At 35.7% G+C, this 1,046,594-nt stretch overlaps 43 protein-coding genes, 12 long non-coding RNA genes and 1 other non-coding gene across 87 annotated transcripts; 32 read left to right on the top strand and 24 right to left on the bottom strand.

Annotated features, from left to right (window-relative positions):
* The first annotated feature begins 9,535 nt into the window (after positions 1–9,535).
* On the top strand, positions 9,536–10,496 carry LOC110119378. The gene is made up of 2 exons (XR_002307793.2): positions 9,536–10,203; positions 10,304–10,496. It is a non-coding gene; the product is annotated as an uncharacterized LOC110119378 (long non-coding RNA).
* A 217-nt stretch (positions 10,497–10,713) lies between these two features.
* Positions 10,714–12,318, bottom strand: LOC100650513 (mitochondrial inner membrane protease ATP23 homolog). The gene is made up of 5 exons (XM_003393353.4): positions 11,989–12,318; positions 11,568–11,613; positions 11,409–11,490; positions 11,116–11,340; positions 10,714–10,975 (listed from the first exon to the last, which is right to left on the bottom strand). Exons 1-5 carry the CDS (start codon positions 12,203–12,205, stop codon positions 10,778–10,780), a joined length of 768 nt encoding a protein of 255 aa, XP_003393401.3. The 5' UTR covers positions 12,206–12,318; the 3' UTR covers positions 10,714–10,777.
* A 13,596-nt stretch (positions 12,319–25,914) lies between these two features.
* On the bottom strand, positions 25,915–55,805 carry LOC100650586 (KICSTOR complex protein SZT2). Of its 2 annotated transcripts, XM_003402749.4 has the most exons (26): positions 55,587–55,805; positions 54,603–54,840; positions 51,991–52,308; positions 50,698–50,775; positions 49,904–50,309; positions 48,567–48,787; positions 47,599–47,983; positions 47,233–47,482; positions 46,297–47,037; positions 45,946–46,145; positions 45,449–45,612; positions 35,494–35,800; positions 35,044–35,232; positions 34,360–34,950; positions 33,743–34,119; positions 33,563–33,665; positions 32,413–33,249; positions 31,960–32,254; positions 29,635–31,550; positions 29,433–29,527; positions 28,916–29,342; positions 28,363–28,738; positions 27,959–28,124; positions 27,514–27,730; positions 26,336–27,396; positions 25,915–26,238 (listed from the first exon to the last, which is right to left on the bottom strand). In XM_003402749.4, the coding sequence occupies exons 2-26, from the start codon at positions 54,630–54,632 to the stop codon at positions 26,107–26,109; spliced, it is 9,882 nt and encodes a 3,293-aa protein (XP_003402797.2). In that variant the 5' UTR covers positions 54,633–54,840; positions 55,587–55,805; the 3' UTR covers positions 25,915–26,106. The 2 variants fall into 2 exon arrangements, with proteins under 2 accessions (XP_003402797.2, XP_048268106.1); XM_048412149.1 differs by lacking the exons at positions 48,567–48,787; positions 50,698–50,775; positions 51,991–52,308; positions 54,603–54,840; positions 55,587–55,805 and having other exon boundaries at positions 49,904–50,036.
* Positions 55,806–55,819: 14 nt separating this feature from the next.
* Positions 55,820–57,197, top strand: LOC100650709 (uncharacterized protein C9orf85 homolog). 2 transcript variants are annotated; one of them, XM_012319132.3, is made up of 3 exons: positions 55,820–55,964; positions 56,260–56,777; positions 56,879–57,197. In XM_012319132.3, the coding sequence occupies exons 2-3, from the start codon at positions 56,342–56,344 to the stop codon at positions 57,076–57,078; spliced, it is 636 nt and encodes a 211-aa protein (XP_012174522.2). In that variant the 5' UTR covers positions 55,820–55,964; positions 56,260–56,341; the 3' UTR covers positions 57,079–57,197. The 2 variants fall into 2 exon arrangements, with proteins under 2 accessions (XP_012174522.2, XP_048268107.1); XM_048412150.1 differs by having other exon boundaries at positions 55,859–56,777.
* A 150-nt stretch (positions 57,198–57,347) lies between these two features.
* On the top strand, positions 57,348–58,709 carry LOC100650830 (histone deacetylase complex subunit SAP18). Of its 2 annotated transcripts, XM_012319131.3 has the most exons (5): positions 57,348–57,731; positions 57,837–57,898; positions 58,042–58,148; positions 58,273–58,467; positions 58,538–58,709. In XM_012319131.3, the coding sequence occupies exons 2-5, from the start codon at positions 57,848–57,850 to the stop codon at positions 58,623–58,625; spliced, it is 441 nt and encodes a 146-aa protein (XP_012174521.1). In that variant the 5' UTR covers positions 57,348–57,731; positions 57,837–57,847; the 3' UTR covers positions 58,626–58,709. The 2 variants fall into 2 exon arrangements, with proteins under 2 accessions (XP_012174521.1, XP_012174520.1); XM_012319130.3 differs by having other exon boundaries at positions 57,653–57,898.
* A 138-nt stretch (positions 58,710–58,847) lies between these two features.
* Positions 58,848–61,406, top strand: LOC100650262 (outer dense fiber protein 3). Its single transcript, XM_003402747.4, has 4 exons — positions 58,848–59,396; positions 59,774–59,986; positions 60,264–60,468; positions 61,025–61,406. The coding sequence occupies exons 1-4, from the start codon at positions 59,348–59,350 to the stop codon at positions 61,281–61,283; spliced, it is 726 nt and encodes a 241-aa protein (XP_003402795.2). The 5' UTR covers positions 58,848–59,347; the 3' UTR covers positions 61,284–61,406.
* Positions 61,407–62,074: 668 nt separating this feature from the next.
* Positions 62,075–64,547, top strand: LOC100650385 (outer dense fiber protein 3-like). The gene is made up of 4 exons (XM_003402748.3): positions 62,075–62,310; positions 62,452–62,646; positions 62,997–63,147; positions 64,181–64,547. Exons 1-4 carry the CDS (start codon positions 62,223–62,225, stop codon positions 64,425–64,427), a joined length of 681 nt encoding a protein of 226 aa, XP_003402796.1. The 5' UTR covers positions 62,075–62,222; the 3' UTR covers positions 64,428–64,547.
* A 566-nt stretch (positions 64,548–65,113) lies between these two features.
* Positions 65,114–76,822, bottom strand: LOC100650136 (adenylosuccinate synthetase). The gene is made up of 6 exons (XM_012319129.3): positions 76,534–76,822; positions 71,035–71,137; positions 68,736–69,099; positions 68,097–68,489; positions 67,609–67,865; positions 65,114–67,176 (listed from the first exon to the last, which is right to left on the bottom strand). The coding sequence occupies exons 1-6, from the start codon at positions 76,717–76,719 to the stop codon at positions 67,127–67,129; spliced, it is 1,353 nt and encodes a 450-aa protein (XP_012174519.1). The 5' UTR covers positions 76,720–76,822; the 3' UTR covers positions 65,114–67,126.
* A 1,588-nt stretch (positions 76,823–78,410) lies between these two features.
* Positions 78,411–80,119, bottom strand: LOC105666835. Its single transcript, XM_048412044.1, has 2 exons — positions 78,836–80,119; positions 78,411–78,563 (listed from the first exon to the last, which is right to left on the bottom strand). The coding sequence occupies exons 1-2, from the start codon at positions 80,117–80,119 to the stop codon at positions 78,501–78,503; spliced, it is 1,347 nt and encodes a 448-aa protein (XP_048268001.1). The 3' UTR covers positions 78,411–78,500.
* A 50,806-nt stretch (positions 80,120–130,925) lies between these two features.
* LOC105666506 lies at positions 130,926–132,341 on the top strand. The gene is made up of 2 exons (XM_012316596.2): positions 130,926–130,997; positions 131,079–132,341. The coding sequence occupies exons 1-2, from the start codon at positions 130,926–130,928 to the stop codon at positions 132,339–132,341; spliced, it is 1,335 nt and encodes a 444-aa protein (XP_012171986.2).
* Positions 132,342–132,361: 20 nt separating this feature from the next.
* Positions 132,362–133,435, top strand: LOC105666507. Its single transcript, XM_012316597.2, has one exon. It carries the CDS (start codon positions 132,362–132,364, stop codon positions 133,433–133,435), a length of 1,074 nt encoding a protein of 357 aa, XP_012171987.2.
* Positions 133,436–134,908: 1,473 nt separating this feature from the next.
* LOC105666508 lies at positions 134,909–135,987 on the top strand. The gene is made up of 2 exons (XM_012316598.1): positions 134,909–135,086; positions 135,254–135,987. The coding sequence occupies exons 1-2, from the start codon at positions 134,909–134,911 to the stop codon at positions 135,985–135,987; spliced, it is 912 nt and encodes a 303-aa protein (XP_012171988.1).
* Positions 135,988–179,719: 43,732 nt separating this feature from the next.
* Positions 179,720–181,115, bottom strand: LOC125386256. The gene is made up of 3 exons (XR_007226233.1): positions 180,998–181,115; positions 180,723–180,880; positions 179,720–180,587 (listed from the first exon to the last, which is right to left on the bottom strand). It is a non-coding gene; the product is annotated as an uncharacterized LOC125386256 (long non-coding RNA).
* A 16,312-nt stretch (positions 181,116–197,427) lies between these two features.
* Positions 197,428–206,885, top strand: LOC125386255. 2 transcript variants are annotated; one of them, XR_007226231.1, is made up of 3 exons: positions 197,428–198,103; positions 206,440–206,721; positions 206,794–206,885. It is a non-coding gene; the product is annotated as an uncharacterized LOC125386255 (long non-coding RNA). The 2 variants fall into 2 exon arrangements; XR_007226230.1 differs by lacking the exons at positions 206,440–206,721; positions 206,794–206,885 and adding exons at positions 198,745–198,855; positions 198,946–201,897.
* A 2,142-nt stretch (positions 206,886–209,027) lies between these two features.
* On the top strand, positions 209,028–361,733 carry LOC100647944 (dipeptidase 1). Of its 8 annotated transcripts, none has more exons than XM_048412039.1 (14): positions 209,028–209,264; positions 209,509–209,693; positions 243,579–243,996; positions 254,993–255,301; positions 309,122–309,402; positions 309,951–310,107; positions 330,289–330,421; positions 334,930–335,080; positions 339,366–339,435; positions 344,210–344,386; positions 351,606–351,690; positions 352,441–352,516; positions 352,804–352,942; positions 353,441–361,733. In XM_048412039.1, exons 3-14 carry the CDS (start codon positions 243,754–243,756, stop codon positions 353,528–353,530), a joined length of 1,911 nt encoding a protein of 636 aa, XP_048267996.1. In that variant the 5' UTR covers positions 209,028–209,264; positions 209,509–209,693; positions 243,579–243,753; the 3' UTR covers positions 353,531–361,733. The 8 variants fall into 8 exon arrangements, with proteins under 8 accessions (XP_048267996.1, XP_048267993.1, XP_048267994.1 ...); XM_048412036.1 differs by adding an exon at positions 243,419–243,434 and having other exon boundaries at positions 209,028–209,693; XM_048412037.1 differs by lacking the exon at positions 209,509–209,693.
* LOC125386319 lies at positions 253,572–255,082 on the bottom strand. The gene is made up of 3 exons (XR_007226350.1): positions 254,934–255,082; positions 254,194–254,357; positions 253,572–253,737 (listed from the first exon to the last, which is right to left on the bottom strand). It is a non-coding gene; the product is annotated as an uncharacterized LOC125386319 (long non-coding RNA).
* On the bottom strand, positions 330,300–383,704 carry LOC105666499. The gene is made up of 7 exons (XR_001099336.2): positions 383,568–383,704; positions 382,931–383,059; positions 380,812–381,003; positions 380,303–380,430; positions 380,036–380,218; positions 379,356–379,489; positions 330,300–330,473 (listed from the first exon to the last, which is right to left on the bottom strand). It is a non-coding gene; the product is annotated as an uncharacterized LOC105666499 (long non-coding RNA).
* LOC100646038 lies at positions 362,886–378,280 on the top strand. The gene is made up of 8 exons (XM_003400887.4): positions 362,886–365,630; positions 369,054–369,137; positions 371,258–371,360; positions 372,188–372,319; positions 373,548–373,987; positions 374,196–374,421; positions 374,885–375,143; positions 375,451–378,280. Exons 2-8 carry the CDS (start codon positions 369,063–369,065, stop codon positions 376,064–376,066), a joined length of 1,851 nt encoding a protein of 616 aa, XP_003400935.2. The 5' UTR covers positions 362,886–365,630; positions 369,054–369,062; the 3' UTR covers positions 376,067–378,280.
* TRNAT-UGU lies at positions 372,750–372,822 on the bottom strand. The gene has a single exon. It is a non-coding gene; the product is annotated as a tRNA-Thr (tRNA).
* LOC100643955 (Usher syndrome type-1G protein homolog) lies at positions 380,131–388,897 on the top strand. 2 transcript variants are annotated; one of them, XM_003400870.4, is made up of 7 exons: positions 380,131–380,262; positions 382,536–382,679; positions 385,090–385,362; positions 385,508–385,781; positions 385,996–386,304; positions 386,878–387,079; positions 387,192–388,897. In XM_003400870.4, exons 1-7 carry the CDS (start codon positions 380,240–380,242, stop codon positions 387,434–387,436), a joined length of 1,470 nt encoding a protein of 489 aa, XP_003400918.2. In that variant the 5' UTR covers positions 380,131–380,239; the 3' UTR covers positions 387,437–388,897. The 2 variants fall into 2 exon arrangements, with proteins under 2 accessions (XP_003400918.2, XP_012171922.2); XM_012316532.3 differs by lacking the exons at positions 380,131–380,262; positions 382,536–382,679 and adding an exon at positions 383,735–383,834.
* On the bottom strand, positions 388,182–394,679 carry LOC100645810 (telomere attrition and p53 response 1 protein). Its single transcript, XM_003400885.4, has 5 exons — positions 394,092–394,679; positions 393,753–393,824; positions 392,705–392,876; positions 392,327–392,469; positions 388,182–392,146 (listed from the first exon to the last, which is right to left on the bottom strand). The coding sequence occupies exons 1-5, from the start codon at positions 394,282–394,284 to the stop codon at positions 392,004–392,006; spliced, it is 723 nt and encodes a 240-aa protein (XP_003400933.1). The 5' UTR covers positions 394,285–394,679; the 3' UTR covers positions 388,182–392,003.
* Positions 392,136–392,539, top strand: LOC125386318. The gene is made up of 2 exons (XR_007226349.1): positions 392,136–392,277; positions 392,366–392,539. It is a non-coding gene; the product is annotated as an uncharacterized LOC125386318 (long non-coding RNA).
* A 375-nt stretch (positions 394,680–395,054) lies between the features above and the next one.
* LOC100645466 (regulation of nuclear pre-mRNA domain-containing protein 1B) lies at positions 395,055–398,612 on the top strand. Of its 3 annotated transcripts, none has more exons than XM_020866504.2 (5): positions 395,055–395,353; positions 396,042–396,340; positions 396,422–396,556; positions 397,032–397,307; positions 397,454–398,612. In XM_020866504.2, the coding sequence occupies exons 1-5, from the start codon at positions 395,203–395,205 to the stop codon at positions 397,601–397,603; spliced, it is 1,011 nt and encodes a 336-aa protein (XP_020722163.2). In that variant the 5' UTR covers positions 395,055–395,202; the 3' UTR covers positions 397,604–398,612. The 3 variants fall into 3 exon arrangements, with proteins under 3 accessions (XP_020722163.2, XP_003400930.2, XP_048268000.1); XM_003400882.4 differs by having other exon boundaries at positions 395,060–395,353; positions 396,042–396,346; XM_048412043.1 differs by having other exon boundaries at positions 395,229–395,369; positions 396,042–396,346.
* Positions 398,613–399,686: 1,074 nt separating this feature from the next.
* On the bottom strand, positions 399,687–401,011 carry LOC100645925 (nuclear envelope phosphatase-regulatory subunit 1). The gene is made up of 4 exons (XM_003400886.4): positions 400,571–401,011; positions 400,356–400,427; positions 400,080–400,214; positions 399,687–399,998 (listed from the first exon to the last, which is right to left on the bottom strand). Exons 1-4 carry the CDS (start codon positions 400,596–400,598, stop codon positions 399,844–399,846), a joined length of 390 nt encoding a protein of 129 aa, XP_003400934.1. The 5' UTR covers positions 400,599–401,011; the 3' UTR covers positions 399,687–399,843.
* A 1,025-nt stretch (positions 401,012–402,036) lies between these two features.
* Positions 402,037–408,475, top strand: LOC100649671 (probable ATP-dependent helicase PF08_0048). Its single transcript, XM_048412033.1, is given in 11 exon segments — positions 402,037–402,298; positions 402,661–402,730; positions 403,417–403,696; positions 405,088–405,265; positions 405,548–405,774; positions 405,932–406,218; positions 406,326–407,222; positions 407,481–407,588; positions 407,683–407,784; positions 407,877–408,183; positions 408,265–408,475. Coding segments are annotated over 11 exon segments (2,589 nt in total). The 5' UTR covers positions 402,037–402,240; the 3' UTR covers positions 408,340–408,475.
* Positions 408,374–410,933, top strand: LOC100646156. The gene is made up of 3 exons (XM_020866386.2): positions 408,374–408,646; positions 408,792–409,013; positions 409,308–410,933. The coding sequence occupies exons 1-3, from the start codon at positions 408,500–408,502 to the stop codon at positions 409,779–409,781; spliced, it is 843 nt and encodes a 280-aa protein (XP_020722045.2). The 5' UTR covers positions 408,374–408,499; the 3' UTR covers positions 409,782–410,933.
* LOC100645575 (nucleolar protein 58) lies at positions 410,221–416,544 on the bottom strand. Its single transcript, XM_003400883.4, has 5 exons — positions 416,152–416,544; positions 415,426–415,702; positions 415,063–415,346; positions 414,727–414,970; positions 410,221–414,611 (listed from the first exon to the last, which is right to left on the bottom strand). Exons 1-5 carry the CDS (start codon positions 416,338–416,340, stop codon positions 414,550–414,552), a joined length of 1,056 nt encoding a protein of 351 aa, XP_003400931.2. The 5' UTR covers positions 416,341–416,544; the 3' UTR covers positions 410,221–414,549.
* Positions 416,545–416,986: 442 nt separating this feature from the next.
* Positions 416,987–419,197, bottom strand: LOC100645220 (RNA-binding region-containing protein 3). 2 transcript variants are annotated; one of them, XM_003400880.4, is made up of 6 exons: positions 419,059–419,197; positions 418,330–418,809; positions 418,102–418,246; positions 417,575–418,024; positions 417,315–417,465; positions 416,987–417,235 (listed from the first exon to the last, which is right to left on the bottom strand). In XM_003400880.4, the coding sequence occupies exons 1-6, from the start codon at positions 419,077–419,079 to the stop codon at positions 417,076–417,078; spliced, it is 1,407 nt and encodes a 468-aa protein (XP_003400928.1). In that variant the 5' UTR covers positions 419,080–419,197; the 3' UTR covers positions 416,987–417,075. The 2 variants fall into 2 exon arrangements, with proteins under 2 accessions (XP_003400928.1, XP_012171923.1); XM_012316533.3 differs by having other exon boundaries at positions 417,575–418,003.
* A 418-nt stretch (positions 419,198–419,615) lies between these two features.
* LOC100647119 (ATP-dependent RNA helicase dbp2) lies at positions 419,616–424,061 on the top strand. 2 transcript variants are annotated; one of them, XM_048411657.1, is made up of 8 exons: positions 419,616–419,916; positions 420,425–420,682; positions 420,752–420,804; positions 420,904–420,989; positions 421,148–421,428; positions 421,509–422,002; positions 423,291–423,533; positions 423,609–424,061. In XM_048411657.1, coding segments are annotated over exons 1-8 (1,719 nt in total). In that variant the 5' UTR covers positions 419,616–419,914; the 3' UTR covers positions 423,911–424,061. The 2 variants fall into 2 exon arrangements, with proteins under 2 accessions (XP_048267614.1, XP_003400944.1); XM_003400896.4 differs by having other exon boundaries at positions 419,617–419,916; positions 420,752–420,989.
* Positions 422,009–422,514, top strand: LOC125386257. Its single transcript, XR_007226234.1, has 2 exons — positions 422,009–422,246; positions 422,401–422,514. It is a non-coding gene; the product is annotated as an uncharacterized LOC125386257 (long non-coding RNA).
* Positions 424,062–424,974: 913 nt separating the features above from the next.
* LOC100648299 (ATP-dependent RNA helicase dbp2) lies at positions 424,975–430,915 on the top strand. Of its 2 annotated transcripts, none has more exons than XM_048412103.1 (6): positions 424,975–425,174; positions 425,664–426,871; positions 426,940–426,999; positions 428,736–428,966; positions 429,050–429,208; positions 429,311–430,915. In XM_048412103.1, the coding sequence occupies exons 1-6, from the start codon at positions 425,167–425,169 to the stop codon at positions 429,472–429,474; spliced, it is 1,830 nt and encodes a 609-aa protein (XP_048268060.1). In that variant the 5' UTR covers positions 424,975–425,166; the 3' UTR covers positions 429,475–430,915. The 2 variants fall into 2 exon arrangements, with proteins under 2 accessions (XP_048268060.1, XP_020722094.2); XM_020866435.2 differs by having other exon boundaries at positions 424,980–425,174; positions 429,050–429,241.
* Positions 430,916–431,906: 991 nt separating this feature from the next.
* Positions 431,907–436,788, top strand: LOC100644269 (ethanolamine-phosphate cytidylyltransferase). 2 transcript variants are annotated; one of them, XM_012316535.3, is made up of 6 exons: positions 431,907–432,095; positions 432,496–432,633; positions 432,830–433,009; positions 433,101–433,527; positions 433,616–433,836; positions 434,702–434,745. In XM_012316535.3, exons 1-6 carry the CDS (start codon positions 432,052–432,054, stop codon positions 434,706–434,708), a joined length of 1,017 nt encoding a protein of 338 aa, XP_012171925.1. In that variant the 5' UTR covers positions 431,907–432,051; the 3' UTR covers positions 434,709–434,745. The 2 variants fall into 2 exon arrangements, with proteins under 2 accessions (XP_012171925.1, XP_012171924.1); XM_012316534.3 differs by having other exon boundaries at positions 431,908–432,095; positions 434,715–436,788.
* LOC100645691 lies at positions 436,102–440,528 on the bottom strand. Its single transcript, XM_012316536.3, has 5 exons — positions 440,208–440,528; positions 439,527–439,663; positions 438,744–439,194; positions 438,076–438,253; positions 436,102–437,915 (listed from the first exon to the last, which is right to left on the bottom strand). Exons 1-5 carry the CDS (start codon positions 440,484–440,486, stop codon positions 437,674–437,676), a joined length of 1,287 nt encoding a protein of 428 aa, XP_012171926.2. The 5' UTR covers positions 440,487–440,528; the 3' UTR covers positions 436,102–437,673.
* Positions 440,401–444,721, top strand: LOC105666501. The gene is made up of 3 exons (XR_002308355.2): positions 440,401–440,528; positions 442,483–443,507; positions 443,637–444,721. It is a non-coding gene; the product is annotated as an uncharacterized LOC105666501 (long non-coding RNA).
* Positions 444,722–450,301: 5,580 nt separating this feature from the next.
* Positions 450,302–458,912, bottom strand: LOC100646270 (maternal protein exuperantia). Of its 3 annotated transcripts, none has more exons than XM_012316539.3 (6): positions 458,525–458,912; positions 452,243–452,544; positions 451,884–452,165; positions 451,574–451,766; positions 451,353–451,495; positions 450,302–451,258 (listed from the first exon to the last, which is right to left on the bottom strand). In XM_012316539.3, the coding sequence occupies exons 2-6, from the start codon at positions 452,525–452,527 to the stop codon at positions 450,944–450,946; spliced, it is 1,218 nt and encodes a 405-aa protein (XP_012171929.1). In that variant the 5' UTR covers positions 452,528–452,544; positions 458,525–458,912; the 3' UTR covers positions 450,302–450,943. The 3 variants fall into 3 exon arrangements, with proteins under 3 accessions (XP_012171929.1, XP_048268062.1, XP_012171930.1); XM_048412105.1 differs by lacking the exon at positions 458,525–458,912 and adding an exon at positions 453,603–453,754; XM_012316540.3 differs by lacking the exon at positions 458,525–458,912 and adding an exon at positions 453,106–453,386.
* On the top strand, positions 454,190–525,670 carry LOC125386327. 2 transcript variants are annotated; one of them, XR_007226374.1, is made up of 3 exons: positions 454,190–454,433; positions 498,672–498,981; positions 522,050–525,670. It is a non-coding gene; the product is annotated as an uncharacterized LOC125386327 (long non-coding RNA). The 2 variants fall into 2 exon arrangements; XR_007226375.1 differs by lacking the exon at positions 522,050–525,670 and adding an exon at positions 499,228–500,028.
* LOC105666502 lies at positions 459,051–472,173 on the top strand. The gene is made up of 2 exons (XR_007226378.1): positions 459,051–460,931; positions 471,024–472,173. It is a non-coding gene; the product is annotated as an uncharacterized LOC105666502 (long non-coding RNA).
* LOC100646390 (zwei Ig domain protein zig-8) lies at positions 491,068–951,602 on the bottom strand. The gene is made up of 7 exons (XM_012316538.3): positions 950,283–951,602; positions 902,968–902,976; positions 811,891–812,054; positions 682,357–682,567; positions 533,303–533,522; positions 529,071–529,168; positions 491,068–497,418 (listed from the first exon to the last, which is right to left on the bottom strand). Exons 1-7 carry the CDS (start codon positions 950,356–950,358, stop codon positions 497,315–497,317), a joined length of 882 nt encoding a protein of 293 aa, XP_012171928.1. The 5' UTR covers positions 950,359–951,602; the 3' UTR covers positions 491,068–497,314.
* LOC125386328 lies at positions 585,214–590,037 on the top strand. Its single transcript, XR_007226376.1, has 4 exons — positions 585,214–587,871; positions 587,950–588,359; positions 588,727–588,929; positions 589,617–590,037. It is a non-coding gene; the product is annotated as an uncharacterized LOC125386328 (long non-coding RNA).
* LOC125386329 lies at positions 860,461–868,652 on the top strand. The gene is made up of 4 exons (XR_007226377.1): positions 860,461–860,641; positions 860,916–861,111; positions 861,451–861,792; positions 867,646–868,652. It is a non-coding gene; the product is annotated as an uncharacterized LOC125386329 (long non-coding RNA).
* Positions 951,603–967,022: 15,420 nt separating the features above from the next.
* LOC100646878 lies at positions 967,023–970,725 on the bottom strand. 2 transcript variants are annotated; one of them, XM_020866713.2, is made up of 5 exons: positions 969,917–970,725; positions 967,788–969,321; positions 967,527–967,649; positions 967,299–967,446; positions 967,023–967,221 (listed from the first exon to the last, which is right to left on the bottom strand). In XM_020866713.2, exons 2-5 carry the CDS (start codon positions 968,863–968,865, stop codon positions 967,131–967,133), a joined length of 1,440 nt encoding a protein of 479 aa, XP_020722372.2. In that variant the 5' UTR covers positions 968,866–969,321; positions 969,917–970,725; the 3' UTR covers positions 967,023–967,130. The 2 variants fall into 2 exon arrangements, with proteins under 2 accessions (XP_020722372.2, XP_012171933.2); XM_012316543.3 differs by having other exon boundaries at positions 969,922–970,725.
* A 134-nt stretch (positions 970,726–970,859) lies between these two features.
* LOC100646517 (methanethiol oxidase) lies at positions 970,860–974,686 on the top strand. Its single transcript, XM_012316542.3, has 9 exons — positions 970,860–971,019; positions 971,215–971,329; positions 971,473–971,636; positions 972,561–972,740; positions 973,069–973,372; positions 973,524–973,784; positions 973,874–974,207; positions 974,375–974,497; positions 974,578–974,686. Exons 2-9 carry the CDS (start codon positions 971,314–971,316, stop codon positions 974,624–974,626), a joined length of 1,431 nt encoding a protein of 476 aa, XP_012171932.1. The 5' UTR covers positions 970,860–971,019; positions 971,215–971,313; the 3' UTR covers positions 974,627–974,686.
* Positions 974,687–975,184: 498 nt separating this feature from the next.
* LOC100646755 lies at positions 975,185–986,919 on the bottom strand. 2 transcript variants are annotated; one of them, XM_048412166.1, is made up of 5 exons: positions 985,967–986,919; positions 984,340–984,643; positions 981,049–981,244; positions 980,414–980,628; positions 975,185–980,196 (listed from the first exon to the last, which is right to left on the bottom strand). In XM_048412166.1, exons 3-5 carry the CDS (start codon positions 981,143–981,145, stop codon positions 977,542–977,544), a joined length of 2,967 nt encoding a protein of 988 aa, XP_048268123.1. In that variant the 5' UTR covers positions 981,146–981,244; positions 984,340–984,643; positions 985,967–986,919; the 3' UTR covers positions 975,185–977,541. The 2 variants fall into 2 exon arrangements, with proteins under 2 accessions (XP_048268123.1, XP_003400941.1); XM_003400893.4 differs by lacking the exon at positions 984,340–984,643.
* Positions 986,920–987,407: 488 nt separating this feature from the next.
* LOC100646635 (forkhead box protein K1) lies at positions 987,408–991,578 on the bottom strand. 2 transcript variants are annotated; one of them, XM_048412169.1, is made up of 6 exons: positions 991,330–991,578; positions 990,777–991,111; positions 989,720–990,442; positions 989,364–989,623; positions 988,972–989,074; positions 987,408–988,887 (listed from the first exon to the last, which is right to left on the bottom strand). In XM_048412169.1, exons 1-6 carry the CDS (start codon positions 991,444–991,446, stop codon positions 988,713–988,715), a joined length of 1,713 nt encoding a protein of 570 aa, XP_048268126.1. In that variant the 5' UTR covers positions 991,447–991,578; the 3' UTR covers positions 987,408–988,712. The 2 variants fall into 2 exon arrangements, with proteins under 2 accessions (XP_048268126.1, XP_003400940.1); XM_003400892.4 differs by having other exon boundaries at positions 990,777–991,160; positions 991,330–991,471.
* Positions 991,579–991,965: 387 nt separating this feature from the next.
* On the top strand, positions 991,966–998,894 carry LOC100646998 (gamma-tubulin complex component 6). Of its 3 annotated transcripts, none has more exons than XM_020866711.2 (15): positions 991,966–992,784; positions 992,875–993,089; positions 993,175–993,410; positions 993,502–993,631; positions 993,753–994,112; positions 994,287–994,397; positions 994,487–994,657; positions 994,731–995,029; positions 995,188–995,407; positions 995,491–995,722; positions 995,810–996,011; positions 996,094–997,441; positions 997,563–997,772; positions 997,839–998,011; positions 998,090–998,894. In XM_020866711.2, the coding sequence occupies exons 1-15, from the start codon at positions 992,556–992,558 to the stop codon at positions 998,412–998,414; spliced, it is 4,461 nt and encodes a 1,486-aa protein (XP_020722370.1). In that variant the 5' UTR covers positions 991,966–992,555; the 3' UTR covers positions 998,415–998,894. The 3 variants fall into 3 exon arrangements, with proteins under 3 accessions (XP_020722370.1, XP_012171937.1, XP_003400943.1); XM_012316547.3 differs by having other exon boundaries at positions 991,970–992,784; positions 993,753–994,073; positions 995,807–996,011; XM_003400895.4 differs by having other exon boundaries at positions 991,975–992,784; positions 995,807–996,011.
* Positions 998,646–1,002,885, bottom strand: LOC100644500 (isoleucine--tRNA ligase, mitochondrial). 2 transcript variants are annotated; one of them, XM_003400874.4, is made up of 15 exons: positions 1,002,553–1,002,885; positions 1,002,360–1,002,482; positions 1,002,138–1,002,288; positions 1,001,799–1,002,003; positions 1,001,423–1,001,727; positions 1,001,156–1,001,322; positions 1,000,809–1,001,045; positions 1,000,544–1,000,716; positions 1,000,323–1,000,461; positions 1,000,089–1,000,246; positions 999,875–1,000,018; positions 999,605–999,815; positions 999,275–999,527; positions 999,007–999,188; positions 998,646–998,894 (listed from the first exon to the last, which is right to left on the bottom strand). In XM_003400874.4, exons 1-15 carry the CDS (start codon positions 1,002,760–1,002,762, stop codon positions 998,661–998,663), a joined length of 2,892 nt encoding a protein of 963 aa, XP_003400922.2. In that variant the 5' UTR covers positions 1,002,763–1,002,885; the 3' UTR covers positions 998,646–998,660. The 2 variants fall into 2 exon arrangements, with proteins under 2 accessions (XP_003400922.2, XP_048268125.1); XM_048412168.1 differs by having other exon boundaries at positions 1,002,360–1,002,433; positions 1,002,553–1,002,643.
* A 383-nt stretch (positions 1,002,886–1,003,268) lies between these two features.
* Positions 1,003,269–1,005,327, top strand: LOC100647238. Its single transcript, XM_012316546.3, has 3 exons — positions 1,003,269–1,003,601; positions 1,004,190–1,004,349; positions 1,004,422–1,005,327. Exons 1-3 carry the CDS (start codon positions 1,003,269–1,003,271, stop codon positions 1,004,493–1,004,495), a joined length of 567 nt encoding a protein of 188 aa, XP_012171936.1. The 3' UTR covers positions 1,004,496–1,005,327.
* On the bottom strand, positions 1,005,321–1,007,789 carry LOC100644621 (26S proteasome non-ATPase regulatory subunit 12). Its single transcript, XM_012316545.3, has 8 exons — positions 1,007,500–1,007,789; positions 1,007,261–1,007,417; positions 1,006,933–1,007,169; positions 1,006,748–1,006,852; positions 1,006,490–1,006,671; positions 1,006,188–1,006,412; positions 1,005,929–1,006,085; positions 1,005,321–1,005,846 (listed from the first exon to the last, which is right to left on the bottom strand). The coding sequence occupies exons 2-8, from the start codon at positions 1,007,381–1,007,383 to the stop codon at positions 1,005,556–1,005,558; spliced, it is 1,320 nt and encodes a 439-aa protein (XP_012171935.1). The 5' UTR covers positions 1,007,384–1,007,417; positions 1,007,500–1,007,789; the 3' UTR covers positions 1,005,321–1,005,555.
* Positions 1,007,790–1,008,107: 318 nt separating this feature from the next.
* LOC100647356 (autophagy protein 12-like) lies at positions 1,008,108–1,009,423 on the top strand. Its single transcript, XM_003400898.4, has 3 exons — positions 1,008,108–1,008,737; positions 1,008,845–1,008,981; positions 1,009,062–1,009,423. The coding sequence occupies exons 1-3, from the start codon at positions 1,008,575–1,008,577 to the stop codon at positions 1,009,182–1,009,184; spliced, it is 423 nt and encodes a 140-aa protein (XP_003400946.1). The 5' UTR covers positions 1,008,108–1,008,574; the 3' UTR covers positions 1,009,185–1,009,423.
* Positions 1,009,424–1,009,502: 79 nt separating this feature from the next.
* LOC100644739 (cilia- and flagella-associated protein 52) lies at positions 1,009,503–1,015,907 on the bottom strand. The gene is made up of 10 exons (XM_003400876.4): positions 1,015,777–1,015,907; positions 1,015,184–1,015,383; positions 1,014,744–1,014,921; positions 1,013,934–1,014,183; positions 1,013,514–1,013,790; positions 1,013,023–1,013,195; positions 1,012,091–1,012,239; positions 1,011,562–1,011,707; positions 1,011,301–1,011,452; positions 1,009,503–1,010,335 (listed from the first exon to the last, which is right to left on the bottom strand). Exons 1-10 carry the CDS (start codon positions 1,015,820–1,015,822, stop codon positions 1,009,876–1,009,878), a joined length of 2,031 nt encoding a protein of 676 aa, XP_003400924.1. The 5' UTR covers positions 1,015,823–1,015,907; the 3' UTR covers positions 1,009,503–1,009,875.
* A 1,574-nt stretch (positions 1,015,908–1,017,481) lies between these two features.
* Positions 1,017,482–1,019,027, top strand: LOC100647478 (baculoviral IAP repeat-containing protein 5). Its single transcript, XM_003400899.4, has 4 exons — positions 1,017,482–1,017,642; positions 1,017,785–1,017,988; positions 1,018,060–1,018,180; positions 1,018,264–1,019,027. Exons 1-4 carry the CDS (start codon positions 1,017,629–1,017,631, stop codon positions 1,018,375–1,018,377), a joined length of 453 nt encoding a protein of 150 aa, XP_003400947.1. The 5' UTR covers positions 1,017,482–1,017,628; the 3' UTR covers positions 1,018,378–1,019,027.
* A 77-nt stretch (positions 1,019,028–1,019,104) lies between these two features.
* On the top strand, positions 1,019,105–1,026,231 carry LOC100647822 (putative inorganic phosphate cotransporter). Its single transcript, XM_012316548.3, has 4 exons — positions 1,019,105–1,019,806; positions 1,022,319–1,022,554; positions 1,023,109–1,024,006; positions 1,024,663–1,026,231. The coding sequence occupies exons 1-4, from the start codon at positions 1,019,782–1,019,784 to the stop codon at positions 1,025,016–1,025,018; spliced, it is 1,515 nt and encodes a 504-aa protein (XP_012171938.1). The 5' UTR covers positions 1,019,105–1,019,781; the 3' UTR covers positions 1,025,019–1,026,231.
* A 1,318-nt stretch (positions 1,026,232–1,027,549) lies between these two features.
* On the bottom strand, positions 1,027,550–1,032,415 carry LOC100647594 (serine/threonine-protein kinase/endoribonuclease IRE1). Of its 2 annotated transcripts, none has more exons than XM_048412167.1 (13): positions 1,031,785–1,032,415; positions 1,031,564–1,031,706; positions 1,031,458–1,031,500; positions 1,031,007–1,031,386; positions 1,030,706–1,030,925; positions 1,030,383–1,030,609; positions 1,029,956–1,030,293; positions 1,029,652–1,029,812; positions 1,029,278–1,029,564; positions 1,028,884–1,029,180; positions 1,028,571–1,028,746; positions 1,028,262–1,028,453; positions 1,027,550–1,028,175 (listed from the first exon to the last, which is right to left on the bottom strand). In XM_048412167.1, exons 2-13 carry the CDS (start codon positions 1,031,598–1,031,600, stop codon positions 1,027,801–1,027,803), a joined length of 2,733 nt encoding a protein of 910 aa, XP_048268124.1. In that variant the 5' UTR covers positions 1,031,601–1,031,706; positions 1,031,785–1,032,415; the 3' UTR covers positions 1,027,550–1,027,800. The 2 variants fall into 2 exon arrangements, with proteins under 2 accessions (XP_048268124.1, XP_012171940.3); XM_012316550.3 differs by having other exon boundaries at positions 1,031,577–1,031,706.
* Positions 1,032,416–1,032,471: 56 nt separating this feature from the next.
* On the top strand, positions 1,032,472–1,037,938 carry LOC100647707 (testis-expressed protein 2). 2 transcript variants are annotated; one of them, XM_012316552.3, is made up of 5 exons: positions 1,032,472–1,032,584; positions 1,033,133–1,033,225; positions 1,033,345–1,036,318; positions 1,036,427–1,036,499; positions 1,036,595–1,037,938. In XM_012316552.3, the coding sequence occupies exons 2-5, from the start codon at positions 1,033,177–1,033,179 to the stop codon at positions 1,036,925–1,036,927; spliced, it is 3,429 nt and encodes a 1,142-aa protein (XP_012171942.2). In that variant the 5' UTR covers positions 1,032,472–1,032,584; positions 1,033,133–1,033,176; the 3' UTR covers positions 1,036,928–1,037,938. The 2 variants fall into 2 exon arrangements, with proteins under 2 accessions (XP_012171942.2, XP_012171941.2); XM_012316551.3 differs by lacking the exon at positions 1,032,472–1,032,584 and having other exon boundaries at positions 1,032,603–1,033,225.
* Positions 1,037,939–1,038,069: 131 nt separating this feature from the next.
* On the bottom strand, positions 1,038,070–1,040,971 carry LOC100648072 (meteorin-like protein). Its single transcript, XM_003400904.4, has 3 exons — positions 1,040,040–1,040,971; positions 1,038,519–1,039,170; positions 1,038,070–1,038,420 (listed from the first exon to the last, which is right to left on the bottom strand). Exons 1-3 carry the CDS (start codon positions 1,040,171–1,040,173, stop codon positions 1,038,205–1,038,207), a joined length of 1,002 nt encoding a protein of 333 aa, XP_003400952.1. The 5' UTR covers positions 1,040,174–1,040,971; the 3' UTR covers positions 1,038,070–1,038,204.
* On the bottom strand, positions 1,040,188–1,043,293 carry LOC105666510. 3 transcript variants are annotated; one of them, XM_048412177.1, is made up of 5 exons: positions 1,042,791–1,043,293; positions 1,042,510–1,042,624; positions 1,042,203–1,042,399; positions 1,041,961–1,042,125; positions 1,040,188–1,041,858 (listed from the first exon to the last, which is right to left on the bottom strand). In XM_048412177.1, exons 2-5 carry the CDS (start codon positions 1,042,612–1,042,614, stop codon positions 1,041,798–1,041,800), a joined length of 528 nt encoding a protein of 175 aa, XP_048268134.1. In that variant the 5' UTR covers positions 1,042,615–1,042,624; positions 1,042,791–1,043,293; the 3' UTR covers positions 1,040,188–1,041,797. The 3 variants fall into 3 exon arrangements, with proteins under 3 accessions (XP_048268134.1, XP_048268135.1, XP_012171992.1); XM_048412178.1 differs by having other exon boundaries at positions 1,041,971–1,042,125; positions 1,042,510–1,043,292; XM_012316602.3 differs by having other exon boundaries at positions 1,042,510–1,043,291.
* Between the last annotated feature and the right edge of the window lie 3,301 nt (positions 1,043,294–1,046,594).

The following is a 1,046,594-nucleotide window of genomic DNA, read 5'->3' as shown; positions in this document are numbered from 1 at the left end:
GCCATTTTAATAATACTTACCTTTACTTAGCTGCCTTACTTTTGCATATCTTTCCACTCTTACAATCGCAATACCTTCGTTACTTCCACTCATACCACGATGCTCCCGTTTTTATAATCTTCTTATTTTTATTCTCGTACTTGTTATTCCAAGCATAATCAGCATATCTTAATTAAATTCGGCCATGTTATCGCTAACGCGAATCCACTTACATTTAGCTGGAACTTCAATATTTCCACGAAACTCGGTTCGAAGTCTGTTAATTGAACTTTGTAAACGCGAGCCCTCGATCTTTGCCTCATTTTATATCATATTTTTACCATTTGTTAGCCACAAACCGGCATACTTGATTCCATTGTTCCCATTACTGATGCGCTCGCGAGTCAGCCTCGAAAGAATCAGCGGCTCCAGAACCGCTTTGTGGTTAACAGCTTCCGAGTGGCGTGCTTAGCACTTGCCGATACTCCTTAACGCTACGCTGCTCAAACTCCCTTTTGTTCCTTTCCTCTGTCGATCTTTCTACTTCGTTCTACGATTCGTACACGAGTGCAGCTACGTGAGCCTAGTGACCTGTGTTCTTCACAACAGGGATGGCGCTCGATGGACGTGGTTACGTGGGAAATTGAGCATCAATCAACCGAAAGGCGATGATCTCTTACGTACGGAAAATTCAATGTTTCATTCGTCAGAGCTAATATCGCCATGAAATTAAAATCGAATGTCTTCGTCTTCCAATGATTCTTTCCCGTATGATTAGGTGGAAGGTGATTCTTTGAAAATATTTCTTCGATACGTTGACGGTAAAAGCGGATACGTATTAGAAAGTATTAAAAGACAATGTATTCTAATAAAAATATTGCTGTAATTCTCGGATTTCAACATTTCTTTTTCAGTCATTTTCGTTCGAAGCTTATCGGTAACATAGTCTAAAGTTGTCTACAACTGTTTCTTCGGATTAATTGAATAAATATATTTATCGTTACTGTTAATTTCCGAAATGTGTTTTTCAAGGATTATTCGTGTTCTGGAATATCAGAAAGCAGAAGGTAAAAAAAAACAGGACTTTCTGACCTAACACGGTATGTTTCTGAATACATCTCGAATAAAGTATCCTCCTTTTATTGTTCGGATAAAATTTGTTCTATTTTTTCCTGCCGATGAAAAATGTGGATAGAGATGGTTTCGTTTTGTTTTAATGCACGACTCGAGCCCTCATTGTTCGCTAACGTCAATACGTGTTTTACGTGGATTTTGAAATTTGCACGAAATATCGATGCGTGCAGCGTACCAAATTTTTAAGAAAAAGAACATCGTTTTATATCTAAGAAATGATAGCATAGCCGTTGATTTTCTTATTTGTTAAAGCTACTTATTCCAACTTTGCTAAATTATACGCGTGTCAGATCCGATAAAATTTTACTAACAATTATACACGTAGATATATAGAATCTGGTTGAAACGTTGAAAATTGAGAACGTCTGGCAATCGGTAATCCTCGTCACTGATATTATTCGTTCGTCGTGTAGAACATAAATGTTATAACGTTTAACTGTAAGCGTTAATAGATATTAATTACGAGATTATTTCATTGTGTGTTCCCTTTTCATCGTATTCAGTGATTTACAAGAACGACGAATATCTCTGTTCTCTAAAATTTGTTCTCTATTTATCCAAAATTAATTATACGATGAAAGACATTGTATGTATTTTCCTTCGGTATACCTTTCTTTGGTTTCCATCGTAATTGATAACGCTCGTTTAATGTTACTTTACCTCATGTCGTGCCACATTATTAAACGAATAAATGTTTGTTTCTTCTGGGGGAAGTCGCACGCTATGGACGATTGTTACCGGAATATTCTCGATATTATCGATTACCTGATACTACCAGCGTCTTCATGCTTGAGACGTTCGAACGGCGTCGTAACAGCACCACAACAGAACGCTAATTAACCTGAATACTGACAGGAGATCGAGGGATGCAAACTAGCGAGCACGGATTTTCCTAATAATCCCCGATCCGAATTGTTTAAACAGAAGATTGAAATTTTCACCGCAAACTTTGCGTTCGAGCATCGAGTAATTTAGCAATCACACGAATTATTTACTCCCATAAATAATATTCGCTTCCATATATTACGAATAAAATTTTATCGATAAAAGTAAACTCTCGTTCTGTGAAATAAGTTCATCTTTAAGGAAGAATAAGAAGTATAATATATACGCTAATTTCTTGAACGTAATGTCCTAGATTTTTCATAGCTTTTCTACCTTTACATTCAATACGATCTCAGAACAATTTTATGTCCATATCGTTGCACGTTCTTCTAAATATTTGTAAAATTATATGCTATTTCGATAAACCGTTGCATTTATGCGACATCTTGCAATTCAATAATGAACTACATGCACCCGAGTACAAGATTATCAAATCATTATTATACAGTACCTAAACGTAAATCGTTAATAATTAAAGTTTCGTAGTTCTTCTCTATCTCCATCTCTATACCATTTCTATGGTAACAATACTGTTGAGGTTTATCTGGGAATAGAATAAAGAGGAAATGCGTAGATAAATATATAACAGAAATATATTTAAGTAAATATACAATAAGTATAAGTACAGTGTATGCCAGTCCAGTTCTGCACGCTGGCAGCGTTACTTTACAATAGAGCTCCGAAGCTATGGGCCTATGGGTATTTATGTAATTAGGAAAACTGGGCCATCTATACGTCACTGCATCATCTGTGCATTAAGGCATGTTCCTAGAAAAGGCTATGTGACTGAAAAGCCTTTCAAATTGATTTAGAGCTAAATAATACTCAATGGCCTCGAGGACTAAAAAAACTAAACACTAGAGAAGATGTAGAGTTTTCCTAAAAGTGAGAATCTCTTCAACAAATACGAATGCATCTTATAGACCAATATCACTACTTCCTGTATTTTCCAAAATACTAGAGAAAATAATATACGATCTTCTAAAACCAACAATAGAGGAAGAAAAATTAATACCAGATCACCAATTTGGATTCAGAAACAAACACTCCATGAGAACAAATGCACAGGCTTGTCAACGAAATTTTACTAGCAATAGAAAAGAAACAATACTGTACAGCTCTCTTCATGGACATTGAGAAAGCATTTGACAAAGTGAACCATGAAAGCCTCTTACAAACAATCAAAAAACACTTCCCGGAACAAATCCTCCACTTACTCAAATCATGCCTAAACAACAGAACCTTTGTAGTAAAAATAAAGGATGTATATTGTGAAGTAAAAGACATCAAGGCAGGGGTACCGCAAGGAAGCGTCTTAGGCTCAATATTACACATTATACACAGCCGACATACCAACATCTACCAATAGCAAAATACTGACATTCGCGGACAACACGGCTGTACTAGTCAGGCACACTAATCCAGAAACAGCAGTCACATTACTATGTCACAAAGGTATAACCTAGCAAACGCGAGGATGGTACTCCGCTGGGGGTAGTCACCGACATGATAACCAAACGGTTAAAAAATTCTTCCAAATGTCCAAATTGGACAAATTGAGAATGTAAAGAATTAAATAAAAAAAAAGAAACATTACTACAAGAACACATCATAAAAATAGAAAAATGGTTACAAGATAAACAAATAAAAGCAAACCCAAGTAAATGCAACCATATTACATTTACATTAAGGAAACGGAAACCACCAAATATCCAATTGAATGGCACGCATATAACACAAACAAGGCAAGTTAAATACCTAGGACTCCACTTAGCACACAACCTACATGGAAGCAACATATTAAATCAATTATAGACAAAATACGAATAAAAAGAAGACAAATGTACTAGTTAACTAGTCGAAATTCTAAACTCATAGAAAATAGGAAATAAATTAAAAATATACAAAACGATAATAAAACTAATTTGGATGTACGAAATACCACTATGGGGGACAGCAGCAATGAGCCACATAAATAAATTAGAGTCGCTACAATCGAAGATACTGAGAACTATAGTCAACACCCCATGGTATGTCAGAAACGAGGATATACGCAAAGACCAACGGTCAAAGAGGAAATCAGCAGGTACGCAGAAAAATACAAGGAAAGAACGGCAACACATTCAAACCAGCCGGCTGCCGAAGCGAGCAAAACTCTCATAGGAAGAAGACTAAAAAGAGAACACCACACTGACCTCACTAAAGAAATAAAATAGTCAAACTCGAAGATGGTATCCCGTTGGGGGTAGCCATCCACACGTTATTTAGCAATTAAGTTAGAAAAATTTACCAAATGTTCAGCTGGACAAATTGTAAAGTACAAATTAAATAATAATAAAAAAAAGAAAACAAATACGAATATGAAATTATATTTCTAATAACGATCACGCTGTATAGATCGATTTGTAATAGATTGATAGATCGGTATTTCATATTCCATACGCGCACTTTAGATAGTTAAGATTTAACGAATTTTCGGGAACATGCGATCAGCTACCGTACTTTGAGGCGGAAATGGTATATTGAGAGAAATTGAAGACAACTACAGTTGGAAAGTTGTGCTTGCAGCGCAACTTGGTATTAATGGCCAACAGTTCTGTCGAAGTTGGCCACAATCTCCATGATGTCTTTCAAAAGTTGCAACACCTTCTCGGATTGCGAATCTCTTTTCGGCGAAAATCGCGAAAATCATAAAATACAGTTGTTATAAATCACTGTATCATTAACCCTCTGACACTTGAAACCCTTTTATAAAAATTGTGCTATCACGCGCAGATGCTACACGACTTTTTCTGGTAAAATAGATCGTTTTAATAGGTTCGACGTTTATTCGATAGTTTCAATAGCTTTACACGAGATGTACAAGCAACGATAAGCTTTAATTTTAGTCATCCGCTCGCTATATACGCATACGTAGATACACGAAATGATTATTTACCAAAAGAAATCATTGGCTAAGTGCGTGACAAGCAAACACCTTTCTCGTTAGTTCGCTATAAATCAGAGTGACTTTCAATCGGCTGGACAGTTTCATTAAAAACACTCTAAACCAGGTCATCGATGAACTTCGACACCTAAGTTTGCCGCTTTGCCTTTCAACTTCCTACCGAGTGTCACGTGCAGGACGTAGCACTTAAAAGTGAACGCTATATGTGTGCCAGCCTTTTATTTTACATAGTTTCTCTGAAAAAAACGTTTGACACGGTGAATTCAGGTCGATCCTCTGTAATTTGACAGCATCCGGCCTAAAAGGCTTTGCAACGTCTTCGATGATCCGTTTTCGCCGGTGTTAAATCACGAAAGACGTGGCTTCTTCATAACATTGCTAGAGACCTTCATATTTAGGTGAAACGCGAGAAATTTTCTACGATACCAAAGGATTTACTCAAAGGATTTCGTGAAAGCTCCAAAATTCCTTACTTTCGATTCTTCGCCTTTCGTACTATCCCCTCGCGTTCGCCATTAAAATTACAACTTCTGCTTCATAGTTTTCACATAAAAATACGAAAATATCACAGAACTTGTAGATTTTTATGATTGTTCGGCAACAAATACCTTATTTTAAATAACTCGACTAAAGTTTTAAGTCTCGTAAGATTTCAAAAAACGTTCAACCGAATATCTATATCGCAGCGATCTTCCCGACATAGAATAAAGTAGCAACCATATCTACTCAGAATTTTATAACTCATACTCATAAATCAAACTCGTGCGTTATCACACCCTTGTCTCTCTGGCTTTCAAAGATCACATCCGTGTCTATATTTTTCTGATACACGCGGGACATATGAATTTTTAGTAGAAAAAGGATCCTTCCTTTTCCTCCCAGTACTTGTTCCTTATCTTCTTCATAACACAATTCTTGGTATTATGGATATTAATAAATATAAGAACATATTCCTGTCCATTTTTAATATATGTTCGTATATTTGAAAATTTACACTTGCCAGTTCTGTATACCGAAATTGTTAAAGTACATGGAGTACTTGTTATATTAAAGTAAAGACAACAGAAAATAAAGATTAGTTAAAATGCAACTATACTAATATTAAGTTAATAATTTATAATTGCCAATTATTAATAACAGTAAAAACGTACGTGACACAGAGCAACTTTTCAACGAGTAACTTTCATTTCGTAATAGTGAAATGTGGAACATTTCTCGAGTCAAGAAAAGCGTATTCCTTCCCCTTGTTATTTTGTGTTATCAGGTTGACAGAGCACGTGCACCGAGTTTCGGAAACTCGGTTGGATGTCACCAAAGCATTGCAGGGCTTCGCAATAGGCAGGAATTTTCTACTATCAGGACGATGGAGCGTAGAAGTCAAGGAATGAAGGAGAGACGTGTTCTTTAGCATTCGACGAGCACATTTATCAGAAAAAGTCAGTCGGAAAGAAACGGCCGTTCGTATTTGTACTGTACACGTGAAGCAACGACGCGACACTCAGGTTGCTGGTTGTAGATGACGAATGAACTGAAATAGATGACTCTCGTGAGCGGATTGCAGAAAAAGTTAGCACGAGGACGTTAATAACAGATCATTTTCACGCGAAAACTTTAATCGCTTGATTTAAGGTTCGAGGATTTATCAACGTTGAGTGAAATTTACGATGTATACAAAGTGTGTGTCGCTTCTGTGCCGAATAGGTGCCTCAAGAAAATCTCACGATAGTCACGACTTAATACGTAACATTCATGTTTCCGTTTAAAAGCTTCAGATTTTTCACCTAGATCAATATATATCAATATTTTATATTCACAGAGCTTGATCTTTTCTATAAAACTCGATCTTTTCAACTATTAAAACAAACTAGATTCACAAGTTTTCCGTTTGATTTTCACTTTGTCTTTTCACGAAATAATTTATTCGGTTCCTTCACAGATCGGAGTAACGCACGTATGTTTCGATGAATTATTGAAAATGCAATTTTCAGTCCGCGCCCTGACACGTGACAATTCGCAGAGAATTGAAAAAGATCGCCAGGTTATGGGAAGTAAAGGCGTATTTCTTTTAAACGCGGCAAAAAAGTAGCAGGTCGAGCGAAACGAAGTAATATGGTAGCACTTCGTGCCTCTACGATGGCGATGTTACACGGGCAATCGGAGAAAAGAGATACCCGAACGATTTATCATGTCCCACATGGTCTGTGTCGTACATTTTCTCCCTTCTTCTTCTTCTTCTTCTTACCTCGGCCGATGCTATCTTTCGTTTTAAAGGGCCATATCGAACGCTTCGAAGCAGAAAATTCCACGTGAATTCCGGTCAAAATAAAACAAAGGTAACAATATATAATAATAATCGTTTTAAAGAAAAAGTATAAAACAACAGATGAGCTATGTATGGCAATTAGAGTAAAATAACAAAGTGGAGGAGTGGGTATTCTCAGAGATAGCAGTTTCATGAAACTTAAGATAATTTAAGGATAAATTTATAGACTATCTCTCTCTCTCTCTCTCTCTCTCTTTCTCTCTCTTTCTGTCTCTAACGCTATATGTGTTTCAGAATCTATGCACCTATATCTCTTAAATTCCACTTTATTTCTTATTTCTTTAACATTCTACTCTATTTCCTGATAATAGACTATTTGTAACAATTATCAATTTCGAATCAAAGTGTTAAATGGAAATCAAATGATAATCCTTTGTCCTCGTAGAGAAATTTCATCAATATTCGTATAAATAAAATAAAAGCTGTTACGAGAGGAGATACTAAATCCTTTTTAATACAACGTAGCAGATAATTATTCAAAATTACGATCGATATAAAAAGTCAAAAAAGAAAAATTCACCTTACGTGGAAATATTAAATTACAAAGTATAATCTACAAGTTTACAGCTGACGACGCAATATATTCTTTTAACGAACATCTATAAGTTATTTCTTCGTGTTTCTCGACTCATATTTAACACGTGTTCTACTGACTAATTGAATGCTTTCTCTGTTATACCCGGTGATCTCGACAGCCCAATTAACTTGAATAGCCTCGCGAGTCCTTTTTAATGAATGGAAACGAAAAATAAAGAGACTTTATATTTTCCGATCTTTTACTTTTGTATAATAATTTATTAGTGCAAAAATTACCTCGTAATAGAAAATAAACATTGATTATTGTACTATCATTTCGTAGAGTTTCCACGTTGATTAAAATTTTACAAAGAATATTTTGAATCTAGTAATTCAATATAGAATATAGAATATAGAATAGTATAGCGAAAATTAAGAACGAACATAATTGAAATATATGTTCAACTAATAAAAATAGTCGACTCGAAATAAAATGTGTTGTTAAAAAAAAATTGAAAGATTGTTATCTTATTAAATCTACTGCAGTACTCATACATCAACCAGTGTTTGCTGTAATTATTTTTTTCCTGCAGGAACGCATTCGTTTCTATCTGCTATGGTAATCCATTTACTTCTCCATGAAACCAATCTATTTTGAAATTAAAAGACAAAATTATCAGTACAAAAGCGAAATAAATTTTCAGAAAATACAATTTTGCTCTTTTTGCAAGTCTTCGTAAGCGGATATTAATTTATAATAATATTCCACATTTATAGCTGGAAATATTTTCAAGTGATGTAAAGATATATTATGTTTCTTCAGTTAACAAGGATCCTATATCTATCAAAAGATATAACTAAAATTAGATAAATAAACATACGTAAGAAGCTACGAAGATTTTATTTACTAGAATTCCTAAAAATTAACACCGAGATAGGGAAACAGGAACGTCGAATAGAATATTCAGAATCTAGGAAAATCGTCAAATATCTTTTAGAAGCAATTAAACTTTCCCAATTTGAGGGAAAAATTCGCGCAGAAACTTTCCTTCAAGCGAATATTCTAAACTCTGGGCTTGGCAAGCGTTTATGATATCTGTAATTACTGCCTGTTGAATGGGAGCAACAAAAACTCAACCTTCTGTGCAGCTCATTCTTGCCTATCAAATTCCTTATTCTATTAATATTTTATCGATACTCTAGAAGCATTTTATATTTTCAATGAAAATCATCTATCATCATATATCCTAAATATTGAATATCCAAATATTATAAAAATCTATTAGGAAAAAAGAATTTTTATTATTTTTCGTAGTATCTTCGATATTGAAATTCAATGATGTGACGTATTTATTTTCTGCAATGTAATTTCGGTTTTGAAAAATGAAATTCTTCTCCGTAAAGTAGGAAGCAAATACCACTTTGCGATCGTGTACACTTGTTCCTGATTGATCGGTACTATTGCCCTTGTCTAACACGATATATATAGAATATATATGCATACATATATATCCATTTTTATTACACAATATTTCGCTCTTTGTACCATACGCGATATACGTCTATCCTTGTCTCACATTATTGTGCTTATAGTTTCATACACGGTATATGTCTATTTTTGTCACGCACTATCGTGTTGCTTGTCTGTGGACAAATCATGTGCTGCCATCTATTGGATACAAAAGTAACAGTAATTTAGAGTATATACGGATAGATAGCAGTACATAATTACCGGCAGAGTACGTTGTGTTGTCGGCCTACTGACGCCTTGTTGTTTTACCGACATAAGCAATTCTTTATCTCTCGCTTCTTCGTATATGACACCCAAGATCCAGGTATACGAACGCAAGCTCCGTTGTTAATCTCAATATCAACATCCATCAAGAAGAAGCTGCATCTTCACGTAGACCAGCATCTGACGTACAGCGATGAGGAGGGTATAAAAGGATCTGTATTACTAGGCCTGACTCATTTTTTCATTGCGAAACCTCGTATGTGTCGCTATTTTCATTGCGTTGTCAATTCTTAGGGTTACCATTGTTAATATATCTTACAGCATATAAGATTTGTAATAATCATATCAGTTTTGGATTCTTTATTATTGAATATAAGGATTTTAATATAAGTTTTTGTTAATAGTTGAAGATACTATTCAGACGACGAAGTAGAGATAAATAGAAATTATAAATTTAGTGCTCGTAAATTTGAGTTGCAAAGAGGACCACCTCGTAACTCTTGAATGACAGAAGTGAGGAGATCCGCACGCTGTGGAAACAATTCTGTACCTTAGTTTTAGTTATTACTAATAGCCCAATGTCGCAGACGCATTACATCGATCGTAAGAGTCAGTTGCGGAAACCTGAACTGTGGGAGAGCCACCCAGAATAACTGAGGACACATATCGTCACACCCGTCGTAGGTAGGTAGATACATCGTAGGTAGGCTAAAAGTAGAATCGCTCCAGACAACTGTTACATCAGAAATTTACACCGTCTTCTGCTATCTCCTGGAAACTACAGTCCATCGATGCACACCCGAGTCTTCCAGACCTCAAGGATTTCTGCATACACGATCCGGCAAACGACATAAATCTTCGGCATCGCCAAGCTATATTTCACGGCTATTATGGCGTGAATATATAGGCTCTATGCTACGTTTTTCGATAAAATAATGGTTAAATTGATCAAATAAATTTTTACCCTAAAGTCTCGATTCAAGGATGTTTTTGTCTTCGAAAACTTCTCGCATAAAATTATCAACAAAAGTCATACTTTTCTTGCTTCATGTGAAAATCATCGAGATTATCATTAAAAGGTTAAATGTATATACAGAATAAATATGCAATTAAATACACTATCATAATGAGAATAATAAGAATGATAATAATTATTTTCATAGGAGAGTATTAAAATGATATAACAAAATCATATTATTTCTTAGTAAGTACTATTTTGAGGTACATAACTTGAGAGCACTTTTATAAAAAATATATTTTATTCTGAATATCCATAATATGGCCCCTCATAGTATGCTTTCTCCATATCCATTGAATTTCGTCGAAGTCGTCTTCCAATGGGTTCTAAATCATTATAACACTTGGTAAAAACTCGCATCACAGCGTCCATTGCTTCCTCCTTTGATATATTTCTTATAGCAATTAGTGACCTAACAGCCTTGTCCATAACACAGTCCTAAAGCAAAAATATAACTATAATAACAACTGTATAATATGATTATAATATATTCTATAATATAAAATGGGATGAATATAATTTAATTGCATGAAGGGGAATATTTTGTACAATATGTACAATATATGTACAATACTTACCTGATGTGCCTTTTTAATATGAAAAGGTGAAGCAGTTCCTCGATACCATGCACCAAGAAAACTACAATGACATTGATTAGCTGCTCTTATTTCCGTACAAGCTAAATGATCTATATTGTTCAGATCAAGTTTGTTACGGCAATAATCAAACATATGTATCATCTCATGACTTAAAGTACTTTGAACTCGATTTCTGCTCTTAGCAGTGTTTTGGCAAATTATAATCTAAAAAATATGAAATATTTTATATTACTTATATATTGATACATATGCAGATTTTTAATAATATTTACCTGATTTGTGTCAGGATCATAACCACCAGTAACTGTATTATCACATACTTCACATGAAATATGACGACCAAGATCAACTTCACTGAAATTATCTATCACTTATTTACTTCTTAGAACACAACAGAATAAGAAAGTACATAAAATCTAAATATTACTTACCATCCTGAACTTTTTAATGCTGCTAACATTAGTTTCACTAAAGGACCTAAAATATATATAATTTATTACTTACATAATTCTTTGATTAATATATAGCATACACTGTATAATATAAGAGATATAAACATATATATATATATATATATTAATATTTGTTTATACAAGCAAAATTATAATATTAAATATGAGTTTTGCAATTTTACTTCAGAGAAATTTTTTCATAATGACAGTTTTTAATTTAAGAAAAATATGTAGCAAATTCTGTTTTTCTTTATAATATGAATATTTGTTTATTTTTAATGTCAAAATAATATTCCTGTTGAGCACAGTTGACACTTGAAAAATATTATAACCATATAGCAAATCCAAAGTAGAACAAACTTATTAAAAAGATGTTTAGAAATAGATAGAAGAATCTTACTCTTTTTTACACAGTTATAAACATTAATTTCACAGTTTATCTTCTCGTAATTTTTCCTTTTTTCATTAAAAGTAATTACATCAAACCAAGTACGGGATTGGTTTTCGCCACTTTGATTTTTTCTGCCCGGATAAAGATCAGAATATTCTATTTCTTCAATATTACTACGTTTCTCAGAATCTGATTGTTTTTCATTTTTTTCATTTTTGACAGTCATTATTTGAAAATATTAGTCTATGTTATTGCTTTGAAGAGCACTAGTTACAAAAACAATCGAAATATAGGTTATGATACGGTATTACGTCATAGAACCTAGAACTAACATGTGCACATGAACAGATACAGTGTTACGAACATACACCGGAGATGAGTAGGGTGATCGCCGGAGAGCATTGGAGAAATTCAACCAAAAGTACGAAATTGACTAAAATCAGATGTTTAGAAAATGTGCGGCGGAAGCGCGACGCCATACTAGAATAGTTTTAAGTTATTAGATCATTATACAGAAAATTAAGAACTCATTGTAAAATTGTACTATTATTGCAAACTTATGAATTGAATTAAATGAAACAACCTAATTTTGCAAATGGACGTCTAACCATATAAAATCTTTTCAATATCCACGATTCACAAATCTTTTCCAATTTTCATAATTTTAAAGAATAAGTTACAAAAAGAGACAAAGGATTTCGAGAAAATTGGTAAGTATTGATAAGTATTAAGAGAATAAAATATCATGAGAGGTATTCGAAACTTTTTGTAATTCTTGGAAACGACGATAAATTCTTCTCTGAGGAAATTAAAAATTAGTATAGGTGGTGGCACAATTTTGCCGATCCTTGAAAATGATGTTATATTTCACGAATTTTTCGAAGTTGAAATTTTTGATTTAGCGATAAATTATTTATCAGAATCTCGATTTTGTATCAAAAGAATATAATCTTACAAGAGGTGGCATTTGTATTTTCGAGCTATCGCGGGGAGACGCGGTCGTTAGAATACGCGCCAACGGGAGTCGTAAATTCCCGTTACGATTAGAAGGATTGACACCACGAATAGTTCGATCCCCGTATTTCGATTAAGATAATAGGGGTGATTTAGGTATGATAACACTGTGGCTCACAGAGTTAAAATTTATATTTCCAACACTTAGTATACACGATTGAATAGATATAAACACTTAATAACTTAGCACGGTATGAGACTTAATGTTAGAAGTTAGGCGTTAGATCTTTGACTGTGGTAGGAAAATTTGAGAGATATAGGAACGGTGAGAGTTATAGGAAATGCAGGAACTCTGGTCACCGTGAGAGACGATGGAAAACTCTGAAGCTTATTCTAATGTGAATACGGAGGAAAGCTTGGTATGGGTGTGCCCTTTGAACGAAGAACGCGGATTCGTTGCTTACATTTTTAGTGAGGGCAATAATCCGCGATGTCGATTGGTTGGGACCAATGTTAGGAAGGAAGAGAGGAGGAAGAAACCTCCTACCAACTTGGGTCCTAGGCGACATTGTTTACAGGGAAACTCAGATTTCTCGTTAGGTATATCTCCGCTTTCTTCGTAATTCTTAAGAGCACATAATAAACCCAAGGACCTTTCTAAAAACCGGCCGAAAATACTTCTGGAATTAGAAAGTCTCTTCTGGCAAACAGATGTGCTTAGACCATGTGTGCGAACAATGCAGCTTGTTTAATCGTACTATCGCGGGGAGACGCGGTCGTTAGAATACGCGTCAACGGGAGTCGTAAATTCCCGTTACGATTAGAATAATCGACACCACGAATAGTTCGATCCCCGTATTTCGGTTAGGATAATCGGGGTGGTTAATGCGGTATAACACTGGGAGTCAGAGTTATAATAATATATATATTTCCAACACTTTATACAATCACACAAAGTAGTTAACGCCGTTGATTAAGATACAGATAACGAGAGAAGGGTTAGTCTTGGATGAGAGAAGGAGAGCTTTAGGCGCTTTAGGCCCTTGCGAGTTATAGGAACTGTCGGAGTTCTGGATAAGCGAGAGCCTTAGAAGACTCTAGGCCGTGTAGGCACCTTGATGAATGATGAAGGAACTCAGAAAGATACAGGAACGGTGAGAGTTGTAGGAAAATGCAGGAACTCTAGGCACCGTGAGAGACGATCAAACTCTGAAGCTTATTCTAATGTGAATACGGAGGAAAGCTTGGTGTGGGTGTGCCCTTTGAACGAAGAACGCGGATTCGTTGCTTACATTTTTAGTTAGTAACGTGAGGGCAATAATCCGCGATGTCGATTGGTTGGGGCCAATGTTAGGAAGGAAGAGAGGAGGAAGAAACCTCCTACCAACTTGGGTCCTAGGCGACACGGTTTACAGGGAAGCTCAGATTTCGTTAGGTATATCTCCGCTTTCTTCGTAATTCTTAAGAGCACATAATAAACCCAAGGACCCTTCTAAAAAACCAGCTGAAAACACATCTGGGATTAGAAAGTCCTTTCTGGCAAACAGATTGACGTAAAACATGTGTGCGAACAATGCAGTTAGAATTTCGACTTTATGGTGAGTCCTTAGGCCTGTGGAGGGTTCGAAGGACGGCACGTAGACCGTTGGCTGTCACGCCGCGCGGGATGGAATGCAGATGTGTTGCGCGGCGTAACACAGCTAGAATTGCAACTTTATAGTGGGTCCTTGGGCCTATGGAGTGTTAGAAGGGACGGCAGGTAGACCGGTGGTTGGCAAGCCGCGCGGGATGGCGTGCAGATGTGTTGCGTCAGTTCGCTGTCGAGTGCCGAAGCGTGCAGACGTGTCTCTAGTGCCCAGTGAAGTTCGAAAGCAACACGTGTTACCCAACCGTCGAAAGTGAACACAACGTGCTCCTATCTTCCCAAGTGTTTCCTATCCGCCAGAGAGAAGAAAAGCCTACGCAACTAACCCCAACCCGATCCCTGCCGCATAGCCTCACGACTAGTTATTCATATTCAAATAGCTAGCTCGATGATGGCCCAACAATCACGACCAGGCTCGCCTGTGCAAACCCATCACTACCCCGCGCTACTCCCCCCGTGGCAGAAGCTCAGCAGATCTCCCCGTGCCAACGACGCCAATAAGGCGAAAAAACGCAAAACCGAACCAGCAGACAAAATCTCGAACGAACAGCAATCAACGCAAATCAACACCCACAACAGGTTCGCAATCTTGGAATCCACCAACGACGCCATGGAAACCGCAGGCTCGCCACCTAACCACCATACACAGAGACGCCCCCCTCCCCCACCAATATTTATTAATGATGTCATCGACATCCAGACAATGACCAAGTCCTTAGAGAGAGATATCTCCAAGGAGGACTATAACCTGAAAATAACCAACAATCAAGTAAAAATCCTGCCGACGAATCCAGAAGCTTACAGGAAGCTCACCAAGACACTCAGGATCCTGAATGCCAACTTCCACACCTACAAACTCAAACAAGAAAGACCTTTTCGGGTGGTGCTACGAAACATCCACCACTCCGCAGACATCGACGAACTAAAAATAGAACTATCGAAACTCGGCCACGAAGTCACAAATGTCAGCAACATAAGGCATAGAGTCACAAAAGACTCGCTATCCCTATTTTTCATCGATTTAAAACAGAAACCAAACAACAAGAAAATCTACAATATCAGTCGCCTAATGAACGCCATCGTTAAATTTGAACCGCCGCAAACCAAAAAGGAGATAGTCCAATGCAAAAGGTGCCAAAGATATGGGCACACGCAGAAATACTGCAACCACACCTTCCGCTGCGTCAAATGTGCAGGTACACACCCCACCGACCAGTGCAGGAAATCACCGGAAACCGCAGCGAAATGCATCCACTGTCAAGGTGACCATCCTGCCAACTACAAAGGCTGCTCAGCCTACAAAACTCTGTACTCAAGCAAATACCCCAAACTTAGAACAAAAGAGGAAAATTACCAAACACCCAGCTCGCCGAAACCCACCGTTACCCCAATCCCCCCAACCAATCAAACACCCAGTCCTATCAAACTCACCACTCCCTCAAACTCCTATGCCCAAGCGGTACAAGGCACTCAAAATACACCAAATAGCCACAGGGATCCTCCCCAAAATAGTGCCCCCACCTCACCTAACACAGACAACGTCTCTAGACTTGAAAAGCTAATAGAGAAACAATCAGAGCAAATAAACAATTTGCTATCGCTATTAACACTCATCATGGATAAATTAATACGCCCAGACACAAAATAAAACCAAGACGCATAGCTCTGTGGAATGCCAATGGTCTAGCGCAACGCAAACTTGAGCTAGAACTCTTCCTAAAACATCAGCTAATCGACATAATGCTCATATCTGAAACCCACTTCACCGACAAAAACTACCTGAACATAAACGGATACAAGTTCTACCATACCCAACATCCCAGCGGAAAGGCCCACAGCGGCACCGGAATCATAATCAAAGCAAACATCAAGCACTACGAACTTCCACCATTCCAGAAAGACTACCTCCAAGCAACAAACGTAGCAATAGAAGACTATCATGGTACAATCACCACCTCAGCTGTATACTGCCCTCCCAGACACTCCATCGCCAAAGAAGACTTCGACCACTTCCTGGACACCCTGGGCAACAGATGCATAGCCGGAGGAGACTACAACGCTAAACACACCCAATGGGGTAGCAGACTGGTTACAGTAAGAGGCAAAAACCTCCTCAACAGCATAATATCCAACAACCTCAACTACCTTACCACATACGAACCCACACACTGGCCCACCGACACAAACAAAATACCCGATCTCCTTGATTTCTTCATAACTAAAAATATCTCGCCAAGACACGTCCAAATCAATTCCTCGGCTGATCTTTCCTCTGATCATTCCCCCGTGATAGTAACAGTCAGTTCAACTATCATCGAGAATACACCTAATGGCTCCATTCATAACCAACACACCAACTGGCAGCTCTTTAGAGAAGTCTTTACCCACACAACCTCAGCCTCCACCTCACTAAAAACCAATGACGAAATCGAAGCAGCCACGGAATACCTAAATGCGAGCATAATAAACGCTATCCGCGTCTCCACACCGGCAAAAACGTCCATCAGCAATCACGAATACCCCCAGTACATATTAAAAAAAATAGCAGAAAAACGTAGACTAAGAAGGATATGGCAGACCCATAGAACACCGGAGGACAAACGCAAACTAAACAACGCAACTAGAAAACTATCCAAAACCATAAAGAACTACAATAATGACCGTTTTCACAAATATCTCGCCAGCCTGTCCCCCACAGCCGACTCAAACTACTCACTATGGAAAGCCTCCAGGAAACTCACGCGCCCCCCACAAATAATACCTCCAATCCGCCGCCCGCAGGGTGGATGGGCGCGTAGCCCTATAGAAAAAGCCAACCTATTTGCCAAACACTTGACTGAAGTATTACAACCCCATTCCTCCATAGCTGCAGAGGACGTCACCGAATACCTGCACACTCCCTTCCAAATGTCCCCTCCTATTCAACCCTTCACTTCTGCAGAGATCATAGAAGCAATCAGTCGCCTAAACCCCAAGAAAGCAGCAGGTCACGACATAATAGGAAATAAAGCAATCAAGGAACTCCCCATAAAAGGGATTGCACTCATCGCATCAATCTTTAACGCCATCCTCCGCCTTGAACACTTTCCTAAGGCGTGGAAAATCTCACTAATCACCCTCATCCCCAAACCCGGTAAACCAATATATGAAGCCAGCTCCTATCGCCCAATCAGTCTCTTACCTACCATGTCTAAACTATTCGAGAGGCTGCTCACGAATCGTCTCCTTCCACTCCTAGAAGAATTGAAAACTCTCCCAGATCACCAATTCGGCTTCCGAAAACAACACTCAACAGTAGAGCAAATCCACCGCATAACCCACATGATCAGTCTAACCCTTGAAAAGAAAAAATACTGCTCAGCCGTATTCCTAGACATCCAACAGGCATTCGATAAAGTATGGCATGAAGGGCTACTCTACAAGCTTAAAAAAATCCTACCCCACCCATACTACTCCATCTTAAAATCCTACCTAACCAACAGACAATTCATAGTTCAATGTCTAGGCGCCACTTCCGCAACATTCCCAATAGAATCCGGCATACCGCAAGGTAGTGTCCTCGGACCCCTACTATTCTCCATCTACACTGCCGACTTACCCGTACCAAACGAGGTAACAATAGCAACATTTGCCGACGACACAGCACTATTAGCTACCCACGCAGACCCGGCAATTGCCTCATCCACTCTCCAGCGAAGTCTCGACTCCATGGAAAAGTGGTTCCAAAAATGGGGTTTTAAAATAAACGAAAAAAAATCCTCCCATGTAACCTTCACGCTCCGAAAACAAACCTGCCCCCAGGTCACCATTAACAACACAATAATCCCAAGCAAGGACTCCGTAAGATACCTGGGCATGACCCTGGACAGGAGGCTAACCTGGAAAAAACATATCTCGGAAAAAACAAAGCAACTAAAGGAAAAACTAAGAAAATTCTATTGGCTCACGGGCCGACGCTCCAAACTAAACATACAGAACAAAATAACCCTCTACAAGGCCGTAATAAAACCTGTCTGGACCTACGGAATCCAACTATGGGGAACAGCAAGTAACTCCAACATTGAAATACTCCAACGCTTCCAATCGAAAACGCTAAGATCCCTATTAAATGCACCCTGGTATGTTACCAACGAAACAATCCACCGAGACCTCAAGATACCTACAGTCAAAGATGAAATACACAAGTCCAGAAGCAGATATAACACAAGAGTCAACAACCACCACAACCCACTAGTCACCCAACTACTGGACACGATGGACCAGATCCGCAGACTAAAAAGAAAATACCCACTAGATTAAATCCTTAGTCCTACTAGAATCAACAATATAAAGCTATTATAATCCATGTCATTGTATCACGCCAAATTAAGTTACTGAAAATTCTCAACGAGAATTGATTGTAAATATTCTAATAAATAAAAAAAAAAAAAAAAAATGTATCGATTTTCCTCGCGCTTGCGAGCGGGGTTACCTTCCGTTTTTTGCTGGAGGTTGCCACCGTCCAGCTTTCTTCCTGGTGTATTGGTATGTTTTGTTCCCCATCGGATTGTGTTGTTTCCATAATATCATCATTTTTCTCTGCATATGTAGAGTCTGTAGCTTTATTTATGAAAAATGTTTCACCGGAGTTAATTATTTTTATTGGTGGAATCTGCATGATTCCACGTTTTGTCTATTTTTGGCGTTAACTTTGTCCCTTTCTCTTCTCTCTTGCCGCACTTTCACTGGAGCACTGTTTCGCACGTCCGTTTAGGTCGCCTGTCCAGGCGGAACTGACTTACTGAAATGATTGCTGATAGTACTATGATACACCATTCTTATTTCTCGAACTGTTGTCCAAAAACAGCGACATGGTGAGCTGATCAGTGTCACTTTTGATCTCCCTGCTCGGACAGCCGAGGAGGACGGACGTGTCTAGACGGTCGTCCTCTCCAGGTATAAGTGAATAGTGAAAAAGTGCTCCAAAGTAATAGTGCTGCAAAGTGATAGTGAGGAAGGAATAAAATAACAATGCAGATACCAACTATAAACATAGCAACAAAAGGAGAAACATATTATATAAAAACCAAACAAACCAACATGGAGACAGAAGAAACAAAAGAGCATCGGGGACAGGAAGATAGCAATTCAGAACATGAAAGATACTACCAGGATGAAAGCTGGAAGCCAGTGAAGGCTAGCAAAAAACGTAAAACAACCACAGACACAAGTGCCATAGGAAACCCAGTCACAGAAAAGCAGCGATGGCTGCAAGAATTACCACTAAGTAACTCCTTCAACTCACTAACTGAAGAAATAGACTCTGACCCCGTAAGTAAAACCATTACCCAAACAAACCATATTACAAAACCACCACCAATCTTTGTCGAGGCCCAAATAATAGACCCGCTCATTGATCTACTAAATAATCTAGAAGAGAAAAACAATTACACAATAAAGCAAACAAAATTGGATCAAGTAAAAATTCAAACAAACACACCAGAATCATTTAGGAAAGTTATAAAAGCATTAAAAGAAAAAAATGCCATCTACCACACTTATCAGCTTAAAAATGAAAGGAGCTATAAAATTGTCATAAGAGGACTGCATCCTAAAACCAACGTACATAAACTAAGCGATGAGTTAGCTAAAATTGGACATCAAACTAGAACAATAAACAATATAACAAGATTCGACACTAAGCAACCCCTACCACTATTCTTAATAGAACTTGAACCCAGAATCAATAACAAGGAAATATATGATATCAAACAAATACTAAACACAATAGTAACAGTCGAACCACCACGACACAAAAAAGATATACCTCAATGCATGCGGTGTCAACAATACGGACACACTAAAAACTACTGCAACAGAAGCCCAGCCTGCGTCAAGTGCGCAAAAAATCACTTAACTGCACACTGCCCATATTCAGGAAAAATAGAAAAAGTTAAATGCTTCAACTGTAACGGTAACCACCCAGCCAGCTATAAAGGTTGTGAAGTAAGAAAACAACTACAACGAAAACTGTTCCCGCCCCTACGAAGCAGGACAAGCACTAACACACAAGCCCATCATGACAGCACAAAACCTGAAACATTACCAAATACAGAGCAAGCAATAAACACCAAACCTATCAGCACCAACACCATTGGTGGTCTAAGCTATGCTCAAGTAACCAGCCAACCAACACACACACATAACCAATACCACAGCAATAGTAACAACGACACTGCAGAAATCAAAGAACTGCTCAAACAATCCATAAAGAACACCGAAATGCTAACCAGAATGATAAGCGAACAAAATGCAGTACTCAAACAGCAAACCCAACAAATCACAGTCATGCTACAACTAATTACAAACGTGCTAAGCAAAAAATAAAAACGGACACTCTAAAAATAGCAGCCTGGAACTCAAACGGCCTACAACAACGGGCCCTCGAAACTAAAACATTCATATACAATAATAATATAGACATATTACTTGTCTCAGAAACACACTTCACTACAAAAAGCTATTTGAAAATACCATACTACACCATATATGATACCAAACACCCCTCAGGAAAAGCTCACGGAGGGACAGCAGTGATAGTCAGAAACGATATCAAACATTATCTTCACAGCCAAGTGAACAAAGAATATTTACAAGCAACCACTGTTACAGTTCAAACTAGCAGCAACCACTTCCAGTTGTCAGCAGTATACGTGCCTCCGCGACACAAAATAACAACACAAATGTGGGAAGAATACTTCCAGGACCTAGGGGACAAGTACATCGCAGCGGGAGACTACAACTCAAAGCACACGCTCTGGGGATCAAGAAACATTACACCTCGAGGTAGAACACTGGAAAAATACATTAGAAATAATAACCTCAATATATTATCCACAGGAACACCGACACATTGGCCGACTGACCTGAACAAAAAACCAGATCTTCTGGACTTTGCAGTTACAAGGGGACTAAACACAAATAAACTAAAAATAACACCCAACCTCGAGCTCAGCTCCGATCATACACCCATAATAATTGAATACAGAAACAAACCAATTCACTATAGCAAACCAGAAACACTATGCAATAAAACCACCAATTGGCAAACTTTCAAAGAAATAATAGAAAGCAAAATAAACTGCAACATCCCGTTAAAAACTCCTGAACACATAGAACAGGCAGTAGCAACATTGACAGCAACTATTCAGGAAGCAGCAAGGACAACCACTACTCCCGAACCAACCAGCAGACAAACAATAACAATACCGCAAGAAATACTTGACAAAATCAAAGAAAAAAGAAAAGCAAAAGCAAAATGGCAAAAATACAGAACCCGAGAAAACAAAAAACACTTAAACAAACTTGCAAAGGAAATAAAAAACAAAATAAAGGAGCACAACGATAACGAATTCTCAAAGTTCATAGGGACACTCTCCACACACGAGAACACCAACTATTCACTATGGAAAGCCACGAAAAAAATAAGGAAGCCAATAATACCCGTCCCGGCAATCAGAAAAGCAGATAACACATGGGCAAGAAGCAACGAAGAACAAGCTGAAGAATTCTCCAACCACCTCTACAACACATTCACACCACACATTACCAACAACAGCAACCTCAAAAGTCATACGGAGGAGGATCCACAAACCATTGCTACCACAGCCGACAAGGAATACACCATACCTAAAACATCGGCACAAGAAATTAGAAACATAATTGATAAAACAAAAAACAACAAAGCGCCAGGAATCGACCTAATTAATGGTAAAATCTTAAAAAACCTTCCGCCAAAAGCAATAAGACTAATAACAGTAATATACAACGCAATTCTAAGAATTCAATACTTCCCCAAACCATGGAAATTAGCACAGATCAAAATGTTACATAAACCAGGCAAGGACCCGTACCAAACTGCATCTTACAGACCAATATCACTGCTTCCAGTATTTTCTAAAATACTGGAAAAGATAATATACGACCGCATAAAACCAATAATAGAGACAAAAAGACTAATACCGGATCACCAATTTGGTTTCAGAAACAAACACTCCACGATAGAGCAAATGCACAGGCTTATAAACGAAATAATAGTAGCACTAGAAAACAAGGAATACTGCACAGCCCTCTTCATAGACATAGAGAAAGCATTCGATAAAATTAACCATGAAAGTCTACTACAAACAATTAGGAAACAATTCCCGGAGCAAATACACCACTTAATAAAATCCTACCTAAGCTGCAGAACCTTCGTAATAAAAATCAAGGACACACATTCTCAAGTTAAAGACATCAAGGCCGGGGTACCACAAGGAAGCGTCCTAGGCCCAATACTATACACATTATACACGGCGAACATACCAACAACTACCAACAGCACAGTATTGACATTCGCGGACGACGCAGCTATACTAGTCAGGCATACTAACCCAGAAACGGCAGTCAAAATACTACAAGAACACATCGTAAAAATAGAAAATTGGCTACAAGAAAAACAAATAAAAGCAAACCCCAATAAATGCAACCATATTACATTCACGCTACGGAAAAAGACACCACCAAACATCCTATTGAACGGCACGCATATAACGCAAACAAAGCATGTCAAATACCTAGGACTCCACTTAGATCAAAAACTCACCTGGAAACTACACATCAAATCAATAGTAGAAAAAATACAGAAAACAAGAAGACAAATGCATTGGCTAACAAGCCGAAAATCCAAACTAAGCACAGAAAACAAGTTAAAAATATATAAAACGATCATAAAACCAATCTGGACGTACGGAATACCACTATGGGGGACGGCAGCAATGAGCCATATAAACAAAATAGAGGTAATACAGGCTAAAATCCTCAGGACAATAGTAAACGGACCTTGGTACGTCAGAAACGAAGATATACGAAGGGACCTGGGAATGCCAACGGTCAAGGAAGAAATCAACAGATACTCCGAGAAATACAAATTAAGAATAGCAACACACATAAACCGGCTAGCTGCGGAAACATACAAAATCACAAATATGGACAGAAGACTAAAAAGGAAGCACCCAGCAGACCTTATAAAGGACACAACCTAAGAAACACGAGGATGGTACCCCGCTGGGGGTAGCCACCAACATGCTAATTTAACCGTTAAAAAATTCCACCAAATGTCCAAATTGGACAAATTGTGAATTTTAATAAATAAATAAAAAAAAAAAAAAAAAAAAAAACTTTTGATCTATGCTGAATGTTACGCCGCGCAACACATCTGCATTCCATCCCGCGCGGCGTGACAGCCAACGGTCTACGTGCCGTCCTTCGAACCCTCCACAGGCCTAAGGACCCACCATAAAGTCGAAATTCTAACTGCATTGTTCGCACACATGGTTTACGTCAATCTGTTTGCCAGAAAGGACTTTCTAATTCCAGAAGTGTTTTCAGCTGGTTTTTTAGAAGGGTCCTTGGGTTTATTATGTGCTCTTAAGAATTACGAGGAAAGCGGAGATATACCCAACGAAAAATCTGAGTTTCCCTGGAAACAATGTCGCCTAGGACCCAAGTTGGTAGGAGGTTTCTTCCTCCTATCTTCCTTCCCAACATTGGTCATAACCAATCAGCATCGCGGATCATTGCCCTCACTTTCCTAACTGAAAATGTAAGCAACGAATCCGCGTTCTTCGTTCAAAGGGCACACCCATACCAAGCTTTCCTCCGTATTCACATTAGAATAAGCTTCAGAGTTTGATCGTCTCTCACGGTGCCTAGAGTTCCTGCATTTCCTACAACTCTCACCGTTCCTGTATCTTTCTGAGTTCCTTCATCATTCATCAAGGTGCCTACACGGCCTAGAGTCTTCTAAGGCTCTCGCTTATCCAGAACTCCGACAGTTCCTATAACTCGCAAGGGCCTAAAGCGCCTAAAGCTCTCCTTCTCTCATCCAAGACTAACCCTTCTCTCGTTATCTGTATCTTAATCAACGGCGTTAACTACTTTGTGTGATTGTATAAAGTGTTGGAAATATACATTATTATAACTCTGACTCCCAGTGTTATACCGCATTAACCACCCCGATTATCCTAACCGAAATACGGGGATCGAACTATTCGTGGTGTCGATTATTCTAATCGTAACGGGAATTTACGACTCCCGTTGACGCGTATTCTAACGACCGCGTCTCCCCGCGATAGCTCGACTAAACACTGAAGTTAGAAGATACCAAATTTTATTTAAAGACGCTTAGCATAGTATATAAGAGAAAAAACAAATGCACAAAAATATATTAGACATTTTGTATATTTTGTAGAATATTTATTGCATTTTTTTATGTAGATGTTATCAAAGAGTGATAACAGCGATTGATTACAGTCGATGTGACGGACTCACTGTTGTTACAATTGGACCAGAAACATGGCTCAAAAGAAATCCGACGCGGTTCCAATAGAGTTATTAAATGTTCGAAACATTACTATAATAATTTTAGGCACTCTTTTTTTACGTGAAGGAAATCTTAATAGACATCTTCCTTCAATTAGTGCCGGATCCTGGCCGGTTAAATGGTGGTCTACCTCAGCATGTTAGGTAGAGCTCTGCAAACTTCTCACAGTCCTCTCTCTGCGCCTCGCCCTTGACTCGTCCTCTGGGAGAATACATCTACTCCTAAAATGTACTTCACTCACACGACGCTATGTGACTACACCACAGTGCCGCGTCATGTGCGATCGCAGTCTTCCCAAAACCCAATGAAATAGAATGCTCATATTTGTGTAAAAATCGCAGAACTTTTGATAAAAATAAGATAGAACAATGAATCTTGTTTAAAGTTAAAGCTAAGATATTGTAGAATAAGGAAGAAATGCAGAAGATCTATCAAAAACAAGTTTTGACTTTGAAAATCTATATTAGATTTGAAATTTTTTGACAAAATTGCGATTTATCCATTACTATGTATTATTGAATTTTTGTCACGGCTTATTATATATCATTTACTATAGATTTTAACACTGAATTTAGATCTAATCGCGAAACTTATCTAGTCCTTCAGGATTCTAGGAAAAATGCAATTTCAGTGAAAAAATAAAATCATAATTTTTCTGGTTTACTTGCTTCGATAAGACTAGTTTAAATTTATGCATTGTATTTATTCATATAGAAATTCGAACGAACCGTTGGTCATTCCTAGACTGCGACTGTTTATATACATATGTATGTATTTATAGATATGCGGATTTTATACTTCGTCTGTGATGATATAATACTCGCAATTGATGGTAAATGGTGGTTTTGTTAATAATATAAAATTGATGAAATAATATAGATATTAAACTGAAAATTATTTTTCGAACGGACAAACAATAGATTATAAACTTAAATTTTTGGAAATTAGAAAAATATATTTTTTGTACAAATTACAACAATGAAATATAGTATAAGATAACAAACAAGGAAAATATACATAATTTTTTTAAACAATAAAATTGATGTCACATGTATGTTAGTTATACGACGTATAAATAATAAGTACAAGTATTTGGAAAATTTTTTCTTTGGAATGTCATTTACTATTAACTGTAGAGACCCATCCACAAATTAAAACAGCAAGCATTTACAAAACCTTCTATTAAATTATATGTGTCTTCTATACAACATGGGGCATTAATCATTTCTTCTGATTTACAGTAAACTGCGTATAAATCCTGAAAATAAATGAAAAATTATCAATAAGTTTAATTATATGTTGCATGTGTATATAAAATACATAAGCAATAAAACCATAAAAAAAATGATACGAACCCCTCGTGAGGCATGTAAATCTATAGTTAACATCATGAAAACTTGAAAGAAACTTGGATGTAATATCAGTAGATGAGTAATATTTCCATCTGGTGTATTGAATTGTTTATGATGTTCTTGATATTTATTTTGCAAAACCTTTGATAAAGTTTGATACCAAGAAATTGGTTGATTAATAAATGGCCTCAATCTTGGATCCAAGTTTAATAAAGGTTCAACGTGAGCCAAAGAACAAAGTTCGGAAAATTCGTTATAATTCATTGCAGATTTACTTTCTAATAATTTATTCCATAAAAGATGCGTTCTACATTGTAATGCTCCGCGTTTTATCATATTCATTATATGCATGCGAGCCGCATTTGCTTGAGACATTATTGTTTGTTGCATGAGTTGCTCGTGCGAGGAATAATAACCTAAATAATTAATCGATTCTTGTCGTATTTGAATTAAGTGTGGCGATGAAGAATTCACCGAAACACTTGGAGGATTTACATTTTGAGTTAACGGAGAATTAGGTACTGGTGGAGGTGTTGGTGCTCCCGTATTATTACAATTGGTACCAAGAGTAGCACTGTATAATTTAGTATCACCCTTTTTATCATTTGAATCTTGTTTACATTCTTGAAGATCCGAAGAAGATTCGTTTATAGTATCCATAACAGCCTCGGTATAAGTACTTGGAGATTTTTCGACACTGTACACCGTACGAAACTTCCCAAGTTTATTGTTTTCTACTTCTCTCTTTGGATATAATTCACGTTTGCTTGTTAACATTAAATAGTATTTTAAAGTAATTTCGGTTTTTTCTGCTTGTGGAGGCTGTCCTAAATGTGATACAATCAGAACAACATCGAAATCATCGATGTATTTAGTATCTTGTGCGTCACAGTAACTAATTAAAGGAGTACTTTTTAAGCTTACTAGAACATATTCACTTTCTTCAGAATCTTGAAGATCACTTTTCATTATAAATACACGCATATTATAAGTCTTCTCGTGAGATAATAAGTAAGAATATAAGGTCCGACCTGATATCGCTAAATTGCGAATAGTCACTACATCTAAAATATAAAAATACGTTTATTGTAACTACTAATTTGCTTATTTGTGCTTTTCACTAAACCCCATACAATATATTTTAAAAGAAAACTAGAAATATTTTATTTTATTTCACTTACCACTGTATATAAGATTTCTCGCATAATTTGGTGCTTTGCTATAATATTTGTTAAAATCATCAAGAAAATGAATCAAGTGATAACCTTGCTGTACTAATAAAGGTCCAGTCCCAGCTATGTACGAATGGATGGAACGTAAATGAAAATCATATGTAAATGAATGTAGATGCATACTAATTTTAATTTTATCACATGCATCCACGAAACTTAGCATAAACTGTAACAAATTAAAATTTTGTTATATTCTTTAATTTAAAAAAAACGAATGAGAAGTATATAATTATTGCATATCAAAAAAATAAAAAAATTAAGATCTTATTTTTCTATGAAATTAAATTATAAATACACATGGAATTATAATTGAAGTTTGTAATAAACTTTATAACATATTTAGTTTAATATCAAAAAACAGTGCACAAGAAAATAAAAAAGTCAGGTAACTTACTTGATTCACTAAAGCGCTACTGGCTTTTGTTTGAAGTCGACTGCATTCAATAATATGTAATTTAACAATGAAAAATGGCTGTGATAAGTGAATTTCAAATAGTAATACTCCTCCAAGCATTGACTTTTTGAGATAATAAGATTGTTGCTGATTTGGTTCTTCGAAACTGAAAAGTAATATTAGTTAATTATATAAATATTATTCCGTGAGATAATTTTCACAGAGGTAAAGGGGACGTATTGAAAATTTATAGAATTATACTAGTGTTTCTAAATTATACTCCTATTAGCATTGACATAATATAAATATTAAAATTTTTGAAGATAGTCTGACATTATCCTGTTTTTGAAAAATTTGATTTGTTTACTGAACATTAAGATATTTAAATTTTAGCAGAGCTTTACCTATTATCAGGTGATTCTATTTGCACTGAACTAAAGCCTAATGAGTGAAGATATTGCTTGTATTCTGATAACATCAAGCTGCACAATTCTTTATGCCATTTTATAAGGTTTGTTTGTTCATCTTGACCTTTTTGCATTTGTTGTGATAGTTGTTGACATACGTTGATGCCTGCATTTAAAGACGATTGTGCCGAAAGTGAGTGATCTCTTGTAGCCGCAGACTGTAAGCGCCATGAAGGTAAAAACAATAACGGTGTGTGGCAAAAATGTATTAAACGAGAATATTGTTTAAAAGTATTTAAAGCGACGATTGAGATTGGAATATTCGGAGCCGCATTGCGATTTTGCCACATTGCATATAGTTTGTTCAAATCTTCTGAAAATTGTAAAATAATTGTATAAGTATTTAGTTCCAAAATTTAATCGTACTGTTTTACCGTATAACATTTATTATATCGTAATATTGATATTGTAATATATTAATATTTAAATAGTAGAAAAATTAGTCATATATAATAAATAGAATAAAATTTCATTTCATTTCTTCATTTACCTTTCACCTTTTTTTCGCGTAATCGCAAATCTTGTAAATCACAAACTGCTTTTATCGTCGGATCTATATTGCTATGAAAGTAATTATTAGGTTTTACATCACGCATTGTTTGACCAATTACTTCACTCCATGAAAATTGATTATGTTTTATATTTTGCGTTCTGTTATTCAATCTTATCCACTCTTTCCCATCGTTGTGTGGCACAGCAGAAAACTTTGTAAGACTTTCCATGTCCATAATTTGCAAATATTGTGAATTCGTATGTTCCCTCGAGAAATTTGGTCGATGGTGGAATATACCTAATTTTTGCATTATTACGTTTGTAAAAAAGTTTGATCTTGATGATAGCCACGTGCCCAAATTTGTAGTTTGCTTTATTAATTTTTCAGATTTCTCTTTTGACCAATTATACGTATAAAGAGCTATCTACGATTGTAATTTGATTTGAAATTAATGGTACGAAGAAAAGTAATTTCACCTATTTATAAGTATTTACATATACTTCTTTTAACTTACATTATCACTTCGAATTTCCGCAAGTAATATTCGTTGTCTTGATACGAAATTAGATTCTAATATCAGTGGATTAAACTTTTGCAAAAGTTTTTGATCTGTAATAAACAATTGCTATATTTACTTGTTAACTTTTTAATATTTTTTGTACTAGCAGTTTTAATGGATAGTAGTCTATCTTATGGCCATAGAAAAATATAATTACCTTTTGGGATAAGTAATTCTGGCTGTACTGTTTTGCTGAACGAAGCTTTCCATTGATGAAAGTTTCTAGCTATTAAAATACATTTAGTGTAGGTACCTTGTACATCCTTACTAAAATCACATGGTATGTAAACGGGCAAATCTAACTTCCCTTCATTTTCTAACACAGAATAGTTATTATTTTTTAGTTTAGTTAATAATTCCTCATTTGAAATATATTTTTCGATGAAGGGTTGCCTGTCTTTTAAGACAAAAGATCTGCTGGATGTATCCGGTGCTTGACCTTGTATAATAGCTTCTAACTCTGTAATAATCGTAGATATAGGATGTCTGTGATTAAGAATTACTTCATGCCTTTTTACCGATGGAACTCCAATTTCTAAAGCAAATCGAAACCATTGGGATAACGTTACACAGTAGATACTGTGTAGTTTTCCCTCTTCACCTGACTCGAATCGATCAATTGTTAAATCATGCATTATTTTTGGCAAAGCATCAATTTTTACCGAAGTTTGATTTTCTTTATTTTCAATAGATATCTCTTGAGCATCTTTTGTAAGTGGTTCTGTCAGAGGAGTTAACAAAAATTTATATTCTGTAACTAAGTCCCAAATTGCATGTTTAACTGCAGAACATAGCTTTTGTAATAGAGATTCAAGATTAACTCTGCCTTGTTTCCAAATTTTAAATTCGATCAAAGGCGGTGATTCTGCGGAACTTTGATCATAAATTGACGTTGATACGATACTTTTAAAATCTTCTACGTTTATCGTTTCAGGGAAACTATCTATTGGGAATTCATTTTCTAATAATTTTATAGGTTCACCGTGTTCTCCTGTAATTGCCAAAGCTATACAAGCGATTCCTATACTCCCACTGGAGCGACTTTGATTACACAGAAAAATGTCTGATTCAGAAACTCTTTTGATAGATCCTTCACGTTGTGAGTAATCTTGAAAATGATATTCTGGTCTGTTATCAGTATATTTTGGTATATACAAAAATTGAAGTATATTTTGACGCAAATAAAATTCTAAAGCAGTTATGTATAATACGCAATGCTTCTGTACATTTAAACGTATGATAGATTCTGGCGATTTTGGCGGTTGAATAAAATGAACGTCCGCAGGTGTCAATTTACACATCGGATTTCTTGCTAACATAACAGAAAGAACTTCCAGAACCGCATCGTCTAAGCGATTTTGTAAAACTTGTACCAAATCGCGTTTAACTTCCGGTCCCGCGTCGGAAATTCCATGTACCATTAAGATGATCGAATCTTCAGTTTTATTTAAAACGTTTGATTCTTTTTCGCTAAAAGATCGAACTCTAGGTCTTGTATCATTTGCCGTAGCATTATCATTCAGCTTAACTTGTGATAGCGAGACTACACTATTGCTCCGAGAAACGACAAGTTGTTCATCGCTTTCCGATAATTTGTTTTGTAAAGTTTTTCCATCGCTAATTTGTTCGTGTAATCTTAAGTAAAACACGTTTTTATCATTTTCTTGGTATACAAACATATTACTCCGGTTACTAACAGCCAATCTATTAAGCACACCGTGTAGAGCTTTTATACCTCGAGAAAGTCCTGATCTCCCTGGACCAGTTTTTAATCGAGGATGCAGTCGAAAGGTAAATTTCCAAACAACACGACATCGAAACATTCCTGGGGTGAAATTTTGTATTAAATCTCTACTTTGTACAGCATTACTAAATTCACTTGTCGTCTCTGATTTCCAGTTATAATCTTCGCTTGATTCTGTTTCTAAAAGTTCCGAACATTTACTTGTTTTGTGAAGATTTTGCAGAAGTAAATATTGGTTTACTCGACGACAAGTACTTTTTATTTGAGAGACCAACATTTCTTGAGTATGCCAATAACTATTTACTTCGGGCGATATAATCTCTAAAAACCTATTGATGATAACAATTTTTATTATGGTCCATTTCTAAGATATTTTTGATCTTTACATTTCATTAATGTCAAATATATATAAATAAAAAGGATAATAAATTGTAGTTAGTTTAAAAATTTAAAAAAAAATTGATAGTAGTAGTTTACAAAATTTTGAGCAACCAAACATATCAACCAATTTTCAATTTCATCGATTTTTAGAAAGAATTTTCAGTTGATACGTATATATAAAGACATATCTAAAATTAGAGGCAAAGAATCGAATTTTTATTACCAAATACTTGTTAAAAAATTTCCTATTTAAATTTGTATTATAAAATTTATGTATTTACATAAGCAAGCAGTTCATCTTAAAATATAACGAAATGAAATTATTTTATGTTTTGCTTTAAGAATATTATTACTTACCTACAATGAAAGTAGACACTGACATAATCATTTTCAACGTTTAAGATTAACCAAAAATTGGGTAAGGAACTTTCACGATTATCAAGATCTATTAACCATTGAAATCTGTTTTCCGACGTATTACTTTCTTTAAATCTATCCTCAATATTTTGGTCTTCATATATTAAATTAATACTGTCAGAATAAGATTCCTCAGATTTAAAATGTGTATTAGGATTATTTTCTGTACAACAGCTGTTGCTTTCTTGTTGTAGCTCTTGCGGATTTTCTTGTTCCGGATTTTTTAGGGCACTATCTGGAATATTGACGATATTAAAATTGATAAGTTTTCTAATAGATTTTTCGTGTTACACGTTTTAATCAAGTTTCATATTCTCTGTACTATTAAAAACATTCTACAGTAAATATTATACATATTTAGTGTTATAAAAAGTTTTTGAGAAAAATACATACTATCTTTTGTTTTTGATTCCTTTCTCTCGTTCTTAGACGGTTCTGGTACAATATCGCTCACTTTTTCCATATTTTTCACAAAATAAAACAAGTTTCCTTCTTGACGAATACAATATTTATCAATTTGAAGTTTCTTTAACTCACTTATAAATTTTGGTTTACTATCATCCGAAGGGAATACAAAATATAAAGGAACTTTTTCCACTTTGCAGCTAAATCTATCCGTTGATTCCGAAACGTGATTCGCTACGAAATTTAAAACGTTCTCGTTTATAACGGGTTGATCTAGGAACGCGGTTGCAGTTTCATCTTGTAACAGCCACTCAATTTCATCTTTTAAATTGCTTATAGCATTGTGTTGGCTTAAAGGTAAGTGAGACATTTTTTCTTGAAAGAATTCGTTTTTAGCATTATTTTCTAAGCTACTCCCACTTTCCGTTCGCAAACTGCCTATGGGCGAACCACTACAAAAAGATGTTGCTCTTAAACCAGAATATCGTTCTAAGCTTACTTCCAATACTTCTTTTGGGAGATTCAAACAAATGATGTCCAAAGTGATTTTTAAATCAGCTAAGCTTAAGCCAGCTATATTTCCATCTTTATAGTCTTCCATCTTTTGCAAAATTTCCATGAAACACGTTGGCAGAGATTTCACAGGGATACTACTAAGACCAGATCTAGATTGAAATCGAATAGAACAACTTAATTGTAAGAATAGCGGTTGCTCTCTTCCGAAAATGCTTTTTCGCTGGAAATCGCTGTTGACAGATTCCATAGAACCATGCCGTGAAATTTTCGGAACTTTGTTGACATTTGCGCCTGGCCACGTTACATTCCCTGATTGTACAATTACAAATCAAACATTTATTTTTTATCTATTACCTATTTATTAGACATGTTAAAATTATATCAAGAATACTCTTATATATACATTAGAAATATATACATTTCTACGTAATATTAAGGATTATTTAATTTGAAATATTATTATGCTTGTTTATTTTAAATAATTAAATATTAGTTATAGTATTTTTATTTTATATCGGTCAAAATTATTTTCTGATAATCAAAACCGAAAACGAAAGAATTATCCTTTCCTATTCATTCCTTTCAAGTCGAAAGTTTGTTTTAAAAATTATTTCGTATTTACCTTTTCCATTGAGATTTCGTGATGTACCATCAATATTTATCGAATGGAACATAAGATTTTCTATCTCATCGTCATTGTCTGATTTTTGACATTCTATAAGATCCTATTAAATATTAAGATTAATTACTTGATTAATTAATCTTATTCATTAATTACTATTACATTATTTTAGCAACAAACCGTTTCATGTTCTGACCAAGAGGGTGAACAATAATAAAATTCAGGGTGTGCAGGTACAGGCCTAAAGGCAACTGTAATTATCCTTTCAAATTTTTCTTTAATTAAATTATGCAATGGCTCAACATCGTTACACGTAGAAGGATTTAGTTCGCCCAATAAATTTTTATCCGATAATTTGCTCAAATGTCTGCATACAGATCGCAAATAATTTGTTATATTAATTTCAATTAGAGTTTCTTCGCATTGTTCTACTGCAGCTTCCATATCATTGTAAGTAAGAGGTTGTTGTAATACCAACGATTTGTAAACTGCAACTACATAGCAATGACAGTGAGCCAAACTTAATACCTTGCAATGCTCCACAAGACTTCGTTGATCTGTTGTATAAAAAATTATTATTATTTTATATCAGTTTTCAAAACATTAACGTCACGAGTTAACTATTTAAATATCAATTAAACTCTAATTATCCAAATATTAACATCGAACTACTATTGGTTGATTAATGGAATCAAGAGATTATTAATCAAGAAGTCAGGCGTTAAATAAACATCATTGTAAGAATATACTGTTCAGGAAATCATACAAAAATCAATATTATTCGTATTTTTATTTACCACTTGCAGTATTGTCGGAGTCCTCACTTCTTGGTTCCGGAGTCGGAGGTTTTGAATTATAATCAGATTTTAATTCGATAAAATCTTTACATTCCTGCTGACCAATTCTGAACGTGTGATCTTGATAAATATCTTTATTGTGCGAAATTTTTAATTTGTCGACCAATGTGTCAATCAACAAAGCCAGCGAACAATCATATACATAAACTGGAATAACGAAAGATTCCTCGCAATCGTGAAATCTTTTCTGCGTATCTGTGTTTATTATACTCTCCTCGATACACTGACCATATAATATCGACTCGTTATTTTCTAATGATGGAAAATCGGTTACGTTAATATCCATCCCGGTAGTTTTTGAGTACGTATCGTCTTCATTTAAATCCATACTGAATATGGTAGATTCGCCATTCCTTTCGGAGTTGTTACTTGCTGATTGCTCTTCTGTATACGAAGGAGACGTAAATAAACGTACAACGTCTTTTTCTGATGCAGGTAATATCGTGATAATTACATGAGTTGTACTAATTCCTTTGATAAAACATTTCCAACGCGGATAAGAATTGAACTCAGCGTTGGAAGAGAGCCTCTCTAGAAATAGTTTTAAAATCAAAAGATACATATCCATAATGTATGAGAGTTGCTAGAAAAAAGTTTGTATAATTTCGATAATAAAGATAATACCTTTTTCAGAAAAAAACGGTAAAGGTGGACCACCTACTCGACGCCTGTCAAGAAGCATTTTTGTGAATCTTTGTGATTCAGCAGAAGTTAATAAAAGTTCTTTATTGTGTAACTGTTTCATATGTTCTAAGAAATTATCCATTAGTATTTTATTTGCACTTCCCTGTCCCTTATTGTTGCCAATTGTACCTTGAAATAATGTAATAATTTAATATGTATTCCATTGTTGATAAGCTTATTTTAATACTAGAAATATAATATGTATCAAGTAATAGAATGCAACCGAAAAAAATTTTAGGTGAAAACAAAAGGCTTTCGTGTATGAGTATTTGTTATTTTATCCTCCTTTGTTTTATTTCTTGCTTGAATTATATTACGTTTTAAACCGAGGTAATGTGTATAACTGTACGAAGTACGAATATTAAATAACTGATCGAATAAAATTTTTACCATCAGCAAACATAGAAAATAAGAGCTCGGCTTGTTGACATTTTGGCAAGATATTCAATGTGTCGAAAGAAAAATGCATCATGTATATCCTTTCATCGATAGTTGGTAGACCTTCGCATGATTCTTCCGCTGTGCAGCTATTACTTTTGATATTTTTATTATATTTTTTCGGTAGTTTGACGTCATGGTGGGGGACTTGTCCATAAATAATTTCTGTATTTTTTTCGTTCGGTATTACTTGACTTAATAAGCTCAAGTATTCCAAAGTTAATAATGCATTGATGCATTCCTCATCTATCCGAGCAATCTAATAACGAAATATAACATTATTAGAAAAAAAGAAAACGATTTTCAACCTGTAAATTTCATAAAATTCCGAAATTTCTAGAATTATGTCATATTTTCGTATTACATCAATATACTTCGAAATAATATGTGAAATTAACACTAGATGCACCGATCCGATCAAAATAGTCCATTTGAAATTTTCTAAAAGTAAATTTTCGATATTCATAAATACTATGGTCTACAATTGTTTGTGTTTGTTTCTTTGCATGCTTATTTGTATTTGTGTCCATACTACAAACTTTTTATTTTTTGTTTTCGAATTACATATGTTTCAAGTTACATAACACTAAGTATATCTAAAAGGATCATTTAAATCTCTGTACATAATATCATACACAAAGTACCCGATTTCAATCTATATACACATATGTCTATATACATATATATATATATATATATATATTGTAATATGCATGTTACAAATTATAAATTATCTATAGTATGATGATCACAACGATAGGTATAGCATATCTAATATATTTTGTCATGGAAGGGAAGTAAAAATAGGCAATATGCCAAAAGATTGTGAGACACATGTGGCGTCAAATTATTTTTCATTTTATACAATATTGATATTCCACAGACAACGTATTAAAACATCGGTAATATTTGTGGAGTATAAGACAACAGATCTTATAAAGTTTTAATATGTAATTATTAAAAAGAGATTAAATCTTTTACGCATAAAAAATATGAATAATTTGAATTTGTTGACGTTTAAAGTATATTTAAAATTTTATATAAACGATTAATTTATTTTTATTCATTTATTTATACATAATCCTGGCCTTGCGGCTTTAGATGACTCCCAGCTTACCTTATTCCTACTGTTCGCTCGTTTTAAATGATTAATTTATTTTAAACCTTTAAATTCTTTAATGCACAAAAAAAATGGTATAAAAATTTGGTGGATAATTATAATAGATAGATGCGTAAATATTTGAACAATAATGAATATCATAAGAAATATTTATTTCAACTTTCAAATAATGCAGTTTATAAAAATTCGATTTATTTGAAAAATACAAAGGGATACAAGTGTTTTGACTGCTTAAAATAGCACGACAAATAAAATTGAAAAAACAATATTCGTAAAGAAAGTATATTTATAACGCACAAAGAATATTATCGACTAAATTGAATCGCACGAACAATTATACGCAGTTAAACGCTTTCACGATAAGAACCGTTTTAAAAGATTTTATCGCTATTGCAACATGCCTGTCCAGCAAGGTATTAAGAAGCGCCAATAGAATGATTCCACGAAAGCTTCACTTATCTTCACTTACATTACTGATACATCTATAGCGAAAAGATATTCTGCAGATAGAGAAGAAAAGAATAAAGAAACGAGGAACTTCAGGGATCAGGATTAAGTTGGAGGAGTTGAATCTCACTTTAATTCAAAGCGTAGAGACCACTTCTCCACTTGAACCATGAACCCTTTTCTTCTATATATTATTCAATTCTGATGTTTCGTTTGAATTTCGATTTGGATATCGATTTTGATATGACGAGAAATATCCATTTCTTACGAAAAGATGATAATCAACAAGACCTTGAGCTGGAAGAGTTAGATCTGGCAAGTTATCAGAGCGCTGCTGCTCACTGCCTAGATCCTCACTTCCAACTGCAAGTCATGCAGATCACAGCCCATGCAACGCCCATGCAGTATCAACGAAGGAAATCAACTTCTTTTTGCCAGCTCACCTAGAAATCTTTCAAGAGATTTCGGTAAATTTGTAATCTTTACTGAAAAAAACTTCTCTTTTTATTCACCAAATATCGATTGCGTATTTGAATTTTGATAGAAAAACATTTTTTTAATACAGTGATATGTGAAACATTAAATAGAACTATAAATAACACAATATACGCAAGATAGGATAAAGATTTTTAAATAATTGAAAACAATTAATTACTAATATATTTGTTAATAGAATAAACTTACATTGTTTCTGCTACGAAATATGTATCACAATTGTACTGTGTTTTATTCAAATCAAATTTTAATATATTTATCTTCCGATTAATTTTAAATCAATCGCATTAATTTGCAAATTAAAATACTTACTTATGTAGGATCACAATTTTATCAACATATTCCAATTCTAATCGATATGTGAAATCATATATTATGAATCTGCAACATTTTTAGCCAATTATAAAATATACACATACAGTTTCATAAGTTTTTAGCTTCTCGATATTTTTGTGATATTGGACCAACGTTTTCTTAACATACCTGACGCCCGCAGCAACAAAATGTAACAAAACTAAAGTCAAGAACTACCAAAGAATTATTTCAAATTGTCACTAGTTAATTTCACCGACACTTGGGAGCTTCCCAGAAGAACCAATCGCAATTATTTTGTGAACAAATACTAAAGATCTTTATCACTCTTTAAACGTTCCACTCACATAAAACCGCAAAGATGCTTTCTGCATATACGGTACGATACGAATGTTAGAAAACCTCTTATGTAAAAAAAAGTAATCAGAACACTAATAAACAGTCGACTACGTGGTGGGCTTTATATATACCTGAGCTAACTGATAGAAAAATCTTGTTCTGAGTACCCTCATCGATATCGAAGCCCCACCTCAACAATGATAACGACACGTAGTGATAGACAACTTTATACACATATTGCTCCTTATTTTTGCCGGAAATATTACTTTAGTAGTCTTCTTTTACTATTTTTCTATCTAATATTACAGATAACACAAACTAAATATAAATATACAAGTTATACAAACTTATATAAATATATAAAGTAAATCTAATAAATATAAACCTATATAAAAATAATTTTGAAAATTATTAAATTATTTTATTCTAATTCTAATTATAAATATTTCGTTTCAAATATGAAATATATGAATTATTATATTATTTTTCAATCTATTAAATTGAAATAATTAAAAAAAGTAAGATAGTAACATATAAAAATAAAATGATAAGGCAACTATGAAATTAAATAACGAATTGTTTCATAACAATTTTTCAATATTGTTAAATAGGAAAGCCGAATTAAAGATGGTTTGACTGAATTTTCTAAAAAAAAAAACGCGCAGGAAAATGAAATAAAGCCATAATATATGACCGTTACGGTTTATCAAAAGAGACTTAAAAAATAATACTATCTTTTCCTATTCGTCATTTGTCAATATATGTTTAAAAAATGTTTATCTTATTATTGAGTATATGATATCATACGGCATTTGTAATAAGGTTAACGAAATTTTTAATTTCCAAACGATTTCTTTGTCATAAGGAGAAATATCGTGACGATATAATATATGTATATAATTTAGGGTAAGTATATATTCGTGTAACTTCTTGAAACATAAAAGGTGCAACTCTGTAGCGGAAAAATCATATTTAACTTTTTAATATATTTGAAAATGATCTTCAAATGTTACAAATAAATTGATTTCAGGCTAAAGATGCCTACATATACTGATGAGATCTATTACTGTACCTAATAATAGTATAATACCTTAGATCTTTTGGCGTTAGCTTGAGTTGATTGATTGTGCTTATCATATTTAGAGAGTTTACTAAAACACGATAGTAGTTTACATGCGACTATTTATACACTTTCCAAAAAAAGAAAGTATTGGAAAACAAAATATACCATTGATTCTTGTCTTTTATATATTTTAATACTGATGTGGTCATCATCACAAGGAGTAGTAAAGAATAAACGTACAAGAGTAGAGTAGAACAATCAATGAAATTGTTCATACATATCAATAAATGTGGGGCTTTGTTAAGGAATATATAAATAGAAGATGAATGGTAAGTAGCATACGGAAAAGAGACGTTAAATTGAAGGTTTCATAGACGGTACAGAACATACAGGCTCAGAACATAGTAAAGTAATAAACACAGGATAGGTAATAGAAATAATAGAAAAGAATGGCAAGCGAAAACATGTCGACAAGTACACCTTGAAGTTTGGTCTTTTGATGACTCGTAATCACCTTCCAAGCAATGAAACCTTAGATAACTTTTATCTTACATATAAAGTATATTTATAACAAACATAGATGAAAATTCTTACTTTCTACTTTTGTTACAGAGAAGGTAAGAAACTGACTTATACAATTTTATAACAAGATGTAATACGATTAAATTTGTTTATTAGTTTCGTTTGACATTAGTGAAAAATACTTTAAACGTTATATATAAAAGATATATCTTCATCAGCGAATTATATAAAATGATTTTATGTCAAAAGATTAATATCTAAATGATTAACTTCAATTGTAAAGGTTAATTGGAGTTTCTTTGTTTATCCAAAAAGTTGCAACTGTATTATTATCTTAAATAGGAATAAAATTGAAAACAAAATAGATAACATCACACTGTGACCATTGGCAACCAGTTAGAATCAAATCTTATCCTGTATATTTTTGAAGAACATCATTATGGCTATATCATTTTATGTATTAACATCATAACCAAAGAAAAGATAAGATTAAAGATAAATCAAATCCATTCACGTTCAATACCAAATGTGTTTCACAAAAGAAAAAAAAGGAGATAGAATTAAGTTTGTTCGTGTTTTTATAAAAAAAAACGCTAAAATTACTTATACAATCAATGATGCATATACAATTATATTGTACTAGTCCCTATAAATGTAACAAGTCATTTAACTTACTTATTATTATAATATTTTTTATCCTGTTACGGAAAAATTTAAGTACGTATACTATATTTAAAATATATATCTACCGAAATTGTTTGATAATTTCTCGTACAAAAAAATCTTTAAACTTTCAAAGCAGACAGTAAGAAATTAAATGCAGTAGAATCCAGTGGATATTTGAAGTATCATAAATTCCAAACAGATATTGTAACAATCATTAATATATTCTGAAAATGTACAATCTGATAAATAGTACAAACATCATAATTATTGTATTTATTATAATAATTAGAGAATTAAAGAAATATCTATCCAGATTATATTTGTTTAGTTATGTTTCTAAAAATATGGATTGGTATAAAAATCAGAAATGTAAAAAACTTATTCGTTTTTAAATTAAGAGTACTTGCATTAATATGTATTATAATATGTATTATAGAACACAAGATTCAGGAATCTACAAAAGAAACCAAAAGTGCTAAAATCAACGCAAAATTATCAATACGTATTTAACCTTTGAACGAAGGACCTTATCATAAATCAGGATTAGCTAAAGTCAAGAATAAAATGCACAACATCAAAGTTATTTGCAGACAAATAAATATAAAATTTTGTTCATATTTCCCTGAGAATCATATTTTTTAATGTGGATTATACAATTTTATACTATGATAAATATTTTATTTTATTCATAGTATGAATAAAAACTTATTCTGAAAAATAATATAATATATGTACAAAAATTATATTAAATTATGAATATCAGCATATTTACATGTACAAACCAATGATCTGATCAATCTATTTCACTGATAGCATTTCGAAATGGAAAGATAATCAAACATTCTTAACGTATCACTAAGTAAATAACGTTATGAACATGGTCTCTTTACAAGTGGAAAAGATTGGGGTCATTTTCGCCCCAAACGACATTTTTCCAAACTCTATAATTCTAATACATATTACTTTTTGTATTGCTTAAAATGAAAAAATGAATTGTTTGCAATGAAAAAAAAAAGAAAAAAGGCTGTATTACGATTTCTTATTGTATCAAAAATTTGACATAATCAACATTTTTGAAAAATGTCTGTCCAGCCTGCCGTTTGATTAAGATGTTGACAAGTCAAGATATGTTTATATGATCGTGGTGTGCTCTCGCGGTGCCGCGGAGTTCAACATATCTTTTAAGAGGTCGTAAAACCCAGTTCCGTGTTGAGAAGCCGTGACTCGAGAAGAGTATCGGTTACGTTCATCTTCGAGCTGGTTTTTAAAATGCGGTGAGGACGGTCACTATGGTGGTTTTAAAGGGTAAAATTCCAGTATACTATCCCGGGCCGAATCCAGAGTCATTTCATGATTTTCATCACATTAAAAATAAAATGAATCATCGATAGCTGATCTAATGCAGGGTCGTTTGATTGTTTGTATTAGACGTGAATTATAAAAAAGATCTTAACGAATATTTTATCATTGAATGCGGTCCTAATTATAACGAGTATGTTGAATGTAACAGATGATTTTCCACAATAAACAATTGAGAGCGCTATAATCGAAAAAATTCGCCTCTTTTTCGATTTATCGGCTTATATCTTGGAACTGAACGAATATGGAGACTAATGTTTCGTACAGAATGAGGTATGTTTTGTCAAGATGGCACCATTGATTGAACTGCAAAAAATTAAAATGTGTGATGTTTTTCAGACAAGGAAATCTCGGTGAAAAATGTGTAGATACCATTGAAAATTATAAGTAAGGTAACTCTAGTATTCCCAAACAAGTACCACCAAGTTTTGCCTCGTCGGTTGAAAATTTTTTATATTATTAAATTATTAAATAAAATATTGAACGCTTTCTGTAGGCTGCCATAGGCAAGCAACATCGTTACTTCCGGTTGTAATGACTCCTTCGTGACTTAGATATTAATAAAAAATTTAAATATTTAATAAAAATTGAAACAGAAATTGCCTTATAAGTTGTAAATGGAATAACTTTTGAAATAATTACTTAACAAGAATGGCAGTTTTGTATTGAAAAATGCTTATATTTGTGTGAAGTTAGACAAAATTTTGCCTTGCGTTGATGTGAAGTCGAAATACAATCGTTTTTTCCTTCTAAATTCATGTCTCAAAGGCACTTCAATATTAAAAGCTGAAATTTACAGGAGGCGCAGAAAAAAGTTTAAAGTTTATGATACATACAATTTGAAATGAATTAAGCAAACTGTCTTGTGAGAACAGAAACTGAAAGTTGATGCAAATACACGATGTCTATTATCATAAAATTTCTACATATGAAGAAACGTGATTTCTTCCAGTTCTAAAACAGGCTAATTTATTTGTACGTGTATTAGAGAATGATACAATGTATGGTAATAGCGCTGTAAAGCTAAAAATATTTTTTTTTTTTCGATGTATACGATCACAGATTATTAAGAGAAGTGAAAGAGGTTGGGAAAATAAAAAAGTCAACAATCACACGGAATTTCCAAGTGATCACCCATATAAGTATTCTCTGTACCCAGTGTTGCTTAAAACTTTTGTAATCGAACGAGAATGTGTGTACTCGCGGTATGAACGTTGACTGGAATAATTAGTTTTGTTATTTGATATGAATGTACAGAAGAATAGTTAAAAAAACGTGTAAATATTTGTGAAGATGAACAGTATTTGTATACGTGCATTCAGATGTGTAAAATTTTGCTTCACTTCATTTTCAAGAAAATGGACTACGAAGCCGTGCACTTCAGATGTAATGAGAGTCAAGTAGACGGAACTTCATAATTGATTTTATCGAAAATAAAATCCTGTATTAAAAATTGTCATTTTACATTTTCGACGTGTGTTGCACAGGAAACCATCCCCTTTTGGTTCGTACTATCAAATACAGTATCTAACTCCGAAGAAACCTGTTCAATTGATCGTCATTGCCTCTCAAGTGTACTTGACAAAACAACACAGTCAATTTTTTGGAAAACAAAGTCTAGTATAAAAAATTATCACTTTACATTTCCAACTTGCTTTTGCATGAAGAATACTGTTTGGCCTGTACCACGATTTTCGGAATACCCTGCATAAATACTAAAAATACAAAACAAATTTTTCATAGAGACATCGTTGTCTGAAAATGTTGCATATTTTAATTTTTAAAGCCAATTTTCAGCTCAACCAGTGGTGCCGTCTTAACTAAACATATCTAATTTTGTTGTTTCATCATCTACAACTTTCACACGAAACATTATTCTCCATATCCGCTCAGTTCCAAGATATAAACCGGTAAGTCAAAAAAGAAGCTACTTTTTTCGATCATAGCGTTTCCAATTGCTTATTGTAGAAATTCATTTGTTACATTCAACATACACTCATTCCTATTCATAATCAGGACCATATTAAATGAGAAAACATTTATTAAGATTTTTTTTATGAAATGGTGTATTTCAGGTCTGAAACCTCTTTTCCACTTGCGACTAATGGCCTGACTCGCCAAGTAATGCGACTGAGCCATGTGCGACGCCGAAATTACTGATAGACAATCTATAAATACATTATTGAGAAATATATAAACGAGGCGTAAATTGAGTAAGGTACCATTCTAAAATTATCGAAGGTATCAAAATGAAATTTGTCGCAAAGTAATTAAGTTGATCAAAACCGTATAGCAGAATAGAAAAGTAATGAATATGAGAAAAGATCACAATGCATCATGACCTAAATGTTTAATTATCCATACGTATAAGATTTTTGATTATGGGAATACTGTTCCAAATGGATTCTTATACCATCTTTGGCACGCAGCTAGCCTCGCTGCGTGATGGTGAAATTTGTGACCCGGTATTTGCTATTGAGACAAGGAAAAGCGAAAACAGAAAATTTGGAAATACATGTTTTTTGTGGAAATTACTGCACTGTTGTTTGAATTTTGCTATCTAAATAGTAGAAGATTAAATCTTTCTCTAAAAAATAATCAATCATCTTTGACCGTCTTATAAATCTCGTATCACTTTGAACTTTTGTGAATGTGTGTGAGAATTGTTCGGGAATCGAACAAAGTTCAACTTTTTATTCTTTTTAATGTAACCATAAATTGTTTAACATATTAATCAATCTACCATTCCTTATAAGAAGTTATTAATCTATGTATGTCAAAAAACTATTAATATAGAAAATAAAATTTTAATAAATGAAATAATTAAATTTTTTGTTCCCGTCAAATATTAACAAATAAATATATGTAGTGTTACGATAGACAATTTTTCATTATTATAGTATTAATTATTTATGTTAAAGATATTATAGATTCTAGTATTATATATTATTATATAGTATACAAGTTAATAGTGTTATATACTAACACGACCTCAGGAGAATTTCTCACATTCTAGCAATAAAACAACGTTCAGTTGCGACGCAGAGTCATACACGTGGACACAGCGCGTATATATTCCATATATTTTGTAGTCATATGCAACTGATCTGTCACGGTGAACCTTGACTTCGCAACCCGTAATCGCGGCAACGCAATTGAATATTCTGCCATATACGATAATGGATTTTGTAGCTGCGCGCAACTAGTCGCAAGTAGATAAAAGAACTAATCTTGCAGGATTAGTAAAGATTTTAACAGATACGAAACCGGCACTACTGTCTATGAAGATTTCACCCATATAAAAAAAAGAGAAAGGTTGAGTGAAGTTTATGTACGAACATGATTATATCATACTTGTATATTCGTAAAGCGATGCGTTTATAAGTCTCACTTTCCAATTTGTAAACACAGAGAGATAAGAAAGAAACTCACCTTAACTTAGCTATTCAAGAACATATACATACTTCAGTAAATATTCGAGGTTTGAAAAAGTCGGGTGATCTCAGCCCAATTTTTTAGGCTTATTCGAGACAAAGATGTCAGATGCTAAGATTAATTATACATAATAAAGTACATATACTCACTGCATCTGGAATCTCATGATATTGCAAAAGATGCATGTATGTTGCTGTGGACTGTACAGGTAATTGAGAAAAACCACATTGCGGTTCAATCCAAATCTCAGAAATAATTTGAAAATCGCCAGAACTCTCAGCGTCTTCTACACTTATTTCGCCATCTGCAGTACCTAAAATGTATATAAATTTATTGTCAAAGAAACATTTTTTATCTAATAACTATTTATACGCATTTTCATTCGTGATCGATATACTGATAAATAATAAAGCTTCGAAAATGCACAGATTTCAAAAGCTTATGGAGAAACAATCTGCTGTATATCGATCATTTTTACACAAAATGTATTTGTAAATGTAGAAGAAAACTATCTTACAAAGAATGTTTTACACGGAATGTTACTGCTTTTTTGATTATATACTGATTATTCGCAAGTATTTTCTTTATATTATAAAATAATATAATGTAATATAATAATTATTTCTACAAATATTAATATCTTTACCTTCGTCAGTATCTTCTTCCGATGCACTATCGCGTTCTAATGTTGTATTTGACATAATATGTGGCGGAAATAAAATATATTGAATAATACACGGGTATGATGTATCATTTTCACCAACTCCTTGCATTTGTACTTCAAGAACCATATTTATAATACCCGCCGCTGAATATGTGAAACTGAAACCCTCAGCCAAACGCATTCTACGAATAAAAATATATAATATTCTGAATTATTTCTTTACTGATGTAATTGAAAATAAAGCAATAACGTTAATGTAAAACTTCTTTAAAACAAAATAAGATACGTTGTTATGAAGAATAGCAAGAAGAAGTATTATTATAACGTACTTACTTTGTAATCGTGGAAAGAATTCTTGCGATCGCAGTTATATTCAATCGTGGTAATACAATTCCAGGAATGGTTTGTACGAATGGTCGTTTTACATGCCAAAGCCATCGATTATGGTATAAGTATCTAGACAAACTAGTCGTCAAAGTTCCACCTAACATTGGTGTAAGTCTCGTTGAAATAGTCTGAGCCGCATCGGGGAATACAATTAAACTCAAATCAGTTGGCATTCTCTCGTATCTAATTAATATCTTCTCTAAAGATTTATGGACAATGGTGCAAGAAGGTATTTCTTTTTGTTCTGTAGGTCTATTTGGTAAAGTAAGTTTAGACAATCGATCTAAAAGATCGACGACAACATTATGTCGAACAACTCCTTCTGTTCCAGCTGCGAATGCGATATTAAGAATGACACAGAGAGCTTTACAATTAATACGAATCAGCGAGAATGAAACTGGAGGTTTATCCGCTTCTCGATAAATAAATTGTACATATGTATGATTTTCGACGAGAACAAAAGTTGCCCAATTCTTTAACATGGCATAAAGGACAGCAGCTGCCTGGCGGCTTTGAACACATTGAAAACGACCACTTTGATTTGCTTGATGTAAATGCCTTGGCAACGGTCTATCATGTGATAAAATTAACGTTACTCTTTGTGTGTGCATCCAACGAGCCCACTGTAAAGGATTTAAAGACACTACAGGTTGCCAGATTTGTCCGAATTGTGGGCATGCAGCATCGCTAAAAATAAATATATTCCGTGCATAAATTTCTTAAATGAACTTAGCTTCCGTTTACTCAAATTGTATCATAGTTTAATAATGCCAAGTATTCGTGTGTTTATCTATTTAGTTATTAAAATTTATTTATTTATAATAGTAACTCATAAAATCACGCTTAAAAGTCATAGATACAAAATTCAATTCACAAACATACCTAAGTTGCACCGTACTAGGTGAAGGATAAGCCGATAAATAAAAAACTGGCATGCCGCTTCTGATTGTATCTGGTACACTATACCAAGTCCAACCAAAATCAGGACTCCAACTGAAGTGTGCAAGCATACTGTCACCTTCTGTTAAAGATGTTAAAGTTGCCCAAAATCGATTGACAACACTTTGTCGATATTGCGATTTCAATGGCTTTTTCGATAAACAAGTGATATCGTGTAAAAATTCATAAGGAGCTGTAATAAATTTGCTTTTAACACAAAGAATGTCTTACTTTTAGTTGGTTTTGTAGAATATTTGAAAACGATCAAGAAGTCCTAAAGTAATATTAATATATTTTATTTTAATTTACCTTCTGTAGTAATTGTGTACTGTATTGTATTAGATGTAGATAATGATTTTGTTAACCAAGGACATGTTACTGTATATTCTAATAAAACACTGGACTTCCACAATAATACAAAGCAAATTTCAAGTACTTCGTCTCTCACATTGGCACGTTTTATTAAATATCCCTCGCGGAGACGACAACACAATAAACTACTTAATGTACATGTCACTTTATCTTCAATTTGTTTCTTTTGTAAAAGTTGTGTCGATTTTTCTCCATAAAATAATAAATTCTTAGAATGCCAATTTGAATAATCTGGTACAATGTTACAACATACTTCGCGATATAATTGCCAACATAAGAAGTTTTTGTGATAAATATTCATTTCGGTTCCGTTTAAATCTACCTGTAAAAGTTAATTAATTTATAAAATATATATTATACGTTATATGTATATATAAATGTGTATGTGTCCTTAATTACTACAAATTAAATATAAATATGCACACATACATATGTGTTATCTGTAAAATTATAACAAAATATTCTTCAAAAGCTCGCAAGTTCAATAATATAGCACATTTTTTATTTAAAATACACATATTGTGTAAAATTGTCTCGATATAAATTCAAATATTTCAACTACAAAATCTAGGATATATAGATTTTTCCATCTGAACCTGAACGAACGTTTCGAATTGTAGGTGTACAGAACTAAGATATATTGTATGTGTTGAAAATTAATATAAATAAAATTTTCAAGTTAAACCATTAGTTTTTATCAAGATAGATCAGGAAATATTTGCAAGTACATAGCGTTTACTGATATATACTAAATAATATATAATAACAATATACCATTAACAATTTCGAATAAGAAGTAAAGAATATTTAGTAATTTTTACTTCTATGAAAGAGATTAATAATAATGCAATATTTAATATCTTTAGTATTTAAATATAAAAATAACGTAACGAAATATTACGTACACGATATGGAATAAAAGACATGTAAGTACCCAATGTAGCTCTTGCAATGAAATGTAATAAATCTTGATAGGGGACTAAACCATCAGCAGAATGTGGATGATATGTACTTCCAACATGTAGAAAGCTGCATGCAATTGTTGTTGCACGTAACTGTTGTATAACAGAATCTAAGACATGAACATCGGTATTTCCTACTATACCATCCGACACAATTATCATATCTAAAAAATTCAGTACCATTCTAATTAATTTTAGTAATAAAAATCTTTTTATTATTATATTACGATATTATTACGAATTCTGAAACAGTGTCACAATATTTAAAGTAATATTTTATACTTCAAAATTAACAAAATAGTCGTAATGAATCTTTGCACCTAAAAATTATTTGTAACTGTTGTCAAAAACAATAGCAAATAGCTATTATTTCTGACCCAGGGCATTATTTTTGTTGTGTCAGATGAAAGATACTAATTTAGCATTAGTGTTAATTGGGAATTAACTACAGATATACACATTGTAATGTTGCGAACTTAAATATGTTAAACAACTTTTCTGTGTATAAAATTTCTAGTTTAATAGCAATTGATATATCGTAATCTTATTCTTCTTGAATCGAGGGCCAAACGAACTCATAGACAATTACGTATATGTGGACAAATAGATATTTGGATAAAGATGTATTTGAAAAATCACGAACTTTTTTGAGCAATATATTCTCCAAGTTATTTAAATTTCCTACAATATCATCTAAATCACTGCACTACGTCGTCCACCCCCGAATTATACAGGATCTCTGTGCTTATTGTAGAATTACAACGTACTGAGAATCTAGTACAAAGCACGATATGAGGTCTTAAAAATTCATAACACAAAAAGTTCAGTAGATTTTCAACCAAATGAATTACAATAGAGTCCTTATACAATATACATACTTAAATGTCACAACCGATCAATCTATGAATTAATTGGATCAATTCGAAAAATTATTCGGAAAATTACTTCGGAAAATTTACGCGGATATATCTGAATGGATTTAAATGAATTTTCTTATATTTTTATTTTAATTATTGTTCTTTATAGAACATTTAAAAAAACAATGCACATAGTAGTATATCATATAGTCTGTAATTTATTTTATTGACAAAAACAATGTACATAATATTATGAAATTCAATAGTAGTATCGTTTACCAAAATAAGAATTCGAAAAATATCCTACATTTCTATAAATACAAGAATCATATTTCTTCTATATATTTATATTTCTGTTCATACATATATTCTTTTTCCCTATTCCAATATGTGTTAATACATATGTATATTCATAATACTTACGTGCACAACTATGTTCCGGTAGCAGAGTAAGTGCTAACATTCCATATCTCAACATATTGATAAAGCTTGATTCCGGGGAAATTATCGAAGTATTGGTAACACAAGTATTATTATTTTTATTTAGACAAGTATTGTTCTCTTCAAAAAGACCTCCGACTAAACGTTCGTTTTCAGCTTTTAAATTTTCCAATTGTTGACTAGCTACAGCGGTAACACATGCCACTTTTTCTTCTAATACATGAAGTTGGTTTTCTATGAAATTTGTAAGCTGTTTAACGTTATCCAAAGTTACAAGCCAACCTTGTACTAACACTTGCTGCGCAGGGCTTGTAAAAAAGGGTGTATGGGCTATTATGGTTACATATATCTCCGGTTGCATTATTCTGTTACTTCCTGGTATTGTAAACTACAACAATATTAAACTCGTTTGTGCAATAATTTTATATTCATATAGAACATTCATTTGTTCTTAATTTTTTAAATTATAGGTATACCTTTTGTGAGATAGTTTCAACGGAAAAATGACACAAAGTACATTAAATACATAATATATAAATTATGACAATTGTTCTTAAAGAGATTCTATATAAAAATTTTGAGGTTCGATCAAAACTCGGTTTGACCATAAGATGTTTTAAACATGTATAATCTTATATGCACTTTTTAAATTTGGTTGATAACTATTACGCGTAAGGTATATCTGTTGTTGGTCGAAAGTTTGAATTCACTGCACGGTATAAGTAGTACACATTTCACGATATTATATGAGTTTCAAATGATAAATTATTACTTACAGGTCTAATAATGCTTTCCAAGAAATGTTTAGTAGCCATATATACTTCATCTATGACTATTTCACCATGTTGTATATCCTATAATAACAATAAATATACGAGAAAAGACTTTTTATATTATATAAATATTTTAATAAATATATTTTTAATTTAAGAATTTTTACAGATTATAATACATATACGTTTTTTTTTTTTTTAGATATATATAGTGTCAGTATATGATCGAAGTGAAAATGGAATTACAACTATCCCTTGTGATCATCGGTTAAGTAGCAAATATTTAAGTACTTTTAGTATTATTTTATATTATTTAAGTACTATTCGTATGATATATAGCGTCAACCAGGTTTTATTCGTGCAAAGATCAGAGTAAGAAATATTGAGTGTGACCGAGAAAGAAATGTTTGTCAGATGCTCCACAGTATCATTAATCTATGTACACAGCTAATCCCTATCAGTGAGTAGAGAGATCGACTATAATGCAGCAATTTACCTATTTTAAACAATCATTGTACAACGCCGAATTTCCCACAGTATGTAAACTTTATTAAGCATCAAATTTTATTACTTTGCACAATAAAAAGTTTTTTATAACAATACACCTATCTTTATATATTGCATTGCATTTACATTTCGATATAATCAATAGCGTATCTAAAATAATATATAGTTTTGGAAGTTTTTCGTTCCGCAACTCTCTGCTAGGTAAATGACACTGTGATGAGTTCGTAGAATCTGTATAACAGCGTAAGGCGAGTTGTGTTTGAGAAGGGATTCCTAGCGAAAATTGAATTATTTACAACTTGAAAAAATAATCTTCAACCGATATTTTTGCATATCAACTTTCCTTTGGTCCTGATCCTTCAAAAGTGTCCACAAATTCATTAGCACCCTATATGAGCTCCTATTATTAATTTTGTATGCTAAATTAGTTTCTAAACTGAATCCTATATATTACGAAAGGTACTATGGCAATAGTAACGTTATTAAATTTACTTATTAATATTAAAAAGAAAGATGTTGTGGCAGAGAAAAAGAGGAGTAAAGATGTTAATATATTATTAACAACCGATTAACTATGTCGCTAAATAAAATCATTAAGAAACTTTAATAATTAGTGTGTTTGTAAATGTGTATGGCGACTCTACTCTTACATTTTACTCTTTAACGCCAATTTAATTGCATAAATTCACGTCCAAGTTATAACCTTTTATTGTTAGTACAAATATAGAAAAATATAATACTTTATTCTTTATCTTAATTATTTTACTGAATTTAGAACTACATACTTACCACAGTTGCGAGTGATGGACTCAAGTCCAAATTAAAAACCATCCTGTACTTATGCGCCAGAAATATTACTGAAGTTGTAGAAGTTACTTTGTAAAGATACTGATAACATGTTTCAGGGGACCATGATCCAGATTTATTTTTCGGTAACACTGATACAATTTCTAATTCTGCTGCTTCCCTCGTTTTAAAACTTGAACATTGGATACTTATCACAGTATCTAAATGTTCTAACATCCATTGAGCCCTTACATTTCGAGATATAGGAAATCCTTTTTTCATTAACAAAAAAACAGTATCTGCTTCCAAAATAACTTTCTCCTGTAATATAATATTTCCTTTGTACAATATAATATCAATTTGATCAAATAATGAGATTAATGCAAACACAGTGACATATTTGATGATGTGGAACCCATCTTAGACAACAGATTCATGGCCAATTATCAACAACAGACGAAGTCGATTAATGGTTATTATTAATTAAATAAATTAAAATTTGCTAATTAATTAAGTAAGCAATTAATTAAGTAAGCTAATTAATTAAGTAAGCAAACAATATTACATAATATTGAATATATATAATATTACATACTATTAAATAAATTAAAAATAATATTGTATATTCTTTATTACTATACAGGGTAGAGAGTGTAACAAGCTGTTTGTTTCGAAACCATTGCAGATATAAACTTGAAATTTTCAAGTATTAAATGGTGCAGAAAACCTAACATTTTAGGATGTAAGACGTTGTATGTAAGATATTGTAGGAGTGAGTGTCTTAAGAATAAAGAGAATGTTACCCCAATTTTTTTTAATAGGATGGCAGATTAATTTGTCAATATTCGGACAGATATTATCAAACCTAACAACTCTTATTTAAGACATATTTTTTTTTTATTTTGCATTTTACTAGTTAAGGAGTTATAACAGAAAATACATTACGGGGAGTTCCGTAAAAATGTCGAAAACTATCAACTGAAATTTATTTGAAAATTATTTTATTAGATATTCGAAGAATTGTCCATTCGCTTCCAAACACACATTTATTCTTGTGATAATAGCTTTACGAACATTTGATAACATTGCTGGAGTTATAGATTTACATGCGGTATGAATTCTTCTTTTCATATCCTTTTTCACAGTTGATACCGTTACCATCACTTTTTTCTTTATGTAGCCCCATAAAAAAAAGCTAACTGGTGTTAAATCAAATGACCTATTTGAAAAATAATTTTCAAAACTGAATATATTTCTTCTAATATCTTTCGTATATATCTTTGTATAGGGTATTTTCCGCTATAACTCCTTAACTATACAAAATAAAAAAAGATATGCCATAGATAAAAATTGCCAGATTTGATAACATCTGTCTGAATATTGAAAAATTAACATGCCATCATATTTGAAAAAAATGGAAGTTGCATCTTTTCCCTCCTCCAAAAAATTCACTCGCACAATATCTTACACTTTAAAATATTAGCCTCTCTGCACCATTTAACAACTGAAAATTCAAGCTGATATCTGCAATCGCGTCAGAGAAAACAGTTGATACCGTTTATACCGTTGATACCGATACAGAAAACAGCTTATAATATTTTATCTGTCCCATACTGCATGCATATATTTCCATTATCTGTTATATTATAAAATAGCCACGGAAGAATCGAAGAACTTCAAATGTCGCATTCTAATTTATTACGTAATCTAGTATTACTTTCGAGTAATAAAATATACTTCTAAAAAATTATAAGCTTGCTATCACACTTTTTTTCTAAATACGACATTAAGAAAATAGTTAAAATAATACACTGATATGCGAAATTAAAGGATTACTACCCCTTGACCGCAAAATTGTCGATATTTAAACTGCCGCAACTTCTTAACAAAAAATCATAGGTACATGTTCTCCTAACATCTACAAAAATATGTAAAAATCGTTTTTAAGAAATCAATACTTTTAAAATTTCTTCCACCACTAGCTCTCAAAAAATATTTGTACTATGTAAAAATATTTCTTAATTTCGTTTCACATATATAAATAATTTATATGTTATACATATATTTTTTGTAAGTAACTAACATCTTTAGTATCAAATTTGAAATTGTTATCTTTAAATCTATTTGCAATCAATAACATTTTGATTTGGATAGTATATACTTTTGATTTTACATAAATAAATCCTTTTATTCCTAATATTATCTTTTCACCAAACAATATATAAGAAATTCTTTTTGTATTAATTAAGTACACATTTTAACTAATCATTTTTAATTTATTCAGTTTTAATTTGAAAATTGCATTTTCAAGAAAACGAAAGTAAAGCAGATATTGAATATTGATATATATTAATAAAATATTAATTTCAATTAATATTTAATTAATATTAATATAAAATATTAATTTCAATTAATATTTAATTAATATTATATAATACATATTATACTATACATATAATTTATTTGTTTAACTGTGTAGAATTTGATGTTTGTGTAAACTTATATAAGTTTAAAAGTTATATATTTTTTAATCATCAAACACACAAAATAACCATCAGTATGGGAAAAGGTGCTATGTATTATGACAATATCTAATATAAATTTTTCATAATTACCTCATTTTTTGTAGAAGGCATGATGTTCATTTTTATTTACTGCATATCAATCATTATTAGTAGAAAAAATAAATTTCTCCATACGTTCCACTAATGAGTAACACAATTCATGTTCACAAAATCAAATACACTAATGCACTATTATCACAATTTCCACTGTTTTCACAACTGTTCAAAGGTTACATTACTAATCATTGATTTGTATGTTCGTTTATATGTTTAAAATAATAAATAAAACCTCAAAAATTAAATAAATTAGTATAATAACAACATAAAATTATATTACGTTGAACTACGGTTAAGCTCACAATATTATTACTTTATGTATTATTATTGGTTCCATGTTAGTGAATATCACTATGGATAACCTATGTAATTAGAATTGAAATAACTGTTTAAAATTAGATAATATTACACGAATCAAAAACATAATGTATCATCTTTAAAAATACGCTATATCATATTGCAATATTGACAGAATTGTGACCAAATTGTTTATAAATAATAAGGTGCATATAAACTATATTGATTAAACTCTATGTAAAGATTCAATGATATAACAAATATAATTATTTCAGGCTTATTTACAAAATTATCTATGACTTGTATATAGTGAATAGTATAACATCATAAATATGTCAATAAAAGATTATATCATTAGCTATGATTTAATATCTTTAGTTTACTCTAATTTGTATGACGTTAATAAAATAATCTTTTATGAAAACTAAAGATAAAGACATAAAACGTCATAAAAACTTAAATAGAAACTGCAAATAAAAGTGAAAGTTTGTGTTTTGAATATATTTTTAAATGAAATATTTAATAATTATGTTATATACAAATATGTATATAAAATAACATAGCAGACTGTAAATCGAAAGTTAATGCTTTAGATATAATAGTATATGTGTATATTTCGTATAACCCATCATACTACTTTTAGGTTAGAAAAGAATGAAAGATAATACAGAATAAACTAACCTACTATCATATTGTAACCCACTATATCACCCTATCACCGACAATCATCACAGATGAATAATTCTATACGTTACTATTAGATGACAGCACAAACGATTTTAAAGCATGCAGATATGTAATTGTAAACAATCTGACATGATTATATTAAATTAAAAGGTGTGGACTTCAACTTAGTGGACGCAATCCTCGTGGTGACCAGAGAGTAAAGTATAACAATAACCCAAATCTAACCCAATACTCACGATTCAAAATCCCGCTACAAAATGGCCACCACCCACGTGCTTCTGTCTATAATCAGCATCTCCATTCCTTGGATGAATTATGAAGTCAATGGCGTCAAAGTAACCTGTCAAATACGCTAAATATTCTCAACTTTATGTACGTATAACTTTGGAACTAGAGGATTCAGCATCTTAAAACTTGCATTTTCGAATTCTACACATCAATGACTACAAAACTAAATAAAAAAGTTAATGATATTACGTTTCTTAAAACGAAGTTCAGTCCTAAAAGAAATTTTAAAGTAGTTTTATATTATAGAAATTTATATATAAATAATTGTAATTGAATTAATACCAATTATACGACTGAAACATTGACATTATAATGCAATTGCAATACATAAATTAAGATATTTACATTCCTTATAATTAATATTATAAAAAAATTATAGTATTACAGAGAACCTGAAAAATATTTTAATAAATTGCTATATTGTATAAAAATGTTGTAAGTGTTTAAATATAAATAAAAATATGAGCACACAAAGAGGAAATACTAACCGATCAAGACCACAAAAGTATCAGAATCAAACTGTTTTCAAAAACGATTTACATGACAAATCAAATAAAACAAAATATATTAATAGCATTCAAATTGTACATGTATGTGAAAGATGTAAACAGATAATTGAATGGAAAATTAAATACAAAAAATATAAACCATTAAAAGCAGTTGCAAAATGTATTAAATGCGAACAGAAAGCAATAAAACATGCTTACCACAACATCTGTATACCTTGTGCTATACAATATAAAGTTTGTCCGAAATGTGGCAATAAAAGTAACATTGTTAAAGAAGAACCTGATATACAAGAAGAAACTAATAAATTAGATATAGAATTACAGAATCTGCTCAAAGGATTATCTGAAAGAAAACGTAGAACATTCATACGTTCAATGAATAAAAATGGTATTTTAATTAATATTATTATATATTACATACAAAATTAATTTTATATAATATTGCATACCTGTATAAAATTAAATTTCAAATCATATACTATGTTTTAGCTACAAGTAACAAGAATAAATGTACCAAGGAAAACAAGGAAGAAGCTACAAATGAAGAAAAGCATCCAAAAGATAATTGTATAAAAAAAGAAATATTATCCAAAGAAAATTTGTTATTAAGATTAAAATCATTAATGATTGAAGATGATGATAATGACTTGGATATTGATAATGATACTGATTCAGATTCGTCTATGTAGAATAGTAAAATGTAGTTTTTAGTATATCAAAAAAAAAGGAAGTAATGAATTCAATAATGATTATCATAAAAATGCGCAATATATTTGCAACTGATATTAAATTTTGACATTTTAAACAATTTGACAGTATGATTACTATTATTATTGTTGTTATTTCCTTGCAACATTCTGTATAACTGTCTTTTCCTTTTGCTTCCTTTAATGATGCATAATCCACAGAATGGAGATAAGATATTTTTTAATTACTTTATATATCTCTTATTCTGTAGCTGGAAATAAATTTACCATAATGATTTTGAATGCAACCCCCTTCACGACTGGTTTGTGAAAAGTATACTTTCCTAATCCTCTTATCGAATATTACATTAAATATATGCATATGTGACCTCAAATGGTCATTCCATACAAGTTAAAGAAATGAAAAAATAACCTAACCGGGTCTATGGAAATGGATAGTCTACTGTTAGATGTGTAGTAAATTGATTGATTAAATCAAGTAATTCTAAAAAAGCAATATTTTCTTCCATGTATGCACAACAAACAATTTCAAATTTCGCATATCGATATCGCTACACATGAAACCAATTTCACACGATAGCGTAACATCACATGTAAACGGTAGTTAGAACATTTGTGTACATACATCAAGAAAGGTATTGAATTTCGGTCTATTGTTTCTTCGCGATAGTATAAACATAATAATTATTAATCGTATTTCAATTCTTAAATTTTTATAATAATTATAAATATGACCTCAGCAATAGAGTCCATGGTAGTAGATGAAAAGCAATTACCAGAGAAACCCATAGACAGAGAAAAAGTACGTAACCTCAAAAATTTTTAAGAAATATCGATTGAAAATTAACTCTTCCAAATTTAGAAAAAATTACTCATATATTTAATATTTTTTGGAACATATACTTATTTTATACCTAATAAATTTTTATAATATTTAACTTTTAGACATGTCCACTTTTACTCCGAGTATTTTGTAATACAGGAAGACATCACAATATAATGGAATATAGTAGGGGAAATGTCCCCTCAAATGAATTACAAATATATACATGGTAAAATATTTTTATTACAAATATTTAAAATTACACATACATTCATATATTATAACTTGTAAAAAGGTTAAAGACATTTAGAAATATCAAATCTAATCTTCTTAAACTAATTCAATGTAACCAGGATGGACGCAACCTTACGAGAGATTACAGGTTTAGTTAAAGAAGTAAATCCAGATGCTAGAAGTAAAGGAACATATTTTGATTTTTCATTAGTAACACCAGAATTACGAAATTCTGGATATCGCATGAGAGAAATCGGTGTTACTTGTTCAGGACAAAAGGGTGCAGATGATAATAAAACACTTGCTCAAGCACGGTATGTATTTTTATAATTAAAGTTAATTTTAAAATAAACAGGATAATTTTACTTATTTTTATAATTGCAGATTTACAATTGGTGATTATTTAGATATATCAATAACACCACCAAATCGACAACCAGCAATTAGACGTGGTGCACTACGTCAATACTAATTTAAGTAACAAAGATTTTATTTACTGGAACTTATGTTAACAATTTATTAGTTTTCTATTAATAAATAATATATAATACTGAAACTATGATATCATTATATAAATATATCATTTACTTTTCCCATTTCATGAAAGTCATGATCTGGTGATTGATTATTCCACATCAAATGTTCAGATTACATTGGTGCTGGTGTACAAATTCATAAAGCCAATGAGGATTCTTTACTGTCCAATGATGCAATTTCTTTCAATTATTAATTTGAGACTATCTCAGTAACTATTGATTTTGGACCTTATTTCGTATAATACATTTTATGTAAAATTTGATGTTTTATCCAAATTCGACAGAAATGTTAAACATTCTTCTTAAAACACTGAAGATGACTAACATATCTTGATAAGAAAACAAGTAATTTATAAGTTATTTGAAGTCAGGTTATAGGATTTATTATTGCATAAAAAATATAGAATGTTTATTAATATGTATTAATAGTAAAGTAAATACTTTACTATTTAGTTTTTATAAAGTTTAGTATTTATATGCAAGAAATTCCTTTATTACAGTTCATAATAATAATGTTTAATTGAATAGTATAAATGCTCTGAATGTGGTTCTTATGTCAATTTTATTCAAATTTCAGATTATTAATAGTTCTTATTTTCATATTGTATTATGTTGTAATTTTTTTATTATTTTTTTTGTACGTTCTTTATTATAAAAGATGGAGGATAAGGAAAATAAACCAAAGTTGTTGAGTTGTATGATAAAAGGTAAGATTTTATAGAATTTTGATATAAAGATATGGTATTTCATTAATATTTATTTCAATAAAATAAAATTGTAATTCTCATATTTTTTGTAACAGATATTTATTTATAACTATGGCATATGTTAATGATTTTAACACATTTTACTTTGTTTATTAATGTATGTTATTATGTTATATTGACAAACAAAATTTATTTCTTATTAATGAAATTAATATTATAATAATTATTACAGCCATTATTTTATTTACCAAATAATTCATACTATTAAAAAATTATAGAGATATTTAAAATATTCTTTATTAATTTTTAAACATTTACTCATTGCCAATTTTATACATAATAAAAATACATATATATGTGTGTTTGTGTGTGTGTAGGTCCTGCTCCTATATATAAACTGCAAACCTTAGTTGGATATGAAGGTCACTGTCTATCTCGACCAAGAGGTCCAGCATATACTATAAGACCTCGAACGAAACTTCACGTATCAAGTATTGGACCTGGACCACAATACAATGTTTCAAAATTAACGATTTATGGAGCAGATAATCCTCCCGCATATACAATAGTTGGTCGAGAACCATTTAAAGGTAGCTATATTTATATCATCACATTTAATAAGTAATTGATAATATACTTCATTAAATAATAAAAAGTTACATTCATGAAATTTTAAGTAAAAATGATTCAGGAATCATAATAGTTCATGAATGAAAGTGAAAACCAATTCATTTAACTTATTATATGGTAGTTCAAGCTAGACAGACTTTTTTACATTTCACATCCACACATCTTCTACACAGTAATTTTTAGTTACTTTTTATTTTAAGTAAATATCTGTTATAAAAAGCCATTTTTTAAATGTAGTGAGTGATTTTGGACCAGGACCAGGAGCACATTATCCAGAATTATGTCCCCCAATGAATCACAATATTAGAGCCCCTGCTTATACTATTAAATCTAGGAGTAGAACAAAACTAGATGACAGTGGACCTGGTCCAAGTGCATATATCTTACCAACTACTATAGGACCAAAAATTCCTGACAAAGCAGCTCAAGGTGCTTTTTCTATGTACGTAAGTAAATTTGAAGTTGAGACTAAATAATTATGTTTAGATTTATAGAATTGATGAAGTAAATTTATATCTTGATAATTTAATAATTTATTTATTTCACGACTGGGGTAACTTCATATGCACATATACATAAAGTTATATAATTTCTGCTGCTTTAATTTCAAAGATATAAGTGAAAGTATTTTTAATGTTTTGATATTTATGATATGTGAATGTTTTGAGACTTTGAGTGAACAAAAGAACAATAACAACTGTAAATAAGATATTGTTATTTAAGAATAACATGTAAATACTCTTACGCATCTTCGTGTGTATCTCATTGCTCCTATTTTTGAAAAAAATAGTATTAATGCTGCATGAGGTACACGCAAGAAAATACACATTCAATTAATTCCTTATGTATGAAATTATACTCAGAAATTATGAAATTATCTAGGGCATTGATCTCAACAACATATTTTGAAACCATTGAAGTTTATAAGGTGTGATCTATTGTCTATAGATACAAAAAATAATTATAATAAAATGTCTTAATATATTTTACTATTACAGTGCTGGGATTCACAAACTTAGAGAAGAAGATATTGGTCCTGGTCCAGCAGCTTACAGCAATATAGATGCCAATCTTACAAAACGTAGTTCTCCAGCATACAGCTTAAAATGGAGGACTGGATTACCAGATATAGATAAAAGTCCAGGACCACAATATTATCCTCAATATGATACTGGAAGACGTCCTCCTATGTATTCTTTTGGTATAAGACATAGTGAATGTGCTGGTTTACCTATCACAGGCTTGGATGAAGATTGATATGTTAATTTTGTAAATTAACATAATTTTGTATATAGTACTTTACATGCTTGTGATGTCAAGTTAATGTAACTTGTTTTATATATATATTTAAAATAAATGTTTATATTGTGCTAATTCAAATTGTTTCGTTGAGTTATATAGAAAGTCTTCCAACTTATCAAAAATCATATCTTACATTATTAAAATAAGGATATTCTACATTTGGATTGTAAGCACTATACAATATTAATAAAATATCTATTTTTCTTTATAATCATTTAATTTTTGTAAAAATGAGTAATGATAGGAATTAATAGATATAATTTTGCAGTCTTTATACAATATGATTGCGGCTTTGTCAGATTTGATTAAAATCATCCAGTTTTTAATCGTGTTTTCAAGTAAAAAAAATATTTTATATGTACAAATGTATATTTACAAATTTGTTATACCAAATCTTTTTGAAGAGTGTACAAATTTTTATGAAAATAGATTGAATTAATAACTTTTTTTTTCAAAACTATTATTCTAAACTTTAGTTCAGGTTTATATTTATCAAGTGCAATTTTATTCGAATTCTATGAAATCATTGATGCTTGCTTCTGTTTGTACCTAACGTGGCGATTTTGAATGATTTCAAAAGTTTTAATCTCCTATAGCTCTCTGATTTCGCGCCTGGTTCGTTGTACGTAAGTATACATACATGCCACAGTCGTACGATCATGGTACATATTCTACTTTATATATTTTATATATTTTTACATTTTATGTGCATTCTGTGCACTTTTGCGCCTTGAAATTTCTCATAAAAGCATAAAAATTTGCAATCTAATCATAACACACATACACAACTCTTAAGCAACTGTTTATATTTAAAATGAGCAGACTGAAATAATATCACCCAAAATTTTTATCTAATTTAAATTTTTGTGGAAATGTAAATTATCAAGTATAAAAATGCCATCAAAATCAGGCACACAACCAGATACACAAACACAAACTAAACCACATAAAAAAATAGGGAGTCTTATATGCGGTTTTAGAAGTAAATAATTAAATGTCATTGCATTATACATCGCAGATGAACAAACATTTCTCGAATATTAAATATAAATTGTTTATATGTATACATATGCAATTAAATTTAATCTTATGTAAAGTTAGTTTTAAAAATGTTATATTTCAGGTCCGGGTCCAAAATATCCACTAAAAACTCTCGTGGGTTATCAAGAGCATTGCCTTTCGAGGTACCGAAATCCAGCATATACATTTGGCAACAAATATCCTAGTTTACGATTATGTGAAGGACCAGGACCGAAATATTTATTAGACAAGCCCATACGCGGTGGTTTTTCATTTGGATTAGTTGGAAAGACTTTCGGTATTCTACTTATTCTTATATTCTTTGAATTACGCACGAATCATTTCGTGAATTACACATTCATTACAGATATACGTATTTAATTCCAGTCAGTATCTTATATCTAATGGATTGATTATAACATTTCTATTATAAAAACAACCTCAATATCTTAAAAATGTTATATTATTCTATTACTTCCGTTATCTTTTTAACTACGTAATTACATTACATTACATATTCCGTAATAATTTTTAATAAAAATTTGATGTAATCTGTATAACGTATTTACAAGATTATTAACATTTGACTCGAATACAAAATATCAAATCAATTGATTATATAATATTCTTATTTTCTCTTTTTCGCAGATACTTCTTGTACGCCTGGCCCAAAATATCTATTACCATCTCCAAAAGGTCCATCTTTTACACTAAAATCCAGAACTAAACAGAGAAAATGTTCTTTTTCACCAGGTCCTTATAGTGTAAAATTTCCTATACCAGGTCCAGCTTTTTTTATGTAAGTACTTCTTGTTACGCATCAGTAATCCTTGAGACATTCGTCAATATAAAGATTATTATGGCTCAAATATAATACCGACACAACACCGCTAAAATATATAAGGATCTGAATGTGATGGGAATGAAAATAAGCATAGCAAAGTATTATTTTTCTCCGCCATAATTTTTACAGCCTTTCGATTTATCCTACGAATCGTTGATCCATTTGTGGTCGATTTGTGGTATGTTCATCTGTTTGCGTTTTCTCTCCCGACAGCCGAGGATGATGAAAGTTAGGCAACCGTTTTAGGCATTCGAACTTCATGTTTTCTTATACACATCAGAAGGGAGTTTTGTTTTTCCCATTCGGTGGTCAGATCTATTAACAACAATGATCTAAACTTGTATTGAATTTAAATTTGATCTAATCTGAATGATACTCGATATTTACATGACTTCGAGTCTCCAGCCATCGTCCATCGAGTGAATTACCTATTCTCGTAAACATTTTCTTCGGCTACACGTGGTCTAGTCCAATCATAAATTTTACGAAAGCAAAATATGTACAATCTGCCTAATTTATATTCGTTTACTTTTAAAAATGCACTATGTTTATACATTATAATACAAAGAAAAATTGTCATTTATTAAGTAAACAAATATATCCAGAATTATATCGTGTTTGGAGTCATTCTGAATAGAAAGTTGTAATAAGTATATTGATAAAAGTTTCATTACATAATTTCGTTGATCACAAATCAAAAATAAAAAATTTTGATTTTTGAGTTAGAAATCTCAGATTATCGCAAGCCTCCAATGTTTTCTGAACGCTTCTACTCTTGGCCCCTCTTTTTCTTTCAGCCATGTTGTCTTTTTCTACGTTCAGTACATCTAACATCTCATTTTTGAAAAATAGAATCGTTTTTACCTCTCTATAATTGCAATACTTGGGTCCCGAATTTCTGACAATTATCGGAAGTTTCCGTATTTAAAAAAATAGTTCTAATTAACTTTTATCTTATCAAAATTAAAATTTGTTACATGATTTTTAGAGGAGAACGTTTAGCTGCTTTAAGACGTGATCCTACACCAGGTCCCAAACTTTACAATGATGCATTAGTTGCCCAAAGATCTCCAATGTATAGCGTAACTTTCAGAAGAGACGAAAAAATAATTTGTCGTTCTCCGGGTCCGAAATACAATCCGAAACCTCCTAAACTACAGCCCATGTTTTCTTTTGGAATCAAACACAGCGAGTGTTCTCCTCCTTATATCGTTGAATGCGATGATCAATGTTAAAATTTTGGCAACTGTAAATAAAAAGTGTAAACATTTACGTATAAAATATAAAAATAGAATCTATGAATTTCTTATTTCAAATCGGCTCTAAAAAGCAATAATAAAATATCATATATACACATATCAAATCACATATATTTCATACATATTGAATTGAAATGTGTAGAGATAAGACGTTAATTAGCGAACGACACAGACGTAATATATTGTTTAATCGAGCAAAAGTAGACTTTGGAAGAAGTTAGCATATGGTAAAAAAAATGTGGCAGACTGAGAGATTTAGAAGATATCTTTAACTATAGATCAATCAATAGTCAGTCAGGTTATGAGAAAAAGTAAGGAAAAACAACATAGCTAAAAATTTCACTATGTAGAACCATATGTAGAAAGATTAGAGCATCGGAGTACTCCTTTATTATAGTTATGTAATAGTACTACCTATTTAAGTACTTGATCATTCATTTTTACTCAGTCAAATATTAGATTCTTGAATTAGTTAATGAATTTTTCTTTCTGTTATATTCTGTTATATATTATGTTATATTGTCATTATAAAGTAAAAAGTTATACAATTAGAGGTCCACAAATGAAAAAGATTAATAGTTGGGATTCAATACTTACACTTTGAGTATAGTGAATGTTAATGGATAAAAGCAACATCTAAGAAAATCAGATATTAAACTCACTTAATTTTCAAATAAATACATTTTTATTAACATTTTTTATTTTACATTCAAACAATGGATACCATGAATTAACATGAATTATCCAATAAGAAGGAACTCGAAAAGATGACATTTTTGTTCTCTTCTATCAACGTTATGTACTACTAAAATTCAAAAGCTCAATGCTATAAATTTCTTTGTTTATTCTCTGTGCGCTTGTTTCATCAACTGCTTCGAAAAATTAAATTTATCGTTAAAAATAACAAACCGGATGGACAAATGTAGGATGTGATAGCTGCGAATGGGTTTTGATATGACCTGTGGGTGTAGAGTGAATGTCGTGAAGATGTCGAATATTCAATTTAGAATATCGATTGTGAATGAAGATTCATAGAATGCACGTGACTACGTAAGTAGAGATTTCGCTGATATGGTAAGAATGTGTAATGTCTTCAAAAATGTGAATTAGGAAGCGAGAGAGGCATTCTATTACTGTGTTATATTGAAGTCGTTGCGTTATGTTAAGCTGCGCCTTGATTATAAAGAGTATTAAAGATATTCATTTTACTTATTGAAGACTTCACACGTTCCAATTCATTGATTTAAAAAGATTAAGGACTCATTAGGGTCTAATTAGTTAGCTCCATTGAAGATGCAGTAGAACATGAGGGTGATTGTGTAAATATAGAATACAATATACGTCGAAAAATAGACTTCGTGAAAAGAAACAATATTAGATATTGCAGCATGATTTAGTAATTAATTGACACAAAGATATTGTTTCTTACTGAAACGTATTAAGTTTTTAAAATATATAGAGGAGGGTGGTTTGCCTTCAACAAAGAGAAAGTACCGATATTTTTTGTCCACGACTGACACGTTCATTTTTGTCTAGTTCTAACTCAATCGACTAATTCGGTTATAATTTATTTAAAGCGCGCGAATTAAACCCGATAAAATTACTGCTTTCATCTCCGATGCTTTTTGATAAATTTTTTAACAATAGCTACGGGAGTGCTTCAAAGTAACGGCCGCATAGCGTAAGTACACAAAATGGTAATACTCTTACTTATTACATTAATAATCCTGAACAGTGGTATAAATATCTAAGTTTGGCACAAAGATTCAATTTTACGCCAAATAGATATACCAGAAGTCACGCTATTCGCAAAATGTTTGATACATTGTATCAAATCACAAATGTAAGATACATTGTTACAAGATCTGATTGTAGAAGATTAAGATAAAATATATCAAGAAAGTCATGATGAATTGGAAACACCCGAGGAGGAAATAATTTTAGAGATATACGAATAAAATAAGAAAATTTAGAATATAAAGGGGAAAAACATAAGCCATATAAATTCGATGTCTTAGGTGCAACAAAAAGAAAAATCCAGTCCGAAATTTTTAGATACGTATGTACTAACCAACAAATTACGAAACAATAAACTTATTATATGTAAGATAGGAAATCAAGTTCTCAACGTTTTGATGATAGAGGATCATACGAAACCATACATTAAGTATGAGAATCATAATACAAGTAAAAATGTTTAACCTAAAGGTAGGGCAAAATGGTTAAATATAGGGTATGACATATATAGGTGGGATTCGATAGTATCTGCAAATGGAGCGGATGGTGGGTGATTGAAGGCCAAGTGAAAGATATTGAATGAAGATACTGCATTAGACCAGAGCGTCGATCGCAAGTAAAGAGTAATTCCTAAAATGTACACGAGACATGTATGGGATCATGCAGAGGCTATACGCGATGAAAATATGTGTTGTATGTATGATGTCACTATGAATGTGGTCTGATTACAAAGCGAGAGAATCGCTCATGCATTGTCGAAAAATTCATGTCGTCACTGTGTTGTATTAAAGCCTTTGCGTTGTGTTAAGCGTCATGATTGTAAAGAAATGTTAAGTATATCCATTTTATTTAATGAAGACTTCACACGTTCATTCGCCCAATCCACTGATCCTACACAAATAAATATATTTCCATGGTTGTAACCAATATGTGTAACGTCAAAGTGTAATTACACTTTCTCGGCCTGCTCCCACTCCAATCCATTTAACTGAAACAATAATAATTTCTGAATTTAATGTTATTAATAATATTTAATTTTTTGTATTTGTAATACGTCTAAGTTCAAGACTTTGCATTTTTTAATTAAATATGAAAGGAATTGAAAACAAAAAAATATTTTTTATATAACAAGCAATTTTCATTATTCAAGTCAGAATCGGATTTTCATTTTATATAACGCTACTAAAAAAGCTAATCAGTTTTCAAAATAAATGCATAGATGGGCATTCGCAATCTAATTATAATATTGAATAGGTAATATAGAACATAGAGTTAAAAAAATTAATATTTTACTAATTTTTTACTGGAAAAGATTATTAATATGTTCTTTAGTTTTAATCGGCGATACTGTACGCAAAGTCCAAAAAGCCACAAAACTGATTATGAGATTACATAATACTTTCACATATTAAAATATTACCTGGCACGCCAAGATGTTCTTCTATTAATTGTATATATTTTTTTGCATTAGGAGGTAGCTTTTCCAAGGAACGTACACCCTCTGTCTCTGACTCCCAACCATCGAGAGTCTCGTAAATTACTTCTACTTTTGCTAAATCAGAGGTGCTACTTGGAAAATAGTCAATTTCTTTTCCATTTAATCGATAACCTACACCGACTTGAATTTTTGGAAGCGTATCTAGAATATCTAATTTTGTAAGACATATTGACGTATATCTGCAAAATAAATATAATTTAAATTATTGATGAAGGTAAAAAATTTGAAAGTAAAAAAGTGCATGTAATATGCAGAAATATATAAATATCCAAAGTATAGTGCTCGTTATAATATTTTGTAAATGCATAATTCTCTATGTAGATTCTTCTTTATCTAATTACATTCATAAAAATGTGAATTTGCCTAAAAGTCCATTTATCAGGCATATTTATTATAAAAGTATTTCTTACCCATTAACCAAGGCGGTGAATTTAAGAAGAGTTAAATCTAGCCAACCACAACGTCTTTTCCTATTTGTCGTAACACCAAATTCGTGTCCTCTTTTTTGTAAAAGCTCGCCTGTAGCATTCAAAAGTTCAGTAGGAAATGGACCATCACCAACTCTTGTGGTATACGCTTTAACAACACCGACAACTTCTCCGATATAAGACGGCGATAATCCAAGACCGGTACAAACACCACCTATACTGCAGTTAGAACTCGTAACATAGGGATATGTACCAAAGTCTATATCTAACATCGCAGCATTTGCACCTTCTACTAATACTTTTTTTCCTTCGCGTAATGCTTGATGTAAATACTGAACTGTTTCTTTCACTAGTGGTCTTATTCTTTCTGCATAACTGAAAAATAGAATAAAGGAAATAGAATAAAGAAATTGTTTTCTACGAAGTACACTATTGCTTATAAGAATCCGGATATTTTAATCGATACATAATACATGATAATACATGAATAGTATTATTTTATTAATATATAATAATTATTCACGATTCAATATTATTTTCAACAAACTCTCCTCATACTTGTTTAGTGCTAATATCTGAAACATATTCAGATTTAAGTGAAAAATAAATAAAAATACGTACTCTTTATACCGCTGAAGCTCTGCTTTCACGTCGACCTGAAGTGCTGGAAACATTTTTTGATACGAAGTAATCAACGCATCAAACTTTTGGGAGAATTTGTCGAAGTCACCGAGAAGATCACCGATTCTAAGTCCATTTCTAGCAGCTTTGCTTGAGTATGTTGGACCAATTCCTTTTTTAGTAGTACCCAGGGACTGCGTACCTTTTTCTAATTCTTGGAGGCCATCGACTTGCTGATGAAAATCAAATACTATGTGTGCGCGATCAGAAATTATCAATCGTTCCTGCCAATTTTTTAAACCTTTCGCTTCATTGCTTTCTAATTCCTCAAAAAGACCCGGTAAGTGTATTACTACTCCATTTCCTGAAACAAAATTCATGACAGGATAGTATTATAATTATTATAATACAGTATCAGCAGAAATATGATCACAGTGATCAATTTTCTCTTTTAGACTCATATTAGTATTATAAAATCTATAGAAGGCGGGAATAAATCGTAATACACGATCAACTTAAATTATATTACTATTTTACACTAATAAATCAATTGCAAATTAGTTTGTGTCGCATAATATAATTTGAAGTGCAGGTAGTACATTGTTTATCAATTTCCTCTTTTTTTCAAGTTTCCAAGGTTATCCTCAATTTTTTTTTTTTAGAAATAAATCTATTTAAATAAATAAATCTAACTTTTTTTATGCTGGATTCTTAGTAGATATTGAGAAGAGTTGAGGAAGTATCATAAAATATATTATAAGGAAAGAATATACATTTATCATAATAAAATTAAGAGCAACTTTTGAAGGAAGAAACAAACTGGTATCTGCAACGGTTTCTTATGTTTCATGTGCCTCACCTGGTATAGAGTAATGAAACCGTCGTATCCGTTTCCAAGGTATTTTGCGGATAGTAGCAAACACTATTATATAGAGTAAGCCATGAAATTGGAATGGGTTATATTTGGATTTTAGTTAAAGATAGAAAGAGATTAAAAATTTCATATATAAAATTATATCTAAAAATTATATATGAAATTTTTTAAGCTAAACAACATTGGATTACTGTGTCTACCACAGATTTAAATCCCATCGAACATTTATGAGACTATCTCTATCAAATACCAGACAACATATGAAATAACAAACTGTTATTTCAAAATGCGTTGTTGCTCATTTGCTTAAATATAGATAACAATGTTGTCAACAAACTAATATTAAGTACGATTTGAAAACGTAATTCGAAATTATAGATACCAAACTTCCTTTTGAAAGCACATCTACATCTGTATTTTCCTTATTAGATTGATAGTCAACTTAATTTCCGCAGATGGTGGCGGTTTATTTATTTATTTATTTTTTTTTTCTATAAATGTAAAGACATGTTCCAATACATGAACAGTTAAGCTCATCTTAATTAATAACTTTCTGGGTCTTTTCCTTCGTATGAACAAAATGACTGAAATCATTACCACGTCAATTATGATAATTTTTCTTTATGACATTTGCGTATATTACTGAAACACGAATAAACTCATGCACAAGATATCAATGAAAAAGTTGTATAGATTCTTTCCAGAATCAAAGCATAGCTTAAACAAGAGTATTACAGGAGAATACAACTCTAACATTTTCATGTTGGATGACGTAAGGAAATTTACATCAAGACGAAAACTGCTTCTATTATGACGCAACGTTGCGTTAAATTTCTGTCTTGAGAACCAAAGATGTAATTTTAGTTGCAATTTATATTGCGATCAGAATAGATAGATTCGTACACAATACATTAAATATGAATAATCTCCACAATATACGATTGTATTACAGTTGTTGTTATTATAATTGTGTGTGTGTGTGTGTATCCATTATAACTGTCGGTTAAAATTATATCACAAATAGCTAATGCCAAAGAACTATAAAAAAACTTTCAACGAAGATGTGTCACTGACTAATTTTATAACATATTTTGTAGTCGGTATCTTCATTTTTTAATATTTTACAATTTGTTATACGTAACATAATATGTGTTATATAAACTAATTCCACTGTATTTATGTGTTTCTATTTCCCGTATTATGTAGTTAGTAAGTACAGTTTTTAGTGAAATGGCCCCGACACGACCTAAAGATGATAAGTCCTTATTGTCCGTATCGCCAACAGCTTATGTAACATGTATATTGTTACATTCTATACCCAAAACAGTTACGTAGATACTTAATTTTTTTTTTTTTATGTTTAGCTAACGTAATATGAGATCATTGATATTCTATTAAGGCCCATCATAATCGAAAAATAATTACCTATAAGCGAAGTGCATCTAGGATTGATTATTCCACTGGGTAGAAGATGGAAGTGGAACTCCGCACCGTCTACTACTACTGTATGTCCGGCATTGCTTCCTCCCTGCAAAATTAAAATTTTCCTTTTGCTCCAATGTAAATATCTTTTTCCTTCATCTTTATTTCGTACTTTTTAAACACTTCCAGTGACAGATCAGAACAGATGCTATTCATCTTACTCAAACATCAAAATTATTATGACTTTCAATGAAACACCTAAATAATAGTTACAAAACGAACAATTTAATTTACATCCTAAAATATTTTTCATACGGTTTATTAATGTTGCTGACAGTGAATTAATGAAGTATCATTTTGTAAATAACACAATTTGAAGAGTGCAGGGTAGAGTGTCAGATTACAATTATTTAATGATTCCTTGAATGAGGAATGATTAACATGTTAAATGAAAAATAGAAGAAATATCGAACATGTGATCTCAATAAGCAATATCTAATGAGGCACGAAATTAGCATTATTTACTAACATTAGCACATTAGAGACTAGTAACGAGAATTCAAATTTTTAGATATACCTTTTAATTTTTTTCCTGATAACGGAGCTTTTCGTTCTCGAATATTATCGATTTTAATTTTAGACTTTGTTATAACGGATGTTTTCAGTTTGACGTTAGAGCAAAGGCGTATACAAGAAACATTCAAGCGTACATAGGACCAATTATAATGTTAAAAAATTAATGATCTTTAATGAAATTATTAGAGGAAAAATATATAACGAACATCAATTGTGATAGAACAAATTAATTAAAAGATATTACTGTTACTACATAAAATTATGTACTCGTAAAAAGAAAAGATACGTTAAAACTTACAACATATTATATAATACGGATCGAAACTACATACGAAATGAAATTTTCAGATTCTAGATACAAGATGTAAGAAGAATAATTTGAATAGTTTAGGGTAGAGCTTTATATGTTTGGATTAATGATATTATCTGAAAAATTAATGTCATGTTTTCCGTAAACAGTTCATTTTAATTTTCGACACGATTTTTTAATCGTTTGCAACAAGGTAATAAAGAAAGATATTAAAGAAAATTTATTTACTTTGAGCGAATAACACATAACGATTACAAATATTTCGAAAATATTTTTTCATAACAAATTCATGGTCGCCTTTTAAGTTTATTTAAATAAAAATTTTAATTTCACTAGTTAAAATTACGGATGTAAACTCTCAAATACCTTTTAGCTATTATCATTTCGTGTACATCAATTACAATTTTATTGGCGTTGAAATACTATAATGGATCAATTATAACAAAAGTTTAAACAAGTAAATATTATCTCAGAATTTATGAGAAATTGTATTGCTTAAATTCTAATGCATGGAATTACGATACAATTATAGTATACAATTATAGTATAAATACAAAGTTGAACGAGATATTAAACCTAACAAATACCAATGTCATATTTTAAAGTCCCATTCAGATTAATTTAAGCAACTTGAAATTTCGTGATTCCTTTAACTATTAGATATATATTTACTTAACTTAAAATATTCTTTCAAACTACCTTCATTCTTACTAATCCACTTGACTTCAAGCAATTTGAAACACTTGATAGTTTCAAATAAAGCAAAGAAATAAGGATACAAGAAAAAAGCTACCTTCAGAATAAAACAAGTATTATATTTATGAACAATGTGAAACATCAATATCAAACGCGATTTATGATAACCTTGTGCAAATTAAGTCATAATTATGGTAGAAAAGTTGATTTTACTACATTTGATATTCATAAGCACCAGCAAGTCACAGATGGCAATCGCTTCCTGCTAGGGAAGAACTTATGTAAGAACTAAATGTAACGAAGTTCTGCATAAATGTGCTAGCCATTAAATCTCGGACAAGCAGAGAATTTTAGGTAGAAAATGTACCTAATCGCCTATACAGAGCTGGTTGCAACGAAATCGAAACGCTGAACCATATACTAGATACACTAGATACTATATACTAGATATTTACACAAGAGTGGCCAGGCACAAAGCTATTGCAATATTTTCAGTTATCGAAAGGATTCTGAAAACAGAACTTGATGGCAAAGCTAAGAAGAACTGCGTTGGTTATAGACGGGCAAGTATGTAGCTAGCGAATAAACCTTACAAAAACCTACAATAAAAAGGCTAATTACTATCAAGAACTGGAAGATGCTATTATGAGATACAACGCCACAGAAGTCAAATTCACATCTGCTTCCATACTTTGTCGGGGAATATGAAACAGAAAGCAGTAACAGAATTAACCAGTATGGAAATAGAAAGAAGGAATTGATTATTCTGTCATCTCGAGCCCTAATTGGTGAACTTAATGCATTCTGTATCTTTAACAAATCTATACTCAAAAGGAGAACGGGTGTAGGTTGAATTGGACCTTGATACTCGATCTAGTTATGTATTACCTGTAAACAGGTATAATGATATGCTTACTAATACATAGTAAGATGGACAAACAAGAAAGAAACAAAAAAGAAAACAAAATGTCGTAATGGACGTGTGTAGTACGTGCTTGTTGAATAAAATTAATACTCGTTGATCAATTTTTATTTACGAAATCCTTCTAGAAGGAAACCTACCAAGGATATGAAATAAGAAAAATGTACCGTTGCAGAAAGATACAAAATTAATTTTATAATACCCTTTATTTTATACCGTTTCTTTTACTTTATGATAATTTTCCCTATTTTCTTATTTTAAAAATATCACTCATATTTATGTGGAGTTAGGTATATCTTTAATGATCGTAATAAGAGATGTATATTTGATTTTGTCGCATTCTCTCGTGTTTTAACTCATTATGCAGTAGATGAAGTACAGCGACGTCATATAATCGGTAGAACATTCGGGTAATTATGTTTAAACTATCTATTAGGTGATCCGAGAAGTTTGTACCATGTTACATTTACATATTTCATGAAGTAAACGAAGAACGATAAGATATATAATGGGCGGCAGAAAGTTTGTACACTACCGTTAGAAGTATATAGAATATTGTAAATGGAGAATGTAGATAGTTACTTTTTTTGATAGAATGTAATTCAGTTACAATATTATGGATAGAAGAACTCAAAACACTTTTATCTTTTATTAAAGTTATCATAAGATACTACGACAAAATATTTTATTTTGAAAAGTTAATATGTAACACAAAAATTGGCATTAAACAAAAAATAGCTAGCATAGTTAGAAGAAAGAAACAAAGATACAGGCCAGCTCACTCCGCACCCCCAGCATGGCCTGTATACATGTATACCACGTGCGCTGACCTGACTAATTCGTAAGAGGACGAGAAACGAATGTGGACGAGTGTCACGCATTTCCCCCAAGAGGAACGGACCAAGCTCTGCCATGGAAGCTGGCCACAAACCTTCAATCAAATACTTACATGCGCAACCAACGGCGACCCTCACCAATCCCTAAAAATATTACCAAGTAGCATCTTGCAGGTATCGACATAAAACCACGGTACCCCATATAGACAACAGAATCTCAAAAACTGCCCACTTCGGAACAAAACTGTAATTCGGAAAACGTAGCTACTACCATATCTCCATCAATTATTTTGCGCGAAAATGTGATTAAATCAATTATTCATCTACTGCCCAAACCTAAAGATTCAACCTAAAAGATTCAACATAAAATGCATCTACATGTACAAACACACAGAATGTAATAAACAATACTGGAAACACCTTGCAGCGATAATAATAATAGATAATAATACTAATAATATCAGTAATATCTTATCTATATTTATCTATAATTATATTTTGTGTTAAGTATCTGCATATAGTAATAGGAATGTTAGCAAATGTACATACATATTTTTAAAAAATGTTTATATTATGTCATATCAATTGCAGTATATTGTATACCGATGAATGATATGTGAAGTATCTAAAAGCTATTAATGAACATTGTGCGTATGAGTGCTTAAAAAATTTAATAGTTGTGGCAATTCATAGTAGTCTAAATAAAGCTTCATTTTAAGCCAATTTATATTTATGACGACATTCAGAGTGGATAGAATATTATGTAACGAACTGTGAACCTTGCCTCTTGTGTTAATAACCCATGTAACTCACATAAGTGGTTGATGTGGTTTTAAACAATAGGAATAAAAAAGAATATTAGGTTTATTAAAAATCATTCTTTTATTTGGTATATATAAATTTTAATATTAATGCAGGTTTGCACCAGATTTTAACTGCAGTATGATTGTTTAAGAATTATATCACATTACATCGTTTATAGAGATATATTAAAAATTTCATCAAAAAATGATCATCTCATTAAAAATGATCTTAATAAACCAATCTAAGAAAGAAGCTAATATATAAATTGACTTTTAATTTATTATACATATAAAGTTATTAATGATAGTCAATTATGTAAAAATTAATAAATAATTTGCAAATTTTGTAGAAATTACAAATTAATTAGAGCATCGTCAAAATTATAACTTCAAGACTACATGATTATTACAAAGAAATATACTTATATATGCGATACTAAAATTTGATCTAATAAAGTAAGCGAATCATTTTAATTAATACACAAACATGTAAATGGGCACATGTCAATTATTACATGCATACACATTTATATGTCAAATGCTTCATAAACTAGAATATGTGAAAATTCTGCATCAATTACAAATGACTTGGTACTATTTTTCTTCTATAAAGATATGTGTCAAGATGGGTTATAAAAACATTTAGATATGACAAATGCTATGTGTAAGTTATTTACATACTTGCGTTTATCTATATGAATTTAAGAAGGATAATATCTAAATATAAGGTATGGAACATAAAATATGAAATATATAAATAAAACAATAATAAGAAAGAAAATTATGAAATATTTTATATGAAATGGAATAAGGTAAGTAAATTACCGCCAAGATAAGTAAATAAGTGAATAAATTTGGAAAAATGCTAATACAGAAGCTTTCATTTTTTCACTATCATGATAATAAAAAATGCAGTAGAGGATTTTGGTAAATATAAAACTTGTCATAAAAATGAGTACTAAACTATATGATATTTACTAAATATGTATTATAATTTCGAAGTTTCATTATCATAAATTATACTCTTTTCAATGCTTAAATTAGCTTACAGAAGTATACAATATTTATTTACCTCCGTAAGAGGAGGGATATCAATATAGAAAAAGAAACACTAATAATCATGTGATATACATGAAAACAGCGGAGAGAAAGAGACAGAGGAGGGAAAATTTTCGTCACTGTTCAAAATAAAACGATAAAAGGGGAAACATATAACCTATTGTATGTCTTTAAAACGATGGATATGGTAGTCTACGATACTAAATCTTCTAATAGAAAGTACATTTTGGATCAAATTTAAACATATAGAACTTTATGCCGGAAAAAAGGCGGACGAGAATGAAAAAATGGCGGACTCACCTGACACCTGCAGACGACGTCAGCATCCATAGCAAGCATATCGACGACCTTGCCTTTACCTTCGTCGCCCCATTGTGCTCCAAGAACAACAGTAACTTTGGCTGTGTTAGTTATCGACACACGTTGCTTTTTCCTCGGTGATGCAAGAACACCATCTCCATTTGCTTGTTGAACGGAACGCTGCATTTTCGGGTACTATATTCGTTACTTTCTGAGTAATTGAACAAATTACGCGCGCACGCACACACCTCGAAAATCGCCGCGCGACTGCTGAAACATAGACTGGTAATCCACCAGTGATAGAAGAGTTTGACTGACTTATATTTCAGTGCCGAATGGAACGACATCTAGAGGGAAAAATAAAGATTACAAAAATGAAATAATCTGAAGTAAAATAAGAATTATAGAATAACACAAATATTAGTTCTATGAAGATTTTCATCGATAAAAATATAACTTTACAATTAAATGAATAAACACGTTTAACGATTTATTAATAATTTTGTTATTAATTAGGATGATTGACATCAGGCATAACATTATTTTCTATATCAAACATATTTTAATGGGTAAAATAAAAATATTGGCTAATCGTAAGTACATATGTAAGTACATAAGTAAGTACCGAATAGACTTGATATTTAATGTTTTTTCGGGTCTCAAACTTTGCAACTTTACCATTTTCACGTCGCATGCGACTTTATCGATGCCAGTATAATAGAAGGTTTAACAGTTATGTTAGTGAACGTATTGCATACTAATGCATTCTGTTTCTGTTATATAGTTACAAGTAAAGTACGTGTTACCATAGTTTTCTGGCCCAAAATATTATTTTATCTGGAACTAAAAATTATTATCTTTCTATTTTCTATCTATTAAGTAATTTTATTTGATCGAATTAGATATAACACATATATTAAATTTTTAAATGCCAGATATTTACATTACAGATAAATTACATTAGCTCACGCTTACGTATATATCTATTTTGTTTATATAATAGAGTGATGAACGTTAAGCGGTAAGCGATAAGCGATACGGCTTGCCACGCGGATTTTTGACGAAGGGAGATCCTCTTGCAAGTCGAGCGTGCACGAATAAGGTCGCGATTATCGAGGAGAGTGATAAGTGGTAACTGATAAGCGGTAGAGCGACAAGACAAGTGACGGCTGAGCGATAGGAAATAAATCTATAGATTTGACTTATTATGTTTGATTAATAATTAAAATAAATCAAACCTATGGATTTATTTTCTGTCGTTCAGCCATCGCTTGTCTTGTTGTTTTTTAAGCCTTAATAATCAGATCTTTATTCATACACACTTGATTTACAGAAGAGTCCCTCCGCTCTCTTGCCATCTAAAATCGCAAGTCAAACCGCGGCGCAGGCTGTTATTCTATGATCGAAAGTTGAAACGATTAGGTGTATCCGTGTTACTTTGCGACGAGTGTCAATCTCTGTAGTACTTCCGTAATAATTCATTCATACGCTACTATTAACCCTATATTAGTATTTAGTTGACGTACATTTTTATTCAATAATATATTACAATCTTATATAATTTATGATATTACCAATATCTCATCCACCTTGCCAATTTTGGTGATTTTTGAATATGTTGCCGAGGGCATGATTCTGAATAACCTTTTTCTATACATGTAATCGCTGCTCGACCTTAATTTCCAAAATATATATATCTTCTACTACTGTGACTACTGTGTGACTACTGTGTATGCATCAGTATTGGCTACTGGCCACTTCAGGACGCGACGCAGCTGTCGCATAATGAATTAATTTAAGTTTATATAAATTTTTTAAATGTAGTGATATTCAAAGAATATTAAATGTTGTTAAAATATAATAATTATACGAGAATATTATTTTGAAGAAGATAACTATATTATATTTGAAAATAAATACTCGTTATTCGTACAAATCGTGTAATAGACCTATTTTTTATTGTATTATTATATATTAATACAAAATTCACGTCGCTCCCTGGCACGTCGATTTTGAAACCAAATCTTTATCTGAAACAAATCAGCATTATGACAATAATATATGTGTAAATACGTAAATACCTTTCCGATAAATGTAGATATTTTTTCTTTTAACATCTTCCGATTATTGTAAAAAATTAAGTTCTAAGATCTAATTCTAAGTTCAATCAGACAATTTTAGTTTAGACAAAGAGGAAACAAAAATAAAAGTTCTTAACTTTTTCTTGAACAAAGAATTATAACGTATAGTTTCAATCGTATTAAAACAAGTTAGTGATAAATGTATAAAACTTTGAAAGTACCCGGTTAGGAGGAAGATTTAAAACATTTGATATCTTCAATACGTTGTCTTTTGAGAGATAAGCATTGTTCTGAAATTGCTGCTCGAGAAAATCCAGTTGAAAAGTTGAAAATGGTATCCGAGGATGAAGACTGGGCTTTCGTCTATTTTTTCCAATCGCACGTTTTCTAGGAATTTTTGGAGGTTTATACCTTGTACATCGAAGCCATTCTAACTCTGTTGCATTTTTCATTACTTTTACATAATCTGTTTTGTTATTTAAAAGATTAATTAGCTTTTCTTTCATATTATCAAACGACGGAGATTTATTTTCTATTTTTGTCAACTTTTTTGAGAAATTGATTTTCGAATCTTTATTTTTATTTTCTGAAGAGTCACTAGAACTATAATTTATGCATTTAATTTGTTTGTTGCCAAATTTTTCTTCGTGATCTTGTTTCAGAAATTCTTCTTGAAATTTGTTGCGATAACAAATTTGGTCTACTTTCAAATTTATTATATTATTTTGTTGTCCATTTATATTAACATTACTGTAACGTTCATTTATTTCATCGTAATACTCATCACCCTTCTTAGGTTTAACGTATTCAGAATTTGTTACGCGTCCTTTTTCAGTGTGCGTTATTACTTTTGAGCCGCTTATTTCATTGGAATTAAATTCCTCTTGTTCAAGGGGTTTTGAAAAATGTTGATAGACTGTCATATGTTTTTTTTCATCAGCAATTAAACAGGACCTTTTCATATCAGTGGTACATTTTCTAATTATGTCAAACTTTGACATTTTATAAAACTGGTTAACGATATTATTTTCTTCAGTATTTAGCAAATTTATACAATGTTCCTCATCCTTATATTGTTTGAAATTGATTATTTTGAAATTCACTTCGTCGTTTTCTTCTACGTTAACTTCACTTTTTCGTTGAAAATACACACCATAATCTTCCGCATCACTAAATTCGTTATTTTGAAACACATTATTTATTCGATACGTATCTCTTGTGCCAATTCCGAAGTTTGTCGGTAAATTCTGCACAGGACTCGGTGCAGGATTTTCCTGAATGGATACAAAATTATTTTTTGTATTTACCGTGACATCTTCTTCTATACTAATTTCAAAGGATGTTCCAACATTTTTTTCATATGTTTCTTTCTGTAAATCAAGTTCATGAGTTTTTGTTACACTAAATTGAGACAAGTTTATATATTGATCATTTCGAAGAAATCTGAATTTATCGGCTAGAATACTCTCGATGCTAAAGTCTTTTGGTTTTCTAACCGATTTCATGTCGAAACTTCAACTGTGGTCGCTTAATAAAATCCTCTTTATATATGGCTCTCCATTACATGCTACTATGGCCACCCCAAATTTTCGCAACTTGCGCCTGCTGAAGCTCGGTTTCGAATTAAACGCATAGTTGAACACACGATGCTATCTTGCTGGACCAATGTTACAGCATTCAGTGACTTTCAACCTTAATTTTCTGTATCTCTTTACAAACAAGGTTCTCGAAATTTTTCATTAAACAACTTTACTTTTAATCTTCACGCCTTCCCTCGCCCCTCTAGTTTTATCTTTATTAAACATTCAAATTCGTAAATACGAAAAAATACAGAATGTTCTAGTTTTGACTTTAAATTTCACGTCAATAATTTATATCAAGTCAGATGACTGGAATTTAAAGTTTATAAGTTGAATATTTAACTGAACTTTATGAAAAAGAATCAGATTGCGTATTAAAATAACATTCTAACAATCATAGACAAAACAAAATTAACAAAATTAATGACGAGTAAAGGAGATAAAAATTAGGAATTAAGAAATTTGGATGACAGACACTGTTCGACTGCTAGTACTCAAAAACATCACATAATCCAGAACATATTATCCACAGGATATTGATCGGTGTTCTACTGTAACAATGTAATTGATACTCTTGTGGGGAGAGAAGAAAAAGATGAGTGAAGCGTAGAGACATCCCTGACACAATGATTTGTATAGGGCAGATGGGATACAATGATGATACAATGATGGGATATAATGATAATTAGAAATTATAAAGTATCCAGATTATCCGATAATTGAAGTGGACTGAAGAGAAAACGTAAATATTTAGACACTTTTGAAGCAAAGCAAAAACTTTTGTAAATCAAATACTTGTTTGCTTTCTTGGATAATTACCAGCATCGACCAGGTACAATATCGATCTTCACAAGTGCAGTAAAATTTGTGGATGCGAGGTATGGGTAAGTGTTCGAAAATCGAAGTCGATTACTCGTATTTAATCAATGACGAAACATGACTATCTTGCCGTTCATCGATGATAAGGGTGGTTTCTTATAATAATCTCTAAGCAACTTCCTACAGTAGTTTCTAAGGGGCAAAAATAAATTAGCATAGTTCGCTTTGAGCCTCATAGATGGTACTATGAGTATATTAAAACAGAAGACCACAGTTGAAGACCACACGGGAAGATACAGGTTCATTTTTGTTGATTTGTAACTTTTATGTCACTTAGCTGAAAGGAATTAAATAAAAGTAAATAAAACTTTATAAATTCCAGGATATAGGTAACGATAGGTGACAGATTGAAAATAGGTGATAAATCAATAATATTTTGTGAAACATCAATGATATTAGTTTAGCTTTTATGTTAGTTTATTTAATTAATATTACTCTGTATAATTAACGTTATTAATATCTTTTCAAGAAGCTAACAAAAATACATATTTAGTCCAAAAATCAAATGAAAAATAGTTTTGACGTGGAATTGATTAATAACATTAAATTTTAAAATTAATCGTTTATGAAAGATATAAAGTATAATATTTTATGATTTTCATCTGTAGCCTTATACTTTATTGTCTTCTATTTAAACAGGAAAAGAAAGTTTATGGGCCAATGTTGTTTTTTGATCTTTTAATCTGTCCTTCCAATTTTTCTCAGCTGACAAATTATACAGTTTTATTAAAATTAATATCTAGAATCTAATTAACCTTTTGAACTCAAAACAATCTTTTCGTTTTGTGCTTCGTAACATCTAATAGTTGCTTCCTTCGTTATGAATACTTCTAAATGCGTTATACTATACTGAATACTGTTTACAGAAATGCCATTGATTCATTGTTGTTTTGACTACTGTCAAATCTCCCTTTAATTTTTTCAATAATCTCTTCGTTGCTTATATATTTAATGATCAATTGAAAACAATAGTCTGATTGAGGAGTATAGAGAAACAGAGAATATAGGATATTTAAGTATCTATATTTAGAATTTTTTTGTTCTTTTATTATTCGTCATTATACAGATAATCGAACGTTAGAATAAGAAGTATTTGAAAAATCCTGGTTTTACTATATTTTCATACCATTAGAAGGAAGACACTCCTTCAATTAAGTAAATCGATTATCTCTCGTGCTGTACAGCTTCATGCACATTTATATCTTCCTCGTGATTCTGTCTGCCGAGAAAAGATAATTCTTGTATCTGACGTACATTTCTAACGGCTACATTCTAATATGTGCTGCGCGTGTCCAATTGCAAGTACTGCACGCCTATATTTTCATGGCATGACGTATCGTGCGAACGAGGCCAAGTATCTATTTCGAGTCGACGCCTGACAAAATAGCTGCCTGACTAAGGAAACTAAAGAAGAAGATTCTCGCGGCTGGATGGCAAATGGATAGTACGGTCGACTGCAACCGCGTGCATCAATTTCAAATAAGGTCCTTAAAGCTTGATCGAGTTTCTGGAACAGAAGCTTGTTTGTCTGTGTGCGACCTTTCCGTACGGTGTTCCAGTTTTCCATCGAGAGTGGTCGTTAATCCGTTCCCTAAGCCTCCACCTTTTAGAATGTTAATTATTGTTCTCATAGGGATCACGGGACTTCCAGCAGAACGGAAGTTCATTGAACACGTGTACATCTATTCATGCGGTACAATGATATGTGTTGAGAACGGAAGTAAGATGCGTACAGTGCTTCGGCAATAATTAATAGTTTAGATATTCGAGGTAAAATAATGTTAGAATTGTCAGAGAATTGACAGATTTCGTATTGGTAGAAATATGTACCGACTAGTTCCTGCTCTTGTTACTCGTGCGCTAGGAATTTAGTATTACGTTAAGTAGTAAGGTCTTTGCGGTTTCTTTAGAGATTTCGAGTGTTGATAGCTTTATATATACATATATTCATTACATATATTCTGACATCTTTTTAATAATTAACATTGATGATGACACTGTTAAATGTACATGTCGCGATTAAATCATGTCAATTCTTAAAATGAAGCATTGTGGCATTAAACATTTTAAGAATTTTATATTTTTGGAATTTTAAGAAGTTAAACAAGGACCAAAACCACAACGACATGCTCCTTTAGAACAGCCTGACTCGTTTAGAACTTCAAGAGGCGTTACTTTTTTTCTTTTATTCCATTCGACCCTCTAGTCTCTTCAACCCTTCCTGATCGTACAAGGGGTTCCCTTTTGCAGGACGAAGGGCGTATCCGAAAAAATAAAAGAGACTGAATTCCCGTCGTCGTGCTCAACCCTTATGCGTGAATACTAAGAGAAAGGGCACGCACTATGCGTGGAATAAAGTGGACCACATTGTCGGGAGAAATTGCCTTTGCAATCTTCAGGAGGCTACTTCCATTCCATCGCCACCTACACGAACCTGCGTTTTGTCTGGACGGAAGTTACACGTAGGAAGAAAGAAAACAGCGTTTCGCTTGGCTACCCTTAACCTATGACGATACCCTCCGAGGGCAGACTGTTATCTGGGAAGCTTTCTTGTTCACCTGGGATCTAGAACTTTAGAGACGGATGAGACACAATTCCGTCAAAACTGTTTTACCTGAGTAATAGAGCATGCGGCGAGATGGTCGCAATGAACCTACGATTCTACTGATTAATGAAACGAAGGCTGTCTGTGTGGTTTAAACTTTGCGCTTTATATTTTTTACGTAAATGGTTGTTTTAATAACTTATAAACTTTTTCAGATTCTTCGTTGCACGGTGTTTCAAGATGTACGTTACAACTGCTTTTCGACGCATTTGAACATTCCGAAAAAGAGAAAGAAATTCTGCATGATTTCATTTTATCTATTAGGAGATAAATCTTTCTTAAGAAATAAAATACTATCGAGTGGTTTTTCAGTCGATAAAACAAAAGATATCCTTAGTTCGAATACTGCATATCGAACATATTCATCGTTTAAATATATAGTTTATACTTTCGACCGATTAAGAATTGAAATACCACTCTTATTTTGAGCATTCGGAGAAACGAAGGAAATGGATTTTCTCGTATACGGTATGTGTTCATATGCGTGTTTTTCTTACATGAGCGACGAACAACGACCATGCTTGATGACTGCGGAACTTCCTCTGCCGTATCATAAAGGCCCACCATCTAAAACGCTTTCATTTCCACGGTTTTAGATTACAACACGCAGCAGTACTTTTTTCTTCGCTGCGATCGTTCCTTCCGTGAATACTGAAAATACTTGGTAACATATCTGGCAATACGATTTATAAGAACGTTCCACTTTTATATTCTTTCTTTTTTTCATCACGAATAAGCGCGAGCACTTCCTCTATTTTTTATTAATTGCCAAAATATAGGATGAATACAAAAGCATCTTCTAGCTTAACTTCTTCTCAAGCTTAACTCAAATCTAGAATTTTATCCCCGCATGCAAATTCCTTCTAAAGTAGAATGTTTTTGTTTTTACTGATTTTCGAGGAAGAAACAAATTCTCATGAAACGGGGCCCGCAAACGATCGGGCATTACAAAACGGGAAATAGTAAGCTGAAGGGGGTTTCGAAAGGCGCGGAGTTATGCTCTACTCGACGTTTCACAGTTCGTTGAGTTTTACAATTGGTCAATGGATTTTTATTGTCCAGCTGCTTTTGCGAGGCAGTGCCTTCGGAGAATTTATTAAAGCGCATAACTCGTGCATTTCCTATTCTATCGCGGCGAGGGAATAAACTCGATAGTGGCCAGACTGTTCTGTAAAAGCGCGTTGATCTTTTTCCTTGTGTGCTGGGTCAGTTTATGCTCTTTTGCCGCACTGTGTCTTCCCAGAGACGCGATAAGGAGGATTTATAGCTAAAGTAGAATCTTTCCATGATTTTTAGTTTCGTCCGTCCTAGAAACCAGAACCTGTTTTTCGAATTCGATAAATAGGCAGATTTATGAGTTTCGCAGTCTCAATTTGATATTATTTATTTGTTCTTTCGAGAAACGCTTTATTAACATTTGCGAAAAGTACGATTTAGAGATTGCCTATTGATGCTATAACGTAGGTTCAATCCTTAACTATATCATTGAGTTACTTATGAAACAAATTGCGCAGACATTATCACTAGAGTTCATCAAAACCCGCGTGTTACTGTAAGGCAACATGGATTCTCGCTGAAATTAATTTCACCCTAATTTAAAAATTTTTCAATTTAAAAATCACAATTATCACACATGAATAAATCCACAGTAATGTTAGCTATAACATAAAGAAAAAAAATTATGTGTATGTACGTAAAAAGCCATGGGTGATATTGAAAAAATTATCGAAAGATGATACTTGAGAAAAATTTTTCTTTCGTCTGATTTGTTTCTTGAAACCATTTCAATGACACGAGTAACATTTCTGGTATTATTATGGATGAAGAAGATATCTAGATTTACACTGAATATCTTGCATGTTACAATTTTTTATAAATTTCTTTTTTGTGGTTATAATTCGCAATAGTTAGTATTATGGTATGCGTGAATTACATTTCCATCTTGGATGCTTATCCATCGTCCTGTTTCGTTCCACGTGTCTTTTTGTTACTCTTGATGCTCTTCTCCATATCAAGTTCATTCCTGTTTCTCTTTCCGTCACTCTGGTGACCTATCTTCCAGCCGAGACCATTCCATTGCGACGGGCTCCGTAGTCCTCTAACGCTGCGTCGGCGTGAAATACCCTGTTGCAAAACACCCCGACCTTCCACGCCTTCGAGGTGAGACTAGAGAAGATATACCCTGGTACACACGTACATATGTAAACTTGTTCTCTTTACTACGCGGTCCGTTCGTGTAAAGACTGTAGGAAATTTTGGTCGAGTCAGGAATGGCGGATAAGTTGCACCATACATTGCCTCAAATAAAATAAAATACCAGTGAGCCCTTTATATTTTTTTACATTTAAAATTTACAAATTGAGTGCCTTTACATTTTGTAGTCTGTATAGATTTTTCCTTATAAACTGTTTGTTTTTTGCGATACGTGTGATATGAAATGTTAATTAAGTAATATATAAATGCTATAAATAAATTTCGTAAATAACTTTCGTAGCGACAGCATGTTTCTTTTCCACTGGGCTCCTGAATTATCGTTCCTTGGCTTTCCCTCTGCATGAGACACATTAAACTCCCATTTACCTTACTAAATTTCATTTGTTCATTTTTTCGTTCTGAAATGGAAGTTAAAATAACGTACAAGAGAAAGTTCGAGATATTTAACGGTAGAATTTTCTTGGTAATTGATTTGTCTATCACGCTCGTCCCTGGAACTCGTTGTTTCGTAGCCAGTAGTAATAGACTCGATGTAATCAGACCGGGTCGTTCGGGTAAGTGGACAAGGATTAGTTGTCCGGTTAGCAGTAATGGACTTTCCATACTCAGGCGGCGTAGTCAAGGAAATTAACGACCGTTTTCCAGGGGAGGAGACGTTGCAGAAGCCATAGATATTCGGTGATCGTTCACCAACTTCTTGAAGCTCGATTATCAATAGTTTCAAACTTTTTGAAAACCTTAATTCTACGGTTTATATTCGTAGTTCCTTCTTCAAATGTTCTATATTTTATCCTCTAAACTTGAATTTGATGTTTATTGGTTAGCTTCCTGATCATAATGCGATTATTGAGCACTCTCCGTTTTAATGCTTTCTGAACTGTGCATTCCATTTAAAAAATTGTCTAATTTTGAAAAATACATAAGAATATTAATATGTGTTCTCCTTCGTTTGAATTTTATGCCAAGATGTAAGGGGAATGTTAACATTAATTTAATTTAATTTAGTATTCTCATATTCGCTTTTAATTAAATTTCTCATATTGCCTAAGGAATATGTTGTTACTATATATCCTTACGGATATATTGAAGTAGATTTTATTGCGAAGGAAACGCAAGAAACTACAGTGTACGAGAGAGCACTCATCATTATCGACTGCGAATGGTTTTATCCATTAAGAACCAATAAATATTTCATATAAATATTTCAATTTCTTGAAGCTTTACCTTTTTTTAAAATGAGTGAAGTAGGAAACAGCGATGAAAGAAATATGAAGAATATTTATTAACAAAGTATTTTTAAACGGAAATATAAATCTTTCTCATATATGTGCATCTATATGTACGTATTTCATCCTTCGAATACCTATATCATATCTACACAACATCAATCTTTCAGGATATTCTGAATATCTTATTTGTTATATCTTAACAATTTAATTTATTCAAAAAATATATCTTTGTCTATGTTGTAAATACGTAAAATAGTATTTAAAAGAATTCGTAAATATACATGCTAGGCACGTGCCAACTCGTTACTATGCAATCATTCTAAAATTCCACTCGAATCATTAGACCTATTCAACAAAACAGGATTATGTGACTCACCTTGGAAGGAGACGAAAAAGATATACATGTCATATTTGTTCCGATAGCATGGTCGACCATTCACAAAAACCAACTGAAATGATTCTCTAAGCTGATCTACATTTCCGGGCCTCCCCCTTTCGACGCGTTGCAGGCTGCCACTGCTGCTCGGTACTCGAGAATGCTAAAGATAGATCCTTCAGCCTTCGTTGCTTTAGCGAGCGCTATTTTCTTTTCAATCCGGATTTATTCGCAACATTTGTTACAGTTTTTTGCAAAATTAACTCTTTATTGAAGAATGTACCATCGTTACAGCGATAGGAATCATTGGATATTGAGCCATAATAAATATACGCGAAACACGAGTTACCATTCTGTAACATTACCAGAGATTGAAACCGCTGTGTGTCTAAAGAAGAAGAGCAATACAAAGAACCATAACATTCATAATTGTAGACATTGCTGTACAATTCTTCTCGATCGTCTCTCGGATGATCATGGAAAAGCCGTTCGAGAGAACGATATTTCAGCGGTATCCAGTAACGTCGGGCCATTTGCAGTTTCCGGTGTAAACGTAGTTTCGCGAGTTATTCGACTGGTACGGAGATATCGATCCGCTGAAAGGGAGATCGAATGTAACTTATAGTCAATGTAACCCGCTTCACAGATAAGCCTTTGTACCGTTTTAATGCCTACGTCTTGCCCTTTGACGAAGAAGAAACATTATTGGTCGCGACTATAAATTATAAACGATGTTGCAAGGAGAAATGCGAAAGACGAAATATTTCAAACTTAATATTCTGGAAAATGAAATACGAAGAACTCGGAAAAATATTTATCCCAGGTCGTAACGCATGAAATGGCTGTTTTCTTCAGTTAAAATAAATGTGCTTTTGAAAGAAACTGTAATTGTTTCGTTAACGATAAGAACAACGAGAAGATAGACACCCCGCCACGTATAAAACAAATCTTCTCTTTTCACGAAGTATTTAACCGGTTGAATCCAAATTCTCCCTTTAATTCCGGCGAAAATCGAGGGAAGAGTAAGTCGAACAAAGGATGCGAAATCGTAGGGATGTTGGCAGTGTTACGCGTAACATGAACTCTCGTCCGTTGTTCGCAACGAAAGACATTAGCAACTGCTATGCCGCTATTCAACATGAAGGAAAAAAGAACGGACGCGAGTCTGAGCGAGCAGCGAACACGCGAGCAAATGCACCTATTACCGGTGATCATCTCGGAGTACAGTCTGTGCGCAAAACTGCAGTGACCAAGCCGGAGTTCTCTCAGTAGTAAAGGTCCGCATTGAAGTTGACAACAGTGAGCGCTGGGGTTTCGCGATCATCAGCTAGCTGGTGATCGCAAAAAGTACGTGAAACCAGTGCCGTTTCCTCAGCTGTGGTACGCGTCCATTCGCATAATTAAAAAAAGAGAGAGGAGTGAGGGAGCAAACTCGGAAGAAGTGGTATCAAAACAAGTAAGGAAGAGGAACAAACAGGGGGAAAACAAAAGTTTTCGTTACAACGAAAATTCAGTTTTCTCGGGAAACGAGATTTTCTTTTCGTCATTGTAATTCTTTATCGATCACTATTCATCTTGTAGAACAAGTCTCTTGTAGAACATCTCGTATACAGTGGCGAATAAGATTATTGAACCAGATTTTCCTGTGAAATCTTTCATGAATCTGGAAAATACAAAAACATACGATATTTTGTTTAATTCTTTTTGTAAAATATAACATTTGAGTCTGAAGTTTAAATACACGAAAATGTTTGACTCATCATGGAAAACTTTCATGTACCTATGTACATATATATATATTCTATGTGTTATATGAAACTTTTTGCAGCTTCATTAATATTATAACGAGACACGACTGTCCTGATTACACTAGTAAAATTGGAAACCAATATAAAAAAATATATAGATGTTACAAGATATTTAATGTACTGTTTAATTGCTGCTATTTGTAATGATATGTATAGATTTTTATGTATGTAGGTTCAATTCTTTACATGTTACGTATGTTCTTGGAATAACTCTTGCGAATCAGATAGTAGTCGCGATTATATTAACTTTGTCTTGGTCCCACATTTGTTGTATTTCATATGCAAAATATTTCTGCGTTCTTTTTATTTTTATTAGCATTACTATGTCATCATTTTTATTATTATTAATATTTCCTGGAATCAATAATGGACTAATTTTTAATTTCTTTATATATTGGATTCCGATTATTAGAATTTGAAAAAATTCAGTTATCATCGACGCTTTGGTGAGCAATTTCTGTTCGTTTTTTTTCTGCGAAATTTCTTTTCATGAGGCTCGACTGACCGTCGCGCCGACACAACTTTGCTATTCTATCTCGAAGCGAAACTTGGCGCGACATAAATGCGGGACCATAAAGCGCGACGTTAAATTAACTGCGGTGTATGTAACTCTTTTCACGTGAAATTACAGGTGGTTTTTGCCGTGCCCACGGGGGAAAAATGTTCATCATGAAATTCATTAATTATGTCTCTTTTTTTCGCGTGCCTCACTAAAAGCCGAAATATTCAACGGTGGAGGAAGAGGTCGAACGTTATTAAGTCGATTACGCTGATGATACAATTTAAACTCTAGCATCCGTCGATTCCGAAAAATAGTGAATGCAGACTTAATTCATGTTTACGTATATAAAATCTGTTGTATGTAAAATTAACTCTTGTTTATGTATATAAAATCTGTTGCTAAATGGACGCGTCTTATCGTATTCAAGTCGTATGAAATTATTTGATATTACTTTTGAAGTATTCGTTTTTTCAAATAAAGTGTATAAAGTAGGTATGTGTGTTCGATTTATTTTGAACTGCCATTAAAAGAGAGAATGATTAAAAATAAATTGCGTGTCTTTATTGGTTAATTAAGTCATTCAATTGAAAACACATATTAGGGTCATGCCAATGTACTCAATAATTACAAACGAATCGATTTATCGATTCCACTCGTTGATGTTAATACCGCCGTAATTATTCCATCTTCTTTCGAATTTTCTTTCAAACGCATTGGTAATTTAATTTTTCTACGTTACTTGGTAGTTTTAAAGATTCAAAATCAGATATTTTGTACATAAAATATATATGTATATAAAACATTTACGATCAATATTTAGGTATATAATTAAGTCACGACGAAAAATAACTTTATATGTTTTATATTGTATGTCGGAGATGGAGAGACACCGAAGCCTTCCCGTTGAAACCGGGGAAAAACCCCTAATATTGTAATTTGGATTCTACCATAGCCGTAGTTAAGCAATCACCGTCCTTTAGCCCGATTGTAATTGTCTGAAATCTATGAGAATGAGTTTGGGTTCGAGGTGACAACCAGTCACCGAACGTAGCCGCGGTCAAGGGACGAACGTTTTGTCTAACAAAGTCATGGAAAAAGTCTATAGTCTTCCATAAAAAGAAATAGTTCTAACGACACTCGACAATAAGCATACTAACAGTTTCTGTCTCGTGGCCCGTCATACGCAGACCCTATTCTTTGGGTAGGTCGATTGTCGGTTGTCGAGACATATTCGCAAAATATCTTCAGCCAGCCTGATGACCTGTCATAAACCTTAAGCCTTAATTAACGAAAATAGGTAAACAGTCTTTTCCGCGAATGACACTTCCGAAGACTGACCAATTAACAATAACGGCAATTTCCCTAACTCTCCGAACGAAGACTTGTCTCCACGAATATAAAAGACCTGGTGTCGCGAGAGAGCGTAGTAGTTTTTCCCAAACAGCGTCACCGTGAGAGCTTCGAGTACGATCTCATCGACTGAGGTATCATTTCGACAGAGTGCTTACTTCTCGTGCTAACTGAGAGTACCACCTAGACGTTGCCGACGAGTAAAGAGTAAAAGAGTCCCATTGACCGCGAATTCGTTATCGGACCTAAGACTATTGTCATTAGCATCGCGAGTGCCTAACCGCCGTAGTTATTTGTCAAATCTCTCATCTCCATACTTGTGCCAATAAACTCTGGATTGTACCTTAACAATGGCTAATACTGGTGAAGATTCATTACACGCCCACACCTCCAATCCTACCCTCAACCCGACATGTATATAAGAGCTTTCTAATCTCATCGTCAGCATTCTTTCTCAATTTATTCTTCCAACTCAATGTCATAAACTGCGTGTAAACGCAATAATGTGTGGCGGCACTCGACAAGCCAAATACCACCACTCGACACTAACTAGTGTCGGACGACGGCAGCGCAGACCCATCCCTTCCCAAAATCCCACAGCCCCTCCGAAACCAAATAGACTAACGAACTGTCCTGTTTTTTGCGACCAGGTTTTTAGGACAGAGATGGAAAGAAAAAAAAACAATATCGTACATAAGCACCGCTCTACAGCGACTTAAATTTAACTTATAATTGTAAACTTAAAAAGATGTAATTCCGATGCACAAAATATTGCATGGCTATGTCGTACCGTTGCGTATCGGTACTTTTGCCTGAACCACCTCACAACCGAATTCATCGTTTATTATGGAAAATACACATATGTAATACATAAATACTGATCAATAAATACTAAGAAAAAAACGACGGCGGCGCAGTGGTTAGCGCCTTAGGTTACGAACGTTCGGAACCCGGGTTCGAATCCCAGCGACCGGAATCCGATTTTTCTTCTACGCAACTAAATTAGGAAGAAAAGTCAGCAGTACCCCAGCAAACGACATCTACAGCCCCTAGCGACAGTTACTCCGGACGAGGACTAGCGATTATCATCACGGACCCATACCACCTCAAATGTATTCTCTCGAAAAGCAGGGTTCGTATTGTTTTAAAATTTCTTTAAAAACAGATATTTATTAAAAGAATGCCTTACGGTTGACCTGTATTAACAAAGAACTAAACACGAAGCTGGTCGTTCAACTTGCCGTACAATTGTTATAAGTGCGTTCGACGATGAATAAAACGCGTCACGTTGCAGAACATCGTGTCTCGGTGTACCATAACAATTCACAAAAAAGACCGCATGGCTGCCAAATCCGATATTCGTTGGATCGCTAATAACAACTCGTAAAATTATTTTTGGTTGGATCGCTCGAGCGTTGAAATTAGGTCGCCGTAAACTCGCTTTTCTCGAGCCTGTTCTAAGGTGGTAGATTAATCTGGAGGATCATTTCAGCGGGGTTTTAGCACGCGGCTCCGCGTGCTGTCGGAATAAGCATAACACCTGCTCTGTTCTTCTCTTCTTTTTCTCTAGACGGCAACCCCTAACATGTTGACAAATATACTTCCGTGTGCCTGAACCAGGATCGTACATTTTTTATTTGAAACGAAAATAATATAGAAATATTAAGTAATTAATAAAATAACACATATTCACCAATGAATTCCAAGATCTTAAAATTAAAAATTAAAAAATAAATAAGTATGCTTCCAAGTAATATATTTGTCAAATATTGGTGTGAAATATTCGTGTTAGGAACAACTTGGTATTGAAACATTTAATTAGATCATATACCGTGAAAGTAAAGAAGTACGGAAGGGCTATCCTAGATCCATAGTTAGATACCTTGCTCTCAGCAAAAATTAGAGATGTTATGTACTACGTAACCATCTGCCATTTATCGAAAAAAAGTTCTCGATTTAGGAAGTTATGTTCTCGATGATATTCGTCACTAATTTCATGTACTATGTATATCATACATACCTACGTGTAGAATTTTTAATCGTTCGCCACGTTTCTCATGCCTCTGCATGCTCTTCTATGATTTATCTCTGTTCTCGATGAATTCTATTAGAGCTCCCGAATGACTTATGCTGTTAATTCCTTTACAGACACGCGTAAAATTTGCCACCGGTACTTTCAACAGCTGTTTAGTCCTTATGTTTAGCATTACATGATATTAACGCATTATTAAAAGATGCGTGTTTTGCTATTCGAAAGTTCCCTTATTCGAACAATCATATCTCCCCGTTAATTCGGATATTAGAGGTTCTACTGTATAAATAACGAAACCTGGTACCACAACGTTCTGGTTAACCTACTGCCCCTCCTAATGTAAATTGCATTGAGTTGTGTCCGTAAAAAGAACGTGAACTGATTTTGTGACTACTTTCATTCCGATTATTTCTTTCATCAAGTTACACTATTATTCAGGCTCAGGGTACGTCAGCGTATGGTATAACTCGTACGAAATACGAGAAAAACGAGAAGGGTTGCCAGCAATGTTTTGAGATGGAAGAGATATAGGAAACGTGAGAGGAAGAAGCCATTGCGGTTAGCAGTAACCTGGACGTGTTTTGATTTACGCGCGAAATTTTAGCCGTATACTCGTTAAACATACATGCGGTGGCCGCAGTTTGCTCCTTAGATATCATTATTTTTGCTCTTCATTTCGAACTCACCGCCAATCCGAGAAAAATACAATAATTGCGCCGGATGAAAGTACAATCGTTAATCTTTGTGTGATTATTAACCCATTTGATCGTTAGGTGACTTGAAAAGATCACGGAACTTCTTTGTCTTTCAGTTCAGGAAATCTTTTTTCGACGAATTATGCAATGGCCTGAATGATTGTTTTATAATATCGATAAGGGTAGTAGTATACGAAAAATTATTATTTTATCTTAATTAACACCTTTCAAATATTCAAACTTATACTGAATGTACTGACGGAATTCTGTTTCGAGAGACAAATATATCATTTCAATTTATTACAAAAAACCTAACCTACAGTAGTAATATTTATGTATATAAAAAAGCAGAAAGTAAAAAATTTATTTTTGTTCAGAAACAACCTTTCAAATAACAGTAATCGAGTATTCAGGCACATAATACGGCGACTGCTTACTCGCGAAAGGAAACACGTATGCATTCTCCGCCGACCATTAAAACGACAGGTTTCACGGCATCGTTATAAACTACTTTAACCAACCCCGGACAGCGGAGACCGCGCTCGAAACACGCGTCATATATCTTCCGTGTGCGCGTACGTGATGACTTCCGTTCGCCAAAAACAGGTAGCCGAGGGATGCGCGCGGAAATTCGTGAATCACTCGCGCTCGGTCTTGTCTATCCATCAGAATTATAGGCACGTATTATCCATCGGCCGAATCTATCTGTCGGCGCATATTCAAGCGAATATGCATCGTCGCATACGAGCACTGCTATATATATAAATTAGTACAGTTCTAAGTCAAAAATTAGTACCACAGAAGTGTAAGTTTAATTTTAGATTGTAAAAAATATCAAAATTATAAAAATGATTATTGTTATAAATTATTGAACGTGTCAACTTACAATAAACACTGAAAAATTACTAACATTTATTGTGCTTTAATAGAAAAATCACTTTTCACGATATCAGCAAATCGTCACCGCTTGATTATGCTTGCGGAATGTGGTCATCCAGTATATAGATATATAAGAAACCTCGACTCGCACGGGAGTCATTTTTTTCTCATTTTTCTCCGATCTGTCACACCGTGTAGATCGAAACAGAACTTTTATTTACATATTAATAATCTCATTATTAATTTATGACATTTGATCAATATACAACATTTAAACTATTACTTTATAACACTTAATTTATGTAGTATCAAAAAAGAAGGAGGTGTACGCTTTGTTACGCTGCGAGGCTTTAGTATGGGCCGTGTTTCTGGCCGTCGCTCGCGATCTTATAATATCGCAGGCGGATCGCCTTATCTGCTCGACGAGAATATACAATGTATTGACGAGCGCATAGTTGTCGCCAAGCAGCGACTTCCAGAAACATCGATTTTGGTCCGTTGTTTCATCACAAAGAAGGCGGCATATGTGATCATAAGCGCAAACGGTGGTGTGACCCGAGCGTAGTGGGGGTCGTCTCCCTGAGAAGACCAAGAAATGATCTAAGGTCAAACAGTCCTTTTTGAAGATTCCAAGAGCACACGTCGAGAGGTCGGGTGTATAAAGTCGCTAAGCCGAACGAACACGTTGACATTGTTTATCACTGAATAATCTATCACGCTTTATCATTATATTCGTCATTATTAAATACACAAACTATATCAACCACTTAATAAATAAAGCATCCTTACTTGTCCTTACTCTAGACCTATTTAATGTACTACATTTATAAAATTTAAGAGCTATTAATTTACAACATTTGATCTATTAATTCTTCATAGTTAAACTATTAATTTATAGCGATTAAATTAATAATTTATAATAATTAAATTAATTAATAAAATAAATATATTCATGTATAACAATTTATTATTAATCTAAAACAATTACTGCATTAATTTTTAACAATTATACAGTAATTTATAAAAATATCCTCTCATTAATTTAAAATAGTTATGCTCTTAATTTATAACAGTTATACCATTAATCGAAAGCAATTTTATTATTCATTTAAATTAATACCGTCAATTCGTAGCGATTAAATTATTGATTTATTTCGTTTTATTTAATATTAACGAAATTTTTGAAATCTTTGAAATGGTATTTTATTTTTATTTAGTTTTATTTTTTAATTTTAAATATAGTATTTATTTTTTCATTTACGTATTTTATATAAAATCAGTGACAATGCAAAGTGTAACTATTAACCGTCGTCTATGGATGGAATGTAATTCTTCATGTCCTCTCAAAGCCAAGGAATGAAACCGTTTTCATGGACTTGGGGAAGCAAGTGAAATTTAATCCGATGCAAAGAGATCTGATCATCTATTCATGTGTAACGTAAATTACATCAGAGACCAGGACACACACACACCTCGGGCAGGATGGTGTCCCGGTCGGCATACTTCGCACCCGATGCACCGACGAGAGGAACACATGGTGACCTTGGCGACAATGTATATTGGCAGAGTACCTAAGGATTCATTTATGGCCTAACGGTCCTACCATAAAATGTTCCAGAAGCGTAGCAACGGTCACGTACGCCTACATTGTAGTGGGGGGTAATGAGAGAACAGATGACCGAAAGTAAAAAGCTTGTAGGGACTCACTCTCGTACGGTCACGGCTAGAGTTCGGAAGTGTCTTATACTTGTATAAGAATAAAGTGTTCTCCTTCCTAATAAAATTTCTTTTTATTTTTACGTGACACATGCGTGCTACAATTGGTAAATCGCATGGTTTGGTTTCTTCGATTATACGTTCAATGTTCAAATATGATTATGTGAATCCATATACTATATCTACTCTAATTGATAAATTTTAATACATACTACTTCTTTGCTATAAAATAATTTTATATCTTCTGCTTCCAATGCTTAAAAACTCTTTACGTAAATGGGATCCGGACGTAGTTACCTCCCCGTGGCGGATCCCGGTAATTGGTATCGTTTTCCGAATAATGATACATAAAGTACTATTCTGAATATTAAAAAATTAATGTAACATTAATTTTAATATTAGGATTAGATCACTATCGGAAAACGACATATACTTATAGGATTATTTATTTATTCAGAAATATTAGAAATTAGGGTTTCCAATGATTTCTATCCTATATGACAAGCTTGTAGCGGCACTCGGCAACAATATATATCGCCGAAGTGAAGTGCCTAATGAGCCATCAATATCCCAACGGTCTTTCTGTCGAATGTCAAGAAGGCGTGCGTGGCAACGGTTGCGGACGCCTAACAAACACGTGGATAGTGGGGATATTGAGGGGCGACAAAAAGAAAAGAATTGAATCCGATCGACAGTTAAGTTCGAACCAGGGAGCGATAAAGTCGAGTTGTAACCGCGCAGCGAGATTGACTAGCGAAACAGAAAACGATACGCGACGCGATTAAAAGATGACACTTATAAATATATTGTTGACTTAAACACCGAGTGATTATTTAACGCACTATACCCAATATCACCTCAAGTTTATTGATAGATGGATGTATTTACAATGGATTAAATAGGAAATGATGGTTATTCAACGTAAATTAAATACAGTAATGTGCTATAACTGAGGTGGTATTATATGTAAGTGCCCAAGAAATACTCTCGATGTTCAATAAAAAGGTTTATTAAACAATTAAGTCAACAATCAACGATTAACAATTAACAATCACGCTTCTCGAACGTGTTTGCTTCGCTGTTACACTAGATCTTTTGTTCAAAACCAAACGGATTCTTTTCTTCGTTGTCCCTCGATATCCCCACTACGCACGCGTTTGTTAGATGTCCGCGACTGTTGCCGCGTATGCATTCTTTCGAATATTCGGCGAAAGAACGAATAGGGATATCGATGGTACATTAGGCATGTCGGCCTTATACTTTGAAAGTATAGCGTTTTGTGTTGCGATGCCGTTGCAAAATTCCGTCATCAAGTGCCGCCACATAACTAAGACGACTAAATACTTAATTCACAACTTATAACAACTCGGCAACTCAACTCCCGACTCCTCAACTCGATTCTCAACTCATGACTCAACTCTCAACTCGACTCCTCATAACTTAAGTCTCCACTCTCGACTCTCCACTCGCGAGTCCCCCACTCGACTCTTCACCACTCGACTCTCCAGGTAACGACACCCCGGTAACAACTTTTAAGTCTTTTTGGCCTAACCGCACTTAGGCCTTCTCACAATATTGTTTATGGTTCACCCGATATTTCTTAGACCATTTGTCCATAATACTACATTCGGCTATTCTGACAAATACATTTGACCGCAGATGTGCTTATCGTCACTAGTTTCTCTCGCACTACTAACTCCAATAATGTCCCACCACTTCATATGATCATCAGCCGTCATGGAAGTCGTTCGCGGCCCCTCGTGTACGTCTTCTCGCTGCACCATGTAACGGTCATTTCATAAAACTTTCACCACGCGGTACGGCCCAAGGAACTTCGAGTGGAGCTGTGGCCCAGGTCCGGCCTGCGTCCTCTTGATCACCACCAGATCCCCCTCCTGTTTTCAGCTTGAATCTCTGCGATTCTTCTCTTTGCTTCCATGCGCAACTGATCTGGCTCCTCTTGGAACATCGCAGCCCACTCATCCTCGATCAGCTGCCTGATCTGCAGATCGTCCCGCATTCTCATCCGCGTTCCAAACGGCAGGTAGTACGGGGTAACGTTCGTACTTCTGTTAAGGGTTGCGTTCAAGTACTTCTGCGCTGTCTCTAGGTGTTTGTAGCACTCGTCTGGAGTTGGCGCAGACAACTTCGTCAATAGGGGAATAAGCGTTCGATTCACTCTTTTCACTTGACCGTTTGCCTGCGGAATTCCGGTTGTAATCCGAATGTGGTGTATGCTTTCCTGATTGCAGTAGTCCTCAAAGGCACCGGCAGTGAATGCCGTTCCGCGATCGGAGGTAATTCTTCTCGGATTCCCGAAACTCACAGATTGCTTCTTCAAGCGATTAATAACCTCCGTAGAACTCGTTGACTTCGTGGAATACAACCAAACGAACTTCGTAAACGCATCAATCACTGTAAAGATATGTCGATAACTTTTCTTCGTAGAGGGCAACGGTTCAAGATAATCAACGTGATAAGTGTCAAATGGCAACTCTCCCTTGTCGATAGTGTTCAGCAATCCGTCCTGTCTATCTTGCTTTATGTTTACTTCGACGGTATTCAGGAAGTCTGCGACAATCAACGAATGTTGCATGAAGGTATCTGCATCAAGGCAGGGTACGCGATATAAGTTAAGATGATTACTGGTCAAGAAACGTAGAGCAACTGTACTTTCTGTGACGATGATGCTGCGGAGGAAAAATGTGATGGACGTGTCTAAGGATACGAGATAATCGGATTCGTTAAGGAAAATTTTCGTTATGTAGGTTGGTGAGGAAGAATGCTAAACACCCCCGAGAGAAAGTTGCTAGCGGGAAGCATCATACGTGAGAAAAACCAGATTTCCCGTATCTTTCCTGTGTGGATAATAAATTAAGCAATGCTACGACTAAAAGATGTTTGTTCGGTCTGAAGAACCTTAACTGGAGAAGTCCTAAGATTTATGGCGGTCCATAAGTTAGTTGAAGGTATGCGATGAAGATGTTTAGACATCTGACAATCATCTTGTGGGAGGGATAGAGTCTGCTTTGTGTAGCAAGCCACAGGACAGAAACTGTTGGAAAGTTTTATTGTCGAGTACCGCTACATACATATTAATATTTCCGAGTATTACTATTTGAAAAATGATATCAATCCAAAAACTACTTTCACATTTCATCTAAAAAACATTATCCAAAACTATTTTGGTAATCTACACTGGGCTAATACGTCCTTCGAGAGTACTGTAAGACGTTGTGGTATACCGTGGGATATCGTAGGATGCGTGCGTTTTAGCCTTAGTTAAACATAAGATAGATACCTATGTCAAATCCATTGTGAGCTTATTCTATACAATAAAGCTTGTCTGATTTGGATTGCAATATAAAAATCTATTTTCTTTCCCCGCCGAAGTTTGAGGTTTCTGTGTACGGGAGTGCGTCGCGTGGGTCCATTGATTCTTTCGAGAAATCGCGAACTCGTTCGTTCACGCCGCGATTTATATTTTATTCTCTGGTTGATTGCGATTTCTCTTTGGCTTCCTTTATTTTTTTTATTTATCTAAATTTAGTTCAGAATCTTGGAGTTTATAATGTCTCGATATTTTCAAAAATTTAATGTCGCGAAAATAGAATGTTAAATAATTTACTATTGCAATTCGTATGTCCCTTTTGCAAGACACGAACTGGTATATACAGTGTCAATAGCTTTACTTTCTTTCTCTCGTTCCAAGTTAGAAAAATGTATCTTTGATACCGAATGTTGCCAGTAGGGCTACGAATTATTGTACGATGTTTATAAAGATCGATGTAATCATTGTGTATGCATGCTTTGTTTGAAATTTGGAAAGATTCGTGTAAGCGCTGCATAGATGAATGTTTTTGTAGATGCACATTTTTTTATATAGATCGTTAATATGTAACTGTATGTAATCGTTAACTGTGTGTACCACTGGCTCGTGCCTTCCCTCCTTCCCCCACCACTTTGGAAGTTACTCAGCGAAACTAAGGTACAAGGAGTCATTTAGTCGTCTGATTTCATACCTATTGGTGACATTACTATCATTACTATATTTTTTATTATCGTTTATATCTCGTTATTAATATCGTTTAATTAATACACATTTATTTAACGATTCATTGATCACGAACATTAACATAATGTAATTAAGCGGTTTTCTGAAATTTTCGTTTTAATTTTTCTTCAGTCGTTTATTTATTAAATGATATTGTTACCGGTAACTTCTATCCTAAGCTTTCGTAAAATTTGTGTTTGATTTTGTTTTCATTTAATTATTTTATATATTTGTTTTAACTTGTAGTTATTTTTTGTGCAGGTTATTGATCGATAGCAAGGATAATATAGAAGTAACAGCAATATGAATATATGGACGCAACGACGATTAACGATCGATCCGATGAATTTTCATGGAAATTTGGTAATGTTTAATTTATTTTAACTAAGATAGCTGTATATGAACGATTCTATTGTCCTTTTTTCAAGCATGGGTAACATTTGTTATACAATTTATATTTATTTTAAAATATGTTTGATACGTATTTCATAATATTAGGTCATCCTATAAGTTCGTGCCGACTTTTGTGTATACATTTCATGTGTCGATTTATAAACATATGGCGATAAGGGACCAATGCACTTGAAAAATGGGAAGTTGTACAACGAGAGAGGGATTACATTTTTTCATGAAACTGAAAGGTATGTAAACAATCTTAACATATATAACCGCTCGAAAAACGGAACGAACTTATGGGATGACCTAATAGATACTAGGATGAAAGTAAATACGATTAAACAAATTATTGTTCTATTTCGAATATATGAAATCGTTCTCTTATTTTAAACAAATTTGTAATGAATTATTTTATTGTTTCAATGTAATTCTCGATATAGAATTCTTGATAATCTAACGATAGCTTCGTAGACAGTTTGAAACATAAAAATCTTAATAATAATAGCTTTAACTTACTTCGATAGGTATCGCAACATTCACATATCGAATTCAAATTATTTTACTATATTATGTGAATTTGAATAATTAACGTCATATATTTGCAACTTTGTAACTTATACCTTTTTCATAGAGATGGCGCCCAAGTAGACTCAAATCTGCAGACCAAGGTTTCGCGGGCATTTCTATAGTATTCTGTAAGTATACTTAGTTGCGAACTTTTGAATTCATTCAAATATTTTTCAATATTTATAACACGCGACTATAGTGTATTAGTGGAATGTATATTTCGTATTCTAATAACGAACATTCACGGTATATATCCTAATAACGAGCAGTATAATTCTTGCGAATGATTGTATTGCATTCATGGTATTCGTAAGCATTTGTTCGATATTGAAAAATATCTCACAATTTTCAACTAATATTTTTCATACTTGTTCCAATTTCTCAATAATAATTCTTTAAGTATAAAAAAATAGCAGTATTTTTTGGCGATATCTTAGGAATGGTGATTCTTAGGAAAAAAAGTATGAGGAACATTTTTGTAGATAATTTTATGATCTACAATTTTTGTCTGGGCTATATTTTCGATAAAACTTACCGTTTTCAAGAAAAATTAAAAAATCCGAAAATTTTGACTTTGACCTTGAATAACTTTTTTTAGCCCGCATGAAATCAATAGGGATTTTTGGCAGTTTATTTCTACAGGTGTACCCAAGATCTCTACCAAAATTTAGCTGCGTTGGAATTTCTCTTCTTTGAAATGTCTATTTTGACCGGACTATTGATGTTAGTCTCCCTGATGATATTCGTTAGAATAGCGCAGCATCCATGGTAACGTCCTCTGTTTCTCCGCTTCGAACGGTGAATCGCATGCGTTTCTGTTTCTCCGGTCACTCAATCATGTCGGATGAAAGGCCCGAATCAGCACGAGTGACTGGTTGTATTACGTAGAATCTTTAACGAGCATAGTGACCGCGGGTATTTTTTATACCAGTGAGTAGTAACATTCTTTTCTCAAATTTATTAGCTTAGGATAGGTCTTCTTGCATATTGCGGTTATAATAATTAGTTTTTTAATAACTAGATTAAATATATACACTTGAGAATATATTCGTGTTATTTATAAATATGCATGTTAATATTTCGTTTGAATATTTGCAAATGGCAAATATCTACACGAATATGCCTGTATGACATAAATATAATTGATCTTAAGCAATGAATTGATCGTGACAATATTAAGTCACGTTCGTTTATTTCACTTCGGCTAGAATTTAAAATATGAGTTAAAATTTATCCTTTTTGGTACAAGAATGTGTGAAATTTTACGTGCAAGAAGACACTTCGCGACAGGCAGATTTTTGAATCAAAGCAATAATTTTGAACACTGCTTCTGCATTTTCGAGTATGTGCTTTGATAAAGAGATCGCCTGAGATTATTTCTTTCTCAGTAATATATTTAGAGTCAATTATTCCATTTTTTTTTTTGTAATATTAATATTTTGTTTTGATTTATTAAATTAATAAGTAGAGTTACTTAATTACTATTAAATTGATAAAGTAAAGTTAATCAGAAACGAAGTAGTAAAACATAAAATCAAAGAATGTTAGTCCGTTAAATAAAAATTACACAAATTAATCATATTTTTAGATCAGGATTTTCAGATTTAACCCTTTCCGTGCCCATTGTTAGGATCTCATTCACGTGCCCAGGTGCTACTTGAATGGGAGGATGACATTGAGCACGATGATCATATTTAATGTAGTAATTTCTCAGCGACTGATGATGGGTTAGTGTATCGTGCACGACGTATTTTCCACATTGTGTGTGTGTGTGTGTGTGTGTGGCTATGTTGTGGAATTGCGTCGTTTTTCACATTTGCTACAATATTCAAAATGTCTTCAAAATGTATTCAAATATTAAAAATGTCGAGACATATACTGATCCAATTTACGTATCAATACAATTACAATTTGTGATAATATCATCCACACGATTAAGTAATCACGCTCTTAATATTGCTGTAAATTACAATTATAATTCTGAGATGGTATGTGTTGTCCGTGATAGTTGTAGTTGTTGGCTGTAGACGTCACTGCTGGGGTACTGCTGATTTGGAAGAAAAATCGGATCACGGGCGCCGGGAATCGAATCGGGTCCCGAATGTTCGAAACTTAAGGCGCTAACAACTGCTTTTTTTCTTTTTTTTTTTTTTTTGGTTATTATTTCCAGGGTTTTTTACATATTTTTTTTTTTACATGATTTTTTCCAGAATAAACGCTGAATTCTGGTTGTGGAGTGGTTCAGGCAAAAGTACCGATACGCGACAGTACGACATAGCCATGCATTATTACATTTTTCTTTTTCTTTTTTTTTTTTTTTTTTAAGATTATTATTGTAACTTAAATTTAAGCCGCTGTTGCACTGTGCTTACGTACGATATTTTAATTTATGTCGTGAAAGCCTGGTCGCAAAAACAGGACAGTATTTGGGAAGGGATGGGAGAAGGTGGACTGGAAGGGGAGAGGAGGGACGCTAACAACTGTACTACCGTGTCCGTTGCGAGTTAGTGTCAAATGGCGGTATTTGTTGTCGAGTGCCGCCACAATTCCAAATTTATTTGCATTTATTTTAACGATATAATTTGCTCAGACGTGTTTCATTGCGTAAAACGCAATGGTCACTAACCTTCGTCGATTTCAGAAAAACGGTATCTAAATTAGAGTGTGCATGTTGTGTGTTAAGCTCGGGTGTCAGAGGCGTCCTGGGACGTCGTCTCTAGTGTAGGTTCTTTGCGCCCGAGCGTTTGTCTGAGAACCGTGGAGCGAGTGTGTTGGTGTGCCTGTTTTGCCATTTTTTAAGTATAGGGCTAGGTAGGATAGGTAGTATACTTTCTGGTGTATCCGTTAATTATAAATAGATAAGGCCGGGAGGTTGGCATAGTCTCTGGTCGGGTAGGCGCGTTTTCGAGTGACCAACCTGTTTCTGGAAATCTAATTTGAAAAATCGGTGGTGAAACTGGTACGAGTAGAGCATGCTCTCGTCTCTGGTTTTGCCTATCGATTTTTTAATTTCGCGGTCGTGGTCGCGAGTAGGCCTGAAACGAACATTTATCGCCCGAGCATGTATATGCGAAAGGAAATACTGTTGTGATCGTTGGTCAGTCCATGTGCACTTGAATCAGCTACCGCGCTTTATATTTTTATTTTACCTTTATAAGCTTCTTTGTTTGCGATTAGAAAGACTCGAGCTTAGATTTAAGTTTCAGCGGGTATTGTGCCCGAAGAAAGAAGAGGCTATAAGCTGAAGAAGCCTGGCAAACTGCCATAGAAGAGGGCAATTGCTAATGACTCCCCACCCTCTGGGTCATTCAGAGCGTGAGAAATCATTCTTGTTACTACTTTGTCACTATGCTCACTTTTAGTATTTGCAGTAGTAATAGTAGCTTTTTTATGGCCGATGTATATATTGGTTCATCATCACATTGGGTAAATCGCGGTTTTTCTTATTAGTGTCGGGAGAGATTAATTATGGGTTGACTTAGAGTAGCGAAATAATATCGCGGCTTACGGTTTGAATTACAGTTGCGATAAAATGATAATCGCGCTTGCTTTAGAGTTGCGAATTGATACCCTGATTGTCTTTTGCAATTTTTATTATGCATTTTTAAAATTTCTTTGAGAATTATACGTGTTAGAATTTATTCTGTTTTCTATTGTTTAAAATTAGATTGTAAAAATGTTAGTTTTTAATTAATTTTATAATATTGCAAGTCACAATATCAGAATATTTGAAGTAACTTTTCCATATAGTAAATAGTAATTTTCATTGAATTCACCTTAAGAGTTAGATTTGCGAAATTATTCCATCACGATTTCTAATTATTTTTCCTTTTAGAGTTATGATAATAAATGATCGCGTTTTGTTAAAACCCTTTGAGTGCTGTGGGCGCATATAGGTGTCTGGCGAAAGCTATCGGTGTGGACTAAGGACATATATATGCGTTTTCTGTAAGTGCCCGGCATGGACTAAGGACGCATGTATAGGTTTTTCAATTTTTCCGAACACCTACGCAGAAGTAATACTATTACGTTTGTGTGAAATAAATATAAATGCATTCCTTACGGCAGTAAACAAATGCCAATAGTGCCTCGTTATTGTTGAAGTGGTCACCACTTGTAAGAAAACTCTACATCTGGTTTTTTTAGTTTTCACAAGCACTGAATTTTTCACACACAACTAAATTATTAACTTGTGTTATATTTACTAAATTTAGTTTTCTAGTTTATTGTTTTCTAGTTTATTACCCAAATTCTAATTAACTGTAAATTTCAATGTTTATAATAAATAATTAAAAATAACTAAAAAATAACGCTCTTGAATCATTTAATCTCGTGCAAAAGAATTACTATAACTTATTACGATTTGCGCTTTGAATAGTCAATCAACAGAGTTCAGTCTAACGAAAAAGTATTCCGTCCACAGCGATCGTCAGCGCTAGACGCGCGCCGTCCGTACGGACGGCATAGGCCGCGAGTATTTAGCACTCAAAGGGTTAAGTAGAGTTGCGTTTATAAAATGCCCAAAATCCTCCGACTGCATTTGTCGGAGATTGTTCCTGGATCACTCGATACAGCTACAAGAGCTTTACAAATGTGATCGTTCATCAGCAACCTTCGAAATAGTTGCACTGAGATCTCTCGCTATTAGTGTTGCGTATTGCTTAAATTTATATTTATTAGCGTTGCGTGTCAAATTTCGGTAATTTTTAGATTTTTTTTGTAAATGATAGATTAATTGATATTTGCAAATATAACGAAGCACTTGTCACGTAAAATAAAAAAAGGAGTAGCTCAAACGAAAAGAAAAATAAAATGTAACAAAAAAAACAAGAGAATTTATTTCTTGTACTCTGAGTTTACACTGACTGCGATTTGGTTCTGAGCTCCAGCCGTGACTTTCCAAGACTGAAGCTCTTACAATTTGAATTTCGGTGGGATCTGTTTCTTTTTTGTTTGTCATCCCTCAATATCCCCACTACCCTGTAGGCGTACGTGACCGTTGCCACGCTTCTAGAACATTCGGTGGAAGAACCGTTGGGATATCGATGACTCATTGGGCACTTCGGCGATATACATTGTCACCAAGGCCGCCACATCTTTATCTCCATCATTGGTCCATCGGATTTGAAGTATGCCGATCGTGACACACTCTCCGCGTTTTGAGAATTTTCTATTTCATAAATATTAGTAGTAAATTAGTTGCGAAACAAGACTATTTCATTCCACTCACAGTTTTTTAATCAGATTTACATAGAGTGGAAGACGATCGAATTTTAGTAGCCCTTTATTACCAAGTTTCTTATAGAAAATACTGCTATAAGCCTTTATTAGCTTTAACATTACCATGACTACTAAAGTGCAGAATTTCATTATGAATGTAATATATTGAAAATATCGTAGTATAATATAGGTAGACAACTGTTATAACGAGGCATTATTGGCATTTGTTTACTGCCGTTAGTAAGGAATGCATTTATATTTATCTCACACAAACGTAATAGTATTACTTCTGCGTAGGTGTTCGGAAAAATTGAAAAACGCATACATGCGTCCTTAGTCCATGCCGGGCACTTACAGAAAACGCATATATATGTCCTTAGTCCACACCGATAGCTTTCGCCAGACGCTTATATGCGCCCATAGCACTCTAAGGGTTAAACGCTCTCAACTCGAATCCTACCGTCAACCCGACATATATATATATACATCAAAATTTTATATGTATGTTATACTTATTATATATTGTAATTATGTTTATATTTTATACACATATGTATATGTGTATAATTATGTAATATAATAATATAATAATATGTGTATAATTTATATTTATATATATTATATATATGTATACATATAAAGCAGTGACCCATATAGAATTACAATTAGATTAAAATTTAATTTAATTTTTAGATTTTAAGTTTTTATGAATCCTAGTCAGATTTCTAATTTTCGCGTCAGTTTTTCTTCTAAGATTCGAATTGCAGGAGACATATTGTTATGCCTTGGAGTGCCAACGTTGTTTTGATTTGCTAGGTTCAAAGGTAAACAATCTCCGGACAAAACCTTATCGCCGTTATTTGTAGTTGTCAACCGGAGTTATATTTCAACTTTTCACAATACCACCGGTCAATGCAAATGGACGAATGTGCTCTCTAAGATGATTATAGCGAATCATTATAGCGAGTCATACAGTCGAATAGCGAGCATAGAGTTGAACAGTTGCATTGAGCAAGCGACGATTACGACCGGCATATACTATCTCTGTACTTGTACTTAAAGTGATTTTAATATAATTGACTATTATAATTTTATCACTTGTCTCTTTAATAAGCCAACCAACAGGTATAATAATTCACCTCACCTCTTTTGCTGTTTGTTTTGAACATTGTGCAAACGCACACCAAAAGGAGTATTTATCCGATGATAAGTAAATTTTAGATTTTTTTACTTAGAAGGCGGGTGGGTGGGTCGCGGATAGAGTGGGTCTCCATTCGCAGCACCTCTTCGCAATGAGACCCGGGCAATCAGTATTATTTGATATATAATTATTCATTATATCACTATACAGTAAAGCAATTAACTGTATAACTGCTATAATTATTAATTATGTGGCAAATAATATGAGCTAATTGGCTGTGATCCTGACTAGATGTTCATATCAATGCATCTATGGTATGTTATATTAGTGAAATATAATTCCAATATAATTTAGAAATATTAACGATATAAGATTATCCCAATTTTACAACACAGACAACACATCTGCTATTTCTGAGAAGTTGGTATTTCCCACATTGCACATTATAAAGTTTGCAACTTAAATCACGTCGACAATTTAATTAGAATTTTTAAGCGCTCCACGGGTCCGCTCAATAGCAAATGACCTGTCATAAATTTTGAGCCCAGATTAGAACTCGACAATAGACCACCGGACGAGGTCGCTAGTAGGATGTTACGCTACGCACCCTTGATCAGATTCCCATCTCGTAGAAAACATTGACGAAAAGACTGATACTTAGAGCATAAGCATCAGGCACTTCGAAAATAGACATTACACAGACTTCATACTTGGAACATACTACTCTTATTTCATACGTTTATTATCAAACTTATGTTCATCAGACTCCCGTTCATACTTCATAAGTCAGATCATCGTACAACACATCATATGAGACACTTCAAAATATTGTAATCTGTAGCGGCACATGAGTCACAAGACGATGCGAATCGAGAACCACTCATGTTGTTATTTTGCCTCGGGGCATTGACACCGCCTTGACGCACGAAACGTAACGATAAATAAACTGCGGACAAAACAATGTCACCGCTACGTGCAACCATCGAACAAAGACGAATTTGAATTTTCCGACTCTCTCCCGACCAATATAAATAAGCGGACGCGATCGCAAGGAAAGGAGTTACAGTCAGTTGTCGATCAGTTATCAACCAGTTATCAAGGAATTATCAGCGATCTGATTAACGAGTCATTAGCAATCCTATTTTGCGACTTATATACCGTACAAGCGTCTCAGCGAATATAGCCTGTATACTAATTTATTATTTTAAATATATTCGACGATTTCAACGACGAACTATCTCGGCATTAAACCTCACCGACCAACCATTCTCTACACATAAACCTCTACAAATCTTACAATTACAAGATTACAATCATATTGGAATTCTTCAAAGAAACATACAAATCACAATTATACTAGAACTCTTTAATTTTCCCCTATCTTGAGCGTTAATATCGCCCAAGATTCGCGACCCCCAGCCGAACGGTTACAATTTAAGTCATCGCAACCTAGTTGAGAGGTCGCAACAAGAAGTGTAACTAATAAATACTTTCGGCACTTAGTAAAGTTTAGTACGAGTTCACCAATTATCCTTTCTTCTTTTGTAGTTGATTACTTCTAATTCGATCAACTACTATAATGAGTTACTAACGATCGAGTTCTAATTCAGTGCAACCTTTTACACGAAATCGATTCAGAATTACAGTGCAGATATCATGTTCCTTTATTTATGACGATCTGCAGCTTCCTTGCGTTCTCGACAGGTGACTAATTTTGATGTATTTGGCACATTACGTGTCTGTTCATTCGAGGATCTGAAGAGAACTGATTTTCACGGGCAACAAGCGCGAATGCCGGACGCGAAATATCGAAAGAAACGAGAAAACGGTCGCGAAAATGGAAACCTGAAATGTTGAAGAGCTGCGTTCCAATTCGATTCAGAATTTTGCACAGGCATCGAGTTTCGATACCCGATTAATTTGCGAATTTTTTCCGCGATCGTTCACAGTTTTTCTGCTGGTTATTGATTCCATCGCGTCGCATTTCCGTTCGCCTCGTGTTCGAGAGTCCTTAACGATCTCTGCCCGATTTGATTGCAAAAGAGGAAAAAGATGACGCGTGGTTTTGCGATAGCAATGACGATTTGGATATCGATGTGTGAAAGATATTTTATTCATGTATTTTTTCCCCAAGTTTTTTTTCGATATTGTTCGTTGTTCCATTTCAAGTTAACGCTTGGTTGCACGAAGAGATAATTGCACACATCATCGAAAATAAATTCGTCGATTTTAATTGCGTCGTAATTAAATTGCATGATGATTGACGTTTTTATTTACTATACCGTACGTAGCATAGATTTCCATAGCCGTGAAAGAGATGAGAACATTGAGCGAAATATTTCTTTACTACTTAGCGATTGCAATTTTCTATTGTTGCGAAGGGAAAACACGCTATGGACCACAAAGTTAACATCGTACGACTCCTGGTAAACTTCATGGGACACGTATTCGGTAGACTAGTGACGAGGACATTAGTTTAGTACAAAACTTTTAGCCGTTCTGACGACGGTGAAACCACCGTCCGTTCGCTGGATTACCAGCGGATTGTCAACTAAACAACACAACAACCGAAATGCATGGGCGTTTTCAAGGTAAAACGTTTTCAATGCACCTCTTCAAGCACGACGATTCAACTAGTCGCTGGCTCCTTTTGTCACCCGCTTCCTTCACTCTCTCCTTTCTCGTTTTAGAGAGGTTGTTCGTTTAGTTACAGATTGTAACTTCACGGTTGCTAGGGACGAAAGGACACGACGATAAGGAGCGATAGTGTTACGTACGAGATACAGATAGCGCTTGCAAATGTTTAGATAGACTTTTTGCATCACTTTTTTATAGTTATGTGGCGCGTTAATTGATACTTTCTAGGTGTTGTATATTACATTTGAGAAAAATCATATGCATTTGTAGATTAACACACAATCCGTATGATATATATTGAGAAGAAAAAAATATTTAGGTCAGCCTACCAAGACTCACTTTATTTACTTTAATTACTATTATTAAGGGTTTCATTAACAGTTAAAAAGAAATCTGGATGTTCATTTATTAATCTTTCTTTCAGACAAAGATAAATTTCTGCACTCTTCGTTACTTGTATTTGAAACTTCCGTTCAGTTATGTGTACTCAGTTGCTATCATTTGAAGTTTTAACGATAAACAAGCGCGATACTAATGTTGAATTTTAATCTCGTTAATTAAAGTCATCCAAGTGTTAAAAGATAAACGCACAAGTAAAAACTTTAAATTAGAAGCATGGGAGATAATTCTACGAAGGGAACCTTGCCCTGTTTAATTGTAAAACTAGCAGCGAATTAGTTATGTAGTTATATGTATTTTATTGCTGTATCAATTTACGTTTTATCATTCATAAACACTGTTTTCAATGTGATGAAGTTGAATTCATTGGTAATGAATAACAATTTCATTCATTAATAACTTGTGAAACAATTTTATTTATATTTTGTTTGATATTCCCGTAACAAGTTTAAGAAAATTCTATTTGAAATACAAAAAGATAATAGTTTGAACTAATAAATCATTCGAATTAGTTTATTTTTATTTTAGAAATAACGATGAATATAACTTTATTTTAGTCAGATTAAATCGATCATTTGAAGAGAGTGTTCAATCTTAGTTAATTGTACTACATGATCTAACAAATAATTTGCATGTTTAATGTCGCATAATACTTTAAATACTTTTATGAACAACATAGCTGAATTATTTCAAAGAATGATACTAAATATTCTTATTATTGATTTAGTTAATATTTAGTTTGTTAAGAGAACATTAATAGACAAAATATATCAATCAGAATAAACAGAAAGTATTCGTGTGTAGTTGTTTGAAATAATCGCGACCGATCAAAACAATTTGTTTGTCATACAAATTTTCAACGTTAAATACGTTAGAAAGAGTAAATTTGGTTTCGAATTTTCTGTTGGATAAGCTTCTATGATATTTAAGAAAAATTGTGTCCGTTTGTAGCAGTTCCAACAAAGTTTCAAAGGGTTTGTTTCCCATTTTTTTTCTTCTTCTTTGTCCCCCCCCCTTTTTTTAAATTTAAATTACAAATGCTGGCGAAGTGCACAGAGCTTGATGAAAAATTTCCCATTTATTCGTTAAAACTCTGAAAACGCTTTAACAAAACTTTCAGCCGCTGCTCAGTGGTAATTAAACGTTTTCTTTTGAAGACAGCTTACGACTTGCCAACTCAGCGAAGTAAATGGTTTCTTAGCGCAAATTCGTTATTTTCTGTAAAAATGCACGGTACAAAAATGTATCGCAGGAAATCTTGAACATGCCAGTTGCAAGATATTCTCTCAATTTACTTTAAAAAAAAATAAGACTTTTATAATATTTAAATTGTTCGTAAATAGTAAGTAGTTTGTGTAAATCAAGCAAACTTTTAAATGAACAATTGAAGTATTTAAACATTTTGCCACTCTTTTACGTTGATTCAGAATATTGAATATCTAGAATATATTAATACGTTTGATTGTAGAACAATTTATCAATCAATCACGTTTTTAATAATAGATAATAATTATTACAATAATATTTCACTGTCTGTTTATGGTTTATGCTTTGGCAAATAAAATTACACAGATTTGAACTACGTAATTTTAGTAACTAACTGTGTGACTAATTATCTAATGAACTATTTCATTTTAATGTGATTTGTAGGATTTTGTAAATAAAGTCGTAAATATTCTCAGTAAAATCTGGCGACAAAGTTTCTCGACCAATCTAATAATACAAAATTAAGAAAGTTTTGACAAATTTTTCGTTACCGTTTCGTAACAATTCTTTCCTTTTTTCTGTACAACTCAGTTTATGTACATTTTTGATAACATCTTAAGAATAATCATGTATATTATGGGAAGAAGTTAGTAATATTTACCTCGTCCTTCTTTTTTAACATTGGAGAGAGGAAAAAACAACTATGAAACACCTACCAAAAGTATTTTTATTCGTTCAATTGAACAAGTCGATAAATTCTACTCTTTCGAGCTTTGCGCTGGTCGTGTAACAAGTACAGCGTCAATAAATTTCTCCGATCCACGTTTACTGAATGTGCTGAACAAACTGATTCGCAGAAAAAATAGTGTAACAAATTTACTGCGTAAATAAAAGTTCGTGCCGCGCGATAGTTGCTGAATTTTCCATATAACAGAACTTGAAACGTCAATGATTTGATTCCACTAAAATCTCCATAGTACTTGTTCTAGACGATGATTTATTAAATCAGTTCATTTAAAATCATTTCAAGTAGATAGATCTTCGGCATGAAAAATAAATAAAAATCATTTTAGTAATTTAATTAGATCAGTCAGTATGTATAATTTGTAATATAATAAAATTATTATAATTTCATAATGTATAACGTGTAATTTCGTTACACATATAAAATTCGTTGTCTAATTTCATTCGAAAACAGTTAATAACAAAAAAAGTAGGGGAAAAACTTTCGCCATAGAGAATATAATAAAATTCTTATATTTCAAAATTTATTATTCCACCTATGCGTCTTCGTTACAATGCGGTGAGTATTTGCTTTGCTGAATTTCGAAATCCCACTTGAAATTGTCGAGGTATTTGTCCCGGCGATGGCAGAGCTCGATGCATCACCGGCGGTACGCCGTGAAACGAGGAAGTTTCGCATTTTTCACGCTGTTGCACGACGAAGCCCAGGTTTCGTCCCCATCGAATGAAAAACCCCGACCGTAACTCATACCGCAACACTTTCCATATTTTTCCCCCTACGCACCTCTGTCCCCTTCAATTTCTCCGGGAACGAAAACTGTATCTCTGTTACGCGCAAATGTCAATATTAAATTTGTTGTCTGTTCCATTTTTCGCGGAGCATTTGTTTCGATTTCAACCCTTTAAGAAACTATATAGAATGACCCATTTAAGTAAAGTCATCTAGATTCTATACAATTTTTGTCACGATTTTACGATTTTATATCAAATAAAATAAAATCTAGCCATAAAATTAATAAACACACACAATACTATTAAAACGGTCGAAAAATATAAAATCACAAATCTATACAGTAATACTCATATATCACCAAAAACAAATTTCTATTGCCTATTAAATCATTTCCTTTCATCTTTCCGATTTATCTTTTGGCGAACAATTAACCTTTGCTGCTCCGTAGCATTTGAATATATGAAAACATATCGTGCGCCTTCAGACACTTTTATCTAAAAATCCTCGTGAAAAGCATCGAGAACAAAGAACGAACCAGCGCGCAATCTGACCACAAAAAAATGCCGGAGTCAAAGTACATATTTCGAAAATAAGCTCTTAGTTTCACGCGTCGCAACCCAATAACGCCAATCCCACAAGTGCTTCCCCGTTAACAGCCTGGAACAAAAACAACCACAAACACATCCAACCGAATGAAGAGATAGGCGCAAGACGGAAGGGGTTTGGAAAAGGGGCTGAGTTTCGTTGAGAGGAGAGAAAAAGATGGGGCGAGGAAGACAGATCGAAGGGTGGCAGGAGAAGGGTTGGCCGCGGTACAGGAATTCGCATAGAGCATTACTAGGGGAAGATGTTCACAGATTGTGCCCCGGAGCGAGACATATTCGGGTCACTAGTACGTTTTCCTCGCTCCCTCAGGCTTCTCTTCCCGCGTCTCTTACCCTCCAGTCGGCTCCTGCAGATGCGTACCGGGCTAAATCAGCCCTCCCTCTCCTTCCATCCGTTCGCCACCCTCGGCTCGTTCACTCACTGTTCCATCGTTTCTTCTCGCAGCCAGAGCCTGAGCATCCGCGATCAGCGTTGCTGTCCCTCTTTTCTATTTTCGTTTCGAGAGAAACGTCAGCCGCACGAGGCGACTTGTGGAAGGAAATCGAGGCGCGTGAACGACGTTGCCACTTCTTCCTAGGATACGAGGGTAGCAAATAGCTTGGCGAAAAGGAACTGTGGACGTGGACGATGCTTCAGGTGCCAGTGACGGCCGCCGCTGGACCGTGCTCTGTCATTGGCTGGTCGAATGTAAACCGAAGGTCTGCGTTTTATCGGTTTTGATGGAAGATTGACCGGTAGGTGATTTTCAGGCACGGATAGAGAGCGTTATGATTCTTAGGATGAGTTCACCGCCGTCATGGTGTTTGCGATATGGGATCTTTTTATTTCCTAGCGCGGTCGTGTGCCACGTGGATCTTTATGACGCGTGATTTAATATCGGCACCAGAGAACGAGCGAAAATCGTTGTGCACTTAACCCGTAACTACTAAGGTGAGGTATATAAAATCTTAGCATTTCTTTTTTCCGAATCGATAAAAATATAAGGTGACGAGTAGATGAGCATCTGAAACTTTGATCAAGTTTGTACGAGGAAATTTTTCATACAATCAATCGAAATACTTTATACATCAAATAATTTATGTATTATAATTTTTCTTTGTTGTTTCCCAATTTATTTTACCTTTACTAATTAATATTAACTATCTCTTTTGTCAATGAATAAAGATGTTTGTTAAAAACACACATGCAAACGTTCTAGTGTTAAGATGCATTGAACCAAAAGGTTTATAGGCACGGAATTTGATTTGGCCGGCTCTCACGAGTTGACTGCTAGCCAACAGCACGAGAACGGATCTTGGCCAACGCACAATAGGCCGAGGGATAGATGAAACAGTCTTTGGTTTCCATAACTAAATTTAGTAATGGACTTTCACTGCGGAACAAAGCTGCGGGAGAGTACTTGTTCAGTTTTTCGTTGTCCGAATTAGGTTTGGGGACACGAAATTCTGTGGTTATATAATTGAGAAATTTTCAGTACAAAAGTGATTGTCGAGTCTTTGAAATATTAGAAATACGCTAGAATCTACTTAAAAAATGTTGGACGAGCGAATAAACGGTTACATCTTGTTTTATCTGAAAGCACCGCAATTATCGATTTCAATTTTTGTTAAATTAAATTATTGAATTATTGAATTTTATAAACTTTTATAGATATCGAATATCATTGAATTATTAAATTAAATTGTTGGTTTAACCATTCAACCTACATATAAAGTGTCCCTAACAAGAATAGTTTGGTAAGAAGATAGAAAAAAAAGAAGAAATTCTACTGTAATGGTTTAAGTTTCATATTCCGTGTTTTAATACTAAAAATATTGTTGAAATCTTCTACAATTTCTTTCGCAAGAATCTTCTAACGGAGAAAGCTATTTCGTAATTATAAATATTATTCTGAATAATTAAAAATTTTTGTACACGTCATCGATACAATGTGCCTCAAGTAAAAGAAAGCGTCAAAGTTATTCTGTTATTTCACATGACCTTGATATATGTACATATTTCACAGTTGAGCAATTATTTCACGCGAGATATATATGACAGGCTGTAGATTCACGAGGTTGATCGAAGCTTACGAAATAGGGGCAATGTTAGCGGCTAGCAATCTGGCACATCTTTCTTTCACCGGCATTTATTCATGGCAGAATCTGTCCATCGTCGTACCGTTTTAAAGTCTTCCAGGAGCTTTGTTCTGCCTGTCGGATCTCATGACGTGACGACCTCGATATCTTAAAAACGGTTCATTATCGAGGAAAAGGCCTGTCCCCGTAACTGATGCTGCGACGTCGTGACGCTTGAAATTAGCCGATGAGGCCGACTTCGACGTTTCCTTAGCTGGTTGTTGGTTGATTTCACAGGACTTGGATTATCGAGACAGTCGGTCGAAGAAAGGAATTCGACTGTCGATTCTCGCGGTGCTTTCCTTGAAAGCTTGTTATCGGATTTCCAACGCAACGCTGGTGCTGAAAGTTATCGATTAGAATATAATGGATGGGGGTAGTTCACGGAAATTACCACCGCATCTAAGTCTACAAAGACGAAATTTTATTTTCAGTGATATTCCACTTTTCCGAAAAATTTACTTTTTTCAAGTTTTTAAAAGTAATGCGTGCTTTGTCTATATAGTAAACATCCAGTCCAATCTATTATCCTCAAAACACGCTGAAGGAATTCTGCAGCAAGACTTCCATTCGAAACCACGCTCACAACACGAATAGGGGACTCGAAATTTCCTCCATAACGAGCATCGAAAGCGTTTATCTAGATTGCTTTCTACCCGGTCCTTTTCTCACGGTCTATAGCCGACGAATTGTTTAAACGTTTACCAGTCGCGGCACACTGAAATCGCTCCTTTATTTATTCGGGCATGTGTTTGCTCGTGACAATTCCGCCTCGCAACGCTTATCTCACAAGAGATGCGTCCTGCATGTGCATCCGTAATGTTCGACTACGTTTGCGGAGGACTGGTGAGGGGCTCTTGAAGTTGCAATATCCGCGCTTACCCTTTTCGAATTGTTGACTGAGAAACGTATTACAGGCCACGTTCATTTGTCTTCCTTTCAGATGGCAAACGACACAGTTGTAAATATTTTATTATTTAACTTCTAAAATAAACTGCATTGCAGAAAATTAACTAAAAGTTATCATCAAAGGAATTATTATCGCGATTTTTTAAAACTTTAAAAAGAATTTTAACAGTAGAAAATGTTGAAAGCACATGCACTCTGTACTCTGATAAAACACTTAATACTGCTCGCGTTATAGTGGTTCTTTGTTCGAGCGAACGGAAAGAAGAAGAGGCGCGGCATTTTCGAATATAACGCGTTGTTGCTTTGCATAAAGTAATTGGAAAAGTACATGTTACATTTTCTTTCTTGGAAAGACATTATCCGGTAAAAGTGAGTATGTTTAAAACAGCGCCAGTGCTGCTTATGGTATCATGTTAGATGCTCCCACAAGTTTGCCTATGCAAATTATATGTAACGTCACTCTCGACGATAAATTGAAAAATTGATGTTGCTATGATTAAGAAAAATTGTAAAAGACCGGTTTAATTTAATCTTCGTAAGAGAACTTTTAATCAGAATATGAAGATTTGTTAAAAAAACTTTTATACATTTAAGCCGTCTGAAACATTTTGTCATAATTGGATATGTAGCTTCAGAATTAATTAGACAGTCTTTAATTGAACTTCTAGAAAAGAACTTCTACGTTAGAGTCTGGACGCGTGTTAGAATTGATTAATTTCTTTCATCAAAATAGAATTGGATTAAAGTTGTTAGATATAATAATAGTAATAAAAAACAAAAATATTTAAAATAGAAGTAAAACGATAGAGGTATTGAATATAACGAAGAAACTGATAGATAGATGATAGATATATTTATTTTTATTTAAAAAAAAGAGAAAGCTGCCTGTACAACTTTCCATGATATGAATAATATAATGGATATTCAATAATCTTAAACAATTAAGAATGTGACGAGATAATTTTATATTTCTATTTAATTTGCTTCTTCCAGTTTTCTAAATTACAGAATGAGTCAGTTAAATTAAGTTCATAGAGTAAATAACTTCATATAATAATTTAATTTGCAATTATGTCATATTAAATTATTCCAATTTAGTTACCACATAACATTAAAATTAAAAAATCAACAAAAATGGGTGTTTTTACCTGAAATATAGTACGAGTCTGAAGTTACATATCGGAAGATTAAGAGACACCGTCAATAAATTCATACATATAATATACCCCTTATAAAAGCATTAACGCGACCAGTATTCCGGACTTTACCAAATCTATCGTGCTATAGCCTTAATTGATTTCTAACGATTTTCCTATTTCCGTCTCTTCTTATGGAATTTCCGACACCTCACCTACCACTCCTACCTTCCGCTTTTCCTTCAATATTAGATCCGCCCCATTAACGACAGTAAATCCAATACCCTTCTTACTTTCAAATCTATCTACTCATCCTTTTTGAACTTTTCTGCTCGAGCCAGAAATCAGCCAAACTAATCTTCAACGAAACAAGTATTATCCCGAACGCTAACTAAACAACTCCAATTCTGACCTCAAATGTCACTAGTTTATAGAGTGTGGATTTTTATTATAGAAAATATACAAAATTGGAAAGTGTAGAAATACATAGAATACGCACGATAGACAAAAATATATAAAATATCCAAAATAAAGCATTCGCTGTAATATTCAGTAGATGGAACAATTTTTTCGTAGGTTCCATTACTTTAATTGCATTGATACAAGTATGAATAAGATATGCTCTGAGAGTAAGCAGCTGATCAGTTTTTAATATAGTCAATTCTCTTTCTCTGTAGTTAATTTACTCAAGTTTAAACTCTGGATCTTCTACAGATCTCGTATGCCAATCACAATATTCTCGTCGTGGTTCAACCTGACCACACACAGCACAAAGACAATAATCTTATCATATTTTCACTTGCGGTTTTCGTCTTATAACACAGCTGCCATCTCTAAAATCCTCTTATCACTCTCTGCAAAATATCACTCACGCTCATTTTCCACTAGAGACCAAACCTTCTTTCTTCCGCAAAAATGCACGAAAGAAACGTTCCGAAAGGAAAGGAAACGAAATAAAATGAAACAAAACGAAAAAGCAGGGAAACTCGAAGGTTCTACGTGAAGAGGAATTCGAGCGTGCGTGCAGACAGGAGAGCGGATGGGAGCTATTGGAGGAAGCAACTCGCGACGATTCCGCTTGTGGAACAATGAGCAGAAAGGATATTTTCCGAGTGATCTCGAACCGCACGAAGGACGTGCTAAAACAGCAGTCGTTCGCTAGCTGCTCCCCGAATAATCGTATCTTGAAACAATATTTCTCCGATGATTCACCTTATCGAGAGCGAAGAATGTATCAAAAGCCCGCACGGTTCGAAAGCACGAGCGGGGTACAACGAGACGAAGAAACTTTGGAAAAGATACCCGGGACTCTCCGTAGAGAGCGCAATAAATTGCGAGAAAAGACGAACCAGGAAGTCGTGGAAACCCTTTGATCCGACGTATATTCTCACCCGATACGAAATGGAGTACGTATTCCTTAGATAGACGTCAAAGGATCACGCGTGGTTATGTCATTGACTATGTCGATGATTTCCAAAACGCGGTCTGCGCGAAACAGGGAAAAGGTGTTTTTCTTAAAATTATTCGCGTTTTTAAATATCTCATAAATATATAAAAATCTGCAGTCTGATAATTAGAATCATAATCTATTGTAATGTTTAATGATAGTACAAACATATGTTATATTATTGCACGATATACCGTTATATGCATATATGTTCAATGAATAATTTATTTATTTTATGAAGTCGTATACCTCGAGGATTACAAGTATCAGATCAATCAATATATATTTATAACAAACAGTCAAATGATCTTTCTAGGTATGTACTATCTGATTGTACATACCTAGTATCTGTATCTTGTATCTGATATATGTACATATATACATATACAGATACATATCTTGTATCTGAGGTGAGATTCTGTATTTTAGTTATCTCGAATATATATGTCGGAGATGAAAGAACATCGGAACCTTCCCTTTGGAACTTTGGGAAGATCCCTTAATACTGTAATCGAGATTCCACCATAGCTGTAATTAAGAAATTGTTGTCATTCAATCTGACTGTATTTATTTGAGATTTATGATAGTAAGTTCGGGCTCGACTCTCGACTAGTTATTTCACATTGAATTAACTAGATCGACGATGGCCCAATCACCCCTAACGGGAGCTACGGAGCGTATTTACAACAACACTGCTCTTCCTCCTCCGTGGCAAAGGGGCAATACACCCCATTTTGCAAACGACCCTCAAACGAAAAAACGCAAACTCGAAGCCAGCAGGGGCAATGTGAGCAAAAGGCAAGCCAACCCGCCAGCCAGCCAAGTGACTAACCACAACAGGTTCGCGATACTGGAGGCTGAGGTCGCTATGGACACAACCACAGAGGTAAATAAACAACATACACAAAAAACCCCCCTCCCCCGCCAATCTTCATCGATGATGTCATTGACATCCAATCAATGACAAAGACAATCCAAAAAGAAGTAGGCAAGAACGAATATAAACTGAAAATCAGCAACAAGAGCGTAAAAATCCTGCCGGCTAACCCTGACGCATACAGGAAACTAACGAAGTTGCTAAAAAACCTGAATGCCAACTTCCACACTTATCAACTCAAGCAAGAAAGACCATTTCGAGTGGTGCTACGCAACATCCACCACTCAGTCGACCTAGATGAACTAAAGTTCGAACTTCAAAATCTTGGCCATGAAGTAACAAACATAAGCAACATTAAACATAGAATCTCAAAAAATCCACTATCACTATTTTTCATAGATTTAAAACAAAAAGCAAACAACAAAGAAATCTACAACATCAACCGGCTGATGAACTCCATAGTTAAGTTCGAGCCACCTCTTGTAAAGAAAGAAATAGTACAATGCAAAAGGTGCCAAAGGTACGGCCACACGCAGAAATACTGCAATCATAACTTCCGGTGCGTAAAATGTGTAGGTAATCACCCCACTGACCAATGCACTAAATCCCCTGAAACCCCCGCTAAGTGCATCCATTGTCAAGGAGAGCATCCTGCGAACTACAAAGGATGCTCAGCCTACAAAACACTACATAATATTAAGTATCCAAAACTGAGACCCAAGGACATAACCATACAAGAACCTAAACCCCAAAAACTCACCTCACCATCAGTATCCTATGCGCAGGTAACACAAGGAAACGTAAACAACTCGAAAACACACAGTGTACACACAGAAAATAGAATTCCCACCCCACAAAACACAGACAACTTCACCAGACTCGAAAAACTTATCGAGAAGCAAACTGAGCAAATTAACAACTTGCTGTCACTACTCACACTCTTCATGGACAAATTCATACGCACAGAAGCAAAATAAAACCAATGAGAATAGCTCTGTGGAACGCCAACGGTCTAGCTCAGCACAAATTTGAACTAGAACTATTCTTAAAACAACAGCAAATAGACGTGATGCTCATATCCGAAACCCACTTCACCGACAAAAACTATCTCAAAATAAACGGTTATAACTTCTACCATACCTAACATTCCAGTGGAAAGGCCCACGGCGGCACCGGAATCATAATCAAATCAAACATTAAGCACTACGAACTTCCACCATTCCAGAAAGACTACCTCCAAGCAACAAACGTAGCAATAGAAGACTGTCATGGTACAATCACCACTTCAGCTGTATACTACCCTCCCAGACACTCCATCGCCAAAGAAGACTTTGACAGCTTCCTGGACATCCTGGGCAATAGATTCATAGCTGGAGGAGACTACAACGCCAAACACACCCAATGGGGCAGCAGACTGGTTACAGTAAGAGGCAAAAACCTCCTCAACAGCATAATAACCAACAACCTCAATTACCTTACCACATACGAACCCACACACTGGCCCACCGACACAAACAAAATACCCGATCTCCTTGATTTCCTCATAACTAAAAATATCTCGTCAAGACACGTTCAAATCAATTCCTCGGCTGATCTCTCCTCTGATCATTCCCCCGTGATAGTAACAGTCAGTTCAACTATCATCGAGAATACACCTAATGGCTCCATTCATAACCAACACACCAACTGGCAGCTCTTTAGAGAAGTCTTTACACACACAACTTCAGCCTCAACTTCACTAAAAACCAATGAAGAAATCGAAGCAGCCACGGAATACCTAAACACGAGCATAATAAACGCTATCCGCTTCTCCACATCGGCAAAAACGTCCATCAGCAAACACGAATATCCCCAGTACATACTAAAAAAAATAGCAGAAAAACGTAGACTAAGAAGAGTATGGTAGACCCATAGAACACCGGAGGACAAACGCAAACTAAACAATGCAACTAGAAAGCTATCCAAAACCATAAAAAACTACAATAATGACTGTTTTCACAAATATCTCGCCAGCTTGTCCCCCACAGCCGACTCCAACTACTCACTATGGAAGGCCTCCAGGAAACTCACGCGCCCCCCACAAATAATACCTCAAATCCGCCGCCCGCAAGGTGGATGGGCGCGTAGCCCTATAGAAAAAGCCAACCTATTTGCCAAACACTTGTCTGAAGTATTCAAACCCCATTCCTCCGTAGCTGCTGCGGACATTATCGAATACTTGCACACTCCCTTCCAAATGTCCCCTCCTATTGAACCCTTCACTTCTGCAGAGATCATAGAAGCAATCAGTCGCCTAAACCCCAAGAAAGCAGCAGGTCACGACCTAATAGGAAATAAAGCAATCAAGGAACTTCCCATAAAAGGGATTGCACTCATCGCATCAATCTTTAACGCTATCCTCCTATCGCCCAATCAGTCTTTTACCTACCCTGTCTAAACTATTCGAGAGGATGCTCACGAATCGTCTCCTTCCACTCCTAGAAGAATTGAAAATACTCCCAGACCACCAATTCGGCTTCCGAAAACAACACTCAACAGTAGAGCAAATCCACCGCATAACCCACATGATCAGCCAAACCCTTGAAAAGAAAAAATATTGCTCAGGGGTATTCCTAGACATCCAACAGGCATTCGACAAAGTATGGCATGAAGGGCTACTCTACAAGCTTAAAAAAATCCTACCCCACCCATACTACTCCATCTTAAAATCCTACCTAACCAACAGACAATTCATAGTTAAATGCCTAGGCGCCACTTCCGCAACATTCCCAATAGAATCCGGCATACCCCAAGGTAGTGTCCTCGGACCCCTACTGTTCTCCATCTACACTGTCGACTTACCTATATCAAACGAGGTAACAATAGCAACATTTGCCGACGACACAGCACTATTAGCTACCCACGCAGACCCGGTAATTGCCTCATCCACTCTCCAGCGAAGTCTCGACTCCATAGAAAAGTGGTTCCAAAAATGGGGCTTCAAAATAAACGAAAAAAAATCCTCTCATGTAACCTTCACGCCCCGAAAACAAACCTGCCCCCAGGTCACCATTAACAACACATTAATCCCAAGCAAGGACTCCGTAAGATACCTGGGCATGACCCTGGACAGGAGGCTAACTTGGAAAAAACATATCTCAGAAAAAACAAAGCAATTAAAGGAAAAACTAAGAAAATTCTATTGACTCACGGGCCGACGCTCCAAACTAAACATACAGAACAAAATAACCCTCTACAAGGCCGTAATAAAATCTGTCTGGACCTACGGAATCCAACTATAGGGAACAGCAAGTAATTCCAACATTGAAATACTCCAACGCTTCCAATCGAAAACGCTAAGATCCCTATTAAATGCACCCTGGTATGTTACCAACGAAACAATCCACCTTGACCTCAAGATACCTACAGTCAAAGATGAAATACACAAGTCCAGAAGCAGATATAACACAAGAGTCAACAACCACCACAACCCACTAGTCACCCAACTACTGGACACGACGGAACAGATCCACAGACTAAAAAGAAAATACCCTCTAGATTAAATCCTTAGTTTCTACTAGAACCAACAATATAAAACTATTATAATCCATGTCATTATATCACGCCAAACTAAGTTACTGAAAATTCTCAACGAGAATTGATTGTAGATATTCTAATAAATAAATAAAAAAGAAAAAAAAGTTCGGGCTCGAAGCGACAACCGGTCGCCGAACGTAGCCGCGGTCAACGGATGAACGTTTTGTCTAACAAAGGCATGAAGTAACTCTGTAGCTCTCCTTAAAAAGAAATAGTTGTAGCGGCATACGATAGTAAACATTTCTGTCTCGTGGTTCGCCACACGCAGATTCCATACTTCGGGTAAGATGATTACCAGACGTCGACGCATCCTCACAGTATATGTTTAGCTGGCCCGAGGACCCGTTATAAATCTTAAGTTTCAGTTATCTAAAGTCCTTCAAACAGATTTTTTTTTTTTTTATTTATTTATTAAAATTCACAATTTGTCCAATTTGGACATTTGGTGGAATTTTTTAACGGTTAAATTAGCATGTTGGTGGCTACCCCCAGCGGGGTACCATCCTCGTGTTTCTTAGGTTGTGTCCTTTATAAGGTCTGCTGGGTGCTTCCTTTTTAGTCTTCTGTCCATATTTGTGATTTTGTATGTTTCCGCAGCTAGCCGGTTTATGTGTGTTGCTATTCTTAATTTGTATTTCTCGGAGTATCTGTTGATTTCTTCCTTGACCGTTGGCATTCCCAGGTCCCTTCGTATATCTTCGTTTCTGACGTACCAAGGTCCGTTTACTATTGTCCTGAGGATTTTAGCCTGTATTACCTCTATTTTGTTTATATGGCTCATTGCTGCCGTCCCCCATAGTGGTATTCCGTACGTCCAGATTGGTTTTATGATCGTTTTATATATTTTTAACTTGTTTTCTGTGCTTAGTTTGGATTTTCGGCTTGTTAGCCAATGCATTTGTCTTCTTGTTTTCTGTATTTTTTCTACTATTGATTTGATGTGTAGTTTCCAGGTGAGTTTTTGATCTAAGTGGAGTCCTAGGTATTTGACATGCTTTGTTTGCGTTATATGCGTGCCGTTCAATAGAATGTTTGGTGGTGTCTTTTTCCGTAGCGTGAATGTAATATGGTTGCATTTATTGGGGTTTGCTTTTATTTGTTTTTCTTGTAGCCAATTTTCTATTTTTACGATGTGTTCTTGTAGTATTTTGACTGCCGTTTCTGGGTTAGTATGCCTGACTAGTATAGCTGTGTCGTCCGCGAATGTCAATACTGTGCTGTTGGTAGTTGTTGGTATGTTCGCCGTGTATAATGTGTATAGTATTGGGCCTAGGACGCTTCCTTGTGGTACCCCGGCCTTGATGTCTTTAACTTGAGAATGTGTGTCCTTGATTTTTATTACGAAGGTTCTGCAGCTTAGGTAGGATTTTATTAAGTGGTGTATTTGCTCCGGGAATTGTTTCCTAATTGTTTGTAGTAGACTTTCATGGTTAATTTTATCGAATGCTTTCTCTATGTCTATGAAGAGGGCTGTGCAGTATTCCTTGTTTTCTAGTGCTACTATTATTTCGTTTATAAGCCTGTGCATTTGCTCTATCGTGGAGTGTTTGTTTCTGAAACCAAATTGGTGATCCGGTATTAGTTTTTTTGTCTCTATTATTGGTTTTATGCGGTCGTATATTATCTTTTCCAGTATTTTGGAAAATACTGGAAGCAGTGATATTGGTCTGTAAGATGCAGTTTGGTGCGGGTCTTTGCCTGGTTTATGTAACATTTTGATCTGTGCTAATTTCCATGGTTTGGGGAAGTATTGAATTCTTAGAATTGCATTGAATATTACTGTTATTAGTCTTATTGCTTTTGGCGGAAGGTTTTTTAAGATTTTACCATTAATTAGGTCGATTCCTGGCGCTTTGTTGTTTTTTGTTTTATCAATTATGTTTCTAATTTCTTGTGCCGATGTTTTAGGTATGGTGTATTCCTTGTCGGCTGTGGTAGCAGTGGTTTGTGGATCCTCCTCCGTATGACTTTTGAGGTTGCTGTTGTTGGTAATGTGTGGTGTGAATGTGTTGTAGAGGTGGTTGGAGAATTCTTCAGCTTGTTCTTCGTTGCTTCTTGCCCATGTGTTATCTGCTTTTCTGATTGCCGGGACGGGTATTATTGGCTTCCTTATTTTTTTCGTGGCTTTCCATAGTGAATAGTTGGTGTTCTCGTGTGTGGAGAGTGTCCCTATGAACTTTGAGAATTCGTTATCGTTGTGCTCCTTTATTTTGTTTTTTATTTCCTTTGCAAGTTTGTTTAAGTGTTTTTTGTTTTCTCGGGTTCTGTATTTTTGCCATTTTGCTTTTGCTTTTCTTTTTTCTTTGATTTTGTCGAGTATTTCTTGCGGGATTGTTATTGTTTGTCTGCTGGTTGGTTCGGGAGTAGTGGTTGTCCTTGCTGCTTCCTGAATAGTTGCTGTCAATGTTGCTACTGCCTGTTCTATGTGTTCAGGAGTTTTTAACGGGATGTTGCAGTTTATTTTGCTTTCTATTATTTCTTTGAAAGTTTGCCAATTGGTGGTTTTATTGTATAGTGTTTCTGGTTTGCTATAGTGAATTGGTTTGTTTCTGTATTCAATTATTATGGGTGTATGATCGGAGCTGAGCTCGAGGTTGGGTGTTATTTTTAGTTTATTTGTGTTTAGTCCCCTTGTAACTGCAAAGTCCAGAAGATCTGGTTTTTTGTTCAGGTCAGTCGGCCAATGTGTCGGTGTTCCTGTGGATAATATATTGAGGTTATTATTTCTAATGTATTTTTCTAGTGTTCTACCTCGAGGTGTAGTGTTTCTTGATCCCCATAGCGTGTGCTTTGAGTTGTAGTCACTCGCTGCGATGTACTTGTCCCCTAGGTCCTGGAAGCATTCTTCCCACATTTGTGTTGTTATTTTGTGTCGCGGAGGCACATATACTGCTGACAACTGGAAGTAGTTGCTGCTAGTTTGAACTGTAACAGTGGTTGCTTGTAAATATTCTTTGTTAACTTGGCTGTGTAGATAATGTTTGATATCGTTTCTATCACTGCTGTCCCTCCGTGAGCTTTTCCTGAGAGGTGTTTGGTATCATATATGGTGTAGTATGGTATTTTCAAGTAGCTTTTTGTAGTGAAGTGTGTTTCTGAGACAAGTAGTATGTCTATATTGTTATTGTATATGAATGTTTTAATTTCGAGGGCCCGTTGTTGTAGGCCGTTTGAGTTCCAGGCTGCTATTTTTAGAGTGTCCGTTTTTATTTTTTGCTTAGCACGTTTGTAATTAGTTGTAGCATGACTGTGATTTGTTGAGTTTGCTGTTTTAGTACTGCGTTTTGTTCGCTTATCATTCTGGTTAGCATTTCGGTGTTCTTTATGGATTGTTTGAGCAGTTCTTTGATTTCTGCAGTGTCATTGTTACCATTGCTGTGGTATTGGTTGTCTGTATGTGTCGATTGGCTGGTTACTTGAGCGTAGTTTAGACTACCAATGGTGTTGGTGCTGATGGGTTTGGTGTTTGTTACTTGCTCTGTATTTGGTATTATTTCGGGTTTTGTGCTGTCCTGTTGGGCTTGTGTGTTAGTGATTGTCCTGCTTCGTAGGGGCGGAAACAGTTTACGTTGTAATTGTTTCCTAGCTTCGCAACCTTTATAACTGGCTGGGTGTTTTCCGTTGCAGTTGTAGCATTTAACCTCCTCTATTTTTCCCGTGGATGGGCAGTGTATCGTAAGATGATTTTTTGCGCATTTAACGCATGCCAGGATTCTGTTGCAATAGTTTTTAGTGTGTACGTATTGTTGGCACCTTATGCATTGTGGGATTTCTTTTTTATGTCTAGGTGGCTCCACTTTTACTATTGTGTTTAGTAATTTTTCTATATCGTATATTTCTTTGTTGTTGTTTCTAGGTTCTAGTTCAACTAGGAATAGCGGTAATGGTTGTTTGGTATCGTATTTGTTAATGTTATTAATTGTCCTTACCTGGTGTCCGATTTTTGCCAGTTCTTCACTTATTTTTCCGGTATTTGTTTTTGGGTGTAGTCTCCTGATTACTGCTTTGTAACTTTTGTCAGTCTTGAGTTGAAAAGTGTGATACGCTGCGTTTTTTTCCTTTAGTGATCTTGTAATTTTTCTGAATATTTCTGGGGTGTTGGTTTGCACTTTCACCTGGTCTATTTTTATCTGTTTGATAACATAGTTGTCTTTCCCTGCAGTGTTGTTTAGGAGTTCGATGAGGGGGTCAATTATTTTCGCATCTATGTATATCGGTGGTGGTTTGGGAATGCGGTTTGTCGGACTTTCCGTTGGGTCCGTTGCTGCCTCTTCTGGCAGTGCGCTGAATGGATTATGCAGCTTGATATCTTGTAGCCATTGTTTTTTTTCAAATGTATCAATTTTCCTCGCGCTTGCGAGCGGGGTTACCTTCCGTTTTTTTGCTGGTACCGTCCAGCTTTCTTCCTGGTGTATTGGTATGTTTTCCTCCCCGCCGGATTGTGTTGTTTCCATAATATTGTCTTTTTTCTCTACATATATAGAGTCTGTAGCTCTATTTATGAAATATGTTTCTCCTGAATTAACTATTTTTATTGATGGAATCTGCATGATTCCACGTTTTGTCGATGGGCGTTTACTTTGTCCCTTTCTCTTCCCTCTTGCCGCACTTTCACTGGAGCACTGTTTCGCACGTCCGTTTAGGTCGCCTGCCCAGACGGAACTGTGTGCTCCTTCTTCTCGGGTCTCGAGATGACGTAAGTCTCCTTTGGTCGTGCAGTACACTTCGCTGCAACATGTCCAAATTCGTTGCAGCTAAAGCACTTCACACCTTTCTCTTTCTTCGGACACGTAACACTTAAGTGATCGTCACCGCCGTAATTGAAGCACCTTTTGGGATAACTGCTCGTTTGTCTCGATTGATTCCGCATTGCTGACCGTTTTGCTTTATCGTCCTTGCGTTCCCCAGATTTTGTTTTCGCCCTCATGTCACTTTTCATCGCTTCATACCGCTTGAAGCGTTCCTTCAGCTGCTGCATATTCCTGGCCCCGTATAGTATGGCTTTATTCGCGACCTCATCGGGAATACTCTGGATAATATAGTCGATTACCGACTGTGTATCGACTCTTCCTTGTTCCGCAATCTCACGCATATTATACATATACTGAAGCAGACTCTCGTCTGTTCTTTTCGTTCTATGTGCTAATTCCTGATGTACCTTCCGGTCACTCACTATGTCTGGGAATTCATCTACCAACGCCTTTTTAAACTTCGCCCAGGACTTCGTGCATCGTTCTTGGCGTGCGAAAGCTTGAGCAGAGCCTGTGAGAAGCTTCCTGGTGAAAACCACCATGTGGATGTCCGACCAGCCACACACTTCCGCCATTTCCTCGAAATCTTTTATCCATTGGCTCACATTCGGTAGGTCATCTCCGCTGAATTTTCCTAACGAGTCTTTTACGTCTTCAAACGTTAACACCGTGCACTTAGGCTCGTCTTGCCCTCGTCGTCTTACCATTGGAGTCACCCGAACTCCGCCGTCTTGACTACTAAGATCGTGATTCCCTGGACCGTTGCCGTCTAAACGGTCCCCAATCACGCCCATCTCATCGTCGTCGTCGTCTTCTAAAACATCGTCGTCATTGTCGTCTTCTTCTCGTGCACCGTGTTCCCGATCTAAACGTACCGTAGCCAGCAATCGCGTTACCAGCTCGCGCTTTCTACCCGTTAATCTCAGCCGTCGTTTTCTCAGCTCGTCTTTTAACTCAGGTATTCGCATCTGAGCCACCTGCTCGTCAGTCAAATCTGCTTCTCCTGCAATGTAGTTACTCATCGTTCCGAAATATCACTTGTCACTCAGCGCTCTAGATCCCGGCTCGAGCCCCCAAAATTATGTAGTAACTTAATGGGTCTTAGAGGAAAGGACAAGTAATGATGTTTTGATTGAATTAACAATATTCGAAGCAACGAAATAATTACAATGCCGTCGTACGTCTTATTTTCAGACGCGGCTTTCGACTTCCCGATTCATACTCTTCGGCTTCTACACTCGCTCGCTCTCGCTTCTCAATTCACACTCTGCACATCTTTTGCATCCGTCCTCTCCGGCTTCTCAACTAATACTGCCTTTAGCGTCTCTTTTGTCTTTTCTCGTCGTTCGAGACACGTGTCCCGAAACGCCCGTGGCCAGGGTCACGCGGGCCCTTTCCACGAAACTATCCACTTAAAAAGGACCGACGACACATTGATGTACCCGACGATGCCGCGGCTCTCGCGACATTGTTTACGATTCGGCAGATATCTTAGGCCTCTTGTCCACGATACTACATATATAAGTTATAACACTGTTAATCACGGAGTTATATCATTTCAACCACCCCTATTGTCTTAACGGTAATGGGGGGATTGATCTACTCGCGGCGTCGATTATTATAATCGTAACGGGAATTTACGACTCCCGTTGACGTGTTTCCTCGCGATTGCGTCTCCCCGCGATTGGTCGAATTTACATGGTCCTTCGAGCCGGATCACGTGCCAGTGTCAAGTGAAGTGACCACACAGTGCCACTTGTTCCCATTGAATCCAACAGCGAAAGTGTATCACTCTACTAAGGTCAGTGACGTCAGGAGCATCACCTTCGAAGAGAGATACCCATTCGTCGAGACAGGCACCCAGCCAGCGTCCCGACATAACTAAGCAATCAACTTTGAGAAGATTTCAAGTCGGTCCACATCCCGAATCATGCCGACCCCAGCTAAAATCAACAGCATAAGGAAACGACGTGATAAACTGTTCGAAGGCACGTTAACGACTGTAAGGGAACGCATCGATAGATACGAACAGTCAAACATGTAAGAGATTGCATATTTGAGATCATATCAAGCCCTACTTCAGGACGGGTGGAAACGATTCCTATCACTCCAGAGCAAGTTGGACGACATCGAGGAAGATGACATCGTTCAGGAACGCGTAGCGTCGGAACAGTACAGGTCCCTGGACACGAGAATACAGGTCCTCCGGGAAGGAAATCGATCTTCAATCCCGTCGACATCTAAGGGCATCGATTTTCTCGAAGCGAAAATGCATTTGCCAGAAATGCGGCTACCGGCATTTGACGGGAAATTCGAAAATTGGAACGCATTTTATAATACCTTCAACTCGGCTATCGACAAGAACGCTTGCCTAACCACCTTGCAAAAATTCCACTATCTGCGGGCTTCCTTAGTAGGGGCAGCCGCGAACTGTGTAAACTCTCTAGTTTTCCATGAGGAGAACTATCCGAAGGCTCTGAGCCTTCTCAAGCAGAGGTGCGATTGTCCACGACGCATCGTGTCATGTCATAGCCTTGCGATCATTAACTATCCAAAGCTGACGCAGTGTTCTCCAATGGCCCTAAGAGACTTGGCCAATGTCGTAAGACAGAACCTTGATGCACTAACCAGTTTGGGACAATCCATAGAGGCGAATAGCATCCTTCTCGACCTCATCAGCACCAAGCTACCCGATCACATCAGACAACAATGGGAGCTAACCTTGACCAACAAGAAGGTACCTCAATACACCGATTTGCTAGATTACCTCGAGAATCTAGCGCTCACAGGCATATCGCCCTCCGAGGTCAAGCAAATTAAATTACCAGACCAACCCAAACGAGTCCGACAGCGTAAGATACGAGGACAGATATTCACCGCATCCCAAGTCAAGAATTCCTGTCATTCTTGCAAGGGACAACACTCCATTTGGCATTGCGACGCATTCAGAGCCAAAAGCGTCAGCGAACGCTTGAAGGAGGTCAAAAGTGCACTCTTGTGTCTGAATTGCCTGAGTGCGGGACACACAACTCGGGATTGTCATGCCGGGTCTTGTCGGGTGTGTGGAGGTCGCCATCATACTATGCTACATCAGGACAGGCAAAAGGCAAGGTCGACTTCCTCCAATTCAAATCGAAGTTCCTCCTCTTCCAGCAGGAGATCATCTACATCCCCGTCAAGACTCGGAAGGCCGCTAGGAAGCATAAACCAGGGGCATCACGGACAAGCTCGTCTTCAAGTCCATCCAGTCCGAGACGGACACACAACTGACGCTAGGAATGCAGAACCCCAACAAGGACCGATCAAACCCTACCTGCAGATCCCGAGGTATTGTGCAATGAACTAGTAATCACAGCTCAAGTCAACATGCTAACCGACAAACGGCAACCTATCCGTTGCCGTGCGTTGCTCGATACTGGATCCAGCATGAACTTCATTATTAGAAGACTAGCCAATTCCCTTAGAATAAGGCAAAAGAAGTGTTCGGTCCCAATTGGAGTTCTCGATACCTTAACGACGACGGCAAGGCGATACATAACGGCTACGATCACGTCCACCGACGGCACCTATGAACGTACAATAACGTTCCTCATCATCCCGGCTATCTCGACCCTGATCCCAAGTCAACACATAGATCGCTCGACATTGGAGATACCAAAGAATATCAAGCTGGCCGATCCACGATTTCATGTGCCAGGTCCGATCGATGTCTTACTGAGCTCAGGTACGATACTTGCGTCGATGTGCGTCGGACAGATTAATCTGACGCAACCAGACGAGCTGGAGCTGCGTTTACAAAAAACCCGATTCGGCTGGGTAATCGGGGGGAGTCCAACTTACCAAATCGCGACAAATGCATTCCACGTCTCCACAACGGCTCTGCAAGCTGACCTCACGTGGTTTTGGGAAATTGACGAAGGACCCCCGATTCAACACCTCTCAGAGGCAGAGCGACGATGCGAAGAACACTTCCGAGATCACGTCCGAGTCACCAGCGAAGGACGATACATCGTCGCCCTCCCCTTTAACAACCAGGTCTCATCCCTTGCATCATCCAAGGCACTAGCGATGAAACGACTCGCGTCACTCCACCGCCGATTCCAACGCGATAACTCATACGAAATCGCGTATAGTAATGTGATCCAAGAATATGTAGACCTGGGTCACATGACGAAGATCGACACTGATCACCCCGCTAACCAGGAGTATTATCTGCCACATCACGGCGTGATCAAGGAATCAAGCGACACCACTAAGCTCCGGGTTGTGTTCGATGGATCAGCGTCAAACAACACTGGAGTATCACTAAACGATACTTTGCTCACCGGACCAAAGTTGCAGGAGGATCTATTCGACATTCTACTGGCAGACGATTGGCAGACGACGAGGGACACCAATTCCCACGAGCGTCATTGGTATTACAGCGCGATTTCTACGTAGATGACGCCCTCACCGGAGCTGATACGAAGGAAGAGGTACTGTCGATCAGGAAGGAGCTCACCGACTTTCTGCAATCAGGCGGCTTCAATATTGGAGGATGGGCTTCCAACGTTTCGGACATACTGAGGGGGCTATCTGAACAAGACAAATGCCAGAAGTTACAATTGGGTGATTCTCAGACTATAAAAACCCTCGGGGTTTTTTGGGATTCCCAGGTTGACGCAATCCTTTATTCGGTCGATACCCTAGCTGATCTCCCACGGGTTACAAAGCGATCAATAAGTTCGGCGATCGCCAGAATTTATGATCTATTAGGATTGCTAGCGCCAGTGATCATTCGAGCAAAAATTATTTTGTAACATGTCTGGTCATTAAAAATCAACTGGGATGAACCACTTCCCGCGGATCTGCATACGGGCTGGAGCCGGTACTACACCCAATTAGCGTTGATAAACAACGTCCGGTTTCCACGAAAAACTGTAATACCAGCAGCGACTAGGATGAAATTACACGGCTTTTGCGATGCCAGCGAGAAGGCTTACGGAGCCTGCGTCTATCTCCGCACCATTAGTTCCGATGGCTCCATCCAATCCCATCTACTCACCACGAAGTCAAAGGTCGCTCCGCTCAAAACACAGGCTATCCTACGACTCGAACTGAGCGGAGCACTACGTCTGGCTACCTTGATCGCATCAGTCCAGAAGGCCCTAACGATCAAGATCTCTCGGATCGTATACTGGACTGATTCCACCATCGTGCTCCAGTGGATCAAATCCTCGCTGCATATGTTAGACATTTGTGGCGAACCGATCCAAATCAAGACTAACCTCTCCGACTGGCGCCATGTACCTACCGCCGATAATCCAGCGGACCTCATCTCAAGGAGTTCCTGCGCCTGTCGATTTGGAAAAATGGACCAGAGTGGCTCCAGCAAAACGAAGAGCATTGGCCAACATGGAACCTAACTCCGTCGGGCGAAGTCCCTGAGCAAAAAAGGTCAACCTGCCTGGTAGCGAACCCCGTCGACCCTACAATATTAGAAAAATATTCGTCATGGTCAAAACTAACCAGAGTCGTCGCTCGTTGCCTTCGATGGAGACACAAGCAAAGCGGGGCGGTATCTCTAACAGTAGATGAACTCATTTCGGCAGAAAATAGATTGCTAAGACTCCTACAAAACATCCATTTTTCGAAGGAGATTCGTACACTACAAAAAGATCGGACCACGGCCGTGGGAGGGAAACTCCAACGCCTAAATCCTTTCCTCGACAATGAAGGGATATTACGAGTAGGAAGACGACTCAATAACTCACAGATGCCCTTTCACCAAAGGCATCCGATCATTCTGCCAAAATTGTCAGTGACTGAGCTCATCATCGACCACGAGCATCGACGCAACCATCATTCAGGGACCCAGTCCACATTATACGCGATTAGACAACGCTACTGGCCTGTCGACGGCTGAAGCCAAGTATGGCGCACCATCAAGAGGTGCGTCCGTTGTTGCCAAGCCAATCCACCATCAGTAGAATACCTGATGGGAGATCTGCCAGAGTCATGTATCACCGAGTCGCGGCCCTTCACGAACATCGGGGTCGATTATTGCGGTCCGTTCTATGTCAAGGAGAGAAGGGATCGCAATCGCCGAAGGGTAAAGGTGTACGTCGCCATATTCATATGCCTGGCTACCAAAGCCGTTCATATCGAATTAGTGAGCGATCTGACAACCGACGCATTCCTTGCCGCTCTCCGCCGGTTTATCTCTCGGAGGACATTGTGCGACAATCCTTTCGGACAACGGCACTAACTTCGTCGGAGCCAACAGGGAGTTGAAAGAACTTCATCTCCTATTACAATCCGACGACCACCAAGAGAAAGTACAGACCTTCCTCACCGACCGGCAGATACAATGGTCATTTAACCGTCCGAATTCACCACATTTTGGCGGTTTATGGGAAGCCGCGGTGAAATCGTTTAAACGGCATCTTATTCGCGTCGTTGGCACGGAATTCTTGATCTTCAAACATCTCAATACTCTGGTTATTGAGATCGAAGCGATGTTGAATTCCCGTCCACTTACTTCCATCTCCACAGATCCTAATGATCTCCCGGTCCTCACTCCCGGACATTTTTTGATAGGTGACACATTTACAAACATTCGGGAACGAGATCTTAGGACAACCCAACCAAGCCGGTTATCTAGTTGGCAACGTATCCATCAGCTTAAGCAGGAATTTTGGAGTCGATGGTACCGAGAGTACTTCAACGAATTAACCAGCCGTAGCAAATGGTACAAGGGCAAACATGGCATTCGTGAAGACACCATCATAATTCTCCGAGAAGATAACGTTCCATCTATGCATTGGCCCTTGGGCCGAGTCATTAAGGTCCTCCCAGGAGCCGACGGAATTATACGGACAGCCACGGTGAAGACAGCGACGAATATCCTGGATCGCGGCGTCAAACGGTTGATTCCACTACCCTGTCAACCCGAACCGGAGGAACCCGGACAACCACGAATAGCGGAGAACGCGGACGAAAGTTCCCCCTGATACCACCCATGGACTTTTGATCGGGGTCCTCTCAACGGGGGAAGGATGTTACGTCGCGTGAAAAGGTCTGCGCGACGTACCTTAATGTCAAATCGTCAAGGCCCAAGCGTCGTTAGAGAACCCTCAATAAAGCTAAGGCCCACCATAAACCGATTCTCATTAGCTTGCAGGAACCTTGAATCCTGCAAGTATTTTCGGTTTATAGCTGGTACTTAAAAAAGTCCTTAGGTTTATTGAACGTTCTTAAAAATTACGGAGTAAGCTGGTAGTTATGACGGGAAAAACTGTTAATTATATGCTAGGGAAAACCAGGCATTTGTATAATGGAAATGTCAGGATTTTCCCACGAGTCATGCCGGTAAGGTGCTTCCATCTCCCAACTTCAATCGTTAACGTTTTAGCCAATGGTAACGGGGATTCGTGTCCTCATGTTCATAACGGAAAGTACGAACAACGTATCAGCTTCCTTCGTTCAAAAACCACCCACATCTCGAGCTTTCCTCCGTAAGTCCCAAAGGTCAGACACACAAGGGAGTCAGTTCAAGTTATTCAGTTCAAGTCAGTCAGTCAATTCAAGTCACTCAAGTCACACAGTCGAAGTCAAGCAGTCAACGTCTATTCATTCGGTCATTCGGTTGATTCAGTTGATTCGATTCAGTCAAGGTCGGATCTGATCAATCGCTACGTCTGCTACGAAACGAGAGCCTTCATCTATCAGATTGGCAGTCAGAATCTGAGCAAGATCAAGGCAATCCTTATACTCAGCGACGTTACTAGTGTGTGTGATTATACGAAGTTGTTGGAAAATATATAAGTTATAACACTGTTAATCACGGAGTTATATCATTTCAACTACCCCTATTGTCTTAACGGAAGTCGGGGGATCGATCTACTCGTGGCGTCGATTATTATAATCGTAACGGGAATTTACGACTCCCGTTGACGTGATTCCTCGCGATTGCGTCTCCCCGCGATTGGTCGAATTTACAATAGGCATCTCGGGAAGTTTATGACTTCAATGTGTATATTTCATACCTTATCAAACTTTACAATAAACAAGTTTGCAAATTTCATTGTATTTGAAGAAAAACAACTTTCAAAATAAACGAAAATCTGTTAACAATATTTTTTTACTTGCACATATTACTTTTTTTTATCAAACTGATGATATAAATGTTTTCGAATGTTCCATGGTATAGTCAATATTCCTTCTGTCTGTTTTTCAGCAGTATATTTTCATTTAGATTAAGAACATTCTTTCACAAAACTAAACATGCCACGTACTTTTGCAGACTACGCAACAAATATTCAAATGCTTTGAGCAAAATGATATCTCTCTATGTCTAGTGTATATCTTTGTTGTGAAATGTATAGCTGAATATGCACAGCTTCTATGTTCGTTATTCCAAAAGATGCTTATTTCGATAACGAAATGAGACAGAGCCGTTGTATAAGTAAGATTTTTTGTTTAAAGTAATATGCAGAACATTTGGAAAAAATTTGCATAGTTTTCTCTATCACGAAATATGTATCAACGTACTGGATATACGAATTTTCTAGTTTCTCTATGTTATGGTTGTAAATAATTAGAAGATTAAAAATGCGGGTAAACTGACACTAAAAAAGAAGTAAGTTTACTACAGATAAGTATTTTGTCAATACTATTTACAATATTATATGATAATGTTTCCTCAGTTACAGTTATGTGGTAATGTAGATAAATAATAAAAGATGTATATATATATGTATATTTGAATTTTTAAGACTAATGTTTACTCAATTTACGGCATTCAAATGCTTTTAACTACATTATGTCTTTTTATGTACATACATGTCTATTTTGAAATGAAAAAATTCAGCAAGGTTGCAAACTCTGGAAACCAATGCTCCTGTGTTCGGTTTCCGGACGCGGCGGGCTTACTTCCTGTTCTTACTGTGTCTTATTCGGAATTCTTCCCGCGTCACCTCACCTATCAGCCGTAGCAATTTTATCCGCAAATAAATAAGGACGTCTATCCGTTCTATCTGTGGCTTCGTTTCTTTCTTTTGGTCCTGATGAGTGTTCGGTGTCTGTACGAAAACATCTATACACGCAGCTACCTAGGATTTCTCGCGTCTCTCAGGGATGTCGCATGTGGAATAGTTAAATTTACTGCAATTGGTTTTGTGTCGAAATCGGATATTAGGGTGATTTCGGGATGTTTCCATCTTGTTCGATACTCTGCAGGATACTATCGAAGGAAGACGGCCTCCGGTTTTATTGATGCAGTAGAGTATCAGTTGCTCGAATTAACGACTCCTGTTTTAATAGTACATCTATTTTTGCAATGATGAATTTTACAGATAACTTCGTGATATTTAAGTTTTGATAAAAAGATCCGAATGCTTACGAATGTTAATGTTTGTGACAGTACATAATCTATCTATATAATTCAATATCTGTTAGAAATCATATTTTTCAATATTTTATTACTCATAAAAAATGTAGAAATTTTTCCTTCTTCTATTTTTTTTACATACACTTATTTATAAAGAAGAAATTAAGAATTTGAAAACTTCAGAGCTTCTTGAATCTTAAACTCTTTGCAATTCTCTATTGCTTCCTATATACAAGACTTTTACTTGTCGGTATTATCTAAAATACTAAAATAAATGAAAATCTTACCGAGGCATCGGGTGTAGTGTTTCCGCTTGCTAATTTGGATTCTATTAAGCGAGAAACTTTCTCTTTGACTGCGATTACAGGAACGTTTCCGTAGCTAATTAGCCCTGAATACGTTCTAAATTAATTTGCAAAGCCAAGAGTACTTTGATTCATCAGAAACTTGAAACTTCACCAAGTAACAGATTATGTTCTTATATAGTTGTTTTTAGTTTATGATAATATTTTATCATCGTTTTATCGTTCCGCTCTATTCCAACGCTTCGTGAGGGTTCTAATTCTCTTCATCAGGCCAGACTTAACATTTTTATCTAAATAATTATTCAAATACAAGCTTATTTCGATAATGTCTAATGCTGATTTCATATATCGTGGCCCATATCTTTTGATCTCTACTTAGTACCTATAGCTCGAATTGCCCGGATTTTGCAAATTTTATTGCGATACCGTTGTCGATGCGCTACATGCGTGCGATTTCTTGATCACAAGCAACCGTCTCTCGTGGCATCTCATCTTCGACATCTCGTTTGAACCCAGGCGGTAATTCGATGCATCGCAGGTGGAACGACGGGAAAAAGGATCGGAAAAAGGAGCAGAGGAGAGGGGGTGGGGTCCGAGCCAAGAAGGGCCGCATCGTGAATAATTCTAAATATTCGCATCGTGTTACGTTTGCACTAGTGAGTCAGAAAATATGCTGTTTACGTCGGGGCGAGGTACACGTTCACTCGTCTCTGTGCCTCGACCACATGTAGGCACAAGTCTGCATAAAGCGAGACGAAAGTGCATTGGTGTAGCCAAGATGCTGTCTGCATTGGTCGTATTTATGTGCGTCATTTTTGAGTCTTGGTTGATTCATAGATTCCTAAATTTCATGATATTGCGTTGATGATAAACAGGTAGAAGAAAATAGATGGAGATATAGAGAGTTTGCGAAGAATGTACAATATCAAACATAAGTAGTAGGGCTGAGGAGCACCAAAATAATAGGAAAGGAGACGGTAAGAACTATCAGAATAATTGCATTCGAAGATTTAGTGTCAAGTATGAACTATAGCGTCGTAACAGAAACGGTGTTTGTATTTACATTCCTTTGAAATCACTATTTTTTGTGGTTAAACAATTCCATGTAACTCATGCTTCTCATTCGATCTTCAAGTTCCATCAAACTCTTTCTTTAACCTTTTCTAAAGAAATTATGTTAAATAAACTCTTAAAATTTTCTCCTTAAGAAACGTTCTGCTTGAAGTAATTGTTTTTTTAAATATGTCCTTAAGAAGTTGCTTCAATCTTTTTCAAAGAACGCAATTAACTCAAACAAAACTAAATCTACCGTCATCGCAACCTTTGCCTTTCCATCAGCCTTTATTCGTGGTACAGCAGTGACATTTATATAACGATGACGAACAGTACGTATTAACCGGAGAATATAATTGACGGTCGCCGAGAAACTAGACGTATCTTCCTTCATTATTTATCGTTTGTCTCGTGGTAAGATGGCTTCTTCGCACTGAAACAGTTTTAAATACTCGGTAGTCGATTTCCAACGCAGCGCAGCCGCTGTCCTTGGGACTTGAAATTTTAATATTCCGTCGTATGTATTTGACATGAAAGTCAGCGAACCGGATAAAGGCGGTTTAAATATGGGATTGTCTGCCTTGGAAAGAAATATCAGGTCTTGTGCACAATTTTCTACTGTTTCTTTGTTGCACCATTTAACGATTATGTCCCACCGTTTGTTTGATTCATTTTGACTATTCTTTATCGAGAGTTCGATACGTTGAGCTCTCAAAGTATTAGTCTGTTATCTAGAAGTTTTAATAATGAATGTAACGTTTGTGATAGAGTTATACGATATTTTTGAGATCAGACATTTGCGTGCTCGTTTGTATTCACCAGTTTGTATTGTTGTGAAGTCAGAACTATTTTCTCTACTCAGAGAATGACTATGATTTTTTTTTTAATTACAAGTGTAGTAACTAATATTATATTAAAGATATCTTATTAAGAAGCTAAACACGTCGCAAAATGATTTAGCAACTAAACAATGCAATACGCTCGTATAACAGTGAATATATTCTAGTGAAAGTTCAACGATCAGGTAGACCGTTCAAAATAGACATTTCAAAGAGCAGAAATTCCAACGGAGTTAAATTTTGGTAGAGACCTTGGGTACACCTGTAGAAATAAAGTGCCAAAAATCCCTATTGATTTCATGCGGGCTAAAAAAGTTATTCAAGGTCGAAGTTAAAATTTTCGGATTTTTTAAATTTTTCTTGAAAACGGTAAGTTTTATAGAAAATATAGTTCAGACAAAAATTGTAGATCATAAAATTATCTACAAAAATGTTCCTCATACATTTTTTCTTAAGAATCGCCATTCCTAAGATATCGCCATTCTAAAGGTTAAATTAGTTACATTCTACATGACATGCACACATTTCCACACCACTTATGAGGTAGTGTACTTGGCACTTTTTTTTTTAACGTGGTTTCCCTGGTAAGTCTATTCCACGATCTGTTATGACGGAGTTTTATGGCTAATATTTGTACAAACTAACTTCAAATGCTCCAAATTATGACGTTTGTTTTTAAGAACGACTTGCCCCCAAAAATATGATAATGAATCCGGGATATCGGTGTTTATATTCTCGAACATTCTACTCGGTGGGGGGCACGTAGTATTATCAAACGCACAAAATTGAATATCGTCACGAATAATTGCTGCCGCGGCTTTCAAAATTTTTAACCGTTCTTCTTTTTCATTCAAGTTTTTTTTATCAGACCAGGCTTGACTTAAAATGTCTTGGTAATTGTCAACGAAACAAATAAATGTTAATTTTCCCGGCTTTTCTGTAATAATAATTCTACTACCATACTTTACTTTCAATCGTATTTTTATAGTTCTGTTATCTAAAGCTACATTTTTACTAACATTCTTTAGTTCATCCAATGTAAACCGCCAATCGTCGCTACTTTCTATAAAGTTATAAATTTCCTCCATCGCAGAGTTTGCTATTTCATCTTGAGGACGGCCTACTTTACCGCCAGTATTAGGTCTCAGGAAAGATTTGTAACAATTGTCATGATATTTACCCTCAGCAGCAACTAAATCAAACTCAAAATTAATGCAGTAACAGCTTTTGATACGTCATCAGAACGATCCTGAGCTACTGTCAAAACGGATTCTTTGAATGAAAGTGTAGCAACGTTATAAATTTTTTGTCGACGATGCAGAAATTTTCTTTCAGCCTCTTCATCCGCTTCATCGCTGCAAAATAAGCAATATTTTTTAAAACAAAAGTCAGATTCACTTACTCGTGCTCTAGTACGAGGTGGACTTACTTTTGATGTACTAGCTTGTCCATCCTCATGTTGTCTTTTGATAGCAGTAATTGAACTTTTCCCGATGTATGATTTTCGGCAATCCACGTGAACTGTTACAGACTTTTCACTTCTCAGATAATCAACAAACTCATCGCCTCTTTCGATACTCGCATCAATCAAAGTTTTCATTCCACGACTAACTGTTACAGTTTCACCTACCGTCAAAAGTTAATTGCAAATAAAGCATAATTGTGACATTTTTTAAAGATATTAATGGGTACAAACTGTAATAGTAGACGCTAGCAATAAATACATGTATTCACTTGAAAGGAACGTTCAACACTAAAAGTATTTCACTTAAGCCACTTCAGAAAAGCAGGTATATGAACGTCGCCACGTGGACGATAGAACTTCAACTTTTAGATTAGCGATATCTTAGGAATGGCGATTCTTAGGAAAAAAAGTATGACGGACATTTTTGTAGATAATTTTATGATCTACAATTTTGTCTGGACTATATTTTCGATAAAACTTACCGTTTTCAAGAAAAATTTAAAAAATCCGAAAATTTTGACTTTGACTTTGAATAACTTTTTTAGCCCGCATGAAATCAATAAGGATTTTTGGCACTTTATTTCTACAGGTGTATCCAAGGTCTCTACCAAAATTTAGTTCTGTTGGAATTGTTGTTCTTTAATCACTACTTTTATGTCTATTTTGACCGGACTAAAGATCTCATAAATGGGGTAATAATGAAATTATTTTTGCGGTAGGCATCGTGCCGTCAGAAATGATGGACTTACAACTCAAAGAAATTAGAATTTTGGATTACTCTCCGGGGGAAATAATGTTGTCCTCAGATTTATGGATTCAATTTTAACAACCGGGAGCTTTACGTGCTCGTGCTACCTTTCGGTAGTTTGTAACTTTGTATGCCTGAAACACAGCTTTGAATGAACTGGTACACTGCTAAAATCGTGTGCCCCGTATTGTGACCTTATTCTTCTCTTTTCCTTGCTTTGGCCGCGCCATGGTAATTCAAACTCTTTCTTCGTTAGAATTTCACTGGCGAATATCTATTACTTTTTGCAAATTGTCGCTCGCTAAACGTTTTTGTTTCGATGGCTTAAATCTCGCGATTTTGTTTAAATTTCTGTGATTATGTGAATCTGTTTAAATCACACGTTCACGCGTGTCGTCGAAACTCCGATCTAGAAGGACGATTTAAATCGGGACTTTTTATTGTTCCACTTTAATAATAAACGAATTCGCCATAACGATAGATAGTAATTGATCGCACAAATGTTCTTTTCGACCCTCTTCTGGAAGATAAATACGCGTAAAAAAGGGTCGTTAATTAAGATAAACCTTTATTTATAGGTACGATTACCCTCGTTTCTGTAGAAGAAGGCCAAAGCGGTTGTTGAACGGTGTCGACAAGGGATACTTATTTTAACCTATGGAACTTCGCACATAAGTTAACCCACGGTTCATTCGGATCTTTAGAAGGCTTTTTTTTGCATGACTTTCTTTGTACTTGGCCTAGTGGTCACTTGGTCGCCATAGTTTTATTTATAAAAGTGGAACAGCCCGTTCAGTGTTTTTTCTCTTTTTTTAAATTCCTTTCCTCCTTTAACGGAAAATAGAAAGACTTAATTAATTTTAAGATAAGAGAGGGTATTTAACATTTCGTTTTTTAAATAAGCAATCAGTGAAAAACATTAATATATTCTTTGGGGTTACATTCATTTATTTTCTTCATGTGTTTTTGAATATATCATGTTCTTCTGTCGAATATCTTATAAAAAGTCTAAAAATATCGATAAAGTTGTATGAACTCATATTTGTAAGTGTTATTCTGTGCTATCGATATTTTCTCGGTTTGCATTACATATAAAAAAAAAAAAGGAAAGAACACACAAACACATACATTTCTGGGAGGGTCACACATCTTCCAACTTAACATTACTTTAAACTTTCACATTTCAAATATTCGATCTCATCGAATAACACGAAGCTTTTTCATCCCATTCATATTCTATTCCAATCGTAATACTGTTCAAGTCATGGAAGACCAAAAATTCATACTTCTTCAAATTTTCAAGAAAGTGACATGCAGTGACGTGTACATTTTCTATGTGGTAACGTCACTGCTATTAAAATTCAATAGGATTAACGATTTCTCGCATGGAGGGCACGATGGAAACAAAGACACAATGACAGGGCGGACACATTGCACAAGCTAATTAAGGTAATTAGTCAGACATTTTCGGGCGCAAATAAGCCATCATAAAATGCGTTATTACGGTATACATCAGCAGTTGTTAGTTGAATTATTTCTCTAGATATATCATTGGTTTTTGGTATCTGAAGGATAATGAGATGCAGTCGCGCTGTCATGCATGTTGAATCAATATTTTCGAATCGTGGAACAATGCCTGCTGACGAACAATGATATGCAACAAGTATAGGCGGTTCTGATGTGTCCAAGTGAACGCATTTAAATAACCTGATTAATTAATGGCCAATGGTTCTGGCTGATTAGTTAAAGTTGAATTGAGAATTCACAGTCGTAGCTGATGTAGGTAAATTCAGTGGTTTTGTGAGTCGGACGGATAGTTTGATTTTCGGTTCGGTCAAATTAACAACTTTTTCCAAATTACTTTTTCATATTCCGCAATCATACATACTAAATTAATCTCAGACTATTATCATATCGAAAAAATTGAGGTCCCATTGACTCGCCTATATTTCGTATATAAAAGAAGTGAGGTTTTATTATTTAACGAAATAAAAACAGTTTATTAATGAGCGCTCTGAATTGAACCGAGGAATCTGAACCGAAATAAATTCGATGAGACGAGATTCTCTCCGGGAGAATACCGTCAATTATCTGTAAATGTTATTCGTTTCCATTCGTTGGAATAATTCGACGAAGTCGTTCAATCGAAATTTCATCGGGTCGAGATTTCGTCGAGCGTTTAAAACGTTTCGTCGTATTGAAAATCAAAAATGTTTCTCCACCATTACGTGTCTTTCGCATCTTTCTGATATTTATTACTTCTCGATATTCCTCTCTTGATGTCCCACGAAATTTTTACCACGTCATTCTCATCCCTAACTCGAGGAAAAGTACGTAACATCGTGTCGTAACTATTTTCCTCATTTCCAATTTCCTCTTCCCGCTTGTTCCCGTGATCCAGCTTCTTCGTACTCCATTGCTTTTGCGCTGGAGATGGCGAGGACGCTGGAAATTTATGGAAAGTGCGAATTTTAGGGGCAGTAGGAACTTAGGGGAAATTCTTGGCCGCTGACTGTTTACTAAGGGAGAGAAGAAAAAAAAAAACGAAAGGATTCTTTGCTTTTTTTCCCTTGCTTTTCCATCTTTTCTTTTTCCTCTTGATTTACAAAGCAGAACCGCTGATGAGGTTTCGACGCTTTCGATCGGATACACGGCCTTCAAATATTGCCTATATCGCGTTCCTATATCCGAAGGATTTCGTTGTGGAATTCGCGTCCTCGTAACCGTCGACGAATTCGACGTCCGTAAAAATTTCACATCTCCCCGATATGATCTTCGCGAATGGAACCTTTTTATTGGTTTAAGCGTTACGATATTTCACGGAAAATTTCGTATCAAGCGGTTCGGGATCTCGGGCTTAGTGACTTCAGGTGTGAGAACAGAAAGTGATATGAAATATTGTTTCGCAAACATTGCGTATCTCGCTTTTTTACATGTTTTTTTCCTTTCTATCGCGCGAAAAGTGTACCGAAAATCAGGAATTGCGGCTAGTTTTGTTTTTTCATCGACGAATTTCGAATATTGTGTCGAAGATCGGTCGATCAACGCATTATTTATGATTGTCTAATATTTACATGTAGTTACGATCACTGCCATATCTTCTTTCTATTGTACAAATATAAATCATAACAGACAGACACCTCATTCATGTGTTAGGAAACATGGAGAAAAAATAAGAAAGTATTTATAGTGCAATGAAGCAGGGATAGTATAGTAAGTAAAAATTATGAGTTGATAAGTAATGACTACATTCTGTTTTCGTCATAAAATTCACTCTTCGTCCATTCTCGTTGATAATACGTTACGCTAATATCATACACGCGAATTACGTCCAACAGTGTAATATGAAGCATTGATTATGTGGCGAACATGTGACAAAGTGATTTGCATGAGCTCATGATACGCCAGTCGGTTTAATAATAGTTTCAATAACAATAATTGCGTGTCAAATTTGCGACAGCCGAGGATAGCGTGCAGCTATTGAATTTCGACTGGTTGAGATTCAATGGTAATACGTATACGAAATTGAGTTATTCGGCCCATACGATAAAAACGTTAACTTCCATTCACGCCTTTAAATCTCTTAACAATCACATACGTGAGTGAATTTGTGGATTGACGCGATGACAAAAAATGCTGACATTAAATGCGCAACCAGTACCAGAAATGTAATTTTCAGAGATAGAAGTACAACTTCAATACGAATACTAAAATCGAATATTCCTTTTATTTAAATACTCGTTCATATTATTTGTAGTCGATATTTAGTCAAATTACAGGAACATGATACATAATGAAAATCAGCTATTGTAAACTCTGAGTATTCATTATAACGAAGTTCTATCGTTTCCATAAGACACCTTGTGATCCCTGTGTCGTCACTACCATGATACATACTATCTCTGCGATCATGAACGCGTTCATGTTTCAACCGGATGGAATTTCCTTCGTGTGGTCCACGAGGAAACAATGTTCACAACGGCAGAGTCTTATGATTCTGTGGCCGGTAACACGGTTACTATGCTGCCATTTCTACGCTATTGGAAGAGACAGGTTTCAGGACGTTCGTACATGCATTCACGCCATTTTTGCTGCTTGTGATCCTGTGGATTATTCTTTTGTCATGAATCGAAATGATTACGCTACGATTTTCCATTTTTTTTCTTTTCCTTTTGTTTTTTTTTTAGTGGAGAAATATAAATCTCTACAAAGAGTTAATTTTGCAGTATTAACAAAACATCATTCATTGTATTTATTATATATTAATTAATTGGCCGCAAGTATATTAAATTTTGTATTATTTGGTACTACTCTTGTATGACCCTACAAATTTAATACTATGAAAAGTAAGGTAAATAAAAAATAAGTTCTATGTTTTGTTCATAAAACAGAAGGCAAGGATAAATTCACAGGATGAAGAGTATCCTATGAAATAATTTTGTTCCCTTAAATACCGAAATGTACAGTAATAAGCACCTCTTTCAAGCATAAATAGTTTCCCATTACTCCTTTTCTCCCTGGAAACGTTAAATTACGTATATGTGTTTACGCTTACGTCTTTCATACGCCATAATTTGTTTGGTAACAATAAATGCATATTATTCCGGATAATTTAAATGCGTGCTTCATTCAACACGCATATGCTAGCAAATTTTTCGAACCAGCCACAATACTTTACGGTTCATTGCACAGAATTTGATTGGATCATCAAAATTTAAATGGTTCCCGAAAATCTCTTTATTCACGTCGATTTTCATTCACAATGAATATTTAACGGATTGTTTGTCGATGATTTATTATTATTCGCCTGAACTATTACGTATTTATGATTTTTACGTTTTTTAAGTATTAATTTGCGTGATCCATATCGACTCATTTTATGCATATAGCACATTAAATTGCAAGTGATTTATTTTACTGTTATATGCTACTCGAATACTGTATTTGCAACTTTTAATTACGTAAAAATTTCAATTTATAATTTTAAAGAAATTACGTTGAAAATCAGTTTTATCTATTTTCTTAAATTGTTGTTTAGTCTTTTGTTAAAAAATTATGCGATATTATTTAATAATTCATAACTTTCATTTCCATACGCGTTACATCATACTTTTACAATCTTTTCTTTGCATATATTTAACTAAACTAGTAATGGTTAAATTCATATCTAAATGTTTTTTACATTAACGTGCATTATACATCCTTTTACGTCGAATTGAGAATCAGATGCTTTATTTCTTACATAGGATGTTTACGTTAGAGACTCAAAAGATTGCTAAACACTTCTATTAGTCAAGCTAGCCAATTCACGGCATGGTATGTAAAGTTTAAATTAATATCGCCACGGGCAGCTTACTGTCATGGCACAACAACGTTTTTCTTAAAATTAATTTAACCTTTAGCTAAAGTTAAATCGTTTTGCGGTTGAAATTACATCCGAAACTTGGACGAACTTCCTGTTAATAATGCAATTGAGATCTTAATATTATAGAACCAGTGCAGCGCTCGTCCATTTCGCAGAAAATCATCTAGTGATAGAATTTCTACATTCCAGTAGTCAAAAGAACATATCCGCATTGATACGAGAACACGTATGCGATTATTTTAATTATTCTTGCTCATTTCTCGCTTTAATAACATTATTGGTAAATTATTGTGTAAGAGTGATAGTTGCCAAGTAGTAGACACATCTGGTATAAACAATTATCTGTTATCGTGTCTTTATTTTACTTCTGCTTCCACGGAACGAATTATATTACGACTTCCTGTAAGATCTTCAATAATTGCTTGGGCTGTCGATTACACACTTCAAAGATTGTTTTTAAGCGCAACTTTTGATTCTGGTTAGAAAGCAGAGGGAAAAGACAGACGACGTTTAAAGCCTTTACCGTAGCCATTTAATGACTGTCCCTTAGCTTAGGTTTATCTAGGACGTTATATTGCTTCTTTCCGTCTCGCTATCGAGTGTAATACGAGGTTAAGAGATTATTGGACAAGACCACTCCAGGAAATTACCGAAGCGCTCGGCGAATTAAGAGTTATTCTAAACTCCCGCTTTCGGTGATTAAATTTCGTTTCGCATGAAACAATGGCAATTGTAAGTTTAGGCAAACTAAAAGTTTCTTATAGACTCTCTGATTCTCAATTTAAATAAAATATTTAAATGTTTCAGATTAAAATGTTTTGGTCTTATTTTATATAATAAAAAAGTAAAATAAATGAAAAGATGGAAAGAAAAAACGCTGTACTTAAGATGATTGGGTTTGTTACGCAAGCGTTGCACAAGCACATTTTTGAGAACATATTAATTAAAAATTTTACGGCCAACATGAAGATTGAGCCAGAAGATGCGATCTTGAAATTGTTATATGAACGTAAATGGTCTGTGTTTCCATGGGTCGTATAAATTGCTGGACCTGGTGTCTGTATACTTCATAGCGATAGACGTCTCGTAAATCCATGATATGATGCACGTGCAACTCGTGATCACAGGATCCGCTCTTCGTACCTAATTGATTTCCTTCGCCTGTATCCATTACTGTAATTTTACTAATCTTTCAATTATTAATATAGGTATAATGCTTGAAATCGTAAAAGCATTATTCGTTAGATTGATTTATACGAAATGTCGTTTTCTCGATTTGTAGTAGTATGAATTTGACAGGCCAGTATCATCCATTAGATTCTGTTTGATATTCTTTCTATCTGTTTCAAAAACATCCATTACACCATTATTTAAAAAATCAAATAAAAGATACATCATTTTATCAATATCGCATTAAATTCTAACATAATGACTAGTACTAAAATTTACTGTACGAAGCATTAAGAAATTTTACTCGTCAGAGAAATCCGAAACGTTTCAATATTCGTACAGAGTTTATCGTGAGTGTTCCCATGCTGGACTGTTCGACAAAGATCGATTAATTCATTTTACTGGCGATTACGAACAATCCGATTATTTTAGCTGACTAACAGAGCAGCACGAGCATCCCGGCACAGTCGCGATACGTCAAACGAACTGGATACCAAATGATACGGTGGCAAATCCGTTTTTAATTTCTAATTGTTTTCCCAGCTCGTGTGCAGTACGACCTTGTCAATTATGAAACTATTGAATTTCAATAGAGAATGTTGTAACATGTGTAAAAAGCGTTGCAATAATTGATATCCTAAATATTTCCTTATCCTCTCGGCCAGGATTGTTGGATATTTATTTGAAAACGCACTGGGTGAAAGGATAATTTTAGTATATTAACACTACGACTTATTCATAACTTGAAATTATCATAGAGCGCGAGTCGCTTAATGCTTTTGCTACCGCCCGAGTATATGTGTATTTTTACGTTTATAGCTGGATAGATGTGCCTTAAATTTATCGCTTTTAATTAAATTGCTCACTATAAATCGATCATTATGAAGCGATTTTCCAACAAACCTTTTTTTAATAACTTTTATAATAGTGTTAATAAATTAATGTTAGTCACTTACAACTATTATTACTAACGAAATAAAAATTTTCGTGCCTGAATCTTGCAATAGAGAGTTCAAATTCTCAGAAAGAATATCAAAAGATCCAGATAGAGACGCAATGTCCCTATGAACAGAGGAACTTGTATAAAAGTCCAATGAGCCGCAAGTTCGTTCTGTTTTACAAAGGAAAATATTCGCTAAGTAACATCGGTATAAAAATTGTCTGGGAATTTCTTGTTTGACTTTACTAACCAACAGAAAAAATTTCAAATTTTCTGTGTCAAATCAATTTAATATAAAATTCGCTTTTTTTCACTTTTTTGTCACTCCTCTAGCAAATCGAAGTACATATTTCAGAAAATTTCAAGTCAGATTAAATTATTTTTGAAATCATACACATATGTATACATATATCTTGATATATTTTGAAATAATCAAAATTTTCGTACACATTTCTTGAGACTTTTAATAATTTATTTCGTATTGTCCCATTCTTTCTTTGCAATGTATTAGATCCATGCGAAAAGAAGTCGGCGAGTTGATCCATTGCTATACTTCACGTTTACTGAAATTGAATTTTGGCGTGCAAGTTTCGTTTACGAAGAAGTATAAATTCTACAGCGACAAATGGTTCCGTTGGGACTGGAAGGGTTAAACTAGCTTAGGCAAGCGAAACAAAAGGAAAATAAGAATATAGAGATACGAGAAGGAATTTCAACTGTTCCCAGCAATAACGCTAAAAATCCTTGAATGTTTGTTCATATAATATCTTTCTCGGGAAAATAAATAAAAAAGCCAGACACTTTAACAGAATTTAAATATCACCTGCAGTAAAATATCATTATGTTTTTGATACACTTTCATTTTTATATGTAGGATTTCTACTACAATAATTTATCAGAGAATAAAGTTCCAGAGCTATTAATTAGTAAATCTGAAATAAAAGAATTAAATATGTAGAACTGAATGGAACAAAATAATACAGCTAAACGAACGAAAGAATCACGACAGTATAGACGTTACTAAAATCACAACTTATTTAACTTTAACTAACTTTAATTAACTTTAATTTTGCATAGACGATGTATATTTCGTGTAATAGAAAAATAAACTCATAGTGCATGTGTCTTTTTCCTCTTTGTTTATTTTAATGTCTGTCCTTATGTCGCATATTGAATTCACTTGCATGACGTGTGGGTTAAAAGCTACTGCTTTATGTTGCTCGTATCATCTTCAAACAATTTTTTTACATCCGTAGTTAAAATGTCATACACAGGTACATAGATATAGTATAATACAACCGTAAAAAACGCGCTTCTTTTTTCTACGTGTCATGGGTGTCACTCAATTTGGAGCGTTGCATTGTTCACCTTTGTCCTTCTCTTTAAAATTCCATCCGCGTCGTATCATCAAACGAAATAATTTATTTCATTATTGTAAGATATTTATTGTAAAAAGCAAGAATGCCTTTTCCCGCTTGCCTCTTTACAAAACATATAATCAAAAGCCACTTAATAATCTAATAAAATAATGATCTAATAAAAGAATGTGATTTTTTTTAAGAGGAGAAGCGAAAGTTCCAGAGGTTGGATCGAAAGTCAAGAACTCGCAAAAATCGGAGGAACAAGAAAATCGCGGTGCTTTGTGGAAGGAGCGCCAATAAAACGACACGCGACAAATGTTATGGCGCCTTTTCTGGCGTGAGCAGTAGAACAGAGAATACGGCAGATACAGAAATAGACGGCGAAAACAGTGTTGTGAAAGAGAAAAGTGAACGTAGGAGAATAGAGAAGAAGAAGGGAAAAAGTGGAAAGGAAGATAGAATAACGAAAATGGGATATAGAGACATAAAGAAAAGGTGCGAGGGAAAAGGGTGAGAGGTAAACTAGACAAGCGATGAAAAAATGAAACCTTGTACGCTTGTGAGCGCGTGTAGTCGCTAAACAATGGCGTCAGAAAATGGGTTGGCGCGTTGTCGGACGTCGGGACGTGTCCTCCGCCTCTCTTGACTGGAGGACTAAAAGGGAGGCAAGAGATAAGAGAGAAGACGAAAACCAAGGGAAAGTGTTGAAGGATGTTAACCTTTTGCGATATCGTATCGATAACAGTGTATTAGCTGTGTCGGACAGTTTGGCAGCTACTTGTCATTCGTATCGAGCAATACATGAGCTACTCAGAATCCAAATTGATCAACTCCATTTGTGAAAATTTCAATTTTAGCACCAGAATGAGCGATGTTTGAATGTTTAATTTTTGAGAAATCAAATTTAATTAATTTTCGTAGAATGTAATACGAAAGCAATACAAAGTACTATACGGCGGTAAAAAATTGTATATTTAAGCCTTTAGTTCTTAGAAATTGTGTAATCAAAACTATCATAATAATACTCTACGACAGTATTAATCATATCAGGCTTCTGCTTCCACATTCTTGCGATGCAAAATTGACATAAAATTCGCGATTTGTAATTGAATTATGAGATTTTTTATATTGATAGAATTGATGTCGCTTCCATTTGAGCATAACATATTACAAGCAATATTTGAGAAAGCGGTGGCATATCAGGACGGAAACAAAATAACCGATTTCGGTAAACAAAACAGTGAAGATATGGGAAAGACAGATCCTGGTCCCTTCGTACGGTGTCGTTCCATGAGACAGCGTTATAGCAACGACAACACAATAACTCGTCCTTGTGGGAGTTCAGTGAAGATTCGCTTACGTATAGATGCGGAAGTCGCGCGCGAAGTTGAACGGAAAAAATTCATAACAGCAAGCAGTGTTCGAGGAAATTCGATGCAAACGGCATGAATTCATTGATATGCTTATTTAATTTGCTAGTTTAATAATATTAAGAAGCATTTTACGTTTAGTATGACTTGATTTAAAATAAAGAAACGTTGAAATTTCTACACATAACTCAAGCGTCTTAGATATCAGACAAAAACAATATTTAGTTCGAAGGAGTAAATATTATGATATTCATAACAGAAAAAATGTGTTTCTAATCTTAACTACTCACAATTGCCTTGAGAATTAGTGCGCGCAACTATTATTAATTATTATTAATAAAACATCAAGTAGCTTCCACAGAGAATGGACACAAAATCAACTCTTGCTCTGTTGCTTTACGAATTTCATTAAATTGTTTTCACTACTACGGAATACCTCAGTACCGAAAGAACGATCTATCTGTCGATATCTATACAAGTTAAACAACATTAAACAGATCATATTAATCTCTAATGCAAAGTAGCGAGTGTAGAAAGACTTCTAGTATGTTATGCGCCCGCTAAATATGTGGATGTACAATGAGAGTCAAAAGTGAGTATACTTTGAAAGCAAAAAATTGATTCAAAAGCTCTTGCGCATATGTTGCATAAATTGAAAATTGACTGAAAGGATGTGAAAAATATAGAGCTATACAAATTAATAATCAGAAATATACACAAACCTGTAATTAAGTTAATATTATATGAATCTCATTTATGTAAGGTGTGTACTCGCTTTTGATTCTCACTGTATATATAAATATATATATAAAAGTTGTATATAGCTACGTAAATAGCAACATGCAACTAACTACACCTAATCCCTTTACGACGAATCCATACATTCGCATGTTAGAGCATATGTACCGCGTCACGCGTACGTACGAATCACCACATAAATTCATACACATATATCCGACTGGCGCGTAAATATCCATGCATATGCATGCATATGCATGCACATATAAATTCATATATACATACTTATGTGTACATACCGGTAATGTGTATATAGGGTGTTGCACAAGGATGGATTCAAAAATTCTGAGCAAAAATCATGGTAACTGTGTGTATCTTATCTTTGTTGTGATAAGATACAATATCTTTATTAAACACTTAGAATATTCGTTTTTAATTCAAACGTATATGATTTGTAAAATGTAATATTTATCATTGTTATTATTATAGTATCAATATTACTTTAGAATTAATTGAAAGTATTTCGAAATTATGAAATCCGTGTAATATGCCCTGTTCTATATAATTATGCAAAGCATTTGGCGGTTCAACTGATCGCAAACACAAACCGAACGCATAACTGAGGAGAAATTGGTTGACGCATAACTTATAGAACACCGTGTGTGCTTGTAACATAAATGTACATAAAGGTCTCGGTGTTAGGGTGCGATGGGCAGGGTAGATGTAGGTTTGGAGAGGGTGTTGCGAGTCATAGGTGAATCGAAGCGATCTGCATAGGCGCGCTATCGGACGCGTGGTGGCGGTCATCTTGTTTGCGATTGGCTCGTTTGCCTTAAGCCGATGATGCACGGCTTCTGACTGTGCGTTGAATATAAATCCCAAGCCTGGTGCCGGTTCTGGCGGACATTAGCTGCGTCGAATAAATCTGATCGCGACCGGATAACGTCCGCGAACGAACTTCCTACCGATCGACGGTTTAATGTAGCTCAGATGACCAGATTTTAGATCGAGTCAATTCGATGCGAAATGTGAATCAACCGCGTGTAAATAGATAGACTTACACGCTTTGCATTCCATAAAATGAATAGCGTACGTTTATTTTTACTCCGAATCGCATCGTGAGGTTCGCTGGACATTGTGGACTTCGAAAGGTACACAGTTTGCTAAGATTTTCATGGAATTCATGAAGCTGATTATATTGTAACTAATCCATATTTCATTAGTTTTAGTTATTAAATATTTTTATCAGTGAAGTATTATTCATTTGAGAACGTTATGTATATGATAAGAAAATAATAATTAATTAGATATATTATAATGTAAAGTATTCGATAAAGTACAATTTTTTAGACGATAAATAAATGTGACGAGTCGATGTTCTAATACTTATGGCTAGCTCAATATAAACTTAAATATTATTCAAGAAACAATAAGAAAAAAAAATTAAACATACGCGTATCAATATTATTAAAAAGGTCAGTTGAAATTTCATTCCATCCAATTCAGCCCTTGCTGATTCTTAATCGGCTCGAAATTCCATCCATGCTGATTCTTAATCCATTCGAAATTCCGCTATGCAGAAAGGCAGGATAACTGATCGAAGCACCTGGCAACTTTTTGTTATCAAGCCGTGTACTGAATTTCAGGCAAGAATTAATCCTGCGTAATACCCATTGGTGGATGTTGCACCGCGAACCACAGAGTAAATAAATAAAATAGAACGATAGGTAAATAAAGCATTCTATTCAATCGACGGTGCTCTTACGTCGCGCTCCTTTCTTCCTCCTTCACCTTCGTTCCTCTTGTGTCCCACTCTTTCATCTCCTCCCTTTGTCTTCTTCTTCTTCTTCTTCTTCTTTTCTCTTCTTTTTCCTCTCTCCGTCTTGTACACGTGCACCCCTTTCCCATGGAGCACGATTTCAACCCTTTGCCATTCCGCTCCTTGCATAGTCGTCTGCAGTGTTTACCTGCGGGAAACCATCGACCTACGTCGACATTGTCGTTGCCGGCGTCAGTGAGGAATACTCCAATTTGTCAACCGCGTACGAGCACTTTTTTTCCAAGACCCTCGGCTGTCGCGTTTCGAAGGGTGAGCTTTCAGGAGAGCGACACAGCAACCGCGTCAAGTGCGTCGCAGTGACGTAGCCCTAACTATTAAGGGCATACTGGGATGGCCTATGGTCTACGGTGTAGGATAGAGCAGAGTGGAATTTGATAGTCTCAGTTAAGGTTCGTTTCGGGGGCCGGAATTTACATGTATAGGAGCTAACGTTGCAGAAGGAACGTTGCACGCGTTGCGTGCGGTTTGCGGTTTTCGCTCTGCTCGATGCGTCTTTCCTCGTTGATTAACCTGTTGCCTAGATATCCTTTGAGTTATCAACTGCGTGATTAGCTAACGCGATCTCTTAACTAATAATTTAATCAAGAGCAATCCCTTTATCAATGTTGTTTTCCTATCTATTTCGTACTTTTAATTTGTCTTGGTTAATTATTTGTCTTCGCGTGTATGCTACAGTGGCTTACGAAAGTATTCGAACACTCCTAGAAACCTTTTATACATGTGTATATTATACACGACATTTTGAAATCTTATTAGCGCGGTAACGAGATACGGTAAAATTTCAAACTAATTTGAAAATATATTATTCGCGATTAGAGTCACAAACTAACTCACGAAACTATCCACGCGAATTCACGGGTAGATGTCTGAAACCGTTGCCACGAGCAATTGTTGCTGATTGTTGCCGCACGCTGTACGGAGCACAAAGTCGAAACTACAAACAATAAGGGCAAATCGCGCAAGTCGTCGAGAATTTCCGGTACTATCGTAGTCGTGCTCGTGTAATGGTTAAGACAAGCTGTAATCGTCAGACTGAATCAATAATCCTAGTCTGTTAGTTTCCTTTAATTTACCGTGTAACAGAATTAGGTATAGAAGAGCAAGGGTAGATTGCGGTGGTGGTGGCAGAAGTGCAATCGAAAGGCATACGTCGCTCGCTTACGAGGTTCTTGATGAATTCTGAAAGCGAGTCCACGTGATATTATCGGAACTTCGTGCATCAAAACGCGATTAATGTAATTTATGAGGCTGGCTGGTGTGATGCTCGCGGCGGAGAATCACAGATTCGAATCACGTGTGTATATAGTTGTGAGCGTCACGCCGTGCTAGGGAGCTTGTTACCGTCGTTTCACTTTCGTTCACGTTATATATGATTTTCTCGAGGAGTAGTTAGAGACGTGGCTGAAATTAGGGCGGGGATAAGGGAAGTATTTTACAATCCGTTGATAATTGCAATATCATGAAACCGGGATTATAATCTGCTTTAATAATTTATTTCAAAGATTATAGATATTATTATTCCAAGTTTCTATTGCTGGATCGCTATAATTTTTCTCTGTTATCTTTTTATTGATATGATATAGAAATACATACATATGATAGATACATTTTTTGCAAAGCTTTACAATGGAACATTGAAAAATTTACTATAAATCTTACAATTTTATATACAATGGTAAAAATATTTACTTTTTTTACTTGTATCGATACGTTTGTGGATCTATAGAAAATTAGAGACACCACGTTGAAAATATTTTTGGCGTGCAAACCCAGTACTGATTGATCATCTCCGGTAAAATTGAGCGATGACCAACATCAATTTAATAGTATCGATTCGTGACAACATCCCCACGTACAAGTTATTCTCCCTTGTCAACCCATCATTTCCAGAATTCAAAAAATTATTTAGTTTCCGTCATTCAGTGAGATTGGTCAATGAAACTGTCAGCCTGTATACACCTGCCATAAATAACAAAATAACAATAGTATTTACTAACTTAATAAGATTTATACTTCGTCGTATAACTTTGTATATTATTCGTATGAAAGTATGATATACAGAAGATTTATGTTATTTACGAGAAGTTAAAGTAAAATACTATCTGTAAAGTACTGCAAAATGCGCTGTAACAAGCATTTGAAACTATTCAAATTAAATTTGAATTCTTAAATTTAAAGTAAATTTCTGTGAATTTAAAGTATCCAAATTATATATTATCTAAAGAACCCGCCTCATTATTCTCAATAAAATCTTATTCAAAGTATCTTTATATCGTATCTTACATTACACATGAATAATATTCTTTTACGCTCTATATTCGAAACACATGTAACTGTAACTATAACTATTTGTTACTTTACAAATTCGTTTTATCGAATCGATAATACTTTTTACAATTAGAATAACACGGAGATCTCCGTCTTATTGCTTTTTGCCGATGTTCTCGCTAACGATCCGCAGCATTTCCAGTCAGTACAGATTTTACACGGTCCAGAATCACGGTCTGAGACATCAGTGCGCCTCAAGCTGTGGAGTTCTTGCTATATTCCAACGGTTCAAAACCACACATACCGGACGTTGCATGCAAACCCTGCATTGCAAGCAATAATCCGGGATTGTACCAGTTGCATGAGTCGCCGGCAGAATCGTAGGCTATATTGCACCGTACAGTTATATAGTAATGCATTGCGAGTTATCGTATCGGAGCGTGATAATGGTTTCGTATTACTTCTGTTCCTCCGCCACTGTTAGCCAATGCGATTTACGTTCAAACGAGATTTCATTTTTGCTTACCTGGTTCATCATTGCCGAAAACAATTTTCCGAATGTTTGGTTAGTTTGATCGATTATATCGAAAGAGTTTATGAGTTTATGTGTCTGCAGTTTATGGTTTTTAAAAAGCTTAAGAGTTAAAATGCGAAACGAAAATTCTCTCACCACTTTACCCTTCTGTATTCAATATATCTACATAATTTCAATTTCCCTTCATCATGTTCCAATTATTTTCAATACTTTGACGCGCAACATTTCAATTTCTCTCAATATACTTTTTTGATATTCCAATTCGTCTCAATATTTCATCTTCCTTGCTTTATTTTCTTTGCGTCAAATTATCACATGTCATCACATCAATATTATCGCACGATCGTTAAAAAAAGGAAGGAGACGTCGAATCCGTCGCGAAACTAACGCACTTAACAGCCTTGCTAAATTCCCCGGAAATCGCAAACGGAATACGTAACTCGAAACTGGTCTCAAGCATCCCCATCCGCGTCGTTATTTGCATAACATAACTTTCACAATATCCGACGATGCTCGGACGATCGAAGCATAGTTCTTGCCACAGCCTAACCGTTCACCATCGCGGGCTATGATTCTGATACAAAAGCCGCGGCTGCAAACAATAATCCCGTATCGTACGAGTTTCGGAATCGTTGGATCCTCGTTCGATATACGAATAGTTGTTGGTCAGACGGAGGAGCGATCAGAGTAAACGGTGAATAGAGCGAAATGTAGAGAGGAAGTCGAGCATAGAGAGGCGTGTGTAAGTGGTTCGGGTTCGAATCGCAGCCGCGTTGAATTGCAAGGTGGTCCAGGAACTATTGAACGTATGCTCGCTACGTTTCTGCCGCGCTGATTCGACGATTGTTGGCATCGCGATATTGGACTGACGTTCTCTCGGTGACGTGACAATTTGCAGCCGCCAGTCGTTTCGTTCATTCATTCGTTGCTTGCTGGATGCTTAGGGCTGTCCGTTTCGCGCGATATTCCCAGGATGTAGTGAGTTGAGTGTTACAACTTTCGAACTCTTTCTTTTTTCGGCGTTTAATGCCATGTTTCATATTCAGGTTACTTTTAGTGACTATACTGGATTGACATGTCAGTACACAAAGGATACAAATATACACATTATATTTATTGTAGTATTTACAACCTAATTAATTGAGTTCAAATATAGTTGGAAACAAAGATAAGTAGATAAGCAGTGGAAGTAGGTGAAATGAAGTTTAATCGGACTAGTTATATTACTGTTATACTTATGTGGCGGCACTCGACAAGCCAAATACCACCACTCGACACTAACTAAACAACGGGCACGGCAGCGCAGTTGTTAGCGCACTGTCCTGTTTTTGCGACCAGGTTTTCAGGACAGAGATGGAAAGAAAAAAAAAACAATATCGTACATAAGCATCGCTCTACAGCGACTTAAATTTAAGTTATAATTGTAAACTTAAAAAGATGTAATTCCGACACACAAAATATTGCATGGTTATGTCGTACCGTCGCGTATCAGTTCTTTTGCCTGAACCACCTCACAACCCAATTCATCGTTTATAATGGAAAATACACATATGTAATACACAAATACTGGTAAAAATAAACACTATAAAAAAAGCAGTTGTTAGCGCCTTAGGTTTCGAACGTTCAGGACCCGGGTTCGATTCCCGGCGCCCGTGATCTGATTTTTCTTCCACGCATCAAAATAGAAGAATAATTAGCAGTACCCCAGCAGCGACATCTACAGCCGGCAACTACAACTATCACGGACAACACATACCATCTCATTTAAATTTTATTTAAGCAATATAAATAAAAGTGGTACGAAGCGGCGAAGACGTTAAACTCATAATCCGTTAAAAAAACAAAAAATAACCGATATGATGAATGTATAATAAGAGTACCGATTATGTCAATTAACTTTAGAGTTTTGAATATAGCAATAAATATAACAACTTATACCATCAATGGCGCTTTGAAAAGTTACAATCAGCAATTGTTTTAAGACACAATTGTCATTTTAATCAAATTTGCCTAAACGTGGCCTTGCTCCGCACAAGTTCCTCGAATGCACGCACACCTGGTCGCATTGTTCTTGTTGCGGTAGTCCGAAGGATGCAGCGGCAAGGACGTAGGAACGCTATGCCGAGTTTCTGGCCGCTGCGCGCCGCATTATAGGGCGCTGGCCATACGTCTGTATTCCATTATGTAATGGGCCATTGTACCGCGCAATTCTGCCATGGAAGAGGAGAAATGCCATTGGGTGTCGTATACATCGGTCCAACGGCAGACTCGGCTCTCTTAATCAAAGCAAACGACCGCGAATTGAAATTATTGATGTCAAGAGGGTAGTGCTGACCTGTCAAGTATCATCGACTTCTTGAACATTACTCTACTATGAGTTTAATAATTAAAGATCCTTAAGTCGTTCATTTTTTAGCAATATAATTTACAAATTAATATTCATTTGAGAATACTCTTACCGGAAATAGAATCTTCTTTCAGATAGGTATGTTCAGTGTTGTACTATGTATGGAGAGTAAAAAAGAGGCAAAATACCGCAATTTGTGATGCAAGTGAAATCAAGGATCTTCTATGACTTAAAATGAAGAAACAATAATATTGTAAATAATAGTATATACACTAATAAAAGAGTAATAATTACTGGTTCAATAATTTAATATAATTGTAATAAAGAACAAAATCTTCAACGTACATTAACACGTTTCAATTATCACTTATAATATATTATAACTATCAATTATATTGTTCTTAAGATTACTTTTCTATCTTTATCAGACTTCTAAGATCATAAATATGTGATATGGTTACATTTCTAAAAGTATTCATAGAATATTTCCTCTTCAAATACGTTAAAAATTAATAATGTAACCTTTATATCTCTATCGCGAACAGTTACCTTATTATTCTCGAATACCACAGTTAAGAATCAGTTAGAATCTAATCGTTAGACGAAACGACGTTATCGGGAGGTGAAACACATTCGCGGAAACGATTCACTCCAACTATTCATTCAGGCACACAACAAATCCTCCTCGAGCCTCGAAACAGCTGCGGAAACGCAAATCCCGACCGCGCAAATAAACATCGAGAACTAATTGATTCATTAGTATCTAACGCACACATAGAGTCAGATATATATATATAGCAAGAGAGCGAGAGAGAAGAAGAGGAACGGATGGGGTAGGCGGAGAAAGCAAAGTGTGCTAAGCACACGATGAACGAAGCGTCGCGTCGTGGAACTGTGATGAAAATTACGCCTTAAAACCCGATCGATTTCACCGTTGAAACATGATACACTAATTTAGCTTGATCCAGGTGATTATCTTAGTTGACTCCGGTGGTCTCTTTGGTAACCGAGTATCCAACAGCGTGATTGCCATTGAAAAACAAAAAGAGAAAGACAGGAATAGAGGAAATAATGAATGTAAGAGATAAAAGGATGAGAGAGGGATAGAGAAAAAGAGAATGAAAAAAAGAAGAGAGGGAAACTGGAGGGCAGAGCAGAGAGGTGACAATTAAAGGTAAGGGAACGTGCACGGGCGCGTAAAGTCATTAGCCTTAATTGGAGTACGCCAGTCGCCTGTCAGTCGTTGAATAGGTGACATACGTTTCGCGATATGTTCCGTCGTTCGAGAGGAAACGTCCAGCATCGTCCAGGGCCATTGATTTTGTCCGCGTGCAATCGCGTATATGCGCCCTCGCCGATAACGCAAGCCGCCGCGTCAAGTCATTTCGCAGCCGACTGTTCTGTAATTAATTAAGCCTATTTGTAACGCACTCGCTACGAGGATGAGCCTCTCGGGGTGGCTGTCTGACTGGCGACGCGTCCACTTCTCGACCTCGATTTACCTTCGATTCGCCAGTAGTGAATCCATTGTATTGCAAATTGCTAGTTTTCTTGGGAAATCTTGATTGAAGAATAATTTAGTGCCAATTAAACTGTTATATCGTTTCGTATGTTGTGTTTTCTCATTGACGATAAAATATCGTTCCTTATTTATAAAAATATCGTTTTTAGCTGTCTATTTTATCAGTCTTTTACATTAGATATACACAACGTAGCAAAAGATATATTTAAAAATATTTGTATTAAGAACGTCTTATGACATACTGTTTTAATATTGAAAAGAAACAATGTTGCATATGTAATAATCACTTGCAAGTGACATATTGTGTTCAAGTTGGAGCAGTTTTTTACAAGATTCTTCTTGCGTACAGAGATGACAAGACGTTCGCTGCAGAAGCCTCTCCGCAACTGCGTGGTAAAACTTTATTTCCCTCGGCATCCGTGAATTGCTCAACTCTCTAGAAATCAATATTCACGACTCGATTAAAGCGAGACGCTTAATAAGAAGAAACAATGAAAGATAATAAGACGAAATGAAAAGATTCCTCGAATCTTGCTTCTTGTTCAATATCGCTGAACATTAAATATCATGGTTCTTTTCACGGTTGAGGAGGGATGCAAATGTTTCAATCTCTTGGTTGATTTTAAAGCGTAGCCTTAAAGTCTCTTCTTTGTCATTTCCTTTAATAAGACTCTAGTTGTAATACTTACACTAAAAATTATATTTCTGGAAAAATCGTTAGATTCCATCGTGTTTATATTTCTCCAAAAATTGTGTTTGTCTCAAAATTATTCCTTCCAAATTCTCATATTTTTTATGCACAAAATATATATTCGTTTATTCAAGTTTTATAGCGTATGCCAATATTAATCCTTATGATTTTCGAAATTTCAAAGCAAATACGCTCACAGTAAACATTTCCAAATGCTCAATGAATTAATACTAATTCCTCTGTCGCTGCAAACTCGAAAAGTAAACGTTCCCACAGTAGACATTCCTAAATTCACAATAAATTAATGTTAACTCCTCTGATCAGGACGACCACTGACCCATTAATTTCCACCCGATAAGCTTAATTCGAAATGTCTGGTATGTAGCGAATGAAAAAGATGTAGTGAACTACAAAATGAATCTGGTATTTACAAAGAACCAGGGAGTTGTCTAAAAAAATATGAATCAATGGAAACATCGACTATTCGTGTCGTGCTCTCGAATACATGAAACTAACTCTCTGGTGGCGTTGCCAAAAACAAAATGTAGGTCGCAAACAAGGACGATCAACCGACCTGGTGAAGATTTATTCGAATTCAACGACTGGGCACAGATAAACGGTGACTGGCCCGCGTTGAATGCGTTCGATTAATCGAGCACAGATTTTCACGCTGATGTAGTTTTTCCCGACGCGTTCAGTTAAAATGAAAAGATACAAACGAAGATACTTGCCAATTTCGAGTAGCAATAACGAAAGAATAATTCGATAAAATTGCAAAATTTTCATTGAATTCCTTTCGCCTGTTAAAAATGTAATCATTGAATAGAAATTCTCTTCTCATTTTTCTATACAATGCAGCATCACATATTCCAATTACAGTCGACCTGCCTTAAAATGGAGCCGTTTCACCTTTTCTGGCGCTCACCACAAGTACTTACCTATCTATGGACTATCACGCTTTTCATCTCCTCTACTTTCCTGGGAGGTTAATTTAGAATTGAGCCATCCCACTATTCCTTTTTCTAGTTTCCGTTTTTTCTCCTTGAAAATTGCCAACACCAATCCTTTCTCTCTTCTAGTTATTCGAAAAATATAATAGGAAAACTGAAATCAATGTATTGTTAAATAATGTGTTAAAGTTTCAACAACTTTTTGGTAGTATTCTAGTAAGAAAATAGAAGAAACATTGCCTTGTCTTGCATCTATCTATCAAACATCTAGTTAATTTCACGGCTTAAGTATTTCTCCCGCTCGATAAACTTCTTAATTGGTTTACTGTAATGTGTGCATACAGGGGTCGTAAGATAACAATGTATACTGTGTTTTAATTGGTGATTCAAAAAACAAGAATCTGTTTACGCCCCTCTATAACGTGCCGTGGTCGCGTGTTTAAAGAGAAGCGAACCTAATGTGATAATAAAATGATACAGCCAAGAAAATAATGTTTATGCTGAAATTAGTACCTTAAGGCATCCGCAAGATTTCTGAGATCTATTAATTAACAAACAACAACGATCAAAAATAAAAAATGCAATTTATTAAGTAATAATTGTGTTTGAAAATATTTTCTCGATAACTTATAATATTTATATGATATGTTATTAAAAATACAATAATTATACAGTAAGTATTAAAAATACATCTCGTGAAGTATGTATATTATATTCGATATTGCATGATATGCGATAAGTGAAAGTATAAAAATACTAATATTAACTTCTATTTTCAGTTACGTTTTACTAGATTTAATATCCATATACAATATTTTCGTGTCAAATATATTTATGTGTATACATGTACATAAATATTATGAAATAATTTAGCTTGAAAAGTTTCTTTTAAATTTTTTGCGTTTTACTTTTAACACCTCCGCTCTTTTTCTTTTTTTTTGTTTTGTTAATGAAAACGTTAAAGTAACAAATTTCATTTCACACGTTGAAAAGCCTTGTAAAGTCCGAGTTAAATAACAAACAGATAATTGAAGGGAAATTCGATTAACGAAAGCACAAATGAAAGTACAACGATCGTACATTCGAAAAAATCTAATAATCCTCTGCATCGTGTTCGTTTGTTAAACGTAACATTGAAGATTATTAGGCAATGCTATAAACACGTTACAAGTATGAAATTGTATAGTGTGCACAAGCAATGAAAGTGGGGAAGCAATGAAGTTTTAAAATGAAGCGAAACAAAACGGCGTAACTTTCAACGACTTGTACGCTCTGTGAATTACAGAAAAGGAAAGTAATTAAACGCTTTCAAAGGACGTTTAAGTGGTCCACAGAGTTTCGAAAGGCTCTCGAAAGGTACTCGAGAAAGGAAGGTAATAAAATAGTGCATGTTTAGGTTTGCGAATTGAGAATTAAAGATCAATCAAAGTGTACCCAATAATGATAACGAAACAAGGGAATTATCAGAAATTATCGGAGAGATTTTAAAAGTATTTAATCCCGGAAGCTCGATACTCAGAGGGTATAAGGAATTTCAATTCTTTTTTTAAGAAAATTAATGATTTTGAACTCATTTGAAATTAAGATGTTATATCAATTAAACAATTTTGCAAGTTAATGCAAGTTAATGCACTTCTACGATTTAAAAATAAAGTTCATTATAGTCCTATGCATACTTCCAAATTTCATAAAATTATGCTATCTACGTGAAGGAAGAAATAATAATGAAAAGGATACTAAACAAATCCTTGAAAATTCCTTTCATAACTACTATGTTAATAAACAGAATTCAGTAATGTTACGGAAGTGATGTTGTAATGTTATGGAAACATGGCTTGGTAATATAACAAGATGTAATATTCATGACGGCCACTAGGCTGGACAGAAAGGGTTGTTGTTCTGAGGTTTGCAGGGGTTCGAAGGGGCGAAGCTCAAGGAAGATGAGTTGATGGCTCTTGACTGGCCGCTACCAGACACGCTTCATCTTGTTACTATTCTCCTCCACTAAATATGCAGTTCGGTGATTCTAACCCCTTAGCTTCTTTCGCTACCCTTGTCATGTCTTTACAAGCTCTTGTTGTATTGTTACGAAACTTCTCTCTGTATTAAGTTAGACATCCCGTTCGTTCGAATTATTTTAACAAAGATTCTCGGTCATGATAATTCCTTGTCGAATATTTTATCGAATATTTTGTTACGGTTCGATTAATAGTATAGAGCTTGGATTTTTTTATATCGAAATTATTTGAGATGTTTCAATCATTAATGTATGAAATAAAAGAAAAGAGTTATGATATAATTAATGTTTTGCTTAGATTCCTTGGTTTTATACTTTCTTGTTGTTTTGTTTTTCTCTTTTGCTGGAAACAGATATTTTAGTTTCAAGGAAACTTATTTCCACGAAATAATTTGCGGAAGATGAGAGACTTTAATTAATGATCTTTCGTTATCACACTTTCATGTCGTTGTAGTATAGTTCGTGAACTACGTTAATTAATTTATGAACACCACTAAATTAATTTATTTTAATCTTTCGCACATCGTTACAACTTACAACTTGAATATGGGAAAACTGTTTAAACTTTAAAAAAATGTTATTTCTGTTAAGTATAAATTAAGAGATCTATGTCCTGAATTTTTTCACTTAATACAAGAAGCAAGAATTATGATAATGGTAAGTTAATAAATTTTAAATCTATTAGAATGTTTTATATGTCAAATAGTAATGAAAATATTTTATTTATTTGTAGAATATTAAGTCAATTAAAAAAAAGATTGTAGCTCAATTTACTTTCGAACCTAAATTGCAATGTTATCCAAAAAGGCAATTAAAATAACAATTTTAAATATACCATGTAAATTCATAGTAATATAAAAAATTACGTTTAACCGATCAACATTGAAAGCGAGATAAAAGAAAATTTCTTCCAAAAACAACATTCATTTTATTAATATTTATTAATTGAGTATATTTTATGATTGAATTAATAACAAAACTCGTTCGTTCCATTGTAGGCAAAGACAAGCCTGAATAACGCTGTATCCTGTTGGCAGAACTTAGAGGTCACGATTATTCCTCTTGGTTTCCGTTTTCGTATAATCCTTCACCATCACCGCCACCCACTCGGCGAGCCTCCAAAGGTCTCTTCGTTCCTTTCCAGTGTTTGCCCACCATTCACTTAGGATTGTGGACTTCAACGTACTTTATCTTGACTGTTCCACCTCGAGTTCTCTCTCGCTGTGTTTCTACCCGCTACTCTCACTGGGTTCTTCATATTTTGTGTCGTCTTCTCTTCGAGCAAAGATAAGTCCCCAAGATGCTGGTCCACTCCTCTCGTATGATCAAACTCCTGCCTTTTTCTCCGCATAGTACAACTTTTTAATACACCTACGATTATTTCTTACGTTTCGACGAATTCGACATTTATTCCATTTGTGAATTGTCAAAGAAAAGTGACGTTAATTTGGTGGAAGCTTTTATTTGATTTATCCGCAACCGGAGTCAAGAAGAAAATTTTTCCATTTGTTTTCTATCGAGGTCTCTCATAAAATAAATATTAGAAGGAATGTTTATTGTTGGCGAGTTCTGTATCTTGAGTGTATTGGTTAGCAATTTCAATAGTTACAGGAATTTAGTAATTAGGTTTTTTCTTCTGCGAGGATTTTTAATTGTAAAAGAGAAGGAGAATTGGAAACAATATATTTCATTGTTCATCATCTTATCATCAGTGAAAACATTTAAAACCTTAGAATAATAAGATTATTCAAAAAGTTATCATTATTTGTCATAGATATTCATATTCACTTCAATTGTATCAGTATGCTTACACTTTGCACACATATCTTACACTATATCATCGTTTTTTTTAATATAAAATTTACGTTGAAATTAATCTTTCCAAACAGAAAATTCGTTCTTGCAGTAAAATGTTCTTTCTGAAAGGATAGCTGCCGAGACGAAAACTTTCGATTCACTTTCTCGCGACGGGTCGTGTCGTTAATTCCGTCGCAGCGGTTACAATCGATTCTCGTGCCTTGGAATTCATTTCTTCCGCGTGACACAGCGGGAATAAGACCCAGAATGAACCAGACCGATTAAACGGTATAATCAGTTCGAACACGCACGTTCGTCAGTAGTCATGAGAATGCATCATCACGAAACATTTTCTAAAATCTCCGAGTGCATTGTTAAGTGTATTCCAGTCACATTTGTCTGTCTGTATCTCCCATAGAAAACCCGTAGCATTCTCATTACACTGACGGCCTCGGCGAACGTGCGTCATGGAGAGAATTCTCACTCGCCATGTTTCCTACATAGCGATGCATACAGGGTGTTTCTTGTTTAAACAATCAATCATTGCATCCATACGTCAATAAGTAATTGATTTATGGGTAATGGATTTAATAATTTTGAAATATTTGATCGCCACTTATGAGACAGTCTTCAAAGTTTACAGAACATTTAAAATATACAGATGATTTAAATTGAAATGAAAAATATGTACCTTTAAAAATAATAGAACTCGAATAATAGAAATAGAGCATGTGGCTAATTCGTTGAATGATACAAACGAAATAACGCACAATTATTTCAAGTTCGATCCTTCTCTGCAAGTATGCACGATTCAATCTCTAACGAAGACAGTTTCTTCTCTTGAAGTCTGGCAACATTAATCTATAAAATATTTCTTACATTTTTGCTTCTAAGACATTACTGGTACGTGGTATGATTGTTTAAATGGGAAACACCCTGTAGAGACGCAATTCGAAACAGCAGCGGAAGACAGAAAATAGACAGTGTGTTACACGGCTGGGTCGAGGATTCCGGGAGTACGGAGCTTTTGTTGCGGTTGAAATATTTGAAAGCGATGTATCTTTCGACGTTCTTCATCCCCCCTCCTCCCCATCCGTTCGTCCTGTCTCTTCATACAGAAACATCTTGCCAGTTTCTTCTTCGACTTTCTCTTTATTTCACCACCTTACCAACGTCCATCTCCTACTCTTCCCTTCTTCTGTCTTTTCTCCCACGTTTTTTCTTCATTTTCCGCGTAGACAGCCGAAGGCACGAGCAGCGACGAGCAATATCTTAAAAACTCCCAGACTGGCCCGTATCCAACGTGTCCAGGGTATTGAAGAGATAGATCTACAGGCCTGAGGACCTTTTCGATTCTGTCGTATTGAAATCTGTCTGGCGGAGGTTTGTTCCTCGATCGAAGGTTAAAGGAGCTCGAGAAGGAACATTTTCTAGAGAGTTGAATACGCAATAAGCTCTTTAAAAAAAAGTTACATACACTGATGGTCTTGCGGCTGGTTGTGCGTTAAAATATTCTCGACAGAGAATAGATTTTATACCAAACAAAGGGAATATTGAATTTTATCATGTTTATTCTTCGGTTAAAATAACTTTCTCTAATCTGATCTCATTTAATTTTGGACTCGAGAATATAATGTAGATATCATCTTTTATCAACTCAGCAAACAAAATTCCCAAGGCCCCCGATATTTTCCCGACAGTTCGAAGATAAATTGCATTTCACAAAACGAACGCTATTAAAAATTCCACTTCAGTCGCGTTCGAGTTGCTACTTCCGGGGATTATAATTCTCGCGTCTCGTCGTCTGGAAATCGCGAAACTCCTCGAAGGAAACCGAGTGACGAAAGTAATAGATTCCGGGAGCAGAAGCAGGCCGACCGAGATGAACATTTCCGAGAAAATTTCTCGACAGTCTAGCCACGTGCACGGCCGCTCAGCTTCACAAGCAAACCCGTACACGGTCACATCCATACGTAATTTAATTTAATTTAATATTTCCCAGCAGCTGGGAATATCAGCACGACACAACGTAAAGATCTCGCTTGACTTTCCCAAAGAAATCATTCTTTCTGTTGATTTTTGTTCTTTCTCCTTTCTGTTTCCCCAAATTTCTTCATTACGTTTTGAATACTTTTGAATATTTCGAGTACTTTCGTTACTAATTATGGCTACTAAAAAATTAGAACAGGTTTTGATAATTTGATGGACAAGATTTCTATTTTCTTAACTAGAAAGATTTAAAGTGTAGAATTAAGCTTGCTAAAACGAAGTTATATATTTGCATTCATTTAATCAGAATTCTTGATTGTACTCTGTTTAATCAAATAGTTTAGCTTCTGTTGGTTCTGTTATTTTGCTTATTTTACGATTGCATAATTCAGTACCAGAAGATATAATTCAGCTTTTTTCTTTCACGGTAACTACAAAAGAGAAAAAGATTTTTGATTAATACCAATAAACGAGAATTTTCCAAAAATACAAAATAGAACGCAGCTCATCGTGGTGAAATTGTTACTCTAATTGAATACTGTACTGTGAAAAACAGTAATTTCACACTTTCACGCGTTTAACAACATTACATCCTACTTTAGAAACTCAGGGGAATTATTTGGTAAATATTTTGCAAGGCAGATTTTTCAGATGAAATTAGAAGAATGTTTCGCGTTTACTTTGTATGTCGGTGAATTAAACCAAGCGATGCGATAAATTGATCGGATCAAAGTGGAAATTAAAAGGACCGTGCACGAGTTGAAAGTAAAATACTCGTGGCGCTGGTAAACTCGGTCAATCAGAACACTTGGAGTGGCTCCTCGACAAAGTTTTCGTTCCGCGTTTATTCGAAAACTAGACGCATTGTTCACGCCGCGCCGTTGCGTTGCCGTTACTGTAAATTCACCAAACTGTTTCCATTCGGTACTTAAAATCGCGCGAAAACTGCTCGTGTAATGCGGTCCAATCCAGAATCATTTAAAATCGTGTATAGAGCTTTGACAATAATTTAAGTTTGAGTTTCGTATAACTTCCACCGATTCGAGAAAAATTTTTAGCGACAAGTCTTCGTCTTTATTAGGTATGAACTGACTTCGTTAATAGTAGATATCTATGCAAATTCAACCTGAACAAAAATGAACGCATTACAAACTTTCATTATTGATCAATTCTTAACTGAATTTCGTACAGAAAAATTAGTTAAAGATAGAAAAGCGAATATTTTAGCATTACCATTCGAGAGAATCGCCTATATTAGTTGAAAAATGAATAGAAGACAAAGAAAAAGAGAAGGTATCGCTCAGAGGACGCCAACTGCCAACGTAAACACAAATCGTTAGATTGGACCCCCTGGCGAAACCTTCTTCGCCCCTATCATACCATCCTCTGTTGCCACCGGGGCGATGACGTCTTTTTTGCTCATTGTGTCGAGGCACGCTTGAATAATTTTCCGTTTTCTGCTTCATCGTGACTTTCGCCAGCGACAGCAAATAATAACCGGTGTCCTGGCTGAGACTGGGCCCGAAGCATTCTAAGCCTGTATCAAGACAGGAAATTCTCTTCCTCTCGATTTTCTCGTCCCTTCTTTTTTTAACTCCCAACCGCTTGTTCATGGAACCCATTAACGATTCGTCGTTTCATTTTTACCGATTCTGAACGTTCTCCCTACAGTTTACACTGTTCGAACGGTGTACCTTCGGTGCTTTCAATATCATCGTTTAATTTGTACTTAAGAATTGTTGCAGGTAAAGAGCTTTCGTCGACGAACATATCGTAATAATATAGAAAATATTTCTCTTTATATTTCTACCGTAAATCAACTGTGCGAAATACTTTCGTCTTTCACTGTGTATCTCCGTTCGTGTATCGCGTCGCGTCGTCGTAAATTTAATTTCGAATCAGATACGTGTCATCGTTGATATCTTGATGTCGAAAACAATCATCGTTTAATTTTACGGGGAATATTGGCTTGCCCGCGGTGACAGTGCGCATATTATTAATGACAATAAATTCAGAGTGATCGAATCGGCTGATTTATAGTGGGAAAATTAAAACCAGCCAAGCTTGCGTGCTTTATGTCCAAGTGAACCCGTTTTTTACGCGCATTTCGCAAACGTGACCAATGTATTCGGTTTACCTTGACAGCCATCATGGGACACGGATAAACAATGAAATTACGTTTTCCATCCTACACCGGGCATGTCTAGTCCCTGCTGAATAACCGCCAATTGCAGTAACCTGGTTGCGCCAGTCAACTAAAAACCATTGGAATTTTTTGACGTATAATGATTGAACGTTAGAGTCCGTTATTAGATCGAAAGGGATTCCGCTTAATTTATCTACTTTCGTTTTGCTTTAACTGCCTTTATTCGTATATAAATTGTTTTAATTTCGATGTTACGTAGTTAGTTTTGTATGGGCTATGGATTGCGTCATGAATCGTCTTTGCTTATACATGAGATGTACTCCGTTTGAAAACTTGTTTAAATATTTATATTAACGTTTCACTTGGACTTTTCTGCTTGTTGACATTATTTTAACATTATTAATAAAAATTTTAGTTGAACAAGTTTCAACACGCTTCGGTCAATTCATGACTTAGAAATATAAACGTCGCATATGTTAGAACGGTACATACAGAGCGGAGTTACTTTAAATTTCATAGTAGCAACTTTACGATACTCGTCTACATAAATTCCTTGGAAAACTTATGAAATTCTATATATACTTTGATCAAAAATTTACTTTGTAACACAAGGAATTTTTACGAAGGAAAACTCAACAACTTTCTTTCCTATCTTCATTCGTTTGCAAACATTGTTGCTTAGGCTTGTACAATTTTCTATTTCTCGCGTTTAACATCTCTCGACGTGACCGGATAGTGAAAACTGAAAATACTTGTACGTGTTAGGTTAAATTGGAAGTTAATAAATGGAAAGTTATATCACGTGATGCGTTATCATTTTGTTAAATGTTTCAGTGCTATGTTAGCGCTGAAACCTAATAACACTTTGTAGAGAATAGCATTAACACACCATTTGCCATCTAGAAAGGGTTCTAACCAGCAGTTACTGAGTGAAAATTAATGAGTTGACTTCCCGAACCGAGACAGCTTCCAATTTTCCTTGTAATTCTGTATGTTCAGGGTAATTGAATTCAGTGAGATTCCACTATGTATTACACGCAATTTTAAACACTATTTTATTTCCTTCTAATTGATAAATATATGTCGATAAACAGTTTTATATTGCTTTATAAACAAATACATTGCTTTATAAATAAACAAACAATATAGAATTAATTTGTTGTTTTTATGATTATACTTCTTTATACTGTGAGAGATATTGACAAGGGGAAGTAATGCTGGTTCCTTTCGTGTGTAAAGATGTGGTCGTGCATCAGTTTCATGTAAATACGTCAAAGGTGATGCAAATTCTGCATGTTCATGTATGAATAACTATCTTGCTTTTTTTTGAGATCAAAGTGGTTCAGAATGTAGACCAGATTGTGAGAGTATGCGCTGCTTAATAATACCTTAAAAATTGATTCAATCAACATTCTTTAAAAAGCTTATTTCTTTATGCTTATTTATATACTGAAAAGTAGAAGAAAGTCAATTATATGTTAATTTAAATTAATGCGTTAATTATATTTTGAAGTGATTTTAATACAGGAGAACAGATTTAAATAAAATAATTTCAGGAAATTTGCATTGAAATGTCGTATTATTTATATAATATTTACATAATTAAATAATTTAATCAAAGAATATAGATATACTTTATAACTAATTGTTGGACTAACACAGCCAATACGGCTAACGCACTAGTTGTAAGATGTAATACACATGCGCGTTTCCTTCTATTATTTTCATTTCAGAAAAAGGTAAATTAAAAACAAGAATTATGGTTTCGCGCGTGGGAAGGTTTACAGCAAGTGCCATCTAAACTTCCGTATCGCAATTCAGAAAGGACAGGAACAACAAGATGTCGAGAAAACTGTCTGCTTCTTTCATGCATATTTCTTCGGGGTACAAGACTAAGAGGGTGGAAACGGGGGTTAAATGTGCGAAGATAGAGAGAAAAAATGAGAGACAGGGAGAGAAAGAGAGAGAGAGAGAGAAAGAGAGAGGGAAGGAGAAATGGAAAGGGTTGCAAATCGGATTCACGAGCTTGCAACGGCAAATCTTGGGATGGTTTTCCTCTCAAGAAAACGAGACGTGCACGGTGCTTAAGATCGCCGGAAATGGTTCTTCGTGGCTACATCGGCTGACTACGCGATTGGAATTTCGTAAATTTCCCTGCCACTTAGCACCATTAAAGATATTTATGAAATCGCGCAAGGATTTGTTCTTCGAATTGTTACTCGAAATGCTTGAATGAATGGGGTCTCGCATTATCAATATTAATATAAATATCGGAAAGTATCGACGATATTATTGGACTGTGTGCGGTTCCCTTTTATCTTTTGCTAAATTCCAGATTACAATTGATTTCTTCTTGCGCTGATAATTAATAATATAAAAGCTTATAACAAATATCACGGGCAATGTTATCGAAATCAAACGAGATTCTTGTATCGTATTCTTTTTTCTGGTTCCGTTGTTTTCCATTTTCCGGGCGTACCACGATGACGATTGACGAAATTTCACCCGAGGATAGGGAAGTGAAAAAAGGAGGTTGGAATAAGTGTCGAGAAGAGGACAGGATAGCAGCGTGTGTAGTTCGAGCAGCCTCGAGGCTAACGGATGAAGAATATATTTCAATCCGTTCTTCGTTCCTTTTTATCTAACCGTCGCCCTTCGGCATTTCTTTCTATTTGTTTCTCGTCCTCCCGTCTTTTGGTCTCTTAGTTGCTTTCTCGCTTTCTGGAAGAAATCGCAAAGAAATCTCGCTCTCTATCCTGCACGCATCGTCCATGTTCTTCGAATTACTGCTATCTTTCCTCTTCATAAGACGATCATGACTGAGCTGTATATAATCGAACATATAGAAATACATTAGTACATAATAATAAACGTAGTATCGATAACTAACGATCAGTGGCAAGCAACAGCGTGAACTCAATTCGGTAACGGTTATCCAACAGCAAGAGGAGAATTTGTTAGGAAATATAAGTGAGAGGAACGCTAAGGATCCGTTCAGCTAGCCAGGGTGAAACGAAGTTAACAAGTTCGAGTTAATAATGCAGCACGAACGAGAGCCGTAGCGATCCGCAGAGTACACAGATAGCGAAGTCGTTCCATCTTCAAGAAATTGAGAATCTCTCGGGTCAACGGAGCAAAAATGGAAGAAAGTGAATTCAAATGAAAGGCTAATAAGTCTGTGCCACGATTTATTGTCCTCCATCCTAGTTCATTGAGTTCCGTGTTAATGAATTTATTATCCATGCTCTCTCATTCTTCAGAGACGGATATCTTTCCTCGAATGGAACGTTTTTCTAGTTTTTAATAGTTTCTCGCGTACTTACTATTTCCTTTCCGTTTTCGATATGTATTGGCACTCTATTCGATATTATAGACACTCGATATTATAGTCAGTCACAGAGTCTACATACACTTATTCAATATAAGACATTGAGACACATATTCTTAAAATGTTACGCAATCCACCTTCCATTCTTTTCAATTTCCAATTTTCTTAAGAAAAAAAGCGTGTAAAAAATATAAAATGCAATGTTATAAAAATTAAATATCTTGAATCTTATATATTAATCTTTTTAACGAACAATCTTCCCTACTAAATAATAAAACAAAATGTCTGCACAAAAAATCTTGCTTTACAATTTTCAAGAAGCGGAAGAAGCACGGTGAACGATCTTTCTTGTAACTTCTATGCTATTAAGCAAACTCTACGAAAACAAAGAAAGCGATAGAGGAAATAGAATGGTGTCGTTAAATTCCATTTGTTCGCCTAGAAAAATAACACGAAAATAGCGAATAGTCGTTCGGTGGCCGCCTTTACGGTCCAAGCGTGTCGTATCGTTTTTTCCATGAGAGCTAAAGCTGCAGCGTCTAAGTGAAATGTACGTATACGCGTGTAAGCTAGTTAAGGAGGATGAAACTACGACGTTGTCCGGTCGTACGTACCCATAAACGGAAACGGTACGTAAAGTTCAGTCAGGTGAACGAATATCGTGTTTCCAGTAATAAGATCTTAACACGCAACTATCCATAAAATGTCTAGTTAGTTATCCTTGCCCACTTTCCTTTTCATTCAAACGAAAATTTAATAACGGCTAATCCGGAAACGAGGGAATTTTCTATTTCGGTGTTAAATTTTCAGCAAAATTTTAGGTCAAAGCATGGCATCGTAATAGAAGTTCGTATCGTAGCAATTGCATCGACAGTTAGAACGAAGGACAAAATTTTCTTGTTTTAGATAAGTTTTTGAAATTACTTGGCCAAAAATCAGTAACTATCTGTGTTCCTTCATACATAAAATCGAATAAATAATCAAATCTTGCATTCGCAGTTCGTTAGGCGTACTTGTGTTCATTCCAAAAAATTGAAAATATTCGAAATACGCCAATCATCTCTGGAAAATATTCCAATTAAAAAGTATATAATATCATTGAATAAGTAGATTTTATTATGTCATTAATCCTTTAATATACATATCTGATTAAAATTTGGAATTCAAAATACAAACTTTTATTCCATTTTTCATGTTTAATATCGATTGACATCAGTAGTGCAATTTTAAACGCTAATATCACTTTAGTATTCAAAAACATCAACAAATTCGTTTCGTCGCGTCGTTCAACGTTTTCATTTTAAATCACGTTTCTATCAAATACCTTCATAAAGAGTATCGATCGTTTTTTAAATTTCTTTATAGAACTAACTTCGGTAATCTATCGATATCGAAATAAATCAATTTATATATAAGCTGTTTCACATGCTATAACGTAATTTCTTAAATATACATTGATTTTTCATAAAAATCATAATAGGATTATGTTTGATTGGTACTGCGAGTACTGTAAATGAAGGCGGTAAACTTGGTGACAGTCGTTCGAATTTTATCTAACGGTACAGTTGGACTTTACACGAACGTTTCGGAGTATACGATTGAATTAATGATTCGCTGTCAAGAAAGATATCGAATCGACCGCTTCAGCGTAAAATGGAGTCGTAGCATGACGAGAAACTGCCGTCTGCCAAGTATTTATGATCGAAGAACGATCGCTGGAAAAATTCTTATACGTTTACCTTCGGTGACTGACTATACATTTTTACAGATCTTGCGATATACTCGATGAAATTGATTTCGCTGTTTAACAAAGGATTTCTATATATCCTATACATTGTAGAGTTTTATAGGATTTTCCCGATTGCTTACAGTTGAAAGATCGAAGAAAAGTGATTGGAAAGTGGAAAGATAATCAAGTAAAAGTTTATCCTCTCTGAATATGAAACTACGTAAAATAATTGTTAATACGGTTCCAGATAAGTTTAAAATTACGTATTTACGTAACATTTCGCAAAGAGAACGTAACCACGAAACGAAAGCAGATTTTCTCTGATGCATCGAATAACTGTAAACATTCGATAACGTCGACAGTTTCGCAAGAAAAAGAACGTGGACGTTCTCGTGATTTTGCTGCTCACTTGGAATTCTCTCGGAGTAGATAGAGAGCTCGATTCATCGAGGACCCGGCGAATGTTCAGCTCGCATGAACTATTCATGCATGCATGCACGCTCTTTCGTATTACATTTAATGCATGGAATGCAACGATGTCAAATAGAAACGGAAGAGCAAGTGCGTTGGTACATGTCGCATTTTGCATGCACATATTCGACTCCGCTGTCTTTTGGACCACTCCCTTGTAACTCGTGTGTTATTAAAGACGTAGTTACGTTTCTCGTGGATCGGTTAATGCTGCGGAACAATTACTTTGGCAATCTTTTGAATAAGCGATTTCAACCGGTAAGTGTTTAGTTAATCAGGTGATAACTAAAATTTTGAGTTTTCCGAGTCTTACATATGAAACTCTCAAGAAACAAACAAACTCAAACAGCAATTTACTTTTGTCAAATAATTAAAATATTCGCAAGAGTAATGCAATATGAGGAGCTTACATTCTTGCATTAGCATTTTGATTTATTTTGCGCCATATGCAATTTCTGTCGGTACAGTTTAATTTCGCTACATGGCATTCTATTATCTTAGTTAGCGACCGCTTTGCGTAATTAAGCCTTACACATAATTACCTAGTCGCGGCTACGTGCAGTCGGCTTCATACGCGGATCGGCTTGCTACGTTTAATGCCGTGAACTGTGCCGGCTAAATCCCGGCTTAGCTCGGCAACCTTGACAGTTTTTTTGCGAATTTTCTGCTCCCCTAGAGACCGTTGGAATTTTTCTATCACAGTAATGAGTTTCGCGCCCACGGCGCTTTCTGCTTCGCCGTTTATATCGCAAACTGCAACGAGATCATTCTGGTTATTTGTAGATATATCGGTTACCATTGATTGCAATAATTTATAAAATTTAAATTAAAGTAAAGAACTTTTTCCTATTTAGTTACTGACAGATAATTTGTGCCAAGTTGTTCAAAATTTCTTCTGTGTTTCAAACGTTTTGTTCGCGAAAAAACGAGGAGGTAATTGTAAGGCTGCACCTCATTGATTTCGGTGATTTTGAAATATGTTGTCACGTTAACATTCTGGATCATACTTAACATCAAAGCAATTAAAATATCTGCCAGTGCATGGCGTATCTTTCCCAGTGTATGTTTGTGTTGAATCATTTGTCGCATCAAACAAGAACTCGTCCTTCCGATGGGACAATGTTGTTAGAAAATGGGGAATGCTCTATAAATAACGGATCTAAAGACACCAGGAGACGAGTATTCAGCATTCTCCAATTTACTCGAATTAGCTTGGGAGCTTCTCATGCGTTAACTACAAGATTTTCCTTAAGTTAGCGCTAACGAGGACTCGCGTCCTAAACAAAAAGAAGAATACAAGAACGATGGAAAAATCAATTACGTGGTATGCAGTAACAAACTGTGCCGTGTAAAAGTCACGAAATAAGTCTAATAAGGAGCTGTTGAAAGAAAAGAACATTGCTTCGAGGTAGATTGATCGTAACAACTTTTTTCCAACTACGAGTTAGTTGTACTATATCACTAGAAGTTCTATTTCTGTTACTTCAAAAAACATCATTTCTGAAAAGTAGCTTTCTATGTTTAAAAAATATCGAGCTACGATACATTTAAATAGTATATGGCATACCATATAATTTTTAAACATATTTGCCAAAGGAAATTTCACATGTCCTTTTTTTTTATTACCAGAACAATTAATATGCCAACTTTATCCTTTCAAATATCCCATCTCATTTATAACTTCGTAAAGCTTCGAGAAATCCTGCGCTCTTCACAGAATCATTAATGACCCAAATCGAGAACGAAAGACGAACCAGCACGACTATAAATCCACGGCGTATTTGTCCGAAAGCAACAGCGTGGATTCATAGGGGATTTCTGAAAAATCCTACGTTGGATCCCCGGTGTTTGCTCGCGGATAATGATCAACACGAAGTCTCGATTCGTTGGCGATTATAACCGCGAGTTTCGGAGGCACCGCTTCCGGCTAGGTTAGCAGGAAGATAAATGTTTTTGCCGTAGCCGGCGAGATAGCGGAATGATTTATCTGACCCTTAAATTAATCCGCCCTGGAGCTTGACGTGGTGCCACGTCACTGTACTTGCCCATCCGATTTTCTACCACTGACCAATTTACTTGCTTCCGTTTACCACGCCGCGCCGCTTTTCGTGTCACCGAGCCGAACTTGCTGCGAGGAATTGAGAAATGGACTGCTCTCTTCATACAGGGCTAATTGAATGGCGAGAAGAAAAGCTTGATGGAGATTGTGAAATGGAGGATAAGTTCAGCTTGGGCGAAGTATTGTTTGCGTGACAGGAAAGAAATGAAAATAGCGGGATAAAAATTTTGAAATTTAACAATTAACTCGTCAACTCCCAATGTGCAATATTTATTTTAGAAATAAATAACAAATAAAACTCTGTCCTTAAAATAAAATATTCTTTAAAACAAATGTTTCCAGCCATTTCTTCTATATCTTTCCTTTGTGTCAATTACTTTCGTCAAAGTCTGTTATTAGAACAGTTGTTTCGCTAGTAGCAGAATATTTACATAGAATTTTCGAGTTTATCTGTCGTGTAAGTATTAAACAGGAGTTAATAGACGTTGCCATATTCATGGTGTGTCTTCCATGAGAGATGTCGGATCGACTTTGAGTTGCTTAGATAAACTTTGTTACTATTAGGAAGTTTCTTTGCAAGTACAACTAGTTATACATTGTTAGAGAGACGTAGTTTACTGCGTCTAGATTTATGAGATGTTCGAATGTTTGGAAGCTTTTCAATGCTGATTTTATCAATAAATAAGCACGACAATTTTCAGAAACGATAGAAATTTTTACACACTATTACATTTTTCTAAATAAAAATTTTTTTTTAATATTTGTTATGGCTATCTAAATTTCCATCGCTTTGTTAGAACCTTTTTTTTCCGTTGAATTTTCTCGGAATAGATATTGTACCTACGTTCACTTTGATTGTGCTATTGATCGTAACATTTTCTCCATTTGTTTTTACAACAATGTTGTTTTTACTATTGAAAACTGTTTCTTTATTTGTCAAACAAATAGTACACGTCGGAACACAGAAAGTAAAAAGTTATACGCGAAACATTTGTCCTCGCGTCTATTGCAAATGGTAGATAAATTTAAAAATTACAAAGTGCAATATTCGCTCTGTTCCTCTTATCGTTGCTGCCAGTCTCACCTAGTTTCAATACTGCTTTACGAAGTTTCCATTCGCTAGAAAATTCCTTAGGCTAAATATATATCTTCCATTATCATCTCATTAATATATTCTACCTAATTAAGCAAATAACATTAGATAATTTTTCAAAACTCGGAAAACTTCCTCTAATAATATTCTAGAAATTCTTCTAATAAGCTATCCACATGCATATATCCAATTCTTTCATAAAATTTTATTCTCTAGCGTACCCAAACTGTGGGGAAAATCTTCGTCGAGTAGAAGGCAAAGTTTATTTCAAATCAATATTTCGTACATTGGTTACGGAGGTACTGGACTTCAAAGCGTAGCACGCACGGTGCACAGACCAATAAACGCAAATTGAACACACCGTGACCCATATTCTTTTCTGGAAACGCGTATGTTTATTAGTAGTAGTACTACTATTAAGGTAGTACTACTATTAAACTGTGGAGGACGATTAAACGTGTTGGTGTATATAGTGATGAGATGAGTTGATACTTACTGTAGTCAAATGGATTTAAAACTATTTGCAGTACAGAATTAGTCGTCGTTTGCTCAGTGTTGCTCGATATGCGTATACAAGGTAATGCATACGTTCGCTAGATATTAATCGATTATAAGATTACTCGATACTAACTAATTGGCTTAACGATCGTGTTCGTTTATTTATACTGGTCGGGGGAGTACTGGAAAGTTTAAATTCAACTTCGGTTGACGGTTGCACGTAGCGGCGACATTGTTTTGCCCGGAGTTTAATTATCATTACGTTTTGTACGTCAAAACGGTGTCAATGTTCCTAGGCAAAACAACCACATGAGTCGCTCTCGATACGCATCGTCCTCTGACTTATCTGCCGCTGCAAAACTAAACAGCGATTGCTTAGTTCTAAGCGATTAAAAATCTGGAAATTAGAGACAAATGAATTCGTACGGTGGACCGTGGAATGCATCGTGAATTCGCAATTTCATTGGTGTTTAATTATGGATGAAGAAGAATTTTAATCCGTACGTAAGAGTTATAGAGATTTAGAGTTTCAACTCCACTAAAACACGCAACTAACTGAAAGCAAAAAATCGAAAGAAAGTTAAATCTTACTTCATTTTCTAACTTTCAGAACTTTAAGAAGAACTTTTACCTTTAAGAAGATTAAAAACCAATAATTCTCCAACTTCTCATTTCCCCAGTCATCCTATTCACTCTAAACGTTTCAATCCAATCGGATCGGATTAGTCTCGTCGAGTATCGTTCACCGTCATTCACCTTGTTGGTTACTAACAAATTCAATTCAAATTAAATTCCAGCTTTCGCGACTTTCATTTTCACGCATACACGCATACGCATAAATATGTATATATACATATACATATACATATATACAGCGAAAATCAATAGTAAATATACATCTTAAAAACAAAGGTAAGATTAATATAAGATTGACTTACCTACAAACTTAGTTATGTTCTTTTTATTATTAATTTATACTCCGTTACATACTTTATATCTTTTCAATTAATTTCCAATTTCCGTAACATATGTGTAAAAGTCCTTGAACAAACGTGCGTGCCTTTAAAATGCATACACAATTTTGAATCTCACTGTACTAACGAATAACGAGTGTATTTTGAGTACAAGACGTGCAGTTGCAAAACGTTACAGAAGGGAAAGCGTTTGGGAAAATTGAAAATTGAAGACGAATTGCGTTGAAAGTCTCTTCAGGAAACTGGGATCAACGTCCATCTCACATCCGGCAGGATTTTCCACTTGTCCTTGAAAAGGGGCAAGAGACTGGGTCCTTTTTATTTGCCGCTCGTAATGATCCTCAGTGGATGGGTTCACGCCTAACTACACGCATACGGCAAACTGAGTGCGCGGTTCGTTAAGGCGGATCCGCAAAACGCGATACCCATGGGAGAAGCGGTGGCATTCTAGCTCCATTGAAATCCATTCCAGAATCCCGACCATTCTCAATAGCATCACGACAGGGATTTAGCCACGAGAAAAACCGATCGATCCTCGACCCTTCGTCCCGTTTAAATCGACTGGCTAAATAAAAAGCTATTCCACGTGTCGCGCATACAGGAGGGGATTTTTAAAATTTTTCTTTCCCTTTTTTCTGTACTGACGCGTCCCTTTTTGTCAGTTGATTTTTCTTCCTTTCTTTTTTTATTTTATCTAGCATCAATGTTATTGACGATACTGTATGAGGATTTATACTATATATAATTACGTAAGAAGGAGAATGTGCTGGTAATTGTTTGTAACATGGGCTATAATATGATTTAGCAAATAATTATGAAAATATTGTAAAATATTTATCGTTTGTAAACTGTCATAGTTTATTCACTCGTATAATTTGTTGTTAAGTTAGTCGCGAGGTGGTCCTAATAGAAATACAGGATTGATCTTACTTGTAATTAATCGCCAATAGTTTCCATTATTAACACGTTGATCTATGTGCTTTTAGAGGATGTTCGATAAAAATGTTCCACGATATTGCATCGTACACGACGCGGTTTCTAGCACTTTGCGCTTCCATCAAACTCGCAAGCGCCTCGATTCTCTCTATAATTCTCGCCGCCCCTTTCGGCTCTAGGATCTTTTTGACCAGCACGGCCTTTCATTAGGAAAAATTTCCTGCAATTACGAGACACGTGTCCCCTTTCTCGGACTCCAACAAAGATACCAGCCTAGCGAACACTCTCGTGAAACTATTACGCGATTAAAATCCTCTCCGTAAGCAACGATAATTATTTCACGAACGTTCTGTGTTCTTTTCGTCAGTTCGGAGTTGTGCTTCATTATTTTCCGATCTTGTACGAATTTTATTTGCACTGGCAGAAAGTGTACCAGTGATATCAATTCGACTGGGAATCATGAGAAATTTGTGAAAATTGAGACTAGCCGTGTTTTATTCATTGGCTAATAATGCGAATTAAATACATAATATTTACAATACATAAAACTTTTTAGATCATTGATTGCGATGCAACACGTAGGTTTTCAAAATTTTCTTCGTAATAAAAACGTTAACACACTCGTAAGACAAAATTAGATAAAAGACATTTTATTAAAGAGGATGTACAATATAAAATATTAAATGTTTCTATGCGCGCGTGCGCGCGCGCGTGTGTGTGTGTGTGCGTGGCTAAATTGTCCTAAACAACATTTTCATATTCAATATTATTCTCAATATTCAAACTATTTATTCTCGTGGTATGGTATCTATTTCAAATAATAAAAAAATATATGATTGTAAAATAACGTTTTTTGAAAAGATTTTGAGGTAGTCAGATATGTGTCGAAATTTGAAAGAATGATATGACATAAAGCGTTGCATGGTATAATTTTAAGAATATTCACGAAACTGTAAATAAAACGTAAATTAAATATAAATTATTTGCGCTATCGTCAATTTCCACGAAGTTAAACGAAAAAACACACGGATCTGATGAGAATGATAGTAATGTTCTAATGAAGAAATTTGTACGACTTACTGTTCCAATGAAAGCAAAGAGGAAGTAAAACTTTATGTTAGCTTTTATTTAGAAATTGAACAAAAGTGTTGACTACAATATTATAAAGCGAAATAATATTGTTTTGCTATCCTTATACTAATATAAATACTTTAATAGAATTTTTATAATAGATATAATAATCTTTAAAATATCCTATACTATATATTCTACTAATATTATCTCAATACGTTATATTCAATAATTTTGCATTTCACGTAAACAAATAAAAATGATTTAAATTAGCAAATTTTTGATCTACAATAATAAAAACAAGAATAACTAAACGTTTACAAAGTGACTAGATGAATGACTCACTTTCTTGTTGAAAGTTATGCAAGTTTTTATGGGAAGAAAGTGTATGAAATTTCGAACGTGGAGATAAAAATCTACAACTGTTCTGTTTATTTTAGTTCGATATTCAACGTCAGATGAGCTACGTCCACAAAGCGAACTGTTCATCTCAACGAGAACGATCGAGTTGGCAGACAGTCTACATTCGATTTCTTTCTCCATTTCCCTTTTCAATGAGTATTATATAGTCGAAATTACTCTTTCAAACTGAGTGTGCCGCTATGTAACCAGTGGCAAATAAATGGCCGATTTGGCACGAACAATGTCTTGATTGTTACGACTATACGAAAGAATAGATCCCACAATATTAGTTTTTCTTTTTCACAACAAAAAACGGTATAGATACTATTACTTTGTTCTAGTATTGGCGATACAAATCATTATATTTCGAATAAAAGAATGATCACAATTTTTTTTTAAACAAAGCAAAGAAATGATATATGAGGACATGCTCCAATTGGTGCGTGTAAAAATATATGGTGCAATTTAAAAAAAAGTGTGCAGTTGTACTGTTTCAAACGCATCTTTCCTTTCCGGATGCATTAAAATTAATATATCAGTACTTGTGTGTAAATCGTTCAATTTGTCTTCTGACATTTTTTCCATCCCAGTTGCATGAGACACACAAGTACATGAAATATCGTCCATTTCCAGTTGAATTTTATAAAAAATGTCCAAAATGTGTCTTTCAAGCTGAAATACAGGCAATACTGCGAAATAAACTTGCACTCTTGCTACGAGAATAGTAAAACTTTGAGCTGTTACAACTATCTAAGTGTTGTGAACAGAATCTACATTCATATAATATTTTTTACTCAAACTAACCGTTGAAACAATTTGCTAACTTTCACACTCGTTCTGGGACACAGAAAAACGAACGATGAGAAGAAGAAAGTATTAGGTCGGTTCACATGAAATGTCGCCTTTCCAAAGTTTGAAACTAGTACGTGGATACCGTGGCTTAAATATTCGATTATTGGAAACAAAGTTCAAGACACAAGAAATTCTATTCATACCAAATGTTTTTTCATCCATCAAACGACCTTCGCACGCATTATCTGCCACGTCTTAAAATTCTGCAGAAGTCACACGTGCCCTACCTATTAAAGATCCAGTCTCAACATTCTAATTAGCTCGATTCATCTTCCAAACTGGCTGGCTTTTGTGCCTATTGTATATGCGCAATTCGAACGGAGCAACAAGGCGCGAACGGAAGCTTATGTAAGATTTGGGGAACAACGAGGCCAGATAAATTGGGTTGAATCAGATACTGGCTGTAATCGCCAAGTTTCACTTTGTATTGTTTTGTCCCATGACACCCCACGTTTCCCTGGCTCTATCTGGTCGCAGAGTTAGTCAGTAGGTTATTAAGTTATTAGAACGCTCGCCAGATTCGGGACTTTGACAATACAAATGCGGGAAGATTAAAATAAAGTAGGCGTTAGATAAGCAATACCTTCAATGGAGAAATGAAATGTAACTGTGACACGGTTTGTCAGTTTGATATTGACACAATTGTTTAGTTACTGAATGAATGTTATAGAATTCGAATGCACTGAGTTTCAGAAGTAGTCGTATTCTCCCTGTTCGGAATTTTGAGTGGACCACAGTTTACATGGACAGTATATCAGCCTTTTTTGCGAAGTTAGAAATTTCCAAATTACAAGTTGCAAAATTTACAGTGCAGACCTCGTCAAGAGGCTAATCGGCACTCGAAGTGTTCGACGGGTCCGCTCCATATTGAGCATCTGATGTTGACCATCAACACCAGATGAGATACGCCTACGATGATTCAACAGTCACAAGATTGGATAGGAATAGATTCCCACCTCGCACGAAACATGGTCAGAAGGGCACCCCTTGGAGGGAGAATTAGAATATAAGGACCAAGCGCTTCAAGAGACGACAGTCTCCAAACAGTCTTCATCACACAGTCAGTCACAAGAGAGACTCAACACGAACCAACATTAGTATAAACTCTTCACTTTATATTAAACAGAGTGCAAATAAACCAACTAAACACAACGTTACTCTGCATTTTTAATCTACCTCCACCTTGAGCGTTAATAGCGTTTAAGGTTCGCGATATCAAGCGACCAGTTGCAACCTGATTGATCGTCACCTAGTTGATAATTCGCATCACTCTCAATAATCGAATTCGACGATTTGCTTAAACTTTAATTTCCCCTATAACGAATTTCTATCTTTCAATAAATAATATATCGAACAAAGTTTTGTCACATGTTCCTGTTGATAAACATTACAGTGTGTATATTATCAAAAAAAAAATTATTCCTTTGTGTATTTTTGAGTCAGTCTATATATGGAGGACACAAGTGAAAAAAAAATGTAAAAAATCACGTATCTTGCTTTTTTTACGGAACAGTAATTTTAGAATTTAACACGTTACCAATCAATTGCAAACGCCGGAGCCATCGTTTTCAAGCTAGCTGACCATTCGCTAAATTGAGTTTTGCAACTTTCCAGTCCTGACGTGCGTTAGAAATGACTCGTGTGCCAGCTTATAATTGGTACGTGTCGAACTAATACCGAGATAACCCTAGTACGCGATATACCGACTCTAGGAATGTTTGGTTTTGGCTTGCACCAACGGCGTGTCTCGGCTTCTTGGCCCGCAGCAATGCAGCGGCATTAATTACCACGCGTACACCCACAGCCCTTTGCTGATGTCCTGCCAAATCTATCCAATTTCTCTTTATCCATGAAACTCCTGCTCTCGTCTCCTCGAATCGCTGACTAAGTAACATCCAAGTGCGAACCGACCTTCAACCACTTTGATAATGAGCTTATGGACTAACATCCAAGGAATTCTCGCTCTGGAAAGTATCGCATAGGGAATTTTTATTAAGTCGGGATTGAATAGTGGTACATGAGCGAGAGAAGGATAAGGGAAATTTTTGAGGGCGAATTTCTCGACAGTGAATGGAAATTTTTTGTTGAAATTTAGGATTTTGTATTAGGAGAATTTGTTGGGTAAAGATGTGACGGTATTCAGAGAAGTGGTTGTGTGAATACGATAAATTTTCCAAAAATCTTGTATTTATTTATCTAGCAAATCACGGCACCTAGTCCTATAGTACAAGGAAGAAAAGGAGTTACAATAATGAATAATAAATACAAAATAAATAAAAGGAAAATTAAAATGATATAAATATATGAAAAAATAAAGAAATATAAACATAGAAGAAAAAAGATACAAAAAGAAGGGCGAATAAAAATGGTTATATTATAATAATATGTTAGGAGTTAAAATAACTGCAACACTAATCATCTTAACTTATCAGAAGTTTCGGGCAAGAAATCGATTCGTTCAGACGTACTATTTGCATAGTACTATATATTACTACATTTAATACTATTTATATTTACGGGATTACAAAAATTGTCAATGAGATTACCGGAGAAGAAATTAACAAGTAAGCATTGAAATTAGTATGTTGAAGTAATAGAGGACTGTCAATGTGATTATCGATGGTTAAAAAAAAAAATCAGCAATCTTCCTCCAATTATAGTCCCGTCTCCGAATTGGATAACCAACTGCACATGATATAAATGGTAGGAATTTATGTTAAGTTATTACAATAATCTGGATGTATTTGGATTGATAAGGGGACCACAGCGCGGAATATGATACAAGCATATTTCAAATGAGGTACAATATAATTAATGAATTGTAGACAGTTTGTAACGTGAGGGACGGCTCGGGTTTCACATACAGAGAGGCGATGTCAATAATGAGGAGGGAAATTAAGCTCTCCGAACTTGACATCAAGGAGCTGAGACTCAGAAAGGCAATCACAGGGGCGATGCTGTTCGAGATCTCAGGCCAGGACGCTGGGAGTAAAGCATCACGATTGGCCGAGCGGATGGCGGCCACGCTGAAGGACTTACCTGCCAAGATAACCGTGCCGCGTAGGACAGCCGAGTTAAGAGTGACCGGACTGGAGGACTCGGTCACCTCGGAGGAGGTGGCGGCCGCCGTTGCCGAGGCCGGGGGCTGCCACGCCGACGAGGTCAGTGTGGAACCTATACGCTACGCGGGTTACCCATACCCATACGGGTCGGTGTGGCTACGCTGCTCGCTGACAACGGCCAGGAAAATCAACAGAAGAGGGGACGCTTGATCGGGAGGTAAGATCAATATAGGTTGGTCAACGGCGAGGGCTTCCCCTCTCCCGGCGCGACAGCTCCAGTGCTTCAGGTGCATGGAGTCGGGGCACGTGCGCAGGGACTGCAAGTCGGTGGTCGACCGGTCGGAGCGCTGCTATCAATGCGGGGCAGAAGGACATCGTGCCAGGGACCGCTCGGCGCGAGTAAGTGACCGATGTGCGCGGACCTGGGACTGCCCGCGTCACATCACATGGGGTCGCCGGTATGCAAACCGCCGACCCGTAAGAAGAGCGCCGCATAGGAGGCAAGGACCGTTCCAGGCGATGCTGGGGACGCGGCAACGAGAAAGAAAACGACGCCGCCGTCTACTGGTCCCGGGAAGGCCAGAAAAGAGGATGGAGAAGTCGGATGCACCGAATGCGAGGGGAACGGCCCGAAGGAGGCTATGGAAACGGAGCCTTTCCTGACATGAGCAGAAGAAGAGGACGAGGACAACTGCTCCTGCAGTGCAATCTTAACTGCGCCCGCCGGGCCCAGGACATAATGTTCCAGAGCCTGGTGGAGCGGCGGATTGGTCTGGCAGCGGTGACCGAGCCATACTGCTCGATGCGTCACGGGGCGCTGGGGACCTAATTGGCTCGGTTGCCATATTCTGGAACGGGAGCGCGGGAAGCCCTTCCTGCTCGGTGATCGAGCAGGGAAGAGGCTTCGTGGCCGCCAAATGGGGCGACCTAGCCGTGGTGGCAATATATGTGTCGCCCAACATCAGCCGGACGGAGTACGCCTCCTTCTTGGTCGGGCTCTCAGCTTGCGTGAGACGCTTGGGCGCCTGTCCTCTTGGGCGTCACTAGTCCTCGGGGACTTCAACACTCACTCAACGGCGTGGGGCTCCCGTAAGACCAACGGAAGGGGGCGCGACGTGCAGGACTGGGCGGCCGCACTCGACCTCCGGCTTATGAATCGAGGCTCGACCAGCACGTGCGTGGCGTGGCGGGGCGAGTCCATAGTGGACCTCACGTGGGCAAGTCCAGCCGCATCCCGCCGTGTTTCCGGATGGGGTGTGTCCCCGGAGGAGACCCTCTCGGACCACCTCTACATTTTGATGGAGGTGGCGGTTGGGGTGGCGGTGCAATGGGCGACCCTTCACTCGATGCGAGCGGGCCAACTGGCCCACCGGGAAGGAGAAGAAGATTCCCGCGGTGGGCGGCTACCCATCGCGACGAGGACTTCATGGCGGCGGCCGCTATAGCCGTCGCCTGGTCGGAAGAATCTCCGACCGACGAGGACGCGGAGGCGGGAGCGACCCGGCTGAGGCGCGACTTGCATGCGATCTGCAATTCGTGTATGCCGCGATCCGGGGCCGTGCCGGCGCGGTGTACTGGTGGTCCGAGGGGAGCGCTCGTCTCCGCGAGGCGTGCATCCGTGCTCGGCGCCGATACACCAGATCTCGCCATAGGCGGCGGGAAGACGAAGCCACGGTAGCTCGACTGTATGAGGCCTATCGCGAAGCGTGGAGGCCCCTGCAGCGAGCCATCAAGGAGGCGAAGAGACGGACGTGGGGCGAGCTTTTGGCCAGCCTCGACGCCGACCCCCGGGGGCGCCCTTATAAGATAGTACTGAATAAACTTCGTCTATGGGCGCCTCCCGCAACGGAGAGCATGGATCCTCGGTTCGTAGAGGAGATTGTCGGCTCCCTGTTCTCGGTAGCGACGGACGAGGAGGATAGCAGTTTCACCAATGAGGAGGAGCCTCAACCGTCGGAAGAAGAGTCACGTGACCCCCCGGGAAGTTGTAACCTGGAATCGGGGGTCACCGAGGAAGAATTGGCCGAGGCTGTCGGGAGGATCGGAGCACGGAAAGCTCCGGCCCCCGAGGGAGTCCCGACCCGCCTGTGGAAGGACGTCGCCGGGGTCTTGGCCCCGAGATTAATGCGTCTATTTGACAGATGCCTGTCTCGGGGCAAATTCCCCGTTTTGTGAAAAGAGGCACGAATGGTTTTGCTGCCGAAGCCGGGACGTTCTTCGAACTCGCCTTCCGACTATCGGCCGGTGTGCCTTTTGGACGGGGCTGGTAAACTACTGAAGAGAGTGGTGGCGGCCCGTCTCGAGTCGCACCTGTCCCGGAGTGTTCCCGGACTGCACGACAGCCAGTTTGTCTTCCGGAGGGGACGGTCTACGGCCGATACTGTAGCCCGTGTCCGCTCCGCACGGTTACGTGGCGTTGGCCGTGATGCTGGACGTGGTCAACGCCTTCAACAGCATTCCCTGGGACAAGATATGCCGGGCCCTCGAGTTTCATCGGGTACCCGTATCTGCGGGGTGTGGTCCGGGCATTTCTCTGGGACCGAAGCATCGTCTGCACCGTCCATGGCGGGGGGATGATTGAGAGGGCGGGGTCCCGCAGGACTCCGTGCTAGGTCCGCTGCTGTGGAACATCGCGTACGACGCAAAGCTTTGAGCGCTGATGCCTCCGAACTCGGCGCTGACGTGCTACGCCGACGACACGTTAGTGCTGGTCTGGGGCTCAGCGTGGGGCGGAACCGATCGTCTGGCGGAACTGGCTGTGGCCCGCGTGGTCGCCGCGATCAAGGGATTGGGGCTGAGGGTGTCCCTTGAGAAATCCGAGGCAATGTGGTTCTGCCGCAGGGCCGATCACGGGACGCCTCTAGCGGGTTATCGCCTGAGGTTGGAGGGGGCTGAGATCGGGGTCGGAACCAGCATGAAATATCTGGGTCTGACCCTCGACAGTCACTGGACCTTCCACGCTCATTTCGATCGCCTGGCACCGTCTGTCGAGGCAACGGCGAACGCATTAGGACGTTTGCTGCCTGGGCTGGGTGGGCCCGGCGTCGGAGTGCGCCGGCTGTATGGAGCTCCGATCTGGGCAGAGGACCTGATGGCTAGCCGCCGCAGTCTCCTGAAGGTCAGGAGGTTGCACAGGACGGTGACCATCAGGGTAGTGAGGGGCTTCCGCACCATTTCGGCGGCGGCAGCGGCGGTGCTCGCCGGGTTCCCCCCGTTCGAACTGCAGGCACTGAGGTGTCCGTGCGGATTTCCTCCACGTAAAGAAAAAAAAAGATAGTTTTCAAAGGTTTTAGAGAATTGCCAAGAATTTCTTATCTTTGGCACTTCCTTCCCATCTCTAAGTGTAAAGATGCGTCTTCTGATCAATCATTCAGATATTACTTTGTAGCGAATCATTATTTATATTTTTCTTCCTTTTAACAAAGATTGCATTTAATATAAATGGTAAAGGATCATATGTTAAAACCGTATTCCTTATTATTATTGTTTAGCTTCAGTACCTCTTGTTGTTGAGCTTCAATGATTATTTTCACATGGAAATTAGCTTTTTATAGAGTGTTTTATATAATTGATTCAACGATTCTCCTGGGAAATAATATCGACGATGTTCAAAGCCGAAACTGGTGTGCACGATTTCAGAAATAGTTTAATTCCTTTTTACAAAGGAAATTTCTCATTCGCACGAATTGTTCAATAAAGAGGATAATAAATGAAAATTTAGTCAGTTTAATGGGACTTTAATGAACTAGCTGGTGAATTTAATAAATCATCGTCTCGAGAAAGAGAGATTTAATTTATCAAATATGACAATGTTACAAGAGGAGACGACTTGTATTAATAAGCATTGTCGGAAAGCTATTAATTCAATTAGTAGATAAAAGATCTTTTGCCAAAAAAATATTACCTATTATACCGAGTATGAGGTTTAGTTGGGTAATCCAATCGTTGTTGCATAAATGTCGAATAAAATATGAATAAAATAAAGAATTTTCCATATTTTTTAGTGCTTTAGAAAATCAGTAATATTTTTTGTAAAATATCCTTTGTTTCACATTTCTTAGTAGTACAATTAATGTTACAGAGCCAACGTAAAATGGCTTCTACTGTCATTAATAAGACGATAATTTATTTCTATCTATTTATTATTTCTCTCAATTTATCTCTATCTCTATATTATTTATTTCAATTCTTGATTTTTATTAATGTATACAAAATTGCGTGGATTGTTGTCCAGCTCCGAATACAAATCAGAAATAAACCAGCTGTATTCTGCCACCGATATTATACTTTGAACAGTGATAGAGGAGGATATTTCCATAACCTAATAACGTGTCACATGTCGTGTCGCAATGATAGTAGACTCATGCCCGAAAACAAATTCGTAGAACAATGTTTCCTGCGACGTAAACATGAGTTGAAATCTATATTGAAAAGCGCAGTTTCAAAGCGCTCAGAATCATCTCGACGTCAGTTCAACAATTGCAGAGCAATCACTGAACACACGTAAACGAAATTAGTGAGCAACTAATTCGTTCCAATAACAATAATTAACAATGAACAAATCGAAAAAATTTTGTAAATGGGAGCGATCGGTGAACTATCCGTAGAAGATATGAAAAGTTTCATTCCTATTACTCAATTCAATATTGAGTAATAGACATTTATAAAGATTGAATTTTTGCAAGAAGAAAGTTTACAATGACTAAATCAAAAAAATTGTTTTAGCGGAATCAAAGGGAGGATATGTCATGCAACATCGGCGAACATGCATAAAAAAAGAAATGTACATGTCGAACATAAGCACCTTCCTTCTCTTTTAAAGTCGGTATAAAAATATTAATAATTGCGTAAGATTTAAATCCTTATTAAGTCTCTACAGTTAATTCGAGAACATTCTATGTTTATTTCTGCATTATATCAACTTAGTAATGAAACAGTTAATTTTAATATCATTTCGTAAACCAAATACAAACGGACACAGTTGCATAATGATCATTTAATTATTATAGCTGTTAATATTAGTACATTCACATCAGCTCGCTATCAATAAAATATGTTTCGTGTATATTTAATCAGGAAACATCATTCCTAATTAACAATTTATTCTAAATTTCTAAAAATGAAACTGTGATAGCTAGCTGCGCTAACACAGAAAAAACATTGCCGTGTAAACGTTTAGCACATAGAAATAGCAAAATTACTTTCGCGAAAGCCGTTAGTTTCCAATAAATAACTTTAATATAATGAACAACAAACAAGGCCAGACAGCCATTTTATCGTCAATTTTCTCTAGCAACAATACCTTCGTCAAAAGTGCATCCGAAAATACGCGAAGTTTTCACGAAGGAGAAATAGACAGATAGCGCAGAGCCACTGAACAAGTACAGACGTAAGAATTTCCGGCTGAAACTAAAGCATCGAAAAAATGACTTGAAGTGATTCAACCAAACACACTCTTCGTCCCTTCGAAGCTAATACAGCTTTTATTCGAAATAAATTTTTGAAGAACGTTTTTTAAAAAAATATTTCACTTTAAAAGGAGACAAATGAACGTTCTATGTCCAATGACTCTAACTTCAATATTTCGTGTGCAATTGAAACACAAAACGAGCGTACTAATACCTCTCGCGTAAATTAACCAAACCGGAACAGCAAATAAATATATCGCGTATCGCAGGAGTATTTGCCATCATAGTATTTACATATCGTCATTAACGGACTTAATTATTTATAATGTAACACATACCACGAAAATGTACCATGCCAATGCGATTGGCCACGTTTCCACGCCTATCTTGTTTTCACTTTGTTGTTTGATTTTAAAAATTCTATATTTTATTGCCAGTTTTACAGAAACTAAAACTTTTGTATAAAGATTGTAGAATGAATCAGTTTCTGCGTTGAAAAATTACTAATTTCATGAATGAGGAGTTGGAGAGATCAGCATGTTTATATTAAAGAATATTCTGTGGTATGATATCAAAATTATCATGATGATGATATCATTAATAGAAAGGCTTGAAGATTTCATTCCCGAGCATTTAAAAAATTCTCAAACTTAAACTTAAACTTGAATTTAAATAACTTCAATGACAGTGAATTTTAATTTTTGAAATATTAGTTTCGAAATTATGAAAAGTTAGTTTGTAATGAGATAGGACGATAGATATTAATAGATTGCGGATTTTTATGAATGGACTGCACATAATACGTAAAAGTGTAGAAAATACCCAAAATACAGCACTTGTTAGAATTTTGAATAAGTGAAACAAATTTTTGCCCAAATCTTAGTCTTTTAACTATTTTCATGGGTGTACGAATTTGCATAAATACCAGCAATCTAATTATTAAACGTACTAATGTTTTTCTGTACTTTTGTGCCAAACGTATGATAAAAAGGAGGAACGACGAAATTTGTTAAAAAAAGCTAATAGAATTATTCGTCTATAGAATATATGGAACAAGTTTGTTAAAAGTCTCACAGGCTACGGGATACTCTATATAAGAGACCCTAATGAACGTTCGTTTCAATTTTGATTTCCATCAGACACAAGGAAGGTCTCATCAAGCAACGACACATCGACGACGAACGTAAAGGAAGAGAAGAGGGTATTCAATTTCCGCAGGGTGAAAAATTGACGAAGTTTAAAGTGCTCCGCTCGAATTGTCAGCGCGTATGACATAACCGCCGAACGTCTGGGATCCCTGGCTCGTTTAATTCCACTCTATTTTGTCTTGTCGAGCCTCGAGACGAATAAACGATGAAATTTCCTTAAAAAGTGCCTGCCAAAGTATTTCTTGAATATTATCCTCCCCTTTCGTGTTAGCGGGAAGGCACTCGAAAAGTTGAATTTTCAAGTTAAAATTTTATTTCTCAACCTGATAACATGAATCACAGTATTATAGAAATAATCTTTATGTTAGGTTTTGATCACATTATTAACTATCGAATTAAAAAATGAACGAGGAAAGATATTACGTCCGAAGGAACAAAAACGTGAGGATTTACGAGTGTAATTTATGATTCTCACTTTCGCAGTCAAGAGACTTTTAGAGAGCGGGACAGTGTTACGATCATTCGCGGAGAGACGCGGTCGCGAGGAAAGCGCGTCAGCGAGAGGCGTAAATTATCGCTACGATTCGAATAATCGACGCCGTGAATTAGTTGTTCCCTTGTTTCGATTAAGATAACAGAGGTGCTTGGAATGAGTTTAACATTAAATTAACAGGGTTAACATAAACTTGTATATTTGACAATATTTAAAATAATATAATGAACACGCCACAAATTGTTTAACAATTAGTGTGACACAAGAATTCGACCCGACTTTATAATACTTCTTGATGTATTCGTTAGACAAAGCGACTTTAATTTTATTCATCAGAATCTCTCGTTGCATTCTGTTTGAATCCTTAAATGATACCGATTGTCCTTCGATCTTTTCTTTGTCTTCTCTCGGGGACGACCTCCACTACGTTCGGACCACGCCACCGTTCGCGCCTATGTTCACGTATGTCACTTTCTTTGCGTATATGAAATAACGGTCACGTTAAACGAAACGTTTTTAGAACTCACTGCTTGATGAACTATGCGCTTGTCGCTACATTGTATATTTTTCGTTGATCAGATAAGACGATCTGTCTGCAACACTGTAGTGCCACGAGCGACAGTTAGGAATACGGCCTATGGCAAGCCTTGTGGAGTAATAGACAGTACTTTTAATTTTTTATGCCCATCGTAGTTTCTATAGCTAAGTGCGTCATAAACGCGATATTTTCCGAAGTTGTATTTTTAATTTTGTGGATTATAATGATGCTATCGGTCGAGCGTCACCTGGACGAAGTACCGCGTCTCTAGTACGAATCGAACATCGAAGCGTCACGCTCCTCCACGTATCGCTTACACACTTCCCTCTAAGAATCCTTTGCGTTTCGAGCGCACGGAAGGTCAGTGAATGCGAGCGAGTATACTGATTACCTTTGTTCTTGCGTTCGATGAAAACAAATCAGCGTGCGAGCAATCTCGTTCCAAAGGTTCAAGTGTGAATATCGATCGGAGATTCAGTCTCGTTTAATCATTTGAAGCGATTAGTTGAGCGTCATCCGTGTCTTCGAATCATTAACATCTCGACCAGACATGAAGTAAGACTAGTTAATTCTCTCAACTTTCAGAGAGAAGGGTCTCGCACAATCTCCCTTCTACGGTAACATCTCCACCAGACGTTGAGCAAAGAATTGTTTCCATCTTTCAGCTTTTGGAGAAAGCAGTCCATCTGCATTTCCTGACTCATCAACATCTTTAAGCGTTCGTGGAGACAGAATGAAGTCGCAACGACTAGTTAACAATTCTTCTAATTGTCCTTCTCGTCTCATCAACATCTTCAAACGTTTGTCACGTAAAATAAAAAAAGGGGTAGCTAAAACGAAAAGAAAAAATAAAATGTAACAAAAAACAAGAGAATTTATTTCTTGTACTCTGAGCTTATACTAACTGCGATTTGGTTCTGACCTCCAGCTGTGACTTGCCAAGACTGAAGCTCTTACAATTTGACTTTCGGTGGGATCTGTTTCTTTTTTGTTTGTCACCTCTCAATATCCCCACTACCCTGTAGGCGTACGTGGCCGTTGCCACGCTTCTAGAACATTCGGTAGAAGGACCGTTGGGATATCGATGACTCATTAGGCACTTCGGCGATATACATTGTCGCCAAGGCCGCCACATCTTTATCTCCATCATCGGTCCATCGGATTTGAAGTATGCCGATCGTGACACGTTCGTGGACATAACTTTAAGCGATCATGAAGGAGAAATCGTTCTATCAGCCGTGATGATCAGTTGACAGTTCTGTGTGAGATCTGTAAACTGTATCTCCAAGCATTCGTGGAACGAAGGGAAGAGTCATCTTAGTCAGTGAACGATCAGTTGTTCGGGATTTTCAATTGCAAGTAGCATCGACACGCGTTTGCGGACCAGTGTATCGTTAACGTTCGCTATATGCATCGAAGTGTTTCGTGACCTACATTCATAAAGTTTAGTTGTAGATCGTGTCACGACCGGCACACTTCCAATCCGATGGACTAATGACGGAGATAAAGATGTGGCGGCACTTGGCGACAATATATATCGTCGAAATGCCTAATGAGCTATCAATATCCCAACGGTCCTTCCGCCGAATGTTCGAAAAGAAGGCGTGCGTAGTAACGGTCGCGAACGCCTAACGCGTGGATAGTGGGGATATTGAGGAGTGACAAAGGAAAAAGAAATAGATCCGATCGAAAGTCAAATTGTAAGAGCTTCAGTCTTGGAAAGTCACGGCTAGAGTTCAGAAGCAAATCGTAATTAGTATAAACCAAGTGTTAAAAAAATAAATTTTCTTTTTATTTTTTCTATATTTTATTTTTCTTTTCATCTTCGATTTCTTTTTCTTATTTTACGTGACAATCGCGCCGTAGCAGTCGTTTCGTATCGCACAATCATCCGCACTAAGCATTCATAAGTTTCTTCTCAGCCATCAAGCACAATTTGAAACCTCATTGTTTGGAGAAGTCTAACCTTTGTTGTCGTTGATCGTTCTTCGCACATTCAACCGTTTTTCTCTACACTTACACTCTAGTGAATCAGTTATCCGAGGTTAATTCGGCGAATAACAAGCCATACAACGCAGTGCCATCGATATCGGACATGTGCACGTAACAAGCGCACGGTACAAAAGGATTGGAAGAAACAGATGTTTCGCGGAGTAAATGAAAAAGTATAAAATCAAAGCAGCTACATGATTTCAACTACTACAAAAAGAAAGATTGAAGGTATTGTTCTAGTGTCAATGCAATTTTTTTTATCTAAAAGTTTTTTCCCAAATCCTATTTTTTGTTCCGCTCAACCACGCATTGTTCTCTTGCCATTTTTTTAACAAAATTAATCTGAACGAAACGCGTTTCAAATTTTGACACTTCACGATAAAAACGCATTCGGCATAATGGCGAAATTCCTCGACTGAAACTCGTTCCTCGTCAACTGGCCGCACCGTCGCGTTCCATAAACTACTAAAAAAATGGTTTCGAAGCGCGCTTCGAAAAATGTCGCAACAAACTGCGAATTGCTGCGTGCCGGGAAAACAAAACCTTGCTCTTCGCTTTTATGTACCGCGTTACTTTTGTTCGCTGCGCAAGAGCACGTGCTTTTGATACACGCTACACAACTGAAAATCTGGTACCGGTGAAACGCTGTTTCCAAAGAGCCTTTGTTTAACGCACACGACGATTCCTTTCTTTTCTTTGCCCCAATATAATAAGAAACGTCAGATGACCGTCCGATTATTTGGTTCGGTTATATAATAAATACTAAAAACAATTACAATTTATATAGAATTTTATGCTAGAATAATAGCAACTAGCAAATAGAGCATGTTTTGATAGAAAAAATCATTATTAATGATACCGAGTTATAGAGACCGAGAGCTCGCGCGAACGTTTGTTCGGCAGGGAAACGACGAGGACTAATAGCACAGATGAGGTTGTAATGAATTCTAGGATTTCTTTGATCAATGAGATACACGCAGGTTAGTTAAGTAAGTTGTTCTCGAAAGATAGAGTTAGAACAGTTAAAAACTTGAGGGACAATATTTTGATATTAATCGGATATCGTTCAGATTTAGCATATTATTACTATGCAAAAACAAGCCTAGAGCATTCGAAAGGAAGAAGAAATACTGATCGAAAAAATGTTCTGGATATTCGTCGTAAATCGAAGCAATGGCTCTGGACCGATCGTTCATCGTGACATGGAAACGATGAAGAATAATGGCGATGGGATGGAAAAGTAATAATAAAACGTTCGCAAACACCGTGGTCGGCTTATCAGCTTTATTTATTGCCACGGGAAGCCGCAGTCAGCGGCGTTTTCCAAGCTTTTCCAGAGCTTAACTCGACCGTGGCCACGTGGTTGCTTTCGAAACCCGGACGAAAGTCGTCACGAAATTTTACCTCCATCGACATGGAGAAACGAGTTCTCGACACGCCAACCCAGTGTGCTGACCGTTCAAGTTCGATAGTTTAACTGCTGACTAGTTTCTTAAAGGATTTTAAGGTTTTAATTCCTTTTCCTTCCTTTCTTATCGGTTTTTACCGGTTTTATATTGCAACCATTGGAAGATCGTTAGGAATAATTGTTATGAGATGGAGGATGCTTGTGAAGGGAAACCCAAAAATTGGCCGTTACTTTATGTTATGAAGCATTAAGAACATTCTTTATACCTTGGTTCTAATGGTTTGAGAAAATTAATCTTTGCAGTAGTTACAAAAAAAAAAAAAACATTACCACGTTTCCTTATTTTTAAATGAAACAAGTTTTCACCAGGTTTTACGTTTGATTTTCATAGTATCAAATTATTGTAGTGATATGAAAGTATTACCAAATGATATTTGGGACTAAATAAATTATAAAATGTCAATGTTGTTGAGGTGGATAGGTCGTGATAGTGTGGCTGCCTGTACGGCTGGCTGTAGAGGCAGAGATAAGTTCTGCTGCTGGTGTAGATGCCACTGCTGGGGTACTGTTACATTTTCTTCTTATTTAAGAATCGTGGAAAGATAGATCGGACTACAGTCGCTGGCGGGATTTGAACCCGGATCCCGAACTTTCGTAACATAAGGCGCTAACCACTGCGCTGCCGTCGTCCAACACTAGTTGGTGTCGTCCGGTGGTATTTCATGTCAATTGCCGCCACATTGTATTTATTTAGAATTAATAAATCTATATATTTAGAATTATAAAATAAAATATCATTCTCATTAGAAGCTAATCATACAATTACAGATAAATTTTATTTCATTTCTAAACAATAAAATAAAACGTTGTAATGATTTCTATGGACGTTTCAGTTCCACAGATATTTTATTACCAAGGAATAGTCCAATCTGAAAAGGAACGGTGTTGTATAACTTTTGCATCTACTTGATGAAAACGCAGAGAATTCTTCTAAACATAGTTTATCATACTTTTATTTTCCAGATCTCTTATTCGCCTTTTAAAATCTCTGTTATAGTTACCATACAGTCAATAAAACATCGGCGAATAGTTAGGCGACAAACAGAAATTTCGAAACTCGTTGGCGATGGAAAGCGTTTGGCCTCGAACTCTGGGAAAACAAGTCGCGTACAAGGGACGTTGTGATTACGATGAATAGCTGACGACCATAAATTGTATCTCGTTGCAGCGACAAACAACGATTCTCGCGCGTGCACCCAATTCTTGTACCCCGGTGACCCGTTCATTCGTCCGATTTTTATCGATTCGTCGGCGCATCAATTAGCGCTATTATCGTTTCGTTACAGCTGTCCTTCCATCGATTCCCTTTTTTTCTACTCAACTTCCCTTTTCGTTCTTCTACCTTTTCCCCTTCGTTTATTTGTCCCTCGCGCGTCGTCGATAAATCGCGGAGCTCTCAATTCAATCAGCGGAACGGACTTCTCGTCTTTCCCTCTCCCTCAAATCTGTCCGGCCCTCTCTTTTCGTTCGCGTTTTAAGTTCACTCGAAGGTTTATTTTACAGATTCGAGTGCTCGCCGATAATCCCGTCGCATTGGATTATACTACTAGCCGGGCAGACGCTTTTTAATTAATCGTACCTCTAGCTGAGAACTTTTTTGGACGCTGAAAGATCGATGTAAACTTAGCAAGACTACCGTACGCTAAAAGTTTCAGGCGTTTCACATTAAGCAACTTGCAAATCTTGCCCTATTTTTCTAAAAGAGATTATTACAGGGAATTGTTATAAAGAATAAAATTGTTTTTGATGTTTATAATTAAATTGCATGCTGCCAGGGGTAAGCAAATGTCTACGTAGAGTTCTGAGTGGCAGTGTATAATTCTATATATTAATAATATTCCAAAAAAAAAAAAAAAATGAATTTGTTCTGACTTCGGGTCTTATGGAATTCTAAATTAAGCCCTTCGTTCGCATACCCTCGTATCGATGAAACGAATCGACACGAATTTTCAGTCGTGTATTACTCAGTCGAAAACGTTTTATCGACTTATAGTGAAATTTTGACTAGTACGTGAATTCACGTTGATAACGGATAAACATTCAAGTGCGTGTGACAGTTTGAGAACGGACTATTAATTGAAAGTCTCGATGAGCATCGACTCCTTTTCCACCATGTTCCCTCCTCCGAAAAATAATTTCGCCCTGAAAATCGGCCGTCACCCGTTTATCATTCCGTTTCGATTATTGTTTTCTGGATTTTTCATGGTCGTAGCTTGGACACCGTTTCGTTCCATCTATTATCTACATCTCTGTTTGTTACGTTGGAAGCTAAATCGAAATGGTGGAATTTAACCGATTTTAATGGTATACGTCGAAACGAAATGGAAAAAGCGTCGGGTCCCATTTCTGTGATATTTCACCGAATAATTTACAAGCAGAGATGCAGTTAGTTCAGGGGATTGTCACGACCGGCTCAGTTCAAAACCGGAGATAAAGATGTGGCGGCACTCGGCAACAATATATTTCGGCGAAGCGAGGTGCCTAATGAAACATCAATGTCCTAACGGTCCTTCTATCGAATATTCAAGAAGAAGGCGTGCGTGGCAACGGTCACGGACACCTAACAAACGCGTGGATAGTGGGGATATTGAGCGGAGACAAAAAAAGAAACAGATGCCACCGAAAGTCAAATTGTAAGAGTTTCAATCTTGGAAAGTCACGGCTGGAGTTCAGAACCAAATCGTAATTAATGTAAACCAAGTGTTCAAAAATAAATTCTCTTTTTTATCTTTTTTACATTTTATTTTTCTCTTCATCTGAGCTTCCCCTTTTTTATTTTACGTGACAGGATCTCTGTAAGAATCGTTGAAAAGAAAAGTTTAACTAACAGATTTGATGATTAATCTTTCATCACGAGAAATGAAAAGAATTGGTTAAAAAATTTCGTAATCGTTCATGAAGAAAAGTTGAATAATGTTAATTAAAAACGCATCGATTCTTTTCTTTTGCAGAGAAAATTGGAAACAGAATTACCTAAAAAAGTTAAATAATGTAAAATAAAGAAATGTAATTCTCATTATTGAAAAGTACATATTGTTCTCAATTCGTATGAATTTAATTTAATTGCTATTTTCAAACAAAATTTTTTTTAAATATATAGTCTTTCTGTTTTTGATATATATAAGAATAAATTCAATTGTCTTTTCGACATAATATGGCCTAAATTTCATATGTTTGTAATTTTTTATGTAATTTATTTACCGTTTCATCCATAAAATCAATTTAATATTGATTTGTATTACTTTAAGTCAATATTTAAAATTACGTAACTCAGGGTTAAAATCCATCAACAAAACGTTCCGCATCAGAATTCTTATTTCTTTCTACGAGTATAAAATCGATATTCAAATCGATTTTAGTAAGTCGTCGTAAAATTTGAAATTTTTCGATGGCTCTGTCACATTATGATATTGCACTCACGTCTCGTGCTCCTGTTTTCGCTGATCCCTCATTATACAGTCGTTTCAACAGCAGAAAATATCGACGGACAAGTGTCAATTCTCTTACAAACTTGGCGTGAAAATAATTAAAACAGGAATGGATAACGTTCCTAACGTCCCAATTATTCAACTTGGAAAAATTCGATGGATCTTAGCCCCAAATGTATCAAAATTTGACCTACCGTGACAAACGACATCGTCTATCAAGAGGTAGGCATATAAAAGAAATTTATTCAAACAGTTGTAACAAATGTATCGCAACAAATGGGTCCGTAATATTTTAAATGATATATAGAATGTCAGAAATGTAAACTGAGGTTGAAAACAATGAGCAAAGGAAATCGAGACCTATAGAAGAATGAATTATTCTGTATCTTTGTCACGTTTTACCATATTGTGTCACATTGTCTATGCGTGATTCACGCAAGCACGTGATTAAGACAATGATCGTGTTAATAACCCAACAGCTGATCGAAAATATATCCGCCGGAGGTAGACAGGCTTATATTAAAAGATAATCTAATTATGGCGCTGCAACATCGTTGATAGGTATTAATGACGCAGTTCCCAGTTGAATTAATTACACGCGTTTCTGCGTAACTTTACCTGGCTGGTTTCGAGTTATTGATTGGACCATTCGGAACGCTCGATATCGCGTTCTGCATTCTACTTACGACATTTATTCTTTAACTTCGCCTCTTCAAATAAGTATTGGAAATTAATTTCGATGTAAAACTGGATTAAATCGCGGAAATATATTCTTTTGCGATTCTCCATTATTGCATCCTGCTTCGTGAGCGGAATTACATGAAACGTAATAACATCGTACCACTTCCAAAGAATTTAATGAGCCCTGATTATGCAGCGTGCGTCAGATATTAAGGGACAAACTTAAAGGACATAGCGAAGGAAAAAAAATATTAATGTGAACTCACTAAACCAATACTCTTAAAGTGAAAATTCATTTTTTGGATGATTTTACGGTTTAGTAATAATTTCTTAAATTCCTATCAGAAATATATTAATAACAATTTTACTGTCGTGCATATATAAGTATCTTTGTGACAAAATGCGTTTTTGGTTTCTTTGATAAATCAGATACACAAAATTCAGTAAGTAAAAGTATGTATACTTTTTTATATACTAAAATGTAAACTTTGTACGAATTTATTGAAAGGAATTGTTTTAGATGATGAAATTATTTATTCCAACTACAACCGGGACATATTTTGACAGCTTCTAAAAACGATCGGACCTTTCATAAAAAGTCCAAAACATGTTGGTAGTTTCACGTTTTACAACTATTTCCTTGAAACAGCGCGATTAAATTCCAACAGGCGTGGCTACAAGCTGGGTGAGGGATCCGAATCTACTTAAAATTAAATTAAGAACCGTTTAAAACTCTTCTCTCTCTTTCTGCTGACAGCAAACGCTGGTTTGGCCAGCCCACTACCTTATCACCCTCTTTTTCACGGAGATGTGTCCACGAAAAAAAGCCTGAAAATCACTGGCATTTTGCTATAACTTAGTGACTATGCTCTACCAAGGATAATTTACGGTTGGCCCCATACCTCCTGCCTGGATGAATGTTAGAAATGTCTTGGAAACTTCGTTTACGGTTTTATTTTGATTCGTATGTAGGGGGATTTCGAAACGAGAACTGTGTTACGAGCGCAAACATGATCCATGTGAAAATACAGAGCATTAATTCTTTTTAACGCAAGTTGAATGGTTGTGTGGGAAGTTTGATTTCCTCCAGCATAACGCTGAAAAACGTGGCTTCTTATGTGAATGAATAGTAGTAGTGGTGGTTGAGGATTAACTGCTCAGAATGATTGAATTAATATATAGGAGGAATCGTTTTGCGAACGATATCCATTCATTCACAAAAATATTTGAAGTCTTACTCTGGAAAAATTTCGTGTACAATATATTGCGCGTCATATTTTAATAATTTTATTAGTAAGTAATGACTGAAGCTCAAGTTCTCCCAGAATTGAAGTCTCTCTAATTTGCAGAGCAGAACGAAATCTGCAAAATTATAGAGAACTTCCTTTCTACAATCGTAAACTACGTATCGCCTTGTGTATACACATAAAGAAGAGTAAACAGTTCAAAGAAACGATGCATGTACAACAAGCAGAAGCCAGAAAGAAACAAATGGAGGGAAAATAGGGGGAGATTTAACGATCAAAATAAAAAGAACAGAGTGAGATTTAGAGGAAGAGAGATGGAAGAGAAAGGGGGAAATAGAGAAAGAAATTGTGGAAGAAATTCTGAAAGCTATACAAAGGGAAAGGGATATACGAGGTGAAAAGGGGAGGAGTAAGAATAGAGCGTGGAAAAGCAGAGGACAGGGAGAAGGTGTTCTGCAGGTGGAGGAGAGCTACGTTAAAGCAGATTTATCGTTCCGCAGTAATAATTACCTCTTAAAAGCGAAGGATATGTTTATAGTAATTGTGGCCAAGACAACGGGTTCAAATAAATTCGTCTGTTTCGCACGGTGCATTGCTTATGCAGAACGTTGGAGCGTTATACGTTTCCCTTAATTGTAGATTATCCGCCGTCGGGAAGCGGAATTTCCCTAAATTAAACAGCTGAACGTCAGTTTTTGATCTTTCTTCGACATCTCTTATTGGGAACATCTGTCTTCGACGTTATGAATATCTTACGTGTCGAACAGAATTTTCCTCCTTCCTTTTATTATACATCGGTTGCAGTATGATTTGGTGGCGCGAGAACATAGGTAGAGGCTATAGTTTCCAATGTATGTTGATCTTTGAAATATAGACCCGCGGTCCTTTAATAATAATGAAAAGATAATATGTAACTAGACCGCACGTTAAATGTGCGATAAACGTTAAATGCATAAAAAATATGCAAAATATACTACCAATACTTTTGATATAAGATTGATATACCGAAAATTGGTTGTGATGGATAGTATGTTTACCAGTATATTTAACAATATTTTTTGGTACATATAGTTTATGTCGTAAGAAATTATAAGCACTTTGTGCAAGCTTGAAATTGTAAAAAATAACGTTATAATAACAATAACGATAAGATAACGGCTAAAACATAATTAAAAAAATATATGGATTAGAAATGACTCAGTAATCGCCATTCACCGCCCGTTATTCGCCGGCCAAGCATTAATCGAGCGTAGACTTAGCCTTTGATGTTTAATCTTTTGGTCACTACATACCGATATACTGTTTCCGCTAAACGATTCTTTTAGGACGAATCGTGGTTATAGCGCCTCTCCTTTCCATCCTGCATTGAAAACCCTATGCGGGAATAATTTCATGTGTTTGTATCCTACAGTCACTTACGAAAGCTATAGTTGCTATTTTAATTTACATCTCTTAGTAAACCTGCCTGCAATCCTAAATTTCCAACAATGCTGCAGTACAATAAAACCCGTATCATTAAGTAATCCTTTCCTTCAAATTAAAAATTTTTTAATTAAGTTAAATGATAATTAAATTAAATTAAATAACATTTTTCTTTAAATTAAAAATCGATTGTTTAAATTGTACGTATGTGCTTACATCTTAGAATAGAAACGACCAGAAAGGGTAGCGACAGTTGTCAGAAAGTGGAAAGGCAACATCCCTTGTAACTGCGCGAAAATGAAGTCGTTTGTTTCGCAGGCATCCGATGCGCGAATACAGGAAGAAGAAATTCGAGAGCTGGCATTTCTCACCCAGTAAAGAACCAGCTCGACATTCCTACAAGCTATTCCTTTGTAATCTATACGGGTCGCCTTAGAAAGAAGACAGAGGAAAGAGAGGAGGATCCATCAGAAGCTATGTCTTTTTTCATCCTCACATTCATCGGGGATAAAACGATAGCTTCGAGTGCATTCCAACGAATGATAAAGACGATGTCGACGCTCGTTTTATTTCTTCTTCTAAGACAGTTGACAAATACACGTAAGATTTTTGGTCGTTCCCATAAGTTTAAAGATAGGTCTAGAAAGATAATTCTACTGTCGTTTTAAATAGATATTAACTGCGTGCCAAATTGCACATATTATTAACAACCACGAAGAGTATAGAATGAGGATATTTACGCAACTTATGAATATAATTAAAGGAATGAGACCCAAATAGAAATTTGTTTTACTTACTAAATATCATAACGAATAATACACTATGGATATTTCATATATTGTTGCGAATTATAACATATATTCTTTGCATTTCTGTATCATCATGTCTCTTATAAATGTATAAAAGTCTGCAGTATAATAACAATAAATGGAATATATTGAAGATGGATTAGAATTCAACATCTTCTTTCAGAAGAGAGAAAACTTTGAAATTTGTTTTTTGTCACCGATATTTCCAAGATGTATGGACAGAAGATAAGTTAATTTATCAATTTGTATGATAATTTCAAATTATATAAATATTTAGTTTTACAAATTAGCATTGAAGATAATGAGTTTGAATTATTATTGAATAATAAATAATAAGAGTAATTAATCATTATTAGCTTTAAAGAGTAATTAATTATTGTATCTCTGATAGCAATAATTTCATGATATTGTTATCCACTGGTTTTTTCTTTAGAATTACATATGGGATACATAAATTTCGAGCCGAGTACTCTCATTGTGTAAAAGCATATTCTTCAGAGATCTGCCAATCAAATGTATTTTGCTGGATCTTTTAAATCCAAAGCCAGATTTGTGTCATATTTTAGAAAAAGTTCTATACGAATGGAAGTTGCTGGGACGTGAAAGGCACTCTAATTTAGACCTTGCCATTTCTACATTGCTGCATTAAAGGCCTCAGAACGTAAAAATAAGGTAAAAGGCCTTTCATGAATTGTCGATATTGTTCATATCTTAAATTCATATCTTAAAATCAATAACCAACCAAGCAATATGCAAAGTCAATCGACTTAAATATACGATCGATGTGGCAAAACTTTACGGATCGATTTTCCACTTCGCCTAATTAACACGTTATGGCAGGATGTACAAGTAACGCGAGAATGTGTTACGCAAGTACGGAACTTTTATGCAAGCAACTAGCAACTTCTTTATTAACAACAGTTGTTTCAAGTTAACTTCTCGCAAGCGAAAGTTTCGCTGCGAGGGAAAGGTAGGTTTAAGCGTTTAATCGAGCTTCAGCGTTGTATAACCCTATTCCTTAATACTGAACGCTATTACGATGCAAAACAGTGATCGAAATTATTTGTAAAGGAAGAAAGAGAAACATATGAAGCAGTTGCTTTCTACAGAGAAAACGGCAGGAAATTGTCTGGAAGTGCTTGAATTATTATCTTTACCGACACATTTTTTAACAATGAAAATAATTGTGAATCGATTAGTCATCACAAGATTATCTATTACGTTATTTAGACAACTCTTTATATGACAGCTAGAACTATCATTATCGTATATATGTGTAACAGCACAATTTACTGTAAGACACCAATATAACCAACATCATAATGTACCATAAGAAGACAAGCATAAAAACAGAAAGAGAAAACAAGCTCATCCAACATCCAAAAACAATTCCCGTCATAACTATTAAACCATCTTTCAAATCCAGCATTCTTTCAACAACCCTGTGCCAACCCTTTCCCACTGTCCATCTAAAAATTGAACCACCCAAACAATTACCGCCGCTGGTCGACCGCATAAAGGGAAAATCCAACAATTCCTCCGGAAACGTCGCGAAATCGCTCGCCAACAGATCTCACCAGCAGAAGGCTCAAGAAAACCAGAAGAATCCTGTGTATCAGAAGAATCGCGCGGTAACGGTGTGCCTGTACGGGCGAGAGCGCGCACGTTCACGTTATAGATAGAAAGAAAAGGAGAGAGTCGGAGCGACAGAGCATCATCCTGGAGGCAGAGATTCTCCTGGAGGCCACGAGCTTCTGCGACTTTTCCTCCGGCAGCGGTCGGAGCTTGCGCGAGGCCAGCTCCGTTCTGCTCCAGAGGAACATCGTGGAGGGAGGATGGCGAAGAGGAACGGAGAAAGGGAGACTGCAAGTGGGAGTGAAATGACACGAGTGAAAGGACGAAGAGATAGGCGTGAATCAGAGGTGAAAAGAAGAGGATAGAGAGCGTGTGTGCAGCGACGGTTCCAACGGATGGAAAGAGATCGCGTGGGAAGAGATCGACGACTGCGGAAGACCATGGAAAAGAGCGAGAGGACCCGATCGTGGGATGAAGCTTTCGGGGGTTGTCGGGTTGCCATGGCAGCTACCCCGGCCGGGTAGCAGACCCCAGTCTTGCCGCGGCGGTCGCCGAGTGCGCAACGGCTCTGTTCCTTGTTTCTTTTTCGTCATCGTCTCCTCGAAGAACGCTCGGTGATATATACTCGGTTCTTGCGTGGCTCGTTCTGCCCGGTTCTGGTGAATTAGTCTAGTGGTTACAAACCCTGGCAAGTGCGCGCGACCGTCTAACCGGATGCCCATAGTTGAACACGGCCGGTTGACAGATAACCAGTAGAATGTAATTCTTCGCCGCTTGTTTTTGCTCGAGTGATCGCCACGCGTGAATACCTGGTCGCGCCAGTTGTCCTTTGATCGAGAAATATCTCTTTCCTTCCCTTTTTCTTTCTTTTCCGCCTGGTTAGAGTGGATCAACGAGATTTGTAAATTGTAATCGTAAATCGGAGATATATCGACGTGAGAGAAATTATACGAGAATCGGTGAATTAATTTCTATGAGAATGATCAACGTCGTTGCTCTGTAGTAGCTTTGTAGAAACGTCTTTATTCATGGATCAAGAGTCGGCTGAAAGTCAGAGAGAAGATTGCGGCCGAGATTGTAAAGTCGAGGAAACGCGTGGCTAAGGGAAGCTCGCTAAGTGTCTTGGAAAGTTACAAACTAAACGATCTCGGGGATGAGGAATCACTGTCTTCTGAGAAATTTGTTGACGTACGTGGAGTATAATATCTGCGTTCAAGATTCTTTTTGTAGGTTTCTTGATTAAATATTTGGAAATCTTTAGCCATGATTGAGTTATTGTAGTGGAAACAAAGGATATGACTCATTTTATTTATCAGAAAGGAAAAATTTGGAAACGACACATGTCGTCTTTCTCTAGGTTTTCCGATTAAATGTCTAGCATCCTAAAGAGATGATTACGTTGATAGTTTTACTGGTGTTGATTTTATCATACAAGATAGAAATATAATTCGTTCCATTTCAGTCAGAGTTCAGAAATTAACATTTTTGTTTTGAGTAATTTAAAATTAGTTTAAAAACGACATATGCAGTGCGAACTCTACTTCCCTTTTCTTCGATTTCCTGGACAAATACAATAAATTCCGCATGTGCAAATACGTTATTAGTTATATTGGGTTAGTGGTATTAGAAGTAAAAAATATAACTTGTTTTATATGAATAGAGGCCTAGAGATTAATAACCTCTTTGTTTGTCAAAATTTTTAAATATACATGGAGCATAATAAACTCTGCGATTTCATAGTTACATATCCGCATTCTATTACAACTATTGCATCAATAGATTTATCCTAGGAGTGACGAGTATGACTTGTTCCATGCCAATAGAAGAGTCTGTTTTTCAGGATTTTCGAAATGAAACGTGCAATATAAAATCGGCTCTCGAGACTCTTTTTCTCGGTTTAGTGTTTGAATCGATAGATATGATTGTGTTGTTAATTTTAGCGGCGATTTTGTAATAAAAGTGAAGAATACATAGCTGGTTTTGCACAAAGTTTGTTTGCCAGGATTTTGGAGGATCAAAGTTCGCGAGGTGCTTCGAATCTTCGATATTTGTTTTCGTTAAGCTGCCTGATAGTTTCACAGGAGTTTTAAATTTTACTTCAAAAGGAGGAAGGAAGGATGTTTTTATTGGTGTTTGTTGGTATCGCACTTTACGCGACTATTTACTCGAGTTTGTAGAATATACAGGGTATGAAGAATTAACAGGATTCGATTGACCTGGATTCGTATGACGAAGATAGCTGATGGGATCCCGTTTCTTGCTTTTACGGACGACCCAAGATTCTTTTTCTCAGTTTGCAAATCTGAGGTTGTATCTTCGGCTTGATTTCGTAGAAATGTGAACAATTCTATCTTTCGGTGGATTTTCACGTGATGTAAAAATATTTGAAATTTTAAGAATTAATGGGAACTCTCGTCATATTCAGAATCTGGCAGTGAGTTTCAAGTTCTGTTTGAAATATGGTCTTGTTTTGTTATAAGACGTCAGGTTCCATGGAAAAATTAATGGAACTATGGCCACATCCAGAATCTGACAGTTGGAAAATTTTTTAATTTTTTAATTCGTAAAATGTTAGCGAAATTTAAGTATCCTAAATTTCTGTAAGTAAGTTTCTGTTTGAAATATTTTCTTGTTATTTTAGAAGATGCCTGATTTAGAGGGAAGAGATTATTATTATAGTGAACACATTATTATAAAATGTCAGATGTTGCTAAGTTAAATACTATGCATGCCATGTAAAAGAATACAGCACAGCAATTAAATACTATTTATATAATCATATAATATTACGTAGATACGAATTTTGAAAATATCACTTTTTAATGTATAATGAAAAATATATCTGGTCGAAAAACTACGCTCACCACTGTATATATTGGAATATTGGAATATAATTGAAAAAATTACAAAAATTCTGAACTTTTTCCGCTTTCCGGATACTCTAAGAATTTGGACACATTCGTATCGAGTGTATGAACGCGTTTCAGTACAGTGTCAGCTAATAGATAAATAAATTAGGTTGACTCTCGCTCCCGTTGATGATTTTCCATCGACTCGAGCGTTCCTAATACTCGTCCCGCTAAATCGCCACGCGGATCTGCCGCGACAAACAATTTTCGCGCGACGACGCCCTGTCGCGTCGTCAGGATGGCTCGTTTACTTCCGTTAACAAGTTCACGCCGCGTCCTCGCGTGATCTCGTTCACGGGAGTCTTGCGAAATAGAGGTGAGACTAGTTGAGAAATGCGATCCTTCGTTGGCGCGGCTTCGTCGACGCGAGATAAGCGGAAGAACGTAATTTTGAAAATTGAAGTAGATTCTTCCGTTTCGTCTTTCTCTTCTTTCCCTCTATTTTCTGTCTTGATCTCACGTGTCGAGAATTCGTGTTAAGCTCCCTGAATACTTCTGATCATCTTTCGTTGATTTTATAAAAAAGACGACACTTCGCATTTTTGAGTCTTTATACGTTTTTCGAGTGAAGACCAAGGAATTACACGAAGTGAGAAAGAAAAGAGATCTAAGAATTTTTTCATGTTTATAGTAGGTGCTTGCCAAAAGGAATGGAAAATACTTTAAGACGAAATGTCGATGTTATACATATGAGTTTGTTTTTAGATTTGAGAGATATGTTTGATGTCTCCTATTTCCATTTTGATACGAGTGGCAGCCGCGGGTCATAGATCGACGTACATGTTCAAATACATATTCCTTCGACGTCTCGTGTTGCATGGCGTTTTTAAGTAAACTAAGATATCAGAATAATGCTAGTAGTGACTGAAGTAAACTAGTCCAGAATAAACTGGACTAACTGTTCTGTTCTTATTTTATCAAGCAGGAAAAACCAAATTTATAAAATTATGGAGCATTAGAATGATTGTTAATACACGGTATATATTTCAATACTTTACAAGGGCAAGACATTAAAATCTATCATTTTAATCACATATGGAACCAAATGAATCATTTTCATTTGCATATTTTTAAAACATATAACGTTTACAAATAACTGATAACTGCGGATTTAGCATACACACGCGGACGACAGAAATTAATTGATCATGATATTTAAACTTTCAATTCGATTATTGAAATTCACGTACAAGGATATTAATCAGGTTATGAAGCACAATATTGCAAGAATTATGGAACAATATACTAAGTAACATAATAATTTTTATCCCTTTGAATATTTCTCACAATTTTTAAAGATATGAGAAATTTTTACTCACGATGTTTGTATTAGGTTGTTCCAAAAGTTCCTTTCGTTTCATAAGTGAAATAATAGATGCACAAAATTTTTTATTTTATATTATTTTACGGATTTATGTATGATCCATTTTATAGTAATAGAATAAAATGGATCAAACGTAATTCAATAAAATAATATAAAACAAAAAATGTTGTGCATCTACTACTTTCTTATAAAACGAAAGGAATTTTTGGGACAACGCAATATGTCATACAGAACTCTGTTATTATTTTTTTTTTTTTTTTATTTGGAAGGGTACGATATTTCAAGGTCATCTTCATTTTTTCAAATAGTATGCTATATCTTCTTTTATAAGCAGTGAAATTGTGAGTGTATGGATGACTTCGACGAATTTCAGTATTAGTTTAAAAACATTCATTCTTTAAAAACCTGTAACAGCCACCGGAAGGAATTCGTTATCGGAAAGGACAGAAAATTAAAAAAGATGTTCTGAAATTTATTGTTAGCAAAAAGATATTAAAAGAAATGGCGCATATGCTGTTCAATAAAATGCCAATTGTGTGACAATATATCGGCTTTAAATTTTCCTCAGTTATCGCTACGAATTTTCTGAATAAACTAATATATTTCTAAGAAACCATATTATAATACATAAGTGGATTGCGGATATTTATGCATTTATGAGTTTAAAGATATGCACAAATATAATATGTAAAAGACATAGTCCTTCTTGTAACATTCAATAAGAGAAACAGATTTGTATTTAAGATTTGTATTTTCTCTAGTCGTCTATCTAAAAAATATAGATTCCCACGAACACGACAATCTACTTATGAGATAATCTAATAGTAATATGTACTACACAATAACATAGAAATCGTGGCTCACTGAATTCCCAAATGGAACGCAACACCAACTCAGTTTTCCCACCCGAACCCCGGAAACTTTGCAAATACACGATCATCCCTTCAGCGGTACCCCGGAGCAGTCGCGAAAAGAGTTTCGTGAGACACAATCTCCAAAAAACGATTCTCCACGGCGAATATTCCGCGGAGCTCTCTTCGCGCCGGTTCTTCTCGGTTTCTTCGCTTTTGCAACCAGTTGCTTCGCGTGACGTTTCGTTTTTTTCCCGAAGCCTTATGTCGCGCCTGTTTCCTCAGCGGCTTCGTAGAAGCGTCGCGTTCGCACGCTTTTCCTCGAGAGGAGCGAACCTCCATTCTTTCCATCGAACGCACACACGTTCGATAGTCGCCAGTCGATCGTAATTCTTTCTCTGGGAGACTTCTCAGACTTTTTACACCGGTGCCACGGAGATTTTCACGAGACGATCGCCCCGAGGCTCGATATCGGGCCTGATATCCACTTGATATCGATCGTTGACTAGAAGCTAGTGTCGTGTTCGCCAGAAGCACGTGGAGTCGATGGATTGATTGGCAACGGTTCAACCACGTCGTAAATAAAACGTACGTGACAGTGAGCCTCTAGCAATGTCTGGATAAATAGCGACCTCTTGTTATCTTTCTAGACGTTTCCTATCTGATTTCTTTCTTCATTTGTTCTTCCTTTTTAGCTGGCTCTTTTCGTTTATAGGAAGGGAATGTTGATTTGAGGATCTCTGGTTTCTGCGACCGAAAGATAGCTTGGGTTTGAAAGAATTTTAGGTGGAATGAAGAAACTTCATCTTAGAATAACAGTAAAAGAATTATTTTTTAATATCACGAACATATATTCAATGAATATCATAAACAAATGTTAGAAGTCGACTTTATGTAGAGAAATTAAAGAAATTAATGCGAAACTTTATTCGTTGTATTTTTTGCAAGAAAGTGTAAAAATACAACGTCTTCTTTTTATAATCGTCTTTGTAAACTTTCTTGTAATTAGATTTTTATAGCCGTCTACATTAGATACTGCGTTACCTTTTCATGACAAAGCAACGAGCAGTCGTTTGCAAATTCTCGTGTTCGTGAATGGTGAATTTCGAATCACGGAGTTTAATATCAACAGATTCTTCCTGTTCCATCTGTTACTTGTGAAACCTGTTAATCGTGCAAGTGTTTGGCGAAAGAGCTGATATCTGCGAATAATTTCAGCTTCTGAGTATGTGCCCGACGTTGAAAATTGTATCTCTGATCTTTCAAACGACCGTGACCGATATCAAACGTTAATTGGAATTGAATTCATGTTAAAGACTTTAATTAACGTGCGATTAGGATACCACAGTGATATTTTGCCAATGAGAACATGTGCAGTGAAATTACAGTGCGGGGAACCGACCAGTCAAAGTGAAGGAATGTAATATATCGAAATGAATGGGAATAATATGTATTTTAGTTTTATTTTTCGTCGATTTCGTTGGAAAAGTAAATGATAAGTGGGTGTTGCTGAACGTCGCAAAGTGATAATTAGAGATTCCAATGAGTATTTACGAGGATATTTGGAAAATAGTTTGAAACCCAAGCGCGAAATATTACGTGGAAATAAGGTAAAGTATTGGCAAAATTTGAAAACTTCTGAAGTATATATATAGATCAAGATAAACTAATTTTAGTACCATTGGCTATTAATTATAAATAAAATAATGACTTCTTTTACTATTTTATGTCATTTCCTTTCCTAAATTTTGCTCATTTTTGTATCAAATATTTTTAATTACATATATACAGAGTATTTAAAAGACATTCGGATAGTTCCATATTAATGCTAATTGATTCTTTGATTAATACTCAGTGCATTTCAGCCCTTTCTTCCCAACATAAATTTCAGTTAATGCAAACATGCGAATTTCAATGTAAAAATTTTCCTGGCATATCTAAGTAATTCTCTACAAAATTTTTTTCGCATTTTACAATTTTACAAAGGGAATAGCAATTTTCTATAGTTGGTTTTGCAAGCTCTACCATTTCTATTGCGAATTTAAATCGAAAATTTACATCCGAGCAATCCCTGAAAAAAATTGTAACAACGCAATAAAATAAAAAGCATATGAAAACTTTCTGCCAGGTACTTTCATGAATAACAGTATTTCAGCGAACTGCAACCGTAACGATTTTCACCAGAGAAGCTATCGAACCGTAGAAGTCTAAACCGGGAATATCGCGAGTTTCGATCATGTTAGACCGGCTCGGCAATCGAGCGCGACAAGACTGATATTCTAGGGTGATTAATTCGACGGATTCGAAAGCAAATAGCTGCGCTTCCTCCCGATACCACCTGGGGATCCCAACTCGTTGATTTTTACGCAGCCCGCCGCAATTTCATTCTTTCTGCCTCAAACAAGATCGTTCCCGCTTTTTATAGATTCTCGATAATTAAATCGATCGTGAATCACTTCGAACTGAATCAATCCGAGTTTCGGATTTCAAGCTCGATGATTGCTTGCCGTCGAATTAATTAGAATACCAAAATGTGCTAGTTACCGAGCTATCACTGTTACATGATTATTTGTTCGATTATAACATAGATGTCGTACCTATCGATTTAAATAATTAAACATGATAACAAAATTTCCTGATTCTATTTGACTTCGAAGAGCCCAAACTCGATTATTTTTATGTTAACCCGAAATTTTATTATCCTAACTTTATTCCGATACAATCTTTCGTACTAAGATATTAACGAGTTCAAGACAAATAATGAGAATATCCACTACTTACTATTATTAAGCGAATGCGCTAAAGTTTCATAAAATTTGGAACGAAATTTTAAGGAATCAAAGTTTTAACTTAGATTGTTAATATTCTATTACGCGAATAGTAAGTTCCTTAATTTCTTCGTGAGTCTGGAGTAAGTTTTGTGCCTCCGAATATATTCTCGAATATTTTCTCCCATTGGAAAACAAGAAGAATGATTAAAATGACAATTCATTTATGGAAATCACGCAGTGATTTAAATAACAGACTTTTCGAAATTGTGATCTTTATTATGTATTTTGTAACACTTTTGGGAAATATAAAGTAAATTGACAATGTTGTAGATTGATGTATACTAAATGTAATGTTGGAAGAACATTAGTAATTTCATAGAACTAAATTAAAGTACATAAAATATCTCGATATTTTAAAAATACAAAACGACTGAAAAAGTATCTTGAAGTTTATTGTTAAATTTCGGTTAGATCGAATGTTAGGATCAGCTATGTTTTGAGAACATGATTGTAATACGATATGAAATTAGACACACTCTAAACCTAACCGATATAGAGAGATTTCTCATATTAAAAGTATGTTAAAAGCATATTGAATGCAATATGTAATTCATTTTGTCACATTCGTTTATACAGCACATGTGCTTTAACCTTTTTTCTTAAAACTACACTCGACAGTTCGACGCCAAAGATACAGAATCCCGATTCCTTGTAGTGAAATGATTCATCCGATCTGCTCGTTGATCAACTCTATCAGAGTCGCGTACCTATGGCAGCCGTAATTAGAACGCGTAATTACAGTTTCAGCCCGTTAGTGGGATTAACGATTACATTCTCATCGTGGCAGACAATAAACTGCTTTACAGATTACACGTTGTGATTCGAGAAACAACTTGTGCTTACGCGGAATTGATGTACTCCTTTTGTTTCGTGTTGGTGTCACTGGAATGTGCCTTGAACGCTTATGTCCGACCATTCACGTCCCTATTCTACTTATTTGCATGCGTTCTTCATAACGCATCATGATTTTGTACGTTACTTTCTTCTCATCTTGCTTTCCGTTTATTTGTTACTTATTTATTATCGTTCATCATTTTCAGTTTTAATAACAGAATCGTAATCTAATTGATACTTTTTTTAATTCGTAACATGCCATATACTGTACGTAGAAGATCCTCTAGGGAAAATTTATCCCTATAAGTTTTCAAACATTCGCTCAGTGCATAAAGATTTTAGATAAGCTCATGTAATCCAAATATCTATGGATGTTTGAACTGCACGTTAAGCTCACTGTTCACGCGTTGTCGTAAGAACCGAGAGAGAAGCCGGAAATTTTGGTTCACACGGTGTACGTCAACCTCGTAATAATAATCTGTCGCTGAAAGATATTTGTTCATGCACTTTGTGACTACGTTTACTAGAGAAAATCGAGCTACGTTATTATTAAACTAACAATGAGCTTACGTACTCACTTTGTAGTAAAAGTAAAATACATTTCCGTTTATAAGCATTAAGTTTATTTCTCAGAGTAGGATCAAGTAATATTTTGAAAAAATTCCTAACAATATGAAATGTTCACTTTAATAATTTTGGAATTATTTATTTGCTATAAAGTCTGCTCAAAGTCTGAAAATGACGAAGTTGCTACGCCATGCTTCTAAAAGTAAAATTTCAAATTCGTCTTCTTCTAAATGTTTAACGTTTTCGTAGCAAAGAAGAAGCTTTTAAAAATCCACTTTAATGTTACTAATATATTATAATGCAATTTTTGTTATATTTTTTAAGCATCAAGTTTTAAACACTAATTTTTAGAAAATAAAATGGTGATAATATTACGCTGTTCTTAGTAATTGCAACTATCAATAACTAAAACTGTGTAACAGCTAAAAACTTATTTTTTCTTCCAACTACACAAATAATCGTCATTTTCCTAATAAGTCCTGAAATCCAGTCGCAACCTGCCGCAGTGTACACTTGATTTAGTTACAAAAGAAAATCTAGGCAGGGTCTGAACAAACTAATCTTGAAAAGATTTGAGCCTAATTAAGGATAATGAAAGAAATGTATATGTAATTAAGGTAATGATGTAAAATCTAAACGTAGTCGAACTAATCGTAAAAAGCTGAATTTTCACTTTCGCAAGAAGGAACGGGCACTTCCGTCCATCAGATTTCTATCTCTGAAAGCTTTTCATCCGGATCGAGCTGAAGAGTTTCGCGACGTAGCAAGCGAATGAAAAACGCGGCGAGAAATTCATTCGGAAGGTCCTGGGAGATCCGTTCAACCGACTCGATCGTATTTTGTCGTCACTGGTATTCTTTTCTATCGTCGTGCGAGTGCCGTGTGCGGTGAATTCCCCGTGAAAGTATCTCGAAATGATATTATCGTGAGGAAGCCGTCGAGATTTTATCGGTCCACTTACTTCCAACAAAGACACGCTGCTGCCTTTTTCTCTCTTTTTCTTTCGCGAATCCAAGCTTCGTATCGAACGAAGATGTTTTCGGTTGGAATTCGTTTCGCACGAATCTCAGCATTCGTCTGAGAAAACGTCGTTGAATACTACACGTGAGTCGCGTGAAACTTGTCGCCAAAGCTTATGAAATTTTAACTAATATTGTCTCTTTACGTTTTTCTTCAATGGCATACATTGTTAGATTGGAATCTGTTCTTAAAATAACAATAAATAATTTTTACGTTAGCAAGAAGAAGTAGAACATAATATACGATTTGGCGGTAAGCATCCATTGATGCTTTGTTCTTGTTTCTTTGTACTTGATGTATTTACATAGCAAATAAATTTAACATATAGCTAAATTTGAAGTTGTATTTCTTTTGATCAAATTATGTTTAACGTAAATTTAAGTTTGTGGAGGTAAATTAAAAAATTCGATATTAAACGAAACAGTACGATGTATGTATTCCTGATTTTTGTTGACAAACTATAGACGCATATTTCAGAAATGAAAATAAAGAGAGACACTATGTTATTTTATTTTATTATAAAGTTGCTAGATTATAAACAGTATTTATAAACTTCATCTTTAAACAAATGTTTTAAAATTATGCATATTAGATTATAATTAAATTTTTAATGGATGTAGACTTTATCGTAATATGGAAATTTAGCGCAAAGATAAATAGAACTCAATCTTTTTACAGATGAATTTATTTACCTCAAAAGGATATATTTTCTATTTCTTTAAAGAAAATATTTATATATATATATTATATATTATTTTGTAACTTTAACTACTTTTGAAAAGAGTAACGCACACTGTCACTCTTTTAATTTAACGAGGACAACAAGAGATTAATTTTTTAAGAGAATTAATTATCTTAAAAGATACGAATTAGCTTACTCCTTTAGGAAAATCATTTTATGGGAGAATCAGGAGTTAATCTTTGAGTAAGGGGCAATTCAGTAATTTACTCCCATCTATTATTCGTCATAATACGGTTTAACTGCTTTGATGAAACGTAAATACGGGAGGAGGAGTGTTACGAATTTTGTATAGTGAACAGGAAAGTTAGCAGAGACTAATGGAGTGAGTCATTTGTGTCCAGACAACCGCACACGACCTGTAAATTTGTGTTTCGATCAAGTTGCCCGCAGCAGTTTTTATCGGCACCGATTACGCTAACGTAGAAGTTAAAAGATAGTTCAAACGAGTAAACTACGTAATGTCGAAAATAAAAAGTATACAAAATTGTAAACAGGGCGTTAAATATTTTCATTAGATGGGAACGATCTGCTTGAAAGTGGACATACTGATTAAGAAACATTCGTTGCCCGAAATCTAGAGTTTGTAATATCTCTTCGTACGATGAAAACATATAATTTTTGTTATTTTCATTTACACCGATTCGTTAGAAATTGAGTACACAATGTATGTTGTAGAATAACGTACAAATTTTTAAACTGTGTCTCTATCTTCCAGTAAACCGAGGGACACGTATCTGCTGTAGTAGCTACAACAATTATGCCAAATCGCTAAATCAGTCTCAAAAAGCATCCGCACTATACTCCAACAACATTGTTTAATGCAGCGGTTCAGCCTGGCTTCCGCGGTCTTGGCTGGTGTAAGCCGCATAAAAAATGGCCCCGCATAAAATAACAATCGATATCGATTTATGCAGATTCCGCCAGTGGGATGAGTATGATTTATGCGAAATTCCCGGTGAGACAGATTCGTTGTACGCTCAATTACAGACAGACCAAGCTAAATAATCGAAAGGAGGGGCTGAGATTGGGAAAGGATCGAAATGGATAGAGACAGAGAGCGAGCACGATTGCTTCCTCAAACTAACAAGAGATTAAAACGATTGCTAGACGACGAATGCGGTCAGATTGCATTTGTGTTTGTGTAACATTAGCATATTTATGAAGAGGGAATATTCAGCGATGCGAGGAGGTGCGGGGCAGAGGTGGGTGGATTTAATCGATCTTTGACGAGCAATACGTTCATCCAACGATTCCCTGTCCGTTCGAATAATTAATTTGACCGGTAATTCGGAATTGAATTTCAGCGAAAGTTTCATGGCAGGTGGGGAATCTTCACTTTTTCTACGCTGCTTTGATAAAGCTTGATAAGAGTACTTGGCGATGGGGCAACGTTTTTATTTGCATACCGCGCAAATTATCTTGTCGAGTGACAGGAAAGTTAGATTAAAAATTATGTAAATAATGTTTGACTGCTTCAGAGCGATATGTTGAACGAGGAAGTTTTTTTAGTGAAGGTAGATATCTTTACTATTGAAGATTATTGAAAGAAGGAAAGGGAAACATAACTTTTTATTGTGAGTTTCAACAAGATAAGGTGAAAAGTTTAAAGAAGAAAATTCTACGAGAAATTAATCGAATTGTTTAAATTTTGAATTATATTATCGTTGTTTTTTTTACTACAGTTTTATTTCTTAGATATATAAAAAACTGTTTAAATAACATAAATGCATATAGATTCTAAGGGACACGCCAGTAGAGTATTGATTGAAAAAAAAATGATTTATTATATTTTCAACTATAGCGAAAACTTCTATATTATAAAATTCATTTTGGCTAAACGTTACGTTTCAATTAAACATCTACAAATTACTAGAATCCATAAATTTGTTTTCACTGCAAAAGAAAATAGCGTTTGAGTAGAACCAAATTGAAACAGAATGTCTGCAAGAGCAGGAAAAATAAATGGTAAAATAAATAAAGCTTTGATAAAAATACAAAATACGATTCGTTCGTCCAAACAATTGGAAAAGTTCTTATAACGGATATAAAAATAATTCTTTTTGATTTGTTCCTGAGTAAACGTACCATCTGTCTCTTATCGTTTCTTTCAATAGACACTTGGGCACGTTTTCTCATAGAAGTTCACACATGTCCTAAGATCCTGAGATTTTCTTCTATTTGTCGATCACAGTTTTCACTTTCTTCTTTTCAGTTCGATATAACGATTCATAACATAAGTATATACTCGAAACATAAAAATGTATAACATAGGATAAGTCATAAATACACTTTGAATATTGAATATGTACATATAAATTATTTTAATCCGATTTATTGAAACAGAAGAAAGTATAGATCAGACACATGCGCTTTGGAGCATAACTATAGCACCACTGATACTTTTAACATTTTCGAACTTTAAGAAAATAATTTGAAGAAGTCACTTGCATAATATAGAAGAGCGTTGCTGATGCTAACAGATTACAAGCGAAAATCATCGAAGTTGTCTATGCATATGTCAAGATATAATCAGAAACTGTTTTACCATCGGAGCAAGACAATAGCGCCAGCTTCACTTTTAACTTCTTTCAAGTGTCTCTTTTATAAAGTGTTTAGCGAACACAAAGTTTTTCGATTAATTTAGACAATGCTACGCGATAGCTATCTCACCGAAGAAGAACAAGGTGCGATTTTAGCATACAAAGAATAAAAATTGAGAATTGTTGAAATCGCACGTAAACTCGGGCGATTTCATAAAGTTGTACTAAATTTTTACGTGGTCCTACTACGCGTGAAGAAAGCAAGAATGGTGCACCTAAAAAGAAGTTATCTCGCCGTACTGAAAAACAAATTGTTAAAGTTGCGCGCAATACATTAAAAAGTTACATTAAAAAGAAACTGTGAAGGAATGTGATCTCAACCTTTCTGGTTGGACCGTTCAACGTGTTTTTAAACGTAATCCGTACATTACAAAACAAAAAATGATGTCTGCATCTACGTTCTTAAAACGCCACAACGTAGTCAGACTTCAATACGTTCGTAAAAACATGAGTAGAAATTGCAATAATGCAAATTAATTTTTTACATTGATAAATCGAGAGCTAAATTTATGTTTAATATGCCTTACTTAATTCGCTATTTACCTTCGTAAGGAAGAAAAATACTTCTCTAAGCATAATTCCAATGGAGGAACACTTATCATGTGGCATGCATTCTGCTGCAGAGGTAAGCTCCAATTTGCTTTCCCTACTCCAAAAATGAATAGTGCAGAGATTGATATTGACATTTTGAAAAATAATTTAGTAATTTAATACTTATCAGCAAGATAATGCCTCAATACATAAAAGCTGAGAACTCACAGCATGGCTTGGAAGATTTAACATGAATTTATTCAAACAATCTGTATGCTTCCTAATCGAAAATCTATGAGGTATTATGGTACGGCATATTTATGCAAACATTCAACTTCCAAAAATTTTGTAGTTAAAAACATTTGTTACTGAAGTATAAAATCAAATTTTGTAGTTAAAAACAGTTGTTACTGAAGTGTAAAATCAAATTAGGAATTCCGAAAAATTTAATTAAAAGTATGCCTAATCGCATCTTAGAATTAATAGATAAAGATGGAAGTCATACTCGTTATTAAAATTACTTATTTTTATCACCTACATTATAATTTTATCATTTCGTTGTAATTTAATAAATTGTTATACGTTGTAAATACATTGGTACATATAGATGCTCACCAGAGAAATATTTTGTTTATTATCATTTTCAAATAAATTCAAATTGCAAATTCAAATGTTCTTTGGAATTTTCTTCATTATGTATAACGTTGCCCAATCGCTTTCATATGATATTGTTAATACTTAAAAACCACTGCATAGAACTCCAGAACGTTCGAAAATTGATGTTGTGGTGTTATTGTTAAACTCCGAAATGTATATCAACTGCATAAAACTCCGTATAATTATGACTCCATAAACTGCATATATATTACTATAATAGCTGCGATACCAAAAACTCCCATATAAAATTATTACAAATTCCAAATTGCCCGCACACCACAGGACGCGTATCTTTTACAACCAAAATCAACATCAAATCACAATCGCAATAGAAAAAATTTCCAGCTGCAATTAATACAAACTGCATCCTCCGTGCTACCGAGACTCGATACGAGCCGCCATCTGGCCAACCCCCAACACCTGTCGATTCGCATCGGGCAACACGATCTCCCCCTATCAGGCTTGCCGCCTAAATGCACCAAACAATCTAGCAGCCACACCTCGATGACCAACGAAACAACCACCACAGTCATAAAACGTTGCAAACGAGCTCGCACAACTCAGCTAGAGGTTTGCAGAGTGCAGTTAGCATCATATCGTTTGCGAGGCATCGTCAAAGTATTCGCCGACCGAAGAGTTTTGGTCGATCAATGAAAGGGAGGAGAATGATAATTCCTTTGACGACCGCAATGTTCATCTGGAAGATTGAATCGAGACCAAAGCCAAGAGAGACAGAGACAGAGAGAGAGAGAGAGAGAGAGAGAGAGGAAGAAAGGGAGAAAGGGAGGTAGGGAGATATGGAAGGAGAGGCTCTCTTCTGAACCCGTGAGATCAAGATCGATTTGCCTGGACACCAAGGAAGAAGGCCAACGGCACGTTTGCGGTTGGTCGGCTCTCTAACCAGCCAGAGTGGGCCTTAAGTGATTGTCGACCAGCGATATGTCCTTTGACCACGACCGGACCAATCTCGTGAGAAGGATATAATCCGTGCAGGCTGGCATGATTCGATTAGAATCGATTCCCACCCTTCCCCAACCTTCGGTACTCCTCCAGCCGCCTGCATCTTCGATTACGGTGCCCTTTGAATCGATGCCAGACGCTAATAGAATGCGAGTTAACCTCGCGACTTCGTAAAAGGGGGAAAAAGAACCCTCCAGTGCTATGGAACGGCAGACCGAGAACTGGGGACTCGGTGGTAGACAGCGTGTACGTCGTTGTATGGGTGAATGCCGATGTTTCTAAGTCTGGTAGAAATAGACGAGGTGTTGGATATAAAGTGATTCGCGCCGCTTGTCTGGGGGTGCAGGAGGGGTTGAATCGCTAGGACATGGAAGATGGTTAATTGTGATGTGTTGACGCTGTTTTCCTGTGGTGGGTGGTATAGGTACTATTGGAGGAGGAAATCGTGGAGGAGAGTAGAAATTGGAGACTCGGTGGGGGTTAGGTGAATCGAACGAGCTCATGCAATGGGAGGGTATTTAAGGAAATAAAATAACACACAGGTCCTACTTTTGCAAGAAAAGAAGATGTTACATTGATCCTGTACGAAAAAGAATGTAAAGAGATGGGTCGATCTAAAGAAAATGTTATCGCGTTTGAGAAAAATTGCAAACAGAAGAGCAGAAGTTGCAAGGAACATCTTTTTTGCATACTTTACAACAAAGACTACATGATGTTTCGATGTATAAAGAAAAGTTTTACAAAATCTCTCCAATTCAGTCTGACAAAAATTTAATTCCAACTTTCATTCGCATACCAACTGCAGGAAACAATTTGATAAATACGAGGAAAGTCAAACTCAAAGGAGTTTGTACAATATACCGAAAGAAAACTACAGACTAAAAAAGATACATTTATAAGAGGTGGAACTTTAAGATAAAGAAGTCATTCCCCTGACAATGCTTGAAAACCAAAATTAGAAAAGTTTTGATACATTTTCTTGCCACGCGTTAAAAACAACTTCGATATAACGTGGCGGTCTTTTTAATTTAATAAGATGCAACAAAAAATAGCGATGGAAAAATGAATAAAAGGATGGAAAATTTGTTCTACAAAAAGATTCTCAAGATTAGTAACATCATATACGTTTAATGACAAAGTACTAGCTGTTTTAGAAATATTCGAGTATATTATAGTATACTGCAATGAATATATTCCACCATACTGTCACTGAGCTAGAAGAAACAACATTAAATAATTATTTTACGAATACTTATAAATTCATCTAAACAAAATACGAATAGATCGTAGGTTAATTTAACCCAGTTTTAAAGTGGTGAATTAATTGTGCAGATAGATTTAGCATATTTAAACTATGACCGTGAGCGAAATAGACGCTTATTATAGGAGCTATTAGCTATGTGAGCATGAGATTATCGGATATTATGTGCAAAGGGAGTTCGTCTCTGCCGAAGTTAGGTTAAGTTACACAAGTTTGCGAACTACAGGCTTTGAAGTTGTCCAAACCTATTAAAATGTAACCACACGTTCTCCAGAGATAGAAATTTTTCCCTTATTTTCTACAACAAATAAATTTAACTGTTTCATTGAATTATTGTAATTCGTTCCCGGTGGCACGAAGCAAGAATCATTTCTTTCTCGCTGATGATTGCCACTGAAAAGTTAGGTACACATATATTACGCAAATATTATTTGTAACTAATGATATTATGTTGACTGGATGTTAGAACTAGTAAACGAAAATGGAACAGACAGGGAAATCAACTACCTGTGATTTTAAATGCTACATTATATGGAAAAATTCAACTAACCTATTCTTCTGTTACTGCTTAGCAAAAAAATTTATTTTCTGTTTTGCAGTATTCTCAGTCTTCAAAAAAGCATCAATTTTTGTACGAACGCACGATTTTAGATGAAAGTAAGGTGTTACGTAAAAATTAAAAGCGTTAGAACCTCCAAATTAGCGTTAAAAGATAGGGAAATATTCCTGAATATGACTGTGTCCAGAGTCACTATTACTTGTGTGATCTCGAATGATTGTAAATGAGCATCAAAGTTTAAAAACAGTCCATGTACGAGGGTTAAATTAATTTCAATCTTTTTAAACTGATCTGTCTAAATACAAAGTCTGTGTTGTTGTATTTCGATTGCTTTCTCTGTTCCTTATTCTTAGATTCACAGCAGAGCAGTTCAAAATCAGGTAATAGCGGTTGTTGCAATGCGAGAGATCGTTCACGCGAATTTTTACTCGACAGCCTTGAAGTGCAACTTAATGCAATTGAGTCTCTTTAAAGTTTAACGACAGTTCGGAAAAAAATAGGAACAGGGGCCTATACTGGATAGAAGAACTGCGTGTTTACTTGATAAAGTTCTACTACAGACTGATGATAGGAACGATGTTTGAAGTTAGCCAAGTTGCTGGGGATGGAGACTTGAATTTCCTGATTTGACACTTTCTCGAGATGAAGAGGGCATTTTTCAAAATGGTGAGGTGACCGCATGCGATGTTTAAGTTTCCGATTCGTTGGCAATATAAGAAAGAAGCGCGTAGAATTTAAGAAACGGAAAGAGGTATGCTAATGCCAAAAAATTCCGCGTCACTGGGTTGTCCTCGATTACAATCGCACTGTTGCACTGCAATAGCGGTCAATTTATAGGGAGCGTGAATCCACGTTCAATCAGAATGATAGAATTATCGTTCTTTTCACGCGACGCTACCAACTTCTTCCATAAGGTAACCGAACATGATTCACCTTTTGATGCAGGCTATGGATAAGGAGAAGCCTGCCAAGCATCAGACGACTATCGATGATATCACAGCTCAGAGACGTTCATCTTCTTTTTGGCTGGTTTCAATACGTCCTCCATCTTGATGTGTTACATGGCCCACGAGTTGGCGCTTAATCCGGACGTTCAAGAGAAACTAAGGGAGGAGGTGGATCGATATATGGAAGAAGGAAACGGGCTGATTTTGTACGAGCTCTCGTGAAAATGAAGTACATGGAAATGGTGACGTTGCAGACATTTTCGAAAATATCCTCCGATGGTTTTCATCAACAAGTTGTGCGCGAAAGTTCCAATTGCCTCCAGCGGAACCCGGTTACAAGTATTTAATCGTATGTTCGGATAACATTGTTTGGTTTCCTGTTTACGCATTGCATCACGATCTTAAGTATTTCCCTGAGCCTGAGAAGTTCCTAACCAGAACGTTTCAGCGACGAGAACAAGAATAAGTTTCGCATTTTGTCTTTTACTTTATTGATTAAGAGTGTTATGTGCAATAGTGCTGTATGTATATTGATTTTTCCATTTTACAAGCGAAATATTTGTGACGATATTTATTGTTCGTACACGATGGCGAAATTAAATTTAAGGTGGTGAATTTTCATTTAAACGCGCCACTACATTTATCTCATGAAATATGAATGTGAATTTTATTTTTATTATCACGATGTAATTAAAAGTTTTAGAATTAATTGGCATTTCGATATCTCCAATTGTAAAAAATCCAAACGGACAAAACTAAATATGTATATCTATCGTTAAAGAAACTAAAGTATAGTTTCGCTTGGAAGATATCGGAGTAAAAGAGGTAAGATTCATTTATCGGCAAATGTTCTTTTATTTATCTCTGTTTAATATTTTAATTATCATTGATTGTGATGTATTACGACTATTGCTGTCTTTTGTATAACACTAATTTGCACTGATAATTAGAGCCTGTTATTCGCGTCATGTAAATTTCTTATCCTAAATATACAGGCTGACTTTCGCAAAAATTCAAATTAAGTACCTGTTGAAAAATGCACCGGAGACGAAAGACTTACATTTATAGTTTGAGGGTACTGAGACTAGGGTAAAAACGTTTACAGTCTAAGAGTTAAATTATTGCAATTACGAACATTATGTATTATGGAAATTATATATGTAATTATGTTTGACATTTTAAATGATTTAATCAATATTAACCGTTCAATTATCTACTATATCTACTATATATAGTAAGAACTACTTAATTACTGTAGGCAACCGTCTAATGATACATAAGAATTCGGGAGAAAACATTCGGCGATGGTCTGGGTACCTCTGTGGAGAAACTACTCATTCGGCGAGTGGAAAATCCGGGTTCAAATCTCAGTTGAGTAATCCGATTGGTCGAATATTTTTCTCTCTACATTACTAAGCATTAATATGATATATATTTTGTAAAAGTTCGTACTGGATTATATTCGTTACTGAATTTATTGCTTTGATGTGGAACAACCCAACAAGTAATTACGAATTTAAATAGCGAAACTATTTCAAGTTAACGTTTTAATAAAATTAATGAGATAGGAAGAGGTATACCCAAGCTTCAAATTTTAAAGAAAACGTTTGGTAAAGATCGTCTGGATTTTAATTTGTTTTTCCAACGTTCCTATTGAAACTTTCGAAGTTAGTCCCGATTTAAGCTCTTCAGCGGATTGAGACTAACCACAACACACGCTTAAAAACCTCTTGAATTCTATGAACTGAAGATCAAAACGGCTAAAATAAGAAAGATAAGAAGACCTGATTTGATTATTATGCATACAGTAACCTTTGTTATTAATTTCAACAAAATATATTCTTACAATAGAAAACAGGATTTTCAGTTGAGAATAAAGGAATGAAACGAATTATAGCCCTCCAATTTATCTACTGATACATATATTCTTTTCTATTATCTTCCATCGATCCAGTAATTATGCGGCTGCCACTAATCTTAAACTTAAAGGACGCACGCGAGCTCCAAGGAAAGAGAAACTGAAGGCCAAGAACCAAGAGATGGAAAATAAGAGAAGGCGACAGGGAGAAGTGTAAGACCTGGTGACCGACGAACAGAGGAAGGGAAGAAAGTCCAAGGGAGTTTAGGCTGGAAGAAATAGTCTACGGACTTTTGCACTCGCGCTTGAGCACACACACCACGATATCTTTAGCTATGATATTTCTCGGAGTTTTTCCAGGGAACCCGAGATTCGCGGCTCGTTAGCGCGTGGAAATAGCACAAAAATCGGCTGACTCGCCAATGCAACCGACTCGAGAGAGAAACGAGAGGCTAGAGACGCCTGAAGAAGCCACCTGTGATCGTTAGACGAAAGATGAAATCGATACCTCGAATTTAGGGCGGAACCGAACGAAATACAGTGCGAATGATGTTAATGCACTCTGATTGATTTGATTCTTTTTATTATCGTCTGATAACATTTTAAAGCTGCACATTATCCAATATAGTATAATTTCGAATTATTTCATTAAAAATGGCGAGGAACAAAGAAAAAGATTATTTTCAATAAAAGTCTGCAAATATCTTTGTCTAATTAAATTTATTATTTGTTTCTTAAATTACATATCTGAAATGATATAAGATAAGTTACACAGCAAATTCAAGCAAGTATTAAAATGAGATTATTTGAAAGATGATCAAAATACTTACAAGTCGCAGTAAAAAATAGCACAACCTGTGAAGCTTGTAATAGATGTGAAAAGGTGTAGAAATACGTAGTTCTCTATTCTATTGTGCATTGTTCTATTTACATTGTGCAAAATTAGTCCGACAAAATGATAGTACACGTTGTGTATTCTCACTTCCTAGTTGAACACGAGCAAGTGCCAGTCAGTGATACTTTAGAATATAGTGTAGTGAGATATTATACGTAATTTATAGAAAATGAGATGTGAAAAAAACCAACAGATCGGGAAATGTAAACGATTTTAATATTATCAAAAGGAAAATTTGTATTTTAAGATAATTACGAATAATCGTGAATATTACTATTTACTTATAATCGTATTTATGATCGTATATATTATAAATACGAAAAACAAAGATAATTACTAAAGCTGTCGGCAGAAGTGGAAAAGTTGTTGTTAATTTTTCTTGTAATGCACAAAATTACGGCCGAAGGAAATCGTGGATAACCTAAAGTTTTAACAGTACAAGAGAAGCGTGCTATTTCAAGAGTAGCATAGAATTCATCGATAACTGCAAGAGAGATTGCTGAAGCTGCTGAAAACGAATATAAGAAATGTCTAAGGTATCCTGAAATAATGTAAGCATTTACAACGAAAGAAACTACAAAGGAAACCTCCTCTAACAGAGGCACATGAGAAGACAAAATTGCAGTTTACGGAAGAACACGTGCACTGGAAAAAGAAATGCAGAAAAGTGTCGTTTACTGATGGAAAGAAATTTAATTTGGAGAGCTCTGATGAGTGGAATTATTGTTATCATGATATGCGGAAGGAAGCAAAAATTTTGAGCTGTCGTAGCGACGATGTGAGCCGATATTGGCTTTCATGGCGGAACAAATACAAAATTTATTCAGAGTAAATTGAATAGCAAAAAGTATTTAGAATTAATTTGGGCACAAATTGCAACACATACAACACGAATCTCTGGGGAGTAATTTATATTTCAACAGGATAACACATGGTAGTAAGAGTGCACAGCTCTCCACATATTTCATTGATATGTATAAATACAATAGAAAACTGTCGATATCTTGCTAGAGCTGTTTATGGTAAAGGCAGACAATTCAATAGCATAAATGAATTGATCGAATGCATTTTATTCGAATGAGAAAAAGTAAATAAAAAAAATCAAAAGATCTTTTTATCAATGCCAAGGCGAGTCATTTCAATTATACGAAATTCTGGCGACTCTACAAAAATTAGCTACCAATGGTTTTTTATGACACTTTCATTTTTACAGATAAACGAATCTCGTATTAACACCTTCATATCTACGTGGCAGAAAATGATATATACAAAACGTATATATGTATTCAAGAGTAAATTTTTATGATTTTTGATATAAAAATTAACTGATTGCGGGATGTGCTATTCTTTTGTCGCGGATTATATCTTCACAGATGGATAAGAGGAACTAAATATCTGAGAATTTTACTGGAGTCTAATATTTGTACAGAAATATTTATACGGAGCGTCCTACTTTTCTCGAAAAAATAATATTAGCATATTCTGTAAGTAAAATTAAGAAAAAAAATGTTTTATAAACATAAACTTTTAAATACCTTATTTAGATTACTTACTTTATTATAATAAAAATATGAAATTACAACGGAACATTGTTATATTAATTATAATAATATCCCTCTCTTAAAAGTTAAACTCTCTTATAAAGTTCATTTTTTGGAAACAATTGGACTATAAAACAAAGAAATAAGTAACGTTGATATTAGATATGGAAATCAATTATTTTAAACTTATTTTATTTAATCAATTTCTATATAAACAGGAATACGAGGAAAATTGTCATATTCTCTTAGTATACCGGCAACTCGTAAACTTATCCAATTACTCAGGAAGCTTGAAGTTGTCTAATTAACAATGAAACTGCATCGAATCGTCGCGAGCGAAAAACGAATGGCATTACACGTGACAAACCTTCCTTAGACATGTAAACACTCGTGCAGGAATGTACGTGCGATAAATCGGCTTCTTTGAATATCTTGCTATTCGTTACACAAAAATTAATTACGTACACGAAAAGAGATTTTTAATTAAACAGAACTTGATCAAAGAAAATACTTTGATAAATTGTATAATTACTTAATTATTCCAAAATACGATGATCGAGTTTCTTCTTTAATTATAATCATGAATAATATTTCTATTTGTAGATTTTACTTACTAATTTGATTGCACAACGGGCTCCAATTAATTCAGATAATTCAGATCTTAATGCAATATGCCATAACTTATCTTGAATGGACGTACACATTGGCGTTCAGCTCGTCTAAATCACTATTCATTTGCGGCGCTTGTTATGGTCTAAACAATAGAATCTCGATAATCCGACACCTAATAATCTGTCATCAATGAACTATTCAATTGATGATCTATCAATACGATCCTTTGTCAACCTCCTATAAATGCAATTTTACGCATCAGATAACATGTATAGTATGGATCCTGCTTACGAAACAATGATTTTATGTAAAATAAATTAAACGATTCTGCTGACGATTATGCTTTATACATAGTATCAAATATCATTGCATGTACCTATAAGAAATAATACACTGATCAAATCGCTGAAACATTACTGTTCCTGCCTTCATAAAGTCACAATTTCAAAAATGTAACCTAGTACGCCTTTCTTACTTCCTTACATGATACGTATCAAGTTCTCACGTAAATATCACGAATTCTACATCGAGAGAAAAATAAAAGACATACAGAGAAACAAAGAATGAGAAACGTGGGAAGCAAACGGAAAAATATCGTTGACCTTTCAATGAAATTCAAGGCTATCAGACGGAAAATCCGCGCGAGAACTGTGATAGGTATCGAGGCGTTCGAGTTGCACGTAGCGCGAGAAAGCGGCTGTAGGTCACGTGGAAATACCCTTCCTTCGTCTCGTTCCTGAGACGTGGAAGCTCGCCGGAAGCTCGTCGAACATCAACGATGGGAGCTTACGGTCTGATCGACCCCTCGAGGTCGTTATGTCAGGAAATGGAACGAGTTGTTCGTCGCCGGCTCTACCAGCCATCGTCGTATGACAAGATTCCTAATCGCCAATCGGCCACTACTCTGTGGGACACTGATTGTAATATTCGAATAAATTTTAAGGAAGTATAAGAGATTTCACGATTTTGTGATGCCGGCTGAAAATTTTTCCCATGAATAACGAAGTATAGAAAGGAGAGGACCTGGTGAAACTTGAGACTGCTTTTTAATGTCATTTTAATGATATTACGGTAATTTTATAATTAAGAAGTTAAAATAGTTAAATCGCTAAAACTTGTAGTATCGTGATTGTATTTTCAACCAATCGTGTGGAGTCGCAATCGCGAGGAAACACGTCAACGGGAGTCGTAAATTCCCATTACGATTATAATAATCGACGCCGCGGATAGATCGATCCCCTGATTTCCGTTAAGATAATAGAGGTGGTTGAGTTGGTATAACGCTGCGATTAACGGGGTTATAAAATATATATTTCCCATAACTTTGTACAACAACACAAGTTAGTAATTCCGCTGCTTAAGATATAGGTGACGAGGAATGGATTGCTCTGATATGAGAGAATCCGTGTAGAGAGGTGGCCTTCAAAGAAGTCTTGAGGATTTTGAGTTTTAGAGTTTAGAGTTTTGAGATAGAACTCCTTGTTCTGTTGATATAGACTCCCGATGATAAACTTTTCTGTCGTTCCAAGAACGAGTAGAGTGTTGAAGTTGACTGTTCTTTGGTTATGAGAACCAGTAGAGTTGACCCTCCTGATGGCGTAGAAGCAGTAGAAGCAGTAGGAGCAGTAGGAACAGTAGGAACAGTATAGATGATGTGACTGCTCTGTAATGATGAGAGCAAGTCTAGAGGGATGTAGAAATTGAGTTGATCCTCTTGTTGTCGCAGAAGCAGTGAATTTCGTTCTTGTGTGATTACGAAGGAAAGCTCGGTAAGGGTGTGCCCTTTGAACAAAGAACGCGAATTCGTTGCTCACACTTTTAGTTAGGAAAGTGAGGGATACGATCCGCGATGCCGATTCGTTATGATCAACGTTACAAATGAAGATAGGAGGAAAAGGCCTCCTATCAACGTGGCTCATGGGCGACATTGTTTTATGGGAAAAACCACCTTTTCCGTTAGGCAACTATTCGGTTTTTTCCATTAAGTAACTACCTACTTTCTCCGTAATTTGTAAGAACGTACAATAGACCTAAGGACTGTTTTATGTACCAGCTATAAACCGAAAACACTTGCAGGATTAAAGGTTCCTGCAAACTAATAAGACTCGGTTTATGGTAGAGCCTTAGATTTATTGAGGGTCTTTCTAATAGTGTTTGGGCCTTGACGGTCAGATAATGAAGGACGTCGCGCGGACCATTTTACGCGACGTAATACTGATTAACCGCAAGTTCCAGTCCCGAGTGCAAGGGTACCAATAGTTCTGCTTCGATTTCATATAATTTCAAAATCATAAAAGAATCTTACAATCTCCATTACCACAACTTCAACCCAAAAAGTTCCTACTTAACGCAGGTAAAATAAACTCGTAATTTCTGACTTTCGAAATGATAAAGGGCAATAAAGAGAATCTCCAAATGACTTCTTCGAGAAGAATATCAGTTTCGTAACTATTGGCGAAACTATAGTGAAAGAAAGAAAATATAATCGTCTTTCACGGATCCACGTTAAAAGAGCAATAAGAAAGCATGAAAAAAAAGAGACGAAGAGAAAAAGGAAAATAAAAAGAAAGAGCTTATGTCCATGCAAGGTGAGGTCGTTGCACTATGAAGCCTTCGACGAATACCTTTGACCCGAAGGTTCAACTGCGAAACCTTATTGAGCAGTTCGATGAATAGCTCAGAGAAAGCTAAGGCGTAGGTCTAAAGGAGAGGGAGAGAGGGAGAAACAGGAAGAAAAGCTGTGATGAAGAAGGGGGGTAAGAAAGAAATGGAGAGCGTGAAAGGGTAAACGCCAGCTCGATAAACACAAGAATGATGGAATAAGCCGATAGCCGCACCCTGCTGGCACCGTGTTCCGGCAGGATACAGGATTTATGTTGCTGCAAGGGATCTATATCCTTCGACAAGCTAGATGAGTCCACCGATAATCTCCGCGTTCCTTTACTCGTGCAACGTTTTAGAGCGAATTTTCGACCTCCAAAATGGCTTCCTTCCTGTGTTCGTTCTTGACACCACATCTAGCGCAAATACAATAAATTGAATAAATGAAGATAAATGTCACACGACTAATCTTAAATGTTCCTAAAAACGGAAGCCATGTTAATGATTCGTGATATAAGAACTTATTTCGCTTCTCTAAGGCAACGGCGAAGAAATTCCAGAATGAAGAAAGAGAGAGAGAGAGAGAGAGAGATGTGTCATCCCGTTGACAACCATAATCATTCCCTATGGGACAATTTATGAAAGTCAATGTTGACAGACTCGTAGAAGGAAGAATCGTGACTGGGCAAATGTTGGACAAAGGGTGAGAAAACAAACGCTGGACATAGACTTGGTAAATAGAAGGTTAATAAAATAACTCGGTGACCGTACAACAACCACGCGGTCACGTTGTTTTGTGTCCTGTCAAGAAGCAAAATTTATATCTCTCCATGGCGCATCACGTGTCCGTTTCGTTGCGTTCGCGGACTTCATCTCGTACTCGCGTCTAGTCTAGCGAATCTCGAGCAAAAATTATTTCCATGGTGATAAATTTTCCTGGCTGCTACGGCAAGATTTCTTTTATTAAAAAATTTCGCAGGGATTCGGCAAAGGCGCGGCGCACGAGTATCTACGTTTATGGCCGACCTACGGGGGCCAGTGTCGCTCGTAAAAGTAATTTTATTTTTGCGCTGGAAACTTTCCCCGCCTCTCTCGAGTATCTTTTATCGCCTGTTTTACGCCAGTCGATCTACCTGCGTGAATGAATTTCGGGTGATTTAAATTTGTATCAAGCTCGACCTTTTTTTTACGAAAGTAAGATTCGTTCAAATTTTGGGAAGGAACGATTTTGCCATTGGGATAACAGAATTTGCTGCTAATATGATAAAGATTCTTTCTAAATATTACTGGAAGTGGAATTACTGATTTTATATATACACATACTTATTAATATGCTAATTTGTAAGTTTCAATCATTACAATTTTGTGGTAGTAAATGAGGCTACAACAGTTACACTTCGTTGCAAGATTCTCAAATAATTTTATTCTATCTCCATTTATGCATGAAGAAGCAGGAAGTTTGCACAAATCTGCGAGCTGACTAGCAGCGAGTAATCGGTGAACGGCATGCAGGGTGGCCAGAACTTAAAAATTCACGCCGTGGTTCCCGAAAAAATTTGCGGTATCCAACGAGATAAATACGAGTTACCGAGCGTTTCTCCGTTTAACTCGTCTGGCGGGCTTTATCTGTCCTGGAAAAATTTACGAGCGACCGCGGTCTGAATATCGCGAGGCTTCGTTAAGCTAAATCCGCCTCTTAGAACTTTACGAGGGTTCCTGCTAAAACTCCTCAGACGAAGCTCTCCCTCAGCGATTTTTGCTATCGACGATCCGGCAGACATGAAAAGACGAATGCGTCTCCGCGAGGAATTTCTATAGTGGGAGAAAAGGAGATGGAGATTTTGAAAATCACTCATTAAGCCAGAAAGAGGATTCTTTGAAAGATTGGAAGTAAAACTGACTGACGAAGTGGATGTTCTCTGGAAGCCTGGAAGATATTTTCTGTTTTTAAAAAAGCAAAATAAGAAATATAAATTTATGCTGAATGGAGAAATAATTGCGTACTGGAAAATTACCTGTTGCAAAGTTCTTCAGTTATTTAAAAAATGCAGGATAGCAATGCAGCAGAAGAAACGTAAATTCAATAAACAGCAGATTTGAATGTGTATTTATATGAGAGCTGCTCCTCTATCCAGACACTCGTAAAGAGACTCGTAAAGATCTTGTAAGGATATCGAAAGGACACGTTCCCCACGTATATTCGGGCTGTAATTTCCGCGATAGTCAGGGAACCAAGGATTTGATGAATCAACGCAAACCTTCAAGCTACTCAAAAGTTTGAAAATGTTTCCTCGCCATTCTTATAATATTTTATTATTTATTATATAGGTATTTTTCTTCGATTCTTAACAGAGATTCATTCATTTGTACGTTTTTTTGGAAATATAAAAATACTTAAAAATATTTTTTGCTACTGAACTACAAAAATAAAGAATCGAGTACATTTACGAATGATAAGAATTTTTGACGTACCAATTCTCCTAGAATTTCTATAATTAGTCTTTAGCTTGAAAATTATATAAAAACTTTGTTTTAGAAAATATTTATTTAAGAAAAATTAATTAAATTAATTAATAAATAACAATAAAAAATATCACCTTTTAAGCACACGTAAAATGAAATCAAGTACGTCGATCGCACAATATCTAAATTACATAATAATCAAAAACTAAATTATGATAATTAACGATCAACCTTTCAAAATCTACAACAAAGTCTTCATAACACGTTTGTCAAGCTATTAAATTCGACAGAGATATAGAAACTTCAATGCCCAGTTCGTTCATCCATCGAGGCTACCCAGCGCGACCACTCAAACAAAAAAATCGCCAACCCGTTGCAAAGTTTTCGAAGAAACTTTTCCTTGCCAGTTTCGCAGTTATCATCCATTCGCGAGCACGGAAAAGAAGAAAAACACACCTACGAACGACCGTTACTCGCGTTTGCTAAGCAGAATCCGACGTTCTCGTGAGGATAGTCCGGCGAAAAGTTTCTAGGAAGAGTTTCACGGACGTTTGTTGCACGCTCCATGATACGCAAGCGTCACGAGAATAGAGAAATAGGTGAGCCGGAAGGGGAATGAGAAACTTATCCAAGGACTTCCAGAAATGTAGTCTTTTTCCGAGCAGGGAGAGACATCGTACGTGATTCGTGTGTGTGAGGATGAAAAGAGGAAAAAAGAGGGTAATTCTTAGCAGCAGAGAGATCGCTATTGTCGAGAAGGAGAGGAGAGACAGGGAAGCGTACACGGTGTCTTGGATCCTCTAGGTCTAGATAAAGGATGTGCTCGAAACCGGGGATGCAATACTGTGATTTAATTGACTTTCACGGAGTTTATGGTGTTAGAGTTGCTTCAGGATGCTCGACAGCGAGAAGCGGACCAGGCTCTTTGTCGAAAACGTATGTTTATGGAAAACTGCGCGTCGCACAAGAAAGTTCGTGTCGCCATTGTGGTTGAAGTTTTTGGAAAGAATGTGATTTATAGTGGAATGTGCATCGTATGTATTTTCGTTCCCTTCTTTTTCCTTTTACTTTTTTTTTTTTTTTTTTTTGAAGGTTTGATTTGTTGATTTAAAAGTTTCGTTTCAACGTACAATCTTAAAAAAAAACATATCCACACAATGCAGAAATAATGACGAAAATAGTGAGGAAAATAGTACAGGAAGTTTAAACAGCGGAAGAAAAACATCAACATTTTGACACGACGTTGACGCAATTTTACTTGTACGCGATGTAAGTGAAAGCTGGATGACGATCCTTCGAAAGAGGGTCTCCTTGTTCCTGTACCCTTATCATCTTCTCCCGAGACAAAGAGGAACGAGTCTACTTTCCTCTTCTCTTCTCTCGACGCCTCTATCTCTTTGAAATCGAGGATTTCCACTCTTAAGTGTACGCTTGTGCAGAACCAGGTCGTAATTCTTTGATGGAGAGACCACCCTAAGTATTGCGAGATATGTGCCTCGCATTTTCAAAGAAACAGCCGTTGATGACGAGAAAATACCTGAACTCAGAAGGGGGAAGGATTTCCTCCATCGAATCTTCTATGTCATAATCTGAACTCCGTTTTTTTCTATTAACTGTGCACAACATTTACGTGATGTCGATTGTACCAGAATATAAAATATATGTACATATTAAAATTTAATTAATTAATTAATTAATTAATTAAGCGAAAATTAATATGTGAAAAAATATACAGAAAAAACAGGAATAATCGAACATAATTTTGAAATGTATATACATATATATATTTCATAAATATTACATATAATTTATACTATATTTATACTATTGATATTATATACAATTTATATATATATTTATATATTTATGTATATATATATTTTTATAATTATATTAGGTTGTCTGAAATGTTTCTTTCGTTTTATAAGGAAATAATAGACGCGCAATGGTTTTTGTTTTATATTAGTTTATTGAATTATGCACGAACATAATAATAGAAATAGAACGAAATGGATCACACTTAATTCAATAAAATAATATAAAACAAAAATTGTTCATCTATTATCACCTTATGAAACGAAAGAAACTTTTCGGACAACCTAATGTATAATATTATATATTATATTATACATAGCATAAAATGTAAAGCTACCGACAATATAACATATGATAAAAATTTTCTATTTTATAATATTAGTATTTCATCCTATGTTTTTCACATAATCTTTCAATACTATTAAAGTGAAACTTGAAAAATCTGAAAGTACGTATACCAAAGCTACTCTAAATCTCGATCGGAATCCTTTTAAACCGTGAGCAAGCAATTGCATGATAAAATTCGTGGCAATAATCTTCCCAAAAAGCCAACTAATAACCAACGAGAAGGATCTGACAAAAATAAGAAACTATGGTTCGCGGAGCTCCGTCATCAGCGGGTTTATCTCCATACAAGGGAAGTATGTCGAGAAAGTGCACGTCCAGGAAGTCGATTTATTGAGGAGTCATCGCATTGGCGGCATGTTTCTTCCGGGATGCAAATCCTCTCTCCCGGAAGGAAGAACGACGTAATTGGGAGATGAACGTGTTACCCCTTACTGTCTAAGATTGATGATCGCCGCCCGACGAAAAGACGAACGGTAGTACGTCGAGAAAACTGGAGAAAACCTGGAAGCGCGACGAAGGACGCCTCGCCTCGCTCCACCGAGCCGCGTTTTCACATCCAGCCAGAGAGAAAATTATCTAGCCGATCTGACGGCAGTCTCGTCGACTAGCTGGAAGAGTATTGCGCGTTTAAGCGCGACGTCACCTTTATTTCGCGCCAACGACTGATAATTCCCCCGTGTAAACGGCCCCCGGGAATCCACCGGGCGAAGTATTTGCCGTTCGGCGCGGCGGCAATGCGAGAAATTGCGTGTTTCGAAATCGTTCGATGCGAGGGAGCCGAAGGACCGCAGCGTTTCACGGTATTCCTCGGGATATTTAAATTGGGGTCGGTGCTCTTCACTGAGTAAATAGTGCGTGTCATTTTATTGAAGAACTCTTGTTGGATAAACCCAAGTAGGAATATCTAAATGAACAAGGCGATTACTGAGGAAATAGGCGTTTTCACTAATGTAGAAATGAAGATTAATGTTTGGCAAAAAATTTGTTTCATTAAGAATTTATTCTTTTTTATATCGAAGGTTTCGAAGAATTTTAAAAATTTTAGGAGAATTCATAATGAAAAAAATGTCATTAATAATGTTGGAACAAGGGTAGGTGTCTTAGGTATTTTGATGAACGTTGATGTTGCCAATAAGTAAGTAATAAATAATCGTTTATTTATAGAAATATATGTAGTAATTAGATTACTGATGTAGATACCATTTCCTTAACTACGTTCGTGAAAATGTGTATTTACATTGTAAAATTTAGTATTTACATTAAATAAATAGCGAACAACAGATATTATGAAAATCGTGAAATTGTGGTGTTCAAAGTAATTCAATGAGAAGGAGGCGAGAAAGTGTGGAGAAGCGAATACAGTTGTTGTAAGAATTAAATGTAACTAAATAAAGCCTCTTCATTTAGAAGCTGTACCTCGGTAAATTCAATTGAGAATTATGAAAATGAAGGAACGCTAAAGTTGGTGATCCATTATCAAAAGCCTAGGCGAAGTGAGAAATATACCTCTTAATTATCTCGGTATTCTATGTAATTACTTTCATTTAGTTTATTAACTGTCAACATTTATTATTTAGTTTCACTCCAGAGGAAATGAGGAATTTATTTGCAAGCCTTACCTATGCTAATTAAGGTGCAGTTCTTAAAAATGCAATTCTACTTGATAAGAGAAGAGGCACTAAAAATGTATAACACCGAGATGAAGGAGATCTTCTCTTCTGGCACTTACGTAGTTTGCCATTTCAGTTTCTGAATTCGTCTTCGATATCAGACCAGAGATAATTAAACGAAAACTTTGTTCATCGAGTGTCCACAGGATAACCTTACTAACTTGAGACTGAAGCTGACCAATCTTATCTTATCTAGATGACTACGGTGATGAATAAAACAGCATGCTAACATCAAGGAAATCATACCGACGAGTTCTTAGCTCGATTCTGTTTTTATTTCCTCTCTTGACTCGTTCTTTGTTTTCTTTCTTTGCGTTCCTTGCATTTTACCAGCTACACTCGACCTCTCTGATTATTGGAAGCATGGAAGAGCTTTTTCCTTCGTAGCAAGCTTTCTGATCAAGGAGCAGAGTCCACGAAGGAACAGCAAAGGGGAAATAGATGGCTGAAAGGAGGGAGCAAGTCGACCCTCTCTTAGATCGTGGAATTATGGATTTAACAGCCTCGCAGGTTGCCTCTTTGTGAGAGCTTTAGGCAGCTTTAATTAAAATTGTCAGCAATGCCCGTAGTTTCGTGGTGATATTCGAGAATGGATGCTTCTGTGTATTGTAGGAACAATTAGATTAGTTCGGTAGTTCTGTAAGATATGGATTCCACAATCTTTATTAATTTACCTATCTAATGATATTGGCTTAATTAATATTATTACATTGCTGCGTAAAAACGTTTTCTCGAAATTTCAATTCAATATCACGCATTACCTTTAAATTTAAATATCCAATCATTCAGCCAAATCTAACTCAACCAGAAAAAATCACAAATATGTCGTGTAACTATCGTAAAAGTTAGAATTCTAAAATTAGCATTATTGTAATGCCTCACTTTCACTCATGAACATGAAAAGCCAAAAATTAAAGTTCCATCCATTTCCTGGTCAAGATTCAACGTCGTCATTTTTTCTTTACCTTTTTACTAGCCGATTGATGATCGAAAGGCTTGCTCCGCTCGAGAGAAAAGAAGTCAGCGACACGTAGAGAGTAAGGGGAAGCGAAACCTATGGAATACGAGCACGTACACCGGAAGTGGCGTTCCGAGGACGCCGAGTCGAAACGGCGAGCAAAAGGACGGGTTGAAACAAAGGATTTTGTCTGGCGTAATAAACTCGAGGCTGGGCTGGGAATTCGTGGTCGAATCGTGTACAGAAACGACCAGGTAGATTGTGTATACGCGTGTCTTGACGAGTGGCATGGAAAAGGAAACGAGCGGAGATTTCGCTTCCTTCCCCCAACGTTTGAAGATTGATGATTCGGCTGATGAGGATTGATCGCGTGGAATAATTTGAGGGTGAACTTCAGAACCCGTGAAATCGCAAGATTTTGACCGTTTCAACGTAGAATTATGACTATGCGTGTTTATGCAAAATCATCTTTTTATAAGTGCAATTCAAGAAAGGGAATTTGAATAAGATATGTATCATCCAGTAGATATCGACAATTAATCTAAATCTGTTTCTAAAATTTCTTCTAAGAATATCAGTTTTACGTACTTACTATTGTATTATGTACCGTGCCAGTATTTTTTATAGCCACTCTACAATAGAAACAAGAATAATACCGCTATTACTAAGCTAAAAAGGAAAAATAAGAGCAGAACACATACTCTTGAATCATACCGAGAACCCGATTTTATTCAGCACGGATACGATTCCTCGTACGCGATATTTCCCCTTAAGTATCTTTCGCTGTGGGATTTTCGTGCCAAAATGCTCATGTTAACGAGATACGCGAGCTAGTCGTGCGGTAATTAAAGATGGATTGAAAATTTAAAACACCCTGTGAAACGACATAACCGTGAAAGATAATTGCTCCGAACGTTTCAAACACATTGCTCGAGAGGCGTTGTTCGAAATTGCACCTTCCTCCTCCTTTTTGCAACATACGTACTTACCCTGAATAGCTACGGATATCTTCCTGAGGTATTTGTGCCGAGTTCCTTGCTTCCAGGAAATTGTTCGATCGTTCGATTGAACGAATCAAGCTTTTATCTATCGATATCACTTCACCGAGACGTTCTCAGATTCACGGCAAAGAGAGAGAGAGAGAGAGAGAGAGAGAGAGAGAAGGAAGGTGGAAAAAAGAAGTCGAGAGTTTTCCAGAACATTCTGTGTAAGAAATGTGGAAGAAAATAATGGCCTCGTACGAAGAATAACCTGTGGTAAATTGGAATCGAACGATCGTACCAACCAACCCGTTGGAAACCAATACTTTCGTGTATATATATTATATAAACTATAATTGGACATCGCGAGAAGTCTTCTTCGAATCTATAGCTTTGTTCTCTGTTCTCTGTTCTCTTGAATCTGATGTATCTATCCGAATGAGTATGTGAAATAATAGAAAATCTTCGCTTATAATCTATGAAAGTGAAGCAGAAGTTCGTCGATAGGTTACGCTAAAGTTAAAATCAGTTAAAATCGGGTGGATGGTAAATCAGTTGAATGAATTTTCTATTTCTCAGGTCAACCACCACTTCCGTAATTGAAACAAATCATTATCCTCCGACTAATTAGGCTCTCCAAGACCTTTCTTCATATGAACCCAAAAGAAAACCTCGAGTAGCATAGGTCACTAGATCAGGGTGAGACAGTTCTGCCCTGTCTCACCCTGTATCTATTCAGGTCGACGTTAGGCCTGGGCTAAATCAATTTGACGGGACGGGAACACGTGTGGTGACGAGAAGAGTGACGATGGACCCGCACGAAGAGCGGCTCGCGATACAGACGTGGTACATGACGTCGATTGTGGACGCGATCGCGACGATGCAGTGATTGAGTAGTGACCGACGGGAGGACGATGCATCACTCCGGAGGTACCGGTTACGGGACCGGGCCCCAGGAGCGAGTGCACCAGGCGCCGCGAACTACCGCCCAACCTGACAAGTGTCCCTATGAGACCTACCAGGCGCAGATACCGGACTGCTGTGCAGCTGCAGCTGGGGTCCAGGATCCATATCCACGGCCGCCCAGCGGATATGACGGCAGGTGCTACGATGAGTGCCATCGCAGGACTCCATATCAGGAGGACACCTATCCCCAGGTACGTGATCGAAATTTTATATTTCTAACATTTTTTAGAGCTTTCCTCAAATCGTAGATCCACTGGGAAGCTAAGCTAAGATAAATTATGCTATGCCGTACTATGATAAGTTTAAAAATATTTGCCTCAACATATACACCGCTGCACACAAATATCTGAATACTTTGGTCGATTTCTATAAATAGTGTGTGAATATTATTAAACGTATAAATTAATGGTAAATTAGTGGTCAAAATTAACAGTTATCATGGTTCCTTTTTGTGGAATCAATAGATTTGTATATTCCAAAAAATCTCGATCGAGATCCACCATTTCCTTTTCTCGAATCCTATCCCAGTTACACCTCCATGGCAATATCCCATAACTTTCTAACAATTTCAATTGCTCTTCACGTCTTTCGCTCTCTACTTTCCTAACGCGTTTCAAAGTGGAAAACAATTCGAAGAATTTTTTCATTAAATAAATCTCTCGTTCCCATAGAAAATTACAAAATGCCGGCATGAAGATTTAATGAAATTATCGGCACTCTTGTACCCTTCTTCTCTCCTCCATTGTAGCTACGTGAATATCATGTCTCGATCTTGCAGCGCGTTAATTAAATTTAATTTGGCTTGAGGCGTGTGCAGGTTTCTTTAATTGGCCCGTTAGAATTGAACGAATTCGCAGCAGCGCAACGAACCCAGGTCCTCTCGATCCCAATATTTATGATTATTGTTCGTTGAAAATTAAATTTCACGGCAGCAAACTGGGGAAAAGAGCGGGTTAATTAGTGCTGAGAAGGGAAACTTTAAGCCGTTGATGATTCAGCAGGTAACTTTGTTCGATAGTCTGACGCTAGCAATATGAGGCATTTCGGGCTTAACTAATTCTAAGACCTCATGTTACGAGGAATTCGTGCAACATTAAAGAATTACATCCGACCTCACGCAGCCGACTAGTGCCCCTAAAACGCTTCTAATTGGTACATTAATTCGAGCACCTGAAGCTAATTTTGGACGATTATTGTACCAGAGTGCTTGCAATCGTTGGAAATGTTATGTCTGGAACCTAAGTTTAAACGGCTATATTGATATTAGATGACGCAGAAATATTAGCCACGTAAATTCTATTTTAATTCCATGTCCAGTTCTTCTCAAAACATCGTAAAGTGACAATACAGCGATTTTTATAATCAATTAACGAAACCTATTCTTCAATTCCTGTTATCGTGAATCAATTTACATGTAATTCGCGAGTGGTCCGGCTTGGAGCGACTATTGATCCCGAAAATAACTGCATCTCTACGTAACGTATTTCGTACATTTCCATTTTTTGTTCGCGCTCTAAGCGCGGTGTGCCATCTCTCTTTCAATGAATTCTCGTTCCCTTTTGAAATTCCTAGGCATGCGCGCGACTGTGTTTCTTTGATCCCCGCTTCAGCGAGCATTACTACTCGTCTACTTCGTTGCACCTAAAATTAACGATATGCGCATATTTCTTTGAGCTGGTAAATATTAACGTGGCTGCGTTTCATGGAAACGCGTCGTTACCTTAAACTATTCTCGCTGTTACATGTTTCCCGGCTGTCCCCGTCCTCGCGCAGCTTGCATTTCAGCCAAGTGACGGTTGTTAATGAACAAAGAGGTTTTGTCCTGAAATTATGACTCCCAGGAACGAATTATACAAGGTTATCTTTCCTGTTGTTCGTGGAAGATAAATATGCATGTCTACTTTTTTCTATATAATATGGAAAATTTTTTTGAATATTTAAACTATTATACTTTACATTAACTATTGCTTCTTTGTATCTAAGCATCTTTCAGTGTCGTTTATTTTAGATATTGAAAACTTGAATTCATAGGCATGTGTTCTTTGTCTATAACACATTAGGTTATACATAGTTGAAGTGTGTATTGAAATTAGGAAAGAAAGGACCACTTGTGACGTTATTCATAGTTGAGTAGTCTCGAGAGGTCAATTGATTTTGGACATAGAATAACATGGGCTATGTATATTCCTCAAATATTTTTACTTGTTTTAACCAATACACGATATATCGGGAATATCAGGCTATTGAATGTTTTATTTATAGCTGTTTGAGTACAACATATAAAATATTTGATCTGTTATACGTTTGATGTAAAATTAATAATCAAAATTAGTAATCACCATCTTATTCTATAAGATCAATAAATAAGAAATTTTAATTATTTGGATAAATATCGCCAGTAAAATTAAAAATTTAAAACACGATTCATCGATATGTCTATTATATATAAATAGTTTCCAATATTAACTGCCACTATTTTTGAATAGTAATATTTATATAATGCGTTTGCGTGTCAATATTTCTCAAAATTGGACTAGATCTTTATCAAAACTTTCGTTTGAGACGGCAAAAATAAACATTTCATTGATATATGTAAAATATATATTGAAAAAATAGATAAATATATATAGAATGTATTTCTTGTATTAAAAGAAACGAAATCGAAGACCAAGAGTGCTTACTGTGAAACAAACGCGATAATATCTCATTTCATTGGAAACAGATACTCATCTGCGGTTGTTTTGTACCTATTCTAAAATATTCAAACGAAAGGAATCACAATCTTCTCTACTCTTTCACTTCACGACTCAGTTGTTAGCTGAAGTGCTACCGCTACATCCAATATCAGAATATTTGTTACTGTCAACAATATTCTTCGCGAACAGTCATAACGCTATTTCAATAACGATTCGAAAAAAAGAGATTTCAAAAGGGAGTGAAAAAAAATCGCTATTTTCCATAGCTTTCCATTTCACGACCTGATTGTTAAGTGAAGTGTATCACTACATTCAACGGTAGAGAGACTTGTTACTGACAATAGCGATCGTTACGAACTTCACTGACATGTTTCAATTCGTGTTTCAACTTTGAGAATTCGATTGACAGCGTAGATGTTTAAATTACCTTCGAGTTACTTCGATTCCTTCCATTTTATGACTTCTTTTTATAGGACTTCTCGTAGAACTTTGTATTTCTTTTCTTACAATGTATTAGGTGAAATCAACTTAGTCGAAATTAAATGCAAGAACATTTCTTCGCAAGAAGTTGTTCAGGTGAACCTTAGCGGATTTGATTCGGTTTTGTAAGTACATGTTGAACTTGGTCCTGCCACTAATTACGACTATCTTCTTTCTCAATCTGATTATCTGTTAACTGTTAAAACGCTATAGAGCACGTGTCATTAACAACGACCATCATCGCGAACTGTAATAACATTATTGCATAGATCGCCATCTACAACAATATGAAACGTCCAGGAGCAACGTGTGTTCATCAGGTGGAAAGTGGAGCTTTTGTGTAGAAATCGCGAGGTTCGCCACGGTTCGACTGAACCTCGAATTCAGCGACGAATCTTGCGGCGGCCATTATGGCTTTTCGGTTACCGAAAATTGATTCGACGGGCCGGCATGCATGCTTCAAGTTCGAACTTTTGCCGTACGTATATTTGGCCGGTATCGATTTGGCCCAGTTTCTCCGTTCCGCGTTTCCTCGCCATATTTTAGGAATTCAGGCAACGCGCGCTTGAGCCGAGAGAAAAGCGGTCCCGGGAAATGTTACCGTTCGAAATAAATCAACGTTTATTCTTCGGCAATAAGCCTGGGAATGCAGCCACCTGTCCCAAACTCGTCCTCTATTGCTATTCGATGCAATTTCGATGCGTAATACGCATGTGAAACGCATTACGTACACATAACCTTTCCCTATTTCTGTCTTTCTTCGTATCTCTTTCATTTTAACCTTTACGTTATCTTTCAAAACATCCAAATATTTCGAGTATTAAGCGGCAATTACTTACCAGTACCTGATAGTATTTTATAAATTACACATTCCAGAGATCTCACGATTAATCCTCAATTAATCTTTGAAATAATATTGCGATATTTCCTAAAGCTGATTTCGCAAGCCGGCCATGCAGTTCGAATTAAAAGCTTGGAAATACATTACCATCTCTCGTGAAACAATGGACGTAATGATTCTCGATAGTTGTAACGTTACAACCATAGAGAGGGAATATCGATGGCGAAAGAGTCGCGAGAGATCGATAATGTTTCTCTCAAGTGTTTTATTGTAAGCCGGTGTTGAAGCAGACGGCCATCGAACGGATTCCCCTTTTTTCTTCGTCGTCGTCTCTTCGCTGTTACTCTTAAAAGCTATTTTCCAAAGAGAAAACGGGCTATCTTCATCTTGGCAAATGAGAAATCGATGCGTCATTATGACGTTTTAAGGGAAACGGACACGCGAAATGGAAATTATTACTTCGCACATGTGCAGAGATTAGATTTTGCTTCTGTTCGTTTGATGTATATCTTATTGCGGTATAATAATTGTATCGATATCTGTATCAATAACTAGTTTTCCCTCACTATCTTTCTTTCTTTTAGTTTCAATTTTTCATCTTCAAAATGATAGCAAAACCTTCGATCATCTGACGCAAATAATGGGACATAATAATAGAATTCTGAATTGATTCAGTACACATCAGATAACCATTGAACACGAGAGCAATTAATTACATTTAGCCGGTAATTATCGAAATTGCTAATTATATGTCTATCTCCTATCATAGTCTCTAACATAATTGCGATATTAATTCCAAAAATTTCCTCTTATTAAGTCACGAATGTATCGCAATTCACGTGAAAAATTTTATTAGGAATTATGTCTTATTTATTAGAAATTATTAGAAATTATGTCTCATAAAATCGTAAATCTCAGCATTATTTCTCGATATCTTTCAATAATACGTTTGCGATTTTTACACTTAAATACTTTTAATACTTATCGGTAAAACTATCAAGCGTAAAAATACATAAGAAACGAATAGTGTAAAATAGGATAGAAACTTTTGTCAAGAATACATTCATCGACATCCACGGTAGACTTCCAAGAAACAAAGCCTAGCTAAAAGTTCCCTGTGGAGAATGCTGTTTCGTCGTTTACGAACTGAGACCATTTATAAATTGAAATCGATATCCACTGCCTCTCGGATGCTTTTCAACGTGAAGAATTATAGGGTAACAGATTACTCATACGGAATGAGAACTGATTAGAATTCGAACGATATAGGTCAATAGAATGTGCACGGTACTATCATCCGTAAGACATTTCTTAGAGGAACCTTCTTCTCGGGATCGTTGCTGAGTCGCTTTCAATCAACTTGTGAAATCGATGTAGCCTGATATAATATCGTAACATTACTCGTAGCTTCACAAAAAGTTTTTGAAAGGGGGGAAACCTCTTTCTTGAGATTTGATATTGGAATCTTCATGTTCTAAAAAATATTTATAAACAATACATATGGAAAAGAAGAAATATCGCAAAGCATAGTATAAGGCAGGTATTGCATATGGTGGGCATATGAAAAGGAGGATGTTAAAAAGTGGCCATTTTTGGACCTCATGGCGAATGAAAAATTCTTGTAGGTTGTTGAAGAGCATCTCTCTAGGAACAAAACTGTTATCAGCATATATCCGAAAAACGATAGAAAAGTTGAAAAAAATGAATGCAAAGATGAAAAAATAGCAGACGTCCAACTTACCCATTTGTTATATTTTGTCTTCATCTTTTTCGGATGAACGAATAAATCAATTACGACTTGTTGCTAAAAACCGGTATATTTTTGAGGTCATTAATGGACGCATAAAAAATCAATTCGAGTATTTCGACAAAAGTATCTAAAATAATACATCGTCTACGTTATCTCAGAATTATAAAACAGCTTGTACCATAATGCATTGTAAATGCCACATTTAAACCAGTATCTACATCTCCTCTTCATCGCCGTATTACGAATAGAATTCTTCATCATTCGAATGAAGTTAATCATTTATCTGAATTGATACGCGGAGAAAACTTAAATATAAGGCGAGCACAATTTCACCGCATAGAAATTGCTCGATTGGAATTTCTTGCAACGCTAAGTCATAAAGATGTTTATGTACATGTGGTACACATCAAATGGGACAGCCACCTGGATATTGTGCAGACCGTATCGACGAAAATGGAGATCTTGAATTCCAGATTGCAATAGCGTTCGATACCCTTGATATCAAAAGTATCAAATTGAAATATAAATGAATAATAGGATTTTGATTAAGATAAAATTGCATTCTAAGCACTTAAATAATATAAAATATTTTATTTGCGTATTAAATGACAAAAGTAAAACGAAGACTGTGTTGTTGGTTGCCGTTCTCACGTAGCAACGATGTTGTGCTATTTCGGATTTGGACAATTACAAATACCAATTGGCATAGCAAGTATTGTTGTCTTTGGTAACGGGTTCTTTCCTTAGCGCAAATTTATCGTCATACAGTACCCGGGCACCTCTAGGGCCATAGGGGTTGGGATTACGCCCAACCAGCGCGCACAAGGCAGCCAGTACCTTGCTACCTGGATTAGTTAAGCCTGGCAGAGGCTGCCACTCGTCTCAGGTCGAACGGGGCGCTTTCTAAGCCCTACCGTCTCTCCAGGACGGTTCGGGAACAGGTGGGACACTGCTCACCCGCCAAAGGCCATTCGGGGGAGCCAATACTCCTTAAATCGGCCCTCTTGGCAGCATTTTGGCCATCAGCCACTGCCACCACCAATTGAGTGAGCTGAGGGGTTCCAACTCCCTCCGGGCTTTTACTCGACCTCCGTGGTACCAACCTTAGTCATTGGTGGGACTATCGTGTGGATGTACGGCCACGTCACTGCCAACCGGCGACCTGCTAACCGTGCTCGACAGTTCCAGATGGGACTCACGTAAGCGGGGGCTTCAAGATACAAAGTACCCAGGAACTTATCCCGACGGTCCCATTCTTGGCTTCAGGATCGTAGGTGCGCTATTACCCAAGGCCACGTAGAGAGAGCGTAACCGTACTTAAACGCTTTACACTCCCGACAACCTTCCCTGCGGTGTACATAGAGGACTCACGTAAGCGGGACGCTTGTCCCGACGGTCCTCCCTGGCTTCGGGAACGTGGGTTTGCCAGCCCCCATAGAGTCACATAAGTAAGTCCTCCCTGCGGGAATTGGCATAGCAGCAGAACTTCCAAAAAATTATTTCGTAGATGGATTAGTAACTGAAGAAGATGAAGATTAAGTGTAACGCACGAGTAAGTCCGACCGCTGGTAATTTTTTTTATCTTTGCACTCATTGTTTCCAACTTTCCCATCCTTTTCTCGGATAAACGCTATTGAAATTTTTTGTTCCTAAATAGATACCCTTCAATGTCCTGCAACAAATTTTTGTTCGCAACGAGATCCAAAAATGGACACTTTTTAACATCCTCTTTTGATCAGCGCTGATTGCGTTATCATAACGGACGCCATCTTCTACAATTTATTTTCTTTTTGAATAGATTTTCCATTCTTTATCGCCTGTTATACCTCTACGAAATAAAGACCAGTGGCAATTCTTCTATATTCGTCACCAGAAGGTATTCAGTAACATTCGCATAACTTTTCGCTTAATCATCCCGTTCGTACAAATACCTTCTCTGACCTGACCTCCGTTGTCTCCGCGTTTAACCTATCAACTAGGTCGTCTTTTAGCGAGAAATTCCTTCTGGCACGGAATTAAGAACTAATGAAGACGAATTAACTTCGGTTAGGTCGCTTTTAGTCCTGGTAAATATAAATATATTGTGGAATTATAGAATGATAAAGTGGTGGGGAACATTGGTAGATGTAAATTCGTTCATCTTCAGCGAAATTTTTAGACTTTTTACAATATATTCAGGGATAGACTAAAAATAATACATCGAAAGACAGACTGAGAGAGACTCTCAGAGATGTCTGAGACAGACAGATCCAGGAATAGCATTGATGATCATCAGACTCTGAAGAAATTAACGATCCTAGTGAATCATGGTAGAGATCATATTAAAGATTAATTTTTTTAATGATTTTAAGGAATTTTATTTTCCTAAGAAAAAGCTACCTAAATGAAAGTAGAGTAAGCAAATAAATACTATAGCAGAATTGAAATGTATAGAGTACCTAAGTTGTTACAGTCGTTGATTATCTTACGGCAAGTATAAATATTTATCAATGTGCTCTGTATTAGAGCCATTATCGTTAATTATTCCGAAAACCACTGTCTACGCAAGCAGTCTAGTATAAATCAAATACTTCTAAACTTCCTATGTCCCCAGTTCTAAAACTTTATCGAAATCTTAGTATAAATCAGCCCTTGGGTAACCCAACCAACGAACGTTAAGACCTTCATCATTAAATATTTTGCAAACCATTAAATCTCTTCATAGGTTGTCGCTAAACCAACACGTTCAATTTATATTTCTTGTCTGCAGCACGAAAACAGAGCAATATTCTAAGATTATTGTACGTTTAATTTAGATAGATCAATGAAGTATTTTTAATACATTCGAGATTAATTCTCAAATTAAATATTTTCTAAGGAACAACGACGATTAACCCTTTGACAATGTAATAAAATAACGAAGAATGCAGAAAAACAGATTTACAAAACAATTAACTCTTTATCTGTCAGATTTCTTGTGTATACAGTACATATTATATGTATTTCGGGACTCCTCCATGTTTTCTTGTATTTTATTTCCTTCAATCTTACTGAAGTTTTGTAATCAGCAGGAATACAGGTAAAGTAATGATCTTTTCTTTCTCTTCATTGTTTCCTTTCTCCTATTCCTATTTGATATTTAGAATCGGCAGGAGCAAAGGTAAATGATAAATTCAATGATTTTTTCTTTCCATCTTTTCCTGTACTTCCTTTTCTTTGTTTCCTTCATTCTCGATTAAACTTAAACCTTGAAAGCAGAAAAAACAAAGGTAAATAATAGTTCCAAGAGTGTTCGTTTCCCTTCGCTTCCTAGTCATTTTCTGTATTCCTCTTCATTCTTTCCTTTCCTTTATATTTCTTTTCATTATATTCTTTCCTTTATATTCCTTTCTATCCCACCTTTCTATTTCCTTATATTTTTTCCTTGCCCCTTTCATACTTCCCTTCCCTTATCTTCTTTTCCATCCTCTTTTCCTTTTGCTTCTTATCCATTGCTCATCTTTCTATCCATATATCCGTCCTTTCTTCCATCCATGTATGTATAAGATAGAATCGTAACAGAAATAAATAGAAAGTAAGATGAGACAACTTTTGATAAGAATTTCCTGCGAAAATTTAAGAATTTACATAAGGAAAACATAACTCGTAAGTAAGTCGCACGCAAAAGCTCTTTAGCATTGAAATTCTCAGGTATTGACAACAATTTTTTATTACAAACGAAAATGTATTAGGAAAACATAACTGACGAAGTGCTGACATGCAAAAATTTTTTACAACTAAAATTTTCAGATCATGGTGGGAATTTTTAACCACACATGAAATTTTGCGTCAGGGGAATATAATTAAGTGATACGTAAAATTTTTCGGAACTGAAATTTTTATGTTCCGAGAAATTTTTTTAACTAAAATCGTAGTTCTAAATCAAAAGAACATAACTTGGGAAGATGTAGCAGGAAAAATTGCAATTTTGTATCAGGAAAATATGGATATGATTTAGAATAGGCTTTTAATACAATTTATACAATAATTGTACACCTTTTTGAAACTCAAATTGCTGTAATATACAATATACTTAAGTCTAGTGCAATATAGATATAAAGTATCTTTAAACGGCAAATGAATTAACAATCAATGTGACTTAAATAATTTACTGAAGCTTCGCTGGGTTGCAAAGATGATACGATTTCTGTAATAGAAAATATGAAAATAAAGTATAGAAATATTATCAATATTATACTGTACGAATTTAATTGCACATATATAAAAGTTATATAAACCATACTACGCAATAAAGAATACATTTGTAATGTTAATTTATCAATGATAATAGTTATCTGTTATATAAAATTATTAATAAATTAGTTTTATTACAAGAAGTAGTGCCTTCGAATTTGCATCCAAATAAAATAGAAGTTTAATTAATAACAATATTTAACTTTGACATTTTTAAAGTAATAGTGAATATAAATTAATAATATACATTTATAATAATAAAAATTAGATTTACCATTAGTTCCATTGACAAAATTAAATACAACCATTTATGATTAATGGAACAAAAATTAAAAATTAATACGAAAAGATTTCTTAAAGAGTAAAGACAAGAAAGACCTTTTAAACAACATTTAAATGATTCACTCACCTCAGAATACCTAAAAAGCATTTAAGGACTATCTCCAGAGTCATCCATCTCTACCGAAGATTTGAAGGAAATTGACAGTGTGCGAAATTTCACGACTTTTCTCGAGTATTTCCATCGCTATTTTTTAAATTTCTCATAGCAATTATTCGACGCCGGACATAATGCTGAAAATTAGTAAATTTTTATTTCTAAACAAGCAAAGGAATTGATAAAAAATTCTTTAACGTGTTATATCTACTATTAAAATTCACGAAATGAGAGGAATATATAATCGGATATTTGTTGGTTTTATTTGATATTCATTGTCATTTAATTCGAGAAGAACGATTTTTTTGTTGCACCACTTTGAGGTAAAATATATTTTCCATTGAAAAAAAATTTCATTCCGGCCTTCTAATTTATCCCCCATGTTGCATCGCCAAAAATTCCGCGTGATTTTTAATATCCATTGACTTTATTTTATTCACATTAAAATTTAACGTTAAAATCTCGTGTCTTTATTATCCTCACGAATTTCATACGGTTTACGTTCGATATGCAATTATGAATATATATACATATATAATCTATGTCTTTAATTTTGTTCCCAAAAACTACGAACATCCGTAGTTCTAAATAATGAAAATTTAATTAATGCGAAACGTTTGAACAATCGAACTCTCCACTCGAATATCTCATCCTCCGTTTCCTTCGAAACTTCTATCGAAACTTCCATCCCACCACGCATTACCTCGCCTCACCTTCTTCAATAATGCAGCAGGTGAACGCAGCTTATCGCAAAACCTTCTCTGTGTCGCAGGATGTACCTCCGAGCTTCCATCGACCCCAGTCCAGACTGGGATACGAGGAACGTCCCCAATCTCGCGTGGGATATACCTCGGATTCTAGGTGCGCTAGCGGACTCGGGTACGATGACACGGGAGGTGGCTACCTGGACCAGAGCGATCCAAGGATGTATTGCACCAGCGGTTACTGCATGGGTGACACCATGATGGCCGCGAGCAGAGGCGTCTGCGGCGAGGAGGTTGAACTAGACATGCGGAGGCACATCCAGGCATGTGCCTGCACCTGCAACCACATGGGCTACGGGAACTACATGGACTATCAGGTAAAGTATCCTTTTAATCGATTCGTCTTTATTAATTATATGCAACTATGTTCGAGCGAATGGATCGTTTTTGCTAACGTTACCGTATTGCGGCAGCGATGATTGCTGCTTTGGGATATCGTTTGGAAAATCAAAATTAGGATAAATATAAAGACCGCGACTAGTGTAACGTACAAAAAATATTTGCACTGTAAAGAATTTGATCAATACTTAGTTTGATATAAAAAGTCGACATTTATCCTAGACACTCGCATAATGTTACTCTTATTAGCACACTAATTTGAACGTCACGTCACAGGCATCGATATGTGTATTCAAACATTTCTCTCTCGTTTGTGCACCACACTCATCAGAAGGATTATTTCTAGCAGAACGGGTGGGTTCACGGTGCTAAATGAAATTTAGCGTTCGCGCCTTTGTTTTGGGGCCGGATTATCGGTCGTCGGGAATTAAATTGTTTCTGTGGTCGCATTCGTGCAAAAGTAGCGTGTTAAACGCGAGAAAGTTAAAACGAATGAAATATATTGCTGGAAGTACGACCCCTCTTCCAGGCTTTTCAACGTTAATACCATTCGCCTGGATATATCAAACTCGATTTCAAAATTCTGCCAGCTGGCAATTACAAGGATTGACCAGCCGAGTAATAAATTCGAACGATGAAGTAGAGTGTACAGGGGAAACGCTTGTTTACAAACTACAATAATCTCGTTTCGATGATGTTTAATGATGTTCAACGTCTATTTAATGTTTGTGGTGAAGTCGAAGACTGTAGGGTTTACTATGTTCAGTTGCAAAAAGATGATATTGTACATTGTATTAAAAAAGAAAATTGTAGAAGTATGAACAACTCACGAACAAAGCTATTTTTTCTAACAAACGAGCTAATGCACGTAGCGCTGAAAGAGTTTCAAATTCAAATGCTAAAATCACTTACTCCTCCTAATAACCTGCTTCCTACTAAAATACAACCTACGCCTACATTTCGATCAGGATTTCGAGCAAGTACGACGAAAGTTCAGCAGCGACGCCCCATTTATGCCTCGGAACAGCCACTTTTTGATTGCTTTCCCATCTGTCGAAAGTAAACGTTTTAACGTTAATGGCACCGGCCGATCTGGTTCACTTGCATGAGAAAAGCTGGACGCGGCGTGTTCGTCGGGGCCTGCTTCGACAAACGACGATAGTGTCCAACTTTCAACTTTCAACGTGTCCAAACTTCATCGAACGAATGGCTTTTAAGTCCTTGACTCTGAAACTGGATCCTGAAGAAACTCTGCCGTACGCTTTACCAGAAGACTGAGTTTCAACCCTGTCGTACACTTCACCAGAAAGACACGCGAACCTCGACGTCGCGCCATCGTGTCTGAACGCTTCAGAAAAAGTAACGATGATTCTGAGTATTTATTATAATTTGTCTCTTTATGTCGAAATCATAATCGAAACTGATATCAAATCCCATATATCACCTACAAACTCATCAGAAAGGGTAACATTAGTTTCGAACTGACTAACATCCAGGAAATCAAACTTTCCTGTACTTTATGAGCGATACATCGGGCCAGATCCTGAGTCAACAAAGAGTTCGACGATCGGAGATCGTGAGATCGTAGAAAACCGTGAAATATTGCTTGCTTTCGCGTTGACGCACCTCGCGAGGCATCGCTCTAACAGAGATTACGGATATATATCATTTCATAAGAACGTTCCGTCGTTGCGACACGGCGTTCGTCGCGACGCAAAGAAACAAATAACAAGCACGAACGATAGCGACTCGTCGAACTATTACATTTCGTGCTCCAATTCTCAACCAAGCTTTTTCCCACTCTGTCTCTTTTCGCCCTATCTAAGCCCTGCTCGTTAATGCCGCTATCGCGAGTAATTCATTGCTAGTCTGAAAAATTCTCAAAGAATTTCTCGTCTGCCGCGGCTATACGCTTCCTAGTTTCTGGCAGCGTCTTCTTGTCTTTTATATCGGACCCTGAAATTCTTCTGTGAAGTCGACGAACACCGTGGCCGCGATAGAATGGAACGAGTGAAAGACGAAAGAGGGGAAAAAGACAGGCAGAAAGAGAGAGCCAAGGATAAAGAAAGGATGGTGAGGCGGCACTCAGTTTCCGGCGAAAGAAAGGACCCGACGGCGTTATACTTTAAGTCTTTACGATTACGTACTTGCGATAACGTACGAGCCTTCTATGGAACCTCTACAAAAGGCTACTTCTCTTATAGAGGGCTATGGTGGGCGTTTGTTGTCACCGCGCTTTCTCTATCCCGCATACTACTTCGGCTGTGTGCTTTGGGGAAAATTTGAAGGTTCCCTGATGCCACGGGAACGCGTCCAACTGCGATGAGAAAGATCGATTGTTCTTTTGTCGATCCGAGGAAAATATACGTCAAGGTTTGGCCAACCTTTGTCCAGGACGGATAGTGGAAAAGGATCAGGGGAATAATGTTTGTTTTCACCACTTCCTCTTTTCTAGGGCTCTTTTACATGACTGGCGATTAAGGGACTTTACAATTCTTGACAATTCGAAGATAGATGATAGGCTAATAATCGTGAATTTGTTATAAATGAGAGACGAAATAAGGCAAATCGCATTTTGTCTAGATAAGATATAAACGTCTAATTGTGTTCGATATGAAACGAATAATTTTTTGTTTGTTTCAAAATAAACGACGTTTCAGAAGATTCTTCTTGAGATTAGCTACCGTACGATTGTGTATTATGCATAGTGCACATATTGTAAAAATGATTGAAATTATAATACGCGAAGATTTCGAGAGCGTGAATTTATTATATCGTAGTTTATAATCATTTACATTATAACGTTATTCTCTATCGCAATACGTTTTCATAGTTTGGAAAAATATAATGGGCTTTTTGAAACAATAAACGTGGCCTATTATTCGATAAAAAATAGTAATGACTGAGTTACACCATTATGATTCTTGTCCTTCCAAATAACAAACTACGTGCTCGACTGAAACATCATACACGGCAATGTTTTAATTAAATCCAACGCATTCGTCGCAGTAAACATTGGCCAATTATTGCAAATTAAATAAAAGAATACCGAATATTCTTCTTAACAAACTTGGCCTCCATTTTCATTAAGTAAAAAAATTCTCTGATATTCTCTGCAAGTTAATTAATTCCCCGTCCAAAGTGAACCATTTAAATTTCCGCTTTTCCCCCTCCCCTCCTCTCCCTAACACTCGTACTAATTTGAAACGCTTTAAAGTTGCTTCCTGGCCGCACAAAAAGAGGAAGCGACGAGGCAAAATAGGTGGCCCCTCTTGTTCCGGCTTGTTGCGAGCTTCGCAACATTGTTTCTTTACGATTATGCACGGTCCATCCGAGCGAACTTTTCCTTTAGCGGGGATCCGTGTTAGAACGCATCTTTTACACATGACTGGGACGGTAAAGCTCGAGCATCTCCAGGAACCGTAGCAACCAACACCAAAAAAATTTCAAGACTTGTAGTGCACCTTTCCAAACGATCTATTATATATATTCTACACTTCCAGCCTTTCTTTTTGTGCGTTTAATATACACGCAAGCGTCTTACAGTTTCTGTGTTTGTTGATTATAGCAGTGATTGTGAGAAACGTTCTCATTTTGTTAAAAAAAGTTCATTTTCGATATTTTTGACTCTGCGGTAACAAAGCGTGGTGAAAAAATGAATCGCGCTGTAGAGTATCGTATACTATAGCTGAGGAAAGTAAATAGAGTCTGAATAACTTTAAATGACTAGGCATTTATCAATTACTAGTAACTTATTTAATTCAAGCTCGCTTGAGATTAGTCGACTAAGACCTGGACGTTAATCAAATTTCTTTAACTATTCCAATCAATTGATTTCACTTATAGAAATCGAATTGCGACTGCAAAACAAAAACCATTGGTAAACATAACACTGTTCGCTCATCGGTGGCGTAAATTGAACATCATCGAGAGCAAGTTCAGCAGGCAATAGTCCAGGTAAATCAAAGAGTAGAAACGAGTGAAAAAAAAAGAAAGAGCGGGGAAAAACATAAAATATTAAAAGTAGAAACTATGAAAGAGGGAAAAAGCGCGCGAGAAAACTGTCGCAAAGAAGTGGCCGGGGGGAAATGCTCTCTCGTGAAAACGGATTCTTTTGGGCAAACCGCGCGGTCCTCTGGCTCGAACTTCGCTATCGTGCTCTCGTTTGACCGGGCAAGCCGCGCGGTTAAAGTAAAAACACACACTCACACGTCCATCCACGCACATATACACAAGTTACACGTACAAAGCGGAACAGAGAAAGATACGAATAGAGGAAAGAAAAATTCATTTTGAAATGGCGCTGCCCACGGAGATGCTACACGTCGAACTCTAGTGTCCTGGTTCGTGGTAGCACCGTGAATTCTGGCTGACTGCCAGCCAGTTGCAAAAGGACCGGAAGAGATCCAGCAGCCAGCACGAGGGGTTGGCTGCGGGGGTGGAGCGATCGCGCGCAAAAAAAATGACACGCGCGTATCTATCATCGTAATACCTGTCAGAAGCGGCCGTGTGTGCGTGTATCCGGTTGCATATACGCTGTCACATACTTGCGCACAGCTGGACCCGCGTGTGTTTGCACGGCCGTTCGCGTGCGAGCAAAACTTTTCGAAAACTATTCCGGGCCAGGTAGAGAATCCATTTTCGGACGTTGCTGCGGAGAGAAAAAGAGGGTGAGCGAGGGTGGCACGTGAGAGAGATACCGGATGAAGGCAGACCAATGGAAAAAGACAAGGATGCAAGGTGCAGAAAGAGTAGAGAAAGGGAGAGGATGAAAGAGAGGAACGAAGCGTGCATGCAGGAAGGCAGAAAGTGAATCGTGCGGCAAGAAAGAAGGAGAGATGCACAGGGTGCACGGTACCAGCCCGGGGGATAAAGGGGCAACGTTACTACTGCACTGCAGCAAGTAAACTTCGGCAATATACATATGTATATTGGTCTGTGTGTGCATTGGCGGCCGTGCAAGCGGGACGCACATGGGCATAGTCAGGTCCTTTGATGGAACTCGTATATCTCCTTCTTTTTTTATCGTTGTTCTTCCCTGATTCTGATTTACATACCGTTCGGACTCCAGGTACCATTTTACATATGTGTCTGTTTCTTTTGTGCAGTTTTTTGTTTCGGTTTTTCGGCCATGGCATACGTTTACATTGATTTTTGTCGTCTCTAACAAGCCGGTGCAGGTGTGACGAAAGGTTCGGAAGGGGTTGTATAATCGCTTTGTTTTCACTATCGATCGCTCTGGTTAGTTTGAATATTTTTTCATTTGTGTAGGGAAATAGCGTTTTGCGAATGAAACGGTTCGCCGTTAATAGGAATTGTTTTTTAAGGGCTGGTGTACGAGATCGTGGTGAAAAGGTTGAAAATATATCCAGGTGTATACCTGGCCATTATCGGGCAGTTATATTCATTGGCAATGGAAAAAAGCAGCTTTAAGAGTTCTAATTAGCGTTTGAATCTTATTTAGTGGAAGTTTATTCAACACTGAAATATGTATATCGCGTAAACGAAAAATTTATTATTATTTCTTGTATATTTTTACGGTGCAGTCATTTCGCCTGCGTTCACTGAATGTGATAATCACGATGTTAATTAAATATTCAAAATTAAATAATAGTTTTACGTTTGAATGGTAATGCATATAATATCTAAACTTAGCTACTTTTATTTTCTATGCTTGTAATATAATAATCTATAGATCCCAGAAGATCTAAAACAGATTAACCCGCAGCTGGTATCGTTGGGACACAGGTGACCACAACAGTTTGAGTTAGATACAAATTAGGTTATTTAATTTAAATTTGTAGATACATAGCGTACATATTTTATATATTACGCAATACAATTAAATAACATAATCCAGACTTGTACAATATAATGAAATATACAATAACAAAATATATGAATAATGTAATAAAATGTTTAATAAATTAAACGTATGATCATTTTCTGAAAAAAATATATTCACCCAATACAGTTGTTATTTAAATCAATTTAATTATTGAACAAGTAGCACTCTAAAAATAATTATTCTAATGAAATAGTATTATACTGAATTTACTAAATTCTACATTACCCCATATTGCTTTCCTTTACGTAAAAATATAAAAATCATCATCAAAAGCAAGTAAACTATTTCTCGTATGGCCAATTAATTTGTTTCTGTTGTGTTTCGAGTTATCTTGTCACACTTCATAGCAATTCACTTCTATATCAATTATAATGTCATGAATTTCTCAAGTAATATCCTTAATATTTTCTGGCATTTCCAAACGATATCTATCGGGATTATCTGGTAGAAAGGGAAAGTTATTCGAGCTAGGATGAACCGCGTTATACCACCATAGCTAGGCACTTGATTGGATTCGAAATATTTGACACAATAATGGTTTTCCATGTTCTGGGGTGTTTGAGAACTACGTAAAAGGGATTCTACGGATTATATCCGGGAATTTCGTGCTGCCAGAGGCTTTCGGGCTAACCATGATCTCTCGAGCTCCTCAAGATCTCGACTTCGTATAATTATGTCGAGAGAGCGAGACACGCTACGATGGATCGCGTTATTCTCGTCAAAAAGTCACCGTGCATGACTATGAATAGGGGTTAGTTTCAAGTACTACCTTGGAAGCTAACAACCTTCTGTTCATGTTTCATCGTAAACGACCTGAGAAGTGCCATCTCGAAAAATCATATTCGCCATTTGCAATTTACGAATATACCTTTAGAAACTATTGTATTAAACGATTTTTACGTTTATTTTATCGTAACCTTTTAAAACTACATATCTTTAGTTTCCAATTATCGTAATCCTTATCTTCAGATTTTCTTGTATCTAAAGCTGAAAATTTTAAATCTTCCATCGAGCTGATTAATCTCAGTGAAGATAACGAATTGCTCGAAACAATTAAAACTTATGTATCTAGATGACTCTGTGTACTTTGTACGGTGATATTTGTACAGAATTCAATTTGTATAGGTCAGAAAGCGGGCGTAATAAAATCCATGTGCAATTCGTAATTATTTTATGCAGCGTATAAATGTAGCTTTCTGATTAATGTTAGCTTGTCGTAAAAGTAAAAATGTAATATTGGATTAGGTAAAAATAGAATAGAAAGTTATTTTATCATCAGAGATTCTAATTTTAAATAGTCACACTGATGCAAATATTTTCTTCTTACTTATTGAATTGGTATATTTGTAAAAATACGAGGTTCGCTATTTAAAAAATTTTATGTCATCTTTCTTAACAAAATAAATAGTGGTTTCTTTTGTGTTGAACTTCGTGTTGAATTTCATTTATACAATATTTCAATGGTTTCGACATTGATCAATTAACAAACTTTGAAAAGACATTTTCCTGGGTTCTGGACATTCATCATTTATGTTATTAAATTCTACGAGAATGACATTTATGCTTGCAATATCGCTGTATTAATATTACATATCAAATTGTCGTGTAATATGAAGCAAATTAGAATTATACCCAGTGACTCATAAATACACGTCATACTCCAGTAGTTGAAGCCCCACGCAAAATAAATAAAAGCATTGTACAAGTATATGTCCTACATACCTTACTTTTAATTATGGACTTTCTGTATAATACAGAATTAAGTATGAGATCAAGTAGAAGGCATTGATTATGAAATGTCGACCATTACAAATTTGTATTATAAAATCCATCCATAATGTTACATGAATAGTTCTGTGAACTTATTAATTATTACAATAATGAAAATACTGCTTTAACACAAATATCCATCAATCTAGAAATTAAATTGCATCGACTAAATTCCAGTATCCATTAACATTTGTAAAACAATAGCAGGAAAATTAAATTTTGCCTAACATTTTAGCTAAAATTTTATCCCCTATCATCGACACAGACCATTATATTGAGTGCATGATAATGTTGCCCGAAGGAAATTATTGGCCGTTATTAATCGAATCAAGTAAAATTTACATTAATGTTAACGTTATAAGCATATTTAGTTTATTATGATCATTACTGCAAATATGTATCTTTTGGTACGAAATTACTATTTTGATATTATGTGTTACATCACATTAATTACACCATTTCGTTATTTGATCTTACTATAATTCTGCAGTCACGCGCAATAAAAAAGAATGGTTTAAATAAATGTTATTCACTTTGATAAAAGGTATCCGAATAATATAAAATTAATATCAGCTCCTACTTAAAGAAAACTAGATGCCTCTTTCTGCACTCTACAACTCATCATAAGAAAACTGATTGCATCCCAAATAATTAGTCCCTATATACCATTTAATTGCAGCAAAAATAAAATCGATATCTTCATTAGTTACTGAGATAACAACTCGTAACACTTTATTTGGATCCCCCTGTATATATGAGAATTTTCTACGCTAAGTGTATGAATACATTTAAGAATAACTGTACTTACTTACATCATACATGTATCAACGCACAAGCTCGCGTTTCGACAAGGCGAGATACGACTGAGACGCCAGTACAAGGAACATTCGAAATCAACGTTGTCAAAAACTTCAATAAATCCCGGTTAGATCTGAGAATTTCGAATTCATGGCCATTCGGTTGGCGTGCGTCTCGAAGGGGTAGAGCATTGCCGGAATATTCAAGCGTCGTTTCGTTTCACGACGGATATTGGATTTTCTGTGTTTCCGCGTGTTGGATTTGAGTTGACCCCGAGCTTGCTTGTTGACATAAGTGCACGACATAAGTTTTTTCCTCCCTCTCTCCCCTTCTCTTTATTTTTTCTCCAGTTCTGATCTAGCTGACGACCGCGGTTCGCAGAAGTATACAACGTTATTGTTGCTTATCTAGTGGTTGTTTAAGGCGGCTTTAATACTCCGCGTCTCGACGAGGCCGGAATTTTTTATCGCGCTTTCTCTTTGTCATTAAGCATCATACACCGCTGCCCGACTTGTAATTTTTCTTTTCCGTTCATCTTCCAGCCGGTATTTCGCGGCTTTGTGTTTCGCTAATAAACAATGACTACAAAAGTGAATTACTCATTGGAATAGAAGATATTTTATTTAATAAAAGTATGCTATTTCACGGGAAGAACATTAAAATTAAGGAACTGTTTTAATCTTTTCCTTAATCATAAGCAAAATACATATAAACAATATTTTATTAAGACCAAACTCAAAAAGTTATTACCTAAATAGTGGAAAAAAAACATTTGTCCATTATTTTCTACTTCAATCTTTCTACTTCAAGTCAAATTCCTAAAAAATTTAGTTTTTCTAGTTACGTTACTCTTTTAGGAAACCGATGGTATCCTTTCGGAAAATAAATTTTAGCTTTAAAGGAATGAGTATATCTCTTTTCTCAACATCAGGCATTACATAACCGTTAGCGTTTAACAGCTGCGCATTCAGCTTTACGTGAAAATGACAAACGATAACACGAACACCAGCAAAGTTCGCAGATGTTAAGATTATCTTTTCAACTGGTCGATGTAAAGGATTTTCCTCTTTACGGGCGTGTGCACAAATCGTAGAAGCTAATGGAACATCTGAGCTCTAAATCTACATACATTTTGTAGCTTTAATATTCCACGTGTTGAAACAGAACCACGAATAAATATATTTCCCTTGACACTCACTGTATCTCTTTCCGTTTGCGTTAAATATTTCTACAATCTCGTATTTAATCTTGTATCACTCTATGCGAAATTTATCCAAATTGTTTCGCGTATCTATAAATTGCACGATAAAATATTAAGAAATAACTTTATTTCGACAAAGTAACGAAAGAGATAGCCAGCAAAATTTATTGAATCAATTTAAAGTTTACATCGCTTGCGTAAAATTTATTGAAATTGCCCAGATGCTAAAATTTATTTCAGTTTAAAAATTGATTTTCAACTAATTCCATCTCTTGTATCGTTTTGTCGAACGTATCGTATTGTACCTGTAAGCGACTTAGTTTATGTAAAATTTTATGAAATGTATTAACTTCTAAAGTTGTCACAACGCCATTGCAAATTGCATAACATTTTTGAAGTTGAATTAAACGACTCGGTTTTTGTTGAGAAGTTAAGAGGTTTAAGTTGGGGTCAGTCCATTAGACTACTTAGTATAGAAAGATTTTGAACAAATTGCAATTGATCGAAATTACAAAGAAAAAAGTAAAGGTCGCATTTTCCAACTTTTTTACCTGGGTTTTTAATGAACATTTGTATCAGCTACATATATGCTGAAAATTCATTAAGGTCAGTTAACCTTGCTATTAGCTACAAATGGGTAAAAGTAGCAAAAATCGCAGTTTTCACGCCTTTCAGATTAAAATTTACATCTTTTGATGCCTGTCACTTGTTTCCGTATCAACCGATTTCAATATAATTTTCAGCATATATACATATAACTGATATAAATATTCAAAATGTGTTGTTTAAATGTTTATTACAAGCCCAGATAAAAAAATTGGAATTTGTGACCTTTACCTTGTTCTACATGATTTCTACCAATAGTAATTTTTTTCAAAAATATTTTTATACGTCATTTGGTAAACTAATTCTCGTAACTTCTCAAAAAGAACACAAGTCATTTGGTACAACTTTAAGAATGTTATTCAGTTTTAAAGGGTGTTGCAGCTGCATTGGAAGTCATCGTATATCTTTAATGAAAGATGTTTCGCATCAAACTTTTGAATATTTTCAATTTATGAGCACACATGAGCATATTATACATAATTATAAAATTTTCGACAATTAAAAGTTAAATCATACTATCAGTTTTCAGTTTGCAACTAATTATTCCGCGAGATAATGTTCATATATAATGGAAAGTCATACGATCAACATAAGACTATAGAACACAGTATCCCTAATTTCGAATAGAACTGTTACGAGAGAAATAAACTTTCCGCTTAAACTATGCAAGAACTTATGGTTCACTTTAGGATACTATTATACCGCTACGAAACTGTCTATAGTAACAATTATCAATTCCTAGTTTGCAGTTCAGAATGAGAAACCTTACTCAATTAGGATTTTTCCTCTTGTAAGTGAGCAAATTTACGTTTATGAGCGATTAAAACTTTATTCCTGTTAAAAATGAATATCTGCAAACATTTACAATGCAACAATTTATTAAGAAGAAATGAATACAAGTGGCATTAATTTTCAATATTGCTAAATTGTATAAGTTTGTATAAATGTTTGAATAATTCTATAAAAATATTAAAGTCATATACAATGTCGTGTAAAAATAACCAAATCAAATTAATTTTACACATTTACGTTCAAAATTACAGATCAGAGAAATTTTAGTTAATTGATAGTGAAAGATATTAAAGTTATAACAAATAAATACTGTTTACTATTGTATATGTATTTATTTACTTGTCACGTTAATATGTTTAAGAATAGATGGAAAAATCTATTGTATTTATTTAGAAATATAGATAAGTGGTGCAGCTACTAACAATTGTGGTATCATTTAAAATTCTAAAAATGAGAATTTACCAGAAACATCCAATCGAATGTGTCTGCGACAAATTCGCGACCGTTCTTCCAGCAAACGCGCGCGATGAAATTATTTTTGAGACACGATGGACCCCAGATATTAGTTGAAGTTTCTTCTTCAACCGAGTGGAAGTTAATCGAAGTTTCCGCGTTGAAACTTCTTCAGGAGTTCCTGGCTTTCTTTTAACCTGTCTACGTTGCCGCAGAAGATTGGAATTAGTTCTGGGTTACGTGCGACTGAGACGAGTTTAACACTTTTCGAAATTTTGGTAGAGGTGTAAAACATGTGTATACACAGAGCTAAGGCTTTCAATTATGGCTGTGGCGACACTGTGGTTACGAATTATTGCGCTATAAGCCGTACAATTTGATATTTCAGCGATCTAACTGATCTAGACAAAATTGAATTTGGATAGCGACCCACAGACACATATAAAAATTTATTGTAAATTGAATAAAAATTCCCATATCCGAATAACGTAGTTTTCGTATAATTAAAGCCAACATAGGTTTGGTTAAAGACATATGCATGCTTTCGATAATAATAATAGAAAAAGATCTAAAATGTCTCATTTTATCTAATTTGATAATAGAAAAATAGTAGAAAGGTAATAAAACATTATATACTATGTATATAACTACATCTGGCTACGTTTGTTCGCATATACATAGAAATTCCTATATTAATTCGCGGAGCGATGTAAAATTCAAAGTTTGGACTTGAGGAGAGAACGATTGTGAGCTTCGTGTTCATAATGAGAACGTGCTGCTTTGAATTTATTTAATGCGAATTGAAAGTTTGATAGCCTAATACGCGGGTAACGAATATTCATTATATAACAATATCGGAGCCAATCAGACCTCTGACAAGTATAATAATTTATTAAAGTACAGAATGCGATCATTTGCGATACAATTCCGAAAATGGCTCTCTAATTTGTGTTTACCAGAGAACTGTAACGTGTGATAAAAAATTCTTTTTTCGAAAAAAAATTGCCTCCTTTGATTATATCTTTACTCGATATTGAAGCTAAAACGTCTTTATAATTTAAAAGATATTACTTGTAAAAATATTAAAATATTGAATATATTCAATTATTGTTTGTCCTAACAATTAGATATATTTTTAGTTACATCTAACAAGTTCTTTACACTTTTATGCTACTTTACGATAAAATGTTAAATGCCTTTAAGTCGTAAAATGACATTAACATAAATAAATCAACAAAAGTGTACTTATACGCACGAAGCAATCACGTTTCCGGACAATTTCGTGAAATTAACCGAACGAAACGTCGTATACTTAACGATAGAGAACCATTTCACAGGGCGATCATCTAATTACTCCTAGAGAGTGTCACGCTATTACTCAGTCCCGTGCACTGTATTAAGCGTCCGGAGAGAGAAACTTTCAGGCACCGTTCCGTTGCGGCAGTGCAGCTTTTAAGAAGAGCATTACGTGGCAGAGTCGGCTGTTTTGTAATTTCTCGCCGTGTCGTGTAATTCTAACATTATACGGGGAAACAATACAGGCGAAAAATTTCGAAACGTGACTTCACTCTTCGTCCACTGCCGGGAAAAATCGATTCTATTCTATTCTATTCTCTCGCATTTTAATCCTAACTTTCTCTCTGTCTCTCTGCGTGGTTGCCTTCAAGGTGCGATGGCTGTGTCTTTCATTCGCACTCCTAGTTAACAGCTTACGGTTTCTACTCCCTAACCCCGGAGTTTCATTTCTTCTTTCTGACGAATTACAGAAATTTTTTTAGCGGATTGTGAGCTTATTATCTCCCTCGTTTCGTGCCACTTTTATACCGCTCTTTGAAAAACTCTCTATTATTTCTGATAGTTTGGAATAGAATAGAATAATTACACCGCTCTTTTAATGCACTTGTTGGTTACATCGGTGAACAGTTACTTTTTAAAAGATAAATTTTCAGTTCAGTTCAGTCCAAATATAAGTTTGCTGGACTTTCTATAGTGATATACAAACGATATAAAGGAGGATATATTTCTAAAAGAAATATTTATATACATTCTTATTTTCCAATACATCATTTTTTATTAGATTCTACATTTCACGTGCATAGTATGAAATTTTTGTAACCATACAAAAGTACTATTAAATGATATGAAAATTATTATAAATGATACCAAATCTATATAAATGAAAATACCAGCCAGTGTAACTTCTTGCGATATTTCACAATTTAGCATGTCAGAATCATCATGTTTTAACAATATACGTCGCTATATTTAGCTGAAATGTGGAAAAAGGTCCGACAGAAAGGTGAAAAAGAGAAACAGTGAAAGAATAGGTGTCTATCGAAAGAAAGGTAAAGACGGGGCCTACGATGATTGGTGAGGCAGTCGGAAATGAGCGAACGACGAAAGGTTGCTGCAGGACGCGGAGGATAGCCAGCCATTGTACTCGCTAATCGAATTTTTCAAAATCGACGTCGCCGCCGTCTATTTCATTGGGTAGCGTGGCATTTTTGTAACGGGGCATTTTGCTTCTTTCATCCGGCAGCTTCGTTTTCCCCTCCCCTTTTACCGTTCTTTCCTCGTCGCCTCGATCAAGTTTTAATTGGGTTACCACAGTCCGGAAACTAAATAGAAAACGCCACAGCTGGATGCAATTAGAGCGTTTCGAGGTGAGAAATCGAACCAGAAAAAAAGAAACGTTAAAGACGCCGTTCGAAAACAGATTTCGATTGAACAATTGAACGATTCGGTTATTCTTTTAGTGGCAATTTTTATGGTGCTACGCGGACCTCGTTGTGTCTGTGATGCGTATCGTGAGTTTCATGAGCACTACAGCTACAATATTACGATTTTAGCTTCGTGGATATAATATTGCGGATTATTCGAAAAATTTGTAACGGATTTGGAGGCTACGTATTTTTATAAAAATTTTATGAAATAATGTAGTGTACTGATCCTTTTTAGAATTACTATTACAGTTGCTATTTATTAAAATAACGATTTCAAGAATTCTGGATGTTTAGAAAAGATCGGAATAAAGATCAGTTATGAAAACATTTATTACGATCATCATTCTATTAAATATCCTCTCTCATCTTGTTTTTTACGATTAAATCAGATTGGATGAACTATCATCCACGTTTAAACACTTTAATCTTTCTGTTCCAAGTAATTAGCTTTAGAATTACTTAAATGATGCACAGAAAAAATGGAGTTTCCTATATTGCTCTTTCGTTCTTTTTACTTGAAAATAAAGCAGATTGCAGAATGAAAAATTATATTTTAAGAATTGAATATGAAATATTAGACCATCACATACTTTTGTGATGCAGTGTATGTTTTCTTGGTAGATTATGCTGATTTGTCGATTAATCATTTTTCAACCTATGAGCTATACTACGTTAGAATGTCGATTGTCTGAACGGCGTTTAACCGAACATCCGATTACTGCAATGTCGCTTAACTGAACATTATCCAAACAGCGTACACGCCGCTTAATCGAACAACCAATTATTCGAACACCGTTTAGTCAGATAACGTTAATGAAGTTCTCACCAACTAGCATAACATATGGAGTACGTGAGTTTCTCTAAATTTGAATATATAGGACGTATAGGACGATAGTTGAGAATGCTCAGAATAAAGGTCCCCACAATAATACAGTTATATATGTATAGAAATAAAATCTTTATGACGATGCGCGTCAGGGACCAGTATCAGTATCACAGGGAACAATCATTCAGTTTGCCAAATGTGATTAACAATATAACATCGCGAATAACAGGAGGATGGGAAACGAACGTAGATGATATCCTCGAGAAAATTCCACCGGATTCCAAGCAGCGACTCTTTTCGAAATTTCATTTGCAATTTGCATCGTGTTACCGGATCGTTTCCTCCTATTCCGTGCTAGTCACTCTTCCGCAACCTCTCCTCTAGGTTATCCCATTAATCTGAAATCCTCGTTGGGTTGATATAACTTTCTTCCTACTTTTTTTCCCACTCGTGCACCTGTTGCCATCGAAATCGTTTTACGAGACTGATCGATGAGGGAAAAGGACGTTATATATTTAAAAGCATCTGCAACGCGTTCGATCTAGCCTGACCCTTTCATTCGTGTATGGGCATCGTTGTGGAAAAAGGTTTTGATAGTCGAGCAATTAAAAAGTTATACTCGACCATTTTCCGTGCATCTGTAAACGAATAATTTTTTGCGAGGTGGAGATCACAAACTATGGATCGAGAACTCTTCGCTGAATCTCGACAAATAAAAAACTTTCAAATTGTTGACATCGAAATTTTGTTGACGAGCCGGTGCGGTATCATGTGCAGACAAGACGATTAGTGTTTGCTGATAAATAGTGCTGGTAAACATTGCTTATTTGTTTTCTAGAAATTTTTTAGAGAGGATTTTTTTTTTATACAAAACATTGACAGTTGAGGACATCTTGGTGACATCGAATGCAAATATGTACAAAGCTGCTATCTATGGAAACGTGTTGAAAAGGAATTTCAGATTTAATAAAAATCTTATAATTTTTTAAATTATTGGGGTATATAAAAAAATTGCAGATTCTCTTTTAGTTTAGTTTAGTTTAATGTAAAGTACGATCTTCTATCTCTACTTTTTAATAATTATGGAAGATAGCATTGATACCAATTATCTATCGATCGATACGCGTGTGACACATTTTCCATATATTTCAAGAAGTCTCACTCTGAAACTTGAAACAGCCACAATTGAATGAAATATGCAAAAGGTGAAAGAGTGCAACATATTTCGCGTGTTACTTAAACGATATTTGCATTCACTGATATACATCACTGTATTAATACTAAACGCCTATTTATATATCGAAAGGAAATCTTTTTATAAACATTTACGTCATTGAAACCATATCCGCTTCTTATAATCACGAGCGTGGCACTTTATTTTAAACTTAAAACTTCCGCAAGGCAAAGCACTCTCATAAATACCAACCGCGACTATTTTTGTTGTATGCGACTATTCAACCTAACTTCCTAATTTTACAATACAATTTTAGTATTTGGATATGAAAAATGATATTTAATTCCAGTAATCACTATTTGAAAATATTTTTTAAAAACGGATCATATGTATATTAAAAAATAGTTTACATTTATGTTTTCACTCAGTCACTTCGTTGTTCAAACATAAGAACTAAATAAATGTTAATTTAAAATAACATTTTTCTGTTGCTTTAAATTAATATTTTTGCACTTGTTATTTTTAAAAATAAATTTAAAAAATATTGATTCTAAAGAATCTCTAGTATTAGAAGAAAATGAATAAATTTGAAAGATAAAAATGAAATATGCGTTTCGGGGAACGGACGCTAAACCATGAACCTTCGATATTAATCGGTAACAAGAGACGTTGAAAGTAAATCGATGAACGTGTCTAGTGCATTCACTGACGTCAATCGACGAAATGGTATAGGTAGATTCGAACTCGTCAAAGTAGATATCGAGTTTTGTGATCAGACAATATAAAGGGGAATATGTGTTATGGAGTGTTCGCAGAGCTGCCACGCAAGAACAATTCCATTTGAACCTATCCAAACGTTTTCTGTGATCATGCAGACATAGAATTTGCTATTACAATCGCAGAAATATTATTAAGATATTGTATACCTTATCATAATAATTTAAATTATTATTATCGTTGGATCTTAAATGCAAATCTTTACGCAGTGAATTCTTACGATAACAAAGTAAAATATATATAGAGAGATTTCTTCCACTCATTAAATATCATAATGGACGGTTTAGCTGAGGTATTTCACGTAATCCTCCTTACTATATGCATTCTATATATTTTTATACTTATATATTTCCCATAAATACATAAACTGTCGCTACTTATCGCTATCGATACACGAATTCCAAATGCAACAAAAAGTTCAGAAAAGGCGATTCAATATTTCCGCATGTTAATAAATAATCATCATCGTTAGAAGGATTTTCATTATAATAGTTGACATTTTATTATAGTCATAAGTAAAACTTCTCTTTTGATATTACCTCTCTTATGAATAAAGCAGACGTTAATAGATAAAAAAGTACTAACCTTTCTAACGATAACGAAGGTGTTAAACAGTCGTGGAAACTTGGAGTCGCTTTCTCCGAAGAAGAGCGAAATGAAGACGGAGGTGCAAGAAACGGCCTTCGTACAGCATCGTTGCTGAGAACACAGGGAAGAAAGGAAACAATCGGACATAGAAACAAAGCAGGAGACATAATTTATTACATACGACAACTTGGTCCTCCCGGAGGAGTAGAGTAGAGGCTGCATGTGATAACACTGGAATTAAAGTCACGGTGATTAACGGCCGCTACGATGCACGAATATAAACCGATGGTACTAAGGAGTTGCAAAGTTTCTGCGTTTACGAAAAGGAAAAAGAAGTATCGAAACTCTCTGGAAGAAAGCATAAAATTTTACGAATTATGATAAAGGTTTCCGCAGTTGGGGATATATAGGATGTTAAAACTGAGCTCTAAGATTTAGTGAGCTTATAGTACTCACCGAGAAAAATAAAAAATGTTTAATCAACGCACAGTGGCTCGCGAATATATTGAAACTCTTACTATAAAAAATCATTACGTGTATTGTGTGTATTATACAAAACATTTTGAAATTTCATTAACATTTCTAATTTCATTAGCATAATAATGAAGCACAACTGCTATGATCATATTTGATGTAAAGATGCTCCATCATATTTCTTAATGAATGTGAGACAACATTTAAATGGAATCTTTAGTGAGAGATAGATCAGAGAGGAGGTCCAGCAGAATTGCATCTTCAATCACCTGACTGGAACTTTATGGGTGTCATTTGTGAGCACATTTAAAGACTCTAGTCAGAAATAATGAACTAGACATATTATAACGAGTAAAACATCTCTATCGTTGATACCAGACCGTCCATGATCTGCAGATATTAATATTTCATATTGAAATGGAAAAAATACATCAAATATTTCTTACAAATGTGAAAACAATTTATCGTATTTCTCAGCGGAAGCATTGTTTTTTATGGCTTATGTTGTCCACCTCGCTTTTCGTCTCGAAAGTAACAAGGATATTTTTCGAAGGATATTTTTCAAAGTCAAAGGCTGAGCAGAAGAAGCTTGAGCACAATGTAAACCCCAAATAAATTCCAAAGCATGTTACGCTTTAATCGCCGCTAGTTACATCGCTTGAAACGCGAGAAGAAACGAGATGCCTGTCGGCAACGATTTTATCCTATTGATTTCGCGCGACCCACGCGAGAAGAGAGTACGACCGAGATGGAAGACCTTGACATCAATATCGGGCACAACAGCCACCTCCGTTTTCCCCACCCTCGCAACTATTCTCCAACAACGCTTACCCCACCACCGCACAATACATCCCCACTACTATGCGTTCTATCCCCACTCCATCGCTAGACGTGACCACGTGACACGAATCGGAGCCGAGGGACGGAGAAATCGGATGAGGTCGGCTCCTCTCGTAAATACTCGTCCATCTGAACCTCCCAGAAACATCTGGCCCGAATAGCCGGACGTAAGTTACTGGCGTAATATGGCGCGAGCTGTGAAATATTCCAGCTCGAAGCTCGCCGACGGCGACGTATATTTAAATAATTACACCCACACCGCCTGCCGTCCTCCATTCCATATTTTCACCTCCTTTAGCGTCCCACTCTTTCGGTGTAATTTCTTACGTGATACTCACCGGTGAGCGAGCAACCCTCTCGAGAGCGGGTTGCATTCCTTCAAAGGAGTGTTTAAGCGCTAAGTACAGGTATAATGGAAGAAACAAAGGGCGGTATAATATGTTTCGCACCGGCATTGTTCGATATAATGGCAGATTCGTTTGGCCTCGATTTTTTCTTCTACAATCACAATGATTTCGGAGATACTTTCTTAATTAATTTCACGGCGAAGATTATTATCAAATAAATTATTTATTAAAGTTTCTTTTACACGCTACTATGAGATTAATATCGTTAAAGTGATACTATTATTTGTTAATAGGCTCGGGCCGAATTTTTTCCTTTTCAAATTTATCGGCGTAAATCGAAAATGATGCAACACGCTCAATAGCTTTAAACTGTCGTTTCAACGTTCTGGGTAATTCATGGAAACCACATCAAAGGGTGACAGCATAAAAACGCTCGTATGACATAATGCTGTCTCGTGATAAAGCGCCGTTTAATCGCTTGTCCAATAAATGAGAAAGTATTCCCGATCTGGGCAAACTGCGTATACTTGTAGAAAGGAAAGTTTACGACACTACACTCTCTATATCTCGTTAAAGTTTTAGAAATTGATATGAAGTTAGAGCTCTGTTGTTATACTCGCAAAATTTTCATCCGCTTGTCAGAACCTTGCTCGTAAATTAGAAAACGAAAAGCCAAAAGAGCGTCCAAAATTTGCTTCTATAATTTCGAAGAATAATTTATGCGATGGCTACAACTAAACTCTTTACTTTCGTAGGTGATATCTATGTTTTCAGGGAAGCATAAATTATCAACATTGAGAAATTATTTCCTAAAACTAGAAATAATGACCATTTTCTATGAAATAATATATCAAAAAAGTGGGAAAAAGTTCCATATGACAAATATTCTCTATAGTAGGAAATACACATCGAAGTTTAGGAAATGAAGGATTTCACTCGAACATGAAATTACGATCTCGAGATTCAAGAGATGATCGCTATTCGAGCATAGGGATCGCAATAACCTAGCCAAATTTAACGTCGACTGGCCTTCGCGTCCAGAGTGAAGAACAACGAAGCGAAATCGCGATTATATGCAGCTCATTAACCGAACATTTACATGTCAGCATCGTTCGGAAGTGGCGTTTAATCGGGATGGTGATCCACTGTAGTACACGCAACAGAATTCCACTCGGTTATAATAACATTCCGTAATGCCCGTTCGAATGTACGCATATCCCGGCGCATTATTGGCAGCAGTATCGTTATACTCGAACGAAAAGGGATCGATCGATAGATGAGATGAGGTGGTTATTCAATTGCATAGGCATTTTCTTATTTGTAGTATATACCGGCATATTAACGGAGAAATTGAAACGATAAACGATGGAAGTATCAAAAAAAATGGCAAACGATTCTTTTAGTGAAAAAGATGTAACTTGATGGTGAATATGGCGGAGAAAATTATAAATGCTGGAATAATTTATTTTAACTTTTTGGGTTATCGTGAGATAGAGCTACGATATAAATCTTCATGAATTAAGAAATATTCAAATTAGCAACTTACATCTTTCTCAAAGATACCACAACCTTTTAAAATACAAAAATTCATTTTTGTCGAAAGGAATTCGTGGAATATGGCAACGTTAATATTTCCGTGGTACAATATGTGGTAAACAGGAACAGATTATCTTTCATACAATTAAATGGGAAAAAACATCCCAAGGAAACCAATCATGAACGTGGAAATCCGCGAAATAACTCGCACAGATCTGTCTATGTTTCTTTCCAGCTTTCTTTTCGCTCGACAAATGTTGCCACGCCAGTTTAACTCGTGTACAAATCTTTTTACCTTCAGCGAACAGATCTCGCAAACTTGATATGGAACCATAATACTTGGCCTTAACATCTTTTTTATACACAATCCCAAAAATCCTCAGAATAACGTCTTTCAAAAGCAGCATTGTCGCCTCGCTCCGTCATCGTAAACCGCCCAGTACGTGTTAACAATGCTATACATTGAAGCTCCTATTCTAAACCCTTAAATGATACACGATGATTTCAGCGTGCTCTTCTGCGATATGTCACAAAGCTTATGAAACAATCCGACAACCTGCAGTCGACAAATATCGCCAAAATTTATTAATCTCCTCTGAAATTTCTAAGACGACGAAGCAAATGCAAACGTAAATTACGAAATTTCTTAGGTAACACGCGAGGACGTCGCGTAATCCATCTCCTGCCGTTGGACTCTCCGCCTTCCGCGAGCAATTTGCCCAGAGTGGAAAGGCGGGATTAGCTTGAGGGATAAATATTCAGAAAAAGGACAAGGATGGGATTCGTCTTTTCGCAACGACGGCGGTCGACGATTTTTTAATCGAATTATCAGCCGCCGTCCGGGGGCGACCCTGATAAATGTGCACATTCGTCTAGCTCCCGGCTGTACCTTGGCCAATCTGAGCGCGGTGCAGTGCCGTATAACGTAGCCCGACCCAGAATTTATGGCCGCTACAGCCGCGACCTGCTCCCGCAGCTTTTCGACGCTACGGAGGTTCGCGCCGCGGTCTCGCAATAATTATTATCGAATTTCCATTCGACTCTCGTTTACCGCCATACACATGGCCCCTGGTCACACCAGGCAACCGTATCTCTGGTAATGGAGCCCGCCACCCCCATGTGAATATACGACCGATAGTAAAAAGAACGAATCGTGTTCAGACATGCGTTTTAATTGCTCCTGTTTGCATGAATGTGCCACGATGGTTTGTTTGCTGCGCCTTTTTTGCTCGTTTCATGGTGTCTGCAGGTTAATTAGTTCCTTTTGTTCAGATTATCTTGCGAGTAGATGTTACATAAAGATGCTATAGATTGGGAGATTGAACCCATTAACGTATAATTTTTTTTTATTAACCGGTTAGGAATGCACGCACTTTTTAGCTGGATCGATTCTCTATAAAGATTTCACGTATTTGTAAATATATTTTGTATCCAAATTTTGGACAATTTCGATCGCATTTTAATTCGCATAGAAAATATATGATTTATTTAAAAACAAAGGTAACAGGGACAGAGGTATTTCTATACGAATGTTTTTCATTGTCTCATTGACCTAAATTCTGAACGTATTGTACGTGAGTATTAGCCTCTATAGTTATTTTTCATTAAAGCAAGCTCATTCATAGGTAAAGCATTATTAAATTGTCCCACTGCAAATTATACTTTGATTACTAAGGATATTGCAATGAAAATAAAGCCAAAACAATAATTCACCCTTACGAATGTTGTTCACCCTTACGAATTGTGATTCTTTGGCTTCGGTAATCAAAACAAGCTTTAATTGTTTCCGTATCACGCTTCCAGCAAACGAACGATATACTAATAAGACAATACTCTTTCTCTAGGATCAATGCACAATTCACACTGCCAATTTCATTTTACGTCAAACCACGATGATATATGCCACGGAACATTATAAACAAGATATGAGATTCAACAGCAGCACAGTGGCAATAAATTTTATTATTCATTATAGTACGCATGGAAACATCTCTGTTGTGCAGAGGACGTATAATTTGCGTGCATAATGTGCAAACTTTATTATGAGCTCGCGACGAACGAGGCGGAAAAACTAATTGTCCGAAACGGTGATGCTTCTTGCTTCTAAATGTGTGCGAAATTAAGAAACTCAGCCAATTAAAATTTCTATCGGCGTAGGAAGATGAAATTGAACCGCGTTGAACTATCGCCCGTTATCTAATGTAAAGAAGTTTTAATGTTAAAAATTGTAATATTGCGGGCCATTCGGTAAAATATCAAATAGATTGTATCTTTGACTATCTATACTGGAAAAAGTCAGCATTTCAAATTGGAATATAATTTTTTGAGCCAATTTCGTGCATCCCTAGCATTTTGCTTCTCGAATTGATTGTGTCTCCTTTGAGTATACAAACCAGGGTCTCTAATTTCCGGACTACCTCGAGATATCGAAGTTGGAAATTCTCCAAATCACTCGATTTCCTGAAGGAAAATTTATTCCGAGTAATTTATTCGCTTAGCAAAGCTGTGCGGCGATACATAAAAGGGATGCAAGAGGAATGAAAGAAACGAAATACAGAAAGCAACGTGGAAACTCGACGATTTATATCGATCTTTGGATTAAAAGCCTCTAAAAACTTTTAGCCCTTTCCTAACATGGAATGTTCCTTGTAACTATTCCACGTACAGATGTATTTCTTACTAGATGAGTTGCAGAGCTTCAGTGAACTGGAATCGCGAAAATAAAAAAGGGACTGTCGCTTGTTATGTACCTGTATACCTATGGAACACGAGGAATTGAACTTCCATATATTTATATGGATTTATACTGATTGTGCGACGATTAGTATATCTTATTGACAAATCTTGTAATGACATAGTCCACTACAAAAATTTTAAAATTTATCAAGCAATCGATAAGATGGTTACAGTGTATCACAGATTAAGAACTAGAGACGCTGACTAAAATGTTATATTTGTTACATTTGTTCTGAACTCGTGCAAAGCAAAAAATTGTTTAATTAGAGCGTGAAATCTGATGAGAAGCAATTTTTGGATCGACAAAATACAAATGAGGAAACTCGTGACTCTTATTTCGTAGAATGAAGATCGATCAATATTGAAGTAGCAACCCTGACTTTTCATTCTGCGAACCTTTTTGCGACTCATCAGCCAGGCACTTTGACCTCTCTTAACACCTGAATACCTCACGCCCCTTATTTCATTTCAAGGAGACTCTCGACGAATCAACAAGCAAGTGAATTTCACGAGACCGTCCGGCAAAATCGATAATTACATTAATTCATTTTCTTTTGGCTGTCTACAGAGACATCAAAATATCCATTAATTAAAACAGTAGTCAAAAGCAATAGATAAATATAATCGGAGATATTTATATTAGGTGTTTGTGAAGAAAATAATTTAGATAAGACGACGATAAAAGCTTATAATAACAAGCAATAAGGGATGTCTATGTATTTAGATGGGTTGAACATGATTATTGTTTAAAAGTTTAATTTCTCCTTTTATCATTGTTTTAATGGAATAAGGTTTATTATTAATAACGAATTTTCCAAATTAAACACGTAGTAGTAAATGCCTCAGCTCCGAAGCAATGACTCGACGGTTTTCCTTTTCCGCTTCTCATGTGGATGTGTCTGATCGCTTTTACCAGCTTACGAAGAATTTGGTGTTAAATTGCACTTATAAAGAGAATTTACACGGCAGAGTGCACATTGATTTAAGATTTTTCGGAAAATGGAGCACCGAGAAGAAATAGAAGAAATTCAAACTCTAATACTTTAATGTAAATTTACGTTTTCTCCCAACACTTAAATGCGGTTATCCAGTAAATCTCAAATGCGAAAAGCGAAGTAAAAATAATTCGATATTGCTTAGACTGAGAATTATCGATAGACGTGTCAGTTTTGATATGAACTAATACAATTTTAAGTAAAAGGATAATGAATAATTGTATAGTGAAGTAATTTAACTTGCGAGTGAATTAATTTAAACGACAAGAAAATCTTTGCATGATCCAACAGATGGTGGATTTCCATAAAGAGAAGCGCCTAACTAATGTATTAAAACAACAACGACCCTACAGCAAAGATTATCCTTTTTATCATTATTACATTCTTCTCGCACCGCTGATTCCATGCATTTTCCCCCTGCAATTTGTTATAATTTAATCCGCGCAATGTACAATCGTGTTTTCGAGACTACAGGAATTGTTCATTATGACGGTAAATTTTGATTTTTATCTATGCTTCCCTGTGTTAAATTGAAATTATTAATGAAAAGCAATCTGAGAGAAAAAGTTGCGCGTGAAAATTGGAGAACATCGGAGAATCGAATTGGAACATCCGTCGAATTTAATTCTTCTTGCAACTTTTCGAAATAGAAGAAACTTTCGTCGTTCTTCTCAACCTGAATCGCGTCGATTCTCTTCATCTCGAAGTACATCATTGCATATACAGCTTCGTGGCGAGATAGCAGGCAAATTATGGAAGAAGAGATTTCAGTCAATTGAAGTCCTATAGAAGGTCAGCAGCACTCGAAACTCGGTCAGCGAAAGAAAAATAGGTAAGGTAGGAAAAAGAAACAGTGCCACCCACTCGGTTCATTATTTCGCTTTAGCAAGGTACGAAGACTGTCGTAATTCGAGAGAAAATTAAATTCTCGATCGCAAGCTACAGAGGAGGCCGCGAAATTAGAGGCGATCTTGTTGCCTTTATGTCTCAACCATTTTTTCTTTTTATTTCAGAACTTCAGACAGAACTCCATAGAGAAGTTTCCAATTAACCTAATACCTTGTTTAATGGCCATTTAAATATCTAAAAGTAATTGGTGTCATAAATTTGTTATTGTAAATGTTCATGTTTTATTGCGTTCTTTTCTATTTCTTTTTCAAGGACGCAATGCCATATAAATAAAGGAACCGATCGAATTAAAGAGGTATCCGTGTGGTGTATCCAGGCGAATTAATCGGAAACCGCCAGTCTGTGGTTTCAATTCGCCATACTAGCCACCTTCAAAAGTCGATGCCATCGGTGCTTTCCACGTGAATCGAACGAAATTTCCTGGATTTATGAAGAGTCGAAAATTACGTTGTGCCGTTTTTTTCTTTTCTTTTTCGTCGCCGCTTTGCCCCTTTTTTCATAGCATCGAATTTTCTCTATGAAATGTTTTTAATTAAAATTCTTGAGCACGAATATTGTACCGTGCACAGCATGCAGAAATTAAATTACAATGTTTTAATAGATGTGTCCGCGTTGTTTACAGCCTCTAGGATTAAGGTTGTTGCTAAACTTAAATGCAATTTTTTGTCGCGTTTCTACCCGAAACGAATATTTACGCAACCGTATTAACGCAACAGATATTTGTACTCGTAATTTGACCAAGATTTTAAAGCGGGAATTCCACAATTAAGGCAACAGTAAGAATTTGAAATTCACTAGGCTGTTCAGAACATCGTAGCGTTTTTGATACCAGATATATTTTATTACGTATTCGAGATCGAAGAAGAATTGATTGCTAAAAAGCTTCGATAACAAAATATTGAATTCACTCTCTTTATAACGAAGGAATAAATCTAGTGGATTGTTGAATAGAAAAGATGATCTGTTTCAACAAACAATGTTAGACCATATGTATTAATGGAATACGCGACAGTCTTATTTATGTTTAACGAAATTTTATTCACTGTTAAGCATCTAATGAATAATTTTGCATATTTATCATCATTTACGTTCAATTTTCAAATAATTTACATATAACTAAATTAAAATTTTCATACATATTCAGATTAAAGTAATAATTAATATGTACGATTCGGCTACAAAGTATTAATATATGTTATCATACAAATTATAATTTTAATTTACATTCTGACATTTTTAATAAAGCACGTTTTATATCGTTATTAATATCTTATTATTTCTGACACTATGAAAGCTCTCGTAACAATATTTATCTTATGCCTCGTGCTTTATAAATTTCAGCGAATAAAACTTTTTAAAACTTATGTAATCTAAATGTAATGTATCTAAAGTGTAATCTATTATATCTTTCTTACTTCAAAATGTTCAAGAGTTAGTCCGATATGAAATCATTGTCCTTTTTACATTAAAAAGTTTCGGATTGATCGACGCAATACTGAAACTGACATGTTATTTTCAAGACGTTATCTGTTATCTTTATCTCAAATAAAATTCACTCAAGCGTAGCGTAAACTCACGCTATATTATGTATTATAACACTTACTTTATTCTTCGTCGCTGATACGAAATGCCAAGCCATTAACGATTCTTTTCAACATGACTAATAAATCATCTGCTGTGGTAGCAGCAGAGAAACTTTAAAGAAATCGCGAAAGGAGAAACGCGTCTGAAGAAGGGGTCCCTGTTGAAGGAAGGGTGAAAAATCGCGTACGATCCAGCCAATAGGCGGACACAATAGCGTCCTCGAGATGCGAGAAGTTCGAGAGCCATGATTTCGCGCGCACAAAGACCTTACCCACAATTTTCTTTTCCCGTCTTTTCCATTCCCGTGAAATCCCGAACCCTAACTACTTGAAAAAGCGCCTTTCCAGGCGAATGGCGCGCTAACGAGGTGATTGCCACGTGTGCTACCTTTTGTCACGTTTTCGTTTCTATTCTACTCCATCGTATCCAGGCCCCACTCACCTTCACGTTTTTCCTTTATATTTTCCACCAACATATTTCTTCGGACGACTGATTTAATCTTCCAGCCTGATACGATTCTAGACAGCGCGTTTTGTGTGGAACTTTATTATAAAATGCTATATGAAAATCATAGGAGAGATAGGAATAAATGTTTTGGTATTAACATTTCTATATTTCAATTTGAGTATAAAAATCTGATTGGTTGATGACAAGTTTGCCTATAATAATTTGTATTGCTTCAGCTCTGTCCCATGTAAAAGTAAATATAATAATATACAATATAATAATATAAATATAATATATAAATATTATATATATTACGTTGTCCGAAAAGTGCCTTTCTTCCGCAAATATGTTTTTTACAACAATGCACCTTCATAGAAACATGAAACCAAGTCTGTGAAATCTCACGGTGTTTATCTCAACAGAACAAAATGGATCGTACGTAATTCGACAAAATAATATAAAACAAAAAACGTTGTGCGTCTATTATTTCCTCATACAATGAAAGAAACTTTTCGGACAACCTAATACATTGGTATAAATAATATAAAATATAATGAAAATATAAATCTGTATAGAAACACGCGATCTATTTATTATACTCGTCATGATATCTTATAACCACTGGAATGCACACAAAACACCGAACTTCGCGTATTAAACTAATTACTTGAAATTTCTCTCATAACGATAAGTAACGAAACGGCTATCGAAACCCATTCACGATAATGATATTTACAATAGACAGATCGCACAGATTTAACGAAAATAGCGACTGGTATCGATCTGCTCTACAATGCATTTTAATTTCCGCCCGGGACGAAAACGGCAATTCGCGATTTAATTTGCAGCATTGTGCACGTTCTCACGAAAACCGAATATTGGGGGTGCATTACTATTAAGTGAACGATTTTAGAACAATACGGGGCACGTGGCCTACGGCAAAGCAATTAATCGAAATTCGAAATATTGCGAGTATAGCGTTTGGAATGCGTGTACGGCTCGCTTCGAAACAACATTATAGCCGAGAATCAGCTGAACGCAGAATCAGGCGAAAATTGAGATAGAGCTAATTTAGACGATTCGCAATTAAAGCAGAGTATCAATTAACTCGTGATAAATTAATGATCGGTGTAAAAAACTAGGCCACTGTGACAGGAATGTCGATAAATCAAAATCGAGGTGTATCGAAAATAACGGATTGCTTGGGAAAGTCGTAGCGAGAAAGAATAATTTATAGGCAATGTTCGGTGACTGCAAAAACTATCCCCGTATGCTCTTATTTTTCAATGAAACGTTTCTTTCTTGCAGACATAAATAAATGTATTTAGTTGCTCTTCTCTTATAAAAAAAATACACTGCAAATAACATACATTAAGCTCGCAAGAACAACTAGAACTTACCGTAATCAACAATTAAGCCACTCACATACTTTATCAATGTAGATATACAGAAACGCAAAGACAGAGGCATGGAATGGAACGTGACACAGGTTTAACAATGCAAGATCACTTATCAAACACATTAAATTTCCTCAAAGAAATAAAAATACGTGCACTAAAATTTAATCAGTTTGAGCCTAATGTCGTTGTTAACGACCCCTTAATCGACGCGACGTTAAATATATATAAAAAGAAATTGAATCTTCTATTATAAAATATTTAAAATATTTAAACGCAAGTTCAAACTACTACAAGAACAAGAAAGAAAAAAGGAAAGGAACAAAGTAAATGAAATACATTTGAAATATTAAAGCACGAAATCACGGTATTTTCCTATTCATTCCCCGTGGTTTTACCTGTGAAAAACGTGCATGACCCTCTTAGAATACAAACTGCTGCCTCCAGCTGCAACACACATTAATAATAAGACTCTATTTTGAAGAAGATACGTCTTACTTATTTGTTTCCTGGATGAAACTCTACTCTTTCCTTTCGTAGGAGTAAGTACCGGCAAAATTCCGGAGTAACACGAAAGGAAACAGCGTGGCGTGCAACGCAAACGCGATTGCACTTTTCAATGAAAACTTTCTGATGAGATTTCCTACGGAACCTATTCATAACTTAAACAAGCGGAATGCGAGCCACGTTTCTTCAAACATTTAATCCGGACTCGCTTCGGACGAATTGCCAAAATTTTTTCCTTTTTTCCTTCGACTTACTGTTACGAGGAAAGGGAATAAAATACTCCAATTTCCAGTGTGTAGCTCAAATACTCAATTCTCATGAAATCGAGTGAATTTAAGGAAGTGAAAAATTGTTTTTTTCTTTTTTTTTGGTGGAAAAATAAATCAAATAAAAAGGAGAAAAGTAATTTTTTTCGACAAAATTTCTACATTGAAATTTTGGCTTGTCTTTGAACTAAAAATTTATCCAATTTCTAACCTGAAATTTTAATCAATTTCGAGTCAAGTAAATAACTCAATGTTTCTGGCCTTTTCTACATTTCCCTTTTCTTTTGTCTTGTTATTTTTTATTTCGCACCTTTTGAACCTTATACGTGGCTACGAGTTCTGAACTAATGACGATGACTTCTATTTTCTTAAATAGAACACCGATTACATTTTGTTGGTAGAAATTCGCTGGTCTGGCTATGTGCAGGAAGCAACAATTGTAATGAGAGCCTTGTGCTCGGTTGTATAACGGTGCCGCTCGGACTCGCTTTTGACGTACAATACCAAACGCGGTTTGTATTGTCACGGAGCTTGCTTACAAAAATGACTTTTAATGTTAGCTCATTCGTTGGTATCGTGCAACCTCTGCAAAACGTCGTGTCTTTTGAAAGGTTTTTATACAATTTTTATAAACAAAGGAACATCGTGAAGTAATTGTTAGATGTACAATATATACACGATTGTGTTATATTGTTATAATATAACAATATAACCGGTGGTATAACAATGTGTTAATAAACATAACACATTGTTAGATGAAAATCGTTAGATGTACAATATAACACGAGGGGACAAACAACACGATCTACAAGGTTAGCCCACATTTTGACATTTTGCATCATTTTTACACCGAAAGAATCAAATTAATCCCTAAACTGGCAATATCTGAAATTTTTGAATAAGGACGTAGTTACGCTCCAGTCTAAATTCTGTTCAGTCTAAAAATTCCACAAGAGCATATTCCAAACACGTATGTAGCTATCGCAAAATCGAATGCCTGAAGCTCTTAACATACCCGAAGGCGTTTCACAGACGTCGGCGTAAGATCATTGACCTTCGAGGTAGCGTTGGAAACGGCGTGGTGCAGGGCTGTCTACCATCACAGACTGCTCACCTGTAACTGCATTAAATCCTGAGAGATCGGTCGAACTGACCAGGAGCGACGACGAAGGCGGAAGGTTACGCTTCACGCCTCGTCAAGCTTAAACGTCGTTACATAATGTGTCGGTAGGTTGCTTTGCCGACGGCTTTTATGCATGGCTCCTCTCGCGCGACGAGATAGCCGGATGGAGACAAAAATGGAGCGTAGTCCCGTGGTACCAGGGTGAACGCAGGTCTCAGAGAACTTTTCTGGTGTCCATTACCCTCCGTTAATCCGAACGATAGGCCAAGCCTGGGGAGACGAAAGAAGACAACCCTATTACATCGTCGAAAACTCGTTCTCATTCAGTTTGCCTGGCGGCCGATTTAACGGGAAATCGCTCGTCTGTGGAACGACCGATAACTCTAAAAGGGATCCAAGCAACGGTTAGGTAGAATGAGAGAGACAGGCAGCATCACGCTATACGAAGGCGGCCGAAGAATAGCAAACACGTAGTGGATCGCATGCTTTCGCTGAACAAATGTTGTTACACCGGCGGAGAAACCGATCCCATCCAAAGTACGTTTTCTTGCTGTGTTTAGGATCAACTTTACGCTCCGTTTCGCGTCGCGTTTAAAAGGGTGTCGCTGATCTATAACGAATTAAAGTGTAACGACGAAGAATCTCTCGATCGCTTTCCGCTTTTTCCCTTCTAACTATTTATTTTAACTATTTATCACGAACAATTTATTTTAACTACTCGAACTATTTGTTTTAACGATCTGGATTTCGTTTTGTACGCATTGCTGGTACTTATTGCAAATGAAATGGATGAACTCTCGGTAAAATAGCGTGGAAGAACAGTAGAATTGTAAAATAAGATTAGAAATTAATTAAATAACATTTCTTTCTCTGGTATTTCTTTTATCTTAGGTGTCCTCTTTTTCTGATATGTCATCTCAACCATGATGGTCAATAGCAAGATTCTGATACTTTGATTAATGAAGGATTTGAACAATAAACAGATGACACGATTTGTGGAACTTGAAACAAATAACTGGGTAGACCGATTAATTCAACCGTGATACAGAAGTCTGGATTTATTAAAGACTCGGTGGTATCTAGGTGCAAACGTGCAAATAACTATATTCCATAGATATCAGTTCGGTGACGGACCGAATTTATCGATTTCCAATAATTCTACTCTGTTGCAAATCCTTTATAAAGACTATTGTGTGAAACTAAAGTCGCATAGGTATGTATTCACACTGACCATTCACGATAAATTTTGGAATTTTCTCTAGCATTTACAGCTTAACGAAGAGTTCGATTTTCTCAGGTTTCCAAGTTCTCTTAAACTACCGTCCACTTTTCGGTCGTTGTCTTGCAAGAAACATAATTTTCGTCAATTCATACTTTGCTAACTTAAATCAGTTATTACGTTTTGTATATAATAAATATTAGATGTTCTAATATTTATTAAAGGCAATACGCGAAAAGACGATTTTTATCCCTTAGATTTTGAATATTTAAGAATTCTCCGATTCTCTTCGTACATGAGAATCTTTTATTTTTTCATGACTATTTCCTAAGAATCTTTTATTTTTCAAGACTAATTAGAGCCACACTCGAACAAATTGTCTCGATACGCCGGAAGCACACTCGAGCCGGTGCACGTATAAATCTTAATGAAGCCATTACGCAATTAAATCTGTCGCAAGTTTAATTTGCATACATCTAGTGAACAGCATTATTTACGTTAATGCCGCGGCTGCTCGAGTTAATTCGGTTTCTCGCGTGGAGCGTCGCGTGAACGCCCAGGTTTCCCATTTGACGGGAAGAAGGATTCAAAAGGGAAATAAAGGAACCGAAGAAAGAAATGAAGAGAAACGCGATTAAACACTTCACCAAAATCACATTCGAGACGGAGTTAATCCCAGATCCCATAGAATTTTGTGAGCGCATAGAAAGAGAGAAAAAAGGTGACAGATAGAGAGAAAGAAAAGAAGACAGGAAGAGAAGAGATTTGCAGGCCTAGTACAGTAACGAGGATAAAACCTGGTCGTCACTTGAAAAACGGGTTGCAAGAAAGAAAGTCTTCTCCTTTGAGTCCACCGAGATACACTATCTCTCAAGAGTACCTACACATTTGTTTACTTTTAAACTGCACGTGATGTAATTATACAATTCTGCGATAAAAGCACCTGCAATTATTTGAATTCTTTACGGCTGCGGCTTCTTAAATCGGCTAACTGTTTACGAATATAATAAATATAAATCGAAACATTAATTCTTAAAACCTGAATTATGTGAAAATAATATTCTACGAAAAGATTAGAGAATCAGAGTTTATAATATATACCGATACAACAGACATTTACATAATTGCTGCGGGATGATATACAGTTATGACATGAATACGATACATAGCGTATAACACACAGTAAGCCGTATCAGTATTACAAATCTCTTGATACAAAGCAGATATTTGATACAAATCGTATATAGTATCTCTCAGAAGCTGTTTCTCGAAAATTGATGAATTTAGTGTTTGATAAATTTCCCAATTTTATTATCAATTATATGATTATATCAATGATATAATAATAATAGACTGCTGCTGTGTAATTTACGAGAAATTCAAAGGTGTAAAAATATACAAAGCAGAGATCTCGTTATACTATTTAATAGGTAGATGATGTAAGTCTTAGATTATGTGACTTCTTAGAGTATGGTGAAAAGTGACTGCCAAATGTTTGAGGGATTTTTTTAATTAATTAAAAACATATCTTGCCCTTGTATAAGATTTCTTCCGTGTGTTTGTCTCCCATATACATACGTTAAAATGTCACTGCGCATAGTTTGTTAGAACTCGCATTCTGATACTACAGATCGATCAAAGCGTCCGTATACGTATGAGCGGTAGTGTATATTTCACAAAAGAACCAGGTGACAGAAAGAGATGTGCTCGTGTTTGCGTGGATGGTTGGCCGGGTGGGTGGAGTACGAAAAGAACAGAGGCAAAGGAAAGAAGAAGAAAGGGGGAAAAAGTCAGAAAGAGACGAGTAAAGAGGACACGAGAGCGAAAAGACAGAAAACAGGAGCGTCCTAACTGCTAAAGTGCCCCACGGTTTTCCAGATACTCTCTCATTCCAGTTTCATCTATCTCTGTCCATCTCATCGTACCCGGGAGGCTATTTAAAGGCGAGAGCCTCTTAAAGTATGCCGCTTAGTTTCATAACGAAGCAAACAGCAGCCTGGCGGTTACATAATGTAGCCCGCTTTTAATTCCTTTGTCGTCCAATTGTCTCGAGTAAAAACGCTTGCGTGTTCCGTGTGTAGAAGAACGCGCATTTAAGATCGAGAGAAAGGAGACGAAGAAGACGAATGGGAAGAAAAATTCATCAGACCCTATGTTGTTTTTCTGTTTCTTTTTACAGGACGTTTCAGAAAGTTTAGATCAAACCCTCGGGAGCATGTAATACTCCAAACAAGTAGAAATATATTGATAAATGTAGATACTTGAAATTCGATTTCAAGTTTTTTAAATATCCTGTATATTCAATGAAGGAAAATACCAACATTTTCCTAATACCAAAGATCTTCCTGTTGAGTCAAGAAATGGAACGGTCCTGGTGACCGAAGAACACACGTATAGCATGAAATGAACTTACGAGTACGCGCATACGGGTGGGAGATGATGTCCCGATGCACCGAAGGCATCAAAGCAGATTCACCCGTTGTAATGGATACATCGATTTTTAAGTAGCTTCGTTCGTGAGTTTTCATTTCCACGAGATACAATTTCTAGCTGCGAAATTACTAAAGCAAAAAAATTCATTTCGTTGAGGATAACTTTGAAAGAACTTTATGAACGTGCTTAGCAATTTGAGAAATTCTAGATAAAATAATTTCCTTCTGGTTTACCACGTTTACTCTATGCCGAATGATGTGAAAAGTAATATACGTTTTTGACTAATTAAAAAGAAAACCGTCTCAAAAATTATAAGTTTGAATTTAAAAATTGCCATCGTTTGGGCGAATAAGTAACTTTTTAAATTGAATCAGGAAATTGAAATGAAAGAATTAAGACACACTAATCGCAAGTCACTTTTACCTTTTCTTAATAATTTCATCCTTAATGAAACAAGATGGAATTTCTCTAAAAAAGCAATACTCCCTGCGAATTTCCGTTGTAAAAAAATTGAAAAATAGAAACTATTTAGCTTATCAAATAATATTAAAAAGTATTGCAAAGGGTTTGTTTAGACGAGATTTACGCTACATGGGAACTACGAATCTGTTTATATAGGATTGAACACGTAAAGGGAGATTCCCGCGGGGATAACTGCCCTCAGATTACACAAACCAGCCGCAGATGTACTGCGGCGAGTTTATACTATTAGATTATTTATACAACCAGAGAATTGCCCACGGAACAAGCTTTTGCAATATTCATCTGAATGGGTATCAGTAGAGAAAAAAAAATCGATTGAAAATGTGACCATTTGAAATGAAAAGTGGAAATTAAAATTTATTAGAAAAATTATTTCTAAGAATTATTTCCTACAAAAACAGGTAATAAGTACGCAGTGTAATGATTTTTTCCAAGTTTGACTATTTAATCCGCACTTTTTCTTTTTAAACTATATTTTATCATCAAAAGGAAAAATCAATCGTGGAAATTCGATTAATATATTTTTTATGATTTTGTTAACAAAGTGACAGATTAAAAATGTTTTATAGTAGAAAATAGTAGATAAAAAGATAGTAGGATAGTAGACAGCAAAAAGTGAGTTTATTAAAAAATTGTCAGATGAGCTTTTCCTCGTCCAACCCTCGCCCGACTCGCCGACAAAGCCTTCAGATGCTCCATATAACGTCTAACTCCAGCATACGAAACAATATTAAATATTAAAACATATTAAAACAGCAACAGTATTTGGTAGTGTTCGATGTTACAACATCGAGTTTAGAATCGTCGTGTCCCTTTTATAAAAAAATGTAAATCATAAATTTTTTCCTTTGTGGATATGGCCTATTTCCTTTGTTTCAAGAGAAAGAAAACAAGAACGATACAGAATTCGACTGGAAGCGTTATCAGACAACTTTTTATATCGCTAGTAGCGAATTCACAGTTTCCTGGAAAATCACTTGTTTTACGAGGACGTTTCAAAGTATCACGACACTTCGGTGCCACGAAATTGCAAGTCCTTGAACGTGTGTCGTTCGGGGAAAAGTCAGTCATCTGGACGTCGTTCAACGGTTCATTGCGAACCGAGTGTACTCGCTACGAGGACGAGAGCAGCAAGGTATTGATCACATAACGCGATAACACGAGCGACTGAATCTGAATTAGAATTTAAAAATACAACTACTAGTTATATTTTTCACATCATACGTTTCTCCATCTACAATTCAAGAAATTGCTTTTCATTTTTTATCATTTGTATAGAGCAGAAAATTAAAAATATTGGTCCAACAATGATAACGCAAACATGTACTATATTAAATTATAATAAATTATAATTAAACATCGAATAATTAACGATATTCTACAATACCAATTATTTCGTATATATGTGATTGTTAGAACATTTCGACTTTATAACAATAGAAAGCAGCTCATAAAGTCTGCCGAAATATACGATCGACATCCTATACACGTCCTACGACAGAAATTACTGGACACGACACCCTAATTACACCCCGAAAGAGAACTGAATGCGAACTGTACAATAAAATTCACGAAAATTCCCCGATAAAATGGTGATAAAACAGGCGTTTCGCGAATTCATCATGGCCGTTCATTCATTTAGTATCAGTTTCATACTTTTACGTTCCAATTGAATTCTCTGACAGCCAGAACAGCCAGAATTAATCACAATAGCGTTACACGCTCCACAAATTGCCTTCACGATGCAATTCCAGTTTCCGTAACAATGAACGTCGATTTTCCCTCTCGAAAGAAAGAATAAAAAAAGAAAAAAGCGGGTCAATGGTAGTCACCATGAAATCCAATCGACTCTCGTCAACCCATGTAAACTTCCTCAAAACAAATACTAAAAAAAGAAAGCAAATATTACTTCGACTCACGTTTGTGCTTTCGTTTGCAATCAGTCTGGCACACAGCTTCCATTCTCTTTGCTCCTTCCTGGTTCTTCTTTCCTCTAATAACATCGAGGATATCAACCCAGCTGTGCACCAAAATGTATCCGCGAGGCTGGCCTGTTAGAAATTCCAACGACAGCGTCGCGCAAAATGGATTTCCGGCAGCTAGCGTTTTCCACAGTACTGTTATACATGTATATAGCAAGCTCATTCTCTGATGCTTTCACGCGGAATGCCGTAATTGCGTTTCTTCAAACCGATCGGCATTTTTACTCGGCGACTAAAATGATTCTCTCTCACGTTCGTCGTTTTTGCTCGATATTGGACGACTGCAAGAAGACAAACGGAGAAGTATCAGTTGCGTGATCAATGACTGAAATACGGAACGCGAGGTGTTCGTTATGGTGTAGCCGTCTTCGGTGTTTTCGCGTTTCGCGATGGAAGGTTGAGATGGCGTGTTTACGCGTTTGCTTGGATTTTGAAAATAGTGATAATAAACGTTAATTTTTATTCCCACTAATCTACGGTTGAAGAGTTGTACAATCAATTGAAAAGTTGTTAATAATCAAAGACTAATTAATCGTTATCTCTAGCAAATAAATTAATTATAGAATAGATTTTTTTTTAATAATGATTCGACTCATCTTTAAATTAAGCCACAGTAATTAATCTGATAATTGTATTTCAATAATAACTTATCCTATTCAATCAGTTACCCTTGCAGCATAAATCGCCGCTTTGATTCGGCATTTTAACAAAATTAATTAATAATATCGATCGTTACCAAGCGTTGTTAATATCTATAACGTATTACCATGCAAATTGCTACGGAACGGTTAAATCACAAAATGTAACTGACGAAAAACGTAGAATCGACGAAAAAAAAAAAATGAAAGAAAGAATCTTTTTCTCAAATATACTTGCGTCCTCCCAAAATTATTTAGAAAGCAACTGTTTATGTACTTTCAGACTACGATAATACATATTCCTGCTGAATCGGCAACACGATATTGAAATCATTTTCTCTGATACAAAGCGACGAATACATAAATAGTACCGTGTCAGAATATTAATGTGAGTAACTGTATTTATCATTCACCTGTGGCAAATTTTTTAATGCAAAATACAAATTTTCAAAGGAACCGAAGAAAATTCGAGTGGAACAGAAAATAAGGAGACTGCGTTCGATATAGCCAAATGCGTTTGCGGTGTAAAGTTAAACGTTAGCCAGACATTGAAGTTTCAACCCTTAAGAGGTAGTGGAACGACGCCGCCTTAGACCTAAAGATCAAGCGAAGGGTGAAAGAGATAATAGAGGTGGAAGTGGCGGTGATAAAGACGAGATAAAGGTAGAATCGATGATATAGCGGAGGTAAATGCGGTAAAAAGAAGATGAGCAAAGCTGAACGAAGCGTAGGGACGTGGTGCGGGGTGGAAACGGCATAGAACAATGAACCGAAAATGGAAGTAATGCGAGCTGGGATGGCTAGACTTCATCGGGAGGAAAAAATCGTGTTGAACTAGCGCGTAAAGTGGTAAAGAACCGGGCAAACGTAATATCAGAGAAGTTGAAGAGTAAAAAGTGACGGGGAAAGAAACGACAGAAAATAAAAAGCTCGCATTGGTGCGAAATCTAGCGGAATTAAAGAGTAGGGAATTGACGAGGGTGAATATGGCTATCTCATTATCGATTTAGCTTGAGTTCTGCACGTAAAATGTTAAAAATAAATAGATGAATTACACGAAATTATTAAAAATTTAATTATCTCATTAACTTTCTTTTCTTTATTCATTTTTCATACTCTTTTCACCAACGAATACATCCCGATATTTTAATTTTCACATAGAATTTAAGGGATCGTAATTCGAATCTATCTCTAACGATTCTAAATTTATAAAATCATGAATGACTTGAAATAGATCTATTTGTGATTTCATATTTGTACGAGATTGTTGAATTGTTTTCAATCTAAGTACAGATCCAAATGAATTCGAAATACAACGTTTAATTCAAATTCGCTGGGTCAATTTTTTGTTAGACTGAGATTAAATCTAATCTCAATTGAGCGTGGACTGACTTGGCTTCGGTAAAACGCCAAAGTAAACAGATACAGCACTATAAAATTTTTCTGAAAGTTCGCCACAAACGTTTTTTTGAACTATCCAATCTTATCCAAGCGTGGCTATAGGGAGAAATTGGGTATCGATTTACTTCCTACAGCTATTTTTCATAAACGTCGCGTCGCAGCATCCTTGTGGAAGTAGACGCTATCACAAGGAACACCGTGAGCTGGACGAAGATAGCTTTTCAATAGGACGAACGTCGCGAAGTCTAATAGAACGTCGATAATGTTTTATGCATCTTTCATTCGCGGTGGCTTCACGGTTGTTCAAGTTTTCTTCACGTTGATCTTCGCGTAGATCAAAGTTTTCCTTTTATTCGAGAACAAAAGTCACGGTCGCGGCTCGTTGGTATTACGGCTTCGCTCGGGAAACACAGGAAAGCCGGGAATTCACGCGAACTTCCAACTACGCCCAGCCGTGAACAGGCTTTTCCTTCGACTCTGGCCCCTTTCGATTCGCTGCCCCAGTTTCTAGAGCGGTGCTGCATTATTTCGAAAGTCCGATTCCAAAGAGATCGGTTCGAGCTACGATTTACGCTCGGTTCGACGATAAAAGTCGTCTCGCGATAGTCGACTGCGAATCGCAGCAATTTAGCTGATCCACGTCACAATGACTCTTAAGTGAGAGCCTCCAGAAATTAAATATTAGTTGAAAGTTGTGCAGTTATGGATTAATTTTCATTTCTTTTGATACTATCGACCGTTTCAAAAAATTTTTTCTACTATATTTTTTTATTCTTTTTATTATACCTTCTAATATTTTCATTTTATTCTGTGATATTATATTTTATAATTTAAATTAATAAACGGCTTATCTAGTACAGTTTTAAAATATCAATTATGCAAAATCAATTACATTATTCCCTGTCGGTTCGAAGAAATTAGCCGTTTATAATAATCACAATAGGTGAGATCGATAACAATTGTGGTCAATGAGAAGAGTATATCGCGGTAATAAATCAGATAATCCAGTGGCTATCGATTAATGCAATTAAATAATGTTTTGCGTTACTCACCAAAATTGAAAAAGTAACCTTCTAAAATAAAACATACGTTTATCCGACTTTTATTTATACATGCAAATAAAGTCGAAGCTGAATCAGGCCATTTGGTTACCGTAGTCAACATTATCTTACTTATTTTTCATATCTTTGTCGATTTACTTCGATACGCAAAAAATGTTTAATATTCTTATAATATTTAATAATATAATATTGTAGTTATGTAAAGAAAGATATCTAAAGAAAGCTAAAAAAAGAAGAAAAAGGAGAAAGGTAACTGAACATAAAGTTATTAACCGAAAGAAGCCCATGGCACATAAAAATATCCGTCAAAGGTGAACGTAGTTCTCGCTTTTTAATCCGTTCGCATTTTTGTCGGATCGGGCAGGAAATTTGATCTAGAAGTAAATTGATTGATTACTGGGCGAAGAAGCTTCTCGGAGTTGTGACATAGAACCGAGTGCCTTAGAAAATAAACGAAATGGACACTTTGTTTCAAAGCAAAGCAAGAAACTCGTTCCCTCTGGTCCGTATTGTTCCACTGGACGAAAGATCGTTTACGTGACCGAGAATCGCTAGCGTGAAATGTAATTTATAAAATGTCACTGTCTTTGAAATTCAACTAGTGGATCAGTTTACTTTCTTGATATTCTAACAATAAAAAGATACAAATATCATAATCGTTGATACATTATTAATTTCTACAGTCTGTATAACTCAAAATCAAAAGTTATGAGCTACATCGGCCAAGGTGTCGGGATACTTATGAACGAAATTGCATAGGTACGTCATAAAATGACATGCAACTACGCATTTGTCACGTCAGAAATTCTATTCGAATCTTTAAATTTTGATATTAATTTTATTTTCAATTAAATCAATTAATCTTCCATTTTTACGTACATTAGAATGTCTGAAACTGTTGCACATTATCAACTAACTCTTGACGCTCTACCTACCGGAGATGATGTCCACTTTGTGGTTTGTCGGTGGTCACTAACTGTCACTTTGTCCAAAATTATTCCTGTTGACTATTGTGGTCGTTTCTAGGACTTTCTTCCAACTATTGATTTCGACTACTACTTTACTCGGTTTTAGCCTGATAATGGGAGACAATCGACAGAAAGATATTAATGATTATTATCATACGCATTCTTTTAGTATTTTTCACAAATTTAACAACTAAACAGAAGTAAACGACCGATAGAAGATCATTTTACATTATACTACTTACGAAAAAAAGTAGAAAGTGTAGAATACAATTTTTCGTTTAAGGGTTTAGGCTACCTTGAGTTGATTGAGTCTCTTACAACCTTTGGCAATTCTGTCTGGTAAAAGAGCGACGTTAAAGAAAAATTTGCAATACAGCCATTATTATACAAGAAATAAGAATCTTAAAAAATAATTTTTTTACATAAAAGTTAGACTGGAATCTTATTAACGTAACACAAATTGTTCGCGGTGGAGTAGATGGTTAAGGAATACAACCGGATACCTTTAGCTCTTGCGTAACATACGGAAGTACGTAGGACTTAAATAAAATGTTGGCTTTTGTGAAAACTCTTGAACGATGAGTTTCATTTTTCATAGAAAAATTCATTATAAAAATATCTGTAGCGAAGAAAGCCTTAAATATTTCGCAAAAACCATACGTACTTTCCTAGATTATGTAAAAAGGAAAATCGTGTTAAAATTTAAAGTGAATCGGATAAAAATTGTAGAAGAAACTTACGCCACTCGTTTTAAAAGTCATATTTTGCAAACATATGCTTTAAACCGTGAAAAATGAAACTTTTTATTTAAAAGTGCACAGTTTCCACAAAAATCAACATTTTTTTAAGTCCTACGTACTTCCGTACTAAATATTACGCAAAAACTAAAAATATTTGGTTTTATTCTTTAGCTCAAACCGTAGCGTCGTAATCTACGCCACCGTGAAGAATTTATACTGCATTAATAAGATCGCAGTCTAACTATTTCGCAAAAAATAAAAGATAAAAGAAAAATACAGAATTATTTCTTGAGATTCTTATTTCTTGTATAATAATGGCTGTATTCCACATTTTTCCTTGAGTTTATCATCTTACAGGACAAGAATCCGGACTTAACCCCTTAAGGCCTTGTATTATAGAAAGTTCAGTCTAGAAAATTGTAATAAATTTTCAAATTCGATTCGCTCTAAAACGAAACCTCGTTCGAAATATAAATTGCAGGGTATTTTTGCAGCTTGAGCGATCGACCGATATTGCTTGAAATCGAATCTCGGGACAGGAAAGAAACAATATCGGTACGTTATCTGATCGGTATAATGGTTTTATTTCAAGGCGGCCGCTTAGTTTTTTGCGTATTAAATTTCGCAAACGCAAAAACAGTCAGGACGTAATCGGATATCGTTGATTAACGAACCGCTATTTCCGCGAGATAGCAAAGATGGTTATAGGTAATCAAAAATGTTATTAAATGCAACTTTCGAATGCAATCAGAGCGGCCTCCGTTTAATCATTTTAATCTGTTTTCTGTCATTTCTATGGAATACCTTCGAATGCAATTTTAATGGGCGCACTTTGAATCGCCGAATATGTTTACACTCCTTCGCGTAATTATTTCACTTTATCGATTATTACATTAACAAAGTAACTGAAAACAAACAAAGTGTTTACGATAAGCCTCACATGTTTTCATACAGTCATTGAAAATTTCGTTGCAATCACATTTTGAGTAGCCGATATTAAATCAATCAACTTAACAATTTCTGGTTACGTAACGTAAAATATATTTGCTGCACAGTTGTCGTGGTACATCGTGGAAAGAACAGTGAGATTCGTTTATCTTTGAAATATTCATCATGTGATGTTATAATCTTTATAACGCAATGCTATAGAAAATTAAACGTGAAAACCTTCCAGGCAACGTTTCTTTTCGCTCCAATTATTTTCTGATTACGTTATATCACGTTCTTCTTTGCCACTACCGTCTTACAGCTGTTCGAACATTGTCTACCTAGCCGTCGCGAAAAGAGTAAAATAATCAGCGTAATTGGAAAATACTGTTATTCCAAAGCTGCTGGCAATTTTTTATTGAAACAAGAATATACTTCTACTTAAATAAAGAACGCATCTTTGTCCGCCATGTTACGAGCTTTTATGTACACTTAAATAGCGGACAGGATGCCAAATGAAGGATAATGAAGTGCACCATACGCAAACTTTATTTGCATTCCACGGATCGCATATGAAACAGCGTACAGCATATTGCATTCCTCCCATTTGATGGCAACGCACGTTCACGCTACACCGATGTTCTAATGCATACTCGAAAGTGATAATAGCTTTCTCTCATTACTGTAAATACGACACCACTGGTACCATTAGCATGGCGAAAATAACCGCATCGTTAAATTGTACGATCAGGTCATGAATAGCCCTTTAATCTCATGAACTGTCCAGAAATACCGTTTGTTTATAATTGCATACTATCACTATAAATTGTCTACCACTCCAAACCTGATCGGTAAGAAAGTACGGTGGTTGATATGAAATAACGAACGTGATTTATTTTAATAATAGGCACAATTACGAATAATATAATTCGTTATTCGTAATAAACTATTCGGAATGTAATTGAAGGAAATAATTAAATTATTTTGTTAAGTAATGGTTGAAAGCTGTTTTATTATATATTTAATTACATCTATACGACGATAATTATGATCAAGATGAGACTATTTAACAATTATCTGTTCACGATCACACTTGGAAAATTTGAAGGCTCCGCTAAGAATATCATCATACCTCGTTTATCTCACGGATTCTTCAGAGGTATCCAAAAACTACAGTTTCTCGGTTTCTAATTGTTTCTAAGTGTTGCTAAGTATAATATTTACATCTGCGAGAAAGACATCAGCCCTTCAAGGCTCAAGCGTACTTCCACAATGAACAAATGAAATAGGACATGCCCTGCACGAGCAACTTTGCTCGCAAACTTTTTACTTAGTACAGGATGTTTCCTCTTAGTGTCTTCTACACAAGCTCGTACACTTTTGTAAAATTTCCACCGACCGCGAATGCATTTCAATTAAGTCGACGAGAAGTTAGGCCACGCGGCGTTGTTTGGTCGTGTTGCTTGATTTGACCGTGGTCCACTTAGGCGCGCACTGCTAATGAAATATTTACCTTTCACTAAGAAATAGACGCTTATTTCGTCACACTGTTTCACCGGGTCGTGACGCTTGTTTGAAAGGTCTCATAAAAGGAGCAAGAATATTCGTTTTTCGCATCGTGTTACTCTTTTCACCCTAATTCCGTTCAATTCTAATTTCCTCAAGCAAGGGTACTTGGAATCGTGGAGCTAAAAATGGAAACAAAAAGTAATGTGCGGAATGCTCCAGTAATTACGGTGCAATTGGCAATCTAGAGATAGCCTAATAAAAGTTCCTGTTAGGTTGCTATTTAATGCATTTGTTCACCTCTGTACGTTACATTTTGAAGAATATTATAGAATATTATGTGTCTTAACTGCAGCGAATAAACATAATATTCCTGTAACATATTGAGGACTGTAATTATGAACCAGGTAAAGCACTTTTTGTATCCTCTGACCACTGCTGAAATATGTTGCACGTTATACAAAACACTCCGTACATGATCGATATTTATAATACTCATTATTCTTCGAGCGGATTATTCAATACATGGAGAACGAAAAATATAAATTGCAAAGTCTGGGTTGAATGGATCCAGTATGCGAGAATTATGCATCCAAATAATCTTCGAAAATCGACCAAGCTTGTTTACGAACAAGCGCAAACGTTCTCCCATGACGATGTAAATTGAAGCGATTTCCAGCTGGCATGGCAGGCCGAATTTTGGCCGTGTTTAAACTTATTTTATGCGTAAATAGGAGGCGGGCGGAGGACGCATTGTTTAACGTCCAGAAAATCGTTCAGGTTCACGGCTCGTTCGATGATACACAAACGCAGTCCAACTAAACTAATTAACATGAAACAGCTACACACGCCATTCTCTGGCCACAGCAAACAACGGGAAATGTGTGGCCGTCGAAATAAAACATCGACGAGCAGTCGAACGCGATTTGTCTCATTACCAGCTACCAGCAGGGAAATGTCAGCCTCTGTAAATGCGTTCGGATTATAAAGTAATATGTCACGGAATATGGTCCTGTGGTAGTATAGGCGAGATAAAATTACGTTTCGTCGTACTGACAGACGCTGTTATGACGATCTAGTAAATAGACCATAGGAATTTTTATTACATATACGTACGTATTTTCGGGTAATTATGCAAAATAGGGCACGTCTTACCGATATCGATGACCTCGAAATATGTCGTCGACATACTGTCGAATATTCTGAGTGTAACCGCCGATGACTACGGGATGATCATAATAATTTAATCATCCATCGTATATTGGTTTAATTCTACGAAGTACATCGAATGGAGAGAAAGCAGAGCAACTGGTAATATTATAAATGGAAGACATACACAGATAAATGCAATCAATTGCCTGTTATGTTACTGTATCTACCTGTTAATTTAAAATAAAAGACGACCTCTTTGTAGAACGCAGTTACACCCACATCCGTTTAATTCCACGAAACCCTATCGAGGGGGCAATAATCGATGCGGAAGTTGAGACGGATTAACCGACAAAATAGAATTTCCAAACAGAATTCCCGCAATAAAACCGAGCTCCATACCAACGGGGAAAGAACTAGCGACTGTTATTTGAAATTATCGAGCGAAGCGGGCAATAAACAGAGCCGTTCCACTGTATCTTTCGGTCGCGATTCTCGTCATGTACGTCGCACTGCCTCTCTTGGCGTTATCTTGTAAGATTAAACCACTACGTGAAATACCAATGCTTAATTTATGAAACTCGAAGGAAATTCCGGAGAACGAATTGGGAAAGTTCTACAAAAGGAACGTTCAAATCTGCAAATAATAATTACTGGGAAGAGCAAAAAGTAAGGTGTTTAGAGAAGGAAAGAACATTGACGAAGAAGAGCAGGCGGATGCGGAAGGGGATGAAAACAAGCAGGACTAATTTCTCGCCGGCATGGATCGTTAATCGCTGCAGAATTAAGAGAACGAGCAGGCAGCCGGAGATAAAGACGATGGTGGAAGAGGAGGAGAACGAGCAGAAAGATGAGGAAGGTAGCGTAGGTGGAGTAAGGAGAGAGACTTGAAAGTACCCCAGTTGCGTCCTGGCTCGGCTCCTCTCTTTTCTCTTCGTTCAACCCCTTCTAACTACACCAGCTCTGTCTCAGCTACCCCCTTCGAGCTGGCTTTGTGCACCAACGGCGGCCTTTGAATTTACGTCGAGGAGAAATTTATACGAAAACTTGACAATGCTCGGACTGAGTTCGCTGGCTTTCAAGTCCTCTTCTGGCCCTTCCTCCCTTCTATCCTCTTTTACACACGTACACACATATGATGTATATATACATATCCTTACGAAGACCGTGTGTACGAGATCGTACACGACAAAGTAAAGGTTCTGAACCTAGCGAAGAAACAAGACGTTGGTCTTAGACCATACGTCGTATATTAAGCTTCTTAGCGCCTGATATGTTTTAGAGTAGCTATAAAAAATATATACACCATGAAATATCATGAAACCTGGCAAAAATTATAATTATAGTAATTATAGCCACTGTGTACGCTGTTGCTCATTTTCGAATACGTAGTTCTGACAGGTGGACATGGAACCTAAGTCTGACTGCCATCAATTATACGCAAATTTAAAGATGTAAGTTATGTGAAATTCTTTCTCATTCTACTTATTCTCCAGATATGGCACGAACGGACTTCCGCTCTTTCGAGACATTGCGAGATCATTTGAATGGACGCGATACAATCAGTTCGGTTCATTTTTTCAATGAAAATCAGTTTCTTCTTCGAAGGTGCCATGCAGAAGTTTCGAAACTGGTGGAATAGTCGTAGAAAACAACGGATAGAATATAACTGATTAAATAAAAAAATAACACCGTAAGATAATGCACTTTATATGCACAAAACTGATATTACTTTCTCACCAACAGAATACTCGCAAAATTTTATCTTCATAACTCAGACGTTAAGAGGTCAAATCGATCAAATGATGAAGACGCGTGAGTTATAGTCTTCGAAGCATTGTGGAGAACATCGTTCACGATGTAGAAGGGCGATGTCATCCTCGATGTGAGAGCTTCCTGAGGTCGACGTGGTAGGATCTGAGAAACTGCGCGACTGTCCTCAATGAAAACTATCGCGCTGTCGATAGTTTGGAACAGTTTGCTCGACTCTCGAAACTTTTCCGAAGGGTAGCGTTTGATTTAGTATTTCGGGGGCGGTACGTGTTCGACGGACCTGCTTTACTGCAGAGATATGCGCTTTCGCATGGTTTCAGAGATATGAAAGTGTAATTAAAGATAAAGTTCGATGATGAATACGAGTCCAGAAGCGACAGTTATACTATCGTCCTAAAGTATACTTGCTTACCTACGACAAAACGCAATTCGATCGATTAAAATTGTATATCTGACTTAGGTATATTTTTAGCCCACCGTGTTGACCATCGGTATGGCCAACAAGTTCGCCTTTCAACAGAAACTATCGTCATCACATTATGTGTTTCTTGCGGAATCATACACCTTTTGTCCGTAATGTTTCCGTTTGTTAGTTGAAATAATAGATATAGCTGACGTGGACAGAGAGTTGATATGCCATCCTGCACGACTGTCATTGTTTATTCCCAGCTAAACCGATACGATAGAAAATATCATGTAACATCATAAGCTCTCCACTGAAAGTAGTTCAACAGCGTCCGTTAGCTTTGGATTTTAATATCACAGGCGAAAAAGATAACGACAAATGAACAACACGGGAATGCAGATACGAGTGCGCATCAAGTGCCAGACGAAGCATTCAGACGACTAAAGACGGAAGTACATGCAGCTGACGGATCAAAGCGAAAAGCCTTTGCCAGACGTAACAGATTCGCATGGTTCTTAGTTCCATTAACTGGCAGGCACCTTTCAGCACGGTCTGACCCTCCTTTTCTTTGTGCGAATTGCAGACACTCGAATAAGATCGCCTCTCATATCCTTGCCTAACCCTTACCCCACTCCAAACACTTTAATCTTTGCTCTACTTTCCATAATATTACCTCTCCGAAGGACAACAGAAGGCTCTCTCCAAGAATTCGATGATATTCATGGATTTGCAACTTCAGCAGAAACGACGGAATCGCTATCTGCTTTGCAAACTACAAATCTGATTACCAGCATAAATCCCGTAACGTTGATGCCCGTTAATTCGATAAACACTTCACGCTTCGCGTTTCACGCAGCAATATATCGATTTACCTGCATTCCATAATGCCCATTGCTTTCTGCTTGGTACATTCTTGGATTAAACGGGTCTTCTCGTTACTTTAAGAAACTTGCTTAATCAGAGATTAATATTTCGATTTCGACAAAAATAAATAGCTACTATTTGTGGACAAACTTCAAGTACAAATCATTTCAACTAACCAGCAAGTAAATAGCTACGATTCTTTAATTTCCAATGTATTCGTCTAAATCGATTGCATCGTATATTTTCGACAAAATGTTAACACCCTGAGAATTTCACGAAACCAGCACAAAGCATGTAATTGTACACAAGCGGTAACCCCAAAGCAGATCATGAAACGCACGCGTATATACGTGTTTGTAACAAAACACAGCGACACGGCCCTGAGGCTTGAATTTTAATTATGTGTCGAGGAATTCATTTAATTAAATTCAATCCAAAGAGCGCTGCTAATTTACGACATCTCAGGGCTGTGCAATTTTCACGGGAGAAATTAAGAAACTCGTAAAAATATCAGACGTTAGGCGAAGTTCGTTGGCCGACAAGTTTCCTTCATGCAGAAAAAGAAAAAAAAAAAGAAAAGAGGAGTCAGTTTGTGCGTCGAGGTCCGTTTTTTTCACGGAAAGTCCACGGGAGATGTCTCGCGGGTATCGCACAAGCTCAACCATAGGAACTAGTTTTAAAGAATTTTTAATTAATGAAGCCACCTTCGTAGAAACTCTATAACGACCGTAACACGCGGCCTTTAATAACCATTTACGACTCCGCCGTCGACCGTTCCTTAATTACTAGAACAGACGATGGCCAAAAAACGACGGCAAGGAGTACATAAACGGAAGGCGACAGAACAACGGAAAATTACGGCGGCAATCGATTTTGCAATCGAGCAAGGCGCCTTAAGCAACCCTCCGACCGAATAATTATGTCGAACCACCTGGTAAAACTCAATTGTAGAGAATGCTCCATTAGAGACGCGATCTTTAATTGTCTACTTTAATGTTCGAAATAGGAAATCCATTCATTTTCATGGTAGAAGATAAACGAAGACCGCATGCAAAAGGTACGATTGGTCGGTTTCTGTTGATTTTAGTTTTTTATATTACTTGGTAATTAAAAGCAAGTATTTCTTTCGCGAGTTTTTATGCGTTTATGGGAAATTTAAAATTGCGAAAACGCTCAAAATACATACAGGTAATATGCAAAAATATACGAAATACGTAGAGTATAATGTTTATTGTGATATTTAATGGATAAGAAGATCCACGGTCTAAGACAGTACGCGATATTAGAGACGAAAAGGATTTCTTGAAAAATTTATTTTTAGTCCAACGTAAAATGTGTAAACTTAATCAAGATAAAACTCGAAACTAGATCGATGCCTTATCACGAGAATTCCCGAAATTTCAATTACTTTTTATCCCGTACGATTGTAATTTTTCGAGGAAGCCCGTGAAATGAATTGGCAATTTCGCCCCGAGGATATATATCGAAATTGGTTCCGCATTGCGTAATAATTCTGATTTATCGAGGACGCGGTCGAGTCGCGAAGGAAACTACAATAAAAAAAAACCCCTGTCACGTTTCCCCTAACGACATTACCTCGTCGCTTCGTTTTCAGTCGCCACAATTAACGTGCTTCCCTAATGTAAGGAGTCTGATGAGCTCAACTGAAAAACTTTCGAACAATTACCACGGTCACGAAAGCGTTGCGCGCTGCAATTTTCGTTCTTTTCATTCCGGTCAAGAGCGACCAGATGCGTGCGAATGGACGATGATTATTACTGTACAATGAATTCAAGGTGCGATGATCACAGGAACTTAGCGTACCGCCTGCGTTTAGTTTGCAGCGCACCGCTTCGGCAAACGAGGCGAAGTTACAAGTGTGAACAATTATTGTGCGGCAATTATTTTGGCTTTTCTCGATTGCTTTGAATGGGTAGAAAATGTTGACACACTTTGTGAAACGAGATAAAATCCGAACGAACGGTAAAATGGAATTCTGGGTCTCTCTGAAGAGCATGAAGTTGCGAGATATCAAGAGTGGTTTCTCTAAAGTCGCTCCACATATGGGTGAGCGTACTTTTAACGTATTTCACGAATCTCTTTTTGACGATATATCCGAAAAACGTATCGAATACTTTTCTCCATTCTTGGTGCGATAGATGTTTAAGTGAATGTTTATACACACTGTAAATTTCAGTTTCAAAATTATGATACGAATTGAAATGTGACGCCCAAACGAACGCAAACGTCGTCGGAGGACTGGTAAGCAATCCATCAAACCACTATCTGCACTGGAAGACAATTTCTATTCTGTAACGAAACATGGGCATTCGGCGACACAGATCGGTTGAATGGTCTTGAACAGAGGAACAGGACTGTTCGACCGCACAGAAAACCCGGAACTCGGGGTGTACGTGATGTCACATCAATGCTGAATATTTCGGTTCCCAAAGCGTGCACGGAGAATTCCGTTGCTAAGGAATATCTGTCGGCGAAGTTTCATCTTGTTCCCTCGTTAACGCGTGGCGATGTGCCAGTAACGAGGAAGGAGGAAGCAGGAGGACAGAAAATGGAATCTCAGAGGAGAATACACGAAGAAGAAGAAGGACGCGATGAAGTGACGAACAGAGACAACTAGGCAGTGCACGGGAACGTTCGGAAGTTCGAAAGTCGAACGACAGTTCGCGGCTTTGGCCCCGAAAGATTTTAGAATGAGCGCATTATCACAGTACTCTGACAGCATCACCTGACTATTATACACTCTGAGATATTCAGAGAGTAATCAATTCTTTGGGCTCACTTGGGATGAGATAGACAGCGGCTGTTTCATAATGACAACGTATAAGTTGTCAGCAGAACAAGGCGTTATGCGCGGACTAAGCGTAGACCATACTACTTACGCAGCTTCAAACAACGCGCGCGCGTGTGTGTGTGTGTGTGTGAATAAATTTTCGATATTATTCGCGATACATTTTTAATGAAATAACATGAATTTTATTATATTTAAAATTATATGTAATTGAGTATGTAAATACGTATATAAATTTTGTATAGCATAAATATCGTGCTATAACTAAGTTCGAAATGAAATAATTACGGGAAATACAAACGGCCTTACGTTTGAAAAACATCGTAACGAATTGGAACCTTGATACAAATGCATCAATTAACGTGGACCACAAACTTCGAATCCATCGATGCGGAAGATACGGTCGGTTACGACATGTTTCAAACCACGCATATCAAACAACGATCGCGTGTAATTAAACGCTTATTTACGAGAAGTTTCGACAGAACCGCGTGTAACATTAATAACATTTAACCAGCACGAAATTCCTTGTTAACGTACCGTAACGCCACGCAGCCCAATAGTTTATACGAACATTACGCCAATGAATCGTAGATCTATTCTAATTAAAACTGAAATTCGAATACGAATTCCAAATAGTATCGATCAATTAAAAGGAAAATTAAATTTCGCGCGAGCGAACGCGTTAGGTGGTCGTGTGTTTCGCCTAAATGAATCCAATTTTCCCATTAGCCGGTAATCCCTGTAAAACCCCAATTTACGTTCAGCTTTATCAAATGTTTTCCCAAGATCACGGGTTACAAATAAGAGTACTGTAATTTTAAGTTTAAATTACACTTACTAAAAGGTACTTATCTCGAAACGATATTTCATATATCATATGTTCATTATACAACTACCTAATATCCATCATCCGTAACGTTTCCACGAATCTGGCTTCTTATTTCGATCGACGATGATCGCGCTTTAGTAATTTTCAACGGTCTTCTCCTCCGCATCCGCAATCCGCCTCGCTGTCGCTGGATATAACGTTTTTATCCTGCGGAAGCGAGGAAGTTGAAAGAAGCTGGCACTTCGGGCATCGGCGAAACTTTTATCTGGCTGACGTACAACTCTGTGTCTCTCTTTGGTCGTGTGTAGACGGCAGCGGCGAGTTTCCTGTATTTATGGCGCACAATAATGCGGATGCACAGGGATGCGAAGTTTCTAGTGGATATCGCATATGTATATAGAAGAAACTCGAGAATTGCGGAACGAGAGGAATCCGAATGAAACTGGGATTTCCCTTGCTTTCCATGGTGCACAATGCTGCCTTAAACTGCCAGAGTTACGGACGGAATTACCTATACGGTGAAAGGACCGACAATTAGCGCATGGAACTCGATGATCCGTTAGCCTTCTCAATAAGATAGGATTACGCAGCAGCTCGGTTAAAACACTGTCTCATAAATACGGAAGAATTGAAATTTCTCCCGAGAAAGAACCATTGTATTAGCTCAGTACATATAAAATGTCGTTTTTATCTATTTAATGATATGTAGATAAAAAATATCGACAAAAATTTCACATTAAGACGTTGAGTTTCATTGAGCCTTAAATTTGAGATGGATCAAATACCTTAATCTTAAGGTATTTAATTATATACATTTTATACATTACACTTTTTATAAATATCGTTAATTATCCTTACCATGTAAAGTACAGAGGTAAGCTACATTTCAATAACATCAATCGAAGCTTAAAATCATCATATAAATTCAACATCGGGCCGAAGTCGTTGCGAACTTGTTATTATACGGGGAGAAAGAATCCTCTGCTTCGTGTCAGCCCAATAAAAGTTTCATCGGTGCTCAGGGTGTTAGTAGATGGTATAAGGATTTGAAGACACGCGTGGAAAACCGGTCTCAGTCTTACTCTACTTTATAGGAGTTAGGATAAGTGTGAAGAGAAGTTCCACGGTGTCTGCAATGCGAGTCGGTAGCTCTGGAAGATATCTCCTCGGTTACGTGTCGGTGTAGCTCTGGTTGTTATCTTTCTATACGAACAGATTATGGTTGCCATTCATTCAACTACGAATTAGCCAATGATGACCTGTTACGATATTTTCGAAAAGATAATTAAACGCTCGTTAATGATTGGTTTCAATGGACACAAATTTGTTTAACTGTATTACAGTTTCACATTTCACAATAAAATTAAAAGAATACAACAATTTAGGTAAATCGGCTTGGAATTAAATATGGAAATGTAGTTACAATTGTTCGTTTGATCGCCAATTAATAACGTAATTAATTCACTTAATATCATTATCCTTTTCTACAGTTGGGTCAGTTTTATTCCCTCTTCATATTTAACTATGCATTATTTGTACACTGCCGTCCATGAATATTTGGACCGTTCCATATTATTGCAAATGTGTATATAAATTAGCTGTATCTGAAATATAACTTCTTCATTTGATTTTTGCCTCTGATGGCATACAAGGCAATCATATTATTGACGAAAAAAATATCTTAAATGCATAAATAACACTTTCTAACACACATGATCTCTCGATCAAAACATCTTTGAAACCCGAAGGGTCACAAATGTCTGATTGAATTAACGTGAAAGTTTAAAGTTTATTTTAAGTTCGAAATTCTATGTGTGAATTATTGTAATTTTTCTTATTTCCATTGAATTTTTGTCCCAAAAACATTCAGGAATTATTTCTGCCTTACAGACGACGTGCCTAACAGAACTGCCAGACGTGGCACCGTGCAACGGCACAGTGCGACTGCCACCACCGTGCGAGGATTCCCCAAGTAGCGGCAGCAGCAAAGACCGCAGGGAAGAGAGTCCTCGCAGAAGATGCCGAGTATTGGCGCCCATCTTGCTCCTAGTGACGGCTCTGCTTCTCGGAGGGCTTTGTCTACCATTGCTTCTACAATCCGCGCCTGTCACGCATCAGCAGAGGCTGGACGTGATCAGGAGGATCCTCACTGAAGTGCCTCTGATCGACGGGTAAGCTCGTGCATTCACAGAAGAATCGCGTCACAGAAAACTAACGGAGGTATCGATCGAAATTTCAATGAAATCAGCCTTCCAGTTCTTGCAAGCATCTACGAGTACCATCTATTCTATGACATAAACGAATTAATAATTCACAGGTTCTAATGCTTTCTAATTACTAGTTGAATATCTATTACATTTTACTTTCTCCCTTTCGTCCAGGCCTTCTTGCACGATTGAATTAAAATCATTAGCGAAATTTTACAAGTTGCAAACTACCGATAACGAGCTAGGTAAAAAACTAAAATTGTATAGGTAAATTGTACAAATTACAAATCAACTTATTATTCTGTTGGGTATAAAGTTCTAAAATTATAAAAAAGGAGTTCATAAGTAGTAGTGTGTCGATTCACGAATATTGTTAGTTGGTAAATTATCGTATAAAAGGGCCCTGGATAATACATAAGGATATCCACGTAAAAAGATGTAGCAATATAGTTAGCGAGCGATTTGTATTAAGTAATTCTTCACGAAGCGTTTTCCACGGCTTTGTTCCCCAGGCACAACGATTTGCCCTGGAACGTCAGAAAGTTCGTACACAATCAACTCGGCGAGGTCAATCTGAGCAGCGATCTCGGCAGAGTTGATCCTTGGGCTAGATCAGACTGGAGTCACACAGACATTCCTAGATTACGTGCTGGTCTCGTCGGTGCACAGGTGAGCGTGAAATAACACAGATCCCAACCCGGTTCCTGGTAGCTTTTTCAGTCATCTCTAATTACAATTTCAACTTTGCCAATGTGACGAGATATCCGCGTTTAATTACTTCAATCCAACTTAACGTTATTGTTTTGCGTTTTAAACAAACTTTACGAGCACCTTGTCGACCCTCGATCGTGCGGTTTCTGTTTGAACAACTGTCTTCGACCTATCGTCTAAAGAGACTTTCCGTACAAATATTATTGTAGCTCGGTGAACGACACTCGACTCCACTGTTTTAAAATGAACACGTGAAATGAAACTGTAGAGAATTATTGTAGACGTTCTGTAATAAAGAGAAAATTGATAATATATAAAATAGAAACTAACATGTAAACCAATAACGATAATAAATAGTAAAGCGTAGAATCAAAGAACATACAAATTATTGTGGAAAATTTGAACGATATTATCATTGCAACTTGGCTCACGCAGTTGGAAATTCCTAGTCATTTCGAATTTCACTTCGGGGACAATTTTGGTGGGAATGATTACTTACCGTTTAATGGCACCGAAACCTGCTAACTTTCGATTGAAACTATTCGACTGGCTTCAGAAGGAACGTATCGGTAAATCCCAAGCAAGTTTATGCCTAAACCCTTCGGGAGTAATCCAAGAGCGCTCAATTAAATTCGGAGAGAACCTGTCGAACTGGAGGAAATAGAAATTGGTTGTGCAACGTTTGCTTACAGACAGTGCATGAAATCACGGAATGTTAAGTACGAGTCGAATACATTGCTACAGCAGTGTCGATCGAAAAATTCCGATAATGCTTTCGTGTTTAATTAAATACCCGAATACGATTAATTGGTAAATGTGTATTCGATCTAGTAGTATATTTTAATTGGGATCGAACATAGGAGATTATTCAATTTCCAAATGATTTAATAAAAATATTTGGAATTAAATTTTGCAAAAGACGGAACTACGTGTTCGTTAATTATTAGAATCTTTTTCATTATTGGTATATATAACGCATATATGTAAATATATCAATGCAAGGAATAAAGCGTAATTGGTAATTTTGTTGTTTGTGCTTAATTGCACGAGATGCAGTAATTTAACGTTTAATTAATAATACAAATTGTTGATTGGTATATGTATGTCATCAATATCGATAGATCGATAATAAGTGCAAATTAATTAGGGCGTTTGTAATTGCATTTGGCAAAATTTTTAAGTAAATGATAGCTACAAACATTTCGTCCTATGCGTTATTGGCATACGCATATTTGTATACGGAACAGAGCTATAATGATTGTAAATAGACGAACTTTTATGCGTTTCTATATTCTCATGAACATAATTAAAGAAATGGAACATTATGTAGTTTCATCACAAATTATAATAAATATTATTATATTAAAATATATTTATACAAATATAAATTAAAATATATTTATTTTGGACATTTCGTATATTTTTGTATTTGTTGAGGTTGACTGGTAGAGGAACGAGTGGATGAATTTTTAATAGAAAAATATATTGAAATGAGTAAAGGCATAAGTATAAATATAAGTTCAGGTATAGGGTATGCTGATCCAGATCCTCACTCTTACAGTGTTACAATACAATACAATAGAAGAAGTTATGATAAGGAGCACACTCATATATTTATAGCAAAGGACATTATCAAGAAGTTAACCTTGTAGTTTTAGTTGAAAGCTACAGGAAACATCAATAGAAATCTACTTATAACTCTTTTGTTTCTAAACCTTGTAGTCCAAAACAAAATTTATATTCAAGGGCACAATAATATAGACCTCTCCTTATTTTGAATTTTTTCACTAAATTCTATTCTCTTTGTAACAGCGGTCTCCAGATCATGGATATACGAAAGTAAAGATGTAGAGCTTTTCTTAAAGTAATTACTTCAACAATATTACATGCATTGTGTACATTTTTGCACTTTTCAATTCCCTGTAGATGCATAAAAGACCGCAATTTAATTATAAGCAACAAAATAATCTGCGATTATTTTATCAACAATTCTGTAATAAAATTACATCCTGTCTAAACCAAGCAAGCGAATGCTTTCAACCGATGGCGTATATCATTAATCCTACTTTTTCCCCGATAAATTAGTAATAAGTCCAGATCTTTCAGCAACTGACCACACCTCCAGCTCATCTCGCGTATCTCGATAAATTACGACTATTGAAACGGGTCAACAAGTGAGCACTAACTCTTATCTGACCTAGAGATCCTGTTTGTATCGTCGTGTCGATTTTTACCATCTTCGCAAGATATTGGCAATCGGCAGATATGGATAGGTAGGCCGTGAACAAGGGGCAGATAAACGAGAGCTTGGGGAGTAAGAGAAAGAGGCAATGAAAAAAGAGCAATGATCGGCCATGAAGGCTACTACCATCTACCTGCGTCTTCCTTTGCGATCCAACCGGAACGGCGATCGACGTTAGTGCAACTCGAAACGAGTATTTTTACCCGACCACTAGAAAATGGATTCCTTTGATCTCGCGTAACGAGACAGCTTTTAATCTGATTCGAGAGATAGCCAGTAGGTATCTTCCTTGGGATCTTCAATTAGTCAATAGAGCAGGATATAGAGCCGCACAATCTTTCGACAATCCTAAAAGTCTGTCATGGAAGTACCTCTCTTTTGACTCGACGTTTCCAGTTACCCTTCGTGCGTTGTCCAGCCGCAAAAGCCCAACTATAACTTCCACTTTGCCAACAGATTGGAAAGGCTATATATCGTCGACAGGGTATCGGTTTCGCGTTCACTGTTATCAGTTATAACCTTTGTTCTCGCGAACTGGCGTGACACACTGGAAATTCGAAATTAAGGGACTTTCTATCGCGTCGAATTGGAGACAGGCTTGTAATTAATCCTTTGATCTCGAAATCTGATAGAGGGTAGGAGTTAAGGAGAAAAGAAATTGTCGCTTTTGTGCTGCTGGAAAGATGGCAAATGTATTTCTTTCGACCATGGATAGCTTGTTTATCGGATGCATGTTGGCCGGCTAGATTGTCGATTGTCTCGATGAATCGATTACCAAAACGAATGCAGAAGGATAAATATTATAGGATAAAACGGTCGTAATTTAAAGTGGTAATGGCAAAGCTGCTCTGATTCGTAATTCGCAGATGGTACAATAATAGTTTTCGAAAGGCCGAATGTACAATGCCGTACAAGAAGAACCTGCAAGAATTCTGAGCGCGTTCGACAAAGGAAAGCGCCACATTTCCATATAATTGACTTCTCCCCTAATTATGAAGTCCGTCAACGTACATTATCGAACCAGTATATCTTGCACAAACTCGCTCAGAAAACCAATTCAATCTCACGAATTGAATGCAGACACTCGATGGATTCACCATTGTAATCATTCCTTTTTTTTCCTTTCCTTCCATTCTTCTTTCCGTGCTTGCTCCAGACCATAGAGCTCGTTCTATTTGTGTGTGATTCTATAGAAATTTCAGTCGAATCGACGTTACTTGAAAGATGTTGCCAAGTTAATTTGCTATTATTAAATATCATACTAGACGATACAATCTCGTGATACGAAGATACTTATATAATTATTTATAAATTTCTGTAAAATTATTTTATACAATTTATTACCGTGTAAAAGTGTAAAAAGTACGAGATTCGTAATTAAAAATATCCTGTCAAAAAAATTGACAATTCACACGTTCGAGTTCACTCGTCTTCCCGAAAAACACAAACGAGGGAAATCAATGAAAAAATCATTAAACCAATGCCAGAATCACTAGAGATTGCCTATAAGGGGAAGTCTTTCCAGAGACCTCATAAAAAGCCAGAGTCAGAGAGAAAGTTGTCCCGATCCAAAATTAATAGTCTAATTATGGAATAGATTCATGGTGACAGGGTGGCGCAAAGTCTTCGTATACCGCAAAATTTGTGACCATCCACCCCTTTCCCTTTTCCCCTGGCTATTTCTCTGCCTCCATCCAGGCCCCCAGGAGGATATTAATGGTCCTCTGGGCGCGTTCCATGACAGAAGCAAGCCAATTTCGATCTGGATCAATGACGACACCATAATCAGCAAAGCCCTCCGCAGACCCATTCACTTAGCCCAGACCTGCTGCGGGCAATCGGTGCACTAATACGGTGCTACCAATGTCTGAACGTTCATTTCCCTCTCTCTTCCTCCATCTTGTTCTCCCTGGCACGTTTTCTCTCTCTCTCTCTCTCTCTCTCTCTATATATATATATATATATATATATATATATATATATATATATATCACTGTCCTTCTCAGTGCCACAGCTTTCATGTCCATCTCTATTGCTCCAATTTCGTGGCAACATGTACATACTCGTATACTTAGTCACATATCGTCATCTCTCTTTCCCTCTTCGGCGCTCCCGCTGGACCAGCTGAACTGTACTTGCGTTTGAGATTAGGTCATAGATTAGATGACGCTATGTCGTGTCAAGTGAGTCTGCCTCCTTAGGGAAGCTACGTCGCGAGCAGAGGAAATTTTGTTAAGAAAAACCGATATTGTGAAGTTAAGAAATTTCCTAACAAGAGGTATTTCAAGAAATCGGAAAACGACCGAATATGATTCTTTGTACGCAGGGTGAACAAAGAAATACTTGATTGTATCCTATCGTTTCTTTAATTATTTGTCTATTAATTATTTTTTAAATATTGGAAGTTCGCTTACAAAAGCTGAAGTAGAGGGCTTTCGAAGATTTTCAGATTACCTTTATTTTTCTTCTTAATAGCATGCTGTACTTTCTTTCATAATAGCGCCATATTACCATTAAAGAGACCAATCAGATAATTAATCTACTGCAAATGTATTACAGAATCGGTAAATCTCTCAATGAGACTCAGAGTATAATCAACGGAAAAAGTATCAAAACTTTAACGACCTACTATTCATACCTACGATATTCCTTCGTTTCTATGACGTTTTTCTCCATTGCAGAAAGCATCTCATAATTGGTACGATATAACGAACAGGTTTGAAATCAACAGAAACTTAACGTAAATCGAAGTTAACGATCGAGCAATTTTCATTCTTCTTGTCTGGGTAGGAAGGCTCAGCCGATCATTCTCGTCGCAAAATGTTTGCCTGGCCCCGATAGCAAAGCATTCCAAGCGATTAGTCATAATGGTCCGACTCGCATAATGGTCCAAAGCCAAGAGGCCACGTACTCATTACGTATTCGGGCTGGGCCGTGGTGCATTCGAAACTTCGACAAGTTTGCGCCGGGTACTATTTGGACTTGGCGGAGCAGGAAGAAGGCTTGCTAACGACTCTGCCAGTGTCAATGGGCCGGGAAGCTTCAAAAGAAACTTTGCCCTTCGATTATTGACACGATAATTACGCGGGCTTAGTTACCTCGCGCGGATCACCTACTACTCACCGTCTTAATAGTTCAATTTCGCATTTCTATCGGCTGAATTCCGAAGAACGTAATATTTTATGGTTATAACTAATGCGGTTATAACCTACGGAAGAGTCTATTAAAACAGAGTCAAGTAAGATGATTTTAACAACTTTTCATAGACTTTATATCTTTTTTCTAAATTAAAAGTTCTATTCTTTTGTTCGCTCATTGGAGATATGCGTTACGATGATCCTGTTTCTTACGAACTCATTACGACGTATGTCAAGCGGTATTATATAGCTTCTGTAAATTTTAAATATTTGGTATTTTCTGTTCCTGATTCTCAGGACTAATGATGAATTCGGAATGTACCTATCACAACAATTAACAAGAGCCGCATCTAAATTCCAGCATCGTACGACTGGCGTCTCACGTAATTGCCAAGCTTTAATCAATAGTTTCTAATCACCAAATTCATACGTAAACTGGTTTGTGTTGGACTCAAAGGATTGCCCTCTAACGATCTAACCACACAGATTACTAATGAGTAATGTTCCATAGTTCGGTAACGTCGATACATCACGATTGAAGATAACGAAATCGACACAAAATTGCGTGAATGAAATTTCCAAAAGTTCTCTACGATATATACGATATATCCATTATATTTTCGTGAATCGGCATACATGTTAAAACATTTATTCACACTTTCACGTAGAAATTCGTCTTGTTAATTTAACCTACACGTTTCGAACGAAATCAACGAATCCGATTCGTGAAGGGAATTAATTTCGCTTGAAACGCGTATCCATTCGAGGTTCGTTAATTCGACATTGAAAGTCACAAATAGAAAAAACTGAAATTTCATTGTACGAGTGACGAGAAAACCAGGTGAAAGAGATGGCACGTGTCGATACGTCAATCACTATGAAAATCATTGGAATCCACCCTGCATAACACACATCCTCTTTTTGCCTCTTGTTCACCTACGAACAGAAGCGCCACCATCATGCGGGCCTTCTGTGCTTACACGCCACTGCGACTGACGCAACGCGAACAAAATTCTGCTCGAACGTTTAAATTATTCAATTATATATATTCCGCGCGACGATAAACTACCAAAAATGTCACTTACGAGCATCGGGTCAAATTATTGCCTGTCATTGTTAATTACCACACGTTGAAATTAATTCTTCCACTTATCCTATAGGCACTGACTGGACGAACGTGGAGAATATTCGCGTGAAAAATAAAACAAATCAATGAATCAGTCAAAACGAACCGACCAAGTGTTAAACAAATTTTAAACATTTACAAATTTTAGGAACGCAGATTTTATATAGATATAAGATTTTTCCGATTGGCAGTATAAGGGTTGAAACTTGTTCTTAAAAATTTATACCGCACTACTTATACGAGAAAGTTGATTTCGACGTTTCTTCTTCTATCTTCAACATAAAACAGCACCTTCCTTCGACAAAAGGAATTTCCCTCGCGTACATCGCCGTTACTCGAAAATAATCAACGAACAAAGAACGATCGATGAATGCAGCTTATGCATACGAGCTCCTCCAACTTCTCCATCATCCTGTACAATGAAATTCCAATGTTTTCATCTATATCAAACTCGAAGGAAGAAGAATTTTCTCCATCTGTTTGAGTTGAATCGAAAAACTCTGAATAAAATTTTCGTGAAAATTGGAGCGTGGTTAATTGTCCTCGTTAACGATTAATCGTTAAACAACGAATCAGAGTTTTATGAGGGGCTGATAAAATCGGGCAAAGGGGTGGTTGCGTTTGTCGATATGTCAATCACTTCGCCGGGGTTACGGAGATGCGGCTCACAAAACGTTACTTCCGCACATGCACCTCTCCTCGTCATTTATGGCGGTGACTGGGAAGGGTGAGACGGATTGGTTGTTATTACGAGAGGGTATAATCGTGATGCAGCACATGCAGGACTGGTTTACGGGCATCCATTTATAGTAGGCGCATGGCACTCTGGCTGGCGTACCGCTATCATAATTAGGTCATACCAGCCAGTCCTGATGCACGCAGCCATTTTCAAAGAGTAAACGCACTCCTCTGCTATTTAACGAGAGGATTTCATTGGGTTCTTTATTTGAACGAAACCGACGAACCCCCGGTGTTGGTTACAAGCAAACGAATCGCGTACAGAGGAATGGAAAATTCTTTCATGCGGAATGTTTCTAGGCAAACGTACCATGAATACGACCGAACGTAATTAAAACAGTGGAAAAGGAGCACTGATTATAGTTAGTACGCATCGAAACGAAATAAATTCTTGCTTCGTAAGAAGATGCTATGATTCGATAGAAACGACTGTTTGAAACTACGTACCTGTAACGTGCATCTAAATATGTATTATGGATGACCAGAATTAAAATGACGAAGCGAAGCGAAGAGAATTAAAGTGATAGGATGAAAATAAATAGGTATATATATAGTAATCCAGTTTTATCGGGCCAAACTTGTTTGGGATATTCTATGGATATAAATAAGAAAAAATGTTATATAAACATAGTTATATAAACATAGATCGTTTGAAGCTTCATTAAAAAGTTATGACAAAAATATAAAATACGAAAAGGACAATATTTAGACCCGCAGTGTCGTCTAATTTCATACCACTACAATTTTATGCGTGTATTTTCTAATCGATTTCGTGCAATGTATTATCGAGACAATGCTACGTTCAATCCTTTCAAGTAAAATTTATCGAACCGTTTTGGACCATTTTTCTCGTGTAAGAAATGGCTCGACAAAATTCAACGGGTGCTAATAACGAGAGGTGTGTTTTATTGCATGCTGTTCATGAGAAGTATTGATTGCATAGGCTGTTCGCCAAAAGCTTAATTTCCGGTTCTGCAATAAGGATGACTTGCTCTGATCGACTTTTAAATTATGAAAACGTAATAAAAGAAAAGAAATAAGCCCCGACACTTTTTACTCATCACTACCTTTACGATATCAAGAAGAAGAGAAAAGGTGTAGTACAATATATTATGTACAGTAGCTTACAATATTATTTATGTTATGCTTGACTTGCTTATGCATCATTTGTGTTATGCTTGACTTTTAAATTATCTTCGATTTCAGGCATTTCAATTTCTATTCTTCACGAAATACGTCAGTTTTGGACAATTTTAAGAATCAGACTATTCGCTGTTAATGTTAAGTTAATAATTCCATTATTAAACATAGTTTTCATTTAATACTTTGCAAATTTAAGTCCGCCTGCATATTCTTACAATGTCAAACTAAACACCGTAGTAATCAAATCACGCCAACTTCAGATTCTAAAGTTATATAAAACCTGAAATTGTGTAAAGATAGTAATACACCGTATAAACCTTCACTGAAAAACGCACGGAACTAAGAATGTCATGGGAATATCGTTTCTGTTTGTGGAGAAGAAAGGAAATATTAAGACCACTGTGATCTGTATTCTTTTTTAGAACTGAGGAATTTTGAAGCGGAGAATAGAATACGCGTTCGTAGCATAACAGATATTCTATGCATATATGCACAGGCACGCACATAAGCGCACGCATGTGGGAACAGCAACAGAAGAGATTTATTAAAATCACGAAGGCGACACACGTGAAAAATTTGAGACACATCTTTCGTTCGCGGATGTTTTCACGGAAATTCGTGAAACTTCTCCCTGGAAGTTCGCAGATGGATCATTCGTAATTCAAAGATGCATCCATCTTGCATATACCTATGTATGCGTGAGATGCTCGCATTTGCAAACTTCTCGGCAGTTGCGTTAGTTCATTTCAAGTGTTTGTTTTCTTCAACGTTAGTTCGGCATTCGCAAACATTCTTCGAGATGCAAACTCGTAAAAAGAGGGCTCACAGGCTGCAGGCTAGTTTCTTTTTTCCCACCCTGGCTGCATCTACCGTTTATTCCGATCTATTCGCGTATGACCCATCGTTCCTCTTTGTTCGTCGAGTGTTACGAAACATCCTTTTCCATCCAGATATTGCACTTCGGTAAACAACCCCAACCATCTAATCTTTTCATTTACTTTCTTTTTTTTCGAACTTCAATTCGATATCGCAAATTACTATTGACGCGTTAGATATCTCTAACAGACTTCGAAGGCATTTCCTTTTTATCTTTTCACATGGATCCTGTATCTGAGATCATTTTTAATCATAATGTGAATTTTATCAAAGTATAAGATTCAGTAAAAAAGCAGTAGGTGACTAGAAAAAGTACTTAATATCTTCTTATACAATTAGCAGCTTATAGGTTTAAATTATCTAATTTTAAAAATCATTTCAGTAATAGGTAAACCTGATGAAAATTATTTGTTCATGGCATTGAATCTGTAGCTTTTCAATTTATAAAAAAACAAATTGTGCAATAATAGAAATATAATTCAGGAGTCCAATATACCACCTATAATTTTGCCATAGAATGAAATTATAAATTGTAATTCGCCGGATAAGGAACTAAACTGTCGGCATCCTTAAAAGCTGAACCACACGATTAAACTTGAATTCTCGAAATTTTGTCTTACATGACCACAATTCTTAGTCTGCCATGTTATTACTTGATTATGCGTTTTTGAGTGTTTTGAAACGCACCACCTAAGTTTTCGACCAGATTAACTTTCTTGGAAAGTGTATTTGCATAATATTACGTAAAAACGAGTTCGTTTTGTATGCATCGTTTAACAGCAAGTTTCATAAAATTGCGTTGCATTCTATTTAATATTCGGAGGAATTCAGCGTATCGATTGAAATTCACGATCAAGCATTTCGAAGGGATTGAACTTCTTCTACCAGCTAACGTTCGACAAGCTCCTTCATAGATAGAAATTTTATATAATTCGAACAGAAAGGATTTATCCAATTGTAATCTCACCACTACACGCTATTTTCGAGAGTTGTTTTCAGAGATAATCATAATTCATCCTGATGGTTGCAAACGTGCTACGCAACTTCTTTATTAATTCATTTTGCAATACTCTCACATACTTCGTTTACGCGATTTCAGAATTTTTTAAAATATGCATCGGCGTACATTGCCGCACAAAAATATTCCACGGTTTGTTTATTATTTACAAGATTTAATCTCGTTACAAAATCACGAGTAACCATCATAATCTTTATGATTTATATAGAGTGGAATATTGCAAAGAATGCAGAAAATACTCGATAAATGATATACTCACACTCGCATATGAGATTCATCTGCATACACTGGCGTGTACCATAAAATTAAACACGTGCATAACGATCCAGAGCACACGAACGTCCTGCCGGATACTTGGAAATGAATACCTGCGTGCGTTCCACGCGATAAATACGAAGCGCATGCGAACCATGGTTATGCGGGAAGGTTAACAGGAATTCGCAAACGCGCTCTAGAAAGTTATTTCAGTAATTAACAACGAATCGCATCGTGTCGAAGATTCATTTCAGATGGTCCAAAGATTAATGCATCTCCTTTATCGACAATTGGTCAAGTATACGTATATTTGACAGGTTTTCAAGTTCGTTTCTCTCGAAAACGAAGCTTCCACCACCACGCTTCTATCGAATTGATTCTTGATTTTCGCCTTATTTCGAACCACAGAATTTCCCTGATTTTGTTTGTACCACGAATTTAGACCCACGTTGTATTAATTTTCGTATCATTCAGAGGTAGCACTTTTATATTTATACAATTGCAATTTCGTACCATGGAAATAATATATACAACCTGATAAGAAAGCACTTCGTTAAAAAATAAAAATGCGTAGAAACATTTTTTGAAGCTACTGCATACGTAAGCTACATATGTAACATCTTATTATAGAAGAGAACGTAGAATGTAGAACAATTTGGTGCGACTCGTAAAATAAGATTCTCAAGCTCCGTAATAAACGGTATCCTAGTTAACAGTTGTAAATGTTTTAAGCACGCCTTAAATACAGCATATTATATGAAGCCAAGAAGAGTACTCGAGCGCCCAACAAAATTTCTCTTCTCCCACTAACACGAGGGTAGTTTCTATTCTCTTTAGATACGTTTGGGTACACCAGCGGCTCTTCCGGCCAGCTAACGCAAACACTAATACATCCGCCAATTTTCGTTCGCATTTCCTCCCTCGTCTCTCGGTCTCGTTTTCCTTCCTCTCTACTTAACCTGAGTTTCACTGATAAATCGACAGGGCGTTTCCTCAGGCAATGGGGTAGCTTTAAATTTACTCGAAAAAAGGAACGGGGGGAGGGAAAGTAGGAGGATGAGAGATAGGGAAACCGTGACGAGGGTAAGAAAATCGAAGGGATGGGTAAAGGAATGAGAAACTGGTGGAGCAAGATTAAACAAGGTAAAAGGAATGAAACAAACATTGAAAAAAGCAGCGAGATGCAAATGAAAGTTGAAAGAAAACGAACATAAGGACGAAAGACGTAGGTAGCCTGGATCTGAAATTTTCATTGCAATTATTTATTCACGGTCGGAATTTAGTAAGTTAACAATAATAAATTGAACAACACGATGGTAAATTTAATATATTTGGACCTAATCGATTATTATGCAAATGCTATAATAAATGCAACGGTATGCAAATATGATAAAATAATATCATAAAGTAATACTGTGATAAAACTAAAAAATAAGATTTACAGAGAAATAGGACAAAATCGTAATGGTGGCGCTTTTATCCGAATCGAAAGGACAGGAGAAGAAATAAGAGTCTGATGGAGAAAGATTAAACAAGATAAAAAGAAAAAAATAAACAGGGAGAAAAGCAACGAAATGCAAATGTAGATAGAATGGACGCGAGCATAAGCGCGAAAAATGCAGGTAATCGGGATCTGAAATTCCGATTGCGTTTATTGGAAGGTCAGTAAGGAAAGCCAGGGCAAAGAATCCCCTGTCGTGCTATTGGCGATTTGTAATTTGATTATCGAGGCTCAATTCCAAGAGGGTGGCGATTCCATTGTCATCGATGGTAAGCGCCTACTCCAGGGGAATTCAATTTTTTAGTTTCTTCGAGAAAATGCAGTCCCGCAGCACGAATAAATATTAAAACTCGATAAGACCGGCGGCCTCGGCGCGCTTCCAGCACTTCGCCGCTTCTTCGTTTGCATATTGACTTTGACGTCTAACAAGGTAGGGTTACGTGAGAGTGGAAACTACTCGGAAAAGTGCGGACCCCTGTAAATTGATCGAACACGAGCAGCGCATACAAGAGAAGGAAATTCTCGTTGCGGATGTTCTGTTGTTTCTTCAACGCATAAATTTCTTTCATTCGATTTAAATTGCAGATTCTAAGTCCCTGTATTGCACTGCTTGGTAAATACTCTATCCTTTTTTCGAAAGAGAGAGAGAGGGAGGGAGAGAGAGATTAAGAAAATTGATCGCAAGATAATAACGTTCGCTGAAGCGAAACAATTAAGTAAAAACAATAGCATTAAGGTGAAATATAAGGAAGATAAGTGTAGGAAAAGGTCTAAAGCCAAGTCATCCGATAATCCAATTGAGTACTTTCCCATGGAAACGACGCGACGTCTCTAAGGTTTCCCGAAGGAATCACTTTCACGCCGATAAATCGATCGTAGCTACTTGAAAATGAATCCATATTGTATTAACGACGGACGAACGACGAGAATCATATTCAGCGAACTCTGTTCGCGATTGTCTATGAATAGCGAAAGAATAGATAAAGGCCTACCAAGAAAATGGAGAGCCGATCGGAAGTGGGATGCGAAACCATTTCCCTGACCTGAATTCTAACTGGTAAACGACTTTGCTAACTACGGGAAGATCCACGAGTCGTGGGCTTCCAACTTGCAATTTTCAAGAGAAAAAAGCATCATCCGTTATTTCGTTAATAATGTAAACAGGCAATACAGCGTTCGCACGGAAAATCGAGGAACCAGAAATTCATGCTTTTAAAGGCAGGATTGGTTTACGACATGTTGTGTTCACTCTCGTATTTTTCTGCCAATGTTTGCCGCCAGTTTCCACTTAACGATTACTCGATATCTAATGCAAATCTATAAGCAAATCTAATGTTGAACTTTATAGTGATTAGATTGCAGATATTTTTGCAAATTCATATTTTTACAAATATAACTAAGAATTCAAAGGATGAAGGTTTAATATCTACGCAATCGTGGATTTTATGTTCGTCTTGGAAAACAAGGACGGAGCACAAAGTCGGAGACGAAAAAAAAAGGAAAGAATACGATGATCAACCGAGGAAAAGTAATAGGGCCGTTTGCAGAAGTAAAGAACAAGTATGGATTTGTTCTCACCCTTGCGAGAGAGCAACAAAAATTGGGGGAGCAGTATGTTTTACGGCTTCTGGAGAAGATTCGATCCGAATTGGTTTCCTAAAGGATCATTTTCTTTTCCCCCGTATTATGACCCCACCGCTCTGTATGGCTTTCGTTCCACCATCGTTGTAATGAATTGACACCATGCCGCGGGCTAACGTCAAATATAACGAACAATATTGATCACTGGTTACTCTTCGTGTACCTACAGTCAGTCACAAAAACATACATACATCTACCTAATTTTGTGTATCTAACTTACCAAGGAAACTAAACACTTTATCACAAAATTATTTAAGTATATTTACTTGCCAATAAGTGTTTTATTTTTTCACGAAAACTTGCTTTCTTGTCAATAATACGATTACGATTACTGGGATATCCTATATACGAAGTATTACAGATGGAGAAATTTGTAAAATTATTTGCAAATTCGTTCCTGTATTCGTTTTAAAAATTGATTTCAAGGTTCGTTGATGTATTCGTGATCGTTGGTGTAATTATACGAGCTTTCAGACGCGAACGTTGCAGTCTAACAATTGCTGTTACTTCTGTGTCATTGTCCGTATTCAATTATTAATTACGCGACACATTCCTATGGAAGACAATTTGAATCACGCTTCCTTGCCTCGCGATATAAATTGCTGCAGCCCGCGGAAATTTCACTACGATTACGTCTGTATACGTGAAAAATTCTTAGTTCCATGAAAGAGAATTACACTGAGCACTAAAATATGAAATTGACGAAAAAAATAGAACCGTATCGTATCATTCTACGTTTTTATATTACACTCCTAAAGCTACGTTATTATTGAATATTTGCATTACTTTTATTTCGCGTAAATATGTATGAAAATCATTACGAATATTAAATCTATATTCTATCAAATTATCGAATCATACTTAGACTGTATATGCATATTGCGTTTTAAAGATGTTTACAGAACACATAATACAACGATACGCAAAGATCTAAAGATATGTAAAATATCCAAAGTAGAATACTCGTTATGGTATTTAGTAGACGAGACAAATTTCTATTCAAATTCCATTTCTTCAGTTGCTTTCATAGAAACATGAATTTGCATAACTATCCACGGTCTAATCGTATTAAATCAAATTTCTCGGCACGTACTTTCCCCACCAGTTCCGCGGCTCTATTAAAGAGATACGACTCATTCTCATTTGGAAAAGTTTATCCCACGGAAACTAACAGTGCACAACTCACTAACGATTTTCAATTCGCTTAAATTAACTTGTCGTTTTTCGCTCGGAGCGCAGTTAGTTAAGTTTCGCGTTATGGCATCCGACAGTTGCCGCGGTTGTTTCGTCGAACCGAACATGATGTAGCAGAGCGTCCTGGCTGATTCTCTTTTCGCGATTACTACGCTTTCTTCGAGTTTTCGTCGGAGTTAGAATGGAAACGAGATTCCATAGTCCCCTCACCACTCTCGCATATTCTCTGCGAGTCTTTATCTATGCATAAGTACCCGCGTGCAGCGAACTTTGTCGATGCAGATTTCTTTTGCGTGTTAACGCACTTTCGATGTCCCCTCGAGTTGTTTGGATGCAGACCACAGAGAAGGCTAAAGTTCTTTCTCCTGTGAAACCATCATAGGAATATGAAAACATTTTACGCGACCAGCTAACACGATTTGTTGCATGTGCGCGACAGAAAAAGTGGACTAGAAACTGATTTTCTAGTTTATCGCGAGGATAATCGAAGATCGCGAGTAAAAAACGTAACAAGCCTCTACTTCTTATTGTCACTGGTGCATAGAGTAACTTCATTCTTGAAAATCTTTGCAGCTATGAAAAGCGAGAATCGATACCTCAAATTTGTAAAAGAATAAAAAAAAGAAATTTCTCCTTGAAAGAACTAAATTCCTGCTTGATAAAAAATCTTTCTACGCGAGACAGATCAGAGAATTTCTATTTCCAGTCAGGTTAGTCGGAAGGTCGCGTTGAACCTCGGGAAAGTCAAGAAGGAAACCGTGGAAGCCAATAAAAGAGCCGGTTACCGGAAGCGCCCACCAATAAAAGAGAGAATGCACGAGCGTCGATAAATATCTCGCGAAAATTATCCTGTTTACCGAGTTTGGTCTACGAAGGATCCTCGGACAATGGAAAAATAACGAAATTTCATCCTTAAAAGCACGAAAACACAAATCGACTTGCTCCGTTTTCTCTTCTCCTATCGATTTCCCTCGAAAACGTATGGAAAACCACTGGCGAAAGATAATCGACAGTACGTAGACACACGCCGTGAACTGAATTTGACGAGCCATCGGCAATAATCTGCGAATATCGTTGCTCGTTTACCTCGAGTAATACTCCGTTATTTCGAACGGGCGAGATACCGCTTAAAACCAGGAGGCAGGCAAGAAAGTCATTTTCTTGGTGGCGAAACTGCTGTTCGACGGTAGAGAGGACAGAAGGGAACGGAAGGAAACATAAGAACGAATAGCACAAAAAGGAAATACGCGAAGAAACCCAGTGTCGTGTAAACGCACCCTTTACAACGGTCTTTCGTGAGCTGTTTCCTATAAAGAATTTCGTTATAACGTAAATAACCACCATTATTACGGCTCCTCGCTATCAAAGGAACTTTTCATTCTGTTAGTTACCGTAAGAGAAGAAAGGGGATCGGACTAAACGACTGGTTTTAAGAATATTGAGCAAACCTGGCCTTTTATGACTTTCTCGAAATTACTCGTTATCTTGGATTCTTAACGTGACAACATCGGCTACAACAGAATCATTTTTGGCACTGGTATCACTTTCTTATTAAATGCGCCCGATGTTTAGCGTAGTACGTACAATAGAACCGCATATATCTGAATTCCATATTTCGACACATTTTGAGAAATAACGACGCTAATTTTCAGTACAGTAGAACTCCATTTACGTTGGAACTCCATTTATCTGAACTTGTCAGAGGGCAAACAGTTTATGTAATTGGAGCAATTATCACCACTACCTACTATTTTTCATTCATATAATAGGAGCTCAGGTTCAGATAAATGGATCCAACCAGCAAAAGCTCAGTTAATCGAGCATTAATTAAAATTTCGCTCAGATAAATGCAGTTGACATAGATGGAGTTCTGGCGTATCAGATATTTTAACTGCGCAAAATAAGGTAGACACGCGCTTAATAGATAGTGCGACAAACACCAATAAGACGTTAAGCAAACGTCGTTAGTCCAATTATTGCGCCGCTAAGGATAATAGCCTGAAAATGTTCGAACTAATTTCACACAAAAGGAGACAAGAAAAAACGACGACCTACTGTTCGATACGAAAAACAAAGCAGAAGAATCACATCGCGTGTCTCGCTTTTAATTAACACGACCGAGGAAACTTTCAATCGGTAATTGAATCAACGAGACTTTTTAATTTCTACTTTCGCGATGACGTCCGAAATTGCTTTCTCGGCGAAAACTCGGCCACGATGAAAACCAAAAGAATTTTAATTGCCGCACAACGCTTTTCGACGTTGGCCACGCGAGAAGGAACAAATTGTTTCCTATCGAACGTTAACTTGACGGAACGCCAACTGCTATACGAGACTCAACGAACAAGTTGCTTTGAAATCGTCACCGGCTTGATTGCATTTTCCCTGTTCTTTTTTCCTTTTTTCTATCGAAAGCATATTTCCCTGACGGCGAATTCATGTTTTGAATAAAATACGCCAGCCGAACTACCTACGTACTACGTTACTACCGTATTATCTGCTTCCCTTCTGGAAGAACGCGCGTCTCTTTCCAGTCAGACGGCTTTATCTCCTGTCCGCTTATTAATCGCGATTTCCACTACCTGTATATGCACGCTTAGTGTGTGTTACTACTTACTGTACCGGGTGTCAGGGAAGAGATAGACTTATCAGACTCGCTTCGCTGACTGGTTGAAACGTTGACTCGATCAATAAACAATGTCAGATCTTTCGATCTTAAAATTATAAGTATACGAGTGAAAGCATATAGTGCATGTAGAGAAGCAAATTTAGCTGTCTCAGATGAACGGATATAACAAGGAAAAGAATTTCTATTTGATACGTTCATAAAACATTTTACGCGCGATATACAAACTCCTGTTAGATTTTTCATTTTTACGCACATAACTGCGTTCCGAGAATATCCAGTGTCGCGCCTTTTAGCTGGATCCTGTCATTTTATAGTTGGGAAAATACCCAATTTACCGTGAAAGTTTCAGCAACGCGGCAACAACTCAATTATTTTCTCTGAGTACGAGGTGTAAAAAGCCAACCATGAAACATTGTCTCGCTTCATATTTAATCCGTTTTTCCAGCTCGAGATGGAGAAGCCATTTTCCTTATATTCACATCGGAAACATTCTGGTTATAAAAAAAGGAAAACCGACGACGGCCGGTTAATTTGTAACCGACTAATTAATAACAGGTGACTTCAAAAGGGGCATCGTGTTCAGCGATAAAGGACTCTCATTAAAATCTAGTAGATTTAAATAATTATACGAAGCCGATTTAAATTACGAAACGTGGAGCGCATAAGTTAAAGTAAAATGAAGCCTTGTGTAACTTATATTTGCTGTTTCCATCTTCTCATTACCTGGCTTTCAGCATTACCCCCAGCTTTGGAAACGTTTAAATCGCGTTAAAGCTTCATTAATGTTATAATTACGATCGATTTACAATTGCGTTACGTAGAATAAGAAGATAATACTATTTTTGTGCTATATGTTATAGGGATACAAGCACTAGTTTGTACAATGGTTTTACTAAAGTTTTATAAATATACGTTACGACAATATTGAAGATATTGTTAAGTATTACAAATATTATAATTTTGTATCTCTCTCTCTCTCTCTCTCTCTCTCTCTCTTTCGTACTCATTGCCACAAAAGTTGATAAAAAATTGAGTACGAGAGATAAACGTTTCATTACGAAGATTGCAAATAGTAATCGGTGGATAAAATCCGAAAAATTGAATCCTGTGGTAGAAAAATATAAATTCCAATGAAAATCAAGCGATTAATGGAAATTTAAGAGCCGATTCGGATTTACTAAGCGATATTTAACTGAATATTCGAACTTTTTCAAACCTGTAATTTTGATTGACTTAATAAGACATCCCTTTGTCCACTCTCGTTGAAGATTAAAATTCTTTTTCCTCTCTTATACCACTCTCGTTAAAATTAAGTTAAACGAAAATTAAGGAATATCGTATAAAATATGCTGAGCGGGTAAAATTAACAAAGGAGCCACCGCCGAGCTCACGGCGTGTATCTCACTTAATCATTCCCCTTTGTTTAAAAGGTGATTTGTTTTCCATAAAATTTCATGTTGCCACCGCCGATGTTATATCGCCACGCGATTAGTATAATAACGTTGACGTCATGGCAGCTGCACCATGGGAATCAGGGATGCCAATCGGGTTAGACGAGAGCCGAAATTCAATATTTACACTGGCACAGAAACTCTACGGTAATCAGACCGCTGAGTAATTGGTAACGTTGCTTCTCAAAGCGGAACCTAGTGAAATGCAGAGGCGCGCCTCATTGCTCTTTGCTTTGTCCCCTTCTGTTCCAGAAAACTTTTTATTCATCACTAGGTACCGTCTCGTGTACAGCCTTAATAACATTTAGGTATCGCGTAGCTTTAACCGATAATCTCTTTCGACAATTCTCTTTACGCCACAATATATTATAATCTTTATTTTAAAATTATAACAGCATTTAATATCAACAAGATCTATTAACTGGTTTCTTTTATCATTTAATAGTACTCGGAAATCATTCCTAATCGAGAAATACGTTCGTCAACGTGTTACATCCCATTTACCTATCGAATAAAATAATATTTATAAAAAAGCATCTATAATGAATAAAATGGTAATTTGGTATGTTATAGTACATACCTAATAATTCAATTTTTACGATTATTTTTCTGCCGCAATATTATGCTTTCGTTGTTTGACACGAAACGAAATTAGCGTTAATGTACGAGCTGATTAATTGTCCGTGCACAATAATTTTCAAAGTAGGGAGAAGCACTCCACGCGAGCATATGAATGTAATTCGGCTCGTACAACGACGAGTGTTAATTAACTGTCTATCGTCCAGTGCTAAGTGTTCTCAAGTGTTATGATTATGGACGTATTACCCGCTACAATCAGTAGCTAACTAGCGGCACACAATACCGAAACCATGCAAATGAGTGGACAATATTAATAATAATCCATCCGAATCCACTTTACTCTATCAAAGTCTTCGATCCTACTCAATACGACAAGCGTTAAATATGTATGTCATAAATATGCGAAATAAGTAGAAAGCATGATTTATTAAAAATGTTTCTATCAAGAACTCATCGCCTCTCATCTTCGGCTTATATTACCCACAATTTAATATGTTAGAATTATTAAAGTATTTTAGAAAAGGTTAAGAGTTATACGTGTGTTTTTAGTAATCTCTCATAGAAGTAAAGTTGTAAACTATTCGTAACATTTGCTTTAATTGTTTTCAGTTTTGGTCTGCCTACGTTCCATGCGGTGCGGCACAGTTGAATGCGGTTCAACTTTCCTTGGAACAGATCGACGTGATCCGCCGGCTCGCCGAGATGAATGCTCAACATTTAACTTTGGTTACCTCCGTCAAAGGTGAGCTTCGAAACTTCAATTCACGATCAGTTTTTAATTGCCAAATATTGATCTGGAAAAGGACAGAAACATGGATCTTTTTTTTAAATACATGAATTTTTTAAATTATTAAATAGTATTTTGATTTAGTAATCATTGACCCAAGTAATACATGAAAAGTACATTAATAAAATTGCTATGCGAATAAAATTGTTGATCGCACTAATTCTACTACTTTGATTATATTTTACCGAAGCTTTAAGATCTACATATATAAAGCAGCATACATTTAATATAATTGAAATTATTCTTTCAAACATTAAACTATATAACAGTTTTTATTTCACAATGCAAGATATGAGATTTAGAGTTTGTTCGGTTCAACTTACGAAGAAGAGATAAGAGCGTCTTGAGGAAGATTGGTGCACAGAATATCAAGGTGTACGTAATGGTGCAAGCAATATTTATCAGGTACGATTCCCTAAGGTTGCTACAGAAATAAAAAATGCAGCTTCATAGCACTGAGAAACAGAAAAAGAGCGAGACTTACGTTCTACGAACGAACAATGCATTACAACGGATTTCGAAAGATTTACAATTCTTTATTTTACTACAGCAGAAATTGCATCGTGGAATGGAACTTCGATGTTGTTTGCTCCTTATTTAATTATTATTCAGGCTAAATTATATGTACGAGAAGGTACTATTTTAACAATTCTAACAATTCGTAAAAGTTACTTTGGAAAATGAAAATGTAATATAATAAAAAAATAGGAACTAAGTGCAGTAAACAAATCTCTTCTTTATTCTTTCAAATAATATGAAAACTCATTTTTGTATATAATATTTTCCAAGTGATGTACAAGATAAACAATTACGTTGTAACAGTTTTGCATATAATTCGAAATCAATAAAATTAAAAATCAATGCTACGTAAATGGACGTATGACCCATTTTAATTCACGAAAATTTAATGACTCATTGAAGCTAAAGATATTTTTGATGAACAAACTGTGCAGCTCCTGAAGATAAACAGCCATATTTTCGTAGCAGTGTATATGTTAATGGGTAGAGAGTTGTTGAAACGAGTCGCCCCTCGTATAAAATGAAAGATATTCAACGAATTGAACAAAGTATAATGCAATTATAAGTTTCTATAATTATCTTGCGAAGTTTATACAAGCGATGGAAATTAATAATTTTGAGGAACTCGGTACAATAACAGTCAATAAGCAGTAACAAAACAGATTTTCAAGTTTAAGATGTTGCTACTTGTTCTACTGATAATTAGATTGCTAGAATCGCGTACCAACTGCAAGTAACAATGGATGCAACAAAACGACAGAGTCGGGTAGGGAGTTTGCTCTCGAGGAAACTCAAGAGGACAAAGGAAACTAGTATTAATTGCTCGATTTCTCTGAAGCAGTATCATTCAAGAGGAAAGTAATTATTGGTTCCAACTTGGTAGCACCGTTTCATATTGTCGTAGCTTTACCGACGGTTGAGAAAAATGTTTGCTTATCGGCGGCTAGTTAATCGATAAAATTGCCTTCATGCAAATTTTCACGTCGCTTCTACTCTTTCCTATATTTTCTCACTGAGTTAACGAATAAAGTAGTGCAAAAATACACTGTAACTCGAGGCTTTGTTTCCACGAAAATATCCTATTTGCTCGTTTAAATCAAACAATTTCACAAATCGAACAAACAATTCCTACACGTTTTTTAAAAGCAAATTTAGTTTCATTCATTACTGCGTAGATTGACGTCAAAATTCCGGCGCACTTATATTTCGTAAAATATAGCTTTGCCAGGAATACACCGAATATTCTTTCGCAAACTAAATTAAAATTTTCAAATATCGTAATAAAGTTCAATCCATTCGTCGACGGCGACGGTTCTATTAAAAATATGATAAAATCCTATTTGCCGCCAAAGACATTTTTCTCTCTCATCCAGCTTTGTTCGATCAAACAATACGCAAGTTTCGGACTTTTAAAAACGCAAAGTTATTCCTCTGGCAAAGAGTTTGGAAAATTACCACAGAGAAGGACGAAAGAGAATGATAAGGAAGAAAAACAAAAACGAAGGAGTCTATAACCTGCGCGAGGAAATTTGCAAAAGTTTCGGCGACAAGTAACCCACGTCGGAAAGCTGTCAGCCATTTTCATAAGCTCAAGAAACTCTGGCAACTAGGAAACCGAATCGGGGTCGCAAAAGGAACATCCAACGGAAAGTCAGGAATAGAACTTTTCACTTGTCTTTTGAGCCTCTACATGCATTTTCCTTGAATTCTCAACGAAGCCAGACAGTTCCACGCGGAAACCATTACCAGGGTAACGTAACGGAAATATACGAAATTAAATAAAACCAGAAGCCCCGTAGGGAACTTCTTGACAAGTTATGTTTATAATACAGAATCCTTACAATTGAAATTTTAAGCACAGTCCTGGTTCGAGATAATCTTCATTTTTATAGTTGAAACCTGAAGATGATCGTAAAACCAGTCTTAATTTGCTCTTAATCTAAAATTTATGATATGGACGCTAATATTTCCTATACAGTATGAGACAGTATAACTTAAATTCGACGCACGAAAAATTTTCAACCAGGATACTTAAAAAAATACGAAGCTTCGTACAAATCCTATCAGAGTGTTGTAACATCAATTTGCAACTTAGTATCGTGTCAAATGCGGTTTCTACGCCCACGTTTTTCCTTCGCAAAAGAACCTCCCTAATATTCCCGTTGAATATTTTACGACCCCATTTTTTATCACTATGGAGTGAACAAAATTCTTCGAGTACTTTGGAAAGAGAATTTATCTTCGATGAATGGTCAGTACGTTAGCATAACTTCCAATTGTGTGACCTATTTTAAACTTGCACTAGATTCTTAGAATTTCGCACTCGTATTTGAAGTTTGTGACCTACATCTTGAAGTTCGTATTTGAACTTCAAATAATATAGAAATGGACGTTGTACTCGTGTTAACGTTTTTAACTGAGTTACATATGTCAATTTGTTATTGACTTACATACATATATTACGGTCGCAAGTATATACATGATAGTAGAGTCTTCCATATCCGAACTAATAGGAAGACAAAAATGTTTGCATAATGAAGCTTCTTTACTTTATAAAATTTATTTTACAACTTATTTTACCTTTATTTCACTCCACAACGTGAAATAGTGCGGAAAATAGTGCAAGTTCTAAAATAATTGTCATTTCAATTTCTGTCATTGCAAGTAACTCGGAAGGTTAGGTACAAACAGTCGTCAACAGAATTTTGCCAGTTGGAATTGCAGTGCGTACTCACGGTGCAACAAACGTAAAGCAAAGGTCACGTTATGCATGCGCCGTTGCAGAAAAATGAAAGGAGGACGTAAGGCAAGTGTGACAGTCGGAGTCGAGCGAAGTATAGCAAACGCCTTGTAAAACTTCTCACAAGTAACCTGCTCCAGAAAGCTGTCAACCATTTTCATAAGCTTGAGAAGCTCCGCCAAGTGAGAAACCGAAACAAGGTCGTGGAAGGAAAAGGGTAGTAGGTGGAAAAGAAGGTGATTCGTAGAGAAACTGGTGGTTAAACTCTGCAAAACCTCGTATGACTGATCGACTTATTAAATTCATACGTATATGGATACTTATCATTGGCTGAAGAGAATCGATGGTCGAATAGTACGTAACGATCACCTAATCTCATAACGATACAACAAACCAAATACAAACAAAATCCAAATAAATGGTAGAATTAAGAAATTATAAATTGTTCAGTGAGTGAAAAATTTAAAAAAGGTCAGATAAGATTCACGTGAGTTTCAACCAGTTTACGTCATGTGTATGTAACGAAACGATTTTATTCTGTATTTTCATTGTTTAAAAATAGGCAACGATAACTGTTGACAACTACATAAGCACAACTGATGCTGGGTAAATAAAAAATCAAAAAATAAAGAGCCTCCTTCATTCAGGAAGAAACTACAATTCTGTTACTATTAAAACGAACAAGCAGCGAATTATTTGCGTACTTACGTATTCTTCACTCGATTTGAATAATCTAGTATGAGAATACTAGGTCGTGTTCAACTTGTTCCAAGCAATTCCTTGATACCTCATTGGTCTACGGTGATAAGAATTTTTCTATGCAAATTCCACCCACTTTCCCGTCCTTTTAGAAATTTGCGGGCAACATTAAAAAAACCAACAAAAAGGACAAAAATAATTTTACCATGGCTTTTATTGAAGTGGAGAACCAGTTTGAGAGAATATTTGAGGGGAAAAAGAGGACATTTTATTGGAACAGAGATTAAAAATACATATTTTTCTAACTGTCGGCATATCTTCAAATTATTCTGTTCTTTATTATTATTCTGCTCTTTCAATCACGATTAAATCGATACATCGATAACGTGTTTATTTTTCTCAACGAGCATAACTTATCCTTTCCTGGTGAACAAATGTGGACAATTTCAAATATACGGATGCAATAAACGTACTAAACAAAGTGGTACTTTTTCATATTGTGTAGGTCTTATCGAAGCGCATCGAGAAGGCAAAATCGCAAGTCTTATCGGGGTGGAAGGTGGTCACTCCCTGGGGAATTCCTTAGGTGTTCTCAGGACATTTTACGGCCTGGGCGCGAGATACCTTACCTTAACGCATGCTTGCGATACTTCCTGGTGAGTACATTCCATACCACTTTCGAAAGATCCAAAAAAATTTATAGTCAAACTTCTAAATAAAGTTTGGGTAGGAGCGGAGGCAGATGTTTTCGCTATGGACCTATATGCATAAATCAACAGCTACGATCGAACAGAGTTAAATTTTCAGTTTCCAACATTTGGTGTTAAACTTAACGAACAAGATAAGTTGGATTCCAAATTTATTTTAGTATTTCTGTATTCCGTGTATAGTCTTCCAAACTGCCTAATTGACCTGATAGACCTTTAACTGTGTCTGTATCATTTTCTATAATATCAGTCCATTAATTATGTATCAAAATATACTCGGTACAATTCACATTGCGATAAATCGATAATCAATTCGAGAAGCCAGAATCTACGAGCAATTTAATTAACGATTGAATTACAACACACGCAATTTCATGTCGAAATGTTGTCATTGTATCGACCAAGTGATTTAATTCAGGTCTTTATACGTACGTACAAACATCTGCAAAACCGCAATGAGTGGCATAACAAAGGATAGAATGATTTTAAATATAAAAATGAATAAAACATTTAAGTTACAATTCTCGTTTCGGTTTCATAAATTTTCACTGTAAAAGATTGATCGTACAAATTTTCGGAGTGCAAGTATTCAATGGAACACTTATAATAATAGCGGAAGGAGCACATTAGTATTCAATGGAAAAAGTTTATTGCTGCCAATATTAGTCGACCATTCTATTCGTATGCTAATTCTTTTAATTTTATTCTTAATTATGCTACCGAGTACAAAATATACCCCGTAAAAATATAATGGGATCGTGAAAGAAACGTACAAAAGAAAAATGGTATTCTTTCAGTTCGGTGAGAAAAAAGGAAGTCCCGAAAGCATTGCTATCAACCGAAATCGCACATTGAATTGATTCCGTACAAAACATTTCTCAACCAAAGGACCCTTTTCCATTTCAATTAATCGGCCAGTGAAACTTCTTTCGTCCCGCTCTTTCGTCAAATACGACTACTACGAGTACTTTTTACCAGGTCGTTCGGCCCCGCTTTGTACCGTGATCCATCGCCGAAGAAAAACCTATGCCATGGCCGATCAACCTGAAAGAGCTCGACGCAATCTGAAACCTTGGCGCACAGAAAATTTCCTCCATCTCAGCGACTTCAGTACCCTGCCAAAAACCTCCATTCGCGTCTTACGTTCGAAGAAATGAACGGTCAAAAGAAGCTTGTTTCGAAAGGAAACAAAGGAACTTTGATTCTGATCGACAATCCTGTCTCAATACACAGCATAGTACATCCCCTTTCATCGATATTAGGACGTTTCTTGATCCCGAACTATATAAAGAAAAGATGAAATTCAAATACTACATATTCATTTATATTCATTTATATTTATATTACATTCGTTCGTATTCATTTCAATGCTATTCAATTGAAATCAAAACTTTACAATGGCGACAAAAATTACTCGTTCTCTTATTTTCTGATGCAGCATTTTTTTATCAGATTCTATACGTTTCATTCTCATAGAAAGATCTCATAGAAAGATTTCATAGAAATTTGTCAAATCTTTGGTAAGACACTTACGTTTTGACAAATTTCACGTGTTATTACTGTAAATTAACCAAATTGTCCAGAGTAAAGCAGACTCGTTAATAGTACATAGCACGTATAGGAATTACCCGCATGAAAATTCGTAAAAATGTTCCTTGTGTTTAGAGACAAAAATTCATGCGAATTATATTTATTCGATCCTAACTAAGCAGTGAATGGACCGAAAGATGCCTCAATGAGTCCACAGATTCCCGTACGTCCGATAACCGATTCCTTTTACGAGAAGTTGATCCTTCGCAGGAATTTCTTTCAGCATCGATTCCTCTCTGCATCGAACAAGTTTCGTGCGGTTTCCTTTTCAGTCGCTATATTTCAACGAAATTCCCCGTGTTCGCTATACGGTTCAATCTCCGGAGACCCGATCTGGGTTCCCGCATTTACAGCCCGCAAAGTTTCTTATTATTTTCTCTCTGTTCGCGAGAATCCCGAAATCGTCGCGCTCGGACTTTCCAGAAACATGGGATTGCTACTAGAATAATGTCGAAACGAGCTAGAAATGTGAGTTCCTTGAGGACATCAATCGTACAGGCAAGTTTTATGCGTCCCACGATACCCCACGCTCTGTACCGGGCTCCCTTGTAAATAAAGCTTTTCTTCATGCATCTTTTCAATTCTGTTGGGTTTTACCCTGGCGAACGGCGAGGTAAACATTTTAAATCCTTGTTCCTGCGAGTCGTATAGTTCTGAGATACGGTGACTTACGAAAGTATTTGAAAATTCAACGTAAAAAGTCTTTTATAGATATATCGTGCGTTTTATATGGAACTTTTTACAGTTCTGTTTGCTCAACAACGAGTAGATTGTAGATTTTTAAGCATTTATAAGAAACATAATTTGGAAAAATACATAAAATTTTCTTCATCTTTGCTCCATTGGGTCTAAATCCAATTTAGGTACAATAAATCTCCGGCTCCATTTGTTTAACAACGTCCATAAACATGAATTTACATGAATTTGACTACTTTAATTACTTAAATTTGTATCCCAGTGTTGATAAATTTTTGTCGATACGATTCACGAACAAATATCCATTCAGATATCCGACAAAAACCAACAAACTTATTTCACCGGTAGAACAACGGGTGGTTAAAAACTCGATAGATAGAAGCCCGAAAAACGTATCGAACGCGGCGGATAGGAGCAACGGAATAACAAGTTCCTTTCAAATAGCAGATACGCCGCTATTGAGCATCAATTTTACAGAAAACACTTCGCGAAGCTACAGACCTTAAAGCGTATCCACAACACGACCTACATACTTCCCACACCGAAAGCTCACCATTAAGATAGAATAATTCCTGTCACAAAGCTGGAATTTATACCCTCGAGAGTTTGCAACGAGGAGCGAGCCGGCTATGTATTCGTCTATGATTGTAAATGCAAAATGTACTACTCGATGGCCGATATCGTTACCCGTAACTAACAGTTCGAGTCCAAAGTATCAGACGACAATAGCCGCCGCGTCGACCCGATTCACAGCCTGCTTTTCAATCCTTGCCTACTTTACGAGTCCCTCGACGCCGTGGCTGGCGGCGCTGTAAATAAGAACCAGAGTCACGTTGTCCTCGAACAAATCTCTGTTTCGATGCTACATATTTTTCTCTTCTACAGGCCTAATGCGCCGTGCTTCGCCGCAAGGTGTCACGGATAAGGAAAAGTAGATACGTATGTGAGGGAAGCATGCCGAGAAAATTTTATCTAATGGAATTCAGCCTCCGTGTACAACGAATTCGTGTACATATTGTAATTGCGTTGGCTGAAAAGTTAGGGATCAGTCGAGACTAAACAAAAGTACAGCAAGTAAGAAAGTAAGTAGTTCGATTATCCGAACTAATTACTTACAGATTAGTTTCAAATTTGACCAATGTAATCGTGATAATCATGTCTCGGTACCGTGCTAACGAAATTTCAAAATATTTTCCATAACACACATAATATATCCATGAAAAATTTCTCGAACTGTCCCAATATTTTCGTCAGCCACTCTGTTTTCATTGAACTTGGTCTCGTCTCTAATTATTATCAAACAATCGTTTTCTTGCGACGATACCGGAATCGCTTTACAGAAAATGTTACGTAGGCCTAATCGATCTCTAATCCTTGACCTCCGTCTCTCCATCTTTTTCTCACATTCTCCTTTGTCTTCGTCCGCTATTTCCTCGTGGGAACGGGGGATTGCCAAGACGATTGGATTTCCCGCGGTTCTCGATGACGACGAGCTGTCGACCCTCCTTCCTCTGAAAACGTTTCCGCGGTGACATCGGCATCGAGGTGAGAATCGACCGGAGAAGAAAGATTACCGGCTTTCGTGGCTCGGATTAAATTTTCTATGGCTTCGCGAGTCGCCGACGATCTTTCGATCTTTTACCTTCTGAACTGCGACCACCCCCGAACGATTCTACGCCTCTGCCGAACTGTTCTTACGATCAGAAATTGCTTTTCCGCGCGGTGATAAATTATTTCTCGATTTTAAAACGATTCGTAGGATTTCGACCTGGCATTTCCTTCCTCTGATTAAATGAAATTTTTCCATTGGCAAATGAAAAATGAACTCGTGAGAAATCCATGTTTACCAAGTGAACAGACAGAAAGCGTGTGTATTAAAAAATTATTAAATCTTCCGGCGGCTTCACGCAAAAGAAGAAAGGAATTCTAACAGACATTTTCTTGGCAGGGCAGTCTGTTCAGTTGGCGAGACGAACAGTACCCAGGATTCGACACCAGGCCTCAGTGAGTTTGGAAAGGTAAGTTAATAAACGAAGTCACCATATACATGCATATGCAGGTAACAAGGAAAAGAAATGATAAGTCACTGTTCCCTGTTTTACAAAAAGATAATTTTTAAGTCGAATAAGCTGTCAATAAACAATCCCTCTTGCTATCTTTGTACGTCATAATGAGCAAGCAATTTTAAATCAAATTCCATCGAATTTTAATTCCATTGGAATAAATATTAATACATTGCTTGAATTTATAAATCAATTGCGCGAAATATTATATTTAAACTACGTTACTTATACTCGTTAAAACGTAAGCTGTACGGCGATTATATTAATAACTGTGCCATCAACGACCAAGGTAGTACATGAAAATGTTTTCTTGAAAAGATATTCCATCTCATTTAACATTTCGCTGGGAACAGTTTCTACAGCGTATTGAAAACAGGTAGGCGGGCAAATATTAAAGAATGATCGATCGATCGTCTCCGAGCGATAAACGCTATATTTATAAGTAACCGTAGTACTCTCGATGAACGAAGGTAAATAATAATCAATGAAAAGCAATCAATGACGATGCGCGTTCTATTTACGCCACATTTCTTCATTCTTCCTGAAGTTATAAGCGCGTGACCTATTTTAATAGAATCTCGCGGAGAAGTTTCAATTGTTAAAACGGAATGGGGAAAATTTTCCAGCCGAAATTCGTTGCACGAATCTCGATATACTGACGACAAAGATAAAAGAAATAAAGAAAGAGAAAAAGAAACACTGGTGAATTTTTTTGTGAACAGAGATGGGGACGAGATGGAGCATTTTTTATCGATCTTGCGGAATTTGCACTCTCTCGGTGCTAGTCTCTGTCGCGTGATAAAAAAAAGAAGAAAGGAAGGGGTTGGAAGCGGAAGAGATGCAAGCGAGAACGTAAATCAAATAAGCCATCTCTGCTATCTTCCCCACCACCTTTGCTTTTCAGTATTTCCATCCCTCTTTCACTAATCTCTCCCCTTCGAATTCTCGTCTCGTTCTACTGGATGCTGCCCTTTCCACCATTTTCTCTTTGTTACTCCCCGTTCTTTCTTCTTCTTTGCCTCTTTTCCCTCTCATTTACATGCGCACCATCGTGGACCACGGTTTCCATTGTGTTCGTGTGCAAGCTACATTGCCAGACGTAGCTCGATTGTTCAAGCACACCATCGACTATATTGAAACAACGTCGGTACAAAATCGTTATTGCGAAGGTACCACATGGCAACCTTGCTAGACAATTTACTACAAAATTCCACTAATCCGAGGATTTCAAAGCTATTCCCGGTTGTCTTGCTTCTCTCTCCTACTGCACCCTCGCCTCGACCTGCTGTTACAATACAGACTGTAAATAATTTCGTGATGTAACCGAGTTCCCGAAAGGATTTTCCTCGCGTTTGTTTCTTTCGATATTGAATTCAAGTGGCTTTCAATACCACTGTATGACATTACATAAGCATCCGGCGACGACGCGAATCTTTCGTATAAATCGCTGAGAAATAATCTAATATTTCGTTCCACGACGCTCGCGAGGAAATTGCGTTGTCTATGTTATTCGATGGTACAAGCTTTTGATGAAGAAAACTGACATATCGAGCTAAACATTTTTCGTAAAATGATAATATTATTAATACTTATAATATCGAAGGAAATTACTTTCCTCGCGTGCAATATAAATATTTCAAGTACATGCATATTTTGATTAATTCTGAAAGAGGAAGATTCAAACTGGATATTTTTACGAATTTCATATTTATAATATTGAACGCTTTTTTCACTAAAAATAAATATCAGGATACTTTAAAGTCTTAAATATTTGTCTATTGTCGTCATTTATATAGCATAAGGTATGAAAGTTATTCTCTTGAACAAAATAAGATAATATCGAAAAAAATATCCACCAGTTCGAAGTTTGCCGACCCGCATGGTGGCGAACGAAAAAGCTGAAAACAAACAGCGCGTTTCGTTAGAAAAGTGATCGCAAACAGATGCAAAAATAAAAGAAACTGACAGCTGGAAATCCTACGATCAGCTTCGTATTTACATATTTATTTGTCCTCGTGAGCCGCGTAACTTTTGCACGGAATATTTTTCTCATTTAAATACGAAACTGCATCTCTGTACCTTGTGGACCAAATATATTTCAAGAAAAGATTTCGTTTCGATGTGTATGTACACTAGTACACGATATTTACGATATTTTCCCTGTTCCTTTTCTATTTCCTTCTTCGATTACCTAACACTCGTATTGCACACCCATGGTATTCTCCTTCGTTGCTTCGCGTAAGCACGTGCACGCTTTTCTTTATAGAATACATACACTGGGAAACGCGGTATAGCTCAGCCAGAACACGATTCTTCGCGATAAGCTTAAAAATTCAAGGAAATACGTTACATCAATTTTTGAAAGAATATCTTGTATTCGTTGTTACTTCATTGCCCAGATCGATCAATGAAATTTGTATGGACATAACACATACACCATGGTTTTTTTGCAAAAGTTTTGACAAATATATTTTTTAAGCCATATCCTTTTGATATGCCATTTGATAATGCCAGAAAATAATCCATCTTTTCAAAGGTCTACGGTAGAATATTCCCTCGAATTGCGCGTGAAAATTATAGCTTCCGCAAAGTCAAATTATTTCCAGCAACCTCGCTAATAGAATCTCGTTATCTGAGAACGCGCGAACGTTTAAATATTCGTTATGAAGAAGGAATGGCTGCGCGGAAAGGTAGCTTAAATCGATGGAAACACCTCGTCCTCGTTGTCTGTACAAAATCGCGCATACCGAGAAAAACGAACATCACTGGCTTCTTGTTAGAACGGGAGTGCGCTCGCAAAAAAAAAGACAGCGCCCATTGTGTTCCTTCTTTTCCTTTCTCTCGTATCGACGTCCTGGTCTATGCACCGCAGCAGCTTTTTTCTTCTATTTTCGCGCGATAGGAGAGGCGGCTTGCTTACGCCATCGACTAATGTTCGCCAGTCGAAATGCCGACGCTTCTTCGTCCTCTACGCTATTTTTCAACCTTACCACCATCCATCCCCTCTCATCCTTTACCTTCACGATCTCTGATTTTTCCTCTTCTCCTCTCTTTCCTCCTTCTCTCGCACGTAATACCTCGGGACCATCCCGTCTCTCGTGTTACGAGAAACTCCGATCATCTTTCTTAATCAACGCCCTGTGAAATCGCGCCGAATTAAAGGTATCTCTTAAGTCCATGCACACGTACATATATACTGACCCTTCCGGCGTTTCAGAATAATTGCCTCCAAGTGGCACATGTTGTAATTGTGCGAGATTGCCGGGCTCCCATATTACTTTACCGCGGCATTAAGGAGCAAAGAGGGCGTAGCAATTTTCAGCACTACGATGTACCAGCACCCCCACTTTGGTCGCCAATAATTTTTGAATTGTACAAATTCTGATTACGAAATTGTTCGATTAATCCCGTTCCTTTTCTTTGCGCGTATGTAGAATGTGTAATTTCATAAGAAAATGTTTTCGATCGTTTGTTTGCAGTGAACGTTCGTGTATCGTGAATACAAATCGACTAAAATGTCCATGTATTCATGAGCAACAGTGTACACTTTGGTTTTTGATCTTACTGAAAAAACACAGCGGCCGCGCCAGAGATGAAAAAATCGACGCAGAATAATACGTTCAAAATGCAGTGTATGTAGTGTATGGCCAGTACGTGTATATTTTCGTTTTCGAGTTGCTCACGATTCACGGGCAATTAAGTTTTATACGCTAATCGGGCTACGGTATGAAACAGAAAACCACGGTGCATGGAACGAAGAAAAAGGTTCGCTAGGGTGGCGGATACTGGAGAGGGTGAAAAAAAGATTGTTAGAGCAACGCAACCTTGTACGGTCAATGTTGCGCTCTGTGAGTTTCGTTCTGTTAATTAAAGAGCACGTATACGTATGCATCACGACAGAATACACGACCATCCGTTATGTCAGTTAATTTCTATAATGTCCGTGGCAGCGGCGAATGCAAAACAGGAACACGTGGCTGCTCGAAAACTAGGCTGCCGAAACGAAATTCGAGTCGTTTTGCGTACGAATAAAGTTCACCGTGGCTGAAGGTAATGCAAACTATAAAATCATGTAATCTCTTTGGCGGGAGTGGTCAGCATGAAAATTTGCATTCTAACCGTGTTCATGGAATTACACGCGGTTCGACCAAATCCACGTATCGAAAGCCAACCTCTGTCGATCTTTAAATACGTGACAATTATTTAGCCACGTCATCGGCACGTTTAACAGTCGACGGTATTTATCCTACCTAGAGCCAAGAGTTAATTCAGTCACGTGTGCGGTGATAACGTACGCGATAATTCCTTGAAATTATTCTTGAAATTATACAGTAGTGTCACAGTGATGTGCTGATTTAATTAAGGGTCAACGTTGTGTTTCATAACGTAACATTTTGCTTGAAATTTCTTTTTCCATTATTGTATTGTCTGTTTTTTTCACGGTATGGTTATGAAAGAGAGTAATTTTCTATGGAAAAGATTAGTCAATTTTCTCGTCGCTATTTTTTTCGTCCTTCTAGTTCTTATCATTTTATGAAGTTCAAAGGACTCGAAGTATATAAAAGTGTGAAAACTCTCCATATAGAAGTATTTGTATTCGCACAATAATTTTTGTAACGACTGCAGAAAGTACAATTGTTTATTCAAAAGAAAAAGTCGATGTTTAGAGAGTAAGGGTTAACAAAAATTAAGCATGAAATATGCATACTTATATCTTATTATTTTTCAGGCAGTTGTCAGGGAACTAAATAGACTGGGAATGCTAGTGGATCTCTCTCATGTCTCAACAAGGACTATGAGGGCGGCCCTGCAGACGACGAGGGCACCGGTGATTTTCTCTCACAGTGCTGCCAGGGCACTTTGCAATTCCACTAGAAACGTGCCAGACGACGTGCTTAGAAATCTGGTAAGTTCCCGTGCAACCACATCGACATGGAAAAGTTAGGAGTGCATGGAAATGCGATAGGATAGTGCGGCAAGGTTAAGCCAATTTCGATACTCGATCAGACGAACGTTATGCGCTTCCCTTTCCATGAATTGGACACTGCATAAATCCTTGTTTCCAGTAGAATTCAATTCTTTTCAACTGTAACCTTTAGACAATAAAACGTAGTGTCGAAAGTCTACCAGAGCGTTCAATAAAAAATTAATAAAAAATATATATATATGTAAAATAGAATAGAAACTATTAAATACGACAAGCATAAAAATAATTAAATACAATAAAACAATGTTAAATCTTACGTATTGATGAAGCTAGAATATTCAACACCAAACTTCTTATTCTTTAAATGTAATAATATATATTGAGCTGGATAATAAGATCGTTCGATGTTGACTAGCGTATACATTTTAAAAAATGTTTACTATAGAAACTGCTATTTTTGTATAAATATATTACTTTGAAATTCTTCGATTTCGCTACAAACCGACAATAACTCGATAAACACAGTATCATTTAACAGAAGTACCAAATGATAGGAGAAAAACTGTATGTCAATTAGCAAAGGAACGTATAGAAAAGGACAAAGCAGAAGAAAGGACGTCGTAAAAAGCCAAGTATTTGGTTGCGGAAACGAATGTGGACGAAAAAAGGGAGGGTCGCGCAGAATGTTGTTGTAAACCAAGGGAAGGTAGATAGAGAGAGAGTAAGAATAAAAATGGTAGGAGAAAAATCGACTTACACGTTCGCAAGTTCATCTGAAGGCGCCACGACGCGGTGTAAGAGTGGAACCGCCAAAAGCACTCGACGCCTGCACAAAGTGATGTAATGAGTGCAGCAGAGTGCCGCGTGTTGCATACGAACGGAGCAGGTTTGACCAGTTATAGAAAATGTGCGATGGGTGGTATGTTTTCATTGTCTACCTTCATCCATTTACTCGATAAGTCCACTTCTCTTGATTTTCTACTTTTTATGTTACTCAATTGTTCACATGTTAACTGTCACGGTAATCACTGATGATTTATTAAACCGCGTTTTATTAAACTTTTTAAAATCATTAAAACAAGATAAATTTCATGAACTAAAGAAATGTTCAACAATGTGAATACCAGAGACAACATTGCAGGAGAAAAAAATGAGCGAATAGAACATAATATTTTGCAAAAATTTATTGTTATGGTGTAGTATATTTCAATCTATTGCGATTCCTAGAGCAACATGTATAAAGCTTGCTCGCATGATTAACACGGTATGCACGTGTCTATGTACATTTTCCGCGTAGAAACTATTAACCGGATATAGGAGATAGGAACCAACATAAAGTCCTAACAATACGGTTACGAGTTTTTCTACGTCTCGGAGGAGCTAAGTAGATATTTTATTAAGACCAATGAATTTCTTCTGGACCAAGTCGTAGAGTCGTGGAAAATACAATCATCAATGTTTTTCCTACCCTTGATTACGCTGAAATATGCAATGTCGTATAATTCTGAAAAATTTCCGATAAATTATCGTTAAGCGCGCCAGTAGAAATATATCAAGTCATAAATAAGGTAACCTCATATTTTGCATTTTGAATTTCTAGGGCAAAGCCAATGACGATTGTTGAACTTAACAGATTAATTATTTAGTTGTAGCAATAAGTGTTGCTTTTCAACGAAAATTTTATTTTATCTGTTTCAGGATCATAAAATATTCAATAATTAACTTCATTATATACACATAAAGCGTAACTGAATAATATGTACAACATGTTTCTCGGGTGATTCCTTACGAAAAAATAAGAAACGAATGTATAGCATAAATCTTTTTCGTTCGAAGCTTGATTATCGAGAAAATCGAGTTCTAGAATTTGTCAAGTATATTTGAATTTTAACTAATTTCCAGGCTGGACAGGGGTAAATAGATAATCGTTCGAATACTTCTTCCAGAAAATAAAAAATTTGTAAATATTAATACCACATTTTGAAAAATAAACCGAAGCACTAACTAATCTAGTTGTCGTGCATCTTTTACAAGCTCAGCGTTGTTAAAATCTCCAAGCAATCTCGTTGGTCCGCCCAAAATGATGGTCTTTGTACGCAAAAAAGCAGGAGAAAATAATTCAGTTTGAGCGTAAATACGGTAGCAGATAAAATTGTTAGTGAGCATTTATGATGTAATCCATGCTTAACCCACTACCGACCGTCGCGTCGTCGTAGCTTTTTGGGTCGCTCGATAAATTTTAACGTTTTAGTTACAGTTTTCCAACTGCTACATTGAAAGTTAGTGAACCGACATTAAGTTTAATCCCCTTTCAGATAATATATACTTAAAGTTCATGGCATTCTAATGTTAAATAACAAATTTTGAAAGGCGTGCGTGAACTCTGGAAATCAATTACAGCGATATAATTTTTAAAGTTAATGAAATATGTGGATATAGTAACACTAGTTATAATGTCAAGGACATGAGATACTTTAAAATTGCAGATTGGTCGAGTAAGATTGAAAAACATAAAGGAAATATTTTGCGTTTAGTAAATTTACGTTCAATCTGCTTTCGTTTTATAGTAATGGAAGCTATAAAATTTAACATCAAATAATAAATTATAAGTGTTTAATGTAAACCTTTAATGTTTAATGTCAAAACATATTAATATTTAATGGAAAAAGTAATAATTAATATTAATATTGATTTTGGCGTTGAAATCAATATTGAATATAAATATGAATTTTAAATCCTAATTATACATTTTGTCCATTTATGCACATTTACATTTCCCATGAATGTATATATATATATATGTAGTATCGTGGAAAAGGGTCTAAGAAAAATGTCAAGTTAACCATAAACAATGTCGCGAGAGCCGAGGTGCCGTCCGGTCCATCAATGTGTCGTCGGTCCTTCAAGTGAATAGTTTCGTAGAAAAGGCCTACGTGACCCTGGCCACGGGTGTTCGCGGAACACATGCGTAGTGGGGCTGAGAAAAGACAAAGGGATGCTAGCCCAGGGGGTATCAGTTAGAAGTCGTACAGTATTAGTAGAGAAGTCAGAGTGAGTGCAAAAGCCGGAGAGTGTGAGTGGAGGAGCCGGAGAGTATAAATCGGGAAGTTGAGAGCCGAGTATGATAATAAGACGTACGACGATATTGTAATCAGTTCGTTGTATTTAGTATTGCTTGTTAAACTAAAACATCATTACTTGTCCTTACTTTAAGACCCATTTAAGTTACTACATTCGTACATATATACATTCGTAAATAGCCCAGCAATAAGTCTAATAGTCGAAACTAAACTTTGTAGTTACTAGATCAAAATGTTTCCTCTATCATAGGCTATCACCTCTTGCATCGAGTGATTGACATACTTATAGTTCGAAAGTATATGTATACAAAAATACACACCAATATTTCTAACCGTTCCATCCGTTTTGACCAACTATTCGCAAACGTTGGCCAACGAAGAGATTATTTGGTTTTAGGTCAGCAAACACGCGACTAAAACCAGGTCGGGTGTTTCGAAAAGTTCAGGGTTGGCCCGCTCCAGCCTCGTTGTAGGATTTGATGAAAACGCGTTACGTGCCTTTCTTTCTCTCTCTCTCTCTCTCTCTCTCTCTCTCTCAATGTATCTATCTATCTATCTATCTATCTATCTATCTATCTATTTCTTCCTCTGTCTTCTTGTCTGAAATTCGAAACCAGTCGAGCGGTTGAAACGTCAGCTGAACGACAAGGAAAAGGGGGTGAATTCGTCCGTTGAATGTGTCAGGCCCGTGCAAACGAATCGAGAAAAAAGCATACGGGATGAAAAACGAGGGAAATTCGAAGCGAGTTCGAAACGACCAAGAGGATATATTCAGGGCAGAAAGTACATGTTCAACGTGGCACGGAATTCGCGCTTGGGATAATGGTGGAAAAAAGTCACACGGGATACTCGTATAAAATAATATACGAGCTGGGTCAATGAGGCTGGCAAAAAATGGTTCTGCAGAGAATTCTGTAGGATTAAATTGGGATTACAATACGTGAAGGTACATGATTTATCCGACAAGGAAGTCAACTGGCCAATGAGAATGTACAATCTGTTTTTAAAACGTTCCCATGCATCACAAACACTCGGGCTAAACAATTATGTAAATATTTACGACCCCCTACGTGCGTCAAACTTTCCTTTTCGGACAGTAATACTCTCCACGGTTTTCGTCGAGTTCGCGTACGAAAGCCAGAAAGCTGAAGAAATAAATCATCAGGATTCTAAATCAGAAGAAACTCGAATCGCGATGATCTTTCATTCAAAGCACAAAGCTCTCGCGGTAATTTACGCTGTACCGTGTGGCCAAGCTTCCACAATTATTGGATTCGTAAGTGATTTCACATTAACGACACAACATTGGATAAACTGATTGTAAGTGATTAAGTCTCGTGTGCAAAGCTCGATTAAAATTTAATCCTATCGCTGCCCTGCGCCTGCCAATCACTGACGTCGAAATGACAATTACCCTGTGTCGATGCTTCAAATTAATCTATCGGATTAAATTTGAGACGACGAAAACAATGCCTTAAATTTCATTTAACCATGTGTTCGTGCACTCGATTGGCAATTATTAATTCTTTTTTGCATATGGAAAGTTTTTTTGTATAAAATTCGTAATAGGCGCGCGAATTTTTAATGTGAACTTGATGAAGAATTTAAAAAAAAATATTGAAACATTATATAAATATTCTTAAAATAAAATTTGAATTATATGAAAATCAAATCACAGTCGGATATTAAGAGACAAGCAATATCTACTAATCCAATTAGTTTGATTAAAATCCCAGCTAATTGTATCTTTACGAGAGAGAATCAATATGTGTTTCTTATTTGCTTCACCGGTACAATCAATACTGGCTCGATCATGACGAAGCGACAAGGGGATGAGTTACACCAATCAGAGGCCGAACGATGGCCTGTCTGGTAACATGTTATTAGCTGTGCCACACTGCTGCCCCAATTAACGCTGGCTACTTCATAGTTTAAGTCAGGTCAGGTATCGACTAGACGGGAGGGCATTGTCTCTTCTCTCGATTGGCACATTCAGTAATTGTCGATAGGAGGTAGAGATAAAAAGGTCCTGATAAAACTGGATGGCCATGGCGTACTAGCTCCAAGCATTTCGTGTTAACCGAAACGGATAAAGATCGGTCCGGTACTTTAGGAGATTCTTTAGATCTTCATCAAAAGTTCGGCATTGACGAATCGGCCAGATGTAACTGCGTTGCTATCTTGGACCGGATTATAAAGTTAAGTTGAACGAGGAATATAGAGGTCAGCTATAGAGGTCATTTTCAGGAGGAAATTAGAGTAGTTCATCGCGCTTCTTTCGTACCGATTCTATGTCTATATCTAACTTTTCTTTCTAATTAGAGTGTATCGATTACTGTACCGTAAAATCCATAAAATCTTTACCATGCAAATTGATAAGGGAAGTGCAGAGTAGCTTTAAATAATTTCTCGTAATGCTAATCTTAACAAATGCGAGTAACGTAAATTCCACTTATAAATTCCGCTTAAGCTGTTAAATTATTGGTTAATGGCGCAAATTAAAATTGGATAGATCAAATGAATATTCATGTAAATAGCATCGAAAAGGAGTAAAGCAACCTCATGCCAAATTTAAGCGTGACAGACACTGGTGATACGAACTTTATAACGCCGAGCGAGAGAAACGTTTTCATTGTACTATGGCAAAATTCGAAAAAGCAAAATTTTGTATCGGGAAACACGGCGATTTCCGATGACACGACACGCGGACACGTCGCGTCGTGGATATTAAATGTTTCATGGAATTCGAATCAATTGTTCAAAAATCCTAGTAAGCGGGGAATATGATTTATAGCAGTTGGCGGTATTAAAATTTCAATGCAATGTGTACCGTCTCCGTGGAATGGAAATGAAATTTCATTCCTGTGGAGTAACTTTACGATTTCTTTGAATTTTATTGGCGAGCAATTCAAGAGTTGACCATAAGACCCGTACCACCGGTCTACTGAAAAGAATCACACAACTAAAGAAATTAAATGCTTCAAAAAGTCGGCTTGAAATAGAAAATTATCAATGACTCGATCATCTAACAACGAGGAAGTTGTTCCTTTTATAATCTAACGCAGTTATACTAGATAGTAAATAAAACTTCCGGAGAACAACCGCGTAAACTTTTTACGACATAACCACCGATTTCTTTGTTACCCTATAGTATTAAATGCGTGCAAAAGAAAAAGCAACGAGGAATAACTTCAGATGTCCCCTTTACCAACGCTATAAGAACAGGAACATAAAAGCAAGTGGAAACAGATGATTCTGATGGTAGCCAAAGTCGTTTCCGTTTGTCTTTTGAAAAAGGACTCTGGGCGAAATCAATATGGAAAGCTACGAATGCGCCCCAGATTTGAGCAAGCGACCAGCTCATCGAATTTCAACGTGCGTTTCCCAGTCGCATTTCAGAAAGTATGCCGTCTCGAATCGCAACTTTTTTAATATCGTCCAACGGCGTAGAACATTCGAACCATAGATTGAAGCGGAGAAATCGTAAACTACGAATCGATGTAAATTGTTACTTTCTGTAGCTTCCGAAAGCTTGCGTGTCTCGCGAATACTTTATCATAGCATCTTGTGCTTTTCAGATTTGACAATTAGAGAATTAAATTTACAGATTCGAATACTTTATTCGAACGATCTATGTAATTTTTGTTTAAAGATTTCGTTAATTGTGCGCTATTGCGTTCTGTAAATACATTTTGTAAATTACATAATACAGCACGTCAAGATAAATTACTAAATTTATCCGAAAACTGTTATCCTACATAAATAACGAATTGAATTACGAACGATATGCGCATTTTCCACAAATTGACCCCAACAGTTACCACATACTCTGAAATTGATAGCTTTTTGTCGACTCTATTTATGAATTTTGCGAACTACCAGCAGCTTTCTAAATTTTTTACCTATATATATCTTTTGAAACAATCCATATGTATACTGCAAGAATGAGAAGAATTTTTTGAAAACACAATAAAAATCCAATGCCTTTGTATATTCGCAGAAAATGAAATAACCACTTTATTCTTCTCCGCACCATTTTACAATAGCTTCTCTTTGCGCGAATAATATTCAGAGTTGTACAATCTTGGCATATCTCAGGTTAATACATCTGTTCGCAGGCTAAAAATGGCGGTGTAGCAATGGTTCCGTTTTATACATACTTCATAACGTGCAACAGTACAGCCACCATAAAAGACGTTATTGGTACGTAAAGCATCATCGATGTGTTATTTCGTTCTTACTTAAAGCAATAGTCGGCTGTAGGAGAAACTGCATTGCAATTATTAGCTTTGAAATCCTTTCCACTACGCAATAACATGGTCCATTTTACAAATCACGATTGTTTGATATAAAAACATTTAATTTCGAATTCTGAATTTATTATTTCGATAAATGTTGTCAAACCTTTGCAAATACTGAAAATGCGGATATTTCTAAAAAGTAAAAATTAAAATTCAACATCGATTGTGAACTGATTTGTGAAGTACGCAAGATAATATAATTTATAACTGGACTGTTGACTGAAAGATTGAGATCGCCATGCTCTGTGTTGGAACTGAGAATTAAAAAATAATTGGAACTTAGAATCCTTGAAATTCCGAAAAATTACCTCGGAAATCTCTCCAGTCCGAACTTCGGCGAAATGAACACGCGACATTCCTATCGAGAGGAATGATGTAAAACAATAAATATAAGAATGGATTGACTTCTACTATGTTGATAAAACACATTTATATTCGAGCTGAACAATGATTCGTTTCTTCTGTTCGATCGCGTTTACGTAAATTAATATGAAACTGATTAACACGCGCGCCGGGACCAATTAACAATCAAGCAGAAAGCATTTTGTTCAAATGGAGTACAGTAATGACAGTGCAGGTTGAAAATAATAAAATCCACATTTCAAATGCCACGGCACGACCAAGTTTATTAAGGACGACCATGCTGTTTCAGCACACATCAATCACATTCGAAAGGTGGCGGGGATCGATCACGTTGGAATAGGAGCCGGCTTCGACGGGATAAATTTGTAATTATCTTTCGAGTATCCTCGGCACAACAACGCGCATTCAGAGAATAATCATTATCGATACTCGGCTCAATGAAGCAATTACTGTTGTATCTATGGGGAGGGAGTTTGCCAACATTTCATTGGCACACACAATGAACACTTAGGCGAACGCGTAAATCGTAAAATTGCTTCCATTGATACGAGACTGCTGAAACGAATTTTAGTGTCGAACATCTATTCTCTGAATGATAGAGGTCATTATGAATCAAACAAACCGACACTGCGATTATCGATGCGCTTTTCAGCACTCCTACCGGCTTGGAGGATGTTTCGAGGTATCCGCAATTGTTGGCTACTCTGCTGGAGGATCCAACGTGGACGGAGGAAGACATTAAAAAGCTAGCTGGCCTCAATTTATTGAGAGTATTCGCTAAAGTCGAGCAGGTGAGTTATATTTCTTGCCAATTAATTAAAATGGATATAATCAAAGAGTAAAATAGGATTTGTGTTAATTGTATAGGAAATATATTTGTTCAAAAGGAATTGATGGAATGGATAAGTTTATACTACAGTACATATAATATAAATTTATATTAAAAATTCATATTCCGAATATAATATGAAAATTATCTTTATTTGTTTATTACGATTTATAAGATTTACCGGATAAAATTTGTTGTAACAACCAACTAAAATTTTAAAAACAAAACTAGTTAAAATAATAAGGAATCTAAGATAAACAAAATGTCCTTATCATAAAATATTCAAAAAGTTATAACCTCGGGTTTGTTACTTATAAAACATTGAATAATTCAAAGATTCCAAAGTAATTAAAATTTGCGTTCTACGCGAGATTATTATTTAAGTTCTATCGATATTTATGTATATTGCCGTACGTTCTTAGCTATTAACTCTATAGATTTAAAAAAAATGGAATTTTAGGTGCGCGACGAATGGCACAGAGCGGCGGTATTGCCAGTGGAGAAAATCAGTCCACCTGACAACTCCGCATGCGTCTACGGAGCGTCTTGATCTTCTTTGAGGACATTCACAGCAGGATTCCTCGATTTTCTACGATCGCCGAAGATTCGACACGTCTCATGGAACTATAGGACCCTGTAAACGTGCGGACTGGATCAGCTGAAAGATCGCTTTTCCCTGATAACATCTTTTTGAGTTCTCCGGGGAACTCGATCGCGCCTTATGAAAGATGAAAAATTGAACAAGAACGTACGTTCCATCTGTGAAAATTGATAAGATTGAGACCATGTGTTGAACGATCATCTTCAGGACAAGTTCAATTTTCTTCTTTATCTTTTTTTCCTCTCATTCACACGCCGCGCCGCCATGAATTATGCGATTGTATTTTTTTTGGCCATTTTTGACTAAGTTTATGAACAAACTATCTTGTTTTTCATATTGTTGTCGCACTTCGCTGAAAGAACATATCTGTATAACGTATAATGGTTAATTTGCTGCTATTTTAATAGCTGGATACGTCCGTCCATACTTTCAAGCAGATACATAATTATTGAGAACTTTTTATTTATTTCCTTGTATCGATTGCATTTACGGAAATCAGCTTTTTGATACACACTGCGCCTGTATTACCTCCCAAAGGAATTTTACTGAGAAACCACGAACATTTGTTCATTTATAAAAGTGTTAACACCGAAACTGTTGAAATTTATAGGTACATAAATATATTCAGCTGGAAATATATTTATAGCATAAAGCGTATTTATTAACGTATTCATCTACATAGAAATTTTATACAGAAATCTGAGCTCGTCCTGAAGATATTCATAGATGAATACTTATAAGCGTAGGAAAAAGCGTTCCTGAATGAATAGCGTATAATGATGCGGACAATCGAGGCGGCCAAAAATGCTTGCTAGGAAGAATTTCTTTCGAACGAGGATACTCTTTAAGAAACGTTTTCTCGGTATTATCCTGACAGAATTCCAATAAATGTTTTTCGATACTTCTACCTTGGAATAATTATATAAGATCTCAAGCGATATTAGGTGGCACGCGTTCAAATGTCAATCAAAGAAAAGATCTATTAATCATGATTTAACGTTGAATAATTTGATAAATTTTATTTTATAATTTACAACTGCATGATAATATCCTTGACATAGAGTAATTAGTTAATTCGAAATAACTACTATATAAAATAGACGAATCTCCAAAATATTATACCTATCCTTGATATACTTTCTTTTTTAATACGAATGATATGAAGATTATACCCTTAAAGACGCAGATAATCATTTGAATGCTTGCTCCTTGTCAACTTAACAAGTGCGCTTAAGACCAAGGAATTAAAGAAAAACCAAAAAAGAAAAAAAAAACGAAGAACTAGAAAAATCGGCGAGAAAATAATAAAACTTTTGTAACATTTAATTAGAAATTTTGAAACCAGATCATAAAAACCAATATTTACGTATATACGATTGTTTCAAGCTTTTAGAGTTTCTATATTTACAAATGGCAAAGAACTTTTGTCATTTAGAGTTCGTCACCAAAGACCATTAAGAGGAAAGACTTGTTCGTCACTTATTAAATGTTTCCAACCTCCGACTGAAATCCTTAAAAATGTTCTTATAACGTTTGTTATAACGAGGCTTCTATTACGCATGCATGACGCAATTATTTAACGCAATTGCTGGTTCATTTGTAAACGAAATACCTTGTTAGGACTGCGAATATCCGGATATCGATAATATTCGAATATTCAATTAATATTTATATAAAAAATTGAATATTTCATAGAATCAACTGCGCTATTCAATTATCATTATTTAGATTTGCACACATATGTATATGCATACTTTTTATAGTAGTGTTACATTTATATTTTAAATAACTAAATTCTTCTAAATTCTTTAGATTCCAATCAAAATGGATAATTTTCAATCTATATGAAACATCCTTGTGTCAGGCACCTTCCTTTTACTAGAAAATTAAGTAGAAAATTCAACCACTAACCGAATAGTCTTAAATTATACTAAATGCTTTTGTATCTAAAATTTCCTTTTTCGATAGAAGATTAAATTCAATATGAAATTTTTAATCAAATCTCTACTTAACGTGGTCATTTTGGCGTAATGACGTTAATGTTGGATACTTGAATATTATCTAAATTAGATCAAGCATTGAAAATCCGGATAAATTGGCAGGTCTATTTATTATGCTCACCAATATGAAACACTGCCAAGCCAATTTATACTGAACCATTATGACATGAGAAACTATAATTGCCGAAATCCCCTTTCGATATAGTAGTCGACACGTAGCAATAAACTTTTTAGTCGGTAAATCATAAAATAAAGCCGAGGACTCGGGAATGAGAACACGTAGAAAATACTTCTACATATCTAGATAAGGGAACTTCTTTTGGGATGTAACTTAAATTAGAGACAGTGAGCAAGTACTAAACAAATATTTCATCTGGTTTGCCAATCGCTCTCGGATATTGTCCTAAGTCATCCGAAAATCTACGATACACGCTGAGGATCAAGAAGAGAAGGATGCGAAAATTTTGAACGAGGCAAAAGCTGAGCTACGAAGTGAAACGCGTTGTGAAACATTGGGAAATAATATCGGATCAATTACTATTATTGCAGACACTGTAAATATATATAACGTCGTGCTCGCATACATCAAATATTACACCGATTTCCCTAGCGTTTACTCGACGAAATTCTCGCAAGCGTCTTTGATTTTTTCGTAACGACGTTTTTCCATTATCGACTTTGTAATATCACGATAAGTATCACCGGTAGATAGCAAACGGAACGCTCGATTATGAAAATAAGACACAAAGAAGAAAGACAAAAAACGCACTGCGAATCAGAAGATGCGAATGATACCGAAAACTAGCGTAGACTGTCCTAGCTTGTACGAACATTTCGACTTTTCTTACTTTTTTCCGACGTGAGGAACGCGTGCGAGAAATTTTTAGGTACCTGTAATTAACATTGTTAACGACTATACATATATATATATATATATTATATACATATATTATATAAAAGAAACCAAGGCGCCTTCGACAACTCGCAGCACCATTCTACGACTCTGGTAGAAGATTAATCCGTGGTGAAGGAATTAACAAAAATTCGTTCTGTATCAACCTATTTGTATCCACAGACGCATTTAAGGACAAAATATCTCGCCACACGATGCTTCTGCAACACTTTGGACGATATATCTTGCATGTTTAATTCGTCGTCAATTAACGTCATTAATTAAATCTTTACTTTTTGTTGAGATTTCTGTGTCCCGTATTTATAACGTTTTACACCTCAAAAACATTAGTATTTCTAGTTGGCTTAATATTATCGCATTTAATCAAAAACTTATTGCACTATTGGGTAGTACTTATCATTTATTTTCTTCATATCTTTTCTTCAACTCCATGCCACAAGATTAGTCATTTTAGTCGCTTACCCAATACGTACATAAAACACATTACGAAAAGTAAACACGGATCGCGATATAAATTTATTGAATGATCTAATACAACTAAGTATCGTTTTGTACAAAAGAAAATTTTAAGAGATATATCGTCCATAGATTCGACAGGATCAAAAGAAGGGTTCAGAGGAAAGCTAATACGAATGAAAAAATTCTCAATTAAGAAAACTATAAATAAAATTAAACTCTAATAGAGAAATGCATATGCTTCTAATTAAAACACGTTGTTAGATTGCGGATTTTGATGCATTTATGAGAAATTTAAAGATGCAAAAATGGATAGAATACATTTAATATATAAAAAGTATATAAAATACCCAAAGTACTTGCACTATCACTTGTTATAATACGTATTAGCCAAAACAAATCTCTGCTACTCCTATTCTTTCAACTATACACAATAACAATACTCGTTATTATATCTATAAAGGTTTGATTATTCATAGCAAAATCTTTTGCGTTCTACATAAACGCAGATATCATTTCTTCATATTTCTGCCCTATTTAATGTCGAAAAAAAAATTCGCTTGTACCACTTTTTCACTGAGCCCCTCAACACTATATTCTATATCGATATTCACAATATATCGTAAAATTCAAAGGACGTAGAGAACAACAATTGCGTTAAAGGCTATCGGGTTATACAGCGAATGATCGTTAATTACTTTACACGAAGCGAAAGGTCTTGAGTACGATCGTTAGTGGAAGCTTTTTTCCTCGAAGTAAAAATACGTACGCTTGCGTTTTCCTCGACGTTAACAAGGATAACAATTTCAAATCGACAAGCAGAATTTGTTGTCTACCGATAAAATAACCTTAGCGAGACAACAGGATCCTGTTGAACGAACTCTTAGCAGCAATAACACTGATAACCGCCACGTAGTGAACGATTAAGTAGTGTAAAAGACCAATAGGACGATATTTACGATTTCTAATTCGTAAAGAGTAAGTCTAACACGTTAAAAATATTGATTGGATCGATTCTTTGAGAAATACTTGGCGTCGAGAACAGTAAATTCTTTGAATGCTAAAAAAGAAAAGGAAATTCGTATTTGATTCGCTTCTTTGATTTCGACATTCTATCAATGATGATACATTATTTATAGCTGTTCAAAATTTTTCATGAACGATGTTCGAGGGAGACGAAGTATATTTCTCAAACGATTGATTCGACGGCAGTACATTGCTCAATACCATTGATCAGGACATGGAGATGGAAACAAGACTCACTCTTGTGTTTACGATAGCGTTACAACCACACGACTCATGGAATTATTCACATGTAGACAAAATGGTACCATTCTAGTTTCGTATAGCCGCAACGGTGTATTCTTTGTATAAAGAAAAAAATAGGGAGAAAAAATAAGGGAGAAAAAGAGATCACGTTTTTTCTTCGAGGCGAAAAAAAATTGCCGAAGATGGGTTTCGAAGCCGCGTGAAATGCCGAAAAGAAATTAATTTCGAATCGACTCGTGAGGGAGGAAACTCTAGATAATCATTTCGAGCGTGCGTGAGTACATGAGTGCAAGTGGAAGAATGAGAAATGGATACGGTTGAAATAATTCGTTGTATAATAATCAAGAGAAATATCGAACGAGTTGAAGCAAATCGATGTTTCGAGCATTTCAAGAAGATAAAGGCAAACATTTGTTTACATTTTTTTATTCTCGCGTGAGAATCAAGTCGAATTCTTATTTTTGCAAATTTTATTTATCGATGATTTTCTTTTGTGAGTCGAGTATCGACACGCTGAAAGATCTTTTTAAAAGGCTCGAACGTCGAACGAAAACTGTTCAACGTGTTCATTTTCTATGAATTAAGTAGCGAAACGATCAAGCACGCATGCGTAGATGAACCTTCCTTTTCTGAACCGATTTAGCAAGAAAACAGAGGCCAAAATCAATTGTTCGTGTAAAGGGCGAAAGTAAAACGTTTGGATAGAGAGAGAAACAGTGTGAGAGAGTGTGAGAAAGAGAAGCAGAAGGACCTTAGAGATAAATCTTAACGTACATAATATAAACAACACACAACTGCCTAGAAACTCAGATTAATAATATTGTAACTTACTATATTATATACAATTACAACCGACATGTCCAAACGCACAAAAGGGCAAGTTTGGCAAGACGAGACACGCGCATGTAAATAGGATATATCGACGTGTAATCCACAGATGTATATAACAGGGGATGTGCAAGAGAAGCAGTTTCAAAAACCGAAACTTGAGAAAACTTGAAGCCGTTTCTGTCTGATCTTGGCTACAATTTTTCACTTTATTCCTCGAGAATGTAATACTTGCGACCATTCGTGGCGAAAAATTTTGTAGCCAATGTACGTATGAAGAGATAAATTGAACGAAGTTGCAGAATTGTGTTTTCCCTATTTATTCGGTAAAGATATAATTCGTTAATAATAATCGTTAGATAATTTAGATATTTATAAACTATTACCTAAATGATTGAATTTGTAGGCTGTTTTCTTTTCTAGATATTTTCTCCTCTCTAACGTTTCCTTTTCCCTTAAAGTTGTTTCACTTTAGCTTTCTCCTTCGCAAGTTTTAGCGTTTGAAGATTTATAAGTTACTTTTAATAAAAATTCAAATTAATATTTAATGTTTAAACTCTCAATAATTGCCACTTTTAGACTTGGAACCGATTAAATACTTGGAAAACATAATGCTGATATTTCGTTCATTTGTCTATTTAAACTTAAACTGTTATAATGTCGAACGCTCGAGAAAAGTGTGTAAGATTCGATGATTTTAGATTGTTTAATAATGCTTCGATGCAATCAGATCAGGATGCAATATAGATGAGAAGAAAAGCTAAACTTAGAACAACCCAATCAATATAGAAACATACGTTTTCCAATATTAAAGATGTACCGTACAAATATTTTTTATCTTTCTTTTTTTCGACTTGCTATCCTGTTTAAAACATCAATAAAGCATTTTTGTTTATATCATGTTTATTATTTTCATTAACTCAACTAGTTGTTTGTTACGATTGAATTATACTTTTTTAAATAGAAAATTATCAAATAGACGAATTTTGAAATAAACGTTTTTTAAATAAATGGAAGTATACAAGTTTGTTGTTATGATAAAACCGATTCTCGAGCTGTTCGACAAACACTGCACGCGAAAATCTTTTTAGATGAATTTAAACTAATAAAAGAGAGAGTTTACGAAATAAAAGGGCAGCTATTTACGAGAGAGCGAGAGAGGGAGAGAGAGAGATAGATAGAGAGAGAGAGAGAGAGAGATTGTAAAGAAGACGTATGATGATAAGTAACAGAGAGAAAAGGGAGAGAGCGAGATGGAATGTATAGGCGATTATTAAAGAGACTATGAGGATTAAAATGATATAGAAAGTTTTAATAAATTAATTATTAACGCTACAAGCAAGAGACACTATTGATACCTACTACCTAAGGAAAATAGTACGTTTACAAGCATGTATACAATACAAACATTTACACGATCTTATACAATCATTGGGGAATACGCACGCATACATGTACACGTACACGACATACAATCCTATGAACATGAAATGGTGAGAATATGCAGAATGCCGTGCGTAAATAAATTAATCTTCATTCGACTCGAGATTGCTATAATTACGAACGTGAAACGGACACATAAGACTAAGTTACTTGCTATTACCTACATAAAAATATATATTATATATATTATATAAACAAAACAAAACAAATATAGATATATATATAGAAGTAAAGGATGAATGCAGAATGCGGATGAGGGAGAAAAGTGACTGAGCGAACATAAAGGGAAATGAAAGAAATCGAGCATTTTTTAAAAGAAAAGTCAGGCCAATTTTTCACGAGCTATATACGCTCCGAATAGCCCTGACGAATTTAGAAAAAGAAAACATCCAAAAGTGATACGTTATTTATTAACAGTTTTAGTTATACCCAAAGTGGTGAACCGTAGATCGTGTATAAGCTATTATAATTTTAGGGACTTCGGTTTGTTTGATGTTGAAAGACTCGTGGGAATGCTGAATCGATCATCGTGGACTCGTGTAACGGAACACTAAAATCGAATGGTGTTTATTAGAAATCGGAGGCCAACTGCGCGTTTCTATCGCGCCCGAATATTTATTTGATCAGCTTGATTTTGAGGAAGAGCATACCATTCGGTTCAACAAAGTGATTCATCACGTTGCATGATGTAGTCGATCTTGTTTAATAGTTTTTTTTCTTAGAACGTGAGTTAAACTAGATTAAAGTTCTAACTCTTTGAAGTAAAAGATGCTACAAACCTGAAGAATAAACCTCGTACTTAAATAAACAGATAAAGATCCATCCAGAAGAATATTTTTTCTCACACGTACATGTTGGCTCTACTGACTTCGCGAAACATTTTTTACTATCCGTTGACGCTTCGATATTTTAAGATATTTGCCGTGAAATGCGGGAAAAATTTCTGAGAATTCAGCAAAAGTGCGAGTAATGGTCTCAGAGTTTGACAAACAGATTCGATTTTAAGTGTCGGTCAAGATAAATGGCTCGCACGGTAACAAACTCAGGCGAGAGAAATAGATTTAACGAATCGAACAAGGACAAAGGCGATAGCGATGACAACGATGATGATTTTATCTATGTTAATCTAGAAGACATTGCTGGAACAATGATTTGTACACCTTCTATGAAGGACCGTAGAATACATTATGTTACCTAATACTCGTAAGCACGCATTATCTAATAAACATTATTTACAAAACTAGTCGATACAGTGACAAAAGGATCTCTTCATTTTTCTCCCTGACAATTCATAAATACGAAACAATAATTCGTTAAACGTATAATATTAACGTTATACGATTGATGCATATTGAATTCTCGCTTAATCTTTTATAAAATTTTCTTAAAACCAAATCTTCCTGAGTCTAATAAATGTCGTATAAATAGTACCAACATATCGAAACTGTTAAAGGGATAAAAAGTAAGTATACGTAGTAGTAGTATGCTAAGCTTTTACGAGCCAATGGACTTGATCAACAATTTCTTGTCAAAAGAAGTCATCCGTCTCTGAAACGAAGCGCAAAGAAAAATATAAGAATCGATAACGGAAAATCGATTAATCAAAGAATATACAGCTCTGTGCATACCTTAAAAGAATAATTTCGAAACGTGTTGAACTAAAAAAATCTATACTAATAAAAATATTATGTGCATCTAATAATTATATTATATATTATATATTAGATTGAATTTTTACCAAAGTTTAGTTACTTTCAACTTTAACTCCGACTTTAATTGTGACTTAAAAACGTATAATGTATCGTGGCATTTCGTTTCGGATTGAATATATAGTTTTTGAAATTTAATCTCAATCTCGTTCTTGGTTCAATAAACAAAGAATTTTAATGTTCCAGAAAAATAGAATAAAATTGAAACATGAAATCAATTATATCTACCACATTCTTTTGAAACTTTGGAAAGCTTCGAAACAGAAAAACACGGTTGGATTGAAAACGAAAGAAATAATATGGCAAAGTAGCTACGTAGCAGAAAAATCGCAAAATAACTGAAATTATTTATTAATAAAACATTTTCAAATAACTGAATCAATAAAACAAACCAAATTACAGTACTAATAATTAAACCAAAATTTTTCCAAAAGTCATCAATCTGGTTTAATCATCGAATTCCAACTTCAGCTCGAAACGAGGACCAAAGAAGAACAGAAAGGTTTCATCGAGTTGTACCCAAAAAAGGAAGAGAAGCAAAAAAAGAGAAGATGCAAAGCAACGTCCGATAAACACAATAGCACTCGTCAAATCGACGATAAGCGTCGACGTCGCGTCACGTCTCATTCGCAACAAACGTTCAAGAGAAGGAGACAGAGCTAGAGCAGAGGATCCGTATAAGAGAGCTTGCGATATAACACATCGATCTGCATTCGCGCAAGCGTGTTTTCGGCGTCTAGCTCGAGCAGATTTTCCCCTTGCCACCCTGTATAGCCTGTGACCGGGATACGATACCAACAGGTGATGCTGGAGGAGTAGAGACACTCCCTCAAGCGGCATCGTTGATCGTCGTCCCCCGAGTCCTGATCCTGACGGTGATTTAGTAGCGTTTCCAGCCGTTTTTCCTTCTCCGGCGAACAGCCAGCACCCATCCAGGGTGAACAAGGACAAGGCTGGGGGACCGGATCTCGTTAAAGAGACGCAGGAAACGATGAACAAAGAAGAAAATCGTGGCGGTTGAAACATTGACGATCAGCGTCGCGTCTTCGATCATCGCGCGATGATTTAGTGAACGATTCAGTTTCCATCGGTTCGGTGTTTTCTTTCCTTTCTATTTATTTCAGTTTTACGTAAGACTTTCTGTCAAGCACTCTGTGATACCTTAAGAGATACTGAATATACCGCCAAAAGGATCAACCTTCGATAAACCGAGAAATATCTACTCTGCTTGGCCGCTTTAGAAAGACCTAGTGATCGCACTTTCCACCTCGTGCTTTCTACGACGAAGCTCGAAAGTTGTGAGCAACGCGTGTCTCGTAAGGTGGTTGAAAGGGTGGGAATCGTTTTCCGATGGTGGGACAGAGAAGAGTTACGATCTGACGATGATCCAGTGCAGATTTAGTGGCTTCCTTCTGCGATGAAACGCAGAATCGTGTGAAAAAAGGCAGGAGTTAAGCGGACCATAAAATTTAATTCCATTGGACTCGGTTTAAGGGAATGGGAGTTAGTCGAGTAAAACACTTCCATTTGTTGATTTCTCGAACATAGTAAACCCGCAAAAAAATAAAAATAAAGAGGAACATGATTGAAAAATAGTGTTGCAAAATGGAATAAAGATTCGATATTGCAGTATCGATGAAAAAGTGAAGCTTATATTTTGCAATTTTGTCTCATATTTTATGAGAGTTTAAGAATTTGAATGGATACGAAGATCATAAACATCTCATCGAGGAAAGAAACCTGCAAGATATTTATACCGTGAAAGATTTCTTGAGGTATTTTTCAGTATTTCTACGAGATAAATGACTGTCTCTCTCAAAATTTATCGTAGAAATATTAATGATATTAGTCGAATATCGTTTTCAAAAACACATATAAATCATGTTTCTGCATTCTTATTAAACCACGAACAAATAGTTTTCTTCCACCTTCGTAGATTTTATACAAAGGAATAAATTGATGTCAAATATCAAAATCCCTTTCTAAAATCTTCAAGCTATTAAATTAAACTATTAAATTAAGATATAAGAATTCTATGGAACCAAGTGTGAAACAAAAATATGTACAGAATATTCATACGTATAATGAATAGATAAATATAGTGGGCATAAACAGTGCGAAGCGATAAATAATGCAGATACAATCGATGCAAATAAACAGCATCTGGAAATTCGGAATGAACATGCAAAATTGGAGTAATCAATCGTTATTGCGAAATGACTCTGGTTTATTTGATTATATTATAATGTAACGAAATTCCCGTGCAATTTAATCTACGACAAATTGCTAAATAAGATCGACGTGTCTAAGTATTAGCTAAGTAAGTAGCTTTAAGAAGCTAGTTAATAATAAAAAATAGACGAACTTTCATTGTAATACTCGTGAGAAAAATTTGCATACTGTAAGAAAATACAACAAAATTCCTACAAAAACATTTAATGAACACAACTCTGTTGAATCAAATTCGAAAAAAGAAAAATTATATTCGTAAGAAAGGAATCGTAGAAATGATCGAGATAACACTCGCATGAGTTATTGATGAATTAGCTTGGCTCTCAATGAAACTTTTCCTTCGACCAAACACGATATGACATCTGAGTTGCTCTTTCGCAGAAAATACATGTTCGATCTGTGAAAACAGCGCGCTGCAACGTAATTAGAATCATTTACCGGTATACAGACGAGAACGATATGCATCCATTAAAAATATCAAACAGAAGAGACGTTTCAAAGCGGGTCCACACGAACGACTGAGGAAAACATTCGAGGGTATTTTTCAAAAGTTCATCCGGTTGTCCCAGTTACAAAATTATCTTGTAACGCGAACTCGAATCGATACTCCCAAAATTGCGAAAGAAGATGTTGGAAAGAAGAAACTGTTGAAAGGAACAAGACAAAGGATACGCGACGATATCACGGATAGATCGACGAGTGGAATTTGCTCGGTGGTTCCACACAGCCTAGTTAATTACGGAATTAAGGAGACATCGTGAAGAGAGCTCGTTGAAATGACAAACGCGGTTCAAGAACCACAGTCTAAGTACATTTTACACTCGTCTCCGAGCCGAGGTTTCTCGCCCGGGGTAATTCGCATACCTATAGCACGTGCTGGAATAAAAATAAAGCGTAGTCCCGTCGGTACGAGTCCGCCAACTATTATCTCGTGAATTCACAATAGTTGATTGTACTTTGATGTTCATACGTTTTATATACATTCTATTCTATATATCTGTGATCGCGATTGAACGTAACCACGCGACTTACAGTGCCGTTCACATTTCTTTGAAAATTTATGACATACAGACGTTGTACGATAAATTTCAACGGAGTTTCGAAGAGAGAAAATGGTACAAGAGACACGCAAACACATTGGTCGTTAAAAGGAAAAATAGAAGAGGATGCTGCGATAACAAATCCGAAGAGGCAGGAAAGTGAGTAAAGAAAAAAGGAATTTGTTTTTCCTTCTGTATTTAACATCATTTCTAAATCAGAAATTTTCGTAATTTCGAAATTAAAGTGGATAGAAACAAATAAATCCCGCTTGTGCCGATCTTAATCCTTGCAAATGTAGATATGATATAATTTACTTTCAGAAAAATGAAAAATCTCTAAATAAAGAAATTATTTTATCTAAGAGATTCTCAATCCGAATGTTGACTTCACTTGAATTCTACCAGCAGTTCGCTAAAACCTTATACGTAAAATTTTTTGAAACGCTTAAAACTAAGAAATAGTAGCATGAATCAGAGCTTACATTATCTCTCTTGAAATTTCTTATCTTACGTTCCACGTGAACGGTTTCTGTGTACGTACCGTTTCAAGGAAACGCTTCCATAGGACAAAGTTTAATCACAGAAGCAATCCTGCTTTCTGCATATTAAAACACCGCTCGAGGGCGAACTTAAAAGCCGAACGCTTTTGCTCGTGTTCCCGAGAATGTTCGACTATCACAAATAATCTCATAAATGGAAAGAACATCTTCTTTTAACGATGAAATATTCGAGAACACGGAGAGAAAGTTACAGGGATACCAAATTCTGTTGCCATGAATTATTCAAAAGAACCATTCCGTTACTTGCACCCGTGGTCGAATTGAACAAAGGAGAACACTGAAACGTAGTCAAAGGTCGTGGTTATGCAAATGAAAATGGCTCGGTTCGATCGTTACAGCAACTAATACTCCACAACAGATGGAATTCGTCATTTATTTTAACTATGTTTTACACTATCCGCCCTAAGTCGTTGTGACGAACGTATATTCAAACTTTATTTAAACTTTCATTCTATATTGTATTTCATTTTGCGGTATCCAGTACCAAAGTAAAATTTATTTATTTTTTATTCATGTTGAGCAGTAAAGTAATATATAGAGAAATTGCGTAAACGCAATATTATTGAACGGACACGAATAAAGTTGTTTCGTCAGGTAATCATAAAAAGAAATTTTATGATTTGAAAAAGATATAGTTCATCATAACACTATAAAGTACTCGATTTTTTTTCAAATTTGACAAAATTGTAGGATCCAGATAGAAGAAGAGAAATAACAACAAAGAAATGTATCGAGAAATTCTTGAAATAAAGATGAAAAAATATGACTGAACGTTGCATCTGAAAAATTTATCGTCTGATAAAAATGCTAACAATCATCAAAAAGGATTTAAAAGCCCGAAACGTGTCGAGCTTTAATCACCATAATTGTAATGAATCTTTTCATGCTTGGAAGTTCTCACTTTATGCACAATGGAGCTTACGTTTGACCTACAATGGAGACTCCTCTCTGTGAACATTGTGTTCGAACGTAGCATAGAAGGAGTAAAGAAATTTTTCAGGAACGAGTTATACGATACAATACGAATAAAAAACAAGAAATCAGATGTTACAATATCGACTGTATTTTCTGAACTCTTGTGTTTTTAGAGGAACCTTCTTCTGTGTTTTTGTACGTCATGTTAAAAGCAGATTTCAGTATATCCATAGAACGTTAAAAAATACAAATTAATAACTTTAAGAATTTGCAGTACGTAGTTCTACGCTTGATCAACGTAAAATCTATAATCAACTTTCTCAGAGTTTTATAATCAGTAATTAGCGTTTAAAACATTAGGTCCTGTTCAACAAACTGTATAATATTTTTCAATTTTCCGGATTTAGATCTCAATTACATATACTCAAACATTACGTTGATTATATTAGGTCATCCCATAAGTTCGTTCCGTTTTTCGAGCGGTTATATATGTTAAGATTGTTTACATACCTTTCAGTTTCATGAAAAAATGTAATCCCCCTCTCGTTGTACAACTTCTTCTCATTTTTCAAGTGCATTGGTCCCTTATCGCTGTATGTTATAATCAACACATGAAATGTATACAAAAAAGTTGGCACGAACTTATGGGATGACCTAATAGTATTGTAAAACAATTAGTATATCCAAGTTTCCTCGTTAGCGATTCAAAGTGCTTTAGATTATTAATATCTTTTTAACGGTTATAATATAGATATTTCTCGTGAAATATTTCGCGATTACTTGGAGCAGTAAAACTCAAAAGGTAGCAATATACTGGCGGAGGCTCTCGAGACGCGATTGAAACCGCAATCGAGTTCGAATGGGTCTCGAATTCGGAGTAAACCCGTAAAAGAGAAAATAGACAAGTTTTCGGGTTGTAAACAGAGATTGCGAAAGAAATCTTAAAGAAGGATTTGGATCGATACGAAGTGGGAACTTTCTACGGTGAAAGATGCAGAAAAGATAGGAAACAGACCCAAACAATGCTTCTAGTTGTTATGTGCGTGTAGTATGCGAGCGTGGCACATATACACATCGAAGACTAATAGATAATTTTACACGGACGTATTGTGCACGCCTAGGCTATGTCTACCTATCCTTATGTAAAAGTGAATGAGCATGAGAGGGTGGTAAAAGCCGAGGCAAGTACTATATACGTATCGCGAAGTTGAATTAAAGCGAATGCCGAGCAAGAAGTTACGCCTTCTGTTAAATGAAATGAGGCACTGAGTGAGCTACTACTCTATTTTCGTGCGAACAAGTTACAGCCGTAACTTGTTTACCGGAAACGTTTGCTACGAAATGATGCATACGAGTGTTAAATTCGATATAACCATAGTATCCACGAGGAAGACGTTAGTTGCTTTCTGTAACGAATTTGAGATAGTTTTGAAAATCTTGTTATGGATAGATTACTGTACTTTTATAACGTTATCAAACTATTAAAAATTTAAAGATAATATTGATTTGAAGATAGCACAGTTTTTCAACCAAATTTATTACACCAAATAGCTTAAAAGTATTAATTCACCTTTAAACTTTTAATGTTTGTACTCTTAAAGTGTAAAAGTTGGATATCGTAATTAATAACTATAACCTTAAGTTGGTACTTTGAAAATTAAAAAAGGAATAACCGATTTATCGATTTTACATAAAGTACTGAAGTAAAGTAAAAAAACAATGAATCTATGCAAAATTCTCAGTTCTATAAAAATTATATGTATAAAAGTCTACAATGATCTTCGAATTGAACTATCAATCTATATTCTACCGACAGTTCAGAACCAAAATACTTTTATTGAAAACCAATATACCTACTTTCAAAATACGTTTAAATCAAATTAATTAAACTTTGAAAACGTTTGAGTATTGCAACAACGGTGAAAATATCTCAAACCACATAAATCTGTGATAAATGTTTCGTGTTCCCGTTTTATCTTGTTTCAACTCAGTTAATTTTAACTTCGCAACTAGGTTTTCACTTTAACTTCTCTTTAGAACAGTATCTTTTATTAAATTTGTTGCACTACTAACTTCTGTTAATAACGCAGGATTTATTCAACTTCAGGAACGCAAAATGCCCCAAGGAAGCATTCACTGGCAAGGGACGCAGAGAAGAGCCTGCGGTCCAGGAGCTCACTGGAATGTCCAGGTATATTTCAAACTTCCAACTAGAACCTCTAATATTAATATATCGCTAAGAATTTATTCGAAACAAATTCACTTTCTATCATTGATAAATACGAAATTTACAACGTTACGTCTTAATTTTTTTTTTGTAATTTATTACTTCATTGGACCTGCACCTTTATTTTCAAAAATTTCTCTCGGGTATTAATATTATAGATATCGTAATCTTTTTATTTATAAATAAATGAAAATAACTTTTCGATCATAATGAATAAAATAGAATTTTATTGTGTAATATATATTCAATCGTCGAATTACGTAAATACTTTTTTTTATAGAAATAAAATTCATTCACTTTTGTTTGATCGATTATGTCGTGTTATAGATATATATCGTATAAATAGAGCGTGTATAGTAATATAGGCACGACCTGTGTATAAATTGGCGCAAAGTTGACATATGCTGATAAATATTTTCTAAGAATAAATATTGAACAAATGTAGAAATAAATAAATTTATTACGAAAATATCGAAGATATAAAACAGTGTAATAGAAAATACATAATGCCCTTTGTAAACTTAATAAAAGAATTTTTGCTAAAGTAACCAATGTTTCTTATAATAAAATATTGAAATATTATAATTTGTGAGAGAATTGTTAAATTATTAACATATAATTCAATTAGGAATATTGTCGATTTAACTAATATTTATTATTATCGTATTATTATAATATATTATACAATTATAATTAATTTAATTGCAGTAGAACTTTGTTTATTCGAACATGCAGGACAAGACTGTTGGGATAACAGAAAGTTCCGATAATGAGGTTTCACTAGCTACTCCACTAATTCCTCTTATTAGGTCCGATAGCTGATAACCTTCGGACAACTGAGATTCAACAACAATTCTGACCCAACATTCAGTTGGATATCAAACGTGTATTACTTGAGAATATATGTTCATATAACTGTAAAGTACGCTGGATCGTAGTTCGGGTAATAGAGGCCCAGTTATGGGTTTATATAATTGACGCTAAATAATTATTTATGCGTATAAATGAGATCTGGATATATGAAGTTCTACTGTATATTATTATAATATTTATTATTGTATACATATAATAATACTACTATAAGTATTAAGAAAATAAATATGTAAATACAATAGCATTATTACTAATTCAATATTTTTAAAAACTTTTAAGTATTATATTTTTTATATAGGGCATTACGTTAAAAGTAGAATATAGAGTTATGATCCAAAAGTTTTCTGTTTCAAACAAATAATCTTTTCTTATTTGTATCCATAGAAAATGTTGGCACAGTTCGACTATTAACTGAAATATTCAACAAGGAATACATTAATAAACATGAACAGTATATCTTTCTCTTTGAAAGATTGTTACTTGAATAATCTTCATACACATATAATTTTGAAACTGAAACACGTATTTGATTCGCGATATTATTCCGTAGTATATGCAAACAGAAACTCTCTTGTGCATACAGATTCGATTACGGTATCTATATTCGCAATATGAGAAGCAATACATTAACGAGGTAAGAATTTCGTGCAAATAAAAGTCGCAGTCTGTGTTCCCTAAAACTCGATGAAATTATATTTTGTAAAAGAAAAAGTAATCCGAATAAGTTTAGTCGTGTTTTATATCTTTGATAATTAACACGTAGCTAAATAAACTTGAACATTAGATGAAGCATACATTCGATAAGATTTGTCTCTTGTATCAAAATTTAGTTCTGCCAAATTTATGTTCTTTTTAGTACTTTTCTGATAATTTCCTCTAATTTTTAAATTATTATATAGAATCGATTTATACGTTTTAATTGTTTGTGTTTATTAATTATTGTATTGTGTACTTTAAATCGTACAGAGAAGATTATTTTTTGGAATTTCTCTTGTGCCGGGAAATATTTAACATGCAAGCTAAAGTTATAACAGACGAGTATTATTGCATACTGCGTCATAATAGAATGTGACGAACGAATCGATGTGATCGTTTTAGCAGACCACAGAACTAGGTAAAGTGAAATGACGAAGCGTCGATGAATGTACTCAGTAAGTTATTAGACATCGTCTAAGTTATTAACTGTTAACGAAAGCAATTAAATCGAATAGGTGGTGAGAGGCAAAGTGACAACGCGGTGTTTGTGGTACGCCTGCAAAGCTCTCGGAATTGGTCTACTACTAATGCTTTTAGGAGCTTGCATGGCGACCATAGGTGAGTAGATTTATGAAGACTAATAAATTTCAATTAATATAATTATTACTACAGATTATCTGAATAATTAGAGATTGTTTATTGGTCAAAATAAATTAATCTTTATATGATATCACACATTCGTTTTAAAACTTCGTAATTATTAACGCTTTTGCTACGATACATGTATATATGTATTCATTACATTATATTTATTTGCATTTGTTATATTATATTTATATTTATCTTATTATATTTACTTATATTTGTTGTATCATATTTTTTATATTTATATAATACGTTATAAATATTCATATGCATAATTTTCCTGTATTAAAAAATACTGTTTTAGTCTGTATACCAAAAACGCTTTGAGCTCTGACGCTATAGTAGCGAAAGGGTTATGAAACAGTAAACAATCACGAGTGCCATCGTTGTTTCTTAAAATAGATGAAAAACAAAACACTAAGATAGCTGCATGGTATTGATTAATAATTTCCTGCTTGTTCAATGCGTGTAATTATTTTATAACATCTGCGTAAAGCAATACCCAATTATACATACATAATACATATATCACACGCGAATTTTTTATTACTGCTCAGTATGTGCAAAAAGAACTCTAGAATATTACTAATCAAGAACCACGTCCAACTTATTTAACATCAACTAATGATATTGCGAATTATTAAGAGCATAAGTTGAAATTATATTATTTTAATAACCAAATATATCCATAATTCAAATAAAATGCCACATTTTACATACAAAGCCAGATAATGTATTGATATTGCTCCGTTTCTTTTTAAAAATAAAATTTAAAAAATCTGTATTTGTACATCGTACAGGATACTTCGCAGATCAACTGTCCGTGGCACAAGAAATCAGAGGTAATCTAACGATAAGAGTGAAGAATGAATCACGTGGGTTCCACCTAAATAACCTCAGTTATGCTGGTCCGATCGTAATGGGAGTAGGAGGTAATGATAACATCTTATAAAAACTTTTATATGATATTATCCCCTGTTTAAATTTTATACGTCAAAAACTATGTCCCTGTTTCAAAATAACTATTTCAAACAGTTTTATTATTCACAATCTCCGTATTTAATTTCAAATGCAAAGATAAACAAGTTTCAACAAAATTACAAACTACGAATAAAATTATGTCAAAGAATATAAAATTTTTAATATATCGTTTAACAATTTATCAACCACAGCTAAATATATCTCTAAAAAAGAATTATAAAAGACAAGTAATCTAGAATATTGTAGAATATGATAGCAAATGGGATAGATTATATATTGTTAAAACTTTAATATATTTAAATAATGTTTGATCATGACTGAAACAATGCTTGTACATTGTACATAATATTTGTTTTTTGGAAAAAAGTGAAAAAAAATATTTGCCCCCAGAGAGATTTGAACTCTCGACCCCTGGTTTACAAGACCAGTGCTCTAACCCCTGAGCTATGGAGGCTTGACGATTACAAACGTCTTGAGAACTCCTTACATCATTCTTTATACATTTATTAAAAATATATAAAATATATATAAAAACTTCGACACAAATTAATTATTATTTATGCAAATATAACATAATATAAGACAATTTCTCTCTAAATTGAAATAATTAAATAACTTTTTCTTTAATATTTGTACACATATGTATTATGATTAAAATTAAAATTTCCTACTTTGAAATTAATAAAATAATTATAACAAATTTTTATTTAAATTAAATAATTGTCTGTATTGACATATATATGCAAGGTCATTACTAATATTGTCTCACAATTTTATTTAGTACAAAATATGATACAAGTTGAAACATATTTCTAAATTAACACATATAAATGCTTCCTCTCGACATCCGACATTACGGATAAATGTTCAAAAGCCTTATCGCACCACTTAATTCATCTATTATCGCTTTGTTCTCCCATTCGCTTCACGAATTGATTTTTTTCTTCACAGAAAAATAATTTAAAAAGAACTAATTATCAACATACTCTGTAACGTTCCTTTCAATTTTCGATCAAATCTAAACAAATTTCTTCAGTCATTCGAAGTGCGCTATGTTAATAAAAAATCGCAATTAACTTTCTTCAGAACGTTGATAGTTAAGTATCATTAAGTATTGCCGAATTAGGTATACAATTTTACTAAAGCGCGATCTACAAATAACACGATGAAATCTCACAGGTTTTATCGTAGTAGCAGCCTGTGTAATGACCTTCGAGGCTCGTGATAACGCTGCCAAAGTGGTGCCGGCCCGTTTTCGCTTTAACCAAACGTCGACAATAAAAAACACGAGAAATCAACGGAGTCGTAGGTCTACATCTAGTCAAACAACCAAATGGGATCACCAACTCGGTGTGTTCAAAGTAAACAGAAGTCCAAGTCCAAGCATACACGAAGTCTCTAGGAAACAATTGACCGCGGAGTTCTTGCAATTCTCTAAAGAACTAGGCGAGAAACAGACTGGGCACTCGATTAAGAAAAGCCCCAGTGCACCAACGTTAATTGAGAAGAAATCACCTCGTAAAAGAACGCCAAAATACGCTGGATGCGCGTTATTAAATCCAGAATTGTTACAGAGGCATGCTCTTTCTGTTGATAATCCAAGCTACAGTCCTCATCAGGTATAACAAGAATACAATAGCCGTATATTCTTTGTTAATAAACAATTAAACTCATAACAAAAATGACCCTTGTTCATACTTGTCTTTTACTTGTACAATTTAATTTAATATCTTTAATATCTATAAATTGAAAAATTTTGACGAAGACCGTTTTTGTCATGAGAGTTTATTATAAGATTGGACATAGCTAACGTGACTTTTTGAATAGGTCAGCAGGGAAAGTTTGGATCAACAAAAAATGGCAGGCAGCCAAGTTTCAATGGCGATGGATTTGCACATTCCTAATAAAGGTCCAGTTACGTTGAAAGTTAAAGATAGATCAGATACTGCGAGACGTCATCAACTGCTTCGACAAACGAAAGTTGATTATGTCGAAGAAGTTGAGGAAGCAATTAAATCCCCGACGGGTCGTGGTTACTCGCCTAAATTATCAGGTCAGTTGGAAATTGTGAAGTAAAAAGATCAGCCTACAGTAATGAACTTTTCAATATCAACCAATCAAGGACCAAGCAAAGAAATAATGCGCAAATGCAATATTATTACGAAATATATTCGAATAATAAATACTTTCAAACATAAAAGCAATTTCTAAAAAATAAAAGTATCATAGTGCTATAAATACAGACGAATTCTGAAACATTGTATGGCTATGTCGTACCGTCACGAATCGGTACTTTTGCCTAAACCACCCCACAACCGAAGTTCATTGTTTATTAGGGATAACATACAGATGTAATATTCAAATACTGGTCAATAAACGCTATAAAAAAAAACAAACGAATTCTTAGAATTCATTTTTATAATCAACATTACAAATGAAACATCACATTCGCGTAACGTTGAATTGTAATAGGTTTATGACATTTATTATGAATGTTCGGTTATTTTTCTTTGCAGGTGCCTACAGCAAATACCCAGACGATTTTGTACCGAGAAAAAGAAACTCGATAGACATAAGATTATTTGAGGAATTGACCGCGTCGAAAGATCTTACAAAAATATCCCCCAGAGACTTCCGTAAAATCTCCTCGCCGAGCTTCCATAAAATGTCATTTGACAAAACTGGAAGCGATCGTAGAATTGAAAAAATGATGGGCCAACGTAAAGCTAGCCTGGAGTTCAGGAAGAGTCCTGATTTTCGCAGAGGGGATTATAGGTAACATTAAGAATTATTTAATAACATGTTCCGTAACGTACAAATACCAAAAGTTATTACGGAACTTAGAAAACGAAAAGAGGTTCAAAATGCACATTAAACGTTTATTAAAATAAACCTTTAAATTAAGACTTTACAATTTCCATTTATTAAAAAAATATCCTTTCTATATTTCCTACCTAATATTTTAGTATTTTTCGTTTTTGATGATTATCACAGACCACCATGATGCGAAGCGTGTTAATTTTATATCAAGTAAAAAATGAACAAAAGGGAGATTCTAAACTATTTAATGAATTTTTCCTAGAAAATTGTCAGTGGACAGATTCTCCATTGATTGCACGAAATACCTATCTGACGAGGTGGAAATGAGGTCAAGGACAAGCAGTGGTGAAAATCTAAAACGACAACGACAAGCGAAACTGCACCATTCTAGGTCGGACGACAATAAGAGAGCATCTTTCGAGAAACAGCAGAAAGACGCGCAATCGAGCAGATACTCTTTGAACACGCAAGCTGTTATCGAAAGTGGCGGATCCGAATCCGAGTTCAAGTACTTCACGGCAGCATCTCTCGACACTGAAGAAAGTCGAGCAGACAATTCTGACGATAGTCATGCGATCGATGTCGATGAACCTATCGCGGCGAATGTATCGTCCGATGGACCGACTGAAGTTGATGCCTTACTTGAGGAACCTGAATTAGAAAATGTCCCGGAGATAGAGGTAGAAACGCTGAGGGACGAATTGGACGAGACTGAAACACGCAATGAAGTTTCATTAATAACCGAAAATTTGATATGTAACAATCAAGTATCGAAGAAACAAGAACAGAAAAAGAATATTCGTAGCGATGATGCGATATTGCATGATTTTGTAAAAAGCAAAGGAACTACTTTGTATATAGAGGATGATGAAGTTTGAAGAAACGATACTCTCAATTAATGGTCTAATTACCTATAAAAAAATAATTGGATTGAAAGATTTAAGAGATGTACGATTACTTCGAATGATTGAAAGAAGAAAAACTTCGCAACAGGTAAAAATGAGAAATGTAAAGGCTGATTGTGAACAAATTTACACGAATGAATCCCCAAGTTTTGAGTGAGAATAGGTTCGCATTTTCCACGTTAGATACACGTTTAGTAGGATATTGTGAAATTGTTGTAAAAGGTTGATACAGTCACTTGTTATTTGATAACGTATTCCTTAGAAAGGTAAATATTCATAATATTGGATATGTAAGTTTAATGGAACATTGCGCGAGTTAGTAAAATTACAGCCACATTTAGGCAAGATAGATTTACAAGTCTAGATATAGTTTTACGTGCAAGTTTGTTACGATCCTATTTTTACTTGTAATTTAGACAAAATTTGAATCAGGAATAGGTGTATTAACTATTAAAATTAGAATAATTGCTTTTTAAAAGATAAATATTTTGCCTAATATTAACGAACTCACTCCGAATCTTACGTTGTTTCACTATATCTTATTTTGTGATTTATTGTATAATTAGATATTCTATCTTTCAATTTCGAACTACAATGTACAGTAACGTAATGTGTGCTCAATGATCTCAAAACATAGTATAAGTGAAGTTAAATGGCTTTCCACAAATTGCGTTCTTTTGCAAGACAATCATTTCCAAAGAACATTATTTTCTTGATGAAAGAAGCATGATAAACATAAAAGCTTGCCGCGATGATGAGAAATAATATACCCTCTTATGTGATCGATCAATCTGTATGAAATTAACGTTTACCTATAACGAAGGTACATAAAAGTTATGTTGAAATTGCGATACATATTTCTACCGAGAATAATCATACAAATCTTTTACTCTATATTCTTTTTACGTTATACAATTTTCTCAATTTTTATGATACGAAAAATAAAGCGAAAAGACAATGACAGTTGCAAAACGAAAATGTTGAAAAATATTCACGTGATTTCATATTTGGCAATGTATAAAAAGCCTTCCAAGTCGCTTTAAAAATATTTAACATAAATACATACATGCAATTCAAATATTTCGAAAAAATTGTTGATATGTATTTGTAGCGAAATTTTACTAAAAATGTATTTTCCAATTTTTAACACATATGATAAATCGTATTATCATTCCTCAATCTATATTAGCTATTAAATGACTGCTACAAAAAAATATATATAGTACATATATATATATATATAAGAGAATGCGTTGACATTTCAAACAACGTGTTTCTTAAATTGAAACGATAAACGATATATTAAATAATATAAAGGAAAAATCAATGTATTTATGACATTTATATATGACACGGTTTTGTCATATCGTATCAAACTCGTTTAAATACCTATGACGTACAATGTTATATTTACACAGCGTTGAGCTGTCCCTTGTAACACATTTGTGAAAGTGCAGTAATTCGAAAAGAATTAACTGCCGAAATCTTTCTTGTTCTGTTTTTAAACGTTTCACGAGTTGAGGCCTATTTCATTATACCTGCATAAAATATCAAAATCGTTCTTAATATCCATGAAAAAATACTTTTCCTTGGATGATATAATAAGAACGAAGGAATTAAATGAATTTTGTAGGTATACTCGAATCGAGTGTAAAAGAAAAAAAATGTAGCAAAAATGACAATCCATTGACGTCGAGTGATATACCGTATATATGTTGTTTTTTAAAAGCAGAGGCTTAGCCAAATGAATATAAAAATCTATTTTTATATCTCTCGTACGATGATATGGTGACATTGATAAAACATAATTGAACATATTAAGTCAGCATATAATAAAAAACAGCGTTCTGTAGTTTAATTTATTTTTAGTACGAATAATATACATATAGAATCAGTAAAACAGCATTTGTACGTACAGAGAAATTTCTTCGTTTATTTTTATTCGATATTTTGCACTAAAAATTGGTGATAAAACTGCTGAGGAACATTTTCTTGGTAAACGGAATAAAACGAGAAGAGACGAATTGAGTTTGTTCAGAAAACAAAAAGTTGTTTATTATTCGAGTTTGAATGGACCAATGGTTAAAGAAATATACATATAAAAATGATAAATCTCCGGTAATATTTGGAATATTATTTCTCTGAGCTAATATGTCCCACCCAATGTACTTACTTAGGGAAATCTTTGTTAAATATTTTGTGTATATGAATTATGTATTAAATTATTAATTATTATTATATGAATTATGAATAAAATTATTAGAAGCATAACTTTGAAGGAACAAAATATTTATATCGTTTTTTTAAATTTATGTAATAAGAAATTTTAACTTTTGAAGTATAATTTCATATACACGATGAAATTTCAAAATGATGCATCTGTTGCTCTGTTAATTATTTATACTGATAACATGTAAATATACAAAATACATAGTTAACAATTAATAATAAAAACATAATCAAGCTGTGATGAAATTGTAAATAAATAAGAGTTAATAACAACAGGAAGGATTGCTTGGTATTATCGTTAGTGTTGCAAATTCGGTGCAAGATTTCAAGATATACAATTGAACTCAAGAAAAGCGGATTGTATTATTAATGACTTAAAGATACTCATGAAATACATGATTAATGTCAATTTATATATTTATTACTATAAAATTTGAAAATGTGTAGAAAAATCAATTTCTTAAAAGTTTAATAATAACATATTTAGTTCGTTTCTAATTCAAAACATTTTGTTTAAATTAAAGACTATTTCTTACAGAATTAAGAACTACGCATGATGAATACTTAATGTTTTTTTATATTACACGTAACATTATTCCTAAATGTCTGTATTAAAATCAAATGAAGGCAATAAATGTGCAATATAAACAACTTATTTAAAAAATGTAATTCTTAAAGAATCATTATTTTATGTCCATGTTGTAAAGCAATAAAGAAACATATCAAAGGAATCTCAATTGACAATTGAATGTGCACAAAATCTGTACTCAAGGGTATCTTTTGCAGCACTAACAATATTCTTTGCTTGACATAAGCGGTTTTGTTGCAAGCCAATTGTATATTTAGCAAATATATTGAAACAAATGAATATTGTAAGATTCTGGACTCAATGTAATCTTTGCATGCTAATTGTTGTAACGTCTCAATAAAACAACTTCGAAAACATAATTTGTACATAAATTATTACTTAAGAAATATAAAAGCGATTGCATTCTAGGCGTGAATCATTTATCTTTTTAAAATACCTACTTACCGATTGCGGCGCAGCATTCTATCTTCATGTTGGTAACTTTCATAAGTACAACTTTTCTCCGTTCATTTCTGATGAAAGGAATCCGACTAATTCAACAATCGTTAATATAAGTTATCATACTACATCTTCCTTATCTGTAACATGCAAAAGAATTTCTATATCATGTATATACAGAAGTTTTTATTATAAGTTATTAAATGTTTCCTAACTATGATCATATATATAAAACCAACAAAACATGAGGAATGTAAATGCGCGCATAATAAATAAACGGCAAATAAGAACTTAACACTAATTCAGGTTAATTTAAATTTCTATTGTCTCAAATATACAATTAATCTATAAAAACACTTTCAAATTTCTAGATAATTGAAATATATTAGATCAAATTGCATAGCTATTATAGAAAATACACCAGTGTTGACAATGCTACAGAAGATTAATTTTTAAAAGGCAGTATGAAAGTTTGTCGGTAGAGTAGAAATAGATTGCACATGTATGCAACGGAATACTGAACACTAGGTGGCGGAAAGTATTCCTATGGTGGTACCAGACAGGTAAGCAACGGCGGGAACTGGTAAAAGAGCGAGAGAGGACTTATCAATGTAACGGTCGAAAGTAAGATAGACTTGGTGAGGGCCACAGAACACGGCCCAAGTAATACAGTAAGAGCATAATACCTTCGTTCGTTTGAGCAGTACACTGCTGGACGCCATACTCAGCGCGCGTGGTTGTTTCACTTTGCTCAAAATATGCAGGATCTATGATACTTGCATTTGTTGTTATTTAAAGTGCATCTCATAGAAAAAGTGCCAAAAGTTCTGCCTCTAGCAGGGATGTTTTGCCATCGGTAACGAAACTTCCTAAAGGGACAGAGGAACAGAATGACGTCCGAACGATTTCACAGGTGAATTTCCTTTTATACGAGCAACAATCTTTGTACATACTTTTCTGAGTTTTCATATTTTTGTTTCTCTACCAATGGTACGCGGTACGCTTTAATATATTACAACAAGATATCTATCTAAGATCCAGGAAGCAGAGAAATGTCGTGGAGCCAGGTTCTTGTCTCTGGCTAGAATGAAAAAATGACATGCCTGGTTAACCATGAGAACGAAGTATTGCACTTTGAAATCTTGACCACCAACTACAATTCGATAAGAAATCAATCGAAGAAATTTATTGTTTCATAATCACTGCAACATCACAGTTCAAAATTCACTTATTTTTAATTTCTAGTTTTATATATAGGTGTAGATATTTCTGTTTCTTGTGACAATTATAAAAAACGGGTCTTTTATTAATATAAATTAACTAGTACATTCAAAGATAGTACACGGATATTAATTGATTTAATAACAAAATTTTGGTAACAATACTGCATCATTTAATATAAGTGATACGTGCAGTATAACTGAATGAAAGAATTTAAAAAATTTGAAGCATACCTACTTACCCAGAACTGTACAATGGCTATGATCATGTAAGTACTATCTCATCGGTATATGTACATCATAGCACACGTGCGGAATTTATGCATGAGAACACCTTTGCTTTTATTTGATTCAGTAGGAAGATTTATCATCCAGCCCACTTCTACAAGCACCAGTTGTATAATGTATACTCCGCTTCTGAATATCACCTTTCACTGAAAAAAGTATCTATTTAATTAAAAGGTGCAATAATTTACTTTTCGAATAGAAATACTTAATAAACTAAATTATTATTTAAAGAATATAAAATGTAAATCGTCAATGCTCTTTCTAATGAGTAACGCATATACAATTACGTCCCACGAACTCTGTTCATCTGAAATATCTTTGTTATTTCAAACAATATGCGAAAGTATTACGAATTCAAGTTGTAGGATTTAAAGAAATACATACATATGGTAGCAGATAATGGTTTCTTTACAGGTAGATGCACAGGGAAGATAAGGAGATCAATCTTATTTTTTTTAATGCAATATCCAATTTTTCATACTTGAGTTCGATACCATAGCGGATTCTGGCTATAAAAGGAAGGTACATTTATCCTAAACCTTGCCGTTTCTGAGATATTTGATTATGTTTGTCTTTTTACTTTCGTTATGAGTCATGCTCGAAGATGTACGTAGTACTTCAAATGTAAACAAATAATAGACGTACAAAATGGTACTGTTGTGCTTTTGATACCATTTGTTCAACTTCGAAACATTTTCGCGTATTGTTTGAAATAACAAAGATATTTCAGGTGGATAGAGTTTGTAGGACACATTATATTTTCTTATAAAATTTTATACATAATTATATGCAATTATTATAATTTTTAAAAATAACATTTAGGAATCTCATCTAATTTAATAAAAGTAATCATTTCTCTTACAACACTTCTACGTACTTTCATTTAAGTAAAATCAATACATGTCAAGATGTATTCATGGTTAATGATTTGTAACATAGAGAAAATTATCATGCAAGGAGCTCGTTAGAACTTTGTACGTACTTTCTCTGACATCTTCGCTCGTATTTTTCATTTAGGACTCTTTTCTCATTTCTTTTTTTCATATTACAAATAGACTCATACATCTTTAAAAATATATAAAATAAAATAGAGTAACGTCAAATAATCGAAGTGTTAAAAAGTGAATGTAAACTTTAAGCGATACATATATATACGAATGTAAAATCTTGTATAATAATTCTTAATTAGGGAAAGACTAATTAAAAGAAGAAAACTCGAGCGAAGGAGAAAACGATGACGTGCTATGTCACATTATCATGACACAAGATATGCAGTTTAATTCATAAGTAGAGCTAGGAAATTATCAAGAAACGAGTTAACTACATAGTAATGAAATATCTATTACTTCTAAATATATGTATAGCGGAAAGTGCTCCTACAACAAAAGATACTAATTATTTAAAGACTCGATTATTTTTTAGTAAAATACGACTTCTTTGTAATTCTAATTGTATTAATGTCAAAAGAGGTAACTTCGTTTATTATAAAATTTGTAATCTTGATTATTAATGTTTGTCATTAAAAAATCAGAATATTTTTGCATCAAATATCATTGGATATAAAATCATATAATTGAAATATTTATCTTTTAAAAAACATACTATATCAAGTATAACATAATTCTTTAGCGGTTATATGTGATCAGTGGTTATTTGAAAATAATTGTTTTCTCTATAGAGCTGCACGCGATGGCGCCTTAGACATCTTAAAAGAAGCAACAAAAAAGGATTGTAACGCGCGGGATGACGGTGGAATGACCCCTACATTATGGGCAGCCTTTGAAGGTCATATAGATGCTCTGAGACTGCTCGTCGCCAGAGGGTATACTCGCAAAACTATTTACTTATAAATACATTCGAGAAACATCCATACGCATCACAGGGTTTCTACGAAACTATACTATACTATACTATACTATACTATACTATACTATACTATACTATACTATACTATACTATACTATACTATACTATACTATATTATACTATACTCTTTTTACGAGTTACAATTAATAACCAGTTTATTTCAAAAGAAGACTTTATCGCTGCATGTGCATGTTTATATTAATTTACCATATCACTTGCAATAGCTCGTGGAAAATAGAATCCTTAAACAGAAACGATGTAATACTTCTCGATTCTTGGATGAACAGTTTTGTCGTCAAACATTTCTTATTTCTGGTTACATTCCTATTTCTGCATCTGCGCATTAAAACAGAAAAGGTTCGCGGTAAAATGTAACTACTGACGCATGCACAGACGATACTTTTGATGTAATTTTTTGCACAAAATATTTCGCTTCGAAAATGTAAATTTCTTAATAAATATGAGATATAAATATTAGATAAGATAAATTAAATATAAATACTATATTTTGAAACAAATAGTTCAATTAAAATATTCAAAAATCTCATTGCAACAAATTTGGTCCTACTATATTGTATTACCGATTTTTTTAACAATTTCTATTCATAACATCTTGTAAAATTATTACTTAAAAAAGTAGACTTATCAACATGTAATATACGAAATTGAAGAAGCTTATACGTATGTATCTTTAGTTAACCTTGAAAGTCACATGTAAATTAAGTACGAGGCCGTTATGGTTAATGAACGCGGAAACTTTAACAATACTCCATATAAATAACATTCGCAAAACATGAAAAAAATTGCATTAATCGCTGAAACGTAGATTACTTTTAAAACGTACCTCTAATATGAAATATTCGTGGTTTCCTTTTTCCTTTAAGTACGTACATGTATGAATATACACGAGAGTTTTGTATTAAACGATGACAGATGTGCGAAACCGGAAATATATGCTATAATCTGGCATCTATCGACCCCACGAACGGAAATTACGGCCAAGCAAGCACCGATGGAAAACAATCGAATCGGAATGGGAAACAATACGAACGGAACAAAACGCAGGGGAACGGAATGAAATGGAACAGGGGAACAAGGAATTGCCATTCATGTAATCATTTAAAATCGTTGTTGGACGTTAACCTTCCCTAGTTAAAATATTTACTTACCCATTTTATAGGCAAAATAAAATGCAGAAATTCTTACTTATTCTTGAAGTAACAGAAACATTCAATAATTCGATCATTGATATTAATACGATCATTTTCTATCGCGACATTTGAAATATTGAGCAAATAAATCAAATATCACTATAATTAATCAATTATAATTAGCAGAAATATAAATTTATATAATACTTAAAAAATGTAAGAAATCATGTTTTTAATAATTATCTTTAAATAATAAATCATGATAAATATACATTATCACAAAATATTCAAATTATATGGATTACATGTATTTACGTATTAAGCTTAAATATTTTTAAATACATACATAAAAAGAGTAATGTTTGATCACTGCGATAAAAGATATAAAATCTAGTATAATATAAAGTAGTCACATTTCTTACACATATTGCACTTACTGCTACTTACATTATTATACACGGATAGTACACGGTTTAATGTAGTGTATACAGTATCATTTAATAACATAATATGTATAAAATAAAAGGGTAAATGCATTTAATAGAATATTACTACAATTTTTCTATTCAGGTGTCTTCTATTATCTGTTTCAATTTCACAAATGTTCTATTTCTCAAGATTTATTTTGGGTAATAATTCGTATGAGATCTTTGAAACTACCTTACGACTGTACATTATTTCATAGGATCAGCGATGATCCGTGAAGAGCTGATATAAAAGCTGAAAGACAGCACGTGCCTTATTATGAATAAGATCATATGTCGTTCGACTGGCTTCGGTGTGGTCGACGAACGATAGAAATTCGATATAAGACCTGGTATCTTTCCGGAACTTTGTTCCGCTCGTGTGTCATTGCGTGACAGGATGTGATGCTACAGAACTCATTTATTCCCTCCATTCGTTTTCGAAGGTCAAATCCCCTAGGGTAAAAATATATATTTTTAACGACGATTGTAAAAATACAAACTATTACTACGTCGTTCAAATTTGTCAATAGGAAAATAATGACACCACATATTATACAAACTATATTATTTTAACTACATTCCATTCTACATAATCCCTTGTACTTCAAAACTTTAAAATTAAAAACTAATGACGATATTTGCAAGAGCAATGTGGAAATGAACACGCAACTTCATCCTTGTGAATATATGCGCCGAGTAACAAGTAGTAGATGTGGAATAATTTGTATTTTAACAATTTTCTTTGTAGGGGGGATCCCGACAAAACCGATTATTTTGGTAATACGGCCCTTCACCTGGCAGCGGCAAGGGGTCATGAATATTGCGTCAAGTTCCTCGTGAAATTCGGCTGCAATATTTGGTCATTGGATATCGACAGGCATTCAGCTAGAGACTTGGCTGCTATAAATGGTAGAGAGATGACTCTTCAGTTTCTAGATCTCGCTCAAGCTGATCAAGAATTAAATAATCGCAAAAAGAGTCGCTTACTTCGAGAAAAGGCAGAAAAAGATGCTGAAAAAAGGTATTTATACAATTATTTAAATATGTGCAAAAGGAGTATATAGATATAAGAATATATAAAAGAATATAGTAAAAAAATGTTATACCTCAACACTGATACAACTTCCACTTTCAATTTTTATCATCATCAATTATGTATAAAACAGATTAAAAGAATATATGAAAAAACAGAAGATGGCGGAAATCAGAGCTGAAAAGGAACAGAAAAAGTTATCAAAAGATCGAACGAAATTGGATTTAGCTACGGTTAACGAAACCGGCATTCTACCTCACAAACCCAGTATGTTGACCTTCAAAGGTCGAGTGAAGCCTTCACCAACATTCAGCGATATCGTTGGCACTACTGCAAAGAAACAAGGCAGTGCAGTGTGCAGAAAAGCTTTAGCGAGAAAAGCCGTTGATGATTTCAAAGTAGTAGAGGTAAAATAAATATTTAAACTTACATTTTTTTAAGCATGATTGTAAATAACTAAGAAACGAATTTTAATACTAGCACATAAGTGTATTAATGTTTCTTTGAACATAATTCAATAATATAATTAAAAATCAACATTGAATCTATTTTATTTATATATATAATATTTATTTTATCAAAGAGAATTAAGCTCTGTTCTTCCTGATTAAAAATTTTTAGATTGAAGTAAATGGAAAAAAATCGATACGTAGTCTCACTGGTCTTAGAAGAGATTCTGAAGTAATGTACGTAGGAACTTACGAAACGCAAACTCAACAAGCAGGAAGAAGAGGAAAAATCTCTGACGTTTGGGGTACACTAAGCAAAGCACAAAGTACTCCTGATCTCTTGGGCGATCGATCCTTTGACGAAGATATCGAACAAGATGATAGAGAAAACATGGATGGCGTAGGAGATAATGTTTTGCTGCAAGAACCGGCAAGTATCTTCAATCGTCCTGGTTTTGGATCGGTAGCATTTCGAAGAGCGGTAAGTTTATGTATTATATTTTTGCATGGTAAAAGAGATTAAACGAGAAATGCCTATTAATTAATTTAAATGTTGTAGCGTGATATTTTATGATATCTTATATGACTACGGGACATTTTAATTAATTCAAATTATGATTTCACGAACATATACAATTTTTATTGCGAAACGTTCCTTATAACAATCATTCATAGAATGCAGAATATACCTTAGCGTGCTCTATTTTTTGTGATTATTTTACTTCACAACACTTATTAATGTTATAATGACATACATAGCTGTAAAATTAAATGATTACACGGTCACTGCTCACGATAATTGTTTTAAATAGTTACATTCCACCCAATTTGATTATATTACTCATTTCTTCAACAATATTAAAGACATTGAATTCGTAATGCATTTCAAATGCAAAATTAACAACAAAAGATATTAATATATTCATCTAAAGAATTTGTTAATATTACAATGGATAGATAATAGAATAATAGCTCATTAATATTATTGAAATGTCTCAAATATAATGATTTTATTTAAAGCAGTGTATAGAAGACTGCTGTTTTCTAACTTTAGATAACAACTACTTTTGATAATCTACCAGTCTCGCAAGTGGATGCACATGAACAAAACGGTAACTCTTGCGTGAATGGTTCTGTAAACGGATCTATAAATGGTCATAGAACCAACTCAAATGGACACAACGAAGAAATCAGCATAGGAAGCGCAGGTAGTTTAGCTCGCCGACAAAGTATGTGGGATGATGATTTGCTTTCAGGTAAAATTCTTTATATTGCTAAATTCTATTGCAAATTGTTAATATATTTATATGTCTGTTAAATTTTTATCTTAAATACTAATAATTTATATAAAATCATATATAATTATAGAGGAAGAAACCGATGAAGAATGGACGCCATTGCAAAGATTTTTAGTTGCCAATAATCTTTCATCGGTACATCCGGTTTTAGAATCAGAACAAATTGATCTAGAAGCCCTAATGTTACTAACTGAAACTGATATAGCGGCACTTAAACTTCCACTTGGACCTAAAAGGAAATTAATGAATGCAATAGCTAACAGGAAAAGAGCATTAGATACTCCAGAAAATGTCATTAAAGATAGTAGACTGTGAAACTTGAAATATTACTGAGGAAACAAAAGAATATTAGCTTTATTTTCAAATATTTTAATCTTGCCTAATAAATTGCTTAAGTACCTACTAAAAAATTATACAACTAATTTCTAACACAAAACTAAATTGTATACAACATATAAAAAATCAATACAAACTTTAATTATAGTTCATATAAAATTTCGCGTGATTATTTTAATTACACGGATGTGTAGGTGTTATAAAATTACATTATTTTTTTGCTACAATCAAATCATAAGACGCGATGTATCGCTTCTTGCCATTTTCCTTATAATTAATGTACTACAAAAAATGTACTACAAAATGTACTACAAAAAGCTACTCATTTCCGGAAAAAATTACAAGCCATAAAAGTATAAATTAATAATTCACTGTATGAACGACATGTTGAAATACTATTTCATCGTGCAAAAATCCTAATTTTTTGCTTGTATGGTGCCTTAAAACAATAGAATACATTACTAAGTTAATTAATGTAAATGAGAATGTAAATGCCAATTTAATAGAATGTATCTTTATAGATTCTTTAGACAATAGGATAAGTGAAATTAATTTTTTCTTATTGGTCATATAAATACAATATACAAAGTGTACAAATCGCATAAAACTAAAACATGTAAATATGATACGAATAAATATCGAAAACATTTTATAAGATAGTCTTATTTTGTAAAAAATATATTAATAATTTGTACACAAAAGGCAAATACTAACAATATAATAATATTTTTTTCTTTGTAATTTTATTTGTAAATGATTATCTTACAAACAAGAGACGCAAAAATATACAAGCTTCTTATAGTCGCAAAAAATTACAGCACCATTTTTCGCCTCGCCGCGAACACCCATTTCATGTTCTCTTACGGTTTTTCCGTGTTCGTGCAAGTAGAATTTGGTGATACATTTGTTGACAAAAAAGTACATCACGTTGCGATTAATGTGCATCAGAATAAAAAAAATGGTTTGTAGAAAATTTGTTGGTGCCCTGTGTTTGTGACACGTACGCGTTTCTACGCACCTGTATAATTAGCGTACGAACTACCATTATTGTGAAAAAGATATGATACAGAAGTGATTCTCGCGATCTCACCTACTAAGGCTGCCCGATTAATCGATTAATGAATAATAAATATTGATGTTTAACTTGTCCGATTATTCTAGAGTACTATCAATTTATTAATATAAAAACGGATTAATTTATTTTTACTATTAATCGATTAATTTCAGAGCCCTATAAGCTATGTCTTCTGTTTCTATACACAACAGTCGGTTTTGCATAATGGCAATTTCATTGAAAACTCCTTTTGGCAGCAAATATGAATGACAAATTTCGTTAAAGAAACACGGAAGTCATCGATTCACAAAAAGATTATTTATAACGTAAAATTTAATTTCTTCATAAAAGATATTCGTTTCCTATTCATTTACAATCTCAAAATATTTACTTACAAAAAATATCGCCTTCTAGCCTTCAAAAAATATCGCCTTTCTAATTTTTATTATAAATGATAAGAAATTTTAATAAACCCGTATATTTTCTTTTGAAACTGTGCACAATATTTTGCATTGACTGCATAAATAAAAAATATTGTATCAGTATAAAAGACAACATAGATTACTAACAAGGTTAACTTCCTATGAGAAAGGAAAAACTCCTTATATACGTGGGAAAACCTAGTTTGCTGATCTCAAAGTGTCGTCTCACGTGTATGAATAGTCTTGCATTATACAAGGTAGGATAATGTCAAATATAGTAACAAATTCTTGCAAATAGTCGAACAAGTAACACGTTATTAGATTATAAACAAATATCGATTTTCTTACGACCAAAAACAAACTTCTCAAATATAAATCGAAAATGTCTCTTTACTAAGAAAGGGAAAATAAAGATGACAATGCCTGTACAAAATGATTCGATGTTCCATCATTGACTATTATTTTCTTATCAATAACGTATTCCTAAGTATGGCATCTTCAGCGTGTTACTTTCTTCTATGTAAATGTTTAAGTAGAATTACCTTTGTACGAAAATCTATCAAGAAATGAATCAGATCAATAGAATATTATCGCCTGAAAAACTTAAAAACAAATAATGCGACTATATCTTTTACGTACAAAGATACTTCTCGATATAGTATTATACATTTCGTTTGAATTGAACTTTCAGAAGTTTCAAAAACGTGACCCTGCGTAACCAAAGTGGTCAGGAAAATTGAGTCAAGTGGAATCCTTGGAGTTTTATTAATTGCCGATCATATGATAAATATTATTAAAGCTATCGCATAGTTGTCGATATCAATAATGATAATATTAGCAATACCCCTAAGGCTATTGTTTATCGTTATCATTATAAACGTACACTATATTTACAACTGAATAACAATTTTTCGCTTGTTTCCGGAACGGTGCTCAAACGATATGGAGGAGAAGGAAACAAACAGAAACAAGTTTGCTCCTAAGTGATTTTCGAAGAACGAATGAAAGGAAATTCGAAACGTGAATAGGAAGAATGAACTTTGTTCTTAAATAAATTTATAGGCAGTTCGATTAAAACATTTTCGAATTTCCTATAATTGATGATCTTCAAAATTCAAGTAGAAGCAGTTACGAGGCACAACACTAGAAACAATATACATGTACAATGACCTTATAATCCAAGTGATGAATCACTCTATTTCAACTTCTCTCTCTGAACATAATGCTTCTTATAAAATATGCACGTATACGTACAAATACACATATATACATTACATGTGTATATGTGTATGTGCATATACAGCAAAGAGCTGCCTGTGTCTCTCCGACAATGGCTACATCTAAGACGGAAAACTCCTTTATTGATTAAGTCCATACTAGAAATTGTGGAAAAGTAGATACCTTTACATTGCACGGTTTTCATACTGACTTTGCCTGAGACACATCTTCACTACACACTGTTCAACCCTTTGCTTGTAACAAATACGCAAAAAAATAAAAATTAAGTTCGATACTATGATAACCTTCCATCATTGATGTCAAATACAAGAAGATTGGAAGAAATTTTTTATAGAGCCTTTCCACCGATCCTCTAATTTTATCTGTCGATTCTGTTTGATATAAGCATTGCTTACCCTAACTTGCTTAAGATTTATAACTACACAAAGTCTATTTAAGAACCTTTTATCAATTAGTTAGACAATTATGAGCACCCGCGACACATATGGAAAGAATAAGACGTGAACATCATTTTTCAGCATTTTCCTTGAACCTCAATTCTACACTCGATCTCATGTTATTTAAAACTTAGGCGTGGATGTCATGACGCGTAAAACATGGTAGCAAACACTTTTCGATTGCTTCCAAGGGATCGCACACAAAACAAATAAAGCAGATGCACAATTACAAACAAGACGGATTGCAGAAACAATTAAATATATTATCCAAAAGACATTTTTATGATTCCTCTACATCATATAGAGGTCATACAACAGAAAATGTAGATCCCTTGTTTTTACATGATAAATAAAAATTACAGAATTACAGAAACCAATTCATTAACACATTGTTTTTCATTGCTTTCACTTATGTTCTTATTCTTTCTCCCATCACATATTTCCCTTATATCACCAACAAAAGTCGTATAAAATGTGATCTTTTTATTCACAAAAGCGTCCAAGTACGAATTACCTATGATCATTTAATAATCATAACAATATTATAATCAGAGAAGCGATCCTTTGGAAAGTGAAAGAACAATCTACAGTCATTTTCTCCCCGTTCCCTTCTTTTCCTATAAAATTACAATCATGGACAGTAATATAATTACAAAATACTAGATCACCAATTCATCACTTGTTAAACATCGCACTCGAACAAATTACAGTATGTTATGAAGTGACTAAAAAATATCACGAAATATTAGCTGCTAATTTCAAAATACACATTAATTATGTGTAAAGCATGTTAGTTGCAGCTTTTAACATCTCATAGTACGTTTGGCAAGGTATATAAGGTTTTGGTTTATAAATTGATCAACTAATCATCACATATACAGATTTTTGCACAAGAAATAATGACATTCACTCCGTATGGGCACTTTGAATAGTATTTTGCAACACGTTTTCATTACTTCACAACTTATATATATATATATAAATAAATAAATAATTTTCAAATAAATTCTAATCATTTTTTTTGTGGTAATTTTAAAAACAAGTTAACAAATTAATAATTTTTCAAACAATGACACAATAATTTTGATAGCTTAATTGCCCCTCGCAATTAAATTAATTATTTAATAATTAAATTAATTGCTCTAATCATTAATAAGAGGACCACAACTTTAAAGTTGATATTAATAAATAATAATAATGTAACTTTGCAAATATTATAACAGTCGAAATATACGAACGTGTTTCATATAGCAATGCAAGTCACTGCCATCTTCTTGAAGTGATTATGTTTAACCGAGAACTATGTAGGGGAGTTGAACCGTTAATAATTAATTTATCAATTGATTAATTAATGGGGAACAAGGGAGCGAGGCTACTTTACACATCGCGCGCCGTTACATGAAACGCGAGCGTTTGTGCGTGGGAGATCCCATATCCACATCGTGCGAAGCAGGCCGTTTATGATGCCGAGCGAATTCACTACTAATAAAGGCTGACAATTCAGTTTGTCTCCCAGTGCGCCGAGATATTGGTGAACCTATACACAATTTTTAAAAAGAGATTTTGATTATTTAAAGACAATATTAATTACAATAAACAGAATTTGAACATCAACATAAGGATCTTTCCATCATTATAACTAACACAAAATGATTTCAATAACTCATGGTAAGCTTAATTTTTTTTACATTTACTACTATATTGCAACAATTCTTACCAGATAATGAAATTGCTTCTCTAAATGTATGTAATTCAGGATCAGGATCACTACCAGGTGGTGTTGGTGCAACGACCATATTTGGTGATGAACTTTCTGATGAAGGCGAACTACATACCATCATTCTTGGCTTAGGTGAACTTCTGCAAATTTATTAATGCTCATTTTACATCTGTGTTACTTTCATTAATAAAACAAACCTTATAAAAGTTATTGGTCCTATAAAATAAAACATTTAAAAGATTCTTTTCATAGGGAAATACAGTAACATGACATTAATGCTTCTCTCAGCTTCTGAAATTTATTTTATGTAAAAACTATAGAACATACATTTATTTGTACATTAAATATTATTAAAGATATTGATACAATACTTACCTATGCGAATGTGATCGAGGTGGAGGTGGTTTTCCGGCGAGATATGCTAATAGGTCTTCTCTACGAATCATACGTCTCTTTTTCCTAGCCCAATTCATTATTTCTTTACAACGTTTTTGTCGTCCCATCTCTATACCTAATTCACTACATCGACGCATGCTATCCATTGAATCTGTAGAAATGTGTCTTACACTCATATACCAAACTTTGTTAAATATATAACTTATATGATTATAAGCATAAGTAACTAAGAAAAAAGGAAAAATTGTTATCCGTAAATAGTTATAGTTAAATAGATATTTGAAATAAATAGAAATCCACGTTATTAAGATTATTAATAAAAGACATAATCAATGAATAATTGAAATAAAATTAAAATCTTTTGTAATATGGTCACAAACTTAAATTTAATGTTCATAAAAACAATTAACGTTTTGAAAGAATTATTAGAAATTAAAATAATAATTTAAAAATGCCAATATTAGCTTTCTTTAAATTACAATAGGATAGAACAAATCAAAATTTTAACATAAAGAATCGTTAAATTTATTCCAAAATAAACCATTCAAAAATATCAATAATTACCTATAAAACAAGCATTATAGTCAACACATGTGAAACTTGTACTGATGAACATTTGATATTATTTTATTATATGACTCATAATTATCTGCAAGAATGATCTAATTTTCAGGAAATGATAGGGATGTACTTCTGTTTTCTATAAATATTCGTAATAGTCCTGAAAGTTTGCGTCAATTAACAGCTGACCTTCAGTATTGGTCAGCTGTGCAAAACGTTCTGACGCACATGTACATGCAAACACATTATCAATGTGTGTGAATGTGGATGTGTGTACGTGTGTGGATGACAGCCGTGCAAAAGGATGACCGAATAGTAAAACTGTAGGTAAAAAAAGAGAAAAGAAAAGCTGACACAAAAAAAATAATATTGTAAAGAAAGAAGGAAAGATCACGAGAGAGAAAGATAGAATGTAGGTTTATCTTGCTCACATTGTTGACAAGAGAGACCAAGGAAGTGCACGCACCTTTGTACAACGACGTGATGGTACCTGCGGCAGTCTGGAAGGGTACCCATAGAGAGACACCCTGCGTACGATCTGTAAAAGAGCAAAGCCGAAAGAAACTGGTTACACGATCAGATCGATATGCAACACGCGGCGAAAAAAGGGAATCGAAGCAAACGAGAAGCGAGAACAGTGGCGTATCCTCTCGTACGTCGCACAAAATGGATGTCACGCAAAATGGTAACTACAGCGAGGTAGCAAATCGTTTTGCTGCTCGTAAACATCGTATAGAACTCGTTATAACGATGAGCAAAAAGGAGGACAGGAACGGCGATCGGTATTATCGTTGAATTATCTTGCCTTTGTACAGCTGGGCGATGGCCGACGCTGTCGTCTGAAAACTTGTCCACATCTGCTGGGAATAGAGTTCCTTTTCGTTATGCAGTTGCGTTTCGTAATCCGGTTCCGTTTCCAGTGCCTCAACGCACTGTTCTTCCCAATTGCTGTACCAGAGATCCATTAGGGGATCCTCTTCGCTCCTATCCTCGTTCATTGGCTTGCCGTCCTCCAGACTTTTTGCGAGCTCAACCCACCTCGCCCACCCACACACACTCACGATATACACAGAAATCGCGTAACCCTAAACTCCGTCGTATTTTCTCGTTCCTTGTATTTCTTTTATTCTATCTCCTCTTCTGCTCGTCTACTTCACGTAACGCAAACACGGTAGTTCGCATGCACACCACCCGAGTCAGGTCGCAGCCATTACGATGAGCCTCGCTCGAGGATCGCACAAGTCTCACGCGCAACGAAACATGAAATACGAATTGGCAGGTTCGAAGAACGAACTAACCCAACGATACATAATCCCTTTTTCACCCCTCGTCTGCGACGACGCACTGATCTCTGGCGGTCTCTGGAAATCACCGCTGCGTTCTATTCAAGGCAATCCAGTACCCTCTACTCGTTGTTCTTACTAAAACCATGCACAGTCGATAAAGAAGAATTTGCAATTTTATTCTTTAATATATATATATATGCATTTATATTTCTTTTGTCTATACTTATTGATTTGTCTCATTAAAAAAACTTTTAACACCTCTTATATATGTAAAATGAAATTAGAATATACTTTGCTTTGATAGCGTATACTTACTAATATTATGAATTGTTTCTTTTTTAAGTAAAATAATATAAAAAATTCTGTCACATGGACATATTTGGCAATATGGTAATATTTGAATTATCGATCATGAAATTTACAACGCAATGTGATGTAGTTCGAAAATGTCTCGGAAAGGTGGCACTGGTTGTTGAAATGACGAAAATAATATGCGGTAAAGTGCAACGTTTTATACGCCGTTCATGTTTGTATTTCAGCTGTTGAGTCGTACAGTTGTGCGGCTCGTGTGTTGGGATACGTGCGATTTTATACATCTTTTGCTGACAAAACAAACGTTCTAATTTAAAAATGACAGGGTTTACAGAAAGTGCACTTGTGAAAAGATTAATGGACTTAAATCCCTCTCAACAAAGTATTCAAACACTTTCTCTTTGGTTAATTCACCACAGAAAACATCATCCGACCATCGTGAAAGTCTGGTTTAAAGAGATGTGTAAAGGTACGTGACGCTTGTCGTAAGTATATCTTTGCTATTTATTCTATATTTAAAACTTTAGACACGTGGTCGAATATTATTTTCTTATCGAATTATTGTAAAAAAGTATTACAAATCGAATACATGTGAAATAATCTTAAAAAATGTCTAGGTTAACTCGTAAGTTAAATTTTCGCTACGTAATTATGAACATACTTTTCGTAACAGTATGTCAACTGCAAAATTGTATTTATATCGTTAGTATTCATTTAATACAATCAGAACATGTTACATTTTACATGATATTATAATTTTCAATGTAAAAGTAAAATTCAGTACATAATATGCTTTCACATATACAATGCAATTGTTATTAATTCTTTATATAAATGACATCATTATTTAGAGTTTTTTAAAAATATTTCTCCACTTTTTACATGTTAGGTGTTCACTTGTCACATTGTAATTATATTACATAATATATGTTTGAACTAATTATTTCATAACTGTCATAATTTATTTTATAATAAAGTGTTATAATATATCTGATTTATTGTATAATTACTAGCTTTTCTCATATATTACATTTCGTTACAATTTCAATTTTAACAGAAAAAATGCAAATTAGTTTATTTTTTTATATACAATTAATTTATGAAATTAATAAATTTATACTTTATCAAGTATTATTATTATTAACATATTTTTGCAGTGAAGGATAATCGTAAGCTGATGTTTATGTATTTGGCAAATGATGTTATTCAAAATAGTAAAAAGAAAGGACCAGAGTTTGGAAAAGAATTTGAGACAGTTTTACCGAAAGCTTTTGAACATATGAAGGGATTTGATGAAAAGACAAGGGAGAGATTAAATAGGCTACTTCAAATTTGGGAAGAGAGAGGAGTTTATGATAAGACACAAATTGCAGAGTTTAAGGCTGCTTTTACAGATATCTCAAAAGATCCCGGAACACCACCTCCAAAAAAAAAATTTAAGAATGACATAGAAAAAGTAAAGGTAACATAAAACACTGATTTCAGATGATGTTAAGTATAATATTTCTAATTATGTTATGTGTATCATACATTGCAGAAAGATAAAAAGGAGAGAAAGAAATCAGAGACTGAGGTTGAAGTGGATGGAACCAAAGAGCTACATGTAACATTAAGTCCTCGTACTCCTGCTGGAGACCCACCGGAAACAGAGGAACTCATCAAAGCCTTAATGGTTAATACCATTTATAAAAACAACAAAAATTCGGAATATGTATCGTTAGCAATAAACTATCTTATATATAGAAAAATATATGTTGAATCCATAAGGCATATTGGCAAGCATATTTACAGTTTGATATTTCCATCCCCAATAGAAATTTTAATCATTTCATAACCATTTTTTTTATTCTTAATCTACTTCACAATACATTTTCCTTTTGTGTTACTAAAAAATTTTTATTTATTTATCGCATAAATAATAAAATAGTAACATTGGATTTATTTAAAATTTACATATATAGCCTCTTTAGTCTTTTAGAAGTAATATTCTTATTTAATAAAATGTAGTTTTGTGTAAAAGAATACCTCACCCTCTTAAATGATCCATTCATATGATCATGTAAATAGTATAACACAAATACCTTAAACATGTATATATACATGAACATATTGAAGGCAATTATTAAAGAATGCCTTCTCTATTTCAGGATTTGGAAAATACAGCATCTTCAGATGCTGGTGTTAGAGAACGTATTGCCTCTTTACCACCAGAAGTTTCTGAAGTTTCACTTCTTGCAAATTTAGCAGATAGAGCAGCTGCAGATCAATTAAGTGTTGCAGTAAATGAAGCTGCTGCATTGTTAGCAGATTATAACGGACGACTCCAAGCAGAAATGGAAGACAGAAGGAGATTGCTAACTATGCTCAGAGATTACACTTTGGCACAAAGGCAATTACTTCAACAGGCACAAGCAACATTAGAAGTACGATTGTACTCTTTTTAGAAAATAAATCACAAATATCTATTAAAAAAGTATATATATATAAATAAAAAATATATATACTTTTAATACTTTTTATATAATTTTAAATATATATACATATAATACAAAATTTAATAACGTTACAGGACTATAAAGAAAAACTTAAAAAAGTATGTGCTGTCCGATCTGAGGTGAAATCACACATTTCCAATTTACCTGATTTGACACAATTACCTGATGTTACGGGCGGATTGGCACCACTTCCTTCAGCTGGTGATCTGTTTTCTATGCACTAGCACGTGAGTTTAGAAAACACGATTATTGAATTATTTTTTAGTTCCATGCATAAATAAATGCAACCATGCTACGTTAGCTTGGTTTTTGTGATGAAATATATCTTATATTATAACTTTCTACTCTTCAATATTTAATACATTAAATATTGATCCTCGCATGTAATTACAAAGAAAGGTACTGATAAATGAATATCACAGGATCGTTTCACAAAATATTTTAGTAATGTGAATAAAGCAAACGAACCAAGTAATTGTATAACATTTCAGAATTTATAAAACTATAGTGCCAGTCATTTTCAATGTTACATTTCATTTGTAAACTACCTACTTTTTGTTTTTTGGGTTTTTAAGTAAAACGCAAATGAAAGTTAATTTTTACTAGGATATCTTGAAAAATTAAACAAAAACTTTTGGTCCAAAATTAACAATGTTCCTGCTTTCATATTTTATTCATAAAAAGTATTTAATAAGTTAATAACTTTCAAATATATTACTCGTAAATCGAGTATATTATAAAGAAATAAAACGGAAGAAAAATATGAATAAACACGTCCATTATTTGAAGTTCTAAATGATACAAATTGGAAATTTTGTTTTCAATTTAATTGTTCCATTGAAAACTTCCAATAGAAATGAAAAAGAAAAGTATATATTTATGAAATAACGAAATATATTATATACGTTAAAAATATGCACTTAGAAATTGGCAAATACAGAAAATTTTTAGTTGTCCAGACATTGCTATTAGCAATGTTAGAATTAGAATGTTACACTTACAATACTTGGTAATTAACCCTTGTATATATATATCGTAGGTAATGTAATACTGGGACTGAGAAATGCGTCTTAAATACATAATGCTATAGTTGATTTTGAATGAATACTGATCTGCGTAAATAAATAATATTGTATATGTAATATTGTACGAAATAAATCGCGTGATTGTGCATTGAAAAAATTGTAATAATATGCAGAATATTAATACGAATAAATGTTTTGATCGTTATAATAGTATGTTTCATTTTAATAGTCATAATTCTGCTTTATAGTAAATATTTCAATGTTATTGTCTATATTTCATTACTTATAGTATGATAGTACTGTTTATGACTTAAAATAATCTGATTGTAATTAAAGTTATAAAAAGAAACACATACACGACCAATAAAAATAAAAATTAATCTGCATATAACATTTAAAGTAGTACATTGCATATATATTTAATGAATATAACAAAGAATTTTACTTGTTTAAAGTATACTAACAAAATTTATTTTACATTTATATATATATATATATATATATATATATATATATATAAATACACACACACAACACAATTATGTTACATGTATCATTTATCTATATATGAATTTAAATTACTACAACACCTTACGTTTATACTTATATCTTTATGTCATATATACATGACATGTCATATATATTAATGAAATGCTACACAGAAATTTTAACATGTATCAACTCTCAGCAAATATATGGGAAAAAATATAAATATTATATATTTATTTGATTGAAAAATATTCACAATATTATATATCTAAATTAAACAAATTTTTAAATTACGATATATATATAAATAATATATATAATATTGTATATATATATAATTTTTAATTTAGATATATAACATTGTGAACATTTTTCAATCAAATAAATATATAATATTTATATCTCTAGCCATATACATATGTTTACGTATATATATACACACAATAAATAAGAACATTACAAATATTCTTATATTTTAGAACTATATTATTTATAACTTATATTATTTAGGAAGTTATGACGTACATGAAATAAAATATATATCAAATTACATTTACCATTGCTTTGAAATAAATCATTGTAAACCTATTAATTGTTATTGCTTCGATACAAATGAAAATTATTGTATCATCTATTGGCAATCATTTTTACTATGTTTATTGTTTAAGAGTATTTAGAATGAATGTACATGGAATATATATATATAATTTAAACATTTTTTATATGTGTATCAATTTTAATATATGAATAGAGTTTAAAAAATAAAAGATACCAACTTGAATCTTTTATATACTAAGTACAACAAGAAAATATCTTAAATCTAACACTAGTATCAAAAATGTGTTTTATACATATAGTATACATATATTTTTTATAGACACCCTGCATATCAATTTAGGTATTAATGAACACTTCAGAAACTAATGTAAAATCTATATCATTTCTATTTTTTAAGTCTCATGATGTCGTGATCTCGTTGGTTTAAGAATGAGCTTTCCAGTATCATCACAACTCATATTAAAATTACTAAGAACACTTCTAGCTCTTTGAGTTATGATACTTGGTGCAATTACACGTCTATGGACTCCCATCATAAATAATATAACTGAAACAAATTAAGCATATCCATTTCTATATCTATATATATGTTACCAGAAACAACACAGATCATGTTGATCATGCTTACCTAAAATAATACTAGCAATTGCAAAAAATGGATGATTACATAGACTTTGTGTAAATGATACTGCTGGTGTATTTGGATCTGTTAACCAATGCCATGCACCAACAGCAGTACACACAGAAATGAAACCTAACAGCACTGAAGATAGTGTTACATTAAATATACATAGAATAAATTTACATCGAGTAACAAAATGAATAAGCAACATTAACGTTACATTATCATTTAATAAGAGAGTTTTATAAAATATAACAGACACAGATAAATAGAAAAACATACTTCTCCAACGCAAAGTGGCTGGTTGTAAACTAGCAATTACTTCAGTAAGTCGTCTTTCAAAAGCTTTTAGATCTGAAAACAACAAAGAGTTAGAAATTACAAGCAAACATAATATAACCTGAAAACTGATCTTGTATTCGCTATTATAACATTACTACTATTTCTCACCAAATGCGTTAAATTAATCATTTAAATTACTAAATTATTACTTTTACCTTCACACACTGTTTGATCTAAAGACATGTTTTACTTCTTTCATATGTATACATTTAAAGCAAACGGATTACAAATAATTCCGATTATAAAATCACATCATGCACGCCACTATCGTTGAAAATATGAATTATCACATAAATAAATATGTAATTATATTTTTGATAAACATTTTTATACGGACATTCACAAATACGATATAATACTTTAGTATTGTTAGATATTTTCTTTTGAACAAAAAACTAATAAAGTATAATTTTTCATGTAAGAATTCTTAATAGCGATGTTACGTTTTTCAGAATTTATTTATGTTTAAGGACTAGGACTATAAAAATTAAACAAATGGAAACAATTAGAAATAGAAGATTGTGGCAAACAGGAAAGATGTTGCTTTACATTCTAATATAGTTCCCTTTTTCATAAGAAAGATTTCCCGGGCGAACATGCATTTATGTTGATAACTTTATCGTTTCAAGATGTCGCTAGAGAATTCTGTTAATTGTTGATTTACAGTTTTAGTAACAGATGGTAGCAACGTGTATTTTCATAGTAATATCGTTTAAACGCGGCATATATGAAACAAGCTCCAATTACAGTTAACAAAATTACTTATTTATCCTATAAATATTGGTTTTATAAAAGACTTAATAATGTTATTTTATTTACAATTTTATAAAACAACATATCTGTGGATGATATTTAAACTATACATAAACTGTATTAATACAATACGTATATATTGCAAATAAATTACATAATTTTAGATTACACCTATCTAGTATACCAATCTAAGACAAACTAAATTAGAAATATGGAATTGATTGACTAGCTAAATAAACATGTACTTCTTATATTAATAACGACAAGGTTTTGTTTGCTCTACATAAACTTATGTAAAATAAACCTTCGTTACATAAATATATGTATGATCTTTGTCTCTATTTCAATACAAGATAACATTTACGAAAATTTGATATAACAAATAAGATACATAGAATTTTAAATTGAAATGTCACTGATATTCCTAAGTCGTGCAGAAAGCTATGAAACATTGCATCTTCTGCTTTACATTGGTACAGCTATTTAAGTTGTTATTCATTACAGCAGTTTTATCTCTTCAACGATGTACCTACATACGTTCATATGCCACTGTCGAAGATGTGATCTCTGACCGTCAAATAGACGGTTGGAGGTCATTATCCCTTATCTAGCCTGTCTGGTCAATATTATCGACCCTGACAATAGTACAAGAGGTTCCGTGGTTGATTCACGATTGTTCCCATAGAAACGTACCGCGTGATCGAATCGCGACCGCGCGTACCTTTCGCATTTAATATAAGCCACACGTGTGTGTACTTGTCAGGTGAACCTTGTACAGTCTTGCAGGCCTACCGCAGTCTCAAATATTGACACGACCTGCGATGAACTCGAGCAACGTCTTTTGACATCTAAGGGTTTCAAATTCGCGCCGGAAGTCGTCGCGCACCGAAACATTGGATGGTTCATCGTCCGGAGATCGAAAACGGCTAAATAGGTAAAACTGCCGTGTGTTAGCATTAAATAATGACTGATTGATGTAGGTTTTGTTTTACTTTTTCCCTACGTATTTGACTGTACCCTCATTACCGAACGTGCAAATATCTTTTCGCGCGAAACGTGTCGCGCGCCAAGAATGATCGGGAGAACGTCATTAGTGGAACAAAAAAGGATCCAATGGGCGAGAGAGAGAGGTAGGTCTTGAAATTCCAATCATTCGAATGATCCTATACTCGATAATCTTGAAAAAAAATGTAGCATCCTTGAGATTTGCTCAAAATGATCGTAGATATTGAAAAATATGAAAACTAAAGTTGCAATAATGTATTTGATACAAAAATAGCATATCGCGTGCTGTGTACCGTATCGAAATCGTAGTAAATTTAGATGGAAATGTAAATTACATCAGGTCATATGAAATCTTAATACAAGTAGCCGGTAGAGAATACAAAATAATGTACATTTATATACAAACTGAATTAAATATGAGAGAGATATTAGCATGAAAATATGATAATATTACGCGGCAAATTAATACTTTATACGGATACTGTAGAAGAAATGGCACGTCTTGGCGGAAGTTGGGGTCTTCTGAAAAATAACATCAATATCCGCACCAATATCCGGTAAGTATTGAATACCAAAAATACAATAAATGGAAAGGTCATGATAAATTTAGTTGTTTTAAAATTTTCATTCAAAAACACCAAGGCTATTTAAATATATTTACTAATTGAATTTATTCTAAGTATAGAGTAAGTCGTGTAAAAAATTATTAAGAAGATTATGTTCAAGTAATCAAATAGACATTACGTATGATTATTTTTTAATTGTTCGTATATAGCTTAAAATAATATTTAGACACTAGAGGAGTAGATGAAGGATATTTCATCTGTTAAACGTATTATCTTTTAACCAGAAACTTTCATAATTATACAATCAAATGTTACCAAAGCTAAATCAGTTTCAGCTAGATTTCTGGTTTTTGCAAAATTGAAAGTTTAAATAAAGATGTTATTATATCCAAGAGATTGGCAATCTGAGTGACGAGTTAACTCGTCTTTTTCGGTTAATATGTTAATATAGTAAGCATTATGAATTTAAATTCTATATAAAAGCTTCAGAATTTTGTTAAATATTCAAGAACTGATCAACAATTGAATAGGGTCAAGGTACTCGTATCTAATTCATTAGATTAGTGATATTAAATAAACGTGTTCAATGTTAGTCAGACAGGCTCGCATCGATCCGATTGTAAATCAAGGTGTTTCTATTACTATTGTACGATGTATTAATAAAACGTGTAACGCAGTACCTATCCGAATGGCGCAAGAATGTCCTTGACGGAAACGAAAGACAAGCAATCGCCCTCAAAACCTTTTCGTGCTGCTGGACATTACGGAAGTACCGTCAGCTTGAAGAGTCTGGTGACAGAGAGTTCCGGAAACGGCGGCACGAGCGTAAAATGTCTGGATTGCAATGGTGGTAGCTTGGTAAATCTGCACGAGCAGTCGGAAGTTTCGCAGATTAGGCACAGAAGTCCGAGCTTGCCACCGATTTATAACAAGGATCAGCAACAATATCATTGTCAGGTTCGTCCATGCGATACGCTTAACATAGAGACTGAAACATATATCAACATACAGGGGCTCACAAAAATATTCGAATACTTTCAATGATTTTGACCAGGAATAACGATTATAAATTATAAATTATAAATTACAAATTATAACGGTATACGTTATTTATTAGACATATGATTTTTATTAAATAAAAGATATTGTAAAACGATAAATATATAAATATATAAGGAAGATAAGCGAACAACAAAATATGTAGATGCAGAATTTAAGATGATCGTAATTTCTTTTTATGCTTGAATATTCGTAACATTGTCCTACTATTTACGCTACATACCGCGCTTATGTATTGTGTATAATTGATTATTTTTTAATATTCATTACGTAAAATTTGTTCTAAATGCCGTTCTATACGATAGCGGAATAACAAATGAGCACGTGCTTTTAATTGCCATTTCGAGACTGTGTTGAAAGTTATACGTGATTGTGTGTTACTCGTGAGGGGAAAGCAAAAGTAAGGCAGTCTGGCAAATCGATTCTTATCTTTCAAGCAAAGTTCACTCACCTCTTGACTACTTCTTGTCTGTATATGACCAAGTTTCTTACCAAAATTACATACTTTGTACATACCCCAATTTTCATATCGAATGTACATAGGACATGCAATGACTACCAAACCTGGTGCAACACTATTTAAAACTGAGTAACTTTTTTAAAACTGGACCAAACGATCAAATTCAGTTTCAAAAAGTGTTGCGACACTTTTGGAAGTCACTGTATATGTAAAGTTGAAGCAATTACATATATTTGATGTAGATTGTTGTAGTTTGAGCTAGAAGAAAATTACAATGCTATATAACGAGTTATATATATATATATACAATTTAAGATAGTTACATATTTTTAAAATTCATATAAAATAACAATATAGCAGTATTTAAAAAATTGATTTGCCTTTGCACAAATACTTATATAAAATCAATTTAAATATCTTCAATGCAATCAATAACGTAATAAATAACATAAGCACTTAAGGATATATAGCTGTACTTTTAAAATAGAAAATAATTCTTTTCCTGCAAAGCATTTATTTTATAAAAACTGTTCTCGTTAAAATAACGAAACGCGATAAAGGCAAAGCAATCGTATTCTCTTAAGCTTAAATCTATGTCAAGATAGCAAACAGGCCCTACAAATCTCAAAAGTCGATACAGATCACCGTTTGTCGTCCCTGTCTCGTACTGGTACAGTAATCATATCCAACTATAAGTATATGTATATGTATATGCGCATTAAAGGGAACACGATATCCAGATTGATGAAAAAGTAGGGAATTGCTCTCTCGTCACGCGAACCATTTTATCTTTGCCTTTATAGAACAAATTCATTGCTTCGTATTTTAGAGCCAACAACGCGACTTCGCTACAGAATGCTTACACTACCATTCCGAGAAACGTCGACTTTACGATCGTTACGAGAATTCGAAAAACAATCATTACGGCTCGCAAGGTGAAGAACGCGAAGGAGAAACTTCCGGTTATGCCAGCGACTCTGTAGACGTACCCGTGTCAGCGAAAGGAAGTAAGTTCGTATGGTAGATTTTGGAGTAAGAAGCTTAACATATTATATCATACAGTAAGTACCAGATCGTATTGCATAAGTTCATGACACGCTAGAGTATGTTTTCTACGAATTCGATGGAATCATCTTGTTCTTACCTTAAACTATTTATTTTCTATTATTAGTTATTACAGTTTCTTACATATGTATGTGGAAGTTCGATTTTTTAAAAAAGAAGCATTCACATTTGCCGATAAAATATTTGCTTTTAAATAACAGGTAATTTCCTGTTTGATTCTCTAGCGCTGTTGCCCAGTTGCAAGCCACTAGGAGCGGACATGACCGAAAAGACGTGGCAGAATCCTTATCACACAACACCTGAAAGTTCATTACCACCATCGAGGAGATTATCTGATGGTAGAATAGGCGAACTTAACAGGCCAAGATGGGGCAGTGTCTGGGGTCAGGAGACTACACGAGGAGATCCACCACCACCATCTTGGTTGTCAAGATTGGGACATTCGAGCCAAGTATGACTATCAGAAATACCTTGTAACTCGATTTCGATAACTATTTAATACTAATTTTAATCAATAGAACAAATATCGTATCTTCTATTGATATATATCATGTTAACTATTATCTTCTATAATCAGAATTTGTAACTTTATATTAATATTTATCAAGGTTCTGGTTATTAATCACGAGAGTGCGAGTAGTTCAGACAGCTCAACGGTGGGCTCGATCGGATCCGATAACAAGACCTATCTTCGCGGTCAAAATATTCCTGTCGATGCACAAATTCTTCAAGAACGAGAAGTAAGAAGACAAAAAGCTCTAGAACTTCAGAGCGCGATTAAAAAACAACTTGAAGAAAAGGATCGACAAAGGAAAGAAGAGAAGGAGCGACGTCTGAGGGAGGAACGATTAGAGGAAGAACGAATCAAACGAGAAAGGGAAAAGGAGAAGGAAAGGTATAAACATATTGAGTTTATTTTTACAACGGATTATACATGTCTCTACCAAGTAAACACACGTATAATTAGTTCAATAAGTTTATGCGAAATCATCTTTATCCTAGATTTGAGGAAGAACAAAGAAAATTAAAAGACCGAGAAGCGGCTAAATTAAGACAAGCCGAAGCGATGCGTGAAGTGTTAGAAGCAGCAGAGCGTTTAGCAAAGGAACAAAAGAAATTTCGGCGAAAGTGCAAAAAAAATAGCGAAGAGAATCCCATTGCATCTCTTAAAAACTGTGAATCCAATACTTCGAATGAAAACCAGGTCGGTCAAAATTCCGCGAGTGCAGGAAGTCAACAGAATCTACTTTCTAATAATGACGATGTTGAAAACGAAACTATCGAGAAAGAAACATCAAATAAAGGACAATATAATAATGTTGATAACGATAGTAACAAAACACACAATGACGATAACGATGACAATAATACGATGAACAAATCAGAACAAAATATGGATGACATAAAACCAGTCCAAGTTCCTGTTAGCAAAGACGTAGCCATTGTGCTAAGTGGTCGACTCGAAGATTCGGAACTACTCAGCAAGGCAAATCTTCAATTGGTCAATTTGGTGTTGACTCCAACACCAAGAAGATTAGAAAATAATTCGAACAGTAATTTATCTGTAGGCTTGAATACCTTCATACAGAATATAGGCAGTTCGAACTTTACCCCAAATTCCTCCAGGATATCATCGATGATCGTAGAGAATAGATTACTCACGCCAAGCAAATACAGAGCTATAAATGGCCGAGATTTCGGTACGCAAACAGATATAGAGAAAAATATTCAGGATTTTCCGGAGAAAGTGCAGGACTTGACCACTAAGGATACTTCTATGAAGGACCGCAAGGATGCGACGAATGCTATTAAAAGGGACATTGAAAAGTGAGTCGTAATATGATGCATTGAATCACTTCAAAACTTGAAGAATCGTAGAGGATATTATTCTTCTGTCTTGCAAATAGAAGCGGTAATTATGATTTCATTTCGTTTCTCGAAATTCTATTTTTTACGCACTTTATTACACAATTATTTTTATTTTATATTACTATCTTTTTTGTACATTTATTTGCACATATATACATTATTTATTATTACACAAGTTATGCTTGCTTTTGCTATATTTGGGTGTTTATAAATATGCAAATATTTTATGTTCTAACTAACATTTGCATGGTATTGAATGTTATGTGCAATGTTTCGTTAATTTAAAAGGTCTGCTAACGTTGGATTGGCGGAAGATATTATCGTAAAAACTTTTCGTCGATCGAAACCTCAACCTAGAAGAGCTATCGAATCTAGACCACAGTGGAATGCTAATAGGTAATTTTTAATAATGTTCAAACATAGATTAATATTTAATTAAAGCTTATCTCATCGTAGTACGAAAGATGTTTAAATATTGTTAATTTCTTAGACCTGGAACTCGATATCGCACGCAAAGCGAAAAAGATCCTCATTATCAACGACGATTGCGATTGAGGAGACGTCAAGTTGAATCCAGCGATGAACGTTCTAGGTAGACGTAATTCTTATTAATATTTCGATTCGTGCATTAAAAATATTATATTATAAATATTATAACAGATAATCAACTGTGTTTTTTGATAGATCGCCATCTCCTGACAGAAGAAAGTTTATGAATATTAAATCGAAAATTCGAACATTAAATAGATCAAAATTAAAAGTTGACAACTATGACGCAGATCTCTCAATGGATAGTTTGAACTCTATCGTACCATTGAGAACTGACAAGAATGGGAGAATCACTATCGAAGAGAATAGGAGCGAGCAAAGTGATAAAGCTCGATTGAACAATGTTCATATTAATAATACTGATAATAAAGGATCACGAAATGACGATTCTAATATTTGGTGCGGACAAGAAATTCTATCTAAATTATCTACCTTGAAAAACGTACGTGTCGTATAACGAAATAGAGACGTCTTTATGTATATTAGTATTCCATAAATTGATATATGTAAATCTATCTTGCAGGGTCTTTTAATGAAACAGATCGAATGGGATTCCGAGAGATGCCTAATCTCTCCTGTTGCATCAGAGATCTTTTAACAAAAACCAAACAATCGCGTTTTTGTTCACATTTTCGTTTCTTTCGTTTTATATTTGTAGAAAACGAATTTGTACAGACAGTATAAAATAAGGAAGGAATAATGATTTACGTATCGGAAAATGAGATCTGAATATTTTTCTTGGATTGCAGATATAAATAATGGCCTTCCAATTGGACGATCTTCTAAAAGAAGATAAGAAGGATGCAAATTTATTACCTGATCTAAGTAAAGCAACCTGTAATTCTCAAGAAGAATTCCGGCGACTGCTCGAAAATTGCCCTGAATTTAAAATTAAACCGGAAAAGGTTGGAGTAATACGAATAATTTAATTGTTCCTCCATGATTACGTACAATTAAGATCCTTTGGCAGTGTAATAAAATGACAAAAAGTTCACTATCAAAATCTGAAAATTCTACTCCCTGATAATTATGGAATAATTATGGTAATAGGTAAAAAAAGATGATGCAAAAGTGCGCGATAAAGAATTTTCCTGGAAGCCAACCAGAAAAGAACTGAAAGCATTTGGAAAGGAATGGAATTATGGAAATCCGATACCTCCAGACATGAGAGCTTTGAATCTTCACGAATTACAACAGGTTGCTATTGATTGGAGAATGTTAACGCCGATCAGACCAAAGCATCGACAAGACGAAGAAATGTTTTCCAGATTGGTATTTATTTTATTTAGGCCTTGTAATCCCGCACACACCAATCAAATTAGCTTTTGAAACATTTTTTTACATCTGTAGATTCCTCATTTTATACCAATAAACTTTTGTTTGAAACATTTCGAACTATCAAAGCCAACTTGAATATTTGATCATTCGTAGATTACACTACATTAATAGCTTTAAGCTGTGAATATTATTATTTATGTGTAGCGTTTTGGAAACCATATTTTTAAAATTAAGTAGTATCGTTAGGTCGTGTAGTTATTTTATATTGTATTACGTTCTCTTTCTCAGGTAGAAATGGGAAAACTAGAAGCAAAAACAGTTGCTAAAGAACGACGATCAATTATAAGCCCCATTAGACGCAGTAAAAACCGTGCCGGTATGATCGAAAGCAGCGTAAAAACTTGTGCTGAGTGTGGAGAAGAATATTGCTTTGGTGAATTTTGTGGCGATGTTCTGTACGATCTATTTGTGAGGGTAACTGTTACGATTCAGCAGCCGAAAGTGAAAGTGTCCGCCGACACAGAAGCGATAATAGCTAATATGGATCGTAAAAAGAAACACAAGAGGAAGAAAAGAATTAAGAATAAAAACAGATCGTCCAGAAAGAATGGTAGATTGTTAATTAGACACAAAGGAATAAAATCTATTGATTTGGGAAGAAAGAGCAATAAAGTCAAGATCGAGAACGAGGGCGATTCGAAACCTGTTAAACCATTCAAAAGGAAATGCAGCAAATACCCTAAAAAAGGATTTCGAAAATAAGCGTAGAAAGTAACATTTAGAAAAACTAGAAAAATGAATTTAAGTAAATGATTTTTTTTAATAATGAAAGTGAAATATGATAATCATAAATGTAAAACGTATGTATTCTAACGACATTGTTGGTGTTCCCAACGATGAGTAGATTAATTAGTAAAAAAAAAAAAGAATAGATACTGTACAAGTTTATATAATGTAAATAATTTCATATAGGAAGTAGAAACTAAAAGAGAATAATGAAGGAACAGTTGATGAAAAAGTAAAATGAGAAACGAGGTTCTGTACGTTTTATTATCTGTCTATATTCTGTGGTCCCTTGAAACGTAGAATAAACTAGCCTTCCTTATACAATATTTAAAAACTGTAATAACAATTAAATATGTACAAAACATTCATTGTAACGATAATTAGTGGGCGGGCGCAGTGAATGGTTGCAACTGAATGTTGAAAAATATAATTTTTATTCCTCATTTCATTTACCTCTTTTTGCCTCTTCTTTGTTTTGTAATGCATTATATTTTTCGCTTATACTTCTATCCCAAAAATGTCACAATCAGAAATGTAAGTACGGAACGAGAAATATTCTATTTTCGCATTTGTACCGATTGCGCGATTTTTTTTTTTTTTTTTTTTTTTTTTTTTTGTAGTAGCTTTGATCATGTATTTTAAACTTACAGTTACGAAATATCTAAATTGCAAGGACTTATATAAATTTTCAGAATTTATAATGATATCATAATTCAAATAAGAATATGCAGCCGTTGGAAACAGAATATTTCTCTTGAATTATATTTTTTCCATCAATTTTGAAAGAAATTTATATCGATTTCAACATTAAATCGTACGCTATACATAATATTTGAACTAACTGAAATACACGCATTTTACACAAATATATCGATATAGATATCGTAATATCAGTAATTACGTTAACACTTTTGGTGAATAAAATACATCGTGAATAACCATGACATTTCTGTTTCGTGGAATAATATCCTTTTATCTAGTCTGCACTTAGTTTCCTTTATTCTATATTCGATATTTCTATTATGATCAGAGTCTAGGTGCATCACTATCAGGTTAATAATATTGCAAGCGTTAGGCCACTAAACTTAACTTCGTATCATACATTTATTTATATGAAGAGAAAGACTTTCTTTAGCAAAAAATATTTCAGTTTCTTTGAACTACACTCAAGCAAGATATTGAGGTCACATTATAATCACTATATGAAACTACAATAGTCTCATTAAGCTACAATCAAAGTACATATATGTATGTTTAAAAATATAATTAATTTCGTTGGACACTGTTCGACACTTTTGAAATATCTCTACAATCGTACTTGTATAGACCGCGTTATTCAATCACTAGCTTTTCAAACCAGTACCATTTCAGTATACAATAAAATTGCACATACATATATATTTAATTAGAAAGAACATTGCTGATTAATATATTATACATATATACAATAGCGATAATATTTTTTTAATCATAATCAGTACAATTAAATTTAGTTTTGCTGGAAAGACTTCCTTATATCATTAGTATTTAATTTTTTGTTTAATTCTTTTTTTTTTATTAGGATCTTGCGATAGCAACAGTTTTATAGTGATTTTTACATCGATATTTAATTACTCGATAAACGAGTAAAGTGCATATAAATATTATTCAAAATATGATATTCTTCTATCAACATGATTTTAAAAACTCTCTTAATTTCCAGGCTGATTAACCGAATTAATTTCGCCTCTTTGTCATTGTATCGTCACGCGAGTTAGTAACTCGAAGAATATTACATACAAAAATATGATGATATTAAATACCTAGATCGCATGATTCGGCAGCTACTCAAATTGTCCCAATCGTTGAACTTAAGTACACCAATGATTATTTGGTAAATATAAACGTTTCTTACGACCAGCGTTGAACAATAACATTACATAATCGTTCATAATATAAAACTATAATTAATTATATTTAGCTTTGCTCGATCAATTGTCTACTTAAATATATAAGTTTAATACAGCTGTAACACTGAACATGGATAGTATACATGCAACGTGAATTATTTAAGCGATGTTTGCATTTATAATTGCAATAGAAACAAAATAAAGACTACATTTTTTACTTTTCCTTAGTGCCGTTTATACCTTAAACAACGAAGTATAATAACTCGTACTAGTAAGAAAAATCGTTATTTCAACACTGATCATAATGCCTGTAAAAATATCTTTATATTCCGTACGTTTCCTTTTTATTACTTCAATTATAGTTGAAGAGGTACTTCCAACAATTCGTTTGAATAATTACGTATAGGAAAGTAAAATTATAAAAATGCGGAGTGCTTGCTACATAAAGTTAAAAATGTAGACACGATATATTTATAAATAATCGAAAGATGAATATTAAAGTCTTTTCATTACCAAAAATTATTATACAACAGTTGCCCATAGTAAAGTATAACATATACTTTTGGCACTTGATGGGGTCACTCGATACAAGTGACTATATTTAATTGGATTTTACATAGTAATAACGATCCGTGATTCCACACTATATGTATATAGAATTGAAGCTCGTTTGAAAAGATTGTAATTATATAAAGAAACCTTTCTTTTTCTCAAAGTATCAATATTTTATAATAAAGAATTTTTTAAAATATGTGAAATACTAAAGTCTTTAACACCTTGTATGTATATCTCAAAACATACAGGTAGAATGAATATTTTGTGAAAATATATTAAGGATAAAAGTACAAAATATGGAGAGCTATTTAAACGAATATTTTTTCATTTTCTTTTTATAAGTAAAAGCTATAAATGATAATATTATTTAATAGTACTATTTTACAACGTTCATGTAACGCTCAGGTATACAGTATACTTATCACAATATTTCATTCGCCATAAACCCTAAGTATTCTTTCTTTATCTTTACATATTAACATACAACACTAATTAGTAAATTGTTTCGAGCAAATGACGTTACAATGCAACTCCTATATTAATTATTACGCACTTATTCGCGATAACGCGATTGCAACTAACATCATTTTTCGATTTCAAATTTTTGTCTTTTCATTTTTTCAGAAAATAGAAGCCAAAAAACTCTGAATGTAGTATTTAATGTTAATGTTTTCTTTAAAGATATCCTTAATATTTAATTCTTCTTTCAAGATATAACTTCTCTTATAAAGTTTAACTCTTGCATTTCCATATGCGATATTACTATACATAACGTAGATATTAACGATGAAATTACATTAGTTAAAAAGATCATTCAAAGAAAACCTTTAATGTATAATCAATATACTCACTATATTTTATACATGGCATAAAATGTGAACGGTTGGATTAGATTGTTCGTAAAAAATTAAAAGACAACATAATAACTTTGATTATTTGATCCACGTTTGATCATACTCGTTAATAAGACTTCCATCAGATTTTTGTTCAGTAGAATTATTCTTATACATGAAAAGATAATATTTACAAAAAAAGTATCTTCTTTTCTATTAAATATATTTAATAACTAGACACTTTGAAAGTCAGAACACAATTTTATTCTTATTAAATCACATAATATAATTAGTAAAAGTATTTTAGGTATGAATTAAATATTTTTCATATTTTTAAGTATTATACATATCTACTGGTATTATATAAACATTAAAATCCGAAATCAAAAATATATATAATTATATATTGTACAAATAAATAATGAATAAAATTCAGTTATCTCAATTAAAACCATCTATTTTAATTAATAAATTAATCATATGTAATTGTGTAATGACTTTCATTGTACCTCGTTTTACTTCTCTTCACAACTTGGCACAAATTTTGACACAGGTTCACATATGCTTATAAATGCATATCAATCCTTAAAATTCATTACTGATGTACTTTTTATAATAAAATATTACATACAGTTTATTATTACAAAGTATATAATTTTGGATCTACATGATGGAATAAATTACCCGCTATCAAGTATAAGAAAATATTTCTCTCAGTACATTGAAAATGACATATACATCAGTAATGCAAACTTTTCTCCATAAGAGATTGTCCTGCACTTTATTATTGTTTTGAAATATATCTCATACTTTCTAAGTTTTGGCTTTCAACCGTTCGCATCTATAACATTTGAATTACATATAATGCATAAAATCAATATTTAAATTATTACTAACGTGAATGCAAACATGTTGCAAAATAACCTAGCAAAAATATTGTTCATAGGACTTGTTGACAAAACGTAAAGGACATAAGTACTATTTGTTAACAATTTATACTTAAAATGAAACTCTTAAAAATACATACTAAGAGATGTAGCTGTAACTCATAGAATACTAATACATCATTATAGACATATATGAAAATTCTTAAAAGAATAATACATATATATAATAACTATTTTATAGTGAAAACTATGACTTATGCCTCTTTCGTTAAATGCAAAGCAACTTCGTTAAAGCAGATAATTAGTATGTTGAAAAAATCAATAGTTAATAAAGATTTTTTCTGCATACAACGATTTTTGCACCTGCAGTCATGTAGCATGTAAAATCGAACTGATCGAACAACCTAGCCCAATTAGCATTATGTACAAGGGGAAGGAACAATTTGGTCAGGTGGTTAATTGGTAAGTCACTTAAAACACACCTGGTAAGTCCGAAATGACACATGTCGTTTGGACCAAGCAGGATTCTCACTCTATTCCTTTTCACAAGGAACGTAATTTTCATCATACTTAATCACCCTCAGTTATCTTTACGAGCTTTCTTTTTACTTTTCTTTTGAGGTTTGGCTTCTGTCCAGGCATCTAAAATATGTTTAAAAACACGTTTAAGATTTCTACTCTTGAGATCCAAGAATTGATACTATTATTGCGATATTCGAAACTACAAAATTAGATTTATTACAGTAGATAAAATTACCTCCTAGTTCATCAAACACTGGTCCAGTCTTCTCTTGTGTTTGTATAGCTTTAGGACTTTTTTCTTCTGAATTATCTAAATCTTTTTCTGTATTCTCATCCTTCTTTTTTGCTCTTTGTTCTTGAACTTTATTATCTACTTTTGATGTAGGTGGGGTCACTACAGAGGTGTTTTCACTTTCAGAAACTTTCTTAGTCTTCTTTGACTTTCCACTCTTTTTTTCTTCTTTTTCTACCGTTTCATTCTTAAATATAATTAAATTGCATTAATTATTATAATATCAAATATTAAGCATATAAGCATAAGCATATATTTAAATAAACATTCAAAGAATACCTTAGTTTGTTCTTCCTTTTGTTGTTCTTTTTCCTTACTTATTTCCTCATTGGAAATAGGTGTAAGTATCACATCTTTTTTCTCCTTCTCTTTTAACTCTTTATTTTCTGTTTCCTTAATAACTTTATCTTTAATTTCTGTTTTTTCTGAAACTTTTTGTTTTGTAACTTCTTCATTAATTAAATCAGCCTTTTTAGCATTCTTTTTGTTCTTCTTTGAAGGAGATTCTTCTTCTTTTTTCTTATTTTTCTTATCTTTTCGTGAATAAGCTTGTTCCCAGTCGCCTATATTTTAAACATAAAATTAATGTTTATCGAGAATACTATTTTAAAAGTCATTTAAAAATGTTCAATAGAATGTTACCTTCATCAAAGTCAACTGGCTTTTCTTGGAATAAATTCTTTATGTTCTTCTTATTTTTCACTTGTTCAACTTTGTTTTCTTTACCAACTTTTACTACAGCTTGATCTTTATCTTTTTTTGTTACAGAAATTTTATTATCTTCTTGTTTTCGTTCTTTCAGCTTTCCTTCAATATCATCTGGTTTAGACACAGCTTTCTTTGCAGCATCTATTTTTGTTGATACAGATTTTTTAATAGGACTTGGCTTTTCAATTGTAACTTGGCCATTAACAGATTTCTGCAATATACATAAATTGTTTCAATAAAAATTTAAAATACATAAATTTTTCATTTTTTATAATTTGTATACAGACAAAAAAGAAAATTATATTAATAAAGATTGTCCTAGTTTTATGAATTTTTTGAAAATGGATACATAAATGTCTATTATGATACAATAAATAATAAAATATTTCAAAAAAGTAGAGAAAGGGATAATAATATTGACTCTGAACCGCATGTACATAATTAAATTGCATTTTACGTATTGAGAAAGACGATAACGAATAATCGTTTTCAACTGGTGATGCCAGCTGATTATCAACCATGTGTTCGTGTAGAAATACTTGCAACAAATAGACAACCATATGGAGGGTAAACGATAAAGATTGTTAGATTTGCATTGTCAGTTGATTCGAAAAAAAAGAAAGATATATTGTTTGAATCGCTCACTTATGTCGTGCTAACCTTTTCTTTGATCTTGCTACGTTTCTTGTTGGCAAATTTCCGGTCCACGTCGGAGCCTACCGAAAGCTGTGCAAAAGGTGGTTGTTCGGCTTTCTTGAAACCAAAGACGAAAACGAGAATCGCACATACAAGCACGATACCCACAGGTAACGCATATTGTGAATGCTGAAGCAGCAAGCTGACGTCCATGGCAATACAAAGGACGTGTCAACGTGTGCGAGACCGAAGACGGAAATGAGGGACGGCAATAGAGTGACGGCGACAGCACATACGGTTACAACTCGACGGTGATCGGTGAACCGAACGCTTAACGCACTCGATACAGATCGAACAACTCAAAACATAGCACTCTACTGGAAGGTCTTCGAATTACTAAATGCCAGGCGGGCGCCGATCTTCGCTGACGCGGCTGTGACATGCCACTAAATAACTCAAGCGAGGTCTTATTTCATATATTCGCAAAAATTTCTATGGAAATTAAATAACACATTTACGGATAGCGATACATCAGAATATCATAAAATTAACGGTTATAATTTATCAATAATTGAAGAATAATGTATCATATAAATTTTTCATTCTTTTGTGTAGAGAGTACTGAATTTAATCACTTCGCCGCATCGATCCAAAGATCCACGTTACAAGAGTAAACATATGTGATTAAAGTTTTCGTAAATGTAAATATGTAGTATGCATTACAATAAGTTCTATCATGTTTCAAACAAAATATCGTAACATAAAATTACTAGGTATATAAAAAATTTGTCTTTATTAAAATTACTATTGATTATAAATAATATAATACATATAACATATTAAATATTGTGACACAAAATTACTAGGCATGTAAAAAATTTGTCTTTATTAAAATTAGTATTGATTATAAATAATATAATACATATAACGTATTAAATAAAATTCTTATTAACTTTTTGATATTTTAGCGAACTGTACAACCATTGGCTTATCTTTTAAAATAAAACCATTTGTTTCATTAAGAGCTAACTGTGCTTGTTCTACAGTTTGCAATGTGATAAATGCTTGACCCTTCATTCTACCCTCTTGCATAAGTCTCACATCATACCTAAAACAAAATAAATTATTATTAGAAACAATTGTTATTAAATTATATAACAAGCAAATGCTTCTTATTTAATGCTTACTCAAATTCTGTTTTTAATTCAGGTACTATATATTTTCGGTAAATAAAATGTAGATCCTTCTCTTCAACTTGCTTTGTAAGATTCTTTATATATAAACGATTTGATGGTTTCCCAGGGTGGTAATTTTTAAAAACAGGAAGTAATCTTTGATCTGTAATGAACAAAATATAATGAAAAAAAGATTTAACGTGTTCTTTCTTTGATTGCTTTGTTATATTTAGAAGAATACAATGTTTTATTGAGAATATAATAATTCTTACCATTAGCCGAAATTCTATTATTTGCTAACTGATTAGATGTAATTACTTCTTGCTCAACACCCTTAGTATTTTCGATATTTTCGGCAAGATCAAGGGGTTTAGAAAGCGGAAACATTAACCCAAAGCCACCATCTGTAGCATTGTTAGAATCAATATTTTCCTCTTTATTTGAAGCATCTAAGAGTTTATCCACCATTTTCAGTTCAATTTTAAGATTTTTTGTTTCACCACGTTGTACTGGCTCAAACATATCTGCTGGTTTTACAACTTTTTGTGTAGAATTTGAAGATGTTATTTGTTTATTTGGATTAATAAATTTTGGAATTTTTAAACGTTTTTTATGTTGTGGACGTTTTCTTTTTACAGGTATAATTTCCATAGGTATTGCATTATCTTCCTCATTTGACTCTATTTCCGATTCCTCTTCTTCTATTTCCTCATTAAAAATATCTATTGTATATTATACATTAAATATATATATAACTTAAAAAATAACATAAGAAGAAGAAAAAATATAATTTCATTACCTTTGTTTCCTTTAGTATATAAACTTTCTTTTATAAAAATATCATTATACTTTTCTATATCATAAGCTTCCTTAAGTGCTGGAAATTCTGCTTCTAATTCTTCAAAAGGAGGTGGTAAATTCATCCTATTCATCAAATGTAAAACCTATGTAAACATAAGATAAGATGAATAAATAAAGAATATAGTATATTAAATTATATTTTTATATTATATTTTAATTTCTTCACCTGAGTATAAAACACTGGTTCTTTTAATAATTGTATGGCTATTCTTATTAAAGTGCCTTTTGTTGGTGCTGAATATTTATATTGTATATTTGGTGGAGGTGGCTGAGTAAAAACTTGGTTCATAGTCCAACTATTTAGTTTGTGTAGAAATGTTTGAAAGTTAGATCTGTTTGTGGATTCCTTCTTACTTTCTCCTTTTGTAAGTTTGTCATTATCAACATTATTTTCTGTTTTTTCTATTGACATAGACTTTTTAGCAAATTCAACTGTTAAATATTGTCCTTTGACATTTAATTGATGTAAACGTAACAATGCTTGTGTGGCTATTTCTTGAGATTGGAATTTTGCAAAAGTTATAGTGTACTTTTTAGAAAACCTCAAAGTTCGTGTTTTAGTAGCACCATATTTTTTGAATAATTCAGTACGTCGTTCATCAGAAAGTTCTGGTGGCAAATGAAGAATTCTAAGTGTATCTGAGGCCTAAAATAAATAATTTCATTAATATATTTAATAAGAATAAATATTTTTATTAATATATTTAAAAACGTATTTCTGATTTCCATATAAAATTTGAAAAATAAAATAAAAACTAAAAATACAATGAATCTAAGTAAATATCAAATTATGACAGGTTAAGTATTAATGATATAATTTATAACATAAACTTAATAAAATTTTCATTTCTATTTATAATTTCTCAGTCATATGTATATAAATATATCAAATTACATGTGCTATTTCAGATGACATCCTAAATTTAAAAAATTATCAAATAGTATCAAACTATATTTATGATCATACTGCAGATCGTAAACATAAAGAACTTGTATGGAGTATACACATCATCAGAAAGGAAATTATGAACCTGGAGGCTAAAGTCCAGCGACATCTTCATAAAATATATTAATTAATAAGGCCGCGGCATATTCAATTTTGACAATTTTATTTGCTCCTACTTATAGTTTTTAGAAATTTTACTTAAACTAAAGTTTTCGTCAATTTTATTGTTACCACAAGAAATAGATTTTATAAAATATTTTTTATTGTTACCTCAAGAAGTAATAAAAATCAAAAACCAGATTAATCCATTAATTATATAATAAACTATAAATATATTTAATAAGTTAGCTACAAAGTTTTTAAATTAAATGTAAGTTTCGCGAAAAGAAGATTTCTGCTTACGTTTATTTTATATTTGATATTTTTTCTAACTGTTCTATAAGTATTCTATTCTATTTTATATTTTTTTGTTTTAATTCATCCGTTCTCTATGTACTACTACGCGAATGCTGCCATGGAAACAGTTTATACGGAACTACTTTCGGAAGTTCACTTGTCAATTTGATCCGCCGAATTTACCGGCAAGTTTAAAAACAACGATTATATTTTATTCGTAGTATATCAATTGCATTTTCATCGTCAAGAAACTTCATAGCTTGCGTTAAGCTTAATACAATTTTTCAACTAGGATTATTGACTGTTCCTAATATTCGCTTCTACTAAAGTATCGATTGGCGTTCGCGAAAGTGACCGCAAAGCAGAATAATCTGTTGCTCGTTGTATTTAAGGAAATTCCAATTTCCAAATGTAAGTACGATCTGACAACCTAATTGAAAATTACATAATAAACATTTGTATTCAAATTTCCATGGATGTAATTCAGAGTATAGGCATTTAATTATTTATTTTATCGTAGTTACCAAGTATGTAGCGCCAAATCGTATTGCAGATAATGGTAATCAATAATCAAAATTTATGATAAAAAATGATTGTATATTTTAACATATCTCTATATAGGTGTCTATATTATCGTACATTTACAATAGATCGTTAACTAAAGTAGATATTAAAATGAAAAAATAATTTTTACATTACTCTCATAATTTTATTGAAAAAGTATTACATTCTTATATGAAAAAAATACATTTATTACGGAATGTATTATATCTCTAAATAAACAAACAAGTTATTAAAATATTTCAGTTATTATAAAAAGTATTAAATTTATATGAAATTCATATAATATATCTAATAAATTTGTATCCTATAATATAATAATAAACTGATTATAAATTAAAATAGATTATGTATCCAGGTTTAATCGAGACAGAGATCACAATAGAGCCTGCAGAGGTGGTAGTGGCAGAGGTAACAATAAAGGAGGTAGTGATAGTATTCGTGGTAATAGCATTAATATATGCGGTATACGTGGTAGAGGCACTACTAATAATATCAGAGGTATTGTAAAAAACAAACAACCTGGAGGAGCTCTTAGAAAAATCAATTGGGATGTGAGATCTTTAGAACCTTTGCGCAAAGATTTTTATATTGAACATCCTACAGTAAGAAGCAGGTAAAAACCTTTTATCCACTCTTTATTATTCTTTTTAACTACAATATAAATTTCAATACAATATACCAGATCAAAAGAAGAAGTATGCCAATTCAGAGAAAATGCAGAAATAACTATAAAAGGTGACAATATACCTAATCCTATTCAATATTTTGAGGAAGGAAACTTCCCACCTTATGTATTGGATGAAATACATAAACAGGGATATTCTCAACCTACAGCAATTCAAGCACAAGGATGGCCTATTGCACTTAGTGGCAGAGATTTAGTTGCTATTGCACAAACTGGCTCTGGAAAAACGCTAGGAGTGAGCCAAATTAGAGATACATAAATTTTTAACTTGTAGAAACGTAAAGACGTTTTTTTTTTATTAAGAGTTAAAATATGCACATAATACATATATATAAAATTAAGTTCTAATGAATTTATATGAATCGATGAACTTTTAAAATATTTTTATTTCAGTATGTTTTACCAGCAATTGTTCACATCATACATCAACCACGTCTTGGTAATGGAGATGGTCCAATTGCTTTAATCTTAGCTCCTACAAGAGAATTAGCCCAACAAATTCAGGAAGTAGCTAATTGTTTCGGAGAAGCAGCAGGTGTAAGAAATACCTGTATCTTTGGTGGTGCACCCAAAGGCCCACAGGCACATGATTTAGAAAGAGGTGTTGAAATATGTATTGCTACACCAGGTAGACTTATCGATTTCTTGGAAAGAGGAACTACAAATTTACGCAGGTATAACTATTATTTTTACTAAAATTATGTACAATTAAAATATTTTCAATATATATGATATTGAATATGCATTATTTTAGATGCACATATTTAGTATTAGATGAAGCTGATAGAATGTTGGATATGGGTTTTGAACCTCAAATAAGAAAGATAATTGAACAAATTCGACCTGATAGACAGGTTTTGATGTGGTCAGCTACATGGCCTAAAGAAGTTCGTGCATTAGCTGAAGACTTTTTGACTGACTATACACATCTTAATATTGGTTCTCTGACCTTATCAGCTAATCATAATATTATTCAAATTGTGGATGTTTGCCAGGAGTTTGAAAAAGATTTAAAATTATATAGACTACTTCAAGAAATTGGAAATGAAAAAGAAAATAAAACAATAATTTTTGTTGAAACAAAACGAAAAGTAGATGATATAACAAGAAATATCAGGCGAGATGGATGGCAAGCATTGAGTATTCATGGCGATAAAAATCAACAAGAAAGAGATCATGTATTACAGGAATTTAAAAGTGGAAGAGCTCCTATTTTAGTTGCAACAGACGTAGCTGCTAGAGGCTTAGGTATGCGTTACTTTCTCATAGTACTTAGATTATTTACACAGTCAAGAATATCGGGTGAATATGGGAATTGGCAACACTTATTGGATTAGCCAGATGCGTTATTAATAAGACCAGTGGACAGCTATGTATGTAGCAATGTGTGATTTATTGAAATTTTTTAATAGCAGAGCCCTTACAATACACAGATTAAACTCTATTTTAATTTTATTTTTATACCTTATGATATGATTTACGTTTTAAACAGGTTTGTATTTTTTTTATCATTAATAAAATATATAGGGTTACTTATATGTACAAATATTTAAATAAACATATTTCTTCAATAATAAAATTTATATGAAGGGTTCTAAAGAAATGCACACAAGCTACCACTAAGACTGTCTGCTTTTCTTTTTCAGAGGCACAGAGTACCCTAAGTGAACGCAGTGTACTGCCAGTATTGGGCAGACACAGTGAATGTTTTATTTTTCTTTGCTTGTATTATCAATAACAATATCAAAATATTAAACATACGCCTGTGTTTTCAATTTTTAAATTCTTATATAGTATTATATATTTTTGAATTTAAATTTAGGAATTTAATACAGATTTTAATTTTATAATATAATAATAATAATGATTACATCGAAAATGTTTATAATAGAATAATTATAAAGTAATAATACATTTTAAACAAAAATATTGTTTTATCATATATATGTAAGTAGTATATATTATATTTATTTTTTTATCTTTGTCTATTGATTTGCTGTTATAGTATGTCAAACAATTCTCAAGCGTTTTCTAGTGCCTCTAATTGTTAAAATTATTATTTAAAATCTAAAAAGGTCAATGCATTCAGGCTTAAACATTAAAATGCTGCCTTTATCCCAAACCAGACACTACCGCTGTGTCTGTCTAATCTCTAGGCCATCATACATGACTGAATAGCCCTACATTTAAAAGTAAATGGGGCTGTTTTTGCTGATTTTGAAATGGAATTTCCAACCAAAAGGTGGGTGGTTTTCAAACCTGACTTATAGACAAATATATTTAAGCGAAAATTGGGGGATATTGTTCCATCTCAATAAAAGTTAAAAACTTTTAAAAATTTTATAATAATTTAATATATTCGAAACCATTTTATATATTTCATCTCAAGCATTCTATATAATTACTTTTGCAAGTTTGAAGATCATTCTGTGAACTTGACACACTCAACAAATGGGGTGATGATTATTACAAACAATATACATATAAGTATAAATATTAGGAAAATTCTTATATTTTGTAAAATATTTTTTCACAGATGTGGATGATGTTAAATATGTAATAAACTTTGATTATCCATCATCGTCAGAAGATTACATACATAGAATTGGTCGTACTGGACGAAGAAGACAAACTGGTACCGCTTATGCATTCTTTACAACTCATAACATGAAACATGCAGGAGATTTAATAGAGGTATTAAGAGAAGCAGGACAAAATATAAATCCACGACTTACTGAAATGGCAGAGTTAGCTAAATCAGGAAGTTATGGAAGCAGAAGTATGTGTTTAAATTGTTTTCATGTAAAGCTTAAATAAATTTCATAATTCATTTATTTTGTATTTTTTGTGAAAGGTGGCAAACGATTTATGAGCAATGACAGAAGTAATACTAGACGAGGTAATACCGATACCAGAGGAAGAGGTGGTTCTACGAGAGGAAGAGGTCGTGGTGGAAATTCTTATCAATCTACTTCAAACAATTATTCAAATTCGGATTACAATAGCTATAACAATATGAGACAAAGTAATTCAACTAATCAGAATACAGGGTATGGGTATACACAGAGAACTTATGGGCAAAGCAATTTAACTCCAAGTTATGGAGGAGGAGATAATTATGGAAGTACTTATCAGTATAGAGGAACAACATACTAAAAATACATATACTATATTACAAACAAATTTTACTATCAAAGTATGTTAATAACAGTATAGTTACATTTGTGTTAATCTTAAGATAAATAAAATAAAGAATACACAAAATATGAAACAGAACCAAAAAATATCATGTGTTTTATATACATGATAAAGAAAAAAATAAAAAGATAGTTAGTAATGGTTAAAATAATGTTTGTTAAATATGTATGTATTATTTTAAAAGTTAAAAATTAGATTTCATTATACAAAATATTTTAAAAAACATTTCAGGTTAATAAATATATATTATGTTTTTATTATATAATTTATAATTACACTATATTTTATGTTAATAATATTTTGTGTTAAAGTAAAAAATATTTTAATTAAGGAAGCTTTGTGAAAAATAATATTTAAGTGAAATTAACTTATTATATTTTGTTATACATATCATATACATATAGAATGTTAAATGATGTTTATTAAATATAATTACAAAAAATTTTAAACTTAATATTTTTCACAAATATATATATATATATATATTATTCTTCATTTATTATGACAAAATTTTATTCAATAAATTTCGGTACATGTATAAAATAAATTAAGTTTATTTCACTGCATGAATATATCAAACAAGTTATATAAGTACTAAAATTTCCCATTAAAGAATTATAACTAAATGTATTTTGTTATAGTTTTATGTTGTGTGTGTGTGTGTGTGTGTGTGTGTGTGCGCGCGCGCGCGCACGCGTGCGTGCATGCGTGCGTGTGTATTTCAAGCTATATTAATAAAAGTATCCTTTTTAACAAAATTAACTGAGTTGTTCTTACCTATAAGCTATAAAAACAAAAGACATTAATAAGTTGATAGTTTGCTTATCAATCCGATATTTTATTTTAATGTATCTTTCCCTACTCGATACTATTATTTCCGGTATTTTATGCAATTATATTTCACAAGATATTTATACTTAATATTTAAACTTTAATAGTTGAAAAAAAAGAAATAAAATATTTTGTACATGGTTAAAGTATGTTTAAATGATAAAAGTATTAATATATATAAAATGATAAAATTGAAAGTAAAATGGAGGTATTTCCTGATACAATACGACGCCATGATATTTGTTTCACAGATCCTCTTCGAATCGTATAACGAGAACGCGTAGTAGAAAGTAGAACATACTTTTGCTTGGTTCTTGTTAGTGGTACGTGTTTCTATTCAGGAAAATCATCGTAACTCTAATTTTGAAGTAATAAGTATCTTTATGAGAATGTAAGTTATATGAAATTTCTATTACCATTACGTAAAAATACTTATTTCCCTTAAATTTCTTATTGACATTTGATGCCTATGATTGACTGCTTTACTCCATATTGTTCTTATATTAACGAAATTTTTGCGCTCGTACTTAATATATATCTGGCTTTTAAACTTATTTGTAACATATTAGTTATTAAAAGAAAGTTTTAATATTAATAATTTGTTTTTATAAGTATGAAATATATGGATCTTGATTTTATAATTATAATCTCACGAATTCACAGCACGTGTTTAAGCTATATTATTAAAATTTAATTTACTTCATATGATTAAAATAGTATTAAATACATATACTTATGTTATAAATGATATATGATATATTAGAAAAGAAAATATTTTTTATAATATGACTTTCAACTGTTCACATAATTATATCTATGTATATAAACTGTGTACTGTATTCACATTTAGTTAATACATATAAATTACTTTATGTTTAAGGGCGTATCGTGATCGTGAACGTAGTGATAGAAGAGGGGGAGGAGGAGTACGCGGAGGAGGTCGTTTTAGTGGTCGAGATGGAAGTAGTGGAAGTGGGAGATTTGGTAGTAATTCCAATAGAGATAGTAATTTTGGAAACAATAATTTTAAAAACCGGCAACCTGGGGAACGGCTTCGAAAACCAAGATGGGATATGAGTACATTACCACCATTTAGGAAAGATTTCTATCAACCTCATCCTAATGTTACAACTCGAAGTTCACATTTAGTTGAAGCTTATCGTTCAGATAAAGAAATTACTGTAAAAGGAACAAATGTGCCAGGGCCAAATATATTTTTTGAGGAAGGTGGATTTCCAGACTATGTGTTAAATGAAATTCGCAGGCAAGGTTTTGGAGAACCAACTGCAATTCAGGCACAAGGGTGGCCTATTGCTTTATCTGGACGTGATATGGTTGGAATTGCTCAAACTGGGTCTGGGAAAACATTAGCATATATTTTACCAGCAATAGTACATATAAATCATCAACCAAGATTAAATAGAAATGATGGTCCTATAGCTTTGATTTTAGCACCAACAAGAGAACTTGCACAGCAAATTCAACAAGTTGCATCAGATTTTGGTATTTCGTCACAAGTAAGAAATACATGTATTTTTGGTGGAGCTCCAAAAGGTCCTCAAGCTCGTGATCTTGAGCGAGGTGTTGAAATCTGCATAGCAACACCTGGACGACTTATCGACTTTCTAGAACGTGGTACAACAAATTTACGTAGATGCACATACTTAGTACTTGATGAGGCTGACAGAATGCTTGACATGGGTTTTGAGCCACAAATTAGAAAAATTGTAGAACAGATCCGACCTGATCGACAAACTCTTATGTGGTCAGCAACATGGCCAAAGGAAGTTCGCAATCTTGCAGAAGAATTTTTAACTGACTATATACAAATTAATATTGGTTCTCTACAATTAGCTGCTAATCATAATATCCTTCAAATTGTTGATGTATGTGAAGAATATGAAAAAGAGGGTAAACTTATGAAACTTTTAGAAGAAATATCAAATGAACCAGAGAATAAAACTATTATTTTCGTTGAAACTAAGAGGAAAGTAGATGATATAACACGTGCAATTAATAGGTATGGATGGCAAGCAATTGGCATCCATGGAGATAAAAGCCAACAAGAAAGAGATTATGTATTAAATCGTAAGTATTAACTGTAAAATTTTATGTATATAAACATATTCTGTCCAATACTAGAGAATTTATTTCAGAGTTCCGGAATAGCAGATCTGCCATTCTAGTAGCTACAGACGTTGCAGCAAGAGGATTAGGTAAGAATCCGTTTACATACAAGTGGGTATGATGTAAGGGTCAGGCTGCGATGGTTATTTCACATTTGTGAGAGTTGTATAATTGTGATGTGGCAACGGATAACGGCATGTGCCAGACTGATTGACATTAGTCCTTTCTTGGTGTGAATGGAAATTGTTTAAAAAACACAGAGGTTCAAGAAGAGAACTATCAATTAATACAATTACTGATTCAGGTCTCTTTCCTATTTCGTTTAGGATATTTTAATTGATTTCCATTAACTCATTATTTAGGGAACTTAATGATATATTATAAAATCACAAACAGAAAGTTAATGCTGTTATTTTCGTCTTTTCAGCACAACAATACTGAAGGGATACTTTGTAATTTTAGTTTTATTACAATTTAGGTGGATTTTGACATACTTTTAATCTCTAATAATCTATAAATTCTATAACGTAATATTTTCTTAATAAAGTTTTATTAATTTTAATAAATGAATATTTTAATATTAATTTAAAATGTGAGTTATGTTCTGAGGAACATCATAATTCCTGATTATAGCGCTATATTATTATTATCAATATTGGAATTAAAAGTAAGTCAAAGTATTTCAGCATTGAAATTAGTGTAGGTAAACAGGTAAGACGATAGAAGATTCATGTTTTTAAATTTTGTTCTGATTGAGAAAAGTCTTGTCAGTCTGGTATTAACGTGCTGTTCTATGTGTTTTCAGAGGCACATGCGACGGAGTTTTATCAATGATAAGAACTCTGGAGAGCTTGCTTTGGAATATATAATTGAATGGGGCGTGACTGCTGGTCTGTCCCCGTGCAACAAGCTAACCTAACGCTGTGCCTCGGCTCACCGTGCCACTTGAAAAAACACACTCTCACTCTGTACCTGCGACGGTCCAAAGTATGGAAATCATAGAGTTAGGGTATCTAGCAAACAAGGACTACTAGACAGGATAGATGTTGTACCATTTATTTTCTTAGATTAGAAGGGTAGGAAACGGCATTACTTTGTTTTGCACTGTTTGTTAAATTATACTTCCGCTAAATTAAAAAAAGTAAATTTAGTTTAAATTTATAATCTATATATGTCCGATTTACACATTGTTAAAAATATGCATTAGTGCAAAAGAAAGTTTGTAAACTTCCAACAGTGCAAAATAAATGTTGGTGTTACTCATACAATGGAATGCGTGTGGGGTTGATCGGAGAATGCACATGGTGCTCATCCAATGTTCCAACCTCACGGAAGCAATGCGCAAGGACCAAATTTTGAAAGACCAGCACAGATCCATACTTTGGTGCGGGAGAGAAGGGTGTGAAGTTACTAAGAGTAAATATACAGCTCGCTAACGCATAAAGTGAGAATTCCATGAGAACCATCTGAGCTCTGATTCCTCTACATTTCCAAAAATGTATTTACGTTTCCAGCTTTTGGCAACCACAGGTAAATAATATAAAAATTTGCTCTTTGTGGTCAACTCATTTGTGTATTTCATGTGAAAATTATAAGTGGAATTAAGGACTGAGGAGATAACGATGAATAATGATGAATAAATATTTCTAATATAAAATGTTTTATCTCATAAAATTTTATATATAAAAAAATACTGTTTAATTCCATTTGTATTGCACATAACATGTCTACTAATGCTTTAATTAATTCGCTTTGTAAGTTAATTGAACCACAAAGACAGAAGTAATTTTCGTTTTTCATGATTATAACTTTTAATGTTATATAGATGTGGAAGATGTTAAGTTTGTGATAAATTTGGATTATCCATCCAATTCTGAAGACTATGTACACCGGATTGGTCGTACAGGACGTTCACAGCGTACGGGAACTGCGTACGCATTTTTCACTCCTGGTAACGCACACAAGGCTAGTGACTTAATTCAAGTTTTAGAAGAAGCAAAACAAGTTGTAAATCCCAAACTATATGAATTATCGAGGAATCCAGGCATTTATAAAAGTATGTATATCTATAAAAGTATGTATTTTTCTTTGAAGTAATTAATTTTGCGTTTAATCTTTGTTTTATGTTTCTTACTGTAGGAGGTCGTTATGGGGGACGTAGTGGAGGTGGTGGAGGACGTGGTTCTGGGGGCCGTGGCGGCACTTCCCGTGGTTCGCGTGGTGGTCGTGACGGAGAGAGAGGTGGCAGATTTGATCGTTCTAATGGCGGTGGAGGAGATCGAGGAAATAAATGGAATGGTAATAATAGCAGTATAACGTCAAATAAAAATTGTAAGAGTTCTATTTTCTTTCTACTTTACTCTTTTAATGTACATTATTAAATAATCTATGTTTATGTAGGTGGTGTGGGAGGAGGCAACTATAATAGTAAAGCATTTTCTCAAAACAATTATGGAGGAGGGTCTGGTGGTGGTTCCAGTGGTTATAGTCAAAATGGTGGATATGGAGGCAGTGGAGGAGGAGGTGGAAGTGGCAGTAATTATAGACAACAAAATGGCTATTAATTACAAAATAATTCATTTTGAATGAATGTTTTATGTAATATAGTAAAGAAATGTAAACAAACTAAAGAATGTTCTATAGAACAGGTTTTTTTATGTAACGTGCTTCTCGCAATGGTTAAACACAAAGTAGAGTAAAATGCACGTGATATTATGACCGGTTAAAGTAATATGATTAAATGTATTAGCAAGCTAGGTTACGAAAATCTAAGGACATTCATAATCATTCTTAAAAAAAAAAAAAAAATGAAGAAAAAAGATAAAAAGTGTATATGCAAATGTAATGTTAGGTAGAATGTTACTAATGATTTTTGACATGTGATACTTGCAAATACGACTATATATTTCACGTACAACTTAAATTAATTATTTAAAAGTCTTAATATATTTGGTACATTAAACAAAAGTAAAACGAAATGTTTATAAAATCGAATACAAAATATTGACAAATAATATTCTTTAAAATATGGGACTTTTAAGAAAAATAGTAAAAAATGAAAAAATTATTTCAGAACAATATACTTAATTTATGCTGACTATTTATATCAGAGTTGCCTAGTTTATAAAGATGTGTTTTTTTGTAAATGTATCGGTATAAGTCGTAAATGCATGGATCATCTGTATTATTTCAAACGTCCAGCGTATTAAATTGTATTTATCCTCTTAAGTAGAGGATATCCTATGCAGTGTAGTATTAGACATTTAATAAAATAATATAAGTATAAAATATTTCGATAATTCTATATAAAATTTTATCACAGCTTACTTTCCTTATTTGGAAGGTAAATTGTATTCATTAAATTTTTTATTGGATTCAAAAATACTAAATTAGGAACTCATATTATCTTGGAACAATGTCACAATCAGTTTACTATATTCTATATACAAATTTTGTTAAAAAATAACTAGGGTTTTTATTCATTGAAACAATATTTTTTATTTATTATTTCATCACTTATGGTAAAATATTACGATAATATGTGACATTGCGAGTAATCAGTTCTATCTGTTCCACGAAAAGATATCTTTCTTACTGAGTGGTATTGTGGCATTTATCAGAAATCATGCGATCAGGTCAGAGTTTATTGATTCATTCCAACACAATCTTGTACAGTTACACTTTTGCGATAGAATTACACAACTGCCGATTGTGTGTGCCTGTCTGATTGCTTTTACGATAATAGAATTTATATTGTAATATCATTAGTCATTCTTTATAGTATTTAGCGTATGATATATTAATCTGTATATTTTAGTGTTCTATGATGTTGCGTGAATATATTTTTTGATGTTAGCTGAATAAATTAAAGAATCATTAGGTCAGAATTCTAAAAATAAAATATTCATGTCTTATTAATACAGTAAATTTTGTAGATCTGAAATTGTCGTAATATTTTTATATTGTACAATATTGTCTAATAAATAATGAAGTATTCCATTCTCATTGTAGTAATGTTATATTATGTCATTATGCTATTGTTCCATAATTAGTGTATTTCTATTCCAGTTTATGTCTAATTGCAACATTAAATTTGTGAAATAGGAAAAATATATCAATTTCAAATTACGTAATTTATAGAATTTATAGGAATATAGGTAGATCTTACGAAATTAAGAAATATTAAAAAATTTGTAACATAAAATAAATTGTTTCGGCTCACAATACTTAATTGCAAATCACTTTACATATTTAATATATGGATATTATTCCAATATATTATACAAAATCTACTATTGTAAAAAACTTTACGAACGATTCCAATTATTAAATTTTTAAATATTTACAATTGCTAAGCAACAGTATTACTTCGATAACAGACGCATGTTGGAACCGAGTTGTGTATGTTAACAAGGGAGGTAGGTGTGTGAAAATTGCCAGTTATTTTTTCAGCTTTTTCGCTCAAGGTCAAAAATCCACTGATAAGCTAAGTTGAATTATGGTACACTGTATTAAATTAAAAAATATTTGCTTTAACACATATATACGAAATCATTTACGTCAAAGGCTAAAATGTTTCCTAAGGCGTGCTATATTTTAATTTTGATGGGTACGATTCTGTACATATTGGAACAAATATTTTTAAATTTAGTATAGTGTACCATAGGAAATTTATCTTAATTTTCCGGTGAATTTCCGTTTTAAGTATGTACCTATAAATTATTGGAGATTCGAAGGCGAAAGTGAGATATAAGTGCTATCGGTGAATGAATCAGACATATGTTCATCAAAAAATCCTTAGAACTTAATTGCAATAATCTCATAATTGCAAGGTAAAGAACATAATTTTATTTTTTCAATTTCGATGATTTATGAGATATATCCAAGATATATATATTTATACATATATATCGTCTACTACTAATACAGTATTATACACATATGCATATTAATGATAATCGAAGTGGGGATGAATTGATGAAAAGTATATGACGCGACGAATGACGCGTGAGTCGGCAATACGCGCAGTCAGCGCAGTGCACTCCAAGATTTCGTGTAGTGTGCTTCGTAGTTACCGGTTATTATTTATTGAGCAAAAGAATTTTTTCTATTTTGTATTATAAATATCAATTTCATTCATTATGACAGAAAATCGCAAGGAAGTAAGGGTATGGTGTGATGGATGGTAAGTTCTTACTAAATTATATTTGTCCTATACTTAATTTAAATTTTACGTGCTTGTTGTCCGCAATTGGTGTATGACTATGACTTTTTGTTAATAGGATGTCAATCAATAAAGTTTTGATACGAATGATACAATTATATGTATACAGTGATAGAAAATTATACGTATAACAGAAATTACAGTGATAATTTTGAGTAGTTCATATTTGTGACACTGTTATAATTGCCGTTTTCATTCTTTTTTACGTTTTAACGTATTATGTATGAGACAATTTATAAAACTTTTATTATATTAAACTATGCGAATTCCGCTATCAAACAAATACATTTAAACTTTTCACCTGTACATTTCGTTATAAATGTACAAATATATTTTTCAAATGATTATTTTTTCAACACAGCTATGACATGGTGCATTTTGGCCACGCGAATTCTTTGCGTCAAGCGAAGGCATTAGGTGATTATCTAGTTGTGGGTGTACATACAGATGAAGAAATTACTAAGCATAAGGGACCACCAGTATTTATGGAACAAGAAAGGTATGTCTTTATTCAAATAAAACAATTGAATTACTTTGAATTTTAAATAACTTTTATAGCAATTTTTGTTAATTATGTATAAATATATAAAAAATAATTAATATTGTGCAAGTAATATCATAAGCAAATTATTATACTTTTAGCATTAAAGCAAATTAATTTATGGTTGTTCTGTAATTAAATATATTTACATTAGGTACAAAATGGTTCGTGGTATCAAGTGGGTAGATGAGGTAGTTGAAGGAGCACCTTATGTTACGACTTTAGAAACATTAGACAAATACAATTGTGATTTTTGTGTTCATGGTGATGATATCACCATGACAGCGGATGGTGTAGACACGTACCATTTGGTCAAAGCAGCAGGTCGTTATAGGTATATATAAAATAAATTAATATAAGAGAGTTATATAAATAATAATAAAAGTTAGGAATAAATAAAATATAAGTAAATATAATTATTACAGGGAAGTTCAGAGAACAGCTGGTGTGTCAACAACTGATCTAGTAGGCAGAATGTTATTAATGACACGGCAACATTTTAAACAAGGAGATAGTGAATATAGTGTTGATAGAGAACCTAGTAAAAGCATGGGTCAAGATAGAACAGCACGAAGTCCATGGACAGGTTGTTCACAATTCTTACCTACTACACAAAAAATTATCCAATTCAGTGATGGGAAAAGTCCACAACCTGGAGATAAAATAGTTTATGTAGCAGGAGCATTTGATCTTTTTCATGTTGGTCATTTAGATTTCCTAGAAGTTGCAAAAAAAGAAGGTGATTATCTTATAGTTGGACTTCATACAGATCCAGTGGTTAATAGATACAAATATGGTAATCATCCAATTATGAATCTTCATGAAAGAGTACTTAGTGTGCTGGCATGCAAAGTAAGAAATAAAATATTATTTCAAATATCTTATAAAATACCAGTTGAGCTACAGTATGTTTAAAGTCTGTTATTTGATTTACATATAGTACGTTAATGAAGTAGTAATTGGGGCTCCATATGAAGTTACTAAAGATCTTATGGAACATTTTGATGTAGCTATTGTTTGTCATGGTCAGACTCCTATCATGCCTTCTGAGGATGGTTCAGACCCATATATTGAACCTAAAAGACAGAATAAATTTAAATTATTGGATAGTGGTAATGACATGACAACGGAGAAAATTGTTGAACGCATAATTCTTCACAGGTACGTTATTTTTATATGCTGTAAGTGGATGTATGATTAAAAAAAATTTATAAATTATTACAAAGATTACTGTTAGATTCCAAATTAAAATTACATATAATGTGCATAAATCTAATATATTAAATATTAACATATTGTTAGTTTAAAATACAAGATTAAAACTAAACAAAAATAAAATTTTGAAATTAATTGTGCTGTTTTAAAAGAAATGAAAATGAGTAATAATAAATGTTGAGAATAATTTTTAATTTTAATATTATATTTTAATATTATAAAATATTTACATTTATATTAAACATAAATATAATTAAAAATGTTAAATATATCTAATAATGATTGTGTAACTTTAATGAGCATTTGAAATTATCATACTTCATTAAATAAAAGATATAGAAATATTTTTATTTCATATAATATTTTTTTTATAATATAAATATAGTCGATACTCAATATTACTCAAGATCTACAAGAACTACATATAATAATTAAAACAATACATAATAATTAAATATAATAATAATTATAATTAAAATAATAATAATTAAAAACTTGAACAACTGTCGATATGTTGAATCTTGCCATCTTGCATTTTGTCATTCTTCATTCAGCTTCAAATAAACATCTTTTTCCTTACTTTAGTTTGAAATTTTATATCATTCATCTTTCATGCTTTTATAATGGGATATGCAAGTTTATGCTATCAAACACTTCATGGATTCATCTTATATTTCTATTTATGTGTAGTTTGTGTAAGTCTGTATTCTTTACAAAGAAATTTATAATTTATTTATTTTATCATAATTAAGATTGTAAAACATTTGCATATCCCAACGTTTTAAGACAGACTCACAATGTTTTGATATAGTGCTTAATTGCAGGTTGGAATTCGAAAATAGGAATTTAAAGAAGGAAAAAAAAGAACAAGCAGCTTACGAAGCCCTTATAAAGTCTCAGAAAAAAGAAAGGACTGAATAATTTATTCTGTACACTCAAAGTGTGTGATAATTATATTTTATGGAACATATTTGTAAATATGATATCACACTAATATTTAAATTATTTAATTTTATTTAAAAATATGTGTGGTTTAAATATTTATAATCATGCTAAATATTTAAGGTATTAACATATTATAGACAATTTTTTTTCCAACAACTCAACGACAGAAACAAATACAACGATAAAGGTATGCAAAAGATTGTGAATATTTGTAAACTTAAATATTTCTAATTAGGAAGGTTTAGAGAAGTTTATTTTATGTTACATGCTAAGTCTAAATATGCACACATATATATAAATCTGGTATTAAAACTTGGTACTAGGATATTATTAATAAGCTTTTGATTATGTATCATGATGTGAATATTATATAAAAGTGAAACTTTTACAATGTTAGGTTTTATTTATATATTTTATGTATTTTTTTTTACAGAGATTTTATCGTCATATTTAAGGCATTGTTTATTTTTTTGACAATATATGCACTATTTTATTACTATAATTATTCTATATGAAATTAAAAATTTAAGCAAATGATTTTATAAACATTTTACAACCAAAACATGTATATTTTTAATTTCATAGTCACTTAGTTAAATCTAGTTTATAATTGGATTCTTTTTGTATAGCACATAAAGTGGAAATAGCAAATAAATTTATAAGTATAAATTATTAAATCTATCTTATTAACTCTTAAATGATTAATTTGTGGAATGTTATGATTATTTTTAAATCTGTTTTTACATTAAATATTTTTTCTTATAACTTAGAATATAGTTAGAGTATGACTATAATAATTTTGCATAATTATTTGGAAGGAAAGATAACTATATATATTCTTCATAGCACATAAAGACACAATATTATAATAATTAAAGATAATAGTAGCAAAATTATTTAAATAAATTGTTTATTATAGTATAATTGTCCTATGAAATGTATTGTAATTTTATACATTTCCAATCAATATTTTTTTTACAATATTTAATTGTGCAGTATTTGTAGATTTATTGTGTATACAAGAAATAATATTTGTAATCGTTATTATCAAATACATGTGTATTTAATTAATACGAATTGACAATGCATTGTACAAGGAAAATGTACATTTATAAACAAATGTTAAAATTGTAAAATAAATCGTAAGTGCCACATTTTGTAACATAATCATGTTACATTATTTTTACTTGAAACTAAATATTAACCAAAGATACATTTTGATCGTGATACAAAGTATGCAATTTGTTCTACGTTTTTATTTTGCTCTTATTACGCTCTTATTATTTGTAGACCGAAATCTATTTGATGTAGAATTGTTTTCTTATATGCTCTATTTTATTTAAGTAAAGTTGATTGTTATAAATTGTATCTACAGAGGCGGACTAGCTATTGGGGGGTTTAGAAAAATTCCCGGTGAGACAGTAGGGTTTAGAGGTTTTACTGACTTGGATCCGCTCTATGTAGAATTGTAATCTCCCAGTAAAACTCATAGAGATATAAAGATAGAGTACGCGAGTCGTATGTTAGCGTGTAAGTGGATGCGATGTGGGAATTGAAAGAGAATTCTGCATAGGACCTTTCTGTTCTTGTTTAATCAGGCATGCAACTGATGCCGCTCGCTAATTGAATTACACACACATATTTACTGTATGAATGTGCATGCGTATTAGATAAGAACACAAGAGGTCCCATTTTTATATTTCTACAATAAAAATTTGAGTCCTAGTCCGCCCTTGTATCCTAATTTATATACGCGCGATTGCACAGCATTACCACATCCCTCATTATGTTATATTCATAAACATGTAATAGAATGACATGCTATAAAATATTGCGAAATGGAGCAATCGATTTAATTTCTATCAATAATTTAATATTCCTAAATGTGTGACATGCATAAAAATGCAGTGATGTTTTATTTTGCAATAAATAACTTATATGCGATTATATTAATACAGTAATTATTTTGTAATATTTCTATACCTATTCGTTTATTCGACCAATTAAGAAATTTGTAGTTAGAATCTTTAAATGATAACATTTTCTTTATAAACAACAAATAGTATTCTACTACTGTATGTATGTACATTGAGTCAAATGTATACAATCACCCTCAAAAGAAAATACATTATAGTTATATTCAACCGTAACGGATATGAGTAAATTATTCTATAATGAATAAATTAATACAGTTCATTTAGGATTACTTACTATTAAAGATTATATACGCACTGTTTCAGGTCACGTAATAGCACTGCACGTTTAATAAAATGTTGAAATAGCGGAGAAGTAGATTTGCAATTATGTAATAAGTATTTAATGTGAGAAATAAAATAAAATAAATTTTTCGTGCAATTTGTTGTATAAAACGTGCAAAAGTGAATGATCAGTTACGAAGAGCAATAATGAAGAATTTAATATTTGCTAAAGTTCGTAAATTACATTTGTTTTTTTTTTTGTTACACACAAATATGTAATAATATATAACATATCCGTATCTTTGCAGTAATTCTACCAAGTCTTATCAAATTTTATCTATCTTATCTACCTTAAATAATATACATTAAGTGTATTAATTAAATATATTAGTTTCATATATTTTTTAAACTCTGTGTTTTTAGTTTAGTATAATTTCTTAACGCTCACAGATATTAAAAAAAATATTACGTTATAATACAATTTATTGTATTTATTGTATTATTTTTGTATGATATTTTGCTTATATCCGTACCATAAGTCGTTTTGTTAATTTGGTTTCTTATTTCATTTCACGAAAACTACTGTTTCATTTTGATTGAGCATAATAAAGTACATATGTAATATAATATTTGCATTTTGCTATTGTACCGTAGATCGGCCGGTGTAGCCTGGTGTTTGTTCAGAATATTTTCTAGCACGATCTCGTACTAGTTCGTCGATTGATTTATTTTGTGGTATAGTTGATGACAAATTGTGAAGTCTTGTTGCAAGATAGCACATGATAAAAGCTGATAAAACCAGAAGTGCACCAAGTCCTGTTGCAACGTAAAGAAAACTACCGCAACTGTTTTCAAGTCCAGCAGTCACTTTCTGATATATATCTAGAAATCACAAAATACGTAGGTGATGAATTTTGAAGATTCATATTATTAAAATTACATAATTCAACGATGACAATAAAAATATGTTTTAAATACTTGAAAATAGCAATTACTATTTTAGTATTAATGAGTTTAAAGAGTGGAATTTTTTTTAACTCACCATCAGGCATCATCACCGTGTATTCGATATTTTCCTTAAATTTCGTATAAGGTATCGAATCGTTGTATTCCTTTATCAAGCGGTCGACTTTAGGAAAATATTCGTTCGTACCTTCTACGATAGATCGTTTTTTCTTTTTTCCGTGTCCCGATGGTTCAAAAAGATCGAGACAAAAATCCTGTAAATAGGTTGTTATATGTTATTTATTCTTACGATTTCTGTAAATAGAAGAAACACTTTTGCCAATGTTAACACTTTTAAATTATGATCGTTTAAAATATTAATTTTGCCATCTTCTGTTACTAAATATTGACACTTGTACTGTCACTTGATCACAAAGAGATTTTTAAATAATTAACAATTTGTAATTTAAGAAAATAAAAGTATAAATTTGACATATCAATCGAATTAATTACAAATGCATTATGAATTTAGATTCTTTCTTTATCATTTTAGTACGTCAATCTCGTTTTTATGTTTGAACCGTTCGCATTTACGAAAACGCGCCCAAACAATTATTTGAAAAACCGCAAACTCCCAAGCACGAGCCCTCTAAAGGACGAATGTTTTTGTTGTGTCAGACAGCGAATTACAAAACTGAACAGGTGAATAGCCACTCATTCAGTCGTCAACCACAAGTTAAATTGGACCGTAAATTATGTCCTTACCGGTTGGCAGTCCTGAGGTTCCATGCAAGCCTTGATCTGCGAGTGAATCCATAGCGTGGAACGTTCTCTCATGGAACTGAGGAGAAAGGCTTCGAAATCGAGGAAAACTTCGTTCTTTCTCTCTCGATAACGGGCTGGTTGATGAGGAATTATTGACGCGAAATCTCGATTTCTACAGCCGTCCTTCACCAACACGACACTTCCTGGTGCGTGAGGCTGATCGGGATCGGGACTAACGGTCACTTCCAACAGTTTAATGTAACCCCATGCACTGTCTGCACTGATTCGAGCTCTTAACTGAAGCTTTGTACCAATGGGAACCGCTTGATCGACAGTCTGTGACCCCGATGCGTCCGATACGTTGCCCGTAGCTTCGCGGTAAAGGGCTACCTCGTACTCCAGTCGTCCAGGTGTTTCTTCGACCACCCCAGATACTCTTGCCCCGTGAGGACTGAAAGAGATTAGAATTTCAAAATTTAGAAAACAAAATTTGTACACGAAATGTTTCAAATATCTTCCGCAATACGGTGCCAACATGAAAATTTTTGTTTACGCTTATTTTTTTTTTTATAGAATGAACTGCTGAAAGTTTTATTATATATATGTACATACATATATACTTTTGTCGATGATCTAGATAATTAAACGATCAGAATTATCACCAATACCATAAATAACTTTAAACAAAGTAAATATTTATTCGAGTCTCTTTGCAATTCATGTCTGTTTCCATAGAAGTTATCAGATAAAACACGATCTTGTCAATGTGGAACAACAACTTACAAGGTTCCAGCGAAACCGGCAGCTTTGTGACGGAGTAACGTGGGCTCAGGTGGTCGGCACATTAAGATTAATTCTTGATCGGCTAGCATGACGACTCCGGGAAATGCCGGAAACCATACTCGCAGGTGAATGAAACCCTAATGACAATAAAATTTTCTTCATCGTATCTCTTTCCTAGCTTTTATGTATTTTTTATTTAATTATTTATGTACTTCATTATTTGGTCCTTAACGAGTTAGATAACTAACAGCTCATATCTATATGTAATGTCAATGATAAATTTCAAGATTCTTTCAAGTGCTAGATTTAAATATTTTGAATACTCATTTTTTAACAATTACGGTAATATACAATCGCATTATATAAATTCATACGATATGTCAGAGTAGTTTGCAATGTACGATATTTATATTGTTATACTGTAGTTAAGTTTCGTTAGAAATATATAAAAATCTTCCCTAAATGTACATACAAGATAATCATAGATGTCGCGTGTGTTCAACGATCATCTGATCTGAGCAAGAAGCGATTGATGATCGAATTTTGCGATCAGTTACGTGACAAGTTGGTAATATGAAAGCATTTATTAGTTGATCGGTTTCGGTTTATTGATGCGCGTAACAAAATGCGGACACGGACAATTAACGAGCGCAGGAAACAAAATTTCGATCGATGACTCACGTTTCTCTTCAGGATGCCGCATCTCGAGAAGTCAGTCACCTTCAGGAAATAGTTATCTTCCTGAGGATCATTGGGATCTGGCCTGATCTGGCAGTGAATGTCGGTAAGCGGATTGGCGGATCTGTCGTCGGCAAAGAGCGGCGCCCCTCTGAAGCCAACTGGTCTTTTGATCTTCGCTGTCAGGAGATCGGCTGCTGATCCTGCGCCGCTGCACTGGATGTCAGAGACCTCGTAATCCTGGGCAACGGTGGCGGCAACCTGAAACAATACGACAGTCATTCATCTACACAGGTTTGCTCGAACGACATTCGTGACCTCCTGGTATGTAATTCATTTCCTTCTTGCATGTAGTTTTTTCCTTTCCAATTGCCTTGAAATATAATATTCATGGACACTTAGAGATAAAACTATCTATGGAAATTCAATCACACTTTTAATTATCTCTTACGTCAGTCTCCGCTGATGCCGTTATCTATCGCGTATATTTTCATAACAAGATCTTATAAACGATGTACAACGTACATAAATACCTGTCACTACCGCTCAAAAGCATTGGGTCACTTCGGACGATTTAATTCATCATTTATTTATTGTTTAATGCGTCAAAATATCCATAGTGTAGCTTTACAATATGCACTTTTCTAATTAAAATACATCCTGTGAATAATAAAGATCAAGTATCTGAATACTTTTGAACGATAGTGTACATACATACACCATCAGCATGAGTTTACGCTACGTTTGATCGTAATTAAAGATGAGATTCAGCGACAGAGAGGGGCAAGATAAAAAGAGGTGAAAGAATGCCGTAATCTTGGTGTTAATGATACAAAATACAATGCGGGCATGGCAACGAAGAATTTCATAGTTGAGCGAACGTTTCGCGGTAACAGGAGTGCATTAATCATTAACATACTTTACTAACAAACTTTTGAACTATTTCACCGTGAAATAACATCTGTTCAGCCGTGTCACTGTCCTCGAGACGGCCGTTTTTTCATCTGAACATCTGGACGATAGCGTTGAGTGACCTCTCACGACTATAAATAAAGTAATTTCTTTAATTAACGTGGGTCGCCTTGGAATTTTTCCTCGATATCGAGCCCAAGGCACCTTTTTACCATTCCTGCCGATATCCAGCGCCGTATGAAACTTCGATACGAAACAAGGTGACCAACACGCGAAAAGAAAAGACTTCAATACGAGTAACGGTGTAGAGAAACGCTCTGGTGCCCGCCTAAGTTATTCGTTATATGTATGCGTACCATACTGGTTGTTCATCGTACGGTCAGCCAGGCGTATAATCGTAGTACAGGTCATGGTTATTTCTTCGAGGTAGGTCAACTCAGCTTTCAAGATTGCTCGATTTCCGCGATACGATTGATAAGCTGATCGATAAAAGGGTGTACCTTGTCAACTCTCTAGATGTCTTATTAATATGCTAATTTAGCGAGTATTTGTGCAAGATCATATTTTTACGAATACGATTAAAAGCATGGAATCTTGGTAGAGAATTGTTTTATGTTGAAATTAATAGTTATTTATTAATTATTATCCAGGAAGGGGAAATTTCAGATACACAAATCTTTTAAAAACAATGTAACTTATCGAATTACTTTTATTTTTTATAATTACCAAAGAGTCATTGAACTCACACTAGTATTAACATAATTGAGAAAGAGGGAAATAATTTGCCGATAGAAGGTACAATCAACAATTTCATTTACATGATCCATAATTATTTAATATTCCGTTATAGTAACAAGCACCATTCAATTAATATTATTACGTAATTTTAATAAAAATATTTAAAACATTTTGATAATTAGATGCTGAGTCTAGTAATATGAGAGGCAAAAAGTTATTACAAAAGTACTTAAAAACTACTTATTTCAAATCAAAATGACCTATCGCTGATTAAGGATGTTGATTGTTCGACGAATTTTTATCAATAAACTGAATATATTCAATGATCATAAAAGTTAATGTGTCAAAATCAATGTTCATACAGTAAACGCTTAATGTGCGCGGTTTATATTCATTAAATACTGAATGTGATAATCATCCATGGACTGCAAAAATATTATAGAAATTCACTCGTTTCCCGGTTTTATTAAGCTTTATATTAAACGTGAAAAAAATGAGTATAATTGAGGGCAGGTATGAGCGAGGGTAATTGAGTCAACGTACTTGAAGAGCGATTAATTTAAACAAAATCTCATCGGATTTAATCGAAATACATCGATTTACTGTGTCGTATCATTAATTATTTCAGGTTCACTGATTTTTCATCAATAATCTTGAATGGACGACGATATGAAACGAGCGGATTTACGAAAAATTCGCGGCGAAATTGGAAAAACGCGATCCAAATGCAGCCGCGTAATTAACGATTTCAAGTCGGGCTAATAAATTACCTTGGATCATCTGTGTCAGCTGCATGCATATTAAATAGCAGAATATTAAAACTACATAAAATTATAAATAATTCATAGATTTTTCGCGTAGTTACCTTAATTAGCAATTAAGGTGTCACATGGATGTAAACACTACAGAGATAATTAATTTCGATGTTGTCACATATATTGTGTTTTTTATCCGTTGGCTAGAAAAAACAAGATACTGAATTTGTTGCGTAAGTGTTTTAACATAGAAAATTACTTAGTCCCTTTTATCTAAACTGTTTTATGATGTTCGAAAGAAATAAAACCATGTCAATACCTGACTTATCATTATAATATGAAATATACATCATTTCTGTGTTCTGTAAGATCTAGAGGTACATTTATATTGATGTATGTGTCAATATTATATCTATCATATTATTGATAACTTTCTTATATACTTATATAAACAAAAGAATTGGTAGGATCTATATAGTTAGTTAACATACTAACAACATTAGTCATTTAGCTTGTAACTGTAATGTGCAATGGAATCTAATGTTACTGGTTGGTAAGTCATTGTACATCGAACTATTGGTGAATCTTATTCCAATTATACAATCGCTTACAATTTTGCGTACGTTGGCAAGCAAAAGAATGGGTAACATACGTTCGAATACAGTTATTCGAACATGCTCTCTGGTTATTTCAGTGACAAATTATAGATAGTGAAGAAAATCAGCGATCTCCTGTTATAAGATATCCAGTTATCCAAATCGTTTCCTCAGGTATAAGTAGAATTAAGTAGAAATAACGACAAGTAGGATCCTAATGTCTACTACCCATGTACATAATTCTACCACAAAAGTTTGAAACATATTGGAATTCCAAAAGAAATAATGACTTCCTCATGTAGGTAAATATTTTATACATTATAGTATTTTATATTATTGAAACTGTAATTAATTATACTTCAAAATGGAGGTCAAAATATAACGTTCTTATATCTCAGAGAAATTATACTCAAAAGTTTGTTTCGTTTAAGGAGTAAAAGATAAATTCTGAGCAAACAAAAACGAAAAGATCCGATCGTTCAACGAAATTTTAAATCCATGGCCGAAATAAGTTACTAATTCAGAAATCGATACGGTTAAAGAGTTAATAAGCATTGAGCCATTACTTGGCCGATATGGCGTGCGTCGAAACTGTTATTGTAACAGCACTTTAATCGGACACGGGTGAAGCAAACGACGCTGAAACACAAAGTTTTCGATGGAATTGGAACGTCCGACGATGATTTCCGAATCGTTAAACGGAAACTATTCGCATTAAAGAAGAAACCGACCGGTTGGAAGGGAAAAATAAGAGGACCCCAGTTACTGCGTGGTCGTGACAGTCGAGGTATCCAATTTGTGGAGTTAATAGAAGTTTGATCAAGCCTTGTTTCAAATTGAATGCCAAACTATGGATTGCTGCCGGTCGATAGGACTTTTATCGAAACGTTAATGTTTTTTCGATCGATCGTCCGACACCGGTCGGGTCTCGTTCGATGAACGAACGCGATCCTGTTCTCTGTATCACGAAATTCAATTGAAACTGCGAATAATAATGCTACCGATTGTAGCCGTAATAATGGCAAACTCGACGGCGGTAATAGGAACGCTGTATCGCTGCGTTTCTGTTTATTTCGTATAAATCGCCGCTTATCGAAATTGGAACGTAACACTTCACTTTTTTATCATACTGTAAGGTACTTTCCACAGTCGTATACGTATCGCCTTCTCAACTTTTTCATATTTCAGAGACTTACGGGTAAAGTGTGATACGAATGAAAATGACTTGAATTTGAAAAAATTGTGATCAAGTAGACTACGGATTTCTGTGCATTTATACGAAATTTCAAGAAATGGAAAAATAAAGAATTATAAAAATAGAATACGGTAGAATATATACAATAGGGAAAAATACATCAAACTTCCAAGATAGCGTATTTGCCGTTATTTTTTTTATAGATGTTATAAATTTCTATTCAGATTCTATTCCTTTCCTTGTACTGACAAAAATGTAAATTTGCATAATAATCCGCAGTCAAATACATAATTAAATTTCATCGATATCGATAAATAATTAATAAATGTTATAATATCTCAGATGTAATTGTTAAATTTGTTGCAGGTATGTTGTAGATACCGTGTCGTTAAATTAAAGGCAAATTAACAGAGCAGTGGTGAATAATACACGCGTGGAGGAATTTACGTAAAGTGTTACATGCGCGTGTGCGCGGTACGCTCCGATTCGATTGATGCGCGGAAGGTTAACGGGAAGAGACAAACAGCCGAATCTGTTACGTGAAACGGGCCCTCATGTGCTGCTTCCCTCGAGATTACTTCCTAGATAACTATGTACACGTACATTTTTTCGTTTTATTCTTTTTTACGAAAGAACCGCACCCGTTTCTTTTATGGCGTCGTAAATTCCTTATTTCTCACTGGTGCTTTTGGCAGGATGACATGGATTTGTCTCCGCATATGGGATACCATACAAGTTAATAACTTCCTGAATAGCCCGTTGATGAAGAAATCTTGAATTTATTAATGGTCGAACGTTGAGACTTTGAAACGGTATAAATTAACGAAATCTGGTTTGGAAAGATTTATATCTGATTATCGGTTAGTTTATTCATTATATTCTCTTGTATCAATATACATAATATTGGTATACTGGTCTACTTATATTTTATACTCCTGCGATTAATTTATTGCACGTCATAAATTATAGTCTTTTATATTATATATAGTGTCTTTTACACTGTTGTAACCCTGAACTCTGAATATACAAAATACGTGTTAATATAAATAGACTGTCCTACTAAAAATATATATTCAAAGCGATACGTGATTAAATTAAAGAGGTATTTCTAATGTAACTCAATAAATTTTATTTTTTTGTATTCAAATCGTTTGTATGGATGTAATTTTCAGATTTCGATTCAGTTATCTGTGACTTCTAAATCAGTAATTTTAAAGAACAGTCGGAATTGAAAAAGTTTGATAGAATACCGCTCGCATCGAACGCGTTAAAAAGATTCGAGTTAACATTTCGACGTGAAACGCCTTCTAAGGATTATACTCGCGGTCTTCTTATGCAAATAAAATTTTATATCTCCGCTACGAGATGAAAACATCATTATCACCCCAACCCTACAGAGAATTTGAAAGTTTTCCTATAAATTTATCAAGACGTGGAAACACATAAAAAAAAGAAAGACAGAATTCCATAAATCCTTCATCTAAAAGCTCGACAAAGTTGTAAGAAGTGAAACGAAAGAACAGGAGGAAAATGGGTTGAAAAGTTGAGTTATTATACTATCACAGAATTCGTTCTGTTTGGAATATGATTTCAAATAATTCTCCCTACGTAATCAACGACAAGTGTTAGGCATGAGATCGATAATTTTAAAGTGGAAATTCACCGGAGTTCCGAGCTTCGTACGAATCCTTTCGCAGGATCCACATAAAAAGGTAAAAACCAAAGTTTGACACCCACCGTGCAAAATCCAGCGATCAAGACGATCCACATGATCCAGCCGAAGTGTCTCCCTTATCCTTGTTTCTTTAATCGAGAACGCAAAACACGCGAGAAACACACTTTCTGGTAGAAGGAATTGCACAGAGAGGGATGCAATTTTGACGAAGATTCCCGATGAACTGAGGCGCGTGTACCACGCAAGAATTCTCCCTCCGTGGTAGATGTTCCTCCAACGGGTACTGTCTCCTGGAGGGGAGGAACGGAAATCAAGGAACCAGAGAACCACCGGCCCATCCAGAGTACTGTTAATGCATGCTTGCTGCCTCCGCTAACAACCATCCTTACCGCGTCTTCTTCGCGAGCAGTGACGGCCTCGAACGGACACCGCGTCTCCTTTCCGAGCTTCCTTCGGGATAGCATTCGCCCCATTTTCTTCCGCATTTAATTTTATTCTTTTCTGTTTCCTTTTTTAGAAATTTAGTTTCAAGAAGACTTAATCGCCCTGTATATTCGATCTTAACGTTTGAGTTTAATTGAATTCTTTTGGACAATTTATGAACAATTGGATATACGAAAATGAAAGAAGTGAAGTAGAATTCGAGACAATGTTTCAGTTTACTTTTTCTAAAATATAGCATAAAAAGGTACGATAGCTGTTACATTCTGATCAAAACAATATCTACGTGGAATCCTTAAAGATTTACTTGTCTACTTTTATATAGGATCCCTTGCAAGATTTCTTATCTGATTTCTTCGCAACTTTTTTAAACGGAAGTATGGATCAAAAATTGAAAGGAGTAAATCTCTCTCTCTCTCTCTCTCTCTCTCTCTGACGTTTCATTTTTATTTTTCAGGTAACGGAAGGATGATACATAGATAGAGGAGATTTGTATAAAAGAAATCGAGGTGATTATCTTCAATGGTGAGTTTATATTTCATGTATATTCCACGTTTGATTCTATCGGAAGAGGATGCAATCGCTAACGAAGAATAGAAATGTTCATTATGCGTGAAGCATTTTTATTACGAATCAAAATTTCATTTCGGTTTCTTTTACTCGCGGCGGCATTCCAGTCTAGGAAGCCTCAGTAAACTGACGGAATCGCGAGACATTACGTGATTCCGACATGCATAAAAGACGAATTGCTTAGCCGGTTGCTGACTTTTCCGGTGCGTTGATTTTAGGTCAATGCCAGTATTCGATCAAACATGTTGGAACACTGTTAGGGTTTGTATTCAGACAAAGAAGAATACATAAAAGATGATTTAGATTAAAATACCGAAAATCTTTAATCAAATCAGAATGTTGAAAAATAATTCCTTGTGGCAATATATTCAGTAAAGAAAACTTTGATATATTTTGCAAACGTTTAAAATATTTTTAATTTCATTTACTTAATTCATTTGCGAAGGATAATGAAACAAAATAATGCGCGGTGATTGTAAATACACCTGATATAAAAGTAATGATCTCCGCTCTTTCAAAGAAATACCAATAAACTTACTACACAGTCGAATATAAATTTTGATGAAATGTCAAAAAAAAAAAAAAAAAAAAAGAAAGAAAAGAAAAGAAAATGAAAAGTTTCTAGTTTTGTTACAGTATTTTATTTTTCATCGAGGATCGTGTCTTTCATCAGCTGTGTCAGATGCCTGCGTAAAAAGTGAGAATGACGTCGTGTTGGTCGTCATTTTCGTGCCGGTTTACTGTACCTGTCACTGACTGACTGAGACTAATAGAGCACAGTGCTATGTCACGCGTTTCGAACGCACCGAGATTCTCGGGAAAATTGCTCTCTCGTTGTTTTCTGTCTGCCCAGGCCTCGTAGTGAATCATCGGCAACGACCGTACATACGCCGCGAAACGATTGCTTTTTAATGAAAATCGAATCGTTCTCGTCCCTCTATTCTCCGTAGCACGCTCCCTTAACGAGGGATCCGTTTCAACGGTGGCACGCGCGTATTCTTTGTAATTACGTTTGTTACGCGGCCTCGCTCGCTAAAGGTTTTAGTAATAATCGTTCACCGTTATCGTTTGTTACGCTTCAAGACGGAAAATGTATCCGTTAGTTGCATATTACGAAAGTGTTGACGATGAAAACTGAAACTGTACATTCACGAGCGTTCTCCAGCGTTTTTCAAATTATTAGATAACGGTTTTACCAAACCGACTTACATACAAATAATTTGAAAGAAAGATTGGTCTTTTTCCTACGATGGATAGAGCAACCGTAAATTCTAATTAAATAATTAGGCAAAACTGAGTGCAACTTTTTTAACGTAAGCATGCAAAGATTCCATTAATTTAAAGAAGCAATAAAACACTTAAATCTGAAAGAAAGATAAATTTTTTGATGGCTATGCTCAATTACAGCATATTACAATATGATTTGAGCTTTATATAGGAGTAAGAAGGGAAAATAATCACCGACACTTGTTAAGTCATTATCATAATCGTTTTTCATGCTTTCCTCGCTATTGTATATGCAATTATGTTCTATGAATCTTAAACTCGAGCTGGATGAACAGTAGGTATTCGGAAGTAGAGAATTACGGTATTGCAGAAATTCGAGACTCGCTAAAAATGAAAAATAATGGTTCTATAAAACTGTAAAAAACATTTGTGTATCACATTAGTGAATACTCTTCGAAAAATTACTGAGCAACACAAATATTCTTTGAGCACTATTACATATTATTTTACGTAAATTAAATTTAATATTTTTATAATTATTCTGTACATTCTTTTTACCACAGAGTAAAAATTTAAACGCGAGATATAAAATTGTTCACTAGTTAAGCGTTTTTAATTGTAATTTGTGAAAATATTTATGGAACTTAATATTGGAATTTTTAATGAAAATGTCTCCTTTATTGTTTATTTTAAAATGTACGTGGAAGAAGAAATTTCTCTAAAAATCTTTGTTTTCTCATTTCAATTTCAACGCGTGTTTCATGTGTTTAACACATCAAGGAAATGTCAAATAAACGTCGTATAATATTTATATTAAAATATGCTATTTACATCCAATATTTCTTCTATATTTTTAGCTATGTATATTGATATATGATAGATATTGCAAAATTATTGTAAAACAAAATTAATGTATCGAAAACACCAAAAACAAGCATTCCACGTTTATTAATACTGGACATTGATATTATATCATGCAATTCAATTTATTTCTTGATCTCTTATCTCATTAACATTTCGATCTTGTACAACAAAAGATTTAACAAACACCACTATCACCAGATTATTTATTATTGCTATACTTTCGTACGGTTACAGGCGCTCAATTAACGAGCCTTCCAGTAACAGCAATTTCCTTTTCGCTGCCTGTTACAGTAATGGCGATGCAGTAAGTGTATTTTGTGCTTTATGGTTCGTCGTCCATGAAAAGAAATTAATAAGGCCAAGTTGAGTGTCCGATAGCTAAAAATACACGCAGATAGTTATTGAAATATTGTTAGACCTATGTTTTTTTAAATACTGTTGTCATCTTCTGCATTCATTTAAATTTTAATTAATCATATATCAATACCATTTGTAAGTTAGAAATTTTTTATCTAGAGCTAATGATGGAGAGATAATTGATTCCAAGATAAAACTTTGATATGCTATGTCATAGTTTAGTGGATTGAAATAAAATTATAAGAAATATCCTTTGTATTATATATTGTATTCTGTCGGTTAGCTAGAAATCATCGATGAATGCGACAAGTACATTTCGTAAAGTTTTATTGAACAGTTAAGTCTTACCTAGTACTAAAGGGATTCACGTCGATACTTTTCTTAGCAAGTAAATATTTCTCTAATTTTTTCGCGGTGCACCGGCCTGTTTACGCTTCGAGGCGTTTGGCATGCTTTATGGAACCCCATAAGCGGATACAACGCTCCACTGCATAGGCATTCATATATTTAATTCATTTCTGACTTTATCTCGATGGTTGCACCGATTCGAGATGCGCTTTATAACAGAGAGAAGTCACGCTGGAGTCTTTTCTTGTTTTTCCTTTAAACATGCCGTTACCGTCGTTTCGGAACATAGAACGATATTGCGTGATACGTTTAATTATTTTTAAATTAAAACTTTGTAATACTCATAAAAAAGGAGATGAAAAAAAGAGACGAGTAAAAATAAAATACCGTAAGTTTGTGTTAACGATCGAAATAAGAAGTTGTAATTCAAAGTTTTTATTCAATTGTTTAGTACAACAAAATTTAACTTTTAAATGCAACATCATGGTGCATGATTCGTTTTATTAAACTTTTGGCGTACAAAAATATATTATATCTTTCTTCAAATATTACTATCTGTACTCTATACGTAAATCTTACTAACATTAAGTAAAAAAAAAGAATATTTTATGGTAATCTCAGAATGATGAAAAACAAAAAATCTTTAGCGTCCGAATATATTTCTATATCGACAGTCTCTAAACAATCACTTGTTACAACGTTAAACGTTAATCCGATTAAATAAAAATCAATGAGCATAAAATTAACCGTTAAAAAAAAAACGAACATTAAATATTCCTTTATCATAAACTAAAAAAATAATTAATGTGTTATTTGTACATGTTTTTGTTAACTAGCAATAAGTCGAGTTTCATATCCTTCAAGGATACAATATATACTCTGTTATAACGAAAATAAAAACTTAAATACAATACTGCAACAAATAACACTCATACTTTATCACACTAGAATAACGTTATCATAAGAATGAACGGAATGGTTATAAACTCAGTTACTGATAACAATATTGATCTTATAATTAGTTAAAAGGCACTGGAGAAAAGAAGCGAACTGTTTAGTTCTTATTCCTCTGCTATAATTGTACTACTCTCAGAAGATTCGGATTTAATTTTAAGCGGTGAATTAGGAGTGGTGGTATCCGGACTTCCGATACTTGAATCACATTTGTTATTATTTTCTTTATCCTCATTAATAATAGAGTTTTCCATCTTCATCTGATTCTTTTCTCTTGATATTCTTAATTTGGGTTTCTTATTAGGATCGAAATGATCTTCAAGGACGATCAATAAATCTTCGATTTTCTTTTCTTCAGTTGAAGTTAATTTTTCCTTAATTAATTTTTCTAAGCCTTCTTTCTTTCCATTATTCCATGCTTCCTGTAACACAAGTTAAATCAGTAATCTTATTAGTTTTATTAGTTTTCAAAATACAATTCTATAGATATTAATATTTTATTTGAATTATACAAACTTGTAATTGAGAATATTCTATGCCTGCTTCGGCAAGCAATCGACGTAAAGGACTAGCATGTTGCCGTTCTCGACGATTCACACGGAATAGGGCCCCAAAAATAGGTCTTAAAGTATTTTGACGTTCAAATACTATTTTTAATTCTGAAATACATAATATTATATAATAGAATTTTTTCTAATCAATATTTAAACATTTAAATTTTAATTTATTTTATATACCTGCATATTCTTGTTCTTCCATTTCTACTGGTTGAACAAATTCTCTAATGAAATCAACAGTATTTTTCATGGCACTATCACTATCACCACTACCATCTGTTTCATTTCCTTTTGTAACTTCTAGTGAACTCAAATGTTGTACTATTTGTAAAGCCAAACATGCTCTGTCCTTTGCATTATTTAACTGATTTTCCTTAAATAATAACAATTTCATATTAAAATTAAAATTATTATAGCGATTTTATATTATTATTAAAACTTATCATCAATGTAATATAATTACACATTCTATAAAACAAATGTTGCTTACTCGATTAAATAAACTTTGAGATAATGTCCTAAGAGTATATGCACGAACTGTGTTTGCACATTTTACTTCTGCGACATTAAATCCATTTGCAAATCCTTTCACAATTTCTTTAAATTTTTCCAGAAGATTATATTTCTTTAAAGATTCAATTAACATAGCAGGAATAACTTTACGTGGTTCATGATAAACTAATATGATACCATCTGCTGCGTCTCCTCTTATAGAGGAAAGCCATGTTAGAAAGTCTGTTAATGCAGACACTTCACTTTTAGTTTTTAGTGCCTGTAAAAGAATATAGAGCGTAATATAATCAAATACAGATTAAATACTAATTTTTTGATATTAATGAAATTTTTTACCTTATTAGTTGTACTATCTTTAAGTACACGAAACTTGCCAATAGTTACTATCTTCATATTATGCCTTTTTATAGCTGGAGGATTAAGATCTTTATATGGCATTACATATTGTGAATATGAAGAACTAGGTGTATACCCAGCTATTTGGCATATTTCATCTATAACTTTTTTGCCTGTAGTATCCATATCCCAACCAACTAAACGATAGTTGCCTGGGCCAATACCCATAGTAGATTTCCTTGATGGGATGGATTTCCCATTTTCCATTATTGTTGACGATACCATCTTCTTAAACTAATAATCTGCAAAAAATATAATATAGGTTTTTATTTACACAAAGCAGAATATTTAAAATAATAATATTTCATATTAATAACAATACAAAATATTCTCAATGGATCAATATAAAAATAGTTCATTAACGTAAATTTTATTAATCAAACTCAATGTTAGTTAATAATGAATGAATATTAATAAAAACACATGATTCGATTCATATACATTATATACATAATAATAAGGACTAAATATTTTTTTAATTTTTCATTCTTAATTAATTTATATATATTATTTACATATATAATATCTTCAACATAGAAATTTTATCATTTAAAAATATATAAATTTCGAAAAAATAAAAAAATGTATAAATTTGCGTAGAAACTATGAGTCTCCGAAGATTTCTTTTAGCAAATGTTTGAAACGAACGCTCAGTTTTTGCACAAGGGCGAGATATTTTGGTACGTGCGTAGAGTAGAAGATTATACATGGTATCGGCAAGGTCGACCTTGAAATTCAATACAGTACACAAATACTTCAGAACAAAAGATTAATGGCTTAGAATACATCCAATAATATCTTACCTTCTACGACAGACTTACAAATTATTTATCAAATAAAAATAATCTCCTATCGCATGCAGCAATTTTTCTTATCCAGAAGCGTTTGTGTAAAGAAGTTCTGTGCCAAGAACAAGGCAATGGAAATATTTATCGGTAATAATGAAACACACGCAGTCTCACGTTTAATAAACTTATTAATATTAATGTCGGGAACAAGAAATTTATCAAAACGAGTAATATATCACCATCAACAACGATGTAAAAAAATGACGATCTAACACAGTTGCTATCTTGTTTCGCGACAGGTATATCTACCACTAAGGAAACTGAATGTTACATGGATTTTTGCGATTCCGTGACGTCTATGCAACACGCATTACATATCAGCTCGCGGCGAATCGTGTCACGTATGTAAAACAGATATTCTCATCACACGTGGGTCGATTGCGATTCATGTATAGCCTCGATTTCGATTTAGTTTCCATTAACTCAACGTTAGATTCGTTACATTCGCTCACCAATTCACGTGGTTTCGCAGTTCCGTATTATTCACTGAGTTTCTTGATACGATCACCGAAACTGATGGCAGTACTATAAATCCTTTGTAGATACTGGAAACTACTGGAACGCAACTAAATTCATTTGAACACACGTGCGAAATTGGCAGTAAACCGCCTGCTCGATCATCTGCGCCTGCGTACTCGTTCTTAAGTCACGTGGTTCTAATGTCACTATTAGGTGAAGGAGAGACTGCCAATTGAAGTTGAAGTTCTAGTAGATTTGCTAAAACAGTACGTGAATCAAATTGAAACGGTTGTGTACATATTTGTTTTTCGTATTTCAATACAGTAGCGTTACTTTTTAATCTAACTTTAGTACTATAGCAGTTGGTGAACATTGCAAACGAAACTAGGAAATGTTCGATTGAAAGTATCTCACGTGCATGTAGAATAATAAAGGTGAGATTCGACGAACAATAAACGATTTGATATTCGTTCTGTAATAAGATATTGAACGTGTTCGAAATGAAAGATGGCGATTAAACAGTACGAACATTAATTTCTCGTGACTCGATGCTTAAATAGTTAGATACCTGTATGAGAACCATCAGTGAAATAAATAACTTGATCCACATTCAATTACATTATTTTCTAGTTGAGATTGGCAGATAGACACTGGTTGAAACAAATCGAAAGTGTGTTGCATAGCGACGTGTTCTAAAGATATACGTGTGTCATAGGTATTTAACATGAAAGTGACTGCATAACGGACGGTCGAGCGTAAAAAGAAATTCACGTTTTCGCATATCGGTATCGTTTCCGATGAGATGAATCGTTAAATACTGGTTTGTAAGTAAAATTTATTAGCACGAGTCGGCGTGAATCGTACTTCTTATTTATGCGACTGTTACGACGCCTCTGCATAAAGTTCCATTTGCACGTTGCACTCTAGGAAAATTGTTGACGGTAGCGATAAATTGGCCTGCAGCTTATCTCTCGTTATCTGTTATTTATCCTTTTTTAGAGCGGGCCGCACGCTTTGTAGCACTGATAAATTGTTTCAACTGGGTCATCCGTTCGCCACGGCTCGTTTTTGTCTTTCATTTATCCGCGGAATTTCTCCCGTGCTGGTTGTTCCGAATTTATCGAATTCTCCGCGGTGTTTAAACGTGAGAAAATTGGAAGGCGAATTGCATACGATCAACTATCACTGTATTGAATTTTTTTCTATGACTAAATTCCAATTATTATGCACTTTCATGATGCACGTTTCCGTATAATATCATAAGAATAATTGTTTAGGGCGGTAATTACCGTCATTAGATTAATGCATACGCTACAACATGCACAGTAAACGTAATATTACTATTATTTATTATCATTTCTTTCTTGTAGCTAATAAATGTACCATCTATGAAACTTTTTCAAGATGTTCGAGTAAGATCATATCGAGCAAATTTATGCTCATCTTCGTTTATGATAAATTTAGAATGTATTAATTATTCATAGCTTTTTCATTTTCGTAATTGTTTGTAATAAATCTTCGTGTATCATAGATTTGCTATGCATAAATTGTTTAGCCTTTTTTATTTATGATTTATATCATTATTGTTGATAAATTTACAACATAAATCCACGATGTAGCTATCATTGATTACAATAGTTTTCAATTATTTTTGCAGATTTTTAATTGGATTGTTAGTCGAATGTATTCTATTTTGCTATGGTAAAAATACAATGACTTTTGAGATATTTTTGTACATCACTACATCACTACAAAAGTTTAAATAATTTCATTTCGATATATTATTATCCTGAAAGTTTATAATCGTAAAAGAAATATCAATGATGACATGTAAGTAAAATGATTAATCATATAGTAGAACGTGAACAATGTGTCACAAATGAGATACGAAAAATACAATAATTAATTAAACATCGAAATTTAAATAAAATAAAAAAAGTCCCTGGAGTTCACGAATTTCAACGTAAAATAAAACTAATCTGTTGTAGTTTCGACTACGGCTGAAAGCTTTCTCTCAGCCGTCACGTTCACTTTTTACAATATATGGCAAAGCAAAATCCCATGTAAATAGTAAAAAATATTAAAACGCGCTTGGAGCATTTCGCGTCAGCGGTATTGGTTAATATTCAAGTCTGGTTTCGTTATTTGTGCATGTGTTCGACAGTTTCATATCTGCTCTCTGATAGGAAATGTTGATACTATAAAATTTGAATGAAACGTGGTGAAAGAGGAATCATTCATCCTCGTAGTAATCGTTGATAATGAAAATACGTTAAGTGTAGTCGATGTGATGTGAATATTTTTGAAAGAGAAATAACAAGGTATCGACGGGAGAAAAAATGGCAACGACAGAAATTGCGTCTTAACGAAGTCGATGATTTCTTTGAAGCGCTTCACTTGGTATAATGAACATCGTGTTCAAATATCACGATTGCTTTTCAAGTGGATTTCGGCAGCAAAAAAGGGAGAAGGAGGTTGGCGAGGGAATATTGAAACACCTTGATAGGTTGATTAGTATTCAACCTAGCTTCGGCAAACATGATAAAATCGATCATCTCTCTGTATCTCTAGCGGTGCATTTTCTACCCCCGGCTGGTAAAAAAAAAGTAGAGTATTTCATTGAAATTAAAAAATGGTAACGGGAAATGAAACTCGACGTGAGTATGTACATAGGTACGTTTCTGTCGAGATTGAAGAGGTTAAATGCTGAGAAACCTGCTGTTCTTTATTAAGTACGATCATTCGGATAAATTAAAACGGCATATAGTTGAAGTTTCCGGTCAAATAGATCTTTTACTTAAGAATTTTGAAGATTAAATAGATCACAACTATTAAGATAAACGAAGCATCAGAATTCAATATGGAAAATGGCTGTAGATGGAGAATATCGGAAAACGAATTCTAGATTTACAGGTTTGCTCTTTGTTAATATTCAGTCTATCACCTACAGATGTAATAGTGCCATCAGCAAACATAGTACGAGAGATAAACGCAGAAAAGGGATCAATTAATGCGAGAGTCCTGAGTTATGAATCGTTTTAAAAATTGGAGAAAAATTTCTTTTCATTTAATATTGCAAATGAATCAATAGATCATCAACTCTAATCCAGTCTACATATACGTAAAATAAATATAGGTAGATAGTAAAAAAAAATACGAAATAGATATGATAAAAGCTGCGAATTTTCACGATAAAATATATTTAATCTTATCAATTCTATATGTTTTACGAGCGATCGTATTGAACTGAATACATTTTTGTACTTTCGATACGTATGATATTGATTCATATAATAGTTTTAATCTTGCATTCGAAGATAAAAATCATTTTCACCTATCGATCAGATATTTCATGACGCAATGTTGTTCATATGATGTGACGTTATGGACGAGATATATCTTGCACACCTTTTCATTAAGATGCGAGATATCTCGTTCATGGCGTAAAAATTAGTTCGCGACGTATTCCTTCGCGAACGAGGAATTATTAACGATATTAAATACAGAATAATGTACTGTTACAAACAAATCCTTTTAACGTTACTTTTTTAACGAGTATTAAAACGAATTTAATTTATGTCAAGTTTCATCAACGATTGTTCACATCTTTATTTTATCATTTGAAGTTAATTTTATTTTGTCAAGCTGGACGCTTTTTGCTTTAAATGGCACTCATTTATTGAATTTTTGATTCTGATAGACTAATTAGCCTTTCCATTATGTGATAATATATTAAAAAAATATAATATAAAAACTATCATGCAGATATCTCACGGACATGTCAACATTGTTTACTCGAGATTATCTTCTCATTCTAAGAGCACCATGTACGTTTCTAGGGTTCATTCACAAGTACATTTTGCATGAAACCGAATTTCAACCATAAACAACCATTCAATCCATTTTGCACTTGTCATTCACATGGAACGCATGAGATGCTCATTCATATCCGACACTTGTGAAATTCATTCACCCTTGTGCTGCATTACATACTGGCTTGTGTAACTCGTTGGAAGTTCACGTGCTCTGTAACTACGTACGTATCGCATGAAATTATAACGAAGGACTTTTTTGTCTCAACTATAATCAAGTATTTTATGCCTAATTTACTTTTTACACAGAATGTATTATGATTAGAATAATTCTACTTTATATCAAAGGAACAAGTGATAACAGCATGGTGATAACCTATACAAGTAATTTTAAATGTTAATGGTAAAAAGGAATATCAAATATAATACATAAATGTTGTTAAATTATGCAGTTCCATTGAGAGCACCAGAGATACGATTTCAAAGGCTCCTTAATTGAATATTTCCATTTCTACGTTTTTAGATTAACGATCATTTATGACGTTAATGTTATATGAGCAATAATATTATGCATTCTTTCGATGTATCAACTACTTAATAGAAGAAAATTGTTGGAAAAATATTTAATTATCTATGTCATACGTGGAACTATTTATTGAAAGAATACGTGTACGTATTTCAACATTAAATACGTAATCCACAAACGTACAACGTACAGTCTGGAAATTTAATAGTAATCGATTAATGATAATACAAATATACGTAAAAAGGAGAGTGCATGCAATATATAAAAAAAAATATATATATATATAAAATATTTTTTACAACAATCATATGATAAAACAAACCTCTATTTAGACTCCACTTCTTGTATTTCTATAAATTTAAATTAGCACAAACATCCATCGTTGAATAACGCATCACGTATTATCAGAAATCGCACGTTCAAAATTAATTCGAGACCGGTTACCTCTTCTTCCGCGACGATTTTATCACTTGATCAATTCTCCAAGCCAAACGAACGTAACTCACGTCAACGTTTAATTTAACCATACAATCTAAAGGATCGGTAAAAGAGATTCCGAATAAATGGAAAGACTTACAATACAGAACGATTCTGCTGCAAATTCCGCCGTGAAGGAGGCTGTTACACCGTTGGATCTTGATTACTCTTTCTTTCGATGGATGGACTTCGATGATCGGTCGTTAAAAAACGATTCTTCGCCGCGGTTGCCGCGTACGTGACGCTTTTCTCCTGGATCTCAATTCTTTCTGTTCACCGTGACGCCTTAGTGAACGCCGTGAAACGCAGACAAAAGACCGTTGACTCGACGCACAGATTCCGACAGTCTATTGTCTCCCTTCGTTTTTGGCTCCCTAGCATTATCTTTATTTTTATCTCATTTCCACGCGTTATCCTTCGTTACTCTTTTGTTTTACCAGCTTTCTCCACCCGACGCGACGCAACGATGGGCCCCACTCGTACCGCGAACGATCGACTTCGCTCGTATTCGACTCGGTAGCCGCACGCTTTCGCTGATAACAACGCATCGCGTCGTAAGATATCGTGAGATTTGCACGTACCTGCAACGTGTCTGATATACGAGCGATTTGCAACGAGCAGGTGATAAGGTTGCATCGCTCGCGCATTGCGTGCAACCGCGGTTCTTGATGCGCGACAACTTAGGATACGGACATTCTTGGCTATTGGCTTGGGCTTCTGAAGTTTCGCAGTGTTATGATGGAGTACAATGACTCACAAAAGTATTTGAGCCAGGATCCAGAATTAGCAGCTATTTTTAACATTTTTATGGAACTCACTAAGATAAGGTCAATTTTTCTTTAAATAAAAGACTGTGATCTTGACTAAATCTTAAAGGGATCTTGAATGATTAAAAATATTAATTGTTAGTTGTTCTGGTTACGAACAACGATTTTAAATGATCGAAATATTTTTGATTATTAATAACATATAATGAAAAATCTTTTGAGTTCTGTAAATTTTAGACGAAGATTTCTTTTTAATTAATATAAAATTAGAAAAAATGACACTAAAAATATTGAGTACAATTACGACAAGAGTTACATGCGGTTACATTTCTCTATTTACTTATTAAGAAATATTTTATAGCGCGTTAAGATATCGAGGAAGATTAATATAAAAAATAATATGATAATTTATATAAAAATCACGTGTAACAAGCATTTTAGTTGGTTAATAAGGAAAATGTTGGCAGATGCTGTAGTATGATTTCCATTTTAGATAAAATCATTGTTTATTTAGTCTTGGTATGTATAGTTTTACTTCTCGCGTGAAAGCGGTTAATTAGAAAAAGTGATACAAAGTGATAAAAAACAGCTAAAATTAAAAATTTGTAAGACTAATAATGTTCCGAGTATACGGATAAAATACGTTTAATAAGAACACATTACATACGAGGAACTGAATTCATATAATTAGAACTTTTCATGACATTATAATTTATGGAGGAAGTCTATTATTATGGCGTGGTAAAAGTCAGTATTAATGGATAAAAACATTTCTTTTTTTACATAGTAAATGGCAATCGGTATGTTTCATTCCCAAACTTTTCATGAAATTGTGATAAGGGAATGCACGTAATTGATTTAAATTTATATCCTGAAAAATAAAATACGTTCGACACCAAAATGTAAAACTGAAGAGAATTAAAAAATTATATCCAGATTCTGAGTAGATACATTTTGCAATTCAATAAAAGAGTATAATACGAACAATAGAGAAAATTGTACGTAAGTAATAATTATTTGGGGCACTATTTATTTGAATATCTGAATAAATTTAAAGTCTGACTCACACACCAGTGAGTACAATACTGTTCAGTTTACTATATCGAAACATTTAAAGTTTTTTTTTAGTATACAATTATAAAATAGGAAAATTGAAAACATATTTATATCTACGAATAATATCAGCTTTGTATATTTTCTATATTTTTAAGAAAAATTTTCTATAGCACTTGAGTTTTTCTTCCTATCAATACGGGGATTTTCTATCACGTTGACAGATTAAACATGTGAAGAGGAAAAAAGGAATATATTGAAAGTGAACGGCGAACGATATTGCGTCCCTTTATTCAACACACTCTCAATAAGCTCTGTTTTATGTGGAGGAAGGTTGTTTGCATTTTTATTGGTTTAATTGTTCGTAGTAAATAAAAAACGAAGATAAATGAAATCAATAAGACAAAGTTTCTGTCTTCGGCCGTACTATCTACGTATTTAACGGTTTCTTGTGTATCAGAAGTTTGATAAATTATACAGTTGTCGCTTGCGAATAGAAACTTCACGACGTGATATACATTATTGAACGCGATAATAGAATTTGTGAACGGTATTACGTATTGTGTGATAAGCATGCAACTTCCAGAATTGTAATGAAGCGATAAAATCGCGTCGCGTGTTGTGTGCATCGAACTTTTTCTATTTGGAGAGAGTGCTCGTGGAACACATTTATTAATATAATTACAGGTATTATTTACATAATACCAATTTTATTCCTGGATACTGTTCGAATAAGTCACCTATAATTTTAATAGTTACTTATATCGAATAGCTAGATATTAAGTGAACCGTAACTATTTTCATAATACGATTCTTGCTGGGTCGCCCAGAAAGTTTGTTCTGATCTTTAAGGAATTTGGTCGACATGAAAGATCATATTGAAAAGTTTTTCGCCGAAAAATCTGAGAGGCTCTGGATGGATGGAATATTCAGGTTGCGTGAAAGATGGAGAAAGGTTGTGGAACAAAATGGCACCTATATAATTCAATAAATGTATATCGAATCGAAATGCAAATCGGGATGAACTTCCCGAGCGACCTAATAAATTCTTAGTATTAAATGACTGACTGATAGACTGAAAATCAATAGTAATTCATAGCAATATCACATAACAGTTACTTTCAACGATACATTAGATATTAATCAAATAAACGCAATCCAAAGCTAATCCAATAGATAAGAAAAATCTTATCTTTTAACATGATAATCGTATATCCTATTTTTCTATTTAATTTCTTAAAATGCATCGAACGTTCGCCTACAAACATGAAATACGTAGTAATATGTTATTTAAATTATCAACGCGATAGTCAGACTTATAAATAAAGCAGAAACATGCAAGGGTTTATCTGGAAATTATATGATACGACCTTGTTATTTAATAACAAGCGGGTAATCCCCTATATTTCTTTTTTAACTTCAAAAATGTTGCAGGAATATATGTGCGACAAAATTATCATATTTTCCGAATCTTATCGTTTCGCCGACTACTTGTTATTTTTTAATAGAATATGTTGTTTTGTAACGCAATAATTATGTGACTGACGTTTGTGGTTTACACACGCATTTATCGTGTACGTTTAATAATGACACGAGTTGCGGGCAACCGGATAATTGATAAGGGTGTTACTTTTCCTCCACTTTACGAGACATTTCTCGTAGAAATGCATATTTTTCGTGTAATACATGAAAGTAGTAGCTGATATTTAAAAAAGCATGTATTTATAAATATATTATATGTATAGAAAACCGGAAATTTGTAAAAGAATGGTCTGATTCGCCTTTACTGTGTTTTAAAATTTCAAACATTCTTACAAGTTGTTTCGTTTGCCCGTCTTAAATAGATTATCTCATGTTCTTCAGAAAGAAATATCGATTTTCCTCTATTGCAATATTTATTGAATCATTTATCTGCGCGTAAACGTAAGTAAAGGTCAATCCTGTTTTGTCACTTCTTATATCGATAAACTGCTCTGATACGTTAAGAAAATAAATTAACTATTGAAATCACGCCACTATAATTTTCGCAACTTTTACGAAATAATCTTTTAATAATAGAATGGACATTTATTTAAATTGTCATAAATCTAATGAAATAATCATAAGCTACGCAAACAATGTTACAAATTATAATTAAAATCGCATTAAAAAACCATATAGCGATATCACAGATTATTTGTTATAGATTTATCACGTAGCTAATTATATAATGTCAGCTTTTACAACAAGGAGAATTGAACATAATAGAGTTTGAGAAGATAATAAATCTTCTAGGCTTCGAAGCCTAGAGTTATCCAAGTCACTAACAGTGAAATGCAATTATTACGGTGCACGATATTTAAAATGCAATTAAAAATCGTAGAAACACCTATGAAATCGTTGATTGCTGACGCGATAGTTGTAAAATTTCCATAATGAAACGATAACAGGTACTTATAATGTTGGAAACATTTCCAGAAGTATACATTAACGTTCATGAATGGCGAGTGATAAATTCCCATGAAAACGAACGATTTAAATAATAATAACTAATAATGGCGATAATATCGCGTAGCAAATGTATCGAAAATAATGTTACGGCCGTTGCGTTGATACCTAGATTCGTGTACGGCGAAAACAATCACGAGACGTATATTACATACATATTTAAGTTGGCAAAATTACAAAAACGATTACGTTTCATGATGTGTAATAAATGAATACCGAAACACGATATCAAGACACATTGTGTAACAGAGTTATCAGGTAAACAGCAGCGGCAATGCATTTCCTTTGTAAATGTATTCTAATTCTGGAAACAAATTGGTGCTTTTAGCGACATTAAAACGGTCCCATTAATCGTATACTTGATACATTTCATGTGCCTCGAGTTGCATAGTAATGACATACAGATATAAATTTACGTTTGCACCGAAGAAACGTCGTACAATTTGTAATCCAACTTGTGTATGTCTACGTTGAGAATTACGAAATAAATTTAATCGAATGCGCTCGCGATTTTTACGAAGTTTCGTTGAAACGATAAAATCATCCTGTCTGTCTGCCTCTGCTTTTGCGCATAAAATACGGTTGTGTAGGAAGTGAATTAAGTTTGAATTTTTATGAACCTTTTTAACTAGAAATGCCGAATTACGAAAAGATATATTCGTCAACGAATATGTGTAGGTGGATTATTCAAACTTTCAGCCAATCTTCTGCAAAAATTGTCGCCCCACATTTTCGATTTATTTCTGCGCAAGCAATTACCTTTTCTCTTCATCATATCATCAATCCTGTTATCGTGCGTATTGTACAAAATTTCGGTTTCCGAGGTATGCGTAAGAGCAGGAAAATCACATTCCAAAAACAGTGTTGGAATTATTCAGTGCAATTAATAACCGACAATTAATATTGAAATATTTGATTATCAATCGTGATTAACAATACAACTTTTACTCGACATATTGTCATTGAAATTCGATCCGATTTAATGAAATTTAAGTATCCAAATACGTAACGAAATACGATGAGAACGTTAGAATGAGAATTAGTTAACAATCTATGACGTCAATTATGAAAATTATCTATCGATCGGTTTTCCTGATTCATTCTTTTTAACGATCATTAATAATAATTTCTATAACTATCAAACAATCCAACAAATTAAATAGTTTTATCTCTCAATATTAAAAATTGGGCACAAGTAGCGTCGTAATCCTTGATCAAATGAAAAAAGGAATTTCCCCGAGTTCCATTCTTGTTGAACAGCGATCAGCGTGCAATAATGAAGAACCCTTTTCCCGCCTTCCCTTCTCACGGACCAAGAGGCGTTCTTACTTTTCTTTTAATTAAAAGTAGTTACCTAGCGCGGCCCAAGTCAATTCAAACAGAAACTTTAATCACTTCACGACCGGTGTGGATTTTAAAAGAAAGTTGCGATTTTTGATCAACGCGATGGGGAGGCAAACTTCCCGGTTCGTGTCATTCGCAACTGTTCGCACAGTCGACACCGATTGATTTATCGCGAACGTTCAGGTATAACACAACCGGAATCGAGTCAGGTACCGAGCACGGCTCCAAATGCCAATTTTACCACTTACCGCTTGCTGCTTACCGTTTACGGTTCTTTGTATGTTCACGGTCTTAGTCTCTTTAATCGTGAAATGACAAACGCGCTTGTATTATCAACTCGTACAAAACATGCAGCGTGTTGTTCGTTTGTTGGTATAATTAGCATGTGGCGCTATATACATTCTAATGTACACAGTGTACCGTGTGGGCGTGTACCAGAATAACTTGACTACACGACCACTGATATTATAGCTGGTGGAAAATCTGGTGTTTCTATCCCTGGCTGTTGTCTTGCTCTTAACGTTCGATATTAGTTCATTTGGCTTGCCTAACTTTAGCACGGCGAATCATCCTTCGTCTGTCTGATTATTATCTGATTATAATTGTTTGTTCGAGCGAGATACCTTTTGGGAAAACTGTTATAGGGATATTGTAGGTATTATATCGTGGTAGTTGGTGAATGATAAATTACGTAGGTAGGAAATAAAAAGTATGAAGGATAAAAACGCGCGTTTGTTAATTTCGATGCGTATGCAGAATGTTCATCGTAACGATGATTACAATCTGTCAGCATTTCCCTTAATCGGATAAAAAGATGTTTCGAACAAAATTTAATCAGTTGGCAATTGAAAAAAATGTTGTATTCAATTGAATATGGAGATGATCATGGCTCTTTAAAATGGTGCTTCTTTTGATCATTTGCTATGATAAATTCATGAAAGAAATATGTATATGGTAAAAAGTGTGTTAGATTGATTAGCTCTTGAGATATGATATAAAATAGGTACATAGATTAGGTATTGTTATATTTAAGTATTTTACACTATACTGCAATGTCCCTAAAAAATGAAATAAATTATAAATCGTGGAATTTATGTACACAATTTTCCAATATAAAGATTATTTTTTATCTCTTTTTTATATCATTTGTTACTTAAACTACTACAATCCGAAATAAAACTTAGTTTTTATTCGATACTGTATAGCTTCTACTGTCATTTAGATTTTTGCTTTTAAATTCGTATAAAAACTTCTATTTGAATATTCAATTTCCATGCGTTTTTGATTTTAGGATTCTTTTTGCGTTTTCTGGTACATGTGACAGAATAAATAAATAAGTAGTATTTTTTGTAACGGTACTATCATAATATACCTATGGTTTTCCTTTTTTAATGATTTGTTTTCGATGTGTTATACAGCGTTCATAAATGGCATATTAAACGGAGAATAATTTAGATGTAAAATAGTTCGATACAAAGTTTAGAAAAAATAGTGTTATTTGTAATAAAATTCTCTTTTAAATCATGTAACAATATATAAAAAACAAAAAAAGAGTATAAAACGAGAAAAATAAAAATAGGTAGTAAAACTACGAGAGTGGCATAAAATAGTTTTCAACGCGTCTCTCTTTCCTTTTTAAAATACCGATTCAAAATCTCATGTTTTTCCAGCCATGACGTCTGGCCCGTTTTTGTTTTTCCGGTTTGCGTTTTTCGATATAAAAAGATTGCATCAAATTTTTGTTGAACGAGCATAGAGTGTGATGCTCGTGAGCGAAAAGCTGTGAAAATTGTCACAGGTTTTGTTTTTGGAAAAAAAGAAAACTATTCAGATACAGGAACCAAGATAATAATAGTTTGTGATATGATTGATGTGCATCTGAATAGTTTTTATTGCATTTTAGAGAAGATAATAAAATCACCCAAACAAGATGCTACAATAAAAATATAATGAAATATTACATCTTACAGTTTGCATCTAAGTATGGAGTTAATGAAATACAATGCAGCATGTGAGTGCCTAATCTTTTAGTTTGTAGTATATACAGTGTTACCCATTTGGAGTGATACATGTAATTACCTCCTAAAATACTCGCTATGTAAAAAAATGTTTGAAGTTTATAAAACTTATTTTATTTCGAGGAACATTTTATGATGGTCAAAAATTAGTAATTATTTAGTAAACTGCTTCAAAATGTTGTAGAAATCAACATCTTGAACAATCAATGAATCAACATCTTTCTTTTGCAAATTACTGCCGGATTTTTCTTCGTTACCTTCGGCTATAGGAAAGAGAAAGCATCAACACTTAAAGGTGCCATAAATTTAAGCCCTCACCCACATGGTGGTAGGCCAGCAGTCCCGACGTCTTGCTATTGTGATGTCTGAAAACGCGAGACTTCGTAGCGAACGCTCGTAGCGATTGCTTGGGTTCCGTTATCCTTGGTTCTAGGGAGAGATAGCGAAGTCACTTGATGGTGTCGAAGGGAACAAACGATCTTGAATGACCTTGAAAAGTAAGATATAGATCGATGAATTCGTCACAGAACAGGCTACACACTTATCTGCACAAAAACATATAGTTCTGCAAAAATGCATAAAAAAAACAAAGATCACTTTGAAATTTGTAAGATACATCCACCTAGATAAGATTTGTGATCATCGCAAGATTTTTATTTTTTTTTATTTATTAGAATATTTACAATCAATTCTCGTTGAGAACTTTCAGTAACTTCATTAGGCATGATACAATGACATGGTTTATAATAGTTTTATATTGTTGGTTTTAGTAGGATCTAAGGATTTAATCTAACGGGTGTTTTCTTTTTAGTCTGCGGATCTGGTCCGTCGTGTCAAGTAGTTGGGTGACTAATGGGTTGTGGTGGTTGTTGATTCTTGCGTTATATCTGCTTCTGGACTTGTATATTTCATCTTTGGTAACATACCAGGGTGCATTTATTAGGGATCTTAGCGTTTTCGATTGGAAGCGTTGGAGTATTCGGATTCCGTAAGTCCAGGCAGATTTTATTACGGTCTTATAGAGCGTAATTTTGTTCCGCGTGCTTAGGTTGGAGCGACGGCCAATGAGCCAATAAAATTTTTTGAGTTTATTCCTGAGTTGCTTAGATTTGTCTACGATGTGTTGTTTCCATGTTAATCTCTTGTCCAGAGTCATGCCCAGGTATCTGACTGTGTCCTTGTTAGGAACTGTTATATTGTTAATGGAGACCTGTGGACAGGTTTGTTTTCGCAGCGTGAAGGTTACATGTGTGGATTTTTTTTCATTAATTTTGAAGCCCCATTTATGGAACCACTTTTCCACTGAGGCGAGGCCTCACTGGAGAGTGGATGAGGCAATTATCGGGTTGGCGTGGGACGCTAATAGCGCTGTGCCGTCAGCAAATGTTGCTATAGTTATTTCTGCTGATATTGGTAAATCGGCAGTGTAGATGGAGAACAGCAGGGGTCCGAGGACACTACCTTGGAGTATGCCCGCTTCTATTGGAAATGTGGTAATGGCGTCTACGTATTTAACCATGAATTATCTTTTGGTTAGGTAGGACTTTAGGATGGAGTAGTAAGTGTGTGGTAGGACTTTTTTAAGTTTGTAAAGAAATCCTTCATGCCATACTTTGTCGAATGCCAGTTGAATGTCAACGAATACCGCTGAGCAGTATTTTTTCTTTTCGAGGGTTTGGCTGATATTGTGTGTTATTCGGTGGATTTGTTCTATTGTGGAATGTTGCTTCCGAAAACCGAATTGATGATCTGGCAGTGTTTTCAGATCCTCTAGGAGTGGAAGGAGTCGATTCGTTAGCAACTTCTCGAATAGTTTTGACAAAGTGGCTAGAAGACTAATTGGGTGATAGGAGCTAGTTTCGTGTATTGGTTTTCCGGATTTAGGGATGAGTGTAATCAGTGACGTTTTCCAGGTTTTGGGATAGTATTCAAGGCGAAGAATTGCGTTGAAGATTGAAGAAATGAGTGCAATCCCTTTTATGGATAGTTCCTTAATTGCTTTATTACTTATTTAATCATGTTCCGATGCTTTCCTGGGGTTCAGACGATGGATTAATTCTGTAACCTCTAGAGAAGTGAAAGGTTTAATGGGGGGGGGGGGGGAGACATTTGGAAGGGAGAATGCAGGTATTCTGTTATTTCTGGAGCGGTATTGGAGGAATGGGGTTTAAAGACGTTGGATAGGTAGTTAGCGAACAGGTTGGTTTTTTCTATAGGGCTTCGTGCCAATCCACCTTGCAGATAGCGAATTGGAGGGATTATTTGCGGGGGACGCGTGAGTTTCCTGAAAGCCCTCCATAGTGAGTAGTTGGAGTCGGCGGTAGAAGACAAATTGACGAGATATTTTTGAAAACAGTCATTTTTGTATTTTTTAATGATTTTGGTTAACTTCCTGGTTGCGTGGTTTAATTTGCGTTTGTCGTCCGGTATTCTATGGGTTTGCCATACTCTTGTTAGTCTTCGTTTTTCTGTGATTTTGTTTAATATGTAATGGAGATATTCGTGTTTGCTGATAGAAGTCTTAGTAGGTGTTGAGGAGCTGATAGCGTTTATTATGCTCGAGTTTAAGTATTCTGTGGCTGTTTCGATATCTTCCTTTGTTTTTAGTGAAATTGAGGCAGAGGTTGAGTGATTAAAGACTTCTGTAAAAAGCTGCCAGTTGGTGAGTTGGTTGTGAATAAGGCCATTAGGTGGGTTCTCGATTATTGCTGAATTGACTCTTGCTATCACGGGGGAATGGTCGGAAGAGAGTTCAGCGGAGGAGTTGATTTGGACATATCTAGGCGAGATATTTTTGGTTATGAAGAAGTCGAGTAAATCGGGGATTTTTTTAGTGTCAGTGGGCCAGTATGTGGGTTCATATGTGGTGGGGTAGTTGAGATTGTTGGTGGTTATGCTTTTCAAGATGTTATTGCCTCTTGCTGTGACAAGTCTGCTGCCCCATTGGGTATGCTTGGCGTTATTGTCTCCTCCAGCTATGAATCTATTGCTTAGGGCGTCAAGGAAGCTGTCGAAGTTCTCTTTTGCAATCGAGTGTCTGGGAGGGCAGTATATTGCTGAAGTGGTGATTGTACCATGGTAGTTTTCTACTGCTACGCTTGTGGCTTGAAGGTAGAATTTCTGGAATGATGGAAGCTCGTAATGCTTAATGCTGGATTTAATGATGATTCCGGTGCCGCCGTGTGCCTTTCCACTGGGATGTTGGGTATGGTAGAAGTTGTAGACCTGTATTTTGAGGTAGTTTTTGTCGGTGAAGTGGGTTTCAGATATGAGCATTACGTCGATTTGCTGTTGTTTTAAGAAGAGTTCTAGTTCAAATTTGTGCTGACCTAGACCGTTGGCGTTCCACAGGGCTTTACGCATTGGTTTTATTTTGCTTCTGTGCGTATTAATTTATCCATGAAGAGTGTAAGTAGTGACAGTAAGTTGTTAATTTGTTTCATTTGCTTCTTTATTAGTTTTTCGAGTCTGGTGAAGTTGTCTGTGTTTTGTGGAGTGGGAACACTATTTGTCTGAGTGTCCACTGTGGGTTTTCGAATTATTTATATTTCCTTGTGCTGCCTGAGCATAGAAGATTGATGGTGTGGAGAATTTTTGGGGTCGAGGTTCTTGTTTGGTTATCTCTTTGGGTCTGGGTTTAGGGTACTTATTATTGTGCAGTGTTTTATAGGCTAAGCATCCTTTGTAGTTCGCAGGATGCTCTCCTTGACAGTGGATGCACTTCGCGGGGGTTTCTGGGGATTTGGTGGGGGGTTATGCGAAACATTTTTTCGCATAACGAATAATATAATACTTTTTGGGAGATAATTGCGCGTACCACTTGAAATAGTGTTACTTCGTACATACGTACATAACGTCTAAATATGATAAAAAAATTATAATACGTACAGACAGATTGTGGTATCCTCTCGTTAAGTTTCGGAGCTGATTTCGAACGACGTTGGTCTCCTCCACGCAAGCTGGTCATCTCTGCAGCCTGTGCCAGGCACATTGTCGACATGTCGTTACTTGGGTTCTGGTCAGCACGTGGATTTTATGCGATTTTACTCGCACAATTACCGCACACCGCCCCAGAAATCTGTGGTTTTCGTGGTCGATCGTTAGGACTGGCGGCCACCCGCTCGCGTAATTAATTCTGTTCATTGCAATTTATGTTCTTCTTTCACTGTTTTCATCCAGTTCCATTTATTGTTAAGTGCTGTTGTTTATTGCCGAACGGTCCATGCAATTTTTCAGGGAAAATATCAGCTTAAAAATTGGACATTTTTTTCAAAATATTCTGTCGTTTAACGAGGGAGAAGCACGTAGAAGGAGTTTCAAAAAATAATTGTGTGATGGGAAGATAAAAAGAAGACAATTGACGGCGATTGCGTGTCCATTCGTAATATTTGTTCATAAGATTTGCTTTATTTATAATATTCGCTCGATGAAAATTCCCTGAAGCATTAAGAATTAATTTAATTAAATTAACATACGATATCCATCAGCTGTTCTCGGAATAGTTGGTTTTGCTGTTTGACGTAATTACTAGCGATTAACAGTTTAATAAAAGATGTACGTTCCTTATGTGTATGTAAATATTAATTATCGTAAATGTTCTACTAAATGTAATAGATGTTTTAACATAAATAATAAAGAACAACTAACTCAATAACATTAATATATATAAATTTTTCATAATGTTTGAATATTAACGTCATTGTACATAATAACATAAAATATTCTGGTCGCCTGGAATTTTTCTGCGAAGCTCGATATTATATACGCCTAGGTTTTTAAGAAAAGTTCCGTTTTCTAATCTTCTATCTCCATGTATAAAATTTATGATGGAAAAAGTAGTATTTGTGTTCCACGCGTCCTTTCGTGCTTAATTATACGTCAACGTGTCTTTATCCAAGGCGATAATTATTCTTCATTTGCATTTTTGTAGAGACAAACAATTCGAAACGAAGATCCTGGACAAGACCTCTTCCGTCGAATCAGCCGACAACACGGATAGCTTCTCATACTTTTCAGCCGGGAAATCGTAATGAGAAAAAATTCCCGGCTTCGTTAAGTTCAAGATGGAACGATGGTGCTGTTAATTCTTTTAAAAGCTAGATAGCTGGGGCACATCAGAATAATTTGCTTGAGTTCAATGACCGAGATATATTTTTGTAGAATTATTAGGTCATCCCATAAGTTCGTGCCGACTTTTGTGTATACATTTCATGTGTCGATTTATAAACATACGGCGATAAGGGACCAATACACTTGAAAAATGAGAAGAAGTTGTACAACGAGAGGGGGATTACATTTTTTCATGAAACTGAAAGGTATGTAAACAATCTTAACATATATAACCGCTCAAAAAACGGACCGAACGTATGGGATGACCCAATATTTGGTTTACTTTTGGAGTATTATATGTTAGAGAATAATTCCTAGAGAATATTTCCTACTAAATTAAGGAAATGTTTTTCCCAGACAGATAAAATGTACAAAAAGGGCGAAAATAATTTCTAAATTAGAAAACTATAAATTTTAATATTAAAGAAATAGAATTAGTATATGAATAGGGAGACAGAGCGAGAGACGCACGAGAAGATTAGCAGAGAATCGTAAGAGACAGAATATTAAGAAATATTTATGAAGAATTACAATTAACATTTATGAAGAAATGAAAGAAATGCGTGCTAATTTAAGCAGGAGTAAACGTCAATAATTATGAAAATAAACCGAATTATAGAGAGTATCATTGTGGTTTAAAGGATAAAAGAATATCGTAAGTTATTACCTTACACAAATTTGAAAATCGCGGATTATGTATCGTGTTAGTTATAAAATATTGTATAATGATATTTTATATCCTATTGTTTGTAAAGCAGATTAAATTAGTATAAATATAATATGTTATTCATCGCATATGTTTCATCGAGATTGATGGTAGTAGAGGATTATTAATTTCATGAATGAAATATTGGAAAATTGAAACAGTCTAATAAGAGCGTGTAGATATATGTATCAAAAGAATGTATGATTCAGTAAACCGAATCATCTTCATGGCCGGGATACTGAAAAATAAAGTATTAACACTGTTACTACTTGTTAACAAATACCCGTTAATGATATCTAAAATTATTATAATTTTTTCCATAGAATATCACTAGAATTATTCTTATTCAGGTTGTGAATGTACGCCATCAATAGTTTCGAATTAAATCGATAATCGTGATGAGTGATTGTATTCAGCTTTGTTTCAAATATCAATGCAATTATAATTTGCATGTCTCATTGCAATGCGAATGAAATTTTAACATGTATCGCGCACATATACCTTTATCGGAGAAATATAAAATAGTATATATGTATAAATATATATACATATTGAGTGGTTATTTACATTTTCGTAGTATGATATGAAACAAGCTGGTTCTTTATTTTTTAAGTACCAGACAGAAGAACGTAAAACTAGCGTTATTAGGTAGAAGAAATCAGACTCGAAGGAAACGAAGAAGCGCAATAAAAGGCGATCCACGTCTGAGTAAAGTACGGGAAAACTCTTGGTTCCCGACATCGCGTTTCCTTTTCCCGAGTTCTGTTAATGAGTTTAAAGCGATCGAACGGAATTAAATCTAATTAAGCAGAAAGGAGAAAATATGAATGGCACTTTGATGTTCACTGAGTTATCTAACACGTACTCGCTGATGAGCAATGAACTACATGGTAATTAATAGATAAATTATATCGTAATGCGAAAAATTTCCTCTACAAATCGAAAAATTTCTAATTATTAGAAATTGAAATGTATAAATTCTCTTTTCTTTGGGATAATACGCGGTGCTGTTGCAACATTAACTTTAGAGAAAGGAAACTTCTATAAGTCTAGGATTTTCATGCATCATCATTGCGTGATAATTCTTGACCATTGGTTGACTTAATGTTTGGCTACTATAGTGTAATTATTTTTGTCATAAACTGACATTTAATATAAATTTGGTACAAGGAGCACACATAAATTTGGTTCTAGCTTGTATAAAATATAGAAGTCATAATAATTATTGTAATAAGTTGCTTTAAGTAAAGTGAACGCGTAAATTTACACTGAAGATTTAGAAATATTATTGAATTATATTTATTTGTTTACCACAAGTACGATGACTCAAACGCGTTGACGAATGCTTTTCTCGTTTTATGCGGGAAAGATAATAGAAAATGCGAGGCATGATGTAGAACTCATGCTAGAGAGATGACATCACTTGCAATTTGTATCGATGATATCATGTTGCATTCTTGTTTCTACATTTGTATAATTATTTCGACGACTTTTTATGAGAGAAATTTACATGAGATGCATATAAAGTGATGTGAGATATCTAGCATTGAGAATTTTTTTTATGAAGTCCAAATAATTTAATTAAAGCTAATAATAGAATAAATAGCTATAATAGAATAAATAGCTATCATTTAATAGAAAAATTTAATTTACAAAAGAAACTTAAAAACATTATTGCACTTAAAGAGCATAATTTAAAAGATGTTAAATATTGAAAATTTCTTTTAAGTCAGACACTAGGATTAAGAAAGATATATATCTTCTTCGTATTATTTCAAATATCATAGGTGCAGTTCGTCATAAAATGACTATATTTTATTTTTAGGTTTGATGTAGGCGTTTATGGAAATGTGTTAATTCGTGAATCACGCGTATTCGTCTATATTTCATTCAAGCTCGAGAAATTTATAGCTTACTGCACGATGTATTCTCCTTAAATTATTATCAATATCGAAAATTCTAGGGAAATAATTGCAAAAGTACTATTTTTAATCCAAGATTATTTGAATTGATGCAATATCATTTTCCGATGTCAAAAAAGTTGTCATGTCGATCCGCCCTCTCCGATTTCGATGATTTTTAAATATATTGTAAAGCTCCACATTTTGAGTAATTTTTTCCTGTATGTATAACCGTCGGTCGGTTTTAGTTTCTGAGATATTCGCGTAATACTGCCGGTACCACACAACGTATTTCTGCCTATAATCGTGCGTCTGTGGCAACGTATGCGTCAGTATTGGTTGCCGCTTATTTTCTGTTTATAAACGAAAGCGGGGCGAGCTTAAAAGTCTCGAGCGCAACTGCGTATGCCGCACGAGATGTTTGTTATAATTCACCTAAAAATTAACTGACAATGTATTGACTTTGGTTACGCTTATGTGAAATAATAACAAATTAATTATAAAAATAATAGATGAATGAATAATTGATACTATTTTACGAAATAGAACGATCGCAGTGACTGGATTGAAAATTCTAACCCAAACACAATCCAAATCACATTGATGATTTTCACTTTTAATTGAGATATAAACTCATATTATAACAGACATTTCTTGCAGCCTCGCATATGCACGTTGTGTACGGAGCCTTTAAGCTCACCCGACTCTCATTTATAAGCAGACGCAGAATTCAATTTTCTAGTAAAGCAAGCTTTTCGCGAATATCTCAGAAATTGAGCGAGGGTGATGGTTATATGTATAGAAAAAAGTTATTTAAAGAGTTATTTCCTTTAACATATTCAAAAACCATCGAAATTGGAGAGGACGCAACGGTCCCACAAGTTCAGCGTAAGTTCTTCTATGAATAATAAAATTTTTATTTCAGTAATACGGTAATATAACATGTTGTAATATATGTTATAATATATATATAACATATGGTAATATTTATTATATATTCTTATATTTAATAATAATAATTAGTATCAATTAATTAACATAATTTATGTTTTCGTATATGATATACAAAATGGAATATCGTTAAATGTAATATACATAAATGTTACCGAAAATATTTGATAGATTATGTCAGTCTCTATAGAATCATGAATCGGCGAAAAATCATGCTTTTACTTGGATAAACTACCGCAAAAATTGCGATAAAGAAATGATACCAAAATATAGAATACACGAATGGATCAGGAATAATATTTTTCGCTTCTTATTTCTGTTATTTGCTTTTCATCTCGTATATGTCAAGAGACACAAAAAGGGAGTTTCTGTCCACCTATCTCGTCTAAAAATTTTCTGTTCGACGGAGTACGCATGAGCTTTTATCGTTTATACTTATTTCTTTACTGCTTGACCTAGATAACAGATTCAGCTGTAGACTTTACAACGGTACCATAAAACGATTATTGTTGTATTATCCTGCATGCGAGTCAATGGCAATTCTACTCGTTTATTTAATGTATATTTCAAAATGTGCAATAGCATTAATGTAGACAGTTTCCAAATTATAATGGTAAGGCGCGAAATATAGTTCTAGCTTACGTATGAATTAAAGAAAAGAAAGTTGCAAAATGAGATGTATGTATACATACCCATACGAATTAAATTTTATCACTGAAAAGTCATTTCAACCGTTGGAAAAACGTTCGTTATATTGGAATATAGGAGACAAATGTGTAAGACTATTTCTTTCGAAATTTGATTTTTATCCTTATCCTTATGCCATTTATACGTATGTTTTATTTTATATACTTTTCACAATAATAATTTTATACATTTCCACTAATAACTTGCACCCTGTATTCTTTTATATCTAATCTAATTTCCTGGAAAATGTACTTTTCCAATAACGATACGCGTACACCAACTTAAACCGACCATCATTTTATAAACTTTCATAGACACGCGCTTTATTTCTTTTTTCTTCCATCAACTTAACCGATCGATTTTGATCTATCGATTGCATAATTACGAGGCGAGAATGGTCGAGATTTTAATTTGAAAGCGGTTCGAATCTCTCTCCACCAGGCTCCAGTCGGCTCATCAGCAACTGTTGCGGAATACAGATATTAGAGGATCATTTATCTTACTTACGCGATGCTGGCCGATGAGCCTGACCTATTACAGTCGCCAGGGAGTAAAATTCCTCCGTTCTGATCCAGTTTCTTCTGACGGTGGAGTGTTGCCACCTTCGGGAATCAATATTCATTAGGGCGCGACTATCTTCCTCTGTTTCCACCGGTTGTTCTCATTCTCTGTACTGGTCGATTAATAGTTGGAAGCTTTGATTGACCGATCGCCTCGCAAACGGCCTGTAGCTAATCGCAATGGGATTTATGTGTGCCGACCGCGTTAAGTAATCGCTTTACAACAGAGAAATATCTGTAAAGGCGTGATATATCGTCTGCGAAACCATCAGGTGAAGATGCTCATGGAGACTGTTTCCCTGAGATTTGACTTTTTTCTTGCAACATGTTCGCCGAGCAGGAATTCGTCGATTTTGTTTTTTCGTCTTCAAGCGAGAAGTAAGGTGAAAGAGAAGGAATTGTTACGTTTTATGGAAATGAAGTTTGTACGATGCAATATTGGAAAGGGGAAAGAATAAAACGATAATACATGAAAAAGAAAGTAATAAGGTTTGCAACATTTTATAACTTTTTTCCTTCATAGAGAAAATTTAAATTATCAGCATATGAACGTAAACGAGGAGATTATATACGAATCTGTGCAAGCACGACTTTCATGAAATTCATCGTAAATTGCGGGCAATTTCCTACCCTGTGATCACCTTTTATCGCTGCTAGAAAAAAATGGTGGAGAAAAGAGATGGATCATAGATATGCAGCTAAGAGGTGTAGTTACTAGGTGGAGGAGAACGAGAAGGAACAGAGGGGTGTGATAATGGGGGGAGCACCTATAGAGTAGAAAATTGTCTGCAACTTACAACATTCCCCCATGCTGTCGTAAAGTCAACCGTATCTGAAATTTCATTTAGCAGAAATAAGGGTAGCGCGTTCTTCCTTTGACGAGTTTTGCTACAGTCAATAAAGGAATCTTCGTGCGCAGAAAGTCACGCGGGTGATTTATATTCCAAACTTTTTAATATTCGACTATCGTTATATCGATTCAAATTTGTTGAGCTTTACTGATGGAAGAACGAGTGGATGAATTTGTAATAGGAAAAATATATTGAAATAAGTCTAGGTATAAGTATAAGTATAATGTATGCTGATCCAGATCTTCACTCTTACAGTGTTACAATACACTAGAAGAAGGGCTGTGATAGGGACCAAGTTCGTATATTTACAGCAAAGGACATTACCAAAAAGTTAACATTGTAGCTCTAGCTGAAGGCTACAAGAAACAGCAATAGAAATCTACTTATAACTCTTTTGTTTCTAGACCTTGTAATCCAAAACAAAATTTATATTCAAGGACACAATAATATGGACCTCTACTTATTTCGAATATTTTTGTTTCACTAAATTCTATTCTCTTCGTAACAGCGGTCTCCAGCTTACGGATATACAAAAGAAAAAGTGTTGAGTTTTTCTTGAAGTAATTATTTCAACAAAATTCTATAATGAATTATTCATAATGGCCTTCGTGGATTAAAGGGGTTTCTATTCGAACTTTAAATAAAATCTAATGGACGCTCTACGCCGACGGTGTGCGTTTAACGCATGTATAGTTGTTAATGCAATTTCTTTGAATAATATATCACTGGTACAAGAAAACAACTACCGTTAATTTGTAATGAGTAAAGGGAAATCGTCAACAGATATGGGAGAAATATAGGCAAAAGTACTGCTTCATGAATTACTGTTTGTAATGCTAAAACAGTTGATCTATACGCACATGTTTTCTTTTGCTGGGAAAAACGTGCGTATGCACGGCGAGAGAGAGAGAGAGAGAGAGAGAGAGAGAGGAAATGTGTGTTCGTACCGGGTCGTACAGAGTTGATCGAAAGTAGGCGCTTAGTAGTGATTTGAAAACAAGCGACAAAATACTGTAGTGTTCCATGAGCACCTAAAGCTTCTGATCTGACGTTTTTACATAAGAAGAGTTGTTTCAGCTTCACCGATCGAGCAACGGTATCAAATTATTACAAAGCTACGCAATTACGCAAATTATCGCACAGAAACCTATGAACTCATAGTGAAATTACACACTTGATGTAAGCTTGCAAATTGAATCGAACAATACGATCTTATTTCGCAAATGAACAAAGCGTTTAATCACCGCTGATCTTGCGATGTTCTATAAAGAGAACAGGATAATATTGGAAGGTGACGTACAAAATTTCTGAGGTTTCGTCGAAAATTTCGGACCGATTTTGCGATTTTGTACCAGGAGAACATGATAACATTGGAAGTAGCATGATTCTTTTGTTCGACTAATTTTCAGATTTTGTATTACGAGAACATGGTAACGTAGGAGGTGGCGCAGTTTGCTGATTTTGGGAAATGTCATGTTTCGGGAATTTTTCGGAAGATATTTCGCGGTCTTTTTTTATAAGATTCTTTCTTAAATTTCGCACAGTTATCCTTCGTACACTTATTTCGGCCATTGGTCATTCTTAGTTGGTTTGATTATTCTCAGTGCGCATCCTTTGGCTGCTTTTTTAAACATCGTATCGACGATCTTTTTTTACTTATCTCTGCTGTTAACTCATTCATATAACTAGCAAGTAGAGTAAAAGAGTGGCGAAAGCCATCTCCAGTCATCAGAAACAATAGATTTTATTAAAGTTTCTGAAACAGCGATACAAAAATGATACGAAACAGCAGAGGCAATAGGTTTATAATAATTGGATCATTCACTAATAATTCGTTAGTAAAAAAAAATTAGTACCAGAGAGAAAGAATACAGCATCGATACATAAGCTCTTTTAATGATCACTGTTACAATATTTTGCGGGTATATTTCTATTGAAAGGGTTAAGCACAATGGAACATCGGGTGCGTGCAGACAGCCGTACTTCCGGTGCCAACTTTCATCGGCTGAACATATTTTTCTCGCTTCAAATTCGTTTTTCAAGCCTAACTTTGAAATGCAGCGATGGCGGCGCGTCGTTCGAATCAATTTCCTCCTGACTCACGTGCAGGAAATCGAATATACCGGAAACGGGCTTTGGCGATCGGTTGGGAGCACGATCGCCTACCAGGGAGAGCTGCTCGATCTCTTTGTCAGATAATCTTCCTCCTTTCTATTATTGTTTTTTTTTGCTCCTTTACTTTTTTTTTTTGTTAAACCCCTTCTGACTAGGGAAGAGTACGAATGCTAGGCGTTGATCTTATCGGATGATCTCTCGAATCGTAACTCTATTCCCTGGTGTTACATCGCGCTAAATCGAAAGGCAGAGTGGCAATTTGTTCTTGATGGAGAGAGAATTCGCTGGTTGATAATCATCGTCATATAAAATCGTTTGAAATTAAAGGGCTTTTGTATGGTAATCCGAGAGTGATTCGGCGTTTTAACGCTAGGACCCCGGTGATTTTATTCTGTCTAAAAACACTATAGCGGACATTTTGAACGTACATGATCTTCTTGATTTTATGTCTATTGTTAAAATACTATTTCGATATACATTAATATTAGATCATTCTTTTACATTGGTTTTGTAATCAATTAAATTCTTTTTTGTCATAGTGTTGGACCTATTGTAGACATACGAAAGATAAATGTATATTACAAAAATGATATAAACTCGAACTGTAACTTCAGTTGAATTGTTGATAACCTGTGGTGATAATTAACGCGACTGTAAACAATCAATCAGAGAACTATACTTTGGTTTCCACTGAAAATTCGAAAAATAAAATAATTTAATACACTACGTAAAGAAACCGGGTTATTTTATTTTGAACGGATTTGAAAATGAAATTCGAATTTTAGTATTTTGACAAGTATTCGCGAGAAGTAATTTGCAGCGCGACACTTTGACACGAGTAGACAAGCTCTTTTAATTAATTTATTCCCTCTTTTCGTCTCTCAAAGAGAATGTTTAAATACGGGTAGAATGCACTCTACATGCGAACATCCTCGAAATTGTTTTAATATCTTCTCGTTTATTTATTCCCCTTTGGCCTCTCACAAGCCGATACTTCGCTACAAAGTTTAACTTACAACTTTCTAATTGTAAAACTATGAAGGAAGTACACTGGAAAAAGGTTAGAAGAACTGAAGTTTTAATTCATCAACAGTAACCTCATGCTGTAACACGCGGTTGCGCTTTTCACTTGTCGAAAAATAAATCGCTTTTTTATCTTAAGGGGGTATTCTAGTCTACAAATTTGAAAAAATCGAAAATTTTTTTTTTATATTTCCAAAGTTTAGGCATTCAAGAATATGCTCTTAAAAGGATTTTTCAAAATTTCAATTATTTTATGAGTTACAGCCATTTTTGTGACACGGCATCTGCTCCGGTCCGACCGGGACAAATGAACAATAGACGGTAGACGCTGCCCGAGTACCTACGTATGAATATCCTCATAAAATCTTTATTGTATTTTATCCCTTTTTAATGTATTTTTAATTCGATAATTCAATTGGAATGATGTTTGGATTCTGAAATCCAAAATAATAACGAATCTTTAAATTCATTAATATGGACTTTTGCTCCGAAGCATATCCACGCAGTAACGCAGACAATTCAAATTTCCACTTTCCTCGCAGTATGTATTTTTAATGAAGGTTTATACCCATATTAAAAAGGTTATACCCATATTAAAAATCTTAAATGTTATGGGAATCACGATTGGCTCAGAAGCTCATGCGTTCGCAGTCAGGCAAGACGAAGTTCGCATCGAGCGGTCTGAACTCCGAGTTTCAGAGGCATCAAAGGAAGCCAGGACTGCTCGTCTCTATAAAAGAACTTCGGAGAATGAACAATTTGAAGTAGAGGAAGGTTTCTTGTATAGAGGAGGAATCGCCGATTAAAAATATGTAAATATGTTGTACCATTCTATGAGTAAAATTGCCGGAAACTTGTCTCAAAACTTTAAACGCGTTTTTCTCGAAACTACTTTTTTCGAGTTGGCGTGCACGATATCTTAAGTTCTAATAAACCGATTTATTTAAAATTTGGTATGAATGTCCTTTATACATTCCTCTATCGCCTCAGCCACGCTTGGATTAAAATTTTTAATTTTACTATGTTTAAAAAATTCGGAATTGCCAAAAAAACATGTCAAAAAGGAAACTTTTTTTTTTCAAACAGCCGCCATTTTGTGAAAAAATATTTTTTTTACTTTCCCAAGGTTCATGATATAGCCTCTCATCTATACTAATTAAAAATCCGTTCGGCTGTTTTGTTTCACATGACCAGAAGGGTTGAAATCATGCACGCCAGGACACCCCTTTTTCGGACCCCTTACTTTGCCAGCTCATAACTTGGTGAATTTTGAGTTTTTTTCAGTTAATTTTTTATGTAATCTTAAAATATCAATAAACAAATGATAAAAAAATGAATAATAAAAATATTTTTTGTTTCGTTTGTACAGAGTTTCAAAAACCGCCCGAAATTCATGCCTCTAGACTAGGATACCCCCTTAAGCCTATAGCACATTTTTTTTAAGTTCGTATACATTATTCCTTCTGAAGGAGAATATTTTAATCGGCTAAGTTAAAAGTTCATTTTCTTCAATTTTCTAAGCTTCTAAATTTCTACGCAAAATTCTTTTTAATTTCTGTAAATTTCTACCCTACGGATTATTGCGAAATTGAATTTTCTCGCTGACTATTGTTAACTTCATTGCAGAATATCTACATATTATGACTGACATTTCTAAAATTTGAATTTTCTCTGCTTCAGTCCAAGTTACAGTAGAAAGACTGAAATTGGTCGATATTAAGTAAGTAACAATATGTATCAATATCGTTTTAATATTTGTTCCTCTTTTAAAGGGAACTGTTTATTCCAAGCATGTAAGGTTGTTCAGAGGGTTAAGCTGCTTCCTGATCTTGCTTTATATTAAAGGTTTTCTTTACGAGCTACTTACCGTCCTTCGCAAAAAATAACTTCTCCCCTGTATATTAAATTTTCATGTATTAAATAATAAAGCTGGGTTTCACAAAATGTAGAACCGCTTTAATAAGTATGGAACAATGTTCAGAATTTCCTTAGTTACACCTCGAAATTTTCTTTCAAACCACATGTCACTAATCCGAGTCTCCAAAAATCCGCGATCCTCAAAGAACGAAACAGATTTTGCAAGGTGATGGCTGCAGATTAAACGAACTTCATCCTCGTTTCATGTTCCATTTGCGTAAACGTTCCGCTTCCGTTGTTCATCCTATTTTACCGAACTGGATTCCTTCCAATTCACCATATTCGACTATTTCGTTACTCATTCCAGGACTTAACTACGGGTTTGAATAGATTGTAGGGATTATTTTATAGAGGACGTTCAGACAAACTCTTATCGGTGAAACTGTAAGAAGACTGTCTAACCTCCGATTTCGATGAGTTTTGGATACGTCGTTGAAATTGATATCTTGAGCAACTTTTTCCGATACGTATAAGGGCTGCACTCGCTTAGTTCCCGAGATACCAAAAAATTGCCGACATCATAATAGTTACAGTGAATTCTGTCTACTGTTGCGCGTCTGTGCCAACGTATACATCGATATTGATTGAGGATGAAATAACATCTAACCAAAACCCGATCTTTATTTTCACTTTTTAGTTTATATTTAGGTTCGGGTTAAATAAAAAAATATCGGGAGGTGTAATGTTATCGGGTAGGCGTGAGGCAACCAAACTGACGCAAACATTGCCATAGACGTAGAGCTATAGGCAGAATTGAACGTGTTAGTACTGGGAATTTTTTCCACAAAAAGTTGTTTATAATATCGAGTTTTACGACATATCCAAAGATCATCGAAATCGTAGGATAGTCGGTCTTTCTATAGTTTCCCCTTCTTGTCTGCCCCTCAAAATTAAATTCGACACAAAGATCAATTCGCAGGAAAAAGTTTATAAATCTTAATTCGGTAGATTTGACGATGGTGCGTGTTGAACCAGATAACAACGTCTCTGTTAATCAAATTCCATCATTGGACGGGGTTTCCTCGGCTGCGCAGTCAGAAACGTATGGCACGAACGGAATACTGTTAACGTAACCAGAGACTATGTTGTTTACGTATTACGACCCCCTTCGGCGTAAGCTTGTTTGCACACCAAACGTGAAACGATTGTCTTGTAGCCATTTAACACGATTGTATGAACAGCTGCATAATTTCGTGTCTGACTAAGGGAAAACTGTTCCCGCATACCATTGATCTTGCAGATCAATCTCATGTTTGTATGTTCGTTTCGTGCGGAATTTAGAGCGTGGTCGTGCGCTAATCTGTCCAGATTGATCGACAAATTTGTCGCGTGGTTGAATGCCAAAATGAGTTTGTCAATGTTTCTTCGGCTTGTTTGTCGCGCCAAGTATGGCGAGGCGATGCACATGCTCGCTTCTCAATGTTTGAAGTTCAATCGAGTCCATTAACTCCATTGACGGTCATGGTGACACGATAACGGATTTATCGAGTTGTCGTGAGATTAGATTCGTGTATTTGGCGAGATTAGGAGGAAGAAAGATAAAAGAGGTGTATGAAAGGAAGCCAAAAGGTTGCAAGTGTTAGGAACTGTTAGCTTGTGTGATAAATTTGTTCGCACTTTTTTTACGGAAACGTGATAGATCGTCCCTTTTGTATAAAATAATATTTTACAGTATATAATATGGCTTGGCGAATGAAATTTTTTTTATAAAGAACGTCGCTACAGTGATATATAACAGTATAGGAACACAAACGGAATAACAATTTATCTTGGTTCCAGAAAATTAGAAACTAGAAACTTTCCCGAGAGAATTTTATTATTTACGTAAAATAAAGTAATCTGAGCGGGAAAGTTGTTAGTACTTATTTAGTACTTCTCAGCGAATGAAGAAGAATCTTGGCACGTTCTAGAGAATTATTTGTCAGAACTTAATTTCTTCTTAAATCGTTCCCGAATAATACTTGATCTTTTAGATGAAGATTGACTTCAACAGCGTAGGATTGATATTATTTTATAATATCTAATTTTTATAATATTATAAAAGGTTTATAATATTTAATATTTCGATTGAATTTCTTCGTTTGAGAAATTTATTCGAGAAATTTATGCGTAGTCGGCTATTAAAAGGAGAAGATAAAATAATATTTGAAGATATGGCAAAATATTTCGCAGAAAAATTCGCACATAACGTAGCTCGATATTCGCAGGAAATTCCATTTGTCATCGCAAAATTAATCCTAAGGAAACCATTAAAATTCCATCGGTGGAAGATTAAACGTGCGAAAACATTTATCACGTAGGGTGAGTGGCACGATGATATTGCCAATCTGCCAGTGTTCATCAATAAACAACGTATTAAAATTCCATCGAAAAATTCTATTGTATTCGCCAAAACTAATTGTTTTTCGTCGCCTTGGATGACTCAGGCAAAGACATTAGAAATCAGCCAGGATTTTGTGTCTGCAAAAGCGATGCTTTTAGCTCTTACCCTTTCGTCTTAATTTGAATATAAAATATTATTCAGAACTAAAGTATGGTACAAGATTTTCTAAAATTTTCTGTTGCTTGTTGAAACTTCAAAGTAACGCTCTGAAAGGTTTCGTTTTATTGGAAGATTTTAGTCCCCTTGATTTTCCGTAACAATTTATATTTTTCATTTAATGTTAATAAAAAAGCAACACCTTTTGACTTACATTAAAATTCTGAATTATTATAATTATTTTAATTTGTATATTAAATTTCAATTTGCAAATATCATCGTTTGCATTGATATGCACATCCTTCTGAATTTTATAATAATTATTATGAGCAGAATTTATGTATATTTGCTGCAAAAGCGTTTACATCTGGATTAAATTTATGGCGATGTTAAATTTATGCATGCTTGTAAATATTTTTGCAGCACTTTATGCAAACGCTTTATTTTCGACATTTTGCCGCGTGCAACTTATTTACCGCCATTTATTACAACAGTTTGAATTTACATTGTGTTCGGTATAACTCTTCTTCAGAATATTCAATAATACTAATAAATGTTCAATAGAAACTGATTATCTTTCAGGAAACAGTGGTTCATTCTTAATGCGTATAATAAATGTTTGTTTTTTATAAATCATAAAATAATTTATGTTATTTTCATAAAAAATTTTCGTTAAAAGAATATATATAATAATTTAATCCCACATATGTTGCAATTAAATCTATTGTAATTCTTTCAAAGTTTATGATAATAATTGAATGACGATAGCCGTGATCATGTGAAAATTACGAATAACGTGAATAATGTGACAGAAACACGTTCACGTTGGTAGTTAAGGGTCAAATGATCGAAATTAGCAATCTAAATAAATTCCACAAACGATCTTCCCTTGAACTTTCCTCTTATTAATCCTTTGACACTTTGATCGTGCAATTATCAATTTCCAGGTACATATCCGGCAGTTCTGAAACGAGAACGGAAGCGTTAAAGAACCGTAGAAACGACACGTGTATCGGGGGAGAAGGAAATCCTAGCTCTTTAATTAAACACCGTGGTCGAGTGTCGTTATAATCTAATTTCCAGAAGGGAGACATCAGAAGAGCCTTGCGTAACACTGAACGTCTCGGTTCGCCGATCAAAGTGGCGCGTGGATCGTTTCCAACGTATGCGAGAATCCTCCCTGCTGATTTCGAATGGTGGTTCGCACGGTTAGCTAAGCACCTTTATATGGTCGCGAGCACGTAACGAGACTAGCCTTAATATCAGGGACCAAGACCCGTTTCTAAAATTTATTCCTATTACAGCGAGTATTTACTCGCCTATATATGTGATATCGTACTTAGTCGAGTTAATTATCTAAACGATAAACATATTTGTGTTCATTAATATACATTGCTAATGAGAATATGAATTTTCGCGCAGGCTAAATAATATCAAAACTAAAAAGATTGAGTGTACGTGCGTCGTAGGTCGATAGTTCCCGCGTTAAACATTACCTGCTATAAAACTTGTTTTTCGATACTTCTCTGGAATAACTCGATTCAACGGCGAACTAATTGAGTCGCAACGTTCTTTCAACTAGAAAATCCATCGAAAATCCAAAATCAGGTTTTTAGATTCACGCTCTCAAATTTTTCTGGTAGACCAGGTTACGATAAAGTTGCGGTCGACTGACCATGGCTGTCAACTAAAATTGTTCGACTATTGACGATCGTCCAATAGGAACGTAACAATGCACGGTACCGAAAGAACGCGTTCCAGCAACGTTCCACTAGTAAATCGAAGTTTGGTATACCCCGCATCCAGAGATCCTCTCACCTTTTTTTTTTTTTTTATCGATGCGTGCTCTCGAAATCCTAGATAACCATATCGAAACGTGTTTGCCCAACGTATTTTGTATGAATATTATGCGCCGGCCATTGACGCGAAGCTACGCGAATCGTTAGCTATCGATAGGGTAACGTTGATAAACTAAAAGGTTAGATTTGTTTTCGGGATTAATAAATGCTCTGGAACGCTACGTATACGTACGACTGTCGCGTTTAGAAAACGTTTCACGAAGCGATCTGCCTCGTAAAATTCCGGAAAAATATTTTCCCGTACAGGCAGGATTTTGTGGTTATTTTGAGTTCGGCTTTGACGCTGTCAGCGGAAATCCCGGCGCGCGTATTTCTTATTGTTTGTTACCATTCGGTATACGTTTTTGGTGACGTTGCTCGTTTGTCAGAAGCATAGGTTCCGTTAGAGAGAGTCGGCTAGTAAAATTTCCGACGAATATTTAGTGGAATGTCAACGAACGTTTCTGTTTTATAAAGTACCAGTGGAGTCAGAAATCGTGATATTTCACTCGTTATTTGATATTGGATGCGATATTTTTCCTCGTACTTTCCTTTCTTATCATTTACTCTGTCATTCAATGTATCAAACACAGAAATTTAAATAGATGAATTAGAAGAAAGGGTTCGAATCGAACGTATTAATACTTTTTGCGCCAGTAACCTGAAAATACGATTTCTTAATCGATCGCGTAAATTTCTTTTACTCTCACGCCATTTATTTTTTTCTTTTCTTACTTTCTCGACACCCTATGTTTTCAATTCGCAGTTCAATGGCAAGACGTCAATAACGAATGCAACTGCGCGTTAGATCAAATTATACATTGGTCTCGAGATTGTAAAATTGAGTTCGACCGAAGGTAAGTTAACTTCGCTTAATTGAGTCTAAACCGTCAAAAATCCCGCAGACAAAGAATCCAATAATACTCCACTTCCACTTCCTCGCAAATTCTACCATTATCCCACTGGAAACGTTTAGAAAACCTTCTTCTTCACAAAGAGTATCGAAAGTAACGGACGTTTAATTCACGATGTCGTCCGAAGAAAATGTTGGAGCGAGTTCGTAGAAATCAAGCGGATGAGAGATATTACGACGTTGAAGGAGACCTCGTCCAAAGAAGATTTCGACGGAAATTGAAAAGGGCAGGGCTCAGCCATTTGGCGCCGCTCTTTTGACCTTTCTCCCTTCGTCGTTGTTTGCGCTTCGCACGAATTCAGCAATACGCGTGGCGTAACTCGCACGCGCGTGGCTACGAATCTCGAGTCCTTTGAACGGCGCGAAGGTAAGGGCGTCGCGACGCCGCGAACACCGAGCAACTCACCAGCTTTCTATACTGAGCGAGCGTCTTTTCGCGTGAATTCATCGGTGCAAGTCGAACGAGGGAAATGAAGCGGAGAATGAGAACAGTTAGGGCGTCGAGTAACTTCTGCGACTGATTATTATTCGATTATTAATCTGATTGACTGGTTCGTAGGTTTTTATACTTGAAGACGCGGCTGTAGAAAGCTGGAGAGCGGTCGGTTGTGGAATCTTCGTCGAAGATCTTGATTTGTAAGCGGTTAAAAGTTAAGACGTAATTATTGGACGTTCTTTTCCTTTAATCGTCTTCTTCTTCGATGGAATTTCTCATTTTCTTCCTCTTCTTTAATAGTTTGTTAAAGTCGTATTAATCGCCACTTGTTACACGCGACTTTAGAATGGATTTGTAATTTGATAAATTTATAATTCATATAGTTGTATGATTTTATATCCTTAGAGCGTACCGTGAAAAACAATCAATATTATCTTGGCATTGGTGTGTTAAAGTTAATATTTGGGACGTAAAAGCGTAAAGTTACAAAGCCAAGAAAGTTGTAAGTTTTGAGTAATAGACGCTTTATAACGCCCAGGTGTCGACTAGCCGCAGCTGACGAATTTTCACTGGAAACTTAGCGGAAAAACTCAAGTGTAACTTGCAGCATGCTCCAAAGTTTTCAATCCGCTGACACCTCTGATACCACTGACTCATACTGTTAAGGTTAACAGACTAAATTTATGATGGGAACAAAATATCCGCTACTTCTGAGAAGTTAAGTTAAACACGTTAAACATCAGTTTCGTAATCGAAAAAGAATTTATATATAAATAACGCTTTTTACTTCGTTAATACTTACGTCGTTAATTTTAATCGAATAGACATTAAAATTTTGACGAAACACTGGGGTAATAAACGTCAGTTTCACGACAGTCTTTTAATATGCGAGGAAAAATCTACAAATCAACGGAACTAACAAGCAGATGCAGCCAAATTCAACAAATTACTAGCGTTCTTCGTTTTACTTTGTATTTAATGCAACTGGCACACAAAGAAACATGTACATCCAACGCTATAACACTACTTCCAATTAAAACGCGCGACCTGAAAACGCTAACGAATTTGTGTTGGCACCGTTTCACGCAGAATCCATCTCTCGAACCGGCGTTCGCTTTACGGTGCTACATATTATACGATGTATTATATGCTAATTTCGGCCAACTTTTATAGGAATATGAATAACGAATCTAAGTGTATTCAATATATATTTAAACACACTTGCATAACACTGAGAAATTTCAGACATGTAGAAATTAGAGGGAAATATAGAAAATACAGAAAATACGAAAAATATAAAGAAAAAAGGAAGCGTAGATATAGGAAACATGGAAAATAAAGAAAATTTACATCTATATTTTTCCAACGAAGAGTGCAGGAACACCAACTGGCAAAATTCAAGTGACAGAGCTAATCGTAAGCAAAGAAGAACAAAATCGTTGTTCGACCTTTCAGAAGAAATATTTAAATCACGATTTCCTGTTTTACTTGACAATCGGAAAAACCAGTATCTCTCTGTAGAATCGATGAGAACGAATCAGTCGGGCGACAGGGATACGCGTTCTCACGAATCGTGTCAATAAGAGGAAAGGAAAACATGAAAAGAAGCAAAAAAAATGCGAGGCACACAGGAATGGTGACGGAGCAGCAGCCGGCAATAAAATATTCTCGCTCACAATGACTAGCCTTAATTATTGCAGGCCGCGATGAATGCTAATTCAACATTTTTCGCGAGCTCGCGAAATTGCCGACGCAGAGACAAGTAGCGCTGATTAACTAACACTCGAGCCAGCCAGTATACTAAATTCGAGAGAGACTGCAAGCTGGTCTGCTGTTGTTTGCCAGTCGAATTTAATTAACAACGTTAATCAGGCCACTTTACTTTCACTTGGCCGACGAAAGGACACAATCGTGTTCGAATACGATGCTTGGACGCTGAGAATTTTTGACTGTTTTCTCATCCATGGTGATACGTTTATGCCATCTATACCATTGCTTTCTTCGCTAACGGAAAAATTATACGAGATTCGTTTGTTTGTTTCCTTGTCAAATAGAGTGGAGTTTGCACGGAGATAAGAGATGATACATTTTAAAGCCGATACGTTATGGTGCGTTTAGAGTTTAGACCGAACGGGCGAATGCTACTTTACCCTCCATTTTAGTAAGATCGAAGCGAAGGTATAAACGAGCATGGGTTTCGTCGTTTGACAGTCGAAAAAAAGAACGTTTCAGATTAAAATAGTCTTGGACTATTCGTTAATGAGCTTTACGACATTACAACTCTTCAAACGGATGACCGTAATTGAAAGTTGAAGTTGGATTACACGTTGAAACTGGACACCTACTTTCTTAGACGATCGCTTTCAGATTGATAGTTTCTTCTTTCGATTGTTAACCTTAACGTAGATAAGCAAAGCGGTAAGAATTCGAACTTACTCGTCTCGATATTTTATTAGAAAATGTATTCTTCAAATACTTATTTAAATTGCCACTTAAACTAGTATCATCTTTCCAATTTAACGAACGCAAAAAGAATCATGTAACGAAGGATGACCTGTTTCGATGAATTAATTGCAAGCGGCTTCGCGATTGCGTTGCGTTAATTTTTGCTTCTGCATCCTTGTTCGTGCAAGCGATATAATTCACGAGTAATTCGAGCTCGTCTAATTAACCTCGCTATCACCGTTATTTTTCGTTGGTTTCGAGTCGGGCTGATTTACGCGAACGATAAAATTAATCGGTCGATCGTTGTTAGTTCGCGATCGTGTGCCAACGGAAGCTTCGCGATTCGAAGTCGAGCATCCTTAAATATCCTGAAAGGTAAGAAAAGTTCAAGCGCATCGAGGTCAGACCTATCGATCTTCCTCTGGCCTACGCCTTCGCTCCAATTCCCATTACTTCCGAATCACAATCAGTTCTCTCTCTTTCTCTCTCTCTTTTTCTTTCTCTCTCTTTCTGAGATACCTTTAAAGTTGAAATGCCGCTTTGGGAAACAAACCTTTCGAATTGAAATTTACTCACTTTGTGTTGTGTTAGAAAGACTCGCATAATAGAACCTTCCATGTCTGAATTACTAGGGAGACAGAAACGTGTGAATAATGGAATTTTCGTGTAATGGAACAATCGCTTCTCTCATTTTAATACGTTGACACTTAACTTTCATATATTTTGATACACGTAAAACGTTGAAATGCACTATACACCGTAACTTTTAATTTTTGCAAGATATCATATCGTATTCGCGCACATTTTTCTGACAATGTAATCTCTGAGCCACTCGTATCGTTGAACATTTTTGTTTCTTTCATGTTTTCTATAAATCTGCTACGATCTACATCTCTATTATATGAAAAATGTTTTGGAATTATAAGAAAAGACGCGACCAAAAAAAGAACTGTCCAAAAATTCCCTCGTTCTGCCTTCCTATCGATTCAGATGCTTCAGGTTCTACCGTAATTATTATCGACAGGATGAAATCAACCAACTCGTCCGGATCATATGGATAATTTATTTACAAGAGTAAAACATTATGTACAAGAATGCGTCGAGAATCGTGTGAAAACAATACATGCTGAGAGGTCGTGGAAAGGGAACAGTTTCATTCGTTATTTCTGTCTTTTTCTTTTTCTTTTTTTTTTTTTTTTTTAACCGGCGTTTAGTTTCACGTAAGAAATTATACAAGTTCACGTGGTATACACATACACAGGGATTTTTTCTTACGTCTTATTTCGTTCTTTCCTCTGATCGTTCTCGTAGCCCTGAACTGCCATCATTTTTCCCACCGACGAATATTCGACCACGTTTCGAAGTCGTCGTTGGAGCATTACGACCCTGAACTCCAGCAACGAGGGCCGTGCTTAATACAAAAAAGTGATTAATTACGTGTCGTTCCGTTTGGGGAAACTTCGACAGAGAAAAAAGATGTGAACTCCTTTTTCATGTTGGAAACAAATCTTTTAAAGCGTACGACAAGAGACAAAGGTATTCGTACGACCTTATTGTTAAATGAGACAGGTTAAAATAACCTCCTAAGTAAATAAGTAAATAAATAAATAAATATATAAAAGTATTCGTACAATTGGCATATAATAGAAATAAACGGGGAAATATTTTTTATATATTATTAAATGTATTGAAATATATGTAACCGTCCGTTACACATGGTAATGTTAGTAATAGTAGACACTTGCAGTAATGTACACAGACAAATGTTAATTGAATTATTTAGGACGAGACCCGCATAATAATAACACTTTATCGAGATGGAATTGCTCGTATAACGGTATTAATTGATGTCCGTGTTGTAATTAATATTTGGTTTGCTTTTTTTAGGAATAACAACTACTTGCAATTTACTGAACACACGGATAATATTAAGTTTTTAACGAAATTTTCTATTATTCTATATATTTTCTCAGTCTTTTCCCATTAAGATGTCCTTTTGAATTTACAAGCCATTTGTGGATTAACTTTGGACATATTATAGAATATGATAATTTTCCAAACATTTTACCAAAACAATGCCCATGTCTGTTAAACATTGTACTTTGCCATTCTACGCTTTAGCAAAACGTGCAAAACGAACTCGTTAGGAAATTCGGCCGACAATATTCCGCGCAACTATCAAATTCAAAAAATTCGTCAAAACCAATAAACAACATCCATTGGAAAGAAACTATAAAAGCACAACGGCTCAGAATATAAACCATAAACGAACATAACGATAACGTAACGATCTCCATGTTGCTCGATCAGGGTGTCGACGCTTTGAACAACTATTAAAAAATCGATAAATCGTTAAAATCGTGACGAGGGACAGACGAATATTTGCACACAATATAAAATTCGCGACGATGATAAATTTTACTCTGTCTCGCTTCACCGAGAACTTGTTCGGAAGTGGCAGTCCAGGGATGTGAATCTCCTTTGTTTCACCCATTTCTTCTTTTCTTTTTCGCTTTCTATCTTCATTTATATCAACGCTTACTCGGTAGTAGAAAGTATTTCGTCAAGGGATGGAGTGTAGATGGGAATGGAGGGGGATAATTCGGTGGACATCGTATTTTCTACGACGACGTCTGGCCTTTTTAGTTTCTCCTCTTGTTCGGAAATTTTAATACGTTCCTCGTCTAATTAACATTCTTCTTACAGACTCTCTCTGTTTCCTTTCATTCTACCACATTCACTCTCTGTTTCATTTGTATACTTAGTATGAGACGAAAATTAACGAAACGATTAGGTATGGATCGAAAGTTGTATTCGGATGGATGAAAATTCGAATTGTCCCAAAAGGCGACGTGCTTTTTGATTGCACTGCGTTGTACATTACGCGATATATTGCCAGTAAAAAGTAACAATCTCATGTTTCTAATTGCATGTATATGATTCTGGAATAGTTTTGTAAAAAAAGCGAAATTGGGACCAACATAGTTTTCAAACTGGTTGAAACGTTGAAATAAATGTAAATTAAAAGGGTGAGTAAATAAAATAAAGTCAAAATTAAGTACAGAATAATTAATTTAGAATATAATTTTAGCAAATGAAAAAGAATTGACGCAACGAGATACACCAAGATCCATCGCAATCGTTACGATTCTCGTTCATTGAAACACGCTATATTTCGCCAAACGCACATACAAAATTTCTTGTTCGACCAGGTACTCGTTCTCGATCGATTCGCAATTTATTCGAACGAAAGCACTCACGTGGAATCGAACGAGATCGAGAGCTATTTGAGAATGACGCAGCCTGAAGATATGAAAATCCTTCTGGATTCAACAGGGAAATGAACAACTCGACGATAGAAAAGAATAATTGGTACGCGGACGAGAAAGATTCGTTTGGCCTCTTTTACGGCTCTTTAAGCCTCCAGAGGTCTCGTCTCTCCGCTATTTTAATTTATCACGCGAATCCAGAGTAATTTTTCCATCGTCACGCGTCGTTTCTGTGTGTCTTCGTTCTCCTGTACAAACTCATGCGCGTGTCGTACGTGTTATGCAACATACGCAGTTTTTTCCTCTTTCTCTCTCTCTCTTTCTCTCTTTTCCATAAAATTGCACGTTACAAAACATTGTTTCGTTAATCGAGTGGAGATCGCGTCTAACGATCTATTTTATTAATATTTATCATCGTACGAGTACTATGCGATTACGTACTTGTGGCTTGCTTGTGTGTGGAACTTAGACATTTTATATATGGGTTTTATTTTAAAAATTATAAATCGCTGGTACATGATTTTTATTTGCATTCTGCTTGTTCCTGTTTTATATTAAATGTTGTGGTTCTGGTGATTAGTTGTTTGAGCTTCTGAAATAGTTTGTAAAAATATCGATGGTGAGAGACAGCGAATAGCGTTGGCTACTTAAGATACAAGCCCTCGAGCTGATCTAACGATAAGATAACACAGATGACGATCGATAAATTATTATAAAACGTCTTTAGATTAAATATGCGTTGAGTTTGAGTGATTTTCACGATCATTTGGTTTCTAGATGCGATTGTCAAATAGTCTTTGGTAATTGACGATCGGAAGACTATTTTGACAATCGATAGGATGAATTCGTTCGTTCGTATATCGAGTAACGGAGAATTTTTATACTTCGAGATATTTTCCACGATATTTTATCAATCTTTTTATAAGCTTATGAAACGACCTAATTATTCTCACATAATAGCATTATGAAACTAAATTCGGCGTACAACGTAATTTCCAATTATACGAATAAATCCGTATTAATATTTCTAAGATCTTTCACCGAATAAAAATTCGAAAAAGAGAAAATTAGGAAAAGAAAACCGTGCTGAACGTTAAAGAATCCCGTAGACTTCAATTCAGACGTTAATACCCTCATTGTTTTCTCCTCTTTAAGAACCGTCCTTTCTTCTGCTTTTAGACCGAGATCGAGTTATTTCACCACAGAACAATCAAACAAACTCTTTGTACCACAAAGACAGTTCGCGCGGATTTGCTCGCAAGAGCACAGTCGAATGTTTCCAAAGGCTTCCGCAATAAAATTCACGATCCACATTGTTGATACGCATGTTTGCCGTAAAACAACTTCCTTTCATTCTTCGACTTCCTCGTCGCGCGGTTCTCTACATTTCTTCCATTTATCACGAAAGATTAAAAGAATCATCATATGTTAAATATTTTTTCCAGATACGAAGAGTTCGATCTCTACAAATGTTTGAATTTGGCGAGCCAATATCAACCAGTAAACATTATCATATTATCAGTTGTCAACTAATTGGCGAAGAAGAACTTTGTTATACATAATGATTTTAACGACATTTACAATGAAAACATCGAAACTGTATTATTAAACAACATGGGTAATCACGATATTCGGGTCTTGAAAATCTTTGAATTTTGAAAATGATAATTCTCGAAAATTGGAAGCGATGAAACTAAATAATCGTGAAGAAAGTGTATCGAATAATATTGAAGTTACTCGTCAGTTAAAATTTTATGTGAGAAACGCTATGTTTTATATGTCGATTAATTTCATAAAATACATTGTTATCTAAAATGTTGGTGAATTTGAAAGGTCGTTTTTGTCACGAGTTCTTTAAATGATATCTTCATTTTTGTCTCGTACTCCCTCAAATTCCCCCTCTCTATTCATAAAATATTTCGACAAAGTAAAATAAGAATAACAGGATCGTCATGATTGTAGGTTGCAGTTGCTAAACTCGTCTCGCATTCCCTTCAAGTTTCCACCGGATTTCAACAAGAATTCGCATTTCTCCATCATGCATTTGGAACCGGATAATGCACGTCTCATTCAAGAAACACACAACGAAGCGTAAAACTCGATATGCTCCGGGATTCGCGAGTTTCCCTCCGAAAACGTGTGCTATCCTACAACGTTGTAATATCAGAATTTCTTTTCGTTGAAACTAGAGGCATCCGCGAGAGAGAATCCCTTGTCAATATTGGCCTGTGTTACAAAATAATGCCGGCGTCTCCTTTGTGGAAGCTGAAAGCTCCATATCTGAACAAAAGCGAATGAAACGCACGTGTTCACTGTTCACATAACATTCTTTCCCTTTTACCTTATTCCACGTTGAAATATATTAATTTATTAACTAATACGCGGTATTTGTCGTCTCACTTTTGCAGCTTTCACTAAAAATGTATAAAACATATTGTATTAAATGTTTTAATTCCATAGAAAGAGAAACAATAGCAGCAAGCATAGAATATATATAAACAATTAAATATTTAACACATAGCGCAATTTTTGAAGGATTGTTACGCAGAAAAATCCAGATAACAATGTTCGAACGAAGTAATCAAATCTTTGAAAAATACGAAATTTTTCTCGAGAAAATTCATATCTCGAAGATTCGCACAGCTATGAAAATATCCATTAAAACTTTCTTTGCCACGAACGAACGAACTCTTTCGTTATTGGAACGATCGCTTTCGTCTTGTAACAATTACAATATACATAATCGTCCCTACTAATTCGCAAACTTACACATCGAATTTATCATGTTCGAGCACACGTTCACGCTCTTACATGTTACAATTTCTTTCTTTCTTGTTCATTGAATCGTCGCTTACAATATATACCATGTACAATGTTACTTCGATACTTTGGTTTCCTTATTTCGATGACACTAGAACGCGCTAGTAATTTGCAAGTTATTACATATATCGAACCTGGGATACTACGACGACGTTTTCGACAGTTTTCACCTATGGATGCATTGAAAGTCGCGATTTCCAACGCGAAACCGGCCGTGACAGAGTTCCTTCATCGATATATGTTTTTTCCTTCACTGAGAACTGAACATTTTTTAACGAGCAGCAATAAAAAGAAATTGCACTCGAAGAAGCTTTCTTTTCGTAAAACTTAATTCATTAATTCATCGGGTTTCTAGACTGATAAATTTGGCAAGCATGGTTTCGAGAATTTGACGGTTGAAGTTGTTTTGAAAAGGAATTTCGAACACGACGACAAAAAATAAATATAATTAAAATTAATCGTTCATAACTGTTCTTGCGAGAGTTGTTACGGTCAATGAAGTTTAATCGATTATTTTAAATTAAAAGAAAATATATATTAAAAATTGATTTATTAAAGAAATTTGCTCGTAACGATAATTTCTGCATCGATTTTCTTTAACTTACAATAATTCAGTACATTTATTAATTTATAACGCTTCTATTTTTATGGTTTTGAGCATCGTTTCTTATGTATGTATGCGTTAATTATCAGTTGTATATGTTGTCTATAATTTGTATTTTATAATTTATTACTTCTTAAAACAATACTAAACATTCAGTAAATATTTCAAAAATTCATTGTTATATGTGTGTATATCTAAACGTGTTAAAAGTAGGAAATACCATCGACGATTATCGAAAAACTAAGCTGAAAAGGCCGAAATAACGTAAAACTTTCTTATCAATCAACCTTCCTCTTAAAACGTCCATCACGTGGCCGTAAGAAAGCTTCTTCATCGATGATCGTTCCGGTTGCATGCAATTTAATTCCGATCAAGGTACAAACAGGCTAAGGGTTGGCTACGTCTTATTGTGTCCAACGATCCATCGAGTTTCACTTAATGCTCCCGTTGATATTCATTCATGTTCGCGTTTAAGTCGCCACGCGCACACTGTCATACGCGCTCTCACACATCCACACACATATAAGTACGTGCAGAAAGTATACACGCAGACAGACAGCTCAGAGACACACGCACGGGCACGTACGAGAACGCACATTATCTCAATTGACCCAAAAGGAAAGCTAGCATCACGAGGACCGTCTTCGATGTTGGCGAGCCTGCTGCCGTGTTTCCGTGCTGCATTGCAGCTGGATGCTCTCCTGGAACAAGAGCAACGAAGGCTGGATTAGTGTCTGTCCTGCACTTCCGGTTCCAACCGGAACACTTCGGTTTTTCATGGTTTGCACCGTATAAGAAGAAAAAAAAGTGGAAGGTTTTATACGTTCTCGTGTTGTTACCCTCTTTCTCCTTGGTTTCGGGTCTTTCCTCTTATTCTATATTTTTTCTGTTCCGAGGTTGGGCATACTTACTCGAATTACGAGCAACCGCATCGGGCCTTACGGAGATTTCGATGTATATTTTAAAAGGAACGAAACGGAAGAAAAAAGATCTTTTATTTTTTTGCGGAATTTTATCTTTTACAAAACTTTCAGAAGCTACCGTTTTAGATGACGGCTCGATGGAAGAGAATAACAGCTATAGGAAGTCAATTTTCCAGGACGTCGATTTGAAATAGGAAATTTGAGGTAGAAAGTTACTAAAAATTCGACCGCTTGGTCCACCAGTTTGTTATTTTTCTTTTTGAAATTTAGTTAAAACGGTCTTTGGGTTTTGAGGGTACCTTCTTTTAAGGTTATGATTGCAAACTTCTCGAGATTATTTTCTTACGATGGAACGTTTACGACTTCGTTTTGACTTTGAAAAAACAGGGTCATTGTTTTCTGATTGCTCGAAGAATTTTCCTATAGTAAGAACAAGATGACCACTCTCTTTAAATAGGTCATACTGAGGAATAAGAAACCTGGAAGTATCGTACAAAAACGCTGTGTGTGTTCCTTCCAAATGGTCTTGGTAGTCGTAAACTCATGAAACATAAACAGCTTGCTTTTGGCTTAAATGGACAAAGTTTCGAAGAGCGTGGAGATACTTAAAACGAGTACAAAATTCACAGGGATATAAAGCCACGGTGGCTTAATTTCTGAGATATTTCCGTCCCGTTTTGAACTATCTTTAACGATATAAAAGAAACTTTTATTTTCAAATTGTAACTTTTCTTTTTCTTTGTCACTTACGTATGTGGTAGTTCCACGTTTGTGTAATAATTCAGACACGCCCACGGTAATAATTCTTACAAGATAAAAATATACAGAATATGCAGAGTAAAGTACTCAATGATAATATCTCGTAGCTAAAACTGATCTCTATTTAAGTTCTATCTTTTATTCCCTCAAATATTAGACGCAGGCAAAAGTTTCAAGCCCTTTCATCAATTTTACATTTTCAACTACATCACTTTCAATGCATTACAAATTGATGTTCGAAACACTTGATACGATTTTCTGTCAACTTTCAGATTTCGTCGCAAAGAAACCACACAAAATACTTTCGTATTTCTGCAATATTTCGAAAGTGTTGTCCGACTAAAGAGAGCTAAATACATCGACCGGAATAAGCGATAATCTGTCGGTGTCAAATCTGGAGAATACGCCGCGTGCTGTGGAACTTCTCAGCCCAAGTTAAAGATAGTGATTCAAACCACATGCGGCTTAGGCGTTGTGGTCGTTGATCATCGTGCTCACTGTGGTTTTGTGAAGCAGTCGCCAATCGATCACAAAGTTGGCGTTTCAGACAGATCGATACCAACCAAACAATTGCGCAAAAAGGTGAGAAATTGTATCGATTAAAAATAATTGTTGGTGAAAGCTTAAAAAAAGGCTAAAACTTTTCCATACACCTAGTTTTGCTTAAATAAAAACCATAAGTTTTGCTTACAAACAAGTGTTGCCATATTACCATAGAAAAACGAAAAAAAAAAAAAATAAAAAAATAAAATATGCGTATCAAAGCGAGGAAATGCACCACATTCTCCACTAGAATCGTATCCTTGATTAATTTTTCGCTAATTACAGCAAGCTAGAACGACGTTCGTTGACGGGATAAACCGGAGAATTACTGCTATCGGCTATAGGAGTACCATGATGTATACCAGATTAGATGTCCATTTCGTATAGGCAATTAGATAGTAATTGCATGCAGCAGGCTTCACTGTACTGCAGATGATACAGGAGGAACAAGAGCCACTTGTTTCAATTATGAAGAAATATTACTTAATTTCCTGTCGCTGTTCCCTATATAAGATATTATTTCACTATATAGAATATTATCTCAGGATCATTGTATATAGGATCACTGTATATTATTATCAAGATTTAGTAGCTTGTTATCAATTTTCGTCGTCATTACCTCGATAGTCATCTTCCAGAAACGCTTATGGTAATCTTCAGTTCAATAAATTCTGCATTCGCTCGACCAATCTGATTCGAGTTGAAAGAGATTTCCGGTTAAAATTCAAAGTAAAATTTGTTCGTGATATATTCTTGACTGAGTAAAAACTCGGTTTTCGGTAGGTTTATCTACAAAAGTTACTTGAACAAGTATCTAAAAGTAAAATGTTCAATATATTTAGCATTGTAATTAGCAAGCGTAAAATCGATATATTACGCGAAATAAAATGACAAATCAACTATATTTCAGTCATTATATCGTGTTACACGTACGTCACGCGCGTTAGTTGTCGTTTATAGGTTGCACGATGCTTTACTAATATTTAGACTGTAGATTTCATTTGTATAAATGAATGTAATAACCGTTGACATGAAATTATTGATCGCGTTGACTGAAATAATGAATTAAACGTTGATTTCAGTTTACAGTTTACGTTATTAAATGGAACTTCTTTCGATTCAAAGTTTCATTTGTATGTTTCTTTTCGTATGAAATAATATTACCTTCTTTTTATATTTGTAATTCGACTACAATACGTGGCTCGAACATCACCATCGAGATATATTTCACAGATCTGCTAATAAAATCTCGACCGTGAAGCACGTGCGATTCTATAGGAAAATCAGAGAAAAATAGATTTCACAGAGAGAGTTAAAACGCGCGGCAAGGATTTGTCAATTGGTGGCAGCGCGTCCGATTATATTCGGTCGCCTGTTTTAATGGACGCCAAAAACCGCTCTAACCTGTGCCTCCATCATTGATAATAGAATATTTAATCATTTCGACAGGCCAGTGAAATCGCGTCGAAACTACGTGAGTCTCGTACCGAATGCTTTTAATTACACGACGTTAACTAATTATATTTCGAACGGTGCCCGGTCCCGTAACGATCCACATTCCCGGCACGAGTATTCCGGCTGGAAGCGTCGAATTACTCGTATGATGTCTGCCCGACGCAATTCCATAATTGACCGTCTAATCGATGCTCTAATTCCTGTTCTGTCGTGACGGTTTAAAGGGCTCCCGTCGCCCTACGCAATTGACGGCCAGCCCGATTAACGTTCCGTGTCTTAAGTCCCATTGAGAAAGGGAATTTACGTTGCTGACGAGATGACATGACATTCAAGTTACGTGTCGTGATAATGAAATAGCTCGTGGAAGATTGATTTCACTGGGTTAGAAAAAATCATCGTCGACAGGTGATATATAATCTTGAATGTAGATTTGAAAAGAGGGATTTGTATTTGGCACAGGATTCTGAGATTTTGGGAGTCGATTTGAACGATAGCGTTGGAATTACTCTCGCAATTGAACCTTTCAGAAGACAAACTCATCAACGTCACTTTTCTTAAACCTGTCACTCTCATCATCCAGTTACGCGATTAACGTTCAATTTTCAAGAAATCAAAACTCAAATAACAAGGCAAACGAATTAATTCTTAAGCTTCCATCGAATCTTTTTTCACGAACTTGATGTTTACGAAATTTTGAATGACTTTCATCAATTATTCCAAATTTATAGCGAAACGTAAAAGTCAGTACTTTATGTTATTTGTTGCTGTAATTATACTAATTAGTAGCTCTGCTAATTGCAGAATAATTTAACGAGCAAGTCGCGTGTGGAAATAAAATAAAATGTTGATTAAAGCTAAATCAATAATGTCGGCTAATTTCTTCCTTTGCACCATTTCCTGAGAACTTTTAATAAACTTTATCTTTTTCTCTTAGAGAACTAAAATTCATATTTTTTTCTACGATTTTATACATTTGCACCTCTGAAATATCATATACCGTGGTCCTACATAATTTCGTGACACAATTGAAGTCATTTTCTTGTTATCAAAATTTTCTGTTTTTAAAATTTTGATCTTCTTAATTAACTACATTACGTACGATCATATTTCTTTAATCGCTAAATAACATCAAATTAAGAAATTCGTCAAATATGCACTCATCATGTTCTTGTTTAACAATCTTCGTTCCTAACGTTATCTCGGTCGTTTCTTTCCAGAAGCAGATTGTTCGAAGAACCAAAATCATCAAAGCTCTATTTAGAACGTATTAACCGTGAGTCAGTAGCGCGATATTTTCGCTAGAAATTACCAGGTAAAGGGATGCAGCTTGTTACGGAACACTGGGAAAGCTCGTCACGAGGCCGGCCACGTCACGTAAATCGTATTGCGCGTGATGTGCAACAACAAGTAAGGTGTATGACGGGCTGAAATTAGTAGCGAAAGCAAGCCTTGGCACTGCGCCGAAAATACATGGCAATTTTATTTCGGCGCGCCATGAGAGACAGAAAAAAAGAGAGTCGACTAACACCATAGTAAGTGATAAATCACGAACCATGGCCGTTAAATAATAAATCAAAGCTATACTTGCAAAGGTCCGCGAAATTAGCAGAGATTTCAGAGACTTTTTTAGCGCGATAATTCCCAAGTATAATAATCAACAAATCCAATTTACAATCTTATTGTCTACTAATATTTCGATGGAGAATTTTCAGAATCAGGAACAAAAGTTTCATTAGCATATTTTACGTAGCAAGACTCGCGTATTCATGACATTCTCGACTTTTTTTTATAATAGCCAATGAATTATAACAGCTAATAAGTTCAATTTACATTTGATTAGCCATGAATATTTCTATGAATAATTTTTTGAAACAGCAACAAAAGTTCCATTAGTACATTTTGCCTAGCAAGACACTCATAGACTTTTCCAGTTCGTCTCATTTTCATGAGCGTTCCACGCCCTTTATCGCTATACCTGTTTTTACCGCTCCTATTTTTCCCCAAAGCAGTTAATTCGTATCCAGAGTTTCTACATTGAACAGCGAAAGGATGAGAATTCGAAGGAACGGCATTCGTCGAGTAGTAGAAATAGTTGGTAACAACGTTCTTTGACTTCGTGGCTGTTATGCATATTTGAATATTTATCTTTCGCGGCGTCCGCTGCATTCATAGAGCATGGAGCACAGATGAATTTATGCACTTTGCTTGAGATAATAGCCGTTGAAATGAGTTCACAACTCATTTCTACGGATTGAGTAAGAAAAGCAGTTTTCGATAGCGAAGGATCGCACCAGGTTTATCGATTGCGTATCGGTTTCCACCTCGGATGTCGATCAATTCTTTGTTTCTTTTGTCCGGCACGTGATATTATACTATAGTATCGTGGACGAAAGGCCTAAAAGATATTGGGCGAACTATAAATAATGTCGCGAGAAAGTCAAAGTGCCGACAGGCCCAAGAATATATCGTCGGTCCTTCAATCGAATAGTTTCGCGGAAAAGGTCTGCGTGACCCTGTCCACGAGCGGTTGTGGAACACGTGCGTGGTAGAGCTAAGACAAAAGACAAAGGGATGCTAAGGGGCAAAAACGAATTAACAGTGAGTATCAGTTGAGAAGTCAGAGAGTGTTAGTTGAGAAGTCAGAGAGTGTAAATTGAGAAGTTAAGTAATGCGAATTGCGTTGTCGAGAGAGTGTGGTCCGCGTGGAGTGTTGGATCCGTGATGACGAGAGTTGCAAATTAACTATTTAGTTGTTTTAATTATAATACGTTATTGTGATTAGTTCACATTAAACAACCATCGTTTCCTGTTTAACCAACATCTGTTTTATCCATCTATTGTAAATAAACTAATTGTAGTAAAGATCCTACAGTATGTTTTACACAAAACATCTCGAAACCTTTTTGGCAATGTAATTCGGCAATGAAAAATGACTGTCACAATTTTATCGGTAAAACGTGAAACAAATCTGTAGATGTTAAAGGATATTCTGATAAAGAAATTCTTCATTGGAAAATAAGAGTATATGGATTTAACTATGCATTTAATGTTTTTTAAATAGGTCTAATATAAATGAATTTATTAAACACCCTGGTAGAAACGGGCATTGAATATTTTCAAAATCGCAGGGAAATAACGGGTAAACCCTTTAATTCGTTGAGCCGGTAACGCTTTATTTACGAAATCGCATGTTGCGTGTCTCTGTCTGGCCGCCAAAGAAATCTAATTCTCTCTATTCACCTGCTCTTTAATTTTTCTCTCGTTAATGGTCCGAATTAAATGAATTCAAATACCCCTTTAACAAATACAATTACCGGTAATTCACCAAAGATAATTATCTCTCTGCCCTCTGACCACTCCCCTACTCGCGTTTTCGAGTGGAAAAAGGCCAAAAGATAAAGAGGCGGAGGCTGAGAAAAATAGTCGGGGGCATAGAGGAAGGGAGAGTGAAGTACAGAGATAAGCAGCAAGTACGTAGATAGGGTGAAACTAAAAGAACGGAAGACAATGATATATAGGGAGTAACAAATGATAAGGGAGCTACTTATAGGAAAGAAAATTGTCTATGACTTACGGTATCCTTTTATATTTGTGTCTCTATATAAGAACGTTTAATAGTAGTTGTCTGATTTGTATCTGGTACAGTAAATTTTATTGCTTTCCTTTATTTTATTTCGATTAATGTTCTTTTATATTATTATATCTTTTAATATAACTGGTAGAAAAATTATTAATTTTTAATAGATATTTTAACTTTTACTTTGTAGAAGCTGTCGTACGAAAGACAACATATGTACGTGCTGCGAGGAATGTATTTTATGGATACAAGTACAGAAGTAATTCCTTACGCCGTCCCTTGTTTTTTATATGTCATGTTTTTCAAAATAAAAGAATCAATTCGTAAACGTAAAGATTTTTATTGTTACAAATAATGCGGTAAAAGTGAAAAAGAAAGGAGCGAGTATCTACGAATGTTAATAAGAGATAAAATGAAAGATTCCTACGAAGAACGACATACGATAGTGGCGTATGAGTAGCCGCGATTCCAAGCTCGTTAGTCACCTTAATTAAGTGTAATTCATCAGGAAACGTACACAGTTTGTAGAAGGGTGAATTTTTCGCCTCGAAACGAAGAAGAGAGCTAGAAGTCGATTCGTCTTCATTAATTACTCGTGGCGTGTGGTAGCCTCGGCCTGTGAAGTCGTGACTGCTGCATTATTTCGCGGATGCATCAAAGTCGTCACGTTTCGCGACTAAATTAATTCGAGCAAGATCAAGCAGCTTCCTGTCGAAGGTTAGCTGATAGCTAGCGATGGAGCCGCTACAAACAAAGCATTTTCAATTCTGATGGCTTTTTAAGTCACGCACATACATACGTTACGATTACGTTATAAGTTCATATGCGTGTGTGAAGAGAATTTGTAAATAGAGAAACTCGTTATTGAAGATAGTAACTGAAGCCGTATACGAACGTTTAAAAAATCGACAATTATTGCCGCTACATTATTACGTCGAACGATAAACGAGGAAATATTGTATATTCTATGTGCAACGAGAAAAAAAATATTAAAAAGCTATAGAAAGACTGAATGTTTGTGTGGTGCGGTTAAAACATCGTAATCGATTTAATCGCATATATTAAATCGTAATATTTAAATCATATATTTAAAGAATTGAGAAAAGAAAATAGAAAATAAGGAACGGAGAAGTTGCGTTGGAAATTCGTGCAGATTCGTTGACAGTTCGAAGTTACGTGGAAATGGTGAAATCGGCAGCCCTTTTTCAGGATTCAACGACGCGTGATAACCAAAAGCCGTACTCCTTTTCGTGGAAAACCTTTGCTTTTGACCGGCTGCTACGAAATCAATGGCGGATCAAAGAACGTTCTGCTCTTACGACTCAATAGGACTATTCCAAAAGGACCACCTTCGCGGATGTATGACAGGTTGACTTTTCAAAAAGCTGCTGATTCGTGAAAGTAGTTGAAACGCTGAGCGAGCGATTTCTCTTGCGAAGTAAAGGGGAACATTTGTATTGAATATGCTTCAAGAATGAATATCAGGAAATTATGATTTGTTGACAATTCGGTATATTCGAAGTCGAATGTTTTGCTTTGATACCGCTTTCAGGAATCTGCAAAGATACGAGGTTTTGAAGCTCCTAGTACAGTAGAATTCCCGTTATGTGGACTCCATTTATTTCCTAATAGCAGCGATGAAAAATATCTTTACAAAGACTTCCCCAAGTGTCGATAGATATTCGTTTGATTTTCCTACGCGCATTTAAATTTGGCAAAGGTGGTTTGAAAGTCTCTGTTTAGGTTCTATTTCTTATTCGTGAAAATATGAATTTACCGAAACATCCACGCTATATTAACACTTTGACTGCCACGCCGAAATCACATGTTTCGCTCAACATGCCACGGGAGCATTTTTATTATATAGATCATATAATGGCAAAATGATAATAAATTGATGATACAAGACAACATTGTTCCCCAATGGACCGTTTATCTTATTGGTGGTCAGGAGGTAATAGTTGACAGCGACATATTATAACAAGGCTTCGTTTATTTCAACAAATCATTTGTATTCGTTGTTTCGTCGTAAGCAAAACGTGCAGAATATATTGTTAAAACGTGTAGAAGATATTAGTAGGCAGTATTTGTTCACTCTATATATAATAGTAAGGTATGTTCACATTTCTAACTTCAATTATATGATTATAAAGCAGCATTTACGATTATTTTCTAAGGTGTGTTTATAATAATATTCGTAGATTACCCCTCAAAGATATGGATGCAAACACAGTACACCGTTAGATGCAAGATTTGTTCTCATTTCTTTTTATTGATGTTCTAATAAAAATGTTTAATTGTTCAATGGGGCACTTTTTATTTCAAAGTATCTTCTATTTATCGGTTATATTCAAAATGCACTAACTGTCAATTTTCATACAATTTTTACAACTGTAAGAAGTTCAAGCGCTCCGGTTACCAATGACCATCGTGGCATCACAGGAGAATCATATCGTGGTCGCGGTCGATCATATATGACCAACGTGGCAGTCAAAGTGATAATTTGAAAGAGTACCGACAAAACACATGCCGCAAAATAAATGCCGCAATTTTAGCCTCGAACTGAAAATTTCGGTGACTTAAACGAAACGCTTCTCGCGAAATTAGATCAAGCTTGCAATATCACTCGCTGGCATAGTCCATTTTATCTTCATAAATCAATCAATCGGAAGCGATAGCAGCATCGCTGCTGAAACGTCGCTGGAAATTTCTCGTCGATCCACCGGCAAGCAACAAGCCGGATAATCCGGCTGTTTTTCGGTCGATCGAGCTGCGTTAATTACAACCGTGTATCACAAGATTACACGCAGCTTTTCGATACGAACGACGCACCGTTTCTCGCAAACTTTCATTCGTCAGAGATCTCGTACCTTACGTGCCTTTGACAGTTCCGCTGTAGCCACTCGAAAAACCTGACGTTTCGAAGACACTTTACGACTACTTTTGTCTCTATTCGTAGAGAATTCAGGACAATTCGTTCCTAGTTTACGATTTAACAACAGTTTGTGGTCAGTAAATGATATTTGAAAGTGTAATCTGCGTTACTGTCTTGCAATTTCTTGTTTCTGGGAAGTTGTTAATGAGAGTTGATGAGAATTTTAGCTCGTTCTGTATAGTAAGTGGAAAATGATATTCTGCATGACCGTTTTGCGGTGTCTTTACCCGTTAACTTTTTGCTGACTGTTTCATTCGCTACTTGGATGAACGAAACACGGATATTTGGAACTATTGTTGGGTTCTTCAAACTTTGAACTTGACTTGTTAATTTCTCCTATTAGTCACATTAAAGTATAAAATATTTCAGTTTTGTATTATGCGTGTGTTCAATATTCAACTGTTCTCCTTCTTTGAGACAACTCCGGAATTCAGATCCGATTTTTCCGCTGTTTAAATAGACGCAATGTTCCGACATTGACTCAAACGGACACTTAAGGCCCGTAAGAAGTGTTAAGTCGTAAAACTCATGACAATTTCCGTTAGCTTCAAAAGAGAGAGAGAGAGAGAGAGCGCTAAGAGGTGCTGGGTTCCTTGGTAAGTTTTGGAGTAAACGTCGTGACGGCGTCCTTTCCCGAAGATGTCAGTCGAAAGTTTTCCAGTTCCAATGGAGCGACATTTAAATGGTTTGTAAGAACGCGAAATTCTGCGAACAGTGTGCAATTATTAGAGTGAGCGAGCGGGCGAGTTTCCTATCGCCAAATTCAACAGTTTAGGAGCCGCTGGCGAATTGAAATCCGCGAATTCGCCGAGTCATTTCAGTTTGCGAACCCATGCTTTCTGGCCACGGCTCAGAACATGCTTTTGATACAATACAACGCCGCCTTTAGGGAGATACGTTTCGTCTGCCATTGGAAACTAGGCCAGCCGAGCACCTCTGCGATAGGGTCGCTGGAAGGTTCCTTATTTAAATTAATAGAGGGAACAAATGGATCATTCGAATGGCTGTGTTAATCACATACAATGGAATTGTTATATTGAGAATTTAATATATAGTGGATACGTTATACGATACATTTTAATTGAAGAAAAACAATGGAGTTGTTGCATATTGATGACATGTCAATCGTATAGTCTGCAATGTATTTCGTGCTTCCTTGATTAAACTTTATTTATTAAATCGGAAGATTTAGTGAATGACATTAAAAATTGCAATTTTATTTCTTTCATATTCTATGAATTGTCTTAAAGAAAATGATTTATAATTAAAGGTAATCATTTATATAAAACTAACGCATCAATGCATGATAATGTTATAAACAGTAAAGCATAATAATAAAGTTAGAAAAACATTCACCTCGCTTCGAGATTTTTGCTCCTTTTCCAGTTTACCACATAATTTAACTTCAATTAAATTCAGAGCATAGAGACTATTATGTTTCGTGCATTTAATTTAGCACGACGTTAGAATTGTCTCCCTTTCCCTCGATTTATCGTGTTAAACATTTTCATCGAAATTAAATTACCTTTCGCATTTTAAACGCAAATCGATCATTTAAAATCAACCCCTTTTTTAACTTAACAATTTCAATCGCCGACAAAATGCATCGCTATCGAGCGCAAACACCGCGTAACCGCTTTTAAAATGAACTTAACTTAATCACGTTAATGCAAGAAAAATACTCCATTGAAAAAATAAATTTATTCTCTCCACCGGTGCTACACTTTACCCCTCGTCTTTCACTTTCTGACTGGTTGGAATTCAAGTCATCCGTTCTTTTATTCTTCGCTGCAAACCTTTCAATTCGTTAATTAATCTATAACTTGTAACACACTTTTCAACAATGTCCACTATCGCTAAAAATGAATATAATATTTATATTAATTAAACTATAGATTTTTATGCATTTATGGAAAATGTAAACCATCCAAAGTGGAATATTTGTTACAACTTTTACCAGATGAAACGATATCTAAGTTTCATTTCTTTAGCCGTGTTCATAAAAATATAAAAACGTGTGCCTTGCCGCGTGTTACTCGACCACCGTCAACAATTAACCCCTTTCGTCTGCGTGTTCTTCGTCTTTATCCGCTTTAATCCCATGTAAAAGAATTCCAAAACCATATCTAGTTCACTTTACGCCGTTCCATTAAAACCAGCCTCTGCTTTTCGAGCAGAGTAGTCTCTTAATTCCCCAGACTTTAATGTCTCCGGCGGAACGAAGAGGATGAAGGAAGGGAGAAAAAAGGAAGGTGGAAGAAGACCAAGTACGCGGTCAGGCACGACCTCGACGATTCGCGGGGAAGAAGCCTCATCCTACTAGACGAGATGATTTCCTTTGAGAGACGAGATTTCTTAAGCTCTCTGTTATTATCTTCATTTTTATTCTTCGCCTATCGCATCGTCCTACCGCAGCGACAATCAAAGGGAAGCTGGTGTCCCTTGCATTTTTTATGCAGGACGTTTGGTATCCTCACGAGATCGGCAAAGCGCGTGGCCTGTACAAGGCTGAGGGTAGCTTTTCTCTTATCACGGATGGTTTTCTCTTTCCATTCGAGCTAGAAGCTAGACCTGCTTTGGTCTAAATTTCTTCAGGTCTGAAGTTTAGACCGTGACGAACGTTCACAGGGTTTCGCACGAAGCCGTCTTCATCGCTGCCATTCAGCACGAGCATTTTTTGTCGCACTTTTCACGGCCGAGAGGTTAATTTCGTTAAACAAACGGAAGAGAACGCGCATGTCTAGGGTTTCGCCGTCTTTGATTCGTGGTTTCACGTGGTTCGGATTGTATGATGTACGTGGACTGAAGATTCTTTGATGCTGGATAGTCGAAATACCGTATTGCGAGTTTTTCGCAAGCGTGAGATTTTTAATTTAGCTTGTTGCTGACGTTTCTTGCGAGAGCATTCTTCGTAACTGGGCCAGGGCACAGACTTTAACCCCTTGCTTAATGAACTCGGAGAGTAGGAAATTGTACAAAAAGGCTTCATCACGGGTGATTCCAATCTTTTTCGAATATCATTGTAATCCGGCAGATATCCCGGGATATCTAACAATTATGACGTCTCTAATAATTGGCAATGAAATAATTTCTTAGACGATTAAATCAAAACTTTCTACGTATTTCTTTGTGCGATATGCATAGATTGCAAAAAAGAAGGAACAAAGATGTTTGAACGAACAAGTTGTGAGAAAGATATTCTACCTCCAGTATCTAACAATCTCTAGAAAAATGATAAATTTCTAGCTTTTTTAATCAGTGGAATTGTTTACAATTGTTTGTGCCCATTGCGAGGAAACTTTTGCGAAATGACGCAAAACCGGAACTTTTGCCCATTCCCCTCCTCGGAACTTGTTCCCTGCGCGTAACATTTTCTAAAGAATTGCAAAGAAGCTGCAGTCTTTTTTGCTTTTTTCATATAGTCGGATGGTTTTCTTGAGATAACGCTAGTACTCTTTTACAATATTTGTAGACCGTATTAGTAGTCAGCAATCGAAACAAAATAAAACAATAATAAGAAAAATATTTATTTGATAAATAGATGGATGGACTGACCTTAAAAATTATAATCCACATTATATGTACTTATGTATGCTAATATGATAAAATTAAGTTTTTTTAAAACACACAAATTCGCTTCTTTCCGGAGAAGTTCTTCCAATTTGTCTTTCTAAAAGAAGCCAATCTTCTCCTCAGATTTAATTCTTTTTTTGTAACGCCAGCGGTTACAAATCAACCGGACACACGAATGCAAACTTCAAAACAACGAATTAAATATTATAACGCTTCCGTAGGCGGCAAACACGTTCTGGCTGGTATTTGCACACGGCAGTCGCGTCGACACACTTTTCGCAAATATTGGACGAACGTGTGCATCGCGTTCGCGCCTACGCGATTCGCTCGAATCAACAATGCCTTATGAAAATCGTTTCATCGCGGAACTACCAGCGGCTGAACAAGCAAACGTCCACGCAACGAATAGGCGCGTCGAGTATTCGACGACGAAGGTGAAGGAGACGATGGAAACGAATTTATCCGGTTTTGATTATCAAGTCGTTTTTCTTTATATTCGAAATTCCAACGTACTCTTTCCAATGAAATTATAAATTTCGCTATTTCGCTGAAACGTCTATTTTTATGTAAAGCTGGAAAAAATTTTTAATAACGCTGATGTAGTACGCTATTGATTCTTCTATGGTTGCAACTTATAAATGAGTAATTGATGTGAAAGTGGGATCCGCTAACAGAGAATTTTTTTACAATGGAGAATAAAACGAGCGTACTAATTTTTTGGATGAAAGGATATGGGGAAACATTTGATTATTTTAAACGCAACGAAAAGTAAAAGCAGCAGATGCAATGAAAAATGTTAACTGACCAGAGATAGTATAGATGCATTTGTTCGGTTGAAATTTTGTTCGTCGCTGCTTTGGGGACCGCGCAGGTTTCGAAGTTTTATTTCGACGATAGTTAGATTTCGAGTTTTCAATCAAATGGAGTTCACGGCTAAATCGAGTTGACGATTCCATAAGTGGTAGAAAGCGTGGAAAATAAACTAGAAACTTATATAGCTCTGAGAATTGGGAAAACTAAACTCATTTATGCGCAGAGTACCAGCATGCAAATTTTAGACATATGAAAATCGTTTTAGTAGAGGAGGGAGCAGTATTTTATAGAAATTTAGATTTTAAATTAAATTAAACGCAATTAAAAGCTAATTTTTCAATGAAAACTATTCGAACTGTTAAAAGATGGGTTTTCTAGTTCTAATATTTCTTTATTCTTTTAGCATAATCTCGTTTAATACTCTTACATAATCATTTTATTTCTTATTTAAAATTTCTATTCTTCTCATAGGTTTAAAAATGTCTACCTAAGAGTTTAGGAACATTATTTCTTACAAGCAAATAGACTTTATAAAGCAGAAAAGAAAAAAGAAAAGAAAACGGAGTTTCTCCCCCTTGCACTTGAACAAGAGAAGAAGATCTCACAATCAGTGAGGTAAAAGATTCATCGAACAAACTACATTCAATTCCGTTCGAGAAACGAAGGAACGAAAAAAGAGTGAAGCGGAACATAGAGCACAAAAGAATCGCTCGAGCGTATTCAATCAGCACGTTCAATTTCACCAACTGGTATTCACATAATTTAAGAAAACTGCAATACATCCAGCCCGTGATACGAAAACAAAGGAACAGGCAGGAGAAATAACGAACTCGATCTCTACATCGTCGCTATCTATGTCAAATAACAACGAATCTCTAGTCTAACAGATGGAGAAGGAGCAAGGAGAAAAGGAAAGGAAAAGAAAGTGAATATTATACAAGGAAAACGTTTGATTTGCATATATATGTGGAACGAGATTCGTTGCAACGATACCAATCGAAACGAAAATTCTGTTAGACAATAGGAGCAAACCTTCGTCTATTCGTGATTAATCGACAACAGTTGAAATAAATATCGAAAAACTAATCAGCTTCCACGGTAAAGTAAAATAAATAACGCGCTCGATAATGCCGGATATTAGTTTTCCATTGGAGAACAGCCATCCTTTCGACTGAATTAGCTCTTCTCTCCGTGTTTCGTTAACGATGTTCCTCGACTGTTTGCTCTTCGACCTATTTTTCAGCCGTGTTTCGCGCGAATCACTTGCCCCGATACCTAGAGATATAGACTGTGTGCACGGAAAAGCGAGCCGGATGCAACAAATTACGAGGAAATTGATCGGGGAAAATCTTCGTGAAAAAGAATCACTGACAAAAAGCAAATCTTAAATCATAGGAAACGTAATACACTTGGGGTTTTTTTTTAACTACCATGGGGCTAATTAATTGGTATATAAATGCTGCAATAAATACAACGACGTAGGAATACTTTTTGTAGTCGCTGTATATCCAGGCGTTTAGCAAGAGTCTCACTGTGCTCTTCATTGCATCATAACTCCATTTGTTTCAACTCTTCAATTGGTTCAACTGTATGCGTGTAACGACAATTCATCAATTCTCCTCGCTATTTAGATATTATTTTTTATTATTCAAAATTTACTAACATTAACATTAACTAAAATTTCCTTTTAACAAACGAAGTTCTAGTATATATTCAAACAAAAAAGAAAAATACTTGGAGCGTGGAACAATGTGGAAAATCGTAGTTGGTAGCGCAAAAAGCAATTTCTGCTCGAAAAGCTAACACTGTGTTCATTGACAAAGTTAAAGTTCGCTATGGTAATAGCACTAAAACCATAATAGTAATAACAATTGCATGAAAGTACCTAATTCATTGCACGCATTAATCACTGTCGCTATTTCTTTCCAACGCTGCAACCTCTGACACAAACAACCCTTCTTTCAGCTTGGTGCCAATAGTTCTGTTTAGGTGGTTTAATAGGTCATTACAGCAATCAGCAGAGCAATGTTGCTACTTAAGCGCGAGCGTAATCGCGATTTGATTCATCGAAACCGCGGTTCAATCGGGCCGAACGCGTTGGGCTATTCCAGCGCAATTTTCGTTTCATTTGAAAATGGTAATACGCGTATCCACGGCGCGGGATTAGAATTCGTGGGTTACCTGTATGTTGCGCGCGACACGCGTGATGGATCTCTATACGCTATCGTCAGGGATCATCCCCGTTTCTGGTGAAACACGTCGAACCTGACTTTCCTAGTACACAGGGTGTCCATCAAACGTACGCCATCGGTAAAAAGTTTGGAAAATTTCGAAATATTCTTGAAGGATGGATTGTGGAAGAAAAACAAACCAATAATACTCTGGTCTATAAATATTAGGTTACTTGAAAGTAAACCTGATGAATAGATCGTAAATTTTTATGCATTTATGAAATATTTAATGGTGTCAAAGTGCATAGGATACACGTAATACGCAAGGATATATAAAGTTCCAAAGTATAGTATACTTACTATAATATTTAATAGGTGAAACAATTAATTGAGCACATAACACGTATATTTTCATATTTTAATAAATTGAATTGTTTTTTTCTGCTGTAATCCGGGATAAGAAGTCAAATCGTTCCAGTTGTCGCAGCGCGAAACGTTTTTGCATTTATAAAATATATTTAAAATATGTATATTTTATGCCAGGCAAATCGCTTCGTATTAAAATAACGAAGCGATTGGACAGAACATTCCAAACCGTAGTAATCATATTTTTAACGTCCAATGGTATTAAACTTCCCAGAATGGAAGTATAAAATTTAATTACATACTCCGAAATAACCCAGAAAATTATATTTCGTAATCCGTGGTTTTCAACGATGCACCAGTCGAGAAGGTTATCTTTTTAATTTGCCATTGAAAATGTTAAATCGCAGGTTAAATCAGAGTTAAATCACATTCGGCTAATAATAATCCAGAGGGAAATTTAACAGAACTCGTAAATAAAATTAAACGGCCGATCCTCGTCTTCTTCCGTGTTCCTTTTCAAAGCAAATTAACAATTAATTAAAATACGGCGTAAAAAGCAATTGTACGACATTTTCTCTCGAAATAAATTTTAGCCAAAAAAGCTCGAGCAATCTGCTACTGAATACTAAATGCAATTGAAGCTACGAATTGCAAAATAGCAGGAATCCACTTTTTGACGCATGATTTATCGTTATGACGCTTTTTCGTTCACTCAAACCTATCTAACAACCGGACTATTTACATAAATTCATATCTTCATGAATACAGCTGAAGAAACTGTATTCTCGCTCCAAATACCACAGCAAATATTATATTCTATCCAACATTTTTGTCTTGCTTTTCCACGTAGAATCATCCTATTACCGATTATACCGTGATTGTTGGGGCACCCTGTGTACACAATATACACATTCGTGACCACATTCGTGATTATCGCTGTAAAGATGTCGCCGTATATTTATGACCGAATTAACCCACGGAAGTACCAAGTGCACTGGTATAAATGTGCTGGTATAAATACACGACGACGGTTTATACAAAATCGGCTTGTCGGCAGAAATGGAGTTTTGCAAGGGTAGAGAGGATTGTAATTTATGGACGTAGGGGTTGGTTAAACGTTGATTTGACAATCGTGGAATCGAAAGGGATCAGAGAGATATCGATTCCTACTGTGCACTTTGATAAGCATAATGCGAATTGGAAACACTTGTAATCTCCTTGAAATTTCTTGGCACGTGTGTAATTTCCTTTTTTGAACGCAAACAACGGAACGTATGTGAACCTGTGTGAGGTATCAAAATTGCATAGACCTACATAAAACTTTTGATTTATTCTTTAAAAGAAGGATTCAATTTTCTTGCATTATTATTTCCAATTTATTCAACAATTTTTATTCGATTCAGAAGAAGAAGCGTTACTGCATCGTGTTGAATTACGTGATATATCTATTGAATCCGAAAAAAATACTTTCACAAACGCTTTAAAATGACCATTGAATTACCAAACAAATTAGCCTTTAATTAAATTTTCATTACTTCTACCTAATAAAACCTAATAAAATCACGGTACAGCAAATATTAAAGGTCGTCAGCGTGAAACCGTTTCCGTTGAACGACAACTCGTCGACGTCAAAGAAGCGTGCGCAGACTTCCGACAACGTCTCCGGAGATGCCGGAAATTAAGTTGGCCAGCGAATTATGCAAATACGGATGATCGGTCGAGGTAACTGAAGGAACGGTATTGTCGTATCACGATCACACAGACAAGCTATGGAGCTCGGCGACCGATCCATGGTATTTGAAATTGAAATAGAATGTTCCAGCTTTTAATTAATGCTAACGGCCGTTCGTGTGCATGTGCACACATGTTGGATGGTTTTTCTTTTCGCTTTTCGTCAATTAATTTCGCATCGACGCGACGCTCCGACGATATTTCATTGTCTCTTTCTTTCTGCTGGTTCACGCCTCGTGCGTCCAATTAACACGTCTTCGGTTAATTATGCGTTCCGCTGCAAGGACACTGACACGGCCGGAATTTGGAGCACGATTTTCTGGAATTCGATCATGATGATTCGATTTGCGTTTGATTCTGACATCGTTTGAACCTATGTGAGGATTAGATTCGTTCGGTTTCATTCCGTCATTCGATTTTTATATTACGATATATCTATCATTTATATCGTTAAATTTAGATTTATATTGTTAAATCGAATTCCTTAAGCAACGCGTGTGCAGCGAAGATAGACGAATAGCGCAGCGTAATGGCTAACACAGGCTAGACTTTCTACTTTTGAAAATCATTTCCACCTCTCTCTTTAACGCAACTATTCAGGTTGCAATTTTATTAAAGCAAAGTATTTAAAAATAGAAACTTTCATATTACAATACGTGTAATAATATATCATAACAGTATGAAATTTTCTAATTTATCGCTTTTATATAATACTTTTAACCCCCGTTTACTTCTCCAGTTAACGTGCTTCAACTTCTTTTCCCAACGTTCTTCGTTAAATGAAATTCTCAATTACCTGAAAAGCTTCGTTCTCTATAAACGAACATACGTGTTCTTTCGCAAAGAATCGATCGTTCATTATCGCGGCAACGTACATAGTTACCCCTAACTCGCCTCCGTCTCTCAACTACCAAAGAACTTTTAAAAGCAAAGTGGTAAGAACACAACAGAAAGAAGAGCCTTCCACCGTGGTACTACATACGTATAATCTTCTACGGGCAGCTTTGTAACTTGCAATTTTCTCCTACTCTGTAACCGCTTTCCCTATCACGTATTGTTCTTTCCACCTACTTAGCGGTTTGCCTCTTTCTGCCCCTGTCACTTTCAATCTTTATCTTCCTAGTTACATTAGATTCGGTCGTAATTGCACGTATAACATTTTAAATTACTAAATCTTAGGTTAGTGTCGCACATGAAACGGCCGATTTAAAAATCTTGAAAATTACAAAACTTTTTTATCAACACTTTCTTATGTAACTTTTTATGTAGTTTTTTATGTAAGTGCATCAATTCCTTGGCCAAACAATGAAACCTTCGCTCCACTTACTAATTCAACTAACAAACAATCGTATCCGATTCAATGAAAGGCATATAATCCATCCGACATACCATAAGCTAAACAGAGTCACGTTATTCGATTACGTAATCGATAAAGAACAGGAGAAGAAGAATAGAAGAAGAAACGGGCCAATAAGACAAAAGTAGGAATATGTATTTATACAGTGTCGTTAGAATTTTCTTGCGAAGAAAGGAAATTTCTAGTAAGCCTGTGGAAAGAAGCTGATATTGTCGGCTGATAAAAAGAAGCCGGATTCACGAGTCTTTCGGCCTAATACGATCGAGATTCTAGCTGATGCAAGGGCCTTCCGCGCAGACTTAGCCACAGAGCGGAAGTGCGAGCGCTACGCGTTTACGTTACTTTCCTGTAGCTACGTGCCCGGCTTGCCGCTTGTCTACTTGGTCCTGATTTGATTTCGATACCCAACCGCGATCCCGTGGGAATTCGCCGTTTCCTCGCCGTGGAAAATCAGCCAGGGAAGAAGTTTCCCCGACTAGCCTTCGAATTACGAAAGCGCTCTCTGTGCTTTCCGCGTGTCTCGACGGAATCGCCTGATCGAATATCAGAATCTTCCTTTTTTTTCTTCGTTCCTATTGTTTCTTTCGACTAAGATGGCTGGGATATTAGTTTCCGTTACTCTTTCCTTATTTAGTTCACGTTGGATGCTGAATTTTACAAATAGCGGGATTCAACTTTGCTGCCTTCTTTCATCCCCTTTTAACCGAATTGTATTTCTTTATTCGTATGGGAATGATTGGTTGGTTACGGAGTGATTAACTGATTACATAAAGATGTTGATACCGTAACTTAACAGTATTAAGGTACTAGACTCTGTAGAAAAATGATATGATAGTGTCATTAAAAATGTTAATTTTCAATTATATTACAATTTTTTCTCTCTTGCTCTCTTTCTCTAATATACAATTGAAGTATTCGTTTAGCATCCAATTTTACTATTCGCTGATGCTACAAGTTGCGCTATTAAGGTTCAGCATTAAATCACATTATTGGTTCTCAATTTCAAATCACGTTAGTCGATTGCACTGCCCCGATTGTGTAATAGTATCAGTTGGCTGCATTACTACTGAGTTGTACTACTGAATTTCATTAGCAATGGCATTTTGCACTATAATTAAACCATTATTAGCAAGAAGTAATGTAAAATAAAATAATGGCAATTATCTCACTGATTGATTTTTCGTTTAACGTTCGAAATAAAAAAGATAATGGAATGCTTTTATTGAATGTTTTCGACGTGACATTGTTATTTTAAAAAGATCGATATTTTACTTAATTTTCTGCAAAGTTATTGCAGGAAAATAACCAGAATATTATTACTAATTTTTATTCCATTAATTATTTTTACTTTCAGTTCCTAGCAAGTTAATTTCATTTCTGCTTCTATTAACAATTAATATTATTTAAGCAAAAAGATCATATAATACATTTGATACGTTTACCTGAAATTTATTTGTTATTTATTTCAGGTTTACGCGTATGACTTGTCTGTATTTTATGGTTCTACCATAAAAATCGATTTGTTTACGTCAATAATGTGCACATTAATTTCACTTTCGTTTATTTCAGATTTCAAGATATTTATTTCATTTTCCTTTAGTTTAGATTTCAAGTTATTTGTTTCATTTTCGTTTCATTTCGATGGATATTTTGTCGATTTCCCACGGGGTTCTATTTCAATCTATGAGATCAATCACAAAAATAATAGAAGAGCGTTCGATGATACATCTTATTTAAGATAAAGTAACAAAGCAAATAAGAAATAAAATAAAGAATTCGTTTAAATAATCGCTTGAATGAAAGTCTATTTCGATAGTGTCCGATCCATTCTGATAATATTTATTTATATTATATACTATGTTACATTCAATATTATATTTTTGTGAAATGTTCGATATTTCAAGACTTCGACAGATGAGGAACACAGTTGGCATTCGAATCAGAGTTCTGGTGTAGGTTGAGAACGTTGATGGATACGGAATCGTCATGTCAGCGTTGAACGTGTGTCGTGTTCGATAGGTCACTTCGTGACGGTAATCTGTTGCATTTTACTGCCGTGCAATAAAATACCTTCCATGCATCCTGTTTTACACACCGTCCAGCTGGTTGTAATGTCAAACGTACAGCGAGAAACTTTCGAGTACTGCCGCTATTTTAGTATTCTTCGAACGAATCGGCCTGGATTTATGCGAGGAGGACGAGTTATTGAAATTTTCTGATAATGTCATGTGGAACAGTGCAATGAAATTCAAGATTTCATTACGAAAAATGTAGATTGGAAGGAGAGGGAATAGACACTTCTTGCAAAAGATTCAATTACAGATTATTAAATTACTTAATTAAAATGTAGAATAATTTTTCTTTTTATTGCAAGCAGAATAATAACTGAGGCAGACCGTTTATCAATCTATTGAATCTAAAAGATTAACCATTTAGAATTTAGTTACGAGGGAAGTTTGGTAAACTGCAAAAATGTGGAAAAATTTGGAATTTTGCATAAATGTAGTTCGCGTGATGCTAATAACAATGTGATGCGATATGAAAAGTTAAGATTTCTTTGTGGTGGTATTTTCACTCTTACGATCGCTTTTCAGCTGGAAAAAGGAATTGTTCTGCTATTAGCGTTACATAAACTACACTTGTGCGAAGTTACGAATATTTTTGTATTTTCGAGCTGCCGAACTTCCTCTGTTAGAACAACTCGATATCAAAATTTCCAAAAAAATTAGAAAAATAAAACTTTCCGTTTTTGAGTTCAAATTTTATTTTTTTCATTTCCACTCGTTGATAAAAGGGTCAGTGCCCTTTATACAAATTTCCAGCAACGTTGCTGTTTGTTGTTCTAATATTAATTAAATGAAATTTAATATGTTAATTTTCCATTACTGATTTTCCAGCTTCTAAATTCTATCCCCACGTCATATTTCATTTCCATAATTAGTTATAGTTTAATCACGTATTAACATATTGCAAACTATATTAAATGTAATATAATATAAAATAAATTATAATACAGAATAACCAGACGGGGAACAAAAGTTCGTTTAGTTATTAAAAGCTTTTCAAAAAATACTATTCGAGTAACAAGTTGTACCTTTAATGAGTAGAATATTGGCAGCACAGAGTAACATAATGTAGATAGCTACGAGTTTGTAAACTTAGAGCAAGATTTTTATATTTGTTACACGACGTTCAAACATTACAATTCAGTTAAGGTAATAATCAACAAAATCTACAGAAATAAAAACTACGTATAAAAATCAAAGTGACATATAAAATAATCTTTTAGAGTTTCAGCATTTTGCAGTACCGTGTCAAAAATTCCAGAACAGCGATACTTTCAACTTTAAACTCTATTCAAAATTGTTAAAATTTTCGTCCTGCTTATCGCTTGTTCCAATAATTTTCCTCTTCATTATCTTTCCATTAACACCATTGGTTCTTCTTTTCTGCGTAACGGACAGCACAGTTTCAATACTGAGGTACTATCTAAAGTTACGTTGCTAGTTTCCATAAATGCAAGAGCTTCAGCATGTTTCAAGCATCGGAATGCATCGTAGTAGACACTGGATACTCGCAAGTTCCATACATACGCAACGTATCGAATTACCAAGTATTTTCGAGGCTTTCGAGAAATACCTTCGACTGTGCTGTGTTCGATTATCATAGAAATACGCGCTGGAAAATCGTATCCAACGTCAGTGTGCATCCTTTACAAACGCACCTGAATCGCGCATAATATCCGCTGAATATATTTACATTTATTATTCCATTTGTTTCTGCTTCTTGTTACTACCTTTGATAGACAGGATCGAAAAGGTAGACAAATAAAATCTTCATTTCGGTTTGGTAGAACAAGCGTTTAGTCCTTGTTTCTATGATACGATGTTTGTCCTTTTTTTTTAATTTTTTCGTCGATCTATCCGAAAAGTAGTAAATAAAATTATATTTATAAAAGTATCTTTTTTAAACGATTTTTTAGTGAAAAGTAATAAATAAGGTTATTGTTCAATAAGTATTCCTTTTTTAATGATCGTTTTGATTTGTAGAAATGTGCATGAAACTGCATGATAAGTAACAATATAATTTTGGACATATCTCTTCTATTTCTTGAAATAACCCGCTCTTTATCCTATACAACATACAGTCAATCACAGACTTCAATTGTATAAAAATGACGACTTTTCATACGATTTTGAATTTTTGGGAATAACAGATGATTACCAAAATCCTTTTTTGAGATTATTCTTGAAAAAAAGTCGTTTCTCAGACTACCGTCGAATAATATTTCAACAAATTTGTTCGAGAAATCGAAAATAAATCATGAAATTCAGAACTATTTAGAAATATATTTTCTAAAAATAAAAGAAGATTGTTTGTGCTAAATTTATTTATTTATACATATAATGGAGTAAAAGAGTTGTGTCTATACATTGAACAGAAAAAGAAGAAAATACGACAGTCATTGAGGTACAGACCATAAGCTATGGATTGCAAAAACTAACTTTTGGATTTTTTGCCTCTCTGTTTGTTCGTCTGTTTATACTCGCATCACGTAAAAACTACTGAACGAATTTTGATGGGTTTTTTCTGTTATATCTACAGCTTATAGCGCAGGAAAAAATAGGCTGTTTCATTTTGATCCCTTTTGTGCAAGCTGCGAAATAGCCTGGCATCACTGGATGTACGCGCTTCCATGTTTCGTAGAGACAAGCAACGATGATTATTGTTTACGTCATGTTTGTTCTGAAATCGAACCTTTTCGTAATTTAATATTTTTTACTATGAAGAGTAACCTCTGAAACTGTTGTTATAAAAATATGCAAGTATCTCATTCATAAAAATCCATCTGCCCAAAAATTGGTTTTGTCTGCAAATCGTAATTGTTTTCTCCTTAAAAATTGTATAAAAAAGAATACTAATAGTCCACGCGGACGAAGTGAAAGCTAGTAATTTAAAAAATCTATTACATCTCAATAACCTAGGAACTTGGAGTAAAATCTTCGATCAATATCGTTTGATAAATATCATTTAATTAGTATCATTAATATGAAAGCGGAAATAGCTTGTAAAACTTAAAATCTTTCCAGAGATATAAAACTCAAGATTATAGGTTTTTTTAATTACAGAAATTTTCATGGAGCTCGCGATACTAGTTCACGCGCCAAAGACCAAATCAAGTTCAAGATCATCCTCGACAGCTTTAATCACGTTCATTCCCATGTGTGAAGTAAGTAGGGGGATGCTCACGGAATCAGCTCTAACGTCGCCGGAAGTGGCTTGCAAGAGCGAAGAGGAGGGCGGTAAGGCATAAGGAAGTGGTTGTAGCTGATAGCAGGGAACGCTATGCCAATATGCGGCCCATCCGAGGGGTTAAAGGTTACCAGCCGGATATCTGAGTGACTTGCAAGGTTGCAGCCTTCGCGATCGCTGCTAATCTCGTTACCCTTCAGACGGTTCACGTCCTCACCTCCGCCCTCGTTTTCCACTCACTCATCAGGTAGCTAGCTCGTGAAGCTGCTGCCTCGATAATTTTCCTTCGGCTCGATTGGCTGCTCAATTGATGATAAACTTACGCGATCTTAAATTTCGTGTTCGCCTTTGCTTTCTAATAGCTTCGTCAGGATGACTTGATAAGAACTTTGAAACGACTCCGTGACTGTGATTGCCTCGATATTTTCTTCTTTCTGTGGCTTTACGATTTCTAAACGAGTGTAATTCCCTTTATAGAAAAATTTGGCAAGCTTCATTTACTGTGACGATCATAAAGCGCTTATGGTGTAACTATCTTACAAGGACTACTGGATTCAAAGGAGAAAAATTTCACTGGACTAAATTAATAAAAACACGAAATCCCATCGTTCATAAAAACTTGCTTTGTAAACACCGCTTGTGTCGGGTGAACACATTGCACAGATTTTCCATTGCGATGCATTATACTTTTAGATCAAACGATTATCAACTACTTGTCCGGGAAAACTTTTCCGATTCAACACTTTTTTTTACCAAGTATGGTAAAGTACAAAGCAAAAATATCTGACAATCGTCTCGTTTTTTATAGGAATTTTATTAATAAACGTCAATGAAAAGCTTCGACGACACAAAATACCTTTCTAATCAACCTTCGTGAAGGTTTCACAGAACACTGCAGTCCGAACACCAAAAAAAAAACGAGCAAAAGAAACTGCAATCGAGGGAACGTATCGTGGCAGCCTTCAATCACGGATCCATCAGCTATTCATGGTGAACTGCTCTCGGTCGATCATCGCTTAAAAACAAACCAATCTTACGGTTTATCTTGAAACCGAGCAAAATAGGTCAAATGAGAACTATAAAATGGTATGGCATAAAGACGAAATAGAGGGAGAAAAGGAAGAATTTCTTGTGACCTTTTTTTTCTGATCTCAACATCCTACACTATGTCATTCTAAAATACTTGTAGTCTAATTAATCTGTCAAATACAGTTGATCGTATGGGACCACGAGATCGCAGTAATGTCAAAGAGCTCGTCAAACCTCCCTGGCAACGTCCAATCAATGGCGTCGAGGCTTGCAAAACCATAGAGGAAAATGTACAAAGAAAACATGTCACGAAATGTCCCTTCCTATATACGCCTTTATCGTGCAACTTTTTTTACCATGTTCGTGCCTTTCTTTGTTAAATAAGCAGAAGATACGAATAACGAAAATCGAAAAGAATGAGCGTAATTGACGGAATTGTATTCGTCATTTGGTCTTCGCAGAAAGTAGAATTTTTTGTACGGTTTGCTTATATTTGGTATCCACAGTGGATATACAGAAAGTATTTGTACATTTTCTGTTTATTTTATGAAGCGTTCTTTTATCAGATTTCACATTTTATTTTTATAGCGGTAAACTTTCGTAGTTATATGAAAGTACTAGCAAATGATATCATATCGTTTATGTAGTATTAATAGCTACAGCAATTAGGAAATAAGATTTGTTAATTTAAGAAAACCTTAAAATTTCTAATTCGAAGTTTCTAGTTTGCCATTTCATATTAATTCCTTCCTATTAAAATGCTTCAAATAAACAATGCTTTGCAAACTTTCTGACCAAATTGGTTGGTGTACGAATACTTTGCATAGCCAAAGCATACTATTATGCGTCTACATTTAATTCTATGCGACAAACTTAATTTACGCACCAACCGTGCCTCGTGCAGCTTAACTTTAAATAACCCGATGAGAACTGGTGTATTATACATGGTGAAGTTATCGGTACAGTCAACTACAGTGTAAATTTGCAGGAAGTAAAAAATAAATATAACTATTTCGAATCTAGAACGATACCATAATTATAAGCAATTCTTATAAAATTATTCTTATAATTCGTTAATTATTAAAATTATTTTAAAATTTATTAAATTATTCTTTTAATTTTATTCTTAAAATTATTCTTATAATTCGTTATAAAAATTTGTGCCATTCAAATAATTCATATTTTGATGTTGAACTTCAAGATTGATGAATTCTATTGAAACGCAGATAAAAAGTATATAGATTAAGATATCATTTGAAAATATTTCATTAAAGTAATTCAAACAAAAAATGATTTGAAGGTTTTTCACTGAAATGTTGGAAAACAAAGATTGGAATCATTTGACGTAAATTTTACGGAAGTACACTTTTATGTTTCAAAACTATGTTTTATGATTTCATTAATGGCTTTATATTTCCTGAAGAATTTTCCATTAACTAAGTGGTTATTACTATAACTGCCTTTTGACCATTATCTCGTCCCCTTTTCAGCAAAATTGCAATTTTGAGAGTAGCATTTTATTTATTGGCTATTTCTGTTTTTACTGAAGATATTTCCGTATTTTTTACGATAAAGTCAACCTTTTTCCTAATTAAGTTTTAAATTTTACGCGAGTTATTTATTAAAGTTAATAAAATAAATAAAATAAAATACATGGAGTTATATTATAATTTTTTACAATTTTAAAATTTTTCAAGCGATTAGTCAACAACTTTCGTTCATTATATATATATTTGCATTATATATATACATATCAATTTGTTTCCAAATATTACATATAAGGTGTAATCTGAGACAAATATTGCTTTTGTTCATTTGCAACGCAGACATGAATGTTCCACATCGATAAATAAAAGTACCGTGTAATTTAATTTAGCTTAATGTATTCTATAACTCGGAGATTTATAGCGGTAATATCTCCTTAATCAATGCCGGTAAAGTCTAACACAGATATTGCGTTAAAATCGATGCCCTAATCTTCGCTGAGATTCACAACGAATCATGTAGAATCCGGTTTCCCGGAAGGCTAAATCCCATTAGTCCCGTAGTCTAATTTCCATGTGGTTCCCGACGTTAATTCCAATTTGCATAGCCGTTTACGCAAAAGACGCATGACATAAAGTGTATTAAAATCGATCGGAGAAAAAATATTATCTAAATTGGTACTAAGCTTCATGTAGAATATTAAACGATACATTACACAAATATTCTTCTGTACGTAATTATTTCACATTAATAAATGTGATTAGCAAAAAATGGAAACAAAGTCCTTACGTATTTTTCCACGCTGAACTCCAATTTGTAATCTGATCTTCTTCGTTACTCATAGCTTTCTCGATTTTATGTGATTCCACTGTTTCCTTAATAATTCCGACACATTTGCACGCATCTCCATTATTTAATATCGAAAATAAATATTAGGTTGTCCGAAAAGTATCTTTCGTTTTATAAGGAAATAATAGACGGAAAATGTTTTTTGTTTTATATTAGTTTATTGAATTATGCACAAACATAATAATAGAAATATAACGAAATGGATCATACCTGACTTAATAAAATAATATAAAACAGAAATTGTTGTTCATCTACTATCACCTTATGAAACGAAAGAAACTTTTCGGACAAACTAATACATAGTATTTTTTTCACGTAATAGTATCTATTAAACTCTAGATTCTACATAGTAGGAGTATCAAGATCATTTCTACGCGTTTCCCCGACATTTTCACCGAGGAATGGAGCAACAACATTTTTCTTCCACCTAACTCGTTTCCGGCAAAGTTTCGGGCGTTAACATTTCGCGTATTCGTACTTGTGCACGTAGTTAAACACTCGCTTATCGTCGACGTTCAACTAGCACGCGGTAAAATGTATACACGAGACGATATGAATGCAGTTTGTACCGTGTGTTGTCCCGAGACTCGAGAGGTACACGTTAACAGGATACACAAATGTGTTGGCGCGCAACGGGCAAAGGCAACCAAGACAGTTTCATAATTCTACGATCAGTTTGTTCAATTAATAATATGTTATTAACCATTGTCAAAGGGCTCATTTGCGAAAGTTAATGGATCTGCCTATAATTTCGCGCTGAAACGACAAATGACAAGCTTTCCGATATGTTTGCAACTTTGCTCCAGTGACAGTTCCTTTCTCGTTGACAAATTAATAGGACTTCAGCGTGATTTCCAAATACCATATTATCCGATAATCCGTACGTGATGCGTACTGTACAATGAAATTTAAGTGGATGGAAATTTTAGAAAGAATTTCTACTTGTGAGATTTTCGATTAATTTACAAAGAAGTATTCGACTATAGCCCATCAAGTATTTTCCAATCAAGCATATTCATATCAGACTCTATGTGTCTCATTTTCATGGTATCAAATTTTTATAGCCATGTGAAAATATTAGGTTGTCCGAAAAGTTTCTTTCGCTTTATAAGGAAATAATAGACGCACAATGTTTTTTGTTTTATATTAGTTTATTGAATTATGCGCGAACATAATAATAGGAATAGTACCAAATAGATCATACCTAATTCAATCAAATAATATAAAACAGAAATTGTTATTCATTTATTATCATCTTATGAAACGAAAGAAATTTTTCGGACAACCTAATACTAGCAAGTAATATGAAATTTAATATCAGATTCAATTAAGCAGAAACATGTAAATGCTATCGTAAATACAATGATACATAAATATTTATTGTAGCTACTGCATATGGATAGCATTTATTTATTTTGAGGTAGATTAATGGAATGGAACCGATTGCAAAAACGACCGGAATTAAAAAAATGGTCGCGTCACAACGTTTCTCCTATGTTACGATCAACAATTACATACATCGAAACCAAGTACCAAGGTGATAATATCGGTAATCGGTGCGCAACATCAAACACAGCGTCATAGGACATGGATTGACGAAAATCGAAACTGATCCCGTTCGGGCATATCGCATAATCAAACCACGGCCAATTGTTCGCCATTCCGTAATAACCGGCATATTCATCGAAATAACAATCTCGCATTGGCGGAAAGTTTCGTGGAAACTCGAGCTCGTTTGCTACATTTTCGACAGGAATCCGTGGACGTTTCGAGCGTTCAACGATGAAACGAGGCGACACCGATTCAAGTGATGGAGGCGCGACGTACAACAGTCAACGAGCCGATCACGTTTATCGATCGTTGATATCGATCGATCAGTCGTCGTCTCGAATTTCGCGGGCTGTTTGTAATTAAAAGGTTTCCCCCTGTTGGAACAACGCGAAATTAACGAGCTGTCGGGTTAATTAACTCGCAGCACGTTCTACCGATGATTATTGGATCCATAACCATCCGAGAACTTCGTTACGTTCGAATTTTCTGCCTGCATTTTTTATCCATTTTTTCAACTTTCGTGAAATGCTGACCATGTTTCGTAATTCTGTATTTACGGTTTTGCTTTCTGTACTTAGTGAATTCCTTCGCCGTGTTATTGGAAAGTAGACGAGAATTTTGATAGAATTTCGAAGAATCTTTTAATAATAAATTTTCAACGCTTTCATTTTTTTCGCCTTGCACAACATGAAAGGCTGTTATATCTTTCTTCTGGCAATTTTTGTCCCTTACAGTTTTCTAGATAGCTTATCTCACCATCTTCTCGTAAAACGTTTCATTTTCAGTATTCCTCGATTTTTCCAGATAGTGCGAACGACCCACCTGAAGCTACCAAAAAATTTGAAACTCTCGTAACTAGACGAAATTGAACTTTTCTTCCTTCGTTTCCCACTGCCTGCGTTCGTTCTTACGCGGCTCATAAATGAGACGTTCAAATTTCAGAAGATCGCTTCGGAAAACGGTCCGTCGGCCTTTATAGGCTACTAAAAACCTTGAGAAGCAGTAAAAAGGTTGTCGAAGAACAGCGTCTTTTCGTTCCATGGATTCTTCGGGAATCGTATGGGCATTTTCGATGGATGCTTGAAACGGGATAGAAAGAAACATGAAATATGCTTATAATATAGTTATTATGGACTTTCTGCAGCACATTTTCTTTGGAATTCCTCGAACTTCATGGATGGATACTACGTGTTCCGTATCGTAAAAATAAAGCGGCACTCAACACGCTTATTCTGGCTAAACTCTGAAATATTTATTGTATATAAAGTTTATGTATATATATACACAACTTGGAATAAAAAATAATAAAATTCAAATATGTATAACACATGTATGTTTTTGTTCTATAACATCTGTGGCGGCATAACATAATGTCATCAAAGCATAAGGCCGGCATGCCTAATGTGCCATCGATATCCCTACGGTCCTTCCGTCGAATATTCGGAAGAACGCGTACGCGCCAAGGGTTCGGACGTTTAACGAACGCGTGCATAGTGGGGATATCGAGCAACAACAAAAGAAAAGAATCTGTCCAAAGATTCATTCGGTTTTGAACAGCGAAGTGCGAAGGGTCAAGTGTAACAGCAAAGCAAACATAGTCGAAAAGCGAAGATTGTTGACTGTTGATCGTTGATTGTTAAATAAATTATATTGTTGAACATCGAGAGTATTTCTTGGGCACCTTACATCTAACACCACTTCACATATAACAGTATTTCCAAAATTACTATTTACAATACTACTATTTACACGTTCTGCTCAAAAATTTTATTCAACAGGTTCTTTTGCATTTGGAGTGAAATAAGTATATTAAAACGATAGCTTTACATACAATGATAACCTACTGTAGAATCATGGGTGAGCTTTGTTAGAATGTTACACGGTACAATTGTGATCGATATATAATCCATATATAATCACGTCAGTGAATAAAATTTACCGTATTAAGAGCAATATGTTAAGCAATTTATATACGAAACTCACCATTAATAACGTGCACGTTGACGCTGGCCCTCTCTGCCACAGTGGGCACGCAACTGTAGTTCCCAGAGTCGCTTGGTTTTGCATGGATGATCCTCAATCTGTAATAGAATGAAAAACCAACATTCGTCTCAAGCAAAATATTGCTCTCTATTATTCATTAAGCGCAACTTGTAACCTTATTAGTCTTATCTGACGTTTACGATTAAGAATTAATACATTGTAACTAATATATGTATCCTGTAAAATTATTTACTAGAAATTGCTTCCTTTTCCTTAATATATTATATTTATTGTGTACAGCTTGATACGTACTTTTATTGCGTGTGAGTGAAATAAATGTTTGAAAAAAGTTTCTGTAATAATATAATTAGAAATGATTACGTTGCAGTAGTATTTTCATATGATCACAGAAATCTGATAACACGGGAATAAAACGTGGACTCTGGTAAAAAGAATGCTTAATCGAAAATTAAGGGTATGTACAAACAGCATTTGCAGCCACCGTAATTGTAAAAATAACACGAAATATCTTGCATTATCTCTTCTCAAACCACTCATGTCTACTCCCAAATCAAGCAAACGATCAATCGCGTAATTTGACTGTCATTCGCGTCCGATGTAATTATCGCTCCAATACACAAAAACATGTCAGACGCATAAATTTGACCGAGCAATTGCATATGAATGATAGAAATGGCTTTAATTTCGTGAGTGGTCATCGATACGCGGTTCCGGTGCTGGGTTATATGTATATGAAATAATTGATGACGAAATTAACAATGAAGCATCGATGATCTAGCGGCTATTAATCGACGATAAATAGCGCTTGCGGTACGATTAATCCTCCTCCCTGTGTCCACTTCCTACCTCTCTAGTATGAAAAACACATGCGTTTCATGATTCAATTTCACGGGCCATTCATCAACTGAAAATTTAATTACTTCATAGTAATTCATTGCTATACGAACTACCGTAATTACTGTTAAAATCCACTGAGTATTTTTCCATCAAGTTAGAAATAAATCGTGAATCAAATACAAGTACTTCCTGCTTCTAAATGATAAACTTCGGTTGGCTAGATGTTTATGACTTGTGAACGATAGTACATTTGATTAATTCGAACAGCGTGTTTCCGCCGCTGGTAGTCATTAGATTGTACTCGACTTTTTTTTTTAAAATATAATTTCTCATCGAGGTTTACTTGCAAGAAATTTTCTTACTTCATATTTATAATTATCGCTGTGTATTTTCGTACCTCCTTCTAACTAATACGATTGAAAAATTATGGTTCCGTCGCGAAATTTGAAGTGTTAACAACGTTTATTGCATTAGATTGTTTAAATGATTCGTCGCGTTTTTGTTATAAATTTCTATCAAACAACGAAACGTTCGGACAAATACTGTTCTTTGTTGGGTACCAGAGAGAATTAGAAAGAGACAAATGAAAAGAGAATTTAAAATGCCAAATTTTTCAATAAAAACAGCTTTATCTCTTTCTTTCACAGACATGAAACGCTCGAATGCAATTCGAATAGCCTTTCGAACAACAGCAAATAATTCCATGTTAAATGCACAGTGCGGTAGTCAGATTATAGGACGATAGAACTTGTAAAGAAATTTTGGCAGCTTGCTTCCAATAGATTATCGATTAATCATTTACTTGCTGCATTTTACTACTCAGTTTCAACGTGTAGTATAATAACGTATCGCACCCTTGAGGCTAATAACGGCCGTTTAAGAGTTGCCTAACAGCGTCCCAGTTGTAGTTGCTGCAACCGAAGAGGCCTTAAGAAATAATTATTTTAATGCTTAAGGGACCAAACTGTATCTAGTCTTGATAAACTCCCTCGAGTAATGGAGAAGAATTACACGGCAAGATACGTATTAATGTTGGACTTCTGTTTCTGTTTGCGTTTGCATTTTATGGACAATAACGTTATTCGCTTTTTGTCATTGTTACTATCATAGGAATGATAGAATTTTTATTAAGCGAGTGAAACGTGTTTGAAACCAGAGCAATAGAAGGGAATAAGGATATATGTAGTTCAGAGTGTTACAGATATGAGAATGCCTGAGGTCATGGTGTGAATGAAGAGTGTAGGGCCATCCACGGGTTTGGGTAGACATGTCTGGATGTCTCCTAGGAATGTCGCCTGGAAATGTCTGCATCGAGTGAAAAAGATAGGGAAATAGAGAGAATAAAAAAAGAGGAGGAGGGAGAAAGAAAGAGCTTTCGAGAAAGTATATTGGATGGTTTGATCGAACATATCAAGGACTAGATATGAGTTTTAAATTATATAATAATCAATAAATAGAAATAATAAAAAGAATAAAATATAAAGGAAAGTTGTGTAGTACTGACCGCTATACTTTATTGCATAAGATTATTTCTATCTATCTAATAATAGACAAATAATGTATCGTAGATACAAATTTAGAAGATACAGATTTCGTCTGCGATTTTGTAAAGAAAAATAGGAAGACCGCTCTCAACTGGTGCGTTAATCCAAACGATGCGCACGAACATCTTCTCTTGCCAAAGAGAATCCGCCGAATACGAGAGTCAGAAACTCTTTTATCCGGGACCATAACCTTTCCTCTGTTTGTCTGTATTACGTCTTAGGAGTACAACGTGTCTCAGCACGTGGTATGATATCCAGTCGGTCCTCAGATGATAGAGGAAACAGGGTAGTCCTTTGTCAGGCAGCCTGTGCACCGTGAAGACGCATCGGGCATGCTCTGCATTTCTAGCCAACCCTTGTAAGCTCTGGCGCTTGTGTGTCGCGGGAATATTGCAGTCAGGCTGCGTCTGTTTTTGGACGTGATTGACGATTGTCAGGCTGGCGTTTCACGTCGATGAATTTACGACGAGGATCACCCTGCAGCCGACCTCCACCAGAGCCACAGCCTCAAGAAGCAGAAATTAATTGTCTAGTGGCTGACATTGCGTGCGACGCGTTCTTCCTATTTCGGCCAAGCCAGATTCCCTGCGTCGAATTGTCACCCAGATATTTACACGTCTAACGTGGCGGCTACGAGTTGATCAATGAGTATAATTTTGACGGATGGCGTCGAAGCTAACGCCACAGATCAGCTTCGGTATACCGACTCTGTAGGACTGTAATTTATGGGTTCAATGAGCTTACCGATAATTTCAGTTCTATTGAAAACGAGTTCGTATTTGGATATTATTTCTCAGTGACTAACTTTTAGTCCAAAGTTTTTAATGAATATTTATAAAATAGTTAATCTTTATTATTCGAATTACGGTTGAGCACAATTTCAATAATATACATTCAACTATTCTTACAATAAATATATTCATAATGAATATGGATAATATATTGACGTATGTAATTATTGTTTGTACGCAAAATAAATTTTATTTGTCAAAGAAGAAGCAATTGAAATCCTAACAGATATATTCTGTTATTCGAACTAACAAGAAGAGATGGAAGGGACCTATTCAGATAAACGAGTTCTGCTGTACTGTCCTTCTCCGTAGTTAACCGGAATAGATTTGAAGGTAGGTATTGCGTCTCGTATGATGAATATACTTGTTTCGCTTTTGAAAGTTGGCACAAGTGATTAGTTTACTTGATTCGTATACGAATGTGTTAAATAATGACTGTAGTTTCGATAAGTGAATTTAGATGTACGGTCAGGTAAATTCGGTTCAGTGTAGCGAATATAGTTGTTTTGTTCTAGTTTTGAGATTGAAAGCTTATCTATGTTTAGGTTATGCGTTCAACCAGTTAATCTATTGATCAATATCTGAGCAATGTTGCTAAGTTCGGACTAGGATACAGATTGCTTTTGGCGTCAGCGACGCATGTCCTTTTGATTTTGATACCAGCTACCACTAGCAAAAAAGTGCATTTTCGGTTTATCTATTTATCATGATAGTGATTAATAATCCAACGAACTTTTATTATATCATCTTCTATCTCAAATTCAATATAAAGATTGATTTATTAAAAATTCGATCAAATTTGTACTCCAACAAATATTCATTACTATACAGAATTATAGAAGAGAAATTAAACTATCTTTCTGAACTCAGAAATTCGACAAAAACGGACTATTACGCGTGATTTTCATATACATGGAATACCAATTGATAATATCAGGATTGATAATTTCAAAAGAAAATATATTTCTTCGTTTCATATTAGTAGCAATTGCCATTATAATAGCAAAATAACTTACTAATAAAAGTGAGAAAAACATACCTCGACGTGAGGGCATCGCTCCACTCAGTTTCGACAGCGATGCGAGGTTCGCCGTTTACGTCGTTTTCCGAATGCGGAGATGTTACTACTGGCTGACTACCACGGTACCAAGCCACTGTGCCTAAATCGTGAGGTCCTTGAGACATTAGACAAGTGAGCGTGAGAAGACTGCCGGTTTTCACGTAAATATCCGATGGGCCACTTATTCTGGCTCGTGCCTCTGTAAACAAAAATTATTTCAGTCGATTAATCATGTGCTTTTATGGTTAAAATAAATATCGTTATCTTATTCTACAGAATTTCATGTATTCCTTGGGGATTCTGACATTCATGACGAACGTTACCATTAACACGGCAACACTGTAATTCATTATTAAGTATGTGCTTCATCAACTGAATCTCGGTCACATCTTAAACTTTCAACATCGTACGACGTAACTGTAGAGCGGTTACAGGATGTAACGATAAGAAGCCTGGGGACGTTGAGGTGCGTCAAATAGTCGCTAAATGCTGCTTTCCAAGCTGTGTCAATTTTAGAGACTATTATCCGATATCCGATGCCGATAAATTATTCATATCGCGAGAAAATCGCGTCGTATATAAGCAGCGAGCGTTCAGCTATCCTGGGGATTCGGTTCGACCTACTTTGTGATTAGCACGCGAATGTTTCCTCGGTACTGTGCATTTATAATGGCCGCGCGAATAATTATCGTGCGAGGAAAATTGTCGTCAAAGCGAAGAGCGAGAGGGGGTGAACTTTGCTGAAACACGCGCCAACTATTAAATCGTTTAAAATTGCAGTTACTGCGTATATGGATTTTAGCGATATAAAATAAGAGGATCGACGTCGACAGGGTGTGATTGTAATAATAGTATGAGGATTTGCGAAACTTTCCTTTCGTTCTCTCTAGTTTCTTGTTATCAACCCCTAAATGGATCTTCAATGTTAATTTAATCAATTGTATTTATAAACAGAAGCTTTAAGATGCAAAAGATTTGCACAAGATCGACAGGGTGTGACTTTAACGATAGTTTGAAGATTTGCGAAAATGTAGTTTTACCCTCTGCAGCCTCTTCGTGTTAACCCATACACAGATTTTCAATTTTAATTTAATAAATTGAATTTGTCGTAAAATGGAAGTGAAAGGGTTGAACTTTGAAGAACACAAGGTTTGAATCGAGCTATTCAGCGAAATACACTTGTAATTCAAATTCACATGCTTCTGAAGCGAGTAGACAAACCGTTACATCTTTTTTAATTCATTGATAAATCTTCAAACAAACAGCTCAGACACAGTTTTCAAAGACGATATCGCGTATTCAGTTTTCATAGCGAAAGATCCCTCTTTCATCTCTCCTTTTATGCTCCCTTTTTTCTGGTTCCTTTTTTTAGAAAGCACTCATCAATTTTACTATGGCCAGCGAAGGTTTCTATCAGGCAACAGTTCAATGACTTCGAGCGAACAGAAGAAGAATGTGTCTAGTCACTGTTGAGATATCAAATTCGTGCAAGAATAACGGGCATCTGATTCGCGCTATTTCACCGTGGGATTGGCGTATCGATTTTCGCTTTGAATTTCAACATGCTCCGTTAATACTGCAATTTTTGCATTCCAGCGTTTCTCGTACATTGCCTGGTATTATCGAACATTACCGGATGTTTTGGTTAACTCGCCACAGTGCTTTATTGTTACCTTTTTCGCTTAACTCAGAACTTCTATAATCCCTTAATCTGATAAAATAGCATTAAATATTCGCTTCTTGAATTTTATTTACGATTAGGAATTGACTATTTTAATATTTACTATTGGAACAATGCTATCTAAAAATAATGAGTAGTCGAGTAAAAATGAACTATTCCACTATATAGTAATGTGAATATAAAGTAGTTAAAATAAGCATGAAAAGTAAGTTGCTAAGTTTACTAGAGGAAACAAAGTAACATCAGTTATATAAAAAATTGGTATACAGCCTGAATAATCGTGTCAAACGCGTGATAAAATTTAAAAATGATTCCACTGAATACCAAGATCTCTTATCGCGAACCATGGTTTGCCTAAATATTTTTCTGATCTCTGTGAAACATATACCAGCGTGAATACATTTTCAGAATTGTTCCAAATTTTACAAATCATGATACTGTCGATGAGTGCACGAATTCTTTCGTCAATCACTCTAAATCTAAGTAACTTCATGACGAACTGCGTTTTAAGTTGCTTTGTAAGTATTCTAAGGTAAATATGTGAATTTATACAGTGGTATAAGTATGATACGAGTCGCATGAACGACGTTGTATCGTAAGAAATCTCGTCTTCAGATACGGAGGGAGTTAGGAGAGAATAACGTAGCCGGTTTATCGATCGTACGTAGCCAAGATATTCTCCCATTTATCATCGTAGCGACGAGCACGACTATGGGCCGCGTATGATGGTATCGTACACGCGGAACTCGCGATTACACGAATAATCGCGGCTCGGTACGCGCGTATGGGGATCTCCGCTATCGGACAAAAGCAAGTCCGATAAAAAGATTTTGCGTGGATTTACCGTGTGCCGAATAAATGTTTTTGCCCGGCTACGTGATTTATACCGTCGTATGCGCACGCATCATTGGCGTCTAGTTTGAAACAAAAGGAATTCACTGCGCTTGAACTGGCGCCCATAGCTTCTTTCGCCCGTTTCCCTTGTTCGTTTTTGAGTGGTTTAATTATCGTTCGGTATTTTATTATCGCCGTGTCATTGCAAGCTTTTAAGCAAAACAAACACACAGGGGCTGCGTTTTCAATTGTCTCGTCGCTGCTGCGTTCCACATCTTTGCGAATTATCGATCAACTGCGATCGTTTGAAGGGACACAAAGAATTGAGTATATTATGATTCTAAAGCAGCGAGCAAGAATAATAGTAATTTTTACATTCTTAATTTAAAAATTAAAAAAACAATTAATTGATAAGAATATACAATAGGCTATGAGAAATTCGAATTAAACGTCCGAATAAATGACAGATACATCAGTTACAAGAACTATGTGTAATTAAAAATATAGAAACTTGAATGTTGAGTAAAATAACAACGACATTTAAAAATATTACGAACTCTGTATTTCTACCAGAGCTACATAAAACTTTAAAAGGAATAACAAAAAGAGAAAAACATGTAATTCGAAAGATCGTAAAAATCTGCAGCACTATATCGAGCGTATATTCCTTTTTAATCGACGGTGTTTCACGTGGTGTTTGCGCTCTTCAATCTTTCATCTTTTAAAATACCGATCGAAACCCTTCGTGTAAACACGTAATATCCATATTGAATCAGGAAGCTGGTGATGCCATTTTTCGTAAAGAGAAATAATCGGTAACACGAACACATTTTGTCCGATGTTTCAGCATGTAGATGCAGATCGTCTTATATGATTATAGCCCGTAAATGATAAGAGGAAATGGATCGTTCGATCAGATGTTTCGTCGAAGCAAAAAATATAAAAATAGCTAAAAATAACATACTTTTAAATCGTACTCCGTTTTCTGGAAGATATCGGGGATTTCGGCGATAATCTGCACGAGGTTATAAAGATGAAACGACGCGACTTTGGTTGGAAGCAAATTTACCTACATTTCTGCAGAAGATTAGCGATGTTAATCCCTCAATTATTACGTGGAATATTTTAGGAGAAAAGGTTTGTCACGAGCTATCGTAATATAGAAATATTAAACACAGTTTTGTTAAAGCTACAGAAATCGAAAAACTAAAACAACAGAAAATTTTGTTTACGTAACAGATGATACAAGAAACCAGCGATGAAAAAAATATCAAAGCAAATCTGCGAGATTCTATTTCACCATTAGATCTTACAAAATGGAATGCAATAACGAGAACTCATTGAAAAATATATTTTGATCTAAATATCAAAACATAACTATGAATGATAATACATTAAAATTTTATCAATAATGGCTAATCAAAGATTTTTATTATATCTGAATCAAGATATGTAGAAACTATTGAATTATATTTTTATTAATACTATTTTCAGTAAAGTTATACAAAATTGAAAGTTTTATAAAAGGATCCGGCCATATTACTTGCAACGATCTAGAATGATCGAAGAAATCATACAATGCGCTTAATTAATTACTAAAAGTGTAACGCGCGCTAACGCATCTCCGATCGTCGCGGATAAGAAAAGGACGAACAGTTTATTCGAATTTAAATTACAAGATCCATCGAGATTAAGATAGGAGGGCAATCCGAGAGGCGGAAGATTTTTTCCACCGCTTAATCTTCGCTTAATGCGCGTTTTTATGGGATCTTTCACGCTTAACTGATGTTCGAAGAGGATTAAGAGAGCAGAACCCTACGCGATGAAGCTCGTGAAGTACGATTCAGTCGCAGTCTGGCATTTCATTGAATGATTATCTTCGATGAATACTAACAATTGCGGAATTCATTTCTGCATTGGAATCAAGCCGAATTTACGATTTAATGCAAATCTGATCGACAGAAAATGGGAAAATGGTCGAAGAATATTACATATGTAATACAGTTTGAAGACACAGCAGCCTAAAAGTATCTGACGTTGCTCATTTCTGATACTATAGGAAGAATAGGATTCTTTGTCACCGATAGACTGCGAATATTTATGAACATTCAGATTTTTGTAAATATAATTAATACTTTGACTACCACGCCGAAATCACATGTTTCGCACAAGATGCCACGGGAGTATTTTTATTGTACAAAGCATATAACGGCAAAATAATAATAAATTGATGATGTAAGACAACATTGTTCCCCAACGGACCGTTTATCTTATTGGTGGTCACGGGTAATAGTTGATAGCGACATATTATAACAAGGCTTCGTTTATTTCAACAAAACCATTCGCATTCGTTATTTCGTCGTAAGCAAAACATGCAGAATATATCGTTGAAACGTGTAGAAGATATTAGTAAACAGTATTTGTTCATTCTATATATAATAGTAAGGAATGTTCACATTTCTAACTTTAATTATATGATTATAAAGTAGCATTTACGATTATTTTCTAAGGTGTGTTTATAATAATATTCGTAGATTACTCCTCAAAGATATGGATGCAAACACAGTGTCCCGTTAGATGCAAGATTTGTTCTCATTTCTTTTTATTGGTGTTCTAATAAAGATGTTTAATTGTTCAATTGGGCACTTTTTATTTCAAAGTATTTTCTATTTATCGATCATATTCAAAATGCCCTAACTGTTAATTTTCATTCAATTTTTACAATTGTAAGAAGTTCAAGCGCTCCGGTCACCAATGACCACCGTGGCGTCACAGGAGAAACCGTGGCCGGTCATATTTGACCAACGCGGCAGTCAAAATGTTAAAAAGATGGAACCTAGACAAAAGAAAATTTCTTTATTTACTAAACATAATAACAAGTATCCTATTTTAAATATCTCATATACTCATATTATAAGTACGCATATTATAAGCATGCGGTGTGTGCATTTTTACATCTTCAAATTTTTCATAAATGCATAAGACTTCACAGTAAAAATTGTAAATTTTAAATACATTTGACAAGCCGTTTTCCAATTCTCAGATCTGTCTCATTTTCCTTTAAATTTAAAAATTGGAATCTTTAGAAATATATCTGAAGTAATCCCGCATTTAGAAGCATCTACGACAATTCCATATGGGATACGTATGTATATCGATCGTCCATTAATCATGTAGTGAAAAATTCTGATACATACTGAATTTCACAACCCTATGATAAAATCATGAAAATTAGCTGAGATAATAACGTAATAGGTAGGATTAATACCGTTATACCATAATATCGGTATCTTGTATGTAATTGGAGACAAAGTACTTGCAAACTCAAACATCTGACAGTCCCTCAACGGTTAAACAGTTTCTGTAAATATACGTACAGTACTACATTCAGAAAGCTGACGTCGCTTCGCGTCGTGTTAGTGTGACTAAATCTGTGGGACAATACACGCTGAAATGACAATTAACATGATAACAAACTTTCCTATCAATTAATTCATCAAATATAAAAAATCATTTCTGAATAAAAAGTTAATTCGTATTATAAAGTATTTCTATTTTAATTTTCTTGGTGTTCAGAATTTATTAATGATTTTTCTTATTTGTTTTTAATCTGTTCGATATTTTTATATTATGAATATAAACTATAATATTGAGTAAGTATATAGATACGAAATAAGAAACCATGTATATCTATATATAAGGCATATTGTATACATTAACATTATATAAGTTATATGTATATAATTAAGTTTTTAAGTATTTTAACAAGAAACGGCATAAAATACAAATTGATATAAAAAGGGAAAGAATATACGCGCTATCTTTCGTTCGTAACTAAAACGACCATATCGATGTCACGACCGGCATACTTCAAATCCGATGGACCCATGATGGAGATAGAGATGTGGCGGCCTTGGCGACAATGTATATCGCCGAAGTGCCTAATGAGTCATCTGTATCCCAACGGTCCTTCCACCGAATGTCCTAGAAGTGTGACAACGGTCACGTACGCCTACAGGGTAATGGGGATATTGAGGGATGACAAACAAAGAAGAAACAGATGTTACCGAAAGTCAAATTGTAAGAGCTTCAGTCTTGGAAAGTCACGGCTGGAGCTCAGAACAAAATCGCAGTCAGTGTAAATTCAGAATACAAGAAATAAATTCTCTTGTTTTTTTTTTGTTACCTTAATTTTTTCTTTTCGTTCGAGCCCCTTGCTTTTATTTTACGTGACATCGACATAGTTAATTCAGAGTCATTAATTACTTTCCAGAATAATTCGTTCACAAAGTTAAAAATTATAAATTCAAAGGTACTGTTAATTAAACGTATGAATAACTCCCTTTAAATCTTCATATTTGTTTTCCAATGATCCGTTCGTTTTACAAGGAGATGCTGGAAGCCAAACAAAATTGCTTATCGCTCATCCGTAAGAAACATCGTTTGTATTACTTAAAACGCCCATCATTTATAATTTCTCTTTGATTTAATTTCAAAGTTTCGGAGAACTGTTTCCAATTCGAATAATTGATTAGTTCAATAATCGAATAGTGGATTTGTCTTTCCCGGAAAAAAGAAAGCTAGAAAATAGTTGTCATGGAAAAAAACAGAGCTCGTTCTAAATTTAATGAAATTGTTCCCCTTGTATTGCACAAAACAGATAACAACATCATTTCCTTTCTTTCCCTTTCTGAAATTCTACATCCAACTGCGAATCTAGGTTAGAGACTCTTGCTTTAAACGATTAAAAGAAACAAGAGACAGACTCTTTGTCGTTTTTGTTCGCTTTTTCAATTCATAGTATACATATATATATGTATACTATATATATATATGTCGGAGATGAAAGAACACCGGAACCCCTCCTTGGATTCGCGGGAATACCGTAATGTTGTAACTTAGATTAAACAAATGCCGCTCCGATTGTTCGAGATTTATGATCATGAGCTTGGGCTCGAGGCGACAATCAGTCGCCGAACGTAGCCGCGGTCAAAGGGATGAACGTTTTATCTAACAAAGGCACAGAGTAACTCTATACCTCTCCTTAAAAGAAATAGTCGTAGCGACACGTGGCAGTAAATACTTCAATACTTCAATATTTCAATTCAAATACTTCAATAGTTTCTGTCCCGCGGCCCGCCACACGCAGATTTTGTCCTCCGGGTAAGATGATCGCCGGGTGTCGGCATGCCTTTGCAGTGTATGTTTAGCTAACGTCAGGACCCGCTATAAATCTTAAGATTTAGTCAAGCGAAGTGCTTCAAATAGACTAGCTGGGCGGCCAGCATCTCTTTCAAAACGCCGATATGAAGATCGACTAATTAGCAACAGCGCTAATTTCCCTCACCTTTGGAACGAAAGCTTTCTTTGACGAATCCGAGGATCTCATGTCCTTAGACACACCCATTATAGTTTTCCTCGACGGCATCGTCGAGACGGAGAGTCACTCTTCCGTGCGATCTCGACGACGATTCAAGTAACTCTCAGATACGTAATGATTGCCCCATGCATTAACATTGAGTACAACTTAGACGCTAAAAAAGAGTAGAGTTCGTCATCCCGTTGACCGTGGATTCGTTATTGAGCCTAGGATCGATCATTGTCATTAGCTTCTCGAGTATCTAATTATCGCGATTACTTGTCCAATTCCATCATAGTCACATTTGCACTAGTAAATATCTCCTCTATTGCATAATGATCACGTCTAGTGTCAATAGGGATTCGTTTCACGCCCTTAACCCTAACTCTAAACTTAACGCCAACCCGACATATATATATATATATATGTATGTGTAGTATGTGTAGTACGAGTTAAAAAAAATATATATTATATATAGAAATATTGTTATATCCGAGCGTGATATCCTGCTTGCGTTGTTTCTCCAGAAAAGTACAAGAAATATGTATGTATATACATATTAAAGAAATTTTGTATTAAAATTAAAATTATTAATATTATTATCGGCAATATTTTTATATAAATATTTCATTGTAATAATAAGTAATTAATGTACATTAATGTATATTCATCGGAATAAATAAATCGGAAGAAATTAAAACAAGTGAATTGTCAAAGCTTCAGATATAAAGTACGCAGTCATTATCAAAATTAACTGCGTCAGAAAACGTTTCAGTGTGCGTATTTTGCTTTAATTTACAATTATTACTAAAATTCCAAAGCCAATGCAGAGGTATTATTTAATTCTTTGAAATATTCCGACTTGTTTGAAATTTCAATAAAACCTAAATTTTAATATTTGCACACTGCCAAAGGCCTTGTATCTATTATCTCGGCATAAAATTATATAAATTCCAGTTCTATAAGCATAAAGAAAAATGACATTTCAACGAAAATATTCGAAAATTCATTGTATATTTTATGAGTTTTATGTTATACATGCAGGGTAGATTCTGAGAAGAATCAAAGTATTAGAAAATGTAATACAATGCAAAATCGGCAGTTCGTTTAAACCGGAAAGGGGAGGTTTATGTAAAATAATTAAGAAAAATAAAAATATTCGAAAATTTAACGTTTTACCAAGGATAAAGAAAAATTGCAAATTCGTTGAACATCGGAATATAGAATGTATATGATTTTTATATTGTTTCAAGTAATTTTACAGTAATAATTTATACGTAAAAGTAATTTTTAATCCTCAATATATAGTACTACCTAAGACAACCGAAATGCATAGTATAAACATATCATTTGAATCAGTTCAAAAGTCGTGGTTCCTTACTGTGCACAGCGCACACTGTACCGTGATACGTCTGCATGGTTTCATCTACGTTCTAAACTTAAAAATGTCTCTAGGTACGAAAGTACGATACGTTTTCAAAATGAGGATCTCGATAAAACGAGACTTTTATCTCCATGCAACGCATTCGCTAATTAATGTCCTCGCGTGAATTTATTATCATCGCTATTGTTGTGCATATTTCGCTGAAGATTTAGGAGCGGTCGCCGCGACGAATGAACGCACCCGGCGTTGTTCGTTGCGAGAAAAGCTCTACGTACATGGATTTTCAAGCCACATGAATCTACGTAGTGGATTTTTTTTTTTTTTTTTTTATTTATTAGAATATTTACAATCAATTCTCGTTGAGAATTTTCAGTAACTTAGTTTGGCGTGATACAATGACATGGATTATAATAGTTTTATATTGTTGGTTCTAGTAGAAACTAAGGATTTAGTCTAGAGGGTATTTTCTTTTTAGTCTGCGGATCTGGTCCGTCGTGTCCAGTAGTTGGGTGACTAGTGGGTTGTGGTGGTTGTTGACTCTTGTGTTATATCTGCTTCTGGACTTGTGTATTTCATCTTTGACTGTAGGTATCTTGAGGTCGCGGTGGATTGTTTCGTTGGTAACATACCAGGGTGCATTTAATAGGGATCTTAGCGTTTTCGATTGGAGGCGTTGGAGTATTTCAATGTTGGAGTTACTTGCTGTTCCCCATAGTTGGATTCCGTAGGTCCAGACAGGTTTTATTACGGTCTTGTAGAGGGTTATTTTGTTCTGTATGTTTAGTTTGGAGCGTCGGCCCGTGAGCCAATAGAATTTTCTTAGTTTTTCCTTTAGTTGCTTTGTTTTTTCCGAGATATGTTTTTTCCAGGTTAGCCTCCTGTCCAGGGTCATGCCCAGGTATCTTACGGAGTCCTTGCTTGGGATTATTGTGTTGTTAATGGTGACCTGGGGGCAGGTTTGTTTTCGGAGCGTGAAGGTTACATGGGAGGATTTTTTTTCGTTTATTTTAAAACCCCATTTTTGGAACCACTTTTCCATGGAGTCGAGACTTCGCTGGAGAGTGGATGAGGCAATTGCCGGGTCTGCGTGGGTAGCTAATAGTGCTGTGTCGTCGGCAAATGTTGCTATTGTTACCTCGTTTGGTACGGGTAAGTCGGCAGTGTAGATGGAGAATAGTAGGGGTCCGAGGACACTACCTTGCGGTATGCCGGATTCTATTGGGAATGTTGCGGAAGTGGCGCCTAGACATTTAACTATGAATTGTCTGTTGGTTAGGTAGGATTTTAAGATGGAGTAGTATGGGTGGGGTAGGATTTTTTTAAGCTTGTAGAGTAGCCCTTCATGCCATACTTTATCGAATGCCTGTTGGATGTCTAGGAATACGGCTGAGCAGTATTTTTTCTTTTCAAAGGTTTGGCTGATCATGTGGGTTATGCGGTGGATTTGCTCTACTGTTGAGTGTTGTTTTCGGAAGCCGAATTGGTGATCTGGGAGAGTTTTCAATTCTTCTAGGAGTGGAAGGAGACGATTCGTGAGCAGTCTCTCGAATAGTTTAGACAGGGTAGGTAAGAGACTGATTGGGCGATAGGAGCTGGCTTCATATATTGGTTTACCGGGTTTGGGGATGAGGGTGATTAGTGAGATTTTCCACGCCTTAGGAAAGTGTTCAAGGCGGAGGATGGCGTTAAATATTGATGCGATGAGTGCAATCCCTTTTATGGGGAGTTCCTTGATTGCTTTATTTCCTATTAGGTCGTGACCTGCTGCTTTCTTGGGGTTTAGGCGACGGATAGCTTCTATGATCTCTGCAGAAGTGAAGGGTTGGATAGGAGGGGACATTTGGAAGGGAGTGTGCAGGTATTCGGTGACGTCCGCTGTAGCTATGGAGGAATGGGGTTGGAATACTTCAGTCAAGTGTTTGGCAAATAGGTTGGCTTTTTCTATAGGGCTACGCGCCCATCCACCCTGCGGGCGGCGGATTGGAGGTATTATTTGTGGGGGGCGCGTGAGTTTCCTGGAGGCTTTCCATAGTGAGTAGTTTGAGTCGGCTGTGGGGGACAGGCTGGCGAGATATTTGTGAAAACGGTCATTATTGTAGTTCTTTATGGTTTTGGATAGTTTTCTAGTTGCGTTGTTTAGTTTGCGTTTGTCCTCCGGTGTTCTATGGGTCTGCCATATCCTTCTTAGTCTAATCTACGTAGTGGATGACACAATAAAAGTATCGCCAAAGGCTTCCGATTGTTAAATCTAGCAGCGGTTAAAGAATTGCCAAGCTTCGTGAATTTTTCATGATACAGTTTCACCGATTTTTTTAATTAATATCGGACGCTTTGTGTTTCCAAATTGGAGACTCTTTCATTCAGTTAACTATAAGTTAAATTGATAAAGATTTATTTGGTATCACAGGGATTATAATGATGAAATCAAATCAAATTAAATAGGGAAACCTATCACGTTCGATTGTACATTAAATTGCAATTTAACATCGAAAACTAAGAAAAATAATACGAATACCATAACTGGTTAAAAATTAATAAAACCGTGCACTAATTGAATGTTGTTAAAGAAAAAATATATATTTAAAATGATAATATGGCACTGTTAATAACTTTTTCCTTTTTTGTTTCTGAATATAATTGTACGTTATTATTATTATTTCGTGTCTCTTCTTCAGAGTAGAAATATACTGTACAGTCGTGTAAGTAGACAATGGTAGAGGCTTTAAAAGTATGAACATCCGTGTGGTGCAAAATTGCGGAGCTCATCGTGGAAATTTGCAAAGAACTGCTCGCGTGCCTCTAATTGCACTAACTACCTTTTCGAGGGCAGATTTATGCAGTTTCCAGGTCGAGGTGCGAGTAATAATCAACAACTTTTACATGCTGTGGAAAGTCTCTCGAATACGTCCGCCATAGCAATGCAATAAAATTCATCATAAGAGCACGTGAATACATAAAAAATTACATGAAATTCTGCTCAAATAATTTTTCATGGGCATTAAATAAAATCTTCTACGTAATAAAATGAAATATTTGACGTTAAATCATTGTTGATTTCCTCATTAATATTTCATATACATATATTTTAAGAAAATTTTTCTACAATTCTTCTCCATCTTTTGCAGAATATTTCTTAAATTTATTGTAAACATGTAAATTAATTTATTGACAATAAGTAATACTAAAATCTGTAGGGACGATAGAACGGATGATTGTTACGGGAGGTTGAACTATTATTTTATTGCTAGGTAAAATTAGACATCCGCCCGCACTCGCTGTGTAATGTAACATACAGACATACACACCCATGCACATCCCTTTTGATCTAAGCCTACATGCCTCGTGTAACATCAATCCACATCAGAGACCAGGCCACACACCGCGGGCAAAATGGCAGCCAGATGTCTGCACATTCTTGGCGCGTATCCTCAATAGTCTTAAGGACCCACCATGTTCATAGTTAAGGTCCTTCAGACCAAACAAGTATCTCTTGTTTTAGGTTTCCTTTACATTTATTGTTTGCTATGGGTTGACACGGGAAAGTTAGTTTTCCTCACGTTTGGTATCTTCTGTTGGCAACTTTCTCTCGAGGGCGGCCAAACCCCTTCCTGGTCCACCAACCTTCTTATTATCCAATCGGAAGCGGTGTCTACTGCCCTTACTTTCCTAACCAAAATTGTCATCAACAAATCCGATGGTCCCGTGTCCTTAGACACACCCACCCCTAGCTTTCCTCAAACATAGCATCGTCAGTAAAACTTCATTTATTCTGTATCCTTAGAATAGTCAACATATCTTTATCGTCTTTTACTCATCTTCTATCCTTAGACCAGTTGCGTACTTAACGTATCGGTGTAACTAAGTTTTACATAAAGTTGTTGGAGTGATATGTGATTTATGTGTGTTAATTCAGTGTGTATTCCATTGTGATTGCTGAATTCATAATAAAGTTTAATAAAAGCGAAATTGATAGTTGTATTACCACTCAGCTATTTTATTTTATCATTCAACCCTCAAGTCTACGTGACACTCGCAAGGACTGCACGTGGACATCAGCTCGTCATCGTTTGCTGACCTTAAAACTAACCAGAAAACTATTGACGATCGGTTCTCATCACCGATAGCTCTATTCCCTTAAACTGTTTCCAGTGTAACACTTATCCTAACTTATACAACAACACTACAAATCTATGAAATCTAATTTACTTAAAATCCACTGCACGTGCAAGATCACATTTTTTCTTATCTCCTAAGAATGAAAATCGAACGTATTAATTAACTTTTGTGTTACCGTTCACCTTTTACTTAACTTCCCAGCTGTTGAATTAAAAGAATAGCGTCAAATATATTCAATTGCAAAAAAAAAAAAAAGAAAAATCGCAGAATAGATAACATTCTCATGGACCTGCAATATACTTATTGTCAATAATCTAATAATCAAGTAAAGATCAACAAAAAGTCGAAGGAAAAAAGCACAAACACCTAACGATCACCTAAAATAATTTTGCCATCATCCTCATAAAAGAATGGTATTTATATCTACGTTATTCTATCTATCGTTTACACCAAGACTATCAGCCATCAAGGACAAATTTTGTAAAAACGCCAGAAATTCCCCACGATCTGCTACATCTCGTTGAAATGAACGGGTCGAAGAAACAAGGAACCTACACAACAACAAGAAAAAGGAGGAATCCAACAAGACCCGCACGATACCGTTCGTCGAGTTTCCAAAAAGAGCTAAAGAGACGTTAGGTGAAAAAGGGTGAAAAAAAGACGTAGTGCACGGATGAAAAAAGGGTAGGTGGAGGTGGTAGAAAAAGAAGACGATGACGAGGGGTAGGTAAGCTTTGTAAGCAGCGGCAATGAGCTTACCTGAGGTACTTCTAGAATAGCAGTGAAAAAGAGTGAGACCTAGCGGTGGCAGGAGAAAAAACGCTGAAAGGGTGGCTGCTCTTTTGTCGCCTGCCGTGGAAACCGCCGACACCCGGCGTCGCGACGTTGCCCGTCGTTACCGACGATGCTAATATCTCCAGCAGAACATTAAGGTTTATTAGAAGCGAGCCTTCGTGCAAGCGAGCAGTTTCTCTTCTCCCTTTTCGTTGCGCGTTTCTTCTTACTCTTTTTACAGCACACGTGGACGTGGCTTCTTCTTTAATGGTTGCCTTCTAATCGTGCCTTCCTTCCAGACTTAATTGCGGGAAGCATTGCAGTTCGATGAAGAAACGAAAGTTTATCTTTTTCTCTTTCTCTGCTTTTTGGTTATTTTATTAGATCGTGTAATAAGGTCATTCGCTTCTCCGTACTACATTGCAAGGAATATTCTACTGAAACGCGTTGAGTACAAAAATGTATTCGCACATAGGGTGGCTACAAAGGTATTTGTATCTTGGATGCATGAAATTTAATAAACAATTCTTACATACATTTGGCAGGAATTGAAAATTAATTGAAAAGAGAATAAGATATGTGTAAATACAAATTAACGGTCAGAGTCATAGGTAAGTTTGTAGGTAAGTTGTTTTTGTTAAGGCATGTATTCACTTTTGACTCCTCTTGTATGATAGAAGCACGATTAACGATGAAGTTTGCGAACTACCTTCACTCGCTATGTGAAGCATTTTCCAATATGTAGTTGTCTACTATACTAATCGCTTGCTTAATAAGTCAACAACGTAACAGTAAATCTTCGAGAAATTCAAAAGCTCAACTTACCATCCCTTCCACTAGAATCCTGAAATTTTGAGCGCCGCTAGCGAAAGCCGAGTGTTAAAATTATACTGAAAACACGGATCCTAGCGTACGAGGTTATCGGGAAAATTTGAAAGCTGTGTAAACACAAGAACCATGATTACGTTCACAGGCAAGAAGCATTTTGACCAGGCAGATATGCGTTAAATTACATCGTTATGCAAATTGAACGATGTTGCCAGTTCTCGAGTCGACTGAATTGCTCGACCGGCAAATCCGATTAACCCCTTCCCCCTCGCGCCCCTTCGCGCCTCTTATAATAATGACACTCGTCTTCCACTTCGCAACCTAATTTCAGTGATTCAGCCTGCTGTATCTTCCTCGGACGATGAAGATTCCCTACCGAATAATTAGCAACGATGCAGTTCTTAGTGGCCGCCTTTTCCCTCCAGAATTCCGCGTTTAACTAATTGCCGGTCGTTTAACGTTTCGCTTTTTCGCGTTTCGTCGATCATCTCGCTTATTTTCTATCGTTACGAGATGATTGCAGGGATTCTGTTACGAGCATCAGGGAAGTAATAAGAGAGGATAAAAAATGGGAGTAGTTTCGAGTGTTAGAGAGAAGCGGACGAAGAAAGGTATTCGAATTCGCCAGTTGAAAAAGGCTAAAATTGATTTTTAACGCGGAGGCTCGATCATGCAAGCAACTAATTACCGTAGAATCTTTATTATCCGAATTTCGACTCTTTGGATTATCTACTTGAGTTTCTGCACATTTCTACTTAAATACGTATACGAATGTTAAATACAAGTTAAAACGCTTTAAATTTAAGTTATTGGCGATGCTTTCTATAATTCAGTGTGTCTACGGAAAAAAAACACGACGAAAGGATATCCAACGTAGTTTTAGTAACATTGAAACGCTTTCAAACGAAATACAGCGTGTCTTATAGAGATAAACACTTAGGTGTGTTTCATACAGATACGTGTACAAAAGGGGCACCGTGTATGCCGGACACTGTAGAAAATAAATTTCCCGCGTGATTGCACTGTCGGCAACTAACAATAGAGAAGCATATTCCCCAACAGGGCGTTAAGTTGTATCATTGCAGTATGCGTCTAATTGCACGCAATTCCTATTACAATTGTCGAGTGCATAAACACGGTTGGTTGGCTGCTGATGGAAGTTAAACGTGGCAAATAATCGATTTCGGTCAGGTTGCGCGATATCGGTGTAAATTACACGAATAATCCACGATACGATAACGTGTCAACATTTGCCCGCTACGGCAATGAAACGAAGCATCAGGAGAGCAATCAACTCTGACGATTCGTCTTAAAGACCATTGCGAATGACTCGTTTTTATCAAATTATCTTCAATATAACGTCCATTCTTATATATTTTTGTAAACTCTAAAATCTGTCCTGACAAAAATCATAAATTGCACAGCAATAGCGTTGCAAACGTGCGGAAAGAACCACAACTGTTTATTGGTCGTTCGCGAGCCGTCTGGCGTGGACTTTATTTTCTTTCGAATAAATCGAGGAACGCGCGGTACCAATAAACTACTCCGCTGCTAACTTCCGACTGGACCGTGATCGAACCTGGCCTCGTCAGTGGAACCTCATTGTGAACTCCCCTTAAAGTCACGCCGATCTCTCCGGACTCCATTGGACATTGTTAAACTTCGAAACGTAATAAATCCGGCTTACTGACGTTTGATATACGAGCAGCTGCTGTTACTCACGATTCGGACAAGCACCTTCGAGTATTTAAGCCAGCTATTCATGTGGCTTCGAGCTATATAAGCTGAGCTACTTCGTTTTTCATTTGAAACTGGGAATTTTAAAATTTAGTTCAAATATAGAAAAATGATAGAGAGGCACAAAACTTTATTTTATTTTTCGCAAGAGCTGCTCAGTGACAAAGACTTCGTGTCAAATTCATATTTGATGCTATGTAATTTGAAACTTTCCTAATAATGAAATTTCAAATTCTTCCTGTACAGAGGTCTCTTTCGTCTCGTTATTTTATTGACTTATCTAATAATACTATGATTTCTTCGATTTTTAAACGAATATAACTCGGCGAGTTGTTATTAATACCGTTCTACGTCTAACTATATCAACTAGTGACGCAATTCATTGGTGAACTACTTTTTCAAATGTAGAGCCTGTTCTATTAATTCTTAGTGTCTATTGTAAAAAGAACTTTATTCCATTCAGAGAGAGAGCTGTTAAAAATAAACGTATGCATGGTAATTACATTCATGTTAAATTCATTTATTCGGCTACACTTTTATTTGAATAACGAACAATGAAGCACGAATTTTTATAAAAGAGCATTTGACATTATTCAGTCCTCAAAATCTGGAGAAAAAAAAAATAGTCTGAGATATGTAGCAAAAATGAAAGAATACGCGAGAATTGCCTCTGAAACCAGAACAACTCATCATCGGAAAATCTAGAAGACCGTGGTGATTCTTAATTCAAACAAGAAGAATCGTGTTTCATCGATATCGAGCCTATCATACGTTCGGTAACCACTCCTTTCGTTCTTCTGTTCAGTATCAAACGATCGCATCGATGTATCAAGGAATCGGAGGTCGATGAAACTGGAGGTTGAAAGTCGATTAAAGAGTTTAGGATGGCGAGTATGCGATCCAACGGCCACGAACGATGCCGAGCATTTTTCTTCGTACTGCCGCAACCCGAGTGGGCACTCTTAACCTAGATAGTCGGGCAACATTCCAAATTTTACGACGTGCAAGCGTGTATGATATAAACGCCCGTTGTTGAGGGTGGCAGCCGCCGCCGCTGCTACGAGTACGTTGCTTTTTGAATCGACTCGCTTCTACGTATTTACTGGCTTGGATATTTTATATGTCGCGTCCGGATCGAGACGAATTTTTACGGCAGACCGACTCCTCTTCATTGCTGCTTCCTGTTTCTGAATCGTTTTTCCGCTGTGCTTTCGCTAGTTTTACAATCCGTTCCTACGCTGGCAGTTAGGTACGAAAAACGGGAGCATAAAAGAGCGAAGATAAAGCATACTTTGCTTGGTAGTATCTGTGTTGCTTGTTGCGGAAATATTTTGCACAGAAGCGCAGTTATTATGTTGTTTTGTGGCTAATAAGTATTCGTTGTTAGAGGATACCTCGATTCTACGTTACCAAGCGTTAAATTAATTTTGTTGCTTCTTTGGTTTTTATCAACTTTCTAGATGGTTTGCATGGTTTTTAGCGGAGTTGCTGAATTTTAATCTTCCGTTGTTCGAGAATCTTTCCATTTTATGTTACGACGTAGGTATTATAATTTAATCTTTTGGTGCATAAATTTTCAAAAGATGTGCGAATACGTTTTGTAGCTACTATATATTGACAGAAGTTTTTTAATGTAGGTGATAGATTTTTGATCCTTTGAAATCCGAATAGACTTGAGAATTCATAATTTTATTAGCCTGCGATCTGGAAAGCCTTAACTTCCTTTCTTTCAAATTTAAGGACACTCAGGGAAGTCTATTTATCAAATATATAAGGATCGTAGATCTACGGGTTTCCAGTTGTATGAAGCAATGGAGATTAAATTATGCTCCTTCTACTTTACGGTTAGTTATAGTAGGATAATAAATAGTAAGTAATATTGTACTACACGTCGTTTCCCCTATGTCAATATTATATATGTACGATTCGGTAAATTGCGGAAATTCGCAATCGAATGTAGAATGTAATCAGATTACTCTACAGGCCATAAATCAAGCTTAGAGTATAATCACTAATCGCCTTTGTTATACTACGTGTGTATTCATCGTTTCAGCATAAATTAAGTGAAAGAACGAGTAAATTTGCAGTTGAAACCATAGCTTCAATACTGGAAATAGGAATTATATGGAGACATTTTACATAAAGTTTAGTATTTAGGATCATTTTAATGAAATTTATTCTAAAGATAAATTAGAGTGTTCTAAGTTTAGATACAGTAATCGCTCCTTTACAATAGTTTTACGAGAATTCGATCAAAAGAGAATGAGGAAAAATTTCGTTTTTGTTACATTCTTGTACCAGAAGAGTTGAATCAGTTGAGAATGCAGTTAAGGGCGAAGTGAATAGTTTTTTAAATCAAAAGCCCAAAGTTCTTTTGGAAGCATTAGAGGCTACTTCAGACATGCTTCAAGTTAACTTTGGAGAACTTCACTTAATACGGTTCATATCTTCCATTGTTCGATACTTCTTTCAGATTCTCAAAGTAATAGACTCTTTCAAATTTTTACATTGAGTAACCCATAAATGACTATTTTAATTAGTCGCTCGTTAAGAATTCAACATTCTAATTTACATCTGTAAATCCTCTGCATCTGTATCTGCTCTATCTGTAGGTTATTAGAATCGAACGTTTACTATAAATTATACGATCAAACAGCTGTTACGACCGTTCGCGGAGAGACGTGATCACGAGGAAAGCACGTTAGCGAGAGGCGTAAATTCTCGCTACGATTTTAATAATCGACGCCGCGAATTAGTCGTTCCCTGTTTCGATTAAGATAACAGAGGTAGTTCAATGAGTTTAACACTAAATTAACAGGGTTAATGTAAAGCTTGTATATTTAACAATATTTAAGATTATATAATGAATACGTCATAATTTATGTACCGATGATACAATTGGTTTGTCTTCTATCGGAGACGGCATATCTTCTATCACGACCGGCATACTTCAAATCCGATGGATCGATAATGGAGATAAAGATGTGGCGGCCTTGGCGACAATGTATATCGCCGAAGTGCCTAATGAGTCATCTATATCCCAACGGTCCTTCCACCGAATGTTCTAGAAGCGTGGCAACGGTGACGTACGCCTACAGGGTAGTGGGGATATTGAGGGATGACAAACAAAGAAGAAACAGATCCCACCGAAAGTCAAATTGTAAGAGCTTCAGTCTTGGAAAGTCACGGCTGGAGCTCAGAATCAAATCGCAGTCAGTGTAAACTCAGAGTACAAGAAATAAATTCTCTTATTTTTTTGTTACATTTTATTTTTCTTTTCGTTCGAGCTACCCCTTTTTTCATTTTACGTGACAATCGCGTATGCCACCTTCTATGTGTAGATGAAAATAACGGATCGAAGGCGAATCGACGTTTCTAGAACTCTCTGCTTGATGAGAACTATGCGCTTGTAACATCAATCCACATCAGAGATCAGGCCACACACCGCGGGCAAGATAGTAGTCAGATGTCTACACATTCTTGGCACATACCTTCAATAGTTTTAAGGGTCTTGGCACCTTTCATAGTTAAGATCCTTCAGGCCATACAAGCATCTTTTATTTTAAGTGCCCCTTTTACATTTATTGTTTATTACGGGCTAACACGGGAAAGTTGGTTTTCCTCATATTCGGTATCTTCCGTTGGCAACTTTCTCTCGAGGGCGGCTAAAACCCTTCCTGGTCCACCGATTTTCTTATTATCCAATCGGAAGCGGTGTCTACTACCCTCACTTTCCTAACCAAAATTGTCATCAACAAATCCGATGGTCCCGTGTCCTTAGACACACCCACCCCTAGCTTTCCTCAGACACAGTATCATCACTAAGACTCATTCGGTTTCTATCTTTAGAATAGTCAACATCTTTTTACCGGGTTTCTACCTTTAGACCAGTCGCGTACTTAACGTATTAGTGTAACTAAGTTTTACATAAAGTTGTTGGAGTGAATTGTGATTTATGTGTGTTAATTCAGTGTGTATTCCATTGTGATTGTTGAATTCATAATAAAGTTTAATAAAAATAAAGTCGATAGTTGTGTTACGACGCAACCTTTTTATTTTATCATTCAACTCTCAAGTTTACATAACACGCTTGTCGCTACATTGTATATTTTCGTTGGTCATATAAGACGATCTGTCTGCGACACTGTAGTGCCATGAGTGACGGTTAGGAATACGGCCTACGGTCAGCCTCGTGGCGTAACACAGCGATTTAAAAAATTTACACGGTGACTTTTAAAAAGCCTAAAAAAATTCAACTCTATTTCGTCTATTTCATGTTTGATTTCTATTTCATCTTTTATTTTTTATTTTAGATTCAACGAATTAAATTAAATAGACCGCTGTATTGTCAAGCCATTCCCTACAAATGATAATAAAAATAAAGGATGAAGAGCGTGGACGTATAGTTTATCATTCATGCCACATTACAATAATTCCGTTCTATTATAACTCAATACACAGCCTTTCATAATTCACTTCATATAACTCATCCACCACCGAGCGAACCTATCAAAACGCCTGATGGGTTTCTCCGAATTTCACGGTGAACGATAACCACGACGCATCGAAATTTCTAGTGTCTCAACCAGCCGAGAACAATTTATGATAGCATTGTTCCACCAGCTGGTGACTAATGCTACTGAGCTAATGATTGTTAGATCAGACGCAATACAGCGGCTATGAAAAGTATTATAGAAAAACATTTTCTTATTTTCCAATGAAATTACATATATTTACTATATATTCCGTTTTCATAGTGTCAAAAGAATGCACTAATTGATTTATTCCATAGTATCGAATCAATTAGTTCGTAAATGTTGTAATAAATAGAACAGTGTGTCGCTAGTTTTCGTAGCCACCGTATCTGTTTCTCTCATAGAAACAAGACTGAAAAGAAAACATCCCACTGACCTCACTAAAGAAAAAAAAAGTGAAACTATAAGATGGTATCTCACCGGGGATAGCCATCCACATGTTATTTAGCAATTAAGCTAGAAAAATTTGCCAAATGTCCAGCTGGACAAATTGTAAAGTACAAATTAAATAATAAAAAAAACCGTGTCTGTTACATCATTTTATTTTACAACGACAGAAACTGAAACGACCAAAGTTGTTACGTAAATTTATTATCTTTCCACCCGGTGTTAAGCGGTTGAAATTGGTCCAGGTTCTATTTTCAAACTAAATTGATAGTTCCATCTTATCTCAGGCAATCATAGAGATAGAACACGCAAATATATGAGGGCCACAGGTGAAAGATATCGTAAATTGTAATTTCCATGCTCGATTTCCGATTCGGCGAGAAATCGCCAAACGGCGAAAGAACATTCGTTTGCGCTTCTCACTCTACTAAATTTTAACAAACCGGAGGAAGGAGGATCCGGCAGCTTGGTCTGAACACACAATAATATTAAGCTAATTTATAGGTCACGAAACTTGGAGCTAGAAACACCGTCTTTAGAATAAAATTCTTTTCCCTCGATGCTTTCACCAATAAATTGTTCCGAGAATGAAAAACGAAGACAGAATTGCCTCCGAATCCTCGCAGCGGCGCATTCCACAGCATCCATAAATTGCCGGTGCATCAAGGCGGACGAGCGCAGTACGCGTCCGCGAGCTATGATATGCGGCGTGTCCGTGTTTCTAAGTTGCCGCAATTCCAACGAAGCAAAGTGAATTTATACGGCGGGATGCAAACCGCACGGTCGCTGAGTTATTCGACTCGCGGGGCTGCCGCGAAATCCTGACGCGGGTCCACAGAACAATCGTTGCTGATGATAATCACCTCGTTGTTCGCCGGACTGACAATGAACCGGGCAGAATCGCGAGACGAAAAACCCAGGGTAGATTCGTTCGACGGGGTCCAAGAAGATTTACCCCGGGGGTGGATCCGAGCGAGCCGCAAAACACTGGCGACGAGTTCGCGGAAGTTCGTTTAAGTTTAGATGCTAATGGCCAGAACTGAAATCCGGACACACGGTTCCGCGGTAGAAAAGCACGGAAGATTGTTGGAGCGAGATGGCGAAATAAAATAAATGAATTAGATCGTGTTGGACATTGCATTATAAGCTGGACTACTATTGTATTATAAATTGGTCTGCTTTATATTTAGTTTTATCATTTGGTTGTTAATTTAATTTACATTTTATTTTCGTTTAATGTTTTGCTTGTATAAAATCTATGTCTAGAACATATCTGCCACTTGACATAAGGCAACAATTTTTCACCATTCTTCCAATAACATTGATAATTTTTAATTTTTTTTACTGATTTTGGAACGTATCTGATAGATACTAAGACTTGATAAAACAAAAAATGGAAATTTTCAAAGGCACAATTAGGCGTAAAAGATAGAATAAAAAATACGCATTCTCATTTATGTTAGCAAAAAATTGTCTCTACTTTCTATTTACAAAATAAATGTTCTATCCATAGTTTGTAAAACCTCTTTCATTTAGTATTTGTTCAAAATTCTTGCGGAATCTCGAAAATCATCTTTGTCATGTTCTTACATCTAAAACTCTTGAATAAACTGAACTGATATTTCCAATTTTCTTTTTATTAAGATTATAAAAGTATCACAAATGTTCTGAATTTGATCCTCTGATCTTCGTAGACGGTATTTTCCATGAACACGAGAGTGCATGGAACACAAATTCGTTGGTTGCTTCTGAGGAACAGAAATAATAGCGTTACATGGGCCATCTTACCTTAGGTAATGGTGTTGTTATTAAGCTACAAGTGGTTACGTTCGGGTATCTCGTACGTTTTAGTAGAATACCAAACGAGATTGTAATTATCAAGCAGATGAACGCGGCGTGTTAGCGGATAATAATCGATGTTCCCTCTTGATAGCGACGGGGCACGTGTGCCGGCTTGTATTCACCCTACATAACCAGAGGTATTCTAATCATAAACACGATTATGCTCTCGCACGACACGCGCCGCAACTCTGAAAGTTTCACGATAATTACTCGCTTCGACGGGATCGCCGCCACCGTTATCACCAGTGCAAATATCAAGAGAGTAATTACGGGATATGTAAATGTCGCTGGATCCTTCGCACAATCTGTGAGAGTTGCGTTTATTAACCTGTGGGATAGATGAAATCGAAACAATGCTCGTTTCTGAGGATAAATTTAAGCTGTTATTTATACAAACTGTGCCAGAAATTATGGCGCTTTTGTAGCCACTTGTATATGTTAGCAAACTTTTTTGTTAAGACTCGCTAATTATCATTTGTTGACTTGCCGAATAAGTAAAACTTGTGGCGCTACAGTTTCCAAGGATCACTGAATAGTTTTTAAACGTATTAGAATATTTTAATTTCGAAATTCGCAGTAGCAATTCCGATAATTCGACAAGGTTCTGAATTTAAAAAAAACAGTTGTGATAAACATAGTTGTGATAAATCTCGATCGACACTTCGAATGGGCCAAAAAGAACTTTCCTTGGTCCGATTTGTATTCGATTATCCTAACTGGACTGGTCCCTAAATTTTCCAGCCTTTCAGCGCTAAAAGAGTTATTTAAAAATTTTAATCTCTTAATTGAACTCCCATTATCTCGATATCTCACTGTGCGAATCTAACAATGGATCCAGGTGGATATATAATTAATACTTACTACAGTACAATGGATATATAGTACTTTGATGTCACTAACAGCAATGGGTTGGATTATAATAATTAAATATGATAGCTTGAGGATAGTAAAAGGGTAAGTTCATTAGCGAAAAAGTTTGATATAGATCTATAAAACGAATAGAATATTGCAGTAGCGCGGTAGAAATTTTCTGTTACCGACAAAGGATTCCCAACGGGTTACAGAACATTGGAGTTCTCACTGGCACATCGTGGACACGCTTTAAGTTATTTTGACGTTAAGTAGCTTAAGGAAGCGGCTAGCATAGATTACATTCCCCATAAGACACAGACTTAACTATCTCACCGGCTATTTGCTTGTGCATATTCTAAATTGAAATTTCACGCACTGACATATTAGTTTAGATATTAAGCCACGGCTCACTGCTGACTTTGTTATGAAAAGCCTTGTTAGCAAAAACCAACGGCGATGTGTACAGTCAAATAAGAGGTTTTGTCACGAAGATCCGTAGAAACTTGACAAAAATGATATACAATGTATATATATGTATATATAAAGAATAAAGATGAATGGATGATTCATACGTGACATAAAAAAGTTGATCTTGACTAGTGCGATTTCCATTTCAATCGAACAATAACATCAAACTCAACGTGAAAATTCTGACCACATTTTCTACAAGCGTTTTAATATTTTCGTCAGCTATCGTATGGAGGCAAAATAAAATTATTGGTTCAAATATGCGAAATCAACGTAAAATTTTCATCTCAGATGGAAATTCCGGATACATTTTTTACATTTCACGCAACGAGAACCACATTTTGACGAGAAAGAGCCCCAATCACCTTATCAACACTCGGCATGTAATTTTGTTCATTACTATCGCGCGGAATGGCAAAAGTCACGGTCGATGAAGGGCCAGCCAGGCAGCCAGGCAGCTGGCCAGGCCATCCAACCGGAGCCAGCCAACCGGTGAATTCTAATTGTTCGCCGATTCGAATCGGCATCACTTGAATTTCTCGAATTCGCGGATCGTTCTTCGGTCGGCGAATAGATCGCCGCTGAAACAAAAGAGGCAACACGTGCTTCCGGTGAACAATATATGACCGGTTATAAGCAACGTAACAGTCGGTAAGCGCATTCTACCACGGCCAGAGCTTTCGCCTCGCTGAACAGTCGTCCATGTATTAATTATCTCGTTATACGACACATTCCCGCCCAAGGCCTGTAATTTATGCAACCTATTTCGACCGTTTCGCACTCGCCACGCTTGTTGCTAGCCGCTGCTCACGATTTTGCTTCGTCACGGCTTGCTGCAAACAATTTTTCCAACGCTAGATACGTTTTTCGTGGAAAAATCTCGAATCTGGCACTGCATTATCGCGTCGAGTATTCGTTGTTATGAAGCAAACCAGTCGGTTGTTTTCGCGAGAAACGTGATAAATGAAATTCACATTGTTACGTAAATGTAGCTTTCCATCGCCGTTCGTGGCGCTTTTTCAGTGCATTTAGTTTTTTGTAATTGTATGCGGATAAAAGTACTGGACGATTTGGTAAAAGTGTACGGGGAACATACAGCGGAAAGCTAAAGTGTGAAAATAATCTTTTTCAAGAGGGAATATCGGTTTGTAGGAAAAAATTTCTTTTATCAATTATTTTTAACGAATATAAATTTTTTCCTAACGTTTTTATAAAAAATATACAACGCACGTAAATTAAGATTTATCGCATTGAAAATAGATACATTTACCATCTAGTTAATTAACAGCATGTTACGGTACAATGTTAATTTTCATTTATTGAAATTTCGAGTTATTTTATTAACATTATCTTATAATAAAGATAAATTACGTTATACTCGTTATAGATATACATGCTACAGATAAAACAAATAAGCTTATTTGTATTCATTCTTAATTACGTGAATGTAAAAAACTGTTTAATGAAGATACATAACTGGGAGATTCTAGTTACCGAATCAAATGATCAGATTTCTAAAATTTGCAACCAGTTTTGCTCTACTTCCTTCAAAGTGATGCATCGCTAATTATAATAATTTGTTAATTTTAATATTCTTCTGTCCCGTTGGTTTCTTTCAAATTCAACAGATTTTAAACTAACCTAATGAATTTAATAGAGCTTGCTTGTCTTGTACGAAGAGAAAACGCAAATATTTTTCAACCTCGCAAACCTTGTTATCGGCTCGAAGGACTCGAAAATTTCAGTGCGTTAAATCTGACCATAGTCCATTGCTTCGTATCAACTCTAATTAATATTTCAAGAACATTGTAGTAGTTAAACATCCCTGCAGGTCGTTAACGCTTATTAATTTCCACAAGGTACATAATAACTTACAAGCTGTGTTCTTTAGGTTTAACACTAGTGTTGGGTTAAAGTTCATAAAATAGCCAAATGATTGGTTTAGATATTGTCTCTAGTTAAATTACATACTTTTTCTAAAATATTTTGTAATATTTACTCTTTAATATTTTGCAGTCTTTTATATCTCATTACATAATTTTTAATTTATAATTTCTATATATGTGTAATTTTATATTCTGAAATATGTGATCCAAATTTCAATAGAACGCAATACATTAAGCTATAATAATTTTTCTAAAATGTTCTATGTTTCGTTTTCGTTATTCTTTAAATCAATTGTCAATAGGAACCAACAGTGCCACTTCTTAAATTACATCCACAAACGGAATTCATCTGCAAATGCAAATTTAACATTTTTCCACGTACATTCAAAATCCCGTTTAAAAATCTCATCGTTAGAAATAACCAAGTGTGAGCAAAACAAAATCAACAACGTAAACAGACCTATAGTAAACAGCTGGGACTCGACGTATTATGCCGAAAAATATTCTCTTAACATCGGTGGATGGAATGGAGGCAGCGGTGGAACGGAAAAAGAAAAAAGCGGAGGCCGCGGCCGTTGCGGCAAACAATAATTAAAACGACGAACGATGTAGCCTGTTTGCTTGGCATTCGACTATTCCATTGCAGAAGAACCTTCAAATATTTATCGGACATCCCGCTACGCGTCGCGCGCAGTGGAATTTGGTCTCGTAATTTATACAGGCCATTCACGCTCCTGCCTTTTACAATTCCAATAATCCTAGGATCCGTTCAAATATATTTTAAACATACCCCATTATCATCGAAATTCGCGTAATGAATATTAATACTAAATTTGATAATTACGCAATTATCAATTTTGGTGATTTTCTCCAATTTGGAATATTTCACACGAGTATTTTTTGCAAATGCTTTATATATTAATATATTCTGGCAACAGAATTCCGATCATATTAAATTCTAGTAATATACATAATACATAATACAATATATAATATACTAATATAAAATACTAATATATATATAGTAATATACATAATACATTAGAAATATTCGTTTAGTTATTCTTAAAATATATTCTCTATGAATTCCAATTTTCAAAAATGAAACAGATCCGAAGATTTATTATATATATATAAACGTATCTTTCCAAAAGAACATAAATTTGATATCGCATACTTTCGTGAGAAGCAATCAATAATTTATCAATACAACCTCGTTGCAACATCGAACAAACTTAGCGCAAGTCTCTGAACTTCAAAACTCAATCGCTTCCTGCGAACTCTAGTTCCCATCTCCCATCTCCATCAACTGACTAATTCAATTAACATGACTCCCCTCTAAAATTCATCATTTTTCGTCTTCATTAGCCTTGGATGCCTCCCTATGGGCCCAACGGAAGACATCGGGAAATTCAAAGTCGCGGCCGTGTCGTGTAATCAGGTCACCGATCCGTTCGCCGCGTTTCAAAGCGATATGTCGTTTAACGTGGCAATTAGTCGAGTTTACATTTTTAATTGATCGCTTAACTTCTGCCAGGCGTCTGCAAAGGCAATCAACTGCACAAACAAGCGACACCGAACGAAATGACACAGGATAAGTTCGCCGAGACGACGACGACGACATCGGCTTCGCTCCACTTTCGTTCCCGAAGGTGTCGCATTGAGGTGGCCGTGTAAACAGGGATTTTCGGATTCCTGAATTACTAGCAGGCTGTTCGTAAAATATTTAGAGTAGTCGCTCACTGCTCTGCCGTTTCGAAATCGGAAAAGCGACTTTGTTCCTCTTATCGTCCTGCTTTTTGTTCCATTTTACAGAATGGATCGCGAGATCACCGTTGGCCTCGAAGGAGTTACGAGAAAGTACACTATCATTCGTAGCCATCGGTATACTTTACATTTCTGTAAACACCCACTTTATACGAATTTTATAAAAGCGTGCAAATTAATGATCTCTTTTTCTGTCAAGCGTTTGGAATTTCATGTAAGTTTCATTTCACTCGTACAATTTCACTGTAATGTGTACTTGCACAGACAAGAAGCACCTAACTAAAGAAGAGCGCAATATTTTTCTGGACTAAGGGTACGTAAGTAGAATAAAGTACAATATTTGTGTAAATAAGGTGTGCGTAATTAGAGTGAAATACAATACTCGTATAGATAAAATTAGATAGATAGATATTACTAGAGTAGCGTATAGAATATTTGTATAGGGAGCAAATTAAATTGATTTTTGAAAGGTAAGATAGTGAATATTATTAAAGTAATTACATCAAGAAAAACTCTACATCTTTACTTTTGTATATCCGTGACCTGGAGATTGCTGTTACGAAAAGAATAGAATTTAGTGAAAAAATTCAAAATAAGGAAAGGTCTATATTATTGTGCCCTTGAATATAAATTTTGTTTTGGGTTACAAGGTTTAAAAACAAAAGAGCTGTAAGTAGATTTCTATTGCTGTTTCTTGTAGCCTTCAGCTAAAGTTACACTTCAAAATTATCTTTTTGGTAATGTCCTTTGCCATAAATATATGAAAGTGGTTCCTATCATACCTTCTTCCTATTGTATTGTAACACTGTAAGAGTAAGGATTTGAATCAGCCTACACTATACCTGTACTTATACCTATACTTATTTGAATATATTTTTTTATTACAAATTCATCCACTCGTTCCTCTATCAGTCAACCTTAACAAATTACATAGTAATATATTAGAAGAAATTACTTTTAATAATATTCACTACCTTGCAAAAATCAATTTAAAATATGCTATTATACATAGTTCTAATGATCATCAGCAATGTGATATTAAGAATGAAATGAAATATGAAATAAAACATAGTTTGTCAAATATAAGCAAGTGTTCGAATACTCTTGAACAGTAGCGTATTTCGACTTAAGCATTGCGGTCGAGAGTTTTGATTCTGTTGGAAGGTTGATAGGCAATGGTGGGATTTTGGTGGACATTTGGGGAATGTTCTGTAGACGTTTGGTATATGTGTCGGGCTGGAATTCTGCAGCTCTAAAGTTACGAAGCTTAGAGTTTCGAGATTCTAGAGTATCCGAGAATAGAGCTTAAATCGTTGGAAATTTTCAGTGTGGCAACTTCAAAGTTCAAAAGTACTATCTTTAAAGACGTACTAACCATTTCTTCAGATTTATATACTTTCACTTAAGTTGACTATCTAAATTACCCCCTGCTATTAAAGATAAGAAAAGATCACTGAGAGAAATTTTCCGTAGTTTCAAGAAGTGAATTTGATAACGATTAAAAAAGAATTCCTTCTTCAATATCGTCTGAAAAGTTATTCGTCGACATTTTTTTTTAAATCGATATTTGTTTTTCCACGATGCGACGTGGTCATATCGAGAACAGTTTAACCATTTGATATCACGAATGATATTCGATTTGATTTATCGAACGTTAGAAATCGACAAATTTAATTATTATTTAAGTGGAGTGAAAATATCGAAGATAAATTGCAAAGAGTTTTTAACGTTCGAATTTTATTTCAGTAGTTCTCGTGGTAAGAAAGTTATAAAGTTTCGAGGTACGATGTGCTCGATCAAGCGCAACTTCAGCGGTTAGCGAAGTGTAAACGTGTCACTGAGTATATGACTCGTGGATAACTTATGATGTCAAACATTAAATATTTTCAGTGCCGCATATATGTAGAATGACTGACTTATTTTGCTACGACGTACTTATCAGTCCATTATTAATCATTCTGTGGTATATCGTTGCTGTAATAACATGAATAATAAATATTAATAATCTGCAATTTGTGTTGCGTATCGCGTTCTTTGCCGCAATTTGGAATAGTTCAAACATAATCTCGCAATCCAAATTAACGTCGTGTGAGTAGGTCTAGTCGAGCTTTCCTTTTTTATTTAAGCTTTCCAATCTTATACACGTTTATTCACTATATATTGTAAATATAATTGTACACGTCGACTTATATTTTATTTATTTTTTATACTTTTTTTTTATGAAGTAAGTAATATTACTTACTTTGAAAACGTAAGATAGTCATATTTAGGAGTAATTGTAACTTGAGTTCCAGAACTTGTAAAGCTAATTTCACTCTTTGGATGTTGAACAAAGCATTATCACGCAATATGGTTAATGGTAACTGTGTATGCATGAGCATTTCGGATCGTTAATTATGCGAACTCGAGCTAGAGAGAAGCAAGATTGTAACGATCAGCTCTGCAGCGTTTAATCGTAATAATCAATTCACGAAAGAGCTTTCTATTAAAAAACTAAGGTTTTGGTTTCATTGTAAAATTTGAAAGAAGTCTTTTCCTTTCTTTAAACACATTTTGATCACGTATTCTCAAAGATATTAGCCATAGCTTTCTTAAATATCTCGCAAAAATCTGGGAAAGCAACTTTTGCTGTCGTGTCAGCAAATTCACTCCTTCGAATTCCACAGTAGGAACGAATCCAGCATTAATTTTAACGTACAATCGTATAAGTTTTATCGTAGAATTCTAAATACGATTTTTCGATTTTACGAATATAGGAAGCGAACGACTCGTTACGTTGATTATCGTACTTAATTGAATTTTATTCATCTTCCTTTCGTTTGGTTATTCAAAACGTGATTATTAAACAAAGGTAATGTGGTGTGTCACATAAAAGTTATCTTGTGCCCGATAGAATAAAATGTTGAGCCAAGCACTGTGAGCAATTTACACTGACAAATCACGAGAAAAGAGCAGCAAACGCATTGACAATATGTGTGGGAATCTTTCCGAAGCATCGTACGTGTCGACCAACTTCTCCGCAGAATTTGCAAACGATGGAAGAGCAAGCCAGCGAAAAATCGAGTAGCGTAAAGTTCGCAAAGTGAATTTTTATTGGCTGGCTAGAAAGGAGGTAAGTTCGTGTTTCGGCTGTGTTCAAGGGGGAAACTGTCGCGGAGGGGAGTTTGCCTTGTGCGCCGTGCAGAGGTCTGAAATCGACATTCGATGCCGGAGAATCGTGGAATCGTGACGCCGAAGAATTAACGAGCCACTTGGAACGAGCCACGAATTATTTGTCCGTCCGCTAGCCTGAGAATCGTCGAGTACTACGGCTGAACAAAAACCAAGAGATGAAAAAGGAAAGAGAGTGGAGAGTATCGACTATCGATGACGTTTTAGAAACCTTGCCGGTATTAATTAGAGGCTGCTCGAATTATTACTTGGAGCTAATTTTTGTTTGCAACGAGCATGCTTTTAATGCTTGCAGATATCGATTATTGACGTTTTCCTGACACCATTATAGAAATTAGACGTCTGTTTGAAACTATGTGTTATTAAACAATTTAAAGCAAAAAAATCCTGTGTGGAAAATGGATTGAAAACATAGCGTAACACGTGCCTATATGAGATATTTTTTCAATAAATCGTTATCGAAAAATTTATTCAATTTGTTTAAATATTTAAAAGAATGGAATAGAAAACAGTAGTTTTTAAACTGTGTTAAACTTTTGTATTAAAAAAATAATTAATTCAGATGATTAAGTAACAAATAAATGCAAACAATGATAAAAACACGTTAAATTGATATTAAAAGTCTAGGATTAATGTGCAAAAATATTATAATCCGATTATTGTTTTTAATCAGAGCTTGGAGCTTTCGTTAAACAATAATTCTCCATTCCGTTCTAAACGATGTCATTTGATCAACTGCGACTGCGAGATTTTTGTAGTCGGTGTATCAAAAATGGGGCCAGATACAAACTGGACAGCCAGATCTCTTTATGCGGTTACGTTTCGAGCAGGAACCGAAAAACAAACCAAAAGAAAGAGAGGGGAAGGAAAAGTTAAAATCCAACAGATCTCTGCGTATTGAAATTCTTCTTCTCTTTTGTAGAAATACTGAACGCGGCGTACGTGGCTGAGACTTGTAAGAAATCGACAAACGAACATTTGATGTTCTTAACATTTATAAATAGACCACGGGATATTTATACAAATTCACATTTTCGAGTATATAATTAAAATGGTAGAACCTCGCTAGAAAATTGTTTTACTCAACGAGCATCATATGAAGCACTACGTTTAGGATATTTTGCATATTTTTTCATATTATGTGCATTCCGTGCAATCTTACGCTTCCAAAATTTTCATAAATGCGTAAAAATCCGTACGTTGCCGATGATTAATGTCAACTATCCAAAGAAGCTAATATTCAATATAAATAAAAAATGACTCGCTTATCCATAAAGCACTGGAGGAACGTAAGAAAAGCCGGAAACGAGAGAATTTAGCGAATTTGATGAGGAATGGCCCGGAAAATCCGTGGTGTTTTAATCACGCGCGCGGCGTAACAAGGCAACGATGGGATGCTCGAGTTTCAAGCGGATCCGTTTGCATCGCCAAAATAAAACAATCGTTCGCCAAATGCTTTTTTACACTACAGAATAATGGCGGAACAAGGCGGAAAACGAGGCCAGGAACAGCCAACGACAGCTTTTATTATTCACCAGCTGCAGTCGCTCAAGTTGCGCTCCCAAACCATCGGTGACTTTCATGACTGCATTATGTTGCGATGCAATATGTGCATCGAGAGTATGAGAACATTGTAACGGCGGCGCATCTTAATACGCGTTATAAAATGAACTTCCAAACACGATTTGCGTTGTCCTGGTGTTTTTTATCTGATCCAAATTCAAGATAGAGCGCTGTCACGCTATATCTGCCAACGCTGCAAAAAGCAACACTCAGCGAAACGATAGAACTCGCTGGGACGACGATTAAACGTTACGAGGTCAATAGTAATTTTGTTTCTATTTTTGGCAGTTTTCTATAACGACCAGCCAATTTGTCGTTAGTGTTTTTCAGGCGTGGTTTCAAATTTCTTTTTTTGTTTTCTCGATTTCTTATAATATTTCTTTCTTTCTGTCTTCATCCTCTATCGCTCAGAAGTATTTTATTTTGAAGACAAAGTTTGATCAACTTGGTTTCCTCGTTCCTATGATTCATGAGAAATCGCTACTAATAAATATATTTTTCACGGTGTCATTCGCAATAGTTTCATGATAAATTGAAATGGAATGCAAACATTAAGAAGCAAGCAGTTTTAAACACATCTGACTTCCTATATTTTATTTAGATCGATCGCTTTCCCGCACCTGCATTTGATCTGATTGCAGTCGATTGCGATTCCGCTATCTTCAAATAGCAATTTCTTTGTAAATTTAAGGAAACGGATCAATAGCTGATGTTCGACGATCCGAAACTCGCGTTAACGTTTCGTTTATTGTAGAAATCACAGGCGTTCATTCAGCATTTCATTTTTACTCCCGTCTCCTTTTTTGCTATCCTTTTTACAGTATAATTGTTTGCAACACGCAGTTATTATATCCAGAATTTGATATTTCGTTGAAATTGGATCTGGAACCGTCAAAGAAACATAAAGAATAAAATTCATTATATCGAAAGATATCAAAGAGTGCCCCTGCCAATTTTTTATTTCTTTTCAGAAAAGCGAGAAAACAGTCTAGTATTTTTCATTTCTATTTGATAGATATTTGTTGTTTTTTCTTTTAACAATATAGCTGAGAAACAAATAATTGTTGTTTCGATATCTTCAATTAAATATTATATTTGTTACAAGAGATATTTTTGAAAAATTATAAAATGAGTAATGAGTAATAACGAGTAATGAGTAACACGTATCGTTTCCTGTGAGATTTCCCTTTCAAAATTGTCGAGACACAATACAATTAGAGCTAAATACCTGATTGCAACTTGGCAAAGTTGTCTGACTAGATATGTACTTATCTACTTGTGTCTGAATATTCAAGTTAACACGAACTCTCCACAGTCATTACACATTTTCCCTCTTCCACCTGAATACAAACCTTCGCCCGTCCAGATTGTCTTCCCCTGATAAATTTTGGCACGGATACACAGCAGTACAAGTCTAATTTTTTTAGCAAAAAGATTATTCTACGATTTCGCTGTAATCCGGGGGAATTTTCTTGTCGAAACCCTTCGTTATGAATGTTCAAAGAAAAATTAAATGGTTCTAAGGCGACCATAATTTTATACAATTTCTTTCAAAATTAACACTTTATATCTACCTTATTTTTATCGTACGTTTTAATTGTAATTCACTGTACATAATATATGTAATATCGTGGACAAAAAGGCCTAAGATATCGATTGAACCATAAACAATGTCGCGAGTGTCGAGGCGTCGTCGGGTCCATCAATGTGTCGTCGGTCCTTTCAAGTGAATAGTTTCGTAGAAAAGGCCTACGTAACCCTGACTACGGGTGTTTGCGGAACACATGCGTGGTGGGGCGAAAAAAGACAAAGGGATGCTAGAGACAGAGTTAGTGGAGAAGTCGTACAGTGTGAGTTGAGAAGTCAGAGAGAGTGAGTGCAGAAGCCGGAGAGTGTGAGTGGAGGAGCCGGAGAGTATGAATCGGGAAGTTGAGAGCCGAGTATGATAATAAGACGTACGACGATATTGTAATCAGTTCGTTGTATTGAGTATTGCTTGTTAAACTAAAACATCATTACTTGTCCTTACTCTAAGACCCATTAAGTTACTACATATATATGTCGGGTTGGCGTTACGATTAGAGTTAGGGTTAAGGGCGTAAACGAATCCCTATTGACACTGGACGTGATCACTATGCAATAGAGGAGATATTTACTAGTGCAAACATGACCATGTTGGAATTGGACAAGTAATCGCGATAAATTGACACTCGAGAAGCCAATGACAACGATCCTAGGCTCAATAACGAATCCACGGTCAACGGGATGACGAACTCTACTCTTCTTTAGCGTCTAAGTTGTACTCAATGTTAATGCGTGGGGCAATCACTACGTATCCGAGAGTTACTTGAATCGTCGTCGAGATCGTACCGGAGAGTGGTTCTCCATCACGGTAACGCTGTCGAGGAAAACTATGACGGGTGTGCCTAAGGGCACGAAATCATCGGATTCGTGGAGAAAAGCCTTCATTCGGAAAGTGAGGGAAATCGGCGTTACTGTTAATTGGTCAATTTCCATGTTGGTGGTTAGGGAAGGGTGCTAGGCGCCCTTAAGAGAAAGTTCGAGAAGAGGAAGGGTCGTTGGTGAGAAAAATAGATTCCTCCTATTTTCTCGTAGTTGGGACGAGGACTGTTTGTCGGTTTGAAGGACTTTAGTTAAACAGATCTTAAGATTTATAGCGGGTCTTCGGGCTAGCTGAACATGTACTGTGGAGACGCGTCGACATCTGGTAATCATCTTACTCAAAGAATAGGGTCTGCGTGTGGCGAGCCACGGGACAGAAATCGTTGAAACGCTTACAGTCGTGCCCCGTCCTAAGTATTTCTTTTAAGGATAGCTATAGGGTTACTTCATGCCTTTGTTAGACAAAACGTTCATCCCTTGACCGCGGCTACGTTCGGCGACTGGTTGTCGCCTCGAGCCCAAGCTCACTATCATAAACCTCGAACAATCGGAGCGACATTTGTTTAATCTAAATTACGACATTACGGTATTCCCGAGAATCCAAGGAGAGGTTCCGGTGCTTTTCCATCTCCGACATATATATATGTCTGGTTCACATTATGATTAAGGTTAGGGGCGTAAAGCGAATCTTCATTTGGATTAGACATTGTTGTTATGCAATAGCGAAGATATTTACAAGCGCAAATACGATTATTAGAGAATTTGACAAGTAACTGTGGTAATTAGGTACTCGAAATGCTAATAACAATGATCTTAGATTCAATAACGAATCCGCGGTCAACGGGATAACCAAATGCGATTTCTTCCAAAGTCCAAGTTGTACTCCATTTTCTTGTCTACGGTACAAGTATTACTGAACTAACTCTTTGTTAAAACGTAGAATATGCACCGAGAGTGAAGACGCTATGTATCTCGTTAATGCGACCTCGCGAGAGAATGACTTTTCGTCACGATGATGCTGCAAAGGAGAACTATGATGGGGTGTGTTTAAGGACACAAGATCATCGGATTCATCGAGGAAAGCCTTCGTTCGGAAAGTGAGGGAAATGGACATTCCTGTTAATTGCTTAATTTCTATGTTAGAGGTTGAAGAAGGATGCGCTAACCGCCCTTGAGAAAAAGTTGATAGCGGGAAGCGTCATTCGTGAAAAATAGATTTCTCCTATCTTCCTGTAGTTGGGACAAAGACTGTTTGTCTGTTTGAAGGACTTTAGTTAACTAAATCCTAAGATTTGTAACGGGTCCTCAGGCTAGCTGAACATGTACTGTGGAGATGCGTCGACATCTGGTAATCATCTTACTCGTCAGTTCCGCCTGTGCAGGCGACCTAAACGGACGTGCGAAACAGTGCTCCAGTGAAAGTGCGGCAAGAGGGAAGAGAAAGCGGCAAAGTAAACGCCCATCGACAAAACGTGGAATCATGCAGATTCCACCAATAAAAATAACTAACAAAGGAGAAACATACTTTATAAATATAGCTACAGACTCTACATATGCAGAAAAAAAGACGACAACATGGAAATATCACGAGCCAATGACGGGAACAACGAACCAACACACCACGAAGAAAGCTGGACGGTGGCAACTCCCAGCAAAAACGCAAAGTAACCCCGTTCGCAAGCGGGAAGAAAACCGAAACACTAGAAAAAAGACAATGGCTGCAGGATATCAAACTGCATAATTCATTTAGCGCACTGCTAGAAGAGACAGCAACGGACCCAACGGAAAGTCCGACAATCCGCATTGCTAAACCACCACCAATATACATAGATGCGAAAATAATAGACCCCCTCATTGAAATGCTAAACAACGGCAGGGAAAGAAAACTACACCATTAAACAAACAAAAATAGATCAGGTGAAAGTGCAAACCAACACCCCAGACACATCCAGAAAAGTGACAAGATCACTAAAGGATAAAAATGCAGGGTATTACACCTACCAGCTCAAATCCGACAAAAGCTATAAAGCAGTAATCAGGGGATTACAAACACCAAAAACAAACAACATAACAACAACCGACAACATAAGCGAAGAACTAGCAAAAATCGGACACTAGGTAAGGTCAATAAACAACATAAACAAGTATGATACCAAACAACCATTACCGCTATTTTTAGTCGAACTAGAACCTAGAAACAATAACAACGACATATACGATATAGAAAAATTACTAAACACATTAGTAAAAGTGGAGCCACCTAGACATAAAAATGATATCCCACAATGTATAAGGTATCAGCAATACAGAGACACACAAATCTATTACAATAGAACCCCGGCATGCGTTAAATGCGCAAAAAATCATCTAACAATACACTGCCCATCCACGGAAAAAATAGAGGAAGTTAGATGCTATAATTGCAACGGAAAACACTCAGCCAGCTATAAAGGTTGTGAAGCTAGGAAACAATTACAACGCAAACTGTTCCCGCCTCTACGAAACAGGACATACACTAACATACAAATCCAACAGGATAGCACAAAACCCGAAACAATACCAAATACAGAGCACGCAATAAACACTAAACACATCAGCACCAACACCTTTGGTAGTCGAAGCTACGCGCAAGTAACCAGCCAATCGACACACTCAGACAACCAATACCACAACAACAGTAGCAACGACACTACAGAAATTAAAGAACTTCTCAAACAATCCATTAAGAACACCGAAATGCTAACCAGAATGATAAGCGAACAAAACGCAGTACTCAGACAGCAAACGCAACAAATCACAGTCATGCTACAACTGCTTACAAACGTGCTAAGCAAAAAATAAAAACGGACATGTTAAAAATAGCAGCCTGGAACTCAAATGGCCTACAACAACGGGCCCTTGAAATTAAAACATTCATATACAATAACAATATAGACATACTACTTGTCTCAGAAACACACTCTACTACAAAAAGCTACATGAAAATACCATACTACACCATATATGATACCAAACACCCCTCAGGAAAAGTGCATGGAGTGACAGCAGTGATAGTCGGAAACGATATAAAACATTATCAACACAGCCAAGTTAATAAGGAATATTTACAAGCAACCACCGTTACAGTTCAAACTAGCAGCAACTACTTCCAGTTGTCAGCAGTATATGTGCCTCCGCGACACAAAATAACATCACAAATGTGGGAAGAATACTTCCACTTCCACATTTCAAAGAAATAATAGAAAACAAAATAAACTGCAACATCCCGTTGAAAACTCCTGAACACATAGAACAGGCAGTAGCAACATTGACAGCAACTATCCAAGAAGCAGCAAGGACAACCACTACACCCGAATCAACCAGCATACAAACAATAACAATTCCGCAAGAAATACTCGACAAAATTAAAGAAAAAAGAAAAGCGAAAGCAAAATGGCAAAAACACAGAACTCGAGAAAACAAAAAACACCTAAACAAACTTGCAAAAGAAATAAAAAACAAAATAAAAGAGCACAACAATAACGAATTCGCAAAGTTCATAGGGACACTTTACACACGAGAACTCCAACTACTCCCTATGGAAAGCCTTGAAAAAAATAAAGAAGCCAATAATACTCCTCCCAACAATCAGAAAAGCAGATAACACATGGGCAAGGAGCAACAAAGAACAAGCTGAAGAATTCTCCAACCACCTCTGCAACACATTCACACCACACATTATCAACAACAGCAACCTCGAAAATCCTACGGAGGAGGATGCGCAAGCCACTATTATCACAACTAACAAGGAATACACCATACCTAAAACAACAGCACAAGAAATTAGAAACATAATCAATAAAACAAAAAACAACAAAGTACCAGAAATCGACCTAATCAATGGTAAAATCTTGAAAAACCTTCCGCCAAAAGCGATAAGACTAATGACAATAATATTCAATGCAATTCTAAGAATTCAATACTTCCCCAAACAATGGAAATTAGCACAGATCAAAATGTTACCTAAACCAGGCAAAGACCCACACCAAACTGCATCTTACAGACCAATATCACTGCTTCCAGTATTTTCCAAAATACCGGAAAAAATAATATATTATCGGATAAAAACAATAATAGAGATAAAAAAACTAATACCGGAACACCAATTTGGATTCAGAAACAAACACTCCACGATAGAGCAAATGCACAGGCTTATCAACGAAATAATAATAGCACTAGAAATCAAGGAATACTGCACAGCCCTCTTTATGGACATAGAGAAAGCATTTGACAAAATAAACCATGAAAGCCTACTACAAACAATTAGGAAACAATTGCCGGAGCAAATATACCGATTAATAAAATCCTACCTAAGCAGCAGAACCTTCGTAATAAAAATCAAGGACACATATTCTGAAGTTAAAGACATCAAGGCAGGGGTACCACAAGGAAGCGTCCTAGGCCCAATACTATACACATTATACACGGCGAACATACCAACAACTACCAATAGCACAGTACTGACATTCGCGGACGACACAGCTATACTAGTCAGGCATACGAACCCAGGAACAGCAATCAAATTACTACAAGAACATATCACAAAAATAGAAAAGTGGCTACAAGAAAAACAAATAAAAGCAAACCCCAATAAATGCAACCATATTACATTCACGCTACGAAAAAAGATACCACCAAACATCCTTCTGAACGGCACGCATATAACACAAACAAAGCATATCAAATACCTAGGACTCCACTTAGATACACAACTCACATGGAAACAAGGAGACAAATGCATTGGTTAACAAGCCGAAAATCCAAATTAAGCATAGAAAATAAATTAAAAATATATAAAACGATCATAAAACCAATCTGGACGTACGGAATACCACTATGGGGGACAGCATCAATGAGCCATATAAACAAAATAGAGATAATACAAGCTAAAATCCTTAGAACAATAGTAAACGCACCTGGTATGTCAGAAACGAGGACATACGGAGGGACCTGGAAATCCCAACGGTCAAGGAAGCAATCAGCAGCAATGCAGAAAGATACAAGGCAAGAATAGCAACACACCCAAACCGGCTAGCAGCGGAAACGTTCAAAACTAATAACATGGATAGACCTCACAAAGGATATGACCTAGCAAACGCGAGGATGGTACCCCGCTGGGGGTACCCACCTACATGTTAATATAACTGCTAAAAAATTCTACTAAATGTCCAAATTGGACAAATTGTGAATACAAATAAATTTAAAAAAAAAATCTTACTCGAAGAATAGGGTCTGCGTGTGGCGAGCTACGGGACAGAAATCGTTGGAAAGTTTACTGTCGAGTGCCGCTACAACTATAGCTACAACTCCGAAAGTTCTTCCCTAAATTTTCACAGATGATGAAACCCCTGTATGCGCTCACTTCAGGTAAGAGAAATATATATAACCTGGACAGATAGGCACGAGAAAATAAGACAACAGATAATTTCCGTCCTGACCGACGCGTCGGTGCTAATGATATTCGACCCCAATTACCCGATAGAACTACATATCGACGCTAGCTTGGAGGGTTACGGGGCGATTTTGATGCATAAAGTCGAAGGTAAAAATAGAGTAATAGAGTACTACAGCAAAAAAACTACCCCCGCGGAATCTAGGTACCATTCCTACAAACTAGAGACGTTAGCAGTCGTAATCGCCATCAAGCATTTCCGTCACTATCTACATGGACAGGAATTTCTTGTCGTTATGGATTGCAACTCGTTGAAAGCGTCGAGTAATAAGGTACATTTAAATGACAGGGTCTACAGGTGGTGGGCTTACCTACAGATTTTTACCTTTGACATTATGTATCGGGAAGGTAAACAGATGGCCCACGTAGATTTCTTTTCGCGAAACCCTGTAGACTTGGATCACCTTAAGATTGGTAAAATCGCGGAGAAAGAAATTAACCTGGCTGAAATATCAAAAGACTGGCTATTAGCCGAACAACGTCGTGATCCTCAAATTGTAGAAATCACCCGTAAAGTACAAAACGATGAGCTCGGTACTCTTTACTGTAGAATACAAAGAAAAGGCAAGGCTCTCTGTTTGCCTATTGTGCCAAGAGGTTTTAGATGGTCCGTTATTAACCATGTGCACCAGTCAATTATGGACTTACGGTTGGGATAAAACGCTTGAGAAACTGTACGAGTATTACTGGTTCGAAGGAATGGCGAAGTACGTTCGCAAATTTGTAGAGAACTGCCATGTTTGTCTAGTTTCAAAGGTAAGTTCGGGTAAGATACAAGCGGAACTACATCCTATACCCAAGACGAGCATACCGTGGCATACAGTGCACGTGGACATAACGGGCAAGCTAAGCGGCAAAAATGATTCCAAGGAATATGTCATTGTTTTGGTAGATGCCTTCACGAAATTCGTATACCTGCATCATACTCGTAAGATAGATTCTCTTAATACCATCAAAGCACATAAGTCCACTATATTTTTATTCGGCAGTCCCTGCCGGATAATAGCGGATCAAGGAAGATGTTTTACGGGTAAAGAATTCCAGGATTTTTGCCAAAGCAAATGTATTGAACTCCACTTAATAGCAACCGGTGCTAGTAGAGCCAATGGGCAAGTAGAGCGTGTTATGGGCACATTAAGAAACATGTCTACAATAGTAGAGACGGCCGGGCGACCATGGCAAGACGCAATTGGGGAAGTACAGTTGCCTTTGAATTGCACCACCAACCGCGTGACAAATTCGAGCCCATTAGAACTACTAATAGGTAGAACAGCAAGACCTTATGACCTGTTGCTATTCAGTAACATCGAAAAAAAAAAAAAAGAAACCGATATCTCTTATGCAAGACGACAGACAATAAAAGAAATAGAAACGAATGCTATGTACGATAAAGATAAATTCGACAAAGCTAAAGCTAAAGTGGTTAGGCTTAATCTCGGCGATTTCGTATTACGCAAAAATGAAGAAAGAAACCAAACCAAATTAGATCCTAAATTTAGAGGTCCATTTGTAATAGCAGAAGTTTTGGAAGGAGGTAGGTATATCTTAAAGACATTAGACGGTAAGCGATCGTATAAGTACAGTATGTTGGTGAGTGTCGAAGCGTGCAGACGTGTGTCCAATGCCCTATGAAGTTCAAAAAACAACACGTGACGCCCATCTGTCGAAAGCGAATCTAACAAACCTAGCCAAGTGTTCGCAAACGTTTTTTTTTTTTTTATTTATTAGAATATTTACAATCAATTCTTGTTGAGAATTTTCAGTAACTTCATTTGGCGTGATACAATGTCATGGCTTATAATAGTTTTATATTGTTGGTTCTAGTAGAATCTAAGGATTTAATCTAAAGGGTATTTTCTTTTTAGTCTGCAGATCTGGTCCGTCGTTTCTAGTAATTGGGTGACTAATGGGTTGTGGTGGTTGTTGACTCTTGCGTTATATCTGCTTCTGGACTTGTGTATTTCATCTTTGACTGTAGGTAGCTTGAGGTCACGGTGGATTGTTTCGTTGGTAACATACCAGGGTCCATTTAATAGGTACCTTAGCGTTTTCGATTGGAAGCGTTGGAGTATTTCAATGTTGGAATTACTTGCTGTTCCCCATAGTTGGATTCCGTAGGTCCAGACAGGTTTTATTACGGTCTTATAGAGCGTAATTTTGTCCTGCATGCATAGGTTGTGACGGCCAATGAGCCAATAAAATTTTTTGAGTTTGTCCCTGAGTTGTTTAGATTTGTCTACGGTATGTTATTTCCAGGTTAATCTCCTGTCCAGAGTCATGCCCAGGTATCTGACTGTGTCCTTGTTAGGAACTGTTATATTGTTAATGGAGACCTGTGGGCAGGTTTGTTTTCGCAGCGTGAAGGTTACATGTGTGGATTTTTTTTCATTAATTTTGAAGCCCCATTTATGGAACCACTTTTCCATTGAGTCGAGATCTCGCTGGAGAGTAGATGTGGCTATTATCGGGTTGGCGTGGGACGCTAATAGCGCTGTGTCGCTGGCAAACGTTGCTAAAGTTATTTCAGTTGATATTGGTAAATCGGCAGTGTAGATGGAGAACAGCAGTGGTCCGAGGATACTACCTTGGGGTATGCCCGCTTCTATTGGGAAAGTTGTGGTAATGGCATCTACGTATTTAACCATGAATTGTCTTTTGGTTAGGTAGGACTTTAGGATAGAGTAGTAAGTGTGTGGTAGGATATTTTTAAGTTTGTAAAGAAGCCCTTCATGCCATACTTTGTCGAATGCCTGTTGAATATCAAGGAATACCCCTGAGCAGTATTTTTTCTTATCGAGGGTTTGGCTGATATTGTGTGTTATTCGGTGGATTTGCTCTATTGTGGAATGCTGCTTCCGGAAACCGAATTTATAATCTGGCAGTGTTTTCAGATCCTCTAGGAGTGGAAGGAGTCGATTCGTTAGCAATTGTTCGAATAGATTTCACAAAGTGGGTAGAAGACTATTTGAGCGATAGGAGCTAGTTTCGTGTATTGGTTTTCCCGGTTCTGGGATGAGTGTAATCAGTGACGTTTTCCAGGTTTAAGGATAGTGGGGAGCACGAGGCGAGTGCGGGCTCTCAGGGCGTAGGATCACGCCCTGGGAAACCCCGATGAATCTGATGTTCTCCTATAGCCGGGCGATGGCTGATCGGTGCCTTGGGCACCCGCCAGTGGCCGATTCGGTGCGGAGAACTTCGGAGAAGTTGGTGGGCCCGTACCTGCCAAGACCATTCACCTCACCTTCTTGTGTGGCTCCCCGTCACCCTGCACCGGCCTTGACCGGGGTAGGGTGCGAAAGAGTGAGTGGCACCAGGTCGTCTAGTTGACGACCCCGGCAATATTGAAAAAAAAAAATCATGAATAGCAAGTGTAAATTCGACCAATCGCGGGGAGACGCAATCGCGAGGAAACACGTCGACGGGAGTCGTAAATTCCCGTTACGATTATAATAATCGACGCCGCGAGTAGGTCGATCCCTTAATTTCCGTTAAGACAATAGGGGTGGTTGAAATGATATAACTCCGTGATTAACAGTGTTATAACTTATATATTTTCCAACAACTTCGTATAATCACACACACTAGTAACGTCGCTGAGTATGGGGATTGCCTTGATCTTGTTCAGATTCTGACTGCCAATCTGATAGATGAAGGCTCTCGGGTCGTAGTAGATGTAGCGATTTATCAGATCTGACTTTGACTGAATCGAATCAACAGAATCAACCGTCGGAAAAAGGAAGAAGAGAGGTGCGAGACGCGGGGTGAACACTGACACCGACAACGACGCCGCTATTGTGGCAGCCGCCGCCGCTGCCAACCGCGGCGGTGCCGACGGCAGCGACGTGGCGCGAAGCGACGGGGCGCGAAGCGACGGGGCGGGTACTGGATCGGTCGAGGAACATGCGACCAGGGAGAGTGCGAAACCGCCCCACGGTCAGGAGGAAGAGGAAGGCGCATACCCGCGGAGGAGGGTGCGCCTTTTGGAAAGGGAGGTTAGCCGTCTCCGGGAGACGGTGGAACGGCTGACCAGGGATCGCGCGGAGTGGACAGCCGAGGGCCCTAACAGCGATAGCGAAGGACAAAGGGCGGATCACCTCTACGAGGGGGACGAAAGAAAAATCCCCCGGGGACCCAACGGGAATGACTATGGGTCCGCCACCCCCGTTTCGGTGTCTTCCTCGTTGTCGGGTAGAAGGGCGGACAACATCGCTGCCGCGGTTGTTCGCCAGTTGGAGGTATATCCAAGCGGCGTGTTCAGCGTCGATGTTGTTTCCTCCCCCCTGAGTTTCCTTGCGACTGTTTTGTAGGCGATGCCCCAAGGTTCCCTGTTACCCTCTTTGGTGACGAAGTCCTGCCAGCTCTGGATTTTTGCTCTTGTCAGCATCCTCTTGTACTCCTTTCGTGTTGACCTATACCGCAGCTTCTCCTGCTCCCTCGTTGCGGGGTCTTTGGCCCTCTGATATCTTCTTCTCGCCTGGTAGGTGTTTCTCTTTGCTCTGGTGAGCTCGGGCGTCCACCAGGGTACTGACCTGTAATACCATTTCTTCTTTGGGATGGCGGTGTCGCAGGCTCCTATCAGGGTTGCCTGGAGTTGCCCGGCCATTCTTTCGACGTCCTCCGCCTGCTGGAGGGTTATTTCTTTGAGTGCCTCTATTTTCTCTGTGACAACTCTCTGAAATACCTCCCAGTTGGCTTTTCGCGTGTTATAGCGTCTTTCCTGAAGCTGCGGCATGGTGCTTCTCGTCCCGAAGTCGAGGAGCGTCTCCAGTATCCGGTGGTCACTGGAGGTTCCATCTTCGCGTATCCTCCAGTCCTTTACGAGGAGTATTGCCTCTGGGCTCGCCATCGTCACGTCTATGTTTGATCGCCCTCGAGTAGTTTCAAACGTGTAGGGTTGTCCTGGTTGATTCAGGACATGGAGACCGTACTGCGCTATGACTGCCTCTAGGGCTTCGCCTCTGTGGTCGGTGCTCCTGCTGCACCACAGCGGTGATTTTGCGTTCGCATCCAGGCCGATGATGATTCTCTTGCCTCTGAGACACCGTAGTACCTTCTCCAACTGTTGCACGCCGACCTCGATGTTTCCTGTCGGCGGAAAGTACAGGCTTGCCGCGTACACCTCTGTTTCCCCGTCGCTTATCTGCGCGCAGGAGCAGTGTGTTGTGCAGAGTTCGGCGACCTCAAGGGGCGTTAGGGTCTCTGATTTTATCCCTACGGCCGCCATTGGCGGGTCGTGCTTCGACCCTCTGCAGGCGATCGCAACTCCTGTGCCGAATCCGGGTATTTTCCCATCGACGCTGTATGGTTCTTGCATTAATATTATGTCGTCACCATCAGCGTCCATTTGCGTCCGGATCTCATAAGGAATTGTTTTGGATCGCTGCATGTTGTGCTGCAGGATCCTTATTTCCCTCTTCCTCCCAAGTCCGCTTCTGTCACTGTGTCGCTTTTTATTCATAGTGCGTCCTTGCTATTATTGCTTCCAGGGCTTTCGTGTACATTGGGCATTTCGCGCTGGAAGCTGCGTGGTCGCCCTTCTTCCCTGCCTTCCTGCAGTTTACGCAGGTGGCGTGCCCATCCTTGTCTTTGCACTCTTTAGTGCTGTGCCCACTTTCTGCGCAGTGCGCGCAGATTTCATAGTTAACGCGGCAATATTTTGCCACGTGTCCGTATCCTTGACACTTGTAGCAGCGACTAATTGCTATGTAATCTTTTACTTTACATGCATTCCATGAGAGGAAGATCTTTCCTCTCAATAGTTTCTCCCTTACCTGGGGGGGGCACTTCGATGACCCAGTTCGTCTCCTCTTGATCCTTTCTGCCGGTCCTGAAGCAGAACTTGATGGCTGCGACGTCGTCCTCATTTAGTCTTTCTTGGTTCTGCTTCCTCATGCAGGCCAGGATCTCCTTCTCTGGAATGTCTCTCGGGACGTCGTAAATGATCATCCTGGGGTGTCTCCGCTGCGGCGTGCTTGCCTTTAGTCCAGCCTCCTTTAGTTTCGAGTTCTCGGTGAACTCTTTTAGACTCTCCGGCTTCGTCGTCTCAACAGCTAGGCCGTTCCCCTTTATTTTCCGGACGGCCGTGACTTGGATTCCTCTCTTGCGGGGATTCACTAGGGTGAACACCGCGTCAAGTGCTTCTTCGCTCGATTGAATCTCGCCACCTTCTCTTTCCGGTCGAATTATGACTACATTTTTCGGCGGCTTTACCGCCGTCTGCTCGACCTTGTTGCTCGTTATCTTTACTTTTTCCGCGTATGTCGGCTCTCTCTGTTCCTGCTGCGTCATTCTCAAGACGGCTGTTTCTAGCCGCCTGGTTGCTTTGTTGACGGCGTTCAGTATCGCCGTTTCCTTGTTCTTCTCATCTCCGGCACTCTGCTCTAGCCTGCCTGTCAGGTAGCTATTATGGAGCAGTAGCTCGTCAACAATGTCCCTCATTTCTTTGAAATACTGCGGCGTGTTCCTTGTTTATTTTTCTGGCCGAGTCTAAGCAGAACGCCGTGACCTTCTTCTCTATGTCACTGGCCTGTGCCTTTATATCGGGCACTTGCCGCTTATCCTCCCCGGCCAATTTCTCCTCATCTCTGGGGGGGTTGTTTCTCCCCAGGCTTGCTCTCATCGTCTTCTCTGGTATCCTCGGGCTTGGAGTAGCCTCGTTCTTTTCCTTCTGTTTCCTCAGGGGCTGGAGGACCACTCTGGCCTCTGCGCCTGGCGACGAGTGCCCTAGCGTCGGCATCACCGTCTCCTTGCCGCGTCTTGCGGCTGCTGCTGCGGCTGTTCGCTTCCCGGTGTCTATGTCCGGCGGCGTATTGATTCCCCGACGCGGACTTTCAATTGGCGCTTTATTCCCGCGAGCACTCCCGCGCTGAGTCCGGCGGCGTGCACTTCACAGTTCAAAAACCCTTGAGTTTAAATTTAAATTTGCCGCCTAGCAGCGTGCTCTTGGTTCTCAAGATGCCCGGGCGGCGGCGCTTCGGTCGCTCGACCCAAGATGGCTACCGCTCGTCCGCTAACCTATCTACCCGCACGTGGCACATTCTTTTGCTTTTTCCGCGCTTAATTCAGCGATCTCCACTAATCTTTTGGCGTACACTTTATTTTTAGCACTCACACTTCCTATTAGATTAGTTTTCGTACCCGAGATCTTTGATTTTCGCGTTTTTGTCCGCCACGTGGCGTACCCTCACTTCGCGCACGCGACACTTTTCTTTGCTTTTTTCGCGCTCATTGCGGCAATCTCCACTAATCTTTTTGCGTACACTTTGTTTTTAGCACTCACACTTCCTACTAAATTAGTTTTCGTGCCCGAGATCTTTGATTTTCCCGGCAGAAGGACATCGCGCCAGAGACTGCTCGGTGCGAGCACCTAGGTGTCCGGTGTGCACGGACCCGGGATTGCAAGCATCACATCGCATGGGGTCGCCGGCATGCAAACCACCGGTCCGTAAGAAGAGGGCCTCACAGGTGGCAAAGACCGTTCCAGGCGATGGCGGGGACGCAGCAACAAGGAAGAAAACGACGCCGCCGCCTATTGGCTCCGGGAAGGCCAGAAAAGAGGATGGAGAAGTCGGATGCACCGAACGCGAGGGGAACGGCCCGGAGGAGGCTATGCAAACGGAGCCTTCCCCTACGTAAGCGGAAGAAGGGGAAGAGGACAACTGCTCCTGCAGTGTAATCTGAACCGCGCCCGCCGGACCCAGGCTTAATGTTCCAGAGCCTGGTGGAGCGGCGGATTGGTCTGGCAGCGGTGGCCGAGCCATACAGCATCCCCGACACGTCACGGGGTGCTGGGGACCTAACCGGCTCGGTTGCCATATTCTGGAACGTTAGCGCGGGAAGCCCTTCCTGCTCGGTGATCGAGCTGGGACGGGGCTTCGTGGCCGCGAAATGGGGCGACCTAGCCGTGGTGGCAATATACGTGTCGCCCAACATCAGCCGGACGGAGTACGCCTCCTTCCTGGACGGGCTCGCGGCTTGTGAGAGACACCTGGGCGCCTGTCCGTCACTGGTCCTCGTGGACTTCAACGCTCACTCAACGGCGTGGGGTTCCCGTAGGACCAACGGAAGGGGGCGCGACGTGCAGGACTGGGCGGCCGCGCTCGACCTCCGGCTTATGAATCGAGGGTCGACCAGCACGTGTGTGGCGTGGCGGGGATAGTCCATAGTGGACCTTACGTGGGTAAGCCCAGCCGCTTCCCGCCGTGTTTCCGGATGGGGCGTGTCCCCGGAGGAGACCCTCTCGGACCACCTCTACATTTTGATGGAGGTGGCGGTTAGGGTTGCGATGGGCGACCCTTCGCTCGATGCGAGCGGACCGACTGGCCCACCGATAAGGAGAAGAGGATTCCCGCGGTAGGCGGCAACCCACTGCGACGAGGACTTTATGGTGGCGGCCGCTATAACCGTCGCCTGGTCGGAAGAATCTCCGACCGACGAGAACGCGGAGGCGGGAGCGACTCCGCTGAGGCGCGACTTGCATGCGATCTGCGATTCATGTATGCCGCGGTCCGGAGCCCCGCGCCGTGCTGGCGCGGGGTACTGGTGGACTGAGGGGATCGCTAGTCTCTGCGAGGCGTGCATCCGTGCTCAGCGCCGTTACACCAGATCCCACCGTAGACGGCGAGAGGACGAAGCCACGGTGGCTCGCCTGCATGAGGCCTACCGCGAAGCGTGGAGGCCCCTGCAGCGAGTCATCAAGGAGGCGAAGAGGCGGGCGTGGGGAGAGCTTCTGGCCAGCCTCGACGCCGTCCCCTGGGGGCGCCCTTATAAGATGGTACTGAATAAACTTCGTCTATGGGCGCCTCCCACAACGGAGAGCATGGATCCCCGGTTCCTAGGGGAGATTCTCGGCACCCTGTTCCCGGGAGCGACGGACGAGGAAAATAACAGGTCCACCAATGAGCAGGAGCAGGAACCCCAACCGCGGGAAGTTGGAGCCCGGAATCGAGAGTCACCGAGGAAGAATTGGCGGAGGCTGTCGGGAGGATCGGAGCACGGAAGGCTCCGGGCCCCGTCGGAGTCCCGACCCGCCTGTGGAAGGACGTCACCGGGGTCTTGGCCCCGAGATTAATGCGTCTATTTGACAGATGATAAATCTCAGGGAGAACATCTGATGCTTCTCGGAGTGACAATATGATAAAGGTCAGGGAGAACATGTGATGCTTCTCGGAGCGACAATATGATAAATCTCAGGGAGAACATCTGACGCTTCTCGGAGTGACAATATGATAAAGCTCAGGGAGAACATGTGATGTTTCTCGGAGCGACAATATGATAAATCTCAGGGAGAACATCTGATGCTTCTCGGAGTGACAATATGATAAAGCTCAGGGAGAACATGTGATGTTTCTCGGAGCGACAATATGATAAAGCTCAGGGAGAACATCTGATACTTCTCGGAGCGACAATATCATAAAGCTCAGTGAGACCGTGGGACGAAGCTCTATGTGCTCATACGATCTAGAAAACCGAGATTCGTTTGGGGTTAGGTTGTGAGAGAATGGTCCATCATGCCGTTACGATCCGACTGATAACCCACAGGATGCAACTATCACCTTGAATACTAGTCATAACGCTACCAATTCTCGTTCTCTTTTATTTCTTTGCTGTCAAACCTCCGAACAGAATTTTATTGTTACACTGGACCCTTGGCTTATTCGAACATTTAGTCAAATTGTAAATAAAGTTAATTGTATCGAGTCTAATGTTAGAAAACTCAATATTTTAGTTACACGCGAGAACGTGTGATAGTCAGAATGGCCGTGTCGGAGATGAAAGAACACCGGAACCTTTCCTTTGGAACTTTGGGAAGACCCCTTAGTACTGTAATCTAGATTTCACTACATATTAAGAAATTGTTGTCATTCGATCTGACTGTATTTATTTGAGATTTATGATAGTGAGCTCGGGCTCGAGGCGACAACCAGTTGCTGAACGTAGCCGCGGTCAAGGGATGAACGCTTTGTCTAACAAAGGTACAGGGTAATATTATAGCTCTTCTTAAGAAAAAGAAATAGTCGTATCGACACTCGACAGTAAACATCCCAACAGTTTCTGTCCCGTGGCTCGCCACACGCAGACTCTATTCTTCGAGTAAGATGATTGCCAGATGTCAATGCATCTCCACAGTATATATTTAGCTAGCCTGAGGACCCGTTACAAATCTTTAGATTTAGACCCGTTACAAATTTAGTTAACTAAAGTCCTTCAAACAGACAAACAGTTTTTGTCCCAACTACGGGAAGATAAGAGAAATCTATTTTTCACGAATGACGCCTCCCGCTACCAACTTTCTCTCAAGGGCGGTTAGCGCATCCTTCTTCAACTTCTAACATAGAAATTAACCAATTAACAAGAACGTCCATTTCCCTCACTTTCTGAACGAAGGCTTTCCTCAATGAATCCGATGATCTTGTTTCCTTAGACACACCCCATATAGTTTTCCTCGACAGCGTCACCTTGACGGAGAGCCACTTTCTTGTTCAATCTCATCAACGATTGAAGTATCATTCTTATACGTAGTGATTGGTCCATGCATTAACATTGAGTACAACTTAGACGCTAAAGAAGAGTAGAGTTCGACATCCCGTTGACCGCGGATTCGTTATTGAGCCTAGGATCATTGTCATTAGCTTCTCGAGTATCTAATTATCGCGATTACTTGTCAAATTCTATCATAATCATATTTGCACTAGTAAATATCTCCTTTATTGTATAATGATAACGTCTAATGCCAATGGGGATTCGTTTCACGCCCTTAACCTTAACTCTAATCTTAACGTCAACCCTACATATATATATATATATAAGTTTTAGCGGTAGATCAGTTTGCAAGAAAAAGTAGAATTCTCAAGTAGTCGAGGAAATGGTTACAAGTTTTCGGAAATTTCTAACCTAAATAAAACAAAGTTCATGCGAACCCTTCTCGTGTGTAAACATATTATACAAGTAGAGTAACCATTATTTAAATTGTTTCAAGAATACTTGCAGTGGCGTAAAGGAAGATCTTCTAAAATATGTTGTTCCATAATTCACGGGCAGAGAATGTTTACGTATTTTTCAAGTCGTTAGTATCGATCGCCATACTTCAAAGCTGACCCCAGTCAAGCTCTCAATACATCTTTCTTAAAATATATTATCTCACTGACGAATAAATTTTTAAAACCTGACTTGGCCGATTTATTCGATATTTATCGATTTGATTATGTCATCAAATATTAATTGACTCGAGCGAGGAAAAGAAGAAATTTACACAAGCGATTATACAAGCAAAATTTTCCAAAAGTTAAATTAGTTTTGGAAAAACAACTGCTGCAAGTTACCTATATCATTCTATTTTTTAATAGTTGAAATGATCGTCATTCGGACGGAAATTTTGACGCGGAATAGAAAAAAACAAGCGTTTTAATATCAATATGAAAGGAGATTTAAAAATGTTTAGTTATATTTAAATAATTTCATACTTACAATACTCTAATAACATAACATCTGGCTAATTTGCTGCAGTATTCTGTTTAAAGAGGGAGAGACAGAGAGAGGGGAAGAGAGATACCCACTATTCCCAAGGAACGTAGTTTGAGCGGAAACGGAAGCCCTAAAATACAGATGTAGAATTATGGGAACCGATAGGATATCCATAAAACATCATTAACCAGCACGGCTATTGGAAGCGAGAACACAGCAGTAATTATAACCAGGAATCACGAGAATGTAATGGGAACAGACAATAACCGTGAGAGAATATTAATGCATTCTACTTAACAAAGTCTGAATTGGGTTAGAGTGAACGCATCTTGTCACAAACTTAAGTTCTATTGCGAATTCTTGCCGTTGAAATCAAATTTTAACACGTTGATTGCTATGTTTGCACAAAACCAACAAAAAGTCAGGTAACTTAACTAGTATCTGGTACCTACTATTCTATTCTACAGATCTTGATCATAAAACATACTTTATGTCTTCTGTAAAAATAGATATTCTTATTACCATCAAATGAAATTGAGAGAAGTGTGTGTTTTTTGATATATTCACTTCAATATCGTTCGATAGACGTATCGACGTCATTCTTTCTAACATACTTTTCAATAATCTAACGTGTGTTAGATATTATATTAACAAGTATATCATACTTAATCATTGAAGAATACATTAAGCGGTCACTTCTCACGAAATTAGAATATATATAGTTTGTCTGATTAATTAATCCATACGAAACATTGTGCGTGGTCATTTAAACTCGTTCCACAAACGAGCAATCGTTCAAACAAGAATCCCTTTAATCAAGAAAAACTAGCGCAGTCCCTGAAGTAAAACTTTCACGCGCGGTACGTTTAATTCTACATCTTTTTATTTTGACTGTCCTTCCGACCAAGTAATTTTCGTCAAGTAATTCCGATAAAACGTTAACACGCGGCTCTTCAAGTTATCTTGTCATACCATGTCTTGCGAGTGTTACTCTGTAATTTCTGGCTGGATGGATCGTGTATACGATTCGGAGTCGCGGATAAAAGACGAATCGAACTGATAGAGGGTTAAAGAAAGCGAAAAGGGAAGATAAGGCGAACAGATTGTCTGACGAAACGAGGAAAAAAAGGCAAGGTACCTCTCTCGATTATGCATGCTTTCCTGACGCAAGAACTGGGCTAATGGTTAGTATTCTAGAGAATTATCGTTGCAGACTAATTGCGCCCATGCTGGCTGTTGCCCAACTGCTCTCGCTGCGGAATGTTTCTATTCAGCGTCTCTTTGTGTGTCAATGAGGAAACACTTATATCAAGAAGTGTGATGTACATTGGATGTTAAAAGCAAGCATATGTTTGAGAGTATAACGTTCTGTCAGCTGTATGTAACTTTCCTAAGTATCGAACAAGCTTGAGCAAATTGAATTTGAAATAAAAATAAGGAAGATAATTTCAAATAATGAATCATCTCAAATAGGTATCTTGTTATTTTCATTTTAAAGATAACACTGGTAAAGTAATTTTATTTCTGTTAAGAACGAACAAGACACCCTGTACGTTCTTTATTAGACTACTCTGTAATTTAAAATCATACAAATAAAATAGAACATCGCTAAACGTCCGCCGTACCATTCGATAGCTTGGCAAAGCTCGGTCATTCAATCACACGAATCACCGTAATTCACCGCAATCTAGAAATCTACTCAAGGACGGTTCATCAAAGGTTTCGAGTCGCTTCAAACGAAGCCGGAAGAGAGGATGACAAAAGGAATGAGCGAAACAAGCAGTCGTGTCGTGGACGAGCTCGCGAGCGTGCGTCAGTAGAAATCCACGTATCTGATACCTTTTTAATTAATTTTATATTCTCTCGTCTCTCTCACATATATTCCATGGGCAAGAGAAAGAAGCACAGCCAGTGAAAGAGGGACAGCCATCCAAGAGGCTTCGGCAATTCAGCTGGATGAGCAACGAGCTTAAAAGCTGACTCAGTCGTCCAACCAAGCAGACAGACGTGCGTATACATGTATATACAGATACATGGAAAGAGACACAGATATACTGTACGAATACAAAGGAAATTCGTATACAGGTGTGAACCAGAGGAACACACAAAGTCAAGCAGGACACGTTTGCACGAGCGATTGTGAATTTCCACGAGACGGTTTGTCCTTTGAGCCTTGCTGCGTTGGCCGGCAAAGGGAAGATGAAGGAGCTTGTAATTTTCCGAGCTCCGCGTTTCAGCTCGCGCGGCTATTTTCTGCGGTTCACGCGTATTATGCAACCGACCCGGCTTGAACTGGCACGAGCTTACACGCCTCGCGTGCTTCCACTGTATTCTCTGTTTCGATTCTGTGTGTGAGTTCGCGCGGGTATGCGTGAGAGAGAGGGAGAGATCGCGCATTCAGGAACCACTGATGAACGCGTGCATATTCAACGCGCGACTCAAAGGGTGCTTTTGCATTCCGTTACATGTGCGCGGGATGTATCAAGTATTTGGTGGTAAGATGATTTGTTGAACCTAGTTTTTACGTAGCGAGGATAGTTGCTTATCATAGACAGTTTTTATCTGTATATTGCGTGTGTTATATGAAACGGATTCAAATTTTCTTCATTAAAAGGAAGTTTATTTGTCATTCGCCGAAAAAATCTCAAATTGTTCTATATAACATACATATATTACATTCATGAGAGATATCTACAAGTATTGGAGTACTTTCGCGAATCACCGTATGTATGGTAATCGTTAAATTATCTGGTTCTCGGACCGTCGTAGCGAAAGCTCAAACTAGCCTTTCGATTCTTGCTACGATATAGGATAGAGGAGTGGAGAACAGTTCAATTTGAAATGTGACAGGCTACGTTACAGGAACTGAAACACCGAGGAACGGAGCAACGGAGAACTATACGCGGAAATTGCTGCGGGCACGTAACAAAATTTGTCAGGAGATGAGATTTTCAGCGAAGGCAGTTATGTACGCCGTAAGAATGAATGGCCGACCGGTGGAAAACGAGTTCTCGTGGTGCTAACAATAAGAGCCCGTCCGTTTTCCTGATGAAAGGGATTTCCAAGTAAGTTCTTAAATTTCCGCCCTGCGATCTGGTTCGCGCGGATGGACGAGTGGATCTGGCCGCGAACAGATCTTCTCCTTCGAAATCTAGTTAATAATTATTCAGTGTAAAAGCTTCGGGACCTCCTGGCGAAAACAGTCGATTGGAATCGGTTCGAGAAGAAATTCCTTTTCCGACCGTGTCGGAATAAATCTTCGACCAGAAGTTAGATCTTCGTGGCGTGTTTTAATAGGTTCGAGTGACAACTGTTTAAAGTTGAAGAGTATTGGATGTTCATTTAGAGAATGTAGAGCTAGCTTGATTACTTTATGAAATAATTATCAATTAACTCATTGTCGTCTGTTTATGAGGAAATAATTAATTAAACTGGAACTAGGCTACCTGGCAAATGTAAATCTTTCGTGTTTATTAATTAGAATATATATTCTTAATGATACTTAAGAATTCTCCATAACTGCTAGTTCTGAATTAATCGATTAATATAATATTCAATACCTCAAAAGTATCGATTAATTTCAAGTAATTATTATTTCGTGTGGTCCTCTGCACTTCCACATTACTTCTCTTTGTATTATGTGTTTTGATTTACGTCTTTGATTTCGTATTTCCTCACAGTTCATTCCAAACATTTCATATACATACGTTGTGCCTCCTACAATATTTAATTTAAGACTCTATTTGTTTCAGCATTTCATACAGACGGATCCTCATAAATGAAATGCTATTACGGAGCAATAATCGAATACGTTATCGATAAAGCAGAAAAAACTACTTGGCCAATAGATATATTCAAAATTGTTAAGGTTGAGGTTGACTGATTGAAGAACGAGTGGATGAATTTGTAATAAAAAAATATATTGAAATAATTAAAGGTATAAGTATAAGTGTAATGTATAAGTTTATGCTGATTCAGAGCCTTATTCTTTTAATGTTACAATACAAAGGAATCGATAGGGAGCACGTTCATATATTTATAGCAAAAAGACATTACCAAAAAAGTTAATCTTATAGCTTTAGCTAGAGGCTACAAGGAACATAAATAAAAATCTGTTTATTAGTTCCTTTGTTCCTAGACCTTGCAATCCGAAATATAATGTATATTCAAGGGTACGATAATATGCACCTCTCCTTATTTAGAATATTTCTGCGTAATAGCGGTCTCCAGGTCATGGATGTACATAAATAAAGATTTTTTTTTATTTGGAAGTAGTTTACAATCAATTCTCATTGAGAATTATAAGTAAATTACACTGGCGTGGTACTATAACGTGAATAAGTGATTATCGTATGTTTGATTCTAGCTGAATCTAATGTTTAAATCTAGAGGGTAATGTCTTTTTAGCCTGCGGATCTGATCTGTCGTGTCAAGTAATTGAGTAACTAGTAGGATTTGGTGGTTGTTAATTCTTATGTTATATGTATTACTGAATTTGGATATTTCTTCTTTAACTGTGGGTATCTTAAGGTCGCGATGTATTGTTTCGTTGGTAACATACCAAGGTGCATCTATTAAGGATCTTAGAGTTTTTGATTGGAATCGTTAAAGAATTTCTATGTTGGAATTACATAAATAGAGATGTAGAGTTTTTCTTGAAGTAGTTACTTCAACAAAAATGTTTGTGATAAATGAGCCGACCTATAAAAAACGGTGCTATCAGTCAAGACTAGAATCCATGATAACATTGTTGCAATTTTTATGCTGATCTGGGACAGATCGACTTTCGGCTGCTTTGCATATTACGCGAAATCTTTCTTCGCCGATAAAGCTGCCGAACCAAGGCTTACTCGAGATTGACTTTACATCGGTATTATAAGAGCAACTTTGGGAGCGTGATTGGCCTGCCTAAGGAAGGACGGAATGTTCATTGCTCCGAGGGAACACGTTATTTCCATTTTATTTTTAAGGAAGAACGTCTTTTGAACATTTGATTGTAATACTGTGACCGTAGAGCATTGAACGTTTAGAAAAGTATTATAATTCACGAAGTAATAACATTGCGCATGCGTATAATGTTAATATTTACGTAATAATCACATTCTAAGGGTGTACGTAAAGTGCATTTAACGTTACCTTATAAACTGAAACTTTCAGAATGAAACATTTTTGTCACCGGTTCGTAAAAACTGCAGTGAGAAGGAATTTTATGCAGAAAAGTTGCGAGATACAAAACTATTTACGATAAAGCTGAGAACATCAAAGGGATGATTGTAATAAATCTGAAAAGAAGAAGCAGATATGAAGTGGTACATTCAATGAACATACCTTAATTTTTTCCATGCGATAGAAAATAAAAAATATGGCAATAAGATTCAAAATTAAATTCTACTTCCAATTTCCTGATATTACAGCTTGCATTCCAATAAACTCAAAGGAAAATGGAGAAATCCAGAACCTGACGCGATGAACTTCAACACGAGAATTATTAACTTACAGCCTACGCATCCTTTTCAAACAAGTTCAAATAAAGCTATTACGTTTTATTACTAACAGTTTGATACAACTAGATTGTATTTATGAAAAATCTTCATGCGTAAAAATCCACAGGATGTATATAATATACAGGAACATACGAAATATTGAAAGCGAAGTCATTTCAAAAAAAAAAAACAATCGTTCAAAAGCATAAGATTTATATAATCGATTCGTATAATCCCACTATTTTTAATATTGTTTCTAGCGATGTAAGGAAGAAAATATTTCAGAAATATACTTTCAAGTTTTTGAGGGTTATTTTCTTAAATAAGGACAATTATTGATGTAGCATAACATAGCACGACTAACCACTAAAAAAAATTTGTACATAAAACTAAAAATAATAAAATATATAATTAGGTTCTTAAAACATCGAAAGAGACAAAACGTCGTTTCTCCTGTCATTTCAATTTCTTCTGAAGTTTCAGAAATTGTAGCAAAACTACCGATGAAAAGACAACCAACCATTTCTAGAGGGACGAAAGCTTTTATTACACCTCGATGTGAGTCCCGAACGATATCCTTCATGCAAATAAACCGTGTGATTACACGTTACAACGTAAGTGGGAAACGGAAGGCTGGTTCAGGAATGGCCTCCGTACTCGTGCTACTCTTTGATCCCTAGTCTATACATTAATCAACTCTGCGAGCAGAACGCGCTAGCTGACATTTGCTAATTAAATTTCAGATACTCCGAGCTGGCGCAGAAAGAGACGTGTATTTATGCTTTTCGAGAAGCAACTTTGAGCCACGAACGTGTCGTACAAAAACGCTTCCAGGATGTGATCGAATTTTCCTACTGTGCTTCTGTCCGTCATACCATGCGACGTGCATCGCGCGTATCCGGTTGTGCAACGATCTATTTTTCTTTCTTTCTCTTTTTTCTTTTTTTTACGAAAATTAAAGTCACTCCGGTAAATCGCGAAACGATCGTTCGCGTGTTACGGTAAACAACGGCAAATTGAATTTTGTAGAAAACGTCGATATCAATATGGGATTTTCACGCTGGAACGAACGAAAATCAGAGATTTAATCTGCGAATGGACGATTGAACTTTATTTTCGAGAACGCTCTCATTTCGCCGATCGAGGAAAAGAGAGATAAATTTACGACACCAAGGTACACTGTTGCTCGCAAGTGTGCAGAGTACATACACAGAGTAATGCAAGTATGTAATTACTTACATTTTGTCAAAGTGTACAAATTAATAACGAAATGGCAATTAAAAGTAACGTACAGTACACCTTTTTACGGAGTTACTTTTGCGATTTGCTTAACTGAAGGAAGCCTGCGGATGAAAAGGTTTCATCGAACACGACGTGACTACGTTTATGGCTGTTTTATGGCGTAAAGATGCATTTAGGAACGTGACTGAATTTTATGATGACGCTGAACGTGTATCAGCTCTACGGATAAATTTAACACGACAATGTCGTCCCGCAGGATTCAGTTCAAGTTGTGAACTATGATGCTCGACTTTTATCCGTTCGCTCAATAAACTTCGTGTTATCAATACAATTCTATTGATTAACACATTTCCCACGATTTATAACAATTGCTTTTAATTATTTGCGAAAATTCTTATATCTCGATCGTATCGTCAAATACGCTTAGAGATTGATCAAAGTATTTGAACCACAGCAAGTTTTTATAAAAAATGTGTCATGTGCGTTAAACGAGATTGTTTGAAACGTGACTATCGAGATTATATTTCTGTTCAGATGCTTGGAACCAAAGTTCTCTCGACAATTTTTAAAACGCTTCTCACAATTTGTCACGTTTCCTTATTTTTAACAGCAAGAAAAAATAATTTAGAAACAATTTAGTTAAATTTAACTGTGACATCTTGCATAAGACAGAAGGAACGTAGGAATCGCGAGGAAGGAGCAACGAGATTCTAATCAACGATCAAACATTTGAAATGCTTTCGAAAAGTTTCCAGTTGATCCAGTCATTGCTAAGATCAAGTAGTTGCAAGTGGAGTGCGCGATGAATTTAAGCGTGGTCGCAGCTTGTTCGGATGTGAAAGTAAACGTAATTTGTCGACTCGATGTCCTCTCGAGAGGGCTGCATATACATGTGCCGCGATCGAACGCAATTGCGACTCACAGCTGCACCAGGCAGCTACGAAACCAATTACAGAACTGTGTTAATCTCTCCGATGTTTCGAGTAGTCCGTGTCAAACTTCTGACTTTAACTAATTCTCGACACTCTATTTAGGCTTTGCTCTATTTAGTGGTATATTAATATACAATACCTAATAATAGTAATATTATCTTTGATATTGAAATAAAATCGTTGGTGTTATAAATTGATTTTAATATTTTGATAATTACGGACAGGGTGGATAAAGGTACATTCCGAGACGCAAGAATCGAATGAAAATCTAAGTTAAAGTAGCTTACTCTACTTACGAGAAACAGCTTATTCGCTTCATCAACTTAACATCACTTTTCTCATAAAAGAATTTTATATTTGTTCCGTATTTTTAAATTTACAACTTTTCCTCGCAGACTTTATTGACATATCAGCTAACATCTTTTATCATGTTGTTAATTCGATGAAAATCGTCAATGACCCCCCAAAAACCGTCGGTTTTCAAACGATCAGACTTGTGTTTTCGTTTAGCATTGTAATCTCAAAGCCGAGGAAAAAGAGGAGAGTAGGGAAATTGCAAAATATATATTTCGTTACGCACAAATCCGTCGGTTAATCGAAACGCAGGATTCTTTTGATAATTGTAGTTCCCCGGTGATATGAGGAATGAAAGAAAGATAGTTATAAAGGCTACCGACAGGTAATTCGATCATACTCCTTTTTCTGACAGGGCAAAGCAAATTAAAAACGCGAAATAAAATTCTCTCAATCTTCCCTTCCTTTTAATAGGAAATTCGTACTTTGTGCAGCTTTATCCAATAACGTAGAAATCTATTTATTGTCGGAATAAATATTTTCCGATCAAATGGAAGTTTTAATTATTCATGAAGAAATAACACAAAGAAGAAAGTTCATTAGTAACGAATAAATAATCAGAGTTCTAGAAGCGTAGCTTGTTTACTGCTTCTTTAATGTTTGTTGGTTTAACGAAGGAAATGTTGCAGATTTATTTTGTAACGTTATATTAACGCAACGAAAGATACGAACGCTTTTCACATGATATGAATTTCATCCATTTGGTTTTCATTTCATACGTGCGGCTCTTTCTTTCGCTTAACCATAAATTACATAACGTTAATTTCCTGCGTTGGTATGAGATGTGCTAAGGAATATACAATTCCACTTCGAATATGCATATATCTCCTTCGAAACTATTTGGAAGACCACGAAAACGCGAAACTGCAACTCTAGTAAAGCGACGTATCGGAGCACGGACAGCAAAAACCACACAACCAGTCAATTAGAATAGCTGGTATCGCGACGTTACGTTATCTCCTTGGCGAGCTTTGAATACAAATCATTCCGTGGATTACACGATATGCAATGCACGCGTATATGTGTACACGAGTGCGCGTGTGTGTGGGTTAGAAATACAGGGCACACAATTAGATCCTGCGGTGGCTGGTGCCAGTCGGTCACGAAACTGCCACGAGAACCTGTGCTAATCCCTCCACGTTGCGCTACCATGTCACTTGTCTCGATGTCGCGCCGCTTTGACGACTGCCATGCGAGTTTCAACAACTTAGTTTTGCCTCCACGAATCTTCGGATGTGTCGTACCGGCAAATGGCGCCTGGCCACATTGCCGGAATTCAGGCAGTTTGGTTTTGCCTTTCCTTCGTCGTTTTCGATTTTCCAACGTTCCTTGTGTCCCTCGACGTGGTCTCCTTTGACACGCGGTTTGTGGCAGAATCAATGTATTCGGCGACTATTCATTGAACACCAGTTTAGTTTGTTCGAAGAGATTCGTAGCAACATGAAAATTATGGTCTTAATTATCTTTAAAGGTATCCTTTAGTTAGGTATACTTTAATTTCCAGCAGAATAAATTTCTTAATTCAAATCATTGTCATTCACGAACTTTCGAGAGATACGATGTTTGTAATAATATTTTTGGAAATCATCGTTGTTTTGCATTCTTCGCATATTTTAGTAGTATTTTGGTTCCTAGTTAGTGAAGAATGAATTCTTTTGAAAGACTGGCGGAATTTATTTATTGATAAAATTATTTGTGTGATACAATTAAATTCATTGACATCATCAATTTAAAGCTGGCTCTTCAGTTTATAATACAGTCCAGTTAAAATTGTCTTTCTATTTGGTTTTCTTTGGTATTCAAATTTTTGAACTGTTAACGTAAACATTCACGAATAGAGCTAGGATGTATTTATCGAATAATGTTCATTTTATGATATAAAAATGCATTTTAGACGACAGATGACAGACGAAAGAGATTTCGACAGAAATTCAGCTACGGATGGAAATTAAATTTTCACAATTTCATTATTGTATGCACACAGAGGCACGACACTTTTTTTTAGTGGGAACCTATGAAATAGGAACACAGGGGAAAAGAAGAGATTGTAACGAAATAAATTTCGAAAATCTAATTTGTTCATACTCCCCAAGTACCAAGTGCACATGAAATGGTCGGAAACAAAATTTTCTGCTATCAAACTAACTTGTATTATTAATCTATATAACAATTTCCTACGAATTTTAACTATTATTATATCTAAGTAATATTACAAAATATAATGTAAATATGTATACGAAGAAACAGTAAGTGAGAAACAGTCACGATAAAATGTATAATGTAATTTGAAATACGAAGGATTAACATTAGGATTATTTACATGTAATATATACTTATACTTAAGCTGTATAGATGTAATAGCATTCGTGTAGAGACAAAAAATATTCGAACGTGTGTTTCGTTTGCACAGTAGTCAAACGAAATATAAAGAGGTAAAATGAAATATTGATTGCTCCTTTTCTCCCATTCACTGTTTTTGATCCTTCCACTTAATAATGGCGTTCCAATTTAACCAAATCTCAGACAATAAAGTTGATTGTAGAAACGAATATTGACTACTAATTTAACACTACAGAGGAACATATGGCAGGCTCTACCGTAGTATGTAAATGCTATAATAAATACAATGGTACGCAAGTATTTTTTGCAGTCATTTTACATTGAAACGATTCGTGTTTCCGATACTTTGAAGAAAAGTTTAACGAATTTAGGAAACGATTATAGAAGCGATCGTTTGTGAAAAATCGATAGATATTCGAAAATCGCATTTAATGGAATCTCACGCATTTTATAAACGAAGAGCAACACACGTGGAACAATCGTCGGAGTATTTAGCATCGAATAACCGGAGGACGGAATCGGATTTATTCGTATTCGACGGGGATCGATCGGTCGGATGCTTGGGCAACGTCGGGAAACGGGTAAACGGCGCGAACAAAGCCGGCCAAACAAAATGACGCCATTCTTCAGGGCGAGTCGTTCCAATTTCTACACTTCGCTGCAAATATTGCCGCGTGCTGGTGTTTTTGCCGCCGACTACGCCTCCTTTCGCGCCGTTTCAATTAAAACAGCCAACCCAGCCAAAGAATGCGTGTATTCCGCGCGCACCACATACTTTTTCTATCACCCTACCCTCTAACGACAATTGCGATCCGAGCAAATATTTAGACCGCATTGCACGCTTTTTCCACCGGAATCCTGGGCGAATTTTTCGTTGCCAACACTTGCCGTTTCTTCGACATTCACAGCATCCTTGCAATCTTCTCGCCGTCGTGAGTACGCGCCAGGAATTTCGTGCGCGACTTTCGAGATTTGAGAAAACGAAACGACTTCCCGATAGCGATACGCTTTCTTTTCAGAGAACTTACGAGCTTATTGTCTGCCGCAATATCGAGCTTCGTAATGAAAATTTATATAACATACATACATGAAAATAATAATTCCCGATATATAATCATAATTTATTATAATTCTCGCAACTAGTAGCGAGACACGTTTCTCTCTTGTCACATGTTGAAATTCTTCTTTGTGTTCATAATTTGCGTGCCACTGTCTCTTGTGGTCACTGTTACTTCGATTTTATCGAAGCTGAAGGAGAATCCTAGATTTGTTTTCGCGAAACGATCATAACATTCTATGGGTAGAAATATGAAAAAATGTCATGTATGTAACATAGATAGATTCGCGAATGCTTGTTTGGGAAATTGTAATAAAAATATAAAAATCCGCACGCCTGAGTAAAATGCGGGATGCTTAGTGTGTTGTTATCGAAAGGCGCTCGACAACCATATCTCTCGACAGCTAGTGGTATTACTCGTCACGCTTGTTTACAACTGCCAACGACTGAACACAAGTGTCGTCGTTATACTTTTCGTATTTCTATATATTTGCACAGTATCTTGTTGTTTTTAGCAGCGTCCCAGTATTCATTCAATTCATTTCAATCTCAGCGGCTATGTGCTAGAGCGCAAATATTGAAGCTGGCGCGATGACACGTGCCGTTTGTTAGGTTTCGTGTGCACCATGTATCCTTTCAATTAAAATGAACGCATGTTGAACAATGGTCGTGCTGAGAAGTGTTCTCACTCTCCCTCCCTTTCCCATACTCGTTTCTACCTCCTCTCTTTTCTGAATGGAATCATCCTATTTGTTTTCGACATTTATCCAATCACACATCTCCGAGCTACCCCCTTTCCGTTCCGAGCGTTCACACTGTTCAATTGTCCCAAATTAGAGATCCAGAGAAATAAATAACTATAGAGATGTAATCGACAAAATGTAGCCTTAATTGGTTTAAAAATTTGGAAAAACTTTGAAACGATCGGAAATTTGTCAGAAGATTTATCCTATATTTGTATATGATTACGAATTGATTTTGCAATTAAATTCATAATACAATTAGATAATGAGCAATGAGAAAAAATTTAATATTCTGTTATGATGTATCAAAAAAATTCATCAGCTTCTGATTTACAGGTCAAATTTCTGTAAATATATTACAAATGAAGGAAAAAAGGCACAAAACAAATAAGCATGCTAATTAAACGAATAAAATATAAGAATTCAAGTGAGTAAGTAAAGCAGGATGACATATAGTCAGACGTATCGTTTATACGAACACTGTTAAAATTTTGTATGTGTGATTTATATAGAAAATGATTATATAATCATTTCTAATACTTTGACTTTGACTTTTACTAAAAAAAAATAAAACGATCAGAGTTCAGATTCTTCTTTATGAAATAATTCAGCAAATACGCTACCGTTCTCAAAGATGGACTATATTCGGCTATCGAGTCAACTCGCAAAATTCGGCCATCAAATCACGCACATTCTTGCTTCCGCAGATGCATGAAAACGTAGCGAAACGATTTCTCTATCAACAACTTCCGGTGAGCTTAACTTGGAGCAAACAAAATTACGGTACTGAAAACGCAGCGTTCCTCCCGGGATGATTTCTCACAGCGAAGCAGAAAAACGTGGAAACGCAGACAGAAACGATGGACCAAAAAGCGGCGGCAATTCAAACAAAAGGAAAACAAGTACGCGGCTGGATTCCGCAAATGTCTCGGCGATCGGTACAATATGACTTTCCGATCTCCGGCCGACTTATATCACGGCTACCGGAGGAAATAAGTAGTTCGAGACTTCTTCCGTCGTTCTGGGAGAGGCATTAACGATCGCTAAAACCGATAAGAAGACTTCTTTGTTCACGGAAGGAGAAGAAAGAAAATTTCCAGCGGTTCCATTGATCGTCTTATTTTCGCCGACCTATAATGCTTTCTATATATCGTTTACCTCTCAAAGACGAAGCAAATGAACACGGTTTAGAGGGAGCAGAACCATTATAACAGAGGCTGTGTACCTTGTTTGCGGTATTCCCCCGTGACTGGTTTAACTCTCGGTTGCAGGACGAAACGCGACGATGCAGCCCGATGCTTGCTCTTTGGATTAATTAGATAAGAAACAGGTCGACGGATTGACAACAAAAGACGCGATCGGCGGAAAACGCTCGTTTAACATCGACTTCGATATCCGAATAGTTGACGCCGCTTCGCGATTTATTTCATGCTGTTTCTATTCCTAAGTTCTGTTACATACATAGTGACTCATGCAATCACGTTTGAACATTTACTATAGAAAACTTTTATGTATATATAATATCGTATGCGTCATATAAAGCTGTTGAGGTCATCTAATAGAGGAAGGATGAATTTGTAATAGAAATATATATTGAAGTAAGTATAGTGTATGCTGATCCAGATCCTCACAGAAGGTTATAGGGAGCACGTTGATATATTTACAGCAAAGAACATTGCCAAAAAAAAAATTAGCTTTGGTGTGTAACTCTAGCTGAAAGTTACAAGAGACAGGAATAACAATCTATAAGCTTTTCGTTTCTAAACCTTGTAACAAAAAGTAACATTGATATTCAAGGGCACAATAATACAGACTTCTCTTTTTATAATTTTTATTTACTTCACTAAATTCTATTTTCTTCATAGCGGGTCCAGGTAACGGGTAAATAAACGAAAAGATGTAGAGTTTTCCTAGAAGTAATTACTTCAACAAAAGCATTCTGAAATTTCATTAGTACTATAACGAGACACAAATATGAGCCATGATTATATTGAGACAATTTAAAACGCAGCTGAAAATAAAGTTACAAGTATTGAAGTTACAAGACGAAAGAACAATAGCAATTACGTCATCTTTGTTATTGAATGAAAAAGTCTAAAATGATGCGTGTTTAATTTCTGTCGAACCAATAATTATCTAACGCGAGTATGCTATGTACCAGTCGCCGAATTATTTCATTTTCCACTAATGACATATTTTACAGCGAGGTGCTAGAAACGTACGTACGCATATTCATATGTATGTCTTCGCATAATTTATATGCGCTATAGGTAGAATATCTAGCAATGTATTTATCACGTGTGATGGAATTGCGACACAGTGTGGCAAAATACGTATTCATACGACATAACAACAGTAAGCGTCCAATTTGTCGCTTGACAGATAACTTTTAATAGCGAATACGAGAATATTATATTGGAAAATTCATTACCAGCGCACAATTGTGACATCTTAAAAACTAAATCCCAGAATTGATTTGTATAAAGTACATTGGAATTAGGATCTTCCAACCGGTTTTAAATAGGTCATACCGTTAAAAATCTGTTTTTTTTTTAAATTCTTCTGTAATTTTTTATTTAAATACGAACGAGATCATTCGTCTGAATCAATATTTATGAATAAAATAATATAAGTTATCTTTAATTAAATGTCAATATTTTATTGTATATTATTAAAAAGCTTGAAATTGAACAGAATGCCAGATTATTCTTTCTCTCAGAGAAAGTCAAACATGGACACGGGTAGCTCTTATTACAATTGCTTCAATTTTCTCAGCCCGATGCTTTAGCATGGAGCTTCTTATAAAACTGCAAAACACATCATAGTATTAGCAACAATAATAGAATGGAACTTCCAAATTCCCATTCTCTCTTCTATTTTCGTCCAGGATCGTCGCAACACAGAGTTCGTAAACCCGATTTCTTTGCAGCGTGCATCCAACCAAAGAGCCGATTCAACAGTTTGACAATGCCTGGTCATTTTCAGGCATAGCTGTGAAGGATTCAGCGTGGATTAATCAAAGAATCCAAGTTGGACGCGAGGTCTGTATCTCTTACAATTCGATTCGTAATCAACGGACGTCCAAGGAAATTCCTTTCGGAGCTCCTTTGTTCCGCGAAACAATGACAATGTTCGAGTGCCGCCTGACCCAGGCGAAAGAAGTCAGAAGAGAGAAGACAGAGAAACGAAAACGGAGTAAAAAGAAGCGAGAAAAAGAACGAAAGACAAGGAGAGAGAGAGAGAGAGAGAGAGAAAGAAGAGCGAAGAGGGTGGAACTCTTTAGAGTGACTCGGAGCGTTTGCACCGATCAGCAGAATTCTTCGTCGAATTAGTCCAAGTTCTTGGCTTCGCGTCGAATTCGATGATGCCGAGGAATGTCGTCTACGGCTCGTCGCATAATGCCTGGAATGCTCTAGCTGATGGTTGCACGGAGGAAACATGCTTAATGATTTTACTCCGTTACAGCGACTGATAAGATCCTTGTGATCCGTAGGGATGCTTTGTGCGGCCGGATATTACGTGTTCGAATCCCTTTTAACGGATCGTTTAAGGGTACAGAGATTTTGAGGAATTGTGTGCACGGGATGTGGATATTACGGATTCTGAAGTGCCCTCGAGGGTTGTTTCTGCATTCACTGGATGTATAGTAAATAATATTACCAGATAGATGAGATTTGATGGCTGCAAGATTGGCTGTTAATGAAGAATTCGGGTAGTATGGAAGAAACGATGGGAAGAATTATGGTTATTAGGTTTTAATCAGTTCAACTATTCGTACTCATCATTTAGTTTCAGACAGAGTCACGAAAGTTTACAGTCTACATGTACTTGAATGTTGATGAATGAACTACATGTATTGAATAGGCGGATCACAAGAAGAAAAATATGGCAAACCCTCTTTGGTCAATGTTCTGATTTAATATGACACCATTGGAAATGAAAGCTTGTTAAATCTATTGTAGTAATTTCGTATCAAATATTTTATAGAAAGTTAACGAAGTATGTGAAATATTTGATATTATATATCGCAGTATATGAAAAATTTTGTAAAAATCATAGTAAACTAAGCTCTAATCTCGCCACATTAGAGATAACGTGATGTATTAATCAACAGTTCCGTCGGTGCTTTCACTAAACAATTTCTCCGACCTATCAAGCCAGACCACGATCGATTTCACCCTTCCAATCGCAACAAGATAATGGAAACAATTTCGAGACCGTGTGTCTAACCGAATTCTATGAAGAGGACACATAAAATAAGAAGGGATTTCGAGCATCTCGCCGTTTCTTCCGAAGTCTGGTCGTCGCATTGTCCAAGCGGAACGATTGGCCTTCGATTTGCCGGCTGCTCGTCATTTTACGTCCCTTTTCACTTAGCTGTAGCTCCCCACGAGACTAGATTTTTCTCGCTTTGGGACAAATCACCGCTCGCACCGGCAGAATAGCCGATTTCAGTGAATAAACTGACCAATCAGGGCTAATGGAACAGACCAAGTCTTTTGGTCGTTACGAATCTGTGGATGGCCGTTAGTTTTTCTTTCGACCGGTTAAGAATCGTTCTAGTCGATAAGACATTAGAAACCCTGGCGTTTCTTTTCACCGCAGTTCCTTTCGATCGCCGAAAATTAAAACGTCAGGGAAGTTTAAGTTGTTCGATTTTGTTTCTTATTTACGTTTTGTATCAATCTATTTCGATTTATGGAGGAATTTATCGATTTTAGAATTTCTAGAAATACAACTGTTTCAAATATGTAACACTTATAAATGGAGCATAGTGACAAATAAAGTCCAAAGACAAATTACATAAATCACATAGAAATCTAAAATGAAGCAACCCCTAATCCTATTTGTAGAGTTTCCTAATTATGCTCTTAATTACATTCAAATCTATTTTTCCATTAATAATTAACATACCTGACAAGGAACAACCAGAGTTGTTAAAATTGACCAATCACAATTTTCACTCGATACAACTAAAGATTCACTTTGCGAATCATCGCGAAATCAACAATTCCTCGTTTTTAAATGAATTCGACCCGTTGGCAAAAACTCAGAAATAATCTGGGTGAGAGGAAGGCGACAGGAACAGGGAGAAAAAGCGAAGAGGATAAAAATAACGAAAGAAAAAGAGAGGCGACGAGTTAAAACAGTCGTTGACCTTAATTACACAGCAATCAAAGTTCTGCCTACAAAGCCGAAGCATCGTGGCACGGAGTGCCCCATGCGCATCGAAAGGAAAGGATTTTTCGTGGGATTTTGATTTCCTCTCGTACGATCTGGGTCAATCGAGCGCTTTGACCAATCTTGCAAAGCGGAACCGCGTTCGTCGACGAGGAAAAACGATGTAGCCAAACGGACGAGAAAGGAAACGAAGCCTAAATTAATAGGTGTTCGTCGGAGAGGCTGACTTCGCTTTGCTGTCGCGAACGAAACAGTTCGAAAGTTGGTTGGAAAAGTTGTTTCGATCGAGGTATTACCGTAGACGATCGACGAAGCCCTGTTTAGAGAAGCAGATATCTCTCCCGAAGGAGCTTGCAATCGTCGAATCAAGGAAAATCCGTTTCTTTTCTTTCAGATAAAGACTCGTGAGAGAATCGTGAAAACATATAAGCAGCATCGATTTTTCAGATTCTTCTTTGTTTCGTTATTTGGCATCATGCGTTCAAATATGATCTTTCCACAGATTTTGGTATTTTTATTACAACGTATCGTCCTGCTGCTCAATTATCAGTTTATTTGTCATAGCGTATAATTGTTTGCATTGAATTTTGAAAAATATTTAAGGAAAATCAATTTGCGAATTCATGTACACAGATACGTATTTAACGATTTCACACTTTTGGAACTGAGAAATGAGAACGCTGATTAATTTGTTATTTGCTAAAAGGTACAAGTTAAATGAGTAATTGGGTAAACGAAGGAATGTCAAATTATCTTCTGCCCATGACTTTCCTCTGTTTGTTAAGCATTCTACTTTGACGAGGTAGCTTCTTGCAAACATATTTACAGCTTTTGCATCGATTCCTGTTTACTATTATACTTGTACTTTAGAGTAAATTTTTGTCTTCTGCCAGATCACGAAGGATGTGGAATTTACGCTAGTAGTAGAGTTCGAAATAAAATACAGGAAACTATTCCTCGATATTTATTGCTTGTTTATCGCTTTATTTATTGCTCATTATTTATGCCAACGAAATAACGCGAGGATTCTTTTTATACGAAAGTGTGGCCGCAATTCACCACAGAACGTCACAGCTATTTTAACCCAAAGACCGTGTGAAAAATACTTAGCCACAAAATTCTCTCTTTATGTACCGTCTCCGGGTTAAGATCCTATAATTTACCACCGCTAGAGCGTTGGCATTCCGAGACATTAAACGTAAAAAATACAACGCTCGAACTGTGGTACGCGTGCACTCCGCTAACGATAAAAATGAATTCTCAAGACAAGGCAACTTAACGGGGTGGACAAGGGTTTCGAGGGTTGGTAATAATTTCTTCCCGCGCATTTTCACATAAATGTCAAAGAATCGTATAAATCACTACCGTATCCCTGTGAAGGAGGCCAGTAATTAATTTTACTGCAGATTCCGTGTAACTTCAGTTATTGTAACTGTAACTACTGTTCCCCGACCCAGAAATGATACAACCAAATTAATATCCACTTAGAAGATAAAACGTGAAATCTTTTGCAGTCATCTTATGAAGCTTTCTGGTTCTACCCTTTTCGCAGTTTTAGTGCAATATTCATGGATGCTTCTATGAATTTTTCTTTTCTTTTGCTTTCCATCATAACACGATCAACGAAATCAACGAAATTTTTATCATTTAAAATAGAATACATATCCTTAACGCCTCGATATATATTTTTTGTAGCTAGTCTCATATATCCTAACTCAAAATAATATTACAGAGTCGTTGTATCATTTTAAGCGAGCTCTCCATCCTTCAATGACGCAAGTGGGAAGATTAAGGGAAATGTGTTTCCCGTTTCTGCCACTCACATCGTTTGAACTCTTCAATTCTTTTGGAATTCAATTCCGGAAACACAGTTCTTCTGCTTCATTCGGAAACCTGAACTTTTCTAACGAGAATCATTCCATGGACAAACACTTCTCGCTTCGAAACGTTCGATGCACTCTATCAAACGAATCCAGCGCGCTGTATTTAATTCGCGTAATTACAAGATCCGTTTATGTCTGCTGTGTTCGCCGAAGCTACTTCTACAAAGCACAGGAACCTTGTCCCCATAAAACCCCTCATTCACGGTCCGCTAATTTCCAATCCCTATTAAACATCGAGTTAATAAAAGAGCTCGTCGCCTCGTCAAATGCCATAAAATCTGTATAGAACTCCTACAATTACATTGCGAAGACATCATCGAAGGTAATTAAAGCGTAACTCGATGAAATTATCGAGCTGTCGTTTCCAACATCCATAGAAATGTAGCTCCGTAATCTTCGCATCGTGTCGTTACATTTTCACCCGTACGTACGCGTAAGTTGCTTTCTGTCGATAGAAGTGAGAAGTTAGAGGTCAAATTAACGAACTCTGCGTTTAACGAAATTTCTCAATTTTATTAGCCGGATATACGATCGTCGTGCAACTCGAAGAAACGTTATTTCAGAAGTATTAATCTATTAAATGTAAATTAGAAAGTAAAATTTGCAGACGTAAAAATTTGTTGAAAATGGCTAGCGTCTGGCTCAAATGTCTTTTCGCGCCTCGTCGCCTCGACGATTCATCATCTACCCTTGTTTCCAATTTCAATTTCCGCGTGTGTTAGATACGCGCATTGATTATTCGTTCACGTGTACGAATCGAGGCGTGTTTGTTCGATGAATGAACGTTCAATCGAACGGTGTGTTGGATTTTCTTTTTTGCGAAGAACACATTCATGGAGCTTGTCCAACCGTATTATTTTTAGGGAAAACGGCGGTTTCTGAGCGTAGGCTGTCACCAAAAATGGCTGCAATTGTATTTCCGTTTTTGCTGATGAAAATGTCAAATATGATATTTTTTTGATTATATATAATATAACGATTTATACCCAAGAAGTATGTCACAGCACATATTTCATGGAAATATTGAATTTTTCCTCCCGCATTTTATTCCACGATTGAAATCCGTACGCCGAGGTTAAAAAGGATCAAAGTTTATTGGAACGATCCTTTATTCCCAACTCCGATAATGATTTATCGCCAAACTTTGTCTCAATTTATGCATATTATGTTAATAAACTTTTAACCTATCGTTACAGACAGCGTCATAATTCCAAACATTTTTGTATTGTCTCTATCTTACAAATTAAGCTGAGACTAATTGCATTTTACATTCTAATTGGCTCGTAATAGAATATAAGATTGCGCGGATAATATGAGATTTATGATAACTTAATATATGCCGACATTTATTTGGCGTATCAGAACAACCGTGAACGCACCGCAGTAACATTTATCGGGAATATGGATCAACCATAAAGCATGGCCACGTATTTAAGTCGTTAATCGCTGCAAGAAACGCAATATCCAGCCATCGTACACGGACGATTTCCCGGGTAGCTTTAAATGCTTCTTAAAATTTATCGTGTCACCATATAAAGCAATCGAAACTAAACGTTTTTAAAAACGCTGAGACTCAGTGCGGTTTCATGGCGCACATGAAATCGGTTGATGTTGCGATCGGTAATCTTCATAAAATCTGAAGCGAAATGGATCTCCTTTAGAAATCCGTTCGTTTCCTTTTTACTGGCAAATAGTTTTTTGTAACGTGCAACGTTCGATCCGTGATCAGCGTGAAAAAAATATCCAATTTTGGAAAAAGGACAACGCGGCTGCATGGCGTTCTTTGCCCACCGACAAAGAGCTCGCCTCCTAAGTTATAAATTGTATTAATGAAGGGATTATTAATTATAGCGGCGATAATTAATATCAAAGCGAGCGCTGACAAGGTCTCTCATTTCTCCTCGCATTGACACGGAAAATTGGTTTTGCATAATGCAATTCCATAGATACGACACGATGCGGAAAACGATACCCTAATGTAGCTATAATATACTTATTAAGCGATTGAACAAAAATTTTCTTCCTTTTCCTCCTTTTTCTTCCTTCACGAGTGAAATTACAGTGTTGAGATATTTTGTATTACAGTGCTGGCTTCATTAATCGGGAACTTGCGCAGTAATTTACTAATAATATCAATGAATCAACATTATTTTTGTTAATATCCTCATAAAGTATACCAACGATTTATCTGTATTTTATGTGACTTGTAATTTAGTCCAATGATTTTTACAAATATAAAAACATTCGTTTCGGAAATTGTATAATAAATAGAATTTATTATGCAACTTTTATCGAAACTGATTACCGTTCGAGATAGTTTTTACGTTCGATAAATTTCACTTAATTTCCGTGAACGAGAATGTTTTCCCGCGCACACCTTCGAAATTCATTCGACGTTTCCACCTGATCCCCAGCGGGTCGATTATCGAAATCGTGGCAATTATTTATTCCTGCGGCTCGTTGATAAATCGACGTTGTAAAAACGAAAAAGGGAGAAAAGGTGGAAAGGAAATGGAAAAACGAACAAAAGAGTAGAAAGGGAAAAAAGGAAACGAGGAAAAATATCGAGGACGTGAACTTGCGAAACGGCGCGGCGCAACATTCGATTCGATTTAAATTGGCATTTACTGCATCGACGAAATAATGGTGGTGGCTTTTTTATTGGACAATTGAATGTTCATTAACGTATCAGGTGTCAGTCGGAGCCATGCACCTGCTGTCCGTTCGCCGTTTGTTCCCAATTATTTTGCCAACGATCGAGAATAATAATATTAATGGCCAGCGATCGTGTCGCAACGATATCGTTCATGATCGTTTTCAACGCGACCAACCTTCCTGGACGTAACGCTTTCAAACCAAACGGGGTCGATCAACTTTGACGTATTTATTAATGGACTGCGATGGTTCAATTTCCATTTCAACCAAATGTAACCTTGCTCTCGTAACCCTTTCACGACCAAATTACTCGCATTTAACAGTTATGCACGTTTGCCTATAATTTTTACACCGTTTATTTTACAGGTCGTCAAAGAAAGATCACAGAAGAAAAAACGCGGTAAGTACGTAAGTGGTATTTTAATATGGCACATTGAAAATTATTTAAATATGACAAATAGACACAGCCTGATGCAATCTGTGAATATAATCTTTGATATATTTACGATCTTTTGTGAAAGTAGACTTTTTGTCGAGGCATTTCTCTCGCCTTTTTAATTTTATGCTAAACGTTCGAAAAACTAATGTTAAATGGTGATGACGTCACGTATTTACGGAAAACATTAATGTTATGCAGCGAAAAGCCTAGTACTACATCAAGATTTATTTATTATGCATTAACGAAATAACATATTTCTTTTACTTAATTTACGTTACCAAGCCGTTTTAAAATTGAAGAAGATATTAAAGATGTAGTTGTTTAGTTTTCCTTTTGTATTCGTATAATCAATCTGAACATAATTCGCAATTCACTGTATGATACATCGCCGTCTTCAATACATATTGACATTTTATTTTATTTATTAGATTATTTACAATAAAAAATTTTAAGAATTTTCGTTCGTAATTTTCTCGTTAAGAATTTTCAGTAACTTCATTTGGCGTGATACAATGTCATGGCTTATAATAGTTTTATATTGTTGGTTCTAGTAGAATCTAAGGATTTAATCTAAAGGGTATTTTCTTTTTAGTCTGCGGATCTGGTCCGTCGTGTCAAGTAGTTGGGTGACTAATGGGTTGTGGTGGTTGTTGATTCTTGCGTTATATCTGCTTCTGGACTTGTATATTTCATCTTTGACCGTAGGTATCTTGAGGTCGCGGTTGATTATTTCGTTGGTAACATACCAGGGTGCATTTATTAGGGATCTTAGCGTTTTCAATTGGAGGCGTTAGAGTATTTCAATGTTGGAATTACTTAGTGTTCCCCATAGTAGGATTCCGTAAGACCAGGCAGATTTTATTACGGTCTTATAGAGCATAATTTTGTTCTGCGTGCTTAGGTTGGAGCGACGGCCAATGAGCCAATAAAATTTTTGGAGTTTGTCCCTGAGTTATTTAGATTTGTCTACGATGTGTTGTTTCCATGTTAATCTCCTGTGCAGAGACATGCCCAGGTATCTGACTGTGTCCTTGTTAGGAACTGTTATATTGTTAATGGAGACCTGTGGGCAGGTTTGTTTTCGCAGCGTGAAGGTTACATGTGTGGATTTTTTTTCATTAGTTTTGAAGCCCCACTTATGGAACCACTTTTCCATTGAGTCGAGACCTCGCTGGAGAGTGGATGAGGATATCATCGGGTTGGCATGGGACACTAATAGCTCTGTGTCGTCAGCAAATATTGCTATAGTTATTTCTATTGATATCGGTAAATCGGCAGTGTAGATGGAGAACAGCAGAGGTCCGAGGACACTACCTTGGGGTATGCCCGCTTCTATTGGGAAAGTTGTGGTAATGGCATCTACGTATTTAACCATGAATTGTCTTTTGGTTAGGTAGGATATTAGGATGGAGTAGTAAGTGTGTGGTAGGACTTTTTTAAGTTTGTAAAGAAGCACTTCATGCCATACTTTGTCGAATGCCTGTTGAATATCAACAAATACCGCTGAGCAGTATTTTTTCTTTTCGAGGGTTTGGCTGATATTACGTATTATTCGGTGGATTTGCTCTTTTGTGGAATGCTTCTTCCGAAAACCGAATTGATGATCTGGCAGTGTTTTCAGATCCTCTAGGAGTGGAAGGAGTCGATTCGTTAGCAACTTTTCGAATAGTTTTGACAAATGGTATACATATTGACATGAGAGAAATTGCATAAAACTCAGAGTTTAATCTTGTTAAGGTTGAGGTTGACTGATCGAAGAACAAGTTTTTTTTATTTATTTCTTTACCTTCTCGATTTGTCCATTTGGACATTAGGATGAATCTTTTAGCAGTATTATTATCATTTGGGTGACTATCCCCAGCGGGGTACCATCCTCGCGTTTGCTAGGTTATATCCTTTATGAGGTCTGCTGGGTGCTTCCTTTTTAGCCTTCTGTCCATGTTTATGGTTTTGAACGTTTCCGCAGCTAGCCGGTTTGGGTGTGTTGCTATTCTTGATTTGTATTTTTCTGAGTATCTGCTAATTTCTTCCTTGATCGTTGGGATTCCCAGGTCCCTCCGTATGTCATCATTTCTAACGTACCATGGGACGTTTACTATCGTTCTAAGAATTTTAGCTTGCATTGTCTCTATTTTGTTTATATAGCTCATTGTTGCTGTCCCCCATAGTGGTATTCCATACGTCCAGATTGGTTTTATGATCGTTTTATATATTTTTAATTTATTTTCTATGCTTAATTTGGATTTTCGACTTGTTAGTCAATGCATTTGTCTTCTTGTTGTCTGTATTTTGTCTATTATTGATTTAGTATGCGGTTTCCATGTGAGTTGTGTATCTAAGTGGAGTCCTAGGTACTTGACTTGCTTTGTTTGTGTTGTGTGCGTGCCGTTCAGAAGGATGTTTGGCGGTATCTGTTTTCACAGTGTAAATGTAATATGGTTGCATTTATTGGGGTTTACTTTTATTTGCTTTTCTTGTAGCTAATTTTCTATTTTTGTGATATGTTCTTGTAGTAATTTGACTGCTGTTTCTGGGTTAGTGTGCCTGACTAGTATAGCTGTGTCGTCCGCGCATGTCAGTATTTTGCAACTGGTAGTTGTTGGTATGTTAGCCGTGTATAATGTGTATAGTATTGGGCCTAGGACGCTTCCTTGCGGAACCCCTGCCTTGATGTCTTTAACTTCAGAGTATGTGTCCTTGATTTTTATTACGAAGGATCTGCTGCTTAAGTAAGATTTTATTAATTGGTGTATTTGTTCCGGCAATTGTTTCCTAATTGTTTGTAGTAGGCTTTTATGGTTTATTTTGTCAAATGCTTTCTCTATGTCCATAAAGAGGGCTGTACAGTATTGCTTGTTTTCTAGTGCTATTTGTTACGCCGCGCAAGATATCTGCACTCCATCTCGCGCGACTTGATAGCTGATCTACGTGCCGTCCTTTGAACCCTCAATAGGCCCAAGGACCCACCATAAATTTGAACTCCTAAATGCATTGTTCGCACATATGGTTTAAGTCAATCTGCTTACCCGAAAAGACTTTCGAATCCTAGAAGTGTTTTCGGCTGGTTTTTAGAATGATCCTTGGGTTTATTACGCGCTCTTAAGAATTATGGAGAAAGCGGGTAGTGGCCTAACGCAAAAAGCAGAGATTTGCCTAACGGAAAATCCGGGTTTTCCCTTAAACAAAGACATCAACTAGCAACATTGATAGGAGGTTCCGTTCTTTCTCATCACTTATTAATATCGACTAACCAATGGACATGGCAGATCATTGCCTTCATCTTACTAACGAAAAGTGTGAGCAACGAATCCGTTTTCTTCACTCACACCGGACTTTCCTCCGTAGTAGCATGAGAGCAAAGAGTCATTTGGTTGATTCGGTTGATTCTGTTGATTCTGTTGATTCGGTTGAGTCTAGTCAGTCTGTTCAATCGCTACTTCTATTACAACACGAGGGCCTTCATCTATCAGAGTGCCGTATCTCAAAATCTCGTCTACGCCCTTTATATCATACGTAACGGTGTAACTCATTAGTGTATTAAGTGTTGGAAATATAAATTTTATAACCCTGTTAATCGCAGTGTTATACTACAATAACCACCCCTATTATCCTAACCGAAATAAGGGGATCGATCTATTCGTGGTGTCGATTATTACAATCGTAACGGGAATTTACGACTCCCGTTGACGCGTTTTCTCGCGACCGCGAACGCGGGGAACCTACGGACTGAGGAAACGAGAGAAGAAGAGGAGACCCCCGCCGTCGAAGCGCCCCGCGCGAAGAAAAGTAAGACCGGCGGATCTCCCGAGCTCCCCACAGACCTGGCCGAAAAGATGAGAACGGTACTGATCCGTCGAGCTTCTGAGGTGACCAAGGTTGCCGAGACATCCCGCAACCTCAAGGGCACACATGTGAAGATGCTGAGAGAAGCAGCGAGGTCCATTACCGCTGGCGCAAGGATGGACCCGGCCCCTGGTGCCTTCGCGATAATGGAAGGACGTATAGCGACATTAGAGGTGGAGAACAGGTCGTTCCGAAAAGAGCTGGCCTCACGCTTCACGGCAGAGAAGAGCAGCGAGACAGCACGTCTCGCCGTGATCGAATGCAAGATGGAGGAGCTAGGCCCCTCGCTGATCCAGCTGATAGAAGAACGCCTCCAAAATATCGAAAGAAGAAGAAAAAGAAGAAAAATATCGAAAAGAGATCGTACCCGACGAGACCACGAGAAGTGTGGAGCCTGGAGTTCCAAACATTCCAGCGATCAAGGGAGGACAAGCGGCTGCCATGGAATGGGAGACCGTCGAAAGAAGAAACAGGAAGAAAAATGAGCCAGCGGAGAAACAACCGGCGAAGATAACACCCGGAACAGGGGCGAGGAGTCCGAGAAAAGCCCCAGAGGGAGGATTGGAGAACGTGCGAAGAGAGAGGGACAAGCTGCCCCCCCTCCCACATACATCGCGAACATTGGCGGTAATGATCACACTGAAGTATAGATCGGGCCAATCCTATGCGGAGGTGTTGGCCGCGGCTAAGGACAGCGTCTCTCTGACCGAGGTCGACATCAACGCGGTAATGATGAGTAAAACTATGACCGGAGGCATCGTTCTGGAGGTCTCCGAGGACCAAAAGAGGGAGAAGGTCGTTGCGTTCACAGCACGGTTGACCCGGACCCTGGATCCGAGCAAGGTCCGCGACCTTCAAGGGACCGTTGACGCGTTCGCCAAGGGCCACACACTTCCGAGCTGCGGAAGCAAGGGTGACCAGAATAGTCATTTCGGCTACCAAAGAAATCAGGAACACCCTGGCGAAGGAGAGCGGTTGCAAGGTGGAGGACGTCCGACTGGGAGAGATCCGCCTCGCTCGAAACGGTCTTGAATCCGTGTGGATACGAGCCCCGTCCGGTGCAGTGAGGAAATTGGCCCAGGCTGACAAGGTCGCCATAGGTTGGTCGATAGCGAAGGTCGAAGGTGCAATACTACAGGTGCCTGGAGATTGGGCACATAAGCAAGACATGCACCTCTAAGGAGGATAGGGAGCACCTGTACTACAGATGTGACGACTCGGGACATCAAGCCAAAGCATGCACTGCCGTGAACCCGAAATGCCCGCTTTGCAAAGCGCTCGGAGCAATATCGGTACAGGATGGGGTGACCGGCCTGCGCCCTCCCGAAGAAGGAAACAAGAGGAACCACCCGCGGCTCCACGGTCGCAAGTGGTAACGAAAAAGGCTCGCCGCCGCAGGGAACCCCCGACCCTAAGCCCGGGAGCAAGGAGGTTGGCACGGAGGAAGCCATGGAAGCAATGACCTTAGGTGATTGAGAAAATGCGCATCCTTCAGGCTAACTTGGGACGGTCAAGACGAGCGCAAGACCTGCTCCACCAAATCATTCGGGAGAGCACAATCGTCCCAGCGGTGGTGGCCGGACCATACAGAGTTCTAGATGCTCCAGATTGGACTGGAGATACGGACGAAATGGTTACTGTCACCTGAACATCAACGCCGGGGGCGTTCGCCCATGGAGTCCCGCTGGAGCGCGGCAACGGATACGTTGCGATCGAGTGGGCAGGAATCAAATGGTAGTGGTGGACGTGTACGTGTCACCCAACAGCGGATGGGCAGCGTTCGTGGAGTTCTTGGACGGGATTGATCCGCTCCTACCTAGACAACAGGTGGGTATGCTACGCCAACAGGGAGTGAGAGGAAAGGCGGCCCGTCGAGCGCGGCATTCCGCAGGGCTCGGTGTTGGGACCGATCCTGTGGGTCATCGCGTACGACGAGGTACTGCGTTGCCCGCTGCCTCTGGGCCCGGCCATGGTGTGCTACGCGCCCTGGTCTTGGGAGCCACACCAGTGGACGACACACTGGTCTTGGTCGAAGGTCGCGGGTGGCACGAGACATTGCGCATCGGCGAAATCGCAACGGCCTCCACGATTCATGCTGTGAGCGGACTGGGCCTGGGATTCTTCCCTACGAAATCGGAGACCATCTGGGTCGACGACAAGAACAGGCGAGGGACTCCTCCACCTGGTCTGAGCATAAACACGACAGACTAAACCGTCGGGGTGAGATCGCGGATGAAATACCTGGATCTCGTCATCGACAGCCAGTGGATGTTCGAGCCGCAGTTCGATTCCCTGATTCCGAAGGTGTCGGCGGCTGCCAATGCCTTGTGCGGTTTGCTGCCGAACATCGGCGGGGCGGGGTCGCAGTGCGCCGACTATACGAGGGTGTCGTTCGGTCCCGAGTGATGTACGGGGCCCCGGTATGGAACGATCTGATGGCGAATGGTCGCAGCATCCTGCTCCTCAGGAGGCTTTACAGGGTAACCGCCATCAGAATCGTCAGGGGATACCAAACGGTGTCCTACGCTTCGGTAATCGTTCTGGCCATGTCTCTCCCGTGGGAGCTTCGGGCATTGAAACTCATGAGAGTATGGGACCCGGAAGAGGAGTCAACCGCGCAGGCGGTCCTAAACGACCTAGGAACCGCCGAGGAGGACGCGTGGGACCAGTGGCGATCCCAGCTGATCAACATCGAGGCGCGGAGGCGGTCTTCCTAAATTGGGAGACATGGAGTAGTCGCCGCGGCCTCCAGCTCACCTACAGGATGACCCAGATGCTCACGGGACACCTGATGAAAATTAGACGGGAGACGACGGAAATCTGCCATCACTGCGGGGAGGGCAGGGACGCGGCGCAGCACACGTTAGAGTTTTGTCCGGCGTGGGAGCTGTCCCGCTACACCCTGCAGCACGTCATAGGCGAGAGATTGACCCCCTCGGTGATAGTAGAAGTGATGCTGAGCAGGCTACAGGAATATGAGGCTGTCCGCCTCTTCTGCGAACGAGTTATACTCGCAAAGGAACGGGCAGAAAGCGAGAGAAAGAGCAATTTTCACCCTTGTAGGATAACGCAATGGAGGGAGATGGCGGTCAGGCGGCCTAGAGCCACTTCATCGCCGTCCCAACGGATCGCAACTAGAAGGGGGGATGGCGCTAGGGGCAATGCCCCCCCCCTGCGCCAAATTCAACAGTCAGGGAATTTTTAGAACTGGCTCGAACAAGAGAACGCGGGAGGGGGGTGCAACGGAAAAATAATTCATAAGAGGTTCCTAGAGTACTCCTGTCATACGCGTAGGATGGTCATTGTGGAGTTTTAGTCGGTAAGAGTCCGACACTACTCCGCTGTTGCAGATTATTAGCAGCAGCTAAGTGTCCATGAGGATTTTTCCACGTACAAAAAAAAAAGGGTCATGGATATACATAAATGAAGATGTCAAGTTTTTCTTGAAGTAGTTACTTTAACAAATCTTACTCAAGTTCATGAAGAATCGCTTTTTCTTATCGATGATACATTTCAGCGAATGTTTTATTTGATTCTATAGCTGTGTTAACAACGATGAAAGCTTCAGAAAATATCCGTGAACAATAGGTGAGGGTGGAGAAACAAACAAACGAACGTCAACAAATGAATTACAAAAATGAAATCTTTGGATGGAATTGAAAAAGAGGAGTGGTGAAGTAATTGTGAAACGTACAACTGTCAGTTTTAATGTATAAATGATTGATTATACAATCGCGAAAAGAAAGAGCAGTCATTAGGGTAAAATTGAAAAAACATGGTACAACCTTTTTTCGTTGTAGTGTGTTGTGTTACGAATAAAATTAATTAAATATCCATCGGAAATAGAAGTATTCTAAAATAATTCCATCGAAAAGTGTCGAAAAATATTAATCCGGGTCGAAAATTTCAAAGCCACTTTTCACAAGCGATCTGATTTTTTCACTGTTTTATTTAAAAATTATTTGACAAGTTTCTAATAGAAAATACGCAGCGCCCATGTCCATGCCTGTCTTTCGTGTTCTCATATTATTTATAGCCAAGGGCATATTTTTCATCATTTAAACGAATAGAAATGTTCTAAAATAAATTTGTGTAAAATAAATATACAATTTTTCATTATTAGATATCACAAAATTCAATGTTTCATCGTTCAGATAAATAAACGAAGACACAAAACCCGCCACAAACCCACCCAAAATGATATGAAAATTAAAAAAAAAAACCAATTATTTTACTATGAAATAATATAAATTTCGGGACGTTTTAGTTTCATATTCGAACTCCTTTAGAGATGAGTGGCTTATAGCTATGAATGAAGAAAAATTGCAAATGAAACCAATTCCACAATTTCTATCCTAATGAGTCGTTTCAAATATCGGAATATTAATGTGCCCCTTTCTCTTCTTTTACAAATTTCTAAATTTGTTATTTTTTATATTGGGAGTGACGTTTCAAACGTCATAGTAACAACTGATAGCGAAGATAACGACGTTCATCAATTACATTCAAGCTTGAACGACGGTTTCTCAAGCGAAAAATACTTTTGCATTTATCATATCCATGTCTACGCGTGAAAAATCGCGTCGATATTTATAAGCCGGTTCGCGAAAAATATTTGTTTCGCAGCGTGCGTTGCCTCAATTAAATTTCTCGTCAACGTTCGCCCTATTGCAAAGAAAGAAGACGAATGAAAAGAAAAGAAAGGAACAGAAGGGAAATTCCCGTGTTGTTCTTTTGTGTATCTTTGTGTATCTGAAATAGAGTTATCCCGAACGGCGGAATGAATTTATACGTCGTTACTTCCGTTTACAAAAGTTCCGAGCAACAAATACCGACACTTTTCTTCGTCAGTCATTCTTCATTGGCTTTGTAAAATGGTGTTTCGCATGCAAAATTGTTCCAACAAGTAACAAATAACCTTGTTTCGATCGAGTACCTAATGTAGGGAAATTTAATTGCGCGATAAGTTTGTTTATATTGGTTGCTTTTACCGTACGAGCATAACAGGTGCAGTTTGTTTATATACGAATGCGGTAACAAATTAAAAACTTCGATTTTTAGGAACATTAATTGAGATGTTTGTTACTGAAAATCTAAAATTGCCAATAATTCGATCATTTAACGGCCAAAATTTTCGCTTCTTTTCACGATTTAATAGTATAAATAAATAGCATAATAGGATAATAAGATAACTTAGTATGATAGTATGAGAACAAACATATTCTAATTTCGATAGTACCGTTGTAATTTGTAATTGAAATTTCTTTGATAATGTACATTATATTTCAACATAATCTCTTCATAGAGATATAACAAAAAAGGGAATGTTACGAAATCTAAATATATATCGTTAAACAATGAACGAAAATTACATAGTAACGAATGTACGGTTACTATAGCTGAAATAAAAACTTTCTGCGAGAAGTGCGTCATTCTGAAGGCTTCATTGCCAATAAACGGCGCGATGTTTTATTTTCTTTCGCGCGTAGGGGAAGGAAATTTATGGAATTTTTGCAGCGTAACAAGCCTTTTGCGCATGAAATGAGGGAAATTTATAGCCAGTCCTAGACTAGACCTTAATATTAAAATTTTATCGTTCACAAAATAATATTAGATTTGTTACCACTATCCAGCCATGATCTTATGTACCTATGATGCCTACAAAAGACATAACATCCTGTTTATTACAAGCTATCGTTGCAATTAATTTTTACAATTGCGTTTCAAATCGCCACGTTACGAATATAAAACAAAGTTGTGTTACATAAATCGACAAAAAAAAGAAATTGCAAAGATGAAACTTTGAACGAAGCTTTGAATTCGTCTCTTTCATAAAAATTCTCTTATCCTAAACCCGCCAAACCAAATGAAATATTTGAAAAACCCTTGAAAGCCACACGGCAAAACATTGCTCGTCTCGACAAACGGCGATGGTACCGTCCCAACCTAACCCCAACAGGAAGGACCAAAAACCACGTTTTTCTACCTTTTCAATTTTCGGGTAACACTTTTAGCTTTATGGAAAAATTCGCAAGAAGCGGCGGTTAATTGTCAATTTTCGCGCGAAGGTTAAGCGCATCGCCATCGATTCCCATGGCTACACGGTATTTCACTTATTGTGTATTAGAATGCACTCCGGCATTATAGTGAAGGGATTAGAGTGGCGGAGGGTAACTGGCGAATGAACCACGACGAAGTAGTCCGGAAAGGAGCTTTCTAATTACAGGCGCATCTCGGTCGACTCGCTAATTTCTATTCGCTCGCGCCACTTGCACCTGGGTGAAAGAGTGTGCGAAGGATTTTAAAGAGAGAAAGAAAAAGAGAGGTTTAGAAAGTGTGTGATATGGTGGTGAGCAGAGAAAGCAAGAGCGCAGTGAATATAATAAACTGGAATATATGCAAATTTCTATCTTTATCATATAAAATGTAAAATTAAAATTAATTAATGTGTTTCGTTGTGATCGCGTATTTTTCTAAAGACTCGAGGAAAAATTAAGATAAAAGGATATCTGATTAAAATTTCACCTGCCTTTGTATCTATTAAAACGTATTATATAAATAAAATTATCTCATAGAAAACTCTGAAACTTGACGAACCGAATATTTATGGGGAGACTCTCTAATCAAAAAATTAATTTCGACGGAATGCTGAGTTCTACAGGTCGCAACTAATTTCTCTGTATACGAAGAAAGCGTGACACGCGTTTCAATATTTTTCTGAAAATGTCATCTCGAAAAGAATCCTCGCGTGCTCGAAGCGAAGGGATTAAAAATGTCTCGTGATTTGCCCATCTTTTTTTCGCGTCGGAAGCGCGTAAAAATGTCAGAACGTTTGTAGGGTATGCGAGGACAGAAAAGACCTAAGTCCTTTGAGTTTCAATAACGATAAAGTATCGTGGCAGAGCTCTTGACACCGATGCTACGATGTCAAGAGGCTTTCCCCGAACACGATTATAATTCTGCAATAGCAAACGTTTTCACAGGAGCAACTCTGGAACACGAGTGTTTAGAAAGTCTTATAATTAATGGGTTTTTTGCGTTGAAAGATAACGAACAAGCTCAAAGAGATAATGAAGTTGGCTGAGTTGCAGTTTCGAAATTAATTAAACAGGAACTGATCCGCCTTTAATCTTTCTTTATACGAAATCTTGAAACGATTAGGTATTCAACCTTGGTTCAAGCATCCTATCTACAACTTCCTCAGTTTTTAATGAAAAAGTCGAGTTTAATATATTATAACATTTTTCAAGTTAATTTTCTCTTTGATTCCCGACATAATATTAGTAACCGGAAATATCTTCTCAGAAACGTTTCTCGTAGCTACATCGTCAAATGTAAAAGCCAAGAATTCCTTTGTTTCATTAATTAGATGAGGTTTTAACAACGGAAGATAATGAAAGAGAATGAAAAAACCTGCACGAGAATCATGGAATTGAACGAGGTTTCATAAACATGTAATGTGAACTTCTAGAGTGAGAGCTAACCAAGTTTCAAACCGCCGCCATATCGATTTACCAACATACGTCGAAGTTGTTGCACATATTGAAATTGTAGAGTGGATTCGCCCGAACAATTTACTTTATCGAACGATTCGTATACAATTTCTTAAACGGAGAAGCTCGTGAAAATATTTCGTCGCTCTTACCATATAAATTTTATTATTTTAAGCTTCATAATTATTCCGATTCATCTTTTGCTTCTTTTCGTATTCATTTAATCCCATTATCAAGCATTTAGCGTTATCTCGTCTATATAACGCAATTAAAGACCATATCATATCATTTGGTAAACAGTCGATCCGTTACTTATTAACAAATAATTACAAATTCTTCGTGTGAAAATGGATCAATGGTTTATCGTCAACAGGATAAAACGCGCCTATCGATATCTACTTTAGATATCGATCAATTTAAACTGCACGTAGAAATACTGCCCCGTTAGAATTTGAATCAATCTTTCTCTTATAATAAGCGCCCAGTTTCTAATTAACAAGTTCGATAATGAACAGATATTCAGTGATTTTCAATATTTATGGTCAACGTACGCGAGCATCATCATCGACCCGGTGCTTCCTTATCGCTTCCCGGCTTAATGGCATTGTTTTTATCATCAACTTCAATATTTTTGCCATAATTATTCGCAAACACCGTTCCTCGACATCCTGCGACAAAGAAATTTCGATCAAGCTCAATTACGTACGATTCAAAGCAAAAAATGAGGAGAAGCTTCTACGCGATTAACCGTTTGCGAAATTTTTGAAACATGAAATTTGGAGTTATCTACTGTTTGATGTTGCTTGTAATTTAAAATCACAGACTAAACAATACGTGAACCGTTAACGTTTGCTCAAGCAATACTTTCATATTTAATACTTTCATATTTCAATACTTTCATATTTGTAAGTAATATACGATAAATTAATTTTAATATTTAAAACACTGATTGATATTAACGTAGTATATCATATTTATTGTAGTTTGTTGGTATTTATTATACATGTAGTATCTAAATGGGTCTTAGAGGAAAGGACAAGTAATGATGTTTTGATCTAATAAATAATATTCAAAACAACGAAATGATTACAATGCTGTCGTACGTCTTATTCTCATACTCGGCTTTCGACTTCCCGATTCATACTCTCCGGCTTCTACACTCGCTCGCTCTCGCTTCTCAACTCACACTGCACGCCTTTTACATTCGTTCTCTCCGGCTTCTCAACTAACACTGTCTTTAGCGTCTCTTTGTCTTTTCCCGTCCTATCGGACACGTGTCCCGAAACGCCCGTGGCCAGGGTCACGCAGGCCCTTTCCACGAAACTATCCACTTGAAAGGACCGACGACACATTGATGTACCCGATGATGCCGCGGCTCTCGTGACTTTGTGTACGGTTCGGCCGATATCTTAGGCCTTTTGTCCACGATACTACATAAATAAGGATACTGTTCGAATTATTGAAAGTGTAAAAGCATTATTATCGTTAATAAAGTAAAGTTCGACAGAGTTCTTTTATACGATTTTTGGAACTTGAAGTTCAGCAAAAAAATATAGAAGATGATAAAGTGTCCGACATTGCAAATTACCATAAAACTAAATATTACTGGGCTCTGATAAAACTGACAAAGCGAAACTCCAATCTAAGAAATCGCAATCGAACTCAACGTTTCATAAATCGCTGAAAACGTCTTTCGAAAATGTTTTACTTTCAATCAATAATCAACATCCACGCCGGATATTTAGTTGCAGATAAGGAAAGGAAAAATATCCTTATTTACATGAACCACGTCGAATTTCAATATTGACCATTCTGCTCCAACGATTCTATCTGATATGGTCGAGGATGCTTGGCTTGTTCCTTTTCGTAATTAAATAACCGTTCTCCTACCATTGTAACCATTTCGCGGCTTATCAGATATTTCGATCACGTCGTGCAGGATCGTTATCGAGGACGAAGGAAACGCAACTATTGATTGAACCATCATTTATCATGTTTTTCTTCTCTATGAACGGCACAACGATCACGTACACGTGTCCGGAATATCGTATTTAGCTATCCGGTTGGCGAAACGACGATTTATCACGCTCCAACCTTCCATATCGTTCGTCTGGACTTAGGCTCTTTATGCATCATGAAATAAGTCGATTTTGTTAATAATGTATACTGTACACAGCGAAAGTTTAAAATAAATTGTTATTAAAAATGTTTATGATCGCAAGAGTCTGAAATTAGTCTTTTTTTATTATATTTTTTTATATTTATATTTAACTATATTTTCTGTTTACATAGTTCCTTGAAAAAGATCAAGGTGAATACGATGATGGCGCACGATCAACTTTCATTGGTACTTGACCACGAAAAATAATTCATGCCAGATCATAAATATGGAACAGATCGACACTACTCTAATTGCAAGTTTTAAACTTCTCATTCAAACACTTGTCCTCTTTTTGGATACAGTTTGTGTCCAATTTCTTACCCTTCGATATCAGCACTTTTTAATATTTGAAACTATTTATTTTAACTATGATACTCTATGGAAAATTAAATACAAATGGTTTCTTTTATTTCGTAGAATTTTTGCGTCGAAACATTTATTTTAGAATTGTCTCAGATAGAAAATACCATTTTTAACTACAGAATACGATGTTTAAAATCATAGAAACGAGCTTTTTGATTTACTTGTCGTTGAAAATGAAAAAATCTAGTAATTACGCAAATTCACGAAAATAGAGCCTTAAGGAGAGAGAGAAGAAAATACTCAAAATTGTGGAAAATCGTTAAACTGTATAATTACAAAAAATTTCAGCGCTGGTAATTTCATACAAACAAATATCCCAAGAAAGTTTTTCATATCGACTTGTTTTTCATCAAACACCTCGTGACTCCGAATCACATGGTGCACGTGCAATTTTACCTTTTCACGACCAATATGGCAGCATCCGTGTCGCCAAGGAAACTTCAACTGTGTTGCACGTTCACTGTGGTGGATTCCAGCGAACCCTCATATCGCTTCCAATATTCAAAAGTTCGAAACGAGTCACGTGTCCCTGCGTCTATGTTTGACGTCTAAATACAGCGGACCGCTTCATTCGTTTACTAAAAAAAGGAACGTCGGCAAAGCGGGAGGGAAAGAGAGACAGAGAAACTTTTATCGACGTTAAAAACAACGACCGGAAGAAAATTTACATACTACTGGGTGGCCATGTGCGACGAACAACAAAAACCGCCGCGCTGGTTCTTTTGACCGCAAACCTTCGATTCATCGTCGCCGCAAACTATTCGCGCGAACGGTCGAAACTGCAGCCTGCAATGCAGCAAAAAATAAAACCGAACCGGCCGCAAGAAAGCTGGTGTAAAACCAGCGGCAATAATACCGCGATTTTCCATAAATTGCGAAAACCGTTCCATGCAAGGTTTGAACTAGCGTTGTTCGGTTATCTCGATTGCCTGAAAATTGTGGTGTGGATTAAGTTGAAACGTAAGCATATCGAAAGCACTTCTCTGGAATATTAGATTCGCGAATTCGTGAAATGCCTTCCTGAAATTTTAGTTTGATGAGTCAATATTGTCTATCATCGGTTGTTATCTCAAGAATCGAAATGGTTTAATAACGTAAATGATTGGAAGATAAGTAATGAATTTTATTCCGGTAGATAAGCAGGAAAATTCTAAAATGATTTATTTTAATTAATAATAAATGCTAAAACAAAATTTATTTTAGGCTTTGTAAGACTATCGAAAGATAGAAATACAGGTGTAAGAAATTGAAATACAGGTACAGAAATTGCAGGTGTCAAGGTATCGAATATTGTGATTAAACATTGAACTAGATCCACCTATTCCTCGGCGTTTATTCTTCCACTAAATTCTTCAAGGCGATAAATATGGGAAGTTCAAACCTTGCAAATGATAAACCTTAACAGCAATATTGCTAATTTTTCATAATTCCATCGCTTTCTATTAAAATTCTGTGATACATTCAGGAACTACATATCCGCCGGATAAATTAAAAACCTACATCTCTCTTTCATTGGAGCTTACCAAAGGATTTGCTTCGGACAAAAAGAAAAGTCTTTCGATTCACAATGTGTCTTTCGACGAACAGCTGGTTCTTTCTGTGGTTTTCGAGTATCTGGCAGCCTCTTCGACTGTCGTCTATGGAAAAGGAGGGCACCCATAACCGTATTCTCCGTCGTAGGCATAGGCTGGCTAATTACGCGGATGAGATAGCGAGATGCTGTGGCTAAAGGCGCGGCAATTCCTTTGCTAATCCTCCGAATGGTATTCACGCGACCGCGTGGTTGGACGCGGCTCAGTACCAGCGTCGTTCGAGTACCGCGATTTCTTTTTGTTTGCATGATGTAAAAAGCGTGACGTAAAAAAACTTTCATATATTCGAATGTGTAACTCTTTTTGGATGACTTTTCTATATCATATAATATAATAAGAAATTTGAAAAAATATATAGAGCGTTATATACAAAAAAAGTATTCCACTGACTTTATCAACTCATAGTACCGAGACTTATAGTACTATACTTATAGTATCAGTATCGAGAGTACTAAAATAGGAAATTTTTATTTTCATTATATCTTCTAATTAGATAATTTTCTAATAAAGTCTACGAAAAAAAAGGAAAAGAAAAAAATTGTAAAATGATCAACTTCCAATTACGTAACTTTCTAATAAAGTATATTGAGAAAAAATCGTAAGCGTCTTCTATTTGCGGTATTAGCAATATTTGCGTGAAATTGGAATCGAATAAGAGATGTCAGAGCTTACGGCGAGAAAACAGTTAACAGGTAATAGAGATTGAGGAGTCAAGGCGTGATATTACATTTCCTGTAAGCCGATAGCTACTATCTTAATACCTGATAATATTTTACGAACATAATATCGATATCGTCTGACCCGGCCGATAAGATCGTTTTAATTAATGTTCGATTAATATTCAACACTTAATAGTTCATCAAACTACCACAATTATAATTATTGACCTATTTATCGATCTATTTGCTCATTAACCTAAATGCAATAATATACGAATATTATATACATATATAGATATACTCATATAACGCAAGAGCAAATTAATTATACAGGGTGTTCCGCGTAAAGCGATCATGTGATAAAAAGTATTTTAAACCATACTGTAGTGGTGTCGAGTGTACTACAAATAATACTGCATGGCAATAAAGAAATAACAAAAGTACTTTGTTCTCATAGCAAAACCAAGGTCACCTTAGTTAACATAAATGTGCCGCTGATTAAGAAAATGACTTAAGCCATATATTTGTTCTTTCAAGATGTCTCAAATTTCGCGTTCTACGCATGAACTGAATTCCGTTTAATGACGTATCGACGGTTCAATTTCTACTACTTTGCAAAGATAGATATAGATTTGCAAAATAAGCGAAACTTATCCTTTTTTTAAATTCTTGACTTAAGCTATTTTCATAATTATCGGTGCAAATGGGACCGTATGTTGTTTTTTTTCTATGAGAATTGCAGGAGACTTTACGGCAAATTCAAAAGACATATTACATGATATTATTATTAATTCAACGTACAGACATTTACTAGGTCATTCGTACTAGGTTGTTCGAAAAGTGTTTTTCTTTCGTAAACGTGTTTTTTATAACAGTGCACCTTCATAAAAACGTGAGAGCAAGTCTGTGAAATATCGCGGTGTTTATCTCAACAGAACAAAATGGATCGTACGTAATTCGATAAAATAATATAAAACAAAAAACGTTGTACGTCTGTTATTTCCTCATAAAACGAAAGTAATTTTTCGGACAACCTAATACTATCTATTGGCACTACAGTTAATTATCTACAAAGAAAGATGCCATTTTGCATTAATATAAAAATATTTTCCGATGAAAATATTTTTGAAAAGATAAAATGAAAAGATAAAATTTTTCGATTCTGTCACGTACGTCGCTCAATGTTTTCTTCAAGGGCGATTGAATTCTTGACGAGCTGCGTTAATCTGTCGATGGAACAGGCATGTACGGCTGTCCAAACGATGTCAAAGTTAACGATCGTCTCAGTGTAATGCGGATTGGGAAACTGATACGGCCTAAGCCTTCGCATTAAACTTTAAGCCGAGCTTTCCACGGCGACTTGCCTATCGATAGAAATACGTTTCGTGCCGGAGTCTTTCCTTTAAGGCGAATTTAGAAATCGACTCCCGGGGAAATGTGATTCCTCCGCGGGGAATTCCTGCTGCAGCTCTGAATGCCAAGAGAAAAAGGAGAAGGAAGAAATCGCGACGCTCCCAGCTTTATCAGCGACCGAACGTCGTTGGCCCACTTTTATTTCAGCCAACTTTTCATCGTACCTTATTCAACTCATCGATCGTCGAATGAAACAACGATGCCTCCAACGTAATTAATGATTATCGATATCGCGATTCCCCTTCGATTCTCGTTTCATCGTTAATGGTAATGCGAACTGCGATTATCGTTAACCTCATCGTGGTCGAATTTCCTCTCTCCTCTTTTTCAATCAGGTGCAAATGGTTCTTTTTTCGGTTATACCGTACCGTTTAAAAGTTTGGATTATTTTCAATACTCAAATGTCAATATGCGAATGAAGAGAAATGTATCAGATTGAAGCGTATGAAGTGTTTCTTGGGATAAAGACTAATTAACATTACATGTACCATTGCTGTCAAATTGATCGTTTTCAAATTTCTACACAAATTTAAGCATATTTAAACGTTATCATATTGCTTTATAATTTTTTACTTTTCATAGAATATGCATACAATATATTTTTTGGTATTTACTTCTATTTTGCTTTTTTCTTTTCTAAGAAAAAATTGTATTCTGTCCTACAAATTGAAATTAAACAAAAGTAAATTTGATGGAAATTTTATGAAAGTTCATCATTTTATATACATTCAGTTATAAATTAACCATTATCTAAGTTAAATCATAAAAACTATTACTTGTTTTTATTACAAGAAGTGTCGGTAAATTTAGTGTTAATAGTACATACTTTCAGTACGTACAGTTAATACTTATTAACAGTACGTACAATTGATCCTGTAAATAAAAGGTTTTTAGTATGAAATTGTTGCAAGCTTTCTTTCAAGTAATTTGTGCTCCAAAAAATTGTTTAAGCGAGATGCAGGATGTCTTTAATCTCGCTCGAGTGACGCATTCAAGCTACAAAAAGATTTCACGACGCTTTTCCTTATGTAAGAAAATAAAACCCAACAACTTAGTTATTCACGACGACCGACAGTGAAATTCTGAAATTTCAAAGGTTAAAACAGTCATATAATATAACATATTTGACTTAAATAAAATAAATGCAGTAAATATTAAATTGCAGTATGGGTATAATAAAAATTAAAGATCTAGTAAAATACATATGGTTTATTAAATAACATAATAACTGGTACTTGATGTTACGGCCGATGTCGTACATCATATAACGATACGATGTCGATAAATTAACCTCGTTACTGTGAATAAAGGCTGACTGGGAGACAGAGACATTGACTGGAGCAACATGAAACGGCTACGACAAGCCCGCCGACAATGAAGCTTCCTGAAAGGAAGTAGCGGGTTACGTGTCGCCAGCAAAAAGGTGAAACGGAATGTTGAAGGTTGGCGAACCTGGGAAATCGTGCGTGGAAACGGACGCAAAATAGCGCGATGAAGTCAAGAGAGGGAAATAAAGGGGGAAAATAAACTACATTCTCCACACTCGACATTGTTACGTATAATGTCTGACCATTTATCGTCTCGTACTACTTCGGCCTTAGTTGACTCGCTCAGTAGTAGCTTCGTGCTACTCGACCGAAACTTTTAAATTGGATGACGTTCAACTGGAAAGAGAGATAGTGATAGATGTGGATAAAAGATCGTGATATATATATATATATACACACGATTTTCTTTGTTTCGTTTTTCGTTTATTGATTTCTATGAATCGTATTAACTTTTTAATTCCCAAAGTTACACCGTTTGTTGTATCTCAAAAAGACATCAAACTCTGTCCTTAATTAATATTCCGCGTTTTCCGCAAAGCTCTTTTTTCACTCCTAATGAAGTAGATCTCTACGTTTTAGTCCGAAACATTCGTATATTACCATAGAAGCTAATATTAAAAAATTAATATTTGTGCATATATCATATTACCTCGTATTTTGAATAATATTAAAATTATTAATAATAATATAGATAATGTAATAATATAGATAACAATTCGTAGAAAATATCTATTCCCCAAAGTGAAAAGTCGAAGATTTCTGCTGCTTGATTTATATCATCGAGTAAATGTTTAAGCAATAGTTTAGAGGTATAAGTAATCGATACTAACGAAGTAACGTTGATAGCACATTTTAAGCGACCTATAGCTGGGAAACTCTCTAAGATATTTAAATCGATAAACTTTTTAAGATCGGGATTCCAACGTATTGAAATTTCATGTTAAATGATATTGAAAGGAGCTTTTAAACATGTTCTCTATGAAAGTAAAATTAGTTTAAAGTTCCGCTAAAAGCTCTCCAAACTCTACTTGGTTTTAAGAGGATCTGTTTCACTTTATCAAAACACGTATGAAAATTCTTTCGAACGCGACGATTATAAATAGAGGCGATTTAGCAATATTAATAGCGTTAAAAACTTTTGATACTTTATTAAAAGATAATATCATTTTTATGAGAGGATTAAGAAATCCATTATGAAAAAGGGAAACATTAAATTTCGCATACAATGGGCAGTTCGCAAAGTTCATTTCCCTACTACTGAGAATTTGCTCGACAAACACCGCTACCCCTTCCTCAAATTTAAAAGAGACGTCTCCGTTATTACGTCACTTGAGGCCAACCTCGACATCATCATCTCGACCACCATCAGAGAAGAAAAAGGAGCGCCTCCATCATCATTTACTAAACACCTACCGCAACAGTCCTCACACCATCTTCTAGCTAGTCTGAAACGTCTAAAAAGGCCCATTGGAACTCGGGGCACAGGCGAAGGTAAGACGTTCCTGACAGTGGAGGAGAGAAGAGAAGGTAAGACAGAGGCTAGTGATGAGGCTTCCTCGCAGGAAGCACTCGCTTACGAATTGCGGAAAAGGGGGAGCGGCGTCGGCAATGCTAGAAATCAATCTGCGCGCCGTTAGAAAAAGGAAGGATGTGGAGTCGGTAGTATGCTCGAGGAACAACGCCGTTGAAACGACTTTGAAGAAAAATAAAGAGAGAAGAAGAAATGGAGAAGAAAAGAAAGACATAGAGAGAGAGAGAGAGAGAGAGAGAGAGACAAAGAGTGGAGTCCAGGCGCGGATTAAGGAGGTGCTAGATGGTGCCACAGCTCCGGGCTTCGTCTGCTTGGAAAAGTACGTCTCGCTAAGAAAAATACGTTCTATTTTACGAGTATACGTTATTTCAAGAAAAATGAAAAAAATACGCGCATTTTGAAAATGCATAGCAAACAGTTTCGAATTTATCACGAAATAAAAAGTACGCGTATTTCAAAAAATGCGTACTAAATGATTCTAAAATACAATGACTTCGTATTTACATATATTTTCCGCTGTATTTTTCTATGATGGAGACCTCTGCTAGGTCAATAGTCGCAGGCGTTAGAAACTTTAATCCAGCCCATGGTAGAGTCAAGATAGCGAGCGTGGTTCAGCTTTGTTCTTGATCGTACTCGCTTCTATTGAAAATTCACACTGAAAATTTCAAGCAACCTTTCGTCGCGCCTTTCCGCTACTCCCTCCAAAGACCTTTGTCCCCTGCTGCTTTGAAATTAATGGCAGCCTGCCGCCTTATTCGATTACATTGCGCTGTAAGTGAATAAGATCATGCCTCGGGCTGCAAACGGCGCATGCGCGGCGTTTTTCGTTTTTTCTTCTTTTTTCTGTCTCTCTTTTTTTTAATATGTTACTACTGTGCGGGTATCTTGTAGTTGTGTTTATATATGACGGTTTTCATATACGGGTTACGGGTCTTTGTGGAGTTATTTCAGTCAGAGTTTGATCACGTCTGGGAATATTTGATAGCTTTAGTTTTGGGAGATGATTGAGATCCAAATTGAGCTTGAACGCTGAAATTGTGGAAGGTTTGCAAGTTTGGTGACTGATATGTGCGTGGTCCAAGTTTGTACATTATAGAAAGATTTTGAAAATGTAGCTCGTCGCAACATTGTAATATATTAAAGATATTAAAATAGCGCATGTGTCAATAACTATACTTTCGATTACCATAAAATACCGCTAATTTATCAACAGTTAATTTATTAAATATCGTGTTAAAATCCTGCTGTTTGGTTATCATCCAAGTAATATTAAAATCAGAAAATCAACAAAAATGTACTTAAATTTATCAAAGTATATCATATCTTCCTCGCATGATCTTCGCATAAAATAATTGTTAAATAAATTAAATATTACTCTTCATCTCAGATCTGTGAGCCCCTTTTTTTTTAGCAAACTGTCCTATTTGATATCAGCGAGATTCAACATTGAAACATCGGTGTATTTGAATTTTTATTCGTTTCACGCGTGCTTCAAGTAACATAACATGAAGTCCCAGTAACCACATTTTTACCAACGACAGGAGTTCTGTCAGTGTTCAAGTTGAACTGTTTCGACCAGACAGCGACGATCCTTTGAAAATCGTGTGCCTCGTCGCTTTTCATCGTGTAAGCCCGGATTTTCGCGAGACTGCGACTGCATTTTAATTACTCAAACGTCATTTGAACGAGTCGACGCGAGAATGTTCCTTCCGTTCTTCCATTCGCATCGTTTTGCGATTTTCGTCATTAACAGTATTCTATTAGACGCTTTAAAATCCCGTGCGAGCTTAACGATTGCTGGAAACCGCGTTTCTGTGAGGCTTTCGACCATCACGCCATCAATTAATTAGCGACCAGAGTGTTCCGTTAGCGACTATACAAAAGATAAATTTCACACCAGTGCTGTTATTTGTTTTCTTCTTGAAAATTTCTATCGTCTAAACTTCGTTCGTTGTTGAATTCTAAAGAAAAAGTTTGTTCGTATTCTCTTTGTATTGATAAACGTGATACACAATGTTCGAATCATATCTGTCGTTCTATGAAGATTTCACTTCATTCTGTGTAAACACTTTGACTGCCACGTTGATCATATATGACCGGCCACGGTTTCTCCTGCGATACCACGGTGGTCATTGATGAACGGAGCGCTTGAACTTCTTACAATTGTAAAAATTTAATTGACGGTTAGGGCATTTTGAATATAAGCCATAAATAGAAGATACTTTGAAATAAAAATTGCCCCATTGAACAATTAAACATTTATTAGAACGTCAATAAAAAAAAAAAATGAGAAAAAATCTTGCATCTAACGGTGCACTGTGTTTGCATCTATATCTTTGAAGGGTAATCTACGAATATTATTATAAACACACCTTAGAAAATAATCATAAATGCTGCTTTATAATCATATAATTGCAGTTAGAAGTTAGAAGTGCACGAAATAACGAATGTGAATGGTTTGTTGACATAAACGAAGCCTTATTATAAAATGTCGCTATCAACTGTTACCAAAGCGCTACGGTGGTCACCCGTGACCACCAATAAGATAAACGGTCCATTGGGGAAGAATGTTGTCTTACATCATTGATTTATTATTATTTTGCCATTATATGCTTTGAATAATAAAGATACTCCCGTGACGTCCTGAGCGAAACATGTGATTTCGGCGTGACAGTCAAAGTGTTAATACGTTTTCTTTCAAGAAGGCTACTACTACTTAAAGAAAACAAAGATTATTAGTGACTAAATACAATTCTAATTTTTTCCAATCATTTATTCTGATCGAAAATTTCTTTAGCCGTTTGAGTCCCAAGCTATTTGGATTTTGCGTCAAAAAGTTTCAGTACATTTGAACGGATAATTGAAGGTATTTTGTATTTCATTGTTATCTTCTCAATAATTTTTATTGAACAAAACTTGAAATATTTATAAATTAATATAGATGTATTTCATAAAATAACAAATATGACGAGTGCTATTGCGCCGCTTGTTTCTCTTCATAATCGATTAAGACAAGCGCTATCGCGCTGTTCAGGATTTTTCTGTTGTTTCAAAGATCCCTGGGACTCAAACGGTCAAGATTTCGTGATCAGCGTCTTCCATTTAAACAAAAAATATGTTTTTGTCAATGACATTTTTCATAAAAATATTACAAACAACTATTACTTTTGGTCGCTGTTTTACTTACAAGTTTAAGGGTTAAATTTCAAATCTAAATGCTCAGGTTCAGTCCCGTTTCTCCAAAATCTATTAAAATCATTTTGTCGTCTTAAAATCAACAAATCGTTTTGATCGAGTTGTATTTCAGGCTCAGTGAAATCGTTGATAAAAAGTCGTTCGATCAGAACGTCGTAAAAATCCGCGGCAAATATTAACCTCGGCTGGTGGTCGATTATGCGAATGCAGCACGAACACACCAAAACGATGACGGATAAACGCGTTTACTCTTTGCCGTGGCCAGATGTCGCGTCTATTCGCGCAATGATACGAGTAAATTTTTCTTGGTCGCGTGAATTTGAATGCGTGGAAAACAAATATTTCCCCGTCAGTCTGCTTTTCACGCACGACCTATCCCCATCACCCGATTATTATTCGAAATAAAAATTCAATACTATGCCGTGGCTGTGATAAATATTCGGCCAACGGCGTTCATGCATTCATTCAGTTCCCAGCTACAAAGATACCTCCCTCGACTCGATCAAATTATGCGTTCCTATAAATCCTTCACGTCGATCCAGCAAATGCTCGACGAAGACGTCTGGGAAAACTCCTGTTTGTCGTTTTCTGTTCCAAGTTTCGCCGAATAGCTCTCGACACCTTCAAAACATCCTTCTCGATAATCTGCCGATAAGCTTGTGCGATCGATAATTCAGATTAATTGACAGTTTGAAAGTTGTTACGAAGAGAGAAGTATTAATACGTGTGACAAAGTAATACAAAGAATCGATCGCTTCATCGAGACACAGCAAAATCAAAATGAGTTTCGTAAGCTATAAAATTCAATTCTTTTTATCGCTGTCAGCTTCGTATCGGCAAGAATAGCGAATATTTTGAAATGAAGTTATTAAGATATGTATAATTTTATGTGCTGGACTGGGTTAAATGTGTAGTAGAGATAGTTGTATGTGGGTGTCAGTGTGTGGAGGTATGTGTGTGCGCGGCGTCTCGAAAACAAATGAATGTAAACTGTTCAGTCGGTTAACAGTCGGATATGGAAGAAAGTGGTGAGTGCAAGTGTATATCGATGAATATCTTAGAAATCGTTCATAAAATAAATATATAACTATTCTAATATTAATTCCAAGTGTAAATTTAGTGCTCCTATAACATTATTTCAGTTATCAAGATCCGCAATTCTCAACAGAAGTATTAATTAAAATATTACCTCGAATGTAAACCTATTTTCCGTCTGCATATTAATAATAAGTTCATTACTCTTCTCTTCGTATTTAATTTCCATCTTTTCGTAGCTTTTTACTAAAGTTAGAAACGACCTATGTTCGCGTTGAAGAGCACGAAGCAAATGTTACACATTAATTCGGGAAAATGAAGCAGCTACATTCTTCATTGTTGTCTCTCCGTTTTTTCACCGGATTTCCGTTAATTAAAGTCGATTAAACAGCCTCGTATCGGCGACTTGTTACCTCACCCGGATTCGTTTCATTTCGTAGCTTGTTACAACGGTAATATTTGTAATTAAAGATAAATATAGGAACCGTAACGTTGTGCTTGCATGATATTGGAAGTCTCATATTGGTATCGGTCGCGTGACGGTGAAAAAAATCTCCATCGTGCAATATTGTTCGAATGGAAATACGTATGGGGAGGCGATAATAAATTGTACACATTGAAACACGTGCATTTTTATCCTGCCACCCTCTATTGATCATTGGTACTGTTTCTTTCTGTGATTTTAGTTTTTTGCCCGACTCTTGGGTAGCGTTGGGTAGCGGTTTGTTTGTTGGCTGAACTGATTTGTAGCGGGATTAATATTTGTTTAGTCCGAATTACAGGGATTTTGCAAAAATAAATACGTGTAATGGATGACCCGTCAGCCGCGTAATTATATACGTGTATAGAGCGATACACGATGCAAAAATACGTAAAATACATACAGGGTAGTTCGTAACTGGTGGATTCTACGAAAAAAAGGGCGAAAATGTAGAACACAATTTTTTTCTATAATGTTTCGTTTCCGAGAAAATCGGGTTTGAAAATTTGACAAGTATGCTTAAACTTGGTTAATTTCGTATTATACCTAAAGTAAACAATCAGAAGGAAGTTATACATACGAAAAGTATAATCGAAATTGTAAAGTGAAATCTTTTCGTTTAAGCCCACAGTTTCGAAAAAAAGAAAAGTAAATTTGTAAATGCCATGCCTCTGTATCAGATCAGTTCCTAACTAAATATGTTCAAATTTTATTTCCTTGAAAATGAGGGTTTAGAGGGAAAAATATGATTTTACTTTCGTTTACTTTCATGATTTTACTACATTTTACTTTCGTATGTGTAACAATATGCCGTTAATTATTTATTCACGCCTAGCTTGTACGTAGCCAAGTTTAAGTATATTTGACAAATTTTTTCTCAGGAACGAAGTGTCATATAAAAAAATTTCATTCCATATTTTCCTCTTAATTTTTCTCGTAGAATCATCCTGCATCCGATTGTACCATCAGTTACGGACATATGTACATTACGGACATTACGGACAATATGTACATTATATAAAATATGGCAAATAATACGGAAAATAATATCGAAAACGAGTACTCGTTGTAATATTTAGCAGGCGGAACAAATCTCCGCTCTGGTTGCATTTCTTCAGCAGTGTTCACCAAAATATGAATCTGCATAAATATTCGCGATGTATTTATATTTTTCAGTGTTCGTAAGAGATAACGTCAAAAATAACATAAGCTTGCCAAATCTTGGAAATATTGGAAAAATCACGCCCCTATCATAACCAACTGGTATTACGGGCCTTGCCAAACACACTGTGCAAGACAACGTCCAGGCACAAGCGGCACCGGAAATGAGGGTCATTCTGTTCTGGACACGTTTCCATCGTCGCTAACGCGAAAATAGCAATATACACCGAAAGGAGAGGAATTTGGTGATTGTGTTTATACAATCGCCGATTGGATTCCTATCGAACCAGCACCACTGCGCCTTGATATTCGTCCATTTCACGTTAATGCTAAATTTGTGACATTGCGGAAATCGATAATGTAATTGAAATTATAAAATCGCGAAATGTTTGTGTTCCGTGATTTTCAACGTCGACTGATTGCAGGCGTTTAATTATGCTCTGTTTCAGCTGCGGTTTATTGATTTTACTGTTGCTTCGTCAAGTTTCATTTTTGTAACTAAATGATACATACAGCAAGTAGATATAACGTAATTCAAACATTTCAGAACTTGAGAGTTAGATAACGCGAATATCTGAGAATCGGGAGACCTTGAGATTTGGAAATTTAATACGCTAAAAATTCAAGTAAACGAATATTTGGCAAAGTCGAAAGCGAAGATCTTTAACGAAGATACCTTGCTTAAGGTATGAAAGTTTATAAATTTTGAAACATACAAGCGTGGAACGCTGAAAATTTGAAAATTTTAAAATTTGGGAATCTGGAACTTTGAGGATCTTAAGATTCAAAAAGTCACAAGTCTGAAATATCGAGTATCTGATTGAACGAATACTTGGAAATTCAAAAACTTGAACCACCGAGAACGTATCCTACCGAAACAAACGGATCTAACTTTGTATAGAATTTCCACAACGAGCAGTCTCAAGCAAAACCAAGTCAAAATAGTCAAAAGTAAACCAAGAGGAGTCTTTGAATATTTAATCCAAGAGAAGGGTTCGTTGGTGTTTTCGAAAATATAATTCACAATGTCTCGAAGCGTGGAAACAGAGAGATGTTGGTTCTATAAAACGTGTAAGATATTCCTTTAGAGCTCATACAGTCATCTCACAGCTTGCATTCGTTCAATCATGTTCCTTGCGCAACGTGCAAATGAGAACGCTCGGATATTTCAACGTCTCGAAACATAATGGTGATTATAACTGACGTAGTGACGTGGAGAGATTCTTGGAGAAGGGATAATATTATTGTAATTTTATCGAAATGTCGATATCACAGTCGATTATAAGGAGGACAATTAATATTATATATATAGTTGGTATGTAATTAGAGTGCGTTAACAATGGTTAGAATTACGGTTGGAAGTATTGTTACTATTAACTAAGGGTATTGATGAAATCTAACAGGAAATTTATTAGAAATACCCATTTGTGAAGTTATGTTTTATAATATATTATATTAATGTATTGTTGCTATCATAATAGTATGATATGATACGACTGTAATTAATTCTCCATAGTATCTTTTCTTTTTGCAATAGAACTTCTCTTATCCGATCTGATGAAATTGTGCAGAAAATGGAATTCTCTATTCTAGTATATTTTTAATTTATGAGATTTCATTTATTCGAATAGAGATTAAGGATTAATCTATCGATTCTTTAAATATTTGTGGATTCCACATTTCTTTGGTTAATAAGACACATCAGTTTTTCAACATAACTTTTCAACTAAATTGCTCTTTCTTTGCTAAATTTGTTGCAGTTACGCTACTTTTGAGTGTTTTTTAATTATAATTAGAACGCTATTAGTTTTATGCTAAACTCTTATAATCAGAAATTACAATCGATTAAAGAAAATAATACATTGTATATAAACATTAATAAGATATGTGCATATTTGAAACGGAAAAAGGCATCCCTTATTGGCAAATGTTATCTTCTGAGAATACAACGTTTGGATATTAGGGTATTCGTATATGTATCGTATACATGTATGCTAAGATATTAATTGATTAAAAATTGGATTGGACAATTTTATATATAACTCAATGAATTATACATATATCGTGGAATGAACATAGGAAATACATTCTGTTGACCAGAAAATAGTACATCATACTTCGTCAATTTTCAAATTAAATCACGATAGTGTTGTCTAAATGAACCTAGTTTTTACAAAAATATACATTGCCTCAAGATAATGATGACGAATATTGTCTGGTTATGTACGATCTGAATTACTTTATCTCGTTACATTTTCTATGAGTTTCTTGTCTATCTTGATTAGTGAGCAAAGTGTACTCTTAATGTTATACGTTATGTTTCAGAACACGTATTTCTATGTATTTTATTTTGTCCATAACGAACAAATAAATTGTAACATAAATACAAAAGGAAAGCAGAACCGCACGAGATTCGAAACGATGGAGATTCTATTTCAAGGAAATACTTTGAAGAAATATCAATAAGAAAAACTCCATCAATAATAAACGATCTCCAATATTTTTATTAATCATCTAACTGTAACGATCAAAACATGTATGAATTCCTGAAACGATACTCCATCGAGAGACGAGAAAGAGAATCCACTATTCGACAAGAATGTTGTGTAAGCGTCTAGCCAGCGTCAAATGAAAAAGTGAAATGGCTTTAAAATGCACGATTTCAAAGACTCGGTGCTTGTCGAACGAACTGTAGAATAATTTTTGTTCTTTGATCAGCGTAATTCGCTTCACGCACCAGAGGTCTCTCAGGCGTGTTAACCTCGCAGAAGAGTGTAAAGCTATCTCGCAGCCTCGCGGATTATTAGCTATGTTCATTTACGACGTCTGTAAAATGACGTTACACCACCGTCTTTCGCCGAATCGATATCTTTTTCTTCCCTCCACTCTCTTACCTGGCAGGTGTCTCTTTCTTCGTCTTATCGGCCGACGGATACGCAATTTATGTTCCGTGGAGCCGCGAAAAGGCTGTAAAGTTTAGATAAGGAAATTAATCGGCCGCTTCGATGCAACCAACTTTTTACTTTTTTCAACCGAGACTAGGAACATCCTTAATTTAATGGAATGTAAATGTGTGCACCGTGAATTTTATCGTTTGCGTTCTGGAAATTATCAGCGTTTGGTTATCGAAATTAATCGATTACCTTTTAAGAAAGGTAGCTGTGGTTCCTTTGTTGTGAATTGAGGTAATCGAAGCTTTCTTTGTGGTGGACATTTTTTAACCCATTTAACTTTCTCTGATTTATACAGCAACGTCTGGAATAATTAAATTGTTTTCTTATTGTATCTTAGATTGTATAACCAAAATATAAAATTCAAATTAATGTTAAAATCCAAATTACTTGTTACTTTATCCAAGGTATCGTTTAAAATAGAGAATCACTTTGAAGAATTATTTCCCTTTGTGGAGACACGGCAAAAAAAAGATTGTAACGTCGCTACCATCGAGGATGAGATATTTTATGCGAGTTCAATTTCAAATTGGCACAACGTTTCCCCATTTAATCACCATAAGTGATATCTACCATAAAGCTGTCCATTATTATGCTTATTCATGGGATTTGTCGCTACTACCATTTCCCGTTTCCTTTTGTCTTTTCTTTTTACCCCTTGACGGTGGTACGAATAACTTCTCCGATCCCTCAACTCTTGGAGCTTTTCCAATTATCGGTCGAATCATTCGAATCGCGCATTTGCATTCAGTGCACTCTTTTCAGAACTTGTTTCAGCGCTAATACGTCATCATTTACCTTCCCTTATGTATTTAATTCGTACAAGGAATTTTCAGAGATATATAACCGATCGCTATTGATTTTTGTGCTCATAGAGAACATGATGTTTTCATAGTTTTTCGTTGGCTCGCGAAACTTTTATTTTAACAGGATTTTTAGCTTCCACAAGACTCCTCTTCGCCTATTCCCTTCTGATATTTCCGCTTGGTCGTTTTTAATTATAAAATCACTCTTTGCTTTAATACGATGAAATTTGATGGCATGATTTGTCAAATTCTAACTTAGAAGAATCGAAATTTCGTAAACACACACCGACATAATATAATGTCGTTGTATAATCTCCGACCAATCATCAGAAACAAATAATCTGTAGACATGCGAGCTCTTTTTAGCTATTTTGTTCCTATCTTTCGGCGAGTAACACGCAAAAAAAAGAGGACGAGAATCCATGGGTAAAAGAGTTGTCAAAGAAAATCCTTCTATATGGAAGGAAAAAAGAGCACGTTTCAACAAATATCAAAATATTCAGGATCCTTCGTCTCTGTCTTGATCCACGAAGAATCGATAAGCGAAGCGTTTCCCAAAGTATCAATCATCGTACCCACGACGGCGTTCTTTTCTTCCCTTCAGGGATATCTGCCGGGAAGAAAAGCAACCCCCCTCGAATGTAAAATACCAAGACGCGGGAGTTTACGAGGCACCGAAGAAAACAAGGTAGACATTTCTGGCCCGAAATCGATGTGCCTGTTAAGCGTCGACCGAAATAGATAAGTTGAACAGAGAACCGACCGAACGATAAATGGAGCAGCAAAAAGCAGCAAGATTTATCTGGATGGTCGTGGGACGATGTTAACGAAAGCTTTCTCGGAACAGGTGAAACGATTTCTCTCAAGAAATCCCGAAGGAACGACTATTGGTTATTTGCTAACGATATGCTGTATCACAATGGCCACCAAAAGTATTTGCATTTCGTTATATTTGTTATATCATCTGCATACTAATTAGTTAGATCTATCTGCAGCTCAACGATACGATTGTGAAGTCTTTGGAAATAGTTTAAGAAAAGGACAATTGTTTTTAAATCGAGGACAATCCAATGACGCGAAATTTTTTCGGATTAGCATACTTCTTTTTCTTTTCTCAGAGTCTGTCGCTACCTGATGTGGTCGATACGCAGGGGTTGGAGTTTCTCCTTCTTTGAAACACCCACTCGTCAATTATTTCTTCTCTCTATCTTCTCCATTGTGAGAAAATACCAAATTAAGAGATTCGAGTGTCCACCCACTCGAAACTTGCCTAACTTCAAACATTTATCATCAAACCGCTATCATCAGCCTGTAGTGAAACTTCATCGAGTAAACACGCATTTCTCCTATCAAGTAAACGCGTCTATTCTAGTTTTTTCCGAACTGTCCTTAAGCTTTAAAGTGACTCGATTACATTAAGTTGCATTCCGAGGCAGTCGAATAAAAGTTCGCGAGAACGATCTCTCGCAGTGCGACATGATATATTAAATATGATATATTAAATTTCGTAGATAGCATCTAGCAGTAGGTGCTCTCACGTAATTACAAGAATTGTAGAAAAGTAGTTTGTAGAAAATACCGCAGGTACCGATAAACAGACTTTTCAGGAGAAACAGAGAACTTGCACGTTACGATGTCGTCGAAATTCATGAAAAAGAAAAGTATATCCGTAGAAAATTCTGTATGTGCCGTCTTTCAACAGTAAACAAAACTCAATGTTCCATTCGTTTAGATTGATGATATAAACAGAAGCCGAGAAATAATTAATCGATGTTTACTGAAAATTTATATGATTTTCTATAGAGGCGACGTTAGTCGTACCAATGACATCATTTTCTGCCATTATTAGTTATTTATAATGGGAAATTGCAGCTCAATTCTATATTTTTAATGAATATTTCCCAGTAAAAAGCAAAATTTCTCAATTTTTGTCATTTACAGTGTTTCCCATAAGTGCTCTTCAATTGTAGACTATAAAAATGGATGTAGAATCTGATGAAAAGATGCTTCGTTAGAAACATACAAAATTAAGATATGTGTGTAATGATGTTAACAATGTAAGAATATCGATTAAGAGATAGAAAATAGATTTAAAAAAATTGATGTAGACTAACTTAAATAACGTAATGTTGTACTAACGATAAAATCTGGATAGACAAATTCCCAAAGCATCCTTACATTTCGGTGGGATTTTCTTCCATTCACAGAGAAATGTATTTTCTGAAAGAGGGATTATCCGAATCGAATCACCATGAAGGGAGAACGCACGAGGCGATAATGTTGCTCGAAAATCGGAAAACAAATTCCGAGCAATAGATTCCCGCGGGAGCAAGGTAGTCGGGAAATGACGCATTGCCTGGTCGTGGCATGGTAAAAGTCGGTCGATTGCAAATTTCGTGATCTTTTCCACTGGCTTGCGGGGATCTTTGAAATTTATCACTCGTGTGCTTCCTAGAGCGTGCACTGGGCCGCATAACGAGATTCGAAACGCTTTTTTGCCTCGTATACCAGACAAATCTACACAAACAGGAGCGAACAGACGGAAAATGAACTACAGCGAGATAAACCAACCTCGATTTCATTGAATTTCTCAAGGAAAAATTCCAGATAACGATCACTCGCGTTTCGTACGTTCTTGTGATGCTTGGTTTATATTATCAGGTTGTTTTATAAACTTTATTATCTTCTTTAACAGATAGTTTGACATTTGAACAAAGCTCTTCACGATGATCTTGGCATTTCTTTCATTGTAAATATTATTCGAGGAAAAAGCGCAAAACACTACAACAATATACACACAGCAACCCTCTTGTGCAGCTACTACTACAACAAAAAAACTGACGAAGACTAAAAGTGTTTCTGGTTAAGATCTTAGAGGTCTGTTTATCGCAAGTGCCATTATCATGTCGCAAAAAGATATCAAATGATCGAGTCCCGCGCCATCCTACCAACCTAAAGAATTCAATTTTGGTTTCTGGCAAATAAATGTAAGAGAAATCCGGAACGGTATTATGGATCGATCACTGTAGGAATTTAGCCAAATTCAATAACGTGACACATTGAACGTGGAAAATTAAACAAGAGCGATACTCTTCTTCGAATAAAGTAGCGGATCTGTTATATTTTCAGTATGTTTGTCGAGTTACTATCTTAGAATTTTTCGATTATCATATGAGAACCACTTTTCATCTGGTTTCAAGAAAGGATCTTGTTTATTTGTTTGAAGTAACTCTAGCTATCTTCATCCGTGTAAGGATCTATATATCGTGAAATCCATTTGTCCATTTTCTTTGCTCTTCCTATTTGAGCCAAGTGATGAATAATGGTGGGATGGCTTACTTTCATTTGAAACGCTATTTCTCTTACTGCTTGTCATGGATTAATTTCAGTAATATCTTTCGAAAACATTATTGCGGATGGCATTTTCCGTTTTATCTCTTGCTTCGTTTCACAATAACAAATTACTTTGAAACGATATTTTATATGCACAAACGTAAAGGGTTTGAAGAGATGTTCCTAATGATGGCGTATGGAATTCAGTTAAATTAATTGATGAATTTATAAAAACAAAAAGAAAGAATTCCAGAACGTCATTTATTATCATGATTAATTCAGTATTATAATTTTAATAAAGTACACAAACCTCGAATAAAAATATACGAAATTTTCGGAGTAATTATTTATGTAATCAATGATTTGCACTTGAAAAACTTTCTATCAAAGAATCATAGAAAATAAGGAGTTTTACGTCAAGTTATGATTTTTTTTTTAGTACAGCGATCTTTATATTTTTCTCGAAAATCGTCTACAAAATCGAAATAAGCAGATAGAAGATTCATTTGTACGCTTTTTGCAGATTCAGACTATGCCCTTTCAATAAATTGTACCGATCAATCGTTACACGACCGTAAAATACCTGTAGTCGCGATATATCAACAAAATCTGAGAGATAGAAATTTCACGATCTCATGAATTTGTATGCATTAATAACAAGATCTTGTTACGATGGAGAAATATAAATTGCCTGTTCTTGCAGAAAAATGAAAAGTGGACGCACTTCCGTGCTCACATTCGTATCAGCCACGAGAAATTCCATACATATGTATATTTCCCGTGTGAATCTTCAAGAATCGTGTTTCGATGCTTTCGCTATCGAACTCGCCCGTCTCGATAACGAGTTTCTCTGTTCGTATCGAGATATCTCGTATTCATGTGAATCTTGTCGCTTATTTCGCGACAGATAGAAGAAAAGTGGCGCGAAAGAACTCGGATATAAATCACGAACCAACCGTAACCAAGTTAAGACTGTGTATTCCATGTATGAATGATGCATTTCTCAGATCAATGAAGGTAATCTAGAAGATTGATATGAATGTCAAAAGTTTTACGATAGATTTACTACCTATATCAGAATTACTACAAATGGAGATTTATGATTGCAGAAAAGGATATGATTGTAGATACGATTATATCATATCAAATCTATTATGATTATAGATTTATTGTATTAAATATCGTCGTTGAAAATTTTAATTAAACTTTACTGTATGCGGTTATACTATGAAATTGAAGTTTTATCGTTCTTCCTAGAAAAAAAGATAATAAGAATTACTTCTAATAATTAATTTAGCATTAATTTGTATTAGGGTATTTTGATATTTATGAATGTATGTTAAATATCTATTTCCCTCCTCGCAATTAACGATCGCTCTGCTGATATTAGCAAGTAAATTAATGATTTAAATCCTTCTTTCTATCTTTGTCTCCTATGAGAATAAAAAAATTAAATAACAAGAAACATTTTCTACCACCATCGTATCGTTTCATTTAATTTCGAAATCGACCAACGGTAGCAGATCAACTCGAAAACCACCGATTGCATACATGGCAACAGCAAATTTAATTACAAAATTAAACAGCGCCTCTGAGGCAGGATAGTGGGTCGTTTTGCTTCATTACTTTCCATCGATCTTGCCGCTAATTACGAAATAGTAATTTCGAAACACGCGTGCGGTGACGCTCCGAGATACCAGCGACGGCTTTCACAACGGAAACTAATTTTGCATGCGTTCCGCGTACAACGTAGGATCGCGATATCGTACGTGAGATTGCGCCTCGATACCAAAATCATGGAATATAAAATTCGATGGCGTGTTTCGCCGTTGAAAATTTTTCGATTCGTAGCAGTTCATACAGGGATATTCGTCCTTGGAACAGTGAACTACCATTTCGGAACTTAAGTGGCCGATCAAATGCGGCACAAAGGTTTAACATCCGCGTTATTGTTCCACAAACTTATTGCAAAGTGCGATTGTGAGTACCGTTCGCTGTTCTTTGAAATTGAAACTAGTTCCAGGGAATTACGCTGGCAACTTCTATGCTGTATCCGGAATTATCGAGTCTGCTATTAAATGTCGATCTTCGTGTGAAAAATAGAACGGTTCGTGTCATCGTTTGATATTTACGTGAATGTTGTAGATTCGTCTGAGCGAGATATAAAATACATATATCTACGTATTTGAAGCATAACGTGAGAAAAGTTGTATAATAAATTGAAGAATAGTCTTCCAAAATATCCGTCGCGCACAACTAATAGTAGAAATTCCGATTGAAGAAAATTTGCCAGGTGAGACTTACCTGTAGCGTGCAAATACAGTTCGTAAGGTTGCAATTGCGAGATGATACAAAATATTACAGGTAGAGACATATGTGGTGTGATACAGCAAAACAGAGATGCAACTACAAATGGATGCTGGTCAATCCCCTCAATCGGATTTTAATCCTCCTAAGTATTAACTAGTACACAGCGCGTTGCAACGACGCAATTCCACGTCGTAACTCTAAAACAACACATCGAGTTTCCTACACTTACAAACATTGTACACGCGCGACATCATACAATCGTCTATTCTACGAAGTCTTACTATAATCTCTGCAATGTTTCAATGCACTCACCAGGCGGGGATTACGGGAAAATTCTACAAGTAACACGTTCTACTGTCGGTTAGCTTTACATTTTACGGTAAAAGAGAATTTACGTCTCCCCGTAAATCCGTATAATATTTAGTACGTAACGTAATCTTCGGTAATTATATCGGAAAGGGCGCGATTTCAATGAGTTTGAAATACGTGTCAAGGTCAATATTCTCAACAACTCTTTTCCTCTGTACGTGTAACCCTCGAACAGCCTTCGTTCTCGAGCTCTCAGTTTTTATTACACTTCATTCTGGCATACGTATTTTTATATTAGATCGTCTGTAAAGTTTCTTTTATTTTATAAGGAAATAATGGATGTACAACATTTTTCGTTTTATATTATTTTATCGAATTACGTATGATCCATTTTGTTTTATAAAGATAGATCACAATGTTCGACAGATTAGGTTTCATGTTTGTATAAAAATGCGCCGTTGTAAAAGACGTGTCTGTAAAAGAAAAACACTTTTCGGACAACCTAATATATTAGCTCAACCTAATCTTAACTCACTGATGCCAGGTATCTTTAACATACGCCCCATTTTTCAAGGATAATTCTGGATACATCGAAATTTCGAATGCCACTGATACCGACTACGTTTACAAACATACTGACAATATCAATCATGATTACGATGCCGTAATATGATGTGTTTACGTTATGAGCTCTAAAAAACCTGAAAGTTTAGGTTGGGCTATATAAAAATGCGCCCACTTTACGACGAATTGTAACACAAATGCGACCAGAGTTTTATGCGAAAATTTCGGAAACTAGGGCTGAGTGTCGGTAATACGTAGAGGAATAAGTTGTTGAGAATGTTAACTTGGACAATATATTTCAAGGTCGTCAAAATCAACTACGTTTTCTCTATATAATTACGTACCCTATCCTCTACTTAAACTTCATTTTTCTAATTATCTTCATAAGGATATGAATTTGCATAAATCCGCGGCCAAGTCATCAGTAGCGCTCAAACTAATACGAAGCGAACCTTGAATATCGGTTTTGATTCAGATTTGAAACTTACATACTGAACTTTGTCGCATCACTAATCGTTGCGGCGTTTCTGTAAACGTCTTTTTGTTTGCTCTGTAACCACTATACGATATTTGCTGACGTCGTCGCGGCCATGTCGGGCGATCTAAGTTCTTTGAAGTTTAAATGTCCCTCCCAACTATAATCTCTTTCACGATGCCCGTCGATAAGTCGACATTGTACTTACAGTGGGAATCACGGAGGACATTATGGATTACGAATAGATGTGTAAGCCGATTCGAGTTACGAAAACGGCCAGAGAAAACAGCCACAATTCGCCATGTCGTTGCAGTTTAGATATCGTAGGCAGATTTGCAGTTTCGCCGGCAACAGGATACGTTTCTTGATGGGTAGTTTGGATATCAAGCGGTGCACGCGAGAAAGAAGGTTAAAGAGAGAGGGTTAAGGCGTTTAGTTTATAGGGAATTGGCAAAATTGGTGCTTTCGTACTGACTATGCCGCAACATGTAACGTAGACGAAGTATTAAAACGGCGCGGTTTGAGACATGGAAGATTTTATTGGCAGATTAAAAGAAACTGTATTGCAGCTAAATTACGGATTCTCTTTATGACGAGCGTTATTGAGATTAGTATGATGTTTGCAAGAAAATAACAGATTTTTAGAAAAGTTGAATATTTCATTGAAATATTCGTAGTTACAACACACTTGTTTATGTTTTTAATATATCTTAAATCCTCGACCTTCCATTGTGTCTTTTATTTCTCTCCTCAATTTTTATTCACGACAAGTTCAATATATTGTATAATATCTTACACGATTTCTATCTTCGTTATTAATTAGCTGCATTACTTGTTCCTCTAACGACCCTTAATTCTTCGTCGAAAATACAGAAGCTCTTTATCTCTGATAAATTTCAACGTACCAACCTCAACGTATCTTCGTCAACATCTCCAGGTGTCGAAAGTTTCCAGCAGATGCACGAGAAAACAATTCCGCCGGTTTGTGCATCCAATTTCAAATGTTGTAATCGCTCGACCCAACGCGGTATCATAATGCTTCGCTATGTTGCGCTGCCCAGAAATCAGGTAATAACTGGTCCAGTGTGAATTTTTCAACTAAATAGAACGGCAGAGAGAGAGAGAGAGAGAGAGAGAGAGAACGTGTAAGAGGTAAACGTTGCTCGATAAATTACGAGAGCCCCTAGAATCAGACGAGCCCCTGAAAATTTTTCATTGGCTGTTTAGGGACCGACTTCCGATGGCTGGCTCGTAAAGCACCGCCTAAGCAATAGCAATTTCTGTGAAACAGCTACCTGTTCTCCATGGAAAAAATGTCACCTTAACACGTTGATAACGAGATACATATTTCGCCTCTCGTTTTGTAAGGACCTTGAATAACAAGTAGATTTTTGCTTGCATTTAGGAATTTAAAATAAAATAATACAAACTGTACAAAGTGCTAGAACGATACGAGAACGATGAAAAAGAGTTCATGTTCAAAAATGTCGTTTGATGTTTTGAAATTTATTTTTTAAAATCCTGAAATTGAAGCAAACGACAATGGGATTTCGACTCTAATATTTAATTTCATTTGCCCGAGATTGAGAAACGCGAAGTCTAAGTAAAACAAAGAGAAGAGTTGGTCAGCTAATTCATCGAGCTACGTCGATTATTCGTTAAAACGTGACAGTATTATCTTCTGTAACACGATCCACATACATCGCTGCAAAACGTAGACACGAAAACATAATTGGAACCGATTAATAGTTCAAAGATCGACAAACTCATCGTAAGCGGCTCATCAACTAATTGAAAGAACATTTAACATTGCTGCCCTTGTCATAGCAACTGTACGCTGTGTTGTCGCAATAGTTCTCAATTCGACGATTCTAATCTTCCAGCCAAGAGCTAATTAAACGACGAGATTTTCTGCAGTACAACGCACCAACGACTCGTCTGACAAAAAAGCCACTGTTTACCGAGCCTCTGTAATAGTCAAACAGATTGCAGAAACCGCGGTATCAGCGGAGCTATAACGAATTTCAAATGTAATTCCCTCGCAAACCCCGTGTCTCTTTAATGGATCTTGCCGTGGAAATAATCACAAGAAACGCAGCAGTTACGTCAGCCTTGCAAGGCTAACGAACAGACAGTTGTCGGTTACGTTGTTCGACAACCCTCTCTGGGCATAAACAACAGAGACGAAACTCTATCGCGATGCGCCGCTGCATGAAGTCACTTACGGGTGATTAGTTTTAACTATGCAACATGCGTTTGTCTTCCGCAATGACGATTTCGTCGTCTGACCTCGACGATTCTGGCAACCAGTAGGGCTATTTTCCTTGACCCCCTTTTTACGATCGATCGTCGATGAATGTTCTATGGCAACTCGACTGCGATTATCGTTGTTTTACAAATTGGGGTTGGATATTGCGATTTCTTGGTGTTGCGGTCCTATCGATATACAGTTCATTCGCGTTACTGCAGAATTTACTTTCTGTAGTTACTGTTTTACCGATTGGTCCTTTCGTTGTAGATATTTTGGCTCGAAATTTTTCTATGAGCGCCCTTGCTTTTAAATTTGAAGAATGTATCCTGAATTACATCGTTAAAAGGTTAAAGCGATAGTCGGACAAAGAACCGACAAAATGCTTCATGTAGCCGGTGCGAATGTTTCAGTGCACCGCGCGTTGTAACACGCAGTATTTTGTAGAAAAGTTGCTTTGTAATGAAACGCCGGCTTCCAATAGCTTAAAGAACATGTTATTCGATTCGACATCCGAATAACCTGTAATCTGTTCCAAGTCAACCTGAGAAAATGAAATCCAATTCTTTTCAACCAAGCATTCGAAAGCGATAAATTCCAACGAAGCGACTGAAACGAAGTCAGTGTATCCAACAGAGCTATCCACAAACAGTTGAAATCCACGAAGCCGGCAGACAAACGAGCAAATACGCAAGTATAAGAGAACATCGTCCGAATGTAGGAGAGTCATCTGGAAAGCACGAAAGTGGCTTCTTTCGTGGCTAAGAAAATTTTATAGTTGCATCGAAAGCTACGTGGAGAAAGAGGGTATTCCCATTTGGCGCGTCACGTGCAAGCACAGAAAGGAAATATACGGAGAAACGTATTACGTATGAACGAGACGAGCCGTTCCTTCAGTGAAATAATTCACGGCCGAGCCGCTCTCACTAACCGGTTTTCAAAAGTCGCCTCATCTCTCAAACCAAGCTTCTCCGTTCTTTTTAATAAATAGTGAGGCTGCTCTGTCACTCCAAGACGCCAGGCGCTATCTTGTTAACCTCCCGAGACAGATTTCATGCTTGACCATGAAACATGAAGACATTTCTCTGAAAAACCCAGCTTGTCAAACGCATAACGAGTAGTTAAGGAATAATTTAAGCTTGGGAGTAGCTTGAAATTTTGTTCGTTTTAAATAGGTTTTAACGCGGCGTCGAACCAATTGCATGTAGATAGATTCGTGAACTGTACATGCAGTTGATGCGACGCCACGTTAAAATATAAAATTTAAAATAAAGTTTGCTATATATAAAATGTAAAATATGTGTACCTAATTGTAAGTAAAAAAATATAATTAATGGGTAAGTTCATGACAAAACAATTTAACATCAAGTATTTCTAAAAAGAGGCCGTGTACAACTGTAAATTAAATAATGATATTAACGAAATGATAATAACTGATTGTAGTAGATTGAAGTAGTAGTATTCTACACGTAGGATTAGTTCGCAGTAGTACAAGTCGTTGTTTCATCGGACATCGCTTGTACTAACTTATTTTACAAATATTTCGAAATACACCCACTCTTACAAGAAGTTATCCGAAGACTTCATAAATTATATTTTACCGTTTTGTAGTCAAGGTGTTTCAGATGAAATGGCAAATAATTTCAATTTCAATATTAATTAGAATTTCCCAAAATGAAAAAAAGAAATACTTCCGTTTGCAATAGAAAATGAATCCTCAACGTTCCGCATCCATTCAAGTTCCGTCTGTTTTAATCGGCAAAAGATGGCGATTTCCGCGATTCCGTCGTGCAAAAATAATCGTAACGGGTGCAAAAGACTCCAGGAGGGTCGCCAGACGAGCTGGATAGACGTGTTCTGACTTCAGACACAGGCACCCGGTGCAATTAAATCCACGTTCAGAAATCGCGTCGAAATAAACAAGGCCAGCAGACTCGACTAATGGAAAGAGGAAGCACCGAGCTACAAGGGCGGCGCACTTGGATTTCCGCTTTTAGTAGAAAATTATTCGCTTCCGTCCCATAATGAATACTCCCTGGCTATTGTGCGCTGTTGACGTCGAGGTAAGGAATGAGATCCTATTGGACTTTTCAAGTAGTGCTGAAGTTGACAAGATAAGGATAATGGATGAGCGCTCACGCACGCGGAGAAAACCAAGACCTTGCGGATGATGGAACTATGGAAAGTATGTTATGTGTATATCAGATGAACCCGAGAAACCAGCAGTTCGTACGAATTTATTGCTATGGTAATTGCTATACTAATTATAACGACCATTGGAATCATTTTATTTTTGATATGTATATTTAATTTCTTTTTCTAATATGTGCAATTTCTAGGCTGGTCCCTTTGGTGTTTTTTCAAATTTTTCATAATATCGGTATATATCGCATGTATCTCGAAAGTATATATAATTCATATGCAATACACTTTTTGAGGAGAAACGAGATAAGACGATGTTCAAATCATAATGAACTTTCATAACGAATAATCATGTTGCGAATATTTTATTTAAGTAATGCACAATGTTGTAAAAATGGGCACTTCAAGAATACTCGAGATAACATGAAATTTTACGATATTGCGATACGATAGTCAGAATTTCTTTGGCGATTCCATCAAAGCCGTGTCCTGTCTTTTCGTGAAAACGACGTCGCATTGAGACTTCCAACAAAACCCACGGGCAGGATTCCATGATCGTTTCTATACACCGAGGTCCATAAAGCGACGCCATACAGGCTCGATTGTCTGTTCTTTAGGAGAATCGCTCGCGACTAACATTCCACCCTCTAGGCTCGCAGGATTATTATTGCGCGCTCGCGTGTGCATCGTCTTGGAAAGAAAATTTATTCTAATCACGTGCTCCATGTGGATAAAAATGAACGGCTGCATCAACTCTTTTACATGATATTTATTCTCTGAACGCCGATAGCAAACGCTCGTTGAGACTGAAAAGCAGCGTTAAAGTTCCATTAGTATGAATTCCAAAGAGGTTATAAAAAAATGACTACGTAACTGGATTTACGTGCAGGTATAACAATTTCTTTCATCGATGACCAATAATCGAGTTTTGCTGAGAGTTAAGCTTCGAAAAAATTGTTTCGTAGGTTACTCGAATTACCACACTGCTTGCTTTAAAATCTACCACACAAGGAATAAGTAGAAACTACATTTTTATATCAGAAATATTTTAAACTCAATTAATAATATTTACTATAATCTAATTGCTTGCTATTTTGCCCACCTTCCTAAATTATCGTTAAGAATAAGAAGTTAGCATTTAAGTTTTAGCTAATTAAAAGGATGCACCGTATGCTTCAATAGCAGCGTTAAGACAAAATTTGAATGTAACATTGTTACATTTTGCGGTACAATTATCACAGCACGCTATCATTTTAGTCAACGCTGAAAGGGTTAAAAATCTTTTCACTGTCTTTGAAAGACCTTTTCGCAGAAAATTTTTAACAACCAAGATCCATTATACGCTCTGACAATGAAAGAGTTAAGTCCATGGTTCACGATAGATGAGTCGCGTGATACTTCGGGAGAAAGGAATAAATATTTTAGGTCGCATCGATGACGCGGAACAGTGAACAGAATACGATTCGTTAATATTAAAAAGCGAGGGACAGAAGAACGAGGAGGAGAAAGAGGAAAAGAAGCGAGCGTATTAGGAAGGCTGTTTGCTTATTGTCAAGGTAGCGAATGGAGATTGTTTCGACGTTTTTCATCGAGTTAAAAGAGTAATATTCGAGAATGAATTAAAGTTGAATTAGTTATCCGGTCAGCGAAGGAAATTTCCAAGCCGACTCGAACGCTTCCCGCGCTGCTTCGTTTATTTGCGATTAGCAAACGCGGACGTGACTTGCCTGTTATCGAGAGATTCATTACAAATTGAAATCGATTCGAGAGCCTGCAAGTTTACGGGACTCGTCTCGATGAGGTAACTTTCGCAAGACGATATTCGTGAAATGAAAAGAGCCGAAGAAGAATCGATATGGCGTAATACGACCGATAAACGATCAGGTTTTACGTGTACATCTGTTTTCTTTAATCGCCAGCAGTTATATAAAACGCAGCTGAAATGAACGCAGTTTTTTCGCTTTTTCATTAACTAGATTAAACATTAGCTGTACAAATCTAACTCATTCATCTATTATCACCAGAATGTAATAATCTAGCATATATCGAGGTTTAACGCGAGTGCGAATAAAAAAGTTATGTAAATCAAATCTCATCTTGTAGACAACTGGCAAAAAATTAATAAATGTAACGCGACGCCTGTGACATACGCAACACCAAATATTCAAATAATTTTTCGTCAAACTCATTGGATATCTTACCAGAAGAAAGTTCTTATAACAAAATTTTATGGTTTCGTGTGTTCTGCATATACAAACATTGTATTAAGATAATCGTAAGTTTATAATACAAACTCGTTACTAGTAATTTCTAAAAATCCGTGTGACCGTAAATTAGAGATAAAAGAGACCTTTAGATTTGTTTTTGGTAAATCAAATATTTGAAACTTTAGCCTGTAAAAAGAAAGGGAGACGAAACTCAAGAGCAAACTTTTGTTTGGTCGACGTTAATATTATTTAATTCTACACAACTTGAGTATACGTGGTATAATTGCTCGATATTTAACAATACCGCATAGTAGACTCGTGTAACGTTTGCAGTGTGAATACTAGAAGTTTATGTGATAAGTATGTAGCCCTGAAGCGCTCCGTACTCAAAGGGTTCAAACGTTTCTCATTTTCAGACGTTTCGACCCAATTATATACGCGCCACACGTTCGCATCATGAACTTCGCATCTGAAATTCCATACTGAGAAACCGTGAAATGCATATCTGAGCCGAAATCGAACCCCTTATTCCGAATAGTAGCTTGATTACCGCAGAATTTTGTTAAGCGTTTGCTATTCATAAGCGACGAACAAGTTTACTCATATTCGCTGTACGTACCATTGCCGCATTTACGAACCATGAAAATTTTATCAACGAATTGAATTTCACGGAATAGAACGAATGAAACTATTAGATTTCAGAATTGTAATTATGATAGTCGACTTTCATTACAGTGCTAATGAAATTTCATACAATGCATGTAACGCATGTATATTCATGAAAAGCATTTATGGGTATTGTTTCAATACCTTCACGCGAGCTACTTTATTAGTACTATCACTATCATATTATACAGAGATAGCATATATCGTACATATCGTAGACAATAGGAAAATATTTCAGAGGTCCGATAGAAACTCAATCTTAATATTTTCCCCGGTATTTCATCATCGTGGCATCGTGAGAAGCATAAAACATAAACCTACGATATTGCATAGTCAAATATAGCATCATAATTAACGGCAAATATCCCCATAATTATTCGCGTAGCTACAATTATCTGGTTAACGAACTTTGAATAACGAACTAATATCAGACCGAGAATAATAGGTGCGGCGGCGTTTCCATGTATGGTCTGGCCATCAATTAAAGTTGAGATGGCAAGCTACTAATATCAAAAGTCGTTCACGAAATGAATCTTGCTCCGAGTTTGCGCATCGTACGTAAAGAAGCATGACAAGGTAAAAGGGAGTAACTAGAGGCTGTCACTGCCAGAATGCTGGCCCCATCGAAGGAACCCAAACAGCCAGAAAAGTATTCGTCACACAAGTCAACTTCTGCCGTGGGAAACTTTCGTCATTGCTAAAGCCTTAGAGACTTCATTCGGTCGAAGAAGCTGGTTTTGCGGCTAGAACTCGAAGAGAACGCGACTCTATAATCCGTTCGATTGGCATGTTTCGCGTGGATACGGTGTCGTGTAGCGAGAAAAGTAATTAGAGAATCTTGGGTGAGGAAAGATCGTTCCAAATCGATTTGTGAAACTTTCGACAATTGAATTTGTTACTTTGGAATGAGTTTGTAACAGTACCGTTTCGGTATTGTATATATATTTTTTCAATATATGTATGTTTAAACATTAATTTGAAATTCATCTGAATACTTTATACATTATATGTTGAAACTTTAACAACATACGACGTGTGACAATAAAATATTGAAAATGTATCCTGTAACTCTGTGTAACCAGGTTATTCGTTGCTCGTGATAAATGAAATTACGATTTATTAGAATTGCATTAGGTCGCCCGGAAAGTTCGTGCCGATTTTTAAGAAATTTGGTCGACATGAAAGATCAGATTGAAAAGTTTTTCACCGAAAAATCAGAAAGGTTCTGGAAGAATGGAATATTTAAGTTGCCTGAAAGATGGAGAAAGATTGTGGAACAAAATGGCACCTATATAATTCAATAAACGTATATCGAATCGAAATGTAAATCGAACCGAACTTTCCGGGCGACTCAATATATTTTTAATAAAAGAACTAAGAACCAACTACTGTAATATTGTAAGTTTCTCGGAACTTTATTTTCGCACCTAATATAACTCAATAATTGCATCTATGTGAATCGTTATTATATGATAACATGTCGATCTCAATTTCACATCAAGGTACTTAAAATACGACTACATCACGAATACAGATAGATAAAATACATTTTAATTTAAAGCTAAATGATTGCTTTCAGTGACACATTTTATGATTGGTTTGCAGTGACGAATAATTAATAACTGGAGGTGAAATGCTATCGAATTTATTACATTAATTTTCTTTGAAAGCGTCGAATATTCCAAGTATTATACAGTATAATTTTTTTTATGCAATATGAAGTTGTACAATTATTCAGAAAATATTGATACTTGACCCATTTCGGCTAGCAGTGTTTTACAAAGCATCATCTATTAGGTTGTCCGAAAAGTTTCTTTCGTTTTATGAAGAAATAATAAACGCACAACGTTTTTTGTTTTATATTATTTTGTCGAATTACGTACGATCCATTTTGTTCTGTTGAGATAAACATCGCGACATTTCACAGACTTGCTTTCATGTTTGTATGAAGGTGCACTGTTGTAAAAAATACGTTTGCGAAAGAAGGATACTTTTCGGACAACCTAATATTTTACCCATCTTTGTAAATTTCCATTCGCCGAATAACTGTTTACTTTCAAACTACGAATTTTTCGAACATTCTAAAAGTTACAATACGTAACTATAAAATTATCGATCGATTTTTTAGCACTGTTAGACGTCAAGCAATCCTCGACGAATAAATGTGTCAGAGATGGAATAACACAAGAATTCTTACAACGTGACGTTCATTTTCGCGAGATTGCAGATGCACTCGCTGGATATTTCAAGAAACTAACCAAGCGCAAGGTTAAATATCACATCATTGTAGACACTAACATATCGACGTTGTGCTTTTACGAAAGTATGAAATGTTAATTTGTCACTAAACAAAAGATTAATTTCTTAATATAGCTGTGAATAATAAAGAACATCCTTAAAACCAAACTTCCAAAATTACTACAAGAAGACATAGTTATTCGAAAATAATCGTCCGTTTTAATCGATAGTCTTCGATCGAAAATTTCAATAATTTCTCGAACAGGTCAAAGGAACAACGCCAAAATTCTTTGTTGCAATGTCTTCAAATTACACTTTTCGAAAATTAATTTTTTATTGAAATATTATGGAATATCTCGTATCTAAGGAAACGTTGCTTTCCTACGATTTAGTGATACACATGAAACTACTTTTCGTAGCTAAGGCTGCGATAAAAAATGCGTTTTCAACTGTGAAACGTCGTGACTCGTTGGGAGAAACAGCTATTTAGCTGGAGAGAAATCGGCTCCTCGAGCGCGGCTCGTACGATCGCGGTTGTAAGATTTTTTTAGGAGCAATTTTCACGATGGCCGCGTCGTGACTGACTCCTTCTGAAGTGCCCTCAAAGATTCGCGATGCTTAAACCCAGAAAATGAAGTCACAAGACTACGAAGGGAGTCTGGTCTTCTGCGTCACGTTATCCTCCCCACAGTACAATTTTTTGCGAGACTCCATTGTGAGAAAGAAAATCAAATGATCACTGCACGAAATAAATCGATCGTTGATTTAGAAGTTCGCGTTACCACTGTTCTGATATTTGTACAGTTGTATAGTAGCAATATTATTCTTCTTTAACCTACTGGATTTTGTTTAGTACGATAATTAGAGGATTTTTAATTGGATAATCTGTCCACAATTTTCCATTTTGGAATAGAAATGAACTTAGAAAGAAATTAGCTTATTTATATAAATAAAGATATTACTAGCTTAATTACATATTTCTTCGATTACTGCAAACACGTGGTAGTTTTGGGTTAAAGAGAAAATTGTCGATTGTAGGAATCTTCTCGTTTTCCTTTACGATGTAGAAGTAAGCTTGGAAGATCGCAAGCTTAGGAAAATGTTGGTTATTGAAAGCGTGATATTACACCAATTTCAATAATTTACTAATTACATTTTAAATCCACGTTAATTTAAAGCTTCATAAATGAATGAAGGTTTTAATATAATACATTTTGGAATATTAAACCTACTCTTTGAGATGTTAGAACACACGAAAATTGTGAACATAGCATACGTAAATCATGCTATAATATAACCAAATTTCGAAGCGTGTTTAATTTGCAGCGACATACATTATACGTATGTGAAAGCATTCAATAATTATTTTACCGATATTATTTCGAATATCTGATAACGACTTTGGAATACAAATTTCTGTGCAATCGAAAGCAACTACCGTTACTTTAAAATATGGAAGGATATTTCGCGTAAATGTTTTACGTAAAATTAGTGAAAAGGATTAAAAACGAGTCTGTGAGTTCAACGTTCGCAAACTGATAGATAAATAAAGAATTACGAGTGCGTCAGAAGAATTAACAAAATCAAATATTTACGTTCCTCCTGTGTACACTGCTGACGCTGGTTTTTCCCGTATCTCCAAAATATAAAATCGATAAAAGACCTGATAAGCGATTACAAATACATGTTCGAACGTATTTTAAATGAAATCTGTCTCTGGAGTCGCACCAGTCGCGGTTTTCCATTTATATCTGTGACAATCGTTCCTTTGGTACCGGCCACATTGCTCTCTGTATTGCATCAATTTTTATGAACATTTGAAAAATGTAAGAACTGTAGTAAAACTTATAATGGTCTTGTGAATATTAAATATAAAAAAGACGGGATATAGTTGTTAGATTTATTTGTAGATTGCGCATGTTTGTGGATTTATGACGAATCTAAACATACTGCCGATTATAATATTTAGTGGGTGAAACAATTCTCTGCTAAGTTCCATTATCTTCGAAAAAAGTGTAAATTTGTATTTTAAAAATTATTATTTGTATTGTAAAAATTCGCAATTTATATTTTATTCAATGCTTATAGAGAGTTCTAAATCCAGTCGATAAATGTTCGAATCTTTTATAAAGGGGTATATCTTCAACGATAATCCAAAAATTATGCTCCAATCACAAAAAAAAATTAAAAAAAAAGGAATCTAATTTTATCCTCAATATGTACGTTAACACGTAGCATCAATTTTTAAATTTACGGCTCACCATACGCAACGAGAACGTAAGTACGTTAGAACGTACTACGTACGATTCTACACGGTGTCTTAACGGTGCAGTTATTTTATTTCCATCGGCGCGGACAGCGGGACGAAATAGCCGCGAGCACGAAATTTGTTCTTTTCAATTCGAGGGGAATCGATCTGTGTCTCCCCATATTTTCCCCTGCGAACGAGGAATTCCGAAATGAAAGAAGTCGCCTCACACGGCGACGACACGCTTCACCCGCCAAACGTCAGCTGTATAAAAATAATATTGATCCTGGTATTTTAGAGAGGCTGGCTTCCAGCAGAGGATCCCAAGGATCCGAGGATTCGAGCAATACTCATGCGGTTTCTATTGCCAAGATACCGCTGATATCCTACGATCACACAGAAACACTTCCGTGTTTCTGTTTCACGGAAAACCGTTCCTCGTGTGATTTTTCTTGTATCGGAAAAATACACGGACACCTCGATTCCTTTTTCTTTCTTTGCGTCACATTACGGTCGGTTTTATGTGCAGCTTGAAACTCGTGAGATCAGAATTTCACTGTATGTTGGTGTTCGCTTCTGGACGCGTTTTCGATAGTGTTTTTTTAATGAGAAATTGTCGGCGAGGGCAGGTATAAAGCCAAATTTTGAAACGAATATCGACGTTTAAAATATCGTCTCTTACGAAAAAAACTACGTATATTTGCGCAAATTTTTTTTTTATAAATTCGAGTTGTACATATTTATTTTTACGAACACAACTAAGAGGGTAGGATCTAGTCGGTAATTACATACGTGCACTTTCTGAATTTTTGCACCCTTCAGTTTTCTTAAGCGAGTTTACCCTTCACTGCACTGTTGGTAATCCCTTACAAGAAAAACATAAAAATCTTAAAAATTATCTGGCCATCGCAGAATCTCGTACGGTCAATTCACTTGTTTGCAGCTTTTTATCCATTGGTTTCAGCACTCGATATTTCGACCATCCTGGCAATTTTACAAACCTCCCATTAAAATTCGTCGATTCGAAAAGAGATAAACAAAGCATCGTAAAAAAAGCGCGTATCGAGGGAAGCGAGAACGCGACAAAATATTGTTTCAGGTCGATTGAACAATATTTTCTTAGAGCAAGAACCAGTTGGGTTTTCGAAACGTTTCCGCGACTTCACTGGCCACGGTAATTTTTCACGATGTTACTTTTTATTTGTAAACGGTTTCACACGTTGGCGGGGCGATTTCAACGAAAGAATTCCGATCCGTTCGTTCAATATTGGAATCCGCGAGGTACCTGCTAGACGTAAACAGGTCAACCATTTATTATGTTCTAACAAGCACATATTCATTATACATAGTACCTTCCATTTAACGAGATATTTCTGACTCAGTGTCAGCCTATCAACGATCCACAACCTAACAAATATTATTTTAATCTTTTAACGGCGTCCGAGACACGGGCACAGCTATTTTTAATCGATCAATTTTAACGCGTCTCTCTACCAATAAATAATCACGTTTCTATAAAAACACTTTTATAAAAATATCTGCTTTCTGTCATTTCGTGTTTTATGTTTTGCGCGTTATCCTACGAAGATGATAAGATGTGCCATTAGAATTGCAATGAAAATATTATCACACCATTACATGGCAGATAAACAATTCAGTTAATAAAAATTGACCGTTTTGATCGACAAAAGTTGGGACGCGCTCTTACGAAAGTATGAAATATATAAATATCTTTTAGGATTCGTTTTATAAATGCGTCAGAAAATTTAGAAGTTAACGTTAATCGATCAACAAATAAAAAATTGATTTATTAAAATACCTGTAAGTGACATAGAATTTAATTAATTAAAGATAAGAACATCTTTAAAACGAAACTATCAAAGTTACTAAAGAAGATATAATTACTTGAAAACAATTCGTCTTAATCGAAATGGAAAATCGGTTGGTTTGATGGACAAAAATTGGCACGTTATTAACGTATATTAGCACGGAGAGATATAGGAGAGATATTTAACGCTAGAAAATTGAATATTTAAATAATCAAGCTGTAAAATATTCACGCGTTTATTCATTAGTAAAGTAAACAGGGTCACAATTACCATTAATTTGCCATAATTGCTATCTTTCGTTCGTACGCTGGCTTTTATGCACGCTTTTTGTTACTTTTCCCGTAGTTTTTCCTTTTTCTCGTTGATGGATGCCGCGTAGGGTGTATTCCCGTATTTAATAAAGCTGTGGTATTTCTAGTCCGTGAACATAGCGAGATAATGCGTTCAGGGATATTGGAAAATACAAGAGGCGAGGAAGAAGTCGAATTAAGGTTAACGAAGTAATATTTTTTGGCACCGTAGCTTCCCGATGCGTGTATGCTTAGGAAATAATTAATAAAATAAAGTCTGATAAATAGAGAGTTCTTTAATCTTTATGAAAAGTCGTTGTACGATTCTTTAATATAGCAAGGAACAGAATTTGGTATAGAACAACTCATCTAGAAGAAAGAACAGAAGATAATTTTTCAGTAGTTTATTAAAACGGAGATTAAATATTTCAGGCTATCAACAATTTTCTAAAAGTAATGTAGTATCGTGGACAAACGGCCTAAGAAATATCTGGTGAATCATAAACAATATTGCGGGAAAGCCTAAGTGCCGTTAGGCCAAAAAGGGCCTGGCAGTTTTACCGGGTAGTCGAGTGAGAAGGAGTCGAGTTGAATAGTCGTGAGTTGAGAGTCGAGTGGTGAGAAGTCGAGCTGTGAGGAGTCGAGAGTTGAGTTGCCGAGTTGTTATGAGTTGTGATTTATGAATTAACTATTTAATCATAGCACATTACTGTATTTAGTTCACGTTAAGTAACCATCATTTCCTGTCTAATCCATTGTAAATAGATCTATCGATCAATAAACTTATTATATAGGATAAATAAAAAATTCCTATAATAACATATTTCCTAAATATTTTTATTACAGGCTACAAAATGGTCCTATCTGTTTTTAAACGAAGAGTATTTTCCTACAAAGTATCGCTGCAAAATTTTGCAAATAAATTCTACGATTCACAGTCATTCTATTCGTCGTAAAATCGTATAGTCTGCGACATACAACCCGTATAACTTGTCAATTCACTAACGTCATTAATTGATGAGTTATCGCGCAAGAAGGCTCAGATCTAAATCTTTATTACTCCATTCCGGTGTATCATTAGTGGTGTACTATTTCCGCACGAATAAAACGGGCAAATCTGCGAATTTATCTTTTTTTATTGGTTCAAAGATATTAACCCGTAACGGCTTCAGCGGTGCGACAATTTAAAGACCGAACCATTCGTTTATTACGCGAAGCAAAAATTCCATCGTACCCGGTAACGATCAGATTTTTTCAAATTTATCCACAAAAACGGGCCAATTATTCGCCAGAGGATGAACGGACGAAATAAACCAAAGATCAGATACAGATTACGATACGTTCGATCGAATAAATGGGAAGAGGAATTGTTATCATTATTGTTAGTTATTATTAGCATTATCGTTATTATTGGTACGAGCTGTATTGAATTGTTCGAAAAATTCGTAGCGTTTTTGATAGCCAAATTTTTTTTTGAGAGAAATGTATATAATTGAATAAAATGTTATTCCTGGTTGAATATTGGAAGAAATAAAAGAAATAAAACATCTGAAATTAGAGTCAGTTATACAAAATTGTTAATTTTCAACCTCGAACGCTGGTATAATAATAGATGAAAGACCGACCGGTCGTGTATTTATCAGAGATACAAATAAATTACGCGTTCTGTCAAATACACAGAAGGCAGGATACCAGTGGCAAATCAAACGGAACCAATTAGAATTGCTGTTATTATTGTTGTCGTGATCTGATTATGCAGACTACGTAAGAATGCATCGGATAAGTTAATAAAGGCTCAGTGTATCGCAGGGACGTGACGTAGTTTCCAATTTTCGTGGAAACAAACGGATAATTGCGTGTAAATTGAACAGGTCTTGAACCTGGACCACAACTTTCATGATCAGAGATCGAGTGCCTAATTTGATTAGCGATCGTCCAGCTCCGCATACTGTTCTTCCAAATCATGAACAAACTGTAAGATCAATTCAGCACGTGTATAAAGCAATTTTTTCAATGGAAAATTGAAAATATTTCAAATCGTTCAGGCAATTCCAAATGTTTTGAAAATATTAATTTATTAATTTTTGCGCGTTTTAATCATAAAAATGCAGGGAAACTGAAAGACTAAGTAAGAAGAAATTAAGTTATATCTGTATATTACAAAGAAATAAAAGCTTCATTTAGAAATGCAATTCGTTTGAGTTAAACCGGAAAAATTCTCATCGTCATTAACTTTTAAATTTAATAACTGTTATTGCAGTAACAATCACGAAATTGAAATAAAGCACGATTACCTAAAATACGTCAAGTTAGTCACCGTGAAATTAATATTCCATAGACGTACTTTGACGTAGAAATTCCGATGAGATAACAAAAATTCGCGAGCATTTAATAATACGGGACATAATAATGGAACATGTCTATTTGCGGTGATTAACCTTTCATATTTCCCTGTGGATAATTTTAACACAGTTTCTGCCAACTAGCTGAAATGTCTCGATTGATTCATTTCTACTGTAAAGTCAAAGCTCGTAAACCGTGGCTCGTTAACACTGTACATACATACACTATCACATTTGCAAAATTAGATTCATGAGGACGTGGTAATCGTGTTTTACATGACTAATTATATGGTATACCTGAAACTTTTCCGATCAAACTTTGGCTGCTGTTTCCGCTGTAGAATTCAAGCAAGAAGGGTACGTTAAAACATTAACGCGTGCGTATTCAAGGATTCTAAATATTTCAACAGGTAAGTGGGAATGGAAGGTACTAAGGAATTACGTTAATTAGTATATCATAATCTCTGTATGCAGCAGTGTGTGCACTTTTAAACAGCATTATGCATCGTTCGATTATTAAACTCCTAAATAATTGAAAGTAACACAATAACAATTATTTCGCATATTTAGATATTATCAATTCGCTAGAAAAGTAATACATATATACAGGAAATCAGATTAGGTTGCCCGGAAAGTGTCTTTCTCTTACAGACACGTCTTTTACAACGACGCATCTTTATACAAATATTAAACCTAATCTGTCGAACGTTGTAATCTTTATTTTGATAGAACAAAATAGATCATACGTAATTCGATAAAATAATATAAAACTGAAAATGTTGTGCATCCATTATTTCCTTATAAAACGAAAGAAACTTTTCGGACGACCTAATAATTTTCGATATACTTGCAAAAGTTAATGCTAGAAGTGAACTACTTTTTAAGGTGATAATATTGTAATTCAAAAATAATTATTTACAAACATTTAAACTAATAATGTAATATTTTTTTAAATAATGAGTATATATGTCGATAATATATATATTATATATTCTTTTTCTTCTCGATCTTTGAACTTTAAATATTATACATGTAGTATCTAAATGGGTCTTAGAGGAAAGGGCAAGTAATGATGTTTTAATTTAATAAATAATATTAAAAACAACGAAATGATTACAATGCTGTCGTACGTCTTATTCTCATATTCGGCTTTCGACTTCCCGATTCACACTCTCCGGCTTCTACACTCGAATAACGCTATTTCCAAATAAACCTATTTATTATTTGAATTGATGTAATTATCTGATCCTTCTATGTATTATGTACTGTCTCTGCTCATCTGTTAAAGCATAAATGCCAATTTGAAGTGTGTCTAAGTCTCAAAAGGGTCGGTAAACCTCGGCTCACGAAACTGAATTTATTTGTCTTGTAAATATCGCTTGTCACGTGGCCGCAAATCCGTAAATCAATATGGCATTTCGGCGTGTCGCGAATAGATTGCATGGATTAACGTAACCACGACTAAGAGTCGAAGACCGGCCACGTTAATTTACGCGTTCAAGTATGCGATTACACGTATTCTAAGTTGGATACGTGGTTCAACACTTCCAACAGCGTATCTAAGCCGACCTACCGTCTCTTTTTGTATGCAGATTATTGTCCATTATTATGCCTTTTCATATGCTAAAACTAATGACTGGTAGATGGGAAACCGCATCTTTTGTTACGGTGAAACTACCTCCTATAATTATTGCTCCTTCTATTTATATGCAATTACTCGCTCGGTTATTCCATCAGGCATTGTTCAAATTACTATTTCGCTTCTAATTGTGAGTTACTAATAATCCAATATCGATAATATAACTTCCCTTCTGAATATTTGGTGATATTATAGCAAGGAAAATTTAGTTTGATTATTTATTACAAAACGTGTGTTGTAATCAGTGTAACTAGAGTATCGGTAATGTTATATGAGGAAATAAATGAAAAATATGGAATCAAACTTGTTTGTACAAGACTTTGGTGTAGAGTAAATGTACTGGTATTTCTAAGGTAACTTCATTCGATTTTCATTCGTGAAGTTTATATGTAAAATTAATTGCCTATTCTGAAGAAATCGAGACAGGGTGCCGAATAATATAGAAAGAATACACTACTTTAATATTTGACAATATTTGATACAGTAATAATTATTTAGAATATTTAGATAAAATATACCCCAAATAGTTCCAAACTCTGTCACAAAAATTATCGGTAGAAAGAATCCAATTTAATTTTTGAGCTATTGATCTAACTTCTTATCTAACTTATTTAGCTTTAACGTCAACGAAGAGCTAAATTTTCATGTTCATTAATAAAAATTCTACATTATTTTTCGATACTTCTTATGTAGCTTTGGTTGACTCTGCCAGAGACCGTAAATAAATTTTACTGAATTTGACTGAATTTATTTCCTGTAATACTATTTATAAATTTTCCTACGAAACGAAACCTCGAATTTAATCTACGTATGTCAACAGAAGCGATAAATAAGATCCCGCAAGTTACGAGACAAGTTTTTGAAAAAACAAGTTTTTGAAATAAAATTATCGGTATTCTAAGAAAAATATGTTTTACTTTTTAACGTGTATACCAATCTCACGTTAATTATCTTTTGTCAACTATAAATTAAAAATCGATCGACCAAAAATTTCAAAAATTCTCTTCAACCCAGTTAATTTCTTTTCCTGGTTCCTTGTTCATTTAACTATTAAAACGTTTTACGTTTTTCCAAACAAATATCTTACAGTGTGTCGAAATTTTACACTTTTCAATACAACGGGCATGCAATTGTAACTTATACCACATGCAAAATGTATTATTCTCAAAGAGATTGGTTTTACGAGCATCAACCGCCATTTCACTTTTACAACGTTTGTTAATAACTTTTTTGCGACTCATCTCAGCTTACGTAATCCTGTTTTCTTAGGTTGTAAAATCTTATGAATACTAAAGTGGCATGCGGGTTACGATCAATAGAGAAAATTAATGTGCTTTATTCTTATTATGATGACGACACACAATTTTGAACTATATACGAAGAATATTAAATTAATGACATATTAAATTTGTTAGAATTTAATATTCTGCCAAGCTTGAGCATTGCTTGAATAAAATATCTCGAAGATGATTTTCGCATTGTACAAATAATAGATATATCATCTTACTCGGCTAGTAATTTTTTATTCGAAACTTTCAATAAAATTTTTATCCCAGTTTACAGTTCGTTGCGTAAGTTAGTAAATAGAGATAGAACGAAACAAAAATAACTTAAAATGACTTAAAACGTGTTTGTTATAAGTAATTCTCCGTTTTGTTAATTCCATTAAAATCCCACCTTGAAAGCTCACTTCAACAACTTTCCCTGTGAACGAATCTTTATTGGCATTTACTTGGTAGTATGCTACATCTTTATGCATAAAATAAGTTACAGTACTCTTGCCCCAACTATTTTACTACCATCTCGAAAATAACGTTTTACAGGATGTCATAAATGATTTAATCCTGTTGAAAATGACTGCGTACCTCTAAACACACGAACGGTATATCGATTAATCGCGAAAATCATACGAGAAGCTTTTCAAGCAGTGCAACTGAAGCTTTACATTTTGAAATAATTCTATTGGAAATGACGCGCGTATAGGCGTTTGCAGTATTTTTTTCGTACATAATAGTATTTTTTTTTTTTAGAAAAATAAGAGAGGAGAAAAGTTTGAGTACTTTTTATACGTAACACGATGGCTTGAATAGACATTTTTAATGGTTTTCACGGAATGATCGGGCCACGAATGTTCCTAAATTGATTGCTAAAACTTTTTTACATTCTAGTCTAGATCAGTTTAACAAAATACAAAATGGTAAGCAAACATAATGGAATTTTCTACGAGCTTTCAGTGGATTTATGTAGCTTCCGAAACAATACAATTTTGCAATTGTATCAAGTAAATCAAGTAAAGGTATTGTAGTATCGGGAAATTTAGGTATAAATTTTTCCTGATACTATTTATAATTTATTTACAATAAATAAACAAAACAGATATTAATTAGACGGAATATGATGGTTGCTTAACTTGAATTAAACGCAACAATCTTATTTTACTTCAACCACTCTCGCAACTCAATCTCTCAACAACGCTAACAACTCTCGCAACTCGACAACGCTAACAACTCTACTCTTCGATTTCTCGACTAACACTGACTTCTCGACTCACTCTCACTTCTCGATTCACACACTCTGACCTCTCGGTCAACACTCTTTGAACCCAAATCGTCCCCTTCCTGTAGCTTTCTTTTTTTCTTTCTTTAATCTCACCATGCCAACGCTTCGCAAGAACTAGGTGATCTTAGTCACATAGGCTTTTTTCCTCTGTAAACTAACAACTGAAGAACAGACGACACTGTTTTGATCGATCTCTAGTCAGGCCTTTTTTAAGATACTACAGTATAATGTCGTATAATCTTCAGAATATTTATTTCATTTCTGTATTTCAGTAGTACTAAACACTACGTTGTAAGTGGTAGGCTAGTTGCAAAATACAATCGCGAGATGTGGTGGCTAGTCGTGATTTTAAATAATCAATCAACGCCGGTTGGTCGTATTTCATTCGAAATTATAAGCACGCTGATGAAATTCCAGATGAACCAAAAGGTTTCCACAGGCCGAAAAAGGGAATTCGATATTCGTCGGGCTACCCGATCAGACTAATGCAAACGCCATGCTCGAAATTCCGCTCGGCGCGGCAACCGCGTTGATTTTAATCTTCGAATCTTGCCCGCCCTGCTGAAAATATCGATCCCCGCCAGAAACCTTGTGTACAACTGTCATTTTATACGTGTTTGCTACTGACAGCCGAACTCCAAAAGTGGAACGAAAAGTTACAGTTTGTCTGATCATCCTGAAAATTTGGTCAAATTTTTACGAAACAAATTTGACGATGAAATTGAACAGAAGATAAAGACAGGAAAAGGTGCGGCCGAGTGTTCAAAAGATGAATTTATATTATAATAACAATAATAGTCTTATCATTTTTACGTTTACAGATGAAACTTCAATTGACATCGCTACGAAGAAATCCATAAAATTTGGATCTAAATAATCGACAAATAGTCAACAAAAATCACAAAATGAATCAGCCAATCGCAATATTTGAAATAGAAGCAACAACAGAATCTAGAAACATTTATGCAATGTCTATACGAATAAACTCTGTTCCGGAAGCTTATTAAACCGAATTAAATTTCAACATTCGTCTATATATTATAATCACCGATAAACAAATAATTTCTGTTAAACGAGATCGCGTTCGAATTACTGGACTATTTCTTTGCAGGAATATTAGCTTCAGTAACGACGCCGAGACGTGACAAAAATATGCGATAGCAGCAGTTAATAATGCAAGTAGCTCGGTCGAGGAATTCTTCCAATTATCGGAAAACTGAAAAGAAGGGAAGGCTACTTCATCAAACGGAAAAAGGGACATTTCTTTGTTTTTCTGCCTGATGAACACGTGAGATTACTACTCGAATCGAACAATTTTATTTGCAATCAAATGATCGGTTTATTTGCTAAAGACTCTCGACAGACCAAGTGAATCTATAATGTTCCATATCGATCGCCCTGCTTCACGTGATAATAGTGAGCCTTAAATGACTCTGAACCGGTGGAAGTAGTTTATGCAGATAGTACGTCACCTCCAAGATCATTTTTCGCCCGCTTACCGATGGATTCGGGATATTAGGCATCCTCAAATTTCTCCTATTACTCCGATCACTACACAGATGTTTCCTATCGTTCAACTTCCTCACCAGAATTATAACTGAATTTTAGTTTCATTCGTTTGTAATTATAATTATCGAACGTGTACGATACTATTCAAGAAGCTATAAATTTCATGAAATTCAATAACGGAAATAGCTGGAAAATAATTCAATTATTATGATGTGTCAATGAGATTGCTCGCTAAAGCTATTTATACAATTTTACCAAATTCATTAAGTTAAAATTTATTGGAGAAACGCAATAGTTACTACTTCAGAATTGTGATTTATGCAATTTACCAAGAGACCCTATGCAGCTAGAAACATACGTAAAAATATTGCGCAGCATTATTCACGTCGTATTGGCAATATCGTGGTAAAATATCGGGGATACTTCACGCTATTTGAAAAATCCTGCAGCTACCGAGATATAATTTCTCTCGTGAAGCGTCAATGCTGAAGGCATCAGTTGATTTGGGATTGGTAGAATCGTCGATTTCTCTTCATAAATTTCCTAAAGTGAAAATTTATTCGGTTCGGTCGCGTTCACGTGACGCTTCCGCGAGCAAATCCGTTGGTTATTCGGGGAAAGACTCCATTCTACGTCGCGGAGATCAGTTTTCCATCGACACGAGCACAAATAACTTCCTTGCGAATCGACTGCCTTCGACGGAAGCTTTTTTCTTTTCCTTTATTTCACTCATAAATGGTATTCCACTCGTTTTAGGATTTTTTTATAATTCTTGTACGCGAATAAATGAATGTAAAACTAAAGAGAAGGAATTAAATCCAATTTGTCTCATTAATTTATTAAATCATGTTCTTCTAAAGATTATGAGAACAAGATGTTTCTTGAATGGAATCAGTTCTCTTTGATATTGAAGGTGAAAACAAACGTGAGAATATTAAGCAATTACGCGGTATGAATAAGCTACAAAAGTGTTTTTTTTTTTTCAATAACTCTTCTTACAAAGATGATATCTTACTTCAATGATCTCGTGTAATTTTAATTTACATGTCAGGCTTCGTTATCTTTTATTATCCGGATATTCTCTATATATTCCAAACATGATAAAAGCAGCTAAAAGTCGCAGGAAATATTTCACCTCAAGATGAAATACCTTAAAATATATGCGTAATTTACGTACTAAAAATATTTATGCACAATCCATAAACACACATCTTCGATGTTACTACGTTGCTGTTATTGCAAAACATAAAAACCCAAACAAAATTGAGTTTGTTTGATATTATCTTGTTGATAGCTCCATAATTCGTTGGAAAGTTTCGCGTGAATGTTTATAGACAGCGAGACAATTTCGAGGATTTCAGATAAGAAAGAAAAAGTACGTGATCGTTTAAGATTCTAGCTGCACGTGGTCGAATGTCTACAGAAATTGGCTAAATTGAGTAAAAGAGATAAAGAAACAAGCCAAAAGAGAGAAAAAATGTAAGAGTTCAAGGAGTATGCCGTAGAAAATTCGTGTACAGGATCAGCTCCTTGGAGAGTTTTTAAAGAATCTTTAAAGTATTATAATGAAAGAATTTTATCGTGAATTGTTCATAAGTTACGTATACCGTAACTATTACAGGTATTTAAAATATACATTAACAATAAAAAGCTATTGATATTTTTATTGTTATATCAAGCTACTAAATTATTACACTAGATAGTGTAGAATATTTAAACTTACGTTGAAGTTCCCATCATCTACAGTGATTTGTACGCTAGTTACATATATTATATGGCATGAAGCTGGTTTCCTGCTATTTATTAGTTTTGGTAGATTGAGTCAGTTGGAAATGTGACATGAAACTACAATTTCAGGTGACGTGACAGACTTTGATAGAACTCTAGTTGAAATAATATACTACAGAAGGTGAGGCACGTAAACTACGATAGTTGAATATTATCGGAAATATTGGCGATATAAAAAAATGTTGTTAAGAAAATTTAAATTATTCTAGGGTTCATAACCTCTCGTTTATAATTGTACATATACAATAATCGTATAACAACCAAATTGAATACTTTATACACGATAGGATCAAGGATATTTCAAGATTACCAGCATTTTTTTTTAATGAAACTATGTACATGTTTATATTAATCCACGTACGTACGTACAATTAACGTCATCGAATACTATCGTCATTCACCGTCTATGTTAACACTTTGATTGCCACGTTGGTCATATATGACCGACCACGGTTTTTCCTGCGATGCCACGGTGGTCATTGATGACTGGAGCACTTGAACTTCTTACAATTGTAAAAATTAAATGAAAATTGACAGTTAAGGCATTTTGAACATAACCGATAAATAGAAGATACTTTGAAATAAGAAGTGCCCCATTGAATAATTAAACATATTTATTAAAATATCAATAAAAAAAAATGAAAACAAATCTTGCATCTAACGGTGCACTGTGTTTGCAACCATATCTTTGAGGTGTAATCTACGAATATTATTAAAAACACACCTTAAAAAATAATCGTAAATGGTGCTTTATAATCATATAATTGCAGTTAGAAGTGCACACATACCTTATTATTATATATAGAATGAGCAAATACTGTTTACTAATATCTCTCTAACATATCACGTTTCAACAATATATTCTGGACGTTTTGCTTACGACGAAATAACGAATGCGAATTGTTTTTTGAAATAAACGAGGCCTTGTTATAATATGTTGCTATCAACTGTTACCAAGGCGCTACGATGGTCACCCGTGACCACCAATAAGATAAACAGTCCATTGGGGAAGAATGTTGTCTTACATAATCAATTGATTATTATTTTGCCGCTATATGCTTTGAATAATAAAAATACTCCCGTGACGTCCTGAGCGAAACATGTGATTTCGGCGTGGCAGTCAAAGTGTTAACAAGCTTTGTGGTGTACGAGCCATCAAGAATTAATCAAAGCATTAGAGCGAGGGAAACGATAGAGCGAAAGTCACACGAAAGACAAATAATTGTTCGAGCGGAACTTAAGGCGTTTCGGGATCGCCGCAGAGGAACCGGATGTCCGCTATTGTCGTCGGTGGGCCGGCGAACAGCTCTGATCTATGCGGCTATTCGCCGGCAAAGGAACCAAGCCGCATCTCGTTGCTCCGTTTTCGCCGGTGGAGAAATTAAAATTTATGATCGCGAAACACAATTACCAGGGACACGGATGAGTGACAAATAAGGGTTGAGCCAACCCGTGATAAATTTGCATGCGAGGCCGCGTAGATGTTTATTCCGTCAGGATGCGTCGCGATGTTTCACCATGCGGAGATTTAGGTGACGTTGCACCATGAAACGCCGCGTTACCAAGCTGAACCACGAATAAAATTGTTTAATAGCACGCGCCGCCTGTTATCGAGCTTTATCGTTAACGTCGGATACGATTTCAGTCCCGATTTTCATACGCTTAATGGCGGTTTCGCGCACACGCGTCACGCTCCTCGAATCGCTGGTTATTGTCGCATATTGTGGATGCTCGGTATCGAGAATCGATAGGTGGATAGAGTTCTTGAAATCGTAAATCGTCGCGTTTTCATGCGATAATAAGGGGACATTCTCGCTGATCGTTGGTTACAAGGAGAAAACGTGTTCGTAAGAAACGAGCACAAGCTTGTTATGTTAACTTGGAGCTTCGGTATGTTGAAGGTTGAGTATGTTAGATATGTTAAACTATCGCAAATTATGAGTGCAAAATAATTTTAATATATGACGAGAAAAGATATTTTTATATACATATGTCTCTGTATTAAAATTATTCTTTATTTAATCAAGATAAATTTTGATTAAATTTATCAACAAAAAAAATCACTTAAATTTATTGTATTGATCTAGAATTGTTCGAAATGTTTTGTGTAAAATCGCTATAGATAATAGAACACGAAGTTGAACGAAGGTTCGAGTTGGAATGGGACGAGATTTCTCGCGGTGGACCCGTCGGTTTCCGGTTAAATCGTTGCCACATCGATCTCGAAGAACGAACACCATTATTCTCGCGTGATTACCGCGAATTTCGCAATTGATTTGTAGCCTCCTGTGCTGCGTTGCAACAATGCTAACGCGACCGTTGTATGGCGTGGGTGGCAGATCAGAAAGGGGTGCAGGGTGAAACCAATTAAGCCGTCAGTGCGTTAACGCGTGTCATTCGGTCCCATATTGTAACCAAGTGTGACCAATCGCGACAATGAGACTTAATTGCATGAACAATGTCAAGCGCCTAATAATCACTTGCCATTGCTTCGACGCTGTTGCGCAACTTTTGTGATTTCGTTAAGATTTACGCTGTTCATTATTCATAAGTAGACTGCCAATATTTACGCAAATTTGCATTTTCGTAAATACAATTTACAACGTAGAACTTGGATAGAAAATCATCATAGAATATCATCTGTTTAAATTTCTAAATCGTTCATCGCATTTAGTGTTGTTGAATATAGTAAAAAAGAAACAAAATTGCAGCTTGCTCTGTTTCTTCGTATTTATTAGTCAAATTTTGTTTTATTGATAACCATTTTATTTGGAATTTTAATTAGCGTCGGTATAAATTATTTTCGTTAGAACGTGCAGGCAGGAAAAGGCTGAAACGCGAGAGGCACGACGCGATCGTAAATAAGACGGTGGACAGTCGGCATTATGGCTAGTGTTACCACTGCACAATAATTTTAAATTAAACATAACACAGGAAAAGTGAAATTTAATTCAATCTCCGTAAGAGTCTCGCATTCCAGAAACCCATTAAAATAAAAAGGGATCTACTTACACACGTTTCTCAACTGCGCTTTTATTTATACTCGGCTATCAGATTTCGTTAAGTGCACACACTTTACGATCTACGCCCGCGTGCACGTAAAGGGAAAATATTTCATTTTCAGATTAAACAATTATCCACTTTGTCAGAAGGAAAGAAAAATTACGAAAGGTATATTACTTTTAACCAATTAATTGAAACAATACATGTAACTATAACGCAAAAGGAGACTCTGCCAATTTTGTAAAAATTTCAAAAATAAATAAAAGAAATAAATGAATAAAGATTACACAACTAATTTAAATGTCCTTTCCACAATACAAAGAAGAAAGCAGTCACGTGTAACTTCTATAACCCCAAGAAGGTCATATGGATCCGATCAACTTCGAGTTAAAGAACCAAAAATCAACGATACTTTCTACGAGCGAAATTATGCTATGAGAGAATCGACTGACGCGACATGCAATTTAATTAAAGAAAATTACGTTTCGCAATCTTTCGTTCTCCTCGGTGCGAGTTGATGAAAACATCGAGAATGTGGTAAGAAGGCCGAGCCGGTAAAATATTCCTTGTTATTAGAGACGGTTAGTGATACTCTCCATTTTCCCTCGAATTATTTTAGAGTAAGTTTGAAGAGCTAGGAAATTATCCAGCGCAGAGAGGACATCCCTTCAACGGATCTAGTTCCTCTCTGTCCTCATCCTCGTCTTCGAGTTCGATCGTACCTAGTCCTTCAAGATTCAGCCTGGAAGCGAGCCAATGCCGAAATCGTGGACTTCAGATCTATAATTTCGTAGAATGAAATTTCTCAACCCAGAAATTAAATATTGCATACAGCTATCCACAAAACTTGTCGTATATTTCGAAAAAGTGTCATGTTTGTTTAAACAAAGCGTATCGAACGAAGGTAAGACTTTTCATTCATAAATAATATAATATAATATAATATAATATATTTATATAATGTTCTATATTTATTTAGTTCCATTTCAAATAAAGCTGTCATTTTTACAGCTGAAACGCTGTCGAACGCTCTTCGAAAGGCAATAACTTTTTAAAAATTGGTCCAAACCACTTGCTTTTTTTGGGAGGTCAGAATGGATTAGTTGACTAGAAAACGTGTGAAAAAGTTTCGAGAAAAATGCAATTGATTGCAATCGCGAAGAAAATAGTAAACGACACCTTTTACAACTCTTTTATCTGGACGTGTAATAAAAATTGAAACTGCGCATTTTCAAGAGTTATGTCAGCTATATACATATAGAAAACTTTATCTAGTCAACCAACCCTTCTAATCTCTCGAAAAAACTCGAGCCGTTTGGTCCTGTTTTGAAAAAGTTATCCTGTTTCGAAGGGCGCTTTTTCGAACTACTGCATATCTTTAATAAATTCTATTTAGAATAGAAATTTAGGTTAGTTGAACGCGTTTGAAAATCTGTTTCGTTTAAGTATCACATTGGTTTTTCTTTGCCATATTTTTGCTTGTCGCAAGTTTTCCTTCCCTTGCGCCCTGTAATTTTTCTTGGCGTCCCTGTACCTCTTTTTACCTTTTTCTTGCTAGAATCTCTTTGGGTCTCATTGTGTCTTTTCTTATTGCTAGAATCCTTTCCCTAGTGTACCTACGCTACTTTTTCAATTGCTACAATCCCGTCTTTGGCGTGCCTGCACTACTACTACAGCCACTTTCTTTACTGCTACAGCATCTTTTGCCAATGTTCTTGCACTAAGTTTCTTGGTATTACAATCCTTTTTCTGTATCTTCGTGCAATCTTTTTATCACGTAAAGGTCTTTCCCAGAATTATCTGTTTCTTATTACAAAAATTCCTGCTTTTTCAGACGTTAGAAATAAAGTTCTTAAGCAGATACTGTGTTCGATAATCCGTTAATGGATATAAGTATGGATATAGTAAGCGAGTAAAAAGAATATGACGAAGTCGCAAGATTACCGTGTTCTTACCTCGACTGGTATCGAACCCAAGATTGCTTTAACATTATCGATGTTCTCGTATGTTTATTTGTCCAAAAAAATTGTCAGGGTGTAGATTTAAATATATCGCTTTTTTTTGCTAATTACTGTTTTTTACAGCAGTATATTTAGGTAGAAAGATTTAGGTATCCACTGGTGAAATTGTTTCCGGACAGAGTTCGTGTTTAGACAATACCATTTACATGGCTCATCCTGTATGCAATGATATCCGATCGAAATGTAGCACAAACGACATTATGTCACGAAGTATCTGGTCGATAGATGAAAAATGATTAATTATCGGTATCCGGCTGCTATGTCACGTAGACCACAGTAGGAGGAATCGTTTCGAGAAATGGAGCTGTGGAAAGTTGAACGATTTTCGGGGATGGAAAACATTGTTAATTCACCTCGAATCGAGCAACGGGGTAATTTCGTGTCGGTACCGGCTCGTCAGATTGCATAATTGATCGCGATGTTATGCTCGGCTAACCAATATTCATTTATAGCGGAATCATGCTGTAATGCCTGCCTATTCGACGCGCTGTCTCGTAAATAAATTACTGGTATATATACGAACGAAATTCTATACCAACTACCACCTCATTACTAGTTCACCCACGATCGATTAATGCGTGCATGGAATTTTAAGATTGTTAATAGACGTGAAAAATAGTATAATATTAAAGATAGTCGGCTAAGTAAGGTGTTCGTGTGGAGAAATGTCGAAGCAAGGTTGGGCAATTTTTGTTTGAAATCAAAAATACTAAAACCATATTGATATAATAACGTAAGATCAAGAATTGTTATCCAATATCCATAAAAATGAAGGAAATCTGCAACGTTCGGAAAGGAAAAAATATCCAGAAGTCATAGTATATCAATTTCTAGTGTTTCGAAAATAACAAAAAAAGAAAAAAAGAAGGCAGAGGAAACAGATACAATTGTATTATTCATTTTTTATCATGGAACAAAATGTCGGCGAGCGCTTGAAAATTACTCGGTAGTATGAAAAAATATGTTTCACTTGTGATTTACTATTTTCCGAATAAAGCACGGTCGAATAAGAAAGCATAATTTTCGGCCATAAATTTCTCCTGTTTTTCTCAACGGACTTCATTTCGTTTCGTTTTATCAAACATTTTCGATCAAGTTCATGCAGCAATTATTCGTATCAGTATTTTAACATGGCTGAATTCTGTGAAAGTGGCGCAGTTTTCCAAATAAATTGAGTACATATATATATTTATAAATGGCAATTAATAGGAAAAATGTGTAAAACAAAATTTTTGTAAACACGATAAATAATATCTGTCGTTTGAAGTTGCAATATTTTTTAAATAACATAAATGACTCTTAATTCGTTTTTGCAAGTAGCAATTACATATATATTTTTGCTTTCCATTTTCATGGGCTATAAACGCAATAAAGCGCAAGCTCAGCGAAACTTAAAAATGAAAGAGAAATTTAACATTTCCCTTCCCCCTCTTCCTAACCCTATGCTATCATTCATAACATACCAATTAAACATATCATTAACATACCATTAACATACCAATTAAATAATCATTGATCATAAAATTTTAAAGCAGGGCATGATCCTATTAAAAATAAAAATGAAATTGATCTTGCCACGTGCAAAATATCTCCACACGAGGTTTACACGTGGATTAACGTTATGCAATAATTATATTACGTAGAGAAAAGAGAAATTTCTTTCCTACTTTGATATCCACGCGATCATTTAACCAGATACTTCCTAATTTCCTCTGTCTTAATTAACATATCCAAGCATCACCCACCCTTTTGCTCTAGGCCTAGCTGAATGAGATCACTTAAATATTTGCCTTTTCAGCACAAAGTTACCGAAATTAAAAGAGTCGAAAAATAAATATAGCAAACTATTTAAAAAAATGTCGTTTAAAATGTACCTTTTATTTTACCGAGAAGCTTTTTTTTACATACAACAAAAAATAAAGTAAATATTTAATATTAAATGATTCTTTTTGGCTGCGTCATCCTGTATAGTTAATATTCCTGCATTCACTGTTGCACTAAAAGTAGGTAATTTGCGCTTTTCCACCCTTGCCGCGTCGCTAAAATATCTTGCACTGGGTTACGATCGGAACCGATATCACCGTACACTGACCGAAAACCATTAAACCGGCGTGTCTCGAACGGTGCCGCGTCATCGGCAGCGTGGCTTGACAACCCGATGAAAATGCTAATTAACTGGCGCGGATTTGGCAAACAATAACGTTGTCAGCGCGGCTGGGCAAAACCAAAACAAGGTTCGCTGCGATCCAGTGCAGAACTCGCTGTTGAGAGCATCCTTTGGACATTATGCACGCGCCACTGCAACCATGATGCTTGCTAGCGACGAGAAAGGGGTTGTAGAACGGTCTACAGATCGTGCTGAGAACGTATATTTTAGCTATTAAGCTGTTAAAGCCGCTGTGACACCAGGCAAAATTATAGGTTTAAGGATCGATGCGAACGAACGACATTTTTGCAATTGTGTCACAATGTTACACCTGTTCGCAATTTATGCACGTATACACACATATCTGCTGGAAGAGTAACGTGATTAGCAAAAGTAAATTTTTGAAGAAAGTGGGGATATCTGAAGCCAAAGATTAATTAACGATTTTAGATTTTACGCTTTCCGAATTGAGCGTATCCGCGTGAAACATAGATTTTATCGTCCAACGGACAATTCAGATGCCTACCACTTTTTTCTGTTCACTGTACTTGCCCTGTGGTTTTTTCGGGAAGGGTGGAACGTTCGAACCAACCCTAACTGTCGATACATCAATCGACGTCACCACTCGATGCTTTTATTCAAATACCGCGAAGACTTGCAGCGACGAGCATACAAACAGCAATGTTTCGGTTACGTAACTTGAATTTCGGAAAGATTTAACTGCAATTAGACTTTTCGATCGTATTGTAACTTAGAATTTGATAGAAAGACCACTTCGTTGGAAAATGAGGATATTTATTGCTGTAAATATAATGGTCGTTTACAACGTATACGAGTATAAAATTGCCAGCTAACAGGTAGGTAATATCAGGCGGAAGACGAAAAGTAACAGGCAAATTGAAGAACATTGATTCATCTAGAAAAGCATTGTACGTTTTTCCTGATGCTTGGTTAGATTGATGAGCTATTTCGCGGTCAGTGGAGTGTGTAGATGCAAGGGTAGATTGGTGGATTTTTGGGGAAGGTTTCGTTGAACTCTGAATAGAGTGAGATTCTCGAGGTTAGCGCGAGATCAGTCGGATAGTGAATAATCTGGACTCGTTGAATCCTCATTGATGGGACGCCCTTCCGGGGAAAGTTTATTAGAACATCTTGTGCGTAAAGTGTATTTGATAGTACTAAATAATAGAGAATTTCCTATTTTGTCTACTTTTCCTATATGAAAATCTGAAGAATCTGTGGTCGAGGATGTGAACGAAAATATTTGCTATATCTTGGGATTTGTACGAACCTCTATTGGATTTCTCTGGGATTTTTATTGGATTGTCCGAAAACTCAGTAGTGTTTTCATTGTGAATTTCTGTCAAACAATGAAACGTTCAAACAAATACTTGCCTCAGTATTGGGGACAGTTAAGAAGAAACGTTAAAAGTTGAAAAGTTAATAAACCAGTTATTAAGGATGTGATAAGAAAAATAGTGTATTTATAATTATTGCATTTCCAAGGAAGACGAAAAATGTGACTTGTAATAATTTCTATTTGTGGTCGTCACAGAATATTACGTCACAGAAAATTATTTGGTGTATTTGCGTTTTATATGTTAGAAACACGTAAATTCATTTCCCTATCGATTGTCGCTATCTTCTATCTTGTTACTAACTCGATTCTTTTTTTCTTTCGATGGCTACTTCATTCCTTTGAAAAATCATCTCGATCTTCTCCAATACCATTCCAAACTTTCGAACAATGAAAAATTTGTATCGTCTTATTATTCTCACGCTATTAATTACAGAAATTCCACCCCGCTACTATTAGCTGTCCGATATCCGGCCACTGCTCATATCGATTCGACCTAGAACGCTGGTTCTAGACCGGCAGTTTCCCTTTAAGATTCCACCGATACAAGAAACCGATACGAACATATCGTCGCATTACGTGAGTAAAGCAACTGAATTTATTTTGCCGCAGTTGATTAACCTCATAACGTGCAATTTTTCGCGACCTAACCGCTGAAAGGTGCACAATTTTGTTTGTAGTTTTTAATACAATAAAATTCATGTGAAATGAATGAAAGAAAGTAATTTTAGAAATATGGGGAAACGTTATTGTTTACGTTGGTACAAAAAATGATACTCACGTGGTTAAGGGTTTAATTCCTAAATACACGGGTGACTAAACAAATGGTTCAAAATCGTGTCAGTGGTTAGTGTTTTATTGCACTCGTTTAGATCAACATCGGTGCAACGTCAACGAAGAGAAATATTTCACCAAAGATTAAGCGATTGGCGGCTGTTCTCATTTTTAAACTCCTTCCCAGGATGTTACGAAGATGTAAATTAATTATGGAGGATCCTGATTTCAAATGGCGGAGCGGAAGAAAACGGACGCTGCGAAAAGTGCTATAGTTTGTAATTTCTAAGGTCGTTGGTTATTCGTTTTGAAAGTTGTTAGCAAAATCTGTTCTCTTACTTCGCAAGTGATATTTGATAATTTCGTGTGATATTAAATGTGCTATAAAAAGTATTATTTCTATGCTTTCTCTATAACTTTTTTACACAACCATTTAAAAATAGATTTTCTATACTTTGAAGCACACTGAATATGAAGTACCTATAACATTTTCATGTAGAATAATGTTACATAGAATTTGGTATAAATACTTTCTAACAAATTTAATTTCTAATTTTTAACAAATTGTTAAATATATGGAATAATACCTACACTAAAAAAAAAGAAGATTATTGTTCGTCAGTTTGTGAACAATTCTTTATCCACCGTTTAATCATTTTCTATACGATTTCTGAAGAAAGCGAGTATTTAATTTATTTAGCACTATTAATAGAGTACTCCGTGGAAATTTGATTAAAAGTGCTTGAGTGGCTTGGGAGAAAATAGGTCATGCAGTATGAGATTTCCCCATAAAGATAGATTGTGGGTTACCTTAAAGTAAAGTTCGATGGTTTCAAAAGGTATATATAATAAAATTCTAATATATTATTTTTTAATGCAACCATTTCGCATTTTTAATGGTCATGCTCTAGTTATTGTGATTGCATTAAATTGTAAATTTGTAAATGCAAAGAAAGCAACTCGTAATGGACAACGTGATTTTTACATTGCGTTGCAGCATAATTCAGTGACATTTACATTTTAATATATATTTAATAGTCGCCCTTTAGTAAAAGAATTAATTACAATTTTATATTGTAATATAACTCGACTCTAAGCGTGCGATGTTCCACAACTCCAATAAAATATCTTTTTCCCTGACATCTCCAATGAAATATTATGAAATTGTCATTTTTCGTATTACATTTCAAACAAGCTTGATAATTCCAGTCATGGATTTACTTGTTATCATTCTATTATTTTCTTAAATTATCAATTTCAATTAAACATACTTCGACTAAATTTTCAGCAACGAATTATTAAACTCAACAATGTTTTAAGTGTCTACGTTAAATCTTTATAGTTGATCCCCTTTTTTCGTTCAATTAATCATGCAAACAATAAGTAAAAATAAAAAAATATTATAATTTCTATAAAGTCGCTGATTAACGACAGTGTAATAATATAATTATCACTGGTATGATAATATATAAATCGAATAAGATATAAGAAATATAGACATACATTTTTATACAAAGTGCACCACACAATATCATTCAATCCGTACAAAATCTCTTTTTATTCTACAACATATATGTAATATTAATATTACAACCTATATCTAAACAATTTTCAAATTATGTCATTTAGTTAGATAATAAAATGAGCGTTTCTTCCATCAGTTCGTTAGATTCGATAAATTTTATAAAACAACTTGAAAGTTGTTGCAACGTTACCAAAAATTAAATGTTATCAAATTAAAACACAACGATGATAAAACCAAACGTGAAACCCGACGAATTTTTCAGATTCAGCTAAAGGTCCCGGCAAATCCCTTATAACTTATCGCCGCGACAAACGTCGGCTGTTAACCCAACTAAAACACGCTCTATCGAGGGGCAACGAACTCGCAACCCAGCCTCGAGGCCAACAAATCTCTCGCCTACGGGGTGCACGCGTAAAGTTTCGAGACGTGCGTTTTTGCGCGACGGATTTGTAAAATTGATTTCGCCATCGAGTCCATGCTTTACGACTTCGACGAAGCAGCCAGAAGAAAAGCGATTTATTTCGCGCCAACTTTTTCGTCCAGCTACATCAGAAGAACGAGCACGAATTGTACCTGTATTAGGCGTGCGGGTACGCATGACTCCGCGATTCTACACGGCCAAAGGCAATCATTTGGCTAAGGCGTTTCCATCAAGCAGCTTATCGAGCAGCCACCACCCCATCCGAGTTCGTTTCTATCGGAATACGACCCCTGAACGCGTCTTTCCGGCCCCTTTTCCTTCGTCGTCCCGTTCTTTCGCGATTTCTCAGCCCTCTGTTTCCCCGTTATCTCGCCAAGATTTGAACGTCAACGCTTGTCTCCGCGAGTCTGCATTCGCCCTGTTGTTCAGGCAAGCTAGATAAATTCGCTCCGCTCCTTTCTCCACTGCCACCGCATGTGAATCGCGATAGGGACTGACCTGACACGAGAGCTTGGAAAATCGGCCTTTCCTCTCCTTTTTCCTTTCCATTTTTTTTTTTTTTTTTTTATTGTCCTTTTTTTATGTGGGACGATTTTTCATGGATCGTCGCGACTATCGTGGCTTTTTGCTTGCCGCATAAGTCGGAATTCGTGCTTGAGATGTTTTTACCGTGCCACTCGTGCGGCAGAATGTTGTATAGGTTTCTTTCTGGTTGCATTCCGACGTTCTTTGCAAGGGATCACGTGATAGAACGCGGGATTGTGTAGGTAGTACGGAGTATGATATAGCGAGGTCACAAAATCAGTGAGAAATGAAATTAATTTTTATTGTTGGAGCTAGCGAACAGAGAAAAATACAAGGATTTAAGAATTTGAACTGTGGACAAGGATCGTACGAAGAGATTTTGAATACGGTTAGTTTAGTGTACTTTGTGTGGTATAATAAAATATATCTGCGCAGAGCGCTTTTAATTTCGCAGGAAACCGACGTTGGGTGGCACGGTTCACAAGTTTACGAGAATCAAGGCTACAAGTTGCAAAGTTATTGAACTGCAAAAGATTAAGTTGCCGGTGAGGCAGTTATGCCAATATGAAAGCCTTCCGGAATACACGGAACCAAGTTAGCTTGTTTATAGCTAGCCTTAACTCTGGCTTCCGATAGCGCGGATACCTTATTTCTGTCTTCGCATTTTATTTCGCAGCCGTGAGACATCGGAAACAGGAAGACGAAACGAGAACTCCGAGTTATCGTTGTCATTCCATCCCTAATGTTTCGTGCAGAGGGTTGTGTAAACGAGAACTAAACGGCGAAAAACTTGTTATCTGATTCCGCTGAATTAGATATCTCCGCCCAGTTTAATATTTAACCCAATGCCAAGTATATACTTAGCTAGGTGAGTTTCCCCACAAGGAAGTTCGGTCGTTTGAAGTAGTTTCTGTAGACTAGCAGTGCTATCGTGAGGTTTGAGAATTTAGCTTACTTTAAGCTTTGTAGAAAGAAAAATATTCATTTAGATAAAAAAAGATTCTTCTCATCTGATAAGCGTATTTAATAAAATAAGCGATATTTAAACGAAAATGAGTGAAACTTGGTTGAAACAATCACATGTAGTAAATTTTAATATATTGTCGATCAAATTTTAAACGAACAATTAAAATATATCATTTATTTATTCCATATTTGTTTCTACCATCGCGTTTCGAAAATATAAATTTACATAAATGTCCGCAATCAATTTGCAATGATTAAATTTTGAACGGATTAAATTTTAAAGCTGTAACATAGTACTTGTAAATGGCAATTTAATCAGAATTAAAAGTCCGATTGTTCCTATACTCAACAATTGCTTGCATCATAACTTGTCAACCAAACAACTGCTCAAATATTTAAAGAAAGATCTGACCAGCAAAGAGAAGAAACGTGATCGATTGTAACGTTGAATCTTCGAAGCTCCGTGACAACACTTTCGCCACGGGGCAAAAATACACAACCTGAAAAGCCTGCTGTCGAATATTGTCGCAAACAATAAACGTCGGTAACGATCCACAAATTGATCGGTTTAAAAATTCAGGCTATGGTAATCCGCAACACAACCGAGCACGGGTTCTACCACGATGGAAAATGGAGGATGGCCCGGTTGAATCGGCCGGATTTCGCTGGGAAATGAAAAACGACGCGAGCTAAGCGACTTGTGTGACCGCCTGAATTATTCAGAATTCACTCACCGACCACGTTGAGGCTGTAGTTCAACGACATCTTTGGCTCGGTGCTGACCTGGCACTCGTAAACCCCGGAGTCTCGTTCCTGAGGCGACTTGATTTGCAGCGTCCAGTTTTCAGACTTCTCCGGATGGATCACTTGAAACCTCAGGTCTGAGGTGTACATCAGGATGCCGGCGCTCAGGATATGCATGTCCCTTTTACGCATCCAGGACACCTGCAAGATAAACAAGAAGCGCAGCATGTAAGCCGGTGATAGCTCTGAGTCTAACTTGAGGGTCTGCAGCTGCAGCCTTGACCAATGATGTATTCTATCGGTACATTTTGAATTTGAACATAATCTGGGATTTATGCGAGTTTGGTCAGTTAGGTAAGCACATTGTTACTCTGTGCCTCATCGGTCTTTCGAATATAAGAAAGTACGGTGATCTGCGAAGGTATTGTAACATTCGACATATAGAAAATATTTATATAAAATCCGTAACTTGGGGAAAATAAATTTTTTCGAGTGATTCTTCCTTTTCAATAACGAAACAAAATGTTTTTCGTATACATATATTTTTCTTCGATTTTTACTATTTATTTGTATTTGTTTGTAATGACGTTTTATCTATTCCCTAATTTGATTATTTCTGTCGTAATGTATTTTTTTCTGCTTCAATCTTCATTATTTCAAATACTCTCGTCACTGCTGAGTTAACTTCGTGTTCTGCGTCAAAGTAGTGAACAACAAATTCTCTGAATACTTACACATGAAATGTTTTCTTCTAAACGAGTATAATAAATTCAAGATTATGAAACGAAACGAAGAAAATACACAGTAAGCTGCGCTTTTCTTCAGTTTCTCGAGGAAATAATTTAACGATAAACGTTAATTTCATAGCGTAAAAATTTAAACGTTAATGAATGTGATGAAGGGCATTCTTTTAAGTTACTTATATTTGAAAATTACTACATTAAAAAAATTATATCAATTATGTATGTTTTATACTGTAATTGTTAACAAAATAACATCTTTCTTTCCTGTATCCAGATTTTTCAGGAGTTGAAGTCAGAATATTTACCGACATATCTCTCGGCGAACAGAAAGTGTTTCGTCACAACGTAAGGAAAATAAAATTTCAGAGAAAAGAATATAAATTCAATTTTCGAGACGATGTAGCTTTGCCGACACTCCACTTCAATTATTCACACCACGATGCATTACTCAGTGCACACTCGTTCAAACAACTCTTTTCAATAGCTTTCTGTTTTGACAGCAGACAGATCCGCTTACGTTTACGTTTCACGTCCGACCCTCGACCCTTTTCTACACTTCTGCCTTAACTAAGCAGACAAGATTTGGAAACTTAAATAGTAGAAACTTTCCTTCCAGAGAAGTGAAAATAACTTAAAGAAAATTACGAATGTGTTACAATTGAGATTATATTAATCTTATGACTGGACTAACTGGATATTTATTTATATTAATTGTATCTCTCTCCATCAAGAAATCAAGTAAACTTGGTGATTTAGATCTATGGTGAACTAGCTGGATATTTATTTATATTAATTGTATCTCTCTCGATCTAAACAATTCTTCAGAAATTAAGTAAAGTTGGTAATTTAGATCTATGGTGAACTAGCTGGATATTTATTTACATTAATTGTATCTCTCTCCGCCTAAACAATTCTTTAGAAATCAAGTAAAGTTGATAATTTAGATCAATGGTGAACGGTAAGACAAATGAAGTCGTTAGAAATCGACGTTATTTCCTCTTAATTATATATTGATCTAATATATATATAAGCGCGAGATAACTTAATTGTACTTTTATTAAAAGTCACAGCATCTCCCAAGATATTCTAACGAGATTTATTTTCCACGCTGACGAACTTACATGGGACAATTAATAAAATAAATTGTTGCCCATGGTACGTTACTCATCATAGAATTTTACTACACAGGAAACTCTGTCTAACCACGAGGCTGGTTGGTGCATCGTTTTATAATTAATTTCGCGACTGCACTCCCTCGCGATACCGTTATGAGCTTGCAATTACGAGCATTTCAGACGTTCCCACAAGCAAGAATCTTTGCACGGCAATTACACTAGGTGAGAATTAACACCATCGTTCAGAAGCACCTACATATTAGGGGATCTTTTGCTTCTTCTTTTTTTTTTTTTTTTGTACGAAACGTACTATTTGATTGATCGATTACAATTTTGTATTCAATTTCTGTATTAAATTCAAAAACAAAATTTTAAAGCATTCGAATACTTGATATTTTCGAGCGAGTGTGTAACTCCAAGTACAGCGCAAGATAGCGAAAATGAATCGTGTTTTTGTTACACAATGAATTGTTAATTATTCGGGGAATTAATTTTATTGATATTTCACATCATATCCGACGTAAATGTAATTATTACAAAATGTAAAGTTACTATCTCAATGTTGTTATTTCAAAGTAATTCAATATGTTTATATTAGTTCCATTTAAGTTTGTTGGAGAAACAATCTCGTATAATTCAGTCGATATAATGCTCGTTCCGGAATCGAATAAAAATTCAACGCATGCATTCACCGGGGACACTAATACACTTTTTACGCAAACATTAGCATCCAAATCGCTTTGATTCTGAATCGCTTTATCCACCGGTAGAAATTAAAACACGACCCGCGCATCTACAAACTTTACCCCTTTATTTCTTTCTTATCGCGAACCCTTTTTTCCTCACAAAACCACTATTCACATTATAATCGTTCCCCTGCTTTTTATTCGTCGCTTTACCCCTCCTTTTAAATGGTGATTTTATAGCTAGCCAACTGATAAATTCGAATTATCGCTAATACTGAAAATTTTAGTCAGTTGACACAACTTTGTTTCTCTTTCGTGCAACTTCATCCAACAGTACCATCACCATAGAGAATTTTTTAATCCAATAAATCCAATTTAAAAAAAAATGATAAGAATAATTTCCGTAATTAGAAGTTTCCCCAAGAAATTCATCGCGCAATCATCAAACGATACGTACAATTACCAGTTTATACATACACAGCTATCACTAGCAGTATCGACCATGAGTCATCGTGTCCTATTAGGAAGTTGGATTAATTTGACTAATTTGAACCTCTCGGGACAATATCGACTAGTACTTATTAGTTACAGCTGTCTGGCTCTAAACACTATACTAGAGAGATAGAGGAAGAGACAGAGACGGAGAAGTTGGAGGAAGCTTAGAATTCACGTGTTCAAAGCTATTTGATACGAAGTTCTATTTTATGGATTGGCCATCAGGGACGTTATTGATTCCATATCAGTCTCATCGTCATCGATAGTCATCGAAGTGGCGAGGATGCCGCAGTTAGACGCAGCATGGCATCGATTAATACGTTTACCAGGATGATTATTGGCAATGCCTGTTAGGCATTAGTAAAGCAATGTCCACACACTGAGGCTGTATCAAAGGAGAGATTGAACAACCGCATTTCGCTTGGCTTGATAGAAATGTTTTATGTAATTATACCTTGCTGTTCTCTGGTGTGCGCCCAGGGAAGTATAAATTACTCAAATTGCGTCTAATCTTTATTTCACGCGAAACGAAAGAACTTTAAAAGTATTCGTAAAACGCTAGCAACTATAACAGTCACGATGAAACTTTCAGTTATGAAACTTTTTAAATATGTACTTTGCCTTCTAATGGAACGTTTCAAATATCTGACACGCTTTTAAAGAAGTCTTTCTCTTTCATCTTTTGTTCGTTATTTTCCTATACATATTCGTACAAACTGTTTGCATTTGAAGATCGACACTGCGCTTGAGGACAAAGATATCGGGCATAAATTTTTGATGATTTTTAATTTTAATATAACTCTATGACTCTGTAAGGGAATATTTTAACGTAAAATAACTGAAATGGAGAAGAACATATTTTAATACTATTACAACCCATATTTCCTAAATTATGAAGAAGGTGAAAAAATATACGTGTGACTCAAAAATTAAACAAACGGACAATTTTGGTAACGTAAGATTAATTGACAGTGTATTGAATTTTAAAACTCTTGTCCTGTAAAGAATGAAAAACGTGACTTATCATGTTCCTCCCCTATAGTCTTCATTTATAATAGCGTAAAATTTTTTTGAAAGTATGCTAATCGATAATGATAATTCTATATGCTGTGCTGCTAATAAAATTCAATACAAGATGCGTTTATCATAGCGAATTGGCCTTTCATACCCTCCATTGCCTTTTTATAGCTAGTTATTTATCGGTGTAATAAATTTCCTTAGACAAGAGCTGCTCGAATCTCCGATTAAAACAAAACGATTGCTCCATATATTTCCTGGAAGCTTCTTTCTCGAGGTGTCGAACGACCTGTCAAATTGTGCGTGCAATTTTCGACATTGTTTACAACGCTATCGACGAGCGCTTAATCATTTACGAGCCCGCCGAAATACTCCAATCGACGTTCATTCGAAATTGACGAAAATCGATCTTGTCAGCTCCCCAACTCTCCTGACTTATCGCCAACTGATTGTCAATATTTCCATAAAATTTTCCTCCACCTTTCTTCCTGTATTTATATCCCGGGATGATAATTCTATGAAAATATATTAGATGTAGAAACTGAGTCATTGTATTTATATCGAATCAATTCCAAATCTGCCGTAAATGTAAAAATAAACATTTTTCTTCAGTGTAAACGTAAAAATTTGTTCAACATTTTGTGATTAAAAAACACCGATTTCTTAACATTTATCAGATATTATACACATAGGACATATACAATATATAAAATATACAATATAAATACATATATAATTTATACATAACAGAGCACTGAGTTAATTTCCACACCTAATATTACCTTTCACTACGTACTTTCCAAAAAATCTTTATATTTAAATACTAATGTATTTGAATATAAATAAAGACACCTCCGTCGCACCTTCATATTCTGTGAACTTGAAAAATTTTTATTTCAAGGAACGCAACGTCTACCAGAAGAGCATTCGACGTCGCGTCTTGGATACATTCGAATTCAAACAGTTGCTGCTGGCACGCACGAGCAGGCGCACGCTCGTGCGAGTAAATTTCACGCGCGACGATATAAAGTCTGATATTAAATTCTCGGACGCGTACCACGTTTTCCCACTCGGAGTGACGCGAATGGCTCGCGCAAATTCAGGCCACCAGGCCTCAAAAGGGCGAATGAGTTTCTACTAATTTCAAAGACGCGACGAGAAGAAGCCCGTCGTGTTTCGCTAATGCGCTTTGGAAATTGCCGTTTCTACATGCTTGCCTCACGGCTACATTTCGTAGTGACTCATTAAGTTGGAATCAACGATATTAACACTTAGCTGTCGAGTTTACCTTAGATATAGCGCAGCCTCAAGGAAAACGTGTCTTCGAATAGCGCACGGCGCTACGTAGCAGTATCTGATAATAATACACACGACTTTTGTCGAAACTTTCCCAGAACAATTTCGTAATATTAAATAAATCTCGATAGTGTTGAATTTGAACGAACGAGTGAACGAGTTTGAATGAATTTTGTATTAGGTTGTCCCAAAAGCTTCTCTCGTTTTATAAGGAAATAATAGATGCACATTTCCTGTTTTATATTATTTTATTAAATTATGTATTTGTTCTATTACGTTGTTCTATTTACATTTGACAGATTAAGTTTCATGTTTGTATAAACATTGACAGATAAAGCAGTTGCGTGCAGATAGCGAAAGACACTTTTGGAACAACCTAATACGAAGAGTGTCATGATCTTGAACAAAGACAATAAATGCGAATTTATCGGACTAAGTGAGAATATTATAACATGTCTGTATAAAATTTGACGTTTTAATACGTTGTCAAGAAATTAAGACGATTCAGTAGATCCTTAAACACATTTCTCTTAAAATCGTGACGTCTGAGCGATGTCAATGTTACAGCAAATAATGGACGTTACAGCGCGTTATCTCCATAATCCCCAAATCAGATCCTTCGTGTTCCAATGTTTGTACAACAATTCGATCGTTTACAGTGTACTCGAAGGACAACATCGCATCCGTTGACAATCAATCGGCCACGAAAACCGTGGTAAGACTGGAAGGACAGAGCGGACTTGTCATGTTCACGGGGGCTGCTTACGTTCTCCGTGTAATTTACACGACCAGAAGTTTCGAACCGATGCAGACAAGAAGACGGTTCGCGCACAATAACTTCACCGATTGTCAAATCGTGAGCTGGTTTTGTCCTCGTCCAAGGTGCTAGGTTTGACCAACTTCTGCGGATTACTTAGGCAGCAGTTCGAATGACGGCAGGTATTTAGACATCGCAGAATGTGAATATCTCGCAGGTGAACAATGGGCAGACTAACTTGGAAGAACGATCGTTAGTGTTAAAATAACGGAATTTCGAATTTCATACAGGGTCGAAATGACTTTCGCTGATGTCTTCTGATGGCTCGGGAACGTTGTGTAGTAATTTCGTTATAGTTTCGAACGTGTTGACTGATACGAGAATTTTTGTATAGTTCGCCGTGCGAGCCGATAGATATATGCTACGCCACAACATTTAATTTTTGCGAAATATTATATTGTATTTGCGCACTTTTTTCTGGCAATTCGCTTTATTGACAATTTTTTAGTCCGTGAAATTTATCTTGTACGTGCTTATTTGTTAATATAGCTAAATAGGTTGCATGTTACTTGTTATTTTTACGTTGTTCGGTTCAATGAATTATACCTAACAAGAGCGGTTATTTCACTTAAAACTTCATATGCATATGTATGTAGTATCGTGGACAAAAGGCCTAAGATATCGGCCGAACCATAAACAATGTCGCGAGAGCCGCGGCATCGTCGGGTACATCAATGTGTCGTCGGTCCTTTCAATTGAATAGTTTCGTGGAAAAGGCCTGCGTGACCCTGGCCACGGGCGTTTTCGGGACACGTACGCGATAGGGCGGGAAAAGACAAAGAGATGTTAAAGACAGTGTTAGTTGAGAAGCCGGAGAGGACGGATGCAAAAGGTGTGCAGAGTGTAAGTTGAGAAGCGAGAGCGAGTGAGTGTAGAAGCCGGAGAGTGTGAATCGGGAAGTCGAAAGCCGCGTATGAAAATAAGACGTGCGACAGCATTGTAATCATTTCGTTGCTTCGAATATTATTTATTAAATCAAAACATCATTACTTGTCCTTTCCTCTAAGACCCATTAAGATACTACATGTATATACAGAACTAATTAGATTTTACACTGTCAAATGTTACAAGTTCCCTTATCCATTATCGATGAATAATCGGAGTAATACAATGCTTGAAAACGATATATAATATAGACCCTTGTTACGCCCAAAGCTTACCATACAGAAATTAGGTTACAGGAATTAAGAAATAATCCGACTACGCTATTGTCTAGAGAAAATAAAATGAACATGTTCCTGAGATGAGGCTTCTCAGAGAGCAAGCTCTTTGTGGCAGAGAAAAATGATTCGATAAGAAACTCTCTGTGAAGGAGCCTTCACTGGATTTGCAGTTCTTTCAATGCCGTAATTACAAGTAATAGGTCAGTTTGTCCATTGGTTTAAACACAAGCGCCTCGAGCCGTATCTCAAAGACGTTTGTTCCTTTGTTTCTGTAAAAACGCGCTCAATATGTAAAAGACAGGATGATCGGGAAATCAGCGACATAGTGTCGCAATTTGAATGAAGTACGAACAATTTATTGGAAACGCGAAGCACATCCTACCATTTTGTAATACAAACGGAAAAAGAGAAAAAAGTTTCTACAACATTGATCGAATTTTTTCTGTTTTTGATAAGAATTGAAACGCGATTGCGGTTCTCTGAAGAGAGTCACATTTTATTTTCAAATCCGCCCCTTTCCATTTTTCTGAACAAGAATTATATGCCGACCGTTTCGCGTATAGATATCCTGCAAAGCCTTTTTTTCGCGCTATTCAACCGCATTTTCACGCGTAATCTTTTTCATTCCTAGATGGAATCCGATCGCTACAGAGACGTCGAAAGCTTTCGAGCTTTCAAGATAAGTGCTACATTCCATTGAATGGCTGTAGAATTGCAAAGAATTGGCCGGCTTAATATGTCCCCGAACGAGAGGATTTATCGTTCAAAAATAAATGTCAATCCTGCGTGGATATGGATCGAAAGTAGTCACAGTTACAGAGAATTCTTAAATTTCCAAATTATTAGCTTCTTGCCTTGTCCACAATATTTTCTCGACATTTTTCTAAGTTGATTATTTTATGAACTTAACTAGATCTTCAAACTTATACCAAGAATTGGTAATTATTTCCTGAAAAATACAAATTTCATTCATGAAATAGAAAGTCATTTATGAGAAGAGAAATATTCATATTCAGTGCTCATGACAGTGCTGACGAAATTTGAAAACATTTATTACGTCGCGTACGCTACATTCGTAAAATATTTCTACAGCTGTACAAATATCTTTACAAGGTAGTCGACCATCTGAAATCTCTTCGTAAAAAATACGTGTCTCACTTGTTCCATTTAAGAACGAACTAATTACACCCGACGAGATTTTTAATTACGTCTAAGTGGGGTGAAACGGTTGTTAGGTATCGTATACGTAATTTAAGCATCCTCGGATATCGACGCGTGTGTTTCCAGGGCAATGATCGTCGTTGTATTTCCGAAGTTGCGTCTGCGGTGAATAAAAAATACATCCGGAATTCTCCGTGGCACGGGTAACGATTTAATCCGCTGATTGCGTGGAACGTATAACCCGGGCTGGTTTGCAATAACGTTTCGATCTGCCGTATATTTGTGGAAATCGGTCGGCACGATGGGATACGTTTATGAGTCATAAATCACGGGCCGGAAGTGAGGTACAGATATAAACCCTGGAAAACGTAAACAGGTATCACGATATTCGATTTTTTAAACGTCCCGTATCGCGGAGACTGCCAAAAATTCGACCAGAGGGAAACACGAACGACGAAGGGAAGGACCGACCGAGGTGCAAAAATCCTCGTTCGAATCGATCACGAAAGTCGGTTACAGGTTAGAGCTATGTTACCAATATGGAAATTTTCCCCGTTCGTCCTATCCTGGCTAGTAAAACTCGCACGCGATCGAGTAAAACACGTTTTTGAATACAACCATGGAAAGTCAGGTATTGAATGTTCGCTAACGTATTATGTGTCAGCTCATAACATAAAAATTTATTCGTACAAATATTTGAATGGAAATTTCATTGACGGAATAGACAAATACCTGGTAGATCACCTCTTTAAAAAATATAATTTTCGTTTCGTAGTAAGAGAATAAGGAATTTTTTTTATATATAGATACGTTTTTCAATGATTTATACTTTGTCAGAATTGAAGCTTCTATACGAAAGCAATACGGAAATTATTTTTATAAGCGACTTACAAGGCAAGCTCGGCAACTGGAAAATTAAGAAAAGATTGGAGCTTTGTGCAGGTATAGTTCATGTTATGTTTAATAAAGGAATAATTTTTTCTAGCTGAAAAACGGTCATAGGGGTGAAAACGTCCCCCAAAGTTTATTTTTTATCATCCGTTTATTATCCTTTTATTATCCCATGTTTATTTTTTATTATCTTCTCATAAAATTTTTATTTATACATTAAAATTCCTGTGATTAAAATCACACAAACGTTACATGAAGTGGCTCACGGATATATTAGCTACCCTTTTGTATTTACCCTACGGAAGTGTTACGACAATGATACTCTTGGAAAAAGTGTTTAAAGCACAAATATTTGTGCGAGCAAAAATTTTGTTGTTTCAACTCGTATATACTATATTTGTAAAGAGCTCCTCGTAAGCCATCTATGCATGTGACAACAACAAATAGAACTATCGAAGATATTATGGTGGAGTAAAGTTTGAAGAAACAATTCTTTCAATTTCTTACGCCCACAATATACAATATAAAAGATAACCTTCTAATTAACATTTCTAAGTAATTAACATTCTAAGTAACATTTAATTAATGTAATTTAGCAATTAATATAACAATTTCAACTTAAATGTAACTTTTTCCCTTTTCCTATATAGTTTCTAAAATATTTAGGATGATAAAAGCCGGATGTTTTCACTCTTATGACCGTTTTTTAGCTGGAAAAGAGAATTGTTCCGTTTCGATATGTTTGTTCAGTTTCGAATTTATTGAAATTTTCGTGTTGCCGAACTAATTTTATTAATATTTTTGATAATGCGATGAAAAGTGAGTTAATCTCGTCATAATACGAAATACTATGTAACTATACTTACTAAATAATAAATAATAAGTAAATAATAAAAGGAAGGCGCGAAGTGACCAAAAATTCGTCTTGATAAATTGGAATAGTTGACCATGATCGTGGAAAGGTTGTCAGCTCGATAAACATGGTTGTTACGAACGGAGTACGGAGGAATCGCTGAAACGCGACTTATCCAACGCATTTGCAGATTGCATGCAGCCTGCTACACCCAGGGGGATGCATCAAAGTAAACTTCTTCGGTATGCGCGACGATACTCAAGTCCGCTGGGAAACAGCCTTCAAGTCGAAATTGGCCACGCGAGCGTAGAAATTTCCCGGATAAGAAATACCGGCCGAAATCTCGCGAGGAACGCCAGCCTTTTCAGACCGCGTCATCGACGAAATTTTCTCATAGTTCGAACTATTTTCATTCTGTGAACTCGTTTGTCGCCTCGCTCGCTTTTATTGCGTTTTTTGCGTCGCGAGGATGAGAGAGTTCGTGAGCGATGGCACTGATTTACGATTCGCGGAGTGTGTTTTAGGGAATGAGATGGGTGAAATTTATATTTGAAGAGGGGAAAAATCACTCCAATGCATAAAGTCCATTTTATGAAATTTCGCAAGGAGTTGATACTTTTTTACAGGTCTTATATAACACGTTAATAGTCATCGGTGGTTATCGGCGTTTTACTTAATGAACTTCCTAAAATAGTTGAAACATAATTAATTTTACAAATTAAACAATTTTTAATAATGTGAATGACCTGGATAATATGGGAAAGTAGTGCGCAAATATAATGCTTTGTAGAAATTAAATGTAATGGTCGTAATATATTTCATTCTACCGCTGTCCCCCCAGGGAAAGATACTTTTGTGATTCTGTGTGAAGGCAGCTAACTGAAGTATTTCGGAAGAAATATTTCCTTATTACGCAATTTTTCTTAACCTTTTTTATCAAATTTCTCGTTGTGAATCGTAAGATGACTTTCGTGAATTTTTTTTGAAGGTATATGTTTTGTGCACAAGCTTGAAGAACCACATAAATCGAGAACAATGAAAGGAACAGGATGAAGAGAGCAGGTTAAAAGAGAAAAAAGTCACCGACATTTTCTTATTTCATTCTTTTCACCGAGAGATTTGATCTTTTGTTGTAGTAACGTCTGCTTTCTCTTCCTAAGAAGATGTTTCACGAAGTTCAATAATGGTATAGCACTTTACTCGAAAACATGTTGTGAAACCTCATTCTTTTATACGCTCATTTATATATTAAGACGAATAATCCAGCAATTAACATTAGAAAGTGGATGATATTTTATGGAATCTATAAATCAATATTTTCTAAATTTATCAAATGTCGGAACAGCAAATATTAAAAAATTCATGTTTAGAAGGAAGAATACTATGACCAAATGGTGAATATTTTCTGCAATATAATTTTTTCTAGAAAATGTTGGTATAAATACAACAGAATATAATTTTTAATACAATTCATATACTTAATTCATTCTTAAATTTCACTTTCTGTTTCTTTTCTAAAGAACCACTTTGTGCAACGTAGGTAGAACAAATTGGATAATCGGTAAATCAAAAATTGGTTCGGTAAACAAAACAAAAGAAACGAAAGCGAGAGAAGGAGATAAAGTGACTTTCCTCTTGAAGTACTATTTCTGGAAGTAGAATAAAGGGACAAAGAAAGAAAGATAGGCAGAAAATCCCTGTACACCGAAAGAAACTGTGGACACCGATATTTGAAGAACACACGATCCTGCAGAAGGAAACATTTTCTCCGCGTCGTAAAAAGAAAGGAAATCCAGTCTGTATATAAGAGAAGGAAGGAGGGAGGAAGACAGAGACAAGAAAAACTCGATGAATGAGTCTCTATCTGATTGATCCTGTGGATTAGAACAAAAAACAATTCAAAGGCGTTTCGACGATGCGATGCGACGTTCGTATAAATCGATTCCCCAATCTCCTCAGAAATCCGAACAATTCCACAGCCGTGAAATTCCAAGGCAAAAAAATGTCACACTTCGACAGAATTCTCTCAACCATCCAACTATGTACATTCCCTTCGTTTTATTTATCGGAAATCCCATGTTGTAAATTTTCATACTGTAAGATGAGAGTATCGTCAAGGAGAATCGTAATCAGAAACGAAGTTACATTTTCATAAATAATCTTCCGTGTTCGATCTTCGGAGAATTGAGACACATTCACGATCGAACGTACGTAGTGATTTCTTGTTGCAAGAGGCGACGTCAAGAAGAACAAGAAGGTTCTGTTGCCTGGAATATTCCGGTGAATTCGCTTGCTTCGATCACTCGGAGCATCGCGTAATAGCGTTTCGCTGCTATGATGTTGGGCAGAGGTTCCAGTTAACGGCAGTGGACATAGGCAAATCGTAAGTGGAATTGCTCGGAAGCAGAAATTCGTGGAGCAGTTTCGTCCCTCCGCGACAATATGTTCGTAACTGGTTATCCTATGCGAGGAAGTGCTACAAGTTGCGTTCGAAGATGGTATCGACGGCTTCATTTTTGAAGTTGTAACTGATTGTTGGTGACATTCGAAATATGAATTTCGATCTTTGTAACAGAGTGTCAAAATACTTTCTCAAATCACTGTATCGTCTACAAACCCTTTATTTATTCTCATATATATATTAACATCGTGGAAAACATTTTCTAAATAATTTAATAAGTTTTAGCGATCTATTTCATCGACAAATTACGACGTCTGTGTCTTTTCTCGCAATCTTACGATTTTCCTAATACAAATCTTATTTGAATAATCTTCTTTCATTCTTTTTGAAAGGTACCGTAATAAAGAGCGTATGGCACATCCATCAAGAGGAGGGTCCTTTTACAAATATAAATTCATGACAGCCATCGCATTTTTTGAAAAACGCCCCCAGATAGTAAATTTATTAACCTGTTGCTGAATGCAGCGACGTGAAATTTTGAAGGAAACACAGAAATTATTGGAGCGAAGATAATGATGCCACCGGTTCTTACGACACGTACATAAGATTTTATAAAAATTGAAAAAACGCGATTTTCGAGTTATCATTATGAAAATACTCCAACTCCTCAACCAATTATGGAAATCTTATTCATTCATATTCATAATTTGACCGATAGAGGACGATTATGTCGCTCTTCTTGATTTATGTAGCACTATGCTGTATCCTACAAATGCTCTTATCATTAGCTGTGTCCTGACTAGAAAGCCGACATTTCCAAGGTTAAGAACTAAAGTCGAAAAGAAAAGAGCATTATTTTTTACGAGCATTATTCTCCTTGTTCGTAAATTTGATTCGATTACGAACGAAAAACAATTTTTCGTTTCTTCTGGAAAATATATTTTTTCGAGTTGTGTCACTTCCCACGCAAAGCTGCAATATGCATACTCGATACTTCGTTCTAGATAACAGATCGAATTATTAGAATCTTTGGTTGATCCTCTTCATGTCTTAAACGTATACTTCAAATATATTTCTATTATTCGCTATTATATCGTTATAGTATACTGTTTCAGTAAAACGTGCAAATGTTACAAACGAGAATAACAACTAAAACGTATTAATATCGCATAAAATATCGTCAAACAGAAATGCACTTTGCAAGAATAGAGTTTCACGAACTTACGGTATTAAACGAACGAACACGAGCGCATATTTCGTAATCGTCGCGTTGCTGAGATAGAATTTCGACGTTGGGGATGCAATATTTGACGTCTCAATCCAAGATAATCTAAAGCATTTTAGGAACAGTTTATTCCTACAGCTAAAAGCCTTTGATGACGTAATCCTCAGTTATCAAGCTTCCTCGCGAATATTCCTAAAATTCGTCGGAACTTTGCGCGAAGAGATAAGAGCCACGGCTACGTTCGTCGCTGTGTTGATACGAAGAGCGTCTCGCTTCTTATCAACTATCGATAAAAGTCTTAACAACTTGAAGATCTTTCGACCAGTTCCATTGGCGACGGAATTTCGGTACGACGGTTCCCGTCACGACAGCTGACAACTGCTTGAAAAGGGGTAAGACAAACAGCTGGCAAGATGTGTGTTTCGCGTCGCGACGAACGACAAATATCCAAAACGAAAGTTGGAGAGAAGCGGAAACAACGGACGGGAAACAAGGGTGCAAAACCGTTGTCGCGGAGAGATTTTCATCGGTGCATTTTCTTTGACAGAGGACAGGATCAGGTGATATTGTTCCATGACACTTTCGCGTGAAAATCCATCGAGAGATCAGAATTTTGCATTCGCTCTAAAAGCAAAGAAATATCATGGTACAGAGCAGCGTGCTATTATAGTCTTTCCACGCGATTATATCCAAAACTACGTATTTTGTCTATGAAATAATATTTCTGATGAATTATACAATGTGTGTCTGGTTTATCTCGAACCGCTCAAATATCTCGAAAAACACCAACGACACAAAAAAATGTTTCAGACAAAATTTTTATGATACGAACGGGGATATGTTGTGTTAGGTTGTCCGAAAAGTTTCTTTCGTTTTATAGGGTGATAATAGATGAAAAACAATTTCTGTTTTATATTATTTTATTGAATTAGGTATGATCCATTTCGTTCTATTTCTATTATTATATTCGTGCATAATTCAATAAACTAATATAAAATAAAAAACATTGTGCGTCTATTATTTCCTTATAAAATGAAAGAAACTTTTCGGACAACCTAACATATTTGACTTTGCGGCGACCGTAAAATCTCCTGTAAAGGTGATATTAACATTTTTAAGCGGATGCCTCTAACTTTTATTGCATATTTCTGTAGCTGACGTTCAGACGTTTTCAAAATAGTACAAACTTGTGTCTTTCGTACTATTCGTCATCGTGACGTAAACTTTTGAATTCGTCAGATCCAAATAAGCTACGTATTATCTAAAAATGACTGTTCGAAACGGACTGACTGTTTTGGAAACATCAAAACAGCTGGGTCCTGTGTTTCAGCGATACCGGAAGTAATATTATGTAGTAAAAACATGTTTGTAGTAGTGTGATGTACGTAGGGCGACTCTAGTGCCGATGGCACATCGAATTTTTAAATTCGTAACTCGATAGCGGATAATACGAAACAAAGTACGCGAGTTTACAGTGTTTTGCAATCGTTTGAATGTAAGCTACAAAAATACGTAATAGAAAATTACAATCTTCAACGTGTGCTTTATAGGAGGTCTCAAGGTCATCGCAATATATTCTCCTTGACATCGTGCAATTTTTGTCTGAGACATCTTTTTGTATCGCTTGTTTTTCGCGATATTTGAACGGTTCGAGATAAATGAAACATACTGTTTGTTGTTTTGAAAGTATCATAATGAACAGAATTTCCTTTTTCTAGGTAGAAACGACTTTGAGATTTCAAAGCGGAGGCTCTTATGTCATGTGCATATAAAATACACATGTAACGGATTGATGCATACGAAATTTCATTTTTTCAAGTAAATCCTTGGCCTGATACATAGCTCCTTCGATGCATATTCTCAACGAATAAGTACTTGCATTGCTCCAATCTTAACTGTCAAAGTGCAATTCAAATATATAATATGTCAAATGGAGCTTCGTTATGGTTTTCTTTAAAATAATCTGTCAAATCAAACTTCATTTTTTTAAAGAATTTGTAATGAAGTTGAGGATGTCTGTGACTTTCCCTAAGTACATATACTGTATAGTAACTTTCATAGCTCTATTTAAAAATTTAAGTTAAATTTAAGTTAAGAAGATTCTGATTAATTACGACGATTAAACGAGCGATAGATATTTGATTGATCTATCTATTGTAAAACGGAAAATAAATAAACGTCTTCGATAACGTCTCCTCCTAGTTACGGTGAAGTTCAGGATCAACATTGTGGTTGAACACTGCAGGTACTTCATCCCCAATCTCTTTTATCTCTCTCGTTTGCATGAATTACGTGAAGAAACTGGTTCGTGCTCTCCCAAGTTATTCGTTTTCTTGTTTAACTCGATTATTTCGAGAAACTTTTTCCTCCTATATCAGAATGGCTTTACTTTGGTGGTTTCTAGTGAAAGAGAAAGTATTGCGAAATTTTTGCCGATTTTTTGATACTTCGTAAAGCAGTACACCAAAATATGTGAAATAAATGAATAATAAATAAATAACAAATAAACAATCTTGACTATAGATTATACCATATACTGTATGTACTCGGCGTAATCGAAAAATCTAAGTCGATTTTTTTTTCTTTTTGAATCTCGTGATTCGTCTAAGAAAGCAGCTGCGAATTCAGCTCGCCTCGAATGAAATTCAAAGACCGACGCGGGGCCACTCGACATCGCCGGACACAACTACAAGAAAATGCAAATACTGGTTCGTGGCTTTGCGTTCGTGAGTCCGAACAGTGTCACTGGGACGCATTGGCAGCAGGTATGGAATGGAATCGTTATCCTGCTGGGACGAGACATTCCAGTGCATGCTGGGATCGACGAAACTTGCATTTGGCATGTAGACGACAGGGAGGACAAGGATTCGACAAGATAGAGCCGGATAGAGAGGCAGGGAGGATATTTTTGTTGGTCACGAGGAACACGAAGGCTTGGCGTAACGCCACGCAAACGAATATTGCCAATAAACTGCCAATCCAATTTAGCTACGCAGAAAATACTGCCGTTCATCGTTACGTCCCGGCTTCGACTTTCCATCAGCCTTCCTTCTTTATCCGACTATCGATCTTTCTCTGCTTTTGACAACCTGTTCCCTCGTTTTTTATTGTCAATTCGCGTTAGCTGTGGCTGGTAAACACGTATGCGTGCCGAGTTTTAATCTATACGAGCATCTCTTAATTTGACTAAATTCCAAAAAAAAGGTTTCCTTCTTCAACCAGGCATTTCTCGTATTTCATTTCTTTTTCTTCTGAATCTTTTTAATTCACTGTTTATAGCCTGATCGATTACTGTAGCGGTTTGTTAGTAGACTGTGAATTTTTATGTAATTTCGTATCTTTACTGTTGAGAATTGTGGATCTTAATTGCGGAAATAAAAGTAAAAGAACACTAAGGTCACATTTAGAATTCATATTAAAATTGTTTTAGATTTATTTAATGAACGATTCTCAGGATCTTCGTTGATATACATTTGCACGCGTCTCAGCACTTTCTTTGTCTCACCATCTTTCATACCAGACTGCCAACGGAACAGTTGCATTCATCTGTTTTTCGAGACGCTGTGCACACACACACTTCCATACACTCATATTCACATACGTGGGTCGCTACTACGCGGCTAATCTAGTCTAGCACACAAAATTATACATATTTCAATATTTACTAACATAACTAATAAAATGAAAACTACATAAAGGCTTATTTCATTAAGGAAATTCCATTAAGGGACTCGTAGAATTGGATACGTTTCATCCGAAGTTATTATCAAGTCCCATTATCAATTTTTTTTATCGAACGATGTATCAATCTACGAATATTTGTCAATTATATTATATTTCCTAACCAATTCGCATTTATTCGTGGGGAAACAGTAGTTTTTGATAGTTCCTTCTGGGTGCCAAACAATCCTTAGCTCGAAACGTTTACAATAAAAAGGAAGCATAAAGTATCCTCACCTACCTTTTTACGACCGTCAGAATTTCCTCTGGAATTCAAAACTTCGGAAAGAAACAATACTGCTCCGTGAATCCTTCGCATAAAAGTTGAAATAAAGCCAAGAATACATTTGTTCCCTTGAATTTGTAAGATAGTCTGGTGAACGTGGAAAATTTAAGCCCCGAAATCGCGAATCAAAACTGGTGGTCCTGACCTTATTAATTATTAAAGCGCAAAGATGCACTACGTACGCAAGCTATCCCGATATTCCATATAGTTGGTGATTGATTCCTGAGGTTTTCGTTTATTGGAAAACTTGGAACAATAAATTTGCCTCGAAGTCTTCGTATTCATCCCTAAAGTAATTCCCTGTCCATAAATCTTTGCTATCTCTATTACATACGCCGCTGAACTACCTGCAAAGATGCTATCAAATGAAACGTTAATCTAGTCAATAAGTGTATTTCTCTCGTGTCAATTTGAGACTCTTCTTGTATTAAGCAAAATCAACGTAGCATTTGTTATTTATAGACTGTATACATTTATGATAAATTTTGAAGTGCAAACACGTAGAATGTACACAGCGTGTAGAAATATATAAAGTGCCCAATCTATACTACCTACGATAACATTTATTAAGTGAAACCATGCTTTTTCTAAATCCTATTATTCTCTTTTTTCAGTCACATTCTAAAAAATGTGAATTCCCACGAATATTCACAGACTGTTAAGAAAACGTATAAATATGTCATCGATTCTATATCTCTTTCTTTGATATAAATTCTAAGAATCTAGAATTCGAAAACGAAAATGTGATAGTTTCAACGACGTCAAAGACTAAATATCCAGACCACTTCAGATTTAAATCTTTCACTAACGATAAAAGACAATAAAGAATCGATAGCAGGCAAAGTATCCTTCCGCTTTCAGACGAACGTGATTAGATATTCCAGCTTTATACGCGTGGAAAATTATTTTTCGATACAACCCATTTACGACGACCGATTGTTTCCGTCTTGGATTGATACAACTGCGACGAAATATCTGGGCCAAATAAACATTTGTGTACTTGTTACGTGTATACACTGGCAATTCTGTGTGACATTGCGGAAGATTAGTTTATAGATCAGAGACCCGGCAAGTGGATATTCGCTGTTCCTATGCTAACTGTCGGCCTATATACATATCTCACTTCGTGTTGCAACAAGGACGCTGTGTTCCACCCTCTGTAGCCGTCTAATTCAGCTTGCAAACAGAAAGAAAAATACTTGTCGTGCAAGTGAAATAGCTTCTGCCTGCGTTCACGGACGCTGAGAAAATGAAAATGTACATTTATGTTCGTCGAACGATCGAAAATTAGGTGCTATCACTTTACGAGAAAAGATCCAGAACCCTTTGAAAATCTTTTTAGGAAGAAAATGAAGATTTATGGTGAAACAAGATCGTCAGCTGCTTTGTGTACGCGTTCGCATTATCGTACGTTATCATTCTCCTTTTACTGATTGAAAGATACGGGACATTTATCCTAGCAATAGCTTTCTTCTTTACGATGAGACAGCATTCTAAGACTTGTTGTTAGCCACTTCATGGCATATCACTCTTAGATCAGTTATAGTGTAGAAAAGCACCGTGAATTCTTTTGAAGATATCGATTTGCTAGAAAAGCGACAAGTCTGAGAAATTGTCAATTCGATCAAAAGTTTCGATTGTAATGTATCTACAATGATGAAATCTAACAGCGAACTATTTTCTAGGATGGGAGTGTCATCGACTCATCCAACAAAATTATTATTTAAGAGAAAAAAATGTAGCTTTATTATTCACCGTTATCAGAGCAGTTTTCGACGTACATACATCGTAGAATCATTTGGGCCAACATATGAAACGTCTCGAATCTGTTTCAAAGCGCAGCGTGTCCGGCTTTCACACGAATTGTCAGAGTAGAATTTTGCTGACCAGTAAGAATTTGTTCGTCCCCTGTCAGTCGCCACAATGTCGATCCGTTTTTAGACAGATTGATTACCGTGGATGAAAAATGAACGACGTGCAACAATATATCAAAAGAGGCAACCCAATGTAACAGCCACCAACAACTTCAGAGCCGGGATTTGCGTAAAACAGTTACCATATGTAAACGAGGAAGTGAACTTAATATTATCATGCGATATAAAGAATAAGAAATTACTATAATATAATAGCAAAACAACGAATAACAAACGATAAAATAATAAAATAACAGAACAGTAAAATCGTGTAACTGTGGAGTTACTGTTATTCGACATGTAGTTTTAAACATTAAAAATTTCCTGGAACAAGAATTTCTGTCCTAATTACGACGAAATGTGAATACAATACTTGGGACGAGCAAAAATAAGAGAAGCTACTGTTTCATTGGCAGAATCACGGGGCAAGTTCGACAACGGAAGGTACAAAATTCTTTTCTATCGCGTACAGCGCGTATCCAACAACTATGGCAAGCAAATGTAATTTGCAGTGCTTTAAAATTCCGCGCACAGAAGAAGCTACAACTGATACCGCGTTCCAACGAATATCCGCCTCGATGATGCAGTAAAAGTGCATAGCACGTACAACATCGCTTCTATTTCTTTCGCTTCATTTTCCAACCGGTCGGATTAGAGGCTCGCCTTCATTTCGTTTCCGTTCCTTTCTTCCAGATGTATATACTCGCTCGATCGAATGGTTCTTCAATTCGGATAGATACGTTTTAATCACACCCTGGCCAATTGAGTTTTCGTCGTGACATTCTACGAAATTGCTATTGAACGTTTTTCCATCGTATTTTCGGTAACAGACGTCGAACAATTCGAACTGACGTGAATACAGTTTCCAAAGGAATCGAAGAATCGAAGAATCGATCCTTTTCATCGTATTCAAGGTGTTACACTTTATATATTCTGTTATACTTTATTTTAGCATATAAGTAGATGCGCTCACGAGTATCGACATATCTGCTACGGTGATAATCGATTCGGATTGTTAGGCAAATAATTAATTTCTTTGCACGAGATAATGATAAATATTGTTTGTGAAGATTATAGTCGAAAACAATCAACTAGTAATTTCATAATTGAATTATTTGTTCGCTTATAGAAAATTTTATTTGGCCTGAAGATTGAAACAATTGGTAGAATCGGAGATGAATTAATATCGTAATCCGACGTACACGTTAACTCGTCCCATTTACCATTTAACCTTTAGGTTAGGAAAATTAAATCATAGCCAATTTGATTTATCCATACTTTGTTCAGTACTTTACAACAATAATCGGATTTTCAACGCGAGCTTTCTGGAAACCGAGTCCAGTACAAATCTCAACCAAGAGCTACGTAGAAATTAATCTATGAAATCCCGACTAATTCACCAGATGCTTTCTGTCCTCGGTATTTGGACTTCCGCACGAGTTTCTCGTACAGAACTTTCCCACAAAAAAGCCAACCAAGACTTCCACTAGCCAGGATTCCGTGTTTCATGCTGCTCATTCGACTGATTAAATTCTCTATTGTCTTAACGGAAGAGACACGGCGTCAGTTCAATTTTCCGATCGACTTTCTAAGATCTGTTTCGTATTTCCAAGGCTGCAAACCTCCTTTTTTTCTTTTTAATCTTCCACGAGCCTTCCACCTACTACCCCTCCTGTTTTTGCGTTACTTAGGGGAATGTCTGGATCGCGCATCCTCGAGCTTCGATTTTACTTGCAAATTTCAAGACCTCGATTTCTGGGTCCAGTCCATTAAGTCTCTCAGAGCTTGTTGGTCGGCGGAATAATGAAATATGTACTATTAGCCGATGAAATAGATACGATAGATATAATAAAGCGTGGCAATAAGGCACGCAGGTAAAATAAAATAGGAAATCAAAAGGATTATGGTTCATTGTGAGAAACGGACAACTAGATAAACGAAAATCATACGTAAGAAGATACATAAATAAGTTGCTATAACAGGTATCTACTGTTACGTAAAAATGGATCACTAACTGAAGGTTAAAAGCCTGTCTGCATGATACTGGCCAGTATCGCAGTTAATTAAAATATCAATCGGAGAAGCTTTCAATCGCGGTGGTGTCTTAAGAACGAAGCCAAGATGAAATAGCCTCGTCTGATCTCGAGCGTTAATTACGTTTCGCCTTCGCGGAAGGACGTCGTCCCATCTTACGTCAAGATCAGAGGCTGGAATGAGAGACTGGCGAGTTGTCGTATTTACATCGACCCAATGAATCTCTCTGGGATTCTCAGCAGAAGAGGAGACGCTGTGAAGCGGCTTTTGATGCTCGCTTGATTCCATTTCTACAGATATGTAAGACGGCCTCGTTCATTGAGACATGCCGAGCATGGAATCCGCGATATCAAAGACGTGGAATTTCCTCCACTGAACAGCCGCTTTATTTTTACCATTTGATTGTGCGCTTCGATGTTATGCAATAGGCTCATCGTCGGCGTTGTGCTTGCATGACTTCGGAAACTGGGGCTTACACGGATGAAATGACTGAATGTGCGTTTGATTCTTCACCACTCGAGATACGGTTTTATGGCAAATGAATAACCATTTATTTGCTAATAGAATAGAAGAGAGTATAGGTAATAATGTTCATATAGAATTCGGATTGGCCGAGGAGAATGTTAGAAAAACTCGTTTTTATGCCAATAGTAATATAAAGAAATATAAAGAAAAGAGAAATTAACGCAGAAATGAAAAGAACGTTTCTTACGAGCTACTTAGTAAAGAGCTGCGACCTGCATTTCATGACTAAACGATCGCGAACAGTGCATTGTTACATCACAACGAAAGAGGATGAGAAACGAACTACTGTTCGCTTCAAAATGATTCAAAGAGCAACCTCGAATTGCTTTTCCTTGCTAATTAATTCTCGAAATTGTGGATTATACTGTCTACATTTATTAATTCAGTCATTTATTTATTTGCTTATTCAACTGTTTATCTACGGGATAAAACTTTTGGTACATAAAGAGAAAGAAGCGCATCATTATAGATGGATAAGTTAAGAACAAATTAGTATTTAAATTGAGCGATATTCTCATCGAAAGAAAATGCTTTTGTAAAACCAGCAATACGTTCTCTCATATCACTGACAGATATGAATCACCTGGTATTGTAAAAGCTAGCAGAATTTCACTTGCTCCCGGTCCACTTCTCCTTTTTTCCCCTATTCCCTCTTTAATCCTGTTATCTGGCACCGACCAAAGAATATTTTCGGTATCACAAACCATGATTTCAACCTTTATCTGGTAGAAGGACGCAATACATCGTCCCCGTCTAAATTGATCAGCGCGCGGCTTTACGCACGATTAAAGAAGATGGAACGTTTTTATAAGCGATCGTTTTAAGGTTCAGGTCTGGTAACCGATTCATGTTTCTCGATGGGTTGGAAGTGTATCGTTTTAGAGGTCCCCGCAATAGATTTCTCATTGTTCATAACCCTCGTTGCTTGTCGTTAATGACGAGCAACAGTGGCTGTTTTCGAATAAAGAATCGAAACGAAAATGCATTTTTTGCAGAAGTAGACAGAGTAAATTGTAGGAAGTTTGAGACTGATTGTATATTCATTGAGAAATTATTTATTATTAAATTATGGCAAAATTTAATAAATAAAAACTTACGATTCGTACTCGTGAACTAATTTTTCACTTTTTATTTTCAACAAAAACTAAATGTTTGAGATTGGTTTCAGACTCGTTGAAAAATTATTAGCTGAACAAATTTATATAAAATATTGTCATTCCTATTGATGATTTAATTTTTCATTCTTTATTTTGAACAAAATTACCTAAATTCGAACAAATTGTCAGGAAAGAATTTCTCGCGTGATAGAGGATAGAAATCCAGACTAATTATTTTCGTTAATTCGTGTAAACGGAGCATCATATTAGAAAAAATAATTCTCATAAACCAGGGACAATGAAACTAATGAGTTATTGTGGAACATGCATTGATTAAATATTTGACGTTTGAAATATTTGAGGAAGCTACGAGTAATCGCCATCTTATTGGACAAAACGATAACTCGTATGCCATAAATTACTAAGGAATCAGTCAGGCTATCATGCTACTAGCAATTATACGAGACGCCGTAAGTAAAAGCAGAGTAGCGAAACCTCGGCCACAAGAGTAGATCTCGCACGACTATCACGGAGATAATCTAAAACAGCAGAAACGGAAATGAAACAGGAGAGGTTTAAAGAGAAGAGAAGAAAAACGAGTTGCGACACGCGTTTTCCTGCAGAAAACGGCCACGCAAAGTCGAGAAAATTGTCGAGTCACATGGAAGAAATTATGGTCGGCAAACTAGCTACTTATTACGCGGTTCGGTGCGTTCAAGCGTCTGTGATTACGCCCGGCCGTGTTGTTGTGACCACGCTCCTCGTCGCTTCTAATTATCTACGAGTACTCAGCCGTGTCTATGGCTCATGTTTCTACGTCTGATCGCGAATTTCCCGTTACTTTCACACTTCGGCCACGGCTGAACCAACAGAAAATATGTAGAGAATGCCGCGTGCAAATGAAAAAAAAAATTAGCGTAGATTATGTATTAATTCTCCGAGCGATTGTAAGAGATTCCCGACGAAGTTAACATGGAACGACGAGCATACCTCGATTAGCGTCGGAATTATGAGCCATCGCTTTCAAGTCAAACAACATTATCGCGTGTCTTTGCAGCTGCGTGTGAAATCCATATACCAAGGTGAATAAATTTTCGTGAGTTGAAACAGAGGACGACAACGTGTTTCGGATCGATAGCCTGGTATGCGATTTGTAAGAAAATTAGAACGTTGTCATGCGATCTAATTCATGCAAACGAGTATTCGTTTAAATGTCATATAAATATAAACAATTTATAGAATTGACATTATGTTCTCAAATACCGCGCAAACACGAAATAACATTAATTCTCGGTAACTGAGTCTGAAGAAGGGAGAATTTCTTGCGTTTAATTGGATTAGTAATAATAATCGATACAGAAGATATTTCTCTTTCCAAAGTACAAACGAGGAAAAGATTTCCCGTTGTAGAATTTCTTCAAAAATCGCGATGTTCAGGTGACGTGCCACTATATGGATAGTTAATTAACTATACGCAACCTAGGTTTCTTCCACTGAAATGCACACATTTACAAGTAACAGATTTTTCAACGTGCCTGTGATTCGCGGGAAAAGTGCCTTTTTGAAATTTTTACGCGTCACTCGCCGTCACGAAATATTCTCGGTTCACTTTTCGATATTATTTCGAAGGAAACGTTGTTTCGGTGGAATCATTCGCTATCCGGAATGCTTTCAAGGCTTTAATGCTATTAAAAATGTGAGCGAACTCGTTGCTACGCGAATATGCACGCCCGTATCGCTGAAAGACGCAAACTAAACGTGGAAACGCGTGTATTTTTATCGACCTCTATTGACGCAAGGAAAATGTATGCGTTCCGTTTCGATGATTGCTGAGATTGAACTGAAACAGTCAGCTGCGAGTTCGAATGGAAATATCGTAGTGGAATTTATTCTATTCTATACACAGTCAGTCAGCAAAGTCTACGTACACTTGCCGAATTTTGTGTATTTGACTTGCTAGAGAAACCAAAGGTGCAAATTTATCTACGTTTACATATCAATAAAATTATTATTAATTATAAAAGGGATGAAGAAGATTAAGACACTTGATTCGTAGAAATCTCTGGGCAAAATTATATCAGAAATGAAGCGCTTTTCGAAAAGAATATAAAGGAATGGTGGCCATGAAATTCGTGGAAAGTGATAGCAACTTGAAGAACAAATACTTGTGCCGTGGTATTTATCCCCAAGATGAAAGAAACATTTGAAAATAGCCACGAGAGATATCTTCTTTTGGTTCTCCCTCAAACGTCAGTAAAGCAACCTTTGTTGATCCACAGGTTTTATACTCGCCTGAACGCGAGCCTCAGGGTGGATACAAATTAAACCGCACACCGATACTCTTCTGCACCGTAGAATAGACGTTGTGTGCTGTTTCGTGTTTCGACACGAGTTTTACTGGTTGCGGTAGGAATATTTGGCGAGAGAATGGAGAGAATACAATTTTATAGCCACTAAACATTCTTTTAAAGCCAGGCGTTGAATTTTTAGAATTTCATTAACATCGTAATGAGACACACAACTGCCACGATTATATTAGAAATCTTTTTATTCATTTTTCTCTTATGCCGCGAATAGTTGGCGGTTCTCGAGTTTGACGCAGACTCTACGATACTGCCCGAGTAGAACTTAGTGAGTGAATTTCGACGTGTTCTGTTCCAGTGTTTGAATAACTATGTACTAAGTGTTTGGAGTCTCGAACCCGCATCCTCCGTGCCCTTGCACCAGGGTAGGATGCATTAAATTCTACTCCTGAAAGGTGGCTGAGTGCCGACCAATGAAGAATTAGTTAACTTCTTAACACTTTGATTGCCACACCGAAATCACATGTTTCGCTCAGGACGTCACAGGAGTATTTTTATTATTCAAAGCATATAACGGCAAAATAATAATCAATTGATTATATAAGACAACATTCTTCCCCAATGGACCGTTTATCTTATTGGTGGTCACGGGTGACCATCGTGGCGCCTTGGTAACAGTTGATAGCAACATATTATAACAAGGCCTCGTTTATTTCAAAAAACAATTCGCATTCGTTATTTCGTCGTAAGCAAAACGTCCAGAATATATTGTTGAAACGTGATATATTAGAGAGATATTAGTAAACAGTATTTGCTCATTCTATATATAATAATAAGGTATGTGTGCACTTCTAACTTAAATTATATGATTAATAAAGCAGCATTTACGATTATTTTCTAAGCTATGTTTATAATAATATTCATAGATTACCCCTCAAAGATATGGATGCAAACACAGTGCATCGTTAGATGCAAGATTTTTTCTCATTTTTTTTTCTTTTATCAACGTTCTAATAAATGTTTAATTGTTCAATGGGGCAATTTTTATTTCAGAGTATCTTATATTTATCGGTTATATTAAAAATTCCCTAACTGTCAATTTTCATTAAATTTTTACAATTATAAGAAGGTCAAGCGCTCCGGTCACAAATAACCACCGTGGCGTCACAGAAGAAACCGTGGCCGGTCATATATGACCAACGTGGCAGTTAAAGTGTTAAACATTGACAGTGCCCAGGAAAACACCGTCCTCGGGATATTGAAGCGGGGCACAGGTGACTAGAGTTAGAGAAAACCCAAGGGAACAGTATTAGCTCATGCGCAAAAGTTTGAAAATTGTTTATGGGTCTACGATATATCAGTTGCTTCTGATAAACCAGAAGAAACTTCGGCTATTTCGTTAATCTGACAAGATTATTAAAGTCCTGCTCGTATATATATGATCATATATATTAATATAAATTTAATATAAATAAAGTTCAAGTGATATATGGCAACAATATGTCCAGAAACAAAAGCTCAAAACTAGCAACGAAGTCGCGTTGGTATCACAAACTATGCTTAAGCTAATTGTTAACGCCTTAACAATTTTTATAGATTCTTTTTAGTTATAATCTGTTTACCTATTTTTGCTTTATTTTATATCTGTCTCGGCACATGAGTCAACGCAAGATTCAAATCGGAGAGAATGGCAATGTTGTTTTGGTTTACTAGGTTCAAAGATAAACGAACTCCGGACAAAATATTATCACCGTTGTTTGTAATCATCAATCGGAGTCACATTCGAAATTTGTACAATAACACCGGTCGATGCAAATAGACGAACGTGCTCTCTAGGACAAGCAGTATAGCAAGTCAGTATAGCGGATTATTATAGCGAGTCATAGAGTGGAATAGCGAGCATAGCGTTGAACAGTAGCATTAAGCGAGCAACGATTACGACCGGTATACACTGTCTCTGTACTTGTATTTAGAATGATCTTAATATATATTGACTATTACAATTTTATCACTCGTCTCTTTAATAAATCAACAAGTATAATAAACCACCTCATATCATTTAATTGGAAACCATGACTTTCGCGATCAACTGTATCTTCAACGGATATTTTTATTTTCTATAATGTACGATATTGACCTCACGAAAGGTCAAGAATAAGGCGGAGAATAAATGCAAAATAGTTGACGATTAACAAATAACAAAATACGTAACTAAACCGAAAGCGACAGATACCCATTATAAAGTGCTTCACGTCTTCATGCATGAAATCTACGTCCATGAAGAGTTCTTTGAAAATGTCCCTCGATGCTGAAGAGTGGTGAACGCTTTTTTCCACGTTTCGATCTCTTACGTGCCACGACAAATGAGTACAAAACCGACTTTAAGCGGCTTGCAAGCTTCGATTCCCCTTTCTGGAAAAATCGTTTGAACGTTATAACCGGCGATATGTTTAGAAACGATGTTTCCGTTTCCAAGGCGGTCAAGAAGGCGAAATTGCAAACCAGGAGAAGCGACATTACAGCGTGTAGCACATTATAGGATGCATAAACGTCAGTCGGGTCACATAAATTTATTTCTTGCTCAGCGTGTTACATTTAGTTGGTGCTGTATTGAATTTGCACCGGAGATAGAAAAAAGTTTAGGTTACGTTAATAGTTCGCGATAATTCAGTTCCGTGGATGATGATTTCGTGACTTTCATAAAAAATAAATGATAAACATATTTAAGTAATTGGAAATTTCACTGTAGTGATCAGTACCTTTTACATACAGAAATTTTTAATTGAAGATTGGATAAAATATAAAGTGCTAAATATTTCTAAAGAACAATCATTTTCATTAAAAATAGAAAGAACGAGTATCTTGTGTATTATAATATTATCTTGAGAGAATATCATGTTTGGAAGGAACAGAATAATATAAAGAGCGTTTTGTACAGTTTTAAATATCTCAATGTTATCCGAATCTACGAATTGAGGTGTACAAGTACGCTTTATACTTGAAAGCGAAAGCAGTGGAACAAAATACGATGCTGAGTCCAGGTGAAAAGACACAGAGTCGATAAACTTCTTGAAACCGTGGAAAATAAAAATCAAGTAACGGATCGGCATGGAAGATGAAAATTCACAGAGCTAAGAAATTTGCTGTTAGCAAGAAACAGGCGAGCGCGAACAGCAGCAACCCGGCGAAAGGGTGAGAAAAATGGTTGTCGCGATTAAAGTATTTAAATTCCAAAGGGATCGCGCTCGATCTAGCGCGCTTATCGCTTTAATGGAAATTAGAGAGATTATGAAAACACGCGGGCGACATGACGCCTTAAATATGTCCTCGCGGCTGGCAGCTTGGAAAATTTGTGTCGCTCGCGCCTCCCCCGAGCTTCCTTCCTAACTACCACGTCACTAGCACGCGTACACACCGTCTTGTGTGCGTACACGCGTATACACGGCCGTGCACATATATATCCGAGCGTCTTAGGGTACAACACTGAAATTTATCGCCACTAAACACGACATCTCGAAAACCCCTCCCCGTGACTGTTCGTGAAATTGCGCGTGTATTCCGTGATAGTCATCGTTTAAAATCTGCTCGTCGTATGTAGAAAGAACACGAATTCGTCATACGTACGAATGATTTTAAATAATGACGAAAGCATTTCTTTATACAGTGACTCGTATATAAGTATTCTTACAGTTGGCATGGAAAACTTCTACGTGTATATCGTAACTGTTACACGAAATATTTTGAGATTTCATTGGCGCTATAATGATATGCAAGTGCCACGATTATACTTATGTAGCGGCACATGAGTTATAGGACGATACGAATCGGTAGTGACTGATATTGTTGTGTCTCAGAGTATCAACGTTGTTTTGATTTGCGAAGTTCTAGAATAGACGAACTCTAAACAAAAACAGTATCGCCGTTATGAGTAATCGTCAAGCTAAACCAAATACGACCTTCTGTATGTTCGCTGGACAATATAAATAGACCAGCATCCTCTGTAGGAAGGACAGTCTTGAAAGCGAACCAGTATAGCGAAGAATATAGCGAATTATCTCAGCAAGTCATATGAGCGACAGCTACGACCGATTTACACTATTTCTCTACTTGTATTTGAAGTGATTTTAATATAATTGACTATTACAATTTTCCACTCGTTTCTTTAACGACTAACATGTTTAATATTAGGTTGTCCGAAAAGTGTATTTCTTTTACAGAGACGTCTTTTACAACGACGCATCTTTAAACAAACATAAAACCTAATCTGTCGAACGTTGTGGTCTTTATTTTGATAGAACAAAATGGGTCATACGTAATTCGATAAAGAATATAAAACGGAAAATGTGCGTCCATTATTTCCTTATAAAACAAAAGAAACTTTTCGGACGACCTAATACCAACTCACTCGCAAAGTTTGGATCCAGTCTGCAGATATATACATGTATAGAAAGAGAAGCGTAATTTAACACGTTGTCGCCGGCGTGCATCACCGATGGCTCAAACGTGTTTGTTCCACGAGGCGGTTTGCATCACGATGGGTCACACTTGTATTCCACAAAATAGATAGTACAAAATAGGTTTATGTTATTTTATCTCGATATTATAAGCAGGCATTCAATAGTAAAAACATAACAATTCAATATTATAAACTTAACATAATTATTTACTTTTTTAATGCAATTTTTTAAAACATGTTAGGCAGAATGTCGGCTGGCCCTTATAATGATCACAATATGATGTTACTTTTTTGGCTTTATTCGCGGTATATTCTCTACCTTTCATTTTATAAATGCGTTTATAACATTGTTTACACCACCTTCTCGTTTTACTCGCGGGCCCTTGGTACGACTGCAGAAAACGTGAATGTTTTTTGGGTAGTACTTATACTACGTCCTAACATTATTTTCGTCGTGCATGTTCCTTACGCGCGCCGTCATTCTCCGACGAACATACATGACTATTTTTTTTTCCTGTACGGAGTTGAAAAATTTTTTGATTCGCACTATGAACGTTTCTTATAGAAAAATTCGCGTCAGACCTCTACTTTTTGAGAAAAATCGAAAAGAGTACTCCAAAATTAGGGCCAAAGCTGATCCCGTCAGCTTTACTTAAAATTTACAGATATATGCAAATTGATATTGCCAAATTATTGTATATCAATATATTAGTTGAAGTTCACGAAATTCATTGAACAGAGTAGCGTTGCTATAAGTTGAGGTCAGAGTTGAAAAATTGCGATAGCGTTGAACAGTGTAATCTGACGTTACACCGCCCCACGAAGCAGACCGTACATTCAGGCGCCGCCTCACAGAGAAAACCTTGAATATCGGCGTCGGCGTTAACGTGTTAACTGATCGTTACCTTCTGACTGATACGAAATAAATATATTTTACGGAGATTTAGCAAATTATTTACAGGGATAAAACTGCTTGAAGAATACGCCATTGTTAATTTTCTCATCAAATAACAACTAAAGCTTCGTCAAGCTGAACAATGGTCCATTTTGAAAGTTGACGAACAGATAAATTATTAACATCGATAAATTATGCTGCGCTAAATATACTTATTGCCGGCATTTAATTAGAAACGTTGAATCAACTATTTCCTTGAAAATGACAAATGTGGCCTGTCTCGTATAACGACGCTGCACGGTGCCGTAAATGCCGATGAACGTAGAATGAACAGAACGTGAACAATGAAATCGTTGTGGTACCTACGGCAGCCCGTTGAACAGTTTCCGTGGCGTAAGTCAGGCAATATTTAGTGATAAAGCAGTGGAGATGAAATGGACTGAACTATCTAAGGTATTCACAATAGGACCTACGTATACGTATATCCATGCCAGTATATCAACATCAAATTGTGACTCTGCTGCTGGCGGTTCTCAATTCGCCAAAAAGCACCACCTTCCACTTCGAAATTACGATTTACTGATCAGCTGAATGTACGTAAAATGCAATAACGATGAAACAATATTCCGTTAACAATTGACGGAAGTAATTCGTATTTTCACTTTTATAATTAATAATCAAATCATGACTTGTAAAATATATCCCTGTGATATTAAATTCTAATTCGACGTATTTATAATGATAAATTAATATTACTGAAGAATATATCCATTTCATAGTGAAAAAAGATGACCTATTTGAAAATTTCCAATATATTAATCATTATAATTTTAATTACTCGTAATTAATTGCTACGCCTTAGTCGATACAAATAAATGTTACGTAAAAGTAACGATTTTAGAGACTATTTTAAAGGAATCCAAACGAACCTACTATAGGAGTTAACGTTTGAAAGAAAGCTGTTATTTCTGTTTCTTTAAGTTGTAACGATAAATAAAACAAAAGGCGCGTTGCCTTAAAAACGTAAATCCCTCGATGTTAAGCATTCAGTGCTCTTAATTCCTTTCGCTTTGCAAGAATAGTCATAGACAGACAATGGCTATTAGCCTGGCCGAACGAAGATAGTTGAAGCATAACGTTGCAGCGTCGAAAGGATTTTATAGAAAATCTTTCTGTTCCTCTGATCAGCAGAGCAATGTAAAAAGAAGGATGGAAGATTGCAAAGGAGGAAATCCGTGAACGGCGACCGGAGGACGGGAAACTTTGGTGGTTTCGCGACTCGACCGGGATTGGCGAAAACAAAATCTCGAATACGAAAGTCGAAAGGTAAACTTCTTCGGTGGAAATGTTATGTCCGCCAGTGGAGACAAGTGAATTCAATCCGAAACGCCGTGTGCCTCGTCGTCGCGGAAAAGAGACAGGAAATCGTCCAAGAATCGTTCCTGTTTTTGTACAACGGACGACGATGAAAGGGGTAGAAAGGGTGAAAAGCAAGATGTTCCTTGACCAGCAGATGAGCCTTGAGACTTACAGAACTTGCTGCGATGTCTAATTCTAAGCGGATATAGTTTGGTATTCTACCGAATGATATCGAAACAGTGATCATTGTTTCAGTTACTCGTGTTAATATTCGTGTTATCGATGTATTTCTTATTTTGTATAAGGGAAGATGATTTAAACGTATAAGGGATGATGATATTGTATATTCTTCCTTTATATTAAATTAAATGTATCGGACGAAGTGCATTTTATTCATTCATATTACGTATCGAAGCCCTTTTTCTATCCTGAAGTGAACGATTCATTAGTCGAACCAATTAGAAAATATGATGTCTGATAATTTAAAAGAAACTAACATGTTGATATAATATTCATTTTCCATATCAAACATTTGACATTAATAATATTTGATATCATTAAAGCATTAGATATTTTCGCTTTTGCGAATGATAAAACAGTTCCACTAAATGAATCGGTTCTCACTACGTAATTTTTATTAACGTCATTTAGCTCTCGAAAAAATATCAGGCAATATCACATTATTGATTTTCGATTCCAGAGAATTTTAATTTAAAATTTCTTCGACCGAAATTCACGGAGAAGATTAATTTAATTTATAATAAAAGCTTAAAATATATTCATTAATGCGTCCGGGTCCGATTGCGATTTGTTGAAGCTTCAACGACTTGAAGGGTCGTTGGTTAAAAGGATCTCATCCTAGAGAGACGACGGTTATCGCTTATGAGTGATAGACCTTTCCATTTAATGCAATGCAAATCCGGATATTTCGCAGGAAAAAGTTTCGATGCAATAGTGCCATAAATCAGCAAGTTGGCTGACTTGGGAGATTCAATTTACCGACGACGGTAGCACGGTTTCTGCAGTTAATTAATCTTCATAATCCTATGACCGGGGCAACGTCTTAAGATACATTTCTTCCGCTATTTTTCAATGTACCAGCGATACAAGTATCGATTTGCTTTCCCTGAATATCTTTCTTACTATAAATTCAAACCTGGATAAAGTCACTGTCAACGATTTCTTCAGTTCATTTATTTGTATATATCTCGACAATCTTTGCATCAATCTGCATTATCAAAAACGTTTCATTCGTAATTTTTTTTTCAACCGATTAACCAATTCGCCTAAAGACAGAAATGATAAAGAGCTTGCACAAACACGAACGTGAAACTTATTTGACATGTTTAATGAAGTAAAACAATAGAGAATACGATTATACAGGGCACGTCGATAAAAATGATTATATACGCGATTGTGGCATGTCGATTATCATGACACTCGTGTTAAATAGTTCAAAAGATTACACGTGAACGTAATTGAACAGATGAGTCGATAACATTGATGAAAACGTCGATTTTTCCACGAGCTCCGCAATTTTCCGAGTATAATTTTCTAATAAGTCAATTTCGCGCCTCGAAAATCGAAACATCTATTAGTATTAATTTCATTTCATTCATAAGAGATATTTACAAAGATTGGAAATTGATTTCTTCGGTGAAGTAGCTCTTCCCACTGATTCTTTCACTTGCTTACATTTTTCTAAAGTTACCCTAACCTTTTGTCGTGTCTGCATTTAAAAATGAACGAAAGCTAACGAATCTAACAAAACGAATGAATGAAAAGTCGCAAAAAGTTACGAGTCGCATTATATGTTGGAAATTGGTGAACGTGAATCCTATTTAATAATTCATATCTCGCCGGCAATAAAGAATCGACTGGGCTTCGTAAACATTTATAAATATCGAGCAAACAATGACAACATGTGCAGCACTGAAAATGAAATAAAATCGAAAATACGATAAGAATGAATGAGAATTTATAACATTGCAAATATACAAATAAATCAAGCGCGATGATTTTTTTACTGCGAATATATTACGTTTACTAAAGGTTAATTTAAACGTATTTAATTAAATTCCATTGAATGCAGGTAAAATATTTGAATCATTTGAAAAATGCATTGTTTTTAGAATCATAGCTACAAAGGTATCGCACGGAAAATTTTATAAATATTTTCGCGTGAAACAATGTGTATAGTTATTTTAACCAACTTTTTAATCTTCCATTATACAAATCTAGAATAAAATTACACGAAGTTAATCATTATCACGAGTTCGACTTCGGGCGAATAGAGATATTGCACTGTTTTGTTATTGTTAATTATTTCTTTAACTAATTACTTTATTTAATAGATATTTATATAGTTTATTATACAGTTTCGTACTTCATCGAATAAACTATCAATAGTTCCAATAATTCTCGAATAAGATATATAATACGTATGTTCAACGTTTAAATCAATTAACATTATTCTCTTAATATTACTATTTTAGAAAAGTATCCAATTCACGTAGCTTTCAATAAATTCAACATTATCGTTTATTCATTCGTTTTTTCTTTTATTTGTTTTTTCGTTCGTCCGCTGTCTTTAAAACGAAAAGGGAAGAGCTGTTGGCTGTAAAAGAGGGCGTGCCGTCGCGTTTCACTACGATGAACTGACAGTTCTATCGGTTATCTAAACCGGTATCGTTTCCCCTTTTCCAGCTGGCTCTTCTTCTTCGTCTCATTTACATACGGAAAGATCGCGTGGAATAAGAAACAGATCTTGCAGAAATTACTGAATCGACTTATTCTCGAGCAACCCTTTGGTCTGACTTTCTCGAGAAACCTTTCGTTTCGTTATATTTTTATCATCAAGTGTCTATTTGTCACATCGGTGATGCAAGTAGGTATGTACATACTTATCTAAATATCTGAATCTATTCTTTTAATAAATATGAGTATAAACGAATTTGAAGGATTTTTAGTTATAACGAGTTACTCGTTATTCAATACCTACTTATATATTTTGCATTTCATTTTATGTAATGGTTATGTGTTTTATAATACGTTCACCAGTTCGAAGATCGATTGTGTTATTTGTCTTAAAATTACATGAAATTCGCTTCCTATGTTTTCGAGATTACATCGAATACAAAATTCTTTGTACATTTATTTAAATATATAGAAGAAGATATGGATATCACGTAGAAATGCAAACAAAAAAATAATCCTTTTGACTTCATATCATTAACATTGAAAATTCTATGACAGTAACCAAATATCGGAGGTGTAGTACTTCCTACCCTTAGAAGACTAATATTTATTTATCTCATTAGTCTCAGAATCATATTTTTTTATTATCTTGCATTTCTTTCTACGATAGTACATGAATGTTCGTCACTGTCGCAAATTCAAATTTTTCCTGTAATGGCAATTTCAATTTTCTGCATCACAGAAAAAGGAAAATACGGGAGACGGGAAAGTCAAAGTACCGACGAAAGAAACGTAAACAGAATCTCACGTGAAAAATAAATTGAATTTTATTTCCTGGCAATCGTATTTACACGTGCAACGTTTTACTAAACATTGCATTATTTAATATCTCATTTTAGAGAAAAATTTCTTTCTGTGTGATTTTTAAAAAATGCTTAACTTCTCCCATTATATTTATTTTACCGTATTTCGATATTTTTCGGCAAATTTCATAATTCAATATCGCTATACAGACAATTGTTTACCATGCAAAATTTGAACGTATTTCTTAATTCGAAAAGACGTACATATTAATTTGCAAACAAAGGGAGGGACTTTGGATACTAGTCATGCAACATGGTATCGTAAAATCATTATCTCTATCGAACCCTCCCTCAGAGACTAAGGGATATTAACGAAATTTAGCGTCATCGCAAAACTAAGGATCTGCAGTTCGAATAGTACCATCCTGTTTGTAATTCAAGGGGCAATATCAGATTTCGCATTGATTAATTCTGGGAAGTAAATTCTCACAAAGCCTGCCATTACGCCTAATAGGCTGTAAATACACGCAGATGCGTGGGAAGCGTGGTGGATCATACATATGCACTATATTCTCTGTTTCCTCTTGTATTTGGTTCCTGTTATTTTAAATTTATATAATATCTTAACAATTAATTAATAAATTTTTCGAAAAATTTCATTATTTTTTCTTTGTACCTTATCTATCTACCTTGTCATATCTTCTTCGTAATATTAAAAATAATGTCACGATATTAAACGAGCTTGACGAACAATTTACATAGAAAAGACTCGCTAAATTATAGATAACAGAAAGTCTAATTCCAGTCTAAAACCTACTGAAATATTCGAAAATCATTATATTTAATGTCTGGTTTAATGATATTTAATTGAATGCACGGAGTTAGAATTAGAACGTTTCGGAGGACTATCTCGTTGTCGAAATCTCAACATTCTCGTTGCTAGTCCGAGACTCGTATTGGTCTGGATTTGAGCGTGCAAATAAAATACACCTTGTCAAAAATAATCAGACGCAAATAAGCGTGTAGCATTTAAACTTTAGAGTACATCCTTTGTTTGAAAATCTTCAAGTCTGTTCGCCATGTTATTGGAATCGGCCCGAAAACATTTCAATATATCGAACTCCGTAGAGTGTTAATCGATATTCGAAGCAGCGAATTTCACAGAAAGCCGGCCATTACGTCGAATAGGGTGTAAGTAAACGCGTAGGGAGCGTGCTGGATCATACATATGCACCGGTTCGTGTGTATCCTTCTCTTCGATTGCAGTTAACTTGGATCACGAGCACGGCATCCCGATGCTACCGGTCACCGTCCCCGAGGGTTCGTCCTGCAATTTAAATGACTGCGACACGCAGCAAATGTCTCTCGGGCTCGGCCAACAACACCGGCTTACCCGCAGCCTGGTCTCGGTTGGTTCCATCGTCTGCCGAATATGTCACACAAACACGTCCAAGGAGCCGCTCATTTCACCTTGTAGGTAAATGTATCATCGACCAATTGAACGGCTGGCCCCTTTTACGGGACATTCATCCCTGGCCATGTGCTCGCCGTGATCCCTCTTTCGTCCAAGATTCGAGATTCTAGAGAGTTTCGTGGCGTACGTTCTTCGCGTTCAAGAGAATTTCAATGAGAGCTTTCAGCTCTAAGCTATACCGTTTCTGGAAATCATTTCGAGGATTTAATAGCGGTATAAGCTACGCTTTATATGATGTATATCAAAGACTATATTTGAAGACCAAAGTGCTTGCGATTATGTAGAAAATGTTAGATTTCGTTGAAATAGAATTTTAATAGCGGATTAATGAAATTCATTGAAATATCTTTATCAGAATGTTTGAATTTCATTTTCTGAATTATTATTTCGCTTTTTAATGAGATTTTAATAATGATAGTGCGATGGATTATCATTAATACATAGCAACTTCGATTAGTGTAAAACTCCCTAGAATCTCTTTTATTAAAGACACGTTTGTCCTGAGGAAATATTTGAAAAAAAATTCAGGCTTTCAAGTAATAAACTCAAAATGAAAAGAGTACTGCAAGCGCTTTGAAAACTAATATTGAATTTAAAAAAATGGAAATTTCTAGCCTACCTTAATTTCATTTGATATTTTTGTAATGCTTTATCTCTAAGCTAATTTCAGAATTTGTTAATTCCGAAGAAGCAGACGAACTCGCGATATTTTTTACTGATTTAACAATATTACTACGTAGATTCGTGCTCGTTAGGTACGGATTTAGCACATAGATCTTGACTTAATCGCTCATTTAAAGTTAAATCGACGTTTAGAGGCGAACTAATGATTCCAATTCGCTGAAATTGAACGTGAACTAAGGCATGTTAGTTTACCAAACACAATTTCCAAATTTTTTTACTTTTAGCATATTGCGATTACGAACCATTTTAATTGCTGTGCCAATCTGTAGCCAATTAATAACAATTCAGTAACTTCGTACCTTTCTTTACATATTACAAGTCAAACAGAAAACATATAAAATCAAAAGATGAGAAAACAGAATTCTTTGTAGGGAACGGGAATGTATTAATTTCGTTTTCTAGAAAAAACCCAAGATATCCTGTATATTATAACTCCGCTTCGATAAGATTTATCGAAATTTGTTAATGACAGACCTTTGACGCAAATCGCTCAATATATTTCATCCATGTTTTAACGTCGGCCATCATTTTTAAACGTCTTTCGAGATCAAAAATGCGAGTGTACACTTGTAAAAATTTCGCCTTAATAGCTCGAAAATCCCCCCGTTGTTCGCTAATTATCTGGCTACTTTACGAGCAGTGAAATTTCACCGATGCAAAGTTCATCCGGAGCGCCAATATTGAATCGCGTAAGCGTATAAACTTATTAAACTCAGCCTTAAAATGGGGTAGTCCATTTCTCTGCCACTTGCTATTCCCACATTTACAATGTCCAGCAGGATGGGCAAACAATTTTGCAAGTAAAATTCCGGGGCCGTGAATCCTAATTAATTCTCGCGTTGCCCGATTAAGTAATGATTATCCTGTGTCAACTAATTACTACGAAATCCCATCAACGTTAAGCAGACGACGTTGTTTGAAATTCAAGGACGCCAGGCCTTTCAAAACTAATTCATTAACTACCGACGCGATCTCTGTTACCTCGGACGAGACTAATGTCTAATTGAGGATTTGAAGTGGTAGACTTTGCGAGTCTTAGATTTCGTTAGTCGAAAAATTGATACTTTAGAAGTCATAAACAGTTCTTCGTTTTAGAGATGAAAAAAAAAACGATTCATGGAACGAATCTAACCGATAAGACTCTTTTGACAAAATAAAAAATTTAGCAAATAAATTAGTTTCTACATGGCTTGCTAATACGATGGAATATTTACTATATCGTCATTTATTTAAACAAAAGTCGAAACAGGTGGCAAACACTCCAATGCTGGGAACAATTCCTGATAGAAATAAATCCTTTTAGAATTATACTCACAAATTTATCGAATGCAATGACGTGCACGTTTGCCGATAGATATGTACATTTCACTAACGCGTATTTTCACAAGACTAAAATAATCACGTCAAACACGGTTCGCCGATACGTTAATCGCGTACCTTGAACCACATTGTTCTCTGTTTCTCGTGCAAAACGACGCGAAAACTAGATTTCAGCTAACCAATTGGTCGTACTAGCTTTTGCCACGTAATAGATATTACAAAATACTCTCAATTTCTGAAAATTTCCATGAAAATTCGAAACACGGCGAAGATAACTTCAGAGTTGACAATTGTAAACTAGTGAGACAGCCCTGTGTTACAAGAATCTAAAGATTATGCTTTATATCATATAATAATAATACTTCTGTATGTAGATCCTGAATATTAACATTTTTGTTCCTAAGCAAAAGAGTTTTAAAGAAAATGAATGAATTGTGGCGGAACTTGTAGCAAAACGTTCCTTTGGGTCTCATTTAACAACCACCGCGTTTCCTTGGAATTAGATTTCTTCAGTGGAAGAGGGGAACGCGATCACGGAGTAAAAATTAGAATCATTCTTCTTTCCTTTTAACAGCCCCAACGATGCTCACGAGGTAAATCTATGAACATTATCCCCGCTATAAATCGTTTCAATAAAACACAGTACTGATGAGACGATCCCTTATTCGCAATTGGTAGCTCCGTTTGCACAAACCGCTTGCTTACCGCAACCTTGCAACCCCGCGATGCTTCTAACCCTTCTTAATCGAATTGAGAACACGTCCCGGTGTTCTACAATTTTAATCTCGTCGCGGCAACCCGCTAAAGTCGAATGGGACACCCACAGTGTTTTCAATGCGTGAATAAAAATCTCAGCGGTGCGCCATGCCTCTTTTCACTTTTTATTTCTCTTTTCTTCCTTTCTCCCCTTTTTCTAGCCTGGTTTTGCCCGTTTTCACCCGTTTTCCTTCAGCCACCTGCCATTTACTCTCTTTCTCTTTCTCTTTCTCTCTCTCTCTCTCTCTCTCTCTCTCTACTCTTTCCACGCTTCCCCTGGCCGTTTATTTCCCGCGCCCTCGGCTTCCCTACTCCTCTCCCCGCCCGGAGTGACACGCCGCGAGAAACTTAACTCACCGGTGGCCCTCGCGAGAATTCTCGTGGAGTGACACGCGTATCGCGCGACCTATTTCTTTCCTTCGTTCGTCCCACTGCTTCGTCCAACGTTGCGTCACCTCGCCGTCGCGTTCTTGCGTCTGAAAGCGCCGCGACGCGTCTAAGGGCCCGTCAAGAGCGTTCGTCTGTTACATGTACACATTTACGTTCGTACGTGTACGTTTACGTAACGTTTTCGTACGTTATGTCGAGGCGCGTCGCCATTATTTAATCTCGTGGCGTTGCGTAACTCGAATGCGCGATGAGTCGAACAAAAGTGACAGGACGAGTCCGCGAGTCTGTTCACGTGGATTAACAGAGGCCCACGTGCACGCTGACCTGCTTATGCAATTCGTCATTGAGATTAGCACGGTCGCGATGGATCCCTTGCGAGAGCTGCGTTTGAGCCCTATCTATGTCTGGATTAGAATCGGATCGGACATATACTCGGCACGAGAGACGGCTACAAATCTCAGAGGAGTCTTTCTTGAATACGTGATTGATTTTAATAGGTCTTGCGGTAGGCTTTGATATGGCTGTTTCTCGTCGGAGCGAGGGAGAAATCTCAAATGAATGGCGCGAGTTAGATTTGTATTAGGTTGTTGGAGAAGTTTCTTTCGTTTTATGAGGATATAATAGACGCACAACCTTTTTTGTTTTATATTATTTTGTCGAATTATGTACAATCCAATTTGTTCTGTTGAGATAAACATTTCACAGACTTGGTTTTACGTTTGCATGAAGGTGCACTGTTGTAAAAAGCACGTTTGCGAAAGAAAGACACTTTTCGGACAATCTAATATATTATTAGTAAGATAGACAATGGCTCGCGAAAGTGTTCGTACATTTATCACAGAGAACTCTTATTTGTACGTATTGCACGCGTGATAAAACATTTCGAAATTTCATTGGCCATAACGAGACGCGAATGATATTACTTTATTGACAAAAGATTAACTGAACTTGATCTGGATTCAAAAATTCAATTATTTATCCATTCATCGTTGTGGAAATTGAGCATTTTCAAAGCAGTTTCAAAGAAGTACCTAGTCGACTTGTGAAATATGAGTAGCATATGAAATCAAAACTTCTTCTAGTAATCGGTTAATCGCAATCTTTGTTTTACAGATCTTAGCTTGAAAGTATAGGCTCGTATAAAGATTTAGATGTAGCATTTATCTGTTTAGTAATAATAAGAACTAAGACTGTTTGTAAACTCCATGAAACAGATTAATACACATATCTTCCGAAGTTAGTCGAAGTAGTTAGACGAAGTTCCGCAAAAGTAGCGCACAGTTTACGTTACAAATGTATAATGTCGAGTCAATTAGTCTTCTAACTTTATTACACTTGTTACTATAGCGACAAATTCTTGTGTAAATTCTTGTCTGAAACCTGATCTCTGTACCTTTTAATTTAGTTTCAAAAGACACCGGCCTCCCTTGTCCGCAAACTTGATCCGCCACTTACGTTATGATGTTAAAAACTAACGTGGTCTCGTTCACGTAAGATCCCCACGAACAACACAAAGAGATCCTAATAATGCGCTAAGTATATTAAACATATCAAACATCCGTGCAAAATATATAACGATGAAGCAATTTAAATTACAAAAAAAAGAATACAAGAAAAAACGAAAGCAAAGAGCAAGTTACATGAAACACGTTCTAAAGGAGTAGAGCAAGTTAATGGAGACGTTATACGTGCAGCACTTCGAGCAAAATAGAAAAATCACTGTTCGTACACGCGAGGTGCGTTTTTGCCTGTCTTCCCATTTACTTCTTTTTTTAGAATTTTTTTTGAGTTTTCTTTTACATGGCTGTATCGTCGGAGAAGACTGAAAGGGCTGAATAATAGGTACGCTGAATTCTTTAAACGCATCTCGTTTCTTGGCCAGCTATGAAATCGCGGACGCGCGTAAGTAATGAAACGCATATTTAAAATTCTCTTCGCGATACAGAGACCGAGAGAAACCGACGAACCGTGGAATGTCATCCACATGGATGTTTAGAGTTTGTTTGTCCAGGAACAGTATTCTCCGACTGAAATGGATTAATTAACTTGGACGACCTACGCGGTAAGGGATCATCCGCTCCACAACGTAAATACACACACAGAGCATACTTCACATTTACGCGGTGGAAAGTAATTCATTCGAGTCTCGTGTGAACGATCGTTACGTTCTATCATCTTTTTCTCTTAATTTCTGCGCGCCTTGTTTATCCGTAACCTACTTCGTTCATGGTAAATAGAAACGGCCTGAATGGGATTAAATGGTTTCAGTTTGAAATTGAAAAACCGAAATGTGCAAAATGGAATCGTATAACTGCAGAGTAAAATAAGACCATTGGAATAAAGTACTTTACCACTTTGCAGGTTTTACGTGAACATTAGTTTGCGGTTTGACGCGTCGGTTCTTACCTGTAATATAAAATACACATTTGTATTAATTGTTAATTGCGTGCATATATAAATTTGTTTCTGCTATTCATACTGATAACTTGGAAAAGCTTTTACTCCATTTATGAAACTTGCCAACTTTTCTAGCAAGTTTAGTTAGAATGTGGATAAAGAATTTATTAAGGTCATGAAAGATAATTAGTATTTATTTTTCTTAGAAAGAAATCGCTGGGCGTTGAAATTAACTGGTTGTACAAATTTCCACACATTCAGAGATATTTCATAATAATAATAATAATAATGTTCGAAATAGAGCTGAAATTAAAAAGATGAAGTGGAACGTTTGGAACGCGAGAATAAAACGTACGATTAAAAAGACGATTGAAATCCGGAGAACCTCGTCGCATTACGTCACTTAATCATCGTGAAAGTTTATAATGTAAAATTATACAAGCGTGTTTGTTATTAATTTCACAAGCGTCTCTCTGTTACACATTCATTAATAATAACTGGGGAAAAAATGTGGATCTATCTGCTCCGCTTGCTATTTCAAACCAGACATCCATTTAGTTTAAGTCAACCTCTTCGTATCTTCAATAGACACACGCTAGAACTGCTTATATGGTAAATTTCCCTAGCAAAACAGAAGCACATCTCGTCTTTTTGTATCAGCCGGCTTCCAACTCGCATGACGAAGTCCGCTCAAACTATGGCAAGTATAAATTTCGCAGACTTTACGTGATTCAGCTTATTCAACGGTGTCTTTCGGCGGGTACTCGCTTGAAAGAACCGTCTTAACCTACTAAAGTAGGCAAACATGCTTCCGACGAAGTTGAATAAGATGCGTTTCACCAGGCGGCGAAACGACGCTCCCGTAGCAGCGTAATTTTAACACCTGCCGTGAGAATTATGGTGTTAAAAAGGGTGGTCTTGCATGAAAACATGTTCGGGAACACGGAAACGAATAATTCGAGAAACGCGTTCTCGAAGTGATTAAAGACGCTCGGTTCGTGGAAACTAAAAAAGAAAGAAAATAGTGGAAAAGGCAAGAAATTCTCATAGAATCAAATGAAAAGAGAAAGAGAGAACTAAGAGAGCGTGTGAAACGTAAGACAACTGTCGCATGCAAATCTCTTTCGCTGAATGGTCGCGATCGTAATTTTCAAACTTACTGAACTTCTCTTCTTATTCGAATGTTACTGTGAAATATAAGGAGTCTGAATACTCCAGAAGGAAATAAGATCGAGCGCAGACCGTGATGTATGCGCGAACACTTTTATTATGCGAATTTGCGACACGTTCGTAAAATGCAAGATTCAATCGACCGTCGATTCGTTGAGAAAAATGTGTCGACGATATCGTTACGGGCAAAGAACTAGCTTACTTTTCGTCTCCATCTGTCCTAGATGACGATATAAATAATATTTAATCGAAATAAATCGCTCTTTCTATCCGTTGGATTTGTCCTTAAATCACGCTCCAAACTTTCAATGAAACAAGTATTTAATGACAGTCATAGAAACTAGATCAACCAGTAATGATCGAAGCACGTGACTCGTGCAGGTCAGAGTGTTTCATAACTAAATTCACACAAGTTTCATAAGTTTTCAAAGTAGATTTTCTTAGAAATGAAGCTTCCAACATAATTTTGTAATTCTTGATTTTCATCTTATTCCGGACCTTCTCCTGGCTTCGCTGGCACTACAAAGTTTAGTATAGGCGTATACCGCGGAACAGCTGGTTGGTGATAGATGCTCTTGCAGGTAGAGTATCGATCGTCAAAGTTCTGTGTAGGATGGCATGCGTTTTTCACGGACAATTCTAATTAATTCTGAATGTCCAAAGCTGCCAACTGCCTGGTTTAAACGACGTCCACTCTGTGGTCAGTCAACGGTGACACTAGCGGTTACTTTCTCCAAAATAATTCATAGCGACTACCTGACCTCTGCGGTAATTTCTGAGGGACTTCCTTCCGGTCTAAACTACTACTTGGACAGTGTCAATCTCGAAACAGTGACAGGAAGTAATCTATTAAGCCACGAGTTTTATTTTGGTAATACTTTACTTGGTAGAAGAACACACTGTTACGATAAAATTGGAATTTAGGAAAATTTCCATATTCCAGCAAATAATTCTATCGTGGATGACTCTGGGAAAAATTCTATCAATCCCGACCGCGGAACGAAGGATTCTAGTAATAAAAAACATCGTAAGGACAGCAGGAAAGAGACTCCAGAGACGTAAAAGCAACGTGAGAATACCAGAGAAAGGCATTGTAACGATAAAAAGAACAGTGTAAGGATATGAGAAAATTGGCTTCTGCGTCACATTTGTCAGAAATTTGAGAATGGAATTAGGCGTTGCTCGGTGTACGTTTCAACTTGCGCGAGATACGCTGTATACGATCGAAATATAGTATGTATAACAAATAATAAGAATAAAAGATCGCACAAACCTATGTCTTTTGTCAGTTTTTTATTCCTTTCCTCTAGTTTATGCTATTTTAATTATAAACTTTCTGACCATATATTCTAATATGTAAAGCTTTTACTCTCTTACTTATAGGAAAAACCAATATATGCTTGACAGACAGAAATTCTAGAGACAAAAAACATTTCATTTTGCGAAAATATTAAATCTTTGTCATGTACATGAAATACTTTTTCAATGCTGTTTGCTATGCTTATATATTTTCCTAAAATGAAACATAATTTGTGTAGATGCAAAGGATCGCTGGCTTACGTGCATTTAGCATGTTTGGAAAGATGGTTGAATCAGTCGTGCCGATCTTATTGCGAATTATGCCGTTATCACTTCAATGTTATCGAAACACCTCGTTACCGATGGTAAGCATCAAATTTCAAAATTTCATATTTTAAGATTGTAATTACGCGCGTTTTGATTCTCTGAACGATTAAGAATTAAGTACCGACGCTATAAAAGTTTCCAAAAAGAAAATAAAACAAGAAATAATATTGCTAGCGTGGTAATGATTATCCAATGAACTGTGGTTTAAATTAAAATAAATATGGAATATTTGATGAAAGTTACTCGATTTTGCATAAAAAATAACACATGACATTCAACTTGTTTTCGACCTGTATAGTGATCACTTTTATGGGAACCTTCAGGCCAGAATCGTTGAGGATATGGATTACTCACCCCAGGAATCGTAGAAACATACAGTCAGATTTGCTTATCTTCACATTACTTTCCGTCGTTACTGTGGGTTTGGTAACAGTTTGTCTCTTAGGTGAGTCAATTTGCAATAACAAATAGTGAAGCAAAATTACGGTAAAATTTGCGTTTATTTCGCGTACATACGTAGATTAAAACTTGACTCTCTGACTGCGATATAATTATAACTGAAAATACATTAATTACATTTATACGCCTGTTAAAACGTAGGTATGCAATATTTCGTCATTGAGGGAAATAAGATTGGAATTTCCAAACTCTGGACAAGAGGAGCTATATGGTTTTTTCTCACCATCGTGGTACTAGGTTACATTACAACGGTCTATTTACTCGGGAAGGTAATTATATTTTTAATTCAAAATATGTATGTATGTAACATCGCCGCACATAAAGGGAAATGTTACTTTCTACCTTAGTATCATAAGTAGACTGGGGATGTTTATGCATTTATGGAAAATTTAAAGATTTAAAACAAAAACTTAAAAATGTAAAGATGCAGAAATGCGAAGAATATATAAATATGTAAAAATATATGAAATATTCAAAATCAAATATTAGTTAAATTCCATTTGATTTACGGTTGTTTAGAAAAATATAAATTTTCATAAAAATCCCTAAACTAATCACGAATATTTTAACCCAAAGCATCGTTTGCATTCAAGATCATTTTTTTTTAAACAATATAAAATTTGATAACATCCTACTTCCTCAAACCGATTGCTTTGTGGCAAGAAATATTCACAATATCAGCTCTTCCATCGACTGATTACGTTTCTTCAAATAATTACTTTATCTCATTTTGCTTCTACCTGTAATGAAAACTGCCCTTAAAAGACGTACGGCACAGATCTATACACATAAGCATTAACCAGAAATGGTATTGTAATAAAACGTATTTAACTCCTGTTTGCCATCCCAGACGACCGGTCGTGTTCTTGCAATTAAACGACCGGCTGTTGCTGGGTTAGCTTTATAAGCAACCGGTAAATCTGATAATAAATTCTTTATTTATTCCGTGACACAATGGACTCATTTTTCTGAATACGTACACGAAAAAAGCGATTATCGTGCCAAAAAAGTGGGCATTTTAAACATTCTTGGATGAAGTACCTTCTCGAGATGTGTCATTTTATTTCTCAGTTTAACAGTCGATAGCATGCCATATATATATTTATAGACAGCAATGCTAATCGCAATAAGTAACGCGGTTCCTAACAAGTTTTTTAATGGCTCCGGCGTAATCTTGAGAACTTGCGAATTTTTTTCGTGTCAACCACGGGCTGATCTTTCGCAGAAATTCTAGGCATATTCTTGCCGCGAGTAATCCCTTTAATGGTACCGCGTCTCACTTTTTCTTTCTCGCAACTGTAAATCCATCCGGTGTATTCGCGAGGTGGCCAGACGGAAACTCGAGACCATCACCTTTGTTCTTATCGGGTCTTGACGTGTTTCACTTAAACATACGAATATTTTATAGGGAGAATAATGGAACTTGTTCCGATTTTGACAAATACAGTGGCTCATGAAAGTATTCGAATAATTGTAGCTAGCTTTGATGAACATTGTGTGCCAATGAAATTTTAAAAGTTTTCATACACCTAATAAATGCAATATATAGATACATGAAAGTTGTCTATGATAAGTGTACCTTCATCCTCCACGCGTATAAAAATTCGAGAATCGTAACAAGGTTGTAGAAAGCAGAAATGGCAATCGAAGGAAATCTAAGTCCAAGCTAAAACAACTCTGTCGTTATTAAATACATCTGCTACTGTTAAATTTCACACATTAGAACCTGTGCAGACCCAATGCCCCAACGCAAATACGGAAATCACAAATGGAAGCCTTGTTTACCGCAATTCGATCATAATCTCCGTTACTGGAATGACTGCATACCCATAAGCCAGGGGGTTAAAAGACTTTCCTGCCAGGGAAACGCAATTATCCCGGAACGAGGCGTTTCTGAAAAGCAGCGACGCGTTTCCAAATTTGTTTCCGCCCGAGGAACGAACCTGGTTTCCCCTGAGGTAAACGCAGCTCGCGTTTTATTCACGCCCGTTGTTTCTTCGCGAGAATTTTCAAGCTCGTGACGCCGAGTGTATCGAGTATTTCGTTCGAGGGTAAAAATATCGCGGCGGTTGCCGCTAGAGACACGGCGCATTTCGAGGTAGCTCCGAGGCAGGTCTAGGTCGACGGCCTTTTACGATGCGCCCGTGTGGTGCCTGCGACTGTCTTTCGCGGTTTATGTTTATGCGACACGATTCCGCCGACCCAGATAACAAGCTGCCTCGAAGCGGATGCATTAAGTCGCGGCCCGAGAGGTGAAACAGGTGAGCCAACGCTTGGCTGCGTGAATGGAACGCATCAACCAAGTGAACCGGAACAAACGTGCCGCGACACACTCTTTCTGGCTAAGAAAATAACGCGAAAGACACGCGAAGGCGTGCATTTGGTAAATGGAACGACAGCTATCCGGTTAATAAAGTTTGTCGCTGACTGGGTTTCTTCCTCGTAGGACACGGTTCGATTATTTCTAATTTTAAACAAAATTCCATTGTGATAGTACATGTTCGCGGGGAACACTGGTGGTAGAAAAGAAAGGAAATTTCCGCAATGAAATTTTTGGCTGGTCTTCAGTGTTTGGTAAAATAGAAAAGGATATTAGAATGTATATATTATATGAAACAGCAAATTTCGTTTGCATTTTCTGTGGAATCTTCTGCATAAGATATATTTATATTTGCAACTTTTGATATTTGAGTATCGAAAGGGAAGAGAATGCACAGAGAAGTGAAGGAATTTGAAAAGACAGCCTTGCGATCTTAAAGAGAAACAAACTTAGCTGAGAGAATATCGATGCGTAAAGTAACTGAGACGATCAATGGCAAATTGCCTGTGTATGTCTTCACTGTAACGCATCGATCGACTCTTATAAAAGTTATTTCTCGATGTAACGCACTAGAAACTACGATTCTCGTAACTTCTCAGGGATTTAAGAAAAATAAAGCGGAAGAAGGGAAACATCGATGAAAATTTCCAACGTACAATCGAGTTGATGTCTAAAGAAGACAATCGCTTTGAGGCAGAAAATTACACGTCAGTTTCTGACTATATTTCTTGAGTACAGCTCGGTCCGAGTTCTCGAGTTTACAAAGAAGAAAGCTGTTATAAAATTGCCTCGACTAGAAGGCGGGACAAAGTAACGAAGACACGAAGAACGTAAAAGACAAAAAAAATGGAGGAAAAGGGCAAAAAGGAAGGAGTTGGATTGTAAAAAGAGTAGCAAGATATTGAAAAACGAAAGAGCTGGCCGTACCAGGAATCGCTAGCAGTTCCTTTCATCCTTTGGATCTTGACTACGGTTGATAGAAGCTGTAAAAATATAGCGAACTCGCGGTGGAATTTCTGCTGTTGCTTTATACTTGATATTACATGGTTTACGTCCAATGTTTCATGATATTGGACACCGATAGCTGATAACAAAATATCTAATAACTTGCACCCTCACGTATGCTGTTTATTTGTCGGAGCAGTAGTTAACTCGAAACTATCGATAATGTCGAAAATATTTCACATATAAACCGAATGATTTTCTTCTACAGATGCATCATACAATATCGTTAATTTTAAGAGAGAGGGAGAGAGAGCATATGAAAGTCAATTTCGTTTTTTAAATATCTCATATTTTTTAAACGCACTCGTCCACCCAGCTCGATATTCTCCGTAAAAAAGTGTTAACTTGTTCACGTGAAAAATCTCTAATTTAGATGATATTGCACATTCAATATTATGAAGAGGTTTACGATAAATTTCATCAAATGGTATGAGATACTTTTTATAGCATATATAGTATAACATTTATAGTAGGAAATTAAAAGAATCTAACCGTGCAGTTCCACGTTTCATCTTATTCAAAAGATTACGAAATAAATTTCCATTCCACTGGGATGTTCTAGAAACCTTTAGAGTTCTTTATAATAATTGCAGAAAAAAACATACAAGTTTGCATTCGAAAGCAAAAAAATGTTTTTAAAATTCAAAACGAATTGCTTTCATATAGTAAATTTCAAATACTATTGATATCCACGAATGATCGGATAATCGTTATGGAATCTACTGTACGAAAGTGTACAAAATATTTCATTCCAATTTGATATATTAGGTCATCTCATAAGTTCGTGCCGACTTTTGTGTATACATTTCATGTGTCGATTTATAAACATACGGCGATAAGGGACCAATGCACTTGAAAAATGGGAAGAAGTTGTGCAACGAGAGGGGGTTTACATTTTTTCATGAAACTGAAAGGTATGTAAACAATCTTAACCGCTCGAAAAACGGAACGAACTTATGGGATGACCTAATATATGTAGTATCGCAGAAACCGGAGAGTGTGAGTGGAGGAGCCGGAGAGTGTGAGTGGAGGACCCGGAGAGTATGAATCGGGAGGTTGAGAGCCGAGTATGATAATAAGACATACGACAATATTGTAATCAGTTCGTTGTATTCAATATTACTTGTTAAACCAAAACATCATTACTTGTCCTTCCTCTAAAGACCTATTAAGTTACTACATATACAAAATGGCACAGATGTGTTTTTATCGTTACGATACTAAACAATGCTATTTGGAAAAATTTGGGAAATTTTCTGCTTCTACAAAAACACTTAATCCCTTAGAGAAAACATTTCTCAATTTCAATTCCTATCACGTAATTCCATTCGTTTCTCTATACCACGATCATTACGGAAAATACGTATAAAGTAACAGATTATAAGGAAACCGGAGCAAGTGATTCCTAGAAAGGGTAAATCACATCTTTGAAGCGAATATCTCAACAGAAACGGGACAAGAATTTCAAGCAAAATCTTGTTCCTGGTTGCATAAATTCAATTCCCGTCGAGTAGTCGAATCGAAATCCAGCCGGTGCACATTTAATTAAGAATTATCTTGAATACGTGACACCCCGGAATCAGTTTCGCTCGGGTTTCGATCAGGCTAGCTCGAAGCCTGGCCACTTCGAAGCCACTCTGGTCTAATTTATCGAGCAGAGTGTCTTTTGGCCGTGACAACCGAAACTATCTAGATAATTTAAATCGACCAGAAAAGAACGACCGCTTGTACAGATTTTCCCCTTTGCCTTCGCCACTTCAGTCAACTCATTTTTCTTTTCGTCAGGACCAGGTGTCGCCGTGGTATAGGTGGTGGAAGAGCACTGTCAACGTGAGGCTTATCATGGACCCGCAACTATCCAGGCTGCCGTCAGAATCATTTCAAGCTCACGAGAATCAAACGTCGGGTAATCCTGTTGTAAGTTTAGACATAATCTCCCACGAATAAAATACAAATAAATATTACGAAGAAGAAACTTGACAACTTACATTCTCTGTTTTTTTAATAGGGCAACAATTTTTAAATTTAACACGCTGCACATGTATTTGAAGAGCGACGTAACTGAAAGTAATTTATTTCTCGCGTGGCCTTCAGCACGTTGAAAATACAAATCGTTATTTGTAATATCGGACGCATCGTTAATTTTTAACATTTTAAATTTCATGGATTTATTTACTTTCTGTTCTGTTGCATTATAAAATTTTAGAAATGTACGAATTTAGAGAAAACGAAATGCAAGTGAAAATAAATGATCTTTTTATACCGAAATTAAAATCTACGCGCTATAGAGTGGTGTGAATTTCCTTGCGTTTATTAATCTACGATAATAAAATCGATTATTTATTTCATTTGCTTTGTGGTTTAATACTGTCGTTGCTACTACAGTTACATAAAAGTTTTCTATGGTAAGTACTCGAATACTTTCGAGAGCCATTGTATAATATCCTTTTCCAGGAAAATATAAAATAATCATCTTTAAATAATACAAAATAGAAGATTAAACAAACCCTTCAAATGTTTTTTTTCTATAAGTTGCCACGTTCAATCCAATAAACGCGTTACGAAAATCTTATTAAAATATGTAGTTGGAATATTTTAATTCGTCGAGCAATGTCTAAATTACGATAAGATAAGCATAACTATTTAGGCCTAGTCTTGGAACGAAACGTATGATAATAGCGCGATATAAATAGTTGGCAGAATTCCAGGTGAGTTAATTGCTAGATCAGCGGTAGTTTCGTTTTCTCTGCGCGGGCACGTTCGAATGAGCTAATTTTTTCTTGGCAAAAGGTGTGCTTAAGCTCGCAGGATATTCCTGTTTAATGCACCGTCCTGGGTGAGCCAGTATTCGAATCTCATTTGTGAGATTAAATCTTCCGTACGACGCGCGAATTATGTAGCGTTTTTATGACGAACGAAGATCTGGAATTGCAACGGAGATAACTCAGTGAATAAGTCGAGTTCCATGATAAAAATTCATATTGCCCACTGTGAAATTGGGTCTCCCTTGTTAAGCGTTTAAAAAGACGTAGGAATTTTCTATGTACTCGGGAATTTATAATTTTACGTACGCATCGCTTGAACGTCCCCGTTTAGATATTCTTTTGTATGTTCAACGGCCAAAGAAATAATTAGCCGCTACGTTTCTAAAGGCACGTTCACGTTAACGATGCCTTTCTTTTCATACGTAAAATATAAGATCCTTGAAACCACTTTCTCGTTTCATACCATCCTGTTAAATTCGTTTTAAGAGATTTAAAATGGAAAGAGAAAGGTTTTCAATCTCATATTTAAACAGCGAACTCGAATTCTCTACAACGTTCATTTAAAAACCTTGCAGACCCAAATCCTTATAAAAGGAGCGTACAAAAGCTAACAATTTTCTTAGAAAAATATATTTATTATAATATCAATAATTTCCTTCGTTTCCTGGTACTCGAAGAAAGTATTAGATTTCCATAAAAATCCTAACTTCGAAGTAACAAATCTCCAATGGAAATCAGTGTATCAGTGTAAGGGAAGAGAGACTGATAGCGTCAAAATTAGATAAAAATACTTGGTCAAAAAAAAGAGGACCCTGTGGGCAGCTGCGTGTTCGCCAGATTTTCTTATCGCGGAAATAAATCGGGGAAACTAAAGCCCGGCAATTAGCAGTAAATATTGTTCACCTCGTTCTGGATAATCCGTGCTTAAACGGCGGCCGGTTCGTTCGACTTTATCCGGTAGTTAGTTAAGCTCCAACAAACCAATTACAGTGTCCCGTGTCGTACGAAGGAGCACTGACTATCGTTGGATCAGGAACGAAGTGAACTGCGCGGTTAGCTTGACATTAAGTGCGGAACAGCTGATCCTTAATGACCAATTCGCGGAATTAGTCGGTGTAATTAATGGCGCACCGACGTAGCTGCTTACAATATGTGACTATACCGATTTTGACACGTGCCATACTATTCATTAAATATGTACGGTTATTCGCAATAATATTCGGACACATGAATAACACTGAATTTATTTCTTTGCAGCTTGAAAATACGTAAACAATTTCTTCCTAATAATAATATGTGATTACGCAATAGATTTTTAACGACCTGAAAATGTCAAGTAGCCCTTCAAACGATGTCGTTAAGTTTTGTACATATACATATTTTTGAATTATATTCTTCAAGAAAATGCTAGAGAAATCGACTTTTCCAAAGGTCCACATTGAAATGGTCCTACAAGTGGATAACTTAATCTTTCATGATAATATTGATATTTGCATAAAATATGTTTTTGACGTCTGAATTTAGAATTTATTAAGATTTTTTAACATTTTTTATTACGTTTGTCGCGCGTTCACTTCCAGTTGTGCGCTAATTTATAATTTTGTTATCATTGACTAAATTGTGTATTTATAAATAGCAAAATTTATATACGATACTATATATGTAGTATCGTGAGGAAAAAGCCTGGTTAGAAACTGATCAAAACAATGTCGCTTGTCTTTCGGTCGTTAGTTTACATAGGAAAAAAAAGGCCTATGTGACTAAAGTCACCTAGTTCTTTCGTTAACAAGATGGTTTGAATCTAAAAGAAGTTGTTGTTGGTCGAGAAGCGTTGGACGGTTGATTGAGAAGGGGAGTGAGTCGAGAGTTCAGAGTTAATCGAGGAGTCGAAGAGTAGAGTGGTTAGCGTTGTCGAGTCGCGAAAGGTGTTAGCGTTGTTGAGAGTGGAGTGGTTAGCGTTGTCGAGTTGCGAGAGGTGTTAGCGTTGTTGAGAGTGGAGTGGTTAGCGTTGTCGGGTTGCGAGAGGTGTTAGCGTTGTTGAGAGTGGAGTTGTTAACGTTGTTGAGTTGCGAGAGATGTTAGCGCAGCTGAGAAATTGGGTTGTTGGCGTTGTTCAGTTGCGAGAGTGGTCGAATTCGAGTGAGATTGTTACATTTAGTTCCATATTAAACAATCATCGTTCTCTGTCTCATTAATATCTGTATAATTAATTTATTGTAAATAAATTACAAATAATAAATAGTATCAGAAAAGAATTTATACCTAAATTTTCCACGATACTACATATACGTGCTAAATACGTACGAGTTCCATCAAAATAATTTTCGAAATAATCTAGTTTCGAACGTGCAACAGCAAATGAGGATATATCGCTTCGATATATTACTGGCGGATCGAAAATGGAAATTAGAAATGTTTCGAGAAATTGCGTACGCTGATGTATTTTATATATTTTTATTCAGTGACTGTAAGTAAAGATAATGCCATATTCTACGATCTAGCGAAACGTCAATGCTAGGAAATACAGATTTTTAGATAGAGCATATTTCTGAAAGGAAATACACTCGTACAAACAGAGAAGAAAGGAGAGAACACGGTATCGAATTGGATATATTACAACAACCATACCCTATCAAACATTATGGCTTTCAAACAAAATCTACCTTATCTGATACACGCAATAATAAAAGTATTGTATTGTGTTATATGCATTTTACCAATGTATCGTATGTTATTTTATGTTATTATAAGAAGTTATTTCTAAACAATGAGATCGAATAATACCTAATAAACGTAGATATTCACTGAGAAATAAAAAATATAACCGATCTTTCCATCAACTTATAAATTGAGCGTATAAATAGATATTTCGATTGCAAAATGACATAAATAATTGAACGTAATCATTTACAAAAACTCTTTGGCTCAAAATGCATATCGAAATGATTTAAAAATCGAAAGAAGGATATGAATAGAAGATATAAAATATGTACGCAATATACAGGACATTTTAGTAACTACAATGCAGCAACGGAGTCTGATGCTTCTTTTAAAAAAATGAGTTGTATATAGATTTCAGGGGATTAAAATATGTTTTACAATGCCAGAAGGGGCCAATATAAAAAATGCACGGCATTCTCTTTTTCACGTATTTCATGTTTCTACTGCGACTGAATACCGGCCGTGTCCTTTAAATGTTTTAACGAATGTTTCCACCGAAATTCTCCGTTCTACATAATCAAAAACAACGTGATAACTTTTTGTCAGGTTTCCAAGTTTGCACCATGCATGATAGCGACTCGCTATGCCATTAATGCCAACTCCCGCCAGAGAGAACTAAGTTTCTGTCGCTTGAAGATACGTAATTTACTGTCGCGCATGCATTTACTCGGTGTATACGTACTTTAAAAATCATTTTTTCAAACAGAAACGTTAATAACGTCTTTCCAGGGAATCCAGACCTTTATATATGTTCATTTAAACATTATGCCGACGTTATTTACGAGCATGGAAAATTATGCGCTCGAGGAAACGTAGTAGAAAACATAAGAGTTGTTCCCTGATTTAATTCCTTGATAATTTTGGTCATAGGATGTGAATAATAGGCGTTTTCCAACTTCTAATTAACAATTAACTAAATAAATTTAACTATTTACAAAATATATATAAAATATTCAAAATCTAACACGCGTTATGATATCCAACAGGTGGAATGATTTTTTGCCTGTATTCCATTTTTTAAATTCATAAAAGTACGAGTTTGCATAAAAAGCTGCAGTCTAGATATTGGCATATAAATGAAAGAAATACTTGAAATAAACCGTAATATATCGTAAGCTAATAACTGAAGTACGAAAGAATAACTCGAATAATTACAAAATGAGTTGTTTACATTTTTCAATAATATCGCGCAACTTTCACGCATTATTTTATTGCTCGATCCTTAGTAAGTTAATATATCCAGTCTCTGTGCAAAGAAATTGCGTATTGATTATCGAAAAAGTAACAATTCAGACATGAATGCGTACTCGCGATGAAAATAGAAAGAAGGTAACCGAAGAATCCAATGAATGGAAGGCGTTGAAAGAAAACAATATGTGTATTTGCGTCCAATATCTGGTAAATGTTCTTTAGAAGCAAGACGAATAAACAACGATATCTGATTTGCTAATTTTACGTACTAACACGTACTTCAAAACGTCCATTTCTTTCACGATATTTGCAATATCTTTTTTTTTAATAATAGCATATACGATTTTTATATAATTACGCGCGCATGAAATATTGCTGTCTTAGATATATTGATCACATCTGATATTGAATATTCAATACGGAGTAAATGTTTACAATACTGGAAATGGAGCAGTTTTCGATTAATATGCTAGTTGATTATTCTGTCGAAAAAGTTCATAGTTGAGGGAAAATAATAAAGCTTATTTTAGTATGCAATCCGGGTCTCGTTAATGAATATTCAAAAATTGATGGGATTTCAAATTCACCGGCCGAAGCTTTAATTATTTTCTCTTGAAACGCCTCTGTCCGCGTTAAATTCGTTCAGACACCTGGTAATTTACAAGAAATTCCAAACGCTCCGACTACTATGTTATATCATAATTTTAGCAATTATTTTGAAATTGATAGATAACTATTGAGATCCAAGCAACATTATCGCCATTAGGATAATTTACTGTGAACGAAAATTTGAATAATGAAACGTTCGTATCGCAAATTTATACGTAATTTGTTATCTTTTCCCAATATCGCTACAATAACGCATACTTTCTTATCTTTATCTCGCGAAATAGACGACGACTACCTTCTTTTTTTTTTCTTTTCCATTGCCATCGTTATAAAATAATTAAGATTTATACTATTATGTTAGAAAATACAGCAGAACCGCGGAAGACATGTGCGAATGCTTCGGTCAATCGCAAAACATTAATTTTTTCCACCAAACTATAAAATATTATCCTGTAGCGGTACATGAATCAACGAAAGATTCCAATCGGAGAGACTCTATATGTTTGATAAATAATTATTTGTTACGCCCCGAGGCTTACTATAGATCGTGTTCCTAACCGTCTCCATTGGTACTACAGTGTCACAGACAGATCGTCTTACATGACCGGCGAGATATACATAATGTAGCGATAAGCGCATAGTTGTCGTCAAGCAGCGAGTTCTAAAAAAAACATCGATTCGCCTTCGGTCCGTTATTTTACCTACACAGAAAAGGTGGCATACGTGATCATAGGTGCGAACGGTCGCGAGACCCGAGCGTGGTGGGGGTCGTTTTCAAGAGAAGATAAAGGAAAGAATCGAAGGGCAATTATTATCATACGAGGATTCAAACCGGATGCATCGAGAGGTTCAGAGAAATAAAATCAAGGTCGCTTAGTCAAACGAATACGTCGAGAAATATTATAAAGTCGAGTCGAATTATAATAATAAACTAATTGTATCATCGTTAAATCATTTGTAACGTGTTAATTATAATTTTAAATATTGTTAAGAATGGAAGCTTATATTAACCCTGTTAATTCAGTGTTACAATCATTTGAACTACCTCTGTTATTCTAATCGAAACAGGGGAAAGACTGGCTCGTAGCGTCGACTACCAAAATCGTAGCGAGAATTTACGTCTCTCGCTGACGCGTTTCCTCGCGATCGCGTATCTTCGCGAACGATCGTAACGTTATTGTTAGCTACAATTTATGTTGATTATTATTTTCTTATTGTACATGTGCTATCATTTCGTTCTTAAAACAAAGCAATTCTTTTTGTTACACACTAAACCTCATAATATTTTTAATTATTTTCAACAAACCGCATATTCTGAGCTCATAATGTTTTGATATTATACATTACAGACGAAGAACTTTACACGCGTCATTGAGAAATTAAAGATAGCTATCTTTTTGGCGAAGAGTTGGCCTTGGAGTGCCAACGTTGTTTTGATATGCTAGATTCAAAGGTAAACAAACTCCGGACAAAACATTATCGTCGTTATTTACAATCGTCAACCGAGTTACATCCAAACTTTTTAATGTGTAACACTTTTTAGTGTAATAACACTGGTCGATACAAATAGACGAACGTGCTCTCTAGGACAATCATTATAGCGAGTCATAGAGTCGAATAGCGAGCGCAGAGTTGAACAGTAGCATTGAGCGAGTGACAATAACGACTGGCACGCACTGTCTCTGCACTTGTATTTAAAGTGAGTTTAATATACACAGACTATTACAATTTTATCACTCGTCTCTTTAATAAACCAACACGTATAATAATTCACAATTTTCAATTCTATATTGTACAGCAAAATAATGAAAGCTATACAAAAAGTCTTTTATGAAGGAAATACAACCTTAACCCTATAAAATAATAATCTTTTCGTGAAAGTGATGTCTGTGAAACAAATATTCTGCCATACATTTCTGCGTCTTTAGCTCATCATCTTTGAGCCCGGTTAAGCATGGTCGTTTCCTCTTCCATTTTTCCTTTTTCTTTAAAACAAGTGTCTCGTGACCTATGCGCGTAGAGGTGAGATGAACGTTCAGCTCTGCTGTAAATGTCTAATAGCCGTGTATACAAGCGTAATTAAACCGGCTAGTTTAGAAACTTTAAATTATATCTGGCGTCGTACGAACCGGGCACGGTCGGCTTGTAGCATCGAGGAATAATGAGAATTTCAATATTCATATTCTACCTTGAGTTTTGATAATGTTCGGTGTCCGCGTTGACAAAAGAGCGACGATGGAAGATCGTGATAAGTTAAAGGACTAACTGTAGATGTTCATATTTTTATCATCCACTTGATAATTAATAATTATATATAAGTACTTGATCATTTTATTTGTTAAATCATTGTGTTAGAAGAAATTCTTTGGATGAAAAGACTATGGACTCACGAATGTATTTGAACTCTTATCACAAACATTTTTCGTGTTCATATTTTGTATATTATATGAAATATTTTGACACTTCATATTCACATGATGTTATAGAGGATTAACCTACTTTCCTTCAAATATGAGTGTATTATACTTCATACTATTATATTATTAGCTTCATTGTTGGATGGAGAGAAACTCGTCTCGAAAGCGTTAAATGCTACGTGTATATACCTTTTATCGTTTCTTATGTTCAAAGTTCAGTACGTAGTGTATGCGTAAGGAAAATATGGCAAAATATGGAAAAATATGGGAAAGCCGAGTATTTAAGTCGCACGATATATAAAGAATCGCATATAGTGATGATTAAGTGGAATATTATTTAAATAAAAACGTTCATTCTACCATCTAAATTTAATACCTGAACGACCAATTTTTACCATTAGCTGGGTGTTTTCTATATTAATGAATAATTTTGCTCCTAACAAGTGGATGCATCCTGAAACAAACATTTACAACAAATTCTTGTAACGAAAATACCTTTTTAAATATTGCCCATTCGTTTAAAATCTTAGTTTCTAAAACAGAAACGTAACGATAAAGTCGACAAACAGACGTTCTATTCGAAAAATATTAGCGAGTTTATAAGAGCAATTCGCCATGATCTTTGCAAAAGTTCATAATCCGCTTTCGTAAGACGTTCTCTATGACACTTCTACGACTAACGAAACTAAATTTGCAATTACTCCTATGCTCTATCAAGTTTAAAGCATCTCTTGGAAGGAACAGGACGTGAAAAATTTCCTTAGAAGATATCCCTCGTGAAATATGATTACGAACAATAAAGGAATACGATTAATCTGAATGTACAAAATTAATAGAAATATTTTTGTCTCTAATAATACGCGAGTACGGTGGGATTTTGGTAAAGCGTAAAGTCTGTTCCATAAAATGTTATTCTCTGGCACGATGTGCAATTAAAAGACGCCTAAAATATTCAAAAGAGTCGTATGGATCAACAAGAAAATCAGAAAGTACAGAAACAAGCTCGGCTGGTGTTTCATGAAAACGAAATGTCATGTAAAAGCGTACACACATGGCCGATCCTTTACTCTAAATGTTTCGTACGAACGACTCATTTTGCTCGCCATTTTGTCGACGCTCTTTGTGCCAGTTCTGTAGAATTTAATTATCGTGTCGTACTGACATGTGCGTTGCTCAGGAGTTGTTCCACACCCGTCGAGATTTTAGCAGATGGTTACCGAAATAAACTACACAAACAGAATTCGAACGAACGATTCCAACAATTTTGAAAAATATTCTTTTTATTTCATTTTTCGCCAGCTGTAACCGCCAAGCTCGGTTTTCACTAAAATTAACTCTGAACCAATAACGATTGACCTATTAAGTAGCAATAAATAGATAAAGAAAATAAAGAAGAACGAATAATCGTTAACAGTATACGCAATATACCAACGCAATAGACGCAGTATACCAAAAGTTGCTATATTCATTTTACAAAATAACAGTAGATGCTTTTTTATGTGCTCAAATTTCAACAAATAACACGTAACACAAGTATTATATTTTTATTTTATATGTTCATAAAATTTTCATTCCTTTTACGATGATTAAATCGAATTACATAAAAATAGAAATAGAAATTTCTATCGTGGAACTCGTAAAGACGATCGCAATTGGTGGTGGATCAGAAGCTTGTAGTTACATACTTTAAAACCTTCCGAGAGATCTGCGAAAGCCAATTATCGATGCTGCTGACTACGAAATAAATAGGCAAACACACAAAGCATTTTGTGCTGACGAGCGGAATTTTTAAAGCGAACCAAACACGCGAAACATTTCTCTGATGAAATACCTGCTACTGAGTACCGAGTGCGAAACCATTGGATCCCTTCAACTTTGTCCAATCAACGTTCGAGAATCGACGATATTTCGCTCTTTTAACGCTACCTTTTATTGTATGAGAGTAAAACTCCAGTTCGGTTTACGATTAATGAGATACGATAAATTCTTTGATGTTTCCGTTTAATGTATACGCGTTTTACGGTTACCTACGTACTTATTACATTGAGACGAAAGATACAGAGATATTGAATGAAAAAGGCATAGAAGCAGAACTCGAAAGTTTTAAATGGAATTAGTATTAAACATTTACATGCTTAAATTTCTCTTTCAACTAACCTCTTTTTATTGTAATACAAAAATGAAGAGTTATTATTTATTACGAATAAAGAGAGTTGTTTGATTATATATTGTCTACTTTTGATTAGCTAGTGTATTCTCAAACTTCTTCATTCTCACTAAATTTTTTTATTTTTATTACATTTCTATTTCATTAAGAGAAGGGGGCGGGGAGAGATAGAGTATCTGTTGTAGTTTTCACAATGAAAGAAATATAATAACTATCTCTATTGCTTAAAAAATTTGAATATTAATAAAAATTTTATTAAATTAAGAATATATTAAAATTACTAAATATTAATTAAAAAGAATTTGGAACTTTCTAACTAGATGCTACAAATATTTTTAAAATGGTATTATTTAGGAAGCCGAGGCTTTTGTATTTCAATTTAAAGAAACAAATATTTCGTAACTAATAATTCAGAATTACCTACGGTAAGAAAAACAAAAGTAACAACAAGTAATTAAAAGAAGCTCTGGTACATACAAGCTAATACTTTTGTGAAAACACGTCCCGAAATACCCAAGTTAATCCTTTGGCTTTTTACTTTCTACGTACTAGAAAGTCCATTTATTCGCGGAATAAGAAGCGTATAGAGATGATTTATTGTCAGACGGATTATGCTAAGAATGTTGCATCACGAATGCACCGCTGACGAAGATAAATTATACCGAAATATAAGGAAATTGTAATGTTGTAATTTTAAGAAAGTGAGCGCGCCGGAAATATTTTTAATGATTTATGCGACTGCAAAATAACTTTCATGTTTGTTTCTTCGTATACAATCTGTTTAGCAATCCGCTATTAGTGAAATAACATTATGGAAGCTATTAGAACAGTGATAGAACAATTTTTGAAAATTACCATAAAAGAGTTTCATAAATTACTTTTAATACTTTGGTTTATTCAAATAATTCGAGTTAGGTATTTCCAATATACGACTACGCATCGAATTCGTTTAAAGAATACTAACGATTTTCATAAGATCGAGCAGCTCAATATTTTCCAATTTGTAGTAAGTCAACTTCGACATTAGGCCAGTATATATAGATTAATAGTAAACTGTTCAATAGTTCTCGAGCTCCGGACTTACGGTTTTCAGTTATATTTTTATTAGAATGGCTGTTCGGTATCATAAACCAAAGGAAGACTCGATATTGGTAGTAAACGTGCAGTTGATGCAAAATCCAAGCGGTCGGAAGGAAACGAGAGGAGGAAAAAGGAGCAAAGCCAACTATAATGGTTATGACTGGATTGGGTCAACCAACTACGTATCTGCTGGCTGGACAGCATGCGTCCTCAATTGCGGCAGGTTGCGTTATCTCACGATTTTGAAAATGGGACAATTTAATAACAACACTGACAAATCTTCTGTTCAACTAAACATTTTAAAATTATAAATGCGACTGCATTACGATCTGGACACTTGCGCCCGATAAATGTTTCGGGATTGGAGCTTTAAATATCGAAACAAAATGTTAATATGTCAGTGACGGTAGAAGAAAAATAGAGAAAAAAGGAGAGAAGATGTATTCATCTTTTTTCGTTAACCTGCGATATAATGGTCGTCATTAAACTCCATACTTTTATCAGCTATTTCTACACACAAATTTTTTGGTTTCGTATTAAAATAATCTGCAGTTATTTTGTTTCTATGGTCTTCGCCGTTGAAAATTTTTCACTCACATAGAAAATTTCATAATATACAAAGATAGTATACAATGCATTATTTTAACAATGAAGCAACGACTGCACTTGGAATTCGTAAATGTTTACATTACCTTTAATCTTCAGGTCAAAATTAATGTTTAAGTCCAGTCTGAAGACAGTCCGAATCATATATCGCTTATCGAGTAATAACTGTTCAAAATGCTGTTGATGAGGACGTTGCTTAAAGGCGATATAAAATGCTATCGACTGGTAACTTCTACCTCGATGGAACTTCGAGAAGAGGGAGACGCTTATTAAAGACCAGTGTTTGAGGCAGTTAATAAAAATGCATCTCGAGTAAGACTTGTATCAAACTCGCCAGCAACTTCCGCGGAGAAGCGAAATTATGAAGAGGCATAAAAGGAGAAGATTGCTGGAAAGTATTTCCCAACGCCGGCACGATTTGCAACGCTATCCTCATTTCTTCCTTCTGGTACGTAATAATGAGACAACTTATAACTCTCCACAATAAAAAATAACTGACCAATCCCAGAATCGATGCCTGAAACACGGCCCCAATTCAAACTTCAGAAGCGTCCATAACCGCGGGAAATCCTATAAACTGTGCCCGCGGGCAAACTTTCCAAAACGAAATTGAAAAACCTCCGTAACCATGAAATTTTCATACGGAAACTTCTCAAACTGTTTCCCCTGCCTTCTTTCACTCGTAAACGCTCCTTCCAGCGTTTCGCGCCTCGCCAATCTGTATCAAACTCGAAACAGTCCACGTCGATTAATTCTTTCCTGCCGGTAGAAATGATTAATTTCCTAGGCGATTGTTAGACGAAAAATAAATAGACGGCGATCTAAAAATGCGATTAAATTGTTGTAGTTCGCTTCTGTGACTCTTAGTGTACCACACAGTTTTCCAAATATGGAAATCAAATTTTATTTCCCAAAGTGCTCACGGAGGATTCGAATCTGTTCAGATTCCAGTGTCCTTAAAAGTATCGTTCCTTTCTTTCAAATACTTACAGAAAGTACGAATCTAGAATTTTCGAACCTATTTCCAACGTACTCGAGCTCATCGCTAATGCCCATATACTATATCTTACATGCACGGTACACAAACCATATTTAAGTAGCTTACAGCATATTTCTCGTAGTATTATATAGAACAGTCTTAACATAGCCTTCCGCCAGTCTGACTTGTTACCATTAAGATTGCAACAACAACGATGACAAGCAACAATAATAATTGCAAGCGTAAATGGACTGACCCGTTGACCCACTTCGACATTCCAAATAGCCGATAATTGGATAGAACGGAGAATCTCAACGAGGAAATGGAGGAAGAGGAGAAACAGAAGGAGAAGGGAAGTCAACGGAAATAGAGGCACAAGTTTATATGGCACGAACGAAAGCCAGAGCAAGTTTGCACGATTGGGCTGATAATCCCCGATCAGGGCGATAGTTATTTGCGTACCTATTGCAAAGAGCTTCCAATGGGAACAAAATCGCGCGGGAACATCGATACCATTGCGATCATGATAAATCGTCGGTTGCACGAATATCGGGCAACAGCGCCTTAGAATCGGTAAGATCCAGTATAATTTAAGACTGTGTTCTGTTGGTTTGCATTCATGAGTTCTGGGATTATGGAAACATTTTGGCGTGCTTTAAACGAACATGTAACTTTATGAAGTTCAAACGTAAGGAAATTAATATCTAAATTAATCGCGTCTCCGTTCATGCATGTGAAAAGAACGAAGAAAGGATCAAAAAAGATTAATTGCACGATATCTTTTGCTTTGATTTCAAATTTGCCTACAACGAAACATTGCAATTTGTTATTGACAACACTCGCAGAATTTTGGACGTGACTGAGATATTTAAATATCTACGAGTTCAGCAAAAATAAATTACCTTTTTCAAACGAAGAACTGAACAGTAATTTAGTTCGGGCCGGCTAACGCTAGAGCGACGTTCGACGAAATGAATTTCCTCAATTTCGGCGCAGATGAACCAGAAAATATGCTCGGCGCTTATAGTGACGTATGGCGTTCAAGAAAGAAAAATAACAGGCAATCCTGGGTTAATTTATCGTGGCTTTTTTCACCGGCAGCGTATACGAAAGCGATTAATTAGCAGCTGGCTCGAAACTATCGGCTACGCTCGGACTACAGCCTGATTAATTCGCCCGATATCATTCGCCCTTCGTTCGCCTCGGATTGGGTTACATGTGTTTTCATTTGTTCTCATCAAGAACACGAGCTTGTGAGAAGGTAAACTTGATTGGGCGCAGCTGCCGCCGCGAGACATTTACCTATCCGCTTCTGTAAGACGACACATTGAAAATAACGAGCGCAGGATGTCGTTGCGGAGCAAGGAAATTTTATTCGGATATTATTTGAATTATTGTAATGGTTCCTTGCGATGTTACGAGTGATCTGGGATTTAGGATGACACTCTGTATATTTAAGGCAGTTTCGCATGTTGATGGATCGGATTTAAAAATTGGATGTGAACGTAGATAGAAGAATATTAGATGTGATAAATTGGCATTGACTCTTGAAATCGTTAAAGCGCCTTGTGCTTCGATAAAGTTCGTTTGAGGAAGAAGAGGACGTGGCTGGTGCTAGAGAGATGAAAGAAACAGTTGCTACTTCCTTGCGAGAAATTGTAAAAGGAGCTATTTGCTTTTACGTTTTTACGGGTTTTAGGGATTTTAAGAGGTAACAGTTCTGCTGAAATAAATTTTGTTGAAGCTAGAGATTAAAACGGTACGAAGGGATTGCCTCCAACATATTTTTCTCAGAAATGTCAAGTTAAGCATGATATAGTACGAGAAATATAATACAAACATGAGTAAATGTAGGTAAACCCAAATTTTGTCCTGCTACTTTCCTTGGAATATTCTACATTTTTTGAAACTTCAAGCAGACTCTACGTTCACATGCATTAAATATTAAATTACTTTGTAGCAAATTTAATATCCTGCACTAATTATATAGCTTTATACATATTCTATATTTTATATCTATATATAATACAATATTCGATATTTATCTATATTCTATATTCAATTATAATTTGCGTATTCATAGCTCACTATTTGAAATAATTGGAGATATTGTCGCTCCAAAGGGATCGGTCAAAAATTATTCCCAGCGGTCAGAACAATGGGAGAGTCATTAAAAATTTCTCAGACGCGATTAAAACGTTTCGCGAGGAATTCACTGGTGTAAGAAGCAAAAATGCTTAACTTTCTCGATCGAGACTCTCCATCTACAGTTTCTAACAGTTCCGAACTTGCGGCTCGTTTCAGCCAGACGCAAGAAAATGCAGGTTGAATGTACGTCGTCATGAATGCAGGCCCGCGCGCACCTATGCATCGGTATACGTGACTTCACGTGCGAATCTTCAAGCTCAAGCTTGCCTTGAGGCGACCGGAAAAACGATTGTTCGCAAGCATCTAAAGTTCCGAGGTTTTTATCGCTCTCGAATTCTGCCGCAGGACAGCCTTGAGACATGCTCAAGAGAGGCTCGGAAGCAGAAACGAGATCGCCGAGGAGGCAAACGAGGACAAAGAAGGGAAAATCAGAGAAAAAGGAAGAATACTTTGGTATACGTATCGTTTCAAATGCGGTTCGACTCCTTTAACTTCTCCATACCGTCTATTTTCTTACGCCGTAATGATCTCTGCTCTGGCTCTCTCCTTTTCGTTTCGACCGACTGAAGCCTCGCAGAGTAGGAGAAACGCAAAGAAACGGGATGAATGAGCCGACTGAAATTTTTATAATCATCCGCGTTCGTTTCGACTGTTTGGATAAAAAGGAGGCTGGAACGTTGCTGCTCTCGTTTCTATTTCTCGATTGTTTTCGTAGACGCTTTTTATCGAGATCTTTGCCACTTTTGAAGTGAAAAGAGCTCGATTCTCTTTGCTTGCGATTTGAGGATCTGATAATAATCTATACATTTCGACTTATATTTGCATATGGACATTCGGAAGATTTTCAGAAATTAGAATGGGAATTCCATGAATTTGGAAGTTTGATGTGTGAATTTAAAAAAATTAGATTCAACATTTGTCTAGGGAACAGATGACTCAAGATTCGAAGATTTAAGACATCGCAGGTCTAAGATTTGGAATTTAGAGAATGCAATGGTTCCCAACTAGGATTGAAAGAGTTTGATATAAAAATTAAAAAAATTCAAGTACTCTGAGTTGCAATTCGGAGAATCAAATGATCTGTGATCAAAATTCGAGAACTTAAGTGCATAATACAGGAATTGAGATAACTAAAGTATTCAGAATAGGGCTCGCAGGGTTTAGGCGTTCGGAATACAAAATGACTAATTTCAAGTGCTTGATAGAATGTCTTTAACGATACGTTAAGGAATTACACGATTGTCCGTGGGTTTTCGACAGCCACGTTAGCAATATTTAACATTTCAGTTCAAATCAGAGTTGGCAGCGAATGTAATTCATTATGCAATAGTTTGCGACTGCACAGTCAAACAACTTCCGCTTTTGGAACTTCAAATAGAATAGAGGAACACTGCCTAACGCTGAAGTTTAATTACTTGTTAAAACTGCATTTAAACCGCGGAGGAGAACAAGAGAAGAAAAAGATTTCACAGTGAAAAATATCGACCAAGAATGACAAAAAATTAGAAAATTAATAGAAATAATCTCTTTAAGAATATTTAATTAGTACTTGAAGTTTCTAAACATTATCTACTGGTAAAGTAGAACTTTAGTAGCGAGGTAAAAACTTTTACCTTGTTGACCGATCAACTCCGATATTTACAAGTGTTATTTTCCAAAAATTAAGGTACCTTCAAAACAATGTGTACTTTATGAAATTGACCTGATCGATTTTTTTATGCCAGTACCAGTTTGTGTACCAGTTGTATCTTTGTATGTAATTTGAGGTGGTATATGTTGTCCGTGATGATTGTAGTTGCCGGCTGTAGGTGTCGCTGCTGGGGTACTGCTAATATTCTTCTATTTTGATGCGTGGAAGAAAAATAGGACTACGGGCGCCGGGAATCGAACCCGGGTCCCGAACGTTCGAAACATAAAACACAACAACTGCGTTACTGTGTCCGTTGCTTAGTTAGTGTCGAATGGTGGTATTTGTTATCGAGTGCCGCCACAGTACCCCCTTACTAGAGATAACGTTATAATCTTAGTGTAGTAAAGCGTCAGCCGATTGTTGTCAAAAGCCCGTGCCGATGTTGCGCAAAGTCTTCGATGTGACTATGGATACCTGTCTGTACGGTGCGGGGCGTTCCGCGTACGGTCGTAAGCCTCTGTTCCTCTTTTTAGTATGACGTGCTGATGGTGATGCCCATGAACTTTGCAATGGCCACATCACTCCTGGCTTGGTCATCGTCTCGTATCCAGTCACCTGCATGAGTGAGTCGGCGGTGAGGCGTCGAGTTTTTGCTGAAGAAGGAAGGGCCGTCCATGTTCGTCATAGCGGCAGATTACCACAGTCTTAGATTCACGATGATGGAAGGCTCGTAGCGCTATCACAGTCGCACCTCTTTTCGCTGTCGATCATGTCGGGGTCACCAATGTGGAGGATTGGTCGCGTTAAGTATTGACTAATAAGAAACGTCAAATAAAATCGTAGCCGTTCGTCAGGTATATTTAAAATAAATAAATATACGTGTACAGAGTCCTTGATACAATATAAATCTTGTTATCGCTCGTCGCGGAGATACTCGTTAATCTCGATGTAGACCGTTCGATAATTCGTAGCTAATCGACTTATCTCTCTCGCTCGCGATCGCATCCGTATATTTATACTGGTTGGAGGAGAGCCGGAAAATTTAAATTCGTTGTTGTTCGACGGCTGCACGTAGCGGCGACATTGTTTTGCCCGGAGTTTATCTGTTTTTACATTACTCATAACGATCTTGACACTCCGAGGCAAAACCACAACATGATTCGAAATGTCCTTTGACTCGAGTGCCGCTACTCCACAATTATCAAACCCAAAAAATTTCCCCTCCTTTTACTTTTCGTTGAAATTTTATTCCACAAAGTGGGCACTTCGCATTGTAAAATATATATTTTTTTCATAATTTTAGAAATCAACAACAGTAGCACATCTTTAGAGTACTCAAACTCATAACATGCTAAAACAAAACGGAGGGAAAAAGGGATGCAATCAATCAATTTCTCTAACTTGGAACACTTGCCTAAACAAGGCTGACATAACAATCAAGCAAACTTGTTGACCCGTCGTCGTATCAAACAGGCAGGAAAAAGGCTCCAATCAAGCGATTCAGTCAACGAACGCTTGTTTACCGCATAGTTCGACAGGAAAACAGAGTAGAAAAACAACGGGCTATACAAAAAGATGGGGGAGAGGGAATGTTGGAAAATGGTGGAATCTCGAGGAGGCGCATAAAAGGAGTAGCGTACACAAGTTTCACTAATCGTAAGTGTCAGACTGAATTAGACCGCATCGGCTGTACTTTCTTGGTAATGGGAGTAAAATGTATGATAGGAGACAATCCAATTTCCCATCCACCGGCTCGGAATGATGCTTATCGACTAGCCGGAGGTAGAAGATATTATTTCCTCCTTTATCGAGCAAACCACGAAACCATCTCTTTCCTTCCCAGTTTCTTCCGTCTGATTCTTCCAGCCTTGTCTACTCGTAACTTTACCAGACCACTGAACTGATAACGTGAAACACAGATTGTCACAAACGCGTAATTGTTCGAACGTACTTCTTAAACCTTTAAGATCCGAGCCACATTACACATACTTCTCGATCGGCTCAGATTTAATAGGCTCTCGAAAGCATTTCATAACTCAGTTATGTTTTCGTGTAAATAGTTATCTAGAATTCTAGATGGTTAGCTGAATAATAACTTTTTAAAAATATTTCTCTTAATGATATATATTAGATGAAGAGTTAAATGATGTAAACAAGTATGTCCGTATGTTTTTAAATGATTATCGTAAATCATTGTGGAGAATTGACTTAACCATCGATGTTTATATCATCTTATTTTATTATCGTTTGCAAATGAATCAAGTATCATATTATCTATCACATGAGCAAAGCTTTAGCATATTTATTAGCAAATTCTCATATGTTTATCTTTAAATTTTGTAAATTATTTAATCGTTAATCAGGGACAAAAGTATTAAATATTAAAACAATAAATACATCCCAATATTGATCTATAGTAAATATTCCGATATTATAATTTTAGGTATAATTCTATATCTCGTATTCCTTCGCAAACACAAAATTTAAAATATGAAATTTGTTATATAACACATATGAAGTGTAGAATTAAACTCTGCGAAAAGGTTAATGCAGATCTTTATTTACGATCGTAGCAGAAGACATAGTAAAAGGCGACATGGTTCCAAAAAATCTAATAATCGAGAAGCTACGTCCGCCCTTGTTATCGCGAGACGTACAGCGAGGTACAGGTAATGCAATATCGGTTGCTGCAGATTGCAGAACACCAGATCCTGGCAACAATCGGAAATTCAAGGCGATTGTGTGCACGCGAAACGCGCCTGGCTGTCTGCGGTGAAACAGTTTGAAAAAATGTTTTGTTTCCCACGTGTACGATGAAAGGATTTCTGACCGACTGAATTTTCCATCGACCGTTTGAATGGTCGATTGATAACCAATATATTCAGGATAGTGGTCACAGCGATTCTGTCCCTCTTAACGTTACAATGTCCACAATTTGACTATCTGGCGCGAGAACGAACGAAAACAGCGACATCTCTCGCTTTACGAATTTCCCTTGCAATTAAAACAGATAATTATTCGCGATCGCGGATACAATTCGCTCATTTAATCGCAGCGATGGAACAAACGGTTTTTACGCGAGTCACAGCTACGACGATATTATTTATCAGCGTGTTATTAATTTTCATCGTGGCCGGCTGATTTCATCGCGAATATAATAATTTTCCCACTATTAAAATTCTGCGTCCAACGTTTTCGGTTATACTACCCGAGCCACGAACGTCATTAAATGTGTTTCCCCAGATATTGCTGTTTGTTCGCTTAATATCGCGCCGTGCTAAAAAATTGCTAATGAAATTAAAGAAATATTACAGAGCACACAGTTCATTCTGAGCTTTCCACTTGACGATCGAGTATTGTTCCAGAGCCGATTTTATTCATATCGTACGTTTTACGCTCGGATACCTTGCCACTGCGTTTTTTCCCATACAAATAGCAAAGAAATCCTGCGCTTGAAACTTGTCACTCGTCGCGGTAACGTTCATGAATATAGCGAATCGATCGCCGCGGAGCTATGGTAGCTGTTTCATGCAATTCGTTTCTTTCACTGTCCGGTTGCTGCTCGTTAAAATGTTCAGGTCACGTAGCAAAGTTTGTTTTAATTAACCCGACGATGTGGAATATTGTTGGTAACCGCGCTACAAGATAAAATTCTTTCGACACGTCTTTCAATCTCAAGTCTTTCACCGTTAGACAATTCGTTTGTCATACTTTCCAATATTAATTTCCAATGCTAGGAATATTGCATCTTTTGTAGTGAATACTTTAAGCGCAGGATTTATCAGATTACAATAAAATATCCGATATCCATTGCATGGTTTTAACTGTTGATTTATATTATTACAGATGTTGTGGATACAGTATCCATTACCAGTATTAAATCAAGTAATTTTTGTATTAAACCCTTTGTTGTTTTTTTGGCATATTTTATAATACAGTGCTGTGAATAATTTTTAATTCAACGCACATTTTCTGTATTTTTTCTTCGGTATTTCCAAGAAATCAGCTGATGATGCTTGGATATGTTAAGTGATATTGTTTTTATAAAGAATAAATTGAGTTCTATAGAATATCAGGAGATGTTACATGGGAAATTATTGCCTCTCATAACCGAAATAGAAGACAAAAAGACAATTTTTCATGAAAAGAATGCTCTTATTCGCACAGCCATCACTACAAAAAATTTCAAGATAGAATTATTACTGTGACCAGCATCGAGTCCTGATCTGAATCCGATCGAGAACTTGCGAGAAATTCTAACAAGAAAAGTTTACGATCACGAAAAGCCATCTATAGAAAATATCGTTGAATTTGAAAAAAAGATCAAAATTGAAATTGAAATTGAAATTGAAATCGAAATCGGAAAAAGAATAAAATCCGTGTGGGTGGATATTCAAAACGAAACGGTAAATAAGCTAATGGAGTGTACCTAACAGATTAATAAAAGTAATCAAAAATTTAAAAAGATTCTCTAAATATTGAATGAAAACGTAAGAAAATTAATTTTGAATCCCTATTTTTCACAGCTAACAGCACAATTTTAAGAAAAAATTTAATTTTTTGCAGACTTCAGTAGAAGACAATTTTTATTGTATCTTCAGTTTTTATTTTATTCTGCAATATGAAATTACATAAACGAATCTGTCCATTTTTGTTTTAATATTATGATAAATCTAAAAATAGGATTGAATTCATAATTAATGGAATTTTGGCTATGAGTTCGTAGTATGAGTGATATAGTGAAATGTTAGATGAAAAATTGAGCTTATTTGTAGAGGTAGATTTTAACCAAAAGTTCTGTGATGCTATAGAAAAATCAATAAACCTATCATTAAATACGTACTACATAGCTTATAATGTCCATTATGGGAACAGTATCCATAAAAAAAAATCAAGTAAAACAAAATCCACTAAAAAAGATCAAGTAAGTAAGTAAAAAAAATCAAGAAACTGAAGAAATCGAGAAACTGAAACAGCGAAACACAATGAGATCGTAAAAGAGTTCGGAAAATAAAAGTTTGAATTAAGCGGCTGGAATGTCCGAATTGTATTATCTACGACCGAACATTCCATTGAGCCGGATGAATCATTTAACCTTAGCTTTAAGAGAAAGCTCGGGTCACGGGAAGATTAATCCAAATGCAAGTTCTAAGACTGATTTCTTTCTGCACGCGATCCATCTAGATTGGAAAAGTTTCCACTTTTACTTTATTGTTCGATAGCTGTACGAGAATCAGCGTTTCCTTAACATTCTGCCTCGCCCACTCGCCTTGCACTGCGCATCTTTTGCCAAGGGAAATAACAACTTCTACTGCGCGCGTGCAAATCAAACGAAAGGATATAGAGAATGGGGTTTCCATTTTTAGATTGCGATCAATGAAATGACTTTCTATTGTCTCAAAGAGCTTCATTGTGCTTCAGCTTCTACGAATTTTATCCTTAATCGTCTCTTAAAAGTAGATCATTGGAGATGCATAAATGCAGAAACTTGATAAGGGATGAATAATTGAAGATTATTCTTTGAACCCTTTCTTACTCAAAAAGATAATTGTACTTCGAAGTTCTTAATTTTACTCTGTGTAGATTTCTACTCTAAAGGACTTGTAATCATGAGATAGACACGGTAGTTAAAAAAGATTCAAAACTTTTAGGAAGTTCATTAAAATGTAATGTACATAACATTAAATAATAAATCTTTCAACGCTTGCACTCTATTACATGACTAAAAATTAATACATTTTGAAAGTAACTGTTCTCTAGATCTTTCGCAGACATTTTTTTATATTTCCTTTCGTTTATTTCACACTTACCGGTGTCAACATCAGATTAAAAATTTGATAGACGTTGCTTTCAAGGCACTGAGAGATCACTAATTACTCTATCAATTTGTTAACTAAAGTCAAGCAGAATAAAAAGAAGTGGAGCCGATGCTTGGCAACTCTTTGAAGCGAGTTGCGTGTAAAAGTAATGAAACTTGTAAATTGAAAATCACCGCCACGATAGCCTTTCGTTAAAAAATTCGTTCTGCTGTTCGTTATATTCAAGGGGATACGTTGAACGCGATTCGAGTATTACGTAAATAAGGCGCCCTATCCTTTTCAGAAACGCCCACGCGAATGAAGATCCGCAGCAAGCGAAGCGAGACAAAAACACGAGGATATTGAAAAGTACGTTCCATGGCACGTGGAGTTTATTTTAACAACAGAATAAATAAAATGGGGGAAACAGATGAACTGAATAGACACCACGTATTCTTTTTACAAAGAACCACCGTATTCCGGCGTCGGTGATAAAACTACCGGACCACTTTGTCCCGTTGCAAAAATTACCGAAACGGTATGAAAAGAATCGACTTAAGCACGGATCTGAATTGGTTTTGTTCGAACCAAACTCACAAAAGTCTGTTTACCGTGACGCGCGAAGAAAAGGAGAGCCGATACGTTTTTGACGAGAATGCCTGAACGTTTTTCACGTTTATCCAGTCCGCGGACAAATAGCCATTCACTTCGTTTCCATGAGTTTGCACAGCAAATGATCTATGGGTTCTAAATGCTTTTTCGAAAGAATGAAGGGGACTTGAATCTCGAATGGGCGATCTCGATTAGATTCATCGGCAAGTGAATTTCGAAAACGATCTTTATCGAAGGGGTTAGCTATAAATGAAAACGAATTCTCGCTTCCTGGATTCGACGCTGCCTTTTATTATTTTTCCCATGAAACAACTGCGCTCCGATGCGATCCACAGTTATGCGTAGATATCGTTTGAAACAGGAACTGAACCGTAGCTCGGATTAATTGAAAATAATCGCGCCGAAATATTCGTTACACGAGCTCGTACATTATTATCGGTATTTTACGAATTTAATTTATGCAGTGGAAATGATCGTATGACATGAATTTATGACGGGTGCAGAGATCATCGTGCTAGGAAAATGACGTAGTTCCTCCTTCAACTCGGATTTTCTTTCCGATTATTCAACAAGCTCTGATAGAATCGATTCGTTCTCTCGTGTTGATACGTGATGTACGCTACAAAAACTACTTCACTGAGAATCTATATTATCTTACTGTGAAATGAAAGTTTTATTCAAATAGTGGAATCTTATAAGTGTTTCATCTAATATTCATTCAATTTGATACATCCTGATGCATAATCATATTTGTGTCAGTGACTTTTGTCTCGCTATATGTGAGACAAATTTACCATTACCATTTCAATATAGTCAATCAAATGTAACTGATATTTAAAAATTAAAACTAGAATTTCAATTTACTCAGTTCACTGTTTTCTCTTATAGACCTTTTTTCAAGCATTATAATTGTTATACACAGGATAATTCACATAACCTTGTGATATTGGTTTATCACATTCTTGTGACTGTTAAAATGACGAACAATCCTATCGAAAATCCTTTCTATTATCATTCTATTAAAAGGTTTAAAAGAAAAATGAAAAGTAGGAAAATTCTCATTGGACCAAATGTACAGTTTGACTTTGCTATTTCCTTTCCACATGACGAGCTCCAATCCATTCGCGAACAGTGTCGATATCGACTTAAAAACAGCTTATCGCTACGTTCCTTAAATTTCTTATCTCCATCGGTGGACCGTATTCGAGTTTGAACGACGCTCTACTTAACATGAGCATTCCACGCGACCCGTCTTAAAATTATTGTCCAGGTTAAAAGGAACGTTTAGCTATGAATTTGGTCTAAACTTAATCGATATCCTAGGACCAGGAAAGACTCGGTGCCGGCGCGTCCGTGTCACTGGTCACTGGTCGCCAGATACCGGGAAATTATACGCTGTTCCCAGTGCACACACACGTCCCTTGTCCACTGTCATTTTCCTGGGCGTGGAAAGTGCATTTGGAAGAGATCGATCCGCGAAAAAAACTCCGGATTTGAGATAGTCTCGCTTTTGTCTCGCCCCTGCCCCGCACCTGGGGCTCTCACAAGCTGGATTATTTTTATGAAATGGAAGAAATATCGTGACACGAGAAAAATACGTTTAAGAGGTTTCATCGATCGCACCACGAAAGAACAAAGATTCCTCGCCGAGATTCGTACTTCTGGATTCTCGTTGTCACGGAATTGGTGAAATATCGCGTTACGACGGGAAATACTTGGTCCGTGGATAAAATTGAAAGAAACTTTCGAATCTCTTAAGCATGAGATAAACTGAACGCGTGTAAGTCAGAAATTATAACGTGGAATCTATTTTCCATCATACGGTGCGAAGCAGGAACTTGGATTGTTCTGTGTACTTTAATATCAACCATTCATAGACACGCGTATGCGATTAAAACAAACTTTTTTTCTTGGGAACATTTTTTATCGTATTTTACTCTGCTGGTAAGATTTTATTCGCCGAATATATGTATTAGAATGTTTTCTCACTGTGTACAAATGAACAACAAGGTATGAGTTTTACCAAATTTTCAAATTAATAGTACTACTTAGTATACTACTATATATACTATTACTAATATTGTATTACTATGTATATACCTACTGTATACTATACATATGTAATATGGTGGACAGATCATCTAAGAAATATCGGGTGACCCATAAACAATGTTGCGAGAAAGCCTAAGTGCGGACAGGCTCATCAATGTGTCGTCGGTTCTTTAGTCGAATAGTTATGCGGAAAGAAGGCCTACGTGACCATGGCCACAGACGGTTGCGGAACGCGTACGTGGTATGGCTATGAGAAAAAGCAAAGGGATGCATTACTGTATTTAGTTCACGTTAAATAACCATTATTTTTTGTTTAATCCATTTTAAATAAATAATATCCTACACATATATCTATATACGTTTCTAACTTAAGCAATGTAAACGATAAATATCATTGAATGTACTTATGTATGACTATTGTAGTATCGTAAAAAAAACCTGATTAGACATCGATCAAAACAGTGTCGTCTGTCTTTCAGTTGTTAGTTTACATAGGGAAAAAAGCCTATGTGACTAAGGTTACCTAGTTCTTGCGGAGCGTTGACATGATGAGATAAAAGAAAGGAAAAAATAACGCTAATAGAGGGGGACGATTTGAATTCAAAGAGTGTTGATCGAGAAGTGGGAGCGTTGATCGAAAGGGCAGAGTTAGTCGAGAAGTCGGAGAGTAGAGTTGTTAGCGTTGTCGAGATGCGAGAGTTGCTAGCGTTGTTGAGAGATTGAGTTGGTAGCGTTGTGGAGTTGCGTGAGTTGCTAGCGTTGCTGAGAGATTGAGTTGTTAGCGTTGTCGAGTTGCGAGAGTGGTTGAAGTAAAATAAGATTGTTGCGTTTAGTTCAAGTTAAACAACTATCGTTTTCTGTCTAATTAATATCTATTTAGTTTATTTATTATAAATATATTATAAATAGTATCAGGAAAAATTTATACCTAAATTTTCCACAATAGGACACTATAAAGAAGTATGATGACATATATATGATTCAAACTGACCGCCATCTTGTTAAGAGAAATTACAAGAGATTTATTATGCAAGTTTTGTAGAATATACGCGTGAATGTTTTTGTAAATGTTCGATATGTTACTAAAACTTATGATATCATTTCTTTTATAGCCATATGTTTACATGAATAATTTAAACATCACACAAAACATTTGCTGTTTGCAATTCTCGTAATTGCACCGCCTTTCATAGCATTTCTCATTGCCACGTAAAATATGCTGCGTATTCAACAGACTTAAGTTTTGCTCTTTCACTTACCATTTCTGTGAATAAACGACAGTTGTACCAAGATACAACTCCTTACAGCTTTCTTGATGCACAAATATATATTTTACACAAGAAGACAACAGATCATTCTGAACTCCGCACTACTTCTACTTTGCTTGACAATTGTAGGATATACTAAACGACTATAGGTGACGCTTCGAGCGTTTCAAGAAAAAACCCACCTTTTCTCAATGTACATATACACATATATGTGGACCAATAGAAAACATGTGAATTTGGAAGCTATAGAATTCGTATATTTTTTTTTGGTGGAATAAGACGTTTCGATTCTATATTTCGTTTTTCAAAAGGAGAATTGGAAAATAATGCCATTGTCCAAATTTGAGTTTACGATTTTAATACTAATATAATACATTGCTTAACACTTGGATTATTAATTGTGTGCTGTCAACATTTAATAATTAATATCACATACCATTTTTCGGGACAATTTCACAAATACTCTTTACATTTGATGTCGTGTATATATTAATTTTCGCATTGTTCATGTTTTTCTGTATTATATACTTTTCCCAATATGAATTTTTAATATATACAATCGTATGAAATATATTTACACAAACGTATTTGATTCTATAATTTGCAATCACATATGTAATGTATTTATGTACTTCATTCCTACCGGTGTGAAGTATGTTATTAAAGGAAGTATGCACACACTTCAAAACTTCAGATATAATATATTGGCATATAAGCGCATAGTTCAGTTCAATCTTTTATCGTGTAAGAGTGTGCTTCGAAGCAGTGAAAAATTGTCATGAAAAATGTACCGGGCTGGAAAAAACAAGATAGATTTATGTGTTATTCGCTTTCAGCAGCCATATTCGACCATTTCAACTATTTCCATGTAAGTAATATTCTGTTACGAAACTTTTGGAATCAAATGCTCGAAATTCTTGTACTAAAGTGTTTATGTATTTAAATGTATTCGTATTATAGTTAATAGGTTATGTGTATTTCTGTTATATACAGACATGATTGTTTAAATTCATAATATTTAATTAATATTCGTTCAATATTGACAAATGAAATTCGCAATATCTGATAAAAAGTGTCAATTTGTATAATACAAAAAATATGTTAAATGTGAAAATTGTGAAGAGAGAGATTAAAAGGAAGATTTGTTTATGTCCAGTTCTTACATGAATCTTTCTATATAGATGTTTCTTAAGATCTAATCTAAAATATCCATATAATATATCTTTACGTCACGAGTTCTTATGCGTAATTGAAAATTCTAAATATGATGAATATCGCTTTTGCTTCTTGATTTTAAAACGCTCGTAAAGATATCGGGAAAAAATGAGCAAAATAGAAGAAAAAAAGAGAAAAGTATGAAGTGCAAAAGAAAAGGAAAAATGGAATCTCTTCGAAACAGATCCCTTTTCGAAGTAAAGAGAATTCAGAATAGGTTAGATTCTCGGGAGGAAGATTTCCCACAGCGCTGCTTCCTGCGAGTCAGGAACTTAAATGGTCAGAAGCAGAGGAATAACTGTTGTTTTGAAATCCCAATACGCGTTTAAATGTTCCAAGTTCGAACGTGCCAAAAGTTAAAAACGAAAGAGAGAAATGCAAGGTACGAAATCCGCGACTGTATCTTATTCCCAACCAGAGATATCTTTCTACAGTCGAGTAGAGAGATGAATTAGCTTTGTTTCATCGTAGCGCTCTAGCTTTCATTTAATTTGCGATAATAATCTTGGAATCACGTTTTAATTACGGTTAAAAATACGCGTCGGTTTGATGCATTCGATTATTTGTAAAGAATTTATACCGTCGTAAAATACATAGCTCGATTTATATTGCGAATACTCGTGAAACGTCGCTTCAGAGTTTCGCGTCAAAGCATTGATGTAACGTAGCGTCATGGCAGTTATTATATGTATATACAACATAATGCTTTCCTTGAATCATGGTCTTTGCATCAAGTAGAAAACGCTTGACAAGTTTTTCTTGAATAGTGATGTAAACTTCACTGGAACTTAGAAGCATTTTGAACTTCGTGATAACCATCCATTATGTGGTTGCGAAGATCTGGAAAACCGGCGGAGTTATCTTCAAGAAGTAATTTCTTGCAACATATCAAAAAACCAAGATGTATAGAACTTGTTTCCTATGCGTCTTGCAATCTTATTTAATACATCGAAATTGCTCTATATCAAAATGATTTTGAATAATAAGATCGTAATTATGTAAAAGAAAGAAGTGATTCTTGTAAAAAGGAGAAGGCTAAGCAAGTGTAATTTAGATAAAGAAAAAATTTGAAACAAGTAACTACCTCAACAAAAAAAAAAGAAAGAAACGAAAATCAACGTTAATTTAACAAATCGATGAATAAATGGCACCAATACCTCGTGACAAAATTCTGACGCTCTCTAAACTACATTAACTCGACTCCGTCACCTGATTTACATATATATAACTAATTTAACCCACATGATTCAAAGCAACTTCCAATTCGAATTCGAAAGTGAACACCTGCAACAAGCAGTTCGACGGGCGTGGATATAGAATTTAGCGCACCAGAAAGCTTCCATGGGAACAAATAGGTCGCGGAATGGCAACTACTGTTCGACGGTATCTGGCGAATTCGGAAATGCAAAGTGTCATCGCCGCGGATTCTCCGTCGGGATTTCCATTGGTGATTCTACTCCTGAGTCCACTGGTCCAACGTTCTGTCGTGTACGAAAGGTAATGTAAGAGAAGAGACAGATGGAAAGGCGAATAGTTAAATCCACAAGAACGGTAATAGATAGCTGGTCGAACGTAATGATAGTCGTGTATTTTATCGAACGGATAATTAGTGGAATAGACCGATTGATAGACGGTTAAGTATCGAGAGAAACAGAGAGAGAGAGAGAGAGAGAGAGAGAGAATGAGATCAGAGGCTTATGGTTAGGATCTGTACATGGATGGGAGTGTAGATGAAGTTCACATTGAGATACCTGAATCCAATTTAGCAGTTTCTCGAGTGGAGATTACTCGAATTCAGACTAACTAACGATGCTTGAAAATCTCCTTCTAATACTGGACATTTCGTCCATTAATACTTAGTAATGATAGAGTTTTAAAAAAGCGATGTTTCTGTATAAAACTGTAAGTAGAAAATGAAGAATGGAAATTTTCTATGGAATTTTAAAGAGGAATATTTTTCCATCTTTGTTCTGAGGAAAAATATCTTTCAGTTAGGTAGGATGGTATATCCATATGTGTGCAATATGTCGGCAGAAAATGTTTTCGTTCAAAATTCCAAGGATGCTTAAAGATGCGTTTGTAGTAAAATACCTTCGTAATAGACTTCACTATACTAGATTTTTACTACTTCTCATTTGGATAAGCTTTCTAGAATGTAATTTCAACGTACATGCCACAAATTTCAAAATACAAATATTCCCAAAACTTTGTATTGCAAATACATGGTTCCGGGGATTTGCTTCATTTCTCTTCGTGTATAATCAATCACACTTCTTCAACTGTACCGCAACTTGCAGTACACCTAATGTACCTTGTATTTTACGAGCTTTTCTGTTACGTAACACTGAAACTTGTGCTATTTTCCTGGTTTACTACGGGTCTCGTTTGCTCTAAAGACGAAGTTAATTACCCCCGACGCCATTCTCTGTTTATCCCCACAATTCGGCCAAGCAGAAGCTGTTTATCTTATCTTTTCGCGAGTTTTTACGCTTCCATTCGAAAGCAAAGAGACTTAGTAGCTTCTTTCCCCGTTCTTATTCCAGGTTTTCAACGGGAATTACTTATCGGACGACAGATTAGCGGAATATACGAGACCGCGCGAGACATGTTTGTCGAGGGAGCTGATAAAATATTTGACAGAAGGTGATTAAACGGGGGTTAGCGTAAAAAGTAAGGAGAGATAGAGATCGATAGGTAGGAAGAGTACAAGAAAGACAAAGCAAGACAGAATCTCAATGTCGTTTAACAAACACTTGAAGTCCGGTTCATTTTCATAGAAAGAGATGTTTCTGGGTTCGTACAAGATCCATGATCCGTAAGAATATCCAGCAAAATGCCACAAAAAAGCATGATACTACGATTGTCACGTTTTCCTCTTGAAAATCTCGGTAAGGTCTCCTGGCTGGAACGAGATCCGGGAACCCGTTGAACGTTTAGCTCCATCCCAGGAGCTAAGTTTCGACGTCAATCGACGTTAGTCATTGGAGAACAATCGATTGAATCACTGGACGCTGTTTTTCTGTGACCCCGATGTATTGACCTAAACGTAACTTGCGTGATTGTCCGTCTTTCGTCCGTTGCGAACGAACATTTTTATTGACGTTTCTTTTGTGAATGTGCCGGTATATTTTATTCTACCGTTGTGTATTGTTTTCGTGACAATTGGAAGGGAAGCGTCGGCTGGTTCCAAAGAAATAAGGAGTTTCGTCTATAGAAATTCAGGTCGGTTGTCGTTGCGTTTGACGATACTTCAGCCGGAAAGTTACTATTTAAGTAATCAATACACGAGGAAAAGTGAAATAACGTAAAATCTGAATAATTTCAAATGTGGTCAAATTCGTACGGACAGAATTATGCTACGTGACTCAGTTGAATAATTTTAAAGTTTCCGTCGACATTAGAGTAACGTAACATCTTACACAATCAGTAATGTGGAATATAGTAATGGATATAAGTTGAGAGACATTGGCTTTCGCTTGCTGGAAGGAAGTTCTAGACTCGAAGATAGCAACGAGCATCCACTACTTCATTTTCAAAGGACCTTAGAGAACTAAAACCATTCTCGTATTTCAGATTCCATTGTAAACACGGTTAATCGATAGCCAATACTTAGACAACTCAACTGTTAAGTGATCCACAAACATTTCGAAATTTTCAAGTCAGTTTTCAATCATTCTGTTTACTCCTTATTTCCAGTAACAAATTATACCTACTTAAGGAGATTATCATTCTCTTTCACATGATATTTTACATCGTGAATGTGCTATGCATCCTTGTGATTTAATTAGATGATTTACTGTTATAGCTGTATTGGCTTTAGTATGATGTTAATTACTGCGTTTCATGGTTGACTAATAAAATGAAATATATTCCATATATCAGCCTGCTAGTCCATATCCTGCGAGCAACAATAAATCTTACATTGAAAATGCGATCACAGCGGTAAATTTGGTGCGATTTGCAAATAATTATGTCTCATATATCAATAATATTCTGCAAATTAGTAGTAGTAATAGTACCAGAGTAAAAAATAAATTCGTACATACATAAAACATTTCTATGCTAAGTATAATATATTAACGATAATATTAAAATGAAATTCGTAAGGAGTGAAATTTCATCCATGATAGCCTATAGCGTTAAAATCAAAGCTGAAGCGTGTGACATCGTCGATGTTACAGAGTAACCGATCGATTACGGCGCAAAGGCGATTTCTTTTCTTTGAAATAAGCGATCTAAAAGTGCATCCGCACGTTCGAGGACCTCTTAACCGTGTCTGTCCGTTAATTGCGTGAACTTTATCCGATGAGGAGTGGCGAGCTTAAAGGGGAAATTGTGGCTACCAGGATTAAGTTGCCGAGATATCGTTCTAATCTTGTCCCCGGTTCGTTCTTCTCATTACTCACGAATACAACGTATACACACTTCGTTGCTGCTTGCCACCGAAATTTCTGTTAAAATTGTCAATAAGCTCACGTTGGCGATGCTCGTTACCTAACGAATCATCCGTAAATCGTTCGCGAAAATGCTTTGCTTCGTTCTCGTTTAAGCGATGAATAGGAACGTGTGTATTATTTTTCAATGCACTGTTTTAAGTGGTGAATATTTATAAGAAAATTCGAATAGATTTATATATTTTTCGTCCTGTTCTTGCTTTCTCAATTGAACTAATGTATTATTTGGAAAATTTTACGAGTCATATATTACGAGTACCAATTACAAATTCTATTTGACGAAAAATTATGAAGTTATAAGAGTGTGATAAAACCTGGTTATTTCCCTACAATTTTAACAATAGCTGTAAACAATTCAGTAATTTTATGTATTTCTAAGCTTCATAAGTATTATTTTATGTAGATTAAAACATTACTGAAATATTTCCACTATTATGCACAACGTAAAGCTGAATCAGAATACATTAATTTTGAAAATTAAATTTCAAATATTATCATATGATTTGATGCAAGAATGTAATTAGAATATTATCCGTGAGCAGTTTAACAAGCTTTTTTAACAAAAAAGCCCAGATACTCGTTTATTCCGTCATTATGTCGTCTAACTAGGGAAGCTAATTAAAAGCTGAACTAATTAAAACACCTCAATGAACAATCGCAGCTGCAACGCATTTTCTCATTGCATAAATCATTATAAAATTTCGTAGAAATTCTGTGAATTGTTCGACAAGAATATACTGCATTTAATTTTTTAGTAATTAACATTCCATTATTTAATAATAAATAATTCGTTTTCGCAAAGATAAACGTGAGTTCGTAAAACACTCGAAGTTAAAGTAATTTTGAACTTTGTAATTTTCAGTATCTTTAAAATCTCGAAGAGATAATACATACATGTATTTAATCTTAAAGCCGAATATCGAGACAAATTCGTGATTAGTTGGTAGCGTACTAAAATTTTTAAATTGTTAGAATACGACCTCCCCCTGTGTTGTTTGTTTGAAAAATCTATTAATTAAATAAATAAATGAATGTCTTATTTAATTTTATTTATACAGAAAATTATCAGCTATTTGTCGATCGTGTCGTATCAATAACATTCCTTGCAGCTGTAATTTGAACTAATAAGCACGCATATAGTAGGAGACAAATTTGCATACTCTACGCATGCACTGATATTCGTAACGAGCATAATTTACGTTTCATTATCAATATTTATGTATTTTTGCGTGGCCTTCTTAACTAAAATATAAATAAACATTAATAAAAGATAATATATAATCATTATATTTTTAGCAATAAACAAGTAAACTTTAAAATTTAGTATTATATTTTAAATTTGCTATAAATAATGATTATTTCATCGACAGTCGGTGATGATGGATGATGACGGTGAAACTGATGTAATTAATTAAATACGAGGTTAATCGAATGCGAGGCAAAGCGCCCAACAATAGAAATATAGATGTACTTGGGAAAAAATCTTCAAAATGTAATATAACATTTAATACAAAAGAGAGTATTTCGCCTATACGGAGTGTCTCACATAACTGTGTCACCCTTAATTATTCTCTTATTTGTGATGACGCAAAAGACGTTTCAGACAGAAGTTGTATGATATGAGGGGAACATACTATGTTTTCATCTAGTTAACCTTACGATGACCTTAAAACGTCCTGTAAAGGTGACATTAAAATCTTTAAACTGATACCTCCATCTTTTGTTATATATTCTCAAAGCTGACATTCAGACATTTTCAAAACTCTATAAACAAGTGATGTTCGCAATATCTGTTATCAAAATTTGAACTTTAGAATCCGGTGCGTCGGCAATACATCTTCATTCCGTTATTACTGATATGGTATTACCGAAACACAAGGTTGCAGTTTTTTAATGCTTCCAAAACAATCAGTCAGTTCCGAGCAGGCGTGTGTAGATGTAGCTTGTACTGCTGTATCGAATTTAAAAATTTGTATTTCGATAGCGAATAGTGCGAAAGACACGAGTTTGTAGTTTTAAATTCTTTGTCTGAATATCAGCTATAAGAATATGTAAGAAGAAAATGACAGCATCTATGTGAAACTCTTAATGTCATCTTTACGTTTCAACACTATCGCCAGATCAAATAGTGAAAAACACACGGCATGTTTATAATCAACAACGTTTCTCTGAAATATTTTTTTGTATCACAGCAAACAAGAGAGGGATTAAGGATTGCAGAATTAGGCGAGACACTTCACATTATGCATTGCTAACTTATTGCGTAAAGAAACCATAGAGTCTTCAGAATTCTTGCATCCTTTGGTTTTACGTTTCAATAAATTGATACGAAGACAAATATACTTGGTAATAGGGCAATTCCAGAGTTGTCAAGTTAACTACATACTCAAAACAAACATATACCGCATGTTCATTGAAGGGTATCATCTAGATATCCGATCAGTGCCTTGCCCTAATCTGAATCCACGACGAAGATCAACGTCGTCGATGTCAACTATCGCTGGAAACTAGCCAAACCAATCAGTTCCGACGTTGCGTGCAATGAGCAATGATTTATTTACCGAGCCGATCGACCGGATACCTTCGCTTCATCTCGATTAAGCCAAACACTCGTCAAACCCCGGTGTTCTGACTGCTTGTGTCACGAGAGGGAAAAATAGAAAATCAATGAATCGATCGGAATTCAGTTATTCGAGCCGCGACCCAGATGCATAAGGGTGATTTTTAATTACCTGACAGAGCGCCGGAAATTCATTATCGATTTGATCGATTCGCGATGCATTTACTGTCGCCTGCCTTTCGTTCTGATCGCCGTTCATTAACGAAATAACACATTACGGATCGTTAGCGTGGCAATATGACTTATCCGGAATTACACATAATCGTAACGAAATTATACCAGCGAGGTGATAATCGAATTTGATTAAATTTTAACATATTTTATATAATTCGATGAAGAGACGATACTCGTCAATTACATCCCCCATTATAATATTTTTTGCGTTCTTAAAATATTGAATTTTGAATTTTAATATATCACCACTGAATTTTTATGCAAATAATTAAAAAACTTTATCATCTATCGATTCTATGGAAAGATGGTAAGTATTGCTTTCGATCATTAGTTTTTCATTCATTTATACATTTTACTAACATTGGTTGAAATCGGCTGAAATGTTTGGATACTTCTGAATGATATACCGATAGTAAATAATATGTTTAATTTACTTTAAAGAGTCTTATATTATATGCTCCTTTAACATCTGTAACGATTACAAATGTTTGTTTGATGGTCACACAATCCCCAAAGAAATGAAGATGGTTTGGGACAGTTCGATGGATTGAAATCGCGATCATTTTATCGAGGAACGTAATTAACCATATTTAATAGACCACAAGTCTACTTTCATCGGACTTTCAGGATTACCTCGACATCCTTTTAGTTAATCAACTTTCCTCTTCTGCCGTTCCAGAATATGGCGTTCAATGAAAATTCCTGGCGTAATAAAACCGGACACGGAGTGACATCAAGCAGATAAAACTTTAACGAAATAAGCTATGTAAATAAACGCATGTGAAGGGATAAAAGCTGATACGAGTGGCCAGTGAAACGAGGTCATTGGTAGCTTTTTTCCCCGTTCATTTTTACGCTTCGCTGTGGAAAAACCCCAGGTGAGATGTTTGCCTGTTTGAGATAATTACGGTCACTACGTATTCTGTAATCTCTAATTATATATATATTCTCTCATACCGTAGCTCGAGCTTTTTTTTTGTTTCATCTGCTAGAGAAATACATCTATGATTAAAAAAGTGGAACGACATTTTTATCGATTCTATCCTATGTTCAGCCATAATATTTAATATTTTACCTTGCTGTCACGTTTTCGTGCATTTGGTTTAATTTATGGTTGCGTCTTTGGTCATTATACGGTATTGATGGTGCAACCTAAACTGGATGATTGAGAAAAAATGCAATAAATTTTTGTGGTTTGAGGCTTTGTTCTCGGGAAAATCGACTTTAAATTTCCTCCGAGTACGCATGCACTTAACTATGTCCTGATTAAACAGATCTCGATATAAACCATTATTTACTGTGTCCATTTATGTAAAAACGTATGTATTAAATCAAAAGTTTATTCTGAAGACAACACAAGCTTCCCATAATTAAAAGCGAGGATCATCTTGCAGTTCGAAGAATTAAAAACAGAAAATACGTAGGAAAGCGTGCACGAACATTTAATTCGGAGAGCACACCTGTGTATGCAGTACGGTGACCAGCATTTTCAACAATTTTTGCATTAATAAAGTAAATCCTAAAAATTACATGCTTCATTATTACTCATAAACGTACAACATATGGATTGTATCGTGATACGTTTAACTGCGACAACGTCAAGTGCATGTGTACTCAGAGGAAATTCAAAGTCGATTTATTTTCTCGTATACAATCACCTCCTCCAGGTTGTTTCATCAATACCGAAACACCCTGTATAGTAGCCACACGTAAAGTAACTACACCAACGCATCTGTATTTCTTATTTTTAAGTGGAAATTAGGAAGCGTCCGTAAGGTGTTGTCTTATTTTGATCCAATGAGTTAGTAAATAAGATATTTTGTGAAAATTCTATGTTTAAAAATTAAGAGCAGCTTAACGAGATTATTTTATAAAGGGAAATTAAGGTACAACAAGATGAAAGACATGAAAGTGCCTCGTTTGCTAAAGTATTCATTTTTATCGTGTATCTAATAAAGGAGAAAAATACATTCTGTAGGTTTAATGAAGTCCCACAATTGCGGCAAACTTGTAATTATCCGTATAACAAGGTAAGTATAAAATAGAATCGTTAACAAGATTTCTTTGATTTGAAACTCAATTAAAATCTAAATATTGCTCATTGATAACAGCCGTATTCAAACAACTTAACAAAACGGTTAATACAACAGTCGTCCAATCAGATATTTCCTCTGATCCTCGCGAGTTGTCTCAGAGAGTAGTGGAAAAGAATCATTCGTGTGGAAACGAGCGACTACGCCATGCTGTCAAAAGAAATTACGCGAATCTGTAAAAGGTAAACCGCAACGGAACTGTCAATTCGACATCAAAGCGGCCAGTTTTCACAGCTAATTTGCGGCTGCGTTAGCGTGATCAACGTACTGCGTGGCCGGCTGTCCACAGGATGACGTTAGCCAGTCAGTCAGTTAGCGAGTCAGTCAGACAGTTAGTCAGCAAGTGAGTTTTCGTTGAGCGCTTTTACACGAAACGACGTGCCAGCATTCAACTTGGTGAGAGGTTCGACGGTCAATAAAAAAACAATTACCACGGCTCGTGACCGTAAAACGTGAACATGCCGTGCTGCAAGCCTTCTGCTTCCTTTCTCTGTTCTGTCTTCGGAAAGTGGACATAGTTCTCCGCCATGGAAAATTGCCCCTGCGAACGTTGGGACCGACAAATGCCGGAGAAAATCGGATTGCCGATCGCTGGGAACGTCGCGTTGATTCGATTAAGCCGCCTGAAAATTTCGATCGTCACTTGGCGAACGATACAAAGTCGCCGGACAATCGACGTGAAATACACACGTTACCGATCTCACCGATCTCTTTTTCGCCCATTTTCTACAGGACTACTCTCGTCCCGCCGCTCGTAGTTTTGTTTCGTTGAAACGAAGTTTGAAACGTTTGTCTCGTATTTCTGTTCGCTTCGTATTGTGAAACTGACTGAGAAATTCGAGACTGAATGGTATTTAATAACCAAACGCGATAAAACGTTGCATAGATAATTTATTATAGACAGCAGGGTTCACTGATTTTATTCCTTGTAAACAATTTTCCTATTTAGATAACAACGGCCAACCTGGATACTTACATTCAGCATTGATTATTATTTTACGATCGGTATATGTGTAGGTAAGATTTTAAAAATGATAATTTAGTAATATTCCGCGAACTCATTATAGAATTATTTCATTTGTAATGAAATTAATCTGACACCTCGCTAATTATGCAAAATCTAGTTTATTTGGCTCTACTAAGGATATTTATAGATTTCGAAAGTGGTCATTCTATCCGATTTCGGTTACATGTTTACGTAATTAGGAAACAATACGTTATGTTCAGCATTGTCTGCTTGAGTTGTTATTATCTATATTCTCGTTATTTCTGATATTTATCAATGTAATTGACAACATAATCAATATAATTAGCGATATCATTTATTCTCAAAAGCGATAAACTTCCACTTTTTTTCTTTAATTAAATTTAGTATAGTATGTTCGATTCAATTATACCGTCGGTCCTGAAGATTAAAGGTTCTTTATTTTTGAAACTTAACAACGTGATTAGAGGAGGGGGAACAGTATTGAACATCCTCGATACATTTCACAATTTGTTGGTATTGACAGCGTTGATGAACTTCACTCGAAGTTCTTTGATGTACGATCACACTTTTCGCGCTGAAGTGTGCTTCGTTGCCGCGCAGTAGTATAACTCGTGAATGGTCAGCCATGGAGAGGAGCGTTTGTTAAAGTGGAGTTTAACATAAAACTCGCACATGATTAGCAAAATGATCCTTTCCGCTTATTTTACGAACCGCTGAAAGCAAGCGGATATGTGTTTTCGATTAAAAATTAAATTCGTTTTACTATAAAATTGCAAATTCGATACAGTCGAATTTTCGGAAAGAAAATAGCCATTATCTGTACGTTCAATATAAATTGTCATTAAATTTTTGCGATAAGCAATTGGAGGTGATTCAGCGCCAATATCGCACTTATTATCGGTTTCTCCAATAATTTCCCGGTCCAAGGAATATGAACAGCGATAAAGGCAAATAAAACAAGAAATTATATTCCGTTTATCGGTGAGCACACGAGTCAAGTTGCTCTTCTGAACCAGTGGAAAAAGAGAAAAGTGAGCATAGAAAGAGCCTCGGGAGGTCTGCAAAAGCGGATTTCCGAATGGAACATTCTTTGCTCGAGGCATCCGGTGGCTTTTCGGTAGCCGGGAGTCGGCACAACTAACGCGAAACGAAAATAGTTTTTTCGCTCTGTGATGCATCTCATTGCACATTTAAATTGCCTCGTTTCTAATCATTTGCATATGCACCGTACCCTCTGTGAGTCGGTTAAAAATATGAAACGGGCCGACGATAAAAAATTAGAACATTCGAGGAGAACGCTAAGTCATTGTAGCGGACGTGAATCTTATTTGTTGCAGAATTTATGTCAGAATAGGTAAGATAATTATCAATGCAGTATTTTGATCGAATATCGATTTAATTGTTTTCCTCTTCTTCTGAAAATTAATTTTGAAATTACGATGCATAACGTATGTATATGTATGCGAGTTTATATCTTTGTAGATAATGAAGAAAAACAGAAACTTGAATAGAAGTATGACTATGTATTTTATTTTCGATGTATTATATATCTCTGTATTTTCGCTCTTTTTCAGTTCTTATATATTTATACTTGACATAAATACACGAGTATCCTCACTCTAAATACTTGTGTGAAAATTGATCAATGTCTAAAAAGTTATACATATTATTCGTCGCAGTAATAAATGTTTCAAATAAAAGTTCCTTTGACACATCAAAGGAGCATAGATTTTATAAACATTTCTTTGCACAAACTACTGTACGTTTTTTTTAAAATGCATTACAAACTTCTATCCATTCATATCCATAATTATAGCAACTACTTTGAGAATAAGTATCACTACCAAATTTGATATTGTTGTAGAGACATTGTACGGAGAAATTAACGAACTATGTTTACACTACGGAAGATTTTCGAGGTATGATATTTTCGTGGAAAATGCATCTCTTTTAAATAAAAATGATGAAAGACCGATATTACTAAAGAGCGGGATAGAAAAGTAATTTATATAAAAAATATTAATCTTTTGAAGAAAAGAATAGAACGATAACGCAACTATCGTAGATATAGTGTTCTGAAATGCAGAAAATTGCATTTTCCCTCGATCTCTGAAACAAATAACTTTTTCCGTTCATTCGATTAAGTCGGATAATTTGTAGTTCGGAGCAAAGCTCCATTAAGTTAAACGCGGTCGGTTAAATGTCATCCCAGCTAGACTCAATCTCGATGTAGAGCGCTTAACTTGGACGGTAACGATTATCGCCGACTCATCGCGTCATAATGGCAAGTTTGTGCGTCGTGGTGACGATAACTTTGCCTTCCGACCATTTTGTGAACGCTGTATATACTAAGATTCCGCGCTAACATTCCTATAATTATGACGATCAAACGAGTACAGCCGTACTGGGTTTCCACGTAATAATTACGAATTCTTGATTACAAAAAGAATTGCTTCTCGATTTTCCATTGAAATTATGGAATATTCCGATCGGACAGGAACTTTCCTGGACAGGGAATTTTTATAATCTTTAATTATTTTAATTCATTATTTGATATATATATATATATACAGGGTGGTCGGTAACTGGTGGTACAAGCGGAAAGGATAAAGTGCACGCGTACCGAGCGAAAATTCAAAGTCGATTTTCTCGAAAACAAAGCCTCAAACGATAAATTTTTATTCTATATTTTCGACTTTTTTTCGCGTAGAATCCCCCCCTTTCCGCTTGTACCACCAGTTATCAACCACCCTGTATATAATTATCAAATTACTTTTTATAATTTTTTAATTTTCAGTTCTAGCTGTAAAAATTTCGACAGTGGTCGCGTAATACTTTAATAACCTTTCATCCTTCCTTTCATGTTTTAAAAATGTTTTATTATAGATAAGAAGATTACAGAGACGATGCTCGTGTTGTAAACTTCCGAGCTTGAGAATTTTTATGGCTGCTGCATTATGGCTTCAGCAGTTTGATGACCGCGCGGGAAATATCTGTCAGCTCATCTAAAATTTTATTTCGCATTCGATTTGTCGATACAACGATTTCAGTATGTTCCATACTGCTTTGTACGTAACCTTCCGCTAGAAAAATTTAGAAACCTCACGCCCCCGTCGCCGTGGCTCGCAGAAGCCACATTTTTATGTTATCTTTCTAAAGTGGTTTCCGCTGTTGCATGAAATCATCTGTCTCGTGAAAGAATGGATAAAGATGCTATATCGATTAATTCTACCGAAGTAGCTGGGAAATATCCCAGTAAAATTGGAAAAAATTCTCTGAAAAAGTACCAGGAGCTCGACACTCGACTGTAGAGGATAGTTAGTACGTGAGGTTTAAAGGACAAGATTGCTCGTTGTTGAAACCATCGAATATATTTAAAATAATAAATTAATGTACAGCCATATACGTGAATCGTTAGTACAAAGTATAAATTGCAAAATAAAATCGCGAAATAAATACTCGTTAATGCTCGTCACGTAACTCGTCGATAAATACTCGTGAGATACTCGGAGGATACACTGTGTCGCTCGCGATCGCGTCCGTTTATTTATACTGGTCGGGGGGAAGTCGGAAAATTTGAATTCGTCTTCATTCGACGGTTGCATGTAGTGGCAACATTGTTTTGCCTGGAGTTTGTTTATCATTACATTTCTGCGTCAAGACTGAGTCACTGTCCTGAGGTAAAACAACAGTATGAGTCGCTCTCGACTCACGTCGTCCTTTGACTCCTGTGCCGCTACACGACTTAAAATTGTTATAAAATTGTTATAATTCTATAAATTTAGACGCATATACTGCAGAAAATAGTAAAATATTGGCCTTTATTAAATTGATTAGTAAGTTCTGCTAAAAATACAAATTTCTTTAAAATTGAGAAAAATATCAGATGATAGGTATCACTAGGTGCGCAGAATTTTTTTACAACCAAGAAGTTTTGCATTTCAAAGGACTTTTCTTTTACCAGTCGAAAGCTGATTAAAATCGTTTCCTCGCAATATGCGAGAATCATGTACTCTGAACGATTTATCTTCATGCGTTATCATCATAAGTAAACGACCTACCTACTGAAACGTAGAAGCTGTATACGGTTGAAATATCAGTGTCGGCATTAAATGACCGTCGAAAATGTTACAAAGTTTTCTAATTTCTATGGCATGACGATGAAAACAGATAACTTTCTGTAGATACCTGCGGTAATGAGAAGATTTTCCAAAACAATGTTTAACTTCTTTGCCAAAGCAATATCTGTGTGTCAATGATAAAGCTGCTTCTTAAGGAATTAGACTTAATCCTTCGGGTTTATACAACGCGGTCGGTTTTCAAAGATGAACATTCTACAGAGAAGAAAGGAACAGCCGAGAGCGTTCCGTCAAGAATTATCACAGTCACTTCAGGACGTCTTATCAACTATTGCTGAAAGCATTTCTACCGAATACGATTCCCTTGCTGTCTCTATAAATTGGCGCGGCAATCTCTTTTTCGCTCATTGTCAGAGAAGAATCGACCGAGCCATTTGTTAAGTCGCGTTAAATTTAATCTCGATAAGGAAATTGTTATTGCCACATTTTTATGGAAATACTTTACATGTAAACATCATTGAACTTCTAATTACTTTATTTTTTGAAAGAAAAAATGGTATTCAAGATGAGTTTATCTATATTAAATTTCTCCATTTTTTTCATTATCTTCGCTTCAAAGACTTGTTGCCTTTCTCAAGCTCCTCTAAAGTGCACATATTCCTCAAATATGTTACTCGCCGGGTGTTAAAACAAAATACAAACTGTATCACCAGTTATTGACGGTAGAATAGAAAACGCGACGTACGATCTTAATTATTCATAACGTGTGAACAAATTCCATGGAAACATGGAGCGGAAGCTGGTCAACTATTTTGTCGCATTGTTTCTCGCGAGCGTAAATTTTGCGAAACGTTGTACGAGCTATCCGATGATGCGAACTGTCGCCAAGACTGTTACAAGCGGCAATTTCGAAATTAGATTCTCTAGATTACCGAGCAACCGAAGGTAGAACGAACCGATACTTAGGTCTTTTGGGGAATTGGCGCGCTACGGGGACGCGATAAAGCCTACAACTGCGCGGAAAATCCTCGCGGTCAACTGAGCGCAACTAACGGCGTTACTGCGGCTCTTTCATAGCCGTTGCTATTCGATCATTTCGTTTTTTCTGCTAGCCTCGCCTCGAAACTGTTATGCTTCCATTTGGCGTGCCCAGACCACTGGAAGAAAAGTCTTGGGAATCTTGTCAGGTCAGCCGAACGAATGTCCGCCAGATATCCGGCAGAAACTGTCGGCCAAGTTAAATTAAGAGTCGGCTTTCAATTAGCGCGATAAATCGGACTTTCTGCGGAAACTTTCACCACTTCTTACGGTGCTCGGTCCCGTCAATGACGGCAGCGTCCGGATGGATCGCATAGATCGACGACTTCTTGGAATTCTGGGGCGTCTAGCCGGGATGTGCTGCTTCCCGAAGCCTTTCGCTGCTGGTAGATATCGAACAGACCGATGGTAACTTGCGATAGTTAATTCTTGAGAGTTGCCGGCGGAGAGTTCCTCTTTTAGCTCGCTTCCTCTACCTTTATCAATTTGTCGTTTTTGCTGGAACGATTCTCCAGAGTTTCATAAAATTCTGTTTTTTTCCTTCGTTGGAAATTTATCGGGGATTTTAGAGGAGACTGACTAGCCGCGATTCAACGTTAAAAGTCGGTGTCTTATAAAAGAGCGGAGTCGAGGTGGCATGGTGAAACGAGCGCTGGTCAGTGACGATCCAATGGCAGCTTCGTACGAAGTGTCTGAGGGAGGCGAGGCGGATACTTGCAAGCTTGTAGTACCTTGTGAATAAAGTGAGAAAAACTTTTCTGACATAAATTGTCAGAGATGGAGAGATAGATGTAACGTCGAAGTAGGTTTTTGTCTTCTGTTCGAACATAGGTGGCTGGAGCGTAGAATGTACCGGTAAAAGGATCACGCGTTGATATCTCTGTACAAAAAGTTTCAGCACGAAAGAACTCTCTCTTTGCTCGGAATTTGTATTCGTATGAGATAACGACTCGAAATGTTTTATCATATATCAAATACGTATATTGTCTCCCTTCGATACAATTTTATGATATAACTCCTTACGCAAGCTCCCTTTTAGTAAATTTTTAAAAAAGTTTGAAACTTATTCGTTAACAGGCTGAACCTAGTTGTACCAAATGGCAAAAAAAGTTCCAACGTTTGAAGGTGTAACATGTATCGCCTAAGGAACGTTAAGCTTCAACGTTTTATCCTAAATGTATCACGTTTTTAAGAAGATCAAATGTATTCCATCAAGCTGAAAATTTGTCTTGCCCGCCTGTGGGATAAACGCATCGTTTGATGCTTGTTAAATTTTCATACACAGCTTCCTTCGGTGAAATTAAAAAGTTTCGGCAACCGGACGGATGAGTTTGGATGTAAACGGTTTCGAGTATCAAAAGTTTAACCTATGACGTTTCGCCACGTCATATCCCGTCAGCTTGAGTCGAAAAACGATTGCAGAGACTTCAATCTCGATTCGTAAGGATCTTGTTCCGCGGAATGGAGGTCAGACGGAGAGAGTTTAAAGAAAGTTCCAGCCAAATGGAAACGAACGACAACTTCGAAACTTCTGCATTAAACTCATTACGGCCCAGAGCAGATATCACGCGCTGCTCACTGCTCTCTGTTAAAAGTTGCGACACTCACAACAATCCGTTCATACTGATGACTAACGTTCCTCATTCCATCGTTATTTGACTCTAACTCGTATTATCGAACGTCCATAATTTGCTTAGTTTCCGTTTCTATCAACAGAACTCCGACGTTCGGTTCCGAATTCGCAAACGCACATATAGAATTAATATGTTCCAGTTCACGTGCAAAATTCTCCGTCAACAGTTCGCTGACTTTCAATCGTAACGAGACCCGAGCATACTTTTGGAACAACTGGAAATTGATAACGAGTACTTGTTAAAGTCGTCGAACACTTGAATTTCTCAGTGATTCTTCGATTATTAATTTCATCTTAGACGACACGAGATATTAATTAAGTCTTTCTGTCAGTTTTTCCTCTAGTTTGGTTGGTTTATATCTTCCTTCGTTCCTAATTTAATGGACGAATACTTTCTCTTGATGTTCATACGTTTCCCGAGTTAAACGAGGATTGTTTGATGGAAGAATAATTATTTTATGTCAAATAGAATATGATTATTGGAAACATAATGGGATTTAAAAAATTAAGATAACTATTTATATTAAATTTGAAGTCGGAAAATTTCAACAAACCATAACCAAATAACACGTATTTTCGTTAAAGTATTTTCAGACGAAATAAAATATTTCTGTTTCAAGCTATAAAATATTTCAATCTATGAACGTCTGCTTGGTAAACTTGTATATTTATTTTGCTTTTTTATTTTTTTCTGTTTTGCTAAAATGTTCTCCACATCGATGCAAAGTTAAAACGTTTCCAAGAGATTTTGAACAGCTTCACATCCTGTTTTGCTCGCGGAAAATTGCGTGAAAATGCACGAATACGGGCGGTGAGTTCTGCAAAGGAATTTACCATACCCGTTCCACGTGAAACCTCAGTTCGATTTACGGAGTGCGAATGCACCGTGCGGTTTTCGATACATCGAAGGACTCGTGTAACTATGGTTTGTACTTTTGCAGAGAACCTTTGACGGTGAAGAAACTTCCATTGCTTTTGAAGGAAGTAACATACGATCGTAAAAGTTCCCGTGAAAGGAAACCTATGAACCTTGATTTTCAGACTGCATTCAGAGAATGTCAGCGGCAGTTTATTAACCCTGTTGTTAGAACTCATCTAGCCAGGTCCTCTGATACGTGTGATTCTAATATTATTCGAAGATTGCAAGAGAAGAACCTGTAAGTGCATTTTTATTAATTTCTGATCTTTACGAATATTTAATTCTATTAACATTATATAAATTGAAATCAAATAAGAGTAATAATTATGTTTGTTCATATACAGTGGAATCTGTTTGAACACTTATCATAGAAGAGTTTCGTATCGTTAAAGAATGTACAGAAGAAGATCGTATTGAATTTAAGAAACAAATGAGACAATCTCTTGTTTGGTTAAAAATTCATTGTGCGATTAAACGTTATTGTTAAAAATTGTTTACGTTAAGCTACAAGAAATCATTCGTATTTCCGTGGAATAAGCAACACGATGTTTAAATCAAGCCCTCTTATACAAAGCAATGAATACGCAGATAGTGTTTCGAATATTAATGCGAGTAACTGTATCAGATTTCATTTAGGATCCATGTATTTACAATCATTCCAGAACGTTGAATATCTTCTCCCTCGTAAAGATTAGCGTAATAAATCACGATGATTAATATGTACTCGAACGACGTTTACTTTGACCATGGTTATTTCATTAGTCAGTTAACCGAGTAATCAGAAGAGAGACAGAAATCAGCGGCGGTAGGCCAATACCCAGACAATCAATCTTCGATGAACGTCTTTATATAGGCGATCCAGGCAAACAGAGTAGTTAGCAAAGGGAGAATGGCTTCTGGATTACTCTGAATTCCAGGATTTGCCGTTATCGCCGGTGTCCGAGTCACGTAACGGAACGTAAAGACGACTTTGAGCATTGTAACGATAGCTTTCGCAGCGTGTAACGCAATTGGCTACCCTCCTGTTGGTACACACGTTTTGGTAGGATGAACCAAGGACGATCGGATAGAGAGAGGGAGAGAGGCAGAGGGAAAGAGAGAGAGTGGCCAACGTAGCAATAGCTTTGATCCAATGTTTGCTACAATGCGTGCACGTAAACGTGCCAAATCTAGTTGTTCGATCGCTCATTCGATAGGTTTGACAACACTGTCTGATATGCAGCCCTGGGTATCCCGTTGTCTGTGCCAGAGTCATTAGAAACTACTGTGCTTTTATTGTTAATCCTTCGTCCGACAGGCGATAAAGCTGGACGTTTCTCTGATAATAATTGACATGTTTTAAGGAAAAATTCGTAGATTAATTATTAATAGAAATCTCTACGTATCCTCCATGTGATTCTTTTTATTGATATTATCTGGTTGACGCTGATAATGGTTGTTTAACCCTTTGATGATAAGCACGAGAGAGACTCAGGAGAACTGTTGAATAGAGTGTAATGCGAATACGTAACGCAATTTTATGTAAAATGTTCTTTTCTTTTTATTTTAATCATTCTTAGAAATTTAGAAACGTAGTGCATCTATGACAGTCAACGTGTAAAAAGATAAGATCTACTTTGCAAGCTACTATTCGGTATTAAAAGTGATATTCCTCTATGTTCCTTCATCTTATTCACGACGATCATGACACACAGGTAGCCAGGATTTTTTCACCTTTAAAAATCTACGTTAACTTCCGGTAAACCATGAATGTGCGAAGAAACGAGCCACAGTCGATGAAGTCGAAACTCCTTCCGGGAACCAATCGGACCACGTTCGGCGTCAAATCACCTTCGTCTTTTGCATTGTCGCGAAGCAATCGATATTCCGACGTGCTCGATTCCACAAAAGTTTCGTCGCACGACAGGCGCAGTTACTTCATCCGGAAAAATGCAACACGTCTTTTAACCCTTTGTAACGCTGCTGGCTGGTCTCGACTCGCACTTTATTTCGCGCTTTGTCCCGTCACGGCTCATATCTGATTCACTCTATCAATCTCACAAAGCCTTTCATTGGCACTCCAGTCAGCGACGTTTTCTTTTTATTTCTATACCTCTCGCGCTCGCCTTTCGCCAATTTATGATTATCCTCTTTGTCATGTTTTCTCTCGCACGTTCTCTTACCGCTACTCGCTTTCACAATTCTATCCTGCACGAAAATTTTCTGTTTAACCTGCTCGAAGACACGGTCTGTCTGTTAACAGATACTTACTTTTGCGAATCTGACTCGCTAAAGTACGGGAAAGGATTAACAAAGAACGTTACAGCAGGGTCAGATCAGTTTCGGGACGAGTAAGTCTGCGGGTGTGTATGCAAATTCATATCTTTTCTAAACACAATTAAGAAAAGCAAAAGGCTAATGGAGATTTTCTTCGTCCCCTAAAATACTGTAACCAGTATTTTACTTCAGATATTTCATGTATCTTTACATATTATGATCTGCATGATATTATGCGTTTCTGTGCGCTTTTGTACCTTCTAAATTCCCGTAGTTTGAGATCACTTTTAAGAATTTTCACTATTTTAGCTATATTGCATTAAAAATGTTACACTGATCTACGTTCTACTTTGTAATAATTGTCAGAAATCTTGTTTAATTAATAGCAACGTCCGGATCTTTTAACCAATGTTACATTGAAGTAAATTATTCGTGCGAATATTTAGCGTGATTTCGAAAAAATGTTACTTATCAAGAATCCGAATGGCTTGCAAACGGAAACGGTGGAGCATTTAATTTCTTTATCATAACTGCGTCGAATTGTTTCCACATCGCTGTAAATTTCAGCTTCTTCCACTAACATGGTCTCATTTCACTATGTCGTCTCTTACCTACTGAATTTCAACGTGCACAATTGCATTACCCTCTTGTCTTAACTCTCGTCTCTCAACTTTTAACCGAGTTTCCTGCGAAACGCTCACGTGTCTCAACTTTTGAATCAAGTTACATATGCGTATATAAGCTATGCAAATTTCTTCACACGCTACAAAGTTTCCTTAATAAAATTGCTTGCTTTATATAATTCCTTTGTTCATCGTTCATCATTTATATTAACGATAACACGTATCGCTAATATGATCCGTCGCGTGACATTTACAATCATTACGGCGCCACGTTAGTCTGCCTAACGCGTTGGAAAATATGCTATTTGCAAGCACGTCAGTTTTTTTAAAATCCTCTTAACAACCGCGACGCTAGAAGCGTGCTTCAAGTTACCAGTATATAGGAACAAAGTGAATAGAATTTCACAAGAGCCTAGCGAAGGGGCTCGATGAAACCTCTATGAGATGATATTCACGTCGGTCACGTATTATGGCATCGCTGAACTATGGTGGGACGAGTAACAAAGCAGAATCACGGTGAAAAACGCGTACGCTCACTTTCCTCCTTTACTGTATTAATCATTTTAAGGAAAACAGGCGTGTACTTACTTTGTAGCAAGTTTTTGGACGTTACGCATAGTAATCCTCTTTTTGGCTAAAATACGCGCGCATTTGAAGGCCAACTTCGTTAACATCTCTGTCGTTGTTTCTCTATGCTCACTCCCTTGTGAAATTTCGAATATTTTTCTTCTCCAAGCAGAGAATCTATGCTGATTTTAGGGTTTAGAACAGATGAAAATATTTTCTATTTCCAAGTAACAAATTCACTGACTGTTATCGTTATCAAATATTTATGCATGTAAGTTTTGACTTACATGTTATATAACCGGCTTGGTGAACTTTGGAAACCCTAACATTTGGCTTCCAGAGTTGTTGCTTATAATCGTTAGGTTTAATAGCATATTTAGACAAGTATCGGAGACGATAAACTCACAATTCGCTGCATGAATGTTTCTTACGATATTCTGTCGCAATTTTTACACGCATCGTCGAATCAATCGCATCGAAACAATATCTAAATGTCACGCGTTATTTCATAGATAAATCTTTTTAATCTTTATCCTGCAATCTATATCTTGAGAATTATTTCGCATCTCCTGTTAAATATTTATGGCAACTGTTACAAATAACGTTTATTTCGAAACTATTATGTTACGTAAAATATTCATCATTCATTCTGTCATAAGTCATTCTGTCAATCCGATTTCACAATTTGAATGAATATTCATTTTGCAGCTATCATCTTACATAAGAAAATATTAGGGATGATTTTCAGCGTCAGAATAAAAACTATGAAAATTGGATTCGCATCGTTTCCACTTTCCTTCAGAGTTGTTATAACCATTACTAATAATTCCGATCTTTTATCGGGCACACTTTGCGGATTGGACATATATTTCCTGCGTTAACGTACAACTATAATTCACGTTATTCTGCATCTACACCTTACATTTATGGCCTCACTCCGACGCGAAAAGTATGATATCATCTTATACATATTCTCACTTATTTCAAATACAGTGGCAATAATCCATGATGCATGTGTGCACAGCTCATCGCATAAATTTCAATTTTCTCCTGTTTTCGACTACAAACCGGGGTTATTTATCGTATCATCTCCAATAAACAGCATTAATTATTTAGGAACTGCGAATTAACAAGAGCGATTGGTTCTACGCTTTATCGCAATCGAGAATTCGTGTTTCAGTTTTAAGAAAATAATACTTGTATACGAAGTGCCAATTTATTATTCGAGCAATTATTGATCTATAATTTTATCCGATTAATAATATGATGCTGTTTGAAGATCAAACAGGATAAGTCAATATAATATGAAAGACGATAAGTTAATTTTTGTTAATTTTCATGAAATTTGGCGACTACTATATACCTTAAATACAAATTAACTGCAAAGAGGAAAACTCTGCGCGACTAAGAATATAAGATTTCTAAAAAAAAATAATTTAATTTAAAAAAAGAATTTTTTAAACATGTCCAAGAAGATGGCAGAAATACATATTTAATCCGAATATCGAATAAAAGGCAATGTTTGCTAATTTTAAAATAGAATTCTAGAAAAAGTTCTCCCCTAAAAACAGGAAACATGCTTCATCTCATTTATCTTTGCTCTTTACATGGAATTGAAATTGCAATTTTTAATCAACTATTTTTAATTACATCTTCCTATGATTCAGTTTACCTCCCATCTTAGTTTTTAGTCAGAAAATTCAAATAATTCATCGTATAACATTCAGTACTTGTTTCTATAAAATACAAGCATATTTTTCAAATATACCGGTTTTCATAAATAGACTATAACATAACATGTTTCGTCTAAATATATTTCCATGATTGCGTTAATCTTATTTTTAATCATGTTCGCGATCACATACCCGATCGTATCGTATTATACCGATATACAGAACAACTATTGAATTTTCAAGGATCGCATACGCATTTCACTGACCGATTTCTCACAGAGCAACTCTTATTGTTGGACTTTTATTTGCGCAAGATTTTCGATACAACACGGTTATACGATTATCGGTTTTCCTCGTGGCTGTAATGAAATCAAAATATTCGAAGGGATCGAGCCGGCTTTGGCACAGTAAGCGCGATTGTCGAAAAATCCAACTATATTATGGCAGATTTAAAATCATCCAGCATTCAACCGTGTATCAAAACGCGTTCTTATACCTAAATATATAGTTTCGATACATCAATCGGCATTAATTCCGATTCGATTATCAGATGGATTTTAATAAAGGTATTATAAATTCGAATATCTACTTTATTTCATTGGAAATAAAATAATTTTTTATTAAAACGAATCTCTAATAATATACGAGAAAATGAACCGATTTCAGTTTTCGCCATATTTTCAGCAGAATTTAAAATGTATTTTTTTGTTCTAGTATTTCTATTGGTTTTATATGAAATTTTACTTCTCAAGCTTTATTACTCTTTTTACGTAAAATTTTACGTGTTTTCATACTTCTTAAATACTTTTCAAATAATAATTTTTAAACTTTCAGCGAACTATGAATTTATTTTAGAATTTTAATATTTCTATTCTTTTGTAAATAAGATTAAGAGGTGTAAATAACAATGACAGGTGTAAAGATACATTTTAAACAATATAATAATATTGACGTAATAAATACGATGAAACATGAAATGTGTACGGATTAATTTTCAATTAGAGCGAAATAATAAAGCTCGATGAAAATTTTGATGTATACAAATATAATGAGTGACAAGCATCGCGTTGTGGAAATACGGAGATACGCGAGATTTTCAATTGAAGACCACGTGAATCCACCGAGCCTCATTAATATTTTAATACATCGTGTAATTGCTTAATTGAATTCTGAATGCTGATTAACGTTGCTGGTGAAAAATAACATGTTAAGTAAAATACGGAAGACAGAATTTAATTATTAATCACGATACAAATGAGAGAACTTTTATACACGTAAATTTCTATGGTACACGTAATTCTTCATTGTCTGCAAAGTTCATTGCCCTCCAAAATATCTTTGTCGATTTAATTGCAAGCATAGTGAATGGAATATATTTAAAACTTTAAAAGAAGCATTATATCCCATCTTTTGAAGGCCCATAGTGGGCTAATTAATATCTTTAAAATCCTTCGTACTTGATCTATCAGTTGAAATTTCCTGGAAAGAATATAAGTTTAGGTAAACTGGATTATATTTAGTCATAATTGATGCCTGCTAAGTAACATTTTACGTTTCAATGCATTATACATTTTTCAGACGTTCAAATAAATCAGTCTTGTGTGTTTCTTATATTTTGTTTATTATTATTATACATATATAATTAATTTATATATAATTAGTAAATATTATTATTTATTATTATATATAATAATAATAAACAATGTATGTATATTGCACATAAACATATAGAATATAAATATACATATATTATATACATATATATATTGAACTTACTCCTGAAGGTAAATTTACGTGTTTCGAAACACGCGGTATATAATTTATGATACGTTACACTTTCGGAAGTCATTAATCTTTGTAAACCATGGCTGAACACGTTTCCACATGACCGACGGAAATCTCGATAGGAAATCACATTGCTAACATATTCGAGGTTACAAGCGTGTGCGGTTTCTGCGTCCGTATATCGGCGAAAACATCGTTCGACTTCCTCGCTTATAACTAGACCGCGGATATTTGTGCAAATTCGTATCTTTGTAAATGTAATTTAGAAAATGGAACTTATAGAAAGATGCCTCATCTATTAGGTCATCCCATAAGTTCGTTCCGTTTTTCGAGCGGTTATATATGTTAAGATTGTTTACATACCTTTCAGTTTCATGAAAAAATGTAATCCCCCTCTCGTTGTACAACTTCTTCCTATTTTTCAAGTGCATTGGTCCCTTATCGCCGTATGTTTATAAATCGACATATGAAATGCATACATAAAAGTCGGCACGAACTTATGGAATGACCTAATATTAGATATCGTAAAGGATACTTTGAATACCTTACGTATTTCTGTATATTATGCACATTCTATGCATTTCTGTAATTTCAAATTCCTTGAAAATCGCGACTTTGCAGATCAAGACGAACGAGCTGAAGATAGTCGTAGATGGTCAAACGCGCTAGGACAGGCACCTCCAGCGGAGTCGTAAATCCAGAACTGTAATTAACAAACGACGAGCACACGACGCAGTCATGCGTTAACTTAAATGAATTCATCATTCGTCCGCCTGGGAGACGTAGTGATCGCTACTTGACCGTATAAACTCGTGACAAGGTCCAGCCGAAACTACATATGGTTGCTCGATGCACGGTTCCAATAGCAAATTGATCAGAGGCTAACGTAAACTGGTATTCCAAGAGAAATCGGTTCACCATTTTGGTGGTTATTTCATTCCAGCAATCCCAGTGCAGCACCCCTGACTTCGTTTCAAACGTTTCATAATTCTGTTCGAATAGATTTATTCTGATGGGAATGGATACGATAGAGGAAATGTTTTATCGAACAAGAGGCAGAAATAGTTTGTAATTTGATTTTGCGTCCGTCAAACGCAATTCTCTCTCGATTCCACCAATAATATCATTTTCCTTTTAAAGTATAGATTAGTTTCGATTTAAATTTTGTCAAATATTATTTTATTTCTGTGAGTCATAGAATAGCATATTACACGTTCAGAATGTTTCCTGTTATTCCGAGTCCGTTAATTTTGAAGTATGTCAAGAATATTATCGATTTTATTTATGTTATATTAGGTTGCCCGAAAAGTTTCTTTCGTTTTATGAGGAAATAATAGACGCACAATGTTTTTTGTTTTATATTAGTTTATTGAATTATGCACGAACATAATAATAGACATAGAACGAAATGGATCATACCTAATTCAATAAAATAATATAAAACAGAAATTGTTGTTCATCTATTATCACCTTATGGAACGAAAGGAATATATTTATATTATTTATAATATAACTACTACTTACAAATATATAAGATGTTGCTATGATCACGTTGCAAGAGTTAGCGAACGAAGCGCTGTCAACGAAATTGAACGAAGCAGGAAATATAATAAAAATGATGTTATAACAGAAGATCCTTTCCTGTGTATTTAAGCAAAGAACGTAAAGTAAAATGCGTTATTTGAACCTGTCTATAAAAGTTCGTATATGTCGATGCGATGAAAAACGCTTATGAGAATCTCCGTTTTGAGTTTATAAAGAATGCTTTCACGAGTTCGCTCTTTGTATGTCAGCATAAAGGCCTCGAAAGATGATAAATTTTTATTCCAATTGCTAGTAAGAAAAAATTAGCGGAGATCTAATTCACTTTCGTAATTAACGACGGGTAATATCGACTGAAAGGTGGCTGACTTTCAATTAATATTTTATAACGGAGATTTTTCATGGATTTTTTATAAACATTGTATCACCAAGTTATTGATCAGAGAATTACTACTTTTAATATTTACACGTTTCACGAACAAAGAGAATGATTTTCAATTAAAAAAGTCTGCGCTTTGTAAATATTGTACCTAATATTCGGAGAAGTATATCCAACAGAGTTTTTTCGAATAAAATAATTGAAATATTTTGAAACAGTTTCCGTATTAAATTAATATTTCATTTTAGTTTGATTTAATCATTAAATTCATCATTCCTCTGAATATAATAAAAAATATTGAGAGTTAACGTTTAAAAATTAAGAATTAATACGTAGATAAATAACATGGAAGAGATAGAGAACGATATTTCCTATACATTAAATTTGTGCAAAGAATAACAAAACAATGTAAAATCTGTACACAATGCTTTTTTGCAACGATAATTTTCCACTGATGCATCAATGTATTAGTATAATAGGTAGATTTCATTTCATCTCTGTATCATTTCCAACGTTAAAAATGGGATTCCTTTATGTAGTGAAGGGCACTTAGTTGTATACAATTAACGAGGATTCTTAATCGTCGAAGGAAAAAATCGATTCTTTCGTCGGCGATTTAATAGCTATCGACGCCGCGCTGGTTCGCCACAATCCATCATACTTTTATAGCCATAGTGTTTTAAATTAATTTCGCTATTATATTAGCATAAAAACTCACCGATTAAAAGGGTTGAAAGGAGTTTCTGTAACGTTTTTTTTCTCTTTGATACAATCTCAGTGAATCGAAGTAAAATTATCTTCTTATTAAACTGTGATATACAGTGTACATTGGAGCGTGAAAGTCGCTTGATCAGGTATTTTAATATAACGTAATTCATCAACTAAACAAACATCGATCGTCTAAATATTTGTCTTATTTATTATTAGACTGCGCATGTTTACGCAATTTTATATCTTTATAGACGTATTTAAAGAAATGGTATGGTAAAAAGTTTCACGTATTATACGTATTCTGCAAATTTTTGAAATCTTAAATTTCCCAAAAATCCATAAATATCTGCAGCCTATTTATTATTGTACGAAAAATGCTCTCAGAGTGTAGAGATTATATTCTTCGTCATTGCCTTCCTTTTATATTCTTCGTATCTGAAAAGTTCGAAATGCACGCACACGCATGACAGAGAACGCTCAATAGACCAATGTTCCGTAATTTGACAAATAAAAGAGCGAACCGCGTTATCGCAACAGTTGGAACGCTATAGGAACGAAAATTTATCAAAGCGCAGAGACCGAATCGTACGCCCAGCCTGCTAAGCTCGACATTTATAATGTCCATAAAACGAACGACGACGTAACATTCGACTTTATGAATCTCTGAAATCATAAAGACGCACTGAGACAAGCACGTTTCAAGATGGGGCTAACGGGTGCAGCACCAGTCGGTGAAGGCTCTGGATCGAACTTCGTTTTGGGCCACACCGAGCTAGGCAATTCCTTTTTATATCATTCATATCGTATGATGGCCTTTGACGAATTTCCGGACTGCGAAGTTACTAGTTTTAAAGGCACATAGCTTTTAAAACAAAGATCCGCGCGTCTGAAAATTCATATCTTTTCTATTCTACTCGTCAGAAACAATCATGCGTTCTATAAAAAAAACACAGATTCGGTACACCCGAAAATAAAATTTATCCAAGCGCAAAAGTTCCCCGAAATTTCTCCAGCTATCTTGTCCGATGAAAGGTCGAAGATGTATTAAAGATCAGGTTTCATTGTTCCGCCCAAGAATGGAATGATTCTTGGCCACGAAGTTTCCTCCCGGCATCTGTTTGGGAAGAGGTTATCGAATCTGAGACGTTTTTCGCGGCGGGACGGTGGTATCTCAAACCTGATCAAATTAGAGAAAGTTGAATCGCGACAGGGGAGCTTAAGGGACCGTTCGTTCGTCTCTGTTTGATGTAACACCTTTCCATCGACGAACGAAACACGTCGATTGCGGACGGTTCGATTAAAGGCAATCGTCTTCTGGTTGGACGAGTTTCCTCAAGAGGGTGGCGATCACCCTCTCGTGACATTGAACAACTTTGGCGATCGAACCTCGAACGAATTTTTCGTCACGAAAAATCGCCGCAGGAACGTCCTTCGAAAAATCATCGGAGAGTTGCTCTTACGCAATTTGTTGTGGGATTTATTCTTGGAAAGATACAGAAGCTGACGCTTCGCGATAGGAAATTAGATACATACAATATGCCGTAAACGTCGCTAGTTCATAAATTACAAAATGTATTTTCCAAGTAAATGCAAGATCAACCGCGTTGTTTTCGATAAACGTGCTTACTTGCTTGTCAACACGTTGCACTTTTTGGTTGATGTATTAAAGCTCTGCGTATTAAAATTCCAATGTAAAACTATGCGCTAGAGCTTTGTCTCTCTACGAACTGTACAGTAACGCTGTTTAATGAACTTAATCGCTTTAACGAATTGTTCATTTTATGGATTTTTCATGAACGGCGGTATTATACATTTATTATTTTATAATGTATTTGATATTCGAGGAAATAAGTAAAAGACACGAAGCAGCAAGAATTTTTATTACAATTTCATATCTATTGTATATTTTGTAAATAGGAAAAACAGGAAGCTTTTTGATATCATTAATCGTATTGTAATAGCTAGCACATCTTTTCTAACATTATTTTATCTTCCGTCTAAGATCGTTTTAACATGAAGAAAATTTAAACTGCGATACATTTTTCTTTCGCCGAACTTAACTTTCCAAGGAACCCGGCTTGTACATCGATCAGCGTTATGTTCTTGGTAAAAGCATATCAGTTTAATCACTCTTGCTACGATAAAAAATGCTGCTATAATAAAAAGGGAATAAAGACTCTGTAAGATAGTGCAGTGGAAGTCGTTAAACATGTATAGTGATTTTTAGTTCATAACAAGAGCTTACGGTGAATTATGATCGATATCTTTTAATAGGATTAGACAGTAAATTTCCTAAAATAGTTTTCAACGACGTTATGATACATTTTTCACGTGTACAAATCCACCTTCTATGTAAAAACGCTTCAGTCGCGTGATATTCGCATTCTTTGTCAAAGGATATCGATTTAATGGTTCTGGTTGGCATAAAAGCGAAGTGAAAAGCTCTTCGTAGAACATAATGGTATGTATTAAACACATAAACGATTATATATTATATTATAATGAATGCTTTTAATTAACTACACGAGGTGATGGCTTGTAATAAAATCTGGTGCAGAATTTTTCGATATCGATATCGAAAACTGTATAAGTTGTAACGCGGTAACTATGTTTGCTCTTTCTCCCAATAACGTTTTTCATTAATTAATTTAACCATCTCTGAAATCCACAGCCAATCTTTGTTAAAAATGCTTGAACAATCTTGCCAATAATAATGATGTTCGATTATAAAATTAAAACATTCTTTACGGTCTTCCTTTTGTTAATTCTTATATATATCGAATCATTTTATAAATTAAAAAGTATCGATTGTACATATTCATTATACATATCGTACACTTTCAAATTGATTTTGAATCTTATGAGTATAATCACAATAGTCTTATGTTATCAAAATGATAATGAAAGTTGAAAATGTTTTATACAATACAGATCGTATGTACGTAAGAGTTTCTTACAATGATTGTTCATAATGTAGGTTAATGTGATAGACTTAGACTAACTCGAGTTAGTATCTCGTAAGAGAGGTTTCTTTAACTTTCTTAAAAAGGGTTCTTTGTTTTTTACGACACCTTAAGCTTTAAGATATTGTACAGAAAAGATGTAAAACCGTAAAAATCTTGAAGTTAATTATTCCAAAGTAACACGCGAGGCTTTATTTTTCCTTCTATCTCGTCGAAGAAACGAACGAAAACGAAGTTCCCTCGAAAGTAATAGATTCAGAGAATTTTCTGAAGAAATACTTTGCTGGGAAGACTCTTTCTAAATGCCAGCCATTCGATGCATGCGCATGACAATTGTCCCAGAAAGGATTGCCCGAAATCCCATCGTCTAATCTATTCTCCGCGTGTCCGAAGTTTCTAAATTCTCCGGTTCTAGCGAATTCGAAGCGAAAAACAGGCAGGCGGTCTGCATCAAAATGCAAAAATAATTTTTAACAAGGGATTTGGAAAGTCTTGAGAAAGAACGAGACGCCATCGCAAAGTTCAGCCAAACCGGTGTCACGCGCCTTCTATTCCTAGTTTGTTGTTGCTGAAATGTATTCGATGGAAGTAAAACGCTTGGCTCTCGTTGCGCGTTGCTAGGATTGTTCGTTGCTCGGCCACGATCGTGTAATCAGAATTTTCTTCCAAATTCATTGAATCGTCGATTGGATGATAATGCAAGTGAAATGAAGGGAATTCGTTAATTACGCAGGATAGATGACATGTCATCGATATTAACGATATATATATTGCAAAATCAACATTCTGAGTATTTGTCCGGTATTTTTAATATACGTTGTTTGGCCTTGATCTTCACGATATTCGCAAAAAGCTTTGATTAAATTCAACGTTTTTAACTAAATTTTAAAATTCAATTGAAGTTATGATTACATTTCGTTTAAGCGTAGCCGACCACATTTTTATATAGCCCAACCTAGGCTTAACTCATTGACGAGATAATCATTTTTTATATTCTGCAAATAAAAGAAAATTGTAAAAAGTCAGGGAGTTGGATTAGATCAATAGCCGACTACCGATGGCTAACTGATAACGCTATTAGAAATAATTTTCGATAAATCGATCGATGTATGGAATATTCCACTTTATTCTGATCTTCGTTTAGTCAAAAATGTAATAAGTATAGCATCCGTTATCGAAATATTGTTTACGGAACAAAAATTTGTAAAATTAGTTGATATGTAACATATGTAATATTGAACGTAAGTTGCGCCATATCTTAAACGTCGGTTGTATGTACAGGGAAAAAATATTCAGAATGTTGATCCTAACGACGTATTTCAATGTTATCGAGGTCGGTAAGGTATTTCCCTATTTCGCATAATAACTGAGAATTTATGTAAAAAAGTATGGAGGTTGTTGAAAGACAGTGGCTTTCATTCGAGTCAAAATTATTGGCGTATATCGTGACAGAAACAAATATTTGAATGAGAGTGTGTACATCCACTTTGGAGGTGCTGGTAAATCAGAATCTTCCTTCTAGTTTTCTGCCCCTTTCTCCTCTTTTGCTTTTTTCGCGGATAAACAACTCGATAGGGTTGCGGATATAGTGTATGTACGTTCAAAGTGGACCTTCAAGTTTGGCTGGTAGCAGAGTAGTTTATTTTAAAACTTTCTCAAAATGTAGGGAGTTCATTAATATATCCTGCAATTAAAATACCTAATCCGTTAATTCTTGTCTGCAGTATATTTCTTTATTTTCTTTATATATTTATTCTATATTCTACATTTGTATAGTAACAGTTTCATATAAACAAATCTTCTATTTATGTAAATACCATATCATTTTAAAGGACACATGAAATCAAAAGTACCTTTTCGATTGTCTCAAAACGTGATTTTTGTACTTATATTACTATATTCTGAACTTATCTATCGGAATTGGAGTTCTCGAAAAATTAATATCCTGGCGTTTTGTGTAAATTGATTCTTTCTCATTGAATGGAATACAATCTTGTTAATATGCATCTGCAAATATGATCGACTGGGATTACATTAATTCAGTTCAAGTTAATTAATGTTGCAAATTCCGCAAACTGTATGATAGCTTATTTCGAATAGTTGGAAATTTCATAATGGACCACGTTTACGCTTGCAGAATGTTGATGATCTTCTGAAATGTAATTACTGAAGGTAAATGAGATTAATTTTGTTTGTTCCATAATTCTATTGACCACGCGTGAAAGAAAATAAGTACATTTCGATATTGGGAAATATCATTTATACACATCACATTACACATGTATCACAGTACATTTCCATTACGCTCTACGTTAATATGAATCTAATCGATGTACAATACTAATGAAATCACACAGACGACATATATAGAATAGAACTTCGCACCTAATATTAATTTCAAAAATATTTTCTTAAGCATACGCCGTAAAATAAGCGCGTAAACATTATTCCCCCAAAGGTGAGACTGGGCTGAAAGCTTTCTAGCCGAAAGTATCATGAGGATTACTACATTAAGCTTCCACGATCGTCGTACTTACTAATTTACCAACACTTTGCTTGCCAAAGCCACGAATAACACTGCCAACGCACTACGCCTATATCCCAAAACACATGCACCATATTTAGGATACATAATTCAAGATTCCAAACAATGCACCTCATTGCCGAAAAGCTCCATTTCCAGCTGCACCCTAGAGCCGTCGTGTACGCGTTTCTCATACCGAGTGCCCCAGTTTTTTTCCCCGTCAAACTTTCTGCATATACATTCTATGGTTCTAGGTAGACCGCGAATGTTTATGCAAATGTAAATTTTCACCAACACTACTAAAAAAGAAAAAGAAACAAAATAGAAGCCAAGTAGGTAGAGAATCTAAAATTCCCAAGTAGCAGGAAAATCACGTTCTCGTCATAAGCCCGGCTGAAGACTAAATATCGCCCCGTTTTAACCGCGTATACCAAAGTTTCTCAGAAAAATCTGGGACACTCTGTATACGTAGGAAATACGAAACGTCCACGACTCTGGCGCTCTCCTTTGGCGATGTGCAAACGGAACGTCTTACTCTGCTGAAAACCGGTTGGGTATTTTTTTTTTTTTTTTTTTTTTTTTACTAACAAAGCGGCTAGCCGAAGAAACGTCGGCCGTGTGGAAAATTCTCGGTCGTCAGGGTTCGCGCTTATCGCCTTCTGATGGCAATATTTTAAAAAACAGACGTCTTTAGACCATCACCGCCCCGGCTCCGCGTCATGCATTGTTAACTTGACCCACATACTTCTCGACACACCTGCAGCGTGTACGCGCGGTCACCTAGAAATGGAGGAGAGTTGAGAGGGACACGAGAAACGTATCAGCAATGCGGCAATGGTCGCCCTTGTTGCCCCAGCGATTAATTATTCTTATGTCAGCCTACGGTTCGTCGCGATTAGTGCCAGGGGAGACCTCGTTTCGTCAGCTATTTCTTTGCGTGCTAGAAATTCCACTGATACCGGTATGCTATTCCTGCGTAAAATATATAAAGATATGTTTACTTGTAATTCTATATTTTCCATGTAATTCTTATGTTTTTGATACGATTGAAAAAAAGAAAAATGCGGAGTAATGGATCCCCGTATATTAGATTTCGTGTCATTTAGTAGTATTCTCATATTGTTACAATAGTTTGGTGTTATGAAAACGAGATGCGTAGAAGCTATGAGTTTGTCCGAAAAGTGTCTTTCTTTTACAGATATGTCTTTTACAACGACGCATCTTTATATAAACATGAAAGCTAATCTATCGAATGTTGTGATCTTTATTTTGATAGAATAAAATGGATCATACGTAATTCGACAAAATAATGTAAAACGAAAAATGTTGTGCATCCATTATTTCCTTCTAAAACGAAAGAAACTTTTCGGACGACCTAATAATAAGAAATACTTGATTGAAAGATAAAGGTGCGTGGTGATATTTTCCACAGCCGCTATATCTCTAGCGTAAAACGAGATTACTTATAATTTAAAAAATAAATCACAAGCTACATTTTCGTACATGAGTCTGTTTCGTCGATTTCGATGTCTGCAATTTCTCGTGCCTACCCTATAAATATCTTTTTCGTATTCTGCCACACCCTGTATGTTTCCCTTAAATTATTGAAAAGAAATTCTACGTTCACTGAGCTATAACACGTAAGATAGAACAGCAACGTTGAAACTTCCATTACAGTGTGCCAACGGAGCTTAGTCTTTTTCTTCGTTTTATTGGAAGATTTGGCAAAAAACCATTGTAATAGTGGAAACGGCAATTCAATTCAGATTTTCGTTTCTTCGCTACGTTTCAATGGGAGTCTAACGTGTCATAAACTCCGAAGTTTCTAAAGAGCGAGACAGAAATTAGTTTTTGTCGGTTCTGGGCGCGGATTCAGGGCTCGGAGGAAATTCAGCTTCGTTGCCAAAGTTCTGTTCACCAACGGACACGGAGCAGGCATGTTATACTCCCACTTGCTGATGCATTTGAAGAAGGGGTGGAGCTACGGAAGCTGCGGCTTCAAGCTAGAAGTCAAATGGTTCCCAGACATATTATAATGCATTTTGAGACCACTGCTAATTAGCTACTGAAATATCGAACTTCCAACGATCTGAACAATTAATGATCAATTAGTTAGGTCACGATATATCTGGCTCTCAATTAGTGCTTAAATTAAATTTGTTCTTTAATACATAGTATTGACATCCAGCGATATATCTACAATAAGTCACAAAAATATCACAGCAACAAATTATGAATATATTATATGTATTATACGAAACATTTTGAAATTTCGTCAGCGCTGCGATAAGACACGACTACCACGACTATAATAGCAAAATTTGAAACCAACTCGAAAATGTATATAAAGGTTACAAGACATGTATTGCAAACGTACATTTAGTGAAAAATTAGTATACAAGATGAATAGCGGTATGAAACATACAAACGGTATAAACATATATTAGTATGTAATATGTTATATACAAATTTGCAATTAGTATGTAAATGTAATAATAAATAATAAATACAACGGTGGACCAATATTTTTCAGAGTCACTGTATATAAATCATTTTTAGTTGAAAGTTCTTAATCCAATTAAATGCGATTAGTAATTAAATTAGGGATTAATTCATAACGCGATTAGCAATTAAAACACAAATTGTGTGATGCATAGTTCATTTTAGGTTCACTAAGATTCCAAAACCTTAGAAGGGATCGCCTTTGGGCTTTTTGACTTTATCTAATGCTCAGTCAGGGGTCGAAGGGACGGCAACGATGACACTTTTATTATTAACGCTGGCGGGTCATTCGTTAGTCCAGTTGTTTGCGCGTGGCTTTTTGGGCGGCATAGTCTCACGCATTTTGCGGGAATTTTTCGCACAGCGTGTCAGAATATTCACGAAATACGTTTTATTCGTATTTGCTTGCCGTGTGTCACGAAAAACTGGTTACCGCCACGCGCGGCTTTTCCCAAAACCTGCCCGCCATTCAGAGGCTATTTTTTCATTCCAAAGTTGATTTACAAGGTTTTATTATGTGAGAGGAAGTTTCGTGTGCGTGCCACGAGACTAACAGGTTTAAATTACTCTATATATGTCATCAATAGTCGGATGGAAAGTTGTTTATTGTAGTTTTAAGAGTGTTAATGAAACTAGCAGAATTTTTGGAAACTATTAAACTAGTCAGTTTTCTGATTGGATGGCACGCTATTAGGTTCGGAGAGTTCGATACGAATGCAAACTTTTGGCAAAAATGGTTTCATTATTTTTAGGTATCCATTATCTCAATGAAACGTTTGAAAAATCATTATTTACACGACACGTCATTTTATTTGGCAACCGTCGCATATGGAAAAATTAATTCATCCACTAGCTGACTCTCTGAAAAATTCCATACTCGGACACCGTGCGCTATCGTGCCCCATCCCATACATAATTTACTAAAACCTCATCCACGTAAAATACAGCACGTCACAAGTGACCAATTCTTTTTCGCGAACGTTGCTTCGACGCTCGCAAAGTATCTTAATTAATGTTGCACGAAAGCTGGCTTGAAGCTCCGACAAAAGGTCGATAATGTAAAAAAGGAGGAAGGACAAAGCCCGCGTTAAGGGCGCGTCGTATAATAAAGCAGCGATCTTAACGAATACGTTTCTGTAAAAACCAGCACAGGCAAGATAAAAAAGGAGAAGGAGAAAGAAAAGGAAAAGGGAAAGAAATCGGATTCTGGTAACCATTCGAAGTTATTTTGCAATTTTATCGGCTCGTTTTGTTAGACCAATTGCTACGCCATAAAAAGGGCGTGAGACGAGTAAACAAAAAGAAATATAGGAAAAAGAAAAAAGCAGAAGCGAGCAAGATGGACGAAAGGAAAGAGAGGACACGAAATTGGAAGAGCGGGCAGGCGCAAAGCAAAATGCCGGGCATCGGAAAAGCAATTGTCCGGATTAAACGCGTCGGTCTTCCGTACTGGACCTTTTCATATCCGGATTTAATTTATTCCCCCAAAGCACGGTCTGACCGGGGTGCGTGATCGAATCGCGATTACTACTGGTCTGATCAGAAATTCGAAATATTCAATTAATTTCACGGCTGCCACCGTGGCCGGTCGAGGGTGTCAGATTTCCGAGCAAAACATTCCTCGATTTACCGTGAATATCGAACATTCTACTTTTTAGCGATAAATGCACAAGCGGATAAAGGGAGCCGTTTGGAAACGGAAGAAATTTTACGATTAAATAAGCAAACTCTAAATTTAACGATATTCCAAGTTTCACATTTTACGTTCTCGATTTCTATTATTTCTGTGAAAGCTGTTAAATCCAACTATGTACATTCTACGCATTCGTATTTTCATTCTTCGATGTTCTTCGTACATTCGTACATAGGATTCAAATTGTTTTTTTTTTTTTTTTTAGTATCCAAAAATACAAGTCTGCTTATTTTTCCAGTGCCGAAAAATATTCGCTGGTTGAGCGTAATCACGCACGATATTATTCTTAGGGAGCAACGAACGCTGAACGTCGCGCAACGTTGTCGGTTTCGACCGATTCGAAATTTAGTGTGATTTGTCTGCGGTGGCCAACGTACAGCCGATTTAAATAAACGCTTTTTGATTTAATGACACCGATAAATGCATGTCGTATTATTAGCGTTATGTTTGCGTTAACAAGCTGCCGCGAGCTGGATAATTTGTTACTGAAAATTGGTCAGGAACCACGGCCAGGCTGTACTCAGTTATGTCGGTCATGATCATCAGAGTAACCAGGAAAACTTTCCACCGCTACAATTTATATCTGTATCAAATTATACTGACTGCATGCGCTTTAATGTGTCGACTGTATAAATTACTTTGTCTCACGACACGAGTAACTTTTCCTATGAAATCGACACTGTTTCATTGCGAATAATTGTACGGATTTCGAAATGATGACTGTGATTTTCTGGTAATAGTTCAGCTTCGTAATTGCTTCTGTATTATAGGTAATTCCATTTTCAGAATTACTCTTCAGCGGATACAATTTAGTTCCGCGTTTGAATAAGTAGAACATCGCAAAAATATCTTAACAATCAGCAAGTTGCATTAATTTTATGCACACCTGCGACTCTGTCTACACGGTTAAACTTCTTTTTTCACACGATTCACTTTTACACGGCTGCACTTTTACACGATCTATTCGCTTCTACACGAATTTTTGTAACACGTGTTATTAACTTTTACACGATTAACTCTAACACGTTCTGGTTACAGTTATGCGATTTTTTTAACACGTTTTACCATTTCGCTGTAAGTGATACTAATCTCGAACGTTTTACACGATTTCAAAGGGATTTCAGAATCTGTATGGCTTGTTATAAAGAATTATTAAAAGAAACAAAACGTATGTCATTGCAGCTGATACAAAATGATCAGACGAAGAATATTTCGAACGACGAAAATGAATTTTCCTCAGTGATAAGAAACCGTATTCGTTGCGATATAATAGAGAGAGAGGATGAATAAGATTCGATTATTTAAAAAAACTTTTTTTTCTTAACACCTATTACCTTTTCTTTTAAATTTCCTTTTAAATTAGCTTTTTCTTATGAAATAAAATGTTGTTTTAAATTGCTCTTTTTAGTGTTTCCTTTAGTTTAAAACAAGTTTCATACTTTTATGTAAATCAATTGCATATATATATGCCACGTATAGCTGAATTTTTAACATATGAGTATGAGAATTTGATGTAATTTGCTCATTATCCTTCCTCTATTAACTAATTAATCAAATTCCAATTTAGTAAATTAATCAAATTTAGTAGAAATTACGATATAAACTATCAATAGAAATAATTTTACACAGAAACTTTTAAAGGTTTTCCTAGTAATTAATTAATGATCAAGTTTCAATTTAGTAGAAATTATAGTATGGACTATCAACGAATAGATTTTGAAAAGCTTTCTTACAAATTGATTCATCAAATTTCCATTTACAATTATCGACAAACGATGATGATTTGATCAGAGTAAACTATTATTATGGCGGAGAATTGTTTCAGAAGAATTAAGAGTTTATCCTGTTTGGAACGAAGCAACATGTTTCCAATGATGTTATTCGTAATTTACGATTAATTATTGCTTCCAATTTATATTTGAACAAATTGACACCGCTTGCTATTAATTTGCCCTGACTAATCGAGGACTACATTTGTTCATCCTAGAAATTGTGTCCAAACATTTGTTTCTCACTGAAATATTGAACTATTAACAAATGGGATGATCTGGTACGATTGATTGCACTGTAATACTTCCCATCCGTTAAATAATGCAGCAATGTTTTAACAGAAATTATTTCAAACAATCTCGCAAATATATGTACATTTATTTATTTGTTAGCTTCACAGATTAGAAAAAAAGTCTTGGTTTACATATTTCTAACTCTCATTCGTACATTATTTAAAGCACCCATCGCATACAAAGACTCACACCCGTTTACAGTCTCATCTCAAACTCTGATTTCTAAAATATAAAGCATAATATTATTATTGATAGTAATGCAATTCTATTAATTTAGAATATTTGTAATCTACAAATTTGTGGGCTACTAATTTTACTTTGAACTATCTTTCAAATTACATTTAGATATCTGACTGAATGATAGTATAAATAAAGTTTAATAAATCACAAATGATTTATAATTAAACGTGGCTGCATCCCTGCTATTATTTGATATTTGAGTATAATTATGTAAAGTACGTCCCATTACTATGTTATGAATATTAATTATATATCGATACTCATGTTCTTCATATTACTTTTCAAGTGTTTACGGTCTCAACTTCTCGGTAACTTAGCATCAATAAATTAGTTATTTCCCTAACAATAGATAAATCTATCTGTAACAGTTATCATTTAGGCATATTCGTCATAAATTTCTTGAAATTTTATCTGGATGAAATTTTATTTCATGTTGTGATTACTTTTGGAACGCATAAATAGCTGTATGGAAAAACCGACGGCTGCAACCTTTTCACGTCGCGTCAGAAGCCCTACGAAATTCAGGAAGCACTAACGAGCTCATTAAGCAATCAAAACTCTGTGACGAACGTGGAGATGCTGAAACTTCGAAGCGGCAGCTTTAATCGACTTCTGGAAACGTATTATGCCGAAGGTAACGTTCTTTATTTATTCTTCAGAATTAACAAATATTTCTATTCGCTTAAGCAATTGCTCCAAACTATCCGCAACTCGTTCGTTTACGGACAATTTAGGTTTTATCGTTTCGACGACTTTAATTTACTGATCAATTTCGAGACGTGATCTTCCAACGAAATTTCATGTTCTACGTTTTATCATTAAAATTATGTAGATTCGATGCTGTCACGATGCTCGAATTTGTATATTTAAATTTGTTTTTAACAAACAATAAGGCTTTTAATGTTTTAAGAACACGTTTATCGTAGAATTGACACGAAAAATCCAGTTTAATATCGTTTTGATTTTGTTTTAAATTTGAACTTGTTTTTGATGTTAGAATATAATTGCGTCAGAGATGACTGAGAGAACGCAGCACAGTTAAATACGGATCTACATTATTTTCAGCGCAATAAACAGGGGCGCAATTAACCAATTACGAATATTTTTAAATTCGACTCAAATTAATTATATTGAAATTCTATGAAGTTGCAATTATTTTACGTGTTGTTGAAAATTCTAGAAGTTTGAAAAACCTATTTCATCAAATTCGTGCATTAAAATATCGCAATATATCCTGTTTATATTACACATTCATTTTAATTGAATGCTACATCTCTTTCTTTTAATTTTCAAACTGTTTGTTTGCCATTTGTCATTTGTACCTAAATAGAATATATTACGGTACATTAATACCACTTTTATAGCCTGAATTTCACTTTAATTTCGCGAAATATATACAATTCTATGGTAGCTGTTAAAGTTTTAAATTTAAATCCTTTATTATTGCGGTCCAAGTAGATACGTCCTATAGATTGATCTTAACTCCAAAAACGTAATAAATCGAGAAGCTTCTGGGAACAGGGCCTTATAAAGATTTTAATAATTCAACTATTTTACTGCAAAATACACTCGGCACGTTAGCTGTTTCACTATATTAATGATCTTAGATAGTAATCAGCTTACATTAGAAATTCATTGAATCCATTTAACCCTTGAATTCTATTGCAGTCGTTAGATGAAACATGATGAAGTTAACTCGGATCAGATTAAAATTAAACTTTTTTATCCAAACTGAATTTCCATTTGCTTAGAATTAAATTTCCCGAAATTACTATAGAAATTTGGACTTTTCGAAAGAATTTTTCAATGTAGAATTCCCCTTGTAGCTGTATTTACATGTATGAAATCATCCACTAATTTTATAATAGAATTCAAAGTTGATTCTTCCCATTTTCGCATTCTAAGTTGATTCTTCCCCATTTTAAGTATCATCATTCGTAAACGTAATTATTTACAGAATTAAATCTACTAATATGAGAAATGCTAAAAATCTTGACAATAAAAAAGTGATCATTTACCAAATCTGTCATTCGGAATTCTGTCATTTTATCGCACTATCCAAAGGTCGAATTATTAAGAACGCGTGTTATACGATAATAATATTGTGATTTCGAATTTTTTTTTTGTACAAAACGTACACGCTAAACGCCTGAGGTATTATATTGTATTATAAATATATTATACATATGTAGCATTTATATCAAAAAATTATAAAAATCTTCGATAATATTCTTTTAAAGACAAACTCAAAGTATTCGTCAAAAAATTCCTCGCTTATTTTGACGATACGAACGACTAGAATCTTCACTTCGCTTTGATCTTGGTGAAGTAAATCGTTCATTTCAACGTGGATCAAGCACAAAGTGTTTCGTGGAAACAGCAACTCATCTTTCTGCTGGCGTCTTGACGCGCCTTTTCGAGTGTGACGATAAACGAAACGGAACGTTTCCCAAGTGATATTTATGCGAAATGAGGAAGGAGCCGTGAGACTTTCGAAACGATTAAATTACGAAACTGCCTACTGCTGACACTTTGCTCGGCTAACTTCGTTCCGTGGCATTCTCAAGAGGTCTCGTTTGAATTAAACTTTCTTTAACGTCGCTGCTGAAACTGACTCGCAATGGCTGTAAGTTCGCTTTTCAAACGTATTATATACATGAGTTTGTATATTAGAAAGTTGAACTGTTCGTAGATTTTTCAGGGGAAATTACTTGGATTTATTAGAAAATTTATTTCGTAATCCCGTAGCCTTCTATAATCCAACGATTGTTACACGATACGCATCTGATTTATAAAAAACATTGTGGCTAGTACACTAACGGCACGTTAAGACCAAAACTATTTTATTCAGGAACTTTTGACACGAAATTTCTTTCTTCTTGTTCCACGACTGAATATTCATTAGGTCTCTGATTACCTGACTTTTTCTTCTCCTCTCATCTCAGACTAGCGTTAAAAGCTGGACATTCTGTTGTATAAAAGATAATATGGAAATACCTAAAAAAGGTGAAATGGAAACCGTGTCTGCTTAGCGCATCAGCTTCGAAGATTAAAGTGAAAGTTTTAGCGATGTTTATAAGAATAGAAAAAGATCTTGTGGTATTCATTTGCAAACAACCTTATTCGCAAATAAATTTATTTGCCTTTTTTTTATTGATTTCATTTTGGAATAAGCAGCGCGCAACGCATACAGTACTTTCGATGAAAATATCTTCGTGTTTCGTTATCGACGTGTAATATTTATATCCTTTAATGAAGTGGGCGCATAGCCTGCGCTCCCCCTTCGTTTATATTTAATATTCAGCTAGGGATTGCGGGTTATTTTCAAGCAGAAGATGAATGTCGTTTCGCTACGTTGTACTCAGTATTACGTATTTCCTCGCCTTGTGTATCTCTTAATAAAGTTAACATTGTAGTATTACGTATTATCGTAACTGTTCGCGATATCACATCGGGCAATAACTCTTTGTTAGCAAGGCTGCATCTCCACGCTTCTCTTTTATACCCTCACAAACGCGACGTCGTATAAATGAAATGCGCTGCTATGAGTTTCATTCGGTTTTTTCCCCATTAAACTTCTAACGGAAACATTTCATGTTAAAACTATCTCTAATTAGATAACTTGTTTTTAATTAGACTAGAACGTAGCTAAAACTTGCAGCGCAAATTGCATATATTTGAACCGCGAATATCATGTCATATGAATATTTTCGAGCAACAAAGTTAGATAATTTAAGTCGAGCACGAATAATTCATATTTATTGATCAAATACCTTTATATAATAACTATAATACTTCGTATAATTAATTGCCATATCACGAAAGTTCGCACAATACGTATAGCGGGTGAGAAAAATATTTCGAAATTGGAAACATATACTTGGAAAAATTCGGAACCTATAGAACATTTCTTTTAACATGCTGTACGTATAATACGTTCAAAAATAGTTCTGTAAGCGTAGTAAGTTATATTATTTAAAATATCACACTAGCTATATATCATATAAGCTACATCATAGAAGAACCTATACCGTAAAGATTAAAATTTTGTTACTCCTGCAATGAATAACGAAAGTAAGTAAAGCAAACCTTAGGGATGGTCGTAGCAAATAAGGAACAAGCCTCGTACGAAAATGTGCGACTTGGGCCCGACGGAATCTTGTTCCGGGTCAACAAACGCGCACAATGTAACGCGATGCAAGAAATTAGCAATGCAAATGCTTTGTCCCATTTTACGGATGGGCAGCCTGTGTAAGCCGCGTAAGCCAGCGCGAAGTCGCTACCGCCACACGTGCAAACGTAGTTAATGTTCCGATTTCGAACGGGACTAAACCACTGACATAATATGCCAGGGTAAACACTCTGTCGAAATTCCAGAACATTCTAAACAGCATTAGGCGGCCTGTCGTACATTATTAACTTCGTTACGAAAGAAGAATACACGCTTGGTATCGTGAAACAACACGCCCAATTCCCTTTGTATTATACTCCGTTTCGAACAACATAATCGAATCGGTTCGTCGCTGCCGGGTATTAGTTCTACATTCGTAATGGTAGACTTAATTACGAAAATATCAAGATACTTGGCATAGAAAACATTTATTTAATTAGCAGTGTGGCGAATAGACGGTGGATTTTATATTTTCGAGAATATAATTTAAGAAAATATTTAATTTTAAGAAAATATTTAACAAAATAGAAACCAGGCAGAAAATTCTTTTGCCTAGCAAGTTTCATAGAGAGCACTGTGCTCTGGATATTTTATATATTTTTTCATATTATACGCATTCTGTGGAATTTCTCACTTTTTTTTTGAAAACGATAAGAGAGAATTGAACGTTTAATGTTCATAGACCTTGTGAAGTCAAATACAGTAAGAAAATTAACAAATTTAATTTACTATGCTTGTCCATCATTTATAAGGGCGTTTAAATTTTACGGTTATTTTACGTTTTCCACGTTTCATAAAATGAACAAGATAAATGTGACTGCATAAAATTATGTGAATTTATGAGAGCCATGGCATGGCAACCTGAAATTACTTTATCAGTCGACAACGTCATGAAGTAAAATATTCCACCAGCTCACGCTTCATATTATTTGTCACGTGTTGATTATTAATAGATTTGGAATATTATTGGAACTTGTTTCATCGTGTAGGTCTTTAAAAACTAGAGATTCCAATTATTTTGTAGCATATTCATTATATTATCCTTATCGTTATCGCAATAAATTTACGCCCAATCTTTAAACGTCAACCACTCAGAAGCTAAACTGATCAATTTCATTTTCTGCGACTATCTTAATTTTAAGAATCATTTTTTCCTTGCTTATATTTATAAAAATATGAAATTACATCAACAGTCAAAGCGTATTTATTACATATATTCACCACATGCCAACTTGTAAATGTACATAAAAGCACGAATACAATGAACATCGAAAGTTTGTGAAATTAAATTATGTGGAAAGCATTTTTCAAAAGCTTTCTTTCCTTAAGATTGTGATCGCGGTTATTTTATTACATCGAAGTGACAGAAAATTTTTGACGAAAAGAGTTGGACTACACGTTTTAATTTTCCAACTTTAATAAATTTTGAATAAACATTCATTATTCGAAAAAAACATTTTCTACAAGATTTTTGCGAAAACCAAATTAGAATATCAAACGTACAGAAGCTAATTTTATTACATCGAGCTAGTATAATTACAGATATTTATTTTACGTTTCAGAGTAATAAATTAAAAGAAGAAAAGCACTTTAGAGACGGTTGCTTTCATTATGAAAGCGAGACGATGCTTAGCAGAAAGACGATTTTTTCTCCTCTGGCAAAAATGAAAATTACTTTCCTTTCAAAGGTGATTGCAGTGAAAGGATTAATAATAATAAAGTTGATATTCGTGGTAGTCGTTTCAAAGGAAACGGAATATTTTGTACCGAGAGCGTTATAAGTAATCGTTGGAAAAGTTGGAGATGTTTGACTCATTGGCCAAGTCCAATTAAACTCGTGTAAACCGCATTGATCGCTGACAGTTTCGCTTGAAAAAATAATATCCGTGTTAAATCTTTTAAGAAATAAAAAATCAATACAAATCTTATCGATACGCAGACACCTAAATTTAGAAAGAATTAAAACGTTTAGAAAGAATTAAAACGGAAAAACTGGAAATTTGTCAAATGTTGATATGTTTGAACATTTGTATCGCTTGCAATGAATGCCTTAATCAAATTAAAAATCTACTGTACGATTAAACAGAATTTATTATTAAACAGAAATTATTTACGCATGTTCAATTTACAATAAGCAGTTTATACTACTGCGTGTAGACTAAATAAATTGTAATCATTCCTTTTTATACAAAGCGATAAATAGAGAGATGGTGTTTTGTGCGAATATTGGTGTGATTAACCGCAATTACACCATCCTAACCAGATAGAATTTTTCCGGGAAGATTTGATTTGTATGAAACTGGAGGACTGGACGTACTCTTAAAATTTAAAGATAAAATTGATTGGTGTTATTCCCGCGGCCTTTCTAGCCGATTCTAAGGGTCTTCTAATTGCCTCATTCGGCGAACATCAATGGCTTTAAAAGGGAAGGAGCACCACCGACGAGCTGTGACCTAATTAGAAGGGATGAAACGATATTCCGGTCGGTTCCACGGCCTGAAAACCCGAAACTCGAAATTTCTCGACGTGAAAGCATGGAAAAAGCGGCCCGGATTTCGCTACGCATCGCGTGTACTCCAGCCCTATGCCATTTTCTTCGCGCAACATGGTTAACTTGCATTTTTCAAGAGCGTTCAGAGACGAGTACCATTCCTAGAAGCGCAGCGAATTAAATTAAGAAATATCTGTCGAGCAACTTTCCTGCGCGATAACGATGTTATATTTTCCTTTAAAAGCTGCTTACAGGCCATAATTGCGTTTCCTTAATTTTTACATCGCTTGACGGTGAGAAAAAAGACTTAACGTGACTGTAATTCAACATTCTTCTTTTATTAAAGCTGCACTATTTTATTAAAGTCCGATGGGTATGTTTACGGAACTCGGCGCATGAAATTCTCTTTGAATTTAACTGTTCGTACGTAAAGAAAGCAAGCACCACGTTTATCACAATCTGTGTTTATCGTAATTTTATATTTTCAACAATTTGTACGGTACGATCGATCAAGGTTCTCCGACACACTACGCATTCTGTCCATACGTGCACCTTTAAATTTCACATAAATGCACGAAGACCCATGGTCTAGTTATCAAAGTGAAGATATAGAATAACATAGATTTCCATTCGTCCCATTATCGAATGTTGGTCACCTTTTGGCTCTGGTCACAGATGCTCGAAACTCACATTACTGAACTACCGGTGAATAATTACGACGTTAATCGGCAATCAGAACAGCAGTCCTTTCTCACGGTTAGCAAATAATTTCGTGACAATCCTGTAACAATGACCTTGTTCCCAGAAAACGCAGGAAAAGCATGATAAACAAGTTCCAACGGAATCGATCATCGGTACACAAAGTGTATTTTGGTGGTTAGAGAAAATTGCTACCAACTCAATAAATTTGGCTAAAAGAATATATTCCATTCGTGAAATGGCGACGAAATAGGAGACAGGGGCGAAATAATGATTGTAAATTTTCAGTAGCATTCGTTACATTACGGTAAAGTTTCATCGAAACAAGTGTCCGACTAGTTATCGTCTAACACTACTTGTGACGAGATTCTGAAAAATATGAAATTTGAATGATGAAGTATGAATTTTTGTTATTTTTATTAGCTTTATGAGAAACTCGATGATTATTTCAATTTACAACATACAACAGTCCAATAGAATTCAAATTCCATAAAAGTGCCTTCAATGAAAATTGTTTTACTGGTGTAGTGTATAGTAACAACAGTTTCGCATGGATTATTATTAAATTTACTCGTTCAAATAAATTACATATACAGTTTCAAATAGAAAAACAGAAGTTGCTCCCTTTATTTCGTGAATTTTTGTCCAATAGAACAAAACTATCCTCGCTATACATTGGTTTCGGCTAAAAAATTACTTCTTTTACCATCAACCATTTTTATGAAATTTTATACAAAAAGTTAGATGAAACGTTCTATGTACTGTAGAATATATCATCGAACATATTTCACTTTAAAATGTTATTAAAATTTATTCCTTTAGAAAAATGCTCAAAGCAATGTTAATTTTGGAATATCTGCTAAAAGTAATTATTAATCTAAATTCACACCCCAATAAATACTTGAATAAAGTACTAAGCTTCAAATAGTGCTTCGTTTGTGCTACCAAGAAAATAATGCACGCTTTTATGAATAGGAAAATAACGAATCGGAATTTTTCATCGCGAGTATAAGGATGAAAACATCATTTCACTGGAAATGAATGGAGATCTGTTCCAATTGCTCGTTTGCAAAGGTATTAACGTGTTAAAGTAGTCTTTCTATTCTGATGTGCAGATGTTTCGTTCTGACCCGTATTAACGAGCAGCAGGAAAATTTGTGACAATCCGATTATTATCACCGCGAAAGCTGTACCATTACATCATCTACATTTCCAATGAATTAGTGCGGTATTTGCCTTTATATCGCTAACTTGTATCAACAGAAAGTCGATTAATATATAAATATGTGCAATTCCTATTACGTTGCTCATTTGTCAGGCTCGTCGCATGATACCAGCTACAATAAGTTACATATTTCATATTTGCAAAACTAGGACGTTTATTGCAGACTTTGCACGCTAGGTACTCATCAAATTCTGGTTACTGTAATTTCTGTTTAATCGGCCGTACAAATCATGGTAGAGGAATTTATGGTTGCTCGCAATGGGAACATTCAAACGTAATCTGTCACGTTCACAGAAACGGAATAATTATCTTGTAACTTGCAACTTATTTGCTCTCTCAGAAACATTTTTCACGTTTCAGAATTTCGTTCAACTTCTTTCTTGAGATCCGAGAATCTCACCTTAACACGATACTTTACGCTCTATATAATTTAATGAAAAATTTATATACTGTAAACTACGTTCGACCACACAGTTTCTACGAAACACACGTCTCTTTTTGTCATGAACATCTTCTAATTAATCCTTTCGCTTTCATTATCTGTTCGCTTTATCCAGAAATTTCGCTACAATTTTTTAATGCAACCCAATACAAAAAGCTTATATACGAATTTGGTTCAATTGTGAACTAGATGAAATAAAAATTAATTATTGCAAAACGTGACACATGAACGCGCTCGTGTCGTTTAAAAATAATTCCCTCGGCCTCATAACATTTTTTATAGAACGTTGCATAATACATTTTATCACCCACAAGATGTTACGCTATTTATCGATTAGTAGCATCGTGTAGCATCGAAAATAGCATCGGTATAGTCAGCAGATCAATACTATCGAGCCAAATACTTCCACCTGTTACTGAATTTTTCCATGCACGTCTCTCCTTCCATGTATATATCCATAATTTTTTCGGCACAGCAGGAAAAAATGAAAAATTTAATGGCTGCACATGTATTCGCCTGGCCCCTCTTCCAGGCCGCTTCCCTTCTTAAAACACGCGTTATGCATATTCTATCAACGAGCACGGTCGGAAAACCGCACGGCGCGGTAATGGCATCCTAGAAGCCTCTCGAAATCGCCTAGCTTCGTCCAATGTATGCCTCGGATCGAAGATTTTGAAAAACGATCGGCCGTTCGTGGCTGCAACAGGGTGATCCCTTTTGATCGTACGCGAAGTTGCGCACGCGATTTCTCCTCTGCGTGTTCTTCCCTAGTCGGCGTGATATTTCTCTGTGCTACAAAGAAAGTCAGAAAAATACCTACGAATAAAGTTAAATTTCAGAAACTTCTGACGAATTATTCATGAACGTTGTGTCAAACAACTTTTCTTTTCCTATTGAATGTTTCTCCCCTGTTTTTCAATTCCCAAGATTCTACGCGTGAGCTTCTTGTTAGCGGAGTGCTCTATTCTATGCTGAGCGAAAGAAATACGTTTGAAATATGTATATATAATATATATATATATATAATATATACCTATAAATAAATAAATATATATGTAATAACGTAAATCCTTAGAGTAGATCAGACGACCGATTCTGGAAAATCGAGTTTATTTTGGAAATAATTAAATTAAATACAATAACAGTTGATAACAAATCTACTATAAATTTTACTTAGAAAGTCGAGAATCGATTTTCTAAGTCCTAAATTATCGTTCTTCTTTCATGATCTATTCTATTCAGCTGGTTAAACAAAACAAAAGTAAAAATGTCGGTTGATCGGTAGTTTGAATTCTATAGAATTTACATGTATTAGGTTGTCCGGAAAATTTCTTTCATTTTATGAGAAAATAATAGACGCACAACTTCTTTTATTTTATATTATTTTGTCGAATTATGTGTGATTCATTTTGTTCTGTTGAGACATAACCGCGACATTTCACAGACTTAGTTTCGCGTTTGTATGAAGGTGCACTGTTGTAAAAACACGTTTGCGAAAGAAAGACACTTTCCGGACAACCTAACATATAAAATAAGTATAAAAATTTTTAAACCTTTAGATTTGACGCCGATCTTTCCATAGTGCATAAATATTATATCAAGTACTCCAGGTTCGAATCAGCAATATAATCGAAATTTAACCATCTCAACGCTATCTAAACACTATATTTTGAACAACAGTTCACAAAATTTTGATCTGTTAATGAGTTTTTATAAAACCAAGATATTCGTATCTACAAATATTTATCGTATACTCACACGTGTGATATATATTTCATTAGAAAATTCAAGTACTCGTATAATTTGCGAAATTAAAAGAAAAGAATCTCTTGTAGTAATTATCTTAATAAGATAAATTAATTTGATCGTACAATTGCTGCAACTAGCTAAAACAAAAAGATTCGTGAAAATCGTGATTTTAAAAATCGATTTCTACGAAGACCTCGCTTCTCGTATCATATGTATTTTGAATTTTATTAGCTTTATTTTGAATTCAAATATAAAGGTGGACGTTTGTCACGAGAAAAGTTATTCTGACCCGGCAACTGAAACGTATTATACGAAAGAAACTAATATAACAATAAAGGATGAGAACATTCTTCTTCGTTATTGTCCGCTATCAGATGAATGTTACACCTGACGCGAAGTAAAAGGTAAATCCTCTTACCTCTTTGTCACCTAGCTGATGAACTCTGCAATGAAGGAAAGCAGTCTGACCAACCGCAGTGGTCACGTTTCGTGGAACGTTCATTTCGAACGTTGGTGCGTTGGTGATGTTGTGATTGCCGAAAACATTTCCTCCCACCAGCTTTTGATCCCGAGCAAATGTGCCTAGAATCAACGATTAGATAAAATTTAAATCACTAGGATTGTGGAATTGCTTAATTAACTGATTATTCGTAGGATTTATTAATAGAATTAAAGTCAAGTAGACAATGAAACTATGTTCAACACTTTGACTACCACGCTGAAATCACATGTTTTGCTTAGGTCGCCACGGGAGTATTTTTATTATTCAAAGCATATAATGGCAAAATAATAATAAATGGATTATGAAAGACAACATTCTTCCTCAATGGACCGTTTATCTTATTAGTGACGCCTTGCTAACAATTGATAGCAACATATTATAACAAGGCTTCTTTTATTTCAACAAACCATTTGCATTCGTTATTTCGTCGTAAGCAAAACGTTCAGAATATATTGTTGAAACGTATAAAAGATATTAGTAAAAAGTATTTGCTCATTCTATATATAATAGTAAGGTATGTGCACATTTCTAACTTCAATTATATGATAATAAAGCAGCATTTACGATTATTTTCTAAGCTGTGTTTATAATAATATTCGTAGATTACTCCTCAAAGATATGGATGCAAACACAGTGTCCCGTTAGATGCAAGATTTATTCTGATTTTTTTTTTTATTGATGTTCTAATAAAAATGTTTAATTGTTCAATGGGGCACTTTTTATTTCAAAGTATCTTCTATTTTATCGGTTATATTCAAAACTCCTTAACTGTCAATTTTCATACAATTTTTACAATTGTAAAAAGTTCAAGCGCTCCGGTCACCAATGACCACCGTGGCGTTACAGGAGAAACCGTGGCCGGTCATATATGACCAACGTGGCAGTCAAAGTGTTAATTTTAAGATCACCACCTTTTACATATTTTTATGTTGAAATTTATGCGATGGTTTCAAACATTCAAGTTTCAAATTCACCTGTTCGTTAGTAACACAGCGTTATGACTGCCTATATAAACATTAATATATTCAATTTAAATCTCGAATAAAAGTAAGGTAATTTTGAAAAACACGCGAAAAAGATTTGGACATTGTCTGTATTAACATCCGTTTGATTCCTGAGTGCAAGGTTCTACGATTCTCCTATAGTCATTCTTAAATTCAAATAAACGTGTCGCTATTCTTGAATATTTATTTGATGTCGAAATGTATTATACAATATATTTATCAAAATCACAACGTCACGGATTTCGTCATCGTTCGCCTCGTAGTAACAAGCTAAGCGAAATTCAATAACTCCTTTGGAAATGGAGGCAACGTCAACGTCGCCGTAGCACCTGCGAGTCTATTGTTCCTACGGTCACGATAGCCTTTTATGACAGTAACTATTATGAGATCCCAGCCGACAAGGAATCGCCGTGGCGCATTGTGATTTCTATTGGCTATTGTTATCGTTATCAAGAGAAATAGCGGATTCCAATGACAGCTGTCAATGCCTACTTCATTATTGATTGTCGATGCTTGAACCAGATAGCTGTACGGCTCCCCGACCACCGGTAACCAGAAATCGTCAAAGGTTGATTAATCTAAGCTTTTAACAGGAAGATTTCGTGAAAGCACCAAACTGTTTCGAGTTATGCGTTTCCTCATCGATATTCTTGTCGAACACGAGCGGTTCCTTTTCGAAATCCAACAACGGGCTAACTTGTGAACACCGTGATTTCAACGACAAAGCGTCGAATTTGACTTGAAGCGTACTAAGCTTAATGCACCCATAAATTAGGTTACTTGCAGGTTATGTTACAGAGTGTAAAAGCCCTATATGCGAACAGTACTCTGAATTCGTTACTCCAAGTAAAAGTGTTATTCGCAAATTTGATTTATCAAGCGTCTTTTACAACTTGGTGTTATTAAATAACGGATACTTTTTTTTATTTTTTTCTAAGAGAAGATAGTTTTCATTCCTTGATTTTAGAATATACAGGCTGAATTTCTAACATTCACTTTGTAATATCACGCTGTCATGCTGATGATACGGATTTATTCGGTTGAAAAGTAAAAAATATAAAAGATCAAACTTGATTTTAATTTATACAGTGATGAATTTATTATTCGATATAATACGAAATAATACATCGATATACGTGCATATTTCACAAGTTTATGTCACATTTAGTATTGAAAATTCGATCATACGTTATTTAATCGATTAAAGATAGTACCGAAATATCAGTTTTCTTTGATACTCTGCAAGCTTGTAGTTCTTGAGAAAGAAGGTTTTTAATCTAATGGGGTAACATGATATGTTTCTTTTACCTGCGAATGAAAACCCTTCAGTTGAGTCTTTTTTTAACCTGATAGCGCTTTGATTAAAGTATCAATTTAATATAAAATATATATTAGAGCCATGAAATGGCAGCCTTTAATTTAATATCAGCTTTCATTACACTTCCCAGTGTCCCCACCTTTTATGAAAAAGATCATAGGCATCGGATTTTCTGTAGTTCAAACACACCATCTTTACCAGATCGAATTACATTTATTTCATGTACCTTGTATACAAATGTGAAAGCGTATTAAATATAAAATTACAAGAACAATTAGAAGACTGAAAGAAAATGATTTCGTTTTCCATCTTCAAACAAAAAAGATTCGTGCTTATATACGAATCTATCTCGGCACGATAACTCTATTACAAAGTCTCTCAGACGAAAATGTTGGCTTTCCATGAAATAACATTGATACGTACAAACATACCTCCGTCATTTCGCCATTTATCGGAAAGGCAAACGTTCGAATTCGCAAACGTCTCGTCGGTATTTCCATATGATAGTGTGAAATTTCGTGGCTAAACGGCGGGTCATCCGCATTTGAATAAGATTTGAATTTTCCATCGACGAGTTGGGGCTTCGTTCGTGCAGAAGTACAGTCGAGAACAGAAATAAGTGGACTGGTGGTAGGAATAGGTATCAATGAAATTTAATCGAACTAGTACTATACTATATTAAATGTACTTCGGCTCAACTTATTATATATTTTTACAACGCAGATGTACGTACTAAACAATTGAAATTAATATTTATATTTTTGTATAACCAGCCGTTGTTTAAAGAAACTTCATCGACACCTATTTCGCCACTACCGCCCATTTGCTTATGCGCTCGACTGTATATCTATAGAGCCAGTTATACCATTCGTGCGCTATTTTATCAAGAAAAATTCAATAACAGGAAGAGAGAATCTTCTTCTGAAAACGAATCTGAATGCGACGAACCAAATCATCTTTGTTGTCATCACGGCGATTACGCGAACAAATTAAATCTCACGACCGCTTCTGTCTCGTGACGATAATCTTTGCAATCTCCGGGGGAGGCGCTCGTTGATTTTTCACGATGCTTCAGTTGTGTTGAAGTTGGAGTCACCGATTCTCTCTCTCTCTCTCTGTTTCCGAGTAGTTTCGAATCTAGAGGCACTGTTGGAAATGGGAAGAGATGAGGAAAACGCACAACCGACGTCATCCTGGTCTCAGGTCTCGTTCCGTTTATTAATCCGAGAATTTTAACAGGAGCTAAAGGAAGTGGCGCAATATTTGCAGATTGCGCCCGCCTAACACGACTCTGCCGGTTTATTCTTCAAAGACTAATATTCTACTTTCGCGAGTAGCCGAGCTTCCCGGGATATTGCTACTCCTTCGGCTAAGTGGACTCGAGAAAGATTTTTAGGATCTTACGACCAGATCCGCCAGATTTTTCCTAATTAACTAGAGAGACCGGATGAATTGAGACGGTCTTTGGTCAGACTCGGTTCTCTCCTTGTAATTGATCGGCCTCATGCACTTGGCCTTCGTGTCTTCTTTTCTCGGATGGTTGAATCGATGCAGTAAAGGGGCGGTTTCCGAGCTGCTTGGCCAACAATTCAGGGGAGGTTATCGTAGAACGCTCATATCGATTTGCTTGCTTCACGCATTCATTTGAATACCAGATATCTTGGTATTTTCTTTCTCTTCTTTTCTCTTTCTCTTTCTTAAAAATCCGTTCTATTACGAATCTCCTTAGTTATTGAATTTTTTGATAATTTTGCGGAAATTCTCTACATCTTTTGAAGTTCTCGTAACGAGTATTGGAGATTCGTGTATGAATAATTTACTCGTCGACTAGTTCATCAGACATGAACTGGTGTGTTTTAAATATGAGACAAGATATAAAATATACGTCAGAATATACATACGCATAGTATATCGCAGAATTTTTTTTTCATTGATTTTTCCGTCGCATTAATGATTACAACCGACATTTTCAATCCAAACGTTCTAAGAATCCGTATACTTATTATATTACAAAAAGCGAGGAATTTTGAAGAATCGCACAAAACTAAAATCCATAAGAATCCGTAAAATCCTTGACGATGTGAAATGAGACTTTCCTCTATCTTATAATCAGTACAATACTCCGCAACTACGACGACATGACGGTGTGAAAGGCAGGATAAATTACAACGTCGTCTTTTGATCAGTCCATTCACTGAGACACCAAAGACACGGTTTTAACCCTTCCTCTATCTGCAACGGAGTTTATCCTTCACCTTGTTTCCATGTCGATATCAGGGCTGCTGTACACATCCAAAGAGATAGGACCATATAAAGGAAAAGAGACGTTAAATCGACATTAAATCAGTGTAATATTCTTCAAATTTTAGATTTTGTAATTTTACAATATTTATTGGATGACATATTTCTTCAGGTTTTGGTCGTGTTTTAGATTTTCAGTTGCTTTTGGAACAACTTGTCTTCCTTAACGATATATAAATTTCATCAGGTAATAAAAATATTTCGTAAAAATGAAGGCACGAATAAGATGGTTTTATAAATTCTTGTTCCCAATAATCAACGTTTATCTCTTATTGAAATAGAAAATCTTCCTTTCTTCTTGGAAAATGATGCTCAATCATCTAATCACTCGACCAAACTACGTCGGTCAATAGCAGACATTTGAATAATTATTCAAACAGGCTCGTTTAAGTAGACGATAAATAAATCTTCTAAAATCTCGTCGGACATATAATGTACAAAACATAAGAGAATAAATCAACTGACAAAAACACGAATATTCCAAATAGCCTAATATATGTAAGTATAACGTTGCTTATGAATCGATCTATTACGATAGATTCCGTTCTATTTGCGACATAGTTAATATTATTTTGATTAATCCACGTACATGTTTGATACGACTTCAAACAATCAAAGAAAAGAAACCCCCCTCGTATATCTTCTTTTCCAAGTTTTCGTATATTTCTCTGGCCGCGGTATCTTATATTATACGTGACGTCGCCAAACACGTTGGCTGTTGCAGTACGTTGAAGTACAGCGTAAAATTATAGAGAGATATAAAATAGAGAAATTCGAAGCGAGTTTGAGGTCAGCTCGATGTCTCGAAATCGACCTGCCATCCGCCACTCGCGATTGTTGCTTGCACTGGAGTTTAAGGTTTCGTGACACGTACGCGTCGTCGTTCAAAGTCTCTTCAGTCTCCTGCGGACTTCCAGCCAGCGATATAGATACATTTTAAAGTATCAAAGTTCCGGTGCACGCGACCCTTTCAAATACACGTTTATTTTAATCCTCGGCCAGAATTTGTACGACTTTACGGTGAAACATCTCGCTATATATATTGAAACGTTCTAAAGGAAAAGAAATGTGTATACTGTAGCTCACGAAAGTATTGCACGCTTGAAGATTTGTAAAGAAAACAAAATATATATATATGTAGTAACTAAAATGGGTCTAGAGTGAGGACAAGTAAGGATGTTTTATTTGTTAACAGGGTGATATAGCTTGTATATTTAATAACGATGAATATCATGATAAAGAGTGACAGATTATTCAGTGATAAACAATGTCTACGTGTTCGTTCAGCTTAGCAGCTTTATACATCCGAACTCTCGACGTATGCTCTTAGAATCTTCAAAAAGGACTGCCTTGACCTTAAATCATTCCTTGATCTTCTCGGGGAGACGACCCCCACTACGCTCGGATCACGCCACCGTTCGCACCTATGATCACATATGCCGCATTCTTTTGAAACAACAAACCGAAATCGATGTTTCTGGAAGTCGCTGCTTGGCGACAAGTATGCGCTCGTCGATATATTGTATGCCCCTCGTCGGGCAAGTAAGGCGATCCATCTGCGGCATTGTAGGACCGCGAGCAACGGCCAGAAACGCGACCCATACTAAAACCTCGCAGCGTAATAAAGCGTACACCTCCCTCTTTTTTGATACTATATATATAGTGTAGAGGAAAGTGTACGTATATATACCAGGTATGTAAATATGAAACCGGAATTTTTGTATAGAAAATACACGTTTATTATATGAAAATGATTAAAAATATTTTATTGCCCATCGCTAGCTATACATTTTTCCCACCTGTCTGGCAATTGGTGGATGCCACGCCAAAACAACTGTCGCTCTTTTGAGGCAAACCAGTCATCGAGCCATTTTCGTACATTTTCGTAAGTGAAGTGCTGATCAGAAAGTGCGTGTCCTATCGATGCAAATAAATAGTAATCGGGCGGAGCCAAGTCTAGTGAGTAAGTCGCGTGCGAAAGTATTTCCCAACTGAACGCTTCAATCGTTTCCTTGACCGGTTTTGCTGTATGTGATGGTGCATTATCATGAAGAAAAATTACTTTGTGTTGCTTTTTTTGATATTCTGGTCGTTTTTCACGCAAAGCTTGATTCAAATCGATCATTTGTTGTCGGTAGCGCTCAGTATTAACGGTTTCGCCAGGTTTTAACAGCTCATAATAGATCTCACCCTTCTGATCCCACCAAATACAGAGCATTGTCCTCCGTCCATAGCGATTTGGTCTTGTAGTCGATGTCGGTGGTTCGCCTGGAGCTACCCATGATCTTTTACGCTTAGGATTCTCAAAATATATCCACTTTTCATCGCCAGTCACAATTCGGTCACAATTCTTTTGTATCTGGCGAGCAGCATTTCGCAAGTGGTTTTTCGGTTTTCCTGCTGTCTTTCACTCAGTTCATGTGGAACCCATTTTCCCACTTTCTAGATCTTTCCCATGGCTTTCAAACGTATGGAGACGACTTCTCGTGTCACGTTTAATTGATCAGCGAGTTGTTGTTGCGTTTGAGCGTCATCCTCATCCAACAATGCTTGCAATTCGCTGTCTTGAAACTTTTTCGGTGGTCTTCCACGTTCTTCGTTCCTCTCGTCAAAATTGCCACTTCTGAATTTTTTAAACCACTCAAAGCACTGTGATTTACCAAGAGCATGCTCACCGTAACCTTCGACAAGCATTAGATGCGATTCTGCAGCAGTTTTCTTCAAATGGTAACAGAAAATCAATGCTGTCCGCAAATCGTAGTTTCCAGGCACAAAATTCGACATGTTCAACGCTATTACCAACTATGCTGTTGTATGAAACTTGTATTGTTCTGAGTCGAAAACGTTTGTGAGATGTTAACAAAGACTTTTGGCATCAATGACGCAGTTTAGTGATAACTACATTATCAGCTAGGGCCATCTATAGGCAAATTCCGGTTTTATACTTACAGACTTGATATATATATGTCGGGTTAAGCGTTACATTCGTGGGCGTGTAACGAATTTTCATTCGTATTAGCCATCGTTGTTGTACAATAGAGATTATATTTACGAATATAAATATTGATTTTTACAAAGTTTGACAAATAACCGTAGTGATTAAACAATCGAGATGTTCGTGAAAATGTTCTTAAGTTCAATAACGAATCTACGGTCAACGGGCTAACTCTTAGACGTAGAATATATTTTGAAGCACAAAGTAACATTTGCTGTGACGCTCGGTATAATAATGCACGTAAAGACGAGGTGTAAAGGCGATCGCAAGAATGATAGACTGATGGGAATTTTCCTCTCCTTACGATAGCGTTTGTTCGTTGCATATTGCCCGGAGATATCAACAAAATTTCAGCCGCCGTTACTAGGCAGACCCGCGTAGAGCTGACATTGCTCCTGCCCGGGGTTTGATTGTAATACAACGTGTGTCCCACAATACTGGCATTTCTCTGTTAGGTAAAAACGTTCATCCCGTGACCGTGGCTACGTTCGGCGACCAGTTATGTCACCTCGAGCCCAAGTCCACCGTCACAAATCTCGGGCAAACATAATAGGATTGAATCATAACAACTATTTCTAAGTCTTATCATTTAAGTACAGCTATAATAAATAGTTTAGACTAAAGTATTGGGATCTTCCCAAAAATTTCAAAAGAAAGGCTCCGATGTTCCCTCATCTCCGACATGTATTTTATGAATGTATATTATGTACGAAACATTTTGAAATTTCATTAGCGCCGTAACGAGATCCGATTATCATGATTACATTAGACCGAAATAATATCTCAGCTTTTTATTTTTTGCACTGTTATCTGAAAATGTAGATAATATTTATTTGTTTCAAACAACAGTAATTTCAAATAGTGAACGATTCGATTGTTCCTTTGTCTGAAATTTAGTAAACGAAATAATCGTCAAAATATTTGTTTTCCTCCAGCTATTCTCCAAAAGATTCTCGAAAGTCTATAAACGTTATATTTAGTGTGTCATGTAACACGTTAATATATTCAGATTTTCTTTCGTGGAACTGGAATACAGAAAACTTCGAATGTTTTTAAATTAAAAAATGTATTCGTGAATGTTTGATATTCTAGGTTTATGGTGAATAATTGTTTTCAGCCTACGTGATAGTTAAAAGGATGGTTTGAACTACTTTGCAACATTAAGTTTTAACTGCGTTCTCGCTGCATAATGATTGTAACATCATTTAGCATTTCAGAGAGGTCATTTATCACAAAGTCTTTTAAGAAGATTGAATCATGCACTCTTAAAAGGTGTAAATTTTGTACGTTATATAAGGGTTAAAATCTTCATGTAACGGAATATAAAACAGGAGAAACGACCATAAATAACAGCAAAATTTATGTGCGGCGAGGAATCGAGGAAAAATAAGTTTTGCTCAAAGGAATAAGATAAATGACACATATTGTATAATGCATATTAAGAAGAAGAAAATGCAGTAAAAATGATACAAAAGTATTTAGAACACAGATATACATATTAATTATCAACCCGCCAAAGACCAAAAATTTCATTTTCTTTAAAAAATTGGATGATAAACAAAATTAGTAAGAATAAAAATATATAAACCTTGGTGACACGAATAAAATACAAATATGATAAAATGGTTGAAATTAAAATATTTAAAAATCTGTATTATATTGCCTGCCATCAGATTATAGAAGCTATAAACAATTAATGACAACCATTATGTTACACAAAATACGATTCTCCTCAAGTATAAACGTGTGACATTAAATTCGCGTGTCAAAGTATATTTATTGCTAATTTTTCATCCGGAAAACACGTTTGAAAATGTAAATATTCCTGTGATATTTCAACGTCAATTCAATTCTCGTTAACTGCCTCCAATCAACCATTTTACCAGACATCTGTCCTGCATGTAACATAAGCAAAACCTATTAATTGCTTTTCATATTCGTTCACTCTGACAGCATTAGGAAATTTTCATTTTCCAGAGAAGCATGACTTTTTGCAATAGGATTTCAAAAGTTGGAAAACAAGCGTGTCCAAGTCAGTCGGATTTTCTTTGATGTCAACTAGCGTGATACGATTTTATTATCGTCCGGACTGGTATCCGTTCGTTAGATTTCGTCATGAAACTATTGCTCTCCGACGATCAAAGGAAAGCTAGTTACCGTTTGTGCACGTCACTTTTCGAAAACAGCTCACCCTATCGAGTATCAGACGGGATCGAGTTTTTATTCATATTTCAGTCGACACGCCTCTAAGTTCTGTCTTCCGTGTCTTTATATCAAACTCCTTCGATCAAACACCAAACTTTTTTATTAAAGCTCACAGTGCTTCTCCTGGAATTATAATAGCTGCTAATGGAACGAATAAATTCCACGTTCGAGAATATCGTCTTATTTGGCTGCATTTTAATTTACCGAGAAACGATAAGTTATTCGGCAAGTTATTATATTGACTCTGATCTATCGAATTTTCATTATCGTTCCTACATCGTTGTTTAACGTTATTATTATTTTACACAGTGCAATATGATTATTTCACGTAGAACGCCGCTTCGTGTATTTCGTTATCGAGATGTTAGGAAGAAAACGACGAGACGTAAAAGAGATCATTTGAAACAAAAACGAAGAAAAAGCGAATCTCCCGCTACGAAATTCAAATTGTCCCTCGTCTAATTTACAGAAGACGACTGCGAAAAAAACTAACTTCCCCGTGACACGTATAAAGGAGATATTCCGCTTTTTACTGCTACCATGAAACGACTTAACGGACATCGAACGTGGAGGCTATCTGGCCAGTAATTTCTATGGTATTGCTTGGCGAAGACGGGCCATTTTCAACGCGTGTGGCGAGCGAATTCAATAAGAGCCATAACGAAATTTAAAAAGTTATGCTGTATAAGAATTAGTATTTTAGCTTATAAAAAAATTAACAGATAATTTTGCTTACAGATAACCATTCCTTCGTTGATGACAGTTATCAGATTGACAGTATTGATAACTAAAAAAACAATTCCGTCATTGATAATAGTTATTGATAGTCGAAAAGAAATTCATCGGTAATTGTTATTGATAACAAAAAACAATTTTTCACGTCAATACCTATTGGTTATCGGTAACCAAAAATATTTTGATCATTTATAATGGTTATTCGTAGCCACCAGAACATTTAAAAATTTATATTTTTCGACTATTTAAATTTCTTTTTAACTTCTTTAAGAGAAAGTTTTTCGTTTAAACAAAAATTAGGATTTTCGGCGGTGATCTTTCTTTCTTTATTAAAATTTCTTAGCTGTAATTTTTGATCCCTGGAATCTGGAATTTAGTTTGTAGAGAATAGTGAGCTGCTTCGGATCGCTTGTCGGAAGGATATTCAGCTTTGAGTTTTGTTTTTATTAACACCGCCTCCCTCGTGGAATCATATCGACCGGCGGCCGAATTATGCAGATTCTGGCCTTGCCCGTGATGATGGAAATTTTATCAGTTTCGCCGGGATTTGTATGTTAATTCTGTGCAAAGGTTCCGTTCTTCGTTCTGCCCGTCGCGTCGAATCGATATCGCCTGACTCGATTTCCAGGCTATCGATGATAAAAAGTTGCGCGAAGCGAATTGACAAAATTATTATCGCTATTATTTATTTCATGTACGGGAGAATCGGTGGATCGTAAAACTGGAGGAATTGAAAAGCGTAAAATCAGAAAATTAGAAAACAGGATACGCGAATAACAAAGTTAACGAATCAAAGATAATTCTCAGAGAACAAAGTGAAATAAGTATTAAGCGACGATTTATTGCGTTTTATCTGTCCATAAAATCACGTGATATATTTCACGCGGTATTTATCTCGTAGTAGAAAAATCTTAATAGCGGATCTACCAAGGTATGAATCACTATGTATTTACTCGTGGATGAGCGATCTGGAATATCGAGTATCTCGAAGTAATCCGTGAATTAAATGCAATAAATATCAAAAATGTTGGCGATACCTGGTTCGGAGTGTAACATTCGAGGGCTAGTTTTGTCATTGCGGTCGTTTCGTTCGTAGCTGATCAATAGATAGAGAACACTAAATAACGGAGTTGTCGATTGCAACGAGCAAAAATCGTTACATGTCCGAGCAATGGCTGCCCGGAGCATTTTGGTGTCGTAATTCAAGCCGTTTGTTTCGCGATTAATAATACAGTAGTCGCGATAGCGCAGGCCTTTTTTCTCCGATCGAAAATCGCACGTTTATTTTCACTCCGAACACATTTATGATAGCCAGTTAGTTATTCCGCGGTGTACATTAACTCGTCAATTCACTCGACTGTCACGAAGGCAAAGTGAATTTTTCATAGGAATTGAAAACGCTGAACACGCTTGGACAAGTATTTGCGATGCTATCGATGTTATCTTCGCATCGAATCTATAAAAACGAATCGTTTATAAGTAATCAAACGTTTTGATGGTTAAAATCGAATGAAATGTAGTGCAAAGTCAAACGTAGAGAAAATAAAAGCTGCTGTTAGCTACGTGTTTTACAACGGAAACAATGAAACCCAATGATATAGAAGTGGATTGAAAAATGTATGGATAAAACGGAGATACAGTTCGTGTGATAATGCAACACGCGTAATACCTGAAACTTATGGTGGTCTTTATACAAATCTATGGCTTAAAGCCTATTAAATTGCTCGATTTAAAAATTACACGGTTTAATTGATTTTAAAATTGTATCGCTTTCAAACGTTTCGAACATTTACACCGAATCACAACGCAACTCAAGATTAATTATTGCAAAAGTTGCAGTTCGGTTATAGTGACAGAGCAGATTAAATCAGGCTGTATCGATCAACGCATCAATTTATTTCGTAAATTTAATCTATATTAATAATGAAGATTTGAACAAGCGATTAACACGTTGCAATTCAGCGATATTATCAGACTTATCCTTTCATTTCGTCCACTTTTCCTATTATCCTGTTCGATATTTTTATTTACTTGTCACTTTTAAAGAGGAACTCGCACCTTATCGAACATTCTGATACGACACAGAAAATGATTTGAAAATCTTCTAGCTTTGATGGCTACCCAATACTCGAAACCTGTCCAAATTTCTCACCAGCTTGGAATTTCCGTGAACGTGATATCCAGGATGACCGGCTAACCTTCGTGGCCACCTCTCCTGTGACATGAATCAATCGAGCAGCGTGATTCTCGGACGCTTCTTATATCGAATTTCCTCACATATCCTGCGAATTTATGATACCTTAAGAGGATCCATGCTCGAAGGAAACCAGAATTCATGGTTTTAGATTCTAGAAACTTTTCGTGTATCTTTTATGGTCAAAGTCTGTATTCATAGGCTGCAACTCCATAGGAAAGAGAGTTATTGGTTATTTATTTAATTTGTAAAGCGTTATTCGGTAGGATAATTGTGTTTGTGAGAGAAAGGATACAATAGTTCTCTATTACTTATTTATTAGGTTGTCTGGAAAGTGTCTTTCTCTCGTAAACGTGTTTTTTATAACAATGCACCTTCATACAAACGTGAAACCAAGTGTGTGAAATGTCGCGGTGTTTATCTCAACAGAACAAAATGGATCGTACGTAATTCGACAAAATAGTATAAAACAAAAAACGTTGTACGTCTATTATTTCCTCATAAAATGCAAGAAACTTTTCGAACAACCTAATAGAATTTTCTAATACAAGTAATACATTAATTTTAATAATTTTAGTTCGATCAAGTTTAAAAGTTAGTTGATTAAATTTCTTGCGACATTGCAATTTCTTAAATCCATTTTCTTTAATATCAATTATACAAATATGAAAGTAATAGGTTGTTGTATGTTATTTTGCAAGTAGAATTCTCCATGCTTCACGTAAATAACAGATCATGTTTGGTTTGAAATATTAAATACAAGTTTCGATATTGTTACTCGCAAAATATTTTCAAACTAAAGTTCTATCGATTTACAGATATCTAGAACGTACGAACACGAAGCAATATATTCGATGAAATATTATTTTACCTTTACCTGACGATATTTCATATATGATATTTTTATTATCTTTTACGCAACATGTTTAGCTATCGCGATAATATGCTACAAGATCAGGTTTAAGCTGCAACTTCTAAATCTAAATGTTAAGTATGAGAGTTAAACTTGATGGTTGGAAAAGTAAACTATAAATGTAAAGCAAAGAGAAATGTAACTGGAAAACCGTCGGATGGATTGTGAAAAATAAATAAATAAAATACCTATTTAAAGCAGCATGTTCCGTGTAAATTATTATTTTTCCATTTCTATAAACATCATTATTTATTTCCAAGGAAACTGCTCATAATCATGGCTGGCGTAAAATATAATTAATTTTTCTTTCTTCTTTTTTTTTTTTTTTACAGCAATTTATCACGGCCACGATATTACACAATAATACTAACGAATCATATATGCAATAACGTACGCGTAATTTCGTTTTGCGTGAAATTTGCAAAAAGAATGAGGGAGACGAGAGCTCGGCTTTAATAGTCGATCATTCAGTCGGGATTTTCCTACGCAATTAAACATGAAAATTTCTGCAAAGGAAGCGGCTGCGCGCACACGAGTCACGGAAATCCATCAAAAAGTGTATTTTGCCGCAATGTCGAGTGGTTATGAGAATCAACTTTAATTACATGGGGGGAGGTCAGTAATTGCAGCCGGTTAATTAGATTTTCAGGACGGCGTATACTTCTCGCTGCAGAAATAGCTGACCAGCGAAGATCCGGATAATAACAATGCGCGAATAAATCTGGGTCTGCGAAAAGAATCTTTACATCGGTGTCTTATTAGAGGTGGCACGAGTCACAAAATCATTCGCACGATTGAAAGTATAACAAAAATTGCTGGAGAAATGTTCACAAATTTCATGCTAGATATTAATTTTAAGACAAGTCGTTGTTTGGTATGTCTAAGAAAACGAAGAGTAAACAATTAAGAAGCATTTTATATTATGTTATTCGAAAATAGAGTAACTATACTATCAGTCGGACATTGATGTCCAGGAGTAAAATTAATTATTGTATCGTTGAATATTAAACGTGACAGCCAACGCCAATAAAAATAAACGACAATTTCACAAGAAACAAAATGGAAAGTCATCGAATATATATATTTTTTTCCAAGCTTTTCCTGCAACGGTAGAATAGTTCTACCTATAAATCTACTATTAATTCTAGCCAAATGCATGTAGATGTTTCTTGTAGTTCTACGTCGTTGTAAACGTCCATGGATTCAGTGTACGCCGCAGAAACACGATGAAGATCGATTTTTGAAAATTAAAGCAATACACAAAGTGATTCGAGTTTGAATTATTTCCCCTGTGCGGTATCAATAAAGAAAGTATCAACCGTTGCGAGTCATCAAGCTGGCGGGGAAAAAGATAGGAAAAAGGAATGAAAAGGACAGAAAGGGGAGGGAAACACTTTCGATTCTCGCTAATAACTTTCAATTGGAATTGAATTGGCGGATGGTAAAGGCAAACCCGATTCGTACAGCAACGCTTTTGGTCACATTTACCTGAATCACGTGATTTGTCTGTGACAGCTCAGTGACGAGGCTAAAGGTTGTGCCACAATTTCACGGCTGAATTTAGCGACGGTGCACGTGAAATCCCTTGGAATCCCTTGCTGGTTGGACTGCATAAAGGACTCTATACAAACGTTATCACCATGGCTGACATGCAATCAACGTGGAAAACGAAACAGCTCATTTGCACCGTACGATTAGCTTCGGAGGTTAGCCAACAATCATGCGAACTAACTATGTCTCTCTGTCATTTCTACGTCGCTCCTTCCATTCCTATCTCTTCAGTTTTCTATCTTTCCTTCTTGTTCCCCGCGCGATTTCATCTATTTCCTGTTACCGTCGTCTGTGAAGATTCGTTCGAATTAATCAACTTCTCTGTTCGGGCAATTTCAGTTGGCGTAACTTGAAATCTTTTTTATCTCACAGCGTGCGTCATTAATTTTCTAGAAGCATTACGATAACAGTCGAAACTTTGGTTTTCTGTAACTAAATTTATCAAGCAATTGCACGCTTACTAAACGAAATTTGTGCTTTCAATCGGTATATACTATGTATTTTTCGTTAACGAAGAAATATGTCACGTTTTCCAGTGACACGAACGCATGTAACGCAGTCAGCGTCGATACGTTTCCTCAAAGGATTTACGTTCGCTGTTTGTGTGATTTTTTTCCTCGATACTCGCCAATCTTCAGATTTTCGATAAAAAAAAGATCACATTTTACGCAAATTACAACTGTGGAACTAGAAATTAAAAGATAATACGAAATCAAACCTGCATATTATATCCGCGGTTATATCCAATGATTGAAAGATACAGCAGGCCATTCTCGTGAAGAGAAATCAGCAACGTTAACCGTTTTACATTTCCAATGCAATGTATTTACACTTTGCAGATCGAAAAATATTTCGTTGAATCACGTGCCATCGATATATTCAATATTCAGTTTCGGTATTTCCAAAAACCAACAGCAAAATCTAAACACGCAATGTATTCGACGATCAAAATGATTTAGAACCGTTTCGACATCGAAACAAAAACCGTTCTAATGTATTTTTGTTGCACACAATTTTGCGGTATCGCAAACAAATTGCAGGTTCTGGATCCGACAAAGCGGTCAGGTTGCTGTTTTAGTTACAGTTACAAGCGATATAACATTTGGACGCAATGTACAACCTTGTTTACGCTCGATCGCGTTCATTCCCGTACTGTTAATAAATTTCGAAGATCTGGCTGTTCTCGCGTGTTTCAGCGGCGAACGCTCGATTCGTTGCACATCTTATCATCATCGATGAAATGTTCGCGAGACGATCGTTCCCTCTGCTTGGAGTTGAACGAATTCCAGAGTCACGCAAGCAATGGTGCGTTTAGGCGAAGAAAGAAAATCCTCGTTTTTCTCCCACTTTGGTCAAATTTAGCAAAACAAAAGTGCAAACGAGCATTCTTTCGTCGTTTGGCTGTTGCTCGCTGAATCGGATATCGAACGTTCGAACGCTCTAAAAGAGTCCTTTGTCTTCAGGACGAACGTAACAAAATATTCGTAGAGACGAAACCAAGCAGTCTTAACGTAATGCGTTCAATGTCGGCAGTTTTATCACAGCTTTCCTGAACAAACGAACGAAAGATAAAATAGCTTCTTTCCTGGAAAGTTACTGTCACACCGACGTTGAACTTATACCGTTTCAAATGTTATTTTCCATCCGCGAAAGAACGTTGAAAGTACTTGTGCTTTTTTACTAAATTTTATTAACATTAGAACTACCGATAGTTAACATGAAGCTATTTTTACCAAAACCAGTCAAAATGACTGGTCTTTAAAAAATAAGTAATACATAGAGTATTTTTATATTTATTGATTTAGTATTTTTCTTACAGAAGGAATTGCATGTTATGTAGTACATTTTTGATATTATTAATTTATCTGGGGTCATGGTCCATAAACGAGGGTTGACACATTTATAAAATTGTAGAACCAGTCATTTTGACTGCTATAGTACTTCTAGTGTTAGCATCTGGGGAGCTCGAGGCGGGTGCGAGCTCTCAGGGCGTAGGACCACGCCCTGGGAAGACCCGATGAATTTGATGTTCTCCTATAGCCGGGCGGTGGCGGATCAGCGCCTTGGGCACCCGCCAATGGCCGATTCGGTGCGGAAAACTTCGGAGAAGTTGGTGGGCCCATACCTGTCAAGACCACTCACCTCACCTTCTTGTGGGGCTCCCCGTCACCCTGCACCGGCCTTGATCGGGGTAGGGTGCGAAAGAGTGAGTGGCACAAGGACGGATACTCTAGTTGACGACCTCGGCAATATTGAGAAAAGTATGAATACCAAAACGAAACAAAAAATCGTTTACAGTGCAGGGGAGGGATACCTCAGTACCGGCGCAGCCGCGGGTTGTAAAGCGGGCCCCGCTGCGTCGTCATCGAGCAACCGTGGCCGTCCGGGGGTGGGCCGCCACGACCCTGGTTGCGCTCTTACGTCTGGCGAGGAAGACACGGGAACTTCACGGGGTGGGACGCGGCGGCAGGGGGGCTTGCATCCGACGACGAAACGCCGTTGTGTTCTCCCTCTCCGGCCGTTGCGGGGGCACTCGGCAAGCGGCCATACCGGAGGGTCGCAGGAACCGCTGAGGGCACCGCCTCTGCCGCCAACGGTCGCGACGGTGACACGGGACGCCGCACGCGGCGGGGGGACACGTCCGCGGGGGATTCGGACTCCGCGAGGCGAACACCGACACCGATACCGATACCGAGGCCGAGGCAGCTATTGTGGCCGCCGCCGCCGCTGACAACCGCGACGGTGCCGACGGCAGCGACGTTGCGTGAAGCGACGGGGCGGGTACCGGATCGGTCCATGAACAAGCGACCAGAGAGAGCGCAAAACCGCCCCACCGTCAGGAGGAAGAGGACGGCGCATACCTGCGGAGGAGGGTGCGCCTTTTGAAGAGTGAGATCAGCCTTCTCCGGGAGACGGTGGAACGGTTGACCAAGGAGTGCGCGGAGAGGACAGCCGAAGGCCCTGACAGTGAGAGCGAGGGGCAAAAGGGGGGATCACCTCTGCGAAGGGGACGAAAGGAAAAGCCCCCGGGGCCCAACGAGAACGATTATGGGTCCGCCACACCAGTCTTCCCCACACCCCTGGTCAGCGTCGCGCCGCTCCCGCTGTCCCGATAGGCTGGGGGGTAGCACCAACAATAGGGAAGCGGATAAATCGAGACTCGCTAGAGGATCTCAAGATCCTGTTCCTCCGCAAGTTGGAGGAGTGGTGCCGGGAAATAAAGCCAGCGGGAGCGACCCCCTGGCTACGAATGCTGCCGGCGTCGCAAGAACCGTGGAAGCACGGTCAAGAGTGGCCAGAGACACCTCGCGGTCGACCGTCGAGTCGTCGGCTGACGAGGTAGGATTCACCACCGTCACAGGAGGAGGAAGAGGGAGAGCTAGGCGAAAGAACAGAAAGCCAGCAGCGCAAACTCTTCCAACGGTCCAGGCGCCGACCGAGGGCGCGAGATCTGGGGGGCGGGTACCGCCGTCTCTGCCGTCATCGACGCTGCGAATAGGGGTCTCGGCACGCGGGGCGACGGCCGGCAGCGACGGGTCGGGGATAAGGATAAGGACTTTCGCGGAGGTGACCGGTCGGCCCCCGGTGCGTCCTCGCACGGGGCGAGAATCTGTGCGAGGAGCGGGAGGTGGTGACAGAACGGGAACTGTCGCGAAAGGGAAGGAACGTACCGCCGGCGGGCGGGACACGCGCGAGGATAATGTACCCGGCCTTCCCCGACCCCCACGATGTGCCGCGGTATCGCTCACCGTGAGGGACGGCTCGGGTTTCATGTACAGAGAGGCGATGTCAATAGTGAAGAGAGAAATTAAGCTCTCCGAACTTGACATTAAGGAGCTGAGACTCAGGAAGGCAGTCAGAGGCGGAATGCTGTTCGAGATCTCAGGCCAGGGCGCTGGGAGTAAAGCATCCCGACTGGCCAAGCGGATGGCGGCCACGCTGAAGGAATTACCCGCCAAGGTAACCGTGCCGCATAGGACAGCCGAGTTAAGAATGACCGGATTCCGGAATGACCGGAATGGAGGACTCGGTCACCTCGGAGGAGGTGGCGGCCGCCGTTGCCGAGGCCGGGGGCTGCCGCGCCGGCGAGGTCAGTGTGGGACCCATACGCTACACTCCTCGGAGCCTCGGGTTGGTGTGGCTACGCTGCCCGCTGACAGCGGCCAGAAAAATCAACAGAGGAGGGGACACCCGATCGGGAGGTAAGATCAATATAGGTTGGTCAACGGGGAGGGCTTCCCCCCTCCCGGCGCATCAGCTCCAGTGCTTCAGGTGCATGGAGTCGGGTCACGTGCGCAAGGACTGCAAGTCGGCGGTCGACCGGTCGGAGCGCTGCTATCGATGCGGGGCAGAAGGACATCGTGCCAGGGACTGCTCGGTGCGAGTACCTAAGTGTCCGGTGTGCACAGACCTGGGATTGCAGGCATCACATCACGTGGGGTCGCCGGCATGCAAACCGCCGGCCCGTAAGAAGAGGGCCGTACAGGTGGCAAGGAGCGTTCCAGGCGATGGCGGGGACGCGGCAACGAGGAAGAAAACGACGCCGCCGTCGACTGGCCCCGGGAAGGCCAGAAAACAGGATGGAGAAGTCGGATGCACCGACTGCGAGGGGAACGGCCCGGAGGAGGCTAGTATTGTCTTTTGGTAACGGGTGCTTTCCTCAGATATAGAATGGATACAGTACCCGGGTCCCGTAGGACCAATCGGGGTTGGAGAAAACGCCCAACCATCGCACAAGGCACCCAGTGCCTTGCTCCCTGGATTAGCTAAGCCTGTAGGGGCTGTCGCTCGTCTCAGGTCGAACGGGGTACATTCTAAGCCCTCCCGTCTCGCGGGATGGTTCCGCCGAAGGCCATTCGGTGGAGCCAATCACCTTAACTCGGCCCTCTTGCCAGCATCTTGGCCATCAACCACTGCCACCACGAGTCCATACCAATTATTTGGCCGAGCAGAGGGGCCGCTACTTCCTCCGGGCTGTAACTCGACCAGCCCGTGGTACGAACCTTAGTCATTGGTGGGACTATCGTGTAGATGTACGGCCACGTCACTGCCGGCCGGCGACCTGCTAACCGAGCTCGGCAGTTCCAGATGGGACTCACGTAAGCGGGGGCCTCAAGGTACTTGCGTACCCGGGAACTTATCCCGACGGTCCCATCCTTGGCAACAGGATCGTGGGTGCGCTACTACCCAAGGCCACGTAGAGAGAGTGTAACCGTACATAAACGCCTTACACTCCCGGCGACCTTCCCTGCGGTGTACATAGGGACTGACGTAAGCGGGACGCTTGTCCCGACGGTCCCCCTGGCTGCGGGAACGTGGGTTTGCCAGCCCCCATAGGCTCGCAAAAGCGAGCTCTCCCTGCGGGAGCCCGGAGGAGGCTATGGAAACGGAGCCTTCCCCGACGTAAGCGGAAGAAGAAGAGGAGGAGGAGGCCAACTGCTCCTACAGTGCAATCTCAACCGCGCCAGCCGGGCCCAGGACTTAATGTTCCAGAGCCTGGCGGAGCGGCGGATTGGTCTGGCAGCGGTGGCCGAACCATACAGCATCCCCGACGCGTCACGGGGCGCTGGGGACCTAATCGGCTCGGTTGCCATATTCTGGAACGGGAGCGCGGGAAGCCCTTCCTGCTCGGTGATCGAGCGGGGACGAGGCTTCGTGGCCGCGAAATGGGGCGACCTAGCCGTGGTGGCAGTATAAGTGTCGCCCAACATCAGCCGGACGGAGTACGCCTTCTTCTTGGACGGGCTCGCGGCTTGTGTAAGACGCTTAGGCGCCTGTCCGTCACCGGTACTCGGGGACTTCAATGCTCACTCAACAGTAGTACTCCCGTAGGACCAACGGAAGAGGGCGCGACGTGCAGGACTGTGCGGCCGCACTCAACCGTCGGCTTATGAACCGTGAGTCGACCAGCACGTGCGTGGCGTGGCGGGTCGAGTCCATAGTGGACGTCACGTGGGCAAGCCCAGCAGCTTCCTGTTGTGTTTCCGAATGGGGCGTGTCCCCGAACACGGAGGCCAGACCCTCTTGGACCACCTCTACATTTTGATGGAGATGGCGGTTGGGGGTGCGATGGGCGACCCTTCGCTCGTTGTGAGCGAACCAACTGGCCCACCGGGAAGGAGAAGAAGATTCCCGGGGTAGGCGGCAACCCATCGCGACTAGGACTTCATGGCGGCGGCCGCTACAGCCGTCGCCTGGTCGGAAGAATCTCCGACCGACGAGGACGCGGAGGCGGGAGCGACCCGGCTGAGGCGCGACTTGCGTGCGATTTGCGATTCGTATATGCCTCGGTCCGGGGCCCCGCGCCGTGCCGGCGCGGTGTACTGGTGGTTCGAGGGGATCGCTCGTCTCCGCGAGGCGTGCATCCGTGCTCGCCGCCGATACACCAGATCGCGCCGTAGGCAGCGGAAGGACGAAGCCACGGTGGCTCGACTGTATGAGGCCTACCGCGAAGCGGGGAGGCCCCTGCAGCGAGCCATCAAGGAGGCGAAGAGACGGGCGTGGGCGAGCTTCTGGCCAGCCTCGACGCCGACCCCTGGGGGCGCCCTTATAAGATGGTACTGAATAAACTTCGTCCATGAGCGCCTCCCACAACGGAGAGTATGGATCCTCGGTTCCTAGAGGAGGTTGTCGGCACCCTGTTCCCGGGAGCCATGGACGAGGAGAATAGCAGGTTCACCAATGAGGAGGAGCAGGAACCTCAACCGTTGGAAGAAGAGTCACGGGACCCCGCGGGAAGTTGGATCCCGGAATCGAGGGTCACCGAGGAAGAACTTGGCGAGGCTGTCGGGAGGATCGGAGCACGGAAAGCTCCGGGCCCGGACGGAGTCCCGACCCGCCTGTGGACGGACGTCGCCGGGGTCTTGGCACCGAGATTTATGCGTCTATGTGACAGATGCCTGCCTCGGGGAAAATTACTCGTCTTGTGGAAAGAGGCCACGAATGGTCTTGCTGCCGAAGCCGGGACGCTCTCCGGACTCAGCTTCTGCCTATCGAACGGTGTGCCTTTTGGACGGGGCTTGTAAACTACTGGAAAGAGTGGTGGCAGCCCGCCTCGAGTCGCACCTGTCCCGGAGTTTTCCCGGACTGCACGACAGCCAGTTTGGCTTCCGGAGGGGACAGTCTACAGCCGACGCTGTAGCCCCTGTCCGCTCCGTGGTTGAGGGGGCCGGGCGGTGCGGTTACGTGGCGTTGGCCGTGTTGCTGGACATGGCTAACGCCTTCAACAGCATCCCCTGGGACAGGATATGCCGGGCCCTCGAGTTTCGTCGGGTACCCGCGTATCTACGGGGTGTGGTCCGGGTATTTCTCTGGGACCGAAGCATCGCCTACACCGTCTGTGGCGGGGGGATGATTGAGAGGACGTTGTACCGCGGGGTCCCGCAGGGCTCCGTGCTAGGTCCGCTGCTATGGAACATCGCGTACGACGCGGTGCTTCGAGCGCCGATACTTCCGGACTCGGCGCTGGCGTGCTATGCCGACGACACGTTGGTGCTGGTCTGGGGCGCGGCGTGGGGCAGAACCGTCCGTCTGGCTGAACTGGCTGTGGCCCACGTGGTCGCCGCGATCAAGGGATTGGGGCTGGGGGTATCCCCTGAGAAGTCTGAGGCAATATGATTCTGTCGCAGGGCCGATCACGGGACGCCTCCAGCGGGTTATCGCCTGAGGTTGGAGGGGGCTGAGATCGGGGTCGGAACCAGCATGAAATATCTGAGCCTGACCCTCGACAGTCACTGGACCTTCTGTGCTCACTTCGAGCGCCTGGCACCGTCGGTCGAGGCGACGGCGAACGCATTAGAACGTTTGCTGCCTCGGCTGGGCGGGCCCGGTGTCGGAGGGCGCCGGCTGTACGCCGGCGTGGTGCGATCGAGGCTCCTCTATGGAGCTCCGATCTGGGCAGAGGACCTGATGGCTAGCCGCCGCAGTCTCCTGAAGGTCAGGAGGTTGCACAGGACGGTGGCCATCAGGGTAGTGAGGGGCTTCCGCACCATTTTGGCGGCAGCAGCGGCGGTGCTCGCCGGGTTCCCCCCGTTTGAACTGCAGGCACTAAGGTGTCGCGAAATTTACCTCCACACTCGGGGTCTGTCGGACGGTATCGATCCAGTGGGCGCCGACGTTGAGGGCTCGACGGGCCCTGTTCGACAGATGGCGGGCCAGCCTCGACATGAGAGCGCGCGCCGGGGCTAAGGGTCCTGGAGGCCGTCCTTCCAAACTGGGACGCTTGGTTGAACCGGGATCGCCCCCCCCCCTGACTTACAGAGTGACGCAGGTGCTCACCGGACACGGGTGCTTTGGTGAATACTGGCACCGAATCAGGAAGGACGCGACCGCGCGTTGCCACCATTGCGATGCGAGCGTGGATTCGGCGCAGCACACGTTGGAATTCTGTCCGGCGTGGGCGCGGCCGCGCCGCGATCTCATCGTGGAAATCGGATTGGACCTCTCGCCGCCGGCGATCCTCGGGGCACTGTTGGCGGGCGAGAGAGGGAGGAGGGCCGTGACCTCTTTCTGTGAGCAGGTTATGCTTCGGAAGGAGGCAGCGGTGAGAGCGAGGGTGCGGAGCTCCTACCCCAAGAGGATCGACCGGCGGGGGCGCGGCAGACGCCGCGGACGCGCTTGGACAAGGCGCTTTAGGGCCACCGCTCTCCCCGTTAGGGGTCAAACTTAGGCGCTGATAGATCAGCGCCTCGGGACCGCCAAGCAGTCCGGTAGGGGAACCAGACTGTCTTGCACGGCGGCTCCGGAGACGATGCATTATGTGCGCGGGAGGGGCCCGATGTGTCGCTCGCACCGGTTCCCGGGCCTCTTTCGATCGCAGCCGGGACGGTCATCGTGGAGGTTTTAGTCGGTTGGAGTCCGGCACTACCACGCCGCTTCCCCCCCCCCCCCCCCCAGCAGCGACGTGGTGTCTGTGCTGATTTCCTCCACGTAAAGAAGAAAAAAAAGAAAGTGTTAGCATCTAGCGATCCAGCGATCGATCCGGAATTTTCCTCATAACTGATATCATCATATTCAATGATACGCAGTAAAAATTTTAAAAATGTGCGGGAAGTTGTACAAAGCGAGGAAACTGGTTAATTGGGTTTCGATAAACAGATTGCAGCACTCTTTTACACTTTGACAAGTACCAGTCATTTTGATTGGTATTGGTATAACTAGCCTTGATACAAAATTATTTTGAATTTGAATATATAAAAAACAAAATAAAATTCATTATATTATTCTTTTAGTTATCGTTGCGAAGTCGTTACGTTATTGCGGGAGAAAAACATAACATGAAGTAGGAATTTTAGAATAAAATTAAAAGCAGCCAATTTAACTGGTGTGATAGTTCTAGTGTTAATATGAAAGTGGGAGGAAACGAAGATTCGCATGCTTAGTCTAAACGTACGAAGCTAACTAAGATCAGCAGCAGCGATTTCGTGCTCGTGCGCGTCTCATCGATATTTCAGGAAGCATCGCGCCGCTTCTCCTCGGAAGAACTCGTCGACGAAAGATAGTAAATTCTATTCCTAACGTCGCTCGCAGCTGTTGTTTCTGGTTTTTCCGTTGCATAATAGAACAACGCGGCCAAGTTTCTGGCTTTGACGCGGTGTCCCGCTCTTGGGGATTCTGACCGCCCGACGATTTCCGATTCTCACGATGGCTACGTGGACCGAGCCCACGGTTTTTGGAACCGCCGCTGGAATAAACGAGACCATTGTCGCGGATAAATGTGCGGATGTTGCGTTATCGATGCGTGTTCGGTCGCTCTACTGCATCGAAGGTGCGTTTATTGCCGGTGCCACGGGTTTCCGATGCTTTGCTATGGTACAAAGTGCGACAGAATTGTTGGTTAAATATTTTCACGCTAAGTCAGCTTAGTTATTTGATGCATCGAGCGCCAAATGCAATGGGCAGAGGGAGCAACCGATACAACTCGTTTTCTTCGTAAAAAAAGACGATTGTATCTTCTAATAGTTTGAAGTATTAGGTTGTCTGAAAAGTTTCTTTCGTTTTATAAGGAAATAATAGACGCACAATGTTTTTTGTTTTATATTAGTTTATTGAATCATGTACGAATATAATAATAGAAATAGAACGAAGTGGATCATACCTAATTCAATAAAATAATATAAAACAGAAATTGTCGTTCATCTATTAACACCTTATGAAACGAAAGAAGCTTTTCGGACAACCTAATAAATACGAAATACCTTTCAAATTTTGGTTTCTAATAATAATTAAGTTATAAATTAAGTTATAAAAGTATAAAGATCTTTTGCTATCAAAATAATTTCAAGGTAAGTGAAAATGTCTTTTAAAACGTCTAGTTCTTCTACAATGTACTTTGCGCGAAACAGCGAGATATACACGGTACATATAACAAATCCATCAAATTCAAAAATTTCGTCAGCTCTCTTCTGGCTCGCAATCAAACGCATTCTTCGTTTTAAAACACGTATCCTGGATACGATCGTTGGTTCGATAATCGAAGCAGAAAGCAATCAAGAACAGGTGGCACTTATTACTCAGCGCGGTCGTGATTAAAGAAATTAGCGGCGCCACAGTTCCGTGATACGCCGCGCTGCCTATAAATAAGGATTACGAGTAATCTCGCCGAATAATCATTGGCTCTTTCTATGTTTTAAACAAACTCCGTCCTCAAACAGAGACCAATGTGCCCGCAAATTCAATTAATTTCGTTATTTTGAATGTCTGCAGGGAAGAAAGAGAAAATCGTGTAAAAAATGTACGCGTCGACTTTGCTACATAAATATTTCATACGGAAATCTCATCTCTTAATCCCTGAGCTTTGTGCGCGGTCCTTTTGTCCATAGCAAGATCAGACCCAGACCCTCTTCATCTCTACATAGTTTTCGCCATAATTAATACACGAACGTAGCGTAGTATTACGTAAGACGAAAATATCCGTTCGATCGAAACTTCTGTTGATTTGTAAAGGAAATTCGATAGAACGTAAAAGAAGTGCGGAGGCTAGCTACATCGTATATTTATTTTTGTCGTCAGGAAACGATGCCAGACCACTGACAAATCGCAGGTAGCTGCCTTTGCGAGACGTTCGAGTTTGTCTACGTCATCGATGGATACGTGAAAGGAACCGGCGATACTTTCTCACCATTTCGAAGGATTAATTTGGCAACGCAATGCCTTCGTGAACTCTAGACGTGGTGATGATTTGTCAGGATCTCTAGGACAAATGTTAGCACTCGAATTTCACGACAATAGACACGATTGGTAGCATTTGTGTAGTACAGGCCGATGAAACCTAAAATGGATAAAGACGTTCGCGCAAGGAAAATGACATCCTCCTTTTCGTGTTGCTCGCTAATACTAAACAGTTTGAAATGGAACATTTTGATCAAATTTATTTGATAATTGCATGTACACGTTAAATGTAATTTTCCTGATTTCGATTACATAGGATTAAACGAAATTAATTATACTCGTACTTATTCGACTTAGAAAAAGCGAGATAATTGGAGAGTAATAATTCATAAGGTTACAACAAATATTGAAATTTCATTATAAAGTATGTTCCTTGTATTTTCGATTCGAATGTATAACGAAATTTAATTTAGAACGATTAGAAAAAAGAAGATTGTTTGTAATATCGACATTAAAATTTTCACGAGTGGGTATAACAATCTTGCAATGGCTTCAGAATTTGTGGTTCCAACAATTGTACAAATTTAATCCTCGCATATCCAATTATGAGTTCAAATTTTCGTACGTAATTATTATTAATAAACAATTACTTTATACAGATTATAACCAATCAATGCTATCAATCGTGTAAATTTAATTTGAATGCGTACACAACGCGGTAAACCAATAGAAACCGAATATACCTACATAATAAATCTACATATAATTTAATGAATCTATTAAATACAAAACCACACATCATCTTTCATAATAATGAACAAGTTCAAACAGAAACAATTAAAATATGTATACTCGTGCCTGCAAATTAATCCATGGGTTTTAACAACTTTCTTCTTACGATTGCTAAAACTACATAAAAACTTTTGGCAAAGTTGATAGAAAAGTTTATTGAGATTATTAAATACTTTTGTACCTTGAAATTTCTTGTAAATATTATAAACAGCTGCACTTAGATAATTATTAAACAAAATTTGGAAGCTATTCTATATTTATAATGCTTCGAGGTATCATACGAGAAGCATATTTTTACAGCCTATATCATAAAAAAGCAACGAATTTTTTCATAAACTTTTCACACACAAGTTGAACCTTCGAGTATTTTCTCTTGTTTTTTGGAATTACTCGTAAGATGTTTGAAATTTTCTACTCGAATCTTAACCTAATTAAAAAACTGTATTATGTTAAATTTATGTTTCTTAAATACTTTAACACACCACTACTTTTTCTCGATGTTCTGCAAACACCTGTTTTACTTTGTAATAATTTCTGTGCCACTTAATTCGTACATTATAAACGCTGACAAAATCACACATCACCTACTGATACTCTTCATGAAAGCGTGAAACGTATCTCAGAACACGACAGAAACATCTTACGATCTGTAAAGACTATCTTATCGCTGTGGAAAAAGGACTCGCTGGAATAATTACGCGCAAAAGCGGAGTTATCGCGACTTTCAGTCGACGATTACTAGCAAGATAGATTGTAGCAACGTCTACTTAATCGGAGACTAAGCAGAAAATCTAGACTCCTGTGCAACTATCTATCACGAGGAAAGTCGATCGACAGTATCCAGAATCCTACGTCGTTACTCGGAGCGGAAAATTCTTCTGTCCTGACTGACCTGAACGAATGGTGTTATCCCTCAAGGATGTTGGACGTGTGCGCCAATGACTCTGCTATATACGTATAAACGTACATACAGAAGCAGAATCGCGCGCGCGTGTGTGTGTGTGTGGGTGGGTGGGTGTAAGGTGTATATTTTTGTGTCGACGATTCCATGAGAAATTGAAAAACAAACGACTGTTACTATCCTCGCCTTTACCAAGTCAGACCGATCAGACACTACGTTTCCATTCGTTCGCACTTAACTAGCTCGCATTTGCACACCTCTTAGGGGAATAGTAACGCGATACGAGTTGCAAACGTTTCATCTGTAGTCCACGATTAACGATGCTTTTATCAATTCGCTCTGTCTCGATCTACCGAGTTGTCGACCTTTGTAACAAGAGCAAAGTAGGTCTGCCTTAAGAATGTTTGTGTTCTCGATGAACACACAGAGATGAACTGGGGAACGAGAGCGACATGAGAAAAGTAGACCAAGAACAGAATCAAACATTATCGAAATATACCTTTGTTCAAATTATTTCATCAACGTCAAAAGTTTTCCTATTAACTAACAACATCCATCTTAATCTAAGTCGTAATTCGGAAATTAAAATATCTCAAGATATTTTCATAATATATGAAAGGAACGCGTACCTAGGACCTAGACTAACACATCAAAATTTTATGTTCTAATTAAGTGAATAAAATTTTGTAGTTTCTTTGTTATTTGCTTCGTTACTTGCTCTTAATAATATAATTATTTGAATAATTAATGTTTCATTTGATACGTAGTTATTTATTATATTATTTGATTTCACTAGGAAAATATAGAGATGTTTATCTGTGGCATACAAAAATTCCAAAATTTCGACGTGCTAGTCCAATTATTCTACGACATAATATCTACAATTATTATATAATATTTACTTATGATAATATATAATAGTAATAATTATTATTATAATATCTACATTCCTTTTACATTTTATATGTGCAGTTATTTTCAGAATTACAAATTAGATTAAAAAAATTCTCGTAAATTGATAATAAAACTTCTAACGTTAATGCAAGCAGTGATATTTAAAATATAGTAAATGTACGTATGCGATATTCTTCATACGATTAAACAGCGAAATCTATTACCACTAAGCCTTCTAATCATTAAGTCTCTAATTATGAATTGATCATTAAATTGTACACATTAACAAAATTCAAATAGCGTTACTGTAAATTGAGCAGAATTCAGGTACTCGTGAACGATAGCTTAGGAAGTCGTTTCCAACTTATTCAACATTAACAGTTACGTTCTTGAAACATTTCTTTTAAAATATTTCATCCATCTGACTCGACGATGTGCAAATTTCTTCTGGTTGAAGTTAGTGGATCCTGGAAACACGTATTCCTCAACGAATACGAAACGTGTAGTGTGTTTAACGATGCTGCTTTTGGTTCTTTTAACCACTCAAGGAATTAATGAAATCTCGAATAACATGTTACATAGTTAACGAGCGCAGAACACTTGACCCTTGTCGCACCGAAGAGGAAGTGTATGTAAACCAATGGAAAGGAATTGCTCGTGGCAGTTCAGTCCTATTATCATGGAAATTGAAAAGCAAACAAGTAAGTATGGCCTCCATTGATCTGCCAATTTAATGTGCCAATACGAATCGATCCGTTTCCGTTTGAATTGCTTCCACTCCCTGGAGCTTTCGATAAATACACTGCCGTTCACCATTGCAGAAAGCTAGGATTATTTTTAATTGGCACAATGTTAATCACTCGATGGAAGACGTTCGGAATATTAACGTTAACGATATTGTGGAATATTTTATGAGGGATTGAAGTTATGAAAAAATTGCTCTTGCAAAAGTTGTTTGACAATAGGAACAGGGAGACATTGGGAGGTGCAAATAATTTTTCTGTAAGTTTAGTAATTCGAAAGATATGAAAGTCACGTTAACTTCTTTCGATGTATGGTGATCCTACGTGAAAAAGTAAGCTGAAAATATATTTAGGATAATGTTTTTCCATACGTTTCAAAATTGGATATGAGTTTGAAAATTTGACGAGTATGCTTAGACTTGGCTAATTATGAACAATAGTAAATAATCGACAATAAGGTTAAACTGCATGTAAAAATAAGTAAAAGAAATGTAGAATAACGTTTTCCTATAAGGCGCTTTGCCTTTGAGAAAAATAAATTTGAAAATGTATCATGCGTGTGCACCAGATTAGTTCTAAACTAAACGTGTGAAAACTTCATTTTCTTGGAAATGAAGCCTTAAATGGAAAAATTTTATTTTACATTTTTTACTTATTTTCGTATGTAGAATAACCTCCTGTTGATTATTTTACTGTTACCTAAGTCGATATCTAACTAAATTTGAATATTCTCCACAAATTTTCAAACTTGATTTTTTCGGAAAGGAAATTTTATATGAGAAACATTTATTTCATATTTTCGACTTATTTTTTCACGTACAATCACTCCTTACTGATTTATACTGGATCATTTATAGAATAAGCTGTTATTTGATTGTACCAAGAAGATACGTATACAAATGTACATCAATTGTAAACGGTATTTTTACTTGAAAATATTTTTTCAATGCTGCCCTGTATTTTCCTATTCATAATATGGGAAAGTTTGTTGAAAGGAATACAATGCCTTCCACGTATTATTCCATTTTCATAAAATATTATAAATTAGATCCAAGGGAGTCAGATCAGCGGAAATCGCTAACTACAGACTTCATTGAACGAAAATTTAAACTGAAAGTTAATATCTCGGGATAATTATAAAGTTAACAGGGTGTCTACCGGGCCTGTTATAATAAATTCGATCAAATGTTTCTTAAAATTATCCAAGTTATATTATTCATATCCGGAAGAAAGTTTCAAATTTCCAGTACGTAATTTGACACGATTATCGAGTTGAAAAGTATTCGATAAAAGGGGTAAAGAGCTTATTGTTCGCAAAGTTGGCAATTTTTCTTCTATTCTATTCGATAAGAATAGCCTTTGTTCGTTGAAACAAGGCCGAAGAGGTCCAACGAACATAATATTAATGTCATTCGAAACAATGCGCTGTCCCGGTATTGTGATATTAAAATATATGACATTATTACCGAAACTTTGGCAATTTGCACCGAAAAAAAAGGATAAATTTGGAAATGTAGCGCGCGATGGAATAACCACGAACTCTCGTTCGTACGGGGACTAGTTGTGGGAATTTTCGAGTGGAAAGTTTAAACAGATAAATCAAGTAATTTTTCGTCGAACCGAGGGAACTCGCAGTACGAAAGAGTGATTAAACTGGTCGGCAACAGCGTAAATTAAAACCGCGATATTTTAACGTTATCCAATGTTTTATCGTAATTGAAATTTCACTGTAAATTATCTGCTTTCATCGAAATGAAGTGTCGCCGGTAACTTGATGTTTCGTAAATATTTCAGGTAAATTAGCTGCGTATAATATTCTCGCGATCTCCGTGGACATTGTCATCTCTGGATTTCATATTTTCCGTTTCTGTTCCGTTAACATATTGTAATAATTTCCATATAATTCCATTATTTAAAATATAAAATTCATGTAAATAGGTTGTATAATTAAAGCGTACAGAGTATTTGCGGATGAAATTTGTATGAAAGCTTTGAGAAATGTTTGAAATTGTAGCACTGCAATGCCACCAATTTTTACTTATATTATTTCTTTTACGATATTATAACAATATAATTATACCATAATACAATATTTAAAATATTATATGACAATATATATTTGTACGTAGATATTATTTCGTACGTATAAAATCTGCTGTAAACTATTAAATAGAAATATTTTAATATCCTGCATTTTCAAGCATTTAAAATTAAAATCTTTCCATATCGAATTCGTCGACGTTACGTTGCATCTATTCACAGCGATGTTTCGACGATTCGCGGAATCTTTCGCTAAATTGACGAAGAGGTTTTAATAAAAGATATACTTCGCAATCAAGTAAAGACAATTTGCAATACACATACAATGAAAGAAAGACGCGAAACAGTATTTCCGTACCTATGTTTCCCTCGCTTCTCGTAATTCCAAGAGAATTAAAACTACAACGTCTTCCCAACTACTCAAGTATTTACCACTTATCTTTATGCACGACGGTACATAAAAAGTTTCCGTAGGAGCGTTCGAATATTATCGCGAGTCGCTACATTTACGCGAAGCATACCGATCAAGAGAATTTGTATTCCAAAAGAGCGATCGTTACAAGGGGCTGTGACCCGTGAGCGATACAGAAATTCCTGTTCGCAGTTTAAAAATTCTGCGGAGCCGTGGCACGATTTATCATCGTGGTCCAGCGCGAAAAGGAAACAATGAGAAGAGCAAAAAGGGCGGACGACGACAGTGTGAAGAAGGCTGGTCCGCGTGTAGCTCTCGAAATTAATGGGAGTCGTTGCTCGAACGCGGAGGCGTTAAATTAAAATTTCAAAGTGCGACACTTCCTTCGGCTTCTCTCGGGCTCGGTCGGCGAACAGTCGCCAAATATTTGTTAAACCGAGAAGTCGGTAATTAACGGACGCGGCTCGGCCGAATATATTGAAATTCAGAAAACGAGCGAATCGAAAGGGAGAAGGGGCGGCGGATGCACCGGTAGAAGGTCGGCTTGCAGGGACTCTGTGGCTCGTTACGGTTGCCAGGGGTGAAACTCGTCTTCGAGTCCAGGCGAGAGAGAAACGCTTTATTGCAGGTTGATTTGCAAAGCTGTTCGCACCAGAAGCTTCTGTTTCAGCGGAAGGATCCCGTGACCCATTAAGAGCGCGGGCTTGGCAAAGGAAGCCTTTTAACGGAAATGAACGTCCTGTTGCCCTTTTTCGCCCGGCAGCCAGCAGGAATTCGCGAAATTTTCGGCGACGACCGGAATTTCCGCTCGAGATTTTCACGGTTTCGCGCGATACCGGTGGCACTTGTGCGATCATAACTGCCGCCCCAAATTATAATCGTTTTATCTTAGTAAACGAAGGTATTTCGTTGGTCGCCGGCAACGCTAATTCTACCCATCGCTTCGTTTTCTCCTATTTTCTCAAATAGCCTGCTCGTTCAGCGGCAAATGTTTGCGCCGTTAGCTCAGTCGTTTCTTAATCAGAAACTTTCTTTATACATAGTTTTAGTCTTCGCGGGTGATAACGAAGAGATTCCTTTGTAATACTTTCTTAATGATGCCTTAAGCGAATTGACGATGGTAAGTATATTATATCTAAGATAGCGACGTAATGCACCTTTTTTAATTTGTATGTTTAAATATAATAACTAAGTTAATTCCGTTTTGTTAATTACCAAGTTCTTTTGCTTTTTTCTCTTCTCCCATTCGTATCGACTTCTCGATTATCAACGACGAAATTGCAGTTCAATTTTCCAACACAGATCAATGTTTTTGGAAAATTTAATTGCATTTCTCATGTAGTTTAAATTGTTTTTTGTTTCAATGAAACGTCCGATCAGCGCTTGCAGTAATTACAGAAATCACTTTAATTCTATTATATCGTACTCAGAATTGAACAACATTCTTGCCGATTACGAGGGAACACGTAACTTAGTAAATTCATTTAACGTAGATTTTAGTTTCCCCTCTTTCCTCGACGAATTTACCCTTTTCTTTCCTCGATAGTTGACATTACAAAGTTGCGCGACTTAAAGATGGCGCACTATTTTACATCATCTTCTGTGGAAAGTTGAAGGGTCCCCTGTACCATTGTTCCATTCGTTCCCATCAAAACTACTCCAGCTTTCTCAGTGTCCTTTGTTCTTTATCAAACGAAGTCGACTCGCCTATTATTATTAATCTCAGCTCGTCGCTCGGACAGTCGGTATTTTTCAAAGATAGCGACGTTGTGAAATTTCAGCTTTACCTCCATTTCGTGTCGTAAGGCTAACTACCAGCGAGGTAGTGCACAAAGTAATCGAACGCTTGGAGAAACCTTTTACGAATATATTATGAATATACCATAGAAGGTATTCATACGAAACATTTTGAAATTCCATTGTCATTGTTATGAGACTCGACTATTGTGAATATATTGGCAACGTTCGAAATAGGTTTCAAAATGCGCAAAATCTGCGAGATGCTTGGCACAACCATATACAGTAAGAGATAAAAGTAAGTGGACAGGTAATGGAGGTAGGTACCGATGCAATTTAAGTGTTCAATTTGATTCGAAACGTTTCCAAATTGAATATGGTTCAGGGTATTTCTGTTATCAATTTGAAGATGGTTTGGGATCGTCACTAGGAAAGCGAGAGGATAAAAATAAGAAAAACAGATATTGATCAGATGTCACGAAAGCCAGATCCAGAAGAGTCATTCTGAACTGTTTCCTTAAAAGAGATTCATTGTTTATTATTAAAGAGTTGTTCCGTGAAGCGTTATATTAAAAAAGACCTGTATATACCGGAATGTATTTACGTTCTTTTTATTATACAGGGTGTTTCTGAGTAACATGTCAAGCGGATGAGAAACGATTGCTTCTAAAGAAAATAAGAAAAATATACAGAGTAAAATTGTTTAGTTCGAGGCTTAGTTTTTGAGAAAATCGAGTGAAGATTGATCAAGTAGCTGATCGTTCTATTCGTAAAAATAGGTCCAAAATGTGGAATAACATTTTTTCAAAAGACGCTTTCCGAATAAAGAAGGAATCTGAATTTCCTTGAAAATGAAGCCATAAACGGAAAAATTTTATTTCACATTTTTTACTTATTTTCGCGTCCGGAATGCGATAATTAGCCAAATCCAAGTTCACAAATTTTCAAACCTAAGTTTCCCGAAGATTAAGCCTCGGAGGAAAAATGTTCTCCTATATTTTCCCTTTTTTCACAAGCCACATCCTGCATAGCCTTATAGCACGTAGATTATTCAGTAAATAATTGAATTTAATATTTACAGCTTTGTGGAAACAAACCACATTTGACAAAACTTCACCTGTACAAATTTCCATTATTTTTTATCGCCGATTATATTTCGCAGAAACGAGATATCTTAATTCGATGCGCAATGTCTAAAGCACAATTTTCTACTAATCGCTGGTGACTACTATTTGTATCGTCGGAGTTTCTCTTTGAAGGAGAAAAAGGAAAAACGCAGGGTTGAAAAAAATAGTGGTCAAGCATATCAGAGAATCGGTTGTGATGTCTGCGTATCGGTAGATTGCGAAATTTTTACTACTTGCTGACGAGTTATATTCCCAACGTTGGCTTTTCTGTCGATCATAAAAGGTAACGACACGGCCGGTCATTCTCGTTTCATGACTCTATCCGGATTTTCGAGCGTACAGCCGGAGAAACACGCGTGGATGAGAAGAGAGCGAGAGTTGGTGGCCGATGCTTGCATAATTCATAAAAGCGACACATGACGTGTGAACCGTAGTTGTATGTCAATGTGATACAGTTCATATCGTTAAAAATTGGTTACTTTAACATCGTTGTGAACCAGATTCGTTGGGAAATACAATTACTTTTTTCTTTTTTCTCTTGTAATAAAATGAATAGTATATTTCATTTATATTTCAATCGAAAAGTGTCTGAAGCAACTTCAATTGTACATGAATTTATTTTATTTCCATTTTGATTTCCAAAATTGTAGTTGAACCGTGAGTTTTGTAACAAACCTCTTCCAAATACCTACGTATCAAACGAGATATAATAAGGTAAGATATTCGAACAATTTATTTCTCAAATACATTATTCTTGAAACAACGTCGTTCGAGAGAAAGTAACGAAGCAAATAACAAATAAAATAAAAGCTTTATTCGAATAACTATTTGAAGTTAGTCGCAAGTTGGTCAATCTGTAATTTAACTTCCATCCATTACGAACCGAGGGATTTCTGAAAAGAATAGAGAACTTGTAAGAAGGTGGCATTAGTCTTTGTAGCTTTAACCAGCGATCCCTCAAACGTGGTCGTAGGGAACGAAGCACATCTTAAAGGGGAGCCTTTCGTTCCCTGAAACTTTCGCAGTGGTTTCAAGAACGGTGAAAACAATGGAAACGATGGCCACTGCTGTTCGGATCCGAAAATGGACGTCCGTGGGCTTTGATTTTATTGATGTTCGTTGGAAGATAGTCCCGCGGATGTTTCACGAAGGTACAGTCAAGAATAAAAATAAGTGAGCAGATGGTGAAAGTAGGTCTCAATGAAGCTCGGTCGGACTAATATCAACGTTATATACCTGTTTTATTTATGCCTCTTATGGTACATACGGTATTTAATTAGTAACTGGAATTAATATTTACATTTTTGCATAAACAAACCGTATTTAACTTAACTTTGTCATTTCCTATTTCCAATATCTGTCCAACTATTTTTGTCCCCGACTGTATCTATTCTTGGAAGAAAAATAAAGACGTGCCCGATCGAAGAAATCGGGAAATCCTTATAAGATTTAGATGCCCCTAACTATAAGTAAGATCGCGACGAAAGATTTGGACACACGACTAGTGGATACGTATAACTATAACGCGTTGCCCGAACAGTGAGATATGTTTTCTCGTCGTTTTCACGCACGTTCATCTGTTCTTTTCGTGGCGTGGCAACTTTCCTCCGAGGAAGTCGGGGGAAGCAGAATAAGCATTGGAGACACGAAGTTTCCAACTTTCAGCCAGTGACCAGGGAGGAATTACTTCGGAGCCATGGGAGTAGCTTTTTTACCGCTGCTAAATATTTATGTACTCCGGCACTGGCTATGCAAAAGCTAGGATTTCGCTGAAATATTTCACGTACGCTAGCTGATATATGCGGTGTTTGATTTGTTGGCTGCTTTCACGCAGATCAGATACGTTATTTTCGCGAACGAACCTAGTTAAACTATACCCTCGTTGTATGCGATAATTCGCGTATCGTGCTCGTAAAAATTATACTTGTTCGATCACGTGGAAATTGTAGGAATTCGGGGAAAGATTAATTCGTTGCTTCAAAGTATGCATTTAAATAAGGTGAATGAAGAAGTCTTACGTCGACAAAATTCGAGATAAAAATATAATACGTAGACGTAGAGACACTGCTGGAGACTATGTAGACCCGAACATGACCCGACTATGTACATAGATGTAGGTAGACCAATGTATTGTATCTGAAATATTCACATTCACAAGCATTCACATGTTGGAGAAAGTAGTTATCTCATGAAAACATTTTGTTGAATAATTTCTGGTATCTTATGAAATATTCATTCCTTCAAAGTAATATTCTATTGTTTTTATAGTATGGCGGGATACCTAGAGTATCTTCGTTGTCTTTACGTGGTAAAATATACGTAAGAAAAGAAGTTGTACCCTTTTCGAAGAAACAAGTACCATGACCAAGCATTCTTTTTCTTTTTTTCTTTTTTAATAAATCAACGAATTAAATAGATAATCGCGTACACTTTGTCCAGCTTCGATTACAATGTTTGTTTTAAATTCCAGCAAGCGAAGAGGAGGATTGGTAATCGAGTCGTAGAGGCAAATTCGGAAAAAGACCTAAAAGTTGGAGCATATCTTCAAGTACTTTGCCGACTCATAGACTAATAATGAAAATGTATTTGCATGCTAATTGCTCTACAACTATAGTCAAGGAAAATGATTTACATGGCCCCATACTTCGGGAATCATGATTCAGACAGAATTTAAATTTACATCCTGTGGCTAGGAAGTGTACATTTAACCATGCTGGAAGCGAAAGCTTGAGAATTTTAGGGAAATCTCTAGCGTCTTTAATCACAATCAAACAATAGTTGTCAAAATTTTAGATTAACATTTATATAAAGAATCTTAATTTATGCCAAATTTGAATTACAGCGGTTTAGAGTTTCTCTTATACAAAATCTATCTTATAAAAAATATTTCATACAAAGAAAATTATTTCGTTAGCAAAGAAAATTTAATTACAAAACCACAGTAGATTCTTCTAATTATTTGAAACAGAGATCGTTCGTTAGTCACAGCTAAACTGTTTGATCGCGATCCATATAATTACGAGGATCGTCCTGAAAGTAATATCCTCAACAATCAAATGACAACAATGCAAATGCATTTTAAAACGTATTGTTTATTTGTAATTTTAGTATATGTACTAAATTATGTGAATTTCTACATACAATTTCTCTTACCAATAACTCAGCCACAACTCTATTACCGTTAACTGCTGCAATTCGGTGGTGAATTGCTTTTGGAACAATTTTTACGCTTCGAAAAGCGTAAAATCGTCATCGGCGGAATTTTCAATTAGCACCGTCATTTTAAACGCGTGATACAGCGACGATATTAAATATTTAAACGGAACATTTCGACTGATGTAATTGATCCAACCTCTTTGCAATTCGAAAAGCATCTTCGAATTGAAATCACCTTTTCCTAAGCGTCTTCAGAAAAAAGCAAGATAATGAATCAAACAGTGACAGGCAATTCTCGTTACAAAAGAAGAATCGTTCTTACGCGTACGAAGAGAAAATCTCGCGCGATGTCAAAGGAGGAAAACGATATGCTACGGATGAATGAATCAGCAACAAGACTCGAAGACTTACGGTTATCGAATCAGGCGAATCTTTGTTAAACGAAGTACTCTTTTCTTCTTCCATTCTATCGCTCCTTTGCCTCTTTTATTTCATTCAAGTACTACTTTCCTCTTTCACCGATTTCACCCTTTCACGTTGATATCGTTGGAACTGATGTATGTATCTCTGAAATTACGTTTCAGCTGCTAGGGCTACATGTAAACAGAACGTTGATGGCCAGACCAGTGTACACATCGTAAATAACTGGTTCCTCAGATTCTATCCTAATATTGATAAATAAATATAACCGAAATTAGAGAAATGGAATTACAGAGATACGTTAATTTTCCTACTTTTAGAGTTTTCCAATTATAATCTAATAAATAAATGGACATTTGTAGATTCTTTTTTTATGAATTACTACTTTCTTTCATTTCATTCGCAGTCATTGAGTGACAGATTTTTCAGTTCAGAATTTTCTAGCTGGCAAATTTGAAAATTCCTAACGATCAGAGATCCGATTTCGAACATCGCGAATTTTCTAGTTTTCGGATCTTTTAATGCTTAACATTTTGACTGCCATGTTGGTCATATATGACCGACCACGGTTTCTCCTTGTGACGCCACGGTGGTCATTAGTGACCGGAGCGCTAGAACTTCTTACAATTGTAAAAATTGTATGAAAATTGACAATTAAGAAGTTTTGAATATAACCGATAAATAGAAGATACTTTGAAATAAAAAGTTCCCCATTGAACAATTAAACATTTTTATTAGAAGAGCAGACAATAAAAAACTATCAGAATAAATCTTGCATTTAACGGAACACCGTGTTTGCATCCATATTTTTGAGGGGGTAATCTACAAATATTATTATAAACACAGCTTAGAAAATAATCGTAAATGCTGCTTTATAATCATATAATTGAAGTTAGAAATGTGCACATACCTTACTATTATATATAGAATGAGCAAATACTGTTTACTAATATCTTTTATACGTTTCAACAATATATTCTGAACGTTTTGCTTACGACGAAATAACGAATGCAAATGGTTTGTTGAAATAAAAGAAGCCTTGTTATAATATGTCGCTATCAACTGTTAGCAAGGCGCAACGGTGATCACCCGTGACCACCAATAAGATAAACGGTCCAATCATTGGAGAAGAATGTTGTCTAACATCATCAATTTATTACTATTTTGCCATTATATGCTTTGAATAATAAAAAATACTCCCGTGGCGTCCTGAGCCATATCCTGAAACATGTGATTTCGGCGTGGCAGTCAAAGTGTTAAATCCTAAATTTCCAATCTATTTATTCGCATCTAGGAAACCTAGGAATCTCACATTTTGTTTTCAACTTGCATAATTTTAACTTCAGAACGTCGTAGATTTCTTGAAATGTTCAAGAATTCAAGAGGAGTAATTCAAGCTCCAGTTGTTCGAACTTATACCATTTACAAAAAATTGCGTGTTCAAATTTTTTACACGCTGCGTGCAAGTACCAAACATAAAACGAAAACACCAAAATGCACCGCTCCGATAATGCATCCACGCGTAAAACGGAAACGTCAAACTCAAATACACAAATTCGTAACAGAAAGAGCGTCGCTAACTATAAAATAAATACGTCCAAAAAGTATTGGCAGACAAATGTCGGCGGGATCTCGTTTTTTTTCCTATCCTTTTTTTTTCGTTGTTTCGCCCTTACGCCCTGACCAGCAGTCGAACTCTCGTTGAACAACCATAAACTTGTCTGGAGGCTGAACGCGGAGTGAAGTTTGGAAACAAATCGTTTTAACAAAGTGAAACGTGATCCCGATTTACGACACCGGACACAAATGAATCAGTTTTATCGATCGTGAGCATAAAGGGAACCGGACTGAACGTTGTTACGTACGGGATATTTTATGATGTAATAAAATATTCATCGCTCCTGAAGACATCTACAGACAGGACAGTTTTAATATGCACAGGCCACTTTACGATTTCACCAATTTTTCCGTATCGCGTTCGTCCATAGATCCCTGAATTGTCGATACTAACAATAAGACAGATAATAAATTCTATTGAGTACTGTGAGTATTATTCGTTATGATATCACTTTTTTATCGATTGCACGATAAGAATATTTTTTGAGGTCACACGTTCATATTTCCGTGAAAATCTAAATAACAAGGATAGAAGGAATATATGCCTATTTTGTTGGTTTTCTGATTTTTACTTTATTTACAGAATGAAAGGTAGTTGCGTTGTCAGCGGTGATATTGATTCGGTATAAGTGGCGATGGAATGCAAAATTATTCCTTCGTTATTTCCATTATTCCATGCAAATTACCAGCCTGCGTTACAGGAATCCGCAAACAAGAATTTTGCATTCATTTCGGAGTAATCCAATTTTATCGGGTTTCTCTTTGATTTCACGTACGTTTTTGCTTAATTTCGCCTGCACAAAACGCAAAAATTTAGCTCTTGTAGAAATATCGTAGCTTTTTATTCACCGTGTGCTCGCTAGGAAGCTAAAGATCCAAAGAAAATTGCAAGTTCTGGCAATGCTAGGAGTTTCTCTTCTAAACAAAACATACAATTTCCTTCCTTTGCGGCTGAAAATGTTCGTTCATTTCCGTCTGGTGAGTCTACACAGATTACGTGTTGCAGTCAGAATGCTACTTGTCGCGGACTTTCGTTGTCTTCTGCGCTTAATGATTACTGCACCTTCTACTTCCGTGTATTTTCCACTTTTATCTAAATTAGTTGCGTAGTTGACACAATTTTCCTGTTATTATCGTCTTTATTATCTTGCGAATGCAAGTATAAAATAATTAATTGTACAATTATTTTTCTAATCCTTACAAGGTGTATGATCCCAATAAATGTCTTATAATTTTTATATACATTTTCAGATTTGTTTCAAACTTCATCAACACGAGTCGTGTCTCATTACAGTTCTAACACGAAACTATGACGATTGAGGATCGCCGAACGTTTGAGAATAAAGGACTATCAACCTCACGCGTGCAATCGAGTTTCCTGGCCAACTGATTCTTGGTGTGTGCTTCTATAAAGTTTCTACGAATGTCGGAATACTTTCACGAGCCATGGACAAGCAGCGAACGTTGAAGAGTTAATCGAGCTGGTCGTTTTAAAAAGTGGACCCAGGGAGCCGCTAATAATTCACGACGCAGTTCGTGAGTGAAGAGCAGAAACTAGTTTAAGGGCAACAACGAAAGACAAACAACGAAGAAGACGGACTCTGGGCGAGTTGCTCGCCCTGCCTCGGCTCCCGAGCGAATCGTACAGAGGCCGCAGCCATAAACTCGTCTTTTCCTGGCAGGTCGGCCGAACTTTTAAGACGGACAGAAGATGGCGCACTTTTATTTCTTCTGGCGTCTCCCGAGAGATTCAGGACCTTGCAAGGAAATTGGAAAAAGAAGAGGGGAAGGAAAACCCTTAGGGCCTGCTAAGGCGTACCACGGGGGAACGCCACCTGTCAGTTACTATCTCGATATATGGACTTCCAAATTCCACTACCATAGACCATTCCGTCATGTGTGCCTTGCTCAAGGACGCGAATCTGCCAGTCCGCATTTTAGCGAGGGAAATTGATACATAGGAAAATGATATTCCTATGAGTGTGGTTTCACGCGTGCGGTCCCCTGCTCTCACGTTCGTCAACCTGTCTCTTAAGAGTTTGTAACCGGGATATGGTTATCATTCCGTAAAATCAACGGAGGACAAAAGAGACTCGTCTCGCATTGTTTCGTCAAGAAACGCCAATTTTCATAAAAGTAATAGAAGCGTATTTGTGTCTGTATTTGTTAGTGTAAAACGATTCGGTAAATTTGTTCGAGTCACGAGACGGTATCGTGACAGATGATAAAGTTACATCTTAATTAGTTACGAGATTAAGGGAACAATTTTTTAAACAGTCGAAATATGTGTGTAATTGAATAAAAATGTTCAAAATACTAGATCACACCCCTGATTCTCTGTTCGTCATACACGCAATCACATTTCCCATTCGTCCGACAGTTTTAATCAGAGCATAGGTGTTTTTATTTCTGTGAAAAATCCGGAGAGGGTTAAACGTTAAATTGACGATTCGATTCGGTTCTGTCTGTGCACGTAAGATATTGTGACCGAATACGATTATTCGAGCGTTTCAGCGCGTGTCGAAGTCAAAGAAATAGATGCCCGAGAGACAGCACCGTACACGTATGATGAGAAATCTCGGTTAGTAATGGAAGTTGTCGTACATCTATCTTTAATAATCGTGATTAATGGTTTCTTCGAAATTATATTGGTTTCTTTGTAAGAAATTCCATTGTGAATCGAAGTTATGATTAGCAGTGATCTGGAGATTTATTGTTAGGTCGTATACGTGGGGGATTTTGTTTTGTTGCAACGTCGGTGGATAGATTTGTTACCAGAACTGAAATTCCATGGTATTGTTAGTTTTATAGGAACAATGCGATATTGCTAATTTCATTTGACCGGGTTTGATTTATTCGCTCCTCAAATAGTTCTTTCCCACAGAAAGCAATTATTTCCGCCTTTTTGCGACGCGTAATGTAATTTCGAAACAGAGAATGAGATTTCGATTAGATATGTAGATATAGGACGTAAATTTCCTATAATCTCCAAGTATAAAATTGTATATTATTGTAAATATAAACGGAAGTGAGTTAGGGGATTTCCTTCGGAAAGAAAATTATTGGTCGACCGTCTAAGCTCTGAAACAATTTCAAGTTTCCCCTGAAAAGATCAGCTGTAATGTTTTAGAAATGTCGAAACGAAGTGTAACCACAAATACGTCAAATTATATTGTATTTACATTTGCGATCTAATTAAATTATTAACTTACAGTTCCATGATTATACATGGAAGTTTCTGACCAAGAGATTAGTTCTTTAAAGACAGTTTAAATTGTATTTGCGATTTCAATTACGTCGTCGCACGTTTCCCAAAGCTATTCTTCAAACAGCCGCCGAGTGTTTTTGAATCTCGGGGAAGAAAACAGCCGAGTAAGAATGGGTACAGGTGTTAATCGGTCGAAGAAAGATTCAAAAACGGTTTGGTTTAACCGAAGTTAAACCAAAGGCAGTAGAACAGCAGTCGACGTCGGGAAAAGTTATAAAATGTTATTTTATTAGCGACAGGTGTGCTGGAGCACTGGAGTTTCCTCAAGCTACGTAATTACAGCCTCTTTGCGAATAGTAGTGAAATCCATTTAGTCGATTGGCAATTATTTTCATGGAATTCTTTCATTAGAATGCAAACTGACAGAAGGTACCCTCTGTCAAGTGTTACATACATATTTAAGCCTGAATTACACGAAATCCCTCTCTGACTCTCGTTCTGAAATGAAAGGGAACGTTTTTGTTGTTGCTGATTCTTATTGATCGAAAGACGAGAAAGACTAGTTTATCGCACATTTTATAGAATTGAGAATATTACACAAAATAAATCTAATAAATGCATTTTTATAGACTAAAGGGGCGCAGCAACGTTGTTAAATATAAATTTACGAGATTTTATAATAAATGTGTTAATAAAACGAATATTTCTATTATTACAGTTGATTTTTTTGGAATATTCAGAAGATCAGAGAAAATTGTTTTATTGTCCTTGATATGCTCTGCAACAAAGAAAGGGTGAGATATGACATTAAAAATGTCGATATAGAAGAAATTTAATTCATTAACCAAACTATAATTTCGCTTAACGTCGGTACAGGATGATTTATTCGGAACCGTCGGATGCGCAAACTTGCGTATTACACGGTGTAAACACGTTTCACGTATTAGAAGCACGTTTTTGATGATTTAATTTCGTGAATCTAGAGAAAACTCAGTGTTTCGCTCTGTGTGGCACACAGTTTTGCTTCAGCACTGCGTGTTACCGGGAAAAATTAATTCTGGTACGGGAAGGTTCTCTGTACATGAGAAACTGTTTTGCATTTCATGTATGCAATTCTATCGCATTCTCGTGAAACTTAATTTTATAACAATTTCCTGCAAGCATGTATAAAATTCGTAATTGGAAAACCGTTGATTACAGAGCGTGGCACATTGATTCAGCCTTTCTCCTCATTTCATATTTTACATTTTTGTAAATTCAATCTCCTTTCGTTTCCCTAAAAAAAACATATCATCTCATTCGATATTTAATAATCGAAACATGCTAATCCGACCGTTTTGCTCTTCGAGTTTCATCTCGTGCCAGTTTTGTGGAAACGTAATCTAGGTGAACGACTACCGAATTTCGAGCTGGAATTTTTTAAAATAGACAAAGTTTGGCATTCGTTCCACTCGTAATTGAGGAAGGATTTGAGGTTGAAATCGATTTCGATCGGAGTTATATGTGCCTGTTGTTTGCGATAGAGATACGCAGAAATGTCTGGCAAGTTTTTACGTTCGTCTCGAAAGTCTCTTAAACCGAAAGCTGATTGGATTCGTGGAAGAATGAATGTGTACGGGGTTTATGTTTTCTTGTGTTACAAATTCTGTGAACCTCTTTTACGAGAATTTACTAACATTCTCGATTATACACCGAGGTCGTGTCGTGTTTTAAGCGACACGGTATAAACACGCATATAGAAAAACTTGGTGATTCATTTATACGAAAGATACTTTATATTTGTAGGCCATTAGACTAATTGGATTGTAAATCATTCATTTATTCCTGGAATAATTTAAAGAATAAGTGACATCAGAACAAAAGTTTGGACAATTTAATTGTCAGAATTAAGACATGGTAGATACATTGTTTAACGTATAAATTGATACATCCAAGATACATATCGCTTCGTTTGTTTGTAGAGCCATCAGAGTGGGCGAAAACTTTTGAAATTTTAGTTATGTGAAAAACTCATATGTCCAGTATCGTGACAAAAATCTCACGTTATAAATGGCAAAGATCTAGTCAAAATTTTCTCAACTCTCTTAACAAATATCCCAAACAATCTAATGCAGTATCTTCTTTTAGTTACCAATTGATATGAAATTCAGAAATTCGTTGAAGATATAGACTTGTATTTTTATAATCAGCATGATCGTTGATAAGAAATAATCGTCGGTGAATTATTATATTCTCTGCAGGTAATCAGATTTTCATTGTGTTGTTAACCGTAACGGTATCACTGGAGATAGGTATTTAAGTATTTCAATGAATTTCTGTGGATGGTGAAAGTAAATTACGCCGGAGCTTCCAAAGTTAGAAGCAGTTAATTCAATAACCCTCTTTGGCACGTATAGACACAGAGCATTATATCGAGAGTAGACGGAATTGCATTGCAATCGGACCTGTACTGAACGTCCCGGGGCATTTGACGCAAATAAGCAATTTGTCGATGGACCTGTTAGCAGTTCGACATCCGAAATTTCCTTGTTCCGGCCGAAATGTTATTAATCCGCGCGAGGAAGTGTCGTCCATTGATTGCTCGTCTGTGTAAACTATTGACGACTATTTCGCTGTACTTTTGGCGAGGAATGCATTTTCCACGTAGAAATAGAATTACATAGAAAACAGAGTAAACGTAAATCGTTCACAATATTATCGACTCCTCTTTATGCTACGTATTATATTATTAGGTCGTCCAGAAAGTTTCTTTCGTTTTATAGAGAAATAATGGATGCACAACATTTTTCGTTTTATATTATTTTATCAAATTATGTATGATCCCTTTTGTTCTATCAAAATAAAGATCACAGCCTTTGACAGATTAGGTTTCATGTTTGTATAAGGATGCGTTGTTATAAAAGACGTGTTTGTAAAAGAAAGACACTTTTCGGGCAAGTAATATTGTACTATATAATATTGTACACACATACTACATAGGTACTACACTTCTATGTTAAATACGTACTATGATTGAACGTTAATCGTTATGCTAAATGCATAACACAACACATACTCTAGTTTTATATCAAATAAGTTGATTAGGAAACTCGTAATTCATAAAACTTGTAAAATTTCATTCGTTTTGTCATCAAAGCTGTCGTCTACTGGTTGGACTGAACTTCACTGATACCTATTTCTACCACTTGTACACTTGCTTTTCCTCCATTGTATATGATATAAACATGTCGGAAACAGAACAAGTGTATGTTACAACCCAATAGGATACTTGTAGATTAATTGCAAATGTATGTTTGTTTGTTGCAACGTACCTGCAACCGCTTTCTCTTATCTAACTAGATTAGTAACTCGTATGTGTGCCTGGAGAAGATTCGACCGTAGAATGTGCGCAACATGGCTGGTATAAGTTTGCGGTTAACAGTATAGAACTCGTAGAGATAATCTCAGAGAAGTTGATTGACTCACGAACGTGCACAGTCTTCCTAGTTAACTGGAGCCGGTGTACTACCACAAATAGATTCGAACTAGCCACGAATGGATGCTGGCTTAAACAGAATTCGGATATAACGTCAATTCGAAAATAAATCTACTCGAGAATGCATCAACTTCTCTCGGAAGTTTGAAGTTATCACAGAGGCTAGAGCGAGCCAGAGGTAAGGCGTATGTTTAGCTTAGTAAACCGTCGTATAATTGTTCCTGCATTTTATAGCAACGAATTGGTAATCGTGTTTGGTACAGACTGCTAATGCATAAATACTATTCTATCGATAACAAAGATTAACAATCACACCTGTCATCAACCTTAGGTCAGATGCAGAAGATTGACATGTTACCGTGTGATAATGATCGCCACGACCATATATATTCCTTTGTTTTTCTACCAGGACCAACAAAAACGAACATACGATCGCAGTGGTATCACGCGATAAAATGTGGCTCGCGTGCGTTCACGGTTAAGCTAGCGGCGGACAAGTGACATTTTACCGTACGACAACGCTGCGGTACCGTTGCAAGAGCGAAGAAATAAGGTTCTTCTGTCTCATAAAAGAAGGATACATACGTTTTCTCGCTCTTCCAACCCGCCGCCATTGCGGCAATTTACCACAAACCGTTCGTCCGCATCGGGCCTTAGCCGACTTATCGTAGCGACAGCAAGTACGCGGTATTACCAGAAAGTTTCCAAAAAAGCCTCCTATGTAACGCATAAATCTCTTTTCGGTTTCTCAATGCGCGTTTTTCACGCAGTATCGGGAACAGTTGTGCTCGCCTTAATACCCGCTCTAAACCTCTAACTGCAAGATTATGCTCGGTTGTTGGTTAATGGTTTCTTGCGAATGCACAAGTAGTGACAAGGGAAAAGTTTCAAGAATCCGTCAACACATCTATTCCACTGGGATTATGGACTTAGATAGTTGAGAGACAGATTTTCTGTTTCTCGGTGGAATTTCGTGTATATTATATCGCGCTATGTATTTGATGTACTAGTGAGTTACCATGACTTTTATTCAGGATCTCGCGCGTCATTTCTTTTATGTATGTCACGAGACCTGTCATTTCTGTTTCTTTGGATACTTTTCTTGTGCCATAGTATCTGCCTGTATCCAGGATTATTCTCAGAAATCTGTTTCCTAAATCCTTTGCACGTTGCGAATATAGATTCTGACCGCCATCCCTTTGGCTTACATGCCACAGACTAGGACTGATCTTGCGCAAGCTTTGTACAGCAATGTTTCTTGTACTCGAAGAGCAGAGGAGTTACCCTTTACGATTAGTAGGATATAGGAATGTGTATAGTTTTTGCAGTTTCGTTCAGACGATCCTAAATCGTAAGTCTCCGTGTGATTTTATAACCCGGTACAGTACCTAAATATTTGATGCGTGATCAGTTGATCGACTGGTTTTGGACGGTTAATGGTGGTTGGGTATTTTTTCTACAGAGCATTATTGTCTCTGCTTTATGCTTGTTTGTGTTTAGTTTCCAGTGAGTTAGAAAATCGATAACCTGAGTTAAGTATAATATACGCATAAATGCCTTCTTCTGTACCGCTTTTATACGCTTAAACCGAGCTAGAAGCGCGCCAATCAACGAAAGTTTACAGAATGCACATGGCTTGAAGCGACATCAGTCAGTTAAAGTACAGAGGTTGGGGAAAAACGTCGTCGCATCGCTCGCATCGCGATAAGCTTGGTTTATAAATTCCTGCATCGATGCACGACAGATATTTTTAACTGGACGATAGGTCCTCTTGAAGACAACGTTTGAAATATCTGAACTCGAGAAGCAGACATTCTCAGGTAAGGGAGATATCACCTATTTAAGAAAACGTCCATTGTAAGATGGATTAACTCGAGAATAGGTTATTTTCCCAATAAGTCCTTCACGAATTGATTGTAAAATTCACTAATTGGGAGTTGGGTTAATTCAAACGCTTAAGTTAAATTAAAGTTATCCAAAAAAGCTGAACTTTCTTGTATATATATATATATAATTTACTAATAGTATGTATTAAATTAGCACATAGTTTTTTCGAAAGTAATACATTTTCTCTATTTTCTCCCATTATTTCAGGCTTTTAAAAGAATCAGTTTTTCAACCGTAATCTATTCATCTTTGTGCTTTTTACTAATCAAAGAACTTCTGATCAGATATGGTCCATGTATTCAATTACAATGACATATCAATATAAACACATGCACGTTGTGTATCACATGTATTAGCACGTGTATCCTGTGATAACAATTAATCAACAATTCACAAATAATTGGTAAGATTATATGATATGTTATACTCATAACAAATATAATGTTACATTATCCTCGGCTATAATTATTTTAGATCAGTCTCGTCGTTACGTATTCGCACTTTAATAATTCTACTTGTGAGAGCTTGTGACGTGAGCTTATCTTCACTCGTCTTATCACTAAGCTTGTCACCTGTTATTAAACAGGTTATTTGATATTAAACCTAACTTGTTATTAAATTTAATATTCATTGATTTCTATCAACATCGATAACTTGCAACCTCTGGCTTTCAAACTTTTGCTAACTAAATTTAGTTCAGTGGTACAAAGAGATTCCAGTATTTTCTGGTTTTCTCACACAGGCTTAGGGTCGTGAATTCCTCCGTCAACGTGCAATCGATCGCAATCTGGTCGACAGTAGACACTCGTAAAAATGCGGAAACGTTAGTGAACGCTGGACAGTCTGCTGCAAGGTCGGCGACGACGTTTCTCACACGAAGTTCTTGAACCTGAGCGCTGCCGTAAGGAACTACTGTCACTCGTTACCTACCGACACCGAGCCTCTTCGAATCCATCGTAAAAAGGAACGAGGATGGATCACTCGTGGACCAGGGGACATTGTTACAGCGTCGAGTTTTTTTACAAGTTTATGGCAGAGAAAAGAGCACGGATCTCATTATCCTGATGTATCTTCGCAGACATCTGTACGTGATAAATTTCTCTCTCCCTCTCTTACCCTTTGCCTTCCGTCTCAAACCGCCTTTTCTTTGTTTTTCTTTGCGTTTCTTTTTTGTTTTTCATGCTCCTTAACCAGAATCATGGCACGAGATTTTTTTACTTAAAAAATATATGTTTGCTACGCAAAGACGTGTATATGTGCTCCTCGCATAAGAGCAATTTTAAAATAGGCAAGTACGATATCCTATCAACCAATTGGGTATTACCAAAGCTCCCTCTTCATTAAATCAGATTATGAAGTTTTCTTGAAATTATTTACATCAAAATCGATATTGTAACTCAACGGGTTCCAATCTGGGAGGCGTCAAAATTTTTTAATAAAATATTAATTTCCATACCACAATATCTACCAATAAATAGAACTTCAAATCGTAACCTACGTATATGTTACAGCCTTGTTATTATTCTGTAAATTGTAGTTTCCAGTTTTTTTTTTTTTTTTTTTTGTAATAAAGTTATTATTTAAAATGTATCTATATTATTATATTTATTAAAAAAATAAAAGATAGGGAGGTGCAAAAAAATTTTTTTTCGTGGAGACGTAGTAGCATAAAGATTGGAAACCGCTGGTATAATACCTAAAATAGCGTAGACAATAATTTTAAAATCGATATTTTCCAAGAGAGCTGTCGTCGATTTCCAAATAAGATAAATCATGAAACGAAAATTCTTCGCAACATCGAGGTATTAAAGAAATTTGAATTCCACGAAACACTTTGCAAATTTAATTAGGAGTTGTTAACTATAGAAATTTATTGATTGATACGTTATGTAACTTTATCAATTATCGACTTAATTCTGAGATTCCCGTTTATGTCCAAAGTTTCTTGCAGTTTCTTTTAAACTGGATAGTTCGCGAAACAATGCGAAAAGAAACAGTAAATTTTAACTTTTTGTCGAGCTGAAAAGAAAGCCTCTGGCGATATACCATAAGTTTCTCCTCCCGTTTGAGTGTTGACCATGTACTTCTAAGCATCGTTAGTAATACCAAATTTGAAAGAAAATATTCTCGTCTTCGTATTACGTTTCTTAGGTCGCGTCGTTCTACCTGCTTTTCCCAAAAATAACTCAACTTTCATCTTGTATTCCGCGATACAGCAAGAAAGCATAATTACATTTATCTTAAATTATACTCGCAGTGAGCGTTCTCCAAATAAAACAAATCACAACGAGAAGAAGTCTCATTTGAAGAAGTGACATTTTATACATTTTACGATTTAATACGACACGGTCTATATAATTAATTAAATAATCTTTCTAGGTAATTAATGAAACGTTTGCCTTTTTATCGTCAATAACTAAATTACGATGCCTCGTAATTCTAATTAAATTGTAATGCCTCGCAACGAACAAGAGAGACACTCAAAGAAAATGCGGTGGACTAGTCAACAATATTGTTTGATCAAATATCAAATTTGTTTAACGCTAACTCCGAAAACATTGAAATTAACGGTCAGCAAATTTATTCAACGAAGTGCAAGCGTGCCACGCAAGTTTGCGGGTTCATCGTAGAAAATTTCGTTATTACATCGAAGCAATTTCAAGTCGAGTTACGAGTAATTAGTGCAATTAACTTATTACACGCGATCCTCGGCTGCGGACTAGCGTCATTACCACAAAGACACGTTGCTCTATTCCACGTGGCATTATTCATTGTCGTTCAATTACGAAGAACCGTCGTTTAATTACAACGGAACCGTTGCTATTGGCGAAATGTGTAAAACACCGTGTACGTTATATTCGCTACGTTGCACAGAGTCTACGGATTGTTTTCTGCTTTGCGAAGCGCTGGACGTGGTTCGAGTTAAACGATGCAAAATATTCGATTGTCAGCTATATTTTCATTTCATTTCTTCCATTCTTTCCACTCGTGTCCCCTATCTCCCCTCTTTTTTATTCGATTTGGAATATTTAATTATTAAGTATAAATTTTGTAACGAAAAACGTGTATTGATAAAGTGTGAAACGTTATATGTAGACCGCGGAGTTTCACGCACGTTCGTATTTTAAAGAGTGAAAAAGGCTAGACCCTTGGTAAAAAATTATAGCACTATACTCTGGATATTTTATACATTTTTCCGCGTTCCATGTGTTCCGTACAATTTTGCAATTTCAAATTTTTTACAAACGCATAAAAATCCGCAGTCTAGTTACGTGTTATACAAAAGCAAAGAAACATGCATGTATAGTTTCGAGAATCTAAAAGGAGACTATTTAAAAATTCATTGCACGTTTTAGGGGAGTGAGTCGCGATCTTCTTCGGAACACAGGAAGCGAGAAACTCGTTAAGTAGTAATTAAAAACATAAACACGAAAAGAAGATTTAATACATATTAAGTAAGCAATTAATTCGCTCGAGAGAGTGAAATAAATACAGAATCACGGAAAATATAGTGTTTAAAAAATGTTCATTCATTCATTTACTTTCATAAAGACTTCTTTCAAATAAAACGAGAATTATTATTCGATAAAGACTGTGCCCTACCGTTCACTTCTCTTCCTCTTTTTAAATACATTTTTAATTTACATACGAAACAGGAAGTTCAAAGGGCAGGAAATGGAAAATCGGAATAAAACTTTTCAATAGAATTTTTTCTCTCACGATTTCTCTGTAGAAGGGACTGTATGTTCGCATAAATGGAGCTAATATAAATTAAACCATCGAACAGAGAGGGAACAGACCTCTGTCGAGTTTTTCAAATTCGTATTTTCGCGTGTTTCAAATTTTCCAATGTTTCACGATCATATTTGACACCTTCCTTCTGCATGAATGGTATTTCTTCGCTGACGTTTTACTATCGCATCCACGAAATCTGGCTTCACATTCGAACATTCTAATTGATAATTAATATCCCGATTCCTTGAGTTTAACTTACAAAGCTGGACGAAATCTGTAAAGGATCATTATCCCAGGGTTACATCGATTAAAGATAAAGTTTAATTGCAGGCTTTGGAGACGCTCGAACAGTGGCCAGTAATTGCACTTGGAATGGAGGTGGCGATTACCTCCGTTCGATTATAAAGCGCTGTGAAATCCATTGTAACTCTGACGATCGTTTCGTTGTCAGCGTCCAGTTAGCGCGAAGGAAGATTGAACCAAACTGAGATTTGTAGATCCAGGCAAACGAATCTGCTCCCTGTTTCTCGGGCTCGCCTTTCTAGACGTGCTTGCTCTTGATACAATTCCTTCTTTCGTTTTCCTTAGCCTCGGGCTTTCACTAACTACGTATCCACAGCGAGTGCAGCTTTGTTTTCACTTTAGTACGAATTAATTGCACGATACTTGGATAAAAGGAATAGTTAACTCTAAGTACAGTTTTCTTTGTTTTTCTTTTTTTCCAAATATCTTCTCCTTTGCGATATGATGTCACATGATTGCAAAAAATTGATACCGCAAGAATGAAACATACTGGCGAGCAAACGTTTGATTGGAAAATAATGGCACGTGCAAATATTTTTTGTAGCCATTTTTATAGCTAGTTTTTGCAGTCCATGTAGAAGGATCCTCTACGAAACGATGACAGCACGAAATAATCCGAATAAATGTTTGTTGCATTGGAAAAAATATTCGATTTAACAAAACTGCTTTGCATACGCTGTACCTTCCATTGAAAATGATACTTCGATGCTTCCCTTATCAGATTAATATTCTCCTTTTCGAACGTAAATAATATCCTTTTGCATACGATCGATCACATGTTTTTCAAGGATAATAAGCAGTAAACTTTACGCCGTTAATATAAATATCTTTTTTACCAATTCCGTACCGGCGATAGCTTCAACGCTGCTATAAATTCCAGCACGAGCTTGAAACCTGTCGATGAAATAGATATGACTCCTGGGCGTTCTCTTGAATTTTGCATACCCGACTACAAAACTTTGCTGCAGCCGCGCGTAAATATGCATGGTTTCGTCGAAAATCTAATTAATTGAAAAAAACGTTAGCTACTGCTGTCTACTCGTGTTTCGCTAATACACAGTCCGTTATAAATTAATTATCATTTCTTCCAGCACAAGAATAATTTCCATAATTTAAGAAAGATGAATAATTTAGCATATTGACGTACATAAATTCTGCAGTTTCTTCAAACTTCGTAACACTGTAAAATTAAATAGACAGAAGAAAGTAAGACGGAAAATATTAAACAAATCCTCGGCATTCTCTTTCATAAACGCGACGTTAAAAAATGGAATCCAATAACGTGTAGATGAACTGAAAAAGATCACGGATGAGTTATTACGTTAACGGAATGTTGATCCTCGATCGGTTAATATCCATTTATACCTTTTTCTCTCTCTCAGCTAGAGTTAAAAAAGATTAAACAGAAAGTTGCAAGTCTAGTCTGTATATCTTGCGAGTTACTCGAAGCTACAAAAATTCCTTCTGCTAGATATTTCAATCACACACAGCCATGAGTAAAAAAGTTTTGTCATTATTGTATCGACGAAATAAATTCGATGGCTGAACGGAACACAGGTAATTTAGCAAGTTCTCATGATTGGCAGCCGAAGCCCACGGTGTAGGGACATTATTGGGGAGTGGTGGTCGAAGTAAATAATCCTCCAACTTTTGCTTCTTGGGAAGGGAAAAGCTTTTCTCCTTCTCAAGTGGCGTTTAATTAATGACAGGGAACCATCTTGATGGGAAAAATCTCGATGAAGCGGAAGACCAGGCGATGAAATTCGGCTTTAGCGTAACCTTGTTAAATAGGAATCCAATTTCAATGACTTCCAATATCGGAAGATTATAAAATTTGTAATCGTTAGTAACAGATCGATTTCACCTTATAACATTTCGCTAAAAACAGAAATACGTAAATTGCGACGAAGAAAAAATTGTTGACTCAATCTATTTCGATTGAAGTTTTTATATTTTTAATGGTGTGCAACTGTATAAACTATTTTTCTCAATTGCAGCACCAGATTAAAATTATTTGTACAAAAATCATTTCAATTTGATGTACAACGCTTCCTGGAGCAAGAGTTTTTACGCATAATTTCGTAACAAATTCTGTGTGTAAATTACGAATGGAATTCGAGGTAAACAAGTATTTTTCTCTAGAAACACAATTTGAGCGGTGAATTCGTATTTAATTTCTCCGATTTTATTGTTCTTTTGAATATTCCCAATCGATAGCAACAACGGCCACAGGATATGACTCTTTCTGTAAGCATACAGCCATTTATCCGTGCAAATTAATGCATTGGAAAACTAAATAAATATTTTTCTCAAGTTGAGCGAAAAATCATGTACCGTTGTATCGATTTGCTGACTGTTTCGATTTTCGCGACGAGTTGACGATTCGGTGAACAGAATATATTAGGAAATCTACCATTACTATAGTAGGGATGATTGTAACAAAATATAAAAATAGCTGTATTTAACAATGGAATATAAATAAGGCAATCAATATTGACATTTTACTACGAGACAGGAAAATCAAAATACTCGTGATTTGAAATTTTTGTAGGCGTTTAAAAAGTAAAGGAATAACAAACGAGAATGAGTAATACAAAACATACATTTAGGCGTATTTAGAGGTATAACGCTTTTCATTGCAAGAAATTTCGTAACGATAGTCACGCTATGAGACTCGCTACTTGTTGTCCGTTGTTTGAATGCACGGTATTATAACGTCACGTTTAACAAAGAGCCACGTCCAAGCAAACAAGATCTTTGCATAAGTAAACTTCAGACCTCAATTGGTTACAACAATAACCGCTAAATGGTATAAATAATTTTGGAAAAATATCTAGGCATATATATACATGTCTATATACACATTCATTAGATATAATTGCTGTTTTATATTTTTCAGAAATGCTGGAAATATAGTCAACAGGTCGTAGAAAACGGCAGTGAAGAGCGGGAAAGTATTGAATTTCGAAATCGAGAGGCAAACTGGAAACTCGGTTACAAGGGCAATTCAGCCAGTTGCTTCGTGAAAGCGGCACAATTCCAAAGAATTTCGCTGAGCAGAATCGCGCCAAAAGGAGGAATTCTTAGCGAAAAGGCGGCGGTGAGGGAAACGGAGGTTAGAAGTTGCCCGTTCACGTCTCTTCGTTAACCCGGATATCCGCTGTATATCCCTTTCTACCACCTGCGATAATTAGCCCGAACAGAGACGTTTTTCCATCCGAAAGACAACGTGACTACATTGTTTGCACCAGAAGCTGCTTTAAGACATCCGGTGCAACCGCCGGCAAGAGGTTGCTCGTCTGGAGCGCGTACAAGTCGTCCGTTAAACTGCAAAACTTTGAATATGCTAATTTCACGGCTAATTCTAATGTTTCCGGGAAACGAGGCCACGGATGAAGAAGTGGCTGGTGCAGGAGGCGAAACGGGAGGGATGAAGCGAAGTCAAGACCCAGGGGTTGCGCTGCATGGCCAGCTAATTACCTTTCGTTCGAGTGTGTAACGAAGTATTAAAGAACGAGCGAGCAAATGATCGCTAAATTCTCGAGAAACGCTTAATGATCCCTTTTCTATGCCTCAGGGATAGATGATTGCTTCTGCGTACCTAAACAGACTGAAAGCTTCGCTCCCTTTCTTCCAAGAGGTTTTCATTCCGGTTCAAAGGACCAGGAAGGAAGGGAGAAGTTTCAGAAGGCCAGATGTTCCGGTATTGGTTGATTTATTGAAAGGGAAGCTGCTGGGCCAGGTTTGATTTCAATCCCGCAATCTGACGCTGCCGATTGACTACGATAAAAGAAGATAATACCAGATCTCGTGGAAAATTCTGCTCCGTTTCTTACATCGCTGATTTTTCGATACCGTGCCACGTGTATCGTTGATTTTGATTAATAAAATTCGCACACTCATTGATATTTGACTACATTTGTTCAATTTTGTGCTATTCAATGAATTTGATCAAGCGCAACTGTGTAGCAATGGACGAAGACGAACGCGAATGCAAAAGTACAAAGAATATCAAAATCTTTGTAAAAATATCAATTTGCACAAATATAATTCAGGAAAAATGTTGATAAAAGAAGTGTTTAGGCATTTTAAACAGATATTGGAATTTGCAAAATACGATAAATCCTTATATGATTAAATTATCTCGTTCAAAGAAACATACGAAAAGCGCAACTTTACGCGGGAACTAGTCAAATTTCATAGAAAATTGAGTAGTACGCTTTAAATTCCACAAATATCATTGAAAATCACGTAAGTTCCAGTTCGATTCATTCGTGGCTGCAACACGTTTCTAGCTTCAATAAAATATTTAATCCAGGATTTGCTAGACTTTTGATTAAAAAGGATTTTATGGCAGATGATTGGACCAACATTAATTCTATGCCTGTTGGACTAATTGCGAAATTTTCAGTCGTTACGTTGGTTTCATTTGATCTGTTTAAAAGTTTTACTCTCATACGCTTTAAAAGTATTACTTGCTTGTTTTTAATAAGATTCTACACAATACTTATAGTAACATATATCAGATCATTCCTTGTGCTTTGTATCGGTATTTTTTCTCAAGTCAGGTGTAAAGAAGCATTGAACTTAATTTAACTTTCGTACAAATTAATTAAAGTTTCATGAAGAAGATTACGTAAACGAAAAGTTTCGGATGTTGTAAATTGTTTTGTTATGGACCAAGGAGCAGTGGCAGAATTTTATAGTTGAGTGATAGGTTTATCTCTTTGAAGTGTTTCAGAAAATAGCATTAAAATCGAAAATAGAAAAGACGCGTGTTGTTTAACAACAATTCGTTAGAAGAAAACGTTTCACTTACTGAATGCAAAATTATTCTCGTATTATCACCGATGTAAATTTACAAATGGAACATACTCGAAGGTCATGTTTTAATTGTCGTGTATTTTATGAAAATTATCATACACGTTTAATCAAAATAATTTCGACACGATATTCTGTGAATACAATTTTCAGATAACTACTATCGTTGCTCATGGTTATAAAAATCATAAGAATCAGTGCTATGGAATAATTCATTCCGAATAATCCATGATTGACAGTATCGTTTAGCTTCCAATTTTAGACTGATGAAAATGGGCTAGGTTAAACGTGTCAATCATCGTGTTGCCAATAGTATATTCACTGTTAATAGTGTCAGATACTGTGTGTTGTACCATTGATCTAACTACAGTAGGATGATACCAGATAAGCAGAATTCACCTCTGTATTCGTCTCTCTATATCTTGTCAAATCCTTTTAGCGGACTATACATCGCGTATCTCGAAGTGGTCAGCTTGCGACCTAATGCACGCGACGAAAACACAATATGGTTTCATTGATACATGCCTGTAGAAATATATCGATCGATATCGCCGACAAACGTATCATAAAGCACTTCCTGAATCATCATGTTTCTCGCGTTTCCGTGATTGCTTCGGGTATACAGCTGTGCTCGTTTTATGTGATAATCGCGTGACATGGCGCATTATCAATTTTACAATGAATCGCACGGATAGCGTAGAACGAACGAAAAGAAAGCGATAAAACCGAATGAGAAAAAGGCAGATTCTTTGAATTGATGTTGTTAATGTAATTTTATTATTAACAGTATCTATTGTTAATCGCTATACTATTAATTCAAGTAATTAACAATTATATTAATTTAAACATTACTATTAACGTTTTTTAAATATTTCAAGGTGTTTGATTTATTTATAATATCTTTTGCATTGAAATTTCTTTTCCTCCTCTTATCAAATATTAAATGCGATAATATTTCTTATATATTTTATCAGTTACGATACTGTTGAAATGTGCATAGTCTGTTCAACGTACTTTTAGACATCTCAAAACGTCGTCTTTTCAATATAACTTTCATTTACTTACGAACTGCTTACGGGGATTATGGTGCTACACTATCAAATAAAATCTTAAGCTTTAAAAGATTCGAAGAACTTTCTATTCGCAGACAAAGATATTTTAATATTCATCACATTTCAATATTTTCATATTTATGCTGATATGACTTGCGTTTTGTTAATAGGTCAGCATTAAATTTTCAGATTCGCATTAATATTAGATGCATTTACCTAGAAATATCATGATTTACTCTTACGCGTATTATCCGAGTTTAGTATTTAATTTCATAATATAGAAGAAGACACATTTCTATTATATTTCATAATATAGATTTTCATAATAAAGAAGTTTCCTGTTACGAATGGAAATTAATCAACGAAGATGTTGAGCTTTGCTATGATACGTTATAGTAATAGCAGTTTGAGTTGAATTTCAAAATTTTCTTCACGATCTATCTCGTCCATTTCTGGAATTATTCTGCACTGTCTTTTTTGTCTTAAGCGTAAGAACTTGAGTTACAATATATTTCACAGATGGACCATTTTTTCATCAATTCACAATTTAATGCTCTATTAATTCTTCTACTTGTGCTTCGATCCATCGTTGTAGATCTACAATCGTCGTCGAGCAGAACGTTTAAACAGCACCTTCGTGGTCTCGCTACAGGTAAACGCACGGTTCCGCAAACTGCTTATCCTTCCTCGTGTGTTCTGCGATAGCTTCGTCGTGGTTTCGTAGTATAGTAATCGGTATCCCTCCGCTGTTCGTGCGAGGAGAATGCACAGTGATCGATTGCACGATGATCTCTCCGCGTCTCTTGCAGATAGACCCAACTCATTAGTTGATCAAACCAAACGATTCTCCATTAAGGTTCTACTTCTTTTTAAGAATATTCTCGAAAATATAAATTTACAGCAAAATCCACAGTCTGGTTACCAGTCTCTCGATCAGACACTCGTATGATAACGAAAGTTATACGCGTCCCAGAACACAATTATCAATCGTGATTAACACCAGTGAGGTAACTTCGACACGTCGAGGCTCCCTACTATTTACCTGGTCGCGTTTCTCGAGAACGAGCAAGAGAACGATGTGTCACGGTGTTAGCCGCGTGATACGAGAGAGAGAAAGAGAGAGAGATGGAGAGACCAGTCGGTGTACGCGACAATACGCGACACTGTAGGCTCGATCGCGAGGCAGAATCGATACTCAGGTCATCGTCTAACGATCTCGTGTGCGTTGCTGCCGAGTTCAATCAAGCCATACGACTCGAAAGCCAACCAACCGGCTCAATAATTTGCGGATATATAGCCCTCTCTCTCTATCTCTCTCTCTCTCTCTCCTTCCGCGTCTCATCTCCATGATACTCGACGAGCTATCGGCGCATTCAGGCCGCAATGATATACGAGCTGCTACGAAGATCGTCGCTCCGCCAAGTACTACATCGGTTCAGTTATAAATATAGGAAACACGATCCGCTAATTAGCTCCATCGAGAGAAGAAATTTTCGACGAAGAAATTCGATGACGCGAACTTTCGTTAGGATGCTTTTCGATCGCGTTCAAAGTGCTCCTTTTTATCAGACGCCTTATTTTCTAAGTTTCCTCTTTCTGCTATATTTCGCTGAGCGGCGGTGAACTTGCAGCTTTAACGTTTCACATGGAAAAGAAGGCAAGATTTCAACCCCAGGGAAGATTTAGCTATTGAGCCCATATGTCGTAAGGATACTCTGGAAGATATAAATTGTTGAGATTCGTCGTTCTTACAACAACGCACGGGTAAATATGTATTTCCTGTCCTGAAGTCTATGATACGAGAAATAATTACAATGGCTACAAAAAGTATTCACGCGTTGGTGTATTTATTATAGTGTTTATATATTAATTGGATGCAAGTTTATATTGATATTAAAATGCAGAAAAATTGGGAAATCGTGCAGAGTTAATAAGTACGATTTTTGATTACACGATCATTTTTATGAAATAAAAAACCACAAGCCTAGAAACTGAAATATATTGTTTTGTACAGATTTCCTGCATTTATTGATCATCTTCAAATGCGATCGATACGAAGCTATTTCCTTTAGAGGAATCAGCTGTATTTCATTAAGTTAACATGCAGTACATCGAGAACATCGTCGCGTCACGCTATCGCTGCGGTATTACGAAGGATAATGCTTCATAATTTATTCAACGTCTTCAGGATGTCGTGCAATTCTGTAGAGGACGGACGTATTTAACAGCCGAACACATCGCTCTGTTTCCAGCCTGTGTTTCTGCGTGTGTGTGATACCTTTGATGGTAGTGCCAACCTTGCAGCAACGGTTGAGACTTTCGAAGTTTACTTGTCGAAGGTGCAAAGTTACGAAACGCCGTGTTTGATGTTGGTTTCTTTGAACGTGTTTAGATGCTTCGGTAGAAATTGATCTTGATTTTCTGTACCGTAAGAAAAGTTAAGTAGATAAATAAATTTAGTACACGTTTTCATTCATCTATTTAGTTTTCCACAAACTAAACATCATTCGAAATTTCAATAACTGCTTTTCAGTTTTTCCGTGCGTACAAAATGCGTTCTCCTTTTATACGTAAAAATCCAAGTTCGACAATGAAATTGAGCAATCCTGTACACAATGGCGGACAAAAGAAAATTTGAAAGATCAGTGATACAAAAAAAGGTGAAATTGTAAAATGTATTTATATAAAATGTAATTGTAAATTGTAAATTAGATAACTATTATCAAGATAAAAAATGTGTAGGTAAAATCAAAAGTTACTCGCATACAAAAATTTCAATTAAAAATTTTCTTTTGTCTGCTATCGTGGAGAAATTACTTGAATTCCAACGAAATCGAACCAAAAGCAATTCGAACTAGAACTAAAAAGCAATTTATATGATTAAAAAATTTAATTTTTAAAAAGATCGCTATTTCGCCATTGTAGAGAATCCTTGTGCAACATTTTGTAAGGGTATCTTGGAAAGAATACGTTTCTGAAGAACTGCGGTTTTGACCTTATCTGATATGAGCCCACATTGCTTTTTAAACGAGTCACTTCCACTTCTCCTTTGTTAGAAGATGTTACATAAGCTTTACCTTCTTTTGATGCATTTATAAAGTACCAAGAAAAGTGCTTGGATAACCTTTAGTTTGAAGAATGTCTCCTCTCAGTTGCTCGATGTCATTATGTCTTCATAGAACTCCACTTTCAAAGACATCTGTAGACGTTATATCTACTGGCTGGCTAGTTACTGTCCGACACTACTTCGGTACTATTGGCGTAGTGTTAAATTATAACGAGAATCGTAAAATAACGCGCTTTTTCGATAGAAAATATGTAACAAAATATTTACTGATAATATGCAATAATTATCTCATTAGCAAGTTCCACGTTAAATATCTTTAGTTGATCTTTAGTTGACACTGTCCGAGCACGGAATTCGTACAATCTTTTTAAATGATCGCAGTACTGTCGGACAATCACGATGAGTGCCGAGTCCCAGAAAGACGATAGTCCTGCTCTTTGAAAGGCTACGTCGCCTGGAAGGAGGAGGAAATTCGAAATGCATTAAACTCCCGAACGAGGCGTGCAACGAGAGCGATGTAAGGTCGCTTCAAAGGTGACCACGCAAGAGGGGAATAAAAGGAAGAATTTCCCAGCTGAATCGTGACGTCTTAAGCACATCCTTCTTTCTGTAACAGCTGCGGACCTAGACGTATGTGGTGAGGCGGACACGTCCATGTAAATTGTTTTCTGATCGATCGCGCGAATTCTATTCGGTTTCTTGTGCTTCAAGTATCCCACAGGAAGAGAATAATCTCACCAGCTTTTGTTCCATTCGCAACCAGCTGAACTGAGTTCATTCTAAACGTTGGATTATTTCTGCGAAAACATTGTTTGCGAGAATCTTACGACCAGAGCACCGTGGACGATCCTCTTTAAATGAGTTTTCAATATATTTAGTATTTGATGAAAAGTAGATTAGGCAACTATCTTATTTATTGGTATTTGTGTGAGCAGCATTTTAGGAAAGAGAATTTATATTATAAATTATTATGTTATAATAAAGTTATCATTAATTTATAACTTTTTCACATGAGATCTAAATTTTCTAACAATAAATTTTCTACTCTTTCGATGATAACATTCATGTAGAAAGACAGATTTCTATAGAAACATAGAATTATAAACATAGGAATTATGTATCGTTTACAGGGCAATATATCTTCGCTATTATCGTTCCGTTCGACGAACAAATGAATGGCGGAATGTTCTGCTTGTCTGGCATATTTCATTTACAGTAGTAACAGTTAGTGATGTCTCCCAGGGTACTACAGAATGGCACGCTACTTGTCACGATAACATCTATCATCCCGAACGTTTTTGGAGTTAATGGGCGTTAGACAATTCTCCTTCGTTTGGAATTAGTTTGATGATGGAAACACGCAAAACGGATATTTCAATGGATATATATATTTATAGAAGATAAGGCGATAATAAGAGATTCGTTTAATTTACAATATTTATCGACGCTATTTATAATTATGCGAACGATTTAATTGCTCAGTTATCGCTCCAATATTGCATGAAATAAATTATTTAAGCTTTTGGAAATACTTCGATACGGCAATAAGGCTCTTTGATGTTTTAGAACTTATTTATTGTGACATGTGTAACATGATCCCATCTCAAGGGGCTGCTGCTGCATTTCCCTTATCTCTCTGCGATGTCAACCAAGAATTTCCTCGTTATCTTCGATATTTCCCAAGAAAATGATTCACGAAGCTTATTTCTAACGCTTTACACAAAATTCGCTATCTACATATTATTCATCGTTGCATAGTTATTATTTAACGGTAATATAACGTTCTGTAACCAACGTTGATAACTATCACGTTCCATAATCAGCGGCGATAATTATCTGAGGTTTAACGAATCTTATCGTTAGTCGAGTTAGGCGAGAATTTTTCTGAAATTGAAATATTCATTACCGAATTTCCTACAATCAGTAATGAATATTTTAGTCAATATCGGTGGTTTCATTTTTTAGTAATTTTCTCTGGTCCCGTTTAAAATATTCCTGACAAAAAATAATCGCGATTTTCGGATATATCCGAGCGTGAACTCGTCGGCACACGCGAGACTATTATAGATGATGGCTGGAGGATATTTCGCGCTGATCTTATGGCGACTGGGCTCCATTAATGATACCATTTATTATAGATACGTATAGCTTTTACCCTTTGATCTTCTTGCGTTATCGTCCCGAGATCGGCGTACTAAATCGTCGAATGCAGTCGAAATTCTATGGCAACAGAATTATCAAGCACACCATTAACTCTGAACAGCGACTTTCATTAACAAGCTAACTTTCGATTTCGTAGCCACTTTATTTCTTCTATTGCGTACACAAAAATATGAATTTACATTTACGATTTAATTATATTGGATATTATATTTTTCATAGACGATAACCTGAAACTTGAAACAAAATTTATTTTCACGAGAATAATGACTTGGCGGGCGTTTCCTTGAAAACCATGAGTCGCACAAAAGACATTGAGTTAAATCATGGTATTAGCCAACTCTTAATGGCTCAGTTGAATGAAAGGGTACCAAACTTCGATGAAGAACAGTCGTGAAAGCAGGAGCAAAATCTATTCAACTGATGTGAGTGACTCGTCGAAAACAACTACCACCTTGGTCGAACGAAAATCAAGCATTCAGACGTCGCTGCAATTTCCACGCTTATCGGGCATACAAATTAACGCCAATAGCACGATGAAACGCTTGCCGTGCCAGAATTATCGTGTCCGGTTTTATCGAATGGCTCGTGAAAGTGATGTCGAATGAATGACATGCATCACAGCTCGCTATGAACATTAATGCAAACTGGAAGTTACAAGCTCATGATGCTCGATCGCTTGAATAGAAACAGTTCATAACTATCCAATACGAGTCAGTGAACAGTGTGTTTTAACTGTGCCGTGTCCTCTGGGTACATTTCGATCGGAACTGAATCGTTAAAAAGTTTCTCAAATTCCAGGGAAACACGAAATAATTGTTACGAAGTTCTCATATCAATTATAGGCTGGAGATGTTCTTAAGACACTAAAATTATTTGTCTGAATTAAAGCTACGATTGAATCATTATATACTAATTAGTAATAATAATAATAATTACCAACGATACTAACTACTTTGTAAATTTGCTTGCAAGTTGAAATACTTTCGTCAGCCACTGTACTCGTACATTTTATCAGTCCGACTTGAAAAGCTAAAGGTATACGAAAAACCTGAAATGAATTCCTCTGTGTTAGCTCCTCTGCGGAAATTTAGATCAACCGAGACATTCTTACTCGGCTCATCCAGCGTTTACAAGCCTAAAAATTGCAGAACTGGATATTTTTTTCAACGTGGCACGAATGTAAGTCGTATGGTCACTGTTCGTGAAAAGAATACGGGGCCAATTGTCCACGGAAGCGTTCACGGAAATAGGGATAGGAAGCAAAGGATGAAAGGGAATAGAAAGAAGTCAGTCGCTCGAAAAGTTACAAAAGGAACGTACAAGTTCTAGTTCCTTTTTTTTCAGCCGGAAAAGTGGAGAGAATCCAGAGTCACAGAATACGTGAAGTTATCAACCACGACAACTGCAGCTGACCTTCCCCTATGTGCGTCCAAATACTCTTGCTGTAGTATACTTCAGAGAATCGTATCGAATCAAGTATCTTTCCATATCGTCGAATAATACGTACGAGTTCTATCGATGCTTTTTAAACGCGCGCGGATTGTTGTTGAACAATACAATATGTAAACTGAATGGGAGGATTTGGAATTGGAGATGTACGGTATCTCACAAAGTCTGTCCACATAAAATATTAGAGAAAATAATAGAAACGTTAATAAAAATTATCTCGTTACAGCTGTATTGAAATTTCAAAGTACTTCGTGTAACACAGCGAACATGTAAAGTAAAAGTGACGTATGGTAAATATTTAAATACTTTCGAAACACAGCGTACAACTGTCTGATTGTGGATCTTGGTAGTAAAACTGTCTGTCTGTTTTTGTTATCAATAATCCAACATTCTGCGTATCGATACACATTTTTCAAACGTTGAAACCGATCGTCAGCTTTTGCTTTTCACCGATGTTTTATCAGCTTCACATCTGGGCCATTTGCGAGGGATTTCTTCGCAACGATCATCGCGTACCTGTATTTCTCGTTCACAAAAAGTCATAGTTCAACTTTTTTTTGAGATTCATGACACTGCAAAAGAGAAGAAAAAAAGGAATGGAGTGAGGAAAAAAAAGAGAGAAAAGGGATAAAAAAGGAGAGGGATCGTCGAGTGGATCTGCCGAACGTGGTATAGAACTGAATACTGCTCGCTCGTTTTATCTCAAAACTCGTTTCGTTATTATCGGTACCAGTTTTTCAAGTCGGTCGAAGTGCGGTTTGACGCGTACATATCGGCAGGAAAAAATCCAGAGAACCTTCTATCTTCGTAGCGGTATTTCAAGTATATTGCCTGGTATGTGTAAGTTGGCAGGAAAAGTGAGAGAAAATGATACAATTGATTTTTCACGTTGAATTTCGCGTTCGCTGAAACGTGGATTTAAATGAAACATTATTTGTCTTCCTGTGATTCTACAACACAAAATGAGAAAGTAAACTAATATGATAATGTAAATAATACTTGTACAATAATACACACGATTACCATCATTATTAATAAGGAACATATTAAATACAAAACAACGAGATGCGTGAAATTATCGCTCGTAAATTATTTGCGTAGAAAAACCAATTAAAATACGAATGGCTGGCTACGTCAGTTCAACATATGTCTATATGCTTCCAATTTTCATCGACCACCGAAACACGACATCAGAATTGCATTAAAATGGGGGTAGTCATCGAGCTTCAATTAAAAACCAATTGCTCGGTGTCACGCGGTGCGGTAATTACGCAAATTAATAATTAGATACCAACATCCCGATCGTTCGAACAGATGTGCGTGCACGTCGATCTCGCTTGAAGAAACCCTGAAGTGTCAAGAGCAAAAACGTGCGTAATTGACTCGTCTACATAACGAGAACCTCGCTTCAGGAAGCGGAAGTTTCTCTTTCGATTGCGTAGAGCGCGCGATACTTTCACCCACGCGTTACAAGTTCGTAAACACGGAGAGACTTACGATACGAGTAGAAATTTGCAAAAACTATGTCGCTCATTTTCCGCTGCGATTATATATTTATGAAAGAGTACTATGTCCTCTTGCTTATTACGTTTGGCGTGGCAGTGTCTAATTACGTTTTCGAGTTGACTGTGCTCAGTTTTTTTACATGTTACAATTCGCAAGCTTGTTTCTGAGAAATACGTGAAATTTCTGTAACGTCATCCTGAAACAACCTGTTCTACATTCGTGGATGAGCGTAGGGTGTAGATGGAAACATCGCAGTCCAACAGAATATTCCAGAGTAAGCAAATGTGAGAATTACAAACTCGGTCTGCAAGAAGAAACTTTGGAAAATGGAATTTTTTGTTTATGAGCTATTTATATAGTATATGTATTTGCGCCTTAATAATGAGCTTATTAATACTCATACGATATTTAACGAAGACATAATGTGCATTCTTCCAGGTAGAATTAAAAGATTGAAATATCCTGAATATCGTTACGTTGTAAAATAATTCACTTATACCGTTTATAACTCAAATGTTATTTCATTTAATATCGTCAATTAAGACAGAAAGGTAATCAAAGATGATTTATTTGATTTCGATGTAAAATGAAGTTAAATACCTACATTCTCTATGTTGAATTTTATCAAGATAATTCTCGATGAAATTCGATCATTCAGATTTGAAAGTCATTATTTCAAATTGTTAGTTTTTATCTTTACTTCAAATAAGGTTTACCCTGGTCGCAGATACGATTTTCATTCCTCGAGAAGAATATCTTTTCTAAATAAAATACGAAGTGTGCAAAAATAAAGTATTAAATATTCGGTGTTCTGCCAGTTTTCTTACAAACAGAATCTAACTTTTAAGCTTGTGTTCCAGAACATCAGTATCCTACGACATGCAATACGAGTATAATGCATGCTCTGAAAACGTAACGTAACGTTACCTGTGTATGCAGATGGTGCACATTTCCCGAGGAAATGATGGAAAGCCTGTGAGCGAGAATTCCACGCAATGCTCGGACATACATCCTCGTTGTATCAACAAAGATACACCGAATATTCGTTCATATAGGATTAATCTTTGCTACCGGCGAAGCAGCTGAAGCATCCAGCAAACATCGATACCAGTCTTGGGTCTTCTGCAATTTCTATAATATCCTCTACGTCGGAATACATGTTCTGTGTTGCACAGATAATAGCTGGCATCGTGTCTTTGCGTCATTCGTGTGTAATCTTCCTCGTTCACGATGACGAACTATTATGAATTCCACATTCGTCTGATATATTCAAAAATACAGCGACTCACGAAAATACTCGAACTATTCTTTCGCGAACATATTATGTACGTGTTCTCTATGGAATATTTTGAAATCTCATTAGCATTGTATAATGATATTCGCTTCAAATTTTACCAATATGATAACAATAGTTATGTCTCATTATTGTGCTAATGAAATTTCAAAATGTTTTATAGAATAGGTATGTATAATGTAAAATATATACTCGTGCATAGACGTTCTCTGTAGTAAGTGTTCAAATATTCTCGTGAGCCACTGTAAACAAAATTGAGTCTGGATTATCCGAACCAATCGTGGAACACACTATTCGAATATTCGAATTTCTCAGATTCAAGAATCTCGGAAGAATCGAATAATTTCGTTTTCATAAATATGAATATTAAACAAAAACTCTTGAATAAAAATATAGTAATTCTGCTCTTGCTTTGATGCTGAAGGCATCGTTAGTTTGAAACATAAAAAGAATGTAATTCTATAGATTTAATTATATTAAAATAATTATGTAATCGAGCAACCATAATCATCTGAGATTTTTCAGTATTAAAACAAACAAAAAACTTTCTCGATCTCTATTTCAATATGTGGAATTTATGATACTAAGTACAGAATAAATACAGAAGAGCGATTGTCCTATCATCGAAAATTCCAACATCTGAATATCTTTAACCGTCTATTTTTTCGAATATGGGAGGCTCCACTATACGTTTAAAGGAAGTTTCGTGCTCGGAGGAGAAGAAAACGTAGGCGAGAAATTTGTAATCACAACGGAGGAGCTCCCTTCACATTATCACGTTTAATTAGAGGAAAGTAGCTGAATTTCAGATACCTTAATCTTTGCATAAGAAAGTTTTACTTTTACCAAGAATTGTGAATCATTGATGTCCCACGAGATGCGGATCTTATTAATAATTTTTATACGGCGTGTAACTTGTCAGACTCGTCGTTACACCACTAAATTCATAATATCACTTTTCTTTATTATCTGACCAGGAAATTGAAAAGCGATGCTACGTGCGAATAAATTGAGGTCAAGTTGATATTAAAATATTGTTCTGATACGATAACGAAAATCTTGTATGAAGAATCAAAGTTGCGGCTGCTGAAAATCCTGCTATTTTTGAGTGTTTCTTTTTTCTTTTTTGACGGGTTATGCTTTTGTCTTCTTTCAAGATATGTGGAGCGTGTTACGTACGAGAGTATACGAAGAGTAATTCGGCTGTTGTATTCGACTGTAATTGGAGTGGCCTTCGAGCGAACGTTGCGAGTTGTTGTCTGTTAATAATGATGCAATAGAAAAAAGGAACTTTCTGACCCGAGAACAATCCTTTGTCCGACCTTATATCCGTGCAAGCACGTCAATTACATGGCGATATCTGCGAACTAAATCTTTCTCTCTCTTGCGTACACGTAGTTTATGGGGTTCCTTTTTATCGTTAAAACGAAGATTATGACCGAGCAAATACATTGTAGGAAGTTAGATAATACGAAAAGCTATAGAAAGAAAATTAGCAAATTGATAAAACGAGATTTTAGCCCCGACAGTTGCATTGTTTTCGTGCATCCTCGGTATCGAATCGAAGTAAAGCAGCGAAATAAATGAAATAATTACTGTGAAATAGACTCAATTTGTTCGTCGAAGAGTTACTTCGTCAACAATTGAACAATGGACGCTCCTCCTCACGAGAGACTTCACAGATCCAATAACTGTTACGTACCAATAATTGTGATCGAATACCGCTGGCCCAACGTAATCATTTAAACTGGAAAACATGACGATCACGAAACGCTATGTCAACGATATGGACTATCAGGAACTTTTCTTATCGCGGTCTTTCCCAAACTTCTTTGACGCAATTTCCATGTTTTTATAAATAATATGCGACGATGTGTGTTCACGCCTTCGCGAATGGAATGGTGCAGAAAGGTACCGAGCTAACTAGGCTTCTAAAAGCTCGTCTCAATCGTGTCGATATCGCAAGCTGTACGTGATTCCCTATGACGCGACGCTTCACTGCGATAGAGATGATTGAAAGGCGGTAAACTGCATCAAAATAACACAATCTTTAATGAAGGTAAGTTTAACGAAGAAGTAAGGTAATAACAGAAACTGAATACGACTGACCTGTTTAACTTGGTTTATTTGAGTATGTTTCTAAGAATGTACGATCGATTTGAGTGCCGCAGCGGCTCTAAAATGTGTCTATATACTCGAACTGTCCGAGGTAAAAGACGTTCTGCATGTTGCTGAACGTTGCTCTTCCGTGTGCTGTTTACGCGCTTTCTCATGGTGAAGCTGGCACGATACTTGAACTGACGTAAGTTGTTATGTTTTTCAGAAAGTTTTCGATGTTCCCCTAGGTCAGGAACTTCGGCGATTGTTAGCGTTACATGTATTTCTAATTAACCTTTCAGAAATCTCGAGTTTACAACAGGCTATTCAGAGCGAAAAAGATACAAATCCTAAAGAACGACTCTTTTGCTATTTACTACTCTTTGATATTCTACAAATAGCTTCGTCCAGGACTTCGTTCGCGTAGATTATTAATAGTTTGAAGCAGATTAATTTCTGTGCATGACATATCTACATATTTTTTATTATTTAATATATATTATTTAATATATATATTTTTTTATTGTTCGTAGAAAACATTAAATTATAGGAAGATTCGATTTCAAAGCAAATACGGCGTAAACGATAAGCATCCTTGTTAGACTTCTATCAAACATAGGAGCGCATACAACTCGAATGCCAGGCTATTTCTTAGCTTCTACAAAACGGATCGAGATGAAACATATCCTATTTTCTTCGCCGGACTCCAAGCTATAGGTACAACAAAGAGAGTCTCATCAAAATCTGTTCAGTAGCTTTTACGTGACGCGAACAAAGAAATAAGTAGATAGACAAAAATTTCAAAAATTAGTTTTTTGGTCTGCATAGATTACGAGTAGTAACAATACTTTCACTGTTTTATTATATGTATTATGTGTGGAGGACGATTAAACATGTTGGTATATACAGTGACGAGATGAGTTGATACTTGGTGTAGTCAATGTATTTAAAATTCTTCGCAGTATAGGGTTAATCTTCGTTCGCTCAATATTAATTCGCTATAAGAATGCTCGATACTCATTGATTGTCCTAACGATCGTGTTCATTTATTTATACTGGTCGGGAGAGTACCGGAAAGTTTAAATTCGACTTCGGTTGACGGTTGCACGTAGCGGCAACATCGTTTTGCCCGGAGTTTGTTTATCGCTACGTTTGGTACATCAAGACGGTGTCAGTGTCCCAAGGTAAAACAACAACATGAGTCGTTCTCGATTCACATCGTCCTCTGACTCATGTGTCGCTACATATGTTACATTATAGATAGATTGCAACTCAAAAATAACTTCCCTTTATGATCATTCTACGAGCTTTACGAGAATTAGCAATCTATAGTTCTGGATCAAATTTACATACAAGACATAATACGACATATTTGCGGTTCATCGAGTTTCTATCGTATCTTTAATAATACGTTTTGTTGCTACATGGTTATTATAAAATTTAGTAATAACTATTATACAACTGGTACAATCGGAAAGACGAAATCAACGTATCTCCCATATTTAGAATGTGGATCAGAAGCCTGAGAAAGAAGATTACAAAATAAATCGAAGACGAATTACGGATGAACGTAACTTGAAAGCTGCAGAAAGGACTATTGTGTGTTTCAAACAATAGGATAGAAGTCGCGCAGTAATCGAGAGGGTCAGTGGGTTGAGTTTCACGCAAAATTCCACCGAAAATCCAGGATTCCCGCGAAATTGTGTTGAACTTGCCTCGATACGCGATTGCTCTCGCACGTGTATAGACGCGAAATTACTTGGCATTTGCTGGTAACGAAGCCGGGGAGCATTTGCGAGTTCCATTGGAATACTTAGGCAACCGGAACATGCACGGATATTTTCTGTCTAATTGAATCGCTTTTCGCGCGTATCACGATCGATCCCAGAGGGTGAAAATTCCCCGGCATGTATATAACGCGCACCTAACTGCTGCAACAAGTTCATAAAGACGACGCTTAACGCACACGCGGAACCACAGACTGCTGCATGGATTGACCGGGGATTAGGCAAAGGATCGTGCAAAATCAGGCTGACGCGATTCTGAATGCCTAACAAATTGCGTAATCTTTGCATCAGGAAAGGTAACGGCTTGGTCCTTTCTTCTTCCATATACATCGCACTGTTACATCGAAGACTGCTGCATTTAACACTGTTCGAGGCTTCCGTCATGGTGTGCAATAGAAATATCACCAAATTCACTAATTAATCTTGATATATTCTTTAATATTATGGCCCAGATATTTTCAATTAATATTGATGTCAATTTAATATTGATAACAACGTACTATAAAATCTCATATAAATTATATAGTTATCTTTTTATTTATTATCTAACGTAAACCTAATTTAAACCTACTCTAAGCCCTGAAAAATATTTTCATATATCTTGGAAACTAAAGTCGAACGGCGATTGCACGTATAAGCATCGGAGACTGCACTGAAATAAGCAGACGCAACTACGACTAAGTTGCGTCGGCTGAAAAATCGACCAGGCCTTTCGGGATTCAAACCGAGTACTCTTCGACTGATCACGAGTTATATCGCAAACGAAACATATCAATTTCTGATGATTTGACATACAGAGCAATGGGAATCGTAAAGAAATTTACATGACCAGCACTTCGAAGAAATCAGCCGGTAGATGGGGAATTTCAAACTCGATGCTTATTAAAATTTGACAACGAATCCATCGAAAGTCGATTCAAAGATATCGATGACTACGTTCCGATATTTTCAGCAGTAGCAATACTTCAGATGACCAAAGATTTTGGAGACGTTGAACGAAGAATGTCAGCCCCTATCCGTAGTTTCGACAGTAATTGTATGTAAACTGCAAGGGATTATAATAAATAGGACTGTAACTGATCTTGGCGAAAAGAATTTTGAAGGTTTACATCGTTCTTAGTTGCGTGAACAATTTAGACGCTGTAGCCGTATCTGCTCTAGCACCAACAAAGTCCCAAATAAACCGCATGACGGAAGAGCACTTGCAGAAATTCAAAGATTACGATGAGGACTTCTTCAGTGTGCAAAGATACGACTCAAGTATACTCGAAACGAGGAGTCAGTAATAAAAGACACGGGTTAAATCAGCTTTGAGCGATGAACCTACGTAGAAAAACGGACGAAGTACGCTTTCAGAGACAATTTTGTAAAGAAACTGTCCAATTTCATCGCTTGCAGCGACAAGTTTTCCGGTGGAACGATCAGACGCGATGAAATGAAATCGATCAATAACGAGTTATTTGCAACGACTGTAGCTAAGAACGAAGAAATTGACGACATTTTGTAAACGGACCCGGTCGATGGACTATCCCTACAAGATGTAAAAGTTTTCATCACGACAACTTAGTCCAACGCAGAGCAATAGATTTTTGCAATAAACAACAGTTTACGAAAAAACACAGAGATATCCTGCAAGATGCAAAAACAATCATTGCGATTGGTGAAACTGTTTCGGAAAAATCAATGAATATACATACAAAAATATATATATACATCTAATTGAGACATCTATGGAGGATGACTATACGTGTTGGTGTATATAGTAATGAGACGAGTTGATACTTAGTGTAGTCAATATATTTAAAACTGTTTGCAGCACAGAGTTAGTCGTTCACTAAGTGTTGCTCGATATGCGTATGCGTACGTTCGCTCGATACTAACTCGCTACAAGAACTATTCGTATAAAAACTATACTAAGACTCGTGATTGACTACAGACTAACTCTTTGTCTTAACGCTCGTGTTCGTTTATTTATACTGGTCGGGGGAGTACCGAAAAGTTTAAATTCAATTTCGATTGACGTTGCACATAGCGGTTATATTGTTTTGTCCGGCTATATTGTTTTGTTTATTACTACGTTTGGTACGTCAAGATGGTGTCAATGTCCCAAGGCAAAACAACAACATGAGTCGCTCTCGATTCGCATCGTCCTCTGACTTATGTGCCGCTACATATTTTCCTTTATTTTCAAAGTTGATATAAATATATTACATACATATTTACTGTTGCTACGTTTAAGAAATCTTCCTAGCGTGCAAACTTAATTAACATATCGAGCTGTTGCACGATCATTGATGATCCGGACTACATGAATGCGAAAGCCATCATGATAAAAAATCGCCGAAGCAAGCGGAATTGGTTAAGAGAGGAAGGCACCGCAAAGTCAGCGAAATCTGGGCTGATTCTTTTTTCACGTAGTATTCTAGCGTGGAAAGTTTCGAATTCGTGTACTCTGCCTGCAGATATTAAAGGAATTGGACTGCGCCACTAAAAAACAGCAGGGGAATACTGTTAAAACGAAATACTGCTGGCAACGATGGATTCTACACAAAAGCAGTTCCGACTAAAGAAGTCGAAAGGACAAGGGATAATTGCGTGAGTCGCGGAAGACAAAGCAGATGTATCTACTTTTAGATATAATTAATATATAAGATTTCTTTAAGATGTTATATAGCATTTACTGATTATCTTTTGTTTGCGTAAATTTATTGTTACAAGTACATATAGTTATGTATAATATAACTGTAACATTGTAAAATTATGTAAAGTACAGTGTGATATATGCAATAAATAAGTTTCGATATATTTTGTCAATAAATAACATTTTGTTAAACGGAAAATTGTTCTTCTCGAAAGATTAATCTTTTAGAACTTGCAACCTTATTTATTTCCACTATTCAATTGTATTTGTTTGGACAGAGAATTCAGGAATTTTTATTACACGGATATCTTATCGATGATCAATGGAAATTAAAGCGCTAGTTAGGGGAGATTATTTGTGGAGTACCTATCAAACGAAATTCTCAGCGAAAAAATTCTGCTTGCCTGGGAGATATAGGCTGGAAAAGGAGGACGTGAAGCCATTTGCCACGATGCACCAAACACTGAATCCAGATGCAAGTATTGACTACGTGACTCAGCACGTTATGAGCGTATTTTCATGCTACGACACGGCCGCAGGAACTTTAATTAGGTTACGTGTGTGTAACAAACTCATAAATTCGGTGATAAGTGACTCGTTATGCAACGATCATTTACAAATAATCTTCAATACAAATACGAATCTCGATAAAATATCAAATTTCGAAATTGAACGCGCGTGATCGAGTAAAATAACAATATCAGTCGGTTTCATTATCGATCTACACTAGATACGATATTCGTTTAAATCGACGAATGAATTGCCATTATAGGCAGAAATTAATAACGAGAATGACGAATAATGTAGAACGTGCAAACGTTTTCGTTAGAAGTAATCTTGTAGAGCCGATCTCGTATTTCGAGTCGACTATCATCTAAAGGAACAACGACTAGCACGTGAAATGAGTGGAAGTACTTATTCTTGTTTGCGGGCAAAAAGTTTCCACGATACAGGACCCCAAAATCGCATCGTACGAAGCTGTGAATGGGGTTAGACGAGAGAAGCACGCCGAGAGGGATAAAATTCTTTTTCTCCTTGCGTTTTCATCCCCTTCCCTCCTCTCGCCACGATAACTCCTCTTTACACAGCTCCTTTGCGTCAAATAATTTTTTACCATCGTTACTGTGCATTCTATTGGAAAACAGCATCGAACGTTATCGAAATAATCGTTCAAATAGAAGTTCTTTTAGTCAATGAAACAAAATATCATTTATTGTATCTATGTAATTTTTCGAAATATTTCTGTCATCTATCTATATTCATTTTCATATTCAGATTATAAAACCTCGATAGAAAAAGGCTTCTTAATTTCTGCAATTTTCAATAACTTTTCTCTAAACTAAAATCGCGAGTAGTTACAAATATACGATATTTACTGAGAGTTTAGTACTTTTGATCTTGTATCTCAGTTTGATATCAATAAAAATAGTATACGCAGTGAGCAAGGGCAAAGTTTGCAGACACGAATTATTATCGCACTTATTCCCCATTTGGTACTTCAAATATTAAACTTACGATACCAATACCAATACAGTAAATATGCTCTTAACCTCCGCTTTCTTCCCTCTTTCGTCTTCTTCCGGTAAAATACAGTTTTTACGTGTGGCTGAACTCGACGCGTCATGATTCTCAATAGCTACTCGATTCGATGTACTTTCAAAGGAACAAAACTTGTTAGGAGAAAGCTAGCTGGTTATTTGGATAAAATATCGGGGATATTTTGAGTAGAAAAGACCAATTTATATGTCTCATTTCAAACACTCTCTATGCCCTAAACCATTTAATAGCGTGCGAGTACCCTCGAATAAATGAATAAGCGTTTCTGAACCATCTTTTACAGAAGAAACATATCTAACATCCGTTCTCCTAAAATCGCTGAATGTATTGCTTTATCTTTTATTTACTTTTTGTTTCCGCTATTCGGAATGATGCTAACCGGTGAACCTATTTTCTATCGTTGTCAAGCAGCGACCAACTGTGCAAAGCAGTCGGCGGTGTGAACTCGTGATTGCCTGACTACTCGTTAATTTTCAACCGGACAAAAGGAGAAAGCCAAGCGGAAAGAAACGGCTAGTTTCACCGGATGCCGTAGCCGGCAACCTTCCAGAATGCAATCCGGCCCGGGACTACGGTTACATTTAGCTGCTCTACGGACGAAGGAGCCGGGCTGTTTGAGTTAATGAAAGGCCGAAAGGTTGGAGACGCTGACGAAGCGTGCGCGGCCTCTACTCCACCCTTTTCTCTGCAGTTATCCCTCGTGAGGATCTGCTTGCGCCCAGACACGTTTCGCCCTTCGCGCGTTCCAGACTCAAGTGTTAATGCGTCTAGGCGTCGCACCACGATCCTTTTCCGTACTACTTTCATTCGATGTTTCGATTGGTCAATTAACTCAAATCTCAGACGACACTTCGATTCATTTGTGTATTTTTTTTTTTTTTTTTTAGTCTTTGCGTATTTTATAATCTGTAGTGTATTAGTGTATTTTCTGATCTGCAGTGCACTTTAAGTAAGTAACTAAAAATAAGAGCGATCGAAACGCAAAGAACCACGACTATGTCGTCTAATAGACATCGTGACAATTCAAAATCTAAAAGTAACAAAGTATTTCGTCCGAAGGGACGAAGACGCGAACGTTTTCGGTTGATAATTTTATCGGTAATTTTATGACTCACGCATTCGCAATCAATAGGCTGCGTTTGAGTCAAGATTTGAATGCTTAGAATCATTCCCTCCAGTGATTCTAACTGTAATTTAATTTTCCATGTCCGTTGTGGTCTCAATGGCCGGGTGTGTCATTAACGCCGTGACTTCCGAAGGATAATATGGGTAATTTCAACGATCCGATCGGTCTAGGACCATCCGAAAGAATTTCCGTGAGCCCTGTCTAATTAAATTCAAAGTATTCTCTTCCAAGATCTCTTCCCATCAAGAATCTCCGCGTTTCGAGCGCACCCGCTGATTGGCCATTTGCTTGCGTTGATCGGCGAAAACCGATCAACATGCATATTTTTTCGGCACTTTCGTTTGGGCCTTGCTAGATCGAATCTAAGAAGGTCAGTCTCGTGCGAGCTTTTGAGTGGCGAACATCTTCTTCAAGCAATCGTGGAGTGAGAATCGTTTAACCTCTCAGCAGTCGGAAAGAACAGTCTCGTGCGGAAATGATGTGCTTCATTTTCTGCGTTATACCTCTTCAACATCACCAACATGATAGTAGACATCAATTCAATCGACGTCAGAGCCACCACAGATGGCATCTTAATAGAATCTTGTTTCTTTGTAGTATCAACTGTCCTTTTAAATAATTCAAATTTATCTAATAACAACAATTTTTCATTTTCCAATTTATTTATTTGCTCTTGCATATTTTATACTTTGTTCTCATAATACAGCGTAGCTTCTTCTCGATTTTCTAATTCTTCTTCCAGTATATTAACTGCTTTAGTTTCTTTTGTTAAGTGCTTGTTAATATGCCCTTAATAAGACGTCTATTGTTTCTTGTTTTTCAAATAACGTTTCTTCTTGTTTTTTAATTATACGTTCTCCTTCTTCTTTCTCTTGTGTAGTAGCATGAATATATTCTTATTTTGTTTAATTTAAAAATGTTTTAAGTTTCTTAGCTTGTTCCTCTTTGACAGACAAGTGAAATTTTAATTCGTCTACATAACATACTGTATCTGCATCAGAACAGACACCTTTTTGTACCGCACTTAACAAATCACGTTTACGTAATTACAGCCCCTTTATTTTAATTCAATCAGCATTTACGCGTGAACAAATGATTTTTGTATTTGATAATGTTCTGTTGAAGTGGAACGATTTACAAATGCACTGAGAAGATCGACAATTTGTAAATCTCATGAACCAGTGAAAGTGAACTATCAGAAAATGATTATAATCCCGATTTTTGTAACTATATGGGACAACAAGGAAATAAATAAATAAATTCATATAACATTAAGATAGTGTGATAAAGATTCAATAATGACGATAAATTTAATGTGATTTTTTCGAAAAGTGTATTATAATTGTACAATAATAGACTAAGTGAAAGGTGCGTAAGATCTGCGCCGAAACGTGTGGCCGTCAAAACGCTAAAAAAACAATTGATATTACAAGGAGAATGAAAGCGATATTCACAGTATAAAGATGAAATGGTTTCCAACAAATATTTCAATCTTTGTTTATGATTATTTTATTAGATTATTTTATGTATCACTTTAAAGCTGAGAATTCTCTTCCTCACACACAATTTGAATTTTTTACTTTTTATGTATAAACAGCTTTTTTAGGACAATATGAAGTATACAAAAATCGGACATTGTATATGTTGCAAACCTAACATTTACGAACAATATGTACATAACATATGTCTAATGAACTAAATAATTAGTTGAAAATATTAAATTATTGCTTAGGCATGAGTCTTGCGATTTTCAGTTGCATGCAACGTCTATGAAGCTAACAAACTGAAACAAGAAACTTCTTGGGTGAAATTGGTATCAAGCAACCATACGCAGCTGCATCTTGACTAATAACTTGTATGCTTTGGAAAGTTTTACTGCTGTTTGTTAACATTCATGGTATTACGTTCTACCATACACGAAACTCGATAATAGCATTTAGTAACCATCAACATGACATGATTTTAAAATACTATATCGGTAAGGAACTATAATAACATCGGTTGAATATAACAAAGTTTTAACTTACATTGTTATTCTTTTACTTAATGAATTATCTCATGCAATTAGCAAATACAAATATTTTAAATTCGTCTGTTTAAAATTCTGTAATTATTTCTTCAATGCGAGAACCAACGCAAGCGAGCCACCAAATTTTTTCCATAAAAATCCCTCAAATTTATAACCATACAAAATATGAACGGGCTATTTGTATCTCGTATTACGTTCTCTGTTCAATTTTTGTTTTTTCTAGAAATCCATCAGTTTTTAAATGTTTTCTCGTCGGCGGTTTTTCCGAGAGAAAAATATCATTTGTGTAAACCTACACGGGACGATTTATATATTTTTTATTGATAAAAACCGAAATTTCATCCGCAAATGGCTCAAAGACCATTCGATCCGTACTTGATGGAAAAATTCGAGATTCGGGGACAAAGGAAGAAGAGAGTCGCTTCATAAACCGCGACATTTTCGAAACATTCTCGCAGTAGAGAGAACGCGTATGTAATCAGATATATAGGTAAAGGAAGTAGCTGTGAGAGGAGTGCACCAACACACAGAAACATAGTGTGCGCGCACAAACCAGTGATAAGCTAAAGTAGGTTCGAACGTTCATCGATCGAATGTTTCGGAAAAATCTTCGTAAATGCCCCGGAGAAAAGAAGCAACGTTTTCAAGTAGACTCGAATCTAAACGCGACAGATCCAAATTCTTTAAGAGTACATTGGAAAATACTATAAAAAAAAAGTGTTTCGAATGAAAATCAAACACTAGTTGAATACATAGGAAACTTTATGAAATTCTTGCTAGAAATTCTCCATTCACTTAAAATCATTTTCCTCAGCTATCATCTATCTACATATACTGGGTAGCCCATTTAACTTTATAAGTATAGAATATCGCTTCGCATCTTTCCTTGTTTTTCATACATTAAGTTTTGCAAAATTAAAGTTGACATATCTACTAAAATGTCTGCTAATAGCTCTTAATTAATTTTAATTAAGCATAAATAGGTTAACATTTTTTTGTGGACAATATCCAGTTGGACCAAATTAAGAAATACATGAATCTATTAAGAACAACATCAATGACTTTTATACGCCTTCACCTATGGAAAAAATAATCATGTCAAATTATGTCTCTCTCAAAATCACTCAACTTGTACCTGAAATACTTTTTAATATTATCAGAAACAAACGAAATATTCCAAGTAATAAAGTTAAGCAGATTATTCCTGATAATATAATGCAAAAGTAATTGATCTACTTATCAACGCAAAACCCAAGCCGTTGTACCTACAAACGTCAAATTTGAGCAGTATACTTCTTTTATAACGTAAGCGTGGAATAAGGAAGGATTTTTGGAAATAAGGAACCGAACAGTAAAAGAGTAAAAAGAGGGTAAAACATTTTTATAGAATAACAGCATCTCTATGTCCTCTAAAGCCATTCGAAAATCTTCATATAAACTTGTCATTAAAAATAAACGAACACGCGTTTCGCGTTTGTCGACATTCAACTCCTAAAAAGTGTTCAAACAGAAGGTGTTACGTCACGTGAAAAGGCCCAAGCATCATTAGAGAGGCCCTCAATAAACCTAAGGCCCCACCATAAACCGAGTCTTATTAGCTTGCAGGAACCTTTAATCCTGCAAGTATTTTCGGTTTATAGCTGGTACATAAAACAATCCTTAGGTCTATTGTATGTTGTATTGTATGTTGAAAAGCTGGTTTTTCCCATAAACAAAGTCACCCCCATGAGCCACGTTGATAGGAGGCTTTTTCCTTCTATCTTTATTGCTAACGTTGGTCATAACCAATCGGCATCGCAAATCGGTACCCTCACTTTCCTAACTAAAAAGTGTGAGCAATGAATCCGCGTTCTTCGTTCAAAGAGCATATCCTTACCGAGCTTTCCTCCATAATCACATAAGAACGAGCTTCACTGCTTTTGCGACAACAGGAGGCTCAACTCAACTTCTACATCCCTTTAGACTTGCTCTCATCACTACAGAGCAGTCACATCATCTATACTGCTTCTACTGTTTCTACGCCATCAAGAGGGTCAACTATACTTATTCTCGAACCTATAGAACAATCAACTTATTCTCTAAACTATAGAGCAGTCACTACATCCCTCTAGTCTTGTCAACTTGTTCTTGGAACGACAGAACAGTCTATCATCGGGAGTCTATATCAACTGAACATTCAAGCAGTTCTATCTCAGTTCGAATACTTTCAACCTCAAGATATCTTCGAAGACCACCTATCTACCCATACTCAATCTCGGTCTTCAGATCAGTCAACATCTACACGGATTCTCTCATCTACGAGTAAACCTTTTCTTCGTCGCCTGTATCTTAAGCAATGGCGTAAACTCATCAGTGTAAAGTTGTAGGAAATATATATTTTATAACCCTGTTAATCGCAGTGTTATACCAACTCAACCTATTATCTCAACGGAAATCAGGGGATCGATCTATTCGCGGCGTCGATTATTATAATCGTAATGGGAATTTACGACTCCCGTTGATGTGTTTCCTTGCGATTGCGTTTCCCCGCGATTGGCCGAATTTACAGAAGATAATAAACATGAACTGAAATACTGTGCGGATGAAATCGCCGGCGGGCAGCTACCTTTTAAACAATTACAAATGCAAACGTTGCAATAGAATTTGTAGGAAGCCTTGTTCGTCGTGCATAATTTTCCTAAATTTGTTAGAAGAAATTCAACAGAGACGTTGGTGTGCTTCTTCCTGACCCTTGTGATTCAATTGTTGCTTGTAAGGGGTTCGATCCATTCGAGTATCAAAGTAGTTATAAGCAGATTATCGAAACTTGCAAGTACTCGTCCTGAGGTTCGAAACCGGCTTGTGAAGATCGAATACTTGGCGAGTACGGCGAACAAACTTGCACTGTAAGATGAAACATATTCAGCCGATCGGGTCTTGCTGGGCCGGAGATTTGAACCCAGGATTTTCCGCTTATCGGGCAGGTGCTTTCCAAATTAAGCTACCTAAGCTGTCGGCGAATATTTTCTCCCAAATTTTTACATGTCGCTAGGTAGCTGCTTACAGTATCTTGCGAGTAGTATCCAAATTCTGAGAAGTGAATACTGGTCATCGTATTTGAATCGGATTTATAATATTATACATTATTTATTTGTATTTATTTGTTTTTGAGGTGGTATGTGTTGTCCGTGATAATTATAGTTGCCGGCTGTAGATGTCGCTGCTGGGGTACCGCTATTATTCTTCTATTTGTGCGTGGAAGAAAAATAGGACTACAGGCGCCGGGAATCGAACCCGGGTCCCGAACGTTCGAAACCTAAGGCGCTAACAACTGCTTTTTTTTATAGTGTTTATTGGCCAGTATTTGTGTATTACATATGTGTATTTTCCATAATAAACGATGAATTCGGTTGTGAGATGGTTCAGGCAAAAGTACCGATACGTGATGGTACGACATAGCCATGTAATATTTTGTTTGTCGGAATTACATTTTTTTAGGTTTACACTTGTAACTTAAATTTAAGTCGCTGTAGAGCGGTGCTTATGTACGATATTGTTTTTTTTCTTTCCATCTCTGTCCTGAAAACCTGGTCGCAAAAACAGGACAGCGCTAACAACTGCGCTATCGTGTCCGTTACTAGTTAGTGTCGAGTGGCGGTATTTGTTGTCGAGTGCCGCCACATTTTATTTTTTATTGTGGTAATTTTATTTATTTGTATTGCATTTATAATAATATACATATTAAACTTGGTTCCATCGCTGATACAAGCCATATTGGACACATAAATGCACGTTGAAGATGGGTTTATAAAGGACAGTAGCCAGAGTGGATACAGATGTGTATATAAACCCGTACACAGCCGAAGCGTATACAAAGCTCGCGTGTGCATGCAAATACAGGTGAATGCAAAGCGCGTGGCGCAACTACGAAAGCATGTTTTTGTAACATAAAGCATCGGTTTGTAGATAAACGTATATGCTTACGTACGTTTGAGCCACAGCCTGCAATACACACGCATTTGATTTCGAGCAAGTTCATATATCGGGCCGTTTCAAGTCGGAAAATAGAGAGAGAAACACATACGAACGTGTAAACCCCATCAGCTGAAAGATCCTTGTGCTCCTTGCTTGCGGTTGCACTCCATGAGCAAATAAAATAGCGCTCGATGCAGTATTGATAACACCGGCGGCGTCGTAAATTCACGATGAATCCTATTCGAAGAATTGGAAAGTGATTTGTTATTCCCTTTTGGGGTATCGCTTCGAACAGAGAACGCATCGTTAGCCAGTCTGCTTTAGGAAATCTGAGCTGATGCATGTACCGCTTAATTGCTAATTACAGTTGTGCCATAGCTTATACAAAAAGGAATTAATGAAGTTTACAGCCTGTTAATCTTACTTCATTTTTAGTTTGGTTTTAGGTCTTCTTTTTTATTTTTCAGACAATTTATTCGGATGGTATAGAAAACTTATAGTACGTGCACATGAGAGGATTCGAATCGAAAGAGACTCATATTATTGTGCTTTGGAGTCCCAACGTTGTTTTGATTTGCTAAATTCAAAGGTGAACAAACTCCGGACAAAACATTATCGCCGTTATTTTTAATCGTCAACCGAAGTTACATTTGAACTTTTTGTAATACCACCAGTCGATACAAATAGACGAACATGCTCTCTAGGACAATCATTATAGCGAGTCATAGAGTCGAATAGCGAGCGTAGAGTTGAACTACTGTTCATTGAGCGAGCGACGATTACGACCGGCATACACTATCTCTGTACTTGTACTTAAAATGATTTTAATATACACTGACTATTACAATTTTATCACTCGTCTCTTTAATGAGTTAACAAGTATAATAATCCACGATATACACAAACTGAAGGAAACTTTCAAGACAATGCATTTTTATCGTGTTATTATGCAATTATATGTTTGGAGTTAGGATTTTATGCAGTTGCTTGTTGATTTGTCAAGTAACATCGATTTTCCGAAATAATGATAAAATGGAACCTAAGTAAGAACACGTTCCACCTACTTTGAACATTTTACATGGATATTAAGCGTTTCGTAAACACTTAGTTATATCCTTAAAAAGCGACACTAGATATTTGCCCATCTATTCAATTTACACTATACATGTTCCTATATTTCATTGATATTACGATATCTTATCCTTCAATAATGTGGAAATATTTCCATGGAAAAGAAAAACACAATCCTAGAAATATGAAGAGACGTTGCTGGTTCTCTAAAAAAACATTTCATTCAAGAAAAAATTTTCTCCATCAAGAGAGGAAGTCTTGTAGAAACTTCCTACTGTCCTGTATAACTATCTTTCGCAACAAAAAAAAATTATTACGTCTAATAAAATATTGCGCAGTATATAAAGAAAAGAAGTAATATAGTAAACACAGTATTCTTGTCAGTATTGTAATATTCTACTATACGTGCTATCACGTTTTCTCATATTTTATACAAAAAAAGGACAAAATATAAAAACGTTTTTGAGAAACTAAAATAAATATCACCTGCCCTTTTCTATACAAATAATAACTATCACAGAAAAAGTGTGCAAATATAATGTAATATTTGTAAAAATTGAATGGTATGGTGTAGTATATCTCCGTCTATTGCAGCTCGCGAGGCAAAATATATAAAATTCACATGGCAGTCGGTACGTTAACGTGTCATGTATGTACAGTATGCAATGTAGAATCGGAAACAGCAGGATTTGCCTTTTTCAAAATTGTTCAATTTTCTTCACAGCCATAAACGAGAGAACGAAACCGTTCGCGATAAAGATTCAACAGCGTCAACCAGCGAACATCAGCCTGCCTCTATGATTTACGACTCGGTGACGCTCTTATCGGGACAGCCTGCTGTTTACAGCGCGATTCCGTAAGCGCCGGTACAAACGGCGGCGTTACGCTCCGTCGAAAACTCATAAAATCACAATATAAATTACGGGACAATAGGCCAGCAGATACCATGAGGAAACCATTGTATCGCCAGCAGACAGGTAACAATGGTCCACTGGGACAATAATATGCCAGAGAGGGATGTAATTATCTTTGGTGCACGAGATACTCGGCATTGTCACGCGAATGTCTATCCGACCGCTATTCGAGGCGTCGGAGATCCGTCAAACGATGAAAGATCCGCGCCGGTTTCAAAGTTTCCCCATGGAAGTTTCATCGATCGTGGTTACCTACGTACAAGCAAATTAATCCTCGTATTAATCATCAAGCAACAATCGATCCTCTTCACACGATTCCTTTTCGCATTTGATTTTTATTCAACTTCTTATAGAAATTGATCATATCACGATACATTACTGCTTACATGCAATACTAATGCGACAGAGTTTTTTATTTCGAAACTAATTCATATAGATGTTTTTAAAGTAGAAAATGATAAGATTAAATGACATCGTTGTGATGTATTCTTCTTTAGCGATAGGAAAAAACGAGAGTATCGATGTCTTGTACTATCGCGTTTCGCGTTTCCGTTCGATGGAAGAAGCTTTAACTCCTGTGTATACTGTCAAGTTCTAGGGTTTTCAGAGGAAATTGTTTTATCGACGATCCCGATTACCCTGTTGCCGACGATAAGAGAGATCTATTCGTATAAGTGGATGACATGCATATATAATGGACGACCGAGTTGGAACGAATACAAAGTTGTTTTTAAGTGGTTTTATTGTTTACACGATTCACCGGAACTTTCCTCTCTATACCATATGTATAGAAAATGAAGTTGTTGGATTCAGTTGACGCGAGTTTGCTTATAATTACGAAGGTGATACAACATATTGATATACGCTGAGAAAAGGATATTTTTTGAACAGGCTTTAAGATCACGTTTCAAGGATGTACATATGTCTCTACACAAGAATTTAAATGGATGAGTGAAAGAGACAGGAAAAACAGAGAAAAGTGAAATGTGTGCGTGCTACAATAAATGCTTGCGGAAAATGTGTGCACGACTAGATAAAAGTTGGCGGTTGAGTTCAGAATTCAAAGTTGAGAGGCAGAGAGTTTCTGGGAGAATCGAGAGCAAGAGCTTTTGAGTGTGAATTCAGTGGAGAGTTTAACAGAACGAGAATGCTAACGTAACCAAATTACCATTTATAAAATACCATTATTGTTCTCTTATTTAACATTTGTATTATACGTATATTAATATATTAAAATCCAGTCAAAGTTATAACAGACTGCGAACTTTTATGCAACTGAATGTATTCAAATATTCAACTTATACGTAGGAAATATGCCATATCATGAAAGATATATGTCAATTAATGTAATAAAAAATAAATATTATACTTATATTTACGCAATGTGAATCATGTTCCTTTCTACCTATATTTAGTATCATAACTTGCGTTACAATAAATAACGATAGTTTTTTGAAGCTTTTCTATCACAAATTGGTATCACTTATCTGAAAAAATTAGTTTATAGATTATAAAAAAAGAAATACAGGTATTTGCAGAAATATACATATTTAAATTTGCTTCAGTATCATGCCGAGACCCCAAAATTTTGGAAATTTCCAATATTATATCGTAACCAATATTTGTTTTCGAATATTTATTAACAAAATTCATTTTTATTTCATTCCCTCTTGCGTTTCTTAAAGAATTATGAATTCAATTTATTCCGAGCAGTTATATTTGATATAAATTAATGAACTAATTGTACGGTAGTTATTTTATGAAAGTATCATGGATCATAATAAATGTGAATCAAAGAAATATATGTAACTATATCGTTCGTGTAAACTATGCAAAACACATGTAATATGAAAGATATGCATCGCCGTAAAAGTTCACAATCTAGTTATAAAACTTACAGTTAGCGCATCGATTTTTTTAAATCCTTCTTCAATCAAATGGAACTGTTTCCAATTTATAACGATTACCATTCCAGAATTCCAAAATTCTTAGAATCAAGCTGTTACAGTTTTTCTTCGTCTATCCTTTCTTTTAAAATAATTTATCTTTAAGACGTTGTTACTAAAAATTAATCTACAGCGTAGGCTGAAAAAAGTTACACACGAAAAAGTTAAATTTTTAAGCGAGTAAGAGAAGAACGAACGTCTCGTCGTACGTGTACCTGTTCACGGAGAAAATTTATCGTCGATACACAACGCGCCAAGCGCTTAAACTGAATCATACGATTTCTCCGCAGCTGGCTGTAACCGCGATAGAAAAGGAAGGCTGCAACGCGAAGGATTTTCGTGTGCCGAGAAAACACGCGGCGGCAGCGCCGCGTGAAATTCGCCCAGGCTTCGGCTCCGACCGAATTGTTTGAATTTTTGATCCGTGAAATTAAATCTCTCGTCAGTTTTGCTGCCGGGTTGCAACGACGTCGCATCCTCCACGACGAACAAGATCGCGTCACAACGCAAATGCAATACGTTGCGACAAATTAACTTTCCCCCGTTCACCCCTTTTCGTTCTATGCGAGCATGCTGCATTGAATTCGCAGCGTTTTCAGCTAAAAAATGCTGAAAACGATACAAAGAGAATGATAACAGTCACACGTTCGGAGAAAGACGACACATAGAGCGAAAATAACGCTTATTAAGGCGAAGTATTTGCATCTGACAATTCGCGGAAATAAACCGTTTCCGTACACTTTCCGATCTTTCGATAATGAAGATAATTTCCGAGATCAAAGTGGATAAGATTTTTTTATTGAAGAACTGGAGCACGAAAATTGAGTTTTCTCAATAAAGCTGTTTTGTGAAATTTTTTGTTCTTTGATTATTCTTTATCAAACTAAATGGCGGGGTTTAAATTCGGAAAATCGTTTGATTGCGAGTACGTACAGTTCTATTTTTTAAGAAGCTTATAAACAGAAATAAGATTGTCGAAAAGGGGCGAATTACAAAGAAAATCCAGCGCATGAAATATTTCGCAAACTGAATTAAAAATAGCATACCTTGCATCAAAATGAATTCAAACCAATTGGAAATTAGCCGACAAGTTGCAATAAACTCAACAATTTTGTTCAAAGGATGTAAATCGGAAAACATGACTGAAAACCAACAGATCGTGATGGAATTAAATCAAGTTAAAAGTACAAAGTCAAAAGTATCAAGAAATTTGTCCAATTTACCAAGTCGCATTCACCGTGCTCAATTGCGGAGGACACGAAGAGCGGTAATAAAGGAAAACCAATTAAGTTCCGCGAGACAGGAAAAATAAGGGAAGTACGCCTTTCTCGAGGCTCGTGAAATTTCATGAATATTTCTTACTGTTTCCTGGATATTCCACGTTCTACAATTACGCACAACACCCTGTATACGCATATACGTGTTATATATGCGTTGGTGTTACATGAAGAAGTAAGTCGATAATATAGAATAAAATTATAGAAAACATACAGAATAAAATTTGTTTACACAACTCTCTTTTTGCTTGCGAACTTTATTGTACGCGTATGAAACGATTCGAAGCGACTCAAACAGCACCTCCGTCTGTAACGTAACAATTTGGAATTTTTCTTGCCTGCGAAATTCCGCTTGTTCCGTGATCTTTTCAAGTTTCTTCCGCGAACTTCCAAAACGACCCATATAACGGCGCTAGGCCGACAAGATTTCATTAAAAAATCTCGATGGGAAGAAGACCCGGCGAGATAGAGTAGGAAGAAGCACTCCTTTATTCTCGCTTTATCCATATTTCGCGGTGCTCTTGTTGCTAGTCAAGCATCTTTAAAGTTACAGTAAGATTCAAAGCGTTACGTATTCCGTCCATAAACCTTTGCTATGGCTGCAGGCAAGTGGAATTGGTCCGCTTTCAATGGAGCTATTTGATTTCTAAAGTACGGGACGATTCTTTGTCGATGACCATCAGCTAAATGAGACAAAGCTTCATTGTGCCCGTATACGTTCACGTACACGTGAATTTTTGTTTAAAATGTCGCCATATTTCGTTGGGATCAAACAAGAAAGTTCACGGATTTTTCAGCTCAATTTGTAACTAACGAACGGACGCCCGCGTTATCCAAGATAGCCACATAACTAGAGATACACGACACGGTAGAAAAATAATTAAGCACGATGTGACTGTATGGGAGAAAACAAGGCGAAAGTATGCGGTAACATTTTTTCCTATGTATCCTCGTTTCTGAGAAAATGGTGTTTGTAAACTTGCCAGACACACCGCCGCTTAGAAGATATTCACGAGAAGTAAAACAAATCTAAAATAATGAATAGATTTGCAAATATTTAAACAAATTTGTATTTTTATGAGACTAATTTAAAACGATGGATTCTAAATTTTATATTAAATTTTATTAAAAATAGTACTTCGGATATTTTACACGTTTTAAATTTCCGAGATATCTGCGGTCTAATAAACCGAAGGAATCTTATAATGACGACATAATGTTTCTGCTAAGATGATAAGAAAATGTAGGACATGGGCTGATTACATTTTTTCGTATTATCCGAAGGTATATTTCAAATATCGATTTAAATAGCAGAGTTAAATAACAGACGGCACAAACTAATTGGACGATCATATAGTTTTAATTAATTAATGATTAATTTGTATATTACAGTATGTGTAGAAGTTTAGTATATATTAATTAGTATAGAATATACATCAACGCAAATTGTGCCTAATATGTACATATGAGTTAGGTACGTGATGAAATCAATGAAAAAGTCAAAGAGAAATTTCTGAAAAGGAAGTAATTCACTGGTTATAGGATTTAATCATCATTCATGAAAATACTTGTTTATTCTATCGAAATATATTTTTATTTACTCGATATAAAAAGGAAGCAGAAAGTGAGATCGTACGAAAACAACCAAACGTTGCGTAATGAGTACTTTTGGAGATAGAGAAAAAAAAAAGTGATGTAACTCAATTTTGAGAAGGCGAATGAGCCCGAAGTGTGCAATCTGGTTTTGGAACAAGACCACGTTTTTCTCATTTTTGTGGGCTTGTTTCGCAGCATCAGGGAAAACCACACTCATCATCCTTCTTTAGAACAAGTAAATAACAAGGAAAATAAATGAACCGAGAGAGAAACACAACCGTTCGTAACCTGGACCTTCTTATTCTCCGCATAGCTTATTTGCCGAGTGAAATTAAAATTTTTATTAAATCTCAACAGATTTGAAATACGCATATCTGACTACTTTTTGATAAAACCACTACTAGCAGAGATACTCTACCTTGGAGATAATTACAAAATTAAAAATGATATTAGTAACAAGAAAAATACGTACTATGTATTCAGAAGTTATCATATTTTAGGAAGCAGCTAATAGCGTTTTAAATTGAATTTTTGACAATTTTAATACTAAAATTCTCGTAAAAATTTCAGATTCTTGGTTTTTTCAGGTACTAAAAATATTTGTAATTAATTGTAATTATAATTACTGATGATTATATCATGTTAATGTTTATCATTAACAAATGAAGATATAATTGTATATAAACTACCATACGTGACTCATAGGACAATTAGAATTAATATATTTAGGGCAAGCACAAATGGACGTTGTAATTACAAAATGAAGTTAATACTTACTAACAGCATGAATTATAGGAACAAATAATTTATAGAGTAGAATTCCGATAATTTGGCATGCTCGAGATTTCAATAGTTCCAGATTTGTTGACCATACCTGTAATACCTGTAAAAAAGAGAACAATAACTTTTAAAAAACGATAAACAGGCGACATATTTTGTGATAATTGAATGATAAATAAAAACTCTGTTACTATGTAGAAATAATAGTGTTTCAAAGAAACTTCATTAGCAAGGTACACACAAATGATTGTGGTTCCCTGATCCAGTAACCAGAGATTCAGTTACACATCATCCTACGCGAGACATAAATAAATATTTCCTTTGTATCGTTCAGTCCCAATATGCGTTCAATATCTTATCGTAAACGCGTGTGTATTCTCCTGATATATGAAACACAAAGACTCTGACATTATTTTTTCCTTCAGTGTTCCCTCATAGGATCCATAAACTAGCATAAGTGGAGCGCGAAGGGAGGAAAACCATTACCCCTAATGTAGAAACTGGGTCAGAAGATGAAGGAACGTGATATCTTTAGCGAGATCGAAAATTAAATTACTGAAATCTCGGAGATAAATGACAACCTGCAATGATATAATTCGTTACAAAAAAGGTAGTAATGCTTTGTAACTATAGACTACGAACGTTGCGTTAACGAGAAATTTAAAGCTGCGAAAACGTACAGAGTGTTATATTTCACGAATAGACTGCGGATTTCTGCGCATCTGTGAAAATTTAAAAGACGCAGATAAACATGGAATTCGCGCAATACCTATGCAAGAATATATAAAAGATGGAAAGTTATAATGTTCGTTAAAAATACTTGTTATAATATCTGACGACTGCAATAAATCTCTCAAGTTGTATTTCTTTGGTTTGTACTTATAGAAATATGAATTCGCATAAAAATCCGCGGTCTATTCGTGAGTATTCAAACACTATCGTGAGTTAGTATACGGTTGCTGTAAATTGACCAAAGTATCTGACCGTATGCCCTATTTTATGGTACTTGATTTGAACTGCTGAAAGGAAAATCCCAGGACACGTAATTAATCCTGTTACGGTCTCTTCTATGTCGCGATTTTACTCCTTTTAACAAGCTACAAGGTTTGTAACAAGATTTCAAGAAAAACGTTAACATACACTTAAAACCGGAACTCGTGCATATCAACAACGATTCTTTTATACTTTCTTCAAACATAAGAAACTTGTTAATGATATAAAAAATGCGATTAAATCTAGAATGTTTCAAAGAACGCAGCAACTTATTGTAGCATTAAACTAACAAGATTAAATAATTGTGAGAATAAAACGCGACTAGAAGTTCAGAGATTGCAAATATGTACGCATAAAATACGAAGTTCTATGGGTATGTCACACTGAAGCTTCCAGACAACTAATTATACATTCTGAATACCTTCTTCCGCAACTCTAAGTCCTATTCATTCTCATTCATCGACGCTATCCGATCCGAAACTTCTGCCGATGGAAACTGCACTATTTTCTGAACAACGCTCGAACGTCACACCTATCGAAATTGTAGCTACGTTAAATTTCACGGAAAAATTGGGAAAAATGTTTGAATACTAGCTATCGTATAAACGAAACAAAGTGTAATCGGATAGAATTTGCTTTGTAGTTGCAAAACGTGATGAAGCTCGCATCAACGAACGCGTGTTCCAATTACGATGCCTATTCGAGAATCGATGAAAGTCTACACGAGATAAACGTAATTCGATTTGTCATGAATAAAAAGAAGAAAGAAACAGATTAAAGCAAAGAAAAACTTCGATGGTTTTCTGTTTTATGATGTATTGGGTTAGTTGCAATCAGCGTATTCGATAAGACAACACGAGAATGCTACTTAGACCATAGAAAAGTGTAACCAACTGCGAAAATCGAGTCTCTGCCGGCAAAAGCCCAATAAATATTGCACGATTCCATGACCTACCGCAATGTGATTGAGCATGCCAGCCACGCAATCGGTAAAGCCAGCATTTTTATTAACTTTTCGAACAGCGAGCACGAACGAACTTCGATACACGAATATATACGCTTGTTCTTTTATTTTTTTTTTTTTTTTCATCAAATTTATTAGATGTGAACCTTTTTTATTCATTTCTGTTTCGAATCCCGAATGATTCTAAAATCTTTGCCAGATTTTTTCTCTACGGATTTAAGATATTTTTGAATGCTATTTATTTGAGTGGTTTAGATTACAACAATAGTTAAAGTATAGTCTGCAGCATGCTATTGTACGGTGTACTAAGCGTGTTTCGCGATTGAGGCAAATCATAAAAAAGATAATTTCAATATTCTTCATTCTTTTAAATTTAACAATCATATATTTTTCTATACACCAATCGACATAGATTTTTATCTCCTAATAGTTCTTAAACATTTTAATAACCTGCCAACGATTTCTCAAATTTACTACTTAAGTTCCTTTAAATGTTCCAATACTTACGAACAGAGTTATATAGCATTCGATAGTAATAGGTAGCAAGTTGACTGAGACATTTCTAAAAGAATCAAGAAAGTTGACTAAGAATTTCAATAACGAAGGAACTGAAAATTGACATTCAGACGTTTATCAAAGTAACATGGTTGATGACGCTTTCGCGAAAATCCCCTGTCGACCTTCGGTCCAGCAAATACTCCCGATATCGAAAGGTTTCCAGCAGATTTACCACGATTTCTCGAATCGTAAATCATCCTCAATTCAGCGATGCTTTCCATACCGTGGGATTCGTAACTCTCTGCTACTGGCAAACATTCTCTTTTGATTAGAACACGCGGCACGAATCGAAACGGCTCGAGTCGGATATAACATCGTTTGTGACGCAGCGCGTCCGCGAAATGAGTTTGGAAGTTGCCATGATTTCTCTTTCGAGGCAGTGATTCCTCGAGATCCGTCGGCTTTTCTACCTTCTCATCGATTCTGCTTGAATTTACATTAGCTATAAGAAATATTGACACGACATTTGCATACCAGTTAGTTACGTCCAAGTATATTAATTTTCGTATCATCTAGCGGTAATCTTGTATCATTAAAAAATTTTCTACCATAAAGACGGAAGGTAGACTCTAATAAAAAGAAACTTCACTGGAAGATAAGAGTGTATGAATGATGTTGGACAATTAATTCGTAGAGAAATATTCTTCGCTCTTTCTTATTCGAATGTGATAATTGGAGGAGAAATTTTAATCATAGGATTAGGTCGAAGAGAAGCTCTTTTCGAGTTATACCTCTTAGGAAATACTTTGTTAATTTGAAAATCCAATTTCAAACTTGGTACCATATATAGGTTTTCTCAAAGATGAAATAAAGATATGTGACCTGTGTTATATCTCCTTTGACTTTTATTTAGGAGAATTTATGCTGCTGAATACATCACTTTAACGTTTAGAAGGAAGAAAAGGAGAAGAAATTTAGTGGGAAGAAATTATAATATATGGAGGTGTGAAAATTACTAGACTGAAGCTATAGAAAGGGCAGGTTCTTTATAAAGAAAAGGTTTGAAATTTATGGCCATTTGAAGTTTGGTGTTTTAGAACGTTGAGGTTATTTTTCTAGGTAATAAATTGTTCGCTCCCTTAGAATAGAATCAGTAATCGTAGGAAACTTCTTCGATTAAAACGATTACTACACTACTCGTGAAACTTTGAAACTGGGTTAGAAAGCGACGACACTGTTTACGTTGTAACAAAAAGCAAGTACGCTTAATGGATATAGAAAAAAAGATTAGAAATAACCACTTTAAATGTTCGAGATAACAATGGTAGATAAGTCGTTTAAAATTCTTCCAATATAATTACGATAGCCGGATGTCATTACAGTACTAACGAAATTTCAAATTGTTTCGAATGACACGCGTAGTATGTTGGTAAAAGATGTGGACAAGTGTGCGAATACTTTCGTAAAATCAAGTAAGAGTCGAAACTGTCGTATTCTTCTCGTTATTCATATCTTGCACTTGACGATCGTCTTTTTTAACAGTCGCTCAAAAGAGCAACGATAAGACAAGCTGAATACGCTTCTTTGGAGGTGCGCTAAGGAAAATGCAAAAGAGAAAAATTTATAGAGAAGAGCATCCTCGCCATAGACGAGAATACAAATCTCGAAACTTCTTTTTACTCTTGACGGTGCATCTCTCAAGTTATTATAATCTCTCGGCACAATATTCATTCGAGTCGTTTCTTCTTTTCATTCTTCCGACTAACCTCGTTACGCGGCCAAGGCCTCGTCTCTTCTCGTCGCAACAAAACGCCCCGCTACGCTGTACCGGTTATAATGGTCTCCCTGTCCTTCCTTGTACTTCAAGGAAAAGAGCAAGAAGGAACTGTTATCGCATTTACAATTCAACGTCTTAAGCGGTGGATCATAATGTATCAGGTCGATCGACTTATTTTAACCGGGCGCGAAACTTTTAAAACACGATTACTTGAAGTAATAAGTATTACACTTCAAGTACATGCTATATGCTGTATGCTATTATATTTCTATTATGCTTATAACGATATATTATGAAATATATATTATAATAATATATATATTATGATTATAACAATATATGCCATAGGAAGATTCCACCGTAATACAAAATCTCAAACAAAGTGATACATTATTCGTCGAAAATAGGTGTTCCAAAACAACCTGTAGAATTCTTCTAAACCCATCTGATCCGCTAAATTATACGTGATTCTAAGTATAAATCAAGCGGACCACTAAATTAGAGCGGCTAGGAGTCCATCGATCATGAGGACGAATTAATCTTGCCATTACTGGTATTGGCCGCAGGCACAATGCAGTTCACAAATTCGTTCGTCGGTTGCTATAGAGGAGCATCACTCGAAACGTCATCGAGCGTCGCGCGGTGGCAGGACAGATTTTTTACGACGAGTGCTCGCGAAGCACGCTCGTAACCAGAAGCTCGGTGGCGCGCGCGCCCGTTCGTCTGATTGAAAATCCAACATGCCATTGTACCGTTCCCGAGGACATTACGCGACGATTTCAATGTTCCGCCGGTGATTTTCGCGGCGACATTAACCGGCGGAAAATGCGTTACGCTGTTAACACGGCCACGGGATGAATCAACCGGCGTCAAACGCAGATCGTACAAGTATGCCAAACACGATGGAACGTGCAACGGGCCGGCGAACGAGCGACTATAATTGAATCACCGAACAAGCCACTGTAGTCCATATGTCGAATAATGATCCCACGTCGCGTTGATCAATGCGTCGGAATGCGTTCACACCGAGCCCCGAAGTACACCCAACTTCTGTCAGATATTTCTCGCGTGATCGATTAATTACAGCCGGCTCATTGTTCGATTATATCTGGCGATGGGGCACGTCGATGAATATCGTGATGCCACCCCTTCCCCCCGCGAGGGTGGCAACCCTCGCCGACGCATTACGTTATCGAGTTTTACCCTGGCTTCTATTCTCTCGCATATTGACAACCGGGCTTCGTCAAGAACGAACAAGAAACGGGAATCAGAGAATATCGATGTAATGACACGTGACGGTAATAATGGCTTCCTTTTGTAATGGTTTTTTAGGATCTGCTTTCTAGTCTTCCTCTGAATGTAATGGACACGCCGATGCGCTGATTGATTGATCGAAGAGGATGTTCGTTTAATTCTAGTGAAAGAGATATCATTTGTTTTTTATGATTTTTTAAAGTCTAGGTCGTTTGCGAAATACTGGCTAAAACAATTAGAGAACTCTCTTTCGTGTCGCTTTTATATTTAATGGCTATTGCTTGTGTCTGCACACTTTTTTCTCTTTTAATTCTTGTTAAATGTTTATTTTTCTGAACGTATTGAGAAGTAAGCAATGGTTTTGTTTAAATTCTATAAAATCGTTAAATTTAAGTGGAAGGAATGATGACAAAAATATATTCAAACATGACATATGTTTTGTAAAATATACAGTTCAATATTAGGGTATCGTAGCGTAAATTAAATTTGCATATTGTGCAGGTGGTTTATTTTTGTTTGACACCCCCTCTTTCGCTACAATGGTAAAAAAAACAGAATACAATAATATTGATTAATAAACAGGAAATTAAATATCTACGTTGACCCTTAAAGGGTTGCTACAAGATACAATTTTTAATCTGTAAATTCACTAATATTATTAGTTTATAGTTTATTATACTATACGTATATCGCAATGTTTTATAATCGAATATGTAGAACTTTTATTTAATCCAAAGTATCGACTTCTATAGGCGCAGCTAAAACATCCTATACATGTATAGACCATCGAGTTTTGCGTTTTATCTGGAAGAAACTTTTCAAATGCATATTGAATAGTTTTTATCAAAAGATCGTTTATAATCTACGGCATCTTGTTGCGTTAGTACAACGTTCAGATGTTTGTACAGTCGTAACCGTACTGTTAACAAACACGAAAACTTAAAATGCAATAGCTTAGCAAACATCTGCTACAAATTTGTACAACGCAGAGTAAATATATTCGATTTAAGGTAGGATACAATTTTTATCAGGAAGCAACAAAAAAAAAAAAGAAAGGGACTGTCCTGTAAACATCAAAACCATTGTCGTGTGAACTCGTATTTCTCTTCAAACCCTCTGTGTTTGTCGATGGCGTACAAAAACCAAACTATGTAAAATAAATATCCATCTTCGGTCGGTGGATACTAGCAGATAGTATACAAAAAAAATATACATAACCGATAGGTTAATAAATAATTTGTATTCGTATATTGACTTCGATAGTACCAGGAAACATATCTATATACTTCTTTTCCCAAGTCAACGAATGATCGCAAACAATATCAAGTAAGCATTTAAAATTTCATCGTTAATTATTATTACGCATTCCTTTCTTAATAAAATAAAAAGGTACATTTCTTTCACTAGCTATCTCGATTGAGATTTCTTCCTTTGGTAATAACATGAATTTTTAGAAAACTGAATAAAATTGAATAGTAAATATTGGAAAATGTCACTAAACTGCATAATTACCAAAACCAATAACGCTGAAAAGTCTATCTGCTGTGCATTGTTCACTGAGTAACGTCGGCGATATCTTAGATAGAAGGTGAAAGAAAATGAAATTCCGCGATGATCATCAACCAACGCCGGTCAGGTTTCACTAGCCGTGGTAAATCGTTGCAACGTGGAAATACCGAAGGGAACATTTATAAACCGTTATCGAAGCGTACACGGTACCGGTCGTTATTCTTCCACGCGTGTTCCCCAAAAATTTTCTAATTTCGCCGCGCAGCATGGCGGAAGACGAGCGCCACAGACGACCTCGAACAACAGGATTCCAATACATCGTGAGCCCGGGCTTAATCCTACTTTTCTCTACATCCCCGGTGGTACCGGCGTTCTACGTCCGGCCCCTTCTGTCATCTACCCCGCTGCGTCTGAAAGCATTGTTGCAGTATCTATAGGTCCCATAATATTGGCTGTATATCACGATTATATCCCGGAAGGTGGTTCGATACATCGACTCCAGCGTACAACCAATGTACGTATCGGCCACGACGGTTTTATGCACACCGTTAGCAAAGCAATGGTCCATTCTACTCTTTTTCTCTGCAAGCCAAGCTGTCTCTGAGTAACCTTTCTTATCTTCTTGATGCACTGCCAACGCATCCCTAGCGTGCTATTTTCCACTTCTCGATTCGGCTCCGCCCCATCGCAAGACTAATCTTCGTAAAATGTTTTAAGAAACAGAAACGAAACATCGTGTACGTTGTAAAAAAATATACGACAATGCTATGTCTATCGAACTGGCGATTTTTTTTTATTTACTGACCATCGCTGTACCCACTGATTCTGCAAAACGACTTTATGAAGTAAGTTACTACACCTTTTTATATACGCAGTTAATTACATGGGTAATATAAAGCTATTTCGAGTCGTGACACTTTTGATGCGACATTAACTTGGCAGAAGCTGCGATTTTTGTAGAAAGTTTGAGTTATGTCACGGTATCAATGAATGAGCGATATGCGCGTCGTGATTTGGATTTATGCGTTCGATTGTTTCCCAGTGAAATTATTGCCTTCCATATCGGGTAGAGGCATCGGTTTTCCACGCTTTCATACCGAATTAACGCATAGCGAGAAACAAGCAACATCGATGACTGCGGGAGATTCGGGCAAGCGGTGCGATTAAAACGAAAGTCTCGTTGCGTTCGATTAACCGTGGTTCGATTCTATTATCGTGTAATTCGCGCTTCTGATGTTTCCGGCAACTGTACGTTACAGCGGCAACGGTTTCGTTAACCGGATCGCGTGTGCTCTTTAGTCCTGCGTTACGTTCCCTGTGTTTCCAGGTATCATTGCGTTGGGTATTATTAAACAAACAGTGTCTCATGAAAACGTTTGAACATTCGCCATTACCATTATCGCCAATATTCTTTTAAAAAAAGATATATATATATATATATTAATATACAAATAAAGTCAAGTAGTTTGGAACAATGTTTAAGGTGATATTGGGTGAACTTTTATATTGCCATTAGATGTCTTCAAGCAATTTAAACCTCTTTTACAAATTTCTAGTAAGTTTCCCAGATGAATAATTAATTTACAAAAAATTAACTATTGAAAATTATAATACTCTACCTCCTAATAACTGAATCGAGTACCATTCGCTCGGAAAATTTGATATCGGCTAGAAAAATCGTGTGGAAGTTTGTCATAAACAGCTCCGAAAATAGGTGTAAATGACATCTTTTTGTAATTTTTGTTTATCTTTCAAACTTTTCTCTATACATACAAACACAATAAATGGAATAATAAGAAGACTTGGTTTTCAATTCCGGCGGTGGGTGTTAAACATTCTTTTTATTTATCTCACTCCAAGTTCGAATTACGTTCGAGTATGCTATACGTTATGAGTGTCTGGACGCGTATGTACGTTTATGTAAATATTCTAAAGTATAATTAAAGAATAAAAATTTACAATTGTCATGCAGATCGCGAAAGTACGTTCTGAATCGAAATTTGGAATTTGAAGAATATTTTGTTAAATCGTGGCTTTTCATAGATTAGTAGAAAAATTGAAAGAACGTTAGCGCGTACGGATAAAGAAAGCACATATGGTGTAGAAAAGTGGATATAAGATAAGAGTGGATAAAAACAATAAAGATAAATTATATTTATACGTATAGATTCAACCAAATCCAAATACAATCTGAACTTCAGGTGGAATGGATAAGAAAAATGTTTAAGACCCATTATCTCAATTAGTAACAAAATACGTGTACGTATTTAGGAAAAAGTTACAATAATTACGAAGAAATATCATTTATTTCCATTTTCGGAGCTGCTTATGGAGCGGACTTGGACGTCATTTTTCTAGTCGATATCGAATTTCCCGAGCGAATGAGACTCATTTCGGTTATTAAAAGGTAAAGTACTATAACTTCCAACAATTATTTCTTTTCAACTAATTACTCGTCTGACAAACTTCCCTCGTTACTCCCTTTCTTCACATTTAACAGCGCTAGAAATAACGTAGATGTTTGATTTCAGTGAGAAAGAGAAAATATCAAAAGCCATTCCTAGCGTGAGAATAGCAACTTTTCATATAACATAGGCAGCCAACATGTTAATCGATCGTAAGATGTTGAAAGTTTGAAAAATAACAATCGCTGTCCGCGGGTGACGTAAACTTTCAGCAATCCGTTGTTCTTAATACATACCGTGTTGGAAATGTAAGCGTATTGCAATAACCTGCTTTACAAACTTTCGTCTCGTTCCATTCTGTGATTCATTCGCCTTCCATTGTGCTCGAATTTCTGTATAACGACGAAGCGTTACAGCAAATCGTCGGCCATAAGTCAACGAGAGCCCGGCTCTCAAGTATTTTTCATAACGAGACGCCATTATCTTGTATCTTGAAAGTTACTAAACGCGCGCTCAGTCGAACGTATTGTTCTCGAAGAAGCTTACGTCGGTCTCAAAAGAAGCGCATAATAACGGCGAGCGCGCGCACTTCAACTATGCAATTCTTGACTCGTAACAAATCCTTGAAAAATGGCTACGGACCGCGCCGCGATCTGCATCGAGGCAAGAAGACAATTTTGAAACAATACTGCGATTCAAGAGCGCTTCAACTCTAGCGTAACGATCTCACCGAATTCAACAATTTTATATCCTTTGAAAAACACTCGCCGTCATGTGATATTCGACTAAACTATAATAGAAGCGATGCATGTTTCATTGCTGCTGCGCGAAGGATTTGACTTTGAAGGTTTCAAAATTTCTAGCTTTTAACAACTGTTCAAGTAATTACTACTAGGAAAACTCTACATCTTTTTTTTTTTTGTATACCAGTGACCTGAACACCGTCGTTACGAAGAAAATAGAATTTAGCGAAGCAAAAAACAATTAAAAGAGGAGAAGTCCATATTATTGTGTCCTTGAATATGAATGTTGTTTTTGGGTTACAAGGTCTAAAAACAAAAAAGCTATAAGTAGATTTTTGTTGTTGTTTCTTGCAATCTTCAGCTAGGGTTACACACTAAGGTTAATTTTTTGGTAATGTCCTTTGCTTACTTGTGTTTACATCAATACGTATTTCTATTACAAGATCATTCACGCGTTCCTCTATCAGATAATCTCAACAATAACGAAGCGTTGCTTATCAATGATTTAACACTTCACGATGGTTGCCTGTTACGTTATTAACATATAACATTATTAAAATATGAAAATGCGTTTTAACCTAAAACCAGCTTTTTGCTTAATACACCGCTCGTCATAAAATCTTTTATAAAGCAACTGAATTTTATAGTACGAGAACCGTACGAGCTTTTGCGATTGACTTTAGGATTTTTTTCTGTTTCGGCTATGAAATATAACTTCCAATGGGACATACAATCTCAAAAAAGCAATTTTGTGCTATAGGAAACTGGACAACGGGTTCTGTCAAGTTGATCGGAAAAATGTATTTTGAAAAGAACGGGAGGACGTTGTCGATTAAGCACCTCCAGAATACCGTTCGATTCGATGAAATAATTTGATCCAACCCTGGCCTCCCTTCAGATAAAACTCTCCCTTGCAATGATGGACAGAAAGAGCACGTTAATGGGCTTTCGTTCGTAAAACGAGTGATTTCGGTGATTTAACAAGATAATATGCTCGGTGGATGTGGGTCACGGCGCGGAATCGTCACGGTCGAATTAACACGGCCAGACACAAACGATTTTGTCGTTAAATTTAATACAGCCTGACTTTAAGATCCTACGGCTCTTCTAGATCATGTCATTCCGAGGACATTTGTTATCCAATTACGCCGTATTCCAGTTCCATCGTTCGATGCGTCCACGAATTACACCAAAATGCGTCAAACGTGTAAAAAAAAAGAAAACGAACAGACACATACAATTGTGTCGAAAACAAATAAAAGTACGAATTAAGGCGTTTAAAAGATCAAAACAATCGTTTGATATATTGAGAAGAGTAGCGATAGGATGGCCCATTTCCATTCAAGTCTAGTGATTGCAATTTGCAGGTAAATCACGAGGCAAGAGGGCGAATATCCTTTCGCGTTAACCGAGTGGAAAATCCATTGAGATAAGCGGACAAGTATAAAAGGTCGATACGTAAGGTATTTACCACGTCACAGACGGAAACGATGAAGAATTTCAATATGGCGCGATACAGACAGGTGGTACGTGTGTAACACGCTGAATACGTACGCGTTTCCATGCGATAAGAAAGCCACATTTCAATAGTGATTGAATGCAACCGCTGCTGCCGTGGCTTAAGGTTAACACGGACGAGTTGTTTTCATTCCTTGTTCAGCAGTTTTAACCCCATGCAAGTTCAGTCTACGTTGCACCTCTATTTAGATCATTCGCTAAGATTCGATACGCTTTAGAAAGGTCTGCTTGAAAATCGGATGCAACCTGTGAATTCGTATGGTTCGGTAAGTTATTCGTAAACGACAAAGTGTCCGATACTCGTATGTACGTCCCACCGATATACGAATCGAGTTTTCCCCTATGTGCACCGTATGGTGGTCCAACAACGATAATTCTAGCAAAGCTCCGTCTAATTTACGATCGCGTAATGCTTCAAGGGCTACTAAGGAAGCTTCTGTCTGTCGTTCGTGGATGGATAGATTCATTTAGTCGATACTTTGATTAAACGATATGTTGTTTTGAAATGAGCGATCATTCCAACGCTGGAACTATTAAACCGGTTAAAATGACCGATAGGAAATTTTATAATTTAAAATTTTTTATTATATATAACCAGTTCGTTTGATATTTGACTTTGATAGAAATAAAATAAAGTGAAATTTTTCTTACCAATATATTATTACATAATTGCTAAGACTATTAGCAAGTATGTTATTTCAATTAATGTTCATTACGATTTAAGTATATCGTAATAATTTTCTCTTTGACTTTTTAACTAAATAAAAATCAAACAGCAAAAGGAGTGATCAATATCGCACGAGAACAGTATGAAATACCATATTACAGGATTTTTTAAATATTTTACAGCTGGGAAATTATTCCGGCAAAATGGTAATTGAATTTAATTTTTTACTTAGAGAGGAAATAGAAGTCTGTTGTAATTTAAGTCTTGACGTTAAAGTTACGATATCGTACATCCAATATTCATAGATATAATCAACATTCTAATAATTGGCAACGGATGCTTTTTTCCAGAGAGAATTTCCACGAATTTCATTTTGGTCGTGTTGTTTTACAAATAATTTAAATCCAGATTTTTATGCAGGTAATTACGTTATTTGTATTTTTTCGTAATTGAAAAAGTTACAAATTTCATAATATTCCTGTAGCTTCACAAATATTGGAGCACGTATAAGAAAATGAGAAATTATTGAAATCATTCAAACCTCTCAAAGATCATTTAATTTCAAATCATAGATTATCAGAATTCGTGTATTCAATATTGTAACAATAATCGCATTTAACTATGTGGTCCTTGACCAAATACATCGAATCTTGTGCAAATTACTTTGTTTAAATATGCATATGATATTCTAGAAAAATTACATGTGGTCAGAGTGTTATTTGAGAAAAGCGAAATTTCATATGATCAACCTAATATCGCGAGTATCGTCGAAATCCAACGATCATACACTGAGATTCGAACAGCATATTTTCGGACGAAATTTTTCTTGGTTGCTTTCAAGGGAATTCGAAAAATTGATTTACTGGCAGTATTTCAGGCACAGTGCATTGTGCGATGGAACAATGGCCCCCCTTACACGTTCGCCGATATACATATATCGTAGCGGTTTGTCCGATAATAATCTCTCTCAATTCCAGTAATTTCAATGAATTCTTCGGGTTAATAAATTAGTAATCAATTAAACCGACCATGTTAACGGATTATCAAATAATTGCAAATTGTGCGAAACGAGGTTATTTAGGCCAACTGAAAACCCGAACGTATCATTGACCGGCTGTTCCGGCGCTAAAACGTGACAACAGAAGTAGATATTTAATTATCGCTATCATACCATAAGCTAAATAGGTTTGACTGTTTGCCATCGTTATCGTATTCGTTAAAAGCACTAGAGCACAATTTTCTCTGTTTACCTTCGTGAAAATTTTCGTGGAACTGTTTTCGCGAAATTCCATTGATCTCGTTCTAACTATATTATGACTACTTATATTTCCTATTACTTATATCATCATATTGCTATATTATTAATACTAAATAGCATATTTACATCAGTTATATTACCCATATTACCATGAACATTATTTACGTATATAAAATCGCCGATAAATATTAGTTAAACGTCTTTCTTTGTCTCCAGCAGCGATATCGCTCCTTTCTTTTTCAATTATGTCACGTTAAGATCCCCCTGTTTAATCATCAAGTGATATCAAAGTCAAAAAATCGACGAAAATGTACAGTGGCTACAACAGGTATTGGCACATCGTTACATTTATTGTAGCATTTACATACTAATTACAATAGAGCTTTGCTTATCCGAACTAATAAGAAGATAAAAGGTGTTCTGATAATAGAATTTTCAAATAATAAAATTACTTTTCCCATGTGAAATTTGAATGAATTCATTCATTCAAATACAGATTAAGATTAGTCGACAGATTCTTTAAATATTTATTACGAATCCCATATCCCTTTAGCCACGAAGTCACATGATTTTTCCAACATAAGTAACTACATAGAGTTACATTCTTTTTGTATTTCAACCATCGGAGCCCTTTTTCGAATACAACAAACGCTTCGCCATGAAAACCATTACCACTTTCGTTTGCTGTTTCCACCGAAATAAGGTCGTCATTATCATCGTCTTTGTCGCAATAAAACCATTTTACTACGTCCGTATATTTAAAGTTTCTTTACTGTTGCCAGTATCCAAGAAATCCGCGTGCTTTAGATATTCGATATAGTGTTTTCGTTTTTAATGTTAGTTTTTGTGGCTTTTCCAATATCATATATTTTTCATCATTCTGTCGCAGTAACATCACTTTCGAGTTTTTTAATTACATCGTACTTTGTTATTAGTTCCATACTAAATTCTTACAATCAGAATTCATTCAATCAAATAAAGGTAATAATACATTGTATATGAACGCTAATAATATATGTACATGTACAGGAAGGAAAAGTATCAAAGAGCAACTGCGACAAAGTAATAAGTAACATTAAATAAGAAAATTGACGTAAGATAAGGTGGGTAAGTAAACGATATAATATGTATAAGAGGTAGATAAGATGTAGGATAAGTTAATGCGATATAAACCGGAAATCATCGAAAGCCGGAAGGTAAGTATTACAATAAATAAGTGAAAAGAGATAGATATATTTTCCTTATATGGCTGTAAAAATTTTGCGGTACGAAAACAAAATGTAAAAGCTGATAAAAAAGTGCTTTCATTGGAAAATAATTGTATATATATATACCAATAATTGTATATATATATACCAATATTTTTTGCACTCACTGCTGTACTTACGTCCTCTCGTGATCTTCAATTATTACATACCTTACGGTACTATGCGAGTTTAGCGCAAAAGCTTTATTTCGTTGAAGCTATATTTCTGAAATAACTGAGTTGGCCACGTTGCATAACTCGCATAGTGTTTTGTTATACGATAGAGAAAACCGTACCAGCATCGTTTGAATATATCGCGCGGACACTCCAATTCACCGTAAATACAATCGCTGGACGTATTAGATGCGAATAGCCCTTTCCTTTCTCTCGTATATTTGCTCGCTAATATGAACGTCGCGTTGTTGCGAAATGTTCAGGAAACAAGGTTGTAAACACAGTGTTGGCAAAAGAAAATATCGCTCGTGTTCGGTACTGCTCTCGCCGAAAGCAGCACATGCGGATAATTTACGACACTGAAGTTTTCATGCCTCACATTGTTGCGAGTTACTACCTTAAACGCGCTACATCATCCTTTCAGGATTACCCGCGAATTTGAATAATACAAACATCCGCGGTGTCTTAACAATTTCGAGGAATTTTCGACGAGGAAATTAAAATTTACGCGTGAAAGGTTATACCTACTACTTACACTTACTCGCAGAGTTAGCGTGCTTTTAAAACGTTGCGGACTTTTTATTGCTAACGAAACCTACCAGACAACGTAACTACGGTTTTGCGTTAAATATTTTTAATTATGTACTTCTTATCGACGATGAGTGGTAATTATTCTTAAACGCTACCACTCAAAACTATTCCAACATTTGTTTATCTTTAACAAGACGTATTTTAATTGCAAGATTACGGTGAAAAGGAACTGCAATGATTTTATATTATACTAAGTAGAAGCAATTTGAAACAATTCATTAAAGAGAAACACTAACAATTTTTCAAAGAAAACTGTAAATCTGTAAATGGAAAATGATTTAATTCTATTTCAATGTTTCTCAACTTGCGATGCGAATTTTCAACATGCCGGTACGTTTATTAAGTGTAAAATCGGTTGATGAGCGTAATCTTGTACGTTTATTTCCAGATTCTTGTAAAACAGTATTTTTCTTACAAAATTCGAAGAAAGTTATTTGTTTACAGAATTCATTGACGAGAACATAGTTTAACATACAATATCGAATGTCAAAACTTCGCAACATCGATAAATCTGTGAAACATCAAACTATAGTCGGTGTCCCAAGAAATTGAACAGCCCTCGTTACTTCGCTGTAAATTATACCGCTTCATCAGCTTGACTAACATCGTAAATGCTGCAATCTTATTTACATGTTATCTCGTACGAAATCACGATACTTCCCCGTTGACGTGTTTCCCGCTGAATAATGTCAACGTTCCCGAATAATAATAAAGAGGGAGAATCGTGATACATGCAAGGCAGGATCACTTCACGAGAACAGTCGCCTATGTTTTTACATCCCTCGACGAAAACCACTTAGCCCGGCGTGTGTGTAGCATGTTGAAGCTGAAAAGAAAGCTGTGAGGACGCTTCGTGAGTACAATGCGCAAGATAAATAGAAAGAATACATTTCGGTGGTTAGTGCGACAAAAAGGAAGTCCAACGAAGAAATTCTTTGATGTTCTGCACATTGGAGAAACGAAGTGAATGAATCGTTCGTGTACAAAGGCCACCGACGTTGAATTCGCCGACCAGGTATTTCGATTCCGACCAGAAACGAGAATTTCTCCAGTTTCCGCTCGTCGCGTCGCTCGAGTCAAGTTACTCCTAATAGAGTTGTTATTTTACAAAGAATTCAGTTCCGAAGAATTCTCAAATTTTCTTAAGGATAAACTCTAAATTAACTGATATTGACAAATATTCTACCGTGTTAATTCAAATAGGCGTATCTGATAAAAAAAAAGATGATTTTGAGAAAAATGACTCTTTTACAAGGCAAATTTTTTTATGATGGATTTTATGTTGCATTTCGTTATGAATATTTTACAAATTATTAATGTAGAAATGAATCTTATTACTATTTCTACGCTAAAAATCTATTCAAACGAACGGAAATTAAATACTGGAAAGTAGCGAAGAATATCATCTGTGCCATTTATCTGCAAATTAAGCCAATCAGATCCGCTCGCTACTTGTTGAACTAATTCCAGTCGAACTTCCTTGCGTTCGTTTCGAGGAAACGTGCAAGCTTGGATCGACCGATTCCCGCATTAAAACAGACGCGCGTTTAATTCATCTGATGAAAATGGATCACCGTTTAAGCGCATCTGCATGTTGTAATGCACCTCCGGGCATACAGTTATTTTTCACCTTAACCAGTATCGCAACAATAAACTTCCTCTCGAGACAGAAGGATGACAGGAAAATAAATGACAGGATGGAAATCGCCTGAATTAATATTCAAAGCGGATCGACGTACTTATGATTGTGTTGTCGGATCATTAGGTAGAAGTCAACTACTTATCTCTTTTACTTTACTTCACTTGCTTTATTTTTCACGACTGTAAACTTATTCGTGGATTACCAATGAAACATTGATTATTCAGCTACGCAGCTTATCACGAATCTTATTAATTTTTATGAACAGAGAGTCACAGATGCGTTCGTACCTTCGCAATTATCGAATTCAGATGATTAAAATCCTTTAATAACATACACTCTGCGATGTTTGTCAATGAATGCGATGAAATGATGTGCACGATTCTTAAATTGACATCATTTACAACACTACGAAATCAAAAATATATGATGTCATTCGACAAAATCAAGGTGACCGTGATTTTTTATAGAAAGAAGCATTTTTTAGCGATTTTAGGTCCTGCTATTTATAACATTCTTTTTCTTACATTATCGGAAGTGCTTCAAACAGTTTATGATAACGTAATTAAGCTTTTAATCGACATATCACATCGAAAAATAGCAATTCGTTTGTTTAAGACAATTGACGAGTTAAATGCATCAAAATGCAAATACTAATCTTTAAACTAATATTTAAATGCGTTATATTTATATATGTTTCTTATCAGCATCGCGCTATTTCGTTAATGTATTTTGCTGTTGTATAATATAATATCGCATAACATCTGGGAAGCTGCGTTCGATTATTGGCCCCCAGGCAGTCACTGTTTTTCCTCTTCGAGCTTTTGTTTCTCTTCTTTCCGTTTCCGATCCGGCACGCGTGCGTTCCGCATGGCTAATTTCTTGTATATCCAATTTTCTTTCTCAATTTATCCCTCAGTTTCCTTTTTTATCGCTATTTCTTTCCCTATTATCGAGAATGGCCGGATCGAAAAGGAATTCGCGCGGAATACGTGTCTATTTGCATATAATTCCCGTGTGACAAGAATAATGACATGCGAGTTGGAAACATTGGCGGATTTCGAGCGAGCGCTTGATTATTTATAGGATCGTATCGTATCCGTGTAAAATACCGCATAAAATTAACGGATATAGTTTTACCTGTTTGGTAATGGTAAACGGTGACAATAATTAGTGGAAAATGGTGGACATTAACGACGATCGTTTTGTTATATTGGTTTCGATGCTAGTATTGAGAGTAATTTGGTACATAACAGTAAAAGTTACTATAAATTGGCTGATTATATTTATTAATGGCATTGATCGAATCAATCGAATTTCTTCTAAAAATGCATCGTTAACTTTCACGTGAATCACGAGTGAAATAATGGTATACACGGTGTCTTAGAAAAATTAACGAACTTAAACTTCTCTAAGAATATTCACGATGCTTCACGGAAATAATTGAACATTAACCACGGAAAACTGTTATGCACAGTGGCTACAAAAGGTATTTGTACCCTTATTTCATAATTAAGAGTTTTTTGAACATTCTACATTATTTGCATTTCATTTTCATACATTTCATTTTCATAATATAACATTTCGCATATGAGAATACTACTACGTGATACGAAAGTTCGCGTGTAATACTTGGAACTAATTAATTAGTATGTAAATGCTACAGTAATGGTGTTCAAATGCATTTTGTAGCCACTGTATATATTGTATATGTTAGGAAAACATTTTGAAATTTCATTAGCATTATAATGATACGTATCTATCGCGATTATACTGATAAAGTTTGAAAGGATTCAAAATTTCGCCGCTTTAGTTTATAGTTTGTTATGCACAAGTCTATACGTACAAAATAAATAAAATCTATATTCTATCAACCGCGATAAGAATTTTAATATACTAAATAATAATTAATTCAATAACGCTATTTTAAACAAATATATAGAGCAATTATCTCTTCAACACTATGGTGTCCGAATATTAATAAAAGCCACTAGTATCCTAAGGAATTTTTCGGAGACAAATGAAATCAATTTCGAATTATTGCCACTTTTTACGTTTTATGTCAAATATTTTCATATTATAAAATCAGTTATCACACACGTGTATTAAACCCTTCATTACTCACGCTGATTTGCAAAACATTCGGGGCTACAGTTTCGCGCAAGGGTTAATTTTAATTCGCCTCGCATCATGCAGATGCAATTGCATCGATTGATTCGAAAATCGTTTAATTGCTACATGGAAGCTTAACGCGACACATCCATCGTTCGGAAATTCGTCGCCTCGGTCTCCGAACCTGTGACAGCCACCGGAATATGGAATTTCAGATGTCGATTTTATACGCGACCGGATTCAGTCGAAGCGTCAAAATCCATTGATGCAGCCGCGCAAAAAGCGAACGATCATTCTTCGAAAAGATTTCGCTCGGGGAAATCAGATCGAGTTGTCGTGCGGCGTGACCGTGTTTGTGGACGTCGTTTTGGCTCGAAAATATATTTCTCACGCGAAAGCCTAGTGTAGGAGAAATTTGCAGCGAACTGCAATAAGTTTCGAAAGTAATCGTGACAGAAAGCTTACCAGCAGTTGACACGTAACATTCTAACACGGCAAGTATAACCCGAAAACTCAGTCAAGAATATGGTTTGCTTGGACAAAGGATCAGTGGATTGATTCTGAATAAATGTTCATTTACTTATTTTGTTTCTTTTATTTTGTGCATTTGTGAAAATTAATTATAACGCAGTGATTTGAAATTACGTTCATACAACATACAACATAGATACATTTGGGATCTGGACATTCATATCCGAATAGATCTGTAGCGGCACATGAATCAACGAAAGATTCGAATCGAAAGAAATTCATATTATTGTGCCTTGGAGTGTCAACGTTGTTATGGTTTGCTAGGTTCAAAGGTGAACGAACCTTTTTATAATCATCAACCGGAGTTACATTCGAACTTTTTGTAATACCACAGGTCGATACAAATAGACGAACGTGCTCTCTAGGACAATCATAGCGAGTCATAGAGTCGAATAGCGAGCGTAGAGTTGAACAGTAGCATTGAGCGAGCGACGATTACGATCGGCATACACTATCTCTGTATTTGTACTTAAAGTGATTTTAATATAACTGACAATTACGAATTCCTCGTATAATAATAAACACGTATAATAATCCACCTGAGATCAATATATAAGATAAAAATGAGAACATCACAACGTAATATTACGAGATTTTCAAGCTATAACGAGAACACAAAATATTCTTTTCTTATATCAATAATTCATATAGAATCCCAAAAGATGTTGCAACCATACAATATTCATTCCCACGAAAGTTCGTACATCGATTAATCTTCGCTTTTAAGGACAGATTAAGTGGTCGATACCAATTACACCAGCCATACGCACAAAATCGCGTCCACTAAGTCCGTCGTTTGTAGCCGAAAAGATCTTTCACCCACCTACGTAAGAAACAGGAACCTTCCTCTCCGAAATGTTTCCGCCAATTAAACTACCCTCGGATCCACCCCTCTGTCCATGTATTCTCGGCCCTTGACTATGAAACTCCACTTTCTTCACGCAGCTTATTCCCATTAATGAAAAATGCTCGAGTCCGAGTTCCCCCGTCTGGCAATTCCCCGATGTGCCGTTTGAGGAGCTCGATAAATAAAAGAACGTTATAATCTCGACTGGTTTGACCTTGTCGTAAACCAACTGCGCGAATAGTAGAATCATGAAGTATTCCTGCACAGGTATACCTCTTCAGATCTAGTGAATCGTATTTATTATAATTAGACTAGGGATTTTTGTGCATTCACGGGGGATTTAAAACTATAAAGACACACAGAGTGCGTATAATATAAAAATAAAATATATCCAGTTTTATGTATCGTCATTTGTGAAGGGAGATGTAGATTTTTTACCAGGTTCAAAGAGAGGTAATAATAAGGATAATAACAAAATATATATAATATCCAAAGGATACGTGTTAGAATGTTCGGTGAGTGAAAACAAATCTCGGTTTGCATTCTATTTCTTCATCTATGTTTATAAAAATTTTAATGTGTACAAACATCGGCATTCTAATAATCACTTTCAATCCAAAAATATAATATATATATTCAAAATATATAGCAGGAAATAAATAAAAGATTCTGACCGATTAGCTGCGTTCCTAACAATCCGGATTAATTATCACGTTCTGGACAAGATCACTCAGATGTTCTAATACTTTGAGCGAGGATATACGATCGTCCAGTTTGGCAGAGTGTGGTCAGACATGGGCGTAGGCCGTCTACGACTTGATATAGAGCCTCGAGAGACGATCAGTGGCGGTTGTCGAGGTTGGCCCTCGGGCTAAATCGGGAACTTGTTATCCCAGGTTATGACAGTGTAAAAATGCCCATCGTTAAGCCATCGCCGGCTAGAGTGACGGGTTATGATGGAGGGTTGTAAGCCAGGAAGAAGGTCAATTGACGTTTTTCGTTACTACGTTCATCGGCCGGCTTTGTTACAAGGGTTTCTCTCTCGAAATGCAGTCCCTTTTTTTCGTCCTCTTTTTTGTTTCTGAAGAGGGTTTAAAAAAGTTCTGCACTACCATTTCTCATGAATGAATATTGTGCTAGGTAGAAAAAAAAAGAGCGCAAGAGTGTAAGGACAGAGTGTGGAATATCACGTGCTAATAAAGCGACAAGTATACATAGACATGATATAATGCTTTAGGTGGGATTCAAGAGCTTCTTGGACCTTGGCACATAATGGAATATGGGAGAAAAAATAGAATGATAATTCTACGGCGAGTTTTTGTAACTTGGTAATTTCATAACCGTCAGGAAATATGAAAAGTAATAGAAAAATTATGGTAATATGGTATGGAAAAACAATATTCATGCTGAATATCTACTACAGTCTTTCAAATCTTATTATAATTAAGCTGCAAATTTGTATGCTTTTGTGAGCAATTTAAATATGTAAAAATATATAGAATGCATATTACGTTTGAAAATGTGTAAAATATTCAATGTAAAATATTTCTTATAACGTTTGGAAGATGAAACAATTTCATAGGAAGATTGCGACAATGTATGTAAATATTACACGAAAGTTTGTTTTATGAACATATCTTAATGTAAAACATTTCTTTCTGTTACGGTTTGCCAATCATCTCTCTAATCAAGTGTTCAAGGAAACTAATTTTTGGCAGCATCGACCACGGAACTTTCCAACGGCTTCGGGGTACAAAGAACTATGCCGTCAAAGCGCAATACCGACATGCCCAATGTACCATCGATATCTCTACGTTTCTTTCTCCAAATTTTCGGAAGAACGCATACGCGGCAACCGCCGCAGTACATCTAATAAACGCGTGTGTAGTAGAGATATCGAAGGGCAACAAAGGAAAGAATCCGTGGTTTCGAACAAAAGAATCAGTCAGTCTATCTCAAGCTGCGAAGTGCAAAAGGTCTGGTTATAAGTATACCCGTTCACAAAACATTAATTGTTATATTTTCGTCTTAATTATTAATCGTTAATCGTTGACTGAAATTGTTGCTTCTTTATTTATTATTAAACTTTTTGTTAACAAATCAAGTGTAGTTTTCCGTATGCATTCATTCCAACCACCTCTATTCTCATAATAGAAATAGGGGATCAATCAGTTCGTGGCGTCGATTGTTTAATCGTAACGAGAATTTACAACTCTCGTTGACGCGTTATTTCGCGATCGCGTCTCTCCGTGAACGGTTGAAACACTTTCAATAAATAATTTTTTCAAGTATCGTACACGTATGTATTGCATTTATAAAAATTTTCTACCACAAGTATTCAAATATTTTCGAGAACCACCGTATTTTAACATTATATTCAAATTCACATTTCTGCCAGTAGACATATGTCAATGCCTTCGGTTAGCAAACAACATTGGTTCGACCCTCCGATTACAGAAGTTGGACACGGAGAATCCTTAGACAAATGACTGTCTAAAATCTCTATACGTTGTTGGCAGTGCCAAAATAATATCGTACAATAATAAATCGCGGATACAAATCGAGATAGCAATTTGAAATAGCATCGTGACAACCTGCACAAAATTCAACTCTAGAATCCGCTTTAAATATCCCATTTGTACACGTCCTACTTCTTTTATCTCAATCCGCCCCCATAATTACACTCTGCTACAGAGAACGTGTCTATGTTACTGTACCAAATGCATCGAGGAAAAATGAAAAGCGTGTGCTTATTGAGAAACAAGCATGAAATCAATCAAAGCACGATACATCCTAGTCATATTTCTCGAAGCGGCGCGTTTTCACAGCAGTTCCGTTTTCAAGTTCTACGTATCATAGTCCGGTCAAAATAGACATTTCAAAGAACAGAAATTCCTACGGAGCTAAATTTTGGTAGAGACCTTGGGTACACCTGTAGAAATGAAGTGCCAAAAATCCCTATTGATTCCATGCGGGCTAAAAGAATTATTTAAGGTCAAAGTCAAAATTTTCAGATTTTTTTAATTTTTCTTGAAAACGGTAAGTTTTATCGAAAATATAGCTCAGACAAAAATTGTAGATCATAAAATTATCTACAAAAATGTTCCTCATACTTTTTTTCCTAAAAATCACCATTCCTAAGATATCGCCATTCTAAAAGTGCATTAGATATGTACATATTTCCACACCACTTATGAGGTAGTGTACTTGGCGCTTTTTTTTCCACGATCTGTTATGACGGAATTTTATGGGAAAATACTGTATTTCCTGCGTGATGATTAGTGATGTTAATATTGTGATATAGGTGATTATTTTAAACTGTAGTTCTAATTTATGTTAATATTTTAATCTGATTCATACTCTTCAAATTCGACTTCAACGGTCATGTCTTCTTCGATTTCTTCTTCTTTCTCTTCTTCTTGCTGGATGTCCACAAATTGTTCAACTGAAGATGAATCAGCTATCTTTTCATCGATATCACACGAATCTTCGTCCTTAGGATTCGATTGAACATTCGAGCAAGACTGGTTTTGGCAATTAATACACGCTGGTGAACACGACAACCCTACTGTTCTACAGTCACATTTAGTACTACAACCTTTTTTACAATGGCAAAAAATAGTGTTTAGGATTTTTTCCGGAGCAGGTGGGAGGATAGTTTGAATCAGTTCCAAAATATTGTCTGTTAATTTCCAACCCCAGTCTTCGGGGTTTGGTTGATTGCCTAGCCATGCCTGAACTTGATAGAATGCTCGATACAAGTATTGATGAGCAGAAGCCGATGTTGGAGGAAGACAAGATACTTGTACTTGTTTCTTGTTCCGTGTATTTTTTACAAAAGTTAAACATCTATACTTGTCTATACAATCAATTTTCTTTGGAGCTTCTCAGATAATCAACAAACTCATCACCTCTTTCGATACTTGCATCGATCAAAGTTTTCATTCCACGACTTTAACAATTCACCTTCCGTCAAAAGTTTATTGCAAATAAAGCACAATTGTGACATTTTTTAAAAATATTAATGGATACAAACTGTAATAGTAGACGCTTACAATAGATACATGTATTCACTCGAAAGGAACGTTCATAACTCTGAAAGTATTTCACTTACTTCGGAAAAGCAAAGCGTCGTCACGTGAACAATTATAGAGTATCCAAATGTTGATCAAGGCCACGCGGGTATATAGAAAGTATTGGCTTGAGTTTCTTTTGAGTGTATATTCTCAAAATTGTATGGTTTAAACATATAAAAGATACAAATAGGCATTTTTACTTATATTAAGTGCCTGACTATGTATATATGTGATATTTCTGTGCATATTATGTAGAATGTAACTCCTCCAACATTTAGAATGGCGATATCTTAGTAATGGCGATTCTTAGGGGAAAAAGTATGAGGAACATTTTTGTAGATAATTTTATGATCTACAATTTTTGTCTGGACTATATTTTCGATAAAACTTACCGTTTTCAAGAAAAATCCAAAAAATTCGAAAATTTTGACTTTTACCTTGAATAACTCTTTTAGTCCGCATGGAATCAATAGGGATTTTTGACACTTTATTTCTACAGGTGTACCCAAGATCTCTACCAAAATTTAGCTCCGTAGGAATTTCTGTTCTTTGATCAGCATTTTTATGTCTATTTTGACCGGACTGTTAATGAAAAAGGCCCGCACGTGAGAACAAATTGCCCTCGGTTGGAGTAGCGGCGTGTTTATTTGGAAGGTTGAGAGTATGGTTTTTAATTAAACCGGTAGCCTCTCGATTAGAAATGGATCGTTGTCGGAAAACGTATGCTAAATTTGAGACGGTGTTGCACGTACGCTATTGTTTATAATATTATATTCACTTTAATCAATTTGCGACGGACCTGGGTGAAACGTACTTCAAATACATAATTCCTAAATAAATACTTCAAATATTAGGTCATCCCATAAGTTCGTGCCGTTTTTCGAGCGGTTATATTAAGATTGTTTACATACCTTCCAGTTTCATGAAAAAATGTAATCCCCCTCTCGTTGTACAACTTCTTCCCATTCTTCTGATAGGGCCATTATTTCGTCTCGATAAAAGTTCTTTTGTTTTTCTTTAAAATAATTTTCTAAGCTATTTTTGAGAATGTCAATTTTCAAATTTTTTACCTACTAAAAAGTGTTGTAATGCTCTGAACAGGTGGTAATCAGATGAGGCAATGTCTGGGGAATATGGGGAATGTGGTAAAATTTCCCAATTAAATTCAGACAATTTTTTTGTAACGCTTTTCTCGACATGCGGTCTAGCGTTTTCGTGACGGAAGATAACGTTGTTCCTATTCACTAAACCTGGTCGTTTTTCAGCTAGTGCTTCCCTTAATTTTTCTAACTGAGTGCAATAATGGTATTAGTATATATAGTATATATATTAGTATGGTATAGTGAATTAATGGTATCACCATTAGATAAAAGTTCAAAATAGAGTATTCCTTTATAATCCCACCATACACACAAAAGAACTTTATGTGGATGTAACCCTGGTTTTGCACAGCGTTGAGGTGTAAACAGCACGTTCTCCGTAAACAGCACATATGTTTTTCGTGGCAATCGTTACAGAACTTCCTTTCCGAAATTCATATAACATGAGATGTCGAAAATGGATAGCATTTCACTCGTGATTTTTTACTGTTAAAAGTCACTATGTTCACTATATTACGATCTTATACCCACGAAAATCTGCTCTAGCCTGTTCTCGATCAGCTAAGCTCAAGTGCATTGGTCCCTTACCGCCGTATGTTTATAAATCGTCACATGAAATGTATACACAAAAGTCGACACGAACTTATGGTATGACCTAATATATATGTATCAAATATTATATAATAAATATTGTATTAAGATCGATGTGATATTTTTATTTGATCAATTAAAGAAATTTAAAGCTAAGCAAATAATTGCCAGAGTAATAAATTGAGAAACAGATGGTTTATTCGATTGAGAGAACATTTCTTTTTAAATAATATTTTTAAAAAGCGATGAACATTAGTCGGAAGAAACATAGCAACAGTTGTAAGCCTGCAATAATTTAGTAATAAATACGTATGCTGTATTCATAATATACATAAAAGTGTCCTGTGATAAGTGTTTAAATATTTTTATGATCAACGATATTTACATACGTAGAGTGGGCGTAGAAAGTTTTCATATTTGGGTGTACAAACGACTTGTATTTTTTAAATCGTAGCTACGTTATCCGATTTCAATGAAATTCTCAGCATGTACGTACCTGACATAATTCTCCAAATTATGACGTTTAAATTTTCATTACAAGTCCAGATAAAAAAGTCGTAAATGGCGACCATTAACTTTTTCTTTGCAATCACTTGTAACTTTTCCAGAGATTTTTTTACACGTCACATAAACTAATTCTTCTAACTTCTCAAAAAGAATCAAGTCGCTTGGCCCAATTTTGAAAAAGTTATTCTGTTTTAAAAAGGTGTACGAATACTTTCTAATTTTGTTGCATGTATTTGCCGTAAACATATAGACATTTTTTCAAATAGTTGTTCAATCGTTAAGTTTCCAGTTGCAAATGTTTACTAATTGCGCGTCCCAGTTCTGGTTCCAAATATAAAAACTAAAACCACCGATTTTATCGGCATGTTACGGCTTTCTTGTCGACAAAAGCACCATTTAACGTATGAATTTCACGTTTCGCGCTCGAATACAAAACAATCATTTTTTTATTGTGCAGAATGTCTGCTGGCAGATTAAACAGTTCGGAATTTTATATCCCGCGGGCGGTGAAAATCGTGCGAATAAAGCGCAAAATTACGAAATTCCCTGTTCGTTTGTCGGAACACTTTACACCTTAACAATTGTTTTCGAGTAATGTATACCTCTATTCAAATGTTTCGCGTGCATTGATTCCACCAGCAATTAAACATTACTGTAAAGTACGGAAGAACTATCAAACATCGTATGTATCGTTTTTAATATTTTATCATAGTATTTCCTGGTCCATGTTAATTTATACGTTAATACTGAAGTTTGTTTAAAAGTTACGTATTAGTAGGTGAAAACATCTCCTCATACATAGATATGACGTTTTATATTAAAATGTCCTTTTCTAGTCATAAAGTGATATCAAAATATACATTAAAATAAAGAAATGAATAAAAATGTCCGTATCGCGTTATTTTCCCTGCAATCTTCATATTTATATATTATATTCGTGATAAATGTTTATTATTTGTATAGAAGCTCGAAAATACAGAATAAAACTACGTCGTTTCGAGATGGAACTTTAGCTTTAAAAACGAAAATTACAGCGACCGTTACATTATTTTATCCTGCAATTTCTTTCAATTTACGTACCTTGTTAGCCCGATGTGAATGTACTGAAACCTGTGAAAACGGAACGTTTGCCACTGTTATTGCACATAATGAAACGTGAGCCAAGGTACGTGTAAACGGCTGGAAAATAAATTCGATAGTTCGTTTGGCGAAATAATTCGATGGCGAGCGAATTTTCACGTGGCTACTATCAGAGGGGTTCTCGGTCCGTCGGGTCGCGATAAACCGAATAAACGATAGCTGCACGTGCACGAAACAGAACGAAACGACGACGAAGCTCTTAACAATCGAAACGCGTGCTTAAGGGCTGTTCTCAAGTAGATTGGAACATCGCGCAACGAGCGCAAGGGGGACAACTCATCGGATAATTGGACTTGTCACGCGGTCACACGAATGTCGTTACACGATCCCCGTTGTCAATTATGAGATTGCAGCTTCATATTTCTCGCCAGTGATGTTATTAGCTCGTGGTTAGATTGGGTGAATGCCATCCACGGGAACGAGATATTCGATTCATTTCGTAGGAATCACCTTCTCCGAGAAAATAGAGTAGCAGATTAATAAAGCTCGATGTACGGGAAAAATATGAGATGAAAAACGAGATTTATGAAAATTATAGATATGTGTGTTATTAATAACGAGAAATAATTCTTCGAAATATTTGAAAATCACGTCCAGACAATACGAGAAATTCATTTTTTCTTTATTTTCCGATTTTTATTTTATTTCTTGGATAGGAAAAGTATCTTAATATAAAATAATCGAAAAATGGAATAATCTGATAAATTCGAGTAATATTAGTTTGGTTATTGTAGGTATGAGTTTACCTTGATTAATATTAGTCTGTATAATTAATGTTATTATTATTCTCGAAATGTTCAAGAGAGGCGCAGAAACCCGCACTTAATTCGAAAATCTGATTCAGCGAGGTAATTTGGTATATCATACCTCTTCCCGAAAACAATTATTAAAGTCGATCGTTATGTTTAATCTGCTTTCATGAATCATTCATTTTCTCGGTTGAAATATCGAGTAATCTTAACCCTCGAAAAACAGGAACACGAAGATACGAACCCAGTCGATTTCTCAGGGTCCTCCTGGCACGTGTTGGATGACGTTGAAATGTGATCGGACTTATCTTCGCGAAGTACGCCATCCAAACACTTATTACATCGCTTAAGCTTGAAAATGCGGGACGCCGTACCGTAAACAGGCGTATATTAAGGTCTTTCAGCAAGAAAGATAGATATATTACAAGTTTTGGAAATTTTAGCTTAAATGTACAATGCACCGATAATATTAGAATCGTGCCAGAAGTAGCGTGAGCTGCTCTTATCACTCGTCGTTGTTAGTTCTACGATCGTCTCTGTGTAAGAATTCTAGGTTTCGTAATGTCTCGCTTGTAACTATTCGCGAATCACATTGCTATTTTGTGTCATGAAATTGTCGAGGCGTAAGATCGTAAACTTCGGTAGTAAACTATAATTCACGAGCAAGAACGTTGCACCGCTTCAAAAGTTTACAATTAGACTGTAGCATCTTCCTGCGGATCTGCGACAAGTTCGATGCACGAAAGCTTTTTAGAAAATTGCCAAGAATCTCTTGCGAACCGGCAAGATTCTCGATCACACAAGGCAGAAGTGTAGTAACCGTTGAGATAATAGCTGAAGGATTTGTCAAAGTTAAGAATTGCAAATCTCCGACGCAGCTAGACAATTTTTGCAAAGAACTATCTTTACACGTCTATTGGAGATATTACATGCAATGCAAGGTAATTCGAAACTTTTTCCAACAGCTTCCTTTCAAATAAAGATCATCAGAATTGTTTCTACGATCTACGGACTTGTTACATAGTGTGGTACGTACGCTTCTATTACGCATTTAATTAAATAACAAACATTTAAAACAGGCGCTTGTACTCGATTAGTATAATAATTAGTAACATACAAAGTATTTCATTTATTTCGAATTTATTAATATCTTCACTCCTTGCTGGGTCCAGACCAAAGAACAATGTGATTCACGATCTTCTGTTCTTTTTTTTTTTTGTCGCCTTTAAATAGTGTCAACATTTTTCTTAAAACGGAATTTCTTCATTCAAGCTGTTTGCACGAAACGAAATTTACTCGTTAGAATAATGTATGAACGAACATTGCTGCTATTCTCCATAATGAATAATTTATTGTCATCTCACTAGCCAACCTACTGTTCGCACGTGACACGTATGGACTGTGTACATTATAGTGATCGTTTGTACGCAGCAGTAGCTTCGACAGACGGCTACTATAATAGCTGTTTGAACATAGAGACAAGTCTGCGAAAGGCCACTGTATGCAACCGTCGATAGCAAAGAGATTTCAAATTGCTTCAATTCAGATAACTGTGATACTACGAACACAAAATGAATAGAACCTGCTAGAAAAATGCTTCGTTGGAAAATAAGAATGTGTGCCGATACTTCTCATAGCCACTGTATTAAATGATCTAATTCAAATTTAACCCAACGTATCGTGGTCGTCCACGACCCAATGACATCCAATTAGGCTTAAATATTACATTGCTCCGCGTGCAATATATGAAAAAGCAACAACTGCCAGCAATCTCGAACCTCGCGACACTCAACTTTCTAATGGAAAAAGCTGAAAAAAGGAGAGAGACGGTAGGAATCTACGTAACGAAGATAGAAAATCGCGACAAGAGAATTGGAACACGCTGCGCTCCTCGATGCATCTCGCGTCACATGAGCCGCAATGCAAATTGGCAATTGCCACAGTACGCAATGATTTTCGCGGACAAGCCCGGAAACAGGGTCGAAGTGAATGAACGCGAAACTAATTATCGTCATAGTTTTTTTCTAACCGTTCTATGGCCATTCTCTCCCCTCGCAAAAGTTACGATAAGTATTTTACAGCCGTCTACCTGGCACAACGTTCATAGTCGCGACGAAGCCAGATAAAGATTATTCGCCGCGAACCAAATCGTTTGAAAGTATCATCGATGCTCATGGATACACCGAAAATATCCCACGAGACAATAATCCCCGCCAGTTGCAAATTAACCGCAACTACGAGCGTGCCGCATAAACGGCGCGCGAACGTGGCTGATTTTCGTTTGCGGCTCGTAAACGTTTCTCCGCGAGCAGTCGTACACGATTCGACCCGATAAAAGGGTAAAAGAGGTCAAATGATAAAACGAGAACACGAGAATCAAAGTGTCGACGATGTTGCTTTTCGCGATTCTTAAATATCCGCGGAATAGGTCGAGCGAATGGCTGATTGCAATTAACTTAAGCGAAGATTGTTGCACGTCGGTTACTCGCGTGCGCTCGTTGCAAACATTTCTGGCTTGCGTAAATTTGAGCAGAGTGTTGATTATTTGGAGTGCCGGTGAGATAGTATGGATTATCGGTCGGATAATGGAAGGCTTTAACGAGAACTGAATAATCTTTGAGTTGTTTTATAGTCCTTTTGTGACTACTGCGAAATATGTATTTACGTCCAGCAAATATCTTGTAACTTCTGTGTACATTTTCACATCTGTTTCATACTTTACCAATACAATCGCAATAGTAAATTCCAATTGCCTAAGGGAAAAAGAGATACTGGATGATCGTTATAATTATAACGTAAACATAATTATAAATAGCATTAATTGAACGAGATAAATGCTATTAAAAATCGTTGAATAAATATACAAATTACTTTGCACTTATTTCTCTAAAACGATAATAAATACATTTCCATTGGATTTAAATAATTAATTTCTCTAATTTCAGAGAGAAGCAATTGCGGCCCAAAATTTTAATCTTGAAGTGAGACGCTTACGTACTTTCAGAGTATGCGGCACGTGAAACAATTCGATAAAAAGGTAAGATAATCAATTTTGTGCAAAGAGAAATCGAGGAAACGGAGATATATAAAAAGAATATAGCAATTAGTCAATTGAATTCATGAACTTCTCTGATTCATTCACCTCGTTAGTATTCTATTCAGTCAATTTGCTTGACCTATTCGTATGCTCGATTCTTGGAACTTCAGGTTTCAAAGTTTCTGTGATTCGCTTACTAAATAAGTAAAAATAGGATAAATAAATCACCTTCAATTCCCATTGCTAACTTATGTATACTTGATTAAAATTTTTCTCCCTCTACCATAATCACATCACGATTTTCAAAATTAAAACGCTTCAAAGTTGATATCTTCTTCTCGTCTTTATGTAGAATTTTGATAAAAAAATCTAGTAATCAAAGACCTAATAATCCTCGCAACGTTTATCCCTGCTTTTTGCAATTAATAAGTCTATGTTAAACAACATTCAATCTCGGTTTAATTAAACGCATGTGTTTCTGTCCTGATTGTTATAACACAAAATAATATCTAATATTTTTTTAACGAGGAATTACGTACATTTGCATTTATTATGTATTCTGTTTCAATCAATGTCATCAAATTTCATACTTTATTCAACTGGCATAGCCGGCATCCATATTTGCAGCCATGAAACAGCACGTATAGATTTTAGTTTCTCCACAAGGTCTATACGCGTCCCAACACTCGCGGTTTGTGAGCGGCATGACGGAGCAAAGGAGTTACAGGCCCAGACAGTTGATTACAAAGTGGACTGCATGATTTTATGCATGCGTGACTATTAAGGCACTGCCTCCTCTACATATCTTTTTTTTTTTTGTTATTTAATTTGTACTTTACAATTTGTCCAGCTGGACATTTGGTAAATTTTTCTAAAACTTAATTTAATTTTTCTAAACTTAATTGCTAAATAACATATGGATGGCTACCCCCAGCGGGTACCATCTTCGAGTTTGACCATTTTATTTCTATAACTCCTCTACATATGACACAAATTATCGACTGTTATGTCGCGTCTGGCGGTTGGACCACGACCTGAGGGTGTCGTAAGACAGGGAACAACCCTGTTCTTGATACTGCATCTTCGCGCCTCTGCCCTTCGTGTGTAGCGGCCGGACCACGACCTTTGGTTTTTGTCAGATAGAAGACAACAACTCTTGACCTGATTCTTCGCATCTGCCCCGCTGTTGACCTCTCAAAATGGGGATAAAGGATAAAAGTTTGCTTTTTTTAGTGGTTTATGATATTATTGGCCTTTCAAGAGTTTTCGGGCCTGGATCCCTGTTAGGATCAGTGTCATAAATTCTTAGCTTTCCAATGGTCTTGAACAAGGTACCATATCCGTATGAATATTCGGCACATCGATGAAACAAGCCTATAGTTTTTGTCGTGATAAAGAATCGACGACGCATAGCACTAAATCGGGACATTGGGCAAAGTAACGACAGTAATAATACAGATCCTGCTCGTTTTAACTCTGCAAAACGATTATAAGAGGATTATTGGAGCACGTAAACACCTAACTTACTGGAGTTTTAATACGAGTCGCGAGACACTTTTCGATCGCCAAAGAGTTTATTATATCAACGAACGTATGAGATACATTATCGCCGATAAGTAGGCTGCAGATTTTTATGCGTTTATAGGAAATTTGAAAGTTTAAAATTCCGTAGAATGCGCGTATGTAATATGAAAAGATATCTAAAATATCCAGTGTTTTGTATAATACTTGACACGTAGAATGAATTTCCATCGAGGTTCTACTTTCTTAATAATATTCTCAGTAACATCGAATCGAAGTTTCTGAAACTATAAATTTTGTTTCAGAAATTTCCCTGCGATTTTGCGATGAAGTGTTGAGAACGCGACGACAAATATCTGCGTATCGACGAGAAACAGGAATTTTCGTTTAACCCCTTTCAGATCGTCAATAACTTTCAATGGACTCTGTAAAAGTGGATTTCACATTAAACCTCAATTTTCCAGACACGCAAGATAAAGTAATCGCATCGAGGGACAAATGAAAACTTGCTCAGCGAATCACTGACTATGTTATACACACAAAAATGTATGTTATATACACTATGTAATACACTCGTATTACTGTGTCTTTTTTTATTTGCTAATTTTTATCTTATTTATTTATTATCATATTTCACCATCCATACACACTACATGTGTGTGAATATGTTTCTTAGTCTACAGTGCATCTTGATGGATAAGTAAAATTTATTTTCAACTTACAAATTTACGTAAAACCATTTCAGCCAATACGATATGTTTGCTAGTTATATTTCGTGATATATTTCCAGAGTATATAATTACTTTGCATAAATAATCATATTAAGTTGTAGTAAATTACTAAGTTGTAAATTTTTCATATCGATTCATAGCGTCTGTGCGTCGTTACAGCAAATTTATTTTATGCGGAAAAACATAAATATAATAATCACAAATTTATACCGAAGAACAAAATATCATTACTCATATCGCATAGAAGAAGAAAATTCTGACAAAATTAAAGTTGCAACTATAAAATTATTTTGGTGAATTTGTAGCAGGGAATGCGCTTTCACTGCCAGATATTTATACACAAAATGAATATATTCTCATTCATGTCGAACATCAAAATGTTACGTTCATACTTACAACGATTAAAGATAACTCGAACAAAGCGTCTAATTTCTCCTGTGGGAATAGTCACGTAAAGCGACAACATTGTAAATTGTACTTACTTCAAACATCGTCGTGTTCTCGTATGCATGGAATTCTGCATCGACCATACGAGACACAGTAATTATTATTAACCGTTCACAAGCTCATTATACAGTTGTCACATGGACCATGTCGAATCTCTTACAAGAGAATTCTAGTTAGTCAACTCGCTTTGCGTCCAGTTCGCCATTCAGTCGTTTAAGCTATTAATTACACGTAGACAATTTTAAGGCTCATTATACGCCCTGTCAGTATTTCAGACCTGTTACCATAGTTAGGAAGGAGTTATTCGATGAAAATTAACCAATTCAAAAACTTCAATCGGACGAGGTCTAACGAGAAACATTCTTGCTCCCAGCTTTTATAAATCCATGCGCTTCATTTATTTTATGCTTTTAATAGACTGTCGTTAAATAAATGCTAGATCGTTTTTCAATGAAATTTTTGCTTCTTTCGGAAATCGATAAATTTGATTGACATTTAACTTAAGACCGTTCAAGTATGTTTTACTTTCAGATATTCATTTTTCCCAAAATATCACTTTTCGAAACGTTTTATGAATATCTGTATTACGCGTGTTATATGTAGGAAGCTATCATATTCATGTTGGGAAAATTTGAAACGAAACTAAATATAAAAGATAGAAAATATTTTCTATCCTGCTCTATTTTTATAGAAGATACAAGTATAATAATACAAATATACTGTATATTGTATGCTGTAAGTTTATTGTGTAATAATACAAGTATACATTCTGTAAAGATCATTAAACTATGTAAATAGCCAATTATCTATTATATTAATAAGTTACAATATCTAGTGAGATCATAATTAGCACCAATTGTATGTTTCAGACCACTATTCATGTTGTACATTACATTTTACTAATTTTGTGTTTGCAAAGAATCTGTCGTAACTATTACTCGGAAATTAACTATCCAATCCGTTGTAAACGAATCACCTTAAAACCAAGGTGGTTTTCTCGATCAGAAGCTATCAAATCACCAATATGTACGGTATCGATCTATATACATTTCCGGATTACTTTCAAACTTTACCAACATAGTCGTGAGAATGGTAATGGAATTTGGAAATATCTTATGCAGCGCATCAAATATTTTCATCGCAGGTAGTCATCGTAAATTGTTCGAAAAGAAGATCACCGAGCGGAAATTCTGCTACAAAAGTAAGATAATCAAGACTTTCCAATGAAGCTTATGCCAACATATCGACATGCACATTATTCACACAAGCGAACTTTGAACAAACAGTTGGACGTCGTTCGAAACTCGACATCCGCCACAGAGTGGTGAATAATCGGAACCAGGTAGGTGGGAATTAATTAACTTCTCTCCCAATTGAAATTCTTAAACAAATGCCAAGCAACTGACCAAGTTAATTTCGAAACAATAAGGAGTAGAACGGCACCAGCAGAAAATTACCTAAATTCCGTTTGTCTTTGTCTCGGCCTTTACTCGTTAGAAACACTCAGTTTCTCCTAATAATGTAACCGATTGCAATTACAGTAAATATCCAGGCTTGCTAATTGAAACGTAATAACGAACCATTCAGACCCTTACCGTCGTCGAATCACCTCGTAATTATGGCGATGCTGATTCGACGAAGGGAGGAAAGAATGCCCAGAGTCATCATTCTCATTGCACAAGATTATCCGGATTGTTCGCTTTAGGGGAAGCACCGAACGCCGTTCCCCATGGCTCGACGTCACGCATCGGCCTGTCCTTGGGGTGAACTCGATGGAAAATAAACGAAGCAAATCCTTCGTTTCGTATGCGGGTATCACGCAAGCGTGTACTGTACAAATTTAATTCCGGCTTTGCAACGAGCCATACCAGAATGGGACACTTTTTATTTAAAACGAAAGTAATACATGAAAGGATCAACCAGTTTTTGCAAATCAAATAAATTTCAAGATCTTATTTGAGAAATAAATCGCTTCCAAATAATGAATTCGTCAGATACTTAATAATAGTAATAAAAGATGAAGAATAATACACGTGTTACTGTTTTTCAACGTTACGGCTGAACCATTAAAAATTACTTAAACCTTTCATCTACCTATTAACAAACATAATAACCTCGATCCTCTGAAGCTCCCAAAACCCTCGAGTCCTAAAGCTCCTTCTGGTGTAATCTCCTATATAATAGTCTATTATACTAGATCCATCTAATGCATAATGTATAAAGAACAATGCTTCTTTCTTCAGAAGATTTGTAATCTTTCGTTTCTAGCCAATGTCTAATTATAATTAACGATCAAATAACTTTATATATAATCTACAGTATAGTATTTACAGTGACTCATGAAAATATTCAAACACTCGTATAGATACGTTCGGAAGCTTAACTCTTTAAGGATTGAATACTTTTTTAGCCCGTACGTTAATTACACACATTAATATCGTATATGATTATCGGATCGTTCTTTCGCAACGTTGGTACCTAATACTTCGTCCGTAAATAATACTGTATGACAGGAAACGTACGGTTTGGGATAAAGCTGTGCGCTGTCAATGAAAAAAAGGAACGAGGCAAATGAATTATCTTGGGGTAATAGCTGTTTATAAAAAGAAAAAAAAGAACAGGCAAAGGTAGAAAAATTGAATGGGAATGGAAAACCTGATACCCCGTGTATCTATGACTACGAAACTGTGCGATAAATTTCTCGTGGCAGCTCGACTTTTTTCCCTGCCGACTAAGCTTTTTTCACAAATTGAAACTGATCATGCGAGGCGTGCGTCAGGTAATTACGGAAGCAGTGTCCGCGAACTCGGCGGAAACACGGCCCGACGCTGCGTAATTGTGTCGTCACAGGTTTCCTTCCTTTTTCCTCCCGTTTTGCCATTCGGTAATTAATGGACCGCTATTTTTCTTCGACAATGGATATTTTCGTTTTTCTTTCTTTTTTCCGCCCTTTTTTTTTTGAATCCCGCCAGACGTAAAATAAAGGTTTGGAATCTACTTTGAAATAAAAATATTAGGAATAGAAATAACAGGATGTATTTATTATAATGCTTGAATTGACATATTTTTAATTAGAAACTATGTATAGTAGATATACACATACTCTTATCTTTCAATGAAATACCTTCTTATCAGATTCTACGTGCGATGTGATGTTCACAATGAACACTATTCCATTGATGAGAAAATTATATCATCCTGAGAAAAGGGTTTCTTGTCCATACGAACTTGTCGATCGATATTATTTTATCGATATTGAAATTAAGCGCACGTACTTTACAACAAATGCCTATTTCAAAACATTGCGTTCTTTATTCTCAATTCACTTCCCTTTTACAGCCGTATAAAGTTTTAAATTGCACGCTATAGACCCTGTATAACGCTAACTTCCGATTTTTCTTTTTAAGTTCACAACAGAGTAGGAGTTCTAACAGATATCGCTGACAGATTTACAGCTTCCGTGCCTCGATACTGGCCTCATAATGGAAGTTACATTTACTGTAGCATCCAAGTGATCATAAATTGCTCTCTCGTAACATTGAAGACACATGGTTGAAGGGACATCGGTCGTTTTCGAGATGTCGCTGGTTGAGCACTGGCGTTCACGTCAGTTTATAGGGGACTTGGCTATGCATGGAAAATGTCAAGCAACTTTTTCAGCAAAATATTCCAGTCGTAGTGCGTTCGATAATGATTGATGCATCGAGTACCCACACACTGCTAGAAAAGGACCCGAAATTTATGGTTCGATTCCCTTGGATAAGGGATCCTTTGTACACTATTCCTGAAGAGTATGATTGCAGGTCACATATAATACGTTCGTGGACGACGCGTAATTAGAAGACCATCCCAAATTGTCCACTGGGATTTCTTTCTCTTTTCAATCGTCCACGTCTACGTTTACGAGCTTATAAACAGGAACATTAGCCTGGATTTCCATTCAGTTTTTTAATCAAACCTTTTGTAACAGAAATTAAAACTACTGAACCTTTGTTTGGACATCCATTACAGAAACTTTTCACGATTTATGTATAGTAAGTCATAAAATTGATCAAATGTTTTCGATATGATTGTTCTTATAATAAACAATTTTTCGAAATGCAAATTATTTTAAGAAAAAAGTGTGAATTCCATTTCAAGAATTCTTCGATTCTATAATTGATAATTCTATATATAGAAAGGTATCCAGTCTCACTTTTAGAAATATGGATCTCCTTGAAAACTCGAAGAAAATGACGTAGTGGAAAGAAAATCACGAGTCACAAATTCTTCGTCTTGAACCAAATAATTTTGTCCTGATTTTTTGATATTAATAAAAGTAACTAAGAAATTTAAGACTCCACAATAAATAAAACACTCTATAAATATATACACCAACCATGTCGTTATCTAGAGGTATGTGTACAGTGCACGCGTATTTGCTACATTTACTAAATCGATTCTCTCATAAACGAAGATTTAGTTTAAAAAATATTATTCTTTATTTTCGACATATTTTTTTTATGGATAATCATACTTGCCTCGATATTACTACGCTCTACTTTACGCTGTAGAGAAGCAACGTAAATATACGGTACGAGACGATTTTCCAGAAGAAGATGTTAGGAATTTATTAGTGGTATTTCTTCGTAACTGCACTTTATGATAAGCTTCGAAAGAGAAGCGATATATGCGATTACCGTAAACGCAAAACTCTTACAGGACAATTTTCAAAGGAACGAAGCTTTTAAATCTACCAGTGATATCTGGTAAAAATCGTGCGATGCCACGGGATACAGAGAAAGAACTGCTGGAATGGTGTTATAAAGGGGTAATTTATGATCGGCAAGGAGTATCGTAAACGCGGCCTCTATTGCAATACGATTTTCGCGTCATTGATGAACAGCCGTCGATGCCACTGTTACAGCACTCTACTTTCGATAAAAATCACCGATAGTGTTGAAGCCTTCCCTGGAATCGATACCGTAAGATGGTCGTAACTAAACGACATACTTTTCGAGTTCCGCCAGATACGACGACGATGGAATCTACGCGAGAGTTACGCGCTAATGGACGCTTTTATAGTCGTAATGAGAATAAATTTACTGTTGGTACTTTCGATGTAACTCCGTTTCTCCTATCCAGCGTGTGGAATGCGTACAGGACCTATAATTGTTCGCTTTATTTCTCGATCGAATTTTAATATCAAGGAATTTGCTTTGGAAAGATTATTAGTAAAGAATTATTGTACAGGAAAATTGAGACCATGAGTTCTAAAACAATATACATTCTCACCTACTAACATTTTAAGATAATCTTTTGTTTTCTACTATTCTTTGTCTAATCTTTAAAATTTGTCTTAAAAGTATTTTATATAAATATAGATTAGTTCTAGGTTTATAAAACTGTAAATTTCTGTTATTTTGTAGATCAATGGATACCATACCATGAAAGTTTCAGTTATTCTAAAATGATACTTGATAAAAAAGAATAATTAAATCATTCAACATCATAAGCATTACTTTAAGTTATCAGATAAAATGTGAGCACTGATTTCGATAACAAAATTAGCACTGGTTCAACAATTGAAATCTTACAGTGCCAAATAAAAAGATCTCTCACGTGCTCTAATTCCGCTCTAATACTCGTGAAAGCTTTTTCAATATATATAGTACATCGTCGAAGAGGTATAGTACGCTAACACCATACGATAACCTTAATCATGTTAAGTCTGTATATCCCAGAGCTTACGTTCTTGAACTTGAGACAACATTTTGACTGTACATAACGCGTTAGCTTCTGTGTACGTGCACCTACATATACGCAACTGTTTCGAAGTTAGCAATGCCTTGGGCACATATAAATCTTCATCTAATATGCTACAATCTAGTAGTAGGCAGAGGAGCGCTAATACCAGTGGCATTATCGGAGAATCGTCGTCATTAAACTATTACCATTCGAACAATCCCTACGCCAATATCGCAGTTTACTTAATGTCAACTATATATGTATGTACATTCGATATCCCTTGCGCCTGTTAAATCGATATATTCCCAGTATACGATATATTTTCCAATGTCAATAAACATGGTGTCCATTGTCGAAATATTTTCTAATATCGATTACTCGTTTGCTATGCCCCTATGTTTCCTACGCTATTAGATTTGTTAATATGTTTTCATTTGCGACTAACCAGACTCGTACCAGGGTCCCGTTAAATTTATGCGTAAAGTTTATTTAGCATATAAAAATTCATGCAGAAAGTTTCGATGCTCGAAACAGAGGCCAATACGTTCCACGGTAGCAGCCGATTTTTTCTTCAACAGTTTTATTCAACTGATTTTATGTGACGTTTCAACAAATTTAAATAAAATAATCACTCGACGTGAAATTAAATAATATAAAGCAATTAAATAGTTCGTGTTACAGGTATTAAAACATTTTAATAACGGGCCACGTCATTTCTAAATTTTGCAATGTACTCTGCTGTATGTCGTTGAATACGATGTTATTCTAAGTAACCACAGTATTATTACAGCAACATATATTATCTGTAAAGCTTTTTCTTTTTTAATTTCGTTCCCAACTTCGTCTTGTATTACTCGATACGGTATTATTCTCTGCATACAATTTTATTACATGACAATACGTCGTCTTCAAATCTTTAGTAAATTTCTCTTTACCGTTTGCAAGTTTCATAATAAAGTGTTATTATGAAAATACATTGCCTTCGGATATTTTTTTCAATATTTCTACGTCCTGTATTATTCGATAAAATTTTTTTTTCACGAAAATACATTGCCTCTAAACAGTTTTCAAAGTTTCGCTTCAAACTTCCGGCGTAATTCAATCGTTTACAAAATCGGCGTCCGCTGCCTAAATAATAATATGCTTTATTTGCGTCTAAATTATGCGCTCCAACATCACAGTTTGCCATTACCTATTAAACCTGTTATATACCGAGTAATATTTGATAGCAATTAAAGCACACGTTACAATTTGCAACGGCTACGTTCGCTTGATGCGAGCAGTAATAGAATTGTTTAACGCGGCCCGTTAAATCGATAAGATAATAACAATGAATAATGCAGTATAATAATTATCTGCCAGGCGAGCAATACACGCGCGTGCCGCGGAAAATATTATCGATGGAACGTTGGGAAATTTCGATGTAATCAATATCCACATTGTTCAGATGACTTTCTCGAGATGAACAGGGCCACCGCTGCAAAAATCTCCATAACCTTTTGCGGTGTAGATCCATAAATCATTGTTTCTCTCTGGTTACTGTGCTTCCAAGCACCCTGACGCGAGACTTCTGCCTTTATATCGCGAAGCCGTGCTCTGTTTTATGTATTACATAAATCGAGCACGCTCTGCCTCGACACTCGATACAGTGCCTTTCTTTTGGATACACGCGTGATTACGTTGAATCTGTTCGTTCATGCTGCCTGCATGATGTTCTGTTGAATCGGGTTACCCTCAATTTTTTCTCAACTCGAGAAGCCCTATTTTCCGACACGGAATATCGTAAATATTAATTTTCACAGACCGTATCGATCAAATACGTTGAAAGTTTCTTCAAAGATTTTGCAGGCGAGTTATTCGAAGATAATTTATTACTCATATAAGGCTTTGAAATTTAATTGAAAGTAAATTTACTTTCAAATAACAAATTTATTTGTTACTCTATTTGGAGTAATTAGTTGCTTTCTTATTTTTTATTTTTATTATTTTCATTTCATATAGAAAGCAATCAAACCTGGTTTCAAAAGTTGTTCGGCTCATCGTCACGGAAAATACATATAAAATTGATGCCAGACAAGAGGAACTGCTCTATATTCTAGTTTTGCCGAAGTTTGTGGCACAGAGAATGTATAAAGTAACTTTCAGACACTTTCTAGCCAATGATTAAGATTTTAGAAATTCATGTTATGTCACTGTAAAACTTAAATCGAAAGTGCTCGGTTATATGATAGGAGATATCGCCGCTAAAACTGACAAGTAATTGTCCAATTTTTTTATTCCTTCAACAAGTACTTGCAACGTTTGCTGATTCTTTTAGGTATAAAAATAAAAATATAAACGAAGAACGGAAGAATTACGCGATTTCTTCACTACTACTTTTCGAATGAAAATCAAAAGTAATTCATAAATCTCTCAGAAAAATTACGATACTATCTGTAAGAGGGTATTAAAATTAACGAGATCGTACATTGCCTGGAGATTTTTTTAGTACGCCTAAGAACCAAATAACAAGTTTCCCTGAATCGTTGTTTAATGATAGTTAAACGTTTCTTTGTAATTTTCTTTCAGGAAACGAACGCAAAGTTTCTTTACTACGAGTCAGTAAAGTTATTTATTGTCTGATAATAATAAGGAACTTGGTAATGTTTTCATAAAGGCTTTTCCTTCGTCCTACATCTGTTCCCTTACAACCATAACGGTAACGGTAGGATTTAAGCTCAAGCAATTTCAAATTAATACGATCCCCAGGCGAATAGAGTCTACGTGTAATAAACTGCGTGCATTTGTATTTCATAATTCACTGCGATAGAATTTAGAAGCGCAGAGTCTATACAAAATTAAAAATATCTATTTGCAGATTATTTTGAACGTAAAAATATATTTATAGTTATATAATAATTCTATAAAACTTTTTATAAAACTGTGACCAAAAATTATTCTCTCCTTCTCTCGCTCCATGTTTAAAATTCGATGGAATTGAACGAACAATAACAATGTTTTATATTTATATTTAATGTTATATATTTATATTATTATAATGTTTTTCTGGAATTTTTCCTGGCTGCAGATTTTTTTTATAGAAATGCAAATATTATTGCTATGTATTGATCAAACTGTCTAGATATCAACGGTAGCGTACATTCGTTTTTATCAAACTGTTAACGGTGCCAAAGAACAGGTTTCCAACGATATTTCGCTGATAGAAATATTTAACAAGTTTTTCTCGATTGTCACTGGCCGAAAATACATGGAAAAAAGTAATCCTGTTCGACGAAGCGAAGCAAAGCAGTGTCGCGGCGTATCAAGGGCCGAATTCAGTGCAAAAATTTTCTCGATTCTCGAAGAAAAAGCAACCGCTAAACGGCTCCTGACACGTGATGCAATCCAATGAGACAGAATGAGATCTCCGGAGAAAGAAAAATAAATAAGGCGATTGTTTGTCCCCTTTTCAGGCTCAGAGATGATAAAGTGCAACCAATGCGATTTCGCGTTTCCTTTTTGGTTTATGTTTAAGAATATACTAAAAACCATGTTCGTATATCGTATATTTCACTTTCTGCTAAAAATTTCTACGTAAATACGCCGGACATTGGGTGTTTCATTTTTATGAGATTGTTGTAAAACACTGGGTCGTTCAGAAAGTTCGTAACATTTTTATCACGAACTTCTGCCAAAAAATGGAACGTTCGAACAAATACTGGTTCTAATTGCATATCAAAGAGAGCTAAGGAAAAACGTCGAAAATTCGTTAACGAAGATTTTATTTTCTAGTAAGGAGTTTTGAATCTTCTTTCTCGAATTCAATTTTTAATTATCGAGTTAATAAAAAAAGATATTAAAACGCTTCCCATATACAAAGAGTTAAAGCATCTTGATAAATTATCTCTAATTAGAGTCTGGCATAAAAGTCTAGCACAAAACTTTTTATCTCGTGAACATAACCAGAATAATATCGGTCGCGTTCATGGGTTTGTCGAGTTATTTTGCGGTGCCAACAGTGCAAATTTCGCTGAACGACGGCGATTTCGTAGAACGAGAGAATCGAGGCACAATTATAAAGGAAAAATCGTAAGCACGCAAGCCTCTTTACGATTCAATTCACCGCGGTAAATCACGCGTGAACGAGAATCGATTTAATGTTCCCGGGGCGCGTGCACGTGATGCGGACAATGCGCCGCGCCGAAGTACACGATGATGAATGAGCTTTACCTCATGCCGCGTTGAAAGTTGGTTATCGTCTAAAGATCCAACCATTTGTAAGCTCGCATCCACGCTCGTAGCACGTTCATCGATTTCTAGATTTCATCCGGCTAAAACTTGCATTTTAATGCATGCTGACTTTGTCGAACGCTTTAGGAATTCAATGGTACGATCTTTTGTCAGTCCGAACACTTTCCGAAAATTTGTACATTTCGTTTCTTCACTTCGTTCTTTCTTTTCTTTAATAGGTTTAACGTCGTATTAAGTACACGTACAGTAGCTCATGGACGTATTTGAGCACTTAGCGTAGAAAACTTTTATGCGTATATCGTGTATGCTACGTAAATCATTTTGAAATTTCATTAGCACCGTAATGAAATACAAATATGAAGATCGTATGGGATAAATTGACAACCTATTCGAAACTGTGTATAGAAATTACAAGATGTTTTACGCAGACATATGTATGTTTAGTAAAAAAAGAATTTGTATACGGTATGAATAATCGTTTTAAATATATAATTAGGATTAAAGACGATCGCTTTGGATACTGAATTCGAATCGTGATGTTCGAGATTAATTTCGACTGATTTAATTTGTGTTATAAAAATATTGAAATGTTTGGAGGTGATATTTTTGAGTTTAGCTCGGGATTATTTTTCGTAGTGGACACGTATATACTTTTATCTCTAATCTGAAATTCCAATCGCGAACACATTATGCTATGTTCTCTCATACGCGAAATTATTTATGAATTATTGAACGTGCTGTGTTACTCATCGAGGAATTTACAAAAATTTAATAGTCACTCTGACAGATAGCTAACAAATTTCAAAAATATTCTTTTTTCCAAAAGGCACGTTATTTTGTAACAACATCTAGTCCGCACAATGTATTCAGTCTTCATCGCTAATAACCGCATACAGTGGCTCTTGAAAGTATGCCCACACTTATAAAAAAACTTTTATAACATTATACGTGTCGTGTAAAACATTTTGTAATTTTGTTAGCGCTAGAATGAGACACGATTGCCTACGCGAAATGTATAATACGCCGAAACTACGATATATTTTGTGCAAATACGCAGTTGTGATTTTCTACGGTAAGTGTTGAAATACTATCTATCCGTGAATGAGTGTAAGTCGATGAGTGATTTCCATATTTTATCAAGATTCGACTGGAGGTATTATTTCCGACGCGTCTGAGTTTCCCCGCCTAATGTTTCGCCGTGGCCACTTAAGCAGTCGCGTTCCTCTGATTGCACAATTACGGCCGGTGATTATTTGCTTTGCCACAGCGTGTCACTGCTACCACAGACATTGCATTTTCCAGTGGACGGACGTGCAACCGCGGTGACTTTTAATTATTCAATTAGCATCGGCGCTCCGTGCAACGTTTCTCGTTGACGTCTTGCTTAATTTGTAAACGCGTCCATCGTGTGCTGTTCATTAGCATTCCACCGTGCGGCTTGCCACTGTTTGTTAGCCACGTTTTTCTCGCCATTAGTTCATGGAACAGCGAGTAACTCGCGTCGGTGAAACGCGTGCTCCCGTTGCATTGGTCAAATCCACACGAAGAACACGCGTGCAGGCGGAATTATCGAGCAGAATGGCAAACGAAATTTCTGGCTTCGAAACTTAAGCTCCGTGCGCCTGCCTTCCAAAGTGCTTCATAAACTACTCCCTGAGACACTTGAGTCCGCAAACAGTCACATTACGCGACACAGAGAGAAAGAGAGAGGGAAAGGAAGAAACGTTGAGGTGAATGATGCGTCTTAATGCGGCGCCCGCGTGTACCGAGTTGTTAAGGCGTCGAAATTAATTGTACCGTCTTTTATGGCTCGGGGTTATCGGTAAATGCAACTTACGTCGTACTTTCCCTGGAAGTTAAAGCCGTTAACGGCATAGATAGCGTGAATTGTGATACTTCGAGGAAAATTGTTTGAGAATTAACACGTGTACTGTATTGACACGATAACTGTTTGGAAGTAGTGGCATTGATTTTTGCGTATTATCGTAATAAAAGTAGCTTGAGCATTATATACCTATCACTGTATTAAGTCGATGTACATGAAATATCCTTTAGCCAAATGAAACTTTAGTTTTTTAAGCTACGCGTACTTAACTTAAGTAATTTCCATATAGCTCAATGTAAGTACATTTTTACTGATTAATTGATTTCATTACTTTACATTTATAGAAATTAAAAGTTCTAGAATTCAAGAATTCTTCCAACGTAGCTTTGGAGAAACATACAGTTTCCGTTAAAATCTAATGATTGACATGCATTGAGAGATTATCTAGATCTAGTAAAATAGATCTATTTTTATTCTGCGTAGAATATGTGCCAGTTAAAGTAAATAGTACAAGTAATTATAACTTCACACAACCCAATCCTGCGATTGATACAACAGTCCGACAAATAAATACTTTCAAGAAACATATGGAGATACCAGAACTTCCAATATTTAAACCATTCCAAACTCATCAGGAATTAAGAGGTGACTCATACATACAATACAAAATGGAATCTCTTTTCAACCGCAAAATCGGAACGTTCTCACACTTTTACGTTTCATTCTGCAACACTTGTCACGCACTTTGTTGATGCACCCGCAAGAGCAATCGGTGCATACGGGCGCGAATACCGAATCAGCGACCATACTCCACTAGAATCTTAGAAACTGGCCGTTGAACGTTCGGAAGCCTGGCCCATGCACGCGAATGCATTCTGAAGAACCTACGAGAGCTCTTACACAGATGCTCCAAGTGAATTCGAAGGAGCGAATTCGAAGAAGCGAGTCGAGCAACGTTCGTGCACGTTCTGCAAATTTTTGAGATGGTTCGGTTGCACGTACCTTGAGTGACCGCGATCCCTTCGATAACCAGGAGAAATGCAGCGAGTATCAGGATGGCGAGCCAACGACACAGCATTTTTAACACCGCGTTCACTCGTTCTCACCGTCGATCGTTTTGTTAGTAGAACCGTTCTCCTGGTGCACACACCGGAGAGAAAAATCGTGATAGCCGATAGAGCTGGTTAAATCGGCTCTAAACTCCAGCTACGTCTTTCTTCTCCACCCTTTCTTTTTTTTTTTTTGCTTCCTTTCTCGTGCACTTTCTCTTTGCACGATATCCTCCTTTATACTTATATATTATTTATACTTATATATATATACACACACTCAAGCAGAGACCCTGTTATGCAACTCGTTCCGGTCTCTGAGTACACGATTCGAACTTCACTGTAGCATCTACAGTCACTATTACCAGACATATATAACACAAAGACTCTCGTGGATCAAGCAGAGGTTCACGCGTGACGATTGCGAAAACCGAGTTTCACCAGAGAATCAGACGTTCAACGAGAAGCATCCACTCGCAACGTATACTCCCACTGCGTCAAGTTAATCGTCCGTAGCACGATAAATTTCCTCGCGGATAACGCACTGCCTCTGCCGTACAGGATCCAACACCTGGAAATCAGCTACGAACCAAAGAATCGAGATGGAAGAATCCACGAGAACTCGTATAAGGACGATAAATCACACGTGAGATCCCGCGGACAGATCACCGATACAACAAGTCACGTAAAGAAATCCACAGTGGCAAGGCGAAAAATCTCGCGAACTTCTCCACAGGATCCTCAGAAACGAGATTGGACTAGTGTCGCGTCGAGTGCTCGACTGGTGCAACCGCGTTGAAACCCACGCTTGATCACACGTGGATCCTTACTGCTGACGATCATCGCGATCCACAAGGCGCGATCGTCGCTCGTCTGTCGCGTCATTCGTCCCCGTTTACCTCTCAATTCATCTGAAAGACCAGTCTGGGACAACGTCGTTCTTACGGTAATTCCTTTTTGCTCTACCAAAGTATCCACTCGATTAATCACTCGATGATGCAGTCGACAAAGATTACGTTCGAAAATCGTTGAAGAACACGCGCGAAGGTACACGATACTTTGACACGCGTCTCACACTGATTGTCCTGATCGGCATGCACGCGCCGACGTCGAACGCACATGGACCAGCTGCGTTTACACGGATGCGGAGCCGCTTGGCGTCGCGGCGCGAAATGAATCTGCGGCCTGGCGTCTCCCGACCGACGCATGCGCTCCGTTTTCACTGCGAACCAAGGCGCGGACGGGTTACGCGCAGACCACTTCTACTTGACGCGCTCGAGCACCGACTGGCTCGGGTGCAACGGTGCAGGAATGCTCTCGTTGTCGTCGGGTCAGCTGCCACGCAGCCCTTACCGACGCGATACGATCTTTGAGGGCATCGTGACAGGAGATCCCACGTTCGCCAGAGAATCCGGAGAATTCTCCGGCTGAAACGAGCCAACGGTGTTAAACGTTCACAGGAGGTTTACTTCGAAGCACGAACCTCGAGATTTTCGACGGAGATTCGGACGCTTCAGGTTGAAAGGATCGTCGATGAGTTAGGTTTCGTGTATGCAACTTATACGAAATGCGATACAACCCCGCTCATTAGCACGTTGCAGGTAAGTTTAAACATTCACCGACTAGATTTGAACTTTGTATCTTGAAAAAAAGGGAAACTTTCGAGCAGACTCAAACCTGAACGCGACAGATTTAAACTCCTCATGAATACTTTAGGAAATAAAAAAGATACTCGCAAAAAGAACTACCGAATAGATTTGAACTTCTCCAGCACCTTACCAGAGAGATTCTTCCCGTTTATCATTTTTAAATAGTCACAAATGCAAACGTTAAGATAAAATTTTGTAGAAATTCTAGTGAACGTCTATAGTTCCATCTAATATTTCTGCTCGAAGAATATAGTAAAATGACGATGGTTCTCTGCCTCTCGTGGCTCGATCACTCGTTGTAAAGCGATCGATTCGTTCGAATATCAAGGTAGTTTTAAGTAGATTTTCGAAGCTCATGTGTCATTCATAATTTATTGTCGATAGAAATGGAGCGAAATATCTATATAATTCTGAGCGACGATGTATATACGTTCAAGGATCGAGATAATGAAAATTCTTTGGTAATAAATTACAGTATTAACTGCAATTAAAGGAGGTGGCAAGTCGGAAATTTATGACGGCCACGACTCTCAAGGAAAATATGGAAGTCTAGAGGAAAAGAAGTTATGGAATCCGCAAACATTTTGCACGGATACAACATAAATTATTTCTCAACGTCCAGACGTGAACCTACTGACTGTATAAAGCTTTCGTTATCGTGGTTTCCACGTTGAATCTTGCTGGCTATCCGCGGCACGTTGCATTTAAGAACAGCACGAGACTCGCACTAATCTTCACGTTTCCCTTCTTCAGAGCATAGGATTTCGAGGAAAGAAGGTACCCCGCGTATTATCGTCCAGTATGCAAGCCAGGTTCCCTCCTTGACTTACGAGGAAAGCTTTCTTTATAAAATCCACCTTTGTAAAATCCTCTATTCCGTGTACTATTCAAATATTTAAATTGCAGAAACTTTGGTGAAAATTGCTCTATTAATAAAATATCGATTTTAGTCATTTCTTTCTCGTATTTTTCATTCTCTTTTTTTAACCTTCTGGTTAAAGTAAACTCTCTTTCGACGGATGTTGCGTGTACCGCAATCTGGACTCGGCTTTTCGGTAATTTTAATCAATAACGTTAAATAGGTCATAGTTACTAATGACTTTGGGATATCTGAGAAATTTCTGGCTTAAATGATACGGGTTAGTTTCATTGTACACGAGCAAGGGAATTCACGGTTTTAATTAGCAAGTTCGACGACATGCAGTTGTTTCTTGCTTCTCAATAGCGATTACTACGTATCACAAACCCGCGAGAATACCTAAAGTTGGGATGTGGAAGTTAGGATGTAGGGCTGGTTTCCCAAATTAAGGGCATGTGCGACGCCCCTACATTGCATGCTTGCGTGTCTCTTTTGTGGCAAGCTTGCGTAGGATACATACGAGATTAAACAACCGACATCCTACCCTGATCTCCGTTCCAAATCTAAGGACATCTTAACAGAGTTAGTTGGTGACTTTTAAAATTTTCTCAAACTCCTTTGCTTCGAATTCGTGATTTATAAAATTGTCAAATATTAGACGTTATATTAAATATCATTTAATACTGTTTCCAATTAAACAAATGACAGTTAAGTGTTTAGTTACAAAATAGAGTAAGAATCTCGAAACCTGGCGTATTTCATTGCAATTTAAAAATTCTTCAGCGCAACGATCTTTATCAATTTTGACAAAATTCCAAATATCCGCGAGGCACGCTCGGCTGAAAGAGCTCGATCGAGCAGTTTTCAGCGTGGCAGTGGCAGTTGGCCGGCCGAAAACTGGCCGCGTTTTAATAACGCGCGCATGGTACTTTGGGGAACATTAACACCACTCGGCCATAGAGAGAGAACGAGGCGTCGCTGCATAGTTGGCACCGGATTTCGCGCCAATAAATTTCTGTAAACAGGAACAGATTACGCGTCGCTATCAATGTGTTGCAGTTTGGCAACACTGGCTGACTCTCTTGCTTGCGAGAGTTCAATAATTCGTCGACCGGCCCAGCAAACAATTACGGCTGCCCGACACGGACAAGAAATATCATTCGTACCTGTAACTTCGTATCAGTTATCGGCCCGCATGCTCGTAAATATTGTTTTGGTCGGTTTGCAATCGTTCGAAGTAGAGATGCTACAAATAACGATAGTCGTTGCTAGTGATGGAATCGAGTTCAATATAGTATATTGAAAAATCGGGTATTAGATTCAATGAGCGAAGTTCGCTTCACAGAATTCTAATACTATCCACAAGATATACAGCGGCTGACAATCGAATTAGAACATCATGCGAATTTTATATAATTATATATTAATATTAATGTAAGATTTTATTTATTATTTATTTAAAATGGATTAAACAGGAAACGATGGTTATTTAATGTGAACTAAATACAATAATGTGCTATAATTAAGACAACTAAATAATTAATTTACAACTCTCGTCACCACGGTTCCAACGCTCTCTTTCACGCGGACCGCACTCCTTGACAACGCTGACAACACTCTGACTTCTCAATTCACACTGACTGTTAATTCGTCTTTCTCCCTTAAGCACCCCTTTGTCTTTTCTCATAGACCCTCACATACGTGTTCCGCAACCGTCCGTGGCCATGGTCACGTAGACCTTCTTTCCGCATAACTATTCGACTGAAGAACCGACGACACATTGATGGGCCTGTCCGCACTTAGGCTTTCTCGTGACATTATTTATGGTTCACCCAATATTTCTTAGAGCACTTGTCCACGATACTACATTAATATTATATTTTATACATGTAATGTATATGGAGTGACTCACAAAAGCAGTCGAATACCTGTAGAAACTTTTTATGGATATATCCTCCATGTTATAAGAAACATTGTAAAATTTGAAAAGCGCTAATGAAAATTTCAAAATATTGTATAGAATACGCACAATATACACATAACAGTTTTCTATAATAAATGTTCGAGTACTTCCAACAGCCATTGTATAGTATTTCACTAAAAGGCGATCAGATTAACCCTTCTAAACACCCTCTTCACCTAAAGCAGCGCTTAAACGTAACCAGCTAGTATCGAGTACTGCACCCTTCGCTACTTAATCTCTTAGGCATCTCATCGTCGAACCCCTTCCGTCTAAATCGTCCTTGTTTAGTTTCTAAACTAGGATCACCTTCGAAACGCTATACAGCACTAGTCGGGTCGAGTGATGATCTGAAACACGTCGCAAGTAGGTTCGAATAGTGATTGGTTCCATAGGCATTTCGAGAACAAGAAGCAGTACTTTCAAATAGACTCGAACCCAAACGCGACAAATTCAAATTGTATATGAATTCTTTGATATGTAAGAAAGAGTACTTTCAAGTAAAATCGAAGACTGGTCAGGTAAAGAAGAAAGGATACATAAATTTGTTCGACAATGTATAAAATTGGCAGGTAAATGGGTTAATCCAAACCTCAAACGCACGAAATCAATATGCTTATACCGCATCGTTCTCTAATAAACTCGTACTGCAAGCAAAGAAGAACCCTTCTCTCATTAATAGCTCAATATCAGCAGCGCAACGATTTCGCGGCTCCATTAATCTCTTGGAAGAGAAGAGAGCCTATAACTACAGTCGGCGAACGTTGCCCCGTTCCTCATCTTTAACAACCTTTTTTAACAGGCTCGTTCCAATAACGTCGGATCCGGCGAAATGGAACAGCCACTTTCTTTCAGCCGCGTTATCACTCTATCGCGCCGCTTTTCTACTCAGCTTTAGAAGGCAGTGGCCGGTGTACACGCCGGCCAGAATCAACGTAAAAGGATACATAGGGACCTAGTGCTTGGAAATACCTTTCACATCGGATTGATCGAACGGATCTGGTACAGAATGTTCTGCGTGTTACATGGCGCACGACCGAGCATACGGACTCTGTGCGCAGCCTTCTAGTAGCTGACCTGCCACGATACTCCTACGAGTACATGGACTCCCAAGACGATCAAGATTCACGTGCCTGCTTAGAGAAACTGACGTCGATAACATCACAACTGATTACTGGCCACGGTGGTTGATTACCGCAAACGACTATAGTTGAGATTTCTCAGCTTAATCTCGATTGAGATGCAATTTACGTGTTGCAGGTTTTCTACCGTGCGAAGCACGTTTAGTTAGGAGGAGAAAGAGATAGAGAGTTTGTTTAGAAGGATTTGTGTTGATCCAAGTGGAAGTATCGGTTTCCGAGGTTCGATGCTTGGGGTACAACGTGGTGATAATGGAGGATTTGTTTGTGATACGATTAGCGCAGGAATGTTGACTCGTAATCAGATTCGAGAAACTATAACAGTGCGATTATATTTGGTAATATAATGAATGTACAACTGTAAAAGTTTGACGGTAAAATTATTAATCATCATTTATCTCTGCACATGTGTATTTTCATCTCCTTATTATTTTCACTCGATGGATCGTGAAAGTCACTCGATCACCATGAAGAGATATATTTTCATTTTCAGTAAAGCTAGTTTCTAGTACACTATGCTTTCTTTATAAAACCATCCTAGGAAACGTATTTCTGTCATTGGTAATTAATAAAAAATCATTTCTCTCACTAACTAAAAAAGAATCAGTCCAATATTTGCGATAATCCAGAAGAACCGACAGCAGTGAAACAATGGCGCACGCATAAAACTAAAAAGTCACCTCGCATTTCATAAATTTCAGGTCTGAAATTTTTACGTATCCTTCGAGCAATAAAATGGAAGAGCAACGAAGCAAACTCCGTATCCCTCAAAGACTTAGAGAGATTTCAATCCGAGAAGATACTTCTCGTACACTTCATTTCCCCTACTCTATCTTTGAACCACTCCCTCACGAAGCAATGATTCTTCGCGCAGATTCATCGAAGACAAATCTCTTCCGAAAATCAGGACGAGAAACGCGAACGCAGAGCGTTCGTGAAGTGGTTGAATCTCTATTTCTGCGTTTCACAAAGGTAACGAGACGAGGAGAATTGTCCATGCAAGTTGCCACGGTGAAGAGCTATCAACCGGTTTGCCGCCTTTCCTTCCCTCGGTGATTTTCCTCGGCCCATTGACAAGAAAGGACTCGCAAACGATTGCCAGCGAGGCAATCGAGCTTAAACAACGAGCACGTGGGGAAACGTGCATCGGAATTAGAGGGTTTAAAGGAACAATCGACCGAGAGCTTTATCTTCGTTCGTGGTTACGAACGATGTCCAAGGCTTCAAACCGTCGACGATAAGAATGATTAATCCGATCTCTCTTTCAAAAGTTTCGAAGGCGACCGAATTACACGGAGCAGCTTTCCAGATTCAGAGAATTTCGCGGATGAGATTCGGGCGCTTTTTGAGATTCTTCAAATGATCTTTTGAAATTCACGAACACGTTGAAAAGTAGCTTGCCGAGGATAATCGGATCCTTCGACTGCCGTGGAGTTACGTTTCAGAACCTGATTTCTCTTTTCTTTTTTTTCTCCCCCTAGTTCCTTCTTCTCCTGCTTTCTTTTTCTTGTTTTTTCTAAGAAACGTAAGATGAAACTTAAATTTTTCCGGAGGACGAAAAAATGGCAGCGTGGCGTTTTTAGGTGCGACGAGACGTAGGACTTGTTAATTTATGAGAGATTGCTCGTTGACAAAATTTCGAATTCTCACCGACTTCGATCAAATCGATTTTTTCATGAGTCCACTAAAAAAAATTGTGGAAATGATATGTGGACATACGGATTCTCGTTTATCGTGAATTTCTCTATAAACATTTGTTTCGACCACTCGCGGAGAGACACAATCGCGAGGAAGCACGTCAACGGGAGTTGTAAATTCCCGTTACGATTAGATAATCGATGCCACGAAATGATCGATCCCCTGTTCTGATTAAGATAATAGAAGTAGTTAAATTAAATATGACACTGATATAACAAGTTATAAATCACATTTTATTTCAATAACTTTGTAAAGAAGATAGTTGCGCTGGTGCGTATGGATAAGTGAAGTAATTGACTGATCTAAGGGTGCAAACCCGGTCAAAAGGATGTTGACTATTTGAAAGATGGAAAATCAGTGAAGTTCGGTGACGATGCTGTAGCGGAGGAAAGCTAAGGATGGGTGTGTCTAGCCCACGGGACCATCGGATTTGTTGATAACAATTTTGATTAGGAGAGTGAGGGAAATAAGCTTCGTTGTTAATTGGTTATTTGCTATGGTGGTGAGTGAGGGAGGATGCTAACCGCCCTCGAGATAAAGTTGCTAATGGGAGGCCTCATATGTGAGAAAAAGCAACTTTCCTGTGTCAACCCGTAATGGACAATAAACGTTAAAAAACAATTCAATGAAAGAATAGTTGTACGGTCTGAAGGACTTTAACTAGAAAATTCCTGAGATTTATGGAGGGTACTTGAGACTATTGAGGGTATGCAGTAAGGATCTGGCTGCCATCTTGCCCGCGGTGTGTGGGCTGGTTTAGGTAGAGGATCGACCGACGTAACGACATTTCTCTATAAAAAAAAATACCCACTGTATGACTACGACTTCGTTCATAAGTTACGGAAAATACGAAAGATCATTAAGGAATTATTAAAACCTGTATGTTCGAAATTCGTGTGAAATTTTACCGATATAATCACGACAACCGCCTCTCATTTCGATATTAATAAATTTCAAAACGTTTTGTATATGTAACATGCATAATTCATCCATAAAAATTTAGATAATGAATGTTCAAATACTAAAAATTTTCGAAGTCGTTCCAAGTTGTACTCATGAAAATGCTTAATACTTTCTAAATATATACAAATACTTTCCAGGTAAAATTTTCTTTAAAATTGATTTGACTGAAATTGATTCCACCCCTAGTGACAACCTCTCGAACAAGATGAAACAACCATGTCGTGAACAACATCCAACTAACCAATAACGCAGTGGATGCAAACGGAGCAATTAAAAGAAATCACATTACACTCAGCTGTGCTTGTTTTTGTTTGTGCACTCTTAATTATTGCGTGTATCCTGCCCCGCCCCCATGCACCGACTCTGCCCATAAAAGTCTGCTATATCAAAGCAAACGAATACGCGAGTCAACAACCGACAAACTCACATAACGAGCAGCATTATTCACAATATCGCGTTTCACCAAACAAATTGTGAAATTACAATAAAATGAATAAGAAAGAAAAAGAAAAAATCGCAAAGAGGGGAAAAGGAAGAAAGAAACGAGAAACCAAACAGGGTATCTTTTTTGTGTGGAAACGAGGGTTTAGGCCCGTTACTTCCGCCTAATTTTCCATGAACGTTTCGCAAACTGTTTCTCGGTACTTTCACAGGGTTCTCATGTTAAAGAAAAAAGAACCGCGAGCATAACACGATAGAGTTCTCGTTACGATAAACATTTCTAATTCGAAATTATTTTTCGTACCGAACTTCGTTCCTGGTAGAAAAACGAATTTCCTTTAATTTCGTATTTTCTAAAAGATCAACGAAAATAAGAATAAATTTTGTTAGAGTATGATTTATCGCTTTTTCCCTTTTCTTGATTGCAAAAGAAACGCGCGATTATGAAAATGATGGTCGGTTGAGGTTCCAGTTTTCGAACGCGCGAGCATTTTATAAAGCGAGAACTTGATTAATCGCGATACTTTTTTGCGCTTGTCGCGAAGTATCGCGTAATTGTTAATTCCCTGTAACGTATCGCCTCCGAGAGACGATCGATCAAACTTTCCGCCACGCTCGTACGTCACAAGCTAGAATATCTTAATACTTTCAGCCGCGATACATCAAACGTTAGTTTTTCCGCATCATTTAGTTTCAATTTCTATATTGTGTGCTTTCAGTTTTATATGTTTTATATGGCATCGCGATTAATCAACTGATGATCAATTTTCAAAATAATTATGCAAATAATTATACGATCATAAATATGAAACTTTGAATCAAAAGATCATGCATACCAGTAAGATTCTTCTCAGATTTTATACAAATTACGTGTGAAGATATTTTTCGCGTTAGAAAAATATAATTTTGTCGAAAAGAATTTGAAGAACATAGCAAGATTAATTAAAAAATTTTGCACAGCAGACGTCAAACAGTCTAAAATAAACGGGAAAAGCTTAAAATCACTTAGAACGGCGAGCTCATTCGACAAATATAATTTTTATGAGAGAAGAGCCGTTCGGTTTATTACGGGAGCCCGAACAGCCGATGCCCGGATGTTACCTATCTTTATTATAATTCCGACAAAATTTTCGAATAACGCAGACGTGAGAAAGCTCTAGCTCAAATTGGCGATACGCTTGGTGTGGAACGAGTCGGTAATAACTCACATCCACCGCACACCTACTTGATTGTATCGTAACTTTCGGTTAAACCGTGCCTCTGGCCGCGTAGGAATATTACGGTGTCTGACTTAAAACGCGTGCAACTACTGCGGATTCATTACGGCCGACTTGTTCCGCGCATCGAATGTAATCCGGTCTTCCCATCCCGCGTTATACGAGTATATCCTTCCGTTTCTTCTTTTTCTTCATCTTTTTCTTTGCTTTCATCCCCCTCACACCCGGATAGTAAATCTCGTCATTCGTTACGCTCGTTTAAATTTATTTCATTAGAAGGAGAGCGAAGAAAAAGGGATAATCACGCGAGTCTATCACGGCGCACGGGAAAATGAATCGGATAGGTTTTTAATTTAAGCTTAAGATTTAAGGTTAAATGTTGAAGATTTTTTATATTTGCGTGTGTTGTTGCGTCGCAATTCCTCACACGATCTCGGTGTATTTGTGACTATTTAAAATAGTGAACAAGTATAAGAAGGACTTCGAGATGCTGAAGCTTATCTACCACGAATTATGAACACAAAAAGAGATCGATAAATGTTGGCGAAAGGAGATGCAAACCCAATGACCTTGACCTTGGTATATTTTGTTAACTTTTAATAAAATTTTAATTAACGAAAGAAATTAATTTTTATCAACAAGAAAAAGATTTTTAAAAAACAGTGTATGTATATATACATATACGTAAAGAAACACCGCATCCGTCGTTCGTTCACTCCACACATTCGTAAAATCCTAGTCCAACTCAATACCAATCCCCCACATGAACGAAGAAAACAAGTAAGGAATTTTTAAGAAAAAAGTTTTTTAGTCAAAAATTAAACCCCCTTCGCTCGCATGTGGAATTAGTATTGGGTTGGATTGGATTTTCATAAGCGAGTGAGCAACGCGTGTAATATTTCCTTTAAAATAAAAACTCTCACGTGCATGTATTTATGTGTAGGCAGAATGCGATGTATATAGTAGTAATATATTTTTGTTAATAACCATTTCAAGAATAACGAGCGGCGACTAAAACCTTCTGGATGTTAGTCAGGAAAGTGTTCTTGACAACATATGACCAGATCATTGGGTCTTGGTCCCCTTTTGTCAACATTTACCTTAAAAAATTGTGGTATGTTTAATTCGCTATTAGAATAATGTAATCAGCAAATGCACTAAAAGATAAAAGCTCAAGGCATTACAAATAATAGAGAGTTCTTCAGAGAGCAATATAAAAGTGATACAAAACTGTTAAAAACTATTGAAAAATCTAAATTAAATCAAAGTCACCAAATCACCATGGAAGGCTTCCAGATTCATCGTTAATTATCACCAGCGTCCATTTAAATTTCATAGTAGCTCCCTCTAATGCCTGGAAGTTTCTCTCGTCATAATCTATACAAGAAATGACTAAGATATTAAAAGAAATATATAAAAAGAAGAAATTATATAAAAATCAAACGCTAATCAAAGTGAAATTTCGTCTTGAATGTCCATTATATGACGTATCAGTCAATAAAAAAATCAAAATAATAAATTCTGTAGTATCTAAAATAGGTCTAAAGTAAGGACAAGTAAGGATGTTTTATTTATTAACAGATTGATATAGTTTATGTATTTAATAACGATGAATATAATGATAAAGCGTGACGGATTATTCAGTAATAAACAATGTCAACGTGTTCGTTCGGCTTAGCGGCTTTATACACCCGACCTAAGGACGTGTCCTCTTAGAATCTTCAAAAAGGACTGACTTGACCTTAGATCATTTCTTGGTCTTCTCAGGGAGACGACCCTCACTACTTTCGGATCACGCTACCGTTCGCGCCTATGATCACGTATGCCGCTTTCTTTGTAGATGAAACAACACACCGAAATCGGCGTTTCTGGAAGTCGCTGCTTGGCGACAACTATGCGCTCGCCGATACATTGTATGCCCCTCGTCGGACAGATAAGGCGATCCGCCTGCGACATTGTAGGACCGTGAGCGACGACCAAAAACGCTGTATTTTCGAGCTATCGCGGGGAGACGCGGTCGTTAGAATACGCGTCAACGGGAGTCGTAAATTCCCGTTAGATTAGAATAATCGACACCACAAATAGTTCGATCCCCGTATTTCGGTTAGAATAATCGGAATGGTTAATGCGGTATAACACTGGGAGTCACAGAGTTATAATAATGTATATTTCCAACACTTTATACAATCACACAAAGTAGTAACGCCGTTGAGTAAGATACAGATAACGAAGAGATGGATTATTCTTGGATGAGACAAGGAGAGCTTTAGGAGCTCTAGGCCCTTGAGAGTTATGGGAACTGTAGGAGTTCTGGATAATGTGAGAGCCTTAGGAGACTCTAGGCCGTGTAGGCACTTTGAGAGTTATAGGAAACTCTAAGAGATATAGGAACGGTGAGAGTTATAGGGAATGCAGGAACTCTAGACACCGTGAGAGACGATCAAACTCTTAGAGAGGTAGGAACGGTGAGAGTTGTAGGAAATGCAGGAACTCTAGGCACCGTGAGAGACGATCAAACACTTGGAGAGATAGGAACGGTGAGAGTTGTGGGAATGCAGGAACTCCAGGCACCGTAAGAGACGATCAAACTCTTAGAGAGGTAGGAACGCTGAGAGTTGTAGGAAATGCAGGAACTCTAGGCACCGTGAGAGACGATCAAACTCTTAGAGACGTAGGAACGGTGAGAGTTGTAGGAAATGCAGGAACTCTAGGCACCGTGAGAGACGATCAAACTCTTGGAGAAATAGGAACGGTGAGAGTTGTAGGATTGCAGGAACTCTAGGCAGCGTGAGAGACGATCAAACTCTTAGAGAGGTAGGAACGGTGAGAGTTGTAGGAAATGCAGGAACTCTAGGCACCGTGAGAGACGATCAAACTCTTGGAGAGATAGGAACGGTGAGAGTTGTAGGAATGCAGGAACTCTAGGCACCGTGAGAAGCGATCAAACTTTTAGAGAGGTAGGAACGGTGAGAGTTGTAGGAAATGCAGGAACTCTAGGCACCGTGAGAGACGATCAAACTCTTGGAGAGATAGGAACGGTGAGAGTTGTAGGAATGCAGGAACTCTAGGCACCGTGAGAAGCGATCAAACTCTTAGAGAGGTAGGAACGGTGAGAGTTGTAGGAATTGCAGGAACTCTAGACACCGTAAGAGACGATCAAACTCTTAGAGAGGTAGGAACGGTGAGAGTTGTAGGAAATGCAGGAACTCTAGGCACCGTGAGAGACGATCAAACTCTTGGAGAGATAGGAACGGTGAGAGTTGTAGGAATGCAGGAACTCTAGGCACCGTGAGAGACGATCAAACTCTTGGAGAGATAGGAACGGTGAGAGTTGTAGGAATGCAGGAACTCTAGGCACCGTGAGAGACGATCAAACTCTTAGAGAGGTAGGAACGGTGAGAGTTGTAGGAAATGCAGGAACTCTAGGCACCGTGAGAGGAGATCAAACTCTGGGAGAAATAGGAACGGTGAGAGTTGTAGGATTGCAGGAACTCTAGGCAGCGTGAGAGACGATCAAACTCTTAGAGAGGTAGGAACGGTGAGAGTTGTAGGAAATGCAGGAACTCTAGGCACCGTGAGAGACGATCAAACTCTTGGAGAGATAGGAACGGTGAGAGTTGTAGGAATGCAGGAACTCTAGGCACCGTGAGAAGCGATCAAACTTTTAGAGAGGTAGGAACGGTGAGAGTTGTAGGAAATGCAGGAACTCTAGGCACGGTGAGAGACGATCAAACTCTTGGAGAGATAGGAACGGTGAGAGTTGTAGGAATGCAGGAACTCTAGGCACCGTGAGAAGCGATCAAACTCTTAGAGAGGTAGGAACGGTGAGAGTTGTAGGAATTGCAGGAACTCTAGACACCGTGAGAGACGATCAAACTCTAAAGTTTTATTCTAATGTGAATGCGGAGGAAAGCTCGGTATGGGTGTGCCCTTTGAACGAAGAACGCGGATTCGTTGCTTACATTTTCAGTTAGGAAAGTGAGGGCAATGATCCGCGATGCTGATTGGTTATGACCAATGTTGGGAAGGAAGATAAGAGGAAGAAGCCTCCTACTAACTTGTATCCTAGGCGACATTGTTTATGGGGAGACTCGGATTTTCCGTTAGGGAGATCTCCGCCTTTTTCGTTAGGCCACTACCTGCTTTCTCCGCAATTCTTAAGAGCACGTAATAAACCCAAGGACCCTTCTAAAGAACCAGCTGAAAACACTTCTGGAATTAGAAAGTCTTTTCTGGCAGACGGATTGACTCAAACCATGTGTGCGAACAATGCAGTTAGGATTTCACTTTATGGTGGGTCCTTAGGCCTATGGAAGGTTCGAAGGACGGCACGTAGACCGTTGGCTGTCACGCCGCGCGGGATTGAATGCAGATGTGTTGTCGCGTAACAAACGCGACCCATACTAAAGCCTCGCAGCGTAACAAAGCGTACACTCCCCTCTTTTTTCGATACTCAATTATAATAAATTATTGAATAGAAACGTACGTTGATTAAACGAAGTTGACAATAACGTTTGAGCGGTAAAAGAATGGTTACAAAAACATCATAATACGTAATAGAAAGATAGAAACCCATCTGAGAGTGACACTAAACACATCTAATCGCTCCGATTCTCGATACAAGAATAACACCTCACGTCGCGGTTTGCCTACCAAATTATGGTCAGTAAGGAGTGAGCAAAAGGATGGACCTCGGTAAGTCGAGCGTGCAAAAAAAATCATTAAACTTTGGAAAGGATATGATTGTAGTAGTAAACATATTATGTTCTGAGTAAACAACTAATTCGTCGAATTGGAACATGAAGATACTCGTAGAAATTAAACACCTGGGAGCTAATATGATTTGAACGAATAATATTTATGGATTTGAAACGTGTCATAATTTTTACGTAATCGTAATTTTATTTCATTAAATAAAATTGATTAATAGATAGAAAGCAAATAGGTGATAATTTTTAGTTCGGCATAAATTCATGTTTTATAATCAAAAAGAATGGGGGGTGGGCGGGGTGTAGAAATGAGGGAGATGAGTGAGAAATGGGTAGAGGAAAGAGCAAAGGTTATAAAAGGGATGCGATGTCAGCATAAATAAAGGGATCTTCACAATCAATCAATGATCTGTACAAAAGTATACACAATTACTAATTATATCAAACTCAAATTTTATCTGCGTCAAAAGTTACGATGCAAACTATTGATGATTCTAACAGTCCAGTAGGAGACCAATGAAACACGAACAAAACGAGTTAAAGAAATTATTTAATTTTGATATAACATTATCTGATGAATTATTAAATAAACGTGTATTAGTTAAACGAACCTGGTTTATGAAAGCTGAAGGATTACTACGTTGTGGAAATCATGCCCTTCAAACGCGATAACACGTGTAAATGTCATACTTTTTGACATTCAAATAATACTTTGTACCGAGCCGCCAAATGCTCACCTAGCTGTCTGCTCATTGGCTGAGGCAACGCGGTTTCTTTTCGATTGAAGCCGGCGCGAAAAATTGAAATATTACACTGTAGAAACATTTCCTTAGTGAATAAACTATGACAGTTGTAGGTTAAATATTTATAAGAAATTTAAATGTTTTGCTTTTTGCTTAAGGGTCGTGCATTGAACGAACTACTCCTAGGGAAAGGAAAGAAAAGAGAATGAAGCTAAGAAAAAGAATGAAAAAAAGGAAAAAGGAATGAAAGAAAATAAAAAAGGGATTATCTAAAGTATAAAAAGAAATATGATGACAAGAGGGGGGAGAAAGGAGAAAATTCAAAAGAAGTGAAGAGAGAAAGAAAGGAGAAAGTAGACAAAATAAAGGCAGACAGACAGACCATACAACCATCTAGAGGTGAATAAGTGAAACTAATTCAATAGTAACTTTATGTTACAAACTTGAGTTCGATTTTCATCGATTTCAACAATACATTCGGTATAGGCCGCTTAAAGTTAGAAGTTCGTTACATTTGGTTCCTTAATCCTTATACAAGGTTAAAGACAAGCGGATCACAAACATTAAACATGGTCTGACTTTAAAGGAAAACGTCACATACTCGTTATCATTCGTGCAGGCAGAATAATGTTCTACGAAAGATAGAGAAGGCACTATTATAAGATACTAGCAGAAAATACTATTATAGGGTAAGATTATAAAATATATTATTATAAGATAAAGCCGTCTTCGACAATAGTGCCACGCAATTTGAAGCCGCGGTGGCTGTGATAAAAGTAAGCCATTCAGAATTCCCGTTTTAAATCGAGAATGTAAAAACATCACGACTATCATATTTTCGAGCAAACAGAAATTCGCAAAATAATAATTTTGTTTCCGCCCATCAAAGTACACTGTCCGACGATTTATCGCGTTCCGCGGGAAGTCGTCCTTCACCAGTTATGAATAGTAGTATCTGCAAGTGTGAACTACCTCGAATTATACAAGACTTTTTGTTGATTCGTACGATAAATTTCTATATTAATTATTAGATTCTCTTTTTAAGTTCCACAAAACCATTGTTGCATTTTCTCGTTTGATTTATCCTAAATCAACTCGACTCGGTAAAACTATTAGACCGGCGATTGTTACTGTTTTTACCGTATTGGATTACACTTAAACTTAAGTCTTTGGCCTTTTTAAGAGACGCGTTCATTTTCTAGCCCGTCTAACATTAATGAAAAAAGAAAGAAAATGAAAAGATAGAATCGAGCTTATTAGAGCTTACAAAGGTAAAAGAGAACATGAAAGGAAAATATATAGTTATAGACATATGTTACATTCATTTATTATTCATTTATTAATATTAGAGAGCATAATGAAATAAATAGTACAAGAGCTTCTCTTATGATAATATAAATTACCTAACATAATTATATTTATCTTATTGGTTCATATTCCTAAAATTCATCTGAAGTTCAAAACGTCGGTTTGTTCGTACACCCTTCAAAACGGCTCTGCTTTGTTCTTTGTTTCTACAATTAAAAAAAGTTTAAGAAATACTGGTATACTATTCTCTATTTTATAATTTTCATAATTTTAATAACTTTACCTTGTTACTCGTAAAGTATTATTTCTCATGATACAATCGGTAGCTTCCAATTTTCTTATTTTTAATTCAAATCGATTGTAAGTATTTTTATTTAATGTATTAGATAACTGATTTTCACCCCGTGAGTTAGTCTTTTCATTTCTTGTGGCTAGAAGATAATAATCGCATATTTAAAGATACATATTTGATATGTATTATAAAGCTTATTTATGGATATGGATATATTACTCAGTTCAGTGTATCTGTCTATTACTCGTTTCTTTGCATCAATAATAGACTCTGCTTTGGCGAATATTTTCTTATGGATTTTTGCGAAATTTGGAACTTTCTTTGTTGTAGCAGGCTTTGAATCTACAATAATACAGATATTTATATTGCTTTGTTTTAGGTTTTAGTTGGTTTATAATTTTGCGTAACAATAACGAAATATCTTAAATAAAGAATGTTCTTTATAACATAAAATATTTTCGACAGCAATTGATAGATTACCTGGAATTTGATTGCGGGATGGTGTTGTTACTACAATTTCGGGAATGGAATTTGGTTTTTTACGAAAATCTCTAGTAAACGACTTCATAATATTCTTTTTTGAACTGTTTTTAGATGAATTATTCTTAACACTATTATGTTTTTTCTGCTTATGTTGATCTGCTAAAGATGAATTATATTTATAATCCAACGAACAGTTTACAAAACGTACTTTGGCATCCGTCTTCCGTATTTTTTGATCAAAATTTTCATACTCAGTTCCTTGTTTTTTGTATAATTTCTTCCGTAAATTTGGAGTCTTAGGTTCAATAAGTTCATAAGTATCATCTTTTATCTTTACTTCCTCTTGTTGTTCTTCTGTTGTCGATGCAATACTTTTTTGAACGTTTAATGTACTGCATTGTTCGTTTAATTCGTAAGTTGTGTCCGCATTATAGATCTGTTTTGTATTACGTTTATTATTCGTTCTATTAAATATTCCTTTCTCCTTTGGTGTAGAAGATGTAAAGGGTTCTACAAATGCTGTACTTACATTATCAAATGTTCTAATCATTTTATTATGCGGAGATGTTTCGGGAAAACTCGTTTGCGACTTATATGGTATATTTATTTGTTTAAGTTTATTATGACTTATAGTCTGAGAATGATTAAATATGGTATCAAATATCTTCTGTGAAATATTTATATTACTATTGCTAAATTGATCATTTATACGTATGCTTATCCTAGGTAGTGATGAAGATGATGTAACTTTAATAATGTCAGAAAGTCTTCTCAGTAATACTATAGGTTTTTTTAATTTAAATGCATTTTTTCTTAACATTTTGCTCATAAGTATATTTTTATTGTTTTCTAGTTGTGAGCTCCTTTTGTTACTAGTACAATGCAAATCTGTAATAGTAGGAATCTTTGATTTTAGTAATATTGGATTTCTAGATTTTGAGCGTAATTTCGGAGATTTTAATCCCATCTTTGATCTTGAAACTCTTTTTGATATTGGACTTTTAGATTTTGAGCGTAATTTTGGAGATTTTAATCCCATCTTTGATTTTGAAACTCTTTTTAAGGTATACCTCATATCAAACGAGGATATACTATTATGATTTAATAAGCTGCAATTTTCATTTACAGTATTATCAGATGTATGTAACTTTGATTGTAATTTCTTACTGTAAAGTAATAATGATACTTTATTATTTTCTTTTGATTTTGTTCAAGTATTTTCTCTGACAGTCAATTTACTTGGTGGTTTCAATATTTATATTCTGATATTTTTAATACTGCTGTTCTTCTGATTCATTAAGTTTTGCAGAAGAATATATCGGTAAAAATTTTAGGGCTCATAAAGAATTTACAAACCTCAAAAATGTTTCTAATAGAAATATATAATAATTCTATAACATATGAGTTGTCCTTAGTATTACCTTATCACTCGCTTGATAATTCTATTCTTTTAAAACTTTTTTTTTATATGAATCGATATAAGAACAATCCATTAATTCATTAAACTCTTCTGCTACCTTTTTTTTGTTATCTGAAATAATATTTAAACAAGATATGTTACTATGCAACAACTTATCGAACTTCTTTTATTTATTTATAACAATTTTCAACTCTATAGATCAATGTTTATCATACAATATATGATTTGCATCATAATTGCTATGTTTTGTCTTGTTTTTCTACAAAATCTCCTTTATATCTAATTAACAGTAGCCCTTGTTATTGTTCTTATGTTGTATTGAACATAAATTGATAAGCAACTGTACATTGTGTTCTATAAATACATTAACCACTGGACTAATGTTAAATTTACAGTGATAATATAATAATACAAAATAAGACAAATAAAATTAGGACAAAATCATTATATCCTGCACGTATAATATTTGTATAATACAAAATCATTTGATATTCAAGCATACGTTATCAACAGGTATTTTATTTTAAATGTAGTAAGAATGATAATAAGCAACTGATTATCTTCAATATTGTCAATTTTTAATACAAAAATATTAAAAATTAGAAATAAAATAAAAAAAAGAACCTTTAGCTGTGAGATTACAATTTAGTTAGATGCACATAGATCTATGGGATTTTCAAACTTAATTTTTTATAACATACAATACCTTACATTTTCAGTTAATTTTTGCATATAAAATCACTGTTTTGATATCCCTCGAAAAAAGTAATCAATATTATTTAATCCAAACAAAAAGAATTCGTTATATTTTGAACGGTATGCTGTTTATACCTTGTGGCTCCTAGTAGCGTTAATTTTAAGAACTTTATATACCTTGTGGCTCCTCGTAGCGCTGATTTTAAGAACTTTATGTACCTTGTGGCTCCCCCTAACGTTAATTTTAGCGCGTTAAATATGAATCATATAACAACGTAGGCGAGGTAATAAAGAAAAGAATTTTGATTTTAATAACAAAATTGGTTAATTATCATTGATAACTATTTATAATCATTCACCAATTTACATATTTGATATATGTATAAACATTGCTTTGCCATATGATGAACACCAGTTAAATCCATTTTTTAACGTTAGATATTAATAACCTCCTCATTTGGATATTAGATGAACAGTACTTTGTCATTTAAAACTGAGCACATGTGTATGTGTGAAACAACGAAGATTAGATTTAGAACTATCACTGCGCTTGAAAGGACCAGACTTTTTCCAATTAATTAACTTAAAACGCTCTTTGTAATTTTCAAGCTTGATCCGTTTATTACTAAGCTGAAGCCTGTTATCCAATTGATTATTCAATTAAAATGTTGAAGAGTCTAAATCGTAATTTATTCAAGTTTTATGTTTATTAACTAATTATGAGCTTATTGTCCTTTCGTTTCGTATCACTCTTATATCTCTTTTTGAAAGATTATTATTTCTAATAATTTGGAATGGGTTTCATCAGACAGATTCTTCGGTTATCACGATTCATAGTATACTCGTTACTTTCTTGCGTCATATTATGTCTCAAATGGCGATTAAATAATTGAATCATGTAGATTTATCTTCCATTAGCGATATTGAAACTCGTGGGACAATAAGACCTATAAAGCCATATACAGTATATCATCATATAACAGAGAGGGATTTTCTCTCTGATGATAATAAGTGGAGAATTCCAGTACCGCTATCTTTCACTCAACTCTAAATGTTCTTGAGGGATCAGTCCAGTACGGCCTTGCTTACGATCAAGTCGAAAACGTCTACATTGTACGTGCATAAATATTCGACCAACTGCGTATTATTGACATATGAAAATTAATTCTTTTTCAATTTGCAAACAGTCACACGTTTCTTTTTTACCATTATTAGAATATAACTTTTTATCTTTTCAACCAACTTTTTCTCTGTTCTATCGTTCTAATTGTTTTTTTTTCTCTCTCATTTTCAATCTTGTCTTTCTAGTTTCGGCTCTTTGATCTGTTAATTGTCATTTAACGAAATTAATAATTTCCGCGTCATTTGACATCGATCATCGGACGAAATCGAGCAAACGCCAGCAGAATGCCGAAGGACGAAGGTATAGTTGTTACATTATTCTGTTTCATAATAATTAGAGTTCGTGGCTCTAAAGATACAAGTATACGTACAGTGGCACAGTTTTGATTTAGATACACGTGAAATAGAGACTTCTGACATTAATTTAACGAACGTTGCACATAGGTTGCAAGAGTTGCGACGGTCCAGGCTATAGGTCGCCTAGTGCAGCGATGCTCGAAGGGCCACGTGAGAAATTGATATACGTCGCCTGTGTTCATACGGATCAAAATAAATCCGATGTCCTGTGCACCGTTGACGTAGATCCAGATAGTCCCGATTATTGTAAGGTACGATGAGCGTTACATAGAATTTAGTTATGCAATTACACTACTTATAATAGCTTAATACAGTAGTTCCGCGAATATGCCACGGCTCACTACTATGCAAATATTTTAATCGACTTGTAATAACGCTATTTAAGTATTCTATTGATTAAGTATTAATTAAGTATTCGATGATTAAGTACACAATTCGATTGAAATATACAATTAATGATGAATTAATAATGAGAAGAAACAACTTACTAGCTTTTTATAGAATCATAAGTGTAAATTTCCATCAGAACTATAAATTTATGATCCATTAAGATATACAGCAATAAAGTATTTTACTATTTATTACATATACTACTATATACATTCGCTATTTAAATATCATTGTTTGAATGTGGGAATTAAAAAAGCTGAAAATCAAGAGTTGCAAGTAGTTATTTTACTATAATAAAAAAAAAAAGAAATCTGAAAAATTATGGTTTGCAATTGCGAAGAAACGAATTGTATTAATTTTTCAAATATATTCACATCACGAGATCATAAAGCCAAAATGGTATCTTATCGAAAGTTATTTCTGTCGCAATAACATTTATAAAATGTATCTGTAACCTTTTAAAATGAAATATTTGCATATGATATGATATGAGTGAGATATGTACGAATATGATACGAGGTACGCAATCTTTCGTATTTGAAAACTCCAATCTTTCCAATTTATTTTTAGAATTTTATTATTTTTTACTTCAGATTTTTAGCTGTATATTTCTAAATGCAAAAATACTAAAAGGTCCTTTGTTGTATTAGAAGGATTAAGCGCTTTTTATTTGAAATTGGAATAGATAAAATAGTCATAATACGAATGATACGAACGATGATATGATTTTACAGTTATTCTATGCGCGTTAAATCTTGTTCACCCAAAATATTCATATTTCATAGATCGTTCACAAATTGCGAATGCCCTACATTGGCGACGAATTGCATCATTCCGGATGGAATATCTGTAGCAGTTGCCACGATGTACCACGAAAACGGAACATCTTGGTACTTCCTTGTCTGGTGTCTGATCGCGCCTACTTTATCGATACAACCAATGAACGGACTCCAACAATCAAAAAGGTTTGACTATTTTGTATGTTTATATAAATATATGTACATATATTATTGTACGTATAAGTATATAATTAACCGAAAATTCCATTTACATACATTAGATTGCAAATCGTTGCAAATTTAGTTAGAAATTTTCTAAAGAAGATGACATTATAAATAAAACGAGAATCAAGAAAATAGCGCATAAAATCGCGTTAGAAGCTTCATTCCTGAGAAAATCAAGTTTAGAAACTTGGCGTTCTTTTAATACAGGGCTGAATTATTTTAAGTTATGATACTTTCGAAGTAAATGTGTGATATAATGATACGTATTGTTTGTATTCTTCTTGACTAGGTACTGAGTCCAACGGAGGTACACAAATACGGAGTATCGACATTGCACACAAGTCACTGTTCGCCAACCGGAGAAATTTTAATTTCTACGCTAGGCAAATCGAATGGAGACGCTACTGGTGATTTTCTCTGTATCGATTCTGAAACGCTCGAAGTGAAAGCCACATGGACCATGGGAGAAAAAAAAGCAGCGTTCGGTTACGATTTTTGGTATCAACCGTATCACGATACACTTGTTGCGAGTGAATGGAGCGTACCTAGAATTTTTAAAAAAGGCTTCTCTCCGGATAACAGCTCCAATCCTGGTTAGTTACTGTATCTTACACTTTTTTTTCATTTTCTTATGTCGAATAGTATTTTAAGTCATATTATGTATCTTCTACTTCCTTATTGTTATAATAGTATAATCTAAAAGCAATTTTAATTGAAATCTCGTTCGATTTTTCCTTTTTATAGCACTTTATGGCAGAAGCTTGAATTTCTATTCGTGGAACGAAAGAAAGTTAAAGCAAGTTTTGAATTTGGGCGATGATGGAATCGCGCCACTTGAAATACGATTTCTTCATGACCCAAAAGCTAACGAGGGACTCGTCGGATGTGCGATTTCTTCAAACGTATATAAGTTTTACAAAACGCCGAACGGCGAATGGGCTGCAAAGAAAGTTATTCAAGTTCCTCCGAAAAAAGTGGAAGGATGGATGTTTCCAGAGATGGAAGGTAAGCTTAAGTCAACTAGCAGGAGACTCACCTTTAAAGTACAGAATTATTCGTAATGTATCATTCTAATTTATTGTTTTCATATATAGGAATGATAACGGACATTTTGATCAGTCTGGACGACAAGTATCTCTACCTATCGAATTGGTTTCATGGAGATGTTAGACAATATGATATTTCTGACATAGATAATCCGAAGTTAACCGGACAAATATTTCTTGGAGGCTCAATTTTAAGTGATTCGAAAGTTCGTGTAATTGGAGACGAGGAACTAAGTAGCCAACCGAATCCAGTTTATGTCAAAGGCCGGAGACTCGACGGATCACCGCAGATGCTTCAATTAAGTCTCGATGGGACACGTCTATATGTGACTACTTCAATTTTCAAACCATGGGATCAGCAATTTTATCCTGAACATGTCAAGTATGTGCATACTTTCCTTAAGTTCCTTCAATCGTTTCTAATTAATTGTATACAAAATATGATATAAAATATAACATGCAATATATACATAAAATTTTTCTATTGTAAGTTGAAATACTTTTATGAGTTACCGTATATCTTGCATACATACGTTTATACGATTCTAGAAATGGTTCGACCATGGTCAAGCTAGATGTTGATGTTCAAAATGGAGGCTTGAAACTCGATGAACAATTTTTGGTGGACTTTGGCACAGACAAAAATGACATTTTACTTGCACACGAGATGCGGTTTGAGTCTTATTATATTATTTGACATTTCCTATTTTTCAATGTAATTTCAAAATAATAATTATAATTTTCTTTTTCAGTTATCCAGGAGGTGACTGTACATCAGATATATGGCTGGCGAAAGATTAATCTACTCGTTGATCGACAATATATATTTTCATTTTAATAAACAATATTTTAGATGCTTAACAGTGGTATATATAATCTTCTAATACATTGAAATACTTTACAAACGTCAAATATGATAGCTTTTGCGCTGCCTTTTATCTCAATCATGTTTTGTAATCAAATGTTATATAAATATTAACTCTTCTAAGAGTGAATATTTTTTTAGCCTGTCAGAAAATTGTTTTTTTATTAATTATTAATATTAGAAATACATTTTATCGGGTAATTTATAGATTATAAAGAAAATTATATAATCCACTAAAATTTTATACTAAAAATAAATACTGCATTTATTTGAACGAAATTTCAGTTAATGTCTGATTCTTACTATATAAGCGAAAAATTATAGATAGTGCAGAAAGTCATGGATTCCTAAATAGACTGTGATAAAGAAAACAAAGTACATCCATAAATTATGAAATATACTTACGTATGTTGATTTGCTTAAAAGAAAAATAAAGAAATAGCTATCTTGTGGCACAATCCAACGAATGATCGAATTGAATTTGTCTAATAATATTAAACTCTTTTTTATCCCATCAATGAGGATACTTTTTATTTGTAAAAAATATAATAATATAATGCTGACGCTGCTGGCAGTAGCGATATTTTCAACGATGGTAGTGGTGCTGACAACGACGAGAAACGGTATAATAACAGTAACGATTATACAACAATGATGTTTCATGTAATCGCACAATATGGTAATTATTATTTATCTTAAATATAATGATAAAGATGATAAATTAATGCAACAATAACGCGTATAATATGTATATATGTGTGTGTGTATGTGTATATAATGACGAAACTGTGGCAACATCAACAAATACGAGTCACGTTTTTTAAAACGATAAACATCATAATAACAGTACAAAAAGAACGTTACAAAAAACGATTGCAATTTATATTCCGATGAATTTGCTTCGAAATTGGCAATGGAATGGTGCATTTTAATCTAAATAGGATAGGGGAGGAGGAGAATGGGTGAATTTCGATTGTCTCGAAGAATTCGGTGCTCTTTGTGTGTCATCGTCGTCGTTCAAGTCGACTATGATCATATATGCATAAAACTGAACAATTGATTCACAGCAGTTCAGTAGCGTAATCAACTTGATCGATTTATATTTAATTTAACCGAAAAGACAAACAGAACTCGATAAATATAATACGCGTCGTTTCCCGTTTGTCTTGTTACACGTTCCATGATGTTCATAAATAGCATTGGTAATTGTACAGAATAGAGTACAACTCATTAATTTCAATGATCTTGAGATATGTGTATTGTCGAAGACAATATTTTGAATAATATTTCACCACAACATTTGATCGCCCTATATTTAGCGATAAATTGTAATAGTGAAATTATTCAGAATGTTGACCTAACATATTTCAAAATCATTACAGTCCGTGAGATGTAGCATATTCTATATATATAATTACCACATCATTTCCGACAATGTACGTACATGTGAGCACGTACTCGCTTGCTACAGATGTAACGCGTACGCTACTTCACACTTCTGACACAGTGAAGCATCGTTAACCTTGTATCGGTATTCCGCTAATATTCTAAGTTGTTACGATATTAAATGTGATCTAATTAGAGAATTCGAACTATATACAAAAGAACGTAAGTTCTCGTCGATTAATATAATACCAATTTTATCGATGTTTGGTTTAAGAGTTATTCACTCGAGGTGCGCTCATATGCTAAAAACTTTCTAACTTCGATATATACAATTTTTTATTTGGCATATCCTCGAGGAATAACGCGCGTGCGCATTATTTTTAACAGACTTATAACGCACACGTGCAAACATTCGCAGGCACTCTTATTAATATGTATAACGCGAGTACATTGTGCAAAAATTACAAGAATATAATCGTAAACTGAACACGAATTAAATCGTCGATGAAGCTGCTTTGTCGAACCTACTTACATATACATGGGTATATTACGTATGCGTAATATGTGTGACCGCAAAAAAAGATCACGTTTCCAATACTTATTTCCTTCCTTTGGTACTTTATGATGATACTACATGTGGGGAAAAAACGCATTTTGAAATTGAAATTATTCTTTCATTCTCTTCCTTCCCTATCTCGTCTTTTCTCTATACACATGTGGATACGCGCACGCGCTACTAAACAGGTGCAGAGTAAATTATATAAATTGTAACGAACGAATATCTGTTAAAACGGTACAATAATAACCATTCAAAATGCTCTTCATTAACTAACAAATTGTTTTCGATTTGAATGATTTAAAAGATATTCGCTTGCAACAATTATGCGTGCACTGTGGATGAATGGAACATTAGCAGAAATTTGCTTCATCTACTGAATATTATACCGAATATACTGTATTTTATGTATTTTTGCATTTTATATTTTTTTGCATGAACTCTGCATGCTTTCTACCGTCTAAATTTTCCATAAACCCATAAAAATTTAGAGTCTACCTACAGTCGTATTCAAATTCACTCTGTATATTTGCAGGAAGAGGCGCGCGCGCGCATACACGCACGTCATACATATAGGTATAGATGTGTGTATACCTAAAATGTTTACCTATCTTATTTACCTATTTACTCAGTCATCCGTCTAATTTGCCATTATTCCTTGCTTCTTGTTCATTGGCATGAATAAAACGAGTGGAGCGATATAATTTCTGTTACAGATTTACGCTCGGCGACACGAGTACGAACATTGTCCACTAATAGTGTGCTCGCATCGAGATATTGTACAGAAAATAATTAACCCAACATGGAAGAAGAAACGAAAAGAAGAAATTGCGAGTCTGCACTCGTACGTTTACGTTCGCGTTTGTAATTATATTTATGTAATTGTTCGTGTTCGTGTCCGTGACGGTGTCAATAAGGTACGTGAATGTCCCTAGAAGTAGCTCGTTGCCGACAAATTTTGCAAACGGTGACCAAGCAAATGAGACCGAGAAGAATGGCAAGAGCAGCGCCTAGACCAGCTCCAGCCCATCCAGCAGAGCCAACGACGCTAGCCAAGCCACCAACACCGTTTCCAGACCCGGCCATGCTGCCACGTTCCCCGACAACATCGGTGCCGCAAGTTTCGATGGATTCGTCGTTCGGTTCCTCGATTATTCCCGGCAAACCGGTACCGTTGTGCGTTGTTTTGAAGATCGACCGAGGTTCTGGCATAGGGCAATTAACAACACCGTTACAAACAAGTCGCGCGGGGATACAACCAGCGTCGCCCGGACATTGAAATCCACAATACTCCTCGAGCTTCTGCGTATTCAGAGCGCCCGAAGCATCGCGTGGCAAGTGATACAACTCCGTCCAAGCGATTTTAAACGCGGCTCTCGCCGGTGCCATCGAACCAGTGAATTGAACGATCACCGTCGGCCATTCGAATTCTTCTTGCTGTTGATCCGTTGGCAGTGAGGATTGCGACGGCGGCGGCGACGATACCGGTTGCTGTAAGTGCGTTTGAGTTTGAATAGAATCAACGTTGAAATGTCCAGATTCGTGATCCCCGGACGTACGAATATTTGGGACAATCTGCGCTGCCGATATGATCGGCATTTCTCGTACGTAACTGACATTTTCACCGCATATGCCGAAATGCGGTTCGGCAGATCCGGGCAAGAATATCTCGAGTTTTCCATCCTCGCAGGATCTCGAGGCAAATTTGATCTTGTCGAAATGTAACCAAACGTCTCTGTCTCGATTCACTCGTAGTTCCCAGATACATTTGATCTGTCGAGGCGGCGCAACGTATCCCAGTGCTTCGTAATGAGGGAATTCAATTTCGCCGTCAGTCGTAGCTGGCAAAATCGCTGGGCCACATAATGGACTATGAGCGAACTCGTACCTTGCCTCGAATAACGGTGAGGATTGTTTAAAATAGTTCGCTGCAGCGTGTGCACCATCTACTAGAAGCTTTAACTCAAGTTTTTCCCCTCGTGAGATCACGCGAAGCACCGGTTGCCCGTCGCTGTTTGGTCCATTGGTTATCGTCGATCGACAAATACAATGACCCCTGCCGATACTGCTATTTTGTAATTGACGCGATGCGTGCTGCTGATGTTGCTGTTGCTGATATTGTTGATGCTGCTGCTGTTGCGAATACTGGTCATTGTTAACGTCCGTGACGGGCGGTTCTCTAACGATCAATCGATCTACTCGACTATCCCAACAGTTACCGCATTGCGCATACGGATGCACCTTGAAAGAGACCGATTCCACGATAAGAATCACTCGTGCATACAATCGTTTGTCCGTGACGAAGGTATACGTGCAAGAAAGATCCGCCGGTGGATCACCTGGTCGCTTGTAAACAAGGGTATTTAATGGCGATCGAAATTTGCCAGATCGTTCTTTCCAGGAGGCGAACGTTTCGTCGCATTCGGTTCCAGGTACAGGCACGCCGAACCTCGTCGCATTGAAGAAATCATAATGCGCCCAATAATACAACGAGCTGCCAGAATAGCTTCCCGTTTTGCTCTCAAATTTAACAAACAGAGCGTTCGAGCTCGAAACGAAATCGTGCTTCTCCATTGGTTTGCTAAACGTGTCGCAGAAAGTTTTAATAATTTTCGCATCGTCCGGCCAATCGGCATCGTACAGTGTTAAACTTTCACCGCAGTCACCATCGTATGGTTGTATCGGTGACTCGATCCGGTTAACTCGAAAACTAGGGAAATAGAGTCTCGCGATCTCGCCGGCTCGACCTTTCAAAAGATAGGTACAGCTGGTATACGGTGGATACCAGTGCGCGACCGAGAGAAATATTCCTTCGTTACCGCTATGCAAAGATTCGCTATTTAACAACCAATCGCAGCTACCGTTTCGAACGCCAGCGGTCTCTACGTGACCCGGCCAATTGCCAACGTTAAAATGAAAACCGGTATTTAACAGAGGTCCCGCTGGTGACGAGACAAATTCCACATAGAGATCCTCGCTGGTACCGATTATGCTATACGGGAATTTTCCCATACCACAAAACGTACCGATCGCCGGGCTATTTTCATCTTTGCCATCGTAAACTCGTATGTAGTCGTACGGACAATGCTCCGAGCCAGAGCTTATCGGTCTCATAGGGCAAGTCATTATATTCTCGCATCTTTGCCCGTCGATATTGAACTCCTCGTTCTCAATGTAGAGCTTTATAAAAGGCAGCCGTGTATTCAGTCGGTACTTACAATGTAACGCGCGCGGATAAATGCCTGGGTAAGCAGGGCTCTGTACGTAACACGTTTGTAGCCTGCAATCCTTGAAAACTCGTTCACAATAGCTACCGGGCACAATTTCGCCTCTTCGATTTGGGTAGAGTTCAGGATGTTGGCCGTATCTCAAGTATACCTCGAACTGTTGTTCCGCGCGGGAGTCGAAGCTGAAGTACGTTTGATCCGTAAAGTTATCCGCGTGGAATATCACACGGACGAAACTTGTCTCGGAAATAAATGTTTGCGGTTGCTCCGACTCACCGCAATAAACCCCAGGATCTTTCCGATTGCTCACTTCTGTTTTCGTGTTTCCATCTACGATCTGCGAATTCCATCATTTACGTTAGTTAAATCGTATTTACCCTTGGCCTATAACATTTGATCGTAAAATTTCATTCGCAACTTTAACGCAACTTTGTTACTATGACACAAGAAAATTAATTCTAATAATTTATAACTTGTGATTGCACAATTTCACTAACGATATTAGTTAAATCGTACAAAAGAGCCGAAAGCGTAGTATAATAAAATAAACATACCTGTAAATAACCGCCAGAGCAGGTAGTGGCATTTTCTAATACGCCAACTTTGAACTTCTTGAAACGAACTCGCAGGATCCAATCTCGTGGAGTTCCACGAAACGATCGAAAACGATACCAGCAAGATAGTGGTTTTCCCCAATTTGCGGAAGTCACAGCCGGACTTGATACATCTTCGTATAAATCCACTGTCTTGTTGCAATGATCTCGATCCGCTAAGAGGTGAAACGGAAGTGGAACGACAAAGAAAGGAAAGAAAAAGGAAAGGAAAAGAAGAAGGCGAAGAAAAAGAATAAAGCAAAATAGTTAGACATATCCATTTTCATTCTTCTTTAAATCTTAATATTCAACGTCTTAAAATTTGGCCTTGTATTTATATAGAATAATCAAACTGATCATATGATATGAGACGCTATTAAATTTATATAATTGGAGTTCCTATAATTTTTCGTTCATATCATAAGAGTTTACGTTCATATAAATGGATTCGATCAACAGGAATTGAACGTTGAATTGGACATTAACTAAAATTTCATCCATATAGATGAAATTTTACTTTATATACATCTTTGGAAATTTCCGATAAATGCATACACAAACGTCTGCAGTCTACAAGTAACAAAAGAACGTATTACCTCTGCGGATAGCAGCTGGACTGGGGGTAGCAAAAACGAACAGGAAAAGAGCGAAGAATCCCCAGCCCCAAGTGCCCGACACCACCGGTATAAGCATTCCAAGTTAGGCACGCCGTTCCACGATCTCCTTATACTGTCAATCTAATTTCAGGTTTTCGCTTCCTAGCATCGCTTGTCTTCTTTTATTTGACAATATCTACAAATTCAAATATATATACATGAGCACATCCTACAGTGTATTCCTTGGCGAGTATACCTTTTTATCTTCCTTCACAAGATCTAAGATTTGTTTGTAATCTATATTTTAATATCTCTATCCGACATTATAAACTAAGTAATTAAATTAATTATTTATGCATTATAAAAGAATCAATTGTTTTATAAAGAACACAGGTATAAAAAGTGTTAAAATTAATAGGATTAAGACACCATCGAAATTTTATTTGACAATATAAATTTTGTTCTACGTGAATTTTCGCAAATCGATTTATAACATGGTCTTCGCTTAATTCTACATCACAATGTATATCTAACAACGTAAGCTCAATGAATCAATCTATCCACTACTATAGTTGAGTCAAACCACGTATCGAGTCTACTTCTTAAAGTAGGAAACGATCTCTCTGTACTTGCAGCACTTACAGGTAGTAGATAGAGAATTCTCAGATATTAGAATTCTCAGAAGAACATGTAAAGTAGGATACATACAACAGTTACAGAGTTCGAACGATTTAATTGCGCTATATGAAGAATCCAGTCTTTCGCAGTCCTATTTTACATTCCACAACTCCAACTCAGAGATAATGATCTTTTCTAGCGTATCGATAAGTTTCTTCAAAAAAGTGGACTATTTTTCAACAACTTTCCAAACTACTTCTTTAAACAAGGTATTATCTTTCAAAGTTGTTGAATTAGGAAATAGAATTGATAAATAATAGAAATCTATACTTTCTTCGGAAAATCGATATTTCGAATCTTCAGTTACACTTTCTCTTATTGAGATGTAAATAAATTGAGTATAATATGCAACAGAATCGTTGGAAGGATAGTTTTATCACAATTCTTCTACGATACCACAAGTTTTCTCGTAAATACTGGAAAACGTTTCCACGCACATGTCACGTTTTGTTTTTAAAAGTTTAAAAGTATCCCCAAGTATATTCTGTATTGATTTAAGATCAATGCGAAGCTATCGGAAAAAACATCTTCATTGGACCGTAGAACTTAACAAATCGAGAAGACAAACAATTGTGATTAAAAATTCACTATCACAAAGTGCTCCATTTCAATGTTCTAACTTCTGCAGCTTTCTGAATATCTTTTCGTGACAATATATAATCCAGCGATTCAACAATTTTTGAAAAAAATTGAATTCCGTCATGTTGTTCAATCCATCGAATTTCACAAAGTCCGGAAAGTTGATGTTCCATTACATTCTTAAGCGTATAAATGCGTTTAAATGAAGCGGCAAAACATGCTAATGTTTCCTTTATCGTACCTACTGCACTTCTAATTGAATTGACAACGATTTGGATATTGATAAATTAAGAATGTGACTGTAAATGTTTTTGTTTTTAATTAAATCATACGCTGTAGTTCCTACGTAATTTCCGATATCAAGAGCAACAGCATTATTACTCTTTTCATCTAGATTAAACGATGAACAATGTTTAAATCTTTTGGCCTAATTCGTCGCAAACATTAACATTTAAGTTTGTCTGCATATCGGACGTATTTGCTATTGGTGATTGTGAAATCATCTTCGACATTGGGCAAAAGAAAAATTAAATAGTATTCTTTTCGTTTCTTGCTAATACTTACTATTACTATTAATAACTATTTTTATTAATATTATTTTAATAATATAATATTAACTATTTTTAATTTTCTTATCAAACTTGTTTTTATTCAAATTGTTTAGAAGACAAAATAATTCAATACTTATAGAATAATTTTTGTATGCAATAATATTAAGTGAGAAAGGAGAGATCTCTTGAATTTTAGCAAAAAATATCGTTATTTCTTTAGTCCATAGATCAATGGTTTATATTCAATAACAAAAAGGAAAAAGTTATACTTTTTTTGCGTCTTAATTCATTCTCATAAAAGGAAATCTATATTTAAAATTAATTCTTTTCATTTTTCTGCTAATTAATCTTTTTAGCAAAATGACAGTATAAATTAAGGAGAAAGAGCCATCTCTCAATAAATTATTCCTAGCACTTTTTCTTGAAAACAATTCTCATATCATTATTCATCAACCATATAATTGCGAAATTATACAAAGCCATTTATTTAGAAATATATGTACGTTTAAAACTATAAAAGAAAAATATAAAAGATTTTCGCGTGAAAATTTTCTGTTCGTTATTTGTCACGTATTTCTATATGTATATACACATTTTTATAAATTCTATAAAATAAAAGATAAATGATTTCAAAAATAACAATTACATGTATAATAAAAATATGAATATAATTATGCTCTGTTGCTAGCTTTTTTAGAATACAAGTTTTACAATGCTCATTAATACGAATAGTAAATTATAAGTAGAGAAATATCTGAGTTGCCATTACGTTCTAGAACTGTAATTTATAAGGATAACAGATTAAGAAAGATGCATAAAATCAAAAATATACATACTATTCTTTCTTGTATCTATTTGCTACGCGACTAAACGTACGGTATTTCAGACTGCTTCGGCCAACAACTGCGAATCTGATCGAGTGATCGACATACATTTGTTTCATCAGGGGACAAGGGACCGGTCCTGACGCGACCCCGATGTGTACTTGTCATTTCCTCGTACGATTCGTAGTAATGTTTCTTCTATGAGATATTTAGAAACATTTTCAAGTGATATTCTGCAAACGTTCTAAAAACATCCATGCACTAACAAGCACGCCCGCTAAGCATACAAATCGTAAACAATAATATATATATATATATACATTCACAACACGTTAAGTATATACCTAACACTTTTCAGAATGTGATACAATATTTTTATATTTTAATACTCTTAGGGAGAATAGGCGGTCGCTCCTATCGTCCCCCTCTGAATCTACCACTAAATGTATTACGATATCTTTTAAGATATATATTGCAAGTGAAAACAACATAACGCGATTTAAATGAAACTGAAAAAAAGCTTATCGATAAAAATACAGTTAAGAAAAATGCGAAACGAATTCTTACTTGGTACCTTTGTTTCTTCATCTTAACACCTACATCGCGAATATAATCTGCAGGCTATGGTCAAAGATAATTCTTAACAAAAATTCATTTACTCGTTATATGGATTAAGCAAGCCCGGAAATTGCTCGTTCCGTCGTTTGCTCGTTCACTCCAAAACGGGGCTATAATTGATTCAATCCGTGTTAACTCTCCTCTTGTTGACAGTTCAGGACCGAGCAAATTACGTATATTCTCCGACTCCCCCTTTTCTGTACGCACGACTACGTAACTTTCACTCTTTCAGTTCCATTTTTCTCCTATTTGTTTCTTCCGTTTCGTCCAAGTCGCTGCGCTGATTTCAAAGCTTTCCCGAAATAACGAAACTGCTACACATCGATATAATACAGGCATAAATCACTGTCAAAAGAACAGAAAAAGAGCACGACAAAGTCATAAATAATAAGATAGTAGACAAGATTTAAATGTATAAGTTATACGAAAAAACTCACGCAAATATGAGACAAGAATATGGTGATAATATAATGAAAATAACTTCCGTTTTATATGAATTACCACTCACTGTATATTTCAGTCTCGATATCGCATCGCCTGTTTAACGGCCGCAACATAACACGAACACGTGGCTCTTGAAGTCATACTACACTTTTTCTTACATGAATGAGCAAAAAAAGAAAGGAATTACTTACTTAGCTGAGGTATCTTCAAAACGAGGTCGACGTTATATTTGTCACAATAAAGACTACTTTTACTACCTGTAGAACGCGAGAATGTGACACATGTTTAGAATAATAAGACGTAATCGAAGATTTTCGTGTGTTCATAAATAAGTCGGTCTTTTATAACTTACTTTAAAAATATAACGAAATTTTGTTGTTTCATATACAATTTCAAAATACAGACTTATATACAGCTAGATATAGAATTTTCGTTGATGAAGTTGCGAAAACGCCACCAACGAGTATCAACGCAATTTTGACAATATTTATCAGTTATACGGAAATAGTCGATACCGATATTATAAGATAATCATATATATTTTGTTCAAGATGAATCATTTTTCAAAAGTTCCTCTCACATAATCATACGGATAAACCGAATACGCGGTAAATACTGCGCGAGCGCAGACAAGGTTTTCACGAGGTAATGGATACCAGGACACTGCATTATCGAAAGATCATTAGCAGAAGCTGATCTTTTCCCTCTAGATATCTCTTTCTCTCTCTCTCTCTCTCTCTCTCTCTCCTTCTCTTTCTTATTCTTTAACCACCGATTATTATATTCTTTCGCATTTTCCCTTTATATTCCTGCTGTTGTTCTGTCATTATTAGCACATGTTCGATTAAACTCGTAGCTTGATCAATTATTACCATGTTACACACATATGAACCCGATCGTGAGTATATCAAAGGGAAACAACAGAAGAACAATTGTCCAAAATAAATTCACACAAATATGTATAATTATTAAGATTATATAGGAACACAGAGGGAGAACGACAGGGTAGAACTTGCAGTTGGAATGAGGGTCAAACATATAGCGACAAGAAAGACATGAAAAGTAAAAATCAACGCAAGATATGAGAAAACAAGTGAAAGGTAAGAAGAAAAAAGAACAGAAGGAAGATTAAGTAGATGCAGAAACAGCAGGAACAGAAGTTTCCGAGAAAATCAAAATATGAACGAATATTAAACGAAAGGGTAAATCGAATCGCTACTGTACCAATTAAGATATCGAGGTTCCATCAATAGTTGACTCAAAAATTTGGAACGTTGACTGGATGAGAGGCTTGTTGGCTTCTTGGTTGACTAGCTGACTGGCTGACTAGCTGACTATATGTCTGGATAGATGGCTAGATGGCTGGATACCTAGCTGGCTGGCTGGCTGGCTGGCTGGCTCGCTCGCTCGCTGGCTGGCTGGCTTAACGTCCGATGAGAGATTCGGGTCGAACGTCGCGCAAACTCTCTACACCCTCTTTCTTCTTCGCTTTCCCTCTTGCCCTCTCTCACTTCCCTTTTCTTCCTTCTCGTTTCCTTTCTCTATTTCCCTTTCTCCTATAATCCCTTTTTCCATATATACTTGCTTTTTTACAAGTACCCTTTACTTCCCATCATATCTATCGCAAACATGTACCTTAACTCATTATATCGAGCCTGTCTTATTTCTCTTATTACGTTCACTTCTTCCACATTGTATAATAAAGGTGGAGATAAGAGTGTATGAAAATATTTATTTTAATCCTCGTGAAATGGACGTTGTTATTCATACCATGCTCCAAGTTTTCCTTCTTTCTTTTATTTATGGTTAGTAGAATTCATTTTTGACTCTCTGTTTTTCAAAATTTATCCGACAACAGCATTCGTAAATAATAAATGATTAAATGAATTTTAGAAAGTAAGAGAGTCGAGAGACTGAGTAAAAAGATGTTAGCAATTAAGGGCAATATCTGTGGATAATTGTTACAGGTTACAAAAAAAACCTAGAAAAGAAGAAAGAAAGAGAAATAAATATGCATATCCGAAGTCGAAATCGTAAAACAAAAAATACGGAATTTTTTATATAGAATAAACGTTTTCCATTATTAGTATAACTTTGATAATCCGAATTTAAGGGTAGGAAAGTTATTTTTGGACAGAAAACAGAAACATCTTATTTCCCTCAAGTTTGATGAAAAGATAAAAAGAGAAATAGAAAAATAATCGATTCAGAGGATCGATTCATTATAATTAATATTTCAAGTTATTCAAATAACCGATGCGTCGTTCTACCTCGCTTCTGCTCTTCTCGTGAAACGATACCGATATCTCGTTGATATATTACTTGCTCGATGAAAAACAGAATAACATTTATTTAGTTTGATTTTGCAATACAATAATTATCGACAGTGAAAAACTGAATACAACTCTTTCGTTTTGCTATGTCAATCCAAATGCGCAACCGAAATGCGTTCCTGTCAAGTTTGAAAATCGAAAAAAAAATTGAAAAAGTCCTGATAGAATTACTCCAGTTTGAGCTAATCGTTACATAATTTTGAATTTTACATTTGATCGTCCTTTTTAAATTATCATTTCATCTTATTGTTCATCTATCTCGTACCACGAGAGCAAGCAGACATTTCTTGATTTTGTTCAACACAGAGAGAAACAGTTCGAAGCAATGAATGTTCGTTTAAGAGTTTATTTACAAGTGGCAACAAAAATACTATCACCTCTTCCTGTATGATTATAGTATGTTAATATCTTCGTTAGATAAACAGGCACGTCGGAAAGAAATTTCGATCGACGTATTCAGCATAAGATTATTGCTTGTTCTTTTTCTTTTCTCTTCGTTCTTTCATTTCTTTCCTTTTAAATAGAAACTTTGTAAAATCATACGCAGAACTACAATCTAAAGTTTGTCTCTACGATTCGCGAGCATTTTCACTGAACGCGAATTGCGTCATAATCAATTTCATTGATCGATTCATACAACGTGAACAATCAATCGACGAGATCGAAGAATCGGAAAGAACCAGTGAATATTCCTCTTTTTTACCCAATTGTAATTGGACATTAAACAAAAACAACGTGCACCAGATCAACGTAGTTCATGAGGTGAAAACTTTATAATTCAAACTCATATGAGCTTATTTACGATTGAAAATATGTATAATTTTCAACAAATTTCTTCAAGTTCATTTACCAGTATTGGCATCGTCCTAGAACAGGTGACCTTTTCTTTTGCAAAGCACTAAGGCGAACAACGTGAGCTGTTTTAACATAATATTTCCTTCTATTGAGATTCAACATCTTTCGAATATACTACGATATAACTTCATCCAAGATGTTTCTTATATATAATACTCTTCCACGAGTGTTACAAATATTTATTCCCTCTTATAAATACATCAAAGCTCCCGTCGCCTCCTTGTACCTGTATGTCATCAAAGAAAAACATAAAAAATTTACTCAACGAAACACGTGTACGTGCATACTGATGATCATGACGACTGAATAACCCTGGTACTACGTCAGCAGTTGATTCAAGTTCAAAAGTTGGAGAAAAGAAAAGATATAACATCAAAACTAGTTTTCAGAATGTGAGATGAGGGAATAACTTTGTCTGCTCTCGCTTTTCTTACGAATATTCCACTTGTTGCGTAAAACAGTAAACTGTATCGAGTATTTATCATACGCAGAAAATAAAGTAACCACTATGTGGTTAAATGAAAAACAGTACAGAACTGAGTGTGTACATGTACGTATTTGTCAGCGCGCGCGCATCAAAGATGAAAATGTATGGAGAGATTTAAACGTGGTATGGATATGGGCATCGATTCGAAATTCTGAACATTAAGCGTGCACGTGTTTACGGACGCACACACGAACAAGTGTGAGGTACACGCGCGTGCAGATATATTTGACAATGAGCGAGTAGCGCGATGTAACAAAAAATGTCCTACGTAACGATAGTCTAGGACAACAATGGTTCAGTGGTCGTCCATATCATGAACACGTTGACGTTTCGTCGATGGAGGTTGGTGTTCAGGTGGTTCAGGACTTTCGACAATGGCGAGCGGTGCTGGTGATCCGGGAGAACTATCCGATTCCTCGTGTGAACGCTTCGCAACTCCGACGCCTGCGTCGGGACCAATAAAGCTTCCACTGAATGTGATGGTACAAAATGACAATCAATTTTAATGAATCGATAGAAAAATACAGCAAAGAAAATATTGAGTATGGACGTACCTATAATTATACGTGGTCTGTACAATAACAGGAGCTGGACTATATTGACCAGCTGGGGAAAGAGAATGCTCTTCTGTAGTATTTCCAGATACGACGTACTTATCTAAAAAAATATCGTAGTATATTTAAAATGATAGATACTTTTATGATTGACGACGACGGTAAGATATAAACGTAAAGCTGTGGACATACAAAGAATGGTAAGCGGTAAGCGGCAACATCAACATCTGGTGTATTGATGTTGCCTATACCATCACTTATTTTACCGCTTTCTGTATATCCACGGCCTAAGAAACTACCGGTAAGGGAGCGAATACAACTTGTAGTATCTGAAAAGAGTTTTTTCTCTAAAACAAGAAACATAAAGAAAGCCATAATAAAAACATTATTACCTTCTCTGGTTGTATCACCACTAACACCGTTCGTGACAACAGTAATCTGTTGCATTAGGCGACCTTTGTGAGATGATTGACTCGAGGATGCATAAGGATGACCAGGTGATCCTGGTGCGGACTGACTAGTCAACTGACCAGCCGGAGAAGATACAGTGCTATCTGGATACGATTCTGGTCCTGGCGAAACTTCCCTGCTAAGACATTCTGGTGTCATCAAACCGCTAATTCCAACGTGAGACGGAGAAGCAGGCGCACTTCTATATGATTTGAAATGTTACAAGCATTAAATTAGGATTTTTACTAATTGATATATATGGAACTGGAAAATAAAGATACTTATAAAATTTATCTACCTGGATGAAAGTCCAAAAGGAGCTCGAAAACATGGAACTCCACGTTGTCTTCTTTGTCTAAATGCTTGTTCTATAAGTTTTGCTTCCGATTGAGGATCTATTCGCCAGAAAGATCCTTTACCTGGTTCTTCTTGGCTCCTTGGTACTTTGATAAAATAACGATTCAAAGAAAGATTATGCCTTATTGAATTTTGCCATCCCTTATCTGCAGTTCTATAATATGGGTAATTCTTGGTAATGTAAGAATAAATGCCAGATAACGTAAGCTGTTTATCTGCAGCAGATGCTATTGCCTGAACGATTAACTGCGCGTATGAGTATGGAGGTTTAGAATCATCTTTTGGAGGACTACAATTCGCTGTTGTACCGGGACTTATTTGTCTATTAGAACTTTGTCCACCTTCGTGTCTCTCCATATTAGAATTTTGTGAGTCATTTGCAACAGCAGCTGCATACACAGCCACCATCTGTAGATCTGCTGATATGTTTCTCCTTCCTTGTCCTGCACGTGGACTTGCAGGACATGAATTTGCAGCACTGATTGTTCCAGTAGGAGAAGGGAATGGGCTACTATAGCCTGCATCCGGAATATTAATACGTAAAGGTGGTAATGGTGCTCTATGTTTTGGAGGAGAGCGTACACATACATTACTTTCTTCTTGTTCATCTACTAATGATTGAAATACAAGTCTTATATTTGTACTTGGAAATCTCAATGTACATCTGAAACAGAAGAAACATGCGACTGATCAAAGAGAATAAAGGAAGAAACAAATGAAGTATCTGAGAGAAAGTGCAAAGAACAAGTAAAGCTCTTAAATAAATTCTCTGCTTAAAATTGTTTGCATGGAATATCACAAGACAATTTTTTATTGTTATCACGTATGAAACTATGAGATATAATTTGAAAAAGACAACATCGCCAAATGATGAGGCTATCATAAGTCATGACTGAAAAGAGACTGTATAAAAACCGTATAATAAGTTTGCCAGTGGCATGCGAGAAACGTGCAAGAAAGGTTAAGTCGGCTCGATAAAGCTCCGAAAGATATCTTACGTCTTTGGTAATCGGAACTCAGCCGCACTCTTTCGTTGGAAAATTCCATCAACAAAAACACCATTTTTACCATTGCAAACCATAAAAAAATACGGGTGATCATAGTAGATTTCAAGGTGTCGTCGTGAGATAAAGCTGGAGTGGCCCATGTTGACGTCGACCTCACCCTTGCTGCTGTTACGTCCGATAGTGATACTATGCTGTCTAACCATGTATTCAAACTCGCGACCCTCTAACCGTGCAATCGGTGCACCTTTTGCTTCCGGGTTCCACTGCATCTTCGTCGGGCTGGCCGGTGCCGACTTCAGTGCCAGAAGGGCCCACGCGTCGCTCTCCTGAGTACGGGAGTACGTAGTAGACATAGCACCGAGTAAGCGAACCCTCCTTTGGGATAGAATGAGAGAGGGAGAAAAAGGAGAAGTAGACAGATATAGATAGATAGTCAGATAGATAGATAAATAAACGAATAGATAATTAATCAGATAACTAGATACATAGATGCGGATAGAGAGCGATAAGTTACCGCCAGAGGAGGAAACAATCCTAAAATTACCTTGTATATGCACACCTTGCAAACTATAGGACCGAGGATTAGGAAAATAAACGGATTGATTAGAAGATTGCACCAATTAATATCGACGATAACGCGAGGAACCACGTGAAATAGCATATGAAATTCAATTTATTGAAATAATCAGTTGCCGTACAAATTCGACAACCAGCCAATCGAACAACCAATCGATTAATCGACTGATTAACTGATCGTCTGACAAATTGATTCGATTGATCGATCGGTCGGTCGATTAGTCGACCGGCCGATTGATTTTAACGTAACGGTGCGACTAAGCAAACTTATTGAGTATCTAATGATTAATGATTAATCGAATTATTAAACAAATATGTATGATAATTACAAAAAAGAAGAATCGATATATGAATTATTAATTATAATTTTTTATGAAAAAGATAGTATCCATACACAGATGAAATGAATGGATAAAAATATACATACATATGTATGCCGTAGTATACGAAACGAAATTTGTACAATCAACTTATATATAGCTGATATCACACTATTGTTTCTTTCTGATTGATTCGTAAAACGATATTTAGTATTAAAAATAAACATTTTTCTACATTTCCTAGAAATTAATTAATACATATTTGTCTATTATATTTCCTCTATGTTCTTTTTATTTAACTTGTCATATTTTTTCTACTTCTTTTCTACTGGTTCACATCGTAAAATCTATTCAAAATAAATATAAACGTAACTTTTCTTCTAAAAATACTGTATTTTCTGTTTATTCTCAATTCGAAAGATAGGCACTAAATACCACGTGATGTAACGCGCGTTGTATTCTTCGATTTGAAAATGAAGTAACGTTAGGATATCAAATAAAGCAAAGTCTTTAATATGGTTGTTGAGGTTAATGACGTATAATTCGAATTTGTCGATTTACTTTGATAGAAGTTAGTAACATCTACAAACATTGTTATAGTAGGATCAAAACATCAATTACGATACAAATGACGTTTTGATGTTAATTTGAATTTAGCTAATGCGCATATATCGGAAAATATGTTAAATACAACGTATCCTTATGTGCTTATTTGCTTGTATAACGATAACTAAAAATGAAACAAGCAAAAAACACAATATACGTGAAAAACTATGAATGAGTATTATCATTGTATTATATCAAACGATTCTGTTTGTTAACCAACAGTGATACAATTATTTGTCTGTGTGTTATACAATCTGGACGTGCAGTCATGAACGTTCAAGAATACGTTTGTGCCAATGACCAAATCAGTGACCGTTATAACGACGATGTTTATGGTCTTGTAACTCAATTGAGCAGGCACATATTACATTCGTATCGATCCTCCCACCGAAATGTACAGTTTACTTATGATCATGATATCAAAATAATTAAACACCTTCGAATCAAAGCTTTTGAAATATTACTGAAAAAAAGTGATCGTTTGATCCCTAGCCAAGGTGATGTTAATACCTGATTATGCTAGATGAGTTTCATTTATTTATTTAACTTTCAATTCAGCCTTTCTTTAATCTCACTTATATCCACAGATTATGAAGCACTTCAAAAGATAGATCCACTTTTAGAATTACAAAAGCATGCTTTTGTATTGAAATTGAAATTAAATCATTCATACAATGCTAATATGTTAGAACATTTACTGGAAAATCTTGAAGAATTCCCATGTGGTGAACTACCAGTATTTTCTATTTTGCAGCTACTAATGCAATTAAAAAATTGTAACATTAACCCTGAGCCATTAACGGTAGGATTTAAGCTTTTTTATTTGGAAAGAAAATGGATTTTTAGAATTTCATAAATGTATTAATGCATTTTATTACAATCTGTAGAATATATTTTATTTTGACAAAGCAAATCCTGCTTTTCCTGAAATCACATACAATAATAATAAAATACCGCCATTCCAAATATACCCAATGGAATGTTTCATATCATCGGATAAATTTGAAGCAACACTCGAAAGATATCCAGTTAAAAGAATTGCACCTACAAATATCATGAATGAATTCAATTTTTTGGATAATTCAATAAAATCCAAAGCCATAGTTGGGGTTGAATCCATTGAGTAAATTATATAAATAATATTTTATCCTTATTTTCAAGTAGTCTTGTTGTGTATATATATATATATATATGTGTGTGTGTTTTTTTTTCAGTATGTCTACTGCATGTGATTTTATGTCCAATCATATATTTGATAAAATATCATCACATATGCTTTCATGCCCAAACCAACAGTATATAATAAATTCAGAGCTTAATATACATATTTTACAAAATAATATGGTAAGATATAGATTTAGACTTTGTATTGAATATATGTTATGCAACAATTTGAGTTAAATATGAATTTTTAGATAAATGATGAATCTGTTTAAAATTTTTCTTCGCATGATTTATTTTGTAGATTGGAAGCAAGTGCGAAAATATATGCAGCTTTCCTTTGGAAAAAGGAGACACAGCAAATTATTTGTATCTCCCTTTTATGCAGACAAATACAGATGAAAATGAAAGTATTGTAGATACATGGAAAGTTCTAGATCAAAGTGTTAGCAATGAATCAAATAGTACTATGAACATTTGGAATCATATATGGAATCAAATTAGTGTTACTAATACTCTACCAACTATAGATCATCAAACATGGGAATACTTTGGAGAGACACAATCTGTTAAAGAATTGATGTTTATAACAGATACTCCAATTGCAGCAATACATCTAGAAAAAGTTAAGCAAATGAATGATTTATTTATAATCTCGGAAGAAGTAAGTAAATGTTATGAAACATACATATTGAATGTAATATAAATTATTTTCAGTATATAAATCCAAATATTCATTTTATCTTCAATAATTATTTCTTAAGTAAAATATATATCCAAGCATTTTATTACTAATCATGTATTTCATTACTTACATGTACTTGTTTTTTCAATGTAGTTAATGAATTCTTCGCTTCTTTTCGAACAAGTGTCAACCAAAGAATTTATATGTGATGTAAAATCAATGTTGCTGGGAATAGAATCAAATTCCTTTGAGTATAGATGTGCTGTATGTATTTTTATTAATTTTAATGAGAAGCAACAAAAAATCTTTAAAAAAAAATCCGTTTTTTAAATTATTTATAAACAACTTTTTAGACAGGATTTATCTTACGAAGAAACATTAGTGTATATGGTATAAGTCCAGAATCAATAAAGAAGATTTGTCAAGAAGCTATTAATTGGGGTAATTGTTTTAAATTCTTGTGGAATCTAGTTACGCACAAATCACAAAGTAACAAATTACCACAAGAAGGACTAATATTTAAGGTTTGTAATGAAATTGGATAAAAAATTTAAAAAACAAATAGACTGTTATATTTATACTATTATTATTTTATAGGCTCTATGTACAAATATCAAAGAATTATTGCTTTACTATCAAGCAGCACTAATAAGAATTTTTACACATGAAAAAGAATCAGAGGGAATATTAAAAATATTTCAAAAAGTACGTTCTGTGGCTAAATTAATCACTAAAGTTGCTAAAGTTTGTGAACCTTACAAAGAAAATCAGTACATGTCCCAAGAAGGAAGTAGCATTCTTACTAGAATTTATAATGAAGCAATTAAAGTGACAGATGCCAAAATTGCTTTGGTATTTTATTCATTATTAAAATCTTGCTGTGAAGTTTATTTTCAGTACGTATTATAGAATATAATAAACATGGTGTATCCGCGACACCAGGTGTTTTTCTATCGTCTTTATTTCCATTTATCTGTATATATTACTTCATTGTGTAATCCGTTTACTTTCGAACATGGAATGTTGGATAGTATAATTAAATTGATTGCAACAGATTTTTACAGAAATGGATATTTGAAGGTATATGCGACGATATATATGGAGAATTTATGATAAAAACGCGTCCACAATATTTACGTAATAGAAGTCACAAATTTTGGACGAAAAGTTTTAGCATTTGCAATGATGAGGTGCCAGGTTTTTTGAATGATCTAGCTGAATCAATACTTCAATGTGGCAAAACAGTAAGACTTCTAAGAATTTGCGACTCCAAAGTAAGCATACTTGATATATCGTATTGTAGTTAATTCTACTACAGACAGCGTATTGTACTGATCTCTGTATCGTGAGAATTTAGAATCCAGTATGCCGTGTCTGTGTAACTGAGCAACCAGAAATAAAAGTTTGCTTAAGCATAATGTCGTTACACGAGCAGTCATCAAGATATCGAGAATATGAAAAGAAAGGTCAAACTGCACTTGGTTCGATACTTTCTCTTTCCACGGCTATCTTAAACCAGAAGCAGTTAGAAAAAGAAATGTCAAAAATAACTATACTTTCAGAACGTGATACATTATTGAAACTTCGTGGTAAGTGTGCTTTTATTAGTAACTAAATTTACCTATAAGTAGACGCATTGTTGCTACGAACGTTAGTTGTTACAAAATTATTAGAAGACAAGGAAGAACCAGGGGACACAGTAACAACAGTAACACGAGTAAAACAAAATGTTTTAACAAGTCCACAAGAACAAGTACTTACAAATAACTTACAATCAAATAAGGCTGAAGAAATTGAGTTATCAAACAAGATACAATTAAAAATCGAACATGATAAAGGAGAAAGTAGAATAAAGGAAACATCAGAATCCTTAGAACGGTATTAAAAATTAATAATTTGCTATATTATTAATATTCAAATCAAATTAAAAGTATAAAATTATAATTTTAAACACTTACAGGACAATTGTTTGGAATTATTATGAAGGTTTAGCTAATGATATTAATAAACGATGCATTCGTTCACAATGGCGGAAGAAAAGAATGAAATTGTATAATGAAAGAGTGGATACATTAAGTAGAGCAAACCAAGAATCAAGGAACGAGTTTTTAAAAAAAACTGAAGGACATAATTGTGCAATAACTTCAGATTTTTTTTTAATTGAAACTCCAATCTCACTTGAAGATGAAAATAAGAACTATACGAATACATCTTATCAAACATCAAATGTAATGTCAATACCGTCTACTCAAATTAATCAAGATTCAAGGCAAAGTTCTTCACTTGAAAATTACGCACATAAGAGAATAATAGGCAACAATAATGAGAAACACGAATTTCATAATTTCGAACATTTAGAAAGACTAAATACGAATCCGACCTCAAAAGTTTTGTCAAATAAAAATACAACAAATAAAGAAATGAATGAGATTTTAGAATGCCTATTAGTTCATCGTACACAGTCATCAGTAACAGAAAGACCCACTCTTTTAAACGTTATGAAAATCGATAATATTACAGAATCTCAAATTGACGGCGTATGCATGCGACCATTAGATTATAATATGACGCCAAATAACAATGAACTTGATATACGTCAAATCGAATTTACCTCTGTTACGCATGAAACAAATGAAACGGGTACTCGTTGCTCCCAAATTATAGCCATCACAAATAAAGAAAATGACTTAGAAACACCGATGTCATGTACAACAGATAATTTTACTACTTCATCAGTACAGAGCCCCATTTCAACATATAATTTAGAAGACTCATCTCCTTCGGAAATTTCATCTACAGTAATATCATCGAGTTCGACTCAGTTAATTACGAAATCATCTCTTGCCATGAAAGGAGATTCAACATTTTCAGATTTATTTGAATTGGCTCGTGATGAAAAAAGTAATAACGCATCGCCAGTAATAGCTCCTTTGAGTATTACTGATGTCGAGATAATTGATCATATTTCTCTTCAGGCCTATTTAGAAAAGTCGATTCGTATTCCTCTCAATGTACAGAGCCGTCTCGTTAACAATGCTATTATCAAATACTTTTTGGAAGAAAACAACTTGCTCTCACATTTGCATAGTCTACGTAGTTATTTCTTTTTGCTAAATGGGGAATTTGCAAAGAGCTTAACAGATTCCCTGTATTCTCGTTTATATGAAATCTCAATACCTATCGAACTATTTAATTCCGCTACTTTGACTAATCTTCTAGAACGAGCACTCGTTAATTCGTTTAACAATGTTTATATTAATTCGGAACTTCTCAATCTCTCAGCAACGGACACACCAGCTCAATTACACGTAAATTTTTTATCTTACGCTATCTTTTTTGTTATAAAATTATACTTTTTGGATATATATCGCGAAGTTTCATTTTCTTCAACGAAATCAATACATCTTACTTATGATGAAATCTTTACAGATATCAGATCCAGCTGCATTGGATTGTCTTACTCTCAACTATAAGATAAATTGGCCACTTAATATTATACTTGATGAGACAGTCATGCAACAATACAGTAAAGTATTTAAATTTCTAATAACAAGCGGTCGAGTTTCATGGGTGTTGCAAGAGGACTTTAATATTATGAAAAGAGAACGAAAAGCAATTACATCAGAACAATATCATAAGGTATCATCATATCTTATGATTTTTTTTAGAAGTTCTAATGCAATTATTAATCTTAATTTGTTTTAGCTGCAGTTATATAGGCATTCAATGACACAATTTATGAATGCGTTGCATAATTATCTAACATGTAGCGTGTTACACGCAAGTTGGGCTGAATTTGAAAAAGATCTGGAACATTCTTTAACTGTAGATCAAATTTATATGGCACATGTAAACTATATAAAACGTATATTATCAAGGTATTTTCTCTGGATCAAAGCGAAAAATATATACGAATATAAAATGTATTAATTATTTTTAATGATTATTCTTTCCAGATGTATGCTAAATAGTCGTGGAGAAAAAATACGCGTATGTTTAACCAATATATTTAAAGTCATTTTGAAATTTCATAACAGAATAAGATCTCAAAACTGGGTAATGAAATCTACAGGATATGTACATCCTAATTTTAAAAAACTGGAACAAATGTATCAAGCATTCTTTGAGTTACGAGCATATATGTCGCACGTTGCGTTTAAGTTAGCTACTAGCGGGTACCAACCGCATCTAATGCATTTCCTAAATGCTCTTAATATAAATCCACTGTATGATTTAACCGCTAAAAGTTGTCGTAACACTGTAGGCTCTGCAGAGTCTTAATATAATACTATATACCTTCTTTCCTTTCATTTCAAATTTAAGAATTTACTATGCCAATATCCTCACTGCTGTAATCTTTACATTTTCTGTTCTTCTCAAAGTTATTGTACATACAAATAATTAACAACAAACAAAAAATTTTTCATAAAAAGTTTTTGAAATATATTCTTAAGACATTAATGGGAAGAATTAGAATTGGAAAGAGTAAGGATAAATCATATGAAACAGCACTTTCGATAAAAATTATTACACAGCAGCAATCAATGGTTTATTTTTAGTAAGTACTTTAACACAACGTGGACATAGATCATCTTTCTGACTTTCAGGATATCTCCTACAACGTTCGCACAACTTCTCTTGAATGTCATATAGTTGGATTTGTGTTTCATTGATAGTATGATTTTCAATTAATGTAACTGACGACAGTTGTAATATTTCACATAATTCAGACATTGATGGTTTTTGCTGGTCGTGAAGAAGCTACGTAAATAGAGAAAGTATAAGTCAGTGCACACATTCATATAATATCGAATGTTCACTCAATAATATACAAAACATAACTTTAGCTTTTTTTTGTATAAATAATACTCACAGAAAGCAAAACAAAATCATCTTTTGTAGCTTCTATAACGCCATATAATTTCCATGTAGTTTTATCAGCGACTTTTAAAACATTATTTCTCAATCGAATTGCCGCATCTATGTATTGTGCGATTTTTGAATCATTCCATGACTCTGATATTTTATATTGCGTACAGTGCAATGGTATCGACGCTGTACATTACAATTAAGATTAAGTTTAATTAATAAAAAAGTGTCTTGAAATCTTATATTTTTCATAGAAAAAAACAATAACATACCGATATTTTCGGGATGATATAGCCATGCTTCTTCTGCTAGATGAGGTAGAATTGGTGCAATGGATCTGATAAGAACATTCAGAATTTCTTTTATAACTTGCACAGCTGCAGTGCGCATCGAAGATGTTACCTCGTCACAATAAAGTCTATCTTTTATTATAGTACAGTAAAGACCTGATACATCATTTGTTATAAAATGCATAATCGTTTTACCCGCATGATGATACTCATAGTTGTTATAACATTGCTGCATCTAATGACATATTAGTTTGTAATATAATAATACAATAATATGTTTAATTTCCTAATTAAAGAATAAGATCAAATTACCTGTTTATTATATGAATATAATAAGTACAACATGTATTTATCAATAATTCGATATTCAGGTTTGCAATTTATACCCGGATGATGATGTAAAGTACCCAGAAGGAAGCGCAGTATTAAACGAAGTTTATTAACGCATGTTTTACATTCATCGAGTAAATTTTTTGAAACCGGCACTTGTGTATGTTGGGAACCGTGATTAGCTACCCACCATCTAGATGAAATGAAACTATTAATATGTTACCATTATATTACAAAATTAAATTTTAATACCTTAAAATATCGACACCATACGCTGGATTTTTCTTCAAATTAGATCCACCTAGCAAAATTTCTTCTGGATTTATTACATTTCCTATTGATTTTGACATTTTTAAGCCTTTTTCATCGACTGCAAATCCATGTACAAATAAATCACTAAACAATTAAAAAAAGCGGTTACATTGATACAGCCATTTTTTAAACATTTTATATTCGTTTTATTTACCTATAAGGTGGACATCCCTGTAAAGCTACAGATGTTATTAGGGATGACTGAAACCAACCATTGAATTGATCATATCCTTCTAAATAAAGATTTGCTTTTTTGTCTGGTAAAACCATTGACCATGAAATTCCGCTATCGAACCAAATGTCCATGATATCCTAAGAAGGATTTATGTTAATGAATGATATATTGAAACTTTACTTTCTTCAATCTTGAAAATTTAATGAAATTTACATTTCCTTTTACTATATCGTCCGGATCAATATTCAATTTTTTAATTATATCTAATCCTATTAGATCTCTTACAGAATATTCCCACCAGCAATCAGGACCATATCTATCTATCGAATCACATAAACGTTCAACTAATTCTCTAAAATAAAGAACAATAAGTAAAAGTGTATACTGTAAAGCCAGTATACTATAAATAACTATATACATATATACGTACTTACTTATTCGTAAATGCTAAGCCTGTTGTTTTGCTATATATTACAGGTATAGGTGTTCCCCAAGAACGTTGTCGCGAAATACACCAATACGGTCGATTCCTTATTCCAGCAAGTAAAGCACTCATAAAAGATGTACGATTACATTTAGGATATACATTCACATTCGCAACGTTCTCCTTATGAAAATAATAAAGGAAACATACTCCTTGTTTTAGCGAAATTTTGTAATAATTTATACATAGAAAAATGTCACAAAATGCTGACTTACAATAATTTTTTCCCTGATAGAATTTATATTAATGAACCATTGATGACTAGCACGAATAAGAATTGGTTGTTTTGTTCGCCAATCATACGGATAACTGTGTGTTAATGTTTCCACATGCAATATATCTCGAGCCAGGAGATTCATCACTTTATCAACTCCCTCTGTTAATACTTCTAATCCATAAAATTCTGGCCCAGCCTCTTTAGTGTACAGACCTTTAGAGTCTACTATGGATAACTATAGCATACCCCACAGCATTATTAAATATTAATATTATATTTAAAATAATATCTAACATTGATATTATACTAATATTATTCATTACAAACGAGAAAAAATTAGCTTACAATGGGAATTTTATTTTTGAGTGCAACTAGAAAATCTTCTGGACCATGTGCAGGAGCAGTATGAACTAAACCTGTTCCCGCATTTGTCGTAACGTGACTTGCAGCTAATAAAGGGCATTTTTGTTCAGTGAAGGGATGAAAGTACGTGCTGCCCTCCAATTCTTTGCCTAATAAAACATATATTATCTACTTATCATCTATGTTAAATTTGAAATAAAAAAATGACAAGTAATATTTAAAAAATATTAATTAATCTTTCAAATTTACCTTCGAAGGATACTATTGGTTTCAAAGGACCAATCTTTGATTCAGTAGCTCCTAATAGTTCTTTAGCAACAATATATAAGTCTCTTTTATCATCTTCAGCAAGACAATATGTAGCATCTGAAGAGAAAGATATAGCTTGATTAGCCACTAAACTCCATGAAGTAGTGGTCCATATTAATGCATATACAGCACGATTTTTAAATGATTTTAACCTTTCTGGAATATCATTAATACGTAGACGAACAGTCACAGCTTTACTTTGATGCTGTTGATTGTATTCTAATTCAGATTCAGCTAATGCCGTTCTATAATATAAAGAGAAAACTGTAAACTTCTAAAAAACTGAAATTAAGTTATTCAGTTTTGAATATTTTACCTTGAAGAAGGAGACCAATAAACTGGCATGAAATCTCTAAATATAATATCTTTCTCATACAATTTTATAAATTGATGAAGTTCATTTTTCATATATGATGAGTGACTGGTAAAATAACATTCAGATTCACTCCAATTGGCTGTCACACCCCATGACTGGAAAGCTTGTTTCTGTCTAGCAATAGCTTCTTTAGCATAATTACGGGCTGAATGTACATAAAAAAAGAAAAAAGTAATAATACAATAAATAGAAAGATTTAATGTTAAATATTGATTATATATCTTATCGTATGAACTAATGATGAAAGAAATTTATGATCTAAAAACCTATAAATTATACCCTTTTTTCTGATCTCTAAAGGATCATTTTCACTTTCATAACCTTTAGTAGCTTTTAATTCAATTGGTAATCCATGACAATCCCAACCAGGTACATAATGAATTCGATTTCCATTCATAATCTTATGTCTTAATGTTACATCCTTCAAAATCTGTTAGAAACCATTAAAGTAGTTAGAGAAATGCATAATCTAGAAGAGGAATTATTGCAAAAACGCAAAACCTTATTGATAACATGTCCCATATGAGGAATTCCATTTGCATAAGGAGGCCCATCGTGTAAAACAAAATCTGGTCCTGAAAGATTTTTCTTTTGCCACTCGTACAATTCAGAAAAACCACACTTCTATAATGATATAATTAGAAGAATAAATATTTAAATAAACAATAGAATACTTAAGAATATAATGACTTACTTCAGTTAAGCGTTTATCTGCCTCTATTCGTGCTTTCCCATTAAGTTGTACAGGAAATTCGGTTCGTGGAAGCAGAACAGTTTCTGTATATTTTTGTTGTCCTTTTGATGTAATTTTGGTATTTTTCTTAACACTACCGGCTACTTCGTTACTTGTTTTCCTTAGAACTTGATTTGTAACTAATGTTCGGTTAACAAGTAATCTATACATATCTACTGAATTTTATTTTGCAGATACAATTATATATTTCGTTAGATAAATACTGCTTTTCTTAAACATTCAAATCAGATCACTAACTTTCGATGTATATTATCATAAACATTTTTAATTGTAAAGACATGATTTTTCTGATAAAAAGTAGGCGAGACACGTAATATTAAACTGAATACCATTTAATTATTCTTATTATTATTATATACCCGGTATCGCCAACATACATAAGGAACGGAATGTATTCTCAGTTATTAAGATTAATACCTGCTCTGTTATTTTCCCTTAAGTACTAAAATGACATTTATTTTATTATTTTTGTTTCTACGTGATTAGAATTTAATATTCGCTAAAAGTGAAGTTTCGGAGAAATTTTCGAAAGAGAAAGTAATATTTTCAAGTGTAGAACGCAAGGGATTTAAGTGTAACATAGGTAGGTTAGTTCGTTCTGGTTTGTCCCCGGCCGATCCAATTTCAATCTTGCGTTTGGTTATTATTAATGGAATATGGCTACAGTTTTCGAAAGTTCGTTCTTATCGAATAGAGCACATCGTGTTGAGGAACGATATGAAGAATCGGCAAACACTTTTGGCAAATGTGACTGCACTAGCTATAGCTATCTTGCATTGAGCGTCATCCTGTTTATGATTGGGACAGCTATTACTATTTTTTCTTTGGACGATATCGTAGGCGGACACATATTTTTTAAACTTGGTCACATGTGGCTTATTGGTCCAATATTCATTTGTTCTGGACTAATGGTAGCTGTCAAATGTATGCTTTACCTGCGACGAAAGTCCGTTATACAGATGATATTTCATCAACGACAATTGTTCAGAGTAAGTAACTGTTCTTTTCCAATTTTTTCGATATTTGAATAGTTTTTGATTAATTAATTTCATACGTCCTTGATTTTTATAACATGTACATAAATTATACATTATATATTATTAGCTATGTAATAAAGAAATTATTAGAAAAGTACCGATTCTCGAAAAGTATATATTGTGTATGTTTGCACGTTTTGCACAATTTTCGATGTGTGATTAAATAAAGATCATCCGAATATTAAAGTACATACAAAATAGTAAATACATTTGGGTTACAAATATAGTTAAGATATACAATCGGTGACAAAAATAAATGGATAAGTAGTGGAGATGGGCACCAATGAAGTTTCGTTAGATATGGTTTCTTTATGCGAAAATGTAAATATTAATTTCAATTATTCAATAAATAATGTATATACGATAAGGATATATAATGAATAAAACTTAGATATGTAACACATACATTCAATTAAATTTCATTGATACCTATACTTCCATTACCTACCAACTTATTTTTATCTTTGAATGTATTCAGTTCAATGAAAATAAACAAATTTATTGGTGAATAGTTCAAAATGATTTAATCGTTGAATATAGCATTTACAGGAATTGAGTGGTGCTCGTGGTATCGAACGTATTGACATACAAACTCCAGGTCCACCCTCTTACGAAGCGATCGCTCAAGAAATTTGCAATGAGTTACCTCCGCCTTCTTATGCAGAGGCGGTAGCGCTTGTACGCAAAACTATCGAGAGCAGTAAGAATCTTTCGTTCTCTTATAAAAGTTTACTATTAACATTATAGCATTTGCCTTTTTTTTATACTTTAGATACCAAATCAAATAGTGCAAGTGTTTCTTGCGATAGCATCGCTATTGACCAAAACGTCAGGTGTAAACCTTGAAACGATATCTTTTTTCGATCGAAAGATGGTCGCAACAAAAACTGTAAATTATACTTTTGAATTATGAACTATTGTTCATTTTTATTACATACGTTTACTACATTGAACGTACTTTTTTCTATTACAAAAGAAATATTATCGCACGTCCTACCCATTAAGGGATAAAGGGGAAAGAAGGGTGTACTCGATACTCATTGTCTGTTATTTTATCAGAATGTCGGTATCAGCAAAATGTCGGATAACTGTTTAATGAATAAAATGAAATTCGCACAATAGTCCAATTGATGAGAGAATATTTCTATAAGTGAAATATTGAAGTCATTATATGTAGAAATTTAATTCAATGAGGTCACTATATATAAGTTATTTTTCTTGATCATATAAATCTTTTGTGAACATGATTCAAATTATATATATATATATATATATAAATTTTTACACTGTCTTTTATGTATAATATAACGAATTTTACAAATTGAGAAGAAGTTACAATAGCGTGATAGATATTATTTGTTAAAACATATTCATACAATGTTAAAAATATGATGAATAACATGGTCAATAAGTATTATTGAAACGTATAATGGACAATAATAAAATATTGCCGCAATTTGGGGAAGTTGTTTTATCCTACAAATTATTTATTTGAACTTGATACTCGCAGGAAACGAAGAAAAAACTCGCGTATTTTTGTGTATTGAACGGTTATAATAAATAACGAAAATGAGAAGATATTGAATTTTACTGTTAATAAAATTTGTAAGAGTTATTTGGATGTACATTTATGATGTATTACTTAATGAAAAAGCGAATAAAAAAAAGATGTTTTATATTTCGCATAATGTTTATTTTACGATCTAGTACACGCGTTAAAAACAGATCGAAAGGACCTCGTTAAATGCTTTTTTTAGGTCGCGCTTACAAACTGTATAATTGTTTGTGTAGTAGTGTCGTACAAATAATTTTTATAAAGGATTTAGTAAAGAAGAAATTTGAAGAAAGAGTATAGTGTAAAACGAGCCAGAGAATAAAGAAGAAAGAGAAAGGAGAAATTTATCTTTCAGGATTGAGCTACGGCCAACATTTCTTCTTGGTGAATAAGATGAGTTGTATGATTGACAAGACTCATTAATTTTGATAAAGATGCAGCCCAGGCATCCAAAAGAGCAGCTGGTTCTTGGGTTCCTGTGAAACGAACTACACCAGCTGGTCGATCCGTACGAGCATTTATCACGCCAGTTTCTACTAAACTGCATAGACATGCTTCAGTTTCTTCAACCGGTAAATCCAATAATTCTGCCATGCGAGTTAGTGTAATTTTTGTGTAATATTTTGCCATAATCCTAATGTTCTAAAAGTTAAAGGAGATAGAATAAATATTCAATGCAAATACGTCAATATGAAATGAAACGATTCTGAGGTTTCAAACTCACATGTTCAACGACGCGATTTCGGAGATCAGCCCATCGCTTACGACCTTCTTCAGTCCAAGTACTAAAAACTTCCGTAGCTTTAAGGTCTTTTTCATAAATTTCACACAGTCCTGACCATTTTATTAGTTCTGGATTTACAAAAAGACGTAACAGTTCTCTAAAAAAAAAATTAAGCAAATAAAAACTGACTGTCAGTATAGAAAATAGAAGGTTCTATGCACATATTTAAATATTTTTGTCAAAAGTAAACAAGTAATACTTGTATGTTGGTATTTCATCTAGAAGTTTGTCACTAAGCAGCCTATGGGTCAAATCAGCTTGTTCTGGTTCATGTGGTGCAAGTACAAGATAAAGAACAGCACGTGAAAGAGCGGCGTGTCTTTTTTCAGGATCATCTCTAACAGCTGGAGTTTCCAACACTGCTCGATTATGTCTACATAATTCTAAATGCCAGCCTTCATGCCGGGCCAATTCCATCATTAAACTGAAATAAACAAAATTTTTCCAGCAATAAGTTTCAGTTTCATACTTGTTTAGATAGTTTAATAATAGTATACTTACTCATAATATTTCAATTTGAGAGTCTGAGTTTCTTCATCATTTTCATCGCTAAAGAATTTAACATTAATTTTCTTTGCTATTATTTGTGTACGCATAAAATCTTTTTTTGCTAAACATAATCGCATTTGCTCTAGGATAAGAGATGCTTTCTCCAAACGTGACATGGTACCATATGTTTCAACCTAGAACAGGTGGTATAGTATGATATTATTATGTTTCAATGTTTAATTGCCTAATATGTTTCTGAAAAATTCATACCTGTAATTCCAGCATAACAGCTGCTGCACCTGAGATATCTCCATCCTCTTCTTTGATTTTTGCCAAGCGATGGGTAAGCCTTGCTCTTTCAACTTCTACGTATATCTTCAACAACAGAATTACATTGATTTTTCAAAATGTTTAAAAATACAACTTGAAGCAATCACAAGGCTCAAATCCTTTACCTTTCCTTCAGTTACAGTGCGCAATGTTTCTATTAACTTTATTTTGGTCTCTTTATCAGGCATTTTATCTACGTAGGTGCAACATTCCTGAACCATTTTTGTAACAGCTCGTTTTAACTGAGAACGTCTTTTGGATAACAACACTATATGTTCATTTAGAACAGCCCAGTTCTTTGCTTCTAAACAAATTTGAACAATAGCCACAAGGATCCTTGATGTAGATGTCATATCTGCACTCTAAAAAATACCCAGTATTATTTTCATTATTTGCATACTATAATCAAACATGGTTATATAGTTACATATAGCAATATTTTAAAAGCTTAACTGTTCGTGTTAATTTTTCTAATGCTAATAGTTGATCCAAAGCATCATGTAGCTTTCCTTCATGTGCTAGTTTTTTACATTCTGGAATTTTTATATCGCAGTTGCTACTATAATCCACCTCCATTTTCACAATTTTATCACAATTCAAATCTCTCGACCTTTATTCAAAGAGGATCATCAGTTAAATAATTTAACATTAGAAGTATAAATATATTAGATATGTAAAAATATTAATCTTACTTTGATTGAAATATCAATTGCAGGAAAACTTCTATTCCAACAAAACTGATACGGTTAATTTTAGCAAATAATCGCTCTTTCTTTAAAGTTTTATATATATTTTTTTTGTTTATCTTTCTTTATTCAAATATACTAGAGGGTATAGAAATACTTTCTTTACATATAATTTTATATGTATAATTCACATAAATGTAATATTTCTCCTATCCCACATGACTCAAAACTGATTGTCATCCACCATTTGTAAAATAGCACTAACAAATGTTAAACTTAAACGAACTCGAACTCATAGGTATATTTCTATAGGGGACTGCTGCTTTAGTCCAAGATTATGATCTCACACTGCTAGTAATTATGGCGCCATCTGTATGAGAAGTCATTCACTCTTTTTCATTTACTGTTTTTTACATTTTTTTTTCTACAGTAATTATATAGGAAAAATAAAATGATAGCAAGAGTAATTTGGTATTGATATTATACTTTATTAGGACTAGAAAATAAAATAATTTCTTGTTCCGAATTCGTCCCCAAAACATAAGATTATTTTAAAGCTTCACGCACTTTTTGTCTTAACATCAATGTAAATCGCAATTACCTATCATGAGATTTGAATTTCCCTAGATGTAGTACAAATATGACAACATTCAATTTTTGATACCAGCATATTAGCAAATATTAGTGTTCTAATTTGCTGAAATTATTAAGGAAAGACAATACTAAGAAACGATACGTTTGCTTTGATATATTTGTCTTATACACATATTTATTTTGATAAAGAATTAATATATCATGGATCTGAGTCCCTGTGTGACATACCAAAGTAAATATTTATAAAATCCAATAAAAATTATTAAATCTGTGAAACATGTTTTGTACATGAAAATTATCCATTTCACTGAAATAATTTAAGATAACGTTAAGACATTTACTTTTTACTCAATTGAAGGTTGCTTTTATGTAATTTATCTTTTATGGCTATTTTATACTTTATTTCAATCTTGCATAGTTTGGTTAAGTTCCAATGACATAATCTTTTTTCTTGACAAACGTTTAAAATTGTAATCGAACACATACAATGTCCGAGAAAGAAGGAAATGATGTAACTATAACTGAAAAATCTGAGGAAATGGGAGAAAATTTAACAAATGAAGATACACCTGCTAGTCTTGAAACAATACCTTCGGAAACACCATTAGTGCGAAATGGAGTTCAAGTTGCTTCAAAGGATAGAGCAAAAAGTAAAAGACTTGCTATTTGCAAAGGAGATATAATATTAAATTTAAACTTAACAAGCTCAGAGTCAGTGCAAAATAATTATCTTATTGGTATTTGGCCAATTTTTCAGTCGATATTTTGTTGAAAGCAACTGGAAACGCCCCGATAATGAAACAAAAGAAATGGTCTGTCAGTCAAGATTATTGCATTGGTCGAATTTCCGATTTTATCAGAAGATACCTTAAATTAGATTCTAATGAAAAATTGGTAAGTGTTAAGTAAGGGTTATATCTATTCTAGAATTTGTAATGTTTTTATATATATAAATACATTTTCTTCTTTGCTAGTTTCTTTATGTAAATCAAACATTTGCACCTGCACCAGATCAGGTAGTAAAAAACTTGTATGATTGTTATGGTGCAGATGGAAAATTAATACTTCACTATTGTAAAAGCCAAGCTTGGGGTTAAGTGTTGTTTCGAAATACAATAATTTTATGAATTATCACATAAATATATTACAAACATTTTAATACTTTCATCATCATTTACTTTCTTAGATATTATATATAAACTCTATTCAATAAGTATTCAATGAGTATTTCAAATTTAATCATGGATAATATAACAGATTTCATGGAATGTCAGAAAATAAGGTGAAGATACTGTAAAATATTGATTATAACTATTACTATAATTATAGAAAATGATCTATTTTTGTTATTTGCTTCCTAATCCTTTTTGTTTCCTCTTGTTGAAAAATAATTATGCAAGAAAGAAGTAAATATGTTAAATAAGGAATAGATGATTTATTCTTAAAAAACAACATTTATAAAAAAAATTGTTCTTTCTCTCTATCACCATTTGTACATATACATAGCATCATTGAATTGTTTTGTACTAACAGGTTTTATGTGAAATGCAATTTGGTTTATGGTAGTATAAAACAATTCAATGATATTGTTCACACAAAGAAGTGAAATATCTCGCTTTAAAAATAAGATATAATCGAATCTTTTACGTGATTATGTGAATATTTCTATATGGAATCATAGTCATCGAATTTATCGACAATTAATTTTGATTTATTGTGAGATATTCGAGTAATTGGTGAATGTGTATTACAGTTTATGTAGTTTATTATTTACAATTTGGTTCACGGTCATGGGCAAGGTACTGATGTTGGTTCTAGCGTGTGTTGTTTGGTATCGTCTTTAATCGGTGTAATCGATGTTTTCGAAAAGGGGTATTCCCAAAGCATTATAGCACCGTCTGCACTTGCCGTAACAATAAACTTATTGTCTGGAGCAAAGACACAACGAGTAACGGCAGCAGCGTGTGCAAGACCCAAACGAATAGTACTAGCGGTACGATATTCCCATAGTTTTACAATAAAATCTTCTGATCCAGTGAGAAAATATTGTCCATCATGACTAATACTTATAGTATTTAAGGTCCCAGCCATCGAACCTTCAATTTCCCGAACTAATGAACCATCCAATGTTTCCCAATAAGCTATTTTGCGATCTGTACCACATGTTAAAATTTGAACGCCGGTAGGAACAAAACATGTCGCCATATACATTGTGCTTCCACTCAGCATGAACTTCCTCGTGAAATTTCTAAAGAAAAAATGAGTAAAATCGTGCATTGTATAATAGTTATAAGAGTTATCATAATGTTGAATTCCTTGTTAATGTTGGAGTCTTTTGTGTACAGGGCATATAAAAAGTGTAAAATCTATTGTAGTGTGATTCTACACTCCAGGATTGGCGAAGATTTGTAAAAAAAGTTCGTGCGAAATTGACCTTAAGCATGATTTTTAAGGTCAACATTTTTTTGGTTACACAGTGATACTTCATCTCACCATAGCTGATCGGTATACCAGTTTTTAAACAAAATCTTTTGAACAAGGCGGATGGGACATGGACCTGCTCTTCACATACGGCCTCCTTGTTCGTAAGATTTGACGGCGGATACGGATCTTTTTCTTTTAACGGATTACGTCCGTTAAACAACTACAACATCCGATTGAATGTGGTTTTTGCCATACAGAATCAATATATAATCTTGGGGAGAAACTGACGGAGATATAGAAATGCAAGTTCGTGGCTATTTAAATCGTAAGAGAAAAAGAAATAAAGGAATATATAGAATATGTAATGGTGAATCTAGAGCATCTACGTGTAACAATAGGTGCTATTTTTTGGTGGTATATCACTGTAGTATGTAAGCACATTCTGAATAAAGCTAGTTTAGGAATTATTAAAACTTTAACATTTTTTTCCGAGAGAAGACGTCATTTGCGACCCATGGTTCCTTTGAAATTTTTGTTGTTTGCGATGAATAGAATGTACTACAATAAAAAAGGCTTTGACCTTGACAATTATACTCAGTCAATTTTGCATGAACCTTTTTTTATAGATCTATACCGATCCAGAGGTGTACAATCACGCTACGGTGATTTTTACACTTACTTTTTATACACTCTGTACATTAGTTTACAATCTTTTGATTAAATTGTACCAAGTATCCAAATATGCATGATAGTTTAGGTTTACAATTTTTATGGTTGCCGGATTATTACCTTAAATCCCATAATATACATGTACCATCTGTGCTAGAACTGATCAAACTCTTGTTATCAGGTGAAACATGTAATGACGTTATTGGACCTCTGTGTTCTTTTAGGACTTGCAATAAATGTCGTAATTCAGATTTTGCATTCCATATTCGCACCTAAACGAAGGTGTACGTTTCAATAAATCGAAATTGAAACATTGATCGAACAAAGAACAACAATGAGCATTCTAATTCGAAAATTTAAGGGGGTATAAAGTTTGTATACCTGTCCATCACAACCACCGCTAATCAGTTTATCGTCATCTTTGGTAATAGTGATTGTTGACACTGATTTTGTGTGAGCGCAATTAATTTCAAATAGTAGTTTTCCGCCATTCAAAGCAAATCCCCTTATCGTACCATCGTTCCAAGCTTCCTCCAATAGATTAACGCAAATTAAATTATGCACGATACGTGGCAACGTACAGTAATGAACAAAAGTATTGGCAGAGATCGAATTTTCCGGTGAAATCTTATGAAATCTGAATTTTAATGACCTACTGTATAATCAATACAACAGTCATTCTAGAACTGTTTTAGAAATAAATAACAATATTTTGCAAATAAATAAAAAGCGATATAATGAATCGTAACCGAAACAGAAATTTTAATTCCTTATAAGAATTATGCTACTTCTCATATTTTACAAAAAAGTTGAGTAAAGAATTATATTTTGTACAAATTCACCTAGAAGTTCACGAAATGAGTTTGTCTGCGTCAATACTTTCGTTCGTCACTGTATACTGTTAACTTACCCGATATTATAGAACCACCATTACTATTGAAACATATACTGGAACAAGTAAGATTTGATACGGTGATTCGGAGTAATTCTTTTTGGGTGGCCAACTTCCATATTCGTATGTCATTTTTACTAGCGGTTGCAAATATCTCTGAACTATTGCTACAAAAATAATAGGATTTTTATGCACTTTGTTTCCTCTTTGTATTTTCTATAAAATACAGATGAGGTGATTTAAAACCAAAGAGATAGTTCACTATGGCATTAAAAAATAAGGTTCAAATAATGTAAATAATTCCAAGTTGTATAAAAGTATCATTTAGAGGCTCTAAAAATTAACTGCTAAGGGAACTATACAAGTAAATTGAAGACAAATGGACGCAAGCGATTTTTTCTACGATATAACTGTAGTATAAATTCAACCTACTATTAGTGACAAGACACTGTTGTTGTGTACGCATTACTAGACTTTATTTTTAGCTCGTAAAATGTTATAGATTGTTTATCTTCTGTTGTAATGGATCATTGTCAAATATGACAGGTTGTAAAGATAAGGCTAATGCAAATCTAAAACTATCTCAGTTATTTATATCTGCAATAAATACATTTTCTAGCATTAGCACGTTTTTACAATATGTTGCTTTGCATTTTACGTTACTTTTTTCGCAGAACGTTGTTTATGAAAAAGTTGTTGATGCTAAAATGATGCAAGTTGTTTCTCCAAATCTCGATACTCAAACTAAAAGACGAAACTCATTAAAAATTTGTGTATATGTCAAACAAAGAATATGATTTAATTTTCATAGACACCTCGCCTGCAACTTTTTAATATTTCTGAATTTTAAATATAATTTGCTAGACATAAGAAAAGTATCAGTTACATCTCTATGGTTTTAAGTATCTCAAATAAATGTAGCTTGTTAAATGTGGAAACAAATAGTTTACCTTGGAAATACTAAATCATATATCGAACTGGTGTGACAAGTGACGATTAAACGCATCTGAAAGCTTGATAATTCGATTTCATAAATCTCACATAAGGCGGTTCCTACTAATACCAAATTGTTTTGATAGCGGATCATGGACGTTACCACAGCACACACATTCGTTGTGCGATACTATGCAACAAAGAAAATTATTTTTTTAAATATTGTTATTTGTTGTGCTCTGTTGTGATTTCTTGATATAGAGAATTCATATTAGATATTGCGTATAGCGTAGACACAATGGTAGTGAATGTATTAAGAATGTGAACATAATATACATGCAGTAGCGGATGTAGAATGATTGAAATCAATGTAACCAATAAATAGAATTTAAATATTGAAGTTATCTCCTTGTTACTGTAAAGCTTTAAATTTTTATTTTACATATGGTACATACATATACACAAGAAAATATAATATACATGTTTGTGAGAAATTATGTATACTCACTGCTACTATAGCGGGTATAGTTAGTGACTTGTTCGTTTTATTTGCATTAAGTTTTGAGTCTTTCCTTATTTCAATTAATTCGACTGTTCCATCGCCAGTACCTACAATTAACTTGTCTTTCTTTAGAAGCAACAAGTTTTTCACACCACCTGGATATACTTCTATGTGAAGTCCATTTGCGTTCCTCATGCGTGCTCCCTTGTTCGTTGGTATCTTCGAGTAACATCCTATCATTACGGGATATTTAGTCCTTTCCTCGGATTCTTCTATGTTTAGCCTATTCGAAAGAAACAAAACTTTTCAATTATTTTATGGGCAAAGGTAAAGAAAGGCAACTAATCATTCTCTAGTTAAAATTTAACAAGCCTCTCGGGTGCAAAAGGTTAAAATTATTATCATCGATATCATCAAACGAGTAACCTTGCTTTTATGATATCGCCAGATGTTGTTCCGCAATAAACATTTTCATCGTTCTCATCTATAACTGCACAATTAATCGAACGTTTGATTTTTCCAACTTTTATATCTGTTCCATATAACTTTTGATCCTTTGAGTTGATACGCCATAATTTAAGATTCTTGTCGCCGCCAGTGATAAAACTTGTTTTGCAAATGTTAGCTCGTGCAATTATTATAATATTTCCACATGTTTCGTTTCCAGCAGAAGTACCTGTACAATGTGTAACAGTATAACATGAGTACCACTCACAAAACTGACAGATATAAATTATCTCATCAAAGACGTAAGTGCGTTAACGCTTTTTTCTGTTAATTTAGATACTTCAATTCTGTTTGCAACATTACAGTTATGAAAGATTTTTTCAAAATTTGCTTCATATTTTATTTATCACTATTTCTTCACCTAGATTTATCATGCTATGAAGCTTAAAGAAATTGGAGTATTTATAAGCACAGTAATAAAAATTATTTTTTTTTTATAATTGTAAAAATATTTTTTGTGGCTTTGATTTATATAATGAACTTTTATACCTGTAATTCTAATACATGTGTAGTATCTTATTGCTAAGTATCTATTATTCAAATCTATTTTTTACCTTGAGGAAGTAATATAGATATATGCTTTAGTTACGTTTTACGATAACGTTGCATTTACATAACTTTTATCTATTTCTTTGCTGTTTAATCTTTGATGCGTTAAAATACATATATACATATGTAGAAACAGACAGAGAGAGAGAGAGAGAGAAAGGGAAAGAGGGAGATATCTACCACAAAGAGGAGTTCCATTTTCAATATCCCATATTATGATACGACCATCATCTCTGCCTCCGAGACTAATAAGATACTGTCCATTTTCCGTAAAACACACGTCTTCGACTCTAACTTTGTGCATTTCATAGCTAGATTTCATTTTACGATTTCTATAATCCCATATTATAACCATTGCCTTGAATAAAGTATTCGATCTCTCTTAATTAATTTTGAAGTTAATGAAATTGATACATTGTAAATTCTTATACTTCTATGGAAAATATAAAGATGTAAAAATAGAATGCATATATATAATATGCAAAGTACATAAACTATTACATATATTTCTATCTAGATTTATTATATTTAAAGAAATATATGAATATAAAAAAATACTAATTTACATAAATATCCGCAATTTGGAAATTAACTATTCAATCCATTTTAAATGAATCTACCTTAAAACCATGATGGTTTATTTGGCCGGAAGCTATCAGATCGCCTGAAGATGAAATACATAAAGCAGAAACGAAATTCTTATGTCCAGTAAGAAAGAATTGTTCACCCGTTTTTACATGTTTGATAGTAATTTTGTTACCCATTGGGTACACAAGGTGTTCTCCATCAGGATGTAATCGTAAACCGTTTCTTATTACACCTACAAATAAATATGATATTCAGACTGTAATCACTATAATTTTTGTGGAAAATGAAAGAAATATATTCGTGATATATTACCAAACACAAACTTTAGACCTTCATACACGATAAATGACACAAAAATATCATAAAATATCAGAAGCAAGCTTAAAACATATACATGTACATATTTCTTTTATATGCATATATACACGTATAAAGTTTTTGGATTATATGACACTGTGACAAATGTGACAATCAGTCAATTTTATTACATATATTATGTATATGAGTGTACGCGGGTGTTTACACATATGCTGTACATACATATATACTATATGATTATGATAGTTCCTTTTATATTGGAAATTTAATGAATTCTCATTATTACGAAATGATTGTAATTACTAACCGTCAAATGCTATTATTCCGAATATTTCGAGTTCTTTTAGGGACATAATGAAAGATAATATTATAATAACTTGAATCGACTTTTATTATAATCAGCTTGTAATACACGAACTCTTCCTAACAGCATAAGAATTGCGTCGCCATGGCAATCACAACAAGTGTAAGTAATAACGAATATCGAAATAGTTATCGATGAACATAACTAATACGTACGATACATATAATTACAGTTTATAGTAAAAGAAATAAGACGTAAGAGGTAAAATTAAATAAAAGATAGGTGAAATTTAAGAAAAAACACGTTTAAAAAGTAGTGAATAAAATTTTCAGTTTTTGATTTTTCATCGCCGTTGTTGTCTTCATTATTACTTTTTATAATTTGATGATCTTATTAATGAAAATAACAAAAGTTGGTAATATCGAGAACTAGCATGGAAAAATATCGATAATAGAATCACAGAGGGACTACTGAACAGACGTGACATCTTACGGCTTGCGGAACTTTACGTCAGATGTTTTGAAATATATACTAATCGTTCAAAATTTGAAACAAATCTGAAAATGTACATATTTTCTGCAAATACATATTTAGTAAAAAACTATTACAGTCAGTCAGACCATTATAATCAAACCATCTTTTAGAACAATATGTAAAATAGTATTTTAGCTTTATTGGTAATAAAATATCGTTTCTGAAGGTAGTATTGTACACTCAATACATCCTTATTTGTCCGTCATTATTATAAGTAGTTTCGTAATTTCTTGGTATTTGATTTTTTCCTTCTTGAAGAAACCTAGTGATGAAATTGCAGTTAATGGTAAGAATATTCCAGAATTATTGCGATATTTATACGATAATGATCCGTGAATTAAAAATATTACCATAGAAGTAAAAATATATAAAACAATTGTTTTTAAAGTATAATACGTTGATTCTGTCATCCATTCCAGTTGAAAGACTCTTTATTTGGTTGGATTTTTATCCCTAAAGGACAGTCTAAAATTCTAAGTGAAAATGAAAACTTTAACCGATACACATTGTTATATGCGAATAGCCGTACTTAAAAAGAAAATAAATTTAGTTTGCAAATGTTACGGAAAGGAAACGTTTGATATTACACTTAATTGTAATAATAAAAAATAAACTGCAAAGGGATTGAATTCGATTCACAGGAATAAAAATGAAAAAGCAGCATAATAATCATACCATTAACAATTTCGAAGATGAAACTATTTATTGGAAAAAAGATCACCCTTTTCGGTACGGCGCTCATCCGCCGCGTTATGGTACTTGATGTAAACATTTTTATTAGTTGCCTCGTATATTTATTATTGACATTAGTCGATAGACTAATGTATGTATTCGGTGATTATCGAGCATAGACAACGCTCGTACCGAAAAGGTTAAGAACATAGTAATAACATCTACATACTATATACTACATATTACATACTATATACATAGTTTCTATTCGGAATTACCGTTTTAATCAACGGTTCATTCAAGAAAGAAATATATATCATAATATTTTATTTATAATAATAATTTGTCATTCTATAATTACATTAGATTTAGACCTATACTAATTGAATCTTGTTTCTACTGAATCGATGAAATCTTATATGACGTAAAAATAGATTCAAAATCATAAGATACAAAAATGCATATGCAGATTCACGGTACTGATAAGACTTGCATACATATTCATGTACTTCGTCTGCATAGGATATCACAGATTATGACGTAAAAAAGGTATAGATCGCAGCACTTATGGCGTGTTTATGTGGGCCGCGGTGGATTTTAACGTAACGTATCTTGTTTGAAAATAAAAATTCTCGTATTTTATACAATTATGGATTTACTACCGTAAGCATCATTTTATATTATTTTACTCTCTACTTATAATAATAATTGACGATATTGTTATGATAATCTATATCACTTAATTCTCAGTATAAAGATCAAATATGCAGTATAACCTAAATTAGCTATATGTTCGTCTGTTTAGAGAGCACGATTCAATGTTTTGGAAAATTGGTAGATTAAAGACGTTCGAAGATTGGCCTTTTCAGTCCTCTGATAATTCATGTAATCCTGAGAAAATGGCTGCTGCTGGTTTTTTTGCTGTAGGTGGTAAGGAAGAACCTGACTTGGTTGAATGTTTTATTTGTTCCAAACAACTTGATGGCTGGGATCCTGATGATGATCCATGGTATGTATTGGAATGATTTTATTAATTTAGCATTAATGCCAACTATGTAACTTAATTCCAATTACTTTTAGGAACGAGCATGTAAAACATCATTCAGAATGCTTCTTTATCAGTTTGGGAAAACCTGATGAGACTTCATGGACTGTGTATGAGTTATTTGATTTGTTCAAAAAATATACAGTAAAAGAATGTGTAAGTATTACTTTATGAAATGAATTAATTATTTTATAAATATAATGAAGAATATAAAGGATCTATGTATATATATTTTATAGACACGTGAGTTGGACAAAGCTATAGCTAAGGCAAAAGAAGAAAGTATTCGGCTCGTACATGAAATACCTCACATTTATAAGGGATTAAGAAAGAACTCTAAATATCAGAGTTAAGATTTTGGTAAAGTAATCTAAGACTGGTTATGTGCATAGTTCTATTTATACAACTATGACTTAATTTTTTTATTCTCTAATAAAATTTGTCACTGAGAAAATAATACTATATCTTCCTTTTGATGAGATTGCTTACTCCTGTTCCTTTCTTTCTTATTCTCTTGTATGTTTTTGTTTTCTGTTGTAAATTAAATAGTATACATAATACTGTGTTGTATACTCAAGAAAGAAGGAGATAATTCATTTGATAATGATCTAAGATTAGCGAAAGCAATAAAACTGAAGTGTAGAAGACATTGGGGACTTATCTCGTTGAAGCAATTTACAATGTCCATTCTTGTCAAACTTGTATAATTTTATCAGTGACATCTTAATTCCAATTTATTATCTAATTTTTATACAAAATATTGATGTTAAAAAGATAGACAACAACTGTTTAGTATATATATATGAATATTACGATATCGCAATCTCGTCTTTGAATTTAAGTAACCCTGCCGAAGATCCGGTAATACGTCAAGAAAATTTTACGGTTTAGTTACTCGCTTATTAATTAAATTAAAATTAAACCTTTAATTTGTTCGGATTATGGATTCTGTTCAGAAAACTGGAATCTGTTTCAAGGAATTTTAATAAATAGGATAAATCAATCATGTTGTACAGAAAAGTTGTAAAGTAAGTACCTCATCCAATACATATACATCCAATTTTTCAAATGAAAATACGTATTATTAAGATATAACCGCAAACGAAAGATGTTTTCTGTCTTCTTCTGTTCTACTTTTTCTCTCTTCTTCTGTTTTACTTTTCCTCTCTTCTTCCCTCCTACCCTTATGCTTATAAGTGTGTTTCCTCTTTAATCGAAAGAATGCAATCAATCTATGTACTGGCTAATGCCTCTTACCTTCAACGTTCTTTCAACGAATCAAAGCGCTTAATGTGGTTGATATTAAGCAAGTAAAAAATATCAAAAATGGGTACATAATACGTTGCGTGTTATCATCTCCCCCCTAACATTAGACATACCTTCGTGTCAACTTTTACTAACACGCTTAGCGTCTTATCCACGTTTCCTTTCCCTTTTTGCGTTTAGTGAGGAGCACGTGTACGAGTATAAAATGAATTCGCACAGAGAGCATCGATTCAGTCAATCGTAACATGTAGTCGGGATACGCATATATACCTGTTACCGTCTCTGTTCATAAACTTTCGTGATTTTGGTTGGCTAGGTTTATCCTTTCGCTGCGCCGAGTATATAGACTAAAATAAGAACGCGATCGTATGTATTTTATTCACCTTCGAATCGTTCATACAATTTATGTTCGATTTTCAAGCGTGTAATTTTTTATGTGTTTCTCATTCCAATCATAATCAATCGTCAGAGAATATATTTTAGTTCGCACGATGCTATCCGCCTGCAAAATATGTTGTAAGTACTGCATTTTGTAAATATGATATTTAATTTTCTACAAATCCGATCTCTCGTTGCTAATAAGACGTCCAAGTTTTTGTAGAAAAAATTACACGTACCGAGTACCACATTGTTATTTAAATGGTACAAAAATTCATTATTATTATTTCCCGTGTAATAAATTTCGACAATTTGTATCTCGAACTGGATATCAGTGGATTTTGCTTCATCTATTCGATAATTATTCGTTTCGTGAGATAGAATAAGAATTGAGATAGATTAAGAATGAGATAGAAGGAGAATAATCTTATGTGGGTAAATCAATTACATATGCGATAAAAGTTACGTAAATGATTTGTTGAAAAAAAAGTAATATTAATATTTCATGGTATCGTGATAATAAATTTCTTCCTTAGCTTTGTAGCTTGACAATTAACGATCAACGAAATGTACATAAGCGATGTAGAGTTATATCGCGTTGGCATATCATTACATACCTATCGATGCAGATTTCTTACATTTATGGTAGTTATTGCTTAATCAAATAATTTTTACGCAGAAAAATGTCAACGTTGTTTAAAGAAACATTACGAGAAGTTCCGTGATCTGTAGTATTAGATGAGTGATGAAATCAGTAATAATAGTCTGTCGTTATCTTAGGTAATCTGTAACTAGGTGATGTATTTGAATTTTTATCGAGAATTCTTTGAATTCTTTTGCGCATGGTACAAAAAAAACATTAAAAAAAACGATTGCTTTGCCTTCAAAAGAAGAACGAAGCAATGTAACGTAACGTGTAAAGTGTTGACCGGAAAAGAACTAAAAAAATTCATGAATAAAGTTTTTGAATGTGACGTGAAAATAAAGATGAAAAGTACGAAAAATACCATGTTCCAATTAAAGGGAGATTTTATATAACATTGACTGGTTCTATGTAGAACGGCAGCTGGAGAAGGTTGACCGAAGTAAGGAAAATAACTAATTCCGCATATAAGACAGAATTATAGCAATTAAGATCATTTGTATCTACGAAATAAGCCGACAATCGCTTTCTCGTTATCTTTACGGCGAATCAACGATTCTGTCTGCCGATATGATCATTATTGGTAGTTTTTGGCCTCTTATGTTTGGATTTTCCTTATATCGTGTCAGATAAGATAAACTCGTTGATGCTGCGTCTGGTGATATTTAAACAAAAAGCCGAGTAACAAAAATTTATGCGATCGTTTGATTGTATCATGGATCAATAATGAGTGATCATTAATGACTTATCGCATATATATTCTTTCAAATTTTTTTTTTATTTTTGTCAATTGCACATAATTCGTTATCATCTAAAAAAAATGTGACTTTTCCTTTTGATTTAATACATATAGTTACTTGATGTGAAACTGAAAGCTACAAATAGAAAAATTTACGATATGAAGATGTCAATAATGCTTGAATAATGGTAAATACCAGAAAATAAGGAAAAATTCGTTTAACATTCTGATATTGTGACATAGATAGAATACAGTTTATTGTATACGTATATAGATATAGATATTCATACTATCCTCTTTAATTTAAAATGTTCTATTTACCATTTCGAAAATGAAAGGAACTGAAGTGTTATATATTATTTTCTTTGCACCGTTTTTGTTTCTCTTTTTAAAATATTTAGTCATTATTTCGTTACAGTCTGTATAATGTAACTTTATTTAGAAGGTAAAAAAAATACGGGGAACTTCAGATATTTGAACACATCTTGGAAAATGAAGAAATGTTAGATAGAACATTATAAGTAAGGAAAACGATATAGATAGCGTGTACGTAACTATACAAGTAGCACTCTTCTCATAGGTCTCGATATATTGCTGCAATATACAAATATTCTTTATCATCATCTTGTCACCCAGCTTTTTATTAATCTTTTGGTTAGAGTTCTAATCTGACCGGTGATAGAATTTATCCGCCTATTATTTCCTGGTTATGTTTCAATTCTTTTTTCTTTCTCGACATTTACATTTTGATACATGATATGCTAATAACAGATAACCGCGAATGGAATTTCAATTCCTCTATTTGTAAAACATGTCGTCTGTAACTTTAGTCCCTCCAGATCATAATTACATAATTAAAAACAGATCACGAATTATCGTTACCGGAATCGCTAAATATCGGAGTATGACCTTTTGTTTCAAGGATATGTTCGTTTTCGAATTTCTCTCTCCCGCTCGCTCTTTCCTCTTCTTCCATTCTTCTCTTCTACTCCTTGTTAGTTCAACGTTTGCCGTTTACCTTTTCAATAAGCACAACTCGAAATCGAAATTATGCGCTATGCCGAAGTCAGTGATACGTGCAAGGAATCTGACCTTTACCTAGATAAGTTTGTACGGTTCGTTAGACAGCTGCCAATAGGGGAAAGGCTCCGCTGCTAATCGTCATTCCTTCCGCGCTGTTAACCTCGGGCTTTCTTCTTTGCGACATGACAGCGTGCGTTTATTTATCGACGCTATTACCAATAAGAGATATGTTTACATGCACACAGGTGGAAGAATACCGCAACGATGGATATTCGCAATAATGGGTTTTTTGGCGCTCTTTAACGCTTACGCAATGAGAGTCTGCTTGTCGATTACGATTACCGAGATGGTAATTCCGATGCATGAGAATACGGCACACTTCTATGACAATACTTGCCCGGTCAGGAATGAGAGTGGGAAAGGGGGTAACAATGGCACGCAATCGTACGCAAAACGGTATGAGTGGAGTGAGACGATGCAGGTAAAAACACACGCGCATACGTGCGTATGTACACTGCCTGTCATACGTATAAGTAGACAGACACCTGTTGATATTTAATACAAATTGAATGCTTTTCACTGCTTTTAGTTTCTAATTATATTCCTTTTTTTTTTAATCGCATTCAACTGTCAAGGTTATTAGCTACTACTTCTTTGGTAAAAACAATGCACATGTTATTCTTACTTTTGCTAGAGGTTTCAGTACTCTAGGCTTATTAGCAAGGTGTTTTTTGAGATAATCATTGTGGTATGCGCGCTAAATTGTTATTTTAAATCTGTTATTTCATTTGCATCAGATGTGCCTTATAACGTAAAATATTAAGTAAATTAAGATATTCTGGAGCTTTCCAATAAATTAAACAAATACTTTAGATTTCTGATACTTACGGCAGGCAGTGTATATGTGTATGTATATATGAATGATACATACTTACGATATCGAAAGAAAAAACATTGTAATTACGAATTGTACCTTACGGTACATATGTATTCCTATATGTACTTGTAATACACTTTTTAATCTTTCTCGTTCAGGGTATTATCTTGTCGTCGTTTTACGTGGGCTATGTGATAACACATCTACCTGGAGGGATGTTGTCTGAAAAATTCGGTGGGAAATATTCCCTCGGTTTGGGTATATTGGCGACCGGCGTTTTCACGCTAATTACACCGCTCGTCGTAGAATATGGAGAAGCAATAGGTCTAATCACCGTGCGCGTGTTAATGGGCCTTTGCGAAGGAACAACGTTTCCGGCGTTAAACGCAATGCTCGCCCAATGGACACCACCGGAGGAAAGGTCCATGATCGGTTCGTTGGTATTCGCCGGTGCTCAACTCGGCACGGTATTTGCCAACTCTTTGTCCGGTCTCATTATTCATTACTCGGCGATAGGATGGCCGGCTGTGTTTTACGTATTCGGTAGTGTCGGAATTCTTTGGTTTTTGATATGGCTGGTAACGTGTTTCAATAATCCAGACACGCATCCATTTATATCTGAGAGAGAACGAAATTTTCTACAAGAAAGGATGCACGCGCATACGCATAAAAAACCACCTTCGGTTCCATGGAGACACCTTCTTAAATCTGTACCACTTTGGGCACTAATAGCAGCACAAGTTGGTCATGATTGGGGCTTTTTCACCTTGGTCAATGACCTTCCGAAATATATGAGCAGCGTACTCAAGTATTCAATCAAAGACAATGGATTACTCTCCGCATTACCCTATTTAACTATGTGGATTTGTAGTGTAGTGACATCTTGTTTGGCTGACTGGATGATCACGAAAGGCCTAATGTCACGTACTAATGTACGTAAATTGGGTACTACCATTGCCTCGCTCGGACCAGGAGCATTCATCATAGGTGCATCTTATGCCGAATGTGACAGAATAACTGTTGTTATTATGTTTACCGTTGGTACGACATTAATGGGTATGTATACATATATAGAATACGTTAGATAACAACAAAAACGGTTCTTATCAACATTTTTCATTTTTTAAATGATAACACATTCGAGTAATCAGAATTGAAACTCGTAATATTGTGCAATCGATATCATGGAAATCGGGCTTAAAAATGTAATTTGTTCACGATTAATCTAATTAATCTAAGATTAACTAGACACATGCATAGAATAATTGGGCCGTTCAGAAACCACATTGATCAACTTTATAAATTGAAAAGTACGGAAAAGTGGTGATTTTATAAATACTGCTTTTTAAATTTACCTCAAAACTTATTATTATTTATGTTATCTTTCAAAATTTGTTTCTTGAGAATTGAATATTAACCGCGTGTTTATGTAATAAAATTAAGGGATTAGATACTGACAGATGAAATTAATCAGTTTGCTTCTCGAGAGGTTCAATCATATAATACTGTAATATGATGAATATTTCGTTAATAAAAATTCAAATGTATCAAACAGGAATTTAAAATGTTAAAATCCACTTTTCTAGAAAAAGATAAACATGGAAAATGATCGTTTTTGTTGTGAACTCTTCAATTTCTCTCTTTCGACATAATTTGGAAATTTCTATTCCCATTTGATTATAAACTCTATTTCTTTCTTTTTCCTACGCTAGGTACATTTTATCCGGGAATGAAGGTGAATGCTCTAGATCTCAGTCCAAACTATTCTGGCACCTTAATGGCTCTAGTGAACGGAATAGGAGCTTTTACCGGTATTTTGACACCGTATATCGTTAGTGAATTAACTCCGAATCAGACACTTGCCCAATGGAGACTTGTATTTTGGATTGTTTTTGTTGTTTTCGTCTTGACTAATCTGATTTTTGTACTGTATGCAAGCGGAGAAGTTCAGTACTGGAACGATCCTGAATTTGTCAGAAGGGAAAGAGAAGAAAGACGGATGAAAATTGCAAATGAAAAAGGAGAAATTGGTAAACCTAAAGAGCGGTTGAAAATATTTTCGACTTAATGTAATTCGCGTAAAAATCAACACACGTCGATTTTTACAGCTTGAATAGAATATGCATGAGATACATATTAGATACATGCAGATAAGTTTTGTGCATTGTATACATAAGTAATTCGTTAAGCTTAAACCATAAAACATGTATCCGTGTCGTTTATATTCATGACTATCTACTTTATTATACTCGCTAGATTTTCCATTAATTTAAAAAAAGTCATTCCGTCTACTCGTTTATGGAATATTAGACCTCTAAGTGCAATATAGTTCGTTTTTTTCTATAAACCGATATTTCTTATTAATGTTTTAGGAATGAAAATATTCTTTTCTTAAGCAAAGAATAATCTTCCTTAATTATATTTTCTTTTATCACGCTTTATCAGATTATGCGATATTGAGTATAATGTATAACAAAGGGATATTATAAACAGTAAAAGAACAAGAGAAAATATAGTGAGAGAACGAAATTTTGTACAGTCTTAATAGTATTTCAAATTTTTCGGTAGTTAATATCTTTCCTTTCTCTTCTTCTGTCTAGTCCAAGTTCGAAACGAATGATAAGTCGAACAACTGTGTAGATACATTTACATCGAACACACGTTAACGAGCGAGAATGAAAGACACATCTGGCTATTATGTTACATTGACGTGTTCTCGCGACTAACGAGATTCAGCGTACCTGAAAAATATTTTGTAACTACGTGTGTTAAAGTAAGTGTGTACATCGTTAAATATTGTTTCTGAAATAAATAAGAAGATGATGAAAAACTATAAATATATGATTGTTTAAAATAAAACGTGTGCGTATACACTTATACATATATGAATGACAAAATATATATTATGAATAGGAGTATAAAATATATGACACGTACGGCAAATGTTAGCATAAACTTCTACATTTGTCTCTTTATTGCGACGTGAAAAAAATAAATGTATTTTTTGATTGCTATTATTTACTATTCATAATTATGATTATGATTCGAAAAATTCTACAACAAATCGCGCATCCCTCATTTGTTGCAACGATGATATGACATAACTTAAAACTAAGGTTTACCGTTTTATATAAGCAAATAGTAATAGCAGATAGTGATATTTTATCACATACCACTCGTTTAGTACAGCAATGAGACGACGTAACTCAAAAATGAGATTGAACGTTTTATGTAATCAAGAATCTTTCTTTCTATACCAATAAACTAGTAATATTTTATCATATCAGACATTTACTACAGCAATGATACACCATAACTAACAATAAGCAATAAAGTTGAACACTTTGCGTAAACAAAAGCCGTTCTTTTTATACCATTGAAGTAATATTTTTTATACCGAAAACAAATTTTGTCGTGTTTTTCTTTTTATAGTAAATGAGCAAATATCACATAAACAGTTGACAAATTTTGTACATATTTAGGTATACTATATATGGACCGTTTATTTTGAAAGTGATATAAGTCCATTTTGGTAAAAAAATGAGATATCACATAATTTGTGATTAATTTAGTGTAAACTTTTTATTTATAACTAGTTAATATTTAATATTTTAAAAAATGCCAATGTTTTGTTCAATTTAAAATTGGCCAATAAAAGAAATTACGTAGCGATTAATTATGAAAGTCCAATTTCCATAGACATAGGTGGCGGACCAGTACGAAAAAAGAATTTTTTGTACGCACCACAGGATTATTATGATGTTATAAAACAGTGTAGACAAAATAAAAGATTTATTTTACACGAAATGAAACGAGAGAATTTCATTTCAACAAAAAATCTACAAAACGCAATTCAAAAACGAATAAGAAAAGATACTAACGAAGAAAAGATAAACTGACTGAAAATATATTGGATGAGGTTTTGCAAAAGTGCACCGTATACTGTTTTATATAAAATATCGATGGAGGACACAGACTTTAAGACATTAGATTTATCACCTACATGTCAGGGAAGACAGCTAAAATTTAAAAGAACCGCCCTGACGCCTTTGTATAACGATGTCAGACCTATTACATACGAAAAATATAAGGATATGAAGCAGTTATTACCTTATATACCTTCTGTGTATCATGAATATTTCGAAACACTACAACATAAAAAGCATAAATAAATAATATCAATATTTTATGTTAAGTTTAACAATATATAAATATAATTAACGTCCAAAATAAAAAATATTACTCCTATTTTCTTTTTTGTTATTATTTATAAACAAAATAGGATTAATACAAAATATATTTTAAGTGATATTTAATTTTTCACAATTGAAATTAAATGATCTTTATAATTGACTAATTATGAAAATGGTGTAAGTCCATTGACGGTCTGTAAATAAATATTATTTTAGTTAAATTCGCCTGAATGAAATTTATATAATCAAATTACATGTCGATAAATTAGTAAAAACATTGCCAGACTTGACATAATTAATCTATATTTTTGAATTGACTAATATGCTAACCTCTAATTTTCTCGAAACAACCAAAAAATGGACTACACCACTTTCAAAATAAACGATCCATATTTAACACGATGAATTCTTTCTGTCTTTTTTTTATTTTCCTCTTTTTTTTACAAATATTCTTTACTAATATCGCATTATTTACAAATATTTTCAATTTTTTGCACTGCTTAGTGAGTTAGTTGATCTTTTTTAAAAAAATCTATTGATAATAGCAGTGTCGTTACTTGAGCGCGTTTCTGAAAATGTACGTTCATCTCTTCGCTAATGAAGTACATATATACATCATATTGATAAAATAAAATAAAACCACAACTCATTGATTCTCTAATTCGAAGGTAAGGTCCAAGCAACTGGTATTTCTAGTTTTTTCTTCTCGTGTTTTCTTCGTTGACCACGACATCTTACTCTATTCGGACTCCAATCTATATTATCTTGGACTTTCCAGGGACTTGACGTTATCATGTAATTTATTGGTCGCGTATTTTGTATCTGTAAAGATTCTGTTTCACAAGTATTTGCAAATATGTAATCAGGGTGGTAATATCCCCTTAATGTTGGCTCTTCACGGAAAGCTTGCATAGCACACCATACGTGCGAAAGTAAAGTGGGAAATCTAGAGAGCCAATAATCGGTAAACTTGTCGGGGATATACCCAAGGCTTTCTTGGGCTTGCGGACTCAATTCTCTATAGTGATGTTTCTACAACAAATCATTGAAACCATTAATGAAAGATAAAATTCAAACGTCATTCTCTCAATCTTTACAATTTATCTTTGTATTCGAACCTTGTTTCGTAATGCCCTTAGTAAATCTCGAACACTTTCGCCACGATAACTTCTATACTTTCGTAGATCAGTTGCAACTTCTATGTCAATAATTAATCTCCAATCTCCTTGTAACACTCGCATGCTATTAGATTCCAATGCAATTAAGGCCGGACTGTCGATCTGCTCTTTTTCTACTCGATCGCTCACATCCTAATTCACAAATTAAAAGGAATTGGAAAGGATAAATTTCATCCTTGATAATAGTTAATAGGAAATAGCTAAAATAATCTAAATGCAAGAAGGTATGAAATAATATAAATAGAGCACCTGAAAAAATGCAAGAATTGTAGCAGGTTCCCAAAATATTGGATGATCATGGACTGCCATTACAGGTGGTCTTTCCGATGGATTACTTGCGATCATTGCTTTTATAAGCACTAACGCCAACTCCTTGTCATTCTGGGAAATTCCATCATGAAGTGCCATTAAATCACTTTCTCCGCCTATGATATTTCGAATTTGTTCATTGTCAGAAATAGAAATTGAAAAAGAAAAGAGAAAGAATGAAGATGCAGTTTTATCCGCACTCAATAAAATAAACAAAAGTTGGAAATAAGCAAAGTATTATGTATATTCTTACAAAGAATATTAGCTTGCCGCCGTAATGGATCTCCAAATGGATGCTTTCCATCAGAAAGAACATAATAAAACACACAACCAAGAGAAAAGATATCTACAGCACAAGTAGTTCTGTTCCCGTTTAACATTTCTGGTGCAATCCAACCATCGGTTCCTGTTACACCTGATCTACGCGAAAAAGACACGCGACCCAATTGAAGTTTCTTACATAAACCAAAATCCGATATCATAGCTCTTACTTCTCCGCGTGGTCCCGGGACCGATAATAACACATTGTGAGGTTTGATGTCTCTGTGCACTGTCGTTCAGAAGGAAAAACAAAAAGTTGTTAAAAAGACAATACTGGTATAGATATATTTATTGTTTTAGCAATCACAGGGAAACCTAAAACTTACCTATGTCAAGAAGATGGAGATGGGCTAATCCTGATGTAGCCTGTCGCAGAATGCTTTTCGCGGATATTTTTCGTTTATCGTACTTTCCCGCTACATAATCTTGCAAAGTCGCTTCAGCTAATTCTAATGCAATATATCTGAACATCCTATCTTGCTCAGTGCAAAAATATCGCACAACATTTGCATGCGCATCTGATTCTCTGAGCAATGTTACTTCCCGGTCGGCAAATGTAAAGCAATCTGGTAACAAACGCTTTACAGCTACAGAGCGTCCATCGAAACTACCTCTGAAAATATGTATAAAATTCCAATGTCATATTTTGTATATCTTAATTAAAACAGTGAGAAAGCATACTATCTTTCTTCTATATTACCTATATACAAAAGTTCCCTCGCACCCCTTGCCTAAAACTTGTCCAGTATCGAAAGTTATCTTGCCAACTTTGACTACTCCCTCACCTATATCCTCAGGAACTACGAGTGTGTTTAATCGCATTCCATAATAATCATTGGTACTACTATTTTCCCGAGAACCCTGTGATAAAAAATTGTCGATCGTTTAGAAATGATGTAAACTAGCTGCTTTTTGGAGATATAGATAGAACTAATACACTAATAGCAAAGGAAAACTAAATATAATGAAAAACAAATGTACACTAATGCAAAAAAAAAACGTACCTGAGAAAGTTGTTGAAACTCCTTAAATTGTGCGTTAAAGTACCAGAACATTGCTAGTATACATCCCAACAATACGACTAACGTTAATTTTAATCCTTTATTTTCTTGCTGACTGAGCCAATTCTTGCCCATTATATAAGTATTCTGCATCAACTCACGCCACGATCCATTATTTCCATTGTTGTTAAATTTATCATCATTTTGTAAGCTGAACAATGATTGTTTTGTGGAATTGAAATATTGCAAAGGTAATGTTTCGATGACAGGATCAGACCGACCAGTAATTTGAAGTGGTTGTTGATCCTGCAATTTATATTCAGCTGGTATTTCGTAGTGACCTGTTCTCCAAATAAGTTCACAAAATTCAGTTAGTAAATAATATTAATATTAATTAACGTAATCAATTATTTTTAATCATTACCATTACCTAGCGTTATGACTGCCTGCCCAGTTTGAGCAATAAAGTCAATATTGTCAAAATATAAATCAGACAGAGAAACATTTCCGTTATCGTTTTTTGCTAATTGTGGAACTGATAACGGACCTTCAAGTAACAACTGACCAATATTACTCGATATTGTGGCTGTTGTTGAATCTACAAGAGATGGTAAGGCATACAGTCCATGTCTATGTTGGCCAATATATAATGTTGGACTGTGAAAAGAGAACAGGTATCGTAAATTAATTTCACATAAAACAATAACAATGAATACTTGAATCAAGCAATTTACAAAAGTATCAATTACTAACAATAATTGAATGTCGCTCGGTTTGTTTGCAAAACGTTTTAGAAGAAGATTCAAAGTTTGATCTGCAACACTAGTGAAAGGAACTGTTAACAAGCCATCTTCCCTTACGATGTACACTGCTATCACTGGACTTTGTACATCCAGCTCCCACAGAATTATTCCTAATCTTCTATCTACAGTAACAATCCGTCCAGTCGAACTTGTCGCGAAATGAACCAGATCTATAAAATAAAATTGCTATTGGGTTCATGGTAATATATTATATAACAAAGCAATATATAAATGTTATATATTGGTCAAACCATAATTTTCTATTCCTTCAGGTTCCATTTTTGTAGCGGTATAATCATAAAACGTAACATTCCACTTTCGATTCTTTTGTTTGCTATCCACCATCATGATATTATACTCTGTACGTCCCATAAATACAACATTCTGCATTTCTAGAGGACAAGTATTTTTAACTTCATCAAATCCTAGTAGTTGCTTCCTTTCACCAGTTCTAGGATCAATGCCAAACCAAGTATCAATCTTTCTACCAGTATATAATATTCCATCGCTACTACGACAAGGACTATTAGTCACAAGTTGTGGAATGGTGAATGGCAGCTTTTTTAGAGCTTCAGTTTCTGCTCCAAATATATACAAAGAACCATCCTTTGGATCTGGTAAAAACATAGGCCTGAAACAAGCACAGAACTTAATAATAATTGAGTTATGTACCAAAACAATAATAAATTCCAATATACTCACATGGAAGTCCTGCCAAGATCAACTGGTACCTTGACAATTGGTTCTGCAACAAATGCTTAAAAATGGTTATACTAGTTTGGTAAAACTTAGATCCTATGAATTATACCTATTAACAATACCATCGCTTTGTCGCCAGAGCACATTCCCAGAGCGTTGTTTTATACCAACCAAGGAACCATCTAATGTAGAAAATATTAAGAGAGGATCATCTTGCTCTGGTATTAATTCCGTATCCCTCTTTTGTTTATACTACAAAAAGTTTATCTTAAATTTATAGAGGAAACTTTTTAATTATGTACATCAGAAGAACTAAAAAAATCAACATACTTCTCCCTCAGAGGTCTTAAAATAACCTGATTTCTGTGATCTTTCAGTTTGACCACAGACATTCTCAATGAAAAGTCCAATGGTCAAAAAGATTAGTACAAGCCCAAATCGCATGATTTGTATTTTATGTAATTAGTTGTTTATATGTTAACCCAAATAAATAGGTGTTTTAAAAGCAATAAACTATATCTATAAAATGGTAAGATATCCTAATTTTACATCCCTCTCTATAACAAACGACGACTTTTTTCGTCATCTCGTCCAAGTGTTTTCATAATTTTCGAAAATCTTTCCTAAATACCCATCGTCAAATGTTATTGTTACAAAATACTTTGTCTTCCTTTTGCTTCATATATACTTAATATTACATTCATGTTGAGTATCGTGATATAAATTTAATGACTTTTTAAAAAACCGATAGAAGTTTGTTTTCACAGTTAACATTGCTATTCGCGTAGGTACTACTAAGTACGTATACGTTGAAAGATAACCATAAACTAAAATCTCACATGGTATATATTTTAACAAAAATAAAATGCATAATTTTTGTTATACACAGCTTGTTTACTTTCAAAACTGGTGTATTATAGATAGAATTGAATAATTTAATGATTCATCACGATTAATAGGGAATTTTAAGAGTAAGAAGAAAACGTATAATATTAAAATATTTGAGACGCAGCAGATAACTCAGTGATATCGCGCATACATCCAAAGTATACATAGATAACGTCATGGACACGTGGCTTATGTGCATCGCGTATGCCAAAGTATCGTATTGTCAATACAATGCACTAATTGTAAGTATGTTTAATAATAAACACGAAACATTAGTAATTTGTAATTGACTCTCTATTGCATAATCTTAATGCTCAACTCATAACTCAACTGTCTTAATTTTTGGTTAATTTTGACATTTATAGTATATACTGTAAATATTGTATGTAAACGTAGCAAAGCGTATATGGTAGAAATGTGGTTAATAAAATGAGACAAGTAGTAAATATCAGTGGAAAAAATATGAATAATTTTGAACAAAGTATTAACTTTAAGGCAGTGCGTACAAAGTAAAATGTATATACATTTGAGATATTATTATTAAACATTGATGTTAGTGTGAATACAGTATCTATATGTGCATATATGTACATATCTATATATATAAATACACATATTTGAATCACACGAATCCAAAAGTTGAGTGTTGAAAGTAAACGCGTAAATGTTTCTCTGATTATGTTTATCATAAGAAAGATTAAAGTGATAGTGAGAGATTAATAAAAAATGATAAAATGATTATCATTGTAAACAATAACGTAGTCGACATTCGTGATGATGTACGTTAAAGGATGTTTATGAATCGGCTGATTATCGAACCAATTCGCTTCGACCATGAGTGCTAAACACAGCCCGAGAAAAATAACACTGGCCATGATAAAAGGTGAGACTAATTTAGATAGATAGGTAAAATCCGATAAATAAGTATCTATTTTACAGAGTTAACGTAATAGCGATATGACAAAAGGTACTTGATCGATCGTTTGTTTCTCTTTCGGCAAGGTAAACCTATTGCAACTTCAGTTCCTGTAATTCATTACCATGCTAGTGACGATGAATTGGAAGAAATATATCCTAGCACAGACGAAGAGAAGCGATTAACACCTGAATGCGAAAAGATCTCCTCCAAAGTAACTTCTACTCCATCGAGATGCATTCACGAGTCGGATATTTCCGAAAACAACTCGGAAACCCGCTCTGTCAGTGCGGAAAATATTTTGCTAGAAGGTACGCCGCCATCCTTAGATCCATGGAAAGTATTCTCCGATATTAAAGGAAAAATAACCAAGACGTTCGAGGAAAAACTGTCTGAAATAAAAAGTGACAAACGGAAACGACGTCATTCCAAAGCAGAAAGCTCAAGTGTCAGTGATTTAGAGGATCAAGGGTGTGTTACACCTAGCGATGAAAAAGTGGATGATATTCGTAAAAGAGGCAATGCAGCCAGATACGTAGGTTTCTCTGGAGTAAAAACTGGCTTAAAAGACAAAAGTTTACAGGATGAGTGTGTTGAGAGTGGCATTGAAGCTTCTGAATTTCCACAAAACGTCAGCGAAGATATTCCTTCCACTTCAATAAATGATTCATCAAATTCAGAGCCACCTAGTAGTAACAATAATTATTTTCCACAACAGACCTATGCAAGCTCAATAGCATTTTCAAAGAAAATAGATTTCAAAACTGTGTTTTTACAATTGATTAAACAATTAATTTGCCAAGCAACATATAAATCTATTGCTGTTCTCATTGCTATTTCCTGCATTTATTATGTTATTCCATTAGCAGAGTATTTACTGGGCTTTATGATGGGCGTTTTTGTAACTGTTACCTTCTATGATATAGTAACAAAACTAAAGAAGATTTTAACCACTTTGCCAGATGAAGAATACCTTTCTAGTCAGCCAATACATGTTTTAGAGATTCCAGCTGTAGAGGAACATGCTGTGGTTGAAAGATATCAAGGTTGGTTAAATGAATTGCCTTATAATTATGAACCGAATAATTATCATGTGGCACGCACAAAGTCTGTTTTCTTCAGAATGGAGGGAAATATTTTGCGTATTCTGGAAACCAGGATAAAAGTTCCAAAGAAAGCTGTCTGGGATGAGCCTAAACATAAATTAAAATTCGTTAAAAAGAGAGCTTATAATTTAACTGGAGCAAAGATAGAACTTCTTCCTCACGGGCTTGCCAGAAGAAGAAGATGGAGTAAAAAATATCCGATTTGTATAGCCCTCGAAAAGGAAGCATTAATTTGTAATGTAATTTTGAAAAGTACAACCAGTGATGAATATTCGATAAATAGTTATCACAAAATGGACCTAAAAGAAAAAGTCAAATATAAATTTGATAAAAAATATACAAAAAAATTAGATGGAGAAACACAAGATGAGAATGAAATTTTGTTTGTCAATATGGAGAATGAGGAACCAATAGTAAGACAAGAATTTTGTGAGTTTGTAGAAGTGGAAGATACCGATGAAGACGACGATGACAATAAAAATTATAATTACGATTCAGTTAGTGATTATCTTGACAACGAATATGAAGAATGTTTTGTAGAGAATGAAGAAACAGAAATTTATATGGAAGAGAAGTTGAAAAAGAAGGATGAAGACTACAACGAACAACAGAAAGAGGAGGATAAAATAAGAAGAGACTTGAAAAAGAGTTACATTAGTACTAATAGAAAAAAAAAGAAACGAAGAGATATATCAAGTGAGATAAAAACTTGTAAGAAATCAATTGTAAAAACATGGAATGAAAAAGAAGAAGAGTGGGAAGAGGAAAAGCAGAGTAGAAGAGAAGAACAACAGAAGAGCACACAAAGAAAGGAAATGAGGCAGAATGAGATGAAAGAAGAAGATGATGAAGAGGAGGAAGAAGAAGAGGAAGAGGAAGGGAAGAAAATAACAGTAAAAGTAGCAGGAGAAAGAGATAATGAAAAGAAAGTAAAGAATGGACGGAAAGAAGGACAAGATTTAGAAAAATCAGAAGAAGAAAAAGCACAGATGGTAATTGATGACTATGGTAGTTATTCTCATAATAAAGTACACAAGAAAAGAAATAAGAAAAAAGAGGAGGAAGAGGGGGAGGAGGAGGAGGAGGAAGAGGAAGAAGAGGAGGAGGAAGATGAAGAGGAGGAAGAGGAGAGAGAGGGGAAGGGGGATGAGGGAGGAGAACATAATAATGGTGAACGAAAAAATAAATTAAAAATATTTATTTTTGCCAGAACTGATCGTGAAAAAGAAGATTGGTACAGACGTTTAATTTTAGCTGCATCTCAATCTGTTAAAAAAAATGATTCATTACTGTTTGCGATTGATACATCCAATATACCTAATACTCAATCAACACAACATAAAATCAACGCAGAATCAAAAAGCTCTCTTTCAGCTAGTAATTCACATGAAACCATACCTGAGCTTAATTATAATGCTTATATGGCAAAATACTTGGATAGTAGTTGTTTGTCGATGTCAGAAGGTGCAATTTCCACATCTGTTGAAAACTCACTTTGGATTAATTGTCTAATAGCTCGTATACTTTTCGACGTACGCAAGTGTCCTGAAACTATACATCTTATACAGGATAAAATACAACGCAAGTTATCCAATATAAAGCTACCATATTTTATGGAGTGCCTTTTGGTTTCAGAGGTAGCAATAGGTCAAGGATCTCCTGTTATTCACAATGTAACAAAACCAGTAATTAACGAAAGAGGTCTCTGGCTTAATTTAGATATAACATATAAAGGATCCTTGACTATGACTGTTGAAACAAAATTGAATTTAATGAAATTGACAAGAACTGGATCAGTTCCTGATGATACGATTATTTCAACAAAAAAATCAAACGAAGTGATAACTAGATCACCAATTTTCGATAGTGATGTAGAAGATACGCCAGAAACGTCTACAGAAGACGATTGTGATAATTCTAAAACGCAATCGTATAATATGTCCAAAGAAACAACGTAAGTTATAATAGTAGTATCATTTTATCATTCATTTCCTTCTACGTCGATTTCTTAATCTATCTGGTTTTTCTTTTCTCTCTTTCTTTCTTCGTTTATTTTTTGCAGATCTACGCAATCATCTGGAAGAAAATTTCTTAGTATGGTGGATAAAATAGCTGCAAATAAATATTTTCAACATGTAAATATGTTTTGTTACATTTTCTAAACATTTATTTAGTAACATTCAGATCGATACCTATTAATATTTGCTTTTTCATGTGTTTCAATTATCAGGCCACCGAACTGTCCTATGTTCGAAGGGCTATGGAAGGTGTTTCGAATACGGAGATTCGGTTGATGGTTACCGTTTCAAGTATCGAAGGTTGTCTATCATTAAACATTCCACCAGCACCATCCGATCGTTTATGGTACGGTTTTAAGCCCGTACCGAAAGTGAGTCTTACCGTAAAACCCGCGGTTGGTGAGAGAACGGTTAATATCGTTTATATAACAAAATGGATAGAAACTAAGTTACTCAGGGAATTTGAAAAACTGGTAGTTTTGCCAAATATGGACGATCTCATTTTACCATTATGTCCTAATTATCCTTATACAACAATACGGTAATCGCATAATAAATGAAAAATTCTGATTGTCGTATCGTATTGTACATAATCCATTGATAAATGAACTACTGTGTAGTATATCCTATCTGATTCATAATTGCAATGTATATTCGACCAGCAAATGACAAATATATTATCGTTGCAAAATTTCGCGTGTATACGCTTCTCAATAGTATTGCTGTTGCAATATATTCTTCTTATATGTGCATTATAACTTATAAACAAACTTCACAACAAAAGAATTACGATGAAATAGAAAAGAGATGATGAAACGCTTGTAATTATTCCAAAGCAACGAATACGGATTAAGAACAAATTGAGTACTGTAAACGAAGAATTAAGAACAGACTAATAACAACTAAAGTTGTATTAAATACGTCCTAGTAAATGGTGATCAATTTTTGTTCCTCAAGCATTTTTTTTTATACAAGATATGAAAATATTGATTCGTAATTTTTTAATTTTACATAAATTTTCAATATATCAATTTTTGATCGTTTCTTTGGGACCATGTATCGTGTTATTCCTTCGCTTTGGCAATGTGTAAAACTTATATCGTGTAAAACAAAAAGGGCTTAATACGTATTATTTGTGATAATAATAATAATAATATTTATAATAACAACAGTGTCTCAACGACATCAACAATTATTTTTACATCAGTGGTATCGATGATTGAGAAGTAATATAACTCAATATAAATCTAACGATAGAGTAATTTGTTTATTATTTATAAACATTGCTATAATATAGGAGTGCAAATTGATCACTTCACAGTCAGAATTGCGAAATATGAAATAAACTGAACGCGCATATTTATTAGTTTCGAATATAGCATAATAATTGTAAATTATTTCTACACTGCGACATACTGATATTTCGTGTGTGTACATATCACAATGTGACTGTTAAATTAACATTTCAATGTGTAATGCAAGTGAACTTATATAGATTGAAATTTTAATCTTGTATAAATATATGAAACAAATAATAATTAGAAGTGTATTCATAATCGTTTAAATTTCTAAATTGACGATTAGCGATTGATTAGATTAAAATTCCAAACACACGTTCAAATAATTGCTACTGCTCGGTTAAAATTCGGGATGCATAATCATAACAGAGATAGATGGAAATTGTTAGTTATATTGCTAAAAAGTCATGTATTTCTCACGATAAAATTTCCACAAAATAATATCACAGTTTAGAGATCGATATTCATACAACGCAGAATAGGAAAATAAATTATTTACAGGCGATTCTTGGAACTTGGGTGTGCTAACTTTGAAGAACACATGGTGCAGTTTCCAATTCGCGGACTGTCTTTGCCCAAGTTTCTATTCTCGGTGCACAGACCAAGACAAGATCACCGAGTCTTCGTTTAGCCATTATCACAAATTCTCCTTGGCCATGACGTGCATCACAGGCAGTTGGCACTCTTACACGAACATTTTTACGGTCATGGGAATCGGTAGAATCTGCATCGTTGTTACTCTGTTTCGAAATGCATCAAAATGAACGTTAATTTACAAACATGTCTATGTATACAATTGTGAACAGATATAGCAAAAGAGATAAGGAAAAGCTGTTACCTCATTCTCTTCGATCCGACGTAAAATTTTTGTTACTCTAAGGACGAGTTCGGCAGCTTCTAAATTTGGTCGTCTCTGGACAGCACTTACAGTACCTCTGGCTATGAAATCGCTTTGACAATACGCCTTAGCTAGTTCATCCATAGTACACGGTCTACAGTCTTCCTCCTCATCATTAAATCGCTGCGATACTCCTTGTCGAATGTCGACGTACCGTACTTCTAAATCATATTGTAATCTCGCATTGTGAAGTTCACCCGATGTAAATTCTTCCGCTTCTATGTAAAGTGCAGCGGGTTGTTTTTTCGCATGAAAACATCTATGTGAAGCTATATCTTTGCCGTCTCTCGGCGAGTATATTGACCGAAGTTTGCCATGAGTTTCCAGATATACTCGTACTGGACCTGAAATCTTGGTACAAGTACGAAAACCGGATAACTGAAACGGGTCATCGTTGTTGTTCCAATAACTGTCGTTTTTCTTATTGACGTTGCCTTTTCCGTGATTCATTCCGTAATTAACTTTCGATACGAATCCAGATAAAACAGGGGGCGAGAGAACAACTCGTAAAGCTCCTCGTGGATACCGCCAAAGTACCGTTCCTCTGGAACATCGCAGATATACTGGTCGAACACCTCGGCCTCCACCTCCGCTGCAACGTAATCAGGCAGAGAAAGAAATTATTTACGTCCTGATTAAATATACATTATTTATTTCTATCTTCTTATATGTATATGATTACAATCATATTATATTTTGGTATATTATACATATTCCAGAGATGAAAGATACTCAGACAATTTCCCTGTATCTTTATATCATCTTGATTCTTTCTTTTTTAAGTCTCCAGTTGAAATGGAATTATAACAGCAGAAACGGTTCTTTCGTTTTTTAGGATGATAGTGGTTATTATCGACAACTGCACTTGGCCACGTAATCATTCTTCCTTTTTAGCTTATTGTACATTTCTTTCTACTTGTACGTATATACATACATACGTGCATACGTAGAGATACATAGATACATGGACGCAGGCCACTCATTCTCCCTTATAAAGAAGAAAGAGATGATAAATCGAATGCTCTAGTCCAGTCCATGCAATCTTTCTTAGGTTTGCTTGTGTTTGTTCGTTGGACGAGGAAAACCGGTTTCACCGTAAGTCGGGCGACTGGTTTCGCGCTTAATAAAAGTTTATATATATGTATATGTACATATATATACATATATATTTATCAGATACATACATGGTTTCGTTACCCGTTATCAAGAGGAATTTAAAAAGATATACACGTATGCATAAGCACCTAAATGTAAACGTGGGGATAAAGTTGATAAATTTTTTGCGTAACAGATTCAATTGGAGGGAAAATGATAATTGCGCGGATTTCGGAGTAAATCATTGGGAAAAAATGCGGATAAAAAGACAAGCTTACAAATATTTCATAATATTTCAAGCTGAATATATAAATTTTTTATGGATCGATCGAAATCGAGAATATAACAAGAATAAAGAATACTAACCTTCCAATCCAATCACATTGGTCAGCAGCCTGAAGGGCAACATGTTCATAGGAAGGGGCCGATGACACGATGCTAATGAGTAGCAGTAAAGATAGTAAAAGCACCGAACAGGCCATAAATGTGAGCGGTCTCATTTTTCGTGATTCCGTATCGTTTCGACTAAATTTCAATTAGAATTTGCATTTCTACAAAAGGAAATCTTCCCAATCCGATGTTTCTTAAATTCCAGATTCGATTTAACTCGTAGTAGTAACAGTGGTAGTATACGTTTTCAACATCGTTGGTTATGATTTTTTACAATTTTACAGAGAAAATATTCATGTATATATATACGTTTTCCTTACACATATGTATGTACACTAGTATAAAGAAAATCGGTGCTGTGTTAGCAATAATATTGTACACGAATGCGTGTACAGGTATTCGACAGTAAAGTTCTTCTTTCTTCGAAATATTGATATTTCACTTTTTTAATATAATTTTGTCGCTGTTACAGGAAAGCACGATACTTGATTTCAGATTAACCATCGTTATTAGAAATGCTAATGGCATAACGATGTAGTAATAGTATAGCGTTAAAGAATTCAAAAACAAAATAAATCACGAACGTCCTTAGATTGCGCTCACTGGTGTAAACTACTTGCTCTGGTTTCTACACTGCGTATTCTTCGTCGAACGATCGTGTAATGGTGTACGCACGAGGAACAAGACGGAGGAAATTCGAAGGATCATGCTTGTTACCGTTGAATGCGTTGAAAGTAGAAAGGTTTGATCACAAGGCGATGATATAGTACGGCGAAGTTAAACCACACGCAAATCTCGATCGGTTTGATCAGCTACGCGTGCCAACACCGTTTACACAACTTGTGCACAACTATTTCGAACTATATCGTTTGGTTGCGCGCTCGCTTGCTCGCACGCACGCACGCTCACTCACTTTCTCTCTAGCCTGACGTTCTTTACCATGCTCGTTAGAGTCCACTTCGACTCGAGTCGACTCGTTTTACCTCGACTCGCTTCGTCTGTTGACTCTCACCCTTCTCTCCTCTCTCTGGTTGGTTCTTCGAGTGGCTTTGTCATGTTTCTGTTCTCGTCTCGTCTCGTTTTCGTTTCCTTTCGTTTCTATACTTTTTCAACGTGACAGAACATATCGTTGATCGTATTTATTACCAAAAGAAATTCATTTTTTTCTGTGCATATAAATAAAATTTTCATCGTAATAATACAGTAGCTCACAAAAATATTTGAACACTTACTGTAGAAACTTTTATGATACGACTATTACTATATTTACATTGGACATTGAAATCAACATGAAAATACATATAGAAATTGCAAGACATTCACTACAAACATCTTAAACGTATAAAGATGTTTCCGCTGAATATCGAGGTTTATTAATATAATGAATATTTGATTGTTTAAACATTTTTGCGACCTTTAAGAAACGTATATTTACGCTAAATATTTTGTAGTTTGTATACACATTTTTAGATTTGTTTCAAATTTTATGAGTATATAATCATGAGATCGAGTCTTAATACATTGCTAATGAAATTTCAAAATGTTTTGTATAACACACATAATATATATAAAAAATTTCTATTAATTAATATATCATAAAAATTTTCCATGATAAGTGTTCGAATATTTTCGTGAACCACTGTATATATTTAATAATAAATAGACATAAAATATATACGCTTTGTGATAAAGTATACAATATGCAAAGGAATTATAAGTTATTCTGCTTCACGCCTATGTACGCCGACTGGTTTCGGTCGCCATATGCAACAATTCATTTTTCATGCTGTTCAATCTAGAAAAGAATACGAATATTCCCATTCTTTTTCGATTTATAAATATTCAAACGCAATTTGTAAATCCATCTTAGGTAAGGCAACGAAAGGTTATCTCTTACGCTTCCGTACAAAAAGTTTGCCGATCTACATATCCTCGGACAAGCTGATCTGGACATGGATCGTAAAAACGCACGCCCATCGTTTTCATAGCAGTTTTAAAACCATCCAAAGGTAAAAATTCAGAATCATGGAAGAGAATATTTTCGAATATCGCATTAAGATGCCTGAATAAATGGAATAAGAATGAAATATCCACACATATATTTTCAAACGTGACTGTGACCACAGTAACGTAACATACCTTTCTGTCCAAAGTAATCGTGGCTCTTTGAGTCCCGATCTAAATAATATAAAATCATCGAGCAATTCATACAAGTATTGGATAGGATCTGCTGGTTGATGAATGATCACATGAGAGAGCAGAAAATGGAATATATTGAAAATATTTCTTTCATTCAAGTAATCTTGTTCCTTAGATATCGTATGCGTCACGTTACTCTATAAAGTTGATTTGCGATTCAAGGAATTGAACAAGTATAATAACCTGGCTAGGAATGTGGTGTATCATTTGATATATGTAGCAGAACAATGTAGACGAATTTACTTACTTCTTTGATAGACTGACATCGTCCGGATGCTTGCAAAGGGAAAACGTCTGACAATTTTTTATTTTGTTTAACATCATATTGAGAGCATTTTACATCTTCACTCATGTTTCTGTCACTAAAAAATTTCAGTTATTACTGAAAAATAAGTGTCAGACACGTAACTAGATTTCATACGACCGTGTAGTATATGTTATCAAAATTTTATTACGACGATTAAAACATGTGAAATCTAACATGAAGAATTCGATATTTTCTTTTGAGAGAATGTGTGTGTGTGTTACCTAACCGTCCCAATCAATTGTTTATTCTCTCATATGAGAATTTGTAAAATTGACGAACAAATATTATGTAGAAGGAAATAAAATTCTTTATTTTATTTGTAATTATAAGGTCTGTGATGAGTTGATGACTCATTAGATGTATCCTGTTCTACTATACATCATATCTCTAATTTCACAGAGATAGTTTTAATTCTAACCACTATTAATGTCGCAATGTTATTCTATGATATATCGGTAATGTAACATGTGACATTAAAATGATAAGGAAAAATGTGTGCTAAAAACATAGACGAAATCATCATTACCGCCTGACAAGAAATTTACCCTGTGTCAACATAATAGGTTTCTGTAAAAGAACGAACGAATGCAAATGCAGATGAAATAGCTTGTCATAGAAAAATGATAGGTGAAGTGAGTTTCAATTAATCGTAATGGAATAACTTTAAATTGACTAAGCAACTCCTTTAATATTGAATACAATTAATAGAGAAATATTTCTATTATCTAGTAACTTCCTCTGCATTATGATTATAACAGTAAAATGCGGAGAAAGTACAAGAGCAAAAGATCTGAATAATTTTGTAAAATATATAGAAACTGACACAAGCTTGAGAAACGTTATAGAAGTAAACATAAAAATAAATACTAGTATTACGGATAAAATTTATCGAGCAGTCTAATAGTCTAAAAACTTCTTACATCTTAGTAATGTAAAATTATTGTTCTGTTATTATTTTCACGATTGTGTGAATTTAAAGACTCTCTGCTTTTTTCTTTTCCTTCCACTTTAGATTTCGTTAAAATCTGTGTGATACATTCGATTTCGATTGAATGGAGAGGAATGTAGAACGGTAGAATGATGGAATTTGTTCGGCGTTACGTTCGATCAGGGTAGGGCTGAAAACGTACTGAGAACGTGTGCGGTCGAGAATAATTTGACAGGAGTAAATGTTCAGAGGAAAAAAGAGAAATGAGCAAGTTGATGATGCTGCGTGATTCCTATAATTTTCACAGGGCTTTGTTTTGACAAAATAACAAGTGGGGGTGGGTGTCGGTTTTCACACCCGTGGCTCGGCGGGACCTCTTTCGGGAATGTAAAAAAAGGGCAGAACACGAAACCGGTTCCGATGGATCTTTGTTATAGGTGCCTGCCCTCGCGCCTCACCTTCATCCATCGCATCTCTGAATAAGGACTAACTAAGTGTATCAGGACCGTAACTAGTGTACAACATACCCTTATCTTATCGCTGTGAGCTCTGAAATCAAATAAGTACCATTCGCAATAGTTATGTTCTACTTTCTACTTTGAATACTGTATCTTCTCTCACAATTTCTTGACTAAACAACATACAATAACTCGCGAATTCGTAGAAATCGTTTATAAATATATTATGTGTATGAAACATTTAAAAATATCATTATAATGATATCAATGAGGTGCGACCATCATGATCGTAATGGTAAAATTTCAAACAAATCTGAAAATGAAGTTTTAAAATATTTTATGTAATACACACGATATGTACATACAATTCTTCCGTGGAAAACGTTCAAATAGCAAGAAGCTACGTATGACCTTCTTGTGGAAATTCATAACAAAAATTTTATTAAAATGCGATTTATACAAGAGGCAGATCAAACATTATTCGCTTGAACTCTGTTGAAAACAAATTGAATATTAACATTATAACAAGTAGTTAGTTCCGAGCGTAACTTTCACCAGTGACCAGCTATTTCCGTAAAAAATTAATAAAATATTGTTTGATAGGTTGCGAAAAATTTTCCTAAATTTACATATAAGAAACTTTTACAAAATTTAATAACAGTAATTAGGCACTGATAGTTAATATACACACAACACCGTCATGGTGTGACCGATGGTCATAGCATCAAGTACGACATTTGATGGCGAGTTACTGTTCCGAAGGCGTTATAATTTCACGTGGAACATGCCTACGAGAAAGAGACGAAAAAGAGAGAAGAGACAGAAATTAATCGACAAGTTTAAAACATACTTCGCTAAATAGTATTTTTGAGAAGATAAAACGCGCATACACGCGTGCGAAGCGGAAAAAAATACAGGTAGTAAGTAGTGAAATAACAAAGAAAGAGAAAAAAAGAGCTTGTTTGCTTTTCGAGTTCTGTTGTCAAGTTGTCATCGGCAGGCTTACTTTGATCGAGCACTAGGTGCCCTGGTACATACCTGACTTTTAGCGATAACACTTTGGTCTAAAGATATCGTTATCCCTAATGGGCACACAAGACTCGTTCGAAGAACGGAAAGCTGTTATCGGGGCAGGTAGTTCGATTTAACGCGTTTAATTGAACAAATTCATTCTCAAGAGGGTAAATCCCCAAATGATTATAATCTCAAAGTGAGTAATCAGATCAGATCTTTTTATATCGAACATAAATCAAACATCGTTAAATAACATCCTTTAGCAAAGTCTATCGTTTATCGAATCGTAACGTATTCTTTCCAATTTGTTGATATTTATCATTATGCTGTGTTTTTTTTGTGTAAATTTACATTTTTATAGATAAAATTAAAGAAATAGAACTTAAATAGAAATTCGTCTTATCTATTAAAAATTACAATGAATACTCCACTTTGTTAAGTTTCGTACAGATACATAAAAATCCACTTATTATCTATGAAGAGAACAACTGTCGGTAATATAGTGTAAGTACTATGTATTACTTAAGTCCATATATGTGTATATGAAGAGAGATGCGTTGTCGGGTCGAAAGATTCAACGAGTCGGTAAATTAATAAATTGATGAATGAAGTGGATACTTTCTGGCTCGGTATAGTCAGTATTTTACAATATATGATATTACGATGTCTATGCAGTCTTTTTATCTTATCCATATATGTAGTTCTTCTTGAGTAAGCACATTTATGGTGCTTTGATCAAACGTCCTCGGTTCGTTGCGCTTGCACGCGATAATATTGCTCGTAACGTGTACCTCTTATTACACGTACAATATCGTATTACTACGTTCACGTTTCTCTATCGTCTCTACGCATATGTATATCGCCACGATGTTATTAATCTTATCTTCGAATCCATTTACTTTCGTAGTCGTTACTCTTATTGTTTCATTCGTTTACGATTTTTACATTTACTTTTTCCTCGCTGGGTTACATCTCGATGAAACATAAAAGATTATGAGATTTTAAACTATTTTGTAATTTTTTATTTTTCCCTGATTGGTATTTGAGAATCATTAACATTGAGGTGAATGAAAAAACAAATGAATAAGATAATATCAATCGATAATTTTTGTTATTTACTTGTGTTTGAACAGTAATATTTGATAAATATCATTGAGCAAAGAGAATGGTCATGACAATGAACATAGTCTTTCGAAATTCTACAACTTTCAGAAAGTTATTTTTCTCAAATTCAGATATCATTTTCAGTGGAAACGTATTATCCATTCACTTGTTAGTTAACTCGATATCCATCCTGAAGAAATAAAAATAGTATACGTATGCGATGTTAAAGATTAAAGGTTGAAAGCTCAGCGTGATGCGCACCCCCATGGTGCGTTCCATTTTGTCCAATCGGCTCCATTATCAAAACGGCGCCGCATAAGTGCGAATGCACCACTTTCAAAACTGTCGGCAAAATATGTATCGCCCTTCTCTCTGATTCCTCTCATTTCGCACGCGTTTTATCATTTTATTTCGTATAACGATGCAGATATATCGATACGTCCATATGTCAGGATGTACACGGCATAAAGGAATCGGCTTTTCGGGATAAAAGATTTCTTTATGGACTATATGTATATATT

The sequence above is a fragment of the Bombus terrestris genome, chromosome 14, assembly GCF_910591885.1.
Source record: "Bombus terrestris chromosome 14, iyBomTerr1.2, whole genome shotgun sequence".
NCBI lineage: Eukaryota > Metazoa > Arthropoda > Insecta > Hymenoptera > Apidae > Bombus > Bombus terrestris.
Note: the sequence above shows the minus strand (reverse complement) of the source record. Positions and strands in the feature narration are given on the sequence as shown.

What these genes read in the sequence shown, in the direction of transcription:
- LOC100646038 (XM_003400887.4), top strand. Translation starts at nt 369,063, where the DNA reads ATGCCCCAAGGAAGCATTCACTGGCAAGGGACGCAGAGAAGAGCCTGC. An exon ending in GAGCTCACTGGAATGTCCAG is followed by an intron (nt 369,138 to 371,257) that starts GTATATTTCAAA and finishes TAAATCGAATAG; the next exon opens with GTGGTGAGAGGCAAAGTGAC. An exon ending in GATCGTAATGGGAGTAGGAG is followed by an intron (nt 372,320 to 373,547) that starts GTAATGATAACA and finishes GAAATCTCACAG; the next exon opens with GTTTTATCGTAGTAGCAGCC.
- LOC100644500 (XM_003400874.4), bottom strand. Translation starts at nt 1,002,762, where the DNA reads ATGTATAGATTACTTGTTAACCGAACATTAGTTACAAATCAAGTTCTA. An exon ending in CAGATAAACGCTTAACTGAA is followed by an intron (nt 1,002,483 to 1,002,552) that starts GTAAGTCATTAT and finishes ATATCATTATAG; the next exon opens with AAGTGTGGTTTTTCTGAATT. An exon ending in CAGGGATGTCCACCTTATAG is followed by an intron (nt 1,000,019 to 1,000,088) that starts GTAAATAAAACG and finishes TTAATTGTTTAG; the next exon opens with TGATTTATTTGTACATGGAT.
- LOC100645925 (XM_003400886.4), bottom strand. Translation starts at nt 400,598, where the DNA reads ATGTCTTTAGATCAAACAGTGTGTGAAG. An exon ending in AGATCAAACAGTGTGTGAAG is followed by an intron (nt 400,428 to 400,570) that starts GTAAAAGTAATA and finishes TGTTGTTTTCAG; the next exon opens with ATCTAAAAGCTTTTGAAAGA. An exon ending in AATTGCTAGTATTATTTTAG is followed by an intron (nt 399,999 to 400,079) that starts GTAAGCATGATC and finishes AATTTGTTTCAG; the next exon opens with TTATATTATTTATGATGGGA.
- LOC100645575 (XM_003400883.4), bottom strand. Translation starts at nt 416,340, where the DNA reads ATGGACGTCAGCTTGCTGCTTCAGCATTCACAATATGCGTTACCTGTG. An exon ending in GTAGCAAGATCAAAGAAAAG is followed by an intron (nt 415,703 to 416,151) that starts GTTAGCACGACA and finishes TGTATATTGCAG; the next exon opens with AAATCTGTTAATGGCCAAGT. An exon ending in AAAAGGAAGAACAAACTAAG is followed by an intron (nt 414,971 to 415,062) that starts GTATTCTTTGAA and finishes ATTATATTTAAG; the next exon opens with AATGAAACGGTAGAAAAAGA.
- LOC100644739 (XM_003400876.4), bottom strand. Translation starts at nt 1,015,822, where the DNA reads ATGTCCCTAAAAGAACTCGAAATATTCGGAATAATAGCATTTGACG. An exon ending in CTATACCCGCTATAGTAGCA is followed by an intron (nt 1,013,196 to 1,013,513) that starts GTGAGTATACAT and finishes TTTGTTGCATAG; the next exon opens with TATCGCACAACGAATGTGTG. An exon ending in TATGATTTAGTATTTCCAAG is followed by an intron (nt 1,012,240 to 1,013,022) that starts GTAAACTATTTG and finishes TTATTTTTGTAG; the next exon opens with CAATAGTTCAGAGATATTTG.
- LOC100647119 (XM_003400896.4), top strand. An exon ending in CATCCTACAGTAAGAAGCAG is followed by an intron (nt 420,683 to 420,751) that starts GTAAAAACCTTT and finishes ACAATATACCAG; the next exon opens with ATCAAAAGAAGAAGTATGCC. An exon ending in GCTCTGGAAAAACGCTAGGA is followed by an intron (nt 420,990 to 421,147) that starts GTGAGCCAAATT and finishes TTTTTATTTCAG; the next exon opens with TATGTTTTACCAGCAATTGT.
- LOC100647707 (XM_012316552.3), top strand. Translation starts at nt 1,033,177, where the DNA reads ATGAGTGCTAAACACAGCCCGAGAAAAATAACACTGGCCATGATAAAA. An exon ending in AATATGTCCAAAGAAACAAC is followed by an intron (nt 1,036,319 to 1,036,426) that starts GTAAGTTATAAT and finishes TATTTTTTGCAG; the next exon opens with ATCTACGCAATCATCTGGAA. An exon ending in CAAATAAATATTTTCAACAT is followed by an intron (nt 1,036,500 to 1,036,594) that starts GTAAATATGTTT and finishes TTCAATTATCAG; the next exon opens with GCCACCGAACTGTCCTATGT.
- LOC100644621 (XM_012316545.3), bottom strand. Translation starts at nt 1,007,383, where the DNA reads ATGGAGGTGGATTATAGTAGCAACTGCGATATAAAAATTCCAGAATGT. An exon ending in TAGAAAAATTAACACGAACA is followed by an intron (nt 1,007,170 to 1,007,260) that starts GTTAAGCTTTTA and finishes GGTATTTTTTAG; the next exon opens with AGTGCAGATATGACATCTAC. An exon ending in GAAATCGCGTCGTTGAACAT is followed by an intron (nt 1,005,847 to 1,005,928) that starts GTGAGTTTGAAA and finishes TTTAACTTTTAG; the next exon opens with AACATTAGGATTATGGCAAA.
- LOC100645466 (XM_003400882.4), top strand. Translation starts at nt 395,203, where the DNA reads ATGACAGGGTTTACAGAAAGTGCACTTGTGAAAAGATTAATGGACTTA. An exon ending in GTTTAAAGAGATGTGTAAAG is followed by an intron (nt 395,354 to 396,041) that starts GTACGTGACGCT and finishes ATATTTTTGCAG; the next exon opens with TGAAGGATAATCGTAAGCTG. An exon ending in AGGCACAAGCAACATTAGAA is followed by an intron (nt 397,308 to 397,453) that starts GTACGATTGTAC and finishes ATAACGTTACAG; the next exon opens with GACTATAAAGAAAAACTTAA.
- LOC100645220 (XM_003400880.4), bottom strand. Translation starts at nt 419,079, where the DNA reads ATGTCATCTGAAATAGCACAT. An exon ending in TGTCATCTGAAATAGCACAT is followed by an intron (nt 418,810 to 419,058) that starts GTAATTTGATAT and finishes TATTTATTTTAG; the next exon opens with GCCTCAGATACACTTAGAAT. An exon ending in TAATAGAATTTCGGCTAATG is followed by an intron (nt 417,466 to 417,574) that starts GTAAGAATTATT and finishes TGTTCATTACAG; the next exon opens with ATCAAAGATTACTTCCTGTT.
- LOC100650830 (XM_012319130.3), top strand. Translation starts at nt 57,827, where the DNA reads ATGACCTCAGCAATAGAGTCCATGGTAGTAGATGAAAAGCAATTACCA. An exon ending in AACCCATAGACAGAGAAAAA is followed by an intron (nt 57,899 to 58,041) that starts GTACGTAACCTC and finishes TTTAACTTTTAG; the next exon opens with ACATGTCCACTTTTACTCCG. An exon ending in AAAACACTTGCTCAAGCACG is followed by an intron (nt 58,468 to 58,537) that starts GTATGTATTTTT and finishes TTATAATTGCAG; the next exon opens with ATTTACAATTGGTGATTATT.
- LOC100650262 (XM_003402747.4), top strand. Translation starts at nt 59,348, where the DNA reads ATGGAGGATAAGGAAAATAAACCAAAGTTGTTGAGTTGTATGATAAAA. An exon ending in GTTGAGTTGTATGATAAAAG is followed by an intron (nt 59,397 to 59,773) that starts GTAAGATTTTAT and finishes GTGTGTGTGTAG; the next exon opens with GTCCTGCTCCTATATATAAA. An exon ending in GCTCAAGGTGCTTTTTCTAT is followed by an intron (nt 60,469 to 61,024) that starts GTACGTAAGTAA and finishes TTACTATTACAG; the next exon opens with TGCTGGGATTCACAAACTTA.
- LOC100646270 (XM_012316539.3), bottom strand. Translation starts at nt 452,527, where the DNA reads ATGGTATCGTCAACAATAATGGAAAATGGGAAATCCATCCCATCAAGG. An exon ending in GGAAGAACAAGAATATGCAG is followed by an intron (nt 451,496 to 451,573) that starts GTATATAAAATA and finishes TATGTATTTCAG; the next exon opens with AATTAAAAATAGTATTTGAA. An exon ending in TAGAATATTCTCAATTACAA is followed by an intron (nt 451,259 to 451,352) that starts GTTTGTATAATT and finishes CTTGTGTTACAG; the next exon opens with GAAGCATGGAATAATGGAAA.
- LOC105666835 (XM_048412044.1), bottom strand. Translation starts at nt 80,119, where the DNA reads ATGAAATCGGTTAGAAAACCAAAAGACTTTAGCATCGAGAGTATTCTA. An exon ending in TAAATCTTCCTCCTAACCGG is followed by an intron (nt 78,564 to 78,835) that starts GTACTTTCAAAG and finishes GATTTGTTTCAG; the next exon opens with ATAAAGATTTGGTTTCAAAA.
- LOC100647944 (XM_048412037.1), top strand. Translation starts at nt 243,754, where the DNA reads ATGCATCACTCCGGAGGTACCGGTTACGGGACCGGGCCCCAGGAGCGA. An exon ending in CATGCTTGCGATACTTCCTG is followed by an intron (nt 335,081 to 339,365) that starts GTGAGTACATTC and finishes TTTTCTTGGCAG; the next exon opens with GGCAGTCTGTTCAGTTGGCG. An exon ending in TATTCGCTAAAGTCGAGCAG is followed by an intron (nt 352,943 to 353,440) that starts GTGAGTTATATT and finishes ATGGAATTTTAG; the next exon opens with GTGCGCGACGAATGGCACAG.
- LOC100650513 (XM_003393353.4), bottom strand. Translation starts at nt 12,205, where the DNA reads ATGACTGTCAAAAATGAAAAAAATGAAAAACAATCAGATTCTGAGAAA. An exon ending in GCATTAAAAAGTTCAGGATG is followed by an intron (nt 11,491 to 11,567) that starts GTAAGTAATATT and finishes AGATAATTTCAG; the next exon opens with TGAAGTTGATCTTGGTCGTC. An exon ending in ATATTAAAAAGGCACATCAG is followed by an intron (nt 10,976 to 11,115) that starts GTAAGTATTGTA and finishes TTTTTGCTTTAG; the next exon opens with GACTGTGTTATGGACAAGGC.
- LOC100644269 (XM_012316534.3), top strand. Translation starts at nt 432,052, where the DNA reads ATGACAGAAAATCGCAAGGAAGTAAGGGTATGGTGTGATGGATG. An exon ending in GTATTTATGGAACAAGAAAG is followed by an intron (nt 432,634 to 432,829) that starts GTATGTCTTTAT and finishes TATTTACATTAG; the next exon opens with GTACAAAATGGTTCGTGGTA. An exon ending in TTAGTGTGCTGGCATGCAAA is followed by an intron (nt 433,528 to 433,615) that starts GTAAGAAATAAA and finishes ATTTACATATAG; the next exon opens with TACGTTAATGAAGTAGTAAT.
- LOC105666510 (XM_048412177.1), bottom strand. Translation starts at nt 1,042,614, where the DNA reads ATGAGTGAAGATGTAAAATGCTCTCAATATGATGTTAAACAAAATAAA. An exon ending in CGATTACTTTGGACAGAAAG is followed by an intron (nt 1,042,126 to 1,042,202) that starts GTATGTTACGTT and finishes CCATTTATTCAG; the next exon opens with GCATCTTAATGCGATATTCG. An exon ending in CAAACTTTTTGTACGGAAGC is followed by an intron (nt 1,041,859 to 1,041,960) that starts GTAAGAGATAAC and finishes ATTCTTTTCTAG; the next exon opens with ATTGAACAGCATGAAAAATG.
- LOC100650586 (XM_003402749.4), bottom strand. Translation starts at nt 54,632, where the DNA reads ATGAACATCATGCCTTCTACAAAAAATGAG. An exon ending in ACCGTTTTTTTCTGAAAAAG is followed by an intron (nt 34,951 to 35,043) that starts GTATTATCTTTA and finishes AACTATTTCTAG; the next exon opens with AGAGGCTCTCTTCCAACGCT. An exon ending in ACGAAATCTCAATGGAAAAG is followed by an intron (nt 33,250 to 33,562) that starts GTAAATACGAAA and finishes TTGTACAATCAG; the next exon opens with GGAATGTAACGTGGCCAGGC.
- LOC100646156 (XM_020866386.2), top strand. Translation starts at nt 408,500, where the DNA reads ATGGCCTTCCAATTGGACGATCTTCTAAAAGAAGATAAGAAGGATGCA. An exon ending in TTAAAATTAAACCGGAAAAG is followed by an intron (nt 408,647 to 408,791) that starts GTTGGAGTAATA and finishes TTATGGTAATAG; the next exon opens with GTAAAAAAAGATGATGCAAA. An exon ending in AAGAAATGTTTTCCAGATTG is followed by an intron (nt 409,014 to 409,307) that starts GTATTTATTTTA and finishes TCTCTTTCTCAG; the next exon opens with GTAGAAATGGGAAAACTAGA.
- LOC100643955 (XM_003400870.4), top strand. Translation starts at nt 380,240, where the DNA reads ATGACGTCCGAACGATTTCACAG. An exon ending in AGACTGCTCGTCGCCAGAGG is followed by an intron (nt 382,680 to 385,089) that starts GTATACTCGCAA and finishes TTTTCTTTGTAG; the next exon opens with GGGGGATCCCGACAAAACCG. An exon ending in GAAAAAGATGCTGAAAAAAG is followed by an intron (nt 385,363 to 385,507) that starts GTATTTATACAA and finishes TGTATAAAACAG; the next exon opens with ATTAAAAGAATATATGAAAA.
- LOC100646998 (XM_003400895.4), top strand. Translation starts at nt 992,556, where the DNA reads ATGAACGTTCAAGAATACGTTTGTGCCAATGACCAAATCAGTGACCGT. An exon ending in TATTTATAATCTCGGAAGAA is followed by an intron (nt 994,113 to 994,286) that starts GTAAGTAAATGT and finishes TTTTCAATGTAG; the next exon opens with TTAATGAATTCTTCGCTTCT. An exon ending in TACATTATTGAAACTTCGTG is followed by an intron (nt 995,723 to 995,806) that starts GTAAGTGTGCTT and finishes CAAAATTATTAG; the next exon opens with AAGACAAGGAAGAACCAGGG.
- LOC100650136 (XM_012319129.3), bottom strand. Translation starts at nt 76,719, where the DNA reads ATGCAGCGTTCCGTTCAACAAGCAAATGGAGATGGTGTTCTTGCATCA. An exon ending in TAGATGCACTTCGCTTATAG is followed by an intron (nt 69,100 to 71,034) that starts GTAATTATTTTT and finishes ATTTTGTTTCAG; the next exon opens with GAAATGGAGTAGTAATACAC. An exon ending in AGAACATCTTGGCGTGCCAG is followed by an intron (nt 67,177 to 67,608) that starts GTAATATTTTAA and finishes TTATTGTTTCAG; the next exon opens with TTAAATGGATTGGAGTGGGA.
- LOC100645810 (XM_003400885.4), bottom strand. Translation starts at nt 394,284, where the DNA reads ATGAACGAGGATAGGAGCGAAGAGGATCCCCTAATGGATCTCTGGTAC. An exon ending in CATCGCCCAGCTGTACAAAG is followed by an intron (nt 393,825 to 394,091) that starts GCAAGATAATTC and finishes GCTCTTTTACAG; the next exon opens with ATCGTACGCAGGGTGTCTCT. An exon ending in CCTCGATCACATTCGCATAG is followed by an intron (nt 392,470 to 392,704) that starts GTAAGTATTGTA and finishes ATAAATTTGCAG; the next exon opens with AAGTTCACCTAAGCCAAGAA.
- LOC100646878 (XM_020866713.2), bottom strand. Translation starts at nt 968,865, where the DNA reads ATGAGGTATACCTTAAAAAGAGTTTCAAAATCAAAGATGGGATTAAAA. An exon ending in AGACAGATACACTGAACTGA is followed by an intron (nt 967,447 to 967,526) that starts GTAATATATCCA and finishes ATTATCTTCTAG; the next exon opens with CCACAAGAAATGAAAAGACT. An exon ending in AATACTTTACGAGTAACAAG is followed by an intron (nt 967,222 to 967,298) that starts GTAAAGTTATTA and finishes TTTTAATTGTAG; the next exon opens with AAACAAAGAACAAAGCAGAG.
- LOC100648072 (XM_003400904.4), bottom strand. Translation starts at nt 1,040,173, where the DNA reads ATGAGACCGCTCACATTTATGGCCTGTTCGGTGCTTTTACTATCTTTA. An exon ending in CAATGTGATTGGATTGGAAG is followed by an intron (nt 1,039,171 to 1,040,039) that starts GTTAGTATTCTT and finishes ATTACGTTGCAG; the next exon opens with CGGAGGTGGAGGCCGAGGTG. An exon ending in GTCGGATCGAAGAGAATGAG is followed by an intron (nt 1,038,421 to 1,038,518) that starts GTAACAGCTTTT and finishes ATTTCGAAACAG; the next exon opens with AGTAACAACGATGCAGATTC.
- LOC100647822 (XM_012316548.3), top strand. Translation starts at nt 1,019,782, where the DNA reads ATGCTATCCGCCTGCAAAATATGTT. An exon ending in ATCCGCCTGCAAAATATGTT is followed by an intron (nt 1,019,807 to 1,022,318) that starts GTAAGTACTGCA and finishes ACATGCACACAG; the next exon opens with GTGGAAGAATACCGCAACGA. An exon ending in AGTGGAGTGAGACGATGCAG is followed by an intron (nt 1,022,555 to 1,023,108) that starts GTAAAAACACAC and finishes TTTCTCGTTCAG; the next exon opens with GGTATTATCTTGTCGTCGTT.
- LOC100647478 (XM_003400899.4), top strand. An exon ending in GATCCTGATGATGATCCATG is followed by an intron (nt 1,017,989 to 1,018,059) that starts GTATGTATTGGA and finishes AATTACTTTTAG; the next exon opens with GAACGAGCATGTAAAACATC. An exon ending in AATATACAGTAAAAGAATGT is followed by an intron (nt 1,018,181 to 1,018,263) that starts GTAAGTATTACT and finishes TATATTTTATAG; the next exon opens with ACACGTGAGTTGGACAAAGC.
- LOC100645691 (XM_012316536.3), bottom strand. Translation starts at nt 440,486, where the DNA reads ATGACTGTCGTATTGTTTCAGGTTGCCGCCACCGTTGCCCAGGATTAC. An exon ending in GCCGGTTTCGCTGGAACCTT is followed by an intron (nt 439,195 to 439,526) that starts GTAAGTTGTTGT and finishes AATCTCTTTCAG; the next exon opens with TCCTCACGGGGCAAGAGTAT. An exon ending in AACCTCAGGACTGCCAACCG is followed by an intron (nt 438,254 to 438,743) that starts GTAAGGACATAA and finishes ACCTATTTACAG; the next exon opens with GATTTTTGTCTCGATCTTTT.
- LOC105666506 (XM_012316596.2), top strand. Translation starts at nt 130,926, where the DNA reads ATGCCGACCCCAGCTAAAATCAACAGCATAAGGAAACGACGTGATAAA. An exon ending in TCGAAGGCACGTTAACGACT is followed by an intron (nt 130,998 to 131,078) that starts GTAAGGGAACGC and finishes GCCCTACTTCAG; the next exon opens with GACGGGTGGAAACGATTCCT.
- LOC100647238 (XM_012316546.3), top strand. Translation starts at nt 1,003,269, where the DNA reads ATGGCTACAGTTTTCGAAAGTTCGTTCTTATCGAATAGAGCACATCGT. An exon ending in ATCAACGACAATTGTTCAGA is followed by an intron (nt 1,003,602 to 1,004,189) that starts GTAAGTAACTGT and finishes CGTTGAATATAG; the next exon opens with CATTTACAGGAATTGAGTGG. An exon ending in ACGCAAAACTATCGAGAGCA is followed by an intron (nt 1,004,350 to 1,004,421) that starts GTAAGAATCTTT and finishes TTTATACTTTAG; the next exon opens with ATACCAAATCAAATAGTGCA.
- LOC105666508 (XM_012316598.1), top strand. Translation starts at nt 134,909, where the DNA reads ATGGCGCACCATCAAGAGGTGCGTCCGTTGTTGCCAAGCCAATCCACC. An exon ending in GGGATCGCAATCGCCGAAGG is followed by an intron (nt 135,087 to 135,253) that starts GTAAAGGTGTAC and finishes ACTTCGTCGGAG; the next exon opens with CCAACAGGGAGTTGAAAGAA.
- LOC100646635 (XM_048412169.1), bottom strand. Translation starts at nt 991,446, where the DNA reads ATGCTATTTCACGTGGTTCCTCGCGTTATCGTCGATATTAATTGGTGC. An exon ending in GAGTTCCGATTACCAAAGAC is followed by an intron (nt 990,443 to 990,776) that starts GTAAGATATCTT and finishes CTTCTGTTTCAG; the next exon opens with ATGTACATTGAGATTTCCAA. An exon ending in TGGTGATACAACCAGAGAAG is followed by an intron (nt 989,075 to 989,363) that starts GTAATAATGTTT and finishes ATATTTTTTTAG; the next exon opens with ATAAGTACGTCGTATCTGGA.
- LOC100650709 (XM_012319132.3), top strand. Translation starts at nt 56,342, where the DNA reads ATGAGCACACAAAGAGGAAATACTAACCGATCAAGACCACAAAAGTAT. An exon ending in ACGTTCAATGAATAAAAATG is followed by an intron (nt 56,778 to 56,878) that starts GTATTTTAATTA and finishes ACTATGTTTTAG; the next exon opens with CTACAAGTAACAAGAATAAA.
- LOC100646390 (XM_012316538.3), bottom strand. Translation starts at nt 950,358, where the DNA reads ATGCTGTGTCGTTGGCTCGCCATCCTGATACTCGCTGCATTTCTCCTG. An exon ending in ATCAGCTAGGTGACAAAGAG is followed by an intron (nt 682,568 to 811,890) that starts GTAAGAGGATTT and finishes TTTATCTTGCAG; the next exon opens with GTGTCCTGGATGCGTAAAAG. An exon ending in CTACAGCCTCAACGTGGTCG is followed by an intron (nt 533,523 to 682,356) that starts GTGAGTGAATTC and finishes TTTTGTTTACAG; the next exon opens with AGGCACGAGCCAGAATAAGT.
- LOC100648299 (XM_020866435.2), top strand. An exon ending in CGTTGCAGCAAGAGGATTAG is followed by an intron (nt 427,000 to 428,735) that starts GTAAGAATCCGT and finishes AATGTTATATAG; the next exon opens with ATGTGGAAGATGTTAAGTTT. An exon ending in GAATCCAGGCATTTATAAAA is followed by an intron (nt 428,967 to 429,049) that starts GTATGTATATCT and finishes TTCTTACTGTAG; the next exon opens with GAGGTCGTTATGGGGGACGT.
- LOC100650385 (XM_003402748.3), top strand. Translation starts at nt 62,223, where the DNA reads ATGCCATCAAAATCAGGCACACAACCAGATACACAAACACAAACTAAA. An exon ending in ATTAGTTGGAAAGACTTTCG is followed by an intron (nt 62,647 to 62,996) that starts GTATTCTACTTA and finishes TCTTTTTCGCAG; the next exon opens with ATACTTCTTGTACGCCTGGC. An exon ending in CCAGGTCCAGCTTTTTTTAT is followed by an intron (nt 63,148 to 64,180) that starts GTAAGTACTTCT and finishes CATGATTTTTAG; the next exon opens with AGGAGAACGTTTAGCTGCTT.
- LOC100646517 (XM_012316542.3), top strand. An exon ending in ATAGTCCCGATTATTGTAAG is followed by an intron (nt 971,637 to 972,560) that starts GTACGATGAGCG and finishes CATATTTCATAG; the next exon opens with ATCGTTCACAAATTGCGAAT. An exon ending in TTTTATCCTGAACATGTCAA is followed by an intron (nt 974,208 to 974,374) that starts GTATGTGCATAC and finishes ATACGATTCTAG; the next exon opens with AAATGGTTCGACCATGGTCA.
- LOC105666507 (XM_012316597.2), top strand. Translation starts at nt 132,362, where the DNA reads ATGCTAACCGACAAACGGCAACCTATCCGTTGCCGTGCGTTGCTCGAT.
- LOC100647356 (XM_003400898.4), top strand. Translation starts at nt 1,008,575, where the DNA reads ATGTCCGAGAAAGAAGGAAATGATGTAACTATAACTGAAAAATCTGAG. An exon ending in TTCAAAGGATAGAGCAAAAA is followed by an intron (nt 1,008,738 to 1,008,844) that starts GTAAAAGACTTG and finishes CCAATTTTTCAG; the next exon opens with TCGATATTTTGTTGAAAGCA. An exon ending in TAGATTCTAATGAAAAATTG is followed by an intron (nt 1,008,982 to 1,009,061) that starts GTAAGTGTTAAG and finishes CTTCTTTGCTAG; the next exon opens with TTTCTTTATGTAAATCAAAC.
- LOC100647594 (XM_012316550.3), bottom strand. Translation starts at nt 1,031,898, where the DNA reads ATGCGATTTGGGCTTGTACTAATCTTTTTGACCATTGGACTTTTCATT. An exon ending in TCTCCATCTTCTTGACATAG is followed by an intron (nt 1,029,181 to 1,029,277) that starts GTAAGTTTTAGG and finishes TCTGAACGACAG; the next exon opens with TGCACAGAGACATCAAACCT. An exon ending in TAAGGGCATTACGAAACAAG is followed by an intron (nt 1,028,176 to 1,028,261) that starts GTTCGAATACAA and finishes GATTTGTTGTAG; the next exon opens with AAACATCACTATAGAGAATT.
- LOC100646755 (XM_048412166.1), bottom strand. Translation starts at nt 981,145, where the DNA reads ATGCTTATACCGGTGGTGTCGGGCACTTGGGGCTGGGGATTCTTCGCT. An exon ending in TCCAGCTGCTATCCGCAGAG is followed by an intron (nt 980,629 to 981,048) that starts GTAATACGTTCT and finishes TTCACCTCTTAG; the next exon opens with CGGATCGAGATCATTGCAAC. An exon ending in GCTCTGGCGGTTATTTACAG is followed by an intron (nt 980,197 to 980,413) that starts GTATGTTTATTT and finishes TGGAATTCGCAG; the next exon opens with ATCGTAGATGGAAACACGAA.